The sequence below is a fragment of the Mastigoproctus giganteus genome, chromosome 7 (genome assembly GCF_048544385.1).
Source record: "Mastigoproctus giganteus isolate SK-2022 chromosome 7, ASM4854438v1, whole genome shotgun sequence".
NCBI lineage: Eukaryota > Metazoa > Arthropoda > Arachnida > Uropygi > Thelyphonidae > Mastigoproctus > Mastigoproctus giganteus.
In genome coordinates, this window is record NC_143581.1 from 184,495,132 (window position 1) to 185,569,553 (window position 1,074,422).

At 37.4% G+C, this 1,074,422-nt stretch overlaps 6 protein-coding genes and 1 pseudogene across 7 annotated transcripts; 4 read left to right on the plus strand and 3 right to left on the minus strand.

The window, feature by feature from the left end:
• Window positions 1-52,952: 52,952 nt before the first annotated feature.
• LOC150083388 (irregular chiasm C-roughest protein-like) lies at window positions 52,953-54,251 on the plus strand. The gene has a single exon (XM_090378490.1). It carries the CDS (start codon window positions 52,953-52,955, stop codon window positions 54,249-54,251), a length of 1,299 nt encoding a protein of 432 aa, XP_090234616.1.
• A 2,847-nt stretch (window positions 54,252-57,098) lies between these two features.
• Window positions 57,099-58,168, plus strand: LOC150083389 (DNA-binding protein inhibitor ID-2-like; annotated as a pseudogene).
• An 82,023-nt stretch (window positions 58,169-140,191) lies between these two features.
• Window positions 140,192-164,650, minus strand: LOC150083390 (uncharacterized). The gene is made up of 3 exons (XM_090378491.1): window positions 164,537-164,650; window positions 152,889-152,961; window positions 140,192-140,753 (listed from the first exon to the last, which is right to left on the minus strand). The coding sequence occupies exons 1-3, from the start codon at window positions 164,648-164,650 to the stop codon at window positions 140,194-140,196; spliced, it is 747 nt and encodes a 248-aa protein (XP_090234617.1). The 3' UTR covers window positions 140,192-140,193.
• A 62,634-nt stretch (window positions 164,651-227,284) lies between these two features.
• Window positions 227,285-260,338, plus strand: LOC150083391 (uncharacterized). Its single transcript, XM_090378492.1, has 3 exons — window positions 227,285-227,405; window positions 248,040-248,113; window positions 259,773-260,338. Exons 2-3 carry the CDS (start codon window positions 248,056-248,058, stop codon window positions 260,336-260,338), a joined length of 624 nt encoding a protein of 207 aa, XP_090234618.1. The 5' UTR covers window positions 227,285-227,405; window positions 248,040-248,055.
• Window positions 260,339-278,453: 18,115 nt separating this feature from the next.
• Rich (Guanine nucleotide exchange factor subunit Rich) lies at window positions 278,454-858,392 on the minus strand. Of its 2 annotated transcripts, none has more exons than XM_090378010.1 (33): window positions 858,106-858,392; window positions 845,180-845,275; window positions 806,478-806,554; window positions 800,855-800,962; window positions 780,262-780,404; window positions 771,575-771,708; window positions 758,895-758,986; window positions 750,499-750,587; window positions 730,161-730,305; window positions 718,141-718,186; window positions 692,000-692,155; window positions 671,449-671,637; window positions 648,478-648,516; window positions 630,489-630,599; window positions 610,411-610,500; window positions 595,506-595,671; window positions 583,512-583,619; window positions 562,985-563,115; window positions 546,429-546,563; window positions 539,807-539,909; window positions 518,445-518,548; window positions 492,793-492,839; window positions 483,876-484,000; window positions 469,685-469,827; window positions 452,518-452,652; window positions 434,281-434,317; window positions 428,196-428,472; window positions 398,571-398,735; window positions 363,650-363,771; window positions 333,367-333,585; window positions 324,758-324,929; window positions 315,361-315,549; window positions 278,454-279,303 (listed from the first exon to the last, which is right to left on the minus strand). In XM_090378010.1, exons 1-33 carry the CDS (start codon window positions 858,238-858,240, stop codon window positions 278,961-278,963), a joined length of 4,371 nt encoding a protein of 1,456 aa, XP_090234136.1. In that variant the 5' UTR covers window positions 858,241-858,392; the 3' UTR covers window positions 278,454-278,960. The 2 variants fall into 2 exon arrangements, with proteins under 2 accessions (XP_090234136.1, XP_090234135.1); XM_090378009.1 differs by having other exon boundaries at window positions 845,168-845,275.
• Window positions 858,393-875,347: 16,955 nt separating this feature from the next.
• On the plus strand, window positions 875,348-940,337 carry mago (mago, exon junction complex subunit). The gene is made up of 5 exons (XM_090377237.1): window positions 875,348-875,522; window positions 907,400-907,458; window positions 917,077-917,187; window positions 925,811-925,893; window positions 940,127-940,337. The coding sequence occupies exons 1-5, from the start codon at window positions 875,435-875,437 to the stop codon at window positions 940,224-940,226; spliced, it is 441 nt and encodes a 146-aa protein (XP_090233363.1). The 5' UTR covers window positions 875,348-875,434; the 3' UTR covers window positions 940,227-940,337.
• A 26,650-nt stretch (window positions 940,338-966,987) lies between these two features.
• On the minus strand, window positions 966,988-1,062,869 carry LOC150083394 (putative phosphatidate phosphatase). Its single transcript, XM_090378494.1, has 6 exons — window positions 1,062,732-1,062,869; window positions 1,051,693-1,051,844; window positions 1,030,176-1,030,486; window positions 997,466-997,523; window positions 987,831-988,007; window positions 966,988-967,178 (listed from the first exon to the last, which is right to left on the minus strand). The coding sequence occupies exons 1-6, from the start codon at window positions 1,062,790-1,062,792 to the stop codon at window positions 967,065-967,067; spliced, it is 873 nt and encodes a 290-aa protein (XP_090234620.1). The 5' UTR covers window positions 1,062,793-1,062,869; the 3' UTR covers window positions 966,988-967,064.
• Between the last annotated feature and the right edge of the window lie 11,553 nt (window positions 1,062,870-1,074,422).

Consider the following 1,074,422-nt stretch of genomic DNA (forward strand, 5'->3'; position numbering starts at 1 on the left):
GAACACAACTCCAGATACTGAAAGGCGGTACTGTAACCGGTGCAGGCTACTGTAATGAGGTAATCATTCCCCATGTGCGTCTGTTCTGAGGTGCCATTGGCCCCAAGTTGGTGTTTATGGATGATAACGCCACACCCCAACGCACTGCAGCTGTTGATATGCTTTTGGAAAGTGAGGACATTGTTCGTATGGATTGGCCTGCCCGTTTCAACGATCTAAATCCCATCGAACACATATGGGACGCTCTGGGGTGACGCCTAGCGGCACGTCCACACCCACCAGAAAATGTTCACCAGCTGAAGATGGCTCTGACAGAGGATGTGTGTGTGTGTTTTTGTAAAGGGCGGCACCTAGAACATCTGTTCAACTCCACCTCGTATCTCTGTGAAGAACAGTATCACTACAATTGGGCCAGATGTGTGTGACGTAGGTTTGTGTGTATTATGTGTGTGTTCTGTTGTTGTGTCTGGCCACTTGGCTACCCAGAAGCATCAATCACCTGGACAGATGATTCTGGGTACTCGTCCACACCACGGGAAGGTGGGCTTGTCCCAGTAATTCACGTACTGTCTCAAAAGAGACTCTGACCCACATGATGTTGCCAGCAGGTAGGTCAGGATCCCCTGGGGTTCCATTCCAGAGGGGCAGACAAAAAAGAAAAAAAAAAGGAAAGAAAAAAAAAACCACCCGTGGTGTTGGTAATGGGGGAAAAAAAATAAAAATAAATAAATAAAAATAAATAAAATAAAATAAAATAAAATAAAAATAATAATAAATAAATAAATAAATAAAAATAATTAAAAAAAAACTATATATATATATAATAAAAGTAAGTGTGGAGTGGCTGACTCCAAACAGAATGCAAGGAGGAGCAGGATAGAAAAAAAAAAAAAAAACACCATTGTCTAATCCACTTTAGGCCCAATGCCAGGAGTGTTGACCACTCTATATGATCTCCTCCTTCGAGCAAAGACTTCCATAGCAAAGTTGTGAAGAGCAAATAAACGTTCAGGGGTTTGGAGTAACTGGTCTAATTGGTTTTCCGATATTGGGATGGTGGTCACTAAATCTTGTCTCAAGTCTTCGTACAGAATACAGTCAAAAAGGATGTGCCTCCAGTTTTCCTTGGCTCCACAGTAGCACAGGTCAGTCGTGCAGAGGCCTAGTTGGTGCAGTTTTTCATTAAGAGAGCCATGTCCAGTAACTAGGAAGGAAGTCTCCATGGTGAGGGAAAGCCAGGATTGGACCAAATTAGAGGATGTAAAGGTTACATCAGGAAGGAATCTTCTAGTAACCACTCCAACCTGGGATGTATCCCAGCGGGTCTGCCAGATGTTCACTAACTCGTTGTAGCATCTGGCTTTCTCAGCTTTTGGGTCAGTGTCAAGATCAAGCTCGATGTCAAGGAACTTAGTGGGGATGCTGTTTTTAATTCTAAATACTAGTCCTCTGTAAGCAGCATACAAATCCAGAGGAAGAGTTCCAGCTATGACTTGGATGGCTGCTGTAGAAACTGTTCTGCAAACTCTCAGGGTAGCCAGTAGCATTGTACGTTGGATGGAACTCAATCTGTTTCTCATCTTGACCAAGCCAACTCGGTGAAACCAGGCACCGGCTGCATATATGACAATTGGAAGGAAGACTGCTTTATAGTACAGACGAAGTGTCCTCTTGGAAAGGCCCCAGTCATTCCTGGAGATACGAATTATGGAGCCAGAGAGCTTCTTGACTTTTGATCTGAGATGGGTGAGGTGTGGCAGGAAGCTCAGTTTGTGATCAATTACCACTCCAAGAATGGTAGCTTCAGTAACTATGGGTAGCCGGATTCCAGAGATTTTAACCTGTGGTGGACGCCTGAGGTCTAGCTTGTGCTTAAAGAGCATCATTTTGGTTTTACTTGGGTTAATGCGGAGTTTGTTCAATGCTGCCCAGGAGGAGAGATCAGACAGGACCAGATTGGCAGAGGAATGGACGATGTTACCGCAAGAACTTATCAACAACATTGTTCTACGTGTGGACAAGCAGTGCAAAGCCTGCATCGACATTAGGGGTAGCCATATCTTTTACTGAGGACCACCTCTTCTCTTTGCTCCATCTTTGACAGTGATGCGTCTGTATCATGGCAGTCAATGCTATGTTGCCATTTTTGAATAAAGTCCTGTACCGCTTTGTTTCCGTTGTTGTGTCAGTTTTTTTGTTTCCGTTGTTGTGTCAGTTTTTTTGTTTCCGTTGTTCCTTCATCTTTCTGTACCTCACGAGGTTCCTTTGGTATGCTTTTTCCATATCTAGGCCACTCCTATGAGAAGCTACAGGTGAAAACCTGACCGGTTCTTAAGTTTTGCACCTCGGTGTACGAAATAATTCCCCCGAATGTCACATATAGGTCTAAAGGAATGCGTCCAGAAATAACTTGCAGTGCTTTTTGTGGAAGTTGTCCAACAACATCTGTGGGTTGCCAGAATCATAACGCGCTGTATTGATAATAAGTTAGCCTTTACTTTCACGTTAGTCACCCGTGGGAACCATACAATTGCTGCATATGATCAGCACTATATTACAAGGCAAAAATATTGCCTTGTAATATAGTGCTGATGTTTGATGCCCCAATCTGTTCGCGACAGACGTATTACATTTGCTGTAAATTTCTTAATTTTCAAGTAATTCTCAATATTTTAAGTTTACTGTCTGTTGAATCCAAATGGCATCAAAAACAATATGGGAGCAATATTGTACGATGAGTGTCCCGCCAAATTTTTCCCCAATTTTACGTCGGTAAAGATGAAGTAATGGCCGCTGTGTTATATTCCCATAGAGTTGTGTGTATATATATATATATATACATCAATACAACAGACAAGGGCAGCCATGTTTAAAAACAGTCTTTTTCTCTCATGTTAAGTCTATGGGTAGGAACATGTAATTAAAAGACAAAAGTCAAAATTTTAAATCTTATATAACAGGGCAACTCCCTCACCAAACCAAACAAAACCTTCAACAAAGCACTCACCAAACATTCACGTACACATGAAGACATTTTTCAACAAAGGGGATGGCCTAGAGAAATCTAAATATAGCACTTTTTCAGGAGCATATAATCCAACGAGCACATAAGAAAACGGACGCACAAAACAAGAGAAGACTAACCTATGGTCAAAATTTATTATAGTTTGGAAGAATAGATAGCAGAATAGTGATACTGGTAGAACTAGGTGTTTTATACAGGATGCTTCATTTGCTACTAACAAATAAATAAAGAAGTGGTTTTATCCGTCAATAACAACTTCATTTATATTAACAGGACACTGATCGCTGAAGGATAAGCTTTGTAGTTTAGGACTCGAAACTGATCCCTGTTGCACTTGTGGTGACAGGGAGGACTGGAAACATTTGCTACTATCATGCCCTTTGTACCAAGATATAAGACTGGAGCTATTTCAACAAACTCAACCCATTAATGAGGACAATGTATACGTTTTGGTGCAAGACGTCAATAACTTTATGGCTTTTCAGTGGTTTTCCAATAAGGTCTTCAAAAAAAAGAGTTGTTATTTTGGAATTATCGTACGATGAACCTACAAGGGTTCATGGAATTTTGGTGTAACATGCATGTATAGTATTATGTAATATTTACAATAGGAACTTATGTAAATAATACTTCCAAGATTGAGAAAAACTGATTTTATTATTTGTGTGTATTGCACATGTATATATTTATTTGTTATTATGGCTTGGTCCAGGTTAATCAAATCTCTTTTGGTGCATGGTATGGACTAGGGGTGACTGCCCAACAATTTTGGGACATGACAGCTTATGCCTGTTACTTCAAGAGCTATAGGAGTTAGAAGTGGTACTTCCTTGGGTTAGAAATTACTTTAATATAGACCGAGGTACCACCACTAGTTTTTTTTTCTCTTTTTCCTCGGTTGGGCAGCTAGAGGAATCTTTTTCTCGTCCATCGGTATAGCAATTCTTCTGATGGACATCTTATTGGTGCACTAGGCAGTAGAACAAGGCCCAGGCTCATATGTCCAGCGACTGTCCAAGTAGTGTTCGTTTATTGACAGCGAAATGGCCTGAAACTATCAGGCCTGCAGACAGTACTACTGTTGCAACACAGAATTCGCAAGGTGGAGTTGGGCTTACGTCCAGGGGCCATCCCCCACACCCACATATAATTATGATGAGAATGTCAGTGTATATAAAATTGTATATAAATCTTTTATATAAATGAAAATCTTCAGAATGTATATAAAGTTGCGTATAAATAAATGAAAAAAAAAATGTCCGTTACCAGTCCGAGAGAGAGATTTGTATTTTACAAAAGTACCCTTCCGAGACGGATTGGAATTAAAAGAAACTGGTCCTTTACTACAGATAGTTTGAGAAGCACTCTACTAGAGTACAGACCACGAAATGAAATCTAGATGGCGACAAAAGTAGGCATTACTTAAAAGGCTCGTATGGGTTAAAGAATAATAAGATAATACGAATTCGACGTTTACAATCAAAACAAGATGTTCTTTTCCAAATTCGGAATTTCGCTTACTATCCCTGTATTTAGTCACTGCCAATTTTATGTAGCAATGTGTCGGGTCAGATCTAGGGCTTACAATACCGGTATTTCGGTATTTTTAATTTATGAAACGGGGACGCCGGTATTAATACCGGTATTCCAAAGACAGACATTTTTCTCCATAAATTTTGATGACAATTAGGTGCAATAAAGTATGAAAAAAAAGTACTGTAATTACTTGAATTCATGTTTATTTAAAACTTTTATTACAATAATAAATATTCTGAAAAAATATATTAAAAACAAAAAAAATCGCGTGTGTACCCTGAACGCACGAAAGGTGTTTCACGTGTGAAACATCTTTGACGACACCACTAAATTTCCAAGTTAGAACCGAAATCATGAACGATACAATTTATGCTCACGACCGCTACTTACTCTACCGAATCAATGTTAGTGATAAACAGGATACACACGCCTGCTGCTTACTCTACCGATTAAGCGATTATTACCAAATGGGTAATTAGGCCAATAGCCTAATTACCCATTTGATTGTAGCCATTTCTTGAATAGTATGATTGAGACAATACAAGTATTTGTATTGTTACAATCATACTATTATGTTGGATCATGTTACTCTATCATGCTTTGATGCAAATTATACATGCAGGGCTACGAGATCTGCAAGAAACGGCAGTAGTAGTAGTATTAGTAGTGGCATGTGATGCAAGAAAGCAAGAATCCACGCATAATACGCTATCGAATCTATGACTTTGCTCAGGATCTCAACGAGTACAAGCGCAAGATGGTAACGCTTCACATTCCATTTCGCAATGAGGAAATAGAGATACTATCAGAGATGAAATATGTCAAGATCAACGACGACAATGAAGAGCTCATAATAGATAGTAAATTGTGTGAATCGGATTTGGACATTCGCAAAACGATTGAAATATGTAAGACGATGTGTCAAGACAACGACGACGGTGACCCTGATGAAGCATGCGGTAATGACCTGCATAGCCTTGTAAAGCGACTGCGAAAAGAAAAACCCTTTCGAAACTTTTACAATCACCCAAACAGCGAGATGAATGAGGATCTAAAGCTCTCCGCGCTCAACCAACTCAAATCAATTGCAAAGAAAGGGGAAAATTTGATGACCAACGAGGACTTCTGCAACTTGATGAGAATGGCTAATAACAAACAAAAGATTCTACTCATGCATGTAATTTGGACTCTGTTATCTCCCAATCGCGAACCGATTCAAATATCCTTGACCGGACCAACTGGTTGCAGAAAAACGTTTATGATTCGCCTCTTGGTGGAACTATACAACCGCTTCAGCAATACAGACGGGTACTGTAACACTTACATTACATGCGCTTCAAATGGTAAGGCTGAAGCGCATGTATTGTAATGAACTTGAATGTGCTCAGAGCTGGCATAAACCAGCTCTGAGCGCATCCAAGAACACTGTTCTAAAGATATCCATTTCTCTGGTTACCAAAAGGGTCCATGGGTAGCAATGGTTAGCTCAATGCCACCTGAGTGGTATGCTCCGAATAATAAACGTTTTTCCGCAACCAGCTGATTTATGCCAGCTCTGAGCAAATCCAAGATCACTTCCCATGAGCCTTTGTGCAATTGCCTCTCCCGACTCCGTTTTTCTGTTTTGAAACGGGAATGACGACAAATGATGTCATTTCCGCATCACAAATTTCGTGACAAATTAATTTTACTACCGTCCGAAATTTAGTATGTGCCGCGAAATATGTTTACACATAAAAATACATTTTGATACTACAAAGTTTAGTTATGTTTAAGCATCCATACTACCAGTCCGAATAAAGTGAGCTCTTAAGAAACATAAGTAACCAATAGAGTTATCGTTTAAACTGGATCTAATTTTGGTACATATTTGATTAGCGGCAGAAAACGCCCATTCGGGTTCTATTCTGGATGATGTACTGAGATAGTCGTAGACGATCTCAGTCCATATTTTCTAGGCTTTAAACTTATTTAGCAGGAATAGTTAAAAAGTATTTAATTAATTGCCGACTCAAATTTATCTTTTAAAATCTCATTAGAGTCAAGAAGTTTCTTATATAGGAAAGAATTTGCGGAACACTGATGTTCTGTTCCATGTTGGACTTCCTAGGTTGAATTCTGTATGTCATTTTCTGAAGGAAAAATACGTTTTATTAAGCGAAGTATAATTTTCATTATAGTATCTCTACTGAGTCTGGGAGAGAGCAAAGAGTGGGGAAAAGAACTAAAGAAGAGATCAAAGAGTGCAGATAAGGAATTCTTCACATATATAAATGTAAAGAAGAGAAGGACAAATCAGATCGGTCCCATATCCCAATTGCGTGGGATAGTATTAGATACCACAACTTATGCTGCAGATGAACTCAACAGTTACTTTGCATCCATATTTACAGGAGAAAAATCCTTTATGTCAGTGATCACATATGGGAATGAAGTGGAAAAATATGTAATTAATGATATTGAAATTTCATATAATTATTTAATGAAAAAACTTTCGCGCCTACAGGCGAGTAAGACTCCTGGGGTTGATGACATATACCCTATAATCTTAAGGGAAGCGGCTAATGGGTATTGAACCATTAAGGCTAATAATGAGAGCATCACTGGGCTCGGAGAGATTCCGTTGGATTGGAAAAGTGCCAATGTATCTCCAATACATAAGGGCGGTTCTAAGAATGAAGTGGAAAATTACCGACCGGACAGTCTAACTTCAGTAGTAGGGAAAATCATGGAGGCAATGTTGTTGTTGGGTTTTCAGAAGCATTAGCAACTAAGGCCATATTGCTCCGTGGATATGCGGTGGTCATTCTCTGACCTTTCCGCATTCCCCATGGAGGCAGTGATCAAGGGTGGAATTCAGGATCATTTAGATAGAAATGGAATTCTGAAGGATATACAGCATTGTTTGTAAAGGAAAAATCATGTTTAACAAATCTGCTTAGCTATTTTGACAGGGTCACTCGTGAGCTGGAGTTAAGGAATAATTTCGACATTGTGTATTTAGATTTCAGCAAAGCCTTTGACTCAGTCCCACATGAGCGGTTACTTTATAAACTGGAACAGGTTGGAATCAGAGAAAATCCTTAGATGGATAGCAGGATGGCACCAGGCAGAGGGTTGAGATAAATTGTTATTCCTCAGATTGAGTTAATGTAAGAAGTGGGATTCCCCAAGGAACCCCACTTCTTACATTAATCCAATCTGAGGAATATGGTCCCATTAGTATTGGGACCAGTGTTTTTGATTTTCTTAAATGACATCGATAAAGGGATAGAGGGCGTGATGCTAAATATGCAGATAATGTAAAGATCGGTACAGTGGTTAATGATCACCGCCAAGCAGAGCTTCTTCAGCGTGACCTAGATAGACTTCAGGGATGGTCAGAAAAGTGGCAGCTATGATTTAATTCAGCAAAATGCAAGGTCTTACCCCTGGGGAAGAGCAACCCCAAAATAACTTTTACATTTGGTGGAGTTGAACTAAAGTGAGTAGTGAAAGAAAGGAACTTGGGAGTTACGAAACGGTCAGACATGTAGTTCTCCGAGCATTGTGGATAGGTTGCAAGGAAGGTCCATGGTGTCTTATCGATGATTTATCGAACATTTGTTAGTAGAGATAAGGATGTCATAATCCCATTATATAAGGCTTTTTTACACCACATTTGGAATACTGTGTTCAAGTATGGAGACTGCACCTAAAAAAAGACATCAAGCTTCTTGAAAGGGTCCAAAGGACTGGTAACTCTCCTGATGAGATTGGAAAAAGAGCGACCATATGAGGAAAGACTTCGAATATGTGGTTACCTTAGAGGAGACTTGATTGAGGTATTAAGTCTCTGACCGGAAAAAGTAAAGTGAATAAGGATGAAATTTTCACAATTATAAATGATTCTAGAACTAGGGGCCATAAATTAAAGTTACGGGGGAGGAGAAGTTTAGACTGGATTGCAATAAGTTTTATTTTAACCAGCAAGTTATCAGTTACTAGAATAAGTTACCTACATCTGTGATTGAGGCTGACAGTTTGGGGAAATTCACAGGTCAGCTGGCTAGTTACCTACGGGAGGAGGGAAATGCATAGATTGTCTGTTTGATTTTCTTTCTTTTTTTATTAATTATTTATTTCATTTAATTTTATTATTATTTTACTCTCTTTTTTTTTTTTTTTTTGCTGGTGCAGCATAAGCCTTAGGCCTTCTTGCACCATGTATGGCCATTACTAAATAATTTCCAATCGTATTGTGTCTCACTTTGCAAATACTGAAGAACCTGTGCTAAATTTGTACGCCTCTGTGAAGTACGGAGTTTCCATGCTGTATCCAATTCTGTAGCTATTTCAGAATTTTAATTGCCAAGAGTTTCATCATAAATTTTGTTAGAATTTGCAGTTAAAAGATTTGCTTCTTTGCGGCATAGCGCATCTACTCCTAATTTTATAGGAATTAATGTAGATATAGCCGCAGGTTATAAATTAAATTCATCCTCACAAAAATAAATGCTTGAATCTAAATCAATTAAAGCATTCTGCACACAATATCAACTCAAAAGCTTTCAAGCATAGACAATGAACTGTTCCAATGAGCTTTGGAATCTAGTTGCATGACAATTTATTTGACAAATTCTGCTGAAGTATACTTTGTAAATATTTATCACTTTTGGTTGGTGGTTATAAAATCGCCTTTATGATGAAATCATAAACAGTTATTTTTTAAATTAGTACCGAGAAACCGGTATTTTTGTATCAATACCGGTAATTGAATACCGGGAAAAATTACCGAGATCTTGGTTTTGTAAGCCCTAGCCAGATCATTCCAGCATGTTAACCAGATAAGGTTACCAGAAGGGCAGAAGAATATAAAAAATGTCGTTTTCAAATAAGTATTATAGAGACTGTACTACATTTTGTACGTGTGAAATCGTTACGCAACGTGCACATTTTGAATAATCGGCAAGATGGTGAAACGAAATAAAATTTTCCTCAAGATGGTGAAACGAAAGAAAGTTTCCTAGATACAAGAAATGAGAAAGGATTCGACGCGTACTGGCTTACCTGCTCACGACAAAACTCGGACTACATTTCTCTAGGACTGGTGGAGAAAAACTCTGCTATCAATTGCGAAATTTTCGCAACGGGTACAGCTAATACTTATATACACACACACACACACACACACACACACACACACACTAATATATTTCCTTCGAATAACTATGTACTATGATTCTAATGTTAAACCATTTAGGATTTTCCGCTTTTACGGTAGGTATCTGTATCTGCGAAACCAGCACATTCTAGAATTTGTTCTGTCAGCTACCACCATATCAAGTATGGATTGTATAAAATATGAGCAAAACAGACACAGCAACATTAAACACGGGTAGTGAGTAGAATTCTCGGGTATCCTTAATCTGAAATAATTATTTATTTTATTTAACTTTTTTAATTTCGTATTTTTACTTTTTATAAACCAATTATATAGTACCATCTAATTTATTACAAACTTCGTAACGAAATGGAATGACCTTTCTAGCAACAAGCATATGCAGATTAGAATGATGAAATCTCATGGACACGTGACTGTTATAGCATATAGTATAAATATTGATAAAGCAATAAATCAAACATAAATAACTGTAAACTAAGAAAAGCGACAGATGTTTCATATTTCTAAAGGGACCTCACTAACGGAGTCCACTGGTAAGAGTGCCTTTCGTTAAGTAATGAAAGCAATGGAAAACCAAAGGAAACTGATTCCCAGGTGTATTAAGCATAGCTGCAAACACGTTTCCCTTTGTGCAAAACAATTGTAGAAAGGAAAACATGAAACCAGAAGAAACTATTACAGAAAAGAGATAGCCTGTGAGAATTACTGCATGCAGGAGCAGAGCAGCCTTTTCCATTAAGCGCTGTGCCAAGGGCCAACGAAGTTTTTCCGGCTTTCAAAAAAAAAAAAAAAAAAAAAACAGGGACGCATTGGGGGTAAGTTAGAGCTGCTAGAATACGTATTGCGGATATAACTAAGATTATGCAGTTTGGGAATAAGGCATAAAAAAATCTCAATCTTATTTGTGTGTGGGATTGTTTTGTCCGTTATTGTGGTGCGGTCCCAGTACAGCTGGTGGGTTGGAGTCTTTAGTACTGTCTGGGGTTAGTACTTGTAATACGGTACACTTTCTTTGATCAACTGGTATTTCCTTGCTAGCTTCTGATGTACACTGAGTGAACATAAATTATGGGATACCTACCTAGTAACGGGTAGGCTCAGCTTTCGCTCGGATAAAGGCAGTCACATGGTGAGGTATTGAGTCCACTGGTTGACGAAAACGTTTCACATGTATTTCTATCCATGCTTGCTGCACCGCTGTCGATAATTCCGTTGCATTCCTAAGTAGAGGATCCAAAACTCGAACGGATCTTTCCACAGCATCCCAAAGATGCTCCACAGGCTTCATGTCTGGTGAATGGAGAGGTCATTCCATGGTGGTAAAATCTACGGAATGCTCTTCGAACCATGTTCTAGTCACCACGGCTTTGTTGGAAGGCGCATTGTCCTGCTGGAAGAGCCCATTGCCCTGTGGGTGCACGATGACCATGAAGGGATGCAGATGGTCTGCAAGGATGGATACATAACCTGGACCGTTCGGAGATGCGCCTAGACGTACCAGAGGTCCTAACGTGTGCCAGTTGAACACGCCCCAGACCATTACTGACCGTCCACTTGCCTGAATAGTTCCTTGTTGGGTACATAGCTTCGTGCGGTTTCCGCCAGATACGCACAGATCTGCTCGAAATAACTGTTTGTTTGTTATTTGGTTTTTAGGAGCATTAGCAACTAAGGCCATATTGCTCCGGGGATATGCGGTGGTCATTCCCTGACCTTTCCGCATCCTCCGTATTTGGTAGCCACGGGCTCGAACCCCGGTCTAATCAAGAAGCGTGTTCTAAGCACTGCTCTCGAAATAACTGGAAATCATACCAGGAGACCAGTCTCCAATTATCCAAGGTCCAGTTCCCATGTTCTTTCATTCAGTTGAGGCGTAAAGTCCTTGTGTCGTGCTGTTAACAATGAGATTCTGGTGGGTTGGGGGCTCCCATAACCTATTGCTGTTAATGATCGCCCTATGGTCTTTGTAGAAACGTTTCTGGCACTTCCCTCATTGAAGTTGGCGGTGAGTTGCGCCAATGTCTCTCTCCGGTTGGCTGAAACAGTGCGAGACAGACGTCGACGGCCACGTTCATCCACAACCTTTCTCCGATAAGACGTTATTCCGGAAATGGCGTGTTCCCGATACACTCTTGTTACCATCGAACGGGGATAGTGCAATTTTTGTACCACCTCCGCAATAGATTGACCCATGCGTCGGGCACCCGCTATCATCCCTCTTTCAAAGTCAGTTAACTTACGACGTTTATCCATTAAGGATACTTAATGATTTTGTAATAACTGAAAGCAAAGTGGAGGAGAAATTGTTGAAGTTAAACATAAGAAAAGCGCCTGAGGTGGATGGGATCTATCCAGTTATATTAAAGGAGGCGGTAAAGCAACTAAGCAAACCCTTAGCCATAATTATGAGAGCGTCCTTGGACTCAGGGGAGGTTCCCACGGACTGGAGATGTGCAAATGTATTCCCAATTCACAAAGGGGGATCGAAGGGTGACACGAGTAATTACAGACCAGTTAGTTTAACTTCTGTTCCGGGTAAAATAATGGAGTCACTGGTTAAAGATGCATTGCAGGATCATCTAGACAAGACTGCAGCAATAATTCAGACACAGTATGGGTTTGTTAAGGGAAAGTCTTGTCTGAAAAATTTGATAGGATATTATGATGTGGTTACAAAGGAACTGGATGAAAAAAATAATTTTGATATCATATATTTGGATTTCAGGAAAGCTTTTGACACTGTTGCGCATGGAAGACTATTGTACAAATTGGAGCAGAATGGTATTAAGGGTAAGTTGCTACAATGGATAAAAGGATGGTTAAGTGGGAGAAGACAGAGGGTGGTAATCAATGGGTGCTGCTCTTTTTGGACTAATGTTATTAGTGGAGTCCCACAGGGTTCGGTGTTAGGTTCACTGTTATTTTGTATATTTATCAATGATATTGATGAAGGTATATCAGGCTTAATGTCGAAGTTTGCATATGATACAAAGGTTGGCAGGGTTGTTAATGACAGTAATGGCAGTGTGCTACTGCAACAGGATCTAGATAATTTGGGCAGATGGGCTAAGAAGTGGCAACTGAAGTTTAACCTTGACAAATGCAAAGTACTGCATATGGGTAGAAATAACCCCAGAGAAACGTACCAACTGTGTGGTACTACACTTAAGGTGGTAGAAAATGAAAAAGACCTGGAAGTAATTGTGCAGTCAGATATGAAATTTTCTAAGCAATGCAGACAGGCTGCCAGGGCAGGTCATGGGGTTTTGTCAATGATATATAGGAATTTTGCTAGCAGGGAAAAGGAGGTGATTATCCCTCTGTATAAGGCAATGGTCAGGCCACGCCTTGAGTACTGCGTACAGGTCTGGAGGCCTCATTTTAGGAAGGATGTAGATTTACTTGAGCGTGTACAGAGAAGGGCAACAAGATTGGTGAGGGGAATGAAGGGATCCTCTTACCAAGAGAGGCTTAAGTTCTGCAAATTGCAGTGGCTGGAGACTAGGCACCTGCGCGGTGATCTGATTGAGGTATATAAGGCCTTGAATGGGTTGAGCACGCTGAATTCTGATGGGATCCTTCCACTTGTTCAGATTACGAACCTAAGGGGGCATAAATTCAAATTAAGAAAAGACAGATGTAGATTAGATGTGTGGAAATTTGCCTTTAGCCAGCGGGTGGTTAATTGCTGGAACAAACTTCCATCTGTCGTTGTGGAAGTTGATAGGTTGAATAAATTTAAGGAGGAACTGGACAGGCATTTGGAGGGAATGGTGTGATCTTTTTTTTTTTTTTTGGCTGATGCTGCATAAGCTCATACACTTGCTTTCTTGCATCAAATGCCACTGCTGCTACTACTACTACTAGTGCAGTGTACCTATATACCTGCCAAGAGGAGGGTTCGCCCACGAGCGGGAGGGGGACAGCATCACGTTTCCCAGGAACTAGGTATCCCATAAACTCTGTCATTTCAGTGTATTATCCTGGCTACCTGGTTGTGTCTACGAGTGTACTCAGTCTAGGTGACCACCTTGCATTCCGCAGTGATATGTTGGATACTTTCTCAGGCTAGGTGGCATCGTCGACTTGTGTTATCTGACACTCCTGGCTCCATGGCGATGCATTTTGTGTTGATTACCTGGTCTTGGATTGCGAGCATGAATCCTTCAGTCTGGGAAAGAGCGTCCCGGTCGTGAGGAATGCTTCATTATAATGCTTCAGACCACCACAAGTATTGATTGCTAATAAACAAGTTCCTTTGGTCCCCAAGGTTAATTACCTGGGATTATGTTAGATGAAAATTTCACATTCAGTGCTCATATCGAACATGTAAGTAGTAAAATTAAAAATTTTACTGCTTTAATTGTTAGAATTACCAGAAAGGAATGGGATCTAGGCGAATGAGTGCTTAACTTATAAGGTAATATTTTTACCAATTGTAAGCTACGTAGTATCTGTCTAGTTCCTACACAGCATCTGCCTAGCTCAAACGTAGTAGTACTGTTAAATTTAAAAATAAAATCAATTCACTGCAAAGATCTACGTTACTTACTATTCTAAGAGCGTGTAAAACGGTGTCTACGAACGCCCTTCAAGTTATTGCGGGGGTTTTCCTCTTGATATGTATGTTACTTACAGAGCTTTTAGTTGTTTTACTAGAAAAGGTATGCAGATTTCATTTTTGGGTTTAACCAATGATGTGACGATTGATAGAAAATTGACAAATAAACAAATTATGTGTAAATTATTGAGAATTGGCAAGAACGCTGGAATTGCAGTGATACTGCTGCTGTGACCAGGTTATTTATACCTAGTGTTAAGTTTAATTTTAATAATAAATAGAATGAATAGTTTCATATTAGTATGGAATCATCTTTCTTGATAACAGGACATGGCTCTTTGAGAGCTAAGTTATATGAATTAGGTTTAGAATCAGATCCTAATTGTTCTTGTCATACTTTGGAAACATGGGAACGTGTTGTATGAGCGTTCAATTTACGAGCAGTTTAGAACAGCTCTCAGAAATGTGCCTGAGCTGTATAGAGGAACAGAAAAATTGTTGCTGTTAAATCTTGGACATCTTAATTTTATTTCAAGATTTTGCTAGAAGAGTTTTCTAGAAAAGAAGACAGTTGGCTGTCTTGATATCTAATGGTATTTTTCGGTCTGGCAAGCCTTGATCTCTTTGTGCTCTAACTGCTGAGCATGCATCATTCCCAGGTATTTGTAGGTCTCTCCCGTTGTCATGGCTGCAATTTCTTTACCAGTCTACAGCTAGTACTTTTCGCCGACTACTTTTCCCTGATGCAATCCGTGGGTCTTGTCTAGTCCAAATTCCATCCTGATATTATTGCCTAATTCTTCGGTGATCTGAGTAGCTCTTTGAGTTGCTTCTCATTTCCTGTGTAGAGTTAGATATCATTCATGTTCATCAGGTGGGAGAGAGTGTATAGATTTTTTCGTTCTTCTTTGAGGTTATATCCATACTTGCTATTGTTGAGCATGGTGGATAGTGAGTTGAGTGCTAGACAGAACCACAGTGGGTTCAGGGCTACTCCCTTAACGATTTCTCTCCTGATAGGGATTGGTCTCGTTGTGATGTTCTCTACCTTAATACTAGTACTCCATTTCGCCATGGGTGCTTCTAGAAAGTTTGCCCCTGTCGGATTGAATTTGTAGATCTTTAGCCTCGCTGTTAGCCAGCTAGGTGGCACGGAGTCGAAGGTCTTGCAGTCGATGTAGGGCATGTCGAGGTTGTGGCGCTTCTTGTAGGCTTGCTCTATAGCTGTGGCATTAATGGTTAATTGCTCCTTTCATCCTTTGCTCATCCGCTTTCATCCCTTCTGCTGTTCAGCCATTTCGCCATTGTTGCACTACCTCTGGTGGGATTTGTGCATTTCGGCACGAACAGAGAAAGTAGACCCGGGCAGACTCGTCGTTTCCTGGTGGCGAAGTGGCCTACCACTAACACCACACACATAATAACACTTTTTCCGACCAGTTTCGTAGAGGTTCTACGCCAACACCGATGAACTAGGTGGAGATGGGCTTTTGCCTAGGAGCCAACCTGGACACCAGGATACGCACACAATGCACCAGGAGGTAACATGACATACATACATTCATGCAATCCTGTACATGCAATCATGCATCATGTACATACATATGTATATTAACAACTTCATCCCATACGTGCCTCCAGGGTCTAGGCCCATATATACTAATTCTCAAAGGCGCCTCCGTAGCCAGGTGGGAAGGAGCAGCAGTGCGTAGCACACGCTTCTTGATTAGACCGGGGTTCGAGCCCGTCGCCACCAAATACGGAGGATGCGGAAAGGTCAGGGAATGACCACCGCATATCCCCGGAGCAATATGGCCTTAGTTGCTAATGCTCCTAAAAACCAAATAACAACAACAACAATTCTCAAGGTCAAAAGATCATGTATACAGCCTTTGATTTAAAAGTATGTATTCATAATAATAATAAATAAAATAAAAATATATAAAAAATTTCACGTAATATGCAGTATATAGAAAAATGAGCCGGTTTATTATCGGCTGCTATTCCTATATCTTGTATCAAAATGCCTCTATCACTTAACAAGCTGGCCCTCCTTTTAAACACAATTCACAAAAGTTGAGAAACATTTAAAGGACACTCAACTTATAAACAAATTTGGCAAGGTATCCAAATCCAAATAAAAGGTCTCCCGTTCAAGTGTGCTGCGCAGATCTTCATAATAGGGACAATAGAGCATGACATTAAGGCCAGTCTCCATCACCTCACAGAAGCACAAGCAAGAAGTGACCAAAGTAAGCTGACTCAGCCGAGACATTAAGCCATGCCCGGGCAGCAGGAAACAAGCATACAAGTTGAACTGCAACCACGATCTTAATTTCCAATTCACGGTTGTTACGGAGGGAATAAAAGCGTAGGTTTCCCTGCCTTTATCAGAGTCATTCCATCTGGTTTGCCAAATAGTCCTTAACTCATTATGTATCCTCCGTCTCTTGACCGCTCGTCAAGCACCGCTCCATCCCCAAGGCATGATCGAATATCTGAAATCTCCGCGGAGATACCTGTTCTCAGTACATCAAGCCTTCGTGGATTACCAATAAATCCGCAGACATCTTCCCAGATATTGCATTTAGAGTGTCAGTAGAGACAGTACGGCAGGCCCTGATGATACCCAGAAGAGTGAACCTTTGTGCAGACCGTAGCCTAGTGGTCAGGCGCGCGGGTGAATAAGTACACGTGCCTTGAGTGACCGGGGTTCAAGCCCGTGACAACTGAATACGGTGCTGTTTCTTGTATTCTATCTATCTTGTGAACTCCTCTGACTGTTTGGTTGTCCCGGAGTATAAACAGAAAATTTATTTATTTTATTTATTTATCACTTTATGATACCAAGCTCCAGTAGCATATGTGATAATGGGGACAAATATGCTCTCATATAGCATATTTAATGATCGTTCTTTGATTCCCCATTTCACCCTTATTACTCTGCGGAGCTTGGCATAAAGGAGTTTATTTTTTTTTGTTTTAGATGTATAACATGTTTCGTAAACACAAACGCTCTTCCAGACAAACACCAAGGTACCTGACGGTAAACACATTCCTCGAAGAGACACCTCCGCTACGAACAACGGGAGGCCTCATGCTGTATTGCCTTCCATTCAGCAACATAGTAACGGTTTTATCTTTAGAAATATTAAGCTTGTGCCAGGTACTCCAATCCAACAGATCCTTTAGCAGACCACTGGCCCTATCTTCAATATCTCTCCTGGAGTTACCGGGATCCAGCAAAACTAAATCATCAGCGTAGGCGATGGCCTGTGATTCCCCATGTCACGCTCTCAAAATTCATCTAAAACCAAGTTCCACATGAAGGGGCCGAGGATCGACCCCTGCGGGCATCCCCGTTCGACCTGAATAATCTCCTCCTCATGAGAGGACCGAACAATTACACCACGGTCCGAGAAATAATCCGTAAGATATTATATGTCTCCGGGACAGAGGGCAGTTCTCGCCCTGCAGAGGATGCTACCCCACCACAGGGCATCAAACGCACCCCTGAAGTCCAAAAATAAGCCAAGGACGTATCGCCTTGATTCTCCCTGTACAATCGTAATAATTTTAGGAATCGTATCTTCGGTCAAGAGGTCCTTCTTAAAACTATATAGTTTACTTGAAGAAAGATGTAAATTTGCATATTTAAACTGACACCTGGAAATTATCAGCCTCTCGAAAATTTTTCCCAAGATTGGAAGCAAAGCAATTGGGCGATATGACGTTGGCTCACTCAAGGATTTCTCCGGGTTCTCCAGGATTACTCTTAGGACTGCGTTTTCCCACAATTTTGGAAAAACTCCTAGTAGACATATATTGTAAAGATCTAACTTTATATCGGGGAACCTGGAATAAAAATGTTTTACAACATGTGTCTCAATAAAGTCGATCCCGGCGCCTTCACGTCCCTTACCCTATTAACAGCAGCTTTGCTTTAATTCCATGATTAAAACAGGATTAACCATTCGTCTTGCCCTCTGAAAATTTTCCTGCCAGATCTTACCCTACGTTTTAATTCATCTAAATATGAATTACACCGTGGAACAGATTTAAAACACTTCATTTTTTCTACTCATCAATCTCTGACATGCTTACTTGAAAATATTATTTAAGATTTCTGCCTCTTGGGCAGCACCACATACAGCCCAGTCCAGAATACCACTGATTTGACCCTGAAAATAGTTATCAAATCTATCATGGATCTAATATTATACGTACTGGTCTCCAGCCAGGCACGAGGCACCCCAGCCCCAAATTAATCAAATCCCCCTGTGGTCAATTGTAGTTAATGCACCATGAACCTTCCAATTACGAATATTACCTAAAATAGCACTGGGACAAACAGTAATATCAGTGTAAAATTCGCCATGCAGGGAGGAGACGGTAGGAAGCTGACGCAGATCATTGATGATGCCCCACCCAGCGGAGCAAAAAAAAATCCTCAAACTGCTGCCCTCTTTCATCGGTATTCATGTAACATGACATCATGTACACTGCCCTATGATTAATATAGGATCGGAAAACTGATAGCTTGGGGGGATACAAGGACTAATAGTTCAACAGTAGCCGCAGGGAGAGGTGAAGGTGATTCTTGCACAACTTCTACTAGAATAAGTAGCGACCTGGAGCGAGGGGTTGTTGGGGGTTTCAGGGACGGATGGCAGTCATCGTGAAACAGGTGGGTATATGGGATGTGTTAGAGTAACTAAAAATAAGAATAGGTGCATGTATACTTGCATGTATACCAATGCTAGAAGTATAGTAAATAAATTTGATGAATTTGAAGTGTTGGTCAAGACATCAAAGGCGGATATTGTTGGGATATCGGAGACGTGGTGTCACACAGATATAAGGAATGCCGAACTGGAATTTGGGGAGTACAATGTGTACAGAAAGGATAGGAAGGGAGGAGGTGTTATGCTGTTAATTAAGAAAAACATAAAATCAAAAGAAGTGCATCCAGTTGACATAGATGAACAGTGCATTGTTGAGTCAGTTTGGTGTGACATAAGCACTGCGAAAGCAAAAATAAGAGTAGGAGTGTGTTATAGGCCTAATGACTTGAATGAGTACAATGAACAATTGTACAGAGAAATAGAGTGGGCTAGTAAATCGGAATGTCTTATAATGGGGGATTTTAACTTCCCAGATATTGACTGGAACTTGTGGGTTGGTCACACACACACTAGTCAGACTTTTGTGGATTTATTGGATGATTGTTTTTTGCAGCAGCATATTCGAGAGGCAACAAGAGAAAGTAATACTCTTGATCTGGTTATCAGCAGTGATCATTCATGTATTAGGAATCTGCAGATAAAAGAACCACTAGGTGGCAGTGATCACAGTGTACTGACGTGGGATTTACTTAAAGATTTAATTACCATCAGGGGTAAAGGAAAGGGTTTTTGCTTCCGTAAAGGCGAGTACAGTGGTCTCCGACAGTTTTTAAATTCTGTACAGTGGGATCAACTGACGATGTTACCAACAGTAAATGCTAAGTGGGAAACATTCAAGGAATTAATCGTGGAAGCTACTAAAAGGTTCATACCTATTAAGAAATATTGTTCAAGGTTTAGGCCTAAATGGTTGTCAAATGAACTAATGAGACTCGTAACAGAGAAGAAAAATGCATGGGATGCAGAAGCCAATGGCAGATATAAGTTAATCTGTAATCAAGTCACAAAGGAGGTTCGGCAGGCGAAGGCAGATTACGAGAAATCCTTGGCAAAAGATGCTAAGAAAAACAGCAAGGATTTCTTTACTTATATGAACTCTAAAAGGAATGGGATGAATCTGATTGGTCCACTTGACATCGATGGTTCGACTGTTGATGATCCTGCTCAGATAGCAAACAAACTGAATGAGTATTTTGCATCTACATTCACACGTGAGGAATTATTAAGGTTTGAAAATGGCAGAAGGTTATCAAATTGTAGCAGGATACTTAATGATTTTGGAATAACTGAGAGCAAAGTGGAAGAGAAATTGTTGAAGTTAAACGTAAGAAAAGCACCTGGGGTGGATGGGATCTATCGAGTTATATTAAAGGAGGCGGCAAAGCAACTAAGCAAACCCTTAGCCATAATTTTGAGAGCGTCCTTGGACTCAGTGGAGGTTCCCACGGACTGGAGATGTGCAAATGTATCCCCAATTCACAAAGGGGGATCGAAGGGTGACACGAGTAATTACAGACCAGTTAGTTTAACTTCTGTTCCTTTTTTTTTTTTTTTTTTTTTATGTGAACCCCAAACACGAGAGGTATTAGAACCTATAGTACTTAGTACCGTGCTTGGGTTGGAGGTTGAGAAGACGAAAGAAGATATTTGTTGATATTGGACTTGAACTTCTGTAGATTGTAATTTTCAGGAAATACGTACGAAGGAAGGTTGTTCCAGAAAACGGCAGTTGAATGAATAAATGAGGAAGATGAAAAGTTGGTTCTGTGAGTTTGAAGTAGAACAGTAAATGGATGTTGGCTGGTGGCGGCACGTGTTCGGACTGTTTTGAAAGAGAGAGCGGGAATTATAGAAGCCAATTCAGAAGAACAGTGCCCATGGAAGTATCTGTAAAAGAGGCAAGCAGCAGAAACAGTGCGTCTATGAGAAAGCGAGTGGAGAGACTCTGTTAGAGATGAGTCATTAATTAACCTAACTGCCCTCTTCTGAATGGAATCAAGAAGCCTGAGAGAGGTTTTGGGGGCACCACCCCAAATGTGGGAACAATATTCCATGGCAGGGCGGATTTGCGATTTATACAGAGTGAGCAGCTGTTTGGAAGAAAAGTAACGCCGAGAGCGAAAGAGAAAACCAAGTTTTTTAGATGCAGAGGAAGCAATATTTGTAATGTGCTTGTGCCAAGAGAGATTAGAAGTCAGGGTAATCCCCAAAAGAGATATATCCTTTTGCCTAGAAATTGGAGTGTCACTAAAGATAAGCATAGGAGCAGAAGAATCCTTTTTGCGAGATATAAGACAAGACTGAGTTTTAGAAGGGTTGAAATCAACTAAGTTGTCTTTGCCCCACTGGAGAATTACCTGAAGATCGGCATTTAAGGAATTGGTAGCAGATTTTCGAGAAGTTGAAGCTGATTGAGCAGGACAAGATTTCTCAAAACGGAAAGTTGAATGCAATGTGCTATCATCGGCAAAACTATGGATAGGATTTCCAGTCAATGGAAGAAGGTCATTGATATACAAGAGGAAAAGGGTGGGGGAAAGAACTGAACCTTGGGGGACACCGGCATTAGTGGAGAAGTTAGAAGACAGAGAGCCATCTACCATCACCCTCAGTGAGCGATCAGAGAGAAAACTGGATAACCAATTACTAAAAACAGTTGGCAAACCATAAGATGGAAGCTTGTTTAGAAGACCTTTATGCCAAACACGATCAAAAGCCTTTGAGATGTCAAGAGCAACTACTTGTGTTTCACCGAACCTTTCCATTGAAGTAGTCCATAAATGGGTAACATAAGCCAGGATATCACCAGTGGATCGACACTGGCGGAATCCATACTGGTGATCGTTGATCAGACGGAAGGTTTCTAGGTAGTTTAAGAGTTGGCGGTTAATTGATTTCTCCATTACTTTAGAAAGAGTAGAAGTAATTGCAATGGGACGATAATTGGATGGGAGGGATTTGTCACCCTTTTTAGGAACTGGCTGGATATGAGCAAATTTCCAAGAAGAAGGAAAAACACCTTTGGAATAAGAAAGTGAAAAAAGGCGGCAAAGAATAGGAGTAATTTCAGGAGCACAGATTTTGAGAACAAGTGGAGAAATACCATCAGGACCTGGAGCTTTCTTAGCATCAAGATTCATCAAAATCCTTCTGATATCCTTTTGACGGAAGACCACAGGAGGCATTGAATGGACCGTGTTAGGAATGGTGGGAGGTGTTTTACCAAGATCATTAATACATGAGCTGGAAGAAAAATGGGATGCTAGCAGGTCAGCTTTATCCTTGGCTGAAGTGACAACAGAACCATCTGGTTTGGACAGAGGTGGAAGCAGAGATGGGCAAAAGTTGCGGCCAATAGCTTTGGCAAGAGACCAGAATGCTCGGCTACCATTAGGGCAAGAAGCAAGTTTTCTGCTCTTAGCCTGTTCAAACTCTAGTTTGGACTGATTAATAACTGCTTTACAATTGTTGCGAGCTTTGGTGTAGGCAGAAAATGAAACTGAAGAATTAGATACAAGCCAATTACGATATGCAACATTCTTCTCTTGAACAGCCTTAGCACATTTATTGGAAAACCAAGGTTTAGATAAAGGATGAGATTTTAAAGTGGAGTGTGGGATAAAGGATTCCATTCCTGTAAGAATAATTTCACTGACACGATCTGAGCAAACGTTGACATCAGAAGTTTTGAAACAGTAATCCGACCAAGGAAAAGAAGAAAAGAAGTCACGCAGGTCATCCCATTTTGCATTCTTGTAATGCCAAACAACACGAGGTTGGGAATAGCCATGAGATAAAGGTTCCATTGGAGAAGAGACAATCACCAAGTTGTGATCTGAAGTGCCTAAAGGACCTCTCACTTCGACCGTGTACTTAGAAGGGTTGTTTGTGAGAACAACCTGGTAAAATAATGAAGTCACTGGTTAAAGATGCATTGCAGGATCATCTAGACAAGACTGCAGCAATAATTCAGACACAGCATGGGTTTGTTAAGGGAAAGTCTTGTCTGACAAATTTGATAGGATATTATGATGTGCTTACAAAGGAACTGGATGCAAAAAATAATTTTGATATCATATATTTGGATTTCAGGAAAGCTTTTGACACTGTTGCGCATGGAAGACTATTGTACAAATTGGAGCAGAATGGTATTAAGGGTAAGTTGCTACAATGGATAAAAGGATGGTTAAGTGGGAGAAGACAGAGGGTGGTAATCAATGGGTGCTGCTCTTCGTGGACTAATGTTATTGGTGGGGTCCCACAGGGTTCGGTGTTAGGTCCACTGTTGTTTTGTATATTTATCAATGATATTGATGAAGGTATATCAGACTTAATGTCGAAGTTTGCAGATGATACAATGGTTGGCAGGGTTGTTAATGACAGTAATGGCAGTGTGCTACTGCAACAGGATCTGGATAATTTGGGCAGATGGGCTAAGAAGTGGCAACTGAAGTTTAACCTTGACAAATGCAAAGTACTGCATATGGGTAGAAATAACCCCAGAGAAACGTACCAACTGTGTGGTACTACACTTAAGGCGGTAGAAAATGAAAAAGACCTGGGAGTAATTGTGCAGGCAGATATGAAGTTTTCTGAGCAATGCAGACAGGCTGCCAGGGAAGGTCACGGGGTTTTGTCAATGATATATAGGAATTTTGCTATCAGGGAAAAGGAGGTGATTATTCCTCTGTATAAGGCAATGGTCAGGCCACGCCTTGAGTACTGCGTACAGGTCTGGAGGCCTCATTTTAGGAAGGATGTAGATTTACTTGAGCGTGTACAGAGAAGGGCAACAAGATTGGTGAGGGGAATGAAGGGATCCTCTTATCAAGAGAGGCTTAAGTTCTGCAAATTGCAGTGGCTGGAGACTAGGCACCTGCGCGGTGATCTGATTGAGGTATATAAGGCCTTGAATGGGTTGAGCACGCTGAACTCTGATGGGATCCTTCCACTTGTTCAGATTACGAACCTAAGGGGGCATAAATTCAAATTAAGAAAAGACAGATGTAGAATAGATGTGCGGAAATTTGCCTTTAGCCAGCGAGTGGTTAATTGCTGGAACAAACTTCCATCTCTCGTTGTGGAAGTTGATAGGTTGAATAAATTTAAGGAGGAACTGGACAGGCATTTGGAGGGAATGTTGTGATTTTTTTTTTTTTTTTTTTTTTGGCTGATGCTGCATAAGCTCATACACTTGCTTTCTTGCATCACATGCCACTACTACTACTACTACTACTACTACTATATCCGGACACCTGCCTTTAGACAAAAAAAAGAGCTTTTATTGTGTCATTTAATATTTTGTGCCGAAACCGTTTCCTTTTATGACGGCCTTCAATCTTCGCGGCATACTCTCAACCAGCCTTTTATAAATGTGAGATGATATGTTCCACCACTAGGCGTTTAATGCAGCGACCAGTTCAGCCTTGTTCTTTGGCCCATCTCGACGTGCACGTAGCCAATGCATTCCAAAGATGCACGATAGGCTTCAGATCAGTAGCATTGGTGTACAGGCAAGTATACATGCACCTGTTCCTATTCTTAGCTACCCTAACACAACCCATGTATTTACTTACACCGCAATGACTCCCAGCAGTCTCTGAAGTACCCTGCATCTTGTTTTCCAGGCTTCTGCTCATGACAATAGAAGCAGTGTAAGAATCACTTTCACCTCTGCTAGTGGCTACTGTTAATCTATTAGTCCTTGTATCCCCCAAGCTAGCAGTTTTCCGACCCACCTAACACTGCCTCGATAGCATCAGCAAATATTCTTGCACCCTTTCTATTTAAGTGTATCCCATCCCTGTAGAAGCAGTCTCTCCTGTTAACAAGTACAGACCAGGCTGAACAAAATTCTATCCCTTGAGCCTTGCACAGTCTTTCCAGGGCCGAATTGATCGACAAGGCTCTCATCATACGCTCCCTCCTATCGTGTCTGGGCAGAATTGCAGACACTTTCAAATTCAACCCTAATTCACGGCTTTTTTTCAACAGTGACCTGTACTTATTAAGCAGTTCCGCCAGTCTCCTATTCTTAATACGATTTATGCCAACGTGTACAACAATATCACTCACCTTTTGTGCCCTTAAAAGATGATATCTACAACGTCATCAGCCTTTGCCCCTGGCAGACATACCCTGGTCCTGTTTCACCTATCCTTTTTACATACCATGTCCTCTGTTTCCCTGACAATAGTCACCAACAACTATTAGTTTCTGTGGGACCATCGCAGTCTGCCTTGGGGGTTGCCGCTGTGTTGCGTGATGACCAAGTGCAAGCTCTGGCGTTGATGTGGGCAGCTGAGAGCTTGATGGGCCCCTCAATTTAGATCCTTCGAGGGCATTCACCCTGTCCTTCAAGCTCTCATATAGGTCCATAACAACGCTGAGTTGTCGTCTGATTTCCTTACACTCCTTACATCGCGCACACACAAAGACATCCCCCATCGCAATATCATGTCCCGTACCCGATTGGTCCACAAACATCAAGCAAGCAGTGCATTTTAAAAGGCTGCGATTCAGAGAGAAACTGCCCCCCTCAGTTCTACCCTGAGCCACAGCACTCCCATCAGCACTCCCATTAGCCTTTTGCTTTGCTGCTCTGGTCTGAGTCATGATTTCGATTTAATTTCAATTTCAGTACAAAATTATAACTCTCAACTTGTGTCCCAACACAGTTATAACACTATATATCTATATATATTTTTTCTGTATCGAGTATTATCTACGAGTTCCGTTTATATAACTTCCGTATCAAGTTATGTAATAATTAATTATGTTACGTTTGGAAAATCTAAGTCGTTATATGTATTTAGTTAAAAAGTACAATTTAATTGACAATGAAGTTTAACAAGATTAATAGATTTTACTGATTAATTGACAATATTATATAATATATTTGTACTATACTATACTAAACTAACGCTATCTAGTTCGGGATATAACGTTGTATCGTATAACAATGGCGGCAAGTTACAAACGATAAATCTACGGACACTTAAGTATTAAATTATCTTCCAAAATCTCGCTGTCTCAATTCAGAATAAACCAAGGATCTTGACTAGGTCTATAAGCTACTTATAGAAAATAATTTAATATAACAATTGGTCAGTAAAGTGGCTAAATATGGCTAAAAGACTTTCTGTTCAGTGGAGCTGCAAAACTTGTAACATGTGGATTATATACCCTTACCGATACTAAGTAATAACCTACAAAATCTCTAAGTTACACTTTAAACGAAGTATCGTAAGTAGGAATATAAAGCTATCCTAGAAAATAAGTTAATATGCCAATTGAATCTAATAAAACAGAAAAAACTTCTCTATTTCCAGGAGCAGTAAAAATTTCGCCTGCACAAGGCTAATCTCGTTCCCAGATGGACGAGAAGTGCCCCATATTCGGCGGTTTTGTGCATTTACAGCCCCATGAAGATTGAAATGTGTCCTCATCAGACCACTGATTCTGCTCTCTTCATTGGGAGATTGTCCCCTACCCCTCTTATTATTATTTTATTTTTCATGTTAAAAACGTCTTTACCGGAGTTATTTTGAAAAAAGCGTTACGTTACCTTTCGTTTCGTTACCTAAAAAAAATCGTCACGAAACCCGTTGCACATGCGTTGTATTTGTTGCTGCAGTGACCCTGCAAGTAAATGCATGTGCCCAGGAAAACGCAGTTGTACGTAACAAGTGCAATGAACCAACAAGCTGCAGTGACACAACAAGTACAATTGAGCAGTGACGCGATACGTTATATCGTTATATCAGCATAATGATTAATACGCGAGTGACTGTGCCAAAATCTGCAGCCCAGTGTTCGAAGGAATATCGTGAAAGAAAGAAAGGGAAGTTTGACAGAAATGTGAATCCAGATGAAATTTAACAAGAGTGTTGCGTTATGCCTAGGAGTTCTCAAACTGCACCCAAAAAAAAAAAAAAAAAAAAAACTAGAGCTGAAATAATGAAGGAATAACGTGAACGATAGAAAAGGAAATTAGAAATTCAAACTATTCCGAATCACAATGAAATTCAAACTATTCCGAATCACAATGAAATTCAACCATAGAGTTCTACTATGCCTGATACTTATCAGGAATCTAAACCTCCAGCAGAACGAATGAAGGTGCACGAAAAAAAGCGAAATTAGAAATGGCTAATAATGAGATTCCTAATTACCTCCCTATATTGTCTACACCAGCTGACAGTGAGTTTGAAAAACTAGTGTACAAAAACCCATTTGGATTTAGTTGTAATGTTTGTGATCGTTTATGGTTTCTATTGGATTTGAAACCATTTCCAACAACTTCATATGAATTACTTCAAAATGAATTTCATTTACAAGAAGTGAGTACTTTCATTACGTGTAATACAAGTCATACTTCATTAAAAGAGGGACGGATACCAACTATGGCCACATCAAATGGATTTATATATCCAACGTATCCTACTCATTTGCCTCCACTGGATGTTGTAACAGAACGTTTGATATCACCCTTTATGCAAATTTGTTATTTGCGTTATGAACATGGACAATATGGGGTCATTGGACAAGTAATAAATGTACCAGTTAACATAAATACGATGGTTCATCAATTATCTAGAGAATTAGATGACGATTATGCCATTAATGTACATATAAAACGAAGACTCATACATAAATTATCATATCTATAAGGATGTGTGCAGAAGAAAATAGTGTAAATATGGTTACGGTATTTGATAAATTCACCTTTGTATAAATTCTATGGCATAAAAGTGAGTGACGATTTCTTGGGGACAAATGATGATAGTGAACAGAAACATTAAAATGAAATTGTGTAACCTGTCAACAATGATGATGAACTATTGATAATTCAATAACAAACATTATTATGGTCTGAAGATAAATATTTATGTATAGCACCTGGTCAGAAATCATCTCCAAGTTTCATATTTGATATACATGCAAAACTTTCTTTTCCATCTATATATTTGGGACATGCACGAAAATTTAAAAATTGGTTGAAAATTGCTCCCTTTTTGATGGCATCGAGTGAAATTCATATATCTGATCGTCATGGAGTAACTCTCAACATTTGCTATATATGGCAATGAAAATTATGCGAATGCGTACCGCAGAAAATTTGCAAATTGCATTTAAATCAGTAGGAATAACAACGAACATTACTCGTTCTATATTGGAATCGAAAGAATTTATAAACAAGTCATTAGAGTGTAACTTGGCATTTCTAAAATCAATTCCCAATTCAGCATATTATTGGAGTTAACGTAAACGAGATGTGTTTGCCCTCATTCGCCAATTAGGAAAACCTACAATGTGCGTATAAACGAGAAATTACAACTAATGAAGTAATGGATCTTCCTTACATGGAAAGAGCTACATTAATAAATGAAGACTCTCTAACGTATGCCATATACTTTAATAAAATTGTTGAGAGTGTACTCAAAATTTTAAAATCGAAAATCTATAGTCCTTTTGGGAAATATTATGTTGTGAATTTCTTTAAACGCATTGAATTTCAACATCGAGGAAGTCCACATGCACATATATTATTATGGATGAACAATGCACCCTCTGCACCATAGAAGAAAAAGAAGGTGGGATGGAAGAAACAATCCAAATGATCGATGCATTATGTTCTATAGAGAAAACTTCAGATTATTCAAATTTACAGCAACATAAACATACTTTTACCTGTTATAAAAATAATAACGCAAACCGAAGCGCAAATGTCGATTTGAAGCACCTTTTTGGCCAACGTCGCAAACTCGTATATTGATACCGATGACCACAGATGACAATCGAAGATTATCTTATCGTAAAATGCACGACTCATTAGAATTGGATAATCATGTTAATTTCGAAGAATTCCTTAAATCAAATCAATGCCAATCAGAAGAAGAATATGTAAATATTTTGAGGGCTGGTATCAAACGACTACGTGTATTTCTTAAAACGCAAGATAGAAGAGAAATTTATGAATAATTACAATCCTTGGATTTTAGGAGTGCTCAAGTCTAATTCGGATTTACAATTTATCATAGAAGAATATTCATGTGCATCATATGTAGTTGAATGTGTGAATAAAACTAACACAGGAATAAGCAACCTGCAAAGGAAAATTATAGAGTACAAGAAGAATATCCTGATATGGATATAACTGATCTAAACGAGCATTAAGTGTAGATGTATTGATTTCTGTGGAGATTAATTCACAAGAGGCAGCTTGGTATTTATTACGATACCCAATATCCGTGTCTTCAAGAGCAATTGAATACGTGCCAACGGTATAGCCACATGAGCGTCAGAAATTACGTAAATCAAAAGCTGAATTGGATGAACAAGTTGATAATGAGCCTTTGGATATATGGAAATATAGTATTTTTGATAAATATGAAAAACCGGGCGAAACATTAAAAGATATAACTCTTGCACAATTTACTGCTCATTATCGAAAAGGAAATGGGGGTTGAATGAAAAGACAATTTCCTAAAATAATTCGGTATCGGAATTATAATACAACATATATACGCGAAATGGTAACTTTACACATAATTTTAGTTTCATTAACTATTTTTTTTAACTTAGTTTTTCGTTTATTCACAGTGAAGTAGCAGAATATGCCACGTGCCTTATCGCTATCAATAACGACAGGTTAAAGTACAGCATGGTAACAACATAATTTGCTATTGAACAATAGCGTGATGGAATGTAGCGTTATCACTTTCCGCGAAACTTTGAATACCTATCATAAGTAGGATATCTTTATTTAATCAGAGTAAATTCTTTTGGTTTTGAATTTTAAATCAATAAGCTCTCTAAAAGTGTCAAGTGTTATACGAATATTGAATCATTTGCCTTCGAGGACGAAGCTCGAATTGCAAATAAAACACTGGAATTTTACGTAATAAGGTAACTAGTGATACTACACATAGAAGTGACTGAAGTACAATTTTTAATAAAATGAAATGAAATTTGATAATACATTATGTTATATGTAACTGTATGGCGTTTGATCACTTACAATGGATCCTCCTGCTGTTAATAAGAATGTTTAAAGGTTCGGGTGATATTGACGCTCCCTCTTCCACTCCTCCTGATAAGTGAAAGCAATCCTGAAAATTTTCTGCCTAAAATGCATATTTTTTAGATTACTTTGTAACTAAAACAAACAAAATTGTTAAGAAAAAACTACAAGGACTTTTGTAATAACTCCAACTATTTACATGAATTGATTTTTCATTTTCTGCCTAGGACGTTATCAAACAGCAAATGTACCTTTGGCAAGTCGTGGTTCAGTGCACGGTCACAAGTAAGGAGGTTGGAGGTTGGTGAATGGACTGTGTGTGTTCTATTGGTTTACCAACAAGAGGTGGAGGAACAGTAGGATACTAATAAGCCAGCTATATGTTGTTGTTGTTATTTGGTTTTTAGGAGCATTAGCAACTAAGGCCATATTGCTCCGGGAATATGCGGTGGTCATTCCCTGACCTTTCCGCATCCTCCGTATTTGGTGGTGGCCAGCTATATCTTTAGATGAGGAAGAAATAAAACCGTCAGGTTGAAACAGAGATGAAAGTATGGAAGGACAAAAGTTATGGTGAGTAGTTACCAGAGAGCAGAAGACTTGTCCAACATTTAGACAATAAAGTTTTCTACTCTTAGCTTGTGCTGGTCAAAAGCGAATTTGGATTGGTTAATAACTTTCTGCAATTGTTGGGAGCTTTAATGTAGTCGGAAAGTGAATCTGGAAAGTCGGATACAAGCTATTTGAGATATAGTATGTTTTTATCTTCAACAGCCTTAACATATTTATTGAAAAACAGAGTTAGATAACGGAGGAGATTTTAAAGTGGAACTAGGAATAAAAGATTTAATCCCTACAATAATTTCAATGACGCGATCTGAGCAAAATATTAGGATCAAAATGTTCCCGATTAAACACCACTTTGGCTGAATGATTGAACCAAAGCTCCAAAATGCCGAGTAATGTGGATTTCTTTCGATGTGCTCTTGCAAGTAATGAAGTGAAACATCAGCAAGTTTATCGTTGCTTCAGAAATACCTACGACATTATCCAACCAGGGAAAACTGGTGCGATAGTTTTGAGCGATAATAGAGTTAAGGAGCAACAGGGCAAGAATATTTCTAAGTTAGACTCCCATGAGAAGTTAATCACGTGATGTTGCGTTGGTGTGTGGTAAGAAGCGAATTTGGTTGTGGAAAAATTATGCCGATACCAGAAACGTTATATAACAGATCAAGTGTCGAATCATTCTCTTTTGTGGGGACATATCTAGTATGAAGAGGTCGAAAGGTGCCTGAGGTCATAACAATGCATGCTTATACTTGGGCAACAGCATCGCATCGGGCGTGTAGCGATGTGGTGGAGAGCGGTAGGGGGCGTTAGCCACCGGTGCTGTCTAAGGCGTAGTAGTAAAGGCGCCAGATGACATTATTTATTTATTTAGGAGTGCAGTATATTGCATTTCCCCGGGCGCCATATAACCGCACTGCTCTGCATGTTATTTCAGCAGGTTAACCTAGGTATGAGATAATATCCATGTCGTGAGTTCTGTTCTCGTTTCCTGTGAACGTTCATGCGACAGATATAAAATGCACTTTAGGTTTCAGTACTGTATTAGCAGTACAAATGATGCAAGAAAACAAGCTTATACAGCATTAGCAAAAAAAAAAAAAAAAAAATCCCACAAGATCGTTATCAATGAAGGTAGCACTGATCGCTTCCAAGTGATATGATCGACCTAACAGCATTACTCTGTTAGAGTTAGAGTAATGTTAGAGTAACATTACTCTAACAGCAACAAAACTGGGGTATACAATAACTATACGCTAGAGGCCAGGGATGAATTGATTTATTCTTTGTCTTAAACTTTCTTACATAAACATTTCTTCATTTTTATTTTCTGACTAATGATCTACTTGCAGTTCAAGAAACTTTGACGTAGATCGCAAAATTTGCAGAGCTTTATTTATGTTGGTTCAAAACCTCTTTAGAGTATCATCGTTGTGACAATCTCTAAAACACAGATAAATTGTGGTGAACATGAAGTATTATGACAAATTTCTGATAATGTGAATAAACAAAATAATCCAATTAGATATGGTAAGGTAATAAAATAACGCGGAAATTTAGGTTCAATGGATGGCTTTCTCCTCCAAATTAAATTTATTGAACAAATTTGGTCACTCTACCTTTGCGATATTATAATGAAGTTACAACGTTGAGATGAATAAACTTTTATTTTGAGTTTAAGAACTTGTCACATTACAAGTAATATAACAATGAGACTAGTAATTATAGTGTTTCTTGTTAAATGCAAATTCCACTATAGTCTATCCTGTTTAGCAAAGTTCTCTTTCAGCTTAGTTTTGATGGGCAGTGTTAGATTCCTTTTAGGTTATTTTTCCATAAACTTACAGATTATGCAATGGAAAAATCAAACCGATATTTGCAAACTGAGAATCTACTGATCCAACGTGACTTTATTTCAATCGTGACTCAGTTAGTTGGAGTGAGGAATAAATAGCAAGACTGCCCCCTCCCCGGAAACTCCGGTTTTTCGTCCAACAAAAGAGGTAAATCGAACAGAAAACACCCGCAATTAATACACTTAAGCAGATGAATTGCTATTCGGGGTGACTCTTTTGTGACCCCTTTATTATACTGATAATAAGCAACTGATACGAAACCACTAAGGCTGCCTCACAGTCTTAGCTGTTTCGGCGCTTAATATACGCCTAATCTGTTTTGAAATAAATAAAGTCGCAGAAACTTTTGATAACACCTCATATGAGAGATTAGAGTAGAAGCAAGTGGATGAGTTTGCTTAAAAATACAATTACTTTTTTTTTTGTAAACAGATTAGGCTTTTTTTATAAACAGAAAAGGCTTTATTTGTATGCCATTAATTGCATTATAATAACAGAATAAGTGAGAAGAAATCCAAGAACAGTAAGAATATATCCACGACTGACAACAAATGAACGACATCCTGTTATCCTAGGAGGATTTTGGACTATGTTGTCGAAGAGCAATTTATAAATACCCTGGACAGAAGGTTCTGAAGTGGACAAACTCAATGCTCGGTTCAGAAGTGGAACTGCTTTTTGTGCTTCAGTAGTAATGTCCGACATAGAGAGAGACGTTGTTACGAAGACCAGAAGACGAAAGACTAAACGACACAATTCGTATACAAGAACAGCGTCTTGTCTTCCTATGTATGCAAGATTACTGTCATATATAGTGCCCAGTATCTGTCCCACCGCGATACCATTCATACCAAGTACGATAGGAGAAATAAAATTTTCCAGGGCAAAGACAAAATCTTGAAGTTTTAGATAAATGTTTGCTGTTTGTCGAGCATCTCTCTCAGAGACATCCCAAGATATTTTAATTCTTTTGTTAAACTCCCGAAATAACGACTGAGCAACAAGGGCAAAACATGCTAATTGTGTCATCATCACTGCCTCAGGTATGTAGATAAACCATATCCATGATGTCACTTCAGTCCCTACTATTAGATATTGTTGATATATATTAAAAGTGAAGGATTTCGAATTTAAAATGCCATAACGTAGATGCACATTTATACCTCTAGCGTGCATAGCCCATAATGAAATTAGCGTATAGATTACTCCAAATATCCATACAGGTAAACAAAACAGAATTACCCGCTTCCTAATATAAACATTTGAGAATAAATTTCCCGCATTTTGAATTATCATATGCATATTAGTTTTGTAATAATTATAGTAATACACACAAGCAAGTAAAACCGACTGAAATAAAACTACCACGAAATTTCTTCTTATATAAGATACCCAATCTAAATCGTATTTCTCTCGCATCACAAAGGTATTTAATATATTGGCGACTGACATTATTAATCGGAGGTGCATAAGTGCAATCACGAGAAAAGAGCAACAGGACTTTCTGATGGAAATGTAATGCAAACCAAATGTCTTCGTTGGAATAAAGACGGAATCCAGAACATGCCATCGGGTGACAGTTATTCTTGGGACATTGTCTTCATTTTGTTCAATCTGTAAAAGAAAGTAGGGTGAATAGTAAATATAAAAATGGAGTCTCATGTAATATTAGCTAGCATATGAGCTATTATATTACTATATTGCTATCAATGTTTTTTTTTTTTAAGAATTCTTAGAATATTTAAATTTTTTGAAATTTTCAAAATGCGCAAATTACAGTTATTTTGTTTTAAAAAAAATCCGTTTTTGAAGTGTAAATGTATATTATGTACCTTGCATACAACTTCATATTAAAAACGTTCCTGATTTCTATGTTTTGGGCTTACCTTAATGGATATGTGGCATATGAAAAAATAATCAGAAAATTAAAAAAAAAACATACATATTCTAGACATCTAAAAATAATTCTGAACGAAAAGTAGTGAGAGTTTGAGTTTATTAAGGGAATCATTCACAAATTGCTTGTTTGTTGGATTTCTGCTGTATAAAATCTCTCTCTCCCCCTCCCCCTCTGCTCTCCATTATTCATGCTTATTTTCTGTGACCTGTATGTGCATATCTGTTAATATACTGTAGCCCTTATATACTTGCTGTAAGCCACATATTTGTTAAAAAAACAGCATGATTATTCTTCAAAGAATGCAGAAATGAACCAAAAGTCGACTGTTTATCTTTATACATATCGCCGGGGAGGCTTCTGTATGGATTTTTTACGAAAAAAAACAAAAAAAAAAATAATAATAATAATTTTAACATCGGGCAGTTTTAGATATTGCTGAATTTTATAATTCAAGTTGTTCAGAAAGTTGTTTTACATCTTTTCCTTCACTAAGCAACAGTGCATCTGAAAACTTGACTGATCTGCCTCTTTTTTCAGCTTTTCTGCATGCACTTGGATTTTACATTAAAGTCACGATAAACTTCAGTACAGTACTGTACTTGTAATTTGGTAACAGAGCTGTAACTATGCGTTCCTGAACCGAGAACAAAATAAAAATTTTGTGCTCTAGTTACCTTCCCCCAAATAAATAGCATGTTTGAACAAAGAATAAAAAATAAAATATAGAGAAATACGTATTGCATGCGCTTATTTTAATAGGGAAAAAAAAGTAAAATGTAATAATATATACATAGTAAATCCTTTAAAATCCAGCACACTTTGAGATAGAGAGGTACACCTAGTGTTTGAGTAGTTTTGGAGGAGCACGTTTCCATAAATATTGAACATAATCAACTGAACGTATTTATATGTATAATAACTATTTTGTTCTTGTTCCAATTCTCTCGATTTCTATGTTTTTATAATTCTTACGATTTCTATATTTTTAGGTTTAACCCTTACGGACATGTGGCATATGCAAGAATAATAATAAATCTTACCCTAGACCAGGGCCGGAGAACCTATGGCACGCCGTGAACACTGCAGTCCATTTTTATTCCCTTTTACATAGCAGTTAAGTAAAAGTAACTTAGCGTAGCAGTGCACCGTCATTCAACAAAATTTTTTCGTAAACATAACAGCAATATTGGCACATGCCCTCAAAAAACTTCGCCGGCCCTTCTCTAGACATTTGAAAATAATTAAAAATGAAAAGTAGGTGAGAGGTTGAGTTTAATAAGGGGTCATCCGCAAATTACATATTCATTGACTCAGAACACAGGCTGTTCTGTTGTTTACGCAATATTGCTTAGCACTGCTTTCAAGGAACTAACGCCTAGTATAGTAAATTCATAAGAACCTATGGAATTTGTTGTTGCGCCGAAACAAATAAGGCCATAACTCATCAATATATTACGCCTATTAGTCGGGCGAATTGTATAGTCTTCTTGTTTGTTTTGTTAGATAGAAAACCCGAAAGTCGGTTTTTACATCCAGCAAGACATGTCCATTAGAGTTCCCTCCTCTTAGATTGTATTGGAATGCAAACCATTTCCATTCGATTCGAAAGAAGTACGATTGCACCCAGTATGCTAGCTGCTGGGCCTCTTGCTTAAATCACAGATATCACATACACGTTGAGGAATGTCATCTTGTCGTCTATTTCGGAAAATATGTATTCTGCTATTAAAATAGGAGCGTATTTTTGAAATTAAAGCCAGAATAAGCGCAATAGTAATGTTATTCTTTTCTTCAACATAAGTTATCTTTTAAAATACTTTTTATTTTTATAATAAAGCAAATATTTAACACGAGTCGGAAAGCAAGCTAAGAAAATTATGCATTTATGTTATTACAAAAAATTACTTAATTTGAATATGATTAAAAACGAATTAAAATATAATTCCCGAATTAATATAGATTCTAACGTAAACTTCACTAGGTCACATTGGGTGTGTGTGTGTGCGCGCGCGCGCGCGCGTTAAGCACTAAAAGAAGTAATGCTATGAGGCTTTAGTATATCGGTCTATTTCCTGCCTTGCATGGTTTTTTCTCTAGGAAGTTGCATGGTTTTTCTCTAGGAAAAAACCATGCAACCTCGTCCGAGACCGACTAACTCATCCACTTGTGCGAAACATCAATAAAAATTCCTAGTTTCATTGACCAGTTTAAAACGCAGACTTTTCTATCCAGTGTCCGAAGATGATATTATCAACTTCCCACACTGATTATAAGATTATAATTAACCACTGCTCTAATACTAGCTTATTCCGAAGTATTATGGCTTTCCTACGTTGAGAAGAGACAAAAGAGACAAAAAAAAAAAAAAAAAAAAAAAAAATCCAGATAAGAAAGATAATAAAATAACGCAGAAATTTGTGTTCAATGTAGATTTTTTATATGAGAACAAAACCTTTCTCCTCTTCCAAATTAAATTCATTGAACAAATGCGGTTACTATGCCATTGTAATATTATAATGATGTTACAAAATTAAGATGAATAACCTTTTATTCTGAGTTCAAAAGCTTGACATGTTACAAGTAAGAGAACAATGGGACTACTAATCTTCTTAGCAATTGCTAATCTCACAATATTTTATCCAGCCTTAGAAAAGTATTCTTTCAACTTAATTTTCATATTAGATTACTCATAGGAGTGATAGTTATTTTTCATAGGCTAAATATAATGAAAATCAAAACAATATTTGCAAAATTTTGGGAATTTTCTGATGCAACGTAATTTTATTACAGATCGTCCGTTGCATTTCTGTAAGTTTGCTCATATACGATGACTTCCTATGACACAATAATAAGCAACAAAATCGGAAAACGTAATCGAGAATAACATGCGGTTGCTTTTAGGAGATCTCATCAATAAGTTCTGAAACTATTTTTTAAAAAAAGGTTCATCCAAATTGTTTATACACATTCCCTTCAGAGTAGTTCCCTCGATGATATGCAGGTCTCCCATAGGTCCTTTCACTTCTGTAAACATTGGTGGAAGTCTTCAATTCAAAGATGGCTAATTTCTGCGGTAGCAGAAGTTGGATGGTTGGAAATCAAACCCTCCACTTTTCAGCTTCCTTTTCGGTCTAGGCGAGAAAATATCAAACTGTCCAGGTTCAGTTGCACGATATAAAATTTGTATGGCAAGGTTTTCACTCACAATCTCTTATCATGATCCTGAAGAGATTTCCAGTTTATCCTCAAGAATTGACTAAATCAATTCTTAGTGACAGACAAGTTCAACCATGCATGCATCCATCTAATGCAACTAATAACATCTGGACGATTTCTGCTCCTATTTTCCTATTATTTATACAAACGTTCATACAGACTCGTGGTGCTGCTTTATTATTCATTTTTGTTTATGATCCTGATGATCCTGCTAGTTTGATGGAGGGGAAGTAGTTCGAACCGATAACGTAACAGTCCGTGTTGTAGGATACTTTCATCTCGACCTTTCCTGCTTCTTTTGTAATAGCCCTAGGGAGAGCCACGATGGATGTAATCACCGTTCTCTCGAACTATTTGTTAGTTGTGTTAGTTGTCTGACAGCACCAGGGGTTTCCCCCATCTCTGCGTTCTTCCGAACTAGGTGAAAAAAATAGGCCTCACTTCAAGGCCTGTCAATGACACCAGGAATTTTTTTTCGGCTATGTTCACAACGTGGCTGAATTAGCCTGTATCGGCCGAGTGATGCATGTGTTTTTATACATCAAACGAACAAAGAATGTACGTAGCATTATACTGATGCCTTCACAGCCTTAGTTTCTTTGTCACTTAATATGCACCTAATCTCGTTTATAATAAATAAAGTCGCAGAACGTATTGATAAGACCTCATACGACAGATTAGGTTCGAAGCAGACGAATTTGCTTTGAAATACAATTATAATATTTAAGAATGTTTAAAGAGATTAAGGAAGGCTTTATTGGAACGCCATTACTTGCATTATAATTACGGAATAAGTGAGAAGAAATCCAAGAACAGTAAGAATATATCCACGACTGACAAAAAATGAACTACATCCTGTTATCCGAGGAGGATTTTGGACTATGTTGTCGAAGAGCAATTTATAAATACCTTGAACAGAAGGTCCTGAAGTTGACAAACTCAGTGCTCGGTTCAGAAGTGGAACTGCTTTCTGTGCTTCAGTTGTAATGTCTGACATTGCTAGAGACGTTGTTACGAAGACCAGAAGGCGAAAGACTAAACGACACAATTCGTATACAAGAACAATGTTTTGTTTTTGTATGTATGCAAGGTTACTGTCATATATAGTGCTCAATATCTGGCCTATCGCGATACCATTCATACCAAGTACGATAGGAGAAATCACATTTTCCAGGGCATAGACAAAATCCTGAAGTTTTAGATAAATGTTTGCTGTTTGTCGAGCATCTCTTTCAGAGACATCCCAAGATATTTTAATTCTTTTGTTAAACTCCCGAAATAACGACTGAGCAACAAGGGCGAAACATGCTAATTGTGTCATCATCACTGCCTCAGGTATGTAGATAAACCATATCCATGACGTCACTTCAGTCCCTGCTATTAAATACTGTTCATACATATTAAGAGTAGAGGAATTCGAATTGAAAATAGCAGCATCTACATGTACACGTGGACCTCTAGAGTATACAGCCCATAATGAAATTAGCGTATAGATTACTCCAAATATCCATAAAGGTAAACAAAACAGAATTACCCACTTCCTAATATCGATATTTGAGAATAAATTTCCTGCGTTTAGAATTATCATATACATATTAGTTTTGTAATAATTATAGTAATACACACAAGCAAGCAAAACTGACTGAAATAAAATTCCTACAAATAATCTTCTCGTATAAGCTACCCAAAATAAATTGAGTTTCTCTCCCTTCACCAAGAGATTTAACAAATCGGCGGTTGACATTATTAATCGGAGGTGCATAAGAGCAATCATGAGAAAAGAGCAACTAGTCTTTCTGATGGAAATGTAATGCAAACCAAATGCCTTCATGGGAATAAATACGGAATCCAGAACATGCCATCGGGCGACAGTTATCCTTGGGGAATTTTCTTCATTTTGTTCAATCTGTAAAAGAAAGTAGTGGCAACTAGTAAAATAAGAATGTGAGCTATTTATAATATCATTATTGTTCATATGAAGAATTTTTAAAATATTTAAATTTTTCTTTTGAAATTTTAAAATGGCGAATACTATAGTTACTCTGCTTTAACAAAAAAAAAAAAAAACGTTTTGGAAGTGTAAAATTATTATTATTATTTGTTTATTTTATTTTTAATTGTGTATTTAAAAAAAAAAACCTCAAGTTTATCATGTTTTTTTTTGTTTTTTGTTAGCATGAAGTGTAGAAATTCCTATTAAAAAAAGTTATTTATAATGTAAGGTAGTAAGAATCTGAGTTAATTAAGTGACCATTCACAAACTGTGCGTCGGATGTATTGCTGCGGTATAAACGTCACACACTCTCTGTCCCTTCATCTCCAATATTTCTTTAAGTTGTATTTGTTAAACAGCACGAGTGTTCTGCAAAAAATATAGAAATAAAGAGTAAAAAATTAATTAATTAATTTTCTTTTTATACTCCGGGACAACCACACTGCCAGAGGAGTTCACAAGATAGAAAGAATACAAGAAACAGCACAGTACTTAGTATTCATTAGCTTGAACCCCCGTCATTCAAGGCTCCAGAAAAGTCGATTCTAGCTTTATAAATACGGCAAGGGAGGCTGTTGCGCTTGGATATTTTATAAAAAAAATTCGAGCCGTTCCTTACGTAAAGTTTTATAATTCAAGTTGTTGAGAAAGCGGTTTTACATATTTTCCTGAAATTAGGAACAGTGCGTTTTTTTAAGTACGGACTTAATGTCTTCTTTCACTCGGTGATTTAGGTTGATGGTTTGATGTATTTGGGTTCGGGATTCTTGGACCTTGATTCCTGGTGCATTGGATCATTAATTTTGTCTTCGAGTGTAAAATATAATATATTTTGCTCTCATTATAACTACGGAGAGAATAAGTATTGAAATGTTCTCCAGGATATCATAGAGGTAATTCCTCATTTCATAGTTAATGATATATGATAGGACTTATTGAGCCGGTGCAGCCCTGTCATTTATTAAATCATATTGCATTTTTGCATGTAACATAAAACTCTCTCTCTCTCTCTCTCTCTCCCTCTCTCTCTCTCTCTCTCTCTCTCTCTCTCTCTCTCTCTCTCTCTCTCTCTCTCTCTCCCTAAGCCTGAACATGTTAGAAATTTTCTGCCGTCCTCATCTAGCGAAGTCTGGTCTGTTTATTAGATTCCTGTTTTCAGCTTTCTGAATTCCACAATAAATTCAATTCAAGATAAACTGTATTGTTGTTATCGAGGTTTAACATAAGCCGCTATGACTATTCTGTGCCTAAGATAAACTGGAGTTACTTGTTGTTAGGAAACAGAATTGTAACTAGGTATCCATGCATTCGATAAAAATTAAAATATTTCTCTAGACCGCCTCCATTAAATAAACATTATTAATTAACTATGAATAAATAAAATTCTGAAAAATATGTGTAGTGCATAATCATCTCAGAACATGCTATTCAGTTGTTTTAAGCAATATTACTTATTACTGCTTTCAAGGAGTTAACCCGAGTGATAGTTTTTTGGGTTCTTTTCGTTTTTGTAGGGTTTTAGGCCATATTACTCCTCTCTATATCCTTGTATTATGTCTGTAAACTGTGTGTTTTCTATGGTTGATTTGCAGGAAAAAAAACTCGAGTTTCCGGGAGAAAAACCATGCTGCCCTCGACTGAGACCACGTAACTCAGCCATGTTGTGTCCATAAAAACTCTTCTCCTCATCGAGGGAACTCTAAGTCTGGTCTTTCCACCCAAGTGAGGAGAACGCCATTCTTCTCACGTAGGTGGAAAACGTAGAGAACGGCATTTCTACCAATGTTCTACCAACGAGGGCTCAAGTTATACGAGCCCTCGTGGGTAGCACAGTTGGTAGAATCGTCGTTTTTCCCACGCTGGGTGAAAAATGTTTTAGTACAAGTCCCGTGGTTTTCATGGTTTACCCTTCCGGAAACTTTTCCAGCAAACAGAAAATCGACCACAGAACATACGAATTTACTTGCGTTGTTCTGTGGTCGATTTTCAAGACTATTGTCTTTAAAATCTTGACAATCAATATACACGGAGTAATATAGCCTTAGTCGCTGCTGATCCTAAAACCCTATTACAACAATAACAACATCAAGGTATAAGAAATTTACCCAAACCTGCTGAATCTGTTGTTGCTCAGGGACGAATAATGCTATAACGTGTCAATATATTACTTCTGTCAGTTGAGTGAATTGTATAGTCGGTTTGCTTGTTTTGCTGGTTGGAAAATCCGATTTTTTGGGTTTTCCATCCAGCAAAACATGTCCATGACAGTTCCGTTCGCTTCGACCGTATCGGAACACAAGTCGATACGATCTAAGTGGAACTGTCTGGACACGTTCTGTTGAATGGAAATTCGGTGCTAAAGAACAGCGATTTTATCCCGAGTGCTAGCCACTAGAGTCGCTTACTTAAGCATAGGCATCACACACTCTTGTTAAGGAAATGTCATGTATTTCGGAAAATTATGTTCTTTGAAAACTGAAGCGTATTTTTGGAATACCCAGTATTTTATTTTTGAAATAAAAACAAGAACACACGCAAATGCATTGTATGTTATTCTTTTCTTCAACGTAAGTTATCTTTTAAAATACTTTGTTTGCTAGAAAGTTAAACAGTGTAAGTTATTCGATAAATTTACTGAACTAAAACATAATTGGAAAGTAATTAAAATAATTCCGATTATTATAGATTACAACTTAAATTTCACTAGTGATGTCTGTGTTCACCACTAAAAGAAAGTAATGCTATGAGGAGTCAGTATACGGATGTATTTGCTCACCTTTTCTTGCCGAAAAATCATATTTCCTCTATGGGGAGGGAAAAAAAACCATGCTGCGACCTCGCCTGAGACCGATTAACTCGCTCAATTTAAATATTTAAATTCAACAAAAATTCCTGGCTTCATCAATATAATTAAAACCAAGACCTTTCTAGCTGGTGTAGGAAGGTATAATCACTATCTCCCCTTACTAGTTACAATTGACCACTGCCCTACTACTATTAGCTTATTACAAAGTCTTATGACTATGTTGGGAAAGACAAAAAAAAAAAAAAAAAAAAAAACACAATAATCTAGATAGGTAAGATAATAAAATAACAACGAAATTTTTGTTCAATTGAAGTTTTTGTGAGTGAACAAAGCCGTTCTCTCAAAATTAAAGTTATTGAACAAATATGGTTACTCTGATATTTGTGATATTATAATGAAGTTATGAAATTAAGATGAATAGCCTTTTATTCTGAGTTGAAAAGCTTGACACGTTACAAGTAATATAACAACGGGACTAGTAATCCTGTTAATTGTTGGTCTCATAATAATTTATCCAGCTTAGAAAAGTGCTCTTCCAACTTAGTCTTCGTGTTAGATTACTCATAGGAGTAATAGTTATTTTTCATAGGCTAACATATAATGATATTCAAAATCAATACAATATTTGCAAAATTGGGGACTTTCTTGATCCAACGTGATTTTATTACAGATCGTCCCGTATTTCTACAAGTTTGCTCATATACGATGCCTTCCCATGACGCAGTAATAAACAACAAAGTCGCGAAACATCATCGAGACTAATATGCGAAAGTTTTCAGTCACATTCTCCTCAGATTCTCCTGTCACTTCGCTGTTTGGAACTGACTGTTGTGTTGCAGTGCTAATTCCGCCTTTTCCTTTAAATCTATAATAAAAATATTAATTTTAATTTCTAATAATTCCCCTATTTGGTTATTATCCAAAACCTCATTTATTGACAATTTTAGAGTTATTAAAACGGAGTATTAAAACAGGTTAGATGTCTTTAAGTCTTTAAATTGGAACCTGTTATAATGGCGTCTAAAAAATAGCGAAATTAGCCACAGCAACTATGTATTAAAGAAAGCCTATCTAAACTCTACAGAAGCCTGCAGTTGTTTGCCGGCGACGGCTATCTTGGGAGCCACCTACGGGTTACGTTTTTATAAACACAGAAAGATGCACTTAGCTTGACATGCAAATGATGACGACAGAAAGGGGGGGGGGAATCAGAGATATACACACACACCCGTGTGAACGGATATGGAAGATTCCTCCGAGCATCATAAACTCGGTGAGTATTCAAGCTAGAGACTCTTCATTTTCCTAATAAGGAGTTGGTGAAGTGTCTACGCGTCTGGCCAGAATGTTTGGTACATGGCGTAATCGAGGATGATGGTGACTCCTTTGATTAAGTGTCCCATAACGTGGGAGTTCTCCATTAAGAGAAAGGAAAATGTATAAACAATAAGGGAGAACTAGAGCTATATAAGCAGGTCCTCGAGACCCAGAAAAGCGCGGAGGACGGGAAGTCGGAGTCCAGAGAAAGAGTCGAGAGGAACAGAACGGAGAGGTCGGAGAGGACGGGAAGTCGGAGTCCAGAGAAAGAGTCGAGAGGATAGAAGAGAATAGAGCGGTTCCAGTCGCGGAGAACGGAGGGAAGAGCCGCCGCCCCGCCGCATCTTAGACTGGTAAGTTGAAAATGAAAAGATGGATTCTTTCTAGCCTCTTATAATCTTGTAACTAATAACTGCTGTGTTTAAGAATGATAATCCCAAAGTCTATGATCTTATTATTATCATAATGATTTGATGAATTGATAACTATGTAAGATTTACTTTCTCATATATTAAACTTTATTATGTTTTGCACTATAGGAGTTTCTCATTCTCTGCCAAAACCTCACATGTAGCCACTAAAGCTAAATGTTAAAGCATGATTACAGGTTAATCGCGGTTATCGAGTAATCAGTTGCATGATTACCCGATAATAATAAGCACAACGCAAAGCCCAAACTGCGGGGAAAAAGGTAGAAAAGGGGTAAATATCTCCATCTCTCTTCTTCCCTGAGGGTATACGAGGTTTTTTTTGTCCTAACCGAGCCACTAGACGATAAAACAGAACGATATTCCAGATTAGGCGAGATGAACACATTAAAGCAAATTAAGATGGCAGACCAAAAGAAAAGTGTCGGAAACAACGTAACTACACTTAGAACAAAAAGTATAGATTATGCCTAGACTAACTAGTTCTGATGCGGCCACACCCTAGTACACACAAAACCTAAGTAAGAGCAACGAGAAATATATATGTGTGTGTGTGTGCCAGGTGACATGGTGCCTTAAGCCCAGGATGGTTTTGAGTAGTGAAGAGAAACTGACTAAGCTTACAGGACTAATAAGCAGAAAGATGAAATGGACGGTGGTGTTTTTGAGTTCTTGGCAGAGAGAATTTTACTATACTACTTTTATTTAGTGATGATAAAATATCAATATTATTATCATTATAGTTGTTTGATAATGCAGAGCAAAAAGTAGCAACATATTATAAAGTAAAGCAGTTAGCTGCATACATTTTGGCTTGGGAATATACGAATGAACGAAAAAATAGAAACCTAATAGCTATATAAACATACTATAAATATTTTTAGAAAGTAAATAGAAGAGAATTAAAAGTTGCTGCTTGTTGCTGATGAAATTTTTGCATTTCTTATCTTTCTCTATATAGTAACTTTATTTGAATTTTATTTTTAATTTTTGCGCGCTATATATAAATTTTAGAAAGCTGAATTTAATATTGATAATGTTTGAAATGCCCACTTAGCCATGATACGGTAAGTATATTTATGAGGAAAATTGGGCCTGTACGGTAGGCGCATTGGTATTAACATAATTAATATAAGCGTTTAACATACAAATATTACACAGCAAAATGGAAGGTCCAAGCTTAGATGGGGCAAATTTAGAAATTTCTGAACCGTTATTTCCCACACAACATGAGGATACACCTGCAAGAGTGCATCCGCCTCAAATTGCTGGTTTTCTTAATTTAGTTCCGATGTACTTTGGGAAGGACGATGAGGGGCCATCGGCCTCGTTCTTTTTCGAATCGCTGGAAGAAACTGCAAGCATTGCAAACTGGTCTGGCAGAGAGAAAATAGCAGTGGTGAAGAGTCGGCTGAAGGGCCCCGCCGCTGATTTTCTCTCTCACTCGATGGAGTTAAGATCCGAAAAGGATTATGACAAGTTTAAAGAGGCATTTATAACACGTTTTGAACGTTCACAGCCACTCATATCACAATTACAAAAATTTAGCTCTGCTAGGCAGGAATCTTCCGAAACAGTCATTCAGTTTGGCACTCGTTTAAACAATTTGTGTAGGGTTGCTTTTAAAACTGAGAATGAAACACCAGAAATAGTTGCGTTAAGAGATCAGACATTATTGGCACAATTCTTGAACGGATTAAACCCTAGATTGAAACGTTTAGTTCTTAGTCAAAATCCAGCCACTTATCAACTAGCGCTAGAAATTTCGACTCGTGAGGAACAAAATGAAAGATTAACTCAAACTAAACACGTTACTATAAATTTGGCCGAGACTGTTAATAAACAAGTTTTAACTCCTGAACAAGAACAAATAAATTCGTTACAACAATCACTAGAAGCATTATCAACGAACAACACTAATTTAAATAGCTTAGAAAGAAACTTGTCCACTCTTGCCAACAGATTTCAGAATTTCGCAGCGGGAATTGACCAACAGTTACAAGAAATTAGACAAAATCAGCGTAACCAGGGTTATCTGCCTAATGTGCGAGACACCGCTGTGAGGCCAATTGCCGAGAACGCTCCGCACAGCGTATTGTTTACAAACAGAGAAGCTGCGCGCCGCCAAGTAGGGTCGAATTACGGTAGACAGAGCAGAGCGTTAGGACCATCGGAAAGAGATATAAACAGAGAGAGGAGCGAAAATGTTACGGGGAGACCACGTAGCTTTACCCCGAGTCAAGAGGCCTCTTATCGGCAGGGCTATCGGAGACCGACAGTAGCCAGAAATGACTACACTAGCGCTCCACAAGTTAGGATGCCTTTTGATAACAGGGTAAGAAATCGTTTTCAAAATAATATAGGTTCGAATACTTATTATGCTAGACCTAGAGGAATGTTATATAGGGATAATACTGAATATAGACAACCTAGGGTATTCAATCGTAGGCAGATTAACCACATGGGAGTGGCTTCAGACCGACAATTTGGTAGAAGATCGAGTTGACAACCAAAAACTTTCAAACAGATTCCAAAACATAGTAAGTATAATAGGGCAGAGCATGGTGTTTTCACAGCTGAGAACGATACAGAGTTACCCTTAGTGGCAGGCTTTATTCAGGGTATCCCAACAACATTTTTAATTGACAGTGGGGCTTCAGTAACTTTAATTAGTGCAGATATTTTTCACAAAATTAAAAATGACAGATTTTTGAAACAAAGGCCACCTGATGTTACTGTTTGTGGAATCGGGGGAAATATTGTACCCTTGCATTCGAAAATTACTGTAAACTTAACATTAGATGGAAAAACATTTACAGAACATGTTCTTGTAGCCTCAGATACATTAAGCCCTAGATATGAAATTGTCCTGGGTTCAGACATCTTACGCCGTCGTTCTTTTGTCATAGATTCTGGGAAGAGAATTTTAAAATCTTTACCACTTGGTATTTGCATGAGAGAAATAGGAGTTAGGGAGAAAATCTTAGGTGACACAAAACCCACAGTAGGAAAACTAACTTCTAAACATATCCTACCACCTAATACTGAATCTATACTAACTGTTCAGTGCAATTCCAAGTTTCTCCCAGGGCAATCAGTAATTGTAGAGCCGAATTATAATCTAGGCCGGAGCGATGTAGCTGTGAGGACTTCAATTGACCAGGTATCTCAGGACAGAAGGGTGTCTGTCCTAGTGGCAAATGTTTCTGATGAGCCATTACATCTACCAAAACGTATGGGAATTGCTGTTATAGAATGTATTAAAATGAATGAAGTTAATTTTGCAGGTAGACAAGATAACAGGAAAAAGCTGCCTCCAGTGTCGATTAGTGACTTCAAGCTGAATCATTTGACTGATTCACAGCGACAGGAGTTGTCTCAATTGCTACATAAATATAGAGACGTTTTTGCTAATTCTCCATCCCAATTAGGTCGTTCTACAGTTCTATATCATAGAATAAAACTTACAGATGATACCCCAGTTGCACAACGAGCTTATCGAACACCATATTCTTTGCAAAACGAGGTCGATCGACAGATCGATGAGTTGTTGGATGCAGGCATAATTTCTCCAAGTACTTCACCCTATAGTGCTCCGATCGTTATGGTGAAAAAACAGGATGGATCAATGAGGATGTGTATTGACTTTAGGAAATTAAATTCTAAAACGGTCACAGATTGCTTTCCGCTTCCGTTAATCTCACAAATTTTGGACCTCCTTTCTGGATCTCGTTACTTCTCGGCGCTTGATATGCAATCGGGATATTGGCAAATCCCAGTGCATCCCGCTGATAAGCATAAAACTGCATTTACAACGGGAAGAGGACTATTCGAATGCGAAAAACTCCCGTTTGGCCTCCAGGGGGCGCCGGCTAGTTTTTCAAGAGCCATGACGATCGTGTTGCAAGGTCTCCAAACGCAGTCCATTTTCTGGTACCTGGATGATGTGGTGGTTTGCAGTAAAACGTTCTCAGAACACATAGAACGGTTGGAGCTGGTGTTCCAGCGCCTGCGGCAGTATGATCTAAAGCTCAAGCCATCCAAATGTGATTTCTTAAAAGAAGAAATCACCTACCTCGGCCATAGAGTCAGTTCAGAGGGGATCCGACCAGATCGGAAAAATATCTCAGCAATTGAAAATTGCGCTCATCCTAGAAGTGTGAAGCAGGTGAGAAGATTCTTGGGAATGACAGGATTCTATAGAAAGTTTATCAAGGACTATGCGAAGGTGGCCAAGCCATTAACCGATCTCACAAAAAAGGACACCCCATTTAAGTGGGATGAGTCAACACAGTCCGCCTTTGAGAAATTGAAGATGGCCCTGATAACAGAGCCGGTCCTTATCTACCCAGACTTTTCCCAGCCTTTTTTCCTTGCCACAGATGCGAGTGAGAGTTCCATCGCGGGAATTCTAGAGCAGGATACAAAAGATGGGGAGAGACATCCAATTGCTTACGTAAGTCGACTCCTAAAACAGGCTGAAAAGTCCTATAGCACTGTAGAAAAGGAGAGTTTAGCTGTGGTGTACTCCATATCTCAGTTCCGCCCGTATTTGTATGGGAATTATTTTACGATCATCACAGATAATTCAGCATTAAGTTATTTATTGAAATTAAAAAATCCCACGCCCAGATTGACGAGATGGAACTTAATGATCCAGGATTACCGGTTTGATGTGGTCCACCGGCCGGGTAAAATGCATTTAAACGCAGATTTTTTGTCTAGACCAGTGTTAGAAGAAGATGCGAAGCCTAAGTGCTTAAAGAAACCTAGAACTGAAGAAGTTGCGACGATGTCGACCGGAATTACGTTGGAAGCATTAGTAATGCCCAAGGAGGCTACTAAGAAATTAATGAGAACATTACAGAGGGAAGACGACAGTCTAAACGCCTTAATCACTCAATTAGAGGGAAATGGCCAAGCTTTAGCTAAGATTCCAGATTCTTATTATTTAAATGAGGGGATATTGTATCATTACTCCTTACCTGATGCTAAATCAACTCGAGAGCAGCCATTTGAGCAAGTTGTGGTTCCACATGCATTAAAAGGTCAGATTTTGGAGGCTTGTCATACGAATCCTTCCAGTGGCCATCTATCGTTTGACAAAACTTTACAGAAAGTACGAAGAAATTTCTTCTGGACAAATATGTACAAGGAAATTAAAGCTTATGTCAGTTCTTGCCCTTCATGCTTAGAAAGAAGAGGATATAATCCAAAAGCAAAAGCACGCTTGCTGCGACTCCCAACACAATCATCTCCCTGGTGCACAGTGAGCATGGACATCCTAGGTCCATTGCCGACCAGTCTAGATGGACATAAATAATTATTATTGGTGTTAGACTGCTTTACACGTTATGTGGAAGCAATACCTCTCAAGACACAGAAAGCAGAGGAAATAGCTACAGCTTTTGTAAATCATGTGGTTGCCAGACATGGAATTCCACAAACCCTGTTGACAGACAGAGGAACTAACTTCCTATCAACTTTAATGAAAGAGATCTATCAAAAACTGGGCATTAAGAAGCTTCAAACCACTGCTTTTCATCCCCAAACCAACGGAAGAGTGGAGAGGCTGAATAAAACTCTAGCAGCAATCCTATCGCATGTCGTGAATTCTACACAATCAGACTGGCATATCTGTGTTCCATTGGCAGTAGCAGCATACCATTCGGCTGTACATTCTGCTACTCATGAAACACCAAATTATCTAATGTATGGAAGAGATCTTATAATGCCACAGCATATTTGGACTTCAGAAACCCATCCTACATATGCCTCTTTGGAGCATTATTCAGAGCAAATGGTAGCGAGGATGCAGCGAACTTATGAAATAGTTCAGCAACATCTGGAAGACGCTGCACAAACCCAAGAAAGATATCGCTCTACTAAGGCCGTAGATAAGCAGATTAGGGTTGGAAGCATAGTATATCTTTATACTCCGACGGTTAAACCAGGTAGGACACGCAAGTTGTCACGTCAGAGTAGTGGACCATATCGGGTTATATCTCAAGCATCTGAAGTGAACTATCAGATTCAGCACATATATCACCCTAGGGATAAACAATTAGTTCACGTGGATAGGTTAACTAAAGTCATAGAACGCAAACCGTTTCCAGAACTACGTTTAGAACCTTCAGAAACTACTTCCTTACCTGAACAAACCTCTGAACACACAAAACCAAAGGAGATATATGTTGAATCCGAATCAGAGGAAGAAGACTGGATTGACCCAGAGGTTTACCAGGTGCCAAGTTTGCCCGTTTCAATTCCGTTAAGGTATTTACCTAATCAGAGTCAAAAACAACCAACAGTGGTAAAGCAAGAGCAACAAACAGTTTCACAGAGTCAAAGGCAAGAGGATAATGCCACTTTGCCAAGCAGGAACCAGCAAGTGCATTCCCAGCCAACACATCAATACAATTTACGAAGTAGAAATCACGAGTCTCATTCTGTATCTATCCCTGAACATAAGGAAGTGAAAATACTCCCCCAGTCACAAAATGAGACAGCTGTCCCAGAGCTAATTCAATTTTCCGACGATGAGACAGAACAGAATGTCTCCTCTGATAACACGAGTATTGAACTTCAAACTCAGCCAGCTCAAATTTGCTCTGAAGAAAGGGCAGAAGCAGCACCGCCACACCCTGAAAATCCAAGTATATATGATCGACTTGTACAGTGGGCAACAGAACCTATATTCGAACCCGAATCTCAAGAAAACCAGGAAAGCTCCAATCAACCGACAGGGACTACTGCGTACGATCTAGTGCTGAGGTTTTTAGATGCCCTGAGTTGAGAGAAAAAAAAAAAAATGGGAAAAGGATAGATTTTTTTTTAAGGCTTAGAGAGATGAATAAAACTTCTATCATGAAGTTTTATCAGCAGTTATATTATTGGATAGCCCAAGAAGCACAGAGTATTAAATGGTATAGTTAGAGACACAGGAAAGAGAAATCAATTTATCCTAACTGTAAATTGCAAGCAAAAGCATAAGTTATTCGTAGGAATCAAAAAAAAAAAAAAAAAAAAAAAAAAAATGAACAGTGCCAGAACTTTTAATTAACTAGTATTAAACAACTACTGTTACTGAGCAGGTCATAATGTTCTTCCCCACAAAATATATTTCGAGTATACAAAATTAAAAGAGGAGAGGAGGATTGCAAATGGTCTAGGGCTTCCCGGGTACCCCCCCCTAGTCCCCTTTTGTTTTCTCTCTCTCTCTCTCCCTCATTGTATGTTTAGATTCAAATTCAAGAGAAGATCCAAGAGTGAGAAAAAGAAAAGAATGATAATGTTCGTTTTTGGAAATGAGAAGAAGCAATTAGCCTGGGGACGGCTGGTTCCTCCCAGTCACTACTTGTTTTTATCATGTTTCTAAAGAATAGGAGTTAAGAAAAAAAAAGAGGTATCATCTGAATTCTGAGGTCAAGATAAGGGGATCTTCTTCTTGTGCTGTTTTAAAAAGAAAACTCATTTTTACTCTCAAATAAAGGTTTGGAGCAATATAAATCAGAATTTTGGTTCAACTTTATCTAATAATTATAACTCTTTTACATATGGAATTAAGGAGTTATTGACATTACATAGGAATGTCAAGACAGCAAATATAGTTATTATCGATTAAACTGTATGAAAAAAAAAAAAAAAAAAAAAAAAATTTTTTTCAGCTGTCTTCTTCACGCTACATAGACTACGATTACCCCTGTGCTAAATTACATCACTCAAAACCTATCTATAAGGAATGACATGTGGCTATAACTGCTCTGAACTTTTGAGGCAAGACGTTTGATTTAAACAAATAAGGTTTCAAGGTAATGTCTATGAATTCCTTTTTTACTTTGATACACGGAGGCAATTATACGAAAATTTGGAACAGAGAAATCTTTTGCCATGGATAAAGAAACCCCTTCAAGTGAGTGTTTCCCAGGAGTTCTTATTAATCCCGGGACCTTTAAAGTTTTTGTTTATCTCACAAAAGGATAAGATTGTTGAAGGAATTATTCATTTATTGGGAAGAGACGAGTGTTGAAGATTATCTTGTGTTATATGTTGGGATTTGATTAGAAATAGACATTGTTTACACAAGTACGTTATCTATGTGATCTATATAATAGTAGGAATAATTTTGGCATTTATTTTTAGTATGTAAAGCTCATACTAGGATCAATATGGCAGACAATAAAAGGTATATTTTTCATGATAAAGAGTGTGTGGAAAATGTTCAAAATTATATGGAGAATGACTACATTCGCAGGACTGACTACTGGAACTGGAAAATCAGTGAGAACGACTGCAGGAAGGTAAGAGAGTATATGGATCATGCATAACTGAATCTCAGACAGGAAGTAAAAGTAACATTATTACAGGTTTTCCTATAAGAATCATTCTAATTATGTAAAAATCAGAAGGAGGAAGAAGCAATTAGGGTAGATTCTCTCTCACTTTGTATATCTAAGGCTTAGAGAGATGAATAAAACTAGAGATCAACATTCAGATGTTGAGTGAAAGGTTCTTCTTTTTCTCATCAAAAAAAAAAAAAAAAAAAAATATATATATATATGAGAGAAGGGAAGAAGAGGAAGCAGTAACAAAAGAAGTTTTATATTTGTCTTCTCATTCCTCCTGAAAAAAAATGGGCCTATCAAATTTAACGATCAAAAAAAAAAAAAAAAAAAAAAAAAAAATGTTCAACTCTGATTTTAGTATTTTAGGTCTTTGAAGTAAATTTAATGAAAAAAAAAAAAAAAAACCCACTATCACCTACATTAGTTTTATTTTACTTTAGGCCCAAAGAAAGAAAAAAAAAAAAAAAAAAAAAAAGGGGGTAACGTTATTTTTGATAGAAATACATATCAGAATACTCATCAATATGACTTCTCCAGCCCAGATCATGTTCCTACTAGTTACTCTACTTATTCGGTGTACGCCTTATCAGACTGGTATCTTCATTCTTCAGCCATTAGATAGAGAGGCCATTACTGGTCAAACTATCATCATCCCCTGCAGATTAGTTTCAAATCTCACAGTCACTGTAAAATGGTTTTTCAACGGAAAAAGCACAGATCACCTTTTCAGACCATCAGGGCTTCCTGATTATAAAATCATCGGATCACCTAGAGAGAATGATTTTGCATTGCAAATCACCCAACTGCAGCTGCAAGATGAAGGCAAATATTTTTGCCACGTTCAAACTAAGGATGGACGTCAATTCCGATCAAGTACAGCTATTGTAACAATTTATGTTACGCCTCTACCACCTCTAATCGGAGAAGGCGCATTCCTTAACGGGAACGAAGGAGAGCAAGCCACTGTTACATGCAAATCTTTAGCAGGAAAACCGCCAGCTATTTTGAGATGGATTCATTTTAATGGTAATCCCATCAACGGGTCAGTACAAGTCAGTCAGGAATTATGGTCAGACAAAATAAGAATGAACACTTATTTGAAATGGATAACCACTCTATCACCAGAGTATGATAAGAAAGTATTTGCGTGTGTCGCTAATCATCTAACTTACTTGCATCCTCTAATGGTCTCAATCACAGTCCTAGTGAAGTATAAGCCAAGAATCACTATGAAAACAACCTCAAAAATCGCACGTGAATACGATCGGTTCAAATTAAAATGTGAAGCCAGAGCAAACCCAGATGTTTTCGTTTACAAATGGTTTAAAAACGGAGAACTGCTAATAAAACAAGGAAACGCTTCTCTTGAAATTAAAAGCGTTGTGAGAACAATTCATAACGATAACTTCACCTGCTTAGTTCCAAATGAACTAGGAACAGCCCAAGCTTCCTACGTATTGACAGTATCTTACGGACCCATTTTCATATCTAAATTGAATGATATTGCTACAATCCAAGGAAATCCAGTTTTGCTACAGTGTGAGGCTAGAGGAAATCCACTTCCAGTAATAAAATGGTATTTCGAGGATAAGATTATTCAAAGCAGTATCATTTCTACTTTATCAATTCCTAAGATGACACGTCAAACGTCAGGTCGCTACACTTGTACAGCAGAAATCTCAAACTATCCTTTAGTGAAAGACCAGGCATTAATTTATATAAAAGGATCACCAGAAGGAAACTGTAAAACACACTTAGCAAGTTTAGGAAACGACGTTCGGCTACAATGTGTTTTAAACATGTTCCTCCTCTACAGAATGTGACCTGGAAAAATACCATGACTAATGAACTGCTAACCACTCATTTGGAAGTATGGAGTCAACGAGTTGTAACCAGTACTCTCAGCATCGACTCAGTCCAAGCAAAACAATTTGGCTTTTATGAATGTCTTGTATGGAATCAGTGGGGACAGTTAAAATTAGTGGTGCATCTAGAAAGGAATTGGTCTCGTGAAGCAGTATACCTTACGTTAGGAATTCCAGCTATAGTGTTGATCTTAATCACACTAGGAGCAGTGTTATGGAAGCTATGGAAGTGTGGAAGCATCAATATGGAAACTTCAAATCAAATACGCACTTATCAAGTTTATTATAGGGAGAATGACAACGATCGTGTAAGCATTACCAGCCTAGAATAAGAAGAAAAGGAGGAGGAAAAGCCTTTCTCCTCTTCCCTGACGTCTAAATGAGCTTCAGAAGTGTTTTTATTTTTAGGAAACACTTAAACTGTGTGTGGAAAGGGAAAAAACTTTCGAGTGAATTAAAAGAAACACTTAGAACTCTGAACTTTATGAATACTTCTGTTGACATTCTACTGACATTCAAATGGAATTGTAATGTTCTACTGACATTCAAATGAAATTTTAATGCAATAACTATGTTAGAGTGATATACTTGTAATAGTAATTGTGAAATAATTATGAAAGTATTAATGCTTTTAAAGGTTTAAATTCTTGGAAAAATAATTTGATTGTTACTTTTCTGTTACTTTTCTACTATTGATCAGTATTATGTGTACCTATATATTAGCACTAATTATATATTAGCATTATGAAAAACACATATATAAATCTAATAAGAACATTTGCTAACTTTGTTTATTTTGTTACATGAACAATGTATCATGCTTGGAGCAAAATCTTGAAGGACGATTATGCTATGGAAAAGACGTGCATCATTCTAAAATAAAACATAAGTGTACTACAGCCTAGAAGACTAAAGAAACGTTGTGATTAGTGAATGTTATATGAACAGTGGACACTTGAGAAGATATAATGAAGATAAGAGATGTGTTCCTTATAAAACTGTACGTGCGCGAAAATGTGTGAAAATAGCCAAAGGAAGATTTACGAACTTATTATTGTTCATTACTAATGTTATACCACTGTTATAATATTATAGATATTAACCTTTTAGTATTTTGTGTTTGAAAATATATAGTTTAGTTGTAGAGGCAGTTGTAAAGGAAGAAGCCATCTTTTACTTTGGGAATCTTAGTTTTGGGCCCGATTTGGTTTTTCAGAATTGAGAAGAGTGATTTTCTTCTAAATCCCCAGTCTCAATTCTGAAAAAGGGGGGGAGCTGTAGAAGATGTTGCAGTGCTAATTCCGCCTTTTCCTTTAAATCTATAATAAAAATATTAATTTTAATTTCTAATAATTCCCCTATTTGGTTATTATCCAAAACCTCATTTATTGACAATTTTAGAGTTATTAAAACGGAGTATTAAAACAGGTTAGATGTCTTTAAGTCTTTAAATTGGAACCTGTTATAATGGCGTCTAAAAAATAGCGAAATTAGCCACAGCAACTATGTATTAAAGAAAGCCTATCTAAACTCTACAGAAGCCTGCAGTTGTTTGCCGGCGACGGCTATCTTGGGAGCCACCTACGGGTTACGTTTTTATAAACACAGAAAGATGCACTTAGCTTGACATGCAAATGATGACGACAGAAAGGGGGGGGGGAATCAGAGATATACACACACACCCGTGTGAACGGATATGGAAGATTCCTCCGAGCATCATAAACTCGGTGAGTATTCAAGCTAGAGACTCTTCATTTTCCTAATAAGGAGTTGGTGAAGTGTCTACGCGTCTGGCCAGAATGTTTGGTACATGGCGTAATCGAGGATGATGGTGACTCCTTTGATTAAGTGTCCCATAACGTGGGAGTTCTCCATTAAGAGAAAGGAAAATGTATAAACAATAAGGGAGAACTAGAGCTATATAAGCAGGTCCTCGAGACCCAGAAAAGCGCGGAGGACGGGAAGTCGGAGTCCAGAGAAAGAGTCGAGAGGAACAGAACGGAGAGGTCGGAGAGGACGGGAAGTCGGAGTCCAGAGAAAGAGTCGAGAGGATAGAAGAGAATAGAGCGGTTCCAGTCGCGGAGAACGGAGGGAAGAGCCGCCGCCCCGCCGCATCTTAGACTGGTAAGTTGAAAATGAAAAGATGGATTCTTTCTAGCCTCTTATAATCTTGTAACTAATAACTGCTGTGTTTAAGAATGATAATCCCAAAGTCTATGATCTTATTATTATCATAATGATTTGATGAATTGATAACTATGTAAGATTTACTTTCTCATATATTAAACTTTATTATGTTTTGCACTATAGGAGTTTCTCATTCTCTGCCAAAACCTCACATGTAGCCACTAAAGCTAAATGTTAAAGCATGATTACAGGTTAATCGCGGTTATCGAGTAATCAGTTGCATGATTACCCGATAATAATAAGCACAACGCAAAGCCCAAACTGCGGGGAAAAAGGTAGAAAAGGGGTAAATATCTCCATCTCTCTTCTTCCCTGAGGGTATACGAGGTTTTTTTTGTCCTAACCGAGCCACTAGACGATAAAACAGAACGATATTCCAGATTAGGCGAGATGAACACATTAAAGCAAATTAAGATGGCAGACCAAAAGAAAAGTGTCGGAAACAACGTAACTACACTTAGAACAAAAAGTATAGATTATGCCTAGACTAACTAGTTCTGATGCGGCCACACCCTAGTACACACAAAACCTAAGTAAGAGCAACGAGAAATATATATGTGTGTGTGTGTGCCAGGTGACAGTTGTATTTGCTGTCCGTGTGTACTAAAGTGTGTGGTTATGAAGTCTCAATCTGAGATGCAGTTCGCCAAGCAGATGATGAGAACTGGAGAGAATAAAGTGGGAAAGCTTCGTCATAAGGAACGTGACGTGACGCACGAAGATATGCAGGCGTTATTAACCAAACTCAAGGAACTAGTTCCCAATATGCCACGTAACAAAAACATTTAAATGCCATAAGAACCGCTGAATACAAGTCTGCTGTGGTCGAACATTTTTGGGAGAAGCAGCATCAAATCTCCCCGGAGGACGCTATTATTTTGGATCGTGCACATGGATACTGGGAGCGTAAATGGCTCGAGGGTTTACGGATTAGTTCATCCAGTAGGAATACCATGAATAGAGATAGAAGTATACGTATTAATCCTATCTTTGAAACAATTATATTAAGGTCGGATGAACGATTTTCTTTGCCACGTTCCCGAGACATTTCCGCTTCCAGTTCTGACCATGTGCCGATTGAACCACGTGGAGAAATACCACGTGTGGAGGTACCGTGAGCCTGCTACTTAAGGAGATGTTGCAGGAAGTCATATCACTGTTGAAGAAGGGAGCTGACGCTCCCGAAAGCTTCAGGTTTTAAGCGCTTTTAATGTTTTATATTTTAGCAAATTTTATTGTAAATGATCTTTTATTACAGTTTTTAGCATTCCGCAATAGTTTATTGTAAATATTTTTTTGTGTAAAGATTGTAGTCATATTAAATTTTAAATTTCATTCAATGGTCGGTGTATGAATTTATATATTTTTAGACATGAGTTTTCCCGACCTCAGAGGCCTCTTTCAGGATACGTAACAAAAAACTGTCCAAGTTGGAAATTATGCAATATGTGATTGACTACATCATCGATCTTCAAATAGCTCTGGAAACCCATCCAGTGTCCAGACCGGCAGCTCCTGTCAGCTGTGAGAGTCCAGGCAGGCAACCACTGGGTGTCCTCTCGCCGTCAACGAACGCTGTGGTCAAAAAACATGTGCGGCACAAGAGGCTAGCCATACAGAGAAAGTACCAACCCATCTCAGTGACATGGTGGTCAGTGCCCCCCCCCCCCCGACCTGTATCTTGTTAGGCCTCGCAGAAGTGGTGACGGTGGCGGCTTTTTTTTTTTTTTTTGTTCGTTTTTGTCTCCATACTAAGGGCCGAGTCTTGGATGGCGAATTCGGGTCAAGGCTTTCATAGGAGTGATATCTACTAGTCCTAGTGAACTTTTCCTAACAGAAACCAGAACTTTTAACGGACTTCTAAAGAAATTCATGCACAAAAAGAGACCACAAGCGAGGACATTCACAGTGTTTTTTATCGTTGGGTATTGTTCCAAAAGGTCAAAAAAAACGTGTCGGAATAGTTTCGATGTGCAGTTTGTTCTCAAGACACCGGTGTTGAGAAATATACTACTTTTTTGAGTATTCAGGGAATATTGTGAAGAATAGAAAGAACTTTTCTCTAATACAGACTTTTTTAATTTTTTTTTCTCCGTTTTGCAGTAGCAGATTTTTTCCTTAAAAAGTGCAAGCAATGATTGAGCTGTGATCGTGTTTTTTTTTTTCGTTGTACAGAGATATGTGTGAGTGTGTATAATGTTGTACATTTTGTACGTATCTATAGCCACATATGTTAGTAGTAATGTTGTCAAGGGGGGGGGGGGTTATTACCGATGTACAAATATTTCTTGTGATAGTAGGGCCTGACGTTTATGGCCTTGTACAAATGTCAAAGTGTACTGAAGATTTTATTTGAAAATATTAAATGGAAGTCAAATTCTCCTATCACAATCCAAAAGAGATTCCAGTTTATCAGCAAATATTCACCAAATGAACACTTGGTGATATACAAATTCAACAATTAAAGACATTTGTGAAATACAATTTTTAATATCTGGACAAAAATGTTGATACACACTTGTTGTGCTGCTTTCTTATGCATTTTGTTTGCAACAGAGACTAATTACACATGATCGTGGTATTATTTATCTGATTGCTGATTCGGTTTAGTAGAAGTAGTCCGAACAAATAATGTAGCGACCCGTCTTGTAACGAGTCTCCTCATGACCTTTGCTGCTTCTCTTGTAATAACACTAATGGGAACCACCGTTCTTCCGAACCGAGTGAAGAAAAGGACTAAGTTGAAATCCAGTCTGTCATACGTAGAATTTTTATGGACTTTTTCACAACTTGGCTAAATTAGTTTCAACAGAGACTGTATGGATTTTTCTCCTGAAACTGGTATTTTTAATCCAGCAAAGAGGAAAGCAACAAAGACTACATGCATCTGTAGACATATACTGAAGCCTGACAGCCTTGGTTGCTTGGCACTTAATACACACCTGACTTTTTTTTAATAAATAAAGTCTTAGAACCGTTTGATAAGACCTAGCATGAGTGTTAGGGTCAAAGCAAGCGGATGAAGCAGATTAAGGCTTTATTGGAACACCATTACTTGCATTATAATTACGGAATAAGTGAGAAGAAATCCAAGAACAGTAAGAATATATCCACGACTGACGACAAATGAACTATATCCTGTTATCCGAGGAGGATTTTGGACTATGTTGTCGAAGAGTAATTTATAAATACCTTGAACAGAAGGTCTTGAAGTTGACAAACTCAGTGCTCGGTTCAGAAGTGGAACTGCTTTCTGTGCTTCAGTAGTAATGTCTGATATAGCTAGAGACGTTGTTACGAAGACCAGAAGACGAAAGACTAAACGACACAACTCGTATGTAAGAACAACGTTTTCTTTTTGTATGTATGCAAGGTTACTGTCATATATAGTGCTCAATATCTGTCCTATCGCGATACCATTTATACCAAGCACGAGAGGAGAAATCACATTTTCCAGGGCATAGACAAAATCCTGAAGTTTTAGATAAATGTTTGCTGTTTGTCGAGCATCTCTCTCAGAGACATCCCAAGATATTTTAATTCTTTTGTTAAACTCCCGAAATAACGACTGAGCAACAAGGGCGAAACATGCTAATTGTGTCATCATCACTGCCTCAGGTATGTAGATAAACCATATCCATGATGTCACTTCAGTCCCTGCTATTAAATACTGTTCATACATATTAAGAGTAGAGGAATTTGAATTGAAAATAATAGCATCTACATGTACACGTGGACCTCTAGCGTATACAGCCCATAATGAAATTAGCGTATAGATTACTCCAAATATCCATACAGGTAAACAAAACAGAATTACCCACTTCCTAATATCGATATTTGAGAATAAATTTCCTGCGTTTAGAATTATCATATACATATTAGTTTTGTAATAATTATAGTAATACACACAAGCAAGTGATATTGACTGAAATAACACTACTATGAATAATCTTCTTGTATAAGATGTCCAAAATAAATTGAGTTTCTGTCCGTTCGCCAAGAGAGTTAATAAATCGGCGGTTGACATTATTAATCGGAGGTGCATAAGAGCAATCATGAGAAAAGAGCAACAAGACTTTTTGATGGATATGTAATGCAAACCAAATGTCTTCATAGGAATAAACACGGAATCCAGAACATGCCATCGGTGGACACTTATCCTTGGGGAATTTTCTTCATTTCGTTCAATCTGTAAAAGAAAGTGGTGCATAATCTGTAAAAGATAGTAGTGAAATAAGAATAGAAGTTCCATGTAATATTAGCATGTGAGCTAGTTACATTACTAACATTGGTTTAACAAAAGAGAGAGAGAATAAAAAGTAAAACGTTGGAAGTGTAAAATTATTGTTATTATTCGTTTATTTATTTATTTATTATTATTATTATTTTTTTTATTGAATTGTGTATTTCGTGTAGAAATTCATGTTTATAAAATAAAATTCCGAATCTCTTTGTTTTTTGGACTTATCATTATAGATATGTGACCTACGCAAAAATAATTAAAAAATTTTAAAAAAATTCTTAACATATAGATCTTAAAATAAATTAGAATGGAAAGTAGTAGGAGTCAGAATTTATAATGTTAGTCATTCACAAATTGTCCGTTTGTTGCATTTCTGCGTCGAAAAAACTCTCTCTCTCTCTCCCTCCCTCCCCCCCTGTTATAATAATTTCTGTGTCCGTATGTGTACAGTGGCCCGATATACATATTCTGTAAGCCATATACTTTGCTTATTAAAACAGGAGGGCCTATTCTTTATTAAAATTCAGAAATGAGCTATTTGAAGTCTACTGTCTATCTTTAAACATGTGTTTTACATTAGTCATGATAAACTTTTGTACTTGTAATTCGGTAAGAGAGCCATAACTGCATTTACTGCCCCTAAATAAACATTATATTTGAAAAATAAAGAAATAATAGAATACTGAAATATACGTATTTCACGCACTTCATTATCATCAGTCATTTTCAATCCACTGCAGGATGAAGACCTGTCCAGAAACTTTCTAGTTCCTTCTGTTTTGTGCAATAGCCATTCATTTACTACCCACGAATTGCGAATTTGATCTGTCCGATTCTGTTGTTGTCTTCAAGGTTTCCTTTTACCTCATCTTCGGTAACATTCTGTTGTTTTTTAGTCCATCTGCCATCATGTCTTCGAGCTGTGTGTCCGGTCAAGACCATTTCAGTTCTTTAGTTTTGATAAACTTGAGTAATTTATGTCCTTTATTTGTGTTTGCTGCGTAATCCATGTGTTTCTCTTCTTATCTAACAGTCTGATTCCTAATATAATTCGTTCCATTCTTCGCTGTGTAGTTTTCAGCTTCTCTTCCATCATTTGGTGAGTGCCCAAGTTTCACTTCCATAAGTCATGGTGGGGGGTGTACATTGGTTCATTATTTTACGTTTCAGACAAATTGATTATTGCTCCTCAGTATGTGACTATATTTCCTGAATGCTATCCATCCGAAATTTATTCTTCTCTTGACTTTCAGCCATTTATCATTATTACAGCTAATGACTTGTCCCAGATAAGTATATGAATTCGCCTTTTTAATTACACTTCTTTCAATAATTATATCACTTTCTGTGGCACGTACTTATTTTAATAGTAAAGAAGTAACATTATATACAGGGTGTTTCAAAAGTGATAGTCAGTAATTTAAAGGTGAACTGAGCAGACTACAATATGCAAAAAAAAAGCTTAGTAAACATGGGTCCTTAAGTGAATCGTTTTCGAGATTTTGCACATTTCTAGTTGGGATCCACCACTGAATAGTTGAACTGTACAGAGTTGGGATCCGCCACTGACTTGTTAGTTTAGGTTAGGTTATGCTTATTCTCTCCGTTTTCCTTCTCAATGCTCTGAGACGTAGCAGCACACTAGTACTTGTCAAAGGATAGTCAACATGGAAAGAGGTTACAGCAACGAAGAGTATGCGGACATGCACTTCATGTATATTAAAGCCAACGGCAATGCACTCGAGACTGCACGTTTGTACAAGAAGCATTTCCCCGCCGAAGGCAGCCCAACAGGCACACATTCATCAGGGTACATCAGCGCCTTTGGGAACATGGGCGCTTCACACACGGAGTACGAGTAGGTAGGCCAAGAAGCATAACACCCAATGTTGAGGAAAGGGATGTTAGAAATTGATGTTAGAAAAGTTGAGGAATATTAGAAAGAACATCCTGTAACATGTAACATCTGTAAAATCTTGTGGTATTGAAACCAAAAATTAAAAATGTATTATGTTATGTTTAATAAAATCAATCTTAGCAAAGGATTCATTCGTTGCTAAGCTAATGCTCCCCTAGTCAGTGGCGGATCTTAAGAGAAAATGTGCATTATCTCGAAAACGGTTCATTTGCTGCCCGATGTTCACTGGGACGTTTGCTTATTTTAGTTTGTACTTTTCACCTTTAAATTATTGACCATCATTTTTTAAACACCCTGTATATCGTAAACCTTTAAAATCCAGTGCCCTCAGGATTGAAGAGGTACAACTAGTGGTTGAGCAGCTTAATTAGAGGACCACGTTTCAATAAATATTAATCACAAACAACTGAACGTATTTATATCTATAAATATCTATAATAACTCATGCCTTGCAATGATCTTAATTTTCCTGATTTCTGTGTTTTTGAAATTTTCGGATTTCCAAGTGTTTAGGTTAACTCTTATGAATACAAGGCTTATGCAGCAGCAATAATAATAATAATAGGGGCGTGATGGCCCAGTGATTACGACACTGGACTACCAACCTGATGGACCCGGGTTCGAGTACCGCCTTGGCGGAAGCGAACGCGACTCCATCACGCTGGGAGACCGGTATAATTAATAGTAATAAATACTGGGAGACCGGTATAATTAATAGTATTAATAGTAAATTAGAATAATAATAATAAATAAATTAATAGAAATAATAAAATAAATAACCATCGTGAAAGTTGCTCCAAGGGACCTGCCTACCCCAAGGCAGATTGTGGCGTCACTCGCGAGACCTACCACTAGACATAAGCCGAGGTAAACAGGTCCACCTCCAGTAATGGATGATGTCACAGAGAAATATTAATCATACTGCATCGAGTGTGGTGCAGGATAAAGTCACTCGCATTCAGGGCTTAGGCAGAGGGCTCGGTTCGAAAGATCAGAGACTGTCTCCTCAGGAAGACAGTGGACCGAGTGGCGCTGTCCCCTGTATGGCTACTACAAGAGAAGGGCAAGACCATCCAGCACCACCGGTGCTTCTTGCGCAACTGCGCCAGTGACCACCCAGGAAGGGAGAAAACGCCAATGCATGAAGTGGAGCATCGAAATGAATACGTACATCATGCAAGCATACTACGAAATGACGAAGCTGGAGACCGATATGACAACTTACAGGGCGAGATTACATACCAAGTGGCTGGAACGATTCCCGGATATTCAGGTCACCGAATAGCGGACCAGAGAAGAACCATCGTCACGATAGCTGATAGTTCCTGTGCCGACCGGGCTAGCCGAGTGGGTAAAGTACCTGCCCGGCAACCCAAAGGTCGCGGGTTCCATTCGCGCCTCGGGCTTGGATCAAAGTACTGCAAAAACCTTGGGAGGTGCAGTATGGCCACAGAAGCCGATGCGCCAACAACTACCAAATCAAAAAAAAAAAAAGATAGTTCCTGCAATCTTGGAAAAAATCAAGCAGGACGTGAGTGATCAACTACAAAGGATAGGGAATACGGAACCAGAGGAGGAAGAACTTACCACCATCGAACCAGAGGAGGAAGAGCAAGAAGAAATACAACCCATAGCAGCTGAAGTGGAAACAGACGAGGTCATGATAACCAGAATAGAGGACGAATGGAAGAATACCCTAACAGGATTCGAAGGAAATGGACCCCACAAAGACTCACGTGATATCGAAGCAGAGGCCGAATGGAACCTTGTGGAGAGTCACAGACCACCTGAATCGGCAAATAATACCGCATTACCTCGACATGTGTATATGTAAAGGGCGGCTCCTAGAACGTTTGTTCAACTCCGCCTCGTATCTCTGTGAAGAACAGTATCACTACAAATGGGGCAGATATGTGTGTAACGTCGGTTTGTGTGTATTATGCGTGTGTTCTGTTGTTCTGTTCTGGCCGCTTGGCTACCCAGAAGCATCAGTCACCTGGGCAGATCATTCTGGGTACTCGTCCACACCACGGGAAGGTGGGCCAGTGTAAAGCACGTACTGTCTCAAGAGAGACTCTAACCCACCTAATGTTGTCAGAAGGTAGGCCAGGATCCTCTGGAGGCCCATTCCAGAGGAAAAAAAAAAAAAAAAAAAAAAAACAACGATCACCCAACCCATGGTGCTGGATTTGGAACCGAAATTATTAAAACATTTATAAAAAAAAAAATAAATAAATAAAAAAAAAAATATATATATATATAAAATAATAATAAAAAAAAATATATATATATAAAAAATTATAAAAATAATAATAAATATAAGTTGTTGTTGTTTTGGTTTTTAGGAGCATTAGCAACTAAGGCCATATTGCTCGGGGATATGCGGTGATCATTCCTGACCTTTCCGCATCCTCCATATTTGGTGGTGACGGGCTCGAACCCCGGTCTAATCAAGAAGCGTGTGCTATGCACTGCTGCTCCTTCCCACCTGGCTACGGAGGCGCCCATAAATATAAGTAAAATGGAAGAAGGTAGTGGTGCTACTAAAAAAAAACCAAATAAATTAATAAACAAAAAAAAATTATGATGATATATAAGTGCATAAATAAAGTGATGCTACTAATAAAAAAAACAAGAAATAATAATAATAAATAAATACATAAAAGAAGGAAAGTGGTGCTGCTAAAAAAATAAAAAATAAAAAATAAATTAGTAAACAGAAAAAAAATGATAATAAAAAAATGCATAAAAGAAAGAAAGAAAGCACTTAATTTTGTCTGCAGGCCGGGGAAAAATTTCACTTCTTGAGGATTTGAGTTTATATATTATTAAAGGAGATCTAACCAGCTATGCATCAGCAGGACCATTGTGCTGCATTCTGTTGAGATCTGTCGACACTGAACGCCTTCGAAGAAATATGCCTTGAGCGAAAGCCTGAAGAATCTGATATGACTCCGAGCTTTGAAGCAGAGACGACTCCTGTCCTGGTTGAAAATTAGTAAGTGCATGAAGAGGAAGTCTGAGATCGTCATACAGGGAGCAATGAAACAAGATGTGATCCCAACTCTCTGGTGATCCACACGAACAGAGGTCTGTTTGTGATAAATTGAACCTAAAAAGACTCTGGTTCATCGATCTATGTCCTGTCAACAGGTAGGACGTGAATATGTCCATGTAGAACCACAATCGAACACGCTTATCAAGGAGAAATGAAACTTGTGGTATAAATTTTCTCGTTGTTGCACCAACGGGAGCTGTATCCCATCGAGACTGCCAGATGTTAACTAACTCGTTCCACAGTCTCCTTCTTTCTCTTTTAGCATCATCTTGAAGGTTGATGGTTATTCCAAGAAATTCGGTCTCAATCTGCTTTTTCAGTCTGTATAAAAATCCTCTATAAGTAACCTGCAAGTCTAAAGGTAATGTTCCGGCTAGTACTTGCAGAGCTTTCGTCGAGACTGTCCTGCATGCCTTAACTAAACACCGCAAAATGGTTCTCTGCAATGAGGCGAGTTTTGCTTTGAAGTGTTTGAGCCGTGCCCTGTGAAACCATGCACCGGCAGCATACGTGATTAGAGGGAGGAAAACTGCATTGTAAAAGATCCTTAAAGTTTTTCTGGAGAGCCCCCATTCAACACGGGACACCCTAACAATTGCACCAGTAAATCTACGTATTTTAGATGATGAGTTTGTCAAGTGAGGAATAAAATTGAGACTGGAATCAATTACCACTCCTAGATCCTTGTACTCTTTAACTATGGGGAGACGAATGTTGTTGATCTTGACCAACGGAGGGCGAGAGATATCCAACTTTGATCCAAGAATCATCATCTTTGTTTTTGACAAGCTGATTTTAAGCTTATTGGCCACAGTCCAATCATAGAGATCCCGGAAAACAAAATTTGTGGTAGTTTCAAGATCGGCCCTAGAGTTACCATTTACCAAGATGGTGAGATCGTCTGCATACGCTATTATTTTGACGTTATCGAAAGATCGGGAGAGCCACTGTTGCAGCACCATGTTCCATGTAAAAGGACCCAATATAGAGCCCTGTGGGCACCCTCTAGATACTGATCTTGATACTTGGCTATGTTTAGCCTTGACTATTATGGTTCTATTGGCAAAGTAATTACGGATTAAAAGGTAAAGGTGCTGGGAGCACCTAGCCGATCGCAGACACTCCAGGACGCTCTCCCACCAAAGGAAGTCGATGAAAACGGCCAGGGTATATTTATGTACCGAGTTTGGAACTGAAGAGACAAAGTCCACAAGAGCATCCTCGCAGGAACGTCCGGGACAGAACCCATATTGACTCCTTGAAAGCAGATCCTGTTCTACCAGTAGGGTATTCAATCTAATTGCCATTAGTCGCTCTAGCAATTTACCCAAATTAGCCAGCAGAGCGATCTGCCTGTACGATCTAGCCGCTCCAGAAGGCTTATCCGGCTTTCTGATCAACTTAACTAGAGCGACTTTCCAAATTTACGGAAAAGTTTCTTCCTGAAGGCATCTGTTGAATAAGTTTAGAAGAACATAAGGTTTTAATTTCAAGACTCTGATAATAAAAATGTTTTCTACAAGATCTAGTCCTGGGCACTTCTGAACATTAACTTTATGCGAGACAGCCTGCAGTTCATCCAACGTAAAAGGTTCGGTGGTTGTTGAGGACACATAAAATTCATTGTCTGATCGGATTTTAGAATGAACAGTTAAGTCTGAGGCAGGATCATCCAACGGAAAAAGAGCATCTAAGATTGCATTTGCAGAATCATGCCAGTTCAGTGTTTCCACGGAGTCCGCCACAATTGAGCCAAATATGTTAGAACCAGAGGTTTTTCCTCTTGCAATCTTGTTTAGAAGACCCCAAGGGTTAGCATTTCCAGAGGTGTGAACGAAATTCATCCACGTTTCACGCTTTCGAGAGGCAATGACCTTCACGTAGCTTTTCCTCAATGAAGAATACTGCTGGTAGAAACGATTAACGTCGGCTTGGGTCCAGTCTCTATGCCTTTGGTAGTACCTACGGGCTCGATGAACTTCCCTTCTTAAATGGGATAACTCCTGCGTACACCATGAACACGTCTTCTGATTAACCCTCTTTTTCCTAGAAGACTTATATGACGCTTTTATTATAGCATTTTGAATATAGTTCACTTGATGAGAAATAGGTGAGGTTTCAAAAGAATTACCTCGACAGCAATGGATGCAAGCGGCTGAGCAAAGGATGCAAGGAGCAATTAACCACAGATGCTGCGGTTATGGAGCAAGCTTACAAGAAGCGCCGCAGCATTGTACACAGCCTACATCGATTACCGCAAGGCCTTAGACTCCGTGCCTCATACCTGGCTAATAGTGGTGCTGAACGTCTACAAAGTCAATCCGATAGTGGTAAAATTTCTAGGTGAAACGAGCGAAATGGAGTACCACCATTAAGGTCGAAAACATCAAAACTAGGCCAATCCCCATCAGGAGAGGAATCTTTCAGGGAGATGCCCTGAGCCCATTGTGGTTCTGTGTAGTGCTTAACCTGTTATCTACCGTGCTCAACAGTACCAAGTACGGATATAGCCTCAAAGAAGGAAGGACGTACCTGTACACCCTCACACATCTGATGTACATGGATGACATCAAGCTGTACGCGGGAACCGAGAATCACCTTCAGCAACTGCACTAGTGATCACCCAGGAAGAAATAAAACGCCAACGCATGAAGTGGAGCATCGAAATGAATATGCACATCAAGGAATCATGATGTAATCTCGGAGAACGGGAAAGAAGAGAACAGAACGGACACAACCCCTGTGGAAAAAAAGAAGGAAAAGGCTACCTATCTGAGTGACAGCGGTATCCAACACTGACAACCTGCAGAAAATCCATGGGGAAAAAATCAGGAAATACACGAACCTAAGACAAGAGATCAAAGAGATGTGGCATATGCAACAAGTAACGACCATCCCGATCATCGTGTCAACCACAGGTATAGTGCCAAAGACCCTACATAACAGCCTAGCAGCAATAGGTCTCCCAGCGAACACCTACAAGTAACACCAGAAATTCGGAATCCTAAATACCTGTAGAATAGTTCCTCTGGATAGTCAGAGAGTTACTCGACCAACAACAACACCAGACATAACAACAACCACCATGTGGACTTGGTAGCAATATCCGTCACGAGTTGGAACCCCCAATCAGGGAGAAATAATGTAAGAGCCATAATAATAATAATAATAATCTCATTCTAGACCAGGGTCAGCGAACATATGGAAAGCAAGAACATTTTCTTGGCACTTGGCGTACACTGCTATAGCAAAAATTTTTTACCCAGCAATTAAGTAAAAGTAAATTTGAATTACGGTGCATAGGCAAACAACAAGTATTTTTCATAAACCATTAGCAATATTGGCTCATGCTGTCAGAAAAGTTCGTTGGCTTTATAACTAATTTAAAATGCACGCGTGAGAGTTTGAGTTTAGTAATGGCTGTTCATAAATTACCCATACATTGCATTTCTGCGTGTATAATCGAAACACACACACACACTATCTCTTTCTCTTTTCCTTCCTCCTTTCACCTGAACACAGAAAAATTTTTTTCCTCTTCTCATCCGACCAGGTTTAGTCTGTTCATTAGACTCTTGTTTGCAGCTTTCCTGAAATTCATGATAAACTTGAGGTACTTGTAGTTCGGAAACAAAACGGTAACCAGGTATTCAGGCAGCCACATAAAAATGTAAATTCTGCATTCGCAAAACATCCCCCTCGCACTAATATACATTATAAATGAACAATGAATAAATAATAAAACAATGAAAAATGCGATAGCACACTCACTCAGAACACATGCCATTCTGTTTAAGCAATATTACTTAATACTCCTATAAAGGAGTTAATGCCAGGGGTAGTTTTTAGCTTTTCTTTCTTTCTTTTTTTCTTTTTTTTTTTTGTTTGCTGTTTGATTTTAGGCGCATCAAAAAAACTTAGGTCATATTGCACCGTATATATTATGTGTGTAAATAGTGTGTTCACGGTTGATTAACCTGTTTGCTGTCCGAAAAACCTCAGCTAGTTTCCGGAGAAAAATTATGCTAATCTCGCCTGACATCAACTGACTGCACCACGTTGAGAAAAAGTCCCACACAAATTTCTTACGCCATCGACGGGACTCAAACTAGGGTCTTTTCCACTTGATATAGAGAGGACGGCGATTCTCTTACCATACTACCAGCGAGGGCTCCAGGTGTAGTATATTACCGATGCCTGCTGAATCTATTGTTGCTGTGCAGAGGAAAATAAGGCCATAAGGCGTGAGTATATTACGTCTACTAGTTGGGCGAATTGTATAGTCGGCTTGCTTTTTTTGGTGGATGGAAAACTCGATGAAAATCGGGTTTTTCTTCCAGCAAGGACGGTTTGGTAATAGATCCTTTCAGATCAATGCGAAAGAACAGCAATTACACCCAGTGTGCTAGCCCTAGGGCTTCGGAAAAAATATATTCTATTATGAAAACTGGAGCGTATTTTTGGAATGCTCTTTGAAATTCTCTTCTTCAACAAAGTTATCTTTTGAAGTAATTTTTTTTTTTTTTTAGAATAAAGCAATAAAAATTTTGACACGAACAGAAATGCGACGTACTTTGTACTCTAAGAAAGTTATACAATTTAAGTTATTACATAAACTTCACTAGAACACGTTAGGTGCGTGTGTATTAAGCACTAAAAGGAAGTAATGCTATGAAGGTTCTGTATATGGGTTTAATTGCTGCCCTTTTCTTTTGCTGACAAACCAGAATTTCTAGGAGAAAAGCCATGCAACCTCGTCTGAGACAGATTAAGTCAGCCACTTGTGAAAAATGTCAATAAAAATTACTCTCTTCAGTGACGGGTTTTGAACTGAGGCTTGTTTTATCCAGTTGGAAAATGGTATAATCACCATTTTCCTACACTGGTTATAATTAACCACTGAGCTACCACTGTTTTTTAATCATTGCCTTTCTACTGGCTTATTCTGAAGTATTATAGCAAATTTCCTACATTGTGAATAAACAAAACAAACAAAAAAATCTACATAGGTAATATAATATGTTAACACCGAAATCTGTGTTCAGTGGAAGTTTTTTTAAGAGAACGAACTCTCTCTGCTCCTACAAATTAACGTTATTGAACAAATATGGTTACTCCGCTATTGTGAAATTACAATGAAGTTACGAAATTAAGATGAATAACGTTTTATTCTGATTTCAAAAGCTTGACATGTTACAAGCAATATATCAATGGGAATAGTAATCTTAATTGCTGATCCCACAATAATTTATCAAGCTTAGAAAAGTGCTCTTCCGACTTAGTTTTCATGTTAGATTAATTATAGTTATTTTTCATAGGCTAATATATATAAAATTCAAAATCAAAACAATATTTGCAACTTTTAGGAATTTTCGGATACAAAGTGATTTTATTATAGATCGTCCGTGCATTTCTATAAGTTTGTTGATATTCGATGCCTTTCTGTGACGAAATAATAAATAACAAATTCGCAGTTCATCATCGAGTCTAATATGAGATTGCTTTTAGGAGGTCTGATCAATAAGTTCTGAGACTACTTTTCTAAAAGAAATAGATAGTATTCATCCAAAATGTTTATAAGCATTATCTTCAGAGTAGTTTCCTCGATGATATGCAGGTCTCCCAACAGTCCTGTCACATCTTGGAAACGTTGGTGGAAATCTTTAACTCAGAGCAGGCTAAGCTCTGTGGTCACAGAATTTTGATGGCTGGAAAATCATCAAACCTTTCACCTTTAAGGTTAATTTTTAGTCTGAAGGTGAAATAATCACACAGTGCAGGATAAAGTGTATAAGAAGAACAGGGGTACTAACGAATTTCTTTTGTACTTCACGAAATTTCTTAAATAAAGAGTACCACCCATTCTAATGATGCGAAATCTGGCTATCCTAAAAGTTAGAGGAAAACACCATTAACTAGCGTTTTCTCCTAACTGTTTCCTTCAACCGAATTACCCTGACGACTAGAAAAGCAAGCCAGACTGTTTTCACATTTTACCAAAGTTTTTTTTTTTTTTTTTTAATGGGGCCCGTTTAATAGAAATTACTTTCACTAAGAGTGTGGATCTTCTTTTTCGAGTCATAGAAGTACATCCGTGTTTCATTACCAGTAGAAATAAAATTTAAGAAATTATGATATACTAGAATTCCTGTAGCGAATATTTCGCCAGAACCCTTTCAAAAAAGAAGAATAATATCGAAGTAAAAACAAAACCTTTCCCTCGGCTAGCTATGGTGTCAATGGGACGGATTCAGGTAAAAATGCAATTTGCTGACTTTTTACGTGTCGCCCTTTAAAAAATTTACAATTATTGCACAAAAATTATGTGAACCCGACAACTTATATCTAATGTTTCAGGCGCCTCCGTAGCCAGGTCGCTTCTTGATTAGACCGGGTTCGAGCCCGTCACCACCAAATACGGAGGATGCGGAAAGGTCAGGGAATGACCGCCGCATATCCCGGAGCAATATGGCCTTAGTTGCTAATGTTCCTAAAAAAAAAACAAAATAACAATCTAATGTTTCCATGAGTAAAAACGCCAACTTTGTTAAAAGTCTGACCCTGAGATTTGTTGATTATGACGACAAAAGATAAGAAATTGCTTTCATTTTAAAGTAAACGACAAGTTAGTTTCATTGGAAGATTCTTGAAATTTCAAAAATCGGTCGGAAAATTTTGAAAAAAATTCACCAAAAATTTATTTCATTTTTATTTTATCGTTAAATAAATCCTATTGCAAAAGGATTCAGGTCAAAATCTTGTTTAGTCTTTGAGTTATTCAAGTTCAAGGAGCGTTCCGGAAAGAGGGACATGAGAAAATTTTTATACATTGTATATATAATGGAGGAATAAATTTTGCTGACACTCCACACAAAATCTGTATGCCAAAGTTTCCAGTCACAATAGCCTCTCATGATCCAAAAGAGTTTCCAGTTTATCAACAGGCATTCAGCAAATGAATACTTGCTGATGAACAAGTTCAACGAACATCATCATCAGCCATTTTCAATCCACTGCAGGATGAAGGCCTCTCCAGCAACTTTCCAGTTCCTTCTGTTTTGAGCACTGGCCATCCATTTACTACCCAGAAAATCATGAATTTCATCTATCCATCTCCGCCTTTGTCTTCCAGGTTTTCTTCTAGCTCCTCTTGGATACCATTCTGTTATTTTCTTAGTCCATCTGTCATCATGTCTTCGAGCTATGTGTCCTGCCCAAGACCATTTTAGTTTTTTTTGTTTTGATAAGAATGTCCTTTACTTGAGTTTGCTGCCTAATCCATGTGTTTCTCTTCTTATCTAACAGTCTGATTCCCAATATGATTCGTTCCATTCTTCGCTGTGTAGTTCTCAGTTTCTCTTCCATTCTTTTGGTGAGTGCCCAAGTTTCACTTCCATAAGTCATGGTGAGGAGTATATATTGGTTCATTATTTTACATTTCAGACAAACTGGGATATTGCTCTTCAGTATGTGACTATATTTCCTGAATGCTATCCATCCAAAATTTATTCTTCTCTTGACTTCCAGCCATTTATCATTATTACAGCTAATAACTTGTCCCAGATAAGTATATGACTCCATCTTTTCAATTACTGCTCCTTCAATCGTTATTTCCCTTTCTGTGGCATACTTGTTCATCATTACTTTTGTTTTAGCCATATTCATCTTTAGTCCAAAATCCTTACTAGCTGTGCAAAACTGATTAAGATTTTCCTCTAATTCATTGGGATCGTGGCTTATGACCACAATGTCAGCTGCAAATCGTAAATGGTTTAGGTACTCTCCATTCACATTGACTCCTTTCTGCGACCAGTCTAATCTTCTTAAAGCTTCCTCAAGGGCAGCAATAAACAGCTTCGGAGATATTGTCTCCTTGTCGAACTCCGTTCTAAATTTTAAATTTCCTACTGTCTTTGTCTAGTCTAATAAAGGAGGTAGCACTCTCATATATTTTCTTCAAAATCATAATATATGGGGTATCAATGTCTTGTCTTTCCAGTGCCTGAAACATTGCCTTATGCTGTATGGAGTCAAATGCCTTTTCATAATCCACAAATGCCAGGCATAATGGTGTTTTATATTCATTTGCTTTCTCCATTAGCTGTGATATTACGTGGAGGTGATCCATAGTTGAGAATCCTGTCCTAAAGCCAGCTTGCTCTTTCGGTTGATTCTCATCAAGTTCAACGATATGAGCATTCATCTAATGCAGTTCTTAACCTCTGGACGATTTTTCTCCGACTTTCTTATTATTTACACAAAAGTTAATACACTCTCGTTGTGCCGCTTTCTTATCCATTATGTTTGCGGCAGAGGCCTAAGACACAGATTATCGTGCTACTATTTACTTCACTGCTGGTCTGTTAGAGCGGAAGTAGTCCGAACCAGTGACTTGACGACTTGTTTCGTAGGAAACCCGCATATTGATCTGCACTGTTTCTTTCCTAATAGCTCTAGTTGAAACCATGATGGTTGTAATCGGAGCTCCCGAACCGAGTGAAAAAAAAAAAAAAAAAAGCTTTATTTCAAGTCCCGTCAATGATACGAAGAATTTTTATGTGCAAGCTCGGCTGCACATAGAAGTACTGCATAGATTTTTCTAATGAAATTCGGATTTTTTATCCAACAAACAGGAAACCAACGAAGAATACATTGGAGTCACAGATACATTATACTGACTCCTCATAGCACAGGTTGATCTGGCGTTAACTAAATGCTTAACCTGCGCATAATATATAAAGTCTTAAAACTTTTTGATAAGACCTCGAATGATTGATTAGGGTCGAAGCAAGGGGTTGAATTTAGTTTAAAATACAATTATAATATTTAAGAATGTGTAAAGATATTAAGGAATGTTTTATTGGAATGCCATTACTTGCATTATAATTACGGAATAAGTGAGAAGAAATCCAAGAACAGTTAGAATATATCCACGACTGACGACAAATGAACGACATCCTGTTATCCGAGGAGGATTTTGGATTATGTTGTCGAAGAGCAATTTATAAATACCTTGAACGGAAGGTTCTGAAGTTGATAAACTCAGTGCTCGGTTCAAAAGTGAAACTGCTTTCTGTGCTTCAGTAGTAATGTCTGACATAGCTAGAGACGTTGTTACGAAGATCAGAAGACGAAAGACTAAACGACATAATTCGTATACAAGAACAACGTTTTGTTTTTGTATGTATGCAAGGTTACTGTCATATATAGTGCTCAATATCTGTCCTATCGCGATACCATTCATACCAAGTACGAGAGGAGAAATAACATTTTCCAGGGCATAGACAAAATCTTGAAGTTTTAGATAAATGTTTGCTGTTTGTCGAGCATCTCTTTCAGACACATTCCAAGATGTTTTAATTCTTTTGTTAAACTCTCGAAATAATGCTTGGGCAACAAGAGCGAAGGATGCTAACTGTGTCATTATCACTGCTTCAGGTAGGTAGATGAACCATACCCACGATACCAATTCAATCCCTGTTATTAGATATTGTTCATACACATTAAGAGTGGAGGAATTCGCATTGAAAAAAGCAGTATCTATAGGCACACGTATTGCTCTAGTGTACACAACCCATAATGAAATTAGGGTATAGATTACCCCAAATATCCATAGAGGTAAACAAAACAGAATTACCCGCTTCCTAATATAGATATTTAAGAATAAATTTCCTGCGTTCAGAATTATCATATATATATTACTTTTGTAATAATTATAATAATACACACAAGCAAGTGATATTGACTGAAATAAAACTACCACGAAAAATCTTCTCATATAAAGATACCCAAAATAAATTGAATTTCTCTTGCTTCACGGAGATTATTAATATAGCGGCGGCTGTCATTATTAAGCGGAAGTGCATAAGAGCAATCATGAGAAAAGAGCAACAAGTCTTTCTGATGGAAATGTAATGCAAACCAAATGTCTTCATGGGAATAAACACGGAATCCAGAACATGCCATCGGGGGACACTTATCCTTGGGGAATATTCTTCATTTTGTTCAATCTGTAAAAGAAAGTAGCGGCGAGTAGTAAAATAAGAATGGCAGTTCCATGTAAAATAGCATGTGAGATAGTTACATTACTAACATTGTTTGTTTTTTTTTGGTTTTTTTTGCAGAATCTTTAGAATAATTAATTTTTCTTTTGAAAATTTCAAACTTGCGTATACTATGGTTACCGTGTTTTAACAAAAAAGAAAAGAAAAAAAGTTTGAAACTGTAATTTTTTTTTTAATTGTGTATTTTGTGTAGAATTTAATTTAAAAAAAATTCCAATTTATATGTTTTTGGGCTTACCTTAATTTAACTTCAGTTGAACTAAATAATAACATAATAAAGTGTTTCTACAAACACTTTTGTAGTTGCTTTTATTTCAAAAATAGAGGGAATTCCAAAAGGACACTCCAGTTTTCATAGTAGAATATATATTTTCAGAAATACAGAAATATCTTAATACGTTTGCCTGATGTCTGTGATTGAAGATGAGAACCTGGCGGCTAGCGCAGTGGTTACAATCAATGTCCTTCCGCACTGATTGGGAAAGCCCTGGTTTCAAATCCCGACTAAGTGGAGGGAACTGTCATGGGTGTTTATCAAATATCTCTGAGATGGTCAGCGTTGAGCGAGAGCTGAATTTATTTTCTCCCAGAAAATCGGGTCTTTCATCCAGAAAAAGGAAAAACTGACTGCATGGCCGTATTTTCCTCTTCGTACTTTGCAGACAACAGATTCGGTAAGTTTGGGTGACTGGAACTGCACTTGGCGGTAACTTCTCGAAAGCAGTACTGCGCAAGATGCTATATGCAATGGAATAGTAATGTATTCTAAATGAAACTATTTTGCCGAACAGAGCCATAATTAGAGCAGGAAAACATGGTGCTTGCGCCGAGTCCACACCCAGTACTACTAAAATGCAGGATTTACAAAATAATATTTACAATAAAAACTCTTGAAAATCTGGCACTTTACATTCCTTAATGAAATATTAAGGAGCGAAATATTAAGGAGTGAAATTTTAAGAATCCAGAAATATTAAGAAAACATTCTGGCATTTGTATCAACAACTATCGCATTTGGCATTAAGAATCCATGCAAAAATGTGATTTCTGCTGTTATAAGATGCTTACAGAACTATCTTGTCATTTAATCTCTTTTTGTGGCCAGTAAGATTTAAATGGCTTAGATAATACACAAAGGTCTTAATTGTCACAAAAGAACCAACTTGGCTTTGCAAAAAAGTAGCCCTCGTATTGGCTACTTTCAAACAAACTTCGCAAAACTACTTTTCTACTTTACACTACAAACAAAACTAGTTTGAAAAGCTACTTTTCAAACAAACTTGGCTTCGCCAACAGGTTAATTGGCCATTTGTTTAAGAGATGAGACTGCTATGGCAGCCAGCTTCAGAAATAACTGGTTCGTCATTAGAGGCTGACGTAGCCCAGTGGTCAGGAGCGAGGGTGCATAGCACGCGTTCCTTGAGTGGGCCGGGGTTCAGGCCCCGTGACTACTAAATACGATAAATATTTGCATTGACGATTTATTGTAAACTCTACTGACTTGGTTGTCGTGCCGGAGTATAAACAGAAAATTTATTTTTTATTTTATAGTAGGCGGACTCTAATAACAACACACAGGCAAAACAATTGTAAAGACGTTGTTTGATGTGAGCTGTCATGAGCTATACGAAATCAGCTTTCAAAGTTAAAATATAGGCTATCTGTTTAAAGTAATGCAATGCCATGACAACTCCATACAAAAGCATATGTTTTGCTTTGAGAACTAAGAGAGTTGAACCTGAATTTAAGCAAACAATAGTTTTCCATCAAACGAAAATATTTGATAATGAATACCAAGACTAAGTTGGAATGACAGAGAAGGAAATTTTAGGATCCTCTTTTCAACGTGTTTAAACAGCCAGTCTAGTCATCGAAAGACAGGTTGGAGTTCGTAAAGTATACCGTTCAATTTAAATGTCGATTTAGAGTTTCTGCTTTTAGATAGTTATTAGAAAATCATCTCTGCTATCCACTTATACGAAGAATTAAAACATTTGCGAAACCATTTCGAAGGCAATTATTCTCACTGAAAATCTCTCAAATCATATACTCAAGCAATTTAGGCAGATGGGCTGAGAAGTGGCAACTGAAGTTTAACATTGACAAATGCAAAGTACTGCATATGGGAAGCAGTAACCCAAGAGAAACCTACACTCAGGGCGGTGGAGGATGATAAACACCAGAGGGTAATTGTGCAGTCAGATATTAAGTTTTCTGAGTAGTGCAGACTGGCTGCCAGAGCAGGTAATGGAGTTTTGTCAATGATATGTAGGGATTTTGCTAGCAGAGACAAGGAGGTGATTATCCCTTTGCATAAGGCAATGGTTAGGCCACATCTTGAGTACTGCGTACAGGTCTGAGGCCTCATTTTAGAAAGGATGTAGAGTCGCTAGAACGAGTAGAGAAGGGCAACAAGATTGGTGAGAGGAACAAAGGGGTGAGCTTACGAAGAAAGGCTTAAATTCTGCAAGTTGCAGCATCTGAAGACTAGGCACCTGCGAGATGATCTGATTGAGGTGTATAATCCTTGAATGGTTTGAGCAAGCTCAATGCTGACGGGATACTTCCGCTTGCTCAGATTAAGGACGTGAAGGGGCATAGATTCAAATTGAGGAAAGACAGTTGTAGAATAGATGTGCACCAAAGATTTGAAACTGTTAAGGCCTGTTAATCTTTGAAGCAGAAATCTTAAGGAATATATAATAATTAATGCTGTTTCTTTATTAAATTTAAATTAATAAATTATTTTTTTTTTACTGAAAAAACTTTTTCAGATTATAATAGGATGGGGAGAGGACACCGAAACAAAGCTGTCTAAGTGCTTCATAATACTTTGAGCCAATTAATTAATTTAACGAAAAAAAAATCGTTTTGTAATTTTTTTTCGTTAAATTAATTTTTTACTTAATTTTAAATTGCGTTAAATTGATTTTTAATTGTGATCATTTCAATTTTTAATTATTGTTCATTATTTCTTACTATAATGTAAGATTTTCGATTTTTTAATTGTTTTCGTTTTAATTTCTGGGGAGTATCATACGGAAGTGTTCTTCGTATCACATTGAAGTAAACTTCTCTTATTCTTTTACAAATATTGATATCAACGTAGAACGTATTGAGTATTATAGCTCTGGTTCATACTATCAAAGTTATGTATCTGTGTATGCAAAAGCGCCAAAGAAAGTAAAGCTATGAGAAGTCATTATATTGTTCTGTAACTGCGTGAAGAAAAAGTCGAGTTTCCGGGAGAAAGAAACCATGCAGTTCCCGTTAGTGACTGACTAACTCGGCCACTTTGTAAAGAAGCCCATAACAATTCCTCGCTTTATTGACGGGATTCAAATTGAGGCATCCTTAATACATTGCGGGATGACAGTAGTTCTAATCACTATTCTATTCATGAGGGCTCTTAAACATGGCTATTTCGTTCACACATCGTATGCTACCCCTCTTCATCAGTGAAATCACTTTATTAAGTAATACTATACCAAACAAACGAAATTTAACAATGTACAGTACTTCTAAAAAATATATAATAAGTGCAAATTGTAAAGAACATGGAAACCTTTATGGATCTCTAATCGAGTCATGTGAAGTATTTTCGTGTATTCTACCAACTTTTGCTTCCAGAATATTCTTGTCAGAACACTTTACTCGTTCACTTAGCATTAAAACTTAGCACTAAGTTCACTTAGCATTAAAGGAACCATTACCATAATAAAAAAAAAAAAAAAAGAAAAGGTTTAGTAAAACAAAAACTTAACCGTGATCGAAGTCGAAAATTTATAAAATTCACTGGTGGAGTGTATTTATACTGGATTCTTCGTTTATCAGAAGGCATTGCGTTTGCCGAAATGCTCTGTACTGAATTCTAAATTCATTTGTTCTTAACAATGCAGATTCATAATCAACATCCCGATTTGGAAAAAATGATATGCCAGATATGCGATGACCTTTTTTCTCTTCATTAAACAGGCTAATTCCGTCATCTCTTCTTCCAATCACATAGCTCCCTGAGGAGCTGTTGTTGCCACTAACAAATTCCTCCAACTGCATCGATTATGTGCTCTACGAGCGTCATCACAAAGTAGCATGCCCAGAAAGTTCACTGATCCCATCCTTCCACCTAGTTGCAGGTCTTCCTCTGCATCTCTTCCCCTCGATTTTTCGTTCCATTATATTTTTCAACAGAACGTTTCCCCTTCTTACTATATGTCCAAAAAACTTGAGTTTTCTTTTGTTGATGCTATGAAGAATTTTAGGCCTGCCAATTTTATTCAATACCCACGTTGTTTCAATACCTACATTTGTCCTTCGATCAACGTAAGAAATACGCAGTGTTCTCCTGTAACATTACATTTCAACTGCCTCAATTTTCTCCCTGTCAACTCTTTTCAGATTTCGTCCTTTACATCCATAAGCGGCAACTGGAAAAATTAACGAATCAATGGATTCTCAGTTTCGTCTTTAGGGGCAGACCTTGATCTCTCCATAATTTTGTCAGATCAGTGACCAACGTTTTAGCAACTGTCTATCGCTCTTTACATTATATCGTTTGAGCAGTCACTATTTTTATTTATTCTTGACCCTAAGTAATCAAATTCATCAACTTCTTCGATATTTTGCCCATTAACCTTCACTTTATTGGTACCGAGATTATCATCAATCACCATAGTTTTAGTTTTACACCCATTCAGAAACAATCTTTTTTCTTACTTGCTTCACATACTCTCTTCAGAGTTTCTTTAAGGTGATCCTTAAAATTGGAAATCAGCACAGTATCATCTGCATAACGAAGTTTGTTTATCTTCAGTCCTCCAATTTTGATGCCAGTCTCTAAATTTTCCAAAGTTTCACGCATGATAACTTCGGAATAAAGGTTAAAAAGGCGAGGTGACAAAATACAGCCCTGCCTGACACCGTTACCTATTTTGAAAAAGTCCGTTTCCCATGTTGGTTCTCACAATTCTTTCCTGTTCCTGGTACAGTAGCATAATCAGCTGATTTATGTGGATTGGGAATCTCATAGTTTCTCGTGTTGAACACAATTAAATGCTTTTGAATAATTGTATAAAACACAAAACGACTGGAACATTGAATTCTTTACATTTTTTAATAATCAGTCGTAGACTTCAGATCTGATCTCTGGTTCCTCTGCACCTTCTGAGACCTGCTTGCTCTTCTGGCATTTCTTCTTCAAGTTTTCTTGAGATTCTGTTTAATATGATTTTAACAAGAATTTTGCTAGCGTGAGAAATTCCGTCATATCAGCTGTTAAATCAATAGGCATTTTTCCTGATCCAACCTTGATATACCTGTTGATACAGTCAAGTGATAGCCAATGACAGCCAGTGTTCGAGTGATAGCCAATGGCTTCAAATCTTTGATCTGATAACAAATATTTGCAAAGTAAAATATATATTGATTTCACGGTAATAGATTTTTTTATAATTGCATTGGCGTCCATTGTATGCTGTCGCGCCTGCTGAGCGGCTAATTATCAAAAATGAAAATACTAGTTGTGTATCATACTATCTTCCTCTGAAGTAACGTTTATTTCCAGCAACTGATGGCAGTACAAATTAGAAGTAAGATATGAAAGTTATGGACTCTCAGTGACAAGTAGATGAATGAATGGGATGAAAAAACGAACTAGATCAATTCACAAGAGATGTGGTTTTAGGTTAAAAATAGCAGAAAGAACAGTACACCCAAAATTAACTGTTTTCGTACAAATACAAGTCAGATATGTCCATACAAATGGAAGACAGAAAGAAATGCAAACATCCCAAGCCAAGCAGACCACCATTAATGAACCCCAGAACATGTTGACAGTTGAAATGGGTAGTGAAAAGAAATCGGGAAACACCCATAATGAGCTGATATGAAAAACAGTCAACAGAGCTGGAATAAGTGTAGAATCAACAATCATCAAAAAAAAAAAAAAAAAAAAACATTTCACAAAATGGATTACCATGGTAGTAGAGCTGGGCCTGGTGTCTTTTTCTGTACATGCTTAATCAAACTCATTCTCGGTGTGTGTGTGTGTGTGTGTGTGTGTGTGTGTGTGTGTGTGTGTGTGTGTGTGTGTGTGTGTGTGTGTGTGTGTGTGTGTGTGTGTGTGTGTGTGTGAGAGAGAGAGAGAGAGAGAGAGAGAGAGAGAGAGAGAGAGAGAGAGAGAATTATTTTATCTTTAATGATTCTTCCTTACTTCAGTTGTGATAATCTTTGGAGAGAGGAAGACGTTGAATGATGAGAAATTTAATCTGCCATTCCTATAACTAAGGTTCCAATCCAATTTAACACTTTTGAATGTATTGGAACAAACGAAAGCTAGAACTTACTATACTCTTTCTGGAGGACTGGGGCAATATTCCAGTATCTTCCTACCAAAAAATTGTTGTTATTGTTTTAGTAAGGTTTTAGGAGCATCAGCAACTAAGGCCATATTACTCCGTGTATACTGTCTATAAATTGTGTGTGTTTTGTGGGCGATTTTCTTTTTGCTAGACGAAAACCCGAGTTTCCGGGGGAGAAAAAAACTATACTACCCTCACCTGAGACCGACTAACTCAGCCATGTTGTGAAAAAGGCTCATAAAAATTCCTCACGTCATCGACGGGCCTAAAACTCAGGTCTTTTCCATCCGGTGTGGGGAGGACGGCGATTCTACCAACAGTGCTATCCACGAGGGCTCCAAAAACTTGTGTGAGTACCTTACAGAGCCCTACAGAGTGATGTTATTACAGCCTTTGTGGATTATACTTGATATTAAAATTTTATTTTTTCTAATCAGATATTTTTATTTAGTGTCAAAATAAATGTTGGAAGATAGCGTATATATAGCTAGATTCACACAACACCACGGGAAGGTGGCGTTTGTTGTTTAGAGTTTTCTAGCACATCGATTACTTTGGTCAGAATGTGCCGTTTCACAATGACACCAGTTCATAAATCATATGAACTGGTGTCTCTTGTAATGTCTCAAAAATAACTCTGGATTTATAAAGGTACAGCTATACAATTGCTGCACCTTTATAAACCTGAACTGGATCCCCCAGAACACCCAACGCAATTATTGTTTGTCTAGGGCCCTCATGACCTTATTTTAAACGAGTGCCAAAGTGGCGAACGCACTTTTTTTGTCATATTAGAGTTCCTTGAGAACAACCTCATCCGCCTATGGGCATTATATCCATAAATTTATCTGTCACGAAGTAAAAAAAGCTCATAAAAGTTTTTTGCGTCATTGACTGGATTCACCCAGGTCTTTTTTACCTGGTGTGGGAAGAACGGTGATTATAGCCACTGTGCTATCGGCGAGGACCGTTGCAAATCCACTATACAGTCATGGACAGCCCAACTCTTGCGATCTGTATTTCTTTTGCCAGGCTTGTTGCACAGTGACATCGGGGTTCTCTGGCGGGTATTGTAGTTCATGCAAACCCAGTCGAACCTACCTCCCCTTTTCCCACTAACACTTACTGCGGTGGCTAGTTGGTTCACTTTTTCCCCGCTAAATATTTAAAAATTAAAACTTAACTAATAACTTAAAACTTCGTAAAACGGAGAGTATAAAAATCTGTATAGTCGATATTCTACAGCTAGTTACATAAACAAATCTTGCGAGCTTTACATATTTAATGGCAAATTCGCTATAACTTCACTATAGTCCAGTTCGCTGGCTACGTCATTTCCAATCTACAAAAGAACCAGTTTTAAACCAAATCTTGAAGCATTGCTGACAGTATGTAAGTTTTTTAAAAGCTTTAGCATGAAAAATTTCTTTTCATAGATGCTACAGCGAGAGGGAAAATCATAACTCTGAAAGAAATGCAAAGGTATTACTGAATTTCGAAATATATTACAAACATACTCTTATTGTTTTATCTGCATATAAATTATATATCTATTTTTGAATTTTTTTTTTTTTTTTGTCAAATGGAGCTTGGAGCCCACGGCAACTGCCTCGCTAAAGCCAAGACTGTCTTCGGCAATAGTCCTGATAGAACTGATAAGAAATTGTATCCGAATAATAAATGTATAAATAAATATAATAAATCAAAAAATCATTTGTTATGACATTTGTTACCACCCCCCCCCCCCAATTCTCGAAACCCGTAAAGCATTGCAAGGTTATGCAGGGTGTTTCAAAAATGATGGTTAATAATTTAAAGGTGAAAAGTACAAACTAAAATAAGCAAAAAAGTCCCAGTGAACATTGGGCCGCAAATGAACTGTTTTCGAGATAATGCTCATTTTCTGTTAAGATCCGTCACTGACTGTGGGAGCACTAGTTTAGCAAAAAGCTGTGAATCCTTTGCTAAGGATGGTTTTATTAAACATAAGATAATGCATTTTTAATTTTTGGTTTCAATTTTTTGGGAGTACGAGCAGGTAGGCCCAGAAGCATAACACCTCATGTTCTTTCTAACACCCTTTCCTCAACATGAGGTGTTATGCTTCTGGGCCTACCTGCTCGTACTCCCTGTGCGAAACGCCCATGTTCTCTAAGGCGTTGTGTACCCTGATGAATGTGCGCCTGTTGGACTGCCTTCGGCGGGGAAATACTTCTTGGTACAAACGTGCAGTCTCGAATGCACTGCCGTTGGCTTTACCCTATATGAAGTACATGTCCGCATACTCTTCGTTGCTGTAACCTCTTTCCATGTTGACTATCCTTTTACAAGTACTAGTATGCCTGCTACGTCACGGAGCATTGAGAGAGGGGAAAGGGAGAGAATGAGCATAACCTAACCTAAACAAACAAATCAGTGGTGGATCCCAACTCTGTACATTTCACCTTGTCAGTAGTTGATCCCAACTAGAAATGTGCAATATCTCGAAAACGATTCACTTAAGGATCCATGTTTACTAGGCTTTTTTTTGCATATTGTAGTCCGTAAAGTTCACCTTTAAATTATTGACCATCACTTTTGAAACACCCTATATAGCATCAATCAAATCCCCCCACACCCTTACCCTCGAAGAATTTGTCTAGTTTCTTTCTTGAATTTATTCAAAAAAGAACTAGACAAATTCATCCACTTCCACAACAACAACAGATGGAAGCTTGTTCCAACAATCAAACACTCACTGGTTGAAGGCAAACTTCCTCAAATCTATCCTGCAACCATTCTTCCCCAACTTAAATTTATGCCCCCTCGTTGTGTGTATTCTTAGCAAAAGGAAGAATGCCATTCACATTCAAATTACTCAAGCTATCCAAGGCTCATACTCATACAACACCTCAATCAGATCAACCCGCAGGTGTCTAGTCTGCAGACGCTGCAATTTCTGGAACTGAAGCCTTTCTGGATAAGAGCACCCTTTGATTCCATTCACCAATGTCGTTGCCCTTCTCAGCACCTGAGCAGATCTTGTCCTTCCTAAAACGAGGCCTCTAGACTTGTACACAATACTCTAGATGCAGTCTAACCATGGCCTTGTACAAAGGGATAATCACCTCTTTATCTCTACTAGTAGAGTTTCTGTAATATCATTGACAAAACCCCTTGGGCTGTCCTGGCACACGTCTGCACTGCTCAAAGAATTTCATATCTGACTGCACAATTACCCCGTGTCTTTTTCATTCGCTACAACCCTGAATGTACTACACTACCACACGGTTGATAAGTTACTCTGAGATTATTGTTACCCATATGCAGTACCTTGCATTTGTCGATGTTAAACTTCAACTGCCATTTTTCAGTCCATTTTCCTAACTTTTCTAGATCCTGTTGTAGTAGCATACCGTAATTGCTGTCGTTAACCACCCTGCCAACCTTTGTATCTTCTGCAAATTTACACATTAAGCCTGATATACTTTCACCAATATTGATAAATACTGAAAACAACAACGGGCCCTGGGGAATTCCATTAATAATATCAGTCCACGAAGAACATTGCCCATTGATTACCACTCTCTGTCCTCTTCCACTTAACCATCCCTTCATCCGTAGCAGTATATTGCCCTTAATGCCACATTGCTCCAGTTTATATAGCAGTCAATCATTCTTCGGCTTACTCCAACACTCTTAAATAAGTTATGATTAGTCCCTTGCGAAATTTGTGCATAGCTCCTTGGTTAATTTGTGCGGAGCCGCTTGCATAATCTGTGAATAATCCCAAATTTAAAATTCCTTGATGCCTAAATATCACTTTTTTAAAGAGTGTAGTTGCAAATGTTGTTATTTGGTTAGTTAAAATCTTTATTTCTGAAGGTTTTTTCCTCGTTTTTAATTTTATACTATAATTTTGAATTATAGTTTGTGACGCCGAAGCTACATTTTGGTTAGTGTTATTTCGTATCGCGAGAGTGATGATGGGTAACTTTTCTCAAAACAGACGTATTATTCGTCGTTATACTGGAAATATGGTGTGTTTGATTGAATCGTTTTATGCGTCTTCGGAATGTTTATACAAGCCTTGTATAAGTGAAATGCCTGTTCGAAATAACTGGCGGATAGAGGTAGGCTTACTTTTAAACTGAGATGTAAATACATACTAATAGAAAAATAAGATATCTCTCGGAACTAGTAAAAGCTTGCTTTTGGAAATTACGTTGGAATCCATCGTTTGGCAGACGATGTTATTTATGTTACTGAATTTAGCGTTTTAAAATTATAATAATAATAAAATAAAATAATAATCCGGATCGACAATATCACTTACTGCTCTGCTGGTACAAACGTAATTTCTGGAGAGCAGCAAATGTACTATATTTGGTATGAACAGCAAATTATGTCATATCTTTTTGATTATTCATTTAATATTTAGTTAGTAGATAATCTTGTTCGTAACGACACTTTGACATCAGACCTCGAACCTTTGTTGGGAACTATCAGTCCCCCAGTCCGAAAGATGGGGAATCACCAATATAAGCATTTACAGTAAACTCTCGATTTTACTGATTAAGGAATGATTTTACTGATTAGGGATGCCCATAATGGAAAGTTTTTCCGAGATCATTTGTACTCCAGTTGAAAATTTAATCACTATATTTCTGTCCATCTGTCGCGATTGTGTAGCGGTGCTTAGGTAAGAAAAGAATCCGAAGTTAAGATCTAGTGAATCTTCAGACTCATTAGATACATTTATTTTTTACAATATCTGACTTCCTCCCCCCATGCTATATTCGTCGTAGACGCGGACACACCAGAGTCCAACTTTTTAATAGTTATAATTTCTCTACAGTAGTGAGATGCATTATACACTTTCCTTTTCCCCCAGTTTTCTTAAGGGCCATGTTCTTATACTGTAAGCGAGGTTATAATAAAGAAACAGGGCACGATATGATTAGTGAACTTATCCTTAAACAGAATAAACTCCGGAGTACACGCATAAATACATTATTCTTATATTCATAAATATCTTGTGAATACACTCAGGTGCCAGTGAAATGTTTAGTCCGTTAAAATACCAAGTGAGTATTCAAGCGAGAGTTTACTGTATTATTATTTTTATAATTTTATTTTGTTTTGATGACAGTGCTGTATTAATATTTTTTAATTATTGAACTATAACTTTTGCGTTATCATACAGATCAGTTCATTAACTCCGGCGAGAAAACTGTTTATGGTGCAACTGCTGATGTGACTAAATTGCCCCTTTCTGCTCTGTGATATTGTGCACGGATTTTACTAAATCGCCTGTTAATAGGAGAGTGATCTGGGTTTCCTCAAAAGGATATTTGAAAGAAGTTTTAATTAAGGATGTTATTTTATGTTAAATAGAATCCAGATTACCATTTAATACTCGCCTGTAGTGCACGCTGCATTCATTAGAACACTTTCTTCACTCTTTTTTTTTTTTTTTGTCCTCTTTAAAATTTATTTTTGTTATCCTCTTTAAAAAATAAATAAATAAATAGCGCACTATCTACAGTTTGTAGACACTTTTTCTTTGTTCTGCCATCGTGCCAAATTTGTTTAAAATAAATTTTAAACAACTTAATTATTTGATTGGGAGATATAAAAATACCTATAAGCAAACTTGTCGTGTTTAATTGTGCAAACAGGATAAAAAATAAACTAGATTAAATAAAATGCGGCAAATTATTTATTCACACACACGCATTTATAATATAAATATATATATTTATATATATATATATAATGCATATGTATTCATATATTTTTATGGAAACGTTAATGAACAGTGATCATGAAAATTACAAGAAAAAGAATAACAAATTTTAATTCGAAATTTGAGGTTGTTTGGGTGAAATTGAAATTTAAAACGTTAGTTTTAAACTGCCAGTGGGCACAATTAAATTATTTTTCTGGAGATATACGATTTCTTAATTTCGTTTTAATTCCTTCATAGCTGAAAAACTTGCCTCACGTAAATAGAGCTGCTCTTCTTGGACTAATGTTATTAGTGGAGTCCCACAGGGTTCGGTGTTGGGTCCACTGTTGTTTTGTGTATTTATCAATGATATTGATGAAGGTATATCAGGCTTAATGTCGAAGTTTGCAGATGACACAAAGGTTGGCAGGGTTGTTAATGACAGTAATGGCAGTGTGCTACTGCAACAGGATCTAGATAATTTGGGCAGATGGGCTAAGAAGTGGCAACTGAAGTTCAACCTTGACAAATGCAAAGTACTGCATATGGGGAGAAGTAACCCCAGAGAAACGTACCAACTGTGTGGTACTACACTTAAGGTGGTAGAAAATGAAAAAGACCTGGGAGTAATTGTGCAGTCAGATATGAAGTTTTCTGAGCAGTGCAGACAGGCTGCTAGGGCGGGTCATGGGGTTTTGTCAATGATATATAGGAATTTTGCTAGCAGGGAAAAGGAGGTGATTGTCCCTCTGTATAAGGCAATGGTCAGGCCACGCCTTGAGTACTGCGTACAGGTCTGGAGGCCTCATTTTAGGAAGGATGTAGATTTGCTTGAGCGTGTACAGAGAAGAGCAACACGATTGGTGAGGGGAATGAAGGGATTCTCTTACCAAGAGAGGCTTAAGTTCTGCAAATTGCAGTGGCTGGAGACTAGGCACCTGCGCGGTGATCTGATTGAGGTCTATAAGGCCTTGAATGGGTTGAGCACGCTGAATTCTGATGGGATCCTTCCACTTGTTCAGATTACCAACCTACTATTGGTAGGGGACTTAAGTTCAAATTAAGAAAGGACAGATGTAGAATAGATGTGCGGAAATTTGCCTTTAGCCAGCGGGTGGTTAATTGCTGGAACAAACTTCCATCTGTCGTTGTGGAAGTTGATAGGTTAAATAAATTTAAGGAGGAACTGGACAGGTATTTGGAGGGAATGGTGTGATTTTTTTTTTTTTTTTTTTTGGCTGATGCTGCATAAGCTCCTACACTTGCTTTCTTGCATCATGTGCCACTACTACTATAGATATTTCTCACAATTAAGCATATCCCTATTTCTAAACCGGTATGTGTGCTCCCAACGTTACTCGTACTACCCTTTGAGAAATACTAGAGTGGAAAACGGGTGGCCAACCCGCGGCATGCCTCACTTATAATAAAAATAAAAGAAAATAACCAAAAAAAAAAATTCACAACCGATTTTAAAAATCAGAAATTAAGCTAAACATAGTTTAAATTTATTGAGCCGGATTTCAATGTACGAGAACATGCGGTCCATATTTACTGCCTTTCAGTGTTAATTTAGTGCGCTCCTCATGATATTCTAAGGACGAGCGTTTATTATTCATAATGCATATTAAATTTATTTTAAAAATGTATTTTTTATTACAAGCACATTTTGCATAGTAATAAAAAAATTATTACCAGCATAAAATTTCTTTACATAGTTAACAAAAACATTTGGTGGCCGGAAGCGAATCAGTAATGGGAGGAGGCATTGTTTCCAGTAGCTTCTGGATCTGTCGCTAGATGGCACACAAAACATTTCCAATATATGCTGACTAGCGAATTTATTCCCAAAGGAGCCACATCTAAGAAATTTTCATCACGAAAAATTAAATTAATTTTTAAATTGCATACCAACTAAATGAAAATTCACCCACCAATGCATACGGATTAGTTTGGTCGGCTAAAGAATAATGTAGAAGGCAATGGAACTTTTTCCGACTTTCTATCAAGTACAAGAGGGGGTCAGGACCACAGAGTAGTAACATACAGGGTGGATACTCTTATAGCTCTTAAAACAGGTAGAAAGTGAGATCTGAGAAACCACCCCTTGCATTGAGATCCTTTTCTCGCAGAAATTCAAAATTTAGCAATACAGGAATTCTCTTCAAGGATTTCTGTATCTAAATTTTAATGTGCCTTATACTGATTCCTGATTGAAACTATGAGTCACATGAAATATTGCTGTACAAGAAAAAAGTAAATAAAATACTGGATTAAATTTTGGAGCAAATGGATAGGTGAATGGGAAGTTTTTTTTTTTTTTTTTTTTGTGGCTGATGCTGTATTAGCTTGCTTTCTTACATCATTTGCCACTACTAATGCAAATAATCCTGTGGAAAATAGAATGATAACAGTAAAAATTTAGTAACTGCTCTGCAAATGATTTCAGTAGCTGATTGGCAACAGTGGTGGTTTTATGTGTGTGTTTTTTTCCTCCTTTTTATTAAAGGTATTTGGACCCTTTAAATATATTAACCCAGGGGCTCACATCTGGTGAGTATGGGCTTGGCACACCCTGAGCTGGATATTGTCATTCTTCTCTCTCTCTCGCTCGCTCACAGGATACTCAAATTTTTTTTTGTCTGATTCAGTATAAGCTACTGGCTTCCTTGCACCATATGGCTAATAATAATGATATTTTTTCAAAAATATTTAAAAAAGGTGTAGTGCATAGTATAAATTCCACTCAAGGTAAAGTAAACCACAAACAAAACAAAAAGAAAATAACAGAAGTATTTAGTACAATGTAATAAAAACTACTTTGTTATTAAGTAATTATAGCTAATTACTTTAATTAATATTAACAGCACTGATATGATTTGATATTAATCACAGTTAGTAATAATTCACAGTGAAATAATTAACCAATTTAACTAACATATATTATGCAATCACTGATATTGTTCAGTTGGGTGTTCACTGCTCTCCCCACCAAAACTGCAGTTAAATATATCATACCATGCTAGTTATTTCTTCATACATTAACTTAAATAGCTTTTCAAGTTAATTTAGTTAACTAACTGTATTTAAATAGCATCCCTTCCTTCTGACATTTTTAAGGCAGACTGATTAAAAGCAATTAGTAAGTTTAGTATTATGCAGAATTAGGATTATTTTATGCTAATATATAATAATCATACACTTATGTGCTGCTTAATTCCTTGATTGAAAATAAGCAGAACAAGCACTATCAGAAAAACTCTTATCAACTTTTCTGAAACAAATAAATACTGAATTTTATTTTGCAACTCATTATGAAGCACACATCCCATGTTTAGGCCACAAGTGAAACCTCCATAGAGGATATCCATATATTAAAAATTTTTGAATTGTACCAAGCCAAGAAATATCAGCAAGCACCATATTTGATCAAAAGACATTTAATGATAAGTGGGACAGGAAACTTATTTGTTAAATTAATAATCTCAGCTACTTAGTCATTCTATGGTTGCTGGTCTTTTTGTTTATTGGTAGCTTACTTACAGATTCTACCTTTACAGCAGACTCTCTCAGCAAGATGATCATTTTGTTTTAACTCGCTAAATAATAGGACTTTAAACACCAGTAAAGAATATGGTGTAGCACGAAATTCAGCCTAGTTGCATCTTCAGCTAACAATGCATTCAGAAGGGTGTTTTAAAGTTTAGATAGAGTTTAGGTAGAGGATAAAAAAATAAAATGAAAATAACTCATCACTAACTTACATTTGTGGAACTACCCAAAATCATGTGGTTTAGATCACAGTTGAGGATTTTAATTGCTATTACAGAATTTTTTTTATAGAGTTTCATTGAACTATATCAGAGTTCGAACATATTTAACATGTTTGAACTGTAATAGTAGACATGTGCCATCCATTTCCACGATTGATGTTTTACGAGCTCTGAAAGAAAAACAAACTTTCCCGAACTCTGTACACTACTGAGTTTTCCTTTAAAAAAATCTACAGCAGATTTTCAAGACATCTCATCAAAACATAGTATTTAAAGAAGTTTTCTCATAAAAACATGAATTGTTAAAAAAAGCAAATAAAATAAAGTGCACAGTCTTTTTACTTAAGAAGCAAATAAAAATAAAGTGAAGAATATTTTTCCTGTAATAGAAAAAGATTTGTGCAATTTATTTTATTTGCTTCTTTTAAACAATTGACATTGTGGTTAATGACAGAAATCAGAGTAAGTTACTGTAAAAAGATCTAAAAAAATTAGGCAGATGGGCTGAAAAATGGCAGTTGAAGTTTAATGTTTACAAAACTGCATATGGATGGCAGTAATCTCAGATTAATGTGTCAACTGTATGGTATTACACTCAGGGTGGTCACACATCAGAAAGACCTGGGTAATTGTGCAGTCAGATATGAAGTTCTCTGAGCAATGCAGACAGGCTACTATGACAGCTCATGGGGTTTTGTCAACCAGCAGAAACTTTGCTAGCAGGGATAAGGAGATAATTATCACATTATATAAGGTAATTTTGCATTATATAAAGCAAATCATAGCGACTAGAGACTAGGAACTTGCAAAGTGATCTGATTGTAGTGTTTAAAGCTCTAATTGGATTGAGCAAGCTCAATGGATGACATTCTTTCTTTTGCTCAGACTACACATATGAGGGGACATAAATTCAGGAAGGATGGTTGCAAGTAGACATGTGGAGGTTTGTCTTCTGCCAGCTGGTGGTTGATTGATGGAACAAAGCCCCGTGTGTTGTTGTTGTGGAAGTGGGTAGTGTGAATAACTTCAAGGAAGAACTAGACATTGTTGGAATGGATGTTACTGGTGATGCAGGAGTTTTTTTTTTTTTTTTTTTTGGCTGATTTGGTTGCTTTACTGTTACTGCTATTAATAACAGGGTAGATCTTGGCTATCAGCAGTGCCAATCATGAAATACTTGAGGGTCTTTCTGCTCTCATATTTACTTTCTATTAAGGTAAATTTGAGAGCTAAAGCCTTGTCTGCAGCCATCTTGATCAGACTACACAATGTTTACCACTTAAACTACATGTTAATTAGCATATCTAGGCTAAAAGGAGTTCATAATTGTGTTGTAATGAGGCTATTTTTAACCCTGTTGAAGAAACAATTTTTACCTTATATTTCAGGACATTTTTTCTCAGCCTTGTTTTTGGGTGTTCTTTTTATTGCTTTGGGCTCATTCTCTGAAGCTAATGGTGGAAATAAGAACAAGCCTAGTGAAAATAATCCTGTTACTACATAATGTCATACCAATAGTTTCTTTTAACCATTGTTAGCCAAAAAAAAACAAACAAAACAATGAAACTAAAGGATGTTCATTAAGTTTAAAAAATTACCAATGTGTACAGGAATGACTAGAATAACATAATATATTTAAATTTAGGTGACGGGGGGGTTAATGGCCATTGAGGTGTATAGCTATGTCAGTAATTCATCAAATTAAATTGGTTGATTATTTCATTCTAATTAGACTTTACTAATTGTAATTAATTTTAGCATGTTAATATTGATATAATTAAATCTAAATTAATTATTTTAAGTAGTTATTATATTTAATTAATACCTGCTTTTATTTTCAGATTGTATCACATTATGATTTATATTATTGAACCACTGGAAATCGGTAAAATCTTATTCCATGCCTGTTCACACTAAATAGTTTCTTTTTTGCATAATGAAAACATACAACTCTATAATTTACAAATAATAATAATACTGATTAAAAGAAATTGCTTCTCTCGTTGAAATTAATTGAAAAAGAAATTATTTTGCTGTACATTATAAGCATTTCAAGCACGTTCAACCAGTTCGGCCGAACAAGGCCATGCTCAAATGGTCTAAATGATATCATCAGCATCTATTTTGCATTTTTATCAATGAGCCTACTGCCTTCTTAATATCTGGTTACTCACATTATCATCACTCCAAGAGCCATAAAAGTTGAAAATATAAAAAAATTACTATTACAAAAATACCCCATATTTATTTTTGCACAGGTCCACAGGGCCTCAAGTAATTCTTGAACACGGCCTCACGAATTTTGGGGCTAGCCCTGTAAGCATTGCTTGTATTAAAAAGAGCTCTTTCGACACTGGACATGAACATTACTACTCTGTATTAGTTCATGCTCTTGAATTGATGCCACTGTGAGTAATTAAGTAAGTGACCACTCTGTATCTTACTGTTCTGTAGTAAAGACTGTTTGGGGGAGTAGGTAGCCAGAGAACCTCTAGCTGCTTAAATGTAGAATACAGGTGGCCTGCTTTCCAGGTAACAATACCTTCAAGCAGCAATGACTTTTATGTAAGTTAATGGAAATTTTGCAAATTACGATGTCTGGAGACTAGGCACCTACGAGGTGATCTGATTGAGGTGTATGAAGCCTTGAATGGTTTGAGCATGCTCAGTGCGGATAGAATTCTTCCTCTTGCTCAGAATAATCGCCTAAGAGGGCATAAATTCAAATTGAGGAAAGACAGTTGTAGGCTAGATGTGCAGAAGTTTGCCTTTAGCCAGCGGGTGGTTGATTGCTGGAACAAATTTCCATCTGTCGTAGAAGTTGATAGCTTAAATAGATTCAAGGCAGAACTTGACAAACATTTGGAGCCAGTGGATTTGTAAAACAAGGGTTTTTTTTTTTTTGCTGATGCCAAATAAGCTTGCTTTCTTGCATCACGTGCCTTTGCTAATGCTAAAATGAAATGCACACAGTAACAGCTTGTTAGGACTGGTCATCGCAGGTTGTGTTAATCTGCCTGCTTAGTGGAATGATTTTAGTTTAAACTTGCTGGTTGTCAGTGGCTGATGCAATGAATGTTGTGTTGTTTCTGTGCTCTGATTGGAGGAATGAATGGGCAGTGTGGGGGATGTGCAGAAACTAAATGTTCGCACACTTTTTTTTTTTAACTTTCATCATACAGTCTAACTTACGTGTCTTCAAATTCCAGTTCTTCAGATGAAGAAGTAATCCTTGTGGATTTTGTTACTGTAGCATGTATCTGTACATTTTTAGTTCACACAAAAAAGCTATTGTATTTTCTGGCCTTAATACACTTTCTAGTAAAACTTACTTGATCATATATTCCATGTGATGATAATACCGAGAATTTGCACTGGTCAACTCTTGTGTTTTGTTTATTTTTACTTAAATCTAGACCCTGCAATATAGATACACATGCTGCAATAATATTTTTTTTGTATACTACTATATAAAAAAATTCTGTAAGAGTGGAAGTCTTACAACTTTCGTAAGGATGCTTACATGTCGAATGCAGGTAGCTGCTTACCTGGAACCAGCAGTGTCGTGCAGCTGAAGCTTCTGACTGGCTATTGAACACACAGAAAGCAGTTGACCAGTGCAACTATTATGTGTAAGCACCTTAGGTTGCTTACCTGGAACCAGCAGTGACATTTCACTGGCTATGAACACAATAGAAAGCAGTTGACCAGTGCAAAACTTTATCCCATCACATACAAAGTTGCACTGTTCAACTTCTTTCTATGTGAGAAAGCCAGTGAGAAACTCTGCTTTATGTCGCTACTGGTTTCTGGTAAGTGGCTACCTGCATTCTATGTGCAAGCACCCTAAGGACTATATTAGACAGGTGCTTAAAGCACAACGTTGGAAACGCCTTCGAATACCCGGTTTTACAGGAAGCAGAGGGAAAAGGCATGCAAACTAGACGGTCGCTTCCAATGCCACATTGGACAATGTTAGCTGGCTTTGGACGCCTGCTGATGCTATTGTAGGTGTTGAAAGTACCAGCGACTTGGCATTTATATTACCTGGGGAGAAATTCTCCCCTTGCATGGGTTGGTTGGCTTTCATCCACTTGGTTGTTATTATTTGGAGAAGACAGGCCTGCTTTCCACCTTCTCGGTGTCAAACATTGTCTTCTCCAAATAATAACAAAAAAATAAAAAAACTATGTACAACACAGCATTAAAGGATTACCCCAGAGGACTAACAAAGGGTTTTAAAGAAATTTATTATATGTGAAGGGAAAGTATTGAATAATTTTAAAAATCTTTTGATTTCCGCATACATTTAATTCAAATTTGTTGTACATAGTTTTTTATTTTTCAGAATTTTAATTTTTTACGGAATACTAATATTTATTTTAAAAATAGGATAAATTTTATTGTAATTATATTCTAGTATTTTGCCCTGAAAGGGCTTCTTTTACATATTTCAACATTTTTGAAATATGTAGAAAAAGAATCCCTTATTGATATGCCTGAAGACTGCTGTTGTTTCCATTCCCTCTTCCATCTCACAAGTTATGTCTTCAAAAGCGTAGCTATCTCTTCTTATTACAAAATTATAGATTATGCAACAATTTTTTGATTACGTCGATACCAGAATGGGAACTCAGTAATATTTTAGAGTGAAAAATGCGTAACTTATTGCTCAGTATTCCAAACATGCATTCTACAAGTTGCCTTGATTGAGTTAATCTGTAATTGAAAATTCTTTGCTCACTGCTCAAATTTTTTGATGGATATGGTCGTATTAAATTTTCAGTCAGCCCAAATGCTTCGACCCTTACAAAAACAAATGACATTGCCGGTTCATTTGTACCAGGAAGAGCTCCATTTAGTTGCAAATTGAGTGTTGTTTCATTAGCAATCTTCCAAAATTTGAATTTTTAAAAATGTTCGAATCACCATTGCATCCATAAGCACCAGCATCTGTTGCAGTGAAACACGGCATTAAAGGATTTCCGCATCACAGTATCAGATTTTGCTATTATTTCATTAATTAACATTAGAAAATTATATTATTTCTCCCTGATTGTGGGTTCCACCTCGTGATGGGTATTGCTACCAAGTACACAGGGTGGTTGTTATTATTTCTGATGTTACTGTTGGTCGAGGAACTTTCTGACTATTTTACAGGTGTTCAGGATTGCGATTTTCTTGAGTTCCTTGCAAGTGTTCGCTGGGAGACCTATTGCTGCTAGACTCTTATGGAGGGTTTTTGGCACCATGCCGGTGGTTGACACGATGATCGGGATGGTCGTTACTTGCATATGCCCCATCTTTTTTATCTCCTGTCTTAGGTTCGTGTACTTCCTGATTTTTTTCCTCATTGGTGTTCTGCGAGTTGCCAGTGTTGGGTACCGCTATGTCAATCAGATAGGTAGCCTTTTTCTTCTTGTCCACAAGGGTTATGTCCGGTCGGTTGTGCGGGATTGTCTTATCCATTATTATGGCGTGGTCCCAGTACAGCTTGTGGGTTGCAGTCTCTAGTACTGCCTGTGGTTCATACTTGTATTATGGTACACTTTCTTTGATCAACCGGTATTTCCTTGTTAGCTTCTGATGTATTATCCTGGCTACCTGGTCGTGTCTATGGGTGTACTCAGGCTGGGTGATCACCTTCCATCCCGCAGTGATCTGTTGGATCGTTTCTGAGGGCGGTCTTGGCACATTATAGCCTTAGTTGCTAATGCGCCAATAAAATCCAAACCAAATCAAACCGTTTCTGAGGGCAGGTGGCATTGTTGACACATGTCATCGGACACTCCGGGCTCCTTGGCGATGTATTTTCTATAGTTTCTGGTTTTGATTATCTTGGTTGTCAAGCATGAATCCTTCAGTCTCGGGGAAGAGCGTCTCGCTCGTGAGTCACGCATTGGAAGCAGTTTTATCTGTGTGATCTTCATGGAGATCATTGTAGTGTCTTCTCTGCCCATCTTTCTAGCTTCGTTTGTACCTCCTTGTTGGGGGGGAATCCTCGTTTACGTTGATTGGGGTTATACCGCTTGTCAGTCTTCCTTCAGGTTAGTAATGGATGTTTTCTATTACTTGATGAGGCCTATCAGGCCCATTCCTCCTTCTTTTCCATCAATTGTCAGTCTCTTCACAGCTGACTTCGGGTGGTGTTGGCGGCGGTTGGTCATTGTTGTCCTTGTCTTTCTCATGATATCCTCCAGCTCGGTGTTAGTCTAATCTATGACTCCCAAAGGAGTATGTTAGCACTGGGACTGCATAGGTGTTTATGGGTTTAACTGTGTTCCCTCCATTCAGCTGTGCTTTCAGCAGGATTTTGAGCTTCTAATGGTCAGGCAGGTGTTAATTTCCTTGTGCTGTAACTGCTGAGCCTGCATCATCCCTAAGTGTTTGTAGGCCTCTGCCATGGCTTTGATCTCTTTTCCAGTCTGCAGCTGGTAGTTTCGGTTGATTAATTTTCCCTGGTGCAATCCGTGGGTCTTGCATTTGTCTAGACCAAATTTTCCATCCTAATAACATTGCTGAATTCTTTGGTGACCCGGAGTAGTTGCTTCTCGGTTCCCGCGTAGAGCTTGATGTCAGGTGGATGAGGGTGTACAGATTCTTCCTCCCTTCTTTGAGGTTATATCTGTACATGCTGCTGTTGAGCATGGTGAATAGCTGGTTAAGTGCAGACAGAACCACACTGGGCTCAGGGCATCTTCCTGAAAGATTTCCTCTCCTGGTGGGGATTAGCCTGGTTGTGATGTTCTGGACCTTAATGGCGGTATTCCATTTCGCCATAGTTTCTCCTAGGAAGTTTGTCACTATCGGATTGACTTTGAGATGTTCAACGCCTCTATTAGCCAGCTACGAGGCATGTAGACATGTATAGTATCCTACATAAGATACTATACATGTCTACATGTCTACGAGGCACGGAATCGAAGGCTTTGCGGTAATCAATGTAGGCGGTGTACAGGTTGTGGTGCTTCTTGTAGGCTTGCTCTATAACCGTGGCACCTATGATTAATTGCTCCTTGCATCCTTTCTGCTGTTCGGTCATAATGGCCGAACAGCAGAAAGGATTTAAGCAAAAAAGAACAACCTAACAAAGAATCTTTTTTGTTATGCATCTGGTCAGGATCTTGTACATCGTTGGGAAGCAGGTGATTGGCCTGTATTTCGCGGGTTGCTTGTATCTTCGTCTTTAGGCTTCAGATATGTGATTCCTTGAGTGAGAAACTTCGGAACTGTCTCTGGGTGCCTTATCATCTGGGTGAACTGCTCTGCCACGTGCTTGTGTGTGCAATAGTAGTGGACGTTATCTATTCCTGGAGTTCGCCAGTTGTGAGAGTTCTTGATCGTCTGTTTTACTTTTTCCTCCCGAATCTCCCACTCTGTCATCTCTTGTACATCCTTGGTTTTCTCCCGTTCCAGTTCTATCCAGAGGGGACTCGGCTGTTACGTCTTACTTCCTTGCTCCATATGTTCCCCCAGAACTCCTCAATTGTCTTCTGCTCGGGTCGTCCATTCCCACCTTTCCCGTATTCTCCGAGATTCCTGTAGAAGGCTCTTCGGTCCTCATTGAAGATGCGGTTGTTTTCCTCTGGAAGCTCTCTTTGTATCGGCTTAATGTCTTGTTGAGTGCGAGGAGGTTCTGCTTCAGTGTGTCCATGTACTCTCCTATTCTCTGATTTTTTTTGTCTCTTGTTTGCTGTGAACGCTGTACCTCTTGAGGATGCTCTTCACTTTTCCAGTCAGCTTCTTACTCCTGTTGTTCCATTGGTACTGGATCAATTGGCCTGTCTTGACTCTTAATTCTTCTATCTTCTGCTGAAGTCTTCTTTCCCAAGCGGGCGGTTCCTTCTGTTTTCGGTTCTTCTGCTGCTCGTCTCCCTTCCATTAATCCTAGTGGCTGCTATGGCAGCACAGTATATGGCTGTGTGGATGGCCTTCAGTGTTGCACCATTGTTGTCGAGGTAATGTGGTATTATTTGCCGATTGAGGTTGTCTGTGACTATCCCCAAGGTTCTATGGGTCTCTGCTTCGGTATCACGTGGGTCTTTGTGGGATCCATTCGTTCGAATTCTGTTAGGGCCTTCTTCCACTTGTCTTCTATTCTGGATATCATGACCCCGTCCCTTTCCACTTCAGCTGCTTTGGGTTGTATTTCTTCTTGCTCTTCTGGTTCAGCAGTGGTATGTTCTTCCTCCTCTGGTTCTGTGTTGACCATATTCTTTATCCTTTGTAGTTGATCGCTCATGTCCTGCTTGATTTTTTTTACAAGATTTCAGGAGCTGTCAGGTTTTTTGTGACGATGGTCCTTTTCTGGTCCACTTGGTACATAGTCTCGCCCTGTACGTTGTCTTATCGGTCTCTAGCTTCGTTATTTCGTAGTATGCTTGCATGATGTACGTGCTCCATTTCATGCGTCGGCGTTTTCTTCTTTCTTGGGTGGTGACTAGTGCAGTTGCGCAGAAAACACTTCCAGTTGGTGGGGCTGGATGGTCTTATTATTATTAAGTTCATCAAACTCTGTATCGACATTCTGTAAAAAAAAAAAAAAAATTCTCGGGGAAACTTCCTATGTGTTTCAAACATAATATAAAACTGTGCTGTTTTTGACCTATTTGAATTTGCTGGATGAATCCACCATTTCCCTTTCTGATGCAACCACTGTATACACAAATGCGCAATACATGCAACTTGAACAACAACATCCATCTCGACTAGACAACAGTGAGTCGCTGGTGGTATCGAATGCAACGTTAGAAACTCCCCTTGTAGTTTGAAACGATCTGATGTTAGAAACGCTACGTGTAGTTTGCTGTTTTGGAGGCGTTTACAACACTAGCTGACCCCCGCGCTTTAAGCGCCCGTCTAGTATAGCCCATAGACCTCATTCGCATGCAACGTTGACAGATTCATGTAATAAGCGTAATTTTTCATGAAAATCCGTCGACTCCCAGTGGACGGATTTTCATGAAATTTTATATTTGGTTCATATAAAAAGATTTGTCAAGCCATCCCAAATTTCATTAAAATCAGACAAATAGAAATCCGACAGTTATTATTATTATTTTATTTTTTCATACAACTCCCAACTATGGAAAGAAGAAATTCATGGGTTAAATGTAGTTTTAATGCAATATAGTTAGAACTTTTCTATAAAGTTATAATATATGTAATTAAATTGATAAGGAGGTAACAAACTTTTAGACCTCACTTAATAAGAAAAAGTTCAATCAGTGTTACATTTTCAGCGTGTTTCGTTTGTGCCCTGGAAAGATTTTAAGATGAATCACAGCTTCCTCTGCCTCCCGACTACAGAAAACTATTCATATAAATTAGGGTTACCAGACGTCCTCGTTTCCGAGGACATGTCCTAGTTTTTAGGACGGCCTCGGACGTCCTCGCGGATTTTACACTTGCGTCCTAGTTTTTTGTAATTAAAAAAAATTCATCATATAATGAATTTTTATTAAATATTCTGTGCGTTGCACCTTCGGTCAATACAAGAGAATAAATAAAATAATGGGCTGGTTGCATTAAGTGTACTGTATTATCTCAGAATTACACAAGTGGACTGTGTTATCTCAAAATTACACAAATCAAATTATGACTTCGCTACCAAGCGTTTCTCTCGAACTCAATGGCACTCCGACGAGATCAGAAACCTCTACCCTCTCTCCCGAACCCAACATTTTATAATTGCATTCTTACTTGGAAATCCAAACTTATTGAAAATGATTGGCAGTAACGATAAATATTTATTGAATTTTTTTTATAAATATAATTTTATAATAATAAAACAGTAATAAATATTATTTTTAAAATATCCTCGTCTTTAAAACTAAAATTGCCCTACATTTTTCCTATTGTGTCCTAACTTTTGAATTCTAGATCTGGTAACCATAATATAAATGAAAGTATACTTCGCGTATTGCTCCAGAACCAAAAGTCGGATCAAGGCCAAATTTTCAGTCTGTATTCTGTTGGTTCTCGGGAAAATTTCAGGTCCGGTTACGGTTTCACAGCCCTCTTTCCATCCCTCTTACAAAAATCGCATAAATGAAAGTATGTGTTTGCTTTAAGAAACATGCAGACTATCTAATGTTCAACATATTCCGTTGGTCCTTGGGATGGTTCTAAATTCAATTCCGATTTTATAGCATTCCTTCCCCAATTTCTCTACACTACAGAAATATTACTCTAAATATGGAACGGGAGTTCTGATCCATTTCAAAATATTAGTGTTTGTTTAGAATATGTTACGAATCTTTGTAACAAATTTTCATGTCGATGGATTGATTATTTTGTTATAAATCATGAATTATTACTGTTTTCTGACGTACTTGAAATGTTACACAGTGCATTAATTAATTGTTTTTATTTTATTTATTTATTTTTTGCCAGTAGCTCTATTTTTATTTTCACTTAAATGCTCATAACGACAATCTCGAGTATGACATTTCTCGAAACTTACCATTTTAGATATTTTTTTCCCCATGGACGTACTAGTGGCTGTAATGTTCTCAATGCTGTTGCAATCCTATGAGGTGAATTTAATATATTCTTTTATTCTTTTACAGCCTGTAATAAGATAAAACAGTATTTTCTGTTAAAGTTTAATTAAATAGAGAAATTTCTGTCCATTTTAATAGCAGTCCATTAAATTTCTGTACATTTAATCCATTTTAATCTTAATTATCATAAATAGCATTAATTTAACATATATTGTGGATAGTTATAATACTGTATTAAACAATTTGAACACAGAATTCTGCGTACTGCACTGTTGAGTAAAATTTTTGCTTCGAATTTATATCAAATTAAAAGAATAACAAACAATATAATAAATTAAGAACTGTTCATAATACTAAGAACTACTTATTAAGTGGGGTGTAATACTGTACTGCGCCTTAATTAAGGAATAGTAAATTTAAAAAATGATAGCAACATCTTTGTGCATAATGCTCAAATTTTTCTTTAATTTGAAAATTAGCAATAACGTTTGCTAAAATAAGAGACCAAATTTAAAAAAATAAAAGCTGTAACACACGTGTCAATCTGAAAGTGTGACACTGCGCATGCGAATTTTGAATATCGTTACGTTGCTGTTGTGTGAGCCCTCGTGGGTAGGGCAGTTGATAGAATCGCCGTCCTCGCCACACTGGGTGGAAAAGACCTATCGAGTCCTGTCGATGACCTGAGAAATTTTTATGGGCCTTTTCACAGCGTGGCTGAGTTAGTGGGTCTTAGGCGAGGGTGGAATGAGTATTTTTGTCCAGCAAACAGAAAATCGACCACAGAACACACTAATTTACAGACAGTATATGCGGAGCAATATTGCCTTAATTACTGATGCTCCTAAACCTTACTACAACAACAACGTTGCTGTTGTGCGTTACAAACTCTTGTCTGATTGCGTTTTGATTAATTCTGTTAGGAACAGACGTTGAATCATTAAACATTTTATTATGATTTTTTTTTTAAATACATGTTCCTTTTAGGTGCATTTGGGGACCAAATGCACCTAAAAGGAACATGTTATGATTAGGTGTTATGATTCTATCCAACATGCAATTTTTCATGCTCTGTAAACAGGTGGCAGGAAAGGCAGAAGGTGTACTGTCTATGGTTTATAAGGCCTTTGCTAGTACGTAGGGAGAAGGACGTCATTATCCCTCCTTACAAGGCGATGGTTAACCGCACTTGAAATATTGTATTCAGATCTGGAGGCTACATATAAAAAGACAACTTCTGGAAAGGGTTTAAAGAAAGGCGGCCAGATTGGTAATGAGTCCAAACAATGCACATATGAAAAACGACTTAGGTGTGGAGTGCAAAGATCAAATTGAGATCTATAAGGCACTAAAGGATTGAGTAAAATGAAAGAGGGAGGTCTGTTCTCCTTCTTAGGTGAGAGGCAAACCGGGAACAGAAATATTAATTTAATATTAATTTATGAAAGTATGTATACTAGCCAAATTTTATGTCCTGTCTGTTTATTGTACTCGTTCTGGAAGGGGAGGTGAAATTTGTGAAAAGTTTGGCAACCTCTGTTTTAACATCATTAACGCTGAAATTTTAAATTGGATGATTTTGAATGATTTTAAAATCGCAAAACACAAAATAATTTTTAATTCGCACTAGAATGAAAATTCAGTTGATAAAAAAAAAAAAGCTGTCATTATTACGAAAATTTTCCCAGAAAATTATTCTTATCAGCTCGGATATACCCTTGAGAATCCCGTTTCTAAAGCATGAAACAATTTGAAATTCAAGTATCGGTTAAAGTTCACATTTAAAAGATAACCGCCTAAACAGAATTAGAATTAGTTTGTTGGGTCATATGTAGAAACCATATAGAATTTTATAATAAAATCTCCATGAAATTATCAATTGAAATAACACTTTCTGACCATATGGTAATTTAGCTGCGAACTGTACAGGCTTAATGTATACTTATAAGGCGTTAATGCTACCTGCAGTCTAGCGGTAATTCAGCCTGAACAAACAAAAAGAAATGCTAGAAATGCAGTGTGCCCCACTTTGGCGAGATTCTGTACTGTTGTGCCTCCTCGAGTGAATATTGGCTTTCAATTTCATTCTGTTTTGAAATTTAAATTTTCTGTGTTTATACTCCGGGACGTTCACGTGATCAGAGGAGTTCACAAGATCGAGAGAATACAAGAAACAGCACCATATTTAGTAATTCCGCTGCTCGAACCATTTTCACTCAAAGCACGTACTTATGTACTCTCACGCCTGACATTCGGCTACTCCTCATTATAATTTTTTTTTTTCCGTTTAAGCTGAATTACAACTACGAGTGGAGGGGATGAAAAAGTTTTTATCCCAATACAGATTATCATTATTAGCCATATGGTGCAGGGAAGACTGAGGCTTATGCTGCACCAGTCAAGAAAAATTCTCTCTCTCTCTGAGAGAGAGAGAGAGAAAGAGAAAGAAAGAAAGAAAGAAAACAAGAGCCAGAAGGGAATCACCAAGAAAGAGAAGAATGATGATATCCAGCTCAGGGCCCTGGGTGTGCGAATCCCATACTCACCAGATGTGAACCCCTGGAACAAAAAGGTCTACGTGAAAGACATTATTGCCAATCTGCGCTGTGACTCTTGTGTGTTCACAGAAAAGTTTAGGTCTGTAACTATATTCTTTTTCTTTACAGAGGGCGTTGAAGTGTGGAAGGTGAATGACGATAGCGACTATTGAGAGAATCAAGCACCATGAAGTCATGGCGTACCTTCGTTTAAAGTGAATGAAATTCATGAAGAAATGCAGCAAACATTAGGGAAATCTTATCCTTCGTACGCCACGGTCAAAAACTTAGTTGCAGAATTTAAGCGTTGAAGATGCACTCTACAGTGGGGGGGGCCTGTTAACGTGTCAACACTTGCAAATGTGGATACCATTCATGACTTGATCATGTAAGACCCCAGAATAACGTTAAAGGCGCCTCCGTAGCCAGGTGGGCAGGAGCAGCAGTGCGTAGCACAGGCTTCTTGATTAGACCGGGGTTCGAGCCCGTGACCAACAAATACGGAGGATGCGGAAAGGTCAGGGAATGACCATGCCATATCCCCGGAGCAATATGGCCCTTAGTTGCTAATGCTCCTAAAAACCAAACAACAACAATAACGTTGAAGCACTTTGAGACAACATTCAATATCACCCGTGAGCCAGTCGTGATATTGTGATGAATGGTTTAGGAATGAAAGAGGTTTCTTCGAGGCCGGGTTCCTAAAGCACTGCAGATCAGAAACGGGAAAGAATGAGGTGCTGTCAGAGATTGTGCAGCATTTTGTTTTGAAGGTAATGAAGCTCAGGTTTTGGGGGGGGGAGAGCATGTTACTATGGACGAAACATGGGTACACCACTTCGACCCTGAAACAAAATAACAATCGAAATAGTGGAACCATCCATTTTCTCCTCCTCCACCCCTAAAAAGTTTCGAGTGCAGTAGTCGGCTGAGAAAGTCATGGCATCCGTCTTCTGGGATGTAGGAGTGATAATGGTTGATTTCCTGGAATGAAGTGCTACTATCAATACCAAGTATTATTCTAATCTAGCGAGACGTTTCGCGAAGAATTTAATCTTAATTTAGTCTTCAGGTCAACAAGTGAATAAATTTGAGGACCAGGTCTTTTGTTCTATCCAAGAATTCAGATATCATGGAGTGGAATGCAGAACAAACTGGAAATTTTGTGGAAGATTACAGAATATTCCCTGCGCTGCGCTTTGGGGCTCTGGTGATGAAAATTATAAAAATAGAAATATGAGAGTGATGCTCTCCAGCAGTTAGGGTCTAAGCACTCTGTGGATTTAAAATTGCGTTTAAATAAAATGTAAAGCCTAAGGTCTTATTTTCATCAAAAAACTATGAAAACTATTAAGAAAAAAAAGTTTATCTTCTGCAAACCGTACTTACAAATCGCAAGAGTTACAGCACGTAGAAAACGAGGTGTAACTCGTGCAGCTTGCAATGAAGCGGGATAAAATTTGGTATGGTGGTGTACCAGAAAATAACGATGAAATGAGAAGACAGCGAGAAACTTCGGACATGTATAAGGGACATTTATAGGGGATGTATAAGAATTACCAAAAAGGTCACATTACAGAAGTAGAGACAAGATGCTCAAAAATATACTCACATGATATCAGTACGGCGTGTGATCCCCTCCAACGGATAAAACAGGTCCTAACAGCGGTGAACTATGCTAGATATAAGGGTGTCTATAAGATTCTGTGGCAACAAATCCCGTTCTTCTACCAGCTCAAGCCTTTGCTCATCAAGTGACGAGGAGTTGGTTGTCGGCGTGCGATGCGACGCCCAAGGCGTGTCACACATATTCCATCGGATTTAAGTCTGTCGTCGTTGGATATCTTCAGTTTCAAGATGTTTCGCTATGTGCAATGGCAATGTTGTGCATTAAAAGAAAGTCTGGGCCAACCGCAGGGCTAGCGCCTGAGGCGAAACCTTGTAACGGCGCCTAATTCATATCGTATCTTAACACGCATATATATGCAATAGCGCACCTAGCATTTCGGTTTGTGGGGTTATCCCGGAGAAAATTACTAACTACTTAAAGTCCTCGCAAATTTACCCACTCCTCTCCCCCACAGAACAGCGTTTGCACTCTGCAGAACCATTAAAAGAAAGCACTGAACAAAATAGTTTTTTTTTAAAAAGTTCCTAAATTTTCAAGATTGAGATATAAAACGGGTAAAGAGAAAGTAAAGTATAGAAATTTTATATTCAATTTTAAATGTAAAACATTTTATTAACGGCGCCTGTGGAAAGTGCCTCACTTGCGCACCCCTAGCTCCAGTCCTGGCCAACTGCACCCCTAAGAAGGTTGCACATGGGGTTCGAGGATCTGTTGTCGGTACTTCATTAAAAACATGGAAAGCTGCGGCCGTTGATCATTATTCCGCCCCACGTGAGAATACCGCCTCCACGGTAACTGTCCTTTTCTCTGATGTTGGAGGGATGGTACCGCATTTCTCGTTGTCTCCAGATGAAATAACATCTAGAATGTGTTTGTAGGCGAAAACGGGACTCATCAGAGAACAGAACTGTACCCCATTTATCATAACTCCAAGTCACATGTTCATGGTACCAGTTTAGACGAGCTCTGCATTGGTTTAGGGTTAATGGAATTTAAGTTATTTGTGTTTGTACGGCGGTCTCCAGGGTTCTCCTATACACCGGGGGTTAATGGGATGTAGACATATATAGACATGTGTAGGACGGCATGTGAACGAAAGTTCAACTTCGCCTTTGTACACTGTGATGATTACAGAGCTCTGTATAATATGGTTGTGCAGTGTGTATGTTGTTTCTGGCCATTTTGTCACCAGGCAAGCGATCACCTGGAAAGCCTGCCCAGTGTTCGTCTACACAAATGGGAGGTAGGCTACAACTACGCATGTACCATGGCCAACCTCAACAGTCGCGCACTGAATGTCCAAAGCGAGTTTGTAATCATTCAAAGGAACCCTCGTGCCGGCAACAGCGCGCGCACGCGCACACACGCGCGCACACGCGCGCACACACACACACACACACACACACACACACACACACACACACACACACACAATATCAGAATACGAAGAAATTAAAAAGAAAATAGCATAAAGTAAAAATTAAATTAAATTAAAAATAAATGTCTTTATCCATGTCTTGTGCACGTCTTTAACCAGTGCTGCCCAAAGTAGTCCACAAGGAGAAAAAGTGTACAGTCAAACAGCAGCAGTAATGTCATCCAAAAATAAGATTTGCAAGGCAGGTACAAGTTCTAGATATAAATCTGTTCTGTTAATCTGGAATGGTATCAGAAGTCACTGGTTGATGACGGTATCACTCAGCAGAGGAAGGATTTAGTTGTAGAGTCTTGATAAAGGATGAGCCAGAAAAGTGCAATATCTGCACTTTTGCGGTTCCTGAAAAACCTTTGCGTGTTCTTGAAAACCACAACAATTTTGTGTATGACGTCATCATGACGACAGACGAGGTAACAGTCTGAATTATGATTTATGATGTGTTTTCAGTTTGATTTGCCGCCTCCGTAGCCAGGTGGGAAGGAGCAGCAGTGCGTAGCACACGCTTCTTGATTAGACCGGGATTCGAGCCCGTCACCACCAAATACGGAGGATGCGGAAAGGTCAGGGAATGACCACCGCATATCCCGGAGAAATATGGCCTTAGTTGCTAATGCTCCAAATAACAAACAAACAAACAATCAGTTTGATTTCTTGAATTAACTTTGAGGTTGAAAGTCTTCCTTCGATTAAAAGCAGCATTGCAGAAGGTTTGAAGGGCCTGTAAATTATTGCTAGATATGAGTATATCTCGTCACATCCAGGAGACAAGTTTGGAACTGTTGCCTTAAGAGCCAATCTTAGGTCCTTGTAAATGGAGAATTCAAAAAGGACGTGAGAAGAGTCTTCCAGTAGCCTACATCGACAGGAGAACGTATTAGAAAGTCTGAATTGGTAAAGTTTTGCGTTAAGAGAACCATGTCCAGTTAGTATGTAGGAAGTGAACAGTAAGGGTGAAAACCATTTTCTGATGGATGATGATGAAAGTAGTGTAGTTACGTCCGGAACGAAAATTTTTGTAATGGCTCCTTTTTTGGTAGAATTCAATCTATTCTACCAGGTGTTTGGCTAACAAATTCCAGCATTGGGTTCGTTCAGTTTCGGGATCAGCCTGAGGGTTAACAATGATTCCTTGAAATTCCGTAGAAACGCCTCTGAGGATGTAAAAGCAAAGATCTCTAAACACAACGTGCAGGTCAAGTGGTATAGTACCCGCAAGGTCTGTATAGCTGGAGTTGATAATGTTCGGCAAACGTGCAGTAGGCCAAGGAAAAAAACAACGTTGAAGAGTAGATAACTTAGTTTGTACAGTTTTGAGTGCAGTATGTCTAAACCAATGACTGTGCATAGGTTGTAATTGGGATTATCGCAGCATTATAAATAGATGTAAGGTTTTGGTGTTCAGTCCCCAGTCTTATCTGGTAATTCGGAGCAGCATTGCGGTAAAACTCTTAACTTTGATGGACAGGTGTTGAATATATGTAGGAAAGGAAAAGCGACTCCTAAAAATTTGGTGCTTCGGACAAGTCACAAGTGGAAGTTGATTTCTTGTCAAGTTTTGCAACTGGTGTTCGGCCATAGTCTAATTTGTGTTTAAATACCATAATCTTTGATTTGGTTGGGAATAATTTCAATTTGTTCTTAGAGCACTAGGACGATAGTTCAAGGAGTACTTTATTGGTATCATCATCAGCCATTTTCAATCCACTGCAGGATGAAGGCCTCTCCAGCAACTTTCCAGTTCCTTCTGTTTTGTGCAATGGCCATCCATTTACTACCCACACACTCATGAATTTCATCTCTCTGTCTCCGTCGTTGTCTTCCAAGTTTTCTTTTAGCTCCTGTTGGGTTCCATTCTGTTATTTTCTTAGTCCATCTGACATCATGTCTTCGAGCTATGTGTCCTGCCCAAGACCACTTTAGCTCGTTAATTTTGATAAGAATGTCCGTGTCCTTTACTTGAGATTTGCTGCGTAATCCATGTATTTCTCTTCTTATCTAACAGTCTGATTCCCAATATAATTCGTTCCGTTCTTCGCTGGGTAGTTCTCAGCTTCTCTTCCATTCTTTGGTTGACTGTCCAAGTTTCACTTCCATAAGTCATGGTGGGAAGTATACATTGATTTATTATTTTACGTTTCAAACAAATTGGAATATTGCTCCTCAGTATGTGCCTATATTTTCTGAACGTTATCCATCCAAAATGTATTCTTCTCTTGACTTCCAGCCATTTATCATTATTACAGCTAATGACTTGTCCCAGATAAGTATATGACTCCACTTTTCAATTACTGCTCCTTCAATCATTATGTTCCTTTCAGTGGCATATTTGTTCATCATTACTTTTGTTTTAGCCATATTCATCTTTAGTCCAAAATCCTTACTAACTCTGCATAACTGATTAACATTTCCCTCTAATTCTTTAGGATCGTGGCTTATGACCACAATGTGATCTGCAAATCGTAAATGGTTTAGGTACTCTCCATTCACATTGATTCCTTTCTGCGACCAGTCTAATCTTCTGAAAGCTTCCTCAAGGGCAGCAGTAAACAACTTCGGAGATGTTGTCTCTCCTTGTCGAACTCCTTTTTCAATTTTAAATTTGCTACTGCCTTTGTCTAGTCTAATAAAGAAGGTAGCGTTCTCATATATTTTATTCAAAATCATAATATATGGGTATCTGTGCCTTGTCTTTCCAGTGCCCGAAATATTGCCTTATGCTGTATGGAGTCTAATGCCTTTTCATAATCCACAAATGCCAGGCATAATGGTGTTTTATATTCATTTACTTTCTCCATTACTGTGATATTACGTGAAGGTGATCCATAGTTGGGAAGCTTGTCCTAAAGTCAGCTTGCTCTTTCGGTTGATTCTCATCAAGTATTCTTTCTAATCTGTTAGTAATGACCCTTGTGAACAACTTATTTCTGATTTATCTCCTTTCTTATGCTGCAAAACTATGATTTCATTATTCCACTCTTTATGTGTCACCTTTTCTAATGCATTTTGTGAAGTGTCTTGCCAGTTTTTGTCATGTCTCTTCCTCCCAATTTTAAAAACTCTACAGGAACTTCATCTTCCCCCGGGGCTTTCTGATTTTTCATTTTCTTCAACGCATGATTTACTTCACCAGGAAAGATATCGGGTATGTCGTATGTGTTACTAATTTGCGATCCAACTTCCCCACTGCTGGCATCATTCCCTCGCTCCTTGTATTGCAGAATCTCCTCGAGATTCTGCAATACAAGGAGCGAGGGAATGATGCCAGCAGTGGGGAAGATGGATATATCTATAGTAGTCATGTTAGAAGTCATGCCATTTATAAGTACTGTATACCATCGCTATTTTTCGGTTTCGGTATCATTTGTCTTTCTGTATTACTGCTCATGGCTGCCTGCTGATTTAAATCCTTTGTTATCCTTTAATGCTTTTTCTACTTTTCTTCTGTTAAATCTTCTTATGTCCTATCTGAGTCTCTTTCTAACGGCTTTGCATAACTCAGTATACTCAGTTTTCTCCTTGTCAGTGTTTATCTTGCTTTTCATTTGTCGTCTTCGGTTCATCATACAAGTGTTTCTTGACTAATTTTTTCTTCTTTGGATTTCTTTTTACATATAGGTTTCTTGGGCTTTATCACTTTCAGAAAGTTGATATCATGGTCCTGAGCAGTCTACAGAAGCTCAAACTGATTCTTAAGTTCCAGTGCATACTGCTTTTTCTCCTCTTCTGTTATCTCAAAGATCTTCGTATTATTTACTCGAGTCAGTGTTTTCCTTTCTTTTCTTACATCTATATCAAGTGTGCATCTTACCATTCTGTGATCACTTCCAACATTTACCTTGTTCAGGACGGTAATATCATTCACGATATATCTTCTGATAGTGAGGATGAAGTCGATTTCATTAGTTGTTAATCCATTTGGGCTCTTCTATGTCCACTTTCTGTTCACCCTTTTCTTGAAAAAAAAAAGTGTTCATTACTGACATTCCTCGAGATTCTGCAAATTCCACAAGTCTTTCACCTCTTTAATTTCTTTCACCAATTCCAAAATTTCCTCTAGTTCCCCTTTCTGCGCTGTTTTGTCTCTTTCCAACCTTAGCATTGAAGTCCCCCATAATGGTAGTGAAGCGGGTTTTCTGCTCATCTAGAAGACTCAATTTCGGTGTACATTTCTTCAGCCTCTTCATCATCATGGCTCGATGTTGGTGCATAAATCATTATAGCCTTTAGCTTGTACCTCTTAGAAATCCTGAATAGTAATTTTGACACCCTTGGTGATGTACTTTTGAATTCCAAAATGTTTTTTATATCTTTATGGATCAGAAAGCCAACTCCACCTTCGCTCATTTCACTGTTTCCATTGGTGTACAGCAGATTTCCACTTTATAAACTTATAAGTGATTCATTTCTTCTTCATGTATCAGCCAAACCGATGCACAATTTCTAATTCCTTTTCCAGCTCTAATATCCTGTCTTCCACGATGAGCGATCTTACGTTGTAACAGGCCAAGTTCAGTTTCCGTGCATGGCAGTCTGGTCGTACCCAGAGATTCTTAGCACCCTCTGCTTCCACTCTGATTCTCTCGCTGCCGTAAGAGGTGGAGTGAAAGCCATTGAGGACTGAGGGCCATTTGTTTCGTCTTGCTATCATGTGCTGGAGGGTTTGATCTTTTCCTCTTCACGCTGACCAGGCATCTTGAAGAGAACCACTCTACACGTTCGCTGCCGGTTAAGTGACGTAACATGACTTACCATCGAGAAGGTGTGCATGAGTGGATTTTAGGGAGGCAGGCCAACTGGACTTCTTCTAAATCTTCTGAAATAGAAAGATATTGGATCCATCTGTGTTTTAGTCTGGGTGTCTGATAACACACAGAATGCCTGTTCCCCTCTAAGCCCCACTTTATTTGCATAGAGTTCTAAATCAAATCTTGGCATCAGTTCTAAATCCAATGTTAATCAGATCTTGATCGGATAAATCAGATCTTGAATTTAGAACTTTATTGGGATAGAGTTCTGAATCAGACCTTGAGTTTCCTTTCACCAAAATGACAAGGTCATCTGCATATGCTAGCTGTTGCACATTTTAAAATTCGGTAGTCCTAAGCAGCCAATCATCAAGAACTAGGTTCCAAATCAAGGGGACCCAAAATTGATCCTTGGGGCAACCACAAGAGACAGATCATGAATCTTCGTGCTTTTTGTGATGACGATGACAATGCAATTAGCAAAGTAATTTCTAACATGTTTTTAAAGCTGAAGAGAGCAATGATTAGAACGAAGTCTACTTTGGGTGCTCTCCCACCATAATGTAAAAAACGCGCCCTCAAAGTACTTGGAAGTGGAGCTTTCAATAAGGTAATGAAGTTCTAATAAGGCGTCTTCGCATTGAAGCCCTGGCTTAAAACCATATTGAAGAGATGATGTGGAGCTTGTAGCTCCCTGTAGTGTGGTTATTTTATTAGTGATTAGTCTCTCTAACACTTTTCCAAGGTGAGAGAGCAAGGCTATGGGGCGGTAGGATCTGACATTGTCCAGTGATTTACCAGGTTTATGTAAAATCTTAAGAATGGCGTGTTTCCATAGTTTGGGAAACTTTCCAGTATTTAAGCAGTTGTTGAATAATTTAAGTAGAACTTTGGGCCTGAGGTCATAAAAATGTTTGATAAATATATTATCAATCATGTCAACGCCAGGATATTTGTTTGACTTAATTTTATTCAGGATTGAAGTCAGTTCCTCTGCAGTGAATGGACTTGTTTCTTCTAAAGGAAGGTATTTTTTGGTTACAATCTCGAATATATAGATGGTATGAAGTGTCAATAGTGAGATCATCATTAGGCAGCAGTTGGTCCAAGATGGCATTTATGGAGTATGTTCATAAAAGAGTTTCCATATTGTTGGAGGTAATGGAGTTAAAAATATCACCTAGGATCATTTTATTTTTAGCAGTTTTATAAATGACACCCCAAGGATTATTATTCCCAGATGTACGGACAAAATTGTGCCAGGATTGCAATTTACTTTCACAAATCAATTTTACGTATTTTCTTTTCAGAGTTTTGTACTCATCATGTAATCTGTTAACTTCTTCTTGAGGCCAAGAATAAGTTAACAGATTTCTTCTAGCTTTGTGTACAAGTTTCCGAGTAGAAGAAAGTTCGTTGTTTCACCAGGGTGTGTAGGTAGTTTTAAGCTTCTTTTTATGCGTATATTTCTGAATTGCAGTAATGATAATGTTTTGAATCTGCACTGTTAGTTGTTCGGCGGCGGTAAGAGAATTAAAATTTTCTAGGTTGTCTTCAGGCAAATCAGAGAGAACGCAACGATTAAAACGATCCCATTTTATGCTTCTAAGAGAGTAACGTATGAGATTACGAAGAGGTTGTTGAAGAGGAAGAGTTGATCCCAGCAGGAAGACGATAGAGCGATGGTCACTTGTTGTTAGGTCAGTTTCTACGTTCCAATCGGTAATATAAGGAGCAATACGGGCTGTGGCCCGAGAAATGTCTATACAGTATTTGATTCACCCAGGGAATTAGAAAAGGTACATAGCTGGTTTGGTTGATTCAAGACAGTAAGCTGATGGGAGAAGATGGTATCTTCAAGCATAATCCCCGAGCATCTGTGATAGAACTATGCCACAGTGCAGACTTGGACTTTGAGTCGAGTAAAATTAACAGTGGAATACGGCCTAATAAACTGAATACGGAATCGATGTAGTGTAAGTGAGAAATTATGCCAGATGACGGAGGGCAATACATTGAGATAACATAACTCGAGTGATTAGGGCTCACGACTTTAATGCAAATGGCATGCTGTGAAGCTAAACAGGACAAAAGCAGAACGTCAACATTTTTATTAAATATTACGATGGATACCTTAGGATCTGGATGAGTTGGTTACAAAATCCGAGAAGAGCAAGGATATCCAACAATTCGTCCTTTACTATGATATGGTTTTTCAAGAATAAGAATGTCAATGAGTTCCTCCTCAGACATGCGACGTAGCTCATCTGCCACGGTGCTTGAATGGTGAGCAGTGGCTTGCAGAAATTTAAGTTGACAGTCGAGATATTTGGCTGGGAAGCGCTTGAACTCGATAAGAAGGGTTAATGGGATTTAAAGTATTTGTGTATTGTATGGCGGTCTCCAGTGTTTCCCCTATAAGCCGCTGATGCATCAGACAAGACATAGGTTAATGGGATACAAACCACTAGATTCCTTTCGTAGAATCCACTTAAATTGAGCCTTCTTAACACAGTCCAGTTGGAAATGTTTTCACCTGTGGCCTCAGCAACCTCAAGAGACAGTTGATGACAGGACATCGTAGAGTTCCGTCTTTTGTTAGAGCCAGATAGCGGTCTGTTCTGGTTGACGCAGCCCTTGGCCAGCTCTTCTTGTAATGGTTCCTGTCTCCTGAAACTGCTTCCCTAGTGCCGAGATGACACTGCACGATACATTAAGCCAACCTGCCGCCTGCGACTGGTCGGCTTCAAGTCGTCCAACAACCGGCCATTTCAAAGAATCATCTAAACGACGATGACTTGCCATCCTGAGTACATGGAGATGTGGCTATCCCACTGAGCAAGCCAAAAAACGGGAATGAAGTGATAGGTTGAATGAACATGGGTCGCGAACACATTGTTGTTATAGGCACGAATAATTTGCATAATGTGCGGCTCTGTAACGTGGAGAATCGATTTCTATTGGATATTCGGATTTGCATGTCAGGATGCCTATTATATCAAATATTCGCCTTCGGCGACACTGTTCACAATAAAATATTAATAAAAAACATTTTGTTCTATTAATTTTGTCGAGCAGTGTAATTCACTTATGGGCTTTTTTTCACTCCGTGGCCGAGTTAGTCGGTCTCAGGCGTAGATAGAAAGACTTTTTCCCCATAAACTGGAATTTTTCGTCCAACAAAACAGGCAAATCGACCAGAAAACACGCAATTTACAGACACAATACACATAGCTATATGTAATAACTTACGGGTTGACCCTAATGTAATAGTTTTTGTTTATATTGGAGGAGGGAGATGAACTAAGAACCTGAAAAGAAACGACACATGATGACAGTGTGGTAAAACACTCCCTTCATTTGACATAAAATTATTTATATCATTTTAGTATTATTACTAGGTTTTCTTTGTGCTCTGTTTAGATTTTTCATCCTGATGTCATTCTCAATAACTTTCCTCCAAGAACCTTCTATCTGTGAGTCCTCATCGATGTTTTCCTTGTTTGATGTTCCCAGTGGGCTGTACAGTTGTCTTAAAGCCGAGTTCTTCTTAAAAAGTTGTGTACGCAAGTAAACACAATACCTTGGGTTGTAGAAGCTTTAACTGATAATGGCTTACGAAATATTCTGAACACTGATGCCAACAAACCAAATGCATTTTTCACGATACGGCATACTCGTTCAACCGATAATTATATACTATACTGTACTTTTCTTGCATCACGAAACCATTTTCTGGCAAATCTGCAGAAAATGGTTTCGTGATGGCATTGTATGCGGAAATGCGTTGTCAGCCACGAGCACATACGGAGTTAACAAATCAGTCCTTGGAAGCTCAATCGGCTCTGCCAAATGCAATTCCCCATGGTGAAGTGCATTAGCAAAATGAAATATTTTGGAATAAGTAATTCGTATCTAGAACAGCCACCAAAACAATGCTATAGTAAAATTATAAAAGGAGCTTCCACTATTTTATGGGCACTATATATGACATGTTTTCCGTCAATTGCTCCGAGACAATGAGGGAAATTCCATTTGTCATTGAAATCTTAGGCAATTTGTAGACACGTTTCCTCACATGTTGAGAGTTGGGGGGGACAGAAAATTAAAAAACAAAACGGTGTTTATTATGTATAAAACTCCCATTAGGAACTCTTATAATAATATTAGTTATTATTTGTGATTTTTCAGACGACTGAAGACTGTCACGACTGACACTGAGAAAAAACCAAATATTGAAAATAGCTTTCATTTCGTTGAGCAACAACCTGCACAACAAACAGAACAGGCAAAACGGGAAAATGACCCAGGTGATTTATTATTTATTAACAGCAGTTAAAAATAAGATGAAAAAAGTGATAATTTTCTGGATTAAACCAGAAGAGTAGTAAAAAAGTAGCATGCCTTGTGTGAGCAGCATTAGGCATGAGACTCTAAAACATGTGGTTTTGGGGGAATATATATATTATTATTTATTCATTTTTGAATTTGTTACATATATATATTTATGTGTTTACACTCTTACTATATCCCCTCACACTACACTGTCTGACTACTGCACTGTCTTTTTCACATAAAATTCCTATAGTTGGAGAGGGTATCTATTATTTCTTCCCTTTACTTAGTTTCAAGGGTTATTATCTATGTCAATTGCTTGCTAGACTATGGTATTGCTTCAAGGTATAATTCTTAGGCAGGCTGTGCATGGAATAACCAGACATCCAATGACCAGCAAAGAATTTATTAAACGTGAATTTGTTCAGTTTGTTAAAGAAAGAAAAAATAACTTGATAACAATGGTTTTATATGCAATTTGAAATGGTGGATATATCTAGTTAATAATTGTGTACGGCACCAATAATTTAACATACAGTGTTTTTAAATACTTAAGCTTTCATATAATAATACATATATAAGGAATCAACTTCTCCTAATTCTCAATTTTAACGTACCTTGCCCAACATCATATAACACTGTTTAATATATTCCTTCACATCCCCTTCATGCTCTGCAACCTTCCTTAGGCTAATCAAGCAATTGATTCACTAGATTCACTTTAAAACATGCCTTTAATACTATCGAAATTCATAAGTCTGGCTACCTTCCCAATAATACTTCCTTACCACCCTTAATTAATTCAACTCTCTATCTCTAAAGCATTTCATAACCTAACAACATCTCTCCTTCCCTTTTGCTTTACTATTTAGTCCTAAATTATCCTATAAGTATTCTATCCTTATTTCGCATCCAACATTCACTAACCTGTTACGTAACATTACTTTGATTAATCTATCTTGATTCCAGGTTACAATATATTAATTTTCTCTCTTCGATATACACTTTCCATACTTTAACCTAATCCCTATCTTAAGATCCTAACAGTCCTCCTCAACACTTAGCAGATACAAAAATGTTTCACTTACTTTTCATTAATGTCTCTTGGTTCGACTTCGAGAAGGGCTCTTACCTTAGGCTTCAGTTTCTGCTAACAATTCATGGGCTGCTCTCTTCCGACTCGACGCTTAGGGCTCCTGGTAGCATCCGTCATCTGTAGCTGGCATCCTCGTAGATTAGTCTCTCCTTTGAACACCGATTTCTCTTTTCCTATTCATTCTTTCTGCTTATGATCACTATGTGGAATTTCTTTTCTTTAGCTGGTCCTTCATGTGGCACCTAAACGGGAGTTCGCTCCAACTAGTTTTCTCTTTCGATGATTAAACTAAGCTGTACTTCTCCGACTAATGCTGCATTAACACTTAAGTGGAAATGCCTTTCATCGGCCAGCTCTCTTATAGCACTTAAGTGGAACTGCCTTTCCTTGGGTAGTTCTCTTGTGACGCTAAAATTGACCCGCATCGCTTTAGTTAGTCCTTTTATAACATTTAACTGAAACAGTATACTTTTGACTAGTTTTCTATTAATACTTATTTCGAACTGCCCCTCTTTCGATAATTCCCTAACGACATATAAACTGAACTGCTCTTCTTTGGTTACAGTTTTCTAAATGTTTTCTAAAGACATTTAGACGTAACTGCATTTCTTAGCGGGTTTTTCTTTCACTTTCTTCACTTCAGGTTCCCAGCAGGAGGTGCACTGCTGAGGCTTTCTCATCCCTTTTTTCTTCCTTCTTTTTTCTAACGCCACTAGAGCTGTGCTCGACTGCCCTTTAAGTGAAGTTGGCTATTGTCTACCATGAACGAATTACCTTTCACCTTTCTACCTCTCGCATTTTCTTTGGCGCTCCGTAGCCAGGTGGGCAGGAGCAGCAGTGCGTAACACACGCTTCTTGATTAGACCGGGGTTCGAGTCCGTGACCACCAAATACGGAAGATGTGGAAAGGTCAGGGAATGACCACCGCATATCCCCGAAGCCTTATTAGTTGCTAATGCTCCTAAAAACCAAATAACAAACATAACTAACAAACTTACTCCTTTTCGAGCTCTTTCTCCCAACTTTTCACGTCGTTCTTCTCACACCCTTTACATTTTTCCCACTTGCTTTGCTCAACTGTCTCGTTCCCGCACTTTTCTTCCCACTATATTTTCCTATTCTTCCGCCCCTTTCCGTTTCGCGCCAATAGAGACGACCTCGAATAAAACTATATTCTCCCTTCATTCACTAGTTCCTTATCTCGGTGGTTATTCTTTATTTTTGTTTTAGTTTACAACATGGCATCGCTGCCCTTTCCCACGGAAAAGCTTGTAAATAGCCACTTGCAGAAATTGTCCCCTGACAAACTCCGCTTGTTTAAGTTTCGGGTTTTAAGAACTGAAAAATTCCAGTTAAGCCTGTGCTGATTGACTGAAGGCGAATGCCAATTTTCAACTTGTTTATATATATATAATTGATAATTAATTCCTTAACTGTGTTTTCTTAAATATACATAAATATTGTTTATGAGTACCTTGTTCTAAATTTTTAAGACTGGTGTTGATCTCCCATAATCTTTGATAAAAATGAAGTCAGTGCATATACATTGTTTAAATAAATGTAAGTGCGTACATGCTATGATTTGTTTATGCACCCTTCACGTCATGAATAATTTAAAATAAGCTACGAGGCCACAAAAAAAGTTTTGTCCACTTCTGCTCCTGGAATGTTGTTGGTTATTTTGACATATGCAGATTGCTATGTTCTAGAGCAGCGTTTCCCAAACTGGGGTCCGTATACCAGTTCCAGGGGAGGCCCCCAAAATGTTAAGAAGGTATCAAGTAATATGTTTTTATTTCCTTAAAAAATGTATATATATATATAGAATCACAACGAATTTTGTTATAGAACATTACTTATTTTCGATACGATTAGTATATATCGTATAATTGTATACACGTTTCGAATTATTCGTTCTGTGTACAGCAAATTTGATGATAAAGTTATTATTATATATCTGTATATAAGAATGAAGTTGTTGTTTCACACATTAAACTTTGAATTATCTTTTCAGAAAACCATACTGGGTTTTCTTTTCTGAAGGGGTCCGTAAACTTGCTTTGATTTTTGAGGGGGTCCGTAAATCTCAGTAGTTTTGTAACCGCTGTAATCTAGAGACTTACCAAATTCTTCAGTGCTGGCTGGACTCTGGGCTATTCACAAATTGCGTAACTTTATTTTTAAAAATTTTGAAACTTCCTCTCCTCTGTAACACGTCGTAACAACAGCTGTTACGCTTTCCTCCCCATTATTACGTAACAAAATAGTCAAGGGGTTGTGCGAACCCTCCCATTCATAAATTCATTGCAGCTTTGTACCTGATCTCTCCCATTTTCCTTATGTAATTTGTGAAAAGGCCCTTTAAAGAATTAATTACTCCCCCAGCTTGAACACCTTTTCTGGAGTGGAATTGAGGTGGTACAATAGTATACGCGTTTGAGTTGACCGTGGTCCAGATCCACGTGATACCACAAAATACTATAATGATCTTGTTATTCTCAATCTTGTAAATTCATCTGACCGTATTGTAGCCTTGTGGAGTGTAAACATTTGTGATTTGCTGAATTCACGAATGCAATTAATATTTTTGTAAATTAGGGATTAAATTGTATAAAAAATAATGAAAAATAAGTTATTATTCCAATAAATGGCCCTTTTCTAATTAGTTAATCATTTTTATTTATTGAATGGAATAATTACACTGGTCAGCAAGGTTTTGGTAACATAATTTTAACAATGTTTAAAAAAAAATTTAACTCGTATGTTAATTTCCAATCTGGACAATTGTTTTATAAAAACTCGGACGAGAAAAGTATGGAAGCGTCTCTGTAACGTGAGTAATAATTCAGTTCTTTCTTTGATTGTTTGGATTATGAGATTACTTTAGCTAACAATCTTTTGTAAATGATCCTGATATGCAGTTGCAGAATTTAGTACAATGAACTGTTGTTATCCATAATTTTTTTAAAATGTCGATGCTAAGCTTCCTTGCATCATTTTGCTTATTGTGATTCTCGATGGCGAACGTACCATAATGACACGCTACTCATCTGGGGAGGAGGGTCTAACGGTTGATATGGTACAGTTATTATTATGTGGGAGGATTTGGAAATCGCGTGGGGAATTTATAGTACAGCTCTGCTAATTCTAATACTAATATGTTAACTCACCTTACCAGTAATATCCTTAAGACTTTGTCAGTAGAAGAGGAAATAGAGCGCTACTGTTCGATTTCCCTCTCGGTAATCTCACGTCGTCTCAATCATCGGTGCATTTGCCTAGTTCAGGTGTCACCTCAATTTGGATCAATCTGTAGAGGTAGATTAATTTAATTGGTCACTAGTTGCGTTCAAGAGATTTTGTTTTAAAAAAATTAAAAATAAGGTGAGAATAAATTCAAAATAATGTGCTGCTTTTGTTCTCTTGTCGTTCGTGACAGTATTCCAAGAAGAGCAAATTCTACAGTAATCATCCTTCTTGGAAGTGAAGTTTAATTTTAAGGGCGTTTCTTTATGATCCCCTTTATACAGCTTGACAAGCTGTGACGATCATAGCAAAGGGATCAAACATGGTGATTTTCTTTTATGAGTTATTGTAGGTTGTATATATTTTATTTTATTTTATTTATTTGTTTGTCTTTTTAACTTAATACATAATTCTCCTTTAGTTGCCATGACTACTTTGGACGCCTACAGTTTCATTTAAAAAGACACGTCTGTAACATGGCGAAACCCTCATACTGCCAGGTTCGCCACTGTGGAGAGACAACGGTGAAACAGAACACTGAGGAAAACAAAACATCTAAACAGATTTTCACAGTCGTTCCGCTGGAAAAGTAAATGCGTAGTGACCATCCAGTCAGAATGAGTTCATTATACAGTCCATTCGCTCGATTGTGTTTCTTTAGTGAGATAATTTTCTTGGCAAGCAGCTTTCACAGCAAAAATTTAAAAATAGTTTGACGGTTAGCTGGAACGCAAACAAACCTTCATTTAGCATTAAAGTGTAGGTTTGTGTCTGTAGTAAATAAAATAAATAATTTTCTGTTTATATTCCTGGACGACCACACGGTTAGAGGAGTTCTCAAGGTAGAGAGAATATAAGAAACAGCACCGTATTCAGCAGTCACGGGCTTGAATCCGGGTCACTCAAGGCACGTGTACTTATGCACCCGCGCGCCAGAGGCGGCTGGCCCTACACGCCCAAACCATGATTTCAGACTTGCGAATTAACACTTTCGTACAGTTAGTAAACTAAATGTTGATAGCATTTTTACTCTTTCTCAGGTGAAACACACACACAGTGGGCATATATTATCAAAGAATAGTTGCAGAATAAATGTGCGGAAATTTGCATTCAGCCAAAGGGTAATCAATTGTTGGAATAAACTTCCACCTAATTTGAGGAAATAGGTAGTTTTAATAAATTTAAGGAAGGCGACAGAAAATGATTTAAATAGGGAATTATTTTCTTTATTGCATTTCTTGCTTGTGCCTTATAAGTTTTGCTTCACGTTGCCAATACTGATAATAAATGTAATGATTTTTTTCCCCTTATTTCCATATGTCTTTACTTAACTCACGATATTGATTCTTATAAATTTCCAAATGATCTTCTGTTCTTGACATGTTCTTCTTGTCCTGGTCGCCTGTTGTCTTAATTGTGCAATTCCACCATCATGGGCCATAAAAACCGAAACCAAACCAAAAACCCGACTCCACCAAGGTGTTGATCTTTCATACATCTTTTTTCTTTCTCTTTCCTGAGTTTACTTTTATTATTCCCTAAAACTTTGCTCCTTTTTTCATTTACTTCGTCAGAAATGCATCCTTTATAACCATATTTTATCATCTGAAACATTGATATTGCAAATGATGATATAAATACGATTCACCATTTAATGAAATGTAAGTTGCCGGCTGGTCTAGCACATTTATAATCTCCAAATTCAAAGAGAAAATTAAAATTTACAATTGTTAATCTCTTCTATCTGTCTTAGTTCCTCCCAACAAAACATATTTCACATTCACATCCATTCAGAGACTTTTCCAGACCTCAGCAATGTTACCACTTTCTCTGTGTTGTTTAATTGTGAAGATGTCACAAATTTAGTGAAGGTACCACTAAATTTGCATTTCACAATATGTACCCATATGTGCACTAATATCTTCACTGAATTTGTATTTCATAATGTGTACCGATATGTTGGCTAATCTCTTCACTGAATTTGTTTAATCACACTTTGTACTGATTCCGATCCACTTGAAACTTCCGCACGAGATGAATCTGTCATTTCCATTATAGCTGTCACCCGAAGCTTGACGAATGTTTTTCGATAAACCTTGAGAGTGAGAGATTCCATGGAATTTTATGTCCATGGGACATCCCATTGCATTACTTCGGATGAGATGGGATTAATGACTGAAGCGAAATAGGAACAGAGAGTGTAGAAGAACTTCCCTCTGCTCTCTTTCATAATAGTTTGGGAAGATAAAAAATTAAATATTAGTAAAGAAAAGTGCATATGAAGAGAAGATTAAAGTTCGACTCTTTCTCTAAACAGAAGCTTTGCTCAGTCCTGTTGTCGAATTAACAAGTTTGCAAAACAACAGAAAATTTTCACATTTCTTAAGTAAGATTAACGATGATTTGAACTGGTTACTGATAAACTGAATAAATATTTGACATAAGTATTTACATAAAAAAAAATCTCTAAACGTGTGGATATTAGTGGTCCAACTAATACTAACTGATAGTGAGGTGAGTGATTTTATAGTAACCTGAAAAGAAACTAGAAGAGAAATTATTACAGTTAAAAGTGAACACGACATCAGTAGCTAATCGAATCTGATCAGTTATGAGCGAAGTCCCTTATAGATCGGAGATGTGTAAACGATTATCGTATGGTGATTCCTGGACCATCCGGACAGAAATAAAGCTGCTATAAAGCAATTATGGTATGACTTTGGTAAGGGGATTTGGATTGTTTAGTTTTTAGGAGCATTAGCAACTAAGGCCATATTGCTCCGGGGATATGCAGTGGTCATTCCCTGACCTTTCCGCATCCTCCGTATTTGGTGGTCACGGGCTCGAACCCCGCTCTATTCAAGAAGCGTGTGCTACGCACTGCTGCTCCTGCCCACCTGGCTACGGAGGCTTGGTAAAGGGAAGAGCATGTCTGTCAACCATAATCGAGGTTGTCACTAAATAATTTCATCAAAGAATAAGTTTGACATCATTTATTAAAATTGCAGTAAGGCCTTTGATACAGTCCCACATGAACGATTGTTATATGAATTGAAGCATTGTGATATTAGTGGGAAAGTTACTGTTATGAATAAAGGGATGGTTGAGGGATATGAAACAGAAAGGGGTTATTAGTAGTCCACTGCTCTTCATGAACTAATGTCACTAGTGTAGTCCCGTAAGTTTCAGTTGATGTAGATGTATTAAGTTTAATGTGTAAGTTTGCTGATGATAAAAAGGTAGGCATAAAAAGATAGGCACTTAATAACAGTAATCAGAACGCAGGGGTACCTCGCTTAAAATTTTATTTTAACTACACTTTCAAATTACCATTAATATTCAGTTTGACATTCTAGGGAAGTGTAAATATATTTGCCACGACAATCAGATAAAGAAAATTACTAACACTTTTTCAGGGGCTTAAGGGAATACACAGGCTCCTTTAGCAATACTTGCAAGATTCATAGGCTGCCCTTCTTTAGTGAGATTATTTCCAGGCATTGAAAAAAAAGTTACTCGGTGATGCTGACATTAATGTTATCAGAATAGAGGTAGGAGGGAGGGAAGTTCAAACATCTTCCCGAGAGAGAGAGAGAGAGAGAGAGAGAGACTTAATGCTAAGGTAACTTTGGCCATGATGAGAAATTGCACATGTTGTGGTTTGCTTCCTGATGTTTCTGGACGAACTTTTAGTATCGCCTCCACTATTGTCAGCCACCTATCCCAAAACATGTGTTAATAATCAAGTGCCTAAATTTTAATAGGTGACTTAAAAAACCAAATGGCTGTCTAGTGCAACCAAGGGCAGTCAATGCGTAAAGTTAGGTCCAGTGACTTTACAGACTGGACAGTGGCCATGATTTAAACAATCGGCCAAAATCACAGTGTTGCCAGAAATGTAAAAAAGCAAGAAGGCAGTTGGGAAAATGTAAGAAAAATAAGTAATTACCTCATAGACTGCTCTTCTTCTTCATTGAGATTACTCCTAGGCATTGAAAAAAGCAACATCAACATTCCTGATTAGTATCATTTGGAAAACAAACCAGAATTAAAGACGTCAAATGGAGAACACTTAAAACGTGTCCACGTGCTGCACTTGCACCCGGTTAGCGAGAAGTTGGCAGGACTGTATCCAACTTTTGCATTAATTACGGAAATTGAATGCAGTAATTTCTGACTGTTATGTTCACTCAAGTTAAAAGAGCAGCCAACTACTTAGAAAAGAGTATTAAAGCATGTAGCAGATTATAATTAATTTAGTTTACCAAATAATAGTAATTCTAGTGTATATATATATATAAGTAGATAGAGATTCTTCGAAACGCTTTTCTGAACTTCTTTCTGACGTCTTTAATGATGTTTTACCGACATAGACCTGCTTATTAGATTATGGGCGGGGTTCTACACTGATATAGATCATTAAGTTCCTCGTCTCGTTATTTCCTTCAGAAAAGATCTTTACGAAAAGATAGGAAGTGAAATGAAATTTGATTGTGGACTCTAAATGCACAAGAGAAATCCGCATTTTTATTTCCTTATTTTCCTCACTATACGAGCTCGTGTTTTGTTCTCGTTCCCTTGGAAACGTTTTTTCTTGCGTTTCTGTTTTCACTTTTGCTATAGTATGAAGTCTGTTAATGATTTGGTGCTATCAAATGAGTTTAACCTCCATTTAGGTTTTTTGTTCTTATTTATTATGTACTTTTCAAGAATATTTCTCGCCTTCTCCCTTTAAACAGTAAACTTAGTATAAAAATAACACGAAAGCAATTTTTAAGTGATTATTCTGAGAGTTTTATCAGAATGGAGTAAAGTGGAAAGTTCAAACATTCCCCTCTTCCCGAGAGAGAGAGAGAGAGGAGGGGGGGGGGGGGCTTAATGCTTAGCCACGAAATGAAATATTGCGCATCCTGTAAAGCAAAGTTTGGCTGTGGTAGTGTTCTCACCTTTCCTAGTTTGATCCGGAATATTTGGGTTTAACCATGCCATATTCGAACTCCGGGGTTCGTTATTAATTTCTCCTCTACTATTTTTTTTCACTACCATTCTAAGACCTTTAGAATGGTAAAGAAAAAATAATTTCCATTCCATTTTGATGCAAATCTGATAATTGCTGTCTGTTATTATATGCTTTTTAGGCGCGTTCTACACACACGATGAATTTTCATGAAATTTTGTATTCAGGCATTTACAAATATTAGGTGGGCCTAATGAAATTTCAATAAAATCGGATAATAGAAATCCGGCAATTATTATTTCTTTTTACCATGCAATTTGTATGGCAAAAAAGAAATTCATGGATTAAAGGGAATCTTAATGCAGTATTGATAACTTCAGACATAGATCGCGTGTGCTTCTCGTGTATTGTTATGAAGGACTCGGGAACATGATGTCGCTTGTGAAGAGATACCTTCTGTATATACAGAGAGAAATGAGATTTAAAAAAAATAATAAGAGTATGTGGGAAGAGAACAATTAATATTATATACACTTGAAGTAACTCAATGACCGAGTTTAGAGAACGTAAACCTATAGACTCGTATAGAGTTTTTTTTTTTATTACGTGTTCTCCAATAATATAATTACTGGAGACCCCAGTGCTGGGCCTATTGTTGTTTTCTGTATTTATTAACGATATTGATGAAGATATATCAAGCTTAATGTCTAAGTTCGCAGAAGATACAAAGGTTGGCAGGGTGGTTAATGACAATAATCAGGGTAAGCTACTGCAGTAAGATCTAAAAAAATTAGTCAGATGTGCTCAGAAATGGTAGTTAAAGTTTAACATTTACAAATGCAAAGTACCACATAAGGGTAGCGCTAATCCCATATTAACGTACCAACTGTGTGCTACTACACTCAGGGTAGTATAAAATGAAAAAGACCTGGGTAATTGTGCAGTCATATATGAAGTTTGTCTGTGATATACAATAACTTTTCTAGCAGGAATAAGGAAGTCATTATCCCATTGTATACGGCAATGATTATGCCGCATCTTGAGTACCGCATACAGATATGGAGGCCTCATTTTAGGAAGGATGTAGAGGTGTTGGAACGGGTGCAGAGAATGGCAACGAGATTGATGAAGGAAACGAAAGGGCTGTCTTACCAAGACAGGCTTCAGTCCTGCAAATTGCAGTGTCTGGAGACTAGGCACCTGCGAGGTGATCTGATTGCGATGTTTAAGGCTTAGAATGGATTGAGCAAGCTCAGAGCTGATAGTGTTCTACCTCTTGTTCCTACTACACACATGAGGTGGCATAAATTCAGATTGAGGTAGAATGATTGCAGGATATATATGAGAAAGTTTGCTTTCAGCCAGCGGATAGTTGATTGTTGGAACAAACTTCCATCTGTTGTTGTGAAAATGGTAGTTTGAATAAATCCAGGGAAAGAACTAGACATTATTGGAGGGAATGGATAGGTGAAGTGGGGTTTTTTTTTTTTGGCTGATGTTTTTTAAGCTTGCTTGCTTTGCATCTATGATGCAAAGCAAGCAAGCTTAAAAAAACTACTGCCGCTACTTAAAAAAACTACTGCCGCTACTACTACTAAAATATAATAATAAAGTTAATATCTTAGTAATTAGTTAATAAGGAGATAAATGTACTTTTTTGTTATTCACAGAAAATGAAAAAATCATTTAATTAAAGAAAAATCGAACGCGCCTGTAATGCACTGCTTGCATTAACAAACTTATTTTCATTGTGGATAAAATTTTAATACTTGTTTTATGTGCCACAATATTTTAAACCAAGAGTCGACAGCCTTTCCCACTAATATGAACTGCTTTAAAAATAAATAAGGAAACGAGACGACCTGTCACAATTTCTGTTAACAAGTTTGTTATCTATTTTAAACGAAATAAGCTAGTTGTAGAATTATATTTTTTAATAATTAAAAGAAAAATAATAGTCTAGAAAAATAATTAAAATTTATTTATTTAAAAATTAAATGTAAAAATTGTAATTTTAAAATAAAAAAAAATTATAATTATAATTTAAACACATTAAGTAAATAGATCCGTAAAAATTTGGAGTAAACTTAAAAACTATATCAGGCAAGTAATTCTGGAATTGGTGTTCTCCAGAAGGTTATGTTTTAATTTCTATGCACCGCGAACGACCATTTGCCAAGCCCTATTTTAAAATACTAATAACTAATAAGTAAAATTTTAAATAAATAAATATATATATTATTTATTTTAAATTTAAAGCAAATACTATTTTAAATTACACCGTGATGACGTTGATAAGATCCTAAACTGAAAAGTAGAAATCTGTAGAAGTAAATAATTACAAAACATTTAATAAATTATTTTTTCAGTTAGAAAGTAATCTAAATAAATTTCAGGATTGTTTTTGCCACCTCCCACAAGCATCTCATGTTGCAAGATTTTAAATGGTGGCAGCTGTAGCATGTGGGGAAAATGGAATTACATAACTGATTTAACGAAACCTTTCAAGTTTAATATATTTGTGTGTACAGAGCTTGACAACTAGCTGCTGTACTGGGAACCTTATAATACATCGAGATGTATTATAAGGTCCCCTCGATGTATTATAAGACCCTTATAATACATCGAGATGTATTATAAGGGTCTGAGAATGGATAGTAAAATGCCTGAAAGTAGATTTTTCACTGTTATAAATGATTCCAGAACTAGGCTATATATATATATATATATATATATATATACACACACACACACACACACACACACACACACAGTGGCTGACAAAAAAACTGCATCACTTGTGAATTTTGCTATTAATGTTTTGCGTTGCATTGTCTGTTGCAGAAATGTTAGAAATGCATTTGTTAGATGGAATATACACCGAGTGATCACTGAATTATGACCACCCCTATGAAAACTGAATGCGACCCGTCAACCACGTGAGTGCGCAGTTAGTCTACCTACGTAGCATAGATAAGGTGTCAGTGGTTCAGTAGATAGTCAAATTCCAAGCGTGATGGGTAAAAGGAAGGATTTATCGGACTGTAAAGTGTATTGATGTCTAACAGCACCAGGGATTTCTCCCATCTCCGCGTTGCTTTCATTGTAGGTGTACCAGTTCACTGGGAAGGCCAGAGATTTAAAAGTGTGTGGATTTTGTATATGTGTAGTGTTGTGTATCGTTGTTCATCTGGCCGTTTAGCCGCTGGACCCCTACTGAGGCCCAACGTTGTCCACACTTGGCCTCGTGGAGGCAGACCAGGTACACAGAATGAAATTTTACTCTGGCAGGCCCTGCCACCTAGTTTCCTGAGATTTCAGTGGCTAGGGCCAAAAAAAAAAAAAACACTCGGTAGGGGTGAGCGCTGGAATTAGAAAAGCCAATTGAGGTGTATGCGATTTAATTTGGACGAAGTTAAGTTTTTGCAGTTTGTGTGGGGGTTATACGCTGGCGTATTAGGCAGAGTAGGGGGGGGAGACTGAAGGCTGGGGGGAAAAGACAGAAGTATGGAGACGATAGAGAAGACGACCCCAGGATTTTCAGTGAGGCAGGCCCAAGCCCCACCAGGAGAAGAATTAGGGTTGGCAGAGGTGGGAGGAGACAAGACTGTCTCCTCCTCCCCACCAGGGGAAAGGGAGTAAAGGTACCAGGCAAGGGAGCCCGATACTGATCGCCATCAGGCATTGACAGTTGTGAGCACGTGCGGGTCCAAGCGATCTGAACCGGATCTTCTTTGGTGTTCTTTTTTCAATGTGGGAGTCAGATCCCAGTCGCAGGGTCATACATGAATCAAGTCCTGTGTCAGGTTGTCTCTGGTTCAGACGTAGGTCTTCCTGGTTGTCAGTTCCCTCGTGGACAAGGCTAAATGATGGTCATGTTCGTAGTTGTGGGTACAGTTTTCTTGTGTGTATTCCGGTTTTCTCTAGTCCTGGTTTTGGGATTCATCATCAGCTTCTGGGTGCTGTGCATGGTGGTTTGCTATAAGTGCTCGCCTTCTAGCAAAGAGTTTCTGTGCAAAAATGGTAAGGGCTTTGTATTCTTGTTCCGAGTCGAGAAGATGCTGTTCCATGTTCTGCGGGAAGTAGGTGATAGCAGTGGTGAGCCTGCATCGCAGGTCCTCATACTGGTCGCAGTCATACATGAGATGTTGCCATGTCTCCTCGTGGCCACAGGGGCAACGGGGATCCTCAATGATTCGGAAGCTAGATAGTTTTGCATTAAATGGCCCGTGCCCTGTGAGCAGAAAGGTGACGTGGAGCCCTGGTTGAAACCAACTCGGGGGTTTTGGAAAGACTCTGTTAACGCTAGGGAGGAACTTCTTGGTGATTTCACCTTTAGTGGATTCTGTCCACCGATCCTGCCATTCCTGTCGGAGGTGGTTGAGAAGTCTGGTTTTTTCAAGTTTCCTGTTGTTGGCGAGATCCAACATGAAGTTCAGGATAGTGCATGGTATTTCTTTTGCCATATTATATGTCAGGGGCATCTGATGATTTCCAAGTCCAGCGGGAGGACTCCGGCCAGAATCTGGAGTGCGTGCGTGCTGACTGTGGAGACAGCTCGTGTGATTGTCAGAATTATTGACCGACCGCTGGATGCTGTCCAAGGTTCTTCTATTTACCACTGTGGTTACCTTTTTGTACCAAACTGGTGAAGCATATGTGATGACCGGGATGAAGGTAGATTTGTGTAGAGGGATAGGGTCCGCTTGTTTAGCCCCCATTCCCTCCTGGTCACTCTTGCAACCAATGCAGAATATTTCCGTATCTTTTGTTTAATGTACTTTAGATGGGGCTGAAAAGACAGATTTTTGTCAATGATGATTCCGAGATATTTGATTTCTGTACCAAGTTTAATTGTGGTGCCTTGGATTTTCACTTGCGGTGGTCTGGCAAGGTCAAGTCTGCCCTTCAGGAGTACCGAGCAGGTCTTACTTGGAGAAATCCGCAGGCAATGGATTGTAGCCCAGTTTTGCAAAATTCCTATCGCGTGGTTGGCTTTTTCTTCGATCTGCGCTCGTGAGTTAGCAGCAACAGTTATTATCCAATCATCGGCGAAAGCCTGGGCGCCGACTTCGCCAATATCAAGGGCCAGGAATTCATCTAAAATCATATTCCATAACAGGGGTCCTAGGACAGAGCCCTGCGGGCACCCCCTGTGGATTTGTCTAGTTAGCTTCCTATACGGTGCACGTACTTCGATCGTTCTCTGTGTTAGGTAACTCTTGATTGTGTTATACAGGTTTAGGGGCACTCCAGCCCGCCTAAGTCTCGCGAGGACGCTCGGCCACCAGATGGCATCAAACGTCCCCGCGAAGTCAATACTGATAACTAGAAAATATTTGGTAGTACAGGCTTCTACTTTATCCAGCAGTGTCTTGAGAGCTTCGATCGTGGATAGGCCAGGTTTGAATCCAAATTGCATTGTGTTTGTTAGGTTTGCCCCTTCGTAATAGTGGAGTAGCCTCTTGTGCAGCATTCTCTCGAATAGTATTAGTATTAGTAACGGCCGTATGGTGCAAGAAAGCCTATGGCTTATGCTGCACCAGCCAAAAAAAAAAAAAAAAAAATCCGAACAAAACAATGATAAAAACAAAAAATAAATAAATAACTAAATAATAATAATTAATAAATAAAAAAAATAATAATAAAATAAAAAATAAATAAAAAGGAAATGAATCCTATCATCCTATGCGCTTCCCTACCCGAAAGTACTATCCAGATGACCTTTGAATTTCCCCAAACTGTCGGCCTCTACCACCCATGAAGGCAACTTATTCCAGTAATTTATAACTCGCTGGCTAAAATAAAACTTCCTGCAGTCCAATCTAAACATTTCCCCCCGTAACTTGAATTTATGTCCCCTAGTTCTAGCATCATTTATAATCTTGAAAATTTCGTCCTCATTCATTTTACTGATGCCTCTCAGAGCCTTAAACACCTCAATCAAATCTCCTCTAAGGTGTCTAGTTTCCAAACTCTGCAACCCACATATTCGAAGTCTTTCTTCATAAGGACGCCCTTTTGCCGATCTCACCAGACGAGTTACCCTTCGTTGCACCCTTTCAAGAAGCTCGATGTCTTTCTTTAGGTGCGGTCTCCATACTTGAACACAGTATTCCAAGTGTGGTCTAACATAAGCCTTATATAATGGGATTATCACGTCCCTATCTCTACTTGCAAAAGTTCGATAGATCATCGATAGGACACCATGGGCCTTCCTTGCAACCTGTTTACAATGCTCAGAGAATTTCATGTCTGACCGTATCGTAACACCCAAGTCCCTTTCCTCCAGTACTGGGTTTAGTTGAACTCCACCAAGTGAATACGTTATTTTGGGATTACTGTTTCCCAGGTGTAATACCTTACACTTTGTTGGATTAAAGCACAGCTGCCATTTTTCTGACCATTCCTGAAGTCTATCTAGGTTTCTCTGAAGAAGCTCAGCTTGACAGTGATCATTAACTACTCTACCAATTTTAACGTCATCTGCAAATTTAGATCACGCCCTCTATCCCTTCATCAATGTCGTTTATGAAAATTAAAAACAACAGTGGCCCTAATACTGATCCTTGGGGAACCCCACTTCTTACATCAACCCAATCTGAGGAATAGCCATTTATCACAACCCTCTGCCTCCTGCCCTGAAGCCATCCTTCTATCCATCTAAGGATTTTCCCAGTGATTCCAACCTGTTCCAGCTTATAAAGCAACCGCTCATGTGGGAATGAGTCAAAAGCTTTGCTGAAATCTAAATAAACAATGCCGAAATTATTCCCTAAATCCAGCTCGAGAGTGACCCTTTCGAAATAGCGAACCAGATTTGTTAAACATGATTTTCCCTTTACAAAACCATGCTGAGTATCCTTGAGAATTTCAAGTCGATCCAAATGATCCTGAATTCCACCCTTGATCATTGCCTCCATGATTTTCCCTACTACTGAAGTCAGACTGACAGGTCGATAATTTCCCACTTCACTTTTAGAGCCACCCTTATGTATGGGAGATACATTTGCACTTTTCCAATCCAAGGGAATCTCCCCAGAGTCTAGTGATGCTCGCATAATTAGCCTCAATGGTTCAATGCACTCGCTTGCCGCCTCTCTTAAGATTATAGGGTATATTCCATCAACTCCAGGAGCCTTACTGGTCTGTAGGCTCGAAAGTTTTTTCATTAAATAATCTTGTGAAATTTCAATATCATTAATTACATATTTTTTAACTTCGTTTAATTTTAACTTCGTATAAAAAATAGTTTGCTTACAACTGGGAGTAGGGCGATCGGACGGTAAGACTCTGGTTTTTCTGGCTGCTTTGATGGATTTTTCAATTTAAGTTTGATGTTGGCAATTTTCCAGTCATTAGGAAAGGTTCCTTCTTTGAGGCAGGTGTTATATAGCGTGAGTAACAGATCCGGGGTGTATTCCACCGTTTTCTTCACAATTTCCGGTTCAATTAGGTCTGAGCCAGGGCATTTTTTACTATCGGACTTTGATAAAGGACAGATTGTGGGTGCTCGACGAGCTGGTGCCTCGATTTCCCAAACGGCTGAAGTGGTGGGGTGTTCGAGAGCCGCTGTAGTTAAAGTGTACCAGGACTGGCGTCAAAATGGTCAAACAACGATCCGAAGGCAAAACTTTGTTTGTTAGAGGTGAGCGCTCGGTCCGACGACTCATACAGGCGAATAGGCGCAGCACTGTTGAAGAGTTCACTACCCAGTACAACATGAGCCAACCCGGAACAATATCTGGCATGACCATGCGTCGCACGCTCGTACGTATGGGCTATACCAGCAGACGATCCCTACGGCATCCTCTCCTAACCAAGGTTCATCGGCGTAAAAGACTTGCCTGGTGCCAATAGCATGCAAGTTGGACGTTAGAAGACTGGAAGGTGTGCTGGTCGGATGAGTCACGTTATTTACTCCACACCGTGGATGGTTGTGTACGGATTTGGCTTCGACAACGTTGAGGCTCTTTATCCATCATGCATGGTATCAAAAGTGCAAGCCGGTGGTTGTATGGTGTGGAGCATGTTTCACTGGCAGGAACGTGGACCGCTGGTGCATGTGGAACAATGTATGAGTAGTCTCCGTTATCATCAATGCATGGTCATTGTGTACACCCCGCTACGTTACACTTTTTCCCGAATGGGGATGGTGTCTTCCAAGTTGACAATGCGCCGAGCCATCGGGCACTTGTTGTGCAGGAATGGTTTGAGGAACACAGTTCTGACTTCCAGCATATCGAATGGCCTCCGAACTCCACCGATATCAATCCCATAGAGCACTTGTGGGACATTATGGAAAGACATATCAGGCATCTAGATACACCAATTACCTCTATACTGCATTGCTGACTGCATTACACACAGCTTGATTGGCCATACCTCCTGAACGCTTCCGACATCTTGTTGAATCAATGCTACGTAGGATAGCTGCTGTACTGAGAGTAAACGTAGGACCTACGAAGTATTAGGTAGGTACTCATAATTCAGTGATCACTCAGTGTATATCTCTGTGAATGAAATCCAGTAAAAAGACTCCACATGATATACCTAATTGCCATAAAAATATCTTCCCAATGGGTAAAATGCATAATTAATGGAAATATGAGAAATCATGCAAATAGCAGTCATGACAACCAAACATACATTTTATTGCATTTACGTGTTCAAACTGAAATTACAAGTTAACGTAATAGTATTATGTTCTGTATATCAGCAAAATAAGTCCTCAGTATTTTGTTGTTGTTGTTCCTCGAGCTGCAATTACAGTCTTGCAACGATCTGGCATATAGTTAATCAACTTCTGGATATACGGTTGCCCAATTTCATGCTACTAATTTATGTCTGCAAGGATTTTGAAATAAAATTCATAAAATGTCAGTGACTGAAACTGCAGGACTTCCATACATTTTACCATTATTGAAAGGAAAACCGTACATGATTACTACAGATATACAGGGTGTCTCAAAAACACACGGCATAACTTCAGGAATGAGTTCCTCATATGTAGACAATAAAAATATTTTATATCAACATAGTTCCGGAAATGCTTGGTTTCCGAGTTTTGAAGGTCTGTCTAGGACACTTAACTGTTCACATCACCTTATAGTAATTGTTCAAAATGTCCAACTTTTTCCTGAATACAGACGATGCCAAATTCCTGGCATCGTCTTGGTCGTCCTCTGTCGGCAGCACAGGGTGTAAAGGTCCCATGTTCACAAAGGCGGCGATGAATACCTTGAAACATTTTCCTCTCTGGACATCTTCGTTCTGGGAACCTTTCGTGGTACAAACGACGGGCCTCCAGAGCATTGCCGTCCGCCAAACCGCACATAAAGTGCATATCCGCTTGCTCGTAATTTGAGTACATGGTCGGAATGGAAAACCACCAGATTCTGTCAGTACTTTGTGATGAAGAAAATCACCTGCGGGAGATAAGAAATTCCGTTTAATAACTCGGGAACCAAGCATTTCCGTTACTATGTTGATATAAAATATTTTTATTGTCTACATATGAGGAACTCATTCCTGAAGTTTTGCCTTGTATTTTTGAGACATCCTGTAGATGTGGTCGATGGATTGGTAAACGGTACAATCGGTACTTTAGAAGTACATTTCGAATTTGAGGACGACGAAACAGAGTATGTCAAAAATAGGACATAACCTTCAATCTCGTTATAAACAATATGTGAAAAATAAATATTTACGTAGACAACCCGTACCTATTATAAAATGACCAACTACGATTCCATTCAAGAACAATAGGAAATTAACATGTAGACGTAGACAGTTTCCTTTAGTATGTGCTTATGCTTTGACTGTACTTACACTGAGTGATCACTGAATTATGACCACCCCTATGAAAACTGATGCGACCCCCTGACCACGTGAGGCACGAGAGTGTGCAGTTAGTCCACTTACATAGCATAGATCAAGTGTTAGTGGTTCAGAAGGTAATAAAATTCCGAGCGTGATGGGTAAAAGGAAGGATTTATCGGACTTTGATAAAGAACAGATTGAGGGAGCTCGACGAGCTGGTGCTCGTTTTCCAAACGGCTGAACTGGTGGGGTTTTCGAGAGCTGCCGTTCAAGTGTACCAGGACTGGCGTCATAATGGTCAAACAATGACCCGAAGGCAAAACTACAAATGTCAGCGAAAGGTTGATGTTAGAGGTGAGCGCCGGGTCCGACGACTCGTACTGCAGGCGAACAGGCGCAGCACTGTTGAAAAGTTAACTACCCAATACAACATGAGCCAACCCGGAATATTCTGTCTCTAATATACAATCAGGAACAGGGGGTCCCCCAAGGCTCAGTCCTCAGTGCAACCCTTTTCGTTATCAAAATAGACCCTATAACAGAAGTTATTCCAGTAACAGTAGAAACCTACCTATATGCCGACGACCTCACAATATCATGTCATTCACAGAATATGCGGACAATCGAGAGGCAGCTCCAATGTGCTATTAACAAAATAGTCCTGGTCAATCTATAATGGATATCGAATCTCAGTACAAAAGACAGTGGCAATACACTTCTGCAGAAAACGAAAGTTGCATCCTGACCCAGAACTAAGAATAAGCAACCAACAAATCCCAATCAAACGTAGTATCCGACTTCTAGGACTAATAATTTATTCCAAATTAAATTTCCTAGAACATATAAAATATGTACGTACCGTGTACTTAAAGAAATTAAACATTCTACGAGCGATATCAGCCATCATGACATGGGGGGCTGATCGTCACTCACTTTTGCACGTTTATCGTTCAATGATAAGATCCAGATTAGATTATGGTTCTCCCATTTACTCCTCAGCTAGGAAAAGTGTGTTGAATTGGTTAGATCCAATTCATCACAGTGCATTACGTATTGTTTCCGGAGCCTTTCATACCTCACCTGTGTATAGTCTTTATACAGAGATTCATGAACTCCCACTCAGTTTTCGTAGACAAATTCTTCTTATGAACTATGCTGCAAAAGTTCAGAGCCTTCCTGGACATCCAACATGGCAATATATGTATAAACCGAAATAGGAAACTTTATATACGAACAAACCTAATATATGCAAACCTGCAGGCATTCGACTAAAAGAAATACTCTCACAATTGAACTTAAGTATGGATAAAATCTACCAAGATACCCCCCACAGCCCTTCCACCGTGGGAAATCAGTTCAGTTTTGACTGTGACATGGTCCTCATAAACTGGAAACAGAACAATATCCCAAGTCAACATATAAAACAGCTACATTCCTCTTATGTAACGCAATTCTCTGACTGTTCTCATCTGTACACTGATGGATCCAAGACGGTTACACCCGTTGGTGCTGCAGTTGCATTGCCAAACATTTCACATTCTCTTCCAATTGCATAATTTCACAGTCTCTTCCAATAGAGTGCAGTATCGTTAGTACTGAATTGTTTGCAATAAGTCTCGCCCTAGATCACATTGCTAAAACTTCCCTCGTAAAAAGTATCATTTTCACAGACTCATTAAGTGCAATATTTGCGTTACAGACAGAAGATCATCCGTATGTAAGAAAAATTCTTTCCTCCTTATCACACCTTAGGAAAAAAAAAAAACAGAGTCAGATTCACTTGGATTCCTGGACATTCTGGAATACTCGGCAATGAACGTGCGGATGATGCTGCAAAACATCCGTCTAACGAAAATTTTCACTTGCATAAAATACCGCTCAATGACTTCGAAAAGCCTCTGAAAATATATGGACGCAGACCTGGAAATCTCAAACAAACAATAAATTATATCAAATCAAACAACAGCAGAAATCCTGGAAATCAAGTTTTCGTTCAAACAGACATGAAGAGGTTATCCTCGCCCGGCTTCGCATCGGACACACACACTCTTACCTCCTAATGAAAGACGATCCTCCACAATGCCCTCAGTGTCTGACCACACTAACAGTGAAGCATATCATCATAGAATGCCCACGAATCAGCTTTCAAATCGCATTCAAATGAGCCATTACGCCTTGAACTCATTATGGGAGAAAAATCAAACGTCAGTGACTTCTTTTCATACCTCAGTTTAATAAACTTAACCAATCATATCTAATATGTCAAATCAGTAACAGTAAAACAGAAAATAACAAAACTGAACAGGCGCAATATGGCCGAAGTTGCTCTTGCGCGGTTAAACCCCAAACAACAAAAATCAACCCGGAACAATATCTGGCATGACCATGCTTTGCACGCTCGCACGTATGGGCTATGCCAGCAGACGACCCCTACGGCATCCTCTCCTAACCAAGATTCATCGGTGTAAAAGACTCGCCTGGTGCAAAGAGCATGCAAGTTGGACATTAGAAGACTGGAAGAAGGTGTGCTGGGATGAGTCCCATTATTTACTGCACACCGTGGATGGTCGTGTAGGGATTTGGTGTCAACAACACGAGGCTCTTGATCCATCATGCATGGTATCAAAAGTGCAGGCCGGTGGAAGCGGTTGTATGGTGTGGGGAATGTTTCACTGGCAGGAACTTGGACCCCTGGTGCATGTGGAACAACGTATCAGTGGTCTTCACTATCGTCAACTGCTTGCTGACCGTGTACACCCCGCTATGGTACACTTTTTCCCGAATGGCGATGGTGTCTTCCAAGATGACAATGCGCCGAGCCATCGGGCACTTGTTGTGCAGGAATGGTTTGAGGAGCATAGTTATGACTTCCAATCGATATGTTGGAAGTCATAACTCTTCCGATACCAATCCCATAGACACTTGGAACACTATGGAAAGGCTTATCAGGCGTCTGGATACACCAATCACCTCCATACCTGCGTTGCTAGCCGCATTACACACAGCTTCGTTGGCCATACCCCTCAATAGTGAATATATTTTCATCGTTCACTCCAGGGATGTCATTAGATATAATTCAAAAATTCATAAAAAAAGAATTTGATGCCGTATTCCATTGAAGGTCCAAAATTATTGGAAGAGCTACTCGATAGTATACCTATAGTTCTCGCTGGTGATTTCAATCTAGAATTAAATTCTGAGGCTGTAAAGTAGTTTCGTAAATTTATGAAAGATGTCTTCAGTTTAGATATTAAGTCAAAATACTTTATTAAATACTACGCGTAATGGAACGGCAATCGATGGAGTATTCACTCGGGAATTAAAATCATCAGAGTGTCAAAATTATATATCTTATTTCAGTTACCATAGTCCAGTAATTTTAGTATCATTATACGAATTTTATACGAATTATTTCTTTGTATACAGTGAAAAATTCCATTCATTGTAGTGAAATTATTTTTTCAATAAAAATAATGCAGCAATACTTTTTTTTATTTATTTTACTGTACCAGTTTCATAAGAAATGATACATGCATTTGTGTCCTTTTTTATGGGCTGGTAAGCTACAACTTATGAGGATTTGTTTGGGAAAATGAATAAATCACAACTGGCAGCTGCAAGAGGGACGCTCTCTGGTTTCAGACTTTCCTACATGTTTTCGGAGGAATGTGCTTATTTCGTAGAAGCTCAGGAAATAGGTAATCTGGTGTAAGGAACCCGAAGGGATTGCAATATAATCCTTCACATGTTAAGATGTTAATAGAAATGATACATGCATTTGTGTGGTCCTTTTTTTTATGGGCTGGTAAGCTACAACTTTGAGGATTTGTTGGGGAAAATGAATAAATCATAACTGGCAGCTGCAAGAGTAATGGACGCTCTCTGGCTTGAGCGACATGGTGATAGTGCCAGGACAATAACAAAAATTCTTTCCCTCACCGTGGAGATTGGATGTAGATCCCCAGGTACTTCTACCCTGGCCAGCATGCAGGAATAAGTCGCTGCAGCATATTAGCAGAAGAATCGCGCGCTGCTTTAGTATAAATAGTAAATGTATAGACGATGTCCAAAGAAATTGGCGTAGAATTCGTGATATAGGGATAATTAAGTAAAACTGATCAGGGGTGCTACAACTTCTCTACCACCCCGTATACTATAGAAGACACGTCGGGTGTCAGGTTTACTCATATTGGTAAGAATATTGCAACCACTGACGTTAAATTGATTGTTTAACGTTCGGGTTGGCGGTTGCAATATTCTTATCAATACCCCGTATATCAATTAGACACAAATTTCATAAAGAATTGTTCTAATTTAATTGGTATAATAATTTCCAATGTATTAATGATTTTACTCCTGTATTTTTGCGCAAATTTGTTTACGATAAACTTGTAAAGCCAGTTTAGTACAATGGTTACTCCTGTAATCTTAGTGATTTTAAATCCAGAAAACCTTCTTATCACAAATGACTCAAGATGGATTTTGTTGACTTTAGAATCCGCATTGATGGTAAATGACACGGCCATTTCATCCATCTTGGCTTCGACCCTTCCTGAAATACCAAGCTTCCATTTCTTAATTTTGTACTTCCCCTTATATTCTATTTTCTGTAGAACTAAGCCTGCAGAAGCAATCAGCCTTCCTTTAGTAATTGTGGATACCGTAATATTTTCATCCCTTCGAAGATTAGAAATACCAAACAGAACTCCATTCCAAGTGTGCAAGTTATTCGTGATGATGTCATCTACAGGCAGAGGGTCTATTATGGATATTATTTCTGGATTATTTCTAATGTCGTCCAGTACCCGGTCAATGAAACTGTTGATATTCACATTATCTGAAAATGTAAAAATTATATACGATTAATTCAAGTCGCATACCAATCTTTATTATTAATTTTTTAGATGCAAACAATTTCAACATATTTTTATAGAGCGAAATCATTAATGCGGCTAATAATAGTGAGAATATTTTTATTGCATACAAGCAGTCTTTCCATAATCAAACAAATCAGAGAAAGAGAGAGACTAAACAATAGTAACAGTGTTTTGGAGTTTAATGTGAATTGTAGTTTGTCATATTGAAGTTTACATTCAGTTTTACAAATGAATGTAAAATTCATTTGTAATGGAAAGAGGTGAAATAATGAGCACCTCAACCTGCATGGAGTGTAATCTGCCTAATTCACCATCAGCTTCACTGCGAACTGCTGATGATGTCATAAGGATGGCATTACGGGAATTCCCTGAAGAAGTGGTACAGGAAGTACCACGAACCGTCTGAGAATAATCTGTAATTCTCTCAGAAATTAAAAGCAAATTACGCTCTACGCAGGTTGAGCGTAGTGTTCATTATTTCCGTTTACATATTTGATATAATTGCGTACCATGCTGCTAAAACAAATATTTAAAATTTATTTGTGTTGATAACTCCATCAGAGATTAAATCTCCTTTAAATTTGGTTGGCAGTGGATAGCCATTGTGTGGAAAATTTGATGGAAATAATGTTCTCCTCAAACAACTTATATAAAATTGTTCTACACACACACACTGATTCAAAGTTAGGTGATTTATAGAGCTTCTTAATGTATCGTAATGTAATCGACTTAATAATGAAAATAGCAATAAGAGCTTAATTGACGACACTCACCTCAATTGATCTACTTAGTTACAGGGTATTGAAGTGGAAATGGTTTAAAATAAATAAATACGGAATTGTTAAAACCTATAATTAAAATTTGCTCAAGGAAGTAGTGCACTACCTCGTCCTTGATTGTCGTTTATAAAATATTAATATGAGAACAAGGTGAAACCAATAGTCACAACGAGCAACTTTCGTGTAAAACGTCTTCGGTTGGCAATGATAGGAGAAAAGGAATTGTGTATTTAAAGAATTCCTATGTTCCCATAATGCATTTCGAGACATGTGGGAACCTTACGTGCGTAAGGTTCCAGACCGGTGAAAGGTTGGTTGGCAGTTTCGTGTTTAGAACGTTAAAATTTAGTGTTATGGCGACACCATTCTATGACAAGCGCCTCGTGTTGGAAGATCTTGTAACTAGATCCTAATTTAATAATTTCAGTGGCTGAATCGATTAGGGGATTGTGGTTGTGAGAATGTACGAGTTGTGCAAGTTCGGTGCTGGCTTGATTAGTTCTGAAGCTATTATGATGGTAATAAGCACGTGTATTGGCAGGTTTTGCGGTGCCGTATTTTGCTGTAGTGCTCCCGATGTAGCATGCGTTACAACCGGATTGACATTTAATTAAATATATAACGTTGTTGATGTCATTTATTAGATATTCGTGTGTCTCTTTATATGTATTAAACATGGTCCCTAATTTATTGTACGAAGAAGATATCTGTTTGTTCTGTTTGGTTACAGAACCAAACATCAACGAGGGGGTACAGTAGTACACAAGTTTGGCTTAATAACAGTTCTAGGTCACGTGATTACTAAATCTTGCATTCTCTATTTAAAAAAAAAAAGTTTATACCCTGCCATGATCATTAGGTCAGAGAAATTGCGCTTGACTCTGACCCTATGTAGCCATTCCGCTGTATAAAATAAAAAAGAAAATTTAATATATTAATTTATTAGTAAATATATGTATACTTTATTATGCTCCTAATAACTCAAAACATTGCCTGTATAATTTTTTTTTTCATAAGGCCGCCATCAGTAATCTTCCCCGCGCCACTTTGCTTTCCACGCTACTATATGTTCAAAAAGAAGCACTGCAAGAATCGATTTTCGCATCTGCTTATGGCTGCCATTAAACTATTAATCTGTGCACTTCCCAAATTAGCACTTTTCTGATTTAACACTTATAAATAATTAAATAAATGTTCTGTTTATACTCTGGAACGATTACCCGGTCAGAAAGAGTTTACAATAAATCATGAATACAATCGTTAACTGTATTTAGTACTCATGCAGGTTTGAACCACGATCCACCCAAAGTGAGTGTGCTGCTGCACGCACGCACGCCCCTGACTACTCGGATACCTTCGAGCACTACCTTGATAGCATCAGCAAATATTCTTGCACTCCTTTCTATTTAAATAAATATTCATTTATTGCAAATACAGCAAGCCCATCACAGCATACGTGACTAGGGGCAAATAATATGATACAAAGGAAATAAAATAAAATAATGGAATACATAGCAGATTTCATATAAACATTAACAATGAATAGGAATTATACTTGTGGATTAATAAAAATTTTGCAGAACAGCACATTTGGCTTTCAGTTGCAGTTGCTGGATTGAAGGCAGGCTGCTGTTTTTATTTCTCATCATTTTATCGGATATCTGACTCCTGTAGGCTTCAGAGTTGGGTAACCTTTTGCAGTCAATATTGTGATGATTTAGGGGATAAAGAAATGCATTGGGAAACACTCTGTCCATTTGGAGTGTTGGTCAAGACATCAAAGGCCGATATTGTTGGGATATCAGAGACGTGGTGCCACACAGATATAAGGAATGCCGAACTGGAATTTGGGGAGTACAATGTGTACAGAAAGGATAGACAGGATAGGAGGGGAGGAGGTGTTATGCTGTTAATTAAGAAAAACCTAAAATCAAAAGTGCATCCAGTTGATATAGATGAACAGTGCACTGTTGAGTCAGTTTGGTGTGACATAAGCACTGCGAAAGCAAAAATAAGAGTAGGAGTGTGTTATAGGCCTAATGACTTGAATGAGTACAATGAACAATTGTACAGAGAAATAGAGTGGGCTAGTAAATCGGAATGTCTTATAATGGGGGATTTTAACTTCCCAGATATTGACTGGAACTTGTGGGTTGGGCACTCACACACTAGTCAGACATTTGTGGATTAATTGGATGATTGTTTTCTGCAGCAGCATGTTCGAGAGGCAACTAGAGAAAGTAATACTCTTGATCTGGTTATCAGCAGTGATCATTCATGTATTAGGAATTTGCAGATAAAAGAACCACTAGGTGGCAGTGATCACAGTGTACTGATGTGGGATTTACTTAAAGATTTAATTACCATCAGGGGTAAAGGAAAGGGTTTTTGCTTCCGTAAAGGCGAGCACAGTGGTCTCCGACAGTTTTTAAATTCTGTACAGTTGGATCAACTAACGATGTTACCAACAGTAAATTCTAAGTGGGAAGCATTCAAGGAATTAATCGTGGAAGCTACTAAAAGTTTCATACCTATTAAGAAATATTGTTCAAGGTTTAGGCCTAAATGGTTGTCAAATGAACTAATGAGACTCGTAACAGAGAAGAAAAATGCATGGGATGCATATAAATTATCAAGCGACTCAGAAGCCTACGGCAGATATAAGTTAATCTGTAATCAGGTTACAAAGGAGGTTCGGCAGGCGAAGGCAGATTACGAGAAATCCTTGGCAAAAGATGCTAAGAAAAACAGCAAGGATTTCTTTACTTATATAAACTCTAAAAGGAAGGGGATGAATCAGATTGGTCCACTTGACATCGATGGTTCGACTGTTGATGATCCTGCTCAGATAGCAAACAAACTGAATGAGTATTTTGCATCTACATTCACACGTGAGGAATTATTAAGGTTTGAAAAATGGCAGAAGGTTATCAAATTGTAGCAGGATACTTAATGATTTTGTAATAACTGAGAACAAAGGGGAGGAGAAACTGTTGAAGTTAAACGTAAGAAAAGCACCTGGGGTGGATGGGATCTATCCAGTTATATTAAAGGAGGCGGCAAAGCAACTAAGCAAACCCTTAGCCATAATTATGTGATCATCCTTGGACTCAGGGGAGGTTCCCACGGAGTGGAGATGTGCAATTGTATCCCCAATTCACAAAGGGGGATCGAAGGGTGACACGAGTAATTACAGACCAGTTAGTTTAACTTCTGTTCCGGGTAAAATAATGGAGTCGCTGGTTAAAGATGCATTGCAGGATCATCTAGACAAGACTGCAGCAATAATTCACACACAGCATGGGTTTGTTAAGGGAAAGTCTTGTCTGACAAATTTGATAGGATATTATGATGTGGTTACAAAGGTACTGGATGCAAAAAATAATTTTGATATCATATATTTGGATTTCAGGAAAGCTTTTGACACTGTTGCGCATGGAAGACTATTGTACAAATTGGAGCAGAATGGTATTAAGGGTAAGTTGCTACAATGGATAAAAGGATGGTTAAGTGGGAGAAGACAGAGGGTGGTAATCAATGGGTGCTGCTCTTCTTGGACAAATGTTATTACTGGAGTCCCACAGGGTTCGGTGTTGGGTCCACTGTTGTTTTGTATATTTATCAATGATATTGATGAAGGTATATCAGGTTTAATGTCGAAGTTTGCAGATGATACAAAGGTTGGCAGGGTTGTTAATGGCAGTGTGCTACTGCAACAGGATCTAGATAATTTGGGCAGATGGGCTAAGAAGTGGCAACTGAAGTTTAACTTTGACAAATGCAAAGTACTGCATATGGGTAGAAGTAACCCCAGAGAAACGTACCAACTGTGTGGTACTACACTTAAGTTGGTAGAAAATGAAAAAGACCTGGGAGTAATTGTGCAGGCAGATATGAAGTTGTCTGAGCAATGCAGACAGGCTGCCAGGCCAGGTCATGGGGTTTTGTCAATGATATATAGGAATTTTGCTAGCAGGGAAAAGGAGGTGATTATCCCTCTGTATAAGGCAATGGTCAGGCCACGCCACGCCTTGAGTACTGTGTACAGGTCTGGAGGCCTCATTTTAGGAAGGATGTAGATTTACTTGAGCGTGTACAGAGAAGGGCAACAAGATTGGTGAGGGGAATGAAGTGATCCTTTTATCAAGAGAGGCTTAAGTTCTGCAAATTGCAGTGGCTGGACACTAGGCACCTGCGCGGTGATCTGATTGAGGTGTATAAGGCCTTGAATGGGTTCAGCACGCTGAATTCTGATGGGATCCTTCCACTTGTTCAGATTACGAACCTAAGGGGGCATAAATTCAAATTAAGAAAGGACAGATGTAGAATAGATGTGGTTAATTGCTGGAACCAACGGGTTCCAGCAATTAACCCTTTAGCCAGCGGGTGGTTAATTGCTGGAACAAACTTCCATCTGTCGTTGTGGAAGTTCATAGGTTGAATAAATTTAAGGAGGAACTGGACAGGCATTTGGAGGGAATGGTGTGATTTTTTTTTTTTTTTTTTTTTTGGCTGATGCTGCATAAGCTCATATATTTTCTTTCTTGCATCACATGCCACTACTACTACTACTACTACTACTACTTGTTTGAGCAGAAGCGGATTAAGGTCGATTGAGGCCCCGGGCGCAGAAGAAAATATTGGGTCCCTTAAAAAAAAAGAGAGAGAGAGACAGGGAAAATAAAAATACATGTTAACCATTTTTTTAAAATAAATAAAAAATATTATGTACTATTAATGTTTTATTTCCAATAAAATTTGAATATAATATATATATTATATTCGCGTCTTTTTTTAATTTGTCTTTTTCAGCCCCTGATAGATGTCGTTTCATTTTTCTAGCTACCATTGGTAGCCTACCAATGAAAATAAAATTTAATAGTCTAAATGATTAGAATACTAGAGAAGAGATTTTTCGTTATAGTGCAATAAATTAATGATTAATTAAAATTCAAAAATTATTCATAAACTACGAAAATCCAGGCGCTGATGTAACAACAGGAATTAATTTTATCTTAATATAATTTCAACAATATACGCGTATTTGCGTATATCGTAAGTCTGCACTGCAGGAGAACCTTTGTAAGTACAAAGTAGCAAATACGATTCTATTGCTCCGTGGTACTACCGATGAGCGGTAGAGCAGCCGCGCGGGGCCTATGCAGCGTAGTAATGAAATAATGAAAATAAGCGAATATAAACATACTATCAGGTTTTACCGCCGATTGTAAAATAATTAAAATTGCACATATGAAACCAAACTTGGTGTCATTAGAAAAAAGTGTAAAGTTGGGGTTTTGAGGGGCCCTTCAGAAGTAGGGGCCCAGGGCGCGCGCCCGGTGCGCCCGCCGTTAAATCCGCCTCTGTGTTTGAGCCTGGAGAAGTTGGATTTTAATTGTTGGTTTGTTGTTGTTATTTTGTTTTTAGAGGCATTAGCAACTAAGGCCATATTGCTCCGGGGATATGCGGTGGTCATTCCCTGACCTTTCCGCATCCTCCGTATTTGTTGGTCACGGGCTTGAACCCCGGTCTAATCAAAAAGCGTGTGCTACGCATTGCTACTCCTGCCAACCTGGCTACGGAGGCGCCAATTGTTGGTTTCTTGAATTTTCTCTGTTGGGAGCAGCTATTATATTGGCTAAGTTTGTTATCTATATAATATCGGTGTAGATACACCATAGACAACTCTTAAGAAACTACGAAGTAGTTGTAGTAGGCGCGCGGGTGTACACGTGCCTCGAGTGACCGGGGTTCAAGCCCGTGACTGCTGAATATGGTGCTGTTTCTTGTATTCTGTCTATCTTGTAAACTCCTCTGACCGTTTGGTCATCCCGGAGTATAAACAGAAAAATTTATTTATTATTATTTGCTCTGTTTCTCATATTGTGCTCTGCCTTCACGACGAGTTGCCATGATATTGCATTACTTCGAATAAATAACGCTTCACTAATAGAGAAGACTTTTGTTACTTATTCTCAGTGAGAATAAGGGCAGTTCTGATCCTTATTCTCAGTGAGAATAAGGGTCATTATATGGGCAGGTACCCTGGTACTGATTTAGGCCAATAGCCTTGAAACGGTGCCGTCTGGGTGGTGGTACTCACTGAGAGTAAGTAACAATAGTCTTCTCTATTAGTGAAGCGTTACTTATTCGAGGTAGTGCAATATCATGGCAACTCGTCGTGAAGGCAGAGCAAATGATGCCTACTGCAACAACTACTTCGTAATTTCTTAAGAGTTGTCTATGGTGTATCTACACCGATATTATATAGATAATAAACTCTTAATGTATTATGCTTTGTGCATTTAGTTATTTTTAAATATTAGCTAAGTTTGGTGAATCGCATGCAGAAGTAATTAACTTTGAAAGAAGCAGCATGACTCCAGACTCGTTGATCATCTGTTGCAGAGGCTTTGTTTTTAAGTTTTCATAAAGCCGTTGCTTGGATATTGTATGGGGAAAACGAAGCTTACTATTGAGCCATCCAAGAACCCAGTATTCTAGGGCAAGGAATTTCTTGACGGTAACTTGAGGAGCAACAGACCAGATTTCGGAAGCATAGAACAGAATGGGAAAGAAGCATCTTTGAACATGCTTAATGACTGATTTTTTTTTTTTTTTTGTCTTGAATCGCTGCTTTTAAATGTATCCCATCCCTGTAAAACAGTCTCCTGTTTATCAGTAGGCCTTATTCTACAGCCTTGTGCAATACTGTATTTCCACTGACAAATTTATTGACGTGGTGGAGAGAGTATTTGAGTATTACCTGTTACTGGAACTCACAGTTAAAACTGAAATGCTTTTCAAAACGAAAGCAGATCACAGAATGGACCGGAGCGAACAGGAAGACCTTTCGAAAGTGCCATGCACATTATTAAAAAATAAGATATTTTATTAACGAACATTCCGTTTCGTAATACTTTCCATTTTTGAACTTTGAATATGCGAACAACATTAACAAACTTTAATTACTGAAGGATGTCAGAATATTAAGCACATTGAAATTAAACAAATTTTTACACCGCAAATGGTATTTCTCATGAAAGAAGTATGTGATTATTACTGTATTTCTTTCAAAGGACGCCTTCTTTATTGTGGTATAACGCTGAGAGAATTCGCGGAAACAAAAAGACAGATCCATGCCGTTTACAACACTTTTTTCTATCTTTTGTTTATTTTATTATTTTTTACAGTAAACGTTGTTAAAGTTGTTCGCCGAAAATATAGCTGTCAGGCCCATGAACTTACTGAAGTATATAAAAATATAAACATCACGCATAGTCATCAAAGCTGAAATATTAGCACGGTTCAATATTGGATAGTTTCGTTGCTTGTCAGTAGATGGCAGAATCTCGCAAGTGACATTGGTTTCGGTCGCTCTAGTTGCAGTAAGATAAAGTCTACCTTAGAGACAACGGAATTCAAAGCTTAGACATTTGTACATGGATGTCTGATGAGACTTGTGGCAGAGAATAAACATGCATAGGATGCATATAAATTATCAGGTGATACAGACGCCTATGGTAGGTATAAATTAGTGTGTAATCAATTCACAAAGGAGTTTTGGCAAGCTAAGGCAGATTGCAAGTAGTCTCTGGCGAAGAACAGTAGCAAAGACGTGTACGCTTATAATAACAGTAGAAGGAAGGGATTGAATCACATTGCGCCATTGTTGATGACCCTGCTCAGGCTGCTGACAAAAAGGATTAGGTATTTTCCATCTGTATTCACACATGACGAATTCTTTAAGGAAGGGGATGCCAAAAGTTTATCCAACTCTAACGGGGAGCTAAATGATATTGTGATAACTAAAAGAAAAGTGGAAAAGAAATTGTTGAAGCTAAACATTAAAAAAAAAAAAAAAAGTTGGGGTGGATGGGATCTATCCAGTTATATTAAGGGATATTTAATATAATTATCGATTATATTACATATCCAATTATATTAACCCAGCAAAGGAGGTAATCAAACCCTTAGCCATAATTATGAGATCATCCTTGGATTCAGGGAAGCTCCCTAGAGATTGAAGATGTGCGAATGTAGCCCCATTTCCCAAAGTTAGATGCGACATCAATAATTACAGACCTGTTAACGTGTCTGTTCCAGGGAAGGTAATGGAATCATTGGTTAACGAAGTAATGCAGGACCATTTGGACAGGCGTGTAATTATACTGCAATCACACAATGGATTTGTCAAGGGGAGGTCTTGTCTAACCAATCAGATTGGATACTATGATGTAGTACAAAGGGCATATAATTTTTATATCATATACTTGGATTTCAGGAAGGCTTTTGATACTGTTGTACAAACTGGAGCAATATGGCATTAAGGGTAAAGTACTACTATGGATAAAGGGATGGTTAAGTTTTTTTTTTTATGAGAACCCCAAACACGAGAGGTATTAGAACTACTTAGTACCGTGCTTGAGTTGGAGGTTGAGAAGACGAAAGAAGATATTTGTTGATATTGGACTTGAACTTCTGTAGATTGTAATTTTCAGGAAATATGTATGAAGGAAGGTTGTTCCAGAAAACAGCAGTTGAATGAATAAATGAGGAAGATGAAAAGTTGGTTCTGTGGGTTTGAAGTTGGACAGTAAATGGCTGGTGGCGGCACGTGTTCGGACTGTTTTGAAAGAGAGAGCGGGAATTATAGAAGCCAATTCAGAAGAACAGTGCCCATGGAAGTATCTGTAGAAGAGGCATGCAGCAGAAACAGTGCGTCTATGAGAAAGCGAGTGGAGAGACTCTGTTAGAGATGAATCATTAATTAACCTAACTGTCCTCTTCTGAATGGAATCAAGAAGCCTGAGAGAGGTTTTGGGGGCACCACCCCAGATGTGGGAACAATATTCCATGGCAGGGCGGATTTGCGATTTATAAGTGGAAGAAGACAGAGAGTGGTTAGCAATAGACACTGTTCTTCGTGGACTAATGCTATTAGTGGAGTTACCCAGGGTTCAGTTCCGGGCTTATTATTGTTTTCAATATTTATTAATGATATTGATGTTAATATATCAGACTTAATGTCTAAGTTTGCAGATGATGCAAAGGGTTAATGACAGTGATCGGGGTAATCTACTGCCACAAGATCTAAAAAAATTAGACAGATGGGCTAAGAAATGGCAGTTAAAGTTTAACATCGACAAATGTTAGGTACAGTACTATATAGGTAGCAGTAATCCCAGATTAACGTACCAGCCCTGTGGTATTACCAGCGTAGTGAAAAATGAAAAAGACCTGGGTGGTGGTGTGTGTGTGTGGGGGGGGGGGGGGGTAATTTTGCAGTCAGATATAAACTTTTCCGAGCAGTGCAGATATGGGGGTTATGTTAATGATATACAGGCACTTTGCTAGCAGGGATTATCCCTTTGTACAAAGCCATGATTAGGCCGCATCTTGAATACAGTACTGTATACAAGTGTGGAGGGCATCAATTTAGGAAGGATGTTGATCTGCTGGAAGGGTGCAGAGAAGGGCAACTAAATTGGTGAAGGGAACAAAAAGGGTGGTTTTACCAAGACAGGTTTCAGTTCTGCAAATTGCAGTGTCTGGAGACGCGGCTTCTACAAGTCATGTGATAGAGGTGTTTGAGGCATTCAGTGGATTGAGCAAGCTCAGTGCTGATAGCATTCTTCCTCCTGCTCAGACTACCCACACGCATGAGGGGACATAAATTGAAATTGAGGAAGGATTGTTGTAGGATGGATGTGCGGAAGTTTACCTTTAGTCAGCAGGTGGTTGATTGTTAAGATAAACTTCCATCTGTTGTTGTGGAATTGGATAGTTTGAATAAATTCAAGGAAGAATTAGAGAAGTTCTTTGAGGGTTGAGGTGAGGTGGATAGTTTTTTTTTTTAATGCTCTGTAATCTTGCATCATATTCCACTACTAACACTATTACTAAATTGTAGCTGACGCATATCTTTTTTTGTGACGCACTCCATAAAAACTGAGTTTGAATCATTGTGGTAGTATATATTATCATTGTTACCTAAATTAACTGTCTTACACGACTTTCGGTCTTGGAGGACCATTTCTTTGTATTATACCAGCTGGTTTTCTTTTGTGAACTCCTCTTATATTGTCGTTCCAGGGTATATACAGAAAATTTAAGGCGGCCGTAACTGATTGGCTTAGCGCGAGGGTAAAGACTTGCCAGAGGATGAGTGATTTTTAGTAGTCACGTGACTCAAGCCGTGTGACTAATAAGGTGATGTTTTTTTTCTTTTTGTTTGTTTCCCTAAATTCATGATAGTAAAACAATTTTCTGGTTTTAATGCGTTAATAATATGAATCAACATTTCAAAGTACACAACAGAAAGAACTAAACTTCTTAAGCTTCTTATTTATCAATATACAGGAATCTTCTGTTAGCAATAAGATTGCTCACAAGGTATAAGAATGTGTCTCCATTACCAAAACCACCTGTTCAAAGGGGTGGTCCCTAGGATTTTCCAAAGGAGTCGGGGCTAAAGCAGTTTTCGGGAAACATTAAGCTTTAATCGTCATGTATCAGTAAAATAAATTCAAGGTGACGTTTTAGTATCCTTCTGATCCCATCATCAGACTATACAGTTCCAGCAAGATGCTGAAACGCCATCTTTGTAATAAATTTAAGAATTTGGTCAAACGACTTAATTAATAACCTAATTTTGCATTATCCACATGGAAAAGAGTGGTTTATTTCAAAAAGTAATCCATGAATAATCGTCATGTAATGTATTTCCAAATTATACGGTACTTCATTCTGCAGACCCAGCACGCACTCAGGATGTTTCTTTTAGGTGAGACTAAGGATCAGAGTCTACTTTAACCTAGAGAATTACTCAGTTTTTATTATATATATATATATATATATATATATATATATATATATATATATATATATGTTTTTATTAAAACAAATTAGTTAATATATGCAGTGCATTACATTTTCAGGCGCGTTAGATTATTATTTCTTAAATTAAATGAATTTTTTCTTGTTACGAAGAAAAGGTAAATCTTGTTAGCAATTAATAAATATATAAAAGGCAGGGAGAAAAACAGGCGGCTCGAGCACTGTGCTTCCATAGTGCTCGAGCATCCCAAAAATTCAACAGAGAACTTTTGATCTCTGGGGAAGGGTTCAGTTGCTTATCTAGAATGGTAAGGAGTTGAACCCTTCCTCAGAAATTTGTTAAGCTGATAAATTTCGGATGTATTAACAGACTTTTTACACAGGCGCGCACACACGAGGGACGGCGTCATGATCCTTGGCCCATCCCCGGAATGAGCGCGCATACGGATGTCTGAACTAAATTTAAAGTTCACTTACCTGACCCTTCAACAACTGATAGAAGACTTGCTACAATGATTAACAACCGTATTTCATTATGGGAGATTCTGACCTGTAAATTAGTTTTATTTTTGCATTAATTTCTCGCTGGTTACCACTAAATAGTTAACTGATTTATTTTTTCACAGTTTGCTTAAATATTTATTAAAAAATTTTGAGCTGAATGACATTATCATTACAATGTATGAAAATAGCTCTGAAGAGTTAATAAAAATTTGTCAATAAATTGTTAGCAGTTAATTAGTTCAAATGATATGCTTATTCTGTCCTTCTACTCACCAAACTGGTGAATAGAAAGACAGAATAAACATATCATTTAACTCTTGATCTATATATATCTATATATCTATATATATACACACACACACACACCGGTGTTCAAAGAAAGTGCATCACCCCTTAAAATTGTAATTGTCGTCAGAATAACGTAACTATATGGCAATATTTTTACAGATTGCATTAGATAAGGTTGACGTAATGTTGCATCAGCTGTTTCTTTCAGCTATATAAGCACGCTTGCAAGAGTTGCAGTCATGCAATCGAAGACTTTCTGGGCGATGTGGGCAATTCGACAAGAACTGACGGGGTTACTCAGCGTCGAGGTAGTCGGAGGATACGTCCAGCGGTGCATTCAACCTATCGCACCATATGCATCACCAATCTGGTCTTCTGCCGCGTCGTTGTACATAAACAGATTCCTGGCAGTCGAGTACTGCATAATGCGATGGATGAACAGGATCACGAGCAACGCATTCACCATCTCAAGGGTTGTTTTATATCCCAACTTAAATATCATTCCTGGAGAGTTTACATACCATCCAGGAATATTCTTCTTCTTCTTTCTTAGATGTTTACTGGTGTGATTGACGCCCCCAGTCTCTGAGGACTTATCTTTACTCCACGTTCTAGACACAATAACGACAACCCCTACCTACCATTACATTCTATACTGGTGTTCAAAGAAAGTGCATTACCCCTTAAAATTGTAATTGTCGTCCGAATAACATAAGTATATGGCAATATTTCTTACAGATTGCATCAGATAAGATTGACATGCGTAGGTGATGACGTAATATTGCATCAACTGTTACTTTCAGCTATATAAGCACGCTCTGCAAGAGTTGCAGTCATTCCTTGCTTGTGTCAGGATGGCGAGTTACGTGCAGTTGCCGCCACGAAGAAAGGGTCCTATTGTTGCTTTACTTGAAAAAAGATGTTCTTTCCATCATGTTGCTTATAGAATGTCTTGTAATCAGTCGACAGTGAGCAGATTTTTTTCCAAACTCAAGAATACTGGTTCTGCTGATAGGGAAAAAGGAACCGGACGTAGAGTCTCTATGCCAAAACAGGGCCACGTTTTGAAGCACTTATGCCTTAAAATCCGTAAAGCTTCTTCTTCCGAGCTGAAAAGAGAATGGGAAGAACATACAGGAGTGGTAGCAAGTGCAGTAACAGTCAAATACGCCGCTTTAAAAATGGACTTGTAGCCCGTCGTCCTAAGAAGCCCCTCCTCACACAAAAAAATGAAAAATGCCCGATTAATTTGGTGTAAGGAGCATGTCAAATTTCATTTTCATTCATTTATTAATTACACACAATATAGTCTCAAGATTATGTACATAAAAGTATATACATGATTTATATACAAGATATATTTACATATAATTATATGCTCTGACATGACATCAAACTCTCGTGTGTGTGTGTGTGTGTTCTTAATCAGGGTAGCTCCCAGGCATAAGCCCAAATCTACCTTGAGAACTTGGGAATATGTAGTCTTTACAAAGCAGTCCTGCAAAAGTATGTTAAATTACCTGAGTCTGATTTTACTGTAGCGCAATTCGCGTATGAAATCCCGCACCCACTGGAGGTAGTGCAATACCAGTGAGTGCCAGCAATCCCGCACCCACTGGAGGTAGTGCAATACCAGTGAGTGCCAGCAATCCCGCTCCCCGGGTTGCCCATACCGGGGAGCCAGCAGTAAAAAAAAATAATAAATAATATATATATATATATATATATATATATAAATAAAATAAAACAACAATAATATTCAATAGTCTGGATGGCACAACTATAAACTTCAAAAATCACAGTTCAACTAAATATTTCCTCAGTTGCTGTTCCACATGCACTGGAACCTCCAAAACCAGTAAAGGTATTATCCAGCAAATCTCCAACTATACGCCATGGATAATAGAACCTTTAGAGCACCAGACCCGACGCAATAAATCAGAACCAGCACCCCAGAATCCAGAAGGGAGTATTCATGATCGCAGCACAAAAGACAACTGCACACGCTTCTTGATTAGACCGGGGTTCGAGCCCGTCACCACCAAATACGGAGGATGCGGAAAGGTCAGGGAATGACCACCGCATATCCCCCGAGCAATATGGCCTTAGTTGCTAATGCTCCTAAAAAACCAAATAACAAAAGACAACTAACCAGAGCACCAGACCCAACACCATGAATCAGGTCCAGCACCCCAGCTGCTATGCAGAGGTAGAAACAAATAGTGAAACTCCATGAAGACAATCCACCCACCAGGTTTGCCTCTCAAAGAAAGGCTCTGAGAATAGTTCTTCTTGCAAAAACAGCAGCTGAAAACTCCTGAAATTAATTAAAAACAGTCACGATTTGCAATAAGTAAATGCACTGTATCAAATGATAAATCAGGAATATGTGCCATCAAAATCTGCCGTTGGTCTTCATACTCCCGACATAAAAAAAATGTACAGAAAGGATCTGTCTCCAATCCTCTCTCATATAATTTGGCCCTAATTGAGCCGTGTCCTGTTAACAAAAAAGAAGTGTACATAGAAGGCGTAAACCAAGATGCCACGGTTTTTGACAATGCATATTCACCCGGGGAATATATTTCCTCGTCACAGCTCCAACATCACCACTTTCCCATCTGGGCTGCCATAAATCCATTAATTTATTCCATATTCGTTGTTTTTCTTCTTTAATATTATTCTCCAAATCGATTGTGATATCCAAAATCGTTAACAACATACTCTTTTTCAATTTGTACAAAAACCCTCTGTAGACAATAAATAAATCCAATGGCATGGTACCAGCAATTACCTGTAGGGCGTTTGTAGACGCTGTTATAGGTACTTTAAATAAAGTTAATAACATAGAGCGCTGAAGCGATAAAAGTTTCGATCGAATCCTAGTTTTAGTTACTACAGAAAACCAAGAAACAGCCGTATATTCCACTATCTGGAGAAAAATAGTTTTATAATACAATGACAACACCCTCTTATTCAGTCCCCATTCCTTACGAGAAATCCTAGCAATGGAGTTGCTAGGATTTCTCGTAAAAGTGTCTTACTTTTTACAATTAGGTGTGAAACATGTGGTAAAAAGGAAGGTTTGTCATCTATGATTAATCCCAAATATTTAGTTTTAGAAACATAAGGAATCTGAGCTCCACCTAAAAGAACTTTTGGAGGTCTGCCGTAATCAAATTGTTTCTTAAAAATCATAAAACAGGTCTTACTTGCAGAGATCTTCAATTTATTCAATTCGGCCCACTGCATTAAATCATCTAAAACTGACTGTATTTTTGGGCGCTCCAGACCAATATAAGTCTGGAGCGCCAGGAGCATGTCAAAATTAACCCCCGAGCAGTGGAAGTCAGTTATTTTCTCGGATGAGAAGAAATTCAACCTGCGTGGCTCTGATGGGAGACAAACGATTCGCCGTAGACGTGGTGAAGAATATCATCCAGACTATATGGTGTCTACAGTGAAATTCCCTACCAGCAATGTATCGCGGAGTATGTGAATTGCAGTTTATAAAAGGTTCCGTAAATGCCAGTGGATACCTGGCTATGTTGGAAGGCAAATCGCTGCCAGCCGTTAGAGACCATTTCAACTTGCCAAGTAACTGCATCTTTCAGAGCGACTCTGCTCCTTGTCATCGGGCGAAAAGTGTAAGTAGGCACTTCTGTAGTTACTTTAGCTTCATTTCTGCATTAGAGGTTCGACAGTAATGTGTTTACATTTGTTACAAGTGAAAAAATTGTTGGAAGAACAGTCCATTACAACTCTTAGCTGGCCAGGAAACAGCCCGAACCTGAATGCTATAAAGAACTGTTGGCATTGTGTGGAATCTGCAGTTGCTAGAAAGAAACCAAAGGCCCTTTGTGAACTTCAGGAAACCATAATTTGTGTTTGGAACGACGAACTATCAGTTGATTATCTTCAGAAATTGATCTTGTCAATGCCACGACGGTGTGGTGTTGTCAACAGGGCCAGAGGCGGTTCAGCTAAATATTAGTTTGCACCTGGTGAATTTTTCATTTAGTTTTCCATTTAAAATGATAAACCGAAGCAGATTGAAGGCTTCTGATAACATTTCAGCCGTAATTGTCGTGTTTACCAAAACTGTTGTACAAAGGTTCCAAATGCTCATTTTGGAATATTTTGAGAGCACTTGTCATATATTACTTAGCTTTGTCTTAACTATTAATAAATATCTTTTGTTTATATTTCTATTTGTAATGCTAGTCATTAATGTAACATACCATAGCGAAAAAGGGTTAGAAATGTGAAATTCCTAGGTGATGCATTGTCTTTGAACACCAGTGTGTGTATATATATTATGAAATATTGGAATAGATGTAAAGGGTATGTCAGATCAGATTAATGCCATCACTTGTAGATTGAACATTACATCAGTTTGTAATCTAATTGGCACTACATAGGTATTCAAAGTGTATTAAAACATTGGCATAAAAGTTCTCAGCGGGCCATACGGCCAAAAGAACCTATAAAGACTAAGATAGCCCGTGTTGGTTTACATTGCTGTACTCTAGAAATAAACATATAATTAGCAATAAAATAAAATAAAAATATAATTGAGTATGCAGCTAACTATTGATAATCGGTACATTGAATGGCACTTTTTCGAGGGCTAACACCATTCAATATATCCCACCAATAATTAGCAAGGCTATCTGCTTCTGATTGTTATCTGCCTGTTTCACTAGGTCCGAATAATAAACATAAAGGCAATCTATGCTAAACTTTAAATTTAACAGTAAACAGGCAAGATAACAGCTAGCCCGATATAAAAAAAAAATATCGACAGCAGCGTCCTCTCAGTTCAGATAACTGCAAGACGAACTAAATAAATTATTAATTTATAAAACCAAAGAAAGCAGCGCGCCCTCTGAATTTCGTGTAACTTCAAGACTAACTAATAGACTGACATTATAGTACACTATAAATTTGAACTTTATACAGATAATGTCCTATGAAAATAAATAGTAGGTTCTCTATTTTTTAGAATGACAGGTAACAAGGCCATTTGAAATGAAATACCTTTAAAAAATATTTTACAAAGTAGAAATGAAATTCTTTTGTGAAAGATGAAATTGATTACTGCCTTAAGAACATGTTTATAATATGTAACATGTGCTCAAATAATTCATTCTTTATACTCAGTACAGAATAGGGTGGCAAGCTGCATATTCCTATTTATTCTTTTTGTTGTAATTGGTTATTTTTTAATTTAATTTAACTGTTTTGTAATGAAGGTATGCAATTTATTACTATATCAGATAGGATGAATTATTTTAATTGTAAAATTCTTACAAATGTCAAATTTTATTTAAATATTCCTACATTTGGTAATAGTTATTTCTTTTATTTCCTTCTTATTATCTACTATTGTTATTTTATATTTTTTCGTTATTGTAATCCTGTTTTTGTCCATTAAATACAATTCTTTAACCCTTTGTAGTTATACCAGGATCCCTTACTAAAGGGTCGGTCAGTTACGCTCTCGGTATATTCAAATTACCATTATAAAAAAGATATTTTCTTTGCTTTTCGCTTTTTACTTTCTAACTCTAAAATTTTATACCTCGAAATCAATTAGAGCAATTCGAGGGAAATTGAGGTACTATTACTATACTTAATCTTACTCATTTCTCCTTATGTCAGCATAAGCTTTCTTTTGCGCATGTATAAAATGAATAAAAAACACCACATCTGATGTGAAAATTATGGTTGGCGCTCTTTTTTCTGTGTTATATTCTGTATATTCGTTTCAAAGCTATCTGTCGGGCTAGCTGTTATCTTTCCTGTTTGCTGTTAAATTTAAAGTTTAGCATAGATTGCCTTTATGTTTATTTTTCAGACCTAGTGAAACAGGCAGATAACAATCAGAAACAGATAAACATAGCCTTGCTAATTATTTATGGGATATATTGAATGGTGTTATCCCTCGAAAAAGTGCCATTCAGTGTATCCGATTATCAATAATTAGCTGCATACTCATTATATTTTTATTTTATTGCTAATTATGTGTTTATTTCTAGGGTATAGCAATTTAAACCAACAAAGGCTATCTTAGTCTTTATAGGTTCTTTTAATCGTATGGCCCGCTGAGTACTTTTATGCCAATGTTTTAATACACTTTGAATACCTATATAGTACCAATTATATATACTGTATATATATATGTTATGGTTTTATGTTTAACATGCCAGCTTTTCATAATTGTCGCTAGAGGTGCTCTCCCTGATCATTAATGAACAGACTCTGTGCGCACATGCCACTACTTGTCGAGCTAGTGTAGCGTGAAGAGCTTTTTTTTTTTTTTTAGCCGCTTGTTACTGACAGGCGTTTTGAAGCAAGTATCATTTCGAACATACAGATTGAACAACGATATTTGACGTTATTGTGTCAAGACGGGGCTTAAATGCATCGGAAACAGTTAAAGAGATGAATGAAGCGTGTGGTAATGAGTGTCTTAGTAGGAGGGCCATATTCTGATTTGAAATGGTTTCTCCATCAAGACAATGGCAGGCCCCATACGTCTAATATTGTGCTGGCATTGATCACTGCCATAGATGCCGAAATTCATCCATATCCCTGTGTGATTTCTTCCTATTTCCTCGTCTGAAGGAAGCTCTGAAAGACAAGCGTTTCGTGTCCGACAAAACGATGCTCGCAGAGCCACAACGGAAGAACTTTGAAGTCTTTCGAAAAATGGCTTGCAAGAAGCATTTAATGTGTGCGTAGGACGGTGGCGAAAGTATGTAAAGTTCAAGGGAGAGTATTTCGAGAAGGAGAAATTCACAGAAGATTCAGATGATAACAATTAAGATAAGATCTTGCACTAGTGCGCGAATTACATCATCACCCATCGTATAATGTGTAGTAATTGTGCGATTACTCTTCACCGAATTTCATCTAGCCTGCTAAATTTATATACATATATTCTTTCTTGCTATTTCATTTAATCAGTTTCTGATAAATTATCGCTTTTGTTTTATATTAAATGCAGTACGAAATAAATCGTACCTGTTTTTTTATTAGTTATTTATTATTATTTAAATTATGAGAAATTTTCTCTCTCTCTCTCTCTCTCAGCCCACCATGATATCTATGGGGTGGGGGTAAAGAATAGTAACAATACTACAACATTGCCTTAGAGATACCAGGGATGTCAGGAGCCAAAGCGCGCTCTAGTGCAAAATCCATGGGCCCCGTGTTGATATGTATTTGTGTACTCACATGTAGATGTAGGGTTAAAGAGTAACAAGTCAATTCTTGACATACGAGGTGTGGCAATAAAGTTCCTGGACAGGAGCAATAAAAAGAACAAAGTGAAGGAGCGGAAACATGGTTTTATTCTTATTCTAAGTAATCAACCACCTGATTGTACTTATTACAACGTTCTAAAAGTTTCTGAAAAGAGTTAGCGAAGGAGTACAAAAAGATGATGTTCATTTCCAAGTTACCTTTTTCTTTATGTCCTCAACATAAAGAAAAGGTTGGGAGAGTATAGTGGATGGTTGATCTGTAGAATGCCATGTTTCGTCAAAATGGGTGGGGGACTGTCGTGCAACGAAAACCGGCTGCCTTTCTTTCGAAATTGTTGCTTCACTCAGAAATGCGCTTCAATAGTCATTGAAGCAACTGTACGTAGAAAGCAGCATTGACTCTTCCCTCTTCAGGTACAAATGCCATTTGAATCACATCTTGTTTGTCGAAAAACATGATCAACTTCGTCTTGGTCCTGGGCTTATGTAAACGAAACTTTTTGGGCCTTAGTGATGATTTTGAGGTTTTCAGTAATCAGTGATGAATACTGAAACTACCAACATTTATTTCCAGTGACATACAGTGATGAAATTTTGGATTGTCTTGAGAAGACTCGATGAAGTCTTCGCATGGTGACACTCTTCGATGCTTCTGCTCATCCGTGAGGCTATGCGGCACAAATTTTGCATAGACCTTTCTTTTCCCTAAATCTTCCTGCAGAATTTTACAAATCGTCTCCTTATTCATATACAACTCATCATTCTGAGGGTCAAACGACGATCACGATTTCCCAAACTTTTGCAATTCCGTCTTCATTTCGAGAGGCTGACGGATGCCCACTTCTTGGGTCATTGCAAATATCTTTACATTCATCTCTGAACTGCTTATCAAACACCTGATACGACTTAACGTTTCATCGCCATAAACATTTTTTAATGTTTCATACGTTTCTGTTACAGATTTTCCCAGTTTAATGCAAAATTTGGCATTCGTCGTTGCCCTTACAAAATCATGACATAATAATAATTTATTTATCCCTATTTTACGTTACACTTTTTTGGGAGATAACAGCAAAAAGGGAGGGAGAACACATAAGCCAATGGCTTTTTAGGGGGTGTTCCCTTAATATCCTTTGGAACGTTGACATGGAACGTTAATGCTACTAACGAAACTGATTGTAACTTGCAGTCTGTCAAACTACTGGACAATGTCTGTACTACAATCTACAATATTGAACTACAATATGCTACGTCCATTTATTTTCAAATTCATCGAACATGACCACAACTTTATTGTGGTCATGCTCGATGAGCAATAAAGGGAACTTTATTACCCATCGAGTTGCCCATGCGTTGGTTGGCTGGTTATTCAAGATTTTTTGTCATTAAAACAAAGGCCCGAGATATTTGCGGTCTGTGCTAGTGTTGAAGTTTTGTAGCGGGAGGGATCGGATTTTGATCTTCGCATAGAGCGAAAAATTGACTAGCTATACTCTTAATCTTTCCACTAGAAAGATTAAGAGTCGTAGCTAGTCAGCTTTTCCTAACGGAAAACTGAATTCTGTTTAGCTTTCCATTCTATAGTACTGTATTTATATAAATGGAAAGCTAAGTAGAATATCCAGATTATACTATTTTAATGAATTAAACAGAGGTTGAGAATTCGCTGATTTGAATGTATTAATTGTTTAATAGCACGTTCAAATGTAAAACAGATAAGTTTTACATTTTAAATCGTGTAAAACATATGTTCAAGCGCGCCAGGCTTAAATAACCTTACCGGATGTATTAGGGTAGTAAATAATACAAGAATATTGAATGTATAAATGGAACTTTATTGCCACACTTCGTATAATAAATCAATAAGATATAAAAGTGATCAAATAAACATATTATTAAGTTCGTAGAATTTTTTGCCGATTATTAAAAGTGAATTTAATTTACTTAAAAAGTTCTCGGCCGTGCTTCTTGACGTACTGTAGCCCCCTTTAGTCGGGCCTGCTCGGAGCCATATTGGTACAGCCAATGCCCAGGCGCAGGATGCAGATGACAAAAGGACAAAAATTAAAATGTTTGCTTCCTTTTATTTATTGTTTTGCGTTGGTTGGCTGGTTATTCAAGATTTTTCGTCATTAAAACAAAGGCCCGAGGTATATGCAAATTTGCGGTCTGTGTTGAAGTTTTGTGGCGGGAGGGATCGGATTTTGATCTTTAATTTAGTTGAATGTTGAGTTGGCGTTTAGCAGATTAAACCCTTGAACGACCATTTTTTTCGATTCAACATCCCTGAGGCCTATGTCTGCCATGATGAGTTAGTGTACTGTGGTTGTGAACTGCGTGCATTTTCTGATCGGTTTGCCTGTTCAGTTGGATGAAAAAAATCTGATTTTCCAGGAGGAAAGGAAGAATTTTGAATTAAATTAGTTGAATTGATTTTATACAGTCGCATTTGAACTTTTCGAGTAGTTCACATGTGACCCGCTTGCACGCTGGTTTCAGAGAATGATCCATACCTTTTAAGCCATTCTTCATACTTTCATCGATTTTCATCGTTAATCTGGTCCCTCTGCAGTGAACCTGCACTCTAGAAGTTCGTCTTTTTAAGTGCGGTCTCCAGTCCTGGATACAATATTGCAAAATGGTCTAATCATCATCTTGTGTAGATGGATAATGGCGTCTCTCTCTCTCCATCTCCCCCCCCCCAGCAAAGGTCCTGTAAATCATGGAGAGGACAGTGTTCCTTTCTAGCTGCATATTACGCTGCAAATTTCAAAATTTCATATCTGATAATTGTAATCTTTTAACACAGAGGATTCTGTTCCTTTCCAAACCTTACATTTACAAATATTAAACTTCAGTTTCCATTTTTTTTTTCGGACCATACAATTGCAGCCTATCCAAGACTTTTCGAAGACACATGAACTGAGTTGTTAATCATCCTTCCCATTTCCAAATCATCAGCCAACTTTGATAGATTCTTTTAGTAATCCTCGTCAATATCATTTATGAAAATATGTAAATTTCTTCTCCGCTGTAGTTTATTATCACCCTTTCCATTACAAATCTCAAATTCCGGATCTGATGGCATATTGTTCAAGCACAACTTGAAAACACCATCAAGTCCCGAAGTGGTACCGGTAGTCTGCTTCACTGGAAACTGGCCTTACAACTGAAGTAATGTTGATGGGGTACAACATATTCCGCTTGTTCTTTGCGTTGTAACCTGCTACATTTATGGAACAAAAATATGATCCCGAGGTTCCCTTCATGGGAACTTTGGGATCATACTTCATGGGAATGTCGTAGCATTCTTTTTACCACATTTCTACAATCGCAAGCTCTCCACATATGTTCAGCACACCTTATGGAGCCGTGACTTTTATCTGATCATCTAATTTAAATTCCAAAATGTGCGGCGTATGCATTTTTCAAAAAAGATGTCGTATCCTTCCTCTTTCGCCACAACATAAATACTGCAAATGTAAAAAAATATATTTGGGTTGTTTGCACAACCACGAGTTGCCATTTTCAAAGAATCAGAATATGAAAATCGCGTTAGAAGCAGATACTAGTTAGCACAGCTGCACCAGAAAACAATTAAATGTGGAAGAAACACTTCACAGGTTTATATAGTTAGCTGACTTGCAGGTCTAAACATGTGTAAACGCGTCTGGTCACGTCTAAAAAAAAAGAAAAGAAAGAAAGAAAGAAAGAAAGAAGCTGTGCGTGTAAGTAAAAACCGTTCCGATTTTTGGAATTAGCACTAAAAGTACACCCAGAAACACCATGAATTTTTTAAAAGATCAAAACTTAGGCTAACCAGTGACACTGTACAGCTCTGCGAAACTGTTTAAGGAAACCACTATATATAATTAGTTGAAGAATGATACTAAAATATAAATCTATTTTATTGGGTCTGTGAACTTGCATTTATGGTAAGATTAAAAAAGACAGGACTAAACATTCAATAACATCAAAGAAATATCAATTCCAGTTTAACTTAATAATTATTTTTATCTACAAAAAAGGAAAAAAAGTGGCTAATGAATTTAGCACACTTACCGTTGACCAATAGCTTTTGTAATATTCTTTGGTTACATGATGACAAACTTTGCATTTTAAATTTGCTCTCGATTTAATTTTTTCAATCTTGAGTGCTACAGTACGGCTGTGCATGTTAAACTCCACGAGTAGTTCAAATATGACTCCACTTGCACGCTGGTTTCAGATAATGAAACCCTGCAGCTGCAGAACACTAGCAATTTGCATTAATTGTCTCTATCCATATAATTGTCCGAAGAAAAGTGCAGTGGTCTCGCGGAAATTAATCATGTGATGTCGCATCCTGCAACCTTGAATGGAAAACCACAAGTAAAGTAATACTACATTACCATACTTGATCTCACATCTGTTGTGAGATCAGCAGCATGAAACTACGAAAAAATCTTATGCTCGTATTTGAAAACATGCTTTTTATTAGGCAGATAACGAATAAAATTTTTAAAAGTTCATTTGCAATTTTCTTTTTGATCAGCAGCAATGTAAGGCTTACACGTAAAACAGAACCTGTTTAAGCTATTACAGGCAACCCCCGCGTAACACGGTACTTCTACAACACGGTTTCGCTCTAACACGATTGATAAATTGCGGAAATCCTCGCACAACACGGTACTTCTACAACAAGGTTTCGCTTTAACACGGTTAGAGAATTTCGGTAAATCTCGCATAACAGGGTATTTTTAGCTTTTGTGCGGGGAAAACCCTGCTGTTATGTTGGATGTAATTTTTCAAAATTTCCACTCTTTTTTTGAATCCCTTCTGTTGACTCGCTAGTCAAAAAAAAAAAATAAAATAAATAAATAAATAAAATATTGAGAAATCCCTGTATTTTATTTTGTTGGGAAATCCCCATGTTACGTTCTGTGCTATTAAACATGTAGAAAAATCTAGATTTTAAAGTTTTATTACTATTGGATAGCACACCAGGCCATCCAAAAGATTTAAGTCATCCAAACGTTGAAGTTTTGTTCCTACCACCAGAATTGTACTAGGTTAATACAATTTCTTTCATTCAGCCATTAGATCAAGACATTATATCCACCTTTAAAACTCATTCCATCAGAAAATCGTTATAATGGATTTCGGAAAAACTGATTCCGAATCTATTGAAGCAAACAAACCCGGAGGCATGGAAACATTTCTCAATTGTGGACTGTATCATAGCCTTATCGTTTAAAGAAGTAAAACCGTCAAAGTTAAATGCGTGTGGAAAAAAGTATGGCTAGAATCAGTTCATTCAGGAAATATGGTCGAAGCGGCAGAAAACTGAATCGGTGCGATAGTAGAACTTGCTACTTCGGGAGGAGGGGAAGGTTTTGATGATATGACTACTGAAGCCCTCGTGGGTAACACAGTTGATAGAATTGCCCTCCCCCCCACACCGGGTGGAAAAGACCCGAGTTCGAATCCCGTCGATGACGGGAGGAATTTTTATGGGTGTTTTTCACAACGTGGCTGAGTTAGTCGGGCTCAGGCGAGGATAGCATGGTTTTTCAACCGGAATCTCGAGTTTTTCGTCAGAACAGAAAATCGACCTCAGGACACAAGCAATTTATAGACAATATACACAGAGTAACATGGCCTTAGTCGCCTATGCTCCTAAAAAAATTAAACATATGATTACTGAAGACGTTCAAGAATTACTGGTAGAAAAAGAGGCTAGCGAAGCGGATTTGGTACAAATGGCATCGGTGGTAAAACCAGATCAATTCAGAGGATGATGATAGCGCAGATGAAATTTCTAAACTTTCAAATTTTACACTAAAAAGAATACGGGAAGGCATAAATTTAGCCGAGAAATTAGAATCTTATTTTTTTAATGCAGGTTCTTGAATGAAAAGAACCCAAAGTTCAAAAGGGAGACTCAAAAATGCTTAGTTCCATACGATGAAATTCACGAAGATTTATCAACCAAAAGCAAACAAACCCAGATTACTGACTTTTTAAAGAGAGCAGAAGATACACGAAATCTAGAATAGTGTATTTTTGTTAACGAAATAGTGTATTTTTGTTAGCTCTTGGAACGTAACCCCTCTTTTTGTACTCTTTCTTAGTCCCGTATAACACGGTTTCGCACAACATTTTATAGGCACCTAACTACCGTGTTATACGAGGGTTACCTGTATTCCACCTAAGTTCAAATAGTTTAGTTTCGGGATATTTAAAAAATGAGGTTCATCCTCTCAAGATGCTTTGTGCCTTAAGAGGTTCAAATTGTTTGCTCTTTTTTTTTTTTTTTTTGTATAAACACATGAATTGGAAGACGTAGATGACAATTTTTATTCTTTTAGTCTCCGTTTGTTCAGGCGTGTTATCATATATGCCTTCACTATCGTCAGTCTCTCCGACGGTCCGCATGTACCAACTCGACTTCCAGTGGACGATTGCCATGAAATTTTATATTTGATTCACACAGAAATATTTATCGAGCCATCCCAAATTTCATTGAAATCGGACAAACAGAAATATGGTAATTATTATTTCTTTTTTTTTCATACAGTTTGTATGTGGAGAGAGAGAGAGAGAGAGAGAAGAGATTTAAAAAAAAAGTGTATCGGATGGGATTCATAAATATTATATAGTTTTCATTAAACTGCACGGTTCTTTCGAGAAGGTAAAACTATACAATTTATACAATTTTATTAAGTGTTCTATAAAGTTATAATCTAGGTAATTAATTGATAAGAAATAACAATATTTACTTTTCACTTCAGCATTATCTGATTTGTAAGGGTAGTATGTTATTGGATGTTTAGACATTACTTAATAAGAAAAAGTTTAATTTGATTCAGCGTGTTTCATTGATCCCTGGAAAGCTTTCGTGTGTACCCTGTATATACGAAAGATGTTTTTATGTGAAAACACCCTTGACATGGAAGAGTTAGCCAAAATCCATTTGTAGAATAGTATGACATCACAGTCATACTTCCTGCAGTTACTACTGCAGGCGGTATGATTGTGACATCGAGACTACATCGGCACAATCAAAAGGAAGTATGATTGTGACGTCACAGTTACTACTGCTGATTGCACCAATACAAATATTTGACCACAACGCTTGCATTTCCGTTACATTTGCCTTACATTCCATTGTTAGGTGCCGCTATAGAAGTTTTCATATTGTAAAATATGGTCCGTTTTTAAGAACGTTAGCATACACAGATGAGCCAAAACTTTATGACCACCTACCTAATATGATGTTGGTCCTCCACATGCAGCCAAAACAGCTCGTAACCGGCGAGGCATGGACGCTACAAGATTTCAAAATGTGTCTTGTGGTATCTGGTACTAACACATAACCAGCAGATCCTTTAACTCCTGTAAGGTCCGTGGTTGAGACGCCGCAAATCGGAGTTGCTGTTCCAACACAAACCACAGATGCTCGATAGGATTGATGTCTGGGGAATTTCGAGGCCAGGGCAATACCTGGAAGTCTTCCTCATGTTCCGCGAACCAGTATCGAACAATCCGGGCAGTGTGGCATGGCGCATTATCCTGGTGAAATACCCTACCGCCAGAGGGGAAGACCGTTGTCATGAAACGGTGTACCTGGTCAGCAATGATGTTTAGGTAAGTGTAAAATGGTTTCGTGTGATGTTTAGGTAGGCGGTAGACGTCAGAGTACCCGGTACATGGATGACTGAACCCAGGTATCCTAGCAGAACATTGCCCAAAGCATGACACCGCCTCCACCCGCTTGTTTTCGTCTCATGGTGCATCCAGGCGCCATCACTTCCCCAGGTAAACGACGCTCACGTACCCGGCCGACCACATGGTGCAACAAGAAACATGATTCTTCGGACCAGACGACCTTCTTCCAATCGCTCAAGGTCCAGTTTCGATGCTCGCGTGCCCATTGTAGGCGCTGTTGCCGGTGAACTGTGGTTAGCATGAGCACTCGGAGCGGCCTGCGGTTACACAGCCCCATTTTCAGCAGGGTTCGATATACTGTGTGTGTGTTGTGACACATTTCTCCCGTCACCAACATTCAAATTACCGGCGAGTTGCGCCACAGTCGCCCTTCTGTTGCCACGTATCATCCGGGAGATCTTTCGCTCATCTCGAGCATCGATGAGCCGTCCAACACCTCGCCGGCGGTTCGTGGGTTTTCCCTCTCGGACCACTTTCAGTAGGCACTAACCACGGCTGACCGCGAGCATCCACCAGCCATGCCGTTTCAGATATGCTCTGACCCAGTCGTCTGGCCATTACAATTTGGCTTTTGTCAAACTCGCTTAAGTTCGCTGGCTCTCCCATCTGAAGAACAAGAGTAACACTGATTAACGAAGCTCGGTATCAGGTGTTTTTTACACCGTGTCCTGACCCTCGCACGCGCCGTAGTTCACCTGCAGTTGCTTCAATTTGCATAACGACTCTCTGGTCATAATGTTTTGGCTCATCGGTGTATATGCACAATGAGCCTACTGACTTTCAATATGCCTGCTGCCCGCTAGCATGTAACAACTCAACTCTCAGGACGGATTTTCATGAAATTTATATTTGGACCTTTTAGAAAGATTTATTGAGTACTGTATTTCAAATATCATTAAAATCGGACTAATAGAAATGCTACGATTATTATTTCTTTGTCCGTCCGTCTGTAGTAACTCTTCCCAGTAGATGGATTTTAAGGAAGTTTTATATTTCGCTCTGTAAGAAATATTTGTCGATCCTTTCTATGTTTTATTAAAATCACACCAATAAAATTTCAGCAATTATTATTTTCTTCTCCCTTTTTTTTTTTTTTTTTTTTTGGAATATATATTACATGGGCTATCGATATATACTGTAGCTGAAGCACTGGATATTATGCTTGCTTACATGCGCAGAAATTTCCTTTTCGCTCACAAATAGTGCGTTTTGCTGTAAATGGTAAATTATTAACGTTTGCTAACGCGCCTGAAATGAAATGCTCTACACACATTAACTGTCGAAAACAGCTCAACTATAACAAACCTTTTAGAGACAAGTTGCAGGATTCAAACCGCCCTGAACAATAAAAGCCAGATGGATATCCTCTTCCTGGACATTAAAGCCGCGTATGACAGGATAGAAATTCAACCTCTCCTCCACTCTCTGGAATATCACTGTCGCATTACAGGAAACTTACTCACACTCTTGCAGGAATTACTAATAGAGGCACATTATCGTTAAGCATGAAGATTTTAGCATCGATTACACTAAATAGAGGGATTCTGTTTGCGACACATTTCGCTGCAGCCCTTGCTCTGTTCCTTTCAACTTGCAGTAACATCCTTACCTACTCCGACGACATGAAAATGTTCTTTCCATTCAGCAATAGTGTTAGTGAACACAAGGTTGCTTGTGTTCACTAACCTGGCCAACTTCCTTGCTTCTATTGATCTTGAAATAAACCCGCTCAAAACGGCCCGGATGCCCTTCTCCCGAAAGCATAACATCACCATACTCTTAAATGGTCAACCCATCCCATACAGAAAGTGGAATATCACTTTCACAAAGTGGAATCAAAGATCTGGGTAATTCCCAGATCTTTGTGATTCCACTTTGTGAACGTGATATTCCACTTTCTGATAAGCATTTCACTACCACAAAGAAGCACCTAGACCCTAGCCGCCATCTGGTGCTCAAGACAGGAATTAACTGGGCTCCGTAATGCTCAACTGGTGAAATACATTGTTAGGTGTGTTTCCCCAGTTGCCTTATATGCCTCGGTCATTTGGTCATCAGCTCCAGAAACGTACATCAAAACCTTTCTCAGCATTGAATATTGGCTTCTTAGGTTGGTTAGACCGGATCTTCCAATTTCCCTTCACTGTATCAAGAGGCATTCTGTATGCAAATATGAAGTGGACACCTGAAAGTTTATTGTTATCAGGACAAATATTCATATCCTGGCCAAGTTACTGACAGGTAGATATGATGCACCAGTCCTATCAGGCATCATCTCGCACCCACGAAGTCTGAGGTAATCATGCAGTCTGCAAATCAAATCACTTCGCTCCAACCTGATCTTGAAAAGCTTTAACAGGATGTTCCCGCTTAATACAATGGAAATCCTGAACCGGTTTCAAGTTAACTGCAAAAAATTATGCTCCAGTAAGATCTACAGAACGACTATTTTCCCACAAACAATTGAGTCGCAACAGTACTGCCTACAACCCACAGGCACTTGCATTCGATGCAATTAAAAATTGGAGGTTCCAATGCGCAGCTCTCTCAAAATCTGCCGATTTTGGATGTTGACTTCCTAGCGACACAATCTTTTTGTTCCTCAGTGTTATGCTGCCATCATTCAGTTCGTGTGCGAAGTGTGTTAAACTGAAACGAAAAACCCGCTTTTTTTAAACTGTCAATTTTTTGTGTAAATTCATTTTCTGAGTTGTAAATTTTATTTATTTATTATTATGTTTTGTTTGTTATCCCCTCTAGCTTGCATGCTGTACAAGGGGCAGTTGTAAGTAGTAATCAATTCAATAAATAAAAATGCTTTTTTCTTATAATAAACTTATATTTTGCAGCAGATGCAGACTCCGGCAATTGATTTTCGCTGAACAGCATAATTATTCGCATTTTAATCGATGGATTTTAGCTGAAGCTGCCTTAGTGCATGCAATGCATTCTTTTAAAGAGACTGCCCGAAACCCACCTTATGGTGGTAGCGCGTGCCCCACTAACCCTCTTCCCTGAAGAGTAAAGTCCGCGAAAACGCTGCGGAGTTTAGTCTATGCGCGTCCCTAGCCCTATCAAAATTGTGTTTATCCCTCGTCGCGAAGGGCGGTTTGTCTGTTGTGAGGGGAAAACCCTCACGACCGCCAAAACTCAATGCTGAACGGAAAACCCCCTGAGAAAATTCCCATAAAGGCAGCAGCTGGAATCGAACCAACCTCGATCAGCTATTCAGCAAGCCGGCAACGTTGCTACAAGGCTGCCATGGCCCCGTTTACTATCGTTTTAATTTCGGTATTTCACATTACATTTGTCACCAGTCGCGTGGGTAGTGTGACATCATTGCTAAACTTCCGTTACATTCCATTGTAAGGTTCCGCTTTAGTTGTTTTCACATCAAAACGTATTTGTCGCTAGCGTAGATGCCGGTATTCCCCGGCATCTACGCTAGCGACAGCTCTCCAAAATTTATCAAGGGATATATTTTTATGCTTGATAAGGGCGGCGACACAGAAGACACCAACCCATAAAAAAGTTTATAAATTTGACTTTCATTTACCATGTATATCTATATTCATTATGTAAAAACCCAAAATTTTTATAATAACGTGCCCTCCATTCCCCCTCCTCCAGGGCATGGGCATCCACAGAAAATTTTCCCGGGGGGGGGGGGGGGCAAATCTTGTAGACATAATTACATCAATAAATTTTTATTTAATTTTTTAAATAATTATTTAATTAAACAAGTAGATTATAGAATACAGTATTGCATCAATACAAAAAACATACATAATGTATATAAATTTACAATATAAAGGAAACAAGAATTAATATATATATATAAAACAGTTTTTTTAGTTAATTATAATGCCAACTAGATAAATTGGAGAATTTAGCATAAAAGTATTAGGGATGCAAACTATACTCATTTCTGTTTGCCAAATGGCAAACAGAAACAGATAGCTTCAGCTAATTATTGATGGGATATATTGAGTGGAGCTAGCCTTAACGTTCCATTCAGTGTATCCATTATCTATAATTAGCTATACGGTGTATTATCATTTTAATTTTACTATTTTATATTATTTTATTTTATGTGTTTATTTATAGGGTACAACAAAGAAGTCCAACTTAGGTTACCCAAACTTGGCCCTTTGAACTAATGAGTATAGTTTGCACTCCTAATACATTTATGCGAAATTCTCCAATTTTCTAGTTGGTATTACAATTAACTAAAAAAATTGTTATATACAGACAGATGTAATGTACAATCATAAATTTGATGGCATTAATCTGTTCTGTCACTTTCTCCTTTTCTGTTTCTTATATTCTTTTACATAACTTCATATATATATATATATATATATATATATATAGATAATAATAATTTCAGTAATCACGTATCGTATAAGAATTGAATTCTCCGTCTATCGCTTGCAGACCTATTGATGACATTTTCAATAAATTTCTTCTTTACCGCTTCCTCTTCTAGTTTCTTCCTGCGCACACTAATCATACATAAACCTTATAGGCGAGTTTCTGAAATAGTGGACACCTTAACCATGTTTTCACACGTCTCAAGGTGATGAAACTTCTTTCAATGGTACAGATCGTAACAGGTAATGTCATACCAATAGTTATTGCCGAATTAATAGAAGGGAAATAGTCGCAATGTTCCAAAACTTCTGGTAAAGTTTTGAGAATATCAGTCGATGAACCAAAAACAGGAACTCTGTTTTATTGCTGCAATAGATGAAACACGTGTTCTATGGTTACCCCGCCGAGGGCCGAAACCGGCCAACCCGTAATAAAATTTTAAGGCAGACAAAGCGTCCCATGGTCGAGGGTGTAAGGTTACATATTTCAATCACTTTTACGATTATAATTTGTGGAATTTTTACTCGATCCCAGGGAGGGGCAAGTGCCCCGTTTGCCCCCCCCCCCTCTGCGGACGCCCATGCCCCAGGGTAAGGCTGCCAAAATTAAAAATGTCTAAGTATATCGTGTAGGGCAGTGGTCTCAAACTGTCGGCCCGCGGGCCGCATCTGGCCCCCCGAAGCAATTTTACAGGGCCCGCAAATACATTTCAATTATGTATTTGTTGTAAATACGGTGCTTATATTCACTCTCATATTGTTTAAAAAAAATTCCGGCCCGTCAGCTGCTTTCAGATCGTGCATTCGGCCCGCATGCAATTTGAGTTTGAGACCACTGGTGTAGGGAATGGTCAGGGATGAAATTGGCCACCCAGTTGAAACAGCTTGCAGTGCTTTTTCTTTAAGAAACCTGCCCATACGATTTTGAAATCTGGAGTGCAATAGCTTGCTTTTCTTCGACCTTTTCAATGGAATTTATTTAGATGATATAGCAGTCCCAAACATCACCTTTTGGAATTTAGAATAACTTTTCTTCTGTGATTAAGTCTGATGATATCTGTTTAATCGAAGAATTGCGCAATCCATAAAATTGATTTATAAAGTATTTTTCCCAGCTTCAGGGCCAATCCCTAGGCAGGAATGTAACGCACCCGGGCCCCAGATTGAAAAGGACCTAATCCAGACAAGGAAATCTACTCAGCGTAACACTGAATACCGTACAGTATTTATAAATCGAAAAATATGTGACAATCATATTCTCGTAGGTACTTGTGCGTAATCTTGAGCAGTTCCGCAGTCTTCATCCGCCCTGTGTATGAATGGTCAGCGCAAAAAATGTTTTATTATTATTATTATTATTATTGTCTCACAGACAAGGATTACTTTCATTTTAGTGGAAAACAGAATGATCGAGCACTGAAAATCCCTATAATTTTCAAGATATTGTTACAGTACTTCAGATATTACGTTATGATCATAAAAAAAACTGCGAGTATGCCAATATACGCTCAGTTTTGTTTTGTTTTTTGTTTTTTTTTTTCGTTTTAACCTTCTTTTCTCAAAGTTAACATTAAATGCAGCTGATCTTTACTGGAAATTGAAACAGATTTGCATGTTCCGGCGTGACAGGATAACTGTACGTGCTACAAATTCAGTTGAAGATGTCGAAAAAGTTCTTTAGCATTGCTACTTCTAAGAATTTGTAATCGCTAAGACTTCCGCAACTAGACATTTCCTTGGAAATTATTTAAAACAAAACGTGTACAGTACTCAAATAACCCTCACTGAGTTCCTTCAACTTAGCGAGAAGTTAATGAGCGTCTCCAGAGAGGGCGCTTCTCATTTCGGGATCACGTCAACTGGGTGTAGGACAATTCGGTCTATGCGTTCGTTTCATGACATTTCGCTGTATCACACAGAGACCAGAAATTAAGAAATTAAATTAAGGTTTAGGAACCAAAGGAAACTTTAGTCATTTAAGAAATGCAGAAATAGAGAAAGTAAAAGCCATAAAAAAAAAAGAAGAACGAATATATATTTATTTATTTTGTGTGGCGAAACTATTCAAGTCAATACTACTCTAGTAAAATGAATTGTTTGAAGTTGGGATGGTTAGAAAACATTTGTTGAGAGAGCCAAAAATAACAAATAAAATTAAAAAAAGCTTGACGCCAAATATGAATATCTATTTGTTTTAAACATCAGGATTTATAAGTTCTGTATAAAATGTCTAGCCTATTTTCACTTCATTTTTTTTTTTTTTCTAACGCGGTTGAAGCCTCTGTTGTTCTAGCAGCATGGATTTGTTAGGAATCTATAAATCATTTATAAACTTACCAGAAGAAAAGAAATAAATGCAGATAATCGCTGTGAAAGCAGTTGAAGCCTTTGCTGTTCTAGTAGTATATATATTGGTTAAGGGCTAGGAACCTAGAAGAAACTTAATGGTACAGAATTCTTTCCACATAGAGTTGTGCCAATCCTTGGCAAGATACAGAAACAGCGGTCGTAAAACACAGAATTGGCAGTGCAGCCTCATAGCAGTTATACTGATCTGTAAAATAATGGTCAGCAGGGGCCACCAGACTGATTGGATTTGTCGAGCTCTGTGGATGCTTGTTCTGAAACGGGTAGAACTAGGGGATATGAACAGCGAAACGGATTTTTAAACATTAGCGAGTATCTTTAAATAACTTCCAAGGTTGTATGAGCTGGTTTTCCAGAAGAAAGGAATAAATGAAGATGATCACTGTAAAAGTTCTTGAAGCCTTTACTAATCACTGAATTAATCATTTAAAGCACATGTTAAATGTTTGCCGTTATTTCGATTTTTCCGTTATCTAGAAGTTTTATTTTTAATATATTTAATGCAGAAATAATGAGGTTAGAAATAGAGAGATTAGGAATACAATTTTATTAACTGCACATAAAAAACATAAGCATGTTGACGATCCAATGTTATATTCTGCCATTAATACACTCCTACTTACGCCCTTTCTATTTTCTATTATAAATATCAAGTTTCCCACTAAGCTTTAATGTTCTTAATTATTTTTCTTTTCTTCTCTGTATGAGGTTTATTAACTTTGGGGGCCATTGTGAGGGGTTTTTAATTTAAAATAAATAAAACAGCCCTATAATCCGTGATATCAGTACAGAATTCACTTTCAAAATGACAGAATTTAACGAATAAAGTAATCACGTTTTCTTTTTTTCGGCACTGCAAGACATCTGCACTGTATATAAACATCTGATCTCAGTGTGCCGTTACAGTATTTCGAAAGTCTACTGTACACCGATTGCTTGCATAGAATTTATTTTCGTATCCTTCAAATTGTCATATACCGCGAGCCTTCGTGCCCGAATTGATGTGGAGCTCCACTCATTTCACATCTTTTGTGATTGTGTATATTGCACTGTTACGAGGGGGGGGGGGATAAATAAATAAAAACTACTAATGAGCTGTAATTTACTGTATTTAATATTTTAATTATTTCCATTTATGGATACAAAACCCTTCGAACAACCACATCTAGGCAGCAGTATTTTGATACATGCATTAAGATATTTACTACAATAAAGTCATCATATTTGCATACCATAAAATGCTGTAAGTCTTGTAACTGCATTGGTAAACGTAATGTTTATATAAGAGTGTCGTCAGTCTGAAAAACACAAGGCCATTTTATTACAAAATAGTAAGTTAAATCCAATTATGGTTACAGGACTTAAATGCTAAGAACATGTGAGTCTTAGTGTTACATATTACTAACGCCTGATGAGGGAGAAAGTGGCAGAGATATGTAGATCTGAAGGCAGTGTCGTTGCATAGCTTCTCTAATCTAATGTTTATTAGATTAGAGCTCAGTGAGGGCGTAATTGTCCGAAAGAGTGCAAACAGGCATATGTTTGCGATTTTTTAGATTAAAAGATAGCATGGAATTGAATGTATGTAGTGGGAGAGAGGATTTTTTCCCAGTTATTTTTCGAGTATTTGCTGCTGGATAATAAAGGATGAGATGGTTCCTAGAGACGATATGATGGCGCCATTGTAGCATATTTCAACTAGCCAGTAGGACTGATTTTGAGATGGTGTTTGGAAGACTAGTTAATCTATTCAGCCATATTCAGAGCCGGTACCCAAGGGATAAAAATCTGGATTGGTAAGTTAGGAACACACAAACATAACGTTTTTGTGTTTGAATCTTACTGGGACGCTGCACCAGAGAATATAGCTGATAATAAAATCAGGATAGTGAAAGTTCGCTAGCTCATGTTTAACTGCCCACATAGATTTGGGTGGTTTAAAGTGAAAAAAGAATGCTGGCTTTACTGGGTGATGCCTAAATCGTTATGTTGAGTGACTTCAATTTGAGAGTTCTCGGTGGCGTATCATCTTGTGGTACAGGTAGTGTAGCCAAGGCCGAATTTACTGAGGTGCCGTTTCCCCACGCCTTCCAGGGGGGAAGGGTTGTGGAAGCTTCCCTGGAACAATGGTATTACTTTTTTTTCCAGGGGTTCCCACGACCTTATTTTTAGGGCTACTAAAATGTGTGTACCACGGCTCCAGACTATCTAAATATGGCAGTGCGGGCATCTGCACCAGAACTCTGTGCTCAGCGGAAGACAACACCCAAAGGGAAAAGGGAAAATTAAGAAGGTTACATAAAGATATGTAATGTAAATTTTGTTGCGCAAATGTAATTCAACATTATCATAAACATTATAATTATCTGATTGAGGATTCTCTTCTTAACCAAAGAAATCTGGGCGATTTAACTGGTTTATTTATTTTATTTTTTTGTTTGTTTATCGAGATTTCAGTGGCATAAAAGATTATCTTTATGATAATGTGACTGTTTGTCACGCCCTACAATGATAGATGTTGGGAGTCACCACAGAGTATTTCAAGTCATCGACATAATTGGTCAAGTTATCATTATTAGCAAAGAAGCGTTCAAGGAAGACACTCTTCCTGTGGGACTCCTTTGGAGCAGACAGTTTCATGATGATGGTTTCTTATTAATATAGAAGACTATAGAAGTGACTTGACCCTTGACTATAGAAGTTTTTTTACGAGCAAATAGTTCTCTAGAAATTCTGAAGTAATCCGGTAAAATACTCTCGTCCCCTCGGGGACTAGAGTGTCTCACTGGATTACTCCGGATTAATATTCTCTGACTAATCCGGACTCTCCAGATTAGTCAGAGAATTTTTTCAGCTCCAGGAAACAGTTAGGTTTTTGAAGAATTTTGCCGTTTCATTGAATATTGTCATAATAAATCGTATTCTATAAATAGCTTAATAGTCCTAGTCACGCTCGTTATTTTAGAGATTTTGTAGGACTTAGCATACTTGGAACCTTTGTATCGTTCCAATCTTGCCGCCGTTGTTATAGAGAAAGTGGTAGGTGGGGCAAGTTTAGTTAAGTTACAATTCACTACTCGTACCGCTATTGTATCGGTGTTTTGGCGCGAATTTTCGTAGCAGGCAACCAGTAGTGCAGAAGAATAGTAGGATTTTAATTGTGATAAGTAGCTCATTGGGCATATATCATTTTGTGTTTAGCTCTTGCAACTCTCTACAAGGTAGCCATTGTTCCTGCAGTTGCATACGTCTCTGGCGCCTGGTACCATAAGGCCTCAAAAGCCGTAAATCGTCGACGACTCGACATCATTCACCGACCCATCTTATTAACTCTCACCTGAGCGTGCAAAACTGTATTGACCCACGCCTTACAAGTACTCACCGGAACCCTTCCCCTTGATCTCGAAGTGACTCGCCTAGGCATGCTCTAGCAGCTCGAGTGCGCAAATGCAACTACTTATCAGAATTACGCTACAGATAGAACATCAAATCGGACAATTCAAAAGAAAAGACTTCAGATTTATCTGCGAACAATATGGCAACAACTTCCACAAAATGGGAAGTCACGTGGAAGTTCCTCCTCAAATCTCCAGCATATATACCCACAGTATCCAACATGGCTTTGCCCTGGACTATACATCGCGTATCTCCTAACAGGACACGAAGCGATTCGCCACAAATTACACCTTCTGGGACTTTGAGAAAACCCAACGTGTGCATGTGGCTCCGTAGAGACTTGGGGTCACCAGATACACGACTGTGAGCTCTACGAACACCTACGCGTTCAGTTGATCACCCAAGTGCGCTTCAACCCTGAAAACCCGGGAAAACCACCTACTGGAAGATGAGGCATTATACATAGCACTCACCAAGTTTGCCCAGAACCTATATGCCCGACGCCTGACTATCCTTCTGCTTGCGAACCTCGAACAGTCGTGATAAACACAGTCTCCTAGAGTTCACTCCAACCATATATCAAAGATAACTGCTTGATTCTTCAAGCATGACAAATCTGGAACTTGTCTCAAAAGTGATAAATCTCCACTCTCCCAAATACTGACCCACGGATGGTTGTGCGACTCACTGTTAAAGACAAACCACAGATATTTAATGACAGTGGATCTAAAACCAAGAAGACAATTTCAGTTCTTCTCAGCACTGACACACGGTCGGGACTCAGTCCCATGTATGACTACAACTAACCAAGCAGAACCACTTTTGACTTGGACCGGTTCTGGTCAGGACAACTGGACATTACCTGGGAGGTGCAGCCCTGACTCTTTCATCGACCGGATTGCAACCTCTGCATCTACGCCCTATTGGCGATCTGGGCCAGCTCCCTTGTCTGGCCTACTTTTCTCCATACCCTGGCAGAGGGGAGCAGACGGCTTGCTGTCCCCTCCTCTTCCCGCCACCCATTTTTTTCATTTTCACTCTGGTGGGGCATGGGCAGCCCACTGTAAACTGGAGTTGTCTTCCCTATCGGCTCCATATTTCTGTCTATTCCCCCAGCCTTTCCCCCTACTGGCTCATATTTCTGTCTATTTCCCCTCAGCCTTTTTCTCTATCGGCTCCATATTTCTGTCTATTTCCTCCCAGCCTTCAGTCTCCCCCCTACTCCGTCTGCATGCAAGTTGAACGCAGTACACAACCTAAACTCAACAATCTAAAATCAATTTCGCCCATCACTTGGCCTTCTCCTAGCGCTTCCTCACTGCACGATCGCATCAATTTTTAATTTTTTTTTTAGGCGCTAGCCACTGAAATCTCAGGAAATTAGGTGGCAGGATCTGCCAGAGTGAACTATATACTACTGGGTACCTGGTCTGCCTCCATGGGGTTGAAAGTGGTGCAACGTCGGACCTCAGCAGGGGTCTGGCGGCTAAATGACCAGAAGAACAAAGGTATGTGACATTACACATATACAATATCCATACGCTTTTAAATCTCTGGCATTTCCAGTCAACTGGTAAACCGACAATGTAAACTACACGGAGATGGGGTAAACGCCTGGTGCCGTTTGCCCCTAAACACACTTTACACTTTGTGTTTAGCTAAGGATATAACTAATTTAAGATCAGGTATAGCATAACGCTATACCGTAATGATCATAAATTTGATAGCGTAAGGTATAACGTAAAACTAGATAACATAATACGTATCACAGCATTTAGGGATCTATTAGCTTAGTGTAGTACTGTCAATTAATCAATTAAATTTATTAATCTTATTAGTTTCATTGTTAATCAATTAAAGTGTATTTAAGCGGAAATCATTCCCCAGACTAGAGCAGCGAAGCAACAGGCACAAAGTAGCGAGAATGCTGTGGCTCGGGGGGAGAACCGAAGGGGTCCATTCTCCAACGCATGACAGCTTAAAAAAAATCTGCAACTTGTGAAATGTTTGTGGAATGTCTGGTACAGGACATGATCTAGCCAAGGAGGATGTCTTTGTGTGTGCTAGATGCAGAGGGTGTCAAGAAATTAGGTGCCCATCAGAACGCTGAGTTGACGCCTATGAGAGTTTGAAGAGTAGGGTAGATGCCCTCGAGGGTATTAAAATGGGGGGGAGCCATCAAGCTCTCAGCTGACCAACTCAACGCAAGAGCTCATTCTTGTGCATCAGTCAATACAGCGGCAATCTCAAGGCAGAATGTGCTGGTCCCAAAGGAGCTAGTTATTGTTGGTGACTGTATTTTGTCAAGGAAACGGAAAATATATCGTGTAAAAAGGATAGGTGGAATAAGACGAGAGTATGTTTGCCAGGTTTGAAATTTGATGACGTTGTAGAGCAGATATCATCTTTTAAGGGCACAAAAGGTGATGTTGTTGTTGTACACTTTGGCAGTAATTACAATAAGAGTAGGAGATCTGCATTTTACTTAACAAGTGTAGGTCAGTGTTGAAAAAGAATTCGCGAGTTAGGGTTGAATTTGAAAATGTTTGCAATTCTGCCCATGCACTATACTAGGGAGTATATGACGAGAGCCTTGTCAATAAATTCAGCTCTGGAGTGATTGTACAAAACTCATGGGAAAGAATTTTTTTTCAGTGTGGCCTGTGCTTGTTAACAGGAGACACTGCTTTTACAGGGATAGGGTACACTTAAATAGAAACGGAGCAAGAATATTTGCTGATGCTATCGAGGCAGTGTTAGGTGGGTTTGAAAACTGCTAGCCTTGGGGGGATTCGCAGACTAATAGATTAACAGTAGCCGCAGGGCCGACCGGGCTAGCCGAGTGGGTAAAGTACCTGCCCGGCAACCCAAAGGTCGCGGGTTCGATTCCCGCCTCGGGCTTGGATCAAAGTACTGCAAAAACCTTGGGAGGTGCAATATGGCCACAGAAGCCGATGCGCCAACAACTACCATATCAAAAAAAAAAAGTAGCCGCAGGCAGAGGTGAAAATGATTTTGGTACTGCTTCTATTAGAATGGACAGCAGCCTGGAAAGCAAGGTGCTGGGGAATTCAAAAATTGCTGGGAGTCATCACTAGACAAGTAAATACATGAGCGGTAATAGGATAACTAAGAGTAACAACAGGCGCGTGTATACTTTCATGAACGTCAATGCTAGGAGTTATAGTAAATAAATTTGATGAATTTGAAGTGTGCTGGTCAAGATATTGTTGGCGTATCAGATACATGATGTCACGCAGATATAAAGAATGCAGAACCGGAATTTGGGGAGTACAGTGCATACAGAAAGGATAGAAATGATACGACAGGGTTAAGCTGTTAGTTAAGAAACACAAAATCTAACGCAGCGAAACGTTGAGTCAGTTTCGTGTGATATAAGCACTGGAAAAGCAAAAATGAGAGGAGTGTGTTATAGGCTTAATGACTCTGATGAGTACAAGTCCAGTGGTGAGCTGTGAATATTTTAACAATGGGCTTGCCGTTTTCCCGACTTTCTACCGAGTAAATTTGATTGGTCACGGAAGTGACGTCATCAGCGGCTTCCACTAGAGGCGCTTCCCACGCTCGCACTACTAGTAGTGTGATTAGGGCGCGTGACGCATTTTTCGTGACCGGTATGATAAATCGAGACAGGGGTTGATTTAGGGGGGTGGACAGATGCGGCTTATTACCCCCCTTAACCATGCGTAAACGCTTTACACATGTAAAGCGTTTCTAGGTCTATCAAAAAAAAAAAAAAAAACCTGGTTGTCATGCATCGCCTTACGATGATAACTGAATACGATAGTGTCTGGAGTTCTATGTTTCACAGGCTTTCCCGCTATAGTGTGTGCTTTCTGGGCAACTCTCAACGAAACCATACGGTTTACGTGCAAGCTCAGACCAGTCCAGGTCTCCTGGACACTAATATAGGTGTCCAGGAGACCTGGGTTTCTCATGATCGACTAGTGTTTAATATTGTTAGGACTACAGTCTCGTGTTCTCAAATCCTATCCTGATACCTTGAGGATAGATCCGCAACAACAAGAAGGCGCTGTGATTTCCGCTCTGGTCCCTTTTCAGATGATTAGACTCCAGAGCGGACGCATAACAATGGTTCTTTTACAATAACTTATTCAGTGAATTATGTGTAACTAGAGAGAATGGTCAAGAGGCAAAAAGTTAAGCAAACAAAACATGATTTATTAAACATAAACACATATTACACTAAATGAATATAAGGGATGACTTATTGCATCTTCATGTCAAAAGAATATAATTCTATACCTTCGTCACTATATACTGAAAGTTACACAATGTACTAAGGGTTAAAATATAAATGGTACATGTATATCAGTTGGTTTGCGTTCTTCGTGTGACATTTATAAACAGCCACTACTCGTACTCTCAAGAACTGACAAACATCTTGTTGTTCAAGTTTGGGGGGGGGGGGGGGGGCTAGTGTCTAATTAACATAGCAGCGAGGGACAACTTACCGAAAAGCTTCTGCCTCAAATCAGAGATTTTAGATTCCTCACAACGATCCATCGGATATTCCTCTTCTTCCTTCATACAATACGCCTTTCTCTGCCAAAAACTTAGCTACTGCTTTCCACAGCCGTTCTAAGACATCAAAAATACGCAACAACCCCACTTTTCTTTGTCTTCCCTCAGTATTTATATAGGTCCCCCCCTTTTGTAATTTTGAATCCTCGTATTGGTCAAAAGGCTAATTCCGTGGGAAAAAGAAATTCCTAGAGACTACTGCGCCGGAAATCTGACGCAATCAAAATGGAATTCATGAGGGAACTTCATATTTGTATCTGGTTGCGTCTCTAGACTGTCCAGCGGTAATCACTAGACCTAAAGTGTGATCAGTTCTACTTATTTCCAGACAACAATCAAGAATGATGACCCCTCGCTACTAACTAGCGGACACGTAACGATGGTGTAATGTTTCACGACTTTCTCTGGTGCGGTGTCAATTGTACGTGTGAAAACGAAACAGCCTTTTCCCGATCGTTTTACACATACAGGCAGTGACACAAATATGGGGCGTCTGCTGTCACTCTAAAGGTGAACCAAACTAAGTAAAAATGAAGACATTTTCACATCTAACTTTTTAGAATTTTTGAATAGTATGACGTCACAATCATGCTTCCTGAAGTTACTACTGAGTAAGTATGATTACAACAATATAAATATATGTAATAACTTTCTGTTTTTTTTCGTCTCGCATTTTCTTTACATTCCATTATTAGGTTCCCCTAACAGTTGCGTATATCGCTTCAAATACACGATCGGGTACATTAATCGGTGCTGTTTTACAGAGATATTTATATACGTTACACTTGCAAGTATACATCTCTTACTATAGTTATCATAAATCCATTGTATGTTGTCTTCCAGAAATTATGAAAATCTGTGAATGATCAATAAAATAATTACAATAAAAAAAAAGCTCTTTTATTTCGTAATCAATACATGTATATACAAATCAAAATTCCTCAAAGAAACGCGAAGGATGTTTCGCATAAACCATCGCATGTGCTCGGCACACGCGCAACTTTTTTATTGGTCTTTTTTTTTTAACAACTAGGGAAATATAATGGATACATTTTTTTCGTGTTAAAATTTTAATAATACGAATAAAAATTAACATGAAATATTTCCCACATCACAAATAACATAAAAACTGTCACAAAACATTGTGCAATATAAAAACAAATATTACATTAAAAACAAACTTTCTAGAAAAAATACACAAAAAATCACAGATTTCATGTAAAAAAAAATTATTTCACAATTATTTAAGAAATATTTATTCTAAAAATTGCCAATTTACTTCTTTATTTGTTGTCTATCTTCTGCTTTGTTCAATAGCTGAGGGATGATTACAGAGGAATGATTTGACGTAACGATCCGGATCAAATAGAAGCAATGGTTTTCCATTTAGATGTATGGTCATCATAATCTGCAACGCGTTCATTTGTCACAATATTATTCATTACGCCGAAAGCTCACTCAGTTTCAGCACTGCTAATCGCAATGGTTTCAAAGGGATTTCTGGCTTTCTTAATTGAAAATGGAACTTCACTCGATTTTAAAGATAAACTGTCTTCGACAAAATCTCTAAAATCATTAATTTTTATTTCATATTTTATCAGAAAACAAATTTCTTATTCGGTTTTCACTGTCTTGTAACCGAGACGAAAGATTTTTTCACATTCCACGATTTCGGGTAGCATTATGTTTAAAATTTCTTTCAACGTTATCGTAATTTTCTTTATTTTTTATTTTAAAATCACCCTGTTGCATTAATAACTTATGCTTTAAGGATAAAATAATTTAGACTATGTATATAAAGTGCTTAGCATCATAATACACAGCCATTTCTGAATAAACAGAAAATTTTTAAGGTGGCATCGTTTTAGGTTATATCTCATATTGTGAATACCTTCACAACGAGTTGCCATGATATTGCACTACTTCGAATAAGTAACGCTTCACCTAAGGAGAAGACTAATGTTACTTATTCTCAGATAGGTACCACCACCCAGACAGCACTGTTTCAGGACTATTTGGTCCTTCTTCAGTGAGTGGGTAGGTACCCAAGTGATGCAATGATGGCAGAAACAGTTATGAAGTATAACTCCACAATATGAGAGATGCCCGATGGTGTATGATATATTTAGACTAAGGCGCATTTAGGGCTAGAGCCTCAAGCTGCGAACAAATTTAGACTATGTATATAAAGTGCTTAGCATCATAATACACAGCCATTTCTGAATAAACAGAAAATTTTTAAGGTGGCATCTGAGTTAGGTTATATCTCATATTCACAATATGAGATATAACCTAAAACGATGCCACCTTAAAAATTTTCTGTTTATTCAGAAATGGATGTGTATTATGATGCTAAGCACTTTAAATACATAGTCTAAATTTGTTCGCAGCTTGAGGCTCTAGCCCTAAATGCGCCTTAGGATAAAATAATGCATTTAATAACTTGGCACGAGGTAATTTTTTTTTTTTTTTAACTTTCGATTTTGATTCCTTCAAATTCTTTCAACTTCAACATGCTCTCAACTTTAGCTTCATAATTTTCCTTCAGAAATTTTCAAATTAGCAATTGCATTGACAGTTCGAATAATTAATTTATCTGCTTTTACCATAGTGATTCTGTAAAGCTTCTGAAAGGTAGAGAGCTCCTGCAGGATATCGATCATTAGTGCTAAATGGTTAATAATCCCGAATATTTAAGGTAACTTCTGATTCAAAATGTTTGCACAAAGCGGATAATTCCTCCAACCCGCAATCGCCGTCCGCGAGCTACATCACGGCCCGAACATACGACCGATCTTTTTAGTTTCCACATCAAGTTCTTTAGCAATCATCCTTAATTCGCGCTAGTTTTTTAGAGATTGGTAATACAGTTTTTTTTTTTAATTATTGCCTGTATGCCATTATATTTTAGAACATTTTCTACACAGTGAAAGGCTCGACAAAGTTTCAAAATCTGCCAACATTTCATCTTCTCAAAGTTTATATAATATCTTAGTTGCCTCAACCGCCCCCGGGGGGCGTTTGAATTATCCGTGGGGGCATTAGGCATGAAAGGGGGGCGATAGGTCTGATTGTGTGTAACAGGCGGCTTGCAATAATTCGCGCCTTTAATCGCTTTGACCGAATCACCGCACAATACAATAAAATCTATTCCACTTAGCAATGATACAGTTCAGAGATGGATAGACGAAATGGCCAAAGACACAGAAAATACCCTATGCAACATTTTATGAACAACAGAATTTGCCTTACAAATAGACGAATCAACTCTGCCAGGTAACGAATCTTTACTACTAGCATACGTACGTTTTTATAAAAGATGAAAAGTTGAACGAAGAATTATTATTTGCAAGATATCTAGAAACGTATACCAAAGGCGAGTCTATATTTCAAGTTACTGAAAAGTTTTTTAAAGACGGAATTTCCACTTACAAATCTACTTGCTTGTGCAACGGATGGAGCACCATCAATGATTGGCCGTTACTAGGGTTTTTATGGCTTATTAAAAAAATGCTGCTCCAAATATTATTACTGTTCATTGTGTCATTCACCGTCAGCATTTAGTTGCGAAAAAACTTGTGAGCAACTGCACAATTCTCTACAAACTGTTATTAATGCTATAAACAAAATTAAAGCGCATTCTTTGAATGATCGTATATTTCGAAATCGTTGTGATCAAAACAGTAAAGATTTTGAACGATTGCTACTTCACTCCGAGGTTTGGTGGCTGTGAAAAGGCAACTGTCTCAACAGATTTTATGAACTCCTTGATACTGTTGTCGAGTTTTTTGAAGATAGGAACAACGACTTAGTAATGACCTCAAGAAAATGAAAACTGATATTGCTTATCTTGCAGATTTATTTACTAAATTCAACTCAATGAACTTACATTTACAAGAACAAGATGTAACTCTTATTAAGGCGAAAACTCAAATTTCAGCATTTATTTCAAAATTAAAGCTTTTTATGCGCAACGTAGGACAAGGTGAATTGTATCAATTTCCAAATCTGTTGGAAATAGAGAAAAAAGAAAAAGTAGCCGATGAAACTCTACTAACTTTTTGTAATCATCTAGAAATGTTGCGCAGAGATATGTAGGAAAGGTTCGAAGATCTCCTTAATTTAAAAATTCCAGATTGGGTTATAAATCATTTTTTAAATAATGACGATGGTGAACGTTTTGTAGAAGAAGAATTGATTGAGTTCATATCAGGAATTTTGGTTACAAAAGAAAATCCCTGACCATTATCCTTCATTGTGGATAATTGTAAAAAAATTACTTATTTCTTTTCCAACATCATATCTAGTCGAAACCGGTTTCAGTGCTGTATCTCAATTGCTGACAAAACAAAGAAATTGTCTGGATGTTGTTAAACGTGGCGATTTACGACTTCTACTTACAGATATTAAACCTAATATTGATAAGCTAATAAATCTCCACCAAGCTCATCCATCGCATTAAATATTAAAATATAATTAACTATTTCCATTAATATCATTAACTTTAATTTTTATGACTTAATTTAAGTGACTATGACTGACCTTTATTTATGTAGTTGTAATTTTTTACGAAGAAGGAATAAAGTGCAGTAAATAGTTTTCTTTATAATTCACACACATACATGCAGGGCTGCATTTACGTTTTTGGAGGCAAACAGACAAATATCCATTTCAGTTATTTAGCTTCACTTTATATTGGTTGGCTAAAAAAAGCCCTGGCGAGGGCTTTTTTTAGGGGGGGGGGCGGTGATCCAAAAAAGTTTGAGAAGCACTGATGTAAACATCAGTGACGGAGAAATTAAGTGGAAGGCATGGATCACTCACTTCTCCGAAAAACATGTGCCCGTTCGTCGGAGTAAAGGGGAACCACAACACAGGTTGACCAGAGGCTATTATCAATGTCGGGAATCTTCTTAAACCCTGACTGGTTATGGAAAGCATATTGAATAGCGCGACTTCTCGGTATGTGACTGCATAGGTTTTACGGACACCACTAACATTGCGAAACGGTAATCCCTTTCACCCTTAATTCGCTTTTTCTAATTACCTAAATTCCCTAAAGGCCAGAGGTGAGAACAATGCATACAAAGTTGTCTCTCCTAATCCGTTCGTTGCATGGAAATTTTCTTCGTTCAACGGAAACTATTTTAAATGTAATTACCAAGGGGGAATAAAAAAATTCGCTATAAAGAAGTTCCTTAAACAGAAGTCCGACTGTAATTAAATCAAAAATGAAGCAATTTTAAAATATATATCCAATAGATTGTGCCATTAAAATGCTGGGAATGAGGCCCCGCTTGCCCCACCGTAGTTTCGGCTCCGGATACTCAATAATTGCATTCAGGATTTCATTTGTAAAATAAATGATCGTTTCAACAATGGGCCCGCAAATTTTCAAAAAAAATAACAATGGGCTCTCGCGAGCCCACTATAACTCACCACTGGGTACAACGAACAACTGTACAGAGAAGAAGAGTGAGCCTACAAATCAGAACGTCTTATACTGGTAGATTTTAACTTTCCAGATATTGACTGGAACTTGTAGATTGATCACTCGCACATTAACAAGACTTTTGTGGATTTATTGGATGATTGTTTTCTACAGAAACATGTTCGAGAGACAACCAGAGAGAGTAATACTCTTGATCTGATTATCAGTAGTGATTATTCTTTATCTGCAGATAAAGGAACCACTAGGTGGCAGTGATCACATTGTACTGTTGTGAGATTTACTTAAAGATGTAACTACCATCAAGGGTAAGGGAAAGGGTTTTTGCTTTCGTAAATGTGATTATAGTGATCCGAAACAGTTTTTTAAATTCTATACAGTAAGGCCAACTGATGATATTACCAACAGCAAATTCTAAATGGAAAGCATTCAAGGAAGTAATCTTGGAAGCCACTAGGCTTTTTGTACCAACTAAGAAATACTGTTCAAGGTTTAAGCCTAAATCGATGTCATACGAACTAATGAAACTGGTGACATAGAATACAAATTATTAGGGACTTAGAAGGCCTATGATAGATATAAGCTTGTCTGTAATCAAGTCACAAAGGCGGTTAGTCAAGCGAAGGCAGATTACTTGAAATTTTTGGCAAAAGATGCAAAGAAAAACAGCAAAGAATTCTTTACTTATTTAAACTCTAGAAGGAAAGCGATGAATCAGATTGGTTCGACTGTTGATGACCCGCTGAAGTAGCTGACAAAGTGAATGAGTATTTTGCATACACATTCACTCGAGGAGTTATTTAGGGTGGTGGGGGGAGAAATATCAGTAGTTTATCAAACTCTAACAGGGAGTTAAGTGATTTTGTAATAACAGCGGGGAAAGTGGAATTGTTGAAGTTAAACAGAAGAAAGGCGGGTGGATAGGATCTATCCAGTTACATATATTGAAGGAGGCTTCAAAGGAAGTAAACAAACCATTATCCATGATTATGAGAGCATTCTTGGATTTAGGACAGGTCCCTTTGGACTGGAGATGTGCAAATGTATCTCCAATTCACAAAGGGTGACACGAGTAATTACACACCTGTTAGTTTAACTTCGGTTCCGGGGAAAATAATGGAGTCGCTGGTTAAAGAAGCAATGCAGAATCATCTAGACAAGACTGCAGTTTATAGTTCAGATATAGCATTTGTTAAGGGAATATCTTGTCTGACCAATTTGATTGGATACTAGGATGTGATCACAAAGGAGCTGGATGCAAAAAATAATTTTGATATCATAAACTTGGATTTCCGGAAAACGTTTGATACTGTTGCACATGGAAGACTGCTGTACAAATTGGAGCAGTATGGCAATAAGGGCAAGTTGCTCTTATGGATAAAGGGGTGGTAGAAGAGAGAGAGAGAGAGAGAGAGAGAGAGAGAGAGAGAGAGAGAGAGAGAGAGAGAGAGAGAGAGAGAGCTAATCAATGGACACTGCTCTTCGTGGACTAATTTTATTAGTGGAGTCCCCCAGGGTTTGGTGTTGGACCCGTTTTTCTTTTCTATATTATCAATGATATTGACGAATGTATATCAGGCTTAATGGCCAAGTTCGGCAGGGTTATTAATGATAATAATGACAGTACGTTACTGCAACAGGATCTAGAAAATTTGGGCAGTTGAGTTGAGGAGCAGCAAGTTTAACTGAAGGTTAACTTTGAAAAATGCAAAGTACAGTACTGCATATGGGTAGCAGCAACCCCAGACTAATGTAACATCAGTGTACTACTACACTCAGGGTAGTGGAGAATGAAAAAGACCTTGGAGGGGGCGGGTAATTATGCAGTTAGATATGAAATGAAATTTTCAGAGCTATGCACGCAGGCTAGGCTACCAGAGCAGGTAATAGGTTATTGTCAATGATATACAGGAATTTTACTGGCAGGATGAAGAGGTGATTATCCATTTGTACAGTATAAAAGGATGGTCAGGCCAGAACTTGAGTACTGTATACAAGTCTGTAGGCCCCATTTTAGGAAGTATATAGAGCTGCTGGAACGAGTACGGAGAAGGGCAACGAGGTTGGTGAGGGGAACAAAGGGTTGCTCTTACCAAGAAGGGCTTATATTCTGCAGATTGCATCGTCTGGAGATGATCTGATTGAGGTATAAAGCTTTTAATGATTTAAACAAGCTCGGTGCGGATGGCAGTCTTCTTCTTGCTCAGATTACGCACCCGAGGAGGCATAAATTCAAATTGAGCTAAGACAGTTGCAAAATGGATGTCCAGAAATTCGTCTATAGCCAGCAGGTTTTTGATTGTTGGAACAAACTTCCGTCTGTCTTTATGGAAGTTGGTCGCTTAAGTAAATTCAAGGAAGAACTGGACAAACGTTTGGAGCGAATGGGTGGGAAATTGAAATGTGAAGTTTATTTATTTATTTTTATTTATTTATTTTTTGGCTGATGCTGTATAAGCTTGTTTCTTGCATCATATGCCTTTACTAATGCTAATTGAGCAGAATTAAGAATGACCAGTATCAGAAATGTTTCTATGATGTTGGTAGCAGTGGATCAGCATGGAAGTACACCGTGAAAGTATGTAGTATAACAATTTATGCTATTTTCAAGTGAGCAGAGTACGGTTAGACATAGTCATATTGAATATTTTTTGTTCTTCTGTTGCTTATGATGCTCTTTCGGCTTTCTTCTTTTTCGGAGATGCCATGCGACTTTTAAAAGATTGGATTGATCAAATAGGTATTAAGCACTATAAGGATGATGAAGCAATGCAATAGGTGGCTTGTATCTGGTTGCAAAGTGTGGAAAATGGGCTTCTATTGATGTGGACCATAGGACCGTTTAGCTAGAAGCATTACTGAATCATTCTAGAGATTTTATGAAGTAGTATGGACACTAACAAACTTACTGTTAGTGTCCATTTTGTTTGAATATAATTGTTTTGTTTTTTTTTATAAAATAAATATGCTCATTACCTATGATATTATCCTTGTAGTTTGGTTACAAAATTTGTTTACTTAGGGGAGCCAATAAGCTCCGAAACTGTGCCTTATGGGTGATGGTATCCGCTGGGATTAAGTAACAATAGTCTTCTCCTATGGAGGTAGTGCAATATCATGACAACCCGTTGTGAAGGTATTCACAATATGATATATATTTAACGATGCTAATTTATAACTACTTAAGTAGTTGGCTACGTACAGAAATGATGCAATTGCACTAACTTGTACCTCAGTAAGAAAGATAACAGATTTAATTTTTAAATATTTAAAATTTCATTTATTTCAGAATATGGAATTTGAAAAACTGATTGTATTTAATGAAAAAAACAATTACGAGATATAGTGGAACCTCCCAGATCTGGCACCCTTCAGACTGGTTCCTTGCCGGATCTTGGAATTTTTGTTTCTGGGGGTCATAATATAACTTGGAAAATAAAAGTACTGCATTTCTATGTTGCTGCATATAATATTATACAAATACAGTATTAGTAAATTAATAAGAGGAGTTTACCTCAATATAGTACGTGGAACACTTCCGTATGATACCCTCCAGAAGTTAAAACGGAAAAAACGAAAAAAATCGACAACTTACCGGTACATTAAAGTAAAATATAAATAATTAAAGTAAAATATAAATAATTAAATAATTAATAAATAATATATTAAATAAATTAAATAAATAATATATTAAATAAATTAAATAAATAATTAATATCAACAGGTTACAAATCTTTCCTCGTGTACACTATCGCAGGACCAGATTTCACTTTTATCCAAAGGATTAAATTATAATTTACCACCTCGAAAGCTGCCAAAAAAACAATGCGTAATTGATATTGAATTTGGACTTCGTAGTGTTCCACAAAAAGATGTATTTATTCAACAAGTTAACCAAGTAGTGAATAACATAAAAGAAACGCGACTTCCTAAATTGAATACACATGACAGTTCAGCTTTACGAGAACTTCGAGAAAATAAGGACATTATTATACAGAGGGCAGATAAAGGAGATACAGTGGTAATACTAGATAAACATGATTATATTAATAAGTTAGATTCAGTTGTATCTGATACCTCCACTTATTGTGAAGTGGACCCGACTCTGTTTACCAATTTGGTAAATCAATACAATAAAACGTTAACCACATATCGTAAAAACGACTACATTACTATGGTTCAGTTGAAGGAATTGAAGTCCAGAACATACAATATTCCTGCACTTTTTGGTCAGGTAAAATTACACAAGCCTGGATTTCCGATTCGACCTATTGTTTCCTACAGGAACTCGGCATTTTCAGCCTTAGCCACACATGTATATAACATTATAAAACCTTTTAGACAGGTTATACAATTTGGAATTAAGAATTACGATACATTATTTAATAATCTTAAAGACTGTAGACTCGGCGACAATGACAATTTATTCTCATTAGATGTTACCTCATTATATACGAATGTAAACGTTGAATACACATTAGATATTATTTGGGATATGTTAAATAAAAACTCGACACCGATTAATTATACGAAGCTGCCTATAAAGGAGATTTTTCACTTAATTAAACTATTAGTTGAGGCTAACTACATCACCTTTCGAGACAAGGTGTACAAACAAATTTTTGGATTACCAATGGGTTTGAGCCTGAGTGGCTTAATGTCAGAGATCTATCTCTCAACGATTGAGCAGATACATTTGACACCTTTTCGTCCCCGTATCACATACTATGGGAGGTATTTAGACGATGTTCTAGTTATTACCGATAGTAGTACTATCCAAGACATTTTACATTCGTTCAATAATATTCATTCTAGACTCAAATTTACATTGGAAAGGGAAGATACGGATACTAAGTCATTAAACTTTCTAAATTTCACGCTTACCCGGGACTCGAACAAAATACAATTTAGCATCTATCGAAAACCCACAAACACCGGTATGCTTCTACATTATAATAGCTACCACCCGTTCACCTACAAAAGATCGATTATCTTTAATCAATTTCTAAATGCCTATAAATATTCAACGACGGATTCTGCTTTAGACTCAGAAATACAAATATTAACTAGCAGATTCTTGAACAGGGGTTATCCCATTAACACAATAAATCGAATTAGGGTACAAGCTAAGGATAAGATACAAGATACTGCACCAATCAACAATAGTAATATCAAAAAATACTTTATTTCTGTCCCATATGTTGAACAGTGGCACAAACAGCTTAACAGATTCTTTAAAGATACCGAATTTAAAATTATAGCTAGGCCTATACGGAAGTTACACACTATACTGAACAATCGCTCGGTTCTTTCGGCGTTCGCAACACAAATTAATGATCTAGTATACAACATTTCTTGCGGTGATTGCGACTCGTCTTATCAGGGTTCGACGCGGTTTTCTCTTAATATCCGTGTAAATCAACACGAAGCCTCAGTTCGTGCTTCTCGTTCAGCAGCGTCAGAATTAGCCTTTCATGCCATTAACGAAAAACATACTTTTTTATTTAACGAGGCCAAAATACTTAACGTTCAACGTAATTATACGCGACTATTAATTGCAGAAACCGTTGAAATTAAATTACACGAGAATTCTGTTAATGTTTGGCGGCCATATTTGATCTCCGATGCGTGGACCTTTACGCGCATGCGCGAAGACACATAATCACTATTTAAGTTGCAGGTTTAGCCGGATTCGGTAATTTTCATTCCTGTGATCACGACAGTCGGTCGAAAAGCATTGTCAGCTTCAGGAAGGAAAATCGTTTTGAATATTTTCGTTAGATTCTTTTAATTGCGTTAATTTGAATTTTAATTGTTTTGAATTGATTTTGAATTGTGTTAAATTGATTATTTAATTATTTATATTTTACTTTAATTATTTATATTTTACTTTAATGTACCGGTAAGTTGTCGATTTTTTCGTTTTTTCCGTTTTAACTTCTGGAGGGTATCATACGGAAGTGTTCCACGTACTATATTGAGGTAAACTCCTCTTATTAATTTACTAATATTATTATCAACGTAGAACATATTGAGTATTTCAGCTCTGATTCATACTATCTAACAAATACAGTATATACTACATAGATATAATAAATGTCACATTAGGCCACTCGGCATATTCATTCATCTGACCAAGTGTATTATGATCGTGTATAGGTGTACACTCTTCTACTCTTTGTACTATATATATAATTGTTTAATTAATTAATATATATATATATATATATATATATATATATATATATATATATTTATTTATTTATTTATCACCTACTGTTATTTTATTTTGGTAACTATATGTTACCCTTGAGCCTCTGACTGCGTATACCGGTCCAGGGATTTTGGGTTAGCTAGAAATGAGTGAGACAACTGACAAAACACGTGAAAATTGCAACATGTTTAATTCTAGGAAACTGACTCATGTACATGCAAATTTTTCACTAAATTTCTAATACAGGCAACCTCCACTGGGATGTACAGTTACAAAAGTTCCTTACTATACCTCATTACCAGGAAGATTTATTTGCAGTTCCTTTAAAACATCAATTGTGTTTTTCTTTCCACCTCACAGGCTAATCAAGTCATTCACAGTTAGGATTTCAGAATGCCTTTTTCCTTTCCCCAGGACTATATCTTGACTAGGTATAATAATATCAACAGTACTTACAATTATTTGTCTCCTTCTCCAGGTTGGGCCAGCTCCTTGATTTTTGGACTACTCTCCATTATGGTCTTCAAATCGGATTCCTTTGTTCTGTACCAAAAAACTCACCGACCAACTCACTCTAAAACTGCCTATTCACTTAAAACCACCAACTCTCTCTGCAAACCAACCAACAACTACCCTTTTTTTCCGCCAAACAAATCCTTCTTTATCCTTTCGTCCTAAATTCTCCCGCCCCATCCCTTACCTTAGTGTAATCCCTGATTAGTTCCCCTGTCCTTGACCTTCTCCGTATTTTATTCTCCTGGTTCGGCCCGTTCCGGGGAAATTTAACCTGACCCTCTTCAGTAGGTCGAAGTTCACCCTCCTAAGAGGGGCGCCTCCGTAGCCAGGTGGGAAGGAGCAGTAGTGCGTAGCACACACTTCTTGATTAGACCGGGGTTCGAGCCCGTGACCACCAAATACGGAGGATGCGGAAAGGTCAAGGGAATGACCACCGCATATTCCCGGAGCAATATGGCCTTAGTTGCTAATGCTCCTAAAAACCAAATAACAAACAAACAATCCTTCTAAGAATTTTGTCTCGCCCTTAAGCATTTTCCTAACGGCTTATTTCTAATCCTATTTTAATTGTTCGTTGGTGTTCACTAAATTTGTCAGAATATTCCGATGTTAAATGCACCAATATGTATTATTATTATTACCTTATTTTTAATTATTTATTTATTTATTAATAAAAAATTTTCTTTTTTTTTTTTTTTTATAAGCCTACACGTGAATTGCGTGTGTTCTCTAGTCGATTTGCCTGTTTGCTGGACAAAAAACCGGAGTCTCCGACGGGGTGGGGCCTTACCATGTACGCCTGAGACCGACTAACCAGCCACTAATGAAAAAGCTGATAAAAGTTCCTCTTGACATAGACGGGATTCGAACCCGGGCGTTTTTCACCATGGGTGGCTTCCCACCCATGGTGAAAAACAATGGTAACGATGCCGCTGTGCTACGCTGCAGACTATTTCCTATATCGAGGAAAGTTACCTCCAGTGAATGGAAAAGTATTAATTTGTCCGGGATAGTAAAAATGGAATCATCTGTATGGTATGATGAACTATCGCTTCGAAGAAGGGCTTCTGTTAAGATTCTTTATTAATGTAACATATTATGCAATAGATGACCGGTGTCTGCATGTTGAACCGCCAGAATCGTCTGGCTATTGCTTTTATATTAGATGGCATATGGGCAATAGCAATGGATGAAACTTGCGGTGCCAGTGTTGTTTATAAGCACCATACTAATAAGTTGATAATCTTGTTCAGAAATAGCAGAAACACAATCTCTCATGGCTTAATAGAAATGGATGAAAGTTGCGGTGCCAGTGTCGTTTACAAGCACGATACTAAGTTGTTAATCTTGTTCACGAATATCAGAGGACAATCTCATGACTTAAATTTTCCTATGTGGCTGAAGCTTTGAAATCTCCACGTTGCACAATCAGCTCTGACGCCCTGCTTGGACAAATAGCCAATCGGAGGAATAAATTGGTCGATTCTTGGTCAGTTTGTTTCTCAGAAAACAAGTGATGCCGAATAATGGATTTCTGTAATTTGGAAGTTTAGCTCTACTTACTGTCTTGGGTATGCTGTCTAATCTAGTGTCATGTGATAAACCAACTTTTGAACGCGTGGTTGAGAAATGGTTTGTTCTGTCGTTCTAACAAAGATTAAACACCGTTTTTTCTTTCACAGTTATCATACTAAATAAAAGTTCACGAGATAAAAATTGCGCAAACGTAGTATCCGAGGGGCGTTATCCTGGTATTGACTTGCTCTCTTTCCCTAGGGAGAGCATTCGCTATGTTCCCTAGAATCGCATAAGTTCATTTTGCCGGCTGACTCCTATGAGTTTAACGACCTAAGCTTTCATTACGAAACGTTAATTTATTTAAATTAAAAGTTCTGTATTACCACGCTTACTTACGCAGGGACCAGAATTCATATCCCACATCTCTTGCGTTGCAACCCCTTACCCCCGATAATTATTTTGAGAACACTGTGGTTAAAAAAAAAACATACATGCATAAAAACATCAGCGAGCAGTACAATGTAAATTTAAAATTTGCGGGTCATAGGCACTAGGTTAAGCAGGGGTGGCATTAATTTGAATCTCCCCCCAAACGAGAAGCTTTCTGAAGGGCTGCTGGTATCTAAAGATGCCCTTAGGCTTACATGGTATTCAGACACGCCGGTGTCCCTGGGCGATTATCTGCTTTGCTCGCTCTTAACGTCGGCCCTCTGCCTAAGTTACCAAGGCCATAATGCCTCTACGCACATACACATTGGACATCCCTAATGAGAAAAGTGGAGGAAACGAAAGGGAATAAAAAATCGAAAATTTATCTGGAAAAATAAAGTACGTGATGGAAACATTTCAAAGGCAAAGTTATTTAAGTCATTCGTTTATTTGAAGAATCAAATTCCTTGTTTATCAGTGGTATATAAGATCGTCAAGACAGAAGAAAAACCGAACAGCAATCCGTCTTCGGCGATTGCTGTTCGGTTTTTCATCCAGTAAAAGTAGGCAAACCATAGGTCGTAGAAGACTCGAAATTTAAATATGATACACTTACGTCTCATAGCCTTAGTTGCAAAAATAATAGTAAAATAAAATAAAATTGATTACCAAAGAGCAGTTTCGTTCATTCCTGGCAAATCACATTGTTCAAAATCAGGCATCAATATTTTTCGTACTGCATCTGACAGAATACAAAATGCTATTTCTGTTAGCAAAAAATGTTTTAATTGATTTTACTGTAATCTGTGTAATTAAATCTACACATGATATCATCATGTGTACCTCTTCTACTACCTGTAGCAGCTTTACGCCATTAAAACAAACGAGCAGCTTTTTAGCTCAGCATATTATCCATGGGCGGCAAATTCGTATACAACTAGCCGGTTTCCAAAAAAAAAAAAAAAGAGTCCATAGCCTAGCTCTGCTCTTTGGATTTAGGCAGGGTGCTGATTGCACTCACTTTCGAATAAGAGACTCTGCTCTCCCCTCCCTCTCCTCCTTCGCTGAGATCGGCTACAGCCGCGATTAAAGAAGCCATTAAGAACTGTATTAACAAAACAACAAGCGGCCCCTAGCCATAAACTGGCAAATCCTCTATGTACATACTATATACGATGATATACATAGAATCATGTTAGTTACAATGTCATGAGTGAAATGAACATGTAACATGTCCACACAGCAAATCACATCACGCAACTAATCAGAAGTATAAATTATGGCACAAGAACCACAAAGCAGCAGTCTTTTCCTGTCCTAGGAAGAACGAAAACCGCACCCACTGGAAGTAGTGCTATACCAGTGGGTGCTAGCTAATCCCGTACCCACAGCTGCCCAAACTGGGGTACCAGCTAAAAAAAAAAAGAGGTGGCAGGTGATATCAGTTTTAAGAGATATCGATAGACATTGCAGTGTTGGGTTGGTTCCTTGCTGTTGAGATGATGATAGGCGCGAGAAGAGTTGCTTTCTTTTGGTGAAAACAGCAGAGGAGAATTGTTGTAGAGCTCAGAATGATTGAGAATTTTCAGTCAGTGCCACTTCATTTCCTTCAGAGAAGTTGCTGACAGCAGCTTGTAGTGTAGATCTGTCGTCGTGGTACAGGCTGCAGCGAATCAGAATGTGCGTCCAAGTTTCCTCAGCACCACACAAGCAGAGGTTGGTGTCAGACAAGCCAAATTGAAATAGTTTGGAGTTGATTGAGCCGTGCGCAGTAAGTATATATGATGTTGTTAAGCTGGGAGAAAACCATTGGCGGACGTTCTTGTTGAGAGGGAAGGTAACTGCAGGAACAAAAGAGCGGGTGACTTGACCAGTAGTACTGGAATCCCATTGTGATTGCCACACACTGATAAGTTCATTTCAGATTCTCCGTTTCTCGTCTTTGATGTTAGCAGTTAGGTTGCATGAGATGCCGAGAATCTCACCAGGAACTCTGTGCTTTAGACGATAGCATAGTCCTTTGAAGATGACATGCGGATCTAGTGGTTAGACTCCAGCAAGGACCTGCAGAGCAGCAGAGGACTGTCCTGTAGGCCCGGAGCATGGCAAGCAGCGTTATCCGTTGAATGGAGATGAGCTTGGAACGGAGTTTAACATTAACGGCTCTATGAAACCAGACTCCTGAAGCATATGTTTTTATTGGTACGAATACTGCTGTATAATATAGTAAGAGAGTTTTCTTGTTTAGTCCCCAGTCCGATTTGGAAATGCGAATAATTGCTGCAGTGAACTTCTTAATCTTCGAGGCGAGGTGGTTAAATACGAGAGGAGAAGGTTAACCTGTCAAATAAAATTACGCCAAGATGTTTTAATTCAGGTACAAAATTGATTTGCTTACAGTCTATCTTTATATTCGGAGGTCTTCTGTAATCTAACTTGCCCTTAAAAACCATCTGTTTAGTTTTTGTGGCAGATATTCGCAGTTTATTTATACTTGACCACGTGATTAGCTCAGAAAGAGTTATATTGGCTGATTGTTCTAGTTGAAGACGCGGTCGACCTGGAATTAGTAGAACCAAATTATCCGGCGAAGGCAGAGATATTGTCAGGTTTGTGCATGAGCCAGCTGTCCAAAACTTAATTCCAGAAGAGGGGTCCCAGAACTGATCCCTGGGGGCATCCTCTTGAGATGGTCCTTGAGAGAGACTGCTGTTTCCAGATTACTTGGATGAGTCTATTTTGGAAATAGCTTCTAATAACTTGGAATAGTTGCTGAGAGCACTTGGCTTTGGTAAGACAGTTGAGAGCGCTCTCCTACCAGAGGGAATCGAAAGCTCCCTCGAAGTCAACGAATACGGCCAATTCATATTTAGCCCTCGAAACTGATATGTGGTTAACTAAAGAGACCCAGGCGTCTTCACAGGATTTTCCCTTCTTGAAGCCAAATTGGGATGGAGACGTTAAGTTTTGACCGTCAATTAAACTGCAACTCTGGGTGCTAACAGTCTTTCAAATAGTATGCCAAAAGAGAAATGGGTCTGTATGCTTTAGGATCAGATTTATTTTTGTCAGGCTTGTGAATAATTTTGATCAAAGCTACCTTCCAGAGATTAGGAAAAATCCCCTCAGTAAGACATTTGTTATACACAGAAGTATTTCTGCAAATATTTCGGAAAAATTTGATAATTACAGCATTTTCCACAAGATCTAAACCTGGACATTTATGGATATTTATTTTGCTTAGGGCTTGCTTAAGCTCGGGGAGAGTGAAGAGATCCGTTTCATATGAGGAGTGGTAGGGTGAGTTGCTATTCCTGATAGATATTTGTTCTGGAGATTCTGTGGTGAGATCGTCCAGGGGAAGCAAGCGATCCAGGATGCCGTTAATTGAGTCATTCCAGTTAGTGGTTTCTGTATCGTTGTTCACTACAGTGTTGCACACTTCATGAGAGTGAAACTTGTTTTTTTTTTTGTTTTGCAATTGTATTTACGTATTCTTTCCGCTGGCCTTTATACATATTTTTAAGTCTGGTGACTTCTGGTTCAGGCCAGGACCTTCTCCGTTGAAATTCTCTGTGTGCTTTGTGTACTTTTTTTTTTTTGGGCAGAGTAGAAAGTTCAGATGTCCACCATGGAACTGTAGTATGCTTGCTAATTTTCTTCTTAGCGGAGCGTTCTGTAGCACGAATTAAGGCAGCCTGTACATAGAATGCATATGCTGAGGCATTGAACTGGTTCAAAGACCGGCGAGTGTCAACGTTAAATCCTGGTGACTTGAAGATATAAATAAACGCCATTTGATGGTTTTGATAGAAAATCTTCTAAGATCTTTTAATACGCCACGGGAATATCTTTTATTTTATTATTATTATTATTTATTATTATTTTTAATACACTACGGAAACCTCTTCTTCTTTTTTTTTTTATAATACGCCGCGGAACCCCTCTTCCCCCCCTTTTTTCCTTCTTTTTAATACGCCGCGGGAACCCCTCTCCCCCTTTTTTAATACGCCACGGTAACCTCTTTTATTTTTATTGTTATTATTTTTATTAATTTTTTAATACACTACGGGAACCCCTCTTTTTTTTAATGCGCTGCGGGAACCCCTCTCTTCCCCCTTTTCCCCCCTCTGGAGTGGGCCCCCAGAGGAATATGACCCACCTTTTGGCAACATCAGGTGGGTCAAAGTCTCGAATTGAGACATCACGAGCACTATTGGGACTGACCCACCTTCCCGTGGTGTGGACGAGTACCTAGAATCATCTGTCCAGGTGACTGATGCGTCTGGGTAGTCAAGTGGCCAGAACAGAACACACATAATACACACAAACCTCCGTCACACACATATCTGGCCCATTTGTAGTAATACTGTTCTTCACAGAGATATGAGGCGGAGATGAACTGACGTTCAAGGAGCCGCCTTTAACACATGGAGAAGGGGAAGGACCTGTAGTATTTGGAAGGAGAGATACCTTAAAAGTGATTGCTCGGTGGTCACTGTTTGTGTAGTCAGTATGTATGGTCCAAACAGATCCTCCAGGAAATGGCGGATGTTGAAATGGTTAGATCAATGTTTGATTCTCCGTGGACGTTTGAGAAGGTGTGCGGTTGGTTGGGTAAGTTGTGCAGATTTAAATTGTAGGTGAATAAAAATTCCTCGAAAATCGTGTTTCTCTTGTCCAAGACACTGCTGAACCATAACAAAGATTTTGAGTTAGAATCAGTTGTAATTATTAAATATGTGGGATTTAAAGGTAGCAGACACCTGTTCTAGATATCTTTGTGATAAATTAATATCTGCTGATGGTGGGCAATGTAGTGACTGTAAGTAGAATGAGAAAGTTGATGTAGAGACTAAAATATAGGTGGAATTTTGATTACAAAGCCAGAGATAACAGTGATATCCAGCTTGTTGTTGAATAATGTGATGGCAGATTTAGGATCTGTTTCAGAGGACTGAATGATTCTTGAAATCATAGGATATCCTATAACTTTGGAAGATTACCCATAAAAGTGCTTAGAGACATAAGGTTCCTGAATGCATATAATATCAAATAAATTTTCCAATGAGCCTGATCTCATCAGAAACGCATCTAGAGTGTTGTGCATTGATCTGCATGATTGTCAGTTGGAAGGGACAGTCTGGTTCGCTGCCTAGCTACTTAGAGAGAGGCACACTACCCATCTCTGGTCTCGTGATCTCTTGTACCGCTGGTTGTTCATTATATTTACCAAACGATGGCATTACCAAGGGACCTGCGGGCCAGATAGTTGTGTTTAGATATTTTTCTATATTGGGACCTTTGATCTTAATCCGGAAAGAGGAGTAGGATGGGTGCCTAGTGTGGACCTTGATGGGGATACTGGGTATGTCGAGCTGCTTCAGAAGGGTTTCAATTTGTTCCACTATTTCCGGGCATAGTCGACTTATAAAAATGCTGGAGGGCCTTGACCTCCTTCCTCTACGCTGCACCGTTTTAATACCCAGTGTGTTAGGGTTGGAGCCAATAACTGCATCACGATTCTGTGCTGCTTGGGTGAAGGTCTCCTTGCCTTGCCTTGCTTGGGAGTAACTTTACTGCTAATAGGTGCTGATTTCATTCCCCGTGCTCTTGGTTCAATTGTCTTCTTGGAACTACTTTTAAAGTGCATGTAGTGCCCATCAGGTGTATTTGTTCCGTTACTGTTCTATGTTGGTTGGAAGTAATGCTGTTGTATGTTCACTGCAGCTGTGTTTTACTGCAGATGGCTTGATTTGGGTTGTTTGGATTTTTTATAGTTCAGTTCTGAACCTCTGACAGCCACTTTAGTTGGTCTTCTGGTGTTCTGATGCATTATTTCTCCTTGTGGAGCTGGTATCTGGTGTGTAGTCTGGTTCGGTCGATTTAGCTGAGAAGGTCTGTCACCACTTAATAAGGAATCTGGAGTTTTTCTTTGTGTGATTTTTTAAAATAAATTCTAAGTAGTCAGAATTCCTTAGCATTTCTTCTAGAGGACTAGAGACTTCAAGAGCAGGTTTATTATTATTAATCAGAACCTTAGGTTCCTGCGGTACAATCTCACTAGGCGTGGAAGAGACAGGATCTGACGTTTGAGTACCCACTTCCCTTTTGAGTATGACTTCCTTTTCTTTAGTTGAGCTATTCCGGGTTCTTAGGTATGTTTCAAGAGTATTGGCTATTCTGTTAATGCCTTCAAGAATCATCTCAAAGCCATTTGTTTCCTGCCCTTCTCTGTGCAACATTAAATCCTAAATTTTCTCGCGCCGTTGTACCCAGTTTTCTAGTTTTTTCCCATTGGCCTAGATATATATTTTTTAATAATTTATCTCGCTAATACAAGTGACATGCAATTCTGAATTTTTTCTTTTTATATCTCTGTTTTTATTTTCTTTGCTTTTCTAGTTGTTTTCTTCATTGTGGTTTTCCTGTATGGAAATCTGGAAGCGCCAGTGGTGCAGGTCGGGGAGTTATTCCTGGAAAAGCTAGAGCTACATTTAGTTGGCTGTGAACACCGGAGGCACGTGTTGGCCTGTCAGTTAAACGTTTTAATTGTCCACATTCCTTTCGTGGGAAGCTCGAGGATTTAGATTTCTTCATGCTGTTTGCCAAATGGTAATTTCCAAACAATTGTTTACAAGCCCTAAGGATACTTGGACGGAGTAGGAATTTGAATTGTGGATAATCCAATCCACTTCCTGGATTGGATTATCCCGACAGCATATATACTAGCACTTTTGACCTTCGAAGCCTATTGTTCCTGAATTCTGTCAAGCATCAGTAACATTATCGGCCGTCTAATATTAAATTTAAAACTGAACAATTGTACTGTACCTGTTACTTGTGGAATGGAATGGAATGAAATGGAAAGGATTGACGTACAGCTTACACTTCCTGGATTCTGTAGATGCCAAATTTTATTATTATTATTAATAGCATATGGTGCAAGAAAGCCTGAGGCTTATGCTGCACTGGCCAAAAAAAATTTTTTTCCCTATTACTCAGAGAGAGAGAGAGAGAGAGAGAGAGAGAGAGAGAGAGAGAGAGAGGAATCATCAAGAAAGAGAAGAATGATGATATCCAGCTCAGGACCCTGGGTGTGCCAAACCCATACTCACCAGATGTGAGCCCCCTGGGGGTGTATGGATCAGTTTGGTGAAGCTAATGCAAAAACATAGTTGTTTTTTTTTTTTTTTTTTTCGGAATCTAGAGTTTCCCCATTCGCCGCTTTGTCGTCTTGTGGTGAGGAAGCGCCATCGCCGGCCATTTGTGCGTAGTGTTGGAATATGTGAAGGTTTTTTTTTTTTTTTTTTGTTGAGTGGCTGGCGTCAGGCGATTTAGCAACCAGGTGGCAACAAACACGGGTTTGATTATCTTCCTGTCTCACAGCTCTAGCTGCACAGAGGCAGGCCAGATTCATCTTAGCTCCAGTCTCCAATGGGATTCGAACTCAGAAAGGCATAATATTGTCTGATTAGGGTGACATTGGAGAGATAGCCTTCGTAGTTTAGATTGTTTTGTCGCCATCCCTAAAAATACGAGAGTCATTTGGTTTGAAACTAGAAGAGAGAGAGGATCTTATATTGCACATCACTATCAAAATTTAGTAGCAGCGCACTAAATAGAATTTGTTGGGGGAGGTCTAATATACTGGCTCCTGTAAGGTCTGTTATTGTTTGGATTGTGCTCTCATCGCTAATGATAGAGAACTTGATAAATTCATTGTGATATTCGTGTGCACAGTTATCCCACCATTGGAGTTTTATCAAGTGACACGAAACCGTTAACTGACCTACCATTAATATCCGGACACCCTTCCTGTGATAGTTGGTCGTGTCCGACTCGGACGCAACTATAAACATGCTCTTAGGCCATCGAGGACACAGTTATACGATTGCGAATGCAAGATTCCGCGAATGACAAGACTTCCAGTGCGGAATGATAATAGGGTGCCGTATAAGCACTTTGTCTGTACGTGACATTTCAATGGCACTGAAGATCCCTAGGGCGAGAATTGGTGATGTGCTCTGCAAATAGTAGTGGACTAGAGCTGAAACTGTCACTACACGACCCGGGAAACCTCCGAAGTTGGCGGTATGTTACAGGAGAGCTTTGCAAAGAATTGCCACTTGGAATGCAGAATGACGTTGTCGCGGAACACACACACCCTCAGCAAGATGTTGGGACACATGTTAGCAGCAGCAGTACAGTGTGCAGAACGCTGCATGATACTAGTTATCATGATCGTGCAACCATCCACAAGCCACTGATCACTCCGACTAATACCAGACCCTGTCTAGCTTGGTGTAAGGACCACCGTTCTTGGACTATAGACCAATGAAAAGCTGCTTTGGAGTGACGAGTCAGAGTACATGGTCTACCAGTCTGATGGTAGTACCTAGGTGTTGCGGATGCTTGGAGAAAGCTACCTGCTGCTCCCGACAACGACGTTTGGCAGAGGCAGCGTGATGGTCTGGGGCTGTTTTGCATGGTTTGGCTGGGACTATTGATCGTTTTGGACAAAACTATGAATGTTGAGGTCTCTCTAGACCTCCTGGACAATAATGTGTTACCTACATTATGGCAGTACGTCAGACAAGGTCTGTATCTTTATCAGTAGGACTACGCGCCATGTCATACTGTTCGCGTTGTGACGGACTGATTTGAGGACGTCATCGTCGAAGAGTTGGATTGGCCAGCCCAGATCTCCGACCTCAATTCTATAGAGAACCTCAGATTAAGTGGTTCGGCGGTGCGTGTGAGGAGAGAGAGAGAGAGACCAAATAACAGAGCTGAACTGGTCGCCACTTTGAAGGCCAAATGGCAGAAAATATCAGAAAAATATTTATAAAAACTGATGGTGAGTGTTCCATGGAGATTAGAGGCTGTCTTAAAGGCTAAAAGTTTCAGCACACGTTATTAGATTTCTGAAAATAAAGGCTATTTTTAGATAGCAGTGGCAATGTACTTTTCTTGAAGCATGCGCTCTGTGTTTACACCATATCTTACGCTTCATTATGACGTTGGCACTTTTCAAAGAATATTAAGCTTAAATCATATACTTTCTGACATCATATGCTTTCTGACCTAAATGCAATTCGCAATTAAAACGCATTTCCATTATGATAAAATGCATCTTAATTGCATCAGTTCTTAAAATCTTGGTCAGTGGCTTTTCGGAATTTCAGATGTGCCTTCCAGACCAGAAGCGAACCTAATCTAGCTGGCAGAAACTTGCGCCCTAGACCAACTATGAATCTATGCACCCTACCCAAATACCATGGGCAGATGTAGAGTGAGGTTTGATAAACTAGGAAACATTTGGCTGAGTTACTGCTTATCAAAATCGAAGATTGAGTAGCACATTGACTTCACGTCGCAAGTTAAAAAGAAGTTTGTTAAAATAGGTATTACTGTATTTATTTTTGGAGTAAATAAAATATTTGACATTAAAAAATTCTCAGAAATGTAGAAAAAAATGAATTACGGTTAATACTCCCCTGTATTTGTATTTTTATTTATTTGTATTTTTCCCAACTTTTTCATTTTAATTTTAACTGGATGTTTTTACCTCGAATTCGGCAGCAGACATATTTCGTCTGTATGGACGGTTCACTCCTGTTTTAAACGCAATTCTAAATAATCTTGAAGTCTGAAATGTGTTGGATTAGCTTTTTGTTTCATACTTCTCAAGCCGGGAGAGAGAGAGAGCTCGCACGCAACTTTTCTGACAAAGAAATTGAAGATCTAATAATCTTATACCCTCTAATGATAACAATACACAGTTACACCCTCTAATGATAACAATTAGTAGTAGTAGTAGTGGCACATGATGCAAGAAAGCAAGTGTAGGAGCTTATGCAGCATCAGCCAAAAAAAAAAAAAAAAAAAAAATCACACCATTCCCTCCAAATGCCTGTCCAGTTCCTCCTTAAATTTATTTAACCTATCAACTTCCACAACGACAGATGGAAGTTTGTTCCAGCAATTAACCACCCGCTGGCTAAAGGCAAATTTCCGCACATCTATTCTACATCTGTCCTTTCTTAATTTGAACTTATGTCCCCGTAGGTTCGTAATCTGAACAAGTGGAAGGATCCCATCAGAATTCAGCGTGCTCAACCCATTCAAGGCCTTATAGACCTCAATCAGATCACCGCGCAGGTGCCTAGTCTCCAGCCACTGCAATTTGCAGAACTTAAGCCTCTCTTGGTAAGAGAATCCCTTCATTCCCCTCACCAATCGTGTTGCTCTTCTCTGTACACGCTCAAGCAAATCTACATCCTTCCTAAAATGAGGCCTCCAGACCTGTACGCAGTACTCAAGGCGTGGCCTGACCATTGCCTATACAGAGGGACAATCACTTCCTTTTCCCTGCTAGCAAAATTCCTATATATCATTGACAAAACCCCATGACCTGCCCTAGCAGCCTGTCTACATTGCTCAGAAAACTTCATATCTGACTGCACAATTACTCCCAGGTCTTTTTCATTTTCTACCACCTTAAGTGTAGTACCACACAGTTGGTACGTTTCTCTGGGGTTACTTCTACCCATATGCAGTACTTTGCATTTGTCAAGGTTGAACTTCAGTTGCCACTTCTTAGCCCATCTGCCCAAATTATCTAGATCCTGTTGCAGTAGCACACTGCCATTACTGTCATTAACAACCCTGCCAACCTTTGTGTCATCTGCAAACTTCGACATTAAGCCTGATATACCGAACCCTGTGGGACTCCACTAATAACATTAGTCCACGAAGAGCAGCACCCATTGATTACCACCCTCTGTCTTCTCCCACTTAACCATCCTTATCAATATACCTTCATCAATATCATTGATAAATACACAAAACAACAGTGGACCCAACACCGAACCCTGTGGGACTCCACTAATAACATTAGTCCACGAAGAGCAGCACCCATTGATTACCACCCTCTGTCTTCTCCCACTTAATCATCCTTTTATCCATTGTAGCAACTTACCCTTAATACCATTCTGCTCCAATTTGTACAGTAGTCTTCCATGCGCAACAGTGTCAAAAGCTTTCCTGAAATCCAAGTATATGATATCAAAATTATTTTTTGCATCCAGTTCTTTTGTGACCACATCATAATAACCAATCAAATTTGTCAGAGAAGACTTTCCCTTAACAAACCCATGCTGTGTTTGAATTATTGCTGCAGTCTTGTCTAGATGATCCTGCAATGCATCTTTAACCAGTGACTCCATTATTTTACCCGGAACAGAAGTTAAACTAACTGGTCTGTAATTACTCGTGTCACCCTTCGATCCACCTTTGTGAATTGGGGACACATTTGCACATCTCCAGTCCGTGGGAACCTCCCCTGAGTCCAAGGATGCTCTCATAATTATGGCTAAGGGTTTGCTTAGTTTCTTTGCCGCCTCCTTTAAAATAACTGGATAGATCCCATCCACCCCAGGTGCCTTTCTCTGTTTGTTCTTACCATTGTTTTTCACTTCAAATCTCCCGCCTTCCCAACACACACCTAATTTTTATACGAAGACTGATCTTTTTAACTAATATATAATTTTTAATCGTCATTGTAATTGCTTGTTTCATGTAGATACAAAAAGTATTATGGTCCCGGAATATAACAGAAAATTAATTTTATATAAATCATATAATTTCAGATGAAAGTTACAAATACTTGAAGTGAAGACTTCTCAGAATAATACACAGTATTCTAATACTACCGAAACTAATAACAAAGACAATTGACTCGCCTAGAATAACTTGAATTTTAAGAGCGAGTAAGGACCAAAACTACCTCTACCTTCATCTGCATCCTACGTTGTTGTGTAACCTATCCAATTTTAACATGTTCCAGAATAATATTTATTAAATTTAAATAAAAATATTTATTTAATTCACTTGTTATAAATCCAACTAAATTCATCGCCAGCAAGGCACGTTAGAGCTGAACCTCAGGCAACACCGTTTGCAATGCTCCGTCTATAGATAGAAGTGGTCATTGCTCCTTGCAGGGACATTGGCAATCACAGATGGAGCTACAGTCCCCCCTTATAATTAAAACAGTGCGGATTTTTTTTTTTTTTTTTTCTCACTGCAACCTGATAATTAAAGCTCAATGAATCCTGAAACACTGTTTCAGAGAATATTCTGGGATCGCCATTGGACATGGGTAATCTACTCCTCTGACCATTATTTAAATAGCTGAGCAACCAACTAATTAACTGGAATAATTTTATACGTGCCAGAACTTGATTCCAAACTGTTATAGAACCAGAGCAATACATATGTAACTGTTATATAAATTATGTTATCATTTTACTTTGATTGTACATCTGCCCTAGCCTTTAGGCAGTGACATGTAGGGTGAAGCGACATTGCTCAAATAAACGGGTATAATAACAATATTTTTATATTTACTGCTCATTGCTGAAAAGCACACATGTGCTGTCACAAAATGCACAGTTTTCTTCATAATTCTAAAATCTGCGAAATGCCTTTTACGTTTAAGTTGCCAATATTATACTATTATGTAAAATATCATCTCTAATAAGTAGCATCACTGTTGCTTTCGTCATACGATTTTTTTAATATTAAAAATGGATTTTAGTGTTAAATTTATTTTTTCATCTTATGTTTCCTCTGTTCTGCAAAAGAATTTTTGTTATATTTAGTCATTTTGGACAGTCGTTTCGTAGGCTTATTATGGAATAAACAAGAACGAGAATCATTATAACAGGGTAGTAATTGGGGCGGGCCAAACCGAAAATTTACACTAGACTCATCAGAACTAGGGGCGTAAAAACACAGGATATAAAAATAGTACAGTATACATATTTATTTATTATTACTTTTTTTTTTACAATAAACACTGAAATTCCACAAATTATGTGAGCGCGCCATCGTTGCTGTTAGGAAAGATGCATTGCCTAAGTTTCTTTAAATTATAGGTCTTGGTCTGTTGAAGATCTGCATTACTCTGCTCTTGAACTGAGACCGCTGCTCTAATTTAGTTGACTCATTGTGGCCTTATGTTTACATGAGAAATGTTTATGCATGAATTCTGGTAAAAAAAATTAGGTGCGAAATGTTCTTTTCCAGTTGCCTTTCAGTTTGCAGTTTGACTTCGTCATTCAAGGTTAGAATTATTTATCGTCTACTGTATAATCAATTCTTTTAAAATTATTTTAAAATAATGTAGGTACGTTATATTAAGTTAGAATAAGTACAAAAATCACATACTGTATAACGAATTAAATATTCTTAAGATTTTTGAACAATAACTGTTTTGTAAGCCAATTTCAGAATTAATCATTGTCCAGTGTTACAGTTGATTATTGGAATTTAGCATATATTTAGATCACTTATTTTGAACAACATATAAATGAAACCCAGAATTAAATATTTTTAATAAAAACTTCTCAATACAAACTGTCGAAAATTTTAATTTAACATCCAGTCAAGAATTTATACGGGAACTCAATGGAGCGTTTGATGCCCTGATAATTCTCTTAAATCGACGATGTTAGTTTAAAAAAATCGCAGAAGATTTTTCATAATTTAACTAGTCACAAGCAATAGCAGCTACCGAGTTGAGGAAATCTGGATTAATTTTTCAAATAAATAATAATGATGACCTTAATTGCTAATGAATTAGGTAATTAAATTGAAAGCTTCAATTATATACAGGAATTTTTCTAGCAGGGATAAGGAGGTGATTATCCCCTTGTACGAGGCAATGGTCAGGCCACACCTTGAGTACTGTATACAGGTCTGGAGGCCTCATTTTAGGAAGGATGTAGAGCTGTTGGAAACTTGGAGTGAGTGCAGAGAAGGGCAACAAGATTAGCGAATGGAACAAAGGGTTGCCCTTACGAAGAAAGGCTTAAGTTTTGAAATTACAGTGTCTGGAGACTAGGCACCTGCGAGGTGATCTGATTGAGGTGTATAAAGCCTTGAATGGTTTGAGCATGTTCAGAATAATCGCCTGAGAGGGCATAAATTCAAATTGAGGAAAGACAGCTGTAGGATAGATGTGCGGAAGTTTGCCTTTAGCCAGCTTGTAATTGATTGCTGGAACAAACTTCCATCTGTCGTTATAGAAGTTGATAGCTTAAATAGATTCAAGACAGAACTAGACAAACATTTGGAGCGAGTGGATGGGTGAAATTAGAAGGTTTTTTGTTTTTTTTTGGCTGATGCTATATAATCTTGCTTTCTTGCATCATGTGCCTTTTACTAATGCCGTTTGTTCAGTTTCAAATGTCTTTTCAAATGTCAGCTGCATGCCTTTTATATTGCACTATACCCAGAATAGGTGCCAGCTATTTTGTGCCCTAGGCAAGGCTAAATACTTTCACCCGCCTCAAAAAATTGCCAGCTTCAATTTTCAAAAACAGTCTTGTAGAAAAAATGAAAAGCACAGAACTTGAAACTGCTAAATTTATTTTAAATTGCAAGAATAAGTAACACAATAATCTTTGATTATCTTTCTCAAATACAAAAGAAATTTTTTTAGCACACAAATCATTTTGAATAATCTTGTAAATTGTGGTGTGAAAATTTAAGTCTCTTAAAAGTTTCAATTTCAGGCATTAAAAAATTACGCGAAAATTGCGCAAACTCGCTGTTACTCATTCGATGACAACATTGACGTAACGTATCCAGCTGTAAACATATGTTGCAACTAAGAAGAATAAGAGTTTTTTCTTAGCCAAAAATTATCACTAAATTTTAAAAAGAAAAATAGAACAACATATAAATAAAAAAAACAAGAGTATAGAAATTTTTATAAGACTTTATAATTAATTATAATTCATAGCACTGTTGTGGTATTTATCTTAAAATATAAATTGTGAGTTTAATTTTTTTACATGGTTTAAAAAAAACTAATCTGTATAAAACTGTGCCGCCTCTGAGGTCTGCGCCCTAGGCGGCTGCTTATTTGGCCTAATAATAGCACCGGCCCTGACTATATCTTATTTTACGAGTTAGTATTGCCAGCATAGCGAGGTAAAGCAAGAAATCGTAGAAACCATGATTTCATCATTCCATTGACTTTATTTTGATGTTTAAGTAAATTATATTTTGATTTGATATTTTCATATTTAAATAAAAAAAAAAGGTAAAAAAAAAGTGAATTGAGGTATTAATCCACATCAGCCAAAAAAAAAAAAAAAAAAAAATCTAATTTCACCCATCCACTCACTCACTCCAAATGTTTGTCAAGTTCTGCCTTGAACCTATTTAAGCTATCAACTTCTATAACGGCAGATGGAAGTTTTTTCCAGCAATCAACCACACGCTGGCTAAAGGCAAATTTCCGCACATTCACTTTTAATTTATAAAAGTGGATTAAGAATAAGTAACACAACAATTATCATTCTCAAATACAAAAGAAAAGACATCGTTCGCATGTCTCGACTCCCAGTGGATGAATTTTTATGAAATTTTATATTTGAGCCTTTTAAACAGATTTGTCGAGCCATTTCCAAATTTCATTAAAATTGAACCAATATAAATGCAGTAAACTATTATTATTTTTTTATACATAGGCTATCCATATATACTGTAATTTTTTTTTTTTTTTTTAAATCAGTATTGCAATTTTTTTAAATTGCTCCATCCCGGGACAGCCATCAACTAGTGGGTATATATTTTAGCTGAAGCACTGAATATTTTATTTGTTATAATACGCAGGTTGGCAGAATGAATAGAAAATATGGCGGATGCGCAGAAACGAAATTTTCTCAGTTAGCGCAGAAAAGTCGTTGCTGTTGCTTTTTTTTTTATAATAAATAATTTTTATTATAAATCAGTTATTACTGTTTGTTAATGTGCCTGAAGTGTAACTTAGTTATAGCTTAATAATAACTTACTAAATTGTTTTGTATTACAGTGTAATCTAAGTTCTTGACAATCATTTAGCAGTAATTGACTTGCGCTCCGATATCAATTTTTTTTTTCTGGCCTGTAAACGTTTTCATAGGTAGGGGTTCCTCGGGATATGAAAAATTATTTTAGGGGTTCCTCCATGAAAAAGTTGAGAAACACGAGTTGAGGCTGTCTCCCGCCTGACTACATAAAGTCCAGTTTACTCTATTTTGGTTAATCTTGCATCCATAAATAAATAATAATAATAATAATTATTATTATATATACAGCATATATATATATATATATATATATATATATATATATAATTTAGTCTATTTTTATTTACACTGTTTTTAACTTATTAGCACTGTATTTAATATTTTATTTTTTTTATTACGTTATATGGAACGTCTATCTAAAAAAAAAAAAAAAAAAAATCAGTGTACAATACCATTTTGAGAGTAATTTGCGTGTCAGTTAAAGAGAAAGCTGATAAGACGGGAAAAGAGATAAATGTGTTGTAGGGGTTGAAATCACGAGAGCCTCACTTCCTTGTTCTGGGAAAGTACATTGTTCAGGCTTTTGTGCACTTTCAAAATACAGATGTTTCCAAAATACACTAAGTTTCAGACATTTACAATTCTTGGAAACAGGAAATCTGTGTGGTAACCTCATTGTGGCTTTAAAAAAAATTGAACAAAGTATTTAAATTTTTATATATTATGTTTAAATAGCTATATTTGAATTAAGAATGAATAATTGCAGTCTGCACACCACACTACAACCGAAGAAATAGCTAAAGAATAGCTGTATACTTTAATAAACTTACACTTAGTTTTGTTTGAAATTTAAATAAATACACTGGTGCTCATAAGTTAAAGAACAAACATAAAAATGCTAATGCATTTTTAAATACAATTTTTTTTTTTTTTTTTGGTAGTTGTTGGCGCATAGGCTTCTGTGGCCATATGTACCTCCCAAGGTTTTTGTAGTACTTTGATCCAAGCCCGAGGCGGGAATCGAACCCGCGACCTTTGGGTTGCCAGGCAGGCACTTTACCCACCCGGCTAGCCCGGTCGGCAAATACAAATTAGGAAAACCAAATATTAGTAATTGATGAAGCAAAACAATCATCTATTTGTGTTGTAATTAGGTAAAAACATTGTTTTAGGGACATCCCTGTTTCGTTTTTATCATCTGCACTATCTATTTCAAAAGAGCCATTATTATTAAAATATCACAAACACATCGTTTGGTGGAGACTCGACAAAATAAAACCGAAGTGAATCACATGGCTGAATGTGACTCGCAGCATTAACTGTTAGACTGTAGTATCAATTCCAAAACAAAGCTGCATGGAGATGAGACGAAGACCTATCCGAGATTGTCCTAGTGTCACTTCCACTCAAGGCGGGATGACTGTTATCTTACCCTAACTATGAGCCGTCACAGTTAGGGTCAGATAATCAGATTTTTATACCTATTGAGGAGATGACTTATCTCTGAAGGACATTCAGAGATGACTTATCTCTGAAGGAGATATATGTCATTGAATATTGCTAGGTAGTAACTGTAATGTCATAAAAGTTAGAGAATGTACGCGACATTTCAGGCATGTTTCATTTATTATTATTTTTTTTAATTAATTGAAATGCAACGAGTATTTCAAGGTTCTTTGATTTAGGTTGGCTCGAAAAATATTTCTAAAAGAGCAAATATAAAATTCAATGAAAATTCATCCGCTGGAAGTCGAGTTGTTAGATACAAATGGATGGAAATGCTGAAGACAATAGGCGCTTTCGCATATGCGAACTCGCTTAAAAGTGGATAGCGTCCAAATGTATATTTCTGTGGTCAAAGAAATGTTCAAGGACTTGGACTCAGTTTCAAGATGGAGAGGGCTATAGGGGATTGAGGCATTTCCTTTGTCTCTGATAACTGGAGAGACAACTATGTTGCGGAATAGTATTAGTATTAGTATTAGTAACGGCCGCATGGTGCAAGAAAGCCTATGGCTTATGCTGCACCAGCCAAAAAAAAAAAAAAAAAAAAAAAAAAAAAAATTAAAAAAAATAAATAAACAAAACAATGATAAAAACAAAAAAATAAAAATAAATAACTAAATAATAATAATTAATAAAATAAAAAATAAATAAAAAGGAAATTAAACCTATCATCCTATGTGCTTCCCTTACCCGAAAGTACTATCCAGATGACCTTTGAATTTCCCCAAACTGTCGGCCTCTACCACCCATGAAGGCAACTTATTCCAGTAATTTATAACTCGCTGGCTAAAATAGAACTTCCTGCAATCCAATCTAAACATTTCCCCCCGTAACTTGAATTTATGTCCCCTAGTTCTAGCATCATTTATAATCTTGAAAATTTCGTCCTCATTCATTTTACTGATGCCTCTCAGAGCCTTAAACACCTCAATCAAATCTCCTCTAAGGTGTCTAGTTTCCAAACTCTGCAACCCACATATTCGAAGTCTTTCTTCATAAGGACGCCCTTTTGCCGATCTCACCAGGCGAGTTACCCTTCTTTGCACCCTTTCAAGAAGCTCGATGTCTTTCTTCAGGTGCGGTCTCCATACTTGAACACAGTATTCCAAGTGTGGTCTAACATAAGCCTTATATAATGGGATTATCACGTCCCTATCTCTACTTGCAAAAGTTCGATAGATCATTGATAGGACACCATGGGCCTTCCTTGCAACCTGTTTACAATGCTCAGAGAATTTCATGTCTGACCGTATCGTAACACCCAAGTCCCTTTCCTCCAGTACTGGCTTTAGTTGAACTCCACCAAGTGAATAAGTTTTTTTGGGATTACTGTTTCCCAGGTGTAATACCTTACACTTTGTTGGATTAAAGCACAGCTGCCATTTTTCTGACCATTCCTGAAGTCTATCTAGGTCTCTCTGAAGAAGCTCAGCTTGACAGTGATCATTAACTACTCTCCCAATTTTAACATCATCTGCAAATTTAGACATCACGCCCTCTATCCCTTCATCAATGTCGTTTATGAAAATTAAAAACAACGGTGGTCCTAATACTGATCCTTGGGGAACCCCACTTCTTACATCAACCCAATCTGAGGAATAGCCATTTATCACAACCCTCTGCCTCCTGCCCTGAAGCCATCCTTCTATCCATCTAAGGATTTTCCCAGTGATTCCAACCTGTTCCAGCTTATAAAGCAACCGCTCATGTGGGACTGAGTCAAAAGCTTTGCTGAAATCTAAATAAACAATGTCGAAATTATTCCCTAAATCCAGCTCGTGAGTGACCCTTTCGAAATAGCGAACCAGATTTGTTAAACATGATTTTCCCTTTACGAAACCATGCTGAGTATCCTTGAGAATTTCAATTCGATCCAAATGATCCTGAATTCCACCCTTGATCATTGCCTCCATGATTTTCCCTACTACTGAAGTCAGACTGACAGGTCGATAATTTCCAACTTCACTTTTAGAGCCACCCTTATGTATGGGAGATACATTTGCACTTTTCCAATCCAGGGGAATCTCCCCAGAGTCTAATGATGCTCGCATAATTAGCCTCAATGGTTCAATGCACTCGCTTGCCGCCTCTCTTAAGATTATAGGGTATATTCCATCAACTCCAGGAGCCTTACTGGTCTGTAGGCTCGAAAGTTTTTTCATTAAATAATCTTGCGAAATTTCAATATCATTAATTACATATTTTTTAACTTCGCTCCCACAATTTCCCTTTGCCACAAAAGGCTTTTCATTTGTAAATATCGATGCAAAATAACTGTTGAGTTCATCTGCAACGGCAGCTGGTGTATTTATTACTATCCCCTTTCCCTTACATAAAGGTCCGATCTGGTTTGTCCTGCTCTTCTTGGCATTTATATATGTGAAGAATTCTTTATCCCCCCTCTTTGCTCTGTTTGCTAGTGATTTCTCATAAACTGCCTTTGCCTGTCGAACCTTTTCTGTGGCTCTATTACACATCACCTTGTAGCTGTTATAGGCTTCAGTACTTTTTGTTGTTCTGTAACCTTTCCATGCCACCTTTTTCTGCTCAAGTAATGCGGCAACTTCACTAGTCATCCAACTTGGAACCCTCCTCGTGGAGTATTTTTTTAATGGTATATACGCATTCAAGGCATCTGTGATTAATGTTTTAAAAGCGTACCACAGTTCAATTGTATTCATTCTCTGCGCGATATCTACCCAGTTAATAGAGGCCATGTAGTACCTTAAGGCATCGTAATTTCCTTTTCTGAAATTAAAACCCATTCCTTTGCCTTTTACTTCTGCTACCTCTTTCGTCATCATCCACCGTAGAACTCCGTGATCACTTCCTGCTACTGGTTCCTCTACTGTCAGCCCTGTTATGTCATCTGATTCATGTGTGATGATGAGGTCTAGGATACTCTTTTCTCTAGTAGTTTCCCTGACATGTTGATACAAATAACAGTCATCTAGTTGATTTAAAAATTTTGTTCCCCATGTCGAGTTTCCTTCCCATTTACTCCAATCAATTAGAGGCAGATTGAAATCACCCATAATAAGGCATTGACGCTTACTTGCCCATTCCGTTTGCATGTAGAGGCTTTTGTCATAATCTTCACAATCACCTGGTCTGTAGATTACTCCTACTCGCATTATACCTTTGTTTCCAACTATCTCACACCATACAGACTCTATACTAGCATGTGAAACGTCTGAATCCAGGAAAGCTATCGTCGCACTCAGGCTGCTTCTGATAAGAAGCATTACCCCACCACCCCTTCTATCTAACCTATCCTTCCTAAATACATTATACAAGCCGTACTGAAATTCATCATCCCCAATTTCCGGGTGGCACCACGTCTCTGTAAGCCCTATTATGTCCGCGTTACTTGTTTTAACCAGCAGTTCGAATTCGCTCATTTTATTGACGACACTTCTAACGTTACTGTATAAACAATTAAGATTTACTGTTCTTGTATATTTAACAACCCTAACACAACCCTTGAAGTTTTTTAGGCTCTCTTCCCTCGCATTAGCTACCCGCCCACGTGAAACGTTTGTGCCCCCAGAACATCTAGATAATACGTCCAGTTGGGGTAACAGATAAGAACTCTTGAGGTATGTGCAAGAGTTACTTTGACCAATATTATCAGATAAACGCGTGTCAGTATTACCCACATCCCCCCCTAACTAGCAGTTTCCCTGAACCTTTAAGGTATCCTCAATAATACTGGCAAAAACTTTTGCACCACCTTTGTTTAAGTGTATCCCGTCTCTACAAAACAAATTCCTTCTACCTACAAGTGTGGGCCATGCTGATAGAAATTTACCCCCTAAAGCCTTGCAGATTCCTTCAAGTCTTGAGTTAATCCACAAGGCTCTTAACATATAATCCCTCCTATCGTGTCTGGGCAGAATTGCAGACACATAGACATTATGGCCTAGCTCGCGACATTTCCTCAGCATGGTTCTGTATTTTTCCAACAAATCGTCAGATCGTGTACGTTTAATATCGTTTGTCCCCACACGAATAATAATATTTTCTTTACCCCCTTTAAAATCTGACAGTCTGTTGGTGACATCATCAATAGTTGCTCCCGGCAGACATACCCTGGTTCTCCTCCACCTATCTTTATTACAAAAAATATTCCCCGTTTCCCTGACAATGGAGTCTCCTAATAATACAATGTCCTTTTTAACCAGAGTAGTTTGCACTTGGTTTTTCTGTTTTGAGGCTCGAATCGGGTGTGCATCACTTGGTAGATTGCTGGAGTTTTGAGTCCCTGACGAGCTCCCAGATGCATTATTTTCGAGGGCAAGCACTCGTTTTTTCAGGGACTCAAATTGTTCCCTCAGTGCACCAAATTGTAATTTAAGATCGGTCACTCCTTACATCGATCACAAAGAAAAGAATCCCCAGGTGAGCTAGGATTAGTCACCAGGTCGACCTTGGAAAACATTCCACAGGTTCCACAACGGATTAAATCATGACTCACCCGTAAATCGCCATCTGCTATTTCCGTGTGAGTCACGATACCCTGTGACGTGTTTAAGGCAGATCTCGTAACTACCATTATAAAATTAAATAAATATCAATGAAAGTAACTTTAAAAAATTATATCTATAATATTATTAAAATCAAACAGTTACAGGAAAACCTATAACAAAATAATCCAACAATATCTAAATAAATCAAATATTTAAAAGCACTATCCAAAAGTAAACCACTTAACTGAGTAGCCCTGTCTAACCGCGCGTCCCATTTCCCATAATACGAATGCATTATGGGAAATGTTTAAGGGATTTATTCTGGAACATCGGAGAAGTACCGTAAAAGAAAGATGCTAAAATAGATGACAAGAGAGATGTACAGTTTCATTAAGGAAAAGAAAAAAAGCACGAGATATTATAAACTATTGCGACACATCTATTTGTGTAATGCTCATACTGAGTTGGCTTTGCATTATCAACGCCTACCTAATACCTCGTGGGACCACCTTTTGCCCGTAATACAGCCCGTAGTGCTGTATTACTGGCAAATTGTGTGCTGTGGTAGTAACACACAGTGTCGAGCAATCCCCGCACATCGTGTGCCCTTTTCCATTAGGTCCCAAACATGCTCAATTGCGTTGAAATCTGATTGGGCGACCATGGGAGGACAGAGAATTCACTGTTATGTTCCTGAAACCAGTAATGTACCGGGCTTTCTGGCATTACGCTGTGGGGATATCTCTTTCTTTATATTATTTTATTTAATCAATGTCATCGGGCGCCTCCGTAGCCAGGAGCAGCAGTGCGTAACACACGCTTCTTGATTAGACCGGGATTCGAGCCCGTGACCACCAAATATGGAGGATGCGGAAAGGTTAGGGAATGACCACCGCATATCCCCGGAGCAATGTGGTCTTAGTCGCTAATGTTCCTAAAAAAAAAAAAAAAAAACAATGTCATCCTGGGAGTTCACAGGATTGTGCTTTAGGAAGAGTAGGACCCTCAATCCTCTAAATCCCATTTTCGCGACCTGACTACTCCAGTGGTATTATAATCAGGAAATTTCCAAGGTTCTGAGGGTATTTATATTTTCCCAGCTCCTATCCGCAAGAATTACCTGGTCTGTGTCTCTGAATAATGTTACTCAGTACAAACCTTTGAAACCATTAACTTATTACACTTTACACAATATACAATTTATATATATATTGCTCATCAAGATTTGGAATATTTCTAATATACTTTAATTAACAACAGCACAAATATGTTATACTCGATATTTGAAACTAGGTTATTATATTTTCATATTTCAACAAAACAAGGTACATAGATTTACTGTTGTTACTGTAGATTTACTCTATTATCCTTCATTACATTAATCGCTATTCTCCCTTATCAACAATGTAATTACCTTACCTCGGTCTCTTACAATTTATGACATTGTTCCTAAGAGATACATCATTAACACCCTCTGTAATACATCATGATAATATAACTCTGTTCTTATATATTTGCAATTAGTTAAAACTTTATACCCAATTTAGCATTTATTATTTAGCTCTTTAACCTTAAGGAGCATACTTCTGCCTATTAACCATGTTCAGGAGAGTGGTATAAATCTTATACCTAATTCTATAACACTATTTATATAATTACAGTCAGAACTTATTCTTTCCAACCGTCTATTGACATTACCTGGATACACTCTTTATCGATCTATATGCCGTTATTTCATTGCCTCCCTGATTACTTATATTGATTAATTCTTCCCAAAAAAAAAATCTTATCTCAAACTCCCCCCCCCCCCTTTCATTTTATTTCATTTTTTTGTTGGGTCGTATACATTCTAATAGCGGCTAACACCACTATCTATAGTCCAGACATTTATATCTGCCCTTCATAAACTACCATAAAGTCATTTATATAACACTTTGTTTAAATGGGTTCACAATTTTTATAATCATAGTCCCTCTTATTTTAGCATAACAATAATTACTAGTCTCGCACTTCAGTTCAATAATGCCTCTTTCCTTGAACTAGAGTTGCTCCTTCTCGCTCCCCCTTTATGTTCCTCACAATGCTGGATCAGTAACTATTGTATCTCTAGACAGTATCTCTTATATTGTATCTCTAGACTTCTGTCATTCGATCACCGATGAGCCTGTCGATCCTGGACGAAAATACTCATTCCCATCCGTTCTTCTTACCGCAGCAGGAAGTCGAATTGGACTCGAATTCGTAGACAGATCCTTCTTTCCTTCCTTTCATTCACTGGGCGCGAAGTGACCCGATAGTTTCATTCCCTTTCATTATTTCTCCTTGCTCCTCTTGTTCTACTTCATCACAGGGTTGCCATTATTTTTCTCTCTGTTCCTCCTATCATTTTTTTCCCACCACCGTGAATTTTTTTTTTTTTTTTTTTAAATTTTATTATTATTATTATTTTTTCTTTCACCACGGGGATTTTTTTTCTTCTTTTCCCTCTCTGGAGTGGCCCCCCCCAGAGAAATCTGGCCCACCTTCACGTGGTGGGCCATTCCCAATGGTGGACAAATACCCACAATCATCTGTCCAGGTGATTGATGCTTCTGGGTAGCCGAGTGGCCAGAACATAACAGAACACACACATAATACACACAAACCTATACTACTCAAATTTCTGGCCCTCTTATAGTGGTACTGTCCTTCACAGAAATACGAGGCAGAGATGAACTCACGTTCTAGGATTACAAAAACACATGTCCACATGTTCTTTCTATCACTTACTGCTACTGTACTTTCCAGATCTCCTCCCTACACCTCCTTCCAAAAAAAAAAACTTTTACTCCTTCTGTCCTTTTTCCTCACTCCTCTGTCCAGACCTTTTTTTTAAACCCTATGCTAATTTCTCTGCTCATCTATTGACTCGTCACTCATCACTTGATCTCTTCCACCTTTAAAGGAATTACGTCGAATTCCTTTCTCTTAACTTTTATTTGCCGCCTATTCCTCTTTCTAAAATAACGCATTCTTTACTGCTATTTTCTTATTGCTTTCAAAATTTCTTGCTTTTCAACTCTCCCAGAGGATCGCTTACTGCCGCCATCTTCCCGAATTAGTCACCGGCCTTTGCTTATTTGGCGTGATCGCTAAGCCCTTCCTGTTGCTTGGTTTACGGCGAGGCTCCTTACTTGCCCTGGTTTCTGGCGTCCCTTTGTTAGTCTAAGTAATCCTTTCGATTCCCAACTCTTCTTTTTCTCTTCGCGTTCTTCAGTGCGACTGTGACATGGGTTTTTTTTTTTTTTTTTTTTCCCTCTCTTTTCTTTTGGCGTTCTTAAGGATTGCTGTCACACTTTTTTTTTTTTTTTGTTGTTTTGCGTTCTACAGTGATATCACTTTTTTTTCACCACGGGAAAATTAATTTTTTTTTCTCTTTCCTCTGGAGGATTCCCTAGAGGAATCTGGCTACATTAGGTAGGTCAGAGTCTCGTATTGAGACAATACGTGTTTTGCTTGGACTGGCCCACCTTTCCGTGGTGTGAACGGGTACCTAGAATCATCTGTCCAGGTGACTGATGCTTCTGGGTAGCCAAGAGGCCAGAACATAACACAACACACACATAATACACATAAACCTCCGTCACACACACATATCTGGCCCATTTGTAGTGATACTGTTCCTCACAGAGATACGAGGCGGAGTTGAATTAACGTTCTAGGAACCACCCCTTACAAAAACACATGTCCACATGTAACCCTTTCAATTGGAGATGGCGGAAACCCCTGGTGCCATCAGACAACAAACACACTAACTAACCCTTTCAGTTTCCATTATCGATGACTGTGCTCTTAATCGTCCCTTTGTCAAAACTTCATGCTATTCTAAACACTCTCACTTAAAATTTTACTAACATTTTCGTTAATGCTAAATCTATACTTCCTTAATTACACATTCTCTCGCCGAGATTCAAATACACTTACCCATGTAAGATTACATCTTACAACGCGTTATCTTGTTGATTGATGCCAGAGTTGTTCGGATACACTGTCATCATGAAAGGTGTCCCTTGTCGGCGACGATTGAAAGGTAGGCGTTCCTGTCGAGCCGTTGATTAATAGTGATCATAGGACCCAGGACATGCCACAAAAAGTCCCCAGACCGTAACACCACTGCCTCCACCGTGCCAAACACCAACAGTGAGTCTAGGTGCCATAGCCTCAGGTTGCTTTCTCATAGTGCATATACGCCCATCGGCATGATAAAGTTGGAAACGGAATTCATCAGACCAGGCCACAAATTTCCGCATGTCAGTGGTCCAGTGTAAATGCTGACATGCCCATGCAAGGCGAAGTTTCTTGTACCTCGCAGTGAGCATGGGTACCCTTGACAGCTGTCGATTGTCATAGCCTATGTGAGCGTATAGTTCTTGTCCAGAAACTCTGACCCTGGCATTACCGGATTGTAACAATTAGGCTCCAAAGAGGTGAAATCATTCAAACCACTACAACACCAGACGTGTCTCCAACACGCAAAGGCGCCTCCGTAGCCAGGTGGGAAGGAGCAGCAGTGCGTAGCACACGCTTCTTGATTAGACCGGGGTTCGAGCCTGTCACCACCAAATACGGAGGATGCGGAAAGGTCATTCAGGGAATGACCACCGCATATCCCGGAGCAATATGGCCTTAGTTGCTAATGCTCTTAAAAACCAAATAACATAACATCCAACACGCAAGTGGGAGACATTGTCGATAACCTCCTGAATACGCTTTTCCCCACAGATAGCTAGCCCCTGATAGAAGAACAGACAGACAAACCTGTGCAGAAGATTCTACCATTCTGATGTGATAGAACCCCCATTCACATTAGAATTTAAATTTGCCATTAACAGGACCAAGGAAAACCTCATTGAGGTTGAAGTAATTAAAAAAACTAGCAACAGCATACTCGAATCATATCCTTCAGCTGTTTAACAACAGGCTAACCTCCGAATTATCCTTAAGATCCGAGAAAAGCCTCCAGATCAGCCTTGGTCTTACAGATCTATTGCACTATTGCCATTACTTGTCAGAATACTAGAAAGGTTAATTCTCTTGCGATTGAATAATACTACACCACAGCAAATATGCATTCAGACAAACAGTTCGGCTTTAAACAGGACCACTCAACATTAGGTGCTATGTACTATGTGACCAGTAAAGGAAACAGACTACATGAAAAATATTTGCTAACTATTTCAGTGGATTTTGAAGGTGCCTTTTGGTGGCCCAGTATTCTTAGAAGGTTGCACCAGGCAAATATGCTTCTCAACTTATATCACATTATTGAGGATTACTTAAAAAATAGACTTGTCACAGTGCGTACCAATTCCATCTAATCACAGGCACTGTGACAAAAGAATGTCCCCCAAGGCTAAGTAGCAGACGAACTTTTTAACACAAGCTTAGATTCCATAGATAAAGTTGCATTTGCAGATGATCTTATTCAACTTATACTAGTAAACACTAGGCGCCTCCGTAGCCAGGTGGGAAGGAGCAGCAGTGCGTAGCACACGCTTCTTGATTAGACCGGGGTTCGAGCCCGTCACCACCAAATACGGAGGATGCGGAAAGGTCAGGGAATGACCACCGCATATTCCCGGATCAATATGGCCTTAGTTGCTAATGCTCCTAAAAACCAAATAACAAACAAACTAGTAAACACTAGCGCAGTTATGGAAGAGAGAGCCAATCTTACTTTGCAATCACTACTGCAATGGACCAGTGTTCACAAACTCACAATCTCTGCAGCAAAGCTAAGTGTATTTTGATCACTGGGCCCCTTCATATCAGTAGACACGCAAGTGATCAGATTATCTGGCACTTAACCTCAAAAAAAAAAAAAAAATTGCTGATCTATATTCAGAGTCCTGTAATGACTGATTGTGTATTGCGTAAGTGAGCGAGTACATGAGAACGTCCAGTTATCTGTTGCACTCTGTCTGTTCCCCCTCCCAAAGTTTAAATACTCCCCTGCAGGTTAAGGTGTGTCATTGCATGTGTGTAAACTGTGCGATGGAGAATTGAGTGGTTGTAACTTGTGGGGATGGGAAATGTGTGCGCCGTCTGTATTTAGAGTGCTGTGAACATGTCAGTGTGCGGGTTAGGTTGAGTGAAAAGGGCAAATGTAAGACTTGATGCTGTGCTTTGTCTTCCTTCCTTGATGCACTCCTGAATATAGGTGCAAGAAAAAGAAACCTTTAAAACGTCCTCCGTACTCCTATAATGATAGGTGTGTGATTGAAGTGTGTTGTTGTCCTGCTGATAAGTATCCTCTCAAACATGACTGCAATTGGGGGATGCACCCAGTCTGATATTTCTGCCATCGCCTGTGCTGACCCTCGTGAGTGGCAAGATGCTAACACTGGCTTCAGCTGATCTGACCAGTGTGGGATTTTTCAACGTTACACAATAGCCCGATAGTGACCACCCCATATTGGGCGTTTTGACCCTATGACTTTAATTTCCCCAAACACCCAGGGCATTGCCGCTTCTCCACCTCCCATCTCAACACTTCACCTGGTAGGCTCTACCATCCTAAAACACTTTTACTGTTCTTAAGTCTCCTCCCAGTGAAGGAAGGGTTGCTAGAACTGCCACCACCGCGCTCTTTTTCAAAAAACTTCAGATTTTTTATTTTATTTGGGAGAGCTTCCTGGCCTGCCTCCTCGTGAGAGTGAAAGGCAGCGATTTTTTGGTTTTCCACGGCTATGAGGCCAGATGAACAACAGACAAACATGACGCAGCCCACAGGCCTGACGTACCGAGTGGTCAGGGGCGAGAGTGCATAGCACGCGTTCCTTGAGTGGACCGGGGTTCAAGCCCGTGACTACTAAATACGATAAATATTTGTATTGCCGATTTATTGTAAACTCTACTGACTTGGTTGTCGTGCCGGAGTATAAACAGAAAATTTATTTATTTATTATTTGGCCTTCACAGCATTTGTATTGCGTCACAATAGTACACAACGCAGATTGGGGGAAACCCCCAGTTTCACTTGACTTGTAAAACTAAACACTAAGTCCAGGTGGATCCTACTGCTGTTCCTACGTTTTATTGGTTGTGCCACAGTGCTGCATCGCTGCTGTGTTACTAGACGAGACATACGGTGCTCCACGGGCGTCAGCAACACGTGGATGTACCACTTGTGACCTTTGGCTGACTGTTCCACCGTTGTGCCAGTCATGGTAAGATCGTGACACCATAGAACTGGAGCACTTAACCACATTGGCTGTTGTCGAGATACTGGCACCCCAAAATCATTTTACGTTGAAAGTCAGAAAGATCTCGATGCCGAGCCATTCCTCCTCGCAGGCTCTCAAAATCGGGTTACCGTGAGTGCCAACTGCAATCTTATATCAGCTATTCTAGACTGAGCCTTCACGAGCATCACGGACCAGTAAAATTATACTCAAGATGTTGCTAATACAATGCCAACTGTGTACGCTAACCCGCGCTCGACAGCGGGTGGTTGACTATTGGCGAACTAAGTTCGCTCGAGTTTGCGTTAGACGGCCCATCGCGGACATTCAATTACATCATTGCAAACATGGCGGCGTCAGCAAAACATACGGGGTGATCTTCAAATGCGTTAAGAGAGCAACTCACCTTTATTCGACAGTCTGTTATTTACACATCGAGACTATAGCAAATATATTAAAATATATAAAATGTTTAATATGTATGAACACGATGGGCTTTTAATATTTTTTAAGTATCCGCAGCGGTGGACCTTAAGTCACTTCCTTTCATTTATCAAAAATCAGTGTTGCAACTACTAGTAGAATATTGCAGTGTAGCCATAAACCATATTGAAATAAATAAGTGTTGAAAACCTTCGTGGTGAAATTTCCTATAAAAATAATTGCAACTAAAAATAACCGTGGTAACCCCCCCCAGAAAATACTTTGCTACCCCCCTTGGGGATCGCGACCCACAGTTTGGGAACTCCGGCTACAGGAATGTTTACAGTATTATTATTCAAAGAGCTTAATAGTTCCTGTTTTTTTGAACTTCGACCTCGGAATTACTGGTACAGTCATAACAACGGCATTCTTAAAAACGACTTAACTAAATTGAACTTTTCATTCTCAGAACAGAAAAAGGAAATAAATTCGTTTTCCCCACCTGTCATTTAAAATTGATTTTTTTTTTTTTTTTTTAAGTATGCAATCGCGCAAAGTACTATATTGCATCCAGCATTTCTAAGTATTATCTTCATAAAGCAGGAACTTTTAATGCGGCGTTACTGCTCCGTGCTTAGTAATAAAAGAAACATCGCATTATTTCCCAATGCGTGACTATTTCTTTACTTGGTGTTTTGATATTTTATCACAAGGAAGTAGACCAAGTTCGCTGGCCAGCGTCACCATTGGGTTGATTAACCATTCGCATAATCTTTATCAGAAAACTTAACATCTGGTTAGCCGGATATCTGTGTCTAGGTGTATATAAGTAGAAATATTTTGTACTACATACATTCGGATAAAGACGGAGAGGTTTTCGGTTCTCATAATAAGATTTTCTAGGTGAGTATTGTTCTGACAGTTACTTTTCATTCTTTCTCTGTCATTGCGATACGCTTTTCGTTTTTAATATTTTCACGCTTGGTCAGCTATGCATTAGTGAGACTCAAAAAAAAAAAAAAAACAACATTCCATTTTAACATTTTATTGTATTATTGCTATTAATATTTACTATGTTAAAATGTCATTTCTGAACAATACACAAGTCCATCGTTGCAAAGAATAGAAATCTGGGAGTTGCTTTTAAGCTGGAGGAATGGGGTGGAGTTAAAATGTAGTCAGACATGAAGTTTTCCGTGTGTAAACACGTGGCTAAGAAGCACATGGTACATGTCTATGATATATAGGATTTTTGGTAAGTAGAAGTCATTGTCCCTTTAGATAAGACGATGTTGAGATCGCATTTAGCATAGTGTGTTCAGAACTGAAGGCCACATTTGAAGAAGGCTTCTAGAAGGGGTTCAAAGAAATAAGATAAATTGGTGAGGGATGCTAATACTGTATATGCCTATATGAAGAACGGCTGAGATGCGCACTGCAAAGTTTGGCATTTAGGGGGAGTGATCGCAGTAGAGGTATAAAATGAATGAGGGAGGTATATTTTCATTGGTAGAACAGAGACGCGTCACTGACTCAGCAGAGTGTTGTTTCTCCACAAAGACTACTGATATGAGTGGAACTAAGATAGTGGAGAACGAAAATACCTGGCGTGAGGAATTGTATCAGACATGAAGTTCTCTTAGCAGTGCAGATAGGCTGCTAGGTTAACTCATGGAGGTTCTGTCAATTATATTCACGAATTTGCTAGTAGGGATGAGTAGGTTGAGGATTATCCCTTTGTATAAGGCAACGGTTGAGTTGCATCTGAGTATTGATTGTGGGTTTGTTGGAATGGTGCAAAGAAGAGTAACAAGATTAGCCAGGAGCACAAAAGGGCACTCTCTCACCAAGAATGACTAATGCAAATTTTAGCGTCTGATAACTAAGCAAGAAGGAGACCTAATTGAAATGATTATTTTTTTTATTTTTCTTTGCTGTTGCTGTGTAAGCTGGTTTCCTTGTATCACTGTCTACTACTTATACGAAAAGTCAATATACGCAATGTATGTGGATTGCGTATTTATTATAGTCTGTGTTTCTTCTTTGCTAAATCGTAAAATTTGGGACCAGGTCCGGCTCTAATTATTCAGGGAATGTTTTCCGAACTTTTCCCCAGACCTTTGCCATCAGCGCAACGTTTTCCAAGAACTATCTTTGCCTCCGTATTGAAAAGGCCTTATTAAACATTTTTACCCCTTTAACGGAAAGAACTTTACTTCAGTCTGCGACAGAAATCAAACCCAGACTCGAATTACAAGTGACATAACTACCCAATCTCTCACTGTAGAAATTTAGTTAAAAAAAAAAAAAAAATAAGGTAAATCAATACATATTTAATGTAAATCCATGAACTTCTCGCTGTGTATTCTGTCTGTGATGGGTAATATTGATATGTTTTCTTTTTTGCTGGATAGAAATTAAGTACCTAAAACACCTGCAGATCAGTGAGTCGGAGCCATTGCTCTAGATTTGTGGTTCACAAAGCGTACACCAAAAGGTCAGGAATATGGTGCAGTATCACAAACTCTTTAAGTGGATCGTGGTTCAAGCTCTCGTGACTGCTACATACGACTGTATTCATGATTTTTTAAAAAAAAAAAACTACTCTGACCTGGTAGTCGTGTTGGAATATAGACAAGATAATAAATATTTTATTTCTTTATGTTTGCAAAAGAAAAAAAGGTGGGGGGAAAAGAAGCGCTATCAGAGTTGCAAATACAGGCTGGCCTCGATTAACGCGATTAATTCGTCCCGCGAGCGCAAAACGGAAACGCGTTAATCGAATATTATAATCAATAGGAAAAATTATAATTGGTCCTTGACCTTCTGGAATGTCCATAAAGAATTTTAAAAATACCTTTTTAACAGTATACAATGTAAAAGATAATGAAAATAATTATGGAATTAAATGTTTATTGCATAAAGCACGGTTCCCAAACTGTGCGTCGCGGAATATTTTAAAATTTCGAGGGAAACACAGCGATACTCGACATCTGTCGGACACCGCGCGAACTACTAGCTCGAGATAGTTCACAGTTTCAACATTAAGTTGTTTGAACCTAACTATTAAATGGAACTGTTGGGTATTTCTTTTGGTCTAGGTGCGCCTTGAAAAAATTATTGAGACACTAAGGGCGCCGTGAACCGAGAAAGTTTGGGAACCTCTGACATAAAACACACAATGAAAAAATAACTGTTGCGAAAATATTTGAACAGTGTTGACTTTCTCTTTTCATCAATCAATTTCCGATAGCCGACAACAATCTTCTCTGAGCCCTGGCGAAATAAATATCGCAGAGAACCTAACCACCTTTTGTTTGAGGTTCTCTGCGATACGAAAGATTTCATCTAGTTCTTTTACCGTTATCTCCTTCGCGGTAACATTTTCATCTGGCTCATTTAAAATTTTGAATTTTTATGCAAGTGACTTTATTAGCAGGAAACAAACAAGCAACATGTCTTCTTCCGATGGTTGATGGAACACACCGAGGCGGGCAGTAGGCAAACGTTGGTTTATTGCCCGTCCGACTCACGGTAAGCTTAACGCGCGATTCAAATCTTTTTCAACTATCGCATAAAAAAAAAAAAAAGATCGCGTTAACTGGAAATTTGCATCGTGTAAAGTGGTATAATTTTTTCAATTAGCGTTAACTGAAAATCGCGTTATGTGAGGCCTGGCTGTAAATGATTAACGGAAAGTTGTGTTCATTAAATTGGGGACAAAATTCTTTGGGAACAGAAATAACAATAGTTTTTCATTTCGCATTAAATTGTTTCCCCCCCCCCTCTCCTTAATCACCAACATGTACTATACGTTAGTCACCTACATGTATTAATATTTCATTTTTTTTATTACTTTACGTTAACTTCACTGTCTAACTTACAAAAAGTTTTTGTAAGATACACAGTATGTGGAGTTTTGCTCTTTGTATTACTTGTTTGGAGAAAATTTAGGTGTGTGCGTGCTTAGGCGTCAGTAAATCGCATGTAATTTTCGGTCAGTTTGATTGTTTTTTGGAGAAAAACTGTAGACCAGTGGTGGCCAACCTTTTACATACCATGCGCCAATTTTTTTCACATACGAGTTCAGATGCGCCATACAACTCAATCACCTCTTCTACCTTCTTACGTTCATGGTTGGGGTTGGAAAATAGGGATAGGGGTAGGATCTGCTTCGCTTATGGGAGGAAAAAGAATAACTCAAACACGCAACTAAATTAAATAATGTACGTCAGTTCAAAAGACACATGTTTATTGGAGCACCAATCTACAATAGTGAGAGATGATCTCTTGGACGAGAGGGCGACCGCTGTCGAGAAACCCACTGATGGTGCTACAGCTGCCGGAGAGTCTCGTTTGGTGAAGATAACACTGTACCACAGTTGTTGGATGTGATGAGAGAGAGAGCTCTGAGCGAGATGGAGCACCGAGAGCGAGATCAGGTTGGAACTTGGAGTCGTCTGTTCTCTCCGCTCGCTAGGAGTCCAGGCATATCCTTAATAACCTTTTTAATAAAAGTATGTTTATGAACATAACATTTTTAAATGATTTAATTATTGTATGTAAAGCAATTTCCATTACAGCACATAAACATTACTTACCATTAATGAGACTTTTGAGCCTGTTTAGATTTCGCCAGTCTTTCAATGTTTGGTGTTAAATTTGTTACTGAGAGCAGCAGAGAATTCTTCAAATTTGAATCAGTCATTCGCGACCTCGTTTTGCTTTTGATGAATTTCATGGATGAAAATGCTTGTTCATATCTGTATGTTGTTCCGAAACGACATATATAATTTTTTTGCAAATTTTCTTAGTTCTGGGAAATGTTCACAGGGTAATGAACGCCAGAAATTAATCGTGTCAGAAGCATTTTGATCTAAAAAAACCTCATCAAATTTCATTTTTAATAATGAATTTGTTTTTAAATCAATAAGTTTCATTTGTATATTACTAGGCATCTCAATTATGTTTTGTTCACTAAGTAAAAATGGGTTTATAAATGCGAGCATGTAGTTTTCTTCTTTAGCTAAATCATGAAAACGACTTTCAAATGACACTTGCAATAACTTGATTTTTTCAAGATATTTGGTCCAATTGCTATCATCCACAGCACATTCATTCTGCTCTTTCAAGTGTTGAAATTGACTTAAATCCTGATTTTCTAACTGAGAGATGAACAGTTTTAATATCATTTTAAATGAATTGATGCTATTTACTAAGCTAGGAAATAATTTATTCGTGCCTTGTAGTTTCGAATTTAAATCATTGAGATGACTAGTAACATCAACTAAAAATGCCAAATCAAATAGCCAGTTGTTATCTAATAATAAGGTTCTTTCATCAGGTAGTTCATTTTCCTGTTCTAAAAAAATTATAAACAGCATTTTTATATTTCCAAAATCTACTCAGAACCTGTACTCCAGAAAGCCAGCGCACCTCACAATGAAGGACAAGTTCACCATATTCCAAATCTGACAACTCACAATATTCTCTGAATTCTCGTCTGTTTAATGCTCTTGCTCTAATTTTTTTCACCGGTAACATAACATGCTGTATGTTAAAAGTTTTTTTTACACAGTGCCTCTTGGTGTATAATGCAGTGATATTTTAGTACAGGACGATTTAAAAAATTTTCAAGCAAAGTTGTAGTGCCATTGGCTTTACCTATCATTGACGTTGCTTCGTCAGTACACACACTGATGAGTTTACTATAATCTAATTTTAGATTTTCTAGGCATGATTTTACTTCTTGAAATATGTCTGATCCTCTTGTTTTACCATGCAATGACTCCAGACTGGTAACTTCTTCAAAGACATTAAAATTATCATCAATTCCTCTTATAAAAATGCTTAACTGGGCTACACCACATATGTCCGTTGATTCATCCAAAGCTAGAGAAAAGAAAGTACAAGAATGGACAAGATCTTCCAGTTGCTGAGATACATCCTGAGAGAGTTCCTCGATACGTCTCGTAACTGTCTGCCTTGATATAGCAATTTCGTCTGCTTTCCTTTCAATACTTTTATTACCAAGATGGCGTGCAAATATTTGGAGAAAAGCTTAACAATTTCTTCTCCGTCAGAAAAAGGTTTCTTTTTTTTCCGCCAATACTAAAGCAATTTCATAGGACGTTTCTCTCATCGCCAAGTCTTCACAACTTACTTTAGCAAATATATTTTGTCTTCTGATTTCTTCTTTTTCTTAGTCACATTTTCTTTTCGTAGCTCAGACCCAAGAACGAGCTTCATTTTTCCTTCTATGTTAGTCTGATGCTGTGATTTATAGTGTCTATTATTATGTGAAAGAGTACTTTCACAAACAATGCAAAACGGTTTTCCTGATGAACTTGCTCTAAATACCAACTATTCATTAAATTCACTTTCTGCTTTTCTTTTGCACTGTGATGGATAGAAGGAATAAAAAAAAAAAAAAAAAGAACAAAACTTTAGAAGTCAAAATGTTGAAAAAGAACAAAACAGATCACAAGTATGTACGTCGTATCACACAGAATATCAATTGTAAACTGTCGAAAAATTTCGACGAACTGATGAGCAGGCAGGACCGGGGGGGGGGGGACTCCCCCCTACTATTTCTTGAGTTGGCAAAATGCGATTGATGGAAATTTCTTGTAGATGAAAATACCTCAAATTTATTTCATTGTTTCCTTTTAACTTGAAAGACTTCCGACAAAGGATCTATTTGTATATTCTCAGTCTCCTGAAAAAGTCACGTATTGCATTTATTTTCCCACTTGTGCATAGAGTCAGGCGCCGGAGACAACGGCCGTACAAAAGAATGGACGACTAGGTGCGCAATATATTTTCATAGCCATAGATCACTTACGGTCAAAAATCAGAAATGCATTTTTTCGGAGACTATTTAATTTATTTCTTTTGCTAAATTGAGGGAATTGACACATTTATGTGCGTGTAAGTGAAGGTGGTGAGCGTCTTAAGCCATATGCGGAAGGACCTGAAATGAAAGGAAACAGAACCAAAGAATCGGCAATATGGGCTTTTTGGTTACTTGAGAAATTTTATGATGAAAAGCGCCACGTTTGGCGCATGCGCCATAAGTTGGCCGCCCCTGATGTAGAACGATTAATTCAGCTATTAACGACACTGCAGAAAGAAAGAAAGAAAAAAAAAAAAAAGCCGTAAAAATTACTCGCGAAATTAACGACATTCTAACTCAGGCGTTTTGGGTTCGAATTTACCGTTGGAATTCTTAAAAGCCTCCTTCAGCCAGTTTTAATTAGAATCGAAGTCGGAGGGAATATTTCTTTTGGCTGCACAACATGCAAATCGACCTTTGAACAATAAATATCATGTCTGATTTGAAGTGTATCTAGGATTTTACTGGCTTAGGGTATAAAAAAAAATCCTCGCGTTGTTGACGAGATTAATGGTCACTGTTCTGCATTAGCAGAGGCATATGATGCAAGAAAGCAAGCTCATGCAGCTTCAGCCAAAAAAATCCCTCCATTCGTTCCAAATGCCTGTCCAGCTCAGCCTTAAATTTATTTAGGCTATCACCTTTCACAACAAAAGATGGAAGTCTGTTCCACCAATGAACCACTGTCTGGCTAAAGGTAAACTTCTGCACATCCATTCTACAACTGTCTTTCCTCAATTTGAATCTATGCCCTCTCAGGTTCTTAATCTGAGCAAGAGGAAGAATCCCATCAGCATTCAGCTTACTCAACCCATTCAAGGCCTTATACACCTCAATCAGATAACCTTGCCGATGCTGCAATTTGCAGAACTTAATAGCCCTTCTTGGTAAGGCACCCCTTTCTTTCCCTCACCAATCTTGTTGCTCTTCTTTGTACTCATTCTAGCAACTCTACATCCTTCCTGAAATGAGGCTTCCAGACCTGTACACAGTACTCTAGGTGTGGCCTGCCATTGCCTTGTACAATGGGATAATCACCTCCCTGTCCCCACTAGCAAAATTCCTAGCATGACAAGACTCCATGACCTGCCCTGGCAGCCCATCTGCACTGCTCAGCAAACTTCATATTTGACTGCACAATTACCCCATGTCTTTTTCACTTTCCACTTCCTTGAGTGTAGTACCACACAGCTGGTACGTTTCTCTTGGGTTATCGCTATCCATATGCAGTACAGTAAACCCCCGCTATTCGCGGTCGCTGATTTAATATAAAATGAAACCTAAAAAAGTGAATTTTAAAGTGCCGTAAACATTTTCTGCCATAAAAAAACATGGGCGTGGCTAAAATTATCTTTCCCAGTCAAAACAGCGCTCAGTAGGTGGGAAGAGAGGGTTGACAAAATCGCCAGTGTGGATGTTTCTCTCTAATCCTTGTTCAGTATGTGTTATGCGCTTGTCATGGAAGGTTTCATCGTTTGCTTTTAATTTATATGCTTATAAATTGAATAAATTTATCAATTTATAAATTAATATGCTTACAAAAGTGATAAATCTGTTTTGCAGTATAAAACAGACTTTTTCGAGTGTGTTAAGAAAGTGACTTTATTGTGGACAAGTTTTTTCTAACCCGTACAAAAATATGGTTACGAATAACAAGGGAAATGTGAAAAGATCAAAGAAGGTGATGACATTAGCGAATAAAATTGAGTTATTAGACAAAATTTCTAATTGTGAAAGTGTCTCCTCAGTGGCAAAACATTATAAAATCAAAGAGTCAACGGTATGATAATCAAGAAATTGGAAGAAAAAATCTGCTGTAGTGTCCGTGAAAATGCGCTAATTGCTTCAAAAATTTTCTCTGTAACTCGTGATGTTAAATTAGAAAAAATGGAAAAAGTTTTAAATCTGTGGATAGAAGACTGAACTCAAAATAAAATTCCGTTAAGTTCACCCATCATTCATGAAAAGGCAAAACTCCTTTATCAACACTTTAGCGAAACAGTTGATAGCACTTACGGGATGTTTCTTAGTTAGCAAAGGCGCTGGTTTGCAAGATTTGTTTGAAATTTCTAATAAATATTATATTTAATATTAAATTGTTTCTTATTTTCATTTCGATGCCATATGCTTGCATTTCGCTGTGTACTGTCTATGTACATATAATAAATACATAGACAAAATTTTAGACTAGTTTTTCTTATATATTTCATACTTTGGAACGGAACCCCTTTATTACTATGGGAGCCATAACTCAGTATTCGTGGCATTTCTCAGGAACGCAACCCTCACGAATAGCAGTGGTTTACTGTACTTTGCATTTGTCAATGTTAAACTTCAGTTGCCACTTCTCAGCCCACTTGCCCAACTTATCTAGATCCAGTTGGAGTAGCATACTGTCGTTAAAAACCCTGCCAACCTTTGTATCATCTGCAGACTTGGACATTAATGCTGCTATACCTTAATCAATATCATTGATGAATACACAAAACAACAATGGGAACTCTACTAATAACATTTGTCCACGAAGAGCAGTGTCCATTGATTACCACTCTGTTATCTCCAACTCAACCATCCCTTTATCCATTGTAGCAACTTACCCTTAATGCCATACCTCTCCAATCTGTACAGCAGTCTTCCATCTGCAACAGTATCAAAAGCTTTCCTGAAATCCAAGTATTAAACTAACAGGTCTTTAGTTACCTGTGTCACTTTTTGAATCTTTGTGAATTGGTGATACATTTGCACACCTCCAGTCTATGGGGACCTCCCCTGAGTCCAAGGAAGCTCTCATAATTATGGCTAAAGGGGTTGCTTACTTGCTTTGCTGCCTCATTTAATATAACCAGATAGCTCCCGTCCACCCCAGGTGCCTTGCTTCTGTTTAACTTCAACAATTTCTCCTTCACTTTTCTCTCAGTTATTACAAAATCACTTAGCTCCCTTTTAGAGTTTGATAAACTTCTGGCATTCCCCTCATTGACTAATATTATTGAGTAGAGACAATCAATTAAATCAGTGTGGTCACTTCCTAAATAATATAATTGGTCAGTTAAAAAGGAGCTATTAGCTCCTCAGTCTCACTAATGTTCCATTTTTATTGTTAGTAAAGATAACAATCACAGTGTCGATACATTATATTTTAGGAACATATTTTAGAACGTTGTTAGACTATGAAAAGTGAGAGCTTGGTTCTACCAGGGTTGTGTCAGAGCAAGTTCGGAATCACGAAAACCCTGCGATTTGTAGAGGATTTTGGTTGAAAAGCTGCTAGTGTCATAATAGCCATTATTCATTTAAAATTTCGAATGTTAAGAGTGCCTGTATGTATTTTGAATAACAAATAAAAATGTTTACAAATTAATAATAATACAGGCAACCCCCCGTATAACATGGTACTTCTACAACACGGTTTCCCTCTAACATGATTGATAAATTGCGGCAATCCTCGCACAACACGGTACTTATATAACAGGTTAGAGAATTTTGGTAAACTTCGCATAACAGTGTAGTTTTGAGTTTTTGTGTGGGGAAAACCCCTGCTATTATGTTAGATGTTTTCAGCATTTTCACTCTTTTTGAATCCACACTGTTGACTTGTTAGTCAAAAAAAAAAATATTGAGAAATCCCTGTATTTATTTTGTTGGGAAACCCCCGTTTTACATTCTGTGCTTTTGAACTTGTGCTTGTTGAACACGTGGAAAGTTTTATTACAATTGGATAGCACACAAGGCCATCCAAAAGATTTAAGTCATCCAAACGTTGAAGTTATGTTCCTACCACCACAGTTGTACTAGGTTAATACAACTTCTTTCATTCAGCCATTAGGTGAAGGCATCATATCCACCTTTTAAACTTATTAGATCAGAAAATTGTTACAATGGATTTTGGAAAAATTGATTCAGAATCTATTGAAGTAATGGAAACATTTCTCAATTGTGGACTGTATCATAGCTTTATCGTTTAAAGAAGTAAAACCGTCAATGTTAAATGCACGTAGAAAAATTGATGGCCAGAGTCAGTTCATTCAGGAAATATGGTCGGTGCGATAGTAGAACTTGCTACGTCTTGATGATATGACTACTGAAGCCCTCGTTAGTAGCACAGTTGATAGAATCACCCTCCTTCCCACACTGAGTGGAAAAGACCTGAGTTCCAATCCCGTTGATGATAGGAGGAATTTTTATGGATCTTTTTCACAACATGGCTGTTAGTCTAGCTCAGGCGAGAGGTTTTTTTCTCCTGCAAACGTGCATCCAGCAAAGCAGAAAATCGATCTCAGGACACAATTTATAATAGACAATATACACATAGTAACTTGGCCTTAGTTGCCTATGCTCCGAAAAAAAAAAAAAAAAAAAAAAAAAGATATGATTACTAAAGACGTTCAAGAATTACTGGTAGAAAAAGAGGCTGGCAAAGTGGAGTTGGTGGAAATAGCATCAGAGGTAAAACCAAATCAATTCAGAGGATGGTAGCTCAGATGAAAATTCTAAATTTCCAAATTTTACACTAAAAAAAAAGTTAGCCGAGCAATTAGAATCTTATTTTTTGAATGCAGATTCTTGAATGAAAGGAGCCCAAATTTCGAAAGGGAGCTTCAAAAATTCTTAGTTCCATACAATGAAATTCACAAAGGTTTATCAAGCAAAAGCAAACAAACCCAGATTACTGATTTTTTTAAAGAGATCAGAAGATACACACAATCCAAATGGTGTAATTTTGTTGGCTTTTGGAACGCAACCCCCCTTTTTTACTTTTTCTTAGTCTCATATAACACGGTTTCGCACATGACATTTTACAGGAACCTAACTACTGCATTATATGAAGGTTACCTGTACCCTAACACAAAAAAGTTAGGTATTTGGGGGCTTCTGGACTTGAGTGGGGCAAGGGCCCAAGCCCTATGAGCCATGTCTGGATCCACCTCTGGTCAGTCTTGTACAGAATTTAAAAACTGTATGAGACCACTATACTCGTCCTTACGAAAAAAAATGCCCCTTCCCTTTGTCCTTGACAATAGTTATGTTTTTAAGTAAATTCCCTCTCAGCACAGTGATCACTGCCACCCAGAGGGTCTTTTACCTACAAATTCATAACACACAAAGGATTGCAAGCAGTCATGCAATATGTCTACAAAAGCAGTGCTGGATCAAGGTATTTCTGCACAGGAGGCAGAAAGATTTTTTAGCACCCTTTACTAAGGATTTATATATTTTTGCCTCATTGTTCTTCTGTTTTTGGTGCCCCAGACAAGAGCCCTGCTAGCCCATACCTTAATCTGGCAACTGTTCAAGGGTTGTTAGTGTGTGAGTGACCAATGCATAAGTTCCAGTCATCATTTGGAAAATTAAAATCACCCTTTTTAAAACATTCTGATTTACTGACCCACTCTATTTCTCTGTACAGTATAGCTGTTTGTTATCATCAGCTATCATCTTAGTTATAAGGCTTATAACACACTCCTACTCTCATTTTTGTTTTCCCGGTGTCATGTCTCTCTGTTAGTAATCCTGGGTATAACCTCCATGTACAAGTACATGGTGGGTGACCACCCAGGTGTGAGCCAACGTAAGCAGGGGTCAAGGTGTGGCACCTGCACCACATGGAGCAATGCCGCCCCTCTATGCTACCAGGCAATACTAGGTGGTAGATGATTCTCATCAACCAGTGCAATACCACCACTTTGCTTATTGGAGGCTTGAAGTGGTGGAACCCATGTTTAGTCTCTAGCGCTAAGTTCCGGTCAACCCTTCCCTATCTCTTCCATCAATGCACTATGGTTGATGACTTTTGAGGTTATGGTGAACATCGTGGCAAGATCCAATATTCCTTACATTTCGAGGGTACAGCTCCAAAATTGTGTTCGCAGGCCAGCTGCTAGTTAGTACATAGGACCAAACCTATTGGTAACGCTCTAGGAAGCTTCCGGATCAGTTAGTGTATACTCTTGCTACCTCTACTTTGCCAGATAGTGACTGGAGGGAGTCCAAGTACTGTGCATGCGGGGGAGCATCGTCGAGGCCACGTTATGTCAAGGATATGGGTATATTCTTACCATGTGTACACCATATCCAAAAATTTCATTACTTCATACAGCACATCCCCATTTTTTCTTACTATTGAATACACCATCAATTATTGTCAAACTAATAGAGTAAGCTTCACTGCAAAAAGATCTATCTATACTTCCTAGTTCATTTCACAAATATACGTAGTCTCAGTTCTAATCTCAACGATTTCCATTTCCACTTGCAGTCTGCCAAACAATATGTACTTTTTCTGACAGCATCTCGGTTATCGGTTGATTCAATCACTGCTCATCTCAGTTGCCTGAATTATTCGCTGTATGATTCCTTCACCTCAAAGGTGGTAATTGTGCATACGACTGTTCCGATATTCCCTGTTAGAGACTTGGTAATTTGGAATCTTCTCTGGCTTAAAATCTCTTTACTCATTTTGTCAAATTCATCTGTCTCTACCGTTCTCCCAACTTCACTAATCACTTGGAGCTCTTTGACTTCCTCTCTTTGCAACTTGAATTTCTCCAGTCCATCTTTCCTAACAGTGAGGTAATTTTCCTTGAATTTAATGTTCACAACTCTAGCTGTCTTCTGTTTTCTAGTCACACCGACCCAGCTGGTCGAGATGCTGAGGCTTTGCATTTACTAATGACCTCGCACAGATTGTTCATTTACCTACTAGAATACCGGACAATCCTAACCATACAGCAAAAACTAGTCCCGGGGGCTCACGTCTGGTGAGTATGGGCTTGGCATACCCAGGGTCCTGAGCTGAATATCATCATTCTTCCCTTTCTTGGTGATTCCTTTCTACTTCTCTCTCTCTCTCTCAGGGTAATAGGGAAATTTTTTTTTTTTTTTTGGCTTGTGCAGCATAAGCCTCAGGTTTCCTTGCACCAAATGGCTAATAACAATAATAATAAAAAAATAATAATAGCATGCTTGATCTTTTTCTCACAAACAACCCTTCCAAGTACACGGTCGAAGTGAGAGGTCCTTTAGGCACTTCAGATCACAACTCCATGATTGTTTCTTCTCCAATGGAGCCTTTATCTCATGACTATTCCCAACCTCATGTTGTTTGGGATGACCTGCGCGATTTCTTTTCTTCTTTTACTTGGTTGGATTACTGTTTCAAAACTTCTGATGTCAACGTCTGCTCAGATCGCGTCAGCAAAATTATTCTTGCAGGAATGGAATCCTTTATCCCACATTCCACTTTAAAATCTTGTCCTTCATCTAAACCTTGGTTTTCCAATAAATGTGCTAAGGCTGTTCAAGAGAAGAATGTTGCATATCGTAATTGGTTTGTTTCTAATTCTTCAGTTTCATTTTCTGCCTACACCAAAGCTTGCAACAATTGTAAAGTAGCTATTAATCAGTCCAAACTAGAGTTCGAACAGGCCAAGAGTAGAAAACCTGCTTCTTGCCCTAATGGTAGCTAAGCATTCTGGTCTCTTGCCAAAGCTACTGGCTGCAACTTTTACCCATCTCCGCTCCCACCTCTGTCCAAACCAGATGATTCTGTTGTCACTTCAGCCAAGGAGAAAGCTGACCTGCTAGCATCCCATTTTTCTTCCAACTCATGTATTAATGATCTTGGTAAAACACCTCCCACCATTCCCAACACATTCGATTCAATGCCTCCTGTGGTCTTCTGTCAAAAGGATGTCATAAGGATTTTGACGAATCTTGATGCTACGAAAGCTCCAGGTCCCAATGGTATTTCTCCACTTGTTCTCAAAACCTGTGCTCCTGAACTTACTCCTATTCTTTGCCGCCTTTTTTCACTTTCTTATTCCAAAGGCATTTTTCCTTCTACTTGGAAATTTGCTCATATCCAGCCAGTTCCAAAAAAAGGATGACAAATTGCTCCCATCCCATTATCATCCTATTGCAATTACTTCTACTCTTTCTAAAGTAATGGAGAAATCAATTAACCACCAACTTTTAAACTACCTAGCAACCTTCCGTGTGATCAATGGTCGCCAGTATGGATTCCGTCAGTGTCGATCCACTGGTGATATTCTGGCTTGTGTTACCCATTTATGGACTAATTGAATGGAAAGGTTTGGTGAAATACAAGTAGTTGCTCTTGACATCTCAAAGGCTTTCGATCATGTTTGCCATAAAGGTCTTCTAAACAAGCTTCCATCTTATGGTTTGCCAACTGTTTTTAGTAATTGGTTATCCGGTTTTCTCTCTGATCGCTCACTGAGGGTGATGGTAGATGACTGTCTGTCTTCTAACTTCTCCACTAATGCCGGTGTCCCCCAAGGTTCAGTTCTTCCCCCACTATTTTCCTCTTGTATATTAATGACCTTCTTCCATTGACTGGAAATCCTATCCACAGTTTTGCTGATGATAGCTCATTGCATTCCACTTTCCATTTTGAGAAACCTTGTCCTGCTCAATCAGCTTCAACTTCTCGAAAATCTGCTACTAATTCCTTAAATGCCGATCTTCAGGTAATTCTCCAGTGGGGCAAAGACAACTTAGTTGATTTTAACACTTCTAAAACTCAGTCTTGTCTTATATCTCGCAAAAAGGATTCTTCTGCTGCTATGCTTATCTTTGGTGACACTCCAATTTTTCTAGCCAAAATGATATATCTCTTTTGGGGATTACCCTGACTTCTAATCTCTCTTGGCACAACCACATTATAAATATTGCTTCCTTTGCATTTAAAAAACTTGCTTTTCTCCTGCTGCATGCCTTTTCTACAGATACTTCCATGGGCACTGTTCTTCTGAATTGGCTTCTATAATTCCCGTTCTCTCTCTCTCTCTCTGTCAAAACAGTCCAAACATGTGCAGCCACCAGCCAACATCCATTTACTGTCCAACTTCAAACTCGCAGAACCAACTTTTCATCTTCCTCGTTTATTCATTCAACTGCCGTTTTCTGGAACAAACTTCCTTCATACATATTTCCTGAAAATTGCAGTCTACAGAAGTTCAAGTCCAATGTCAACAAATATCTTCTTTCATCTTCTCAACCTCCAACCCAAGCACGGTACTAAGTACTATAGGTTGTAATACCTCTCGTGTTTGGGGTTTACATAAAAAAGTCGCACCAAACTGACTTGCCATTGCACTGGCCACCCATGTTGACTGGATGCAGTGCCTCAGGTTTAATATGCTTCTTAACTAAGAACATAATCCCTCTCCTCTCTTCCCTTTCTGTACTCCTCATATTCAGATTCTGAATTCATTATATCTGAGTGATACCATGTCTCTGACAATCCTCACAATGTCTGTATTTGTGACTTGACCAGTACTTCAAATCCATTAAATTTCTTTACTGTGCTCATAGCATTAGTGTATATGCAAGTATACGTGCATCTGTTTCTACTCTTAGTAACCCTAACACAACCCACTTATTTGCTTGTTTTGTGAAGACCTCCAGCAGGTCTTGAAATCACAAGTGCCAGACTTTCCAGGCTGCTGCATAGTCCAATAAAAGCAATGTGGGAATCACTTTCACCTCTGCTTGTGGCTACTGTTAATCTAGTATTCTGTTTATCTGCCTTCCCAAATTAGCACTTTTCTGACCCACCTAACACTGCCTCAATAACATCAGCAAATATTCTTACACATCCTGTATTTAAATAAATAAAAGAAATTTTCTGTTTATACTCCGGCACGACAACCAAGTCAGTAGAGTTTACAATAAATCATCAATACAAATATTTATCGTATTTAGTAGTCCCGGGCTTGAACCCCAGTCCACTCAAGGAACGTGTGCTATGCACTCTCGCTCCTGACCACTGGGCTACGTCAGGCCTTTTTTAAATTATATCCTATTCCTATAAAACAGCCGCTCCTGGGAAAAATACTACCCCACGAGCCTTTCAGTCCTTCCAGGGCCAAATTTGATTGACAAGGCTCTCATTATGTACTCCCTTTAATCATGGCCTGGGCAGAATTGGAGACACTTTCAATTTGTTCTAACTCGCAACTTTTTTTCAACATTGCTCTATACTTGTACATTAAGTCCTCAGATCTAATCTTAATAACATTAAAACCATTGTGTACAATATTCTGCCTGTTGTTCTCTTAAAAGATAATATTGCTCTACATCATCTTCAGCACACAATGTCCTTTTACACAATGTCTCTTGTTTCCCTTATAATTTAATCACCAACTATATTGTATCAGTTAGCTTATAAGTCAAGAGTTGAACTTTCAAATATGACACTTAAAATTGTCATTTTACTTATATGCAGGGCCTAAAATCTGAACCTAAAATCTATAGCAAGTGCAAGATATTACACATTTAAAAAAAAACTGCATATATAAAGTTATAAATAGATTATATTAAACAGCAAAATTTGATATACAATACACTTATCACACCAATACAATCTACCAAAAACACACAAAATATCCAATGGAGTGGCCACATATTTGTAAAACTTTTATCACCATTCATAATCCAATCATTCCATTCTGAACACACATCTTTGAATGGTTTATTGAGGCAAACATTTAACAGCTGCACAACTGATGTTAATCCACTTGGTATAAAAGCAATTTTTGTGTTAATGGTGGCTAATATTTTCTTTGTTTTCTCTGTCATGTGTGCATTAAGCATAGCCCAAACCAATAAACTGGATTCCTTTCGTAACGAACCAGACCACCTATTTCACATTTTTTTGATCCAAAGTTTAACCTTCATCCATCCAACCACTTGTGTGTACATGAACAAATACTCCAGGGGAGTATATAATTGGCATTGTTGTTCTTTAGAAAATTACCACTGGTTTTAACTTTGTTCCATCTGCCTGCACATCAATATGACTGTTAACCAAGTTTTATCGTGTCTAGTTGTCTTCACTAAAACTGTTTTGGCTCTTTTTGTTTTCATTGTTCAGTTCTCTACCTGTGTCAAAATTCATGGGAGTTTCATTCATATTTCCTGTGTGACAATGGAATATTGTGTTCCTTGCACAGTTTTATTATATATTGTTGAAAATCAGTAATGGTATTTTTGAGCTATTTTTTTCTCTTGGTATAATAATACCAATTATTTTCTTTCCATAAGGTGTCTGCATGAATTTCAACTTACTTGTGGGTTAGATTTTGCCCATTGAAGTTCTTCAACATGAATACATTTCTTATTACAGTATACCCATTTTAAAGACAAAATGCACAGGGCATAATAGCATATGGGTTTAAATAACTATATATATACATGTATATCGGTGTTGAAGTAGTACAATACCTAGTAGTAGTGGCATGTGATGCAAGAAAGCAAGTGTATGAGCTTATGCAGCATCAGCCAAAAAAAAAAAAAAAATCACACCATTCCCTCCAAATGCCTGTCCAGTTCCTCCTTAAATTTATTCAACCTATCAACTTCCACAATGACAGATGGAAGTTTGTTCCAGCAATTAACCACCCGCTGGCTAAAGGCAAATTTCCGCACATCTATTCTACATCTGTCCTTTCTTAATTTGAATTTATGCTCCCTTAGGTTCGTAATCTGAACAAGTGGAAGGATCCCATCAGAATTCAGTGTGCTCAACCCATTCAAGGCCTTATACACCTCAATCAGATCACCGCACAGGTGCCTAGTCTCCAGCCACTGCAATTTGCAGAACTTAAGCCCCTCTTGGTAAGAGGATCCCCTCACCAATCTTGTTGCCCTTCTCTGTACATGCTCAAGCAAATCTACATCCTTCCTAAAATGAGGCCTCCAGACCTGTACGTAGTACTCACTGACCATTGCCTTATACAGAGGGACAATCACCTCCTTTTCTCTGCTAGCAAAATTCCTATATATCATTGACAAAACCCCATGACCTACCCTGGCAGCCTGTCTGCATTGCTAAGAAAACTTCATATCTGACTGCACAATTACTCCCAGGTCTTTTTCATTTTCTACCACCTTAAGTGTAGTACCACACAGTTGGTATGTTTCTCTGGGGTTACTTCAACCCATATGCAGTACTTTGCATTTCTCCCCTGGGGCTCACATCTGGTGAATGGGCTTGTCACACCCAGGGTTCTGACCTGGATATCATCATTCTTCTCTCTCTGTCTCTTTCAGGGTAACTCAAAATTTTTTTTGCCTGGTGCAGCAAAAGCCTCAGGCTTCCTTGCACCATATGGCTGATAATGATAATCTCATTGTGAAGGTAGCCACAATATGAGATACAATTAAAAAAACGATACCCTTACACTACATACGTAGTTTAATTTGTGAGTAAACTATGGTGTATCTACACTGATATTATATAGTATACCCATTAAAAAAGATTGTCTTCGAGCTTGAGCCTCCTTTCATCCTTTCACAGCATATTTTAAGCATGTTATTTAATAAATATTTGTTCTTTTTCCAGTTGCACACTAACTTTTCATTTATGCCAAATTTTCTGGCTGCTACACAATTGTTCATGGTTTTGGAGAATGATACAACTTTCAACTTGAATCTGCTGTCATATTTCATTCTTTTTGAAGGGTTATACATTTTAAAGCACACAAAAGTAATACAAGATGCTGTTGCAGAATAAAACTTCAAATGAATAGAAAACTTCTAATTGCCTTCCTCTAACCCATTCGTTGCCACATGATTGAGGCCTTGAATCATGCAGCACTTCCACAGGTACCGATGATTGAAGGCTTGAGTTAGATACAAGCTTCTAAACAATACTGCAGTATTCACCTGGCTCCTGGGTACAGTTTCCAAAAGTATACTGGCAGTGAGCAAGTTTGGTACATGTGCTTCATAAAAGGATTTCAGAATTATAACTAGACTTATACAACTGACATAACTAAAATACGTATTTTTTGCCTTAAAAAAATGTTGATTTATATGCTGAACTCTACGGACGCTACTTCCTGTGAGGCTAGGGATCCCTGCTGTGGAGGATGTCATTGTTGTCTGCTGCTGGAGCATGAGCTGAAGGGTTGGACTGGGCAGCTGAGTGCTTTTCTTTTAACCCTTTGAGGGCATCACCCCTATTCTTCAAGCCCTCATATAAGCCCATTAGAATGCTGAATTTGTGCTTCATCTCCTCATGCTCTTTGCAAAAAACACAAAGGCATCTCCTATGGCTATGTCATGTCATGTCTTGCTAAATGTTGATTTTCAAAGAGGGCATAAGTAACACAACATAATCCCGAATCGTAGAACTGCCATCAAAGTTCTCCCCCTAACTGATGTATTCTGGCTATTTCAAGCTCTTTGCTTTGCTGCTCTAGTCTGAGGCATTATTTGTCTAAATTTAATTTAAAAACACCATATGAAACTAAGGGATATGAAAAGAATACTGCTACACTAATTTTGCTTATTTGATGGCAGTACAGACTGCTATTTTAGATTACATTATGTAACCTAAAATAGCATAGTTGTATGGCCCTTTGTTCTTACGTAAAATTTAAGTTATAAAATCACATTTCTATTGTTATAAATTTATAGGCCTAAGATACTGATTACAAAATTACATGGAAAATTATCAAGTAGTCTATATTACACATTAATACTATAATTTTACGTTCTTATGTAAAGTTTAAGTTATAAAATCACATTTCTATTGTTATAAATTTATAGGCCTAAGAAAAACGCATCTGATACTGATTACAAAATTACATGGAAAATTTCCAAGTATTGCCTATTACATAGTAATACTATAACAATGGTGGGAGAATTCGAATGTTCTTACACCACTACAACACAATGGTGGCAGTAGACTTGTTTTTTAAGTAAAGCCAAAGCCAAGTAATGAACAAATTCAGCAACTTAATCAGAGAAACACAATAACCACTACTAATTGTAAATCAAAAGTTAAAATTTTTAAGCAGTAAAGAAAGTTTCATTTATATCCTCAATGATAAATAAAATTCTGTGTCAAAAGATCCTGTACAGCATTGTGGTTAAATGCTTTTTAAATGTTTACTGTCCTGAACATCATCTGTAATAATAATAATAGTATTTCATAAAGTTTATGCAAATACTGTTTTTGCATTTTTACTGTAATAAAATTCAATGCAGATATTATTTTGAAGAATAGTGAAAATCTAAGCACTTGAACCTGTGTAGACTGTAATCTATTACTAGAAGGAATACAGATAATTCTGTTGTTGTTTTCTGGTATGACTTCTTATATGACTTATTCAGTGACTGTGTGTGAAGTCGAAATGTAAGTACAGCAATTCATTCACCTGAATAACTTGTTCAGGAAGTAGCATGAAATGTCTGAAAATCAGCTGTATAACATCAAGAAATTAGTACTTCAGTGATTTTGTAACATTTAGGACTATTGTCCCTCAATTCAAAAATTTATATTATGCTAGTTCATTTATGTTCAAAAGGATTAACTGGTACCAATTATTCAGCAAATGACCTGCTGTCCTTATTACATTTCAACTTCAAAATGAATAGCCATCCTTATTTAGGAATAAAGGTGCTATATATTTTGAAGAAATGTTTTTCTCTTGTAAAGTAATAACCAAGTTTTGTTTTTTTTTGTGCCATATTGTGCAGATAATTTCCCCTGATCTTCAAATATGCATGCACCCACTTGAAAGTTAAAATTTTAATAAATTTTAGATGCATATCAGTTTTTTAAAATTAAAACCAGAATTATTCATTTCTGTGTATTTTTAATGTTTCAGATTAAAATCCCTGAAGATGAACATATTTGCTGTCCTTACAGTTGGACTGGTAGTTTTGGGGTTTGCTTCCGGAGGTAGGTATAAATACAGTAATGTCATTTTACATACGGTAGAACTTCAATTGTCTGTGGATACAGGACCATGATGGATAATTGAATATGTACATTAAAAAAATTATACATACAATAGACCGAGTAATCTAACTTGTTTATTTTATTACATAATACATAACCTAATGAAATTTAATTAAACTTGAATTATTATTTATTTTTTACTGGGTCATCAAAAAATCTAGTACAGATATCTATATACATACCTATTTTTACTATTCTGACTTACATTGGTCTATTAATATCACAAAAAAATTTAAAAGAAAACAATATTACATAATTAAATTTCTTTTCTAAAAAAGTCAGTCAATTTCTTTTGTTTCATTACCCCTTGAGCCTTTTGGGAGGCAATGTTACAAATTTTATGCAAAAGTAACAGTTGCATAGCATCTGCATCTTGCACCTCGAACCACTCAATGCACTTTGACAACGTAGTTTCAGCTTCACAGTGGCTAATTGTGTTTGTTGTAACATCAGCAGCAGCAGCTTTTTCAGAATCATCATCATCTCACATCTGATATCCATTTTGTCCACATCCAGCCAATCATTTACTTCCTCCATCAAAATATTTTTAAAACCAGAAACATTCGAACTGCAAAATTTCAGTTTCTTTTGGAATGGTTTCTGTATCACTTGAATATATTTCTGGCCATAACTTATTCCAGCTTCTTTGTTTTTGAATTGAAACATCATTCTAGGCATCAGCAACATTCAAAATTGCATCTTTTAAAGTGTAGCTTTTCCCAAACTCTTTATCACATCTAATTTATTTTCTGCCAAAACAAGTTTTTGAATGAACATTTTGGGATAACGTTTCTCACTCTCAATCACACCTTGGTCCATCGGTTGAATGACAGATGCCATGTTTTCTGGCAGAAAGTGGCATGATATTTTGTCATCATTGCTTTTTAAATCACATACATGTATGGAATGAGTAAGCACATTGTCCATCAGTAGCATTGCATATTGTGGTAAACCTTTTGATGTCAATTGTGATCTTACACATGGTACAAATATTTCATGAAATATATCTTGGCTCATCCACACGTTGTTTCGAGAGAAATATTTAACTGGCAAAGCATTTAAATTAATATTTTTAAATGATTTAGGCTTTTTTGGTTTTCCTATAACCAAAAGCAATTTATGACTACTGCTGGCATTAGCACATACCATTATAGTGATGCGATCTTTTTGCATCTTATATCACTGTGCCATATGTTCAGTCATTGAGGCCAGTCTCATTACAGTTGTATATTTTATCTTTAACCAAACTTCGATCAGCTATTTCCTTCTATAGTTTTTCACGATAAACAGAAATTGTTGCGTTATCTGCACTTAGCTTCTCACCCTGGATCAACAACTGTTGAATACCATGGCGAAACTTAAATTTGTCCAACCCTCCGATGCTAGTCTTGAATGAAGGATCTCCACCTAGATTTTTATTGATTTCAATGGCTTTTTCGATTATAGGTCCCAACAATGGAATTCCTTGGCTATGTTTTTGAACAAACCATTGAAACATTGCAGTATCCAGTTGTTCATTTTTAGCAAGCTTCATTGTTTTACGACTTTTAATATTACCGCCAGTTGTTTCCATTTTAATTTGCATCACACTTTATATCATTTACTGTTGTTCTTCTTATTCCATAACCTGATACTATACTTGTAGCACTTTCACCTTTTCTTAGATGATTGATTATTTCAATTTTTTGTGATAATCTCAACACTACTCTTCTACTTTTCTCTGTAGTTTCAATGGGTTTACTAATATACAGTGAGTTATAAACAGAGACTGAGTAATCACAATGCATTTCGGCTTAGTGGAGTTAAGTGACGGTTAACAGGTTCATGGACAGTTGAAGTTCTGCTGTAACTCATTCCAATAAAATAAAATATTTGAGTAGAAGCAGCAACATTTATACATTGTTTCTATGAAACAAAGTGTGAAAATGAAAGTGAAGTACAGGATCAATCAGTATCCCAAAACATTAGTTTTGGGATACTGATTGAAGGAGAAAACAACTGTGTGGAAAGAAAATCCTAGGATTCACAGGAAGGACCTACTTTGTTATTGTTGGAATGAAGGCAGCCTAAATTTAGTACAGGATCAAACATGTAAATAATGTTTTGGCTGACTGAAGGAGAAAAGAAGCAGAAAGAACATCCTAGAAACCCACAGGAGAGATTTAAAACCCAGAGATGAAGATGACCTGTGGTACTAGAAAGGAAGACAACTTGCAGCACTAGTGGTAAAGGTTGTCGACCATGGGCTTACTAACCAGGAGGGGTTGGGGGCCCTGAAGGTTGGTTTCGTATGGTTGATAAAGGTCACATAGGGAACTGTTAGACAATTTGGAGGTTCAGAATTTATAGTTTTGCCTCTGTAACATCTGAATCTCTAAAAAGTTAGTGATTTGGTAACCCTGAAATCTGCGATGCAAATTCTTGACATGCAATGTATTCAGTATATTCGTAATGGTTATACATGTTACAGTGAGTAAGAAACTGCTGATCTTTCATAATCATCAATAAATTTGGTGAGTGTAATAAATATATATTTCTCATATCCAGCAGTATATAATCACAGTGTCAGTGGTGAAATATTTTATAAAAAAACTTTCCTTAAATGTAAACATAATTGTTCACCATCTTTTCCAAAAACAAAAAAGTAATAACAGACTGATAAGTAACAAGAAAACAATAGATGAATTCTGTCCTTTCATGTTGGGAGAACTGAGTTCACCTGTTTTTAATTATACATTACCCTTGACGAAGATTCCATTTTCCATTTTTTTTACCTTGAATTACTTGCTCCCTTAATTGTAATCCCCTCCTTTTTTTTTAATTAAAAGAAATAAATTTTTAGCTTTTTTAATGAATTGAAAATAGTAATCTATTAATTATAATTTGCTAAACCCAATTAAAAAATTCATGTAGTTTTTTTTTTTTTTTTTATGTGAACCCCAAACACGAGAGGTATTAGAACCTATAGTACTTAGTACCGTGCTTGGGTTTGAGGTTAAGAAGACGAAAGAAGATATTTGTTGACATTGGACTTGAACTTCTGTAGATTGTAATTTTCAGGAAATACGTATGAAGGAAGGTTGTTCCAGAAAACGGCAGTTGAATGAATAAATGAGGAAGATGAAAAGTTGGTTCTGTGGGTTTGAAGTTGGACAGTAAATGGATGTTGGCTGGTGGCGGCACGTGTTCGGACTGTTTTGAAAGAGAGAGCAGGAATTATAGAAGCCAATTCAGAAGAACAGTGCCCATGGAAGTATCTGTAGAAGAGGCATGCAGCAGAAACAGTGCGTCTATGAGAAAGCGAGTGGAGAGACTCTGTTAGAGATGAATCATTAATTAACCTAACTGCCCTCTTCTGAATGGAATCAAGAATCCGGAGAGAGGTTTTGGGGGCACCACCCCAGATATGGGAACAATATTCCATGGCAGGGCGAATTTGCGATTTATACAGAGTGAGCAGCTGTTTGGAAGAAAAGTAACGCCAAGAGCAAAGGAGAAAACAAAGTTTTTTAGATGCAGAGGAAGCAATATTTGTAATGTGCTTGTGCCAAGAGAGATTAGAAGTCAGGGTAATCCCCAAATGAGATATATCATTTTGCCTAGAAATCGGAGTGTCACTAAAGATAAGCATAGGAGTAGAAGAATCCTTTTTGCGAGATATAAGACAAGACTGAGTTTTAGAAGGGTTGAAATCAACTAAGTTGTCTTTGCCCCACTGGAGAATTACCTGAAGATCGGCATTTAAGGAATTGGTAGCAGATTTTCGAGAAGTTGAAGCTGATTGAGCAGGACAAGGTTTCTCAAAATGGAAAGTTGAATGCAGTGTGCTATCATCGGCAAAACTATGGATAGGATTTCCAGTCAATGGAAGAAGGTCATTGATATACAAGAGGAAAAGAGTGGGGGAAAGAACTGAACCTTGGGGGACACCAGCATTAGTGGAGAAGACAGAGAGCCATCTACCATCACCCTCAGTGAGCGATCAGAGAGAAAACTGGATAACCAATTACTAAAAACAGTTGGCAAACCATAAGATGGAAGCTTGTTTAGAAGACCTTTATGCCAAACACGATCAAAAGCCTTTGAGATGTCAAGAGCAACTACTTGTGTTTCACCGAACCTTTCCATTGAATTAGTCCATAAATGGGTCACATAAGCCAGAATATCTCCAGTGGATCGACACTGACGGAATCCATACTGGTGATCGTTGATCAGATGGAAGGTTTCTAGGTAGTTTAAGAGTTGGCGGTTAATTGATTTCTCTATTACTTTAGAAAGAGTAGAAGTAATTGCAATGGGACGATAATTGGATGGGAGGGATTTGTCACCCTTTTTAGGAACTGGCTGGATATGAGCAAATTTCCAAGCAGAAGGAAAAACACCTTTGGAATAAGAAAGTGAAAAAAGGCAGCAAAGAATAGGAGTAAGTTCAGGACCACAGGTTTTGAGAACAAGTGGAGAAATACCATCAGGACCTGGAGCTTTCTTAGCATCAAGATTCATCGAAATCCTTCTGATATCCTTTTGACGGAAGACCACAGGAGGCATTGAATGGAGCGTGTTGGGAATGGTCGGAGGTGTATTACCAAGATCATTAATACATGAGCTGGAAGAAAAATGGGATGCTAGCAGGTCAGCTTTATCCTTGGCTGAAGTGGCAACAGAACCATCTGGTTTGGACAGAGGTGGGAGCAAAGATGGGCAAAAGTTGCGGCCAATAGCTTTGGCAAGAGACCAGAATGCTCGGCTACCATTAGGGCAAGAAGCAAGTTTTCTACTCTTAGCCTGTTCAAACTCTAGTTTGGACTGGTTAATAACTGCTTTACAACTGTTGCGAGCTTTGGTGTAGGCAGAAAATGAAACTGAAGAATTAGAAACAAGCCAATTACGATATGCAACATTCTTCTCTTGAACAGCCTTAGCACATTTATTGGAAAACCAAGGTTTAGATAAAGGACGAGATTTTAAAGTGGAGTGTGGGATAAAGGATTCCATTCCTGCAAGAATAATTTCACTGACACGATCTGAGCAAACGTTGACATCAGAAGTTTTGAAACAGTAATCCGACCAAGGAAAAGAAGTCTCGCAGGTCATCCCATTTTGCATTCTTTTAATGCCAAACAACACGTGGTTGGGAATAGCCATGAGATAAAGGTTCCATTGGAGAAGAGACAATCACCAAGTTGTGATCTGAAGTGCCTAAAGGACCTATCACTTCGACCGTGTACTTAGAAGGGTTGTTTGTGAAAAAAAGATCAAGCGTATTGGCTGTATGATTAGGATTGTCCGGTATTCTTGTAGGTAAATGAACAATCTGTGCTAGGTCATTAGTAATTGCAAAAGCCTCAGCATCTCGACCTGCTGGGTCGGTGTGACTAGAAAACGGAAGCCAGCTGGAGTTGTGAACATTAAAATCACCAAGGAAAATTACTTCACTGTTAGGAAAGTGGACTGGAGAAAGTCAAGTTGCAAAGAGAGGAAGTCAAAGAGCTCCAAGTGATTAGTGGAGTTGGGAGAACGGTAGAGACAGCAGATGAATTTGACACAATGAGGTAGAGAGATTTTAAGCCAGAGAAGATCAAAGAGAGGAGATTCCAAATTGTCAAGTCTCTGACAGGGAATATCAGAACGGACATATGCACAAGTACCACCTTTGAGGCGAAAGGAATCATACAGCGAATAATTTGGGCATCTGAGATGAGCAGTAGATGAATCAACCGATAACTGAGATTCTGTCAGAAAAAGTACATGGGGTTTGGCAGACTGCAAGTGGAAATGGACATCGTTGAGATTAGAATTGATATTTGTGAAGTGAATTAGGAAGTCCTTGGGAGGTTTAGATCTTTTTGCAGATAAGCTTGCTCTATTAGTTTGACAATTCATGGTGTATTCAATAGTAAGGAAAAGTAGGTGGGACATGCTGTATGAAGTAATGAAATTTTTGGATATGGCGTACATGTGGTAAGAATATACCCAGATCGTTGACATAACGTGGCCTCGACAATGCTCCCCGCATACACACTACTCGGACTCCCTCTAGTCACTATCTGGCAGAGTAGAGGCAGCAAGATTATACACTAGCTGATCCGGAAACTTCCTAGAGAGTTACCAATAGGTTCAGTCCGGTGTACTAACTAGCGGCCGGCCTGCGAACACCATTTTAGAGCTGTACCCTAGAAATGTAAGGAATATTGGATCTCGCCACGACGTTCATCATAACCTCAAAAGTCGTCAATCATACTGTATGATGGAAGAGATAGGGAAAGGTTGACCGGAACTTAGCTCTAGAGACTAAACATGGGTTCCACCATTTCAAGCCTCCAATAAGCAAAGTGGTGGTATTTCACCGGTTGATGAGAGTCATCTACCACCTAGTACTGCCTGGTAACATAGAGGGGCGGCGTTCCTCCATGTGGTGTGGGCGCCACACCTCGACCCCTGCTTACGTTGGTTTACACCTGGGTGGTCACCCACCATGTACTTGTGCATGGAGGTTATACCCAGGATTACTAACAGTCCCACCATCGTGAAGGTGCAAGCAGAGGATTTGGCTGTCACAGACCGTCCGGACTTCGCCAAAATTGGGTCCACTTGACTTGAGTGTCACCCAAATATCAGTTCCATCAGCGTTTTAGACTCCCAGATAGCAAGTATAGCTTGTCTGGCATATCTGAGAGAATGTCTGGGACAACCTCATGGACCCTATCTACAAGAAAGTTATCTACAAGAAAGTTGGATGCTTTTGCTTTCATGATATCTGTTAAATTCCAAACAAAAATTTAATGTCTCTATCATAATTCATAGTATATCAAAATGAAAAACACAAAAAGTACTGTATAACCACTTAGAGAATATTGGTGGGGGAAAAGTATAAGGGAGGATTTTATTTTCAGATTAAATTTTGAAAACAGTGGCATCTATTAGATGCCATGCCAGCAGAGGAATGTTAAAACATTAAATCTTTACAGTGAAATCTGTAACTCCTCTTTATATCAGATATAAGCATCACATCATTTGAAATTCTGTCTATACAATCTCTTTTGCTGTTTCCTCTCTCTCTCTCTCTCTATATATATATATATATATCCAACAACATTGAGGATAGGCAGCATCCATTTCACTTGTTATTACCTATACCTGTTTTCAGCAATAACCTTTTAATCCCAATATAGTTCTTCTATCAATCTTTCTCTATCTCTCCAGTCAAATCCCAATATCTTTGGTATCTACATGAACTTCTTCCAGTTTATCCTATCAAATGCTTTTTCCAAACCAACAAAACAAATAAGCATTCTTAGGAAGCAAAGGCTACATAAATAAAACACTTTGATTATGTATGTTCAACAAGTTGATTGGTAATTATTAAATATGGAATCACCAAATGTTGGACATGATCAAATCCTGTTTTTATTATGAAATAAAGATGCAACAAGAAATGAGGATCTACATATACAAATATGCAAGATCACAGATACCCAAACCTGTAACAAATGATAGAGAAATCAATGGCTATATTTGCAAATTCTTGCACCAGGTGGAGTAATTAGGCAGTGCTATCAGAGAAATTTACCTTTCCTCAATCTATATAATTCCATCACTAATTTTGGGAGAATGCCAATCCTGGGGGGCTGTTCCTAAATATCATTTAGGAATGGAACACAGTTGCATTTAAAAGAACGATTGAGGAAAAATGGTTGCAGGTTAAATGTGCAGAAGTTTGCCTGCAGTCAACAGGCAGTTGATTGTTGGAATGAACTTCCATCTGTTGTGGAAGTGGGTAGTTTGAATAAATTCAAGAAAGAAGCAGACAAATTATTGGAGGGAATCTACAAGTGATGATGTGAGAAGTTTTTTTTTGGTTGATGCTTTATAAGTTTGTGTTCTTACATCATTTGCAACTATTAATACATATAGACACTTACAAACAAATAAGCTAACCAATATTAGAGGTGTATATTCTTCCAAGTACTTCAGAAGAAAATTCCCCCCCCCCCCCCCGTGTTGTACTGAGTACCATCATATAACTTGTTGTGAAAACAAGCTGCTTTCGATTTAACTTATGCAAGAGACTAGACACCTGCAATGAGACTTGATTGAAGTGTTTATAACACTTTTGCTGCTGCTTTTCTTGACAACTTTTTGACCTGGTATTAAATAAATCTGTATTGGCGTGAGCATAGACATGTTGGGCTTTCTTTTCACTATAGCTGCATTATAATAATGCTGGTGATGGGTGTTTGATAAAAATATCTGTATTTTCTTCTGTCAAATCTGAAGAAAATGGTTAAGTTAGGTGGTTTTTCCCTCCAAGTGGATTAAAAATCCTATGATGAACATGTGCATCAAGATTCAGTTAACCTGTTAAGGGGATTGAGTAAACTTAATGTTGATGGTATCCTTACTCTTTCTTGGACAACTTGAAAAAGGTTGGCTGCAGAATAAGTGTGTGAAATGTTTTCAGACAGAAAAACTGATTGTTGTGGAAGTAGCTAGAATAAATTTAAGGAAGGATTAACAGATGAGGTGAATAGCTTTTTTTTTTTGGCTGATGCTGTATATACTTGCACATTGCAGAGAATAAGACCATTATCCTGTGTTTCTGTTTGGAAATGTAGACTAGTACACTTGATTGATGACCAATTTATTAATGAAAATAAGCAGAAATTGATTAATTTATTTAAAAATTACAATTTCGTGTGTTTTGCAAAAAGAAAAAGATGGATTCTCCTTTATAAAGTTGGCAGCTATGCAAACATAAAAGGTTGTTGAATACCATGGGAAGGCTGATGGTTAGGAATGTAAAAGAAACATTTTGATAATAGCCTTTTACTCCTGAAGTGTGTGATATTTGGGAAGTATAAGCAGAGGAAAGTAGTTCCAGGGCACAGAAGTTAAGAAAAGTTATTGTGGTGAGTTAAGAGCTAAACCACGAATGGATGCTTATAGGTTGAGATACATGTTCTGACTGGTGTGGAATTACAGGTGCCATTTTAGAAGAACAGTGCCCACTGAAATATCTACAGGAAAAAGACACATGGCAGAAACTGAATGTGTATGAGAGAGAAAAAGGATTATGGATATACAGAATCCAGTCACAATATTATAACCACCCCCCATTGCAGACATCACACATACCTAGTGAATCATACAGCCCACGTGTCAAGTTCACACACCACAAGCATATAAGGTTTGATTTTTGGCATCTTTGAACACAGTAACAGCCTGTCATGGACAAAGCACGCAACCTATCAGACCTGGATAAAGGCATGATCATTGGCTATCCGGCCAGGAATGCCAATTTCACAAAAAAAATTTGTGAAATGTTCACGTGCTGCAGTGGTGAAAGTGTATCAAGACTGGACAAATGGGACAGTTTTGATGTCCCGATATGCCATTAATCCCAGAGGCGAGCGGCGGCTGAAACAGTTCGTCAAGACTGATCGGCACACTACTGTTGCTCAACTGGCCGTCCAAATGAATCGTAGGGCCACCTTAAAGGTCTCTTACACGACAGTGCAGTGCAGTCAACCCTGTTGGCGCATTGGGCTCCAGAGCAGATACTTGGTAACAGCACTGATGCTGATGGCCGTTCATTGCAAACAATGCCGTCTAAGTTGCACAGCAATACCGACACTGGACCCCGGCCGAGTAGCCTTCTCCGATGAGTTACAGTTTCTGCTCCACAGAGTGGATGGATGGTGGTGTATTAAATGTGAAACCTCAGAGAACAGACAGAAGGCAGGCTGGTAGGAGTGGCATTGTGGTCTAGGGAATGTTTTCATGGCATGGCTTGGGTCCACTGATACCTCTGGAGAGCACGCTGAATGCAAATAGATGCTCATCGACCGTCGCTGATCAGGTACACCCGTACGTGTTGAATGTGTTCCCTGGGGGCAATGGTATCTATCAGCAAGACAATGCGCCATGCCATATTGCCAAAATTATCCATGAGTGGTTTGAGGAGCACGATGAAGACTTCAAGCTACTCCCTTGGCCACTGAATTCCCCAGATCTTAACCCAATTGAAAATCTATTGGACCACCTTGATCAACACATCAGACGGATGGATCCTCCAGAACTCCAGGGTGCACTGCAGTCTGCATGGTCACAGATACTCGTAGCAACCTCCCATGGACTTATTGAGTTCTGCCCATGGCAGCTGGCTGCGAAAGGCACACATTCCGGATACTACGTAGGTGGTCATAATGATGTGACTGGACCCTGTAGTTGAAGATTTCTGTGATAGTAATTCACACCATAAGGAATTTTAGATTTGTATAGTAAAAAAAAAAAAAGAAAAAAAAAAGAAGTTTATATTTTGAGAGGATGAAGATTTAAAATACAGGAGAACAAAAAAATGAAGCTGTTACTGATGACAACTGTGAAGAGCCTTGTAAAAGGTTTACTAAAGAACAGTGGAAACACAGTAACATCTTCAGCAGGATGGCATCAACCACTGTGCATCCCAACTGGTTGTATTTCAGACTAGCCTGGATGTCCTATAGGACGAAAAAAGGAAAAGGAGAAAGAAAGAAACAAAGTTTGGAAGTAGAATAAAAAGAAAATTGAAACAAACCATATTGTGGAGGGGGGGGGATTCCAAAACTAAAAGACTGTGTTGTCATATAACAGACACTATTTGAAGGCATGTGTGATGTTCAACTACAGATTAAAAATTCAATGTTCTAACCTAACATTTTACTTTATTCCTAAGTTTTATTTACATTTCACAGTTCCTGTAGTTTGTTTATTTAACAATGCTTAATTTTTGTTTCGGCTTTCATATATCTTCTACCACTCTTTTTAGTCACGTAAGAGTATCTGGAATCAGTTCACTTTTTCCGAACAGACTGTGTTGATGTCTTCCTGACAAATAGGTTACTCTATGTCCCCCCCCCCCCAATTCTTTGGTATTTTTTTTTTCTCTATTTGAATCTATCATGGCAACCAGACCCATGGCTGATACACAGCATTCAGGCCACACTATCCACTCTGGTGACATTCAGGAAATTGTCTACCAAGTGAGTGTTTTCTTCTGTAACTTATCCTAGGTGAGGGTCATCCTCCAGGGTTTGTCTTCAATCATAGTAACAATTTATATGTGTAGGAATGACATAAGTTGTTGAAGTACATTTTTACCATATGTTAGAGAGGTGCTCTTCTTACAGCAGAGCATCTCTTTTCCATATGCCAGAGAGAGATGCTCTCTGCTGTAAGAAACTAAATAATACTACATTGTGTTAGTTTGGTCACAACTTGTATTGTTGCTTAGTAGAAGCATTAGTATCAATCCCAAAGTTTAATATATCGGTGGCAATCTAAATTTTATATTAAGCACATCTCTGAAAAATAACCTGCTAATCTGATCTGGAATATCTGAGGGGTGAGACTGTATTTGTTTTGACAACTTGAGGCTCTTCTAAGGACTAAAGGAAGTGCTATTAGGTCAGTTCACCCAATAAATAGAACAGCCAGAGTCTGCACGCATGCATGACTCAATAGAATGTTAAAAATTTATACATTTTGTTTTTCAACATATAGTATGTATTTAAACTTCATATCCATGATTATCATGTTATTGTATTTTTCCCCCCTCTAGATCGTGGAAATGCCAACAACTTTATTGATCAAACATTAAATAACCTGAGAAATGATCCTGAGCTGAAATCCAAAATTGATCCTCTTCATGTAGATGATATGAGTGAGAAAAGGATTAAGACCTGGAATGGAATAGTTTATGGGCTTTCCAATATTCAAAGAGAAGGAGATGCTACAGTATCAACAGATCCAAATGGAAACATAAGGGCATCCATAAGTTTGGCTGTAACAGGAATCAAATTCAGTACTAACTACAGGGCCAAGAAGGCATTCCTTAGAATTTCAGGGAAAGTAGAGGCAAAGGTTGATAAAGTAGTTATAGCTGCTGTCATCACTGCACATCCAGATGGACTTAATGTTAAACTGGAATCATTTAAGGTTACACAGTTCTCTGGTTTCAAAGTGACCAAGACTACTGGAGCTGGAAAACTTCTCAATTGGGCTTTAAAGAAGATTGTAAATCATTATGCAAAGAAATCACAGGATAAAATTGTCAATGCAATGGAGAAAACAGGACGCCAGCGCCTTGAAGCTATTTTGTCTAAAGTCAAGTTTCCTGTCATGTAAATTCCAAATACGTTGTTTTGAGGAAATTCAATAATAAAAACAATCACTCATACAAACTTGATTAATAAAACAACACAAAGCAAAACAGTAAAATACACTATTTCATGTGTCAGAAATAATTATAAAATGCCTAACAAAGTTTAATCCATCGCTGATGGGTTTACTGAAACATTCTCAAACTGGTAAATCCACTCACTGAGTCACAGGGGAGCCCCCAGTATGACCGTGTGTGAATACATAATCATAGCGGGGACCTTGCAAGTGATACCTGCAACTCTAAAAGTTGGAAGGTACCACTATGATACCTAGCAACTTTTAGCACTCAAAAAAAATTGAACCCTTTTAATAGAGATCAGATAGACGGTGTCCCTAGACCTTCCAAATTTAATTATGTCATGCAGTAAATTTAAAGTTCTTTGCTGTTTAATTACATAGTATTGGCAAATGCAAAATTTTGTTTCATGATCTGGTTAAGATGATTTAAGTGCACCTTGCCAACTTCAGTGAATCTGCCACCACAACACAATTATATTACTCCAAATTCAAAGTAACCCAATCTTCTTTCACAAACACAAACACTGTTTTAAAAATTAAGGAATGACTTTGGAAAATAGTGCATACACACTTCTCTTGAGATCCAAGTTAAATATGTATTTTTTCCCCTTCTTCCTTCACCGGCATTAGTTGTCTTAGCAGGGAGAAGTCTACCACAAATACTGCTTTTGTTTATTGAGAATAATAAGAAACGGTGATAAGCTATGAATCCCCAAACTCAGTCACACCTAGTTTTGCTTCATTTGGACCCCATTTAACTAGCCAGATATCCAGTAAATAAAATAAATTTAATTTAGTATATCAAAATGAAATACTGATGTAGTTATCAATAATGGCACCATCTAAATTTTCATAATGCAAGGCATTTTCTTTAACAAAATGCCCCACATTCATGTCATATTATTGCTAATCGTTATTTTTTAATTAACAACCAAATTGATCTAGTTAATGTTGGTAAAATAATGTGAGCACATATTAATTATATATTAAAGAAAGTTTCAATTTCTACTTCAAAATTTATTTGAAGTAATGCAATAGTAGCTATCTTGTTGTGAAGGCAACCACATTATGAGATACAATTAAAACGATGCCCTCTACGCTACATACGTAGTTCAAGTTTATGGGTTAACTATGGTGTATTTACACCAATACTATATAGTTAATTATCAAAACCCAGAAGGATTATGCGCAGTGCATTTCATTTTCAAAATACATTACCACCACACCCTTTTGGCATCTCTCATATTGTGGATATAACTTTGCAACTGTGATGGCTTGTTGTATTACCTGGGTACCTGCCTGCCCACTGATGATGAAGCCGAATAGCTTCGAAACGATTGTCTGGGTGGTGGTACTGCTGAAAATAAATAACATTAGTCTTCTCTACTAGAGAAGCGTTATTTATTTGAAGTAATGCAATAGTAGTTATCTCGTTGTGAAGGCAACCACATTATGAGATACAATTAAAACGATGCCATCATACACTACATACGTAGTTCAAGTTTATGGGTTAACTATATAATTAAAGAAAGAGAGAAGAGTAATGTACCTATCATCATTTCTTTTAAGTATTCTGCCATATATTAGTTTATTTAGCATTATAAGTAATAGTATCTCCCAAAACTCAGTCACAGTTTTACTTCATTTGGATCCCATTTAACTAGTCAGATATCCAGTGAAGGAATTTCATTTAGTATATCAAAATGAAATACCGATGTATCAATAATAGCACTCCTCCTTAAATTTAGATAAATCTCCAAGTGGGTCAGCGAAAAAAGAAATATTTCCTTTAGGCAAAGGTGACTGGACCCTTTGACTAATCCTTATTCCCTTTGGCTAAACAAAAACTTTCAGAAATGCATTCTACAGTTATGCTCTCTTAATTTAAATGTATATCATGTGAATTATTGTAAAGATGTCCCCAGCATTTAGTTTACTCAGGCCTTTTAAGGCTTTAAACACCTTTCTCAGGTCACTCACGTTTCCTATAATTATTTACCTCTTTATCTTCACTGGTTAACTTTGTGTATATCACTGAGAGAGCCTCAGGAAATGGTCTAGGATCCTGTTTTTATACTATTCAGAAATTTTAATATCAGATTGTATATGTACTCAAGTCCTTTCATCATCGGCTATTCTGAGTTTGGCACTACTCACATGGGATGTTATTCTAGGATTAGTGCATTTTCCAGTGTTAAACCTCAGTTGCCATTTTTCATCCCATTTATATAATTTATCTAGGTCTTCTTAGAGTTGCATATCATGATTACTGTAATTAACAAGCTTGCTCACCTTTGTATCATCATTAAACTTGAAATGTCTACATCAATATTGGTAATAAATATTAGAAATGGTAACTGATGCACAGTGGACGTAGCATGTTTGTCGGGCAGTGCTGTTGTTTATCTGGCTACTTAGTTACTGGAAGGCACCTCCCAGCATCCATCCATGGCACGAGGAGCTGAGCCATGACATTAGGAGGGATGTCTGACTGAGCCTCCGCTCCAGCATAGCAAGGAGGGAGAGAGCCTAGGAAAAGAAAAATAAATGGGGGGGAGAGAAAATTGGATGGGCTGATAGTTAAAAGTGGGGAAAACAGCAGGGCAGCTACACTGCTTAAAATGGGGAGGGATTTGCCAGGTCACCTCCACAATTCTACCTCAGAAAGGTGTTAGCAAGGGCTAGGTTGAAGACCTACTGTCTACTAATCTTTCCCACACTGGGTTTCCCAGGAAGATTAGTATTAGTAATGGCCTCGTGGTGCAAGAAAGCCTATGGCTTATGCTGCACCAGCCAAAAAAAAAAAAAAACAAACAAACTAATAATTAATAAAAGAAAAGGAAATTGAACCTATAATCCTATGCAGTTGACCTTTGAATTTCCCCAAACTGTCAGCCACTACCACTCATGTAGGCAACTTATTCCAGTAATTTATAACGCGGTTTCGGGCCAAGGTTTCTGAGATCAAGATAAATGTTACAGGGTTGCATGACAATGAATCTAATCCTCTGATTTGCACAAAAACACTTATCGTCAAGTCTCAGATACTTTAACTTGGCCCTAATTGAACCATGGCCAGTTATAATGTAGCAAGTGTCCAAGTTAAGGGTTGGCCAGGTCAGGGTGCTGGGAGTGAGGAAGCTTATCTCAGGAATGAAGTTTTGGGTGATCTCCCCCTTATTACTAAGAGTTTGCCAAAGTTTATATACTTTGGCCCATAGCTTCTTCTTTTTTGTCTTGGTTTCCTGATCGGTCCCGATAGAAAGTTCTATAAATTCCACTGGCTGATGTTGATGTAAGCTGTGTGTCAGTCCAAGGAAGACAAATATAAGTCTAGGAGTATACCAGTGATAACTTGTAGGGCTGTGGTGGTTGTATGCAGGCACTAGTCATTCTAAGGAGAAAGTCTCTGGGTCTGACTAAATTTGTCTACAGTTGTGACTTTATCTACGCTGCAAAACCAGACTGGGGTCCCATAAGAGATGATAGGGAAGAATACAGCTTGATACATGAGCCACAGAGCTCTTCCCTTGAGACCCCAGTCTGTTTTGGTAACCCAAGTAGTAATGCTGCATATCCTTTAATCTTCTCCTAGATGTAGGATAAAGCTCCATTTGTGATCAGTGATAATGCCAAGGTATTTTATAAACTGATGACACTTTAGAGACTGTCAGTTAAGCTTGATAACTGGGCATCTGTGAATAGTTAGGTTATCTTTTATAAGAAGCATTTTTGTCTTATTTTCAGATACAGGAAGCTTGGGTAGATTGCCCATTCCTTAATGGGCTGAGAGGGCAGTGTTGGCTTGCCCCTCCAGGCAGGACCACTGACCAATAGGACTAAGTTGTCAGTGTACTGGAATGAAGTGGCTAACCATTTATCCAGTGCCATATTCCAAACAACCAGGCCTAGGATAGAGCCCTGGGGGGGGGGGGGGGGCAGCCTCTGGATGTTGCTTTGGTTTCCTGGTGGTATGGAGGTTTAATGGATAACTTTCTGTTTTTGAAGTAATCTGTAAGGCATTGATAGATTTGCTGTTGAGGGTTTGGCCAGTTTGACACACATGATATTGCTAAGCCACCAGACACAATCTTGAAATTTGCAATAGGTAAAATATATTTGGCTCTTGATTCTTCCTTGATCTTGGCAAATTGGAGGTAGCATCAATGGTGGAAATCCCCTAGTGAAGCCATATTGGTTTTTTGCCTGGAGTTCTTTGGTTCTGTAGCAAGTCAGCATCCTAAGCAGTCTCTCCAAGATTTTCCCTAGGATAGGGAGAAGCACAATGGGATGTATGTTGGAGTTGAACCTGGGATAGCAGAGGGATCCTTGGGGCTTAACCTCAACTTTAACATGTTTCCAACTGGTCAGGAAAGAACCTTCAAGAAGGCAGGAGTTGAAGGAGATGCAGAGAAAGTCGGGTGCAATGTTCCAAGCTCTTTTCAACATCCACCCTTCAATGAGAATGAGGCCAGTAGCCTTGTCAGGTTTGATATTATGAATGGCATCACCCACCTCCTGGGCCAAGGAAACATTTTCCTGACTAGTTGGAGTATGAGTTGCATAGGCATGCGTAGCCTAAAACAAGAAGGGAGCCAACCATATTTTGGCCCCCCCATAAAAAAATAAAATATTTTATTATAAATAAATTTATATAATAATTTATTTAAAAAACACATACTATACATTAAAATACACGGTTGTTAAAATTAAAGTATCTCTATATAGGGGGCTCTGGAGCGAGTTCTAAGGCTCGTACTGAAGAGAAATTTGGACAACAGGTACAATAAAGAATGTGCTCGCTATTTATTGGAAAAAAAAATTAGTTACAAAATTTGTCACTGTGTGGTGTGTAACTATCTTAGTTAAGATTATGCAAATAACGTAAGTTATTGTCACAGTGCCACTACTGAGCTCTACTGTACTGTATAAAAGGAAAGCAATCTCTTAAAAATCATACAGTAGATGTTTGCTTGCACTATAGCAGCAATGCCAACAACATTGCAGGAAAAGGTGCTATTAGTGAAGCTGTACTATCAGAACAGCAACAATGCAGCTGCAACTATCAGAGAATTCTGGCATCAGAAGCACACAAGGCTTCTGATGCCAGAATGATTGCAGAATTTGAAGCGACAGGACATCTTGGTGTTCAACCAGGTAGAGGTTGAAAACGAGTGGACTCCTCTTGTGTTGAAGATGTGGCTATGGCTGTTGTGGATTTATCAAGTCAATCTCCATGTGGTAGCGCAAGTGTGCCAGCTGTTTCTCGTGAAGTGGACCATATTTCACTGTAAGGCTAGTAATGCGCCAGGTGTTGCGGTACTATCCTTACAAGATGCACATGCTACAGCAGCTAAAGCATGGTGATGCAGATATTCCTTTCACATACGCACTTCAGTTTCTGGCGTGAATGACAGTGGATATCACTTGGCCATGGAACATTCTTTGGAGTGATGAAGCCCACTTCTGCTTAAATGGGCAAGTGGATACACACAACTGTCGCATTTGGGCAACAGAAAACCCTCGAGTTATCCAAGAGGTCCTGTTGCATTTTCCAAAAGTGACAGTGAGGTGTGGATTTATGGCCATATTTTTTTGAACAGGTAACATTGACTGGACTCCGCACCTGCTCCGTCACTGGACAGCAATATTATGAAATAGCAAATTTTGCAATACCAGAGCTGCAACAACATGGGTGCCTTCAGGATACCATATTCATTCAAGATGGTGCACCACCCCACATCCACCATTGTGTCCAAAGATTGTCAAGGCAACACAAGACGAACGGGTCATCAGCCATTTCCAGACATCTTGGCCACCCTGATCACCGAACCTCACCTTATGGAACTTCTGGTTGTGGGGTTTTTTGAAGAACCAGGTGTATCGGAAATAATGTCAAACTCTGGCAGATCTGAAGGAGGGTATTAGACGTCATGTGCTGGCTATTCCAGCTGACATGTTACGTTCTGCTGTAGAAAATGCTGTTCTTCGAATGGAAACTGTTATTGACCAAAATGGAGGACACATTGAACAATTATAGCACTGTTCAAGTGATTTGTATTGCCACAGCACCATATAGTGACAAATTTTGTAACTAATTTTTTTTTACCAATAAATGGTGAACGCATTGTTTATTGTACCTGTTGTCCAAATTTCTTTTCAGTACGAGCCTTAGAACTCGCTCCAGAGCCCTCTACATAGGGATACTTTAATTTTAACAACCCTGTACATTATAATAGTTTGTAACTAATAAATATTCAACCTTTTTTTAGGTTTACAATGTTTTTAGGTCTATTTATTTATTATATTCTAAGTTCAAAAGGAACAAATTCATCAATTACTTCTTCAGTGACTGCAGCAGGTAGAACCTGGAACAGGATTTAATCCACCCATGTTTGCTATTAGTATATCCTGTTGTGGGTCATTGTTAAGTTTACAAGTTGGCTAATGATCTTCTCTGTAGTGTCAGAGCATTTTGTGGTTTCCAAAGAAACTTCATCTAATGAATTGATATCTGGTGTAATAAGCTTATTTCTGATGATTTTGTGTATAAGACCCAAAGATCTTTGTTGCCAAACTTTTTGCTTCTCATGATAGCTTGTATTTACATATGCCCTGCAAAGGATTTAAATTCTTTGCAGAGAGCAGTAATCTGCATGCCCTACAGGCCCTTTGAAATTGCTTTCTGGAGAATTTCAGTTGTTTCTTGAGTGAGGTGAATTCTAGCATCCACCACAGGACACTCTGGATTTCCTCTTTAACATGGCTGCCTGAAAGTCCTTCTGAAGCAGGTGGATGATGTGTGAGTAATCCGGCTGGCAGTGGTCAAGAAGTTGCTTTATCATTGTGTCAAAGGTTTCCCATTTGGTGGTGTTATTGGCAAAGCGTATAGTGTCATTGTAAGAGAGATAAAATGGCTGCTAACTAGAAATATTAAATGAGATAACCCTGTGGTCACTAGCAATGAGACACTCATTGACAGTCCAGTTTGAAATTGGCAGTCTTGGCTGGAGACACTGCTGTTATGTTGATATTAGATTGTCCTATGGTGGAACAGAATGTTGTTGTTTGATTAGGTCTGTTTAGATTAAGTTTAGGAATGGTGGATTAGGGGCAGTGAGGAAATTCTCTACCATGGTACCTCTGGTATCGGTGGAGATGCTGTGCTAGAGGGTAGTTTTGGCATTTAAAGCTAAGATGAGGCTATAGATGCCCACCAGATCTAGGGTATGGTCTCAGTCATGTGTGGCCTAATGTCCAGTGAGTATTGGAAGCAAGCTGTTAAATATACAATTTTTCCAAAGTGACCTATGGTGGCAACTGTAAGGTGTAATGTACCCTTGTGACTTAATCATCACAAGGACTGGATCCTTGTGAGAAGTCTTGATTCCTAACCACTGTAGCTTACAAACAGTTACCTGCTAATGACTGAATTTTCCTGTATTCATGACAGCTCCTGTGACACAGCCCTGAGTACAGTATGGTTCTTGAAGCAGGAGTATGTCTAAATTTCTGTCTTCCATAATATGGTGTAAGTTAGTTGGCAACTGAAACAGCTTTTTGGGCACTTACTTGAGAAGTATTTAGTCTGTATGGGTTTCTGGTAAACTATTATCAATAGTTGGTTGATTGCCTGGGATTCTCTACTGCTCTGCTTTAGGCCAGACAAGTATCATCCCTAAATGAGTGATCACTGTCTGTTGATAAATTTACAGTTCACACATTTAGCAGGAAGGGACTTATTTTGGCACTCTTTGTGTAAGTGCCCCTCCTTCCCATAGTGCCTGCAGACTGGTTGTTTGTGAATGCACCTAGCAGCTGTGTGAACATAACCAAGGCAATTGTAGCACTTGGTCATGGGAATAAAGCCCCTGAATCTGTGTGTCTCCCAACATACAAATACCGTGAATATGACATATCTTCTTTGTGGTCGGATTGACTTCAGCAACCCAATTAAGGGTGCCTGCAGTTCTAGACTTTGTTACAAACAGCACCCTGACCTGCTCGTTGACTTCTTCAAGGTAATCTTGTAGGTTGCATCTGCTTATCTCCATGTCAAAGATCAGGAGGCTGGTGCTATGCTGCCTTGGAATTTCTGCTCTAAGACACAGATTCACCACATCCTTGCAACTCTGATTTGTTTGACATCCTCCCTAGCTGCAGCTTCCACAACAATGCTCTTTTATTGGATTGTTCTTATTGCTTTTACTTTACTGTTGGTTAACCATGGTTTCAGGGTTTGGTGACTTCATATTTTACTTCTTCACTGGTGCCCAGTGTGATCTTTGTTAATAACAACATGCCTGGGAAGGGGAAGAAGTGGACTGTTTCAGAGTTGAAGCATGCGATAAGCTTTAGTGATGGTGGATTAGAATACATCTCCATCAGACGCTTTGGTCGTGTCACTGTTATTAGGAACTCCATTAAGGTGGGGAGCAGTTCCTAACGTTTTGCTATATACCTGGTTTTGGGCCTTCACCTACTCATTCTCAATGATGACTCGGTATAGTGTCTTTGCTAACAAAACCCCAGGTATGAGTGATTTTGATAACAGCCTCCTTTGAGATTTTTACATTCTCTGCGACAGAGAATTCGGATAGTGTCAAGATAAGCTCTGACACCTCCATTACTGTCTGGTGATGTGTCGGTTTCCAGAATTTCTGGCCATTTCTTGGGGATCTGACTTAATGCAGTACCAATTTATAACTACTTTTTGGCCCTGACCATTTAGAACATAATTGTTCATGTGGGACTGTATCTTTATTGAAATCTAAGTAAATGATGTCAAAGTTATTCTATGCATTCAATTCTTTAGTGACAACCTTATAGTAACTAATTACATTAGTCCAATATGATTTCCCCTTAACACAAGTGTGCTGTAATTCCTCTTTCCTGTCTAGATGTTCTTGTATTAAATCCTCAGTTAAGGATTCCATATTCCCCCCCTCGGCAATGAAAAGCTTACAGGTCTGTAATTACTCACTTTATCCTTTGAATTACCTCTGTGAATTAGAGAGAGGTATATGCACATCTCCAATAGATAGGGACTTTTTTTTTTTAAAGTCAAGTATGTTCTCATTAGTACAGCTCAAATTTTGTTCAAATCTTTTGCAACTGCTTTTAATATAATTAGACAGATTCCATCATCTCCTAACACTTTGTTCACTTTTAATCAGAATAACTTCAATTCTATTCCCTCTTAAGTTATAAAATTATTCAACTCTAAATTAGTATTAATATTATTACTGGTATCTTCAAGTTTAAAAACCTTATGTTTGAATGTGTGTTGAATAAATATTCACAAAATTTATCCATAACTAATTCAGAATCTTAAAATCTGTTACCATAGATATCGTGGACTGATATGGTTGATTACTTTTTTTATTTCTGCTAATAAGCAAATAATTTCCTGCTATTGTTCATTACACTCTTATACAGGGTGTTTCAGTTAAACGTTTCAGAACTTCTAAGAGGGGTAGGGTACATCTTGACAACTCGAAATCATATAGCAATGTGGGGTCGGAAATGCTTTCCTGAAGCGGTGTTGTACACAGAAGCACCATAAAGAAAAGAGACCGTAAGTGAGAAATCGTTTTAATAATACATGAAAAGAAGCAAAAGGTACATGGATTAAAGTAAGTGTTCGAAGTTTCTTCCACGGGCTACAATGCACGCCTCACATCTCCGACGCATGGACATCCGAACATTCTGGAATACTCCAGGCGAATTTCGAATTTCTTCGGCAGCTACTGCGATTCTTGCAACCAGCTCCTCAGCATTGTCAACAGGGGTGTCATAAACTAGCGATTTCATATGACCCCAGAAATAAAAATCAAGACATGATAGGTCGGGTGACCGAGCAGGCCAACGCACGGGACCACCACGTCCGATCCACTGTTGACCAAATGTGACATCCAGGTAGTTACGAACATCTCCGCTATAATGGGCAGGGGCTCCATCGTGTTGGAACCACATTGTCTGTTGCGTCGATGCAGAAATCTGTTCATCTCTCAAAAGTTGTGGCAATACTTGCTGCAGAAAGATCAAGTAGATAGGTCCGGTTAGACGACACGGTAACAGGTAAGGTCCGATGAGGTGATCTCCCATAATACCGGCCCATACATTGACCGAAAATCGAATCTGTGCTGCACGCGACTTCTGTGTACAACACCGCTTCAGGAAAGCATTTCCGACCCCACATTGCTATATGATTTCGAGTTGTCAGGATGTACCCTAACCCTCTTAGAAGTTCTGAAACGTTTAACTGAAACACCCTGTATATGAAGATCTCATAATTTACCTTAGCTTACATCAACTTCGTTACAGATAACTTATATTTACTGTATTAATCAAGGGTCCTTTGACAGCTTAAATAACTCGTTTCTCTCCCTCTAAGGTCAATATTCTTTTGACATAAATTTTGTTTTCTGTATTTTGAACAATACCTTTTTTATTGGTATAAAAATGTTAGTAGCCTGCAGAATAACTTCCTTGGCATTTGAGCTAATTAAAATTACCACTTAATCACACTGACAAGAACTTAGATGTTTAAGAAGACTATTCCCAACATGAAAACAAAAACCCTGCACCTATTTTCTGACAATAGTTATTTCTTTAAATAACTCCTTCATTAACACCACGATCACTGCTTGCCAGTGGTTCTTTTATTTGAAGAGTCTTAAGAGCTGAGGAATCCTTACTGATAACCAGATTGTTCCCCCCACCACTTGTGGCATCTCTGATATAGAAAGCAGTCATCCATTATGTATAGAAATGACCAGCTACTAGGTGAGTGGCCATCCAACAAATCACACTCAAGGTCGGGAAAATTAAATTCCACATAAAGAAATATTCCAATTTGCTGACCCATTCTATTTGTTTGTAAAGATATGTTTATTATGCTTATCAGTCATCTGATCTATAATATTTTCTTACTTTCATTTTTCCCAGTGGTTATATTATGACAGACTGCCTACAGTTATTCACTGGATATACTTATCTTCGATCTGTATGCTTGTCACTTAAAAGTGTAATCCTTCTTCCCCCTTCTGTAATATCTGTCCTTCATATACATATTGCAGTTCCTCTCATTATTACATACATGCTTATCTGATGCATATCTCATGAAAAAAAACTTTTAAACCTAGATGAAAAAACTCCAGTGGTAGTATATAATAACTATGTTAATTGAGCCAGTGTGATAGAAATTTTATGAACTGCCTTAGAGAGAAGATGAAACTGAACAACATAATCTTGAAAGGAAATCAGCACTTCTCTCCATTAAGAGGTTATATTTAATTTCAACATTGCATTAATTCTAATTTTCAACTCCTCAGCACACACTTATGCTGTTAGGAGTTTTGGATTTAGTAAGAGTCAAATGAAGAATAAACATCACTGTACTACAAATTAACTACTTAAAACATTAAAATCAAAAAATGTGATGCAACAACATGCTTCTGCAACTTTGTTTCCTGCTACATGCTCATTGTAACATCACTTTCGTTGTTGTTGTTATTATTATTATTATTACTAGCCACAAAGTGTAAGGAAGCCTGAGGCTTACGCTGCACCAGCCAAAAAAAATTCCAAGTTACCCAGAGAGAGCGAAGTAGAAGGGAATCACCAAGAAAGAGAAGAATGGTGACATCCAGCTCAGGATCCTGGGTGCCAAGCTGAATATCATCATTCTTTTCTTTCTTGGTTACACCCATCTGTGCATTAAATCACAGTTAAATGACAATCAATCAGTTTTTGCTTAATTTTATTAGTTGGTAAATTATTTGATAAATCTTTCATTTTATTATTTTTTTAAAAGTCTCTCATTAATTTCTATTAATATGCAAATTACCAAAAGAAACTGAATTTTACCTACCAGTGCAGCTCACTCAAATAGAATATCAACAGTTTTATTCTGCTCATGGAGCTCATTCTCCTTTCAGTTAAAGCCAGGTTTACGCATTGGAAACTTTGATTAATGGCCCAAGCAGTAGGAAAATAGCATGGAGTCAAATCTAAGAGGGGTTTCACTTGATTTTATTCAGCTACTTCTTTCCTTTCTGAAAGTATGGTAATTTTCTAAAAAGTACCATATTTCAAAGTATTTTTTGTACCACTAAATTTACCATTTTGCATACATTCCCTACTAAACTCAGCATCATATTAGATCTGTTCACTGAACTCTTGTCTTTATTATGCCTATTTACACATTCTGGCTTTATTTTTAATTTTGTTTTCTTGTTGATTTTACTAGTCAACTGAAGTGGTGTCAGCATTCTAACTTCCCTTCTGTCTGTACAGAACAATTCTGTTGCACCTTTCGGTAATTTTTCTCTCAAATTGAAAAGTGGCATTCCCTTTCTTTTTTAATGAATAGCACCACAGGAATTAGTTTTGTTTTATTTCCATGCAGTTCAATAGAGCTTATATAAAACAGTTATTTTTATAGAGTATGATCTTTACCTAGGATGGCTGAATTAAGTGCAAAAGAGTAATCCTATTTATGCCTAAATTTGCATTTACTGGCACCTCAGTTGTGTATCTAGTAAAAAGAATTACATTAATGATGTATCCAATAATGTAATTGTTTTCACTAAAAAATTGTTTTATGCCAAGTCACCCTTAGAAAGAAGCAGGCTCTCATCAATACACAAGTTTCAAAAGTTTACAGATATTCAATATTTAGCAGATGGCTGTGCATACGAGGTGTAGTTATTAAATAAAAAGACTGTTGCAATAAAATAAATATAATGAAATATTTTGTACCTTACATATTATTCCCTTCAAAAAATTCCCTTGGACTTGCATGCACTGTTCCATACATTTCTTCCAAGCACAGAAACATTTCTGGAAGTCCTTTTCTGTAAGGCTTTTAATTCTTTGGTAATACAGCCACTCCCCGACTTATGTAAGGATTGCGTTCTGCAGTACTCGCAAATTTGATTGAAGCAAGAAAGAAATGTTCAATGAATATGTAAATAGAATTATTTATTCAATTTTTTTTCTCATGTGCAGAAAAAATTACAAAAATGTACAAAATTACAAAAAAGAGAGAGAAGACAGGCATAATAACATCAGAAAGTTTTACCTTTTGAGTATCGTTGCCAGAATTAACTCTCCACCTGATAAGCAAACTGCTGTGGAAGTTGAGGGCTGTGGAGATTTAGAAGGGATTTTTTCCAACATATGACAAAATTTCTCTGCAGCTGCAGAATCGGCACCAGTGACTTCACCGCTTACTTTAATGTTTTTGAAAACCAGCGTGATGCTTGAATCTATTAAACCACCCGTTACTTTCCACGAACTTGGCTTGAGGTTCACCATACTTATCCTTAATATCTTCATAAATACTTCTTGCTTTTGCTTGAATGGCCGTTAGGGGCACTCACTTCTGAATCTGCTTTTCCATCTTTGATAAAGCACCTGAATGCTGTTTTGTGATCACTGATCCTTTAACACATTCTTTTATATGAGCACTATCCCTTAAAATAATATTTACTGTTGATAGATGACAAACTTTGTCCTGCTTCATAATTCTTAATTAACCTTCATTTCTAAATCAGTTTTGTTTCGTTTCCTAGCACTTGCACTTTCCATTGGTCCCTTTCCCTTCACCATTGTAATAAGTAAATAGGAATGAAGAGAAGATTCTGAAAATTTATTTATGTGTTTTATATGATTGAAGATTTCGGTGAAGGGAACTCATTTCACCATAATACCGTAACATAAAAACCCACAGAATTCCAGTTATCAGTATTATTGCAAATGCAATAAGATAGTTTACTACCCATTTATAATAGATTGCGCTAACAGAAAAGCCCAATAAACCGGAAAGTGCAAAAACTGTTTTTATTGTTTTATGGTAGTGACCTCGAGAAAGGTGTTTTAGAAAAATATCACAAAGGCATTCAAAATTGATTCTTATTAACAAAATATATGATAACAATGAAAGTGTAGTGTAATTTACACTATAAAAATGACCTTTTAGAGAGATAAAAAGCTTAGTTATATAACGAAAATTTCAACTTCCAAGACCTTGGAACGAAAAAAAAAAAAAAAAAGCCCCAACGTGTTATTGGGTTCACATTGATATTTTCAAGATACCTCATTATTCACAATATTTCATTTATTCTTATGGGATGCAAAATACGTTTCCACAATTTTTTTAAGTTTGCACCAGCTGGCAAAAACTTACGTAAAGTCAAATTTCCATAAGTAGAGTATTATGTAAGCCGGGAAGTGACTGTAATTTCTTTAATGTCGAAGAAAACAAGAAGTATTCTTCTCATTTCTGATTTTGACATTCTTGCTTTTTTTTGGTCTGGGGATTGTTTTGTCTTCCACTTCATTGAAAGTCTTTTTTTTTTTTTTTTTCAAAATGTCTTCACAAAATTGGTGTCTTCTTGTTCTTTGATCTTCATTCAAAATATTTGGCACTGTATTGGCACACACACCTTTTCTCATGCCCTAAATATTCAGTTAAAATTTGTCTGACTGTGTCTTTGTCCATATTGAGGTCTGATGCAACCATTCTAATGCTTAAACAACAAACATTTCTAATCAATGTCCTTATCTGGTCCACAATTGAACAGTTTTCACCGATATCAGACAGCCTGGATGTTCATCATCTTCCACATTCTCTGTTCCTTCTAAAAATCTTTCATGACATTCAAACATGTGAGCTCTTGACAGTATCTTCCCCATAAAATTTATGCAACAACTCATAACTTTCAGTTGGTGTTTTCTATAGTTTTTTTTAAAAATCTGAGGCTAATTCATTTTTAAATTCTATTATCTGTCACTTTTCCAGCAAACTGCAAAAACATGATGTAATGAAAACCTGTCTCACTGCAAAGCAAAAGACTGTGTTGGAACATGACTTGGCAAATAACTAATGATAGGTTCAAAGTTAACTGCTATGCTTTTGTTTCACAGTTGGTGTGCACACAGCCACTATACACAGTCTCATTATTTAATAGACATATCTTGTATAAGCATCCTTTTCTCATGGTGCCTTAGCATAGGTGATTATATGCACCTATGCTTAGGTGCATATAATCACCTAAGCCTGTGCATATCACCTTTCTCCCATGTCTCTTTATGACTGAAATTTAGCATTCTTAGCAAAGAGAAGACACTTATCTTTTGTCATAATCTCAGAGAAAGCTGAGAATTTCAAAAGTCAATTATTTGAGCAGTACTTTTTTTAGAGACATTTTCTTATTACACAGCTTAAATAAAGTAATAAAACATATTTACAATAAATTTCTGAATGAAGTATTTCTTTTACATTCAAATTTTCAATTACACTAATGGCACAAGTGTTTCTCTTCTAAAACTAATTGTGCAACCTCTTCTGTAAACATTTCCAAAAAGAAGTATACTCCTTTCAGATTACTAACATCATATGAAATACTGTTTCTCTAATTCCTGAATCACTATAAAGTCATATTAATATATTTCAGGCATGAATTCATCCATACACCATTTCACTTTTTTCATTTTCAGTCTGTTTCTTTTTGAGCTATCTTGTTTCTCTGTTAGAATTGGAACTAATTGGAGTTGCAAAGAGCATAGCAGAGAACCTGAAAAACCAGTGCTCTGATATACTTGGGGCACCAGTTTTTCAAAAAAAAAAAAAAAAAAAAAAAAAAAGAAAGAAAGAAAAAAATTAGAATTTTAATTAACCATTAATGCATGAGTGTTATTTTGGAGAAGTATTATCTGTTAGGTGCAAGGCTACCACTGCTGGGTTAATATGCACTGGCAATGAATTTAGAGAAATTAACTAGTAGTTCCTTAGATAAATTTCAAGAGAACCTGTTGCAAATTCAAAAACAATAAAATATTAATATATGGCCTATAAGACAATTATCTATTCAATCAACTGATTGAAAATAGGAGAAAATTTTCAAAATAGTACTAATTACAGATGCACTTCAAAAGAAAAACATCCTAATTTTTTTTTTTTCCCTTCAGAAAGAGGGGAGGCAGTTCTAATCAACTCATGTAGCCACCCAACGTGAGCAGCAATCCACTCCAAAATAAATCTCATCCACCCAAGGGTCGTCCATCACACTGACTTAAGGCCTGTGCAAAGTTGAGTGCAGGCTATTAAATGGTTTTAAGATTGGTGAATTTGGAAATAGTTTTTATTTTACAAATCTAGAAACCTTTGAAAGCAGCTAGTTTAAAAGGAGAAATACTGTATCAGCAAGGTTTATTATATTTTAAGTGGCTCTAAAATTTATTTCAAATCTCAATGCAGTGTAGTTTTGTTAGAACGAGTAAATTCATAATTCCTTTATATTACACATTTCACATATGGTTTCCAATGAGCAATTAATGTCAAATAGCTGTCATCTCTTGGAAAAGTCAGAGGTACATTCTTATCTTCTTATCTTTGTCTCGTGCTGTTTTTATCATTTATATCTGCTGATAATACACGTCATCATGTTTTAGCATGCTTTCATTCTACCAACTGTTCAAATTGTGGATCTTGGTGGGGCTTTGTTCAACAACTGTTATGAAATGACTAATTCCCTGCTAATCTGAAAAAAATGGGGTAGAATGTTTTTATACAACTGTCATGGGTGGCATTCATTGATGTAAAGCTAATTTATATGTTATGGAGATTTTTCATGCACTTCAGCTTTGTGAAAACAAACTATAGTGCACACCATTTATGATGTTACCACTTTTATGAAGTTGTTGTTATTTGGTTTTTAGGAGCATTAGCAACTAAGGCCATATTTCTCCGGGGATATGCGGTGGTCATTCCCTGACCTTTCTGCATCCTCTGTATTTGGTGTTCACTGGCTCAAACCCTGGTCTAATCAAGAAGTGAGTGCTACGCACTGCTGCTCCTGCCCACGGAGGTGCCACTTTATGAAGTCTCAAATCATATATGAAAAAAAGAACTTTATTGTAACCAGAGCTTTGGTTTATGTTATCACCTTTTGCAGTTTATGCATGTGAAGTAAAAATGATTATGTAACATCCTAATATGTTTTTGAACTCTGACACATTGCATGTGTACAGTAGTTACTGCTGTTGCTTTGTACGGTTCATATGGCTGTTGGTGTCATTACTCTGTGAAAGAAAGTACTACATTCAAAGTTAACACAATAAGTGGCATCCAATATACTAATATTGTATCTGCTGTAATGCATATCACGGCATTCCCCAAGAATCTGTTTATCATAGAAGGGTAGTAATGTTAGCATTTTATTATCATTTGGGGATGCAAATGCATATAACAAGTGGGGGGGGGGAGAGAGAGAGAGAGAGAGAGAGAGAGAGAGAGAAATTAAAATTAAAAGGACACATTTCTTGGGAAAATAATTTATTTATAAGGGAAACTGTATTAAAAATTATTGTTGTTATTTTTTTTTTTAAGGAACACTCATTTTTAGCATGATTGGAGGTATTAAGGTATAATACAGTTTGGCATACATGAAATTCAATGTATAAAACAACCTTTAAATTAACTATACAACATTACATACACTCCTCCCAATGGTTATAAACAGCACTGATATTCGGTATTTGTTGCATGATTTTTAAACTACATCAGATCTTTCAACAGTAACTGTCTATAAGCATATATTGTATTTTCACATGTGGGAATGATGAAGTACGTAATAAAGATGCAGAGCTTGAGAGTAACACGTCCATTTCTTTTGAATACAAAGGTAAATGGTAAACTCTTGTTCAGTTTAAGATCATGACTATATTTCACTTGGGCAGAACTTAAAGAATGAAGACTATGATTAAAACATGATTACATTTAAAGAGAATATACATTCTTATCTTTATACAGCATACATAAATAATTTATGTCAAAAGCAGGAAAATAAATTACCAATTAATGCATTATAAACTAAAATTTGTTTTTGGCAGAATTAAACAATAAATTCATTTACTGCATGATAAAAAAGGATTAAAAAAAAAAAAAATACATGTCAAGCATGTTCACTTAAAAGAAGAATAGTGTTCTTGATTTTTATACCTATTTAAAAATCAGCACTCTGAATTTTTATTTATTATAAAAATTATCCATATCATAGCTTTTATAAGCTCTATTTTTTATTATACTTACAATATAATGTAACCTCTCTCCCCCACTCTATTAAAAATTATTATAAAATATTTTTTAAAATCAAATCTTGCAATCGAATAAAGCTACAGGTTGTTCAGTTAACTGTTATTTTCAAGCTCTGCAGTTATTAAAAGTTCCCCAAATTCTTTAACAAAAAACTTAACAACAGTATTATTTAGGATAATTATACAACTCCAATTGAGCTAAATTAACCTTACTTGTAATTGGACCCTGGCTAGAGGGGAGATAAATATTCCACTGCCTGATCCTATACAACAAAGCTGCCTGTGGTGTATGTGTATGTATACAATATATACAACATCTTCATATAGAATACAAAATGACTGATAAAATGTAAGCAGCTGAAAGGTGTGATACTTACAAATGGAAGGCAATTAGCAAAAATGAGCATTCTGTTTATCAAAGTACAGTTGTAGCATTTAAAATGTTATCATAACTTTTCATAATTCATGATAACATGCATTCTGAGCCTTTGGTATTTTCCTCATCTTTAAATTCAGCACTGCCTTCCAGTTTTTCTCCTGTTTCTTCCAATATTCCATCTTGAAACACAACCTTTTCAACAGAATGTATTGATAACTTTTCTTTAAATGGTTTTTCATTTTCACATCTATTACGAACAGATCGCAATCTTTGGATGCTCTCTTCAGGTTCACAAAGGCAATTCTCGTAGAGTGTTTCTGTAGAAGACTGACAATTCAACTCTAAAATTTGTGGAGAAGCACTGTTTATTTTTGATAGGACTTTGGACTGGCTCAGTATTGCAAGCATAAATGGCTTATAACCTAAGCTAAAGAAAAGATATTTATTACATCATTAATGTGAAATTTCATTATGCTGTTAATGAAACATGAATTTGAACTGTTAAGTTCAAATTCATGTTTCACTAAAAGAATAAAAGTTGCCTAAATTCAAATTTTAATTTTTGTTATACATATAAATAATGCTGATTACAAATACCATTTTACAAAAATGACCTGCTACTAACCTGTAACAATATATGAAAGATGTTCCAAAAGTAAGGTACAAACAAGAATAGCACACAGTAAATGCTCATGTGTGGAAGCATTTTATTGACAGCTGTTGGAGTATGAGTATAGAGTCTGCTTGTGCACACAACATACAAACCAAAAGGGTAACAAGATTGGAGAGTAGAAAAATTGAAGCGAGAAATGTGTTTTGTTTTCTGCAGGCCAAGGACATCACACCAAAACAAATTCTGAACGTGTTATTAGCAGGAAATAAAAAATTTTGTTTGGCAAGCTGCATTGTAATCCAGATGTGATATGAATGATGAACTACATTTGGGAAGTGTAGTTCATCATTATCACACAGACAACTGTCACACGGATGCCCTTACTGTGATTAAAGTTTCCTCTCGAATTTGAAAATTCATTACCTGACTGATGTCATGCAAATCATGTAAAATTCCACTTGGTCTGGCAGGCTATTTTTATACAACTATAGAGGTGGAGATAATCACTGGAATGATTAGTGCCATATTTCTTATGATCCTTGCATTTTTTCAGGTAATTTTTTTTTAAAAAAAATTTCAGTGGCTTTGCAGAGCTAGCATTTTTCAGTGGCTGAAATGTTTGGTTTGTGATACTGATTTATAGTCAGATCTTTCAGTGTGTTAATAAAATCTCAATTAGTTATTTCTATGCATTTAGTATTATTATCCTTTACTAATTTTTTTAACTGGTTTCTTATTTAGAAACATACTGACATGGCATATTGCAGGAAGTCAGGTTTATTTAAAATTAGCCTTAAAAAAATCGTTTTTCATCCAGATATTTATTCAACTATCTTAAATTTATATAAGAGAGTTTTTTTGATTTTTTTTTTTAAACATAAAAATCACAAACATGAAAAGTTTGAGAACCTATAGTATACTCAGTACTGTGTATGGATTGTAGGTTGAAAACACAGAAGACATTAGGCTTGAATTTCTGTACATTGTAATTTTCAGCAAATACACATGAAGAAAGGTTGTTCCACTTGACGGGATAAAATTAATGAAAAAGAAGAAAAGTTAGTTTTCTGTGAGTTTGGAGTTGAACAGTGAATGGATGTCAATTGCTTGTGGCATGTGTTTGGACCAGTCTGGAAGAGAGCAGGAGAATTATAGATGTGAACTGAGATGAGCACTGCCAATGGAAGTATCTACAGAGAAGGCATGTAGCAGAAACTATGAGACAGAGAATAGAGAGATTTTGTAAGGGATGTGTCACATTAATTAACCTGACTGCCCTCTTGAATGGAGTCTAGAAGCTTGACAGGTTTTAGGGGCATCACTTCAGATGTAAGAACAATATTCCACGGCAGGACAGATTTGAGATTTACTGAGAGTGAATAGTTGTTTAGAAGAAAAGTAATGAGAACAAGAAAAGGAAACCAAGTTTTCTGGATGCAGAGGATTCGTGATATGCTTATGCCATGAGATTACAAGTTAGGGTAATGCCTACTAGAGATGTGTGATCTTGTTTAGAAATCTGAGTTTCATCAAATATGAGCATAGGAGCAGCACTCATTTTTGTGTAAAATAAGACAGGACTGAGTTTAGAGGGATTAAAGTTAATTAAGATTCTTTTTCTCTACTGAAAAATTACCTGGAGATTAGCATTTAAAGACTTTGGGGAGGATACTCCAGGAATTTACGCTATTTGTACAGCTTCAACTTCTTGAATAGAACAAGGTTTCTCAAATTGGAAGGTGGAATGTAGTAGTAATGGAGGCATGTGAAGCAAGAAAGCACGCTTATGTACAATCAGCCAAAAAAAAAAAACAATTTCACACATCCATTCTCTCTAAAAGTTTGTCCAGTTCCTCCTTGAATTTATTTAAGCTATCAACTTCCACAACGACAGATGGAAGTTTGTTCTAGCAATTAACCACCTGCAGGCTAAAGGCAAATTTCCGCACATCTATTCGACAACTGTTTTTCCTCAATTTCAATTTATGCCCCCTCAGGTTCGTAATCTGAGCAAGAGGAAAAATCCCATCTCAATCAGATCACCTCACAGGTGCCTAGTCTCCAGCCATTGCAATTTGCAAAACTTAAGCCTTTCTTGGTAAGAAGACCCCTTTGTTCCCCTCACCAATCTTGTTGCCTTTCTCTGTACATGCTCAAGCAACTCTACATTCTTCTTAAAATGAGGCCTCCAGACTTGTAAACAGTACTCAAGGTTGCTTTATACAAAGGGAAAATTCCTGTATATCATTAACAATATCCCGTGACCTGCTCTGGCAGCCTGTCTGCATTGCTCAGAAAACTTCATATCTGACTGCACAATTACTCCCGGGCCGTTTTCATTTTCTACCACCCTAAGTAGTACCACACAGTTGGTACATTTCTCTCGGATTATTTCTACCCATATGCAGTACTTTGCATTTGTCAATGTTAAACTTCAGTTGCCACTTCTCAGCCCATCTGCCCAAATTTTCTAGATTCTGTTGGAGTAGCACACTTTCATTAATGTCATTAACAACCCTGCCAACCTTTGTATCATCTGCAAACTTTGACATTTAGCCTGATATACGTTTATCAATATCATTGATAAATATGCAAAACAACAGTGGACCCAACACCGGCCCCTTGGGTGCTCCACTAATAACATTAGTCCACAAAGAGTGGCATCCATTGATTACCACTCTCTATCTTCTCCCACTCAACTACTCTTTTATCCATTGTAGCAACTTACCCTTAATACCATACTGCTCCAATTTGTACAGCAGTCTTCCATGTGCAACAGTATATAATAAAACAGGCCTACGTGCTCTGGATTCATAATGCGAAAATTTATTTTTATTTTGTTACACAGAGCATTGTAGTTTATTAATGCTCTGTGTAACAAAATAAAAATAAATTTTCGCATGTGCAACAGTGTCAAAAGCTTTCCTGAAATCCAAGTATATGATATCAAAATTATTTTTTGCATCCAGTTCCTTTGTAACCACATCATAGTATCCAATGAAATTTGTCAGACAAGACTTTCCCTTAACAAACCCATGCTGTGTCTGAATTATTACTGCAGTCTTGTCTAGATGATCCTGCACTACTTCTTTAACCAGTGACTCCATTATTTTCCTCGGAACAGAAGTTAAACTGACTGGTCTGTAATTCCTTGTGTCACCCTTAGATCGCCCCCCCCCCCCTTTGTGAATTGGGGATACATTTGCACATCTCCAATCTGCGGGGACTTCCCCTGCATCCAAGGATGCTCTCATAATTATGGCTAAGGATTTGCTTACTTTCTTTGCCACCTCGTTTAATATAACTGGATAGATCCCATCCACCCCAGGTGCCTTTCTTATATTTAACTTCAACAATTTCTCCTCCACTTTGCTCTGAGTTATTATAAAATCATTAAGCAGCCTGTTACAGTTTGATAAACATCTGGCATTTTCCTCCCTTAATAACTCCTCATGTGTGAATGTAGATGCAAAATACTCATTCAGATTATCAGCTATCTGAGCAGGATCATCAACAGTAGAACCATCGATATCAAGTGGACCAATCTGATTCATCCGCTTCTTTCTAGAGTTTATATAAGTAAAGAGTTCCTTGCTGTTTTTCTTAGCATCCTTTGCCAAATCTCCTTTGTGACTTGGTTACAGATTAGCTTATATCTGCCATAGGCATCCAATAAATCCACAAAAGTCTTGCTAGTGTGCAAGTGACTAACCCACAAGTTCCAGTTAATATCTGTGAAGTTAAATCCCCCCCGCTATATAACACAATCTGATGTACAGGCCCATTCTCTTTCTCTGTACAACTGTTTGTTGTACTCAGAGTCATTAGGCCTATAATATACTCCTACTCTCATTTTGCTCTTCCCAGTGCTTATGTCAAACCAAACTGAGTCAACATTGCACTGTCCGTCTATGTCATAGTGGATACACTTCCTTAGATTTTATGTTTTTCTTAATTAACAGAATAACCCCTCCTCACTTCCTATCCTGTCTATCCTTTCTGTATACATTGTATTCCCCAAATTTCAATTATGCACGGCTTATATCTGTGTGACACCATGTCTCTGATATCCCAACAATACGTGCCTTTGATATCTTGACCAGCACTTCAAATTCATCAAGTTCATTTACTATACTTCTACCATTGGTGTACATGCAAGTATACATGCACCTGTTCTTATTCTTAGTTACCCTAACACAACCGATGCATTTATTTGTTTCACGATGACTCCTGCTAGTCTCTAAACCCGCCAGCCCTCTGCACTCCAGGCCACTGCTCATTTTAATAGAAGCAGTGCAAGAATCACTTCCACCTCTGCCTGCGGCTACCATTAATCTATGAATCCCACCAAGCTAGCAGCTTTCCTACCCAGCTAATGCTGTCTCAATAGCATCAGCAAACACTCCTGCATCCCTTCTATTTAAGTGTATCCCATCCCTGTAGAAGCAGTCTCTCCTGTTAACAAGCAAAGACCACGCTGAGAAAAATTCTACCACATGAGCCCTGCACAATCCCTCCAGGGTTGAACTGATTGACAAGGCTCTCATCATATACTCCCTCCTATCATGTCGGCAGAATTGCAGGCACTTTCAAATTTAACCCTAACTCATGACTTTTTTTCAGCATTGACCTATACTTGTTAAGTAAATCTGCAGATCTCTTACTCTTAACATCATTAGTGCCACCGTGTACAACAATATCACCCTTTGTCCCCTTAAAAGATGATATCAAGTTTTGCCCCCGGCAGATATACCCTGGTCCTATTCCACCTATCCTTTTTAAACAATATATTACTCGTCTCCCTGACAACAGAGCCACCAACAATAACTAATTCCTGTGGGACCAGTGCATTCTGCCTTGGATATTGCCAATATGTTGCCTGATGTGCAAGAGTGGGCTCTGGCATTGAGTTGAGCAGCTGAGAGCATGATGGGTCTCTCATTTTAATACCTTCAAGGGCTTCTACCCTACTCTTCAAACTCTCATAAGTGCCTATCAGAATTCCGAGTAGGCACCTAATTTCTTGACACTCTCATTTCACAACTATAACAGAGCACTGCTCTACTGTTGTGTGGCTGTGTGTCTTGGTACCTCCGGTTAATCAGTTAAATTAATAGAATCATGCTTAAGTTTATATGATGATTTTGACATTGGTGTATTCCTAAATTTATGCTGAACAAGAGGATACCCATTGTGCGGCAACTTAGACATCCAGGTATTTATTATTTATAGTTCATACTGCAAAATTTGCTGTTTTACTACTCATGGCTGACCAGAGCTATCTACTGCTTCCAGCTACAGGTTAAGGTCAGGCAAATGTACTATGGGTTTGTACTTGCGGTCAGTTGACCATGGTGACGTGCATCAATTACTGCCTCCTAGCAACTATCTACGCCTCGTACAAGCGGATTTACTACATTCAGAAGTGACAAGTCTAGCCAACTAAAATAACAAGTTGTAATTTTTGACTTATTTTGTATGTGTTAAGTAACTTTTTCACTGGCACACACACAGCACTGGGTGAAATGGTAAGCATGAGCTCAAGCAACAGTCCTAGTTCCTCCACCTCTAGTGATTCTACTGAGGATGAATCAGAAGAATTCCCTCCCCTTCCACAGAAAACACCACCGAAGAGTAGTGCTGCTCCTGCAAAAGCCGCTGTCTGTTAATGGAAGAATTGATCCCCTCCCCACCCTCTCCAGATACCCAAGGGAAGAGTGAACTAAGAAAAAAGAAACCAGTCAAATTAAAACAAAGGAGAAAAAAAGAAACAGAAAGGCAAAATTGGCACTACCTTGTTCTGAAATCCTGGATTGTGACGATGTGAGACCGTAGGCCCCCCCCGAAGAGTCTGATGAGACTAACGATCCATCCACATCCAAAGCAGAAGATACTACACTTTCACTAAAAGAACCCACTAATCATAATAGTTCTCCTGGCCACAGTGGGCATAGAGGTGGTAATGGCCTTCATTGCTCACTTTTACTATCAGACAAAAATGATAACTGTGATCTGCACTAATTTACGTGGAAATGACTAATCTGAAAATGACACTGTCTGACTACATGGCAATTGAAACAAACAAAAATACAAAACTGACAACAACTTCATCTAGGGACTTTGGGCTGAATTGGAGTCCATAACCACAGCACTCATTATCAGGAATGAAAAGTTAAAGGTGAAGACAGCAGAAGTTTTGTGCAAAACTACTGCACCCAACCTCAGATTCTCCAGGCTCACAAAAAGAACTGCAGCACATTGTAATCTTTCGTCCCACAGAAAAATCACAGCTTGAATCCAGCCAGTCAGGAAAAAAGTGGAAGATACCATGCGAACTGAACAGAAAGACGTTAAAATAAAGAGAATAAGAACAGGCAGAAATAAAGGAGTCCTTGTTGAGGCAATCAATGGAGAGGATTTGAGCAGGATTACTAATACGACAACTCTTAACTTAGTAGGATTAATTCACGAGAAATCAAAACTTTTGAATCCTACTATACTAATCTATGACGTGCCAAAGAAGTACACGAAAGAGGAAATACTGGAAGACATCTTCTACAAAAACCTGCAGGAGTTTGGATTTTCCCTGGATGAAATCAGACAGAGGATAACATTTAGATTCAGCACAGGGTCTAAGAACCAACTGACAAAATGGGTCATAGGCTTCTTCCCCCCCCCTACAATATCCTAATGCATACCTTAGGTAATGATAGAATATTCTTAGGGGTATCCTCGCACAAATTTAGAAGATTTGCAGTGGTGTCTAAATGCTTCAAGTGCTTGTGTTATGGTCACTCATATCACAAGGTTGTATCTTGCAGACATTTTGCGAAAGGTGGGCATGTTTTTGCAGACTGTCCACATAAAGCAGACTCCCCCAAACATGTAAATTGCAAACGCAGAAATAAGGATCACAACCACTCTGTCCGAGACTCCAAATGCCCTGAGTTAGCCAGTACAAAAATCCTCCATGAATAACACACCAAATTGCAGCACAAACCAGAACCAAAATCCTTTGGGTGAATGGGCATCGCTCAAGAATGGTGGCGGATGAGAGGAAATATGATATTATCTGTCTGCAGAAGCCATATTCCACCTCCAAAGCTGGTGAAAACTCTTTCAAAATTATGGGATATCCCATTACATCCAGAATGTTCTACACTATGGCAGTTTATCCAAAGGCTGCTATTATCATCCTGAACAATCAGATTGTTACCACATCGATACCCAGCCTACGTACCCAGAACCCCTCCTGTATCATGTTGCTACCAAAGAGCTATCCTTCTACTTTGTTTCCCTCTACTGTCCATCAGCAGGTGATATTCAAGAAGCCCTAAACCTACCTGAGGTTTAGGGCTTCTTGAATTCTCCCACAGCAGAATGGGACATGCCAACCTTGTCATAACAACAGATTTTAATACCATCTTTGGCACAGTAACCAAATTGATTCTTGTGGCGCCCTCCTTGAGGACTTCATTCTGGCCCACACTTTCTCGAACATGCATGGGGAGTGCAACATTGACCTCACTTTAACCTCACCCCCAGTTTCTAATCACATTGCAGAGTGGGACATTCTTACAGACATTTCTAATAGTGACCACCATGCCATCTCCTTCACTATACAGCTGCAGCACCTGTTGCCTAAGAACAATGGCAACAATCTGGAGGACCTTAGAAGATTCTCAATCCGAAACATTAATTGGGCTAAATTTAGAGCATCTCTGAACCTTGACTTCAAATCGACAGCTCCAAACCTTAACGTCTCTGACTTATTTTGTATATGAATATGCTTGTTGTGTACAGTCATTCCTCTTCAGAGCCACTGAATATGCTGCAAAACAAAAGAAAGTGCACACTCCTCATACTCCTTGGTGGACACAGGAACTTACCGATCTCAGAAAACAAACACATGTGGCACAGAGAGCCTTTCAACGATGCAGGCACTGGCCTGATCCTTCTCTTTGTACTCTTGCTTGAGAGCAAGAGTACAAAGAGAAGCAAAAAATCTACCATAAAGCCATGATGGCGAACAAATTAAGGTCTTGGAGACAATTGGTTTCCCAAGCAGGGAACACTGACCCCTGGGGGCTCATATACAAGATCTGTAGGAACAAAATTATCTGCCCAAATATATACAACACAGTGCAATATCAAAACAATGAAACATATGATTGGCACTCAAAAGTTGAGAAAAATCATTGAACACATCTTTCCCAAAGATGCTCCCAATGTTTACAACATGCACCAAATCAGAGATTCGAGCAGACAATGCCACTTACAAAGGTACCCTGGATGTTAATCTTTTCACTGCTGTTGAACTTGGTGCTGTGGTGGCCAAGTTGAATCCTAAAAAGTGTCCAGGACTTGATCTGGTAGGAAATGCAGGCATCACCAGATTTCATGAGCTCTACCCTAATATTTTGTTAAATCTTTACAACAAGTGCCTCTTGGAAGGCATATTCCCCAATTTCTGGAAGCAGGAACTGCTTAAAATTATTCAAAAACCGGGAAAACCTAATACCAACCCATGAGCGTACCGCCCAATCTTTCTGTTAGCCAACCTGGGAAAGCTGTTTGAAAGAATGATTGGTCCCAGAATCCAAACTATTCCAAACTTACAAAACCTTTCATCCAACTCACAGTATGACTTCAAGAAAGAATCCTCTGTGGAAGATGCCATTGCAGCCCTTGAAAAACACTGTACACATTCCACAGCAGTCTATGAGATGGCCATATTTGTGGATTTTGAGAGTGCCTTTGATACTGTTTGGTGGGAGAGTTCCCTCAGGTCCCTTAGACTGGCAAACTGCAATCAGTATCTTTACAAAGTCATAACTACTTCAGTAAGAGATCAATTCAGGTCACTGCCCAACACCTATCATATTCAAAATTTATGAACAGAGGTTGCCCACAGGGGTCAGTGCTAGAGCCACTCCTTTGGAATTTGGAATTCTGTACTTGACCAGTAGCTCACCAGATGCTTTGACAACTGCGTAAATTTTGCTCATGCAGACGACTTGGTTATTTGCATTGAAGGAAGATCCAGGAGAACCCTTGAGGACCGAGCAAAGATTGTCCTGGATGACCTGGTAAGCTGGACCCTCACAAATAAATTAAAAACATCAAATGCAAAAACAAAGCTAATGATCTTCAAAAACAGGTTGAATTACTGCAGACCCCCTAAAGTGCTTAGTCACGGGAAGCAAATTCCATATGTGGCCCAACTAAACACCTTGTTATCATATTGGATGACAGGCTCCGTTTTCAAACACACATGAACAGTTTAGCAAACAAAACCAAAGCCTTCAACTGCAGCTGTCATCAGGAGCTCCCATTCGGACTGGGGACTCACCAAAAGAACCCTATCTCTCTACTATAAAGCTGTGTTCTTGCCAATTGCCTCCTATGCTGCTGGGGTCTGGTTCCATAAGGTCACTAACAGTAAAATCTGGGCCAAACTCCTTTCCATGCAAAGAACCATGCTGCTCGTGACACACAGAGTACCAAGAACAACCTCAACTAATGCACTGCAGGTTCTCTCAAGGGTCCTCCCTCTGAACCTATATATAGCTTATAGAAGCTGCATCTACAAACACAAAAAAGGCCTACCAACCTCACTCCTTCAAATAGACTGCAAACCTGCTACAAATATTAAAGAGGAAAAAAAAAAAAAAAAAAAAAAAAACCAATGGAATAAACTCCTCTCCCTTTGCCAAGTTAGATGGGACGAAAGTCCCACTGGAGAGGTCACCAGAATTTTTATCCCGGATGACACCTTTGCCACAAATAAGCTGTACTGTTTTCTTTTTTTTTTTTTGTTAGTTTGTTTTTGTTTTGATTTAGTTGTTGGCGCATCGGCTTCTGTGGCCATAATGTACTGCCCAAAGTTTTTGCATTTTACTCTGATCCAAGCCCGAGGTGGGATTCAAACCCGCGACCTCTGGGTTGCCAGGCAGGCGCTTTACCCACTTGGCTAGCCCGGTCAGCAAGCTGCATTGTAATTGGTTCTATCCATCCATGAGCATGTCCTACATCCTAACAGGACATGGTGCTCTTAAAGCGAAACTGTTCCAATTCAGAATGGCGACAATCCTTGTTGCTCTTGTGAGGAAGAGGAATCCTAGAACCACATCCTATTGTCCTGCCCAACTATGAAGAACAATGGACAACACTTAAATATAAGTGTTCAGAATATCTCAGAAGTCAATCTTAAAGCCTTAACTGAAAATGAAACTAACTTTCAAACCCTTCAAATCTTCACCAACAATGTCTTCAGCAGAAGAATGCAGATGATTCACCACACTGGATAACTCAACAAGCTCTTGGTGAGCTGTCCCCTGTTTCACCTACCAGTGATCCTGGACTTGAATTCTTTTGATCTCTGAAGTTGTTCAGAGTTGTCAACCACCGGTGTTTATTTATTTTTTATTATTATTAATTAATTTATTTATTATTTTATTTTTATTTATTTATTATATATATTTTTTCTGCTGGTAGTCAGTACAGGATTGCTGGCATCCACTGGTCTTGTGCTACCTCCAGTGGATACAGGATTTTAGCACACTACTGAGGCTGATAATGTACACTACCGCTGCTGATAACACACAGTCTGATGGAGAACTAGAGCAGTCAAGAAACACTGAAAATTTAGATTTTGTTCTAGCACTTAAAAATAATCTACTAGATACAATTAAATCTAGTTCTAAGGTTACTCCAACAATGGTAATAGAAGTGAGTAAAACATGGAATACCATGGAGAGAATATTAATTGATCTCATAATGGAAAATGAAAAACTGAAAGCAAAATTAGAACCTCCTGCCATGCCCACGTCTTCAAATGCAGCTAGCTATGCTAGCGTGGCTGCTTCAAACACGGGCAGAAAGTTAGATCAGGGTGCCGTTCCTTCGGGAACGCAAACAAAACATGTTGTAATTATACGTGCTAATGATGAGTGTGATCTTAAAACGAGTGAGGAGATCAAACAAGCTGTATCTAAAAACTTTAAAACAGAATCGAGGCAGGTAAAAATTAAATCCGTACCGAAAGTATGGGAAAAAGGTATAGTTATAGAAACAGCATCCAGTAATGATTTAGAAAAGCTCAAAGCTTGCAATAAATTTAAAGAACACAACCTTAATAGTGAGTCACCAAGAAAATTAAACCCAACCCTTATAGCTTACGACATAAATAAAGAGGTTTCAGACCGAGAATTTTTAGAAGACCTATATGAGAAAAATCTTAAGAGTCTGACATAAATGAGAATGATTTTAAAAAACAAGTTAAGAGATGATTTAAGATTAAATTGAAAAATAGGAATAATTCACACTGGGTTTTCGAGGTTCCTGCCAATATTAAAAAAATATTATTAAGCTCTGATAGTCGCCTGTATTTGGGTTTTTCAGTGCATAGTCTTAAGGATTTTATTATAGCCTCCCGCTGTTTTAAATACTTAGGTTACGGGCACTCTGCCCAGAACTGCCGTCAAACTGACAGCACGTGTGGGCACTGTGGACAGCAAGGGCATCAAATTGAAGAATGTCAAAATAAAGAATTGCCAATTGTTTGTCCCAATTGCAAGATTAGGAAGAAAAAGTCAGAACACTCATACTGTGACTTAAAATATCTGGAGTATTTACGTGCCCAGGATCAAACAAAAGCTCGGACTAATTATGCATAGAACAAACAAAAATAATAATATTAGAGGAACGGTTCAAATAATTCAACTAAATTGTCGAAGATCAGCTTCTGTCTTACACGATCTGTCTAAAATTATAGTAGAGCAAAATATTGGCATTCTTGGTCTACAAGAATTATATGCCTACAAAGGTCTACCCAATGATTGCAAAATCGTACAGTCTGTCACTAAAACCACGCAGATTCGAGGTAATGCTGTGGCTAGGATTTGGGTGATCCTGATCATAGTGGATCCAAACATCACTGTTACTAGGATTAATGGCTTGTGCACGGAGCACTTTGCGTGTGCATGTTTGGAGGGCATCTTTGGGGAAATTTACTGCATATCACTTTAGAATGTAGCCAAACTGGTCAATCAATCCATAGAACCATTCTTGAACTATTTAGAAATGGTCTTAAACAAATTAGCAGGGAAGAAAGTATTAATTCTCATGGATGCAAATGCATCGTCAACACTATGGAACAGCCCCGTTTCGGACTCTAAAGGTGAGCAATTAAAGGAATTATTCAATCAAAGAACTTAACTATTTGGAATTCCCCAGGACATCCACCAACATTTGTCTCTGCCTCCAGACAATCCTTTATTGATGTCACATTGACTAACAGAACGTTTGGTCACTGTGTCAGGGACTGGAGAGTTCATACCTCCTGGACTGGCAGTGACCACAATATTATTGCATTCAACGTTGTATTATCTTCAGATCCCAGAAATCTTAATTGTAATTATGATTTTCCTCTTTACAAAACACAAAGTGCAGATTGGGAGCTCTTTGATTTAAAGTTAAGAGAAATTTTCACTGATGACAATGTTGAACGTTTGGGAGAACTGGATTTAAACTGGCAATTGCGAGAGGTAATGAAACTCATTACTGAGGTTTGTGATGGAACTCTCCAAAAGAAAAAGTGACGAAGGAATTCTGTTCCATGGCGGACTCAGGATATTTCTTATTTGCGAAGCAACCTAATGAATACCAGGCGAGATTACCAACAAGCAAAACGTAATAACAGACCAAATGAGGAGATAGAGCGCTTACAGGAAATTTATAAGGAGACCAGAAGAACATATTTTAATCTTATTTATAAAGAAAAGTGTTTAGCATGGGAATGATTGGTAAAAACAACTCTTGATGAAGACCCATGGGGGCTCCCTTACAAACTAGTTGTTGAAAAGATACACCCAGCAGAGATCTTCTCATCCATATTAAAATCAAATAATACTGAAACACTTACATGGTCGGAGACCATGAATGCTATTCTGGACGAAATAATACATCAGGATGTTCAATCTCCAGAAAATACCGAACAGACTAGAATAAGAACAGACCATTTAACCCATGAAGGACCTTCATTTGAAGAAAATTTCAAGCGTGAGGAGACTGATGAGGCCATTTGCTCCATGAAGGAGGGAAAATGCGCGAGTTTAGATTTGATGGAAGTTTCTGTCTTGAAAAGAATTTGGAAAGTTTGTCCAAAACTGATTGAAAATCTACTTAACACCTGTCTTAAAGAAGGTTCTTTTTTCAAATCGTGGAAGCAAGTGAATTTGAAAATATTATTAAAAAATCCTAACAAATCCATAAACCAGGCATCATCATACAGTCCTATTGCCCTTTTTGCCCCTTCCTGGGAAGGTACTGGAACGACTTATTGTTGCAAGATTTCTAAATTATTACAATAGAAAAAATTTGCATGTACCTAATCAATTCGGTTTTACTAAAGGAAAATCTACAGTAGATGCAATTAAACAAACAATGGATTTGGTCTCTACTTCAAGTACTAAATACGTCCTCGGCCTCTTCGTGGACTTCAAAGGGGCCTTTGACACCTTATGGTGGCAGTGTCCTGGCGAGGTTCCGGGAGGCCGGGGGTCTCTGTTCCCATTTATCACCGACTACTTTCAGGACAGATGCCTTGTAGTCTCATATAGACACTGCTCTATATCGAGGCCAGTTACTCGCGGCTGCCCTCAGGGATCCGTTCTCGGCCCTGTTTGCCGGAATGTAGTCCTTGATGGGTGGCTGGTTAAAGAACATGAGCGTATTTCTAAACTTGCATATGCAGACGATCTTGTTGTTCTCATATATGGTAATTCCAGATGACTTGAATTAGAAGAACGTGGAAATGATGTGTTGCTTGACTTAAATACTTGGTGTGTAGCCCACAAACTGGAGATTTCCATAATGAAAACCAAACAAATGCCCTTTAAAGATAACCTAAATTTACAGAGACCACCAAACATAAGATTAAACGACCAACCTATTAAAATTGTCCGTACGTATAAATACCTTGGTATAATGATCGATGATCGGTTTCAGTTCATAGACCATGCAAAATATATACTCCAGAAAATAAAAACACTGACTGGAAAATTAATTAGAATTACTAGATGTGCCTGGGGCATTAAGCCTTCTCAATAAAAATGTATTATGAAAGCATATTTCTATCTATAGTTTTCTATTCAGCAGGTGCATGGGGCACTAGTATTTGTAAATGCCCTGTAAAAAAAGTATTTTGTGCAAGCTCAATAGTTCTTTTTATTAGCAACATCAAGGGCAAGTCGTACAATTTTGACATCAGCTCTCCAGGTACTAACAGGCAAATTGCCCATTCAGTTTGAAATAATATTTAACTACTTACAGTATTATAGGCGGAAGGGTCTACCTGCTGTTATTGACCACTATACACTTAATCTGGAGTTACCAGTTAAGAAAGATGTGCAAAGAATTCCGAATCAGTTCCTTGTAGATTGGCAGGAGGAATGGTCTAATGATACTGGGGGTAGAATAACTAATAAAATCATACTTAGGGTGATAGAATTGAGTAAATCAAATATGCCTTGGCTTAATCCAGGCTTAAATTTAACGTTCTTGATTTCAGGCCATGGAAATCTGAATTTTAAATTGCATACTTTTGGCCTTGCTGCTTCTTCACTATGTAACTGCAGAGAGCTTGAAACAGTTCAGCATTTAATTTTTGAATGTAACTGTTACTTAGATTATAGAAGGGACTTACAAATATTGACAAATATATATGAAAGAATGATTTACCTAGATTTCTTGACAGTAAAGAAAATTACCTTGCCTTGGTGGAATTCACAGATAAGTTCTTTAGGCGAAGGAAAAGACTGATTGGAACTGATCCTTAGCAAAAACAATTGTGTCCCTTGAGAACAACATGATGTTCTCCATTATGTTTGTACTGAGCCCAGAGCATGTGCTTGGTATTTTGATTCCTCAAAAGACTTGGGAAAAATTGTGTATTAAAAAAAGAAAAAAAAAAAAAATTGAGACTGTCTTAATTAGAAAGTAATGATAAAGCTTTCATTGCTTGTCTATAATTAAGAAATTTTGAATTTTGCTCAATTATAGACAAGACTAGATCGAGTCAATTAAAGATTGATGATAAAAAATATATTGAACTTATGAAAATGTTAAAATGAGTACCTTGTGTGCTCAGGCAGTAGGCCTTTTGTAAATGGTTGTTCTTGAGTTCTAGGTGGCTCTGGACATAATTTACTTGAATTGACTTCCTACATGGGATGATGACAGATCTTGGAAAGAAAATTTTGCCTTGCAGCTTCATATCGCTGAAATCTCAGATTGGTTGTAGTATTTTGGGTATAGTCTATTATCTGACACTGTTTTCTTGCTGTGAGATCAGGATTTCTGACTTGCTAAATTGAAATTCAAATCACTGTGAAATTTTGTTGGATAGATATTGAGCTGTTTGTTGATGAATTTATATCTTAGGTTGAGATCAGATTTCAACAGAGTTGACGTGTAGTGATGGGGATAAAGAGGTTATTCAGTTATCACAAGACAGTGATTTCTGGTTTAATGTAGTTGTTGCTGGGTGTTCAGTAAGTATAATACTTTGATGTTTTCAATTGTGCAAATTGCTTTCTTACTGGCTGGGGAAATCCCAATTAGCTAGCACCTTAACCTTCTTGTCTTTTCTTCACTGCATGGTCTTGTGTTAATACTAAGAGTGTTAATAATAATATCAAGAGTTTTAACCATAATATCAAGAGTGTTAATCATAATATCAAGAGGGTTAATAATAATATGAAGAGTTTTAATCATAATATCAAGAGTTTTAATGTTAACAGTTTTAACCAAGTCAATTGAAAATTATGATGGTATCTGATTGTTGCAGCTGTGACATGTTAATTTTCTTGGTACTGCTGCTAGGTAGACAGTTCTTGTTCTACAAGATTAATTTCTTAGTTTAAAAATTGATTGTCTTTTCCACTGCATCCACGTACATAAACTTTACTCTTTACCACGTACTAATAACTTTACTCTTTTCTTCCTACTTTGCTTCTTTTCTGGGGATGCCTATTTCTCTCGTTCCCTTGCTTTCTATCCACTTTCCTTTCCCTCCATTTTCCATACTACTCTTTCTATATACCTTTTCCTTTCTTTAAATACTTTGGGGCTCCCAGGCTTGCCTGATAGCCCCAGTAAGAGTCTCAGCTAGCAAGTGGAACCTGGTGTGCCTCCATGTGGCCGTGGTTCGGAGTCAGGAGGAAGGGGGGATCAGGTGTCCCCTGCCCCCTGGCTGTGAAGTCGCCAGGTGCTGGCACTCAACATAACAAGACACATACTTACACACCTATATATATATATATATACACTTGCCGGCCTGGCTTTTGCCTTTTCAGATGCTACAGTAGATGACTTTCATCAAACGGTGAAATAGCACCACTTTGTTTATTGGAGGCTTGAAGTGGTGAAACCCAAGTTTAGTCTCTAGAGCAAAGTTTCCGGCATCCCCCTTCCCCCATACTTCTCCTTCAACCCATGCACGGTACTAAGTACTATAGGTTTTGATACCTTTCGTGTTTGGGGTTTTCATAAAAAAAAAAAATATAGGGGAAACCCTGGAGACCACAATTAAAACAAACACACCTTGACACTACTGAGGCACAGATAGTAGTTATGCCTGGCTCCAAGTGCCTTGGGACAGGCATCAGGCAGCAGTTGTCAGGTGTTGGCTGCTCACATTTCTGGCCTTGTTTACACAGATCCTGTAGTCAAGACAGAGACAATTTGCGGAGATGGATTCAGGTCCTGGAGCCGCGATAAACAGGCCACATACATAAATGTCATCGAGTATGCATACATGCATTTCTTTTACTTTTGAGTCTTTGAGAGTTTTGTTGCATTTTACAATTTTGTAAGAGAAGCTCCATTTTCTGCTGGAGTTTCTTACACAGGTTCGAATGATTGTAAATAGAGAGTGCTTCTGTTTATGTATTTTTGTAAATAAAAAAAAAAAAAAATAATAAATAAATAAAAAAAAAACCATTTCACAAGTTGCACATTTTTTAGGCTGTGATGCGTAAGAGAATTGTCCCCCAATTCACAGCACTCCTGCTACTTTGTGCCCTTTGCTTTGCTGCTCTAGTTTGGAGCATGATATTGAAATTAATAAGATTGATAAATTTATTTATTTAATTAATTAATTATCAATACTACACTATCTAATAGATTCCTAAATGCAGTGATTCACATTACACTATCTAGTTTTATGTTAGAGCTACCTATTTACCACAATTAAAATTTTGAATTCCCTATCACTCACTCTATACGAAAACAATGGCTGCAAGATTCAAATGAATCTTGCAGCCATTGTTTAAAAACTCTATCTAAATTAAAAATAACATGCGTAACTAGAACTCCTCCTCAGAACCGTTCATCTTCAGAAGGGATGAACAGTTCCATATGACCCACTCCCGAGCCACTTCCGATTCCATAACACGAGAACGGAACACGTGGGAATGAAACACGTGCTAAGTACCGCGAACCTGCTGGTATTTATAGATGCACTGCAGAACAAAGAAAATACCGCTGAAGAAGAAGGCAGGAGCCTTTGAAAGCTATGGTTTTATCGCTTTTAATTTAGTATATTTTAATGTATTTTATAGTTTTATTGTTCTTAACCCAGTATATTTGAATGTCTGTTTTATATATTTTAGTTGTAAAGTTAAATATAATTTATTGTAAATACAGGCAAATATAATTTATTATAAATACATAGTTATCAAGATCCAGTTTTCGTTTTCGTTGTGTTTTATTTCTACATAAGGTTGGTGGAAAACATTTAAAACTACAATATGAATATACCCAACCTCAGAGGCCTGTTTGAAGAACAGTAACTAGAACTACAAAGCTACTTATAAAGTACAATATAATATAACAATTAAGTAAATAAAATAGCAAAACGCTGATCTTTTTTTGGAGCATTTTGTAATTCACAGCTGGCACTTGTAAAGAGAGGCAGTGCCCTCCGTAGCGTACCATAATCAGCTGAAACTATGTATAGGGTTTCCAGTCAGCAGAAGAAGGTCATTAATATACAGGAAGGGTGAGAGAAAGAACTGAACCTTGGGAAACAGCAGCATTAGGGAGAAGTTAGAAGACAGAGAGTTGCCATCTACACCACTCAGTGAGTGATCAGAGAGAAAACTGGATACCTAACTGCAAAAAAAACAGTCTGCACTCCTTATGATGGGAGATGAGCTTGTTTAAGAAGACCTTTATGCCAAATGTGATCAAAAGCTTTATAAATATCAAGGGCAACTCCTTGAGTTTCAAACTTTTCCATCAAATCTCTCCAAAGATGAGTAACACAAGCCAATTTATCACCAGTTGATCGATACTGATTCATATTGGCAATCACTGATCAGATGGAAGATTTGTTTCAAGATACAATTTGAATTTATATATATTATATTATTGTATGAATTTATACAATTCGAATTTGAATTTATGCCCCCTAAGGGGCATAAATTCAAATTAAGAAAAGACAGATGTAGAATAGATGTACGGAAATTTGCCTTTAGCCAGTGGGTGGTTAATTGCTGGAACAAACTTCCATCTGTCGTTGCGGAAGTTGATAGGTTGAATAAATTTAGGGAGGAACTGGACAGGCATTTGGAGGGAATGGTGTGATTTTTATTTTGGCTGATTCTGCATAAGCTCATACATTTGCTTTCTTGCATCACATGCCACTACTACTACTACTACAGGTAACACTCATTTAACACAGTAGTTTGGTTCCTACAAAATCTCGTGTAATGTGAACCGGGTTATATGGGACTAAGAACCAGTACAAAAAGGGGGAAGGATACGTTACAAAAGCTAAAAAAAATACGCATTTTTTTTTTTTTTATAACTATCAGAAACTTAATATTTTAACTTTATTTTTATAATAGTAACAACTTAGATAGTAATAACTGAACAAACGTCTTACCTTACAAACTGTGACACTTATATGTGAGATAATGTACGTTCATTTAATTTTCTTCCTCTTCATCGCTGCTAAGCACAATCTCTTCTGCAGCATCTAGATTTTGTGTACCTTTGGTCCTCTTTAAAAGTCATGAACTGCACTCTTCGAAGTCACAATTATTTTTTATGGTCTCAAGGTTGTCACAGACATTCTCTCAGATATGCCAGACAAGCTGTACTTGCTACCTGGGAGTCTAAAACGCTGATGGAACTGATATTCGGGTGACACTCAAGTCAAGTGGACCCAATTTCAGCAAAGTCCGGACGGTCTGTGACAGCCAAATCCTCTGCTTGCACCTTCACGATGGTGGGACTGTTAGTAATCCTGGGTATAACCTCCATGCATAAGTACATGGTGGGTGACCACTCAGGTGTGAACCAACGTAAGCAGGGGTCAAGGTGTGGTGCCCACACCACATGGAGGAACGCTGCACCTCTATGTTATCAGGCAGTACTAGGTGGTAGATGACTCTCATCAACCGGTGAAATACCACCACTTTACTTATTAGAGGCTTGAAGTGGTGGAACCCATGTTTAGTCTCTAGAGCTAAGTTCCGGTCAACCCTTCCCCATCTCTTCCATCATACAGTATGATTGACGACTTTTGAGGTTATGATGAACGTCGTGGCGGGATCCAATATTCCTTACATTTCGAGGGTACAGCTCTAAAACGGTGTTCGCAGGCCGGCCGCTAGTTAGTACACTGGACTGAACCTATTGGTAACTCTATAGGAGGCTTCCGAATCAGCTACTGTATAATCTTGCTACCTCTACTCTGCCAGATAGTGACTGGAGGGAGTCCGAGTAGTGTGTAGGCGGGGAGCATTGTCGAGGCCACGTTATGTCAAGGATCTGGGTATATTCTTACCACATGTACGCCATATCCAAAAATTTCATTACTTTCATACAGCATGTCCCACCCACTTTTTCTTACTATTGAATACACCATGAATTGTCAAAATAATAGAGCAAGCTTATCTGCGAAAAGATCTAAACCTCCCCAGGACTTCCTAATTCATTTCACAAATATACGTGGTCTCAATTCTAATCTCAACGATGTCCATTTCCACTTGCAGTCTGCCAAACCCCATGTACTTTTTCTGAGAGAATCTCAGTTATCGGTTGATTCAATTACTGCTCATCTCAGGTGCCCAAATTATTCGCTGTATGATTCCTTTCGCCTCAAAGGTGGTACTTGTGCATATGTCCCGTTCTGATATTCCCTGTCAGAGACTTGGCAATTTGGAATCTCCTCTCTTTGATCTTCTCTGGCTTAAAATCTCTCTACCTCATTGTGTCAAATTCATCTGTTGTCTCTACTGTTCTCCCAACTCCACTAATCACTTGGAGCTCTTTGACTTCCTCTCTTTGCAACTTGACTTTCTCCAGTTCAACTTTTCTAACACTGAGGTAATTTTCCTTGGTGATTTTAATGTTCACAACACCAGCTGGCTTCCGTTTTCTAGTCACACCGACCCATCAGGTCGAGATGCTGAGGCTTTTGCAATTACTAATGACTTAGCACAGATTGCTCATTTACCTACAAGAATACTGGACAATCATAATCATACAGCCAATACGCTTGATCTTTTTTTCACAAACAACCCTTCTAAGTACACGGTCAAAGTGAGAGGTCCTTTAGGCACTTCAGATCAGAACTTGGTGATTGTCTCTTCTCCAATGGAACCTTTATCTCATGGCTATTTCCAACCTCGTGTTGTTTGGCATTACAAGGATGCAAAATGGGATGACCTGCAAGACTTCTTTTCTTCTTTTCCTTGGTCGGATTACTGTTTCAAAACTTCTGATGTCAACATTTGCTCAGATCGTGTCAGTGAAATTATTCTTCCAGGAATGGAATCCTTTATCCCACACTCCACTTTAAAATCTCGTCCTTTATCTAAACCTTGGTTTTCCAATAAATGTGCTAAGGTTGTTCAGGAGAAGAATGTTGCATATCGTAATTGGCTTGTTTCTAATTCTTCAGTTTCATTTTCCTCCTACACCAAAGCTCGTAACAATTGTAAAGCAGTTATTAATCAGTCCAAACTAGAGTTTGAACTGGCTACGAGTAGAAAACTTGGTTCTTGCCCTAATGGTAGTCGAGCATTCTGGTCTCTTGCCAAAGCTATTGGCCGCAACTTTTGCCCATCTGTGTTCCCACCTCTGTCCAAACCAGATGGTTCTGTTGTCACTTGAGCCAAGGATAAAGCTGACCTGCTAGCATCCCATTTTTCTTCCAGCTCATGTATTAATGATCTTGGTAAAACACCTCCCACCATTCCCAACATGCTCCATTCAATGCCTCCTGTGGTCTTCCGTCAAAAGGATATCAGAAGGATTTCGATGAATCTTGATGCTAAGAAAGCTCCAGGTCCTGATGGCATTTCTCCACTTGTTCTCAAAACCTGTGCTCCTGAACTTACTCCTATTCTTTGCCGCCTTTTTTCACTTTCTTATTCCAAAGGTGTTTTTCCTTCTGCTTGGAAATTTGCTCATATCCAGCCTGTTCCTAAAAAGGGTGACAAATCCCTCCCATCCAATTATCGTCCCATTGCAATTACTTCTACTCTTTCTAAAGTAATGGAGAAATCAATTAACCGCCAACTCTTAAACTACCTAGAAACCTTCCGTCTGATCAACGATCGCCAGTATGGATTCTGTCAGTGTCGATCCACTGGCGATATTCTGGCTTATGTTACCCATTTATGGACTAATTCAATGGAAAGGTTCGGTGAAACACAAGTAGTTGCTCTTGACATCTCAAAGGCTTTTGATTGATTTTATTGTGTTTGGCATAAAGGTCTTCTAAGCAAGCTTCCATCTTATGGTTTGCCAACTGTTTTTAGTAATTGGTTATCCAGTTTTCTCTCTGATCGCTCACTGAGGGTGATGATAGATGGCTCTCTGTCTTCTAACTTCTCCACTAAGGCCGGTGTCCCCCAAGGTTCAGTTCTTTCCCCCACTCTTTTCCTCTATATATCAATGACCTTCTTCCATTGACTGGAAATCCTATCCATAGTTTTGCCGATGATAACACATTGCATTCAACTTTACATTTTGAGAAACCTTGTCCTGCTCAATCAGCTTCAACTTCTCGAAAATCTGCTGCCAATTTCTTAAATGCCGATCTTCGGGTAATTCTCCAGTGGGGCAAAGACAACTTAGTTGATTTCAACCCTTCTAAAACTCAGTCTTGTCTTATATCTCGCAAAAAGGATTCTTCTGCTCCTATGCTTATCTTTAGTGGCACTCCGATTTCTATGCAAAATGATATATCTCTTTTGCACTGCTTCTATTGGAATGAGCCGCAGCCTGGAAAATAAGATGCAGGATATTTCAGAGACTGCTGGGAATCATTGGGGTACGAGTAAACACATGGGTTGTGTTAGGGTAGCTAAGAAAAAGAACAGGTGCATGTATACTTGTGTGTACACCAATGCTAGGAGTTTAGTAAATAAATTTGATGAATTTGAGGTATTGCTCAAAACATCAAAGGCAGATATTGTGGGGATTTCAGAGACGTGGTGTCACACAGATATAAGAAATGCAGAACTGGAATTTGGGGAGTACAATGTCTACAGAAAGGATAGACAGGATAAGAAGGGAGGAGGGGTTATGCTATTAGTTAAAAAACACATAAAATCCAAGGAAGTGAAGCCAGTCGACATCGCTGGACAGTGCAGTGTCGAGTCAGTTTGGTGTGACATAAGCATTGGGAGATCAAAATTGAGAGTAGGAGTGTGCTATAGGCCTAATGACTCTGATGAGTATAATAAGAAACTGTTCGGAGAAATAGAGTGGGCCAGTAAATCAGAGAGTCTTATAATGGGGGATTTTAATTTCCCAGATATTGACTGGAATTTGGGGGCTGGTCACTCACACAGTAGCAAGGCTTTTGTGGATTTATTGGATGATTGTTTTCTACATCAGCATGTTCGGGAGGCAACTAGAGGGAGTAATACTCTTGATTTGATTATCAGTAGTGATTCTTCATGCATTAAGAATCTGCAGATAAATGAACCACTTGGTGGCAGTGATCACAGTGTGCTGAAGTGGGAGTTACTCAAAGAGGTAACTACCATTAGGGGTAAAGGGAAGGGGTATTGCTTTCGTAAAGGCGACTACAATGGACTGAGACAGTATTTAAATTCTATACAGGGGGATCAACTGATGATACTGCCAACAGCAAATTCAAAATGGGAAGCATTCAAAGAACGTATCGTGGAAGCTACTAGGCTTTACATACCAACTAAGAAATATTGTTCAAGGTTTAGGCCTAAATGGTTGTCAGATGAACTAATGAGGCATATGGCAGAGAAGAAAAATGCATGGGATACATACAAATTAACACGTGACACGGACGCCTATGATAGATACAAGTTGATCTGTAACCAAGTTACAAAGGAGGTTAGGCAGGCGAAGGCAGATTACGAGAGATCCTTGGCAAGGGATGCGAAGAAAAACAGCAAAGAGTTCTTTACTTATGTAAACTCTAGAAGGAAGGGGATGAATCAGATTGGTCCACTTGAGATCGATGGGTCAACTGTTGATGACCCTGCTCGGGTAGCTAACAAACTAAATGAATATTTTGCATCGACATTCACACATGAGGAGTTATTCAGCGAGGGGAATGCCAGAGGTGTATTCAACTCTAGCAGTAAGCTAGAGAATCTTGTAATAACTGACAGCAAAGTGGAGGAGAAATTGTTGAAGATAAACACAAGAAAGGCACCTGGGGTGGATGGGATCTATCCAGTTATATTAAAGGAGGCAGCAAAGGAGGTAAGCAAACCCTTAGCCATAATTATGAGAGCTTCCTTGGACTCAGGGGAGGTACCCATTGACTGGAGATGTGCAAATGTGACCCCAATTCACAAAGGGGGATCAAAGGCTGACACAAGTAATTATAGACCTGTGAGTTTAACTTCTGTTCCCGGAAAATTAATGGAGGCACTGGTGAAAGAAGCACTGCAGGATCATCTAGACAAGACTTCAGTTATAGCTAGGACACAGCATGGTTTTGTTAAGGGGAAGTCTTGCCTGACCAATTTGATTGGATACTATGATGCAGTCACAAAAGAACTGGATGCAGGGAATAACTTTGATATTATATACTTGGATCTTAGAAAGGCTTTTGATACTGTTGCACATGGAAGACTGCTGCACAAATTGGAGCAGTGTGGCATTGGAGGCAAGTTGCTGCTATGGATAAAGGGGTGGTTGAGGGGGAGAAGACAGAGAGTGGTAATCAATGGACACTGCTCATCGTGGACTAATGTTATTAGTGGAGTCCCTCAGGGTTCAGTATTGGGGCCTTTATTGTTTTCTGTATTTATAAATGATATTGATGATGGTATATCAGGCTTAATGTCCAAGTTTGCAGACGATACGAAGGTTGGCAGGGTTGTCAAGGACACTACTGACACTATGCTGCTGCAACAGGATTTGGAAAGGTTGAGCAGATGGGCTTCGAGGTGGCAAATGAAGTTTAACATTGACAAATGTAAAGTACTACATATGGGAAACAGCAACCCCAGAGCAACGTATCAACTCTGTGGTACTACACTGACAGTGGTAGAGAATGAAAGGGACCTGGGGTGGTGGTGCAGGCAGATATGAAGTTCTCTGAGCAGTGCAGACGAGCTGCAAGAGTAGCTCATGGTGTATTGTCAATGATATATAGGAATTTTTCTAGCAGGGATAAGGAGGTGATTATTCCCTTGTATAAGGCAATGGTCAGGCCACACCTAGAGTACTGTATACAGGCCTGGAGGCCTCATTTCAGGAAGGATGTAGAGCTGCTGGAACGAGTACAGAGAAGGGCAACTAGATTGGTGAATGGGACAAAGGGGTTCTCTTACGAAGAAAGGCTTAAGTTTTGCAAATTACAGTGTCTGGAAACTAGGCACCAGCGGGGTGATCTGATAGAGGTGTACAAAGCCTTGAATGGTTTGAGCATTTTCAATGCTGATGGGATTCTTCCTCTAGCTCAGAAAAATCACCTGAGAGGGCATAAATTCAAATTGAGGAAAGACAGATGTAGGATAGATGTGCGGAAATTTGCCTTTAGCCAGCGGGTGGTTGGTGGGTGGAACAGACTTCCATCCCTTGTCGTGGAAGTTGATAGCCTAAATAAGTTTAAGGCTCAGCTGGACAGGTATTTCGAACGAACAGAGGGGTGAAGTGGAAGTGGTTATTTTTATTTATTTATGTTACTTTTTTTTTTTTTTTTTTTTTTTTGGCTGATGCTGCATAAGCTTGCTTTCTTGCATCAAATGCCTCTACTAATGCTAATGCTAAAAAAATAATGGACATTTTGGGGATTACCCTGACTTCTAATCTCTCTTGGCACAAGCACATTACAAATATTGCTTCCTCTGCATCTAAAAAACTTGGTTTTCTCTTTCGCCTTCGGCATTACTTTTCTTCCAAACAGCTGCTCACTCTGTATAAATCGCAAATCCGCCCTACCATGGAATATTGTTCCCACATCTGGGGGTGGTGCCCCCAAAACCTCTCTCAGGCTTCTTGATTCCATTTAGAAGAGGGCAGTTAGGTTAATTAATGATTCATCTCTAACAGAGTCTCTCCACTCGCTTTCTCATAGACGTACTGTTTCTGCTGCATGCCTCTTCTACAGATACTTCCATGGGCACCGTTCTTCTGAATTGGCTTCTATAATTCCCGCTCTCTCTTTCAAAACAGTCTGAACACATGCTGCCACCAGCCAACATCCATTTACTGTCAAACGTCAAACCCACAGAACCAACTTTTCATCTTCCTCATTTATTCGAATAATTCAACTGCCGTTTTCTGGAACAACCTTCCTTCATACGTATTTTCTGAAAATTACAATCTGCAGAAGTTCAAGTCCAATGTCAACAAATATCTTCTTGCATCTTCTCAACCTCCAACCCAAGCACAGTACTAAGTACTATAGGTTCTAATACCTCTCGTGTTTGGGGTTCACATAAAAAAAAAACAAAAAAACAAGCACAATAGCATAGAAGAGGTCTATCCCAGAGGTCTCCCAACAAAATACAGTGGACTCCCGCTTTAAATGATACATGGAAATCGGAAGAATATTTTCCAGTTAGCAAAATAAAAATAAATTTATGTTTACATACATAGCTTAATTAATACATACTTTAATATGTACATACTAATTGATATTTCTGTTCACTGCCTTTTTTTTTTTTTTTTTTTATTGTAAAATTTAAAACACTAAAAGTGATAAGCAATTAATAACAAAGAAACCAACATGCATAAGTTGCAACAAACACAATACGGAGTAATGAGTTTCTGAAAATTTATTTTTTTATATGACTGAATATTTCATGGAAGGGGAAACACACTTCACCATAATAATGTGAAACCCACAGAATTCCAGCTATTGGTACTATAGCAAATGCAAGAAGGTAGAGTTTACAACCCGTTTATAACTGATTACACTAACAGAAAAGACCAATCTGGAAACTGCAAATTGTTTTATGATAGTGACCTCCAGAAATGTGCTTTAGAAAAATATCATGGAGGCGATGACTAATGAGTCAACAGCAGGAATTCACAAGAAGGAATGAAAATTATATCTAACATAATAGCAAGGTTTCCCAGCACAAAAGCTCAAAAATACTGTGTTATGCGAGATTTCCAGCAATTTTCCAACCATGTTAGAGCAAAACCTTGTTGTACAAGTACCATGTTGTGCGAGGATTTCCGCAATTTATCAATTGTGTTAGAGCGAAACCGTGTTATACAGGGGTTGTCTGTAGTTTAAGAGTTGTCAGTTGATGGATTTCTCCATTACTTTGGAAAGCATAGAGGTAAATGCAATAGGTTGATTTGGTTGTCACAGAATGACAGCATTACCAAAGTTCAGTCCACTTGAATACCAGTTCCATAAGCATTTTAGACTCCAAGGTAGCTGGTTGGTTGGTTGGTTGGTTGGTTTGGTTTTTAATGGCGCATTGGCAGCTAAGGCCATAATACGCCAAGACAAATTTAAAATGTTATTAAACATTTTGGTAGCAAAGGCAACCACGTCAAACAATTAATTATTATGTTAAAAAGGTATAAAAGTAAAAGCATAAAACTTAGATCTTTGTATAAACATTAATAAATTGTAAAAAGTTAAAAACGTCAGACATATTGTCTCTGTCACCTATTAACTGACTGAGTGTAAATGGCTCAGTCAAATTATTAAAATCAGTAAAACACAAGCGTTGTGCTTCAATAAAAACAGGACATTCTACAAAAGATGACTGACGGTTAAAATAACATTACACATCTCGCACATAGGTGGGTCATCCGCCCTCAGCAAATAGGAATGTGTTAGATGACTATGACCTATGCGGAGCCGAGCAAGAACAACTTCCTCTCTTCGGACACTGCGTAGACTGGACTGCCATTGCGCAATTACAGGCTTAATGCGATGTAATTTATTTGTGGCCTGTCCGTGCCAAGAATCTTGCCATTGGGAGAGTAATTTAGAACGTATTATTTGCCTGTAGTCTGTATAGGGGACTGACAGACAATGATTATCCAGGGAAATGGCTGATTTGGCAGCGGCATCAGCCGATTCATTTCCCCGGATCCCAATGTGGCTTGGGATCCAGCAAAAGCGAATATCATATTCCAATTCTATGAGAGAAAAAAAGAATCTGCTGGATCCTGGACAGGATCGGATGAGGGTTAAAACTCACCGATACCAGAGCCTGTAACACGCACGATGAATCGCAATAAATCATATACCTCTGGTAGTCGCGATTTTTAATGTGATCTAGGGCTGTTTGTATTGCATGCAACTCTGCAGTATATATGATAGTTTCTTGTGGGATCTTATAGGATAATGTTTTGTGAGGGAACACAACAGTAGATCCCACATGACATTCTAACCTTGAGCCATCTGTATAGATTGGCAGAAAGTCAGAATACTGCTGTCTATGTGATGCAAAGATTTGCTGGTAGACAGATGGCGGTGTAGTAGCCTTCTCCCAGATCTTAAGGGAGAAGTCGCAAGTTGGAAAATAAGCATGCCAGGGTGGAAAGAATTGCCTTGGTGACTGGGCAACGTTGTCTACCGTCAAGTTCAGCTCATTCAGCAGCCCTTGAATGCGAATACCAAAAGGTTTGTTGGCAGTCCGACGGGTGTTGTAGAGGCTTTCCCAGCGCGGCCGGCCCAAAAACGGATGGCCACGTGGGATGATCAGGCAGGGATTTTAATTTGAAGGTGTACTGTAAGGACAACTGCTTACGTCGAAGAGACAGAGATGGTTCATTTGCTTCAACGTAAAGGCTTTGGACAGGAGATGTGCGAAATGCTCCAGTGGCTGTCCGGATGGCTTGATGGTGGATTGGATCTAACCACCGAAGTGCATTATCTCTAGCAGAACCATAAACCTGAGACCCAAGTCGAGTTTGGAGCGGACAAGTGATCGGTAGAGACGAAGAAGGGTAGAACGATCTGTGCCCCATGAAGTTGATGAAAGGGCACGAAGGATGTTAAGCCCTTTGACATATCTTGTCCTCAGCTGATGAATATGTTGTAAAAATGTCAGCTTTTTGTCGAAAATAAGTCCAAGGAATTTGAATTCTGCTACAATTGGGATGTTATTTTGCCCAAGCCTTAATTCTGGGTCAGGATGAAGATTATGTTTGTGACAGAAGTGTACGCAAACAGTCTTCTGTGATGAAAATCTGAACCCATTAGCCAAAGACCAAGCTGTAAGATGGTCAATGGTTTTCTGCAGTTGCCTTTCAATGACCCTCATATTGCATGAATGACAAAATATAGCAAAGTCATCAACATAGAGGGCATTGTTTACAGTGGGTGGAAGTTGTTCTGCGATAGAGTTTATTTTGATTGCGAAAAGTGTGACATCTAGAACGGGTCCTTGTGGGACTCCCTCTTCCTGAGAGAAAACTCGAGAGAGGGTGGATCCTAAACGGACTTGAAACTGGCGATTCGAAAGAAAGTTTTTAATAAAAAGAGGAAGGTTACCTCTAAGACCAAAGTTATAGAGGTCTTTTAAAATCCCAAATCGCCAGGCTGTGTCGTACGCTTTTTCAATATCAAAGGAAACTGCTACCAGATGCTCGGATTTAATAAAAGCATCACGAATGGACATTTCCAATCAGATTAAATGATCCAGAGTGGATCGATTTTTTCGGAAGCCGCACTGTGTCCTGGAAAGCAGACCATTTGTTTCTAAATACCATACGAGGCGTGCATTAACCATTCTTTCCAGGACTTTGCACAAACAGCTTGTCAGAGCAATAGGACGATAGTTACTTGGATTGCTAGGGTCTTTTCCTGGTTTTGGGAAAGCAAGGATGATAGCCCTTTGCCAGGAATCCGGAAATTGTTTGTGAATAAAAATTCTGTTAAACAGAATTAAAAGGTGATCCTTAGATTGTGGTGAGAGGTGTTTTAGCATTTCGTAGTGGATGTCATCGGGCCCCACAGCACTTGCATGCGTGAGAGAGAGTGCTGCATTTAACTCTTCCTGTAAAAAGGGCTTGTTATACGATTCAAGCCCTTTTGAAGAGAAGTTCGGTGGGTTTTTCTCAATTTTCTTTTTCAGGGCCAAAAACTCTGCAGGAAAAGATGTTGTTGCAGAGATTTTTGCAAATGTTTCCCCTAAAGTATTTGCAACTGCAGTTTGATCTGCAATTGGACATCCGTTGTGCTTGAGGATCACTGAAGGGCATGGTGAATATTTCCCTTCATTTTCCGGATCTTATCCCAGACTACTTTTGAGCTAGCAGCCTGAGTTATGGAAGATGTAAAACGAATCCAAGATTTCCTTTGGCTCTGACGTCGTACATAAAGCACTTTCGCACGTGCACATTTGAATGATATTAAATTTTCAGTCATGGGATATCGGCGGAATATCCCCCATGCTTTCTTTTGTGCTTTTTTTGCTGCCATGCATTCTGAATTCCACTAAGGTTTGGGAAATAGTGGGAACCGGCTGGATGATTTTGGGATTGCAATTGCAGCTGCTTGGACAATTGTTTCTGTGACATACATGACTGCTTCATTGATTGGCTCCTGACTGACTGTAGCAATGTCAAAGTTAGCCAGATATTGAAAGGCATTCCAGTCAGCCTGATCAATCTTCCACCACGGTAAACTAAATGGCAGACAGGGTCTATCACTAGTTAGGGTTGTTATCACGGGGAAGTGATCGCTTCCATATGGATTTTCTTCTACCTCCCAAGTAAGTGAAGGAAGGAGAGAAGGGGAGCAGATAGAAAGATTAATGGCAGAGAATGTACGGGTAGGCATGTGGAAGAAGGTGTTTGTTCCCACATTTAAGAGGGAGAGGTCATTGTCAGTAAGCATACGCTCTATGACTCGCCCCCTTCGATTGATGTTAGCACCACCCCACAGAGAATAATGCCAATTGAAATCCCCAAGAATTAAACAAGGGGAAGGCAATTGCATGATAAGATCATCAAGGCCTTTCTGGGGGATGTCAATCCCAGGTGGCAAATAAACGGAGCAGACAGTTAATAAGAACCCCACTGAAAGTTTGTTTGTTTGGGTTTTTTTGGTGCATTAGCAACTACGGCTATAATGTGCCCCCCCCCCCACTGAAAGGCGAATTGCTACAGCCTCAATGCTAGTTGTAAGATGCAAAGGCTGAAATGGGATCTGGTTGCCGATGAGGACTGCGACTCCTCCGAGAGCAGGACCATCCACAATTCTATCCTTACGAATGATGGTAATTTTATGCATAGTGGGGGTCGTCATTTGCCTTTAAATAAGTCTCCTGTATGCAAAAGCAAGCTGGTTTGTGCTTTTGCAGGAGTGCCTTGATGTCATCAGTATTTTGCCGGAATCCACGACAGTTCCACTGTAGGAATTTAGCCATTATTTTGGCTTGGTGGGTCCATCAGGCGGCTTCCGAGGTGCTGAGGGCTTACCTTTTTCAGTTCTGGCTTTCTCCTTCCTGGGGAAGTATGGACGCTGTCCAGTGTCCATTTCCTCCTCAGCAAAGACCTCCAAAACTGAAAACTGAGTCTTCTTGTACCTCCTTCTGCTCGACATCCATGTTTTCTTGGGTACTAGGTGGTATTTCACCTTTCTTATTCTTTTCTTTTGCATTTGCTTTTGTTATTTGTGGAGCATTAGGAGGTACCGATATAGGAGTGGCAGCTGATTGGTCTTTCTGTGCAGGTTTTTGGGAGCTTAAAAGATAACGTGTGATGGGAGTAAATGTTTCTTTTGGAGGGATGGACATGTCCGTCTGAGTCCCAATCAAACACCTCCCTGCTACCTTCTGGGCGTAGGTAGGTTTTTTGATGTTGAGAGGTTTCACCGCTTTCCTTGCCTCCTGGTACGATATGTTTAGCTCTGCCTTCAGCCGTTGAATTTCTTTTTCTTCTTTCCACCTCTGACATGCTCATGAATAGGCTGGGTGGTCTCCCTCACAGTTAATGCAGGTGGGTTTCGTGGCTGAACATGCTGTTGTTTCGTGGTCCTTTGCACCACATCGAGCGCATGCAAGGACTCCACGGCAGGCCATTTGAGAATGTCCATATTTCTAGCATTTAAAACATCGTAAAGGGTTTGGAACATATGGACGCACTGGACAGTTGATGTAGCCAGCTTTAATCTCATCAGGAGGTTTGGGAGAGTTAAAAGTCAGGATAACACTCCTGGTTTTAACAATTTTTCCATCCCTTTGCGCAGTGATTCTCTTGACGGCAGTAACTCCCTGTGGTTTTAATTCGGAGCAGATGTCCTCCTCGGTGACGTCGAGAAGGTCCCACTCTGAAATGACACCTCTCGATGAATTTAGTGTTCTGTGTGGTGTCACTGTTATGGGTATTCCTCCGATTGATATTACTCGGAGTAGATGTTCAGACTGCCTGTCATTTTTTGTTTCAATCAAGAGGTCCCCAGAACGGAGCCTCTTAAATGACTTGGGTGTACCTGCTAACCCATCCAACCCTTTTTGTATCAAAAAGGGTGACATTTTACCAATCGGTGTTTCGTTGGTGGAATGCATTATTAAGAACCTTGGGACCGGCCCTGATGGTAGTTCGGTTAGCTGCCTCTTTGTAGCAATAATGCTATCTGCCTCTCCGTCAATATTTTCAGATAGGGACCGGGTTGGGGCCCCCTGAAGGAATATGTTTATCAGGATTCATGAAGTTTTGAAGTGGTTCAGTGCCCGGGCTCCCCACCCACCACGGAGCCCAAAGGGACGCCCACTACCCGGCATGCAATAAATGCGCTCGGGAGTGGAACGCCAGGGCTACCCAGACACTATACCCGCACTGCTGCCAGCCTGAATCCTGTCCCTCGGACCATGAGGGTAGGGGTGTGGCATTGACATGGTTGACCCTCGCAGGCGAGCCTACTAGCCGATTGATCCTAGCCGGGCCTTCCAGGACCACCCGTCTTGTCGAAGCAGGAGCCAAAGTGGTGTATTGAAGCTGGGCCCCTCAACCACCAGGATCCCCCTTTCCGAATTTCCACGGGTCGCAGCGCACGGCAAACACGCCGGATTCCATTGATGTAAGCCTGGAACCTGGGCTGTGGGCGTTGGATCCCAGTGATGCTAGTCTGGAAGTCCAGCAGCGTCACTGGGAGGTCCCCTCACCACATACAGGCACCCACGTTGAGGGGTCCAAGGTAGCAAGAATTGGCCTGTCATACCTGGAAGAATGTCTTTGACAGGCCTCAGGGACCAAATTTCTCTAATTTTGCAAGAACAGATTGTAATTTGTTCCAACATTTAAAGCAAATTTTCTTATAAATACTCCTAAAGTGTTTGCCTTGCCTGTGTCTTTTGTGAAAGAAAGAAGATATCTCTACCATATACAGTAGAACCTGATAAGAAGTTTTCCAAGGGACACGAGGTTTAGAACTTCTTAAGTGGGAAAACTTCTTAGAAGAGAAAATGACTTAAGGGTATGAAATATTAACTACACAAATAAAAATAAAAAGATACACATACATAATTTAAAGATCATTTTTAAGTATTATTTCAGATTTTTTATAAATATTTACTTTGCTTATGGGAAACATTTTTAAACTGAGGATTTCTAATTGCTTAACATTCTGTTCATTAAACTCCCTACCAAATACCTATTACCAAGTTGGAAGGATGAGCTCCTTTAGAGTTCCAACATACCTTAAAAGGTCACAATTACAGTAATACAGAACAACAATCAACTAAGTAATTCAGAACTGTTCAGAACGATCTGAACTTAATGGCAAATGCAAGGCCAGATTTAAACTTGTTGTGGCCCTAAGTTATAACATGTATGAGGTCTCTCTCTCTTACTGTTCACTTGTGACAATATTAAAAAAGGATTTTAATATGGAGAAAGGTCTCTTCTAATGTGAGGCCCTAAGGAGTAGCTTGTTTAGTTTATATGTAAATCCGGCCCTGGGTAAATGCATCACTGGGCTTCATGTGGCCGACGCTATCCAATTATGGATATATCGGTGAAAACAATTGCAATATGCCGCTTCCATTATATCAAAATGTTTATACTAAAAATGTTTTAGCGCTGAAAGCCTCAGACTATAGAAAATTCACTAATCAAACAAGTTAGTGCCAAGCATCATTTTAGTAGGTGAAATGGCATAGTTTTTGTGATATCTCATATTGTGAATGCCTTCACAACGAGTTGCCCCGATACTGAACTACCTCAAATAAGCAACACTTCGCCAGTGGATTCCCGGTGGATACCATAACCCCTGGGGGGATGGTATCTGCTAAGAATAAGTAACATTAGTCTTCTCCATTGGTGAACCGTTGCTTATTGGAGGTAGTGCAATATCAGAGCAACTTGTTGTGAAGACATTCACAATGTGAAATACATGTACAAAGGGTACTAGGAAAGTTTTGCAATATGACGCAACAATGAATCACAGGAAGCTGCTTGTTGCTGCATGTTGAGACATGTTCATACGTGCATAGTAGCCGCTGCGCCAAGTCGATGGGCTCAGTTATTCATTAGTAGTGAGAGTGTAAAGTGCTTGCGATGGCATCGTGGTCACGAAATGAGATAAGGACAGTTTTGTGGTATAATTTCGTGTGTGGTTTAACCATAGACCAGTGCTTAGAAGAAATGACTCTTGCACTAGATGATGATTGTCCACATCGTACAACGATATTCAGGTGGTATAGAGAATTCCCAAGGGGAAATTTCACTCTGGAGGATTCTGAGAGGCCGGGAAGTCCACGAACGTCAGTTACGGAGGAAAACGTTACTGCTGTGAGAAAAATGCTTGACGAAAACAGGCGAGTGACCTACCAACAGATAGATACTTTGGGCCTAAATGCACCAGCAATTCGTTCGATTCTGCAAGATCATTTGCACGTGAAGAAACTTTGTTCTCTCTGGGTGCCGCATCAACTGACTGAAGAGCAGATGACACGACGTGTGACTTGGTGCCGGGAGATGTTAAAAAAGTTTGATAAGGGACAATCTCGGTATGTGAACAACATCGTGACAGGTGACGAGACTTGGCTGTACTATTACGATCTGCCGACCAAGGCTCAAAACAAAGTTTGGGTCTTTGATGATGACGACACACCCGTAACTGTTAGAAAATCCCGATCTGTAAAGAAGAAAACGATAGCTGTATTTTTCAAATCGAGTGGAATTGTAGAACGTGTCGTTTTGGACACGCAGAAGACAGTCACAGCTAAGTGGTATACTGAACAATGCCTGTCTAAAGTCATTGGATCTATGAAAAACCTGCGGCCAAAGTCAAGAATGGACACCTGGTACCTCCATCACGATAATGCTACAGCTCACTGCGCCAAAGCCTGCACTGAATATTTGACCACGACAGGACTGAAACTTCTCGAGCACCCTCCCTACAGTCCAGACCTTGCTCCCTGCGACTTTGCACTGTTCCCGCATGTGAAAATGAAGCTAAAAGGGAGGCAGTTTTCCAGTGATGAGGACCTTCTACGGGCTTGGGACAACGAGTGTGCTTTACTCCCTAGTGAAACTTGGCAGAACTGGTTTAAAGATTGGTTTCGGAGGATGGAGAGGTGTATTGAATGTAGAGGAAATTACTTTGAAAAAATTAAATAAACAAAGCTGTATTGCAAAACTTTCCTAGTACCCTTTGTATATCAAAAGCAATGCCATTTCACTTACTTCAGTGATTTACTACGAACTAAAATGATGCCTGGCGCTAACTTGTTCGATTACCAAAATGTTTATATTGTTTAATATTAAAAATAAAGAATTTGTATATTTAAAAAATGTATTAAGTGGGAACACATCATTATAATAATACTCTGTTTCTTTATCACAAACTTTTTATGTGGGAAAACCTTTTACCCAGGAAACTTCTTATGCGGGAAAATAATATATTACAATACACAGAGTTGAAATTGGGACTTAAGAAACCAAACCTAGTACAGGGGAAAACTTCTTCTGTGGGAATTTCTTATCTGGGTTCTACTATATTTAGTTTAATTCAAACCTTTGAAGCCTAAATGCCTTGACTAACACCCTATGCAGACTTCTGGTTTTGAGACTTTGCAACCCACAAAACAAAAGTCTCTCTCTCCCTCAAGGAATATTTCTTTATACCAACAACTAACCAACAAAGTTGCTCTTTACTGCACTTTTACCAGTAGGACCATATCTTTCCTGAAATGGGAAGAGGGCTCTAAACCTGTATACAACACTGAAGGTGTGAACTAACCAAAGCTTTATATAACATATTTCTTTGTCCCTAGTAGCAAAATTTCTATATATCATACATAAAATGCCTTGATCTTCTGGCAGCTTCTCTGCACTTTTGAAAGAAATTTATGTTGAAATGTATCAACTACTTTTAAGTTTAATAAGATAACTTCAGATTACTATTACCCAAAGAATACTTACCATTCAGTTTCTGACCACTGTTCGATGGCAGTTAGCCCTTTCTTCAGATTCCGGGTAGCATCAAGAGGTTGATCAGGCTGCCTTGTGGCATTTACTACCCTAATAACAGCCATGGCATCACGAAGAACAACGGCAATTAATAGAGACCATTCTAAACACTCAGCTTCCAACATTAGTTGCAATAAATACCTATTGGCAAGAAACATTAATAGATAAGTATTTGCAAACTGATTTTTTTAATGAAATTCATTACACAGGCTCAATTAAATTAATATATACTAGGGGACTCTGCCCCTGCTCGCTAACCCCCGCACTCATCTTTGTTCCATCAATGCTTCTACATCATCATAAATGTAGAGTTGGCTGAATTGTGGAACATTTCTAACGGACATTAAACTCATCATTCTTTTCACCATGGCACCTCCTCGTATTCGCATCATACCCTGCTTACGTTAGTGTGAACCAACGTAAGCAGGGGTCGAGGTATGGCGCCCACACCACATGGAGGAATGCTGCCCCTCTGTGTTACCAGGCAATACTAGGTGGTAGATGACTCTCATCAACTGGTGCAATACCACCACTTTGCTTATTGGAGGCTTGAAGAGGTGGAACCCATGTTCAGCCTCCAGAGCTAAGTTCCGGTCAACCCTTCCCATCTCTTCCATCATGCAGTACGACTGATGACTTTTGAGTTTATGCTGCACATCATGGCGAGATCCAATCTTCCTTTACATTCGAGGATACAGCTCAAAAACAGTGTTCGCAGGCTGGCGAGGTTAGTATACCGGACCAAACCGATTGGTAACTCTTTAGGCGGCGTCTGGATCAGCTAGTGTATAATCTTGCTACCTCTACTCTGCCAGACAGTGACTGGAGGGAGTCCGAGTAGTGTGTATGCAGGGAGCATTGTTGAGGGCACGTTATGTCTAGGTATATTCTTACCATGTGTAAGCCATATCCAAAAATTTCATTACTTCATACAGCACGTCCCCCCCCCCACTTTTTCTTACTATTGAATACACCATGAATTATTGTCAAACTAATAGAGTAAGCTTCACTACAAAAAGTGTCTATCTAAACCTCCCCAAACACTTCAAGTTCATTTCACAAATATATGTGGTCTCAATTCTAATCTCAACAACGTCCATTTCCACTTGCAGTCTGCCAAACCCCACGTACTTTTTCTGACAGCATCTCAGTTATCAGTTGATTCAATCACTGCTCATCTCAGTTGCCCAAATTATTCACTGTACGATTCCTTTCGCCTCAAAGGTGATGCTTGTGCATATGTCCGTTCCGATATTCCCTGTCAGAGACTTGGTCATTTGGAATCTCATCTTTTCGATCTTCTCTGGCTTAATATCTCTCTACCTCATTGTGTCAAATTCATCTGTGTCTCTACCATTTTCTTAACTCCACTAATCACTTGGAGCTCTTTGACTTCCTCTCTTTGCAACTTGACTTTCTCCAGTCCACTTTCCTAACAGTGAAGTAATTTTCCTTGGTGATTTTAATGTTCACAACTCCAGCTGGCTTCCGTTTTCTAGTCACACCGACCCAGCAGGTCGAGATGCTGAGGCTTTTGCAATTACTAATAATCTTGCACAGATTGTTCATTTACCTACAAAAATACTGGACAATCCTAACCATACAGCCAACACGCTTGATTTTTTTCTCACAAACAACCCTTCTAAGTACACGGCTGAAGTGAGTGGTCCTTTAGGCTCCTCAGATCACAACTTGGTGATTGTCTCTTCTCCAATGGAGCCTTTATCTCATGGCAATTCCCAACCTCGTGTTGTTTGGCATTACAACACGAGGTTGGTTGTGATTGTCTCTTCTCCAATGGAGCCTTTATCTCATGGCTATTCTCAACCTCGTGTTGTTTGGCATTACAAGAATGCAAAATGGGATGACTGGCGAGATTTCTTTTCTTCTTTTCCTTGGTCGGACTACTGTTTCAGCCGACCGGGCTAGCCAGGTGGGTAAAGCACCTGCCTGGCAACCCAAAGGTCGCGGGTTCGAATCCTGCCTCGGGCTTGGATCAAAGTACTGCATAAACCTTGGGAGGTGCATTATGGCCACAGAAGCCGATGCGCCAACAACTACCAAAAAAAAAAAAAAAAAAACCTACTGTTTCAAAACTTCTGATGTCAATGTTTGCTCAGATTGTGCCAGCGAAATTATTGTTGTATGAATGGAATCCTTTATTCCACACTCCACTTTAAAATCTCGTCCTTTATCTAAACCTTGGTTTTCCAATAAATGTGCTAAGGCTGTTCAGGAGAAGAATGTTGTATATCGTAATTGGCTTGTTTCCAATTCTTCAGTTTCATTTTCTGTCTCCCAAAGCTTGCAACAATTGTAAAGTAGCTATTAATCAGTCCAAACTAGATTTTGAACAGGCTAAGAGTAGAAAACTTGCTTCTTGCCCTAATGGTAGCGAGCATTCTGGTCTCTTCCCAAAGCTATTGGCCACAACTTTTGCCCATCTCTTCTCCCACCTCTGTCAAAACCAGATGGTTCTGTTGTCACTTCAGCCAAGGTTAAGCTGACCTGCTAGCATCCCATTTTTCTTCCAGCTCATGTATTAATGATCTTGGTAAAACACTTGCCACCATTCCCAACATGCTCCATTCAATGCCTCCTGTGGTCTTCCGTCAAAAGGATATCAGAAGGATTATGATGAATCTTGATGCTAAGAAAGCTCCAGGTCCTGATGGTATTTCTCCACTTGTTCTCAAAACCTGTGCTCCTGAACTTACTCCTATTCTTTGCCGCCTTTTTTCACTTTCTTATTCCAAAGGTGTTTTTCCTTCTGCTTGGAAATTTGCTCATATCCAGCCAGTTCCTAAAAAGGGTGACAAATCCCTCTCCAATTATCGTCCCATTGCAATTACTTCTACTCTTTCTAAAGTAATGGAGAAATCAATTAACCGCCAACTCTTAAACCACCAAGAAACCTTCTGTCTGATCAACGATCGCCAGTATGGATTCTGTCAGTGTCGATCCACTGGCGATATTCTGGCTTATGTTACCCATTTATGGACAATTTCAATGGAAAAGTTCGGTGAAACACAAGCAATTACTCTAGACATCTCAAAGACTTTTGATCATATTTGGCATAAAGGTCTTCTAAACAAGCTTCCATCTTATGGTTTGCCAACTGTTTTTAGTAATTGGTTATCCAGTTTTCTCTCTGATCGCTCACTGAGGGTGATGATAGATGGCTCTCTGTCTTCTAACTTCTCCACTAAGGCCGGTGTCCCCCAAGGTTCAGTTCTTTCCCCCACTCTTTTCCTCTTGTATATTAATGACCTTCTTCTATTGACTGGAAATCCTATCCATAGTTTTGCTGATGACAGCACATTGCATTCAACTTTCCATTTTGAGAAACCTTGTCCTGCTCAATCAGCTTCAACTTCTTGAATATCCACTATCAATTCCTTAAATACCGATCTCCAGGTAATTCTCCAGCGGGGCAAAGACAAGTTAATTGATTTTAATCCTTCTAAAACTCAGTCTTGTCTTATATCTGGCATAGGAGCATCTTCTGCTCCTATGCTTATCTTTGGTGACACTCTGATTTCTAGGCAAGTTGATATATCTGTCTTGGGGATTACCCTGACTTCTAATCTCTCTTGGCACAAGCACATTACAAATATTGCTTCCTCTGCATCTAAAAACTTGGTTTTCTCTTTCGCTCTCAACGTTACGTTTCTTCCAAACAGCTGTTCACTCTGTACAAATCGCAAATCTGCCCTACCAAGGAATATTGTTCCCACATCTGGGGCGGTGCCCCCAAAACCTCTCTCAGGCTCCTAGATTCCATTCAGAAGAGGAAAGTTAGATTAATTAATGATTCATCTCTAACAGAGTCTCTCCACTCTCTGTCTCATAGATGTACTGTTTCTGCTGCATGCCTTTTCTACAGATACTTCCATGGGCACTGTTCTGAATTGGCTTCTATAATTCCTGCTCTCTCTTTCAGAACAGTCCGAACACGTGCTGCCACCAGACAAAATCCATTTACTGTCCAACTTCAAACCCACAGAACCAACTTTTCATCTTCCTCATTTATTCATTCAACTGCCGTTTTCTGGAACAACCTTCCTTCATTTGTCTTTCCTTAAAATTACAGTCTGCAGAAGTTCAAGTCTAATGTCAACAAATATCTTCTCTCGTCTTCTCAGCCTCCAACCCAAGCACAGTACTAAGTACTATAGGTTCTAATACCTCTCATGATTGGGTTTTCATAAAAAAAAAAAAAAAAAATATATATATATATAAGGGCCACTGCCATCTTGAAAGTCCATGTTTTCAGCATTAAAAGATGCAAAAACATAAAGATTGTTGCAGACGCAAATGTTTTCTCGGAAGTGTCACCCTTTCTCCATGTTGTCAAACAACAAAGTCAATTCACTTACAACTTCAGCTGGATTATCTAAGACTTTCCTGCACCTATTATCAAAGTGTCTGATTAGATTTGTTCTTTTCCTCGTTGCATTTAAATATGTGAAAAACTGCTTTTACTCGGGAAACTTCTTCTGCCGGAAAAATAATATATTACAATATATAGAGTTGAAATTGGAACTTAAGAAACCAAACCTAGCACAGGGTAAAACTTTTTATGTGGGAATTTCTCACATTGGCGTTGTAAAACTCCAGTGATTTGTCATAACCAGCCTAACCCTTTTCTGCAGTACTATTACAGATCAACTTTTAGACGGTTACAGCCTTCAGTACCTTTCCTCATTCTGTAACATAAACATCATCTTTTTCTGCCATTTAAATCGATTAGCTCACTTTTCATCTATTTCAGCATCTGCCTAATGTTATATTTTCTTAATGGTATACATTCTGGACTACTGCTTTAAAGGTACTCCATAATTGCTCATCCCAAATGCCATCTCCCTATTTGATACAGGCAATGTAGCACTTTAAACTGTCATTGTCATCTTTCCTGAAATTAAACCCCATGCCTTTACATTTAACAATTGCAACCTCTTTCTTCATGTTCCTACTTCACTTCCTACTGATGGTTCTTGTACTGCAAGTCCTACAAGGTCATTTGATTCTTGGGTAATGATCAGGTCTAGAATATTCTTATCCCTAGCATTTTATCTAACACTAATGCAAATAATAATTATCTAGTTTATTTAAAAATTGTTTCCCATGGAGTTTCCCTCTCACTTGCATCAATCAGCAAGGGACAAATTGATATCATTCAAAATAAGACATTCACACTTTCTTACCCATTCCGTCTGCATGCAGAGACTCATTATATCACTGCTATTTCTAGATGACACCATGTTAACATAGCCCTATTATGTTATAAGTAATTGTTTTCACCAGGAGTTTAAATTCACTCATCTTAATGACAACACACTTCTGATATTAATGAACACATAGTTAAGACTATGTGTTCTTGTAGAGTTTACTAACCGTACACATCCCACGAAGTCATTTAAACTTGTTTCCCTGCATCAGCTTCCTATTCTTGTGGAAAGTCGTTACCCACTGCACATCTTGCCAATATCAGCTGCTGCAGCAACTAACAAGAACTGTTGGGATGTGTGTAAGCATTACTTTGACCCATATCATCAGATAAATGTGTATCTATACAGCCCTGTCCCCCTCCCCCAAACTAGCAGTTTCTCTGAGCTCTGAAAGCCTCTTGGATATTGGCAAAGACTCTTGAATCACCTTAGTTCAAACGTAACCTGGCTATAAAAGTGTGGGCTATACTGGTATAAATTTCTCCTGAAAACCTTGCAGAGTTGAACTATTGAGTTAACTGAGAGTAACTCTGATTAGATTGACTAATCAGAGTAACTGATTGTCCAACAATCAATTACTCTGGCTGTATGAAAACAAATTTTCATACATCTATCCTGCAACCATCCTTTTCCAATTTAAATTTATGTCTACTTGAGTATATATGTGTAGCCTGAGAAACAGTAAGGATGCTGTCGGTATTTAGTTTACTTAACCCATTTAAGTCTTAATCCTTTGCAACCCAATTTTGTGCCCACCACAGCATTATAAAATTCAACTTCCGGTCTGAGGCCACAGCCACCATGCTCATTGACTTTTCAATTACGGAATTTGTTTTCCCACTCTGCTGGTGCAATTATTGTATTACCATTAATTGACATTTAATATAACAATCTGAAAAGCTAAATCGACGTTTATTGATGTTTATATTCAATTGTTAATGGTGGGCAACTTATTACTTTTTATAGTTCTCTTTCAGATGTCATGCTGCAGTGAACATCAGTATTTCCAATGATGAAATTTGTTTATACTTCACATAAACCTCTGAAAAACTAAATCTATATTTATATTCAACTGTTAATGGTGGTTGTTTTTTTTTGCTCTCTAAGTCCAAATGTCTTAAATAGTGTTACTATTGGTGTTTCCGATTATGAAATTTGTTTTCCTGGTGTACTGGCTCAACTTCACTGCCATCAATTTATACATCATATAAAATGATCTGAAAAAACCAAGTTGATGTTTATATTCAATTGCTAATAGCATTTAACTGTCAGAAATTGAAGATTTTTTTTTTTTTTTTTTTTCCAGTGTAGAAGTCACAAAGAAAATTATAATCTGTGTTAGAGTGAAGTATTTAGACATTCTGTCAAGATCTCATAAACGCCTTTCTAATGGTGAAATTGATCAACCTTTCTGAATAAACAAAGGGGGAAAAATAAGGAAATTCTTATAAATAAGATAGGTTTCGAGTTTTCCATATGACATGACTGGATTTTCATTTCACTAAATGACCTAAAGGGATTTTTTGGTGTCATTATCAATGTGAGACTAAATGAAAAAAATTGATACAAAGAAATATTGGATGTTGCACCTGTGACCACCCACTAAAGGACAAACAAAAGGAATTAAAACTAGGAGCTCTAAAGAAAAAAATGTTTTGATTATCTGGATGGAACATTTTGTGAATATTTTTTTTCCAGGTAGAAATATAATGCATTGGAGTTGTAAAAACTGTTTTTTCATGCTGTTTTATGTATTAGCTCATGCAAACTCGAAAATAATTTTTGAACAACATATTTCAACTAGTCATTTTTTTTTTTTAACTGCATGAGGAAGACAGTGAAAATAATTCTGAATTGTAAAGGGTTAAACACTTCAATCAGGTCTCCTCACAGGTACCTAATTTCCAGGCTGAGAAATTTACAAACTTGGTAAGAAGTTCTGACTGGCTTGTTGCATTTCTCTACACTTGTTCCAACCAATCTACATCCTTCCTAAAATGAGGCTTCCAAACCTGTATGTAATACTCAAGATGCTGCTTAACCACTGCTTTATACAATGGCATAATCAGCTCCTTGTCACAGCTAGCAAAATTCATGCTCTTTCTGATTCACCATTAACTTTATTGTGGTACTACCCAAATGAAATACCTTGCATTTTTATCAATACTAAACTTCAACTGCCACCTTTCATCCATCTGCCTAATTTATCCAGGACTTGATGGAGTAGCATACTCTGATTACTGTCATTAGCCACCCTGCCAACCTCTGACACTCCAACAAGACATCAAATTTGATATGCTTTCTTTGATATCATCAATAAACATCAAAACTAGTAAGAGGCCCAGCACTGAACCATGAAGGGCTCCACTAACATTAGTCCATGAAGAGTAGTAGCTATTAAAAACCAATCTGTCTCCTGCCACTCAACTATCCCCTTCATTCATTAGCAGTAATTTGTCCCTAACCACACTACTTCAATCTGTGCAGTGGTTGTTCATCATGTGGAACAGTATCAAAAGCTTGACTGAAATCTAAATACATGATGTAAATATTAATCTTTGCATCCAGTTCCTCTGTAACAATTTCACAGTATCTAAATCAGATTAGTCAGACAAAATCACCCTTTAACAAATCCATGGTGTGATTACTGTATAATTGTAATGCTGTCAAGATGATCCTGAATTACATCTTTAACCACAGACTCCATTATTTTCCCTTGAACAGAAGCCCAGTTTACAGCCAAGCTTACAACTACTCACAATGCTCTTTTGATTTACCTTTTGAACAGGAGAGACATTTGAACACTTCCAATCTGCAGGGACTCCCACTGAATCCAAAGATTCTCTCTGAATTATGACTAAAGGTTTGCTTACTCTCTTTAATATAATTGGAAAAATTTCATCAGAAGAGATGCCTTATTTACTTGTAACTCCACAATTTTTCTTCCACCTTCCTCTAAGTTATTAAAATCATTTAGATTCTAGGTAGGTTACTTTTGGTATTCCATCCCTAAAAATTTCTTCATTGCAGGTTAGTTTATACTTACTTGAGGCTTCTGTGTTCCCTGACAATTTATAATCCTCCCAAGCATTTTTGTTCTCTGCCATTAGTTTTGTCAGTTCATCTGACATTCACCCTGAACAATATCTCTTAACTGGAAAAAATAAAAAATCTTAATAATTTCTATGATTATTTCCTTGAACACTTCCCATAGTGAAAGCAAAATCCATCCCTTTGCCCTCAGCAGTAGTTATATCTGTGATAAATCCCAGATCAATGCGTTAAAATCACTCCCACTTAGTGGTTCCTTTCCTTTCCTTTCTTATTGCATGGTTATCAGAACCAATACTGCTTTCTCTTGTTGCCTCTATAACATGTTTCTGCAGTAAACAGTCATCCTGTAAACCGAGAAATGTTCCTACTGATCAAGTGACCAACCCACAAGTACCAGTCAGTACTTAGAAAGTTAAAATCCCCATGGTAAGATATCCTGGTTTACTGGCCCACTTTACTGTAGTTAGACAAAATTAAAGATGAAGAGTGTCAAAAAGTTTTGCACAACGATAGCATAAGTGATGGGGAGTAGACATAAGGCTGAAAAACAACAAAACTGATAGTAGAATTTTCCTGTGAAGCACAACAGCATTTCAAGGGTCACCTAATCCCCCAAAACCTCAATGAACTTATTCCAGCCCTACTAAATATGGGAAATGATACTTGCAGCCCTATGTAGGTTTCCATGGATTATAGAAGTATCATTTTTTGCTGCACATGAACTCCTTTGTATAACTCTATAATTTCAGAATGAATTTTGTCCAGTTTCTGTGCATTATTAAGACACATTTAAACATGTCTGATTAATGTTTTATCATAATTTAATAAAAAACAGAAATGTTTTGTAATAGAGCTGATTTAGAGAATAAGCTAAAAACTTCAATTGGCATAATTATTTTTCTGGCTCCTCATTCCCTACAATTAGAAGATTTGCTAATTTGTTTAATGGCCACATGTCTAGAATAGTTTACAAATCATATGTTTATTTTTCTGTGAATAACACATGAAATATCCTTAAAAAAAAAAAAAAAAAAAAAAAGACAAAAGTTTAAATCTGATCAAACCTCAACTGTACTTCAGCTTGTGGAGAACCTCTACTAGCTAATTCTTCTGACATTGCTTCTAAATCAGCAGAAAATGGATGAACAGTCCAACCATCATCATCAAGTGTAGCATGACTATCCTCTCCCCATAAAGAACTATTTTCTGATACATCCAATACTAGCAAATTATCATCTGTAATAAAATTATATGAAAGGTTCTTACAAATTTATCAAAATGTCTTTAGTATACCTGCTGTTTTATTTGATTACACTATATAACAAAAAAGTTTGTTTATATTAAACTGTTTTTTATATGATTTAGTGTGTTGAATCCAATATTAATATGTATTACTTAAGTTCATACCAATACTATGATATATAAGAGCAAGTAGTTAGAATGATGGTTTTGTGGTGGTTGCAAGTGTATTCCTTTTGTTATACCTCAAAATATGGAGAACCTATAACCACAATGACTATCACTTATGTACATTTTTTTAAAATTTATTTATTGTACAGGTTGAGTATCCTCAATCCAAAAACCGAAAATTTTTGAAAAATATTCGAAAGTTCTGCAAACTTGGAGCCCTGGTGGGAAAGAGCAATGATGTGGTGTTGACGTTAGTCTTCTTCTTCTTCTTCTTTGGTCCTTAGCTGGCAGTTGGGGGAGGCGGTTGGCCACGCAACCAGTATGCTGCTGTAGGTGCCGCAGGGTTTCGGACTTGCTCTGTGATGTTCTTCCATACCTTACGATCCATGGCTTCAGTCCTGGCCTGGTTAAGGTCAAGACGTCGGCTCTTCAAGTCATCTTCCACTTGCTTGGCCCACGTTTTCCTAGGCGCGGTCCGTTGGATGGGTCGTTGTCTCCAAAGGAGTGTGGATGGTATTCTGTTCGTGCCCATTCTACATACGTGGCCAAACCATTTGAGCCTTTGCTTCTGGATTTGGTCGGCAATGGTTGGTTGCTGTTGGCATCTGGCGCGGATGGTATCATTAGTGATGCGGTCGCGAAGAGAGATGCCCAAGATCTGCCGCAGGCATCGCATTTGGAATACCTCAAGTTTGTTCAAATCTAACTTGAGACAAATCCATGTTTCCGATCCGTAAAGAAGAATGGGCAGGATCAAAGTCCGGAAGAGTCGGATTTTAGTCTTTGTGGAAATGTTGGTCCTCTTCCACAGACACCATTTGAGCGAGGCGAACGCAGTGGCCGCCTGTCCAATTCTGCTGTGAATTTCCATGGTGGATGCAACTTTCTTCTCCTGGACCAGCGACCCAAGGTATTTAAAGTCCTGCACTTGCTCGATCTGGACGCCTTCGAGATAGATGGTGGCTTGCGACCCATCTGTTGTCAGGGCCTTTGTCTTACCAGCATTGATCTTCAAACCGTATGGCCGGGCAATGCGGGCAATGTCGTAGAGGATTTCCGTGGCTTCAGCGTCGTTACCGGCAAGGATAGCACTATCATCAGCAAACATGAGGTCAGTCACATAGTGATCCTTGTCATATTGTATGCCCTGTCTGTTTCTGAATGCTTGCCTCATAATGGCGTCGACCACGATGTTGAAAAGCAACGGGGAGGCCACATCCCCTTGGCGGACTCCAGTTTGGATGGTAAATTCCTCAGATAAATCGTTCTGGATGCGCACCTGGCTGGTTAAACCGTTGTATGCAGTTTGGAGGAGTGTGATGACTTTTCGAGGTACATGTTCAACCTCTAGTAGTTTCCATAAGGCAGGCCGGTGGACACAGTCGAAAGCAGACTTAAAGTCAATGAAAACAATGACGGTTCGCTGTCCACACCGGATCCTCTCCTCCATCAGCTGACGAATGGCAAAGATTTGATCACAGCATCCTCGCCCGGGTCTAAATCCTGCCTGTTCTTCTCGACTGGTTTGCTCGCGATGTTTTTGCAGTCTTGACTGGATAATCTTCATAAAGACCTTTCCAATGATGGAAAGGAGGCTGATGCCACGGTAGTTCTTGCAGTCCCGGTTATCACCTTTCTTGTGGATTGGTACGATAATGGCTTTCCTCCATGTTAACGGAATTTGTTCAGTGCACCAGATGGTTTTGAGGAGTGAGTGTAGTCGGCGAAGCAGTACATCTCCCCCGGCTTTGATCGCTTCTGTGGTGACTTGGTCCACTCCTGGTGCCTTGCCATTCTTCAGGGATTGTATGGCTGCTTTCACTTCTTCTACTGTAGGCTCAACATCGACCATGGAGACCTCAGGGGGGTCGATTGAGAGTGCTGTTGCTGGCAGTCCCTGAGGTGGGTCGTGATTATACAGAGCTTTGAAGAATTCACTCCACCGTTGCAGGCGTTCGGATGGTGATCGCACGAAGGTCCCATCAGCATTCTTGATGTTGTCACTAGTCAAGTTAGTAAAGTGCCAATTATAATCAACACAAGGTGTCTATGCCCATTACTCACAGTTTGTTTAGTTTATTCTCTGCTCTGCTCTGTGATGCAAAGATATTGTTGAAAATGTCAAAAAAATCTGATACCCCAGGTAACAGTGATAAGAAGAGAAAGCATTTATCTACAGAACAGAAAGTGAATTTGTCGAAGAAACTGGGCAGTGGTGCAAGTATGAGACATCTTACAGAAGAGTGTGGTGTTGGAACGACCACCATCTACAACCTGAAGAAAGAGAAGGATAAACTGTTCAATTCCATGCTGAAAGCGATGAACAGAAGTTAACGAAAAATAGAAAAACATTGCATAAAGCTAAAAATGAAGGTCATGATTGTGTTTTGAAAGAGTGTATCCGTCAGCACTGCAGTGAATACATGCCACTTACCGATCAGCTGATCATGGAACAAGCAAAGATCTATCATAAAGAACTGAAAATTGAAGGGAACCGTGATTATCCAACAGGCTAGTTACAGAAATTCAAGAAAAGACACGGCATTAAATTTTTAAAGATTTGTGGTGATAAAGCATCTGCTGATCACGAGGCAGCAGAGAAATTCATTGAAAAGTTTGCCAAGGTCATCGCTGATAAAAATCTGACGGCAGAACAAGACACTAACTACAGTTGATGAGACAGCCCCAACAGGAATTAAGGATGCCAAGGTCAGATTAACTGTGCTGCAACGTATACTAATGCAGCAGGCATTAGTATATGTTGTTTTAAAGGAGTGAATTTCTTACCAGTCGATTATTATGCTAACAAAATGGTATGGATCACCAAGGAACATCTTTTCTGATTGGTTTCACAAACATATTGTACCAGCAGCTTGTGCTCACTGCCGGAAAGCTGGACTGGATGATGACTGCAAGATTTTGTTATTTCTTGCTCCAGATGAAATGCTCACCAAAAATAATGTTTATGCCATGTACTTCCTCCCAAATGTGACTTCATTAATCGAGTCATGTGACCAGGGTATCCTTAGATCAATGAAGTGTAAATATAAAAACACTTTCTTGAAGCATGCTGGCAGCATTGAACAGAGGCATGGGTGTGGAAGGTTTCCAGAAGGATTTTAAGCTGAAGGATGCTGTATATGCTGCTGACCATTTGACCTCAGTGACTAAAGACAGAGCTATGCATGCCTCGCACAACCTCTCGACTGTGACTTTGCTCACTGATGATGATGATGAAGAAGCTACTAATGATTTTGAGGAAAAGATGATGTCTGAACTCCTTACATATGCAAAAACAGTGCCTTCGGAGTCTGTCAGTAAGCTGTAAAAAGTGGATATTGAAGAAGTCTTTAACATTCATAATGAAGCTCCAGTTATTCATTTAATGACTGATGGTGAAATAGCCGAAATGGTTTTGAATCAAGGCAATCATGGTAAAAGTGATGATGAGGATGACATTTGTTAGCATGGCAGTAAAAATGCTTATAGATGACATGGTGAAAAAGTGTGATGAACTCATTGAAGGACTAGAGCAGCATGCTTTTATAACAGAACAAGAAATAATGTCAGTTTATAAAATAAAAGAGAGATTTCTACAACAAAAACCTTTGTTAATGAGGCAAATGACTCTGGAAGAAACATTTAAAAAGGCCATTCAGCACAATGTCTCCTCATCCCCGAAGGACCCAGTTCCTGGTCCCTCAACCACTTGTGATGTTCCTTTTCAAGATGGTAAACAAAAAGGAATTTTTTTCGCATGAAATATGAAGTTTGAATTAGTATTTGTTGCATTTATATTATTTTGGCAGCAGAGACCATCATGCTTTTTTTTTTTTTTTTTTTTTTGGTAAATAAAATCGAATTTTTTGCATGAAATCTAAATTTTATTTCCACTTTACTTCAACTCCACCACTCCATGTATTCCAAAATCCGAAACATTTCCAACCCCAAGCATTTCGGATTAAGGATACTCAACCTGCACTAGGCAGTCCCGGCAAAATTCTGACAATCCTACGGTATATTTACAATATCATGCATACAATATTACAGATACAGATTTACAATACGCAGTGCAGCAACTGGAAAAGAGGACTGAGATGAGTACTGGTGCGGCCATCTACTAGAAGTAAACATGAAATGAAAGAGTGATTGTTCCTAGAGCACCACAATCAAGGTCAGCAGAAATTGCCACCATTTCAAAATGCAGTGTGAGCTGAACTGCATGTCTTTCGTGTGAATGTGTTGTGGAGGGGCAATGGAACAAAGAGCAACATCAAGTTTTGTGTTTGACTGGGCAAAAGTGCCATGGAAATGTTTCAAATGATGAAGCAAGTGTATGGAGAGAATTGTCTGTCTAATGCATGTGTGTTCGATTGGCATAAATGTTTCATCCATGGAAGAGAATCACTGGAAGGCGACAAACATCTGTGCCCAGCAAAAATGGTTTGTTGATCGGAAAGGTGTGGGAAATCATTACCAATGACTGATGTGCAAAACTCTCGATGATTTCAGAAAATCTGTGCATTAATAAGGAAACAAATTCAACAAATAATAACCCAGGATTTTAAGAAAACAAAGGTCTATGCACAGTTTGTTCCACATTCGTTAAAAGATGGTCAATGAAAGGCATGAGCTAAACACTGTAGAGAACTCATTGAGGCTGAAAGCAAAGCCAACTTCCAGAATTCAATCATTATGGGAGACAAGATGTGATGTTTTCTGTATGACCCCACAATGAAGTGCAGAGTGGAAGTCGGCAAACTCTTCTAAAGCCAAAAATGTTCATCAAGAAAGGTCAAAAATCAAAACCATGCTCACAATTTTTTATGATAACAAGGGAATTGTGCACAAAGAGTTTGTGCCCAATAGCCAAAGTGTTACTGCTGCCCACTATCTGGATGTTTTGAAACATTTGTTGCAGAGAATCCATATGTGTATCTCGGTATGGAGAAGACAGTAGTTCATTCCTCTTATGACCTTATGTCAGAAGCCTACAGTCTTCTGACATAAGGTCATAAGAAGAATCTTATGCCAAGAATTTTACAAGGGCTGATAAATAACATTTCTTTGCTTGTTCTCAAAATCTTTGTCCCAGAGCTTAATCCTATTTTGTGTCATCTTTTCACACCCTTATTCTACAGATGTTTTCAGATGTTGGATAAGAACAACTTTCTTTCTACATGGAAAGTTGTTCTTATCCAACCAGTTCCTAAAAAGGGTGACTAATTATTGTCCCATTGCACTTATCCCTACTTTTTCCTAAGTCAGAAGAAATTCATCAACCACCAACTATTATACTACATCAAAAGCTTCCATTTGATCAACAATCATCAATATTGATTCTGTCAATGTCAATGCATTTCTTATCTTGACTTATGAGACTCATCTTTGGAAAAATTCAATGGAAAAATTGGTAAAACTCAAGCAGCTGCTCTTTAGATTTCCAAGCTTTGAATTGTGTTTGGTATGAGGGGCATTCAATAAGTTATCTACCTACCTATAAAGGAAATGAGATAAGAGGCAAAAATCTTTTTTTTTTTTTTTCAATGCAACTTCCCCTGAACTTCAATACACTTGTTCCATTTTGTTGGTAATGAGGAAATACAAACAAATAAAATTCTTTGCCTTGTCCATCAAAGAATGCAGAAACAGCAGACTTCAGTTCATTATCATCAGCAAAGCGATATCCATGTACATTTTTCTTGAGGTGTCAAAACAGAAAATAGTCACTGGGGCCAAATCCTGACTGTAAAGTGGATGGTTAAGTATATGTACCATTCAAGTTGAGTCACGGTCTCTCAAAGCAGCAGCAACAGCATGTGACCTGTGCATTGTCCTGAAGAAGCAGCACACTTCTGGAAAGTTTTACACAGCATTTTTCCTTTATGATAGTCCTTAGGTTGTACAGTAGGGATGCATATGACTACCCAGTGACTGTCTGCATGTGTTCCAAGTAGTGAAAGTACAAAATTCCCTCAGCATTCCAAAAAATGGTGGCCATAATCTTGCCAGCTGAAGGTTGTGTCCAAACTTTTTTTGGGTGGGGGAGAGAACCTTTGTGCTTCCATTGCATTGATTCTTGCTTGGTCTCGGGATCCCAGTGATGAACCCATGTTTCATCACCCATAACAATTCTGGAGATGTCATTCACAAACATTCAAGGAGGATGGTTATAACTGTTCCCTCAGATATGTCACATTCCTAGAGATTTTGGACACCATTAAATATCTGTCATTCAGCAGCAGGGTTTCCACAGCTTGGCACATTTCTGGAGTGGCCGCTGTCACAGGCCTTCCTCGACATGGATCACCTTTGATGAACTCTCTACTCCACTTGAATTTTTTTGACCAGAATTTCACCTGGTACTCTGAAGGTGCACTGTTGCCATACCCAGCCACCATCCTTTCATGAACGTACTTTGGCTCATTTCCTTCTTTGGTGAGAAACTTGATGACTGAACGATGCTCAAATTTTAGCAAATCCATAATATGATACAGGCATCTTCCTTTTTTCTGTTACAGCAGCACAACCTAAAAACATAGTGGGAACAAAATTAGTACGATTCAAGTTGAGATATATAGGAACATGATAAATCATGAATCATTGAAATATAACTATGGAAAGTACCTTAGGTAGATCATTTATTGAATGTCCCTCGTATAGAGGTCTTCTAAACATATTTCCATCTCATAGCTTCAGCTTCCTCCTGTTTTTTTTGCAACTGAATATCCCATTTTCTTTCTGACTACTCATTGCAGGTGATGGCAGATGGCATTCTATCTTCTAATTTCCCAACAAATGTTGGTGTTTTGCAAAGTTTTATTCTTTTTGCCATTCTTTTTCCCTTGTATACTAATAACCTTCTTCCAATGACTTATAATCTGTCCATAGTTTATCTAATGATAGCATGCTATATTCCACCTGCCTGTTTGAGAAACTCTAATGTGTAAAAACAGTATTAAGTTCTCTAACATCCATCAGTAATTCCTTAAATGACAATCTCCAGGAAATTCTACAATGGGATGAAGAAAGCTTAACTTCACTCCTTCTATGTTATTGTTTTTTAGTTGTTGGCACATCGGCTTCTGTGGCCATAATGCACTTCTCTCACTCCTTCTAAAACTCAGTTTTATTTCTTGTGATAACACTGAGTTTTAATATGCTTATGCCTTTCTTTCTTAGCATAAGCACAATACAAATATTGCTTCCTTTGCATAAAAAAAAAACTAAGTTTTCTTTTTTCACTCTCAGTATTACTTTTCTTCTGTGCAGGTACTGACTACAAATCTCAACACACTCTATCACAAAATATTGTTCTCACATCTGGGGGTCATCCCAAAGTTAGGGTGATCAATGAATATGCACACATAATTGCCATGCATATGACATGATGAATGGGCAGCAGACACTAATGAAGCTTTCATTTATTCTTATATGTGCAGCATTTCTGAAATTAAAAATTTGCAAAGTTGCAATAACTGGGTTAAAATTAGATAACTTATTATTCAAAGAACAGCCTTTGCAGCACATGGCATAGATGTAACTTATATCTGTAAAACACCGTGTTTGATTCTTCTTACACTGTAGCTGTCAAAAAAATAGCAAATGATGAATGGCCTCTCAGAAAGTCAAAGCACTTTTTTTTTGTGATGCCAAACATAAAAGGTATGAGAACCTGCACTGCTTTACAGGTTGAAGGTTCAGACGAAAGAAGATATTTGTTGATTATAATGAAATGGGGATGAGATAGAGAAGAAAATGTATATAATTTCAAGATGTGCATTTTTCATTATGCAGAATTTGTATTCTTTCTTAGAAATATTTCTTGAAATATGTGAAGCATTTTGAGTTAGTGTTGATCTCTAATACCAGGATTTCAAGGAAGTTTTAGAAAAACTTTCTTACCACAAAGCATTATGTGTTATCATGTGATCAAATGTGCATCTGCCCATATGAGAACTCAGTGATCCTTTATATTAATATGATTAGAGTTTCAAGCTCTGCAATGCTATTGCAGCTAGCATAGTGACTACAATCTTTGTTCCAAGCCATATGGAAAAAGCTTAGGTTTATTTCAATAAACCTAGGCTAAGATATGTGTTTATTTTATATACGGGATATGTGTTTATTTTATATACAGGATATGTATTTATTTTATATACAGGAAGCAATAACAGTGTAATGCAATAATTGTGTAACTCGAGGTATATTTGCATAATTAAATTGCATTAACTTTAATATAAATACTAAAAGCGAAAAATACCCTTTAGCTCCTTTGGTAATAACTGGGCTTCAATAGTTGTAATACTTGATGGTTCAGCAATCATCAACTTATCCTCTTGCAAAGGACAACTTAAATACCCACTATCTCTAACATGTTGAGGTCTGTTACCTATATGTTGGGCCTTAATATCCACTACTAATGGTTTTATACAATCTTCTGTAAATTGTGATTCAGAGACAAGTGACTGAGACACTGATTCTGAGGGGAAAAATATGAAAGGTAGGTAAAGATATATGGTAAGTTTTAAAACAAAAATTTCTAAACATATAAAAATATTATCCATTAAGAAAAAATTACACCGAAAGTTTTTCATGTACTGTAATCGAGATGAAATTGAAACAAAACTAATTTCCCAATGCAGCAGTGATTCTACCAATAATTTGAGCCATAAAAATTCATAATTATTATTATTAGTGACAGTAGTGGAAATTATGGAAGAAAGACAGCTTATACAGCACCAGCACACACACACACACACACACACACACACACACAAAAAAAAAAAAAAATCCCATTTCAGTTGCCATCCCCCCCCCCCCTAACAGTTTATCTAGGTTGTTCTTGAATTTATTCAAACCACCTCTACAACACCAGATGGGAGTTTGGTCCAACAATCAATTCTCTCTGGCTTATGGAAAATTTTCACACATCCAACCATCCTTCCTCAATTTGAATTTATGTTGCCTCATGAGGAAGAGGAAGTCTGAACAAGAGGAAGGATTCCATCAAGCACTGAGTGTATTTAATCCATTTAAGGCCTTAAACACCTCAATCAGATCTCTTCGCATGTGGGTATTGTAACCTCCAGATGTAATTTGCAAAACTGATGCCTTTCTTGGTAAGAGAACTCTTTTGCTCCCCTCACCAATCCTGCAACACTTCTCTGAACCCAATCTAACAGATCACATCATTTTTAAAATGAGCCTTCCAGACCTGTATGCAATACTCAAGATGCAGCCTAACTATTGCCTTATACTATGTGGAATAATTATCTCCTTATCCATACTGGCAAAGTTCCTGTATATCACAGACAAAACCCAATGAGCTGTTCTGGCAGCATGTCTGCACTACTCAGAGAACTTTCATATCTGACTTCAACAATTATCCCTAGTTCATTTTTGTTCTCTACCCTGAGTGTGGTACCATACAGATGGCATATTAATCTGGGATTAGCACTATCCATATTCAGTATTTTGCATTCATTAGTGTTAAACCTCAATTGCCACTTCTCAGTGCATCTGCTAATTTTTCTATATCTTGTTGTAGTAGCATACCCTGATTACTGTCATTAAACACCCTGCCAACCTTCATATCATTGCAAACTTAGTCATTAAGCCTGATATGCCTTCATCAAATATATCATTAATAAATATAGAAACCAACAATGGCTCCAGCACTGAAACCAGGATGTGGGGGGGGGGTCCACTAATAACATTAGTCCAAACAGAGCAGTGCCTACTGATAACTACTCTCTGTCTTCTTCCACCCCAACCACCCCTTTATCCATAGCAGCAACTTGTCCTTAATGCCACACTGCTTCTGTTTGTATAGCACTCTTTTATGTGTAACAGTATCAAAATATTTTCTGAAATCTAAGTGTATGATGTCAAAATTACTTTTTACAACTAGTTCCTTTGTTACTGTGCCATAGTATCCAATCCAATCAGATTGGTCAGACAAGATCGCCCTTTAACAAATCCATGCTGTGACTGCATTATAACTGCATTTCTGTCTAGATGATCCTGCATTACTTCTTTAACCAGTAACTCCATTATTTTCCCTGGAACCGAAGTCAAACTAGCAAAGTCTCTAATTACTCATCTCTCCCATTGTGAATTGGTGATATATTTGCACAACTTCGGTCCATAGGAACTTCCCCTGAATCCAGAGATGCTCTGATAATCATGACTAAAGATTTGCTTACCTCTTTTGCTTCCTACTTTAATATAAGTGGATAGATCCCATCCACTCCAATTTCCTTTTTTACAATTAGCTTCTACAATTTCTCCTCCACTCTCCTCTGAGTTATCACAAAATCATTTGGCTCCCTGCCAGATTGACTCACTTCTAGCATCCCCATCCCTAAAAAATGTGTTGCGTATGAATACAGATGCAAAATATTAATTCAGTTTCTCTGCAACCTAAGCATCATCCCAATAGTTAATCCATTCGTATTTAACAGACCAATGTGATTCAACCAGTTCCTTCTAATGTTTTCACATAAGTAAAGAAGTCTTTGCTGCTTTTTTTTGCATTCTTTGCCAGAGACTTCTTGTAATCTGTCTTAACTTGCCTAACCTCCTTTGTTATTTGACTGTAGACTAGTTTATATCTACTGTAGCCATCTGTACTACCTAATAATTTATATGCACCCTGTTGCATTTGTCTTTGCTACTATGAGTCTCATCAGTTAATTTGACATACATTTTGGTCTGTGCCTTGAACTGCATCTCTTAGCTGGTATAAAAGGTATAATTGCTTCTACAATAACATTCCTGAATTCTTCACATTTAGAATTTGTTGTTGGTAACTTCAGCTGATCCTACCACACAGAATTTACAAATTATCTGAGATTGCTGTAGTCACCTTTATGAAAGCAAAAGCTATTTCCCTTGCTTTTGATAGTAGTTATATATTTAAGTAAATTCCACATCAATCTAATTTGATCACTACCAACTAATGTGTCTTTTATCTTATTCTTAATGCACAAAGGGTCACTGCTAATAATCAGATAAATAATATTGCTTTTACTTGATGCCTCTTTAACATACTGGTGTAATCATTCAATAAATTCACAAAAGTCTTGCTACTGTGTGATTGACCAACCCACAGGGTCCAATCATTATCAAGAAAGTTAAACTACCCTCCTCCCACTATAAGATATTCTGATTTGCTGGTCTACTTTACATGTCTGTACAGTTGTTTGTTATACTCATTACAGTCATTAGGCCTGCCTTCATTTTTGTTTCTCACTGCTTTTTTTCACACTAAACTGACTCAATATTGCACTGACCACCCATGTCCCCTGGATACACTACATTAGATTTCACGTGCTTCTTAACTAAGGCCATAACCTCCCCCCCCCTCCTGTTCTATCAATCCTTTCTCTACATGCTATACTCACCATACAAATTCTACTTCCCTTATATCTAAGTAGTAGTAGAGCCATGTGATGCAAGAAAGAAAGCTTATGCAACATCAGCCAACAAAAAAAATCATTTCACACATCCATTCCCTCTAAAAGTTTGTCCAGTTCCTCCTTGACTTATTTAAGCTATCCACAACAACAGATGAAATTTGTTCAGGCAATCAACTACCTGCTGGCTAAAGGCAAATTTCCACACAATTTACACATTCAAGGCCTTAAACACCTCAATTAGATCATCTTGCAGGTGCCTAGTCTCCTGATGATGCAATTTGCAGAACTTACGCCTTTGTTGGTAAGATGACCCCTTCATTTTCCTCACCAATCTTGTTGCCCTTCCCTGTACTCGCTAAAGCAACTCTACATCCTTCCTAAAATGAGACCTCCAGACCTGTATACAGTACTCAAGGCATGCCCTGACCATTGTCTTATACAAAGGGATAATCATCTCCTTTTCCCTACTAGCAAAATTCCTGTGTATCATTGACAATACCCCATGACCTGCTCTGGCAGTATTCTACCACCCTAAGTGTAGTACGACACAGTTGGTACATTTCTCTGGGGTTACTTCTACCCATATGCAGTACTTTGTATTTGTCAATGCCAGTTCTCAGCCCATCAGCCCAACTTTTCTAGATCCTGTTGCAGTAGCACACTGCCATTACTGTCATTATCAACCCTGCCAATCTTTGTATCATCTGCATACTTGGACATTAAGCCTGATATACCTTCATCAATATCATTGATAAATACAGAAAACAACAATGGGCCCAGCACTGAACTCTGGGGGACTCCACTAATAACATTAGTCCACGTAGAGCAGTGTCCATTTATTACCACTTTTTGCTGTCTCCCACTGAACCATCCCTTTATCCATTGCAGCAACTTGCCCTTAATGCCATACCGCTCCAATTTGTACAGCAGTCTTCCGTGTGCAACAGTATCAAAAGCTTTCCTGAAATCCAAGTATATGATATCAAAATTATTTTCTGCATCCATTCCAGTTCCTTTGTAACAACATCATAGTATCCAATCAAATTTGTCTGACAAGACTTTTCCTTAACAAACTCATGCTGTGTCTGAATTATTACTGCAGTCTTGTCTAGATGATCCTGCAATGCTTCTTTAATCAGTGACTCCATAATTTTACCCAGAAGTGTAGTTAAACTAACAGGTTTGTAATTACTTGTATCACCCTTTGTTCCTCTTTGTGAATTGGAGATAACATTTGCACATCTCCAGTCTGTGGGGACTTCCCCTAAGTCCAAGGATGCTCTCATAATTATGGCTAAGGGTTTGCTTATTCCCTTTGCCGCCTCCTTTAATATAACTGGATAGATCCCATCCATCCCAAGTGCCTTTCTTATGCTTAACTTTAGAATTGAAAAACTGACTCAGACCACTGTAGTTACCTTTATGAAAGCAAAAACCCTTCCTTTTACTCCTGATAGTAGTTATATCTTTAAGTAAATTCCACATCAGTACACTGTGATCACTGCCACTTAGTGGTTCCTTTAGTACATACCAGAGAGTATTACTCTCTCTGGTTGCCTCTCGAACATGCTGCTGCAGAAAACAATCATTCAATAAATCCACAGAAGTCTTGCTAGTGTACAAGTGACCAACCCACAAGTTCCAGTCAATATCTGGAAAGTTAAAATCTCCCATTATAAGACATTCTGATTTACTGGTCCCCACTAATTCTCAGTACAATTGTTCACTCTACACTTTAGAGTCTCTGATATCCCCATGATGTCTGCATTTGATTAGTACTTCAAATTCATCATTATTTACTATACTGCTGGCATTAGTGTACATACAAGTATACTTGCAACTGTTTTTACTCTTAGTAACCCTATCACAGCTCATGTATATGCTTGTTCCACGAGGACCCCAAGCAGGTCTTGAAATTCCAAACATCTTGCTTTCTAGAGTGCTGCATATTTAATAGCATTAGCATTGCCATATCATGCAAGGAAGCAAGCTTATACAAGCATCAGTCAAAAAAAAAAAAAACCCCTTCCCAATCATTCACTCCAAAAGTTTCTCCCAAATCAACTACTTGCTGGTTAAAGGAAAATTTTTGCATATCTATTATATAACTGTCTTTCCACAATTTCAGTTTATGCCCCCTCAGGTGCAGAATCTGAGCAAGAGGAAGAATCCCATCAGCATCGATCCTGCTGAAACCATTCAAGACCTTATTCACCTCAATCAGAACACCTCACGCGTGCCTAGTCTCCAGATGTTGCAATTTGCAGAACTTAAGCCTTTCTTCACAAGAGCACTCCTTTGTTCCCCTCATCAGTCTTGTTTCCCTTTTCTGTACTCATTATAGCAACTCTACATCCTTCCTAAAATGAAGTCTCCAGACCTGTATGCAGTATTCAAGGTGTGGCCTGACCACTGCCTTATACAAGGGAATAATCACCTCCTTATCCCTGCTAGCAAAATTCCTGTATACCATTGACAAGACTCCATGACATGCTCTGGCAGTCTGTCTGCACTGCTCAGAAAACTTCATATCTGACTACAAGATTATCCCCAAGTCTAACAGAATCAGTGCGAGAATTACTTTCATCTCTGCCTGCGGCTACTGTGAATCTATTAGTCTGAGTATTCCCCCCCCCCAAACTAGCAGTTTTCTGACTCACCTAGCACTGCATTGAGAGCATCAGTGAATATTCCTGCATCCTTCCTCTTTTACTGTATCTAATTCCTGTAAAAACAGTCTCCTGTTAACAAGCACAGGACCAATACTGTGATAAAATCTACCCCATAAGCCCACATTGTTTGCAGGGCTGAATCATTTGACAAGACTCTCAGCATGTACTCCCTACTATTATGTCTGGGTAGGATTGTAGTCACTTTAAATTTGAATCCTAACTCACAACCTTTTCTCAATGTTGCTCTGCACTTGTTAATTAAATCCTCAGATCTCCTACTATTAACATCATTAGTGCTAACAATGTGGACACCTTTTGTGCCTTTAAAAGATGACAGCTGCTGTACAACATCATCTACTTTAGCCCCTGTCAGATATACCCTAGAACTATTCCACTTGTCCTTTTTGCACAATGTATTCCCCACTTTCCTGACAATTGAGTCACGAACTATAGCTACTTCTTTTTGGACTAAGGCTCTCTGCTGAAGAGGATGTCATGTGTTATCTGGTGCTGGAGCATGGGTAGAAGCATTGGGCTAGGCAGCTGAGTGCTAGATGCATACCTCTCTTTTAATCCTTTGAGGGCAGTCACACAATCTTATCAGAATGCTGAGTTTGCATTTAACCTCCTCATGCTCTTTGCAATGAATACACACATGAAGGCATTCCATGTGGCTATATCATGTCTTGCTAGATGTAGCTTTGCAAAAAGAGCACAAAAGAACACATAACATAATCCTGATTTGGATTATGTTATGTGTTCATTAATATTTAATTTAAAAACAAAACATGAAACTAAGAAATTGAAAAGAATAATGCTATGCTAAGCTTGATTATTTAATGGCAGTACAAACTACTCTTTTTAGATTTGTTACATACTAAGTGATAAAGTCATTATTAAAACAAGTTTGTATTGCTGTATATTATAGAGCAGAATTTGAATGTTCTTATTAATACAACACAGTAATGAACAAATTCATCAATTTAGGAGATTTGCAAAAAATAATTTTTAAGCAATAAAGGAAGTTCCACTTAGCAGCTTCCTGAAAAAGCTGGGCATCCAGAAAGTATTATGAAAAGCACAGATAAAAAAAAAAAAATCCTGAAAAAAATATGAACATTTAGTTAGTTAAATGGGTTTAAAATGAAAATGTCTGCATTATTGACATTTTTGTAATATCTAAAAGCTGTTTGACTCAAATGCAACTAAAGAGGGTACAGACTACAAAAATATTAAACCGTGCAAGCAAATATATTAATAACTATGCTTTAAATACAATGATATGGACCTGCACTTAATATATGTAGTAAACATTAGGTTGTTATATGCACACCTGTATCTCCTGTCAATGGCATTGATGCCTACTGTAAAATGCTCTGTTTGTCAAGTCCTGTGAAGAACTTTCATCACAGGTTAGGAAACACTGATCTAAAGCAGTAGTTGACAACTTATAATCTGCAGGTCACTAGAGACCCAGCCACCATGAGTTTTCTGACCTACCATGAGTTTTCTTACCACTAATTAGACTCCAAAAAAAAAAAGAGTAATAAAAAAAAAAAAAAGTCATAGTAGTAAAGTAAATAAACTTCAAATAAATTTTAAAAAATTAGCATAACAAAAATTAACAGATAAAACATATAGCACACAATCTATTTGCACTTTTAAGTCCCCCCTTCCCCATTTTAGGCTATGTTAATTTAATTTTCTGTGTTTTGAGTTTATTTTGCCAGAGTCAACAAGCCTAACAGAAATACAATTAAAATGCCAAATTTTTAAATATTTAAATTAAGCCATTAATGAACTTCATTTTCTGTCAAAAGAGAGAAAATGAAATTAACCTAACAATCTAAATGGGATAAGGGTAACCATATTGAGGGTTTGTTATTTGGTTTTTAGGAGCATTAACAACTAAGGCCATATTGCTCCGGGAATATGCGGTGGTCATTCCCTGACCTTTCCGCATCCTCCGTATCCATACTGAGGGAAGAAGAGTGTGTTGGGAAGGGATGGGGGGGGGGTAGGTAGGTAGAGAGAGAGAGAGAAAGAGACACATGAAAAATGCAAACATTGTATGCTATCTGTCAGAATTCACTACAAATGTAATTTAAACGTGGTATATTCAAATAATGATTTATGTAATTATGCAGTATACTAATTCTGCTTCAAGCATATAAAAATATAATAATTATAATAATAATAATGAAAAAAGATAAATTAATATTAAATAAAATACTAAAATAAACAAGCGAGTTTTGGTACTTTAAAAAGGAGCATAGTTAGTGACTCGATATTCCAAGTAAAGTATGGCACAATTGCTACCTAGAAACACAAAAGGAATCCCTTCCTGTCCACCTACTGCACAGACTTAGGGTCTGTACTGTTAAGCGAGTGCAGCTATTTGGTTATTTAGTATTAATATTAAGTAGCAAGCTTATAGAGTATCGCAAAAAAAAAAAAAAAAAACAACCACCTATCCATCCTTGTCTAACAGTCTGTCTAGTTGTTACTTGAATTTATTCAAGTATGGTACACTGTAGTAAGAGGAGAGGTTGATTAATCACTCCTGAAATACATCAAACCTTAACATGTGTTTCAAGGAATCAAAATAATTTAAAACTTTTTATGGGGGAATAACATGTTAAGCAAGTAGAGCTGCTCTCTTTTAACAGCTCTTGTAATCAAAACATTTTAAACATCTCAGGCAGAAATTTAGCATCTTCAGTGGGATTTTGAACATACATAACATTTTATACATACTGAACTGACTAGCCAGTGATTTTGCTAGATATGTGGAAGGTATAAGTTGTTGCTGTTGTTGGAGGTTTTATGGCACAACGGCAGCTAAAGGCCATTATGCGCCAAACAATGGTAGCAGTTATCAGGTGTTATTAAAAGCGAGATGAGTATTTTGTGGGATTAAACACTTTTTTATAGCATTTTTTCTTTTTTAGAAAAGTGAAAACTGCATTAATGTCAGACCTGTTATCTAAAATTTGTTGCAAAGTAGGAGTGATTTTGGCTGTGTGCTTCGATAATCGAGACAGTGTTAGATGAGTCAGAAAACTGCTAGCTTGGGGGAGGATTCGCAGACTAAAAGATTAACAGTAGCCGCAGGCAGAGGCGAAATCGATTCTTGCAATGCTTCTATTGGAATGAGCAGCAGCCTATAGAGCAAGTTGCTGAGGATTTCAAGATTTGTTACATACTAAGTGATAAAGTCATTATTAAAACAAGTTTGTATTGCTGTATATTATAGAGCAGAATTTGAATGTTCTTATTAATACAACACAGTAATGAACAAATTCATCAATTTAGGAGATTTGCAAAAAATAATTTTTAAGCAATAAAGGAAGTTCCACTTAGCAGCTTCCTGAAAAAGCTGGGCATCCAGAAAGTATTATGAAAAGCACAGATAAAAAAAAAAAAATCCTGAAAAAAATATGAACATTTAGTTAGTTAAATGGGTTTAAAATGAAAATGTCTGCATTATTGACATTTTTGTAATATCTAAAAGCTGTTTGACTCAAATGCAACTAAAGAGGGTACAGACTACAAAAATATTAAACCGTGCAAGCAAATATATTAATAACTATGCTTTAAATACAATGATATGGACCTGCACTTAATATATGTAGTAAACATTAGGTTGTTATATGCACACCTGTATCTCCTGTCAATGGCATTGATGCCTACTGTAAAATGCTCTGTTTGTCAAGTCCTGTGAAGAACTTTCATCACAGGTTAGGAAACACTGATCTAAAGCAGTAGTTGACAACTTATAATCTGCAGGTCACTAGAGACCCAGCCACCATGAGTTTTCTGACCTACCATGAGTTTTCTTACCACTAATTAGACTCCAAAAAAAAAAAGAGTAATAAAAAAAAAAAAAGTCATAGTAGTAAAGTAAATAAACTTCAAATAAATTTTAAAAAATTAGCATAACAAAAATTAACAGATAAAACATATAGCACACAATCTATTTGCACTTTTAAGTCCCCCCTTCCCCATTTTAGGCTATGTTAATTTAATTTTCTGTGTTTTGAGTTTATTTTGCCAGAGTCAACAAGCCTAACAGAAATACAATTAAAATGCCAAATTTTTAAATATTTAAATTAAGCCATTAATGAACTTCATTTTCTGTCAAAAGAGAGAAAATGAAATTAACCTAACAATCTAAATGGGATAAGGGTAACCATATTGAGGGTTTGTTATTTGGTTTTTAGGAGCATTAACAACTAAGGCCATATTGCTCCGGGAATATGCGGTGGTCATTCCCTGACCTTTCCGCATCCTCCGTATCCATACTGAGGGAAGAAGAGTGTGTTGGGAAGGGATGGGGGGGGGGGGTAGGTAGGTAGAGAGAGAGAGAGAAAGAGACACATGAAAAATGCAAACATTGTATGCTATCTGTCAGAATTCACTACAAATGTAATTTAAACGTGGTATATTCAAATAATGATTTATGTAATTATGCAGTATACTAATTCTGCTTCAAGCATATAAAAATATAATAATTATAATAATAATAATGAAAAAAGATAAATTAATATTAAATAAAATACTAAAATAAACAAGCGAGTTTTGGTACTTTAAAAAGGAGCATAGTTAGTGACTCGATATTCCAAGTAAAGTATGGCACAATTGCTACCTAGAAACACAAAAGGAATCCCTTCCTGTCCACCTACTGCACAGACTTAGGGTCTGTACTGTTAAGCGAGTGCAGCTATTTGGTTATTTAGTATTAATATTAAGTAGCAAGCTTATAGAGTATCGCAAAAAAAAAAAAAAAAAACAACCACCTATCCATCCTTGTCTAACAGTCTGTCTAGTTGTTACTTGAATTTATTCAAGTATGGCACACTGTAGTAAGAGGAGAGGTTGATTAATCACTCCTGAAATACATCAAACCTTAACATGTGTTTCAAGGAATCAAAATAATTTAAAACTTTTTATGGGGGAATAACATGTTAAGCAAGTAGAGCTGCTCTCTTTTAACAGCTCTTGTAATCAAAACATTTTAAACATCTCAGGCAGAAATTTAGCATCTTCAGTGGGATTTTGAACATACATAACATTTTATACATACTGAACTGACTAGCCAGTGATTTTGCTAGATATGTGGAAGGTATAAGTTGTTGCTGTTGTTGGAGGTTTTATGGCACAACGGCAGCTAAAGGCCATTATGCGCCAAACAATGGTAGCAGTTATCAGGTGTTATTAAAAGCGAGATGAGTATTTTGTGGGATTAAACACTTTTTTATAGCATTTTTTCTTTTTTAGAAAAGTGAAAACTGCATTAATGTCAGACCTGTTATCTAAAATTTGTTGCAAAGTAGGAGTGATTTTGGCTGTGTGCTTCGATAATCGAGACAGTGTTAGATGAGTCAGAAAACTGCTAGCTTGGGGGAGGATTCGCAGACTAAAAGATTAACAGTAGCCGCAGGCAGAGGCGAAATCGATTCTTGCAATGCTTCTATTGGAATGAGCAGCAGCCTATAGAGCAAGTTGCTGAGGATTTCAAGAGCTGCTGGGAGTCATCATGGAACAAGTAAATACATGGGCTGTGTTAGGATAACTAAGGGCAAGAACAGGTGCATGTATACTTGCATGTACACCAATGCTAGAAGTATAGTAAATAAATTTGAAGTGCTGATCAAGGCATCAAAGGCAGATATTGTTGGGATATCAGAGACGTGGTGTCACACAGATACAAGCAGTGCAGAATTGGAATTTCGGGAGTACAATGTGTACAGAAAGGACAGATAGGGTAGAAAGGAAGGAGAGGTTAATGCTGTTAGTTAAGAAACACAAAATCTAAGGAAGTGCATCCAGTTGACATGGGTGGACAGTGCAATGTTGAGCCAGTTTGGTGTGACATAAACACTGGGAAAGGGAAAATGATAGTATGAGTGTGTTATAGGCCTAATGACTCTGATGGGTACAACGGACAATTGTACAGAGAAATAGAGTGGGCCAGTAAATCAGACTGTCTTGTAATGGGGTTTTTTTAACTTTCCAGATATTGACTGGAACTTGTGGATTGGTCATTTGCACACTAGTAAGACTTGTGGATTTATTGGAGGATTGTTTTCTACAGCAACATGTTCAAGGGACAACCAGAGGGGATAATACTCTTGATCTGATTACCAGCAGTGATGACTCATGCATTAGGAATTTGCAGATAAAGGAACAACTATGTAACAGTGATCACAATCTACTGATGTGGGATTTACTTAAAGTTATAATTACTATCAAGGGTAAAGGGAAGGGTTTTTGTTTTCGTAAAGGTGACTACAGTGGTCTTAGGCAGTTTTAAAATTCTATACAGTGGGATCAACTGATGATGTTAAAAACAGCGAATTCTAAATGGGAAGCCTTCAAGGAATTAATCATGGAAGCTACTGGGCTTTTCATACCAAATAAGAAATACTGTTCAAGATTTAGGCCTAAATGGATGTCAGATAAACTAACAAGGCTCATGGCAGAGAAGAAAAATGCATGGGATGCATATAAATTATGAAGGTGACCCAGAAGCCTATGGCAGATATAAGCTAGTCTATAATCAAGTCACAAAGGAGGTTAGGCAAGCGAAGGCAAATTACGAGACATCTTTGGCAAAGGATGCTAACAAAAACAGTAAGGACTACTTTATTTATATAGACTCTAGAAGGAAGGAGATGCATCAAATTGGTCCACTTGATATCGATGGTTCGAGGGTTGATGATCCTGCTCAGATAGCTGACAAACTGAATGAGTATTTTGCATCTACATTCAACATGTGGAATTCTGTAGAGAAGTGGAGGACAGAAGCTATTAAACTCTAACAGGGAGCTTAATGATTTTGTAATAACTGAGAGCTAAGTGGAGGAGAAATTGTTGAAGTTAAGCATAAGAAAGGCACCTGGGGTGAATGGGATCTATCCAGTTATATTAAAGAAGGCAGCAAAGGGAGTATACAATCCCTTAGCCATAACTAATGGGTCTGTAATTACAGATCTGTTAGTTTAACTTCTGTTCCGGAGAAAATAATGGAGTCACTGGTTAAAGAAGCATTGCAGGATCATCTAGACAGGACTGCAGTAATAATTTACACAGCATGGGTTTGTTAAGGGAAAGTCTTGCCTGACAAATTTGATTGGATACTATGATGTTGTTACAAAGGAACTGAAATGGATGCAAAAAATAATTTTGATATCATATACTTGGATTTTAGGAAAGCTTTTGATACTGTTGCACATGGAAGACTGCTGTACAAATTGGAGCGGTATGGCATTAAGGGCAAGTTGTTGCAATGGATAAAGGGATGGTTCAGTGGGAGACAGCAGAGAGTGGTAATAAATGGACACTGCTCTACATGGACTAATGTTATTAGTGGAGTCCCCCAGAGTTTGGTGCTGGCCCATTGTTGTTTTGTGTATTTATTAATAATATCGATGAAGGTATATCAGGCTTAATGTACAAAGGGTACTAGGAAAGTTTTGCAATATGACGCAACAATGAATCACAGGAAGCTGCTTGTTGCTGCATTTTGAGACATGTTCATACGTGCATAGTAGCCGCCGCGACAAGTCGATGGGCTCAGTTATTCATTAGTAGTGAGAGTGTAAAGTGCTTGCGATGGCATCGTGGTCACGAAATGAGATAAGGACAGTTTTGTGGTATAATTTCGTGTGTGGTTTAACCATAGACCAGTGCTTAGAAGAAATGACTCTTGCACTAGATGATGATTGTCCACATCGTACAACGATATTCAGGTGGTATAGAGAATTCCAAAGGGGAAATTTCACTCTGGAGGATTCTGAGAGGCCGGGAAGGCCACGAACGTCAGTTACGGAGGAAAACGTTACTGCTGTGAGGAAAATGCTTGACGAAAACAGGCGAGTGACCTACCAACAGATAGAGGATACTTTGGGCCTAAATGCACCAGCAATTCGTTCGATTCTGCAAGATCATTTGCACGTGAAGAAACTTTGTTCTCTCTGGGTGCCGCATCAACTGACTGAAGAGCAGATGACACGACGTGTGACTTGGTGCCGGGAGATGTTAAAAAAGTTTGATAAGGGACAATCTCGGTATGTGAACAACATCGTGACAGGTGATGAGACTTGGCTGTACTATTACGATCTGTCGACCAAGGCTCAAAACAAAGTTTGGGTCTTTGATGATGACGACACACCCGTAATTGTCAGAAAATCCCGATCTGTAAAGAAGAAAATGATAGCTGTATTTTTCAAATCGAGTGGAATTGTGGAACGTGTCGTTTTGGACACGCAGAAGACAGTCACAGCTAAGTGGTATACTGAACAATGCCTGCCTAAAGTCATTGGATCTATGAAGAACCTGCGGCCAAAGTCAAGAATGGACACCTGGTACCTCCATCACGATAATGCTCCAAGCTCACCGCGCCAAAGCCTGCACCGAATATTTGACCATGACAGGACTGAAACTTCTCGAGCACTCTCCCTACAGTTCAGACCTTGCTCCCTGCGACTTTGCACTGTTCCCGCATGTGAAAATGAAGCTAAAAGCTAGGCGGTTTTCCAGTGATGAGGACCTTCTACAGGCTTGGGACAACGAGTGTGCTTTACTCCCTAGTGAAATTTGGCAGAACTGGTTTAAAGATTGGTTTCGGAGGATGGAGAGGTGTATTGAATGTAGAGGAAATTACTTTGAAAAAATTAAATAAACAAAGCTGTATTGCAAAACTTTCCTAGTACCCTTTGTACAAGTTTGCAGATGATACAAAGATTGGCAGGGTTGTTAATAATAGTAAAGACAGTATGCTACTCCAACAGGATCTAGAAAAGTTAGGTAGATGGGTTGAGAAGTGGCAACTGAAGTTTAATATTGACAAATGCAAAGTACTGCATATGGGTAGCAGTAACCCGAGAGAAACGTACCAATTGTGTGGTACTACACTCAGGGAGGTGGAGAATGAAAACAACCTGGGGGTAATTGTGCAGTCAGATATTAAGTTCTCTGACCAGTGCAGACAGTCTGCTAGAGCAGGTCATGGAGTTTTGTCAATGATATATAGGAATTTTGCTAGCAGAGACAAGGGGATGATTATACCTTTGTATAAGGCAATGGTCAGGCCACATCAGAATACTGTGTACAGGTCTGGGGGCCTCATTTTAGGAAGAATGTAGAGTTGCTAGAACGAATACAGAGAAGGGCAACAAGTTTGGTGAGAGGAACAAAAGGGTTTTCTTACCAGGAGAGGCTTAAATTCTGTAAGTTGCAGCATCTGGAGACTAGTAGAATAAATGTGTGGAAGTTTGCCTTTAGCCAGTGGGCAGCTGATTGATGGAACAGGTTTCCATCTGTTGTTGTGGAAGCTGATAGCATAAATAAATTTAGGGCTGAACTAGAATCTGGTCACTCCAAACATCTGGAGTGATCAAATGGGTGGGTGTTTTTTTTTTTTTTTAGGCTGATGCTCTATAAGCTTGCTTTCTTGCACCATACGCCTCAACTAATGCTAATAACCCCATCTGGTGAGTATGGGCTTGGCACATCCAGGGTCCTGAGCTGGATATCATCATCATTCCCTTTCTTGGTGATTCCCTTCTACTTCTGACTGTCTCTCTCTCAGGGTAATTTTAGAATTTTTCTTTTGGCTGGTGCAGCATAAGGCTCAGGCTTCCTTGCACCATATAGCTAATAATAATAAGAATGTGGTTTGCCATACTCCATTATATAGAGGGCAGTGAACTAAGATATGCTGGACTGTTACTTGAGCATGGCAGTTCGGACAGAAAAGCAGATGTGAGGAAAAAAGAAGATAAAAGTGAGTATGGTGTGTATGTCCTATTCGAAGTCTTGCAAGTGTGACTTTTTCCTTTCAGTTCAAGCAGAAGCTAGATGGCCAAGACCGAAGATCCGGTTTAATCTGAAGGAGCTTGCTGCCTTCTTGGTTTTGCCAGTAATCCATACTTCACCTTATTATACGACTTTTATAGTCAGTGAAAGGAATTTTGAAAGAAGCGTCAACTGATTCCACAGCAGATTTGGCTGCATGGTCAGCACTCTCATTGCCATGTATGCCAACATTGCTATTGACCCAACAGAATTTTACTACTTTCATGCCCTTAGCTAGGTCAGTCAGCAAGTTTTGAATATTACCAAGTAGGTAATTGTGATGTTTCCTTGGTTGCTGTAAAGTGAGAATGGCACTGAGTGAGTTGGTAAAAATAACACTATGGGTGAACTGATGCAATTTTATAGTTTCGAAGGCCATTTGTATGGCGTGTAATTCAGCAGTAGAAATGCTGCATTCTAATGGTAACTGACTGGAGACTGTGGATGATGAAAAACAGCAGCACCAACATGATGGTCAGTTTTGAGCTGTCAGTGTATTTCCAGGTATAAGATTCATATTTTTCAATTAGAGATTTGTTAAGCTGTTTTATATTCTGTGGTGAAATATCCCCATCCTTGCAGAGACAGATCACATGCTGCAGGAGAGAGAGCCCATGGAGGAACAGTGGAACTAGTGGTGGCTATTTTAGAAAGGTCTAGCTGCCAATTATCAAGTAATGAGTGAAGACATATGCCAGCAGTTCGATCTATTGATGGATAAATGGCATACAAATTCTCCGTGATCTGGTGCTGGTTACTGAGTTGATTTTTATAACGAATAGCGTGGCACTTAAAACTGAACCCTGTGGAACACCTTCTTCTTGGATGAAGTTATGAGAGAGGGTGGACTGATTGCAGACCTGGAAGGATCGCTGCTTCAGAAAGTTCTGTATGAACTTTGGCATATTGCCCCTGAAGCCTAAAGTGTAGAAATCACAAAGAATTCCATATTGCCAAGCTGTGTCAAAAGCTTTCGCGATGTCTAAATAAATTGTAGTCAGATGTTCCTTTCATACGAAAGCATTGCGAATCAGGGTTTCCATTTGAGTCAAGAGGTCTAAGTTGATCTACCTGTATGAAATCCACACTGCGATGAAGTGATAAGGTTATATTTGCTCAGAGTTCAGGTGAGATGAGAGTTTACTATTTTTTCCATTATTCTGCCCATACAAGTGGTGAGGGCAATAGGCCAGTAATGATGTGGATTCAATGTCTTTACCAGATTTTAATAATGCTATGCCATTATATGATTGTCGCCAGGTATCAGGGAAAGCATTTTAGAAGGAGAAAGACACAAAGTGACTCTTCACTCAGCTCTTTTAACATGGAATAATGAACTCCAGCAGCACTATGTCTTGAGCTGTTAAGAGCAAGTTGTATTTCAATTATGGTAAAGGGGCAGTTGTATGATTGATGGTGGTTAGTGCCAAAATTTAGTCTGTTTTTTAGCAAGGTACTTTAATTTCTGGAATTCTGGTGAGTATGAGGAAATGGCACAGGTTTGAGAAAAAAATTTGCCAACAGTGTTAGGTATGTCCTGAGGCAATGAAACATCATTATCATTTACATTCAGTATTGACAGATGTGAAGGAGGATATCTGTTATACATTTTACTAATATTTTTCCAGATTGTTTGTGTTTTGGCAGTCCTCGTAATTGTGGAAGCGAAATGTTTCCATGATCCTCTTTTGCTTGCTCACAGAATGCACCCATCATTGGCTCTGGCTTTTTTAAACTGGACTAGATCAGCAGTGTTAGGATTCTTGCAAAAATTATTCCAAGTTTTATTTTTCTCTCATTTGCATTTGTTGTTACACCAGGGTTTTGGTCTTATTTGCTGACTTATGGAAACCCTTGGTATTGCTGCTTTGGTGGCCTGCAATATTTGGTTTGTTATATAATCAAAAGCATCCTTTATTGACACATTTGAAACAATTGTTTTTTCTAGGACTGCTAGCTGCTTATATTTTTCCCAATCAGCTTTTGCAAAGTTCCATTTGGCTGTCTGATTATGGCAGGGTGGTAAATCTGCTTCTATATGACAGATGATTGGGTAGTGGTCACTACCCAATAAACTATCATAAACAGACCAGTCAAACAGTAGGAAAAAGGCTGGTGAGCATATCGAGAGGTCAATTGCTGAGTTTGACCCAGAAGGCAGGTGAAAATAGGTGGGTAATCCAATATTCAATAGTGTTATATTTAATTTATCAAGAAACTTTTCTAATATTTTCTCCCATTTATCATGTATCTTAATCACCCCATAAGGGATTATGTGCGTTAAAATTGCCCGTGATGCAAAATGGGGGGAGGGAGGGGGGGGAGCTGAGATACATGAGTTTCAAGATCGCTGTATGAGATGTTTTGGTTAGGGGGAAGATATAAAAAGACAATGGTAACAGCAAAACGAAAGGATATTCAAGTGGCTACTGCTTCAAGATTTGTTTGCAACATTAATGGTTGGGAAGGGATATTTGAGCTGACTACAATTGCAACTCCTCCATGAGCCGAATTGGTTACATGAGAAACCAATTTTTTGGCTTCTTGGTACATGATGTTTTGTTCAGTTTTGACCCACTGAATGTTTTTTTTTTTTCTTTCTTTCTTTTTCCATAGAGGACAATCTCTGAAATAGGCAGTATGTGGGCCATTACAATTTGAGCACTTGTGCTGCTCTGCTTTACATTCCCAGTGAATGTGCTCATAATAGAAGCGGTTAAGTTAGTTTCTCGAAGGCAAAAGCAACTGGGTTATACTGAAGGAGATTCCAAATGTCATCAGGGTTGCTGCGATATCCTCTACAATTCCATTGAAGGAAACTGGGCATTATTTGGATGTAGTGTGGTCCTCAGTTTCTGTCCGAGGAGCTGTTGGCTTATGGTGAATAGATTTTCTTTTCAGAAAGTACGGTCTTCCTGTCTCCGTCTCTTCCTCTGGGAATAGGTCAAGAACTGGTTCTTCATGGTCAGTGTTTCCATCCATTTCTATTGAGTCAGTTTCAGTAGAATCATCAGTTTTTGAATATTTGGGTTAGTATGCGCGTTATTATTAGTTTTTTTTTTTTTTTAGTTAATTGTTGGTGCATCGGCTTCTGTGGCCATAATGCATCTTCCAAGGTTTTTGCAGTACTTTGATCCAACCCCAGGAGGGATTCGTACCCGCAACCTTTGGGTTGCCAGGCAGGCACTTTACCCACCCGGCTAGCCGGGTCAGCATTATTATTAGTATGCAGAACAGTGATTGGTGTAGTAATAGCCCTACTTGTCTTAGATGGTTTACTAAATAAGGGCACAGCTGCCAAAATTGACCGAGCCTGTCTGACATTGATGTTTTTGGGGGAAATGTAACTTTTGTTTGAGTAACAGTTGTTGATACTTTTTGCACAGTACTGGTTACTACTGCAGCTGGCTTTTGAACTACTTGAGCGAAAGTGAGTCGCATGTTAAATTGAGCCTGTACCAATTTTTTGGCTTCTTGGTACATGATGTTTTGTTCAGCTTTGACCATTGAATGTTTTTTTTTTTATTATTATTTTTTTATTTTTCCATAGAGGACAATCTCTGAAATAGGCAGTATGTGGGCCATTACAATTTGAGCACTTGTGCTGCTCTGATTTACATTCCCAGTGAATGTGCTCATGTGAACTGCAATTAGAACAAGTGGCTAAACCTCTGCACACGTTTTGGGAATGCCCAAATTTTTGGCATTTAAAACCTGCTTTGATGGATGTTGGAGGTCTGGAGCTATCAAATGTTAGTATTATGTTCCGAATTGGAACTGGAGCATTGTCTTGTTTGGAATATATGCACTTTATGTGTACAATTCCCTGGACTTCTAATTCGTTTTTTTCATTTTTCAACCCTTCTTCTGAGAGATTCATGAGGTCACACTCAGCTATCAACACCCCCTGGAGGTGTTTAGAGTAGCATGAGGGGAAACAGTGATTGATAATCCTCCAAAGGATGTAATTTTTTGGAGCTGTTGTGATTGTCGTTCATCTGAGACCTCAGGCAGCAAGTTGCCAGATCTCAGACACTTGGTTGTTTTTGGCAATCCTATTAAATTTTCTAGGTATATTCTATATTTTAAAAGGTAAGCGGCTACCTAGACTTTTCTTGAGTAGAGTGCAATGCAAGGTGCACTGGAGCTCTTCTCTTAATAATGTCAGTTTTTTGTTGTTTGGCACTGCATGAGTTAGTCTTTTATCTCATGAATAGCCATGTTAGGATCCTTAAGTCCTGTAGGGGAGATCATTTTGCTCCTTTTAGCCCTGGAAAGATAACTTTTCTTTTCAGGTTTCCAGCCCCGCTGGGAGGCAGAATCAGTGCCACAAGTGTAACCAAGTGACTGAGTTAGTTTGGTTAGTACTATTAAAGAAATAATGAAAACTGTATTTAAAACCAAAAGAAAACTATTCGCTTTGCACACACAATATAGAGCTCACTTGGAATCACTTGATTACACTAATAATTGCTTGGCACCCGGGGGAGGGGGTGCCAAGTAATTTCCCTTGTACTAATAATTGCCAAGCAATTATTAGTTACAAGGGAAATTTGACTGCAGAAATTTGTTTGGATATTTGTACGATTTTTAATAAATACTATATTTTATTATCACTACAATATGGATTCATATGAGGTAACTACCTGTATTTATTGTTGTTTATTATGGTTGAGATGTTAGTATAACTTTCGGTCAATACAAAGTTACAGTCAGCAATGAATAACTAGTTTTCTGTGTTTTACTTATCAGTCTCAAGGAAAAGCATAAATGACTAAGCCTGTTATGCTTGAGGTAAGATACAAAAATGTTCTATAAATAGCCTGTGAAGGAGTTTCTATTATATTCCTTGCCTATGATCTGCTTTGCAAATCATTTAGTTCAGAAATTAATGTTGTGCTTGTGAGGTTAGTTATTTGAAGTTCATATGTTTGAATGTGTTGGTGATATTTAAATTCAAGGTGGAATAACATTGCATGTTAAAAGTAATGACATAAGTACAGTAAAGTGATTATTCTTAAAAGCTCAGTGAATTTAGAATTTGCATGAAGTGTAACTGTTGTTATTTACATAAAGCTAGAGTACAGAGAAATGAGTTAAACATTCCATGATAATTTTTTTAATGTAATGCCTGTTTTTATTAATTTTAGAAAAATTATCAAAAGCTTTGCAGAGTTCCTCAAGTCTTGATTTAATCCACAGGACCTTTAGCATACAGTCCCTCCTACCATACCTGGAGAGAAGTGAAAATGATAGTAGCAGTGGCAAATGATCCAAGAAGGCAAGCTTATATAGCATTAGCCAAAAAAAAAAAAAAATAATAACCATTATACATGTCTCCCATATATACCCTCCAAGAATTTGTCTAGTTCTTCCTTGAATTTATTGAAATCATCCACTTCCACAACAGATGAAAGCCTGTTCCAACGATCAACCACCAACTGGCTGAAGGCAAACTTCAGCACATCTATCCCGCAACCATCCTTCCTTAACTTAAATTTAAGCCCCCTCATGCGCATAGTCTTAGCAAGAGGAATAATGTCATTCACATTTAGCTTACTCAACCCATTCAAGGCATTAAACACCTCAATCAGATCACCCTACATATGCCTAGTCTCCAGAAGCTGCAATTTGCAAAACTGAAGCCTTTCTAGGTAAGTGCACTGTTTTGTTCCCTTAACCAATCTGGTTGCCCTTGTCTGCATCAATCCCAGCAGAGCTACATCTTCCTAAAGTGTGGTCTCCAGACCTGTATACAATATCCAAGATGTGGCCTAATGATGGCTTTGTACAAAGAGATACTCACCTCCTTATCCCTGCAAGCCAAGTTTCTATATAACGTTGACAAAACCCCATAAGCTTTTGTGGCAGAATTTCATATTTGATTCCACAAATACCCCCCGGTCTTTTTTATTTTCCTCTACCCTGAGTGTAGTAACACAAAGTTGATAAGTTACTATGGGATTACTGCTACCCATATACAGTACCTTGCATTTATAAATGTTAAACTTCAATTGCCATTTCGCAACCCAATTTTCCTAGATCTTGTTGCAGCAGCTCAACCTGATTACTGTCATTAATCACCCTGCTAACCTTTGCATCATCTGTAAACTTTGAGTTTAATGCTGATATACCTTCATCAATATCATTAATAAATATCGAAAACAACAATGTGCCCAGCAGCGAACTTTGCAGTACTCCACTGATAACATTAGTCCCTGAAGAGCAATGCCCATTGATAACCACTCTGTCTTCTTCCACTTAACCATCCCTTCATCTATAGCAGTAACTTGCCCTTAATGCCATATTGCTCCAGTTTATACAGCAGTCTTTTATGTGCAACAGTATCAAATTCCTTCCTGAAATCCAAGTACACTAAGTCCTAGACTTACGCGGATTCATAGATGTGTAGTTGTGTTACTTCTACTTACGACTAGCCATGGCATCCATTAAGCGCCACTTTAAATATAATAGAGATTGTGTTAGAGTCTGCTAATGTGAATTGATAGTGGCATCGGCGCTTTGTGTTCACCTTAACCACTTAGTGTAAGTTGTATGATGTGAGCTTATACTTGTTGTAAACAAAATAAATATAAACCATAAATATGTCTGCAAAAAGAGAGAAATGGTGAGAATAGTAATCATAGTGATAAGAAGAAGTGCATTATAACTATGGAGACTAAAGCTGAAATAATTAAACAACATGAAAACGGCAAGAAATTTGTGGACATTGCATGTGTTTATGAAATGAATGAATTGACTTTTAGAACCATTATAAAAGATAAAGTTTGGATTGTGCAGCAGGTAAAAAGTTCTGTGCCAATGTAATCTACGATCATATCCAAAAGAAGAGGCTTATTAATAGAAGAAATGGAAAAATTGTTGATGATTTGGATAGAAGAGAAACAACAAAGGATGTCAATAAGTCTTATGCTCATACAAGAAAAAGCCTTGAGTCTTTTTGAAGGACTAAAGTGTAAATGTGGTGAGAATGTTGCTAGTGAAACATTCATTGCAAGCCATCAAATGGTTTCAAAGATTTAAGGGCCGTGCTAAACTACACAACATCAAAGTTATAGGTGAGGCTGCTAGTGCAGGCATAGTAGCAGCTATGGAGTTCCCCAAGATTGGCAGAAATCATCAAAAATGAGGATTATCTACCACAACAGATCTTCAATGTAGATGAGAGTGGTTTATATTGGAAAAAAAATGCCAGATCATTCTTACATATTACAAGAAGAAAAAAACTATGCCAAAATTTAACGTATCAAAGGACAGATTAACCCTTCTTTTTTGGAGTAAATACTGCTGGAGGTTGCAAGATAAAACCACTGCTAGTTTACCATAGCGAAAATCCAAGGGCCTTCAAAAATAATTCAAAGACATCGCTACCTGTTGTGTGGAAGTCCAATCAAAAAGATGGGTGACACAAGAAATTTTTCGGGACTGATTTCTCCATCATTTTGTGCAAGAAGTTAAAAAAATATTGCCAAGAAAACAAGCTACCATTTAAGATATTAATGTTGGTTTATAATGCACCTGGTCACCCAAAAACTGTGTGTGGCTATCATGAACACATAAAAGTTATATTTTTGCCTGCAAATACACCTTACCTCATTCAACCCATGGATCAGGATATAATACAGACATTCAAAAAGTATTATCTATGATCAACATTTTGACAGGCAGTAAGGGCCACTGAAGGACAGAAGGCCAGATCACTGAAGCAGTTCTGGAAATAATTTGACATTTACAAAGCTGTTAAAAACATCGATGCTGCCTGGAGTGAAATTACAGTATCAACCATGAATGCTGTCTGGAAGAAACTTGCCAACCAGTTTGTTCAAGATGCTTTGGGAAATGAAGAAAATGAAGATGTAATTAGAGAGCTTGTGGAAATGACTGGAACATTGGAATTAAATTTAGAGGAAAATGACTTTATTGAATTGTTGAAAGTCATATAAAGGAATTAAGTTATGAAGAATTAATGGAGCTTGATGACCATAAAAATGAAGACGCGGTTTCGGAGGATGTACAAGAAGTCGAACCATCAAAACAATTTGATACTAAGGAAATGGAAAAATGCTTTAAAATGATCAATGAAGGACCAGCTGGCTTAAAAGCTCAGGATCCAGACACCGAACGGTTTGAAAAAGCGATTGGAGTGGTGCATGATGCAATTGCATGCTACAAACTGATTTACGACGAGAAAAAAGAGCTACAGTGCAGACATCATTGGACAAGTACTTCAAGACACCATAAAAATCTTCAGAGTCTGAGAACATATTATTAAACAATTAGTACAGAATGGCTATTTTCAGCTAAATTTATACATTTTTATATTTATGTATGAGCTCACGTACTCAATAGGATATTGAATAAAGTCTTATCCCACAAAATTTTCATAAATAGAAGTTGATTTGCTTGAATTTTCCTTTCAAAAGAATATACAATAAAAAAAAAAAAAATAGGCACATTATAACCATAGTAACTTATGCGCCTTTAGACTCCCATAACAACAACAACAACAACAATTAAAAATAGATCATATTTAAGTGCCATTCGACTTACGCAATTTTTCAATTTGCACAGAAATCGATGGAACGAATTAATCATGTAAGTCGATGACTTATTGTATATGATATCAAAATTATTTTTTGCAACCAGTTCCTTGATCATTGCATCATAGTAACTTATCAGAATGGTTAGACAAGACCCCCCCCCCACCTTAACAAATCCAAGCTGTGACTACAGCATAATTGCATTCCTATACAGATGGTCCTGTATTACTTCTTTAACCAGTGACTGCATTATTTTCCCTGGAACAGATGTTAAGCTAACAGGTCTGTAATTACTTATGTCATCTTTTGATCCCCCTTTATGAATCTGAGATATATTTGCACATCTCCAGTTGATAGGGATGTCCTCTGAACCCAAGGTTGCTCACATAATTATGGCTAAAGGCTCTTACTCCCTTTATTGCCTCTCTTAATATGACTGGATAGCTCCCATCCACCCTGGAGTCATCCTTTATGTTCAACTTCAACAATTTCCCTTCCACTTTCCTTTCAGTAATCAAAGTCATTTAGCTCCCCACTGGAGTTTGATAAACTTCTGGCATACCCTCCCCTAAAGAATTTCTCATGTGTGAATGTAGATGCAAAATACCTATTCAATTTGTCAGCAACCTGAGCAGTGTCATCAACAGTTAACCCATTGACACATGGCCCAATGTGATTCAATCCCTTCCTTCTATGCTAGTATAAACATAAAGGTCTTGCTGCTTTTCTTTGCCAGAGAATTCTCATAATCTGCCTTAACTTGCTTAACCTCCTTTGTGAATTGATTAAAGACAAATTTATATCTACCATAGGCTTCTGAATCACCTGACAATTTATATTCATCCCATGCACTTTTCTCCTCTGCCACTTGTCTCAACAGTTCAAATAATATCCATTTCAGTCTAAGCATTGAAGGTATTTTTTCGTTGGTATGAAAAGCCTAGTAGCTTCTATGATTACTTCCATAAATACTTCCCATTTAGAATTTGCTATTGGTAACATCATCACCTGGTGTCACTGCATACAATTTAAAATTTCACCCATATGAAAGCCTTTCCCTTTACCCTTGAGAGTTGATACTTCTCTAATAAATTCCACATCAATACACTGTGATCACTACCACTTAGTGGTTCTTTTATCTGCAGATTCTTAATGCATGATGAATCACTATTGATAATCAGATCAAAAGTATTTCTCTCTCTTGCTGCCTCTCTAACATGCTGATAGTTAACAGTTACCCAATAAATCCATAAAATCTTGCTAGTGTGTAAGTGACCAATCCACAAGTTCCAGTAACAACTGAAAAGTTAAAATCCCCCATTATAAGATATTCTGATTTACTGGCCCACTCTGTTTCTCTGTACAGCTGTTTACTGTATCCATCAGAGTCATTAGGCTTATAACACACATTCCTACTCTCATTTTTTTTTTCAGTGCTGATATCACACCAAACTGACTCAACATTGCACTAGTCACCCATGTCAACTGGATGCACTGCCTTAGATTTAATGCTTCTTAACTAAGAGTATAATCCCTCCTGTCCTGTTTGTCCTTCTTGTATACATTTTACTCCCCATATTGAAATTCAGCTCACTCATGTCTAAATGACACCATATCTATGCTATCCCTACAATGTCTGCATTTGATCACTTAATCAGTACTTAAAATTCATGAAGTTTATTTAGTGTTCCTGGCATTAGTGTGCATGCAAGTATACACGCACATGTTCTTACTCTTAGTTACCCTTACACAGCCCATGTATTCACTTGTTCCATGATGACACACAGTAAGGCACGAAACCCCCAACCTTGCTTTCCAGGCTACTGCATTTTCCAACAAATGCAGTGCAAGAATCACTTTCATCTCTGCCTGTGGCTATTGTTAATCTATTAGTCTGTGTATCGTCCCTCCAAGCGAGCAGTTTTCCGACTCACCTATCACTCTCTCAATAACATCAGCAATATTCTTGCAAAAGTGCAGACCCATATATATTTTAAACTAGCAGCATTTTTTTATTTATCCAACAGACTGTCAGTTTGTGTGTGCTTAATATCATTAGACCCTACATGAATAACAATGCTCTCTTTACCCTCCTTAAAACCTGTTGGTGAAATTATTAATTGCTTCTCGTGGCAGACAAGCCCAGTTCTAGGGTTCTAGTTCCTCATTTTTATTACAAAAAAATTTATCTGTTTCCTCGATAATGGCACCTCCTAAAAAAAACTAAATCCTCTTGAACCAGAGAAGTATGCGCTTTACTATTCTGTTCTGGGATTTAAATTGGGGTGTATCACTTGGTAGGTTACTAGATACTCAAGTTCCCGAAGAGCTCCCAGTTTTATTATCTTCTTGGGCAAGCTTCCATTTTTTCAGTGATTCAAATTCTTCAAGCAATGCACTAAGTTTTAATTTGAGATTGCAACAACTCTTTACATTGGTAAAAAAAGAAAGGAATTGTCGTTTGAGTTATGATTATCAAACAGATAGACCTAAAGGTCACCCGGGACAGTGGAAAATGAAAAAGACCTGGGTGTAATTGTACAGTTAGATATGAAGTTCTCTGAGCAGTGCAGACGGGCTGCCAGGACAGCTCATGGGATTTTGCCAGGAGGGATAAGGCAGTGATTATCCCATTGTGTTGAGCCACATTTTGAGTACTGCATACAGATCTGGAAGCCTCGTTTTAGAAGATGCAGATCTGTTGAAACGGGTTCAGAGAAGAGCAGCAACATTGTTGAGGGTAGCAAAAGAGTGCTCTTAAGTTCTGATGGAGTTAATGTTGGTAGATTCCTTCCTGAGACTATATACATAAGCGAAAAATTCAAATTGAGGAAGGTTGCAGGTGGATATGTGGAAATTTTCCTTCAGCCAGAGTGGGGTTGATTGTTGGAGCAAATTTCCATTTAGTGTTGTAGAGGTGGATAGTTGGAATAAATTCAAGGACCAGATAAACTGTTAGAGAGGGATGAGCATGTGAAATAGGAAGGTTGCCCCCCCTCCATGATGTATAAGTTTACTTTCTTGCACCATTTTCCACTACTACTAATACTAGTATATGCCACACTATGCAAGCGATGAATTTGTGACCCATACAGAAACTGCCTATGACTATTTCCTTGGATGAAGTATTCAGTGTGGATCTTGTACCAACTATTATTAAAGTAAGAATTAAATTAAAAATATATATTACAACAATTAAGCAGGGGCCAAAATTTTCAGAATTACTGAGCATAAGAATTTAAACTTGCAATAAATCTAAAAGTACACCAGTTACCAGAAATAGCTTTACAAAAGGTAAGAATTAAATTTACAAAATATCACAGATATTTACTTCAAAAATTTAACTTCAAATTTATATTAGAAAAATTAAATTTACAGTATATTAAAAGAAATTAAGATTACAAATTAAGCAAAGAGAAACCTCAAAATGAGGTTTCTCTTTCCTCACTGAAAGGGCAGAGGAGAAAATTCACAAAAAATATGATTTTTAGACTCTATTAAAATAAATAGAATCTAAATCTTACACAGGTGAAGTGCTTTCAATTTTATAATCAAGGAAATCTGCATAACATAGCATTCAAACATTATATTAAAAAAATAATAATAAATAATAAAATAAAAAAAATAAAAAAATTTAAAAACTGTATGAAAGGAAGGTGGGTTGATAGGAAGAGAGGGAAAATTATAGTTGGGATTAGGTTATGGCTGAGGCCCCAGTAGCTGAGTGGTCAGGAGCAGGAGTGCAGTAGCACATGCTCTTTGAGTAGACAGGGGTTCAAGCCCCTGACTGCTAAATATGGTCGACCTACCAACCCGCATGGCAGATTATGGTCCATTTCCCTCAGCATGAGTTGTTGAGGAGCTTCCATCTTGCAGTGGGTAGATAATGGCTGCACTTTACCCTTTTTTTTTTTTTTTTTTTTTATGGTTGACACAGAGAGGGCAACACCTGAAAGAGGATGCTGGATTGGGATTGGCCAGCAGCCTCCATCTCATGCTATTTTACAACTTTTGCATGCTGTGACAGCTTCTGCTTAGCAAGCACAATTAGGATAACAGAGGGAGGAAATTACAGTGCTTGAGCATTGTACATTACTCTGTGGTGCCATACCGAAAGTAGAAATAAAAATGATCTATCTTTTCAGGCAGATTACATAGCTCTTGTGCTGCACAAAACTCCATTAAAAGGTATATCCTGCTATAATATATATGCTGTGAACCAGTTGTGATCAAACATAAATGAAACTGCTTAAAATTGAAGTGCTATCAATTTTACAATCAAGGAAACCTTTATTGGAGGCCATTATTGAGCCTGAATGATTCTTATTCTGAAAAAGTTATTCTTAAATATGGTTAAAAAAATAATAATAAATAAAAAAAAAAATAAATATATATATATATATATATATATATATATATATATATATAAATTTGTAATTTTCTCTCCTAAAATAAAGCAATATTCCAAGCAGAGAAATATCTTTGGTTCAGTTACAATTCTGGTAACTGTAGGTAAAAGGAGGCCTGACGTAGCCGAGTGGTCAGGAGCGAGAGTGCATAACACGTGTTCCTTGAGTGGATCGAGGTTCAAGCCCCTGACTACTAAATACAATAAATATTTGTATTGGCAATTTATTGTAAACTCTACTGACTTGGTTGTAGTGCTGGAGTATAAACAGGAAAAAAAAAAATGTTTTTTTTTTTTTTTAAATTAAATTGTTTATCAATAATAATAATAATAAAAAGGATGTCTCACCCTTAATATGAAAACATCAGTATCACGGTATACAGGTGATTATAATTACCGCTTGTCATTTGTGAGAGCTGTAAACAAAGAATGTATAACTTTCATGAAGACCATGAAGAAAGCAAATGGTGGGAGAAAAAAACTTGCTCAAAAAAAAGGAAACCAGAATGAAAATGAAGTACACTGCTAGCATATAATTGGATTGAACAGAGTACACAAATAAATTAGTTCCCGGTAAACAGGATATCACATTCATTTTAAATATAATACACATTCCCAAACTACATTTCCAGTCATCCTAGAGGAAATTACCAAACTTGCTACAGTCAGAAAACATGAAAGGTTCCAACAAATACAAAAACAATGTTGCTTTTTTTTGATTTTTGACCTGAACTCAGTATATTGTTATTATGAATTTTTTCAGAAAGGTTGGTCAGTGAATAAGGCCAATTATAAAGAGATTTTTATTCAAGTAAGAAAAGAGTTAGGAGAAAACTACAGCAATTTGAAAATGGTGATTGCCAATGTTCCTGCACATATTTCACTTTCCATTCAATTTTTGGCTCAAAGAAACATTCCTGTAGTACCCCATCCTTTGTATTCATCTGACCATCTATCTCCCATGTAATTTTTCTCTTCCCCAATTCAAAATTAAGCTGAAAGGTTTGATGACATTTCAACTATCCAACAGTATACAAGAGCAAAACTCAAGTGGTTTACAACTGAACCGTCTAGCAATGATTCCAGAATTGATAGGAATAATCAACAACTTTGCATGTATTAGCATGGGGGAGAAGCTACTCTGAAAGGACTGTTTATTAAACATTGTATGTATCTTCCTTTTTTTAATTTAGAAAAAGTCTTAGAACTTTTTTTTTTTTTTTTTCACACTTTGTATTTGTAGGTGAGTTGCAAGTACAATTGCTTTGCTCTATGGCCTATTTTACGAAATAACAAATTAACCCGAGGCAGATTTCTATAGGGTCCACTGAAGCCACGAAAATATGTTTAGTGTATACAGGCTAGAGATGTCTTGTGTATGTTCCATTTCTAATTGAAAAAATAAATAAATAAAAATACAAGACAGACAGACAGAAAGAATTAGGAAAATTGTGACTCAGTAATTGGCATGAAGTTGTATATATTGTTATTAAGTAAGTAATCAGTGAATCACAAAAGGAGAGCAAGTAGTGAAGGCCTCAACATTGGGTAGTTAAAAAAATATTTCTTAAAACAAACAACAAACCTGTATTTTAAACAAATTTTAAAACAATCAACAAACCTGCATTTCTGCTTGGAGAATCAAGATTAAAGGATACAGGATATATGGGAAATGGCCACTGAAAATCTTGGTGCAATGTTCTAAGAGCAGAAACATAATCTTCGATTCTAGCTACTCTGATTCTGTCAAAAACAAATACATTGATTTTAGTCCACCTTTGTTGAGCTTGCTAAATGTAAATCAATGAACTCTGAATAGTGGAATTAAAATTTTAGAGAGAAAATTTTAAGATTAACTTATAGTTTTATCATTGTTCTTCAAATAATGATTTTTTAGTTAATGACACCCATTGTGCAAATTCTTAAACAAAGTTCCCATATGGCAATTAACTACATTATAAAAAAAAGATCAGCAGACAGTTAAATTCAAAATAAACATTTTTAATATAGTTAGAGATGGATGTATATACTATTATTAAAAAAAGAGACCTTTCCACACACAGTAAATTAGTTTATTGGATCAAAAGAAAAGAAATTTACAAAATCTAAACCTTTGCTATCTATTTTTGATTAAAATGTAAACCCTGAACTAGTTCCTTCGCAATTTGTAACAAATGTACTCATTACAAATTGAAGTATCTAGTCTTTACTCAATACTAGTTAATAGTTTAGTTCACATTTGCCCTGTGTATTTCTGCCTCATGGAATCCAGTCAGAACAGAAACAGCTGAATCTCCTCATCAAACCCTCCGTTACAACCGCATTCAAAATGATAGAGAAGAATAATAAGATGGGGAATAACCCTCTTTTGTCATATATGCTTTTGTAATTGGCTCCTTTGGATCAGCATATTGTTTCTCAGTCTACTGTCCTCCATCCTGTGATCTAGAAGCCATTCTTTGTTTTTTAGATCATGTTCTGTTAACTATAAACACTATAAATTCTTCTCAAGGTTTTAATAGAGGGGACTTTAATGCTCCTACCTGATTTAGTTCTACTTCTGATCATAGAGGACTACTTTTAGATGATTTCATTCTTCAACATCAATTAATTTTCCCAATATGCCACCTACATTCCAAACACTACAAGGTACATTTAACATAGATGTTTTCCTTTCTTCTAATTATTTATACCCATTTATTAATTCCTGGGATTGGTAATTGATGATAAACTATGTAATCATAATATCACTGAAATTTTATTTGGCCACACAATGATATTATACCTTTATCTTTGAAATAAATTTTCTTCTGCTCTTGCATCCAATTTAGTCACTACAATGAAATTTTCTGAGTTAACTGCTTTTGAGATGGCCTCTGCTATTCAAGTTTCAATTACCAAATGTGCTAACCCTACCTCTAAACTGAAGTGTCACTATCCTAAAATTAGCTATTGGTAGAGTCTGGAGCTGTTGGATGCTAGACGTGGTGTACGTTGTGCATGCAGAAACCACTAACGCCACAGAGCCTCTTGGCCTGCTGATGAAGTTCAAAGGTTGAAGAAAATTTACTGTGACCTTAAGAAAGCATATGTTAAGACTATTATTCAATCTAAGATTTCTCTTGGCAAAAATTGGTCTTTGGTATGAGTAATAGGGATCCTTGGGGAGTAATATATAAAATAGCAAGAAACAGGATGATATCTCTTGCCATTTACAACACCGTAATCTCTAATGATATTGAGTCCACTTCTTGGCACAATACTGTCAATTTCATTCTTGACTCTTTTTACTTATTGATAACTTGTCTGCTGATGATCCAGCACATCTTAAGGTTAGCCAACTCAACATCTTGCATTCACCAGATTTGTCTATGGAATTATTTACTCTTGAAGAAGTAAAAGGAGCAATTCAAAAAGTTAAAGCTAATAGACATCCAGATTTTGATGCCATTGAGGGTGAATTCATAATTTGACTATTTTCATTAAATCACAATCTATTAGTTGACATTTTCCCATATTTTGAAAATTTGGCTTGTTGAATATCCTACAAAAAAGTCTGGTAAACTCCTTCTTCACCACGTGCCTATAGGGTTATTGATCTCTTCTCAGCTTTGGGAAAGGTTTTTGAGAGCCTCTTCTTTAGACTTTCTGCTGCAAAATAACCGTCTTGCTAATAATCAGTTTCATTTTTCACAGGTTGTGGTACCGAGGATGCTTTGTTTGAGTTCATAAGGTTAATTCATTTCACTATTCATACTTACATTCTTGTTGTGTTCATTGACTTCGAAGGCACTTCTGATTCCTATGGTGGGAAAGCATCCTCAAATGTTTTTGCCTTCTCCAATGTCCGAAACAGTTTTACTTAACTTTTTAGGACTATTTCTCCAATTGTTTTGTCACAGTTGTTTCAAACTTTCATATTATAACTAGACCAGTATTTTGTGGCTATACTCTGTTTTGCTCCTCTTTCTGTGGAATCTAGTTTTAAACCAATGGCTTGCTGACACTTTTGCTCTATCTTTTTATAGTAACTGCAGGGCTCAGCTCGAAACCACTGCTAATAAAATTCTGCTTGACTCCCACAACTGGGTATCCATTAACAAATTGAAAATTTCAACTACACGACTTGCATGGTGGTTTTTGAAGGACATCTTTCTACCAACAGGCCTTCTTTTGCCAGGTTTACTAATCAAACCATTCTTTTTGTTACAACAAAATATTTAGGTCTTACAATTGATAACTGGCTCATCTTCTTACCACCCACCATGCAATTGGCAGAAAAAACTTAATAGACTCTAAAAAACTTGTGACTAAACATACTACAGTTCTGGATCTTGATGTGATAAGAATATAGACTGTTGACAATTGAATCTTATTTAAACTTTTTGTTAATAACTACAAACTCTGATACTACTTATTGTAGGAACTGACTTTTTTTTTTTTTTTTTTTGAAAACCCCAAACACGAAAGGTATCAAAACCTATAGTACTTAGTACCGTGCATGGGTTGAAGGAGAAGGGGGGAGGGGATGCCAGAAACTTTGCTCTAGAGACTAAACATGGGTTTTACTGCTTCAAGTCTCCAATAAGCAAAGTGGTGGTATTTCACTGGTTGACGAAAGTCATCTACCAGATTGACACAGACTTGCTTCTCTTCTACTTTTGTCTTATGTATATTCAAACTGGTATGTTCTTTAGACTGGCTGTTACTTGATTGTTTGCCTTTATGATAATTATGCTGTTGAACTCATATTTATGATATTGTACCTATTCCTAGTTATTAGTCACGTATTATAATTTCTTATATGATGTGATTATTTTTTCTTTCTTTCTTTCATTTTTTTCTTATTAACTTGCGAATTGCTTGATCTTGTTAACAGGTATTCTAAGTATCCTACTCCCTATTTTTTTATTTATTTTTAATTCTTTATTTCAATTCCACTGCCAGTAATCAAGTCTTAACTATAGGATTTCTGGTACATCCTGGTATGGTACTCCTTCCAGCTGTTGCAGGATTTGCCCACTCTTGGACCACTTGTGTAGGACTAGCCCACCTACTCATGGTGTATATGGATAATGGGCAGACTTTTGAGGTGATTGTCTTCCCAGCAGCAAAGTCGCCAGAAACACCTAAACAACAACACACACTGCACAAACATAACATTATACATATTTCTAGCTTTTTACAGAGTTCTGTATTCATCACAACGTACAAGCCAGAGGTGAACTGATGCTCAGGTACCACCCTACATAAGACTATACATGTCTACATGACCTTATTACAACTACTTAGAGTGGCTTGGAGCTCATCCAAAGCCACTGAGACCTTACATTTGTTTGTTTGTTATTTGGTTTTTAGGAGTATTAGCAACTAAGGCCATATTGCTCCGGGAATATGCAGTGGTCATTCCCTGACCTTTCCGCATCCTCCGTATTTGGTGGTGACAGGCTCGAACCCTGGTCTAATCAAGAAGCATGTGCTACGCACTGCTGCTCCTTCCCACTTAGCTACAGAGGCGCCTGAGACCTTACATAGTTTGAATACTCAGACCCATTTCACTAAATAAAATTGGAAAGCTGTGCTCTGGAGTGATGTTATTTGTTATTTGGTTTTAAGGAGCATTAGCAACTAAGGCCATATTGTTCCAGGGATATGCGGTGGTCATTCCTTGACCTTTCCGCATCCTCTGTATTTGGTGGTCATGGACTCGAACCCCGATCTGATCAAGAAGCGTGTGCTACGCACTGCTGCTCCTGCCCACCTGGCTACAGAGGCGCCCCTCTGGAGTGATAAGTCACAATAAAATGTCTACCAGTCTGACAGACATACCTAGTTGTGACAAATTAGCATTAGTAAAGGCACATGATTCAAGAAAGCAAGCTTATATAGCATCAGCCAAATAAATAAATAAAAAAAAAAAAAAAAACCCTTCTCATTTCATCCATCCACTCGCTACAAATGTTTGTCAAGTTCTGCCTTGAATCTATTTAAGCTATCAACTTCTACAACAGAAGATGGAAGCTTATTCCAGCAATAAACCACCCGCTGGCTAAAGGAAAACTTCCACAAATCTATCCTAAAACTGTCTCTCCTCAATTTGAATTTAAGCCCTCTCAGGCGATTATTCTGAGCAAGAGGAAGAATCCCATCAGCACTGAGCATGCTCAAACCATTCAAGGCTTTATACACCTCAATCAGATCACCTCACAGGTGCCTAATCTCAAGAAACTGTAATTTGCAAAACTTAAGCCTTTTTTCAAAGAGCAACCCTTTGTTCCATTCACTAATCTTGTTGCCCTTCTCTGTACTTGTTCCAGCAGCTCTACATCCTTAAAATGAGGCCTCCAGACCTGTACACAGTACCCAGGGGGTGGCCTGACCATTGCCTTATACAAGGGGATAATCACCTCCTTATCCCTACTAGAAAAATTCCTGTATATCATTGACAAGACACCATGAGCTACTCTTGCAGACTATCTGCACTGCTCAGAAAACTTCATATCTGCCTGCACAATTACTCTCAGGTCTTTTTCATTCTTTACCACTGCCAGTGTAGTACCGCTCAGTTGATACATTACTCTGGGGTTACTGCTTCCCATATACAGTACAGGGGATCCTCGTTATCTGAGGATAATTGGTTCCAGAAAATTCCACTTAAAATGGAGACCAAATTTTTGTAATGTTTATTATTTAAATAAATGAAACTAAGCATAATATTTTAAGAGTTTAAGATTCTATATGTATATAATATCGGTGTAGATACACCATAGACAACTCTTAAAGAAAAATTCCGCTCATCCTTCACAACGAGTTGCCCATGTATTGCACTACCTTGAATAAGTAACACTTCACTAATAGAGAGAAGACTATTGTTACTTATTCTCGGTGGGCAACCACCCAGACGGCACCATTTCAAAGCTAGTTGGCTTTTCATCGGTGGGTGAAAAGCCAACTAGCTTTGAAACGGTGCCATCTGGGTGGGTGCCCACCGAGAATAAGTAATAAGAGTCTTCTCTATTAGTGAAGTGTTACTTATTTGAGATAGTGCAATACATGGTAACTTGTTGTGAAGGATGGAGAAGCGTTTTAGTTCAGGATTTGTGAGCGTTTTAGGATTTGTGAGCGATTTAGTTCAGTCAGTGAGTGGGAGTAACTGTCCCTTTCTTCTTTTGCAGGCATTTCTTCCTCTTCTGCACCTTTTTACTTTCCTAAGTCTAATAGGAATAGTATGTGGATAACAGAGTATCTTATCCCATACCATTTCGCAAGTGGTGCCCACCGAGAATAAGTAACAATAGTCTTATTGGAGGAAAGCGCTGGAAGAGAGAGGCACGAGGATAAGTAGAACAAAGACAGAATATATGGTATTGAATGGAGAAGATGAGAGTTCTATAAAACTGCAGGAGGAAAAGCTACCATCAGTTTCGAAATTTAAGTATCTGGGATTGAACATTGAGAGGGATGGAGGATTGAGTGCAGAAATACAGCATAGAGTGCAATGTGGATGGTTGAACTGGAGAAAGATGAGTGGGTTGCTGTGTGATAAGAAAGTAAATTGCAGAATGAAGGGAAGAGTGTATAAAACTGTGGTTAGAACTGCATTGATGTATGGTGCTGAGACATGGGCGATTACAAGGGCCCAGGGGAAGAAGATGGAAGTGGCGGAGATGAGGATGCTAAGGTGGATGTGTGGTGTGACAAGGAAGGACAGGATAAGAAATGACTACATCAGAGGTACGGTTGAGGTGGGGTCTCTGACTAAAAAAATGCAGGAATCTAGGTTGAGGTGGCTTGGACATGTGAAACGAAGAAGCGAGGAGTATGTGGGGAAGAGGTGTGAAAAGTTGGAAGTGATAGGGAAGAGGAAGAGGGGGAGACGTAAGCTGAGATGGAAGGACAAGGTGGCAGAGGATTTAAAAGAGAGGATGGAGGAGAGAGGAAGCCCAGGATAGGGAGGGATGGAGGAAAAGAATTAAGGACGGAAATGCCGACCCCATATAAACGTGGGAAGAAGGCGAAGATAAAGAAGAAGTCTTCTCTAAGTGAAGCGTTACTTATTCGAGGTAGTGCGACACATGGTAACTCATTGTGAAGGATCAGCACAATATGAGATACGGATGAAATGATGCCTTTCCCACTACTACCATAGTTTTTCTTTAAGAATCTTTAAGAATCTACACCGATATTATATAGTAATGTTTATTATGTACTTTTACGTATAAAGTGTTTAGGGCGTAAGCCTCAAGATATGGAAAAGTCTAGACTATGTATAAGTATAGTGCGAAAGCATCAATAATACATAGCCAAATCTGAATGAACAGAATATTAGCAAAGCGGCATCATTTTAAGTTATATCTCATATTGTGAATACCTTCACAACGAGTTGCAATGATATTGCACTACTTCGAATAAGTAACGCTTCACCTGGGGAGAAGACTAATGTTACTTATTCTCAGATGGATACCACCACCCAGATGGCACCGTTTCAGGGCTATCTGGCCCTTCTTGGGTGGGTGGGTAGGTACCCGAGTGATGCAATGATGGCAAAACAGTTATGAAGTATAACTCCACAATATGAGAGATGCCTGATGGTGTATGATGTATTTAGACTATAAAGCGTTTAGGGAGTAAGCCTTAAGGTATGGAAAAGTCTAGACCTGCGGTCACCAACCTTTTGGACCTCACGGACCACTAAACTCAAAATTTTGAATCCTGCGGACCACAACCGTGAATTTTTCCATAAAAGTAACATTCTAAATATGAAATGGTACTTACGCTTGTTTTTGCACTCCAAGTTATTTGCAAAAAATTGGATATCATTAATGTTAATATAATTAGTAATATAATGGCCTTATAATGATAAAAAAATATAATAAATAAACACAGATATATTTATTATGAACAATGCAAAAGAACATTCTAAATTTCATTTTATTAAAAAAGAATTAACAGAAACAATTAATATTAACAATTATCAAATATCGAGTGCACCTTGACATAGAGGTGTATAAAGGATTAATTATAGCAAAATAATCAGTGTGACATTTGTTGCTGCTGTTGTTTGAAATAAGCTGTTGGATTCTTGGCTCCAATGACGTTACTGCAACACAGAGAGCCGTTTGTATTTCTAGCCGACAGGGGTACTTGTTTTTAATTGCCAATACTGATGAAAATGTCTTTTCACACATATATGTAGTTGCGAATGGAATTAAAATTTTGATGGCCTTTTCACTCAGCACTTGGTATTCACTTTTTACAGAAAGCCAAAAATGAGATCTTGTTAGGGACGAGTGGAATTTACCTTTGAGACTGTCGTCGGATGATAGATCCATTAGGCTTTCTTTTTCTTTCATGTTCAAATTACTATCCTCGATTTTTGCCAAAAATGGATCTATTATCCATGTATTTCCGTGTCTAGGCTCCTCTTCCTTTGGGCAGTAACGACCAAAAGAGTCAGTGAGCAAATGTAAGTGCAATCGAACAAAAGTTATTACCTGACATCCTCCTGTTTCATATAATCATCAAAATTTGGGAACATTTGCAGATTTTCTTCAGCCAACCGCGTTTGACACAGCAATATCTTCCTTTGAAATGCATCCATTTTGCCTAGCAGTGTGAACACGTCCGTAAAATGTCCTTGCAAGGACGTGTTCAGCTCGTTTAACAGAGAAAAAATATCTGCCAGGTATGCAAATTGGCTAGCCAATCATTGTTGGACAAGAGATCATGGAACCTCGAATTATTGTGCTGCTGGAAGAAGAACTTGACTTCTTGGTGCAGGTCGAACAATTGAGTTAGTACTCTGTCCCTCGACAGCTGTCTCACCTCAGCGTGAAGAAGAAGAACACGAGTATGTTGAGAGCCCATTTCTTCACAAAGTGCCTCAAATATTCGAGAATTGAGCACCTTGTGGCGAATTTCGTTTACAGTTTTAATTACATCAGAGAGTACTTCGTGCAGTTCTGGAGATAATCTTTTCGTCACAAGTTGCTCACGATGTATAATACAATGAGTAAACAAGATGTCTGGGTGTCCGTCATCTTTCACTTTTGCAACAACTCCTGAACGATGTCCAATCATGCTTGTGGCACCGTCTGTGCATATCCCAACACATTTCTTCCATTCAATACTGTGTTTCAGGAAATAACAATTAAGTGCATTGAAAATTTCAGAGCCTGTTGTTCTACCCGACAAGATTAGCGAACAGAGGAGTTCTTCCTTTAATTCTCCTTGGCAATCAAACCTCACAAAACAAAGAACTGCCTTGTTAGTTATGTCTGTTGATTCATGAAGTTGAATTGAATAAAACGTAGAATTTTTCACAAGTGCAATCACTTGATTTTCAATATCTTTGGCCATGTCTTCAATTCTGTGCTTCACAGTGTTAGCAGACATAGGAATTCCTTTCAGTTTCTGGACAGCCTGTTTCCTCAAAACCTCTTCACAGGCTTGTAACAAGCAAGACTTAATTAATTCTTCTCCAATTGTATACGGCTTTTTACATCTCGCGATTTGAAGTGCTATCAAATAAGAAGATTTTACTAAGGACTTATCTTCAACAATCGTTGTTAATGAACTTTTTTGCTTTTGCAAATTTTCACGCATCTTTTGGAAGTATTCAACTGGCTTTTTAGCTAAATCTGGGTGTGTTGACTGCAAGTGCCTGCCGAGTTTTGAAGGTTTCATGGCATCATTGGATCAACTCTCAGAAAATATAATATAAAGTGGCAGTGGATCCAGTTCACTTCCAGGTTCTTGAATAAATCCAAACTTCAAGTAATCCGCATCATATTTTCTTGAAACTTCGAACTTTTTCTTCTCCCCGCCTCCAGTTCTAATGTCCTTCCTGATGATGCCTTGCGGTGGCTGCGGGGGCTCTGATTCATTAACCAACTCATGACAACGCAATGTATTACGTAAGAAGCACAAAATGCTTGCTTGCTTTTTCTCACTCATTGGGGTTATTTTATTTGAATCTAAAACCAAACAAGAAATAAGACAGTTATCAAACTCAAGCTCTTTGATGCCATTAAATATCACACTGTGCACAGTTAAAATAAAAATATCACTTACCTAAGAACTGCGAACTGTGCCGTGCCCAGGCTAGGCCATCGATAAGAAATAGAAATAGCTTTCTATATTTTTTTACAATAAAAGCATCGCTAATACCGGATATTGCACTGGGCCTTTTATACACATGCAACGTAATAAGGCGAAAATTGCAAAAAAGTAGAATTAGAATATAATGAAAAATTTTAATACACACGAAAATTGCAAATACAGTAAATCCCCGCTATTCGCGGGGGTTACGTGCCTGAGAAATGCCGCGAATACCGAAAACGCGAATACAGAGTTATGGCTCCCATAGTAATAAAGGGGTTCCGTTCCAAAGTATGAAATATATTAGAAAAACTAGTCTAAAATTTTTTCTATGTATGTATTATATGTACCTTCATAATGTGACTACGTACATAGACAGTATATAGTGAAATGCAAGCATGTGGCATCGAAATGAAAATTAGAAAAAATTTAATATTGAATGTAATATTTATTAGAAATTTCAAACAAATCTTTCAAACCGGCGTCTTTGCTAGCTAAAAAACTTGTCCCGCCAGTGCTATCACCAGTTTCGCTAAAGTGTTGATAAAGGAGTTTTGCCTTTTCACAAATGATGAGTGAACTTAACGGAATTTTATTTTGAGTTCTGTCTTCTATCCACAGATTTAAAGCCTTTTCCATATTTCCTAATTTAACTTCACGAGTTACAGAACAAATTTTTGAAGCAATTAGTGCATTTTCACGGACACTACGGCGGATTTTTTCTTCCAATTTGTTGATTGATCGTACCATTGAATCATTGATTTTATAATGTTTTACCACTGAGGAGACACTTTCATCATTAGAAATTTTGTCTAATGACTCAATTTTATTCGCTAATGTCATCACCTTTGATCTTTTCACATTTCCCTTGTTATTCGTAGCCATATTTTTGTATGGGTTAGAAAGAACTTGTCCACAATAAAGTCACTTTGTTCCATTAACACACTCGAAAAAAAGTCTGTTTTACACTGCAAAACGGTAGATTTATCACTTTTGTAAGCATATCAATTTATTATTTGATAAATTCATTCAATTTATAAGCACAGAAATTAAAACCACACGACGAAACCTTCCATGACAAGCGCATAACACATACTGAACAAGGATTAGCAAGAAACATCCACGCTCGCGATTTTGTCACAACCGAGTGCTGTTTTGACCGTGAAAGATAATTTTAGACACCCCCATGTTTTTTTATGGCTGAAAATGTTCATGGCGATTTAAAATTCACATTTTTTTAGGTTTCATTTTATATTAAATCAGTGACCGCGAATACGCAAAACCGCGAATACAGATACTGCGAATAGCGGGAGTTTACTGTACAGTCCATTCCAGTTATTTGGGACACATCAGGACTAGTGCATTTTGGCCTGATGAAGCGGCTGCCCCAATTATCCGAAAATAGTTAAAAATACGTTAAATAGTTAATAGTTAATAGTAAATAGTTAAAAATACAATGTACCCCCCCCTTTACAATTGGTTCACTGTAAATGTACAATCAAATCAAGTTACGACGAACTCAACATAGTAAAGTACCGTTCACTATACGACGTGCAGTAAGCACTGGTCATTGTGATCACATTTGTGAATTGAATTTTAATTCTATTAAACAGTGATTCTAATTAGCGAAAATAGGAGGAATATTATCCACAGGCTATAAAGCAAAGACATATTAAGCACAAATTTACACTTTATTACCTTACCAATTAAAAAATATGTGAAAATCAGAAAAATTAATACGTACTGTAATATGTACATACAAACTAGTTGACATTTCTGTTCACTGCCATTTGTCGCTGGGGGTTAAAATTTAAAACAGTAAAAAGATAAGCAGTCAATAACAAAGAACATGGCACACATAAATTGCAAGTAACACAATACGTGCAAGTATCGTGTTACTTGCTGCTGACGAGGCTACTAGAGACGGTCGTGTTCAAAGCCGCTAAGTGGATTTTTCTTATTTATTGATTTGAAATTATTGTTTTTCTAAAACTTTTGATTTAAATTTAGTAGTATAACATTATTTTGTGATTTTCTGATTAATTTGGTGTATTTATTCTTTACTCGGCCTTGTAATTGCATAAAAGTATCGGTAAGGGTTTCCACGTGTTTCAACTCCGCTACCGTTCGTAATTTTCCCGCCTTTGTGATACGATAGTTATATACCGTACTAGATAGCGTTAGTTGAACTTCGTTAGCAGTTAAATTGTACGTTTAAATAAATACATATAACGACTTAGATTACAAACGTAATATTCAACATAATTAATAACATAACATAATTAATTATAATTAATTAATAAATTAATAGAATCATGACTCAGACCAGAGCAGCAAAGCAAACGGCTCAAGCTAATGGAAGTGTTGTGGCTCAGAGCAGAACTGAGGGGGGGCAGTTGTCCTCTGACTCACAGCCTTATAAAATGCACTGTTTGCTTGATGTTTGCAGAGCAATCGGGTACGGGACATGATACTGCCAAGGGGGATATCTTTGTGTCTGCGATGCAAGGAGTGTATCGATATCAGGCAACAACTCGGCGTTCTTGTGGGCCTATATGAGAGCTTGAAGGACAGGGTGGATGCCCTCGAAGAAACTAAATTGAGGGGCCCATCAAGCTCTCAGCTGCCCACATCAACGCCAGAGCTTGCACTTGGGCATCGCGTGACACAGAGGCAACCCCCAAGGCAGAATGTGCTGGTCCCGAAGGAACTAGTAGTTGTTGGTGACTCTATTGTCAGGGAAATGGGGAACATGCTTTGTAAAAAAGATAGGTGGAACAGGACCAGGGTATGTCTGCCGGGGGCAAAGGTTGATGATGTTGTAGAGCGAATATCATCTTTTAAGGGCACAAAAGGTGATATAGTTGTACACGTTGGCACTAATAATATTAAGAGTAGGAGACCGGCAGAATTACTTAACAAGTACAGGTCACTGTTGAACAAAAGCCAAGAATTAGGGTTGAATTTGAAAGTGTCTGCAATTCTGCACAGACACGATAGGAGGGAGTATATGATGAGAGCCTTGTTGATCAAATCGGCCCTGGAAAGGTTGTGTAGGGCTCAAGGGGTAGAATTTTTTTCAGCCTGGACTGTACTTGTTAACAAGAGAGAGATTGCTTCTACAGGGATGGGATAAACTTAAATAGAAAGGGTGCAAGAATATTTGCTGATGCTATCGAGGCAGTGTTAGGTGGGTCGGAAAACTGCTAGCTTGGGGGGAGACAAAGACCAATAGATTGACAGTAGCCACTGGCAGAGGTGAAACAGATTCTTGCACTGCTTCTATTAGAATGAGCAGAAGCCTGAAAAACAAGATGCATGGTATTTCAGAGACTGCTGGGAGCCATTACGGTACAAGTAAACACATGGTTTGTGTTAGGGTAGCTAAGAATAGAAACAGGTGCAGGTATAATTGCGTGTACACCAATGCTAGGAGTTTAGTAAATAAATTTGATGAATTTAAGGTATTGCTCAAAACATCAAAGGCAGATATTGTTGGGATATCAGAGACGTGGTGTCACACAGATATAAGGGATGCAGAACTGCAATTTGGGGAGTACAACGTCTACAGAAAGGATAGACAGGATAGGAAGGGGGGAGGGGTTATGCTATTAGTTAAGAAACACATAAAAACCAAGGAAGTGAAGCCAGTCGACATCGCTGGACAGTGCAGTGTTGAGTCAGTTTGGTGTGACATAAGCTGTTTGTTGTTTGGTTTTTAGGAGCATTAGCAACTAAGGCCATATTGCTCCGGGACATGCGGTGGTCATTCCCTGACCTTTCCGCATTCTCCATATTTGGTGGTGACGGGCTCGAACCCCGGTTTAATCAAGAAGCGTGTGCTATGCACTGCTGCTCCTTCCCACCTGGCTACGGAGGCGCCTGTGACATAAGCATTGGGAGATCAAAATTGAGAATAGGAGTGTGCTATAGGCCTAATGACTCTGATGAGTATAATAAGGAACTGTACAGGGAAATAGAGTGGGCCAGTAAATCAGAGAGTCTTATAATGGGAGATTTTAATTTCCCAGATATTGACTGGAATTTGGGGGCTGGTTACTCACACACTAGCAGGGCTTTTGTGGATTTATTGGATGATTGTTTTCTACATCAGCATGTTCGGGAGGCAACTAGAGGGAGTAATACTCTTGATTTGATTATCAGTAGTGATTCTTCATGCATTAAGAATCTGCAGATAAATGAACCACTAGGTGGCAGTGATCACAGTGTGCTGAAGTGGGATTTACTCAAAGAGGTAACTACCATTAGGGGTAAAGGGAAGGGTTATTGCTTCCGTAAAGGCCACTACGATGGACTGAGACAGTATTTAAATTCTATACAATGGGACCAACTGATGATGTTACCAACAGCAAATTCAAAACGGGAAGCATTCAAAGAACTTATCTTGGAAGCTACTAGGCTTTACATACCAACTAAGAAATATTGTTCAAGGTTTAGGCCAAAATGGATGTCAGATGAACTAATGAGGCATACGGCAGAGAAGAAATATGCATGGGATACTTACAAATTAACACATGACACAGAAGACTATGATAGATATAAGTTGATATGCAACCAAGTTACAAAGGAGGTTAGGCAGGCGAAGGCAGATTACGAGAAATCCTTGGCAAGGGATGCAAAGAAAAACAGCAAAGAGTTCTTTACTTATGTAAACTCTAGAAAGAAGGGGTTGAATCAGATTGGTCCACTTGATATTGATGGGTCAACTGTTGATGATCCTGCTCAGGTAGCTAACAAACTAAATGAATATTTTGCATCGACATTCACACATGAGGAGTTATTCAGCAAGGGGAATGCCAGAGGTGTATTCAACTCTAGCAGTAAGCTACAGAATCTGGAAATAACTGAGAGTAAAGTGGAGGAGAAACTGTTGAAGATAAACACAAGAAAGGCACCCGGGGTGGATGGGATCTATCCAGTTATATTAGAGGAGGCAGCAAAGGAAGTAAGCAAACCCTTAGCCATAATTATGAGAGCTTCCTTGGACTCAGGGGAGGTACCCATAGACTGGAAATGTGCAAATGTGACCCCAATTCACAAATGAGGATCAAAGGCTGACACAAGTAATTATAGACCTGTGAGCTTAACTTCTGTTCCAGGAATATTAATGGAGGCACTGGTTAAAGAGGCACTGCAGGATCATTTAGACAAGACTTCAGTTATAGCTCGGACACAGCATGGTTTTGTTAAGGGGAAGTCTTGCCTGACCAATTTGATTGGATATTATGATGCAGTCACAAAAGAACTGGATGCAGGGAATAGCTTTGATATTATATACTTGGATATTAGAAAGGCTTTTGATACTGTTGCACATGGCAGACTGCTACACAAATTGGAGCAGTGTGACATTGGAGGCAAATTGCTGCTATGGATAAAGGGGTGGTTGAGAGGGAGAAGACAGAGAGTGGTAATCAATGGACACCGCTCATTGTGTACTAATGTTATTAGTGGAGTCCGTCAGGGCTCAGTGTTGGGTCCATTATTGTTTTCTGTATTTATAAATGATATTGATGATGGTATATCAAGCTTAATGTCCAAGTTTGCAGACGATACAAAGGTTGGCAGGGTTGTCGAGGACACTACTGACACTATGCTGCTGCAACAGGATCTGGAAAGGTTGAGCAGATGGGCTGAGAGGTGGCAAATGAAGTTTAACATTGACAAATATAAAGTACTACACATGGGAGACAGCAACCCCAGAGCAATGTATCAACTCTGTGGTACTACACTGACAGTGGTAGAGAATGAAAGGGACTTGGGGATGGTTGTGCAGGCAGATATGAAGTTCTCTGAGCAGTGCAGACGGGCTGCAAGAGTAGCTCATGGAGCATTGTCAATGATATACAGGAATTTTTCCAGCAGGGATAAGGAGGTGATTATTCCCTTGTATAAGGCAATGGTCAGGCCACACCTAGAGTACTGTATACAGGTCTGGAGGCCTCATTTCAAGAAGGATGTAGAGCTGCTGGAACGAGTACAGAGAAGGGCAACATGATTAGTGAATGGAACAAAGGGGTGCTCTTACGAAGAAAGGCTTAAGTTTTGCAAATTACAGTGTCTGGAGACTAGGCACCAGCGAGGTGTTCTGATAGAGGTGTATAAAGCCTTGAATGGTTTGAGCATGCTCAATGCTGATGGGATTCTTCCTCTAACTCAGAATAATCACCTCAGAGGGCATAAATTTAAATTGAGGAAAGACAGATATAGGATAGACATGCGGAAATTTGCCTTTAGCCAGCGGGTGGTTGGTTGGTGGAACAGACTTCTATCCCTTGTAGTGGAGGTTGATAGCCTAAATAAGTTTAAGGCTCAGCTGGACAGGTATTTTGAACGAACAGAGGGGTGAAGTGGAAGTGGCTTTTTTTTTTTTTTGTTTGGCTGATGCTGCATAAACTTGCTTTCTTGCATCAAATGCCTCTACTAATGCTAATGCTAATCAGAAGCAGCCTGAGTGCGACGATAGCTTTCCCGGATTCAGACATTTCACATGCTAGTATAGAGTCTGTATGGTGTGAGATAGTTGGAAACAAAGGTATAATGCGAGTAGGAGGAAAGTACTAGAGAAAAGAATATCCTAGACCTCATCATCACACATGAATCAGATGAAATAACAGACAGGGCTGACAGCAGAGGAAGCAGTAGCAGAAAGTGATCACGGAGTTCTACAGTGGATGATGACGAGAGAGGTAGCAGAAGTAAAAGGCAAAGGAATGGGTTTTAATTTCAGAAAAGGAAATTACGTTGCCTTAAGGTACTGCATGGCCTCTATTAACTGGGTAGATATCGCGCAGAGAATGAATACAATTGAACTGTGGTACACTTTTAAAACATTAATCACAGATGCCTTTAATGAGTATATACCATTAAAAAAATACTCCACGAGAAGGGTTCCAAGTTGGACGAATAGTGAAGTTGCCGCATTACTTGAGCAGAAAAAGGTGGCATGGAAAGGTTACAGAGCAATAAAAAGTACTGAAGCCTATAACAACTACAAGGTGATGTGTAATAGAGCCACAGAAAAGGTTCGACAGGCAAAGGCAGTTTATGAGAAATCACTAGCAAACAGAGCAAAGAGGGGGGGGATAAAGAATTCTTCACATATATAAATGCCAAGAAGAGCAGGACAAATCAGATCGGACCTTTACGCAAGGGAAAGGGGATAGTAATAAATACACCAGCCGCCGTTGCAGATGAACTCAACAGTTATTTTGCATCGATATTTACAAATGAAAAGCCTTTTGTGGCAATGGGAAATTGTGGGAGCGAAGTTAAAAAATATGTAATTAATGATATTGAAATTCCACAAGATTATTTAATGAAAAAACTTTCAAGCCTACAGACCAGTAAGGCTCCTGGAGTTGATGGAATATACCCTATAATCTTAAGGGAGGCGGCAAGCGAGTGCATTGAACCATTGAGGCTAATTATGCGAGCATCACTAGACTCTGGGGAGATTCCCTTGGATTGGAAAAGTGCAAATGTATCTCCCATACATAAGGGTGGCTCTAAAAGTGAAGTTGGATTTTGATTTGATTTGATTTGATTTGATTTTTTATGGCGCATCGGCAGCTAAGACCATAATGCGCCAAGTCACAGTGAAGTTGGAAATTATCGACCTGTCAGTCTGACTTCAGTAGTAGGGAAAATCATGGAGGCAATGATCAAGGGTGGAATTCAGGTTCATTTGGATCGAATTAATTCTCAAGGATACTCAGCATGGTTTTGTAAAGGGAAAATCATGTTTAACAAATCTGGTTCGCTATTTCGAAAGGGTCACTCACGAGCTGGATTTAGGGAATAATTTCGACATTGTTTATTTAGATTTCAGCAAAGCTTTTGACTCAGTCCCACATGAGCGGTTGCTTTATAAGCTGGAACAGGTTGGAATCACTGGGAAAATCCTTAGATGGATAGAAGGATGGCTTCAGGGCAGGAGGCAGAGGGTTGTGATAAATGGCTATTCCTCAGATTTGATTGATGTAAGAAGTGGGGTTCCCCAAGGATCAGCATTAGGACCACTGTTGTTTTTAATTTTCATAAACGACATTGATGAAGGGATAGAGGGCGTGATGTCTAAATTTGCAGATGATGTTAAAATTGGTAGAGTAGTTAATGATCACTGTCAAGCTGAGCTTCTTCAGAGAGACCTAGATAGACTTCAAGAATGGTCAGAAAAATGGCAGCTGTGCTTTAATCCAACAAAGTGTAAGGTATTACACCTGGGAAACAATAATCCCAAAAAAACCTATTCACTTGGTGGAGTTCAACTAAACCCAGTACTGGAGGAAAGGGACTTGGGTGTTACGATATGGTCAGACATGAAATTCTCTGAGCATTGTAAACAGGTTGCAAGGAAGGCTCATGGTGTCCTATCGATGATCTATCGAACTTTTGCAAGTAGAGATAGGGACGTGATAATCCCATTATATAAGGCTTATGTTAGACCACACTTGGAATACTGTGTTCAAGTATAGAGACTGCACCTAAAGAAAGACATCGAGCTTCTTGAAAGGGTGCAAAGAAGGGTAACTCGCCTGGTGAGATCGGCAAAAGGGCGTACTTATGAAGAAAGACTTCGAATATGTGGGTTGCAGAGTTTGGAAACTAGATACCTTAGAGGAGATTTGATTGAGGTGTTTAAGGCTCTGAGAGGCATCAGTAAAATGAATGAGGACAAAATTTTCAAGATTATAAATGATGCTAGGGGACATAAATTCAAGTTACGGGGGGGGAAATGTTTAGATTGGACTGCAGGAAGTTTTATTTTAGCTAGCGAGTTATAAATTACTGGAATAAGTTGCCTTCATGGGTGGTAGAGGCCGACAGTTTGGGGAAATTCAAAGGTCATCTGGATAGTACTTTCGAGTAAGGGAAGCGCATAGGATGATAGGTTTAATTTCCTTTTTATTTTTTTATTTATTTATATATTTTTTGTTATTAATTATTATTATAGAGTTATTTATTTTTTTTTGTTTTTATCATTGTTTTGTTCGGATTTTTTTTTTTTTTTTTTGGCCGGTGCAGCATAAGCCATAGGCTTTCTTGCACCATGCCGCCGTTACTAATACTAATGATACTGAATCAGTATCATGCTGATACTTGTGACATAAACATTGGGAAAAACAAAAATGAGAGCAGGTGTCTATTATAGGCCAAATAACTCTGCTTAATATAATGAACAACTATACAAACTGAAACAGAAAATTACAATATCTTTTCACTGTGGGATTTTTACTTTCTGAAACAGAAAATGGAAACTTGTGTGTCTGGAACTTGTGGGTTCCCGTCAATATCTGGCAGCGAACTCAATTACAGAACATTTCTCATTTACTAGATAATTGCTTTGTACACTAACATACATGGTAGTGTTAGTTTAGAAAGCAACAAGAGAAAGTAATATTCTTGATCAGGTTACCTGCATTGTTTCATCATGCTGATCAATAATCTTCAAGTAAAGGAACCTCTCAGCAGCATTTAGTATTAGGGTTAGTGTTAATAACGCCAAATGATGCAAGGAAATGGACATTTTTCTGCATTAGCAAATAAAAATAAAATACAAAAATAAATAAAATAGCATATTTATACTGTAATCAATCTGACAAGGCAACCATCTAATTCTGCTCTGAATTTATTCAGACTCAAAGTTACATTCAAAGTAAACTTTTAGCATTAGTAGAGGCATATCATGCAAGAAAGCAAGCTTATTCAGCATCAGCCAAAAAAAAAAAAAAAAAACACACACACCACTCCCATTTCACCCCTCCGTTCGTTCGAAATACCTGTCCAGTTGAGCTTTAAATTTGTTTAGGCTATCAACTTCAACAACAAGTGATGGAAGTCGGTTCCACCAACCAACCACCCGCTAGCCAAAGGCAAATTTCCGCACATCTATCCGACATCCGTCCTTCCTCAATTTGAATTTATGCCCTCTGAGGTGATTATTCTGAGCAAGATGAAGAATCCCATTGGCATTGAGCATACTCAAAACATTCAAAGCCTTATACACCTCTATCAGATCACCTCGCAGGTGCCTAGTCTCCAGACTCTGTAATTTGCAAAACTTAGGCCTTTCTTCGTAAGAGCAACCCTTTGTTCCATACACTAATCTTGTTGCCCTTCGCTGTACCCGTTCCAGCAGCTCTACATCCTTCTTGAAATGAGGCCTCCAGACCTGTATACAGTACTCAAGATGTGACCTAACCATTGCCTTATACAAGGGAATAATCACCTCCTTATCCCTGCTAGAAAAATTCCTGTATATCATTGACAAGACACCATGAGCTACTCTTGCAGCTCGTCTGCACTGCTCAGAGAACTTCATATCTGCCTGCACAATTACCCCCAGGTCCTTTTCATTCTCCACCGTCAGTGTAGTACCGCAGAGTTGATATGTTGCTCTGGGGTTACTGTTTCCCATATGTAGTACTTTACATTTGTCAATGTTAAACTTCATTTGCCACCTCTCAGCCCATCTGTTCAACCTTTCCAGATCCTGTTGCAGCAGCATAGCATCAATAGTGTCCTTAACAACCCTACCAACCTTTGTATCATCTGCAAACTTGAACATTAAACTTGATATCCCATCATCAATATCATTCATAAACACCGAAAACAACAACGGACCCAACACTGAACCCTGAGGAACTCCACTAATAACATTAGTCCACGTTGAGCAGTGTCCATTGATTACCACTCTCTGTCTTCTGCCACTCAACCATCCCCTTATCCATAGCAGCAATTTGCCTCCAATGCCACACTGCTCCAATTTGTGCAGCAGTCTTCCATGTGCAACAGTATCAAAAGCCTTTCTAAGATCCAAATATATAATATCAAAGTTATTCCCTGCATCCAGTTCTTTTGTGACTACATCATAGTATCCAATCAAATTGGTCAGGCAAGACCTGCCCTTAACAAAATCATGCTGCGTCCGAGCTATAACTGAATTCTTGTCTAGATGATCCCGCAGTGCTTCTTTAACCAGTGCCACCATTAATTTACCTGGAACAGAAGTTAAACTAACAGGTCTATAATTACTTGTGTCAGCCTTTGATCCTCCTTTGTGAATTGGGGTTACATTTGCACATCTCCAGTCTATGAGTACCTCCCCTGAGTCCAAAGAAGCTCTCATAATTATGGCTAGGGGTTTGCTTACTTCCTTTGCTGCCTCCTTTAATATAACTGGATAGATCCCATCCACCCCAGGTGTTTTTTTTTGTTTATCCTCAACAATCTCTCCTCCACTTTCCTCTCAGTTATTACAAAATCATCCAGCTCACTGCCAATGTTTACTTTACCTACATCATTCTCCTTCCTGAATAACTCCTCATGCGTGAATGTAGATGCAAAATACTCGTTTAGATTGTTAGCCAGCTGAGCAGGATCCTCAACTGTTGAACCATCAATATCCAGTGGACCAATCTGATTCATCCCTTTCCTTCTTGAGTTTAAATATGTAAAGAACTCTTTTCTGTTTTTCTTTGCATCCTTTGCCAAGGATTTTTCGTAGTCTGCCTTTGCCTGCCTAATCTCCTTTGTGACTTGGTTACAGACCAACTTATATCTATCATAGGCTTCCATGTCACCCATTAATTTGTATGTATCCCATGCATTTTTCTTCTCTGCCACATGTCTCATTAGTTCATCTGACAACCATTTAGGCCTAAGCCTTGAACAATATTTCTTAGTTGGTATGTAAAGCCTGGTAGCCTCCAAGATTAGTTCCTTGAATGCTTCCCATTTTGAGTTTGCTGTTGGTAACATCATCAGTTGGTCCCACTGTATAGAAATTAAATACTGTCTCAGACCATCATAGTCGCCTTTACGAAAACAAAAACCCTTCCCTTTACCCTCTGATGGTAGTTACCTCCTTGAGTAAATCCCACTTCAACACACTGTGATCACTGCCACCTAGTGGTTCATTTATCTGCAGATTCTTAATGCATGAAGAATCACTACTGATAATCAGATCAAGAGTATTGCTCCCTCTTGTTGCCTCACGAACATGCTGATGTAGAAAACAATCATCCAATAAATCTACAAAAGCCTTGCTAGTGTGCGAGTGACCAACCCACAAATTCCAGTCAATATCTGGGAAATTAAAATCTCCCATTATAAGACTCTCTGATTTTCTGGCCCACTCTATTTCCCTGTACAATATCTTATTATACTCATCAGAGTCATTAGGCCTATAGCACACTCCTACTCTCAATTTTGATTTACCTATACTTATGTCACACCAAACTGACTCGACGCTGCCCTGTCCATCGATGTCGACTGGCTTCACTTCCTTGGACTTTATGTGTTTCTTAACTAATAGCATAACCCCTCCTCCCCTCCTGTCCTGTCTATCCTTTCTATACACATTGTATTCCCCAAATTCCAGTTCTGCATTACTTATATCTGTGTGACACCACGTCTCTGATATCCCAACAATATCTGCCTTTGATGTTTTGTGCAATACCTTAAATTCATCAAATTTATTTGCCAAACTCCTAGCATTGGTGTACACGCAGGTATACAGGCACCTGTTTCTATTCTTAGCTACCCTAACACAACCCATGTGTTTACTTGTACCGCAATGACTCCCAGCAGTCTCTGAAATATCCTGCATCTTGTTTTTCAGGCTTCTGCTCATTTCAATAGAAGCAGTGCAAGAATCACTTCCACCTCTGCCAGTGGCTACTGTTAATCTATTAGTCCTTGTATCCCCCCCCAACTAGCAGTTTTCCGACCCACCTAACACTGCCTCGACAGCATCAGCAAAAATCCTTGCACCCTTTCTATTTAAGTGTATCCCATCCCTGTAGAAGCAATCTCTCCTGTTAACAAGTACAGTCCAGGCTGAAAAAAATTCTACCCCTTGAGCCTTGCACAATTCCTCCAGGGCCGAATTGATCGACAAGGCTCTCATCATATACTCCCTCCTATAGTGTCTGGGCAGAATTGCAGACACTTTCAAATTCAACCCTAATTCACGGCTTTTTTTTCAACAGTGACCTGTACTTGCTAAGTAATTCCGCCGGTCTCCTACTCTTAATATCATTAGTTTCAAATTATTCAAATATTATTCAAATGTTGAAGAAACAAGTACCCATAGGTAAACTTCACATGATCCAATCTGTTATTCCTTAATATTTTATAGACATCCCTCCTGGTTTTTGTCTCATCTGTCAGGGAGAGCAGACATTTCTCATTCAATTTACTGAACCCCTTCAGCACCTTATATACATCAATCAGATCCCCCCTTAGATATCTATTTGTCAAACTTTGCAGCCGACATCTCTTAAGCCATTCATATATGCACTGATTTGCACTAATCACTAATCTGGTTGCCCTTTTTTGACCCCCCCCTCTAGAAGTTGTCTTTTTTTAGATATGGTCTCCATACCTGAATAAAATATTCTAAATGTGGTCAAAACAAGGTTTTTACTTAAAGAATTTCTTATCAAGAGTAGGGCATAGTTTGTGCTTGTTAACAGTTTAGAGGCATAAGATAAACTTAAATAGCAGGAGTGCAAGAAAATTTTCTGATATTATTCAGGCAGTGTCAGATGGATCAAAAACCTGCTAGTTTGGAGGTGGTTGAGGGGGGGGGGGGTTATACAGTGGTGGGAACACAAACTGCAGCACTTGTGAATTTTGCAAATAATGTGTTTTGCACTGCATTGTGGGTTGCAGAAATGTTCGAAATGCATTCATTAGATGGGATATATATCTCTGTGAATGAGAATAAGTCCTCAATATTTTGTTGTGCCTCCTTGAGCTGCAATTACATCCTTGCAACGATCTGGCATAGAGTTAATCAACTTCTGGATATACTGTTGCCCAAATTCATGGTACCACACCCTTACAGCGTTCTCCTGCAGCTCAATCTTACTTGTTGTCTTCTTCTGAGCAATTTTAGACAACATTATGTACCAGCAATTTCAATAGGGTTCAAATCTGACTGTTGTTGGTTCAACACTGTAATGCCAGAATCTCTGATGTATAACTGCACCTTAAGTGAGAAAACGAGGGAAAACATTGGTGTAAGTATGTTTTAAGCCTTGTGAGATAAGAAGACAAACTCGTCATTAATTCTAAATAGCATAAAACTTACCAATTTTGCTGTGCGGTGATTCCTAATAACGGGTTTCAGGCACTCCTCCAAAATAGCAGTGTAGGTTTCTGCATTCACCGTTCCGTTAATAAACTTAATTCGCCCCACCCCTTTGCCTGTTATGCATCCCCAGATCATCTGACTGGTGGGGAACTTTACAGTTGGTGTTATGCAGTCAGGATGGTATGCCTCCTCCAATTTTCGTCTTCTGACATATCGCTTCCCATCCAAACCATGCAGGTTGAATTTTGATTTGTCAGAAAAGTTGACTGTGTTCCATTGCTCTTTTATCCATGAAACATGCATTTTAGCCCAAACAAGTCACTTCTTCTTCATCATTTGTTTGGTTAACAAAGGCTTCTTCTTCTTCTTGGGCAGAGAGGCATGCAGACCACATGCTTGTCTGCCCAAGAGGAAGACAGACAGGCATGCAAGACCACATTCCAAAAGTCGTCTTTCGATAGTTCGTGCACTTGTTTCAACACCAAAGGCCATCTCAAAGTCTAGTTTTAGATCAGGAGTACTAGCATGGCAATTACGAAGGCATAGCATTTCTAATATAGATCTCTGAGAAGACATAGTCATTCTCTTACTGCCCGATCCAGGTCTTCTCCTATTTTTATCAGTGATAGCACACGTAGAAAGCCCTTCCTGGGACAGAGCAACAACTATAGTTTTTTTCTTGGTGTCAACTGAACATATGGAGCCATGCTTACACCTCTGCAAAACAGGATACTAATGACCATGTATACCCTTCCAATGCCGTATTTATATAAACGGCTGATGCAATACCTTTGCTTTGTGACAAACAAAATGACTGTAATCAAACAATATCTTATACATTTCACTGTAAATGTTACTTTTTTTAAGGTGACACAGTTTTTTTTGTCTGCCACTGTATACAAATAGACACTAGTTTAACAGCAACTGCAGGGAGAGACAAAACCGATTCTTGAAGTGCTTCTATTTGGGGAAGGGGTAATGTAACAAGCTAGAAAGCAAGGCATGGAGATTACAAGGCCAGTTGGTGGTTAACATGGAAGAAGCAATAAATAGGCTTCATAAGGGTTACTAAGAGAAAAATCAGGTATACATACATGCTTGTATATGCTAATACTTGGAGTGAAGTTGATAAAATTGAAGAATTGGTTAAGTCGTCAAATTCAGACAAAACAGCAATATTGGAAATGTGGTATCACTCGGATGTAGGGTAAGTGGAATTTGAATACTGTGAGTACAATGGACAGACAGGATGGGAAGAAGGGATGAGTTTTGCTATTTATTAAGAAGCAAACAGAATCTAAGGCACTGCACCTGGTTAGCATGAGTGTAAAGATGAGTCAGTTTTGTATGAAATAAGAACTGGGAAAACAAAAATGACAGATATACGTTATAAATAAAATGACTGTGATGGCTTCAATGAAGAGCTATACAGGCAAGCACAATGGGTCAGTTAATCACTTGCACAGTAGCAGCACTTTTCTAGAATTAATGGATGATTGTTTTCTACAGTAGTATTTCAGGAAGGCAACAAAACAAAGTAATACTCATGATCAAAGCAACACTCATGATATCATTATAAAGTGACTCTTCATGCAGTAAGAATCTCCAGACAAAGGAACTGCTAGGCAGTGGTGATCACATTGCATTACTGTGGGAGTTACTTAAAGATATCACTACTGTAAGTATATAGGGAAGAGATTTTACTTTTGTAAGCTGATTTTGCTTTTGGTTTTTTTACAACAGTCCTATCATCATCATCATCAGCCATTTTCAATCCACTGCAGGATGAAGGCCTCTCCAGCTACTTTCCAGTTTCCTCTGTTTTGTGCAATGGCCATCCATTTACTACCCACAAACTCACGAATTTCACCTGTCCATCTCCATCGTTGTCTTCCAGGTGTTCTTCTAGCTCCTCTTGGGTACCATTCTGTTATTTTCTTAGTCCATCTGTCATCATGTCTTCGAGCTATGTGTCCTGCCCAAGACCATTTTAGTTCTTTAGTTTTGATAAGAATGACCTTTACTTGAGTTTTGCTGCCTAATCCGTGTGTTTCTCTTCGTATCTAACAGTCTGATTCTCAATATAATTCATTCATTCTTCGCTGTGTAGTTTTCAGTTTCTCTTCCAGTTTTTTGGTGAGTGCCCAAGTTTCACTTCCATAAGTCATGGTGGGGAGTATACATTGGTTCATTATTTTACGTTTCAGACAAATTGGGATATTGCTCCTCAGTATGTAGCTATATTTCCTGAATGATATCCATCCAAAATTTATTCTTCTCTTGACTTCCAGCCATTTATCATTATTACAGCTAATGACCTGTCCCAGATAAGTATATGACTCCACCTTTTCAATTATTATTACTTCAATCATTATATCCCTTTCTATGGCATACTTGTTCATCATTACTTTTGTTTTAGCAGTAAACTAAATTCATCTTTAGTACAAAATTCTTACTAATTCTGCATAACTGATTAAGATTTTCCTCTAATTCTTTGGAATCGTGGCTTATGACCACAATGTCATCTGCAAATCGTAAATGGTTAATGCGCGTGCACGAGTTGTGGCATACGGTGTTCGTTTATGCTCCTGATATTAATTCAGTTTTAGATTAGTTATACTTAATGTTATGAAATGATTCGCCTACCAATGAATTCCTCTTCCTCTGCTCAAGCTTGATGTGGTATCATCTTCGTGATATGATAAACAGGCATTTCTGATTTTTTTAATTATTCCTGCTCACATTTGAAGTCCTTCATTACGATGTATGCACAGCGTTTTAGCCCTCAAGAATTTAGCAAATGCCCCACTACCCTAAAGGCTTAAGTGGACAATGAGTCAACCTTGACAGAGTCACAAAGCATCGCCACTAATGAGTTCCCTAGGGAAATCATCCTTCTCTTCTGTCTTTTTGTGCTTATTACACCTGTCACAACCATTTATGCTTTCTTGTGTTTTCTCAGTAACCACTTTGGAAATACGAATACAAAAGCTGCAAGCTAAATAGTGCCAGAGCAAACAAACTACTCGGAATTAAAGACTAACTAATAAAACTGAACATTGTTCACTACTTCCAAGTGATTTAAAGACCCAAAATCAGGCATGTCACAGAAACATAATAACTTGCAACAATTCGTCTGCTTAGCCTGCCACGACAGGAAGGAACCAACCATTCGATGTCATGTATGCAAATTAACCTTTTGTGTCCACTCAGTTAAAACAGACATCGCACATCTTTCTAAACTACGTCGGAGAAGGTTCGCATGTGACAAATGCCTTGGAAAAGACGCTGAAATATCTGAACTTCCTCTATCCCAGACTGAAACTAGCCCTATCAACCAGATGTTAACTGATCTCATTCAACATTCACATACTGGTTTGCCTGAACTTATGACCATCGCATGCAACGAAACAGTGGTCAATGGAACACCACCTGATGGGACTGCCAACCACGATATATGCAGCGCTAATCAGTCCAATTCTCCATCGAAAACTAATGATCAAAATTGTGCCTCTTTTGTTAACGTGTCCTCCACCTCAAACCAGACGCTAGTCACAACAGGTACTTTTCAACGTGAAGATGAATCTCCAAGAATTAACGCAGAATCTACAGTGTCGACCCCGCCTCTACAGCCAGACAGCGTAGACTTCTTGGTCCTCCTAATTCACCAGTTGAGGTCCCGAATTGAGGATCTGAAGGATGAAGTTTACTCACTGAGGAACCAAAATAAACATATCACACATATGCTCTCCGACCTCTGCTCTTTGGTGAGTGAAAATGGAAAGCCGACATCACAGCCACCAACAATACCTAAATGGACAAAAACTAGTCAAACTGTCAAACCTCCTAGCTTTATAAAGTCTGGCTCCCACGCTCAAATTCACTCGAGACAATTAGTAGATAGATCTCCAGATATTCCGACTGAGCACATTAGCAGGGCCCAGTCATGCATTCAGCAGAAGGCTGGTGACCAATCACAGCTGCAATCTTATGAAGAAATATCCCAACCAGAGAACCCACCAGAAAATAATAAACACTCCCTACAAGCCCCAGAACTAAACAGTAATTCAATTAACGCCCATCAAGCTCTGCCCACGTCATATGCTGGTATGCTTACCAACAGCCCTTCTAGCGATACTTACATCCCATCTGGAGACACACAAAATTCCCTCATTACCACAGCCAACCTTGCCTCAAATTCCTCTGGATGCCTTCCTGATATCAATATTGATTGCCTTTCCCATCACACTAATATTCATAACCAGATCTCCTTGCCCTGCCTAGTAACAGTCTCCAAATCTCGTCTGACACCGGCCGAGAAATATAACATCTCGGTAGTTTCCACCAAAGCCAAGATTTTTGCATCCAGATTTGGACCTAGAACATCTCCCAAATCTATAATGAGAATGTTTAACAAGGAACATAACCTCTCAGTTCAGGTTAAACGGCTTAAAAGCCGGCAAACACACTATGCCTCTTTCGTTATAATGTGTTCTCTTGCTGTCTATCAAAAGGTTATAGATCCAGCCTCCTGGCCCTAAGGTATATATATATCAGACCTTTTTCTGAGAAAAAGATCCCCCATCAACAACCTCAACTAATTCACCCTCCTCGATAGCAATCAATGCTGCAAGGGAACAAGCATGAATGCCCCACATTCCGGGCAATTTCTCAAAATGTGTGCAGCATAATTCAAAATTATACCAGTGGTGACAAACAGCGGCATCATCAAATTGGTACCATCAGCCTTCAACCACCAATGAATAACAGTTCGGGAATGCTCATCCCAATGTGGGTCATGAATCGACAAACTCGAAAGCCTGCCTTGAATAAAAATACTAGAGACACCTGCCTTAAAAAGATCTACAAAACTTGCATAATCAGAGTCTTGTACCAGAATGTTAGAAGCCTCCGCAACAAACTGGATACCATTGATCAAATTCTGCTCGCTAGTGATATCGATATTCTCTGTGTCACAGAAACCTGGCTTGATAAAGACCAAGAAATTTTTACATCTTGTACTCCAGCTGGGTATAAATCAGCATTTACTTCTAGAGTTGGCCAAAGAGGAGGCGGTGTTGCCATTTTCTTTAAAAGCTCACAGGCCTCACTTGTTCAAGTTTCTAGCCAAACACCAGCATATGAAGCTCTCGTTGTTACTCTCAGCTACCATAGCGTCCTTATAGATGTAATTGCCATATATATATACCCCCAGCACCTTCATATGACACCATCCATGAAATTTCAAACTGGATCATTAACCAGCTTCATCCTTCAGCCTTGCACTTTGTCTGTGGAGACTTTAATCTTCCTCCCCAACTAGCTAACCTTCAGCAAATGCTCCTGTCAAACCTATCTTGTACAGGGTTACAAATGATCAACGACCTCCCAACCAGAGGTAACAATCAACTAGATCTCATCCTTGCCTCCTTTCCTTGCACACCTGATTACATGCCACAGACTTATTTTAATTCGGACCACAAGCCAATTATTGTTCTTTTACAGATACCTGCTCAAAACTTCAATGTTGTGAATTCAACTAACACCAAAGTAATAGTTAGTCCCAGATTTTTGGACATTGCTAAATGTGTTGATGCTGCCTCTGCCATCCCATGGTCAGTCCTAGAAAACTGTGATCTTGAAATTGCAGTAAATCTGCTTACTAATTGGCTTAAGACGATTGCGACATTTGCAGCATCAAAGAGAATTTATATTATGCCTCTGTCCAGAGCATGGTGGACTCCCCATCTTAATATGAGCTTCAGATTAAAACAGCAACTGCACAAAATGTGGAAGCAGTCGCAAAGTGTTCAAGACAGGATAGCCTACGCTAGAGCCCGTGCAACATTCAACAAGCTGAAATCTCAAGCAATTAAGAATTATATGGCACTACCCTTCGTAGAGGAAAAACCCCTTACTTGGAATGGCCTTCTGATTTCCACCTAAAACTTGAACCTGACCAGTGGCTTGACTTTATATCTAGATTTGCCTTGAACTCGGAACAATGTGCTGATCTTGAGACACCAACAACTGAAATCCCACCTGACACGCTATTTGCAGTATCAATTTCCAGGGAACAGCTTATTGCTGCCATAAATTCTACACCGGCTTCTGCTAAGGCAAGTGCAGATGAAATACCCCAATTCATTATTAAATGTCTTAGCCCATATATTTTGGGTCCCCTTCTAACTATTTTTAATGCTATTTTGTCAAGTCATTTCTTTCCCCAGCAGTGGAACATCTACCTTGTGAAGCCTATACCAAAAATTCAATCTCCTACTCTTCTTAAGCATTACCGGCCAATCTGCAACGCCTCGTCTTCTAAAACTCCTAGAGAAGGTACTTCTCCCCATTCTAACTAAACAACTTCTTCCACATCAGCCTCATAAAATCCACTACTCTCTTCCTCATAGATCCACTGTGACTAATCTCTTAGCCACCACCAGCTCTATCCTCTCTGCGTTTGAATCTCACGCAGAGCTTGCAGTCACCTTGAAGCAGCTTTCGACTCAATAAACGTTCCAGCAATGCTGAAGCTACTTTCAGACCATTATCAAATCAAGGGAGACACTCTACAGTTCCTCACTTCACTCCTTCAAAATAGAATAATCTGGCTTACTGTCCACGGCCAAACGTAAGAGCAATGTGTCTCTTCAGAGTGGTGTCTTATCTGGGCTCTTGTTTACAGCGCTTATCTCGCCACTTGTTGAGTCCAGGTATGATACTCTATGTTATGCTGATGATATGAAACTCCTCACACTGATTTCTCCACATGATATTCTCATGATAACAGCATCAATTAACAATATACACCTGGAATTTGCAAACTACCTCAACCAGTCTGGACTAAAAATAAATCCAGAAAAGTCTGAATTTATGATATTCTCATTAAAGAAAATGTCTTCCTATATTCAGCCAACACTATGCAATTCCCCTATTCCCATTGTCAAGAAACATACTGATTTGGGGGTTGTTTTGATCCTAAGCTCTGCTTTGGTAACCACATGGAAAAGCTGCTCACCCAGGCAGCTCGACTCCAATGGATGGCCAAACAGCATCTGCATTATATTAATGAGGTAACGACCACTAGAAGATATATAAAAAGCACAGTATACTCTTCGCTTCTATATGCTACAGAAGTATGGGCATCTGCTGCCCCTAATACAATTTGACCACTCTTTTCTACTGAGTTTTGGCTCTTAAAATGGGCCATAAACAAACAAACTTCCTCCACAGTTAAGGACAACTGAAATGGCCAGTTTGATAAAAATTCACAGGCTTCCCACGCTGATTAGGGTGAAATGCCTTACCACAACTGTAAAAATTATCACTGGCGAGATCTCGGCACCATCATTCTGGGACCTGTGCTCTTGGAGAGTCCCTCAGAGTGACTCCAACTCTGTGCCCACATCTCAGCCATCTCTACCTATCTGATAGGTTTCTGCCATATCAGCTACTTTCATGTGCCCAGTATTCGGATGCTGACCTTAATAAGTTTTCTTGTGATAAGGAGTACAGATGCCGCATCCTTAAATTGTACTTCCCCTGATCCTTCTCCTTGAAGCTCGCCTTAATGCCGCAATCCAGCAATATGACATGAAGATGGCTTACCAACCAACCTTGCAGTTTTCCACCTATATAATCTTTGTACATTGTGATGTTTATAATTGTATTGTACTTTGAGTGTTGAGCTGTATTTACTTTTATTCATTCATATATGCATTTTTATATTTAATTTATTAATTTCTTTTTTTATATATTGTAATATTACTATTAACCCCTGGCCTTGTGGCCGTGAAGGGCTTATTGCAATGTATCCATTGTATTACTATTATTATTATTATTATTGCAATAAATATTTCTATACTCTCCATTCACATTGACTCCTTTCTGCGACCAGCCTAATCTTCTGAGAGCTTCCTCAAGGGCAGCAGTAAACAATTTGAAAGATGTCTCCTTGTCGAACTCCTTTCTCAACTTTAAATTTGCTACTGTCTTTGTGTAGTCTAATAAAAGAGGTAGCATTCTCATATTTTCTTCAAAATCATAATATATGGGGTATCTATGCCTTGTCTTTCCAGTGCCCAAAACATTGCCTTATGCTGTATGGAGCCAAATGCTTTTTCATAATCCACAAATTCAGGCATAATAGTGTTTTATATTCATTTGCTTTCTCCATTATCTGTTATATTAAGTGAAGGTGATCCATAGTTGAGAATCCAGCTTGCTCCTAAAGCCGGCATGCTCTTTCGGTTGATTCTCATCAAGTATTCTTTCTAATCTATTAGTAATGACCATTGTGAACAACTTGTAGATATGGGATAACAAGCTAATTGGTCTATAATTTCCAATTTCTAATTTATCTCCTTTCTTATGCAGCAAAACTATGATTGCATTATTCCACTTCTTAGGCATCACACCTTTTCTAATGCATTTTGTGAAGAGTCTTGCCAGGTTTCGTGTCATGTCTCTTCCTCCCAATTTTAACAACTCTACAGAAACTTCATCTTCCCCCGGGGCTTTCTGATTCTTCATTTTCTTCAACGCATGTTGTAATTCATCAGGAAGGATATTGGGTATGTTGTATGTGTTACTAATTTGCAATACATCTTCCCCACTGCTGGCATCATTTCCTCGCTCCTTGTATAGTTCTCTATAGTAGTCTTCTGCTATTTGAATTATGCCTTCTGCTATTTATAAGTACACCATCGCAATTCTTCAGTTTCAGTATCATTTGTCTTTCTGTATTACTGTTCATGGCTGCTGATTTAAGTCCTTTGTTTTCCAGAGTCAGTTTTTTCCTTTCTTTTCTTACATCTATATCGTGTGCATCTTACCATTCTGCGATCATTTCCAACGTTTACCTTGTTCAAGATGGTAACATCATTCAAGATATATCTTCTGTTAGTGATGATGAAGTCAATTTCATTAGTTGTTAACCCATTTGAGCTCTTTCATGTCCACTTTCTGTTCACCCTTTTCTTGAAAAGAGTGTTCATTACTGATATTTCTCGAGATTCTGCAAATTCCACAAGTCTTTCATTTCTTTCACCAATTCCAAAATTTCCTATATTTCCCCTTTCTGCACTGTTTTGTCTATTTTCAATCTTAGCACTGAAGTCCCACATAATGATACTGTAGTGGGTTTTCTGCTCATCTAGAAGGCTTTCAATTTTGGTGTACATTTCTTCAACCTCTTCATCATCATGGCTCGATGTTGGTGCATAAATCATTATAACCTTTAGCTTGTACTTCTTAGAAATCCTGAGTAGCAGTCTTGACTCCCTTGGTGATGTACTTTTGAATTCCAAAATGTTGTTTTTTACATCTTTATGGACCAGAAAACCAACTCCACCTTTGCTCCTTTCACTGTTTCCATTGGTGTACAGCAGATTTCCACTTGATAAACTTATAAGTGATTCATTTCTTCTTCTTGTTTCAGCCAAACCGACGATATTCCAATTCACATTTCTAATTGATCCAGCTCTAATTTTCCAGCTCTAATATCCTATCTTCACCGATGAGCAATCTTATATTGTAACAGACCAAGTTCAGTTTCCGTGCATGGCAGCCTGGTCATACCGAGAGATTCTTAGCATCCTCTGCTTCCACTCCGATCCTCTCGCTGCCGTACAGTCTTATAGGGTTTTCAAATTCTTCAGTGAAGCCTACTGATTATTACCAACTGCAAATCTAAGTAGTATACAATCAAAGAAATAATTGCAGAGGCTAGTAAGCTTTTTATACCAACAGATAGTGTTCAAAGTTTAGACCTAACAGGATGCCAGATTGTTTGTTATTGTTTGTTATCTGGTTTTTAGGAGCATTAGCAACTAAGGCCATATTGCTCCGTGAATATACGGTGGTCATTCCCTGACCTTTGCGCATCCTCCGTATTTGGTGGTGACGGGCTCGAACCCCGGTCTAATCAAGAAGCATGTGCTACGCACTGCTGCTCCTTCCCACCTGGCTACGGAGGCACCACAGGATGCCAGATTATATTACAAGAAGTCTTTGGCTAAGAATTCACATAAAACTAATGGAAGGAACCATTAACAGTCAGTCTTAATGAGTTCTTCAAATGAAGAGGACTTCGTAATTTCTTTGTGGTACTTGAGAAGAAGACGAAGGTACTGTGTACATACTTATCATTTACAAAACATAAATCATAGTTTCGTGGTTTTGGGTAAATAATTTGCACTCCATAAAGAAAAATTCGAAGAATTTTATTGAATGAACTGTGCAAGCTTTCGTGATTTATTGGAAAGGGTTTCTCAAGATGCTGAAAGAAGAGACATTTACTAGAAACTGGCTATCCCTCCCAAAGAAAAACTTCTAAAAACTCTGAGATAAGGGAATAATAAATTAATTAATTTATAACTGTTTTAAGTTTATTAGTATGTGGTGCATTTTACACTGTACTAATTTGTTAAATAACGAAAAATAACAAATATTTAAGTTTTAAAATACATTGTATGTTCAAATTAAAATATTTAAACATTAAAAAATTAGCCTTGGCTCATTAGATATGAATGGCATAACCATGATCCTGTTCAGATTGCTGACAAACTAAATAAATATTTTGCATCTATAGTCATGTGTGTAGAAGTTTTAACCGTAAGTATAGCAAGTTATAACCGAGAGAAAAGTTGAAGGATTATGGAGATATCTTGTCTGACCAATCTGATTATCTACTATGATGTAGTAACAAAGGAACTGGATGAAAAATGTGTTTTGCCATCATATATTTATTTTTTGGGAGGTCATTACCTCCCAGAAAGTCATTACAAAATCAAAAGTCATTATGAAAATGTCTGGGAGGTATGACTACCTCCCAGACATTTTTGTCTAATTTTGGCTTATGGAAGTTAAAATTCTGGGGAATTCAGATCTATCTGAAATTAAATCAATTGATACAAAACTGATACAAACCACAGTATTACACCAAACAATTAATATTTTTATAAATTTTATTATTTTTTTTAAAAATTTATTTTACAATTTTATTTATGTATTTATTTTTTAAATTATGATTTAATTTTTGAAATAAATTTCACTCTTAATATTGGGCGACAAAGTCAAAATAAGAGAATATTAATATTTGCAAGCATTTGTGTTTCATTTTTGCGAATATTCAAAATTTAATTAAGAAATTCACTCCACTGAACACACAGATAGTAAAAATTTTATGGCTCAGGGCACAGACATGTTCAAGACACTAACTCTGCAAAAGGTTAACAGTGAACTTATAAACTGTTCAGAAAAATAAAGAGCATATAAATTATTACATTAAGAATTCAGAAATATTACTTAATTTTACCTCTCCTTTTTCAGGAATGAAACTAAATGGAAATCAAGGTGAGCAGCAAAGTAGCCAAGGTCTTTTAACCGGCCTGAAGATAAAAGTTTTCTAGCATGCCGTGCTAAAATAGTGTCAATAAAGAAGTCTTCAGCTGTAGATTTTTCCTTTGTTTCTGAAGTTTGCCTGTGGAATGACAAAATCAAAATGGGGAATTAATTTTAATCTAATTTTTAAGCAAAAACAAATTATGTCTGCAACCTATAAAGTTATGACATATCATAATATATATTTTTAAAAAATTTGAAACAATAAAGGAAAAACTGAAGTATTCGTTTTTTTTCTATACAGGCATATATCTATTATCACGCCTACTATACAGGCATATATCTATTAGTGATACAAACTGCAAACAGTGTGTATCTGGAAAGTTTATGATATGAGGGCATGAATTAGAAAATTCCTAAATACAAAGCTATAAATATTAACATGGAATAGACTTAAATTCAGTAATTGAGAACTATTCATATTCTATACGACTGTAATGTTGGAATAAAGTGCTATTGTAAATATCAAAAGACACTATGACAGCTTGTTTAGAATATTGCTGTTCTCTCATTAGGTAGTAGGTGACTCTGATTATCAAACTACTAGTAACCTATGAATTATGAAGCAATTCTACATGAATTGCCATTGTTGTTTTCTGTATTTATAAATGATATTGATGATGGTATATCAGGCTTAATGTCCAAGTTTGCAGATGATACGAAGGTTGGCAGGGTTGTTAATGACACTAATGACAGTACACTGCTGCAACAGGATCTAGAAATGTTGAGCAGATGGGCTGAGAGGTGGCAAGTGAAGTTTAACATTGACAAATGTAAAGTACTACATATGGGAAGCAGAAATCCCAGAGTAACTTTTTTTCCCTTTGGTAGTTGTTGGAGCATAGGCTTCTGTGGCCATAATGCACCTCCCAAGGTTTTTGCAATACTTTGATCCAAGCCCGAGGCGGGAATCGAACCCGCAACCTTTGGGTTGCCAGGCAGGCACTTTACCCAACAGCTAGCCCGGTCAGCCCCAGAGTAACGTATCAATTCTGTGGTACCACACTGACAGTGGTAGAGAATGAAAAGGACCTGGGGGTAATTGTGCAGGCAGATATGAAGTTTTCTGAGCATTGCAGACGGTCTGCAAGAGCAGCCAGCTCATGGTGCCCTGTCAATGATATACAGGAATGAATTTTTCTAGCAGGGATAAGGAGGTGATTATCCCCTTGTATAAGGCAATGGTCAGGCCACACCTTGAGTACTGTATACAGGTCTGGAGGCCTCATTTTAAGAAGGATGTAGAGCTGTTGGAATGAGTCCAGAGAAGGGCAACAAGATTAGCGAATGGAACAAAGGGTTGCTCTAACGAAGAAAGGCTTAAGTTTTGCAAATTACAGTGTCTGGAGACTAGGCACCTGCGAGGTGATCTGATTGAGGTGTATAAAGCCTTGAATGGTTTGAGCATGCTCAATGCTGATGGGACTTTTCCTCTTGCTCAGAATAATTGCCTAAGAGGGCATAAATTCAAATTGAGGAAGGATGGTTATAGGATAGATGTGCAAAAGTTTGCCTTTAGCCAGCGGGTAGTTGATTGCTGGAACAAACTTCCATCTGCTGTTGTAGAAGTTGATAGCTTAAAGAGATTCAAGGCAGAACTTGACAAACATTTGGACCGAGTGGATGGGTGAAATAAGGGGTTTTTTTTTTTTTTGGCTAGTGCTATATAAGCTTGCTTTCTTGCATCATGTGCCTTTGCTAATGCTAATTTGATGAAAGAAATTTCACTAAAGCATTTAAATACAGCAGATTTTTACTGCACAGAAAATAGTGGTCACATGATCGTGAAGACACCACTAGAAGACTTGACACACTCTGAATGTCAACAGGACTGTCCATAAATGTATACACCATCTATGTGAAGTTGTCATAGGAGTGGCACACTGTCCCTTGTCTGTGGACTTTGAAATAAGAGAAAAAGTTCCATGGAGCGATAAGTCATATTATACAATATTCATATGCATTATTCTGACAATGAAGTTTGAAGCAGAGATTAGCAATAGTAGAGTCATATGATGCAAGAAAGCAAGCTTATACAGCATTAGCGAAAAAAAAAAAAAAAAAAAAAACACCATTCTCATTTCACCAATTCATTCACTCCAAATGTTTGCCTAGTTCTGCTTTGAATTTATTTAAGCTGTCAACTTCCACGACAGATAGAAGTTTGTTCCAGCAATCAACCAACCACTGGCTAAAGGCAAATTTATTCACCTCTATTCTACAACCACCTTTCCTAAAATTGAATTTATGTCTCCTCAGGCGATTAATCTGGGCAAGAGGAATAATCTGATTAGCACTGAGCTAGCTGAAACCATTCAAGGCCAAAAAGGTGCAGGTGTAATGCAGTTTAGCATATAAGAAATCCAGTTTACAGCCATCTATGCTTGATAGGAGGATAATAATATTGCTTTGCACACATACATACATACAAGAAGTGAATACATTGGTCTTCCTGTTTTGATATTTTTGGGATGGGAATCTAGTGATAATATACTTGAAGCAATTTCCTTTTTTATTCAGGATTTACATGAACTGTTTCATTAAACCTAGCTTTATATGCAGAGGAAGCAACTATAGCTTGTTTCAATATACTAGAGGGTTTTTTTTTTTAAATGTTCTTTGAATCTGGTCTCAGACTATCTTGGTGGAAACTTTCCCTTCCCAATGTTAAAACTGCTGTTCAACTATCCCACTCACACAGAGGGTAAGGCATTTTAGTGTAACCATGTTGCTGGTTGAGTAGCAGTCCAATAAAATCTCCATACACTAGCCAACCATGATCCTTGTATTGAATTTTTTCCAAAAGAAGCTTAACATTTTCATAGTTTTCTTTTAAGTGTGCTGAATGGGCTACAGAAATGGATAAATACTTATTTCCATTGTGAAGGAGAAACCTTACAAGCTCTGCTTCAACAAGTCAGTAAATAGCCTCCACTTTGCTGGGTAAAAAATTTTAAAAAAAAGTTCATAATTGCAGGAATGTTGTTGTAATATATCAGGGGTGGGCAACGAGTCGATCGCGGCTTCAATTTCGGTCAATCACGACAAATTTTAAATGTACAGTTAACCATCAATTTGCGGGTCAGGTATACTACCAAAATTTTATATTGCGCAGAGGGTTTTCGCTACCTGCACGTTATTTTTTATTTATTTTTTTAACTAAGCTTCAAAAATAGGAATGAAGAGCAGATTTCGAAAATTTATTTATTTATTTTTTTTTTTGCATGATTGAAGATTTCATTGAAAGGGAAACACATTTCACCATTATAACATAAAATACCACAGAAATCTAGCTGTAGATATTATTGCAAATGCAATAAGATTGAGTTTTTTTTTTTTTTTTTTATCAGAACCCCAAACACGAGAGGTATTAGAACCTATAGTACTTAGTACCATGCTTGGGTTGGAGGTTGAGAAGACGAAAGAAGATATTTGTTGATATTGGACTTGAACTTCTGTAGATTGTAATTTTCAGGAAATACGTATGAAGGAAGGTTGTTCCAGAAAACGGCAGTTGAATGAATAAATGAGGAAGATGAAAAGTTGGTTCTGTAGGTTTGAAGTTGGACAGTAAATGGATGTTGGCTGGTGGCAGCATGTGTTCAGACTGTTTTGAAAGAGAGAGCGGGAATTATAGAAGCCAATTCAGAAGAACAGTGCCCATGGAAGTATCTGTAGAAGAGGCATGCAGCAGAAACAGTGCGTCTATGAGAAAGCGAGTGGAGAGACTCTGTTAGAGATGAATCATTAATTAACCTAACTGACCTCTTCTGAATGGAATCAAGAAGCCTGAGAGAGGTTTTGGGGGCACCATCCCAGATGTGGGAACAATATTCCATGGCAGGGCGGATTTGCGATTTATACAGAGTGAGCAGCTGTTTGTAAGAAAAGTAATGGCGAGAGCGAAAGAGAAAACCAAGTTTTTTAGATGCAGAGGAAGCAATATTTGTAATGTGCTTGTGCCAAGAGAGATTAGAAGTCAGGGTAATCCCCAAAAGAGATATATCATTTTGCCTAGAAATCGGAGTGTCACTAAAGATAAGCATAGGAGCAGAAGAATCCTTTTTGCGAGATATAAGACAAGACTGAGTTTTAGAAGGGTTGAAATCAACTAAGTTGTCTTTGCCCCACTCGAGAATTACCTGAAGATCGGCATTTTAGGAATTGGCAGCAGATTTTCGAGAACTTGAAGCTGATTGAGCTGGACAAGGTTTCTCAAAATGGAAAGTTGAATGCAATATGCTATCATCGGCAAAACTATGGATAGGATTTCCAGTCAATGGAAGAAGGTCATTGATATTCAAGAGGAAAAGAGTGGGGTAAAGAACTGAACCTTCGGGTCACCGGCATTAGTGGAGAAGTTAGAAGACAGAGAGCCATCTACCATCACCCTCAGTGAGCGATCAGAGAGAAAACTGGATAACCAATTACTAAAAACAGTTGGCAAACCATAAGTTGGAAGCTTGTTTAGAAGACCTTTATGCCAAACACGATCAAAAGCCTTTGAGATGTCAAGAGCAACTACTTGTGTTTCACCGAACCTTTCCATTGAATTAGTCCATAAATGTGTAACATAAGCCAGAATATCACCAGTGGATCGACACTGACGGAATCCATACTGGCGATCGTTGATCAGACGAAGGTTTCTAGGTAGTTTAAGAGTTGGCGGTTAATTGATTTCTCCATTACTTTAGAAAGAGTAGAAGTAATTGCAATGGGACGATAATTGGAGAGGGATTTGTCACCCTTTTTAGGAACTGGCTGGATATGAGCATATTTCCAAGCAGAAGGAAAAACACCTTTGGAATAAGAAAGTGAAAAAACGCGGCAAAGAATAGGAGTAAGTTCAGGAGCACAGGTTTTGAGAACAAGTGGAGAAATACCATCAGGACCTGGAGCTTTCTTAGCATCAAGATTCATCAAAATCCTTCTGATATCCTTTTGACGGAAGACCACAGGTGGCATTGAATGGTACATGTTGGGAATGGTGGGAGGTGTTTTACCAAGATCATTAATACATGAGCTCGAAGAAAAATGGGATGCTAGCAGGTCAGCTTTATCCTTGGCTGAAGTGACAACAGAATCATCTGGTTTGGATAGAGGTGGGAGCAGAGATGGGCAAAAGTTGCGGCCAATAGCTTTGGCAAGAGACCAGAATGCTCGGCTACCATTAGGGCAAGAAGCAAGTTTTCTACTCTTAGCCTGTTCTAACTCTAGTTTGGACTGATTAATAACTGCTTTACAATTGTTGCGAGCTTTGGTGTAGGCAGAAAATGAAACTGAAGAATTAGAAACAAGCCAATTATGATATGCAACATTCTTCTCTTGGACAGCCTTAGCACATTTATTGGAAAACCAAGGTTTAGATAAAGGACAAGATTTTAAAGTGGAGTGTGGGATAAAGGATTCCATTCCTGCAAGAATAATTTCACTGACACAATCTGAGCAAACGTTGACATCAGAAGTTTTGAAACAGTAATCAGACCAAGGAAAAGAAGAAAAGAAGTCTCGCAGGTCATCCCATTTTGCATTCTTGTAATGCCAAACAATACGAGGTTGGGAATAGCCATGAGATAAAGGTTCCATTGGAGAAGAGACAATCACCAAGTTGTGATCTGAAGTGCCTAAAGGAGCTCTCACTTCAACCTTGTACTTAGAAGGGTTGTTTGTGAGAAAAAGGTTAAGCAAATTGGCTGTATGATTAGGATTGTCCGGTATTCTTGTAGGTAAATGAACAATCTGTGCTAGGTCATTAGTAATTGCAAAAGCCTCAGCATCTCGACCTGCTGGGTCGGTGTGACTAGAAAACGGAAGCCAGCTGGAGTTGTGAACGTTAAAATCACCAAGGAAAATTACCTCACTGTTAGGAAAGCTGGACTTGAGAAAGTCAAGTTGCAAAGAGAGGAAGTCAAAGAGCTCCAAGTGATTAGTGGAGTTGGGAGAACGGTAGAGACAACAGATGAATTTTACACAATGAGGTAGAGAGATTTTAAGCCAGAGAAGATCAAAGAGAGGAGATTCCAAATTGCGAAGTCTCTGACAGGGAATATCAGAACGGACATATGCACAAGTACCACCTTTGAGGCAAAAGGAATCATACAGCGAATAATTTGGGCATCTGAGATGAGCAGTAGTTGAATCAACCGATAAGTGAGATTCTGTCAGAAAAAGTACATGGGGTTTGGCAGACTGGAAGTGGAAATGGACATCATTGAGATTAGAATTGAGACGACATATATTTGTGAAATGAATTAGGAAGTGCTTGGGAGGTTTATATCTTTTCGCCGATAAGCTTGCTCTATTAGTTTGACAATTCATGGTGTATTCAATAGTAAGAAAAAGTGGGTTGGACATGCTGTATGAAGTAATGAAATTTTTGGATATGGCGTGCATGTGGTAAGAATATACCCAGATCCTTGACATAACGTGGCCTCGACAATGCTCCCCGCATAAACACTACTCGGACTCCCTCCAGTCACTATCTGGCAGAGTAGAGGTAGCAAGATTATACACTAGCTGATCCGAAAGCCTCCAAGAGAGTTACCAATAAGTTTGGTCCGGTGTACTATCTAGCGGCCGGCCTGTGAACACCGTTTTAGAGCTGTACCCTCGAAATGTAAGGAATATTGGATCTCGCCACGACATTCATCATAACCTCAAAAATCATCAATCATACTGCATGATGGAAGAGATAGGGAAGGGTTGGCCGGAACTTAGCTCTAGAGACTAAACATGGGTTCCACCACTTCAAGCCTCCAATAAGCAAAGTGGTGGTATTTCACCGGTTGATGAGAGTCATCTACCACCTAGTACTGCCTGGTAACATAGAGGGGCGGCGTTCTGCCATGTGGTGTGGGCGCCACACCTCGACCCCTGCTTACGTTGGTTCACACCTGGGTGGTCACCCACCATGTACTTGTGCATGAAGGTTATACCCAGGATAGTTTACTATCCGTTTATAATTAGATTGCACTAACAGAAAAGTGCAAATTGCTTTTATTGTTTTATGGTCGTGACCTCCAGAAATAGCTTTAGAGAAATATCACAAAGGCATTCAAAACTGATTCTTATAAGAATATAACCAAACAGAGCAATAAATGGTGCTGTATTTCTCCAGTTATTCCGGAAACAACTTCCTCATTCGGGAATCCTCTTCATCAATTATCATTTTTTTTTTTTTTTTTTTTGGTAGTTGTTGAGGCATCGGCATCTGTGGCCATAATGCACCTCCCAAGGTTTTTACAGTACTCTGATACAAGCCCGAGGCGGGAATCGAACCCTTGACCTTTGGGTTGGCAGGCAGGCACTTTACCCAACTGGCTAGCCCGGTCGGCATCAATTATCCTACGTTAGTTGTTCAGACAGAATATTTTTCCGGTTCGCACGACTTAAAGTGTTTTAATCGATAAGCATTGCTTCTGCTGATTTAATAACTGGACAGTACTTATATGTTAATTTTTAATTTAATACCTTTTGATTTAAAATGAATACTACGAAAAAGAGTAAAATGTATAATTTTCATCAAGAGTGGGAACTAGAATACATTTTTGTTGTTGTTGTTGTTGTTGTTGTTTGTTATTTGATTTTTAGGAGCATTAGCAACTAAGACCATATTGCTCCGGGATATGCGGTGGTCATTCCCTGACCTTTCCGCATCCTCCGTATTTGGTGGTGACAGGCTCAAACCCCGGTCTAATCAAGAAGCGTGTGCTACGCACTGCTGCTCCTTCCCACCTGGCTACGGAGGCGCCTAATACTTTTTTGTAATGGTGAAAGAAAAATGTTGCTGTTTCATTTGCAATGCTTCCATGGCTATACCCAAAAAAGGAAACTTAGAAAGGCACTTCAATGCACTCCATGGTAAATACCAATCGGATTTTCCGCCGAATAGTGACCTTAGAAAAAATAAATTAGAAGAACTTAAATCTTGATTATTCGCGCAACAAAATTTCTTCATGACATCTAATTTAGCATTAGCATTAGTAGAGGCATTTGATACAATAAAGAAAGCTTATGCAGCATCAGTCAATAAAAAAAAAAAAAATAAATAAATAAATAAAAAATAACCACTTGCACTTATCCCCTCTGTTCGTTCGAAATACCTGTCCAGCTGAGCCTTAAACTTATTCAGGCCATCAACTTCCACAACAAGGGATGGAAGTCTGTTCCACCAACCAACCACCCCCGCTGGCTAAAGGCAAATTTCCTCACGTCTATCCTACATCTGTCTTTCCTCAATTTGAATTTATGCCCTCTCAGGTGATTATTCTGAGCAAGAGGAAGAATCCCATCAGCATTGAGCATGCTCAAACCATTCAAGGCTTTATACACCTCTATCAGATCACCTCACTGGTGCCTAGTCTCCAGATACTGTAATTTGCAAAACTTAAGCCTTTCTTCGTAAGAGCACCCCTTTATTCCATTCATTCATCTTGTTACCCTTTTCTATACTCCTTCCAGCATCTCTACATCCTTCTTGAAATGAGGCCTCCAGACCTGTACACAGTACTCTAGGTGTGGCCTGACCATTGCCTTATACAAGGGGATAGTCACCTCCTTATCCCTGCTAGAAACATTCCTATATATCATCGACAATACACCATGAGCTACTCTTGCAGCCCGTCTGTACTGCTCAGAAAACTTCATATCTGCCTGCACAACCACCCCCAGGTCCCTTTCATTCTCTACCACTGTCAGTGTAGTACCACAGAGTTGATACGTTGCTCTGGGGTTGCTGTTTCCCATATGTAGTACTTTACATTTGTCAATGTTAAACTTCATTTGCCACCTCTCAGCCCATCTGCTCAACCTTTCCAGTTCCTGTTGCAGTAGCATAGTGTCTGTAGTGTCCTTGTCAACCCTGCCAACCTTCGTATCGTCTGCAAACTTGGACATTAAGCTTGATATACCATCATCAATATCATTTATAAATACAGAAAACAATAATGGACCAAATACTGAACCCTGAGGGACTCCACTAATAACATTACTCCACGATGAGCAGTGTCCATTGATTATCTCTCTCTGTCAACCACCCCTTTATCCATAGCAGCAATTTGCCTCCAATGCCACACTGCTCCAATTTGTGCAGCAGTCTTCCATGTGCAACAGTATCAAAAGCCTTTCTAAGATCCAAGTATATAATATCAAAGTTATTCCCTGCATCCAGTTCTTTTGTGACTGCATCATAGTATCCAATCAAATTGGTCAGGCAAGACTTCCCCTTAACAAAACCATGCTGTGTCTGAGCTATAACTGAAGTCTTGTCTAGATGATCGTGCAGTGCTTCTTTAACCAGTGCCTCCATTACTTTTCCGGGAACAGAAGTTAAACTAACAGGTCTATAATTACTTGTGTCACCCTTTGATCCTCCTTTGTGAATTGGGATCACATTTGCACATCTCCAGTACATGGGTACTTCCCCTGAGTCCAAGGAAGCTCTCATAATTATGGTTAAGGGTTTGCTTACTTCCTTTGCTGCCTCCTTTAATATAACTGGACAGATCCCATCCACCCCAGGTGTCTTTCTTGTATTTATCTTCAACAATTTCTCCTCCACTTTACTCTCAGTTATTACAAGATTCTCTAGCTTACTGCCAGAGTTGAATACACCTCTGACATTCCCCTCGCTGAATAACTCCTCATGTGTGAATGTCAATGCAAAATATTCATTTAGTTTGTTAGCTACCTGAGCAGGATCATCAACAGTTGACCCATCGATATCAAGTGGACCAATTTGATTCATCCCCTTCCTTCCAGAGTTTACATAACTTTTTTTTTCTTTGCATCCCTTGCCAAACATTTCTCGTAATCTGATTTTGCCTGCCTAACCTCCTTTGTAACTTGGTTACAGATCAACTTGTATCTATCATAGGCTTCTGTGTCACGTGTTAATTTGTGTGTATCCCAAGCATTTTTCTTCTCTGCCATATGTCTCATTAGTTCATCTGACATCCACTTAGGCCTAAACCTTGAACAATATTTCTTAGTTGGTATGTAAAGCCTAGTAGCTTCCAAGGTAAGTTCTTTGAATGCTTCCCATTTTGAATTTGCTGTTGGTAACATCATCAGTTGGTCCCACTGTATAGAATTTAAATACTGTCTCAGTCCATCGTAGTCGCCTTTACGGAAGCAATAACCCTTCCCTTTACCCCTAATGGTAGTTACCTCTTTGAGTAAATCCCACTTCAGCACACTGTGATCACTGCCACCTAGTGGTTCATTTACCCGCAGATTCTTTATGCATGAAGAATCACTACTGATAATCAAATCAAGAGTATTACTCCCTCTAGTTGCCTCCCGAACATGCTGATGTAGAAAACAATCATCCAGTAAATCCACAAAAGCCTTGCTAGTGTGTGAGTGACCAGCCCCCAAATTCCAGTCAATATCTGGGAAATTAAAATCCCCCATTATAAGACTCTCTGATTTACTGGCCCACTCTATTTCCCTGTACAGTTTCTTATTATACTCATCAGAGTCATTAGGCCTATAGCACACTCCTACTCTCAATTTTGATCTCCCAATGCTTCTGTCACACCAAACTGACTTGACACTGCACTGTCCAGCAATGTCGACTGGCTTTACTTCTCTGGATTTTATGTATTTCTTAACTAATAGCATAACCCCTCCTCCCTTCCTATCCTGTCTATCCTTTCTGTAGACACTGTACTCCCCAAATTCTAGTTCTGCATTCTTTATATCTGTGTGACACCACGTCTCTGAAATCCCCACAATATCTGTCTTTGATGTTTTGAGAAATTCATCAAATTTATTTACTAAACTCCTAGCATTGGTGTACACGCAAGTATACATGCAACTGTTCTTTTTCTTAGCTACCCTAACACAACCCATGTGTTTACTTGTACCCCAGTGATTCCCAGCAGTCTCTGAAATATCCTGCATCTTATTTTCCGGGCTGCAGCTCATTCCAATAGAAGCAGTGCAAGAATCACTTTCACCTCTGCCAGTGGCTACTGTTAATCTATTAGTCCTTGTATCCCCCCCCCCAATCTAGCAGTTTTCCGACCCACCTAACACTGCCTCGATAGCATCAGCAAACATTCTTGCACCCTTTCTATTTAAGTGTATCCCATCCCTGTAGAAGCAGTCTCTCCTGTTAACAAGTACAGACCAGGCTGAAAAAAATCTACCCCTTGAGCCTTGCAGAATCTTTCCAGGGCCGAATTGATCGACAGGGCTCTCATCATATACTCCCTCCTATCGTGTCTGGGCAGAATTGCAGACACTTTCAAATTCAACCCTAATTCACGGCTTTTTTTCAACAGTGACCTGTACTTGTTAAGTAATTCCTCTGGTCTCCTACTCTTAATATCATTAGTGCCAACGTGTACAACAATATCACTTTTTGTGCCCTTAAAAGATGATATCTGCTCTACAATGTCATCAACCTTTCCCCCTGGCAGACGTACTCTGGTCCTGTTCCACCTATCCTTTTTACAAAGCATTTTTCCCATTTCCCTGACAATAGAGTCACCAACAACTACTAGTTCCTTCGGGACCAGTGCATTCTGCCTTGGGGGCTGCCGCTCTGTTGCGTGATGACCAAGTGCAAGCTCTGGCATTGGTGTGGGCAACTGAGAGCTTGATGGGCCCCTCACTTTTAATCTTTCGAGGGCATCCACCCTGTCCTTCAAGCTCTCATATAGGCCCATAACAATGCTGAGTTGTCGCTTGATTTCCTTACACTCCTTGCATCGTGCGCACACACACAAAGACATCCCCTGTGGCAGTATCATGTCCCGTACCAGACTGCTCCACAAATATCAAGCAAGTAGTGCATTTTAATAGGCTGTGATTCAGATGGCTACTGACCCCCTCAGTTCTCCCCTGAGCCACAGTACTTCCATTAGCTTGAGCCTTTTGCTTTGCTGCTCTGGTCTGAGCCATGATTTCGATTTAATTTCAATAAAATTTCAATTTCAGTACAAAATTAAAACCCTAAAATTATATCCCAACACAGTTATAACGCTATATTTATGTTTCGGTATCGAGTGTTATCTACAAAATCCCTTTATATAACTTCCGAATCAAGTTAAGTATTAATTATTTATGTTACGTAACCCAAGTCGTTATATGTATAGTTAAAAGTACAATTTAATTGACAACGAAGTTCAACAAGATTAATTATCTGATTAATTGACAATATTATGTACTATACTATACTAATCTTATGCTATCTATTTCGAGATATTTTGTAACACGTAACAATGGCGGAAATTTTTGAACGGTAAACACGTGGATTTGATAACCTTTCCGATACTAAGTAATGAGGTTGGCATTCGAGGTGAGCGGACGCACTTAGACAGGGCTCCTCAGTTAAATGGTTTACTTTTGGATAGTGCTTTTAAATATTTGATTTATTTAGATATTGTTGGATTATTTTGTTATAGGTTTTACTGTAACTGTTTGATTTTAATAATATTATAGATATAATTTTTTAAAGTTACTTTCATTGATATTTATTTAATTTTATAATGGTAGTTACAAGATCTGCCTTAAACACGTCACAAGGTATCGTGACTCACACGGAAATAGCAGATGGCGATTTAAGGGTGAGTCATGATTTAACCCGTTGTGGAACCTGTGGTATGTTTTTCAGGGTCGACCTGGTAACTAATCCTATCTCACCTGGGGATTCTTTTCTTTGTGATCGATGTAAGGAGTGCACCGATCTTAAATTACAATTTGGTGCACTGATGGAACAATTTGAGTCCCTGAAAAAACGAGTGATTGCCCTCGAAAATAATGCATCTGGGAGCTTGTCAGGGACTCAAAACTCCAGCAATCTACAAAGTGATGCACACCCGATTCGAGCCTCAAAACAGAAAAACCAAGTGCAAACTACTCTGGTTAAAAAGGACATTGTTTTATTAGGAGACTCCATTGTCAGGGAAACGGGGAATATTTTTTGTAATAAAGATAGGTGGAGCAGAACCAAGGTATGTCTGCCGGGAGCAACTATTGATGATGTCACCAACAGATTGTCAGATTTTAAAGGGAGTAAAGAAAATATTATTATTCATGTGGGGACAAATGATATTAAACGTACACGATCTGACGATTTGTTGGAAAAATACAGGACCATGCTGAGGAAATGTCGCGAGATAGGCCATAATGTCTATGTGTCTGCAATTCTGCCCAGACACTATAGGAGGGATTATATGTTAAGAGCCTTGTGGATTAACTCAAGACTTGAAGGAATCTGCAAGGCTTTAGGGAGTAAATTTCTATCAGCATGGCCCACACTTGTCGCTAGAAGGAATTTGTTTTGTAGAGGCGGGATACACTTAAACAAAGGTGGTGCAAATGTTTTTGCCAGTATTATTGAGGACACCTTAAAGGTTCAGGGAAACTGATAGTTAGGGGGGATGTGGGTAATACTGACACGCGTTTATCTGATAATATTGGTCAATGTAACTCTTGCACATACCTTAAGAGTTCTTATCTGTTACCCCAACTGGACGTATTATCTAGATGTTCTGGGGGCAAAGACGTTTCACGTGAGCGGGTAGCTAATATCAGGGAAGAGAGCCTAAAAAACTTCAAGGGTTGTTAAATATACAAGAACAGTAACGTTAGATGTGTCGTCAATAAAATGAGCGAATTCGAACTGCTGGTTAAAACAAGTAACGCGGACATAATAGGGCTTACAGAGACGTGGTGCCACCCGGAAATTGGGGATGATGAATTTCAGTACGGCTTGTATAATGTATTTAGGAAGGATAGGTTAGATAGAAGGGGTGGTGGGGTAATGCTTCTTATCAGAAGCAACCTGAGTGCGACGATAGCTTTCCCGGATTCAGACATTTAACATGCTAGAATAGAGTCTGTATGGTGTGAGATAGTTGGAAACAAAGGTATAATGCGAGTAGGAGTAATCTACAGACCAGGTGATTGTGAAGATTATGCGAAAAGCCTCTACATGCAAATGGAATGGGCAAGTAAGCGTCAATGCCTTATTATGGGTGATTTCAATTTGCCTCTAATTGACTGGAGTAAATGGGAAGGAAACTCGACATGGGGAACAAAATTTTTAAATCAACTAGATGACTGTTATTTGTATCAACATGTCAGGGAAAGTACTAGAGAAAAGAATATCCTAGACCTCATCATCACACATGAATCAGATGACATAACAGGGCTGACAGTAGAGGAACCAGTAGCAGGAAGTGATCACGGAGTTCTACGGTGGATGATGACGAGAGAGGTAGCAGCAGTAAAAGGCAAAGGAATGGGTTTTAATTTCAGAAAAGGAAATTACGATGCCTTAAGGTACTGCATGGCCTCTATTAACTGGGTAGATATCGCGCCGAGAATGAATACAATTGAACTGTGGTACGCTTTTAAAACATTAATCACAGATGCCTTGAATGCGTATGTACCATTAAAAAAATACTCCACGAGAAGGGGTCCAAGTTGGATGAATAGTGAAGTTGCTACATTACTTGAGCAGAAAAAGGTGGCATGGAAAGGTTACAGAGCAATAAAAAGTACTGAAGCCTATAACAGCTACAAGGTGATGTGTAATAGAGCCACAGAAAAGGTTCGACAGGCAAAGGCAGTTTATGAGAAATCACTAGCAAACAGAGCAAAGAGGGGGGATAAAGAATTCTTCACATATATAAATGCCAAGAAGAGCAGGACAAACCAGATCGGACCTTTACGTAAGGGAAAGGTGATAGTAATAAATACACCAGCTGCCGTTGCAGATGAACTCAACAGTTATTTTGCATCGATATTTACAAATGAAAAGCATTTTGTGGCAATGGGAAATTGTGGGAGCGAAGTTAAAAAATATGTAATTAATGATATTGAAATTCCACAAGATTATTTAATGAAAAAACTTTCGAGCCTACAGACCAGTAAGGCTCCTGGAGTTGATGGAATATACCCTATAATCTTAAGGGAGGCGGCAAGCGAGTGCATTGAACCATTGAGGCTAATTATGCGAGCATCACTAGACTCTTGGGAGATTCCCTTGGATTGGAAAAGTGCAAATGTATCTCCCATACATAAGGGTGGCTCTAAAAGTCTGTCAGTCTGACTTCAGTAGTAGGGAAAATCATGGAGGCAAGGATCAAGGGTGGAATTCAGGATCATTTGAATCGAATTGAAATTCTCAAGGATACTCATCATGGTTTTGTAAAGAGAAAATCATGTTTAACAAGTCTGGTTCACTATTTCGAAAGGGTCACTCACGAGCTGGATTTAGGGAATAATTTCGACATTGTTTATTTAGATTTCAGCAAAGCTTTTGACTCAGTCCCACATGAGTGGTTGCTTTATAAGCTGGAACAGGTTGGAATCACTGGGAAAATCCTTAGACGGATAGAAGGATGGCTTCAGGGCAGGAGGCAGAGGGTTGTGATAAATGGCTATTCCTCAGATTGGGTTGATGTAAGAAGTGGGGTTCCCCGAGGATCAGTATTAGGATCACTGTTGTTTTTAATTTTCATGAACGACATTGATGAAGGGATAGAGGGCGTGATGTCTAAATTTGCAGATGATGTTAAAATTGGTAGAGTAGTTAATGATCACTGTCAAGCTGAGCTTCTTCAGAGAGACCTAGACAGACTTCAGGAATGGTCAGAAAAATGGCAACTATACTTTAATCCAACAAAGTGTAAGGTATTACACCTGGAAAACAGTAATCCCAAAATAACTTATTCACTTGGTAGAGTTCAACTAAACCCAGTACTGGAGGAAAGGGACTTGGGTGTTACGATACGGTCAGAAAAAACTGTCGGCCTCTACCACCCATGAAGGCAACTTATTCAAGTAATTTATAACTCGCTGGCTAAAATAAAACTTCCTGCAGCCCAATCTAAACATTCCCCCCCCCCCCGTAACTTGAATTTATGTCCCCTAGTTCTAGCATCATTTATAATCTTGAAAATTTTGTCCTCATCCATTTTACTGATGCCTCTCAGAGCCTTAAACATCTCAATCAAATCTTCTCTAAGGTATCTAGTTTCCAAACTCTGCAACCCACATATTCGAAGTTTTTCTTCATAAGGACGCCCTTTTGCCGATCTCACCAGGTGAGTTACCCGTCTTTGCACCCTTTCAAGAAGCTCGATGTCTTTCTTTAGGTGCGGTCTCCATACTTGAACACAGTATTCCAAGTGTGGTCTAACATAAGCCTTATATAATGTGATTATCACGTCTCTATCTCTACTTGCAAAAGTTCGATAGATCATCGATAGGACACCATGGGCCTTCCTTGCAACCTGTTTACAATGCTCAGAGAATTTCATGTCTGACCGTATCGTAACACCCAAGTCCCTTTCCTCCAGTACTGGGTTTAGTTGAACTCTACCAAGTGAATAAGTTATTTTGGGATTACTGTTTTCCAGGTGTAATACCTTACACTTTGTTGGATTAAAGTATAGTTGCCATTTTTCTGACCATTCCTGAAGTCTGTCTAGGTCTCTCTGAAGAAGCTCAGCTTGACAGTGATCATTAACTACTCTACCAATTTTAACGTCATCTGCAAATTTAGACATCACGCCCTCTATCCCTTCATCAATGTTGTTTATGAAAATTAAAAACAACAGTGGTCCTAATACTGATCCTTGGGGAACCCCACTTCTTACATCAACCCAATCTGAGGAATAGCCATTTATCACAACCCTCTGCCTCCTGCCCTGAAGCCATCCTTCTATCCATCTAAGGATTTTCCCAGTGATTCCAACCTGTTCCAGCTTATAAAGCAACCACTCATGTGGACTGAGTCAAAGCTTTGTATCAGTTATATTAAAGGAGGCGGCAAAGCAACTAAGCAAACCCTTGGCCATAATTATGAGAGCATCCTTGGACTCAGGGGAGGTTCCTACGGACTGGTGATGTGCAAATGTATCCTCAATTCACAAAGGGGGATCGAAGAGTGACACGAGTAATTATGGACCAGTTAGTTTAACTTCTGTTCCGGGTAAAATAATGAAGTCACTGGTTAAAGATGCATTGCAGGATCATCTAGACAAGAATGCAGCAATAATTCAGACACAGCATGGTTTTTTTAAGGGAAAGTCTTGTCTGACAAATTTGATAGGATATTATGATGTGGTTACAAAGGAACTGGATGCAAAAAATAATTTTGATATCATCTATTTGGATTTCAGGAAAGCTTTTGACACTCTTGCGCATGAAAGACTATTGTACAAATTGGAGCAGAATGGTATTAAGGGTAAGTTGCTACAATGGATAAAAGGATGGTTAAGTGGGAGAAGACAGAGGGTGGTAATGAATGGGTGCTGCTCTTCGTGGACTAATGTTATTAGTGGAGTCCCACAGAGTTTGGTGTTGGGTCCACTGTTGTTTTGTATATTTATCAATGATATTGATGAAGGTATATCAGGCTTAATGTCGAAGTTTGCAGATGATACAAAAGGTTGGCAGGGTTGTTAATGACAGTAATGGCAGTGTGCTACTGCAACAGGATCTAGATAATTTTGGCAGATGGGCTAAGAAGTGGCAACTGAAGTTCAACCTGGACAAATGCAAAGTACTGCATATGGGTAGAAGTAACCCCAGAGAAACATACCAACTGTGTGGTACTACACTTAAGGTAGTAGAAAATAAAAAGACCTGGGAGTAATTGTGCAGGCAGATATGTAGTTTTCTGAGCAATGCAGACAGGCTGCCAGGGCAGGTCATGGGGTTTTGTCAATGATATATAGGAATTTTGCTAGCAGGGAAAAGGAGGTGATTATCCCTCTGTATAAGGCAATGGTCAGGCCACGCCTTGAGTACTGCGTACAGGTCTGGAGGCCTCATTTTAGGAAGGATGTAGATTTACTTGAGCATGTACAGAGAAGGGCAACAAGATTGGTGAGGGGAATGAAGGGATCCTCTTACCAAGAGAGGCTTAAGTTCTGCAAATTGCAGTGGCCGGAGACTAGGCACCTGCGCGGTGATCTGATTGAGGTATATAAGGCCTTGAATGGGTTGAGCACGCTGAATTCTGATGGGATCCTTCCACTTGTTCAGATTACGAACCTAAGGGGGCATAAATTCAAATTAAGAAAAGACAGATGTAGAATAGATGTGCGGAAATTTGCCTTTAGCCAGCGGGTGGTTAATTGCTGGAACAAACTTCCATCTGTCGTTGTGGAAGTTGATAGGTTGAATAAATTTAAGGAGGAACTGGACAGGCATTTGGAGGGAATGGTGTGATTTTTTTTTTTTTGGCTGATGCTGCATAAGCTCATACACATGCTTTCTTGCATCACATGCCACTACTACTACTATTTTATTGAAAAAAATAAATTAACACTATTTAAGCTTGTATCAGTAACAACAGATGGAGCTAAAGCAATGATGGGGCATTTTAAGGGATTCACCGCATTGTGCCAAAAGGATGATGAATTCCCAGATTTTTTGAGTTACCACTGTATCATCCACCAACAAGTGTTAGCCAGCAAAATATTAAATACTAAAAGTGTTATGGACATTGCTTTCAAAATCATGAATTCCATCAAAGGACAATCTTGCATTATGAAAAGTCTTCAAAGGAGACTTTTCAAAATGCAACTCGATGAAAAAGAACCAGATCTGATATTACACACAGCTGAGTCTGAGTAAGTTTCTACAGAGATTTTGAAATTTGCTGAATGAAATTAAAAAATTTGTTGATCAAAGGGGAGATGATTATCAGCAACTACAAAATATGGAGTGGTTGTGTGATCTCGCTTTTTTGGCAGATTTTACCAGTAAATTAAGTGATCTGAATTTGGAATTACAAGGAAAAAAATAAAAATGTGGGTGACATGATGAGTAGTATTTCTGAATATAAATATCAATTTTTGGCAATGGCTAAGAATCTCAAAGATAAAAAAAAAATTCGAACATTTTGCAAATATGCAAGATCATTTGCAAAAATATCCTGTTTTTGAATTTAATAGTGAGAAATATGTTTCTGAAATTGAGAATGTTGTGGACAATTTTGAAAACAGATTCAGTGATTTTAAAACAATTGAAGACATTGTTCAATATATTTCTTATCCATTTAATGTCGACTTAGATATGAAACAAATTGCAGAAAAAAATTGCAGCGATTTTTCACATGGAGAAAATATTACTTGAAAATGAAATCATTACATTGCCAGATAATCAGAAAAAGACTTAAAAATATGTTTGCCGAGAAAAGTACCCAAATGTAAAAAAATGTAGTGAACTTTTAAATTCCTGTTTTGATTCCACATATCTGTGTGAATCAGCCTTTTCATTTTTGAAACAACCAAAGACGAAGAATCGCTGTGCTTTTACGGACTTACATACAGAAGATTCTTTGCGGTTGGCCTTAACACAGTATATCCCTGATTTTGAAAGCTTGGCAGATGACATGAAGACACAAACTTCGCATAAATTAAAATTTTAAATATGTATGAATTTAAAATAAGAATTCTGAATTGTATTGAATTTTAAAATTTATAAACAACATTTTTCAATATGTTTTGATTAACTTTTTTTAACCTTGTGCAATGAAATTTTTGAGATGGTAGATCGCGCACATTTTGAAGGAAAAAAGTAGATCGCATCACAAATTAATTTGGCCACCCCTGTAATATATCATTGAGCCTCCTTTGTGAAAATGGGGAACCAATTCTTTTTCATGATGTTTATACCATGAAAAGACTGTTAAGGCCAACAGATTCTAGGGTTTCAGTCTTGACACTAAAAGATCAGCAGGCCCTTTGGGTAGATTTATCACAAGATCATTGAGTTCACTTTGTGTAAGCAGCTGTAGTTTAGAGTTGTTAATTACAATGTCACAATAGTTTATATCATCCAGCAGATCACAAATGTCAGATTTGGGATCTGATGCCATATGTTTCAAGAAAGGTGGAATCAGTAGTTCAGGTCCATGGATACTGGCCTTACAGCTGAAGTAATGCTGTTGGGGTTCTTATGATATAACCTGCTACATTTATGGAACAAAACTAGCAATCATAAATATGATCATGAGGTTCTCTTCATACCAAAGGAACAGCAAATGTCACAGTTTTCTTTATAACACATTTTCACTTTCACAAGTTTTCTACACACGTATGGCACACATTACAATGTCTTCAACTTTTATGTTGGTCACCTAATTTAATTCCAAAATATGGAACATATCCATTTTTTAAAAATGATGTTATATCCTGCCTTTGTTTCGACACAACACAGTTACTGCAAATGTAACAAAATATGTTTAGATTGTACACATGATGAGTTGCCATTGTCAAAGACAGAGAATACAGGTCTGCATGGGCCAACATTTATTTTGACCTGGCCTGACCCGACCAGAGCTCAAATTTGTTTTCAAATTAATTATCCATACCGAACCGATTTTTATCCCAGCCTAACTGACATTTTTTATATAAATAAAATTGCTAGCATTAATTTCTGAAGTTTTGTGATAATAAAAAAATAAACTTTCAGATTCAAAATTCAATATTATATAACAATAATTATCAATATTAATTATATAAAAAAAGAAAATGTAATAAATTTTCAATTTATCATATTTAATATAATTCCAAGACGAATATTGATATTCAACTCTACCAGCCACTTTCTCTTCACACACACTTTTTATTACAAATTGTTCTGCAGAAATTGGCTCAATGCTCTTGCACTGCTAATCTGGCTGCACTAAAATTTCTTTTGGAGCTTTCACTGCTGGCAGAAACACAAAGTACATGCCTAGTCATTTTGGTCAAATGTCTGAATTTATCTTCATGATTTTTCCATCACTCCAACAGGTCATTGAGTTGAACATGGCCCATTACATCAACAGGCATATATTTATCAACTTTGTTATCTTCACTTATTGTCGCTTCAGCAATGTCTTGGAACATACTAAAGTCTAGTATTTTCACTTTCTTTGTAAGAGGTTCCTTGTAGTTATTGCTACAATCATCTAAATGTACTGCTGTGTGTTTTTGGCATTGCTGTAATTGAGGATAGTGACTGTTCATCATGTTTATATTCTTCTATCAAATCTCACACATCCTCCATTGTTTCTCACCTTTCTTGATCTTTTCTTAATAATTATATAATAATAATTATCCAAATTTTTTCAATTTTTCATTTAAAAGTTGATGAGCTTTACTTTTTAGTTCAATCAGATCATTAGGGTCAGAAACTGAAACTGTCAGGTGATGTTATTTTGTTATTTTGGTTTTTAGGAGCATTAGCAACTAAGGCCATATTGCTCCGGGAATATGCGGTGGTCATTCCCTGACCTTTCCGTATCCTCCGTATTTGGTGGTGACGGGCTCGAACCCCGGTCTAATCAAGAAGCGTGCGCTACGCACTGCTGCTCCTTCCCAATCAGGTGATTCAACAGGCTAAATTTTATTGGCAAAACAAGCTGAAAAATTGGATATGCATCACCTTCAAGTTGAATTAAAGCTTCTTTAAATGGTATCAGGAAACTAATCAGCATTTTAAGGCTGTCTTGTTGGACATGGGCCATTCTCTCTTCTTCCTGATGTTCAATGTGAATATTTGTAATGTCGTCATAGTTGACATCAAAAGATTCATACATGTCAATTGTACTATTCCAGCGAGTATCACACTCTTGATGAATGGTGGTTTTCAGGTGATGAACGAAACCAGACTACTTCAAATATGTCACATCTTTAGCGTCATCTGTAAGTAATTTAATGAGTGGTAGAGTTTCTTTCAGGTAATTTTCTTTAAAAGTATTTTGTAGTATTGTGTTTATTATGTGACAACTGCAATTCAGTCTGACAGACTGTTGAAGAGCACACACAATATTAATTCCTTGATTGGTGATGAAAGTTAATTTAAAGAGAACATCTGGCTTTATTCCTAATTTTACAAGTCTGCGATTCAATTCATTTCTGATGTTATTAGCTTTATCTTATTGTCAGAAAATTCACGTGAATAATACCTTAGAACAAAGCTTCCAATTTTTTTCGATATAGTGCAATGTCAATGTTGTGTATGATAAATGTTTATATTCATCTATCCACATGTCAGTAGATGCACTACATTGTCATGAATTAATTAAAGGCCAAATGATGGGAATAATAAGTGCTGTTTGTAACTTTTCTGCTTCCTTGTGTGTGTTGCGAGAAATAGTAGTGGGATGTGGCAATATATCCTTAACGTTTAAATCTGTGTGGAGAGCTCCTATTTTTATTAAAGCATGAGAATAGTTTAAGAAACACTTACAGCGTTAAAAGGTCTGACATCCCTGCAAAACAATAAAATGCACGATTTAGTTACCTCTTCTTTTATTTTCTGAGATATATGTGCAGATAACGGTTATGGATGCAAATTTGCAAGAATGGTGATTTAAATGAGAATTTCTTGTTTTTGTTGCAGAATAACTTAAAATTGATTGACATTTTATGCACTGAACAGCACCAATTTTTTTTCACTTGTAGATGCATCTTGTACTTCTTTTAAATTTTTCCATACATCACTTTTAGTATGCTTTCTTTCTACTAAAATATATTGTCTGTTTTCAATTTCACTTTGATATTAAGAAGGGGAAAAAAAAAAATATATATATATATATATGTAAGAAATAGCAAGAAAAAGTCCGTAATTTGAAATAACAATTCATTATGATTATTTGTACCCAAGCTGAGCCCAAACATTGCTCAAGTTAACAGGCCTGAGGGCCAGGCACGAGCCCATGCAGACCTCTAACAGAGAGTGAAAATCTCATTAGAAGAAGACACTAGTAAACACAACTACATTAGTTAGAAAACAACTGAAACACTTCACGGGTTTATACAGCTAATTGACTTGCAGGTTTTGACATCTCTAAATACATCTGGGCACACTTATACTTGTCAGTCACAAATGAAGTGGTACATATATCACATATATGTGGAGTGTGCATCTATGAAAACAGTTCTTACCATTTGTAAAAAGAAATCTGTACATGATAGTTAAAAACAGTTTGCACTTTTAGGAATAGTATTAAAAGTGTGCCCAGAAAACCATGCATTTTGAAACATCAAAATCTAAGCAGCTTAGTGTTATTCATAGCACAAGGAAAAATATGTGAAACAATTGTTGCAACTGCTCAGTTTAAAGCAAATATTTACTTTAAGCATTATTCACAATACTTTTATATCATACTGATATAAAACTGTTTCCTCATAAAGTTCAGATGAATCATTACTGACTGACAATGACAAAGACAGGTGATTTGATTTATTAAAATTTAATGCCTTATTAAAATTTAATAAGATTAGTTGGTTGGTTATTTGATTTTTTATGGTGCACTTGTTTAATTAAAGCTTGAATGTAAAAAAACTAGTATTTAACACTTTAATATCCTTAATATCAATAAAAGGTAGATTTCTTAGGGGTCCCCAATTTTTTTTAAAATATAATTATATCATGATCAATAAACCATGATAGATATACTATGATCCATTCAAAAAAAAAAAAAAAATCAAAATCATATTTGCCAAGCCATCTAAATTCATTTTACGTTAAAGAATATGTTACCTATGAAGCTAGAGTCACTATGTTCAAAAAAATAAAGTAATTGTGACATAAATGTTGTGTCATGCAGCCTAATGCTTAAAAACATGCACACACGGACAAATGCTGTGTCTAATGGCATTTAGCATATTAATCTCTCTAAAGAATCACAATTGAGGTACAGCAATACCGTTCAACCACACAACTGCTTGCTGTCCTGAAACCAAATCAGGTCTTGAAACAGAAAAAATGCCAAGGAAGAGAATAATGACTAATTGTCAGAAGATAATCAGATACAACACTGTATTTAAAAATACATTAATTCATCATTGGTAATGCATAGATTGAACTGGTTCTTCTGAAGCAAAGGAGGAATAACAAAACATCAAACCATTTTAATTTCTTTGAGTAATGAAGATCACTGCGAAAAACAGCAGATTTTTAAAACTACATAACACTGAATGACTACGATAGCAAAAATGTTTCTAGGATTAATTAAACTGATGAAAGCAGGTTATACAATATGCAAACAAAAATTTAGGCTGTAAGAAAATAATTACCAGAGACTATTACAGTTTATTAGATTTTAACTTAGCTTTTCAACTAAAATTAAATAATTATATAAAAATAGAAAACATTACATTCAACCCAAAGAGCAGGGACAGCCAACCAGATGGAGATTTTATGTAAGATGGTAATGACTGACTGAGTCAGCAATCATTACCATCTTATATAAAGGTACTCCTGCAATCATTTGGATGTAAAATATATTATTATTTGTGAATCTGATTTTAAATTCTATATGACAGTCATTATCATTAAATTGTGTGTAATATTAGTTAATCACTTATTTAAATAGTTGATGCCACTGTTTACAGTTGCATGGTTGTCATTATCAGCTCTAGCGAGAGAGCACTGACATATCTATCAGGAGGCAGTTTGATTTATACACACTATCATTACATTTGCTTTTGACATGATTTTAACATACCTAGAATTGGCAGTCCCTTTATGCTAATTTACATCTAAATTACCACCACCACCACAAACAATATAATACATATAGAAAATATGGTTACTTTATTAATATTAATTATATTATCCATCCCTTATAGAGCCAGTAGATAAAGCTTTTATTATTATGTTTTTATCATACTGATATAAAGAAGACAGAAATGGATAATATCAATCAATTTGGCTCAAGAGACTGTGCAAGGCTCATGGGGTAGAATATTTCTCAGCATGGTTTCTGCTTGTTAACAGGAGACTTCTTTTACAGAGATGGGATGCATTTAAATATAAGGGGTGCAAGAATATTTGCTGATGACATTGAGGCAATGTTAGGTGGGTTAAAAAACTGCTGGCTTGGGGGGGGGAATACATAGACTAATAAGTTAACTACAGCCATAGGCAGAGGTGAAAATGATCCTTGCACTGTTGCAAGGATCATTTTCATCTTGCAGCAGCAAGGGAAGCAATTAAGTCCTTGAATGCAGATATTTTAGGGATATTAGACACATGAGAGAATTTTGGTATGGAGAGTACAATATGTAAAAAAAGGACAGACAGTATAGGGAAGGGAGGTGTTATACTCTTATTTAAGAATCACAAAATCTAAGAAAGTGAATCTAGTTGATATGGGTGGCCAGTTTGTTATTTGGTTTTTAGGAGCATTAGCAACTAAGGCCATATTGCTCCTCCGGGGATATGTGGTGGTCATTCCCCGACCTTTCCGCATCCTCCGTATTTGGTGGTCACGGGCTCGAACCTCAGTCTAATCAAGAAGCGTGTGCTACGCACTGCTGCTCCTGCCCACCTGGCTACGGAGGCACCCCAGGGTGGCCAGTACAACGTTGAGTAAATTTGGTGTAACAGCGACACCGGGAAAACAAAAATGAGAGCAGGTGTGTGTTACAGGGTAAATGACTGTGATGAGTATAACAAACAACTGAGAGAAACAGAGTGGACCAATAAATCAAAATGTCTTAATGGGAGAGTTTAACATTCCAGACATTCACTGGAACTTGTGGGTTGTCACTCACAGAGTAGAAGAACTTTTGTGAATGTAAAGGATGCCTATATTTTACATCAACAGGTTAGAGAGGCAGCAAAGGAAAGCAATACTCTCGATCTAATTATCAACAGCGACTTGCCATGCATTAAGAACCTTCAAACAAAAGAACCACTAGGTGGCAGTGATCAGAGTGTACCGATGCAGGATTTACTTAAAGATGTAACTACCATAAAGGGTAAAGGGAGGGGCTTTTGTTTTTGTAAAGGTGACTGCAGTGGGCTCAGACAGACAGCAAATTTAAATGGGGCACATTCAGGGAAATAATCATAGAATCTACTAGGCTTTTTATACCAACTATGAAATACTGTTCCAAGGCATAGATCTAAATGGATGACAGATGAACTAATGACACAGAAAGGGGGGATTAAGAGTTTTATGATTCATCAGCATCTGAGACTATAATGAGCCAAGTCAATGACAAAAGAAGAAAATGCATAGGATGAATGTCGAGGCTATAACAAGCCAAGTCAATGACAAAAGAAGAAAATGCATATGATGAATGTAAATTATCAGGTGGCAGAGAAGCCCATGGTAGATATAAACTACTCGCAATCAAGTCACAAATGAAGTTAGGGAAGCTAAGGCAAATTACAAAAAGTATCTGGCAAAGAATACAAAGAAAAACAGCAGAGACTTCTTTACTTATGTTAACAGAAGAAGGAAAGGGTTGAATCACACTGGTCTACTTGATATCAATAGTTTAAATGTTAGTGATTTTGCTCAGGTTGCTGACAAAATGAATGGATATTTTGCAACTACATTCACACACGAAGAATTTTTTTTAGGGAAGGGGATGCCAGAAGTTTATCAAATTCTAACAGGAAGCTTGTGATAGATGAGAGTAAAGTGGAAGAGAAATTGTTGAAGCTAAACATAAAATAGGCACCTGGTGTCGATGCCATCTATCCAATTTTATTAAATGAGGTAAGCAAATTATTAGCCATAATTATGAGCACATCTTTGGATTTAGGGGAAGTCCCTATGGACCGGAGTTGTGTGAATTTGACCCCCCCCACCAATTCACAAATGGTGACATGAATTATTGCAGACCTGTTAGCTTAACTTGTTTTCCAGGGAAAATAATGGAGTCACTGGTTAAAGAAGTAATGCAGGATCATCTAAACAGGAATACAGTTACACTGCAATCACAGCATATATTTGTTAAGAGACTATCTTGTCTGACCAATCTGATTGATACTGTGATGCAGTAACAAAGGGACTGATGCAAAAAATAATTCCATCATATGCTTGAATTTCAGGAAAGCTTTTGATATCTTTTCTTCTTGTCATAAATCGGAAATGCTTTGCAGCAGTTCCAACTTGTCCAGAAATTCAGAATTTTCTCATTAATTTCAATATTGGTTAAATGTCAATCAGAGCCAGAACTAGGATGGGGCGAGCGGGCCACCAGCCCCAGCATTTTAAGGGCACATCCGACCAGTTATATATTTTAAAATTGCTTTATTTTTGATTTAATTACAGTCGGGCCTGTGTTTAACAAACTTCTTTATAGCGAAATTCTTGAATTCCTTTTGGTAATTACATTTAAAAGTTTCTGTAGAATGAAGAAAATTTACATATAACGACGGATTAAGAGAGACTTAACTTTGTATGCTTTGTTTCCACCTCTGACCTTTAGGCAATTTAAGCAATTAGAAAGTGCAAATTAAGGGTTAAAGGGATTATCGTTCCACAATGTAAGTGGAGTGTAAGACATTTGCAGCCACCTATCTTACATACCGAGAAGTCATGCTAGTCAAATACTTTCTATAGTCAGTCCAAAGATTAAGGCGTATTCCAGACACGGATAATAGCTTCTGGTCAACTTGTGTTCTTTATTCAAAATAAAAATCTTATTAAAAGAAATACTGCAGTATCTTTGTACGTGCTAAATATGATTCCAGAAAATTTTGTGATTTTGTGAGAGTGAAAAAAATTATAAATTCGGGGTTTATAATCACTTATGGAAAAAAATACCAGGGAGGAACAGTGTTTTATAAATTTCGAAAATAACAAAGAAATCCAATTACAAACTTCTATAAAGTATGGCCCCTTTTGTGACGTTACACCTCTGAGCTTTTTGGTTTGTCCTCCAATGCTAACCACTAGAGGAAAAACAAAATTTTTCAAATATCTGTTGATATTTCAACAGATATTTGAAAAACCAGGATATAAAATCTGTAATCCCTTTACAACTTCTCCAATTCGTTCATGAGTAATGTCTAGCAGAATCTTATCTAAATATAGAAATAGCACCATGAATTTTTCTTGCCCTGCCTGTAACAGTAGCTTCTTGTGAAAGGTACTTCAAAGAAAGAGAAAAATTCAATTAAAATAATACATCTTCATCACATATTTTTAGTTTATGTTATAATTTTAAAAGTACCATATGTTGCAATATTTTGTTTCTATGATTTTATATTAGATATATAAATTATCTGTTTTTCTAATTTCTTTGTAGTTATATGTACTTTCTTTGTAGTTTATACAGAATTAAAATCTCTGTAGATATAAATGAATATTTGAAAGTTTCTTTTTCTTTGATATTTTTATTTTGTTATAATCATTGTATTATTTAAATTATTTTATTAATAAATATATGCGAATAAACCATTGCAATAATTTTTATAAATTTATAAAGTTTGCAGAGGTATAGCAAGGGGGGGGACTCCCCCAGCATTGAGCTTCAGGGGCACATTACACTCTATCACAATCAGGGGAGCCAGGAAGACATGTTGCCCACAGGCGTCAACAACCCTAGCTACCTGCATATAATGGGGGCATACTTATAACACTTTTGCCCCAGGCATAGGATTGCCTAGTTCTGGCTCTGATGTCAATTTAATTTAAAATCAAAGTATACCCCTTTGAAGGTATAAACTGCAGACTTTTGACAAGGCTACTCAGGCACCTAAAAACCTGCTAATGAATAACTCTTCCCAAGGGTGCTTGGAGTGAATAACACTATTCTGGTGGAGGGTATCCAAAAATACAGTGCTATACCAAAGAAGTAATGCATATATGGAAATATATGCTATTTTATTATCATCATTTTAGTTATTTATGTAGCTATAATAAATAAGTAATCAGTTTGCAGATAGCATCATTATTTGAGCATCTAATATTGTGAATCCACTCTTGAGTTGCTCCACTCATTATACGTCAAATAAGCAATGCTTTCCAAGTAGAGAGGACTAATGTTGCTTAGTCTCAGCAAGGTGCCCCACCCAGATGGCACCATTTCAGAGATCTCCTTGTTGGTGAGAAGGTACTGAATCAAAAATGAATGATAAATCTTCTCTACTTGGGAAATATTGCTTATTAAGTGTAATGAGAAGTTCAGTTTGTTGTGAAAAGATTCACAACATGAGATATTTAAATATAAGTAGTGAGTTCAAATATAAGTTTGCTTATATTTTATAGCTTCATAAATTGATGCTTTCCAGTATCTACAATGTAGTCAGAATAAGAATAAATTAATATTTAAAAGCTTTTATGTACCATGTTTTCATTTTTACAAAACTTTAAAATTTCAACAAACTTGCTCCACAGAGCCTATTCCAATCAGAAACTGACTAGGTGCCCACATGTCAGCAACTCACTGGTGAAAGGGTCAATGAACATTTCTTTCTCAAGAAAGAGTTATCTCCTGAATTTCTCAATTTCAATTCCTCACAACTCTAGGAGAGGGCATTGAGGCTGTTCATTAAATGAAAATGAATAAGCAATGGTATCACAGCTGTAAGCTGAGATGGTACAGTTTGAAGTCCACAATGTCAATCACTCTAGCAAAAGAGACGTGCAATCTCTGAAATGTATGTGCTTTTAAGAAACAAGTTTAAAATAGAGTATACTATTTTATTTCATTTAATAAGGAAACAAAAAGGCAGAACTTAACAATTTATAATAAAAAGTTAACTCAAAGAAAAAACTAGACTTCTAATTCTTTAAGCTTTCAGTTCCAATTTCAATATAAAATACCTTTTGCGTGGAATGTTACGAGGATCACTACTTGTTTTAGATAAATCTTGATGTGAAGTATGCCCTGAAATATCAGCACTACTGATGGGCGATGACTTGGAAGCAAGAACAACATTTCCACTATGTGAGCGGCCTCTGTTAAATGAAACAGTTCCCAAAACAAAAGATAAATCATCTTCTGTTGGACTGACTGGAGGAGTTGAATGAGGAAGACTGTATTTGTTTGAAGAACCAAAGGCTATAGAAGCTCTTGGTGCCGAATCAGCATCATTTGGATCTAAAAAAACAAAAAAAAAACACAAGTATTTAATGCATATAATTATAGTGTAACTTTCACTAAATGACCATCATCAGTTCTTTAGAAAACTGTGCATTAAGAAGGATGATCACCGAATATAAGGGTGTGTTACTTATTTTCTGGATGTGGGGTTCAGTGACCCCCCTCCACCATTTCTTCATTTCACTTGGCAACCTCCAAAACAAATCATTGAATGTATGTATTTTGAATCTTGATGAATGAATTACAGTAAATTTTATATTCAGCAGGAATCAATAACAGTTAAAAGATAAAGTTGTATATTATTAATGCAAATATATTTTTATCCTGTGGATACATTACTGAAACCTATGTACACAAGCAAGATCTTTGGCACAAGTAACTTGAATTTTAATACTAGCTATAGTTCTACACAACAGAGCCATGTATGACTAGTTTATTAAGCCCAAAGATCAGCTTATTATGATCTGTGTGAAAACCAAAGCAGTGGAATAGTAGTAGTAGTAGTGGCATGTGATGCAAGAAAGCAAGTGTATGAGCTTATGCAGCATCAGCCAAAAAAAAAAAAAAATCACACCATTCCCTCCAAATGCCTGTCCAGTTCCTCCTTAAAATTATTTAACCTATCAACTTCCACAACGACAGATGCAAGTTTGTTCCAGCAATTAACCACTTGCTGGCTAAAAGCAAATTTCCACACATCTATTATACATCTGTCTTTTCTTAATTTGAATTTATGACCCCCTTAGGTTCGTAATCTGAACAAGTGGAAGAGCAGCACCCATTGATTACCACCCTCTATCTTCTCCCACTCAACCATCCTTTTATCCATTGTAGCAACTTACCCTTAATACCATTCTGCTTCAATTTGTACAATAGTCTTCCATGCGTAACAGTGTCAAAAGCTTTCCTGAAATCTAAATATATGATATCAAAATTATTTTTTGCATCCAGTTCCTTTGTAACCACACCATAATATCCTATCAAATTTGTCAGACAAGACTTTCCCTTCACAAATGCATGCTGTGTCTGAATTATTGCTGCAGCCTTGTCTAGATGATCCTGCAATGCATCTTTAACCAGTGACTCCATTATTTTACCCGGAACAGAAGTTAAACTAACTGGTCTGTAATTACTTGTGTCACCCTTCAATCCCCCTTTGTGAATTGGGGATACATTTGCACATCTCCAGTCCGCGGGGACCTCCCCCTGAGTCCAAGGATGCTCTCATAATTATGGGATAATAGATCCCATCCACCCCAGGTGCCTTGCTTATGTTTAACTTCAACAATTTCTCCTCCATTTTGTTCTCAGTAATTACAAAATCATTAAGCACCCTGCTACAATTTGATAACCTTCTGGCATTTTCAAGCCTTAATAACTCCTTATGTGTGAATGTAGATGCAAAATACACATTCAGTTTGTTTGCTATCTGAGCAGGATCATCAACAGTCGAACCATCAATATCAAGTGGACCAATCAGATTCATCCCCTTCCTTTTAGAGTTTATATATGTAAAGAAATCCTTGCTGTTTTTCTTAGCATCCTTTGCCAAACATTTCTCGTAATCTGCCCTCACCTGCCTAACCTCCTTTGTGACCTGATTACAAACTAGCTTATACCTGCCATAGGCTTCTGAGTCGCTTGATAATTTATATACATCCCATGCATTTTTCTTCTCTGTCACGAGTCTCATTAGTTCATTTGATAACCATTTAGGCCTAAACCTTGAACAATATTTCTTAACAGGTATGAAACTTTTAGTAGCTTCCATGATTAATTCCTTGAATGTTTGTTCCTGACATCTGCTGATTGTCGTAGAAAACCCCATGCACACAGGGAACTGTTTTCCATTGGATTAGGTTTTGGAAAGCACTAATTACATTTTCTGTAATTTAAATTAATGTCTTAATCTTAATTCTTCATATGTATAGATATGGTATGATATTCTTCATATCTTAATTAAGATAAAAAGAATATCATATCATTGAAAATAAAGAAATTATATGTTTTGTAGCATCAATTCTTCTTTCATAACAAAGAGAACTGATTTCTCTTTCTGGTGAAGTTTTGGAAATGCTGTTGACAGATAAGTCTAAACAGCAGTGCCATTATTATAAACAAAAGTTTGACTCAACATTTCTGAAAAGGACAAAGTCTGCAATAGTATCTTTCTTTAAGCACTAATAATCAGTTGATATCTAACAGACAATCTAAACAGAAATCCACACCTATTGAAAACATACTGTACTAATAAACTGTCCTATGGCTGTATTTTAATAGAAAATGTGAATGCTATTGGTGAAATTTAATTTCTAGTGCAGTGTGAATTTTTAAAAACCACCGCTTTTTCCAAAAAATCTCCTGGTTTCCTCCTGTTTACAGTTACCTATCTCCATCCTTTCAAAAGTTGGCAGCTATGTGAATGTAATTCAGGACAACAGTCTCTCAAAATTATCAAATGATATATGGGAGGGGCAAGTATGATTGACAGTAGTCAGGTTACTACACTTCCTCAAAGTGGTGTAGACTTGCTACCCAAATTGTCAGTGAAATGGTAATTGTGATGTGATCTTTTACCTGGTTAAAATAGACATTGCATTTCTTAAAAGAGTCATCGAAAGAAGGGCAACCAGTCTGATAAAGAGTGCATGAAGACAATCAGGAAAGCTTGACGTGATCTGCAAAGATAGGAAACTAGACATCTGAATTGGGAAGGGTGGAGCTAGGACTAATTTTGACATATAAAGCCCCAAAGATAGGCCGACCATAATTCTTTGAGGCCAAAACCATCCTGTTTTAGCCTCAAAGAATTATGGTAAGATATATTTTTAAGGGGAACGATGAAAATGAGATGATGAACAAGCTGATGCTTTGAACCAAATTCCAAGTTTTTTTTTTTTTCTCAGCATCCTTATGTTTCTGGCTAAGTAGATGTTTGTTACTGTCATTCCTACCTTCATGACTCATGGATGACCATAATTCCTTGAGGCCAAAACGGGACAGGGAGAAGAAATATTGTTCGGAAAGAGCATAAAAAATATTCAACAAAATGTTTTTAGGTCGACATGGAGGGGGACTGCACATCATCAAGTTCACATCAAGAATATTTTTCGGATGAACTTATTTTGCGTAACACATTTTGGTCTTTTAAGATCTTGTTGTAAAACTTATCACACTCCATATTACAATTTTGCTTTATAATTAATATGACTTTCAAGGCTTCAACATTTAATGTGGATTTCTCCTTCAACCACATGCTAATCATTATGGAAAATATTCTCTCCACAGAAGCTGTACTTCCAGGTAGGCAAAGAACAAATTCTGCATTACTAAAATCCTGGAAAGCTAGACATCTTTCATGCATTTCAGAAAATATCTGAACCCATCTATCAGATACAGAAATGTTTTCTTCATTCCACGTGTCCAACTGCCTGACAATTATTGCTTTTATAAATGCCCACTGATCAAATATGCGAGTTTCATCTTCTCTTGTTCGTGTAATAAGCTCCTCAATGAAACTGTTTTGTATTTCTTTCCATTCAGTTAACTTTCTCGGTAATACTCATTTAAATTTTTCAATATTTCCCAAGCTGCATTTCCACTTGTTTACATATTCTAAGCTGGTTTCATAAAAGTTCTCAACTACTTCAAAAAATGTGACCTCACTAATTTCACCTCCATCTACTAACATTTTTAGTTTATTTGTAACATCTGTTGTTCTAAAAAGTTCATTTTTTCTGGCTTCTAATATGTTTATAAGATTTTCAATATTCACAGCTACTTCTGTAGCTGAAATATTATCTTTTTCAATAAAACTAATATATGTTTGGAATGTTGAAACTTGATCTCTTGCAAATGACGACCAAAATTTCAAACAGGGATCTTCAAATAATTTTTTCAATATAACAGAACATTTCGCTTGAGAAAGAAAATATGAACGATGTCTGTCAAACATGCTTAAAATTCTGTCAACTGTTTTGTATTTCTTTCCATTCAGGTAACTTTCTCAGTAATACCCATTTAAATTTTTCAGTATTTCCCAAGCTGCATTTCCACTTGTTTACATATCTAAGCTGGTTTCATAAAAGTTCTCAACTACTTCAAAAAATGTGACCTCACTAATTTCACCTCCATCTACTAACATTTTTAGTTTATTTGTAACATCTGTTGTTCTAAAAAGTTCATTTTTTCTGGCTTCTAATATGTTCATAAGATTTTAAATATTCACAGCTACTTCTGTAGCTGAAATATTATCTTTTTCAATAAAACTAATATATGTTTGGAATGTTGAAACTTGATCTCTTGCAAATGACAACCAAAATTTCAAACAGAGATCTTCAAATAATTGAAGATCTCTTAACAACGATCTTCTTGAAAGTGAGCATCAACATGCATACAAGGAAGAAGACGGAAATGAAGCAGAAGAAAAGCAATTTGCTCCCAAAGAATTTTCATTCAAAAAACTTGAACTATTTAATACACTTTAAAAAGCAAAAGAACTCATACTAGAGATTGATCCAGATGCAGAGAGAAGCATGAACGTTCGTCAAGGGTTAGATAAGCAAATTGATTGTTATCGCAAAATCATGGAGGAAAGGAAGAAAGCTACCACTGTTCAATTGAAGTTAGATAAGTTTTTTTGCAAAAAATAAAATTTAAATCATACTATTTTTTTTAAATTTATTCCTTAATAATTTAAGAACTATGCAGTGCATTATAGGTACATGTTGAGTAAGAAAAAATATGTTTTTACAATTTCATAATTTTCAAGGATTCATTATAATTATTCCCATTGTTTCTTTAGTTTGATTAGTGTGGTTTTAATATGTGCAGTATATTTTAAGGATTCATTAACCACACTAATCAGCGGTTTCCTGTACCATTTCATGACCCTTTTTAGTGCTATTCCTATATAATGCTCAGTCCAATATAAGGTGCCATTTTACGGGGTTATGGGACACGCTGTGTACAGCTTCCTGGGCGGAGACTGTGCACAGCTGTGTCTCAGGTCAAAGACTGCATACCAAAAGATCTTAGTAGTGGAGTGGTTTATAGAATAGAATGCCCGGATTGTGGGGAGTGTTATGTGGGGGAAACAAAACGACGGCTCAGGGATCGTCTGGGGGAACATTTAAATGCCATAAGAACCGCTGAATACAACAAGCCTGCTGTGGCCGAACATTTTTGGGAGAAGCAGCATCAAATCTCCCCGGAGGACGCTATTATTTTGGATCGTGCACATGGATACTGGGAGCGTAAATGGCTCGAGGGTTTACGGATTAGTTCATCAAGTAGGAATACCATGAATAGAGATATACGTATTAATCCTATCTTTGAAACAATTATATTAAGGTCGGATGAACGATTTTCTTTGCCACGTTCCCGAGACATTTCCGCTTCCAGTTCTGACCATGTGCCGATTGAACCACGTGGAGAAATACCACGTGTGGAGGTACCGTGAGCCTGCTACTTAAGGAGATGTTGCAGGAAGTCATGTCACTGTTGAAGAAGGGAGCTGACACTCCCGAAAGCTTCAGGTTTTTAGCGCTTTTAATGTTTTATATTTTAGCAAATTTTATTGTAAATGATCTTTTATTACAGTTTTTAGCATTCCGCAATAGTTTATTGTAAATATTTTTGTGTAAAGATTGTAGTCATATTAAATTTTAAATTTTATTCAATGGTCGGTGTATGAATTTATATATTTTTTAGACATAAGGTGCCATTATGCGCGCATGTGTGTGTAAGAAAAATTGCAAATGCAAATTAAATTTATATATATATATATATATATATTACACTTACCTATTGCTTTTAGAAACCTGACTAAGTCATTGGAAAGCTATAAATGAAAGATTAAAAATATAGTGGAAGAAATTACTCATGATATAAAATATTGACATGAACTGATAAAAATAAAACTTGTAGTTTAATCTCATTTATTTTCATATGGGCATTAATAAAAATACAGGTTAAATAATTTCTGTGTGTGTGTATGCTGGAATATATAGTTGAGTAAATAAAGCTCTGTGAATTTTTTGGATATGCAAAAAAAAAAAAAAAAAAAACACAGAGAGAGATGTATAAGTCTCACTTCCATTCCAGGAAAAAAAAATGGAACCAATGGTCAATAAAGTAATGATCATCTTTATAGGAATGCAGATATACAGCAATAATAGCATGGATTTGTTAAGGGGAAATCTTGTCTGACCAATGTGATTAGTTGGTATGATATAACAAAAGAACCAAATGTAAAAAAAAATAATAATTTTAATATCACACCAGATTTCAGTAAAGCTTTCGATACTTTTTCACACAAAAGACCACTATAAATTGGATCAGTACAGCATCAGGGGTCAGTTACTGCTATGGATAAAGAGAGAGAGAGATGGTTGAGTGGCAAAAGACAGTGATTATTAGTGGAGACTGCTCTTATTGTACTTATGTTATTAGTGGAATCCCTCTGGTTTCACTGTATAGCCTTAGATGCTCATGTGTCATAAAATCATTAACCTAAACCTCAAATGTTAGGCCTATTACTGCTTTCATTTTTTATTATGATACTGATGAAGGCATATGAAGCTTCATGTCCAAGTTTGTGGATAATAAGTTGGTAGGGTGGTTTATGAGAGGAATCAAGGCATACTACTGTAACAAGACCTAGAAAAATTAGGCAGGTGAACTAAGAACAGTCAATTGAGGTTTAATATTAATAAATATAAAGTAATGCATATGGGTAGCATTAATTTATGATTAATTCTATCCATAACAATAACAAACAAATAGGTGGTACCATTCTCAAGGTAGTGAAGAACAAAAGAGACCCAGGATTACCTGACAATAATAGATCAGTGCAGACAGACTACTAGGACAACTAATGGTATTCTACCAGTAATATACAGGAATTTTGCAAGCAGGGAAAGGAAGTGATTACTGTGTTGTATAAGACAATGATTATGGCAAATCTTGAGTACTACATACTGGTCGGGAAGCCTGGAAGTTCCATTTCAAGAAGAATGGTGACCTGTTTGAACAGATGCAGAGAAGGGAAATTAGATTGGAGTTGGGCCAAAAGGGTACTCTTTCCAAGACTTTAGTCCTGCAAATTGTGATATCAAGGAGCCTGAATGATTTAAGGCTTTAAATGGACTAAGTAACCTATATGCTGATGGCATCCTTACTCCTACTCAGACAAAACCCATAAGGGGACAAATTTAAATTGAAAAAGGGTGACTGCAAGACAGACATGTGAAAAGACAGGCTGCTTTCAGCCATTTCTTACTTTCAGTCAGAGAATAACCGATCACTGGAACAAATTCCATCTGGCACTGTAGAAGTGAACAGTTTGAATAAATTAATGTAACATTAATTAGAATAAATTAAAACAATAACCTCTGGCCTTACAGGGCGAAGGGTAATCTTGCAAATTTTAGCATCTCTGTATACTAAAATTGCAATAAAGATTATCTCTCTCTCTTTCAAATTTTAGGAAGGATTAGGAAAATTATTAAAGGGAATAATCAGATGAAGTGAATGAAATTTTTTCTTTTGGCTAATATAGTATTAAGCTTATTTCTTTGCATTGTTTGCAACTACTAATAATAAAACTAACACATTAGTTAGACGGTAGCCATTTACTATTACCCACAGTGACTGCCCAATTGCAAAAAACAGAGGGCAATCCAATGGATGGGAGTTTGTTTAGAAGACCTTAATGCCAAACATGATCAAAATCAACTGCTTGAGTTTCACCAAGCTTTTCCAAAGATGAGTGGCATAAGCTCACTCTAAGCCAATATATCACCAGTGGATCAACTCTGATGTAATCCATATTGGTGATTACTGATCAGATGGAAGGTACTGATATAGTTTAAGATATGAAAGGTTTTTTTTTTTTTATCTTTGCTATGGAAGCAATTATTAGAGGAAAGTGCAATGGAATGATAATTGAGAGAGAGAGAGAGTGTTGTTACCCTTTATACGAACTGGTTGGATATAAGTAAACTTTCATACAGAATGAAAAACACCAGTGAAATAAGAATGTGTGACACATAACAGGTGCAATATGTTTTAAGGACACAAAAAAAAAAAAAAAAAAAATGCAATCTTGCTTGCAGCAAGATTATTCACAATCCTTCTAGCATTCTTTTCTTGGAAAACCACAAAAGTCATTGAGTGGAGTGTGTGTGTTTGGTAGCAAGAGTTGATTTGCCAAGATTACTGACACAAGAGTTGGAAAAAAAGTAGCATGCAATAGAACCATCCAGTTTTTTGTGAATGATAGTAAACTGTTAAAGATGAATGATTTATATTTTCTAGGATTAGTTGGTTTACCAATAACAAAAAGCAACAATTTGTGAGTTCTAGTTGCAATGCTGCACACGGTTACCATGATTCTTTCTTTGGATTTTTGATAACAGAAATGGAAATATAGATGGGCAGAAGTTTCAACTAATAGTTTTGGCCACAGACTATCATTTGGAAAAGAAGCAAGTTTTCTATTCTTATTTTGCCCTCAGTACAGCAGCTATCTGACGTGGCATTGATTCAACCAGATGTGGGAAGCATTTGGGAGGTATGGCCAACCAAGCTGTGTGTAAGACTTTTCAAAATAGAGCTTGGATTTATTAATAATTGTTTTACAACTGTTTTTAGTTTTAATGTATGCAGAAAACAAAGCTGAATGTTTGGATACAAGCTAATTACAACACGTTGCATTCTTGTCTTGGACAGCCTTAGCACGTATGTTGGAAAACCAAGGTTTATATAAAGTATATGATTTTAGGGTGGAATGTGGAGTAAAGGATTCCATCTGTACAATAATAACACTGACAAAATTTGAGCAAACATTAGGATTGAAAGGCTTAAGAATAATCCAACTAAAGAAAAGAGGAATAAGAATCATATCATCATCATCAGCCATTTTCAATCCACTGCAGGATGAAGGCCTCTCCAGCAACTTTCCAGTTCCTTCTGTTTTGAGCACTGGCCATCCATTTACTACTCAAAAACTCATGAATTTCATCTATCCATCTCCGCCTTTGTCTTCCAGGTTTTCTTCTAGCTCCTCTTGGGTACCATTCTGTTATTTTCTTAGTCCATCTGTCATCATGTCTTTGAGCTATGTGTCCTGCCCAAGACCATTTTAGTTCTTTAGTTTTGATAAGAATGTCCTTTACTTGAGTTTGCTGCCTAATCCATGTGTTTCTCTTCTTATCTAACAGTCTGATTCCCAATATAATTCGTTCCATTCTTCGCTGTGTAGTTCTTAGCTTCTCTTCCATTCTTTTGGTGAGTGCCCAAGTTTCACTTCCATAAGTCATGGTGGGGAGTATACATTGATTCATTATTTTACGTTTCAGACAAACTGGGATATTGCTCTTCAGTATGTGACTATATTTCCTGAATGCTATCCATCCAAAATTTATTCTTCTCTTGAGTTCCAGCCATTTATCATTATTACAACTAATAACTTGTCCCAGATAAGTATATGACTCCACCTTTTCAATTACTGCTCCTTCAATCATTATTTCCCTTTCCGTGGCATACTTGTTCATCATTACTTTTGTTTTAGCCATATTCATCTTTAGTCCAAAATCCTTACTAACTGTGCATAACTGATTAAGATTTTCCTCTAATTCTTTGGGATCGTGGCTTATGACCACAATGTCATCTGCAAATTGTAAATGGTTTAGGTACTCCCCGTTCACATTGACTCCTTTCTGCGACCAGTCTAATCTTCTGAAAGCTTCCTCAAGGGCAGCAGTAAACAGCTTCGGAGATATTGTGTCTCCTTGTCGAACTCCTTTCTCGATTTTAAATTTGCTACTGTCTTTGTCTAGTCTAATAAAGGATGTAGCACTTTCATATATTTTCTTCAAAATCATAATATATGGAGTATCTATGCCTTGTCTTTCCAGTGCCCGAAACATTGCCTTATGCTGTATGGAGTCAAATGCCTTTTCATAATCCACAAATGCCAGGCATAATGGTGTTTTATATTCATTTGCTTTCTCCATTAGCTGTGATATTACGTGAAGGTGATCCATAGTTGAGAATCCTGTCCTAAAGCCAGCTTGCTCATTCGGTTGATTCTCATCAAGTATTCTTTCTAATCTGTTAGTAATGACCCTTGTGAACAACTTGTAGATATGGGATAACAAGCTAATTGGTCTATAATTTCCAATTTCTGATTTATCTCCTTTCTTATGCAGCAAAACTATGATTGCATTATTCCACTGCTTAGGCATCACACCTTTTCTAATGCACTTTGTGAAGAGCCTTGCCAGTTTTTGTGTTATGTCTCTTCCTCCCAATTTTAACAACTCTACAGTAACTTCATCTTCCCCCGGGGCTTTCCGATTCTTCATTTTCTTCAATGCATGTTCTACCTCATCAGGAAGAATATCGGGTATGTCGTATGTGCTGCTACTTTGCAATCCATCTTCCCCACTGCTGGTATCATTCCCTCGCTCCTTGTATAATTCTCTATAGTAGTCTTCTGCTATTTGAATTATGCCTTCTCTGCTGTTTATAAGTACACCATCGCTATTCTTCAGTTTCAGTATCATTTGTCTTTCTGTATTACTGCTCATGGCTGCTGATTTAAATCCTTTGTTTTCCCTTAATGCTTGTTCTACTTTTCTTGTGTTAAATCTTCTTATGTCCTCTCTGAGTGTCTCTTTCTAATGGCTTTGCATAACTCAGTATACTCAATTTTCTCCCTGTCAGTGTTTTTCTTGCTCTTCATTTGTCGTCTTCGGTTCATCATGACAAGTGTTTCTTGACTAATTTTTTCTTCTTTGGATTTCTTTTTCCCTATAGGTTTCTTGGGCTTTATCACTTTCAGAAAGTTGTAATATTCCTCGTCGATATCTTGGTCCTGAGCAGTCTGCAGAAGCTCAAACTTGTTCTTAAGTTCCAGTACATACTGCTTTTTCTCCTCCTCTGTTATTTCAAAGACTTTTGTATTATTTACTCGAGTCAGTTTTTTCCTTTCCTTTCCTACATCTATATCAAGTGTACATCTTACCATTCTGTGATCACTTCCAACATTTACCTTATTCAGGACGGTAACATCATTCACAATATATCTTCTGTTAGTGAGGATGAAGTCGATTTCTTCATTAGTTGTTAATCCATTTGGATTCTTCCATGTTCACTTTCTGTTCACCCTTTTCTTGAAAAAGGTGTTCATTACTGACATTCCTTGAGATTCTGCAAATTCCACAAGTCTTTCACCTCCTTTATTTCTTTCACCAATTCCAAAATTTCCTATAGTTCCTCTTTCTGCACTGTTTTGCCTCTTTCCAACCTTAGCATTGAAGTCCCCCATAATAATAGTGTAGTGGGTTTTCTGCTCATCTAGAAGACTCTCAATTTCAGTGTACATTTCTTCAACCTCTTCATCATCATGGCTCGATGTTGGTGCATAAATCATTATAATCTTTAGCTTGTACCTCTTAGAAATCTTGAGTATTAGTCTTGACATCCTTGGTGATGTACTTTTGAATTCCAAAATGTTGTTTTTAAAATCTTTATGGACCAGAAACCCAACTCCACCTTCACTCCTTTCAATGTTTCCATTGGTGTACAGCAGATTTCCACTTGATAAACTTATAAGTGATTCATTTCTTCTTCTTGTTTCAGCCAAACTGATGATATTCCAATTCACATTTTCTAATTCCTTTTCCAGCTCTAATATCCTGTCTTCACATGGGATAGTCTATATGATTCTAAGAATCATATAGACTATCCCATTTCACATTCTTTAATTCCAAACAATGTGAAGCTGAGAACAGCCATGAGAAGGGCTCCACTGGAGAAAAAAATCATTACCCAAGTTGTGATCTGAGGTACCCAGGGGATGAGTAATATTGACTGTACTTTGAATGACTGCAGGTGAGAAAAGGATGAAGAATGTCTGGTGTGTGGTTAGGATTAGCAGATATTTTGGTAGGTAAATGAACAACTTGTATAAGTAATCAGAAACTGAAGCTAGCTGCAGTTGTGAAAATTAAAACTGCCAAGGAAAATTACCTCACTATTAGGAAAGTTAATTAGATAAAGCTGAATTTCAAAGAAAGGATTTTAAGAACTCTGAGTAAGTAAAACATTCACCTTTGAAGTGAAATGATTCAGAGTGAAAATGTGGCAATCGAGATGGGTGGTAGTTGCACTACTGATAACTAGGATTCTGTAAGAAAAAGTTATTGTTAAGTTTTAGACACATTAGTGACTTAGATCATATTGCACCATCATGTATTATGTCAGTGCAAGTGTGTGCTCATAGGTCAATTTGCAAGTTGTGTAGGCTGAAAAACTCAGAATAATCCCTCTACTTGAGATCAGCTAAATACAGCTTCAGTTGAAAAGGCCTTTAGAAATTCCTCCAATCACTGATGGGACTGAAACCACACCTCTTCAAACAAGTGAAAAAAACCACTATACTGCCAGAGAAGTTCAAAAAAAGTAAGCGGGGCTTAGCAGATCATATGTGAAAATGGAACCACATATATTAGTGAAATGAATGAGGGAAACTTTTGGAAGGTTTAGCTCTTTTTGCAGATAAGTTTGTTCTAATAGTTTTACTATTTATGATGCTGGGAAGATAAGGTAAAAAGGGGGGCATAGATAACTTAATTAAATTTTTGAATATGCTGTACACATAGCAAGAATTACATACCCAGCTCATTGACTTAATGTGGCTTCAACAGTGCCTTCTTCATACACACTACTCAGACTGTCTCCAGTCACTAGCTGGCAGAGCAGAGGCAGTGAGATGATACACTAGCTGATTCCAGAGGTATTTCAGAGAAAAGCTTCAGGGTATTGGTGTATAGTTAGATACACTAATACATAAGCTTCTGATCAAAATTGTGCAACAGAAACCAAATCGACATGATTTCAACATCTTGTACTGCAAACTATGCTCAGCTATTCCTACCACTATAATAAAAGCAAGGATGCAGCTACTTGTCAATAGTAAAACACATTAAATTCTAACCTTTTCAAGTTGAGTCAAGTGTCTCTAAGATAACAATTCTGTCCTTCCTCTTGAGACTGCCTAATTGTCAACTCTAAATGAGAAAGCCATTAAAAAGAATTTTAACAGCTTGCAACAGGAATCATTGTAGCGTAGATCTTTAATAAAGAGGTGCCAGGACAGCAAATCCACTTCACTGCACTATCAGAAAAGCCTTGAAAGTGATGAGTTGTTGTCCTATGGAAGAACAATTACTGCTTTTGTGAAAGGAGAGCATAAAGACTGGCCCACTCATTTCACTGGGTGCAGTATGCTTAGGGTGCTCAGTTTTGTGAGGAGCTGAAAAGATTCTGTTTCCTTGCTTAGTGCTTTGTCTATATAGGACAGAGGCATTCTTCAGCTGATGAGGCATCAGTTAGAATTTTAACCAATGGAGTGGTTCCAACCTTTTCATGACTACGGCACATTTCAAAGTTCATAAGAGAGTGGCAGGTAACAACCACTCAATTTAGGGTAAAACAGTAGCATGATTAGTATAGAGAAGAACTCAAAGTATAATTAACCACAAAGTGAGAGAGAAAAGAGGGTACAGCCCACATTTCCATGCACAATCAACGCTGTGTTCTCACAAGCTTACTAGTAATTAATGGTAAGCAGTAGTCCCTCACCACCTATGTAGTGCACATTAAGTGATACTAGAACTCACCAGGAAGTAAACTACTGCTTACAAACTCTCTGATATGCCTTAGCACATAAATAGCATTCATACCTTGCAAGTTTTTAATTTTACATACGTTCCCTACTCACATTATGGCTCCTATTATTCATTATGATTTCTTGCTTTCTATGGATGTCCAAAAAAAACCTTGGTAACTGCAGCGGTGCCCACAGGCATTGCATTAGGGGGAAAATGAAATTAACTATTTCTTCTTAAAAGGAGCTGAGAGCTGGTTTGGAATGATGTAAGTTTATTCAAATCATCAACATTGTGATTTGACAATGAAATTGGACTAGTACAAAGCCAATTCATTTCACACCTTTTTGCCACCTGTACTTCATCAGCTTAATTTATAATATTAGTATCTCCCGCACATTGCATCTAATATATTTAAATCATCCATAATTTCTCTCTGTTTTTACATTGGTCTTCCCAAACCTTAATGACAGTTCTCTAAACTGTCATTACAATCAGGGTTATAGTTATTCTATTCCAGGCTGAAGGGGGGGGGGGGGTTCCTTGTGAGTCATTCAGACTTCTGCCTGTGTGGCTAAATTGACCTGTTAACACAGGTCACAAGCCAAAAAACAAATCACATATTAGGAATGACTGCTCAATATGGGGAGAAAGTGAAGTAAGAAATGACAATGAAAAGAAGTAGAAACACTTCCCTGTTCAGCTCCAGTTGTGTGGTAATCATTTCATCCATAAAGTACTTCAAGAAGAAGAAGGGGGGGGGGGAGAGAGAGAGAGAGAGAGAGAGAGAGAGAAAAAAAAAAAATATATATATATATATATATATATATTTTTTTTTTTTTTTTTTTTTTGTTTGTTTGCTCCAGGTAAAGTAAATTACTGCATAATGAAAAGGTAACCATGCAGTTCAGTTTAATATTCACCAAAAGGAAAATTTTCTGATTGCAATTTATTTTTATTTTTTTTTATATTACATCACATGAGTATTTCAGATATTTCTGTAAAAAAGTACATAAGTTAGATTTGTATATTGAAATGTAACAAAGTACAGTAAAACCTTCAACAATAAACTTCTCTTTTTTGGGGGGTAGGGCGCACAAATAATTTTGCTGTAATGAATATTTCTGAAAATTATTTAATGATGCCATTCAAACATGCGAGCTCTTGACATAGTATCTTCCCCATAAAATTTATGTAACAACTCATAACTTTCAGTTGGTGTTTTCTTTAGTTTTGTTAAAAATTTGAGGTTAATTCAGTGTTTGATTATATTATCTGCCATTTTTTCAGCAAATTGCATTACCTTGTGCAGAGCACAAGGTAATGAAACCCTGTCTCAGTGCAAAGCGAATGACAGCGTTGGAACATGAATTGGCAAACAACTAGTGAAAGGTTCAAGGTTAACTGGTGTGCCTTTGTTTCACAGTTGATGCTTGGTGTGTAGTGGCTGTGCACAGTCTTGTTATTTAATAACCACACCTTGTATAATCATTCTTTTCCCATGGCACCTAAGCATAGGTGATTATATGCACCTATGCTTAGCTGCATATAGTTACCTAAGTCTGTTGATTTTTGTGAGTGATAGTAAACTGTTAAAGATAAATTATTTATATTTTTAAAAGTTCTAAGATTAGCAAATTTACCAATAATAAAAAGAAACAATTTGTGAGTTCTAGTTGCAATGCTGCACATGGCTACCATGATTCTTTCTTTGGATTTTTTGTATCCTGATGCTGCAAATTCCATTTTAGGCACTCCACTTTTTTTTACATTGTTTTTGTGGGTAAACTCTTAAAACTTATTGAGACTTCTTTCATTCATTACTCTCCAATCAATTTTTTTCTGTTGTTAAATGACCTAAAATCTTCTAAAATTCTGTAGAAGGCTAATAAGCAGATAATTTCTCCCCACTAATATACATGAATGTATATTAGTGGGGAGAAATGCATCCATAATACATGAATATCATGACTTTTAATGCTACATCCAAACTATCCATCACCTGCTATAAAACTTTCTGCACCGTCAATCTTTTAATGTAAGCTAAAGTCTTTTCTTTAAGTATGGGTCTCTGATTACAGTTTAGCATCAACTTTCTTACATAAACTGTAGCCATAATTCATCATCTATAATCTAAAATTTTGGTTTCTTTAAAGTGAAGTGAGAACTCAATGATCCTTCTGAAGCAATTTGGTGAAGAATCATTCTAGATTTTTTCTATTTTTTCACAATCTTTTATAGTTGTCTTGCCGAAACCTAATTCAACACTCCCCTCCCCCCTTTTTAGTGACTTTTATTTATCAAGTCTTTCCAGAATATCCAATTTACTTTTCATAGAAATGCTAACTCTTTCTTTTCTCACTGATATTTCTTCCACTGTAACTGCAATAAATAATTTTATTTCTGCAAATGGTTTGGAACAAACACACAACTGACCTCTCCAGAAGCATACAGCCCAAGAAGTAGGCAGAGGCATATCACATTAGCATATTAGCAACAAGTGTCCTAGACCAGTGCCCATGGCACACTGCAGTGTGCTTCAGACAGAAAATAACACCAAAATCAATCACTGTTTAGAAACAATACAGAACTACTTTTTACACTTTGGGCTCTCAGTTATAGAAGTAGTGCCAGTCAAGCAGATATCAGCTAAGAGAGCTTCTACTGTATTTTTTAACGTAACAAAGCCATCAAATTGAGACAAAAACAAGCCAATAGCTTTAATGAAATAAGTAGAGATCTAACTGACAGAAAGCTGAGATATCTGGTAAATATTTTAATACATGTTTAAGATTTTCTTTATCAATTTTTTTCTTTGTAATAAAGTATTTTTTTTATGTAATAAAGGATATGCTGGACAAAACCAGAAGGCTCCAAATTTGCAGTGCTTTATGATGAAATTACTTCTGCCAACTGCATCTTGTAGGCAGTGGGTTGAGGGAGAAAGACATTTGATATGAAGATTACCATGAAGTATGTACTTCCCTCAACTCTTACAGAGAGGAGCCCATTTCCACTAATGTCGTAAATATGTCTATTGTACCCAAGAGTAATTAGTCCAATGTCATGTTTGCAATGCACTTTTGTTATTTATACTATAGGTTTTGTCCATTGGTGTATGTTTGAGGTGCCAACTCAGAAAAATCTGTTTCAAGTATTGAAAAATGGAAGAAGTGTTATGTGTTTGCAGACAAATGGATAATTTATTTTCTTTTAAATTTTATCTAAGGATAAAGCTGAGATAAGGATTTGCTGGTATATCAGTAGTCTTTATATATTATTTAAGTAAAACAGCCTGTTTTATTTTTATTTTCATTGAAAGATTTTGCCTGATATTTATTTATTTTTTTTAATAGAACTTAATTTTAAGTCTCAAAAAAAAAATATATATATATTATTTCTAGAAGATGGACACTAGCTTAGATTCTAATATTTAAGCACAATGCTTATATAAGGCCCATTCAAATTAAACAGGGTTTTGTAATAAATATTTTAGATAGTATTATAATGACTAAATGATATAAGAAAGCTTTTCTGCATCAACCAAAAAAAAAAAAAAAAACCACTATCATTCATACCTTCCCCTTCACCAAAAAGTACCTATCCAATTCCACTTTGAACTTTACCAAACCATCAACCTTCTCCACTGTTGCAGGCAATTCATTCCAATGATCTACAACATGCTGGCTGAAAGTAAACTTCATCAGAGCCGGCCTTCTGTATCTCTCCAAAATTTGTATCTGTACCCCTGGTTCTATCTTCTTTTAAAGCCAGTGAAAATATACATCCCTTGTTCATTTTACTGATTCCAATCAGCCCACCCTCCAAATTTCTAGTTGTCAAGTATTGCAGTCTGCACTTTCTAAGCCATTCTTCATATGGACATTGATTAGCACCCTCACCAATCCCATTTACCCTCTCTGAACTCTTTCTAGAAATTATGCATTTTTTCTTCGTCAAATGCAGTCTCTAGACCTAAACACAATATTCCAATTGTGGTTTCACCTCTGTATAACACCCTTTTCCCTATTTGAAGAGGTCCTACATATCATGGACAGGATACCATGTGCTTTCCTAGCCACCTGTTTATACTGCGTAGAAAATATCATGTCTGACTGAATTGCAACCCCCTAAGTCTTTTTTAATCCTGGATCACTTTTAATTTCACTCCCCTAGCTTATAACTCCTGGATTTTGAAGAAATTTTGAATGCCATTTTGAAGGAAAAAAAATTGGCCTGGTTGTAGTCATTAACCACTCTTCCTAGCTTTAAATCATAAGCAAACTTTTACAACTTTGCTGCACTCCCTCATCAATGTCATTAAGATAAATAATGAAAGAAAAAGAAAGGGTGCTGTGGTCACAGAGGTAAACAGTGGGTGAAGTTCAAAGCTCCTGAAAACGACAAGTGTTTTGCATATTTTATCGTATTTTTGATTGATTAACATATTAAATTGTGCATTACAAAGATACTAAATAGGCTTAGTAGCATGCGGTAGCTTATTTTTAAATGTAACTAGTAATTACTGCAAGTTACTATTCATTGATCGTACCGGTAACGTATTGGTGTTTGGCCCGAATATTGTAGAACGTAACCAGTAGTGCAGAAGAATACTAGGGTTTTAATCATGATAAATAAGTATTCTGAAGGATTTAATCACTTGTTGGGCATATATCTTTTGTATTTAGCTAAGCATATAACTAATTTAACATTGTGATCGTTACGGTACAGTGCAACTTGATAGCATAAGGTATAACGTAAGGACTAGATAGTGCAACACGTATTGCTGCATTAGCATAGGGCAGTATTGTAAATTAAATTTATCAACCTCATCACTTTACATTGTTAATCAATTAATAGTATTTGAATGGAAATTATGTGGTGTGGCTCGGGGAGAACCGAATGGGACAATTCTCCAAAATTTTTAGGCACCACAGCCTAAAAAATGTGCAACTTGTGAAATGTTTGTGGACCTTTCTGAAACGGGACATGATCTAGCTGTGGACAATGTCTCAGAGTGTCAAAAAATTAGGTGCCAACTCAGGGTTCTGTTGGGCATTTATGAGAGTTTGAAGAGTAAGGCAGATGCCTTACTCTTCAAACTATCCTGTCCAACTGAACACCAGAGTTCATTCTGTGCATCAGGCAACATAATATAGTAGCAATCTTCAGGGCAGAATGCGCTGGTCCCACAGGAGCTAGCTATTGCCAGTGACTCTATCGTCAGGGAGACAGAAAATATATCTTGCAATAAGGATAGGTGGAATAGAACAAGAGTATGTCTGCCAGGGGCAAAAGTTGATTACATTGTAGAGCAGATATCTTTTAAGGGCATAAAGGGTGATATTGTTGTACATGTTGGCACTAATGATATTAAGAGGATGGGATCTGTGTACTTACTTAACAAGTACAGGTCAAAGTTGAGAAAAAGTTTCAAGTTAGGATTAAATTTGAAAGTGCCTGCAATTCTGCATGCCACATGATAGGAGGAAGTATGTGATGAGATGTTTGCTTGCTATCTGAGTAGGATCATCAACAGTCGAACCACCTATATCAAGTGGACCAATCAGATTCATCCCCTTCCTTTTAGAGTTTATATAAGTAAAGAAATCCTTGCTGTTTTTCTTAGCATTCTTTGCCAAAGATTTCTCGTAATCTGCCTTCGCCTGCCTCCTCTGTAACTTGATTACAGACTAGCTTATATCTGCAATAGGCTTCTGTGCCGCCTGATAATTTATATGCATCCCATGCATGTTGAGTCAGTGTGGTGTGACATAAGCACTGGGAATGCAAAATTGAGAGTAGGAGTGTGTTATAAGCCTTAATGACTCTTAATAAGTACAATGAACAACTGTACAGAGAAGTAGAGAGGGCAAGTAAATCAGACTGTCTTATAACGGGGGATTTTGAATTCCCAGATATTGACTGGAACTTGTGGATTGGTCACTCGCACACTCCAAAGGATTTTGTGGATTTATTGGATGATTGTTTTCTACAGCAGCATGTTCGAGTGGTAACTAGAGGAAGTAATACTCTTGATATAATTATCAGTAGTGATTCTTCATACATTAAGAATCTGCAGATAAAGGAACCGCTAGGTGGCAGAGATCACAGTGTGCTGATGTCTGATTTACTTAAAGATGTAACTACCATCAGGGGTCAAGAGAAGGGTTTTTGCTTTCTTAAAGGTGACTATGGTGGGTCTCAAAAAAGAGTTTTTATATTCTACTGTGGGACCAGCTAATGATGTTACTAACAGCAAATCCTAAATGGGAAGCACTCAAGGAAGTAATCTTGGAAGCTACAAGGCTTTTCATACAAACTATGAAATACTGTTCAAGGTAATTGGCGCCTCCGTAGCCAGGTGGGAAGGAGCAGCAGTGCGTAGCACACGCTTCTTGATTAGACCGGGGTTCGAGCCCGTCACCACCAAATACGGAGGATGCGGAAAGGTCAGGGAATGACCACCGCATATCCCGGAGCAATATGGCCTTAGTTGCTAATGCTACTAAAAACCAAATAACAAACAATCAAGGTAATTGAACAGTATTTCTAGAGAAAAACTGTTCAAATACTGTTCAAGGCCTAAAGTGATATCAGATGAACTAATGAGACTCGTGAAAGGAAAGAAAAATGCACGGGATGCATATAAATTATCAAGTGACACAGAAGACTATGGTAGATATAAGATAGTCTGTAATCAAGTCATAAAGGAGGTTAGGCAAGCAAAGGCAGATTATGAGAAACTTTGGCAAAGGATGCAAAAAAAAACCTCATCAAAGACTTTTTTACTTATGCAAACTCTAGAAGGAAGGGGATGAATCAGATTGGAACACTTGATATCGATGGTTCGATCAAGATGAACCTGCTGAAGTAGAAACTGAATGATTATTTCTCATCTACATTCACACATGAGGAAGTCTGTAGGAAGCTAGAAGCTTAATAAACTCTGGCAGGGAGCTAAATGATTTTGTAATAAGTAAGATCAAAGTGGTAGAGAAATTGTTGAAGTGAATATAAGAAATGCACTGGGGTGGATGGGATCTATCCAGTTATATTAAAGGAGGCAGCAAAGGTAGTAAACAAATCCTTAGCCATAATTATGAAAGCTTCCTTGGACTCAGGGGAAGTCCCCATAGACTGGAGATGTCCAAATGTGTCCCCAATTCACAAAGGGGGATCAAAGGGTGACCTGAGTAATTACAGACCTGTTTGTTTAACTTCGGTTCCAGGGAAAATAACTGAGTCACTAGTTAAAGAAGCAATTCAGGATCATCTACACAAGACTGCAGTTATAGTTCAGACACAGCATAGGTTTGTTAAAGGGGAAATCTTGTCTGATAAATATGATTGGATACTATGATGTGGTCACAGAGGAACTGGATGACACAGAAAATAATTTTGACATCATATACTTGGATTTTAGGAAAGCTTTTGAAACTGTTACACATGGAGACTACTGTACAAACTGGATCAGTATGGCATTTGGGCAAGTTGCTACAATAGATAAAAGGATGGTTGAGTGGAAGAACACAGAGAGTAGTAATCAATGGACACTGCTCTTTGTGAACTAATGTTATTATTGGAATCCCCCAGGGTTCGGTGTTGGGCCCATTTATCAATGATATTGATGAAGGTATATCAGGGTTAATGTCAAGTTTGGAAACAATATGAAGGTTGGCAGGGTTGTTAATGACAGCACCCTACTGCAACATTATCTAGAAAAGTTGAGCATATGGGCTGAGAACTGACAACTGAAGTTTAACATTAACAAATGTAAAGTACTGCACATGGGTAGCAGTAACCCCAGAGTAACATACCAACTGGGTGGTACCACACTCAGGGTAGTGGAGAATGAAAGGGACCTGGAGGTAACTGTGCAGTCAGATATGAAGTTTTCTGAACAGTGCAGACAGGCTGCAAGTATAGTTCATGGTGTCTTGTCAATGATATACATGAATTTTGCTAGCAGGGATAAGGATGTGACTGTCCCCTTGTATAAGGCAATGGTCAGGGCACACCTTGACTACTGTATACAGGTCTAGAGACCTGATTTTAGGAAAGACTTAGAGCTGCTGGAACAAGTACAGAGAAGGGCAATGAGATTGGTGAATGGAACAAAGGGTTGCTCTTACAAAGAAAGGCTTACCGTATTTCCCCATGTATAAGACACTCCTATGTATAAGACGTACCTTAATTTTGGGGCCCAAAATTTGAAAAAAAATGTATTACATAAAGTTATTGAACTCAAGTTTTATTCATCATAAAATTCATACAACTCCCCATAACTTGAATTCAGCACTGCACGAAAATCTTTTCTGAGCCATTTCTGGGCAGAACGTGGCAAAACGTAACCTAATATACCGGTAACGAGTGCGACTTGAATTCAGCACTGTACGAAAATCTTTTCTGAGCCATTTCTGGGCAGAAGGTGGCAAAACGTAACCTAATATACCGGTAACGAGTGCGAAACAATGAGCGCAAATACAACAAGCGCGAAAAGCGGGAAATGCAAGTAAAAAAATCTACAACCACTGTATAAGATGCACCCAGTTTTTAGACCCCAAATTTTTCGAAAAAAGGTGCGTCTTATACATGGGGGAAACACGGTAAGTTCTGCAATTTGCAGTGTCTGGAGATTAGGCACCTATGAGATGATCTAATTGAGGTGTTTAAGGCCTTGAATGGTTTGAGCAAGCTCAATGTTGATGGGATTCTTCCTCTTGCTCAGCTTACTCACCTGAGGGGACATAAATTCAAATTAAGGAAAGACAATTGTAGAATAGATGTGCAGAAATTTGCCTTTAGCCAGCAGGTGGTTGATAGTTGGAACAAACTTCCATCTGTTCTGGTGGAGGTCAGCAACTTAAATCAGTTCAAGGCAGAACTAGATAAACATTTGGACTGAATGGATGGGTGAAATGGAAAGGGTTTTTTTTTTTTGGATGATGCTACACATAAGCTTGCTTTCTTGCATCATATGCCTCTACTAATGCTAAAAGTGGCCCCAACACTGATTCCTGAAGGAATCCATTTGCTATACTGATCTACCATGAAGCATGTCCATTTATGACTATTCTGTATCATCTATCTTTCAACCAGCTTTGATTCAATGAAAGACAGTCCTGATATTCACAGAATGAATAACAAAAAGTCCTCAGATCTCATAACAATGTCATCTAGTAGTGGTGTAAAAGTACAAATACCTACAATTATTAGTATTCAATATGAAGTGGGAAGGTGGCTGCAGTTTGTCTGCTATGAACAAAGATGGACACATCCAAATATGCAGCACAGAGCCATGAAATTCTGAAGTGCACAGAATATACTGTAATGTGTCACAGTCTTCCAATAGCGTAAGAAGCTCATGCAGGATGACCATCTTCTATTCATGGAATCCAGGACCTACCATGTCCAGGAAAGCACACAAGGCCATTACTCCAATAGATCTCATAATAAAATAAATGGTGGCAACATGAATAAGCTAGCACAGGCCATCATGATATGACCATGCAGGAGATCACCAGAAAGTCAACATAAGTCAGTTACACCTAGAATATATCACACAAACAAGATCGGTTTGTTATCCAGCACAGGGAAAATAATATTAACATTACATTTTGATTGAAACAAACTACTGATAGTTGGTTTCTCTATGGTATCACGGTCAATATGTATTACTACAATGAAACAATTATGGTAAGACATAAAGGTAAAGTGGGTGGAGGAGCTTAATGAATGGCACAGTGTTACTCCCTAATAAGGACACAAATCTCTGTCTGTCTGTCTGTCTGTCTCTCTCTCTCTCTCTCTCTCTCTCTCTCTCTCTCTCTCAAAGAAGAATTGAAAGGTCATGATGCTTACTTTTAAACAGGGCATCTCTGAATTGTTTATTCTCAATGTGTGATTTGAATAGATAAGTGAACAGCTCTAATAGATCTTATGTTACTTTTTTTTTCTTTTTTAATTTCGCAATTAAATTAGCAACTGGATAAATTCACATATCCATTTCAGTGTGGTCTGCATCTGACATTTTAATGTTTGATAAGGCATAATTTATATAAAAGGTTTGCAAAACTGTATATTAACTACCCACTGGGTAAAGCATATATGCATGTATATATGTATGTAGTAGATTATATTATCAGAGTGGTCAGCATGTGCATAAAATCTCTGTTCAATTCCATGTATTTGAATCTGCAGATGTCAAAAAATAATGTTGTTCATAGTGAGTGCCTCATTGGCAGATACAAAACTCTGCAGCTGTGTGGCCATCCAGAGAATGAATGGAACATTGATTTATATGCACATATACTGTTATATGAATTACTTATCAGTAAAAGAAGAGCAAAAACTGTGATACCTCCCACTTCCCAGCATCCAAGGAAGAATCTAGCAACAGAGTGGCATGCTGGCGACTAACAGAAGTTTTCTCCATGTTCTGTAATATGATTAAATAGGATGCAGCAGTCTCAAATTGTCCCTGCCTTAAGCAAGCCTGTAAAGAAATGTTTAAAAAATAGAAAAATATTTTAAAATAAAAAAATAGTTAAAAATAAGATAAAAATAAATACTATTTTTTTTATTCATTGGTATAGTAATGTTATTTGCATGTGATATTGAAAAAAGAAAGTTGAATAGACTGACTGATGCATGCGGCCTCTCAATATCAAAATCTAAACATCATAAAACAGAGCTGCAGATGTTGGAAAGGTTAAGCTGTGTAAATTCTTCCTTCAAATTTCAAAAACTGCAAAAAATCAAATTTTAAGTTTTACCTTTTGTAGTTTTCACTTTTAACTACAGATAACTATAATTTGAAATTTACAAACATGAATAAGATATTAATGCTCACAGTTATGAGCAATGTTTTTTCAGAAATTTGCTACTTGGTAGCACTAGTGTGTAATCATTTGTGTAAGTGAACTCCATTAGGTGTAGTGCTAGTATCGACATTATAAACTAGGGAAAAGGAGGTGACTGTCCCTCTGTATAAGGCAATGGTCAGGACACGCCTTGAGTACTGCATACAGGTCTGAAGGCCTCATTTTAGGAAGAATGTAGATTTGCTTGAGTGTGTACAGAGAAGGGCAACTAGATTGGTGAGGGGAATGAAGGGATCCTCTAACCAAGAGAGGCTTAATTTCTGCAAATTGCAGGGGCTGGAGACTAGGTACCTGCAAGGTGATCTCATTGAGGTATATAAGGCCTTGAATGGGTTGAGCACGCAGAATTCGGATGGGATCTTCCACTTTTTCAGATTATGAACCTAAGATGGCATAAATTGAAATTTAGGAAAGACAGATATAGAATAGATGTGTGGAAATTTGCCTTTAGCCAGCAGGTGGTTAATTGCTGGAACAAACTTCCATCTGTCGTTGTGGAAGTTGATGGGTTAAATAAATTTAAGGAGAAACTGGACAAACATTTGGAGGGAATTGTTTTGTAATTTTTTTTTTTTTTTGGCTGATGCTGCATAAGCTCATACATTTGCTTTCTTGCATCACATGCCACTACTACTACTACTACTACTCAAAAAGATCACACATTCAATCCTATTTAAAGATTTTGAAAAAGTGCAAGAGAATATCACACATGCTTATGTTCAGAAGCCAGTGTTCCAGTTTTATGGGTTAGGAAAAACTGCATACAAGGGTTCATAACATGTTGAAAAAAGGCTGTCACTGCCGCATAAGAAACTTCTGAAATTTCCCTCACAGATAACATGACTTTTCTTTTCCACTGTTCATTTTTATCTTTCTCTCATTGTGGGGTACTGTATAACATAAGGCAATATACTGTCACCGAAATTATTAAACCGCATAATTCTAAAATAGCAACTTTACAGCAGAGTGAAAAAAGGTTCTTAAAAAAATTCAGTTAAAGTAAGAACAGTTCTATTCATATGAATCTTTCAAACACCCTCATCACTAAAGACTGAAAAATAATTAATCACTATTAATTATTTTTATTATTTTTAATTTTTACAGAAATTACTGAAGTTTTAAAAATTTGGAAAATATAATCATTATTAAAAATGCAGCAGTTGGGCTTTTTCAAGAAAACATTCCAAAAAGTGCCACTTTTTTTTTTCAGGCCATTTTTAAATGTTCGTTGGTTGTTATGAGAATGTTATGTGTGTGTCTGTTTAACTCCCTAATAACATTTCTGTTTGTCATTAAATTGACATGAAATTTAATCCCCCGCCCCCAATCAGGGTCGAGATGACCCCAATGGAGAGGGGGAAGGTATTTTCTCCACTGTTTTCAAACAAGATGGGCACCATCACAGTTAAACTTCACCTGTTTATGACTCTTGTTTAGTTTGATCCAAATCAAATTTACAACAGTTTGGAATGGGGGGGGGGAGTGCACCCTGACAAAACCATCTGCTGTTACAGCCGGACAAACAAAATTTACAATACAGAATTGCCTAGCTGCACCAAAATAGTCATCGTCATCACCTTCTTCTGAACAAATATGATACGATAAATAGTACATATCTGATAATACAGAAGCCAATTCAAAAAGAGAAATTTCAATTTCAGAAGTACAGTTATCTGCCAGTTTTGGTTATGAAAATCAACATAATAAAGTAACTATAATAATGACACCTAGAAGAAAAACAAAAACATGTTACTTTTTTCTTATATTTGAAAATAATAAAATGACCAAAGCAAAAATCCCACTGATAGTTAAAAATCTTCACCTATGTATTTTCATACAAAAGGCAATGATCACATTGATATTATCGACTGACAAAAGTATAACCAACTATTCTGCAACAGCCACATTATCATTGCAGAAAAATTACATTATGGAAAATCATACAATATTATAACAGGCGCCTCTGTAGCCAGGTGGGAAGGAGCAGCAGTGCGTAGCACACGCTTCTTGATTAGACCGGCGTTCGAGCCCGTCACCACCAAATACGGAGGATGCGGAAAGGTCAGGGAATGACCACCGCATATCCCGGAGCAATATGGCCTTAGTTGCTAATGCTCCTAAAAACCAAATCAAACAATATTATAACAGTTTAGCATATTATAACAATTTCAATTCAAAACAAAAGTGAGACATTGCAACAAGATATGGATATGTCATAAACAGGAGAGTAAGCAAATAATCACCATCAAATACAGTTTGGCCCTGGAAAGACTGTGCAAGGCTCATGGGTTAGAATTTTTCTCAGTGTGGTCTGTGCTTATCAACAGGAGAGACTGCTTCTACAGGGATGCGATATACTTAAATAGAAAAGGTGGAAGAATATTTTCTGATGCTATTCATGCAGTTTAGGTGGGTCGAAAAACTGCTAGCCTGGGGGACATACACAGTCTAATAGATTAACACTGAAGTGAAAGAGAATCTTCCATTGCTTCTATTGGAACATGCAGCAACCCAGAAAGTGAGGTACCAGGCATTTCACAGCCTGCTGTGGGTCAAAACAGAACAAGAAAATAAAAGGGCTGAGTTAGGGTAAGTAAGAGTAAGAACAGGTGCATGTATACTTGAGAAATGTACACTAATGCTAGGAGAATAGTAAATAAATTTGATGAATTTGAAGTGCTGCTCAAGTCATCAAATGCAGACATTGTGGGGATATTGGAGACACAGTGTCACTCAGATATAAGGGATACAACTTGAATATGGGGAGTACAATGTACACAGAAAGGACACACAGGACAGAAAGGGGGAGGATTATGCTGTTAGTTAAGAAGCACATAAAATCTAAGGCACTGTATCCAGTTTACATGGATGGGCAGTGCAATGCTGAGTGAGTTTGGTGTGATATAAGCATTGGGAAAACAAAAATGAGAGGTTTGTTATAGGCCTAATGACTCTGATTAGCACAATGAACAACTGTACAGAGAAACAGAGTTGGCTGGTAAATCAGAATATCTCATAAAGGGGGATTTTAACTTTTCAGTTGTTATTGATTGGAACTTGTTGATTGGTCACTCACACACTAGCAAGACTTTTATGGATTTATTATTTATTGGGCAACTGTTCCAACTACATCAGCACATTAGACAGGCAACAAAAGAACAATACTCTAGATCTGATTATCAGCAGTGATCACAATGTATTGATATGGAATTTATTAGACAAGTAATTAACAGACATGATAGGAGGGCATATATGATGAGAGCCTTGTCGATTAATTTGGCCCTGGAGGGATTGTGCAAGGCTCCCGGGGTAGAATTTTTTTCAGCATGGTCTGTGTTTGTTAACAGAAGAGACTGCTTCTACAGGGATGGGATGTACTTAAATAGAAAGGGTGCAAGAGTGTTTGCTGATACTATCAAGACAGCATTAAGTGGATTGAAAACTGCTAGTTTGGGGGGATTCACAGACTAAAAGGATAAAAGTAGCCGCAGGCAGAGGTGAAGGTGATACTTGCACTACTTCTATTAGAACGAGCAGCGGCCTGGAGCGAGGGGAGCTGGGGGTTTCAGGGACTGATGGCAGTCACCATGAAACAAATAAATACATGGGTTGTGTTAGGGTAACTAAGAATAAGAATAGGTGCATTTATACTTGCATGTACACCAATGCTAGAAGTATAGCAAATAAATTTGATGACTTTGAAGTGCTGGTCAAGGTTGTTGGTTGGTTGTTTTGTTGTTTATTGGCGCATTGACAACGGAGATCATAGCGTGCCAGTTCATTGGTTATATTATGTTCTTTGTATGCATATTCATTCTCTATATCTTGGTCGAATGCACAGGAGTTAAATATTTTCTGTGATTATATATGCTATCTTTATTTATAGTAGGTGGTAGGCGTTGATTGTCTGCACGAATCTGAAAATGTCTGATACACGTTCCTTGTCACCTAGGATATCTTTGAGGGTGATGTTTTGATTTCCTTTATATAATGATGAGAAAATCTTTTGTCGTTCATTTTCATAAGTTGGGTATTCTACGAGTATATGTCTGATTGTTTGGGTAGTATTGCATGTTTGGCATTTTGGAGGTTTTTCGGCATGCAGTAAATAGCCATGTGTGATGTGTGTATGTCCAATTGGTAGTCTGGTCAGAACGACTTCTTCTCTCCTTGATTTCCTTGTGCTTGTTTCCAATGTTCAACTTTTGGTTTTATTTCATATAATTTTTTTGAAGTTTGTTTTTATAAGAGTTCTTGCCATTGTGTTATAGAGCAGTTTTGAATGATTGGTTTGTAATCCTGATACGAACTGGGAAAGGTTGTTTCTGGAGGTTAGTTGTTGATTTTGCAATTCTGTCAGCTTCTTCGTTTCCTTTTATCCCTTTTGTGTCCTGGTATCCAGCAAAAAAGTATTTCTTGTTTTTCTTTTGTTAAGTCTGTTAATATCTGTTTAATTTGCATGAGAACTGGATGGGTTATACTGGTTGTGGTTTGTATGGCTTGTATTGCACTTAATGAATCAGAATATATTACTGTTCTCAAATGGTATGTGGTTCTGAAGTACTCCAGGGCTATCTAAAGTGCTACTAATTCTGCAGTGCAGACACTGCATTCTTTTGGAAGTTGGGGTGCCAGGGTAGTGTCTGGGAATACTGCTGATACCCCTACATGATTCTCTGATTTTGATCCATCTATATATATATATATATATATCCCAACCATGTACCAATATATATATATATATATATACATATATATGTATATTATAATTAATATGATAAATAAAAGTAAAGATGGCAGTTCGAAACTCCGGAAAGCTTAAAAAATTACATTAAAACGTCAAAAGAAAGTTACGATAGCCTACATCAGATAAAGGCGGGAAAAATTTGCTAAATACAGTACTCCGAAATGGGGAAGAAAATATGAAATTAATAAATAATGAAATCTGATGTCAGCAAAGTAAATATTGATGCTAAATCAGGTATTTCATCGGGGGACTACACCTGACAATATTTACTTTGCTGACATCAGATTTCATTATTTATTAATTTCATATTTTCTTCCCCGTTTCGGAGTACTGTATTTAGCAAATTTTTCCCGCCTTTATCTGATGTAGGCTATCGTAACTTTCTTTTGACGTTTTAATGTAATTTTTTAAGCTTTCCGGAGTTTCGAACTGCCATCTTTACTTTTATTTATCATATTAATTATAATATACATATATTTACATTTGCATCCGTTGCTGCTGCTTTGCGCGCTTCGGTGCATTTGCCATATCCAGTTTATTTAACTCTCTGATGTTTTCTGTTTTTACTCTTTAATACAATATTTTATATATTATATTATTACATACATATATATATATATATATATATATATATATATTGGTACATGGTTGGGATATTTAGTTCTATGTACTGCATGCAGTTGTTGAAAGTTAATGTCTGACAAGTTATTTTTATTCCAGGTTTGTGCGGAAAGTTCACAAGTTGTGGAGTGGTTTATCCATAGTGGTATTATGTGCCCTTCAAGATTTGCAACATTATCTATGTTAAGATCATATGTTGTCAGTAACTCTTGTAGTCTGACTCCTAGAGGCTTGTTTGCACTTTTGCGATTCCTATATATGTTTTTCCATTTTGGTGAGAATAATGATATCCAAGTTGGATGGTCTCTTATGAATCTTATCTTGTATGCATAGAGTAGGGCCAACTGTTGTCTCCTGAGGAACAATGGTAGTTCATTTGCTTCTGTATAAAGACTGTATGAAGGTGATGTGTGGAAGGCTCCTGTTGCTTTTCATAGTGCACTATGGTGAATCGGATCTAACCATTTTAGGGCGCTCTTTTTGGCGGATGCATAAACGGGTGCTCTGTAATCTATTTTTGGCCTTACTAGTGTTTGTACAGGTTGAGCAGGGTATAATGGTCTGCTCTCCAAGATACTGATATTAAGACTTTAAGAATATTAAGTCATCTCATACATTTTATTCGTAATTGCTTTATATGCTCTATGAAGGTTAACTTGTTGTCTAAAGTGAGGCCAAGAAATTTTACGCTTTGTTTGACGGGTATTTTGTGACCTTCTATTGTTAGTTCAGGGTCAGGATGCAAGTTTCTTTTCCTACAGAAAAGAAACTTACATCGCAGACTGTTTTTTTTTTTTTTTGTTGTGAAATTCTAAATCCGTTTTTCTGGGCCCAACTACTGATTTCGTTAATTGCGCATTTTAGTTGCTTTTCTATTGTTCCCATATTCTGTACTTGATGCGATATACTGAAGTCATCTACATATAGTGAATACGACACCGTGGATGGCAGTTGTTTTGTGATGTATGTCATTTATTTTTATGACAAATAGTATAGCACGGAGGACAGACCCCCCTGGGGAACTCCTCCTCCTTGTTTATATGTTACTGACATGGTGTTCTGGACTCTGACCTGAAATGTTCTATTTTTCATAACGTTTTCGATGAAGATCGGTAAATGTCCTCTGAGGCCTGTATCGTAGTAGTAGTAGTAGTAGTAGTGGCATGTGATGCAAGAAAGCAAGTGTATGAGCTTATGCAGCATCAGCCAAAAAAAAAAAAAAAAAAAAAAAAAATCACACCATTCCCTCCAAATGCCTGTCCAGTTCCTCCTTAAATTTATTCAACCTATCAACTTCCACAACGACAGATGGAAGTTTGTTCCAGCAATTAACCACCCGCTGGCTAAAGGCAAATTTCCGCACATCTATTCTACATCTGTCCTTTCTTAATTTGAATTTATGCTCCCTTAGGTTCGTAATCTGAACAAGTGGAAGGATCCCATCAGAATTCAACGTGCTCAACCCATTCAAGGCCTTATATACCTCAATCAGATCACCGCGCAGGTGCCTAGTCTCCAACCACTGCAATTTGCAGAACTTAGGCCTCTCTTGGTAAGAGGATCCCTTCATTCCCCTCACCAATCTTGTTGCCCTTCTCTGTACACGCTCAAGTAACTCTACATCCTTCCTAAAATGAGGCCTCCAGACCTGTACGCAGTACTCAAGGCGTGGCCTGACCATTGCCTTATACAGAGGGACAATCACCTCCTTCTCCCTGCTAGCAAAATTCCTATATATCATTGACAAAACCCCATGACCTGCCCTGGCAGCCTGTCTGCATTGCTTAGAAAACTTCATATCTGACTGCACAATTATTCCCAGGTCTTTTTCATTTTCTACCACCTTAAGTGTAGTACCACACAGTTGGTACGTTTCTCTGGGGTTACTTCTACTCATATACAGTACTTTGCATTTGTCAAGGTTAAACTTCAGTCGCCACTTCTTAGCCCATCTGCCCAAATTATCTAGATCCTGTTGCAGTAGCACACTGCCATTACTGTCATTAACAACCCTGCCAACCTTTGTATCATCTGCAAACTTCGACATTAAGCCTGATATACCTTCATCAATATCATATATCATTGATAAATATACAAAACAACAGTGGACCTAACACTGGATGTCTTGTAGTATACTGTATCACCATGCTGTGTCATATGCCTTTTCTATATCAAAAAATATGGTAACCATATGTTTTGAACTTATAAATGTATCTCTTATGTCTGTTTCTATTCTTATGAGGTGATCTAAGGTGGATCTATTATGTCTAAACCTCCAATTGCATACTGTTGAACCAGTTGATTGTTTCTAAAAACCAGATTAATCGTTTGTTGATTATTTTCCATGTCCATGTCCATATCTTCTTCTGTGAAAATTTCTAGTACTGGTTCTTCAGATGTGTTTATTTTTTCTATATCCATCTGTTCGGTTGCTTTGGTGTTTGTTTGTTTATTTGGTTTTTAGGAGCATTAGCAACTAAGGCCATATTGCTCCGGGATATGCGGTGGTCATTCCATGACCTTTCCACATCTTCCGTATTTGGTGGTGACGGGCTTGAACCCCGGTCTAATCAAGAAGCATGTGCTATGCACTGCTGCTCCTTCCCACCTGGCTACGGAGGCACCAATTGGTGTTTGTAGGTTTAGCTCGGTCTTTGTTGTGGTGCTGATTTGTTGGTATTTGTTCTGTGTGAATAGAAATTGGAGTATTCACTATTTTCTCCTGTTTTCGTGCCTTCTATCCACCAAGTGATTCTTTTGGCAGCGGTGGAAATTTCGGTTTGAACTTCTACTGATTTATATTGGATCACTGCTTGTGCATATGATGGCTTGTTTGTAGGTCAGGGCTGTATTATTCTCCTTGCTTCTTGGTAGGTTGTGTCGTGTTGTGTTCTGTTTTGTATTTCTGAATTAGTTTCTCTTGTTTCCATTTTTCGCATGTTTTTTAATAGGCTGGGTGTTCCCCTTTACAGTTTGTACATTTCAAGGTATTGGCAAAGCAATTTATAGTCTCGTATTCTTTAGAACCACATTTTGCACAGGTTGGCGAGTTTCCGCATGCCATTTGCGAATGTCAAATTTCTGACATTTGTAACATCGCAATGGATTTGGTATATAATGTCTTACTTGGATATCCTGCTTTGACTGTTGTTGAAGGTTTTCAGAGTATTAAAGGTTATTATTAGAATTCTTGTTGTAATTATATTTCCATCCCTTCGGATATTAATTCTCTTCACTCCTGTTACCCCTTGGCTTCTCAATTCTTCTGTGAGCTCTTCTTCTGACATATTTAGGAGGTCCCACTCGGAGATCACTCCTCTGGAAGAATTCAGCATGTTGTGTGGTGTTACAATTACTGGTAATCCTCCAAAGAGGGATTTCTCAGGCGTCGAACAGACCTGGGAGATCCTACTAGACCCTCTAATGTTTTCTGAATTACTAAGGGAGACATACGTCCTAATGTCTGATCTCCTGTCGCATATATAACAATGTATGTCGGTATTTTTGGTGGATCCATATCTGTCTGCTTTGTGTTTTCTGTATCACTACTTGGTAGGGCTTTCTCTTGAAGCCCTGTAGTATCAGTAGTTATTTTACTACTCATGTTTGCTCTTTTGGCCCTGGGAGTGTTACTTTCCTATCCTAGGTTACCAGCCCTGCCATGTGGAGGCAAGAGCAGTGCCACTTAGTGACCAAGTGGCTACTGTGTGTTAGATTAATAAAAGTGAGAATAAGAGAAAAAATAAGAAAGGTGGGTTTCCTTTTTGTGTCTTCACTTACTGCTTGTAAGACAAAGAGCTGTTTCACAAAAATAAAAGGAAGTTAACAATGAAAATTAAAGAAACTGGTATATTTTTCCAAACTCTCTATAAATTGCTGGGAATCGCTTAGTCACTAATAAGTTGCTTGGCATCTGGAGCCACTGGTCAAAGTATCAAAGGTGGATATTGTTTGGATATCAGAGACGTGGTGTCACACAGATATTAGGAATGCAGAATTGGAATTTGGGGAGTACAATGTGTACAGAAAGGCTAGATAAGATAGGAAGTGGGGAGGGGTTAGGCTGTTAATTAAAAAAACATAAAAATCAAAGGAAGTGCATCCAGTTGACACAGATGAACAGTACAATGTTGTGTCAGCTTGGTGTGACATAAGCACTAGGAAAGCAAAAATAAAAGTAGGAGTGTGTTATAGGCCTAATGACTCAAATGAGTACAACAAACAATTGTATAGAGAAATAGAGTGGTCTAGTAAATCAGAATGTCTTATAATGGGGGAATTGAACTTATCAGATACTGACTGGAACTTGTGGTTTGGTCAATTGCACACTAGCAACACTTTTGTGGATTTATTGCACGATTGTTTTCTGCAGTAGCATGTTCGAGAGGCAACCAGAGAGGGTAATACTCTTGATCTGGTTATTAGCAGTGATTCTTCAGGCATTAAGAATCTGCAGATGAAGAAATCACTAGGTGGCAGAGATCACAGTGTGCTGATGTGTGATTTACTTAAAGATATAATTACAATCAGGGATAAAGAAAAGGGTTTTTGCTTCCGTAAAGGTGACTACAGTGGTCTCAGACAATTTTTTTATTCTGTACAGTGGGACCAACTAATGATGTTACCAAGAGTAAATTCTAAGTGGGAAGCATTCAAGGAATTAATCGTGGATGCTACTAGAGTTTTCATACCTATTAAGAAATCATGTTCAAGATTTAGGCCTAAATGGTTGTCAAATGAACTAATGAGACTCGTGGTAAAGAAGAAAAATGCATGGGATGCATATACATTATCAGGCGACACAGAAGCCTATGGTATTTGGATTTGTAATCAAGTCACAAAGGAAATTAGGCAATCGAAGGCAGATTACGAGAAACCTTTGGCAAAGGATGCTAAGAAAAACAGCAAGGATTTCTTTACTTATACAAACTCTAAAAGGAAGGGAATGAATTAGATTGATCCACTTGATATCGAATGGTTCAACTGTTGATGATCCTGCTCAGATAGTAAACAAACTGAATACTTTGCATCTCCATTCACACATGAGGAATTAGGGAAGGAAGGAAAATGCCAAAAGTTTATCAAATTGTAACAGGGTGCTCAATGATTTTGTAATAACTGAGAGCAAAGTGGAAGAGAAATTGTTGAAGTTAAACATAAGAAAGGCACCTGGGGTGAATCGGATCTGTCCAGTTATATTAAAGGAGGCAGCAAAGGAACTAAGCAAACCCTTAGCCATAATTATGAGAGCACCCTTGGAATTAGGGGAAGTCCCCACGGACTGGAGATGTGCAAATATATCCCCATTTCACAAACAGGGATCGAAGGTTGGCAAAGTACTGCATACGGGTAGAAGTAACCCAAGAGGAACGTACCAACTGTGTGGTACTATACTCAGGGCGGTAGAAAATAAAAAAGACCTGGGAGTAATTGTGCAGTCAGATATGAAGTTTTCTGAGCAATGCAGACAGGCTGCAAGAGCAGGTCATGGGGTTTTGTCAATGATATACAGGAATTTTGCTAGCAAGGAAAAGGAGGTGATTATCCCTTTGTGTAAGGCAATGGTCAGGCCACATCTTGAGTACCTGTACAGGTCTGGAGGCCTCATTTTAGGAAGGATGTAGATTTGCTTCAGTGTGTACAGAGAAGGACAACAAGATTGGTGAGGGGAACAAACGGGTCCTCTTACCAAGAAAGGCTTAAGTTCTGCAAATTGCAATGGCTGGAGACTAGGCACCTGTGAGGTTATCTGATTGAGGTGTATAAGAATGGGTTGAGCACGCTGAATTATGATGGGATTCTTCCTCTTGCTCAGATTACAAACCTGAGGGGGCATAAATTCAAATTGAGGAAAGACAGTTGTCGAATAGATGTGTGGAAATTTGCCTTTAGCCTGCAGGTGGTTTTTGTGGAAGTTGACAGCTTAAATAAACTCAAGGAGGAACTGGATAAACTTTTAGAGGGAATGGTTGTGTGAATTTTTTTTTTTTTATTATTTTTTTAATTTATTTATTATTTTTTTGGCTGATGCTACATAAGCTGATACGCTTGCTTTCTTGCATCACATGCCTCTATTACTATTACCATGAAGGTTAAAGGAAACGGGTTTTGCTTTTATAAAGGTGACTGCAGTGGTCTCAGACAGTTTTTAAATTCTATTCAGTGGGAGCAACTAATGATGTAACTAACAACAAGTTCTAAATGGGAAGCACTAGTGCTTATATAATAGAAGCTATAGGCTATTAATACAGCTCAAGACTTAGATCTAAATGGAAGTCAGATGACCTATGGAAACATGTATTAGAGAAGAAAATTGCATGGGATGCATATAAATCAGATGATAAAGAAGCCTAAGGGAGATATAACCTAGAATGCAATCAAGTCAGAAAGGAGGTTAGGGATGCCAAGACAGTTTACAGAACACTCTGAGAAAGAATGACAAGAAAAGCACAAAGATTATTTTACTTATATTAATAGTACAAGGAAGGGGTTGAATCACATTGGTCCACTTGATGTCAATGGTTTGATTATCAGTGATCCTGCTCAGGTTGCTGACAGGCTGAATAGATATTCTGCATCTACATTCACACACGAGGAATTCTTTAGTGAGAGGGATGCCATAAGTTTATTAAACTCCAACAGGGAGCTAAACCATTTTGTAAAAACTGAGAGGAAAGTGGAAGAGAAATTGTTGAAGTTATACATAAAAAAGGCCCCTGAGGTGGATGGGATCTATGCAATATATTAAGGGAGGCAAGAAAAACGTTACCAGCAATTATGAGAGCATCTTTGGATTCAGGGGAAATCCATGTGGACTGGAGATGTGCAAATGTATCCCCAATTCACAAAGGGAAGGGTTTGGTTTTTTTTTTTTTTTTTTTTAGGAGCATTAGCAACTAAGGCTATATTGCTCCAGGGATATGTGGTGGTCATTCCCTGACCTTTCCGCATCCTCCGTATTTGGTAGTCATGGGCTTGAACCCCGGTCTAATCAAGAAGCGTGTGCTACGCACTGCTGCTCCTGCCCACCTGGCATATGGAGGTGCCACAAAGGGGAGGGAGTGTTAAAGAGTGACCATGAATAATTACAGAACTGTTAGCTTAACTGTGTTCCAGGGAAAATAATGGAATTACTGGTTAAGGAAGTATTGCAGTACCATCTACACAGTAGTGTAATTATACTTCACTCACAGCATGGATTTGTTAAGCGGAGACCTTGTCTGACCAATTTGACTGGATACTGTGAAGCAGTCACAAAAGAACTGGAGGCAAAAAATAATTTTTATATCATATACTTGGATGTCAGGAAAGCTTTTGATACTGCTGCACACAAAAGACTGCTTTACAAATTGGAGCAGTGTGCCATTAAGGGAAAATGCTAAGGATAAAGGGATGGTTGAGTGGTAGAAGAAAGACAGTGGTTATCAATGGATACTGCTCTTCGTGGACTAATGTTATTAGTGGATTTCCCCCAAGGTTCAGTGTTGGGCCCATTGTTGTTTTCTGTACTTATTAACGATATCGATGAGGGTATATAAAGCTTAATGTCTAAATTTGCAGATGATACAAAGGTTGGCAGGGTGTTTAATGACAATAATGAAGGTATGTTTGCTGCAACAAGATCTAGAAAAATTAGGTAGACAGGCTGAGAAATGGCAAACAAAGTTTATCATTAACAAATGCAAGGTGCTGCATATGGATAGCAGTAATCCCAGAGTAATGTATCAACTGTGTGGTACTACACCCCGGGTAGTGAAGAATGAAAAAGACCTGGGAGTAATTGTTAGACATGAAGCTTTTAGAGCAGTGCAGACAGGCTGCCAAAGCAAATCATGAGGTCTTGTCACTGATATACAGGAACTTTGCTAGCAAGGATAAGGAGGTGATTGTCCCCTTGTATAAGGCAACGGTTAGGCCACATTTTGAGTACTGCATACAGGTGTGGAAGCCTCATTTAATAGGGATATAGAGCTGCCAGAGTGGGTATAGAGAAATGTAATGAGATTGGTGAGGAGAACAAAGGGGATGCTCTTACCAAGAGTCTTCAGTTCTGTAAATTGCAGTGTATGGATACTAAGCATGTGAGGTAATCTGATTGACGTGTTTAAGGCTTTGAATGCTTGAGCAAACTCAATGCTGATAGGATTCTTCCTCTTGCTCAAACTGTGCACATGAGCTGGCATAAATTCAAATTAAGGCAGGAGGGTTGCAGGATAGATGTGCAGAAGTTTGCCTTCAGCCAATGGATGGCTGATAGTTTGAATAAATTCAAGGAAGAACTACACAAATTATTGGAAAGGGATGTATAGGTAAAATGGATTTTTTTTTTTTTTTTTTTTGTTGATGCTGTATAAGCTTTCTGTTTTTAACTCTTCTATCATAAAGGGCTCATTATAAAGATGGGAATCCTTAGATTTGAACTTAATTTGCTGCTTTTCATTTTTGTCTTTCATTACCAGAAACTCCTGAGTGTAAGACGACGTTGAAGAGATTTCCCAGAGGGTATTGGATATTGCAGTTTGGTCTGCAATAATGCATTCATTATATTCCGGGATCGATGAAGGGTGGGTTGAATATTTCCCCTTCATTTTTTTGGATTTTGTCCCAGACTGCTTTAGTGCTGGTCGAGTTAATAGTAAATGTAAAGCAGATCCATGTATTCCTTTTGGTTCTGATGGCAAATATAGCATGCCATGGCACATGTACATTCGAAGAGTAAGAGATCGGCCATGGTAGGATAAGAATAACCCCCTTCTTATCTAACAGGGGAATAACCCCCTGTTAGATAAGAAGAGAAACAAACTCAAGTAAAGGACATTCTTATCAAAACTAAAGAACTAAAATGGTCTTGGGCAGGACACATAGCTCGAAGACATGATGACAGATGGACTAAGAAAATAACAGAATGGTATCCAAGAGGAGCTAGAAGAAAACCTGGAAGACAAAGGCGGAGATGGATAGATGAAATTCATGAGTTTGTGGGTAGTAAATGGATGTCCAGTGCTCAAAACAGAAGGAACTGGAAAGTTGCTGGAGAGGCCTTCATCCTGCAGTGGATTGAAAATGGCTGATGATGATGATGATGAACCCCCAAGCTTTGTTTTCTGGCTTTTTTGCTGCTGTGCATTCAGCATTCCATCACATTTTGGAAATGGAGGAAACAGTGCAGACATTTTTCGGAATTACAATTGCAGCTGCATGAACAATATTTTCTGTGATCTATGCCACTGAATCATTGATAAGCTCCCGACTGCAGATTTGCCAGATTTTTTTTTTTGGCTAGGGGCTGCTTTACTCAGTTAAAAGAAAAAAAAAAAAAAAAAAAAAAAAAATTACTGTACTGTTAAACTGTGCCAGATTTTGAAAAGCATTCAGCCAGTTTGATCAATCTTCACCGTGGTAACCTAAAAGGTAGACACAGCTTCCCATTAAGTAGGCTGGTGATTGCGGGGAAGTGATCACTTCCACAGAAGTGCTCTACTTCCTAAGTGATTGAATGCAGGAGAGAAGCGGAGCATATAGAAAGATCAATAGCAGAAAACATACTGGTAGTTTTCTGCTAGAAAAAGGTGCTAGTTCACACATTTTGAAAGGGGAGGTCATTGTCAGTGAGGCATATGTTCTATGACACGACTCCTTCCATTAATGTAAGCACTGCCCCACAGGGTATTATGTCCATTGAACTCACTCAGGAGTGGCAACTGTACAGTGAGGTCATCAAAGTCTCTTTTGGAGATGTCAAATAAACCAAACAGGCTGTTAATAAAAACTCTACCATAAGGTGAATTGCTACTGCTTTTAAGTTGGTGGAAAGCAGAACAGACTGAAATGAGGTGTGGTTGCCCAGAAGGATAGCAACTCCCACAGGGGCAGGTCTATCCCCAGTTCTGTCCTCATGTACAATAGTAGTATTATGAAAGGAAGGGTTACCATTTGCCTTCAAATATGTTTCCTGCAAGCAAAAGCAAACTGCCTTACATTTTTGCAGGAAGGCCTTGATGTCATCACTGTTTCACCAGAATCATGACATTTTCACTGTAGGAATATATCCATTATTTTGGCTTGGTGGGTCCATCATGCAGCTTCTGAAGTGCTGAGAGCTTACTTTTCTTAGTTTTGGTGGTGTTTTCTCTTTTGGGGAAGTATGGACACCGTCTTGTGTCCATTTCTTCCTCTGCAAAGTTACTTGGAAATACTACCAACTCCTGAGAAATGCCTTACAAAACTTTTATTAGTTAGCTCATAAATGTTCTTGGTGATTAATATAATGAAAAGCAAATACCCACAAACAGTTGATATTTAGTTCCTCCTAACTTTTATCAGAGAAAGAACATGAGGTCTATCTTATTGTCAAAATTCACTTTTCTTCAGTGGGGGAAAACCCCTGGTGCTGCCAGACAACTAACACACTTTACTACCTCAGAATATACAGCAAAAAATTAATTTCATTAGGCAGCATTGGGGATAGATGGAGAGTCTTAAAACTTCCCATCAATCCCTACTGCCGCCTCCGTAGCCAGGTAGGCAGGAGCAGCAGTGCGTAGCACACGCTTCTTGATTAGACCAGGGTTCGAGCCTGTGACCACCAAATATGGAGGATGCCGAAAGGTCAGGGAATGACCACCGCATATCCCCAGAGCAATATGGCCTTAGTTGCTAATGCTCCTAAAAACCAAAATAACAACAAACAACAACTATCCCTACTGCTTTTAGACAACCCACTTTTTTATGCAATTATACAGATTTGGAAGAGACCAGTTACCTGTTCAACTTTGTCTTGATAATGTTGCTGTTGTTGTTATTTGGTTTTTAGGAGCATTAGCAACTAAGGCCATATTGCTCCGGGAATATGCAGTGGTCATTCCCTGACCTTTCCGCATCTTCCGTATTTGGTGGTGACAGGTTTGAACCCCGGTCTAATCAAGAAGCGTGTGCTATGCACTGCTGCTCCTTCCCACCTGGCTACGGAGGCGCCGTCTTGATAATGGATACCCAAACCTGAATCGAAAATGTCAACAAGACTGTATGATTATTTAGTATGTCAATACAAATATTTTTAGCAGGACATAAACATTATACTTTAAAGTTATGAATCAGATAATTATACATTGCTAGGTGGCGAATTTAAAATAGAAATAAATTAAAAGCAGGAACTGAATAATTAAGCATTAAAAAAAAAAAAAAACACCAGAAAACATATACAAGTTGTTCAATGATTAAAAATATTCTGTGACGATGAATGATTAACTTTTATAATCAGCATAATACAAATTTACCTGAAAAAGATTTTTGGGGTTACCAACAGCAGAGAAAAGGTAAGGCCACAAGGCCAATTCAGTTTTTCTGGCACACTGGACAACAGTTTGTAAAAATACTGGAAATTCCTGAATAAAATCTATAACTCTTGGAAGCAGTGCATCTAAACAAACAAAAAATAAAATAAAATAAATAAATTAAAAAATAATTATGACATGTTTATATGATATTAACTTCTGCTAAAAAAATTATTACAATAAATGTTAAAACTAATATTTACAAAATTTCTTAGTTTAAATGTGCTAAATGTGGGGGTGGGGAGAGAAGTCATAATCCTCAAAATCGGATGATCATTACCAGTGCCCAAATCAGTCCTATATTAATAGTCCTCGAGACCTGTATACAATATACAAAATGCAGCCTGTGGACTTATACAAAGGGATAATCACCTCCTTATCCCCACTATCAAAGTTTCTGTATATCATTGACAAAACCAAATTAGCTGTCCTGGCAGCATGTCTGCACTGCTCAGGGAATTTCATATCTGACTGCACAACTACCCCGAGTGTAGTACCACACAGTTGTTAAGTTACTCTGGGGTTACTGCTATCCATGTGTAGTACCTTGAATTTCTCAATGTTAAACTTTTAACTGCCATTTCTCAGTCCATCGACCCAATTTTCCTAGATCTTGTTGCAGTAACTCATCCTGATGGCTGTCGTTTACCCCCTGCCAACATTTGTATCATCTGCAAACTTAGACATTAAGCCTGATATACCTTCATCAATATCACTGATTAATATTGTAAACAACGATGACCCCAGTATATCAAAAACTGGGGACCTCCAATAATAACATTAGTCCATGAAGAGCAGTGCTCACTGATATCCATTCTCTGTCTTCTTCCACTTACTTACTTAACCATCCCTTTATCCATAGCAGTACATTGCAAACTGTAGCAATGTACTGCTGTACATTGCTACAGTTTGTACAGCAGTATTTTATCTGCAACAGTATCAAAACCTTTGTGAAGTCATGATGTCAAAATTATTGTTTGCAGCATCAAGTTCCTTGGTCACTGCATAATAGTAACCTATCAGATTGGTTAGATAAGAATGCCCCCTTGACCAATCTATGCTGTAATTGCAGTATAATTGGATGCCTGTCCAAATGGTCCTACATTACTTCTTTAACCAGTGATCCCATTATTTTCTATGGAACAGATGCTAAGCTAGTCTGTAATTACTCATGTTGCCTTTTGAACACCATTTATGAATTGGGGATATATTTGCACTTCTCTACTCCATAGGGACTGCCCCGAATCCAAGGATGTGTCCATAATTACGGCTAAGGGTTTTCTTACTTCCTTTGCTGCCTTGATTAATATAACTGGATAGATTTCATCTGCTCTGGGTGCCATTTTTATGTTCAGCTTCAACAAGTCATCTTCGGCTTTCCTTTCAGTTATCATATAAGTTATTTAGCCCCCCCCCCACTGAAGTTTGATTGATAAACTTCTGTATCCCTCCCCTAAACAATTCCTCATGTGTGAATGTAGGTGCAAAATACCTATTCAAACTGTCAGCAACCAGGGTCATCAACAGTCAACCTGCTTACATCAAGTGGCCCAATGTGATTCAACCCCTTTCCTTCTATTGTTAATATATGCAGACGTCTTTGCTGTTTTTCTTTCCATTCTTTGCCAGAGACTTCTCATATTCTACCTTGGCTTGCCTAACCCTCTTTGTGACTTGATTACAGACTAATTCATATCTACCATAAGATTTTGTATCATCCGATAATTTATGCGCATCCCGTGCACTTTTCTTCTCTGCCATGTGTCTCAATAGTTCATCTGATATTCATTTAGGTCTAAGCCTTGAACAGTATTTCTCTGTTGGTATGAAAAGCCTAGTAGATTCTTTGAGTACTTCTCTGAATACTTTTGCATTTAGAATTTATTGTGGGTAACATCATCAGTTGGTCCCACTGCATACATTTTTTAAAACTGCCTGAGACCTCTGTAGTCACCCTAATGAAAGCAGAAGCCTTTCCCTTTATCCTTGACAGTAGCTATGTCTTTAATTAAATTTCACATTAATAAACTGTGATCTCTGCCACCCAGTGGGTCTTTTACCTGCAGATTCTTAATGCATGAAGAACCATTGCTGATAACCAGATCAAGATTATTGTCACCCAAGTCAAATGGATGCACTGTTTAAGATTTAATATTCTTCTTAACTAAGAGCATAATTAATGAAATTTAAAAAGGAAACCGAAACACAACTACTGAGGGCGCCTCCATAGCCAGGTGGGCAGGAGTGGCAGTGTGTAGCACACGCTTCTTGATTAGACTGGGGTTTGAGCCCATGACCACCAAATACGGAGGATGCGGAAAGGTCAGGGAATGACCACCGCATATCTCCGGAGCAATATGGCCTTAGTTGCTAATGCTTCTAATAACAACAACAACAACAAAAAACAACTACTGAGTTTAGTATTATTTGTCTGATATGTATGGATGGTTTGAGTAGTGTCAATGTTTGGCCCTGGTTGTCTTAAAATAAACCAACCAATCAGCACAAACTAGTCCATAATCAAGTTACTTAGGAGGTCAGGCATGGATGCCCAAATCATGAGAAGTTTTTCCCCATGAGTGTAAAAAAAAGAAGCAAGGAATTTTGCTTATGTTAACACTAGAATGAAAAGAGACAAACCACACTGGTTCATTGGATATGAATGGCATAACTACTGATGACCCTGTCTAGGTTTGCTAACCAACTGAATAAATATTTTGCATTACATTTAAATATGAAGAAATGTTTAGAGAAGGCCAGCAGGAAGTTTAATTTTAGCCAGTGAGTTATAAATTACTGGAATAAGTTACCTATGTGGTGGTAGAGGCTGGCAGTTTGGGGAAATTCAAAGGTCAGGTTACGAACGGGAGGAGGGAAATGCATAAGCTGTCTTTTTCCTTTTCTTTCATTAATTATTTATTTAATTTTATTTTATTATTTTATTCTTTTTTTTGGCTGGGGCAACAGAGGCCTTAGGCTTCCTTGCACCACCATATGGCCATTACTAATACTGATTAGAAGTTAAAATACTTTATAACTTAATTTTTAATTATTATACAGCAACAAAGAAAGTAGAAAAGAAACTGCTGCACTAGAAGTGATCCTGTACAGGTTTGCTAACCAACTGAATAAATTGCCTGCTGTCATTATCTGAATAAGTTCAAAGAAGGACAACAGGCACCTAACTAATACTGATTAGAAAATTTATATAATACTTGATTTACATTTTAACTTAAGTTAAAATACTTTAATATATTAAGTTATTAAAAATTAATAACTTAATTTTTAATTATTATACAGCAACACAAAGTGGAAAGAAACTGCTGCACTACAGTGAACAAAGCACCTGGAGCTGTTTTGTTTGTTTGTTATTTGGAGCATTAGCAACTAAGGCTATATTGCTCCGGGGATATGCGGTGGTCATTCCCTGACCTTTCCGCATCCTCCTTATTTGGTGGTCATGGGCTCAAACCCCGGTCTAATCAAGGAGCGTGTGCTACGCACTGCTGCTCCTGCCTACCTGGCTATGGAGGCACCTGTATCTGGAGCAATGAATTCTATCCAATTATATTAAAAGCTGCAAAATAGGCAGTCAAACCTTTAGTCAAAATAATGAGAACATCCTTAGATTAGGAGAGAGTCCCTAAAGATAGATGTACAAACTTATTTTCTATTCACAAGGGTGATTCAAAGGGTGAAGTGAGTAAATTACAGACATGCAAATTTGACTTCTGGACATGGAAAACAAGAGTCAATAACTAAAGAAGTATTGCAAGACAATTTTGACAAGAATGCAGTTATATGGCTTTCATGGCACAGAACTGTTAAGAGAAGAGCAAGTCAGACCAATCTGCTTGGCTGCTATGAAGTAATCACAAAGGAACTAGATAGAAAAAAATAATTTTATATCATATACTTAGATTTCAGTAAAGCTCTTGACACTGTTCCACATGAAAGACTGCTAAAAAAATTAAAGCATGACACTAGGGGCAAGTTAAGCTGTGGATAAAGGGATGGTTGAGTGGCAGGAGTCAGAAAGAGTGGTTGACCACTCTTAATGATGAACTCTTAATTATTAAAGACTACTGCTGTTCATAGACTAATGTTATGAGTGGGAGGGTGTTAGCATTGGGCTCCTTACTGTTTTTAATATTTATTGATAGTACTGATGTATAAATTTCAGGTTTGATGTCTAAATTTGTGGATGATACAAAGGTAGGCTGGGTAGTCAACAGCAAGTTTGGTTACTTTAAGAAGATCTAGAAAAAGTAGATCGAGATGGACTGAAGTTTAACACTGATAAATACATATAATAATCCTGGAATAACATATAATTTGGGCAGCTTCAACCTTTGGGCAGCCAATTCATAAGGAAAAAAGACCTAAGAATAATTATACTTGCCTGGATTTTAGGCACATCAGTGATTAAGGCCACATTGTGCTATTGTGTATTATCTGTATAAGTCACAGGACAAATTTATGTTGTGCAGGCTGAAAAACTTGGAATACTTCACAGTGAAACACCCTGTTCCTACTGAGATTGGCCACTACAGCCTCAACTGAAGGAGATTTTAGAAATTGCTCCAGATATAAACAGTAATCAAACCCAGACCTCTCCAAGTGACAAATGGTGAAACCACTATAGTGTTACATAGGACAATAATTATACAGTTCACATGAAGTTCTCTGAGATGTGCAAAAAAGGCTGCTAGAACATTTCATCGAGTTCTGTCAGAACTACACAGGAACAGAGAAGTGACTATTTCACAATATAAAGTACCGTATTTCCCCATGTATAAGAAGCTCCCATGTATACAATGCACCTTAATTTTGGGGCCCGAAATTTGAAAAAAAAAAAAAAAAAAAATGTATTACATAAAGTTATTGAACTCAAGTTTTATTCATCATAAAATTCATACAACTCCACATAACTTGAATTCAGCACTGTACGAAAATCTTCTCTGAGCCATTTCTGGGCAGAATGTGGCAAAACGTAACCTAATATACCGGTAACAAGTGCGAAAAAGCGGGAAATGCAAGTAAAAAAATCTACAACCACTGTATAAGACGCACCCAGTTTTTTGACCCCAAATTTTTCGAAAAAAGGTGCGTCTTATACAAGAATACTGCATAAACAGGTTTGGAAACCTCATTTTAGATCTGTTAGAAATTGCACAGAGACATCACAGAGCAACATGATTAGTTGGGGCATAAAAGAAATTCTTGCCAAGAAAGACTGGGATTCTGTAACTTGCAATCTCTGTAAGCTAGGTCTGCATAGTGACTTAAATTAAGCAATAAGACTTTAAAAGGGTGAAGTAAACTAAATGCTGATGGCATCTTTACTTTACTCTTTCTCAAATCACACACACACACACACACACACAGAGAGAGAGAGAGAGAGAGAGAGAGAGAGAGAGAGAGAGAGAGAGATTTAAACTTAAAAAGGATTGTTGCAGAACACATGCACAATCAGTTACTCTCTGGCAGAATGCCAGAGAGTAACTGTTTGCTGGGATAAGCTTCCACCTAATGTTGTGGAAGTGAGCAGCTTGAATAAATTTAAAGAACGTTTGGACAAATTATTAGAAGGAATAAAAAAGGTTTTCTTTTTTGGTGGTGCTGTATAAACTTTGCTTCTTGCATGATGTTGACAATACCAATACTAACAAACATATTTTGGAGATGACACACTACATGTCCAATATGCACATTTCATGTGCGCATGAAGAACCAAAAACCTCCTCACCTCTGCATTCAAAACCAACTATAAACTCTTCACCATCTTTTTTTTTTCACCAGAAAATCCAGACTTGTTACTGGTTCTCCTGCCAGACTGATTAACGATGGTGGTTCATTGGTCACTGACATGATTTTCCAGTAAATTAATCACTCGGATATATTATTTTATACCTTGAAGTTATTTCCATGACTGCCTGAAAATATCCTAACACAGTCTGATTTCACACATTAACTAAGTTAGGTAATGTATGCAGTGTTGCTTTTCAGGCATATTTGAATTCTCCTCCCTTAAACTAAATGAATATTTTCATTTTCTGATTAATAGAAGGGACCTGACCAGTAAATAACTAATTAACTTGTTACTAATTAATTAACTAATAATACATAAAAGTAATTCTTTTCATTCTACTGCACAAATTTTACTGTAACATTCACCCAACTTTTTGTAATATAATTTACTTATTTCCTACTGGATTTTAATAAAAATTAAAATGCAACACCCATTTCTGTTGTGACTAATATAATAAATAAATACATGGCAATTCAAAAGACATGGTATATTTTCACTTATATTTCAATTATCATTATGAGCATAATTATAAAAGATTGCAAAAAATGTTGAAAAAATGTTGACGTGTCCCCCAAAAGCATAAACTCTTTTCACTATGTTTAATGAAACTTTAATGAAACAGAGTTTGCACAGTTGTCAGTGAAATTACTAATTTTATATTTACTTTTATAATTAAACTGACAATATGTGAAGGTTGTTAGTTTACACTGTCCCTTTTAAGAAGCCCAAACAATACATATACTGTTCAACCATTAACATGCAAACACCTGCATATCTACAAATAACCATTATTTACAGGAAAACTATTAATATATACTGAAAACTTTATCCTTTATGACAGCCTCTAATCTGTATGGAACACTTCCACCAGCATTTTGTAAATGTCCTCCAATATTTGGCATTGAAAGCAGACCAGTCCAGCTCTGCAGTTTTTTTAGGCAGTCTCTCCTCCCAAGCACTGGACAATCCAATTCACCCCAAAAGTTCCCTATAGGAATGATATCAGTGCTCTGGGCTGGCCAGTCAAACTTTTTGACACTTGTGTCTTTTTTTTTTTTTTTTGTAGTTGTTGGCGCATCCGGCTTCTGTGGCCATAATGCACCTCCCAAGGTTTTTGCAGTACTTTGATCCAAGCCTGAGGCGGGATTCAAACCCACGACCTTTGGGTTGCCAGGCAGGCACTTTACCCACCCGGCTAGCCCGGTCGGCGACACTTGTGTCCCCAAACCTGTACATCATAATGCAAACAGTATGATAATGAGGGTTGTCCTGTTGATACAGGTATGGGCCTTCCCCAACATGCTGCCACAACATAGGTAATGCATTATTGTCCAGGACATCCAGACAGACCTCAGCATTAATGGTTTTGTTCAAAACAAGCAATGGTCCCATACAAAACCATGAAAAACAGCTCCACACCATCATGCTGCCTCTGCCTAACTTTACTGTCAGGATGATACAGTCTGGCAGTACCTTTCTTCAGGCATCCGCCATATCCAAACATGACCATCAGCCTAGCAGGTCATGTACCATTACCCATCACTCCAAAGATTTCAACTAGTTTACAGACCAAGAACAGTAGGCCTCACACCAAGCTAAATGGCATCTGGCATTAGTCAGGGTGATTACTGGCTTATGGATGATGGCATAATTGGGGAAACCTGTATCATGCAGCATCCTGCACACTACTGGTGTTAACATGTGTTCCAATTGTCTCGCTGAGGACCTATGTGTGCTGCAACAATATCGACCTGCATTTCAAGTGAATTCTTTACAGGGTTTGCCTACCATGTTCCATCAGCTTCAGAAGTCTTTTGGGTCTTATCGTGAAAGTTTCAGCACAACCCCACTTCCATTTGCAGAATACAATACCGATTGTTGATCTAGGAACCTTCAGCTGTTGAAATATCATGTGCAGACTGATTGTTTATGTGGCATCCAATTATCATTCCACACTGGAAGTCTGTTAACCCCATTGATCGCAGAATCTTGCATTCACAATCATACTACTGTCTCCTCGGAAGCCTACAAGCATATTTATAGTTGTCTGACCCATGGTGCTTGGGTAGGACATGGCCAACTATCAATGGAGGGGTGTCTAGATATTAATGGTAGGGCAGTGTACATCAGGGGATTATAGATATTCATTTATGAACATGTGATGTGTCAGAAAAAAAAAAAAAAAATGATGTGCTGCTACCTTCAACCGAAACAAAATACTACTGGTTAGTGACTGAAAGCTAGCATATAACATGAACTAATGCTGGACATTTGGGAATGACCATTGCAACTATTGTTGCAGTTAGTATCAAATTCTATCAAGTTGTGAATGATAAATCAACTTACAATTTGGGTTGCATGAATTTTGAATCACCTTGCAGTAATAACAATTCTTACTTATACATTCAGTAAACTGATAAAAAAAAAAAAAGCTATTCAAAAAGCAATGACTTTCATGTGTGCAATGCTTAAACCAAGAACTTTTCTTGCTGTGCATCCTCATATTGCCTATTTATTCTTCCAATAAGTGCACATAAATACAATATTGAGTGCTTCAGCTCCCATATAAACTGTGTGGTAAAACTATGTAATATGTATGGGAAAAAATAATAAATAAAATAAATAAATAATAATAATTGATGGTTTTCTATTTGAACAATTTGAATGAAATTTGAATAAATACTTTATCCATCCACTTTACCGCATAGCTTGCAGTATAAAAAGCTGAACAGCTTTGTATGCTAGAGAACAGTGTTAATTTGCATCTGCTCATGCAAGTCAAAGTGATAAAGTAGCAGTTATGGGATATGGTAAGGATATCAGGGAGTTTCAAAAGGAAACGATTCTGGGAGCTCATGCAGCTGGTGCTTCCATTATTGGAAATGGCACATCTTGTCAGTTGCTCATGTCCTACAGTGGTTAAGGTGTACAAAGAATGGTTTCAAATGGGTCAAATCCCATCTCATTGACAAAAATGTAAAGAATTACACAAGGTGGATGTTTGTAGCAAGCAAAGGGTGTACGGGCTGAACAGCAGATCACTGTGTGACAGTTGACATTACAATACAATATGGGGAATGCTAGAACAATATCTCAAATAATGATGCACCATCAGACGTACAGAGTTTCACAGCAGACGACCCAAGAGACATCTCTCCTCACTGCTGATAATGATTGACAGTGAATGCTGCGGTGTCAGCAACATGCTGGTTGGACATGGGAGGAATGGAAACAAGTGTGTGGTCAGATGAGTCCAAATACCTGGTGCAACAAGCCAACGAATACCTTTGGGTGTGACACAAGAAACACAAGTCCATGGGCCCATTGTGCACGGGACCCTCTATACAGGGGCAAGTGGCAGTGGTTGCTTAATATGGGGTATGTTTTGCTGGGAAGAACTAGGACCTCTGGTGCATGTGGGCCAACGTCCACATGCACCAGAGGTCTTGTTTTCAAGGAATGCCCTAGGTTCTCTGATCCCCATTAATTAATGGCTTGAAGGGAATGCCTAAGTTTCTATCATTGCCAAACAAGTACAAGACAACTCTGGCATCTATCAACAAGCAATGTAATGTGCCACAAGGCCCAGCAAGTTGCTAACTGGATTCAGGAACATGATAATGCATTTTCCATCATACCATGGATACCCAACTCACCTGATCTCAAACCAGTTGAATGTAATACTGGTAAAAGACATTCCATGCTATGACCATCTACTTAACAATGTGCAAACATACTGGAAACACATGCAATGTGTGGGTAGCACTACCACAGGACCCCCTGCAACACTTTGTGGAATCCATGCTAAGATTTGTACAGGCTGTATTATGAGAAAAGGTGGTCTCACAAGGTATTATAGGTATATTGCTAATGCAAAGCCAATTCAGTATACACAAACTATAAAAATATTAAAATATACTGGTAAAAACAATCAGTAGGATCACAAACGATGTTTATGTAAATATAATTACATAGGTATCTCGTAGTGTAGTTAAACATGGTGTATGTCGAAAACATTCAAAAATTCCAAAATGAACAGTAATTGCAGTTTTACTGGAACAGCTTTTGTCATTGTTGTGGACAGCATATATATGCATGATGACTCTAGTAAGGTGTTTATCAATTGCCAGAAATTTCACACCTTTGATGCACTGATAAAATAAAGGTATTAATGAATTGTTAGGAAAACAGTTTCCACTCTTGTGTATGTCTGATTCCAGCCGATTAAATGTCACTATTTAATCCAAATAAACTGCAATATGTCTTCCTAGGATGTTCCAGACATGCTCAATAGGATTCAGGCAGGAAGCGCATGCAGGCAAATCCAATATGCACAATACCCTCATCTTCCAACATATTGTCAACCAGCTGTGCCTTACAAGGTTGGGCATTGTTTTCTATCAGAACAAACTCTTTGCCTACAGCACCAGCATAAGGAAACAGGAGTCACAAGATCTAACTGAGTGCCTATATTCCTGTGGCGATACAATGTTGGGTACTCAAAAGAACACACGCGTCTTCTCACATAAAATTCACATCTATAGAGATGATTTTGGACAGTTTGCATTGACACCTATTCCCCTGTCAAAAATCAAAACCATTTGTAAATATCCAGGTCACGGTCTCAGACCCTGACTTGGACATTTACAAACAGTTTGGTTTTTCGTAAACCAATACCACCTGCTGATGACACTATGACATTATTATTATTATCAGCTATATGGTGCAAGGAAGCCTGAGGCTTTAAAAAAAAAAAAAAACGTACCAAGCCATGCTGCAACTTGGTATTAAGAATGTCCCACCTCAGGCCTCCTAATGACCCTCCAAGCAGTAGACTTGGCCATGTATATCTGAAATGACATTTTTTTTCAGATATTTCAGTATAATAATCAACAGGCCTGTTGTCATTTTGCAGCTTCATTTCATGAATGAGATGCATCTGTGACATGGTCAGCTATTTAACAAAGCAGTTCCATGCCTGAATTTTCATATTCTTGGCTTGTTTTTGTTAATGAACTTAGCAATTTACATCTGTATATCAGTCTGTGTATGTGTGCAGTCATTGTGGCCAGCCACAATGGATATCAATATGGAGATTGTGCAACTGTGCAGTGATTACTTAATTGCTTTTTATAGGCAATAGCCAGCCTTTGTTTGATAATGACTGTTGAGGTATTGTCTAACTTCAAAATTTGTGTTGATTAGCATTATCTTTTGGTAGCTCACCATACCAAACTGATGTTTTTTATTCTTTTATGCTATGACATACAGAGCAAGTGAGTGCCTAATCATTTAAATTTGGGGGGGGGGGGGGGGGGGGGATTGTGAAGTTAGATTTATTAAGAAGAGCTCCAAAATTCATGTAACTGTGAGTTATTTTAAATGTAGCACCCTGCCAAAAAAATGAAATTTAGGCTTTGAAGTTGTTTATATATATAAAAAAATAAGTAAATGTTGTTAAAATATATATAGTTTTTAAATTATATTTTTAATACACTTTTTTTATTTTAATTATGTAATGGAATAATCAATGTGTCTAAAGCTTAAAACATTATCAGAAATTTTTTAAAGAAATCAATAGAAATTGTATTGTATACTTTTATCTAGTAATAATTTTAAACTGAATTATTTCAAATTTATTCTTTTTCATAAATATTTCACAGAAGAAAATTACACTATTCTTAAATTGAAAATACAGTAAACCCTCGATTTAATGACCCCGATATGACGGATTTCGGATTTAATGGACCGGACAAATAATAATACAGTAATGTACATATTAATCTCAACCATATTATTTTTTTTTAGGTTATACAAAACTTCAGTGTTATTATTAATTAAAAATTAATAATAATTACCTATTTCCATTATTGTTTTGATAATTATCTACTATTATTTTTATAATCAAATTCAGGAAATTGTAGTCAGGAAATTGTTTTTTATTCTTTCTGAAAACGTGTTCAAATAGCTGTTTTCCCGGATTACAGATAACAGCAGGCAGTGACTTGCAAGCTGAATGTGACTCATGACACTAAACTGCAGGTCTACTGACTTGCTTTGTTTCGATCTCAGTCTGCTTCAAGCTATCATGCGGTCAGGTTGTATACAGAGTGTTTCTGTGATTTCTGAATTGTGACTTTATTTATTAAATAATTTTGCAATCCTTAAAATTTAAAATGGCATTAAGTAATAGAGGAGTTAAAAGAAAGCGTGCGAACTTAAATGTGGTACAGAAATTAGAGCTAATTGAGAAATTAGAATAAGGCATCTCAGTAGCACGTGTCTGTGAAATTTACAGCGTAAAAAAACAAACTGTTTCTTATATCCGTGTTGATAGCTCTAAATGTGGTTCTACAGAGGGGAGTAGAAAACACATGAAAGTTGTGCAAGATAAAAACTTAGAAGAAGCTGTGTATAAGTGGTATGTTCAACAGAGATCTAGTGGTGTTAATGACGAAGTTTTGAGTTGAAATCTGCATGCGAAACTCTTGGAAAACACATGGGACTTAATGTTAAGGCAAGTGATGGATGGCTGTGGCGTTTTAGAAAAAGGCATGGCATTATGAACAAGAAAACCTGTGGTGAATCTTTAAGTGCAGACACTTCACAAGTTAAGCCATTTAGAAAATTTAAAAATGAACTTATTAAATCTGAGGACCTTAGTTTATCACAGGTTTACAATGCTGATGAAACTGGCCTGTTCTATCATCGTGTTCCTGAAAATACGCTGGCCTACAAACATGAACTTAACCTGGTCACAAGTTAAGTAAGGAGCGAATTTCTACTTTACTTTGTGCAAATGCTGATGGATTGCACTGCCTGAAGCCCATGGTGGTAGAGAAATCAAAGAAACCATGCACTCTTAAAGACATTATGAATCAGTTGCCTGTTATTTACACCAGCTCACAGAATGCGTGGTTTACTTCAGAGATTTTTTCTGACTGGTTCTTCAACCACTTTGTCCCTGATGTGAGGCTCTTCCAGACAGATGTTCTGAAAATTTCCACCAATAATGTAAAGGCATTGTTGCTTCTTGACAACGCCCCTGCTCATCCTAGTGCTGAGAAGTTAGTTAGTATGGATGGCAGAATTAAATCTCTTTTTTTGCCTCCTAACACAACTTCAATTATTCAGCCAATGGACCATGGAATAATTGCAGCCTGCAAGAGGCTGAATGAGAACTTTTTGGAAGAAGTAATGGCTGTGTTGGAGGATGAAGAAGGTGCAGAAGAAGACACAATAAGAGCCAGGACACTCCAGAATCTACGAGCCTACAACATTTAGTCTGCGCTCTTTAACTTTGTAGCTGCTTGGAAGGAGATGAAAACCACAACTCTGGCAAATGGTTGGAAGAAGTTGTACAATATTGAACCGGATTTGGATTTTGAAGGATTTGAGGCAAATGACTTTCGGCGCACCCTTGTAAATGCTGGCAACCGGGAAACAACTGAAGATGATGTTCTGAAATGGCTTGAAAATGAAGGTGATCCTGGCTACCAAATCCTCACTGAAGAAGAAATTGTGGACAAGGTTCAATATGGCAAGGCAGAGGAAGAAGGAGACATTGAGAAAGAGAAAATTACACCAGCACGGCCTGCACTGTCTGAAATGAGAAATCTCATGGACATTGCCATCTACTACATAGGGACATCTTCTGACCCTGAAATTATCCCTTACTAAGAACATCTGACAGTTCAGGGTGATCATTATTAAAAAACAACATCAGCATGGCAAACAACTGAAGCTGGATGCTTTCTTTAAGCGAACTTCACCAACTGCCACTCCTATTTCACCTCCAACTGCTTGTACATCTCAACAGTCTACAAGCAAACAGATGACACCAGTACCTCCATTTGTGAACATTTCAGAAGAATCTGAACCTGAGGATTCCCCTTCACCTCTACCTTCAGATACTGAATAATGACTACTATACTACTATCACTATGGTCACAGCAAAATACTCTTCAACTACACTGTCGAAAAGGTGAGTAAATATTACATATTCTTTATTATAATTTAATAATTTTATATTATACAGTACTGTATATTGTATTAAAGTTTTTTTTTACATTAAGAACAATAAAAAATGCCCCTCCAGGTTACATTCGATTTAATGGACTTTCGGCATTATCAGACACCCCTTTTCTCCTATTAGTCCGTTAAATCGTGGGTTTACTGTAAACGCCTTTTTTAATAACACAATTTGTACATGTGTGTAGACATGCACAAATTTAAAATATTAATATGATTTTGGAACAAATTTAGAGTTTTTTGTGAATAAATATCAAACTGAAATTTTCTTAGCAAAAACTATAATATAACCAGGAATAGGCTCTGAAGAAGTGGCTTCTTCTTCCAGTACTTCATGCAACAACAGCTCTAATGAGTGAGGAAAATAAGGCAGTGTAGCACAGCTTCTGGCTATTTCCCAAGCATGACTTCCTAGGCTAAAAAAGACAAAGATGTATGAATATACTCACAATCACATTACTTATAGGCACACCACTGATTTAATTTCTGAACTTACATAGTAGAAGAGAGAGAAAAAAAAAAAAAAAAAAAAAACCACCTCTATATGACAAATCTGAATGTGCCATGGGTTGAATCACAGCTCTTTAAGAAAGAGTTGTTTGTATAGTCTTGTGCAATGTTCATTTTATTTGCTTGCACTGAATGTTAAGTAAGAAATAACAAAAGAAAATTAGAAAGTAAGGTCTCCAATGATATCATTTAAAAACTAGACGTGGTAACAAAATATAACTTTAAGCATTTATAGAATGCTGTATGAAAAATCAATGAAATTAATCTGACTGATGTCCTTTCAGATGTGTGCATACAATGACATATTAGAAATGGTCAATTGCATTGGCATATGCACAAAAGAAGTGTCGAGGAGCCATTTTTTTCTTAGAGATTAAAGGCAAGAAACCAATAGAAATTCGCAAAGAAATTATGGTTGTGCACAGCAAAGCAGCAAACTGCAAAAATGTCCATAAGTGGTGTGGCTTACAAGATGAAAAATAGTCACTCACAAACATCAGTTGTGAATATTGCTGTCCAATAGCAGTCATGTTGTTAATTTTGACTCTTTAATGAATGCATCATTAAGGAGAATCTTATGGCACTGAGAAATGAAACCAACCTCAAATTCTTGATGATGAAGTCTTCATACTGTAAGACAATGCATGAGCACATTGTACAAATGACAACAGACTGGCTGTAATGTTTTACGCCATCCTCCAACAGTATGACAGTAATTTCAGATTTTCATCTTATTTCCTCGCCTTAAGTGACATCTTGCAGAAAAATATTTCCTTAAGAATAATGAGGTTACTTCATCAGTTCAACAATAGTATTACCAGTATTGTGACACATTCCCCCAACAAGGTTTCAAAAATTTCATTAAAATTTAGGATAAATGTTTGAATGTTCATGGCAATTATGTTGAAAAATAGATCAAGACTCTCTATAACTATATAGTTTCTTATCTATCTTATTAACTTTTGAAAATAAAACATTACACATTGCTTTTTACCTACCCACATATATTACTTAATCTTAATTAAGTAATATACCATATTTCTTCGATTCTAAGACACACCTTAATTTCAGAAAAAAAGCTTTGATTCTAAGAAAAAAATAATAATAATAAAATAAATCTAACAAATATTTTTATTATAATAGAATTCAATTTACTAACAACAATAGTACCAGTATTTATCAGTAGGTATGTTATTCATCACCTCCTTCTGAATCTTCTGAGCCGTCGATATCTTCATTATTCAATAATATAACATCTTCTGAGCCATCGAGAGTGTTGGTGATGCAACATTTTTTAAATGAGTGCTTTACTATTCTTTCTGGGATCAGTTTCCAAGTTTGATACCCATTCTGCCAATTTGATGCCGGCGCTTTCTTCATTTTTCTGGAAGGTGTCAGTGGAAGGTTGTCGGTCAGCAGCCAGGATTCACATTCCTTTCTCAAGTAATCCTTAAATGGTTTGTTGGCTGAAATGGCAAGTGGCTGCAGTTGGCTAGTCATGCCACCAGGAATCACAACCAAGTCACCACATTTTTGCACAATTTTATTTTTGACACATTCAGACAAATGTCCACGAAATGCATCAACTACTAGCATGCTAGGTGGGTTACGAAGATTTCCAGGATGTCTATTCCACACAACATTTAGCCAGTCTTTCATAAGCTCTGTTGACATCCATCCATTGTTTTGTGCACGTACAATAACATCTTTGGGGAAAATTTCATTCCTCGGTATGGTTTTTCTATTTAAAATTAAATATAGTGGCAACTTTTGACCATCAGAGGTGATATGCTGCTTTCATAGCCCGTGCTTATAATCTTGATTTCTTTAGCACCTTTAGGGTTGACTGTGTAATTTCGAGGCATATTGAAGGAGACTGGAGTTTCATCAGCATTTCCAATTTGACTAAACTCATAGTTTCTTTTTTTCCTTAATTTCATCATCTGTTGCTGAAAGTTAATCAGCTTCTGTTGAAAGTCTGCAGGAATTTTTAGACAGATAGATGTTCGGTGCCTTAACGATAATCCACTATGATGCACGAGTCTATCGCACCAGCTACGACTGCCTTTAAAAATTATTTTCTCTATTCCGAGGGACTTGGCAATTTCTCAATTGCCAAGTCTTTCAATTGCATAGTTTGTTGAGTGATGGGTAATCCTTTTGCATGTATCTCCATTACAAAATGTATCACAGCTTCATCGACTTGTGGAAATTTTCCTTTCTTAGGCTCTGTAAAGCACTTGGTTGTTACTTTGCATGAAAATATGGAATTGCGATCATTTCTCCAACGACGAACATTTACTTCACTAATGTCAAGATGTCGACCGGCAGCTCTATTTCCATGTTCTTTTACATACACAATAACTTTTCGTTTCAATGCGGCTTCGTAGTGTAATCTTTTTGACACTTTAATGTGTAATAAAGGATCAAAATGAATGAAATACAGTAACTCCGCTTCTTACGTACTTTTGAAGATATAAACAAAACTTCCTAGTTTTTGCTGAGTGAGCTCCACTATAATGAAATAATGGTGGCTTCACATTTCGAAAGCACATGAAATCATCCACACCACTTTATTCTCCAATGGAATTGGAAAATGCAATAAGGGTCAAACTTGGAGGCAGGCTTTCCACATAAAAACAAAACGTGTGGTGCTGTGAAAAATGCAGGAAAATTCGGGAAAAAAAAAACTGCGATTGTAAGACACTATCGATTCTAAGACGCACTCCGTTTTTAGAGACGTTTATAGGGGGGGGGAGTGCATCTTAGAATCGAAGAAATACAATATCTATAAGACATAAGCCAAAATACTGTAAGATAACAATCTAACTTGAACGATTAGAACAGAGATTTTCAATTATATATAACGGGTGGGCTTAGCAAAATTTCATATTTCACATCCTGCATTTTGTCTGGATACTTGTTAATTAATAAACCTCTCCAATTTTAACAAAGAAAACAAACTGTGCAATCTGATAAATTATGATTTTATGTACAGAACAGTCATTTTAAGTTATCTAAGTAACTGACGTACTAGTTAGTACAATTGCATCATTTCTGTATGTAGCCAACTACTTTATAACTACTTAGTAGTTGGCTACGTACAGAAATGATGCAATTGCACTAACTTTTATGTCAGTTAACTCTCTATGTAGCCTGAGGATTTAGCCCTAAACTATTCTGTTATCTAAGTAATTAACTTCTAAACTATAATCTCTGAGATAATGATGATTGGAGCAATATTAATAAGTCAAGGGTGCTCTATCTAGTGATGGAAATTGTGCCCCTCTACTGGCAATATTCATATTTCTAAAACTACTCCATATGTATAAGAGATAATTGTTATTTTTATTTGTTTTTATGGAACTTCATCAGCAGCTCCAGTATGGTTATCTTTAGAAGTGTGTTCATGGACCAGTTTGCAAGAATGAGCTGAAAAACCAGAAATAATTCACAGGAAAGGACCCTATTACCCTAATAGAGATTGCCCAATAGAGTTCTAAGTTAAAAAGTCTTCAAGAATTCTTCTAGTTTTCAGTGGAATTCAAATCTAGAGCTCATGAAATAAGTAACAAGTGACAAAAACACTAAACTGTCACAGGGAATATGACAGATAAAAGAAAAATGCCAATTGCAAAGGCATAGATCTCAATGAAATAACATTTTCTAAAACATATTTAAACTTTTTCAACTAAGCACAGAATCAACTTTTTCCAACAAATTCGGTTTAAAAGTTTGTCAGACTGTGGAAACAGTACAAAGCAGTGAAAGACCAGAGGATAATACTATTATTTACTCAAATCCTAGTTAGCACTCATTAATGAGTTCCTCAGTATGTTGGTAATTGAAACATACATGGAAGAAAATTGCAATACTCCAATTACCAAGCTTAAAGAAAGTTATGTTACAGAACAGATACAGCTACTGAATCAACTACCACTAGAAAGGTGTTATAGCTTTGGCTGGTGGTTAAAGCTAATTCAAAGCTTTAACCACCTGTCACAGTACTGCATACAATTCTCTGTATCCCATATTTAAAAAAATTATGTATGGATTCCAACAATTGCCAGGTTCAAGGTTCAACTGACTTATCAATGTTAAAAGTTATTAAAAATAAAGACACAACAAAGTAATAAAAAAATTTAAACAAGAATTTTAACCTTTCTAATTGAAAACAATGTCCTAATATTTAAAGGTTTCAATTTCAGAGGCAGCTTTATGCAAAAACCAAAAATCCTTCAACTGTTCTTGGAAAATTATACATAAAATGTCAAAAATTCTAAAACTTCACTCTGCCATTTTTCAATTCATTTATTGAGAAAGAAATGAGTGACCTTACCATCATTAGCATATCTTTATTTTATGATATGGCATTTTAAATTTCATAGCTAGAACAACGAATGTCTGATAATTTTAACTGGATTACAGTGGTTCTCATTGGCAAATTTAATGAATTTCACAATTCAACTGAGCCTTTTTAGACATTATAATCATGCAAACTAACTTCACATAAATTTAACTTAATTCACAAACTGAACAGATATATCCATGGGCAACTACATGTTCTTATAACAAAATACCAACAAAACTTCAAAACTTCTATTTCCATTTTTGCTTCAGACTCAGACACTTTGTGACAAAATAAAATGAGACATGCAGCAACTTTCTTGGGGGGAGGGAACACCCACCTCTGCTCAATAATTTTTAAAGAGACTGCCTCTCTTCACTTCTCATTCTACAAGGCCCAATTTTCTTCACTTTTAGATATATGAACCATAAGTTACAGAGCTACGAAAAACTTATTTTTCAAAGGTTAGCAATATTTAACTAACACAATTTTACTCAATTTGTGATATATAGAGTTAGCAGTTTGGATTTTAATAATGTACTAACAAGTATGTACATTTCTTTCTTTAACTGAAACTAATTTCATTCCAACTAAGTGCAGAGTTCCTCCTAACAGCAATCTTGGAAATACTATATATGATATGCTATGTTATAAGCATTTAACAACATGGGCAACAGTTATAGATGTAATATTTTTAGAATACATTTGCAAATTATGGTTAAACTAAATCTCAATTAATGTACAATTCTGACTTCTCAATCAGGTAGAAAGCAAATATTTAAAAATATATAGAGGGAATTCTACAGTACACAAAATGAAACAACAAAATGAGCAGCAAGGGCAGATATCAGATGAACACAACTGAGTGTGGCATATATCCAAGGATCAGTTTCACTGAAAACACAGTAAAGTTTGGTGGTGCTGGTAATGTAATATTCTGGGCCCATTATGCTTATTGCACAACTCAGTCAGTAATGTGTTAGGTAAAAGAAATAAGGCTATGGAAAACAGTCTTGCCAAGCCAAAGTTTAATCTCAATGAACACCTCTAAAAAATTTTGGTGGTTTCCATTAAAAGTCAGACCAAAAATGAGCAGCAGCCTGGAAAGCAAGGCAATGGAAATTTCCAGGACTGCTGGGAGTCATAGTGGAACAAATAAATACATGGGCTGTGTTAGGGTAACTAAGAGTAGAAACAGGTGCATGTATACTTCCATGTACACCAATGCTAGGAGTATAGTTAATAAATTTGATGAGCTTGAAGTGCTAGTCAAGACATCAAAGGCAGATATTGTTGGGATATCAGAGATGTGCTGTCACACAGACATAAGCAGTGCAGAATTGGAATTTGGGGAGTACAATGTGTACAGAGAGGATAGACAAGACAGAAAGGGAGGAGGGGTTATGATTTTAGTTAAGAAACACAAAATCTAAGGAAGTGCATCCAATTGATGTTAGGGGACAATGCAATGTTGAGTCTGTTTGGTGTAACATAAGCAGTGGGAAAGGAAAAATGAGAGTAGGTGTGTGTTATAGGCCTAATGAATCAGATGATTATAATGAGCAACTGTGCAGAACAGAGTGGGCCAGTAAATCAGAATGTTGTATAATTGGGGATTTTAACTTTTCAGATATCGACTGGAACTTGTGGGTTGGTCAATCGCACACTAGCAAGACTTTTGTGGATTTATTGGATGACTGTTTTCGACAGCAACATGTTCGAGAGGCAACCAGAGGGAGTAATACTCTTGATCTGATTATCAGCAGTGATTATTCATGCATTAAGAATTTGCAGATAAAGGAATCACTGGGACAGTGATCACAATGTACTGATGTGGGAATTACTTAAAGATGTAACTACCATCAAGGCTAAAGGGAAGGTCTACTGCTTTCATAAAGGTGAATACAGGGGTCTCAGACAGTTTTTTATTCTGTACAGTGGGATCAACTGATGATGATACCAATGTTGAATTCCAAATGGGAAGCCTTCAGGGACTTAATTTTAGAGGCTACTAGGCTTTTCATTCCAACTAAGAAATACTGTTCAAGGTTTAAGCCTAAATAGATGTCAGATGAATTAATGAGGTTCGTGGCAGAGAAGAAAAACGTATGGGATGCATATAAAGTATCAGGTGACACAGAAGCCTATGGCAGATATAAACTAGTCTGTAATCAAGTCACAAAGGAGGTTAGGCAGGCAAAGGCAGATTACGAGAAATCCTTGGCAAAGGATGCAAAGAAAAACAGCAAAGAGTTCTTTACTTATGCAAACTCTAGAAGGAAAGGGATGAATCAGATTGGACCATTTAACATAGATGGGTTGACTATTGATGATCATGCTCAGGTAGCTGCTAAACTGAATGAGTATTCTGCATCTACATTCACACATGAGGAGTTATTCAATGAGGGGAATTCCAGAAGTTTATTAAACTCTAACAGCGAGCTAAGTGATTTTGTTATAACTGAGAGCAAAGTGGAGGAGAAATTGTTGAAGTTAAACATAAAAAAAGGCACCTAGAGTTGATGGGATCTATCCAGTTATATTAAAGGAGGCAGCAAAGGAAGTAAGCAAACCCTTAGCCATAATTATGAGAGCTTCCTTGGACTCAAGAGAGGTCTCCATGGACTAGAGGTGTGCAAATGTATCACCAATACACAAACGGCATTCAAAAGATGACACAAGTAACTATAGACCTGTTAGTTTAACTTGTGTTCTGGGGAAAATAATGAAATCACTGGTTAAAGAAGCATTGCAGGATCATCTAGACAAGACTACAGTAATAGTTAAGACACAGCATGGGTTTGATAAAGAAAGGTCTTGTCTGACCAAGTTGATTGGATACTATGATGTGGTCACAAAGGAACTGAATGCCAAAAATAATTTTGATAACATATACTTGGATTTCTGGAAAGCTTTTGATACTGTTGCACATGAAAGACTGCTGTGCAAATTGAAGAGATATGGCATTGAGGATTACTTGCTACAATGGATAAAGGGATGGTTGAGTGGGAGATGACAGAGAGTGGTAATCAATGGACACTGCTCTTCATGGACAAATGTTATTAGCAGAGTTCCCCAGGGTTCTGTGTTGGGCCCATTGTTGTTTTGTATATTTATCAATGATATTGATGAAGGTATATCAGGTTTAATGTCCAAGATTGCAGATGATACAAAGTTTGGCAGGGTTGTTAATGACAGTAAAGACAGTATGCTACTCCAACAGGATCTAGATAAGTTGGGCAAATGGACTGAGAAGTGGAAACTGAAGTTTAACATTGACAAATGCAAAATACTGCATATGAGTAGCAATAACCAAAGAGAAACATACCAACCATGTGGTACTACACTCAGAGAAGTGGAAAGTGAAAAAGATCTGGGGGTAATTGTGCAGTCGAATATGAAGTTCGCTGAACAGTGTAGACGGGCGGCCAGGGCAGGTCATAGAGTCTTGTCAATTATATAGGAATTTTGCTAGCAGGGACAGGGAGCTGATTATCCTGTTATACAAGGCAATGGTCAGGCCACCACACCTAGAGTACTGTGTACAGGTCTGGAGGCCTCATTTTAGGAAGGATATAGAGTTGCTAGAATGAGTACAAAGAAGGACAACAAGATTGGTGAGGGAAACAAATGGGTGCTATTACCATGAAAGACTTTTAAGTTCTGCAAATTGCAGCATCTGGAGAGTAGGCACCTGCGAGGTGATATGATTGAGGTGTATAAGGCCTTGAATGGTTTGAGCAAACTGAATGCTGATGGGATTCTTCCTTTTGCTCAAAAATAAGATCCCGAGGGGGCCTAGATTCAAATTGAGGAAAGACAGTTGTAGAATGAATGTGTGGAAGTTTGCCTTTAGCCAGCATGTGGCTGATTGATGGAACAGACTTCCCTCTTTTTTGTGGAAGTTGATAGGCTAAATAAATTTAAGGCTGAGCTGGACAGGCATTTGGAACGAATGGAGGGTGTTGTTTTTTTTTTTTTTTTTTTTTGGCTGATGCTGCGTAAGCTTGCTTTCTTGCATCGTATGCCTCTACTAATGATAATGTTAAAAAGCACAATTTCTGTATCTAAGTAAGCAACTGCAAGGAAGTTGCTAATTTACATGCTGAAACTGCAGTATCTACATACAGAATTTTAGATAGAAGTGTTCCCCTGCAGAACTGATTTATTAAAGTTTACAGTGGCAGCATCAGATACTAAATATTTCTGTTTACCTCAGTGTCTCAAGATAGGTAGTGGGATACTGTAAGTCTTGTGTGCATGGATAATTCAATTAATATTCACTGTATAAATAACACTTATTTTATTTCAACACTTAGCATGTTAAAATAAATGTCAAGGTATGCTTACTTCCTTCTCAAGAGTTGTCGTAACAGATGCGGTAGATATACTTGGATCTAAAAAAATAAAGTGTGCATTAGCAAAATATTACGATGAAAGGATAATGTTAAATATTAATTAAATTTAAAAAGAATTTTCAATTTAAAATTTAGACCTTATGCAGTTGATCAATATTTCTTCCCAAAATGAATATTACCCTCCTTAGAAATTAGAATAATACTGATAAATTAAAATATCTCTCTCTCTCTCTCTCTCTCTCTCTCTCTCTCTCTCTCACACACTCTTTTTAAAAATTATTATTTATAATTGATTCAGATAAATATTCCAACTTTTTACAAGTTCCTCTTTAAAGCACAATATCGTTTTATATACTTGTTCAATGAACAGACAAAAAAAAATCATTAGAAAAAGTCAACAATAATACACTGCTGAAAGATTACTTTCATTTACTTCCACTTAACGCAAAGAAGCTGAATTATTACTTCAAGCAAATGCTACGGCGAAATTATGCTAAACTAAACTAGATATTCAGACTATTGCAAGGTCTCATGTATAATTACTTTTAAAAATTTCACTGCATACATCAATATATTTTTTATATTTATTCATTTGTTAATGTGCATGAATTTCATTGTAAGGTGGAGAGTTTACATTGTTTACAGACTGGAACATGTAGCAGCCTGGAAAGCAAAGTACTGGGGATTTCAAACCTGCTGTAGGTCATCACGGAACAAAGAAATACATGGGTTGTGTTAGGATAACTAAAATCAAGAATAGATGCATGTATACCAATGCTAGAAGCACTACAAATAAATAAATTTGATGAATTTGAAGCGCTGGTCAAGTCATCAAATGCAGACAATGACAGAATATCAGGTGTGTCGTGTCAATCAGATACGGATGCAGAATTTGAATATGGGGAGTATAATATATACAAAAAGGACAGACATGATTGAAGGGGGAAGGGGTTATTTCTTAGTTAAGAAGCACAAAATCTAATGCACTGCATCCAGTTTACATGGTTTGTTGGTATTTGGTTTTTAGGAGCATTAGCAACTAAGGCCATATTGCTCCGGGATATGCGGTGGTCATTCCCTGACCTTTCCGCATCCTCCGTATTTGGTGGTGATGGGCTTGAACCCCGGTCTAATCAAGAAGCCTGTGCTACGCACTGCTGCTCCTTCCCACCTGGCTACGGAGGTGCCCCAGTTTACATGGGTGGGCAGTGCAATGTTGAGTGAGTTTGGTGTGACATAAGCATTGGGAAAACAAAAATGAGAGTTATGTTATAGGACTAACTACTCTGATAAACACAATGAACAACTGTACAGAGAAACAGAGTTGGCCAGTAAATCAGAATATTTTATAATGGGGGGATTTTAACTTTTCAGTTGTTATTGACTGGAACTTGTTGATTGGTCACACACACTAGCAAGACTTTTATGGATTTATTGGGTAACTATTCAACTACATCTGCACGTTAGAGAGACAACAAGAGAGCAATACTCTTGATCTGATTATCAGCAGGGATTCTTTATTCATTAAAGAATCTGTAGATAAAAGAACCATTAGGTGACAGTGACCAGTGTATTGACGTGGGATTTACTTAAAGATGAATCTGCCATCAAGGGTAAGGGTTTTTGCTTTCGTAAAGGAGACTACAGTGGTAGACAGTTTTACATCTCAGACAGTGGTACCAACTGATGATGTTACCAACAATAAACTCTAAATGGGAGACATTAGGAAATAATCACAGCAGCTACTAGACTTTTCATACCAACTAAGAAATAGAGTTCTTGGCTTAAACCTAAATGGATGTCAGATGAACTATTGAAAATTGTGTCACAGAAGGAAAATGCATGGGATGCATATAAATTATCAGGTGACACAGAAGCCTATTGTAGATATAAACCAGTCTGTAATCAAGTCACAAAGGTGGTTAGGCAAGCTAAGGCAGATTATGAGAAATATTTGGCAAAGGATACAAAGAAAAACAGCAAAAAGGCTTCTTTATTTATGCAAACACTAGAAGGAAGGGGAAGAATTTTGATATTGATGGTTCCACTGTTGATGATCATGCTCAGGTTGCTGACAGACTGAATAGGTATTTTGTATCTACATTCACATATAAGGAATTCTTTAGGATGGGAGATGCCAGAAGTTTATCACACTCTAACAGAGAGCTAAATGATTTTTTGATAACTGAGAGGAAGGAGGATGAGAAATTGGTGAAGTTACACAATAAAAAAGCATCTGTGGCAGATGGAATCTATCCAGTTATATTAAGGTAGGCAACAAAAAAAGTAAGCAAACCCATAGCCATAATTCAGAAAGAATCTCTAGATTAAGGGGAAGTCCCTGTGGTCAAGAGATGTGTAAACGTATCCCCAATTCACAAAGGGGAGATCAAATGGTAACATAAGTAATTACAGACCTGTTAACATAAATTCTGTTCCAGGAAAAATAACAGAATCACTGGTTGAAGAAGCAATGCAGGAACATCTAGACAGGAGTGCGATAATAATTCAGTAACAGCATGGGTATTTTAAAGGCAAGATTTTCTCTGACCAATTTGAATGGATACTATGATACAGTGACAAAGGAACTGGATGCAAAAAATAATTTTAATGTCATACACTTGGATTTCTGGAAACCTTTTGATACTGTTATACACAAAACACTGATGTGTAAATTGGATCAGTGTGGAATTATGGAAAGTTGTTGCTATGGATAAAGAGGTGATTAAATGTCAGAAGACAGAGGGCAGTTATCAAAGGACACTGTTCTTTGTAAACTACTGTTATTAGTAGAATCCCACAGAGTTTGATGCAGGGCCCATTGTTGTTTTCTGTATTTATAATTATATTGATGAGGGTATAATATCAGGCTTAATGTGTAAGTTTATAGATGTTATAAAGGTTGGCAGTGTGGTTAATGACAATAATGAAGGTATGCTACTACACTCAGGGTAGTGGAAAATGAAAAGGATCTGGGGGTAATTGTGCAGTCTGGTATGAAGTTCTCTGAATAGTGAAGACAGGCTTCCAGGACTGCTCATGGGTTTTGTTAATGATATACAAGAATTTTACTAGCAGACATAAGGAGTGTGTGTGTGTTATGGGGGTTTATCGGTGCATAAGCTGCTGTGGCTATAATGCGCCTATTCACATGAAAATGGTAAACACAAAATTTAAGCATAGCTAAAAACATAATTTAGGCATAACAGTTTGGTTGCATTTACAGAGATATTTTAGAATTTATCATAAAGTCCAATTATTTTCAGATAAGAGAAAAACTCGTTGATGTTTGCATCATCTCCAATAATATGTTGTAATGTTACTGGTTCTCGTAGATTTCTCAGGGAACACAGCACGGATGTTCTATCCTGTTGATAGTGACGGCAGTCAATCAGAATATGTTTCACTGTTAAATTTTCTGAACAGTATGGACATTGAGGAGGATCTTCGCCTCGGAGCAGATGGAGGTGGGTCAGATATGTGTGTCCGATACGTGCCCGTGCAAGAACCACTTCTTCTCTTCGCACTGTTTTGGTGCTAGAGTGCCAATGCTTTGGATCGTGTTTCAACTGGTAGAGTTTATTATTCGTTTGGGTGTGCCATAGTTCTTTCCACTTCGCAAAACCTGCTGTTTGTATGATGTGACAGTAGTCAGAGGCTGGAACCGGAATGGAGGTTAAATCAAAGGTTGATGGATTTTTAGCATTTTCATCAGCAAGTTCGTTACCCTTTATCCCCGAATGTGCTGGGATCCAGCAAAAGGCCACTGATTGATGGCATTCTTCAATTTGTAATAAGAGTCTTCCGATTTCATTTAACGCAGGATGAGCCTTGTAGGAAGAGTTTTGCATTGCAGTTATTGAGCTGAGAGAGTCTGTGTATACAACATATTTTACAGATGGGTTGAGATTCAGGTTTTCTAAAGCTAATTTTATTGCATGAAGTTCTGTGGAGAAGCTGCTGTACTCAGGTGGAAGGGCAGCTGAGATGATAGTAGAGGGAAATACTGCCGCTGCTCCAACGGCTGAATGTGATTTGGAGCCATCAGTATATCAACTTATTTCTGAATATGGCTTGCATGGAGTTGTTTCATATTGAGTGTTGGTAGACGATTCTTTCCCCATTTGTCAAGATAAATATCGAAATATAACTGAGGAGGCAGAATCCATGGCGGTTGGGAGTAATTCATTAAATGTTGCCTGTTGAAAATTTGAACATTCCAACTCTGCATTAACTCAATGAGGCGTAAGCCTGCCGGTCTTATTTTACTGGGTTTATTTCTATAGAGGTTTTGAAGTGGTGGATTAAAGAGGTATGGCTGAACAGGATGATGACCGCAATTTTGTATTCGGGCTGCATACTTTAGAAGCAGCGTTTTTCTGCGGAGGTGAAGGGGCGGCTCATCAGCTTCAATGTACAAACTATGAGTAGGAGATGTCCTTCCTGAAAGCACCAAGTGCAATCCGCAATGCGCTATGCTGTATAGGATCCAGCCATCTCAGTGTACTCTTACGGGCGGAATCATAAAGAGGAGCACCATAATCCAATCGGGATCTGATCAATGCTCTATATAAGAGCAACAAAGATGTACGATCTGCTCCCCAAGACAAGGCAGATAAAGCTCTTAGTATGTTCAGCTTTTTGAAGCAGGATATACCCACAGATTTAATGTGCTCAAGGAAATTCAGTTTCCTGTCAAGGATTAATCCCAAGAATTTGATGTTGTTAGTTACTGGAACGGTAAAGTTTTGCATCTGAAGTTCGGGATCTGTATGCATTTTCCGTTGATTACAAAAGTGGATTGCAACAGTTTTCTGCTGTGATAGATGATAGCCATTTAACTCTGCCCACCTTTGGACTTTATTTAAAGATATCTGCAGCTGTCGTTCAATGGATCTCATATTCAGAGAATGGCAAGAAATAGAGAGATCATCGGCATAAAGGTAGGTCTCAACAGTATTTGGAAGATCTTTTGTGATGGAATCGATTTTTAGGGCAAATAGAGTTGCACTCAGTACGGACCCTTGTGGCACTCCTTCTTCCTGTAAAAATGTCATAGAAAGCGAGTTGCGGTATCGAACTTGGAACTAACGAGTCCTGAGAAAGTTCCTGATGAATATAGGAAGGTTGCCTCGTAGACCTAGAGCATGGAGGTCACTGAGAATGCCACGACGCCAGGTAGTATCAAATGCCTTTTCTATGTCTATGGAAACCATAACAAGATGTTCATTTTTCACAAAGGCATTACGAATTGCAAACTCAGCTTTGATCATGAGATCTAAGGAGGACCTGTTCTTTCGAAAGCCATGCTGATTATTGCTAATTAATTGTTGCGTTTCGATGATCCAAACAAGGCGATTATGGATCATTTTTTCAAGTAATTTACTGAGGCAACTGGATAGAGAAATAGGTCTATAACTGTTAGGACTGGTGGTAGGATCTTTACCGGGTTTCAAAAAGGCAAGAACTGTGGCATGATGCCAAGAGCTGGGATAAATGTTTTCCATAAATATCCAGTTATAGTAGACCAGTAGTATTTGTAAATTTCTGTCACCAAGGTTTTGTAACATAATATAAGATATTCCATCTGGCCCAGCGGCACTGTTGCGTGTTGTTTTAATGACATGTATAAGTTCATGATATTGAAGAGACTGATTATATGGAAAGAAAACTGAGGTTCGAAAGTTGATGGCTCGTTGTTCAGTCTTGGTCTTTATTTTCTGGAAATCCGGAGAATAATTTGATGCCGCAGAAACTTCGGCAAAAGTTTTAGCCAAGGCATTTGCAATGTCTTGAGGAGCAGATAGTTCTTGCCCATTCCATGAAAGAATTGGTGAAGGGGTTGTTGGAAATTTTCCGGAAATCTGCCTGATTTTCTTCCATATTAACCTGGAGTTAGTGTTTCTGTTTATGGTAGATGCAAACCGAATCCAAGAATTTTTCTTTGCTTCTCTTTGAATGCGACGTGCTTTTGCTCTTAGTTTCTTGTAATTGATAAGATTAGCTGTGGTTGGGGATCTACGAAATAAATTCCACGCTTTATTTTTTAACTTCTTAGCTATTGTGCATTCTTGATTCCACCAATAGTTAAGGTGCCGTCAGGATTGGGGATTCGACAATGGAATTGAACATTTAGCTGCAGATATTATATGTGAAGTGATATAATCTGTGGCTTCATCTATTGACTGTGTTCGTATATATTGTTCATCCAGGGTGACAACTGATTGAAATTTGACCCAGTCGGCTTGAGAGAACTTCCATTTCCTGCAGGATATAACTAACGGTGGTTGTGCAGTGAGCAGATCGCAAATAATCGGAAAATGGTCACTGCCCATGGGATCGTCCATAACAGACCATTCTATAATTGGAAACAGAATCGGGGAACATATTGATAGATCGATTGCAGAGGTTTGTCCAGTTGGTAGTTGTATGTGAGTAGGTGCACCAGTATTAAGAACAGTAAGGTTTTCCTTATCCAGAAAGGTTTCAATTAAGCGGCCATGTATATCTAATTTTGTCGATCCCCATAAGGGGTTGTGGCCATTGAAATCACCCAAGAGACAGACAGGGGGTACTAGTTGCATTAGCAAGTTTTCAAGGTCTTGGTAAGAGAAGGTACGACTTGGTGGGAGATAGACTGATACCTGTGTTAAAGCAATCTGGGTTAACAAACGTACGGCGACAACTTCAATTGTAGTTTGCAAAATAATTTGCTTGGTCGGGATATTTGAGCTGACTAAGATGGCCACTCCCCCACGGGCAGTATTTGAATTATTACGATCGTGCCGATAGATGGCATAGTTCTTTATGTTGGTGGAAATTTGCGGAGTTAGATAGGTTTCCTGTAGACAGAAACCAACTGGAGAGTAGCGGTTAATTAAGACTTGAATGTCATTAAGGTTTCTACGAAATCCTCTACAATTCCATTGTAGAATGTAAGGCATTACTGATGTTTAGTAGAAGAAGCTGCTTCTGACTGTTTTTTTAATGTGACTGTCTTGTGACGTTCAGGCCTTGGTTTGTCTTTTTTTGGGAATAATGGTAGACCGGTGTCCATTTCTTCTTCCGCATATATTTCTAAGATCGGTTCTTCCTGTCTGGATGAGTCAATGGTATCCATAGACGTTTCTTGGATATTCTTTTTTAAATTTGAGTTACGATTATTCGATATAGAAGAAATCACTGGGGGAGGAGAAGGAGATGTAGCTGGTACTGTAAGTGCAGTATTACTTGCCTGGTTCAACTGTTTCTGAGAGAGAACAGTCCGAGCCCAGTCAGAGATTGAGGTGGTAGAAGGGACTGTAACATCAGTTTGGGTGGCTACTGATTGATATTTTTGCGTAATATTGGCGTACGTACGTTTATTCATACTGGGAGCAATTAATTTCCGTGCTTCCTGAAAGCTCACTTTATTTTCTATCTTATATTTAACGATTTGCTTTTCAGTTTTCCATCTGTCACATGTCCTTGAGTAGGCAGGATGGCTTCCCTTACAGTTGGGACAAGTCATTTCTTTTGCCAAGCAGTCACTTTGGGTGTGGTCAGCGGACCCACAATTAGGACAAACCTGGTTTCCTCTACACGCCGTTTGAGAGTGGTCATACTTCTGGCACTTAAAACATCTCAATGGGTTAGGAATATATGGTCTAGTGCGGCAGAGTAAGTAGCCTGCTTTTATCGATGGTGGTAGATTTGGCGTGTTAAAAGTTAGAATAATATTCCTTGTAGGTGTGAGTATATTTTCTCTTTTCACCATAATTCTTTTCACAGCAGACATTTTGATCTTGAAGCTCTTGTGTTATCTCCTCCTCCGTGACATTCAATAGATCCCAGCTGGATATAACACCCTTAGATGTATTTAGGGTAGCATGGGGAGAAACTTTTACTGGAATTCCAGCAAAGCTTGTAAGTTTAAGCAGTTTCTCTGAATGTTTACAATTCACTGTTTCCAATAGAAGGTCGCCTGATTGTAGCCTCTTGAATGTCTTAGGAGATCCTGCCAGACTTTCCAGGTGTTTCTGGATAAGGAACGGAGAGAGTTTACCGAGAGGCTGATCTGTAAGAGAATGCATTATAAGGAATGCAGGATAAATTGTCGCTGAGGAAGTGGTTTTCAACCTTTTGGGTTGCGACATGTTATGGTCAATGTCTATCTCTGGCCGAGAGCTTGTCGGCTCTAGAGGCAGAAACGTATTTTGGTCCATGCTTGCTCCTTTTGGCCCTTGGCAGATTAGCTTTTCTGCCAAGATTTCCGGCCCCGCCACGGGGAGGCAGGAGCAGTGCCCGGTGTGACCAAGCGTAAAGTAGTAAGTGTTAGTACAAGAAATATGAAAAATAAAGAAAGGTAACTTTTCTTTCTTGCTCTGTACAAGTACTTTTGTAACAGTAGCTGATTTTAAATAAATAAATTTGTAAGGGCAGAAACTTAATATAACTCAAATCGCTTTTGGATAATCACACTTTATGCATAGAGAAAACGCTCGATCACAATTGCTTGGCACCCGGGGCCAGACATAAGGAGGTGATTATGCCATTGTATAAGGCAATGATCAGGCTACATGTTAGGAAAAATGTAGAGTTGCTGGTAGGTACAGTGAAGGTCAATGAATTTTGTGAGGAAAACAAAGGAATGCTCTTACCAAGAAAAGCTATAGTTCTTCAAATTGCGGCATCTGGAGACCAACACTTGCGAGGTGATCTGATTGAGGTGCTTAAGGCTTTGGATGGAAGCAAGCTGATGTGACTCTTCCTCTTGCTCAGACTATGCATATTTGAGGGGAAATTCAAACTGAAGAAGGATGGTTGCAGAGCAACCATCAGATATTTGCAGATATTTACCTTCAGCCAACACATGATTGATTGCTAGAACAAGCTTCCATCCATTTTTGTGAAAGTGGATAGTTTGAATAAATTCAAGGAAGAACTAGACAAACTATCGGAGGAGATGGATAGGTGAAATGTAAATTTAAAAAAAAAATTTTTTTTTTTTGGCTGATGCTGTATAAGGCTTTCTTGCATCTCTTTCTATTACAGTAGAGGAGAGGTTCCCAAACTTTCTCGGTTCGTGGCACCCTAAGTGTCCCAGTAATTTTTTCACAGCACCCTTAGGTCAAAAGAAATACCTAATACAGTGGTTTTCAACCTTTTAATATATACCTATAGAATAATTTTATTCTTTATATAGAGGTACTAAATAAAGATCAATTATAGACCACCACAAAATTAAAAAGATATGGTACAATGGATACCGTACACCTTTTTATAATGAAATAAATATACAAATTTTAAAAAAATAATAATAATAATAAAAATAATAATAATAATAATGACTTTAAGTAACTTAAACCCAAATTACATGGCACCCCGGTTGAAAACCGCTGCAGTTGAGAGGCGATAATCCTAACTAATTGGGACTGGGGGTAGTTCAGATTTTCGAACTTATCAAAAATACTCTTCTGGAGATGTAAAAAAAAAAAAAAAAAAAAAAAATTAGTAAATTTAGAAATAAAAACACTAAGTTGTACTTAAGTTTTTTTTATTCTTAGGTAACAAAACAAATGGAAGTTTCTGCCACAATAACATATGTATAGGCCTTTAACAAAAATAATTACTTATTTTTTCTGCACCATTCTCGAACATCATTTCTTTGCTACCAGATCTCTCAATGTTTTCAGCAAGAGTAGTTGGGTAGGATAGCATTCAGTTTGTTGATTATTTGTCGATTTTCAAGTATCATTTAATTTTGTTAATTGGTAAGGTAATAAAAGTGGAAATTTGTGCTTTATATCTTCATTTTTATAGTGTGTAGTAATATTCCTCCGGTTTCACTTATTAGAATTTCTGTTGTTGTTGTTGTTGTTTGGTTTAACGACACAAGGGCTACTAAGGCCAAATTGTGTCTCTTCATCGTTAATTGACAAAAAGCATATTGTTAGAGAGATTACATTATATGCTTCTGTACAAACCAATATGTTTTATATATAATAAAAGTTCTTCAATATTTGCTTCATTTCCTAAGATGCGAGATAAATCAGGTGATATATTCAATTTAGAGAGAGACTGAAAAGTATTTGACCGGATGGTTGAATGTAAGGGACAATCAACCAGGAAATGACGGACTGTAAGCTGCGTCTGACAGGATGGGCACTGTGGTGGGCTTTCACCCAATAAGAGAAAGAGATGAGTATGGTGAGTGCGTCCAATTCTGAGTCTTGCCAGTACGACTTCCTCTCGTCTGTTTCTTCGGAAGCCAGACAGCCACAGCTTTGGATCTTCTTTTATCTGGTAAAGTTTATTGTTAGGGTCACTTTTCCAGGTCTGTGACCATTTATTGTAGCAGGCTTTGCGTATGACAGCCTTAAAATCAGAGAAAGGAACCTGAGGATGTTGTGAGAGAGCGGGCTGAGGATGTTTAGCGGCAAAGTCGGCACTTTCATTTCCCGGAATGCCTGAATGGCCAGGGATCCAGCAGAAACTGATTGACTGATTGGACACACTGCAAGCGAATAGATGGGAATGAATCTGTTTCAATGTAGGGTGAGAAATGGAGGAATTCTTCCTTATGGCAGAGACAGCACTAAGAGAATCTGTGTAAATTATGGTAGATGAGATGGAAAGCTCAATTATCTTACTAAGCGCTAACTTAATGGCATATAATTCAGATGTGAAGACACTGCAAGCAAGCGGTAGTGTGGCTGAAATTGTACATAAAGGAAAAACTGCCGCAGCACCTACCATACTCTCAGTTTTTGAACCATCCGTATAGATTTTACAGGCATGGTTGTTCATATCATGAGCTGAATGTAACTGTCTGATATTGCAGAAGGTATATTTTTCCCCCACTGGAGGAAGTATGTATCTTGAGAGACAGACACGTATGTCCAAGGAGCAACAGGTATAGTTGTGTCTTGGAAGATTTCATTTAAATCGACATTCCAAGTCTGAACAAGCTCTTTGATCCTGAGAGAGGCGGGTCTATTTTCATTTGGCTTGCTCTCATAGAAGACATCCCAACGAGTGTTATAGAGATACTCCCAACTTGGGTGCGATGGTAGACTCTGGATCTTAGCAGCGCAGTGAAGCAGTAGTGTTTTTCTACGCAGGTGTAATGGAGGATCATGCGCTTCAATATATAGACTTTGGATCGGAGAAGTCCTGAAAGCTCCCAGAGCAGTCCTCAGAGCACTGTGATGGATCGTATTTAGCCGTTTTAAAGTAGTGCTCCTGGCAGAGTCATACACTGGACAACCATAATCTAGCCGTGAACGGATTAAACTTCTGTAAAGATGCAGCAAAGTACACCGATCAGCTCCCCATGACATAGATGATACCGAACGAAGTATATTCAAATGCTTTAAACAAGTAGTTCACAAATAAGTGATGTGAGCTTGGAAATTTAGTTTGCAGTCTAATAGTAGTCCAAGAAATTTAACGGTATTAACGAGAGGGATTGGAGTATTGTTTATCTGTAATTCAGGTTCAGGATGGAGAGCTCGCTTCTTGCAAAAGTGAGTGACAGTGCATTTCTTTTCTGACAGTCTGTAACCGTTCTGTGAAGTCCAGGATTCTATTTTGGTTATGGCAAGTTGTAGCTGCCGTTCAATGGTATTCATACTTTGAGATTGACAAGAAATGGTAAGATCATCTGCATACATATAAGTTTGAACAGTTTTTGGGATATCTCGTGTCATGCTGCTAACTTGGATTGAAAACAGTGTTGGACTGAGTATTGATCCCTGCGGGACTCCCTCTTCCTGGATGTGAGATGTAGAGAGGACGTTTTTGTATCGGACTTGAAAAGAGTGCAGTTGCAGGAAATTCTGAATTATTTCTGGCAAATGACCTCTAAGCCCCAGATGGTAAAGGTCCATAATACCATGCCGCCATGTAGTGTCAAATGCCTTTTCAAGATCTAAATTGACCATGACCAGATGTTGTTTCATGATAAAGGCATTTCGGATATGAGACTCGGCTTTAATGAGCACATCTAGGGTTGATCTATTTTTTCGAAAGCCATACTGGTGATCTGGAAGGAGATTCTCTGACTCCAGGATGTAAGTGAGTCTAGTGTGAACCATTCTTTCGAAAATTTTTCCCATGCAGCTCGTAAGAGATATTGGCCTGTAGTTTTCAACACAGGAAGGATTTTTTCCTGGTTTTGGTAAGGCGATAATGAACGAATGGCGCCATGAAGACGGATAGGCATTTTCAGAGTAGATCCGATTGTAGAAAATTAATAGGGTTCTCAAGTCTTCTCCAAGTAAATGCTTTAACATAATATAATAAACTCCATCTGGACCCGCAGCACTATTGGAAGATCTGTTTAATGATTCTTGAAGTTCTATTAACGTAAACGGTTGGTTGTACGGGAATGAACGGCGCGTGGAGAAGTTAATTTTATACCGTTCTGCACCTGCTTTGATTTTCTGGAAGGTGGAGGCATAGGTGGCAGAAGCTGATATTTTTGCAAATGATTCTGCAAATGCATTTGCAACTTCTTCGGGAGTAGAAATGTCTTTCCCTTTCCAATGAAGTATCGGAGAGGGCAGCCGAGCAAATTTGCCATTTAGTGCCTGTATTCTTTTCCAGATGACTTGTGGGTCCGTGTCTTTGGTAATGGTGGAGGCAAAAGCAATCCATGAATCCCGTTTCGCTTTCCGCCTAACTTGTCTAGCTTTTGCTTTTAGTCTTTTAAAAGCAATTAGGTTACTAGTGGTGGGATACTTGCGGAAATGATTCCAGGCGCGGTTTTTTTCCTGTTTGGCAATTAAACAATCTGTATTCCACCAGTGATTTCTGTGTTTTCGATATGGTGTGGATTTTGGAATGGAGGCCTTAGCTGCAGTCATAATTTGATTGGTTATGTAAGTGTTGACATCATCAATATGTTGACTTTGAACATAAAATCTGTCTAAGTGTATCTGGGCAGAATAGCCATCCCAGTTTGCTTTTTTAAACTGCCAAGTGGATCGTTGGTCAGGATTTGAAGTTACCCCCATTTGTAGCGAGCAAATAATTGGAAAGTGATCACTGTTGAAGGGATCGGTTAATACCGACCATGTCATGATTGGAAATATGGATGGCGAACAAATTGACAAGTCTATTGCGGAAGCAGATCCGGTTGCTAAGTGGATGTAGGTAGGAGATCCAGAATTTAATAAATTAAGATCATTATTATGCATGAATTCCTCCATCAATTTGCCTCTTATATCCATTGTGGCTGATCCCCACATTGGATGGTGTCCATTAAAGTCACCAAAAAGACAAATTGGAGTTGGCAGTTGTGCAATTAGGTTGTCAAGTTCTGAAAGCAGAAGTAGTGCAGATGGCGGAATATAAATAGAAACAATGGTAAATGACATACCAGCTGCAAGGCGAGCTGCCACAGCTTCTAGGGTAGTTCTCAATTGAATCGGCTTGGATGGCATGTTAGCGTTAACAAGAATAGCAACTCCTCCACGTGCAGGTGATACCGAGTTCCTATCTCGTCTGTAAATGGTATAACCTGAAAATTTTGGCAAAACTTGGGGTGACAAGAATGTTTCCTGTAAGCATACACCTATGGGATTAAATTGAGCTATTAAATCTCTTACGTCATCAGAATGAGTGCTTAGTCCTCTGCAATTCCATTGTATGATATTGTTCATTATTTAGGTTTACCTGAGGGTGATTCATCTGACTGTTTTCTGTACGTGGGACATTTTTTCCGGTCCTTTTTTGAGAATGTGGGGCGTCCAGTATCCATGGTGTCCTCTGCATGGAGTTCTAGAATAGGTTCCTCATTGTCTAGCAGCTCATCTACATCCATGCTTTTGGAGGGAGATTCCATTTTTTTTGAGACTGATTCAGATTTTAATTGTTCTTTTCCAACTGGGACTAATGGGGTATGAGTAGGAATGCTGATTGGAGTGTTTGTGGCTTCGCTAGTTCTTTTTGGAGGATTATCTTTCTTTGAGGTTAAAAGCGTAGATTTGAGCCAGCTCGCTAGAGAGGTGTTAGGTGGAACTGATACATCTGTTTGAGCTGCGGTAGAAACGAAGTTCCGAGTGCGAGCTGCATAGGAACGACTACTAGGCAGGGTCGACATAACTTGTCTACGTGCCTCAGGAAACTTGACTTTATTTTCTATTTTGTACTTTTGAATTTTCTTTCCTGTAATCCATAGCTCACATGTTTTGGAAAAAGCTGGGTGGCTTTCTTTGCAATTTGGACAAACAGGGGTTTTGACAGAGCAATCCGCTTGAGTGTGATCTTTAGAACCGCAGATGGGACATATGGCCTCACCTCTACATGCCTGCTGCGAATGCCCGTATTTCTGGCATTCGAAGCAGCGAACGGGATTCGGGATAAATGGTCTTATACGACAATTCAAATAGCCAGCTTTAATTGAGGATGGTAAGTCTGGCGTACTGAATGTTAAAATGATGGATCTCGTTGGAGTGAGATTTCCACCTTTTTTAGTCATAATCCGTTTCACATTTGTAACTTTTTGACTACTTAGTTCTTGAAGTAGCTCTTCTTCGGAGACTGTAATTAGGTCCCACTCACTGATTACACCCTTTGATGAATTTAAGGTTCTGTGTGGAGTTATTGATACTGTGAGCCCACAAAATGATGTTGTGTTTAAGAGCAGCTCAGAATGTTTAGCGGTGGCAGTTTCAATGAGGAGATCTCTGGATTGTAGTCTTTTCACCATTTTTGGTGATCCAGTAATTGATTCCAAATATTTTTGAATCAAAAATGGTGACAATTTGCCTACAGGTTGGGAGGATAAGGAATGAATCACCAAGAAATTTGGTAATTCTTCACGGCATTCAGGTTCCCTTCTAAACCATTTGGGCTGATTGGTGTCACGGTCATTGTCAGGAATTTCTGACCTTGAGCTTGATGGCTCTAAAGGTGGATAATTACTCGTATCCATGTTAGCTCCTTTTGGCCCTGGGGGTATATTTTTACCACCCAGATTACCGGCCCCGCCACGGGGAGGCAGGAGCAGTGCCACTTGTGGCCAAGCGTATAGGTTAGTACAATTAGTAAGACTAATTTAATTAAAGAAAAAGGTTCTTTCCTTCTTCTGGGCTCTCTTCTTAGTGCTTTTAAGAAAAAGTTTAATAATCAAGGGAGAAAACAAAAGAGAACCTAGTCGCTTAGAGAAAAACACTTTTCAATCGCACGAGAATCGCTTGGCTACGGAAACGCTTGGCACCCGGGGCCTAGAATTTCTGTTTAATAGAATCAAAATTTAATTTGCAAACGTGATCACAATAAGTGGCGCTTACTGTAATTATTTTATGACACCAGCAAAAAAAAAAAATGTCCCATTCGGATTATTGACATTTCAATTTTCGACGCTCTACAGTATTAATACTACTTGGTTACCAGAAATGAGGTCTTTTGAATGAATAAACATTCCTAATGCACCTGTCTTCAATAAGGAAAATTTATATCTTTGAATTAATATCAAAACGCCTTTATTTATATATAGATTTCTGAGTTGGGAAGCTATCGATTCATAATTGCTTAACAACTACCCAGAAACCAACAAAACAAATGCTGAAATTCTGATGTCAATCCATCTTTTCTTTCTCAGGTAATTCTTAAATAGCTGAGCTGGACTAACAGAATGTATGCTGAAAACCTGATATTGATCTAACTTTCTGCTTATTGAGTAATGTAAAAACATACTCAAATTTTTCACACACAAACATAGAGATTTTCCCAGAAACAATCTGTTAAATTCCATTCCATATAATTTTGTTTACCAATTAAAAAAAAAAAAAAAATCAAATAACTATAAATCGCTATAAATATAACTATAAATCAGGGATAAAGATGGTAGTATATTTGGATCTAAAAAAAAAATAAGTGTGCTTTAGCAAAATATTACAATGAAAGGAATGTTAAATATTAACCAAATTTAAAAGGAATTAAAGGAATAAATGACCAACAATGAAAGCTTGTTTAAGAAAATGAAAGTATATTTCAGAAGACACATGCACGACATAAACAGATACATATTCACAGAGGTGGGAACATGTTTGAACCTTCTGTTATGCAAGCTATTAACTTTCTGTATAATAAACATGAAATTAATAGTCTGTATATACTACTGTCTCTAATACATTAGAAGATGTAGCTTAGATGGAAGCATGTTAGGAATCTCTAATTAACAGACAATAACAGTAAAATCATTATGGTTTCTCTTATTCATTAAATGCTGAACCATATATGCATGCACAACGAACCTAAGGGAATTTAATGAAAAATAACAATAAAGGTTTGCCATTGTTGTGGTTTTTATGTTGACTATTTCTTTCAATAAGTTATTGCATCAGCTTTATTGCACACTGAGTGATTACTGAATTATTACCACCTACTTAATATCATGTTGGGCTACCATTCACCCGAACAACAACCGCTATTCACCCAGGCATTGATTTCACTAGATATCGTCTGAAGACATCCATAGGGATCTGCAGGCATTCTGTTGACAGGGCTTTCTACAGTTGGAACAGATGATGGTTGCATGTCCAAATGCCTCACTTCCCATTCCAAAACATCTCAGAGGTGTTCAATCGGATTGAGATAAGGTGAATTTGGAGGCCAGTCAAAGATGGGCAACCTTTACTGTGTTCCTCGGGCCACTGCATAGTGACGGCCTGATGACACAGTGCATTATCATCTTGGAAGATCCCTTTTCTGTCTAAAAATCAAAGAATCAAATCAGAATGACCTTCCAGGTATCTGGTTTCCAGATACTGCAAATTGCAGAACTGAAGCCTTTCTTGGTAAGAGCACTCCCTGTGTTCCACCATTAATCTCATTGCCCTTCTCTGCACCCGTTCCAGCAGCTCTACATTGTTTCTAAAATGAGGCCTCCAGACCTGTTCGCAGAACTCAAGATGTAGCTTGACCAATGCCTTATATAATGGGTAATCACTTTATCCCCGCTAACAAAATTGACAAAACTACACGAGCTGTCCTGCAGGCACTGCTCAGAGAACTTCATATCTGACTACACAATTAACCCAAGGCCTTTTTCATTTCATACCACACAGTTGATGTTACTCTGGGGTTACTACTACCCATATGCAGTAGTTTGCATTTGTCAATGTTAAATTTCAGTTGCCTTTTCTCGACCATTCTGCCTAACTTTTCTAGATCCTGGTGCAGTAGGATACCGTCATTACAGTCCTTAACCACCCTGCCAACATTTGTGTCATCTACGAACTAAGACAATAAGCCTGATATACACTCATCAATATCATTAATAAAAACGGAAAACAACAATGGGCCTAGTACCAAACCCTGTGGGATTTCACTAATACCATTAGTCCACAAAGGGCAGTGTCCATTGATAACTGCTCGCTGTCTTCTCCCACACAACCATTCCTTTATCTATAGCAGTATCTTAGCACTGATCAAATTTGTACAGCAGTCTATTATATGCAACAGTATCACAAGATTTCTGAAATGCAAGTACAGTGGTACCTCGGTATATGTCTGATTTGGAATAAGTCAAACTCGATATACGTCCTGTTTGGACGCGAAAAATTTTGTTTAGTATACGACATTTGTTTGGAATATGACTCGCGTGCTTCAAAATGAGTCGCGACACTGCACGCTACCCTTGTTTACCTCTCTCAAGACAAAGCCACGACTCAGATGCCAGATCTTACCCCCCTCTCCAAAACCTGAATAAAAGCCGACCAAGGATGGACGCTAACAAAATACGCACGCCCATCCTCACTTGGCCTTCCGAATAAAACCGACGCACATATGCGTGCACACGTCCTCGATAGACTGAATTCAGTTTTTGGAGAGGGGGGTAAGATTTGGCATCTCTGCCATGACTGCCCACGAGTGTCAGCACGACAGTTTCTGCCATTCAGTGAACAGCCTGTGCTATAACTCTCTGTGAATTTTCATGTAATTTTGTGTTTTTTTCGCGTAAATGTTTTGTAAATTCATTAACCATAAGTTCTAAGAAAGTTAATGAGAAGAGCCAAGTAATGAAGAAAATGGGGCAGGATCACCACGGAGGTGAAAAAAGAGATTGTTGATAAGTATGAAGGTGGCATGCGTATCCGGGACTTGGCTACTGCTTACTGTATGCCGAGAATGACAGTACCTAAGATTGTGAAAAACAAAGATGTTATTAAATCTGCTAGCGTTGCGAAGGGGGGTGAAATCGATTACCAAACAAAGATCAGGGACATTGTATAATATGCCAATAACAATAGAATTTTTTTTCATGGGAAAATTCGTTTGGTATAAGTCCAAGGATCTGGAATGGATTAAGGAAGTATACCGAGGTACCACTGTATATGATAACAAAACTATTTTCTGCATCTTGTTCCTTTGTCACTTTCACAGTATCCATTCAAATTAGTCAGACAAGATCTCACCTTAAAAAAACCCATGCTGTGACTGAGGTATAACTGGAGTCCTGTCTAGATGGTCCTGCATTACTTCTTCATCCGGTGATTCCATTATTTTCCCTGGAACAGAATTGTAGCTAACAGGTCTGTAATTACTCACATCGCCCTTCAATCCCCTCCTTTGTCAACTGGGGATACATTCACGTATAATTAGGCATAAGATTTTGCTTACTTCCTTTGCTGCCTCTCTTAATATAACTGGATAGATCCCATTCACCACAGGTACCTTACTGTGTTCAAATTGAACAATTTCTCTTCCACTTTCCTCTCAGTTATCAAAAAATCATTATAGCTCCCTGTTAGAGTTTGATTAACTTCTGGTATCCCCCACCCTAAAGAATTTCTTTTATATGAACGTTGCTGACAGGCTGAATACTTATTCAACCTGTCAGCAACCTGAGCAGGATCATCAACAGTGGAACCATCAATATCAATTGGATCAATTTGATTAATTTCCTTCCTTTTAGTGTTTTCTAATCATAAGTAAAGAAGACTGCTGTTTTTCTTTACATCTTTTGCCAAATATTTCTCATAATCTGTCTTAGCTTGCCTAACCTTCCTTGTGATTTGATTACAGACTAGTTTATATCTACAATAGGCTTCTGTGTCAACTTATAATTTATATGCATTTCTCACATTTTTCTTCTGTGTCACGAGTCTGTGTCCACTTAGGCCTAAAACTGAACAGTACTTCTTAATGGGTACAAAAAGCTCTGTGATTCCCTAATGTTTCCCATTTTGAATTTGCTGATGGTAACATCATCAGTTGGTCCCACTGTACAGTGTTTAAAACTGTCTGAGACCACTTTAGTCACTTTTAGGAAATCAAAAACCTTTTCTTTTACCCTCAATAGTAGTTACATCTTTAAAAAAATCCCACATCAATACACTATGATCACTGTGATCTAGTGTTTCTTTAATCTGCAGATTCTTAATGCATAAATAATCACAGTTGATAATCAGATCAAAGATATTACTCTCTCTCTCTGTCTTGCTGCTTTCTCTAACATGCTTCTGTAGAAAACAGTCATCCAATAAATCCACAGAAGTCTTGCTAGTATGTGAGTAACCAACCCATAAGTTTCAATCACAATCTGGAAAGTTAAAATACCAAATTATAAGGCATTCTGATTTATCAGCCCACTGTTATTTCTCTGTACATTTGTTCATTGTACTAATCAATCATTAGGCCTATAATAGACTCCTACACTCACTTTTTCCCCCCATTGCTTATGTCACACCAAACAAACTCAACATTGCACTGGCCACCCAAGTCAGCTAGATGCACTGCCTTAGATTTTTATGTGCTTCTGAACTAAGAGCTTAACCCTTCTGCTCCTCCAATCCCGTCTATCCTGTCCGCACACATTGTACTTCCTTATTGACTAGTACTTGTGGGTTGGTCACTCACACACTAGCAAGACTTTTGTAGATTTACTGGATGATTGTTTTCTACAGCAGCATGTTCGAGTGGTAACTAGAGGAAGTAATACTCTTGATATAATTATCAGTAGTGATTCTTCATACATTAAAAATCTGCAGAAAAAGGAACCACTAGGTGGCAGTCATCACAGTGTGCTGATGTGAATTTACTCAGAGGTAACTATCATCAAGTGTAAAGGGAAGGGTTTTGCTTTCCTAAAGGTGACTACAGTGGTCTCAGAGGGTTTTTAAATTCTGTACAGTGGGACAAACTGATGATGTTACCATCAGCAAATTCTAAATGGGAAACATTAGGAATTAATCACAGAGCTTATTGTACCAATTAAGAAGTACTGTTTAAGTTTTAGGCCTAAATGGATATCAGATGGTAATGAGACTTGTGACACAGAAGAAAAATATGAGGGATGCATATAAATTATCAGGTGACACAGAAGCCTATGGCAGATATAAGCTGGTCTGTAACCAAGTCACAAAGGAGTTTAAGCAAGCAAAGACAGATTATGAGAAATCTTTGGCAAAGGATGCAAAGAAAAGCAGCAAAGAGTTCTTTACTTATGTAAACTCTAGAAGGAAGGGGATGGATGAATCAGATTGGTCCACTTGATATCGATGGTTAAACTACTGATGATCCTGCTCAGGTAGCTAACAAACTGCATCTACATTTACACGTGAGGAGTTAATCGGGAAGGGAAATGCCAGAGGTGTATTAAACTTCGATAGTGAGCTAAATGGTTTTTTAATAACTCAGAGCAAAGTGGAGGAGAAATTGTTGAAGATAAACATAAGAAAGGCACCTGGGGTAGATAGGATCTATCCAGTTATATTAAAGGAGGCAGCAAGGGAAGTAAGCAAACCCTTAGCCATAATTATGAGAGCTTCCTTGGACCCAAGGGAGGTACCCATTGAATGGAGATGTGCAAATCTGACCCCAATTCATAAAAGAGGATCAAAGGATGACAAGTAATTACAGACCTGTTACTTTAACTTCCTGTTCAGGGAAATTAATGGTGGCACTGGTTAAATAAGCACTGCAGGATCATCTAGACAAGACTTCAGATATAGTTCTGACACAGCACGTGTTCGTTTAGGGGAAATCTGACAAATTTGATTGGATACTATGATGTGGTTACAAAGGAACTGGATGCAAAGAATAATTTTGATATCATATTTGATACTTGGATCTTAGGAAGGTTTTTGATACTGTTGCCCATGGAAGACTGCTGCACAAATCAGAGCAGTGTGGCATTGGAGACAAATTGCTACTATGGATAAAGAGATGGTTGAGTGGGAGAAGACAGAGAGTAGTAATCAGTGGACACTGCTCTTTGTGGACTAATGTTATTAGTGGAGACTCCCAGGGTGCAACATTGTGTCTATTGTTGTTTTCTGTATTTATTAATGATATTGATGATAATATATCAGGCTTAATGTCTAAGTGTGGAGACGATATGAAGGTTGGCAGGGTTGTTAATGACAGTACGCTACTGCAACAGGATCTAGAAAAGTTGACCAGATGGGCTGAGAGACGGCAACTGAAGTATAACATTGACAAATGTAAAGTGCTACGTATGGGAAGCAGTAATCCCAGAGTAATGTGTCAACTCTGTGGTACCACACTGACAGTGGTAGAGAATGAAAAGGACCTGGAGGTAATTGTGCAGGCAGATATGAAGTTTTCTGAGCCGTGCAGACAGCCTGCAAGAGTAGCTCATGGTGTCTTGTCAATGACATACAGGATTTTTTTCTAGCAGGGAAAAGTAGGTGATTATCCCCTTGTATAAGACAAAGGTCAGGCCAAAACTTGAGCACTGTATACAGGTGTGGAGGCCTCATTTTAAGAAGGATGTAGAGCTGCTGGAAGGAGTATAGAAAAGGGTAACAAGATGAGTGAATGGAACAAAGGGTTGCTCTTACGAAGAAAGGCTTAAGTTTTGCAAATTATAATGTCTGGAGACTAGGCACCTACGAGATGATCTGACTGAAGTGTATCAGGCCTTGAATGGTTTGAGCATGCTCAATGCTGATAGAATTCTTCCTCTCTCCCAGATTAATCACCTGAGAGGATATAAATTCAAATTGAGGAAAGACAGTTGTAGAATAGATATGCGGAAATTTGCCTTTAGTCAGAGGATGGTTGATTGCTGGAACAAACTTCCATCTGTCATTGAAGTTGATAGCCTAAATAAATTCAAGGTAGAACTTGACAAACATTTGGAGCGAATGGTGAAATGGGAAGGGGTTTTTTTTTTTTTTTTTTTTTGGGCTGATGCTGTATAAGCTTGCTTTCTTGCATCATATGCCTCTACTAATGCTCATATTCAAATTTTGTATCCCTTATACCTGAGTGACATCATGTCTCTGATATTCCAAAAATGTGCATGTATTGACCAAGACTTCAAATTTATCAACTATGCTCCTAGCATTGATGTACTTGCAAGTATACATGTACCTGTTTTTACTCTTAGTTATCCTAACACAGCTCACCTATTTACCTATTTCATGATGATTCACAGCAGGCTCGAAATCCCCAGCACTTTGCTTTCCAGGTTGCTGCACGTTTCAATACAAACAGTCACGATTCACCTTAAACTCTATCTGCCGCTATTTTTAACCTATTAGTCCATGTATTCTCCCACCCAAGCTAGCAGTTTTCCAAAACACTAACACTGCCTCAATACAATCAGCAAATATTCTTACAACCTTTCTATTTAAGTGTATTCTGTCCCTGTAGAAGCAGTCTCTTCTGTTAACAAGCACAGCCCACACTGAAAAAAATTCTACCTCATGATCCTTGCACAATTTCTCCAGGCAAATTTATTGACAAGGCTTTCATCGTGTACTCCATCTTATCGTATCAGGACAGATTTGGAGACACTTTCAAATTTAACCCTAACCTGCGACTTTTTTTTAAAAAAAACATTGGGCTGAAATTATTAAGTAAGTCCACAGATCTGCTAGTCTTAATGTCATTAGTGCCAACATGTACAACAATATCACCTTTTGTGCCCTTAAAAGATGATACCTGCTCTGCAATATCAACATTTGCCTTGAGCAGACATACCCTGGTCCTATTCCACCTATCCTATTTTCAACAATATATTTCACGTTTCCTTGACAATAGTGTCACTGACAACACATTCTGTCTTGGGGTTGCCCCTGTGTTGCCTAATGCTCAAATGCAAGCTCTGGCATTGAGGTGGACAGCTGAGAGCTTCATTAGCCTCCCAACTGAAATTCTTTGAGGGCATCCACAGTTCTTCAAGCTCTCATAAAGGCACATAACAATGCTGAGTTGATGCTTAATAATATCCTTACACTATTTACATCAAACACACACCCCTTGGCATGTCTTGTCCCATTCCAGATAGATACACAAACTTCAAACAAGTAGTACATTCATGTCCTAAATAATTGCTGAATAGTGTGGTAAAGGAAGTAGTATGGTAGCAATTAAACTGTTTTAAATTTAATTTATACGTTTGGTAATGTGCCAGTTAAACACCTGTTTTTAAGTTTCTTCTGCAACTATTAAATGTAGCTTATTTCACTGCAGAACAACTCATCTGTATTTCAAAGACAATAGATTTAAAAGACAATAAAGGATAATTAAGTTTACTGAAATAAACTTTATATACAGGGTTTCCGGGCTAGAGGTATCCAAAAATACACACATATATCTCAACATCTATAAGGTGTATTAAAATATTTTTTTTTGTTATTATACAGAGTAACTCACCAAGTTTTTATGAAGGTTAGTAAAGTTCAATGTGGGCACCTTTTATAGCTTGACAGATATCAAAACAATACTCAAGCTCTTGCCAAGTGTTTTCCAGCATCTGATGCGTTATTAAAGCAACAGCTTCAATGATATGCTGTTTCAAATCATCCAAATCCTGAACTTTTCTCTGGTACATGCAGTCTTAAATAAAGCCCCATGCAAAAAAGTCCAATGGAGTCATACCCGGAGATCTACGCGGCCAGGCAGTTGGTCCTCCTCTTCCGATCCAACATCCAGGAAAAGTGTTGTTCAAAAACATGGTAACATCTTGATGGAAGTGTGGTGGAGCACCATCTTGCTGAAACCTGGGGGTTGTTGTTGTTGTTATTTGGTTTTTAGGAGCATTAGCAACTAAGGCCATATTGCTCCGGGATATGCGGTGGTCATTCCCTGAATGATCTTTCCGCATCCTCCGTATTTGGTGGTGACGGGCTCGAACCCCGGTCTAATCAAGAAGCGTGTGCTACGCACTGCTGCTCCTTCCCACCTGGCTACGGAGGCGCCAAACCTGGGGGAATTTGTGGAACAGCAAAGATCTGCAGCATGTCAAGGTAAGTGTGTCCCATTACTGTGGCTCTATGAAAAAAAAAACGGACCGATGATGCCATTTTTGTACACTCCTAACCAGACATTGACTTTTGGTGTGTCCCTTTCATTTTCAGTCATTTGGTGAGGATTCTCTGTACCCCAAATGCGGCAATTGTGTCTGTTAACTTTCCCACAAATGTGAAAAGTTGATTCATCACTGAATAACAACAGATCAAAATAATTGGGTTTGTCATCGATATGGCTGATCATCTCAGCAGCGAAATCAGCTCTTAAGCAGTGATCATCTGGCTTAAGGTGTTGAAGTTGAAGTTTGTACGCATGCAAACAGAGACATTTTTGAACAATGTTGTGAACCATTTGAACAAGGAATCTGCAGTTCATTACTAGTCAGTCTAGTTGACTTACGTCGGCTCTTAGAGAATGACTCATGTACCCAATCCACAGTCTCATCAGTCACACACTTTTTTGGGTGTTTCCCAGTTTGTGAAACCAAACTTCCCATCTCATTTAGAGTCTTATCCTACCAAAGAATGGATTTGGATGTGGGAGGCTCCACATTCCATTCCCTTCGTGCATGCCGCCGAACACACGTAACTGATTGAAATTCAGCTAACCAAAGCACACACTGCACCTTCTGATTTGGCGTCCGCACCTCGACCGAGGCAATAGCCATTCTTATGCCATTTTTGCGCGTGCATGACTACTGGTGACCTTGACATTTTTTTTTAAGGTCCTAGCCACTGAAATCTCAGGAAATTAAGTGGCAGGACCTGCCAGAGTAAATAACTATAATACTCATGTACCTGGTCTGCCTCCACAGGGTGGAGTGTGGGCAACGTTGGGTCCCAGCGGCCAAATGACCTGAGGAACAATGGTACATGACACTACACATATACAAGATCCTTACACTTTTAAAACTCTGACATTGACAGTGTTCTGTTTTACAACTACAATGTAGACTACGCAGAGATGGGGTAAACCCCTGGTGCCATTTGACACTAAACACACTACACTCTAGTGACCTTGACAGTGTGAAGAAACAAATCTTGGAGAGATTTTCTATCGACTGCACTTTTGTTTCAGAAAATATAATGAGTGGTTCTCGCATTATAAGCAGTTATTTTTGAATGCCTCTAGCCCAGACACCCTGTATTCATCTCATCTATGTCTTCCTTCAAAGACATGCACTCAACATATGAATTACAGTAGCTAACATTATGTACATATCATAGTCCCTATCAGAGGGTCACATTCAAAAATTGTTGATACATTAATTCAGCAAACAGGGATGTATGTGGGGTACATTCTTAGTGGAGGAAAAGATGGGGAACTAACTGAGAGAAGTTTCTTTATTCCCCCCCCCTTCAACCTCTGGAAAAGTCCCCCACCCAAAACCCCAATCAAATCTCAGTATATCTATTGTAAAGAACTTACCGTACGAGATATAACACAATACGGATGCCTGGTATAACTGTCAGCAGCATATAGTACAGTGTCATTTTCAGCTCCTAATATTACTGCATCTTCAAAAAGTATAGCTAAAAAGTTATTAGAAAATTATTAAATTTATTTAGATTGAACTTTAATTTAATTATAAAGCAAAAAATCTAATCATCTAATCATCTAAAAAGCAACAAATCAATTAAATTTACTATACCCATAATAATGAATATAGTAATCACTATATGGTGGGTCCTCGATATGCATTGTAGTTATGTTCCTAAAAAGCATGACTTATAAATGAAACGACGTATATTGGACATTGATTTTCCATTGAACTAATGTATTATGTAGGAGATGTATTCCAGACCAGCTAAAAAATTTGAATTTATATGGAAGTGTGTAGGCATATGAATAGGAAATATTTATTTTATTGTACACTAAACTGTAATACAGTATAATTTTATTGTAATTGCTAAATAATAATTAGAAAATACACTATGACATTATTAATAAAACAAAAATAAAAGGAGGTGTGATTTACGTTCATGTCCCGTCGGCTTCTGTTATTTTACCCAATGTATATACAGGCAGTTCTCGCTTTACGAGTTCCGGGTTTACGAGTTTTTTTTTTTTTTCAAAGTATCAAGTATCAACAAAATCGAAAATATGAATGTCAAACATTCATAAATACCACATTTAAAACCACATGCGTAGCTATACATTACAGTGTACCCAGCTTTATGATATTAATTCGATCAAGAGACACCATCATATCATGAAAATATCTTAATGTGAACCCAATAACACATCGTTTTTTGTTAATTCATTCCATGACATCAGAAATTCAAATTTTCACTATATAACTCCCTAAAAGGTCATTTTTATAGTGCAAATTGTATTAGTTACCAATTCAAATCACTAAAATGCACTACACTTTCATCGTTATCATATGCTCTGTTATAAGAACCAATTTTGAATGGCTTTGTGATATTTTTCTAAAACACATTTCTGGAGGTCACAACCATAAAACAAAAAAATAAAAAAATAAAAAAATAATAATAATAATTTGCACTTTCCGGTTTACTGGGCTTTTCTGTTACTGTAAGCAATTATAAATGGGTAGTAAACTCGATATTATTGCATTTGGGAAAATACCAATAGCTGGAATTGCGTGGGTTTTTTTTTTGCATTATGGTGAAATGTGTTTCCCCTTTACTGAAATCTTCAATCATATAAAAAACATAAATAAATTTTCAGAATCTTCTCTTCATTCCTTTTTTTTAAGCTTCATAAACTTGTTACTCCGCACAAATCGTGTTAGTTGCAATTTGTGCGTTCCATTAAAAAATGCTCATGCATCTATTGAAATTGATAAAGAAAATAGATTATCTTGGAAACAATCACTTCTTAAAGCATTTCTGAAGAAGACGACTCCTTGTGCAACAAACCAATGAATGCCAAGCCAATAATAAGTGATCAACGAGTGTGCATTTAGTCGATGATGAAGAATAACCATTCTTTAAAATATGTAAGTCATAAATAATTTCTTTATTATTATAATTTGCTTGATTTTACAGGCTATGTTTTAATTTCTTTGGATAAATCAATCAATACGAAATTTTAGAGATCTTCAAGTACCGTGTTAATAGACTAGTAAAGGATAGCGAAAGCTTAAAAAGCAGTACTCACCTTGAATTAATCTGCGATGGCTTACTTAGGCAGCGTGGTTAATATTTAGGTTGAATTATTAAATTGAATAAATTAAAAGGGAGGTACAGCATGGTTAATATTTAGGTTGAATTATTATATTAATAAATTAAAAGGGAGGATGCGTACGCTTCTGTCTCCTTGTGCCTATTTTAACTCAGTCAACACTTACCTACTTCCTCCCTTTTAATTTATTCAATTTAATAATTCAACCTAAATATTAATCACGCTGCCTAAGTAAGCCATCGCAGATTAATTCAAGGTGAGTACCGCTTTTTAAGCTTTCGCTGTCCTTTACAAATAAATCAATCATTGTTTAAACAAACTAATTAGCTAACTAATTTCATTGTTGAGAACGTAAGAGCTATTTTTAACATTATGTTTATTGGAAATAAATTCCCGCTTTACGAGTGCTTGCTAGGAACAAACTAACTTGTAAATTCAAGAACTACCTGTATATACTCAGTACACCGTTCATCGACCAGTTGATGACAACGAAAGCTTCTATTTTATTATTTATATATATTTTAATGCTTTTATATATTTTATTCATGTATATATCTATTTATTTTAATAAAGTTTAACTTAAACCAGTCTGTTGGTTGTTACTAGAAATTATATAGTGATAAAAATAAAATTTTTTTTATTATTCTTCCTATTACAATTGCTCACAAAAACAACGTGGAACTGGACATTGTGGATACACAAGTGGCATTGTGTGACATCATGGACCTACTGTGCACTGTTCTAGAAAGTTCTATTATTTATTTTCTATAATTTACTATTTATTTATTATATACATTTTTATTTCATTATATATTCTCAAAAATTATGATTTACAGTACTGAATAGTATACAGCAATGACTATACAGTTTTGTAAAATTTATTTGTTGTATTAAATATTTAATACATACTTATTACTGTACTTATGTTTTGATACATATTGTATATATTTTTACATTTTTATATACAGTATGTAATTATGAATTTAAATACAGAAGGAGAAAGAGAAGGTTCGAGAGAAATATACACGTACATTACTGTTCAAACAACATAAGTGCGAACATATATGATGTATATTGAGTTTACCGTCCCTAATTAATCAATGACATGTATGTGAAACGATGTATATTGGCATGACATATATCAAGGACCCTCTGTACCTATAATTATGGGTATAGTGATTACTTATTCCTAGTGATTTGTATTCAGCGATTCAGAAGCTGCAACAGTTATAGCAAAGTCACTGAAAATAAAGGTCAGGAATGAAACTTTTGGAAAGTGTATTCCTAACTAATTAAGAAAACATAATGAATGTAAGCCATATAAATTGTATCATTATAAATTTTTTCACAAAATAAGGATTAGAACTGCAATAATTCCCCTACAGACAGGCAAAAAAACTATAAATTCAACCTTTTCAGATATTTACTTAGAAAAAGTCACAGAAATACACTTTAGGCTACATGGACATCTTTCTGTCATAACTACTGTTCTGAGTTAACATTAGCTTTAAAAATAAATAAATAAATAACAATAATAATAATTAATTTCAGTAAATACAAGGTCGTGAAATTAACCCATAGGGCTTTATAAAAGGTAAGTATTTTACTAGTTGGTTCCTGAGCTATAAACAGCAACTTGCACCTGTCTAGCATGGAATATCAGATTCTTGATGTAATCATTACCCAGTATGTGACACCAGACAAGAATAATGGTTTCTTGCAGTGTTATGTTACTGGATGATTTTTTTTAATAGCAATCTGCTGTATCATAACATTTTCTGTTTAAATATGGCTAAAATTCTTCACCTAAAGATAAAGCAGTGCAGTATTTCACACATATTAATCATTAACGTATGGAAAATGCATGAAATGATCATTGTGTAATGTATTTACTTTGTCTGTCATGGGTCTTATGGTCACTGATAACAGGCAGAAGTCCCCGCTTTTTAAAAATTCTGTAGTTAGGACCACCCTTTACAAAGTATACGCTGTTCTTCCTTTGCTTGTTATGCATTCCTAATCTATCTGGCTCAATGAAAACTTCACTGAGTCAACACAATCACAGTGATAAACTGTAGTGAGTCTAAGCTGAATGAAGCAGTTCCCATCTGATCCATGGAGGTTAAATTAATATTAGCATTAGTAGTGGTAATCATTACCTAGGGATACAAGGGAGCTTGTATCCCTAGGTAATGATACAAGGGAGCTTGCTTATACAGCATCAGCAAAAAACAACACACCTCATCTGTCCATCTCCTCTAATAATTTGTCTAATTCTTCCATAAATTTATTCAAACTACCCACTTCCAACACCAGCTGACAGCTTGCTCCAATAATCAATTATTCTCTGGCTGAAAGCAAATTTCTGCACATTTAGTTTGCAGTCATTCTTTTTCAATTTAAATCTACGTCCACTTAAATGTCCGAGAAAGAGTAAAGATGCCCTCAGCATTTAGTTTATTCAATCCATTTAAAGCTCTGTGCAGGTAGCAATAGTGGTTATAGCCACCATGGTTCCCACACTGGGTAGAAAAGGACTGGGTTTGAATCCTTTCAATGATGCACTGAAGTTTTATGGACTTTTTTCACTTCATAGTTAAGTTAGTCGGACTCAGGCATGGATAGCATGGTTTCCCCAATGGAAATTCGGGTTTTCTGTCCAGTAAAATAGACAAATCAACCAGAGAATACACATATTACACATGAGCAGATTAGTTTAGTTCTCTGGTGGCCCTAATACGACACTTTACTTTTAATTCATTTAAAGTCTTGAACGTTTCAATCAGGTCTCCATGCAGATGCCTAGTTTCTAAGTGCTGTAGTAGTAGTAGTAGCAGTGGCATGTGATACAAGAAAGCAAATGTATGAGCTTATGCAGCATCAGCCAAAAAAAAAAAAAAAAAAAAAATCACACCATTCCCTCCAAATGCCTGTCCAGTTCCTCCTTAAATTTATTCAACCTATCAACTTCCACAACGACAGATGGAAGTTTGTTCCAGCAATTAACCACCCGCTGGCTAAAGGCAAACTTCCGCACATCTAATCTACATCTGTCTTTTCTTAATTTGAATTTATGCCCAATTAGGTTGGTAATCTGAACAAGTGGAAGGATCCCATCGAATGAGTACAATTGTTCACTGTACTCATTCGAGTCATTAGGTCTATAACACACTCCTACTCTTATTTTTGCTTTCGCAGTGCTTATGTCACACCAAACTGACTCAACAGTGCACAGTTCATCTATATCAACTGGATGCACTTCTTTTGATTTTATGTTTTTCTTAATTAACAGCATAACACCTCCTCCCTTCCTATCCTGTCTATCCTTTCTGTACACATTGTACTCCCCAAATTCCAGTTCGGCATTCCTTATATCAATGTGACACCATGTCTCTGATATCCCAACAATATCCGCCTTTGATGTCTTGACCAACACTTCAAATTCATCAAATTTATTTACTATACTTCTAGCATTGGTATACATGCAAGCATACATGCTCCTACTCCTATTTTTTGTTACCCTAACACATCCCATATACCCACCCGTTCCACGATGACCGCCACCCGTCCCTGAAACCCCCAACACCCCACGCTCCAGGTCGCTACTTATTCTAATAGAAGTTGTGCAAGAATCACCTTCACCTCTGCCTACGGCTACTGTTAAACTATTAGTCCTTGTACCCCCCCCCCCCCAAGCTATCAGTTTTCCGACCCACCCAACACTGTCCATATAGCATCAGCAAATATTCTTGCACCCTTTCTATTTAACTGTATCCCATCCCTGTGGAAGCAGTGTCTCCTGTTAACAAGTACAGTCCAGGCTGAAAAAAATTCTATCCCTTGAGTCTTGCACAATCTTTCCAGGGCCGAATTGATCGACAAAGCTCTCATCATATACTCCCTCCTATCGTGTCTGGGCAGAATTCAGTTCTGTAATTTACAGAACTGAATTTTCCTTTCCTGGTAAGAGCAGGTTCTACCCCTCCCATCAATCTTGTTACCCTTCTCTGCACCTGTTCCAACAGATCCACATACTTCCTAAAATGAGGCTCCCAGACCTTTGTGCAGTACTCACAATGTGGTCTAACCAATGCTTTACATAACAGGATAATCGCCTCCCTTCCCTACTGGCAAAATTTCTGTATATTACTGATAGAATACCATTAGCTATCCCAGCAGCCAGTCTGTACTGCTCAGAAGACCTTAAGATGGACTGTACAAATATCCAAAGTTGTTTTTTGTTCTCCACTACGTCGAGCATGGTACCACCCAATAGTCTGTTATCCTAGGATTATTGCTGCCCATATGCAGTACCTTGCATTTATCAATGTTAAATCTCAGTACCACTTACCAGCCCATTTGCCTAATTTTTTCTAGATCTTGTTGTGGTATCATACCCTGATTACTGACAGTAATCACCTTGGCAACCTTTGTATCATGTAAAAATTTTGATATGTCTTCATCAACATCATTAGTAAATACTGAAGACAGTAAAGGGCCCAGCACTGAATCCTGCGGGGCTCCACTAGTAATATTAGTCTAAGAAAAGCAGGGCCCACTGATAACCACTCTCTGTCCTCTCCTGCTCAATCATTCCTTTATCAATACAGTAGAACCCTGTTAATCTGTATCACGATGATCTGGATTTTCCATCGGGGAAAAAATTCTAATTATCAAAAAATATATAAATATGGAAGGAATTATAAAAATAACTGACTTATGAGTGGTTTCTGCAAATTGTACGATATATTTACAAGTGTGAGCTCACCTAGCTAAGTTTATATTAACGACATTATTGTAAACAAGAAGAGCAGGGATAAAGGAACTACAACTAGTCCATGTATACTAAGCAGTAACTGCCCATTGTACTGGATAAGAGCAAATGCAATGGTGCACCGTAGCACATGATCAGTGATAGAGATGAATCGTGCATTCTTGGAAATGACCACAAATCAGTTGCTGCTATTGTATTCAACTGACAGCTGCCGTTAGCATTGTCCATGCATACGCCTTACTTCAGTTCTTTACCTGCTGCATTGCTTTATTTTTACTTGTGTTTTTATTTATTATTTAAATTTTTTGTTGTTGTTGTTTGTTGTTTTTGGTTTTTAGGAGCATTAGAAACTAAGGCCATATTGCTTCTAGAAGCATGTGCTACGCACTGCTGCTCCTTCCCACCTGGCTACGGAGGCGCCTTTAAATTTTTTGTGGTTTGTGTCAACTGACAGCTGCCGTTAGCATTGTCCATGCATACGCCTTACTTCAGTTCTTTACCTGCTGCATTGCTTTATTTTTACTTGTGTTTTTATTTATTATTTAAATTTTTTGTTGTTGTTGTTTGTTGTTTTTGGTTTTTAGGAGCATTAGAAACTAAGGCCATATTGCTTCTAGAAGCATGTGCTACGCACTGCTGCTCCTTCCCACCTGGCTACGGAGGCGCCTTTAAATTTTTTGTGGTTTGTGGTTTTGGGTTAACAGAAAATGACAAAAAAAAAAAAAGTGTTACCATGACAACAGAACAAAAATTGAACGTGCTTTTTCACATCAATAAGGGGAAAAGTTTAATAAAGATCGCTCTCGATATAGGGGTGGCAAAACAAACTGTTTCCAATTTGAAAAAAAAAAAAAAATTAAATATAGGAGAGTAATTGAAAACTTTTGTGCAAAAGTGGTGGCCAAAGACAGCTTAGGAAACAGAGCTATCACTAAGCAGACAAAAAATTAAAATTGGACAAGGTCTTATACATTTGGTTTTGTGTTGCAGGTGAAGAATTTAAAGTACAGTTTCTCAAGTTTATTAGTAAGAAAGTTTAGTTCCATCCAAAATTTTTAATGCTGATGAGACTGGTTTATTTTTCAAAGGACATAAATCGAGTAAGTAAGTATGTTTTAGGACAGGGCGACCCCTAGAACGTTAGTTCAACTCTGCCTTGTTTCATAAATAAACAAAATCAATTTAACAATAATGAAATCTTCACATTTACAGTAACAATGACATAGTTATCAGCAACCAATACTTAATCCCCAAAATAGAGGACAAAATTACAATGTACTATTAACTGAACATTTAAAATGTTAACTTAAAAAAAAAAATAAAAAGAAAAAAAGTAGTAACATCAACTTCTTTAAATTCAACATTATTGACATTGTTATTTACAACTTTACTAAAATTTACAAGTAGATACAAATAGATATATGACTACTAACAAAATGAGTGCTGAATTCAAAGCTAAATTTGACTTCAACAGTGTATCTAACCTTTACACAAATTTTGAATACATAGCCATCAATTGCACAATCATAAAGGCCTACATCCTTTATACACTTAACCCGGCAGCTGAACTGAGTGCACAGGTACAAATGGTAAGACAAAATCATGAAATATACAGTTATTTACAAGAGGTAAAATCTACTTAAAGCTTATGATACAACATAACTTTATTACACCTCATTACTTATACCAGTGTCATTTGTGTTGACCTGAGAACATGCCTATGCTGGAAAGTGTTCTTGGTGACAATCTGCAAGACCGATAAGAGCTGGCATCCTGAATGAGGAGATATTCATTGTCCAGAGCAAAACTGTTCGGTGAAAATCTGTTTACTGAGAATCTTAATTCCTCCCTAAAGTCTTCATACAAAGGACAATGATACAATACATGCTCCCAGCTCTCGCTTTCTCCACAGTTGCATAAGTCTGTTCTGGAAAGTCAGAACTGAAAGTGTCTGGTTAAAGGATCCATGCCCTGTTATGATGTAAGACGAGTAGATGTCAAGAGAAAACCAACAATTTTGCTTCTTATTAATAAGAAAGGAAACCTCGGGGAAAATGTTCTTGTCACCAGCCCAGCTGTAGTAGTATCCCAACGGGTCTGCCAAATGTTCACACATTCATTCCAGTAACGAGATTGTTCTTTTTTAACATCCATCTGTAAATTTAGCATTATGCCCAAAAAGTCAGTAGGTATTCTCTTTTTGATATGGTAACAAAGATCCCTGTAAGCTACATAAAGATCTAGAGGCATTTGGCCAGCTATAACTTACACAGCCACCGTAGAAATAGTTCTGCATGTTCTCAACATAGATACAGCATAGTATCTATGTTGAGAACATTGATAGTATGCTGCAACAGCATAATTCTCAGAAGCAAAGCAAGTTTTTTCTGTACCTGAACAATTCCCACCCTATGAAACCGTACACCAGATGCATAAGTTACCATAGGGAGAAAGACTGCATTATAATAGAATTGCAAAGTTTTCCTCGAACGTCCCCAGTCAGTGCTTGATACTCTCATCAAAGCTCCAGAAAACCTCCTGATTTTTATCACTAAGTTTGTGACACGTGGAAGAAAAGAAAGATTAATGTCAATGATGATACCCAGAAGCTTAGTCTGAGTGACTAATGGAAGCCAGACGTTATTTATTTTCACTAATGATGGTCTGTTAGCGTTCAGCTTCCCTCTAAAAATCATCATCTTAGATTTTGTAGCACTAATCTTAAGTTTTTTCTCTTCCATCCAAACAAAAAGATCTGCCAGGTCAATATTAGCTTTCAATTCAAGTACCAAACAAGTATTTCCCAGAATAAGAATTGTTAGGTCATCAGTGTATGCGATAATTTTTACATCCTCAAATGGTCTTGAAGTCCACTGATGCAATACAAGGTTCCATATTTGAGAACCTAATATAGAGTCCTAAGGGTAACTGCGACAAACCTTCCTTTATACTCGATTATAACACGATCTAACAAAAACAGTTCGATTCGTAAAGTAACTGATAAATAGAAGAAATAACTGTCTGGAGTAGCCAGCAAGTCTAAGTCGATTGAGGGTGCCCTCGCACCAAAGGGAGTCAACTGCTCCCTTGAAATCAGTGAAGATAGCAAGAGTATACTTACTGGATGAATTTACGATGTTATAGACAAAATCTACCAAAGCATCCTAAGCAGACTGTCCATGACAAAATCCATACTAATAAGGAGAGCGAAGATTATTATCATCCAAAATATTATCAAGATGAAGTGACATTAGTCTCTCCAGCAACTTTCTAAAGTTTGGCAATAGAGCAATTGGTCTAAATGAATGAGGATCAGAAGCAGGCTTCTTCGGTTTAGGGATGAGTTTAACTAGAGCCATTTTCTAGAAAAAAAGCCCCCCAGAAGACATTTATTCATTAATTTCATTAATTAAAAATAATTACAGGTTTTAATTTAGCCATACGGATGATGAAGATGTTTTCAATTTGATCAGGACTGGGACATTTTTTCATGTTAATTTTCTTTAGAACTGAGTTCAGACTCAGTAAAAAGATCAGTGACAGAACCAGAGACATATCTTGAGTTAGAATGGCAAACAAATTCTTTTATGAGTTAAGATCCTGAGATAAATCATCATCTAGAAAAAGATTGTTTAATGTAACATTTACTGTTTCTGTCGAGGAGGATGTTTCCACTGTGTTTTCTGTTACTGTTCCAAAGATTTCAGATGAAAAGATTTTTTCTCGAGATCTTGTATAAAAGACCCCATGGATTGACATTTCCAGTTCAATGAACAAAATCAATCCAGGTATTTCTTTTACAAATTGCAATTTCATTAATATAACGGCATCTTATATTAATTCAGAATAATACCTTTCAACCTTGTTGTGTGGTGCCAATCTATGTCTCTGATAAGCCCTCCTCGCTCGATGAACTCACTTCCGAAGGTCTGACAAGTCAGAGGACTACCGAGGGCAAGTTCTTGTTGTTATGCATTTTTTTCCTGGATGCTTTATACAATGCTTTAAGTATCGCCTTCTGAATAATGTCAGCCAAAACAGAGGCATTTATATCACCAAGTAAAAAACTCTGACCAGGAAAATCAGTATTAATAGAGAAATCAAATACAGGCCAATCAACATTTTTTATCGAGAAGCAGATCAAATCTGGTTGTAACGGAGTAGCTCTGGACCTGTACCGTTGAGAAATTTGAAAGGATATTGCACAATGGTCACTTAACGTCCAAGAAGGCTGGAGAGTTCAGCTCGAACAGGAGTTAGCAAAACTTGATGTTGTTATTTGGTTTTTAGGAGCATTAGCAACTAAGGCTATATTGCTCCAGGGATATGCGGTGGTCATTCCCCGACCTTTCCGCATCCTCCGTATTTGGTGGTCACGGGCTCGAACTCCGGTCTAATCAAGAAGTGTGTGCTACACACTGCTGCTCCTACCCACCTGGCTACGAAGGCACCAGCAAAACTTGAATTTATCAGAGAAACATCAATATTTGTTTCACCTGAATGACTAGAAAGGGTGAAAATAAGGTTGTGGTCTGTTTAAAATATTAAGGTTTATACTTATAATAAAATCCTCAAGCAGCTGACCCTGAGAGTCATAGGAACTATTGTACCACATAAGTGATTTAGTGTTGACATTGGAACAAATAACAACATTCTCTGCAGTTATAACATTTAATGCATGTTCTAAATAATTCAGTGAGTCCTCAAAATCATTAGATGGTGGGCAGTACAAGGATATTAGAAAGAAGCTCAGCGACTTAAAAGTAACGTGTATGCAAGTAGTGTATTTACTACGTAAACCACTTATAACTGTGATTTCCAGATGCCTATTCAAAACAACAATGCAACTCTTGGGATCCTGTTTAAAAGGCTGGATGACTACTTGCCAAGGAAAAACCCAAGACCCTTGAGTCCGTACTAAATTGCACTTTAGTGCAATAGGGCTCACATGTATGATTATTAGATCTATACAATTTTGCTCAGCTGAAAGCCTAATTTAATCCATAACTGCTCTGGATCTATGCCCGTTTATTTGCATTATGTTAAGTCTAAAACAATCTGAAACAGAAGATCCAAAGCCAGAATTCAAGTCAATATCAATAGAACTTTCCACAGATCCACTATCAGCAAAATCACAGGAATTGATATTCACACTATATACAGATGAATAAGAGATGTTACAATGCTCAAAATTCTCCTTAGAAAGATAATTTACATCATGTACAATTGAATGAGATCCACTACTCAACTGTGGTCCTTAATCTTGCCATTTCTAAAGCTCTCAAATATTCATGGCAGTTACTATCCCTAACTGAATGGTGCCAATCCCGCTTCCTTCTTTTACAATTTATACAACTAGCTTCTTCTTCTTTATAAGGACACTATGCAAACACATAGCCACTGTGAGCACAGTGACCACACAATGGAGACTCATGAGTACAGTACTGCGTAGCATGACCATAACCAAGACAAAAAAAGTAGTGTGTAACTACTGTAAAAGGTCTAAATTTGTGAGAACTCCAGGTCATGTATAACCGTTCAAGAGATGAAATATGCTTATAAATTTTTGGGGTGAAACTTAAAACCCAAGGAACATTAGCTGATACACTAGCTTAAGTAGAAAATCAAAAAGAGGTCCCTTGCTTTATTTCCTCTAAAGTAAATCTACAATCAACCAAATTTTTTATATATAAATTCTCGATTATTTCATCTTTCCCAAGATCCTTCAGACTGTCAGTAAAATTGAAGAGTTACCCTTATGTGGAACTCCAGAGGATAACACTGCAGAACTTAAAGACTTTGAATATGAAATAGACTGAACATCAAATTTAGAAGCTGTCTCAATCAACACCCCACGATTACGGACTAATCTAAGTGATTTAACCTTTACACTTTTAAAATATGATTGCAGGGTTTTGGTCACTAAATTTTTTACTTCAACACTAGACTTAAAATCACAAGAATCAGAAGCTCTAAGTATTATTATATTATTCTCCTGATTACTTGAAATTGGTTTTTTAACAACAATGGCAAAAGATCTCTGCTGAGTTGTTAACAATTTATCTGTATCTTTAGGTAACTCATCTGATAAGTGATCTTGTGCACTAAATTCCAAATTAAATTCTATTTGTCCCTGTGCTGATACAAAGGAAGAAATCCATAAAATTTTTTCCAACAATTGGGCACGCTTATTTACTTCCTAATTAATTGATCTAAGACTCTCACTCTCTATTAGTAACGCAGTAGCCACTGTTTCCAAATTTGACCATTTGCCCATTATAATATCTCCGGCCTTTATTGTAACTTTATTCGTTTTTCCTAATAAGAAATTCATTATATCTTACCGCATTTTAGTTATTTCTCTGTACATGAATGACGCATCCTGAACATCCCCATTTCCATCTCCACACGAAAATTCTACTTGTTGCCCCACTACCAATTCTTTATCAGGTGTTTTCTGTGCCAAAATACTGCTGAGAGGCCGAACCTGCTCATAATTATGTCCCTTTGAATACACAAATCATAAAATTTCTCATAGATTGAGGTATCTTAGGAGAAAGTAATGAGGAACTGTCTCCCCACCTCCAATCCTGCTGAAGATTAATCATCCCTTGTATTCTTTCCTTCAATTATATATATAAAAAAAAAAAAAAAAAGATAAAAAATAAATAAACAAATTTGATAAATAAATAGATAAATTTGAAAGTGTCTGCAATTCTTCCCAGACACGATAGGAGGGAATACATAATGAGAGCCTTGTCAATCAATTCGGCCCTGGAAAGATTGTGCAAGGCTCAAGGGGTAGAATTTTTTTCAGCGTGGTCTAGGCTTGTTAACAGGAGAGACTGCTTCTACAGGGATGAGATACACTTAAATAGAAAGGGTGCAAGAATATTTGCTGATGCTATCGAGGCAGTGTTAGGTGGGTCGAAAAACTGCTAGCTTGGAGGGATTCACAGACTAAAAGGTTAAAAGTAGCCGCAGGCAGAGGTGAAGGTGATTCTTGCACAACTTCTATTAGAATAAGTAGCGACCTGGAGCGAGGGGTGCTGGGGGTCTCAGGGACTGATGGCAGTCATAGTGAAACAGGTGGGTATATGGGATGTGTTAGGGTAACTAAGAATAAGAATAGGTGCATGTATACCTGCATGTATACCAATGCTAGAAGTATAGTAAATAAATTTGATGAATTTGAAGTGCTGGTCAAGACATCAAAGGCGGATATTGTTGGGATAGCAGAGACATGGTGTCACACAGATATAATGAATGCAAAACTGGAATTTGGGGAGTACAATGTGTACAGAAAGGATAGACAGGATAGGAAGGGAGGAGGTGTTATGCAGTTATTTAAGAAAAACATAAAATCAAAAGAAGTGCATCCAGTTGATATAGATGAACAGTGCACTGTTGAGTCAGTGTGGGGTGACATAAGCACTGTGAAAGCAAAAATAAGAGTAGGAGTGTGTTATAGGCCTAATGACTTGAATGAATAAAATGAACAATTGTACAGAGAAAGAGAATGGGCCTGTACATCAGATTGTGTTATATAGTGGGAGAATTTAACTTCCCAGATATTGACTGGAACTTGTGAGTTGGTCACTCACACACTAGTAAGACTTTTTTGCATTTATTGCATGATTGTTTTCTGCAGCAGCATGTTCAAGAGGCAACCAGAGAGGGTAATACTCTTGATCTGGTTATCAGCAGTGATCATTCGTGTATTAAGAATTTGGAGATAAAGGAACAACTAGACAGCAGTGATCACAGTGTACTGATGTGGGATTTACTTAAAGCTATATAGTTACCATCAGGGGTAAAGGAAAGGGTTTTTGCTTCCGTAAAGGTGAGTACAGTGGGATCAACTGACGATGTTACCAACAGTAAATTCTAAGTGGGAAGCATTCAAGGAATTAATCATGGATGCTACTAAAAGTTTCATGCCTATTAAAAAATATTGTTCAAGGTTTAGGCCTAAATGGTTATCAAATGAACTAATGAGACTCGTGACAGAGAAGAAAAATGCATGGGATGCATATAAATTATCAAGCGACTCAGAAGCCTATGGCAGATATAATTGTTTGTTTGTTTATTTATTTATTGGAGCACTAGCAACTAAGGCCATATTGCTCTGGGATATGCGGTGGTCATTCCTTGACCTTTCCGCATCCTCCATATTTGGTGGTGACGGGCTCGAACCCCGGTCTAATCAAGAAACGTGTGCTACACACTGCTGCTCCTTCCCACCAGGCGCCTTGGCAGATATAAGCTAGTCTGTAATCAGGTCACAAAGGAGGTTAGGCAGATTACGAGAAATCTCTGGCAAAAGATACTAAGAAAAACAGCAAGGATTTCTTTACTTATATAAACTCTAAAAGGAAGGGGATGAATCTGATTGGTCCACTTGATATCGATGGTTCGACTGTTGATGATCCTGCTCAGATAGCAAACAATCTGAATAAGTATTTTGCATCTACATTCACACATGAGGAGTTATTAAGGTTAGAAAATGGCAGAAGGTTATCAAATTGTAGCAGGGTACTTAATGATTTCGTAATAACTGAGAGCAAAGTGGAGGAGAAATTGTTGAAGTTAAACATAAGAAAGGCATCTGGGGTGGATGGGATCTATCCAGTTATATTAGAGGCAGCAAAGCAACTGAGCAGCAAACCCTTAGCCATAATTATGAGAGCATCCTTGGACTCAGGGGAGGTTCCCACGGACTGGAGATGGGAAATTGTATCCCCAATTCACAAAGGGGGATCGAAGAGTGACACGAGTAATTACAAACCAGTTAGTTTAACTTCTGTTCTGGGTAAAATAATGGAGTCACTGGTTAAAGATGCATTGCAGGATCATCTAGACAAGACTTCAGCAATAATTCAGACACAGCATGGGTTTGTTAAGGGAAAGTCTTGTCTGACAAATATGATAGGATATTATGATGTGGTTACAAAGGAACTGGATGCAAAAAATAATTTTGAAATCATATATTTGGATTTCAGGAAAGCTTTTGACACTGTTGCGCATGGAAGACTATTGTACAAATTGGAGCAGAATGGTATTAAGGTAAGTTGCTACAATGGATAAAAGGATGGTTAAGTGCGAGAAGACAGAGGGTGGTAATCAATGGGTGCTGCTCTTCTTGGACTAATGTTATTACTGGAGTCCCACAGGGTTCGGTGTTGGGTCCACTGTTGTTTTGTATATTTATCAATGACATTGATGAAGGTATATCAGGCTTAATGTTGAAGTTTGCAGATGATACAAAGGTTGGCAGGGTTGTTAATGACAGTGTGCTACTGCAACAGGATCTAGATAATTTGGGCAGATTGGCTAAGAAGTGGCAACTGAAGTTTAACCTTAACAAATGCAAAGTACTGCATATGGATAGAAGTAACCTCAGAGAAACGTACCAATTGTGTCGTACTACACTTAAGGTGGTAGAAAATGAAAAAGACCTCGGAGTAATTGTGCAGTCAGATATGAAGTTTTCTGAACAATGCAGACAGGCTGCTAGGGCAGGTCATGGGGTTTTGTCAATGATATATAGGAATTTTGCTAGCAGGGAAAAGGAGGTGATTGTTCCTCTGTATAAGGCAATGGTCAGGCCATGCCTTGAGTACTGCACATACAGGTCTACAGGCCTCATTTTAGGAAGGATGTAGATTTGCCTGAGTGTGTACAGAGAAGGGCAACAAGATTGGTGAGGGGAATGAAGGGATCCTCTTACCAAGAGAGGCTTAAGTTCTGCAAATTGCAGTGGCTGGAGACTAGGCACCTGCATGGTAATCTGATTGAGGTGTATAAGGCCTTGAATTGGTTGAGCACGCTGAATTCTGATGGGATCCTTCCCCTTGTTCAGATTAAGAAGGGGGCATAAATTCAAATTAAGAAAAGACAGATGTAGAATAGATGTGCGGAAATTTGCCTTTAGCCAACAGGTGGTTAATTGTTGGAACAAACTTCCATCTGGTGTTCTGGAAGTTGATAAGTTAAATGTGATTTTTTTTTTTTTTTGTTTTTGGCTGATGCTGCATAAGCTCATACACTTGCTTTCTTGCATCACATGCCACTACTACTACTACTGTTAATTCCAATAATGTTATTCTTATTAGTAACCACAACAAATATAACTTATATAAATTGCAATTTCAATACCAATAACTGTCAACTCAAAAGTAGCTAACACGTAAGTATGAACCAATTAATTCTTCTATATGAATAGGTTAGAATTACCAATTTAGGATCCCACCAAACGATTGTAAATTCACAGTCCACAGGTTAATCTTCAACCCTTATATTTCCCTTAAAATTCTGAGAAAGGCTCACTAGTCTTAGAAAAATCAATTCTTCAATATAAAGTATTTACCAACCTTTTAAAGGCTACAATGCCATAATGGCTGCCATTACTACATTCTAAATAAATCTTCCTATGGAAAGGTGCAAAAAATGGATAGATATGAAATATATTCCAAATTAATATTTCTTGAAAACTTTCCCTGAGAAATCCTAGGATATTCGGTATCCCGCACCTAAAAATACCACACACACAAAACCACAAAAATCAATAACCCATTACTAAATTCAAGAGCACTGTAACACACACACACACACACACACACACACACACACACACACACACACACACACACACACACACACACACACACACACACACACACACACACACACACACACACACACACACACACACACACACACACACAATGCTGGCAGCCATCTTGTCTATAAATCAATTAAGGAAAGAATGACTGCTTTTGTGCAGTAATGCATCTGGGAATTTAAAGTTACCATTGTTAGTCATAGGAAAATCTGCAAAGCACCGTACTCTTAAAAATGTGAACTTAAATGCCTTCCCAGCTAAGTAACGTCACAAAAATCAGCTTGGATGAACTTAGATCTTTTTAAAGATTGGTTTTTCATCTCATTTGTTCCCTTATTTAAAAAATATTTAAGGGATCAAGGACTGGAAGAAAAAGCAGCTTTATTCATTGATAACTACAACCCACCCAGCAGAAGAACAACTAAGATCTGGAAACATCTTTGTAAAATTTTTGCCACCCAACATTACTGCACTACTACAGCCTATGGATCACGGAGTTATAGAGGCTGTGAAGCGATGATACAGGAAGAACTTGATAATCTCACTGTTAGTACAACAAGAGGCACTTGAAGAAAAATCAAACTTTATGGAGACATAGCTGAGTGGTGAGGAGCGCAAGTGCAGTAGCACACGCTCTTTGAGTGGACCGAGGTTCAAGCCAGTGACTGCTAAATACAATTAACATTTGTATTGATTGATTTATTGCAAACTCCACTGACTCAGTGGTCACGCCGGAGTATAAACAAGAACATAAAGACATTATAATAAATGGGCCTGGTGTACTGGGGTCCATGGTTAAAGGGGTACTGGGGTCCATATAAGTCCATGGTTTATATCATTGTATTCTTTTTAACATAAAGACAGTCATTTATTTTTCTGCTGCAGCTTGAGATGAAACTGACAAGACTACCCTTATCAAATGCTGGAATAAACTTTGGCCTGATGTTCCAATGGAAAGATCTGAGGAGGAAATGGATATTTCTTCGGGTCGTGATGATGACAAGGATGATAACGATTTTGTTCAGTTATTTCAACATTTAGGGGGTTGTTCAGACGTAACAAATGAAGACATTGCACCATGGATAATGTGTGGCAATGATCTAGGACATCAGATCCTCACTGAGGAAGACTGTGCAAGCATGCTCATCACCATTGTTGCAAGCTAATGAAGACAACAACTCCGATGATGAAGTGTGTGAGGAAACAACTGGAGCGACTCACACTGAAGCAATCGGAATGCTGGAGAAGCCACTGATTTATTTCAAGGGACAGGATGACACATCAGCTGGTGAGCTTCTGACCTTGAGGTAATGAGAAGAGGATTGTATCAACGGTTGAAGAAGAGTATTCCCACTGAAACAGCAGGCATCACTCTTAACCTTGATAACAACCCCAAACAGGAAAGGAAGAGAATCTCTGAAATTATGTACAGGACCTGGCAAGAGACATGGGACACCACCAACAAAGGACTAATAACCAAAATGTTCATTCCCTCTGTGAACTTCTCTCAGGTGTTCACCAGGCCTCCATACTACATTTCTATTGACAGGCCATGGACCCTTTAAATGGAAGCTAACATCCCTAGGCATAGAAGATGATCCACCATATCACTGTGGGGCTGAAGAAACGTGGGATCACGTAATGTATGATTGCCATGAATATGACGCATTCTGGCTACGGTTTGCCACTAAAATCCAAGATAATCCCCGGCATTGTGAGCACCTGATTATAATGGACGAGCAGCGCAACGCCACCTTTACTGAGTTTGTGCAGTCTGTCTTCACTGCTAGACGGGTTAGGCACCAAACACAACCCATTGAAGATCAAAATAAGAAACTTCCCAGATATGACAGTCCTCTCAGAGAGAGAGAGAGAGAGAGAGAGAGAGAGAGAGAGAGAGAGAGAGAGAGAGAGAGAGAGAGAGAGAGAGAAAAAAAAAAAAAAAAAAAAGACTCCTTCCTTGGTTCATCTCACGAGTGACACAACCACCAGCACAGCTTGGCTGCTGCCATTAGGCCTCTCTAGCCACACTCCCTTGTGTGGTCCTTTTCCTCCACTACATTTTCTTTATCTGGAAAATTTGGCTATCCAGAAGATTTCTGACATTGTTCCGGATAACTGACACTCTACTGTATATGACTTCAAAATTATGGATTCTATATTTTTATCCATAATCTTCTTTACGCCGTTATTTGTTTCCATTAATGCTTTCATTATGCACACAGTAAGCTTTTTAAAATACAGCATCCCTCAGAGTTTGAGAAGTGCCAGCTTTTCAAATTTACAGGATTTTAGCAAGGTATACCTCGGGGGTTGAGAAGTTTTGGAGAATCACAATCCAAAGAATATTAAGCTATTGACTGAACTAAAATTTACATCTGTAAACATTTAATGATTATCTTGGGCTTCTATTTGTTATTTGCAGGACTTAAGCTGTGCGCATAATGCAACAGTATTATTTCTCAGAGCAGAACAAACTTGCCTTTGTAACAAGTTGCCCTGATACAGTCCTACTTTCAGTAGATAGCTTTAGTTATATGGGCAACCCTGTATAACATGGCATTTCTACAAGGTTTCTCTCTAACATGATTGATAAATTGTGGCAATCCTTGCACAACACGATACTTATATAACATGGTTTTGCTCTAACACAGTTAGAGAATTGCAGCAAACCTCACATAAAACTGAGGAAACCCTGCTATTATTGGATATAATTTTTCAACATTTCCATTCTTTTTTGTGAATCCCACTGATGACTCTCTGGTCGTTATGCAAAAGTATTATTGGGAAATCCCTGTATTTTCTTTTGTTAGGAAATCTCCGTGTTAAGTTCTGTGCTATGAAACTTGTGCTTATTTGAGACCATAAAAAATTGTTACTTTGAAGTGTGCAGTTTGTGAGTTTTAAGGTTTTTGTAAGGTTATTTTGGTTTTTATTTGATCATTTATAAATTTTTCAGGTATGTATTATTAAACTTCTTTATTTCGATAGAATCATAAAGATACAAATTTTGGATTGTATAAAACAGGGGAAAAGTATCGTACACCGCAAAAAGTTTAAATTTAAATGAAGCAACAATCCAGACCATAAAGAAAAATGAGGATCTTGCAAGATCTTTATTTCTACAAATATAACAGCTCGTCCCCAAGTGCCAATAACTGAGAATATTGAAAAAGCTCTCAGTATTTGGATTGACGACAACAGTAAAAACTGGATCCCATTAAACGGCAATGTAATCAAACAAAAGGCACTTAAAAAAATTTAGCAGCAGCCATTATCACTCCACTGCAGGATGGAAGCCTCCTTAATAGTTCATGGTGAAAATGGACCCTAATCTGCCACTCTGGTTGCAACCCAATGTGGGTTGGCAAATCGACTGTATTTAGCAGTCGGGGCTTGAACCCCAGTCTACTCAAAGAGCATTCGCTTTGCACTCTGGCTTCTGACCACTCGGCTACAGAGGCCTTACAAAAGGCACTAAAAATTTATAACCATTTAATGGAGAGTCTTCGGTTAACCCAGAGTTTGTTGCCAGTAAAGGTAGGTTTGAGTGATTTAAAAATCACTTCTCATTACATAACATAAGAATTCAAGGGGAAAATGCATCGGCTGATAATGAAGCTGCCAAGAAGTATGCAGAGGAATTTCAAAAATTATTAAAGAGCATGGATACACACCACATCTAGTTTTCAATGCCAATGAGACAAGTCTTTGGTGGACAAAAATGCCCAACAGAATGCCTATTTCAAAAAAAGGGAAAACTGCACCAGGCTTTAAGGCATCAAAAGATTGTGTAAAATTACTTATGTGCAGTAATGCATCAGGAGATTGCATGATAAAACCTACGCTAGTTAATAGATCCTCTAATCCTCATGTAATGAAAGGTATAAATAAAAACACTTTACCGGTATACTGGAAAGCAAATCCTGCAGTGGACTGAAAATGGCTGATGATGATCAAGCAAAAACAAACAAATCCAGATTACTGATTTTTTAAAGAGAGCAGAAGATAACACGAAATCTAGATGCTGCAGAAGAAAATTCAGAAGGTGAAGATATTGTGCTTAGCAGCAATGAAGAGGAAGAAAATTAAATGAGCGTATATTATTTGTCAAATACATATCACAATTTGTAAGAATTCACTCACTCGCCCACCCAATCACTCTCTTCTTTTGCTTTATTTAAAATGTAAGTCTAAATTAAATAATATTAAAATAAATACACTATAATTAAAACAGCTTACCTAGAGGATAAATCTGAACTTGTATAGGAAGCATTATTCTCTTGGACATGAAATTATGAGCATGAGATTTTTCTCCATCATAGGGAAATAATGGTAACCATACCTACATAAAAAAAGTGTATAGCTTGTGAATGTTAACCAAATACTCAAAAATCCTCAATAGTCATATTTGAAAGGAGCACAAAACCTCCACTTCTATTTTAATCAGCTTGGAGAAATATTATACACATATTTAAGCTTTTGAAACTATATAATTAGATGGATTATAAATTAGGTTCCTATGAATAATGCCAAAGTTGACTTAGTTTTTTTCTTGCTTTTGATTTCTCCATAATTTTCTTTTGCTGAAAAATTATATTTAAAAATGTAGTTAATTAGCAATATGTAATTAAATATGCAGTGTAAATATGCAGGAATGGAAGAAAGAAAGAAAGAAAATTATTAACACCCCACTTTCTTCTCAGAATTACTATATGAATCTCCAAGTCAACAGTTTTTATTAATTCACTCACCTGAATTTACAGAAAAGTGCCATAAGAGGCACATTATAACCAAGAGAATGTAATGTTGGTCCTTATGACAACTATTTTGCTGTGTTCGGGTGCTTCCTTTTTAATATGGGAAGGGTGGCCATGTACTGTTAAGCAACTGGTTGCAAAGTGGAGAACAGTCCTATGTCTCAGAACCTCAAGCAAATGAATAAAAATAAATAAATAAGAAAATAATTGCCCATATAGTCTGAGGATTGCACATCAATGTGGAAAGTAATTTTTGAAATAATTTGAAGTTTTTTTTATTTGAAATTTTTTGAAAGGTTCCAATAACTACTGGACTGCCTGTAACTGTAAATTCATTTGTGCAAAAGTTACACAAATTTACACATTTTTCCCTGAATGAGAAGAAGTGTGTGCACAAAATGTGCATTAAAGACTTTGCAACGTGCACGTTTCGTGCTCTCTTCTAGAAAAAATTACCACCATGATATATCTGGTATGCTATAAATGATATCCTTGCCTGAGGTCTGTAACAACATAGCAGTATAGTAATACTTGAATGGTTGCCAGTAATGGAAAATCACTGGAAGGATGGAGATGGCCCAACCATATGTGAAAGTCACACGTTTTTTCAATGTGTCTGAAAGTGTCATCAAGAATATGGAAACAATTCCAAGAGATAGGATAACTACATGAAAGGTAAGGCTGTTTCATGGAAAATGACCAACATCTGACATTAACATTCGTTTTCAATAAAAAATGTCTGCATGTCAGCTTACTTTGGAACTCTCATTGTCAACAGATCATACATGGCAGATGTTTCTCTGGGTATCAAGGTATGCAGTCTTGCAGGCTTAAATAAATGTGACTCTATGCTAGAAAACCTGCAATTTGCATTCCATTAACCCAATCCAATAATGAGCCCATTTATCATGAAGCACAGCAAATTGTAATTGGGACACAGAACAATGGGGCCAAATTCCATATTGAGTTCTGATGCATCTTTAATATTCTTTTAGCCACACGTGCACAGATATATCAAGAAATGGAATTTGGTGAAATAATGAGCACTTAAAAGTTGGTATGTGAGGTTGATGGTATTGTAAGGACAGCATTACAAGAGTCACTGAAGAAGTGGTACAGAGTGTACTATGAAATATCTGAGAATAATCTGTATTTCTTAAAGAATTGCAGATTATTCTCAGATGTTTCATAGTACACGCAAGTTTATAAGTGCACATTATTTCATCAATTTCCAGTTCTGACAAAACCATTCTAATGCTTAAACGATGATCACTTCCAATCCATGTCTTTTACCTGGTCCATATTTTCATCAGTTTTCCATGGAGACCAGATGTCCTGGTCATTCATCGTTTTCCATATTCTCTCTCTTCCTTCTAAAAATCTTTTATGCCATTCAAACATGCAAGATCTTGACATAGCATCTTCCCCATGAACTTGATGCAACAACTCATGACTTTCAGTTGCTGTTTTCTTCAGTTTTGTTAAAAATTTGAGGCTGATCCATTATTTAATTCTTTTGTCTATCATTTTTCTGGTAAACTGCAAAAACACAAAGTAATGAAAACCTGTCTCACTGCAAAGTGAATGATACAACTATGAAAAGGTTCAGGATCAACTGACATGCCTTTATTTCACAGATGGCACTTGGTGTGTAATGGCTGTGCATGCAGTCTTATTATTTAATAGCCACACCTTATATGGTGTCAATCAACCTGTCTGAAATTTAGACAATAATAAAGACTGCTATTCCTGCCTCAAAAAATTTCCAAGTTTTTTTCAAGGAGAAGTAAAATTAAATTAGAATAGCCAAGTTTGCACCTAAAACAAAGCCAGCTTCCTACAGATAAGAATTCCAATTCCAGTATCTCCAAACTAAATGGAAAGAGCTTCCCACACCCAATGAAGAAGACTGAACCAGAAGACCCAAGGTATTGAATCTCCTAAGAAGACTGAACCAGAAGACCCAAGGTATTGAATCTCCTACTGAATCTCCTAAGAAGACTGAACCAGAAGACCCAAGGTATTGAATCTCCTAAGAAGACTGAACCAGAAGACCCAAGGTATTGAATCTCCTACTGGATCCTTTTTCACCCAATAGCAAAGAAACACTTTGAAGTGAACAAAGTGAGCTTAATGACCTTGTACATTATTTATCTATCAAATTATTTTTTATTATTTATCTAACAAAGCAGCAGATAGAAATTTTTATATATTCATTCAATTCCATGAAAGAAGGGAATGGTCCTGCTTCATCCAAAGTAAGTTTAAAGGCAATTTTATTACAAATCTGAGATACAAAACCTTCAATACCTGTAGCCTATATTTAAGCTTTACCTTTTTATTGTTATATATTTTGTCATAGTGACCTAATTCGTTAGGACACTATGTCAAAATATACAACACTAAAAAGGTAAAGTTTAAATATGAGTAAAAAGGTTTATCGGTTTCACATAGCTAAAAACAGCAGGCATATGGTCATTGTCAGATAAAATCTGACTGAGTGCATAAGGCTCAGCCCAGAAGACTAAAGGCGATAAAATATAAAACACGCTCATCTCTGTAATGTGATTAACTACTCTAGTTATTCACATTACAGAATAACATTATTTTAACTGAGTTAATATATGATGAATGATTCAAAAGGTGCCAAAATTCTCATGCATAGCAGAGTCATCTGCCCTCAGCATCAATGCCATAACATAATTATGTCCTATGTGCATGCGAACTAGAACAACTTCCTCTCTATGGTTGGACTAATGTTATTAGTGGATTCCCCCCCAGGATTCAGTGCTGAGCCCACTGACCAGTACAATGCCAAAATGAAGAAACAGTACTCAGGCATGCTGGAGTCATAAAGCTCATTCAAAAACAGAGCCACTGCTATCAGTTTGACAGAAAAAAAAATTAATGTACAGTGCTTATTACACACTTTGATATCCCCTAGGAAATAATACTGATGAAGATATATCAGACTTAATGTCTGTAAGTTTGCAGATGATATCAAAGTTGGTAGAGTAGTTAATTACAGTGATCAGGATATGTTACTTCAATAATATTCAGAAAAATTAGCATATGGGCTGAGAAGTGCCAATTGAAGTTTAACAATGACAAATGCAAAGTACTGAATATGGGTAGCACTAACCTCAGATTAATATATCAACAGTGTGCTACCACACTTAGGGCAGTGGAGAATATAAAAGGCCTGGTGGTAATTGTGTAGTCAGATATGAAGTTTTCTGAACAGTGCAGACAGGTTGCCAGGACAGCTCATAGGGTTTTGTCAATGATATACAGGAAATTTGCAAACAGGAATAAACAGGTGATTACTCCATTGTATAAGACCATGGTTAGGCCACATCTTAAGTACTGCATACAGGTCCAGAAGCCTCATTTTAGGAAGGATTTTGATCTGCCAGAATGGATGCAGAGAAGAAGAGGAAAAAGGACTCTCTTACTAGGAAAGAAATTAGTTCTGCAAATTGCAACATCTGGAGACAAGGCATCCATGAGATGATCTGACTGAGTGTTTAAGGCCTTGAATGAATTGAGTAAGCTCAATACTGATCGAATGCTTTCTATTTCTCAGACTACACATATGAGGAAGGATGGTTGCAGGGCAAATGTGCAGAAATTTACTTTTCAGCAAAAGGTGGTTGATTGTTGGAACAAACTCCCATCCGGTGTTGCAGAGGTGGATGGACAGGCGAAACTAGAAGTGTTGGTTTTTTTTTGGCTGATGTGTAAGTTTACTTTCTTGCATCATTTGCCGCCACTACTACTACTACTACTACTAATAATAATACAATCCATATTCTTAACTAGTCATACTGGAAAATCCAGTTTCTTTTAGAGAGTAATGCTAACCAGCTGCAACCACAGAACTACTGTAAAAGCAGTGATGCCACATTCTTTTTGAAACAAAAGTTCCTAATTCCCTTACTTTTAACACTACAACTTTCTTAAACAATAGCTGTCAAATAACCTGGTAGTGACCTGCTTCATGTAAAACTTTTTAAAACCATTACTGTTCAGAATCAGTTAGCACATCAAACAAGATAGTCAGCCTATTCATTTAACTTAACCCATTGTAGGCTTTTGGTTATAGGAATTACATAGTATAACAGATCTATTATAAAAAAAAAGATCATCTGAATGATAAACTGAAGAATGACACACATTAGGAGGTCCATTCTGTATCACACTGGATATACCCAGTTGTATCGAATATGCTGATGAATTTCCAACTCCTTTGGATGATAGAAAACATACCCATAGGAATTTCTATTTCTTTATATTTGTTCTATATGAACACTTTTAGATTCATGTAACATCCCATCTATACGAGGTGTGACAATAAAGTTCCGAGAATAATTTTGTTTCCGTAAAAGTGGCCACCCTGTAAACCGTTACATCCTCCCACTGAGCAGCCTGAAACCCCCCGCTGCTCGAAAGTAAAACCTCACAAGATCCGGCCTTCTGTTACTCCCCAAAATTTTGTATTTGTGCCTGCTGGTTCACATCTGGTGAGTATGGGCTTGGCATACCCAGGGTCCTTAGCTGGATATCATCATTCTTCTCTTTCTTGATGATTCCATTCTACTTCTGACTCTTATTCTCTCTCTCACTCAGGGTAATTCAGAAATTTATTTATTTTTTTTTTTTGGCTGGTGCAGCATAAGCCTCAAGCTTCCTTGCACCATATGGGTAATGATAATAATACCTGCATGCAAAGGGTAAACGTCGTCAGTCGTTTCATTAATTGTACAAGTTGGTTCATGAAAAATGGAATGCAATTTAGAGCAAAGAGTTGTGATAAAATTTTTGGTGAAAAGTGGCAAATCATCAACAGATATTTATGAAAAGTTGACCAGAGTTTATGGAAATGATACCATGTTGAATACATGCATTTTCAATTGGGCAAAACAGTTCAAGAAGAATGTGAATGCGTCAAAGATGCTAAGCGTTGGGGGCATCCTTTCATAACTCGACATGATAAAAACATTGTTTGTGTGCGTGATCTTGTTCGAAGCAATAGGCAGTTAACCATAAGAATGATTGCTGAAAAAGAAAACATTAATCAGGAAAGTGTTAGATTAATTTTGACTGAAAATTTGCTGATGAGGAAAGCATGTGCAAAGCTGGTACCGAAAAAACTCTCTCATGAGCAGAAAGAAATTTGGTGTAGTGAAAGAGTTTTTAACTTCAAAATCGATCATAACATTACAGCACTCTTCCTATTCACCTGATTTGTCTCCTTGTGACTTCTTTTTACTTCTTCGACTAAAAGGAGTCACAAAGGGAATGCATTTTCAGTCAGTTTCTGAAATTCAGAGTAATGTTGTTGTTTGTTTGTTTATTTGGTTTTTAGGAGCATTAGCAACTAAGGCCATATTGCTCCGGGGATATGCGGTGGTCATTCCCTGACCTTTCTGCATCCTCCGTATTTGGTGGTCACAGGCTCGAACCCCGGTCTAATCAAGAAGCGTGTGCTATGCACTGCTGCTCCTGCCCACGTGGCTACGGAGGGGGCCTCAGAGTAATGTAATGCAGGTATTAAAACAGAACCAGAAATGTTACGATCAATGGATCCTATGCTGGAATGCATGTGTACGGTCTGAAGGGAACTACTTCAAAGGTGATGGCCTCACACCTGTATAATTTTCAAAATAAAATTTTTAAATGAATTATTCTCAAAGCTTTATTGTTGGAACCATGAAAGCTGTCTGTATGAAAGGAAACAACATGAAATAGTTCCATACAATTTGGAAATGTATAATATTCAAATCAGAATAATCATATAATTCTGTCTTTGGATTACTGAATTTATATGCAATTTGATACCATATCTTAATCTGAATAACATGGAAATTTTTGAAACTACATACCCATAACATTTCCCTGTAAAAGTGAAACCAACACAGTAAATAAGTTTACAAAACATTTTAGCAAAATAAAAAGAAGATCACGCCAATGTATCAGGAACATAAACCACTATATAGTCATAGATTTGGAAATGTATTAGATAATGGAATGAAAAAGTGATATTAATGTCACTAGTTTCATTAATTACAATATATGTCATTAATTTCAATGTTATTACAGACCCTCATTCCATTAGCACCACATGCGATCCACAATGCTTCTGTGAGATGAGCAGCTTCTTGTCCAGTACGTGCTGACATCCAGAAATTTTCTACATTAGATGCCAGTACTGTAGGTGCACTATACGATGGCACTTTCTTAAAAAAAAAATTTTTCAAAAGAAATTTATAAGTTAATGCAATTAACTTAAACTACACTTATAATTAGTTAATATACATTTAAACTTTATTTATTTGGGAAAAAAAAAAAAACTCTCAATCAAAAATGACTAAACATCAACACTACTTTGAAGCAGAGGTTAAGATTTTATAAAAATCTTTGAAGTGGACTAATGTTTATGAAATAAACATTAGTCCACTTCAAAAATCATAAAATGTTTATGATTACTGTAATTAAATTATCACCTCTGCTCTGATCTTGTTTTATTCTTTTTTATGCAACATTTTTTTATAAAATAGTAAAAAAATTATAACAAAGCTACTGGAAGTTCTTAAATTATATATATATATATCTCCTTATCCTAATTTATTTGTATGGTTATATAAATATATATATATATATATATATATATAGTAAAGAATAATTGTATTAAGAAGCTAATTAATCACGGGGGTGGAATGTGCCTGTACGAAAAAGAAGATAACATAGCTTATGGTTCAGGGACACTGCATTAGCAAAACGTACCCTACAGCCATAATGTGTACATATATATAAAGTATATTGTATGTAGAAAGTGTGAAGAAGATTTTGATTTAAACCTAGTGAATATACGGTATACACTGTGAGCGATATATGGTATGAAAAAGAAGAAGAAATAGACAGGAAATTAAAAATAAAGATAAGAAGTGAAAGGGCGAACAAAATAAGATAACATTGCGGTGTCTTTCACAATCTCAGTGTCATCATCAGTGACCCCTTGCACCAAGTGACTTTTTTCTTTTTTTTTTTTCTTGGCAATGTACTGCTTTCTATCTATATTTTATTTAACATTGTTGTCCCACTGGGCCAATACTATTTATAAATTATATTTTATCATTATTATTCTTACTACTACCAATTATTATTAGTTTGTATGTATGAGATATGTTCTCTGTCCCAAATATATTGTCACAGTTGCAGTCTGCCAATTTCATGATAATGAAAAGACAGGATGATGATGTTTAAAGCACTGTTTTCTGTTTTTATCTTTCCTTAGCTTTTTATGCTGATTTTTTTTTTTTTGTTGTTTAATACGAAATTTTCTAAAAACCTATGCATCAACACTGACACTGTAATTATGTAGATGCAATTTTTTATATTGAATGTATATCTTATTATTTCTTTTATCTTACTTATACTTTCCTTTCTTTTTACTACCTTTAGGTTGGCACCCTGTACAATGAACATCTCAACCTCCCATCTTTATACGAATTTCAAGTTTTAATTCACAATATTATGTGTGTAGGTATATGTACAAGGTGCATTCAAGTTATAAAATTTAAGTCTCCAAATTTTTATCTCAAAAAATATATGCAATGGGCTGCTTTTAGTCCAACTGCCAATTACTTCTAAATGTTTCCAAAAGATGGCAGCACAATGCAGTCACTGATTTCAGCACCCTAAACAGTATACTATGTCTATAATACTTAAAATGGCATCCTTCGCTCATCAAGAATGTGTCATTATTGTATTTTTGCATCTCACTGGGAAAAGACAAATTCAAATCCATCAAGAAATAGAAGTGTGTCCTGTAGGCCTTATGGATGTGAAAAATGTTCATAGCTGGGTACGTAAGTTTTGTAAAGGATGGGAGCTCTGCAAAAACAAAGCAAGACATCAAATCAATTGTTTGGGGCCAACACCCAATGGGTTGAGGAAATTATTTTGGATGACAGAAGATCCACAGTGGATGAAATTGCAACAGCTACAGCCATTTCTGTTGTATCCATGCATGCCATAGTTCACGAAGATCTCAGAATGAGCAAGGTGTCAACTCAGTGGATTTCAAGGCAGCTTTTCCCAGGAACAAAAAGACAATAGTGTAAACTTGTGTGAAGTAGTGCTCATTTCAGATGCTGCAGTCAATGGATCTTTCCTTTCCTTGATTGTCATGATGGATGAGACATGGGTTTCACTCTTCAGTCCAGAAATGAAACATCAGTCTATCCAATGGAAGCACATTGGTTCACCACTACCTCAAAAGTTCCATGCGGCTGTTAAATGCAGTGAAAATGATGGTTTCTGTTTTCTGAGATATTGCTGGAATAATCCTTACACATTATACACCCAAGGGCACTATGGTGACAGGAAATCCATACGCAGTTCTGAAGAAAAAATTCCTCCAGGTACTTCAGAAAAACTGTCCATACACTGATCACATTCGCTTCCATCAGGACAGCACTTCACTCCATCATTCTGGAAATGTGCAAAATAATTTTTTAAAGAAAACCACACTGAGGTTATCCCACATTCTCCATACTCACCCGACCTTGCACCAAGTGACTTGTGGTTGTTCCGAACAATGAAGGATGCTCTTTGTAGTAGATGATTTCCTAGCCAAAAAGCAGCTGCTTCTGCCATTTATCACTGGGCCAAACATAGCTCCAAAGGAAGCTTTGCCACAGCCTTCACTTAGAAGAATGGGTGTGAAAAATATGTGCAGTTTCTGGCAGACTATCTTGCAAAGTAATGCAAGTGTCAAATCTGTATTTTGTGTACTTTATGAGAAATAGATTTGGAGACCTTACAACTTGAATACATCTCATATACAGGGTGTTTCAGTTAAACGCTTCAGAACTTCTAAGAGGGGTAGGGTACATCCTGACAACTCGAAATCATATAGCAATGTGGGGTCGGAAATGCTTTCCTGAAGCGGTATTGTACACAGAAGTCGTCGTGCGACGTCGTGCAGCACAGATTCGATTTTCGGTCAATGTATGGGCCGGTATTATGGGAGATCACCTCATCGGACCTTACCTGTTACCGTGTCGTCTAACCGGACCTATCTACTTGATCTTTCTGCAGCAAGTATTGCCACAACTTTTGAGAGATGAACAGATTTCTGCATCGACGCAACAGACAATGTGGTTCCAACACGATGGAGCCCCTGCCCATTATAGCGGAGATGTTCGTAACTACCTGGATGTCACATTTGGTCAACAGTGGATCGGACGTGGTGGTCCCGTGCGTTGGCCTGCTCGGTCACCCGACCTATCATGTCTTGATTTTTATTTCTGGGGTCATATGAAATCGCTAGTTTATGACACCCCTGTTGACAATGCTGAGGAGCTGGTTGCAAGAATCGCAGTAGCTGCCGAAGAAATTCGAAATTCGCCTGGAGTATTCCAGAATGTTCGGATGTCCATGCGTCGGAGATGTGAGGTGTGCATTGTAGCCCGTGGAAGAAACTTCGAACACTTACTTTAATCCATGTACCTTTTGCTTCTTTTCATGTATTATTAAAACGATTTCTCACTTACGGTCTCTTTTCTTTATGGTGCTTCTGTGTACAACACCGTTTCAGGAAACCATTTCCGACCCCACATTGCTATATGATTTCGAGTTGTCAGGATGTACCCTACCCCTCTTAGAAGTTCTGAAATGTTTAACTGAAACACCCTGTATATAGATATATAGTGTTACAACTGTGTTGGGATACAAGTTTGGGGTTAAAATTTTGTACTGAAATTGAATATGAATCATGACTCAGACCAGAGCAGCAAAGCAAAAGGCTCAAGCTAAATGGAGTGCTGTGGCTCAGGGGAGAACTGGGGGGGGGCGCAGTTGTCCTCTGTACCACAGCCTTTTAAAATGCACTGCTTGCTTGATGTTTGTGGAGCAATCAGTTACGGGACATGATATTGCCAAGGGGGATGTCGTTGTGTGCGCGCGATGTAAGGAGTGTGGCGAAATGAGGCGACAAAATTTTAAGGGCACAAAAGGTGATATAGTTGTACACATTGGCACTAATGATATTAAGAGTAGGAGACCAGCGGAATTACTTAACAAGTACAGGTCACTGTTGAAAAAAAGCCGTGAAGTAGGGTTGAATTTGAAAGTGTCTGCAATTCTGCCCAGACACGATAGGAGGGAGTATATGATGAGAGCCTTGTCAATCAATTCGGCCCTGGAAAGATTGTGCAAGGCTCAAGGGGTAGAATTTTTTTCAGCCTAGTCTGTACTTGTTAACAGGACAGATTGCTTCTACAGGGATGGGATACACTTAAATAGAAAGAGTGCAAGAATATTTGCTGATGCCATCGAGGCAGTGTTAGGTGGGTCGGAAAACTGCTAGCTTGGGGGGAGACAAAGACAAATAGATTAACAGTAGCCACTGGCAGAGGTGAAAGAGATTCTTGCACTGCTTCTATTGGAATGAGCAGAAGCCTGAAAAACAATATGCAGGATATTTCAGAGACTGCTGGAAGTCATTGCGGTACAAGTAACCACACGGGTTGTGTTAGGGTAGCTAAGAATAGAAACAGGTGCATGTATACTTGCGTGTACACCAATGCTAGGAGTTTAGTAAATAGATTTGATGAATTTGAGGTTTTGCTCAAAACATCAAAGGCAGATATTGTTGGGATATCAGAGACATGGTGTCACACAGATATAAGGAATGCGGAACTGGAATTTGGGGAGTACAACGTCTACAGAAAGGATAGACAGGATAGGAAGGGAGGAGGGGTTATGCTATTAGTTAAAAAACACATAAAATCCAAGGAAGTGAAGCCAGTCGACATTGATGGACAGGGCAGTGTCGAGTTAGTTTGGTGTGACATAAGCATGGGTAAATCAAAATTGAGAGTAGGAGTGTTCTATAGGCCTAATGACTCTGATGAATATAATAAGATACTGTACAGGGAAATAGAATGGGCCAGTAAATCAGAGTGTCTTATAATGGGGGATTTTAATTTCCCAGATATTGACAGGAATTTGTGGGTTGGTCACACACACACTAGCAAGGCTTTTGTGGATTTATTGGATGATTGTTTTCTACACCAGCATGTTCGGGAGGCAACTAGAGAGAGTAATACTCTTGATCTGATTACCAGTAGTGATTCTTCATGCATTAAGAATCTGCAGATAAAGGAACCACTAGGTGGCAGTGATCACAGTGTGCTGAAGTGGGATTTACTCAAGGAGGTAACTACCATCAGAGGGTAAAGGGAAGGGGTTTTGCTTTTGTAAAGGCGACTATGATGGGCTGAGCCAGTATTTAAATTCTATACAGTGGCACCAACTGGTGATGTTACCAACAGCAAATTCAAAATGGGAAGCATTCAAGGAACTAACCTTGGAAGCTACCAGGCTTTACATACAACCAAGAAATATTGTTCAGGGTTCAGGCCTAAATGGTTGTCAGATGAACTAATGAGACATATGGCAGAGAAGAAAAATGCATGGGATACATACAAATTAATGGGTGACATGGAAGCCTATGATAGATATAAGTTGGTCTGTAACCAAGTCACAAAGGAGATTACGCAGGCAAAGGCAGGTTATGAGAAATCCTTGGCAAAGGATGCAAAGAAAAACAGAAAAGAGTTCTTTACCTATTTAAACTCAAGAAGGAAAGGGATGAATCAGATTGGTCCACTGGATGTTGATGGTTCAACAGTTGAGGATCCTGTTCAGGTGGCTAACAATCTAAACGAGTATTTTGCATCTACATTCACACATGAGGAGTTATGCAGGAAGGGGAATGTCGTAGGTGAAGTAAACATTGGCAGTGAGCTAGATGATTTTCTAATAACTGAGAGGAAAGTGGAGGAGAAATTGTTGAGGATAAACATAAAAAAGGCACCCGGGGTGGATGGGATCTATCCAGTTATATTAAAGGAGGCAGCAAAGGAAGTAAGCAAACCCTTAGCCATAATTATGAGAGCTTCTTTGGACTCAGGGGAGGTACCCATGGACTGGAGATGTGCAAATGTAACCCCAATTCACAAAGGAGGATCAAAGGGCAACACAAGTAATTATAGACCTGTTAGTTTAACTTCGGTTCCAGGAAAATTAATGGAGGCACTGGTTAAAGAAACACTGCAGGATCATCTGGACACGAATTCGGTTATAGCTCAGACACAGCATGGTTTTGTTAAGGGCAGGTCTTGTCTGACCAATTTGATTGGATACTATGATGGAGTCACAAAAGAACTGGATGCAGGGAATAAATCTGACATTATATATTTGGATCTTAGAAAGGCTTTTGATACTGTTGCGCATGGAAGACTTCTGCACAAATTGGAGCAGTGTGGCACTGGAGGCAAATTGCTGCTGTGGATAAAGGGGTGGCTGAGGGGGAGAAGACAGAGTAGTAATCAATGGACACTGCTCATTGTGGACTAATGTTATTAGTGGAGTCCCTCAGGGTTCAGTATTGGGTCCATTATTGTTTTCTGTATTTATAAATGATATTGATGATGGTATATCATGCTTAATGTCCAAGTTTGCAGACGATACGAAGGTTGGCAGGGTTGTCAAGGACACTACTGACACTATGCTGCTGCAACAGGATCTGGAAAGGTTGAGCAGATGGTCTGAGAGGTGGCAAATGAAGTTTAACATTGACAAATGTAAAGTACTACATATGGGAAACAGCAACCCCAGAGCAACGTATCAACTCTGTGGTACTACACTGACAGTGGTAGAGAATGAAAGGGACCTGGGGGTGGTTGTGCAGGCAGATATGAAGTTCTCTGAGCAGTGCAGATGGGCTGCAAGAGTAGCTCATGGTGTATTGTCAATGATATATAGCAATTTTTCTAGCAGGGATAAGGAGGTGATTATTCCCTTGTATAAGGCATTGGTCAGGCCACACCTTGAGTACTGTATACAGGTCTGGAGGCCTCATTTCAAGAAGGATGTAGAGCTGCTGGAACGAGTACAGAGAAGGGCAACAAGAAAAGTGAATGGAACAAAGGGTTGCTCTTATGAAGAAAGGCTTAAGTTTTGCAAAATACAGAGTCTGGAGACTAGGCATCGGCGAGGTGATCTGATAGAGGTGTATAAGGCTTTGAATGGCTTGAGCATGCTCAATGCCGATGGGATTCTTCCTCTTGCTCAGAATAATCATCTGAGAGGGCATAAATTCAAATTGAGGAAGGTCGGATGTCAGATAGATGTGTGGAAATTTGCCTTTAGCCAGAGAGCAGTTGGTTTGTGGAATAGACTTCCATCACTTGTTGAAGTTGATAGCCTAAACAAATTTAAGGCTCAGCTGGACAGGTATTTCGAACGAATGGAGGGGTGAAATGGCAGTAGTGGTTGTGCTTTTTTTTTTTTTTTTTTTTTTTGGCTGATGTTGAATAAGCTTGCTTTCTTGCATCATATGCCTCTACTAATGCTAATGCTAACTCAGCATTGTTATGGGCCTATACGAGAGGTTGAAGGACAGGGTGGATGCCCTCGAAGGATCTAAATTGAGGAACCCATCAAGCGCTCAGCTGCCCACTTCAACGCAAGAGATTGCACTTGATCATCACGCAACACAGCGGCAACCCCCAAGGCAGAATGTGCTGGTCGAACAGGAACTAGTAGTCGTTGGTGACTCTATTGTCAGGGAAGCGGGAAACATACTATGTAAAAAGGATAGATGGAACAGGACCAGGGTATGTCTGACAGGGGCAAAGGCTGATGACCCTGAAGACCAGATATTATCTTTTAAGGGCACAAAGGGTGATATTGTTGTACACGGTAGCACTAATGATATTAACAGTAGGAGACCGGAAGAATTACTTAACAAGTACAGGTCACTGTTCAAAAAAAGCCGTGAATTAGGGTTGAATTTGAAAGTGTCTGCAATTCTGCCCAGACATGATAGGAGGGAGTATATGATGAGAGCTTTGTCGATCAATTCGGCCTTGGAAAGTTTCTGCAAAGCTCAAGGGGTAGAATTTTTTTCAGCCTGGTCTATACTTTTTAACAGGAGAGATTGCTTCTGCAGGGATGGGATACACTTATATAAAAAGGGTGCAAGAATATTTGCTGATGCTATGGAGGCAATGTTAGGTGGGTCGGAAAACTGCTAGCTTGTGGGGTACAAGGACTAATAGATTAATAGTAGCCACTGGCAGAGATGAAAGTGATTTCTGCACTGCTTCTATTGGAATGAGCAGAAGCCTGAAAAACAATATGCAGGATATTTCAGAGACTGCTGGAAGTCATTGCGGTACAAGTAACCACACGGGTTGTGTTAGGGTAGCTAAGAATAGAAACAGGTGCATGTATACTTGCGTGTACACCAATGCTAGGAGTTTAGTAAATAGATTTGATGAATTTGAGGTTTTGCTCAAAACATCAAAGGCAGATATTGTTGGGATATCAGAGACATGGTGTCACACAGATATAAGGAATGCGGAACTGGAATTTGGGGAGTACAACGTCTACAGAAAGGATAGACAGGATAGGAAGGGAGGAGGGGTTATGCTATTAGTTAAAAAACACATAAAATCCAAGGAAGTGAAGCCAGTCGACATTGATGGACAGGGCAGTGTCGAGTTAGTTTGGTGTGACATAAGCATTGGGCGATCAAAATTGAGAGTAGGAGTGTGTTACAGACCTAATGACTCTGATGAGTATAATTATTAACTGTACAGGGAAATAGAGTGGGCCAGTAAATCAGAGAGTCTTATAATGGGGGATTTTAATTTCCCAGATAGTGACTGAAATTTATGGGTTGGTCACTCGCACACTAGCAAGGATTTTGTGGATTTATTGGATGATTGTTTTCTACATCAGCATGTTCGGGAGGCAACCAGAGGGAGTAATACTCTTGATCTGATTATCAGTAGTGATTCTTAATGCATTAAGAATCTGCAGATAAAGGAACCACTAGGTGGCAGTGATCACAGTGTGCTGAAGTGGGATTTACTCAAAGAGGTAACTACCATCAGGGGTAAAGGGAAGGGTTTTTGCTTTTGTAAAGGTGACTACGGTGGTCTGAGACAGTATTTAAATTCTATATGGTGGGACCAACTGATGATGTTACCAACAGCAAATTCAAAATGGGAAGCATTCAAAGAATTTATCTTGGAAGCTACTAGGCTCTAAATACCAACTAATAAATATTGTTCAAGGTTTAGGCCTAAATGAATGTCAGATGAACTAATGAGCCATGTGGCAGAGAAGAAAAATGCACGGGTGACATGGAAGCCTATGATAGATATAAGCTGGTCTGTTTTTTTTTTTTTTTTGTATTAGTTGTTGGCGCATCAGCTTCTACGGCCATATGCAGCTCCCGAAGTTTTTGCATTTTACTGTGATCCAAGCCCGAGGTGGGAATCGAACCTGCGACCTTTGGGTTGCCAGGTAGGCACTTTACCTACCTGGCTAGCCCGGTCGGCCGCTGGTCTGTAACCAAATCACAAAGGAGATTACGCAGGCAAAGGCAGGTTATGAGAAATCCTTGGCAAAGGATGCAAAGAAAAACAGAAAAGAGTTCTTTACCTATTTAAACTCAAGAAGGAAAGGGATGAATCAGATTGGTCCACTGGATGTTGATGGTTCAACAGTTGAGGATTCTGCTCAGGTGGCTAACAATCTAAACAAGTATTTTGCATCTACAGTCACCCATGAGGAGTTATTCAGCAAGGGGAATGCCACAGATGAGTTAAACTATTGGCAGTGAGCTGGATGATTTTGTAATAACTGAGAGGAAAATGGAGGAGAAATTGTTGAAGATAAACATAAAAAAGGCACCCGGCGTGGACAGGATCTATCCAGTTATATTAAAGGAGGCAGCAAAGGAAGTAAGCAAACCCTTAGCCATAATTATGAGAGCTTCTTTGGACTTAGGGGAGGTACCCATGGACTGGAGATGTGCAAATGTGACTCCAATTCACAAAGGAGGATCAAAGGGCAAACAAAGGTAATTATAGACCTGTTAGTTTAACTTCTGTTCCAGGAAAATTAATGGAGGCACTAGTTACAGAAGTACTGCAGGATCATCTAGACAAGACTTCAATTACAGCTCGGACACAGCATGGTTTTGTTAAGTGAAAGTCTTGCCTGACCAATTTGATTGGATACTATGATGTGGTCACAAAGGAACTGGATGCAGGGAATAACTTTGATATCATATATTTGGATCTTAGAAAGGCTTTTGATACTGTTGCACATGGAAGACTGCTGCACAAATTGGAGCAGTGTAGCATTAGAGGCAAATTGCTGCTATGGTTAGAGGGATGGTTGAGTGGGAGAAGACAGAGAGTAGTAATCAATGGACACTGCTCATCGTGGACTAATGTTATTAGTGGAGTCCCTCAGGGTTCAGCATTGGGTCCATTGTTGTTTTCTGTATTTATAAATGATATTGATGATGGTATATCAAGCTTAATGTCCAAGTTTGCAGACAATATCAAGGTTGGCAGGGTTGTTAAGGACACTAATGACAGTACGCTGCTGCAACAGGATCTAAAAAAGCTGAGCAGATGGGCTGAGAGGTGGCAAATGAAGTTTAACATTGACAAATGTAAAGTACTACATATGGGAAGCAGCAACCCCAGAGTGATGTATCAACTCTGTGGTACTACACTTGTTTGTTTGTTTGTTTTGGTTTTATTGACGCATTAGCTACTAAGGCTATAATGCGCCAAGTGGTACTACACTGACAGTGGTAGAGAATGAAAGGGACCTGGGGTAATTGTGCAGGCAGATTGAAGTTTTCTGAGCAGTGCAGACAGTCTGCAAGAGTAGCTCATGGTGTCTTGTCAATGATATACAGGAATTTTTCTAGCAGGGATAAGGAGGTGATTATCCCCTTATATAAGACAATAGTCAGACGACACGTTGAGTACTATATACAGGTCTGGAGGCCTCATTTTAAGAAGAATGTAGAGCTGTTGGAGTGAGTACAGAGAAGGGCAACAAGATTAGTGAATGGAACAAAGGGTTGTCCTTATGAAGAAAGGCTTAAATTTTGAAAATTACAGTATCTGGAGACTAGGCACCTGCGAGGTGATCTGATTTAGGTGTATAAAAATCATCTCCGTAGCCAGGTGGGCAGGAGCAGCAGTGCGTAGCACAAGCTTCTTGATCAGACCGGGGGTTCGAGCCCGTGACCACCAAATACGGAAGATGCGGAAAGGTCAGGGAATGACCACCGCATATCCCGGAGCAATATGGCCTTAGTTGCTAATGCTCCTAAAAACCAAATAACAAACAAACAAACCGTGACATGAATAATTTCGTTATCTCTGTCCTCGGAGGTGCTACAGTGGGACCAAACCCTATCTACTAAAGCCTTGACAACACTACCCTTGTGTTGGCTGGCTTGTGCCGAGGTATAATGAGTATATTGACCTCGGTACATGGGCGTTCTAAACACCTTGGTCTTGAGCCTACAACCATCTCTAATAACCAACACGTCAAGGAATGGTAGGGTTCCCTCTGCTTCCACCTCCAAAGTAAATTAAATAAAAGGGGAGAAGCTATTAAGGACATCAAGTATCTGATCCTCCCTCCCATTTTGTATAATAAAAAAAAAATTTTCTGTTTATTCTCCGGGACGACCAAACAGTCAGAGGAGTTCACAAGATAGACAGAATACAAGAAACAGCACCGTATTCAGTAGTCACGGGCTTGAACCCCGGTCACTCAAGGCACGTGTACTTATGCACCCGCGCGCCTGACCACTAGGCTACGGCGGCCTTCTATAATGGTGAATGTGTCATCAACAAATCTTTTCCATTTATGCATGGGAAATTCCAAACCCTACGGAGGTTCGTTTGTTCGTTATTTGGTTTTTAGGAGCATTAGCAACTAAGGCCATATTGCTCCGGGATATGCGGTGGTCATTCCTTGACCTTTCCGCATACTCCGTATTTGGTGGTGACGGGCTCGAACCCCGGTCTAATCAAGAAGCATGTGCTACGCACTGCTGCTCCTTCCCACCTGGCTACGGAGGCGCCCTACCCTACGGAGGATGCGAAAAGGTCAGGGAATGACCACCGCATATCCCCGGAGCAATATGGCCTTAGTTGCTAATGCTCCTAAAAACCATATAACAAACAAACAGATGTATAAAGCCTTGAATGGCTTGAGCATGCTTAATGCTGATGGAATTCTTCCTCTTGGTCAGAATAATCATCTGAGAGGGCATAAATTCAAATTGAAAGACAGATGTAGGATAGATGTACGGAAGTCTGCCTTTAGCCAGCAGGTGGTTGGTTGATGGAACAGAGTTCCATCCTTTGTTGTGGAAGTTGATAGCCTAAATAAATTTAAGGCTGAGCTGGACAGGTATTTGGAACGAATGGAGGGGTGAAATGGGAGCGTTTTTTTTTTATTTATTTATTTTTTTTTATTTGGCTGATGCTGCATCAGCTTGTTTTCTTGCATCGTATGCCTCTACTAATGCTAATGCTAATACAAAGGTTGGCAGGGTGGTCAATGAATCAGGATAAGCTACTGCAACAAGTAAAAAAATTAGGCAGATGGGCTAAGAAATGGCAGCTGAAGTTTAACACTGACAAATGCATATAGGCAGCAGTAATCCCAAATTAATGTACCAACTATGTGTTACTAATCAGGGTAGTAGAATATGGAAAAGACCTGGGGGGTAATTGTGCAAGCAGTTATGAAGTTCTCTGAGCAATGTATACAGGCTTCCAGGACAGCTCAGTGAGTTTTTAAACGATATACAGAAACTATGTTAGAAGCAACGAGGAGGTGATTATCCCACTGTACAATGCAACAATTAGGCCACATCTCGAGTACTGCATATATGTCTGGAGGCCTCGTTTTAGGAAGGATGTAGATCTGGTGGGACAGGTATAGAGAAGGGCAATAAGACTGGTGAAGGGAATGAAAGGTGGTCTTACCAAGAAAGGCTTCAGTTTCACTGTGACAGGACTCTAGGCATTTGCAAGATGACCTGATTGAGGTGTTTAGGGCTTTGAATGGATTGATCAAGCTCAACGCTGATGGCATTCTTTCTCTTGCTCAGACTACGCAGATGAGGGGGCATAAATCCAAATTAAGGAAGGATGGTTGATTGTTGGAACAAACTTCCATCTGTTGTGGTATCAGGTAGTTTGTATAAATTCATGGAAGAACTAAAATTATTGGACAGAATGGGCAAGTGATGCGATTTTTTTTTTTTTTTTTTTTTGCTGATGCTTTATAAGCTTGCTTTTTTGCATCATATGCCACTATCATTACTAAGAAGACGACTTGTTACGTTCTGGATGAAATGTATCAAGTGAAATGGAATGTATAGGAATACCAGCGCAGATTTCGTTGTAGCGCCGTTTATAAATTGAAAAAAAAAAAAATTAAAAATTAACTGCGTTACGCACCAATACATTTGATATGGTATATAAGTATGTATTATAATGCCAGCACATAGGCCAATGCGTTGTGGATTCAAGGCCATTCCGACCGTTGTAAAAACTCCCATTATATATGGACTCTGCTAGCATTCATACATTAGTAAACACTCTAGATTCCAAGCAAGCTGTACAAATATTTTTCTCTGTGTATTTTTATTAAAGATTACTTTTTAAAAATGTTACACCTTTATACGCAAATATGAGTAGAAAGAAGAAATGTAATGCTGCTGAGTGTTCTTCTAGATCCAAACATCGAACGAGGTATGAAAGTAAGGCAGGTGTTGCAAAATGACATTCAATGTTATAAAGAGATGTATGCAGATAAAAAGAAGAAAAAACTGTGCAAACTAAGCTAATCAGTTATTTTTCAAAAAAAAATACAGTACATACTTCACTTATATTCTTTTGGTATATACATATCACAATAAAAATTCTTTTGGTATGTACATACCACAATAAAAATCATTTCTACTGTACTTACTAGTATTTTTCATTTTTATCATTTTAGTTTCTTTTTTTTGCAAGAATTTCGTGTGCATTAATTTATAGTAAACAAACACCTATATATTTTTGCAACTCGACCCATATAATCAAATTGTCGGAACGCATTACATTAAAATACATACTAATAATACCTCGATCAGCACGGTATTTTTTTGGCACGAATTAATGCTATGTGAGGTATTCCTGTATATAGAAAAATGATACTAATGAAAACATAACTTTATCTATGAGTACAAGTCTTACTTTTGATTTATCTCTATGTCTATGCAATGAGAGGCATTACTTTTCACGCAGTTCCCTTTCAACAAGCAGAATACATTAAAATAAGGACTATATTTTTTTACTGTATACATAACACAATCCTTCTCAGTACCAAATGTGCACTTCTTTGTACTTTGGTTGAAAGAATGCGATAAGCAAAAAATTTAGATCCCATACATGTGCTTTCTTATCTATACCACAATAACAAGGATGTGGCTAATGGAAACACTGCATGGTTAAATGCATGACAAAAATATCAGGGATGTCCAGAAAAAGCAAGTGCAGTAGAACATCTGTTATCCAGAATAATTTGAAAGGCTGATCTTTCTTCTTCTTTTTTTTTTTTTTAACGGTAGTACAGTAAGTGCCAGTTATAGTGATCATATTTACAAACTGAATTTTGATTCTAATAAACGAAAGATCGAGTTTACTACCTGTTTATAGCAGGATGTACAAACAAAAAGCCCAATAAACCAAAAACTGCAAATTGTTTTTATTGTTTTATACTTATGACCTCAAGAATTCTATGTGACCTTCAAAAATGTGCTTTAGAAAACTATCACAGAGACTACTGGGTCCTCTCAGAAACCATGAGTGAATTTCAGATTAGTTTAGCTCTAGATTCGGTAAGAATAATATTGGGCTGAAATCGTGTGATTTATTATTTTTCTCATTTTTTTACAGTAAAATGTGAACGAAAAGAAAACGTGTAGTTTTAATATTGCAACAAAAAATGGAAATTATTAATATAATTAAAAAAGGTGAAAATTTAGGAAATCTCTCCAAAGAGTTTAATGTAAGGACTTCAACAATTTATGACATTGAGAAAAATTCCAATGCTACAACAGAATTTTGCCGATTATAAATAAATAAATAAATAAATTTTCTGTTTATACTCCGGCACGACAACCAAGTCAGTAGAGTTTACAATAAATCGTCAATACAAATATTTATCGTATTTAGTAGTCACGGGCTTGAACCCCGGTGCACTCAAGGAACGCGTGCTATGCACTCTCGCTCCTGACCACTGGGCTACGTCAGGCCTATGGATAGTGAAGGAGAATCTAGCAGGAAAAAAACGATGTTGAAACCTGAAAATGCCGCTTTAGAGAGTGCACTTTGTGGTTTCTTAAGAAGCGAAGTTTAGGTGAACCAGTGTCTGGCCCAATGTTATTTGAAAAAGCATTGGATTTTAATCAAAAATTAATACGTAATGAAGATTTTAAGGCAAGCACAGGCTGGCTAAAAAACTTAAACTGAGATATAGAAAAATCTATATACGTTTTTATATACATATATATATATACATTCATATATATACATATACACATGCACTAGATATTCAAGGTGAGAAACTTTCTGCAGATGAACTGACAGCGGTGTCCTTTAAAAGTAAGTTTGCTTCAGTTATAGCAAATTATGAGAAACACACGTTTATAATGTTGAAGAGATGGGTTTATTATGGAAAGCACTACAGAGAGAAACCCTAACCACTAAAATAGAAATGCCTGCATCAGGTTTTAAGATAAGAAAAGGGCAAGTTACAATTGCTATGTTGCACACATGTTACTGAAACAGACAGATTGCCCATGTTTGTTATCAGTAAGTCGAAAAAACTGAGAGCATTTAAAAATCTTTCTAATTTTCCTGTTTTGTATAAAAATCATAAAAATGCCTGGATGGATGTTGCTGTTTGCTGAGATTGGTTTATAATTTTTTTTATTTAATTAATCTTAATTATTTAATTTAATTGTAAGGTAAGGTTAAATTATTTAATCTTCATTAAATTTATTTAATCTAAATTTATTTAATCTTCATTAAATTTATTTAATCTAAATTTATTTAATCTTTTTTATATTTATTTAATCTTGCCTTACGTTCAATTATCCAAAAGATTTGGCTATCCAGAAGAGATCTGACATCAATTATTCTGGATAACTGACGCTCTAATGTACTTTGAACTTTTCTACTTGTGACTGCTGTCAAAAATAACACTTCCAATCAACTGGGAGGTTTAGAAATCAATTGAGAAGCAAGAAAAACCAATCTACCACAGCAACCAAAACTGCTGAGTACCATCAATAAGTAGTTTTCAGTTATCTTAAAGAAGTTATACTTACAAACAAACCTGTCGTGATAAAAACTAAAACTTATCACTTAGGCTACTTATTTATAGATAAACAAGGGTAACAATGACTTTTTTCAATTTGGCACTGTAACTATAAACATCAGTACAGAATCACTAACTACAGCAAAATATATTACACAGTAACTAGAATAATATTAATGAAACCTTTAATTCTATTTCAAAAATAACCCTATTCTTTTTTAATTACTCCCTATTTAACCAAAATCATAAATACAAGCTCTGACCAGTTTTAAGAATTAAAAAAAGAAAAAAAAAAGAAATTACATTAGCATTCTATAAGCATGTCAATAATGACTCATATTAATGACAAAATAAAAAGGAATAATATGCTTACTTGGTTATTATTATTATTATTATTATTATTAATGGCATCAGTAGTTCTGCTAGCAGGATCTTTTTGCAATAGAAGCAGGCGTCCACAAACATTGAGCAATATACTTTCATTACTTTTACATGACCATCTCCCTGAAACAGTACTGAGTTTAGCATTTATAAGCTAAGAGATCAGCAATTATAAAAATTATCTGGTGCTACTATAGCATGCGGTCTACCAGACGCTATAGTGGATGCTGAAATGCTTTTTATCACATTCATGTTTATTCGTGTATATGAATAAACATGAATATGATAAAAACACAAAATTATGCACTAAATTATTTTTAATAAAGCCTAAATATATATATATATTTTGTGTAAACCCCAAACACGAGAGGTATTAGGACCTATAGTACTTAGTACCGTGCTTGGGTTGGAAGTTGAGAAGACGAAAGAAGATATTTGTTGACATTGGACTTGAACTTCTGTAGACTCTAATTTTCAGGAAATACGTATGAAGGAAGGTTGTTCCAGAAAACGGCAGTTGAATGAATAAATGAGGAAGATGGAAAGTTGGTTCTGTGAGTTTGAAGTTGGACAGTAAATGGATGTTGGCTGGTGGCGGCACGTGTTCGGACTGTTTTGAAAGAGAGAGCTGGAATTATAGAAGCCAATTCAGAAGAACAGTGCCCATGGAAGTATCTGTAGAAGAGGCATGCAGCAGAAACATACGTCTATGAGACAGCGAGTGGAGAGACTCTGTTAGAGATGAATCATTAATTAACCTAACTGCCCTCTTCTGAATGGAATCAAGAAGCCTGAGAGAGGTTTTGGGAGCACCACCCCAGATGTGGGAACGATATACCACGGCAGGGTGGATTTGCGATTTATACAGAGTGAGCAGTTGTTTGGAAGAAAAGTAACACCGAGATCGAAAGAGAAAACCAAGTTTTTTAGATGCAGAAGAAGCAATATTTGTAATGTACTTGTGCCAAGAGAGATTAGAAGTCAGGGTAATCCCCAAAAGAGAGATATCATTTTGCATAGAAATCGGAGTGTCACTAAAGATAAGCATAGGAGCAGAAGAATCCTTTTTGTGAGATTAGCATTAGCATTAGTAGAGGCATTTGATGCAAGAAAGCAAGCTTATTCAGCATCAGCCAAAAAAATAAAAAATAAATAAATAAATAAAAAAAGAAACCACTTCCACTTCACCCCTCTGTTCGTTCAAAATACCTGTCCAGCTGAGCCTTAAACTTATTTAGGCTATCAACTTCCACGACAAGGGGTGGAAGTCTGTTCCACCAACCAACCACCCGCTGGCTAAAGGCAAATTTCCGCACGTCTATCCTACATCATTCTTTCCTCAATTTGAATTTATGCCCTCTCAGGTGATTATTCTGAACGAGAGGAAGAATCCCATCAGCATTGAGCATGCTCAAACCATTCAAGGCTTTATACACCTCTATCGGATCACCTCGCTGGTGCCTAGTCTTCAGACACTGTAATTTGCAAAACTTAAGCCTTTCTTCGTAAGAGCATCCCTTTGTTCCATTCACTAATCTTGTTGCCCTTCTCTGTACTCGTTCCAGAAGCTCTACATCCTTCTTGAAATGAGGCCTCCAGACCTGTATACAGTACTCTAGGTGTGGCCTGACCATTGCCTTATACAAGGGAATAATCACCTCCTTATCCCTGCTAGAAAAATTCCTATATATCATTGACAATACACCATGAGCTACTGTTGCAGCCCGTCTGCACTGCTCAGAGAACTTCATATCTGCCTGCACAACCACCCACAGGTCCCTTTCATACTCTACCACTGTCAGTGTAGTACCACAGAGTTGATACGTTGCTCTGGGGTTGCTGTTTCCCATGTGTAGTATTAGCATTAGCATTAGTAGAGGCATTTGATGCAAGAAAGCAAGCTTATGCAGCATCAGCCAAAAAAAAAAAAAAAAAAAAACCCACTTCCACTTCACCCCTCTGTTCGTTCAAAATACCTGTCCAGCTGAGCCTTAAACTTATTTAGGCTATCAACCTCCACCACAAGGGATGGCAGTCTGTTCCACCAACCAACCACACGCTGGCTAAAGGCAAATTTCCGCACGTCTATCCTACATCTGTCTTTCCTCAATTTGAATTTATGCCCTCTCAGGTGATTTTTCTGAGCTAGAGGAAGAATCCCATCAGCATTGAGCATGCTTAAACCATTCAAGGCTTTATACACCTCTATCAGATCACCTCGCTGGTGCCTAGTCTCCAGACACTGTTTACACTGTACTACACATGGGAAACAAAACTGTTTCCCATGTGTAGTACTTTACATTTGTCAATGTTAAACTTCATTTGCCACCTCTCAGCCCATCTGCTCAACCTTTCCAGATCCTGTTGCAGCAGCATAGTGTCAGTAGTGTCCTTGACAACCCTGCCAACCTTTGTATCATCTGCAAACTTGGACATTAAGCTTGATATACCATCATCAATATCATTTATAAATACAGAAAACAATAATGGACCCAACACTGAGCCCTGAGGGACTCCACTAATAACATTAGTCCACGACGAGCAGTGTCCATTGATTACCACTCTCTGTCTTCTCCCCCTCAACCACCCCTTTATCCATAGCAGCAATTTGCCTCCAATGTCACACTGCTCCAATTTGTGTAGCAGTCTTCCATGTGCAACAGTATCAAAAGCCTTTCTAAGATCCAAGTATATAATATCAAAGTTATTCCCTGCATCATAGTATCCAATCAAGTTGGTCAGGCAAGACTTCCCCTTAACAAAACCATGCTGTGTCTGAGCTATAACTGAAGTCTTGTCTAAATGATCCTGCAGTGCTTCTTTAACCAGTGCCTCCATTAATTTTCCTGGAACAGAAGTTAAGCTCACAGGTCTATAATTACTTGTGTCAGCCTTTGATCCTCCTTTGTGAATTGGGGTCACATTTGCACATTTCCAGTCTATGGGTACCTCCCCTGAGTCCAAGGAAGCTCTCATAATTATGGCTAAGGGTTTGCTTACCTCCTTTGCTGCCTCCTTTAATATAACTGGATAGATCCCATCCACCCCGGGTGCCTTTCTTGTGTTTATCTTCAACAGTTTCTCCTCCACTTTACTCCCAGTTATTTCAAGATTCTGTAGCTTACTGCTAGAGTTCAATACACCTCTGGCATTCCCCTTGCTGAATAACTCCTCATGTGTGAATGTCGATGCAAAATATTCATTTAGTTTGTTAGCTACCTGAGCAGGATCATCAACAGCTGACCCATCAATATCAAGTGGACCAATCTGATTCATCCCCTTCCTTCTAGAGTTTACATAAGTAAAGAACTCTTTGCTGTTTTTCTTTGCATCCCTTGCCAAGGATTTCTCGTAATCTGCCTTCGCCTGCCTAACCTCGTTTGTAACCTGGTTGCATATCAACTTGTATCTATCATAGGCTTCTGTGTCATGTGTTAATCTGTAAGTATCCCATGCATTTTTCTTCTCTGCCATATGCCTCATTAGTTCATCTGACATCCATTTTGGCCTAAACCTTGAACAATATTTCTTAGTTGGTATGTAAAGCCTAGTAGCTTCCAAGATAAGTTCTTTGAATGCTTCCCATTTTGAATTTGCTGTTGGTAACATCATCAGTTGGTCCCACTGTATAGAATTTAAATACTGTCTCAGTCCATCGTAGTCGCCTTTACGGAAGCAATAACCCTTCCCTTTACCCCTAATGGTAGTTACCTCTTTGAGTAAATCCCACTTCAGCACACTGTGATCACTGCCACCTAGTGGTTCATTTACCTGCAGATTCTTAATGCATGAAGAATCACTACTGATAATCAAATCAAGAGTATTACTCCCTCTAGTTGCCTCCCGAACATGCTGATGTAGAAAACAATCATCCAATAAATCCACAAAAGCCCTGCTAGTGTGTGAGTAACCAGCCCCCAAATTCCAGTCAATATCTGGGAAATTAAAATCTCCCATTATAAGACTCTCTGATTTACTGGCCCACTCTATTTCCCTGTACAGTTCCTTATTATACTCATCAGAGTCATTAGGCCTATAGCACACTCCTACTCTCAATTTTGATCTCCCAATGCTTATGTCACACCAAACTGACTCAACACTGCACTGTCCAGCGATGTCGACTGGCTTCACTTCCTTGGTTTTTATGTGTTTCTTAACTAATAGCATAACCCCTCCCCCCTTCCTATCCTGTCTATCCTTTCTGTAGACGTTGTACTCCCCAAATTGCAGTTCTGCATCCCTTATATCTGTGTGACACCACGTCTCTGATATCCCAACAATATCTGCCTTTGATGTTTTGAGCAATACCTCAAATTCATCAAATTTATTTACTAAACTCCTAGCATTGGTGTATAAGACAAGACTGAGTTTTAGAAGGGTTGAAATCAACTAAGTTGTCTTTGCCCCACTGGAGAATTACCTGAAGATTGGCATTTAAGGAATTGTAGCAGATTTTCGAGAAGTTGAAGCTGATTGAGCAGGACAAGGTTTCTCAAAATGGAAAGTGGAATGCATTGTGCTATCATCAGCAAAACTATGGATAGGATTTCCAGTCAATGGAAGAAGGTCATTAATATATAAGAGGAAAAGAGAGAGGGGGGAAGAACTGAACCTTGGGGGACACCGGCATTAGTGGAGAAGTTAGAAGACAGAGAGCCATCTACCATCACCCTCATTGAGTGATCAGAGAAAAAACTGGATAACCAATTACTAAAAACAGTTGGCAAACCATAAGATGGAAGCTTGTTTAGAAGACCTTTATGCCAAACACGATCGAAAACCTTAGACATGTCAAGAGCAACTACTTGTGTTTCACTGAACCTTTCCATTGAATTAGTCCATAAATGGGTAACATAAGCCAGACATCACGAGTGGATTGACACTGACGGAATCCATACTGGCGATCGTTGATCAGTCGGAAGGTTTCTAGGTAGTTTAAGAGTTGGCGGTTATTTGATTTCTCCATTACTTTAGAAAGAGTAGAAGTAACTGCAATGGGACAATAATTGGACGGGAGAGATTTGTCACCCTTTTTAGGAACTTACTGGATATGAGAAAATTTCCAAGCAGAAGAAAAAACACCTTTGAAATAAGAAAGTGAAAAAAGGCGGCAAAGAATAGGAGTAAGTTCAGGAGCACAGGTTTTGAGAACAAGTGGAGAAATACCATCGGGAACTGGAACTTTCTTAGCATCAAGATTCGTCAAAATCCTTCTGACATCCTTTTGACGGAAGACCACAGGAGGCATTGAATGGAGCATGTTGGGAGTGGTGGGAGGTGTTTTACCAAGATCATTAATATATGAGCTCGAAGAAAAATGGGATGCTAGCAGGTCAGCTTTATCCTTGGCTGAAGTGACAACAGAACCATCTGGTTTGGACAGAGGTGGGAGCAGAGATGGGCAAAAGTTGCAGCCAATAGCTTTGGCAAGAGACCAGAATGCTCGGCTACCATTAGGGCAAGAAGCAAGTTTTCTACTCTTGGCCTGTTCAAACTCTAGTTTGGACTGATTAATAACTGCTTTACAATTGTTACGAGCTTTGGTGTAGGCAGAAAATGAAACTGAAGAATTAGAAACAAGCCAATTACGATATGCAACATTCTTCTCTTGAACAGCCTTAGCGCATTTATTGGAAAACCAAGGTTTAGTTAAAGGACGAGATTTTAAAGTGGAGTGGGGGATAAAGGATTCCATTCCTACAAGAATAATTTCACTGACATGATCTGAGCAAACGTTGACATCAGAAGTTTTGAAACAGTAATCCGACCAAGGAAAAGAAGAAAAGAAGTCTCGCAGGTCATCCCATTTTGCATTCTTGTAATGCCAAACAACACGAGGTTGGGAATAGCCATGAGATAAAGGTTCCATTGGAGAAGAGACAATCACCAAGTTGTGATCTGAAGTGCCTAAAGGACCTCTCACTTCGACCGTGTACTTAGAAGGGTTGTTTGTGAAAAAAAGATCAAGCGTATTAGCTGTATGATTAGGATTTTCTGGTATTCTTGTAGGTAAATGAACAATCTGTGCAAGGTCATTAGTAATTGCAAAAGCCTCAGCATCTCGACCAGCTGAGTCGGTGTGACTAGAAAACAGAAGCCAGTTGGAGTTGTGAACATTAAAATCACCAAGGAAAATTACCTCACTGTTAGGAAAGTTGGACTGGAGAAAGTCAAGTTGCAAAGAGAGAAAGTCAAAGAGCTCCAAGTGATTAGTGGAGTTGGGAGAACGGTAGAGACAACAGATGAATTTGACACAATGAGGTAGAGAGATTTTAAGTCAGAGAAGATCAAAGAGAGGAGATTCCAAATTGCGAAGTCTCTGACAGGGAATATCAGAACGGACATATGCACAAGTACCACCTTTGAGGCAAAAGGAATCATACAGCGAATAATTTGGGCATCTGAGATGAGCAGTAGTTGAATCAACCGATAAGTGAGATTCTGTCAGAAAAAGTACATGGGGTTTGGCAGACTGGAAGTGGAAATGGACATCATTGAGATTAGAACTGAGACGACATATATTTGTGAAATGAATTAGGAAGTGCTTGGGAGGTTTATATCTTTTCGCCGATAAGCTTGCTCTATTAGTTTGACAATTCATGGTGTATTCAATAGTAAGAAAAAGTGGGTGGGACATGTTGTATGAAGTAATGAAATTTTTGGATATGGCATACACACAGTAAGAATATACCCAGATCCTTGACACAACGTGGCCTTGACAATGCTCCCAGCATACACACTACTCGGACTCCCTCCAGTCACTATCTGGCAGAGTAGCGGTAGCAAGATTATACACTAGCTGATCCGGAAGCCTCCTAGAGAGTTACCAATAGGTTCGGTCTGGTGTACTAACTAACGGCAGGCCTGCGAACACCGTTTTAGAGCTGTACCCTCGAAATGTAAGGAATATTGGATCTCGCCACGATGTTCATCATAACCTAAAAAGTCATCAATCATATTGCATGATGGAAGAGATAGGGAAGGGTTGACCGGAACTTAGCTGTAGAGACTAAACATGGGTTCCGCCACTTCAAGCCTCCAATAAGCAAAGTGGTGGTATTGCACCAGTTGATGAGAGTTATCTACCACCTAGTACTGCCTGGTAACATAGAGGGGTGGCATTCCTCCATGTGGTGTGGGTGTCACACCTTGACCCCTGCTTACGTTGATTCACACCTGGGTGATCACCCACCATGTACTTGTGCATGGAGGTTATACCCAGGATTACTAACAGTCCCATCATTGTGAAGGTGCAAGCAGAGGATTTGGATGTCAGAGACCATCCGGACTTCGCCGAAATTGGGTTCACTTGACTTGAGTGTCACCCGAATATCAGTTCCATCAGCATTTTAGACTCCCAGGTAGCAAGTGCAGCTTGTCTGGCATATCTGAGAGAATGTCTGTCAAGGACATTCTCTCAGACCTCAAGGACCAAATTAAAATATTAAAATGTATCCTTTATGAATGATACACAAACAGGTTAAATAGTATTTTTAAATTAATGACATACTTTTTAGCGATATACACTTCAAATATTCTCATTTAATCCGGTACCCTAACTGACCTTATAAAAAGAGGATGAGTGAAGACAAACATTAGTATCCTCCTGAAGTTCGAGAATAGATGTCTAAAATTTTACCCCAGCAATGCTGTTGAAAGATTTCTCAGAAGTGTCAGCTTGACAGAAGGCACTATGGTTGCATTTCTACTTGAACACCATCATCTGGATATACCCCAAAACGTAGGGCCTTGTCATCGATGTGGTAGCGTTATGCAAGAAAAAAGAAAATGTGACAGAGGTGGAGAATATAGGCCTATACTTCGTTGTATGCGTAAAGGGTGCCAAACTTCATGTTCTGTCCAGAAAGGTAATGCATTCTTCCATTATACAGCAATGTACAACAAATTACATTGCAATCTACGTTTGTGCAAAATTTTAGAACTCTTATTCTTTTTCGTACCATAAATACCAAAGGACAGGACTGTTACTCTAACAGGAAAGTCTTAGAATACTATAACTGACTGATATAACAATGCAAAGAAGTGTGTGGAGCCACTGTTTCTCACAATGCAAGAGGTAAGATGGTTGGCACAGTCATTCAAATTGATGAAGCAGGATTTGCTGGTTGATGGAAATAAAATCATAGGAGAATGCTAAATGGCAACTCAGCTCTTCTCTCTGAAGATAGCAATGCAGTTGTACAAAACAACAAGAACTACAGACCAAAATGGCCTGACTTAACCCAGTGGTCTAGGGAGGGAGGGAGGGAGGGAGGGAGGGAGGGAGGGAGGGAGGGAGGGAGGGAGAGAGAGAGAGAGAGAGAGAGAGAGAGAGAGTGCAAACGCACACTCTTTGAGTGGACCGGAGTTCAAGCCTGTGACTGCTAAATGCAATTAATGCTTGTATTGACGATTTATTGTAAACTCTACTGACCTGGTAGTCATGCCAAAGTATAAACAAGAACATATATAATTGGTGGGCCTTGAGTTTTTGGTCTCAAGAAAGGCCCTGACTGTTGGTATTTTTATGTGTAACGTCAAGACAGAGGCACTTTGATCTGCATTATTGAATGGGAATGTGAACCTGGTTCAGTGATTCATTCTGATGAATGGCCTATGTATAGCAGTATAAATGCCACAGGTTATCGCCATTTTACAGTGTACCATCAAGAAAATTATGTGGATCCAGTGACAGGAGCAAACATGCAAGCGACTGAATGGTCATGATTGAATTTCAAAACACGTAAAAACTCTAAAGAAAATTAGAGGCATGTGAACGTAAGCTTTATCAATCTCACCTTGATCACTTTTGTTGGAAAATTCTAAGAAAAGATGCAGATGATTTAACTGTGGCACTTTTAAATGATATTCGAAGTGTATATCGTTAAAAAGTATGTCATTAATTTAAATGTACTATTTAACCTGTTTGTGTATCATTCATAAAGGATACTATTTAATATTTAGTCTTTATTAAAAACCATTTAGCACATAATTTTGTGTTTATCACATTCACATTTTTCATCTTTATTCATATATCATATTTTTAGCATCCACTATATCATCCGGTAGATCGTATGCTATAGTGCCGGTAGACTGCACGCTGTAGTGTATTCTCACACTATAGCGTGCGGTAGACCGCACGGTATAGTAGCACCAATTATCTTGCATGTATTATTTCTATTCAGGGTGAGTCACAAGGTGTTACAAGAGTAACCTCAAAGGAGCATCTAGTCTTGCAGTGTTATTTGGATATAAAATTATGTCTAAATTTCATACCAACAAAAATTTACAGATAACTAGGCACAGGATGCTATTCAATTTTAAATGGCATAAGTAGAAAATGATTACATATTCTGTAAACCTCACTAATTTTTAGTTTTTCCGATAGAAGATAAGGAAAAGTTTTTTCTTGAAAATTATTTCCTTACTTTATATAACTGTAAGTTAGTGGACTTAACATCTGATACGTCTTCATATGTCCATTCTTAAGACAAACAGTGATCACTGATGTAAATCCCCCCCCCCCAAGAAAACTAGAAGTCTCGTATAAAATTTTAAATGGAGATGACATGCTCTGTAAATATTGGAAAAAACCCATTTCCTTTTCCAGTTATGATGCCTCTTGTGCTGGTGTGTTTGGGAGGGGAAGGAATAAAGCACACTGTAAAAGGAATATGAACTATTTTTAAAGAAATTTCTTTAACATATTTTTGTATTTTTCAGCTGTAGGGCTGATTCTGGATATTCAATGTCAGACAAGCATATAAACAATGCTGAAGAATACCTATTTATAATAAATGGGTTTAGAAAGTATTTTAATTTATATGTGAGATCTATTGCCACTTCTACTGTTTCGGCATTTAGTAGTCCCTCCTCGATTAGACTTGTGCTTGAGGATGAATACTGGAACCTCAAAGCCCTCAATCTTAAAATTGGTTTCATGATAATTCTTCAAGAATGCTATGGAATCTAGACTTAATTAATCTCGAGACATCATGGAGAGTTTCTGCTTTAAAGAAGATAGTCAGCATTATTTTTGTAGAGACAACAGTCTGTGCTCCTTCAACTTCTTAGCATGTAAGATTCCACGAAATCAGGCTACAAACCAGTCTTTTACTTTGGTCTCCATTTCATAGACTGAGGAAGTACTTCAACAATGTTATTTTTGATTTAACTACATTTTATTTTGATTCTGAATTCTGAGTACCAGAACAGAATTATATATTGTTGCTAATTGCCAATATGGAGGAATAACAATTAAATGTCTTGTAAATGGGTTCTTACCTTGTAATGTCCTGTTTGTGTACTATTTGTTAATTTTTTTTCGGCATTAAAGGATTTTGATTATAATAATATCAATAAAAAATGAGTCAGTTACAGATAATTAAATGGCTGTTTAATCTGGTAAAAACTTTTGAGTTAAGGTTATTGGCTGAAACTTTCTCTCCACCTTCCTAATTATTGAGATAGTCTACTTGGAGTAGTTTATGAAGTAAAATTTAGATTTTTATAGAATACCTGCATGAGATGCCACATGACCATATAATATGAAAGATGAATATAAAAAAATTGAAGGATAAGATGATAAACACAAACATGGTGAAGGTTATAAACACATTATGGTAACATTTATTTCATAAGAGAATATAAATTTTAAAAAACAATTTTTCCCCTCCTATTCAAAGTTTAAAATAAAGAATACAATACATCCCTAAAACTAAGCCAACTGAGTTTTGAGGATGCTGTAGGCTGTACAGTTCTGAAAGGCTTGAAGTTAAAATGTTGTTGATGTATTTGTATTACTATTAAAATCCAAATGATGGTAAGGAAGCAGTCTTATTCTGTATTAGCCAAAAAACTACACAATCACTCATATTTTTCTCATTACCAAAAAGTGACTAACAACTCCATCTTGAACTTTTTTAAATGCTCTACCACTTAAATGCTTATTCCAGTGACTTACAACACAACTGAATCTGGTGAAATTTAATTGTGCCTGAAGGTAAACTTTATCGGATCCAGTCTTCTGTTATTCTTTAATATTTTATTTTTATGCTCTGTTGTCTCTCATACCAGTGAAAATATGACTCTCTCATTCAATCAGATTCCCGCCTAAGGTGTCTAGTTGCCAAGCCTTTGCAGTCCACATTCAGTACAGACAATGCTTATTGCTTTTAACCAATCTGATCATCCTGCTTTGAACCTTTTCTAGTAATTGTTATGTTTCAGCAATGGCCTCCAAATCTGAATACAACATTCCAGGAGGAGTCTCAGCATCATCGTACATAGAGGAAATTAAAATCCTTCTCCCTACCTTCAAATGGCTAATAAATAACTGATAAAACAATGTGTGCCTTCCTGGCAGCCTGTTCACGCTGCATGAAAAATATCATATCTGTTTGTCATAACTCTAGCTAAGTCAAGAGTTATGATATAAAACTGCTTGCCTGACATGCCTGGACACAATAGAGGAAGGCATGTCAATCAAAAATTGATTTGGCCACATGAAATACATGCACTGCACATTTTGATGTTCTGGTTTTGTTTTTAATGCAAATAATTTTTATGTGTTTGGTCATAAAATAATGTAATTTTTTTTTCTATAATCAAAATTTGGCTACCATATACTCAATTCAATATTGAGATGCACATTTCTTTTCTCAAAAATGCATTAAGTGAAGATTTCTTTCATTGGCATAGGGATATTTGCTTTTATCATTTTATTACTGATTGTTAAAAGCCAACCTTGTCTGACCAATCTATTCGGATATTTTAATGCATTAACAGAGGAACTGGATGCAAAAAATAATTTTGATTTCATATACTTGGATTTCAGGGAAGCTTCTGATACTGTTACATATAAAAGACTGCTGTACAAATTGGAGCAGTGTGGCAAGTTACTACATTAAGGCAAATTACTACTGTGGATAAAAGGATGGTTGAGTGGTAGAAGACAAAGCGGTTATTAATGGACACTGCTCTTCATGACTAATGTTATTAGTGGAGTCACGACTAATATTATTAGAGAAGGGGAACAAAAGAGTAGTCTTACCAAGAGAGGTTTCAGTTTTGCAAACTGCAGTGCTAGACACCTGTGAGGTGATCTGATTGAAGTGTTTAAGACTGAATAGATTGAGCTCAATGCTGATGGTATTCTTCCTTATGCTCAGATTACTCTTCTCACATAATTTCATTCATTCTTCTTCTTCACATGAAGGGAGCATAAATTCAAACTGATGGATGCAGGTTAATTCTGTGGCGATTTGCCTTCAGTCAATTGTGAATGATTGTTGGAACAAATTTCCATCTGCTGTTGTGCAAAGTGGGCAGTTTCAACAAATTCAGGGAAGAAGTTGAGAAATTATTCGATGGGATGGACAGACGTGGAAGTTTCTTTTTTTGGTTGATGCTCTAAAAGTTTGCTTTCTTGCATCATATGCCACCACCGCTGCTACTACTAATAATAATAAAAAATATAACAAAAAAATTGTTTTTGCACTTTTCTTCTGAGATAGGTATTGTAAATTAAATCAATTTTCTGTTTATTCTCCAGGATGAACACAAGGTCAGGCCAGTTCCCAAGATAGAATACAAAAAATAGTACCATATTTAGCAGTCCTGTGTGCTTGAACTACGGTTATTCAAAGCACATGTACTTATGCACCCTAGCACCTGACCACTTGCCAATTGCAGCCTTCTTTACTTTTATATTTAAAATGATTTTTGTAGCAAAAATTTATAGATGACATCAATTTAGAAATCAGAATTTCTCTCGGGATATCAGGCTCCCCATCAACAGATATTTCCAATTTATCAGATAATACTGGTTCAGAAGATGAACGATTATTTTAGTGCAACTAGGCAATTTTGTATTGTAAATTTTATTTCAATTGGCCTGTAAACAGAAGAGTTTCAGGTTGGAACTGTAACTTGAATGCCAGCCACCTTGAAACTAGATGGCAGATTAAAATAGAAGTATCCCTGCTAGAATGCATTATTACTCCCCCCCCCACAGTATTGTAAATTTCGGTTGAATCACATTGTAAACAAATGAGCTATACACAGATGATGTTAAAATAAAATGGTGGCTATCTTGTTCCTAACTAATGTATAAAATTAACACCCCACCTCCACTTTGTTGCAACAGAGGGCACTCTTACAGTTGGAAGGGGGGTATATGGGCATGATAAATTTGATTTGATTTTAAATGGACAATAAACAGAAATCTTATTAGGGTAGGTCCACAGACACATGACGATACCAAATATACTAAGTAAATATTGGCAATCTATTCTCCCCAAAACTTAATAAAGTTTGGCCCTATGTAAAAAATGCATCCAGAATCTTCCCATTATGACATGTTTATATGCTAATTTCCCACATCATTTTATGATGGTTTATACTTTAAACACTATTAAGATTCTCATGTGGACACAAATAATAATGTAACTCAGCAACATTATGAAGTGAAAAAAAAAATTATCCAGTTCAATTAACTAACTGCTTATACCTGTGCCTTTTAAATTTAAGTGACATCCTGCACCTCATTATTTGAAAGAGTCTAATGGTTTTTCTTGCTGATATAAAACTGAAGTTTAATTTAGTTTAAATTTTTTTTAATTATTAAAAAATTCAGTTTTTTTTTATATAAAACTGAAGTTTAAACCTCCAAAAACGGACAGAAACACTTTATGACTCCACTTCTCCTAATAAAAATACACCAACACATGCATGTAATTCATATATTCAGACACTGGATATACAGATAAGAATTTCATAAAATTTCAAAGAATAACTTATAATTTCAAAAATTTCATAAATGTAAGCTAATCCATATCTTACATTTGACCTCAAACTAAACTCATCTTACACAATTCAAGAATCATATGGATTGTCCAGAATGTAAATGCAGGATATTCCATTATAACCTATAGTAGTGTCTAATATTCCTTCCTATACCACAAACAAACAGCCTCCCATTAATAGGTAGGCACAGTATTATAATCTTCAACAGAATTCAGTTTATCAATAGTATAAAACAAAAAATTAGCTCCATTCATATGCATACTTGTCAATGCTAATAGCAGAATGTATAAATAAAATTTGTAAATGAGAGAAAAGAGAGATCATATTATGCATATTTCCAGCTGCACAAGTCGAGACATCTTCAGAGCTCAGAACTATGAAGATGCCTATAATTGGAACAACATACCCAGGTTTGGAGAGTCTATGGCAAGGTTTATACAAGACTGAAATAAAAATTGCAAAAGTTAAATAAGCAATTTTTTTTTCAAACCATTAAATCATAAGGAATCTCATTATTTTTTAAAAAGTTTCCTCCTCTTCTTCTTGCAATATATGGCTTCTTCCATTTCAAAATAAGACCTCTGTATTTGGTCACGGGCTTGAACCCCGGTCTAATCAAGAAGCGTGTGCTACACACTGCTGCTCCCACCCACCTGGCTACGGAGGCGCCTGCAGGAAAGGTGGTGCTAACTCCATTTTGAAACAAAGACGGAATTATTCTGGAGTCATTTTCATGTTATTTTTTTATTATGGAATATTATTTTTATTACTTTTTTCCGATGAAAACTTGAATGCCATATTTTCCAATTAAATTAGCCACAGCTCTATAAGCAATCAGAATCAGACACATGTACATATGAACTTTTTTCATTGTTTTCAAGTCCCAAATTAATCCTGAAAGTACAGCCAACATATTATGAAACACCCTCATATAACAATGTACATTCTCACTGCAGCCACACAACTGTTGACACATTAAAGTTCTGTGTTTTGAAGGGCTACTGCATAGGGCATCAGAAAGAATGCACTTCTAGTCTGATGACTAGTCCTAAAAGTGTTGCATGATTCACTCAGCAAGCAACCAAAGAAATTCTCTAATGATACCCAAACATTAGTTTCATGATGGAAGAGAGAAGACCATGTTGGAAAATAATGAGGTTTCTTATCACAAGTTTGAATAAGGAGCTGTTTATTTAACTTTTGCTATTTACTGTAAATATGGTAAAAATTAGATACAGATGCATTTAACAGTTCTTTTATTCATATACTGCAGAGTATTTTTAAGTACCCAGTGCGATCTATTATTTATAAATCAGTAGATGGCATTTCATTAGTGATATAAACACTGCTTCTCTCATCCCTTGGCAGGTTTAAATAAAATAAATTTTCTGTTGATAGTCTGGTAAAGCCACATTGGGTCATGGAACTTTACAACTAGCAATTTTCAAACATTTCGCTGTATTTTGTAACATTACATGATTTCAAACACATGTAATTCTTTATTTGCACTAACTACTCTGCTATGAGTCATTAATAAATTCTGCTAAGAATATCATCTAGAGTGTATTCTGCAATTTTGTCAAGTACAGGCATCATGACAATATATGAAAAAGTATTCAAAGTGGCCAAAGGATTGCCAGTCAATCCTTACTATAGTCATGGTAAATACCAACCATGAAACTGATAAGACAAGGAGGATGGATTACCACAGCAATGTGTGACGCCTCCGTAGCCAGGTGGGCAGGAGCAGCAGTGCATAACAAACACTTCTTGATTAGACCGGGGTTTGAGCCCATGACTACCAAATACGGAGGATGTGGAAAGGTCAGGGAATGACCACCGAATATCCCCGGAACAATATGGCCTTATTGCTAATGCTCCTAAAAAAAAAACCAAATAACAACAGAAACATGTTTTCTGATAAATGTTCTGTTTATACTCTTTTGTGAGTTGGTGATGATGGATGGTTACATTTTTTTGAAACCTGTTTTATTTCTGGGTCAAAGTGATGTATCCACAATTCATCCATAGTCACCAAATGGAAAAAAAAAAAACAGGTCAGGATAGTGGTGATGTTTGTTTTCTTTTCTTTTCTCCAACCTTTAAAACTAAATTTCCTTAACTCCTAAATGCATCAGTACTGATACTATTTATTTGTTTGTTTATTAATCTTCTTTAAGTTTTCAAACTTCTTCCTACCTTATTTTCCCAATATCCTTTATTACTTTATTTCTTGTAGCTGCACGTCCTGTATAATGAACAAATACCATAGCATAAAAGTCCATAAGTGATGCATCTTTGACAATGGAAATTTTTGGAATTGTTCTTTCCAACTTACATATGAATTGTGGTTAAAGGATGAATCCTGCTATTGAAGCCAGCCTGTTATTGTCTTTTTCAGTTCTTCCTCACTCAAAAGGTGTTTTTCACAAAGATATCTTTCCATATGTTTTTTTTTTTTTTTTGACAGTGTAGCAAGAGGCTGTGGCTTCCTTACATTATATGGCAAATACTATTATTAATAGAGGGGGGGGATCAGACTAAGCCATGTCTGGGGCTATATGCTGGATGAAGCAAAATTCTCCTTTCCAGGTCTACAATTTTCATCAGAGTCATATGGGCAGTGTGTGGCCTTGAATTATCATGATGCAACATTATTTCATATCTGTTAGGGCTTTCCTTTTTTGTTTTACTTTAAAAAAGGACTAATTTGATAAGCTTATTAGTCCTTTTTTGACTAATAAGCTTATCAAATGTTTGGCAATATCCATCCTTATTTATAGTCTAACCTTTCCCTAAAAAATTAACAAAACTTAGGCATTCTCTGTCCCAAAACACCATGGACGTAGTCCTTTGTGAGGATATGATAATTCAAGGTTTTTCTTCACTGGTGGTGATGATAGATGCATTCTTTCCATAGACTAGCAATCAGAATAACAGCCATATTGAAAGTTCCAGGTTACATCACCAGTTAACAGGTCTTTAAAAAATCTCCTTGAAAGTTACTGCACTCCTACAACAGGTCTTGGCAGATTTCCTGCCTGGAAAATTCAATTTCTCTTGTTAACAGCTTGGGTAACCATATGCAACATACTTTCTTATAATACAATGTGTCTAAAATGGTTGATACACTTCTCTTTGAACACCTTAGTGCTTTTCATCACTGCATATGTGATTATTGCCCTATTGTTTTAAATCATTTCATCCAAAATCTTAGTGTTTTCTTATTGCACACATTTTGATCTTCCACTCTTAGACTAATCACAAATGTCAGTGACTCTTCCTTTAAAAATGCAAGCTATCTATGAATGTTACTTATATCAACAGTGCCTTGTTGGTATACTTTTCCCAATTTTTAATGAATCCAGATAGTCGAGTTTTCTCCTGACCTGAAAAAGAAGTCTATCATCAACTGTTTGTAGAAATGGACATCATTTTGACTGTTCATAATTTCAGATCTGTAATAGACAGACACTTTTATTTTTAGCATGTTTATGTCTTAATATCTATACTAACAATGTTCAGTCTATAAATAATGTCCCCAAGGAGCGCTATTTGAGTGGGTCAGAAGGATAGTGAACCAACCAAGTCATTTTCAAATAGTATTGAAAAAAAATTAACTTTTGCATATAAGCCAATAAAATATTCATTGTTAGATAAATTTAAATAAATTATGTAAATATTTGTTTGAAAATAGTTATTAATATCTTCTGTCTTTGAATTTCCTAGGAATTTGAAATGTTTATCCTTAAAATTTGGGTTTAAACAAAATAATTGGACTTGATTCACTTTAACTCAGATATTTTCCCACTTCTATAGAATACAAAGTCCTATTACTAACTATTTTTATTATTTAGGATTGAATGAAAGAGTAATATCACTTTCTCTTTTACCAATGCTGTTTTATTTAAACAAATAACGTATTACTGAAATTAAAATTACAATTACTTTGCACAAAAAAAAAAATAGATAAAACTGGGTACTTTTATTGGTCATATGTATATTCATGCATAATTAGAGACTCATCTTCAGGCACTTCGGCAGATCCAGTGTTCCTTTCCACCGACAACCTTTTTGTAGAAACTATGGTGACATGGATAAATATAAGGCAATAATGAAATCATGTCTGCTTCCTTTGCACTTGTTATGGGCTGTCAGTCTTTGTACAACTGATTTTGTTTAACTTGAGCCAATGAAGACAGAGGTCCACCAATTTTCTCCTATACGTCAATTCTTTCAAATGGCATTAAATTGCTTGATGAGTTTTTGTAAAATATTGAGACAGGACGCCTTTTTTTTTAAATAGACCTTTCCACAGCATCCCGAAGATGCTCCACAGGGTTCATGTCCGGTGAACGGGGAGGCCATTCCATGGTGGTAAAATCTGCGGATTGCTCTTCGAACCATGTTCTAGTTCGAATGTGGTTCCACCACAGCTCTGTGGAGAGGCGCATTGTCCTGCTGGAAGAGTCCACTGCCCTGTGGGTGCACGATGACCATGAAGGGATGCCGATGGTCAGCAGCAAAGATAGACACTTAACTTGGACTGTTCAGATATGCGTCTAGGTGTACCAGAGGTCCTAACATGTGCCAGTTGAACACAACCAGACCATTACCGACCATCCACCTGCCTGAACAGTTCGTTGTTAACATGATGGGTGCATAGCTTCTTGCGGTTTCTGCCAGATACGCACCCTCCCGTCTGCTCAAAATAACTGGAAACAGAACTCATCGGACCAGGAGACCCGTCTCCAATCATCCAAGGTCCGGTGCCGATGTTCTTTTGCCCAGTTCAGGCGTAGAGTCCTATGTCATGGTGTTAGCAATGAGACTCTGGTGGGCCGAGGGCACCCATAACCTATTGCGGCTAATCGCCAGATGGTCTTAGTGGAGATGTTTCTCGCACCTCCCTCGTTGAAGCCAGGGGTGATTTGTGCCATTGTCACAAATCACTCTCCAGTTGGCTGAAACAACTCGAGACAGATATCGATGGCCACATTCATCCACACCTTTCTCCACCCACAGCACTGTCCATGATGAGATGTTATTCCGGAAATGGCATATTCCCAATACACTCTTGATGCCGTCGAACAGGATTGTGCAATTTTTGTACCACCTCCGCGTTAGAATGACCCATGCGTCGGGCACCCACTATCATCCCTTTTTTCAAAGTCGGTTAACTCATGATGTTTATCCATACTGACATAAAATTACCATCTATAGGAATGCAGTGATGCGTGTACCTATATACCTGCCAAGAAGTGGGTTCGTCCACCAGTGAGAGGGGTAACAGCATCGCGTTGTGCATCAGTATAAATGCTAATGGTCTGGTGCACTTGTTTACTGCTTCTTTAGAAAAACCAGGTAGATTAATTTGACTTCTAAAGTTATAGGATATTTAATATAATTTTCTAACAAAATTATTCAATTCATTAACAAAAACAATATTTCAGGATCATCACATACACTGCCTTACCGTTACTATCCAGACACCTGCATATTTACAAATAACCTTTATTTACAGGAAAACCAATAACATGTGCTGAAATCTTAAGCCTTATGCCAGATTTTGTATATGTCCCCCTATATTATCTGCCATCTGGCCTTCAAAATGGCAAAAAGTTCAGCTGTGTTTTTTTTTTTTTTTTTGGGGGGAGGGGAGTATTCTCTCCTTTCATGCACCCAATGATCCAATTCATCCAAGAGGTTGTATATAGGACTGAGGTCAGGGCTCTGGGTGGCCAGTCAAACTTTTTGATACTCATGTCCTCAAACCTGTCCTTCATAATGCAAGTAGTATGATATGGAAGGTTTTCCTGCTGATATAGGTATGGGCCTACCTTGACATGCTACTACAATGAATGTAATGCACTATTGTCCAGGATGTCTTGACAGATCTCGGCATTCATTGTTTTGTTTAAAACAATCAATGGTCCCAAGCCAAATCATGAAAAACAGCCCCAGAATATCACACTGCCTCCACCAAACTTCACTGCTGGGATGATGCAATCCAGATGGTAGCTTTCTCTGGCACACCCAGGCATTTCTGCTAGACTGTGTACCATGACTATCACCCCCCGAAGCACAAATTTCCATTGGTCTATGGTAGGCCTTACAGCAAATTAGACAGCATTTGGCATTATTCAGGGTGATTGGTGGCTTGTGGACAGCTGAATGACCATAGTCACCCATAACGTGTAGTGTCCCACACACATTGTACTGGTAGTGATGTGTGTCCAAATAGTCTCACAGAGGGACTGTGCGTGCTGTGGCAATGTTGACCTATGTTCTGAGTGGACAACTCTTTGTAGGTCTCTCCCTGTCATATTTTGTCAGCTTTGAAGGTCTTTTGGAGGTGGTTTTGTGACAATTTCAGCACTGGTCCATTTCTAATTGCAGATCATATCATCAACTGAGGGATTTTCAGTGTCACTGAAATGTCATATATAGACTGATTACTTATGTAGCACCCTCTTATCATTCTATGCTGGAAGTCTGCTAACTCCACTTACACAATTGTTGTAAGTGGAGTTAACAGAATTGTACTACTCTTTCTTTAAAGGCCTATGAACGTATTTTTATTTGTGTCTGACATGTGGTGCTTGAGTAGGATGTGATCTACCCAACAGAGGGGTGTCCAGATATTAATAGTAGGACGGTATATATTTAACAGTGTATAGATAGAAAAATGCTCTATTTGCAATATTTATTACCTGTTTCAGTGTGAAGAGAAGTTAACATAGCTGACACGACACATGCTGGATGAATAACTAAATTAGAGATATCGAGCTCAAGTATGCCCATAATATGTAGAGTTACATCTGAAATATATAAAATATATAGCAACTAAATGATAACCATTGATACTGAAATATTTCAAGGTAAAACTTATAAAAATGAATTAAGAATCAGTCATGAATGACTGATTAAGAATCAGCCATTATCAGCATATGCTGAATGTAACAAATACATTTACAAACATGGAAATATTGTAAAGGTACTTCTAACTTCCCCTTTATTTCTATGTAACATGGGAGCATTTCCACTGTCAGCATATGCTGAATATACTCAACACATTTACAAACTTCAAGTTGTGAAGCTACTTCTGACTTACCCTTTATTTCTAAATAACATGGAAACATTTCCACTTTCTGTGATTCTAAAAGCCCTGCAAGTAATATGATTGCAGAATAATCAGTCTGCTGTACCTCTTGTTTTTAATCACTGCACAATATTTTTCTTTCAATTAAATTTTTTGAACAAATGACTTTACATAATAATATCATCTCACGAAACTAGTATATCTGTATGTCCCAAGAGTCTCAGTTACCGGGACAGCTTTTAGAAAGCAGGAACATATTGAGTCATATAAACACGCTAAGGAAATGTCTTTGAATAGAAGATATAAATTAAAAGGTGTTCAACTATGTGAACAGCTTTCAATTATATCTTCGCTTTGTGAAAATTTTGTAAATAAAGTTTGTTGATCAGGTAGGTAGTTATTTTCTTCTTGTCAATGAGGTTATGTTTGGTCTGTTGTGTGGGATCATCCTGTCCATTATTATGGCATGGCCTAGTATAGTTTGCAGGAAGGGATCTCTAGTACAGCCTGAGGTTGGGTTTGTACTTGTAATACTTTACACTTTCTTTGATAAATTGGTATCTAGCTTCTGATGTATTATCCTGGTGACCTCATTGTGTCTGTGAGTTTATTCTGTCTGGGTGATCACCCTACATCCTGCAGTGATGTGCTGGATGGTTGACGAGGCTAATGGGAGCCAGACGTGTTCCAAGCTGCTAAGCTGACTTTTTTTTATTTACTGATTGGAAATTGTTTTTGTCTAACTTTTGATTTAAATTTAGTAGTATAGTATTTTTTTGTAATTTTCTAATTAATTTGGTGCATTTATTCTTTATTTGGCCTTGTAATTGCATAGAAAACCACAGTCGATTTCTGCTGGCATTTAAATGACAGTAGCATTCGAATTTGCTGCCATTGTTTTCGTATTGATATAGCAGATACTGGAAGTTTCTACTTAACTTGTAGAAGTGTAATCAGTATCAGCAGAGGATTATAACCTATAAATTATAGCACTACATACACGTTTCAATAATTTAACTTGTCAAGTAGATCGTAAAGTATGACAGTAATATTCTTAGAGCTTTTAGAATTGGTGATTTGGCATAGATAGATAAATTTATTATATATTATAACTACTTCGATTTTACAAACGTAACATTTTAACTTAATACATATAATCATTTAGATTTTACAAATGTAACATTATAACTTAATACATATAACTTAAGCTTTATAGGAGATGTGAAATTCATATAATGTAACTCAGTAGGAGATAAAACTCGATACTGAAATATATATATATATAGTTTTATTACTGAACTGAGATATGTTTAGTGTTTTATTTTTATATTTTTAATTGAATTGAAATTGAATTGAAATCATGCCTCAGACCAGAGCAGAAAAGCAAAAGGGCTCAAGGTAGTGGGAATTCTGTGGCTCATGGTAGAACTGAGGGGAGTGGTTGTCATCTGAATCACAACCTTTTGAAATGTACTGCTTGTTTAATGTTTGCAGATATCTGGAACAGGACATGGTATTGTCAATGGGAGAGGTTTTTGTGTGGTTTGATGTAAAGAGTGTGAGAATATTAAGCACCAACTCAGTGATGTTATGGGCCTTTATGAGAACTTCAAGAACAGGGCGGATGCCATTGAAGGATTTAAATTGGGGGCCCATCAAGCTCTCAGCTGCCCTTTAATGAAAGAGTTTTCGATTGAGAATCAGGCAACACAGCGACAACACCTAAGGCAGAATGCAATGGTCCCACAGAAGCTAGTTGTCAGTGACTCAATTGTCATGGAAACAGGAAATATATTGTGAAAAAATAATGGGTGAAACAAGATGGTATGTCTTCTAGGGGTAGTGTTAAGATGGTCAGAAAACTGCTAGCTGGGGTGTAGGGGGGGGAGATACACAGACTAATAGATTAACAACAGCTGGTAGAGGTGAAACAGATTCTTGCTCTGCTTCTATTGGAATGAGCAGCAGGATGTAAAAAGCTCGCTAAAAGCAAATTTCCACACATCTATTCTACATCCGTCTTTTCTTAATTTGAATTTATGCCCCCCTTAGGTTCATAATCTGAACAAGTGGAAGGATCCCATCAGAATTCAGCGTGCTCAATCCATTCAAGGCCTTATACACCTCAATCAGATCACCACGCAGGTGCCTAGTCTCCAGCCACTGCAATTTGCAGAACTTAAGCCTCTCTTGGCAAGAGGATCCCTTCATTCCACTCACCAATCTTGTTGCTCTTCTCTGTACACGCTCAAGCAAATCTACATCCTTCCTAAAATGAGGCCTCCAGACCTGTATGCAGTACTCAAGGCGTGGCCTGACCATTGCCTTATACAGAGGGACAATCACCTCCTTTTCCCTGCTAGCAAAATTCCTATATATCATTGACAAAACCCCATGACCTGCCTGGCAGCCTGTCTGCATTTCTCAAAAAACTTCAATCTGACTGCACAATTACTCCCAGGTCTTTTTCATTTTCTACCACCTTAAGTGTAGTACCACACAGTTCGTACATTTCTCTGGGGTTACATCTACCCATATGTTTAACCTTGACAAATACTTTGCATTTGTCAAGGTTAAATTTCAGTTGCCACTTCTTAGCCCATCTGTCCAAATTATCTAGATCCTGTTGCAGTAGCACACTGCCATTACTGTCATTAACAACCCTGCCAACCTTTGTATCATCTGCAAACTTCGACACTAAACCTGATATACCTTCATCAATATCATTGATAAATATACAAAACAACAGAGGACCCAACACCGAACTCTGTGGGACTCCACTAATAACATTAGTCCAAGAAGAGCATCACCCATTAATTACCGGCCTCTGTCTTCTCCCACTCAACCATCCTTTTTTATCCATTGTAGCAACTTACCTTAATACCATTCTGCTTCAATTTGTACAATAATCTTCCATGCACAACAGTGTCAAAAGCTTTCCTGAAATCCAAATATATGATTTCAGGAAAAAAATAAAATAATTTGATATCAAAATTATTTTTTGCATCCAGTTCCTTTGTAACCACATCATAATATCCTATCAAATTTGTCAGACAAGACTTTCCCTTAACAAACCCATGCTGAGTCTTGTTTATTGCTGCAGTCTTGTCTAGATGATCCTGCAATGCATCTTTAATGTATACTTGCGTGTACACCAATGCTAAGAGTTTAGTAAATATATTTGATGAATCTGAGGTGTTGGTCAAAACATCAAAGGTAGATATTAGTATTAGTATTAGTAACGGCCGTATGGTGCAAGAAAGCCTATGGCTTATGCTGCACCAGCCAAAAAAAAAAAAAAAACAATGATAAAAACAAAAATTAAATAAATAAATAACAATAATTAATAAATAAATAAAAATAATAAAATGAAATTAAAAATTAAATAAAAAGGAAATTAATCCTATCATCCTATGCGCTTCCCTTACCCGAAAGTACTATCCAGATGACCTTTGAATTTCCCCAAACTGTCGGCCTCTACCACCCATGAAGGCAACTTATTCCAGTAATTTATAACTCGCTGGCTAAAATAAAACTTCCTGCAGTCCAATCTAAACATTTCCCCCCGTAACTTGAATTTATGTCCCCTAGTTCTAGCATCATTTATAATCTTGAAAATTTTGTCCTCATTCATTTTACTGATGCCTCTCAGAGCCTTAAACACCTCAATCAAATCTCCTCTAAGGTATCTAGTTTCCAAACTCTGCAACCCACATATTCGAAGTCTTTCTTCATAAGGACGCCCTTTTGCCGATCTCACCAGGCGAGTTACCCTTCTTTGCACCCTTTCAAGAAGCTCGATGTCTTTCTTTAGGTGCGGTCTCCATACTTGAACACAGTATTCCAAGTGTGGTCTAACATAGGCCTTATATAATGGGATTATCACGTCCCTATCTCTACTTGCAAAAGTTCGATAGATCATCGATAGGACACCATGGGCCTTCCTTGCAACCTGTTTACAATGCTCAGAGAATTTCATGTCTGACCGTATCGTAACACCCAAGTCCCTTTCCTCCATTACTGGGTTTAGTTGAACTCCACCAAGTGAATAAGTTATTTTGGGATTACTGTTTCCCAGGTGTAATACCTTACACTTTATTGGATTAAAGCACAGCTGCCATTTTTCTGACCATTCCTGAAGTCTATCTAGGTCTCTCTGAAGAAGCTCAGCTTGACAGTGATCATTAACTACTCTACCAATTTTAACATCATCTGCAAATTTAGACATCACGCCCTCTATCCCTTCATCAATGTCGTTTATGAAAATTAAAAACAACAGTGGTCCTAATACTGATCCTTGGGGAACCCCACTTCTTACCTCAACCCAATCTGAGGAATAGCCATTTATTACAACCCTCTGCCTCCTGCCCTGAAGCCATCCTTCTATCCATCTAAGGATTTTCCCAGTGATTCCAACCTGATCCAGCTTATAAAGCAACCGCTCATGTGGGACTGAGTCAAAAGCTTTGCTGAAATCTAAATAAACAATGTCGAAATTATTCCCTAAATCCAGCTTGTGAGTGACCCTTTCGAAATAGCGAACCAGATTTGTTAAACATGATTTTCCCTTTACAAAACCATGCTGAGTATCCTTGAGAATTTCAATTCGATCCAAATGATCCTGAATTCCACCCTTGATTAATGCCTCCATGATTTTCCCTACTACTGAAGTCAGACTGACAGGTCGATAATTTCCCACTTCACTTTTAGAGCCACCCTTATGTATGGGAGATACATTTGCACTTTTCCAATCCAAGGGAATCTCCCCAGAGTCTAGTGATGCTCGCATAACCAGCCTCAGTGGTTCAATGCACTCGCTTGCCGCCTCTCTCAAGATTATAGGGTATATTCCATCAACTCCAGGAGCCTTACTAGTCTGTAGGCTTGAAAGTTTTTTCATTAAATAATCTTGCGAAATTTCAATATCATTAATTACATATTTTTTAACTTCGCTCCCACAATTTCCCATTGCCACAAAAGGCTTTTCGTTTGTAAATATCGATGCAAAATAACTGTTGAGTTCATCTGCAACGGCAGCTGGTGTATTTATTACTATCCCCTTTCCCTTACGTAAAGGTCCGATCTGGTTTGTCCTGCTCTTCTTGGTATTTATATATGTGAAGAATTCTTTATCCCCCCTCTTTGCTCTGTTTGCTAGTGATTTCTCATAAACTGCCTTTGCCTGTCGAACCTTTTCTGTGGCTCTATTACAGATCATCTTGTAGCTGTTATAGGCTTCAGTACTTTTTATTGCTCTGTAACGTTTCCATGCCACCTTTTTCTGCTCAAGTAATGTGGCAACTTCACTATTCATCCAACTTGGAACCCTTCTCGTGGAGTATTTTTTTAATGGTATATACGCATTCAAGGCGTCTGTGATTAATGTTTTAAAAGCGTACCACAGTTCAATTGTATTCATTCTCTGCGCGATATCTACCCAGTTAATAGAGGCCATGTAGTACCTTAAGGCATCGTAATTTCCTTTTCTGAAATTAAAACCCATTCCTTTGCCCTTTACTTCTGCTACTGGTTCCTCTACTGTCAGCCCTGTTATGTCATCTGATTCATGTGTGATGATGAGGTCTAGGATATTCTTTTCTCTAGTACTTTCCCTGACATGTTGATACAAATAACAGTCATCTAGTTGATTTAAAAATTTTGTTCCCCATGTCGAGTTTCCTTCCCATTTACTCCAATCAATTAGAGGCAAATTGAAATCACCCATAATAAGGCATTGACGCTTACTTGCCCATTCCATTTGCATGTAGAGGCTTTTGTCATAGTCTTCACAATCACCTGGGATAGTAGTAGGGATATTGTTGGGATAGTAGTAGTAGTAGTAGTAGTAGTAGTAGTAGTAGTAGTAGTAGTAATGGCATGTGATGCAAGAAAGCAAATGTATGAGCTTATGCAGCATTAGCCAAAAAAAAAAAAAAAATCACACCATTCCCTCCAAATGCCTGTCCAGTTCCTCCTAAATTTATTCAACCTATCAACTTCCACAACGACAGATGGAAGTTTGTTCCAGCAATTAACCACCCGCTGGCTAAAGGTAAATTTCCGCACATCTATTCTACATCTGTCTTTTCTTAATTTGAATTTATGGCCCCCTTAGGTTTGTAATCTGAACAAGTGGAAGGATCCCATCAGAATTCAGCGTGCTGAACCCATTCAAGGCCTTATACACCTCAATCAGATCACCGAGCAGGGATATCAGAGATGTGGTGTCACACAGATAAAAAGAATGCAGAATTGGAATTTGAGGAGTGTAATGTGTACAGAAAGGATAGGAAGGGAGAAGGGGTTACACTATTAGTTAAGAAACATAAAATCTAAGGAAGTGCAGCCAGTTGATATGGGCAGACAATGCAGTGTTGAGTCAGTTTGGTGTGACATAAGCACTGCAAAAGCAAAATTGAGAGTAAGAGTATGTTAAAAACCTAATGATTCTGATGAGTATAGTGAAATAGGATGGGCCAGTAAATCAGAGAGTCTTATAATGGGGGATTTTAATTTCCCAGATACTGACTGGAATTTGTGGGTTGGTCACTCACACACTAGCAAGGCTTTTGTGGATTTATTGGATGATTGTTTTCTACACCAGCATGTTCGGGAGGCAACTAGAGGGAGTAATACTCTTGATCTGATTATCAGTAGTGATTCTTCATGCATTAAGAATATGCAGATAAAGGAACCACTAGGTGGCAATGATCATAGTGTGCTGATGTCTGATTTACTTAAAGATGTAATTACCATCAGGTATAAAGGGAAGGGTTTGTACTTTCGTAAAGGTGACTGCAGTGGTCTGATACCATTTTTAAATTCTATAATATAAATTCAAATGGAACCAACTGCTGATGTTACCAACAGCAAATTCTAAATGGAAAACATTCAAAAAGAATTAATCTTGAAAGCTATTAGACTTTTCATGCCAACTAAGGAATATTGATCAAGGTTTAGGCCTAAATGTATGTCAGACGAACTAATGAGACACGTTGTTGTTGTTATTTGGTTTTTAGGAGCATTAATGAGACACGTGGCAGAGAAGAAAAATGCATGGCATGTATATAAATTATCAGGCAAAACAGAAGCCTATGACAGATATAAGCTGGTCTGTAATCAAGTCACAAAGGACGTTAGGCAGGCAAAGGCAGATTACGAGAAATCTTTGGCAAAGGATGCAAAGAGTTCTTTACTTATGAAACTCTAGAAGGAAGGGGATAAATCAAATTGGTCCACTTGATATCGATGATTCAACTGTTGATGATCCTGCTCAGGTAGCTAACAAACTGAATGAGTATTTTGCATCAACATTTACACATGAGAAGTTATTCAGGGAGGGGAATGCCAGAGGCATATTAAACTCTGGCAGTGAGCTAAATGATTTTGCAATAACCAAGAACAAAATGGAGCAGAAATTGTTTAAAATAAACATAAGAAAGGCACTGGGGTGGATGGGATCTATCCAGTTATATTAAAGGAGGCAGCAAAGAAAGTAAGCAAACCCTTAGCCATAATTATGAGAGCATCCTTGGTCTCAGGAGAAGTCTCCACGGACTGGAGATGTGCAAATGTATCCCCAATTCACAAGGGGGGGGGAATCTAAGGGTGACACGAGTAATTACAGACCAGTTAGCTTAACTTCTGTTCTGAGTAAAATAATAGAGTCATTGGTTAAATATGCATTGCAGGATCATTTAGACAAGACTGAAGCAATAATTCAGACAGCATGGGTTTGTTAAGGGAAAGTCTTGTCTGACAAATGTGATTAGATACTATGATGCGGTTACAAAGGAACTCGATGCAAAAAATAATTTTGATATCATATACTTGGATTTCAGGAAAGCTTTTGACACTGTTGCACATGGAACATTACTGTACAAATTGGAGCAGTAGGGTATTAAGGGTAAGTTGCTACAATGGATAAAAGGGTAGTTGAGTGGAAGAAGACAGAGTGGTAATCAATTGATGCTGCTCTTTGTGGACTAATGTTATTAGTGGAGTTGCACAGGGTTCGGAGTTGGGCCCACTGTTGTTTTGTATATTTATCAATGATATTGATTGCATGGTTACTCTGTAGTACATTTGCATGAAGAACATATTCAGTTTGCTGCTCCATTTCAAGCACTAGCTTTTTCTTCCTTCTTGGGTGGTCACTATAGCAGTTGCAAAGGAAACTTCTAGCTGGTTGGGCTGGTTGGGCTTGCCTTTCCTTTGTGGTAACTATAAGGGGAACAGAACCACTTGCTCCACTGCTCCTTGGGAGATTGTGTCTGATTTTTTGAAATGAACACTTGATCTTATGCCACGGGGTCAGTTACTATTATTATTATGAGTAGTGGCAAATGATTTAAGAAAGCAAGCAAACAGCATCAGTCAAAAAAAAAAAAAAAAAAAAAAGCCAACATTCCCATTGCACCTGTCCATCCTCTCTAACAGTTTATCTAGTTCTTCCTTAAATTCATTCAAATTACCCACCTCCACAACACCAGATGGGGTTTTGTTTCAACAATCAATCAATCAATCACCCTCTGGATGAAGGCTAATTAACACACATGCAACCTCCAGCCATTCTCCCAAAAATTGAATTTATACTCTCTCATATGAATAGTCTGAGCAAGAGGAAGGATTCCATCAGCATTGTGCCTACTCGATCCATTAAAGGCCCTAAATATCTCAAGATTTCAGAGCCAAGCTGCTGCTGAAATTATCAAAACTGAAGCCTTTCCTGGTAAGAGCATCCTTTTGCTTCCCTCATCAATCTTAATGCTCTTCTCTGTACTGATTCCAACAGATCCACATCCTTCTTGAAATGAGACTTCCAGACCTGTATGCAGTACTCAAGATGTGGCCTATCTACTGCCTTAAACACACCCCATGGGCTACCCTGAAAATCTTCTTGTCAGGGCAGATTTACCACCAGATCTTTTTTGATTCCTGACTGCCCTAAGTGTGGTACCACACAGTTGGAACGTTAATTTGGAGTTACTGCTCCCCACATAAAGTACCCCATATTTGTCAATATTAAACCTTAACTGCTACCTCTCAGCCCATCTGCCTGATTTCTCTATATCTTGTTGCAGTAACATACCCTGAATACTGTGATTAACTATACTGTCAACAGGCATATCATTTGCAAATTTAGACATTAAACCTGATATTCTTTCATCAACACTATCAATAAATATAGAAGACTACAATGGGCCTAGCAGTGAACCAAGAGAGACTCCGCTAATAACATTATTCCTCGTAGACTAATGTTATTAGTGGAGTGTTATTATTAAGGGGAATTGCTCTTCTTGAGTAGTGCCCATTAATAATCATTCTCTCTTTTCTTCCCCTCAACCATCTCTTTATCCATAGCAGCCTTATGTGCAAACAGTATCAAAAGCTTCTCTGAAATCTAAGTATATAATGTCAACATTATTTTTGCATTCAGTTCCTTTTTCACTGCATCATAGTATCCAATCAAATTGGTCAGACAAGATCTCTCCTTAACAAACCCACGATGTAACTGAAGAATAACTGCTCTCCTGTCTAGATTAGCATTAGTTGAGGCATATGATGCAAGAAAGCAAGCTTATACTGCATCAGCCAAATAAAGAAATATATATATATATATATATAAAAAAAAACCCCATTTCGCCCATCTGGTCACTCCAAATGTTTGTCTAGTTCAGCCTTAAATTTATTTAAGCTATCAACTTCTACAACAATAGATGGAAGTCTGTTCCAGCAATAAACTACCTGCTGGCTAAAGGCAAACTTCCACACGTATTCTACAACTGTCTTTCCTCAATTTGAATCTATGCCCCCTCAGGTTCTTAATCTGAGCAAATGGAAGTATCCCGTCAGCATTGAGCCTGCTCAAACCATTCAAGGCCTTATACACCTCGATCAGATAACGCAGGTACCTAGTCTCCAGATGCTGCAACTTGCAGTACTTAAGCCTTTCTTCGTAAGCGCACCATTTGTTCCTCTCACCAATCTTGTTACCCTTCTCTGTATCAATAAGTACAGAGAAGTAATGCAGATGGCCCTGCATTACTTATTTAACCAGTGACACCATTATTTTCCCTGGAACCAAAGCAAGATTAACAGGTCTGTAATTAATTGTGCCACCCTTTGTGAATTGGAGATACATTTGCACATGTCCAATCCATGAGGACCTCCTCTGAATCCATGTATACTCTCATAATCATGACTAAAGGTCTGCTTATCTCTTTTGGTCCCTTATTTAATATAACTGGATAGATCCTATCCACCCCAGGTGCTTTTTTTTTTTTTTTTTTTATGTTTAGCTTTAACAGTTTCTCCTCCATTGTCCTCTCAGTTATCACAAAATCATTCAGCTCCCTGCCACACTCTCTCTCTTAAATTTATTTAGGCTATCAACTTCTACAACAATAGATGGAAGTCTGTTCCAGCAATAAACTACCTGCTAGCTAAAGGCAAACTTCCACACGTATTCTACAACTGTCTTTCCTCAATTTGAATCTATGCCCCCTCAGGTTCTTAATCTGAGCAAATGGAAGTATCCCGATATCACTTCTGATATTCAATTCTAAAAAATTTGTCATATGTGAATGCAAATGCAAAATACCCATTCAGTGTGTCTGAAACCCGAGCAGGATCATCATCAACAGTTAAGTCTAACTTCCTTTGTGACTTGATTGCAAACTAGTTTATATCTACTGTAGGCATCTGTAGTGATGCCTACAGTATGATATGCATCTCATGCATTTTTCTTCACTGCCACAAGTCTCATTAGTTCATCTTACATCTGTTTAGGTCTATGCCCTGAACTGTATCTTTTAGTTGGTATAAAAAGTCTAGTTGTTCTATGATAACATCCCCAAATGCTTCTCATTTAAAATTTGCTGTTGGTAACTGCATCAGCTGGTTCCATTGCACAGAATTTAAATATTTATCTGAAACCGCTGCAGTGACCTCTACAAAAACAAAAGCCTTTTCTTTTCTCTTGCCTTTGACAGTAGTTACATCTTTAAGTAAATTCCACATTAATACATTGTGATCACTGCCACATACTGTTTCTTATCTGCAGATTCTTAAAGTAGAAGAAACAATCATCCAATAAATCCACAAAAGCCTTGCTATTGTATGAGTAACCAACTAACGAGGTCCAATCAATATCAAGAAAATTAAAGTTCTCCATTATGTCATTCTGATTTAGTGGCCCACTCTACTTGTCTATACAGTTGTTAGTTATACTCATCACAGTCATTAGGCCAATAACACACTCCTACATTCTTTTTGTTTTCCCAGTTCCCATATCACATCAAACTGACTAAACATTATTGCACTTGCCACCCACGTCAAATTAATTAAAATTAAACTTGAACATTTAAAACTAAAAACTAATATTTAAAACTAACCAGCTGGGAAGCTGTTAAAAAAAAAAGATCTTCATTTGTGTACTGGTATTTGGAATTTTCCGCCTACATAGTTGAACCAATTTTAGTGTTACTTTTCAAAGATTGAAGCATATAGAGGAAAAATTAAAACCAACAATGAAAAAGACTTCTCCCATAAATCTGCAACTCATTCTTTCAGCAAACATATACTAGAAGAAAAATTCACTTACTAGAAGGAGATGTTTTCTTTTGTAAGTGGTACAGTGTAAGATGAGAGTCAGCACAGAAACTAAGAAGCTTATTTCCTAAAACTGAAAGTTGTAGAACTTGAGTGGGAACTTTGATAACACGAACAAACTGGTTGTCTAACTTGGTATCTTGAGGGTACACCCTGATCTAAAGATATAAATAAATCAAAATATATTAACAGCTTTAAAAGTATAGTTGAACAGATTAATCTCTCTAACTTTATCTACAAGAATATTATTGTGGATTTAGTTTATAAATATTTAAGTTACTAACAATGATATTAAAATGTTGCACAGAAGAATAAAGTCAAGGTATGCTTGATGTCTTTTGCAACCAGGAGTCCAGAGAAACAGTACATTACAACCAAGCTGATTGTGTCATTAAACCATACACACACACAAATCCAGAAAATGCATTCCTCAACACTGCATTTAATTATTAATGATCAGAGTTTCAATAAAATAATATGCAGCAATATATAATTGAATTCTCTGCAAAATATTCTATAATCAGTACTTGTTTACAGTGGCACATATGATAATTAAATTAGATTCAAACATTTCCGGTGAATAGTTCAGTGCAGAAAAGGAAGAAACAAAAACAATTTTCAAAATAAATGGCACAATAATAGTAAGGCAATCAATGAAAATGGAAGTCACATGGCAACACAGAGAGAGAGACTATCAACACTTATCCTCAAAAGCAGAAAGAACTGCATGTACAGTAGAAAACTGTTGGACATATGGAACTACTGTATGTAGAAAAGATTTCTAATTTTTTTTTTTTTTTTTTTTTTTTAATGAAAACCCCAAACACGAAAGGTATCAAAACCTATAGTACTTAGTACGGTGCATGGGTTGAAGGAGAAGTATGGGGGATGCCGGAAACTTTGCTCTAGAGACTAAACATGGGTTTCACCACTTCAAGCCTCCAATAAGCAAAGTGGTGGTATTTCACCGGTTGATGAAAGCCATCTACCACCTGCTATTGTTGAGCGCACAGGGAGTTGAAGAGGAAATTGGCAAGAATAATATTATTCTTTAAAGTATGGAACTGGCAACCCTCTGGCCCATCCCTTAAAAGAATATTTCAATGATTTCTTCTTGCAAGGAAATAGCATCTTTACACTAATATCACATTCAAATACAGTTTTTGACAGCTTATTCACTAACATCATGTCAAAAAGGATTTAACATTTTTCTACTATAACTGACAAAGAAACAACCTCACTCCTGCTATAGCGGGCTCAGCAAGGTACATAATCTCTCCCACCCTCTCTCCTATAGCAATAGACATGCATGATCCAACCCATATATCTTTCTATGCCATAGCTTGGAGCCACAGAACATGATTCCTGTGCTTGCAAGCAACAGAAGCCAGAACACAACAAGTAAGTAACGTAGCAATGCATTACATTTCTGGTGTGTTTGATGTATGGAATATTCAGTTTATGTAAGGAATTACATAAACCGAATTTTTTTTATCGTGTTTTTTTCCCTGTGATTAAAAGAAGTGAAAAGTAAATAAAGTTAGCTTCTTATTATTATTAAATAAATAGGATTATAACTTTATAGAACACTTAATAAAACTATGGTTTTATGTTCTTTAACTTACTTCAGTTCAATTATAACTGTATATATATTACTCTTCTCCCATCTACTTTTAAGTCTCTTCTCATTCTTCACAAGCAATATCACATTCATGAATCTTACATGACAATACACATGAAGTGTACACTGTCTAAAGCTAACAATGCAGCATTAATCCTTTAATCATTGCACAAAATGTGAAATTCCTCTGTGCCATGAAAATTTGAAAGATCAGCAAACAAATAATTCAAAATTGTTCATTTTTTATGCCACCTATAATTTCAATCTTTTATGAACACAATGAAGCATCCATGGTCTATATTAAAAACATATATTTTTAATTAGTTTTTGAAAATTAAAACTCATTTTACACCAGTCAGAGAGTGAGTGCAAATTAAAAAACTGTGCCCTTCAATGCCTGTGACACTTTAACACCTCACTAACAGCAATGCTCACTGCATGAAACATGAAACGCACACATGAGCAGTTTGATTCCAGATGATGCATCAATGTCACGTATAGCAAAATTACTATTAATATCTCTTCATTCGTGTTAACAGCACATGCATATAATTAGGTTTAACATGAATTTTTATTAATTCATGTGATAATTAACAGATATTTCTAGAATTTTCTGCAACCAATTCAAAGAAACCATTTTCAACAACAGGTATTAGGAATTTCAGCTGCGTGAATGGAGTAGGTGAAGCACAAATTGCTGGAGTGATAAGGCCCACTTCACTTTGAATAAGTTATTGTCCATAACAGTAAGTACCCATAAATAATGCATTTGAACAATGGAAATCCTCATGTAGTACACATAGTTCCACTACATTCCCTGAATGCAACCAGCTGGTGTAGCTTCATTGCTTCCTGTCTCAATAAACCATTCTGCCTGGATCAGACCACACTGCTAGATCTGTGTGAGACCTATCCAAAGGCATTTCAATGATGAAAAAATAATCAGTTAATCCTTGCTAACAACATTGTAGTCACCACATTTGCCCAATCTAACCATCTGTGATTTTTTTTTGGTTGGTGGTTGGTAGTTGTTGGCGCATTGGCTTCTGTGGCCATAGTGCACCTCCCAAGGTTTTTGCAGTACTTTGATCCAAGCCCGAGGCAGGATTCAAACCCGCGACCTTTGGGTTGCCAGGCAGGCACTTTACCCACCTGGCTAGTCCGGTCAGCCCATCTGTGATTTCCAGCTATGGAAGAACCCATAGTGCATATGTACTGTAATATGATCCATACCCCTCACCAACCTTGAAGGGCAGAATCATTTGTCATATGACTGTCATCACTCCAAACACATTACTGTTGGTCAATAAAAACACTAGAACCTATATGGAATAAATTGTGTATACCATTAGTATGCATACTGAACACACCTTGAAGTGATACCCACCAATTAGCAACACCATTTTTCCTTCTCAACAAAACGGTGCTATATTTATCCCTGTGGGGAATACGAAGACTTTTTTTTTCTGTCTTCCCCATGTTGTGGACTATAGGTACATCACAATACATTTCGATATTAGAAATTAAATGGCACTCCAGACAGCTATGATAGGGATACTTCAATTCAAAGACCCTATACATTATTCTTTATGTTACTGTAGTAATTTGTCTCTGAAGTATGTTACTGCAGAGACAAATTCATGAATGTGTTATATCTCAAGTTTGAAATGTGGTAGAAAGATAAAACTGACATTTTTAGATTCAGTGCATCACATTAGTGCATAATTACCTATTTTTATTTTGGAAGTTTATGTGAAAGAGAAAACCAGTGCGTGGTGGGGGGGGGGACCTCTGCCTATTTACTGTATTTTCTGGACAATAAGACATACCAGACTATAAAACTATTTAGTAGGCTCTTTTTTTTTTTTTTTTTTTTTTTTTGTTGAGATGGGGAGATTCATATATTTGAAACACATATTCATAAGTGCTTACTGAAAAAAATAATTGTGCAGAACAGGGCTTTTATTCATCACAGAATGCCAAAAATTGTTGTCACTAGTGTCACACTATTACTAACGTTATGGGCTGAACTGTCACTTTCTTCAAAGATTGTATCATCTTCAGTGCCATCCAGGGCATTGCTGATTCACATTTCTTGAAAGACTTGGCAACTTAGTTGTGTGTTTCACCAACTCCCAATAATTTTTCACCCATTCATAGACTTATAAAATTGTTGGTTGCTCTTTTAATCTGTTGATATCAAATTATGAAATGCTCTATTTGGCTTAACTATTGATATGTTAATTTATTAGTTGCGGTATTAAATATACAGTTAGCAGTAAGTGCAGCAGGTAAGGGCTGCTGGGCTTACTACTAGCTGTGTGTTTAATACCACACCATCCTAGTTTTTTCCCAGTTACATGTGATCTGAACACTAAGAGCTTGGGTTTACAGGCCACTTGGATGTTTTGACTATATCTTTGGCTAGAGATAACCTCAGGGGCTCACATCTGGTGAGTATGGGCTTGGAACACTCAGGGTCCTGAACTGGATATCATCATTCTTCTCTTTCTTGGTGATTCCCTTCTACTCTCTCTCTCTCTCTCTCTCTCTCTCTCTCTCTCTCTCCAGGGCAATTCAGAATTTTTTTTTTTTTTTCGGCTGGTGCAGCATAAGCCTCAGGCTTCCTTGTACCATATGGCTAATGATCATAAAAACATTATTGCATGCACCTACATTACTTTGGACCATAAGTGCTGCAGGACAATTTTAGGAAACATTTAACAAGAAAAAAGTATCTCATATTCTTACCAGGGAAAAGAAGGTATATTATGCGTGTGGGGGAGTACAATATTATCTAAGGTACATGGCTTTATTTTATTATACAGACATAACTATTAAATTTTATTTGAAATCAAGATATCAGTATAATAATTATTTTATTTGAGTGTAGCTTGTTGATAACCAATATATGTTAGATACAACATAAAGAATATATGCAGAATACTATTAGAAATGTGTAAAAGTAATAAAATACAAAGTTAAGGTATGCCAAACACTATCAGCTTTCCTTCTTGTTACTTGTTTCTCTATGCATTGGCATTTCTGGTTTATCAAAATTCACATGCAGGCTACATTTCAGATTATTTGAGGTGCATTTTCAAATTATATTAATATAATCACGTTATTGGTCCAGGGGCTCACATCTGGTGAGTATGGGCTTGGCACACCCAGAGTCCTGAGCTGGATATCGTCATTCTTCTCTTTCTTGGTGACTCCCTTCTTCTGAGTCTCTCTCTCTCTCTTGGGGTAATGCAGAAATTTTTTTTTTTTTTTTTTTTTTGGCTGGTGCAGCATAAGCCTCATGCTTCCTTGCACCACATAGCTAATATTAATAATAACAACATACTGTTCTCATGGATTATACAACCTGTAGGTTACTGGTTGATGACCCCTTCTCTAGTCTATAGATTCTAGATGCATGAAAATCTCTTATCATGAATTTTACCTTACTAAACGTTCACTGCCTAAAATATCAACACTAGTGTGATAAAATAAGACAATGCACAAAGCATTAAGTTAACTGTAAGAAGTTGACATTACCTTCGGAACAACAAAAACTTCGGTGAAAGTTTGCATTTTCGTTGAAAACAACAGAACTTTTCAAGGTTTAGTACTTATTTAAAACAATATACAAAACAAATAATAATACTGCACTTTTTCATTAATATACAGGAAGTCTCCCAATTAATGGTGACGTACATTAAAATGACATAAATTGGGTTTTTTTACATGTGTGTATTCACATGTGATAAAAAGATAAATACACAAAATCTAAGGAAGTGCATCCAGTTGACACGGGTGGATAGTGCAATGCTGAGTCTGTTTGGTGTGACATAAACACTGGGAAAGTAAAAATGAGAGCAGGAATATGTTATATGCCTAATGACGCAGATGAGTACAATGAATAGTTGTGCAGAGAAATAGAATCGGCCAGTAAAGCAGAATGTCTTGTAATGGGGGATTTTAACTTTCCAGATATTGACTGGAACTTGTGGTTTGGTCACATGCATGCTAGCAAGACTTTTGTGGATTTATTGGAGGATTGTTTTCTACAGCAACATGTTCAAGGGGCAACCAGAGGGAGTAATACCCTTGATCTGATTATCAGCAGTAATGATGCATGCATTAGAAATTTGCAGATAAAGGAACCACTAGGTGACAGTGATCACAGTGTACTGATGTGGAATTTACATAAAGATGTAACTACCATCAAGGGTAAAGGGAAGGGTTTTTGTTTTCGTAAAAGTGACTATAGAGGTCTGAGACAGTTTTGAAATTCTATAGAATGGGATCAACTGATGATGTTAACAACGGTGAATTCTAAATGGGAAGCCTTCAGGGACTTAATCTTGGAGACTACTAGGCTTTTCATACAAACTAAGAAATACTATTCAAGATTTAGGACTAAATGGATTTCGGATGAATTATCGAGGCTTGTGGCAGAGAAGAAAAATGCTTGGGATGCAGATAAATTATCAGGTGACACAGAAGCCTATGACAGATATAAGTTAGTCTGTAATCAAGTCATAAAACATTAAGTTAACTGTAAGAAGAACATTAGGCAGGCGAAGGCAGATTACGCAAAATGTTTGGCAAAGGATGCAAAGAAAAACAGCAAAGAGTTCTTTACTTATGTAAAATCCAGAAGGAAGGGGATGAATCAGATTGGTCCACTTGATATCGATGGTTCAACAGTTGATGATTCTACTCAAGTAGCCAATAAACTGAATGAGTAATTTGCATCTACATTCACACAGGAGGAGTTATTCAAGGACAGGAATGTCAGAAGTTTATCAAACTCTAACAGGGAGCTAAGTGATTTTGTGATAACTGAGAGCAAATTGGAGGAGAAATTGTGGAAGTTAAACACTAAAAAAGGCTCCTGGGACAGATGGAATCTATCCAGTTAAAATGAAGGAGCAGCAAGAGAAGTAAGCAAACCCTTAGCCATAATTATGAGAGCACCCTTAGAGTCAAGAGAGGTCCTCATGGACTGGAGATGTGCAAATGTATCCCCAATTCACAAAGGGGGTTCATTCAAAGGGTGACACAAATAATTATAGACCTGTTGGTTTAATTTCTGTTCTGGGGAAAATAATGGAGTCACTGGTTAAACAGGTAATACAGGATCACCTAGACAAGACAGCAGCAATAGTTCAGACAGCATGGGTTTGTTAAGGGGAAGTCTTGTCTGACCAATTTGAATGGATATTATGATGTTGTCACAAAGGAACTGGATGCAAAAAATAATTTTGCTATCATATACTTGGATTTCAGGAAAGCTTATGGAAGACTGCTGTACAAACATGGAAAAAATTTTTACAGTTTGTACAGCAGTCTTCCATGTTGAACATGGAAGACTGCTGTACAAATTGGAGCGGTATGGTATTAAGGGCAAATTACTGCAATGGATAAAGGGATGGTTGAGTGGGAGACGGTAGAGAGTGGTAATAAACAGTCACTGCTCTATGTGGATTAATGTTATTAGCAGAGTCCCCCAGGGTTCGGTGATGGGCCCATTGTTGTTTTGTGTATTTATCAATGACATCGATGAAGGTATATCAGGTTTAATGTCCAAGTTTGCATTTGATACAAAGGTTGGCAGGGTTGTTAATGACAGTAAAGACAGTATGCTACTACAACAGGATCTAGAAAAGTTAGGCAGATGGGCTGAGAAGTGGCAACTGAAGTTTAATATTTACAAATGCAAAGTATTGCATATGGCTAGCAGTAACCCAAGAGAAATGTACAAACTCTGTGGCTACACTCAGGGAGGTGGAGAATGAAAAAGATCTGGGAGTAATTGTGCAGTCAGATATGAATTTCTCTGAACAGTGCAGACGGGCTGCCAGAGCATGTCATGGAGTTTTGTCAATGCTATATTAGGAATTTATCTAGCAGAGACAAGGAGGTGATTATCCCTTTGTATAAGGCAATGGTCAGGTCATGCCTTGAGTACTGCGTACAGGTCTGGAGGCCTAATTTTAGGAAGGATGTAGAGTTGCTAGAATGAGTACAGAGAACGGCAACAAGATTGGTGAGAGGAACAAAGGGATACGCTTATGAAGAAAGGCTTAAGTTCGGCAAGTTGCAGTATCTGGTGACTAGGCACCTGTGATGTGATCTGATTGAGGTCTATAAGGTTCTTGAATGGTTTGAGCAGGCTGAATGCTGACAGGATAGTTCTGCTTGCTCAGATTAAGAACCTGAGGGGACATAGATTCAAACTGAGGAAAGACAGTTGTAGTATACATGTGCAGAAGTTTGCCATTAGCCAACAGGTAGTTGATTGTGGGAACAGACTTCCATCTTTTGTTGTGGAAGTTGATAGCTTAAATAAATTTAAGGTTAAACTAGACAAACATTTGGAGGACCAGATGGGTGAAATGGGAAGGTTTTTTTTTTTTTTTTTTTTTCTTTTATGGCCGATGCTGTATAAGCCTGCTTTCTTGCATCATATGCCTCAACTAATGCTAAAAGGAGATGCCCGTGGTTAAATTTTTGGATTGACCAAGTTAATTTATGCTTTTATTTTTAACTATTTATTAAAAATAACAATTAAAAAAAAAATCAGCAAAACCCTGCTTTAGTCATACCAAATTACAAGTGATCCCTGCTGAGCGTGGGAGTTACGTTCCCACCAACTTCTGCGCATGGCAATTCCACATTTGTCGGGATACTGTTGTTATGGAAAAGCGGGGGTTTGGTTCTGAACCTTTTAATGTAGGAAATTAAAACCATAATCTGTATTACAAATGGTACAATTTATTGTTTTCAGAAGTAGCGTAGTGGCATCGTCATTGTCCTCCCCACACTGGATGGAAAAGGCCCAGGTTTGAAGTGTCAATGAGTTAGTCTGTCTCAGGCATAGATTAGCATTAGCATTAGTAGAGGCATATGATGCAAGAAAGCAAGCTTATTCAGCATCAGCCAAAAAAAAAAAAAAAAAACCCTCTCCCATTTCACCCCTCCGTTCGTTCGAAATACCTGTCCAGTTGAGCTTTAAATTTGTTTAGGCTATCAACTTCAACAACAAGTGATGGAAGTCGGTTCCACCAACCAACCACCCGCTGGCCAAAGGCAAATTTCCGCACATCTATCCGACATCCGTCCTTCCTCAATTTGAATTTATGCCCTCTGAGGTGATTATTCTGAGAAAGATGAAGAATCCCATTGGCATTGAGCATGCTCAAACCATTCAAAGCCTTATACACCTCTATCAGATCACCTCGCCGGTGCCTAGTCTCCAGACTCTGTAATTTGCAAAACTTAAGCCTTTCTTCATAAGAGCAACCCTTTGTTCCATTTACTAATCTTGTTGCCCTTCTCTGTACCCGTTCCAGCAGCTCTACATCCTTCTTGAAATGAGGCCTCCAGACCTGTATACAGTACTCAAGATGTGGCCTAACCATTGCCTTATACAAGGGAATAATCACCTCCTTATCCCTGCTAGAAAAATTCCTGTATATCATTGACAAGACACCATGAGCTACTCTTGCAGCTCGTCTGCACTGCTCAGAGAACTTCATATCTGCCTGCACAATTACCCCCAGGTCCTTTTCATTCTCCACCACTGTCAGTGTAGTACCTGATAGATAGCAAGGTTTTCCCCACTGGTTTTTTTCTGGATGAAAAGAGGGATTTTTCATCCTGCAAAACAGGCAAATCAACCAGAGAACACACAATTTATAGACATAATATATATACAGGTATATAGAAGAAATTTTAGGGGACTCTAATAAAATAATTTAATTTTTTTTTTGAATTTTTGGTACAATTTATTTTTAAAAGAAATTAACAATTTCACTTTATAATTTAAAATGTATTCCAACTTGTGTGTGTAGTGGCTCAGACAATAGACATAAAAAATCATAAAATATAGGGAAGTAATATTTTTCTATGCTAATTTTTGCTAGAATGGGAGTTTCAAAAATGAAAGGTGAGACTGACTTCCTCATCTCTCGTTCCATTGATCCAATGGAGTGACAGTGAGATTGTGCTCCTAATGTAAATATGAAGGGCCCCTATGTTAAAAGAAAATTAAATTATGGAAACGAAACAACAGAAACTTAATCGAGTATACGCTTCCATTATGGAATCGAAATGAATTCCTACCTAAATTTAAAATAAAACTGCATGCTGAAAAAAGTAAAACAATGAAATAAAACTTTTAATTGACCATGACTTACTAACATATGTGAAGAAACGTTGAACTGAAGAAACTGCTAGTAGAAGGTGAACATGCTTTAAAGTTGAAGTTGACTTACAAAATCTGCAATTTGTCTGTTGCTGTATTGTCATGATCTTCTCATGTCAACATAAGAAACCATAATATTGTTAATGTCTCTCTTAATTTTCATACTCCTATGAAAATCGGGATCTTCCTGCATAATCTTCTCCTTCAGGAACTCGACTGCTTTTAGAATCTGATATACCCTTATGTCAGTTCAGGTTTCTTCTTCTTCACAAACATCTTTATTGGAGTCCAGTAGTTCTTCTAACTGATTTTTTAAATTCCTCCTGATGGGAATGAATATGTTCTAAAATATCTTCCTGCCCTATATCACAAAATCCTTCACCTACAATAATGTCTGAAAGTTTAATAATTTTCTCAACTTCTGTCTGAATATATAATATTGAGGTCTTGTGAGTCAATTTCTGTTTCAGAGAGTAGCTTCTTCCAACAGTTCTTCAAAGTTGACTTCATTTCAGTCCATGACTGTTCGGTTATTTAAATACCTGTTAGTATTGTGAATTCAGCCCAACATTGGCACACATTTTTATCTGGAAATTTTTCAATTTTATCAACAAGATTTTCCAAGCTTCTCCTTAGATAATAAGATTTAAAAGTCGAAATGATCCCTTGGTCCAGTGGCTATAAAATTGATGTTGTGTTCGGAAGAAGAAACACAAGTTGTACATTTGGATTGCAATCGAGAAGTGACACTGGATGATTTGGATAAGGAGCACTTTGAATTATAAATTCTTATTTTTCAGATATCCTTCGACTTCAGGTATGAAACAATGCTCTAACTAGTTACTAAACAATTATCCAGTCATCCATGGTTTTCTATTCAATCACCAGTAAACGGGAGGAGAGGATTTATTTTTGTCTTTCAAAGCCCTTGGGTTTTCGGAACGATACACTAATAAAGGCTTGCATTTATAATCACCAGAAGCATTACTACAAAATAGGAGAGCAATTCTGTCTTGTGACATTTTGAATCCAGGTACAACTTCTTCTTTTTCCATGTGGCAATATGTCTTGTCAGGCATTTTTTTTCCAATAGAGAGTTTCATCACAGTTAAAAATCTGATATGCCATGTATCCTCATCTATTACATTTTTCAATTCCGGTAAAAAAAAATTTTCCACTGCCTCCACGTCAGCAGAAGCAATCTCACCAACAACTTTAATATTGTGCAGATTTGCTCTTTTTTTAAATCTATCGAACCATCCCTTGGATGCACTGAAACTTGATTCACCATTTGCACCAGCAGTGTGAGACTTTATGTGATGATAAATACATTGGGACTTGCACCTGTTCATATTAGAACTGAATAGGCACATTTCTATTCCTTCAATCTTTGATGCAAACATTCAATACCTGTTCCATTTTCTCAAAAAGCGTAACACATCGAATAACAAAAGTGGATTTTGCATTTGCAGAGTTTGTTGCCAACCTAATGCTTGCTTTAATTTTGTCCTCACACTTTTTAATTTTTCGTATCAATGATTCGTTGCACTCATATTCTTTAGCTAAAGATGCATATGTTCTTCCTTGCTCTATTTTCCACAAAATAATCATTTTCTCATGCAATGACAGAATTTTCTGGATTTTTTCTTCCCAGAATCACTTTCGGATGTAGAATCATGCTTTGAAGCCATTATGTTAGAGTTATTATTAAAATAAAACATAAATCCACTCAATATCAAAACACACACATTGAAGTCACTTTTCACTCAACTCAGAAACACACATTGAAATTGTCACTAGCAAAGACTCAAGCCGACAAAGGGGTCGTTCAAGTATTACATCACGCTGTTTCTGAGAACTGCTGAGTTGAAAGATACATAACAAAAAATATATTGTAATAAAAAAGTAGGCATAATGTAGAGAGGCTAAATTTTGACTGACTGTGAAACTGCAAAGTGCCACAAAACAGTTGTCTGATAACAAAGTTGCTTAGAATGAAATCGATGACACTAACTTTGACCATGCTAAAGTAACTACAATAAAAGCTATGTAATAAGGTAGCACGGGTGAGTTAGATACACAGTGCTACTGCAAACCTTGGGCTGCGCATAGCATGATCCATGTCTCACAGACTTCTATTGCATAAGTGCGAATCTGCACTCAGCAGGGGTCACCTATATTCCATTTTAAGAAGCCAAGAATAAAAGCTTGAACAAAATAGATCACTCAATATTCAACTGAACTTGTAATTCTGATCCATACTTGGGTCATTTTCAATGATAATGACCATTTTTTTTGAACAAACTGAAGGCTTTTGACATTCTTTTTGTTATGAGCTGTTTTACTTATGGTGCTCTCTGACCTCTTACACCTTGATGTTTCAATTCAATCAGATCCTTGCTGGTCAGTTGAGCATTGTGAAATTTCGGCATCCACACAATATTGTGGAATTTGTCGAGTCCACATTCTGTAATTGGATTTCAGAGACAGTGACAAGTTCCTGGACACTATGAACAACACTGCCAATATATTCTGCTGCATACCATTCATCATAGTTGGAGTGATTCCTCCCACGATGTTGCAGTATTGTCATAAATTTCTTAATATTATATCCTCTCCCCACAAGAAATCTATAAGTAATAGCTGGTCCTCAATGTTTGTCTTTGTGATCAGTTGCCGCATAGTCTGACAAGAATAACAGGCTTTGAATGAATGTCTTTATCATCCCTTGATTCATCAGTTGCTTTAAAGAGGTTGTATTTGCTGAAATTAAAAGATTGTAGATTATCGTACAGTAGATGTCTGTACGGGACCTACATTTTTTTATTTTTACCAAGCCCATCTTGAAATCTAGACAGCCCAACCCGACCCACCTGAACCAATTTTTATCCCAGCCTGAATGAAACTTTTTATATAAGTAAAATCGCTAGTATTAGTTTCTGAAGTTTCATAATAATAAAAAAATAAACTTTCAGATTCAAAATTCAATATCAATAATTATATAACAATAATAATCATTCAAAATAATTATAAATATTAATTATAAAAAAGAAAAAGTAGTAAATTTTTAATCTACCATAATTAACATACAGCAGACTCTCAATTTACCAGGAACAGATTAACCGGGACACTTCAAGACTCCAAATAAAAAAAAATAAACAATCAGAAATCATAAAATTCAAGTAGGTATAAACAGATGTTTTGCTAGAGTAAATAAGTAACAAGAAGTGGCATTATAAGTCGTCATTCGGAGATTAATGTACCTATTATCAAAAAAAAAAAAAAGAGAGAGAGAGAGAGAACAAATGTTTAGTTTGTTTTAGTGCGTCGTGTCGATTGTTGTTTCTGTCGCACTGCAAAAAGACAACATTATTTGTGTCAGGGATGTTGAAATTTTTTTATAGTAAATATTTTTTTTTTTTTTTTTTGTTTAGAAATCAAGAAAATGATGGGTAAACACAAAAAAGTTGTGCTTTCAATTAAACAAAAACTTGAAATTATTCAAATGTTTGAAAACGGTGCGTCCATTAAATCTTTAATGAACCATTAAGTCCCCAACTTATGTAACTACAGACAAGTTAATATTTTTTTCACTCAATTTTTTTTTCCTTTTTAGGATTGTAAAATTTAAAACAGTAACAAAAAAAAAAAAAAGAAAGAAAGAAATCAATAGCGATCACGGCACGCACAAACTGCACAAGTGAGATACACAGTAACAAGCTTTAAAATAGGAATGAAGAGAAGATTCTTAAAATTTATTTATCTTTTTTTATATGACAAGATTTCGGTGAAGGGGGGACACATTTCACCATAATAATGTAAAAACCCACAGAATTCCAGCTATCGGTATTATTGTAAATGCAATAAGATCGAGTTTGCTACCTATTTAATAATTAGATTTCACGAACAAAAAAGCCCGATAAACCAGAAAGTGCAAATTGTTTTTGTTATTTTATGGTAGTGACCTCCAGAAATGTGAGCTAGCGTGGGGTGATAATAGTGTGGATTTTCGCCTTAACCCAATGCTACAAAATATATCAGTTTTTACAGTACAATAACATGCGTTTTTTTCTTCCTTTTATGTTTTCTTTTCTTATGTGCCACTCTGGCTGCTTCACCGCTGTCCCCAGATAAAGTTTTAATTGAACTAATTAAAAATATATAACTATTTTTCTTCATTCTTCTGGAGATATTATTTGGTTTTTGTAATTTTGGTATATCAGAGATATAGTAGAAATATTTTATTAGTCATTCCCAAGTTATGTAAAACTCGACTTACGTAAGAAGTCCTGGAACGTATTATGGGGGACTTTATTTTTGGATTAACTGGGAAATCGATTATCCATGATTTTTTTTTTTTTTTTTTTTTTTTTTTAACCATCTATCCCAGAAAATTAAGAGTCTACTGTAATTCCAAAATGAATATCGATATCTACCTCTACTAGCCACCAGCTTCTCTTTACAGATTTTTTATTGCAAATTGTTGTGCAGAAATAAAATAGAGTGAACACTGTCACTACTTAAATTGGTTTGACGCTCTTGTACTGCTAATTTGACTGCACTAAAATTTCTTTTAAAGCTTGCACTGCTGGCAGGTTATTTCCATAAAAGAGTACAAATTTTGATGAATTTTGGAGATTTTGGCGATGTGTGCCTTATTGGTCAATTAAAAGTGTCAACAGACAAATACACAAAAAAAAATATATGTAACAAATAACCCGAAAAAGTCTAAAATGTTTGAAATAACAATTCCTTATGATTATGTGTACCCAACCTGAGCCCGAACATCTTTCACGTTGCCAGGTCCAAGGTTTAGGTCAGGCCGAAGCCTAGGAGCCAGGCCCGTGCCTATCATACAGGTTTTCATTAACAGGATGGCCAGGTCCCTTGTCAAAAATAAGTAAGGACCTGCTGCTGATATTATGTTCCTTAAAATGCTTCTTGACTAAGACAGAAGTAGCCACCAAAGTTTTTAAATTTATAATTTAAAATTAAAAACGTTATATCAAAATGATGTATTTCAATAAAAATTGAATACCGCTTGTATTCTTAAAAACACTTCAAAGTATTTTATACCTCATCACGTGAGTCTCTAAGATTGTAGCATCCTAATACCATATGATCATCCCACCATAATAAGCCTCCCATGACAACAAATTCTTGTTCCTGAGAAAAAAAAAAAAAAAAAACATGCACATGAATATACAAAAAAGTTGGATGAAAATTCCAGGGTTAAATTTGTTAAAAATATCTAAACATTGAATAATAAAAATTTCATTTCATTTTATAACCTAGAATATGTAGAATTTTTTTTTCCAGTAGGCAATGTCTCAGTTGCAAATGTGCAGATTTATTTATTGTTTACAAAGTAATTTTATACTTATTATTTGTCATTTTTTAGAATGTTGCTTTTTGAACAAAAATTTTTTTTTATTTTAGTTGAAAAAATTAGCCCTCAGACTATAAAATGAGTGGTGAAGCATGCAGTGAGAAGGCTTTACAAAGGGATAGGTTATCTTAACGGTACCATGCATGTGATATCACTGAGGATTATGCAAGGTGTAGTAGACCTTGCATGTCAACAAAGGAACTGTGAGAAGTATTATTTGGACAATTTGTCACATGACAATTGAAGACTTGGCCTCTCAAGCTGAAATATTTGTTTGTTGGCAAGTCGCTGTACCCAATATTTTAAACAAGAAAAGATTGTGCAATTTCTTGAGTCCCGAGTTTTTAACTTTTTACACAAGTTTTTAAGTGGATAAAATGAAAACAAGGGTTGAATTTCAAAAGAAAAAATTCAGATTAATAAATCTAAAAGTGAAGTTTTGCTAGAATTATTTTTTTGACTATGAGGATATAACTCATTATGAATATACATGTCTCAAAAATACATGGCATAACTTTAGGAATGAGTTCCTCATATGTAGGCAATAAAAATATTTTATATCAACATAGTTCCGGAAATGCTTGGTTTCCGAGTTTTGAAGGTCTATCTATGACACTTAACTGTTCACATCACCTTATAGTAATTGTTCAAAATGTCCACCTTCTGCCTGAACACAGGCCTCACATTGACGTCTCATGGACTTGCGAAGATGATGCCAAATTCCTGGTATGTTTCATATTGTCTCACAACCTGCCACAATTCAATTGCGGAGAGTTTCCACATCAGCTATCTGAGTCGAATACACCAATGACTTTAAATGGCCCCACAAGAAGAAATCTAGTGGGTTTAAATCAGTGAGCGTGAAGGCCAGGCAGTTGGTCCACCTCTACCTATCCACCGACCAGGAAACCTTCGATTCAGGTAATTGCGGGCTAGGTGGCTGAAATGTGTGGGAGCACCATCGTGCATGAAGTGTGTTTGTTGACAAATGATCAGTGGCGTGGCGTCCAAGAAATCAGGCATGTTGTTTTCCAGAAAGTTTCTGTACGCCTGCCCTGTGAGTTTGTTTGGAAGTACATGGGGCCCAAATAACTTATCACCAATAACACCCGCCCAGATGTTGAGGCTGAACCGCTGTTGGTGATGTGATGGAAGAATTACAGGTGGGTTTTCCTCAGCCCATACATGCTGATTGTGAAAGTTTTGGATTCTGTCTTGTGTGAACTGTGCTTCATCCGTGAATATCACTAAGGCAAGAAAGTGAGGAGGTGTACCACACTGCTGCAAGAACCACTGGCAGAGCATTACTCGTGCAGGGTAATCTGCTGGTGACAAGGCCTGTACCCATTGCAGAGATGGTAAGGATACAGTTGGTGTTCTCACAACACTCTCCAAATAGTTGAACGTTGAACAGCCAGTTGCATTGCTATTCTGCGTGTGCTGATTCCAGGAGTGGCATGCACAACATCCAAAATATCCTCTACTTCAGGAGTCGTAGTTCTTGGTTGTCCTCTGTCGGCAGCACAAGGTGTAAAGGTCCCATGTTCACAAAGGCGGCGATGGATACCTTCAAACGTTTTCCTATCTGGACATCTTCATTCTGGGAACCTTTCATGGTACAAACGACGAGCCTCCAGAGCATTGCCGCGCGCCAAATCGTACATAAAGTGCATATCCGCTTGCTCCTGATTTGAGTACATGGTTGGAATGGAAAACCACCAGATTTTGTCAGTACCTTGTGATGAAGGAAATCACCTGCGGGAGATAAGACATTGCGGTTAATAACTTGGGAACCAAACATTTCCGTACCTATGTTGATATAAAATATTTTTATTGTCTACATATGAGGAACTCATTCCTGAAGTTATGCCGTGTATTTTTGAGACACCCTGTATACAAGGGGTCATACTGTTAATAAAACTTTGTAGAAATCAAATGCTTGAGATATGTAATCAAAAGGAAAAGATGTGATCTGTGAGGAAAGAAAAACTGGAAATTACTCTACCATGAAAATGTCCCTGCTCATTGTGTGACAATAACTTAACTTTTTTTTTTTTTTTTTTTTTTAATTACAATTTTTGGATACTTTTCAAAAAATTGCAACTGTCTAGCAATGCTCTCCTTATTCATCTGGCCATGCACTGAGTGACTTATTTTTTTCCAAATTCATTCAAGTGAAGATACAATGATTTTTTTGGCAAAAGTTGTGGCAGCTATGACAAACCAATCAAGGAACTTTCAAAACCAGACTTTGAAAAAGCTTCTTGTGATTATTTAACCAATAGAAAAAATAACGTATAAATAGCCAAATGGTACTGCATTATTATTTTTAAATATTATACTTATTTGAATAAAAATTCAGTCCTGGAACTTTTTGATTCTATCAACAAATATAAATGGAAAAAGAACCAAAAATGAAAAATAAAAACACATACTAGTGGCTTGTTGTAAGAAATCCTGCAGTATAAATAATATATAAGAAAATATGGAGAATTATATAAATATGTTATGTGTAAGGCCATATATGTATTAGAATGAAGAGTGTAAACTAAGAATGCCAATAGATGATGTATGAGCCCAGCTAAAGAAATAGGCTGGTTAATTAAACAGTGGGGAAATGGTAAGCATGAGGTAAAATTGGACATGTCGAATGGTGCTCTTGATAACAAGAGCACCATTCGACATATCCAAATACAAATTTGAGAAGCTGTTTCTGATTGCCAGTAACTGCAAGATCTGAAGACCATCTAATCCACATGTTGGACAAGTTTTGCAGCTACCGCAAATGCTAAGTTTTTAATTATATTTAGCTGTTTTATTGACTTAATTGTTACATTAAATTATTTTCTATAAGTAGCTTATAGAAGCTAGTCAAGGTTTATTTTGAATTTAGATAGTGCAATTTTGAAAATAATTAATACCTAGTGGCTGTCAATTTACCGTTCGTAACTTGCCGCCATTGTTTCACAATACAACGTATACTCCGAACAAGGTAGAATAAGGTTTAACATAAAACAAGATAGCGAGTATAGTGTTATCAATTAATCAGTAAAATTTACTAATCTCATTAAATTTCATTGTCAATTAAATTGTACTTTTTAACTAAATAAATATAATGACCTAGTTTTTACAAACGTAACATTATAAATTAATACATATAACTTGACAGGAGATAAGAAAGTCATATAATGTAACTCTGAGATAATATTCAATACTGAAATACATATATATAGCGTTATAACTGCATTGGGATATAAGTTTAGGGTTATATTTTGTATTGGAATTTTATTTGAAATTGAATAAAAATCATGACGCAGACCAGAGCAGCAAAGCAAAAGGCTCAAACTAATGGGAGTGCTATGACACAGGGGAGAACTGAGGGGTCCGTTGTGCTCTGAATCACAGCCTGTTGAAATGCACTGCTTGTTTGATGTTTGTAGAGCAATCAGGAATGGGACATGATATTGCCAAGGGGAACGTCTTTGTGTGTGTGTGTGTGTGTGTGTGTGTGTGTGTGTGTGTGTGTGTGTGTGTGTGTGTGTGTGTGTGTGTGTGTGTGTGTGTGTGTGTGTGTGCATTGTAAGGAGTATGAGGAAATTGGGTGCCAACTCAGCGTTATGGCCTATATGAGGGCTTGAAGGACAGGGTGGATGTCCTCAAAGGATTTAAATTGAGGGCCCCATCAAGCTCTCAGCTGCCCACATCAATGCAAGAGCTTGCACTTGAACATCTTGCAACACAGCGGCAACCCCCAAGTCAGAATGTGCTGGTCCCAAAGGAACTAGTTATTGTCGGTGACTCTATTGTCAGGGAAATGGGGGAACATATTGTCTGAAAAGGATAGGTGGAACAGGACCAAGGTATGTCAGCTAGGGGCAAGGGTTGATGACGTAGAGCAGATATCTTTTAAGGGCACAAAAGGTAATATTTTTGTAGACGTTGGCACTAATGATATTAAGAGTACGAGACCGGCAGATTTACTTAACAAGTACAGGTCAATGTTGAAAAAAAACAAAACCGTGAGTTAGGATTGAATTTGAAAGTGTTTGCAATTCTGCTCGGACACGATAGGAGGGAGTATATAATGAGAGCCTTGTCGATCAACTCAGCCCTGAAGAGATTGTGAAGGCTCAAGGGGTAGAATTTTTCTCAGTCTGGTCTGTGCTTGTTAAACGAACAGACTGCTTCTACAGGGAGGGGATACACTTAAATAGAAAGGGTGCAAGAATATTTGCTGATGCTATCGAGGAAGAGCTAAATGGACCAGAAAACACCTAGCTTTGGGGGGGGGGCACGGACTAATAGATTAACAGTAGCCGCTGGTAGAGGTGAAAGTGATTCTTGCACTGCTTCTATTGAAATGAGCAGCTTCTATTCAAATGAGATATAAGGAATGCAGAACTGGAATTTGGGGAGTACAATGTGCACAGGAAGGATAGACAGGATAGGAAGGCAAGAGGGGTTATGCTACTGGCTAAGAAACACAAAATCCAAGGAAGTACAGCCAGTCAACATGGTTGGACCGTGCAGTATCGAGCGAGTCAGTTTGGTGTGACATAAGCACTGGGAAAGCAAAATTGAGAAATTTTGCTTTCCTAGTGATTGGATACTATGATGTGGTCACAAAGGAACTGAATGTCAAAAATAATTTTGATAGCATATGCTTGGATTTCAGGAAAGTTTTTCATACTGTTGCACATGGAAGACTGCTGTACAAATTGGAGCAATGTGGCATTGGAGGCAAATTGCTGCTATGGATAAAGGGATGGTTGAGTGGGAGAAGATAGAGTGGTAATCAATGGACACTGCTCTTCGTGGACTAATGTTATTAGCGGAGTCGCCCAGGGTTCAGTGTGTTGGGTCGATTGTTGTTCCTGTATTTATTAATGATATTGATGATAGTATATCAGGCTTAATGTCCAAGTTTGCAGAGGATACGATGGTCTGCAGGGTTGTTAATGACACTAATGACAAGACGCTGCTGCAACAGGATCTAGAAAAGTTGAGCAGATGGGAACTGAAGTTTAACATTGACAAATGTAAAGTACTGCATATGGGAAGCAGTAACCCCAGAGAAACATATCAACTGTGTGTTACTACACTGACAGTGGTAGAGAGTGAAAAGGGCCTGGGGGTAATTGTGCAGGCAGATATGAAGTTTTCTGAGCAGTGCAAGAATAGCTCATGTTGTCTTGTCAATGATATATAGGAATTTTTCTAGCAGGGATAAGGAGGTGATTATTCCCTTGTATAAGGTCAGGCCACACCTTGAGTACTGTATACAGGTCTGGAGGCCTCATTTTAGGAAAGATGTAGAGCTTTTGGAAAGAGTACAGAGAAGGGCAACAAAATTACTGAATGGAACAAAGGGTTGCTCTTATGAAGAAAGGCTTAAGTTTTGCAAATTACTGTGTCTGGAGACTAGGCACCTGCAAGGTGATCTGATTGAGGTGTATAAAGCCTTGAATAGTTTGAGCATGTTCAATGCTGATGGGATTCTTCCTCTTGCTGAGATTCAGCACCTGAGGGGGCATAAATTCAAATTGAGGAAAGATCATTGTAGGATAGATGTGCAGAAGTTTGCCTTTAGCCAGCGGGTAGTTAATTGCTGGAATAAACTTCCATCTGTCGTTGTAGAAGTTGATAGTTTAAATAGATTCAAGGTAGAACTAGACAAACATTTGGAGCGAATGGATGGATGAAATGAGAAGGGTGTGTGGTTTTTTTTTTTTTTTTTTTTTTTGGCTGTGCTATATAAGCTTGCTTTCTTGCATTATGTGTCTTTGCTAATGCTAATATCGAGACCAAAAGGCATAAATCGAAGAATATATTCTGTGTTGTTCTCTTTATGCCTCAGAGCAGTGATTCTCTAACTTACAATAATCGCATACCAATTTTGAGAGTTTAGCCTTTCTGGCATACCCCTTCTGAGAGTTTAGTCTTACGGGTGTATCCCTTCTCAGGCAAAGATAAATTGGGGGTAGTTTTCATAATACTATTTTATCTAGACTCGAGCAAATACAATAAAATATACGGTATTCATTTATTAGTACAGTAGACTCTCGATTTCCCAGGATAGAGGGTAAAAAAATTTCCAGATAATTGATTTGCTGTGTTAATCCAAATATACGGTAAGTCCCCGACATACGTAAGAGATACATTCCAGGACTTATTACGTAAGTCAAGTTTTAACTTGGAAATGACTAATAAAATATTTCTACTATATCCCTGATATGCCAAAATTACAAAAACCATATAATATCCTCAGAAGAATGAAGAAAAGTAGTTATATATTTTTAATTAGTTCAATTAAAAACTTTATCTGGGGACAGCGGTGAAGTAGCCAGAGTGGCACATAAGAAAAAAAAAAACATAAAAGGAAGAAAAAAATGCATGTTATTTTTGTACTGTAAAAACTGATAAGTATTTCATAGCGTTAGTTATTACAATTGACTTCACTGGTGCTGATCGCTTCACCGCTTCTCATATTCTATATTTCTCCCTTATTGTGTTCACCGTTGCCACTGACAAATTCGAATTCCGCATGATAGTTGTTGATGTTTGGCCATTTTCATACATCCTTATTATTTTAATTTTAGCCGACCGGGCTAGCCGGGTGGGTAAAGTGCCTGTCTGGCAATCCAAAGGTTGCAGGTTCGAATCTCGCCTCAGGCTTGGATATTACGATGGTACCGTACTCTCTGGTTGGACCTCATGGCCACGATAAAGAAGGAAGCAGGAAAAACTTTTTCCTTCGTGTATTGCTCACATCACACGATAAAAAAAAAATTTTTTTTTTTAAATTATTTTCTGATCCAAGTCGACCGCTTTCCATATCTTGATAGATTTACTAGTACTGCTGTCACTTATTCGCTTAGTCGGCACTGATAACAGTTAAAATTAAATTTTCTGGAAAGAACTTCACAGGGTTAAGGCAAAAACTCACTATCACCCTACGCAAACTCGCATTTTACTAAAGCACATTTCCGGAGATCACTGCCATAAAACAATAGAAACAATTTGCACTTTCCAGGTTATTGGGCTTTTCTGTTAATGCAATTCATTATAAACGGGTAGTAAACTCGATCTTATTGCATTTGCGATAATAACAATAACTGGAATTCTGTGGGTTTTTTCGTTATTATAGTGAAATGTGTGTCTCCTTCACTGAAATCTTCAGTCATATAAAAAAATATATAAATAACGTAACATAAGTGCGAACCTATGCAAGTTGGCGATAGATGAAAAACAAAAAAAATTTACCACGCACTACTCACGTGTCCGATATGATGCTTCCCTTTGTTTTTTTTCAATGATGCATATGGTTTGGTCACCAGTATTATAATGGCTCTTCAGAGATTTAACAGATGTACCATTTACAAACTTTTGAATAATTTGAAGTTTTCGTTCAATTGAAAGCACAACTCTTGCTTGCGAAAGAAATCGCGAAAATGATGGGCAAATGCCCATCATTTTCGCGATTTCTAAACAAAAAAAAAAAAAAAAAAAAAAAGTTACTATAAAAAAAAAAAAAAATTCTGACATCCCTCATATAAATAACGAAACAAAATTTGCCCTTTTGCAGTGTGACGGAACACAAAAATCGATGATGCACTAAAACAAACTGAACGTTTGGTCTCTCTCTCTCTCTGTGTTTTTTTTTTTTTTTTGAGCGGGGGGGGGGGGGGTTGCAAGGTAATAGGTACACTCCTTATAATTCCACTTCTTCTCACTTATTTATGACTTGCAAAACATCTGTGTATACCTTTATATTTATTACTTCAATTTTATATAAGATTTCGGGGTGATTTTTTTTTTTTTTTTTTTTTAAATTTGGACTGTCCTGGTTAATCCGATCCCGGTAAATAAATCGAGAGTCTGCTGTATATAACAAATCATACATATATACTATATATAAAAATAATAATTTAAAAAAATGGAAGTAATAATAAAAACCAACAAACATTCTGACAGGATAATGTAGGTACATATATGGTGGACCCTTACAAGATTGAAATTAAAGTATGTATGTTAGCTAGTGAAAGCACATTTTTAACACTTACTATTTTGGTACTGAAATTTGTATTAAAATGTATAAATTTAAATGAAGTTTAAATTGTTATGTACCAAGCACCTTTTTCAATGCTTACATGACAAAGCATGCTTTTTTGAAACGACTACTTGTAAACAAACGGCACAATTAACAAGTGATTACTGGTAAAACATTGATTGGGTCACCAAACACACACACACACACACACACACACACACACACACACACACACACACACACACACACACACACACACACACACACACACACACACACACACACACACACACACACACAGAGCTAATATGCATATACTGGATCACATAAGAGTCCAATTAGTCCAATAAAACTAAATGAAAGAAAAAAGAAAACCCGAAAAATAACAACGGATTATATAGTCATCATCTTTTATGATTCAATAAATATTGAATTGTTTTCTGCAGTTAAAAAAACTATGATAAATTAAAATAAAAAATTCGGCTGCACACCCATTAAAACCCTAACAATGCACCCCGAAGGTGGCTGTACCACACTTTGGGAAACTTATTGGTGGAGTCCCTCAGGGTTCAGTGTTGGGTCCATTATTGTTTTCTGTATTTATAAATGATATTGATGATGGTATATCGAGCTTAATATCCAAGTTTGCAGACGATACAAAGGTTAGCAGGGTTGTCAAGGGCACTACTGACACTATGCTACTGCAACAGGATCTGGAAAGGTTGAGCAGATAGGCTGAGAGGTGGCAAATGAAGTTTAACATTGACAAATGTAAAGTACTACATATGGGAAACAGCAACCCCAGAGCAACGTATCAACTCTGTGGTACTACACTGACAGTGGTAGAGAATGAAAGGGACCTGGGGGTGGTTGTGCAGGCAGATATGAAGTTCTCTGAGCAGTGCAGACGGGCTGCAAGAGTAGCTCATGGTGTATTGTCAATGATATATAGGAATTTTTCTAGCAGGGATAAGGTGATTATTCCCTTGTATAAGGCAATGGTCAGGCCACACCTAGAGTACTGTATACAGGTCTGGAGGACTCATTTCAAGAAGGATGTAGAGATGCTGCAACGAGTACAGAGAAGGGCAACAAGATTAGTGAATGGAATAAAGGGGTGCTCTTACGAAGAAAGGCTTAAGTTTTGCAAATTACAGTGTCTGGAGACTAGGCACCAGTGAGGTGATCTGATAGAGGTGTATAAAGCCTTGAATGGTTTGAGCATGCTCAATGGTGATGGGATTCTTCCTCTTGCTCAGAATAATCACCTGAGAGGGCATAAATTCAAATTGAGGAAAGACAGATGTAGGATAGATGTGAGGAAATTTGCCTTTAGCCAGCGGGTGGTTGGTTGATGGAACAGACTTCCATCCCTTGTCGTGGAAGTTGATAGCCTAAATAAGTTTAAGGCTCAGCTGGACAGGTATTTCGAATGAACGGAGGGGTGAAGTGGAAGTGGTTATTTTTTATTTATTTTTTTTTTTTGGCCGATGCTGCATAAGCTTGCTTTCTTGCATCAAATGCCTCTACTAATGCTAATGCTAACGCTATCTTACAACAATCTGAGGACAATTGGAGTACTATTATTATCTTATTTCTTTCCTTCAACCTCACCTACTTTAGGCTCAGTTTATTTGAATACCCTCTTCAAATCCACCCCTTCCCTTGCTATATGCATATGATTTGTATATAATTGTATTGTCTGCTATCTGTTAGAATAGATATTTTGCCAGTAAGCAACCAAATTGTTGATAAATTATTACCTTTCTTCATTATATGACATTTAGGTCTATTTTGAGGTCCTGCGATTACTGGCAAGTGGCAATCTGAAACAGATAGCTTCTGCTAATTATTATTTGGATGTACTGAATGGCGCTAGCTCTTAATAACATACCATACAGGTTTTATTAATTTAATTCAGTTTTAGCTCCTGGCACTTTTGCCATTTCCCTATTGTTTAATTAACCAGCCTATTTCTTTAGCTAGGCTCAAACGTCTACTGGCATTCTTCGTTTACACTCTTTGCTCTCATACCTACATAGCCTTACACATACCTTATTTATCTAATTCTCCATATATTTTCCTATATCACAGTTGTTGTTTGTTATTTTGGTTTTAAGGAGCATTAGCAACTAAGGCCATATTGCTCCGGAGATATGCGGTGGTCATTCCCTGACCTTTCTGCATCCTCCGTATTTGGTGGGCACGGGCTCGAATCCCGGTCTAAGGCCATATTGCTCCGGAGATATGCGGCGGTCATTCCCTGACCTTTCTGCATCCTCCGTATTTGGTGGGCACGGGCTCGAATCCCGGTCTAATCAAGAAGCGTGTGCTACGCACTGTTGCTCCTGCCCACCTGGCTATAGAGGTGCCATATTACAGCCTGATGTAACATTTAATCATTGGCTTAATGGCATTAATCAGTTCTGTTAAATCTACTTTACATAGCTTTATCCTGTATTACATAACTTTACATACCTACACTTCATATCTTAAAATAGTCTTGTTCAACTTTTGTTTTGTTATATATATATATATATATATATATATATATATACATACATACATACATACATACACACACACAGAGTGTTTCAAAAATGATGGTTAATAATTTAAAGGTGAAAAGTACAAAGTAAAATAAGCAAAATAGTCCCAGTGACCATTGGGCTGCAAATAAACCATTTTCAAGATAATGCACATTTTCTGTTAAGATCCTATGGGAGCACTAGTTTAGAAAAAAGCTATAAATCCTTTGCTAATGATGGTTTTATTAAACATAAGATAATACATTTTTAATTTTTGGTTTCAACACCACAGGATTTTACAGATGTTACATGTTACAAGATATTCTTTCTAACACCCTTTCTTCAACATCAGGTGTTATACTTCTGGGCCTACCTGCTCATACTCCATGTGTGAAGCATCCATGTTCTCTAAGGCATTGATGTACCCTGATGAATGTGTGCCTGTTGGTCTGCCCTCGGCAGAGAAATGTTTCAATGTTTCTTGGTACAAACACGGAGCCTCGAGTGCACTGCCATCGGCTTTACCATACATGAAGTGCATGTCCGCATACTCTTCATTGCTGCAACCTCTTTCCACATTGACCATCCTTGGACAAGTACTAGTATGCCTGCTATGTCTTAGAGCATTGAGAAAGGGGAAAGGGAGAGAATCAGCATAACCTAACCTAAACAAACAAGTCAGTGGTGGATCCCAACTAGAAATGTGCAATATGTGTGTGTGGTATGGTTGTTTATTGGCGCATTAGCTGCTATGGCTATAGTGCGCCTATTCGTAGTTATATCAGAAAATAATAAAGAACGTAACAATTCAAATTCATTTCAGTTCTGAGAGCTATTCATAAAAGATTATACACTCTAATTTGTTTCAGAAAGCAGAAAAGTTCCTTAATATTTGCCTCCTCTTGCCTCCTCTCCTATGATATGATGTAGTGTCAGCGGTTCTTGAAGATTAGCCAGATTTTGAAGTGTTGAAGTACGATGTGGTTGATAGTGTGGACAGTCAATCAAAATATGTTTGACTGTTAGATGTTCAGAGCAGTGTGAACACTGTGGAGGATCATTGCCGGTAAGTAAATGGAGGTGAGTCAGATGGGTATGCCCTATTCTTATCCGTGCGAGTACCACTTCTTCTCGCCGAACTGTCTGAGTGCATGAGTGCCATAATTTTGGGTCCTGTTTCAATTGAAAAAGTTTGTTATTTGTTTCTTTATGCCATAGCGCTGTCCACTGTGCATGGTATGCTGTTTGAATTATGATATTATAATCAGATGCTGGAATGAAGGCAGAGGTTAAGTCTAAGGTTGATGGATTTTTAGCAGATATATCAGCTAGTTCATTTCCTTTTATGCCTGAATGTGCCGGAATCCAGCAAAACTTCACTAGTTGTTGACGGTTGTCAATTTGCAATAGTAAACTCCTGATTTTAATTAAAATATGGTGATTCTGTTGAGAGGGATTCTGCATTGCTCTAATTGAGCTGAGAGAGTCAGTGTAAACTATATATTTTTCAGATGGATGTAGAGTCAAATTTTCTAGGGCTAATTGTATTGCATACAGTTCTGCTGAAAAGTTGGTATACTCAGGTGGAAGAGAAGCTGATATGATAGCAGAGGGAAACACTGCTGCTGTGCCAACAGTTGAAAGAGATTTGGAACCATCCGTATATACCGGCAAGAAGTCAGCACAGCTTTGAAGATGGCTAGCATGGAGTTGTTGCACATTCAGTGTCGGTAGGCGATTCTTTCCCCATTGTAGAAAATAAGTATCACAAGTTAGTTGAGGAAACGATGTCCACGGAGGATGACAGTAATTCTCTATCTGTTGCCTATTGTGGAGAGGAACATTCCAGTTCTGTGATATTTCAAGAAGCCGTAGGCCAGCTGATCGGATTTTACCTGGTTTATTTCTATAGAGATTAATTAGTGGTTGATTAAAAAGGTAGGGCTGAATAGGATGCAAAGAGCAAGTCTGTATTTTGGCTGCATATTTAAGTAACAGCATTTTTCTGCGGAGATGCAGAGGGGGCTCATGAGCTTCAATGTATAGACTATGAGTTGGAGATGTCCTATACGCACCAATTGCAATCCGCAGTGCATTATGTTGAATAGGATCTAGCCAGCGTAGTACACTCTTTCGGGCAGAATCATAAACTGGAGCACCATAATCTAAACGGGATCTGATCAATGCTCTATATAAGAGCAGCAAAGTTGTACGGTCTGCTCCCCAAGAATGGGCAGATAAAGCTCTTAGCATGTTGATCTTTTTGAGACAGGTAGTACGTAACAATTTAACATGCTCAAAGAAATTCAGCTTACTGTCCAGGATTAGTCCCAAGAATCTGATATTGCTGGCAATCGGAATGGTGGTATTTGATATCCGAAGTTCAGGATCCGTATGCAGTTTGCGTTGATTGCAAAAGTGGATCGCAACTGTTTTTTGTTGGGAAAGACGATATCCATTGCACTCAGCCCACTTTTGTACTTTATTGAGAGATATCTGCAATTGCCTTTCAATAGATCTCATATTCTGTGAATGGCAAGAAAGAGAGAGATCGTCAGCGTAAAGGTACGCCTTTACAGTATTTGGAAGTTCTTTTGTGATAGAATCAATTCTGAGGGCAAAGAGGGTCGCACTCAAAACTGACCCTTGTGGTACTCCTTCTTCTTGCAAGAATGTAGTAGAAAGGGAATTTTGATATCGCACCTGGAAAGATCTGCTCTTGAGGAAGTTCTTAATAAATATAGGCAGGTTGCCACGGAGACCATGGTTATGGAGGTCACGGAGAATTCCATAACGCCAGGTGGTATCGAATGCCTTCTCTATATCTATGGAGACCATAACTAGGTGTTCGTTTTTAACAAAGGCATTGTGAATTTCGGATTCAGCCTTGATCATCAGATCAAAGGAGGACCTGTTTTGGCGAAAGCCATGCTGACTATTACTTAGTAGATGTTCGCTTTCAATGATCCAAGCGAGTCGACTGTGGATCATTTTTTCAAGAATTTTACCGAGGCAACTGGACAGAGATATTGGTCTGTAACTATTAGGATTGGAGGGGTCTTTTCCAGGTTTCAAGAAGGCCAAAACTGTAGCATGGTGCCAAGAAGTGGGATAAACATTTCCCAGGAAGATTCGGTTAAAAAAGGCTAGCAGCATTTGTAAGTTTTCCTCATCAAGGTGCTGTAACATAACATAATATATCCCATCTGGCCCAGCGGCACTGTTGCGCGTTGTTCTGATGGCTTGCATAAGTTCACATTTTTGGAGTGGCTGGTTATATGGAAGTAGCAGTGAAGTTCGAAAGTTGATGTGTCTCTGTTCTGCGGTGTTCTTAGTTTTCTGAAATTCCGGAGAGTAGGTGGAAGCAGCTGAGACGTCAGCAAAAGTTTTGCCTAAGGCATTTGCTATATCCAGAGGAGCAGAAACGTTTAGACCATTGCAGGAGAGAATTGGAGAAGGTACAGTTGGAAACTTCCCGGAAAGCTGCCTAATTTTCTTCCATATTAATCGTGGGTTCGTGTTTCTATTGATAGTGGATGCAAACCGAGTCCAAGAATCTTTCTTGGCTTGTCTTTGAATGAGACGAGCTTTTGCCTTTAGTTTCTTGTATTGAATAAGATTAACTGTAGTTGGAGTTCGCCGAAATAAATTCCATGCTTTATTTTGTTCTTTCTTCGCTTTTGTGCATTCCTCATTCCACCAACAGTTGAAATGGCGTCGAGTCTTTGAATTTGATATTGGAATTGAGCTTTTAGCTGCAAATAAAAGGCAGGAAGTGATATAGTCGGTAACTTCATCTATGGGATGTAGTTGTATAATTTTTTTATCCAATGTGATTGCTGATTGAAATTTGTCCCAATTAGCTTTAGAAAATTTCCATTTCCTGCAGGGTTCGTCTAATGGTGGTTGTGTAGTCATCAGATTACAAACAATTGGAAAATGGTCGCTGCCCATGGGATTATCCAGAGCGGACCATTGCATGACTGAAAACAGTATTGGGGAGCAAATCGACAGGTCAATAGCAGAAGTCTGTCCATTAGGTAACTGTATATGGGTGTGCGAACCACTGTTAAGAAGAGTGAGGTTTTCTTTTCCAGTAAAGTTTCGATCAGTCGGCCGCGTCGGTCTAATTTAGTTGATCCCCATAAAGGGTGGTGGCCATTGAAATCCCCTAGCAGGCAGATAGGGGAGGGGAGCTGTAATAAAAGTTCTTTAAGATCATTATAAGAGTAAGTATGATTTGGTGGGAGATAAACTGAGACTAGAGTTAAAGCAGTCTGACTAATCAGACGCACAGCGACAGCTTCGATTTGGGTTTGGAGAGTGATTTGCCTAGCTGGAATCCTTGTGTTAATTAAGATAGCTACACCACCTCGAGCAGAATTGGATGTATTCCGATCTAGTCGATAGATTGAGTAGTTTTTTATGGAAATGGAAATTTGAGGAGTTAAATAGGTTTCTTGCAGGCAGAAACCAACTGGAGAGTAGCGGTTAATTAAGTAATGAATGTCGTCAATGTTGCCACGAAAGCCTCTGCAATTCCATTGCAAGATGTTAGGCATTACTTGAATTTAGAAGAAGAAGCTGTACCTGACGTGGATGTCTTATGGCGTTCTGGCTTTGGTTTGTCTCTTTTTGGAAATGTAGGGCGACCTGTGTCCATATCTTCTTCTTCTGCAAATATTTCCAGAACCGGATCTTCCTGTTTGGGAGAATACTCTGAATGCATCGATGTGTCCTGAATAACATTTTTTGTAGATGAATTAAGATTATTTGAAGTAGTAGCAATCACTGGTGGAGGAGGAGATTTTGCTGGAATTTTAAGAGGCGTATTACTGGCTTGGTCTGAGTGCTTCAGGGTATTGGACTCTTGCTGAGAGAGGACAGCTCGAGCCCAGTCGGAGATTGATATGTTATGTGGAATGGTAACATCAGTTTGCGTGGCTATTGTCTGATATTTTTTGGCGATACTGGCATAGGTACGGTTATGTATAATGGGTGCAACTAATTTTCTTGCTTCCTGATAACTAACTTTATTTTCGACTTTATATTGCATAATTTTTTTCTCTGTTTTCCATCTCTCACATGTCTTAGAGTAGGCCGGATGGTTGCCTTTGCAGTTGGGACAGATCATTTCTTTCACTGAACAATCACTTTGAATGTGATCAGAGGATCCACAGTTGGGACAAACTGGGTTGCTTCTGCATGTCGTTTGAGAGTGGCCATACTTTTGGCATTTAAAACATCTCAACGGATTTGGTATAAAAGGACGAGTGCGGCAAAGAAGATATCCTGCTTTTATTGATGAGGGCAGATTTGGACTGTTAAAGGTGAGAATTATATTTCTGGTAGGTATCAGTATATTGTCTCTTTTGACCATAATTCTCTTTACAGCGATGACATTTTGTTCCTTAAGTTCTTCTTTAATTTCTTCCTCCGTCACATTCATCAGGTCCCAACTAGATATTACACCCTTTGATGTATTTAGGGTTGCATGTGGAGTTACGTTAACTGGAATACCAGCAAAAGTTGTCATTTTTAGTAGTTTTTCAGAATGCCTGTGGTTTAGAGTTTCAACAAGTAAGTCCCCTGATTGCAGTCTCTTAACCGTCTTGGGAGACCCTGCAATACTTTCCAGATGTTTTTGGATTAGAAAAGGGGATAGCTTACTGAGAGGCTGTTCTGATAGTGAGTGCATTATTAAAAATGCTGGTAAGTCTGTCACCGAGGGATTTGTTTTCAACCTCTTTGCTTGTGACGAGTCATGTTTATTTTCGGTATCTGGTCGACAGCTTGTCGACTCTATAGTTGGAAACATATTTTTTTCCATGTTGGCTCCTCTTAGCCCCTGGCAGATGGACTTTTCTGCCAAGGTTACCGGCCCCGCCACGGGGAGGCAGGAGCAGTGCCTGGTGTGACCAAGCGAAGTTAGTAGTGATTAGTCTATTAAATATGAAAAAAGAAAGGTTACTTTCCTTTCTTGCTCTCGATCAGTACTTTTGAAAAAAAGAGCTGCTATTAAATAAAAGGATTTATTAAGGAGAAGAACGTAAAATAGAACTAGAATTCACCTTTTGAGAATCGCAGTGAAAGCACAGAGAAATCGCTTAGTCACAATCGCTTGGCACCCGGGGCCAAATGTGCAATATCTCGAAAATGATTCACTTAAGGACCCATGTTTACTTGGCTCTTTTTGCATATTGTAGTTTGTACAGTTCACCTTAAAATTACTGACCATCACTTTTGAAACACCCTGTATATATATATATATATATACAAGGGGTGACCAGTTAATTCACGGACTGTGCAAGGTTTTATGTGTACCATGTGAACTATCTATAACTGTTGCTAGAGGCACTCTCCCTGATCACTACTGGGCAAACTCCGTGTGCACATGCCAGTACTTGTCGAGCTAGTGTTGTGTGAAGAGAGTTTCTTTAGCTGCGTATCACTGACGATTGCATTGAAGCAAGTAGCATGTCAGACAAACAGACTGAACAGTGATATGTGATTCATTAATGTGTCAAAACGGGGCTTAAATGCATCGGAAATAGTAAAGAGATGAATGAAGTGTACGGTATTGAGTGTCTTGGTAGAACGGCCATATTTAAATGGCACAAGCGATTCAGTGAAGGTCATGAGTCTGTTGCAGATGACCCAAGACCTGGTCAGCCTTCCTTCTCAACAACTCCTGATCAAATTGCAAAAGACCAGGAAATCTTGGATGAAGACAGATGAATTAAACTTTGTGAATTAGCTGTTAGAAGGTCTATTTCATATGGTAGTGCTCAGAAAATTGTGAAAGATCACCTGAAAATGTCATGAATCTGTGCCCGCTGGATTCCACACAATTTGACTCCAGAACAAAAACAGCAAAGAGTAGACTTGTGCAAAGAAATGCTTGATTATTTTGAAACTCAAGGTCAAAACTTTTTAAATTGAATAGTGACTTGTAATGAAATTTGGATTTTTCACTATGATCCAGAGAAAAAAAACAGTTAAGTGAAAGCATTCTGATTCACCAAGACCTAAGAAATTTCGAGCTTCTCGTTCAGCTGAAAAACAAATGGTTCTTGTGTTTTCTGAGATAAAAGGCATTCTCATTACATATTTTGTACCTTGTGGAACAACTATGAATAAAGAAGCATATTCTGGGGTTCTCAGAGTCAATCTTCGCCAAGCCATTTGTGAAAAACGTCAAGAACTTTCCAGTGTGAAGTGGTTTCTCTACCAAGACAATATTAGCCAAGCCCACATGGCTAATATTGTGCAGCCAGTGATTACTGCCATAGGTGCTGAGGACTGCCACATAAACCTTATTCACCAGACTTAGCCCTGTATGATTTCTTCCTGTTTCCACATGTGAAGAAAGCTCTAAAAGGCAAGCATTTTGCATCTGACAACAATTCTCACAGAGCCACAATAGAAGCACTTGTGCAGTCTTTTAAAAAATGGCTTGCAAGTATTTAATGCGTGGGTGGCAAAAGGTGTAAAGTTCAAAGGAGAGTATTTTGAGAAGGAGAAATCGCCAGAAGATTCAGATGATGACACCAGTCTGCAAATTAAATGATCACCCCTCATATATATATATAAAAGATTGGTTTGGGTTTTTTTTGTTTTTTTTAGGAGCATTAGCAACTAAGGCCATATTGTCATACTAATATATGTAGGTAAATACAATTTTTATGGGTCTTGGGATCTTTCAAGTATTAAAGTTACTTTACGGTCTCCAAAAGATTTGATATCTCACAACCCTACCTTTGAATATCCATCTCTGGATTTATACTACATTTCATCACCACTGGATTTATTTACTCCTTGGATTGTATAGCTACCATTTGTCTTCAGTCAACTGAGTATTAACTTGTATCATTTGCACTAGATCTCATCAAACCACCTTTTGATGTACACTACTCTCTTTCAGGTAGCTCAGGAATGCACTACCTGAAACCATTCATCGTGTCCCAAGACAACCGTTTCAAAGAGATGGTATCACCCTTATCTCTATTAATGGTATTACTGGCTGCCCCAATGCGTAAGCTCTCAAGCCATTTAGGGTTCCAGAACCCCTGTGCATGATCTGTGATGACAGTATCGTCCGAGGATGCTGTCATCACAGATCATGAGAGCTTACACATTGGGGCAGCCAGTAATACCATTAATAGAGATAAGGGTGTACGTTTACACCCTCTCTTTGAAACGGTTGTCTTGGGACACAATGAACGGTTTCGGGTAGCGTGCTCCCGAGCCATTTCCGGTTCTGGTGCACAAATGGGAAATACCAATCACATTCCTGGGGAACCATGTGACGAATGCCGTGGACCTGCTTTTTAAGGATGTGGCATGCAGCAAAATGTAAGCTGTTGAGAAAGGAGACTGCCGTCTCCGAAAGCTACAGTTGTTACAGTGTATTTTAATTTTTAACATTCTTTAATATCTGTTTTCAGTCATATTTGAATTGTTTTTATTTAAATATTTTAAATATTTTAAACTAGTTTTAATCATTTTATTGTAAATACAGTGTTTTTAGTTACAGTATTAAAATATTTTCAAGTACTGGTTGGTGTGAAGTTGGTTTTCAGATACAGATCACTTTTATATTTGAGATAGAGACCACAGAACACAACAAATATAAAGCTATACATGCAGATATATTAATAACTATTTTCTTAATAGTACTCATACTTAAAATAGGAAGCATATGTTAGAGTTTTATGGGCATACCTGTATCTCCCATCTCCCATTACTCTTAATGGGATTGCTGCCTACCCCAAGGGGAAAAAAAAAAAAAGCTGTTTTTATTATCAACTCCTGCAAACCGATTTTCAAACATTAAGGGGAACAACAGGTTAGGAAACACTGCAGTGATGCACATACATTTGAGCAGACTGGTTCAAGCGTACATGACTGCTAAATACGAAATAATAATTGTATCCGATGCCAAAATAATTAATTGTAAACCCCTCTAACCTAGTTTTGGTCATACCAGACAAAGCATAAACAAAACCACTTTAATAAATACAGATGAATAACTTTTTAGATATACACTTAGAACTATTTATATGTGATATAAAGTGCAAATATGTTTAAACACAATAATAGCAGTAGAGAATATATTTATTCTTTTGCACAATATATTATCATCAAATTATTAAAATAATTTGTCATTTTCAATTAAATAACAAACCTGAGTTTCATTTCCAAATAATTTCCATTTCCTTTGAAACAAGGAATAATGGGCTAGTCCATTTTGCCCAGCAATTGCTATATGTCGGCCTCCAGGATCAATAGCTGTATACTAAAAAAACAACAATCAGATGATAATATTCATAAAATCTGAATTTTTGTTCAAAATTATAAAGAAACAATATATTTTTTTATTCCTCATTCTAGAAAAAATCTTAATATTCTTTTGATAATATATTTTTATCACGTAATCTTAAAATTTAATATAAAAACCATATAAAAGAACAAACCCATGAAGTTCATGATCTAAAAATTAATAACTACAGTTGCACCTCTAACAAACTTCCATATAGCGAAATTTTCTAATGTAGCGATCTTTTTGATTTCCCCCTGGTCATTACATTGAAAATAGTTTCCATATAACAAAGAAAATTTCCATATAACGAACTAATTTCGAAAGACCTGGGTACGCACTGTTCGCACCTCTGGCCTTTAGGCAATAGAGCTGATGCTGTAGAAAGCACGAATTAAGAGCTAAAAAAAAGGACTTAAGTATTAATCCCATTAGCTTTTAATAGCTAAAGGCTTTAATTACACGAATTAAGAGCTAAAACATTTTAACAGTGGGTCAGCAATGGCTAAAAAGAAGTAAAACCTATACAACTACAGTAATATGCCAAGAAGTCCTGCTGGTCAGCTGTGCACAGCCATTAGCAAAGATTAAGGCAAATTCCCGATGTAGGCATTGGCTCTGATCAACCTATTTCCTACCATAAGATCCCATTAGAGAATTAGGACAGTAATTTTCCTTTATCTCGAAATTCATCTGCTGTTTCGGAGAAATGAGTCATCCACACTTTCACTAAATTTCACCTGTCTCTGTTTACATGGTAGCTACAAGTGGTCCCTAATTTAAGCTTAGTTTTAACTGCTGTGCAAGTAATCTTACAGTGTCTAAGAGGAAATCCTTGAGTATAGTGTGAAAAGGTGGAAGTGCTTAATAGTGTAGATCGCGGTATTAAAAAAAAGAAAAAGAAATCGCTTTAAAATTTGATGTACCTGCCAGTAGTGTCAACCATTCTGAAAATTTCTGTTTCGATTCTCAAACTGTTTGAGGAAACTGGACCCAGTCGGAAGTGTGCAAAATTATGCCTTTAGGAAGATGTAAATGACGCAGTTTTTAAGTGGATGAAGTTGACTCGAGACCAAAACATGTTGATATCAGGGCTATTAATAAAGAAAAGGCAATGGAGTATGCATCTCTTCTGGGGCACAAAACATTCCAAGCCAGTTCTGGTTGGCTGGACAAATTTAAAGAGCATCGTGACTTACTCAAAAAAGTTACTTCTAAGGATAGTGGAGTTGCAATCGAAGAAGAATATACTTATTGGAAAGAAACAGTTTTGAAAAAAATTATGGAGGACTATGACTACAAAAACATACTCAATGTTGATGAAAACATGTCTATTTTTTAAATGTTTGCTGAACAAGACACTAACTTTTAGGTGGTCATGATGCTCTTTTTTAGGAGAGAATTACACTCTTGGTTGCAAATATGGCTAGTAATGAAAAATTGAAGCTTTTGGTAATAGGCAAAAGTAAATAACCCCAATGTTTCAAAGGAGTATAGTCATTAGAGTTGGACTACAACTACAATAAAAACCTTGAATGACAAGCAAAATTTTTGAGCAGTAAATTTTAAATTTCAACAGAAAGATGAAAGAAAGAAAAAAAAAGAGTTGATTGTCAACAACTGCCCTGCCCACTTTCACTTGGTAATTTTGAAACTTAAGTGTGAAGTTTGTTTTCTTCCTTCTGAATAATTCGTCTTAACTGCAGCCAATGGACCGAGGCATTACAAAAATTTGAAAATGCGCTACATGCAAAAAATTGTGGATGTGCATATCAAAGTTGGTGAAAGTGTGGAGTCAAGATGTGACGCAAATGATTAAGAATTGTTTCACAAAAGCAGGTTTGCTAAAATGCTAATTAACAGAGACGAGAGGAATGAACTACTAGAAGACATTGAGCAATCTTGGAAAGAGTTCAAAGCGAGGTTTGATCAGCGAAGAAATTGTTCTTGAGAATTTTTAGGAGTTGATAACGATGTCATAGTAGCTGAATATCCAAATGATTCTAACATTTTGGAGCGTATTTAAAGAAAACAAATGCGAACATTTTTATGAATGGTGTACAGTAGAATCCAGTGTACAACAAAATATAACCAAATATTTTATGACATAATTCTTAAAAGTACTAATAAATTGTGGGCATCATGTAAATAGACATTTCTTAATATGTACGTATTAATAAATTATTTTAAAATATCAGAAAATTTATTCATTCCCACTTCTTTTCCATCTGTTACTATATTTCTGAATTTACAGTACTTTTTCATTGTTGAAAATGTCATATTTCTTTATAATGAAATTTCTGTATAACAAATTTTTTTCAAAGGAATAATCGATTTTGTTATATAGAGATCCGACTGTACATAAAAAGGAAAGAAATGTTAAACAAATATCAGGAAGATGGAAAATAAGTTTTGGTGTTTAGCTAAAAATCTCAGAAATGGGGAAGAAAAATTATAACTAAAGTAATTTAAAATGATAAAGGTGAATAAAAAATTTTAAGAGATAAAAAAGGGATATTTTAAATATATAGAGTAGATCCTTTGATGATTTTCTAAATGAAGGAGCTGAAGAACAAAATAAACAGGTAGCTAGGAAGGCACATCCTGTTTGTGATATACAGAACCTTCACAAGTAGAGAAAAGGATGTCATTGTTCTTTTATATAAGACAATAGTAAGGCTGTGACTGTTGTTGTTTTAAGATATTAGGCACATCAGTGACTTAGGCCATATTGCATTGTATATATTTTGTTTGTAAACTGCATGTGTTCTGTGGTCAATCTGCCAATTTTCTGGATGAAAATCTCAAGTTTCCAGGAGAAAAAAAGCCCGCTACCCTCACTGCAGACCGACTAACTGAGCCACACTTTGAAAAAGGCCAATAAAAATTTCTCATATCATTGACAGGATTTGAACTCAGGTCTTTTCTAACTGGTGTGGGGAGGATAGTGATTATACCAAATGCGATACCCACAAGGGCGGTAAGACAGCGTTTAGAATAATGTGTCATGTCTGAAGGCCACATTTGAAAAAAGGTATAGAATTTCTAGTAAGGGTTCAAAAGAAGGACAACCAGACTGGTAAGGGGTGCTAATCAATGCCATATGAAGAAGGGCTGAGAATGTGCAGACTGCAAAGCTTGGAAACTAAACATTAGTTGACATATATAGGATGAGAAGTGCAAACTGAAGTTTAATATTGCCAAATGCAAAATACCGCATATGGGTAAAAGTAACCCCAGAGAAATGTATAACTGTGTGGTACTACACTTAGGGTGGTAAAAATGAGGGGAAAAAAAAAAAAAAAAACTGGGAGTAATTGTGCAGTCAGATATGAAGTTTTCTGAGTAATGCAGGGCTGCAAGAGCAGGTCATGGGGTATTGTTAATGATATACAGGAATTTTGCTAGTAGTAAAAAGGAGGTGATTATCCCTTTACATAAGGCAATGGTCAGGCCACGTCTTGAGTATTGTGTACAGGTCTGGAGGTCTCATTTTAGGAAGGATGTAGAGTTGCTATAACGAGTACAAAGAAGGGGGTGGTCCTACCAAGAAAGGCTTAAGTTCTGCAAGTTGCAGTGCCACAAGACTAGGCACCTGCGAGGTGATCTGATTGAGGTGTATAAGGCCTTGAATGGGTTGAGCATGCTGAATTCTGATGTGATTCTTCTGCTTGCTCAGATTACAAACCTGAGGGGGCATAAATTCAAACTGAGGAAAGACAGTTGTACAACAGATGTGACTTCCATCTGTTGTTGTGGAAGCTGATAGTTTAAATAAATTCAAAGAGGAACTGGACAAACTTATAGAGGGAATAGATGTGTGAAATTGGGGATTTTTTTTTTGGCTGATGCTACATAAGTGCTACACTAAAAGATTCAAACGATGTAAATTTTGGATACTATTTCTATTATAAATGTAGCATGTGTAGATAAAATGAAACCTGACATATTGAAATCTGGAGGAAAAATAATGCCATGGTAGTTACATCATGTTAATCCAGAGATTGTACTAGTATTTGCCATATGGTTCAAGGAAGCCAACGGTTTTTGCTGCACCAGCATAATAAAATAAAAAAAATTATGAAAACAATTAAAACCATTCTTACATATACTACTCCTCACACAGATGCTGACCTTTGATTTTCCCATACTGTCAGCCCCAACCACCCATGGAGTGAACTTATTTCGGTGCTTCACAACCAGTCGTCTAAAAGAAAACTTCCTAAAGTCCACTTTATATTTCTTTCCTAGTAATTTTAATTTATGATAACTAATATCATTTATAAACATGAAAATTTCATCTTGATTCACTTTGCTATCCTCTAAAGTGGGTAGACCTCAAATGCATCCCCCTCTAAGATGCAGAGTTACCAAGCTCAGCAGTCCACATATTCAAAGTCTGTGTAGCCTGCATGCAGTATTCCAAGTACAGCCCATTACAGCTTTATGCAAGTAACAGGAGTGAATGATCAATAGGGCACAACAACCCCTCCTTGTCATCTGCAAATGTCTCTCTCCTCCTGTAATGTCTTCAAATTTGACTTCTAATATGCAAGTTGAACTGTTACTTTCCAAAGGGCAACTTTGAAGCATTAAAACATATGAGTAGCTGTCACATTTCTGACTGTCACTGAAGCCTGTCTAAATCATTCTGAAGGAGTCCTGCTTGACAGTGAACCCATCTCCTGATCTTAATATCACTCACAAGTTTTGATATCACTCCTTGTATCCCATCATTAAAGTAATTTAAGAAAATCAGAAATGGAAGTCCAAGCACTGATCATGAGGGACCCCGCTTCTAACATGCCCAATCTGAAGAGCAACCATTAATCACAATCCTCTGTCTCCTCTCCTGCAGCTATTCCATAATCTAGCTAAGAAGACTATTGTACAAATTGGAGCAGAATGGTATTAAGGATGGATAAAAGGATGGTTGAGTGGGAGAAGACAGAGGGTAGTAATCAATGGGCGCTGCTCTTCGTGGACTAATGTTATTAGTGGAGTCCCACAGAGTTCAGTGTTGGGTCCACTATTGTTTTGTATATTTATCAATGATACTGATGAAGGAATATCTGGCTTAATGTTTGTAAATAATACAAAGGTTGGCAGGATTGTTAATAACAGTAATGGCAGTGTACTACTGCAACAGGATCTATTAAATTTGGGCAGATAGGCTGAGAAGTGGCAACTGAAGCTTTACATTGACAAATGCAAAGTACTGCATAAGGGGAAAAGGGTTTTTTTTTTTTTTTTTTTTTCGTAGTTGTTGGTGCATTGGCTTCTGTGGCCATAATGCACCTCCCAAGGTTTTTGCAGTACTCTGATCCAAGCCCGAGGCGGGAATCAAACCCACGACCTTTGGGTTGCTAGGCAGGCACTTTACCCATTCGGCTAGCCTGGTCAGCAGGGGAGACGTAACCCCAGAGAAATGTACCAACTGTGTGGTACTACACTTAGGGTGGTAGAAAATGAAAAAAAATCTGGGAGTAATTGTGCAGTCAGATATTAAGTTTTCTGAGCAATGCAGACAGTCTACCAGAGCAGGTCATGGGGTATTGTCAATGATATACAGGAATTTTGCTAGTAGGGAAAAGGAGGTGTTTATCCCTTTGTATAAGGCAATGGTCAGGTCACATCTTGAGTTCTGCATACAGGTCTGGAGACCTCATTTTTGGAAGGATGTAGAGTTGCTTGAGCATGTAAAGAGAAGGGCAACAAGACTGGTGAGGGGAACAAAGGGGTCCTCTACACAACAAAGGCTTAAGTTCTGCAAATTACAGTGGCTGGAGACTATGCACTTGGAGGTAATCTGATTGAGATGTATAAGGCCTTGAATGGGTTGCGCATGCTGAATTCTGATGAGATTCTTCTGCTTGCTCAGATTAAGAACCTGAGAAGGCATAAATTTAAATTGAGGAAAGACAGTTATAGAATACATGTGCAGAATTTTTTTTTTTGGCTGATGCTACATAAGCTCGATATGCTTGCTTTCTTGCATCACATGCCTCCATTACTACTACTACTAAATGCAAAGTACTGCATATGGGTAGCAGTAACCCAAGATAAATGTACCAACTCTGTGGTACTACACTCAGGGAGGCAGAGGATGAAAAAGACCTGGGGGTAATTGTGCATATGAAGTTCTGATATGAAAATATCAGAACTTCTGAAATCAGATAAGAAGTTCTCTGAGCAATGCAGGTGGGCGGCCAGAGCAGGTCATGGAGTTTTTTTCAATGATATATAGGAATTTTGCTAGCAGAGACAAAGAGGTGATTACACTAATGTATAAGGCAATGGTCAGGCCATCCCTTGAGTACTGTGTACAGGTCTCGAGGCCTCACTTTAGATAGGACGTAAAGTTGCTAGAAAGAGTACAGAGAAAGGCAACAAGACTGGTGAGAGAAACAAAACGGTTCTCTTACCAAGACAGGCTTAAATTCTGCAAGTTGCAGCATCTGGACACTAGGCACCTGCAAGGTATTCTGATTGAGGCGTACAAAGCCTCGAATGGTTTGACCAGGTTCAATGCTGATGGGATTCTTGCTCAGATTAAGAACCTGACAGGACATAGACTGAAATTGAGGAAAGACTGTTGTAGAATAGATGTGCGGAAGTTTACCTATAGCCAGTGGGTAGTTGATTGCTGGAACAGACTTCCATCTGTTGTTGTGGAAGTTGATAGATAAACATTTAGAGTGTGCCTGATAAACTAGATAAACATTTGGAGTGTGCCTGAATGGGTGAAATGGGAAGGTTTTTTGTTTTGGCTGATGCTCTATAACAGCGTTTCTCAAACTGTCTCACATTCTGTGAGATGTGAACAAGTGTTCTGCAAAAAATCATAATTAATAATTAAAAATAAAAATAAATAAAATATAAATAAATATAAATATAAATAAATAAATAAATATAAATAAATAAATAAATATAAATAAATAAATAAATATAAATAAAATAATTAATAAAAATAAATAAAATAAATAAATTTTGCATATTTGTAGCCTACAACACTTTTGTATCATTATAACATTTAACATAATTTTTTTTTCGGTTATTAATATACCGGTATAGACTAATAATCAAATAGACTGCAGAACACTTTATTTTGGCAGGCTTTGCATAGAGAAGTATGCGTAGAGGCAATGATACCTACGAAAAAGTAGCAATGTGGTGATCTAGTATGCCATTCGTATGCGATTTAGCCTGGAGTAAATGGGTTGAAGGAGAGGAGGAAGTGGACCGATATCATAACTAAACTCACTTCCTTGTATAAATTTCTTTTTTTGTAATTATTAGTATTTCGAAATATTATTACTAAAATATGTGACCATAGATTTGTGGTTAAAAAGGGAACTTTAAAACGAAAAGCAAAGTACTTCTAGTAGTACAACTGTGGTCGATGAAAACGAACACAATATTGTTACACTTCAAAGTGAGGATGAACAATCGCAGCCTTTTGTTCCCCAGAAATCCGAATTAAAAAAACAGGAACCAACTAATAAGAGACCATAACGAAAGTATAATGACAGTTATTTGAATTTTGGCTTTACATGTGTAGGAAATGAAGATGCTCCTGATGCACAGTGGACCGTGTGTAATAAAATATTAGCAACAGTTCTTTGGCTCTTACTAAACTTGTTTCGTAAGTGTTCCGTGAATATGTTGTGAGATGAAAAGTGTTCCATAACTAAAAAAGTTTGGGAAACGCTGCTCTATAAGCTTGCTTTCTTGCATCATATGCCTCAACTAATGCTAATTAACCCCACTGGGCCTTACTTGCCTTCAGGTTCAAATGTTTTTCTAATAAACAATCTTCTGCAATTTAAACATACCGATTACATAATTCTCAGCTTCAATCAATACTGTTCTCCTCTCTGCAAAGAGTCTTTCGTTTATAAAGATCAATGCAAAGTATCTGTTCAATTGCAGGGTTATCTACAACTTTCCTGCATCCATTATAGAATGGTCCAATCTGATATGTTCATTTCTTCTTTATATTCATATACATGAAAAAATTCCTTGTTTCTTTCCTCTCTCAGCCAGATTTTTCTCATAATTAGCCTTTGCCAGCATAATCCCTTCTGCAGTACTATTACAATTCAACTTATATCTATTATAAGCTTCCGAATTTTTTAAGGCTCTGTTTTTCATCCATGTCATATATTTTTTTGTTCTATTAAACTGACTGGCATGTAAAGTTATATATGCATTCATGACTTCCGTAACTATTTCTCTTAAGGTATTCCATACTTCTTTATTCACCTTCCTTATGCCATCTGCCCAGTTAATAAAGACCATGTAGTATTTTAGATTATCATAATGTTCTTTTCTGAAATTAAAACCCATGTCTTTACCTTTCATAACTGCAACCTCTTTCTTAATTATCCAGCTTACAATTGTGTAATCACTCCCTACTGAGGGTTCCTCTACAGTCAGCCCTCAGTTTTCTGAAAAACAAGTTCCAAAAGATTGGAACAAAGCATTATTTGAGCTAATATATAAAAGGGAAATAAAGTTGAATGTTTTCACTCAAGTTTTGCATTATCTCAGAGAAGACAAATTATAGAAATTATTGAAGAGACAAACTACAGAATTTCATAGGAATATAATAAGAAACTGTAGGATTTATAAACCTGAAAAACATGCAACAAAATATCTAAAAACTGCTATTCCAAATTTTATAAAAATATGGTCAATATTTTACGGAGAATATAAAATTTGTATAAAATATAAAAAATTTCCAGGGAGTATCAAAAGTAGCACTGAAAACTGACTTAAGGTTAAACTTGGTGTGAGACAGGGATGAACCTTAATATTACTTGTTTTTATAATTTTCATTATTTAATAAAAGAATGTACATCTGCTCTAATTGAAGTGCTGGATCATTATATATGTTTATGATATTGTGCTGTTAAATAGCATCTTGCAAATATTTAAAAAATTTGGATCAATTAGATAAAGATTGTAGAAAATTTGGTAGGAAAATTAGTTACACATAATCAAAGATGATGACTGCTGTAAGAGACAAGGAAATCTATAGTATAGACTAAACAGCCAAAAATTGGAACAGGTTAATAATTTTTTGCATAATAGAAGCAGGCATTAATGAAGGTAGAAGATAAGACATGGAAATAAACAATGTAATGAGTAAAGCAGGTGTAGGAAGCCAGTTAAATTCATTTGGAAAAAAAAAAAAAAAAAAAAAAGCCAAAATACAAAATTAGCAGTATATAATACAGTTTAAATCTACTTTAACCTTGTTCAATAAATTATCTACCTTTACAATAAATATGCTTGATATAAAAAAAAACTGTTTTACTCTCAAATGTCTGTATCTTATTTGCACAAGTTCAGTGAAAAGTTAAACCTTAATGGAAGAATGGAAAAAATATTAAAGTAGAAAACCCAAAGGAAAACATAAATTTCATGAAATAGGAGCATCAAGATATCATCAAACTTTTGACAAAAGAATGAAATGGACTAAAAGTTAATCATGAACAGATGAAAGCTGTATATGGTGATGTTGCTCCTTCTGAATATCAGATAAAACTTTGTTGTAAGCAGTTTAAATGGGATCAAGAATACAGAGGGGATAACTCCCTGCTTGGAAGCAGCAAAAAACTGAAGACCTGGTTATGCAGGCTAGACATATTAAAGTGTTCATGATCACTAGAGAATGTAATATTTCTGAAGGATTCATAAGGTTCATGGAGAATGGTCAGTAACATCCTCCACGAACACTTGGCCATGCTAAAGATCCGCTCACTGAGCGGCAAGAATGCGCACACCTCTTCAGAAACAGTGTGGGCTGAAATCTGTGAGGAAATTTTACATATGCATGATGCAGATTCACTTGTAACTGGTGATGAAATATGAATTCAGTAGTGAGATTCAAAAACAAAACTATGGGTCACTCTGCACAAAAAATTCAGAAGTCGATCCTCTGCTTGGAAGATTTTTTGGGATATGGAAGGAATTCATCTGGTAGACTACATACCACGTAAGAAGAAGAAGAAGAAATCATCAAAATGCTTAAGCTACTGTTCTCAAATATTTAAGAGAGGCCATAAAGGAGCAGAGATATTGCCATGAGGTGTCTTGCATCTTCATGACAATGCTCCTATTCTCAAGACCCATAAAGCAATTGCTGCTCTGAGAGATTGTGGATTCCAGAAGTTAAACCAGTTAAATTCTACAGTCCAGATTAAACAGCTTTTCAGACACAAAAACACTTCCCCCCCAGGTATTTTCTCTCTTTGCCCTCATGTATTGAACTCAAGGTGATACATATATTGTTAATAAAAAAAAATAGGCTATGGCATTTCCTTATTACTGAGGTAAATAACTTTTTGAGTGACTCTCATATGAGCTAAGAGGCAGATATGAAATAAAGGAAGAAATCAAAAATCTTAAAAAATGAGTTTTAAAAAAACAAATGAAACAGATGGAAGCAATAGCAAGGCCATATTAAAAACTGAGGAAATAAGGGGAAAAAAATATTGGGTAACAAATGTCTAAGCAAACTTAAAATACTATGAGCATGTAGAAAGGATGAAAGAAGGATGGGTAGTTAAAGGATGATTAGTCAAAGCAAAAATGAATGGTAACAGGTAAAGAAGCAGACCAAGAAGAAGGTAGACAGATGGTGCCAAGCAAGCACTAAAAGCAAAAGAGCTTAGCCTAAAGATTTAACAGGAAATAGAATGGCACTTGGGGAAAACAGTGAATGCAGAACTAGTATGTCAGGATGACTAATTTGTACTATCTTAGTGACCTTTAGAGTCACTGGGTATGACATATTTGGAGGATGGACGGTAATTTTAGCATGATAATGAGGAAACGCAAGTGGCATTTGGGTGGTGGATGATAGCATGTGCAAACGATATTTGGGTAAATACGATTGCCTACATATATTTCATAATGCAGGTGAAGAAATTCTGATGAGTGTTGTTTGAAAAGGTTCACCATAGTGAACTGTAATTATAGATTTATTGGAACAGGGCACATCAGTAGCAAAGTACCATACACATAGCTGATGAAGGGGCACTTCACCTCAAAAGCTACTGTATATTTTATTAGTTATGTCCATATTTCATTGTATTTTAATGCTTTTATTTTATATTTTATTATTTAATGCTTTTATTTTATATTTTATTATTTAATGCTTTTATTTTATATTTTATATCTGATTTAGTACTTTATGTAGATATTATTTATTTATTTTAAATTTATGTTGATTCAGTTTGTTGGTCATCACTAGAAAGTTTTGTGATATTACACAAATACCCCCCCCCCCCCCACAAGCACACGCTCATAAGTACATGTATATTAGTCTGTAGAAATGTTTGTTCACAGGCTAATTCACATTGTTGTGTGGGCTGAAAAACATTCCACCTAAGACTGGTTAACTATAGCCACTAATGAAGAGGACTAAATTCCTCCAGTCAGCAACAGGAATCAAACCCAGACCTCTCAAAACGAGTGGCAGGTAGGGCTTACAATATTGAGATCCCGAATACCAGGATCCCAGTCATTTTTTTCCAGTATTGAAATGCCGGTATTGATACAAAAAATACAGGTTTTTGGGTACTAATTAAAAAACAAAAAAATTGTTTAATTATTTTTTTACGATAGAATACCATGCGACATTGCAACCTGCCCATAATTCTCGGACAACTTCATGTCTGACCGTATCGTAACTCCCAAGTCCTGTTCCTCCACTACTGACTTTAGTTCAACTCCACCAAGTGTATAAGTTATTTTGGGGTTGCTGTTCCCCAGGTGTAAGACCTTGCATTTTGCTGAATTAAAGCATAGCTGCCACTTTTCTGACCATCCCGGAAGTCTCTCTAGGTCACTCTGAAGAAGCTCTGATTGGCGGCAATCATTAACTACTCTACTGATCTTTAAATTGTCTGCAAGTTTAGACCTCACGCCCTCCATCCCTTCATAGATGTAATTTAAGATAATCAAAAACAACAGTGGTCCCAATACTGATCCTTGGGGAACCCCACTTCTTACATTAACCCAATCTGAGGAATAACCATTTATTACAACCCTCTGCCTGGTGCCGTCAAGCCATTGTGCTATTCATCTTAACGATTTTCCCTATGATTCCAGCTTGCTCCAACTTATAAAGTAACCACTCATGTAGAACTGAGTCAAATGCTTTTCTGAAATCCAAATAAACAATGTCGAAATTATTCCCTAAATCCAGCTCACGAGTGACCTGTCAAAATGCCTAACCAGATTCGTTAAACATGATTTTCCCTTTACAAAACCATGCTGTGTATCCTACAGAATTCCATTTCCATCTAAATTATCCTGAATTCCACCTTTGATCATTGCCTCCACGATTTTCCCTACTACTGAAGTTAGACTGGCCAGTCAGTAATTTCCCGTGACACTTCTAGAACCGCCTTTATGTTCCAATTTACACCAATCCAACGGAATCTCTCCTGAATCCAGTGATGCTTTCATAACTAGCCTTACTGATTCAATGGACTCACTTGTCGCCTCCTTTAAGATTATAGAGTATATGCCATCAACCACAGGAGCCTTACTCACCTGTAGGTGCAAAAGCTTTCTCATTAAATAATCATTTGAAATTTCAACATCATTAAATTACATTTTTTCAACTTCACTTCCATAATATCTCACTGACACAAAGGTTTTTTTTTTATGTAAATATCGATGCAAAGTAACTGTTGAGTTCATCTGCAACTTCAGCTATGGTATCTAATACTATCTCACATCCATTACATAAGGGTCCAATCTGAGGGTCCAATCTGATTTGTCCTTAACTGCGCTCTTTGCTCTCTTCTTTATTCTTTATCCCCACTCTTTGCTCTCTCCCAGACTCAGTAAAGATACTACAGTGAAAATTATGCTTCACTTAATAAAACGTCTTTCTTCTTCAGAAAATGATGAACATAATTCAACCAGGGAAAATCAACATGAAACAGAACAACAGTGTTCCGCAAATTCTTTCCAAAATAAGAAATTGCCTGACTCCAATGAGATTTTAAAAGATGAACTTGAGTCGGAAATTAATGAAATACTTTTAACTGTTTTTGCTAAAAAATAGTTCAATAACTAGAAATTAGATCCATTTTAAACGATCATACTATTGATTGCTTATGTTTCTTAAGAGCTCACTTTATTCAGACAGATAGTGTGGATGCTTAAACATAACTAAACTTTGAAGTAACAATATGTATTTCTTGTTTTTAGAATAACTGTATTTTAATGATTTTTTTTCAGAATATTTATTATTGCAATAAAAGTTTATTTAAAACATGAATTCAAGTAATTACAGTACTTGGTTTTTTCCTTACTTTATTGCACCTAATTGTCATCAAAATTTATTGAGAAAAACGTTTGTTTTTGGAATACCGGTAGTAAGATTTTGACCGGTATTGTAAGCCCTAGTGACAGGCAACAATGTATCTTTCCAACTATGCTGCCATGGAGAGCTAGTAGAAATGTACTTGTTTTGTTTCTTATGTAGGGTGGCTCCTGAATGCCAGTTCAACTTTGCCTAGCAGCAAAGTACTGAAACTTGTAGTAAGGGATTTTGTCACCATCACGGACAGATAATTTCAATATGGTGCGCAATCCCCAGCATCCACCAGACATGTTTCGCAGCTGAGATGCACTGATAAAATGTTGAATTGTTGTAGCAGGTAAGTGCTATTCCAGGCTGATTAAATGTCACTAAACAGTCTGGATGAAATGCAATATGTCTTACTAATTCATCCCAGATGTGCTCAACAGGATTTTGATTGGGGTGAGGGGTAGGAAGGCTAATCCATAAAGATATACCCTCATGCTATCAGCTGTGCCCTATGGGGTGGAGTGTTTTGTCCACTTACAGCAGCAAGACAAGGAAGGACCATGGGTCAGAGGAGGATCTTATCTCCATATCTGCATGCATTCAGGGTCATGTTCCTGACATACCATACAAGCAATCCACCTCCACAGACCTAATTGCGTTCCAATATATAAACAGGGTTGTGTTTTAATTCCTCTTTCACTTCATGCTAGGCCTTAACAAGAATCTCACTACAGGCTTATACATGGATTAATCTATGAAAAGTGAATTGTGCCATTCCTCTGGCCCTGCAATGTCAAGTGCTAAATGGAACACACACTATAAACCTTCTCACATAAATTCCATGTTTGTGCAAATGACTGCAGATGGTTTGAGTTGACACCTGTGTTTCTGTTGCTTCTACAAAACATCTGAGTAGATGGACAGCATTGAGTAGCTGAGTAGTGCTCAAGCATCAACAGCAATGAGTAGAGGAGCAACCTTGCCTTTGAGTTGTTGATGGTCAATAGCCCTAACCTGGACATCTATAAACAGCTTCACTACAATAATCAACAGAAGTATTATCTTTCACAGCTGCAATTCAAGGATGAGAAAAATTTGCAATATGGTAGAATATTTAAAAAAATGGTCACATGCCTAAATTACATACATTTAAGTGGCAGTGATCATAATGTATTGATGCTGAATTTACTTAAAGATATAACTACCATCAAGGGTACAGGAGGGTTTTTTGCTTTCGTAAAGGTGACTACAGTGCTTTCAGACATTTTTTAATTTTATAGAGTGGGAACAAATGCTGACATTACCAACAGTAAATTCTAAATGGAAGCATTCGGGGAAATAATCACAGAAGCTGCTAGGCTTTTCAAGGGGAAATTTTGTGTGAACAATCTGACTGAATACTATGATGCAGTCACAAAGGAACTAGATGAAAAAAATAATTTCAATATTATACAGGGTGATTCACTACCAGTGCGACAAACTTGTAGGAGGTGTAGGGGCCACAAAGACGCATCGGAATCACATAGCATTGCAGGGTCCAAAATGTCTTCGTCATGCAGTAGAGGACGTTGAACGGGAGGTCGCGTGAACAGTGATCCTGCTGGAAGTCAGCATTTGCGAACCGTTACTGTTGAAGAAACCAAGAGGCAAAAGTCCTCCGGAGTGGATAATCCGCAGGCTCCAATGATTGGACGTGTTGCAGATGGTATGAACTGATTTGGTTTGTTGACAGTATCCTCCATACAGTGGATTGAGAAATACTCAATCGTTGGCCTATCGCTCGAGTACTCATACTCAGATTGCCTTCTGCAAGACGTAGGACGTTCTCCTCATTGTCAGGCATCCTCGTCGTTCGCTCTCGATTCATGGTATCTCCCACGAAACAACCAGTCTCACGTAACCTTCTGTGCACACGTGCGAAAATCGTATGATGAGGAGCACGCCCGTGTGGGAAACGTTCCTGGTACAAGCGCAGAGCGGCCCGCCCGTTACAGTCCGCAGCTCCATACGTGAGGTGCATGTCGGCCAGTTCAACGTTTGAATCCTCGTCCATCCTACTGCCTCGGGAACCGGTTCGCAAATGCTGACTTCCAGTGGGATCCCTGTTCACACGACCTCCCGTTCAACGTCCTCTACCGCATGACGAAGGCATTTTGGACCCTGCAATGCTATGTGATTGCGATTCGTCTTTGTACCCCCTACACCTCCTGCAAGTTTGTCGCACTGGTAGTGAATCACCCTGTATACTTGGATTTCAGGAAAGCTTTTGATACTGTTGCACATAAAAGACTGCTGCACAAATTAAAGCAGCGTGACATTAAAGACAAGTTACTTCTATGGATAAAAGGATGGTTGCATGGAAGAAGACAGAGAGTGATTATCAATGGACACTGCTCTTTGTGGACTTAGTGGAGTTTCCCAGGGTTCAGTGCTGGGCCCATTGCTGTTTTCTGTATTTATTATTGATACTGATGAAAGTATATTAGGCTTAATGTCTTAGCTTGCAGATGATACAAAGGTTGGCAGGTTGGTTAATGACAGTAATGAATGTATGCTACTACAACAAGATTTAGAAAAATTAGGCAGATGAGCTGAGAAATGGCAACTGAAGTTTAGCATTGACAAATGCAAGGTACTTCTTATGGAGAATGGCAATCCCAGATTAACGTACAATGTGGTACTGCATTCAGGGAAATGGAGAATGAAAAAAGACCTAGGGTAATTGTGCAGTCAGATATGGAGTTCTCTGAGCTGTGTAGACAGGCTGCCTGGACAGCCCATGGAGTTTTGTCAATGATATACAGGAATTATGCTAACAGACATAAGAGGTGATTATCTCATTGTATAAGGCAATGGTCAGACCACATCTTGAGTACTGCATACAGGTCTGGAGACCTCATTTTAGGAAGGATATAGAGTTCCTGGATTGGGTACGGAGAAGGGCAATGAGATTTGTGAGGGGAACAAAGGGGTTCTCTTACCAAGAAAGACTTCAGTTCTGCATATTATAGCATTTGGCGACTAGATAAAAAAATTCAAACTGATAAGGATGGTTGCAGAACAGATGTGTGGCAATTTCTTTTAGCCAGCGGGTGGTTGATTGATGGAACAAACTTCTATCTGTCATTGTGGAAGTAGATAGATTGAATAAATTCAAGGAAGAACTAAACAAATTACTAAAGGGGATGATGAGGTGAAATGAAAGCTCCCCCCCACCCCTTGGGTGATGCTGCAGCATAAGCTTGCTTTCTTGCATCATTGTTCACTACTAATAATTGTGATAATTATATATTCTTCTGTTGCTTAATTTTTACATTCAGAAATCACTCACAAAATCCATGCTTTGCTGAGTGTTACTGCTTTGTATATTGTAAGTTACATATGATTATGGCAACTTTGTTTAGCTCCTTGAAGTACCTGTTTCCTGATACCAGTTGAACTCTGTAAGGTACATATAGCTGCAGTTATGCTAAACAAAACCTTGACCTACTAAATATTCTTAGCAATATGTCACAACCTGTGATCTCCATGATATTTACTACTCCTAATATTTTAGCCTCACTATTTGTTAACTATGTTCTGCTTTACAACTTTTGCATAGTCACTTCAGATATTAATTTTAAGTCTGATGATGACTCCTTTGCATTTACATCCTATTCTAGTATAATCAAGTGTCTAAATCTTTCAAAATAAAGATTATATGCCATAAGAAGGTCCAGAATACAAAAAACATTTAAATTTGCTAAATGAAACTTTTTTATAGTGTACTTTAATCATCCTGTTTTCAGGAGAACACAGAAGGCTGAGATGGTCTGGACATCTACACATGAATGAAGAGAGATGGCCTAAAATTTTGAGTTGATACCACAAGGGAAGAGAAGACGAGGACACCCTAGAAAATCATGGAAGGAGAGTGCAATATCAGCTATGAGAGAGAGAGAAATTTGAAAATCAAAGATGCCCAAGTCAGGTGACTTTGAAAAATGAGAATGACAGGGTGACAATCTGTCGTATTAAGTCAAACATAGATGATAGACTCATCAGTATTAAGAAAGGCATATATATTTTACAATGTAGAAACTTCTACTGTATGAAATAAATTTGTTTCTGAATGTTGTAATTAATGTTATCAGCACTAATTTGTTTAAATATATTTTCTTGTTTTTACCACAAGTAACAACACTTCAAAATAAGCTGCTTAAGAATATGCAACAAGTTATTTGAAGGAATTATTGCAATCAGAATATTAGTGTCACCCTATGCCTTTCAGACAGATATGTTTCCTTGTGCTGCTTCAAAGAGAGGGTGAGAGAGATATTAACTATCCAATTATATGAAATGCAGACATTCTATATATGCATTCATGTACAGAAAACACAGCACAGTACAGCAAAGCGTACACACACACACACACACACACACACACACACACACACACACACACACACACACACACACACACACACACAGAGAGAGAGAGAGAGAGAGAGAGAGAGAGACAAATTAACAGAAACTTACTCTGACTGGCCAATTATTTCCAAGGTAAGTATAAGGAATCTAGATAAAATTAAAATAATAAACATTTCAATAATAAAAAGTGTTTTTATAAAGTACTTTTATATTTATAAATGATATTTTAAAACTGAAACATGGAAAACTTTAAAAAGTATACCAAAAAATCTATAAATAATGAGAAATTGGATTCGCCTATTTCAAAATGTTATGGCATTACAACAACCCAAACATCAGAAAAATTCTAGATTAGTCACGCAACAAAAGAAACAAATGTTCATGATCTCAAAAATGTACTCCATCAAAAAAAAAAAAAAAAAAAAAAAACACGAACGCTACTAGACAACATGGTAGTAATGTGGATATTCAGCTATACTTCCAGCTTGAGGACCAGGCTGGTTGGTTCACACTACCAGATTTGATCTCATCCCATCTATTGATGCAATGCCCATATTCAAGGACCCTCTATGTTGTTATATGCTTGCTAAAATCTCCATTTCATCCTCAGACTTTAAAGTGGCTAGTCAACTCCAAAACTTGCAATGGAATAGATGATATTGCCAACTGCTACTTGAAAATCAACAATTTTCTTCCTATAGATCCTGACAAATCTCTACAACCAAAGCACACATATCCATGTATCCCTAAATTGAAAACACCGCAGGATTACTCTGTCTCCAAATATGAACCACAATAACCAAAAAGACTTTAGGCCTAAACCTATTTTCTCCCCTTTACTAAAGCTCAAACAGAATTCTCTTTAAACAAGCAAAATTTTTTTTTACTTCTAGGTCAATGTCAATTCATTATTCATCTTAGCCCATTTAGTTGAAATGTGCCTGCTTCAATTATTCTCACAATTCATGCAACATGGCAGAAAAAGGAAAATCTTCACTAATGCTTCTTTCTTGATATTACTGTTATCTTTGATTCACTTGTTGTTGGTCCTCAGCTATATCTGCTCTAGAACAATTACTGCATTTCAGAACCCCCTGATGACTAGTTCAGTGATTTTCAACCTGTGTGCTGTAACAACATTCCAGGGGTGCCTTATAATTTTGGTTTAAGTTACTTAAACTTATATATTTTTTAAATGTAATGTTTATTTCATTATAAAATAGTGTATGGTATTCACTATATGGTATCCTTTTAATTTTGTCATCTATAATTGATGATAGTACCTCTACATAAAGAATAAAATTATTATATAAGTATACAGGGTGTTTCAGTTAAACGTTTCAGAACTTCTAAGAGGGGTAGGGTACATCCTGACAACTCGAAATCATATAGCAATGTGGGGTCGGAAATGCTTTCCTGAAGCGGTGTTGTACACAGAAGCACCATAAAGAAAAGAGACCGTAAGTGAGAAATCGTTTTAATAATACATGAAAAGAAGCAAAAGGTACATGGATTAAAGTAAGTGTTCGAAGTTTCTTCCACGGGCTACAATGCACGCCTCACATCTCCGACGCATGGACATCCGAACATTCTGGAATACTCCAGGCGAATTTTGAATTTCTTCGGCAGCTACTGCGATTCTTGCAACCAGCTTCTCAGCACTGTCAACAGGGGTGTCATAAACTAGCGATTTCATATGACCCCAGAAATAAAAATCAAGACATGATAGGTCGGGTGACCGAGCAGGCCAACGCACGGAACCACCACGTCCGATCCACTGTTGACCAAATGTGACATCCAGGTAGTTACGAACATCTCCGCTATAATGGGCAGGGGCTCCATCGTGTTGGAACCACATTGTCTGTTGCGTCGATGCAGAAATCTGTTCATCTCTCAAAAGTTGTGGCAATACTTGCTGCAGAAAGATCAAGTAGATAGGTCCAGTTAGACGACACGATAACAGGTAAGGTCCGATGAGGTGATCTCGCAGGCCAACGCACGGGACGTGGTGGTCCCGTGCGTTGGCCTGCTCGGTCTCCCGACCTATCATGTCTTGATTTTTATTTCTGGGGTCATATGAAATCGCTAGTTTATGACACCTCTGTTGACAATGCTGAGGAGCTGGTTGCAAGAATTGCAGTAGCTGCCGAAGAAATTCGAAATTCGCCTGGAGTATTCCAGAATGTTCGGATGTCCATGCGTCGGAGATGTGAGGCGTGCATTGTAGCCCGTGGAAGAAACCTCGAACACTTACTTTAATCCATGTACCTTTTGCTTCTTTTCATGTATTATTAAAACGATTTCTCACTTACGGTCTCTTTTCTTTATGGTGCTTCTGTGTACAACACCGCTTCAGGAAAGCATTTCCGACCCCACATTGCTATATGATTTCGAGTTGTCAGGATGTACCCTACCCCTCTTAGAAGTTCTGAAACGTTTAACTGAAACACCCTGTATATAATTTGTATTATGAATTGTAATTTTGTTTATAATTATATTATAATAACTATCATATAACATTTTTTTGATTATATATATATACACAGACGGAGAATCAGATCTAATAGGCAGAAAATTGATAGGGGTGCCACAAAATAAAATAAATTACTTAAGGGTGCCGTTATTAAAAAAAGGTCAAAAACCACCGCTCTATTTCAACAGTTTATTTTATGATCACACGTTTATCTTCTCTAACATATTCACAATCTGTATTTGGAATATAAGTTTAGACTTGCCCAAGGAAGAGCCCTCTCAGCTTGCTGTTCTCAGCCATAATCTTTCCTTTTCAAGTCACCACAACTTCAACTCCTACACTGATGGCATTTTTCTGGCTTTACCAGCCTCTTACAAGTAATATTAACCTTCTCAATCCATCATGTATGGCTCAACAACTTATTGATAACTTTCTGGGGTTATACTGAACTTTTTGGTTTGCATGACAAACTCCTAAATACCTTATATTTACTATTTTCTCCTTTTATGATCTCTTTCCTACAAGTTAGAAAATTTAATCTGAAGTAACCCCCCCCATAAACCAGATTAAATTTTTTAGGTGTACATTAGTACTGAACATACACAAAATACAATAATCACACTTCTGTATTATAGCCAATTTGCACCTCAGCTCCAGAATATTTTTAGAGGGACAAACATTACACTGATTTTTTCATCATATAATAAACTACGTACTTTTTTCAGCAAATACAGAAAAACATATAAATACAATATTCAAGACAAACAATATAATATACCTTATAAAATGCCAATGTGGATGTAGCGCATGCTACATCGGTAGCACCAACACAAAATATGGAACTTCCAGAACAGCCAACAATAGTTTCAAATCAGACCAACCAGGAAATGAACTCAGTCAGCACATACACTCTTTTAATCATGATCCATTAATAGATAACACAATTACACTAATTACACTTAAATCAAATTATAAGATATTTCAGTATGAAGCCCTAGCTATAGAATGGTTCCGCCAAAATAGATTATTCGAAATTTTAAACACTAAATTAGCCACGAATCTATCACCAATATGGCAGCTCACACAAATAAAATTTCCACATGTTTAACGTAATACATCCTGGGTACCACGATACTATAAATCAACACTTACAAGTCATGTCATTTGCCAACTGATGACGACAACATCGAAAGCTTCTCGTCCAGTTCTTGGTTTTTCAACACACGAATCTTCTTCATATAATTTTATAAATAACCAGAAAAAAGGTGGTGCACTCCTCTTCCTAGAGATGTTTTTAAATTAATTAATCTATTAATATAATTGGAAACTTTTACTTTTCTTTATGTAAATTTAACCCTAACCAATACGGATCTAGAGGTGAGTACTAAGATAATAAACTTTGCCAAGAATCTTAATAGATAATCAACAGTACTTCAAGCTTTCAGCTGTAAAATTGGTCATTAAAAATTATAATAATAAATAAATAATTATCGAGGTATGTGAAATGAGAAATATTTCACAACTTTTCACATGTAATAACAAAGGCGAGTTTCATTTTTATTAACGTACAGTCATGCAGCTTGATGTATAACAGTTACAAATTAAAACAACAGCTATGTCGTTTATCATGCATAATCATACTTACTGAGGAGGAGGTTAGGGGGGAAGAGAGAGAATCTATAATTTTGGATACAATTTTCTATTTAATAATCCATGCAAAGAGGTAGCATCCTTGCTTTTTAACACTGTTACTTACTCACTGGATTTCCAAACTTAGCTTAAACTGCTCTGACAAATTACAGCTATATAAGCTAGTCAAAGAGCACTTGCATAAACAGTAACCAGTCTGACTAATGTAAATTGTTGAATGGTTGTAAGGAATTAAATTATTTTTTTGCATGTAAATTAAATAGCTATTTATGGAAGATATTAACTACAGAAACTGCTTCAGGAGGGTTTTTTTTTTTTTTTTTTTTAATTTTAATTATTACTTTGCTAAGCCAAGTTAAATGACAAAACATATAAAATTTTATCACATAAGATGCAGAATTACATATAATAAACAACAGTGTTAATTTAATATTAACACTGTTGCTTATATACAGTGTTAATTTAATATTAACACTGTTTGCTTATATACATCAATTTTGATTACATCAAATTAATTGAAGAGACTTAACCTCAATATTTTCTTATGAAGTCCTTCAATTCTGATTATCATTATATTACTTAAATTAAAATTATAGAAATTACTTAAATTAATTATATAGTAATATTTAATTATTAATATATAATAGTCGAGAAATGAAATTTCATGAAAACTCCTTTAATTTTTGTTGCCCCTTTCACATTTCGGACTTTCTGGTTGTTCATATATATGCACCAGGGAAGTAGTTAAATCTCTTCTCCTTTTAAATACCATACACATTTTGCTTCTATACTACCTGTAAACATGACACTAAGTCGAAAAAGCTTCATTAGCTTTAAGGATAGTATATTTTATTCGTAATTCCATTTGTTCTATATATTTTATTTTATGCTGCTAATGTCTTTTTTTTTTTTTTCACTCGGTTGTACTTAGGATGATTTATTATAGTTCCAACTGTCACAGTCAGAGCCAGAAATTGTTGATACCAGATATTTTAGACTGTTTTCTCTTTCAGGTGCTGAAAAAATTCATTTAAATAATTAATACAATTTTAATTTAAGTAATATAGTGAGAATCAGAATTGAAGGGTTTCATAAAGAAATACTGAGGTAAGCCTCTTCAATTAATTTAATTATTTATAATGTGAAACAAACTGAACCTCATTGTTCTGATATTTTTAATACTATATGATTACAAATGGAAGAAAAACAAAAATTTCTCTAAATAGGCCTACAAGGCTGGGACAATTCATATTGAACAATTAGACTTTACACCAGCTGGTATTCAAATAAACAAATTCCAATCCTGCAACTAAAACACTTTATTTACAATAAAATAAAATAAAATAAAATACGAGCGTATAAAATGAAATTAAATGAAATAAAATAAAATACATAGTAGTCTAAAACTGATGTGATTTAATTTACAATAAAATACAAAAATATAAAATATGATGATAAAAGTGATAAAAACAATTAATAAAATACCCTGTAGCTTTTGGAGAGAGCGATCTCCTTTCTCAACAGCATATTTCTGCTGTGTGGCACATCCGTAAATAGCAGATCCACGGCACTCGTCACATGGTTCCTCGGGAGTAAAGCCGGAATTTCCCATTTATGCACTGGAACCGGAAATGGCTCGGGAGTGCGCTAGCTGAAACCGTTCATCTCGCCCAAGCACCATGGTTTCAAAGAGGGGATGTAAGTGTACACCCTTGTCTCTATTAATGGATTTGCTAGCTGCCCCAATACATAAACTCTCAAGCCATTTACGGTCCCAGAACCCCTGTGCATGATCCGTGATGACAGCACCCTCCGGGGAGATTTGATGTTGCTTCTCCCAAAAATGTTCTGCCACAGCAGACTTCCCATAGTTTGTGGACTTTATTGCATTCATATGCTCCCCCCCCCAGACGGTCTTTCAGTCGTCGCCCCGTCTCACCTACATAACACACCCCACAACCCGGGCATTTAATTTCGTATACCACTCCACTGTTGGCTTCTTTCGTTATGGGGTCTTCGACACAGGATATCACTGTGTACAACCTCCATCACGGGAGTTGCACACAGCATATCTGGCATCCCCGAATTATTCGTGCAACGTGGTCTGAAAGGCCCAGATAGTAGGGAATGTATGCAGTGCTCACAGGGGCGAACGGCTCAGTACGGGTGGACTCCGCTCCTCTAATAATTCTGTCCAACACCCTCTGAGGGTAGCCACATTTCTTGAGGTCTGCCGTGACACGAATAATTTCGTTATCTCTGTCCTCGGAGGTGCTACAGTGGGACCACAACCTATCTACTAAAGCCTTGACAACACTACCCTTGTGTTGGCTGGCTTGTGCTGAGGTATACTGAGTATATTGACCTCAGCACATGGGCTTTCTAAACACCTTGGTCTTCAGCCTACAACCATCCCTAATAACCAACACATCAAGGAATGGTAGGTTCCCTCTGCTTCCACCTCCGAAGTAAATTTTTGAGGGTTTGGAATTTCCCATGCATAAATGGAAAAGATTTGTTGATGACACATTCACCATTATACAAAAGGGGAGGGAGGATCAGATACTTGATGTCCTTAATAGCTTCTCCCCTTTTATTAAATTTACTTTGGAGGTGGAAGCAGAGGGAACCCTACCATTCCTTGACGTGTTGGTTATTAGGGATGGTTGTAGGCTCAAGACCAAGGTGTTTAGAATGCCCATGTGCCGAGGTCAATATACTCATTATACCTCGGCACAAGCCAGTAAACACAAGGGTAGTGTTATCAAGGCTTTAGTAGATAGGGTGTAGTCCCACTGTAGCACCTCTGAGGACAGAGATAACGAAATTATTTGTGTCACGGTTTGTTCGTTTGTTTGTTATTTGGTTTTTAGGAGCATTAGCAACTAAGGCCATATTGCTCCGGGATATGCGGTGGTCATTCCCTGACCTTTCCGCATCCTCCGGACACTGGAGAGCCAGATTTTCGGAACCTGTTTAATCTGAAAGAGTTTATTATTCGTTTGGGAATGCCATAGTGCTGTCCATTCTGATAGGCATGCAGCATGAATCATTAGTTCATAGCCTGAGGCTGGAACAGGGATATTGGTTAAATCTAAGCTGTTTGGGTTTTTTGTAGCTTTATCAGCCTGTTCATTGCCTAAAATACCAGAATGTGCTGGTATCCAGCAGAAAGCGACCAGTTGGTGACGTTCTTTATCTTTAGTAATAAATTTCTAATTTCATTTATAACAGGGTGAAATTTATCTGAGGAATTACTCAAAGCCTTGATTGAGCTGAGGGAATCCGTGTAAATTACTGATTTTAATGAGCAGTCAGGAGGGAGATTTTTTAAAGCTAGTTTAATTGCGAATAATTCGGCTGAGAAGATACTGAATTCAGGAGGAAGGGCTGCTGATACAATTGTATTTGGAAACACTGCAGCTGCTCCAACTTTTGAATTGGATTTAGAGCCATCTGTGTATATTGGTAAAAAATCAATATACTTTTGAGTGTGAACAGCATGAACTTGCCTGATATTTGATGACTGCAAAATATTCTTTCCCCACTGACAGAGGTAAGTGTCACAGGTCGGTATAGGAGTTTGAACTCATGGTGGTTGGGTACAAGTGACTACTTGTTGTACGGAATGGAGGGATATATTCCAAACCTGCAGTAGTTCAAGAAGGCAATGACCAGCTGGTTTTACTATGCTAGGTTTATTTCTGTACAGATTTTCGAATGGTAGATTGAAAAGATATGGCTGAATGGGATGCGAGGCACAACTTTGTATCTTGACAGAATACTTTAGCAATAGCAGTTTCCTACGTAAATATAGTGGCGGCTCATGAGCATCAATGTAAAGGCTATGTGCGGGCGATGTTCTGAATGCACCAAGTGCAATCCTCAGTGCACTGTGTTGTACTGGATCAAGCCAGCGTAATGCGCTCTTTCTGGCAGAGTCATAAATGGGAGCTCCATAATCAAGACGGGATCTGATTAATGCCCTGTATAATCGAAGAAGGCAGGTTCGATCTGCACCCCACGTTTGTGCAGATAAAGCTCTTAGTATGTTTATCTTTTTTAAGCAGGCAGTACGTACTTTTTTAATGTGCTCTAAGAAATTTAGCTTGTTGTCCATGATTAAACCTATAAATCTAATGTTACTAGTGACTGGGCGCCTCCGTAGCCAGGTAGGAAGGAGCAGCAGTGCGTAGCACACGCTTCTTGATTAGACCGGGGTTCGAGCCCGTCACCACCAAATACGGAAGATGCGGAAAGGTCAGGGAATGACCACCGCATATCCCGGAGCAATATGGCCTTAGTTGCTAATGCTCCTAAAAACCAAATAACAAACAAACAAACAACAAACTAGTGACTGGGATGGAAATATTAGAGATGTGAAGTTCAGGATCCAGATGAAATTTGCGTTGTCTACAAAAATGGATAGCAACTGTTTTCTGTTGTGATAGCCTATAGCCGTTAAGGCTGGCCCATTGCTGTATTTTATTTAATGATATCTGAAGCTGTCGTTCAATAGATCTCATATTTTGGGAATGACAGGAGATGGCAAGGTCATCTGCATAAAGGTAAGTTTCTACAGTATTTGGAAGTTGTTTAGTGATAGAATCTATTCTTAGGGCAAAAAGAGTGGCACTCAGTACAGATCCCTGTGGAACACCTTCTTCCTGAATGAAAGTTGCAGAGAGGGCATGTTGGTATCGTACTTGAAACGATCTAGTGTGTAGAAAATGCTTTATAAATATAGGAAGGTTGCCCCGCAGACCAAGACAGTAAAGGTCTCTTAGTATGCCATGCCGCCAGGTGGTATCAAAAGCCTTCTCTATATCTATGGAAACCATTACTAGATGTTCATGCTTAATAAAGGCATTACGAATGGCAAATTCAGCCTTAACCATAAGGTCCAGGCATGACCTGTTTTGACGAAAGCCATACTGACTACTGCTCATTAACTGTTCTGATTGAATGATCCAGACGAGTCTAGAGTGGACAATTTTTTCTAGAATTTTGCTGAGGCAGCTTGAGAGGGATATTGGTCTATAGCTATGGGGATTGGTTGGATCTTTTCCAGGTTTTAGGAATGCCAAAACAGTAGAATGATGCCAAGAAGTTGGATAGACATTTTCTAGAAAAATACGATTGTAAAAGAGCAGAAGGAGATGCAAAGCTTTGTCATCAAGATGTTGTAGCATGACGTAATAGATTCCGTCTGGTCCGGCAGCACCATTGTGGGCTGTTCCGATAGCATGTAAGAGTTCGGAATATTGTAGAGGTTTGTTATACAGCAGAAGAAGAGCAGTTTGGAAGTTAATAGAATGCTGTTCTGCAGTGTTTTTTATTCTCTGGAAAAGTGGAGTGTAAGCTGCTGCCACTGAGATTTCAGCAAATGTGTTGCCCAAAGCATTTGCGATATCTAAAGGATTAGATAGATCTTGCCCATTACAGGACAGAATTGGTGAAGGTACATTAGGAAACTTACCAGAAAGCTGTCTAATTTTTTTCCATATTATTTTGGTGTCAGTGTTTTTGTTAATGCTTGAGGCAAAACGGATCCAGGATTCTTTCTTGGCTTGTCTTTGTATGAAGCGTGCTTTTGCCTTTGACTTCTTATAATTTATTAGATTGGGTGTTGTTGGATATTGCAGAAACAAATTCCAGGCTTTATTTTTTGCTTTTTTGGCTTTTGTGCATTGCTCATTCCACCAATAATTATAATGCTTATGAACCGAGGGATTTGACAGTGGTATTGTTTCTTTAGCTACATTTAGGAGATGTGACGTGATGTATTCTGTCACATCATCGATAGGCTGGGGACGGATTTTTTGCTCATCAAAAGATATTGATGACTGGAATTTTGCCCAGTTCGCTCGGGCGAATTTCCATTTTCTGAAGGGTTGAGCTGGAGGAGCCTGTGCTATTAATAGGTTGCATACGATTGGGAGGTGATCACTACCCATTGGATCATTTAAAACATACCACTCTATGGTCGGGACCAGTAATGGCATAACAAATGGAGAGATCTATGGCTGAGGTATGACCACTTGGGAGCTGAACGTTTGGGTTTGGTTTGAGTTTTATTGACGCATCAGCAACTGAGGCTATAATGCGCCTGGGAGCTGAACGTGAGTATGTGTGCCAGTATTGAGTATAGTGAGGTTTACTGCCTCTATTAGGCTCTCAATGAGTCGACCTCGTCTATCTAATTTAGGATCGCCCCATAAGGGGTGGTGCCGTTGAAGTCCCCTAACATACAGAGAGGTGGAGGTATCTGTATAAGGAGATTTTCAAGATCTTTTAAACAATAGGTACGGTTTGGCTGTAAGTAGATTGATACTAATGTTATTTCAATATGGAGTGTTATACGCACAGCGACAGCTTCTATTTCAGTTTGAAGTGGAATATGTTTAGTGGAGTCTTTGAATTTATCAGGATTGCTACACCACCATGGGCAGTATTTGTTGTATTACGATCCCTTCGATAGAGGCAATAGTTCTTTATCGAAGGAGAAATTTGAAAAGTGAAGTAAGTTTCCTGAAGACAAAGGGCAACTGGAGAAAATCTATTTATTAGATATTGGATATCGACTGTATTGCAACGAAAGCCTCTGCAGTTCCATTGTAAAATACAAGGCATTATTTGTGTTTAGTTGATGGAGCTGATTCTGACTGCTTTTTGAAAGTGACTGGTTTATGGCATTCCAATTTGTGTTTGTCTTTTTTTTGGAAGACTGGCCGACCAGTGTCCATTTCTTCCTCTTCAGCATGGATTTATAAAAGAGGATCTTCCTCTATAGATGTTCCATCTGTGTCCATGGTTGTGTCTCGAATATTTTTGATTATATTTGAATTTGTATTACATGCTGTGGTAGCACTCATTGGAGGAGGAGATTCCGCTGGTATTGTAATAGGAGTATTATTTGCTTGGTCTGAGAGTTTGGGTTGTTGTTTACGTTCATTTGGTTTTTCCACAGAGAGGACAGTTCTAGCCCAATCTGAAATTGAAATATTAGTAGGAACTATAACATTAGTTTGAGTAGAGACTGTTTGGTATTTTTTAACAGCATTAGCATAGGAAATGTTTTTATTCATAGTAGGTGCCACTAGTCTTCTCGCTTCTGGGTAACTCACTTTGTTCTCGACCTTGTATTTTACAATATGTTTCTCTGTTTTCCATTTTTCACAAATTCTGGAATAGGCAGGGTGATCACCTTTGCAATTTGGACAGGTCATTTTTGTTGTCGTACAGTCACTTTGTATGTGATCCGAGGAACCACAGTTGGGGCAGACAGGAACTCCTCTGCATACAGTTTGTGAGTGGCCATACTTTTGACATTTGTAACACCTTAAAGGGTTTGGAATGTAAGGCCGGATTCGGCAAAGTAAATAACCTGCTTTTACAGAGGAGGGTAAGTTGGGTGTATTGAAGGTGAGAATAATGTTTCTTGTAGGTGCAAGTACATTATCTTTTTTGATCATTATTCGTCTTGCTTCAATTACGTGTTGTCCTTGCAGCTCTTGGGTTATTTCTTCCTCAGTAACGTTTAATAAGTCCCAACTGGATATCACACCCTTAGATGAATTTAGGGTTGTGTGCGGGGATATTTTAACTGGAATTCCAGCAAAAACTTGTAAGCTGTAACAGCTTCTCAGAATGTCTGTGGTTGGTGGTTTCTACTAGTAAGTCTCCTGATTGCAGTCTCTTCACCATCTTGGGAGATCCTGCAATACCCTCCAGATGTTTTTGTATGATAAACGGAGACAATTTATTAATGGGCTGACTAGTAAGAGAGTGGATAATTAAGAACGATGGGCAAGGTTGCTCCATCCGATCAGTCTTTTGTCTCTTTGGATTTTCGTTCTCAATATCCTGATGGTCTGTGTTTGCCATGTTTGCTCCTTTTAGCCCTTGGCAAGTGGTCTTACTTGCCAAGATTTCCGGCCCCGCCACGGGGAGGCAGGAGCAGTGTCGCTAGGAGGCCAAGCGGTTAAAGTGTTAGTTAGTTAGTGGAAATAGAAATATATGGAAAAATAAAGAAAGGTGAGTTTCCTTTCTCTGTTCTAACTTGTGGCTTTTAAGTGTAGAACAATATAGAAATAAAGCTGCTAATAGAAACGTACAAAATTAGAAAAAACTTTAATCGCTTTTGATGAGCACTCTATATATCGCAGAAAAATCGCTTGACCTCGAATTCGCTTGGCACCCGGTGCCGTGTTTTAGTTGCAGGATTGGAATTTGTTTATTTGAATACCGGTTGGTGTAAAGTCTAATTGTTCAATATAAAACAAAAACTTAACAATATGTTATTACATGTGAGAAACTGAATTTCTCAATGACAAAATTATCTTTCTCATTCTGATTAAATTAACATATATGCACTAACATCTACTACGATGAGAATTGCAAAAATTCATAGCATTAATAAGAGTATCTGACTAAAATTTCTTTATAGGTACTGACTTTCTTAACTTGTATGGATACTTTGAACCTGTTCAAATTGAAGTGAATATATTTTGGTTCACTGAACTTCAAATTATTGAGATTTTACTGAAGTCTACTGAAAAAAATTGTAAAATGCCTAAAAATTGACTGTTACATAAATTTTTATTTGCCGACATTTATTGAAGGGTGAATGTGCAGGGTTTTTTTTTTTTAAAACAGGGAAGTTTTTATGCATCATATCACCGTGGTTGGTATTATAAAAGAAGTGCCATAGATGAATCTACTCTTTGTTTCAATCATAATACTTTATATAAGTGGAATAATGGCCTTCTTATATTCATCTAATAGTTTTATTTCTCAAAAATGAATATTTAATGTGTAAATTTCTTTGAGTAAAATCAGGGGGAAAATAAAAGGAAAAAATTTTCAAAATGTGAAAATTCAGATAACTGGAATTCTACTGTACTGCTCTTAGGATATTTACTTTATTTAAGAAACAGTACAAAGATGCTTTATGTTGTCTAGAAAGTTAACGTGTTACCTAGGAGTGACCAAGAAATTTACGTATGCATTTAGATATATTTTATTGTTTGAGAGTTTAAGTTGGTGTTAGAATCAGGCTGCACTGGATATTTCCTACAAAATGAACCAAATATCTTTTGAGCACAGATGTGATAACCACATTACTTTTAATCCACTTATTTTATTTTGTGTGAATGACACAAGACGGTATCAATACTGTGGAGTATAAAGAATTAATCTGGACTGCAAGGAGTGCAGTGCTAAGGACTGAGGAACTCCTTGGGCACATGTTTGGAAAAAAGTATTATCAATGAAAACCAGAAAGATTTTACTGGGCAAGAAGTCTGATAAATTTTCTCAAATGACCCGACAACCCAAATTCAGTTAAGATCATAGAGTATACCATATCTCCAAGTTGTATCAAATTCTTTCCTTATATCAAGAGAAACCATATCTAAATACTGCTTCCTAAGACAGACATTACAAAAATTTGTTTCAGATTTATTAATTAAATCTGATGAGGATCTTGTTTTTGAAAACCATATTGATATGGATTAAAAAAATTGTAGGTTTCCAGGAACCAAGTCAGTCTGTCAAGAATAAAAGATTTACAATTCAATATACTGGAAATAATTTTTAAAGGTGCTAGGAGAGCAAGGAGAATGAAAAGCCCAAATTATAAGGATAACAGTCTTCTAAATACCAGAATCTTTTCCTTTTGTTTTAGAATCTTCACAACTTTGGTAGTAGAAATGCCTGTGACTAAGACAGAATCATCCTTCTGGTTTAGTCTGCTATGATAATCACTACGAAATGGAAGTGGAAGATTTAAAAACTATTGGCAAAACAAATTTACACAAAACATTTTAACATACCTAGGGTATGTTAAATAATGACTTCCAGCACATGGATGTGAGGTGTCTTATATATGTTCTTGTTTATATTCTGGCATAGCCACCAGATCAGACGACTTTACAAAAAATCATGAATACAATTATTACTCATATTTAGCAATCATGCAGACTTGAACTATGGTTCACTCAAAAATATGTCAAACCAAAAATCAATGTTCAGATTTTCAAATTATTATTAGCCATATGGTGCAAGGAAGCCTGAGGCTTATGCTGCACCAGCCAAAAAAAAATTTCTGAGTTACCCTGTGTGTGTGTGTGTGTGTGTGTGTGTGTGTGTGTGTGAGAGAGAGAGAGAGAGAGAGAGAGAGAGAGAAGTAGAAGGAAATCACCAAGAAAGAGAAGAATGATGATATCCAGCTGAGGACCCTGGGTGTGCCAAGCCCATACTCACCAGATGTGAGCCCCTTGGCATAACATTTAAAAGAAACAGAAACAAGCAAATCACTTTATTCAAGTCAGAAAGGAGGACACAAACAGACTTTTTTGCACATTTTTTTTACTTTACACACATGCATCAGTGGAAATTGTTTAAATCTATTTTTACTTTTATCATTTCTTTCTAATTTTATTTTATTTTTATTATGAAAGTTTATAACATGAAATTCAATTTTATTATGAAACCTCATAACAATTGGATATAGCTTAGAATCACTTTGATTACTGCCATCTGTAGCAATCAAACATGGCCCAATTTTTCAGAGCCATTACCTTTTCTATTGTTAGTGAAATTATCCATTCAATTTCTCTAACAACACAACACCTCTTGTTTTTGTCCTTCCATAACCATATTTTTTTTGCTATTTCGCTACCAGGAAACAAATTTCTAAACAATGCACCTGCATGATCAGTACAACATCAATGGGAGTATATGATCAGAGCCTTGTCGATCAATTCGGCCCTGGTAAGATTGTACAAGGCTCAAGGGGTAGAATTTTTTTCAGCCTGGACTATACTTGTTAACAGGAGAGATTGCTTCTACAGGGATGGGATACACTTAAATAGAAAGGGTGCAAGAATATTTGCTGATGCTATCGAGGCAGTGTTAGGTGGGTAGGAAAACTGCTAGCTTGGGGGATACAAAGAAGAATAGATTAACAGTAGCCACTGGCAGAGGTGAAAGAGATTCTTGCACTGCTTCTATTGGAATGAGCAGAAGCCTGAAAAACAAGATTCAGGATATTTCAGAGACTGCTGGAAGTCATTGCAGTACAAGTAAACACATGGGTTGTGTTAGGGTAGGTAAGAATAGAAATAGGTGCATGTATACTTGCGTGTACATCAATGCTAGGAGTTTAGTAAATAAATTTGATGAATTTGACGTATTGCTCAAAACATCAAAGGCAGATATTGTTGGGATATCAGAGACTTGGTGTCACACAGATATAAGGAATGCAGAACTGGAATTTGGGGAGTACAATGTGTACAGGAAGGATAGATGGGATATGAAGGGAGGAGGAGTTATGCTATTAGTTAAGAAACACATAAAATCCAAGGAAGTGAAGCCAGTCGACATCGCTGGACAGTGCAGTGTCGAGTCAGTTTGGTGTGACATAAGCATTGGGCGATCAAAATTGGGAGTAGGAGTGTGTTACAGACCTAATGACTCTGATGAGTATAATAATTAACTGTACAGGGAAATAGAGTGGGCCAGTAAATCAGAGAGTCTTATAATGGGGGATTTTAATTTCCCAGATATTGACTGGAATTTGGGGGCTGGTCACTCACACACTAGCAAGACTTTTGTGGATTTATAGTATGATTGTTTTCTACATCAGCATGTTCGGGAGGCAACTAGAGGGAGGAATACTCTTGATTTGATTACCAGCAGTGATTCTTCATGCATTAAGAATCTGCAGATAAATGAACCACTAAGTGGCAGTGATCACAGTGTGCTGAAGGGGGATTTACTGAAAAAGGTAACTACCATTAGGAGTAAAGGGAAGGGTTATTGCTTTCGTAAAGGTGACTACGATGGACTGAGACAGTATTTAAATTCTATACAGTGGGACCAACTGATGATGTTACCAACAGCAAATGCAAAATGGGAAGCATTCAAAGAACTTATCTTGGAAGCTACTAGGCTTTACATACCAACTAAGAAATATTGTTCAAGGTTTAGGCCTAAATGGATGTCAGATGAACTGATGAGGCATATGGCAGAGAAGAAACATGCATGGGATACATACAAGTTAACACATGACACAGAAGCCTATGATAGATACAAGTTGATCTGTAACCAAGTTACAAAGGAGGTTAGGTAGGCGAAGGCAGATTACGAGAAATCTTTGGCAAGGGATGCAAAGAAAAACAGCAAAGAGTTCTTTACTTATGTAAACTCTAGAAGGAAGGGAATGAATCAGATTGGTCCACTTGATATCGATGGGTCAACTGTTGATGATCCTGCTCAGGTAGCTAACAAACTAAATGAATATTTTGCATCGACATTCACACATGAGGAGTTATTTAGCGAGGAGAAAGCCAGAGGTGTATTCAACTCTAGCAGTAAGCTAGAGAATCTTGTAATAACTGAGAGTAAAGTGGAGGAGAAATTGTTGAAGATAAACACAAGAAAGGCACCCCGGGTGGATGGGATCTATCCAGTTATATTAATGGAGGCAGCAGAGGAAGTAAGCAAACTCTTAGCCATAATTATGAGAGCTTCCTTGGACTCAGGGGAGTTACCCACAGACTGGAGATGTGCAAATGTGACCCTAATTCACAAAGGAGGATCAAAGGCTGACACAAGCAATTATAGACCTGTGAGTTTAACTTCTGTTCCAGGAAAATTAATGGAGGCACTAGTTAAAGAAGCACTGCAGGACCATTTAGACAAGACTTCAGTTATAGCTCGGACACAGCATGGTTTTGTTAAGGAGAAGTCTTGCCTGACCAATTTGATTGGATAATATGATGCAGTCACAAAGGAACTGGATGCAGGGAATAACTTTGATATTATATACTTGGATCTTAGAAAGGCTTTTGATACTGTTGCACATGGAAGACTGCTGCACAAATTGGAGCAGTGTGACATTGGAGGCAAATTGCTGCTGTGGATAAAGGGGTGGCTGAGGGGGAGAAGACAGAGAGTGGTAATCAATGGACACTGCTCGTCGTGTCATAATGTTATTAGTGGAGTCCCTCAGGGCTCAGTGTTGGGTCCATTATTGTTTTCTGTATTTATAAATGATATTGATGATGGTATATATCAAGCTTAATGTCGAAGTTTGCAGACGATACAAAGGTAGGCAGGGTTGTCAAGGACACTACTGACACTATGCTGCTGCAACAGAATCTGGAAAGGTTGAGCAGATGGGCTGAGAGGTGGCAAATGAAGTTTAACATTGACAAATGTAAAGTACTACACATGGGAAACAGCAACCCCAGAGCAACGTATCAACTCTGTGGTACTACACTGACAGTGGTAGAGAATGAAAGGGACCTGGGGGTGGTTGTGCAGGCAGATATGAAGTTCTCTGAGCAGTGCAGACAGGCTGCAAGAGTAGCTCATGGTGTATTGTCAATGATATATAGGAATTTTTCTAGCAGGGATAAGGAGGTGATATGTTGTTCTGGGGTTGCTGTTTCCCATGTGTAGTACTTTACATTTGGCAATGGTTAGGCCACACCTAGAGTACTGTATACAGGTCTGGAGGCCTCATTTCCAGAAGGATGTAGAGCTGCTGGAACGAGTACAGAGAAGGGCAACAAGATTAGTGAATGGAACAAAGGGGTGCTCTTACGAAGAAAGGCTTAAGTTTTGCAAATTAGTGTCTGGAGACTAGGCACCAGGGAGGTGATCTGATAGCGGTGTATAAAGCATTGAATGGTTTGAGCATGCTCAATGCTGATGGGATTCTTCCTCTCGCTCAGATAATCACCCGAGAGGACATAAATTCAAATTGTGGAAAGACATATGTAGTATAGACGTGCGGAAATTTGCCTTTAGCCAGCAAGTGGTTGGTTGGTGGAACAGACTTCCATCCCTTGTCGTGGAAGTTGATAGCCTAAATAAGTTTAAGGCTCAGCTGGACAGGTATTTTCAATGAACAGAGGGGTGAAGTGGAAGTGGTTTATTTTTTTTATTTTATTTATTTTTTTTTTTTTTTTGGCTGATGCTGCATAAGCTTGCTTTCTTGCATCAAATGCCTCTACTAATGCTAAACCCACAGGAAGATTGTACTATGCTAAAAGATGAAAATAAATGTTTGCATTACATCATCGTCACTATGAAATACTAAATATATTTTTCATTTCTTTTTATGCACTGCACGTTGTCCTTATGCACGTTATCCTTATGCTTATCCTTACGTTTGCAAATGCCTTATTACATAGCATATTCTGCCAACTGAAATTGAAAAACCACAGTTATACACAGTACATGAGGCAAACATGTTTCTATTTACAACACAGGAAGTCCTCATTATTTGATGTTACATTCTTGCTTAGCATGCATTTGTTAACTTGCTTAACTAAAAAAATTCATATTAATTTCATTAATAGTAAGAAGTGTTAACATCTGAAGATAATTTTAGCATTTTTAAATTATTCCTTTTTTTTTTTTGGTAGTTGTTGGCACATCGGCTTCTGTGGCCATAATGCACCTCCCAAGGTTTTTGCAGTGCTTTGATCCAAGCCCGAGGCGGGATTCGAACCTGCGACCTTTGGGTTGCCAGGCAGGCACTTTTCCCACCTGGCTAGCCCGGTCGGCTTAAATTATTCTAAAAAATATTTAAATAACTGAAAGTAACATTAAGGTTCCAATAAAATTTATAAGAAAATTTGAGAAATTCTGAATAAACACACAAAGCAAACTGATTTTAATAGCAACATGATCTGATGTGAGCTATCACGGAACATAGTGTTAATCTGATAGACAAGCAACAAATAATTAATGTGATAACAAACAATGGGGCAATGAACAATGAGGACTGCATGTACAATGGATAATCTTGCATATATACCTTCTGAAATTTTGTCTTTTTTTTTGCCAATCTTACTGAAAGATTTTGTTAATTATCTTTGCACCAATTAAGTACTATGAAATTAGCATTAGCAGAGGTATACGATGCAAGAAAGCAAGCTTATGCAGCATCAGCCAAAAAAATACCACCCCCCACTTTCAGCTTTCCATTTGTTCCAAATGTCTGTCCAGCTGAGACTTAAATTTATTTAGGCTATCAACTTCTACAACAAAAGATGGAAGTCTGTTCCACCAATCAATCACCCATTGGCTAAAGGCAAACTTTCACACATCCATTCTATAACTGTCTTTTCTCAATTTGAATCTATGCCCCCTCAGGTTCTTAATCCGAGCAACAGGAAGAATCCCATCAGCTTGTTTGTTTGTTTGGTTGGTTTTTTGGAGCATTAGCAACTAAGGCCATATTGCTCCGGGATATGCGGTGGTCATTCCTTGACCTTTCCGCATCCTCCGTATTTGGTGGTGACGGGCTCGAACCCCGGTCTAATCAAGAAGCGTGTGCTACGCACTGCTGCTGCTCCTTCCCACCTGGCTACGGAGGCGCCGTCCCATCAGCATTCAGCTTGCTCAACCCATTCAAGGCCTTATACACCTCAATCAGATCACCTCTCAGGTGCCTACTCTGCAGGTGCTGCTGCTGCAGAACTTAAGCCTTTCTTGGTGAGAGCACCTCTTTGTTCGCCTCACCAATCTTGCTGCCCTTCTTTGTACTCTGTACTAGAAAAAGTACTTCTCTGAACTTTTTCTACCAACTCTACATCCTTCCTAAAATGAGGCCTCAAAACCTGTATACAGTACTTTAGGTGTGGCCTGACCATTGCCTTGTACAATGTGATAATCACTTCCCTGTCCCTGCTAGCAAAATTCCTATATATCATTGATAAGTCTGAATACACATTACAGAGAACAATGCTATTATCTCATGTTCCATTTTGCAATGTACACTAACACACCTGACAGCCAATTCATTGACAAAAATAAGCAAAAATTTGCATTTTTTTTAAAAATACCAGTTTTATTGTAGTTTTACTATTTTTTTATGAAAAGAAAAAGATAGAGAAAAACTGAGTTCTTAAAAAAAGACAGAGAAACTGTCACCAACTTTGACAGTTAAATAGATAAGGGATAAAATTGAGGAAAAAAGATGGATTCGCTATTTTAAATCCAGAGAATTAGCGGCCATGCTTTTGGTACAATGGTGGAAATGTTATAGTATAAAATCGGAGAAAAAGAATCATTTTACAAGAAAGTGTATCATGCTTATTTCAATGTTAGAACTAGTGAGAAAAATCATCAGCGCCTTAGATACGTTGAAAATGAGAGAGAATGGTTTAATGGAAGACAGAAATCCATTACATTCGGTGTACCTATGGTGTGGCAATAAACCAAACATCATATAATGCTATTTTTTCTTATGCAGTATCACAGGATAGAACACCAAGAAACTAAGTAACATAATATTATAATCTGCAGTCAGTTATTCAACTTCTTTCCCACAAAAACGGCAAGATTTTAAGATTGTAAACAACTGGCTTACATAATACTATTAAAAATATTATCATAAAAACTTCTAAAGTGGAGAAGGATAGGATTCTAGAAAGCATCACCGCCTGTAGTGCCATAAACCTTCGGAAATTATTACCTCTTAAACTTGCTGATATTTCAACCTTTCTCATAAAATATCCATTAAATACACCAAAGGTTAAGCAATTCTATTCAAAGGAAAGTCCATTTTCATACATTACAAAGTCAGACATTTTGTATATCAAATTCATTTGTCTAATATTTCGGCACGAGTGTATACAAAGTCAAAAAATTCACAAACTGAACTAATATTTGGGAAATCATAAGGTTTATGGGCTGTTCAGATGGATCTCTTTCAAAGTGGTCCCCTTGGCACTGTGTATATATACATACATACATATATACACATACATACATATATACACATATATATATATATATATACACACATACATACATACATACATACATACATACATACATACATACGTTTACAATAGTTCGATTTTCTTAAATACTGGTGTTTTTTACATATAGGTATTGGCGTTAATACAATACTGGTCTTTAAGCTAGCCTTGTCCCGGTTATCTTAAATTCACATGGCCTATACATTTAGGATTTAGAAACTTATTGCGTATTGCTAAAGAAATTTTTCATGATAATTACTGATGAAAATTTTTTTTATGTATCTGTAGCAATAGGTAATTATCAATACTATTTTATACCTATATAATAATATTTATACATTTCTGCTTTACATCACGTGGCCGTCAATCCCCTACTTCGTCGGGGGCTTTGAGTGGATTAACAGCCCATTCGATGTAATGCTTTTATACTTACTTGTTTCTGTTTGTATCTATCACAGCTTTGCTATTTTATTTAATTCTGGATACTAAGGATTTATGTTTATATTAATTTTCTTAATTATTGTTAGCTAAACTAGTATTAATTATGAATTAGTTAATTTTTTTACAATCTCTTCAGCAACTGTGATAGAATACACAATGCCCAACGGGTAAGCATTTTATACTACAACTACTTACTTAATGTGGTCCAGTGTAGGTCGTAGAGTCGAAAAGGGAATTTCCCGCTTTTAATTTGTTTTTATGTATGGTTATTTTTATGGCGTAGTCGCATTAGCATTTCACTGTGTGCTGATGTCGCATTGGCCGAAGTCCCCGATTTTCAAGCCAATGCCTATTATGGTGGTTTGTTGTTGGTTCGATGAAATTCTGTTAAATTTCTGTAGTTTGTGTTAACTTGTGGATTAAATTCCTTTATTTACATGTGTATTTACATTAATTTTTACATTTGTTTTATGCCTTACCTCGGACTGTCTGGAAAAACAAACAACTTAGATACTGCAGCCCATTTCTTGGATCTAGGCATTCAGTTAAAGAATAACATAGCCTACATCAACCTGTACAACAAACGTGAAGCTTTCAACTTTAGCATAGTCAGCCTTACACAATGGAATTCAAATATTTCCAAAAAAGTACATGCCAACGTTATTCTAGCACAATGCATCAGAATAGCAACCATATGCAGCAATAATGAAACAGCCATTTATAACATCAGGATATTATACAAGAAACTCAAGAACAACCTTTTTCCTATAGCATATCTACACCATCATATCAGTAAAGCCCTTAACATATTAAGGCACAAGAATATAAAAGATATCAAGATAAATAGCATTATCGACATATAATTAATCCCATACACATCTAGTATGTATATAGTGTAAATACAATACACTAGGCCTCTGTGGTGTCTTACAGTCTGGAAAACTCGTACCCACCAATTGGCCAATCACAGTGTATTTATATTGTAATTATCTTGTAATTATGAGCATTCTTAACTTTATTTATATTTATATTTAATTATATTATATTCTAACTTAACTATATTGCATTTTGACACTTTGTACACAACTGACCTTAAGTACATGATGCACGAGCTCCCAGCCATTCGTTCAGGGTCCTAACTATAGGAACGGGTTTGCAACCCCGAACTACCCTAGCATAACTACATATTTCTACCATAATCATCTTTCCACTTTACTAGCCTCTACATTTTATGCCGTGATCCATTAGTTTACCGAACGCGATATTCAGAGCTCTATTTTTCTAACTTTACATGCAAGGTTGGCAAGGTTGGCTCTATTTTTCTAACCACACATGCAAGGTTGGCAAGCTGTTTGCCCTCATTCTATACAAGAGAGAAATAGCCAACAGATGTAGCAGTGTACAATTTCAGTGATATTGAATAATTAAATTATATTGAAAAGTGCATCTTCATTCCTAGAAACCAAGTTGAAAACTAACTCATCTTATACAAGAGAGAAATAGCCAACAGATGTAGCAGTGTGCAATTTCAGTGATATTGAATAATTACATTATATTGAAAAGTGCATCTTCATTCCTAGAAACCAAGTTGAAAACTAACTCTCCTAAGTAAAAATGTTGCAGATTGCTCACCTCGAGACTATTCTCAGCATTTATTTTTGTAATCGTTATTCTTAGTATGATCTTATAATATCTAAGTAATTAAAATACATAAAAAATTAAACTCACAGGAACAACAATCCACTGTCTGCTTCCAACAAATAATCTGTGTTGTCCAGATAAATAATAAGAATGATTTTTTGGCTCTCCTTCACTCGGAATTTGTAAAATAGTATTAGATGAGGAATGTAACAATTCAGCACCAGCACTGATGTACAGCTTATCTTCTGATTGTAGGAAGACATGCTTTCGACCTGTCTAAGAATAGTAATTCTGTCTCAGCTTAACAGAACATATATTTTATATAATCTGTATATGCATCATATATAATACTGCCTTAGTATTTCAAATATATAAAGTACCAGTTGATGGGGAATGTAACAATTCAGAAACTGAATTCTGTGCTGCTTGTGGGAGAATTAAGGATGTATTTCTATTGTTGGTATGTATTTCTACTTGCAGAACTAATTTTCAAGGCTTGCAGACCACTCTATTAATCTTTCATAAGCAGCCATTGCATTTTCACATAATTAGAAAACATAATCACAAAATGACTGTCATTTATAATATAATATAATATAATATAATATAATATAATATAATATAATAAATGAATAAGAAGGTTACCTCAATAATTGTATTTATTTGTTAACTGATTTATAATATAGAACATGTTGAGCCTTGTTGCTATTATATTTATTAATATATAATAAAATATAATATAACATAACATAATATAATACAGTAGACTCTCGATTTTCCGGGATGGATGGTAAAAATAAATTCCCAGATAATCGATTTCCCGGTTAATCCAAAAATACAGTAAGTTCCCGACATACATAAGAGATACGTTTCATGACTTCTTACGTAAGTCGAGTTTTACATAACTCTGGAATGACTAATAAAATATTGCTGCTATATCCTAATATGCCAAAATTACAAAAACCACAATGTCCTCACAGAAGAATGAAGAAAAATAGTTATATATTTTTAATTAGTTCAATTAAAAACTTTATCTGGGGACAGCGATGAAGTAGCCGGAGTGGCACATAAGAAAATAAAACATAAAAGGAAGAAAAAAACGCATGTTATTGTACTGTAAAAACTGATATGTATTTTGTAGTCTTGGTTATTATAGTTGACCTTCATTGGTGCCGATAGGTTCACCATTTCTCGTATTCTCTCTTTCTCCTTTATTGTGTTCACTGTTGCCACTGACAAATCTGAATTCCACATCATACTTGTTAATGTTTGGCCATTTTCATACATCATTATTTTAATATTCTGATCCAACTCAATTGCTTTCCTTTTCTTTATAAATTTACTAGTACCGCTGTCACTTATTCTCTTAGTTGGCACCATGATAACGGTCAAAATTAAATTTTCTGAAAAGAACTTCACAAGGTTATCACCCCACGCGAGCTCACATTTTACTAAAGCATATTTCTGATTTCTGGAGGTCACTGGCAAAAAACAAAAACAATTTGCACTTTCCGGGTTATTGGGCTTGTCTGTAGTGTAACCAATTATAAACAGGTAGTAAACTAGATCTAATTGCATTTGCTATAGTACTGATAGCCGTAATTCTGTGGGTTTTTACGTTATTATGGTGAAATGTGTGTCCCCTTCACTGAAAGCTTCAGTAATATAAGTCCGAATCTACATAAGGCGGGGACTTACAGTATCGAAAATGTTCAGCAACCTACATAAAAAGTATGGCGATTGATAAAAAACTAAAAAAACTTACCACGCACTACTCGCATGTCTAATACGCGAGTAGTGCGTATTGAACGTGCATTTATGTTTTACAATGTCAATTTTAAATCTAATAGCTTCCCTTTATTTTTTACAATGTCACGTATAGTTTGGTCACCAGCTTTTGATTAATTTCAAGTTTTTCTTTAATTGAAAGCACAACTCTTGCGTTTGCCCAACATTTTTGCGATTTCTAAACAAAAAAAAAGAAGGTACTATAAAAAAAAAAATTTCCGACATCTCTGACATAAATGAAACAAAATTTGTGTCCTTTTGCAGTGCGACGAAACACAACAATCGACGCGATACACTAAATCAAACTAAATATATATATTTTTTTTCTTTTCTGAGTGGCAGGTGTGAAGACAGCAGGGATTACAAGATAATAGGTACACTAATCTCCTAATGACTACTTATAACGCCGCTTCTTGTCGCTTATTTACGACTTGCATAATATCTGTTTATAGCTATTCTAGTTATTACTTGAATTTTATGATTTCTGGTTGATTTTTTTTTTTTTTTTTTTTGAGCCTTGAAGTTTCCCGGTTAATCTGATCCTGGTAAATCGAGAGTCTGCTGTATAATATAATATAATAGTAACACAGTATAAAAGAATTAATAATTTAAGAAAAGATTCTAGGAAGGAGTTTATATACTATGTGAATATAATTTCCACACTATAAATGTATTAATATATAGTATGAATTGCCAAAGTTACATAGCTCAACTTATTTTTGTATTTAGATATATAAAGCTATACTTAATATTCAGATGGCCTTTGTTAATGAGATTTTGGCAGGAACTTTGTAATTTGAGACTAGTAAATTATAGTTCAGCAAGCTGTAATAGTCAATTGCAGTGTTCTAAAGTATAATAAATAGTTCTGAATTCATAGTAAAATATTTTGCCATTAAAAATTTTTATTGGAAGAAATTATGAATTCATCTAGAAAAGTTAGTCATATCATGCCAAACAATGTAGTAACTGATGACAGAATGGCCAACAGCAATTCTGTGAATTGATGATTGCACTCAACACATACATGCCAAGTTTTCATTAGCTAATGGAGAGAGATTTCTTTGTGCAAGATTCGAGGGTATAATGAACTAAATTGAGAACTCGACATACAGTCAGGCATGACTGAGTTGCTGAGGAAGCGAGCTGATGACCAAGAGCACATTCAATCTTGTTGCTCATCATCAATTCCAGCACTGATCCTATGTTAAATGATGTGTTCCTGAATCCAGCCTGGAAATTAACCAATGCAGAATGCTTTAGTTAATGCTTAGAATCCCCAAGTAAGTTTATCTCCACAGGAAATAGTCTTACTTGGGTACTCAAACTTCTGCCATAAAGACAAATAGTATAGAAACAGAATATGTTTAGTGGGAGAAAAATCAGACGATGTAATAAACACTTTATCACCTTTAAAGGGACTATTAAGTGTTTGGTAATACACGAGGGAACTAATTATTTAAAGCTTAAATGAATCGATATATAATATATGAAATATAAAGTGACATTAAAAAATTCTCACTTTTTTAATTCCAGTTTATTTCCCCTAGCATGCTTTGTCTGTGAAAGGGTCAGAATACTATCATCAAGTTAATTCAATCCATTTAAAGCCTTAAACACTTCAATCAGGTCTCCACAGAAATGCCTAGTTCACAAGAGCTGCAATTTGCAAAATCAGTCTTTTTTGGTACAAGTACCTCTGTGTTCTTCACTAATCTTGTTGCTCTATTCTGCATCCATTCCAAGAGATCCACATCTTTCTTAGAATTAGACTTTCAGACGTGTACACAGTACTCAAGATGTGACCTAACCATTACCTTATACAATGAAATAACTACCACTTTGTCCTTGCTGGGAAAGCTCCTGTATATATCAATGACAGACCCTCATGACCTGTACTGGCAGTCTGTCTGCACTGCTCAGAGAACTTCATGTTGGACTGTACAATCGCTTTAACCACTACCTCCATTATTTTCCCTGGAACATAAATCAAGATTACGGGTCTATAATTTTTCATGTTACCCTTGAATCCCTTTTGTGAATAGGAGATGTCTGCATATCTCCAATCTACACGAACCTCCCCGAAATCTAAGGACACACTCATAATTATGACCAAGTGTTTGCTTATTTCTTTTGCTGCTACTTTTAAAATAATTGGATAGATCCCATCAGCCCCAGGAGCCTTATTTACTTTTAGCTTCAGCAAATTCTCTTCCACTTTCTTCTCAGTTATAGCAATTCAGGGATGAGAACACTTCTGGTGTTCTCATTCCTGAAAACTTTTTCATGTGCAAATCTAGATGTTTATCTTAATCTAGATCTTAATAATTTTCTTTGCGTTATTAGCAAAGGATTTCTCATAATCTGTCTTAGATTGCCTGACCCCTTAATGACCTGACTGCAGACTAGTTTGTACTTGTAAGATTCCATGTCCCCTGCTAATTTAAAATTATCCCACATATTTTTCTTCTTGGCAACTGGTCCCATCAGTTCATCTGACATCCATTTAGATCTAAACCTTGAACTATATCTTTTTTTTTTTTTTTTTTTTTTTTGTATAGTAGTAGTAGTAGCAGCAGCGGCATGTGATACAAGAAAGCAAGTGTATGAGCTTATGCAGCATCAGCTAAAAAAAGCTTAGATTCTTTTATTACTTAACTGAATGTCTACCATTTAGAATTTGCGGTTTGTAGCATCATCATTTCATCTCACTGAAAGGAATTTGTCTGAAAATCTTACTAAAAGAAAACTGTCTAAGACAACTGTAGTTACTTTTACTAAAGCAAAATCCCTTCCCCTTGACAATAGTTATATCTTTAAGTATATTTACATCAATATATTATAATCATTGCCACCAAGTGGGCCTTTTATCTGAACATATTAATGCATGAAGAGTTGCTGCTAATAAACAGATCAAGTTATTGCTTAATCCCATTGTGTCTCAAACACGCTGATGTTATAAATCCACTAAATCTTGCTGTGTGTGTGTGTGTGTATGTGTGTGTGTGCGCGTAATCGAACCATAAGTTCCAGTCAATATCTGAAAGTTAAAATTCTCCATCATAAGACAATCTAATTTAATGGTCCACTCTATTTGCCTGTACAGTTTTTTGTTCACCAATCACAGCTGTTAGATCTATAACATATTCCTACTCCCATTTTTGCTTTCCCACGGCTAATATCATACCAGTTTGCAGTGGGATGTTATAGATCAAATAACTCCAAGGAATATGATAGAAATCTCTTTAAACAATTTGAGTCAATGAAAAATGGGTGCTTGCCGTCGAGAAAAATGTAACTGGGGGCTCACCAGGGACTCAAGACTCTAGTAACCTACCAAGTGATGCACTCTCGATTTGGGCCCAAGAGCAGAATAGCCAAGTGCAAACTGCTCTCGTTCAAAAGGAGTTAGTTCTATTAGGAGACTCCACTGTCAGGGAAACAGGAAATATTTTTTGTAATAAGGATAGGTGGACTAGGATCAGATTGTCTGCCGGGAGCAACAATTAATGATGTCACCCACAGACTGTCAGATTTTAAGGGGGGTTAAGTAAATATTATTATACATGTGGGGACTAATTATATTAAGCACACACAATCTGACCATTTGTTAAACCAATATAGCACCATGCTGAAGAAATGCTGCGAGTTAGGTTAGAATGTCTATGTGTCTGCAATTCTGTCCAGGCATCACAGGAGGGATTACGTGCTGAAGTCTTGTGGATTAATTCAAGACTCGAAAGACTCTAAAAGGCTTTTGGTGAAATTTTTTATCAGCTTGGCCTACACTTGTAGGTAGAAGGAATCTGTTTTGTAGAGATGGGATACATTTAAAGACAGCTGGTGCAAGGGCTTTTGCTAGTATTATTGAGGATATCTTGAGGGGTCAGGGAAACGGCTAGTTTGGAGGGGACGAGACTAATATAGATCTGATGATATTCGTCAAAGTAATGCTTGCATATATTTCAAGAGTACTTGTTTGTTACTACAACAGATTATATTAGCAAAATGTTCTGAGGACAGAAACATTTCAAATGAGTGGGTAGCAAATGCCAAGGAAGTGAGCTTAAATAACTTCAAGGGGTGTGTCAGGGTAATTAACTATACAACAACATTAAGTCTTAATTGTTTATACAGGGTGTTTCAGTTAAACGTTTCAGAACTTCTAAGAGAGGTAGGGTACATCCTGACAACTCGAAATCATATAGCAATGTGGGGTCGGAAATGCTTTCCTGAAGGGGTGTTGTACACAGAAGCACCATAAAGAAAAGAGACCGTAAGTGAGAAATCGTTTTAATATAATACATGAAAAGAAGCAAAAGGTACATGGATTACCGTAGGTACATGGATTATCAAGTAGTTAGGTCTAACCGGACCTATCTACAGCAAGTATTGCCACAACTTTTGAGAGATGAACAGATTTCTGCATCGACGCAACAGACAATGTGGTTCCAACACGATGGAGCCCCTGCCCATTATAGCAGAGATGTTCGTAACTACCTGGATGTCACATTTGGTCAACATTGGATCGGACGTGGTGGTCCCGTGCGTTGGCCTGCTCGGTCACCCGACCTATCATGTCTTGATTTTTATTTCTGGGGTCATATGAAATCACTAGTTTATGACACCCCTGTTGACAATGCTGAGGAGCTGGTTGCAAGAATCGCAGTAGCTGCCGAAGAAATTCGAAATTCGCCTGGAGTATTCCAGAATGTTCGGATGTCCATGCGTCGGAGATGTGAGGCGTACATTGTAGCCCGTGGAAGAAACTTCGAACACTTACTTTAATCCATGTACCTTTTGCTTCTTTTCATGTATTATTAAAATGATTTCTCACTTACGGTCTCTTTTCTTTATGGTGCTTCTGTGTACAACACCGCTTCAGGAAAGCATTTCCGACCCCACATTGCTATATGATTTCGAGTTGTCAGGATGTACCCTACCCCTCTTAGAAGTTCTGAAACGTTTAACTGAAACACCCTGGATAGTAATGTCAGAAGTGTCATCAAGAAAATGAGGAAATTCGAATTGCCAGTTAGGACAAGTAAAGCTGACATGACAGGGCTTATGGAAACTTGGTGCCACCTGGAAATAGGGGATGATAAGTTATGTAACTTGATGCAGAAGTTATATAACAAAACTCGAAGATAATACTCGATATTGAAAAAAAAATATTCGGATATAACTTTAGTGTTATAATTTTGTACTGAAATTGAATTGAAATCATGACTCAGACCAGAGCAGCAAAGCAAAAGGCTCAAGCTAATGGGAGTGCTGTGGCTCAGAGGAGAAGTGAGGGGGGGCAGTTGCCCTCTGAATCACAGCCTTTTAAAATGCACTCCTTGCTTGATTTTTGTGGAGCAATCAGGTACGGGACATGATACTGCTAAGGGGAATATCTTTGTGAGTGCGCAATATAAGGAGTGTGAGGAAATCAGGCGAAAACTCAGCGTTGTTATGGGCCTATATGAGAGCTTGAAGGACAGGGTGGATGCCCTCGAAGGATCTAATTTGAGGGGCCCATCAAACTCTCAGCTGCCCACATCAACGCCAGAGCTTGCACTTGAAGCTCTGGCATTCAAGCTGTGTTGTTTGAACATCAAGCAACACAGCAGCAACCCCCAAGGCAGAATGCGCTGGTCCTACAAGAACTAGTAGTTGTCGGTGACTCTATTGTCAGGGAAACGGGGAACACATTGTGTAAAACGGATAGGTGGAACAGGACCAGGGTATGTCTGCCAGGAGCAAAGGTTGATAACGTTGTAGAGCAGATACCATCTTTTAAGGGCACAAAAGGTGATATTGTTGTACACGTTGTCACTAATGATATTAAGAGCAGGAGACCGGCAGAATTACCTAACAAGCACAGGTCGCTGTTGAAAGAAAGCTGTGAATTAGGGTTGAATTTGAAAGTGTCTGTAATTCTGCCCAGACACAACAGGAGGGAGTATAAGATGTGAGCTTTGCCGATCAATTCGGCCCTGGAGAGATAGTGCAAGGCTCGAGGGGTAGAATTTCTCAGCCTGGTCTGTGCGTGTTAACAGGAGAGACTGCTTCTACAGGGATGGGATACACTTAAATAGAAAGGGTACGAGAATATTTGCTGATGCTATCGAGGCAGTGTTAGGTGGGTCAGAAACTTCTAGCTTGGGGGGGATACACAGAGTAATAGATTAACAGTAGCCGCTGGCAGAGGTGAAAGTGATTCTCGCACTGCTTCTATTGGAATTAGCAGCAGCCTGGAAAACAAGATGCAGGGGATTTCAGAGACTGTGATACATTGTGATACAAAGAAACACACGGGTTGTGTTAGAGTAGCTAAGAATAGGAACAGGTGCATGTATACTTAAGCATACACCAATGCTAGGAGTTTGGTAAATAAATTCGATGAAGTTGAGGTGTTGGTCAAAACATCAAAGGCAGATATTGTTGTGATATCAGAGACATGGTGTCACACAGATATAAGGAATGCAGAACTGGAATTTGGGGAGTACAATGTGTACAGGAAGGATAGACAGGATAGGAAAGGAGGAGGGGTAAGCCCTGTCATGTCAGCTTTACTTGTCCTAACTGGCAGTTCGAATTTCCTCATTTTCTTGATGACACTTCTGACATTACTATATAAACAATTAAGTTAAGAAACATATAAAAATATAAACTATATAATCAATTAGTTAAGAAACACATAAAAATATAAACTATATAAACAATTAGTTAAGAAACACATAAAATCCAAGGAAGGGCAGCCATTCAACATCACTGGACAGTGCAATGTCGAATCAGTTTGGTGTGACATAAGCACTGGGAGATCAAAATTGAGAGAAGGAGTGTGTTATAAGCCTAATGACTCTGATAAGCATAATAAAAAACTGTACAGGGAAATAAAGTGGGCTAGTAAATCAGAGAGTTTTATAATGGAGGATTTTTATTTCCCAGATATTGACTGGAATTTGTGGGTTGGTCACTCACACACTAGCAAGGCTTTTGTGGATTTATTGGATGATTGTTTTCTACATCAGCATGTTCGGGAGGCAACTAGAGGGAGTAATACTCTTCATCTGATTATCAATAGTGATTCTTCATGCATTAAGAATCTGCAGATAAAGGCACAACTAGGTGACAGTGATCACAGTGTGCTGAGGTGGGAGAGGTAACTATCATCAAGGGTAAAGGGGAGGGTTTTTGCTTTCGTAAAGGCGACCATGGAGGTCTCAGACAGTATTAAAATTCTACATGGTGGGACCAACTGATGATGTTACCACAACAGCAAATTCATCATGGGAAGCATTCAAAGAATTAATCTTGAAAGCTACTGGGCTATACATACCAACTAAGAAATATTGTTCAAGGTTTAGGCCTAAATGGATGTCAGATGAACTAATGAGACCTGTGGCAGAGAAGAAAAATTAATGGGTGATATTGAAGACTACAATAGATATAAGCTGGTCTGTAACCAAGTCACAAAGGAGATTAGGCAGGCAAAGGCAGATTATGAGAAATCCTTGGCAAAGGATCAAAGAAAAACAGAAAACAGTTCTTTACCTATGTAAACTCTAGAAGGAAGGGGATGAATCAGATTGGTCCACTGGATATCGATAGTTCAACTATTGATGATCTTGCTCAGGTAGCTAACAAACTAAATGAGTATTTTGCATCTACATTCACACATGAGGAGTTATTCAGGGAGGGGAATGCCAGAGGTGTATTCAACTCTGGCAGTAAGCTAGAGAATCTTGTAATAACTGAGAGGAAAGTGGAGGAGAAATTGTTGAAGATAAACATAAAAAAGGCACCTGGGATGGATGGGATCTATCCAGTTATATTAAAGGAGGCAGCAAAGGAAGTAAGCAAACCCTTAGCCATAATCATGAGAGCTTCCTTGGACTGAGGGGAGGTATATATGGAATGGAGAGGTGCAGATGTGACCCCAATTCACAGAGGATCAAAGGGCGACACAAGTAATTATTGACCTGTTAGTTTATTAACTTCTGTTCCAGGGAAATTAATGGAGGCACTTATAGCTTGGACACAGCATGTTTTTGTTAAGAGGAAGTCTTGTCTGACCAATTTAACTGGATACTATGATGTAATCACAAAGCAACTGGATGTAGGGAATAACTTTGATATCATATATTTGGATCTTAGAAAAGCTTTTGATACTGCTGCACAAATTGGAGCAGTGCGGCATTTTTGGCAAATTGCCGCTATGGATAAAGGGATGACTGAGTGGTAATCAATGGACATTGCTCTTTGTGGACTAATGTTATTAGTGGAGTTCCCCAGAATTCAGTGTTGGGTCCATTGTTGTTTTCTGTATTTAAAAATAACACTGATGATGGTATATCAGGCTTAATGTCCAAGTTTGCAGACGATTCAAAAAATGGCAGGGTGGTTAATGACACTAATGACAGTACGCTGCTGCTGCAACAGGATCTAGAAAAGTTGAGCAGATGGGCTGAGAGGTGGCAAATGTAAAGTACTACATATGGGAAACAGTAACCCCAGAGCAACGTATTAACTCTGTGGTACTACACTGACAGTGGTAGAGAATGAAAAGGACCTGGGGGTAATTGTGCAGGCAGATATGAAGTTCTCTGAGCAGAGCAGATGGGCTGCAAGATTAACTCTTGTCAATGATATACAGGAATTTTTCTAGCAGGGATAAGGAGGTGATTATCCCATTGTATAAGGCTATGGTCAAGCCACACCTTGAGTACTGCATAAAGGTCTGGAGGCTTCATTTTAAGAAGGATGTAGAGCTGTTGGAACGAGTACAGAGAAGGGCAAGATTAGTGAATTGAACAAAGGGTTGCTCTTACGAAGGAAGGCTTAAATCTTGCAGATTACAGTGGTTGGAGACTAGGCACTTGCGAGGTGATCTGATTGAGGTGTATAAAGCCTTGAATGGTTTGAGCATGCTCAATGCTGATGGGATTCTTCCTCTTGCTCAGAATGATCACCTGAGAGGGCATAAATTCAAATTGAGGAAAGACAGTTGTAGTTAATGTGTGGAAGTTTGCCTTTTTCCAGCGGGTAGTTGATTGGTGGAACAGACTTCCATCTTTTGTTGTGGAAGTTGATAGTCTAAATAAATTTAAGGCCGAGCTGGACCGGTATTTGGAACGAATAGTCAAATCGGAGCGTTTTTTTTTTTTTTTTTTTTCCCAGGCTGATGCTACATAAGCTTGCTTTCTTGCATCGTATGCCTCTACTAATGCTAATGTCAGAAGTATCATCAAGAAAATGAAGAAATTCGAATTGCCAGTTAGGACAAGTAAAGCTGACATGACAGGGCTTATGGAAACTTGGTGCCACCCGGAAATAGGGGACGATAAGTTTCAGTATGGTATGTATAATGTATTTAGGAAGGACGGAGTAGATAGAAGGGGTGGCAGGGTCATGCTTCTTATCAAAAGCAGCCAGAGAGTGACAAAAGCTTCCCCGGATTCAGACATTTCGTATGCTAGAACAGAACCTATATGGTGTGATATAGTTGGAAGCAAAGGTATAATGAGAGTGAGAGTAATCTACAGGCTAGGTGATTGCAAAGATTATGATGACAGCATCAACATGCAAATGGAATGGGCAAGTAAGCGTGAATGTCTTATTATGGGTGACTTTAATTTGCCTCTAATTGATTGGAGCAAATGTGAAGGAAACTCCACATGGGGGGGGACACAATTTTTAAATCAACTAAATGATTTTTATTTGTATCAATATGTCAGGGAAAGTACTGGGGAAAAGTATACTCTAGACCTCATCATCACCCATGAATCAAATAACACAATAGGGCTAACAGTACAGGAACCAGTAGCAGGAAGTGATCACAGATTTCTACAGTGGACGATGAAGAGAAAGAGGTAGCATTAGTTAAGAGCAAAGGAATGGTTTATAATGTCAGGAAAGGAAATTACAACAGCTTAAGATGCTGCATGGCCTCTATTAAATGGATAGATATCTCACTAAGAGCAAATACAATTGAATTATGGTATTTAAAACCTTTAAAACATTAATCACAGAAGCCTTGAATGCATATATACCATTAAAAAAATACTCCACGAGGAGTATTCCACAGTTCGATGAATAATGAAGTTTCCAGATTACTTCAGCAGAAAAAGACAGCATGGAAAAGTTACAGAGCAAAGTACTGTATCATCTGCAAAATTGGGTATTAAGCCTGATGTACCTTTCATCAATATCACTGTTGAATATAGCAAACAACAAAAGACCCAAAACCGAACCCTGTGGAACTCCACTAATAACATTAGTCCACGAAGAGCAATGTCCACTGATTACCATTCCCTGTCTTCTCCCACTCAACCATCCCTATGCTGCTTTCAGCAGCATAGGGATGGTCAAGTTGCTGCTTTGGACAAGCAGCAACTTGACCTTAATGCCACACTGCTCCAGTTTGTACAGCACTATTTTAAGTGCAACAGTATCAAAAGTTTTCTGAAATCCAAATATATGTTATCGAAATTATTTTTTGCAACCAGTTTCCTTTGTGACCACATTGTAGTATCCAATCAAATTGGTCAGAGAAGATTTCCCATTAACAAACCCATGCTGTGTCTGAAGTATAAATGGTCTAGATCAGGGATTCCCAAAGTGGTCAGTAGCAACCCCCGGGGATCTTCGGGCAAGTTTGAGGGGTCATTAATTACTAATAAAACCACTGAGGGGTTGGTAAGATTATTTTAGGGGTCTTTAAAGAAACTATTTCCTCCAAAGATAATTTTAGAAATCTAGAAATCGTATACGAACAGGTCATTAACTCAAGTCGTTAATGAAATAAGTCATTATCTCGGGCAGTCAGCAAAGTGGCTTAGGGTAGAATCACACTGTTGTCACCTCATGTGAGGTTACATGGAAACAAGTCAAACGTCAAATGTATGGGGGGGAGAGGGAGAGCTATATTTCCTGTTTTGTTTATTGGTCGGAGATAAAAAAAAAAAAAAAAAAAAAAAAAAAAAAAAATGTTAATGTCTATAGTCGCAAGATAACGTGTTGGCCTTCAAGGCCGATTCACGTCATCGTGAGTTTGCAGTTTTCTGTTCGAGCAGAAAATTTCATACAGAGTTTTCTGTTCGAGCAGAAAATTTCATACAGAGTGAGTTTTCTGTCGTGCTGACAGAAGAAAATAGAGGAAATGATAATAGAAACATGTCCGGCCACACAGACGCTCAAAGATGGCCAAAGGAGGAAAACAGACCAACAGTATAACTATTTACAAATTTAGAGGAGGAACAAGTCGATCATTTCAGTTTGTACAACTCATAATTTCTAAGAAGTTCAATTTTTAGCATTGTGAAGTTGTTTTTGTTATTAAATTTAATTTTAAAAAATTGTTTTGTATTGTGACTGAATAAATCCTTATTCCACATTAAACTTACAGTATTTCAACTTTCCTTACTGCTGACTGAATTTCAAAATTGCATATTTTTCTCTTGTATGTCCTTTCCTTAATTAGATTCTATTGGAAATTAAATTCTACTTTATTCATTTGTAAGTACATCTTAAAACAATTTATCTTCTTCTAAGTCCTGCAGTATATGACGGAATTTGGCCTTGTCTGTTCTCTTCCAGTTTCACGTATCCATTGCTTACTCCCTTTTGTTTTCTCAGCCAGGGCCACATTAGCACTATGGCCAAGCCGTCCATGGCCAGGAGGCCTCATTTTGAGTGTAAATATTTTCTGAAGTAGTGATGAAAAATTAAAGGTATACTAAAGGGGCCCCAAAATTAAATATGGCCGGGGGCCTATTTCATCCTTAATCCACCTTTGTTCTGGCCTTTAAGAAAAGCATTTTCTAAATCTTCAAAATCTGAGGAAGAGGATGAAGTGTGGCAATTCATTTCGCTTCAGCTTTCCCCAAAGAGAACAACGCATATATAACATAGCATGGTAGTAACGTCTCCTATGACTGACTTGGCAGTTTACACTGAACAGTGTATTTACAGTCAAATGGCATGGGGGGTTCTCCCTTCTCCGAGTGACACAACGTGAAGTGACAATCGCTGTGTGCCCTTGAAAACACAAATAAATTGTTTTAGTTAGTGTTCAAGCAGATTTTCATTCTAGTGGTCGTGCTCAGTTCTCGTTTTACTGCCATTGTTGTCTTCAGGGCTATTTCTAGTATCAGTAGATATTTTCATTCTGCAGTGTTTGGGAGTGGATTATTCATTTTGTTTTAATAGTTTCTTATTAAAATTATTTTAGTAAGAGTTCGAGTTGTGTTGAAATAATTTCTTACAGAAAACTCCTAATGATCATGTCTGATGCAAAAAAGAAGTGTCATCAATATTTGGTAGAATATTTAAATTACGGGTTTGTGCCTTCTCACAGTAATGAAACAAAAACCAATATGTCTTTTATGTGAGAAATTGCAAAGAAAGGAAAGAAGCCACATTCTCTTGGTGAAGAAATAATTCTACCCTCTATAAAAATAGCAATAAAAATAAAAATAGCAAAAAGAGTTAGTTATGAAAAAGGATGCTAATCCAGTTTTAAGGAGTATTCCACTTAGAAATAATACAGTGCAACGGAGGACTGCTAAGAGGGCAAATGATGTCCGAACAACAGTAAATTCAGAGCTGAAAGATGTCATGTTTGCTATGCAATTAGACGAGTCAACATTTGGAAGTATAAATATTTTAATGTCATTTGTACAGTAAGACCGTATGAATAAAAAAAGAAGTAATTGATGAATTCCTTTTTTTGCCAAATCTTTAAAAACTGATTCCAAAGGTGAAACAATTTTTAGATGTGTGCAAGAGTATTTTGAAAAGTACGACATTCCCTTTAGTAATATAACCACAATTGCAATGGATGAGGCTCCATCTAAGTGCAGAGGATTTTTAGCTTTAGCTAAAAAAGAAAATCCTAAAATACAAACAGTACATTGTGTTTTACACAGACAACACCTTGTTGCAAAAAACATAAGTGAAGAATTGCATGCTGCTTTGCAAATTTGTATTAAAGTAATAAATAAAATAAAAGCAAATGCTCTTAACAGCAGACTGTTTGCTATGCTATGCTATGTGAAAAAAATGACGAAAATTTCAACCAATTGTTCCTTCATACAGAAGTAAGATGGTTACAAAATTTCTATCTGAGTACGATCAATCATTTGCTGATAAATTTAGTCAGTGTAAAAACCCCCTCTTTTACCTTTCTGATATATTTTCAAAATTCAATGAATCACAAAAAAAAAAAAAAAACTGCAAGGCAAAGACATTACAATTATACACAGTCGTACAATTATTTTGAGATTTCAAGAAAAGTTAATGCTCTTCAAAACTTCACTGGGTCGTAGAAATTTTCACTTCTTTCCAAACATGTCATCTTTAGAACAAGAAGCCGAAGGAAATTTTTCAGATGCCGACATATTTATTTATGTAGCTCGCCTTGAACGCTTAAAAGAGGATTTTAAAAATAGATTCAAGCATCTCTAAGGTATGAAAGTTCCAGAATGGATTATTTCTCCATTTCATGCAGAAGGTGATAGGGATGATTTAGATTTGGATTTGCAAGAGGAAATTATTCAAATGAAGATGGACCTAGAATCTAAATCACTGCACTCAAAAGAAAGTTTCAGGGGATTTTGGACAAGTAAAAATATTATTGAAAACTACCCCAAACTGTATAAAACTGTCGAGCCTTTATTATTGACCTTTCCAAGTTCATATATGGAAGCCGGATTTAGCCACGCTAACAGTATTTTTACTAAGCAGAGAAATCGACTAGATCTTGAAAATAATGGAGATCTAAGATTAAAACTAAAAAATCACAAACCCAATATTTCCTCTCTTCTAAAAGCACATCACCCACATCCTTCACATTAGACAAGTGTTAGTGTTCATTAAATTTTTCTAATATGCATTGAAAATCATAATTGGATAGACCACAGTGATGACTCATTACCTGACAGCATTATGACATCACACAATGTTGACAGTTTGGCCATTGTTACAGGGTTTAATTTTTAGTGTTTTTAATTTTAGAATTCTACATGCCTCAAGGCAACGATTCAACTTTTTCAAAAGTTCCTTCAGCTATTAGCAATGCTGTTAATAATGGCAGTGATAGAAAAGAGAAAGATCGTTTCAGAAAGGCTGAGAAGAAAAGAAAAGATCTTGAAGAGTATGAAGCAGCACTTAAGAATCCTGATATTGAAGAAAACAAAGCGATTAACATAAGTTAAAGGTCTCACAATTAAGAAAGGAAAGATACAAAAAGAGAAAAAAAAAAAAAAAAAAACAGATTGTTGATAGCTCTTCTGAAACTCCAGTCGTTGATAAAAAGGAAAAAAAAATCATAAAAGATGATAAAGTAGTAAAAGATGAAAATGATCAAATAGAGATTCCTGAAAATATTCACAGTTCAGGAAATTTTATACATGACGTTTTTTTGGAAGTATCGAAACTCCTTTGGAAGAAAAGTTTCAATGTGCAATTTTAGCCAAAACAATGTTTGCTGAATGAAAAAATTTTATTTGAAATTAAGATTCCAGGAGAACTGAAAATAGTTTATTCATCAGACCAAATTATGGCAGATAGTTGTAATGCTGAAGAATACAAATCTGTAACACCCAAAACACTATTCTCTGGAGCCTTTAGCTTTAACTCCACATAAATTACTATTAAAGGTAAACGCAATTGTTACGGTTTTAAGAAACTTAGATATAAAAAATGACTACATGTAGTGGAAATAAGGAAGAAATGTTTGGTTTGTGAACACATCACAGGTAACGGAGCTGGAACGAAAGTATATATTCCATGGATTCATATATTTTCAAATGAAGGGGAATATAACTTCATTTTTCAATGAAAACAGTTTCATGTGAAATTGGCTTTTAGTATGACAATAAACAAAAGTCAAGGTCAAACATTATCTAACGTTGGTGTTGACTTAAAATCGCCATGTTTTTCGCATGGACAACTGTACGTTGCATTAAGTAGGGTGAAGGCAGCTAAAAATCTTTTTAACAGAAAAAGAATCAAAAAACAAAAAAATTGGACAAGAAATGTTATTTATAATCAAATATATAAATCATGGTTTTGTTATTAATTTGTTTTTAGATAATAAAATAATATAATATAATTTTTGTACATCTTTTGATTATTGGAAGTGGGTGTGGAACTACTCCCACTCTAAAAAAATTAAAAAATAAAATAGTAAGGGGCGTGGGGTTTTATAGTTTTAAAATATAAAAATGTATAATTCAGGTTCTTGTGACAAGTCAGAGGGGAGCAAAGCCACCTTCTGGCTTGTGTCATAAATGAGAATTTCAAAAGAATAGAAATTCTGAAATCTTTGAAACCAATTCTAGTACTGAAATTTCAAAAATGTTTTGGTAATGGTAGGATCATTAGAGCCTTCCAAAGTGAACACTTTGAAGGGAACACCCACATGGCTGTATAGGTTTGAAAATATTTATTATTGAATGATTTTAAGTGCTATACATTTAATTTATTACTGAACAATTTAGATGTTATATATTAAATTTAAATTAAACCAGGTGCAAAAGTTAATGAAATTATTTTTCAAGAGCACAAAAGGTGATAACTGTATACACTGATACTAATCATATTAAGAAAAGGAAATCTACTGATTTTCTTAATAGGTACAGGGCAATATTGAGAAAAAGGTTAAGGGTAAATTTGAGTATTTAGACCCTGATAAGAGCCTTGTCAATCAATTCAACCCTAGAGAGATTATGCAAGGCTTACTGGGTAGAATTTTTCAATGCAAGGTCTGTGCCTGTTAACAGGAGAAGCAGCTTTTACAGGGATAGGATATATTTAAATAGGAAGGATGTAAGAATATTTTCGGATGCTATCAAAGCAGTGTTGGGGGGGTCAGAAAAAACAAGTTTGGGGTCAAACACAGACTAATAGTTTGTGCTGCTTCTATTGGGACATGCAGCAGTCTGAAAACAAGGCTTGGGGGATTACAAGAACTTCGAGAGATCCTTGTGGGACAAGCAAATATATGAGCTATTAAGGCTACTAAGAGTGAAAACAGGTATACATATACACTTGCAGAACACTAATGCTTGCATAGGTAGGGAAGCAATAATCACATTACACAAAGCTATTGTAAGAATACACTTAGAAAAGTGTGTCAAAATACAGAGACTGCATTTAAAAATATATAAAGCTTCTTGAAAGGACATAAAGACGGGCAACTTGCTTGGTGATATCTGCAAAATGCCACTTGTATGAGGAAGGACTGAATATGTCAGCTACAGAACTTTGAAACCAGGCATCTTTGAAGGAACCTGATTGCAATCTATAAGGCTCTTAAATTTAGGGAATAGTAAAATGAATAAAGTTTAAATTTTCACTGTTATGATTCCAGAACTAGAAGTTACTAATTCAAATTACATGGAAAGAGATTTAGACTGGATTATAGGAAGTTTTCTTTTAACCAGCAATTTGCTAATTACTGGAATAAGTCATCACTGTGGATAGTCGAGGCTAACAGCTTTCAGAAATCAAAGGTAAGATGGATAATTACCTGCAAAGTGAAGGAAAGATGTAGGTTTAATATAGTTAGGGAAGGACATGGTTGTCTTCCATTAAGATTATTACTATAACTAATACCACGTGAAATTAATAATATAGTTTATTAAGCTAATTGCCTAAATCACTATACAATTTAAAGTGACGTTTTAGGAATCATACCGATGTCCATCACCAGACTATGCTGCCAGACCCCTCTTGCCGATGCTCCCAGAAACATGAAGTGGATACACTGTCTGGGAGCACTGGCAAGAGGAGTCTGACAGCAGCATAGTCTGATCATGGGTATCAGTAAGATGCCTGAAACATCACCTTAAATTGTATAGTGATTTAGGCAATTACTTTAATAAACTATATTATTCATTTCACATGATATATGAGTGGTATTAATTACAGTAATAATCTTAATGTAGGTTGTTTATTTCCTTTTTTATTTTTTTATATATTAATTTTTATAATTAATTGTAATTATTTATTTTTCTATTTTTTATATTTTATTTAGTTATTTATTTATTATTATTATTTTTTTTTTTTTTTTTTTGAGCAGTGCAGCAAAAGCCTGTGGCTACCTTGCACTATAGTGTTAATACTAATACTAGGAGCACAGTATATAAATTTCACGAATTTGAAGTATTGGTTAAATCACCAAATGTGGACATTATAGGGACATTAAACATGGTGCCACTCAAACATAGGGGAAGCAGAATTTGAATACAGTGAATGCAATGTGTTCAGAAAGGACAGGAGGGGTGGGGAAAGGGAGTTAGTCCCTTGGTAAAGAAACACGCAGAATCTAAAGATTTGATTTTGATTTTTTGTGGTGCAAAAACAGCAAGGTTATAGTGTGCTAGGAACAGAATCTAAAGAAGTGCACTCAGCTGAAGTGGGTGGCCAGTGTAATGTTGAGTCAGTCTGGTGTGACATAGCACTGTGAAAAGAAAAATGAGAGGCTTATGTTATAATCCAAATGACTGCGACAAGTATAATGAACTACATAAACAAATACAGTGGGCCAGTAAATCACATCTTATAATTGGGGATTTTGACTTTCCAGATAATGAGTGGAACTTGTGGGTTTGTTGCTCACACAGTAGCAGAGTCTTTCTGGATGTATTTGATGAGTGTTTTCTGCATGCATATCTGGTAGTGCATGCATTACCTCAACATGCAGCAACAAGTAGCTTCCTGTGATTCATTGTTGCGTCATATTGCAAAACTTTCCTAGTACTTTTTGTATACTGAAGTACACTATTCACAGACTAGCTGATGAAGAGGAACTTCGCTTCGAAAGCTACTATGTATTTTAACGCTTTTATTATATTATATTTTAACCCTTTTATCTTATTTTATTTCTGTTTTATCTTATGTATATATCATTTTTATTTTAACCAGTTAATCGGTCATCGCAAGAAACTTGGGCGAAATCAATATATCATTCTCGACTTCTACTGCCAATACTGATAACACGGTATTGGCAGTTAGAATAACAGAAACAGCCGATTTGGTCATGCACAGAGAAGCTAAAGGGAATATCTTGCATGGGTAGACCTTTATATAATTCTTCTATATTTATTTGTTCTATGTTTTACTTTGCTGTTTTTCATGTCATTTCACATTAACATTGAGGCACACTGACCCTAATGACAAGTTCTCCATTTACCACTATCAGATTTTGCCATAGTAGATATCAGAAAAGTTGCCACCATCATTAAACGTACCAAGCCCTTCCCGATACTGAGTGATAGGATGCCAATAGAGATTGCCGATTCATTCTTAACTTTTACCCAAAAAATTATAAAATAGCACATTATCCAAGTTATAACAATATTTTATTTTGTAAAAATACTAAAACAAAGACATAACAGTTGGGTTTTTTTTTTTTTTTTACATTTCATTTCAAATAACATGTTCATTACTTCTAACTGTTAAATATATATTTCTCTATTTGTATATATGCTATTTAAATAACATAAATGAATGATTAGGTTGGGAAAAAAATGATTAAGTAATGTAAGAACATGAGTTTCATAATTTTAAAATTGAACATGATTAAAACATGATTTTTAATCATGTTTTAATCATGTGAACTCCTAATAAGGAAATCCTAGATGCTTGACAAAAGGAAAATGTAAATCAACCACTTTAAGATTAGACAAAAAAATAAAACTAATCAATGATTCAATAAATTTTAATTTTATCAAATTAAAAGAAAAGAAACAAAAAAAAAATAAAGAAAGAAAGAAATTGATGCAGTTTTTGCATTTGAGCAACGCTATAGTTACCTTGCTACTTGCAAGTTTAACACATACAATACTTTGCTTACCATGCTAGCATTAACAGTGAGAGCACTTTTAGCAAAAAGCATAATCCCAACAGTAGTTTTAAATTCACTAACTGGAGAAGAAGGACTTGAATCGCCTCTAGAATCTTGAAATTGCTTTGTAACAATCCACAGCTGATATCCTTCTGGACCCCATTCCTGCATTATGAAATTCCCAATGTTCAGATTTATTTATAAAATTAAAACAAGAATAAATTAGATTAATAAAATTTAACTCAACATTCTGAAAGCAACAATTTCTTTATTAATTCTGTAATGCTGGCAAACTCTACATCCAAAAAATTCAATTTACTGAAATATTACTAATTTACAGCTGAACTCACTTGGGGATTCTGTTATGTCAAATCTAAAAAGTAAGTAAAATGATGAAAACATTATTATAATTATGAACTATGCACACAAAAATGAATTTAATATTCTATTTTAATTCAATATTAAGGTACTATAAAATTCCTGACCACTGCATTTTTAAAATAATTTAAAGAATAGGCACACTATAAAATCCCATTTAAACAAATTTATATGATTAAAATAAATTAAAAAACTCAAGCATATCAATTAGTATTTATATGCGTGAGTGGTCATTTCAGAAATTATTTTAAAAATGCAATATTCAAGTAAATTATAGCTTAATACTGACAAACAAAAGGTACTGCACATGGGTAGTAGGTATTCTAGAATAATACCAACTGTGTGGTACCACATGCAGAGTAGTGGAGCATGAAAAATACCTGGGGATGACTGTGCAGTTAGAATGAAGTTTTCTGAGCAGTGGAGATGGGCTGCTAAGACAGCTCATTGGTTTTGGTTGATGATATACAGATATTTGGCCATAGTAGATATAGAATAAGGAGGACAAGGAAGTGATTATACTGTTGTATAAGGAATTGGTTGGGCTAAATTTTGAGTACTGCATACAGGTCTGGAGGCCTCATTTTAAGGATGTGCATCTGTTGGAATAGGTGAAGAAGAGCAATGAGATTAACGGGGGGGGGGGGAACAAATGGATGATCTTACCAAAAAAAGGTCCAGTTCTGTAAACTGCAGTTTGGAGACTAGGCACCTGCAAGGAGATTTGACTGAGGTGTTTAAGGCTTTGAATGGAGACATAAATTCATGAGAGGCATATATTCAAATGGAGGAAAGACTGTTGCAGGACAGATGTGCAGAAGTTTGCCTTCAGCCCATGGGTAGTTGATTGTTGAAACAGGCTTCCATCTGGTGTTGTGGAAATGGGTAGTATGAATAAATTTAAAAATTCAAGGAGAACCAGAAAAACCAATAGAGGGGATGGTCAGGTGATGTGAGGGGGGTGTTAACTTTTTGCTTATGCTATATAAGCTTGCGTTCTTGCATCGTTTGCCATAATACTACAGCACTTTAATACTAAATTTAATACTAAATTAATGTACTTGCAAAAATAAATTTCAATTTATTTTTGCAAGTACAGTTCAAAACTGTAATATTTTCTTTTTGTGTAAAAACAAAAATGTTTTCTTCAATTTACTCACTTCACAGACTTGACAAAAGAATCCCAAATGGGTTCAGAAACATTGTATGTAAATAAGTTATAGTTTAGTATACTGAAAGTATGATTTCTCAACATTACTGAGAAATGAATAAATGAAATGTTGCTTTAAAAATGTGAACCTAAATGCTATTAACTTATGTTAATCTGATTTTAGTTGTTAATTACCACATTCACTCAATGTATAAAACTGTATTAACTGAACTAAAACTACTAGGTATTATATCTTATAGGATATAGTTTCCATTTCAGAATTTTGTATGGCTATAAATTCAAATAGGTAGTAATAAGACAATTCAGCCATGTTGGAGATGCATATATTTATTAACTACAAATAAATTGTGACAAATGTAATGGAAGGATCCTTACATTACAGCCTTCAGAGGATGACAGGAATTTGTGGGGGGGATAAGACTTGAATAAGTACTTATGCTGACTGGGAAACATTCAACACAGGTTGATCATTTAATTTACACAATGGACCTATCTTAATTTAAATCCTTGCTGCTGAAGTCTGCCAGTGCCCTCTTCTTTTTGAAATAATCTCCTCCAAAGCTTGTACACCTGCACCACTGATGAACCCACTCATAGACTAATCGATACTTATTATAATAGAATTCTGTATCTCCTGATAATTTATAATCATCCCACACATTTTTCTTTTCTATCACTGGTCTCATCAATTTATATGACATCAATTTAGGTGTGAACTCCTTTAATAATACCTGTTGGTTGGCATAAAAACCTTAGTGGTTTCTGTGATTGGTTCCCAAATGGGAACTAATCACAGAAACTACTAAGTACTTGCAAAAAATGCAACAATGCACTTGCATTTCTAACAATATCAGTTCATCCCACTGAAAATAATTTAAAAACTGTCTAAAACCCATTGTAATCACTTTGTGGAAGTAAAATCCCTACCCTTATTTTTTACCCTTGGCAGTAAATACATCTTTAAATAAATCTCACATCAATACACTATGACCACTGTCATCTAGTGGTCCTTTTACCTGAAAAGTTATTGCTGATAATCAGATCAAGAGTACTGCTTTCTCTTATTGCCTCTCTAACATACCAGTATAGAAAACTGGTCATTCAGTAAATCTAGGAACAGTCTGCTACTGAGTTAGTAATCACCCACAGATTCCAGTCAATATCCATAAAGTTAAAATCATACATGATATTATATTCTAATTTACTAGTCCACTTTACTGGCCTGAACAGTTGTTACATCTCTTCACAGTTATTTGACCTATAACAGAGGTGGCCAACTTAATTTGTGATGTGATCTACTTTTTTTCTTCAAAATGTGCTGCGATCTATCTCAAGAATTTCATTGCACATGGTTAAAAAAGTTAATCAACACATATTTAAAAATATTGTTTATAAATTAAATACAATTCAGAATTCTTATTTTAAATTTGTACATATTTAAATTTAATTTATGTGAAGTTTGTATCTTCATGTCATCTGCCAAGCTTTCAAAATTAGGGATATACTGTGAACTGTGATAAGGCCAACCGTAAAGAATCTTTTGTATGCAAGTCCGTGAGAATGGAGCGATTCTTCATCTTTGTTTCAAATACGAAAAGGCCGATTAACATAGAGATGTGAAACCAAAAGAGGAATTTAAAAGTTCACTGCATGCACGTGTAGCAAAGTGGTATCGTCACTGTCCTCCCCACACCAGGTGGAAAGGGCCTAGCAAATTTCAAAATCTCTGTAGAAACTTACTCCGACTCAGCCACTTCACATCTGTGTGTAAAATCAGATCTGGTTCTTTTTCATCAAGTTGGATTTTGAAAAGTCTCCTTTGAAGAGATTGTCCTCTGATGGAATTCACGATTTTGAAATCTACGTCCATAACACTTTTAGTATTTAATCTTTTGCTGGCTAGCACTTCTTGGTGGATGATACAGTGGTAACTCAAAAAATCTGGGAATTCATCATCCTTTTGGCACAATGCGATGAATCCATTAAAATGTCCCATCATTGCTTGGGCTCCATCTGTTGTTATTGATACGAGCTTAAATAGGTTTTTTTTTTTTTTTTTTTTTTTCAATAAAATTTTGGAATGCGTTAAAAATATCAAGGCCTCTAGTTTTTCTTTTAACGAAACCATACCCAGCAATTGTTCTCTAGTGGTAGAATCATTGAAAACCATACGAATAAAAACGAGCAATTGAGTGTATCACTGATGCCTGTAGATTCATCCGGGTGTAAAAAAAAGGAGACACAATTAGCAACAAGCATGCAATTGTTCGCTCATATTTTTACGTCACATTGCAATATTTCGAGATAATTGCAGATCTTGAAGAGCACTTAATTTCATTTTTGTTCTTAAAATTTTCAAAAAGAGAAACTGTTATTTCTTGCAAAAAAATGCAAAATAGTTTGCATTTTTTTGCAAGAAGATGACTCACTTTAAATGACGCTACAGTTTCTGCTTTGGATTTTAAGTTAGGTGTCATGAAGAAATTTTGTTGTGCAAATAATCTGGATTTAAGTTATTTTAATTTATGTTTTCTAAGGTCACTACTATTGGCAGCAAACCCGATTGGTATTTACCATGGGGTGCGTTGAAATACCTTTCTAAATTTCCTTTTTTGGGTATAGCCACGAAAGCGTTGCAAATCAAACAACATTTTTCTTTTATCATTACAAAAAAATATTCTAGTTCCCACTCTTGATGAAAATGATACGTTTTACTCTTTTTCATAGTATTCATTTTAAATCGAAGGGTATTAAATTAATGTATAAATACTGTCCAGTTATTAATATTAAAGTAAGCTAAATAAGAGTTCGACACATACACTATGCTCTCCACAATGTAACTGCTTGAATTTTCACTAGGCAAGCCTAGCGGCTGCACGACGACAAGAGTAGTCATCACATGATTTGACAGATTTGTAATAATAATAATATTTGTATTATTATGCAACAAAATAACATTTAGATTTTAACTAATATATTTTTTATATATATTTAAATTTTGTCGTGATTGACCGAAATTAAAGCTGCGATCTACTGGTAGTTTGTGATAGACTTGTTGTCCACCCCTGACCTATAAGATACTCCTCTCATTTCTGTTTTCCTAGTGTTTATGTTACACCACACTAACATTATTTGGCAACCAAAGTAATTAGTATACTGTTTTAGAGTCTTCATGCATCTTAACTAAGATCATAACCCCTCCCTTCCCATGTTGTCTGTCTTTTCTTACACATCTTACTCACCATATTCAAATTCTGGATCCCAAATTATCAGATTTCTATATTGGCATGCTTCTGATGTTCCTATCAGCAATTGGTGACTTAACCAATTCTTCAGATTCATCAAATTTATTTAAGATGCTCCTAGCATCGATGTATAAATAATTAGGCCTGTTTGTGCTCTTAATAACTAACACAGCCAATATAACAGCTTTTCCCATGACAACCTCCCAACAATCCTTGTGATTCCAGCATCTCGACCCAGCTTTACCAGACTAGTGTATGTGTATAGAAACACTGCACAAATAAATTTTGCCTCTGCCTAAACCTGCCATTAAACTATCAGTCTGTATTCCCTGCACCCCAAACTTAGTCTTCAACTAACCTAACAGCACCTCAATAGCATCAGAAAATATTCTTTCGCTCCATCTATTTATATGTATCCCATCTCAACAAAAACCATCTCCTATTAACAAGCGCAGGCAATTTTGAGAAAATTTTTCCTCATAAGGCTTGTACAATCACTCCAGAGTCAAATTTATTGACAAGGCTCTCATTCTCATAATTCGCTGCCTACTATCATACCACACTTTCAATTTTAGCCTTATTTCACAGTTTTTACTCAAAGCCATTTCATATCTTTGAAGTAAATCCTTTGATTGCCTATGCAATAGTACCAACATTTTAAGGGATTTTTTTTTTTTTTTTAAGGGCCAATTTTTATAGTTAATTTTTTAAGAGAACAAAGGTGGTATTGTACAGCAATGCCACCTTTTGTGCCCTTAAAAAAATAAATGTATACAATATCATCAATTTTATCTTGGCATACCTACTCCATTCCTATTCCACCTACTATCCTTTTTGAATAATATATTTTCCATTTTACTGGCAATGTCACCAACAATTGCTACTTCCTCTGAGACCAGTGGCATTCTTCTCTTAATGATCCCATCATGCTGCCTGATGCATTACAACAGGCATTATCAACAGGGATGAGAAGCTGAAAAGTGGATAGTTTTTTTTTTTTGGTAGTTGTTGGCGCATCAGCTTCTGTGGTCATAGTGCACCTCCCAAGGTTTTTGCAGTACTTTGATCCAAGCCTGAGGCGGGATTCGAACCCGCGACCTTTGGGTTGCTAGGCAGGCACCTTACCCACCTGGCTAGCCCGGTCGGCAGTGGACAGGTGCTCTTAATCACCCTAACACACCTTTGATGGCAAACCCTTTCTTCAAGTATCCAAATTTAATACAGTAAAAGCTGTATGGCTGATATGAAATGAATTAATAATGTGAGAATACCATTTTACAAAGTATTTAGTGGCCAACAGAATTTAAACTACTTTATTTATGCCTAAACTTAAACTTAGGAATAAATACCACTATAGCATTATTAATACTCAAGACAGAAAACTCAACCATAACCACTTCACCAAAACCAAACCTTCACCAAACCTTATCACCAAAACTAATTTTGCTGCATAAGCCAGTGACAAGTATTGTCTGTGTCAGATGATCGGAAATCTGTAGATAATTCCAGGTATGTAGAGGGAAGCCTTTAAATTGCATACTGGGTATGTTATTTCCCATTTAGAGGGATTTGGTCTTAAAAATCAATTTGGCAAAAACCAAATATATAAGCTCTTCTCATTAAAGTAATCCATCCCAGTCATTTGAAAGAGACAAGGTTACTTGAAAGAGAAAATGAGACTGGGATGAGTTACACAAAAGAGAAAAAGAAAACAGGATGAAAGATAATGGGATATGGGATGCCATATGTCAGCAGGTTATAGGTTCAAGCCCATATGTTGCCATGAAAAATGTACAGCCTGTTGCAAACTGTGACACTGAAAATCTGTCTAGCTACCATTATAATTAATTCAGCATGTATGCAGTCACAATGACTGCATACAACGTGTAAATTCTTCTAGCATAATGAGAATGAATGTAAATTTCTTTATTGATTTATGAAAGGTCTCATAACACTATCTACGATTTTTTTTTTTATAATGTTATGGTAAACAGTTGTAATTTAGTTTAATTTTTAGGAGTTATTTTTGTTTCTAAATTATTGTTTTTATAATATATTGCTTCTGTCATTTAGTGCCATCTGAAATGTAAAACTAAATTTTATTCATGTGACCAATAAGAACTTATTCTTATTCCTGTGTCAGCGAAATTATTCTTGCAGGAATGGAATCCTTTATCCCACACTCCACTTTAAAATCTCATCCCTTATCTAAACCTTGGTTTTCCAATAAATGTGCTAAGGATGTTCAAGAGAAGAACGTTGCATATCGTAATTGGCTTGTTTCTAATTCTTCAGTTTCATTTTCTGCCTACACCAAAGCTCGCAACAATTGTAAAGCAGTGATTAATCAGTCCAAACTAGAGTTTGAACAGGCTAAGAGTAGAAAACTTGCTTCTTGCCCTAATGGTAGCCAAGCATTCTGGTCTCTTGCCAAAGCTATTGGCCACAACATTTGCCCATCTCTGCTCCCACCTCTGTCCAAACCAGATGGTGCTGTTGTCACTTCAGCCAAGGATAAAGCTGACCTGCTAGCATCCCATTTTTTTTTTTCAAACTCATGAATTAATGATCCTGGTAAAACACCTCCCACCATTCCCAACATGCTCCATTCAATGCCTCCTGTGGTCTTCTGTCAAAAGGATGTAGTAGTAGTGGCATGTGATGCAAGAAAGCAAATGTATCAGCATATGCAGCATCAGCCAAAAAAAAAATCACAACATTCCCTCTAAATGCCTGTCCAGTTCCTCCTTAAATTTATTTAACCTATCAACTTCCACAACGACAGATGGAAGTTGGTTCCAGAAATTAACCACTCGCTGGCTAAAGGCAAATTTCCGCACATCTATTCTACATCTGTCTTTTCTTAATTTGAATTTATGCCCCCTTAGGTTCGTAATATGAACAAGTGGAAGGATCCCATCAAAATTCAGCATGCTCAACCCATTCAAGGCCTTATACACCTCAATCAGATAACCGCACAGGTGCCTAGTCTCCAGCCAATGCAATTTGCAGAACTTAAGCCTCTCTTGGTAAGAGGATCCCTTCATTCTCCTCACCAATCTTGTTTTCGTTCTCTGTACATGCTCAAGCAAATCTACATCCTTCCTAAAATGAGGCCTCCAGACCTGTACGCAGTACAAAAGGCATGGCCTGACCATTGCCTTATACAGAGGGACAATCACCTCCTTTTCAATGGTAGCAAAATTCCTATATATCATTGACAAAACCCCATGACCTTCCCTGGCAGCCTGTATGCATTACTCAAAAAACTTCATATCTGACTGCACAATTATTCCCAGGTCTTTTTCATTTTCTACCACCTTAAGTGTAGTACCACACAGTTGATACGTTTCTCTGGGGTTACTTCTACCCATATGCAGTACTTTGCATTTGTCAAGGTTAAACTTCAGTTGCCACTTCTCAGCCCATCAGCCCAAATTTTCTAGATCCTGTTGCAGGAGTACACTGCCATTACTGTCATTAACAACCCTGCCAACCTTTCTATCAACTGCAAACTCGAACACTAAGCCTGATATACCTTCATCAATATCATTGATAAATATACAAAACAACAGTGGATCCAACACAGAACCCTGTGGGACTTCACTAATAACATTAGTCCACAAAGAGCAGCACCCACTGATTACCACTCTTTGTCTTCTCCCACTCAACCATCCTTTTATCCATTGTAGCAACTTACCCTTAATACCATTCTGCTCCAATTTGTACAATAGTCTTCCATGCACAACAGTGTCAAAAGCTTTCCTGAAATTCAAATATATAACATCAAAATTATTTTTTGCATCCAGTTCCTTTGTAACCACATCATAATATCCAATCAAATTTGTCAAGCAAGACTTTTCCTTAACAAACCCATGCTGTGTCTGAATTATTTCTGCAGTCTTGTCGAGATGATCCTGCAATGCATCTTTAACCAGTGACTCCATTATTTTACCCAGAACAGAAGTTAAACTAACTGGTCTGTAATTACTCGTGTCACCCTTCGATCCCCCTTTGTGAACTGGGGATACATTTGCACATCTCCAGTCAGAGGGGACCTCCCCTGAGTCCAAGGATGCTCTCATAATTATGGCTAAGGGTTTGCTTAGTTGCTTTGCCGCCTCCTTTAATATAACTGGATAGATCCCATCCATCCCAGGTACCTTCTTATGTTTAACTTTAACAATTTCTCCTCCACTTTGCTCCCAGTTATTACAAAATCATTAAGCACCCTGCTACAAATTGATAACCTTCTGCCATTTTCAAACCTTATTAACTCCTCATGTATGAATGTAGATGCAAAATACTCATTCAGTTTGTTTGCTATCTGAGCAGGATCATCAACAGTCGAACCATTGATGTCAAGTGGACCAATCAGATTCATCCCCTTCTTTTTGGAGTTTATATAAGTAGAGAAATACCTGCTGTTTTTCTTAGCATCCTTTGTCAAAGATGTCTCATAATCCGCCTTCGCCTGCCTAACCTCCTTTGCGACCTGATTACAGACTAGCTTATATCTGGCATAGGCTTCTGAGTCGCTTGATAATTTATATGCAACCCATGCATTTTTCTTCTCTGTCACAAGTCTCATTAGTTCATTTGATAACCATTTAGGCCTAAACCTTGAACAATATTTCTTAATAGGTATGTAACTTTTAGTAGCTTCCACGATTAATTCCTTGAATGCTTCCCACTTAGAATTTACTGTTGGTAACATCGTCAGTTGATCCCACTGTACAGAATTTAAAAACTGTCTGAGACCACTGTACTCACCTTTACAGAAGCAAAAACCCTTTCCGTTACCCCTGATGGTAATTATATCTTTCAGTAAATCCCACATCAGTACACTGTGATCACTGCCACCTAGTGGGTCCTTTATCTGCAAATTCTTAATACACAAATGATCACTGCTGATAATGTTGCTCCCTCTGGTTTCCTCTCTAACATGCTGTTGTAGAAAACAATCATCCAATAAATCCACAAACGCCTTGCTAGTGTACAAGTGACCAAGCCACCAGTTCCAGTCAATATCTGGGAAGTAAAATCCCCCATTATAAGACACTCTGATTTATTAACCCACTATTTCTCTGTACAACTGTTCATTGTACTCATTCGAGTCATTTGGTCTATTACACACTCCTCCTTTTTTTTTGCTTTCGCAATGCTTATGTCACACCAAACTGACTCAACAGCGCACTGTTCATCTATATCAACTGGATGCACTTCTTTTGATTTTGTTTTTCTTAATTAACAGCATGACACCCCCTCCTTTCCTATCCTATCTATCCTTTCTGTACACACTGTTACTCCCCAAATTCCAATTCTGCATTCCTAATATCAGTGTGACACCACGTCTCTGATATCCCAACAATATCCGCCTTTGATGTCTTGACCAACACTTCAAATTCATCAAATTTATTTACTTTATTTCTAGCTTTGGTATACATGCAAGCATACATGCACCTATTCCTATTCCTAGTTACCCTGACACATCCCATATACCCACCTGTTTCAAGATGACTGCCATCAGTCCCTGAAACCCCCAGCACCCCTCGCTCCAGGTCGCTACTTATTCTAATAGAAGTTGTGCTAGAATCACCTTGCACAACTTCAGAAGGATTTTGACGAATCTTGATGCTAAGAAAGCTCCAGGTCCCAATGGTATTGATCCACTTGTTCTCAAAGCCTGTGCTCCTGAACTTACTCCTATTCTTTGCCGCCTTTTTCACTTTCCTATTCCAAAAGTGTTTTTCCTTTTGCTTGGAAATTTGCTCATATCCAGCCAGTTCCTAAAAAGGGTGACAAATTCCTCCCATCCAATTATCGTCCCATTGCAATTACTTCTACTCTTTCTAAAGTAATGGAGAAATCAATTAACCGCCAACTCTTAAACTATCTAGAAACCTTCCATCTGATCAATGATCGCCAGTATGGATTCCGTCAGTGTCGATCCACTGGTGATATTCTGGCTTATGTTACCCATTTATGGACTAACTCAATGGAAAGGTTCGGTGAAACACAAGTACCTTATTTCCCCACGTATAAGACGTACTCTTTTTTGAAAAATTTTGGGTCTAAAAACTGGGTGTGTCTTATACAGCGGTTGTAGCTTTTTTTAATTCCATTTCCCGCTTTTGCGCCCTTGTTGTCTTTGCGCTCATTCTTTTGCACTTGTTACCGATATATTATGTTACGTTTTGCCACATTCTGCCCAGAAATGGCTCGGAAAAGAATTTTGTACAGTGCTGAATTCAAGTTAAAAGTGATCCAGTTTGCAACAGTGAATGGTAATCGGGCTGCTGAACATAAGTTTGGTCCTCCTCCAACTGAGTAAACAATCCGAGACTGGCTACGGGAAGAAACCCTACTGAAAACGCCATGCCAGAAGAAGGCAATGAGAGGCAAGTCAGCAAAATGGCCTGATTTAGAGAGGGAATTGAAAACATAGATTGAAGAGAAAAGGGCAATTGGAATTCCTGTGTCCACAAAGATGGTTCAGCATGAGGCCAGAAGAATTGCTGATGAAAAAGAAGTTACTTATTTCAAAGGAGGACACTATTGGTGCTTCAGGTTCATGAAATGGAATGGACTAAGCATGCGTACACGCACCAGACTTGCCCAAAAGATGCCCGAAAGCTATGAGCAGAAGGTCCTTGAATTTCATCGTTTTGTCATTCAATGTCGGAAGACACATCAGTTTGAGTTGGGACTTATTGCAAAAATGGAAGAAGTCCCCCTTCAATTTGAGGTCCCAAGTAACAGAACTGTTGACAAGAAGGGAGTGAAAACTGTAACTGTGAAGACAAGTGGACATGAAAAGAGCCATTATACAGTCTTTCTAGCTTGTTGTGCCGACGGAACCAAGCTGCCTCCTATGCTGATTTTCAAACGCAAAACAATGCCAAAAGAAGACATTCCTCGAGGAGTGACTGTCCACGTTCATGACAAGGGTTGGATGGATCAGGATGGGATGAAGATCTGGTTTGAGAAAGTTTGGAGCAGGAAACCAGGTGGGCTCTTACGCAAACCTGCCCTATTGGTGCTTGATCAGTTCAGGGCACACATAACAAAAAACACAAAGAAGATTGCTGCAGAGCAAAAAACAAAACTTTCCATCATACATGAAGGCTTGACATCACAGCTCCAACCACTTGATGTGAGCATTAACAAACCCTTCAAAGCTGCCATGAGAGATGAATGGAACCAATGGATGAAGTCTTCTGGGGACAATTTGACACCAGCAGAAAGAGTGAAGAAACCAACTATAGGAGAAGTTTGTAGCCGGGTGAGAAGATCCTGGGATAATATCAAGATTGAGATCATTGTCAAGTCATTTAAGAAGTGTGGCATTTCAAATTCCATAGATGGAACTGTTGTTGTTATTGTTGTTATTTGGTTTTTTTAGGAGCATTAGCAACTAAGGCCATATTGCTCTGGGATATGCGGTGGTCATTCCCTGACCTTTCCGCATCCTCCGTATTTGGTAGTGATGGGCTCGAACCCTGGTCTAATCAAGAAGCATGTGCTGCGCACTGCTGCTCCTTCCCACCTGGCTACGGGGGCACCTAGATGGAACTGAGGATGAGGTAATATATGAAGACAGTGATTCGTCATCAGACACAGATGAGGACAAGCTAATGGATGGGAGTTTTGACAGTGATGAGGAGTCATATGAATTTTATGAATAATAAAACTTGAGTTAAATAACTTCATGTAATACATTTTTTTTCAAATTTCGGGCCCCAAAATTAAGGTATGTCTTATTCGTGGGGAAATACGGGTAGTTGCTCTTGACATCTCAAAGGCTTTTGATCGTGTTTGGCATAAAGGTCTTCTAAACAAACTTCCATCTTATGGTTTGTCAACTGTTTTTTGTAATTAGTTATCCAGTTTTCTCTCTAATCACTCACTGAGGGTGATGGTAGATGGCTCTCTGTCTTCTAACTTCTCCACTAATGCCGGTGTCCCCCAAGGTTCAGTTCTTTCCCCCACTCTTTTCCTCTTGTATATTAATGACCTTCTTCCAATGACTGGAAATCCTATCCATAGTTTTGCCAATGATAGCACATTGCATTCCATTTTCCGTTTTGAGAAACCTTGCCCTGCTCAATCAGCTTCAACTTCTTGAAAATCTGCTACAAATACCTTAAATGCACATCTTCAGGTAATTCTCCAGTGGGGCAAAGCCAACTTAGTTGATTTCAATTCTTCTAAAACTCAGTCGTCTTATATCTCGCAAAAAGGATTCTTCTGCTGCTATGCTTATCTTTGGTGAACTCCAATTTCTAGCCAAAATTATATATCTCTTTTGGGGATTACCCTGAATTCTAATCTCTCTTGGCACAAGCACATTACAAATATTGCTTCCTCTGCATCTAAAAAACTTGGTTTTCTCTTTCGCTTTCGGCGTTACTTTTCTTCCAAACAGCTGCTCACCCTATATAAATCGCAAATCCGCCCTACTATGAAATATTGTTCCCACATCTGGGGTGGTGCCCCCAAAACCTCTCTCAGGCTTCTTGATTCCATTCAGAAGAGGGCAGTTAGGTTAATTAATGATTCATCTCTAACAGAGTCTCTCCACTCACTCTCTCATAGACATACTGTTTCTGCTGCATGCCTCTTCTACAGATACTTCCATGGGCACTGTTCTTCTGAATTGGCTTCTATAATTCCCGCTCTCTCTTTCAAAACAGTCTGAACACGTGCAGCCACCAACCAACATCCATTTACTGTCCAACTTCAAACTCACAGAACCAACTTTTCACCTTCCTCGTCTATTCATTCAACTGCCGTTTTCTGGAACAACCTTCCTTCATACATATTTCCTGAAAATTACAGCCTACAGAAGTTCAAATCTAATGTCAACAAATATCTTCTTTCATCTTCTAAACCTCCAACCCAAGCATGGTACTAAGTACTATAGGTTCTAATACCTCTCGTGTTTGGAGTTTACATAAAAAAAAAAAATAAATAAATAATATTATATTATTTGAAATAACAGTTGCCAAACCTAATATACCATACATTTTTATTACGTGTTACATTTAAATGTCTGTAACTTAAATAAAGCAACCAACAAATATTTCCGGGAAAACCGGTGTGTCCAGTTCTGGTGGCTGGCTGCATCGCGATGAAAGCAGAATGATACTTTTGTTGCTGGCATGATGCAATTTCTGTGATATGACTACTGCCACAGACTCTCCAATATACAGTTAAGTGTGCCACATTTTTAATATATGCAAGCTGTAGGCCAGTACCTTAAAATAAGTATTATGTTGTTTATTATGTATAATTGTATATACCTACGAGAGAGAGAGAGAGAGAGAGAGTGTGTGAGTGTGTGTGTGGGTGTGTGTGTGTGTGTGTGTGTGTCAATGTCTTGGGATATTATTTGTTATTTAATATACAGTGGATTTCGGTTATTTGGGCCACCGGTTAATCAAGCAAGCCATTTATTTGGGGAAAATCTTAAAATACAGAACCAAAATGAGAAAATAACCAGGGTTTACTTCGCTTAATTGGGGCAACATGCCGTTCAATCGGGGCAGGAGACCACAGCTGTTCGTTCGTTTGTTATTTGGGGCATTAGCAACTAAGGCCATATTGCTCCGGGATATGCGGTGGTCATTCCCTGACCTTTTCGCAACCTCCGTATTTGGTGGTGACGGGCTCGAACCCCGGTCTAATCAAGAAGCGTGTGCTATGCACTGCTGCTCCTTCCCACCTGGCTACGGAGGCACCTAAAGAGACCACAGCACTGGAGATTACCCTACGATTGTCTCTGACTGCACCACATGGTTTGGTCGGATTCGTGGAGGTCAGAACCATAAAACAATAAGCAGTCACCTGTCTATTGGGCTTTTCTGTTTGTGAAATCTATCATAAATGGATAGTAAACTCGATCTTATTGAATTTGTGATAATTTCGACAGCTGGAATTCTGTGGGTTATTGTGGTGAAATGTGGTTACACTTCCATGGAATCTTCAATCATATAAAAAAATTACTTTTCAGAATCTTCTCTTCATTCCTATTTTTAAAGCTTCTTAACTTGTTACTCTGTTCTCTCTTGCACGTATCGTGTTACTTGCAATTTTTGTGTGCCGTGTTCTTTGTTGTTGTTTGCTTATCTTTTTACTGTTTTAAATTTTAACCCCACCCACAAATGTCAGTGAACAGAAATGTCAACTAGTTAGTAAGTACATATTACAGTACATATTAATTATTCCGATTATCACGTATATTCTTCTGATTTTCACGTATCATTTAATTTTTTAATTGGTAAGGTGATAAAATGTAAATTCGTGTTTAATATATCTTCACTTTTATAGCCTGTGGATAATATTCCTCCTATTTTCGCTAATTAGAATCTGTTCAATAGAATTAAAATTCAATTCACAAACGTGATCACAATGACCAGCGCTTACTACATATCATATAGTGAACAGTACTTTACTATGATGACTCCATCATAACGTGATTTGATTGTATAGTGAACCAATTGTAACCTCCACCTCCCAGGTTAGCGTAACATCCCCACCTATTTGGTCCAAATCCCAGAGAAAGGAATCTTTCTCTTGGATTCAGACCTTAAACAGATTGATCAGAGGGATCATGATGATTCATCTGATCAATTTCTAAGGCCACCGTCCACTCCAATCCCCCCCCCCTCTCTCAATTGTTGTTTGTGTTGTACTGTATATATTAGTATATTAGTTAGTGAATATACTTTGTTACTGTACAAAAATTTTCTTTATTATTTTCTCTAGATTTTCTATAAGTTAAACTCAATGCAACAAGGCATCACAGGTTTAATACAAATAATCTATATAATATGGTGTGAACACACCACAGATCACCACAGAAGGCAACCCACCGATGAAAGGCCAACAAGCCTTGAAGCGGTGCTGTCTGGGTGGTGGTGCCCACTGAGAATAAGTAACAATAGTCTTCTCTTTTAGTGAAGCATTACTTATTCGAGATAGTGCAATACAAGGCAACTCGTTGTGAAGGAGGAGCACAATATGAGATACAGATAAATTGATACCCTTTTACACTACAAATGTAGTTTTTTGCCTTTAAGAGTGATCTATGGTGTGTTCACACCAATATTATCTAGGTTTTCTTTAGAGTGCCTAGCCTTCCAACCAAAGAAAAAGAATGGTATGCACCAGTAGGGGTAATTTAGCTAGATGCAAGATCACGTTTTTTGATAATTATTTACATTATGCATGAATTTAAATTGTGCAAGACATTCTGGAATGAAACCCTCACATAAATTAAGAAGTCAATGTATATGATACACCTTTTCAATTTCTACTCCTTCAATGATTATATCCCTTTCTGTGGCATACTTGTTCATCATTACTTTTGTTTTAGCAATATTCATCTTTAGTATGAAATCCTTACTGACTCTGCATAACTGTTTTCCTTGACGTGACAGTTGTGCAATCCATTGATTTGCAACTACTATGATGTTTAACAGTGTGAAAAGCAAATGTACCCTCTGCAGCAGCCGGATCATATTCTATTTTGCCGACAGCTTTGACAAAAAAATCTGTAACCTTTCCCGAAGAGGCCTCACCTTGAACTGCTTTCTTGTGCTTCTCAGTTTCAATGTGATGCTCCAAATCACCAACCCCTTTATTGGCTACTGAAACATATATCCCCATTCTGCAAACTTTACATTCAGCTTCCCATTCCTCTCGGCCAGATACAAAACATGGAAATTTGTTTTTCATCTCTTCTGTAAACATGCACTTCCTTTTAGGCATTTTAGGGGAAGTATAGTCTTCATAATATTAATTTTTATAATTGAAATAATAATAAATATTTTTTATTGTAAGTAGTGAAGCATAACTTTTATTAAGGTTAGGTTATGTTTTACATTCACAACTAAACTAATCTAATTGCAGAAAAGTACCTACAGGTATAAAGATGGATAATAAATATTTTTGTAATTAAAGTGAAAAACAGTATTTTAAAAAAAGGTAAACTTTGGTATTAAATAAACTAGTGTCTGCCTCTTGATTGGATCGTTGATAAGTATACCGAATTTAGTGGACAGTACACAACTTTCGATCAATTTGGTGTGCATACAGCTCAAATCCACGTTTTCATATGCTGCAATCAATTTCTAGAGAAAACAGTCCCTCTTACTGTCGATATTTATTTGACATGCTGGAATTGCTGGAATTTATATATCTTTTTCTAGCACACCATCTGATCTTCACGCGTTATCTACTCTCTAAATCAAAATATTGTATTGCTAGACTATATAAAATTTATATGTGCATAAATTCTGAAGCAGGCGTGGGTTGGTAACAATCTCAATGCACTAAACTGAGCATTGTCGGAGTCTTCCGCCTAATTGTCAACACGGAAATTCGAATTGAATAATCGTCTCCTATTCTGAAAAAGATTCTGTATAACGTAACTTGGTAGTTTTCGTCGAGCTTGCTTAAAAAAACATGGCGTATAATGTAAAACCAGGACATTTAGACAAATTTATAAAAATCCGCCCGGACAAAAATTTTAGACAAAAAAATCCGGACAAATCCAGTTAAAAGAGGACGGATGGTAATCCTAGTCATCTGTAAATCGTAAATGGCTTAGGTTCTCTCTTCACATTGACTCCTTTCTGCGACCAGTCCAATCTTCTGAAAGCTTCCTAAAGGGCAACAGTAAACAACTTCGGAGATATTGCATCTCCTTGTCAAACCCTTTCTCAATTTTAAATTTGCTACTGTCTTTGTTTAGTCTAATAAAGGAGGTAGCATTCTCATATATTTTCTTCAAAATCATAATGTATGGGGTGTCTAAGCCTTGTCTTTCCAGTGCCCGAAACATTGCCTTATGTTGTATGGAGTCAAATGCCTTTTCATAATCCACAAATGTCAGGCATAATGGTGTTTTATATTCATTTACTTTCACCATTAGCTGTGATATTACGTGAAAGTTCTGATGCTTTATGAAGTCATAGAAAGTTTAAGATCAAAATGTGACTTTAATTATCACTTTAAATAAGACATTTTCTTCACAGGTGATGTCATCAACAAACAAACCATTCTAACATTTTACACATTACAATAAATAATGATAAATTTATTAATTGTGGCAATAAAGTATTAGAATAGTTTATTCCTTGATCAGGATGTGAGTTCATAAATCCAATATGCTGTGTCAAAAATGTTTGTTCGCAACAGTGAAAGTTTTACATTTGTTTAAAAGAATCTTACTTTTGATATTGGATCAACCTCATATCCATGACTAAGCTAGAACTTAACTAACACTTGGGTTGCATTACAGAAACAAGAAAAGACCAGCAACTTGTGACTCGGTCAGTGGGTGAACTCCCACCCTAATTTTACTACCTCACTAATTAAATACTAAAAAAAATTAATTGCAAATAATTTTTTTTAGTGATATCAGAAAATGTAAAAATTGCAAAACAAACAAACTTCCATCATGCAGTATGTTGATGATTTTTGAGGTTATGATGAATGTCGTGGCGAGATCCAATATTCCTTACATTTCGAGGGTACAGCTCTAAAACGGTGTTCGCAGGCCGGCCGGCCGCCAGTTAGTACACCGGACTGAACCTATTGGTAACTCTCTAGGAAGCTTCTGGATCAGCTAGTGTATAATCTTGCTACCTCTACTCTGCCAGATAGTGACTGGAGGGAGGCCGCTAGTTAGTACACCGGACTGAACCTATTGGTAACTCTCTAGGAAGCTTCCGGATCAGCTAGTGTATAATCTTGCTACCTCTACTCTGCCAGATAGTGACTGGAGGGAGTCCGAGTAGTGTGTATGCGGGGAGCATTGTCGAGGCCACGTTATGTCAAGGATCTGGGTATATTCTTACCACATGTACGCCATATCCAAAAATTTCATTACTTCATACAGCATGTCCCACCCACTTTTTCTTACTATTGAATACACCATGAATATTCAAAATAATAGAGCAAGCTTATCTGCGAAAAGATCTAAACCTCCCAAGGACTTCCTAATTCATTTCACAAATATACGTGGTCTCAATTCTAATCTCAACAATGTCCATTTCCACTTGCAGTCTTCCAAACCCCATGTACTTTTTCTGACTGAATCTCAGTTATCAGTTGATTCAACTACTGCTCATCTCAGATGTCCAAATTATTTGCTGTATGATTCCTTTCGCCTCAAAGGTGGTACTTGTGCATGTGTCCGTTGTGATATTCCCTGTCAGAGACTTGGCAATTTGGAATCTCCTCTCTTTGATCTTCTCTGGCTTAAAATCTCTCTACCTCATTGTGTAAAATTCATCTGTTGTCTCTACCGTTCTCCCAACTCCACTAATCACTTGGAGCTCTTTGACTATCTCTCTTTGCAACTTGACTTTCTCCAGTCCAACTTTCCTAACAGTGAGGTAATTTTCCTTGGTGATTTTAACGTTCACAACTCCAGCTGGCTTCCGTTTTCTAGTCACACCAACCCAGCAGGTCGAGATGTTGAGGCTTTTGCAATTACTAATGACCTAGCACAGATTGTTCATTTACCTACAAGAATACCGGACAATCCTAATCATACAGCCAATACGGTTCATCTTTTTCTCACAAACAACCCTTCTAAGTACAAGGTTGAAGTGAGAGGTCCTTTAGGCACTTCAGATCACAACTTGGTGATTGTCTCTTCTCCAATGGAACCTTTATCTCATGGCTATTCCCAACCTCGTATTGTTTGGCATTACAAGAATGCAAAATGGGATGACCTGCGAGACTTCTTTTCTTCTTTTCCTTGGTCTGATTACTGTTTCAAAACTTCTGATGTCAACGTTTGCTCAGATCGTGTCAGTGAAATTATTCTTGCAGGAATGGAATCCTTTATCCCACACTCCACTTTAAAATCTCGTCCTTTATCTAAACCTTGGTTTTCCAATAAATGTGCTAAGGCTGTCCAAGAGAAGAACGTTGCATATCGTAATTGGCTTGTTTCTAATTCTTCAGTTTCATTTTCTGCCTACACCAAAGCTCGCAACAATTGTAAAGCAGTTATTAATCAGTCCAAACTAGAGTTTGAACAGGCTAAGAGTAGAAAACTTGCTTCTTGCCCTAATGGTAGCCGAGCATTCTGGTCTCTTGCCAAAGCTATTGGCCGCAACATTTGCCCATCTCTGCTCCCGCCTCTGTCCAAACCAGATGGTTCTGTTGTCACTTCAGCCAAGGATAAAGCTAACCTGCTAGCATCCCATTTTTCTTCCAGCTCATGTATTAATGATCTTGGTAAAACACCTCCCACCATTCCCAACATGCTCCATTCAATGCCTCCTGTGGTCTTCCGTCAAAAGGATATCAGAAGGATTTCGATGAATCTTGATGCTAAGAAAGCTCCAGGTCCTGATGGTATTTCTCCACTTGTTCTCAAAACCTGTGCTCCTGAACTTACTCCTATTCTTTGCCGCCTTTTTTCACTTTCTTATTCCAAAGGTGTTTTTCCTTCTGCTTGGAAATGTGCTCATATCCAGCCTGTTCCTAAAAAGGGTGACAAATCCCTCCCATCCAATTATCGTCCCATTGCAATTACTTCTACTCTTTCTAAAGTAATGGAGAAATCAATTAACCGCCAACTCTTAAACTACCTAGAAACCTTCCGTCTGATCAACGATCGCCAGTATGGATTCCGTCAGTGTCGATCCACTGGTGATATTCTGGCTTATGTTACCCATTTATGGACTAATTCAATGGAAAGGTTCGGTGAAACACAAGTAGTTGCTCTTGACATCTCAAAGGCTTTTGATTGTGTTTGGCATAAAGGTCTTCTAAACAAGCTTCCATCTTATGGTTTGCCAACTGTTTTTAGTAATTGGTTATCCAGTTTTCTCTCTGATCGCTCACTGAGGGTGATGGTAGATGGCTCTCTGTCTTCTAACTTCTCCACTAATGCCGGTGTCCCCCAAGGTTCAGTTCTTTCCCCCACTCTTTTCCTCTTGTATATCAATGACCTTCTTCCATTGACTGGAAATCCTATCCATAGTTTTGCCGATGATAGCACATTGCATTCAACTTTCCATTTTGAGAAACCTTGTCCAGCTCAATCAGCTTCAAGTTCTTGAAAATCTGCTGCCAATTCCTTAAATACCGATCTTCAGGTAATTCTCCAGTGGGGCAAAGACAACTTAGTTGATTTCAACCCTTCTAAAACTCAATCTTGTCTTATATCTCGCAAAAAGGATTCTTCTGCTCCTATGCTTATCTTTAGTGACACTCCAATTTCTAGGCAAAATGATATATCTCTTTTGGGGATTACCCTGACTTCTAATCTCTCTTGGCACAAGCACATTACAAATATTGCTGCCTCTACATCTAAAAAACTTGGTTTTCTCTTTCGCTCTCGGCGTTACTTTTCTCCCAAACAGCTGCTCACTCTGTATAAATCGCAAATCCGCCCTGCCATGGAATATTGTTCCCACATCTGGGGTGGTGCCCCCAAAACCTCTCTCAGGCTTCTTGATTCCATTCAGAAGAGGGCAGTTAGGTTAATTAATGATTCATCTCTAACAGAGTCTCTCCACTCGCTTTCTCATAGATGCACTGTTTCTGCTGCATGCCTCTTCTACAGATACTTCCATGGGCACTGTTCTTCTGAATTGGCTTCTATAATTCCCGCTCTCTCTTTCAAAACAGTCCGAACACGTGCCGCCACCAGCCAACATTCATTTACTGTCCAACTTCAAACCCACAGAACCAACTTTTCATCTTCCTCATTTATTCATCCAACTGCCGTTTTCTGGAACAACCTTCCTTCATACGTATTTCCTGAAAATTCCAATCGACAGAAGTTCAAGTCCAATATCAACAAATATCTTCTTTCGTCTTCTCAACCTCCAACCAAACACGGTACTAAGTACTATTGGTTATAATACCTCTTGTGTTAGGGGTTCTCATAAAAAAAAAAAAAAAAAAAAAAAAAACCTTGGATTTTTTTATTCATCAACAATAATTTCAAGAAGGCAAATGATTCCACATTAAAAAAAAGTAGGCATGTTTCATGACTCGTGAGAATTAAAAAAAAAAAAAAAACATTAATGAGCGTATAGGTCACAGGGCAATTTCCATGCTGTTTGGGCTGAAAAACATGGAATAATTCTGAGTCGAGAAACCTTATTCTCCTGCTTGAGCTTAGCCAAGTATATCCATGATTAAAGAATCCTTTTAGAATTCATCTAGTTTCTAACAGGATTCAAACACAGTCCTCTTCAAAAGAATAACAAATGGCCAATCTCAGAGGAAAGAAAAGCCTGATCATTTAAAATTAAAACAGAAGAAATCACTGAAAATCAACAATGTTAGCTGAATATAACTGAGTAATTATTTGTTTTGAAAGCAGAAACAGGTAAGAATATTATTTCTTATAAAAATTTAAGTTGAATATTATGTTAAACAAATAAAATATGGCCAATTTTAAATCAGCTGTATAACTTTTCAACCTTGATGTAAATAACCCTGCTCACGTTAATATTACCAGCAAATTATAATATAAAACTTATTATATGATCACTGATATCCTTAATGAAAATTAAAAACAAGGCTCTATCATAGAAGCCAGAAGAATCCTACTCATAATACTGGTTAATTCAGAGCATTGCCCATTTATAATCACTTTTTGTCTCCTACCACTACTGGAGCAACCTAATCCCAGTGATACAATTCTCCAACTTATTCAAGATGTTTATGTGAAACTCTCAAAAGCCTTTCTAAAATTTTAAGTAAATCATTCACTAAATATAAGAATAGTGAAATGCTTAAAGTGCAGTACTCACCTTGAATATAATCTGCAATAGTTTTATGAAAAGACTGATGGTTAAATATAAGGTGGAATGGTTAAGTTAATGCATTAAGGTTGGATGAGATTTAATTTAACAGAATTTTAAAATAAGCGCAAGGAAGCAGAAGTGCACTACTCCATTCCTGGTTGTCATAAAGTAGAAATAGTTAATCTGGAACATAAAAGAATTGATAATGCCAATAGTTGTGACGACAGACTTTCGTTAAGTTATAACGTCTTCGGTAGGCGGTGTTAAGTGAGAAGTAATGCGTGTTGTATTTTAAGGAATTTTCTATATTCTTGTGATGCTCTTTGGAACACGTAGGAATCTCAGATGTGAGAGATTCCAAGCCGAGGGAAGGTGAAAGGGAAGTTTTGCATTTAGGATGTTGAGATTAGTATTGTGTCGAAACCATTCGATAATGAGGGCTTCATATTGAAGAATTTTGTGGCTGGTTTTAAGTCTTATAATGGTGATATCGGAGTCAATTAAAGGAGTGTGATTGTGGGTTTGAGCATGAATTGTGGGTTCTGTACTAACTTGCCCTCATAATGCCCTCAAATATAACACCTCACAAAATGATTTAACCAATGAACTTCAATACCTCACAGAAAAATTTACAGCTAGGAACTACCCAACCCAACCCAACTCATTCAACACACTATTTCCTCCGCCAAAAGTAAAATTAAGAATCCACCAAAACCCACCACCACCAACGCAAATATACGCATCATCCTCCCATACCATAATGAACTTGCCAGACAATTCTGCCGTGTGTTTACAGGTACTGATATCTCCCTTATTTTTTCAGCTTATAATAAACTCGGATCCTTATTCAACACTTACAAAGACACACACAAATACCCAACCAACGATTTGAACAATATAATTTACTTGATTAAATGTCAACCAAACTGTGATCCCTGTTATATTGGTAGTACTACTACCAAGTTTGGTTCTACCTAAACCTCCAACACTCGTGCATACTACCACTATAATAGTCTTAGATCGGGACAAGCTAGTACAGAACTCGCAATTCATACTCAAACCCACAATCACACTCCTTTAATTGACTCCGCTATCACCATTATAAGACTTAAAACCAGCCACAAAATTCTTCAATATGAAGCTCTCATTATCGAATGGTTTTGACACAATACTAATCTCAACCTCCTAAACACAAAACTTCCCTTTCACCTTTCCTCAGCTTGGAATCTCTCACATCTGAGATTCCTACGTATTCCAAAGAGCATCACAAGAATATAGAAAATTCCTTAAAATACAACACGCGTTACTTCTCACTTAACACCGCCTACCGAAGACATTATAACTTAACGAAAGTCTGTCATCACAACTATTGGCATTATCAATTCTTTTATGTTCCAGATTAACTATTTTCTACTTTATGACAACCAGGGATGGATTAGTGCATTTCTGCTTCCTTGTGCTTATTTTAAAATTCCATTAAATTAAATCTCATCCCACCTTAATGCATTAACTTAACCATTCCACCTTATATTTAGCCATCAGTCTTTTCATAAAACTATTGCAGATTATATTCAAGGTGAGTACCGCACTTTAAGCATTTCGTTATTCTTGTATTTAGTCTATTATCATGGTACTATAAGAATTCTATAACTTTATACTTGTAAATCATACATTATTCCTTGTATCTAGTTCCTTTGTAACTACCACATAACACCTTAAAGGTTAGCAAGACAAGATTTTCTTTAACAAATGTATCAAATCAACCCCGGAAGAATTCTTAATCGTAGATTTTATAGCTTTTCCTCCCACAGAAGCCAGACTTGCAGACCTATAGTTCTCTAAGTCACTGTTAAAACCTCTTTTTCCTCTTGGAAATTTCCTTTTGGAAATCTTACAATATTTACCAAGCCATCTTAAACATTAATAAGGCCTGGGCAGAAATAATAAAAGTTGTTTAAATGGCGCATGGAAGAAAATATGCCCACGGCACGTAAAAGGCTTTGAAGAATTTGAAAAAGACAAATCATATGAAGAAGTTACAGATAAGATCGTAAAGTTTGCAGAGATACTTAGCTGGAGGTCGTTGCCAAAGACGTGGAGGAGTTAATAGAGGAAGAAAAGAAGGAATTATCTAACGAAGAACTTATTGACTTGCAAGCAGCAATAGTGAAAGAAGAAAATGCTGACGAAGCTCAAGATGAACCAAATGAGGAGCCGAGACGATTCATCACCAGAGAGATGGCAATGGTATTTTGAGAACTTGCATTGATAATGGAGAGGTTTGAGAAGATGGATCTTGACAGCGAACAATTCTTAAAAGTTAATGGAGGGGTGAATGATATGCTTGCTTGCTACAAAGAAATCTACAATGAAAAGAAAAAAGCCATCATCCAGTCATCAATTAATATGTTCCTTCGTAAGGTTGAGCAGCTGACCCCTTCTAAATCTCCACAGCCCTCAACCTCACAGTGGCATACTTATCAGCTGAAGACGTCGATTCTGGCAACGATGCTCAAGAAGTAAAACTTACTAACGTTATGCCTGTCTCCTCTATTTTTTTTTTTTTTTTTTTGTAATTTTATAATTTTTAAATTTTTTAAATTGCATGCTTTTGTAATTTTTCCTGAACATGAGATAAAAAATTGAATAAATACAATAAATAATTCTATTCACACGTTCATCTAACATTTCTTTTTGTAGTCAATCAATTCAGCGAACCCAGCTTGTTTGTTTGTGCTTGTTATTTGGATTTTAGGAGCATTAGCAACTAAGGCCATATTGCTCCATGATATGCGGTGGTCATTCCCTGACCTTTCCGCATCCTCCGTATTTGGTGGTGACGGACTCGAACCCCGGTCTAATCAAGAAGCGTGTGCTACGCACTGCTGCTCCTTCCCACCTGGCTACGGAGGCGCCGCGAACCCAGCTGAGTGTTACACAAGCATAGGGGAAATTCCGACTTACATAAAATTCAACTTATACAGAGTTCCACTGAATGAAACCCTTACGTTAATTGAGTGGCTGCAATTACAAGATAACCTTTAGAGGATGGCATTACTGGGTTTCTCTGATTGACCAATGAGGAGTCAATCACCTTTATGATGTCATCTCCCTTCCCTTGCCTTTAGAGGCTGGCATTACTGGGTTTCTCTGATTGACCAATGAGGAGTCAATCACCTTTATGATGTCATCTCCCTTCCCTTTATTAACTGGAAAATTTGATCAGCAAGAGGAATAGTGTGCATAAACAAGTGTTTGTCTGGAAAAAGTTCTGGAACATGGTGCTATTAATTAAGGTTAAGTGTAAAAGTGTATCAATTGGTAAACATATCTTAAAATAATCCATTTACAGAATGAAAAAGCTCTATAAAGTTGGTAATATCTTTCATATGATTTTACAACTAACAAAGTATTAAAAGGGATTCAAAATTTTCAGACTGGAAATCAGTATTTTTATCATCTTATAACTATTCTTTAAGAGCAAGTTACACCAACTCCATTTTTGCTGGTGTGTGTTTCAGTTACTACTTCAAAAGAATTATACTTATCATGAAATATGCTTACCAAAGAATGAATTCTAAATGGATTGTTCTTTAGCACATCAGCAGAGCTAGGGGAAAAAAATAAAATAAAATCATGTTATTACTGCAGTTTAAATATCAAAAGTCCAAATGAAAATAAAATTATTCTGATTTTTTTCATTGATACAATTTATACTTCCATCTACATTAATTACATATTAAGCAGAATAATAAGGCAGACTATGCTGGTAACAAGAAAATGACAATGTGAGAAAAAAGTAAACTTTCCAATGTGTGGGGGGAAAAAAAAAAAAAAAAAAAGGATGAATTTCTAAAAAGAGAAAATGGAAGATACTAAAAATTTTATTAGCAACAGAAGGCAAATGGTGGGATAAATGAAATAATAAAAACAAAAATTGGAGGCTTTTTCAAAAATACCAAACAAGTTACCTGCAAATAAAAGGAAAGACAACCTTCTCAAAAGTACTTTAACCCTTAACTAATAAGGTGCTTTTTTTGTGTGTTAGTACAGTGCAGCCTCACAGACATCTGATGCTAGCAGGTTTTGTTCAAAATTTTTTTGATATAATATAAATATGTTTAAACTATTTAAAATGCCAAAGGATAACTTTTATTTAAAAAAAAATTTTCCTTTTTTTGTTTTACAGACGGTGTTACATAAAAAAATTTAAACAATTTTAACAAGTTAATAATATTCCAAATACACTCCACAGTGCAAGACCGTCTTTCTCTCAAATCACAGATATTGTAGCGCCATCAGGAATCCATTTTAAGTAACTGGTCCTGCTGCAGAGGCTTCATCTAATATATAAAGCACTCAATATCTGTTTGTAGTAAACAGCACTTTAATTTTTACAAACTTTAATTTTTTTTATGCAATTTTTCTTTTTTGCATAAAGTATTTCCTTTAGGATTGCATTGTTGTAAGTTCCCTTAATTTGACATGTGACATTTAAAAAAAATCAATAATGCATTATATTCCTTGAGTTCTGTAATAAAAGGAAATATGTCATCATAATATTTACTTGATATTTTATTAATTTTAATGCCAAAAAGGATCCATTATATTGCTTGAGTTCTGTAATAATAGGAAACAGAAATATGTTATCATAATATTTACTTGACATTTTATTAATTTTAATGTGAAAAAGGGACCCAGAATGCAATAAATTAAATTTTTTACTTATATAGACTACAAAAAAATTAATTGATTGGCTATATATGGTACTGATGAGTGCACCACTGAGAGGGTAAAATGTAAGCAAAAATCCTTTCTCCATCTTCTGTATAGCACTAGCAGGGTGGATTTAACAAGATGCAGTGGTACATTTGTTTTGGAGTCTACAATGCAAAGGAGAATCTCCAAACAATGCAATTACTGCTAGTCCAAGGCTCTTGCAGTCTTATTTTTAAAGCTTCTAAAAATATGAGCACTGGGATGTGCAGTCTACCGAATTTTCTGGCATCACCCACATTCCCCAGAGGCAGTAGGGTAGTTATAATCACTGTTCGCCCACACCGGATGTAAAAGGCCTGAGTTTGAATCCTGTTAATATAAGGAATTTTGTTTCACAAGTGGCCACGTTAGTTAGCCTCAGTTAAGGCTTGCATGGTACCCCTCATGGAAAATGGGTCTTTCATCCAGCAAACTAACCAAAGAATACAATCAATCAGACATAACTGATGCCTGATTTATGCTTATTTTGTCTCAACATGCATCTTATTTCCCACTAGATATATCCACATAATAGGAGATATAAATTTTATGTGCTTTTGTTTAAGGAGGCTGGACTGAACTGTGTATACATTAAAAAAAAAGTGTGAATTATAAAATTTTGGCATACATATATAAAATTGCATTATCTCAAATCCATGTTTGGCAAACACATAGTTGGGAAGAAAATCCTGTATTGTCAAAGATAGTAGAAAGTTACTGAAATAAGCACAACCATAGGTTTGTGTTTGTGTTACAAGCACAACGATAAGTTTTCTGGAAGTTTTTAGAGCTTCTAAAAATATGAGCAACAGGGTACCATCTTTTTGATTAATTAACTTATTAAATTATATTTTACAAACAGTTTAGTCATAGCCACATTCATTAGCTTATTTTTAAATTTGGCCAGTAATTTTGTAAGTTACACTTACTATTCTTAACGCTATTGTATCGGTGTTTTGGTGCAAATATTGTAGCATGTAACAAGTACTGCAGGGGATAGTAGGGTTTTAATTGTGATAAATAAATAGCTTGAAGATTTTAATCACTAGCTGCACATAGCTTTCTGTGTTTAGCTAAGAAATTTTTACTTTTTAGAAAGAATATAACTAATTTAACATTGCAATCATTATGGTATAGCACAACATATATCTTGACCTTGATGGCGTAAGGTATAAGGTAAAACTAGATAACATAACACATAACACTGCATTTAGGAATCTATCAGCTTGTGTAGTATTCACAATTAATCAATTAAATTGTATTCAAATGGAAATCATGCCCCAGACTAGAGCAGTAAAACAACAGGCACAGAGTAGTGGAAGTGCTGTGACTTGGGGAAGAATCAAAGGGGGCAATTCTCGAATGTATCACAGCCTAACAAAATGTGCAACTTGTGAAATGTTTGCAGATCTTTCTGGAACAGCACATGATCCAGTCAAGAAGGATGTCTTTGTGTGCATGCTAGGTGCAGAGAGTGTGAAGAAATTAGGTGCCAACTTAATGTTCTGATGGGCATTTATGAGAGTTTGAAGAGTGGGATAAGTGTGAAGGAATTAAAAGAGGGGCATGACATCACGCTCTCAGCTGCCCACCTCAATGACAGAGCTCTTGTGCATCAGACAACACAGCAGCAGCAATCTTCAATGCAGAATGCACTGGTCCCACAGGAAATATGTTGTACAACAAGGATAGGTGGAATAGGATATTCCACCTATCCTTGTTGTACAACATATTTCCTATTGGATATTCCACCTATCCAGGGTATGTACTTACTTAACAAGTACAGGGCAATGCTGCCAAAAAGTCACAAGTCAGGATTGAATTTGAAAGAGCATGCAATTCTGCCCAAACACGATAGAAGGGAGTATATGTTGAAAGCCTTGTCAATCAATTTGGCCCAGGAGAGAATATGCAAGGCGTTGTTGCTCATGGGGTAGAATGGTCTTTGCTTATTAACAGGAGAGACGGTTTTTAGAGGGATGGGATACACTTGAATAAAAGGAGTGCAAAAATATTTGCTGATGCTACCGAGGCAGTGATAAGTGGGTCGGAAAACTGCTAGCTTGGGGGATACACAGAGGACTTTAGGCCCTGCCGTGGATCATAAATCTGATGAATTTTAAGTACTGATTAAGTCATCGAACTCAGACATTGCAGGAATAGTGGAGACATGGTGTCGCTCAGACATAAGTGATGCTAAATTTTAATATGGGGAGGACAACGTATACAGGAAGGACAGACAGGCCAGGACAGGAGAGATGAAGGGATTATGCTCTTAGTTAAGAAGAATATTAAACCTAAAGCAGTGCATCCAGTTGACTTGGGTGATGAGTGCAATGTTGATTCAGTGTGATATAAGCACTGGGAAAACAAAATTGAGAGTGGAAGACTGTTATAGACCTAATGAAAGTGACGAGTATACCAAACAGTTATACAGGGAAATAGAGTGTGGCAGCAAAGCAGAATGTCTCATAATGGGAATTTTAACTTTCCAGATGTTGACTGGAATCTGTGGGTTGGTCACACACACACACACACACACACACACACACACACACACACACACACACACACACACACACACACACACACACACACACTAGCAAGACTCTTGTAGCTTTCTTGAATGACTGTTTTCTACAGCAGCATATTAGAGAGGCAACAAGAGAAAGCAATTCTCTTTATCTGGTTATCAGCAGTGATTCTTTATGCATTAAGAATATGCATATAAAAGACCCACTGGGTGGCAATGATCACAGGGTATGAATGTGGAATTTAATTAAAGACATAACTACTGTTTAAGAGTAATAGAAAATGCTTTTGCTTTCATAACGGTGAACAGAAGTCTCAGACACTTTTTTAAATTGAGTGCAGTGGGAATAACTGATGATGTTACCAACAGCAAATTTTAAATTTGAAGTATTCGGGGAAGTAATCAAAGAAGCTGATAGGCTTTTCATACCAACAGAGAAGTACTGTTCAAGGCTCAGGCCTAAATGGATGTAAAATGAACTATTGAGACATGCAGCAGAGAAGAAAAGTGCATGCAATGCATATAGATTATCAAGTGATACAGAATCCTATGGTAGATATAAATTATTCTGTAATCAAGTCACAAAGAAGGTTAGGCAAGCTAAGGCAGATTATGAGAAGTTTCTGGCAAAGAATGCAAACAAAAACAGCAAAGACTTCTATGCTTATATTAAAAGTAGAAGGAAAGGGGTTGAATCACATTGGGCCACCTGATGTCTATGGGTTAACTGTTTATTACCAACAATTTGAATAGGTATCTTGAATAGTAATTTGAATAGGTACATTCACACGAGGAATTCTTCAAGGAAAGGGATGCCAGAAGTTAATGAAATTCTAACTAGGAACTAAATGACTTTGTGTTAACTGAATAGAAAATAGAGGAGAAATTCATGAGGATAGACATAAAAAAGGCACTGGGGCTGATGAAATCTATCCAATTATATTATGGGGGGGCAGCAAACATTACCTAATTACAAGAGCATCCTTGGATTTGGAGAGGTCCCTATGGACTGGAAAATGCAAATATATTCCCAATTCGTAAAGGGGGAACAAAAGGAGATATGAGTATTAGTATCAGTATTAGCAATGGCAACATGGTGCAAGAACGTCTAGGGCTTAGACTGCACCAGCGAAAAAAAAAAAAATAATATAAAAAATAAAATAACAAAGAAATAAATTAAATTAAATAATGATAAAAAGAAAATTTTTTATTTTTTATTAATAATTAATAAAAAATAAAAATTAATAAGAGAAAAGTAAATGGAGAACCAATGAGCCCCCCCCCCCCAAGTAGGTAATTATCCAGCTGACTTTTGAATTTGCCTTTGAATTTCCCCAAACTGCAGCCTCTACCACCCATGTAGGTAACTTATTCCAGTAATTTATAACTCACTGGCTAAAATAAAATTTCCTGCAATACAGTCTAAACATTTCCCCCCATAACTTGAAATTATGGCAATTTGTTCTATAATCATTTATAACCGAGAAAATTTCATCCTCTTTCATTTTGCTTATGCCTCTCAGAGCCTTAAACACCTCAATCAATTCTCCTCTAAGGTGCCTAGTTTCCGAGCTCTGAAACCCACATATTCGAAGTCTTTCCTCATATGGATGCCCTTTTGCTAATCTCACTAGGCAAGTTACCCATCTTTGGACCCTTTCAAGAAGCACAATGTCTTTCTTTAGGTGTGGTCTCCATACTTGAACACAGTATTCAAAGTGTGGTCTAATAATAGCCTTATAGAATGAGATTATGACATCCTTATCTCTACTAGAAATTGTTCAATAAATCATCAATAGGACACCGTGGGCCTTTCTTGCAACCAGTCTACAATGCTCAAAGAACTTAATAGCTGACCATATCGTAATACCAAAGTCTCTTTCCTCCACTACTGGCTTTAGTTCAACTCCACCAAGTGTATAATTTATTTTGGGGTTACTGTTCCTCAGGTGCAATACCTTACACTTTACTGGATTAAAGCACATCTGCCATTTTTCTGACCATCCTTGAAGTCTATCTACGTCATTCTGAAGAAGCTCTGCTTGGCATCGATCATGAACTATTCTACTAATCTTTACATCATCTGCAAATTTAGACATAACGCCCTCTATCCCTTCATCAATGTCATTTATGAAAATCAAAAACAACAGTGGTCCTAATACTGATCCTTGGGGCATCCAACTTCTAACATCAACCCAATCTGAGGAATAACCATTTATCACAACCCTCTGTCTCCTGCCATCCAGCTATCCATCTATGGATTTTCCTTGTGATTCCAACTTGCGCCAGCTTATAAAGTAGCCATTCATGTGGGACTGAGTCAAATGCTTTGCTGAAATCCAAAAAAAACAATGTCAAAATTATTCCAAAAGTCCAGCTCTTGAGTGACCCTATCACAATAGCTAACCAGATTAGTTAAACATGATTTTTTCCCTTTACAAAACCATGCTGAGTATCCTTCGGAATTCCATTTCTATCTAAGTGATCCTGAATTCCACTCTTGATCATAGTATCCATGATTTTCCCTACTACTGTAGTTAGACTAACCAGCTGGTAATTTCCCACTTCACTCTCAAAACCGCCCTTGTGTATTGGAGATACATTGTCACTTTCCCAATGCAATGGAATCACTCCTGGGCCCAGTGATGCTTTCATAATTAGCTTCAATGGTTCAAATGCGCTCACTGACTTGCCACTTCCCTTAAGATTATAGAGTATATTCCATCAACCCCAGAAGCCTTACTGGCCTGCAGGCTTGAAAGTTTTTTCCTTTAAAGAAACATGAAATTTCAACATTATTGATTACATTTTTTCAACTTCACGCCCAGAATTTCTCATTGACGTAAAGGGTTTTTCTTCTGCAAATATCAATGCAAAGTAACTGTTTAGTTCATCTGAAACTTCAGCTGGGGTATCTAATACTATCCCACATCCATTACATAAGGGTTCAATCTGGTTTGTCCTTCTCTTCTTTGCATTTATATATGTATAGAATTACTTATACACCCCCCCTTTACTCTCTTTGCCAGTAATTTCTCGTAATTTGCCTTGGCCAGACCAACCTTTTCTGTAGCACTATTACAGTTCAATTTGTAGCTGTTATAGGCTTCAGTACTTTTTATTGTTCTGTAACTTTTCCATGCTGTCTTTTTCTGCTGAAATAATCTGGCAACTTCATTATTCATCCAACTTGGAATCCTCCTCGTGGAATATTTTTTTAATGGTGTATACGCATTCAAGGCTTCTGTGATTAATGTTTTAAAAGGTATACCATAATTCAATTGTATTCGCTCTTAGTGAGATGTAGCATCTTAAGCCATCGTAATTTCCTTTCCTAAAATTATAACCCATTCCCTTGCCTTTAACTACTGCTACCTCTCTCTCTCTCTCGCAGGAAGTGATCACAGAATTCCATGATCACTTCCTGCTACTGGTTCCTGTACTGTCAGCCCTATTGTGTCATTTGGTTCATGGGTGATGATGAGATCTAGAGTATTCTTTTCCCTGGTACTTTCCCTGACATGTTAATACAAATAACAATCATCTAGTTGATTTAAAAATTGTGTCATCTATGTGGAGTTTCCTTCCCACTTGCTCCAATCAATTAGAGACAAATTAAAATCACCCATAATACATTCATGCTTATTTGCCCATGTCATTTAAATGTAGAGGCTCTCATCATAATCTTCACAATCACTTGGCCTGTAGATTACGCCCACTCTCATTATACCTTTGCTTCCAATTATCTCACACCATACACATTCTATACTAGCATGTGAAACATCTGAATCCAGGAAGGCTTTCGTCGTGCTCAGGCTGCTTTTAATAAGAAGCATGATCCCACCAACCTTCTATCTTCCCTATCCTTCCTAAATACATTATACATACCATACTGAAACTCGTCATTCCCTATCTCCGAGTGGCACCAAGTTTCTGTAAGCCCTACTATGCCAGCATTACTTATGCTAACAAGCAGTTCGAATTCACTCATTTTATTGACGACACTTCTGACATTACTGTATAAACAATTAAAACTTAGTGTTCTTGTAAAATTAACTACCCTGACACACCCTTTAAAGTTATTTAAGCTTGCTTCCCTGGCATTTGCTACCCGCTCATTTGAAACGTTTCTACCCTCAGAACATCTTGCTAATATGTTCTGTTGCAGTACCAAACAAGAACACTTGAGGTATGTACAAGCATTAATTTTACTAATATTATCAGATAAATGTGTATCTATATTACTCATCCCCTAAACTAGCAGTTTCCCTCAACCTTTAAGGTATCCTCAATAATAGTGGTAAAAACTCATGCACCAACTTTGTTTAAATGTATCTCATCTCTACAAAACAGGTTCCTTTTACCTACAAGTGCAGACAAAGCTGATAGAAATTTCCCCCCAAAAACCTTGCAGTCCTTCAAGTCTTGAGTTAATCCACAAGATTTTCAGCATATAATCCCTCCTCCTATCACCTGGGAAGAATTTCAGACACATAGACATTGTGACCTACATGTGGCATTTCTTCAGCATGGTCCTGTATTTGTCTACCAAATTATCAGATGATGTATGCTTAATGTCATTAGTCCCCACATGAATAATAATATTCTCTTTACCCCCTTAAAATCTGACAAGTCTGTTGATGACATCATTAATAGAGCAGCATCCAGTTACGTAAAAAGTGTCCAGTGCACAATTAATAGAGCAGTGTCCAGAGAGTGGTAATCAATGGACACTACTCTTCGTGGACTAATGTTATTAGTGGAGTTCCCCATGGTGCAGTGTTGGGTCCATTGTTGTTTCTGTATTTATTAATCATATTGATGATTGTATATCAAGCTTAATGTCCAAGTTTGTAGACAATACAAAGGTCAGCAGGGTTGTTAATGATGCTAATGACAGTACGCTGATGCTGCAACAGGATCTAGAAAAGTTGAGCAGATGGGCTGAGAGGTGGCAACTGAAGTTTAACATTGACAAATGTAAAGTATTGCATATGGGAAGCAGTAACCTCAGCTTAACATATCAACTGTGTGGTACTACACTGAGAGTGGTAGAGAATGAAAAGGACCTGGGGGTAATTGTGTAGGCAGATATGAAGTTTTCTGAGCAGTGCAAACAGTCTGCAAGAGTAGCTCATGGCGTTTTGTCAATGATATACAGGAATTTTTCTAGTTGGAATAAGGAGTTTTGTAAACAATCTGCATGAGTAGCTCATGGTGTCTTGTCAATGATATACAGGAATTTTTCTAGTTGGGATAAGGAGGTGATTATCTCCTTGTATAAGGCAATGGTCAGGCCACACCTAGAGTACTGTATACAGGTCTGGAGGACTAATTTTAGTAAGGATGTACAGCTGCTGGAACGAGTACAGAGAAGGGCAACAAGATTACCGAATGGAACAAAGGATTGCTCTTACGAAGAAAGGCTTAAGTTTTGCAAATTACAGTGTCTGGAGACTAGGCACATGCAAGGTGATCTGATTGAGGTGTATAAAGCCTTGAATGGCTTGGGCATGCTCAATGCTGATGGGATTCTTCCTCTTGCTCAGAATAATCGCCTGAGAGGGCATAAATTCAAATTGAGAAAAGGCAGTGGTAGGATCGATGTGCAGAAGTTTGCCTTTAGCCAGCAGGTAGTTGATTGCTGGAACAAACTTCCATCTGCTGTTGTAGAAGTTGATAGCTTAAACAGATTCAAGGCAGAACTAGACAAACATTTGGAGCGATTTGATGGGTGAAATGAGAAGGGGTTTTTTTTTTTTTTTTTTTTTTTGGCTGATGCTATATAAGCTTGCTTTCTTGCATCATGTGTCTTTACTAATGCTAATAGTTGCTCCCAGCAGATATACCCTGGTTCTAGTTCACCTATCCTTATTACAAAAAATATTTCCCGTTTCCCTGACAATGCAGTCGCCTAATAAAGCTAAGTCCTTTTGAACCAGAGTAGTTTGCACTTGGTTATTCTGTTCTGGGGCCCGAATCAGGAGTGCATCACTTGGTATGTTACTAGAGTATTGAGTCCCTGACGAGCTCCCAGTTACATTATTCTCGAGTGCAAGTACCCATTTTTTTCAGTGACTCAAATTGTTCTAACAATGCACCGAATTTTAACTTAAAATCAGAGCACTTACATCAGTGACAAATAAAAGAATCTCCAAGTTAGCTAGGATTATCCACTAGGTCAACCTTGGAATACATACCGCAAGTTCTGCAAAGGATAAAATGACTCACCTGGAAATTGCCATCGGCTATTTCTGTATAAGCCATGGCACCTTCTGCCGAAGTGTTCAAGGCGAGTAATTACAGACTTTACTTAACATGTTTCAGGGAAAATAATGGAATCACTGGTTAAAGAAATAATGTAGGACCATTTGGACAAAGAAGAGCATGCAATTATACTGCAATCACAGAATGGATTTGTCAAGGGGCAGTCATGTCTAACCAATCTGATAGGATACCATAATGCAGTGACCAAGGAACTGGATGCAAAAATTAATTTTGACATCACATACTTGGATTTCGGGAAGACTTAATACTGTTGCACATAAAAGACTGCTATACAATCTGGAGCAATGTGGCATTAAGGGCGGGTTACTGCTATGGATAAAGGAATGGTGGAAGAAAACAGAGAGTGATCAATGAGCACTATTCTTCATGAATTAATGCTATTAGTGGAATTCCCCAGGGTTTAGTGCTGGGGCTATTGCTCTTTTCAAAATTTATCAATGATACTGATGAAGGTATATCGGGCTTAATGTCTAAGATTACAGATGATGCAAACATTAGCAGGGTGGCTAACGACATTCATCAGGGTGAGCTACTGCAACAACATATAGAAAAGTTGGGTCCATGGGCTGAGAAAAGGCAGTTGAAGCTTAACAATGAGAAATGCAATAAGTAACTTATTAACTGTGTGGTACTACACTCAGGACGCTGTCAGAATAGCTCATGGGGTTTTGTCAATGACATAGAGAAAGTTTGCTAGTAGGGATAAGGAGGTGATTATTCCTTTGTATAAGGCTATGGTTAGGCTGCATCCTGAGTACTGTATATGGGTTTGGAGGCCTCAGGAAGGATGTAGATCTGCTGGAAAGGGTGCAAAGAAGAGCAACCAGGAAACAAAAGGGTGCTCTTATCTAGCAGGCTTCAGATATGAAAATTGCAGCATCTCAAGACCAGGTATCTGGAGGGAGATCTGATTGTGGTGTTTAAAGCCTTGAATGGATTGAGTAAGCTGAATATTAATGATATTCTTCCGCTTGCTGAAACTACACACTAGGAGGCATAAATTCGAGTTGAGGAAGGATGGTTGCAGGTTGTGGAGGTGTGCCTTCAGCCAGTGGGTAGTGGATTGTTGAAACGGGCTTCCATCCATTGTTGTGGAAATGGATGGGTTGAATAAATTCAAAGGGAGAACTAGACAACTGTTTTTTTTTTTTTTTTTTTTTTTTGGCTGATGCTAAGTGTGCTTCCATCATTTTCAATTACTAGTGAATTTAAATTTCTAGTGCACTGTTCTAGTTAAGGAGGATTAATTTGATTTATTTTTTTCCATTTTGTACAATAACAGTATTGGCTGTAATTTTTTTTGTATTCTTGGTTACCTTTTTCATGGGGGTGAGACTAGAAACACACACAAGTCATTGCAAAGGACTTTTAATGTAAAAACCTAATGCCAAAATGACCACAACCACCGATTAAATGAAAAAAAATTGGCTGTAAAGGTTATATTCAAGCAGTTTGAAAACTAAAACAGCAGTAAAAGTAGGGGTCTCTTCTGACCTTATTTTAGGAAGGGCATGATCTGTTGAAAATTGTACAGAGAAGGGCATCAAGTTAGTTTGGGGGAGGGAAGAGTATCCTTACCAAGAAAGACAGGTTCTGTACGTTGCAGTTGTTGGAAACTACGATTTGCAAGACCTAATTGCAGTGCATAAGGCTTTTAAAAGGGTTAAGAAAAGTAAATACTGATCTTTATTCTTTCTCAAATAAACACACACAAAAGGACATAAATTTAAATTGGGGGGGGGGGGGGGGGGGGAACCATGGTTCCAGAATAGATGTGTGGGAATTTTTATACAGCCACAGAATTTTACTGTTAGAATACACTTCTCAAGGTATGGATGACTTAACAATCATTAGAAAGAATGAGCAAATGAAGATTTTTTTTTTTTTTTTTCTTTTTTTCTTGTGCTATAAAAGTTACTAATATTAACCACTACTAAAAAACTTCTGTGTTAATATTTAAAAAATATAATCACATCACCATTCCTTAAACAATAAATTGACTTACCCATAATCCCAACCAAGAGTACAAGTTAATAATGCTCCAAATACACTCCATAATGCAAGACCACCTTTCTCCCAAGTCATAGCTAATGCAATGCCATCAGGTGTCCATTTCAGGCAAGTAACTGGTCCTGCTGCAGAGGCTACATCTAATATATAAAATACTCAACATTTGTTTGCAGTAAATAACATAAGATGAATCATGCAGCAATAAATAACTCTTCAAAGCTAAGGAAAAGTAGCAAATAAAGCACAAAATACATTAAATGAATACAATTTCCCAAAAGAAATTTAAAAAAAAAAAGAAAAAAAAAGGGAGTTCAATTCTAGGCCCAAATTTTATTAAATATTTTTAAATTTATTATTCCGAATCACGCCTTTAAATGAATCATTACTCTGTGGTTTTTCAACTTACAGTTAACTGCTAATTAAAAAAAAAAAAAAAAACTCAATACACTGCAATCTATCTATCTATACATTAAAAAAGTTTTCCTCCTAGTGATATTTATTCAAGCCAATGGGAGAAGAGGATGAGATTATTACGTCACTACAAATGCAATTAATTATTGACAACTGCCTCCATAACATTCACCAACCTGTACACGTGATCCTCTGTCTAACATTTGATGTTCCATTGTAATATTTTTTTGTATATTAATGAATATTGTATACAGTATTTGTAAATAGTTTATTTTGTAAATACAGTGGAACTTCTCTATTACAAACTTCTATTTAATGAATTTCTCTATATTACGAATTTTTTCGCAAAACATTGCACCTTGAAACGAAATTACATGTAAAATTAACCCCATATAGCGAAGTTTTAGTCTCTCTACAACGAATTTTTAAAAAAAATTAGTAAAAGCATTTACAGCTAAACAGCCGCTCAAATATACTGCCTTCTTCCTTACAAACCTGCACATTAGCATCTGGAATTAAATAATCATCCTTTTAGTGAACATTGGCCATTGACGCCCATAGGAGGGTCTTTATTTCATTTTTGTTACAGTTGTTAAACCATATGGGTTTTCTTAACAGTGGTCGTAAACTTTACAATAAATAGGGTAGATTTGTAAATTGATGTTGGCTCAGGGGAAAATGAAATTCGCTGCAGTAAACTTTAGCATGCTGCAGCGGCAATACATAGAATGCTACCATAGTCGGTTTTTAGTAACGCCTACTGAGTGACATTCGCTTCTCACGTCAACTGTACAAAGTGACCTTCCTGTCAATCATTATATGATATGTCCGTTCTCATCTAACTGGACTCCAAATAGATGGTTCTCATGATTTTTTTTTTTTTTTTTATTTTGTTCGTCATCAATCACATAGGCTATATGCTCTTGTATTATTATTTTTTTTTTTTCTGAAAAGTAACATACAGCGTACATTAACCATAAATTTCCTTTCGTGTATATATGAATGGAAGCAGAATAAAAGAAATTCACAGTCGCATATTTCTTCAAAGTGACTGATAGGAAAGGTCACGTGATACTGTTGAATTGGCAAGCGATCGTCATTGAGTAGGCGGTACTAACAATTCACTATATGGCCAGCGCAGCGAAGTTGGCGGTGTATCATCAAGAGCTGCATTTGAGTAATCTTTACAATTGCGGAAACAATGTCGAAGAGAAAGTGTTTAAAGTATTAATGATAAAGCAAAGATTGTTATGATACTGACCAGGGTTTTAAGAAAAAAGATGTTGCGGAGAAATGTGGCATACCTGCAAGCAGTTTATCTACAATTTTAAAAAATCGAGAATCAATTTTAAATGCAATTGAAGGAGGAGCAGACAAGAAACGAATTAAGTTGTGTATATACAAAGATGTTGATAAAGCTGTTCTAAAATGGGTGCAAATGATACGTGAAAAGAATATACCAATATCGGGCCTAATAATTAAGCAACAAGCTCTAAAATTTGCACAGTCCCTTGGAATTTCATTCCAAGGGACTGTGCAAATACAGAATTTAATGCGAGCACTGGGTAGCTAGATAAATTTAAGAAGTGCCACAGAATTGTGGAGAAAGTGTTAACGTAAGCGAAGAAGATTGCAACAGTTGGAGGAACAATACCTTAAAGAAGATTTTGGAAGAATATGAACGTAAGGATGTTTTTAATGCTGACGAAATGGGTTTATTCTTTAAATGTTTACCGAATAGAACACTTGCTTTTAAGGATGATAAATGTTTTGGCGAAAAACAAAGCAAAGAAAGAATCACTGTGCTAGTTGGAGCAAATATGACAGGAAGTGAAAAATTAAGACTTTTAGTCATCGGAATATCAGAAAACCCAAGATATTTTAGAGGCACAAAATCTTTGGATGTTGACTACACCTAATAAAAAAGCATGGATGACAAGTGATATTTTTGAAGAATGGATATTAAAATTAGACAAGCGTATAACAAAAAAATTAAAAAGGAAAATCATGTTTGTAACTGACAACTGTCCGGCACATAATGCCAGTATTTCTGCCAAACTTAAAAGTGTGAAGTTGTTGTTTTTACAACCAAACAATGGACCAAGGTATTATTAAAAATTTTAAATTTCATTATCGAAAGAGAATAATAATGAAGATTGTCAATGCGTTATCAAAAAATAGAAACTTGAAGGTTACAATAACCTTAGAGATTGCATCTTTGAACTGGCAAAAGTTTGGACAAACGATGTCACTGAATACACTATTCAAAATTGTTTTTCAAAAGCGGGATTTGCATTGAATACAGAAGTCGAAAAACAACTGGACGAACAAGATGAACTGCCCCTTTCACAACTGAAAAACTTTTGGACATTATTAGAATCGTCCGGAAACATTGAAAATGAAATAACACTGGATAGTTATGTTTATGTAGATCACAGCAGAACATCCAAATGAAGATGAAATATAGTCAGTCCTCATATAACACGTGTTTACACTACACGAATTCGATCATACACGACCTATAAATAGGGGAACGATATCTTATATAACACGAACCGAATTCGCTTATGCACAATTCGCCTTTGTGTTTACAAGAAATGGCAGTCGAACGCGGAATCACCCCAACTGAACGCAACATGATAGGAATGAAGAGAAGATTTTGAAAATATATTTATGTGTTTTATATCAGTGAAGAGGAAACACATTTCACCATAATAATGTAAAAACAAACACAATTCCAGCTATCGGTATAATTGCAAATGCAATTAGATCGAGTTTACTATCAGTTTATAATAGATTCCACTAGCAGAAACGCAACTGGAAATTGTTTTTATTGTTTTATGATAGTAACCCCTAGAAATGTGCTTTAGTAAAATGTGAAGTGTTAATAGTGTATCTCTGCCCTTACGGTGTTGTTTATTCAGTTGCTACACGCACGCGCAGCTTTGTTTATGTGTATCAAGCATGCCTCCTCGTTTTGTAATTGTGCTTTATTCCCTAAAAATGAGTAAAATACTTAAAAGGTGTGAAAAGGGAGCGTCCTGGTGAAGACACTGCAGATTCAGAGAGAAAAAGAAAAGCAATATCAATAAACAGAGGCAGACTGGGTCATAAAATTCTTACCCGGGAAAATTATGGCCAGTCCGCCTCTGTCGATAGAGAAAAAATATGAAATTGTGAAACGATTTGAGCAAAATGAAAGACCATGTGATATTGCACATGCTACAGACCTAAATGAGGCAACGCCGAGAATTACAAAGAATGCAGAGAAAATAAAAACAACTTTCATAACAGGAACAACTCAAATTGTAATTAAAATCCATTAGATTAAGGCACAAAGAACTGGAAGAGATGGAACGGCTGTCATCTGTTTGGATAGAAAATCAAACAAAACATAAGTTTGCTTACGACAGAAGCAAAAGCATTAGCAATATTTTATTACATAATAGTCGTAATAAAATACATAAGTATTTTATTACGATTATTTATTGTGTTTGGTAATGTTTTGGTTACAAATGTGTGTTCAATCTTGGGTGGCCGGTACCTAACCCTATTTTTTTATATTAATTTTGTTTATATTGCACGATTTTGCATTGCACGAGGGTTTCTAGGAACACAACTATCATGCTATACGAGGACTGACTGTACTGCTGAACAGTGTTAGACATGACCATGATCACGAAGAAATTAATGATGACGCTGAAGATACATCAGAACAACCCGTAGAAAAGCCAACTCACGAAGAAATGATTAATGCTTTTAAAACGGTTCGTATGGGTCTACAGTTTTGTGAAAATGTTCCTGATAATGTTTTTAATGCTCTGAACAAATGTGAGCTTTTCTTTGAGAATCAGACAATTTTTTAATTGTACTGTGCAAACAAAAATTACGGATTTTTTTTTTAATTTGTGATACTTACTGGCAAAAAATTGTGTAAACGTGATTTAAATAAATAAGTATGTTTTTGAAATAAAATACATTAAAAATAAATGTACATTCGTTTTCATTTCTAATTAGATAACAATTTCTAATAAAAAATATATTCTCTGTATAACGAAATTTCTCTATAACGAATTTTTTTGCTGTATTTATTGAATTCGTTATAGGGAAGTTCGACTGTATTTTAAATATTTGTATAGTTTGTAAATATTTCAATCCTGCTCTTTCAAATGCAATAATATTCCTCATGTATTATGGAAACTGCAGCAAAAGGCTTTTTTCCCAAGTGACCTATGTAAACACAGGTAAATAATTACATAGTGATATTGGCTGAAGTCCAGTACAGTATACACTGGCAGGTACTTCAAAGAAAGGGAGGAAGACGGCGATAATTGACAGGTGAAGGCATCTGCCTTTTCTGATTGTTTTGTGTCGTCGAGGTGGGGGGGGCATAAATTAGGTAGGGTGTTTATCCCTCCATCCTGCTTTAACAAGTTCTCAATTTAAAAACAGTGGCAAGTGTTGGGGAAAAAACACCTTAGGCATATCAACCTAGGAAGATAGAGGGCAGGGAAAGCAGTGGCATCTGCCAATTACTGCTTTTTTCCTGTCCATTTGTCAAAATATGGGAGTCACAACTTGCCAATCACTGCTTTCCCAGTGTTTTGCTTGCACCACGTTGGAGGGTGTAAATCGTTCTGGAGGTTTATCATGATATTTATTTGAACTCGAGAATGCTGCGCACTACACATGCACAGGTAAATTATTACATAGGTCATTTCCAGATTACATATCGACCAGTGCGTTACAATAGGTGTGTCTTTTATGTAAAAAAGATTTGACTTACTCCATATACAGGGAAACTTCTCCTAACGGACACCTCTCTTTAACAGACATCTCTCTACAACGGACGTTTTCAAATTCCCCAACTCTCCTCTATTGGTTTTAACGTGTTTTCAGCTTCTGTCTAGTGGATATTCTCTGTAACGGACGGGGACAGGCAATCTGCTGTTTCGTTTAGATTAGCACTTAATTTGATCTCCCCATAACGGACAGCGGGCAAGCTCACGGCCCTTTTTCTAGGAACGTTTCTTCCACGTATTGCCTCAATTGTGTGTTTATTTTCTATTTCTGATTCTCTGAATTTTATCAAGGTTTATGTCGCGGTTCTAAACCCTTTTTCAAGAATTTTAAGGCACGCGTAAAATTTCTGATGAATTCGATGTGTGCAGGGGGGGGGGAATTTTGTCGGCCTTTCGTCTTTTGAGTTTCAGTTTTCAGTTTTGTTCAGTGTCGTGTGAAGTGCACAATGTCTTCTCATAAACATTTAACTTTAAAAGATAAAGTCGAACTCATTAATGCGTATGATCGGCAAAAAAAGTGTTCGCAATCTCGCTGCAAATTTCAAAATCGGGAAGACGCAGGTAAGCGACATCCTAAAGAAAAAAAATTAACTGCTCAAACAATTTTGGCAACATGTAAATGATCAGGTTCAAATATCATTCCCGAAAACTGTTGGACTTCAAATTGACAATGTTACGTATGAGTGGTTTTGTCACGCACGTGCTAAAATAATTCCCATTAATGGGCCTATTATTAGGGAAAAGGCTTTGGAGGTTGCGAAATCTATGGGAGTAAATGAGTTCAAAGCTTCTGTGGGATGGCTAGACAAGTTCAAAACTCGGCATAAAATTTCTTGGAAAACCTAAGTGGTGAAGGTGGATCTGTTGATACTGGGGGTTGTAACAGAGTGGACCGTCAAATTGGAAGATTTATGTCGTGATTTTGAAGCTAAGGATATTTACAACTGTGATGAAACAGGGTTGTTTTTTAAAGCTCTTCCTGAAAAAACAATGAGTCTAAAAAACGAAAAGTGCAGGGCAGAAAAATTTCTAAGGAACACTTGACTGTACTGTTGTGTGCAAATATGCTGGGAGACTTTGAACAACCTCTTGTTATAGGAAAACCACAAAATCCTCGTTGTTTCAAGGGCATAAAGTTGAATCTTTTGAATGTTGACTGGAAGTCTAATAAAAAAGCGTGGATGATGAGAAATCATGAGCGAATGGATAAGTCACTTTAACCAAAACATGATTCGTCAAAATAAAAATTATTCTTTTCACGGATAATGCTGCATCTCACTCGCACATTGAATTGTATCATTCAAATCGTTTTTCTGCCACCAAACACATCTGCAGAGTGTCAGCCCTTGGATCAAGGAATAATAAAAAATTTTAAACTTCACTACAGAAAACGTGTTTTAAGACAACATCTCATTGCAAACATGAGCGATGTAACATGTGCGAGTGACCTTGCAAAGAAACTCAGCATCCTAGATGCAATTCAATGGAATTCCTCTTCAGTAAAGGAAATTAGAAAACAAACTGTCGTGAACTGTTTTGTAAAGTCTGGCTTCTCAAACGCAAAAATTGAAGTTGTGAACAGCAATGTGGAGCACCAAGAAGAACAAGAACTTCAACATCTATTGATAATGTACGATACTTCCGCTAGAAGTGACCCTGGCTACAAAGATATAGACTCGAACCTCACTACAGAAGATGGTGCTCTAGATATCAACGACATTATCATCGATATTTTTCAAAGAAGTTCCTCATGAGGATGAAGAAATGGAAGGAGGTCATTCTGTCGAAGAACATATTAACGACGAACCACCGATGAAAATAGAAGCGCTCATACAAATCAATCATTTAAAAATGTTTTTCGCCGCTGAAGAAGATACTGAAGGACTTTCGATGGCTTCTTCACTCCAAACAAATGTTGAAAACAAAATTATCAGCCGGAAGAAGGTGCAGAAGAAAATAAGTGATTACTGTATGTATTTTTCTTAAGATAAAGTCATAATATGCATAGCACAATTGTCTGTACATTATTTACAAAAATATTGTGCAAAATCTGTATATAATTTAATTTAATTTTACATTAAACGTTTAACAAATTTTCTTTATCTCTTGTGTATGTAATTGTATATTATTTACAAAAATATTGTTCAAAATCTGTATATATTTTAATTTAATTTTATATTAAACGTTTAACGATTTTTCTTTCTTTCTTTTTTTTTTTCTCCCTCAGACTTCTTGTTAGCGGACACTTCTCTCTAACGGACATATTCTCGTTCCCCATGGCTGCCCATTAAAGGAAAGTTTCGCTGTACCTACATATTTTACATAGAAAAGCATGCATGGGGGTGGGCGAGCAGGGGGAAAAGCCTCCTAGTTTATCATTATAAATATTCAGGCATTATGTTAATTACGAAACATGCTGGTTTCTCAGCCACACACATACACAATGAACTGCTGTACAAATTGGGGCAGTGTGGCATTAAAGGAAAGTTACTGCTATGGATAAAGGGATGGTTGAGGGGGAGAAGACAGAAAATTGTTATTAATGGCACTACTCATCATGGATTAATGTTATCAGTGGAGTTCCCCCAGGGTTCAATGCTGGCCCATTGTTGTTTTCTGTATTTATTAATGATATTGATGAAGGTACATCAGGTTAAATGTCTAACTTTACAGATGATATGAAGGTTGGCAGGGTGGTTAATGACAGTAATGATGGTGTGCTACTGCAACAAGATATGGAAAAATGAGGCAGTCGGGCTGAGGAATGGCAAGTGACTTTTAACATTGACAAATGAAAAGACTGCATATGGGTAGCAGTAATTCCAGATTAATGTACCAACTATGTGGTATTACAATCAGAATAGTGACAAATTAAAAAGACCTGTGGTAATTGAGCAGTTAGATATGAAATTTTCTGAGCAGTGAAGACAGGCTGCCAGGACAGAACACAGGGTTGTGATGCTAGAAGGGATAGATGGCAATTATTCCACTGTATACGGCAATGGTCAGGCCACATTTTGAGTACTGCATATAGGTCTGAAGTCTCATTTTAGGAAGGACGTAGAATGCTGGAGTGGGTACAGAGAAGGGCAACAAGATTGGTCAGGGGAACAAAGGAGGTGCTCTTACCAAGAAAGGCTTCAGTTCTGCAAATTGCAGAATCTGGAGACTAGGCACCCGCTGATTGAGGTATTTAAGGCTTTGAGCAAGGATGGTTTTAAATAGAGGAAAGATGGTTGCAGAATAGATGTGTGGAAGTTTACCTTTAGCTAGTGGTTGATTGCTGGAACAAACTTTCATCTGATGTTGTGGAAGTGGACAGCTTGAATAAATTCAAGAAAGAACTAGACAAACTGTTGGAGGGATAGATAAATCAAATGGGAAGGGGATTTTTTTTTTTTCTTTTTTCTTTTGGCTGATGCTGTATAAGCTTGCTTTCTTGCATAATTTGTCACTACTAATACTAAATAAGGCATTGAAAGAGAAAGTAGTTTATACCATAAGCTATCCTCAAACCTAATATCTAAAGACTAGTTCTGTTTTATAAAATTGAATTAACATTTACAGAATGAATTTCACAGTTTGAAGTCTGCTCACCACAAAAAATAAAAATAGATAAATTAATAATTAAATTATTTTATTTGCTAGTCACCTAAACAACTAAAAGTGAATAAAAATAAAAAAGTAAACCAGAAAAATAACCTATGTCCTCAAAATTGTAATGTTAAATTCTTTCATTGAATAAACTGAAATGAGAAAGGATACAGAAGGCTTCCTTAACTTTTTTTCTCTTTCCTCTCCTCTTCGATTATTGTGAAAGTATTTAAATTAAAAGCATTAGATCATTCATACATATATTCCAGCAACTCTGATTTCTTGGTGTTTTCCTTTTATATATGTTTCCAATGTTCCACTATTCTGGTTTCAAACTTCCTGTCTCATCTATGAACACTTTGTCACAATAACAAGTATTTTAGTAAATCAAGTCTTCTACTATACTGGTGTGCAAAACTTAACAGTCAGGTTTTCACCTGTAGCTTCTCATAGGAGTGGCCTGGACATGGGAAAAGCATATGAGGTACACTGTGAGGTACAGAAATGATGAAAGAAACAACACCAACACAAAAATGGAAACAAAATGGTACAGAGGGACTTTATTCAAAAATGGCAACATAGCACTGGCTGTCATGATACAGATGCATCACTGCCAAAGATGGAACAAAGGAAAGAAGTAGTCCTCAGTAGGAGATATGGCCACCCCTAATGTCGATGCATGCTTTGCATCACCTGTCCATACTTAGACCAATGTTCTTGATAAGTTCTTGCAGTAACATCGTCCATTCCTCTGTCAGCACCATCTTCAGCTGGTGGGTGTGAACATGCCATTAGGTATCTCCTCAGTGCGTCCCATATGTGTTCGATAGGATTTAGATCGGGGGCATAGGCAGGCCAATCCATACGAACACCCTCACTTTCCAAAAGCATATCAACAGCTGCAGTGCGATGGGGTGTGGCATTATCATCCATAAACATGAACTCGGGGCCAATGGCACCTCGGAACAGACACACATGGGGAAGGATTACCTCAGTACATTAGCGTGCACCAGTTACAGTACCGCCTTCCAGTATCTGGAGTTGTGTATGTCCATCCAAGATAACGAGAATACCCTGACCTCCCAAGACAAGAATACCTCGACCGTCATATCGATCCCTTTCAGTAATGTTGTTTGCGGGGTGATACAGTGTGCCAACCTCTCACCAGATTAGCTGACGTCCAGAATTGCTGCTGAGATTGAATCTACTCTCATCAGTAAAGAGTACCTTACCCCACTGCACTGCTGTCCAGTCCTTGTGTTCGATGCACCACTGTAAACAGTGTCTCCGATGGGCAAGTGTTAAAGGGACACAGTGCACTGGCCGTCGGGCAAACAGTCCACCTTTGTGGAATCGCCTGGCAACAGTAAACTGCGATATCCTGAGTCCTGTGCAGCTGGTTTGCAATGGATCAAACAGCGATGTCTAGTGTCGGTCTCTCTTGGCCTGGAGGAGTATATAGTGGTCATCAATGGCGTTGTTTTTCGTGGATGACTGACCACCACTGGTCCTTCGAACAGCTGTACCACTCGTTCTGAAGGACGACCATGCACTTGAGACGATGCTATGGGCGATACCGAACTCTGCAGCCACACTCCTCGCACTTCGACCTTCCTCGAGCTTCCCAATTATTTGACCCCAGGTAAAGTCATCCAGATGTCCACTGACCATTCCATTGTCTGTAGCACTGTATGAAACCAATCGAATGTCTGTGACAATTGTGATCACCATTCGGTAATTTGCACATAACTGCTGAACTGCTGCTTTTATCTGTTTATGTGAGCCCTCTCATCACGATTCAAATTTTTCATGTGCATCAGCTTTCTACTGAACGGCCACAGTTATGCAAATCGCCACAGGCTGTTTCGTTTGATTTTGTGGTTGTAACCTTTAGAAATAGTGTTGGTCCTTAAGTTTTGCACACCAGTGTAATTAGTCTGAGGAACCATTCCTCCTAAAATCTTAGCCATTTTTTTTATTGCCTTAATCTAGCAGTGGTGACACTCAATGTAATGAAAAAACAGTGGTAGATCACCTGACAAGTGCCCACCTTTCTTTTTAATTTCTGGAAAATGTTTTGGGTTTTTCTGAATTCTGCTTAAACAATGTTAATATTTCATCTTTTCTTGCTGAATCACAGTACTTATCGTTTGTATCGTTTTGTTAATAAAAAATTAAAAACTTTAAAATATGCTATGTGCTTTCACCTTTTATTTAAAAAATAAATAAAATAAAATATATTAATTCTGCTGAAAATTGGAATAAAAAAAGTTTTAAATTTAAAACAGAACCATCAGTTTGTTCATCTCCATTTTCCAGTTTAAAACATTAATGAGTGAAATTTCAGATACAGTAGACTCTCGATTTTCCAGTTAATCCAAAAACACAGTAAGTCCCCGACATACGTAAGGGATAAGTTTCAGGACTTTTTACGTAAGTCGAGTTTACGTAACTAACAAAATATTGATACTATATCCATGATATGCCGTAATTACAAAACCACATAATACCCTCAGAAGAATGAAGAAAAATAGTTATATATTTTTCAATTTGTTAGTTATGTATTTTTTTTTTTTTATATTAGTTATATATATAGAAAAAGTTATATATATTTTTAATTAGTTCAATTAAAAACTTTATCTGGGGATAGCGGCGAAGTAGCCAGAGTGGCACATAAGAAAAGAAAACATCAAAGGAAGAAATTGTAGAGTAAAAACTGATATGTATTTCTTGATTATCATAGTTGACTTCATTGGTGCCGATTCCTTCACCGCTTCTCGCATTCTGTCTTTGTCCTTTATTATTGTGTTCACTGTTGACACTGACAAATCTGAATTCCACGCAATACTTAATGTTTGACCATTTTCATACATCCTTATTATTCAAATTTTCTAATCCAATTCAATCGCTTTCCTTTTCATGGTAGATTTACTAGTACACTGTCACTCTTAGTCAGCACCATGTTAACGGTCAAAATTAAATATTCTGGAAAGAACTTCACAGGGTTAAGGCAAAAACTCACTATTATCGCCCCACGCAAGCTCACATTTTGCTAAAGCTCATTTCTGGAGGTCACTGGCATAAAACAAAAACAATTTGCACTTTCCGGGTTATTGGAATTCATTATAAACGGGTAGTAAACTCGATTGTATTGCATTTTCGATAATACCGATAGCTGGAATTCTGTGGGATTTCACGTTATGGTGAAATGTTTGTCCCCTTCACTGAAATCTTCACTCATACATAAAAATAAAACCTAACTAAATTTTAAGAATCTTCTCTTCATTCCTATTTTTAAGCTTGTTACTCCATATCTCGCTTGTGCAATTTGTGCGTGCCGTGATTATGGTTATTCATTGCTTTTAATAATAATTATTATTATTATTTTACTGTTTTAAATTTTACAATCCTAAAAAAGAAAAAAAAAAAAAATTGAGTGAAAAAAAATTAACGCAAGTTTGAAGTTACGTAAGTCGGGGACTTACTGTATCCAAAAATGTTCAGCAACCTACGTAAAAAATGTGGCGATAGATAAAATAAAAAAACTTACCATGCTCTACTAGCATGTCCAATACGATTCTTCCTTTTATTTTTTACAATGGTTTTGTCACCAACGTTATAATGGTTCATTAAAGATTTAACGGATGCACCATTTTCAAACTTTTGAATGATTTCAAGATTTTGTTTAATTGAAAGCGCAACTCGTTCGCATTTAACCATCATTTTTGTGACAAAAAAATTTTCATTATCCCTGACATAAATAATGAAATAAAAATTTTTCCTTTGCAATGCAACAGAACACAACAATCAAAGCGACACACTAAAACAAACTAAACATTTGTTCTCGCTTTTTTTTTTTTTTTTTTTTTTTTGAGCGTCAGGTGTGAAGGCAGTGGAGGGTTGCAAGATAATAATCTTCCAATGATGACTTTATAACGCTGCTTCTTGTCGCTTATTTACGACTTGCAAAACATCTGTTTATACCTAAGTCACTTATTTACAACTTGCAAAACATCTGTTTATACCTATTCTAGTTATTACTTGAATTTTGTGATTTCTGGTTGATTATTATTTTTTTTTAATTTGGAGTCTTGAAGTGTCCCAGTTAATCCGCTTCCTGGTTAAACCAATCCCGGTAAATTGAGAGTCTGTTGCATACGAATTTACATATATTTCTGGTTTATTATTTGCCTATCAGTTAATCTGCTTTATTGAAAAGTTTATTTTAAATTTGGCACACTTCAACAGTGCACAAAATTTGAAACTACATATCTTGCTTCCAACAGTGCAGTGGCCATCTGGAGAGAACGCTGGGTTTTGTTTTCCCATCTTTACTATATGAAAACAATAGTAAATCTTTCTAAAACAACTAGGATAAAACTGAAGATGTTTATTAGAACAAGTGCATGTACACTAATGCTGAGCATAGTAAATAAATTTGACGAATTTGAAGTGTTGCTCAAGTCATCAAATGCAGACATTGTTGGGATACAGAGATGTAGTGCCACTCAGATATAGGGATTTGCAGAATTTGAATACAGGCAGTACAATGTGTACAGGAAGGATAGGAGGGATTATGCTCCTAATTCAGAAGCACATAAAATCTAGGACAGGGGATCCAGTAGCCATGAATGGCCGGTGCAACACTGAGGCAGTTTGGTGCAACCTAAGCACTAGGAAGGCAAAAATGAGAAGCATGTTATAGACCTAATGATTCTGATTACAAAAAACTGGGGGGGAGAAAAAAATCAGATTGGCTTTGTCTTATAATGAGGGATTTTAACTTTATAGATACTGACTGGAACTAGTGGGTAGGGACCATTCACAATGCTAGCAAGACTTTTGTGGATTTGTTGGATAACTGTTTTCAACAGCAGCAGCACGTTAGAGAGGAAACAAGAGAGAATCTGGTCATCAGTGATGATTATTCATGCATTAAGAATCTGCAGATAAAGAATCCACTACTAGGCAGCAGTGATCAGTCTACTGATGTGGGATTTACTTAAAGATGTAACTATACCATCAAGGGTAAATTGAAGGGTTTTTGATTTCACAAAGGTGATTACAGTGGTCACAGACAGTTTTAAAATTCTATACAGTGGGACCAATTGAAGATGTTACCATCAGCAAATTCTAAATTGGAAGCATTCAATGGCATATCAACAGGCTTAGGAAATATGAAGAGGCTAAGAGTAGAAAACTTGCTTCTCATCCAGATGGTAGTCAAGCATTCTGATCCCTTGTCAAAGCCATTGGCCACAATTTCTGTCCATCTATAAACCCATCTCTGTTAAAACCTGATGGTTCTATTGCAGCCTCAGCTAAAGATTAAGCAGACTTACTAGCATCCTGCTTTTCTTCTAACATTTGTAGTGATGATCTTGGTAAACCTCCTCCTACCATAGCACACTTTCTAAAAATTTCAAATCTCTCACATTATAAGGCATTCCAATCTGCTTCTCCACTCTACTTGTCTGTACAGTTGTTCATTATACAGTAAGACTCCCATATCCACGGGGATACATTCCAAGACCAAGTTGGATGGCTGAAATTGTGGATATAAGCGAACACCTGCTGACCCCATATATAACGTGATTTTCTTGTACATACATACGTATAATAAAGTTTAATTGAAAAATTAAACACACAGTAAGACATTACCAACATTAAATAGGTATTAATAAAGTACAGCAGACTCTCGATTTACCAGGATTGGATTAACTGGGAAGCGGATTATCCAGGACACTTCAAGACTCCAAATTAAAAAAAAAAAAAAAAAACCAACCAGAAATCATTAAATTCAAGTAATAACTAGAATAGGTATAAACAGATATTTTGCAAGTTGTAAATAAGCGACAAGAAGTGGCGTTATAAGTTGTCATTGGGAGATTAGTATCCTGCTGTCTACACACCTACCGCTCAAAAAAAAAAAAAAGAGAGAGAGAGAGAGACCAAATGTTTAGTTTGATTTAATGCATTGTGTCGATTGTTGCGTTCCATCGCACCACAAAAGAATAAATTTTGTTTCGTTATTTATGTCAGGGATATCGAAAAAAATTTTTTTATAGTAACTATTTTTTTTTTTTTTTTTTGTTTGTTTGTTTAGAAATTGCGAAAATGATGGGCAAACGAAAGCGTTGTGCTTTCAAATTAAACAAAAACTTGAAGTTATTCAAAAAATTGCAAATTTTGTCCATCCTTTAAATCTCTAAAGAACCATTATAATGTTGGTGAACAAACCATACGCGACACTGCAAAAAATAAAGGGAAGCTATTCGATTTAAAATCGACATTGCAAAAAATAAAGGGAAGCTATTCGATTTAAAATCGACATTGCAAAAAATAAAGGGAAGCTATTCGATTTAAAATTGACATTGCAAAAAATAAAGGGAAGCATCGTGTTGGACATGCAAGTAGTACGTGTTAAGTTTTTTCTTTTTTTTTCTGTGGTTAACCGTGGGTAACCGAATCAGCAGATACGGGGGCACAACTGTACTCAACTGGCCTACAGTAGACTCCAACTCTCATCTTAGTGTTTCTACTGCTTACGTCAAACCAAAGTGAAAATCAAAATTGCACTGCCCAATCATATCATCTTGGAGCATTGCTTTATATTCTATGCTTCTTAACCAAGAGCATTATTTCTCCCCATGTGCAGCCTGTTCTTCCTGTACACATTACACACAGCATATTCAAATTCTATTTCTGAGTGGCACAATGCTTCTGAAATCCTTACTCTGTCTAAATTTGATGATTTAACCAGTACTTTGTCAAATTTGTATACTATACTCCTAGCATTAGCATACAAAAAAAGTATACACACACCAGTTTATGCTTTTAGTAATCCTAGTACAGCCCATGTATTTGATTGTCCCATGAAGACCTCTAGCGGGCCTAGTAATCTCTGGCACCCCACTTTTCAGGCTGCAGTGTGTCCCAACAAAAGTAGTGCAAGAATCACTTTCACCTCTGCTTGTGGCTGCTGTTAATCTATTAGTCTATGTATCCTTCCCCCCCACCCAAGCTAAAAGTTTTGCAACCACTAACACTACCTCAATAGCATCAGCAAATATTCTAGCATTTCATCTATTCAATTTTATCCCATGCCTGTAAAATAATCTCTCCAGTTAACAAGCACAAACCACACTGAGAAAAACCCTATCCCATGATCCTTGCACAGTCTCTCCAGGGTTGAACTGACTAACAATACTCTCATCATGCACTCCCTTTTTTCAATTTTAATCTTAATCCATGAATGTAATAGTGCCCCAAAAAAGGTTAGGCTGGAAAAGACAGATTGAGAAATCACTGGCAAAAAGTGGGGGATGAAGAATTCTTCACAAATATAAATGCACAGAAGAGAAGAACAAACCAGATCAGACCCTTATGTAATGGATGGGATAGCATTAGATACCCCTGCTGATATTGCAGATGAACTCAACAGTTACTTTGCATCTATATTTACAGAAGAAAAACACTTTATGTCAAAGAGAAATTATGGGAGTGAAGTTAAAAAATATGTAATTAATGATATTGAAATTTCACCTGATTATTTAATGAAAAAACTTTCGAGCCTACACAGTAAGGTTCCTGTGTTTGATGGCATACACCCTATAATCTTAAGGGAGGTGGCAATTGAGTGCATTGAACCATTAAGGCTAATTATGAGAGCATCAATGAACTTGGGAGTGATTACGTTGGATTGGAAACGTGCCATTGTATCTCCAATACGTAAGGGCGGTTCTACGAATGAAGTGGGAAATTACCACTTCATTCTTAGAACATTCTTCTAATTCTTCATTCTTCATTCTTGGTCAGTCTAACTTCAGTAGTAGAGAAAAATCATGGAGGTAATGATGAAGAGAGGAATTCAGGATCATTTAGATAGAAATGGAATTCTGACTGATACTCAGCATGGTTTTGTAAAGGGAAAATCATGTTTAACAAATCTGGCTAGCTATTTTGACAGGGTAACTTGTGAGTTGGATTTAGGGAATACATCACATAGCGCGGTTAATTCGTGCCAAAAAAATACCGCACTGATCGAGGTATTATTAGTATGTATTTTAATGTTATGCGTTCTGACAATTTGATTATATGGGTCAAGTTGCAAAAATATAAGGTGTTTGTTTACTATAAATTGATGCACACGAAGTTCTTGCAAAAAAAAAAAAAAAAAAAAAACGATAATGATACAAACGAAAAATACTAGTAAGTATAGTAGAAATGATTTTTATTGCAGTATGTACATACCAAAAGAATATAAGTGAAGTATGTACTGTATTTTTATTTTGAAAAATAACTGATAAGCTTAGTTTGCACAGTTTTTTCTTCTTTTTATCTGCATACATCTCTTTATAACATCGAATGTCATTTTGCAATGCCTGCCTTACTTTCATACCTCGTTCGATGTTTGGATCTAGAAGAACACTCAACGCCATTACATTTCTTCTTTCCACTCATATTTGCATATAAAGGTGTAACGTTTTTAAAAAGTAATCTTTAATAAAAATACACAGCGAAAAATATTTGTACAGCTTACACACAATCAACGACCTCACTGCTCGGAATCTAGAATGTTTACTAATATATGAATGCTAGCAGAGTCCATATATAATGGGAGTTTCAACAACAGTCAGAATGGCCTTGAATCCATAACGCATTGGCCTACGTGCTGGCATTATAAAACATACATACATATCAAATGTACTGGTGCGTAACACAGTTAATTTTTTTTCAATTTGTAAACCGTGCTATAGCGAAACCCGCGCTGTTTGAAACCACACTATGCGAGGTATTCCTGTAATTTCAATATTGTTTATTCGGATTTCAGCAAAACATTTGACTCAGTCCAGCATGAGCATTTACTTTATAAGCTGAAACATGTTGGAATCACAGGGAAAATCCTTAGATGGATAGCAGGATGGCTTCAGTGAGGGTTATAGTTATTTGTTTGTTTGTTATTTGGTTTTTAGGAGCATTAGCAATTAAGGCCATATTGCTCCGGGAATATGCGGTGGTTATTCCCTGACCTTTCCGCATCCTCCGTATTTGGTGGTGACGGGCTCGAACCCCGGTCTAATCAAGAAGCGTGTGCTACGCACTGCTGCTCCTTCCCACCTGGCTATGGAGGTGCCGCTTCAATGAAGGAGGCAGAGGGTTGCGATAAGAGGTTATTCCAGGGTTGAAGTGGGGTTCCCCAAGGATCAGTATTAAGACCACTGTTTCTGATTTTCATAAATGACATCGATGAAGGATAGAGGGTGTAATGTCTAAATTTGCAGATGATATAAAGATCGGTAAAGTATTTAATACTCAATGCAAAGCAGAGCTTCTTCACAGTGACCTAGATAGATTTCGGGGATGGTCAGAAAAATGGCAGTTATGCTTTAATCCAGCACAGTGCAAGGTATTACACACATGGGGAACAGTAACCCCAAAATAACTTATACACTTGGTGGAGCTGAACTAAAGCCAGTAGTGGAGGAAAGAGACTTGGGTGTTATGATACAGTCAGATGTGAAGTTCTCCGAGCATTGTAGACAGGTTGCAAGCAAGGACCATGTGTCCTCTCGATGATTTATTGAATAATTGCTAATAGAGATAAGGATGTCATAATCCCATTATATAAGGCTATTGTTAGACCACACTTGGAATACTGAGTTCAAGTATGGAGACCACACCTAAAGAAAGACATTGTGCTTCTTGAAAGGGTCCAAAGATGGGTAACTCACCTGGTGAGATCAGCAAAGGGGCATCCATATGAGGAGAGACTTCGAATGTGTGGGTTGCAGAGTTTGGAAACTAGGCACCTTAGAGGAGACTTGATTGGGGTGTTTAAGGCTCTGAGAGGCATAAGTAAAATGAATGAGGATGAAAATTTCACAGTTTAGCCAGTAAGTTATAAATTACTGGAATAAGTTACCTACATGGGTGGCAGAGGCTGAAAGTTTGTAGAAATTCAAAGGTCATCTGGATAATTACCTACGAGAGGAGGGGAAAAGCATAGTTTGGCTATTTCCTTTTCTCTTATTATTTTTTTTAATTTCTTCTTATTATTATTATTTTATTTTATTTATTATGATTTTTTTTTTTTTTTTTTTTTTTTGGCTGGTGCAGCATAAGCTTCCTTGCACCATGAGGCCATCACTAATACTAATACTAGATTGTCCTGCATTTACTTCTTTAACCAGTGGCTCCATTATTTTCCCTGGAACAGAAGTTAAACTAGTAGGTCTATAATTACTTCTGTCATCCATTGATACCCCGTCTTGAATTGGGGATACATTCGCAACATCTACAGTCTGTGGGGATCTCACCTGAATCCAAGGATGCTCTCATAATTATGGCTGAGGGCTTGCTTGCTTACTTCCTTTGCTGCCTCCCTTAACATAATCGGATAGATCCCATCCATCCCAGGTGCCTTTGTTATGTTTAACTTCAACAGTTTCTCTTCCATTTTCCTCTGTTATTACAAAATCATTTGGCTCCCTGTTAGAGTTGGATAAACTTCTAGCATCCACTTCCCTAAAGAATTCCTCATGTTGCTTTTTAATTTATATGCTTCCCATGCATTTTTCTTCCCTGTCATGAGTTCCATTAGTTCATCTTACATTCATTTAGGCCTAAACATTGAACAGTATTTCTTAGTTGGTATGAAATTTCAGGGGATCTGGTATCAGCAGGTCTTCATTATTGCTTCATTCCTAATTGCAAATGTTATGTTAAGATATTTGATGCCGTGCTTACTTTCCTAGACATCTCTGATATTTCTGCCTTGCAGAAACAGCAATCTGTGTGATTGCATGGTTCTTGCCACACCATAGGAACAGCAAAAGGAATACTTTTACTTTTCCCTGTTAGCCACATCCTCCAATTTGTGGTGCAGGTTAAATAGCACATATGTGGAGCCCAAGTTTTCTCCTGATCACCAATTTTTCAACCAAAGTACCAAGAATATGCATATTTAGTAATATTCTAGATTTTCTTCCTACAGTTTCTGTTGTAAACCATCCACACACGTAGCAGAAACTGTTAGAGTGATTCAGACACTTCCTTTGCTTCTGCTTAAACATTTTAACAACACAGTACAAAGAAAAACATAGAAGAAACAAACAATATGCATCATATATGAAGATACACTGTACACATACTCATACTACAACTGCCTTTTCATTACTGAAAAAGAGAGGTGGGAGGCAGACAGGTAAAGTTGAACACATGTTGACCCTCCACAACACTAATGCCATCTATGAGAACATGCCATTATTAGTTATGAGTAATACCATATCTACTTCCCTGAATTTAAGATAGTGTGCAATAGTTGACTGCAACCAGCTGATATATTAGTGGAAATAAAAATTATGTTGTCCAGTGTAATCAAACTTCAATTCTCATATTTTAATTTAATTTCAACTTAGTTACACATTAAACCACACAGATTAAGAGGTGTCTTGATTAATGTCTATTTTTTAAAATTAATTCATCTGGTTCACATTATACTTAGCAGTGATATTACTAAAATACCTGGAAAATCCTTTGATGATAACACAAGTTTGTGTGTTACTTGGAGAGCACCAGTGAGATCATCATGACAGTACACAATGCCCTCTGCACTGTAAAGTAATGCAAAGTTTTTTTTAAGGTTTTTTTTTTTAAACAGAAGATAAAGTAATATGATTTGCATGGATAATAATATATGTAGATAGAATATAAAAACTTGAGTACAAATTTTGCAGTAAACAGAATAGTCATTAAAACTACCGAAATAGAGCACTGATTGCAATAATACTCCAACTGGGCAGTTTAATTGTTGAAATATTTTTTAAGCAACTATTCCTAAGAAATATAGTAGGAATACACATCATGGATGCATGCATGCATGCACTTGAATGAAGTTGGCTGGACCTTAACCAAGAAATGCTTCTCGGTGTCTTTATGGTTGGATACAAACATACCTGAAATCCTGGGCTGACACCAGAGGTGGAGGTATTGTGTTAGTAAGAAATAATAAAGGATTCATTTGTGAATGCAGCCATCAAGTATTCCCCACTCTTTGAAGTAGCAATTACTACTAACAAGATTAAGGCTTTACTAACTGAGACTGGATCCATAGATATACATACCAGATAGCCACAATTAAACTACCTCTATTTAGAACTGTCAAATGCATAATCTAACGAAAGGAAATGAAATCAAATTTGGCAGGTGTGTTCTTCAGATTATGTGGACAGCTATTGTTCAAAAAATAAGTTTAGTTACAAAATCACCACTAAGGCGAAATGTGCTGTGAACAATTTGCATACCCATTCACACATAAATACAGAATGGAAGATGCTAATATGAAGATACCATATTCTACAGATATCTTAGGGTTAGGGTTACTCTTTGTGATGACAGATAATATAAACATACACATAGGACAGTTTTTTGTTCCTCAAAGGCATATGTATGCATGCATGCATGTATGTATGTAGCTGATTCTATTATACTGCATCCCCTTCTGAAATATCAAAAAACAGTATACAGTAATACCCCGAAGTTACGCGATAGGTGGGTCCGACGAAAATCGCGTGTCAAATTCGCGTAAGTCGGGGTACAACTTTGCATATAAATACATATAAATTTTGCTTAATTGGGACCAAGGACTAACAAAAACACTAGTTTAGAAGAAAAATATTAATAAAATTGCAGTTCTTTATACATATTAATACAAAATATGTATTAAAAAAACAAATGACTTACGTAAAAAAGTTATTTCGATGTCGATGGCTTCAGAAAATCTAACAAATTTGTCTGGCGACACAGCGCCTTTTTTTCACGCAGAATTTCTTCGTAGCAAGCTAATAATTTTTTTATTCCTTGCTTTGTAGCTATAACGCGTTCTTCGTTGGAGTCTATGTTTTCTAAAATTTTTAAGCCCTTTACAATTGAGCCCTTTTCAATTTTCAACCTGTCAAGTTTGCAATTGTCATGTGCTTTTCGCCGTTGCTTCATTTAGGCCTGTAGCACGTGCAATATCACATGGTCTTTCATTTCGCTCAAAGCGTTTCACAATTTCATATTTTTTCTCTATCGACAGAGGCGGACTGGCCATAAGCCTTACCGGGGAAACCCCGGTGGGCCAGTGTGATTTTGGCCATAAACCATAGTATGAGGCCACTATAAATTTTCCCGGGTAAGAATTTTTGATCCAGTCCGCCTCTGTTTATCGATAATTGCTTTTCTTTTTCTTTCTGAATCTGCAGTGTCTTCACCAGAACGCTTCCTTTTCACACCTTTTAATTCAGTATTTTACTCATTTTTAGGGAATAAAGCACAATTACAAAACGAGGAGGCACGCTTGATACGCATAAACAAAGCTGCGCACATGTAGCAACTGAATAAACAACACCATAAAGGCAGAGATACACTATTAACACCCCACATTTCTAGGGGTTACTACCATAAAACAATAAAAATCCAGTTGCGTTTCTGCTAGTGAAATCTGTTATAAATTGGTAGTAAACTCAATCTAATTGCATTTGCGATTATACCGATAGCTGGAATTGTGTTGGTTTTTACGTTATTATGGTGAAATGTGTTTCCCCTTCACTGATATAAAAAACATAAAAGCAGCAAAGTTGAATTTTGTTCATCTTTCGCTCTCATTCTCCGCCGTCGCACCCTATATTGATAACATATGAAAAACGACCTTGAAGATAGTGGGCGGCAGCGTTCCCAAATGAAAAAATCAAGAACCGCGTAACTCTGAGTTCGCGTAAGTCGGGGTATTACTGTATTTATAAATCTATTAATGGATGCATTAATGGACACATATGTCTAAAAACAGTTTCTGAAATCAATAAATAAACATTTAAGAAAATGTTGGTACAATAAAGAATAGACTCAAATGCTTATAAAAAACAAAACAGCTGTACAGGCAGTCACAGATTTATGTTGTTCAAAATTTGTAGAAGAATAAGAGAAATTTACCACAATATGAGCTATGGTGGTCAGTATTGAGCACCATAACTCTGTTATTATACTATTGTTGTTCAAAATTACTTCATTTTTAATTTTAAATTCTAAATTTAAAAAAAATTTCTTCTCCTCTCCCCTCCTCAACAAGAAGTATTGTAAAGAACAAAATCTCAACAATAGGGCTTTGCTTGTTTTTAACAATGGTTATCCTGTTAACAACATCAAAGTCCTGGTTGATTTGATTTTGATTTTTTGTGGTGCAAAAACAGCAAGGTTATACTGCGTCAAAGTCCTGGATAACAACATACAAGTTGTCTTTATTCCAACAAACATGACCTTTTCATTGCAAGGATTGGTAAGAATATTCAAAGCCTATTATTCCCAGCAGACCATACAATAACTATTAAATAAAATTTAGGAAATACTTGAAATTGCTTGGTGCATCTCCTGCCACACTATGCAGTAGACCCCTAGGATTGAAGGACTCTGTTTGATGTCTTATCAAATTCTTGATGGGATTTGCTCTTGAAAAGTATGTTGATACTCCTAGCTGTCTTGTCTGTCTTGCTATCTGTTCACTAATCCCCAGAACAAAAGGTACAATAATGTGGGTTTCTGACACAGTGGCTTTATTTTAGTTTTGTTGAATCTCCTGGTGGTTTCTTCTAGTTTTATTGATGATCATTAAAGGGTAATTGTTTCTTGATGGCTAAATTCCCAATGAATGCTAGTTCTTTCTAAAGAGTTCATTCTTGGCAAATTTTCAGGGCTCTGATGATATGGGGCCTCTGGACCCTACACTTGGCTGAATGAAGGGAAGAGGAACTAAAAACGAGGAAAACTCCAGTGTCTATAAATTTTCTATATATGGATCTATCTAAATGGCCTGATTTTCTTTCCAAGAGAACATCTACGAAAGGAAGTTTCACCCTGTTTTCTATCTTTAATTTGAAATTGATTTTACTGTGGAAGTTGCTGAGACTATCAAAGGAGGTTGTCCTTGCCATACCTCCAGATCACCAGGATGTAATCATAATGGACCCACAATTTGGGCTTTAAGGCTGTTTGTTCCAAGAATTTTCACTCAAGTTGGCTACAGTGGCTACATATATGCTAGTAACAGGAACAAGGAATTCTTCATGCTGAGTCCTGATTTTTGTCTATAGAAAGAATCCTCAAACTGGAAGTAGGATTTACCTACTAAAAGATTTATAAGATCCATAATGTATTTTATAGATATGGCCCTCAGAAATCCTATATGTAGTTGGAGGTTTAAGGATTCCTTGTTGCATGCTTTTGCTTCTTCCAACAGGATAGCAGTGTACATAGACTCCATGTCAAAAGATAACAGGATGTCTTCCAGTTGTATGTGAACCTCTTCTAATTTTTGTTTAAGCACTGTTGTGCTGCTAATGGTAAAGGGATTCTTCTTTGGGATAAGTGTTCACAGATGCCTGGTAAGATATTTGGAAATCTTTTGACCTGGTTGGAGTCTACCATTGATGATGATGATGATGATAATAGATTCCATCCAGAGTAATGTTCCACAGTGTAATACAGTTTGGTCTCCATAGGCAGTTTCAGAACTATTCCCAAATCCAAAATTCTACTCCAGAAGGAAGATTTTGATACTGAAATCCAAAACATAGCCAATTTTATTTAGTTTTGGGATTGTTTCAGATCTAATTGTACCAACTGTCCTTTGCATACTGATAAAATTAATTAAAATACTTCACGTGAAAAAATGTCTTATTTTAAATCTTACTTAGTAAGATTTAAAATAAGGCACTTCATGTAATTTCCTTGAGTTTAACTAAAGCAGATTTTCATTTTTCAGATAAATTAGTTTTTTAAAATCCATACTGCACTAGATGTACTTTCAAACATTAGCAAACAAACGAGCTTACTTAGGATTTCTACTTGAATTATCAGTTAGCCATCAACTGATTATGACTGCTTAAAGAAAGAAAGATTGCAGACTTTGCACTCTTCAGCAATGTTAAGTCAAAAGTTTGTTTAAAATAGCCACAGTGCTGTTTAGAATTCACTGTTAGGAATACATCCAAGGCTTCACCAGAAAGAGAAGAACTGAACTCAGTTTTTTTTTTTTTTTTCCCTCACCTGGCTGGAATATTCTCTAATACTCAGCACTGCTATGAGGAACTCTTAAAATGCCACACATGACTTGAAATAATTTGTTATATTTCAAGCTTCCTTGTGCATCTGTCAAGTTTCTTAACCAAGGACCACTGTACATCAATTCTTTCTTCTTTTGTTATAATGAAAGAAAAGCTAACAGAACTGACTGCAAAATATCTATTTCTTTATCTTCAATGATATTGAAGAGTATTGTTTTTTGCAAAATCAGTTAATTTCAATTTGGTTCAAAAAAACTTGTTCTCTGAATATTGGATGATAAATTGATTCCCCAAATGTGACTACATTTAAATTAAAGTTAAATAACATTTGACTTAATGCTTCGAAAAACTCAATCGGGGAGCTTGCTATCTACAAATTCTCTTTGGAGCCAGCAGATTTTCAATTGCAATAATGAACCACAGTATGGTCTTAGGAATTCATAAAAGAAAGTCAGCTAGCTGTCAAACTGACACCACAATTTACCAAATTTTTTCATAAAGTAATGCTTCTGCTATGAGTGTAGTAAATATCTCAAGTAATAACACTTCACTGATTCGTGTCAGCATACAAATCACCTTAATGGCACAATGTCGGTAAAACTGCACTGATGCTTTGTTACTATATATAAAACAGTAATGTTTTCTCATGAACACTGTGAGGTAATACTGACCACTGTCATCCATCAACCCATTTTGGTGTTTGTGACATATTGTCTTTGTGCTCTTCTCTCATTTTGTAGTTATGATTGACAAGGAAAATGGTCCATACTAATTTATACACAGAGAAGGGCAGTGTTATTCCTCATATTTTTCTTTAAAAATTAGAGGGGCTGCCATCTTGTACATTTATTCCCTTTAAAAATAAGCCTTTAATGATATTATTACTTTCTGACAAACTTTAACATCTTTTATTAATCTTTATCAATAAAACACATCTAAACTCTAGCTTTCGATTAAAACAGCAACTCCATAAGCAATGGAAGCAATCTGGAAAAATTAATGACAGGATAGCCTTTTCAAGAGCACGAGCCATTTTCAACCATCAAAAATCCCAGTCCATCAAGAGCTATTTTGAACGGTTGATAACAGTGGGAAAGACACCATACACAGAAGAAATTAATAGTTTCCCAGAGCAACTTGACCCCCAGAGATGGATTGACTTCATTACCCGATTTGAAGACGTTGCAGCATCCAACAATAATTCAACCACATATTCAATTGTAGTAGACAGGACTCGCTGACATCCATCACTATATCTAAACACCAAATCTTAGCAGCCTTGAATTCAACCCCATCCTCTACAGCTATGGATGCAGATGGAATTCCCCAGTTCATGCTGAGATGCCTGGGCCCATATATCATCCAGTCCCTTGTTAGCATTTTCAATGCAGTGCTAACCAAACACACCCATCAATGGAATGTCTATTTGGTAAGGCTGCACCCAAAAATAAGAACGCCATTATTAGAGAAACACTTCAGACCCATCTCCAATTTCTCATGTCTCCTGAAACTATTAGAAAGGACTCTCCTGCCAACTCTAACAGCTCATATACTTCCAGATGCCCCACCACAAATTCATTCATCACTACCCAACAGGTCCACCATTACCAATCTCCTTGTCACCACCCACAACATCCTTACAGCTTTTGAGAGGAAAGAAGAACTCCTCATAACCTATCTGGACATCGAAGCAGCATTTGATACCGTTCAAGTACCTGCCCTCCTAAGACTGCTTGAAGACCACTACTCCATAGGTGGGATGCATTGCATTTCCTCTCATCACGCCTTCAGAACCATACAATCATACTCCATAATTCTGAAAAAAGCTATACTAAGCAAATATCTACAGGAGTACCACAAGGGGGAGTCCTCTCCATCCTCCTCTTTACTGCCATTATCTCCCCTTTTATAGTTCAGAGACCAGATATATTTTCTTATGCTGACAATTTAAAAATGCTGACCACCATCCAAACAAATGCAGACCCCAATATGGTCACAGAGGAAATTAACGGTGTGCTCCTCGCACTAGTAGGCTACCTCAAACAATTTGGCCTTAATATCAACCCAACAAAGTCTGAGTGCATGCTCTACTCCTTGAAGAAAGAGCCCATAACCATCTTGCCAAAGATTAATGCAGTATCCATACTTCCTGTTTCATGTCATTTAGATTTGGGGGGTTGTTTTTGACACAAAGCTGACATTTAACCATCACATCAAAAAACTAATCAGGCGAGCGGCACACCTGAAATGGAGAGCAAAGCAGCACCTTCATTACGTCTCAGACAAAGTTACCACAACAAAATGTCAGGACAACATATACACCCCGCTACTTTATGCAGAAGAAATCTGGGCATCAGCAGCACCCATGAACACAAAACCTATCTGGGCAGCAGAGTACTGGCTCCTCAAGTAGGTAACCTACAAATAATATACGACTGAAATGGCCCTGGGAATTCCCAGGATGCCCAATCTCATTGAACAAAGGAGACTGATAATGACAATAAAGATGCTATAAAGATAATCACAATAAAGACCGGCCTCATCACATCTTCATTCTGGGATCTCTGTGGCCGGAGGATTCCACCTACCCAGCTCCGAGCCACCCCAACAATTTGCCCTCTTCACTCACGCCTCCACTTATCAGATCGCTTCGTATCCTATCAGATGCTCGGAAGAATCCAGGGCATTGATACCAATTGAGAGAAATTTGCAGTTAACTGACACTATAGGAAGAGGATTCTTGATCCCACACATCCATGCCCTCCAATCACTCAGAATAGACAGAAGGCGTCCTCAAAGCAATCTAGTGACATACAAATTCACCCCAGGTTCCCTCCAGTAAGGAATAGTCAATGACTGTCTGGACAGTCTGAAAAATGGAAAGCCTTCTCTTCATCACATCCAAGCCAACATGCCCTGCACTCACTACTTTAATGCTCCGATTAATTACTGAACATACCGGGAAAGAAGCCAGCGGTGTGTGCATCAACTGCCCCCCCCTCTCTCTCTCTCTCTCTCTCTCTCTCTCTCTCTCTCTCTCTCTCTCTCTCTCTCTCTCTCTCTCACTCACAAAGTTGGGAACATGTGATATAATTATGATTGTAGTTCACACAAGTGGTGATCACTTTTTCAAAAGAATAGGTTGGCATTAAGATCTTTCAAACTTCAAACATGGAATTGTGGTGGGAAAGATGTGCAGGTGCCAGTATCTTGACAACAGTCAGTATAGTTAAGTGCTCCTATTCTGTGGTGTCATGAGTCTACATGAGTGGCTGAACAGTAGTCTAACAACCAGCCAAAGGTTATATATGGGGCAGAGACACATACTGTGGTCAGTGTCATGCATTTAGTAACACAGTAGTAACACTGCAGTGGCCCAGCTAATCATCCAGCACAACATAGGAACAGCAAGACCAATATCCATGTGGACTAAGCACCACACATTTGCTTATAGAGGCTAAGACAGTCAGCAGCTGTCACAGGTGTATTATGGGCAAATAATGGCCCCGCGAGGTATTAGGTAGGTGTTGCTAATGCAAAAGCCAATTCAGTATGTTGTGTATTTATTTTTTTAAATTAGGATGATTTGGATGTATCACTGCCTTTGACATTGTCATTTTGATTATAGCTTCACTATGCTCATTTCTTGCACGCTTTTTTCAATATACAAAACAGCCAATCTACCTTTATAGCCACTTTCAAATTCTGATAATTCTGAAATTTAAAGGCAACTATATGCAACAAAAAAATCACACTATATACTATATTTGACGTCACTTTGAATTTCTGAATATATCACTTATGCATATCGTAAACACTTACTTTTTTAAGCCATAAGCAATCAGTCTGTACCTATGATTAACGGCTGTGCAGGTAGCACTAATCACTTCTTGAGCCCAAATTCCTACAACATCCTGAAATAATGACACAAATTGTATTAATAATACAATTAATATACTGGGTGTTTCAAGTAAAATGAAGTTGTGCTGTATCTCTTCATGCTACAAACAATGTATCTGTTTTTATTTTTCTTTTCAAATAAAACTGATTTACATTTGTATCTGAAGTACAGAGATGATGCTTTTAGACTAAACCAAAGACAGGAAACAACTTTGCCAAAAAGAAACAAAGCAGTCAATTTGACAAAATTTTAATTTACAAATTAAAATCCAAAAGGTAATACTTATTCCAATTTTCACATCTAATTTAAAAATTTCAGCCCAAATATGACTAAAAAGATATACAAGGTGTTTCAGTTAAACGTTTCAGAACTTCTAAGAGGGGTAGGGTACATCCTGACAACTCGAAATCATATAGCAATGTGGGGTCGGAAATGCTTTCCTGAAGCGGTGTTGTACACAAAAGCACCATAAAGAAAAGAGACCGTAAGTGAGAAATCGTTTTAATAATACATGAAAAGAAGCAAAAGGTACATGGATTAAAGTAAGTGTTCGAAGTTTCTTCCACGGGCTACAATGCACGCCTCACATCTCCGACGCATGGACATCCGAACATTCTGGAATACTCCAGGCAGCGTGTCCAGACACAGCAACCGGAGGATTATGCACCTCGTATTGCTTTCGCACAGTGGTACCTTGGAAAATGTGCTACAAATCCCCTTTTTCCTGCTGAAGTGTTGTTTTCCGATGAGGCATCCTTCACAAGGGAAGGAATTTTCAACACGCATAACGACCATATCTGGGCAGTCGAGAACCCGCATGCAATACGACGTCGTGCAGCACAGATTCGATTTTCGGTCAATGTATGGGCCGGTATTATGGGAGATCACCTCCTCGGACCTTACCTGTTACCGTGTCGTCTAACCGGACCTATCTACTTGATCTTTCTGCAGCAAGTATTGCCACAACTTTTGAGAGATGAACAGATTTCTGCATCAACGCAACAGACAATGTGGTTCCAACACGATGGAGCCCCTGCCCATTATAGCGGAGATGTTCGTAACTACCTGGATGTCACATTTGGTCAACAGTGGATCGGACGTGGTGGTCCCATGCATTGGCCTGCTCGGTCACCCGACCTATCATGTCTTGATTTTTATTTCTGGGGTCATATGAAATCGCTAGTTTATGACACCCCTGTTGACAATGCTGAGGAGCTGGTTGCAAGAATCGCAGTAGCTGCTGAAGAAATTCGAAATTCGCCTGGAGTATTCCAGAATGTTCGGATGTCCATGCGTCGGAGATGTGAGGCGTGCATTATAGCCCATGGAAGAAACTTCGAACACTTACTTTAATCCATGTACCTTTTGCTTCTTTTCATGTATTATTAAAACGATTTCTAACTTACGGTCTGTTTTCTTTATGGTGCTTCTGTGTACAACACCGCTTCAGGAAAGCATTTCCGACCCCACATTGCTATATGATTTCGAGTTGTCAGGATGTACCCTACCCCTCTTAGAAGTTCTGAAACGTTTAACTGAAACACCCTGTATATATATTCATATATGTGTATATACAGTCGAACTTCCTTTAACGAATTCGATAAATCCAGAGAAAAAAATTCATTATAGAGAATATCTTTTTTATTAGAAATTGTTATCTAATTAGAAAATGACAACAAATCTACATTTATTTTTAATGTATTTTATTTCAAAAACATACTTATTTAAATTATTTAGACAATTTTAGCCTGTAAGTATCACAAATTAAAAAAAAATCAGTAATTTTCGTTTGCACAATACAATTAAAAAATCAGATTCTCAAAGAAAACCTCACATTTATTCAGAGCATTAACCGTATTCCCGTCCGCTGGGTACGTTCCAGCCCCAACTGGGTTCAGCAAGTTAATTCTATAATTTTTACTCTAATTTCAGAGCTGAAACTCGCTATAGTTGGAGCCAGACCTGTTTTCTTGAATTTTTCCACTTCAATTTTCAAAACCTTCTATTGAATTTCACGCAAATGACAAAAATGTGACATCAAGTGTGCATTTTTTTAGGCCTTTTTCTGTTATTTTTCTAACCCCACCCTAATTAGCCTATGACTTATGAAACCCAAAACTTGATTCGTTTGTTTGTTTTGGAGCGGGAGTTCCTGTTTACGGAGCGAAATTGTTTTCATGGAGCAAGGTGTAAAAAAGAAGCCATTGATTGCGTCACACTGCCCATACAGCTACATCGAGAAGGGAAGGAACGAAAATAAGACACTGCGAGCTACTGTTATTGACATAAGAAGCGATAAAGCGAAACAGTAGCCAACTGTTTTTGTAAGGCGAAAAGATCATATTTCCTTTCTTCAACGTGCAATACACGTTGAAGAAAGGAAATATGATCTTTTCGCACCTAACAGAAAATCAGGAAAATTCATCTTTTAGAAATGTGAAAAACAAGTGTAAAACTGATAACACTGCAATGCGCATTTGATAAAAAAAAAAAAAAAAAAAAAAAATTTGCTTTATTGTAATTGTTTTGAGGAAACAAAATCGGAACAGCAGTATCCTGGGTTTTCTTCTAACAAAATTTCGAGAAAATATTTCTATTTGTAGCTGTTATAAACTTCGAAAACTGATGCATCAAAGGAAAGAAGAAAAAAAAAAATCATCCACTATGAATAACGGATTGTTTCTTGAAATGTGTATTCTTCACAAAACTGCAATATTTTCTAACAATACAAAGCTAAGAGATTGCGACTAATGGCTGCTCAAAAAGTATCGTTAGAAGATATTTGCTTGTTACGCTTTGATGTCATCGCAAAGGGAGAAATTCTGTTTTAGTTCAGAAGCCGAATAAATTCACTATCCACGGTCATAAAGCTGTTCTGAGCTGCAATAAACAGATAAACTCCACTGTAAAATAGACTTACTCCCCATCACTTTTATTGTTTTACTGTGGTTTTTGGTATCGCAGTCGGTGACTGTGACATTTAGCTAAATGCAGTGCGGTTTCTTGTATTCTCTCTCTCTCTCTCTCTATTTCAGGATCTCTGACCGTGTGGTCATCACAGAATATAAACAGAAAATTTGTTTGTCAGAATGCTGCCCACCAATTATCAACTCTTTTACCAACTTTCTAATGTATGCTGTGTTCAAATAATCCACTTCGCGAAATTCGAAAGTGCTACACCAATTAGGAGCAAAAACGGTTTCTCCCAACATAACGAATTACTTTATAGGTATAATAAAGGACGACTATTGATGATTTTACTGACTGGAAAGAAGTGTCCACAATAAAACTTCTGTACAAGGCGAAAACATGCGGTTACTCAAAGGATAAGCATTCAAGGATAAGCAATACAGCGATGTTTGAAATTTATAATGCAGTTCACTAGCTAATATTTCCAGAGGAATTATTCTGAATTTTTTCTCAAATGAGCACCAGACAAAAATCGGACTAATTAGTACTTCCACATCCTAGGATGAACTGACTAATTAGAACTTCAGCATCTGTGATGAAACGAGGTGCACACCGATATCGTTGGCTACAGCAATAATGTAAAGAAAGGAAACAAAATATTGTAACAGAGCTATAAAGCAAAATAATGTTAGAAAGTAAAAATGCAAAATATTGTTCTCTAAAACAATTGCAGTTTCGGCATCCTAGGATGAAGCTGACTTAGAGCTGCAATGCTATTTTTTTTTATGTGTGTTTTTGTATGGGCGGCTCCTAGAACAAAAGTTCATCTCCGCCTCTTTGCTCTGTTCAGTTTTTACGCACTGTCAAGGTAAGGCTAGTGTGTGTTGTGTCGAGAAACAAACAAAAAAAAATCGCCCCGCATAGGAATATTCCATGTTGGATGAAGACAGATGAAAAAGGCAAGAGAGAGAGAGAGAGAGAGAAAAAAGTTTTTCATCCCACACGGGAGAAAGTGACAGGAAAGAAAAACTGTGTGTGTTCTGTATTGTGATGTGTTTTGGCTACCTGGAAGCAGTGATCACCTGGATGACTGCCTCCAGGTACTCGTCCCTAGCAGGAGAGCAAAGCCTTCCCTACTATCTGCATGCCCTCCTCCCTGGGAAACTCGTTCCCCAGGGAGGAAAGAAAAACTTGTATAAGATGAAGAGAGAGAGAGAATGAGAAAAGAGGAGAACTATCCTGGCCCAGGAAAGCCCCAATCCAGAATGGATTGCTAGAACAACACAAGAAAATAAAACAAAAATAAAATAATAAAATAAATAAATAATAATAATAAATTTTAAAAAATAATAATAATAAATAAAATAAATGAAAGTTAGCTCTCTGGACCTTTGACAATCTCTTGGCCTTCTCCCTACCAAAAGGGTATTCTCTCTCTCTCTCTCTCTCTCTCTCTCTCTCTCTCTCTCTCTCTCTCTCTCTCTCTCTCTCTCTCTCTCTCCTCCCTCCCTCCCCCCAGGGTTGGACTAGAAAGGGTGGACTCCCTCCCCTAAAGAGTTTTTCCCCCTCAAGTGAAAGAAGGGAATTGGAAATTTCATGAAAATGAACCCTGTTTTTCTTCATTCGGTGAACGGCTACTCTGTCAGTGCAAGAGAAGTGACTTTATTACAGTTGCAGCTCAGAATGGAATTCAAGCATTGAAACACATGACATTTTATGGTGAATTTTTCGGGCGTTGTGTGATAATGAAAATTCAGTTTTTCTCTGGAAATTTTTTGATGGTATCAAATGCATATCAAGGAAATATTGAAGTATTCAATAACAATTACTTACAATTTCCCAATCGCTCACTACGAGTAACAGATTGTTCTCACAATCTGTTACTAGCAGCGCATTTTTTTTTTTTTTTTTTTTTCGTTTGTACACCAGGTGAGATGCATGTGAAGTTCCTTCGATATCAGTTTTCGAAGTTTGTAATGCAGCCATGAAGAGAAATATTTTCTTGAAAGTTCATAAGAAGATCAAATATACATCCATGAAACTGCTTTTCCGATTTAGTCCTCTAGAAACAATTACAATAAAGCGAACTTTTTTTTTTTTTTTTATGAAATGCACATTGTAGTGTTCAGTTTTACGACAGGTTTTTTTTTTCTTTTGTTTTCCTTCCGTTTCCAGTATAGCTTCCAGTAGATGAATTTCCTTGATATTTTTGTTAGTAGATAATGCATATTGAAGAAAGGAAATGCAATATTTTAGTTTTTCCAAACCAATTCATTGCAATTCTTTCGTACAACAATTACGAAAAGCAGTAAAGCAGACTGTTGTGAGAGAGCCATGCAAAATAGTGTTCACACGTAATGATGCTCAACTGTTTGTTTTCCACGAAAGTTCTTTACAGTTTCATTTTCTCCTGGATCACCTTGGTAATGCTAATGACGTAAGCTTGACAAGTCAATTATCTCTCCGCGTGTGTTGATTTGTTTTAGCCAGAGGTGCCAAGCAGAGGCGCGAATTTTTGAACTAATGATGTAACGTGTTTTATTTTCAAAGCTTGGATCTTGTTTTGCCGACATCAAAATTTAATAAATTGAAATGTGATCGTACATTTTTGCTGTTTTAGAGTGAATTAATAGTTTTTGCTGAGCGCTAAAGGTAGGAAATCAAAGAATATACTTCTGTTTATGTATATTGAGAGTTTCAATTTTGTAAATTGAGTAGAAATTATGGAAATTATTAGTTTTCTTTGGGGGGTGGGGGGACAACTTTCAAGTTAGGGCTAAAAATTAGACAAAAACAGGGCGGACTTGGACCGGGTTAAAAACATTATCAGGAACTTTTTCACAAAATTATAGACCCATATGAACCGTTTTAAAAGCATGAATCATTTCTTCACAAGTTGGCTTTTCTACAGGTTGTTCTGATGTGTCTTCAGCATCATCGTAATTTCTTCGTGATCATGGTTGCGTCCAACACTGTTCAGCAGTATTTCATCTTCATTTGGATGTTCTGTTGTAGTCAGATCTTAATCTACATAAACATAACTATCCAGTGTTATTTCATTTGATGTTTCCAGACAATTCTAATAACGTCCAAAGGTTTTTCAGTTGTGAAAGGAGCAGTTCATCTTGTTCATTCAGTTGTTGTTCGACTTCTGTGTTCAATGCAAATCCCGCTTCCGAAAAACAATTTTGAATAGCGTATTCAGTGACATCGTTTGTCCAAACTTTTGCTAGTTCAGAGATGCAATCTCTAAGGTTAATTGTAACCTCCAAGTTTCTATTTTCTGATAATGCATTGACAATCTTCATTATTATTCTCTTTCGATAATGAAATTTAAAATTTTTAATAATACCTTGGTCCATTGGCTGGAGTTCTGACGTTACGTTTGGTGGTAAAAACAACTTCACACTTTTAAGTTTGGCAGAAATAATGGCAGGATGTGCCGGACAGTTGTCAGTTACCAACATGATTTTCCTTTTTTCTTTTATTATATGCTTGTCTAGTTTTAATATCCATTCTTCAAAAATATCACTTGTTATCCATGCTTTTTTATTAAAGGTGTAGTCAACTTCCAAAGATTTTGTGCCTCTAAAATATCTTGGGTTTTTTGATTTTCCGATGACTAAAAGTCTTAATTTTTCACTTCCTGTCATATTTGCTCCAACTAGCACAGTGATTCTTTCTTTGCTTTGTTTTCCGCCAAAACTTTTATCACCCTTAAAAGCAAGTTCTATTTGGTAAACATTTAAAGAATAAACCCATTTCGTCAGCATTAAAAACATCCTTAGGGTCATATTCCTCCAAAATCTTCTTTAAGGTATTGTTCCTCCAACTGTTGCAATCTTCTTCGCTTACATTAATGTTTTCTCCACAAATAACCTTTTCCACAATTCTGTGGCGCTTCTTAAATTTATCTAACCACCCATGCTCACATTAAATTCTGTATGTCCAAGGGACTGTGCAAATTTCAGAGTTTGTTGCTTAATTATTGGACCCGATATTGGTATATTCTTTTCACATATCATTTACACCCATTTTAGAACAGCTTTATCAACATCTTTGTATATATACAACTTAATTCGCTTCTTGTCTGCTCCTCCTTCAATTTAAAATTGATTCTCAATTTTTTAAAATCATAGATAAATTGCTTGCAGGCATGCCATATTTCTCTTTAATATCTTTTTTTTTAAAACCCTGGTCAACATCATGAAGAATTTTTACTTTAACACTTTCTCTTCGACATTGTTTCCGCAACCGTGAAAATTACTCGACTGCAGCTCTTGCCGATACACTGCAAACTTCGCTGCGCTGGCCATACAGTGAATTGTTAGTACCACCTACTCAATGACATTCACTTGCCAATTCAACAGTATCACGTGACCTTTCCTATCAATCACTTTGAAGAAATATACGACTTTGTGAATTTCTTTTATTCTGCTTTCATTCATATATACACAAAAGAAAATTTATGGTTAATGTATGCTGTATGTTACTTTTCAGAAAAGAAAAAAAAAAAAAAAAAAATACAAGAGCATATAGCCTATGTGATTGATGACAAATTGTTCTAAAAGAACGAAATAAAAAAATAAAAAAAGTTAATGAAAACCATCTTCTGGGAGTCCAGTTAGATGAGAACAGACATATCATACAATGATTGACAGGAAGGTCACATGGTACGGTTGAGGTGAATGTCACTCAGTAGGTATTACTAAAAACCGACTGTGAAAGCATTCTATGTATTGCCGTCGCAGCACGCTAAAGATTTATCACAGCAAATTTCGTTTTCCCCTTAGCCAACATCAATTTACAAATCTACCCTATTTACTGTAAAGTTTATGACCACTTTTAAGAAAACCCATTTGGTTTTATAACTCTAACAAAAATGAAACAAAGACCCTCATACGGGCGTCAAAGGCCACAAGTGTTCACTAAAAGGATGATTGATTCCAGATGCTAATGAGCAATTTTGGAGGGACAGAGGCCGTATATTTGAGCAGCTGTTTAGCAGTAAATGCTTGAAAATCTTAAAAAATGTTTTTACTAATTTTTTTTAAAAATTCGTTATAGAGACTAACACTTCACTATATGGGATTAATTTTACATGTAATTTCGTTTTGCAATTTCATAATGTTTTGCAAAAAAATTCATAATATAGAGAAATTCGTTAAATAGAAGTTCCACTGTGTATATACATAGAAGAACACACACACACAAAGTTTGTGAAGTCTGTTGAATATATATAGGAGTTGGAGGAGAATATCTGCAACACGTAACTAGTGATATACCCAAGTAAAGCTACACACCACACCAATAACTAAAATGCAAAATATAAACAAAACAAATTACCATACTACCAATCTTAATGACAAATCCCTTCCAATCTTGGTGAATGACCAAGAAAAAATTATTAATGATCATGATTGGAAGGTACAACAAAAACAAAAGGTACAAACAAAAACTTTCCAGTCCCTGTTTCTGTAACAACTATTATGCACATAATATCATCATCATCAGACATTTTCAATACACTGCAGGATGAAGGCCTCTCCAGCAACTTTGCAGTTCCTTCTGTTTTGTGCGCAATGGCCATCCATTTACTACCCACAAACTCTTGAATTTCATCTGTCCATCTCTGTTATCTTCCAGGTTTTTTTTTTTAGCTCCTCATGGGTACCATTCTGTTATTTTCTTAGTCCATTTGTCATCATGTTCAAGCTATGTGTCCTGCCTGAGTCCATTTCAGTTCTTTAGTTTTGACAAGAATGTCCTTTACTTGTGTTTGCTGCCTAATCCATGTGTTTCTATTCTTATCCAACAGTCTGATTCCTCATATAATTCATTCCATTCTTCACTGTGTAGTTTTCAGTTTCTCTTCCATTCTTTTGGTGAGTGCACAAGTTTCACTTCCATAAGTCATGGTGGGGAGTATGCATTGGTTCATTCTTTTGCGTTTTAGATAAATTGGGATATTGCTCCTAAATGCTATCCATTCCAAAATTTATTCTTCTCTTGACTACCAGCCATTTATCACTGTTACAGCTAATAACTTGTCCAAGATAAGTATATGAATCCACCTTTTCAATTTCTACTCCTTCAGTGATTATATTCCTTTCTGTAGCTTACTTGTTCATCATTACTTTTGTTTTAGCAATATTCATCTTTAGTACAAAATCCTTACTAACTCTGCATAACTGTTAAGGTTTTCCTCTAATTCTCCTCTAATAAAGGAGGTAGCGGTCTCATATATTTTCTTCATCAAAATCATAATGCATGGGGTGTCTACATCTTGTCTTTCCAGTGCCTGAAACATTGCCTTATGCTGTATGGAGTCAAATGCCTTTTGATAATCAACAAATGCCAGTCATAATGGTGTTTTATATGTATTTGCTTTCTCCATTAGCTGTGATATTATGTGAAGGTGATCCATAGTTGAGAATTCTGTCCTAAAGCCAGCTCGCTCTTTCAGTTGATTCTTATCAAGTATTCTTTCTGATCTGTTAGTGATGACTCTTGTGAACAACTTGTAGATGTGGAACAGCAATCTAATTGGTCTATAATTTCTAATTTCTGAATTGTCTCCTTTCTTATGAAGCAAAATTACGATTGCATTATTCCACTCGTTAGAGGTCATGCCTTTCCTAAAGTATTTTGTGAAGAGTATTGCCAGTTTCTGTGTCACATCTCTTCTTCCCAATTTTAACACCTCTACAGTAACAACCCAGATCTTCACCTGTGGCTTCTTGATTCTTCATTTTCTTCAATGACTGTTCTCTGTCTGATAAAGAACAGTCATTGAAGAAAATGACTGTTCTGTCTGATCAAGAAGGATATTGGGTATGTTGTATGTGTTGCAAATTTGTGATCCATCTTCCCCACTGCTGGCATCATTCCCTTGCTCCTTATATAATACTTTATAGTAGTCTTCTGCTATTTGAATTATGCCTTCTCTGCTATTTATAAGTACACTATCACTATTCTTCAGATTCAGTATTATTTCTCTTTCTGTATTACTGCTCATGACTGCTGATTTGAGTCCTTTTCTTCCCCTAATGCTTGATTCTCCTTTTCCTATTGGCTAATGGAGTTAAACCCTCTCCTATAAATTAACTGCTGGCAGCACCTCTTGCCTATATGCACATCAAGTTTCGAGCATCAGAAGGTAATCTGTTAGAAGGTAAGAATTTAATCTCTTTGTAATTACCTTTGAGTTCCTGTTTTCTACTGTAACGGCAATTCAAAACTTAATACTTTAGAACCATAATTTGCAAATTGTAATAATGATTTTGTAATTATATTATTTGTAATTTTAATATTCTAATATATTCAAATTTGTAATCCTTTCTATTTTCTGTTCCCCCAACAGCTTGGTCTGATGATGAGTATCGGTAAGATACCCGAAACGTCACCTTATTGTATAGTAATGTAGGCGAACAGCCTAACAAACTATATTATTAATTTTCACATGGTGTAAGAGTGGTTTTAATATAATAATAACCTTAATGGAAAACAAGCATGTAGTGTCCTTCCCTAATTATAACAGATTTACCAAGTTATACACACCCCCACTTTAACTAACAAGAGAAGTACGCTTTTAGAAAAACTATTTAACACAACTTTTTTCAGAAATTGTTTTTAACCTGAAGGTTTGCACCTTAGGTTAAGAAACACTACTACAAGCTATGCAGAGTAAAAGCTTAGGTAAGTTTCTAATTTGTTTAGCCTACACATTGTTCTCCATGGCAACTTAGCTGGCATGATACATCATACCTGCTACCTGTTTGGAAAAGTCTTGGTTCAACTCCTGTCTGTGAACCCATAATGTGCAGCAAAAAGACACATGACCTGTATTAGTTCATGTCTTTTGGCTCGGAATGTGTGTGTCAGCATGATTCTAAGAAATGGGGGCCAGAGCAACTCTTCTAATTCTCCACTGATAATTATCAACAAATAGCTAATATTGTCGTGAATAGCAAAAGAATCTCATAATCCTTGTAACTAAAAACTCACCTGCTAAAGGAATTAAAGTGATAAACCTTTATCTTCCCTATTTCATGTATGCTGATTTAGTCATGTGCAGAGTGTCCAGAGCCTATCTCATGTCACTTTGCTATATCATAATGCATCATAATATTTACAAGGGATGTTCAATAAAGAATGATCATAATTTTTTTTTTTCACAATATACCTTTATTAGTCAGCCATATTTTGATGGTCCTTTTCAAATTAGTCCCTATTTAACCAAATTCACTTACTCCAATGTTTCTACTATTCTTCAAATACATGGTGGAAGTCATTTTTTAAAATGCATTTGAGAATTGCCTCTGATGTCTTTACAACTTCTGACAACTGGAAATGTTTTACTTGCAGCTCCTTCTTTAACTTTGGAAATAAAAAAAAAAAATTATAGGGTGCAAAATAAGGGCTGTAGGATGGATAAGGAACACATTTGACATTAATCCTGGATAAGTACTCGATGACAGTATAAGCAAGTTGAGGTCTTACATTATCGTGATGCAGCATCCACACACCTACATGCAGTTGTGATCATTTGCAATGAATGTGATCCTGCAAAGTGTGCAGTACAGTTGTGTAGTAAGGTCCTGTAACAGTTGTATGATGTGACACAACATGCTGGTAAACCATTCCTTGAATGTCAAAAAAAGAGATGACCATAACCTTTCCTTCTTTCATTGTTGGCGATGATGTAGACTTTCAAACAGAGCTTTGCTGTTTACTCTCTGAGTTGAATTGATGAAGCCATGTCTCATTCACTATTATCACCTCACCATCTTCAGTAACCATCCATTGCAACTCCTGACAAACCTCCATAACTTGCTGTTGCTCAGGTGTGAGTAGTCTTGGAATGCAGTGTGCACAAACACATGTCATATGCAAACAGTCATGGAGAATACCATAAGTGCTTCCTATTGATATTTTCAACGTCTTTGCCAGTTGCCTTACTATCATACGACGATCTTCTCACAATTACAGAAGTATTGTTTATAGTTTCTGTGGTGACAGCAGTGGTTGGAGCTCCACGGGTGCCAATTTTTGTGAGTGAACCACGTCCATCTTTAAACATTCTAAACTACCTGTGAGCTGTGCTATATGGAAGCATAGATTCAACATGAGCCTCTTTTAATATTTCATATGCTTTGGCTGATGTTTTCTCAAGACAGAAACAAAATTTGAGAGTAGAATACTGTTCCTTGCATGTCATATCCACTGTTACGTAGGTTAAACTGAAAAGGCATAAACTTGACTGACTGCCAAGGTCACAATGTGTGCATGAGTCAACTGCACAATTGCTGTATGATGCAGCTTGGTTTTGTCTTAAATTTCACAGCTGTTTCTTTCTTTCTCTTTTTAGGAGCATTAGCAACTAAGGCCATATTGCTCCAGGATATGCGGTGGTCATTCCCTGACCTTTCCGCATCCTCCATATTTGGTGGTGACGGGCTCGAATCTCGGTCTAATCAAGAAGCGTGTGCTACGCACTGCTGCTCCTTCCCACCTGGCTACGGAGGCGCCAAAATAAATTTCACAGCTCAGCTAGAAATAGCAAGCAGGATGGTTGTTCATGAAAAATTATGATTATTCTTTATTGAGTAGCCATTAAGACATTTCATTAAGTGCAATTTAAAAAAAGTACATCTTTTTAAGAAAGTACAAGGAAGATGTTGTAACTTACTTGAGGTTCAAATTTTAATGTTGATGCTGTGATAAAAGCTGCTTTACCACTGGACAACACAATAGAAAATCCACCAATTAATGGCGAGTATTCAACATTTTGAACAGAAAGCCCACTTTCATTCAATGAGGTGGCTATAAATGATCATAAATGAAGTTCCAAAAAAATAAATAAATAATAATTAGTAATACACAAAGCAAAACAATTAATCCTAATAGCCAATACAGATATTATAATGGTGGCAATAATACCATGGTTTAAAGGATGTCTAAAAACAAAATAGTTATCTATTAAAACCTTCTATTATCAAAAGAATAATTAACTGAAAAAAAAATCAGCAAATCTGAATATAGTCTAATAAACCTGAAAAAAATAGTCTACCACTACTAGACCAGTGCTTCTCAACCTGTGTGCCACGGCACGTTGGTGTGCAGTGGAAAATGCAAATAAAAAAAATTAATAAATCCAAGTTTTATAATGAAAATTAATTCATTATAACTCCTAGTACTAGATCTGTTCACCTTCATTCACCTTTTGATTCCTAGTACCAGAATTGTTCACCTTTATTCGGCCATTTTTATCACTTAAGTCTCTCCCAGGTACCCCGCAGTGCATTTTGCAGTTGTATAAATGCAACTTGTAAGCAGCATAGTTGGTTGGTTGGTTGGTTGGGTTTTATTGGCGCATCAGCAACTAAGGCTATAATGCGCCAAAACCTTGTCATAAAAAAGTAAAAAACGTTCAGTGACCTAATGAATTAGGTCACTAAGTCAAAATATAAAAACCAAGTATAAACTGTAAAAGATAAATATCAGTAAACAAGTAACAATAATAAGGTAGATTTTTTAAATGTGCGTAAAGAGGTTTACTGATTTTAGAAAGCTAAAAATAGAAGACACATGGTCATTGTCAGATAAAATCTGACTGAGTGTATACGGCTCAGTCAGATGGTTAAAAGCGATAAAACGAGCATTTCTAAAACTAGTACAGTCACATAAAATATGTTGAACAGATAAGATGGTGTCGCATTGCTCGCACATAGGAGGGTCATCAGCCCTCAGCAGAAAGGAGTGTGTCAAATGACAATGTCCTATGCGGAGCCGAGCAAGAACAACTTCCTCTTTGCGATCCCTGCGTAAGCTGGACCGCCAAGGATGGATCACAGGCTTAATTCGACATTGTTTATTTGTAATAACCAGGCGATGCCACGAATCTTGCCACTGAGATTGTAGGTTACGACGGATCACTTGCCTGTAGTCTGTATAGGGGACTAACAGGCCAGGATTAACCGTCAGTGGTGTCGATTTGGCTGCAATGTCAGCCAAATCATTTCCTCTAATCCCGATGTGACTGGGGATCCAGCAGAAGCGGATATCGAATCCACTTACAGAGAGGTTGTATATTATCTGCTGAATTCGGGACAGGGTTGGATGATTAGTATGTGACATCGCTGTTAAAGCCTGTAGTGCACTCATTGAATCGGCATATATAATGCACCGTTGGTAATGGTGTTTTCTTATGTGATCTAGAGCTAACTCTATACCATGCAGCTCTGCAGTGTAAATGCTGCAGTCCAGGGGTATCTGTTCTGATATGGTATCATTTGGAAAAACAGCAGCAGATCCCACATACGATTCTGACTTCGAGCCGTCTGTGTAAACTGGCAAGAAGTCAGAATGTTCTGCACGGTGTTGTGAATAGAGCTGAAGGTAGACAGAAGCTGGAGTATTAGACTTCTTCGCAATCTTGAGCGAGAAGTCACATGCTGGTGTTTGTGCATGCCAGGGTGGAAGGGGCTCCTTTGGTGATCGAGCAACCTTGTCTACCGAGATGTTAAGCTCATTGAGTAGCTCTTGAACACGAATGCCGAATGGGCGATTGGCGGTCCGTCGTGTGTTATAAAGATTTTCCCATCGTGGCTCGAAAACCGATGTCCACGTGGGATGGTCTGGCAGGGACTTCAGCTTGAAGGCATATTGTAGAGACAACTGCATTCGTCGAAGCAACAAGGATGGTTCATTTGCTTCGACATACAGACTTTGGACAGGGGATGTTCTGAATGCACCAGTAGCAATACGAATGGCTTGGTGATGGACGGGGTCAAGCCAACGAACAGCGCTATTTCTGGCAGATGCATATACCTGAGACCCATAATCTAATTTTGAGCGTACAAGTGCACGGTACAGACGTAGTAGAGTGCATCGGTCTGCACCCCAAGAGGTAGAAGAGAGAGACCGGAGAATGTTAAGCCCTCTCGTGCACTTTGTACGTAGCTGACGAATGTGTTGGACAAATGTCAGCTTTTTGTCAAAAATGAGTCCCAGGAATTTCGCCTCTGATACAACTGGAATGGTGCTTTGTCCAAGTCGTAATTCAGGCTCAGGGTGGAGGTTACGTTTGCGACAAAAATGTACGCAAACGGTCTTCTCCGCTGAGAAACTGAAACCATTGGCCGTGGCCCAGGAGTTAAGACGGTCAATAGTTTGTTGCAGTTGTCTCTCAATAACCCTCATATTGCACGATTGAAAGAATATGCTGAAGTCATCGACATAGAGTGCACTGTTTATAGTTGGAGGAAGTTGTTCAGAAATAGAATTTATTTTGATGGCAAAAAGCGTAACACTTAAGACAGATCCTTGTGGTACCCCCTCCTCTTGGCAAAAAGGCCGCGAAAGGGAGGATCCTACACGAACTTGGAAATAACGAGAGGATAAAAAATTTTTAATGAAAATGGGAAGGTGACCTCTTAGACCGAGGTTGTAAAGGTCTTTTAAAATACCAAATCTCCAAGTTGTGTCGTACGCTTTTTCCATGTCAAAGAAGATGGACACCAAATGTTCTCTTTTTAGGAAAGCATCTCGGATAGATGTTTCCAGTCTAATTAAGTGGTCCAGTGTGGACCTGTTTCTTCGGAAGCCGCACTGAAAGCGGGAGAGAAGGTCGTTCGATTCTAAATACCATAAGAGACGAGCATTGACCATTCTCTCCAATATTTTGCACAGACAGCTGGTCAGAGCAATAGGACGATAGTTTTTTGGACATTTAGGATCCTTTCCTGGCTTAGCAAAAGCAAGGATAGTTGCCTTGCGCCAGGTATCCGGAAAGTGCTCTTCAAGGAAGATTCTGTTGTACAGAAAGAGCAAACGGTCCATGGATTCTGATGAAAGATGTTTGATCATTTCATAATGGATGTTGTCTGGTCCAACAGCGGTAGCCTTTGTACGGGCGAATGCTGTTTTCAGCTCATGGATATTAAATGGCCCATTGTATGGGTGGGAACCCTTCGATGTGAATTTAAGGGCCTGTTTTTTAGTTTTGCGCTTTGTGACCAGAAACTCTGGGGAGTAAGATGATGTTGCAGAGATGTTAGAAAATGTTTCCCCAAGAGCATTGGCTATTGCAGTAGAGTCTGCAATAGTACATCCATTATAATCAAGAACCGATGAGGGATGTGCCGTGTATTTCCCCTTCATTTTCCGAATTTTATCCCAGACCACATTAGTACTTGTGGACTGAGTAATTGATGATGTAAAACGGATCCACGATTCCTTTTGACTCTGACGGCGGATGTAACGTGCTTTGGCTCGTGCGCGTTTAAAGACTATAAGGTTGTTCGTGGTAGGATATCTGCGGAATATCCCCCACGCTTTATTTTGAGCCTTTTTTGCTACTGTGCATTGTGAATTCCACCAAGGTTTGGGAAATGGTGGAAACCGGGCAGATGTTTTTGGAACAGTATTCGCAGCTGCTTGGACGATAGTTTCTGTGACGTACGTTACTGCATCATTGATAGGCTCCTGACTGACTGTACTGAGGTCAAAATTTGCCTGATGTTGGAAGGCAGACCAGTCAGCCTGATCAATCTTCCACCGTGGTAACCTGAAGGGAAGACAAGGTCTCCCACTTTGTAACAAGGTTATCACAGGGAAGTGATCACTTCCGTATGGATTCTCTTCCACTTCCCAAGTGAGTGAAGGGAGTAGAGAAGGGGAGCAGATAGAAAGATCAATGGCAGAAAAGGTACGGGTAGGCATGTGGAAGAAGGTGTTTGTTCCAATATTTAGAAGGGAAAGGTCATTGTCATTGAGCATATGCTCTATGACTCGTCCCCTTCCATTAATATTAGCACTACCCCACAGGGTGTTATGTCCATTAAAATCCCCGAGAAGTAAGAAAGGGGGAGGCAACTGCGTTAAAAGATCATCAAGGTCTTCCTGGGAGATGTCAGTCCCAGGTGGCAAATAAATAGAGCAGACCGTTAATAAAAATCCCACTGTAAGGCGAATTGCAACAGCCTCTATGCTGGTTGTAATTAGCAAGGGCTGAACTGGGGTCTGATTACCCACAAGGATAGCCACTCCTCCATGAGTAGGACCATCCGCAATTCTATCCTTACGAAAGATTGTGATGTTATGCATGGTGGGATCATCATTTGCCTTTAGATAAGTCTCCTGCAAGCAAAAGCAAACTGGCTCGTGCTTTTGCAGGAGGGCCTTGATGTCATCAGTATTTCGCCGGAATCCACGACAATTCCATTGTAGGAATTTAGCCATTATTTTGGCTTGGTGGGTCCATCAGGCGGCTTCCGAGGTGCTGAGGGCTTACTTTTATCAGTCTTGGCTTTATCTTTTTTGGGGAAGAATGGACGCTGTCCCGTGTCCATTTCTTCCTCCGCAAAGAGTTCCAAGACTGATTCATCCTGTACCTCCTTGTTCTCTACATCCATTGTTTCTGGTATTACGGGTGACTCTTCCGAACGTTTTTGCTCTTTTTTACCACTTGGTTTTGGTAGTGGTGGAGCACTAGGAGGTACGGATATTGGAGTAGCAGCTGATTGTGTTTTTGTGGTGGGCTTTTGTGAACTCAATAAATAGCGTGCAATCGGCGTGAATGACTCTCTTGGTGGTATAGTCATATCTGTTTGTGTACCGATAGTGCACTTCGCAGAAACCTTCTGAGCATATGAAGGCTTCCCGCTATTTATTGGTTGTATGCGTTTTCTAGCCTCTGGGTAGGAGATGTTAAGCTCCGTTTTTAACTTTTGTATCTCCTTTTCGTCCTTCCACCGCTGGCATGCTCGAGAGTATGCAGGGTGCTCTCCTTGGCAGTTAATACAGTTAGGCTTAGGAGCTATACATTCCTTGCTCTCGTGATCTTTAGCACCACATCGAGCACAGGCAGGGTTACCACGACAAGCTGTTTGTGAGTGGCCGTACTTTTGACATTTAAAACACCTCAGTGGGTTTGGAACGTAAATCCTCACTGGGCAGTTTAAGTACCCTGCCTTGATGGAACTTGGAGGCCTTGGGGTGTTGAATGTTAGGATGAGAACTCGGGTAGGGACAAGATTCCCATCCTTACGCATGGATATTCGCTTGACAGCTGTTACTCCTTGTTCTTTTAATTCAGAGCAGATCTCTTCTTCAGAAACGTGAAGGAGATCCCACTCTGATATGACACCTCGTGAAGAGTTCAAAGTTTTGTGAGGGGTTACAATAATGGGTATTCCCCCTATAGATGTGGCTTTCAAAATTTTTTCTGCTTGATTTATATTCGATGCTTCAATAAGAATATCTCCAGAACGCAGCCGTTTTACGGATTTGGGTGAACCTGCCATCCCTTCTAATCCTTTCTGGATAAAGAAAGGTGACATTTTCCCTATTGACTGCTCTCCGGTGGAATGGAGAATGAGGAAAAGCGGTGTCACAGATGGTGTTTTCTCCTCAGTTCTGGCTCTTTTAGCAGAATTGCTCTCACTTTCTTCCGACGATCGATTAGGTAGGGGCCTTGTTGGGGCCCCAGAAAAAGAGGGATTTAAATTACTCATAGGAGTAAAGAAAAAATGTCTGATGCCTAAGTACCTCACCCACCACGGAGCCCTACGAGGGGGCGCCCACTCGTGAACTAGCAGGTACTGCGTACACGAATGGGACGCCGAGTTCGCTTAGAACACCATACCCAAGTTACCAATAAGTCTTTATCCCGTCCCAGGACCAAAGGGAGGGAGACTTATTGGAACGCAGTTGACCCTAGCAGTATAAAACCACCCGCCGATTGATCCCAGTCGAGCCGGTCCGGGACCGCCCGTCTTGTCGAAGCAGGGGCCAAAGTGGTGTATTAAGGCTGGGCCCCTCAACCACCAGGATCCCCCTTTCCGCTTCCACGGGTCGCGGCGCACGGCTGCACACGCCGGATTCCAAAGATGTAACCCTGGAACCAAGGTATGGGCGTTAGATCCCAGTGATGCTAATCTGGAAAACCAGCAGCATCACTGGGAGGTCCCCTCACCACGTACAGGTGCCCACGTCGAGGGGTAAGCAGCATAGTAAGAATCCAAGAAAGGTCCCTACAATTTAGAGATGTGCAAATGCTTTTCATATTTGCAAGACAGTGGAGTCAAAAGGTTATCAAAGGACAAGGAGTAATTGGAGATCTGTAAACTTGATTTCTGTTTCATGGAAAATAATGGAGTCAGCATTTAAGGAAGTAATGCACAATCATCTTGACAGGAATGCAATTGTATGGCAATCACAACATGGACTTGTTAAGGTGATTTTTTTGTCTGCCCAATCTAATCAGCTACTATGATATAATAATGGAAGTGAATGCCAAAAAAATAATTCTGATATCACATACTGAGATTTCAGTAAAGCTTTTGATACTGTTGCTGCTCTACAAATTGTAGCAGTGTGTGACATTATGTGCAAGTATTGCTATTGATAAAATGATGGCTGAATGGCAGGAGACAGTTGTTATTAATGACTTCTGCTTTTCATGGATTAAAGTTATTTGGGGGAGGCTTTCGGTGATGGGCTCTCAACTGTTTAGTTCCATCACTGAATTATTAATGATGAAGGCATAGCAAGTTTAATGTCAAGGTTTGCTGATGATACAATAGTTGGCAGATGGAATAAGCACATGCTACTGCAATGTGCTTATTCCATCAAACAGATATACTGAGAAGTGGCAACTGAGGTTTAACATTAACATTGTATAAAAACATTATGGGAATCCTATCGTTTCAAAACGTGATACTAGACGTGTTGGACAGACAACTTGTGGAAATGAGACTGCTAATATTCATAAAATCAGATAAATGCTAACCTATTGTGATTTTCTCTTGTAGAGGATCTGTCCTCATTTTGAATTTAAATCAATGGTTTCAATTAAAATCAAATAAAAATAGAATATTAAATAGAATATATGGGATATTAAGAAATATTATATTTTAGAAATATTATGGATATTTTAGAAATTTTAAGTCAGGAATTATCTTACTTGAGATTTTTTCAGGAATAACTACATCCACGTTAGATGTAATTAGAATAGATGGAAATAGTATGGAAAGACCTGCTTAAAGATAATATTGTCAATGATATACAGAATTTTGCTAGCAGGAGAAAGGAGGTGATTATCTCTTTCTACAAGACAATAATCAGGCCGTGTCTTGAGTACTGCATACAGGTCTGGAAGCTTCATTTTAGGAAGGATGTAGAATTGCTTGAGCATGTACAGAGAAGAGCAACAAGATTGATGAGGGGAACAAAGGGGGGATCCTCTTACTAAGAAAGGCTTCAGTTCTGAAAATTGCAGTGGCTAGAGACTAGGCACCTGCAAGGTGATCTGATTGTGGTGTATAAGGCCTTGAATGGGTTGAGCATGTTGAATTCTGATGGGATTCTTCTGCTTGCTCAGATTACAAACCTGAGGGGGCATAAACTCAAATTGAGGAAAGACAGTTGTAGAATAGATGTACGTAATTTCCCTTTAGCCAGCAGGTAGTTAATTGCTGGAACAAACTTCCATTTGTCATTGTGGAATTTGATAGCTTAAATAAATTCAAGGAGGAACTTGACAAACTTTTAGAGGGAATGGTTAGGTGAAATTGGGTTTTTTTTTGGCTGATGCTACATAAGCTCATATGCTTGCTTTCTTGCATCACATGCCTCTATTACTATTTCTTGAAAATTACAATGTACAGAAATTCAAGTCTAATGTCAACAAGTATGTTCTTTCATCTTCTTAACCTCCAACCCATTCACAGTACTAAGTACTATAGATTTTAATACCTTTAGTGTTTTGGGTTTTCATAAAAAAAAAGAATTCATATTTAAATTCTTAGGTTTATAAAAATAAATGGCAATAAGAAAAAATAAGTAAAGACACTGCTGTTTCTCATTATGATTTTAGAAATATGAAATTCCTACACTAATTTAGGCAGTCCCTGTCATTTAAATACTTTAAACGAAAATTTCAGTAAGTTGCAAAAACATGCCTCACCTTCATAGGTATCTTTGTGGAATCTAGGACTAACAAATGTTCTTAGTTTCAAAATTTGCCGTGAGGACTCTAGGTAAACATGGATTTTACTGAATCATTCATACATGCACCACAAACACAAAATTCAAGTCTCAAGGTGACTCAAGAAAACAGTTTAAATAAATAAGCAATTACTACAGCTTTAGACAGGAAAAGTAAGAACATCCAGACTCTTCCACACATTCATAGTACCAATGCACACCACTCAATTGTGTACACACACACACACACACACACACACACACACACACACACACACACACACACACACACACACACACACACACAACAGTGCGAACACATTTATATATATATATATATAGACAACTATACGTGTGTGCAAACACATATATAAATAAAAGACATACCTCTTGACTGTTGTTGATCTGTGCAAAAAGGGATTCTATAGAGATCTAAAGAGACATCATGATTCACCATTCCATTCCAGTGAATTCGCCATAAGTGTCCATTACTGGTAGCAACCATAAGCTCATCACGAATATACACAAGACTACAAAAAGAAATAGCCACAGGAAAGATAATGATATCTATATATACTCCATCAAACAGAAAATTAAGGGATAAAATGGTTACTTTATTTTTACTACCTTAATGATTGGTCAGTGTTGTTTTTAATCAGCTGAGGAAGGAAGTGGTTAAAATTAAATTTAGCTGCTGTTTACAATTAATACACAAGACAATTACAAGTATGCAACAAGAAAGGAACTGCATCCTTCCTTCACCTTTTTAATAACAAAAATTCATGCCCTTAGCAATGTAAAATGATATTATGTATCATTAGATAACTTTTGTTTTTTCTTTATTTTAACATATTAGGCCATCCACTAATCCAGTGGCGCACAAACTTATTTCGTTCACGACTCCCTTTATTAAATATAAAATTGACAAGACCTCGACCCCTCAATGTAAACCCCGAGGTAGTGTGATCAGATTTTCAGAGAAAAAAAAAAAAAATAGCATTTTACAAATTATGTAATAGAAAATTTTATTCAAGTGCTGAGAAAAGAATAAAAAAAAAAAAACGGTTTCCTTTTTAATTTACATATTAAAATAATTGCCTAACATTTTAATTGAATACAACAAAAACAACAAATCAAATTCTTATTCTTCAATTAAGATTACAAAATAATAAAAAATTAACAATTATAAAAAAAAAAAACAACAATGAGAAGGATGAGCCTGAATAACTGATAATATTTGATCCATATTTGAAATTGCTACTCTGACGTTATCTTCTGGATCAAGTCTGGAACACTGTTTGGTTTTTATAGCTGTTAATTTTGAGAAATGAACCTCATATAAACATGTAGACCCGAAAGGTAACAATATTTGTATTGTCATTTTCCATAATTCTGGATATTCGTCTCAAAGAGAAACCCAAAATTATTCACAAGTTGTAACCTTGAAATGAGCATGTAATGCTTCGTCAGAAGACAGGTCAATAAGATCTTCCTTTTGCTGAATGGTAATTTCCAAAGCATAGGAATCACAAATCCAACAGAATTTTTTTTCTAGAGATACATTAAATCAATTGGAAAAATTGTTAATTACCATTGTCAGGTTGGTGCCAATGATATCCCTAAAATGTCAATGTCAATATTATTGCTATTAACAGAATAAAAAATGTTTCCTGTCCTTGAAGACTTAAATTTAAATCATTAAGTTTTTCAACTATATCAATAAGATAACTAAGTTTTCCAAGACATTTTTGATTTGTAAACAATTGAGCATGGTTCTGATTTTTATCTGATAAAAACAATAAAACTTCACATTTCAGATCAAAAAGACATCACAATACTTTACCATTGGACAACCACCTCACTTTCACATAAAAAAGACGTGCTTCATAAGTGGATCCCATTTCATTACAAAGTATAGTGAAAAGTCTACTAGTTAAGCTTCTACTTTTAAAGTTGATCACACTTACTACATCTTTCAAAACTTCATGCAAATCAGTTTGCATTTCCTTCGTTACTTATGTTTCCCTATATAATGCAATGATTAAAATCTATATTTGGAGCTATTTCCTTTACTTTGCCTTTTAAAACCTTTATTTTCTCCTGTTAATGCAGCCGCACAATCAGTACAAATCGCAACACAGTGGTTCCACATTAGATTATTTGTTTGAAATAAAATATTTATAACATCAAAAATCTTCTCCCCATCATTCTTCCTTCCAAAGCTTTGCAAAAATAGAAAATCCTCCAAAATATCTCCCGCGTAACAGTATCCAACATATACAATAAGTTGAGCAAGGTTTGAAATACTGTGGATTCAAACACGCCATACGTGTAACCACACTAACAAAATAAAGAGTGGCAGTAGGGTTCATTCTTATCTCAGACTTCATTTGAGTAGTATGGTCTGAACACAAAAAATAATTTTATTTAAAAATTGTCGCGACCCTTCTGGGGTCACGCCCCCAACAGTTTGTGCACCACTGCACTAATCAATGCTACACTTCCAATTTATGCAGTGATTACTAATTGTCTTCTTACACAAAAGTAAATTTATGGGCAAAAAATCATGGTCCACTGACTGGTTTGAAAATTTAATATCAGATTACAAATAAATTATGCAGGTTACTTTTCACATACAGGTGACCCCTGCTTAACACTGATAATTCGTTCCGGAAAGACAGAGTGCTAAGTGAATCCGTGCTAAGCGAGCGACGCATTCCCATAAGGTAACACATGTATTTGTGAGTTGCGGTCGGTGCCACAGGATATTTCCTAATCAATAATAAATGGTAGTGAAAAGATGCACAAGTGTTGGTCAAAATATTTAATATTCAAATATTTGTACATATAAAATAGTCTGCATTACATACGTATATAATTATGTGGTAAGTACTTATGTATCAAAAGTAAACTTAAAATTCCAATTAAAATAATGAATTTAATTGATCTAAATTGATTTAATTTAATTGATGAATTTAATCATGAAAAATGTGTCGATTTTGGGTTGAACTTTGGCCCTCTTCCAAATAAACTAAAAGGGGTATTAATTTTAAATCCCTGCAGCATTAACACCCAACAATAAAGTCAACCGATCCTTTGCCACTTAGAAACCTGGCATGTTTTTTTCTTTTTTCAATATGAAACTTCTTTTAGGCATTCGTTTCCACAAAAGTCCTGCTTCATCTATGTCAAAAACTTGTTGAGAGGTATAACACATAATACACCTCTTCAATAATTTTAACAAGTTCTTTTTGAAAGTTTCGGCTCCTTGATCTGCACTTGTGGCTTCTCCCTGGATTTTAAATCTATTCAACCAGCCCTTACTAGTTTTAAATGGTTCCACATTTTTTTTTTTTTAGGTGAGTTTTCTTCAGATCATCATATTGACTAATCTCTCTCTCTCTCTTTTTTTTTTTTTTTTTTTTTATAATAATTAACTTAACTGAATTCTGCATTGGATATTATCTTCAATAAATTTAGTTAAAGTCTTTCCATTTCAATCCTAATAGCCAGCCTAGCCCTAGTTGCTTGCAGTGGAACAGCTATCTTTCTCGCTGCTAAAATTAATTCTTTTTTTTTTTTTGTTTTTTTTTTTATAATTGTTCTTACAGTTAAATGTGCAAGTCCGAAATTATGGCACACATCCGCTTGTCTTTGACCGGAATCGATTCGCTTCAAAACGTCTAATTTAATTTTCGAATTCAGTCTTTTTCTTACATTTATAGTCTTTGTACTGCGCCCAGACGTTGTTGCTTTTTCGTTCTTATTGGCCATTATTAACTCTTTGAAAATGTAACTGTGTTGGTTGCATTAATTATGATACATTTTTCAAGTAAACTGTCCATTATGCATAATGTCTAATACTCTACTGAGTGATGACTAGACTTTGGATAAATGCATATAACACAAATATTACAGGCAATATACTCATTTTTTAAAATGTTGATCTCGGAACTACGTAACAAGTCACTGTACTGCAATTAAATTAGCATGCGAGAAAATTTCACTGAGTGTGGGAAAATTTCTCAAGTCAGCGTGGGAAACGTTTTAATGCTGTTTTGCTATTCATTTTCAAGGGATCAACTCCATCAAATGAAACGATTTCTTTAAATATGCCAAAAATGCAATCTGTAACAGAGCGTTATAGTGATCTGTGACAGCGTTATAGTCAGATATGGGTTATAATATAAGAACAGTGTTATAGCGAATCAGCGTAAAGCGAACCACATTATAACGGGGGCCTGCTGTATTTACTTAATCTCATACTACTTCAGCAGAAATGTTACCATTCCAGCAATTATTATCTAAACTTCTAATGTTTCTGAACTTAAGAGCTCCAAAGCAGACTATTCACTTTCACCAATAGTCTGCTCCAAAGCAGACTATTGGTGAAAGTGAATGTTATGAATAATGTGGCATAATCCTACAGTTGAGAACTTATAATTATGCAATATGGTTAACATGTTGACTGCCAAATACGAGTTAACTCATATTTGGCAATCTGGCCCAGGACGCCACCTACGAGTTAACTCGGACTGGTATGACTTGCCTTTCAGGCACAGCTATGAGTAAATTTGTAGCAAATACATGCAACTGATGGATAGTGGGCTTCTGGGATAAGAATGAGAAATCAACCACGGCGTCAGAAAACAAAATTTTATTCACAAATACATAAAGAAAAGTGTATTACTAAACTCACAAATTACTCACAAAAATAATATTGTTTATTTGTGATATTCCTTGAAACATTCTTCTACACAAAGAGCAGGCTTTTATTGGCATACTGGACAATAATAACGTGTTTCACAGCGTTTTTTATTTCTTTTACATACTCGACGCAGCTTAGTCAAGCGTGTTTTTTTTTTTTTTTTCAGTTGGTGGCAAACCTCTAAATAATGAATTTCACATTCAGACCTAATCTTCTTTGGAATGTTTAGAATTTTTTCTCCAATCAAAGATTCAATTTTTTTTTTGGTAGTTGTTAGCGCATAGGCTTCTGTGGCCATAATGCACCTCCCAAGGTTTTTACAGTACTTTGATCCAAGCCCGAGGCGAGAATCGAACCTGCGACCTTTGGGTTGCAAGGCAGGCACTTTACCCACCCGGCTAGCCCGGTCAGCTCAAAGATTCAATGAATGTTTCTCTGAATTTTACAGATTTTATGGTGGAACCTGTAACTTGATGCAAAAAAGGATGTATGCATTATGTATATATATTTCTAAAATATGTAATGCAATTTTTTTCAGCCATCTGATGGCTTTTCTTAGCACTGAATAATACGAGAGCATTTGATCCGATCGATCTATGCCAGACATTCTGCTATTGTAATCTTGAATTATGTTTGGTTTTATCAAAAATTTTCCATTCCATTTACATACCTCAACCATTTCAAAAATCAGTTATCACTATTAAAAATAGTGATAACTTCTCTTTTATCCCTCCACTTACATACTACAACAGGGCCATTTCGTTGCCATGCAACTTCCCTTTCTTCAATTTTGGCATCACCAAATCTTTTGGATTTTCTTTTCTGTTGGTGTGTAAGTTTTTCGAGCAGACAACAATTTCATCAGAGTAACAGAATTATAAAAATTGTCCATATACAATACATATCCCTTGTTTAAGAAGCCCTTAAGCAAGTATAGGTGTGGGTCTCGCACCCACAGTCTGGGTGCGAGATTGGCCTGTGCGGACATTGCTCCTTAAAGCTCTTGAAACAGAGAAGTTTTTCTTGATTTATTTTCTGCTTTATTAGTTTAAATTGTCATATTAACTTATTTTCTAGAGTAGCTTTATATTCCTAGTTACGATACTTAGTTTAAAGTTTAACTTAGACAGAGATTTTGTAGATATTACTTAGTATCGGTAACGGTATCAAATCCATGTGTCAAATTGAACGAGAGGTCTTTTTTTTTTTTTTTTAACCAAATTTAGTCGATTTATTAACCAATTGTTATATCAAATTATCTTCTATAAGTAGATTATAGACCTAGTCAGGATCCTTAGTTTATTCTAAATTGAGATAGCGAGATTTGGAAGCTAATCAATACTTACGAGTCCGTAGAAATACTGTTCGTGCATTCCCGCCATTTTTACACGATAGCATAAGCTTAGTGTAGTATAGTGCATAATATAATATTGTCAATTAATCAGTAAATCTATTAATCTTGATAAACTTTATTGTCAATTAAATTGTATTTTTAACTCTATATATATATATATAACAACTTAATCATAACAAATAATTAATACATAACTATAGTGGTACACGTGATACGGAAGTTGTATAAAGGGAACTCGTAGAAAACACTAGATACCGAAAAAAAAAAATAATATAACATAACTGTTTGGGATATAACTTAAGGATTTAATTTTTGTTTTGAAATTTTATTGAAATAAATCGGAATCATGACTCTGACCAGAGCAGCAAAGCAAAAGGCTCAAGCTAATGGGAGTGCTGTGGTTCAGGGGAGAACTGAGGGGGGCAGTTGCCCTCTGAATCACAGTCTTTTAAAATGCACTGTTTGCTTGATGTTTGCGGAGCAGTCAGGTACGGGACATGATACTGCCAAGGGGGATGTCTTTGTGTGTGCACGATGTAAGGAGTGCAAGGAAATCAGGCGGCAACTCAGCGTTGTTGTGGGCCTTTATGAGAGCTTGAAGGACAGGGTGGATGCCCTCGAAGGAAATAAATTGAGGGGCCCATCAAGCTCTCAGCTGCCCACATCAACGCCAGAGCTTGCACTTGGTCATCAGGCAACACAGAGGCAGCCCCCTAGGCAGAATGCACTGGTCCCACAGGAACTAGTAGTTGTTGGTGACTCTATTGTCAGGGAAACGGGGAACATGCTTTGTAAAAAGGATAGGTGGAATAGGACCAGGGTATGTCTGCCAGGGGCAAAGGTTGATGACGTTGTAGAGCGGATATCATCTTTTAAGGGCACAAAAGGTGATATAGTTGTACACGTTGGCACTAATGATATTAAGAGTAGGAGACCGGCGGAATTACTTAGCAAGTACAGGTCACTGTTGAAAAAAAGCCGTGAATTAGGGTTAAACTTGAAAGTGTCTGCAATTCTGCCCAGACACGATAGGAGGGAGTAAATGATGAGAGCCTTGTCGATCAATTCGGCCCTGGAGGGATTGTGCAAGGCTCAAGGGGTAGAATTTTTTTCAGCCTGGACTGTACTTGTTAACAGGAGAGATTGCTTCTACAGGGATGGGATACACTTAAATAGAAAGGGTGCAAGAATTTTTGCTGATGCTATCGAGGCAGTGTTAGGTGGGTCGGAAAACTGCTAGCTTGGGGGGGAGACAAAGACCAATGGATTGACAGTAGCCACTGGCAGAGGTGAAAGAGATTCTTGCACTGCTTCTATTAGAATGAGCAGAAGCCTGAAAAACAAGATGCTTGATATTTCAGAGACTGCTGGGAGCCATTGCGGTACAAAAATAAACACATGGGTTGTGTTAGGGTAGCTAAGAATAGAAACAGGTGTATGTATACCTGCGTGTACACCAATTCTAGGAGTTTGGTAAATAAATTTGATGAATTTGAGGTATTGCTCAAAACATCAAAGGCAGATATTGTTGGGATATCAGAGACGTGGTGTCACACAGATATAAGTAATGCGGAACTGGAATTTGGGGAATACAATGTGTATAGAAAGGATAGACAGGACAGGAGGGGAGGAGGGGTTATGCTATAATTAAGAAACACATAAAGTCCAAGGAAGTGAAGCTAGTCGACATCGATGGACAGGGCAGTGTCGAGTCAGTTTGGTGTGACATAAGCATAGGGAAATCAAAATTGAGAGTAGGAGTGTGCTATAGGCCTAATGACTCTGATGAGTATAATAAAATATTGTACAGGGAAATAGAGTGGGCCAGTAAATCAGAGAGTCTTATAATGGGGGATTTTAATTTCCCAGATATTGACTGGAATTTGTGGGTTGGTCACTCGCACACTAGCAAGGCTTTTGTGGATTTATTGGATGATTGTTTTCTACATCAGCATGTTCGTGAGGCAACAAGAGGGAGCAATACTCTTGATCTGATTATCAGTAGTGATTCTTCATGCATTAAGAATCTGCAGATAAATGAACCACTAGGTGGCAGTGATCACAGTGTGTTGAAGTGGGATTTACTCAAGGAGGTAACTACCATCAGAGGTAAAGGGAAGGGTTTTTGTTTTCGTAAAGGCGACTATGATGGTATGAGACAGTATTTAAATTCTATACAGTGGGACCAACTGATGATGTTACCAACAGCAAACTCAAAATGGGAAGCATTCAAGGAACAAATCTTGGAGGCTACCAGGCTTTACATACCAACTAAGAAATATTGTTCAAGGTTTAGGCCTAAATGGTTGTCAGATGAACTAATGAGACATGTGGCAGAGAAGAAAAATGCTTGGGATACATACAAATTAATGGGTGACATGGAAGCCTATGATAGATATAAGTTGGTCTGTAACCAAGTCACAAAGGAGATTAGGCAGGCAAAGGCAGACTACGAAAAATCCTTGGCAAAGGATGCAAAGAAAAACAGAAAAGAGTTCTTTACATATTTGAACTCGAGAAGGAAAGGGATGAATCAGATTGGTCCACTGGATATTGATGGTTCAACAGTTGAGGATCCTGCTCAGGTGGCTAACAATCTAAACGAGTATTTTGCATCTACATTCATGCATGAGGAGTTATTCAGGAAGGAGAATGATGTAGGTAAAGTAAACATTGGCAGTGAGCTGGATGATTTTGTAATAACTGAGAGGAAAGTGGAGGAGAGATTGTTGAGGATAAACATAAAAAAAGGCACCTGGGGTGGATGGAATCTATCCAGTTATATTAAAGGAGGCAGCAAAGGAAGTATGCAAACCCTTAGCCATAATTATGAGAGTTTTTTGGACTCAGGGGAGGTACCCATATACTGGAGATGTGCAAATGTAACCCCAATTCACAAAGGAGGATCAAAGGCTGACACAAGTAATTATAGACCTGTCAGTTTAACTTCTGTTCCAGTAAATTAATGGAGGCACTGGTTAAAGAAGCACTGCAGGATCATCTAGACAAGAATTCAGTTATAGCTCAGACACAGCATGGTTTTGTTAAGGGCAGGTCTTGCCTGACCAATTTGATTGGATACTATGATGTAGTCACAAAAGAACTGGATGCAGGGAATAACTTTGATATTATATATTTGGATCTTAGAAAGGCTTTTGATACTGTTGCACATGGAAGACTGCTGCACAAATTGGAGCAGTGTGGCATTGGAGGCAAATTGCTGCTATGGATAAGGGGATGGTTGAGTGGCAGAAGACAGAGAGTGGTAATCAATGGACACTGCTCAACGTGGACTAATGTTATTAGTGGAGTTCCTCAAGGTTCAGTGTTGGGTCCGTTGTTGTTTTCGGTGTTTATGAATGATATTGATGATGGGATATCAAGTTTAATGTCCAAGTTTGCAGATGATACAAAGGTTGGCAGGGTCGTTAAGGACACTACTGATGCTATGCTGCTGCAACAGGATCTGGAAAAGTTGAACAGATGGGCTGAGAGGTGGCAAATGAAGTTTAACATTGACAAATGTAAAGTACTACATATGGGAAACAGTAACCCCAGAGCAACGTATCAACTCTGCGGTACTACACTGACAGTGGTGGAGAATGAAAAGGACCTGGGGGTAATTGTGCAGGCAGATATGAAGTTCTCTGAGCAGTGCAGACGAGCTGCAAGAGTAGCTCATGGTGTCTTGTCAATGATATACAGGAATTTTTCTAGCAGGGATAAGGAGGTGATTATTCCCTTGTATAAGGCAATGGTTAGGCCACATCTTGAGTACTGTATACTCTTGAGTACTGTAAATGAGGTCTGGAGGCCTCATTTCAAGAAGGATGTAGAGCTGCTGGAAAGGGTACAGAGAAGGGCAACAAGATTAGTGAATGGAACAAAGGGTTGCTCTTACGAAGAAAGGCTTAAGTTTTGCAAATTACAGTCTGGAGACTAGGCACCGGCGAGGTGATCTGATAGAGGTGTATAAGGCTTTGAATGGTTTGAGCATGCTCAATGCCAATGGGATTCTTCATCTTGCTCAGAATAATCACCTCAGAGGGCATAAATTCAAATTGAGGAAGGATGGATGTCAGATAGATGTGCGGAAATTTGCCTTTGGCCAGCGGATGATTGGTTGGTGGAACCGACTTCCATCACTTGTTGTTGAAGTTGATAGCCTAAACAAATTTAAAGCTCAACTGGACAGGTATTTCGAACGAACGGAGGGGTGAAATGGGAGTGGGGTTTTTTTTTTTTTTTTTGGCTGATGCTGAATAAGCTTGCTTTCTTGCATCATATGCCTCTACTAATGCTAATGCTATAGCACAACTTCAGCAGTATGACCTATGTTTTCTTCGGTTTCTCATTTACCAGAGTAAATTTTTATTTTCATAACAAAGCCGTTGGACTCACACAGTTCGTAAAGTTTGATTCCATATTTGTGCTTTTTATTTTTTTATGTACTGGCGGAAATCAATCTCCCATGCCACAACATCGTCGAATCATCGATACAGATGTTTTTATTCGGTACGTAATTATTGCACATAACATTATTGATATGATGCAAAATCGGTCTTACCTTGTATAGCCTGTCAGCAGATTGTAATGAATTATCTGCGAAGTGAAAATATTGTAATATCAATTGGAATCTATTTCGACTCATAAATGATCGCCAAAACATAACATTGTAGAATGCACTTGTACTCCAGTAATGCTCTATTGAAGGAAGAGAACAAGGACCCATTTGTAACAAAATGTCCAAGAAACACTTTTTTTCATTTCTGAGATGTCAGTGTCCTTCCATCTTGATGACCTGACAGATTTTCGTGATTGTCCACATTTTTCAATTTCTTGCAAAGCATATAAATTAGTTTGTTCGACTAATAATGTAAGAAATTCTTCTGAAAAATATAGGTCTACCAATTTTTGTACACTAAGTTCTATTGTGTCCATTTTCAAACCAACGTTCTCTTCAAAAATAAATTGTGGAGGATTTTGTGCTATTTCATTGCACAAAATTATTGTCATTATTTTACATACTTCCCTGCGGAGAATTAGGATTATATTCAGGCAGACAGCTGACTTCATCTTCGCTATCCTCACTTGAATCGTTAGAAGGTTTATAATTGTCACTGTCAGAACCAGAAACGTATGGCTCTTCAAATTCTAAGTCACTCATATTAGCATAGAGCTCAAGCTCTTCTTCTGTCAGTGGTCTCTTATTATGCATGTTTTAGGTTCTTTTCTTTTTTTTTTTGTAAAAAAAAAACACGTAACAAATTACTAAATACAACGTAAACAGCACAGTCTATGTCACTACTGCGGATTTACGCACAGCACTGACTCATACACAGCACTGACTCATACACAGTGAATTCTGCAGGTAACAATACATCTGAGTTAATCGAGTTAACTTGTATTTGGCTGCCATGAGGAATTTTCTATTACACACGCCATCTACAAGATAATTCAAGAAGCTTTTTTTTACAAGTTTTGGTGATGAATATATATTATAATTTGGTTTTGAATAATTTAACATGCCTAACTCAGATTGGTGTCGGAGACCCGTTTATCCAAATAAGCTGTAGCAGTCAACATGTAAACAGACTATTCTATTTCTTCCATGATACTGACTTTTATTACATTTACATTAGTGTTTTGTAAATAAATCTAAAATTATTTCTTTCCTGACAACTTTCTTTTCATAACCCAAACAATTTATTTAAAAACTGTGCATTATCTCTGAACGTTGTAAAATTACCATTAACTGCATCCATGTAATACTGCTGTGGTGGGGATGTATAAAATAAAAGCGCCTGTGCAACTTTTAACTTTTCACCACTGAACTAAAAAAGAAAAGTATCCCATTTTGGAAAGTTTCTTTATCTATGTTATCTTTTTCTGTGTTTATTTTAATCATTTTTAGTCACTGTTGTTTTATCAGCTTATTCTTTTTTTGTATCCCAATAATGGATTTTAGTATTTCATTTCACTATTTTATTTTATACCACAGAGTGTATATTGTTGTAGATTATAAGGTGTTAAGCAATTACTATTCATGGATTTGGTTCTCAGTAATTTTAATTGATGTTTTTATTTATAAGACAGCTGAAAGTCTTAAAATCTTACTTAAAACATAGCAGTTCATAAACATGAAATAATATTCATTATTATTTTATAATAAGTGAACAATTATTGCTAATAGTAATAACTTGCTTTCTCACAGGAAAGAACGAAATCACGATATATTTATGCTAAATTCCTCACTAAAGGTAGAGAGGCAGATTATGCATAAATGCTAACACAGCTAAAAATGCATTGTTCACAACAGATTGAAAATACAGGGCAGCCTCAAAAAAGTGAATAATTTTGAATTATTCCTTGCCATTTTTAAGGTTTTAAAAAAGTTCCTAAAGGGCTCCATTTTAAGGTTTTAAAAATGGAGCCCTTTAGGAGCAGATATGTTCACAGGTGTGAAAGGAATATGTGCATCCACTAGAGGGCTGAAGTGGAATAACAAAAAATCTGGATGCCAATCTCTGCAATTCCTTTAATTTGTGATAAGGCTAGAAAATCAGCCCCTTCAAAAGACTTTTTATTTTTGTTTCTGCAGGCAAAGAATACTACTCCAAAGTGATAACTAAGATGTGCTTGAGTAATCCTCTGCAGAACCAAAATTAGTCTGTGTACCATAACTGTCAAAAATTTTTGCTTATATTTGTTAATATAATTTGTGTTTAAGACTTTTACCCTTTTTAAAAGATGCAACAGAACAAATGTCATGCATGTAAAATAATGTTAAAACCAAATGTCTCTGTAAACCCTCCTGACTCTGTGCTATTCAGGGCAGGTTATTTCACTTACTCCTAATTTGTAATTAAGATAAAATAAATCAATATTTATTTTATTTATTTAGAGAAGAGCAGTCACTGATCTGATTTTAGTCTGCTACGTTACAATGAATATTACATGAGTTTAAGAATGCTGGAGTAAAAATGTGAAAGATCATTTATCAGTTGAGGTTGGTGAGTCAAAGATTACTTAATCAACTGTATTATACATAGTAGAGTATCTTCTATGAGTTGGAGATGGGTTATCATTACTATCACATCACAGAGATGAGCATCATCACTATCATCAATCCATAACTGGATAAGGAGTGGTCCTTCAATTTCTGGAAAATTTTCTCTAGAATTTCTCAGTGATAAGCACTTCTAAATGGACAAGTACAGTACCAGCATTTTTAATCTTGTTGGCATATACTACAATGGAAGACTTCAGTTATGACCAGTTAGAAATGTCTTGCTCGCATATATCATTTTTTTTTTTTCATTAGTGTTTAAAACCGGCATGTTAGAAGCTCTTCCAATACTTCCGCATGAAATTTCCTGCAGAAATTGATTGCTCAATCAAACTACATTAAGTATTAACATTAATACACATTTGTTAAATTCTAATTATATATCACACTTTTCCACAATTGTTACAAGAGACTTTGGCATCTTGTTTTGTTCTTCTAGTTCAGTCTCTAGAAGCTCACATCTGAAATTCATAGCGACTGAACTTCAGATGTGCATAGTCAGTGGTTGATCATTAATTTTTGTTTGGTTTACTTTCTCATCTGCTAGTTCATAGTTATAAGCCATTCTTTGAATACCGTTTTAGCCATCCAGCATTCCATCGTGGCACCAAATTGGCAAGGTTCTGTAGCATTGCAAATCCCTAAAAGTTTCATTTTTTTTATCCAGTAGTGCAAGAGTACAAATGTAATCTTAATCCTTCTCTGGCAAGTTTCTTGCTTTTACTCTTGTCTTGGGCACCTCCGTAGCCAGGTGGGCAGGAGCAGCAGTGCGTAGCACCCGCTTCTTGATTAGATTAGGGGGTTCAAGCCTGTGACCACCAAATACAGAGGATGCGGAAAGGTCAGGGAATGACCACCGCATATCCCCGGAGCAATATGGCCTTAGTTGCTAATGCTCCTAAAAACCAAATTACAAACAAACTCTTGTCTTGTTTCCAAACCAAAACTTTTTCTCAGAATCTGCTATATAAAATAACTCTTCTGCATTAAATTAGTTTTCGGTAGGATATACACTCAACATATTTTGTAGTTTTGACTTTCACTCTTTTGCTGCTTTGACTGTTGCTTCACTCGAAAGGAGCTTAAAATTTATGTTATTCTATAGGCTGAACAATCTAACCAGCAAAGTTAGTATAAGTAATACTAAGTTTGCAGGCTTCAGATCAGGACTTTGAAATAAATGGCAAATGATATAAAAAAGCAAGCTTATAGGACATCACAAAAAACAAAAAAAAAAAAAACCTCAATATGTTCCATATTACTCATCCATTCCCTCTACCAGTTTGTCTAGTTCTTCCTTGAATTTATTCAAATTAGCCACCTCTAGCTAATTATTGAAAGTCTGTTCCAACAATCAACTGCCCACTGGCTACACTGGAGGCAAATTTCCACGCATCTATCCTGTAACCATCCTTCCTAAATTTGAATTTATGTCCCTTCTTGTGTGTATTCTGAGCAAAAAGAGGGATTCCACTTACTTGATCCACTCAAAGCCTTAGACACTTCCAAGTGCTGCAATTTGCAGAAATGAGGTCTTTCCTGGTAAGAGCACCCCTCACTAATCTTGTTGCTCTTCTCAGCACCTGTTTCAAGAGATTCACATCCTTCTGCAATTGAGACTTCCAGACCTGTATGCAGTACTCAAGGTGTGGCTTAACTGTCACCTTACACGACAAGATAATCACCTCCTTATTCCTACTGGCAAAATTCCTATATATCACTGACAAAATCCTATGAGCTCTCCTGGCAGCCTGTCTGCACTGCTCAGAGAACTTCATATCTGACTGCACAATTATCCTCAGGTATTTTTCATTCTCCACTACCCTGAGTGTGGTACCACACAGTTAGTATCGTACCATAGTTAGGATAGTGGAGAATGGTGTGTTAACCACTGAAATAAACACAATGAAATAATTTCAATGCAGTCTGAAACAAGAATAGTTATAAAAAAAACTTTTGCACAAATAACCTCCTTGACAGTAAATCAAGTGTTTTTATATTATTATGCATAAATAGTAATAATACCAATTGAAGAGTAAATATTTCTCAAGCTACACAGAAAATAGCAGAAATAATAACTAGCAACAAACATTCGAGAAATATAATTGAACTGGCATGATTTTAAAGAAATAATTGTAAGAACTGTGGAATGCTAGACCTGACAGGTCTTCTCAAGCTATAACTCTGGAATTGTTAAGTAGAAAAAAAAACCATAGCAAGTAAAAATCTTCCTATATTTAGGAACAGAAAATCAGATTTTTTTTTTTTTTTTTATCTTCAACCAACAATTAACACAGGCTTGTTATTTTCAAGTTAGACTACATAGGTCTAGTGCTGTTAATGCAAGGTTAAATTTCACAGAAATAACATTTTAAAGAGATCTTCCATCCCTTCTCTAAATTGTCATCCTTATTCATTCACAACTCTGTTGCCTCCTCTACTCCACTAGGGCTATGTTAATGATAGCAATAACCATGAAAATCTTTTGAAATATCTGGATTATCTCTTATGTAGAAATTATGAGAGTGAACAAGCATGGTATATACAGAAATAATGTTTTTTTCCTTCTTTTTATTTATTACCTTATTGCTCCTGAGTGAACTTATGAAGTTAAACTACTTTAGTGCAAAGAAATGTAATCTAAATAAGCTATACAATATATGTATATATTAATGCAGATATGAACTAGAAGAAAGAAACATTGGCAGGGGTGGGGGGGGGTGGAGAAAGAGATGCAGCATACGGTATATGCAAAATTAAATCAGAGATATGCAACAGTTGTCTTAATAACAACTATATCAATAATTGTGTGCAGATCGCAATCTCTTCATTCATTAGGTTATTAACTAGCATGTGCACCACAGGGCACATTTGAAATACAGTCCATTCTGGTTATTTGGGACACATCAGGACTAGTGCATTTTGGCCCGATTAAGCGGCTGCCCCAATTATCCGAAGTTTCACGTAAATAGTAAAAAATACAATGTATCCCCCCTTTACAATTGGTTCACTGTACAATCAAATCACGTTACAACAAACTCACCATAGTAAAGTACCGTTCACTATACGATGTGTAGTAAGTGCCGATCATTGTTTGTGAATTGAATTTTAATTCTATTAAACAGCGATTCTAATTAGCGAAAATAGGAGAAATATTATCCACAGGCTATAAAAGCAAAGATATATTAAACAAAATTTACCCTTTATTACCTTACCAATTAAAAAATTAAATGATACGTGAAAATCTTAAGAATATACGTGATAATCAGAATAATTAATACGTACTGTAATATGTACATACGAACTAGTTGACATTTCTGTTCACTGACGTTTGTGGGTGGGGGTTAAAGTTTAAAACAGTAAAAAGATAAGCAATCAATAACAAAGAACACGGAACACACAAATTGCAAGTAACACAATATGCGCAAGTGAGAACGGAGTAACGAGTTACAAAGCTTTAAAAATAGGAATGAAGAGAAGATTCTGAAAATTAATTTTTTTATATGATTGAAGATTTCATGGAAGTGTAAACACATTTCAGCATAATAACCCACAGAATTCCAGCTGTCGGTATTATCGCAAATTCAATAAGATCGAGTTTACTGTCCGTTTATGATAGATTTCACTAACAGAAAAGCCCAATAAACAGGTGACTGCTAATTGTTTTTATTGTTTTATGGTTGTGACCTTCAGAATTTCGACTGAACCACGTGGTACTGTTGGAGAAAAAAGTAGGGTAATCTCCAGTGCTGAGGTCTCCTGCCCCAATTAAACGAAGTAAACCCTGTCTATTTTCTCGATTAATGTTTGGTTTCTGTTTTTTAAGATTTTCCCCAAATAAATGGCTGCCCCAATTAACTGGTTGCCCAAATAACCGGAATCCACTGTATATAAAATAAACACATAACTGCCACAATTTTTAGAAATCAGAACAAGATCTGAAACATTTTTTCCAGCTTAATAATAGTAATAATTGATGTCACAGTGCAACAAGAAATTTACCAATATATCATTATGAAATATAATTAAATTTATATTTTTAAGTTATTGGCTTCATTCGTGTTCTAAAAGAACACCCCCCCACCATCCATTACGTTCAGCCAATTGGTATTAAGTTACAGAATCTTTTGTTTGTTGGGGATGGGAGGGAGATTTTGTGTGTGCGTGTGTGTGTGTGTGTGTGTGTGTGTGTGTGTGTAATACAAATAAAATCACCAAATTAATTAATTATTATTAGTTACAAAACCAGAAATCACAAGATACTAAAATTTTCTGTGCTTGTCTATTATCTTCCCACCAGTAGTTTACACTGGTTAGGTTATGTTAGGTTAGGTTAGACTTATAATTTACAATGGTGAGAGGATAACAGACAAGTACTAAATTTTCTAATATAGGCAAAATAGCAACAGCCTTCATTGCTTTCTTAAGGAAATCTGGACTGAAAGGGACTGTTTTATTTGACATAGATGGTCCAAATGCTGTTCTGCTATTTTTGGACAAGAATGGCTGAAATATCATCCATCATAAAGTAAAAAACTGTTTATGAATTTTTCCCATATGAAATAGAAGAAGCAGAATACTTTCTCTGTGTATCTAAGAGCAGGTGAGTCTGACTTGTTGATCATCCCTTCACACTGTGCACCCATGTAATCAACTTTATGCATCCCCCCACCCCTCAAAGTTTAGAACTAGCATGCACAAAATATAGTCAAACACTGACTTCTTAAATACATTCCTTTTTTAATAATTTCAATTTTCTGTATTGCTTTCTTCATACCTTCCTCAATATTGAGGAAGGTACGAAAAATTACAAATACTGTTACAACCATGTAATAAGAATGTCATTAGTATCATGTAATAACTTCCCTGGACTTTCATATTCAATCATTAAATAAAAAAAAATTTTAATTGTAAATTTAAATATTGATCAATAAATATTATATCCCGTTTTGAAAAATACATAATTATTAGCAAGGTTCTGTTCGTGCCCATGCAGTCCAGAACCTTCAGAATTTTGTCTGTTTTGACAACCCTTGATCTAGAAGAACTAGATATCCATGGAAGAGGAAAACAAAGCAGAAATGAGGTGGAGAAATCACATGACTGTTAGTAACAGTTTTGCATGAAAAGCAATGCTTAATCTGTTTTTCATTAATATTAAATTACAATTTTCGTCGCATTAAGTTTCTTTCCAAATTCTTCACCACTGGCAAATATACCAATTCATGCAGCTAGCCTCTGTATTTATTTACTGTATTATTTGTAAACATAATAATATAAATTGTCACTTCATTATTACTGGGTTTGTTTTTTGAAAACATAACAAATACACATTTTAAAAACTGCATAAACTTGTCTGAAATTTGTAAAATCAGGAAATATCTTAAAAATCATAAAGGAAATGTTTTTCATAAATTTTTAGAAAAACTGTGAAAGTTGAAGTTATGCAAACATGACCACAATTCATTATAAAGTAAGCTATTTAGTAAAACCATAAAGAAAAGTCATTTTCCAAGAATTTTATAGGAAAATTGTAAAAACTGGCATGGGTGGAATGTTGTACAGTACCCTATCTTATTAGTTTCAAAAAACTGAGTTGTAACTTGCTTTTAAGTACATTATTGGTTTTGTCAAAAATTTTTGAAATTGTAAAGTAATTTTGCATCACTCTGTAACTGAGGCAACAAATTTGATTGTCCATGTATAACTGAACAAACAGCTTTACAAGTGCATAAAACTTGTTCTATTTAAAAGCACTGCAAAATCCAATCAAAGTGACTTTCCAGTTTCACTGTATCACTCAAATATAATATATAAAGAAGAACTGAAAAGCACTGGAATATTTCTGGGAAACAAAATAATGTGTATATAATTTCTCATCTGACAGGTTTTTTTTTCAATTTTTTTTCAGCAATTCATATAATTTAATGATTCTGTTTCCTTGATTACTAAAATTAATACTTTAGTATCTCCACGTAAACTAATATTTGCTAAAAATAATTTATGCATAATACAGTCGATTCCAGTTATTTGGGACATATCGGGACTAGTGCATTTTGGTCCGATTAAGTGGTGCCCTAATTATGCGAAGTTTCATGTAAATAGTTAAAAATACAGCTTTACAACTGATTTTCTGTATGATCAAATCATGTTATGATGGATTCACCACAGTAAAGTACCATTCAGTATACAATTTCCCCAGGGGGCTCAACATCTGGTGAGTATGGGCTTGGAATACCCAGGGTCCTGGGCTGGATATCATCAGTCTTCTTTCTCTTGGTGATTCCCCCCCCCCCTCTCTCTCAGGGTAACTCGGGAATTTTTTTTTTCTGGCTGGTGCAGCATAAGCCTCAGGCTTCCTTGCATCATACGGATAATAATATATAGTAAGCACTAGTCATTATGATCGTGTTTTGAATATAGAAATTAAAGTTTAATTCCATTAAACAGTGATTCTAATTAGCGAAAATAGAAGGAATATTATTCACCACAGGCTATAAAAGTAAAGATGTACTGTATTAAATACAAATTTACACTTTTTTTTTTTTTTTTTTATTTTGTTACCAATTAAAAAAATTAAATGATACGTGAAAATCAGAAGAATATTTTCCACAGGTTAGCAAAATAAAAATAAATTTTCGCTTACGCACATAGCTTAATTAATACGTACTGTAATATGTACATAATAACTAGTCGACATTTGTGGGTGGGGGTTAAAATTTAAAACAGTAAAAAAGATAAGCAATCAATAACAAAGAACACGGTACACACACAAACTGCAAGTAACATGATACGCATAAGTGAGAATGGAGTAACAAGTTATGAAGATTAAAAAAATAGGAATGAAGGGCATATTCTAAAAATTAGTTTTTTTATATGCTTGAAGCACTAACAGAAAAGCCCAATAAGCAGGGGACTGCTAATTGTTTTATTGTTGTGACCTCCAGAAATCCGACCGAACCACGTGGTATGATCGGAGACAATCGTAGGTTGTCCCAATTAAGTGAAGTAAACCCTGGCTATTTTCTCAATTGGGTTCTGTTCTTTAAGATTAGTTCCAAATAAACGGCTGCCCCAAATAACCAGTAGCCCAAATAAAAGGAATCCACTGTACTTTTAAAAATGGTATATGGTTTTTTCCATACATCATTTTACTTAAAAAAAAAAACATAAAACACAAGTAAAATGCTTGCATTCGTGCAATTTGTAATGGCTCAGAAAAGCTATTAGGTATGCAAATATATCTTCATTTCTCTTATATTAACCCTTTCCAGAGTGAGTTCCCTGAAAATGTCAGGCTTCGAGTAGTGAGTTGTCTTCTACCAGTGTGCTGTGTGGAGAGAGTTTCTTCATAAAATTTTGAAATTTCATAAAAACTCGTCACTATTTCTTTTCTGATGTAATGTACTATCTTTTACATCTAGTTTGGTATCACACGATTCAGATTCAATCTTATCAAATTCTGGATCTGAATACCAGAGAATTTGGCCTTCTGTAAACCAAAATTAGGCAATGGGGGTGTGATCTCCTCTGGTTTTAAAATCGATTTTCATGCTGACATCTATTATGAACTGTCTACTATTACTTAGAATCACTGATACAAAATGACAGCCCTTACTGGAAGATTTAAAGACAATTCATACATAAATAGACACACATGAAATGTAAATGTAGAAATATATCTACATACACCTTAGAGACTACACACAAAAAAAAACATGTATATATAGATAAGTACTCTGGAAAAGGTTAATAAAAAAGACTTCATAAATGAAGTTCCCAATCTCAACTTTTAGGAAAAGAAATGCAACTCGTTAAAAAAAAAAAAATAATAATAATTAATACTTGCCTAGTAATGGCACCTGGAAGTAAAACAGTAACAGACAATGTAACTGTGATATGATTTATCTTTCTTTTGGCAAAAAGTTCAGCACTTTCCCTTGTGAATCCTGCTATCCTTTAAAAACAACATACATAAAACATGTCAAAACCATTTTAAAGTGATAAACAGCATAATGTCTGAAATAAAAGATACTAATGGAATTATTAATTAATTGATACAATCAAATAGAATGAATAATTGAATTGAAATACAATGAAAAATCTTGCATCATTTTCCACTGTTAATGATAACTCCAAGTTCTTGTATGATCTCCATATGTGTCAGTTATACAAGCTGTTAATTAAACCAAAAGCCATATGCTATTCCAACATATATGTTGGAATAGAATACTGTTATAAAAAAATATACAGGTAGCCCTCATTTCGTACCAGTACAATTTGTGCCGATTTGCAATTGCACCAGTCACTAACCACAAGACCATTTTTATTTTTGAAGACTTTTGAAGTCAATTTTTGAAGACTTAAAGAAGCAGGTCAGTGCAATGAGATACGATATTTTTGGCTAGCAAGGGCTGGTTCATGAGATTTAAAGCAAGAACCAAATGCAGAAGTGTGAAAATTACCAGCAAGACAGCAAGTGCAGATGCTGAGGCTGCTGCCGCATTCCCTGCAGAGTTTCAGGCCATAGTAGAGGGTGAATATCCTTCAGATCTCATCTTCAATGTTGATGAAACGGGCCTTGGAAAAAGTTGCCCCCAAGAACCTTTATTGCCCATGAAGAAAAGTCTTTAAACCCAGGAGGCTCCTGGGTTTAAAGCATCAAAAGACAGGCTGACACTTTTGTTGGGAGCAAATGTGTTTGTCAATTTAAAATTGAAGCCAATGATGTTGGTGTACCACTCAGAAACACCATATGTTATGAAAGGCTTAAACAAAGCCATGTTGCCTGTGTACTGGAAGTCAAACAAGAAGGCTTGGGTGACACAGGACATCTTCTTGGATTGGTACACCAACTATTTTTGCCCTATTGTTCTCAAATTCTGCAATGACAAAAATTTACCAACCAAGGCTATTCTTCTTTTGGACAATGCCCCTGGACATCCTACAAATCTGGATGAAATCAGAATGCCTCTCAAAGTTAATGTAGTCTACATGTCCCCTAATACAATATCAGTTTTGCAACCCATTGGCCAGGGGGTAATAGCCACGTTTAAAGCTTATTACCTACAGCAGACATTTACAGAAATAGTAAAGCTTTGGACAGGTCCAACATTACCATCAGAGAATATGGGTAGTCTTTTGATGTCTTAAAGAGCATCAATCACATTAAAACAGCCTGGCAAGAAGTGACTGTCAAATTGTCTAAATGGAGTGTGGCATAAACTTCTCCCAGATTTCATGCATGACTTCAGAGGATTCGAGCCAAAACAGAATATTGTAGAAGACATCAGCAGGCTGGCACAAGAGGCAGGGTTAGAAGAAATTACAGTCAAAGGTGTAACTGAGCTCTTGAAAAGTCATGCAGAGACCCTTTCAAATGAAGACCTTGAAGAGTTAGCTGCAGAAAGTAGCCAACAGTAGAAAGAAGAGAAAGAAGAAGGCTCTCCTCTAAAAATTATGAAGACCAGTGATCTACAATGGATTTCTGCAAGTTTAGAGTCCCTCACTCTGTGACATTGATCATGACTGGGAGAGGAGTGTTACAGTTAAAAGGGGTGCCAACCCTGAGCTCTTATTTTGAAATTCTTAAAGAAAGGAGAAGAAATCTAGGCAATCAACATTTGATCCTTTCTTCAAAAAAAAGGCAATCTTCTCAACCAGGGCCGTCAACAGAATATTCTCAACCAGGACCTTCAAAAGCCAACTAAAACTCCAACATTACACCACTGTCAAAATGTTTTATGTACGTATTAATTTATTTTTTATTTAAACGTATATACTATTATATTTATGTAGATTTAAAATAAAACACTTTTTTAATTTAAAAAGTTTATTTCTGAGCTTTAAATACTCCAATGCTGAAAAGGGTAGGTAAACTTTTTGGTACCCAGGACCTAACCCTGTAATTTCCCATTGACCCCATGATATAAAGGGTTCCTTTTTTGCCTGTCTCCCCAGGAACCTAACCCTATTTGTCTTTATTTAATTACTCCTTTATCCCATCCCCATCCTCAGTTTAATACCTTGCCCTATACCATTTGCTTGTTCTAAATTTAATTCATCAATTTTATATACTTTTTCCACCAAATTCTAACACTATTTTTTCCGAAATGCATAAAACCTACATAAAATTAATTTTTTTTTCTCCCTACTCTGAAAACATTTATATTTTATTTTAGCTTTATCCTTATTTTACCTTATTTTTTTTTTATATGACTGACACTGCATTGGGACTACCTTGTCCATACTGTGTGAGAGTGGTGTTGCTTTATCCCCAGGAGGCGCCTCCATAGCGGGTGGGCAGGAGCAGCAGTGCGTAGCACACACTTCTTGATTAGACTGGGGTTCGAGCCTGTGACCACCAAATACAGAGGATGCGGAAAGGTCAGGGAATGACCACCGCATATCCCCAGAGCAATATGGCTTCAGTTGCTAATGCTCCTAAAAACCAAATAACTAACAAAGCTTTATTCCTTGTAATTTTATTCTTTTATGCTTTATTTCACTTCTCTTCCACTGTTATGGACAAGTATAGAAACACAGTTCCTCATAATGATCAGGTGTAGTCCCTAGTCCCCTGATAAAATACCTGACCATGTATCAATATTTACTTTAACAAACAAGATTTTTGCATTTTTGCTATCCCCTTTTTTTGACCTATAACTAAATTCGCCCACCCATTTCTGATGATAGCTATCTCACCTATTATTTTATTTGTTTAATCATTTTGTATTAATCATTTTACTTTACAGTTCCCGCACCTCTAATTGGCTTTGCAATTCAGCCTATAATTTTCTTAATTGATCATAACATATAGGATATTCACATTTTTTCTCTCTTTTTACAAACCTACAATACTTCTTATTTCTACTATTCTCACCCTTCTAGTTTTAGACACTTTGTGCACTTTTCACTTCCATCTGTGCACCTTTATCAAACTTTATCATACTTATCAATTCCTACATATGAAAAAAAAATGATAAATTTATATATATATATATATGTTTTTTTTTTTTTTTTTTGTATAATATATATTAGAATTGTTTAAAGTATTACTAAAAGTACTCGGACATTAAAAAAGATAGGAACGGTTTAAAGACCACATTTTAATGGAATATAGATCCTGTAGATTTCTTCGGCCTGCAATATAGCAGGTAGTTTCATGCATTAGTAGAGGCATACAATGCAAGAAAGCAAGCTTATCAAGCATCAGCCAAAAAAAAAAAAAAAATCAGTTGATCCCACTGTACAGAATTTAAAAACTGTCTGAGACCCCTATAGTCACTTTTATGAAAGTAATAGCCCTTCCCTTCAGCCTTGATGGTAGTTACATCTTTAAGTAATTCCCACATCAGTACATTGTGATCACTGTCACCCAGTGGTTCCTTTATCTGGAAATTCTTAATGCATGAATAATCACTACTGATAATCAGATCAAGAGTATTACTCCCTCTGGTTGCTGCCTCCGTAACCAGGTGAACAGGAGCAGCAGTGCGTAGCACACGCTTCTTGATTAGATTAGGGGTTCAAGCCTGTGACCACCAAATACAGAGGATGCGGAAAGGTCAGGGAATGACAACCGCATTGCTCCGGAGCAATATGGCCTTAGTTGCTAATGCTCCTAAAAAAAAAAAAAAAACTAAACAACAAACAGCTAGAAATGGTTACCTATTTGTTGTGACCGTATGCATATGGAACCCTCTGGTTGCCTCTCGAACGTATTGCTGTAGAAAGCAAACAGTCATCCATAAATCCACAAAAGTCTTGCTAGTGTGCGAGTGACCAACCCACAAGTTCCAGTCGATACCTGGAAAGTTAAAATACCCCATTATAAGACATTCTGATTTACAGGCCCACTCTCTATTTCTCTGCACAATTGCTCTTTATACTCATCAGATTCATTAGGCCTATAACACACACCTACTCTCATTTTTCCTTTCCGAGTGCTTAGGTCACACCAAACAGACTAAACATTGCATTATCCACCAATATCAATTAGATGCACTTCCTTAGATTTTATGTGTTTCTTAACTAACAGCATAACCCCTCCTCCCTTCCTATCCTGTCTATCCTTTCTGTACACATTGTACTCCCCAAATTACAATTCTGCATTTTTATATGTTTGACACCACGTCTCTAATATCCCAACAATATCTGCCTTTGATGTCTTGACTAGCACTTCAAGCTCATCAAATTTATTAACTATACTCCTAAAATTTATGATATGTCAACAAATAATTTCCCTATTCCTCCAGTGCAATAGTTAATGATTCATGTGAATCATTAACTATTGCACTGGGTGAATTCTGCCACATCTTTTTAATTCATCCCATAGTGGTTCTACTGAGCTCAAATTAGTCTTTATGCACACCAAACAGTAACTATATCAAATTTGATTTTGGTGCCATCTCTTTCATGTAAGTTGTCCAAAATTCCCATTGTAATGTAGAACTACTTTCTGTCTAAGGAGCATCAAAAGTTAACTGATATGAACTGTAATGCTCTAATTCCTACAGAGAAATTTCACAAAAAATGATAATATAATGTGGAGGTGAGCTTTACAGTGATGTTTATTCAGTTGCTACACGTTAGCAGCTTTGTTTATGTGTATCAAGCGTGCCGCCATATTTTGTAATTGTGCTTTATTCCCTAAAAATGAGTAAAATACTTAAAAGGCGTGAAAAGAAAGCATCCTAGTGAAGACACTACAGATTCAGAGAGAAAAAGAAAAGCAATGTCAATAGACAGGTGGACTAGGTCAAAAATTCTTACCCGGGAAAATTTGTAGAAGCTTCATACAAGCTTTTATGGCCAAAATCACACCAGCCTCTGACCCACCGGGATTTCCCAGTAAGGCTTATGGCCAGTCAGCCTCTGTTGATGTAGAAAAAATATGAAACTGTGAAATGCTTTGAGCAAAATGAAAGACCATGTGATACTGCTTGTGCTACAGGCCTAAACGAGGCAACGCCGAGAATTAGAAAGAATGCAGAAAAAATAAAAACTTTCATAGAACAACTCAAAGTGTAACAAAATCCATTAGATCAAGACACAAAGAATTGGAAAAGATGGAATGTCTGTAAGGATAGAAGATCAAACAAAGAACAAGTTTGCTTACGATAGAAGCAAAAGCATTAGCAATATTTTATTACGATTATTTATTGTTTGGTAATGTTTTGGTTACAAATGTGTGTTCAATCTTGGGTGTTCGGTACGTAACCCCATTTTTCCCATAGGGCCTAAGTTATTTATATTGCATGATTTTGCATTGCACATGAGTTTCTAGGAACACAACTATCATGCTATACGAGGACTGACTGTACTCTTTTGATCCTGTAATACCTGTTCTTAATCTGCATACAGACAGTTACATCTATTTCACCAATGTCAGAAGTGTCTACTAAAAACTTAAGACCACAGCGTATTTATGCAATGCAAAAATTTTAATGATAACATACAAATAATCATACTTGCTGTCTTGCTGTTCATACAATGTTCGTGAGCGATCAACATCCAGCTGGTAAAAGAGCAAATGGCTTCTTGAAGTCTGCAAAATAAGTATAAGTATATATATATATATTTATTAATCAAATGAAGGGTTACACTTTGATAAATTAAATAAATAAACAGCAGCTATTTAAATAATAATACTATCAAAAAATATAATATAATCCAACTTTTTGTATTAAATAATGAGGTACGATAAAAGCACATAACTTCTAAAATCTTTTAAATTCACAAATACTTTAACAGACAATATACAGCATCTACCCAAATAATAACAGAAGGCTAACAAAGAGCTAAGGAAAACAGTCGCACCTACCAACTTTTAGAAATCTGAATCCATTTGATCCTTCATATCCTCTTTTACATTAACTGCAACAATTTTTTTTAAATCAACTGTAATCATCTGCAACATTAATGTTGATCAGCAATTAAAAAAATCTAGTAAGCCTATGGAGAGGGTATTATAGCAGCTAAAGAGGGTGATTATGTTGTTCTATCGGTCATATCTGCAAACAGAGGTTGAAGGCCCAGGCAACAACAGGGTGGATGTTATGTATATTATCTGAAGAAATGCAGCACAGCTTTGGATGTCATGGTAGAGCTGAGGCATACAAGTTTATTGTAACAATAATAAATATCACAAATCATTCGGCATGGTGTTCTTTCAAATTAATAACAATACACAATTAGCATATGTTATTATGAAATGGAATAAAACTTTTAATATTATTTTTGGCTGTATGTTCTAAAAGAACTATATTATTTTCTAACTTGCTACCTGGTTGAAATCAGTTATACATTTAATGCAATTTGAATAAAATTTTTACTACACTGAGCTAGTTTTATTAAATGTCAAACTTCCTGTTAATAGTGCAGCATAAAAAAAAAAAAAAAAGGGTAAAGAAAACAGGTTTTCTTTCTCTGGGTAATACAATAGAGACCTTAAAGGATACAATGGGCTATATTTCAAGATTTCCAGACTCGCAGACCATACTAACAAAAATTTCACATCCCAACACAATGAACTAGAGGTAAAAACCTTCACATATAAACTATTATTAGTTTATATTTGAAGTGATAGATTGTTATGTCCAGAGGAAGACAATTTACTCTCTTCCCCACAAAAAAATCATGGATGCTAAACAATATATCAATTTTAAAATATATCAATATATCAATTTTAAACCCTACATCAATTTTAAAGGTTCTTGCACACCTATATTATATCATCTAAACAGGTTCAATGGCCGACATATCACTGGTAAAAGATAAGAACCAGTGGGCACAAATATAAACTCTTGCAGCGTAACACAATGCTGGATCTCATATTGTAGATAACTGGAATAAATTTCCTGTAAAGGTAGCCAAAGCGGAAGTTTCATAAAGTTCAAAGTAGATTTGGATGGCCACTTTTTTGACTTTGGGAAAATCATTTATCATAATTTTCCCAAATCATGATTGGGAAAATTAAAATAAAAATGTGAATTGAATTAAGAATAAGTTAGCAGAGCAGTAAGCAAATTCAGCAACCATTGTTGCTTTGTGGCCTTCTGAAACAGACTCAGTCTCAATGGTCACTTTATTTCAATTTATTTTTGTTTCATAAAAATAGGTCACATTATATAATGGCAATGAACCATGATCTGCAGACAATGTCTGTTTTCTACTTTAATTTCTGTTTCTTTTCTTTATTCTTCCAATATTTTTAATTTCAATATATATATATATATTTTTTTTTTTTGCAAATGCACAAAAAGTCACCTCCTCGCAATATTTTAGACATTCTAATATAATATTTTAGTTAGCTGAAACGCATTACCTGAAAATCTTGTAAATCCTATCCCAGAAAAAAGCGCCATAAGGTGCTTTATTCTAGGATAGCACACTCAAACGCCACAGATTGAGATCAATAATGTTTAAGTCCTAAAGAAAGTACTTCTCTGAATACTCACCGATCAGTGTGTCCCCCACTAACTCACTATGACTGATATTTTTGACTATTTAAGTAACTCCTCAATACCTAACCTGCTTCTCAAATTCACAATTCTACAAGCATTCAACAATAAAGAACAAATTCAATCACTCAGCTAGACATGAAATTGGCATTTCACTGTCTGAAACCAAAAATCTCAATTCTAGTTACTCTAGAATCTATCTATGATATATCAATGTTCCAATGAAGAAATATTCATGGCTCAGCAAAAATAATGCCCTGATCAAAAAAAAAAAAAAGTCAACCAACATTTGACAGGTTCCCAAATTTGATATTTGTTTCTGGAATGTTTTTAATTTTTTCAAATTCTGTTTGAAGCACAACTTAACCTTTTATTAATGGATTGCAATACTAATTGAATGTGATTTTTTAAATTTTTTTTAAATGAAAAATGTGAAATTTTAAGTGTTTTTTTACATGATATTTTCAGTGAAATAAAATTTTATTAATTCTGCTTAAAATGGAAAAAAAAAAAAAAAAAAAGTTACTGTACTATCATAAAGTATAAACATGAATCTATTAGCCATCTCCATTTTCCAGTTCATAAAACCATTAAGCATCTAAAAATTCAAACTTACATGTGCATATGTATTAAATGTTTTGTCAAATAAATAAAGGGGAGAAAAAATAGATAAATAATAACAGAAACAAGAACCCATTTTATATAAATAATAATAATAATTAAGAAAAAGAAATTTGTGTACAACAATCAAACATGAAACAGAAAAATATCTCATTTCTGTAGTAAGCACATCAACCAACTATCGTTTAAATTTGATTTCATTTCTGTTTTACTGGCACAAAAGTGACTAAGGCTATGGTGCACCACTCAAACTCAACTATCAAGAAATGTACTTGTTAACATTATGATGAAACAAACTACATAATGAAGTGGAAGGCAAAATACGTTACACAAACAATTGTGCAGGACCTGACAGTTGCTTTACATATGCATTTCCAAGAAAACAAGAATCATTCACTTCCAAAAATAGTTAAATAAAACTTTGTCTATATTTAGGAAGGTACTGAAGGTTTCAGTAATTAATCTTAAACCAAAATTAATGCATGTTATTTTAGAGAAAGGCATGTCAGGTCCTGCATAACCATTGCAAGTTTAATATCCAAATCTCCATTCAATGGGGGTGAAATATGGCATTTTCCAAATTGCTGTCTGGCCACCTACTTTTACAAGTTCTTACAACTATTCCTGTAACAACTTAAGTTTTGTATATGTCCAATTTCACTAACAATAGCTGAATATTACACTTTCACACACTGATATTTTTTACTATTTCACTGTATGGAAACATTTTTCTAAATAATGAACAAGTAAGAGCATAACTTGGTTGGAATGATATGAACTGGCACAAACAAAACAGTCTTATTTAACTTTCACAACAAAATCTAGTTCCTAATTCCTTCTATATACAGTACATTCTCATAGTGTTTCCTATGCAAAAGTTTGGCTGTAACACCTTTACTCAAAAATGTGATACTGAGAAATCACACAACAGAAACTGCAAAAACATTTACTTTCCTCAATAACATAATAAAACTCTTCAGAATACAATTTTCTGGCCGCATCTCAACTATTGCATAAAGATCTGGAAGTCTCAGTTTATGAATCTTTTGGAACAGGTGCAGAGTAGAACAACAAGATTAGTGAGGGGAACAAAAGGCTACTCTTACCAAGAAAGACTTCGGTTCTACAAATTTCCACATCTAGAAATTAGGAATCCATGAGGAGATCTAATTGAGATATTTAAGGCTTTGAATGGACTGAGTAAGCTAAATGTTGATGGCACCCATACTCTTGCTCAGACAACATAAATAAGGGGAACATAAATTTAAACTGAGGAAGGATGGTTACGGGATAGATGTGTGAAAATTCGCTTTCAGCCAGAGGCAACTGACTGACGGAGCAAACTGTCATCTGGTGTTGTGAAAGTAAATAGTTTGAATAAATTTAAGAAAAATTTAGACAAATTATTATAAGGATGGTGTGTGTGTGTGTGTGTGTGTGTGTGTGTGTTTCTTTATCATGTTCTTAAGGGACATGATTAAATAATAAATGCATATCTCATCACTAAAACTTGATAATCCACAAAACCATACAGTGAGAAGTAATGTTGTTGTCGTTATTTGGTTATTAGGAGCATCAGCAACTAAGGCTATATTGCTCCAGGGATATGCAGTGGTCATTCCCTGACCTTTTGGCATCCATCGTATTTGGTGGTCACGGGCTCAAACCCCGGTCTAATCAAGAAGCATGTGCTACTGAGAAGTAATACAATTATAACTATTTAAAACTGATTATTTCTAATTCAGTCGTAATAGATCATTAACTCGCTGTTTAAAATAACTTCTGTAATGCGCTGAAATACATAAATCAATGATTGCCAAACAGTGAAAGGGCAATCAATGAAATCTGTTCATGAAATGAACAACTTCATAACAAAGCCATCATGAAAAAAAAAGATTACATAAAATCAATTGTAATTTTTTAAAAGTGTTTCTGTTTAATTATGCTAACTGCACTAGTATCTTTTTTTTCTTTTTTTTTTGATTTGGTAGTTGTTGGCGCATCGGCTTCTGTGGCCATATTGCACCTCCCAAGGTTTTTGCAGTACTTTGATCCAAGCCCGAGGCGGGAATCGAACCCGCGACCTTTGGGTTGCCGGGCAGTACTTTACCCACTCGGCTAGCCCGGTCGGCTGCACTAGTATCTCATTCACTAAAAATATTAATGAAATGTTGAAAGTACAATGTGTTGCAGACATTGCAACTTGTTTGTGATATACAATGAGCTGGCTATCATCATTCCCTTTCTTGGCAATTCCCTTTGACCTCTCTCTCCCCCTCTCTCTCTCTCTCAGTGTAACTCAGAATTTTTGTTTTTTTGGCAAGTGCGGCAAAAGCCTCAGACTTCCTTGCACCATATGGCTAATTATTATAATAATAATAACAATATATGTTGCTTAGGTTTCTGAATTATAAGGAAAATTGTGTATAATGTTTCAGAATGGTTCTCTGCCTCCTTAGCCAAGTGGTCAAGCATGAGGGTACATAAGTGCATGTGCTTTGAGTGACCATGGTTCAAGCCTGCATGGCTACTAAATACAGCATAATTCTAGTATTCTCTATATATGTTGTGAAATCCTCTAACTTTACATGGTCATCCCAGACTATAAACAAAAAATTTATTTTATTTATTTATTGGCAATAAATGTGGAAATTTCTACATCTAATCCCAAAAAACTTTAATTGAATTAAACAGAACAACCACAACTAAGATACTTTACAAAAAAAAAAAAAAAAAAAACAATAATAATTAAATGTCACTACCTAACCCAGGAGAAAGGAAAAGCCAAAAACTGAGTGGTCCCAGACTAAATTAGAAGAATTGACAGGTATACAGGAGGGATTGTGCAAGGCTCAAGGGGTAGAATTTTTTTCAGCCTGGACTGTACTTGTTAACAGGAGAGATTGCTTCTACAGGGATGGGATACCCTTAAATAGAAAGGGTGCAAGAATTTTTGCTGATGCTGTCGAGGCAGTGGGTCAGAAAACTGCTAGTTGGGGGGATACAAGGACTAATAGATTAACAGTAGCCACTGGCAGAGATGGAAATGATTCTTGCACTGCTTCTATTGAAACGAGCAGAAGCCTGAAAAACAAGATGCAGGATATTTCAGAGACTGCTGGGAGTCATTGCGGTACAAGTAAACACATGGGTTGTGTTAGGGTAGCCAAGAATAGAAACAGGTGCATGTATACCTGCGTGTACACCAATGCTAGGAGTTTGGTAAATAAATTTGATGAATTTGAGGTATTGCTCAAAACATCAAAGGCAGATACTGTTGGGATATCAGAGACGTTGTGTCACACAGATATAAGGAATGCGGAACTGGAATTTGGGGAATACAATGTGTATAGAAAGGATAGACAGGACAGGAGGGATTATGCTATTAGTTAAGAAACACAAAGTCCAAGGAAGTGAAGCCAGTCGACATCGATGGACAGGGCAGTGTCGAGTCAGTTTGGTGTAACATAAGCATAGGGAAATCAAAATTGAGAGTAGGAGTGTGCTATAGGCCTAATGATTCTGATGAGTATAATAAGATATTGTACAGGGAAATAGAGTGGGCCAGTAAATCAGAGAGTCTTATAATGGGGGATTTTAATTTCCCAGATATTGACTGGAATTTGTGGGTTGGTCACTCGCACACTAGCAAGGCTTTTGTGGATTTATTGGATGATTGTTTTCTACATCAGCATGTTCGTGAGGCAACAAGAGGGAGCAATACTCTTGATCTGATTATCAGTAGTGATTCTTCATGCATTAAGAATCTGCAGATAAATGAACCACTAGGTGGCAGTGATCACAGTGTGTTGAAGTGGGATTTACTCAAGGAGGTAACTATCATCAGAGGTAACGGGAAGGGTTTTTTTTTTTCGTAAAGGCGACTATGATGGTCTGAGACAGTATTTAAATTCTATACAGTGGGACCAACTGATGATGTTACCAACAGCAAACTCAAAATGGAAAGCATTCAAGGAACTAATCTTGGAGGCTACCAGGCTTTACATACCAACTAAGAAATATTGTTCAAGGTTTAGGCCTAAATGGTTGTCAGATGAACTAATGAGACATGTGGCAGAGAAGAAAAATGCATGGCATACATACAAATTAATGGGTGACATGGAAGCCTATCATAGATATAAGTCGGTCTGTAACCAAGTCACAAAGGAGATTAGGCAGGCAAAGGCAGATTACGAAAAATCCTTGGCAAAGGATGCAAAGAAAAACAGAAAAGAATTCTTTACCTATTTAAACTCAAGAAGGAAAGGGATGAATCAGATTGGTCCACTGGATATTGATGGTTCAACAGTTGAGGATCCTGCTCAGGTGGCTAACAATCTAAACGAGTATTTTGCATCTACATTCACGCATGAGGAGTTATTCAGGAAGGAGAATGATGTAGGTAAAGTAAACATTGGCAGTGAGCTGGATGATTTTGTAATAACTGAGAGGAAAGTGGAGGAGAAATTGTTGAAGATAAACATAAAAAAGGCACCCGGGGTGGATGGGATCTATCCAGTTATATTAAAGGAGGCAGCAAAGGAAGTAAGCAAACCCCTAGCCATAATTATGAGAGCTTCTTTGGACTCAGGGGAGGTACCCATAGACTGGAGATGTGCAAATGTAACCCCAATTCACAAAGGAAGATCAAAGGCTAACACAAGTAATTATAGACCTGTTAGTTTAACTTCTGTTCCAGGTAAATAAATGGAGGCACTGGTTAAAGAAGCACTGCAGGATCATCTAGACAAGAATTCAGTTATAGCTCAGACGCAGCATGGTTTTGTTAAGGGCAGGTCTTGCCTGACCAATTTGATTGGATACTATGATGTAGTCACAAAAGAACTGGATGCAGGGAATAACTCTGATATTATATATTTGGATCTTAGAAAGGCTTTTGATACTGTTGCACATGGAAGACTGCTGCACAAATTGGAGCAGTGTGGCATTGGAGGCAAATTGCTGCTATGGATAAGGGGATGGTTGAGTGGCAGAAGACAGAGAGTGGTAATCAATGGACACTGCTCAACGTGGACTAATGTTATTAGTGGGGTTCCTCAGGGTTCAGTGTTGGGTCCGTTGTTGTTTATGGTGTTTATGAATGATATTGATGATGGGATATCAAGATTAATGTCCAAGTTTGCAGATGATACAAAGGTTGGCAGGGTTGTTAAGGACACCACTGACGCTATGCTGCTGCAACAGGATCTGAAAAGGTTGAACAGATGGGCTGAGAGGTGGCAAATGAAGTTTAACATTGACAAATGTAAAGTACTACATATGGGAAACAGTAACCCCAGAGCAACGTATCAACTCTGCAGTACTACACTGACAGTGGTGGAGAATGAAAAGGACCTGGGGGTAACTGTGCAGGCAGATATGAAGTTCTCTGAGCAGTGCAGACGAGCTGCAAGAGTAGCTCATGGTGTCTTGTCAATGATATACAGGAATTTTTCTAGCAGGGATAAGGAGGTGATTATTCCCTTGTATAAGGCAATGGTTAGGCCACATCTTGAGTACTGTATACAGGTCTGGAGGCCTCATTTCAAGAAGGATGTAGAGCTGCTGGAACGGGTACAGAGAAGGGCAACAAGATCAGTGAATGGAACAAAGGGTTGCTCTTACGAAGAAAGGCTTAAGTTTTGCAAATTACAGAGTCTGGAGACTAGGCACCGGCGAGGTGATCTGATAGAGGTGTATAAGGTTTTGAATGGTTTGAGCATGCTCAATGCCAATGGGATTCTTCATATTGCTGAGAATAATCAGCTCAGAGGGCATAAATTCAAATTGAGGAAGGACGGATGTCGGATAGATGTGCGGAAATTTGCCTTTGGCCAGCGGGTGGTTGGTTGGTGGAACCGACTTCCATCACTTGTTGTTGAAGTTGATAGCCTAAACAAATTTAAGGCTCAACTGGACAGGTATTTTGAGCGAACGGAGGGGTGAAATGGGAGTGGTGTTTTTTTTTTGGCTGATGCTGAATAAGCTTGCTTTCTTGCATCATATGCCTCTACTAATGCTAATGCTAAATGCATCCTCCATATATTCACATTTGTAACTAAGCAAAGTTTACATTAATTTTTTTAAGTTACTCTCAAATAATAATATTATCAATCACCGCTACTAAAGAGATTATGTGTCACCATTAATCATTATAATAAAATCTCCATTGTAAAATATTATGTATGCGATTTTCTAGGCTATTACTGGAATAAACAGGAGCTCACATCTGGCAAATATGGGTTTGGCACACCCAGGGTCCTGAGCTGGATATCGTCATTCTTCTCTTTCTTTGTGATCCCTTCTACTTCTGACCCTTGGGCTCTCTCTCTCTCTCTCTCTCTCTCTCTCTCTCTCTCTCTCTCTCTCTCAGGGTAATTCAGAATTTTTTGGCTGGTGCAGCATAAGCCTCAGGCTTCCTTGCACCATATGGCTAATAATAATAATAATAAATTGGACAAAAGCAGTAAGGGTCATCATCACAAACTTCTAATCATTCTGGAAGAAAAATTTGTATGCTTGATATATGTTAAAAAAACAAATTGAGAAATTACTATTTCCCATCACAACAGTATCCCTCCCCACTCTTTATAGGGCAATCACTGCTGAAATTTTTCCTGAATACCAAACTGATTAATGAGGAATCATAAGAGGTAGGTGCAGAAAAAGTATCTGGACTGCTACAATATAGAATCAATAAATATACTAACAAGATGGGTGACTTAATTCCTTTGAAATAGTGTAATTCTGAAACAAAACACTCTGAACAATAATCTTTCACTCTTGGAAGTACTTCTATAAAGTATTCAAAGTATTTTATTATTATCTGCGGGCTCCAGGGTTTCCCCTATCCGCCGCTGAAGATTAACTGTACATTATTTACAATTTGTGGTTTTACAAAACATCTTGATCCAGCATCTTCACAGGAATGATTACAAACATATTATATAACCTTAACACTTGCAACTAAGTTATTACAATTTGTTGAAGGCACCAATTTCTGTATTAACCTTCACAACTTATACAACTATACAGATAGTTAGGACCTACCAGTTGGGTTACAATGAGGTCCGGTATATCTTACAATTTATACAATTTATGATTTACAATTTATACAATGTAAGATTTACAATTTATACAATTTTAGATTTACAATTTATGTACCTTTTTTTTACAAGCCAAAGTCCCAGGACACCGTCCACCCAACAGTGATCCTGGCACATCGACTGATATATTCTGAATGCTAATATTGCCTTCCGGCAATAAATACAAATACATTTCCTCATCAGAGGTCTTGTAACAATACGATTAATACCAAGGAGGCAACTATATACAGTGGTAGTACACTTATTACATTACATATTTATTCTCAGCCGGCAAGTCCTTTCCTTCTGCGGAAAGCCTTGTCTGCAAAGTTAGCCAGTGCCTCATAATTTTCTTTACATTCTAAAAACTTGGTGAAGTTATTTACATCGTAAACTTCGGTCAATGCCTGAAGTTCAAATCGAATGTCTACATAATATCGACATTCTAAGATTATATGTTGGACTGTCTCCTCTGAGCCACATTTACAGAGAGGAGACGCAGCCAAACCCAGAGTAAATAACTTTGAGTTTAAGCTACCATGCCCGGATAAAAGGAAAGTTAGGTGAAGACCCGGGTTAAACCAGGGCCAATGTTTTTTGTCAAATTCGGAAACTTGAGGTATAAAAAGGGTAGTAATTCTTCCAGTGTTGGCATTAGTCCATTCGTTTTGCCATTCCTGGAGGAACTGGTTTCTTAATCTAGTGTTGTCTTCTTTCACTGGCACGTCTAGGTTTACAGAAAACTGGTTGAACTGTGCCGCAATACCCTTCCTTCTACAATACTGAAAGTAATTGTACAGCACTTCGTATTTAATTGGTAGTTTGCCGTTGATTACCTGTAATGCCGACGTTGAAATTGTGCGACAAGCTCTTGAAGTTGCAAGCAGGAAGAAGCGCTGGGCTTGAGTCAAGATTTTTTCCACCATGACTCTGCGTATACTGGGGCCCCAAGCGCCCGCAGCATAACAGACAATAGGAATAAATATACATTTGTAGTACAGCTTGAGAGTAGAGGGTTTCAGACCCCAAGAACCTTTGGTAATTCTGATTATTTTGCCTGTCAAAGTCTTGATTTTGCTTAGTACGTATTTAGCATGGGTAATGAATTGAAGTTTGTTATCTAACATAATTCCTAGGTATTTGTACGAGTTAACTAATTTTATTGATTGTTCTTTAATCTTAATACATGGAGGTCTATTTGGGTCTAATTTTCCTTTGAGAAGAATTTGTTTTGTTTTGGGAACAGAAATAGTTAATTTATGTGTACTACACCACTCATCTAGGTCTGATAGGACTTCATTGGCACGGATTTCAAGTTGTAGTCTGGAGTTTCCAGACACAAGGATAATTAAATTGTCTGCGTAAGCCATCTTAGTAGTGCAATTATGTTCGGTAGCCAGCCACCCATCAAGGACCACATTCCAGCATACTGGTCCGAGAACAGATCCCTGAGGGCAACCGCGAGTCACAGGTCTCGCAACAGAGCAGGATCCACTGGAGACCACAAGTGAGCGATTCTGGAAATAATCCGTGATGAGACGGTAAATAGGCACGGAGACCCCGGCCTCTCGGAACCTCTCCAGGACACTTTGCCACCAAACAGTGTCAAAGGCCCCTTTGAAGTCCACAAGGAGGCCGAGGACATACTTTTCATTGGAGGCTGAGACGTTATTAATAACTAGGTTAATGGCATCCACTGTAGACATCCCAGCAGTGAAGCCAAACTGATATTTGTAGTTTAGATTTCTTTCTCTATAGTGCTTTTGGAATCTCGCTACAATCAACTTCTCTAGTATTTTTCCGAAGACCGGAAGTAGAGCAATTGGACGGTATGAATTTGCCAGATTTGCTGTTTTGTTGGGATTCTTAATGAGTAATTTAAGATTTGCTTTTTTCCAAGGAGAGGGGAAGGATCCATATTGTAGGCAGGCATTAAAGAGGTTCATCATCAGTTGGGGACAGGTGCTCCAGATTCTTTTTATTATGGTAACTTCTAATAGGTCCAGTTCTAACTGGTCCAGTCCAGGGCATTTTCCATCACGCAAAGTCTCAACAGCAAGGCCTACTTCGTTTCTGTCAAAATCATCTTCGTGGCTTTGGCCTATGTAGGAAAGATGTTCTAAACGAATGCCTGTTTGTACCGGACTTTCTGGTACAGTTTCATCCTGCATGATCAATTCATCCAAAATTGTTTCCATAGTCTCGGCCCATGTCAGGGTTTCGGAGTTATCAGGTCTAAGTACAGAGGAGAATATTTCCCCCGGATGAATTTTGTCTAGAGTCAGCTTGTAAATCAAGCCCCAGGGCTCCTGGTCCATAGTTTGTTTAACTAAGCGTTCCCAAGCGGAGCGTTTTTCTTTGTAAATATTGTTGAAATATGTCCTTCTCGCGTTTTTGTATATTTCATTCAATCGGTTTATCTCGTCTTCAGGTCTACCATCTCTCCTAGCTCTCTGAACATCTCGTCTTGCGCTCTTTGTATGATTCCTTAGAGTAGAAAGGTTCTGGGACCACCAAGGAACCGAATTTTGCCTTCTCTGTTTCTTCTTAATCGTCTCGTCGCATATTTCGGTGATGATTGCCATCAATTCTTTTAGATGCTGGTCCAAAGTAAGGTCTGTCAGATTTGTCAGTTTTTCCTCCGTAAATTTTTCCTTAAGTAGTTTTTCAAAAGGGTTCCAATTGATTTGTCGAGTTTTGTATCTGGGGAAGTCATGAGTTCCCCTCAAAGCTGCTGCGTTTTCATTAGATATTATGTCAAAGGTTATTACATTGTGGTCGCTTACCGACCAAGAGGAGTGAACAGTCCAGTTTTCTATGCATCTCCCGAATGTTGCATTCGACAGAGTGACATCTATGTAAGACTGACCAGAAGGGGATGAATTAGTGGGCAAATGCCCAGGGGTGTTCCAGACAATCAATCCGTTAGTTATTATTAATTCTTCCAGTAATTCACCTTTATTATTCGTTATGGAGCTGTTCCACATGGTGGAAGAAGCATTTGCGTCGGTCATTATAACTATCTTTTTGCCTGATAACCTAATTAAAGCTGTCTCAAGGAAGTTTAGATAAGGCTCAATTTGTTGAGAATGCTGTGAGCACTGCATGTAGATTGAGATGAAGAATATTTGTCCAAAACTGCCTTCCAAGCATGCACATGCCGCATGCTCGGAGCAGAGACCATTTACCCTCGTGACCGTGATCCGCTTGTCCGCTATAACGAGAGCTGCCCACACCCTTGACACAGCATTTGCACCCTGTCCTGTAACAGATACATTAGATTGAACCACCCTACAGCCGTTTGGTAATCCTTTAACTTTGCCTTTGTAGGAGTATAATTCCTGAAGTCCTAGAATGTCAATTTTGTGATCCGTAATTAATTTGGAGATATCACTCATTGCAGATGCAGAACGCTGGCAGTTTAACTGTAATATTTTTAATCTCTCACCATGCTGTACATTTTTTATCTTACTGAATGTAATTTGTGCGAGATTTGGTAACCTCCTGAGCTCTCAAGAACTCGGGACACTTCGAGTCACGATATGAGTGATCTGATTTCCTCTTTTTTATTTTGCAGTTTGGGCATGTAACGGGTGATTCAGGAGTGGGACACGATTGCGACTGGTGACCTTGCAGTCCACAATGCCCACATGTGTAGTCCTGCTGTCTACAATATCTAGCCGAATGCCCATAGGCCAGACACTTAAAACAACGTGAAGCGATAATAAAATCCTTCACGTTGTGAACCGACCAGCCCAGGTAGACGCGAGCATTTTTTAATATTATTCGCCTGATATAGGCAGGAACTTCAATTATCCAGTGTTTGTTGTTTTTGTTTTTAGCGTTAATCTTAAATCTCACCTTAACCCCCTTTTTGAAATCTTCCTCACTAACATTGTGCTCGCACAGGTTTTTGACATGCAGATAATCCAAGAACTCTTGGTCTGACATATCTTTTTGTACGTCATAGATTATCACAGTCGGGTTTAGTTTTCGGGGCGAGTCTACAATTAATTTGTGTTCCCCAAATTTCGGGCAGTTCTTTAATTTAGTAATGTCTTCGTCAGTGGCAGTTTCAATTGCAACGCCTTTTTCTCTAACTTTTGTGATAGATTTTATTTTAATCCGTTTAAGTTCGGATTTAAAATTCGTTGCAATCACCTGTTTAACTTCTTCACTCGTTTTTAATTCACACTTTTCACTAGCTTTAATCAACACTACATGCTTTTACCGGGTTCCCGAGGGAATCAGTTCAGCAGCAGTCTTTATGCCTGGACTCGCTGCAGCCACCTTAGCATAAGTGGCCACAGGGGTGGACGTAGGCAAAACTCTTAAGTCTAAATTTGTTTTTAACCTCTCATTGTCGATGGTGAGATCAATCACCAATCGTTCCATACTGTTCCAGATTTTACCAGCTTCCACCACCATGAGGGGGGTAACGGTGGATCCTGACTTAAAAATATCTAGAAAATTATTTTTCAGAACACTTAAGTAATCTAAATTACCCGGGTTATTTACCGACTGAGAGTCAGCTGCACCTTCAGGTGATCCCAGTTGGGGTAATTCCTTCCCTAGCATTTCTATAAATTCGTCTATAGGTTCTTTCAGCCCAGTATTTAAAAAGTCTGGAGCTAATATTAGATCTCCAGGCATGTCCGATAAGGAATAATCATCAGACATCATTACACTGGTTAACGGTTTTCCTGTGACTAAAACTAAACCACACCTGGAAGAAACACCTGACTTTAATTTAGTTCAGTAAGCCTTGAGATTTCGTTCACACCAGGAGCAGTCCACAAGAAGAATTAGGATTAAGCGATTTCTGGCCGCGCTGTATAGCAGTCACAGTCTTTGTCCTTGCAATCAGTCCAGCAAGGTAAGATCAGTTGGAGTAAGGCTACTTGGCCCACATGCAGAATGGCATGTTAATCCGGACATGGTTCGTTTTACAGTAGGAATGTACTACAATTGTCTTTCCCATACTGTTTCAAATTCCTTATTTATGTGAAGGCAGTGAAGAAGCTTCAGGCAAGGATTAACCTGCAGGGGTCACTTCCAAGCCTTCTTGCGAGGCTCCCGACCTTGACGACGTACCTTGAACAGTCTGACTATGCGAATATAGTCATTTATTAACATAATTTTCGAAAGCAATTATTAAAGATTTTACCTGTTGTATCTGTCCTAGAGGATGGAGATTAACACTGTATGAAGTGTACATTGCGTCCTCACGATAGGCAAACTTTCAACACCGTTGGCGATTTAGATCCGACAAGAAAACTATGTTGAACACAGAGCACAGTAAAATGCGACCGCACTGAACATTTCGAACTCACAGTTTTTCAGTACTTCTATAAAGTCAATTTCAAAAATGCTGCAAGATGAAACATCGTATTACTCTACCATAAACATGTCACCAAGTTGACATTAATTTTTTTTTCGGCCTAAGAAAGTAGAAAAAAAAAAGTCACATCAAGCCATATTTGGTGAACACAAAAATTTCTACTCTTCAGAACTACAGTACTTCCAAACTCCCTGAAAAACTCCATACAAGTAGCAATAAATATGATATTGTATTAACATGTAAGGCAACCAATCTTTAGCATTTGACTTTTCTAATCCTTTTCACAAGCAATTTCATCTAGGACTCCCTAGCTTGCATGAAATGCCATTCAAAAACTGGTGTATGGCCAACTGCAGACTTCCCAAGTTCCCATATGCTATTTCAGGGGCTGATGTTTTACTGACAGTTTTTTTCAATTTTAAAGCAAAATTTAAGACACACTGTCAGTCAACTACAACATTTTGAGATGTGAAAGCATGTAATAGTAATAAAGGTAGGTGATGCAAGAATATGGATAAAGGGGTGGTTGAGGGGGGAGAAGACAGAGAGTGGTAATCAATTGACACTGCTCATCGTGGACTAATGTTATTAGCGGAGTCCCTCAGGGCTCAGTGTTGGGTCCATTATTGTTTTCTGTATTTATAAATGATATTGATGATGGTATATCAAGCTTAATGTCCAAGTTTGCAGACGATACAAAGGTTGGCAGGGTTGTCAAGGACACTACTGACACTATGCTGCTGCAACAGGATCTGGAAAGGTTGAGCAGATGGGCTGAGAGGTGGCAAATGAAGTTTAACATTGACAAATGTAAAGTACTACACATGGGAAACAGCAACCCCAGAGCAACGTATCAACTCTGTGGTAGAGAATGAAAGGGACTTGGGGGGTGGTTGTGCAGGCAGATATGAAGTTCTCTGCGCAGTGCAGACGGCTGCAAGAGTAGCTCATGGAGTATTGTCAATGATATACAGGAATTTTTCCAGCAGGGATAAGGAGGTGATTATTCCATTGTATAAGGCAATGGTCAGACCAAACCTAGAGTACTGTATACAGGTCTGGAGGCCTCATTTCAACAAGGATGTAGAGCTGCTGGAACGAGTACAGAGAAGGGCAACAAGATTAGTGAATGGAACAAAGGGGTGCTGTTACAAAGAAAGGCTTAAGTTTTGCAAATTACAGTGTCTGGAGACTAGGCACCAGCGCGAGGTGATCTGATAGAGGTGTATAAAGCCTTGAATGGTTTAAGCATGCTCAATGCTGATGGGATTCTTCCTCTAGCTCAGAAAAATCACCTGAGAGGGCATAAATTCAAATTGAGGAAAGACAGATGTAGGATAGACGTGCGGAAATTTGCCTTTAGCCAGCGGGTGGTTGGTTGGTGGAACAGACTTCCATCCCTTGTGGTGGAGGTTGATAGCCTAAATAAGTTTAAGGCTCAGCTGGACAGGTATTTTGAACGAACAGAGGGGTGAAGTGGAAGTGGGTTTTTTTTTTTTTTTGGCTGATGCTGCATAAGCTTGCTTTCTTGCATCAAATGCCTCTACTAATGCTAATGCTAAGAAAGCAAGCGTATGAGCTTAGCATTAGTAGAGGCATACGATTAGTGGTGAGCCGTGAATATTTTAACAATGGGCTCGCAGTTTTTCCAACTTTCTACCCAGTAAATTTGATTGGTCACGAAAGTGACGTCATCCATGGCTTCCATCAGAGGCACTTCCCACGCTTGCACTACTAATAGTGTGATTAGAGCATGTGACGCATTTTTCATGACCGGTATAATATCTCGAGTCAGGGAGCGGACAGATGGGGCTTATTAATCCCTTATCCATGCTTTTAGTGAATGTGTAAAATGTTTCTAGGTCTTATCTTAAAAAAAAAAAAAAAAAAAAACCTGGTCTTCATGAAAAAAATTACTATGATAACTGGATACGATAGTGTCTGGAGTTCTAACTTTTTAGAATTCTTGAATAGTATGACGTCGCAATCATACTTCCTGAAGTTACTACTGCAGTAAGTATGACTGCAACAATACAAGTATTTATCATATGACTGCGACAATACAAATATTTGTCAACAATTTATTTTTTTGTCTCGCATTTTCATTATATTCCATTGTTAGGTGCCCCTAACAGCTGCATATGTTGCTTCAATTACAAGATCAGTACGTCAATCGACGCTGTTTTCCAGAGACATTTAGATACGTTGCAATTGTAAGTATAGATCTCTTGCTTTAGATATCATAAATCCATTTTATCTTCTCTTCCAGAAATTATGTAAATTTGTGAATGATCAATAAAATATTTACAATAAAAAAGCTCTTATTTCATAATCAATATATACAAATCAAAATATTCAAATATATTCATATTCAAAATGAAAAGCAAAGGATGTTTCACATAAACCATCTACCGCGCGTGTTCGGCACACACGCAACTTTTTTATTTGTCTTTTTTTTTTTTTAAAAACTAGGGAAATATAATGGATACATTTTTTTCATCTAAAATTTTAATATTGCGAATAAAAAATAACATGAAATATTTCCCATATCACAAATAATATAAAAAAATATCACAAAACATTCCACAATATAAAAACAAATATTACATAAAAAAACAAACATTTTAGAAAAAGTACACAAAAATCACAGATTACACGAAAAAAAATTATTACACAAATATTCAAGAAAAATTTATTCTAAAAATTAACATATGCAATTTACTTCCATATTAATATTTGTTGTCGATCTTCTGCTTTGCTCAATAGTTGAGCAATGATCACAGAGGAATGATTTGACGTAACGATCTGGTAGACAACTGAAGCAATGTTTTCCATTTAGATGTATGGTCATCATAATCTATAACATGTTTAATTGTCAAAATTATTCACTCAATATTATTCATTACGCTGAAAGCTTGCTCAGCTTCAGCAGTGCTAATCGCAATGGTTTCAAAGATATTTCTGGCTTTCTTAATTGAAAAGGGAATTTCACTCAATTTTAAAGATAAACCGTCTTTGACAAAATCTCTAAAATCATTCATTTTTATTTCATATTTTATCAGAAAACAAATTTCTTATCCGGTTTTCATTGTCTTGCCACCGAGATGAAAGTTCTTTCATATTCCACAATTTCCGGTAGCATATGTTTATAATTTATTTCAATGGTATCATTATTTTCTTTATTTAATTTAAAATCACTCTCTGTTGCATTAATAACTTATCCTTTAAGGATAAAACAATGCATTTAATAAATTGTCACAAGATAATTTTTTAAATGTATTCTTACTTTCGAATTTGATTCCTTCAAATTCTTTCCACTTCAATATGCTCTCAATTTTAGCTTCATAATTTCCTTCACAATCTTTCAAATTAGCAATAGTATTGATAGTTTGAATAATTAATTTATCTGCTTTTAGCATAATGATTCTGTAAAGCTTCTGAAAGGTAAAGAGCTCCTGCAGGATGTCGATCATTAGTGCTAAATGGTTACGAAATTCCAGATTAAAAGTCGATTTAATAGTCTGGAAAATTTAACTTCTCATTCAAAATGTTTGCACAAAGCAGGATAATTCCTCCAACCTGCAACTGCTGTCCACAATCTACATCATGGCCCGAAAACACGACCGATCTTTATAGTTTCCACATCAAGTTCTTTAGCAATCATCCTTAATCCGGGCTGGCTTTTTGGAGATTGGTGATATAATCCATATTTTTTTTTTTTTTATTATTATTATTATTGCCTGTATGCCATTAAAGTTTAGAACATTTTATATACACAGTGAAAGCCTCAACGAAGTTTCAAAATCTGCCAACATTTCATCTTCGCAAAGTTTATATAATATTTTAGTTGCCTCAATCCATCCCCCCCCACATTGTTACTGTCACTAGTTCTTTGAATACAGTGCAAAATGTCGGAATCACTCGGATATGCAGCTACTGTGACCATGTAAACATGGAGAAATTTACTGCAATGCATGGATCACTCACTCACTTACTTCTCAGAAAAACATATGCCAGTTTGTTGGAGTAAAGAGGAACCACAACACAGGTTGACTAGGGGCTATTATCCATGTCGGGAATCTTCTTAATCCTCTGACTGGCTATGGAAAGCATATTGACTAGCACGACTTCTCAGTATGTGACTGCATAGGTTTTACAAACACCACTAACATTGTGAAATGGTAATCCCTTTCACCCTTAATTCGCACTTTCTAATTACTAAATTGCCTAAAGGCCAGAGGTGAGAAAAATGCACACAAAGTTGTCTCTCCTAATCCATTCGTTACGTGGAAATTTTCTTCGTTCGACGGAAACCATTTCAAATGTAATTACCAAGAGGAATTCAAAAAAATTTGCTATACAGAAGTTGGTTAAACAGAGGTCCAACTGTAATTAAATCAAAAATGAAGCAATTTTAAAATACATAACTGATCGATTGTGCCACTTTAATGGCACAATCGATCAGTTATGTATTTTAAAATTGCTCCACCATAGTTTTGGACCTGGATACTCAATAATTGCATTCAGGATTTCATTTGTAAAATAAATGATCATTTCAACAATAGGCTTGCAAATTTTCAAAAAAAAATAACAATGGGCTCTTGCGAGTCCACTAAAGCTCACCACTGTATACGATGCAAGAAAGCAAGTGATCTACATAGCGTAGAAAAGGTGTTGGTGGTCAGTAGGTAGCAAAATTCCAAGAGTGATGGGTAAAAGGAAGGATTTATTGGACTTTGTTAAAAGACAGATTGTGGGTGCTTGACGAGCTGGTGCCTCAATTTCCCAAACAGCTGAACTGGTGAGGTGTTTGAGAGCCACAGTAGTTAAAATGTACCAGGACTGGCATCAAAATGGTCAAACAATGACCCAACGCCAAAACTGCAAAGGTCAGTGAAAGGTGGATGTTAGAGGTGAGAGTTGGGTCCGATTGTTGAAGAGTTCACTATTCAATACAACACGGGCCTAACTGGAACAATATCTGGCATGACCATGCATCGCATGCTTGCACGTATGGGCAATACCAGCAGACGACCTCTACAGCATCATCTCTTAACCAAGGTTCATCAGTGTAAAAGACTCGCCTGGTGCAAACAGCACGCAAGATGTTAGAAGACTGGAAAGTGTGCTGGTCGGATGAGTCACTTTATATACTCCACACCATAGATGGTCGTATATGGATTTGGCATCAACAAGATGAGGCTCTTGATCCATCATGCATGGTATCAAAAGTGCAGACCGGTGGAGGTGGTTGTATGGTGTACGGCATGTTTCACTGGCAGGAACTTTGACCCCTGGTGCATGTGGAACAACGTATCAGTGGTCTCCACTATCGTCAACTGCTTGCTGACTGTGTACACCCCACTATGTTACACTTTTTCCCAAATGCCGATGGTGTCTTCCAAGATGACAGTGTGCAGAGCCATCGGGCACTTGTTGTGCAGGAATGATTTGAAGAACAAAGTTCTAAACTTCCAGCATATCGACTGGCCTCCGAACTCCGCCAATATTAATCCCATAGAGCACTTGTGGGACACTATGGAAAGGCATATCAGGCATCTGGTTACACCAATCACCTCGATACCTGCATTGCTGACTGCATTACACATAGCTTGGTTGGCCATACCTCCCGAACACTTCTGAAATCTTGTCGAATCAATGCCACATCGGATAGCTGCTGTACTGAGGGCAAAAGGAGGACCTACGAAGTATTAGGTAAGTGGTCATAATTCAGTGATCACTCAGTGTATATTATATAATTAATAAAAATAAGTGTAGTGATATAAAAAAAGTCTAAAAAAGAACAAAAAAATAATAATAATATCTTAGAATGGAATATGGATCCAGGACGCTACTAGTAATAGTAGAAAGCAGCAACCAGCAACCCAGCATGCCCAGCAACCATAATGAAATACAGGAAAATAGATTAAACAAGTGTATGGGTAGGGGTGCTGACCTGACAGGTGTGGCAACAATGTAAATTTTACTTTTTATTAATTTAATATTACATTGGTTTAGTTTTTTATTCCTTTTCTGCCAGGTCGGCTATGATGTATACGTCTGATCGCTTTTTCGGCCTCCAGATATACATCATAACAGAAACAGAGACCTTGCTTATTGCTGTGCTTCCTTTGGTTCTGGCTGTTGGCCCTTGATGACGTAGTTAAAATCTTAGGACATACAGCATTAAGTACCACTTATATATTTTCATTTAATTTAATTATATCAATTGGTTGTGTAAACTGCTTTTATTTATCAGGTTCTTAATTTTTTCCATTATTGGCCACACACCTGTCAGGTCAGCACCTCTACCCATACACTTATCTAATCTATTTTCCTCTTATCTAATCTATTTTAAGAGAGAGAGAGAGACACACACCATGAAGAATAAATAGCATGAGAAGGATGTCAAGATGAATGAACACTGAGTTGGCCAGTCAAAAAGAATATAAACATGTGGCATGGGAAAGTTACAGATTAATGAAAAGCAAGGCCTATAACAGCTAAAAGTTTATCTGCAACAGTACAAAAGAAAAGGTTAGGGTGGCAAAGGCTAAGTATGAAAAATAACTGGCTAAGAGGGAAAAAAAAAGAATAGGAATGTAGAGTTTTTCACATACGTGAATACCAAGAAAAAAGGAAACAAACCGGACCAGATCCTTGCATAATGGCTGTGGCAATAATCTTTACAGATGAGACTCTTCATAGTGAGGAGAGGTATATGTGCATTCATTGCGAGCAAGGCTGAGCAGTACAAAATTAGCAATACTGAAATCATTGATGATTGTTTATTAGAAAAACATTCAAGCCTAAAATTAAGTACAGCTCCTTCAGTTAATGGCATATACCCAAGAAGATTCCTTTGGATTGAAGAAATTCCAAGGTATCATCAATACATAAAAACAGTTCAAGAGTGGAGTAGGTAACTACAGACCACCCAGTACAGCGCTTCGGTGGTAGATAAAATCAAGGAGACAATGATAAAGACTGCAACAGAAATATTTATATAAAAATGGAATTCTGAAGGCCACACAATATGATATTTTAAGGGAAATATCATGTTTAACTAACCTGGTTAGGTATTTGACATAGTTACTCATTTGGATGTATGATATAATTTCAATTCTGATATTTTAGATTTTAGCAAAGCATTTGATTCAGACCTCCAGCAGAGTTACTGTATAATCTTGATCATGTAGGATCACAGGTAAGGTTCTAAGATGGATTACAGGATGGCAGCAGGACAAACTGGTCTAATGTTAGAAGTGGGGTCCCTTGAAGATCACTTCTAGGACTACTGCTGTTTCTAATTTTCATACATAACACTGACAAAGGAATAGAGGGAATGATATCAAAATCTGCAGACAATGTGAAAATTGGGAGAGTGATTAATGATCAGTGCCAAGCAGTGCTCCTTTACAATGACTTGGATTGTGCTTCAAGGATGGTCAGAAAAGTGGCAGCTATGTTTTAATGCAGCAAAATGCAAGGTCTTACATTAAGAAACAGCAACCCCAAAATAGCATACACTTGGTTGGGCTGGATTAAAAATTGCAGAGGAAGAAAAAATAATTCAGGAGCTATGATATAGGCAGACATGAATGTCTCTAAGCAGTGTAGACAGGAAGCAAAAGAAGCACACAGCATCCTATCAATGGTTTATCAAACAATAATTTGTATAGATAAACACTGTATATCTATACAAATATACAGTGAGTATGAATGAGTATGAAAGGGTGCATACAGTGAGTATGCACCCTTTCAAGAAGTTCGATGTCTTAAAAAAGACATCGAACTTCTTGAAAGGGTGCAGAGGCAGGCAATCTACTTGGTAAGATCTGAAAAAGAGTAGCCATATGAGAAATGACTTCAAGTATGACTCCAAGTCACTTGGTCACCCAACACCTTAAAGAGGACTTGATTGAGGTCTATAAGGTTCTAAAGGGTGAAGGAGGGGGATAGTAAAATTAATGAAGAGAAAATATTCACTATTATAAATGATTCTGGAACTAGCCATAAATTCAAATTACATAGAGAGAGATACCAAACAGGATTGTAGGAAGCTTTCTTTTAGCCAGAAAGTTATTAAATACAGAATAAATTATCCCTGTAGATAGCTAATGTAGACTGTTTAGGTGAATTCAAAGGCCAGCTAAACGGTTACCTCATGAGGAGGAAAACACAGGAGTCGTTCATTTTTTAAATTATCAGGTGACACAGAAGCCTACAGTAGATTATAAGCTAGTCTATAACCAAGTTACAAAGGAGGTTAGGCAAGCAAAGGCAGATTACGAGAAATCTTTCGCAAAAGATGCAAAGACTTCTTTGCTTATGTAAACTCTAGAAGGAAGGGGATGAATCAGATTGTTCCACTTGATATTGTTGGTTCAACCACTGATGATCCTGCTCAGGTAGCTGACAAACTGAATGAGTATTTTGCATCTACATTCACAATTAAGAATTCTGTAGGGAAGTGGAGGCCAGAGGTTTATCGAATTCTAAGAGGGATTTTGTCATAATTGAGAGCAAAGCGGAGGAGAAATTGTGAAGTTAAACATAAGAAAGGTAACCTCGGGTGGATAGGATCTATACAGTTATATTAAAGGAGGCAGCAAAGGAAATAAACAAATAATTATGAAATAAAACATAATTATGAAAGCATCCTTGGATTCAGGGTATGCCCCCAATGACTGGAGATGTGCAAATATATCCCCAATTCACAAAGGGGGGGGGAAAATCAAAGGGTGATGCAAATAATTACAGATCTGTTAGCTTAACTTCTGTTCTGCAGAAAGTAATGGAGTTACTGGTTAAAGAAGCATTGCAAGATCATCTAGAAAAGACTGCAGTTATCGTTTAGATACAGCGTGGGTTTGTTAAAGGGAAATCTTGTCTGACCAACTTGATTGGATACTACAATTTGGTTACAAAGGAAACTGATGCAAAAAATAATTTTGATATCACATACTTGGATTTCAGGAAAGCTTTTGATGGTGTTGCAGATGTACAACTGCTGTACAAACTGGAGCAGAATGACATTAAGGGCAAGTTAAACATAAGAAAGGCAACCTGGGATGGATAGGATCTATACAGTTATATTAAAGGAGGCAGAAAAGGAAATAAACAAATAATTATGAAATAAACATAATTATGAAAGCATCCTTGGATTCAGGGTATGCCGCCACTGACTGGAGATGTGCAAATATATCCCCAATTCACAAAGGGGGGAGGGGGAATCAAAGGGTGATGCAAATAATTACAGATCTGTTAGCTTAACTTCTGTTCTGCAGAAAGTAATGGAGTTACTGGTTAAAGAAGCATTGCAGGATCATCTAGAGAAGACTGCAGTTATCGTTTAGATACAGCATGGGTTTGTTAAGGGGAAATCTTGTCTGACCAACTTGATTGGATACTACAATTCGGTTACAAAGGAAATGGATGCAAAAAATAATTTTGATATCACATACTTGGATTTCAGGAAAGCTTTTGATGGTGTTGCAGATGTACAACTGCTGTACAAACTGGAGCAGAATGGCATTAAGGGGAAGTTGCTGCTATGGATAAAGGTTGTTGTTTGGTTTTTTAGGAGCATTAGCAACTAAGGCCATACTGCTCCGGAATATGCGGTGGTCATTCCCTGACCTTTCCGCATCCTCCGTATTGGGTGGTGACGGGCTCGAACCCCGGTCTAATCAAGAAGCGTGTGGTACTCACTGCTGCTCCTTTCCACCTGGCTACGGAGGCGCCTATGGATAAAGGGATTGTTAAGTGAAAGAAGGCAGAGAGTGGTAATCAACGAACACTGGTCTTCACTGACTAATGTTATTAGCAGATTCCTCCAGGGTTTAATTAATGTTGGACCCATTGTTGTTTTCTATATTTATAAATTATATTGATGAAGGTATATCAGGCTTAATGTCCAAGTTTGCAGATGATATGAAGGTTGGCAATATGCTACTACAAGAACTAGAAAAGTTGGGCAGATGGACTGAGAGGTGGAAACTGAAGTTTAACATTGACAAATGCCAATTACTGCATATCTGTAGCAGTAACCCCAGAGTAACATAGCAATTGTGTGGTACTACACTCGGGTTAATGGAGAATAAAATCTGAAAATTGAGGTGGATAATTGTGCAGTCAGATATAAAGTTTTCTGAGCACTGCAGACTGGCTGCCAGAGTAGGTCATGGGGTTTTGTCAGTAATATACAGGAATTTTGCTAGCAGGGATAAGGAAGTGATTATGCCTTTCTACAAGGCAATGGTTAGGCCGCACCTTGAGACTATCTACAGTTCTAGAGATCTCATTTTAGGAAGGATACAATATAGAGCTGCTGGAATGAGTATAGAGAAAGGCAACGAGATGGGCGAGGGGAACATAGGGTTGCTCTTACCAAGAAAGGCTTAAGTTCTGCTCAGATTATGCACCTGAAGGGGCATAAATTCAAATTGAAGAAAGACAGTTGTAGAATACATGTGTGGAAATTTGCCTTTAGCCAGTGAGTGGCTAATTGCTGAAACAAACTTCCATCTGTCATTGTGGAAGTCGATAGCTTAAAGAGATTCAAGGAAGAACTGGACAAATTTTGGGAAAGAATGGATGAGTGAAATGGGAAGTTTTTTTTTTTTTGTTGATGCTATATAAACTCGCTTTCTTGCATCATATGCCTCTACTAATGCTAATTTCGTTTTTTTTTTATCTTATGATTTTTTTATTTATTTTTATTTATTTATATATATATTTTGGCTGGTGCAGAAGTCTATGGAATCCTTTCACTATAAGGCTAATAGTAATACTATTAGAAGTCATTTCAAATAAAATGGCATGTTGAAGTTCATGCCCATTAGCTACTAACAAAACCATTACTTATAAATAATTAGATCACAAGGACCTATTCCTCAGGTGAAATGGTTTTTCAAAGGTTCTCCAATAACCATAGATAAGGATTACAGAATTAGTAAGAGTGGCAGTGGACATACCTTAGTAATTCCACAAGTTAAATCCTATCATGCAGGAAGGTACACAGTCACTGCAGAAAATGATAGTGAAATGCGACTTCATCTGCTCTATTAGCTGTGGAAGGCAAGTATCTAATACTCTTTCATGGAACCAGAAGAGTATTGAGTTCTTGATAAAAGACTAACCAATCCTCTCCTAAACATTACACCACCACTTTCATTCCAAACTTACTTTTAGTGTTATGTAAATATGCTACAATTGCTGTAGAGTCATTTTAAAAAGGACTGAATTTCTCCTAATACTCAACTAAATCTTCCCCCCCCCCACCAAACTTGGATTGTTCCATGTGCAATTCAGGCATTTTTATAATGGTAACTGTTGCTGTGAATGTTAGGTGATAAGACAAGTTGATGACAGTGCTGAATTTTTATTGTGGTGTTTTGTTTTTTTTTTACCAAAATGTTAGTAAATTATGTGTGGCCAACTGTTGTAGAGTGGGAAAAAACACAGAATATTATTCTTTGAAAGGTGGACAATGTCGTTACTTTGTAATACATCCAGTGAAGGCTTGTTCAGTGAGGTCTAACAAAATGGCCAGCAAGTACCCCATGCTTTCTTGCATCACATGCAAGAAAGCATGTGATGTAAGAAAGCAAGTGCATGAGCTTTCTTGCAACACATGCCACTACTACTACTACTTCTTTCAGAGAGCAGCAGCAGGGTAGTGTTGGAATCCAACTATATAAATGTGTCAAAAATGAAGTGGATGAATAATGGTGTGAGGTATATCAAATGAAATGGCATAAAATAAAATACTCAATATATATATATAAACAAAGCCAGATCAGTAAGTCTCAAATCAGATGTCTCTTATGCTTTTTTTTTCTTCATCTTCAAAAGTTACAAAATTACTTAAATGTTTAATGTAATTTTCAAAACCCTGTTACAAGGAATGTGCCATTATACTTATATGCCACGCCTTTAGTACTGCACACAGGTCTGGAGGCCCCATTTTAGGAAGGATGTAGAGTTGCTTGAGTATGTACAGAAAAGGGCAACAAGATTAGTGAGGGGAATGAAGGAGTTCTCTTACCAAGAAAGGCTTAACTTCTGCAAATTGCAGTGGCTTTATACACCTCAATCAGATCACCTACAAGGTGATCTGATTGAGGTGTATAAAGCCTTGAATGGGTTGATCACGTTGAATTCTGATGGGATTCTTCCGCTTGCTCAGATTACAAACCTGAGGGGGCATAAATTCAAATTGAGGAAAGACAGTTGTAGAACAGATGTGCAGAAATTTGCTTTTAGCCAGCGGGTAGTTGATTGTTGGAACAAACTTCCATCTGTTTGTGTGGAAGTTGATAGCTTAAATAAATTCAAAGAGGAACTGGACAAACTTTTAGAAGGAATGGATGTGTGAAATTGTTTTTTTGTTTTGGCTGATGTTACATAAGCTCATATGCTTGCTTTCTTGCATCACATGCCTCTATTACTACTACTAACAGCAATAAAAACATTTAACCTGTTTATATTGAGTTCATTTCTTTGAGCTAATCTTAGAAGTTTAAACAATGGCCTTGTATAAAATAAGAATTTACAAAGCAAAAGACAATAAATTATGACAATCTCAAAAACTTGAAACTTTTTTCTTTTGGATGTTTCTGAGGGTAGCCAACTGAAAAAGAGCTGAGGGAAAATAGACTGGCCAGACTTACAAGAAGCATTATAAGTACTAAATTTAAGTATTACGTTGCATTAATAATTTATGAACAGAAATTTATCTGTTTTACACATTTCCTGAACTGTATGTTATTGCTGTGTATGAAATTATTAATTTTGAGAGACATTCAACATTAGTTCACAGCATAGTATTTAAATAGTACAGTAGTATATATTTAGTTTTTAAGACTACTGGATTGTTGAAATCATATTGCACTTGTTATACCCCACAATAAAACATAATAGACAATCACAACACCCATACCAGAAGCAACATTTAAACCCACAACCTTTATTTCTTAGGCTAATATGTTACCCACTGAACCAATCTGGCAGTACAGGCTTTTGACTTAATGCTGGTGACTATCATTCTGTTGAAACTATACAGCTCAGAGCTACTGTATTATAACAATAAAGAATTATCCCTGAATACTTAGGCTATATATATAATCATCAAAGAACCAGAATTTTGCATGGTAATTTACTGTATCCCTGAGAGCACCAGATCTATAAGGTTTTTATTGTATTTCAAATGTTTTATGTGTGTGTGTGTGTGTGTACTATTGTGTTGACTAGTTTGACCAGCAGATTTAAACTATAGTGAATACTGCTGAAATAGCCTTCATACTCACAACAGAACAAATTCCCATACCACATGTTGTCTAGGGACTGCACTACTTTCAAACAAAGGAAATTACCAAACAGCTAGTTGGCTATTTATTGAAACAGTTAGATTGTGCTGTTTTAATAGTGTCCCATCTTTAAAATGAACAGACTACCATCTTTTACCATTTTTCTCCTGTTCAAATCCAGAGGACAGACAACGAATGGCTTTAACCTGGTGTTGGGTCACACCTGTTTGTGCATCACCTGGCAGGTGATAAAAAAAAATAATGATACTTCATTAACTGCTAATTAGCGATTAAAAATCTTAAATATTTTTTACCTTTCTAAATATAGGCAAACTTTTACGGCAATCATCTCTGAAGTGATTTTTTAAGATTTTCGCAGAGAGTAACTAAGTGCAAGAAACTTTCGAGGTAACTTGCCACAAAGTTTCGAGTTATGTTTGTTTATAATTTCATGTTACTTGTTTTTTACTCTCCCGCTAATTCAACAAATTTTATCATATCCTAATTGTTTCTGAAAGATTTATTATTGTTTTCACATAAAAACAGGAACACAAAACCCAATATTCTCTACAGATTGCCTGCCACTACGCTGTGGAAAGCAAGATACATAATTTCAAACTTCATGCACTGTGAAACACACTAAATTTTGGGGAAAAAATTTTAAAAAATAAATAAAAAGTGGAAGTGAATAATATCTCATATATGCTTTGCATTAGCAACACCTACTTAATACCTCATAGAGCCACCTCTCGCCCCATAATACAGCTCGTACAGGTCTCACAACATGAACTCCACTGATGTACTGCCATCTATAGCTTAATTCTTTCCAGAATTATTCTCATTTAACTGTGACTTTATCAGCAGTTTGGTATTGCCATGTGAGTGCTTGGGTCTATTCTATTATAATTTTTCACTGCATAAGGGCTACCATTATTCAAGTCCATTGCATTTGCAGGTCAATGGTTCAGTGATGCATGAATTTGTGTAATGTTTGAAATGCAGTTATTCCCTGACCATTATTGGCCTTGTGGTCCTCCGACAAGATGGGGCATAATGGTCAGTCTATTTTATTTATTTTCATTTTGCTGATCATGTGTTGTAGCTGGTTTTCGTCCCTATTTTTAGTGATATTCACATAATCTGGACCTGGTGCTATCTTCTGAATGCCATTAAATTTGAATTAATTGGCATTTTATAAATTTATGTTATTTGTCATTTTATTAATTGGCTTTTTCTAAATTATCTTAGGAGCATTCCTTCTGCAAGGTCCTTTTATCTTGATTCCCCCACAATTTTTATTTTATTTTATGTGTTGGTTTATTTTTTTGTTCTACTCGTTTGCTGTACTACTGGTTAGTTGGTTTGGATATTTTACTGCTGCATCAGCTTCTATGGCTATAGTGCACCGGTGCTACTGGTACTTGTTTCATTTATTTTTATCTTTATTTAAAATATATACATACACACTATAATTTTAGCCATATTGCGTATAGCTGTTATTTTTCTTTCATGTTATAAATCAATATAATTTCTTTGCCATTTCTGCTTCTACTTATGAGGATTCCTGTAGCACTTGGCATGCAGTTCTCCACTGAAATTTGTGTTATTTCACACTATGAATTAATTGCAGCTAGTCTCTTTAAAATGCTGTACACTTATTCTTTATTAATTGATTCTAAATCAATCTTGGTTTTTGCTAATTCCTTTAGTTTTCTAAATTTAACTTATTTTCAGTCACTACACCTCCATCCTCTTACTAAATATCTTTACAGTTCTATTTCTTTGGTACTATTACTTTTTAAATATATAAATAAACACACTCTTTTAATTTTTTAAAAGTATTTGTACATACAATAAATAGAAATATATGAGCATGTGCATGTTTAAAATTTTGAGAGCTTGGTCATCTTTTAAACTAGAAAATGGAAGACTTTAACATATTCATATTTTATATCCAAAACTCTTTTTTTTTTTTTTTTTTTTTTCCATTTTACAGTTTTGCACTACTCAATGAAAAAGCATTGCTCCAATGGAAAAGAATATTCCACTACCCAAACCTGGGTTTCAACTGCTTGGAGTCTCATTGATGGGCAGGTAAGCTGTGTGAAGACCTGAACCTAATGAAGAGAAATATCCACAATATGTGAAATGGTGCAGTAAGTTTTATTTAGAGCAGTTTTTCAACACCAAAGAAACTCACGGAAAAATGCCTTCACTGCACCACTAAGTAGCACTTAACTAAGTCCCCACTCTCTTCCAAACCAGTCCAAACACATGCAGCAACCACTCAGCATCCATTCACTGTCCAACTCCAAACTCACAGAGCCTACTTTTCTCTTCCTCATTTACTCTTACTTTGTTTTCTGAAACAATCTTAACATTTTTGCTCCCTTTACTCATATGAGCAAAAAACAGCACAATTAGTAATTGTGCTGTTTTTTGCTCATATGAGTAAAGGAGTGTAAAAGGAACCCAAGTGCTGTGTAGTAATGTTTATGGGCAGTAATTCTTAGGCAGTCAACAAGCAGTTGCTGTAAATGTAAAGGCACATTAAATTAACAACCACTCAGTTTTGGCATATATGGTTAAATGCTTTGAAGTAATGTTTGGCTTTTGTTTATAGACTTGGCACACAGTTTTATTTATTCTTTGTTGATGTTAGTTTATGTATATGAATAAACCTTTTATAAAGTTTTAAGATTTGTTCTGATTTACACTCAAAAGTAAGTGTTCACTTTTCAACGAATTCTGAACTTTTAATTTTCAACCATTATTTATAAATTTTCAGAATGTTGGAGTATTGAAATGTTGATTTCTTCCTCCCCCACCAACATTCCAAAAATTATAGCACATTGAACAGGTTCTCTAAAATTTAGGTGACAGCAAACAGAAATTAAAGTCTAATGTCAAGTATTTTCTGTCCTCTCAACCTACATCTCATACACAGTACTTAGTACTATAGGTTCTAATACCTTCTGTGTTTGAGGGTTTCATTAAAAATAAGTGAAAAAACTACACAAGCATAACTTTTAAATGTCTACCACCAGTTCTCCAAATGCTGTTCCTCAGGCATGCTCCATTTGGTGGATTTGATATATTTTAATCTTTCTAAAACTCTGCTCTCTCTTGTTTTCTGTACAAGTGAATTTGCTGCATATATATATATATATATATATATATATATATATATATATATATATGTTGGTTTATATATTAATATTACGTTTAGATGTATGTATTCTTTTGTATTTTAATCCTTCTTTTGTGCATTGTTAATGCCTTGTTTTTTGTCGTATTGGCCAATTGAACATTATACGTGCCAGTATATATTCGTTTCTAATTGTTTGAATTTTTGATTGTTACCTATTATTGGTGGTTTTTACATATAGGCATTAGTGTTTATACAATTCTGGTCATTAAGCTAGCCTTATTTAGGTCATCTCAATTCCGCATGGCCTATACATATTAGGTTTAGAAGTTTAATGCTTAATGATAATGAATTTTCATGACAAATTACTGATGAAAACTTTTTTATCTGTAGCAAAAGGTAATCACTAGTTATATTGTTAATAATAAAAATTGTTAATAGAAGATGGACACCACGTGCTCTCTTTTCAGGAAAAGATCTCGAATAGATGTTTCCAGTCTAATTAAGTGGTCCAAAGTGAATCTGTTCCTTCGGAAGCCACATTGAAGATGGGAGAGGTCATATGATTCTAAGTATGATTCTATTTATCTCCATAAAAGACAAGCATTGACTTCGGTATTTTGCACAAACAGCTAGTCAGAGCAATAGGACTGATTTGGCGGAGGATATTCGAGAAGTTGAAGCTCTTTGTGCAGGACAAAGTTTCTCAAACTGGAAGATAGTGTGCCATCATCAGCACAATTATGGATAGGATTTCCAGTAACTGGAAGGTCATTAATAAACAAGATGAAAAGACTGGGAGAAAAATCTGAATCTTGGGGAACACCAGTATAGAAGAAGCTGGAAAACAGAGAGCCATCTACCATCACCTGCGGTGAGAGAGGAAACTGGATACCTAATTAGAAAAAATAGTCCATAAGATGAAAGCTTATTTAAAAGATCTTTATACCAAACATGATCAAAAGCCTTTGAAATGTCAAGAGCAATTCCTTGAGTTTCACCAAACCTTTCCAGTGAATTGTCTAAAGATGAGTAACATAAGCCAGTATATCACCCATTGATCAACACTGACAGAATCGATATTGATGACCATTCAGCAGATGGCAGGTTTCAAGATAGTTTAAGAGTTGGCAGTTGACAATTTTTGGAGAGATTAGAGAGATTTTTCTCCCCTTTTAGAGAATGGAAAGATATGAGCAAATTTCTAAGTAAAAAGAGAGAAGTAAGCAAGCAGCAGCCATTATCAATCCACTGCAGGATGGAAGCCTCCTCAACAATTCATGTTGAGGGAAATAGACCATAATCTGCCATGCTGGTCCAGTGTTGGCAGATAGACCATATTTAGCAGTCAGAGACTTGAACCCCGGTCTACTCAAAGAGTGTGTACTATTGCACTCACACCCTTGACCACTCAGCTACGAATTCCAAGTAGGAGTAAACAAACCAGTGAAATAAGAAAGTATAAAAAGGTGACACAGAAGAACAGTTTTTGAAAACAAGTGGAGGAATGCCATCAGTACTAGCTTTCATGGCATCAAGATTTTTCAGAATTCTTCTCACATCCTTCTGTTGAAAGATCACAGGAGGCATTGAGTGGAGTATTTTGCATGCTAGGAGGAAGTTTACCCAGTTCATCAATAAGATTTAGAAGTAAAGCATGATGCTAGTAAATTAGCTTTATCTTTAGCTGAAGATGCAACAGAAACATCAAGTTTTAACAGAGGTGGGAGTATAGATGACAGAATCTGCCATCTGCTTCAGCAAGAGACCAGAATGTTCAACTACCATCTTAACAAGAAGCAACTTGTCTTCTCTCAGCCTGTTCAAAACCAAGTTTAGACTATTAATAACTGTTTTTCAATTGTTGTGAATTGTGATATGCTGCATTCTTATGTTGAACAGACATAGCACATTTATTATAACACCACGGCATGGATAAGGGACAAGATTTTAGGTCAGAATAAGGAAAAAAGGATTTGGTCCCTACAAAAATAATATTGCTGGCACAAGCTGAGAAAACATTTATATTATATGATTTAAAATAGTAATCCAACCAAGTAAAAGAAGAATAGAAACATAATTCCATGCAACATTAGGCCAAGAATGGCTGTTTGTTTGTTTGTTATTTGGTTTTTAGGAGCATTAGCAACTAAGGCCATATTGCTCCGGGATATGCGGTGGTCATTCCCTGACCTTTCCGCATCCTCCGTATTTGGTGGTGACGGGCTCGAACCCCGGTCTAATCAAGAAGCGTGTGCTACGCACTGCTGCTCCTTCCCCACCTGGCTAAGGAGGCGCCAAGAATGGCTGTGTGCGCGCGTTTGGTGAGAGAGAGAAAGAAGAGATCATCACCAAGTTGTGATCTGAAGTGCCAACTAACATTGACCTGTATCTTATACAGGGTGTTTCAAAAATGATGGTCAATAATTTAAAGGTGAAAAGTACAAACAAAAATAAGCAAAAAAGTCGCAGTGAACATCAGGCCGCAAATGAACCATTTTCGAGATAATGCACATTTTCTGTTAAGATCCGCCACTGACTATGGGAGCACTAGTTTAGCAAAAAGCTGTGACTCCTTTGCTAAGGGTGGTTTTATTAAACATAAGATAATACATTTTTAATTTTTGGTTTCACCACCACAGGATTTACAGATGTTACAAAAGGTGTTCAAAATACTATTCTTGCATCCATATGCAGCTTTGTAGTATTCCCTGCACTGAGTTGTGAATCATCTCAGGCATTCCTGGGTCATTTCTTATTTGCTGAAAGGCTCCTTCAACCTGATGCTGCAATTCCTCAACTGTGTTAATGTTAGAAGTGTACACCAAGCTTTTTACATGACCACAGATACAAAAATCCATAGAATTTAAATCTGGTGATCTGGGAGGTCACATTACAGGCCCACCTCTACCTATCCACCGTTGACCATACCTTCTAGTCAGATACAGAGTCACAATTCAATCAAAATGTGCCAGTGCACTATCACGCATAAACCACATGTTCTGGCATTGCTGAAGTGGAACATTATCGCATCATCAAGGAGGTGTGGAGGAACATTCTGCAGGAACTGAGGGTACAGCTCTCCTGTTAGCCTGTTTGGCAGAAAGTGTGGTCCAATTAGACAGAGTCCTAGTAGTCCTGCCCAGACATTCAACGAGAAACTTTGCTGATGTTGTGACTCTTGAATGCATTAGGATTTTCGTCGGACCAAACGTGACAGTTATGAAAATTAAAAATACCATTATGAGGAAACCCAGCTTCATCAGTGAACAAAATGTTGTTTAAAAATTGGGGGTACAGGACACACTGTTGTTGCATCTACAAAAATCCATACTAGCAGAAGTTCACTCTGGGAGGGGAGTCTGTATTGTTGAGACCTTGTACACACTGGATATAGTAGGGGTACAGTAATTGGCGATGTGAAATTTGCCACACACTGCTATGACCCAGTACATGCTCTTGCAGAGGAACCCTCCTTGTCGAGATTCCTGGATTTTGTTCTATTCTTTCTAACACTCTTTCCTCAACATAAGGTGTTATGCTTCTAGGCCTACCTGCTCGTATTCCATGTGCAAAGTGCCCATGTTCTCTAAGGCGTTGATGTACTCTGATAAATGTGAGCCTGTTGGGCTGCCTTTAGCATTTCCCTGCCTTTGGCAGGGAAATGCTTCTTGGTACAAATGTGCAGCCTTGAGTGCACTGCCGTTGGCTTTACTATACATGAAATGCATGTCCGCATACTCTTCATTGCTGTAACCTTTTTCCATGTTGACTATCCTTTGACAAGTACTAGTATGCCTGTTACATCTCAGAGAATTGAGAGAGGGGAAAGGGAGAGAATGAGCATAACCTAACCTAAACAAACAAGTCAGTAGTGGATCCCAACTAGAAATGTGCAATATATCGAAAACGATTCACTTAAGAACCATGTTTACTAGCCTTTTTTGCATATTGTAGTCTGTACAATTCACCTTTAAATTACTGAACATCACTTTTGAAACGCCCTATATAGCATATATGTGATATAAGCTTTAAAGGGTCGTTAGTGAGAAAAAGATCAACTATTGGGCATGTGATTAGGATTGATTAGTATTATGTTAGGTTAAAGATGCATTGCAGGATCACCTAGACAAGACTGCAGCAATAATTCAGACACAGCATGGGTTTGTTAATGGAAAGTCTGACAAATTTGATTGGATACTATGATGTGGTTACAAAGGAACTTGATGCAAAAAATAATTTTGATATCATATACTTGGATTTCAGGAAAGCTTTTGACACTTTTGCGCATGGAAGACTACTGTACACTACTGCGTATGGAAGACTACTGTACACTACTGCACATGGAAGACTACTCCAACAGGATCTAGAAAATTAGGGCACATGGGTTGAGAAGTGGCAACGGAAGTTTAACATTGACAAATGCAAAGTACTGTATATGGGTAGAAGTAACCCCAGAGGAACGTACCAACTGTGTGATACTACACTTAGAGTGGTAGAAAATGAAAAAGTCCTGAGAGTAATTGTGCAGTCAGATATAAAGTTTTTTGAGCAATACAGACAGGCTGAAAGAGCAGGTCATGGGATTTAGTCAATGATATACAGGAATTTTGCTAGCAGGGAAAAGAAGGTGATTATTCCTTTGTATAAGGCAATAGTCAGGCCACACCTTGAGTACTGTGTACAGGTCTGGAGGCCTCATTTTAGGAAGGATGTAGATTTGCTTGAGCATGTACAGAGAAGGGCAACATGATTGGTGAGGGGAATGAAGGGATCCTCTTACCAAGAGAAGCTTAAGTTCTGCAAATTGCAGCGGCTGGAGACTAGGCACCTGCGAGGTGATATGACTGAGGTGTATAAGGCCTTGAATGGGTTGAGCATGCTGAATGCTGATAGGATTCTTCCTCCTGCTCAAATGAAGAACCTGAGTGGGCACAGTTTCAAGTTGAGGAAAGACAATAGATGTGCGGAAATTTGCCTTTAGCCAGCGGGTAGTTGATTGGCAGAACAGACTTCCATCTTTTGTTGTGGAAGTTGATAGCCTAAATAAATTTAAGGCTGAGCTGGACAGGCATGTGGAACGAATGGAAGGGTTTTTTTGGCTGATGCTGCATAAGCTTGCTTTCTTGCGTCGTATGCCTCTACTAATGCAAATAAATTTATATGCTGTAAGTGCCAGTTATCAATTGTACATTTGATAACTTAGAAAGTAAACCATCCAGTGGTGGTGAATTTGTGAAGCATTGTTTGTTAAAAGTTGTGAAAGAAATGAACAATGATACAAGACATCAGTTTGTCTCGACAAACAATTATGCGAAGAGCAGAAGATATTGGAAAGAATTTGTTCGAACAACTTTTGGAAAACATAAAACAAATGAAACATTTTAGTGTGGCACTGGATGAAAGTACTGATGTAAATGACACAGCCTAACTCCTTATCTCCATAACTGGAATTAATGATAATTTTGTACCGATTGAAGATTTAACTTATCTACAGAGTATGCACAGAACAGCTACAGGTGAAAATCATTTTGAAAATTTTTGTCAATCTATTGAAAAGTTAGGATTAAATATTAAAAACTAGGTAGGAGTCACAACTGACAGTGCAAAAAATATGATTGGTAAAAACATTGGGCTTATAGGTGGAATAGCCAAGAAAATGATAGATATCGGAGCTAAAACATCAATTGGAATTCACTGCATTGTGCATCAAGAAGCTCTTTGTGGGAAAGTATTGGATCACCAACACGTTATGAATTTGGTTATTTCAACTGTAAATTTTAAAAGATGACATGGCCTTAATTACCAAATGTTTCAACAGTTTCTTTCAGAAATTGAAGCTGAATACGAAGATGTGCAGTGAGATGACTTAGTCATGGTAAAGTATCATATCGTTTCTTTAAACTGCATCGTCAAATTGATATTTTTATGACAGAAAAAGGGAAATCAATAAAACAACTATGAAATATGGAGTGGCTGTTTGATCTTACAATTCTTAGAGACAATTCAATTCTAGTCATTTAAATGCACTTAATTTAAAACTACAAAGAAAAGGAAAATTGGTCTGATTGTTTGATGACATCAAATCATTTCAGAAATAAGTTATTATTTAAATTCCAAATTGAGCAAACAATTTAGTTCACTTTAAATGTTGTATCAAGCTAAGAGAAAAACATATTTCCAAAGAATCATTGCCTCTTGTTATTACAATTACTTTTTGATTGGTTTGAAAGTCAATTTGCTGATATAAGATCCCATGAAAAAATGTATAAGCTTGTTTGAGAACTCATTTACTTCTATGGCTGAAAACTACAATTCCAGCTTGCAACTTGAAATTATTGATCTTCAAGCCAAAACATGGTTCAAAATTAAGTACATATGGACTGCAAAAATAAACTTCTTGAATTCTATAAGACGCTCCTGTCTGAAGATTTTCTGCTAATAAAAGAAAATGCCATAAAAATTGGTACTATGTTCGGATCAACATATGTTTGATTTTGAGTGAAAAAAATCTGCTCGCAAATTTATTTCACTCAAAATCAAATAAATATTTTAAAAGAAACAGGATAACAGATGAGCATCTTCATTCCATATTGAGAATTGGTGTCACAAATTTTCAACCAAATTTTGAACAATTATCTAAAAATATCCAGCCTCAATCATCTCATTAAATGTTAAATTTTGTTCAGTAAATGTTATTGTGTATTGTACTTAATGAAATTTTCGAATAATTTCAATTTTAGGTGTATCACATTTATTTATTTGCCTTAATATTTAAAAACAGTGATCCTTTTCAGGTCGGAAATTTTCTACAGTGAGCATTTAAAAGCAAAAGTAAAGTATTTAAAAAAAAAAAAAAAAACCAAAAGTAAGTCACATTTTTATAATTTTAATAAAATCTAAAAAATAAATCACTGACATGGATTTGTTGCACATAAAAGGGTTGGGAATTTGCATTTTTTATATATAGCCTGAAAATAAAAAACAGCAACATGAAAACAGAATTTTTCCTTTTATATGTAACAAGATATGGAAAACGTAACACAATTTTTTTATCAAATCACTCAGTGTAGCCTACGAAACAAATCTAACTTTGAATATGGCCCGCGTACGGGAAAAGGCTGGACACCACAGATTTAACATAACAACAATTTCATTTAGCAGAATTATAAACATTCTGAAAAACTTACTACAATAACTACCATAGCAGAGTCTGGCTTCCATTCTGCTATAATATTGGTTCCAAGAGTTGTGAGTGTATCTTGACTACGTTGATGGCATACTAACTGCACACATGGCTATCAAAAAAAAAATCATTTAGAGTTATTTATAAAGATACCATTATATTTTAATGTAAGCAAACAAAATATATATGACAATAAATATACCTGTCGATATCTGACACATCTATTTCTCCTAACCTATTTACATGTCCTGCCCATCTTATCCTTTTCATCTTTATCTTCTGAACTATACTTTGCTACTTATCTAAAGCAAAAAAATCTGTGCTGTTTGTCCCGGTTAGGGGTCAATGACACGGATGGAACACTTGTCATTCCTCCATGTTGATAAGTAAAGCCGAATTTTTACAAGTCAGCTGGCCAAGCCTGATGCTTTTGGTTTTATTTGGGTGTTTCCTTCACCAACATCAATACAAATGTTTATCGTATTTAGAAGTCATGAGCTTGAACCCCGGTCCACTCAAAGAGTGCGTGCCACTGCACTCAAGCTCCTGACCACTTGGCTACGTTGTAGCCTCTTACCACTTATCTACAGCATAACCTTGAAATCATGCAAGTATTGAAGAAAAGTAATCAAGGGAACAACAACACTATTAGCTACCATATACTACCTGCCACTTTATGAGAACCATGAAGGGCTTGGATATATGTAATGATCTATGCAAAATTACACAAATCAAAGAGGCCATGTGGTGTATGATGTGTAGAAAAGTGCTATAAAGTCACATGACCCTATTAGTGTTTACATTTTAAAATCATTAGTATTTCTATTTAACAGAGTTTAACTGAATTTAATTTTCTCATCCTGGTGTGATTACTCTCTTTTTTCCATTCCTAAACTCCTTAACTCTAAACTATTAAAATACCAGTGGTCAACTGTTATATCCTCACCTTGCTGAAATTGTTTCAAGGATCCACATTCTGACCTCACAAATTCTATTTCCTTCTTTTGCTCTCACATTCTCTATGGGCAAAAAAGGGTGTTTCCAACCTCAATCTTCTAGAAACTACCTTTCTTACATTTGATGGTATAAGCTGCAAGAGTTGATTTGACCTAGTTTCCTGAACTTACCCCTCAACACTTAATGGTATTTGCCCATCAGTACTTCTTTACCTATTGGACACAGGGTAATTTGCACTTTTTGCATAGTAGGATCCCTCTTCCACAGAACCCTCGTTTTACGGTCATAAACTTCCTTTTTTTTATTAAAAAAACATATCAGCTAGAATTCAGCACAGCAGCAGCACACTATCTCCCTTAATTCTACCACTTCCATTTAACAAATACCCTCATCACTTATGCTGATAACATTAAAATATAGGTTTGATAGTATGAACCAAAGTAAAGGAATAAGAGAAGTTTACCTCAATATAATATGTAGAACACTTCCGTATGATACTCTCCAGAAATTAAAATGAAACAATTAAAAAATCGAAAATCTTTCATTACAGTAAAAAATAATTAAAAATCAATTTAAAGCAATACAAAATTGAGTAAAAAATTAATAAAATATTTAAGGGCAAAGGCCTCATGCTACAAGGCAGAATGACTAACATATAGGTTAGTGCAAAAGCATCATTTTAACGTAGCATGTACCAAAGTAGTTAAATTAATTAATTAAAATGGCATCATTTTGGTTATATCTCATATTGTGAATGCCATCACAAGTTGCCATGGTATTCTACTACCTCGAATAATTAACACTTCACCAGTGGAGAAGACTACTGTTACTTATTCTCAGCAGATACCACCACCCAGACGGTACCGTTTCAAAATTTGTTGTATTCTCCTCGGTGGGTGGGAAGGTACCCTGGTGTTGCATTAGTGACAACCCAGTTATGAAGTATAACTTCACAATATGAGAGATGCCTGATGGTGTGCAGTGATATAGACTATAAAATATTTAAGGGCAAAGGCCTCAACACGCAGCCTCAGTTCATGCTGAGGCCGTGTATTGCTTAACACGAAAATTGAGAGGAAACTGTGTAGAACCCTGATACGACGAGTCACAATCGTTGCAAGAAATGTTGTCTAGGTCATTTATTTGTATTGTGAACGAGGAAAGGACTGAGTGACTGTTCAGTATGGTGTGTAATTTCCATATTGGCCTGGCCACAATTTTAAATTCAGTATCTTTAAAGAATCTGTTAAGCTGTTTGTGCCATTGTTCAACATATGGGAGAGAAATAAAGTATTTTTTGATATTACTATTGTTGGTTGATGTAGTTTTTTGTATCCTATCCTTAGCTTGTACCCTAATTCAGTTTACTGTAGCAAGGGGGTAACCCCTGTTTAAGAATCTGCTGGTTAATATCTGTATTTCTGAGTACAAAGCAGATTCCGTCATTGAATATTTATAGGCATTGAGAAATTGATTTAAGATGATCAATCTTTTATAGGTGAACGGGTAGTAGCTGTTATAATCCAGAAGCATACCAGTGTTTGTAGGTTTACAATAGATGTGAAATTGATTTTATTCGGGTCCCGAGTAAGTGTTAAATTTAGAAGATTTAATGACTTAGTATCCGTATTCTCCCTTTCCAACGTAAATTTGAGTCCAGAATGAATATTATTAAATGAATGTAAAATGTCCTGGATAGCGCTACTATCAGTAATAACTAGAACATCGTCTAAATACCTACCATAGTATGTGACACAGGGTAGAAAAGGTGTCAAATGTATATGCTCCATTATTGAGAGATAGATCTCCAATATTAAATTGCTCAGGTTTAATCCCATTGACAAACCAAAAATTTGTTTGTATACTTTGTCTCAAAAGGTGATATAGTTGGCTTCAACTAAGAGTTTAATTAAGTGAAAAATTTCCTTAATAGGAAGCTTTGTATAATTAATCGGAATCGAGTTTTTATTTAACATATCCCAAAGAATATCTAATGGGTATTCAATGTTTACATTTGTATATAACGAGGTAACATCTAGTGAGAATAAATTATCATTATCGCCAAGTCTACAGTCCTTAAGGTTATTAAATAATGTATCATAGTTCTTAATCCCAAACTGTATCGCCCATCTAGAGGATTTTATAATGCTATATAACTGTGTGGCCAAGGATGCAAGTGCCGAATTTTTGTAGGAAACAATAGGCCGAATAGGAAATCCAGTATTATGTAATTTTACCTGACCGAAAAGTGCAGGAATATTGTATGTTCTGGCCTTCAATTCCTTTAACTGAGCCATAGTAATGTAGTTATTTTTTTGATACGTGGTTAACGTTTTATTGTATTGATTGACCGACCAAATTAGTAAATAGTGCTGGGTCTACTTCAAGATAAGTGGAGGTATCTGATACAACTGAATTTAACTTATTAATATATCACGTTTATTGAGTATTACCGCTGTATCTCCTTTATCAGCTCTCTGAATAATAATGTCTTTATTTGCCCGAAGTTCACATAAAGCTGAACTGTCATGAATATTCAATTTAGGAAGCCGCGTTTCTTTTATGTTATTCACCACTTGGTTAACTTGTAGAATAATGTGGAACACTACAGAGTCCAAATTCAATATCAATCATGCACTGTTTTTTAGGTAGTTTGAAGTGGTAAATTATAATTTAATCCTTTGGATAAAAGTGAAATCTGGTCTTGCGACAGAGTATACGAGGAAAGATTTGTAACCTGTTGATAAGTCGGTTCACTGAATGTTGGGCAAGGGGGGTGTTCGCAAACTAGCTGAAGTATTCTGCGGTTGCACGTTATGTGTATGCGGGGGGGGGGGGGGATCTCATATGCACTTGGTTGCAAGCTCACAACAATGTGTTTGAATTAATATGAACAATTTGTTAACGTGTCTATTTTTTATTTCTGAGGCCTGTGCTTCATGTCACAAATGTATGGAGGTCTTCAATATAGACCAATCGTTAGGATGTAGATTGGTAGATTTTTTGAACAGCTTGGTGCAAAATTATATTAGATTAACACTAAGATACTCGGCCCAAAGTTACCATATTTCTTTTCTAAAATATCGTGGTCAAAACAACATCATTCCAAAGTTTGCCAGGGTCAATTTAAATCATAAAATTTCGGGCATAAAGCAACTAGCCCTTGCCACATTGTGTAATATAGTTAAACTTGCCTTAAGATCTCATTATTCTAATAAACAAAAATACCTTTCCCAGGTTAGGAAACTTTGCTACAAATTAAAAAATTATCTACATCCTAACAAATTATCTACAGTTTTGAACACTCTGGGCAGTGTAGCATGGTGCATTATCCTGCTGAAAGATGGCACCACCAGAGGGGAAGACCGTTGCCCTGAAAGGGTGTACCTGGTCAGCAATGATGTTTAGGTGCGTGGTAGACATCAGAGTGCCCGGCACATGGATGACTGAATCCAGGGTATCCCAGCAGAACATTGCCCAAAGCATGACCTCACCATCACCGGCTTGTTTTTCATCCCATGGTGCATCCAGGCACCATCACTTCCCCAGGTAAACGATGCATACATACCTGGCCATCCACATGTGCAACAGGAAACATGATTCATCGGACCAGACAACCTTCTTCCAATCACTCAAGGTCCAGTTTCGATGCTTGCATGCCCACTGTAGATGCTGTTGCCGGTGAACCGTGGTTAGCATGGGCACTCGGAGTGGCCTGTGGCTACGCAGCCCCATTTTCAGCAGGGTTCGATGTACTGTGTGTGTGTTGTGACACATTACTCCCGTCACCAGCATTCCAATTACTGGCTAGTTGCGTCACAGTCGCCCTTCTGTTGCCACGTACCATCCAGAAGAGCTTTCGCTCACCTTAAGTATCGATGAACTGTGGTCATCCACCAACACCTCCCCAGCAGTTCGTGGGTTTCCCTCCTCGGACCACTTTCAGTAGGTACTAACCACGGCTGACCATGGGCACCCCACCAGCCGTGCCATTTCGGATATGCTCTGACCCAGTCATCTGGCCATTACAATTTGGTCTTTGTCAAACTCGCTTAAATCTGCTGCTTTCCCATGTGAAGAACAAGTGTAACACTGATTAATGGAGCTCAGTGTCAGGTGTTTTTTATACAGTGTCCCAACCCACACATGTGCCGTAGTTCACCTGCAGTTGCTTCGATTTGCATAATGACTTGCTGGTCACAATGTTTTGGCTCATCGTTGTACGACCTCTTGCACCACAATGAAAGAAAATTTAAAATTGAGTCCCACTCAACAAGTTTCTTCATATGAGATCACTGCATAGTGTCAAAACTGTTCTCAAATGCTTGGCAGGCACCATCTATTTGGAATAAGGTTGGCTGGCGTATTCCACACGAGGAATACTACGCAAAAGTCTTCATTAATTCCTCCCTATACTAGAATCTTTTCTCTCAACAGGCTCTTTCCTGATCCATTCAGCAACTCGATGTTGATTATAAGTTTATTCTCAGAACACCTCCAATACGTGCTACAAGGAAACTGCTGATACCATCCAAGCTTCCAACCTGTAGTGTGTTTTTTTTTAAATAATAAAACTCATTTTATTATTATTTATGCATTTTCTTATCGCTGTAAACCATCCTTCTGGCCTCCACCATAACAGTTTTATGTTGCAACCAGTTAACAGTCATGTACTTCTCTGGCACAACAAATAAACAGATTTGTTTATTTATTCATTAATGCTCAAATCAGTCCACCAACAATAGAAAAGTACAGGATCTCATGGACTTCCAAACAAGTAAGAGATGGTGTGTGTGTGTGTGTGTGTGTGTGTGTGTGTGTGTGTGTGTGTGTGTGTGTGTGTGTGTGTGTGTGTGTGTGTGTGTGTGTGTGTGTAAAGTGTGTTTAGGGTCAAGCGGCACCAGGGGTTTCCCCCATCTCCGCGTAGTTTACATTGTGGGTGAACCAGTTGACTGGAAAAGCCAGAGATTTAAAAGTGTATGGACTTTGTATATATTTGGTGCCTTGTACCATTGTTCATCTGGTCATTTAGCCGCCAGACCCCTACTGAGGCCCGACGTTGTCCCAATTTAGCCCCGTGGAGGCAGACCAGGTACTCACTAGTATATAGTTCACTCTGGCAGGTCCTGCCACCTAATTTCCTAAGATTTCAGTGGCTAGGACATTAAAAAAAAAAAAAAAAAAAAAAATCGCGTCCGCATCGCGGTGTGTGTGTGTGTGTGTGTGTGTGTGTGTGTGTGTGTGTGTGTGTGTGTGTGTGTGTGTGTGTGTGTGTGTGTGTGTGTGTGTGTAACAAATGCTACGGCTGGCAGAGATGGTTGCAATTGTTCCTGTCATTCAAGTTTTTAAATACAGCCACTCCGCGACAAACATAACATTTGCATTCTGCAGAACTCTACATAAGTCGGAATATCGCTAAACACTTATGCAGCACTCATAAATTTGATTGAAGCAAAAATGAAATGTTCGACATACATGTAAATAGAATTATTTATTCAATTTTTTTATCTCATGTGCAGGAAAAATTACAAAAGTGTACAAAATTACAAAAATTTCAAAATTATAAAATTACAAAACGAGAGAGGAGACAGGCATAACGTCTGCAAGTTTTACCTTTCAAGCATTATTGTCAGAATTAACTCTCCAGCTGATAAAGCACGCCGCTGTGGAAGCTGAGGGCTGTGGAGATTTAGAAGGTGTTTTTTCCAACACATCACAAAATTTCTCTGCAGTTGCAGAATCGACACTGGTGAATTCGCCGCATACTTTAATGTTTTGGAAACCAGTGCAATGCTTGAACCTATTAAACCATCCGCTGCTTGCCACGAATTTGGCTTGGGGTTCACCGTACTTATTCTTAATATCTTCATAAATACTTCTTGCTTTTGCTTGAATGCCCATTGGACTCAGGGGACCTTGCTTCTGAATACGATTTTCATCCATATTATTTTCCATCTTTGATATAGCACCTAAATACCTTTTCCATCTTTGATATAGCACCTGAACGCTGCTTTGTGATCACTGTTAATCTTAAATGCGTTGATCCTTTAACATGTTCTTTTACACGCACACCATCCCTTAAAACAGTATTCACTGTTGAAGCAGCGAGACCTAATTCCATGCAATAGATGACAAACTTTGTCCTGCTTCGAACTTCTTAATTAATCACCATTTATAAATCAATTTTGTTTCGTTTCCTAGCACTGCCAACACTTGCACTTTCCTTTGGTCCCTTTCCCTTCACCATTACAATAAGTAAATAGAAAAAAAGAGAAGATTCTGAAATTTTATTTATGTTTTTTATATTATTAAAGATTTCAGTGAAGGGGAACACGTTTCACTATAACAATGTAAAAACCAAAACAATTACAGCTATCAGTATTATCGTAAATGCAATACGATCGAGTTTACTACCCATTTATAACAGACTGCACTAACAGAAAAGCTTAATAAACCGGAAAGTGCAAATTGTTTTTATTATTTTTTATGCTATTAGTTTTTATTTTATTATGCTATTAGTTAAAAAACACATAAAATCCAAGGAAGTGAAGCCAGTCGACATTGATGGACAGGGCAGTGTCGAGTCAGTTTGGTGTGACATAAGCATAGGTAAATCAAAATTGAGAGTAGGAGTGTGCTATAGGCCTAATGACTCTGATGAGTATAATAAGAAACTGTACAGGGAAATCGAATGGGCCAGTACATCAGAGAGTCTTAAAATGGGGGATTTTAATTTCCCAGATATTGACTGGAATTTGTGGGTTGGTCACTCACACACTAGCAAGGCTTTTGTGGATTTATTGGATGATTGTTTTCTACACCAGCATGTTCGGGAGGCAACTAGAGGGAGTAATACTCTTGATCTGATTATCAGTAGTGACTCTTCATGCATTAGGAATCTGCAGATAAAGGAACCACTGGGTGGCAGTGATCACAGTGTGCTGAAGTGGGATTTACTCAAGGAGGTAACTACCATCAGAGGTAAAGGGAAGGGTTTTTGCTTTCGTAAAGGCGACTATGATGGTCTGAGACAGTATTTAAATTCTACACAGTGGGACCAACCGATGATGTTACCAACAGCAAATTCAAAATGGGAAGCATTCAAGGAACTAATCTTGGAAGCTACCAGGCTTTACATACCAACCAAGAAATATTGTTCAAGTTTAGGCCTAAATGGTTGTCAGATGAACTAATGAGACATATGGCAGAGAAGAAAAATGCATGGGATACATACAAATTAATGGGTGACATGGAAGCCTATGATAGATATAAGTTGGTCTGTAACCAAGTCACAAAGGAGATTAGGCAGGCAAAGGCAGATTATGAGAAATCCTTGGCAAAGGATGCAGAGAAAAACAGAAAAGAGTTCTTTACCTATTTAAACTCAAGAAGGAAAGGGATGAATCAGATTGGTCCACTGGATGTTGATGGTTCAACATTTGAGGATCCAGCTCAGGTGGCTAACAATCTAAACGAGTATTTTGCATCTACATTCACACATGAGGAGTTATTCAGGAAGGGGAATGTCGTAGGTGAAGTAAACATTGGCAGTAAGCTAGATTATTTTCTAATAACTGAGAGGAAAGTGGAGGAGAAATTGTTGAGGATAAACATAAAAAAGGCACCCGGGGTGGATGGGATCTATCCAGTTATATTAAAGGAGGCAGCAAAGGAAGTAAGCAAACCCCTAGCCATAATTATGAGAGCTTCTTTGGACTCAGGGGAGGTACCCATGGACTGGAGATGTGCAAATGTAACCCCAATTCACAAAGGAGGATCAAAGGCTGACACAAGTAATTATAGACCTGTTAGTTTAACTTCGGTTCCAGGAAAATTAATGGAGGCACTGGTTAAAGAAGCACTGCAGGATCATCTGGACAAGAATTCAGTTATAGCTCAGACACAGCATGGTTTTGTTAAGGGCAGGTCTTGTCTGACCAATTTGATTGGATACTATGATGTAGTCACAAAAGAACTGGATGCAGGGAATAACTCTGATATTATATATTTGGATCTTAGAAAGGCTTTTGATACCGTTGCGCATGGAAGACTGCTGCACAAATTGGAGAAGTGTGGCATTGGAGGCAAATTGCTGCTATGGATAAAGGGATGGTTGAGTGGCATAAGACAGAGAGTGGTAATCAATGGACACTGCTCAACGTGGACTAATGTTATTAGTGGAGTTCCTCAGGGTTCAGTGTTGGGTCCATTGTTGTTTTCTGTATTTATAAATGATATTGATGATGGTGTATCAGGCTTAATGTCCAAGTTTGCAGACGATACCAAGGTTGGCAGGGTTGTTAAGGACACTACTGATACTATGCTGCTGCAACAGGATCTGGAAAGGTTGAGCAGATGGGCTGAGAGGTGGCAAATGAAGTTTAACATTGACAAATGTAAAGTACTACATATGGGAAACAGTAACCCCAGATCAACGTATCAACTCTGTGGTACTACGCTGACAGTGGTAGAGAATGAAAAGGACCTGGGGGTAATTGTGCAGGCAGATATGAAGTTCTCTGAGCAGTGCAGACGAGCTGCAAGAGTAGCTCATGGTGTCTTGTCAATGATATACAGGAATTTTTCTAGCAGGGACAGGGATGTGATTATTCCCTTGTATAAGGCAATGGTCAGGCCACACCTTGAGTACTGTATGCAGGTCTGGAGGCCTCGTTTTAAGAAGGATGTAGAGCTGTTGGAACAAGTACAGAGAAGGGCAACAAGATTAGTGAATGGAACAAAGGGTTGCTCTTACAAAGAAAGGCTTAAGTTTTGGAAATTACATTGTCTGGAGACTAGGCACCTGCGAGGTGGTCTGATTGAGGTGTATAAAGCCTTAACCGGTTTGAGCAAGCTCAGTGCTGATGTGATTCTTCCTCTTGCTCAGAATAATCACCTGAGAGGGCATAAATTCATATTGAGGAGAGACAGATGTAGGATAGATGTGTGGAAGTTTTCTTTTAGTCAGCGGGTAGTTGATTTGTGGAACTGACTTCCATCCTTTGTTGTGGAAGTTGATAGCCTAAATAAATTTAAGGCTGAGCTGGGCAGATGTTTGGGACGAATGGAGGGGTGAAATGGGAGCGTTTTTTTTTTTTTGGCTGATGCTGCATAAGCTTGCTTTCTTGCATCACATGCCTCTACTAATGCTAATGCTAAAAACAATGTGTTATTTGGTTCACATTACGTATTTTCGTGATATCTCCATTTATTCCCAGGGGATATAAAATACGTTTCCATGATTTTTTGAAGTTTGCACCGGCTTGCAAAAACTTACTGAAAGTTGAATTTCCGTAAGTCGAGTATTACTAAAGCTGGGCAGTGGCTGTAATGGTAAAATTCTCAGAAAACATCTATTAACAGTAATTGTGGCTGCAAATGTAAAGCAATGGAACAAGATGCCCAACATCTGGAGTGGATTATCCAGTTTAACCATCTCCAAACAATATAGCATTTAATGTGGAAATATCATAAGGCATCATAAAGGTTTCACTTGGTATACTGAATTGCCTCAAATATCAAATGCAAAATATGGCTATGCTGGTGCCTGAAATGCAAAGTATGAATTCAGAAAAAATGAAGGCAAGGCCTGTGGCCCAATGAGACCCACTTTATGCTGTTCAGCACAAAGAGTATAAAATAAATGAGTATACATAGAGAAAACCAAACAACACATTTTATACCAACAGTACAAGTTGCTGGAGAAGGTGTAATAGTGTGGAATAAATGCAACTGCTACTGGTCCAAGGGGCCCTACCTCATTTTTAGTGCTTCTAAATATGTGTACCAGGACCCCAGACTACTTAAATCCAGCATTGGTAACGCACACAACTTGGTACCACCAAACTCAAGATAGTTCATAATGTAAAGGCCTTGGGAGTAACTATATAATCTGATGTGAAGTTTTCTGAAAAGAGTAGACAGCCTGCTAGGACAGCTCATGGGACTCTGTCAATAGTAAGAATGAATTTTGCTAGTAGAAACAGATTGAATTATTCCAATATTGAAAGTGGTTAGTCCTTGAAATTGCATATAGGCTTGGAGACTGCATTTTAAGAAAGATGTGGACCTGAGGGAGAGAGTACCATGAAGAACAATGAGATCTGGTTAGGGAGCAAATGGATACTGTGGAGTAACCTGACCAATTAAAAGCCTGAACTGTTTGAGTAAACTAAAAGGGGAAGGGCAATTTTGCACTTAATCATGTAAAAGAATGCTAATTATGTAATACTTGTGATTAATGAAATTTTCCTACATTTCTTTATTTATTTTTTGTAACACTAAACTGTAGTGATAAAAGACTGAACTTGTAATGCCAAGAAAAAATCAACAGCAGACAAAAGTGTGTACAAAATAATAATACTTACAATCAGATCTCCCCGCAGGTGCCTGGTCTCGAGATGCTGCACTTTTCAGAACTGAAGCCTTTCTAGGTAACAGGACCCTTTTGTTCTTGTCACCTATCTGGTTGCCTTTCACTGCACCAGTTTCAACAGATCTACATCATTCCTAAAGTGACATCTCCAGACCTATATACAGTACTCAAGATGCTGCCTAACCATGATCTTATACAAAGAGACAATCAACTTCTTAGCACTGCTACCAAAATTTCTGTATACCATTGACAAAAACACCACAGGCTGTCCCGGCAGCATGTCTGCACAGCAGAGAATTTCATATTTGACAGCACAATTACCCCCAGGTCTTTTCATTCTCCACTACCCTGAGTAGTACCACACAGTTGATAAGATACTCTGTGGTTACTGCTACCCATGTGCAGTACCTTGCATTTGTAAATATTAAACTTCAACTGCCATTTCTCTGCCCATCAACCCAATTTTCCTAGATCTTGTTGCAGTAGCTCATGCTGATGACTGTCGTTAACCACCTGCCAACCTTAGTATCATCTGCAAACTTAGGCATTACACCTGATATACCTTCATCAATATCACTGATAAATATTGGAAACGACAATGGACCCAGCACTGAACCCTGAAGAACTCCACTAATAACATTATTCCATGAAGAGCAGCGCACACTGATAACCACTCTCTGTCTCGGGATAGTAATTCTACCTCGTAGCATGAGGCCTTTGCCCTTAAATATTTTATAGTCTATATCACCGCACACCATCGGGCATCTGTCATATTGTGAAGTTATACTTCATAACCTAACCTAACCTAACCTAACCTAACACAGGCCGCCGTAGCCTAGTGGTCAGGCGCACGGTTGCATAGGTACACGTGGCTTGAGTGACCAGGGTTCAAGCCGGTGCCTGCTGAATACGGTACTGTTTCTTGTATTCTGTCTATCTTGTGAACTCCTCTGACCGTTTGGTCGTCCCGGAGTATAAACAGAAAAAAAAAAATAATAATAATAATAACTGGGTTGTCACTATTGCAACACCAGGGTACCTGCCCACCCACCGAAGAGACGCCAACAAGCTTTGAAACGGTGCTGTCTGGGTGATGGTATCTGCTGGGAAAAAATAACAGTAGTCTTCTCCACTAGTGAAGTGTTATTTATTCGAGGTAGTACAATACCATGGCAACTCGTGAAGGCATTCACAATATGAGATATAACCAAAACAATACTAATTTAATTAATTAATTTAACTACTTTGGTGGATGGCTACGTTAAAATTATGCTTTTGCACTAACCTACATGTTAATGTTATTTTAATTAATGTTTTTTAATTTACAGTGTACTGGTCTCTATATTTAATTGTTATTTTCATAAATAACCTTAGTTTACTTTGAAAAAAATTTACTGAAAAAAAAGTCCGTTACAAATAACTGTCATACTTCTCTACATTATTCGCATTTAGTAATAATTAACTCGAGTTGTATAATCCATGGTATGTGAAAAGTTCATTACTATGGATTTTGGGAATACACCACAAAATGAAATTAAAAATCGAATATAATTAATAAAAGGGAGAAGAATTTACTCTATTCGTATTATATCACTTACAGCTAATCTCACCTGAGCATTCCAAATACTGATGCTATCATCGGACAAAATACCAAACAGTGATCTATCTCGATTACAGAAAACATATTTTATAACTGATGATCCTTCTAAATGTAAATATTTGGGCCACCCAATCGGAAAATACATTCTTGTCTACACGGCCACAACAGCCTTTTAACTTCAACAAAGCAGAAAACTTGACAAAGCATCATTTCCTTTGCAACACAATTAAAGCCATGTTCGGTACTTCTTAAAAACCCACAACACAAACAAAACAGTTTCTTGACACCATCTTAACAACATAGTACTTCTACCAATGAATGTCACTTTATTGGATATAACAAACATGTGTCGCCGCCTATTAAAATGAAGGTCATTAAATTTACGTAAACAAATTGCTGCCGTTTTTTCAATCAAATAAAAAAATAATGCAGTGAAATTGTTTTGTCGGGAAATAAACGAACTACTATACTGTATATCCAAATGAGCTTGATTCGGATAGGAGGATATTTGGAGTATATTTGATAATATTTTCACACAATATACAAAGAGTCCTCACAGAATAGTTTATGTTTCACTGTTATCTTTAAAAAATTGCCGCCAATCGCGATTTTTTGTTTTATTTAAATACAATTAATCATCCCCTAACTTCTATGTAACTCACATGTTTACGTTATTACAAATCGAAAATACCGATACGAATTATCGATGTTTTCCATTTCACTGCTATTCGCATTGCACTACAGCATTTTTTAAATGATTTTGGATAACTATTACACACCATAGTGGTACTCATATACACTGCGTTAGCAAAATAATTGCGACACCACAACATAATTACAGGATATGTAAAATATCGAGCATGTTATCGGATGGTGAATATGGCGTTTAATGGTAAAAATGCCTCCCCCGCCTTTAAAAATGAAGTTATACACAGAGAAACGTAATTCAGTGATTTCCAACAAGCGCAGGTAGTTGGGTACCTCATTGCATACTTTAGTGTTAGACTAATATTGGCAAATAAAATTTTCTCTACAGCCACAGCAATATCATTCTGCTGATCCAAAAGCCTATGAAGAGTGAATACGATTACCATGCTCAGGGGTTCGTATCGGGATGTTATTTATGGATCATGACTTGATGTTTCAATTAGGAGGAAAATTCAGTATCTGGTGACAAACAAGAAAATTTCAATGTAACAACTGTGAAGTACACTCGGGGTGGCCAACAGTCCCGATACGTCCGGGATTGTCCCGATTTATAACTTCAAGTCCTGCTTCCCGATAATGCCATAATTTGTCCCGATAAAAGGGGGGGGGAACTGTAATTTCTTGGTTTTACGTATTTTTAATTAATTCTCATTGGAATAAAACGGATGTTTTAAAATTTAATTCTAATAACAAGAAAAAAATGAGAAAGTCTAAACCCTATAGAGCATCGAGTCTTGACAAGGCTAGACAAAATCCCGCACCCAGTGAAGGAAGTACAATATCAGTGGATGCCAAAAGAATTCTTGACACCATCCAGAGAAATATTCTACTAACTATAATCCGTGTCTGCTGTACTGTGAGCACCCATGCCCTATTGACTGATCTAGAGGTGGTGCGTTGTGGACTAATGTACATGATCTCTAGAGGAATCCAAACGACGTTCATAGGATACAAAACAGATCCGACGAATATCCGGAAACAGGAAAAAACGCGGCTGTCAAAACAAGAGAGATGGTCCAACTTCTATAAAGGAGAAATAGCAACTTCTAAACAGAGAAGGGCAACAACATTAGTGAATGGAACAAAGGGTTGCTCTTACGAAGAAAGGCTTAAGTTTTGCAAATTACAGAGTCTGGAGACTAGGCACCGGCGAGGTGATCTGATAGAGGTGTATAAGGCTTTGAATGGTTTGAGCATGCTCAATGCCAATGGGATTCTTCATCTTGCTCAGAATAATTACCTCAGAGGGCATAAATTCAAATTAAGGAAGGACGGATGTCGGATAGATGTACCGAAATATGCCTTTGGCCAGCGGGTGGTTGGTTGGTGGAACCGACTTCCATCACTTGTTGTTGAAGTTGATAGCCTAAACAAATTTAAAGCTCAACTGGACAGGTATTTCGAACGAACGGAGGGGTGAAATGGGAGTGGTTTTTTTTTTTTTTTTTTTTTTGGCTGATGCTGAATAAGCTTGCTTTCTTGCATCATATGCCTCTACTAATGCTAATGCTAAAATCACAAGAAAATTCATACCCCAAGTCTATCCCAGGACCCCACATTGGTTCTTCCCAGGATTACATAATACATGCTTACTAATGGGCCATGGCGCCATAAATGCTAAGATAAATAATATAAGAATTGTAGACCACCCAAACTGTAGATATACGGAGAGTGAGAGATTCGACAACACATAATGTATGAATGTGAACACTACGAGGATCACCGAACCATCCTGATAATTAAGACTATGTACCTTCCCTGTGACCAAGAACACCTTTTACTGGACACGGAAGAAGAATACAAAGCGTTCAGTAAATTCGCGCAGGATCTTTCTGCAAGGAAGAGATATTAATCGCGATGAATAACAACGCAAAAGATTAAGAAAGCGAACAGTAGGCCCGCACAAAACGGACAAGAAAAGAGCAGCAAGGAACCGAACTAAAGGAACAGTGCACCTATCAACAAATCCTTACTGACTGAACACCCAGATATGACCTACCTAAACTTGACGCTATAATTTACCGATATTTGACGCTTCTAAATAGAAAAGGGAATAAAAAAAGAGGTTGCCTATGGCGACCCGATACGGATGACGGATAAATGCCAAATCAGCCTCATGTCTGATGGACCGGAACTGTCTACCCACAATGCGCCAAGTAGTGATACAAGAATCCCCAACAAAACCAAAACTAGTTAAAGGAAAAACTGGAAATACAACTGAAGGACGACAAATACCAACATATGGAATGATCTTCTAGATCCCCTTCTCTAGACGGGGTGTTGGGAACAGCGTGCTGAACCTGATCTTCTGCCATTTGGCGATCAAGGCAGGGTGCCCAAACCCAGTTACTTTAAATCCTCATCCCCTGGCAGGAGGGGGAAGAGACGGATTCCAGTCTCCTCCCCTCTTCACATTTGACATGAGGCGCTTGCTCACGCACACACCCGTATAGAGATTAATCTCGCACAGATATTCTATTGCTAGTGCTGACTGAGAACTTTTCAGGAAAATCCTCAGCGAAGCGGCACCGCTACTCCAACAAGAGGACCTAGAAAACGTGGACCCAGAGAAGCACCAACATGCCATCACCAACCTCATCACTGCAGTCTGTAATACGGCAATCAAAAAGAAATATGCCAAACAGGGCGCATTCCATAGCGGTGCCCTAAACTCCAAGCACTAAGAAGAGAAGTACAACACAGAAGGAAATACTTCCAACGGGCCCGTAGATCCTGGCGGGAGCCAGAGATTGAAGCACTCAGACAGACATATAGGCAGGCAAGAAACCGCTATACCGCGCTAATTAGGCGTAGGAAGCAGAGGTCCTGGGAGGACCTGGTTTCTGCTACCGGCAATGAAGATCCCTGGGTCGTGGTTTATAGGGTGACCACAAACAAACTCCCCAGAGGAGAAGTTATCCCCTCCACAATAGCGCCAAATGGTACCATGACCACAACATGGCAAAGTAGCATCAATAATATCTTAAATACCATGTTCAAGACACTAGCTTCCCCAGCTACCCCGAAGCAGATCAACCTGTGCAGATCTATGAAAAGTTTCGCACGCAAACAACAAATCCGACTTTCACACTGGAAGAACTGCCTAGCATCCAACAAACTCAAAATAAGAGATCTCCTGCAACTGACTGGCTAGAACCAGAGATAGAAAAAAAAAGTCATGGAATATACCCTGGCCATAATCTTAAATCTCTTCAGCAATTGCTAAAAACAGGACGCTTTCAATCCCCCTGGAAGACAGCCAGCATCCGAATAATATTAAAAAACCCAACAAGTCTCAGGAACAACCAGACTTCTGCCAGTCCATAGCCCTCCTATCCGTGCTCAGAAAACTGTTCGAGCATCTTTTCCACCTCAAAATCAGTCAGCACGACTCCAACATGAACCTACAGTCAACAAAACAGTTTGGATTCAAGAAAGGCTGCTCAGCTGTGAATGCCCTAGAAGCCATCATCATTGCTGCAAGGAACACAGATAGAAAATACTTCCTGGTTATTTCCGTTGACTTTCCCAGGGGCGTTTGACTCACTTTGGTGGCCAAGTGTCCTCGGCGGACGCAGGGAAGCCAAATTACCATATAACCTATTTTACTGCATTAAGGATTATCTTTCGCAAAGGAAAGCAACAGTCAAAACACCATACTGCCAGGTGACCAGACAAATGCACAGAGGATGTCCCCAGGACAGAGTCCTGGGACTCCTATTTTGGAACATTATTTTAGACGAATTCCTGCACATCAATCTGCGAGAAGTCTCCACCCAGGCGTATGCTGATGATCTGATTCTTACCTTGGCGGCTGACTCCCGTAGATAACTAGAAGACGCAGCAAATGTAGCCCTTATGACTCTCCAACTTTGGGCTGAACAAGACTAGCTGCAGATTTCATCTCACAAGGCCAACTCGATTTTAGTGAAGGGAGCACTCCAAGTCACCAGACCATCCCTAATTAAAATCCAAAAAACGACCATAAAACTATCCAAGGAGCTGAAAGACCTGGGAGTAATTCTAGACAGAAATTTCTCATTCACCCCGCATCTGATTCATCTCCACCAAAAAATAAGAAAATATAGTACCATGATTAACAGAGTTTCTCGGCGAGACTGGGGCTTGAAACGGCGAACACTAACACTTTACTAAAAAGCAGTATTTGTACCGATCATCACTTATGGGGCAAGAGCTTGGTTTACCAAAGTGACAACTGCAATAAATACAAGAAATTTAGAATCAATCCAGCACATCATCCTACTTTCCATCGCTAGAGCTTGCTGCACGGTCAGCACTCATGCCTTGCAGGTGCTGGCCGGAGCACTACCCCTTGCCTGGTACCTTTTTCTCCTTTTTCCCTGACGGGGGGATGGCGCAGTCCTGTCTCCTTCCCTACGCTCCCCTGCCAACCCCTATTCTTCTCCTGCTGGGGGCCCGACCTGCCTCACTGAACATCCTGGGGTCGCTTTCTCTGTCATCCCCATATTTCTGTCTTCCTTCCCCCCAGTCTTCAGTCTCTTCTCTGACTCTGCCTAATACGCCAGCGTATACCCCACACAAATTGCAAAAACTTAATTTCGTCCAAATTAAACCATATAAACCTCATTTGGCTTTTCTATTTCCAGTGATCATCCTTACCGAGTTTTTTTTTAAAGCCCTAGTCACTAAAATCTCAGAAAAGTAGATGGCAGGGCCTGCCAAAGTAAAAACTTCAAACTACTGAGTGCTTGGTCTGCCTTCACGGGATCTAGTTTGGATAACGTTGGGCCTCAGCAGGGGTCCAGCGGCTAATCCGCCAGTTGAACAACTATACACAACATACACGGATACAAAATCAACACACTCTTAAATCTCTGGCCTTCCCAGCGAACTGGAACACCAACAATGAAAGCAACGCAGAGATGGGAGAAACCCCTAGTGCCGCTAGACATCAATACACTTTACACTTTACACCTCCCCTGCCTTCCCCCCCCTTCAGCTGGTGGGTCTGTCCCCACTGATCCTCACAGGTCCCCTTCTCTATGGTCCCTTTATCTACATCTGTTCCCCCCAAAGCCTTCAGCCTCTCCCCCACTCAAACTTAACTTACCGAGTATGTTAAGTAACCATAATTGTTAAAGTAACTTAATAGAACTAGCTAGCAAAATTTAACCCCTGTCACTTAAACCTATACCCCAATTTGTCTGTAAATTCACCATATGCTTGCTATTATATATATAGGTTCTTGCCACTGAAACCTTCTGAAACAAGGTGGCAGAGCCTGCCAGAATACTTAAAAATCTACTGGGTGCCTGATTTGCCTTCTCGTGCCAAAGTGTTGGCAACGGTGGGTCCCACTAGGGGCCAAATGGCTAAATGGTCAGAAGAACAACAGAACATAATACTACACGACATTACCTTCTCCACATACTTTTAAATCTCTGGCCTCTACAGAGTTTTGTGATACACAAACAGAGTACACAATGCGGAGATGGGGGTACCTCTGGTGCCCTCAGACGGTTAGCACACTTTACACGTTTATCAGCGGGGATCAGCAGTTGTGAGCCATTGGTGACTCAAACTAGTGACAAACAAAAAAAGAGAGAGAGAGAGAATAGAAAAAAAATAGAAGTTAAAAGAAAGTGAGTACAGTGAAAACACAGTCAGTCGGCCAGTTCCATGAAGGATCAAATGTCCTGTAGGTATTTGTTCTGTAAAAAAAAGGTAAAGTGCAGCCATTATCAACCCACTGCAGGATGGAAGCCTCCCCAACAATTTATGCTGAGGGAAATGGACCATAATCTGCCACTCTGGTTTAACTTCTGTTGCGGGTAAAATAATGGAGTCACCGGTTAAAGATGCATTGCAGGATCATCTAGACGAGACTGCAGCAATAATTCAGACACAGCATGGGTTTGTTAAGGGAAAGTCTTGTCTGAGAAATTTTATAGGATATTATGATGTGGTTACAAAGGAACTGGATGCAAAAAATTTTTTAATATCATATATTTGGATTTCAGGAAAGCTTTTGACACAGTTCCACATGGAAGTCTATTGTACAAATTGGAGCAGAATGGTATTAAGGGTAAGTTGCTACAAAGGGTAAAACGATGGTTGAGTGGGAGAAGACAGAGGGTGGTAATTAATGGGTGCTGCCCTTCGTGGACTAATGTTATTAGTGGAGTCCCACAGGGTTCGGTGTTGGATCCTCTGTTGTTTTGTATATTTATCAATGATGAGTATAATAAGGAACTCTACAGGGAAATAGAGTGGGCCAGTAAATCAGAGTGTCTTATAATGCGAGATTTTAATTTCCCAGATATTGACTGGATTTTGGGGGCTGGTTACACACACACTAGCAGGGCTTTTGTGGATTTATTGGATGATTGTTTTCTACATCAGCATATTCGGGAGGCAACTAGAGGGAGTAATACCCTTGATTTGATTATCAGCAGTGATTCTTCATGCATTAAGAATCTGCAGATAAATGAACCACTAGGTGGCAGTGATCACAGTGTGCTGAACTGGGATTTACTCAAAGAGGTAACTACCATTAGGGGTAAAGGGAAGGGTTATTGCTTCCGTAAAGGCGATTACGATGGACTGAGACAGTATTTAAATTCTATACAGTGGGACCAACTGATGATGTTACCAACAGCAAATTCAAAATGGGAAGCATTCAAAGAACTTATCTTGGAAGCTACTAGGCTTTACATACCAACTAAGAAATATTGTTCAAGGTTTAGGCCAAAATGGATGTCAGATGAACTAATGAGGCATATGGCAGAGAAGAAAAATGCATGGGACACATATAAATTAATGGGTGACATGGAAGCCTATGATAGAGATAAACTGGTCTGTAACCAAGTCACAAAGGAGATTAGGCAGGCAAGGGCAGATTATGAGAAATTCTTGGCAAAGGATACAAACAAAAACAGAAAAGAGTTCTTTACCTATGTAAACTCTGGAAGAAAAGGGATGAATCAGATTGGTCCACTGGATATTAATGGTTCAACAGTTGAGGGATCTTGCTCAGGTGGCTAACAAACTAAACGAATATTTGGCATCTAAATTCACACATGAGGAGTTATTCAGCGAGGGGAATGCCCGAGGTGCATTCACCTCTAGCAGTAAGCTACAGAATCTTGAAATAACTGGGAGTAAAGTGGAGGAGAAACTGTTGAAGATAAACACAAGAAAGGCACTCGGGGTGGATGGGATCTATCCAGTTATATTAAAGGAGGCAGCAAAGGAAGTAAGCAAGCCCTTAGCCATAATTATGAGAGCTTTCTTGGACTCAGGGGAGGTGCCCATAGACTGGAAATGTGCAAATGTGACCCCAATTCACAAAGGAGGATCAAAGGCTGACACAAGTAATTATAGACCTGTGAGCTTAACTTCTGTTCCAGGAAAATTAATGGAGGCACTGGTTAAAGAAGCACTGCAGGATCATTTAGACAAGACTTCAGTTAAAGCCTTCATGACTCAAACCAGACTTCATGACTCAAACCAGAGCAGCAAAGCAAAGGGCTCAAGCTAATGGGAATGCTGTGGACCAGGGGAGAACTGAGGGGGGCAGTTGTCCTCTGAATCACAGCCTTGTAAGATGCACTATTTGCTTGATGTTTGCGGAGCAGTCAAGTATGGGACATGATACTGCCATGGGGGATGTCTTTGTGTGTGTGCGATGCAAGGAGTGTAAGGAGATAAGGCGACAACTCAGCGTTGTTATGGGCCTATATGAGAGCTTGAAGGATAGGGTGGATGCCCTCGAAGGATTACAAGTGAGGGGCCCATCAAGCTCTCAGCTGCCCACACCAATGCCAGAGCTTGCACTTGGTCATCGCGGAACACAGCGGCAACCCCCAAGGCAGAATGCGCTGGTCCCAAAGGAACTAGTAGTTGTTGGTGACTCTATTGTCAGGGAAACGGGAAACATGCTTTGTAAAAAGGATAGGTGGAATAGGACCAGGGTATGTCTGCCAGGGGCAAAAGTTGATGACGTTGTAGAGCGGATATCATCTTTTAAGGGCACAAAAGGTGATATAGTTGTACACGTTGGCACTAATGACATTAAGAGTAGGAGACCGGCGGAATTACTTGACAAGTACAGGTCACTGATGAAAAAAAGCCGTGAATTAGGGTTGAAATTGAAAGTGTCTGCAATTCTGCCCAGACACGATAGGAGGGAGTATATGATGAGAGCCCTGTCAATCAATTCGGCCCTGGAAAGATTGTGCAGGGCTCAAGGGGTAGAATTTTTTTCAGCCTGGTCTGTACTTGTTAACAGGAGAGACTGCTTCTACAGGGATGGGATACACTTAAATAGAAAGGGTGCAAGAATGTTTGCTGATGCTATCGAGGCAATGTTAGGTGGGTCGGAAAACTGCTAGATTGGGGGGATACAAGGACTAATAGATTAACAGTAGCCACTGGCAGAGGTGAAAGTGATTCTTGCACTGCTTCTATTGGAATGAGCCGCAGCCTGGAAAATAAGATGCAGGATATTTCAGAGACTGCTGGGAATCATTGGGGTACAAGTAAACACATGGGTTGTGTTAGGGTAGCTAAGAAAAAGAACAGGTGCATGTATACTTGTGTGTACACCAATGCTAGGAGTTTAGTAAATAAATTTGATGAATTTGAGGTATTGCTCAAAACATCAAAGGCAGATATTGTGGGGATTTCAGAGACGTGGTGTCACACAGATATAAGAAATGCAGAACTGGAATTTGGGGAGTACAATGTCTACAGAAAGGATAGACAGGATAGGAAGGGAGGAGGGGTTATGCTATTAGTTAAAAAACACATAAAATCCAAGGAAGTGAAGCCAGTCGACATCGCTGGACAGTGCAGTGTCGAGTCAGTTTGGTGTGACATAAGCATTGGGAGATCAAAATTGAGAGTAGGAGTGTGCTATAGGCCTAATGACTCTGATGAGTATAATAAGAAACTGTTCGGAGAAATAGAGTGGGCCAGTAAATCAGAGAGTCTTATAATGGGGGATTTTAATTTCCCAGATATTGACTGGAATTTGGGGGCTGGTCACTCACACAGTAGCAAGGCTTTTGTGGATTTATTGGATGATTGTTTTCTACATCAGCATGTTCGGGAGGCAACTAGAGGGAGTAATACTCTTGATTTGATTATCAGTAGTGATTCTTCATGCATTAAGAATCTGCAGATAAATGAACCACTTGGTGGCAGTGATCACAGTGTGCTGAAGTGGGAGTTACTCAAAGAGGTAACTACCATTAGGGGTAAAGGGAAGGGGTATTGCTTTCGTAAAGGCGACTACAATGGACTGAGACAGTATTTAAATTCTATACAGTGGGATCAACTGATGATATTGCCAACAGCAAATTCAAAATGGGAAGCATTCAAAGAACTTATTGTGGAAGCTACTAGGCTTTACATACCAACTAAGAAATATTGTTCAAGGTTTAGGCCTAAATGGTTGTCAGATGAACTAATGAGACATGTGGCAGAGAAGAAAAATGCATGGGATACATATAAATTAATGGGTGACATGGAAGCCTATGATAGATACAAGTTGATCTGTAACCAAGTTACAAAGGAGGTTAGGCAGGCGAAGGCAGATTACGAGAGATCCTTGGCAAGGGATGCGAAGAAAAACAGCAAAGAGTTCTTTACTTATGTAAACTCTAGAAGGAAGGGGATGAATCAGATTGGTCCACTTGAGATCGATGGGTCAACTGTTGATGACCCTGCTCGGGTAGCTAACAAACTAAATGAATATTTTGCATCGACATTCACACATGAGGAGTTATTCAGCGAGGGGAATGCCAGAGGTGTATTCAACTCTAGCAGTAAGCTAGAGAATCTTGTAATAACTGAGAGCAAAGTGGAGGAGAAATTGTTGAAGATAAACACAAGAAAGGCACCTGGGGTGGATGGGATCTATCCAGTTATATTAAAGGAGGCAGCAAAGGAGGTAAGCAAACCCTTAGCCATAATTATGAGAGCTTCCTTGGACTCAGGGGAGGTACCCATTGACTGGAGATGTGCAAATGTGACCCCAATTCACAAAGGGGGATCAAAGGCTGACACAAGTAATTATAGACCTGTGAGTTTAACTTCTGTTCCCGGAAAATTAATGGAGGCACTGGTGAAAGAAGCACTGCAGGATCATCTAGACAAGACTTCAGTTATAGCTAGGACACAGCATGGTTTTGTTAAGGGGAAGTCTTGTCTGACCAATTTGATTGGATACTATGATGCAGTCACAAAAGAACTGGATGCAGGGAATAACTTTGATATTATATACTTGGATCTTAGAAAGGCTTTTGATACTGTTGCACATGGAAGACTGCTGCACAAATTGGAGCAGTGTGGCATTGGAGGCAAGTTGCTGCTATGGATAAAGGGGTGGTTGAGGGGGAGAAGACAGAGAGTGGTAATCAATGGACACTGCTCATCGTGGACTAATGTTATTAGTGGAGTCCCTCAGGGTTCAGTATTGGGGCCTTTATTGTTTTCTGTATTTATAAATGATATTGATGATGGTATATCAGGCTTAATGTCCAAGTTTGCAGACGATACGAAGGTTGGCAGGGTTGTCAAGGACACTACTGACACTATGCTGCTGCAACAGGATTTGGAAAGGTTGAGCAGATGGGCTTCGAGGTGGCAAATGAAGTTTAACATTGACAAATGTAAAGTACTACATATGGGAAACAGCAACCCCAGAGCAACGTATCAACTCTGTGGTACTACACTGACAGTGGTAGAGAATGAAAGGGACCTGGGGGTGGTGGTGCAGGCAGATATGAAGTTCTCTGAGCAGTGCAGACGAGCTGCAAGAGTAGCTCATGGTGTATTGTCAATGATATATAGGAATTTTTCTAGCAGGGATAAGGAGGTGATTATTCCCTTGTATAAGGCAATGGTCAGGCCACACCTAGAGTACTGTATACAGGCCTGGAGGCCTCATTTCAGGAAGGATGTAGAGCTGCTGGAACGAGTACAGAGAAGGGCAACTAGATTGGTGAATGGGACAAAGGGGTTCTCTTACGAAGAAAGGCTTAAGTTTTGCAAATTACAGTGTCTGGAAACTAGGTACCAGCGGGGTGATCTGATAGAGGTGTACAAAGCCTTGAATGGTTTGAGCATGCTCAATGCTGATGGGATTCTTCCTCTAGCTCAGAAAAATCACCTGAGAGGGCATAAATTCAAATTGAGGAAAGACAGATGTAGGATAGATGTGCGGAAATTTGCCTTTAGCCAGCGGGTGGTTGGTGGGTGGAACAGACTTCCATCCCTTGTCGTGGAAGTTGATAGCCTAAATAAGTTTAAGGCTCAGCTGGACAGGTATTTCGAACGAACAGAGGGGTGAAGTGGAAGTGGTTATTTTTATTTATTTATGTTACTTTTTTTTTTTTTTTTTTTTTTTTTTTTTTGGCTGATGCTGCATAAGCTTGCTTTCTTGCATCAAATGCCTCTACTAATGCTAATGCTAAGCCCAGACACAGCATGGTTTTGTTAAGGGGAAGTCTTGCCTGACCAACTTGATTGCATACTATGATGCAGTCACAAAAGAACTGGATGCAGGGAATAACTTTGATATTATATACTTGGATCTTAGAAAGGCTTTTGATACTGTTGCACATGGAAGACTGCTACACAAATTGGAGCAGTGTGACATTGGAGGCAAATTGCTGCTATGGATAAAGGGGTGGTTGAGGGGGAGAAGACAGAGTGTGGTAATCAATGGACACTGCTCATCGTGGACTGATGTTATTAGTGGAGTTCCTCAGGGCTCAGTGTTGGGTCCATTATTGTTTTCTGTATTTATAAATGATATTGATGATGGTATATCGGGCTTAATGTCCAAGTTGGCAGACGGTACAAAGGTTGGCAGGGTTGTCAAGGACACTACTGACACTATGCTGCTGCAACAGGATCTGGAAAGGTTGAGCAGGTGGGTTGAGAGGTGGCAAACGAAGTTTAACATTGACAAATGTAAAGTACTACACATGGGAAACAGCAACCCCAGAGCAACGTATCAACTCGGTGGTACAACACCGACAGTCGTAGAGAATGAAAGGGACTTGGGGGTGGTTGTGCAAGCAGATATGAAGTTCTCTGAGCAGTGCAGACGGGCTGCAAGAGTAGCTCATGGAGTATTGTCAATGATATACAGGAATTTTTCCAGCAGGGATAAGGAGGTGATTATTCCATTGTATAAGGCGATGGTCAGGCCACACCTAGAGTACTGTATACAGGTCTGGAGGCCTCATTTCAAGAAGGATGTAGAGCTTCTGGAACGAGTACAGAGAAGGGCAACAAGATTAGTGAATGGAACAAAGCGGTGCTCTTACGAAGAAAGGCTTAAGTTTTGTAGATTACAGTGTCTGGAGACTAGGCACCAGCTAGGTGATCTGATAGAGGTGTATAAACTTTGAATGGTTTAAGCATGCTCAATGCTGATGGGATTCTTCCTCTAGCTCAGAAAAATCACCTGAGAGGGCATAAATATAAATTCAAATTAAGGAAAGACAGATGTAGGATAGACGAGCGGAAATTTGCCTTTAGCCAGCGGGTGGTTGGTTGGTGGAACAGACTTCCATCCCTTGTGGTGGAGGTTGATAGCCTAAATAAGTTTAAGGCTCAGCTGGACAGGTATTTTGAACGAACAGAGGGGTGAAGTGGAAGTGTTTTTTTTTGGCTGATGCTGCATAAGCTTGCTTTCTTGCATCAAATGCCTCTACTAATGCTAATGCTAATGCTAATGCTAATGCTAATATTGATGAAGGTATATCAGGCTTAGTGTCGAAGTTTGCAGATGATACAAAGGTTGGCAGGGTTGTTAATGACAGTAATGGCAGTGTGCTACTGCAACACGATCTCAATAATTTGGGCAGATGGGCTGAGAAGTGGCAACTGCAGTTTAACCTTGACAAATGCAAAGTACTGCATATGGGTAGAAGTAACCCCAGAGAAACGTATCAACTGTGTGGTGCTACACTTAAGGTGGTAGAAAATGAAAAAGACCTGGGAATAATTATGCAGTCAGATATGAAGTTTTTTGAGTAATGCATACAGGCTGCCAGGGAAGGTCATGGGGTTTTGTCAATGATATATAGGAATTTTGCTACCATTGAAAAGGAGGTGATTGTCCATCTGTATAAGGCAATGGTCAGGCCATGCCTTTAGTGCTGCGTACATGTCTGGAGGCCTCATTTTAAGAAGGATATAGATTTGCTTGAGCATGTACAGAGAACGAAAACAAGATTGGTGAGGAGAGTGAAGAGATCCTCTTACCAAGAGAGACTTAAGTTCTGCAAATTGCAGTGACTGGAGACTAGGCACCTGCGCGGTGATCTGATTGAGGTGGATAAGGCCTTGAATGGGTTGAGCACGCTGAATTCTGATGGGATCCTTCCACTTGGTCAGATTAAGAAACTAAGGGGGCATAAAATCAAAATAAGAAAAGACAGATGTAGAATAGATGTGCGGAAATTTGCCTTTAGCCAGTGGGTGGTTAACTGCTGGAAAAAACTTCCATCTGTCGTTTTTGAAGTTGATAGGTTAAATAAATTTAAGGAGGAAGTGAACAGGCATTTGGAGGGAATTGTATGATTTTTTTTTTTTTTTTTTTGGCTGATGCTGCATAAGCCCATACAATTGCTTTCTTGCATCACATGCCACTACTACTACTACTACCATCGTAGTCGCCTTTACAAAAGCAAAAACCCTTCCCTTTACTCCTGATGCTAGTTATCTCTTTGAGTAAATCCCACTTCAGGACACTGTGATCACTGCCACCTTAGTGGTTCCTTTATCTGCAGATTCGTAATGCATGATGATTCTCTACTGATAATCAGATCAAAAATATTACTCCCTCTAGTTGCCTCCCGAACATGCTGAAGTTGAAAACAATCATCCAATAAATACCCAAAAGCCTTGCTAGTGTGTGAGTGACCAACCCACAAATCCCACTCAATATCTGGGAAATTAAAATCCCCCATTAGAAGCCTCCCTGATTTGCTTGCCCACTCTATTTGCCTGTACAGTTTCTTATTATACTCATCAGATTCACTAGGTCTATAGCACACACCTAGTCTTAATTTTGATCTCCCAATGCTTATGTCTCACCACACTGACTCGACACAGCACTGTCCAGCGATGTCGACTGGCTTCATTTCCTTGTATTTTATGTGTTTCTTAAACTAATAGCATAACCCCTCCTCCCTTCGTATTCCTTCCTGTACACATTGTTCTCCCCAAATTTCAGTGCTGCTTTCTTATTTCTGTGTGACACCACGTCTCTGATGTCCCAACAATATTTGCCTTTGATGTTTTGCGCATTACCTCAAATTCATCAAATTTATTTACCAAACTCCTAGCATTGGTGTACACGCAAGTATACATGCACGTGTTCCTATTCTTAGGTACCGTAACACAATCCATTTGTTTACTTGTACTGCAATGACTCCCAGCAGTCTCTGAAATATCCTGCATCTTGTTTTCCAGGCCGCTGCTCATTCCTATAGAAGCAGTGCAAGAATCACTTTCACCTCTGCCAGTGACTACTGTTAATCTATTAGTCCGTGTAACCCTCCAAGCTAGCAGTTTTCCGAACCATCTAACACTGTCTCGAAAACATCAGCAAATCGATTGCTGATGTTGTCCGTAGACGTCCAACATATCGATTGGCGTCCGAACCTTTCCCGATATCAATCCATAGAGAACTTATGGGACACTATAGAAAGGCATATCTGGCGTCTGGATACACCAATTACCGCTTTACCTGCATTGCTGACGGAAAAAGAAGCATCTAAGAAGTATTAGGTAACTGGTCATAATTCAGTGATCACTCAGTATATATGCACATGTTATATATATATATATATATATACAAAGGGTACTAGGAAATTTTGCAATATGACGCAACAATGAATCACAGGAAGCTGCTTGTTGCTGCATGTTGAGACATTTTCATACGTGCATAGTAGCCGCCGCGCCAAGTAGATGGGCTCAGTTATTCATTAGTAGTGAGAGTGTAAAGTGCTTGCGATGGCATCTTGGTCACGAAATGAGTTAAGGACAGTTTTGCGGTATAATTTCGTGCGTGGTTTAACCATAGACCAGTGCTTAGAAGAAATGACTCTTGCACTAGATGATGATTGTCCACATCGTACAACGATATTCAGGCGGTATAGAGAATTCCAAAGGGGAAATTTCACTCTAGAGGATTCTGAGAGGCCGGGAAGGCCACGAACGTCAGTTACGGAGGAAAACGTTACTGCTGTGAGGAAAATGCTTGACGAAAACAGTCGAGTGACCTACCAAGAGATAGACGATACTTTGGGCCTAAATGCACCAGCAATTCGTTCGATATTGCAAGATCATTTGCACGTGAAGAAACTTTGTTCTCTCTGGGTGCCGCATCAACTGACTGAAGAGCAGATGACACGACGTGTGACTTGGTGCTGGGAGATGTTAAAAAAGTTTGATAAGGGACAATCTCGGTATGTGAACAACATCGTGACAGGTGACGAGACTTGGCTGTACTATTACGATCTGCCGACCAAGGCTCAAAACAAAGTTTGGGTCTTTGATGATGACGACACACCCGTAATTGCCGACCGGGCTAGCCGAGTGGGTAAAGTACCTGCCCGGCAACCCAAAGGTCGCGGGTTCGATTCCCGCCTCGGGCTTGGATCAAAGTACTGCAAAAACCTTGGGAAGTGCAATATGGCCACAGAAGCCGATGCGCCAACAACTACCAAATCAAAAAAAAAAAAAAAAAAAAAAAAAAACAGCCGTAATTGTCAGAAAATCCCGATCTGTAAAGAAGAAAATGATAGCTGTATTTTTCAAATCGAGTGGAATTGTGGGACGTGTCGTTTTGGACACGCAGAAGACAGTCACAGCTAAGTGGTATACTGAACAATGCCTGCCTAAAGTCATTGGATCTATGAAGAACCTGCGGCCAAAGTCAAGAATGGACACCTGGTACCTCCATCACGATAATGCTCCAGCTCACCGCGCCAAAGCCTGCACCGAATATTTGACCACGACAGGACTGAAACTTCTCGAGCACCCTCCCTACAGGCCAGACCTTGCTCCCTGCGACTTTGCACTGTTCCCGCATGTGAAAATGAAGCTAAAAGGCTAAAAGGGAGGCCGTTTTCCAGTGATGAGGACCTTCTAACGGCTTGGGACAACGAGTGTGCTTTACTCCCTAGTGAAACTTGGCAGAACTGGTTTAATGATTGGTTTCGGAGGATGGAGAGGTGTATTGGATGTAGAGGAAATTACTTTGAAAAAATTAAATAAACAAAGCTGTATTGCAAAACTTTCCTAGTACCCTTTGTATACATATATCGACCCCTATATATATATATATATATATATATATATATATATATATATTTATTCCGACCCCTAGATATATATATAGGGGTTGGTAATTTTTTTTTTTTTTTTTGAAGTGGTCCAAGGATTTTTTTTTTTTTTTGAATTTTGAAAGTGTCTGTAGATCTCAGAAGTTTAGGAACCACTTCATTATATCATAGGGGGATCTGCATTCCTGTTCATGACTGAAATGTAATGGTGAAACCGTGTTCCTAGGTTGTTGGTAGATTTTGTATCACAGTGCTGTGTATTTTTCAGTTTAAAAAATGTCTAACGATTTTTATTTGCGATATTATGTAGGACATAAAGGGAAATTTGGACATGAATTTTTAGAATTTGAGTTTCGTCCAAATGGTGAGTAGCACTTGGAAATTATAAGAAAATTTTATATTTCGGAGACAAAGATTGCTATTCATTTGAGTAATTAATTAAGCACTTTGCAACTTGCCAATCACGTTATTTATTTGATTATTTCTCTAGAAAAATAAATAAATAAATTGTTTTAAACGGTATTAGAATGAGAGTTGTAGGTTCTGTGTAACTTTTGCCTGCCTTATGTTGTGTTGCAGTTGTAAATGTAATTTCCTTGTACTTCCCAAAATTTACCTTCCATATTACAGACGATTACTTTTTTCTGCACATATTATATTGATAATAATGTAGAAAGCTGAAAATAGCTCCATCGCCCATCACGGCTGGAAAGTATGTTTGTGTAGTCTTCTTAAATTACCTGCCGAGATTGGCGTTGCTCAAAAGGTTATTTTGTTTTATCATTAACCGTATAAACCGTATCTGTCAATTCATTACAGTGGCTTCATAGATTAGGAGTTTATTTTATAAAGTACACATTAATAAAAGGGATGGCAGTCCAAAATATCAGTCTATAATTAATTTTCATCGATTAATAGATATGCTTGACTACTAGGGCCGAATATATTTTGTTATGAGGATAGTTAGCAGAAACTACCCCTCATGCTTAAGTAATGGGAAAAGCTTTTGGCTTAAATAAAATTCATACACTTTACTGTTTGTTTCATTGTGGGAGTGCCTAAGATTTTGAACTGTATAGTGAATTTCATATTTTTCGGGCGATGCTATACAATTTAAAAGATATTTACAATTTAGGCAGAACTTTGAAAACCATATTTGTCTCCAAGTTAAACATGAGCCCAATCCTTGAGGTCAAGTATTGAGGCTTTGGCATTTGAAGGAGCAAAAAGATCCCCACAATTGGAATTGAAGATAGTTTAACCTACAAATTTTGATTTCAGTTACTGTATTGAAATATCCCTTTGCAATCCTATAGTATTAGACTTTTGCTTTCCATGCAAATTCAGGTTTGCTCTTCAGGAATGAAAAAAAAGAGCAGTATTGTTCAGTAGTTCTTTAAACTACTGTTAGTTGCAAGGGATCATGAACCTGCTTTCATTTTTAATTCTTTTGCTTCCTCACAGGTAGTATATTAGTATGATCTCTCATCTTCCACACCATACAGAAAAGAACTACTAATTTGGAATTCCGTCAAGATAGGATGAATTTTTATTGACATATTTTTTTGCAAATATGTGCAGTTTACAGATATAACATACTGATGCCTTATGGCCTTATTACTTTGCTGTTGGATGGATGAAGTAACTGATGAGTGTAACAAACAAGTTTTTACATACTCATCAGTTGTCTCCTCCATACAACTAACTTGCAGTAATTTTTATGTATGTGTTAAAGGGAATTTCAACAAACAGATAAAATTTGAGAGACCACATCTGTGCAAGTAGATAGCTCAAACTCCAAATTGAGCAAGGACAACTGTACAACAGATATACAAAACTTTGCCATTAGCCACATAATAAGTTTAATTTGTTTCTGTGATTTAATTTTTTAAATACTGTATAATATTTATTTCACACATTTAAAAAAATTGTTTATACTCTGACATGGATGCTAGGACAGAAGAGTTTACGATTATTTTGACAATGAATATAATCTAACTTTGCCTGCTATTTTTGTTATCAATAACTAAAAACTTCCAAACTTCCACCTAGATTTGTGGCAGAAGGAAATTTATCTAAAGAAAGATTGCACAAATATATAGAAGAAATAATTGTGAAGTGGATAAAGTTGACTTGGGTTTCGTTTTTTTTTTTTTTTTTTCATTCCTTTGTCTAGCTGATATTTGAATCCTCCAAGCTGTCATCTTCAACCACCCATGCAGGCAACCATTAATGACAACCTTCTGCCTGCAATGCCGCAGCCACCCTGTGATCTGTGTAAGATTTTTTTTTTTTTTTTGTAATTCCAGTGTGTTCCAACTTATTTGCGAAAATCTGAAAAAAAAAAAAAAAAACTCTAAATAAACAATTTTAAAGTTATTTCTTAAACCCGGCTCATGAGTGAATTTATCAGAACAGCTAAAACCAGCTTGGTTAAAAGTAGTTTTCTCTTTACAAAACCATGTTGTTTCCTTCAGAATTCCATGTAAATAATCCTGCACTGTATTCTTGATCATTACTTCCATGATTTTCCCTACCACTGAATCCAGACTGACCAGTCTAGTCTGAATTAAGTGCTCCTGTTATCTCCCGTGGCTGGCCCAGAATACAAACAGCAAATTTATTTTTGATTTTAACATGACTTTTCTGATGAGTTTACAGATATTCAGTTAATTTGGAGGTTATCAGTTATGTAATAACAGAATTATAGAGGTGTACCAACTAGTCATACATTATGCAGTGCTTTTTTAAGGATTCTTCTTGTGGCTTAAAATTAATAACAGAAAAGCCTTACATTTCCAAGCTTCTTTCTTTGCTTGTCCACATTCAGGATCTGTTTCATATGAGCATTGGATTGAAAATCCAACCTGACATTTTCCTTCAAAATGCCCACATGAAGCAGATTCTGAATGTACACCTGCAAAGAAAGAGGCTTGGCAGTGTTAGACTTTGTTGTTATTAATTTTAAGCCAGAAGATGACTGTGGAAAAGTGGGTCATGACATATGGACGGTTAGTCTATCTCTAAATTACTGTTACTGTACATAAGGTGCCATGGTGCCCTTTACTGTTTTTAATATGTATTGATGATATTAATGTAGATACAGTGCAACTTTGATATAAAGCAGGTGTCGGGCAACAACTTTATAAGCGAAGCACATTATAGCCAAAGAATTTTTCCCATTTTTTTTTTTTTAACATAAATACACTTTACTTAGTAAATAAATACTTTATTTACTAATGTTTCAAGAGTATAGAGACCAAAATACAAAGTATTAAAGGTTGTATGTATTTACATTCCACCAATACACAATGCTGTTATAGATTTTACACATCCATTCTGTCGTGATTTAATTTGACTGAGCTGATGACAGTATCTATATTCTTAATATAGATCATAATTCTTAATATTGATTAGAAACAATAAATAAAGATGTTCACTATCATTCTGATGTTCTACCCATGCCATCACCTCATAATGTTTTCAAGCATTTTGTTAATTTCTGGTGCTTTTTCTTTACACAAGCCATCCACATTATTTCTGAGTCACTCCCTATGTCACTGGCCTTCTCTTTATTGATTGTCTTCCCACTGTTCGTAGGTGCTGAGGTTTCTTCCTTGCTTAGGGAATGTGCAACTGGAGCTTCTGCATCCACCTCATTCCAAGCAGCCAGGTTATATACTCCAAAGTGTTACAAGCAGCCTGTGTTTCTTATTCTGAAAATGCTGTCTATTCAAGGTTAATAGTAGTGATCTCATTTTTTCCATCAGTTTTCAATTGCTGTTGAGCTTATTTTCTCCCATGCTAATCCATTGTTGTGTGCAACATCTTTCGGTGTTAGTTTTCAGAAATTTGATTTTGTAAAGGTAACTACAGTGGTCCCAGACAGTTTTTTTATTCTGTACAGTGGGACTAACTGATAATGTTATCAACAGCAAATTCTAAATGGGAAGAATTCAAGAAATTAATCATGGAAGCTACTAGGCTTTTCATACCAACTGAGAAATACTGTTCAAAGTTTAGACCTAAATGGATGTTGTCAGACGAACTAATGGCAGAGAAGAAAAATGCATGGGATGCATATAAATTATCAGGAGTCAGATGCCTCTGGTAGGTATAAGATAGTCTGTAATCAAGCATAAAGGAGGTTAGGCAAGCAAAGGCAGATTACGAGAAATCTTTGCAAAGGATGTAAAGAAAAACACTAAAGACTTCTTTACTTGTGTAAACTCTAGAAGGAAGGGAATGATTCAGATTGGTCCACTTGATATTGATGGTTCGATTGTTGATAATTCTGCTCAGGTCAGTGCTGGACAAGGTTTACATCCTGGCCAGAAAGATTTTTTGGCACCCCCTTTTACTAAGGATATAGCCCAGTGGTCAGGAGTGAGAGTGCATAGCACGCATTCCTTGAGTGGACCGGAGTTCAAGCCTGTGACTACTAAATACGATAAATATTTGTATTGACGATTTATTGTAAACTCTACTGACTTGGTTGTCGTGCCGGAGTATAAACAGAAAATTTATTTATTTATAATTATTTTTTTCATGATTTGTAAAATTTGGTGCCCCTTAAAGAATAGTGTCCCAGACAAGGGCCCTGCTAGCACGTGCCTTAATCCAGCACTGGCTCAGATAGCTGACAAACTGAATGAGTATTTTGGATCTACATTCGCACATGAGGAATTCTGTAGGGAAGTGGAGGCCAGAAGAATATCAAACTGTGGAGTTAAATGATTTTGTAATAAATGAGAGCAAGGTGGAGGAGAAATTTAAACATTAGGAAGGCACCTGAGGTGGATGGGATCTATCTATTATATTAAATGAGGCAGCAAAGGAAGTAAGCAGACCCCCATGGACTGGAGATGTGCAAATATATCCCCAATTCACAAAGGGGGTTGAAAGGTGACATGAGTAATTATGGACCTGTTAGTTTAACTTTTTAACTTCTGTTCTGAGGAAAATAACGGAGTTACTGGTTAAAAAAGCACTGCAGGATCATCTAGACAAGACTGCGGTTATAGTTCAGACACAGCATGGGTTTGTTACAGGAAGTCTTGCCTGACCAATTTTGATTGGATACAATGATGTAGTCACAAAGGAAATGGATGTAAAAAATAATTTTGATATCTACCATATTTCCCCATGTATAAGATGCACCTTTTTTCGAAAAATTTGGGGTCTAAAAACTGGGTGCATCTTATACAGTGGTTGTAGATTTTTTTTTTTACTTGCATTTCCTGCTTTTTCGCGCTTGTTGTCTTTGTGCTCATTGTTTCGCACTTGTTAATCAGTATGTTAGGTTACGTTTTGCCACGTTCTGCCCAGAAATGGCTCAAAAAAGATTTTCGTACAATGCTGAATTCAAGTTAAAAGTGATCCAGTTTGCAAAAGTGAATGGAAATCGTGCTGCTGAACGTAAGTTTGGTCCTCCTCCAGCTGAGAAAACAATCCGAGACTGGCTACGGGAAGAAGAAACCCTACTGAAAATGCCACGGCAAAAGAAGGCCATGAGAGGCAAGTCAGCAAAATGGCCTGATTTAGAGAGGGAATTGAAGATATGGATCAAAGGGCAATTGGAATTCCTGTGTCCACAAAGATGGTTCAGCCTGAGGCAAGAAGAATTGCTGATGAAAAAAAGAAGTTACTGATTTCAAAGGAGGACACAATTGGTGCTTCAGGTTCATGAAACGGAATGGACTAAGCATGCATTCACGCACCAGACTTGCCCAAAAGATGCCTGAAAGCTATGAACAGAAGGTCTTTGAATTTCATCGTTTTGTCATTCAATGTCGGAAGACACATCAGTTTGAGTTGGGACAGATCGCAAATATGGACAAAGTCCCCCCCCTTCAATTTGATGTCCCAAGTAACAGAACTGTTGATAAGAAGGGGGTGAAAACTAACTGTGAAGACAAGTGGACATGAAAAGAGTTATTATACAGTTGTTCTAGCTTGTTGTGCCGACGGAACCAAGCTGCCTCCTATGCTGATTTTCAAACGCAAAACAATGCCAGAAGAAGACATTCCTCGAGGAGTGATTGTCCACGTTCATGACAAGGGTTGGATGGATCAGGATGGGATGAAGATCTGGTTTGAGAAAGTTTGGAGACCAAGTGGGCTCTTACGGAAACCTGCCCTATTGGTGCTTGATCAGTTCAGGGCACACATAACAAAAAATACAAAACAGCTCCAACCACTTGAAGTCAGCATTAACAAACCCATGTGAGATGAATGGAACCAATGGATGACGTCTTCTGGGGACAATTTGACATCAGCAGGAAGAGTGAAGAAACCAACTATAGGAGAAGTTTGTACCTGGGTGAAAAGATCTTGGGATAATATCAAGATTGAGATCGTTGTCAAGTCATTTAAAAAGTGTGGCATTTCAAATGCCATAGATGGAACTGAGGATGAGGCAATATACGAAGACAGTGATTCATCATCAGACACAGATGAGGACAAGATAATGGATAGGAGTTTTGATAGTGATGAGTTGTATGAATTTTATGATGAATAAAATTTGAGTTCAATAACTTTATGTAATACATTTTTTTTTTTCAAATTTCGGGCCCCAAAATTAAGGTGCGTCTTATACATGGGGAAATATGGTATATATACTTGAATTTTCGGAAATCTTTTGATACCGTTACACATGGAAGACTACTATACAAGTTGGTGCAGTTTGATGTTAAGGGCAATTGCTACAATGAATAAAAGGATGGTTGAATGGGAGAAGACAGAGTGGCAATCAATGGACACTGCTCTTCATAGACTGTTATTAGTGGAGTTCCCCAGGGGTCCATGTTGAGCCCATTGTTGTTTTTTGTATTTATCAATGATATTGATGAAAGTATATCAGGCTTAACGTCCAGGTTTGCAGATGATACGAAGGTTGGTAGGTTTGTTAATGACAGTAAGGACGGTACGCTACTACAACAGGATCTAGAAAAGTTTAGCAGATGGGCTGAGAGGTGGTAACTGAAATTTAACATTGACAAATGCAAAGTACTGCATATGGGTAGCAGGAACCACCTCAGAGTAACATACGAACTGTGCAGTACTACACTCATGGTTGTGGAGAAGAAAAATATCTGGGAGTAATTGTGTGGTCAGATATGAAGTTTTCCAAACAGCGCAGACAGGCTGCCGGAGCAGGTCACGGGGTCTTGTCAATGATATATAAGGATTTTGCTAGCAGGGATAAGGAGGTGATTATCCCTTTGTATAAGGCAATGGTCAGACCACACCTTGAGTACTGCATACAGGTCTCGAGGCCTCATTTTAAGAAAGATGTTGAGCTACTTGAACAAGTATAGAGAAGGGCAATGGGATTAGTGAGTGGAACAGAGGGTTGCTGTTACCAAGATAGGCTTAAGTTCTGAAAATTGCAGTGTCTAGTGAGTAGGCACCTGCGAGGTGATCTGATTGAGGTGTACAAGGCCTTGAATCGTTTGAACACACTCAATGCTGATGGGATTCTTCCTCTTGCACAGATTATTATTATTATTATTATTATTATTATTATTATTATTATTATTATTATTAGCTTTATGGTGCAAGGAAGCCTGAGGCTTATACTGCACCAGCCAAAAAAAAAAAAAATTCGCCGAGTTACCCTGAGAGAGAGCGAGAGAGTCAAAAGGGAATCACCAAGAAAGAGAAGAATGATGATATCCAGCTCAGGATCCTGGGTGTGCCAAGCCCATATTCACCAGATGTGAGTCCCTGGGGTTAAATTACAAACCTGAGGGGGGCATAAATTCAAATTGAGGAAAAATGGTTGTAGAATATGTGTGGAAATTTGCCTTTAGCCAGCGGGTAGTTGATTGCTTGCGCAAACTTCCATCTGTCGTTGTGGAATTTGATAGTTTAAATAAATTCACAGAAGAACTGAACAAGGTTTTTTTTTATTTTTTTTTATGCTGAAGCTGTATAAGCTTCTTTCTTGCATTATATGCCTGTGTTAATGCTAATGGTAAATACACTGAGGATGTATTTACCATTAGCATTTGATATGGTCAAATAAATCAAGATTCTCTACCAGAAGAATAATTTTTAAAAATCATTTTGATTACTTATTTCAGCAATACATACAATATACATATACTCCAACCCACAGATGCTAACAGGTTAGAACTATTAATGCATTTAAACTGATTTAATTTTAGAAGATTATCATCAATTGTATAAATTGCAACTTAACTGAATGGAAAGTGGATGAAATTGTCATGACTGAACTGATTAGTCAGCATGAGATATCCCGTTTTAAAATTCAGCATTACTTGGCTTTTTCACTTTCTACTTTCTCATACCAACCACCAGCTATAGTGATCGCCGGTAAATACCTATATATTTCTTATATTTACTGTGATGCATACTCGTCGGGCTTTGGGTCTCAATCCCAGTTTGCAGCTAATAATAATCCAAAATTTTAAAACTAAATTAATTAAAAATAAATTAACAATTAAATTTTATTTGCCTTATTACATTAGGACATCCATAACTAAACATAAGTACTTACTAAGGAAAAATATTATCGAGACTACAGAAACGGGTATGCATGAGACATTCTTTTAGTATGGCTATCTGTCTGCTCAAAGCCCCTGAAGAAGTAGAAGAGAGAAGGCCATGTGAAGGAATGTTACCTTCCTAATTCTTCCTAGCTATATTCCTAATATTTCTTGACTCAATCTTTAATAATTCCCTTTGTTTCCTCCCTCCTCTTACTTTAAATCCTTCCAAACTTTACATTTATATATTTGTTAACTTGATTCCATGTTAATTGTTAACATGGAACTATAGGCGAACCAACAACTACTAGAACAACTATGGCTAGCCAGTTAGTTAGGCCTTAATTACCGGTAATGCTTCCTGCCCAAAACAAAAAAAAAAAAATTTTACCACCACTTGCAAAACAAAAATCAATCGGGACTTTGACCTAATATATGTAAGTTTCTATTAGTATATTGAATAAAGTATGCATAAATGGATATGAAAGTTACACAAAGTGCCAGTAACTAGAAGGGTGTGGAAAGTAGAAAAAGAAGTGTAGTAGATAAGTGAAAGAATGTTAATATCCTAAAGGTTATGATGAATTAAGAGAATTATGGGCTGAATTACCAAGCCAATAGAAAGTGGGAGAACTGTAAAGTAAAATTAGTACATCAAAATACTAATAAAATAAAAATAAAAATGCAAATAAATAAATAGAAAATGAAAATAGAATGATAGTGTGTTATAGCTGTCATCAGATATGGTGGGGGGGGGGGGGACTTTTAGAAAATGGTCACATATAGCTAAGACAAATATGCTTTATCTGATGTCAGCTAAAATAAATAAATATTGATACTTGATCAGGTATTTCATTAGGGGACTACACCTGACCATGTATCAGGAACTGTATTTCCAACAAAACACATAAAAATGTATGTAAAAATGATAAAAATTGAGTCCAGACTATTTAACACTATAGTTCTCCCTATGCGTCCGTGGAAAAGGTATGTTGATGATACGTTTTCAGTTATTCGGGAAGGGAGTGAGGATGATACGTTGAATTTTCTTAATAGCTTCTCCCCATTCATACAATTCACCTCTGAGGTAGAGGAAGGAGGGGTTTTGCCGTTCCTGGATGTGCTGATTTGTAGAGAAGGCCAGCATTTGAAAACAAAAGTATTTAGAAAATCTATGTGCAGGGGCCAATATTCACACTACAACTCAGCGCAGACTAATTATCACAGGAACAGTGTAGTAAGAGCATTAGTGGATAGGGCAAAATCCCATTGTAGTACCTCAGAGGATAGAAACTTGGAGTATGAACGTGTTACGGCGGATCTTTTGAAGTGTGGCTACCCCCGGAGGATCATAGAGAAATACATTAGTGGAGGGCAGAGTAGAAGTGAGTCCTTCACGCCAATAGCCACTGCATACATTCCCTACTATCCGGGTTTATCCGAGCGTTTAGCTCGCGTATTAAGGAATTACCAGACACGTTGTGTGCAGCTCCCAGGCAGGAAGCTGCACACAATCGTGTCACAGGTGAAGGACCCTGTCTTAAATGAAAATATAAGTGAGGTCATATACAGTATTAAATGCCCGGAATGTGGGGAATGTTATGTGGGAGAAACAAAACGGTGTCTCAAAGATCGTCTGGGGGAGCACACAAATGCGATAAGAAATGCAGACTATGGCAAATCCGCCGTAGCTGAACATTTCTGGGAGAAGCAACATCAAATCTCCCCAGATGAAGCGGTCATCACTGATCGGGCGCATCGATTTTGGGACCGCAAGTGGCTCGAGAGCTTGCGAATTAGTTCTACTGAGAAAAATATAAATAGAGATAGGGGCACACGTATTCATCCCCTCTTTGAGGCGGTAATCCTTGGAGGGGATGAACGTTTTTGCCTGAAACGCTCCCCAGCCACTTCCGGTTCTGGCGGGAACAGTACACGTTCACGTGAGATGCACCGTGAACCTGCTGGTATTTAATGATGCACCGCAGAACAGAAATTACACTGTTGAGAAAGAAGGCAGAAGCCTTTGAAAGCTTCAGTTAGTATTTTAGCGCTTTTAACCAGTATATTTTATTGCATTTTAAATTCGGCATTTTATTATTATCATGTATATCACAGTTGTTTTATTTTAAAATTACTATCAGTAATATTTGGTTTGTAAATAATTTATTGTAAATATTAAAAATTTTTAAAAATTTGGGTTTTTTCATTTTTTCGTCTTTCGTTTTATTCCATGGTTGGTGGAAAACACTAAAAATCATAGTACATAAAAATGTAATATGTACCCAATCCATCAGATTAGCTTACACATGTAGTAACCAACTACTGTTCACCAAAGCTGTACAACTCCTTTATAATAAGCTTGTCAACAATAATATCCCTATCTACTTTTTAAAATACTGTTGCAATATAGTTTCCCATTTTATCAGAAATAAATTCAGTTATAATTTACTATGAACAGGTCAGTTGTTATTTTGGTTTTTAGGAGCATTAGCAACTAAGGCCATATTGCTCCGGGGATATGGGGTGGTCATTCCCTGACCTTTCCGCATCCTCCGTATTTGGTGGTCATGGGTTCGAACCCCGGTCTAATCAAGAAGCTTGTGCTACGCACTGCTGCTCCTGCCCACCTGGCTACGGAGGCGTCAGCTGGTCAGTTCTAAATGTATCTGTATAATTTTAAAATTATCTGGTGGAATTCCATTACTTTTCACACCTGTGGATTCATCTAGATTTATATACACAGGAATTAATTCCTGTTCTTCCATACTTGGAGTGTTTACTTGGAATTGTTTCACATACATGGATTTATTTCCTATTCTTTTATAATTGGATCATAACTACACCACCTATGGATTTTAAGGCACTAATGTTACTTGTATCCCTGGAATTATATCACTTCATAATTGGATTCTTAACTAATCAGGATCTACCTTTGGATATGTCAACTGATTCTTTTTCCTTGGATTCATTTACTGTTCTTTCCACAGTGAATTCATACCTGTGGTTCATCTTTATTTATATACATGGACTTATTTCCTGTTCTTTTATAATTGGATCCTTAACTACACCACATTTGAATCTTAAGTCACCATGTTACTTATTTCTAGGAATTTAAATTAGTTCTTTTTCCTTGGATGTATTTTCTTGCAAAATTGGACTATACACTGAGTGATCACTTAATTATGACCACACCTATGAAAACTGAATGTGACCCATTGACCACGTGAGGTACGAGAGTGCAGAGTTAGTCGACCTATGTAGCATAGATAAGGTGTCGGTGGTGGTTCAGTAGGTAGTAAAATTCGGAGCGGGATAGGTAAAGGGAAGGATTTATCGGACTTTGATAAAGGACAGATTGTGGGTGCTCATTAAGCTGGTGCCTCGATTTCCCAAATGGCTGAACTGGTGTGGTGTTCGAGTGTTGCCGTAGTTAGTGTACCAGGACTGGTATCAAACAATTACCCGATGGCAAAACTGCAAAGGTCAGCGAAAGGTTGATATTAGAGTTGAGCACCGGGTCCGATGACACACACAAGTGAACAGGCGCAGCACTGTTGAAGAGTTGACTACCCAATGCAAAGTGGGCAAACTCGAAATAATATCTGGCATGACCATGCGTCACATGCTTGTGCGTATGGGCTATACCAGCAGACAACCCCTACGGCATCCTCTCCTAACCAAGGTTCATCACCGTAAAAGACTCGCCTGGTGTAAAGAACATGGAAGTTGGACATTAGAAGACTGAAAGAGGTGTGCTGGTCGGATGAGTCATGCTATTTGCCCGACACCGTAGATGGTCGCTTACGGATTTGGTGTTAACAACATGAGGCTCTTGATCCATCATGCATAGTATCAAAAGTGCAGACCGGTGGAGGCAGTTGTATGGTGTTGTGCATGTTTCACTGGCAGGAACTTGGACCCCTGGTGCATGTGGAACAACGTATCAGTGGTCTCTGCTATTGTCAACTGACTGTGTACACCCTGCTGTATTACACTTTTTCCCGAATGGCGATGGTGTCTTCCAAGTTGACAATGCGCCGAGCCATCAGGCATTTTTGTGCAGGAATGATTTGAGGAACATAGTTCTGACTCCCAGCATATCGATTTGCCTCCGAACTTCCCCTGATATCAATCCCATAGAGAACTTGTGGGACATTATGGAAAGGCATATCAGGCGTCTGGATACACCAATCACCTCCATACCTGCATTGCTGACAGCATTACACACAGCTTGGTTGGCCATACCTCCCGAACGCTTCCAACATCTTGTTGAATCAATGCCACATCGGATAGCTGTGGCAAAAGGGGAGGACCTACGAAGTATTAGGTGGGTGGTCATAATTCAGTGATCACTCAGTGTAGATTATAATTATTAATCTATTTATATCTCAAAACATTTGATGATTCCTGTTTTCTATACTCTGATACATTTACAGTCATTCCCTTATATGAGACTATTCAGCGTAATATAACGTAGCCTCATCATTTGGTCTAACTTGTATATGTTTTTTGCTAATTTACTGTACAACACTATTTATCTATTAATGGTATTGTGTTTAATTTTTTATGACTTTATCACGATAAAGTCATACTATTATCTACTCTAATGAACTGTTATCTACTCTTTTTTCCGTCCACCACGTATATATTTTTTCCCACCAGTTTGTTTCAGCTACACATTTCTTGAAATACTCCAGGTATCATTCACTTTCTTATTATACTTTCAGTTTCATTTTAGGTTTGTTTCTCAGCATGTTTGGCACATTTTTCATTTTACAAGCATTTTGGCATTAGCTCCCTTTTATACTAACATTTACAAATGCTGCCAGAGCCCTTACTCTATAAGGTTGGGATTCACAGCCTCAGCAAGCTTAGTGTTATTTAATAAATTTTTCTTTGCTTTTTATCTTTCTACTGTACTTCCTGTTCATAAAACTATTATTGTACACGAGGGTGATACGAACATTCATATTCTAATTCTATTGCTATTTTTAGTCTTTACTTAAAATACTCCTTTTTCCCTTTCCCATCCTCAATTTAATACCTCACCCTATACCATGTGCTTGTTCCAAATTTACTTATTGAATCATTTAAATCCTATCTATACATAATTAAATCCTACACTTAATTCTACATATGTATATTGAACTTATTTTTACCTAAATAAATTTCACTGCATTGGGACTACCTTGTCCATACTGTATTAGAATGTGCTAATTTCATTTTCGTTGCTTTTTGGCCTATCACTTTTCTTCTACTAATATGGACAAGTAATAACGCAGTTCCTGATACATGGTAATGTGTAGTCCCCTGATGAAATACCCAGTGGTGAGCTATAGTGGCCTTGTGAGAGCCCATTGTTGAAATGATCATTTATTTTACAAATGAAATCCTAAATGCAATTATTGAGTATCCAGAGCTGAAACTATGGTGGGGTGAGCGGGGGCCCCATCCCCAGCATTTTAATGGTGCAATCGTTCAGTTGTGTTTTAAAATTGCTTCATTTTTTATTTAATTACAGTTGGACCTGTGTTTAACCAACTTCTTTATAGTGAATTTTTTTGAATTCCTCTTGGTAATAATTACATTTAAAATGGTTTCCATTGAACAAAGAAAATTTCCATGTAACGAACAGATTATGAAAGACACTTTGTATGCATTGTTCTCGCCTCTGGTCTTTTAGCAATTAGAAAGTGCAAATTAAGGGTGAGAGGGATTACCGTTTCACAATGTTATTGGTGTCCGTAAAACCTATGCAGTCACATACTGAGAAGTCGCGCTAGTCAATATGCTTTCCATAGCCAGTCAGAGGATTAAGAAGATTCCCGACATGGATAATAGTCCCTGTCAACCTGTGTTGTGGTTCCCCTTTACTCCAACAAACAGGCATATGTTTTTCGGAGAAGTGGGTGAGTGATCCATGCCTTCCAGTAAATTTCTCCATCTATGTTTACATGGTCACAGTAGCTGAATATCCAAGTGATTCCAACATTTTTCACAGTATTCAAAGAACTAGTGACAGTAGCAATGTGGGGGGGGGGGGTATTGAGGCAACTAAGATATTATATAAACTTTAAGAAGACGAAATGTTGGCAGATTTTGAAAGTTAACCTATGCAGTCACATACCGAGAAGTCGCGGTAGTCAATATGCTTTCCATAGCCAGTCAGAGGATTAAGATTCCCAACATGGATAACAGCCCCTGTCAACCTGTGTTGTGGTTCCCCTTTACTCCAACAAACAGGCATATGTTTTTTGGAGAAGTGGGTGAGTGATCCACGCCTTCCAGTAAATTTCTCTGTCTATGTTTACATGGTCACAGTAGCTGAATATCCAAGTGATTCCGACATTTTGCACAGTATTCAAAGGACTAGTGACAGTAGCAACGTAGGGGGGGGGATTGAGGCAACTAAGATATTATATAAACTTTAAGAAGACGAAATGTTGGCAGATTTTGAAAGTTTGCCTAGGCTTTCACTGTGTAAAAAATGTTCTAAACTTTAATGGTATACAGGCAATAATTAAAAAAAAAAAAAAAAAAATTATATCGCCAGTCTCCAAAAAAACCAGCACAAATTAAGGATGATTGTTAAAGAACTTGATGTGGAAACTATAAAGATTGGTCTTGTGTTCAGGCCACGATGTAGCTTGCAGACGGCAATTGTGGGTTAGAGGAATTATCCCACTTTGTGCAAACATTTTGAATCAGAAGTTAAATATTCCGGATTATTAAATCGACTTTTAATCTGGAATTTAGTAACCATTTAGCACTAATGATCGACATCCTGCAGAAGCTCTTACCTTTCAGAAACTTTACAGAATTACTATGGTAAAAGCAGATAAATTAATTATTCGACCTATCAATGCTATTGCTAATTTGAAAAATTCTGAAGGAAATCATGAAGCTAAAATTAAGAGCATGTTGAAGTGGAAAAAATTTAAAGGAATCAAAGCCGACCGGGCTAGCCGGGTGGGTAAAGTGCCTGCCTGGCAACCCAAAGGTCGCGGGTTCGAATCCCACCTCGGGCTTGGATCAAAGTACTGCAAAAACCTTGGGAGGTGCATTATGGCCACAGAAGCCGATGCGCCAACAACCAACCAACAAAAAAAAAAAAAAAAAAAAAAAAAAGGAATCAAATTCAAAAGTAAGAACACATTTAAAAAATTACCTCGTGACAAGTTATTAAATGTATTGTTTTATCCTTAAAGGATAAGTTATTAATGCAACAGAGAATGATTTTAAATTAAATAAAGAAAATAATGATACCATTGAAAGAAATTATAAACATATGCTACCGGAAATTGTGGAATACGAAAGAACTTTCGTCTCGGTGGCAAGATGGTGAAAACCGAATAAGAAATTTGTTTTCTTATAAAATATGAAATAAAAATTAATGATTTTGTCAAAGACAGTTTATCTTTAAAATTGAGTGAAATTCCCTTTTCAATTAAGAAAGCTAGAAATATCTGTGAAACCATTGCGATTAGCATTGCTGAAGCTGAGCAAGCTTTCAGCGTAATGAATAATGTTGACAAATAAACACGTAGATTATGATGACCATACATCGAAATGGAAAACATTGCTTCAGTTTGACCCGGATTGCTACGTCAAATCATTCCTCTGTAATCATTGCTCAACTATTGAGCAAAGCAGAAGATCGACAACAAATATTAATAAAGTAAATTGCATATGGCAATTTTTAGAATAAATTTTTCTTGAATATTTGTGTAATAATTTTTTTTCGTGTAATCTGTAATTTTTGTGCACTTTTTCTAAAAAGTTTGTTTTTTATGTAATATTTGTTTTTATATTGTGGAATGTTTTGTGATAATTTTTGTTATTTGCGATATGGGAAATATTTCATGTTATTTTTTATTTGCAGTATTAAAATTTTATCATGAAAAAAAAAGTATCCATTATATTTCCCTAGTTGTGAAAAAAAAATCGTGTTTTTTTTTCACAACTAGAGAAATATAACATCCATCGTGTTTGATTTAGGTATTTTGATTTGTATATATTGATTATGAAATAAAAGAGCTTTTTTATTGTAAATATTTTATTGGTCATTCACAAATTTACATAATTTCTGGAAGAGAAGATACAATGGATTTATGATAACTAAAGTAAGAGATCTATACTTGCAATTGTAATGTGTCTAAATGTCTCTGAAAACAGCGTCGATTGAAGTACCAATCTTGTAGTTGAAGCGACATACACAGCTGTTTAGAGGAGGAACAGGCATTCTGTGTGTTATCAGACACTCAGTCTAAAACACTGATGGATCCAATATCTTTCTATCTCAGAAGATTTAGAATTCTGGTTGACCTGCCTCTCTAAAATCCACTCATGCACACCTTCTCGATGGTAAGCCCTGTTATCACTTAGGTGGCAATGAATGTGAAGAGTGGTTCTCTTTAAGACGCCTGGTCAGCATGAAGAGGAAAAGACCAAACCCTCCAGCACAACGAAACAAATAGCCCTCAATCCCCAGTGGCTTTTACTCCCCCTCTTATGGCAGCGAGAGGATGAGTGGAAGTAGAGGGTGCTAAGAATCTCTGGATACGACCAGGCTGTTATGCACGAAAACTTAACTTTGCCTGTTACAATGTAAGATCGCTCATTGGTGAAGACAGGATATTAGAGCTGGAAAAGGAATTAAAAAATGTGAATTGGAATATCATTGGTTTGGCTGAAACAAGAAGAAGAAATGAATCACTTATAAGTTTATCAAGTGGAAATCTGCTGTAAACCAATGGAAACAGTGAAAGGAGCAAAGGTGGAGTTGGCTTTCTGGTCCATAAAGATATAAAAAACATTTTGGAATTCAAAAGTACATCACCAAGGGTGCCAAGACTACTACTCAGGATTTCTAAGAGGTACAAGCTTAAGGTTAAAATGATTTATGCACCAACATCAAGCCATGATGATGAAGAGGTTGAAGAAATGTACACTGAAATCGAGAGTCTTCTAGATGAGCAGAAAACTCACTACACTAACATTATGGGGACTTCAATGCTAAGATTGGAAAGAGACAAAACAGCACAGAAAGGGGAACTATAGAAAATTTTGGAATTGGTGAGAGAAATGAAAGAAGTGAAAGACTTGTGGAATTTGCAGTGTCTTGAGGAATGTCAGTAATGAACACTTTTTTCAAGAAAAGGGTGAACAGAAAGTGGACATAGAAGAGCCCAAATGGATTAACTAATGAAATTGACTTCATTCTCACTAACAGAAGATATATTGTGAATGATGTTACCGTCCTGAACAAGGTAAATGTTGGAAGTGATCACAGAATGGTAAGATTCACACTTGATATAGATGTAAGAAAAGAAAGGGAAAAAACTGACTCGAGTAAATAATACGAAGGTCTTTGGAGATAACAGAAGAAGAGAAAAAGCAGTATGTACTGGAACATAAGAACAAGTTTGAGCTTCTGCAGACAGCTCAGAACCGAGATATCGATGAGGAATATTACAACTTTCTAAAAGTGATAAAGCCCAAGAAACCTATAGGTAAAAAGAAATCCAAAGAAGAAAAAATTAGTCAAGAAACACTTGTCGTGCTGAACCGAAGACAACAAATGAAGAGCAAGATAAACACTGACAAGGAGAAAATTGAGTATACTGAGTTACGCAAGGCCATTAGAAAGAGACTCAGAGAGGACATAAGATTTAACACAAGAAAAGTAGAACAAGCATTAAGGGAAAACAAAGGACTTAAATCAGCAGCCATGAGCACTAATACAGAAAGGCAAATGATACTGAAACTGAAGAATAGCAATGGTGTACTTATAATAAATAGCAGAGAAGGCATAATTCAAATAGAAGACTACTATAGAGAATTACAACCCCTGGCATTGCTGCTGTGATGAAGGGTCTATTGTATATACCACGTTTGTATACAATAAAGATTATATATAAAACAAAATTATACAAGGAGTGAGGGAATGAAGTCAGCAGTGGGGAAGATGGATTGCAAATTAGTAACACATACGACACACCCGATATCCTTCCTGATGAGGTAGAACATGCGTTGAAGAAAATAAAGAATCATAAAGCCCCGGGGAAGATGAAGTTATTGTAGAGTTGTTAAAATTGGGAGGGAGAGACATGACACAAAAATTGGCAAGACTCTTCACAAAATGCATTAGAAAAGGTGTGACGCCTAAGGAGTGGAATAATGCAATCATAGTTTTGCTGCATTGGAAAGGAGATAAATTGGAAATTGGAAATTATAGATGAATTAGCTTGTTATCCCACATCTACAAGTTGTTCACAAGGGTCATTACTAACAGATTAGAAAGAATACTTGATGAGAATCAACCGAAAGACCAAGCTGGCTTTAGGACAGGATTCTCAACTATGGATCACTTTCATGTAATATCACAGCTAATGGAGAAAGCAAATGAATATAAAACACCATTATGCCTGGCATTTGTGGATTATGAAAAGGCATTTGACTCCATACATCATAAGGCAATATTTCGGGCACTGGAAAGACAAGGCATAGATACTCCATATATTATGATTTTGAAGAAAATATATGAGAACGCTACCTCTTTTATTAGACTAGACAAAGACAGTAGCAAATTTAAAATTGAGAAAGGAGTTCGACAAGGAGACAATATCTTCAAAGCTGTTTACTGCTGCCCTTTAGGAAGCTTTCAGAAGATTAAACTGGTTGCAGAAAGGAGTCAATGTGAATGGAGAGTACCTAACCATTTACGATTTGCGGATGATATTGTGGTCATAAGCCACTATCCCAAAGAATTAGAGGAAAATCTGAATCGGTTATGCAGAGTTAGTAAGGATTTTGGACTAAGGATGAATATGGCTAAAACAAAAGTAATGATGAACAAGTATGCCACAGAAAGGGATATAATGATTGAAGGAGCAGTAATTGAAAAGGTGGAGTCATATACTTATCTGAGACAAGTCATCAGCTGTAATAATGATAAATGGCTGGAAGTCAAGAGAAGAATAAATTTTGGATGGTTAGCATTCAGGAAATATAGTTGCATACTGAGGAGCATTATCCCAATTTGTCCGAAACGTAAAATAATGAACCAATGTATACTACCCACCATGACTTATGGAAGCGAAACTTGGGCCCTCACCAAAACAATGGAAGAGAAGCTGAGAACTACACTGCGAAGAATTGAACGAATTATATTGGGAATCAGACTGTTAGATAAGAAGAGAAACAGATGGATTAGGCAGCAAACTCAAGTAAAGGACATTCTTATCAAAACTAAAGAACTAAAATGGTTTTGGGCAAATAGAAGACTACTATAGAGACTACTCAAAGACATGATGACAAATGGACTAAGAGAATAACAGAATGGTACCCAAGAGGAGCTAGAAGAAAACCTGGAAGACAACAAAGGATGTAAGACAGATGAAATTCATGAGTTTGTGAGTAGTAAATTGATGTCCATTGCACAAAACAGAAGGAACTGTAAAGTTGCTAGAGAGGCCATCATCCTGCAGTGGATTGAAAATGGCCGATGATGATGATGACACAGCTAGGGGCACCTAACAGTGGAATGTAACGAAAATGCGAGACAAAAAAAAGAAATTATTGACAAATATTTATATTGTCATAGTCATATGACAAATACTTGTATTGTTGCAGTCATATGATAAATACTTGTATTGTTGCAATCGTACTCAATGCCGTAATAACTTCCGGAAATATTATTGTGACGTCATACTATTCAAGAATTCTAAAAAGTTATAACTCCAGACACTATCGTATCCAGTTATCATCATAAGGGGAGGCATGACAACCAAGTTTTTTTTTTTTTTTTTTTTAGATAGACCTAGGAATGTTTTACACATTCACTAAAAGCATGGTTAAGGGGGTAATAAGCCCCATCTGTCCACCCCCTGACTCCAGATATCATACCGGTCATGAAAAATGCATCACGCGCTCTAATCACACTATTAGTAGTGCGAGCATGGGAAATGCTTCTGGTGGGAGCCATAGATGACGTCACTTCCGTGACCGATCAAGTTTATTGGGTAGAAAGTTGAAAAAACTGCAAGCCCATTGTTAAAATATTCACAGCTCACCACTGGAAATACCTGATCATGCATCAATATCTCAGACACAGCATGGGTTTGTTAAGAAGTCTTGTCTGACCAATTTGATTGGATACTATGATGTAGTCACAAAGGAACTGGATGCAAAGAATAATTTTGATATCATATTTGGATCTTAGAAAGGCTTTTGATACTGTTGCACATGGAAGACTGCTGCACAAATTGGAGCAGTGTGGCATTGGAAGCAAATTGCTGCTATGGATAAAGGGATGGTTGAATGGGAGAAGACAGAGAGTGGTAATCAGTGGACACACTCTTTGTGGACTAAGGTTATTAGTGGAGTCCCCCAGGGTTCAAGTGTTGGGTCCATTGTTGTTTTCTGTGTTCATTAATGATAATTGATGATGGTATATCAGGCTTAATGTCCAAGCTTGCAGACAATACGATGGTCGGCAGGGTTGTTAATGATACTAATGAGAGTACGCTGCTGCAGTAGAATCTAGAAAAGTTTAGCAGATGGGCTGAGAGGTGACGGCGGAAGTTTACATTGACAAATGTAAAGTACTGCATGTGGGAAACAGTAACCCCAGAGTAACGTATCAACTGTGTGGTACTACACTGACAGTGGTAGACAGTGGAAAGTACCTGGGGGTAATTGTGCAGAGAGATATGAAGTTTTTTGAGCAGTGCAGATGGTCTGCAAGTGTAGCTCATGGTGTCTTGTCAATGATATACAGGAATTTTTCTAGCAGGGATAAGGAGGTGATTATCCCCTGGTATAGGGCAATGGTCAGGCACACCTTGAGTACTGTATACAGGAGGCCTCATTTTAAGAAGGATGTAGAGCTGTTGCAACGAGTACGGAGAAGTGCAACAGGATTGGTGAATGGAACAAAGGGTTGTTCTTATGCAGAAAGCCTTAAGTTTTGAAAATTAGTGTGTGGAGACCAGGCACCTGCAAGGTGATCTGGTGTGTAAAGCCTTGAATGGTTTGAGGATGCTCAAGGATTCTTCCTCTTCCTCAGAATAATCGCCTAAGAGGGCATAAATTGAAATTGAGGAAAGATAGTTGTAGGATAGATGTGTGGAAGTTTGCCTTTCGCCAGCAGGTGGTTGTTTGCTGGAACAAACTCCCATCTGTCGTTGTAGAAGTTGATAGATTAAATAGATTCAAGGCAGAACTAGATAAAGATTTGGAGTGAGTGGATGGGTAAAATGAGAAGGGTGTATGTTTTTTTTCTTTTTTTTTTTTTGGCGGATGCTATATAAGCTTGCTTTCTTGTCATGTGGCTTGCTAATGCTAATATACTATTTTGGTATAATACATTAACTTCCCAGTCACATTAGCAGTTTTCTGAATCACCTAATATTGCGTTGATAGCACCAGTACATATTCCTGTGCCCTTTCTATCAAAGTTTCTTCTGTTAATAAGAGGTGTTTACACATCTAGTTGCACTGGGTCGTGTAGATTCTAATGGCATGCTTCTAGTTGGCAATGAGAGCACTTGTTTGTCGCATGTTCCAGAGGGTTATCAGCTTGTGTCACTAGAGCCAGGGCCTATATTAGGCCTAGGTAAACTCATTATACCTAGGGCCCAGTGGCATAGCTACTATGTAGGCAGGCAAGGCAATTGCCTCCGCGCCCGGGACCTTTAGGAGTCCGACGTCTTTGGCTGTCTCCTGTTTTTGCAATTTTCATTAATTAAGTAGGGCCCTGAACATGTTCTTTGCCTCCAGGCCCGAAAAAGGGTAGCTACACTAGTGCTAGGGCCCCCTTAAAATACAATGGTCACAGCCAAAGTCAATGATATCCAGTAGTATCACAAGAAGCATGAGTGCTCATGTACCTTATAAAATTTGCAAATAAAATATACTTTCAAATTGCAACGTTGTAGCTTCTAGTCAGTAGGTGCTGGCCACTGATATGTTCAGATTTGCATATGTTTCTAAGGAAATATGTGCAAATTTATTTGCTTTACATTTTTATGCTGACTGTAAAATTTTGGATTATAGTATTATTTTTATTTTATTATTATTTTTTTATTTATTATTGAAGTAAGTGTGTAAGGGCCCTTGGAAGATATTTTGTCTAGAGCCCAAATACTCTAAAGATAGGCCCTGACTAATACCAAAGTTGTCACCATCCAAAGCATAGCTGTAAGAGCAATAGCATGCAGAGTATGGTCCACATACCAGGGGAATCCATTAACAAGTCTATGGGGGGTGAGAAGGTGGACTCTGCTCATTATATGCACACCATGGATCATTTACATAGGAACAAAAAAAAAAATACAAACTTGCCTACCTTACTGATTCTGGAAGGTAAACTTTTTTTCTCTAGCATTTTTGTAAATGGTGGTATAAGTGATTGTGTATCAAGCAGACTACATACATACAGACAGACAAGCAGATAGATTTTTAATTTTATTTTTTAAATCTGCATACTTTTAAAAAAATGAAAGGGCATATATTGAAGGTGAATTATAAATATTTCTGTTTGTCATAGCAATTTTATTATTGAGAACAATAAAATAAATAAATTTTATTTTGGGTATCTGATGCTAATAACCAAATGGGGTTCACTGATAAAGCTAGGAATCAAAGGCAACCTAGAACTGAAAAAGTCTGTGACACTTTTCTATCGAAATCTATATCCAGTGGTTTTAAATGTTTGAAGTATAATAAAATGTGAACCAATTTCAATGATAATGGCTCGATTAGACAGGGTGATTCATAGGGGAAGGGCATAACTTCGGGAGCTAATGGGAGTGGTCATTTTGAGTGAAATAAATATCGTGTATCCAATTCTAAATGGTATGGAGCTAAATGTTTGATGTTAGAGTTTGAGACCCATATCTAGTAGAATGTTTATTTATATTTGTTACATTTTTGCTTTTTTTTTTTTTTTTCTTTTAACTATTGAAATGGTAATTTTTCCATTCTCTCTGGCCATTCTTTAAAATGCAAATCATCATCAACCATTTTCAATCCACTGCAGGATGAAGGCCTCTCCAGCAACTTTCCAGTTCCTTCTGTTTTGTGCAATGGCCATCCATTTACCAAATAACAGAATACCATTCTGTTATTTTAGTCTGTCTGTCATCATGTCAAAATGCAAACGTCTATAGCACTATTCAGAATTGGAAATATATGTATATAAACTATTTTTTTTTGCTCAAAATGACCTTCCATCAGTGCTCCTGTAGTTATGATCTTTACTCTAATTCAATCCAATCACCTTGTATTAAAATAAACATGTTTTTTGAAAAATCTGTATGGAATGGTGAAAATTCGAATCGCCATGTAGCAATTGCCATATATCACATTAAATATTTAAAAAATAATGTAGGTCCATATAAATTCTGAAGAAATGGTCATCTTGAAATAGCCTGGATATTGGTATTTCTTATATTATTGGGTCTTAAAATAGAGGTTTGTTCCCAGTATAGTCATGTTCCTTTTTCTTCTTAATTTTTAATCCTAGGTCAGGCACACTCCAAAAAAATTCCTTGTGTGATGAGTATTAAGACACCACTTTTGTTTTGTTTTTTTATTTTTATTTTTTGAAATAGCAATCAATAGGTATCATGGGGATTGGGGTAGGGGAGCAAAACAAATTAAATCTAAGTTAGGAAAAGAAAGAGCATTAGCATTAGTAGAGGCATATGATGCAAGAAAGCAAGCTTATGCAGCATCAGCCAAAAAAAAAAAAAAAACCCACTCCCATTTCACCCTTCCGTTCATTCGAAATACCTGTCCAGCTGAGCCTTAAATTTATTTAGGCTATCAACTTCCACAACAAGGGATGGAAGTCGGTTCCACCAACCAACTACCCGCTGGCTAAAGGCAAATTTACAGACATCTATCCTACGTCTGTCTTTCCTCAATTTGAATTTATGCCCTCTCAGGTGATTATTCTGAGCAAGAGGAAGAATCCCATCGGCATTGAGCATGCTCAAACCATTCAAGACTTTATACACCTCTATCAGATCACCTCGCCGGTGCCTAGTCTCCAGACACTGTAATTTACAAAACTTGAGCCTTTCTTCATAAGAGCAACCCTTTGTTCCATTCACTAATCTTGTTGCCCTTCTCTGTACTCATTCCAGCACCTCTACATCCTTCTTAAAATGAGGCCTCCAGACCTATATACAGTACTCAAGGTGTGGCCTGACCATTGCCTTATACAAGGGAATAATCATTGACAAGAGCTACTCTTGCAGCCTGTCTGCACTGCTCAGAGAACTTCATATCTGCCTGCACAATTACCCCCAGGTCCTTTTCATTCTCTACCACTGTCAGTGTAGTTCCACAGAGTTGATACGTTGCTCTGGGGTTACTGTTTCTCATATGTAGTACTTTGCATTTGTCAATGTTAAACTTCATTTGACACCTCTCAGCCCATCTGCTCAACCTTTCCAGATCCTGTTGCAGCAGCATAGTGTCAGTAGTGTCCTTAACAACCCTGCCAACCTTTGTATTGTCTGCAGACTTGGACATTAAGCTTGATATACCATCATCAATATCATTTATAAATACAGAAAACAGTAATGGACCCAACACTGAACCCTGAGGGACTCTACTAATAACATTAGTCCACAATGAGCAGTGTCCAATGATTACCACTCTCTGTCTTCTCCCCCTCACCATCCCTTTATCCATAGCAGCAATTCGCCTCCAATGCCACATTGCTCCAATTTGTGCAGCAGTCTTCCATATGAAACAGTATCAAAAGCCTTTCTAAGAGCCAAATATATAATATCAAAGTTATTCCCTGCATCCATTTCTTTTGTGACTGCATCATAGTATCCAATCAAATTGGTCAGGCAAGACTTTCCCCTTAACAAAACCATGCTGTGTCCGAGCTATAACTGAAGTCTTGTCTAGATGATCCTGCAGTGCTTCTTTAACCAGTGCCTCCATTAATTTTCCTGGAACAGAAGTTAAACTCACAGGTCTATAATTACTTGTGTCAGCCTTTGATCTTCCTTTGTGAATTGGGGTCACATTTGCACATCTCTAGTCTATGGGTACCTTCCCTGAGTCTAAAGAAGCTCTCATAATTATGGCTAAGGGTTTGCTTACTTCCTTTGCTGCCTCCTTTAATATAACTTGATAGATCCCATCCAACCTGGATGCCTTTCTTGTGTTTATCTTCAATAATTTCTCCTCCACTTTACTCTCAGTTATTACAAAATCATCTAGCTCACTGCCAGAGTTTACTTCATCTCTGGCATTCCCCTCCTGAATAACTCCTCATGTGTGAATATAGATGTAGATGCAAGAGTAGAAGGAATACTTGATCCTGTAATTCTGAATAATACACTTTTCTTTTTTTACTAATCCTCAGTATTTCCATTCCTCTTGCTTAGGATTCCACTGGTCTGGGGAAGTATTTCTTTTATCCTTTATCTTTCCTTTCTTTCACCAAGCATAGATTTAAGGGCACTACTGTAGTGTGTGGTCTACTGGATGCTATAGTGTGAGAATACACTACAGTCTGTGGGCTAGTGGCACTATAGCATGTAGTCTACCAGACTCTATAGAATGCTAAAAATAACTAAAAATCATTCAATTTGAATAGGGTCAAGCTCTGTGACAACCATCTTACCTCATGCATGGTGAGAAATAGTGACTCTGCACATGTTATACCAGTCAGTGATAGTACTGTGAGACTTGTGTGTTAGAGTAACTGCCATGTCCATTGATATTTCCAGTTCGAAAAAGAACACCAGTTCTAAAATTTTGCACAAACTCAGATTGCAGTGTAATTCGTTGTTCATGTCCACATAATGTAAGAATGCATTGCCTTTCCGAACAGAACATGAATTTTGACATCCTTTACGCAGACAATGAAGTATATGTCTATATTTTTCACTTCTGTTAAGTTTTCTTTTTTCTTGCATGATGCTACCACATTGATGACATGAACACCAACTTCTGAATGTACCCCTACATCTTGGGATACATCCAAAAGATGGTGTTCACGTAGAACTGCAACCTCAGTGTCTTCTGTCAAGATGACACTTCCGTAGAAATCTTTCAATAGCATTGCCAAGGGTAAAATTTTTAGAATTTTAAAATTTTTAAAATTTTAATTTTTAAAATTTAGAATTTTCTATTCTGGAACTTTAGGAGTCTAATGACGAGGTAAGGTGGTTGGCACAGAGCTTAATCCCATTCAAATTGACGAAGCAAGCTTTGCTGGTCGACAGAAATATGATCATGGGAGAATGCTAATTGTGACCAAACTCCTCTCTCTCTCTGAAGATAATAATGTAGTTGTACAAAACAACAGGAACTATGGGGCTCTTGGATTTTTCTTCTTAAGCAAGGTTCTGATCGTCTGTATTTTTATGTGCAATGGTGTGACAGAGGCACTTTGATCCCCATATTGAACGGGAATGAACCTGGTTCAGTGATTCATTCCAATGAATGGCCTGCATGTAGCAGTCTAAATGCCATGGGCTACTGCCATTTTACGGTGAACCATCAAGAAAATTATATGGATCCAGTGACAGGAGCAAACACACAAGCATAATCTTTAAACGGTCATGGTTGGATTCCAAAACACGTATTCTAAAGAAAATGAGAGGTGTTAATAGTAAGCTTTTTCAATCTCACCTTAATCACTTTTGCTGGAAAGTGCTAAGAAAAGATGCAGATGATTTATTTGTGGCATTTTTAAATGCTAAAAATTTCATATTCGTATATCACATTTTTAGCATCCTATATAGTGTCTGGTAGACTGCATGCTATAATGCCGGTAGACTACACGTTATAGTGCATTCTCACACTATAGTGTCCAATAGACCGCATAGCATGCGGTAGACTGCACACTATAGTAGCACTGATTTAGTAGTAGTAGTAGTAGTAGTAGTAGTAGTAGTGGCATGTGATGCAAGAAAGCAAATGTATGAGCTTATGCAGCATCAGCCAAAAAAAAAAAATCACACCATTCCCTCCAAATGCCTGTCCAGTTCCTCCTTAAATTTATTCAAGCTATCAACTTCCACAACGACAGATGGAAGTTTGTTCCAGCAATTAACCACCCGCTGGCTAAAGGCAAATTTCCGCACATCTATTCTACGTCTGTCTTTTCTTAATTTGAATTTATGCCCCCTTAGATTCGTAATCTGAACAAGTGGAAGGATCCCATCAGAATTCAGCGTGCTCAATCCATTCAAGGCCTTATATACCTCAATCAGATCACCGCGCAGGTGCCTAGTCTCCAGCCACTGCAATTTGCAGAACTTAAGCCTCTCTTGGTAAGTGGATCCCTTCATTCCCCTCACCAATCTTGTTGCCCTTCTCTGTACCCGCTCAAGTAAATCTACATCCTTCCTAAAATGAGGTCTCCAGACCTGTACGCAGTATTCAAGGCGTGGCCTGACCATTGCCTTATACAGAGGGATAATCACCTCCTTTTCCCTGCTAGCAAAATTCCTATATATCATTGACAAAACCTCATGACGTGCCCTGGCAGCCTGTCTGCATTGCTCAGAGAACTTCATATCTAACTGCACAATTACTCCCAGGTCTTTTTCATATCTGACTGCACAATTACTCCCAGGTCTCTTTCATTTTCTACCACCTTAAGTGTAGTACCACACAGTTGGTACGTTTCTCTGGGCTTATTTCTACCCATATGCAGTACTTTGCATTTGTCAAGGTTAAACTTCAGTTGCCACTTCTTAGCCCATCTGCCCAAATTATCTAGATCCTGTTGCAGTAGCAGACTGCCATTACTGTCATTAACAACCCTGCCAACCTTTGTATCATCTGCAAACTTCGACATTAAGCCTGATATACCTTCATCAATATCATTGATAAATATACAAAACAACAGTGGACCTAACACCGAACCCTGTGGGACTCCACTAATAACATTAGTCCAAGAAGAGCAGCACCCATTGATTACCACACTCTGTCTTCTCGCACTTAACCATCCTTTTATCCATTGTAGCAACTTACCCTTAATACCATTCTGCTCCACTTTGTACAATAGTCTTCCATGCGCAACAGTGTCAAAAGCTTTCCTGAAATCCAAATATATGATATCAAAATTGTTTTTTGCATCCAGTTCCTTTGTAACCACATCATAATATCCTATCAAATTTGTCAGACAAGACTTTCCCTTAACAAACCCATGCTGTGTCTGAATTATTGCTGCAGTCTTGTCTAGATGATCCTGCAATGCATCTTTAACCAGCGACTCCATAATTTTACCCGGAACAGAAGTTAAACTAACTGGTCTGTAATTACTCGTGTCGCCCTTCGATCCCCCTTTGTGAATTGGGGAAACATTTGCACATCTCCAGTCCATGGGAACCTCCCCTGAGTCCAAGGATGCTCTCATAATTATGGCTAAGGGTTTGCTTAGGTGCCTTGCCGCCTCCTTTAATATAACTGGATAGATCCCATCCACCCTAGGTGCTTTTCTTACGTTTAACTTCAACAATTTCTCTTCCACTTTGCTCTCAGTTATTACAAGATCATTAAGCACCCTGCTACAAATTGATAACCTTCTGCCATTTTCAAACCTTAATAATTCCTCACGTGTGAATGTAGATGCAAAATACTCATTCAGTTTGTTTGCTATCTGAGCAGGATCATCAACAGTCGAACCATCGATGTCAAGTGGACCAATCAGATTCATCCCCTTCCTTTTAGAGTTTATATAAGTAAAGAAATCCTTGCTGTTTTTCTTAGCTTCTTTTGCCAAGGATTTCTCATAATCTGCCTTTGCCTGCCGAACCTCCTTTGTGACCTGATTACAGATTAACTTATATCTGCCATAGGCTTCTGAGTCGCTTGTTAATTTATATGCATCCCATGCATTTTTCTTCTCTGTTACGAGTCTCATTAGTTCATTTGACAACCATTTAGGCCTAAACCTTGAACAATATTTCTTAATAGGTATGAAACTTTTAGTAGCTTCCACGATTAATTCCTTGAATGCTTCCCACTTAGAATTTACTGTTGGTAACATCGTCAGTTGATCCCACTGTACAGAATTTAAAAACTGTCGGTGACCACTGTACTCGCCTTTACGGAAGCAAAAACCCTTTCCTTTACCCCTGATGGTAATTAAATCTTTAAGTAAATCCCACGTCAGTACACTGTGATCACTGCCACCTAGTGGTTCTTTAATCTGCAAATTCGTAATACACGAATGATCACTGCTGATAACCAGATCAAGAGTATTACTTTCTCTGGTTGCCTCTCGAACATGCTGCTGCAGAAAACAATCATCCAATAAATCCAAAAAAGTCTGACTAGTGTGTGAGTGCCCAACCCACAAGTTCCAGTCAATATCTGGGAAGTTAAAATCCCCCATTATAAGACATTCCAATTTACTAGCCCACTCTATTTCTCTGTACAATTGTTCATTGTACTCATTCGAGTCATTAGGCCTATAACACACTCCTACTCTAATTTTTGCTTTCACAGTGGTTATGTCACACCAAACTGACTCAACAGTGCACTGTTCATCTATATCAACTGGATGCACTTCTTTTGATTTTATATTTTTCTTTATTAACAGCATAACACCTCCTCCCTTCCTATCCTGTCTATCCTTTCTGTACACATTGTACTCCCCAAATTCCAGTTCGGCATTCCTTATATCTGGGTGACACCACGTCTCTGATATCCCAACAATATCCGCCTTTGATGTCTTGACCAACACTTCAAATTCATCAAATTTATTTACTATACTTCTAGCATTGGTATACATGCACGTATTCCTATTCCCAGCCACTCTAACACATCCCATATACCCACCTGTTTCACGATGACTGACATCCGTCCCTGAAACCCCCAACACCCCTCGCTCCAGGTCGCTACTTATTCTAATAGAAGTTGTGCAAGAATCACCGTCACCTCTGCCTACGGCTACTGTTAAACTATTAGTCCTTGTATCCCCCCAAGCTATCAGTTTTCCGACCCACCTAACACTGCCTCGATAGCATCAGCAAATATTCTTGCACCCTTTCTATTTAAGTGTATCCCGTCCCTGTACAAGCAATCTCTCCTGTTAACAAGTACAGTCCAGGCTGAAAAAAATTCTACCCCTTGAGCCTTGCACAATCTTTCCAGGGCCGAATTGATCGACAAGGCTCTCATCATATACTCCCTCCTATCGTGTCTGGCCAGAATTGCAGACACTTTCAAATTCAACCCTAATTCACGGCTTTTTTTCAACAGTGACCTGTACTTGTTAAGTAATTCCTCTGGTCTCCTACTCTTAATATCATTAGTGCCAACGTGTACAACTATATCACCTTTTGTGCCCTTAAAAGATGATAGCTGCTCTACAACGTCATCAACCTTTGCCCCTGGCAGACATACCCTGGTCCTGTTCCACCTATCCTTTTTACAAAGCATGTTTCCCGTTTCCCTGACAATAGAGTCACCAACAACTACTAGTTCCTTTGGGACCAGCGCAATCTGCCTTGGGGGTTGCTGCTGTGTTGCATGATGACCAAGTGCAAGCTCTGGCGTTGATGTGGGCAGCTGAGAGCCTGATGGGCCCCTGAATTTAGATCTCTCGAGGGCATCCACCCTGTCCTTCAAACTCTCATATAGGCCCATAACAACGCTGAGTTGTCGCCTGATTTCCTTACACTCCTTACATCGCGCACACACAAAGACATCCCCCATGGCAATATCATGTTCCGTTCCAGATAGTTCGGCAAACATTTCACAAGTTGCACATTTTTTTAGGCTGTGATGCGTTGGAGAATCGCCCCCCGCAGTTCTTCCCCGAGTCACAGCACTCCTGCCACTTTGTGCCCGTTGCTTTGCTGCTTTAGTTTGGGGCATGATATTTTAAATTAATAAGATCAATAAATTAAATTAAATTAAATGTCAATACTACTCTATCTAATAGAAACAGTGAAGTGTATTACTGTTTCTATAATTATACGTTAGAGCTACCTAACTACCTCAATTAAAAATTTGAATTCCTGATCACTATATACAAAAACAATGCCTGCAATATTCGAATGAAATAACGGTTTTATAAAGTATTACGTATATCTACCAAAACTGTTTATACAAATTAAAATAAAAATAACCAGCGTAATTAGAACTATAAGACTACGTATTAAGTACAATATAAATTAACAATTATGTAAATAAAAAGCAAAAACTTGTCGTTTTTTTCGGAGCCTGTAACTTGCAGCTGTATTTTCTAAAGAGAGTCCAAGTTTGTTTTGCATCCCTTCCATACTTATTCATTAGAGTTTAACGATTTATCCCAATATTTGGAATAGTTTTGTCAGTAGGATATAAATTTGAGTGTTTAAGTAGATATGTTATTTTGATTCCTTTTTTCAAATGCCTGGCTTCCTTCTGATAAGCTGCCAGTTAGCACTGAATTGGGCAACTAGGAAGTGGTGGAAATTTTTCATATTCCAAGAAAATAGTCATTATGAAATAACCTGAATATTGACATTCCTTATGCATTAGCAGGTCTTGAAATAGAGATTCATGTTCAACATAATCTTTGGCAACCCTTTTAAGCTTATGAGACAATAGCATATATGAAAGTTTGCTGACACCTGATATAGTTTAATAGATTCAAATTTTGTATGTGCTCTGATAAATATTTTAGACTTAAGTCATTTTTAGTGGCATTGTTTCAATGATAAAGTAATAATTTTTTTTATCATAGGAAAACTAAGGTATGCCAACAATTCAAATTACAAAAATGATACAATGATCAGGAAAGAAGTAAGTAATGTTGTATATGTTGATTTACAGTTAGTAGATATACTTATTTTGAAAGAGAAAGTAGCAGTTGAACACTTATATGTAGAATCCATTTTTAACATATCACCATGTTTTCTTGTCATCTGCTATAGCAGTAGAAATATATATTAAAAATAGATTATGATCTTGAACACAAAAGTGCACATAATGCACTTTTTTTGTGATCAGTGTAATTTCTTCATTTAATTTAATTTATAGAAGTTCAAAACATTGCATCAGCCATTCCTCACTTGATTGAATATTTGTTTATTTTTATTTTATTTACTAGTTATTATTCTTATTTCATTTTATTTACTTAGTTGCTATTCTTATTTTATATTATTTACTTAGTTGCTATTCTTATTTTATATTATTTACTTATTCTTATTTTTTAAATTTACAGGCCTTTACAGGACCTGTTGTTTTCTCCATCTTAGTTACCCCTTCTCCTCTCACAACTAGAACTTGTATAGACATGAGATCTCAGTGAATTTAGGCAGCAGTCAACCAGACTTCCTTAGCTCTATCTGCTGAGAAAACTTCTTCAACAATTGGAGTAAGTTTCATCAGTAGATAGAACTGAGGGGAGGATACACTCTTACATTAATGTTTAGCTATAATACCATAACAGCTAAACAGTCTTGAGTAAAAAGGTCTTCAAGAAAAAATTTCTTCATTGCTGGAATTTGAATCTAGATATTTCTGAATGATGTCAAGAAGCTGGGTATATTTTTACCTTGTGTAAGGCATATCAAAAATTTCATCACTCATACAATGTGTCCTCCCCATCTTTCTTTACTACTGAATACATCATGAATAGTCAAACTAATAGAACAAACTTCTCTGCAAAAAGATCTAAACATCCCAAATGCTTCCTTGTTCATTTCACAAATATACATGGTCTCAGTTCAATCTCAGTGATGTCCATTTCCACTTAGTCTGTCAAGCCCCCACATACTTTCTCTGACAGAATCTGAATTATCGTTTGATTCAACCACTGCTCATCTCAGTTGTCCTAATTATTCACTGCATAATTCCTTTTGCTTCAAAAGTGACACTTGTACACATGTCCACTCTGATTCCTGCCAGAGACTTAGTAATTTGGAATCTCCTCTTTTTGATCTTCTCTGGCTTAAAATCTCTCTACCCTAATTTTTTCAGTTATCTGTTGCCTCTATCGTTCTCCCAACTTCACTAATCACATGGAAATTTTTGACTTCCTCTCTTTGAAACTTGACGTTCTCCAGTCCAACTTTTCTAACAGTTAGGTAATTTTCTTTGGCGATTTTAATGATCACAACTCCAGCTGGTTGGAGTTGTGATCATTAATAAGCTTCCATCTTATGGTTTTCCAATTGTTTTTCATAATTGTTTATCCAGTTTTCTCTGTGACTGCTCACTGTGGGCTATGGTAAATAGCTCTGTCTTTTAACTTCTCCACTTATGCTGGCATTCCCCAAGGTTCAGTTCCTTCTCCCACTCTTTTCCTCTTGTATATTAATAACCTTCTTCCATTGACCGGGAATGTTATCCATAGTTTTTCTGATGGTACACCATTGCATTCCACCTTCTAGTTTGAGAAACCTTTCCCTGCACAAACAGCTTCAACTTCTTCAATATCCACTACCAGTTCCTTAAATGCTGATTTCCAGGTAATTCTCCATTGAGGCAAAGATAACTTAGTTGATTTCAATCGTTCTAAATCTCATCTCTTATAACTTGCAATTTTATTTTGACAGTAATTAATTGTTATTAATTGAAGTCTGTTAGCAACATTGAGCACCCATGTGGCACCATCTGCTGGTGTTGTTTGTAAACAATCAATTTTCAAGATGGTGGCATCTGCCCTTGCAATCATGCATCAAGGTAGAGATGTGATGTGTAATCTGATTTTTGAATGCAGAAAGAATAAAACTTGCCAAAATTTATTGAAAGCTTATGTGACTAAGTAATATATGAATAGGCAAATAAGAACAGTATTGAAAGTACTGAGGATTCTCCTCCACCAGGGTAATCATGTTGTGTCATACACCAGAAGTTATAGTGGCAATGGGAGAATTCATATGAGGAAACTATTGCATTACTATTGAAGATATTGCCATGATGGGCAAGATTAGTGTTGGTTCAGTGCATATTAGATGTTGCAATTTCAAAAAGTATGTTTTCGTTGGATTTCTCAGCTTTGAATGTCAGAATTGAAGAAAGATTGACTGTTCTGTGCTTCTTGGACGGTATGAGCACAAAGCAGATTTAGAACACATGATGACTGGAGAGTCATCATGTGTGATGAATGACTCTCCAGACATGATGAATCCTGGGTGCACTATTACACACCAGAAAGTGTTTTTGAATTATAGATTCACTCAGACCCATTAAAACATAGCTAAAACAGTGATAGAAACTTTACATGTACAAAGTAAACCAAAAATAAAATTAAAATGAGAGTAACAGGTTGAATTCCATAGAACATGCAGTGGATTGTTTTCTTGCTCACTACTTTGGTTAGTGTGACATTTCCTGTGATACTATATGTGATCTTTATTATGTAGTATATATTATATAGGTGTGTGGGTGTGTTGTGTTCATGTTCCAAATTTGTGTTCAGGGCTTAACAGTTTTCTTACAGATCTAGGTGCCACTTATAAAATTAGGCACCAAGTTTTGAAGTAAACAATCATGACATACTAAGAAGGAGAGAATATAACTCATTGTAATAAGATACTGTATTTGTATGCATCAGGTGACAACAAAACTTTCCTCCGGTCACATAATAAAAGTTTTCAAAGTTAAGCAAAACATCCTGATAAATGAAGCACTCCCTAATGTCACATTAGGAAGTGCCTAATAACTGTTTTTGCTTACACTCTGTGCTGTTTTCTGTTTCAGCATAGTGTAAACAAATACCTTTGTTACTGAACAGTTGCCATTAGTGCTGCAGAAGTGCCTACTCTTTGTTTTATGTTTAATTATATGTAAAAAATGGTTACTGTTTTGATTATTGTTTATCTATTTGTGTGTTTAATTGATGAAACAGTAATACACATGTATTTCTTTAGTTTGAATTTGCATGTGCTTTACAGTTTTATAAACTTGAAAATGGAAGTGACTTATAGTTTCACTTTAAGTTTCAATGGAATTAATAAAGTTTTGTCATTTTAAAAATGTGTTAATTTTTTTTTCATTTCTGTTTTTAAATGTATTTTTTTTTAAAAAAATCACATTTAATGTGTTTTGTAATTCAGAAGGTAAAGGTAATACTGCAGGGACCAGCAAATGGTTGATTGTGATCAAGTGATTTCAAATTTTTATGTACTTTCATAATGGTTTTTCTTTTTTTTTTTTTTCCCCCTTTCATAATTAAAAAAATTGATAGGTTTTGTGAGACCTTATTTATTTTTAAAGGTGGAAGAGGTTGTCAACCCTTGGTATAGTAACTGAAAAGCAGAATTTAAAGAAACCAAAAACTTCTTTTTCACAAATAAAATAAAAAAGAAATTGGTGGGCCAAACCTCTGCTACAGTGTGTGTTACAGTCAGGGATGATATAATTTCCAGGTTAGATTTTCATTGTGCCGCAATCATATTTTATTTATTTTTTTTTTAAATTAGAAAATGAAACATTTTATTTTATTTTTTAAATTTAATTAAAAAATAGTCACCAGTGCCATCTACTCTAACATCATTTATTTGATTTTTTTTTTTTTTTTTTTTTCAAATATTTATCAGATCCCTCCTTAAATTTAGATAAACTTCTAACTTCCACAAAAGTTGGAGTTTATTTCAACAGTCAGTCACTCTTTGGCAAAAAGAAAATTTTCAAACATTGTTTACAGTTATCCCCTTCTCAATTTAAATTCAGGATCCCCTGTATATGTCACATGACTAAGCATCATTTAATTTCCTTATTATTAATTTACTAAACTATTCAAGGCCTTTAACTATCTTGATCAAGTCACCCTGCAGAAACTTGTTTTACGAACACTAACATTTAGAACTTGAGTTTCTCTTAATAAGAATTCCCCTTTACCCTTAACTAATCTCATCACTCTTCTCTGTACTGTTTCCAACAGCCCCACATCTAAAGTAGTGTATTCAGGCTTATATTTAATATTGGAGATGTGGTCTAACCATTTCTATATATTATGGAATAATTACCTTTACTGGAAAAAGCTCCTATATATCATTGATAAAATCCCATTTGCTGTCCTAGCAACCTGTCTACACTGCTTAGAAAACTTCATATCAAATTGTATACTTATTCTCAAGTCCTTTTCATTAAATTGAGAACAAGAGTAGCCTGAGCAGACAGTAGCTTTTTGCCACTCCTGGAACAGAGAAGTTTTTTTTCTGATTTATTTTCTATTTTATTAGCTTAAATTGGCATATTAACTTATTTTCTAGAGTAGCTTTATATTCCTATTTACAATACTTAGTTTAACTTAGATAGAGATTTTGTAGGTATTACTTAGTATCGGTAAGGGTATCAAATCCACGTGTTTACTGTTCGTAAATTGCTGCTGTTGTTACGCGATACAAAATATCTCGAAATAGATAGTATAGTATAGTATAGTACATAATATTGTCAATTAATCAGATAATTAATCTTGTTGAACTTCGTTGTCAATTAAATTGTACTTTTAACTATACATATAACGACTTGGGTTACGGAACATAAATAATTAGTAAAAAATAAATAATTAATACTTAACTTGATTCGGAAGTTATATAAAGGGATTTCGTAGATAACACTCGATACTGAAACATAAATATAGCTTTATAACTGTGTTGGGATACAAGTTTAGGGTTTTAATTTTGTACTGAAATTGAAATTTTATTGAAATTAAATCGAAATCATGACTCAGACCAGAGCAGCAAGGCAAAAGGCTCAAGCAAATGGGAGTGCTCTGGCTCAGGGGAGAACTAAGGGGGGCAGTTGCCCTCTGAATCACAGCCTTTTAAAATGCACTACTTGCTTGATGTTTGTGGAGCAATCGGGTATGGGACATAATACTGCCATGGGGATGTCTTTGTGTGTGCGCGATGCAAGGAGTGTAAGGAAATCAGGCGACAACTCACGTTGTTATGGGCCTATATTAGAACTTGAAGGACAGGGTGGATGCCCTCGAAGGATTAAAAGTGAGGGCCCATCAAGCTCTCAGCTGCCCACAGCAATGCCAGAGCTTGCACTTGGTCATCACACAACACAGCAGCAGCCCCCAAGGCAGAATGCGCTGATCCCAAAGGAACTAGTAGTTGTTGGTGACTATTGTCAGGGAAACGGGAAACATGCTTTGTAAAAAGGATAGGTGGAACAGGACCAGGGTATGTCTGCCAGGGGCAAAGGTTGATGACGTTGTAGAGCAGCTATCATCTTTTAAGGGCACAAAAGGTGATATAGTTGTACACGTTGGCACTAATGATATTAAGAGTAGGAGACCAGAGGAATTACTTAACAAGTACAGGTCACTGTTGAAAAAAAGCCGTGAATTAGGGTTGAATTTGAAAGTGTCTGCAATTCTGCCCAGACACGATAGGAGGGAGTATATGATGAGAGCCCTGTCGATCAATTCAGCCCTGGAAAGATTGTGCAAGGCTCAAGGGGTAGAATTTTTTTCAGCCTGGTCTGTACTTATTAACAGGAGAGACTGCTTCTACAGGGATGGGATACACTTAAATAGAAAGGGTGCAAGAATGTTTGCTGATGCTATCGAGGCAGTGTTAGGTGGATCGGAAAACTGCTAGATTGGGGGGATACAAGGACTAATAGATTAACAGTAGCCACTGGCAGAGGTGAAAGTGATTCTTGCACTGCTTCTATTGGAATGAGCAGCAGCATGGAAAATAGGATGCAGGATATTTCAGAGACTGCTGGGAATCATTGGGGTACAGGTAAACACATGTGTTGTGTTAGGGTAGCTAAGAAAAAGAACAGTTGCATGTATACTTGTGTGTACACCAATGCTAGGAGTTTAGTAAATAAATTTGATGAATTTGAGGTATTGCTCAAAACATCAAAGGCAGATATTATTGGGATATCAGAGACGTGGTGTCACACAGATATAAGGAATGCAGAACTGGAATTTGGGGAGCACAGTGTGTACAGAAAGGATAGACAGGATAGGAAGGGAGGAGGGGTTATGCTATTAGTTAAGAAATACATAAAATCCAAGGGAGTGAAGCCAGTCAACATTGCTGGACAGTGCACTGTCGAGTCAGTTTGGTGTGACATAAACATTGGGAGATCAAAATTGAGAGTAGGAGTGTGCTATAGATCTAATGACTCTGATGAGTATAATAAAAAACTGTACAAGGAAATAGAGTGGGCCAGTAAATCAGAGTCTTATAATGGAGGATTTTAATTTCCCAGATATTGACTGGAATTTGGGGGCCGGTTACTCACACACTAGCAAGGCTTTTGTGGATTTATTGGATGATTGTTTTCTACATCAGCATGTTCGGGAGGCAACTAGAGGGAGTAATACTCTTGATTTGATTATCAGTAGTGATTCTTCATGCATTAAGAATCTGCAGATAAATGAACCACTAGGTGGCAGTGATCACAGTGTGCCGAACTGGGATTTACCCAATGAGGTAACTACCATTAGGGGTAAAGGGAAGGGTTATTACTTTTGTAAAGGCGACCACGATGGACTGGGACAGTATTTAAATTCTATACAGTGGGGCCAACTGATGATGTTACCAACAACAAATTCAAAATGGGAAGCATTCAAAGAACTTATCTTGGAAACTACTAGGCTTTACATACCAATTAAGAAATATTGTTTAAGGTTTAGGCCTAAATGGATGTCAGATTAACTACTGAGACATATGGCAGAGAAGAAAAATTCATGGGGTACATACAAATTAACACGTGACACGGAAGCCTATGATAGATACAAATTGATCTGTAACCAAGTTACAAAGGAGGTTAGGCAGGAGAAGGCAGATTACGAGAAATCTTTGGCAAGTGATGCAAAGAAAAACAGCAAAGAGTTCTTTACTTATGTAAACTCTAGAAGGAAGGGGATGAATCAGATTGGTCCACTTGATATCGATGGGTCAACTGTTGATGATCCTGCTCAGGTAGCAGGATCATCAACAGTTGATGCTGAAGCTCAGGTGTATTCAACTCTCGCAGTAAGCTAGAGAATCTTGTAATAACTGAGAGTAAAGTGGAGGAGAAATTGTTGAAGATAATCACAAGAAAGGCACCTGGGGTGGATGGGATCTATCCAGTTATATTAAAGGAGGCAGCAAAGGAAGTAAGCAAACCCTTAGCCATAATTATGAGAGCTTCCTTGGACTCAGGGGAGGTACCCATGGACCAAAGATATGCAAATGTGATCCCAGTTCACAACGGAGGATCAAAGGCTGACACAAGTAATTATAGACCTGTGAGTTTAACTTCTGTTCCCGGAAAATTAATGGAGGCACTGGTTAAAGAAGCACTGCAGGATCATCTAGACAAGACTTCAGTTATAGCTCGGACACAGCATGGTTTTGTTAAGGGGAAAGTCTTGCCTGACCAATTTGATTGGACACTATGATGCAGTCACAAAAGAACTGTATGCAGGGGATAACTTAGATAATATATACTTGGATCTTAGAAAGGCTTTTGATACTGTTGCACATGGAAGACTGTTGCACAAATTGGAGCAGTGTGGCATTGGAGGCAAATTGCTGCTATGGATAAAGGGGTGGCTGAGGGGGAGAAGACAGAGTGGTAATCAATGGACACTGCTCATTGTGGAGCAGTGTCCTCAGGGTTCAGTGTTGGGTCCATTATTGTTTTCTGTATTTATAAATGATATTGATGATGGTATATCAAGCTTAATGTCCAAGGTTGCAGACGATACGAGGGTTGTCAAGGACACTACTGACACTATGCTGCTGCAACAGGATCTGGAAAGGTTGAGCAGATGGTCTGAGAGGTGGCAAATGAAGTTTAACATTGACAAATGTAAAGTATTACATATGGGAAACAGCAACACCAGAGCAACATATCAACTCTGTGGTACTACACTGACAGTGGTAGAGAATGAAAGGGACCTGGGGGTGGTTGTGCAGGCAGATATGAAGTTCTCTGAGCAGTGCAGATGGGCTGCAAGAGTAGCTCATGGTGTATTGTCAATGATATATAGGAATTTTTCTAGCAGGGATAAGGAGGTGATTATTCCCTTGTATAAGGCAATGGTCAGGCCACACCTAGAGTACTGTATACAGGCCTGGAGGCCTCATTTCAAGAAGGATGTAGAGCTGCTGGAACGAGTACAGAGAAGGGGAACAAGATTAGTGAATGGAACAAAGGGTTGCTCTTACGAAGAAAGGCTTAAGTTTTGCAAATTACAGTGTCTGGAGACTAGGCACCAGTGAGGTGATCTGATAGAGGTGTATAAAGCCTTGAATGGTTTGAGCATGCTCAATGCTGATGGGATTCTTCCTCTTGCTCAGAAAAAATCACCTGAGAGGGCATAAATTCAAATTGAGGAAAGACAGATGTAGGATAGACGTGCGGAAATTTGCCTTTAGCCAGCGGGTGGTTGGTTTGTGGAACAGACTTCCATTCCCTGTCGTGGAAGTTGATAGCCTAAATAAGTTTAAGGCTCAGCTGGACAGGTATTTCGAACCAACAGAGGGGTGAAGTGGAAGTGGTTATTTTATTTTTTTTGACTGATGCTGCATAAGCTTGCTTTCTTGCATCAAATGCCTCTACTAATGCTAATTAGAAGTCTTGAGCTTCGGGGTACCCAAATAGTTCATTACCCTAGGATTGCTGCATGAAAATGCAAGACCTTGCATTTTCCAGTATTAAACACAGCTGCCATTTTTCAGTCCAATCAAATAATTTATTTGGACCATGCAGAATAAAAAAAAAATAATTAAATATTAACCCAATTAATAATACACATGTATTAGAAAAAAGGTCTGGAAATCTATTCCAGACATTTTTTATGCAAAAAAATTTATTTTTTGTTATGAAAAAAAGTTTTACCCATTCAAAATTCTCCAAGTTGTAGATAATACAAAACTGTGGAGAATGATATTGTTTTGATATTTGATAACTCTACTTTTGAGGAATCAGTGTCTTAGGTCTAAAATGTTATTTATTCACATTTCATTCAAACTGTAAATCCAAGCTGCAATGAAGCCATGTTGATTGTAGTTTGCATTTATGTATATATCAGTTTCTGAGAAATAATTTGTGCAATGTAAATCTCAAAAGTTAATTTAATTCTCATGTGATTTTATTATTTTATTTTTTTTGATGTCATGTAAATATGTTATGTGATATTTGAATGTCTCATTTATGACATTTGTATGTTTGTCTTTTTCATTATGTGTTACTAACAGTGGTTTTTGTTTGAATGAGGAACATACAGTACTGTATTACAGCCACGGCATAAGACTGGTTAATTTATTACTCTTACTGAAATGTTCAAGAGAAAGTAAAGGTCATAATGACAATTTGAAACTCATCTTTTTTAGCAGCTCACATAATGAGTAGGCAATTTTTAATTATAGCCATGTTAAGAAATGTATGTTTTATTAAAATATGTACGGCAGCTTTTATTTTTATTATTTATTTATTTTTTTTTTTTAGGCTTATGTACACAAATGTGTAATGGAAGAACTAAAACGTGTCATTGAAGATTCAGAGATTATGAAAGAAGATGATGCCTTATGGCCTCAGCCAGATCGTGTCGGTCGACAGGTTTGTCTCCTTTTATTCTGTCCATAATGATTTATACTATCCAGTTTATTTAAAAATATAAATTGAAATAAAAAGACTGTTTAGCATCAGTTTATTATCTGTAAGAACAAAATGAGAATGAAAATAAAGTTAGCATATCCCCTTGGTAGCAGGGTATACATTAAATTGAGTCTGCTTAATGTCTAGATACAGTTAATTAGCTATTAGTTAGATGTGCTAATTTATAAAGATCAGTGATAACTAGGCAACAGATGTTGTAGAAATGATAACACAGCCAGATCAGGTTAGTAGCTTTCAAAAGTCTGATGTAATCATGTGAAATAATTGTAATCATTAAGCCCAATGTAAGTGTTTCAAAAATACCTGTCTAGTTTTCTTAAGCAATTCATCATAAGAATGCTTCTTATATGCCCTCCACAAGTCTAGTCCCCCTTCTAGTTGCCCAGAGGTATGGTCACACCATTGCCTTTTAGAGAGGAATAATGACCTCTCTGCTTGCAAAATTCCAATAAGTTTAGATAGAACATCATATGCCTATCTGCTTACATTGCATGTTGAACTTCATTTCTTTTTGTATCCCAATCCCCAAGTCTTTCTTCTCCTAGACAATCTTTAATTCTTCTTCTCCTAATTTGTAAACTACTCTTCGGTTTCTATTTCCATGTGCAATATTTTGCATTTCATTCAACTTTAGCTGCCATTTTCAGCCCATATTTACAGTCCATCTAAATCCTTTTGAAGCAGTTCTGACGATCAACCACTCTCTCTCAACATTTAAATTATCAGCAAACTTTAACAGCTTCTCCTGTATTTCCACTTCAGTTATGTAGGACAATAAGAAACAAGAAAGGTACTATTACTGATCCTTGAGGGATGCTAATGTTGTTCCAGTCCACTCTGAAGAATATCTGACTGCTCTCTGTCTTCTGATCTTCCCTGTTATCCCAATCCACTCTAATATATGCAATAACCTCTTATGAGGCACTGTATATGAATTACACAGCGCCTCATATTAAATTATAAATTATACACATTAATAAACAACTATTGCATTTGATAATGTCTGTGCTGTAGTTAAAAATGTATATAGGACAAAAACTGTGCAAATAACATTGGATTCTTTCTTTAAATTAGATTAATTTATTAAAAAGTTAATGGCTTGTATGTCTTCTTTTTACTGTGTTACTAAAATATCGTATACAGTAATACCCCGAAGTTACGCGATAGGTGGGTCCGAAGAAAATCGCGTAAGTCGAATTCGCGTAAGTCGGGGTACAACTTTGCATATAAATACATATAAATTTTGCTTAATTGGGACCAAGGACTAACAAAAACACTAGTTTAGAAGAAAAATATTAATAAAATAAAATTGCAGTTCTTTATACATATTAATACAAAATATGTATTTAAAAAACAAATGACTTACGTTAAAAAGTTATTTCGATGTCGATGGCTTCATAAAATCTAACAAATTCGTCTGACGACACAGCGCGTTCTTTTTTTCACGCAGAATTTCTTCGTAGCAAGCTAATAATTTTTTTATTCCTTGCTTTGTAGCTATAACGCGTTCTTCGTTGGAGTCTATGTTTTCTAAAATTTTTAAGCCCTTTACAATTGAGCCCTTTTCAATTTTCAACCTGTCAAGTTTGCAATTGTCATGTGCTTTTCGCCATTGCTTCATTTAGGCCTGTAGCACATGCAATATCACATGGTCTTTCATTTCGCTCAAAGCGTTTCACAATTTCACATTTTTTCTCTATCGACAAAGGTGGACTGGCCATAAGCCTTACCGGGGAAACCTCGGTGGGCCAGTGTGATTTTGGCCATAAACCATAGTATGAGGCCACTACAAATTTTTCCGGGTAAGAATTTTTGATCCAGTCCGCCTCTGTTTATCGATAATTGCTTTTCTTTTTCTCTCTGAATCTGCAGTGTCTTCACCAGGACGCTTCCTTTTCACACCTTTTAATTAAGTATTTTACTCATTTTTAGGGAATAAAGCACAATTTCAAAACGAGGAGGCACGCTTGATACGCATAAACAAAGCTGCGCGCATGTAGCAACTGAATAAACAACACCATAAAGGCAGAGATACACTATTAACACCTCACATTTCTAGGGGTTACTACCATAAAACAATAAAAATCCAGTTGCGTTTCTGCTAGTGAAATCTGTTATAAACTGGTAGTAAACTCGATCTAATTGCATTTGCGATTATACCGATAGCTGGAATTGTGTTGGTTTTTACGTTATTATGGTGAAATGTGTTTCCCCTTCACTGATATAAAAAAACATAAAAGCAACAAGGTTGAATTTTGTTCATCTTTCGCTCTCATTCTCCGCCGTCGCACCGTATATCAATAACATATGAAAAACGACCTTGAAGATAGTGGGCGGCAGCGTTGCCAAACGAAAAAATCAAGAACCGCGTAACTCCGAGTTCGCGTAAGTCGGGGTATTACTGTATATCAAAATATATACTGTACAATATTTTCATTTTCGTTAATTGCTTTTTCTTAGTTTATCTTACAAATAAAATGAAATCTTTAAAAAATGTGTTATTCCTATTACTGTTTTGTTAGACATGGCTTTTGTTTTTATTTTATTTTATCAATTTAAATTAATTTTTTTTGATATTATTATTTATCATTATTTTTAGATATATAGTATGTATCCACCCAAAAAAAAAAAAAAAAAAAAAAAAAAAACCTAAAATTTTGACACTTTTTGAGGGACCTCGTTATTACAAAACCTGAAAATTTAGGTCCCTTGAATTTTGTATTAATGAGATTTGACTGTAGTTATCATATGAAGAAGTATCAGGCAGTAATCTTTAACTGTCCTATGCTTTTTTCTTTTCTTTTTTTCACTTTGCTCACGTAAGTTTTTTGGCTCTCTTGTCATCCATTTTGGCTTCTTTCTTTTGAAGTACTTCTCATGTAGATTGAATGTGCTTGTAGCCTCAAATAAATCCCTTGAACACTTCTCATAGTGCATTATCATCAAATAACATTATTTGATATTAAACATCTGTGGAAAGGATAGATGAGACTTCTAGGTCTTGTGTCATGCTGCATTCCAAAGCATGCCTAGCCAGTTGTGATTTCTCTAATGTCATACCGAATGTTCTTCCAACCTAGTAGGGAACCTTCTGTATGTCTTCTACCTATACTTACTTCCACATTTCAGAAGATATATTGGTCTTCTAGGGATTTTCTTATTTTTTTATGCCTTGTAGGAGAGTAATTTTTAGTGTTTTAGAAATAAAAAAGTTGTAATGTTGAAGCCATTAATTCAAAAGTTGGATTCCATCCAATCTTTTGACTGGTTCATAGGATAAATATAGTTACAGATTGTGTGTTTTATTTATTATTATTATTTTTTTATATTCTCACCAGATATTTCTTGTTTCTTTTTTCATCTTGGAAACTATATAGTTGCTCTCCATTCTTGTTGCTACCTACCTTGTTTTCCAATCTACTTTTCTAATTATTCCCCCTGGCATATTTTTAGAGCATGGAGTACATATGATTTTTATCACTCTTGTTTTGGTTGAATGGAGTGAAAAGAGTTGTGATCCATTCCAGTATACATGGTTTCCTGATATACATAGACTTATGAGTGATGTTTGAAAAGTTTGTGGCTTGAATATGAAGGTTTTATTTGAGAAGTCTGGTAATATGTTACTTTTCAGTATGGTCCCCCTTTAGAGTCAATATACTTTGCTACCAATACTGCAATGTGTCAATGCCAGCTGCAAAGAAAGTTTTTTTTTTTCTTGGGCCTCCTAGAATGCATCCATTGCAGCAGTGATGTCACTGTTGGCAAAAAAATGGATGCCAGTCAGACATTTTTTCAAATTAGGAAATAAGTGAAAGTGACACTGCTAGCTCTCTGAATGTGAGGGATGGGTCAAGATTTCAGTGCTGCACTTGTGCAGTGAGCAGGCATATTGTCCTGGTGGAACAAGCTTCTTTGCTGAGTTTTCCTTTTGTCTTTGTTTTCACTTAAATGTCTCACAGGGTCTATGCCCCTGTGACTGTCTGGCCTTTTTGAATGTCATTCACTAATAATACTCCATGAGAATCCCAAAACATCGATATCTTTGCCAGCAGAAGGAATAGACTTGACTTTCTTTGGAAGAGGAGAAGAGTTGTTTTTACACTGTCTGGACTGCTCCTTTGATGCTTGCTGAAAGTGATGGATCCATGGCTCATCCATGGTCACAAACTTTGCAAGAAAATTTTTACTGGAAATGCTTAAAAACAATGCAAATGTTCTAGTGTAATTTTGATCCCATCTCAACAACTTTTGGACCCATCCTGCTGACATCTTTTTCATAGCAAGAACCTCTGTTATTATATGGTACACTCATACAGATGAGATGCCAAGACACTGGCAATGTACCAAACTTTCATTTGTCAATCACTCATCACCATATCATGCACACTGTCAACAACTTCTGGAGTGATAGACATTGCAGGTCTTCCAGGTTCTCCCTCCCTCATTTAAACTTTGCAACCTACTTCTTAACCATGGAATAGGAAGGGGCATCCTCCCCCATTGGTGTGTTCATATCCACACAAATTGCCTCTGGCATTACTCCCTTTTTTCTCCAAATATTGGATGACTGCATAGTGACTGATTTTTATATTTTTTTTTTTTCATCTTTCCTCATTCGTGCAACTTCTTTGATTTCAGGACCTGTAATTAAATAAAGATATTATTGGGTATTGGGACTGCACGAAACTTTGTGGGTTACGTTTTGAAGTGTTATACATTAAGTGCAAAAATTTTTTACACTGTACTACTTCTTTTTTGTACTCAGACCACAAGCTTTTCAACTGACCCTTGTAGCAATGTGTACATGCTGGATGAATGAAACGTAATCTTTACTCATGAAAAAATTTTCAGTGTGAGAATCTTCCACAATAAAGTTTTTCCATGGCTGCAGCCAGAACCTGTTCTTCACACTCCACAATAGTTCACATGCATATTGATTATATTATTTATTTGATATCAAATTATTTTAATTGACAAGATCTTTTACAAACCCCCCATAAAAATAATCAAGGATTAAGGCTGAATGAATAAGGTGGTCGGTATCACTGTCCAAATAGATCAGTATACCGATTTCATACAAAATAGCCACCACATGTTCACTTAAATTATTATGAAGAAAGTGCAAATAATTATCATTAATCGCTGTACCATAAGAAAGGTTCCATATTCTGATAATCTCATTCTTCAAGTGTCCTCTCTTCCTTTCCTCCTCTAAAATATTTAGCACTGAACTTCAATCTTCAGCCTTTATTTTTGTTATAAGCTTTAGGGAGATCACAATACTGATTCTAAAATTCAAATATTCTTGCAGTTAAACAAATGCAATATTATTCACATGTTATTTTAGAAAAAAACTCCACAATAGTAGTTGTCTTTTTCTGAAGAGTTTAATACTTCTGTAATTTTAGTTAATGGCACACAACTCACAATTATTGAAGTTCCTCTATTATTATGTGGTACACGCATTCGGATGAGATGCCGAAGATGCTGGCGATGTACCGAACTGTCACTCGTCAATCACCCACACCATATTATGCACCCTGTCAACTTCTGAAGTGATGGGCATTGCAGGTCTTCAACAGCATGGGTCATCTTCCAAGCTCTTCTGCTGTTCACTTCTTAACCATGGAATAGGAAAGGGCATTCTTCCCTGGTGTTGTAACCATATCCTCATGAATTGCCTTTGGCATTAGTCTCCCCCAATATTGAATGACTATATGTTGACTTCAGGACTCGTAATTAAAAAAGGATGTTATTAAAACTGCATGAAACTTGGTGATGGGTTACTATTTGAAGTATTATATGTTAAGTACAAAAGTTTTTAACAATGTACCACTACCTTTTCATACTTCGGCCATGAACCTTTCAAATGCATATACATACCCCCCCCCCCTTCCTTTGGTTTGGAAAATTTCTACAAAATGTGTTGACTTCCACCTCTATCTTAAAAGAAATTCTTGGATGATGATGAATTCTTGTAAGCTAACTATGGTTCCAAGTGCTCCACATCCTCCAGAAATTGTAATTGACATATTTTGATTAGTACCATTAGTTTTCATTTAGAATTAGTAATTTTTAACTTCTTTATTTTCCTTATTTCTATTCTAGACTTGAAAACAAATTCCAAGGAATTTGAAATGGTGTCATAAATTGAGCAGGTTGTTAGGACTTTGTGCTTACAGAATACCAGTAAACCAATAATTTGCTCTAAAACATGGTGTTTAGTGTTTTATTACAGTTAATTAAATATCTTTAATAGCTTCAATCTCAACTTCTGTTATGCCTTTCACACAACCTTTACATGACAGAGGGATTACATAAAGTGCTGGCTAGGCTGGGGAAGTAAGTGCTTGTTTCAGGAACAATGTTCCAGAAAATTTGAAATTCTCACCCTTCCTTTTTGGAAGCTGTTTTTTATTTTTCATCAATATTTTGGTAATAAAACATTGATTTTCGCCTTCACTCCATTGTTCATGAAGCAACAATTTATATGTGAGCTGAAAATCTGCACACTATTATAATACTGCCCTTGTTTTTTTCCCCACCTTCAACCTTTTTTTTTTTTTGCATAAAATTAATGAAAATTTTAAAGATTTTATTAAATTAAATTAAATGTACCTTGGGTTGATCAGTGTAGCATTATCTTAATAATAGTAATAATGCTGTCATTTATGAAATTTATCGATCCACTTTGAGAGTATTATTGAACTAACAAGGAAAACAGATGAATGATGTTGCCAAGGAGAGTGAGCAAATATAATGATAAATAGCTAAACATTGAGTTGTAAAGAGTGGCCCATTTACCTTTCACCAGGTGTTCCTGCACCAGGAATGATTTTTCTATGAAGATAATAAACTACACCACAAATGATCATCTCTTTCATTCATTTCTCAGAATCAAGAGAAAGGCTATGCAATTTTTATAAAAATAACTGTTAAAAAATTAAGCACTTTGTAGGATTGACCATGGGACCAGAAGAATAGGTGTGTGCCTGTGTGTGCACATGCAAGCTCAATTTTAAATACAGACCAGCTCAGTTTATGTAGCACACATCTTAAAATGAAGTAGTAATACTAATGTCTCCATTTATTAATTTGTCTCCTCAGATCAGGACAAGAGGAAAATTGCATCCCTTTGAAACTTAGTATTTTGATTTAGAAAAATTTAGCATTAGCAACTTTGATATTTGTGGATGCCAGTTCAATAAACTATATGGTAAAGGCCAACAAATAGTTGATTGAAAACTGTATTGAAAAGCATCCCTGTTCTAGAAATCACATTAATTACTTTGGTTTAAGTTTACTTCAAATTTTTATGTACTACTTAATGTGTTTCTTTTTATAAAAATTGCATAACCACCATATTTTATTTAAGAGAGGCACACACAAAAAAATTGAAGGTTGATATCAAGATCCTGTTTTTTTTTAAATAGTTCATATCATGGAAAGATTGTTACAACTTGCTGTTTGCATTGCAATGATGTAATAATTTGTCCCCCCCCCCAAAGTTTTTCTCAAGAATTAAATGGTATTAAATTACACTATTGTCAGTACCCAAAAATGAATATGAAACTGCTAATTATACCACAGTTTTTATAGAGACTTAAATAAAAAAAATTTATATTTATAGATTATGTATACCAACAGTTATACATCCCTAAGTGCACTTGGGGATGTATAACTGTTGGTTTGTTATTTGGTTTTTAGGAGCATTAGCAACTAAGGCCATATTGCTCTGGGATATGCGGTGGTCATTCCCTGACCTTTCTGCATTCTCCGTATTTGGTGGTGACAGGGTCAAACCCCAGTCTAATCAAGAAGCGTGTGCTACGCACTGCTGCTCCTTCCCACCTGGCTACAGAGGCACCTCTCCAAGAGGTGCCTCTGTAGCCAGGTGCAACCACAAAAATAACTTATACACTTGGTGGGGTTAAATTAAAAATAGTAGAGAAAGAAAGGGATTTGGGAGTCACAATGTGGTTGATTGTGAAGTTTGCTGAGCAGTGTAGGCAGGCAGCAAAGAATGTCAATGGTGTTCTGTTGACGATTTATCAAACATTTGCTTGTATAGGTATGGAGCTCATAATTCCACTGTATAAGGCAGTTGTTAGACTGTACTTGGAATACTGCGTTCAAGTATGGAAACTGAAAAAAGGACAAATCTTGATTGAGGTGTATAAGGCTTTGAGAGGTGAAAGTAAAATGAATGAGGGTGGAACTTTTGCTGTTATAAATGATTACAGAATTAGGGGTCATAAATTAAAATTGAGGGAGGAGGTTTAGACTGGGTTGCAGGTTTTCTTATAGTCAGCAAGTTAATTACTGGAATAAGCTGTTTTTCTGGTTGGTTGAGGTCAACAGCTGGTCAACAAAATTCAGTGGTCAGCTGGATAGATACCTTGTAAGGAGGGATTCAAATAGGTAGTTTATTTTATTTTTAATTATTATTATTTTTTATTTTTTTTTGGATGGCACAGCAAAAGCCTAGGGCTTCCTTGCACCATATGGCTAATTATGATTTGTATGATATATTATCTTTATATCTATATTTTTATTTCAGGAATTGGAAATTGTTATGGGAGATGAACACGTATCATTTACCACATCAAAAATTGGATCCTTAGTAGATGTAAACCAGAGCAAGTAAGTAGGCATGATTTATATTATTATAATGGAGATAGACTTGCCATCTGCAAGATGGGGTGAGACATTTTCACACGTTAGGATTTTTGTTTTCCTCTGTTGTGTGTGTTACCTATCTGTTTTCTCCTGAACATTGTCACTTATTGATTCCTACCTTGATTGCAGACATTCTTTTGGTAGTAGTTTTATCCTATTGCTATTTTATTGTGTTAGTAAAAAGTGTGCATGGTTTTAAAAATTTTAGTAGTATCTTTGCTACTCTTTTTAGAATTGGCAATAAATTTGTTCTGCAAAAAAATTCTGTATTGTATTAATACAAAGTTGTTTTGTCACACTTGTTTCTATTACATACTAAGAATATTGCTTTTTATTAATGAAAGAAATTTTGAGTAATTAAAATTAAACATCTGTAGTCTGAGTCATTAAAAAGTTAGCATGCCACTTTCACCCATGAACTTTACACAGTTCCAAAATTGAAATAATAATAAAATAAGACAGATAATGTTTTTTCTGTAACTGTTCTTAATATACAGTAGAATGCCGGTTATCTGAAATAATTTGAAAGGCTGTTTTTTTTTTTTTTTTTGTTTTTTTTTTATATTAATGTTAGGTAGTATTTGAGACAAATGTTTATTATGTTACGAGAATATATCTATCTGTTTTTTACTTCGTATATATGGTGGAGTGTTGGATTAGGAAACCATGAGTGATAGTTCTCATTTGCTTCTGTGAATCCAATTTTCCCTGGCATATTTTGTTCTCTTCATTTCATATTATGTTTGGTTTAGCTCCAGATCAGCCCGAAACTGTGCAGTTTATTATTTTTCTCGGTTTTTTTACAGTAAAATGTCAACGAAAAGAAACAGCACTAAAATTGGCAGAAAAACAGAAAGAATGTGATATAATCAAAGTGATATTGTTAAGGAACTTGAGACTTAGTAGCATAAAAAAAAGTCACAACAAACGAAACAAAAAATGATCGAACTTTATTTTAAAAAATTACTTTAAATTTTTTTTTCTACGTAAAGTCTGCAGTAAAATACCTATCCGAATATACATACATACACCGATGAGCCAAAACATTATGACCAGCGAGTCATTATGCAAATCGAAGCAACTGCTGGTGACCCACGCCGCAGGTCAAGACACTGTATAAAAACACCAGATACTGAGCTCCATTAATCAGTGTTACTCTTGTTCTTCAGATGCGAAAGGTAGTGGACTTAAGTGAGTTTGACAAAGTCCAAATTGTAATGGCTAGACGACTGAGTCAGAGCATATCCGAAATGGCATGGCTGGTGGGATGCTCACAGTCAGCCATGGTTAGTACCTACCAAAAGTGGTTCGAGGAGGGGAAACCCACAAACTGCCGGCGAGGTGTTGGACAACCACAGCTCATTGATGCTTGAGGTGAGTGAAGGCTCTTCGGATGGTACGTGTCAACAGAAAGGCAAGTGTGGTGCAACTAGCCAGTAATTGGAATGCTGGTGACAGGAGTAATGTGTCACAACACACAGTACATCGGACCCTGCTGAAAATGGGGCTGCGTAGCTGCAAGTCACTCCAAGTGCCTATGCTAACCACGGTTCACTGGCGACAGCGCCTACAATGGGCACCAGGTATCGAAACTCGACCTTCAGTGATTGGAAGAAAGTCATCTGGTCCGATGAATCACATTTCCTGTTGCACCATGTGGACGGCCGGGTACGTGTGCATCATTCAAATGGGAAAGTGATGGTGCCTGGATGCACTGTGAGATGAAAACAAGCTGATGGTAGCAGTGTCATGCTTTGGGTGATTTGCTGCTGGAATACCCTGGGTCCAGTCATCCATGTGCTTGGCACTCTGACATCTACCACCTACCTAACATCATTGCTGATGAGGTACACCCTTTCATGGCAACTGTTCTTCCCTCTGGCAGTGACGTCTTAATGTGCCATGCCACACCACCCAGATTGTTCAAGACTGGTTCGCAGAACGTGAGGAAGACTTCCAGGTATTGCCCTCGCCTCCAAATTCCATAGGCATCAATCCCATCGAGCAACTGTGGTTTGTGTTGCAACAGCAACTCCGATCTGCGGCACCTCAACCACAGACCTTACAGGAGTTAAAGGATCTGCTGGTTATGTGTTGGTACCAGATACCACAAGACACATTTAGAAACCTTGTGTCCATGCCTTGCCAGGTATGAGCTGTTTTGGCTGCACGTGGAGAACTTTTTCCACGTTTTGGCTCATCAGTGTATGTAAAAGTGTAAATTTTTATGTATAGGTTATTTTTTTTTCACGATATTTGAAGTCTTTCTTTTACCGTAATTATAACAGAATTTATTTAATCTTGGCTATTTTAATTTTGGCTATCCATAAGAAGTCTGACATTAATTATTCCGGATAACTGATGCTCTAATGCAGCATTTCTCAAACTAGACCCCGGAACACTTTATTTTGGCAGGAAGCGAACCAATATCATTAACTAAACTCACTTTCTTGTATAAATTTTTTTTGATAATCATTAGTATTTCAAAATATTATTATTGAAATATGTGACCATAGATTTGTGGTTGAAAAAAGGAACTTTAAAACGAGAAGCAAAGTACTTCTAGTAGTGCAACTGTGGTCGATGAAAACGAATACAATATTGTCACACTTCAAAGTGAGGATGAAAAGACAAAAACGAAAGTATAATGAGTTATTTTAAATAAAGATGTTCCTGAGGCACATAGCATCATAAGTAATAAAATATTAACAAACAGTTCTTTGGCTACCGCTAAACTTGTGTTTCGTAAGTGTTCCATGAGGTGTATAAAGCCTTGAATGGTTTGAGCATTCTCAATGCTGATGGAATTCTTCCTCTTGCTCAGAATAATCGCCCGAGAGGGCATAAATTCAAATTGAGGAAAGATGGTTGTAGGATAGATGTGTGGAAGTTTGCCTTTAGCCAGCAGGTAGTTGATTGCTGAAACAAACTTCCATCTGTCGTAGAACTTTATAGCTTAAATAGATTCAAGGCAGAACTTGACAAACATTTGGAGCGAGTGGATGGGTGAAATAAGGGGTGGTTTTTTTTTTTTTTTTTGGGCTGATGCTATATAAGCTTGCTTTCTTGCATCATGTGCCTATGCTAATGAATATGTTTTGAGATGAAAAGTGTTCCGTGGCTAAAAAAGTTTGCGAAGTGCTGCTCTACTCTATAGTAAAATGTTGGTATAACACTTTACTATACAGTATACTGGTAAAATGCCATAATTTCCTGTCCCCTTCCAATTTACTGTATATTGTTGTATTAAAATCATTTCATTTTAACAAATACAGTCATACCTCAGTTAACATTACCTCTGATAACGAAGCTTCGATATAACGAAGTCGGCAATTTCAAGCCCCATTTAACATAAAAAAAATATTCCAGTTTAATCACCTGAAATCTAAATAAACTGAAGAAATTACGGAAACCTTTGGGGCTTCTCGTGGTTGGTTCGAGAAATTTAAAAAACGGGCCAGGATTCATAGTGTAAAATTAACAGGAGAAGCTGCAAATAAGTTTCCAGAAAACTAAGGAAATAATTGAACGTGAAAATTTTCCAAATTTGGTGTTCAATGTTGACGAAAGCGGTTTGTTCTGGAAACGGCTACCAACAAAAAGCTTCATTTCTATTGAAGAAAAATCAGCTGCTGGGTTCAAAGCAGCCAAAGACCGTTTAACGTTACTCTTTGGATCATATGCCTCTGGCGATTATAAATTAAAATTGTTATTAGTTTACCATTCAGAAAATCCGAGGGCATTAAAAGGTAACATAAAAATGAATTTACCTGTAATATGAAAAGCAAATAGAAAAGCGTGGGTTACCAAAGAGTTATTTACTGATTGGTTTGTTAACCACTTTTGTCCTGAAGTAAAGCGGTATTGTCAAAAAAAAAAACAACTTTGAAGAAAAAGCTCTTTTGTTGTTAGACAATGCTCCGGGACATCCTACTGATCTTAACACGTTGGACACATGCATTCCTGTCAAAGTTGTGTTTCTTCCAGCAAACACAACTTCCCTGATTCAACCATTGGATCAGGGAGTAACAGCATCATTTAAAGCTTATTATCTGCGTCGAACATTAAGCAGTTTAACTGAACTAGAGGATAAAGAGGAAATGACAGTTAAAACTTTTTGGAAAAACTACACCATTAAAAACGCAATTGAAAACATTGATAGTTCTTGGAAAGAAGTCACTAAGAAATGCTTAAATGGAGTTTGGCGCAAAATATGGCCAGAAGTTGTAATAGAAGAAGAAAATAACATCCAAGAAATTAGAAATGAAGTTATCCAGATGGCTCAATCAATAGGTTTCGAAAATGTCGATGAAGAGGATGTTAGAAATTTATTGAATGCAGAAGATGATGGTTTTTCAGTGGAAGAATTAGAAAACCTTGTTAGCAACGAAGACAAAGATAATGAAGATGAAGTTAAAGAAGTTCCTGCCGAAAAAGTGTTAACAACCAAAGATTTAAAAAGGTGCTTAAATGACATTGAAAACGTTTTAAATTTTTTTAGTGAAAATGATCCTGATTTAGGAAGAATTGTTATTGTTAAGCGATCAGTGTTAAATGCAATAACTCCGTATAGGCAATTGTTAAATGAAAGAGAAAAAGAGCATAAACAATCAACTTTAGACTCATATTTTAAAATATGATTTCACTTTGTATGTAAGTTGACTGTTTATTTAATAAAACTTTTCTTTGTTCGAAAAAAAAGCTTTTCATTTTCTTTACGTAGGAACGTATCCCTATTCTGGCCATAGTATTTTTACCTCTGAAAACGAAGTTTCGCTTAACGAAGTAATTTCGTGGAACGCATCCTATTCGTTATTCGAGGTATGCCTGTATTATTGTAACAAAAATAGCACAATAAAATTATTGTAACAGTTTAGCACAATGAAAATTCAATCTACTACAAAAAAATATATAATGAAATTTGTGAAAAAAATCCTTAAACACCACAGTTACAATAACGGACACTTTTTTGGATCTTTAGCATCTAGCAATGTTGCAGTGATTTACTACTTGGCCAGTTAATTGCCTGTTGAAGATTAGTGGCTTTTTGATGTCTAACTTAACCCCTTGGGTAATTTTGTGAGTGATGGGGAGTTGTTTATGCAGAGCTATATATTTCATTAAATGTGCTGATAGATGAGGTGCCAGCATTATTGAAATTGTTTGTTTACAGTTTTGTGTGCAGAAGTATGGTTGTTTACATCATATCATTTTAGGTTGTGCTTATTATGATTTTATAAATTTAAAATGGAAGAGACTAGACATTGTTTATTGAAACAATGTAGTTATTTCAATAAACAGTAACCTACTTAAGTGCAAAATAAATTGCGTTTAAGTAAGTTTCTTTCATTATAATTATTTTCTATTATGTAGCTATTCTAACCTTTTTTCTCTAATTGTAGTTGGTGAAAGGAATTATATGAGATGAATACTCAAAATTAATATCCAGTATGTGAATGCTGCAAACATCTCACACATATCAGCTACAAAAATACTCTCCTGCATTTCTTTCTGTAAACAGCTCATTGTGATTAATGGTATTTACAGGACCTTCTGTGGGATATGTCTTCCATTTGCAGATATATCAGTATTTAGATTTTCTTTGATTTTATTGTTTGCTTCATATATATATGTTTTTGCCACATTTATGTACAAGTAATTTGTTCTTTTTATTTGTCATTTTACTTGCATATTTTTTATAATCCCTGTAGTCTTAATTGAAAATTTAAAAGAATCTAAATACATTTCTGGAACAATGTGCACGCTCTCTCTCATAATTAACTTTTTTTTTTTTTCCCCCCTTCTTATCCATTCATATGGTGAAAGTCGAAAAATCACTTTTCTTGGGTTCCCCCCCCCCTACAAAACGCCTCAAGGACCTTTTTTTTTTTTTTTTAATGTAGACCCCAAACACGAGAGGTATTAGAACCTATAGTGCTTGAGTTGGAGGTTGGGAAGACGGAAGAAGATATTTGTTGACATTGGACTTGAACTTCTGTAGACTGTAATTTTCAGGAAATACGTATGAAGGAAGGTTGTTCCAGAAAGCGGCAGTTGAATTAATAAACGAGGAAGGTGAAAAGTTGGTTCTGTGAGTTTGAAGTTGGACAGTAAATGGTCCGAACACATGCCGGCATGTGTTCGGACTGTTTTGAAAGAGAGAGAGCGGGAATTATAGAAGCAATGAAGAACAGTGCCCATGGAAGTATCTATAGAAGAGGCATGCAGCAGAAACAGTACATCTATGAGACAGCGAGTGGAGAGACTCTGTTAGAGATGAATCATTGATTAACTTAACTGCCCTCTTCTGAATGGAATCAAGAAGCCTAAGAGAGGTTTTGGGGGCACCCCAGATGTGGGAACAATATTCCATGGCAGGGCGGATTTGCAATTTATACAGAGTGAGCAGATGTTTGGAAGAAAAGTAACGCCGAAAGTGAAAGAGAAAACCAAGTTTTTTAGATGCAGCGGAAGCAATATTTGTAATGTGCTTGTGACAAGAGAGATTAGAAGTCAGGGTAATCCCCAAAAGAGATATATCGTTTTGCCTAGAAATCGGAGTGTCACCAAAGATAAGCATAGGAGCAGAAGAATCCTTTTTGCGAGATATAAGACAAGACTGAGTTTTAAAAGGATTGAAATCAACTAAGTTGTCTTTGCCCCACTGGAGAATTACCTGAAGATCGGCATTTAAGGAATTGGTAGCATATTTTTGAGAAGTTGAAGCAGATTGAGCAGGGCAAGGTTTCTCAAAATGGAAAGTGGAATGCAATGTGCTATCATCGGCAATACTATGGATAGGATTTCCAGTCGATGGAAGAAGGTCATTATTATACAAGAGGAAAAGAGTGGGGGAAAGAACTGAACCTTGGGGGACACCGGCATTAGTGGAGAAGTTAGAAGACAGAGAGCCATCTACCATCACCCTCATTGAGTGATCAGAGAGAAAACTGGATAACCAATTACTAAAAACAATTGGCAAACCATAAGATGGAAGCTTGTTTAGAAGACCTTTATGCCAAACATGATCGAAAGCCTTTGAGATGTCAAGAGCAACTACTTGTGTTTCACCGAACCTTTCCATTGAATTAGTCCATAAATGGGTAACATAAGCCAGAATATCACCAGTGGATCGACACTGACAGAATCCATACTGGCGATCGTTGATCAGATGGAAGGTTTCTAGATATTTTAAGAGTTGGTGGTTAATTGATTTCTACATTACTTTAGAAAGAGTAGAAGTAATTGCAATGGGATGATAATTGAATGGGAGTGATTTGTCACCCTTTTTAGGAACTGGCTGGATATGAGCAAATTTCCAAGCAGAAGGGAAAACACCTTTTGAATAAGAAAGTGAAAAAAAGCGGCAAAGAACAGGAGTAAGTTCAAGAGCACAGGTTTTGAGAACAAGTGGGGGAATACCATCAGGACCTGGAGCTTTCTTGGCATCAAGATTCATCAAAATCCTTCTGACGGAAGGCCACAGGAGGCATTGAATGGAGCATTTTGGGAATGGTGGGAGGCGTTTAACCAAGATCATAATCAGCCAAGATCCTTGGCTGAAGTGACAACAGAACCATCTGGTTTGGACAGAGGTGGGAGCAGAGATGGGCAAAAGTTGCGGCCAATAGCTTTGGCAAGAGACCAGAATGCTCGGCTACCATTGGGGCAAGAGGCAAGTTTTCTACTCTTAGCCTGTTCAAACTCTAGTTTGGACTGATTAATAACTGCTTTACAATTGTTGTGAGCTTTGGTGTAGGCAGAAAATGAAACTGAAAAATTAGAAACTAGTCAATTACGATTTGCAACGTTCTTCTCTTGAACAGACTTAGCACAATTATTGGAAAACCAAGGTTTAGACAAAGGACGAGATTTTAAAGTGGAGCGTGGGATAAAGGATTCCATTCCTGCAAGAATAATTTCACTGACATCAGAAGTTTTGAAACAGTAATCCGACCAAGGAAAAGAAGAAAAGAAATTTTGCATTCTTGTAATGCCAAACAACACAAGGTTGGGAATAGCCATGAGATAAAAGCTCTATTGGAGAAGAGACGATCACCAAGTTGTGATCTGAAGTGTCTGAAGGACCGCTCACTTCGACCATGTACTTAGAAGGGTTGTTTGTGAGAAAAAGATCAAGAGTGTTGGTTGTATGGTTAGGATTGTCTGGTATTCTTGTAGGTAAATGAACACTCTGTGCAGGGTTAATAGTAATTGCAAAAGCCTCGGCATATTGACCAGCTGGGTCAATGTGACCAGAAAACGAAAGCCAGCTGGAGTTGTGAACATTAAAATCACCAAGGAAAATTGCCTCACTGTTAGGAAAGTTGGACTGGAGAAAGTCAAGTTGCAAAGAGAGGAAGTCAAAGAGCCCCAAGTGATTAGTGGGGTTGGGAGAATGGTAGAGACAACAGATGAATTTGACACAATGAGGTAGAGATTTTAAGCCAGAGAAGATCAAAAAGAGGAGATTCGAAATTACCAAGTCTTTGACAGGGAATATCAGAATGGACATATGCACAAGTACCACCTTTGAGGCGAAAGGAATCATACAGCGAATAATTTGGGCAAATGAGATGAGCAGTAGTTGAATCAACCGATAACTGAGATTCTGTCAGAAAAAGTACATGGGGTTTGGCAGACTGCAAGTGGAAATGGACATCGTTGAGATTAAATTGAGACCATGTATATTTGTAAAATGAATTAGGAAGTGTTTCCACAAGGTTCCAGCAGTTCCATGAGGAACTGCTGTTGAAAAAATGCTGCTTTCTTGTCATGAGACAACTGTGTCTCACTCATACCACTTATTTATACTACTTATTTCTTCAGACAATGTTTGTTTGATACAACAAACATTCATAAGCATGTCTCACTCAGGGGACAAATTAACTGACAGCACCTGAAGTGTTTTGTTTGGCTTCTGTGATGAGAATAAACAAAAGTAATATATGGACAAAAGTTTAAGAAAAGATTTTATTTTTTTAAAATTTTCCCGTAAAAATCTATACAAATACAACCATAAATATTTTTTATAATATTTAGGATTTTCACTTTATTACATGAGATTGTATCTTTTTGGAATTGTTTATTGATGCAGAGCAGAAATGTGTGCATAAAAAGGCAATGAGTAGATAGAAATAAAATATTAATATAAAGCAATATAAAATACTTTACTCTGACTGTCTACTATTTCTTCGAAAAAGTTGTCAATAAAAATGAAATTGTCATTATGTTTCTTTAAACAACCAAATGAACCGTACAAAGCAATATAGCAGTAACTGGACACACATTGTGGTGAAGTACAAGAACAAACTTGGAGGTTACGTAATGGCTTCCACTGCACATATGTAAACCACAATAAGGCAAAAAAAGTGATAACATAAATCAAAATGCTGATTACAATAAGCGTTTTTCTGCGTATTGGTGTACATCTGATTGAGACTTCATAAAAATAATATCTGTGATCACAATAAGCAGAGTTCACTGTATTGTGCTCTATATTTTCATCACCCTTTGTTATTAAAACAATGTGATGTGTGAATTGGCTGCCATCTCATGGAGACAAACATGTGGGGGTGGCAAGCTGGTATCGAAGGCCTGTTGAACTGAAAAGGCTAGATTAACTGTAGTGTCTCACAAAAGTTAAAACGTTAAAGTACAGAAAAAAGATATACAGCCACTCCTCAACTTACGTAAGTCGGAATTTCCTTAAAGGCTTATGCAGCACTTGCAGCTATGCGTACTGAATTTGATTGAAGCAAAAGAAAAGAAAATGTTCAATGAATGTGTGAATAGAATTATTTATTCAATTTTTTTTATCTCATGCGCAGTAAAAATTTCAAAAGTGTGCAATTACAGAAATTTTACTTTAACATTTTGGAAACCAGCATAATACTTGAACCTATTAAACCGCCCATTGCTTGCCACGAACTTGGCTTAGGGTTTGCAATACTTATCCTTAATATCTTGTCATTCAATATTAAATAATATTGAATGACCATTCAGTATTATTAATAGCTTTCCATCTTCGATATAGCGCCCGAATGCTGTTTTGTGATCACTGTTGGGGCATACCGGCCCTGTTGTGAAATACATTGATCCTTTAATATATTCTTTTAGATGCACACTGTCCTTTAAAATAGCATTCACTGTTGAAGCAGTGAGACCTAATTCCTGTGTAATAGACAACAAACTTTGTCCTGCTTCTTAATTTTCATCTTCATTTCTAAATCAATTTTGTTTTGTTTCCTAGCACTGCCACAACTTACACTTTCTGTTGGTCACTTTCCCTTAATCATTCTAATAAGTAAATAGGAATGAAGAGAAGAGTCTGAAAATTTGTTTTTTATATGATTTAAGATTTCAGTGAAGCGGAAACACACTTCACCATAATAATGTAAAAACCCACACTATTGCAAATGCAATAAGATAGTTTACTACCCGTTTATAATAGATTGCACTAACAGAAAAGCCAAATAAACTGGAAAGTGCAAATTGTTTTATGGTAGTGACCTCCAGAAATATGCTTTAGAAAAATATCATAAAGGCATTCAAAATTGATTCTTATAACCAAACACATGATAATAATGAAAACATAGTGCATTCTCCGGCCGGATCACATAGCCCTTCCTCTCAGCCAATAGTAGCGTTTGTAAACGTGTTGACTGCATGTTTTGTTTATGCATTTTTAGTTAAAAGTGATTTTTGTGTTGTGCTTATCTGATGTAAATTTATATAAAACTGATACAATTTCCATTATAAAAATGACATTTTAGAGAGTTCAATAGCTTAGTTTAAAAAAGGCAAAAATTCCAAATTAGCATTAGTAGAGGCTTATGCAGCATCAGCCAAAAAAAAAAAAAAAAACCCACTTCCATTTCACCCCTCCGTTCATTCGAAATACCTGTCCAGCTGAGCCTTAAATTTATTTAGGCTATCAACTTCCACAACAAAGGATGGAAGTCTGTTCCACCAACCAACTACCCACTGGCTAAAGGCAAATTTCCACACATTTATCTACATCTGTCTTTCCTCAATCTGAATTTATGCCCTCTCAGGTGATTATTCTGAGCAAGAGGGAGAAGCCCATCAGCATTGAGCATGCTTAAACCATTCAAGGCTTTATACACCTCTATCAGATCACCTCGCCGGTGCCTAGTCTCCAGACACTGTAATTTACAAAACTTGAGCCTTTCTTCATAAGAGCAACCCTTTGTTCCATTCACTAATCTTGTTGCCCTTCTCTGTACTTGTTCCAGCAGCTCTACATCCTTCTTGAAATGAGGCCTCCAGGCCTGTATACAGTACTCTAGGTGTGGCCTGACCATTGCCTTATACAAGGGAATAATCACCTCCTTATTCCTGCTAGAAAAATTCCTGTACATCATTGACAAGACACCATGAGCTACTCTTGCAGCCAGTCTGCACTGCTTAGAGAACTTCATATCTGCCTGCACAATTACCCCTAGATCCTTTTCATTCTCTACCACTGTCAAGTGTAGTACCACAGAGTTGATACGTTGCTCTGGGGTTGCTGTTTCCCATGTGTAGTACTTTACATTTGTCAATGTTAAACTTCATTTGCCACCTCTCAGCCCATCTGCTCAACCTTTCCAGATCCTGTTGCAGCAGCGTAGTGTCAGTAGTGTCCTTGACAACCCTGCCAACCTTTGTATCGTCTGCAAACTTGGACATTAAGCTTGATATACCATCATCAATATCATTTATAAATACAGAAAACAATAATGGACCCAATACTGAACCCTGAGGGACTCCACTAATAACATTAGTCCACGATGAGCAGTGTCCATTGATTACCACTCTATCTCCTTCCCCTCAACCATTCCTTTATCCATAGCAGCAATTTGCCTCTAATGCCACCCTGCTCCAATTTGTGCAGCAGTAGCAAAAGCCTTTCTAAGATCCAAAGTTATTCCCTGCATCCAGTTCTTTTGTGACTGCATCGTAGTATCCAATCAAATTGGTCAGGCAAGACTTTCCCTTAACAAAACCATGCTGTGTCCAAGCTATTACTGAAGTCTTGTCTAGATGATCCTGCAGTGCTTATTTAATCAGTGCCTCCATTAATTTTCTTGGAACAGAAGTTAAACTCACAGGTCTATAATTAGTGGCCAAATTCTATGGCCTTGGAACGAATTACTAAAAAAAGTGTTATTGGGTTAAGTTACTTTTCGTAATAACTCCATTTATTCCTACTGGATTCAAAATATGTTTACATATTTTTCAGTTTGCACCAGCTGGCAGAAATTTACATATAGTTGAATTTATAGAAGTCAAATATTACGTAAGTTGGGGAATGCCTGTACATAGCTTGGTTTTATGTAATGTACTAAAAAAAAAAAAAAAAATCTGTTGGTTGTTAAATAAGCAGTTTGAAGATATAGACTGCCTTCTCATTCAGCAGAAAGGACACAGTGCCCATCTATACATGTCTGATGTAGTGGGTTAAGCGAGACGAACATCACTGAGGCATCCTAAGAAGCTTGCAATGTTGGTTACTGTAATAGCTTGTATTCATATTTTGCAAGGGACATTGCAAGCTTTCTTAAGAACTCTCAATGTTTGTCTTTTGATCCACTGTGCAGTGATATTCCACTCCCCCAATGTAGTCTGTTTCTGTGTCACAAAAACAGATGCACTGCAATGCAGAGATGGGGGAAACCCCTGGTGCCTCCAGACAATTAACACACTTTACACTTTGTGCCAAGTGATGGGCACCCAACATTTCCTTCCTGCTGAATGAGGTTAACCAATTTCCTGTGATATTTTGTCAGCCCTGGGAAATAGATTTTGAAATGTATACAATGGGTGGGCAAAATAATGGAAACACCTGTGATATAAGAGTTACAGGTATGCACTAATATGGTGTTGGGCCACCCTTTGCTATTAAAACAGCTTATATTCAACATGGAATATATTCAGATAAATCTTGAATGTCTTAGGAGGAATGGTGAACCCTTCTTCATGGAGGAAATCTGCTACTCACTCTTCTCTCTGAAGATGCCCACAGTGCCTCAATAAATTTTCTTCAAACTACTTAACAATGGGAGATGCTTAACCTCAGTTTCATGCTGCTCAAACCAAGATTGGATACATCTGGCTGTGTGCATTATCATTTGTGGGAAACAATGTTTGCACCATGGGCTGAACCTGGTCTCTCAGAATATACATACCAACATATGCCAGTTCAGGGTGATGATAGGACCTAAAGAATACCAAGATATTGCTGCCCAAACCACTGTTGATTCTCCACCTCCATGTTTGACGGTTATGATGTGCTTCCCTTGGCAGTTATCAAATGTAAACTCTCCCTGATGTTGGAAAAGGTGTGAATGATTATTTGTCTGAAAATATAACATGTTTCCAATCATCAAGTGTCCTTACGCTATTGTATCCGCTTTTTAGCATTACCATTAGCAGTGAGAAGCTTGGCAATAGTGGCTCTGCCATAAATTTCAGCTTTACGAAGTTCTCACTGAATTTACTAGGAACAGAATTGTGAGACACATTTAAGTTTTACAGTTATTTTTGAGGCAGAAGTTTTGTTTTCAGGCTGCAGTCCTTTTTAGTGTCTGGTAGCCTCTTTCAGTCAGCTTCGATTTTCTGTTAGCTTGTTTTTTTTCCATACTTCGCAAATTCAGGCATTCAATTTTGATAGTTGCTCTGGATACATTAAACAAATTGGCAGTTTTTGTCACTGATGCCCTGCTAAATGTGCACCAAGAAAATGACCCCTGTGGAATTTGTACAGGTTGATCATTTTCTTCATGTACCTTTTTACATCACCTCTAAATAAACATTAGCTTTTGTCTTTTCTTCACAGTACTACCTGCAAGAAACAAAAAAAACCATCACTGCATGTTCATAAATATATCATACAGCCATTACAAAAAAACAACTACTACTTTCATATCAGTTGTTTCCATTATTTTGTTCCCCCCATATAAGGATAGCATAATAACACAAAACTAACACATTTGGACAACCAGAATGAAGTTAAGGAACCAACTATTAGTCATTTGTCAAAATTGGTACTATTGTGTGTCAGAGTAATATGACAACCTCAACTTTAAAAAAGCAGTAATATTAATAGTGATTTGTATATTTCTTGAATGATTCTGGTTGTTATGCTATCAAATTATGACATTAGAAATGACTTGTTTCTTTTTATCTACAGGGATCCTGAAGGACTTCGATGTTTTTATTACCTGGTTCAAGATTTGAAGTGTTTAGTCTTTTCACTTATTGGGCTGCACTTTAAAATCAAGCCAATTTAATCAGTTGGAAAAGACTGAATGAATTATATGTAAATAAGAGTTACTACTCATGTTCATCATCTCCATATTGTTCTGATGATCAAGTTTGAAAAAATATCATCCTCATGTGATTATAATAGCTGGTTCTCTGTCTGATATTTTTATTTAATAAATTTCTTTATTAAATACAAGCAGCTTTTGTTCTTTTGTTTGTAATTATTAGTGGCTTTTATTCAGAGAGAGAGAGAGAGTTCCCCACTCTTCTCCCCGAACAAAATAAAAATTTTAAAAAAATTATACAATACCCATTTGTAGCTTCCAGCTCTGGATTTACAGTGGAGACTTTTTTACTCAATTTTCCTGCTTAATCTCTCTTAACAGTTTTTCTCCATTAAATTTATATATAAACCTATAGCTTGGAAATGGAATTCAAATTTAAAAAAAAAAAAAAAGTGCATGAAATTGTCTCTAGTTAATGAATTGGCCACTAGGTGTGCTAGTCTGCATAAAATGTGAAATTTTCAAAATGAAATATGATATACTGTAATATTAAACTATTTTCTTTGAGTGTGCAGTACAAAGCATAATTTGATTTAATTATCTAATTTAGTACACAAGGGATATGTAGTGTATTATAAAATTTGGAAAGGTAACACATTTGCTTTGTGTATGTAGATGTGATATTTCAGTTATAAGTAGCATGAAGAAATGTGAAAATATATGTAGAAAGTATGATACATGTTGTGTTTGTGCATTTCATCATAGAATGTAATCCTCCCGTGATCTTAACTGATCATACAGGTACACTGTTCAGAAATATGCTTTCCCAATTAGTGAATATATAATGAAAATCACAGTGGCTGTGGAAGAACAAAAACTGAGGGAAAGAAGGGATAATGATGAGTTTGAAAAATGTCATTTTTGATTGCTACAATTGATAGAAATGTATATCATATTGTGACCTTTTCTGAGGGGGGGGGAGTCAAATCAAAAGGCACCTGCTCTCATGCTAGTGTTTAAAGGTGACTGTTGACATTATCTGATCAACCTAGTCATGGAATTTAGAAACCTGTCTGGCACCTATTGTCAGCCAATTAGAGTAGCAAGAGTATTAACCTTCTAGCTGGTGTGATAAAAATATATCATTACTTTAACAGGCATGAAATAATTTGTTCACATTTTGCAGCAAAAAAAAAGGGGGATTTTTCAGAGTTGTCTGTAATCAATAAGATTACAGACAACTCTTATATTGAAAAGGTATATTTTTAATTTTTTAAAATAAATCCTCCCTCCTCCTGATGTGCTTTAAAAATGCACTTTAGATATTTTTGTAACTTGTTTATTAATGCCTGGCATGTGGGTGTTATCATCACTTCTGGCAAGTGAAATAAATCAAAAAAAAAAAAAAAAAAAGCACGTGCTTCAGCTTTTGGATAATGGCAATACTGCTACTTCCCAATTAACGTAAGGGTTGCATTCCACGAAATGCTACGTAAGTCGGAATTTTCCTAAATAAGCATTTAGAGAAATTCCGCACTTGCAACTATGCGTGCTGAATTTGATAGAAGCAAAAAAAATGTTCAACAAACATGTAAATAGAATTATTCAACTTTTATCTCATGCGCTACAAAAGTTTCAAAAGTATAAAATTACAGAGAGAGGAGACAGGCAAGTTTTACCTTTTGAACATCACTTGCCAGAATTAACTCTCCAGCTGATAAGCATGCTGCTATGGAAATTGAGGGCTGTGGAGATTTAGAAGGGTTTTTTCCAACACATCACAAAATTTCTCTGCAGCTGTAGAATTGGCACTAGCAACTTCACTGCATACTTTAATATTCTGGAAACCAGCGTGATGCTTGAACCTATTAAACCACCTGTTGCTTGTCACGAACTTGGCTTGGGGTTTGCCGTTTATGCAAGCAAAGCATTGGCATTGTGATCAAGAGCCAGTGCACTCAACAATTGGACAATAAAAAAAATCCACCAATCATAATTTCACATTTAAGAAAGCTTGATAATTATATGCAGGAAGAAGCTTAACAAACCAAAAAAAAAAAAAAAAAATTTCTTTTATTTTTTTATGGCCAAACTTATTCAATAACAAAATTAATGATACAGATCAAAAGTCAAACCAAGAATGAAGGAAAACTAAAATTCACATTGAATTTTAATTTTCCTTCATTTGAACTCACTTTTTCTTTCATTCTTCATTGAATTTAGAATATCAACATGTTCTAGTTGATAGATATTTTCAAATTTAAGTTGTTTTGGTGGCAGTTACCATGAAAGTGTTTGGTATAGGGTTTAAAGAGATGAGTACTTGGTGTTAATATGCTATCCTCATCATCTGATTAGTTTGTGTGCTAAAAGAGCTTTTGCATTCCTTCCTCTCAAAGTGGTTTAATATTTGAACTTTTACTGTCATCTAGAAAAAAGAGCAAAAGGTTTGAAAATATATGTGAACATATTGGCTGTATTTGTGTAAATGTTTAACTACACTAGTAACAACAATGACAATCTCTGGCAAGTCCATTTTAAGAAGTTAAAAATGCTCAGAAAAGGCAATGAACACTTTAAACATAACCAAATTGAAAAATCCAATGCAGTCTTCAGTGAGTAACAGTGATTCATGTCCAGATTTATGTCAAAAGAAGTTTTGAACAAAGACAAATTAATGAACTCCTGAAGAAAAAAGAATTTCTGAATTGCAGCCATTTGTTGAAAGCAATCCAAAACAGCCTAAGCAGGTTATCCTCACATGCAGAAAGGCTGTTTGTGTTCTCTTATTTTGGACTGAAGAAAGTATTTCACTTGTGAAAATCTAAATATCATTCTTCAGTCAAATGTGCTCCACATCAATTTATTAAGTCATTACTTTTCAATGTATTTAAGAATATATGTAAATATTTAGATAAATGCTGTTAAATCTTCCACTTTGGAAGCTGAATCCCAAAGTAGACTAAATCAGAAGGATCATTCCAAAACTTATGAATAAAGGAAACACTAAACCATATAAATGCAACAAATTTTTGCTGCAGTTAAGGTTGAACTTGATAAGGTGTGAAAATGAGATAATATAAATAAGAAAAGAAAAGCAAACTCACCTTCAGCAGTGTAAATGCATGACCATCACTACCGCTGCCCAAGGAGACATGCCTACACCCCCACAAAGAACAAGTGCCACTTTTATAATAAGTAATTAGATAAACTCTATAAACTCAAGTACTACCTCTTCATTGGGCATCAGTGCTTGTGCCGACCGGGCTAGCCGGGTGGGTAAAGTGCCTGCCTGGCAACCCAAAGGTCGCGGGTTCGGATCCCGCCTCGGGCTTGGATCAAAGTACTGCAAAAAACCTTGGGAGGTGCATTATGGCCACAGAAGCCGATGCGCCAACAACTACCAAAAAAAAAAAAAAATCAGTGCTTGTGATCTCCAAAAAAGATTGTATTTCAATCATTGACAGCTATTCAGCAAAATGTAACAGATGTCACTGCACAATTTGAACCAGATAGAAAATAACAAATATAATTCAAAATTATAACAAGTCATTCCTACTGTCCTGTATAGGTTAAATATGCAAATTAACAGATAATGAAATACAGTTATATAATTTTATGAACCTTGGAACCTAATAAAACATACTTTGATACCAACTCCTTAAATGTCAAACTGACTTCTGCATAAAGGCATCAAGTGTTGGTGATGCTTTCATATGTTTTGCCAAATGGAAACAATCTACTAATTGATCAATGAGACAAGACTAGGATGAAGTTATAAAGCCTAGATGCCAACTCTTCCATATAATCAAAATCCAAAATAGGTTGACACTTTGCAGCATCAGTGTGATCCTTCATCCTTTTGAACTCATCTTCAACTTGGTTCTTGAAGCTATGGTATTGGCAGTCAAATACCATTCCTTATTTTCCATTTATGGAGTTGGATCCAAAAAAGTTTAATGAAGAATGCTTCTTTAAATTTCCTTCTGCTGCAGAAGGAAATTTAAAGGTCCCTAAAAAGAACTGAAGCTGAAGTGTTATTGAAATTTCATTTGTCAAATTTCAAAGCATGGAATGCAGTGTCCAATTTATGTGACCTCCCATACTGTAGCTCTTCGAGTTAAAGACAAGACTTTTAAGACCCCCCTTTGTAGGTTTTTCCACATAAGGTTGCTGGCTAAATGTTGAATCTCTGCTTTAGGGAAGAGGAGCCTTTATAGTATAACTATGAATCCATGTTTTTTGGCTGTTTTCTCCCTAATATTTGATGGTTTCTTCTGCTGTTTGCTTGATTATGTGAAGTGGTGATCCATTATCCATAATTATTTACATATCCAAATTGCCCTAAAAATATATAACCCGATAACACCTATTTTGGTTGAGAAAAGATGACAGAGTATATAAGGCCTGTACATCAGGCCACAAATGAACAGTTTTCGAGATAATGCACATTTCCTGTTAAGATCTGCCACTGACTATGGGAGCATTCTGAGAGGGTAGTCTGTATTGCTGAGACCATGTACACACTGGATATGGTAGGGGTACAGTAATTGGTGATGTAAAATTTGCCACACATTGCTATGACCAGTACGTGCTCTTGCAGAGCAACTCTTTGTCGAAATTCCTGGATTTTGTTCTATTCTTTATAACATCTTTCCCTCAACATCTGGTGTTATGCTTCTGGGCCTACCTGCTCGTATTCCATGTGCGAAGTACCCATGTTCTCTAAAGCATTGATGTTCCCTGATGAACGTGAGCCTGTTGGGCTGCCTTCGGCGGGGAAATGCTTCTTGGTACAAATGTGCAGCCTCGAGTGCACTGCCGTTGGCTTTACCATACGCAAAGTGCAGCATGTCAGCATACTCTTCATTGTTGCAACCTCTTTCCATGTTGACTATCCTTTGACAAGTACTAGTATGCCTGCTACGTCTCAGAGCATTGAGATAGGGGAAAGGGAGGGAATGAGCATAACCTAACCTAAACAAACAAGGCAGTGATGGATCCCAAATCTGTACAGTTCACCTTGTCAGTGGTGGATCCCAACTAGAAATGTGCAATATCTCGAAAATGATTCACTTAAGGATCCATGTTTACTAGACTTTTTTTGCATATTTATTGTACTCTGCACAGTTCACCTTTAAGTTATTGACCATCACTTTTGAAACACCCTTTATAGACAGAACATCATGTACTTGTTTACATTTGGCACCTTGGTGGGCAGGGGCAGGAGCAGCAGTGCGTAGCACACGCTTCTTGATTAGACTGGGGTTCGAGTCAGTGACCACCAAATATGGAGGATGCGGGAAGGTCAGGGAATGACCACCACATATCCCCGGAGCAATATGGCCTTAGTTGCTAATGCTCCTAAAAAAACCAAATAAACTTGTTTACATTACACGGAAATTTTAACATTGACAGAATTGTAACCATTTTTTTTTTTTTTTTTTTTTTCCTTTTTTTATGTGAAAACATCTTTGGCGGCACCTACTAAGTTTTCAGACGGAAGTAAAACCTTTTGGTAACAGAGATGTCACTTCCTAAATAATGCTAAAATGCAAGACAAAAAAAGAAATTGTTGACAAATACAGAGTGGCCATAATTAAAGTATCCCTATTCAGAGCTCTCTGTAGCCCTAAGTAATAAGTGGAATGCCACCAAAATTGGTAAGTAAACTATTCAAGGTATGGGAAGAAGGATTCCATGAAAAAAAAAAAAAAAAAAAGTTCCAAAACTGCCAATAGGGGATAATGTGGCGCTGTACAAGAGGAAAGACATGACAAAGTACCAACAAATAACTAAGACAAACCTTAATGAAATTACAAATTTTTATTTGTGCTCTTTGCAAAAAAACAAAAACTGAACTAGAGCCAGAAGCAATGATTTCACATCTCCAAACTCAGTTTACTCCTGATGGTTGATGATGTTGCTGATGTGGAGTTGGTTTACGACGCGATTACCATTGTTCTGGACCAGAAATTGCATTCGATGCAGTGTGCTCGACTGCAAAATGTAACATCTCTGGAGTAATGTTCCACACATGCTGCATTACATTGTCCTTTAAGACAGCCAGGTTAGGGACACTTCCTCGATAGACATTGGCCTTGAGGTGACCTCAAAGCCAAAAATCACACTGTAATAAGGTCAGGCGAACGTGGTGGCCATGCAATGGGAAACAAGCGACTAATGACTGCAGTAAACTGATGCCGGAGAAGCTGCTGGACTGGTGCGATATGAGGAGGAGCCCCATCTTGCATAAAAATTCTCTCATCCAGGTATCCTCTTTACTGCAGTTGAAGAATAATGAAACTGCTCAGCATTTGATGTTATCTTTTTTCTATAACGGAACAGCCACCTGTTCTGTAACGGGTACAATTCCTCAAAAAAGTATGGCCCTAGGATGAAATTTGAAGTCACACCACACCAGACAGTGATTTTTTGGCGAGTGTAATGGGATTTGCCGAATAGAATGGAGTGCTTCTGAATCCCATATTTGGCAGTTTTGAGTGTTGACAGTCCCATCAAGATAAAAATGGGCCTGCCTGTTAAATCTGATTCTCCCTCTCTCTCTCTCTCTCTCTCTCTCTCTGTATATTGTATATATATATGTAATATTTAAAAAAAATATATGATAGTTATTATAATAATATAATTATAAACAAAAATGCAATTCATAATACAAATTATATATACTTTTTATATAGAGGTAATAAAATTTAGTACCTTAGATAGATAGCAGGAGGCAGACGATTGTGATAAATGGTTTTTCTTCAGACTGGGTTAATGTAAGAAGTGGGGTTAACTGAGGATCAGTATTGGGACCACTGTTGTTTTTGATTTCTTTAAATGACATTGATGAAGGGATAGAGGAGCATGATGTCTAAATTTGCAGATGATGTAAAGATCAGTAGAGTAGTTAATGATCACCACCAAACAGAGCTTCTACAGAGTGACTTAAGGATGGTCAGAAAAGTGGTAGCTATACTTTAAGTCAGCAAAATGCAAGGTCTTACACCTGGGGAACAGTAACCTCAAAAAAACTTATACACTTGGAATTTAACTAAAGTCAGTAGTGGAAGAAAGGGACTTGGAAGTTACGACAGTCAGACATGAAGTTCTCCAAGTATTGTAGACAGGTTGCAAGGAGGGCTTGTGGTGTCCTGTCGATTTATCGAACATATTCTAGTAGAAATAAGAATGTCATAATCCCATTATGTAAAGTTATTGTAAAACCACACATGGGATTACTGTTCAAGTATGGAGACCACACCTAAAATAAAATAAATAGCTTCTTGAAAGGGTCCAAAGACAGGTAACTTGCCTGGTAAGATTGGCAAAAGGGCATGGATATGAGGAAAGACTATATATGTGGGTTGCACAGCTGAAACTATGCACCTTAGAGGAGACTTGAGATGTTTAAGGCTTCTGAGAGGCAAAAGTAAAATTAATGAGGATGAAATTTTCATGGTTATAAGTGATTCTAGAACTAGGAGCCAAAAATTCAAATTACGGGGAGAGAGGTTTAGGCTGGATTGCAGGAAGTTTTATTTTAGCCAGTGAGTTAAAAATTATTCGAATAAGTTAACTACATGGGTGGGGCTGACAAGTTTGGGGAAATTCATAGGTCAGCTGGTAGTTGGGACCTATGGGAGGAGGGAAATGCATAGGTTATCTATTTACTTTTATTAATTGTTTATTTAATTTTATTATAATTATTTTCTCTCTTTTTTTTTTTTTTTTTTAGCTGGTGCAGCATAAGCCTTAGGCTTTCTTGCACCATATGGCCATTACTAATACTAAATAACCACTCTTCCCACCTTTAAATCATAAGAAAAGTTCAAAGGAAAATAAGAAATAGCAGTAGTTCCAATGCTTATTCCTTGGGAACTGTACTTGCTATACTGGTCCAACCTGGGGAATGTCCATTTATCAGCACACTGTTTTCTCTCTCTTTGCTAACCCTTAATCCACTGATCCCAATTTGCTCCAATTTATATAATGGCTTTTCTTGAGAAACCATACTAAAAGATTTACTGAAGTCAAGATAAACAATGTCAAAGTCATTTCTTGTATCCAACTGTTTTATGACTTCATAATTAACTAGATTGGTCAGGCAATCTTGCTCCTTCACAAACATGCTGTGATCCATTAACGATACTATTCTTATCAAGACAGTCCTGTATTATATTCTTTACTACATACGCCATGACTTTTCCCATCACTCTTCTCTAGATGCCCATCACACCTTTTGTACCTCCTTCGTGTCCTGAGGAGACATTAGTGCTTCTCCAGTCCAAAGGATCATCCCAGAATCTAATGATCTAACATTCCCAATGTGATGATCCACTTACAAGTGGTCTTTTTCAGTATAACAAGATCTGTACTGGCTCAGCTTACCTTAGCTCAACTTCGATACTTTTCCCCATTGACTCCTCTCCAAAATTGATATATCACTTAATTTTCAATTTGACTCCTTGTTACTGATCCTTTGTGGTTCAAATTGTTTTTAAACTATAAAGATCATTAAAAAGTACATATTCAACTCATCTGCTACTTTTGCTGGGCTTTCTGACTTTTCTATTTTAATCAAGGAAGGGGGGCCAAGACAGAGCTCGAGATATATGTTCCCTCTCTTGAAATTGAAGCCCCTCTTTCCCTTTGACCACAGAAATCTCTTTGGATGCTAACTGTTTTATGACCTTGTGGTCACTAGCTACTACCTGTACTACCAGACTGAATGCAGTTTGGATTCTTGGTGAGAACCAAGTCAAGGATATTAGAGCTCCTTCTTTGACAGCTTTGGAATAAATAAGTCATCCAGATAGCTGAAAAATCTGTTTGCCAATGGTGTAATGCAAGCCAGTTATTTCCAGTCTGTAAGATGCAATTTGAGGTTTCCCATAATGAGGCAGTCACATCTGACTGCTCATTCAAGTTGCTTACAGAAATTTTGTGTGCTCCATTTGGTTATTAACATATCAACTGTCATCTTTCCTTTACTCTCCATCATCTTTCCGTGACTCAGACCACAGCAGCAAAGCAAAAGGCTCAGCTAATGGAAGTGCTGTGGCTCAGAGGAGAACTGAGGGGGGCAGTTGCCTTCTGAATCACAGCCTTTTAAAATGCACTGCTTGCATGATATTTGTGGAGCATTCAGGTACGGGACATGATATTGCCATGGGGGATGTCTTTGTGTATGTGCGATGCAAGGAGTGTAACGAAATCAGGCAACAACTCAGTGTTGTTATGGGCCTATATGAGAGCTTGAAGGACAGTGTGGATGCCCTCGAAGGAAATAAATTGAGGGGCCCATCAAGCTCTCAGCTGCCCACATCAACGCCAGAGCTTGCACTTGGTCATCACGCAACACAGCGGCAACCCACAAGGCAGAATGCGCTGGTCCCACAGGAACTAGTAGTTGTTGGTGACTCTATTGTCAGGGAAACGGGGAACATGCTTTGTGAAAAGGATAGGTGGAACAGGACCAGGGTATGTCTGCCAGGAGCAAAGGTTGATGATGTAGAGCAGATATCATCTTTTAAGGGCACAAAAGGTGATATTGTTGTACACGTTGGCACTAATGATGTCAAGAGTAGGAGACAGACAGACAGAATTACTTAACAAGTACAGGTCACTGTTGAAAAAAAGCCGTGAATTATGGTTGAATTTGTCTGCAATTCTGCGCAGACACATTAGGAGGGAGTATACGATGAGAGCCTTGTCAATCAATTTGGCCCTGAAAAGATTATGCAAGGCTCAAGGGGTAGAATTTTTTTCAGCCTGTACTGTACTTGTTAACAGGAGAGACTGCTTCTACAAGGATGGGATACACTTAAATAGAAAGGGTGCAAGAATATTTGCTGATGCTATCGAGGCAGTGTTAGGTGGATCGGAAAACTGCTAGCTTGGGGGGATACAAAGACTAATAGATTAACAGTAGCCACTGGCAGAGGTGAAAGTGATTCTTGCACTGCTTCTATTGGAATGAGCAGAAGCCTGAAAAACAAGATGCAGGATATTTCAGAGACTGCTGGGAGTCATTGCGGTACAAGTAAACACATGGGTTGTGTTAGAGTAGCTAAGAATAGAAACAGGTGCATGTATACTTGCGTGTACACCAATGCTAGGAGTTTAGTAAATAAATTTGATGAATTTGAGGTATTGTTCAAAACATCAAAGGCAGATATTGTTGAGATATCAGAGACATGGTGTCACACAGATATAAGGAATGCAGAACTGGAATTTGGGGATTACAACATCTACAGAAAGGATAGGAAGGGAGGTGGGGGTTACGCTATTAGTTAAGAAACACAAAATCCAAGGAAGTGAAGCCAGTCGACATCGCTGGACAGTGCAGTGTCGAGTCAGTTTGGTGTGACAAACATTGGGAGATCAAAATTGAGAGTAGGAGTGTGCTATAGGCCTAATGACTCTGATGAGTATAACAAGAAACAGTACAGGGAAACAGAGTGGGCCAGTACATCAGAGAGTCTTATAATGGGGAATTTTAATTTCGCAGATATTGACTGGAATTTGAGGGCTGGTCACTCACACACTAGCAAGGTTTTCATGGATTTATTGGATGACTGTTTTCTACATCAGCATGTTCGGGAGGCAACTAGAGGGAGTAATACTCTTGATATAATTATCAGTAGTGATTCTTCATGCAATAAAAATTTGCAGCAAAAGGAACCACTAGGTGGCAGTGATCACAGTGTGCTGAAGTGGGATTTACTCAAAGAGGTAACTACCATTAGGGGTAAAGGAAAGGGTTATTACTTTCGTAAAGGCAACTACGATGGACTGAGACAGTATTTATATTCTATAATGCATGGGATGCATACAAATTAACATGCGACACAGAAGCCTATGATAGATACAAGTTGATCAGTATTAGGACCACTGTTGTTTTTAATTTTCATAAACGACATTGATGAAGGGATAGAGGGTGTGATGTCTAGATTTGCAGATGATGTTAAAATTGGTGGAGTGGTTAATGATCACTGTCAAGCTGAGCTTCTTCAGAGAGACCTGGATGGACTTCGGGAGTGGTCAGAGAGATGGCAGCTGTGCTTTAATCCAACAAAGTGTAAGGTATTACACCTGGTAAACGGTAATCCCAGGGTGACGTATTCACTTGGTGGGGTTCAACTAAACCCAGTACTGGAGGAAAGGGACTTGGGTGTTAAGATATGGTCAGACATGAAATTCTCTGATCATTGTAAACAGGTTGCAAGGAAGGCCCATGGTGTCCTGTCGATGATCTATCGAACTTTTGCAAGTAGAGATAGGGACGTGATAATCCCATTATATAAGGCTTATGTTAGACTGCACTTGGAGTGCTGTGTTCAATTATGGAGACCGCACCTAAAGAAAGACATCGAGCTTCTTGAAGGGATGCAAAGAAGGGTAACTCGCCTGGTGAGATCGGCAAAAGGGCATCCTTGTGATGAAAGACTTCGAATATGTGGGTTGTGGGGTTTGGAAACTGGACACCTTAGAGGAGATTTGATTGAGGTGTTTAAGGCTCTGAGAGCCATCAGTAAAATGGGTGAAGACAAAATTTTCAAGATTATAAATGATGCTAGAACTAGGGGACATAAATTCAGGTTACGGGGGGAAATGTTTAGATTGGACTGCAGGAAGTTTTATTTTAGCCAGCGAGTTATAAATTACTGGAATAAGTTGCCTTCATGGGTGGTAGAGGCCGACAGTTTGGGGAAATTCAAAGGTCATCTGGATGGTACTTTCGGGTAAGGGAAACGCATAGGATAATAGGTTTAATTTCCTTTTTATTTATTTTTTATTTTATTTTTTTATTTATTGATTACTATTAATTAGTTATTTATTTTATTTATCTATTTATTTATTTATTTTTTGTTTTTATCATTGTTTTGTTTGGATTTTTTTTTTTTTTTTTGGCTGGTGCGGCATAAGCCATAGGCTTTCTTGCACCATGCGGCCGTTACTAATACTAATACTAACCAAGTTACAAAGGAGGTTAGGCAGGCGAAGGCAGATTATGAGAAATCTTTGGCAAGGGATGCAAAGAAAAACAGCAAAGAGTTCTTTACTTATGTAAACTCTAGAAGAAAGGGGGTGAATCAGATTGGCCCACTTGATATCAATGGGTCAACTGTTGATGATCCGGCTCAGGTAGCTAACTAAATGAATATTTTGCATCGACATTCACACATGAGGAGTTATTCAGCGAGGGGAATGCCAGAGGTGTATTCAACTCTGGCAGTAAGCTGGAGAATCTTGTAATAACTGAGAGTAAAGTGGAGGAGAAATTGTTGAAGATGAACACAAGAAAGGCACCCGGGGTGGATGGGATCTATCCAGTTATATTAAAGGAGCCAGCAAAGGAAGTAAGCAAACCCTTACCATAATTATGAGAGCTTCCTTGGACTCAGGGGAGCTCTTATGGACTGGAGATGTGCAAATGTGACCCTAATTCACAAAGGAGGATCAAAGAGTAACACAAATAATTATAGACCTGTGAGTTTAACTTCTGTTCCAGGAAAATTAATGGAGGCACAGGTTAAAGAAGCACTGCAGGATCATCTAGACAAGACTTCAGTTATAGCTCAGACACAGCATGGTTTTATTAAGGGGAAGTCTTAACTGACCAATTTGATTGGATACTATGATGCATTCACAAAAGAACTGTATGCAGGGAATAACTTTGATATTATATACTTGGATCTTAGAAAGGCTTTTGATACTGTTGCACATGGAAGACTGCTGCACAAATTGGAGCAGTGTGGCATTGGAGGCAAATTGCTGCTATGGATAAAGGGGTGGTTGAGGGAGAGAAGACAGAGAGTGGTAATCAATGGACACTGCTCATTGTGGACTAATGTTATTAGTGGAGTCCCTCAGGGTTCAGTGTTGGTCCATTATTGTTTTCTGTATTTATAAATGATACTGATGATGGTATATCAAGCTTAATGTCCAAGTTTGCAGACGATACAAAGGTTGGCAGGGTTTTCAAGGACACTACTGACACTATGCTGCTGCAACAGGATCTGGAAAGGTTGAGCAGATGGTCTGAGAGGTGGCAAATGAAGTTTAACATTGACAAATGTAAAGTACTACATATGGGAAACAGCAACCCCAGAGCAACATATCAACTCTGTGGTACTACACTGACAGTGGTAGAGAATGAAAGGGACCTGGGGGCGGTTGTGCAGGCAGATATGAAGTTCTCTGAGCAGTGCAGATGGGCTGCAAGAGTAGCTCATGGTGTATTGTCAATGATATATAGGAATTTTTCTAGCAGGGATAAGGAGGTGATTATTCCCTTGTATAAGGCAATGGTCAGGCCACACCTAGAGTACTGTATACAGGCCTGGAGGCCTCATTTCAAGAAGGATGTAGAGCTGCTGGAACGAGTACAGAGAAGGGGAACAAGATTAGTGAATGAGACAAAGGGGTACTCTTATGAAGAAAGGCTTAAGTTTTGCAAATTACAGTGTCTGGAGACTAGGCACCAGTGAGGTGATCTGATAGAGGTGTATAAAGCCTTGAATGGTTTGAGCATGCTCACTGCTGATGGGATTCTTCCTCTTGCTCAGAATAATCACCTGAGAGGGCATAAATTCAAATTGAGGAAAGACAGATGTAGGATAGACCTGCGGAAATTTGCCTTTAGCCAGTGGGTGGTTCGTTGGTGGAACAGACTTCCATCCCTTGTCGTGGAAGTTGATAGCCTAAAGAAGTTTAAGGCTCAGCTGGACAGGTATTTCGAACGAACAGAGGTGTGAAGTGGAAGTGGTTTTTTTTTTGGCTGATGCTGCATAAGCTTGCTTTCTTGCATCAAATGCCTCTACTAATGCTAATGCTTTATCACAAGCTCATTTTGTACTACATAGACTCAATGTCATGTCCAACTAAACTTTATCCAACTCTAGGTAGTCTGACTGTTTTCAGAGTTTTGGATAAGCATGAAGCCCCCCCCCACATCAGTCATCATACCTTATCCAGGTAAAACCATAATAAGTAGATTTAAATAACATCTATTATTTAAATATTTATGTGAGGAGGAAAGTACATAATTTGTATTTTCTTATCTACATTTTTTTTCAGTGCAAGAAAGCCGGTCTTTTGCCGCACTAGAAGAAAAAAAAAAAAGAGAGAGAGAGAAAGATTAGAAAATTACATGCATCCCTCCTCACATAGGTAACTATTTAGTTGGCCTTTGAATTTATTCAAACTGTCAGCCTTAACTATCTGTGAAGGCAACTTGTTCCAACATTCAACAACTCGCGACAGCAATAACTTACAGAGGAAGAGGTTTAGAAGTCTAAACCTCTTCTCCTGTAATTTGAATTTATGTCCCCCTAGTTCTGGAATTCTTTATAATAGTGAAAATTCCACCTTCATTCATTTAAACCCCCCCCCCCCCCAAGATTGCCAAGCTCTGTAGCCCACATAATCAGTCTTCCCTTGTATGGTCTCCCTTTTGCCAATCCACCATGCAAGTTGCCCATCTTTGGACCCTTTCAAGAAGCTCAGTGTCTTTTTTTTTTCAGATAAGATGGCCATACCTGAACATAGAATTCCATATGTGGTCTTATAATTGCACTATACAGTGGGATTATGACCTCCTTATCTCTACAGATGTTTGATAAACCATCAATAGGACACCATGGGTTTTCCTGGCTGTCTGTTTATGCTGCTCAGAAAACTTTATATCTGCCTGTATCATAATTCCCAGATACCTTTCTTACTCTACTGTTTTTAATTCAATCCCACCAAGTGTATAATTTATTTTGGGGTTGCTATTCCCCAAGTGTAAGACATTGCATTTTGCTGCATTAAAACATAGTTGCCACGTTTCTTATCATTTCTGAAGTCTATTCAAGTCATTCTGAAGGAGTGCTGATTGGTACTGATCGTTAACAACGCTACCAATCTTTATGTTGTCAGCAAATTTTGACATCACACGTTTTATCCTTTGTCAATTTCATAAACAGCAGGTTATGAAATAACCTGCCAAGAACTGATCCTTGGGAGACCCCATTCCTGACATTACACCAATCTGAAGAACATCCATTAATCACAATCCTCTGCCTTCTGCCCTGCAGCTACCCATCTTAGAATCTTTCCATTAATCCCAACATGTTCCAACTTATATAATAACCTGTCATGAGGGACTGAATCGAATGTTTTGCTAAAATCTAAACTGTCATTTTGACACATAAGTAACTGTGTCAAAATTGCCTACTAAGTTAGGTTACAGTCTTTTCAGTAATCTCAACAAGTTCCAGCTTATACAATAAGCTCCCATGAGGGACTGAATCAAATGATTTGCTAAAATCCAAATAAACTTTCAAAACTGTTCCCTACATCCAGTTCAAAAGTAACTGTCAAAATAGCCTACTAGGCTAGTTAAACATGATTTTCACTTAACAAAACCATATTGTGTCATTTAGAATGTGATATCTAAGTGTCCCTGGGTTGCATTCTTAATCATTGCATCCAGGATTTTCCTACTACTGGAGTCAGACTAACTGATCTGTAGTTACAGACTTCACTCTTAGAACTGCCATCATGTATTTGTGATACATTGGCACTTCTCCAATCCAAAGATGCCCTCATAATTAACCTCAATACACTACCTGGTGGCCTCCCTCAAAATTACTGGGTATATGCCATCAACTCTAGGAGCCTTATTTGCCTTTATGCTCAGAAGTTTTTCTAATAAATGGTCATCTGTAATTTTTAAATCACTAATTTCATATGGCTCAGCATGAAGGGTCTTTTGTGAGTAAAGACAGATGCGCAACATCAGCTGGGTTATCTAAGACTTTCCCAAACCTAGTGCACAAGGCTCCGATCCAATTCTCTTTCTTCATTGTATTCGTGTATATATAAAATTCCTTGTCCCTATTCTTTGCTCTTATCCAGTGCTTTCTCATAGGCAGCCTTGGCCTCCCTAACTTTATTTGTGGTACTATTGCAAATCAACTTGTATCTGTTGTAGGCTTCAGCACTTTTTGTCACTCTATAACCATCCCATATTATCTTATTCTGGTCTATTGAACTGACCAGCTCTGCATTCATCCATTTTGGCATCCTCTTCCTGCAATATTTTCTTAGTGGTATGTATATGTTCATGGCTTCTGTGATTTTTGCTTTAAAGGTATTCCATAATTCAAATGTATTTATAACACCAATGTCAAAGTTCCCTCTTCTGAAATTAAAACCCATACCTTTAACTACTGCAACATCTTTTTTCATCTTCCAACTGACTATTGTATGATCACTACCTGACAATGGTTCCTGTATTTTAAGCCCTGTGATGTCATCTGATTCATGAGTAATGATGTCAAGAATATTCTCACCCCTAGTATTTTCTCCAACATGCTGATACAAATAATAATCATCTAGTTTATTTAAAAAATTATTCCCCATGAGTTACCTTCCCACTTATTCTAATCTGAAGGTTGGAATAACCCATAATAGAACACTTGCTTGCCCATTCCATCTGCATGTAGAAACTTGTGATATATTCTTTACAATCATCTGGTCTGTAAGCTACTCCCACTCTCATTATTATACCTTTGCTTCCAACTAACTCACATCACAAATTCTGTGCTGGCACACGTAATTTCAGACTCAACAAAAGCTCTTTTCGTGCTCAGACTGCTTTTGATAAGCATGGCTCCACCACCCCCTGTATCTTCCCTAAATACATACCATGTTGCAACTTGTCATCCCCAATTTCCAGGTGGCACCACATTTCTCTTAGCTCTATTATATCAGCATTAGTTGTCCTAACCAGAGATTCAGATTCAGCCATTTTATTGACAACACTCCTGACATTACTGTACACAAGTTAAGACTAAGTATTCTTCTACAGTTTACTACCCTAACACACCCCTTGAAGTTATTTAAGCTTGTTTCCCTAGTTTTATCTTCCCACTCATATGAAATGTTACTACCCTCAGAATATCTTGCCAACATCGGCTGTTCCAGCAACAAACAAAAATTCTTGAGGCGAGTAAAAGCATTACTTTGACACATATCATCAAACAAACATGGATCTATATTAACCTTCTTCTCCCCTAAACTATCAGTTTCCCTGAACACTTAAGATATCCTTAATGATAGTGTTTGGCAAGGGAATGCTAGCTGTGGTTTTCCACACCTGCACATCCTCAATGATACTGGCAAAAATCCTTGCATCACCTTTGTTCAAATGAACACCATTTCCATGCTGATAAAAATTCCCCACCCTAGAGTCCTGAGTTAATTTACATGGCTTTTGGCATATAATCCCTCCTATTGTGTCTGGGCAGAAATGCAGACACACATTCTGAACTAACTCGTGGCATTTTTTTGACATGGCCCTATATTTATCAAACAAATGGTCAGGTCGTATGTTTAATAACATTAGTAGTCCCCACACGAATAATAATAATGCTCCCTTTACCTCCCTTAAAATTCTAACATTCTGTTGGTAACATCAACTGTTGCTCCTGGCAAACACACTAATAATAAAGTCCGTAGCCCTGAATTTTTATTAAGTATTAAACTAAACATTATTTAGTATCTATATATTTTGGAATTATTTTTGCAACTGGGTTGTCAGCTGTTATACCATCAGATAAAAATTCTACCAGCAAGTGGATATTTGTTTCATATATCCAAATATCTAGTTCAGCTTCATTTAGATATTTGTCCAACTTAATACCTACCTACTACTGATAACTAGTCTAGCCAGAAAACTGGGTTTGTGGGCTTTATAGTGGCAAACAGGTATGGAGGTTCTGAGTTGTCAGGATTCAGTTTCTTCTGAAACTCTTTGTGTATATATTTCTTATCCAAAATTCATTTTTTTCCCTTCACTTTCTATTCAATCTGGCTGGTACAGTTAGATTCCAAATGCTTATATGTACTGGCATCTTCTGCAGAACTAATTTAATTAAGCTTCTGCTACTGCAGAAGCTAAATTAAATTATGGGCTAAATGGCAACATTTAGCCCATAATTTAATGGGGGCTAAATGGCAACATTAGTCTACTAATGTTGCCATTTAGCCTCAAGCCTTGCTAAGAAATATTGTTCAAAATTCTGACTAAATGGATGTCAGATGAACTAATGAGACATGTGGCAGAGAAGAAAAATGCATGAGATACATATAAATTAATGAGTGACATGGAAGCCTATGATAGATATAAGCTAGTCTGTAACCAAGTCACGAAGCAGATTAGGCAGGCAAAGGCAGATTACGAGAAATATTTAGCAAAGGATGCAAAGAAAAATAGCAAAGAGTTCTTTACCTATGTAAACTCTAGAAGGAAAGGGATGAATCAGATTGGTCCACTAGATATTGATGGTTCAACTTTTGATGATCCTGCTCAGGTGGCTAACAAACTAAATGAGTATTTCGCATCTACGTTCACACATGAGGAGTTATTCATGGAGGGGAATGCCAGAGGTGAATTAAACTCTGGCAGTGAGCTAGATGATTTTGTAATAACTGAGAGGAAAGTGGAAGAGAAATTGTTGAAGATAAACATAAAAGAGTCACCCAGGGTGGATGGGATCTATCCAGTTATATTAAAGGAGGCAGCAAAGGAAGTAAGCAAACCCTTAGCCATAATTATGAGAGCTTCCTTGGACTCAGGGGAGGTCTCATGGACTGGAGATGTGCAAACGTGACCCCAATTCACAAAGGAGGATCAAAGAATGACATAAGTAATTATAGACCTGTTAGTTTAACTTCTGTTCCAGGGAAATTAATGGAGGCACTGGTTAAAAAAGCACTGCAGGTTCTTCTAGACAAGACTTCAGTTATAGCTTGGAAACAGCATGGTTTTGTTAAGGGGAAGTCTTGTCTAACCAATTTGATTGGATACTATGATGTGGTCACAAAGGAACTAGATGCAGGGAATAATTTTGATATCATATTTGGATCTTAGAAAGGCTTTTGATACTGTTGCATGTGGAAGCCTGCTGCACAAATTGGAGCAGTGCGGCATTAGAGGCAAATTGCTGCTAAGGATAAAGGGATGATTGAGTGGGAGAAGACAAGAGTGGTAATCAATGGCCACTGCTCTTCGTGGACTAATGTTATTAGTGGAGTCTCTCAGAATTCAGTGTTGAATCCATTGTTGTTTTCTGTATTTATAAATGATATTGATGATGGTACATCAGGCTTAATGTCCAAGTTTGCAGACGATACGGAGGTTGGCAGGGTTGTTAATGACACTAATGACAGTACACTGTACTGTCATTAGTGTCATTAAAACGGTGTTCGCAGGCCAAGCCTCCACTTCCACCACTTGAAGTCTCCAATAAGCAAAGTGGTGGTATTTCACCGGTTGATGAGAGTCATCTACCACCTAGTACTGCTTAGTAACATAGAGGGGCGGCATACCTCCATGTGGTGTGGGCGCCACACCTCGACCCCTGCTTACGTTGGTTCACAACTGGGTGGTGACCCACCATGTACTTGTGCATGGAGGTTATACCCAGGATTACTAACAGTCACACCATCGTGAAGGTGCAAGCAGTACTGTCGGTGTTGTCTCTACCGTTCTCCCAACTCCACTAATCACTTGAGCTCTTTGACTTCCTCTCTTTGCAACTTGACTTTCTCCAGTCCAACTTTCCTAACAGTGAGGTAATTTTCCTTGGTGATTTTAATGTTCACAACTCCAACTGGCTTCCGTTTTCTAGTCACACCGACCCAGCTGGTCGAGATGCTGAGGCTTTTACAATTACTAATGACATAGCACAGATTGTTCATTTACCTACAAGAATACCGGAAAATCCTAATCATACAGCCAATACGCTTGATCTTTACACTGCTGCAACAGGATCTAGAAAAGTTGAGCAGATTGGCTGAGAGGTGGCAAATGAAGTTTAACATTGACAAATGTAAAGTACTACATATGGGAAGCAGTAACCCCTAGAGTAACGTATCAACTCTGGAGCGACACTAACAGTGGTAGAGAATGAGAAGGACCTGGGGGTAATTGTGCAGGCAGATATGAAGTTTTCTGAGCAGTGCAGACGGTCTGCAAGAGTAGCTCATGGTGTCTTGTCAATGATATACAGGAATTTTTCTAGCAGGGATAAGGAGGTGATTATCCCATTGTATAAGGCAGTGGTCAGGCCACACCTTGAGTACCGTATACACGTCTGGAAGCGTCATTTTTAGAAGGATGTAGAACTGTTGGAACAAGTACAGAGAAGTACAACAAGATTAGTGAATGGAACGAAGGATTGCTCTTACAAAGGAAGGCTTAAGTTTTGCAGATTACAGTGTCTGGAGACTAGGCACCTCCGAGGGAATCTGATTGAGGTGTATAAAGCCTTGAATGGTTTGAGCATGCTCAATGCTGATGGGATTGCTCATAATAATCACCTGAGAGGGCATAAATTCAAATTGAGGAAAGACAGTTGTAGGACAGATGTGCGGAAGTTTGCCTTTAGCCAGCGGATAATTGATTGGTGGAACAGACTTCCATCTTTTGTTGTGGAAGTTGATAGCCGAAATAAATTTAAGGCTGAGCTGCACAGGTATTTGGAATGAATGGAGGGGTGAAATGGGAAGGTTTTGTCAAGAATTGAGGAGGTGGTATCAGGTATATTTTATTAGATTACAAGGTTTATAAAATTAATGTTATTTAGCTATTACATCGTCTGTAAAATTAACTTTCATAATTTTTAACAAGCTTCAGCACCACTGTCATATATTTATATATTAATTTTCCTTTTTACTCTTTAATTTTAGTTCATGTGCTACTAATTAAGTATGCAACCACTCTTTGTAGTGTGTTTGATACATTTCTACAAAGAATATGTTCTTCAATGATGGGAATTCAGTTCTCAGTGTTTGGATATTTATTACTGAATGCCTCTTGGCTTGGTCTTACCTTGCATTCAAGAAAATGTTCCAAAATAAACACTTCCTCCTCAAGGAAAATCCTATATTATACACTGCACTAATTAATGCTGTAATACTTCTCAATTACTGCTGCTGTTACATTGATACTGCCACCTATCTAAATATATCTCAAGCTATATCAGATGACACTCTACTTTGTTCCCATAGTTACACACCACTGACCAGTGGATTGTGTAATAATGGATAAATTCTGCATGTCAAATAAGTATTCAGTGAATGTCATGCTCAATTTAAAAAAAAAAAAAAAATATATATATATATATATAAGACTATTTATAGTATATTTATTATTAATTTATATTGTATAGTTCTACAAACTATATGATTTTATTTGGAATTCTGAAATCGTGTGCATGCACAACTAAAAAGAAGAAAATATGTGAGTGATGAAGGAAAAAAACTTAGATTTTATAAATCAGAATTAATCTGAAATACATTTTGATTTCATTACTGCAATTAAAGATGAATTTTACACAGTAAAGCCTATATAAACTTGGGAACCACCTTAAGGGCCAACAAAAATGTGGTACTTAATAGTGCCCAATTTTACTAAATTAAAGAAATCTTGATATAAAATAAACTATATATATATATTTTTTTTTTTACAAAAAAAATTTGCTCAGAGTTTTCTATTTGAAAAAAAAAAAAGAAAAAAAAAAAACACTTTACCAAAACTTTCAAAGAAAGCAAATTCTTTTAATCTTTTTTATACATTATAAAGCTTCTTTTACTATAATCAGTTTGTTTTAATTCATTACTTCTACCCTTAAAGTTAAAATTTTTACAATGCAATATTAACAACACTACAAGTATTGTAAAGAGGGGTAAGCATCAGCAAGTATAATGAACTTCTTTGTTGCTATATTGATGTTCCATGTATACAGGTTATGGAACTGAGCTGTTCCTTGTCTATCTGTCATACTGTACTGTAAGTAAACTATACAGGTGCTATTTCTTTGCAGACAGCACCTCTTAAAATCATGATTTTTTGATAGATCCACATTTCTTTGGGGAAGAAGTTAATAGGCTACTAAAATCTGTTACAGTAACTGGAAAAAGATATGCCAAAATGTTATCAATTATTTTATCCAAATAAGGGCAAAATGAATAAGGCATCCTCAACAGAACCACTGTTCCAACAAAATAGAGTGGTATCTCATTTTCACTGAGGTAGCACTCCATTCTATTCTTCTCAAGAATGTATTTGGCAATAATCCCCATTAACTGGAGATTTGGTATTAGCATATTCCATAAAGCCCTAATTAAATTTTTTAAGACAAGTGTTAACAAAACCCACAATTAGAAAAAGATTAAAAACTGAAGCATTCAATCAGCAAGATTTTCAATATTGATCAATTTTATTTCTCAACTAGCCTCAACAACTGAAAATGATAGCCATATTAAAAAAATGAATTGAAGCAGTAAATACCTTTGTCCTATATGGATTTTGAATTCTGTTCAGGTTATAAATATCTGATATTATAAAATTTTAATTTTCATCACAGCAAATTTATTTTTTGCTCAACCATGTATTTACAATAACAGTGCACATTTAAAGACCATATCAGATATAATAATTTTTTAATCATTATACATACTCGTATGCTTCTCTAGAACAAAAATTTTGCTAAAATAATTTTAAAAACATGAAATTTTCATTTACCTTATTTCTATAATACAATGAAAATTAAATTGTATTATATTCAACTACATCAGGCCCGGGCAAACTATGGCCCATGAGCCATGTGCGGCCCACCGCACATTTTTGTGCAACCTGCGAGCTTTAATTGTATTTTCGAAAAAAGTTTACTTATTTTATGCCTTTTTGAAAAATAAATTTGTATATGTAATACATTATAGAAGTTGTCAACTTGTAAATTGTTTTATCATCTCTGTATTGTTCAAATTGAGATAGAATTTGAAATTGTGCACGAACCAGAGCAAGCCAACGGGCGCTTTTATAACGGTATAATTTGCGATTATAAACTAACTGCGGTAAACTATGGTAACAGACAACCAATGATGACGACAACGGCTTTGCTGAGGTGGCAGAGTAATAGGTTAGGACTGCTGACTGGCCGCAGTTCCAATCTGTTTTCTCTGACGGTCATCCCGCAGTTAGTTTTTTTGCGTTATCTTCAGTTATCATCTTGGTGCGAGTAGCAATAAAAATAATATTTACGGCCTTTTAAATATGAATAAAAAACGAAAAATTCAACAAGAGCATTGTGTCTTCTGTAAAAATGCCTTCATTTTTACCCCTTAGACTTGTCTTTAATAAGCAATCTTTGCTTCAAAACGCCCAATACTTTTTCCACTGCCTGTATACGTAAAACAATTCCCCCCCCCCCATCGGAGAGGACTGCATTACTCTCCCTTTGGCAAGTGCAGGCAATGCCGCACCCGTGAAACAGTATCTTCCCCGTCAGATGCCGTCGGCTAGCGGCGAGTGGTCATTTATTCGGCCAGAATAGACGAGCGTCATGATGCATTGTTTACAAAAAATGGGAAGAAAAGATGTGACACTTTTGGAGAGAGAGAATTCACCTCCGTAAGAGTAATACTTCTGTTGCAGGCTGAATCACGTATCTGTGGAATGTTTAGTATTGTGGAGACTTACCATCTAGAAGGGTGAATTTTATGTCATATAAACCCCCCTGAAGCAACCCTACACAAATATTCGAAGCTCTCCTTACCCCTTCATAAATATCATCTTTGGTTGAGTCAGGTCCTAAAGATGTCAGTCCCCAAACCTTTTTTCTACCCGACAAAATTAACACCTGCATATGAGAGGGAAAAGCAGAAAGGGACAAACACATATATATGCAGACAAAGAAGAAGAAGAGGAGGAGTAGTGGGAGAGGAGAGAGCTTTTCATTGGCAAGATCACAAGAACAACTTTTTGGACCCTTGATGATTCCAGAGATGAAGGAGAGTACGCCCAGATGCACCATGGAACTTTTTGGTAAGTTCATCCATGTTTTAGCAAATAGAACTGAATAAAATGAGCCACAAGCGAATCATATTCCCTCTTTAATTATTATTCATGATGTATCCACCTTTTCTTCTCCTAGAAGTAACTTTAAAAGATGTATATTTAATGTGTTTTATCTTTAAGATCTATTACCAACACAACTCTATAAATAATACCACGTTGTTTGCTATAATCTGACCCAACAACTACTTCTGCGTTGTTTATTAAACGCTGAGATAGATGAATGTCTATGCCATTGTCCAAGTGAAAGGAATTGCTATCTGTCTGGACTACACGAGACGCACAGATTAATTTACCTATAATCCCTCATAATATATCATAACAGTTTAGAAATTATAGCAATTGCATTAATTGTACTATGGTGGATCTATTTTATCTTTATATGTAATGTCTTCATATGTGAAAATGTTATGTGTAATAAACCATGTTTGTTTGCTAATCTTGCCTCATGACCTTCTCTGGCTACACATGAACCACTGAATAAGAACTAATAAAGAATCTTCATCGCGGCTCTGTTATTTAAACAGAGGGCCGGAGTGGAAAACACAGCACCTCCTGATGTTGCCAGTTTTATTCTACGCATATCAGAGTAAAATCGGAGAACACGAGAGTTATGTCCTAATCTAAGCTAGTAGACGATCATAAGAAACCCGGACTCTCTGGACAATTATTTTAGTGTTGGAACATGCCCAAAAGTCGTATGGTTAGCAGTTAAAGTTTCCCAGCATGCACACGCTATAACAGAGAGACCCACGGAACACTTCGATGAAGAGTGGAACACAAAATATTTTTTTGCTAACATAAATAATGAGACTATTTGTCTCATCTGCCAGGAGAGTGTCTCAGTGTTCAAAGAGTACAATATTAAAAGACATTTCACTACTAAACATTCTGAATATGGTGCCAATTTAACTCCGGAAGCGAGAAAGAAAATTGCTGATGGATTGATTCAAAATTTATCTAGACAACAAAATGTGTTTATGCGGCTAACTAAGGAACAAGAAGCTATTGTAGAGGCAAGTTTTGTTATGTCTCATATAATTGAAAAAAGCAACAAGCCTTTTTGTGATGGAGACTATATTAAAAAATGTATGACTGAAGCTTGTGGAATTATATGTTCTGACATTAAACACAAATTTGAGAATATAAGTTTATCTCGGCGAACCGTAGTAAGAATTGAATGTATCGATACAAATTTGAACGAGCAATTATTATCAGTATTAGAATCCATAACACGGTACTTGATAGCTCTAGACGAAAGTAACGACCAAAAGAATACTGCGCAGTTATTAATTTTCATATGTGGATATACCTCTAATTTTGAAATTATTGAAGAGTTTCTTTCAATGGAATCTCTTAAAGACCAAACAACAGGAGCTGATATATTTGAAAAAGTTGAAAAATGCTTAACAAGATATAATTTACAATGGAACAAAATGGTAAGCGTAACAACTGATGGAGCACCAAGTTTGACAGGTAAAAATGTTGGAGTGTTAAAGAAAATTCAGGATAAAATTTGTGAAAATTATCCTGATTATAATTTAATTACAATTCATTGTATTATACATCAATTAGTATTATGTAAAAATGGGTTAAAAGTTGAACATGTCACATCTTGTATTATTAAACTAGTGAATTTAATACGATTGAGAGGGCCTGAAACACAGACAATTCATTAATTTTCTTCAAGATATTGAATCTGAGTACACAGATTATCATAGCCAAATTCGATGGCTTAGCTTAGGAAAAGTTCTTCAGCGAGTATGGGATCTTAAAGATGACATCGTTCTATTTTTAAAACTGAAAAATATTATGGACTTTCCCGAATTAACTGATAACTGGATTTGTGATTTTGCATTTACCCTGGACATCGTGATAAACTTAAATACTTTCAACACCGTGTTACAAGGGAAAAATTTATATGCCCATGATATGGTAAAAAGTTTGAATGGATTTCAATTAAAACTCCAGTTATTCCTTCGACATTTATTGATTAACAAGGTAGACCACTTTCCAACCATGAAGTTGCTGAAGATTCCAGAAAATAAATTTGAAAAATATTGTGAAATCATCAACGCTTTGAATGACGACTTTTCACGAAGATTTGGCGACTTCTGAAAAATTGAGACAAGTTTGGCAATAGTGCACGACCCATTTTCAATAGAAATTGATAGTGCACCGAGTGAACTACAGCTTCAGAATATAGATCTGTAGTGTGATACCGATTTAAGGGAATTGCACCGTCGTGAGGAAATCTGTAAATTTTACAATACTTTTAATTCGGACAAATTCAACGAACTTAAAGATTTTGCCCGAAAAATGTTGGTTATTTTTGGATCAACCTACATATGTGAACAAACATTTTCCATCATGAATCTAAATAAAAATTCTTTACGATCAAGCATCACTGATGAACATTTACAAGCAGTTTTAAGAATCTCAACAACAAAATTAACACCTGAAATTAAAAAAATGTTAAAAGATGTAAAACAGTTCCCTTCATCTCATTAAATTCTTGGTTGTTAGAGAATAATTTTTTTATGTTATATTTCTTCTTCATGATAACAAATAACATATATCTATAAATAGTATTTTACGTGCGGTCCGCCTTCTTTTTGAATTCCTATTGTGGCCCTTCGGCCCAAAAGTTTGCCCAGGCCTGAACTACATGAATCATTCTCAAAAACTTTAAAGTTAAAAATTACCAGATCAACCATATACAAGCATCGTATTAAGAAGGACCAATAAAATTTTACAATTTAATAAGAAAACCTCGGAAAGTTTACTGGCAACTTTCAACAAAATATAAAAAGAGTAAATATATATCTGCCATTCAAGAATTATGTATTATTCACAGCACAAAAATTAATTCTTTGTTCCCAACTGATACTAGTCTAATAAATAAATAATTTCAATAAATGTATAAAAAAAATCAACAACTAGGAGACTTGTTTGTTTTCTTCAATGTCATTTCTATGGGAATTACAGCTGGAATTTAAAGTTTTAACCTCCAGCTTGGATGATTTTGAGAAAAGATTAGAAATATGGAAGGCCTGCAATAAGTAAACACATTTTAATTGTAACACTTCATGCACAGTATCAACTATCTTTTAATTTTAATAAATTATCAGATAGCACAATAAAGGATGAATCAAATGAAAACAAGATTCTGATTATCTAAATTTAAATCACATGCTGCCACAGGTGCAAACTTAAGGATTGGTCGTAATGTTTTTACTAAACAATAGAACATGTTGGCTCTCGTAAGCTAATATTAGCACTCTCCATAAAGCCATAATTAAATTTCTGATCATCTTGAAGGACAAGTGTTAATAAATTTATTAAAACTTAAACATTCAACTGCAGATGCAATAAGGATGTACCAATGAAGTTGTGGAATTCACAGTGACTGGTGCATCTAAGCTAGAAAAACAGCTATTCAGTTTCTTACAGATATCTCTCCAGCAGATATATACTGAAATATGGAAAAGGTGTATACCAACAATTGTATCATCATGCCTATATGTGTACCAATGAGAATAGATAGGCAGGAAGGAAAAATGAAGAGTGACCTGCACCCACTTCTCAGAATGTCTTGGCAACAATGCAAGGGCAGATTAGTGTATGACAGTTGATGCAGCTGTATATTAGTCTTGTGTCTACCTACATCTTTTGTAAGACTGAAAATTATCTGGCAGGACACTGATGCCAAAGAAGCATTGCATTGAAGTAAGCTATCAAACCATGGTGCTAATAGGAATGAAAAGACTTGAGAAGTCTATAAAAAAAGGTTAGTATGCACATGGGATAAATGCCTAAAGTGGGGGTCTAAATTTTTTTTGAAAAATAAAATACTAGTTATTGGTTAAAAAAAAGTGTTTTCACTTGGCTTGTCCTCATATTATAAAAACAAATTGCAAAATATATATAAATTTCCATTTATAATTCTGACAGCCCAGTTCCAGAAGAGATTACAACTTCATTGTTTTATTACAGCCACTTCACTGGCACAGTAGCTAACAGTGGTTTGGGTAATATTTTATAGAAAACGTTACCACAGCCAACTTCAAATATATACACTTATGTGTGTATATCTGGAACTCCAAATATAAGTATGTATATTTGGAGCTTTTATGCTGTAATATATATACAGTATAAATTTTATACTGTAAATATTATATACAATGCTGTCCCAGAATAACCAAGAGTAAATTTATTTTAAAGAAACCAGTAATGTGTTCTGTTACAATAACATTAAAATCAACCCCTGAATTTACTGACCTTGATTTAACAGATGAAAAAATTTGATAGGCACCTTAGTATATTCTAAGTGTGCTCATGAGATAGGGAAAACTGGAAATTCATGAGTCACAGAATCCACTAGCAAGAATTTCAGTTGGTTTATGATATGCTCACTATTATATCATTAAGTAGTAGTAAAAGAGGCATGTGATGCAAGAAAGCAAGCATATGAGCTTATGTAGCATCAGCCAAAAAAAAAACAATTTCACACATCCATTCCCTCTACAAGTTTGTCCAGTTCCTCCTTGAATTTATTTAAACTATCAACTTCCACAACAGATGAAAGTTTGGTCCAGCAATTAACCACCCACTGCTAAATGCAAATTTCTGCACCTCTATTCTACAATTGTATTTCCTCAATTTGAATTTATGCCCCCTCTGGTTCGTAATCTGAGCAAGTAGAAGAATCCCATCAGAATTCAGCGTGCTCAACTAATTCAAGGACTTATACACCTCAATCAGATCACCTTGTAGGAGCCTAGTGTCCAGCCACTGCAATTTGCAGAATTTAAGCCTTTCTTGGTAAGAGGACTCCTTCATTCCCCTCGCTAATCTTGTTGCCCTTCTCTGTACATACTCAAGCAACTCTACATCCTTCCTAAAATGGGGCCTCCAGACCTATGCAGTACTCAAGGTGTGGCCTGACCACTGCCTTATACAAAGGGATAATCAACTCCTTTTCCCTGATAGCAAAATTCCTGTATATCATTGACAACACCCCACGACATGCTCTGGCAACCTATCTATATTGCTCAGAAAACTTCATATCTGACTGCACAATCACTTCCAGGTCTTTTTCATTTTCTACCACCCTAAGTGTAGTACTACACAGTAGATATGTTTCTCTGGGATTACTTCTACCCATATGCAGTACTTTTCATTTGTTAAACTTCAGTTGCTACTTCTCGGCCCATCTGCCCATTTCAAGACCCTGTTGGAGTGGCACACTGCCATTACTATCACTAACAACCCTGCTAACCTTTGTATCATCTGCAAACTTCAACATTCAGCCTGATATACCTTCATCAATATCATTGATAAATATACAAAACAACAGTGGGCCCAACAACGAACCCTGGGGAACTCCACTAATAACATCAGTGCACTAAGCGTGCACATCCATTGATTACCACTCTGTCTTCTCCCACTCAACTACCCTAGTATCCATTGTAGCAACTTACCCTTAATACCATACTGCTCCAATTTGTACAGTAATCTTCCATGCACAACAGTGTCAAAAGCTTTCCTGAAATCCAAGTATATGATATCAAAATTATTTTTTGCACCCAGTTCCTTTGTAACTACATCATAGTATCCAATAAAATTTGTCAGACAAGATTTTCCCTTAACAAACCCATGCTGTGTCTGAATTATTGCTGCAGCCTTGTCTAGATCCTGCAATGCATCTTTAACCAGTCACTCCATTATTTTACCCGGAACAAAAGTTACACTAACTAGGCTGTAATTACTTGTGTCATCCTTAGATCCCCCTTTGTGAATTTGGGATACATTTGCACATCTCAAGTCAATGGGGACTTACCCGAGTCCAAGGATGCTGTCATAATTATGGCTAAGGGTTTGTTTACTTCCTTTTCTGCCCCCTTTAATATAACTGGATAGATCCCATCCACCCCAGTTGCCTTTTTTTATGTTTAACTTCAACAATTTCTCCTCCACTTTGCTCTCAGTTATTACAAAATCATTAAGCACCCTGTTACAGTTTGATAAACTTCTGGCATTTTCCTCCCTTAATAACCCCTCATGTGTGAATGTAGAAGTATTCATCTCTACCCTGTTTCTTTATTATAATCTCGCAACATATCATCACTGCCCTTAAGAAAGATAGTAAAAGATGAAAGTAAATGCATCTGAATGTTTTGCAATATTAAAACTGTTAAATAAATTATTCTGGTGTGTCTGTTTCCTGCATATGTGTACAAATGAAAATATAGGAAGATGGAGTGAAAAATCAAATTGTGTGAAAAGAGCAAGGCTAAGCTTAAGTCTGACCCTGAAGATTCACTGTCTCAACTTTAATTCTGAATAAAGTTTTCCAGCAAGTATTATATGATCACAATAAATTTCCCTCTTCCAACTATGTATTAACCAATGAGGTACAGATCTCAGAAAAAAACTTTTGATTTAACACATTCCCTCCCCCATTAGTCTATAAAATCGAGGGTTTAGTGTATCCAGGTCTTGTTCATTTCCAAAATACCTTCTGTTTAAATGCACTGCATCTAAACCACTGTTGTATTTCTCAAATGCTTTCTATGAACCACTTTTCTCAATATCCTTCAAAGCTTTGTTCACTTCCATAGATGTGGAAGTGAATAAGGCTCTGAAGATAAAAGTGAAATTTCTAGTTAATTTCCCAGCCCAGAGCCTTTTAAGTTCTAAAGCTGCCACCTATATTATTACTTACAACAGTCTGACCCAGTTATTTTTTTAATTATATTTCAGCAAACAGTAAAAAATAACAATACAATAAAATAAAATTTATTTTTACTTAATTGTACTTCCAGTTCTGCATACAAAGAACCAGATAACTTGCAGTCAATTTGCTCCCAAAGAATTCTAGTTACAATCATCAGTTTATGTTTTTGTTGATTTTTAAGTAAATTTGATTTATTTCAAACTTCAAAACGGCTGATAAAAGGGAAGATCAGTGCCCAAGCATTAGATGTTGTAAAAAACTATTACAAGTAGAGAAAATGATAGCTTGATAACAGTAGATTATGGAAATAATTAGTTATAATGAAGCATCATTAGCATTAGTAGAGGCATACGATGCAGGAAAGCAAGCATATGCAGCTTCAGCAAAAAAAAAAAAAAAAAAAAAACTTTCCCATTTCGCCCCTCCATTTGTTCCAAATGCCTGTCCAACTCAGCCCATCAACTTCCTCAACAAAAGATGGAAGTCTGTTCCACAAATCAACTACCTGCTGGCAGAAGACAAATTTCCGCACATCTATTCTACAACTGTCTTTCCTCAATTTGAATCTCTACCTCCTCCTCAGGGTCTTAATCTGGATAAGAGGAAGAATCCCATCAGCATTCAGCTTACTCCACCCATTCAAGGCTTTATACATCTCAATCAGTTCATCTCACAGGTGCCTACTCTCCAAGCACTGCAATTTGCAGAACTTAAGCCTTCTTGGTAAGAGCACTCCTTTATTCCCCTGCCTTTCTTTGTACTCGTTCTAGAAACTCTACATCCTTCCTAAAATGAGGCCTATAGACCTGTACACAGTACTCTGGTGTGGAGTGAACATTGCCTTGTATAACGGGATAATCACTTCCCTGTCCCTGCTAGCAAAATTCCTATATATCATTGACAAGATTCCATGACCTGCCATGGCAGCCTCTTTGCACTGCTCAGTGAACATGAAATACTGCTATACAAATTGGAGAGGTATGTCATTAAGGGTAAGTTGCTACAATGGATAAAGGGATTGTTGAGTGGGAGACAACAGAGAGAGAGTGGTAATCAATGGAGACTGCTCTTCATGGACAAATGTTATTAGTGGAGTTCTCCAGGGTTCGGTGTTGGACCCATTGTTGTTTTGTATATTTATCAATGATATTGATGAAGGTATATCAGGTTTAATGTCCAAGTTTGCAGATGATACAGAGGTTGGCAGGGTTGTTAACGACCGTAAAGACAGTATGCTACTCCAACTGGATCTAGATAAGTTGGGAAAATGGGCTGAGAAGTGACAATTGAAGTTTAACATCGACAAATGCAAAGTACTGCATATGGGTAGCAATAACTGAAGAGAAACGTACCAACTGTGTGGTACTACACTCAGTAAAGTGGAAAGTGAAGAAGTGAAAATGCCAAATATGAAGTTTGCTGAGCAGTGCAGATGGGTTACCAGGGCAGGTCATGGAGTTTTCTCAATGATATATAAGAATTTTGCTAGCAGGATAGGAAGGTGATTATCCCGTTATAAAAGGCAATGGTCAGGCCTCATTTTAGGAAGGATGTAGAGTTGCTAGAACGAGTACAAAGAAAGGCAACAAGATTGGTGCGTGGAACAAAGGGGTGCTCTGACTAAGAAAGGCTTTAAGTTCTGCAAATTGCAGTGCCTGAAGAGTAGGCACCTGCGAGGCGATCTGATTGAGGAGTATAAGGTCTTGAATGGGTTGAGCAAGCTGAATGCTGATGAGATTCTTCCTCTTGCTCAGACTAAGAACCTGAGGGGACAGTTTCAAATTGAGAAAGACAGTTGTAGAATAGATGTGCAGAAGTTTGCCTTTAGCCGGCGAGTAGTTGATTGAGGGAACAAGCTCCCATCTTTTGTTGTGGAAGCTAATAGCCTAAATAAATTTAAGGCTGAGCTGGACAAGCATTTGGAATGAATGGAGGAGTGAAATGGAAGGAGCTTTTTTTTTAAGCTGATATTGCATAAGCTTGCTTTCTTGCATCGTATGCCTCTACTAATGCTAATGTGCAACAGTATCAAAAGCTTTTCTGAAATCCAAGTATATGATATCAAAATTATTTTCGGCATTCAGTTCTTCTGTGACCACATCATAGTATCCAATCAAACTGGTCAGACAACACTTCCCTTTAATAAACCCATGCTGTGTCTTATCTATTACTGCAGACTTTCCTAGGTGAACCTGCAATGCTTCTTTAACCAGTGATTCCATTATTTTCCCCAAAACACAAGTTAAACTAACAGGTCTATAGTTACCTGTGTCACCTTTGAACACCTTTGTGAATTGGTGATACATTTGCACACCTCCAGTCCATGGGGCCCTCCCCTGAATCCAAGGAAGCTCTCGTAATTATGGCTACGGGTTTGCTTACTTCCTTCGCTGCCTCCTTTAATATAACTGGATAGACCCCTTCCACTCCAGGTGCCTTCCTTATGTTTATTTTCAACAATTTCTCCTACACTTTGCTCTCAGTTATTACAAAATCACTTAGCTCCCTGTTAGAGTTTGATAAACTTCTGGCATTCCCCTTATTGAATAACTCCTCATGTGTGAATGTTGATGCAAAATAATCATTCAGTTTATCAGCTACCTGAGCATGATCATCGATTGTTAATCCATCTATGTTAAGTGGTCCAATCTGATTCATCCCTTTCCTTCTAGTTTACATAAGTAAAGAACTCTTTGCTGTTTTTCTTTGCATCCTTTGCCAAGGATTTCTCATAATCTGCCTTCGCCTGCCTAACCATTCTAATAGAAGCAGTACAAAAATCACTTTTGCCTCTGCCTACGGCCACTGTTAACCTTTTAGTTTGTGAATCCCCCACCAAGCTAGCAGTTTTTTGACCCACCTAACAATGCCTCAATAGCATCAGCAAATATTCTTGCATCCTTTCTACTTAAGTGTATCCCTTCCCTGTAGAAGCAGTCTCTCCTGTTAACAAGTACAAACCAGGCTGAAAAATATTCTATCCCTTGAGCCTTGCACAATCTTTCCAGGGCCAAATTGATCAACAAGGCTCTCATCATGTACTCCCTCCTATCGTGTCTGGGCAGAATTGCAGACACTTTCAAATTCAACTCTTAACTCATGGCTTTTTTTTTTTCAACATTGACGTGTGCTTGTTAAGTAATTCCGCTGGTCTCCTACTCTTAATATCATTAGTGCCAACGTGTACAACAATATCACCTTTTGTGCCCTTAAAAGATGATATCTATTCTACAACATCATCAACCTTTGCCCCTGGCAGACATACCCTGGTCCTGTTCCACCTATCCTTTTTGCACAATACGTTCCCCGTTTCTCTGACAATAGAGTCACCGACAACTAGTTCCTTTGGGACCAGCGCATTCTGCCTTGGGGAGTTGCCGCTGTGTTCAAGTGCAAGCTCTGGAAATGATGTGGGCAGCTGAGAGCTGGATGGACCCCTCAATTTAAATCCTACGAGGGGCATCCAAGCTGTCCTTCAAGCTCTCATATAGGCCAATAACAACGCTGTTGGCACCTGATTTCCTCACACTCCTTACATCGCACACACACACAAAGACATTCCCCTTGGCAATATCATGTCCCAATCTTGATTGCTCCACAAACATCAAACAAGCACTGAATTTCAAAAGGCTGTGATTCAGAGGATAACCGTGCCCCCCCCCCCCCCAGTCCTCCCCTGAGCCAGCACTCCTATTAGTTTGAGCCTTTTCCTTTGCTGCTCTGGTCTGAGTCATAATTTCTATTCAATTTTAAATAAAATTCCAATACAAAATATAACCCTAAACTTATATCCCAATGCAGTTATAATACTATATATTAGTATTAGCATTGGCAGAGACATATGATGCAAGAAAGCAAGCTTAAGCAGCATCAGCCAAAAAAAAAAAAAAAAATGCTCCCATTTCACCCCTCTGTTCGTTCTATATACCTGTCCAGTTCAACTTTAAATTTATTTAGGCTATCAACTTCCACAACAAAGGATGGAAGTCTGTTCAACCAACTATCCACTGGCTAAAGGCAAATTTCCCCACATCTATCCTACATCTGTCTTTCCTCAATTTGAATTTATGCCCTCTCAGGTGATTATTCTGAGCAGGAGGAAGAATCCCATCAGCATTGACCATGCTCAAACCATTCAAGACTTTATACACGTCAATCAGATTACCTCGTAGGTGCCCAGTCTCTAGACACTGTAATTTGCAAAACTTAAGCCTTTCTTCGTAAGAGCAACCCTTTGTTTCATTCACTAATCTTGTTGCCCTTCTCTGTACTCGTTCCACAGCTCTACATCCTTCTTAAAGTGAGGCCTCCAGACCTGTATAAAATACTCAAGGTGTGGCCTGACCATTGCCTTATACAAGGGGATAATCACCTCCTTATCCCTGCTAGAAAAATTCCTGTATATCATTGACAAGACACCATGACCTACTCTTGCAGACCGTCTGCACTGCTCAAAAAACTTCATATCTGCCTGCACAATTACCCCAAGGCCCTTTTCACTCTCTACCACTGTCAGTGTAGTTCCACAGAGTTGATACGTTACTCTGGCGTTACTGCTTCCCATATGGAATACTTTACATTTGTCAATGTTAAACTTCATTTGCCACCTCTCAGCCCATCTGCTCAACTTTTCTAAATCCTGTTGCAGCAGCATATTGTCATTCGTGTCCTTAACAACCCTGCCAACCTTCATATCATCTGCAAACTTGGACATTAAGCTTGATATTCCATCATCAATATCATTTATAAATACAGAAAACAACAATAAACCCAACACTGAACCCTGAGAGTTTAGTGTTGGGTTTATTGTTGTTTTAATAACATTAGTCCACGATGAGCAGTGTCCATTGATTCCCACTCTTTGTCCTCTCCCACTCAACCATCCCTTTATCCATAGCAGCAATTTGCCTCCAATGCCACACGGCTCCAATTTGTTCAGCAGTCTTCCATGTGCAACAGTATCAAAAGCCTTTCTAAGATCTAAATATATATGATATCAAATTATTCCCTGCATACAGTTCCTTTGTGACCACATCATAGTATCCAATCAAATTGGTCAGGCAAGACTTTCCCTTAACAAAACCATGCTGTGTCTGAGCTATAACTGAAGTCTTGTCTAGATGATCCTGCAGTGCTTCTTTAACCTGTGCCTCCATTAATTTTCCTGGAACAGAAGTTAAACTAACAGGTCTATTTACTTGTGTTGCCCTGTGATCCTCCTTTGTGAATTGGGGTCACATTTGCACATCTCCAGTCCATAAGACCTCCCCTCAGTCCAAAGAAGCTCTTATAATTATGGCTAAGGGTTTGCTTACTTCCTTTGCTGCCTCCTTTAATATAACTGGATAGATCCCATCCACTCTGGGTGCCTGTTTTATGTTTATCTTCAACAACTTCTCCACTTTCCTCTCAGTTATTACAAAATCATCTAGCTCACTGCCAGAGTTTAACTCACTTCTGGCATTCCCCTCCATGAATAACTCGTCATGTGTGAATGTAGATGCAAAATACTCATTTAGTTTGTTAGCCACCTGAGCAGGATCATCAACAGTTGAATCATCAATATTCAGTGGACCAATCTGTTTCATCCCTTTCCTTCTAGAGTTTACATAGGTAAAGAACTCTTTGCTTTTTCTTTGCATCCTTTGCCAAAGATTTCTCATAATCTGCCTTTGCCTACCTAATCTTATTTACGACTTGGTTAAAGACCAGCTTATAACTATCATAGGCTTCCATGACAACCATTAATTTATATGTATCCCATGCATTTTTCTTCTCTGCCATATGTCTCATTAGTTCATCTGACATCCATTTAGGCCTAAACCTTGAACAATATTTCTTAGTTGGTATGTAAAGCCTAGTAGCTTCCAAGATAAATTCTTTGAATGCTATCCATTTTGAATTTGCTGTTCATAACATCATCAATTGGTCCCACCATATAGAATTTTGTACTATCTCAGACCACCGTAGTCGCCTTTACGAAAACAAAAACCCTTCCCTATACCCCTGATGGTAGTTACCTCTTTGAGTAAATCCCACTTCAGCACACTGTGATCACTGCCACCTATTGGTTCCTTTATCTGCAGATTCTTAATACATGAAGAATCACTACTGATAATCAGATCAAGAGTATTACTCCCTCTAGTTGCCTCCTGAACATGTTGATGTAGAAAACAATCATCCAATAAATCCACAAAAGCCTTGCTAGTGTGTGAGTGACCAGCCCCCAAACTCTAGTCAGTATCTGGGAAATTGAAATCTCCCATTATAAGACTCTCTGATTTACTGGCCCACTTTATTTCCCCGTACAGTTGATTATTATACTCATCAGAGTCATTAGGCCTATAACACACTCCTACTCTCAATTTTGATCTCCTCATGCTTATATCACACCAAACTGACTCGACACTACACTGTCCAGCAATGTTGACTGTCTTCACTTCTTTGGATTTTATGTATTTCAGTATCAAATATTATCTCCGAGTTACATCATATGACTTTCTTATCTCCTGTCAAGTTATATGTATTAATTTATAATGTTACGTTTGTAAAAACTAGGTCATTGTATGTATTTAGTTAAAAAAGTACAATTTAATTGAAAATGAAATTTAATAAGATTAGTAAATTGTACTGATTAAATTATACTACCATACTCGCTATCTAGTTTTCCGTTAAACCTTACGCTATCTAGTTCAGGGTACACGTTTTATTGTATAACTATGGCAGCAAGTTACGAACCGTAAATCTAGGGACACGAAGTATTAATTACTTTCAAAATCGTGTTATCTAAATTCTAAATAAACCACGGAGCTTAACTTGGTCTATAAGCTACTTATAGAAAATAATTTAATCTAACGGTTAAGTCAATAAAACGGCTAAATATAATTAAAATTTATATTTAGCTGTTTTATATATGTACAATCAGTCCTCGTATAGCATGATAGTTGTGTTCCTAGAAACCCTCGTGCAATATAAACAACAGGCCCTATGGGAAAAATAGGGTTAGGTGCCGGCCACCCAAGATTGAACACACAAACCAAAACCAAAACATTACCAAACACAATAAATAATCATAATAAAATACGTATTTTATTACGACTATTATGTAATAAAATATTGCTAATGCTTTTGCTTCTATCGTAAGCAAACTTGTTTTTTGTTTGATTTTCTATCCAAACAGATAACAGCCATTCCATCTCTTCCAATTCTTTGTGTCTTAATCTAATGGATTTTAATTACACTTTGAGTTGTTCTCGCTATCAAAGTTGTTTTTATTTTCTCTGCATTCTTTGTAATTCTCTGCGTTGCCTCATTTAGTTCTGTAGCACGTGGAATATCACATGGTCTTTCATTTTGCTCAAAGCATTTCACAATTTCATATTTTTTCTCTATCGACAGAGGCGGACTGGCCATAAGCCTTACCAGGGAAACCCCGGTGGGCCAGAGGCCGGTGTGATTTTGGCCATAAACGCTAGCATGAGGCCACTACAAATTTTCCCGGGTAAGAATTTTTGACCCAGTCCACCTCTGTTTATTGATATCGCTTTTCTTTTTCTCTCTGAATCTGTAGTGTCTTCACCAGGACACTTTTCACACCTTTTAAGTATTTTACTCATTTTTAGGGAACAAAGCACAATTACAAAATGAGGAGGCACGCTTGATACACATAAACAAAGCTGTGCACAGGTAGCAACTGAATAAACAACACCGTAAAGGCAGAGATACACTATTAACACTTCACATTTTACTAAAGCACATTTCTAGGGGTTACTACCATAAAACAATAAAAACAATTTCCAGTTGCATTTCTGCTAGTGGAATCTGTTATAAACTGGTAGTAACTCGATCTAATTGCATTTGCGATTATACCGATAGCTGCAATTGTGTTGGTATTTATGTTATTATGGTGAAATGTGTTTCCCCTTCACTGATATAAAACACATAAATACATTTTCAGAATCTTCTCTTTGTTCCTATCGTGTTGCATTCGGTTGGGGTGATTCCGCGTTCGACTGCAATTTCTTGTAAGCAGAAAGGCAAATCACGCATAAGTGAATTCGGTTTGTGTTATATAAGATATCGTTCTCCTATTTATAAATAGTGTATGATCGAATTCGTGTAGTGTAAACACGTGTTATACAAGGACTGACTGTATTTATTAGATAATATGAATCAGAGCTGTAATACTCAATACGATCTACGTTGATAATAATATTTGTAAAATAATAAGAGGAGTTTACCTCAATATAGTACGTAGAACACTTCCGTATGATACCCTCCAGAAATTAAAATGGAAAAATCGACAACTTACCGGTAAATTAGAGTAAAATATAAATAATTAAATAATTAAAAAACCAATTTAACACAATTCAAATCAATTTAAAACAATTAAAAATCAAATTAATGCAATTAAAAGAATCTAACGAAAATATTCAAAACGATTTTCCATCCTGAAGCCCACAACGCTTATCGACCGTATGTCGTGATCACAGGAATGAAAATTACCGAATCGGGTTAAACCTGAAACTTAAATAGTGATTATTTGTCTTCGCGCATGCAGGTCCACGCATCGGAGATCAAATATGGCCACTGAACATTAACAGAATTCTCGTGTAATTTAATTTCTACGGTTTCTGCAATTAATAGTCGCATATAATTACATTGAACATTAAGTATTTTGGCCTCGTTAAATAAAAAAGTATGATATGTTTTTTGTTAATGGCATGAAAGGCTAATTCTGACGCTGCTGAACGAGAAGCACGAACTGAGGCTTCATGTTGATTTACCTGAATATTAAGAGAAAATCGCGTGGAACCTTGGTAAGACGAGTCGCAATCACAGCAAGAAATGTTGTATACCAGATCATTAATTTGTGTTGCGAACGCGGAAAGAACTGAGCAGTTGTTCAGTATAGTGTGTAACTTCCGTATTGGCCGGGCTACAATTTTAAATTCGGTATCTTTAAAGAATCTATTAAGTTGTTTGTGCCACTGTTCAACAACAAATTTTTGGATGTTGAAAGACAGAAATAAAGTATTTTTTGATATTACTATTGTTGGTTGGTGTAGTATTTTGTATTCTATCCTTAGCCTGTACCCTAATTCGGTTTATTGTGGCAATGGAATAACCCCTGTTTAAGAACCTGCTAGTTGATATTTATATTTCTGAGTCCAAAGCAGATTCCGTCGTTGAATATTTATAGGCATTTAGAAAGTGATTAAAGATAATCGATCTTTTGTAGGTGAACGGGTGATAGCTATTATAATGTAGAAGCATACCGGTGTTTGTAGGTTTTCGATAGATGCTAAATTGTATTTTATTCAAGTCCCGGGTAAGCATGAAATTTTGAAAGTTTAATGACTTTGTATCCGCATCCTCTCTTTCCAATGTAAATTTGGGTCTAGAATGAATATTATTAAATGAATGTAAAATGTCTTGGATAGTACTACTATCGGTAATAACTAGAACATCATCTAAATACTTACTGACTATTTCATACACTTCCTGTCTCTCCAGTAGTAAACAATCGATACACACAATTATGGGAGATTTTTGAATACTCGGCCCAAAGTTACCATATTTCTTTTCTAAGATATTGCCTTCAAAACAACATCGTTCCGAAGTCTGCCAGGATTAATTTAAATCAAAAAATTTCAGGCATAAAACAACTAACACTGGCGACATTGCATAATATTGTTAAGCTTGCCTTAAAATCTCGATATTCGAATAAACAAAAATACCTTTCCCAGGTTAGGAAGCTTCGCGATAAATTAAAAAATTATCTACATCCGAACAATTGGTCTGTATTGAACACATCCATAGATTTGTGACGGGAAGCACAGGCCTCAGAAATAAAAAACAGACACATTAATAAGTTGCAAACACTATCGGATAGGTCAAGACACGTTCATGCGAATTCTAACAAATTGTCGCGGGCTTGCGACCAAGTTCATACGAGTTGGGTGACAACCCCCCACAGACACACAACGTACTACCACAGAATATGTCAGCTAGTTCACGAACACCCCCTCACCCAGCATGCAATGAACCGACATATCAACAGGTTACAAATCTTTCCTCATGTACGCTATCACAGGACCAGATTTCACTTTTATCCAACGGACTAAATTATAATTTACCACCTCGAAAACTACTTAAAAAACAATGCATAATTGATATTGAATTTGGACTTCGTAATGTTCCACAAAAAGATGTATTTATTCAACAAGTTAACCAAGTAGTGAATAACATAAAAGAAACGCGACTTCCTAAAATGAATCACATGACAGTTCAGCTTTACGAGAACTTCGGGGAAATAAGGACATTATTATACAGAGGGCAGATAAAGGAGATACAGTGGTAATACTAGATTAACCTGATTATATTAATAAGTTAGATTCAGTTGTTTCAGATACCTCCACTTATCTTGAAGTAGACCCGGCATTGTTTACCAATTTGGTCAATCAATACAATAAAACGTTAACTAGGTATGGAAAAAACGACTACATTACTATGGTCCAGTTAAAGGAATTGAAAGCCAGAACATACAATATTCCTGCACTTTTCGGTCAGGTAAAATTACACAAGACTGGATTTCCTATTTGACCTATTGTTTTCCACAGGAACTCGGCATTTTCATCCTTAGCCACACATGTATATAACATTATAAAACCCTTTAGACAGGTAATACAATTTGGGATTAAGAACTACGATACATTATTTAATAATCTTAAAGACTGTAGACTCAGCGACAATGACAATTTATTCTCACTAGATGTTACCTCGTTATATACGAATGTAAACGTTGAATACACATTAGATATTATTCGGGATATGTTAAATAAAAACTCGACACCGATTAATTATACGAAGCGACCTATTAAGGAAATTTTTCACTTACTGTTAGTTGAGGCCAACTACATCACCTTTCGAGTCAAGGTGTACAAACAAATTTTTGGATTACGAATGGGTTTGAGCTTGAGCGGCTTAATGTCAGAGATCTATCTCTCAACGATTGAGCATATACATTTGACGCCTTTTCGACCCCGTATCACATACTATGGGAAGTATTTAGATGATGTTCTAGTTATTACTGATAGTAGTACTATCCAAGACATTTCACATTCATTTAATAATATTCATTCTAGACTCAAATTTACATTGGAAAGGGAGGATACAGATACAAAGTCATTAAACTTTCTAAATTTCACGCTTACCCGGGACTCGAATAAAATACAATTTAGCATCTATCGAAAACCTACGAACATTGGTATGCTTCTACATTATAATAGCTATCACCTGTTCACCTACAAAAGATCGATTATCTTTAATCAATTTCTAAATGCCTATAAATATTCAACGACGAAATCTGCTTTGGACTGAGAAATACAAATATTAACTAGCAGGTTCTTAAACAGGGGTTATTCCATTGCCACAATAAACCGAATTAGGGTACAGGCTAAGGATAGAATACAAAATACTACACCAACCAACAATAGTAATATCAAAAAATACTTTATTTCTGTCCCATATGTTGAACAGTGGCACAAACAACTTAATAGATTCTTTAAAGATACCGAATTTAAAATTGTAGCCCGGCCAATACGGAAGTTACACACTATACTGAACAACTGCTCAGTTCTTTCCGCGTTCGCAACACAAATTAATGATCTGGTATACAACATTTCTTGCGATGATTGCGACTCGTCTTACCAAGGTTCCACGCGATTTTCTCTTAATATTCGGGTAAATCAACATGAAGCCTCAGTTCGTGCTTCTCGTTCGGCAGCGTCAGAATTAGCCTTTCATGCCATTAATGAAAAACATACTTTTTTATTTAACGAGGCCAAAATACTTAATGTTCAACGTAATTACACGCGACTATTAATTTCAGAAACCGTAGAAATTAAATTACACGAGAATTCTGTTAATGTTCAGTGGCCATATTTGATCTCCAATGCATGGACCTTTACACGCATGCGCAAAGACAAATAATCACTATTTAAGTTTCAGGTTTAACCCGATTCGGTAATTTTCATTCCTGTGATCACGACATGCAGTTGAAAAGCGTTGTCAGCTTCAAGAAGGAAAATCATTTTGAATATTTTCATTAGATTCTTTTAATTGCATTAATTTGATTTTTAATTGTTTTAAATTGATTTGAATTGTATTAAATTGGTTTTTTAATTATTTATATTTTACTCTAGTGTACCGGTAAGTTGTCGATTTTTTCATTTTTTCCATTTTAATTTCTGGAGGGTATCATACGGAAGTGTTCTACTTACTATATTGAGGTAAACTCCTCTTATTATTTTACAAATATGTATTTATATATGATAACACTGAACAATAAGGTTATTGCTTAAAATTTTAAGCTTTTATTTTTCCCTCCCAAAATTCAAGTTCAGATATTGTCTAACACCCACAGATTTAGAGAAGTACAGATTATGCTTGAAATGTTTAATACATATTGAAATATATGGCATACAAATATAGTAAATCTGTTTTTCTACTATTAGCCATACAAGTAACAGGTTTTCACTGCATTGGCAAAATATAAAAATAAAATAAAATAAGTGAATAAATAATAATAATAAAAGTAAAATAAACAACCAATGCATATCCTCCTCACATAGCTTACTATCTAGCAAAGCTTTGAATTTCCCCAAAATTATTATCAGTATTAGTTGCAAATAATGCAAGAAAGAAAGCTTATACAATATCAGCAAAAAAAAAAAATCTATCCACCTTATCTGTTCATCCACTCTAATAATATGCCTAATTATTCCTTAAATATATTCAAAATACCCATTTCCACAACACCAGATAATTCATTCCAACAATCCATTACGCTCTGGCTGAATGCAAATTTTCACAATCTATCCTGCAGCCATCATTTTTTAATTTACCTTTGTCTGCTTGTGTGTGTGTGTTGTCTACAAAAGAGTACAGATGCCAACGGTGTTTAGTTTACTCAATCTATTGAAAACTTAAACACTGCAATCAGGTCTCTACACAAAGGGCTATCTTCGAATTTCAAGAATTGAATCTTTTGTGGTAAGAGTACTCCTTTGTGTTCTTGACTAAGCTGGTTACTCTTCTCTGCACCCATTCCAAGCGGTCCATATCTTTTTTAAAATGAGACTTCCAGGCCTGCAGCAATACTCAGGATGTGGCCTAACCACTGCTTTATACAATTGGGTTAATCACCTCCTATCACTGCTGACAAACCTTCTGTATATCATTGGCAAAAACCCAATGAGTTGTCTTAGCAGCCTTAGTGCCTAAACAGTTCAGAAAACATTATGTCAGACTGTACAATATCCTAGGACTTTTCCATAAACCACCACCTTGAGCATGGTACTGCCTAATTGGTATGTTATTCTGGGATTATTGCTGCCCACATGCAGTATCTTGCATTTACTAATGTTAAACTTCAATTACCACTTCTCAGCCCATCTGTCTAATTTTTATAGGTCTTAATGCAGAGCTTACTTAGATTCCTGTCATTAACCACTCTGCCAACCTTTGTATCATCTTCAACCTTAAATCAAATAGCTGAAATCCAGAATAGAATGGCATCACAGAGGATCCTCACCATCGAAAAATATTCAAGACAACCTTCAACTTGAATCATCACAGAAGATCCTTTTGGGATTAAGAAGGGTTGATTTTCTGCCACCTTGTGCAACAGTTAAATTCAAAACAGATAGATGACAAACTCGAGTGCTGTGTCTTGAATCAGCTACACCATCTACTTTTTTCTGTGCTTCTGGCATCAGTATCTTGCAACATCAATAGCAAAAATATATTAATGTAAAGGAATACAATGTATTCCGGTTATTTGGGACGAATTTTAAAGAACAGAACCTAATCGAGAAAATAGGCAAGGTTTTCTTTGCTTAACTGGGACAGGCGACTGCACACTCGGGATTACCCCCTGATTGTCTCCGACTAGACCACATAGCCTGGTCGGAGATGATCGTAAGCCCATCAAAAAAGTGAAATAAGCAAGCGCCAGTTAACATGATCACTGCTTAGTAGAATCAGCCATTTTGTAGAATCAAATTTCAAAAAGCCAATTCAAATCATTAAAATGCACTACACTTTCATCATTATCTTATGTTTGGTTATAAGAATCAATTTTGAACGCCTTTGTGATATCTTTTTAAAGCACATTTCTGGAGGTCATGACCATAAAACAACTTGCAGTTTCCAGTTTTTTTGAGCTTTTCTGTTGGTGCAACCTATTATAAATGGGTAGTAAACTCAATCTTATTGCATTTGCGATAATACCAATAGTTGCAATTCTGTAGGGTTTTACGTTATTATGGTGAAATGCATTTCCCCTTCACTGAAATCTTCAATCATACACAAAACATAAATAAATTTTCAGACTCTTCTCTTCATTCCTATTTTTTAAACTTCGTAAACTTGTTACTCCATATCTCACTTGCGTGTATCTTGTCAGTTGCAATTTGTCCATGCCATGTTCTTTGTTATTAATTGCTTATATTTTTTATTGTTTTAAAGTTTACAACCCAAAAAAAAATGTCAGCACACAGAAATATCAGTTAGTTAATATGTACATATTACAGTATTAATTAAGCTACGTACGTAAGCATAAATTTATTTTTATTTTGCTAACCTGTGGAAAATATTCTTCCGATTTTCACATATCATTTAATAATAAAGTATAAATTTGTGCTTAATATATTTTTACATTTATAGCCTGTGGATAATATTTCTCCTATTTTCACTTATTAGAATTGCTGTTTAACAGAGAATTAAAATTCAATTCACAAACGTGATCACAATGACCGGTGCTTACTACATATCGTATAGTGAATGGTATTTTAATATGGAGAGTCTGAGTCCATCGTAACATAATTTGATCGTGCAGTGAACAACTGTAAAGTGGGGTCCACTGTATTTTAAACTATTTACGTGAAACTTTGCAAAACTGCAGCAGCCGCTTAATTGGCCCAAAGTGCACTAGTCCCAATGTGTCCCAAATAACCGGAATCCACTGTAATACACTGAAAAGGAGTAATAAGTTTGGTAAATCTGGTATGTATGCATTTTTTATGAAAAATAAAATCCAGTTCACTTCGAATAACTCTCACAAAGGACAAATTCTGTCATTTTCTTCTCACTACTTACATAATGTTAAAAAAATCAGTACTCTATATAGACATTGCCATAAGATACAGTCCCAAAGAAAACAGGATTCACAAAGTGAACTGCAATAATTAACTAAATTGACAGGGATTATCAGGCGCCTCCGTAGCCTGGTGGGAAGGAGCAGCAGTGCGTAGCACATGCTTCTTGATTAGACCGGGGTTCGAGCCCGTCACCACCAAATACGGAGGATGCGAAAAGGTCAGGGAATGACCACCGCATATCCCGGAGCAATATGGCCTTAGTTGCTAATGCTCCTAAAAACCAAATAACAACAACAACAGGGATTATCCCTTACAAATTACAGATCAGTGTAAAAAAACAAGTTTCTGGCCATAGCATGAGTCATACTAACTTACTCCCATCATTGGTTAGCACGTTGTCTAAAATGTTTTTTCTGGAACAGCATCCTCTTTTTGATTCACACAGTAAATTTGTTTTTTTTTTAATAAAAGCCAAGAGTGTTTCTTATATAATTATGCAGAATATTAACAATATGAGCTATTTAACTTTGTGTTATGCTGTAATGTACATCACATCAAAGGAATTCAATACAAATAAGTTCTGCTAAAATTTTATCAAAAATTTTAGCATCAAAGTTTTAAGAGTAGCAATTCATGCATAAAGATTAGTTATGTCAAACTCCCCACAAATTAAATATGCAAAGCTAAATTAATTTTTACTTATAAATTAGAAATTTATGAATTTTTAGTGAGTTGAAGGGGTAGTACTACAGAAGAAAATCCTTTGATATACTGATTGTTTGCTTACCTATTGAGTTACTGAAAATACAGAAGCTGAATCATATCATTCTCCCATAACTTTCATACAAGCTGAATGTAACAAGGGTTGTGCATATACTCTATTAAATTTCATATTGTGTCCTTCACAATTTCTTTCCAAACAAAAAACAATATTAGAAAGACAATTATTCTTATTAAAAAAAAAAAAAAAAAAAAAAAAAAAAAAAGGTGACTCCATCACATCAATGAATAAGCAAAACTGGAGAGAGAACAGAAAACTAAACGGAGAATGTTGCAATCAGTGTGTTGTCATCTGCATTTTGAAAAAAGCACACATTATCATTGTTAATAATGTATAAAAATAATTGGTGGATCAATGCCCTCCTCACTCCATGTGTCTCTTGCCCTCTCTCCCATAGAAATCATGTTCTTGAGTTGTCAACTGTTTTCCTCCTTAGTTAACATAAGCTATAAATAAACAAAATTCACCAGTTTATTTCTACAAGGATTCAATATTGCTGCTTCCTTTTTCTTTAAAAAATAAATTGGATTTTTGGTAGTTTATTTCCTTTTCTTTCTCTTTGTAAAGTTCTTTATAACAAGAAATTGTATTAAATTGATCAAACCATCCATTACTAGCATTAAATGGCTTCTTCTTCTTTTGCATTTCTGCTAAATTCTTGCATTACATGCATACATAAACTTCATTAGAAAATTTATATTAATTTATTAATTTTATTAATAATAGTAAAGAGTGTATTAAAACATCTGAAGATATTTTTAGCTTTTCAAAATTATTCTTGAAAATTTTAAATAACTGAAAGTAATATTAAGGTAATTTATAAGAAATGCAATGAAATTTAAAATAAATTTTGAGATTTGCAATAAATACACAAAGCAAAGTGATTTAAGAGCGATATGACCTGACATGAACTATCAAGCCATAATGTGCATATGATAGACAAGTGGCAACAAAATGGTGAATGAAGATTTCCTGTATTTAAAAATATAATAATAATAATCCTCAACACTGTAATACTTACTACTAACAGTGCAACCAGAGTACCCTGTAATCCACCAAATAGAACATCACTCCAGTGATGCTTATAATCTGACACCCTAGACAGTGCAGTATACCAGGAAGCAAACAAAGCAATACTTTGAAAAAATGGTTTTAACAACCTATTAGACCTGAATTTCATCTGAGCCTGCAGATATAGCTGAAACAAAATTAGTAATCTGATTAATAGTTTGAAACATGAGCTACTAAAACTTAAAATAACAATACTAGTTACAGTGAAATCAGACTAACATTACTACTTGACTGATATGTTCACATTTTGTTTGTTCCACATAATGTAGAAAAACTGAGAATTATAAGAACACTTGAACAAACCAACAGTTCACAAATTTTCAAGCTGGTTTCCTTGCTGCTCCTTTTAATTAACAATTCCTACAGGATCATTCACTATACTAACAGTAATGTAGAACCTGGCATAAAGCTGGTTTTCTTTCATCAGAAACTGACTGCATATTCAAATGTGCAAGCAAGCAAAAGAATACAACTAATAATTTCCAGAAAAATGTATATAGCAAAGCCTAGCTTGTTCTTGCAGTTTACATGTCACAGACTAAGTTAACAGCAATGGATATTTAGAGTTTTTTACTTCCAGGCTATACTGGGCTTGCATACATTGCACTCTGCTATTCTTAAATCCAGTGATATGAATTTAAACTTGCTAATGCTGGTTACATTAAATATATAAAACCAAGCCCTGGTTTTATATATTTCACTATTTTACTCTGAACTGGATAAGGCAGCCCAGAGAGAGTAGGAAAGTAAAATAAATGTTACCCTGCATGAATCATGTATCATACATAAATGATAATCCCATAAATGATAATCCTGTTAGTTTTAAAATTTCAACGGGTTGTAATACAGTTTACAATCACTTTTGATTCATTCTGCTGAAATACATAATAGTAAAGTTGAAATACTATCTATTTACATAAGAAACTGGAATAGAGAATAATAATTTTTTTAATAATCTTAAATTTTCGTTATACTGACATTCAGTATTAATAGTTCAGATTTATGGTGCTTCCAAATGATTATAAATGATAAATAGTAAAAATTATATGCATGATTTGATTTAATATCCCCACATTAAAGCAATCAAAATCATAAAATTGCACTAAATGCATTAACCAAACTGCTGCAGCTCTTACTTTAGATATATTAAAAATCCCCGAACACAAGGACTGTTTTATGTGCTACTTGAGCGTTATATCAAATTTCCACTTAGTGAAAAAAAATTGGACAACAAAAAAAAAAAAAAAAAAACAGAGTACAAGAAAAACTACTTAAAAATGATATAATAATAAAAAACCCTCAATTTTGGTTGTTGTTATTTGGTTTCAGGAGCATTAGCGACTAAGGCCATATTGTTCCGGAGATATGCAGTGGTCTTTCCTAGACCTTTCCGCATACTCCGCATTTGGTGGTCACGGGCTCAAACCCTGGTCTAATCAAGAAGCTTGTGCTTCCTTTGAGATCTCCTTCTCCCCCTTAAAATGGGGGAGAAGGAGATCTCAAATATACAAGGTGTCGCAATAAAGTTCCTGGACTGACACTTTTGCAGTCACATTCAACGAGTTTGAAACTGAAGTGATATGTTGTAGTTTAAGCTTCCTCCAACAGACGGCAGTAGAGAGAATGTTCAGTAAGCTGACAGGTTGCAAATAAAAACCAGATTTGTTAGTAGCATTAATGTTCCATGTCATGATTTTGTAATGGAGCAATGAACAAATATCAAATTTTGCTTTAAACTGGAAAACCTGCAACAGAAACATATAAAATGTTAAAGATTGTTTATGGTCACAAAACGCTGTCGTACCAGTGTGTTTGAATGGTATAAGCATTCAAAAACAGACATGAAAATGTTGAAGATTACCCAAGATGTAGGCATCTGTTAACCTCTCAAAATGAGCATGGAGTTGCAAAAGTTCAGAAATCTGAAGGTAATCCCCTAGCAACACTCCATTAGCATAAAAAAAACCTGATACCATCACCTTGCTAGCAGAAAGAATTAACTTGGCTTTCTTTGGAAGGGAAGAAGAGCTGAGTTTCTACTGTTTAGACTCTTGTCTAAATGTTTCTACTGTTTAGCTCCCTTGTCTCGGACTTAAAGTGACAGACCCATGTCTCATCCTTGGTCACAAACCCTGCAAGGAAATTTGCTGGATCTGCTTGAAAACAATGTAAGTGTTCACTTTCCTTGACAGTTCTTGTGCATTTTCTACTCTCAACAACTTTGGGACCCATCCTGCTGACATCTTTTTCATAGCAAGAACTGCTGTTATGTGGTACACACATTCAAGTGAAATGCCCAAAACCCTGGCAATGTACTGAACTGTCACTCATTGATTACTCCTCACCAGATCATGCACATTTAACCCCAGGGGCTCACATCTGGTGAGTATGGGTTTGGCACACCCAGGGTCCTGAGCTGGATATCATCATTCTTCCCTTTCTTGGTGATTCCCTTTTACTTTTTCTCTCTCTCTCTCTCTCTCTCTCTCTCTCTCTCTCTCTCTCTCTCTCAGGGTAACTGGGGAATTTTTTTTTTTTTTTGGCTGGTGCAGCATAAGCCTCAGGCTTCCTTGCACCATATAGCTAATAATAATAATAATAATAATAATAATTATCAACAATTTCTGGAGTGATGGATGTTGCAGGTCTTCCACAGTGTGGGTATCTTCCAGGCTTTCCCTCGATTTAAATTTTGCAGCCCACTTCTTAACCGTGGAATAGGAAGGGGCATTCTCCCCCAGCGTTGTAACCATATCCTCATGAACTGCCTCTGGCATTACTCCTTTTTCCTCCAAATACTATATGACTACATGGTGGATAATTTTTCCATCCTTGCTGACTTCAGGACTTGTAATTAAATAAAGATATTATTGAAACTGCATGAAACTTTATGGGTTACTATTTGAAGTGTTATACATTAAGTACAAAAATTTAACACTGTACCCTTTAATACTCAGGCCACAAACTTTCCAAATGCCCCTTATAGCAATGTGCACATGCTAAATGGATCACACAATTGAAGTTTTTACTCATGAAAAATTTTTAAATGTGAGAATCTTCCACAATAAAGATTTCCATGACTGCATCCAGAAGCAGTTTATCAACACTCCACAACAGTTCAGATGTATTAATTATATTATTATTTGATATGCAAATTATTTTATTTGACAAGATCCTTTACAAACCCCATAAAAAAGAATCAAGTTATTATTGTATTTGAGGGTTTTTGGTGCAGATACTTGGGCCATAATGTGCCTGTTCATGATTAAATTTTGACTAAATCTTCCACATTATGCTGATCAGAGATGATTATATAAATTTATGCATTTTAAATATTCAAACAGTTCAAAATTTGCATCATTGCCAAGTATATGTGAAAAAGTTAAAAGTTCCTGCAAAGTTGGATAGAGAGCTAAAACTAGATTTCCAGATACTTGAGTGCTGAGAACATTCAATGAGGATATTCTTGAACTGTGAGCTGGGATTGACAGAAGGAACATTCCCACCCATAAAGCAAATATAGATGGTTCTCTCTTGGGCAAATATAGATGAGTTGGATAGGAATGACCAATGTAAAGTCTTGCTAGAACCACTTCTTCTCGCCTGCTTCTCCTGGACCTAGATGCTTACTGCTGCAGTTCTTTTTTTGCAGAAGTTTATTAATAATCTGAGTTTCCCACAGTTGAGACCAATGATTCCTACATGCTGATTTAATAATGGGTTTGTAGTCAGTGTAGGACACTTTCAGTGACAAGATGGTCCAGTATTGGGATGTTTAATAGCACGACCTGCGCATTCATTACTTGGGATGCCAGTATGACCAGGGATCCAGCAAAAGGTGACCATCTGGTTGGACATTTGATAGTGACATAATCTAGATTGGATCTGTTTCAGTATGGGATGACAGAAAGGAAACAGTAGATTGAATAGCAGTGACTGCACTCAAGGAGTCTATATATCAGAGTTTGCTTGAAATGGTGGTCATTTATGTTATCTAGGGCTACTTTTATTACATACAATTTGGCAGTATATATACTACATTCAGTTGGAAGAGACACAGCTAATGAGAATGTGGAAGAAAATTGCTGCAGCATCTACAGCTTTATCTGTTTTGGTGCCATCAGTATAGAAATGTAGTTTTTCTGAATTTTCCAAGGTATGCGCTTTATGTAGCTGATGAAAGTTGCTGTTTGCTAGAGAGCATTTTCCCGATCTCAGCTAGAAACTAACACAAAAAAATTAAGAATTGAGTCTAGGGAGGTTCAGCATTAGCAAAGTCTTGGATGATGTGCTGGAAGTTACTGTCCCAACTGAGCATGGGCTCTTCCAATCAAAATCCCACAGGGCAGTTTTCATTAAGTTTATTGTGGTATAGCATGAAATATTGAAGGTTAAACAGGTAGTCCCAGATGGGTGGAAGATGGAATACTTTTAATTTTTGCTGTATAGTTTAATAATAAGGATTTTTGCCTCAGATATATAGGGAGTTCATTTGCCTCAATATACAGGCTGTGGACTGGAGATGTTCTGAAAGCTCCCACTGCTATCCTAAGGGCACTATGCTGGATGGTATTCGCAGTGGTCTACCAGAAAATTTTGTCAGCTGGGTGGCATTATGAATAGTCAGGTAGGGAAGTGTAATACTTCACAATATTATTTAATTTTCTGTTATTTATAAATGTGACTTAAGTGATCCAGAGCAAAAATTAATATTATATATGCTCCTGTCGAATTGACCTCAATAGCATAGTATGTTCGAATTAATATTGATCAAGATCAGTACCATACAGTACCACGAGAATTGCTTAAATTTTCTTAAATTGCTTAAAATGCATCCATTCGATAAGTCCTGGGGAGAACATTAGTATTCAGGTATAATAGAGAACTTTTCCTTGCAGAGTCATAGACTATTGATCCATAGTCCAAGCAGGATGGAATTAAGGTTTTGCAGAAATGTAAGAGGAAGATTCCATCAGCACCCCAGGACATAATGAACCGAACTGAACTGTTTTTTAAATATATTTTTGGATCCTGATGCAGTTTTCATTTTTTACAGAAATGAATTGCAGTGGATTTCTTTTCTGCTAGGGAACAGCCATTTCATAACACTTATTTTGGCTATGGAGAGCTGAAGTTGCTTTTCAATGGTATTCATAGTTTGTGACTGACAAAAGATAATGAGGTTGTCAGCAAATATGTACAATTCAACTGTATTTGGTATGTTCCATGTTATATTTGTAATTCATATTGTAAATAATGTTGGACTGAGGATAGAACCCTGCAGTACACCCTCCTCTTGTTCTATTGATTTGGATAAGCTGTTAATATATCTAATCTGAATGTTCTGTGGTGTAAGAAGCTTTGTATAAAATTGGGGCAAGTGTCCTCTCAAACCAAAAGAATGAAGACCCTGAAGAATGCAACAATGACAAGTGGTATTGATGGCTTTTTCAATATCAAGATTAACCATGACCATCTAATGTGGACCCATTCTTCCAAAACCCATTTCAAAAATTCAGGAATCATGTTAGCCACCTGTGAACCATTTTTTCACACTTTTTCCTGAGCAGCTTATCAATGAAACTGGCCAGTAATTTTTTGTTAAAAGGTATGAGTAGTAGCAGCTTTGGGAAGGCTACAACAACTGAGTGATGCCAAGAGTTAGAACAAGTATTTTCTAAAAATATTTGATTGTAAAAATTTAGTAGTAAGTTTTTGCTTTATTGTTTAAGTGTTATGCAGTGGACTCCATCTGGACCAGTGGCACTACTAGATGTTTTAGTGAGAGCTTTTAAAAGTTCTGTAGATGCCTTTATTTTTTGAAAGATTGGGTTGTAAGAGAATACTGCCAATATACTAATAAATGATTTAGCTAAAGGCATTCACTATTTCTGCATTTCCAGTTTATTATTGAGGCTGGGGACTGCACATATTTGCAATTAAGTGAAGACTAATGAAAACTAATCCAAGGATCTTTCTTTGCTTTTCTTCTTATTTGACACACTTGGATTTGAGTCTTTTAAAGTTAATTAGGTTAGCAGTTGTAGGGAATTTATGAAACGAATTCCAAACTCAATTTTTTTTTCCTGTTTAGTATGCATACAATCCTGATTCCACCAGTAATTGCTGTTGTTGTTGTTGTTTGGTTTTTAGGAGCATTAGCAACTATGGCCATATTGCTCCAGGATATGCGGTGGTCATTCCCTGACCTTTCTGCATCCTCCGTATTGGTGGTGACGGGCTCGAACCCCGGTCTAATCAAGAAGCGTGTGCTACGCACTGCTGCTCCTTCCCACCTGGCTACGGAGGCGCCTAGTAATTGCTGTGTTATGCATTTTTCTGGAAAAGATTTTGGTATTACAGAGGCAGCAGCTTGTAATATCTGACTGGTTATATGTTCAGCGACATTACCAACGGGCTGGATTGGACTATATCATCATCAAAGTGAACATGAGAGGCATATTCATTCCAGTGTGCCCTAGGAAATTTCCACGTGGGGAGATGAATGAAAATTAGTTTAACTGTGTTTAGAGCTCACAAAGAATTGGTAAATGATGACTATTTAGTGGGTTATCAAGACTGACCTCTCCATATTAGCAAATATGGAGGGAGAACAGAGTGAAATGTCTATTGCAGTCATGGATTCTGTAGAAAACTGGATATAGGTAGGCTCACCCATGTTCAACAGGGTAAGTTGAAAAGCATCAAGCAGGAATTTATTAGTTTTCCCTCTTGTTAATTGTTGGAGATTCCCATAGTGGATGATGAGCATTGAAATCCCCAAGTAAGCAGAATGGAGATGGCAGTTGATCTATTAGATTTTCAAAGTCATCTGAGAAGATTGAGAAATTAGGAGGGAGATATACAGAAGCTACGGTTAGCATGATATCAATTACAATGTATACTGCCACTACTTCAAAAACAGTCTGAAGGGAAATATGTTTTGATGGAACATCGTTTCCCTTCAGACTCCTATCTCGTCTAAAGATAGTATAATTTTTAATGGCAGGACACACTTGTGAATTTAAATAAGTTTCCTGTAAGAATTGCCTGCTGGTTTGTATCGATCGATGAGAGCATGTAAATTGTCTTTTACATTCCGAGAACCTCTACAATTCCATTGAAGGATTCCTGCTTGTATTGATCTATTTTTGTTTTGTCTTTCTTGGGAAAATAGTGGCATATTACATCCATCTCATCAGTCACGTGAAGTCCTAAAATTCCATCATCTGCATCATTCTGTTCATTGGTATCCTATGGTGGAGAGTAATGATGCTCTTTGATGGTTTCTGTCACTTTTGGTTTTGTTGTTGGAAAAACATCAGCTGGAATGGTGACTGGAGTATTACTGGCTTGTTCAGATGTTTGTTGCGAGAGACAATGTTTGGAATTAGAAAGTACGGAATGTGTCCAATTTGCAATAGATATATTTGGAGAAACTGACACAGCTGAATCCCTATCGACTGAAAATGTTGGGCAGCTATGACATGTCTACGTACACTCTGATTCTGTTTTTATTATTTCTCTTCTCACCTCCGAGTATATGACTTTGTTGTCCACTTTATATTTCTGAATTTTTATCCTTCTTTCCATACTTCACATGTTTTGGAGACGGCCAGGTGGTTACTCTTAAAATTTGGGCAATGAGGAGTGCTAACAGTGCAGTCAGATTGGTTGTGTCCCTTTGATCCAAAATTAGGACATATTGCCCACCTCAACATGCAGTTTAGGAGTGTGTATTTTTAGCATTTGTAGCACCTGATGGGGTTTGGAATATAAGGTTGGACATGACAATGGCGATAGCCTACTTTTTTGTTGTTGTTAGCAAGTTAGAGCTAAAAGTGAGAATTATGCTCCTTTTCAGGACAAGACTACCGACTTGTCCCAACAAAGAGCATAATTCTCACTTTGTTCTTTTCTTAAAAAAAGAAATAATTCTCACATTTTTCTCGAAAAGAGAAATTTTCTCTTTTCAAGTCATGATTCTCCTTGCTTGGATGACTCTGTTCATGTAGCTCCTGGACAATTTCCTCCTCTGATACAGTTAATAAGTCCCATTCTGCTTCCTTTGAGGAGTTTAGGGTGATATTGGGAGAAACTTATTGGATGTCTGCCAAAATTAGTTAGCTTTAATAACTAATCCAGAAGGTTGGGATTTCATGGTCTCCACCAGATCTCCAGAATGAAGTCACCTTACTGATTTCGGTGAACCTGCAACAGACTCGATGCATTTCTGCTCAAGGAATGGGGATAATTTTGAGAGTGCAGAATGGGGAATGCTGGTGTCTCCTCTTGAGGGATTGTTTTCAGCCTCTTAGGTTGAAAAAAATCATTTTCTGTGTCATTTTTTTCTAGCCTTGAGCTTGATGGCCTTAAAGGTGGAAACATTGTTATTCATCTTTGCTCCTTTCAGCCCTGCCACAGAGAGCCAGGAGCGGTGCTGCTAGAGCAACCAAGTGCTCTAGAACAATCAACAAATGTAATAATATTCATATCATATTTAAGAAAAAAATGACACAATAACAGTTGTCTTTTCTAAAGATTTTAATACATCTGTAATTTTAGTGTTAATGACACACATTACTGATTGTTACTGTTATTTGTTTTTTTTTAGGAGCATTAGCAACTAAGGCCATATTGCTCCAGGAATATGCGGTGGTCATTCCCTGACTTTTCTGCATCCTCCATATTTGGTGGTGACGGGCTCAAACCCCGGTCTAATCAAGAAGCGTGTGCTACGCACTGCTACTCCTTCCCACCTGGCTACAGAGGCGCCGATACACATTACTGAAGGTCATATTTGCTTCTAAATGTGAAGTAATAGGAATTTTAAAAAAATAAACAATAATAATAACAATAGTAACATAAAAAAGGAATTTTTTTTCTTGAAAAAATACTTTTTTTTGAGTGGTTGTATTATGAAGTTTAACATACATTTTTTTATGGTTTAATTTTTCTATTGCCTACTAAATTTATAATTTTAATTAATTAAAAAAAAAGATTTGTAATGCATACAGTTACTATGGCATGTCCAATTTAAAACATCACATTATTATGAATCTTAAAAAATTAATATTAAATAAATTCAATAAAAGTAACTATAGAAGTATATATGATACAATTTATTAAAAAAAACAAAATTACATAAGTTTGGCAACATACAGATGATAATGATATTTTAAAAGCAAAGCAAGAGGATGATTTGAGAGGGGGTTAAGGATATAAACAAAATCATAACTACCCTTGCTAGCAAAGAACCTACTTAAAAAATAGCCAAAAGGTCTTTAAAAAAAGATAATACACAAGTGGGAGGAAATGAGACAAAATTCTACAATAATTGAGGTGCAATCAAATAAAAGCAAAAAAGCAAATCTTAAGCATTATTTATAAATTAATCAAGCTATCTATAAGCTTATATAATAATAATAATGTCTAAAATATCTCCAATGGATTAACTTAAAAAAAAAAGTGAGAAAAAATCCAGCTGAAACTTTTATAACAGTATGAATAAAATACATTATATTATCCAAATATGTGAATGATTAATCACACTTATAAATATATCTATATAGAACAGAAACATACCACAAGATATACCATAGAATAAGCTGAAAATGAAGAATGGCCAGAAGGAAAGGACAGCCTGCAACATGAAAAGCAATATTTAAATACTATGTAATAATATCCACCCTAATCTGTTTTAAATTTGTTAGTATTAAAATCACTTGATTTCAGTTGGCATTTTTATGGAACAAAAACTGGAAAATAATTTCAAACTGATGCTGCTGCTGTATTTTCACATTCTAAAAATTGAATGAATTAATTCTGCAGGAAGAACAATGAAAAACAGTAGGAGCTAATTGAAAAATTACTTATTTTTTTGTTTTATGTTATTCCTCTGATGTTATAATAATTCCTCCATATTACAATAATAGGGTAACAGATGATACCCTAATATTGTAATTATTTTGTTCTAATTAGTCATACCCTTGATACACTTTTGTTAAAATTTGATTTAGTGAACAAATATTTTTTTCTTTTCAAAAAACTAAACCATAGTTGTTGAGAATTTAAAAGTATGCTACAAAACTTAGAGACTATATCAATTTATCTGCATCAAGAAAAAAACAAAAATAAAGCAAACTAAAAAAAAAAAAAAAAATTGTATTTAAGACACAATCAACACATGAAGGAAAAAAACTAAATTTACACATTCCAATTAACTTTACTGCTACTATTACAGATGGCAGGAAGAGAAAGAGCTTTTCACTTTTTAAGTGGTAAAGAAAGGCCAAGAAATTTTGATCACCTTGTAATTATACAAGGTGTGTGTTTTTTTTTCAATGAAAACACAAAGCATGAAATGTATGAGAACCTACAGTACTGTGCATGGGTTAAAGGTTGATAGGAGAAAGAAGATACTTGCTGATATTAGACTTCAATTACCATACATTGTAATTTTCAGGAAATATGTATGAAGGGAAGTTTGAAATTGGACAGTGAAGAACAGTGCCCATGTAAGTATCTAGAGAAAAGGCATGCAGCAGAAACAGAACATAAATGAGACAGAGAATGGAAAGATTTTGTTAAAGATGAGTCATTAATCAAACTAGCTTCCCACTTTTGAATGGAGTCTAGAAGCCTGAGAGAGATTAAGGGGATGCAGGAACAATATTCTGTGGTAGGAAGATTTGAACACAGTGAGTAGCTGTTTAGAAGAAAACTAATAACAAGAGCAAAAGATAAAACCCAGTTTTTCAGATGCGGAGTAAGCAATATTTGTGATGTGCTTATGCCAAGTGAGGTTATAAATCAAGGTAATCCCTAAGATTACCTTGATTTCTAATCAGATATGTGACCTTGTCTAGTGCTGTAAGACAAGCATAGGAGCAGAAGAATTCTTTTTGCAAGATATAAGACAGGACAGAATTTTAGAGAATTGAAATCAACTAAGTTATATTTGTCCCACTGGTGATTTTGATCAGCATTTAAGGAATTGGTATTGCATATTTGAGAAGTTGAAGCTGTTTGTACAGGGAAAGGTTTCTCAAACTGGAAGGAGGAATGTAATGTGCTATCATCAGCAACACTATGGACAGGATTTCTGGTCAATGGAAGGTCACTAATATACAAAAGCAAAAGAGAAGGAAAAAGAACTGAACCTTGGGGAACTCCAGCATTCGTGGAGAAGCTAAAAGACAGAGCTGTTTACCATATCCCATAGTGAGCAGTCACAGAGAAAACTGGATACTCAATTATGAAAAACAATTGGCAAACCATAAGATGAAAGCTTATTTAGAAGACCTTTATGCCAAACATAATCAAAAGCCTTTGAAATGTCAAGAGCAACTGCTTGAGTTTCATCAAACTTTCCCACCGAATTTGTCCATAGATAGTTAATATAAGCCAGTATATCACCAATGGATCGACACTGATGAGAACCATACTGGTCATCATTAATTAGATTGTTTATTTTTGGTTTTAATGGCGCATCAGCATCAAAGGCTATTATGAGCTCATCGAAAACACTTCCTAGTCCATTTCACAAATATACGTGGTCTCAATTATAATCTCAACGATGTCCATTTTCACTCGCAGTCTGCCAAACCCCATGTACTTTTTCTGACAGAATCTCAGTTATCGGTTGATTCAACTACTGCTCATCTCATTTGCCCAAATTATTCACTGTATGATTCCTTTCGCCTCAAAGGTGGTACTTGTGCATATGTCCATTCTGATATTCCCTGCCAAAGACCTGGTAATTTGGAATCTCCTTTTTTCGATCTTCTCTGGCTTAAAATCTCTCTACCTCATTGTGTCAAATTCATCTGTTGTCTCTACCGTTCTCCCAACTCCACTAATCACTTGGAGCTCTTTGACTTCCTCTCTTTGCATTTCACTCTGTACTTTCTCCAGTCCAACTTTCCTAACAGTGAGGTAATTTTCCTTGGTGATTTTAATGTTGACAACTACAGCTGGCTTCTGTTTTATAGTCACACATACCCAGCTGGTCAAGATGCTGAGGCTTTTGCAATTACTAATGACCTCGCACAGATTGTTCATTTACCTTCCAGAATACCGGACAATCCTAACCAAACAGCCAACACACTTGATCTTTTCCTCACAAACAACCCTTCTAAGTACACGGTCAAAGTGTGTGGTCCTTTAGGCACCTCAGATCACAACTTGGTAATTGTCTCTTCTCCAACGGAGCCTTTATCTCATGGCTATTCCCAACCTCATGTTGTTTGGCATTAAAAGAATGCAAAATGGGATGACCTGCAAGATTTCTTTTCTTCTTTTCCTTGGTTGGATTATGGTTACAAAACTTCTGATGTCAACGTTTGCTCAGATCGTGTCAGTGAAATTATTCTTGTAGAAATGGAATCCTTTATTCCACACTCCACTTTAAAATCTCGTCCTTTATCTAAACCTTGGTTTTCCAATAAATGTGCTAGGGCTGTTCAAGAGAATGTTGCATATTGTAATTGGTTTGTTTCCAATTCTTCAGTTTCATTTTCTGCCTACACCAAGGCTCGCAACAATTGTAAAGCAGTTATTAATCAGTCCAAACTAGATTTTGAACAGGCTAAGAGTAGAAAACTTGCTTCTTGCCCTAATGGTAGCCAAGCATTCTGGTCTCTTGCCAAAGCTATTGGCCGCAACTTTTGTCCATCTCTGCTCCCACCTCTGTCAAAACCAGATGGTTCTATTGTCACTTCAGTTAAGGATAAAGCTGACCTGCTAGCATCCCATTTTTCTTCTAACCCATGTATTAATGATCTTGGTAAAACACCTCCCAACTTTTCCAAAGACGCTCCATTCAATGCCTCCTGTGGTCTTCCGTCAAAAGAATGTCAGAAGGATTTTGACAAATCCTGATGCTCAGAAAGCTCCAGGTTCTGATGGTATTTCTCCACTTGTTCTCAAAACCTGTGCTCCTGAACTTACTCCTGTTCTTTGCCGCCTTTATTCACTTTCTTATTCCAAAGGTGTTTTTCCTTCTGCTTGGAAATTTGCTCATATCCAGCCAGTTCCTAAAAAGGGTGACAAATCCCTCCCATCCAATTACAACCCCCATTGCAATTACTTCTACTCTTTCTAAAGTAATGGAGAAATCAATTAACTGGCAACTTTTAAACTACTTAGAATTCTTCCGTCTGATCAACGATCGCCAATATGGATTCTGCCAGTGTCGATCCACTGGTGATATTCTGGCTTATGTTACCCATTTATGGACAAATTCAATGGAAAAGTTCGGTGAAACACAAGCAGTTGCTCTTGACATCTCAAAGGCTTTTGATCATGTTTGGCATAAAGGCCTTATGGTTTGCCAACTGTTTTTTTGTAATTGGTTATCCAGTTTTCTCTCTGACCGCTCAATGAGGGTGATGGTAGATGGCTATCTGTCTTCTAACTTCTCCACTAATGCTGGTGTCCCCCAAGGTTCAGTTCTTTCCTCCACTCTTTTCCTCTTGTATATTAATGACCTTCTTCCATTGACCAGAAATCCTATCCATAGTTTTGCTGATGATAGCACATTACATTCCACTTAGAGAAACCTTGCTCTGCTCAATCAGCTTCAACTTCTCGAATATCCGCTACCAATTCCTTAAATGCCGATCTCCAGGTAATTCTCCAGTCGGGCAAAGACAACTTAGTTGATTTCAATCCTTCTAAAACTCAGTCCTGCCTTATATCTCGCAAAAAAGGATTCTTCAGCTCCTATGCTTATCTTTGGTGACTCTCCAATTTCTAGGCAAGATGATATATCGCTTTTGGGGATTACCCTGACTTCTATTCTCTCTTGACACAAGCACATTACAAATATTGCTTCCTCAGCTTCTAAAAAACTTGGCTTTCTCTTTCGCTCTAAGCGTTACTTTTTTTCCAAAAACCTGTTCACTCCATACAAATCGCACATCTGCCCTACCATAGAATACTGTTCCCACATCTGGGGCGGTGCCCCCAAAACCTCTCTCAGGCTTCTAGATTCCATTCAGAAGAAGGCAGTTAGGTTAATTTATGACTCATCTCTAACAGATTCTCTCCACTCTGTCTCATAGACGTTCTGTTTCCATTGCATGCCTTTTTCTACAGATACTTCTATGGGCACTGTTTTTCTGAATTGGCTTCCTTAATTTCTGCTCTCTCTTTCAAAACAGTCAGAACACGTGCTCTCACCAGCCAAAATCCATTTACTGTCCAACTTCAAACTCACAGAACTAGCTTTTCGTCTTCCTCATTTATTCATTCAACTGCTGTTTTCTGGAACAATCTTCCTTCATGTGTATTTCCTGAAAATTAGAGTCTACAGAAGTTCAAGTCTAATGTCAACATCTTTTGTCTCCTCAACCTCCAACCCAAGCATGGTAGCAAGTACTATAGGTTCTAATACCTGTCGTGTTTTGGGTACTCGTAAAAAAAAAAAAAAAAAAAAAAGGAAGGCTTCTAGATAGATTAGGTGTTGGAGGATGATGATGGATTTCTCCTTTAGAAAGAGTAAAAGTAAGTTCAATGGGACAATAATTGGATGGGAGGGATTTATCACCCTTTTTTATGAATTGGCTAGATATGAGCAAATTTCTAAGCAGAATGGAAAAAACTAGTGGAATGAAAAAATGTGACACTGAGCAGCGGCAAACTCAGGTTTTGAGAAGTGGAGATATACTAGGGACCTATCATAGAACCATTACCATTAAGGATAATATGAGAGTATTACTGGACTCAGGAGTGATTCCGTCTGATTGAAAAAGTGCCAATGTATCACCAAGGCAGTTCTAAGAGTGTAGTGGGAAATTACCGACCAGTCAGTCTAACTTCAGTAGTAGGGAAAATCATGGATACAATGATCAAGGGTAGAATTCAGGATCATTTAGATCAGGGGTCCCCAACCTACAGCCCGCCAGATGATTTCATCTGCCTCGTGAAATTTATTCTATAGAAATCTTTTTTGGTTGCTACATATTGTATATAAGGATATTTTTAATCAAAATATAATGTAAATGCGTCCAAATATAATTTTGTAACATTGTTGCAACTCTGTGCACTTCCACTTGGCAGCAGTGTTTCTTGTGATGTCGTAAATCCCAACAGTGCGAGTGCCCAAGGCTATAAGTTTATAGCCTCAAGTATTTCCGGTGAACACGAGTTGGCAAAAAGTGAAATAGTAAAGTTAAAATAAGCGACTGTTAAAACAATTGCTAAACACTAATCTAAATATTAATCAAGTAAGTATTAGTGAAAGAACTGTATGCAATGCGTTCTTTGCAGTTTGCAATGTAAATACGAGTACACATATTAATCTTTCTCCTGGTCAGCTATTCTCATTCAGACCGTAGTCGTCGGGCCGCTGCACCGATTATCATGCGCAAGAATTTATTAGTGCTATTTGTATAAATGCATATTATTTTTAATTTTATTTAACTTTGAATTTTTAATTTTAATTTTAGCGAATCAAGATGTCAAGGAAAAGAAAAATTGATTCCGAATGTCGTGTCTTCAATGAACTTTGGTCGATTAATTATTTTTTTATAAGGGACAATGGCTTGGGTAAAGAAAGCCTGCATGAGAACGACGAGAAACGTCGGATAACTTATGCGGAAAATTAGCTTCCTGATACAGCACTCTAGCGCTGCTCGATCTGGAGCAGAAATTGAGGATATATTGATTGACAGGTAGGCGTGGCAAACGATGAAATGATTGGTGGTGGGTGCAACAGACGACAAGCTACTGTGTAGTCATTGGTTGGCATTATGATGTGTATTTACCAGTAAAGAACGGTGCATAATAGTTTTGTAATGAACGGTGAATAGGTAATAGTAGCGATGAATCTTTTAAAGATGGAAGAAATTTGTAAGGAAAATAAAACGTTGCTTGATTTTTTGATGAAAACTAAATTGATAAGACCAAAATTGTACTGTTTTAAATGCAATGATTATTTTCAACTAATTGAATCACGAACAGAGTCACGTGGAAAGTTGTGGTGTTGCAAAAAATGTTCTTCAAGAGTTTCTTTATTGAAACATAGTTTTATGGAAAATACAAAAGTTTCATTGAAAAAGATAATGTACATTATATACTTTTGGTCAACGTGCACGCCAGTAACTAAGACAGCATTCCATCTGGAAATTTTGAAAGTGACAGCGATTAAGTTTTATAAGAAACTAAGGGATATTTGCGGATTTCAGTTAATAAAAAAACCCATTAAGTTGGGTGGATCGGGGAAAATTGTAGAAACAGATGAAACTGTATTGGTAAAACCAAAACATCACAGAGGACCAAATTTAACTGCTAAGAAGAAATGGGTGTTTGGTGTGTTCGAAAGGGAATCTAAATTCGTCTTCATGAAATTGATAAAAAATCGGAAAGCAAAAACTCTTTTGCGCATTATTAGAAAAATACTACCATCATAACAGATGGATGGCATGCATATAGCCGTATTACGGCCTTAGAAAAAAAGAAGTACAAACATTTAACGGTGAAACATAAGGAACGTTTTGTAGATCCACATACAAGAGCACATACGAATAATATCAAAGCCCAGTGGAAGAAACTAAAAAGTGTAACTAAAGGAGTAAATGGCAGCTGTAAACATATGTTGATGGGTCACATTAATGAATATATGTGGCGTCAAATTTATGGGAAAAATTATGAAGATACTTTTCACAATATTGTTACTCAAATTGTGAATAGCTATTCAGGTCCAACTATATGATTTGTACTCATGAATTTTTTTTCTGAGAAAATTTTGTTTTGTTCATTTTTATGTTCTTCATTGTGTTTTTTTTTTTTCTCATTATTAAAAGCAGATTTTTGGAGTTGATGAGTGCTTTTACTGTATTATTGATTTAGGTTTGGTTACGAAAAAAGGAAAAGGTTTCTTTGTTTTTTATTGTATTTCATAACCTGAGCTTAAATGGTAGGTTAGGAAATAAAAGAAAAGGTTTCCTTGTATTTCGCAACCTAAACTTAAACGTTAGGTTGGGAAATAATAGAAAAAGAAAGAAAGATTCTTTGTGTATATATATATATACTGAATAGCTATTAAGGTGCTGATTGACGTTATGATAAGTGTGTATCCACATGAGTGTCTTTAAAAATAAAAGTACAGTAATAAAAAATTAATATTTTATGAATAAACAATTTATGTGCTAGTCCACTCATGATTCTAAAGAAAAAAGGTTAGGTTATCCCTCCATTTCAGCAGAGGTTCAAGCTCCCATGGGATTCAAGTGGGGGTAACCTGACCTTTTTTCACTGTTAGGGCATATTATTGAACAAGAAAATAAAAATACAGTCATAAAAAAATTTATTTTTTTTATGACTGTATTTTTATTTTCATAAAATTCATAAAAAAATTTATTTTTTTATAAATGTATTTCTAAATATGACTGATTCTAAAGAAAAAAGGTTAGGTTACCCCCTCCCGAAGTGGAGGGGTTGGTTAGCTCCCATGAGATTCAAGTCGAGGTAACCTGACCTTTTTTCACCATTACAGTAAATGTTAAGGTATGTGCGATTAGGAGTTACCATTAGTGCTGCTACAATGATACTAAACCGATGTTATTGTGTGTTGTGTTTGCGCACCAATCAGCATGTCGTTTGCCACACCTACCTGTCAATCAGTATATCGTTCTCGACTTTGCTCCAGACCGATAACACCTACCGCCTGTTTACCAAGTGAGCAGCGCTACTAGAGTGCCGTATCGGCAGACAAATTTTCCGCATAAGTTATCCAACATTCCTCATGCAGGCTTTCTTTACCTTCACTGGGACAATAACTGATGTACCTGCCTTATATGTAAGGAAGCAGTTTCTGTGTTGAAAGAATATAATTCGAAACGGCATTATACGACAAAACATGCCTCAACTTACGATAAACTTCAAGGAGAGTTGTGAAACAAGAAATTACAAGAGCTGAGCTTTGATTTCAAGAGGCAACAACAACAACAGATGACACGTTTCACTAATCAAAATTTTAATTTAATTATAGCTAGTTTGCGAGCATCTCAAATCATTGCTGAAGAAGGAAGGGCTTTTACTGATGGCGAGTTTGTGAAAAGAGTGTGCCTATCAATTGCAGAAGAAATATGCCCTGATCAAGTTAAGCACTTCGCTGCTATAAGTTTATCAGCGTCAACTTTAGCAAGAAGAATCGAAGACTTGTCTGCTAATGTTAAAGATCAGCTGAAACAAAAAGTTACAGATTTTATAAATTTTTTGATTGCAACTGATGAAAGTGAAGATATTACCAACACAGCACAGTTACTCATTTACATACACGGTATAAATCAAAATTTTGAAGTCACAGAAGAACTGGCTACACTTGAAAGCTTGAAGAATAGAACCTGTTGAAAACATTTTATAGCGTATCAAAAGTGTTTGAAGACCTGCAACTTGATTGGGAATTGTTGACAGCAATTACGACCGATGGTGCAAAGAATATGGTTGGAAAAAATATTGGTTTCATCGGCCATGTTAATAAATATTTTGATTCCAAAAACATCGAAAGACCTACGCAATTTCATTGTGTTATTCACTAGCAATCGTTGTGCGGTAAATTTTTGTCTTCGAACTCAATCATGTCGACTATAATTAGCATTGTGAATTTTATACACAAAAAATGGCCTGAACCATCATCAGTTTAAAATTTTCTTGGAGGAAATCGAAAGCGAATATGGTGATTTGTTGTATCATATGGAGGTGCAATGGTTGAGTCGCGATAATGTGTTAAAAAGATTTTTTTCTTTTTTAACTCAGAACCGAAATAGACATATTCATGAACGAAAAATTAAAACCAGTCCCAGAATTAACAGACTCTAAATGGTCAAGAGAATTTACATTTTTAACAGATATCTGTGAACATTTGAATACATTGAATAAAAAACTTCAAACTTGTGATATACTTGTAAATGACTTGTTCTACAATATTAAAGCATTTCAGACAAAATTAGAATTATTTAAAAATCAAACTGAACAAAATAATTTTTCCCAATTTTTGTGTTGTGAAAGTTTATATAATAATATGCCCAATTGTGATTTTTCTACCAACAATTTTGTCCGAAATCTTGAATTATTGATGGAAGCATTTGTTGATCGATTTGTTGATTTCGAAAACTATAGAAAATAATTTACATTATTTCAGAATCCATTTGATGTAAATGTTTTACAAATAGATAAAGATCTACAATTAGAAATCATAGATCTTCAAAGTAACGAATAACCTGAAAATATTATTGAAAAATGAAACATTAATTAACTTTTATAAAACTTTGACAGAAAATGAATTTCTATTTTTGGTAGCACTTACCCATGTCAAAAAACATATTCAAAAATGAAATATATAAAATCCAAACATCGATCAAGAATGACAGATGAACATTTGCAAGACTTTTTAAGATTGGGAACTTCTACTATTAAACCTAACATTTCAATTATTGCTAAATTAAAACAACTACAAACATCTCATTGATTTGCTATTTCTGTAATATCAAATGTGATTATAATAATAAAAAATTGTGATTTTTAATATGACTGTCTTTATTTACAATAAATATCCCTTGTTTATAATTTTTTATAGTTTTTCTATCTTGTACACCCAGTTTGACCTGGTGAAGTCGCTAAAATTGCATTTTTTGGTTTACAGTGTTTTTAGTCGTCAAAATTGCACCAACTCCAGCCCGGAATTTGTTATGAATTTTCTATGTGGCCCTCCGATGAAAAAGGTTGGGGACCCCTGATTTAGATAAAAATGGAATTCTGAAAGATACTTATGGTTTTATTATTATTATTATTATTATTATTATTATTAGCCATATGGTGCAAGGAAGCCTGAGGCTTTTGCTGCACCAGCCAAAAAAAAAAAAAAAAAAAATTCTGAGTTACCCCTGAGAGAGAGAGAGAGAGAGAGAGAAGAGGGAGGGGGTCAGAAATAGAAGGGAATCACCAAGAAAGAGAAGAATGATGATATCCAGCTCAGGACCCTGGGTGTGCCAAGCCCATACTCACCAGATGTGAGCCCCTGGGGGTAAATTTTTGTAAAGAGAAAATCATGTTTAACAAATCTGGTCAGCTATTTGACAGGGTCACTCATAAGCTGGATTAAGGAAATAATTTCACATTGTTTATTTAGATTTCAGCAAAGCGTTTGACTCGGTCCCACATGAGCAGTTACTTTATAAGCTGAAACAGGTTGGAATTAGAGGGAAAATCCTTAGCTGGATGGCTTCAGGGCAGGAGGCAGAGGGTTGTAATAAATGGTTATTCCTCAGGTTGGGTTGATGTAAGAAGTGGGGCTTCCCAAGGATCAGCATTGGGACCACTGTTGTTTCCGATTTTCTTAAATGACATCGTTAAAGAGATATAGGGTGTGATGTCTAAATTTTCAGATGATGTAAAGATCAGTAGAGTAGTTAATGATCATTGCCAAGCAAAGCTTCTTCAGAGTGACCTAGATAGACTTCAGGGATGGTCAAAAAATTGGAAGCTATGCTTTAATTCTAAAAAATGCAAGGTCTTACACCTGGATTTGAATAACCCCAAAATAACTTATACAGTTGGTGGAGTTGAACTAAAGTCAGTAGTAGAAAGGGCTTGGGACTTATGATACAGTCAAACATGAAGTTCTCCAAGCATTTTAGACAGGTTGCAAGGAAGGCTCATGGTGTCCTAACAATGATTTATCAAACATTTGCTAGTAGAGATAAGGACATCATAATCCCATTAAAAAAGGCAATTGTTAGACCACACTTAGAATACTGTGTTCAAGTATGGGGACCACACCTAAAAAAAAAACATCGAGCTTCTTGAAAGGGTCCAAAGATGGGTAACTCGCATGGTAAGATCGGCAAAAGGGCATCCATATGAGGAAAGACTTCGAATATGTGGGTTGCATTGCTTGGAAACTAGGCATCTTGACTGAGGTATTTAAGGCTCTGAGCGGCAAAAGTAAAATGAGCGAAGACAAAATTTTCACAGTTATAAATGATTCTAGAACTAGGGGCCGTAGATAACACTCGTTACTGAAACATAAATATTTCGTAGATAACACTCGTTACTGAAACGTAAATATTTCGTAGATAACACTCGTAGATTTCGTAGATAACACTCGTTACTGAAACATAAATATTCCGTAGATAACATTTGTTACTGAAACATAAATATTTCGTAGATAACACTCGTTACTGAAACATAAATATAGCGTTATAACTGTGTTTGGATACAAGTTTAGGATTTAATTTTGTACAGAAATTGAAATTTTATTGAAAGTAAATCTAAATCATGACTCAAACCAGAGCAGCAAAGCAAAAGGCTCAAGCTAATGGGAATGCTGGGGCCCAGGGGAGAACTGAGGGGGGCAGTGGTCCTCTGAATCACAGCCTTTTAAGATGCACTATTTGCTTGATGTTTGCGGAGCAGTCAGGTATGGGACATGATACTGCCATGGGGGATGTCTTTGTATGTGTGCGATGCAAGGAGTGTAAGGAGATCAGGCGACAACTCAGCGTTGTTATGAACCTATATGAGAGCTTGAAGGACAGGGTGGATGCCCTCGAAGGATTACAAGTGAGGGGCCCATCAAGCTCTCAGCTGCCCACACCAATGCCAGAGCTTGCACTTGGTCATCGCGCAACACAGCGGCAACCCCCAAGGCAGAATGCGCTGGTCCCAAAGGAACTAGTAGTTGTTGGTGACTCTATTGTCAGGGAAACGGGAAACATGCTTTGTAAAAAGGATAGGTGGAACAGGACCAGGGTATGTCTGCCAGGGGCAAAGGTTGACGACGTTGTAGAGCGGATATCATCTTTTAAGGGCACAAAAGGTGATATAGTTATACACGTTGGCACTAATGATATTAAGAGTAGGAGACCGGCGGAATTACTTGACAAGTACAGGTCACTGATGAAAAAAAGCCGTGGATTAGGGTTGAATTTGAAAGTGTCTGCAATTCTGCCCAGACACGATAGGAGGGAGTATATGATGAGAGCCCTGTCGATCAATTCGGCCCTGGAAAGATTGTGCGGGGCTCAAGGGGTAGAATTTTTTTCAGCCTGGTCTGTACTTGTTAACAGGAGAGACTGCTTCTACAGGGATGGGATACACTTAAATAGAAAGGGTGCAAGAATGTTTGCTGATGCTATCGAGGCAGTGTTAGGTGGGTCGGAAAACTGCTAGATTGGGGGATACAAGGACTAATAGATTAACAGTAGCCACTGGCAGAGGTGAAAGTGATTCTTGCACTGCTTCTATTGGAATGAGCAGCAGCCTGGAAAATAAGATGAAGGATATTTCAGAGACTGCTGGGAATCATTGGAGTACAAGTAAACAATGGGTTGTGTTAGGGTAGCTAAGAAAAAGAACAGGTGCATGTATACTTGCGTGTACACCAATGCTAGGAGTTTAGTAAATAAATTTGATGAATTTGAGGTATTGCTCAAAACATCAAAGGCAAATATTGTGGGGATTTCAGAGACGTGGTGTCACACAGAGATATAAGGAATGCAGAACTGGAATTTGGGAAGTACAATGTCTACAGAAAGGAAAGACAGGATAGGAAGGGAGGAGGGGTTATGCTCTTAGTTAAAAAACACAAAATCCAAGGAAGTGAAGCCAGTCGACATCGCTGGACAGTGCAGTGTCGAGTCAGTTTGGTGTGACATAAGCATTGGGAGATCAAAATTGAGAGTAGGAGTGTGCTATAGGCCTAATGACTCTGATGAGTATAATAAGAAACTGTTCGGAGAAATAGAGTGGGCCAGTAAATCAGAGAGTCTTATAATGGGGGATTTTAATTTCCCAGATATTGACTGGAATTTGGGGGCTGGTCACTCACACAGTAGCAAGGCTTTTGTGGATTTATTGGATGATTGTTTTCTACATCAGCATATTCGGGAGTTACTCAAAGAGGTAACTACCATTAGGGGTAAAGGGAAGGGGTATTGCTTTCATAAAGGCGACTACAATGGACTGAGACAGTATTTAAATTCTATACAGTGGGATCAACTGATGATATTGCCAACAGCAAATTCAAAATGGGAAGCATTCAAAGAACTTATCTTGGAAGCTACTAGGCTTTACATACCAACTAAGAAATATTGTTCAAGGTTTAGGCCTAAATGGATGTCAGATGAACTAATGAGGCATATGGCAGAGAAGAAAAATGCATGGGATACATACAAATTAACACGTGACACAGACGCCTATGATAGATACAAGTTGATCTGTAACCAAGTTACAAAGGAGGTTAGGCAGGCGAAGGCAGATTACGAGAGATCCTTGGCAAGGGATGCAAAGAAAAACAGCAAAGAGTTCTTTACTTATGTAAACTATAGAAGAAAGGGGATGAATCAGATTGGTCCACTTGATATCGATGGGTCAACTGTTGATGACCCTGCTCAGGTAGCTAACAAATTAAATGAATATTTTGCATCGACATTCACACATGAGGAGTTATTCAGCGAGGGGAATGTCAGAGGTGTATTCAACTCTAGCAGTAAGCTAGAGAATCTTGTAATAACTGAGAGCAAAGTGGAGGAGAAATTGTTGAAGATAAACACAAGAAAGGCACCTGGGGTGGATGGGATCTATCCAGTTATATTAAAGGAGGCAGCAAAGGAAGTAAGCAAACCCTTAGCCATAATTATGAGAGCTTCCTTGGACTCGGGGGAGGTACCCATGGACTGGAGATGTGCAAATGTGACCTCAATTCACAAAGGAGGATCAAAGGCTGACACAAGTAATTATAGACCTGTGAGTTTAACTTCTGTTCCTGGAAAATTAATGGAGGCACTGGTTAAAGAAGCACTGCAGGATCATCTAGACAAGACTTCAGTTATAGCTCGGACACAGCATGGTTTTGTTAAGGGGAAGTCTTGCCTGACCAATTTGATTGGATACTATGATGCAGTCACAAAAGAACTGGATGCAGGGAATAACTTAGATAATATATACTTGGATCTTAGAAAGGCTTTTGATACTGTTGCACATGGAAGACTGTTGCACAAATTGGAGCAGTGTGACATTGGAGGCAAATTGCTGCTATGGATAAAGGGGTGGTTGAGGGGGAGAAGACAGAGAGTGGTAATCAATGGACACTGCTCATCGTGGACTGATGTTATTAGTGGAGTCCCTCAGGGCTCAGTGTTGGGTCCATTATTGTTTTCTGTATTTATAAATGATATTGATGATGGTATATCGGGCTTAATGTCCAAGTTTGCAGACGATACAAAGGTTGGCAGGGTTGTCAAGGACACTACTGACACTACGCTGCTGCAACAGGATCTGGAAAGGTTGAGCAGATGGGCTGAGAGGTGGCAAATGAAGTTTAACATTGACAAATGTAAAGTACTACACATGGGAAACAGCAACCCCAGAGCAACGTATCAACTCTGTGGTACTACACTGACAGTGGTAGAGAATGAAAGGGACTTGGGGGTGGTTGTGCAGGCAGATATGAAGTTCTCTGAGCAGTGCAGACGGGCTGCAAGAGTAGCTCATGGAGTATTGTCAATGATATACAGGAATTTTTCCAGCAGGGATAAGGAGGTGATTATTCCATTGTATAAGGCGATGGTCAGGCCACACCTAGAGTACTGTATACAGGTCTGGAGGCCTCATTTCAAGAAGGATGTAGAGCTGCTGGAACGAGTACAGAGAAGGGCAACAAGATTAGTGAATGGAACAAAGGGGTGCTCTTACGAAGAAAGGCTTAAGTTTTGCAAATTACAGTGTCTGGAGACTAGGCACCAGCGAGGTGATCTGATAGAGGCGTATAAAGCCTTGAATGGTTTAAGCATGCTCAATGCTGATGGGATTCTTCCTCTAGCTCAGAAAAATCACCTGAGAGGGCATAAATTCAAATTGAGGAAAGACAGATGTAGGATAGACGTGCGGAAATTTGCCTTTAGCCAGCGGGTGGTTGGTTGGTGGAACAGACTTCCATCCCTTGTGGTGGAGGTTGATAGCCTAAATAAGTTTAAGGCTCAGCTGGACAGGTATTTTGAACGAACAGAGGGGTGAAGTGGAAGTGGGTTTTTTTTTTTTGGCTGATGCTGCATAAGCTTGCTTTCTTGCATCAAATGCCTCTACTAATGCTAATGCTAAAAGTGCTAGTGGAAGACTCAGTCATCAGAGACATAACTAGAGTATTGCAAATATGTCCCTCTCTACAGGCACAGATTAATTGTAGTTACTAAATGAAGCTAAAGACTTAGAGCAGTGTTTCTCAACCTTTTTGTTGTTGTGGCACACTTTTATATATGCAAAAATTTCCAGCACACTACAATCACTACTATACTCAAATATTCACAAATGGGAAGTTATTTATGTTGGGTTGGGTATATTTAATAATACACTTATAATTTGTTTTAAATGTTTTTTATACCTCTTTTTGAACATACATGAATTACATGAAATTTAAAAGAAATTTGTTGAAAGAACAAGTGAACTAGGAATCAAAATGTGATGTCACGTTGACTACCAGAAGGCACATTTTAATAAACGAATTTTTTGTTTAAATTAATTTTTATTATTATAAAAGCCTTTTTTATATATATATAAAAGTACCATTTCATAGTTTATAATTTAATAACAATTATTTTTTATTATTTAGTATAATTAATTCAAAAATATTAATTAATTAATATTATAATTTACATTTAAAGTAATTAAATTGTATAACTACAGTTTAATTACTTTAAAATAAAGGTGCATTTCTGATACTTGGCCACTGGTGTCAAAATTAATAGTCATGCTTCTGGTCAGCTCCAATCAAGTCCACCTCCCTCCAAAATCAGCCATTCAAACATTGAACCCTCCTTGGCTGTCCTGCATGATGCATGGTTACCTCCAAAGAACCATACCTAAAGAAACTGTCAATGCTTGCAAAAGTGGAGTGCTTGGGTGGTATGCAAAAATGCTTTGTTGATGATGATGATGATGCAGTTGCTATCAATTTGGGAATTGTTCTAGGTGCAATCATGTGATTCCCATCAATTGCACTGGGCAACAGTACACAAGATGCATGTCACTTAACTCTGCAAATGTGTACCTGTTTGTAATGTAAACACTGATTCAAGGTGGCAAAGATATTAAAACAAATAAGCATTGGAAGCTGTCACTGAAGCACACTTGTTAAAGGCCAAAGGAGATATGATGCAGACCAGCTACAAATAACATGATTCTTGCTGATGCTATTATGAGTAATGCATATTTGACACATTAGGCATTCATGATCCTACTGCTTCCTATTAAATTTGTCAATTAGTAGCAGCCAGTTGAAGACATTTTCACCTCATTCCAAAAACAGAAGAACAGCTTTAACTCAGAAAGGAAGCTTTTCCAGATGCTATGAACTTTTTTACTTCTTTTGGTACGTAGAATAATTGTTATAATTAGTGTTAAATAAAATAAAGGTTATAATTGACTTTGATCAGCTGTAGGTTGTTGATATTACTTATTTATAGAGTGCATTAGCATCTAAGGCCATATTATGTCTGTACAAGTGTGTGTTTATGGTCCAATTTGCACATTTTGCAGACTGAGAAACCTAGAATAACTCATAGGGTGGGAAACTACTCCTGTTACCTGAGATCAGCTAACTACAACCCCAACTAAAGAGACCTTTAAGAATTTCCTCCAAGAGATTCAAACCAAGATGTCTTCAAACAAGCAACAAAACCACTACACTGTCACAGAGGACCCAGATGTAGGTAGCAAATCATGTATCACCCAGAGTGAAATTTAGAACAGACTTTCTAGACCATGTGAAAATTAAAAGCACAAAAATAAATTTCAGTTCCAAAAAGTGACACAGGGTGTGTTTGGTGCTGCATGCAGCCACATAGCATGATTTATATGATCAAGTTACAGTTTGTTTGTTTGTTTGTTTGTTTGTTATTTAGTTTTTTAGGAGCATTAGCAACTAAGGCCATATCGCTCCAGGATATGTGGTGGTCATTCCCTGACCTTTCCGCATCCTTCGTATTTGGTGGTAACGGGCTCAAACCCCGGTCTAATCAAGAAGTGTGTGCTACACACTGCTGCTCCTTCCCACCTGGCTAAGGAGGTGCCCAAGTTACAGTACAGTATGAGGAAACTACAGGTTATGAAGATAAAAATTGCTCCATGTGATAGTTACTTGTAGTGCAAATGTGCTGAAAGCACAGGAGAGTGGAGACCATAGATGGGGAACCTTTTTTTCACTGGCAAGCCAAATGTTAATTCAAGGAGTTCCATCAGGCTGATAATTATATATATTTATTCCATGTACAGAAATAATAAAAAAAGGTTTCATTTGTTTATATTTAGCAATATTTAAAAAAAAAACAATTCAAGTGCTTTTAAATTAAAATATGCAGTTATTCATATTTTTTACCAAAATTAAAAAAAAGAAATAAAGCAAACATAACTTGATAAGTTTTTCTTGATAAGTTTTTGTGACTTTGTCCTGAACTAAGTACTTATGTTTGGTTACAGCATTGTTGTCTTCAGCTTTAAGTGATCTTCCAGGTAAGAGTTATCTGTGATTGTAGGCAGGTCTTGATTGGTCATATGTGAAAATGCTGATTCACAACAATAGGCTTTGTCAAAACAAGAGAGTAAATGACGAGCATGTTGACAAAATTATGGATATTTGAAATCATTCTTCCATATTTCAAAGGAGCCCATTTTTTGGGTCAAATAGAATTCAGAACATTCTTATGAGTGCTGAATCAAATCCAAATGCAAATATTCTGCAGCATTAAAATTCAAGGTATTCAATGTTTGGACAGATTTGTGTCTAAACATACCCCCCCCTCCCGATTCTCTCTCTCTCGAAGTGCACAAATCATATGGTGATGTAGATCATAACATTTAGTTAAGTGGTACAAGTTTTGGGACCACATGCTCAAACCTCTTCAAAGAGGAATGTTCCAGTTATGAAATTTTTACTGTGAACTCGCGAAATAGTAACATGTAGAGAGCAGAGGGGAATTTCACTGATAACACATGAAGGCAGTGCATCCTATACCTCACAGTTATGGGTATTTACAATGCTACTTAGCTGGACATGAGCCTCATCAGCTCATAAGATATTCCAAAGACAATGTCATTCATCTGCCTCCTAGCCAGAAACAGCAAAGTCAGTAAGGCTGTTCGGAAATATGCGAGTGCCAACAGGTGCAGCACATGAATCTTTCAGTGCTGCACCTGTTGGTGCGGCACATGAGAAGATCTCAGAAAACCATTTCAGGTAGGAGTGAGCACTTTATCAACTATTGCCCGTGGAATTTCAACACCACTCTAAAACTAGCAGATGAGTTTGCATTTGGTGTGGCGTCACCAGACACTGTTGTCAGCTGAGCAGCATTCTCCGCAACTTTGAATTTCCTCATCATTTTGTGCAATCCATTTTGGGATCCTCTTCTTATTTTTTTAAAATGATAGTACCTCTCAAAGGGCAGAAATTCATAAGCACTGTTTTGGTAAAAAAAAAAATGCTTTACCTACAAAGCAGCACTACCTTTCATTTGTAGTACATGTTCACTTTCTTTGATTAATCCTGAATCAGATTCTCATTAATGCTACTAAAAACAATTAGACATTACATCTGTCTGATTAAACACACTCAAATGCAATAACAATATGACATTCAAGAACAGTTATTTGTATCCAACTATATATCTTATACACAAAATTATCTAAGTATAGAAATTTGCCTAGCAAACGAAACAAACTAGTAAAATTATTACTCTATGTAATTCAAATTTAAAACACATAATAAATGATAAATTCATAAAGCCTTATATCACTTCCTCATTATTCAGCACCTTTAAGAGCGGAGGGTTATATTTTGATTATAATGAAGTAATATTATAATACAGTAGAGTGTTGAAAATCCGAACATCAATAATTCGAAACATCAGTAATCCAAACAAACCAACATTTATTTATTTTTATACTGGTGCAATAAAATAATTACAGAAAGCAGTGGTTACTGTTTAATAGAATCAGAATTAAAAGTTAATTTTGATTCTATTAAACGGCAATTCTAATAAGCAAAAATTGGAGGAATATAATCCACAGGCTATAAAAATGAAGACAAAGCACAAATTTACAACTTTTTTTTCTTACCAATTAAAAAAATAAAATGATACATCAAAATGAGAATATTATCCACAGGTTAGCAAAATAAAAATAAATTTCCACTTATAGTAATAGTGGCATGTGATGCAAGAAAGCAAGCGTATGAGCTTATGTAGCATCATCCAAAAAAAAAAAAAAAAAATTCACACAACCATTACCTCTGAATGTTTGTCCAGTTCCTCCTTAAATTTATTTAACCTATCAACTTCCACAACGACAGATGGAAGTTTATTCCAGCAATTATCCACCTGCTGGCTAAAGGCAAATTTCTGCACATCTATTCTACAGCTATCTTTCCTCAATTTGAATTTATGCCCCCTTAGGTTCGTAATCTGAACAAGTGGAAGAATCCCATCAGAATTCAACGTGCTCAACCCATTCAACCTCAAATCAGATCAACTTGCAAGTGCCTAGTCTCGGCCGCTGCAATTTGTGGAACTTAAGCCTCTCTTGGTAAGAGGATTTTGTTGGCACCAATCTTGTTGCCCTTCTCTGTACACGTTCAAGGAAATCTACATCCTTCCTAAAATTAGGCCTCCAGACCTGTACACAGTACTCAAGGCTTGGCCTGACTACTGCCTTATACAATGGGACAATCACCTCCTTTTTCCTGCTAGCAAAATTCCTGTATATCACTAACAAAACCCCATGACTTGCTCTGGCAGCCTGTCTGCATTGCTCAGAAAACGTCATATCTGACTGCACAATTATTCACAGGTTATTTTTATTTTCTACCACCCTACGTGTAGTACCACACAGTTGGTACGTTCCTCTGGGATTACTTCTACCCATATACAGTACTTTGAATTTGTCAATGTTAAACTTCAGTTGCCACTTCTCAGCCCATCTTCCCAAATTTTCTAGATCCTGTTGCAGTAGCACACTGTCATTAACAACCCCACCAACCTTTGTATCATCTGCAAACTTCGACACTAAGCCTGATATACCTTCATCAATATCATTGATAAATATACAAAACAACAGTAGCCCAACACCAAACCCTGTGCAACTCCACTAATAAAATTAGTCCACGAAGAGCGGCGCCCACTGATTACCACCCTCTGTCTTCTCCCACTCAACCATCCTTTTACCCATTGTAGCAACTTACCCTTAATACCATTCTGCTCCAATTTGTACAGTAGTCGTCCATGTGCAACAGTGTCAAAAGTTTTCCTGAAATCCAGGTATATGATATCAAAATTTTTTTTGCAACCAGTTCCTTTGTAACCACATCATAATATCCAATCAAATTTGTCAGACAAGACTTTCCCTTAACAAACCCATGCTGTGTCTGAATTATTGCTGCAGTCTTGTCTAAATGATCCTGCAGTGCATTTTTAACCAGTGACTCCATTATTTTACCCGGAACAGAAGTCAAACTTCTGTTCTTAATTACTTGTGTCTCCCTTCGATGCCCCTTTGTGAATTGGGGATACATTTGCACATCTCCAGTCCGTGGGGACCTTCCCTGAGTCCAAGGATGCTCTCATAATTATGGCTAAGGTTTTACTTACTTCCTTTGCTGTCTCCTTTAATATAACTGGATAGATCCCATCTACCCCAGGTGCCTTTCTTACATTTAACTTCAACAATTTCTCCTCCACTTTGCTCTCAGTTATTACAAAATCATTAAGCACCCTGCTACAATTTGATAACCTTCTGGCATTTTCAATCCTTAATAACTCCTCATACACCAGTGACTCCATTTAGAGTTTATATAAGTAAAGAAATCCTTATGTTTTTCTTGGCATCCTTTGCCAAAGATTTCTCGTAATCTGCCTTCGCCTGCCTAACCTCCTTTGTGACTTGATTACAGACTAGTTTATATCTACCATAGGCTTCTATGTGGCATGATAATTTATATCCACCCCCTTCCAATTTTCTTCTCTGCCCCGAATCTCATAAGTTCATTTGACAACCATTTAGGCCTATAACCTCGAACAATATTTCTTAATAGGTATGAAACGGTTAATAGCTTCCACAATTAATTCCCTGAATGCTTCCCACTTAGAATTTGCTGTTGGTAACATCATCAGTTGATCCCACTGTACAGAATTTAAAAACTGTCTGAGACCACTGTACTCACCTTTACGGAAGCAAAAACCCTTTCCTTTACCCCTGATGGTAATTATATCTTTAAGTAAATCCCACATCAGTACACTGTGATCACTGCCACCTAGTAGTTCCTTTATCTGAAAATTCTTAATACACAAATGACCACTGTCGATAACCAGATCAAGAGTATTACCCTATCTTGTTGCCTCTCAAACATGCTACTGCAGAAAACAACCATCCAATAAATCCACAAAAGTCTTACTAGTGTGCGAGTGACCAATCCACAAGTTCCAGTCAATATCTGGGAAGTTAAAATCCCCCATTATAGGACATTCTGATTTACTAGCCCACTCTATTTCTCTGTACAATTGTTCACTGTACTCATTCAAATCATTAGGCCTATAACACACTCCTACTCTTATTTTTGCTTTCGCTGTGCTTATGTCACACCAAACTGACTCAACATGCACTGTCCATCTATATCAACTGGATGCACTTCTTTTGATTTTATGTTTTTCTTAATTAACAGCATAATCCCTCCTCCCTTCCTATCCTTTCTGTACACATAGTGGTCAGGGGTGGGAGTGCATTAGCACATGCTCTTTGAGTAAACCGGGGGTTCAAGCCTCTGACTGCTGAATATGGTTGATCTGCCAACCCGCACTGGACCAGCGTGGCAGATTATGGTCCATTTCCCTCAGCATGAATTGTTGAGGAGGCTTCCATCCTGCAGTGGTTTGATAATGGCTGCACTTTACCTTTTTTTTTTTTTTTTATTCTCCAAATTCCAATTCTGCACTTCTTATGTCTGTGTGACACTACGTCTCTTATATCCCAACAATATCCACCTTTGATGTCTTGACCAACACTTCAAATTCATCAAATTTATTTACTATACTTCTAGCATTTATATACTTGCAAGTATACAAGCACCTATTCTTATTCTGAGTTACCTAACACATCCTATATACCCACCTGTTTCATGATGACTGGCATCAGTCCCTAAAACCCCAGCACCCTTCGCTCCAGGCCGCTGTTTATTCTAATAGAAGTAGTGCAAAATCACCTTCACCTCTGCCTGCAGCTACTTTTAACCTTTTAGTCTGTGAATCCCCCCCCCCAGGCTAGAAGTTTTCTGACCCACCTAATACTGCCTCAATAGCATCAGCAAATATTCTTGCACTTTTTCTATTTATGTGTATCCCATCCCTGTAGAAGCAATCTCTCCTATTAACAAGCACAGACCACGCTGAAAACAATTCTACCCCATAAGTCTTGCACATTCTCTCCAGGGCCGAACTGATTGACAAGGCTCTCATCGTGTACTCCCTCCTATCGTGTCCGGGCAGTATTGCAGACACTTTCAAATTTAACCCTAACTCACGACTTTTTTGCAACATTGACTTGTACTTTTTAAGTAAATTTGCAGATCTCCTGCTCTTAATGTCATTGGTGTCAACGTGTACAACAATATCACCCTTTGTGCCCTTAAAAGGTGATATATGCATCACAACATCATCAACTTTTGCCCCTGGCACACAAACCCCTGGTCCTATTCCATCTATCCTTTTTTACACAATATATTACCCATCTCCCTGACAACAGAGTCACCAACAATAACTAGTTCCTTTGGGACCAGTGGATTCTGCCTTGGAGATTGCCGCTGTGTTGCCTGATGCACAGGAGTGAGCTCTGGCATTGAGTTGGGCAGCTGAGAGCTTCACAGGCCCGCTCATATTAATTTCTTCGAGGGCATCTACCCTGCACCTCAAGCTCTCATAGATGCCCGTTAGAACGCTGAGTTGACGCCTAATTTCTAGACAGTCTCTGCACCTGACCCACACAAAGCCATCCTCCTTGGCTAGGTTATGTTCTGTTCCAGAGAGTTTGGCAAACATTTCAGGCTGTGATCCATTGGAAAATCGCCCCCCTCAGTTCTCCCCCGAGTCACAGCGCTCCTGCCACTTTGTGCCCATTGCTTTGCTGCTCTAGTCTGGGGCATGATATTTTAAATTAATAAGATCAATAAATTTAATTAAATAATTGTCAATACTACAATATCTAATAGAATCCTAAATGCAGTGATGCGTATTACGCTATATAATTTTACGTTAGAGCTATCTAGTTACCACAATTAAAAATTTGAATTCCCTACTCTCTATACAAAAACAATGGCTGCAAGATTCGAACGAAACAGCAGTTTTACGTATATTAAGTAGTAATCTACAAAAACTCTTTATCTAAATTAAAAATAAAAATAACCATCGTAACTAGAACTATAAGTCTACTTATAAAGTACAATATAAAATAACAATTAGGTAAATAAAACAGCAAATACTTATCGCTTTTCGGAGCCTGTAATTCTCAGCTGTAATTTTTAAACATATCATTGAACACACTTTGTAATCTGATATAATCTGATATTTCTGTTTACTGACATATTTTTTGGGGGTTGTAAAAGCTAAGCGTCAATCAATAACAAAGAACATGGCACACAGAAATTGCAACTAACACGACAAGCACAAGTGAGATACAGAATAAAAAGAGTCTGAAGAGAGTTTTATTTTACCATACTGTAGTTTTCTTTGTCTTTTAAAAGGAAGCAGACATTTTTAACAATTTGAATCGAACACAGATTTTAAAGAGACTTTCAAAGTGAGAAAGAGGGTCTTTGTTAGCAAAATTTTATGAGGTTGGAAAGTCAACCATAACAGACATTTAAAAACAAGGAAAAATTTTTAAAGTTTGCATCAAAATTTGATTCAGAATGTGCAAAAAAAAAAAAAAAAAAAAGGACTATGAGAACAGCTAATAGCTGATCTTCAAAGATGCTGCTTATTTGAGGTTCACACAGAGACAAAGTTTAGGAGAACCCATATCTGGACCTTTGTTGGGTGAAAAGGCATTTGATTTCAACAAAAAATTAAGATTCAGATTTAAAGCCAGTGTTTTTATTTTTAAACTTAAAACTTTTTAGTCTCCAAACAGTATTTTGAAAAGTTCGAAAATATGAACAAATCGGAAGTCCGAAATACCCCCAGTCCCAATTAGTTTGGATTATTGATGCTCTACTGTATTAGTATTAATAGTGGCAAATGATGCAAGAAGGCAAGTTTATACAGCACCAGCAAAAAAAAAACTACCCACATCACCTGTCCAACCTCTCTAATAATTTATCTAGTTCTCCCTTAAATTAAGTTTAATTTAATTTAATTATAACAGATTTTAGATTATAACTATGATCTTGATATAATATAATGCATTAGGGTGGGAAACAATTTAGACATCAGACTGATGTCTAAATTGTTTCCTGACTGAATGATTTAACTTAGAGATTCATAATTAAACTAACAAAATAAACTTGCATTCTATACTGAAACTTTGTTAAAACCAAATGACCCTGCAAATAATCAGATATGCTGCAGTAGCAAAATAAAACCACTATCTAGAGCAGCGTTTTCCAAACTGGGAGGCACACCTCCCTGGGGAGGCACGGACTAGTGCAAAAGGAGGCGCGAAAAGTTTAACAGAAATGTAATTTTCATAACATATATAAATAAAAAAATATATACATATAAATAAATTTTCATAACATAACATTAAATTTTATAACCTATTTTTTAAAGTATTTACCGCCACCTATCTCACTCTAACTTCGGTTAGTTTACCGCCACCTATCTCACTCTAACTAATTTAGTGCGTACTATGTATAACATATACAGGTAGATTGCAGAGTACAGCATTAGTTGCATGGTTGAAAATACGGTTTCAGCGGTGTGCGATTGTGCTTTTTATTGATTTTGGCGTTATTACTTACTGATAATAATCGTTAGTAATTTAGAAGTTGTATTTTTTAAGAATATAAAGTTAATTCTAATATTTTTAGACGAATGGATAAATTTTTGACTGGTTACAAGAGAAAAGATACTGATGAAGATACTGAGAAAATGAAGATACTGATGCTGATACAAGTAAAGGTAGTGGGAATACAAGCAACAGGGAACAAGGAGGTAGAACTCCCAAGACAAGAAAATACGATTCATCCTATTTATCATTAGGATTCACAAGTGTTATTATAGATGGCTTGGAAAAACCAATGTGTTTGTTTTGTACGAAAGTTTTGGCTGCAGATAGTATGAGACCAGGCAAATTAAAATAGCACCTTAAAACTATGCATTCTGAATACGCTAGTAAGCCCATAGAATTTTTTCAAAGAAAAGTAGATGAGTTTAATGAACAAAAGCAAACGTTCAAAAAAATAGTTTCTGTTCCATCAAATGCAATTCTAGCGTCGTACCAAGTTTCTTACAGAATCGCGAAATGTAAAAAACCACACACAATAGGAGAAACTCTAGTTTTGTCAGCAGCTATTGATATGGTTAAAATAATGTTCGGCGAATCATATGCGAAACAGTTGTGACAAATACCGCTTGCTGATAATACAGTTGGCAGAAGAATCGATGATATATCTGAAGATCTTTGCGATCAGTTAGTTTCTCGACTGCGTACTTCGAAATTCGCCATACAAGTAGATGAGGCAACTGATGTAGCTAAAGATGCTCATTTAATTGCATATGTTCGATATGTTGCAGAAACTAATATAATGGAAGATATATTATTTTGCAACCCCATTCCTGGAAAGGCCACATCCAATGAAATTTTTAATAAAATTAACACTTTTTTGATGAGAACAACATAAAGTGGAATAACTGCATTGGACTCTGCACTGACGGAGCACAGTCAATGTCAGGACACAAGACAGGTCTTCAAGCATTAGTTAAAAGAAAGCACCCGAAGTTATCTGGACGTACTGCATGCTTCACAGAGCAGCTCTTGTGTCAAAAAATATTAGCGAGGAACTTAACAACATTTTTACAAAAGTTACAAAAGTTATAAACTACATAAAAAACAGTCCTTTAAAAGTTAGGTTGTTTGCAAAGCTGTGTGAAGATATGGAAGCTAATTATACCTCACTTCTATACTATTGTGAAGTGCGCTGGCTATCTTGTGCAAAAGTGATTCAAAGGGTGTTTGAACTCAAAGAAGAGATTGCAATTTTTCTTGATGAAAATCATAATGAAGAGGCAAATTTATTTAGGAATGATAACTTTATTGTTAAACTTGTCTATTTGGTTGAAATTTTTGGAAAATTGAGTGTTTTGAATAAATCAATGCAAGGATCACAAATGCATTCACTGATTCAAAAAGACAAAGTGAAAGCATTCATAAAAAAATTGGAGCTGTGGAAATCAAATTTACAAAAAAATAAGTTCGACATGTTTCCACTTTTAAATGATTTCTGCGCCAGAGTTAATATTGAAGCAAACAAAAATCTATTTACTGAACACTTGGATGGTTTGCTAATGCACTTTTCACATTATTTCGAAAATTTTGATTTTACAAAGTTCGCATGGATACACAATCCATTTGTCGATGAACAAGATGATGAATTTGGATTGACAACTATTAAAAAGGAAAAATTGATAGAATTATTGTGCGATACTTCATTGAAACAAAATTTTCAGAGTGAAATTTTTGTTCAATTTTGTTGAACCCTAGTTCAATTTTGGTTGAATCGAAGTGAAGAATATAATACTTTGTCAAGCAAAGCAATGCAAGTATTTCTGCCATTTGTAACGTCATATTTATGCGAAACGGGATTTTCTGCATTGGCTGCAATGAAATCCAAATATTGAGCCCGTTTAATAGTAGAAAAAGAGCTATGAGTAGCACTCTCCTCAATGACACCTAGATTCGATAAACTTTGTGCTAATAAACAAGCACATCCATTGCATTAAAAACAAAATAATTTAAAAATGAATATATATATAGTAAAACCTTGTTATTATTCTGTCAATTACGTTTTTTTTTTTCATTTTTTGTATTAATACATTTTTTACCATTTAAAAATGTGTCTGTATTATTTTATGAAATAAAGTGGGGGGGAGGTGCCAAGATTAGATTTTTTTAAAAGGGGGGCGTAGTAACATAAAGTTTAGAAACCACTGATCTAGAGTAATGTACCCAATAACCAGTAAAGTGCAAAAAATAGTTGTACAGTTAAACCTATTAATTGTAGGTTTTGCTTTGTTTTTTTTTCTTATTTTACAGTTTATTGGTTTAAAAAAAAAAAAAAAAAAAGACAACAATTATATTTGCAAGATTAATGAGCTAATGTAATTCCATACTGAGCAAAGCTTTTCTAAGGCATAAGTGAATTATGTGGAAACGAATACAGTGATTACATTGAATCCTTTTTATTTTTTATTTTTTTGAGGAGCATTAGCAACTAAGGCCATATTTCTCCAGCATATGCGGTTGTCATTCCCTGACCTTTCTGCATCCTCCGTATTGGTGGTGACGGGCTCGAACCCCGGTCTAATCAAGAAGCGTGTGCTATGCACTGCTGCTCCTTCCCACCTGGCTACGGAGACACCCACATTGAATCCATTTCCACAAAATCTATTCAGGCCTTAGAAAAGCTTTTGTCTAAAATGAAATTACATAAGCTCATTACTTTTGTAAATATAAACTTTTAATTATGATTTTATTATTTTAACAATTATTTCATGCTTAACCAAGCACTCTGCTGATGGCTTGCTATAATCACATGACCCATTTGCTGATGCCTTGCTATAATCATCTAATTATAGCACGGCATCAGTAAGTTACAAAAACTTATAGTTAGCTTAATTAGAATTTTTTTTTTTAAGTTAAATACATCCACTGGGCTTGTTTCTAAATTGTTTCCACACTTTAGTGCTTTATACTGTATGATGTTAGAGTTAAATATACATACATATATGCCGACCGGGCTAGCCGGGTGGGTAAAGTGCCTGCCTGGCAACCCAAAAGTCGCGGGTTCGAATCCCGCCTCGGGCTTGGATCAAAGTACTGCAAAAACCTTGGGAGGTGGCCACACTATGGCCACAGAAGCTAATGTGCCAACAACTACCAAAAAAAAAAAAAAAAAAAAAAAACATACATATATATTAAAATCTCACCCCTAGACCATTTGCAGACAGCTTTTATGAAATGCAGCTTTCCAAAACGGGTAGATATACATCTATAATTGTAGGTTATTGATAAATCGTTACTGACTAATCCTTGATAAAATAATAATGATGCAAAGACCTCTTTACTTATATAAACTGTAAATGGAAGGGGATGAAAAAATGGTCCATTTGATATCAATGGTTTGACTGTAGATGATCGTTCTCAGATAGTTGCCAAACTAAATGAGTATTTTGCATCTACATTCACACATGAGGAGTTATTCAAGAAGGAGAAGGCCAGATGTTTGTCAAACTCTAACAGGGAGCTAAGTGTTTTGTAATAACTGAGAGCAAAGTGGAGGATAAATTGAAGTTAAACATAAAAAAGGCACCTGTGGTGGACAGGACTATCCAGTTATATTAAAGGAGGCAGAAAAGGAAGTAAGCAAACCCTTAGCCATAATTATGAGAGCTTCTGTGGATTCAGGGGAGGTCTCCATTGACTGGAGGTGTGCAAATGTATCACCAATTCACTTAGTTTACAATTAACTTAGTTTAACTTGTGTTCTGGGGAAAATAATGGAGTCACTGGTTAAAGTAGCATTGCGGGATCATCTAGACAAAAAGACTACAGCAATAATTCAGACACAGCATAGGTTTGTTAAGGGAGGTCTTGTCTGACCAATCTGATTGGATACTATGAAGAGGTTCGTACCGTAGCCGAGTGGGCAGGAGCGGGAGTGCAGTAGCACACGCTCTTTGAGTAGACCAGGGTTCAAGCCCCTGACTGCTGAATATGGTCGATCTGCCAACCCGCACTGGACCAGCGTGGCAAATTATGGTCCATTTCCCTCAGCATGAATTGTTGAGGAGGCTTCCATCCTGCAGTGGGTTGATAATGGCTGCACTTTACTTTTTATGATGTGGTCACAAAGGAACTGGATGCAAAAAATAATTTTAATATCATATACTTGGATTTCAGGAAAGCTTTTGATACTGTGGCACATGGAAGACTACTGTACAAATTGGAGCAGTATGGCATTAAGGGCAAGTTGCTACAATGGATGAAAAGGATAGTTGAGTGGGAGAAGACAGAGAGTGGTTATCAATAGACACTGCTCTTCATGGACTAATGTTATTAGCAAGAGCCCCCCAGAGTTCAGTGTTGGGCCCATTGTTGTTTTCTGTATTTATCAATGATATTGATGAAGGTATATCAGGGTTAATATCTAAGTATGTAGACAATACAAAGGTTGGCAGGGTTGTTAATGACAGTAATGATAGTACGCTACTGCAACAGGTTCTGGAAAAGTTGAGCAGATGAGCTGAGAGGTGGCAACTGAAGTTTAACATTGACAAATTATCATTAGCAAGGGCACATGATGCAAGAAAGCAAGCTTATATAGCATCAGCCAAAAAAAAAAAAAAAAACACCCACCCCTTCTCACTTCACTCATCCACCCGCTCCAAATGTTTGTCTAGTTCTGCCTTGAATCTATTTAAGCTATCAACTTCTACAACGACAGATGGAAGTTTGTTCCAGCAATCAACTATTCGGTGGCTAAAGGCAAACTTCCACACATCTATCCTATAACTGTCTTTCCTCAATTTGAATTTATGCCCTTGCAGGCAATTATTCTGAGCAAGAGGAAGAATCCCATCAGCATTGAGCATGCTCAAACCATTCAAGGCTTTATACACCTCAATCAGATCACCTTGCAGGTGCCTAGTCTCCAGACACTGTAATTTGCAAAACTTAAGCCTTTCTTCGTAAGAGCAACCCTTTGTTCCATTCACTAATCTTGTTGCCCTTCTCTGTACTCATTCCAACAGCTCTACATCCTTCTTAAAATGAGGCCTCCAGACCTGTATACAGTACTCAAGGTGTAGCCTGACCATTGCCTTATACAAGGGGATAATCACCTTATCCCTGCTAGAAAAATTCGTGTATATCATTGACAAGACACCATGGGCTACTCTTATTCCACTGTCTGCACTGCTCAGAAAGCTTCATATCTACCTGCACAATTACCCCCAGGTCCTTTTTATTCTCTATCACTGTCAGAGTAGTACCACACAGTTGATACGTTACTCTGGGGTTAATGCTTCCCATATGCAGTACTTTACATAATTTGTCAATGTTAAAACTTCAGTTTCCACCTCTCAGCCCATCTACACAACTTTTATAGATCTTGTTGCAGCAACGTACTCTCATTAGTGTCATTAACAACCCTGCTGATCTTCGTATTGTCTGCAAACTTGGATATTAAGCCTGATATACCATCATCAATATCATTAATGAACACAGAAAACAACAATGGACTCAACACTGAAACCTGGGGAATTCCACTAATAACATTAGTCCACAAAAAGCAGTGGCCATTGATTACCACTTTGTCTTCTCCCACTCAACCATCCCTTTATCCATAGCAGCAATTCCACACTGCTCCAATTTGTGCAGCAGTCTTCCATGTGTAACAGTATCAAAAGCCTTTATAAGATCCAAATACAGGTAACCCTCGTATAACACGGTTATTAGGTTTCTGTAAAATGTCGTGTTGTGCGAAACCGTGTTATATGAAACTAAGGAAAAGTACAAAAATGGAAGAATCCCATCAGCAACGAGCATGCTCAATTCTGATGGGATTATTCCTCTTGCTCAGAATAATTGCCTGAGAGGGCATAAATTCAAATTGAGGAAAGCCAGTTATAGGATAGATGTGTGGAGGTTTGCCTTTAGCCAGCAGGTGGTTGATAGTTGGAACAAACTTCCATCTGTTGTAGTGGAAGTCAGCAACTTAAATAAGTTCAAGGCAGAACTAGACAAACATTTATTTGGAGTGAATGGATAGGTGAAATGGGAAGTGAGTTTTTTTTTTTTTTTTTGGCTGATGCTATATAAGCTTGCTTTCTTGCATCATATGCCCTACTAATGCTAAACAACATTCTGATGGTATAACTGCCTTACGAATTTATTAAATGTTCTTTATCTGAATTTCATTACTGGGCACACCTATGTAAATATTCTTAAATGCTTATTAAATTTAATTCTTAAATAGCATTACACTTCACTTTGTGAGTGAGTTGGTTGTTTGTTATTTGGTTTTTAGGAGCATTAGCAACTAAGGCCATATTGCTCCGGGGATATGTGGTGGTCATTCCCTGACCTTTCAACATCCTCCGTATCTGGTGGTCATGGGCTCGAACCCCAGTCTAATCAAGAAGTGTGTGCTATGCACTGCTGTGTGTGTGTGTGTGTGTGTGTGTGTGTGTGTGTGTGTGTGTGTGTGTGTGTGTGTGTGTGTGTGTGTGTGTGTGTGTGTGTGTGTGTGTGTGTGTAAAAGTCTAAGTTTTGTCTAGATTTCTGAGTTTCTCAGATTAAATTTTACTGGGATATTGATATCCAGGTATACTGTACCTACATGTGGGAACAATATTCCATGACAAGATTGATTTGAGATTTGCACAGAGTTAGAGCTGCTTCAAAGAAAAGGAGAAAACCCAGTTTCTGGGACTAGGTAATTAATATTTCTGATATGCTTATAGCCAAGAAAGGTCAGATGTTAAGGTTAATCCGAGTGAAGAAATGTATTTGTCTAAAAATCTGGAGGCTTCTGAAGATTTATGCAGGAAATAAGATAATTTGTTGATCTAAAAGGATGAGATCAACTATGTTCTCTTTCTCCCTTCAAAGCATTATTAAAGCATGGTTTTAGTAAAATAGCACAAATAAAACTTCACATGTATCTATAGCCAAGCTATCCTTGTTTGAAGAACTTATAATTTCAAAAGGAATATGACCAGCATGCTTGCTAGATTTGTTGTCATTTAGATTTCTTTGAGCTGTAGATCAGTATATTCTATGCTGAATTGTCATGAAATCTCCAGGTACCCACTAGCATTACAAAACAGAAAGCATTCAACATGGATTGCTTTAATCTCTACCTATGGATTATGTTAGTATACTGATATCACGATATCTGACACAAAATGCAGAATCTTTAGAAAATACTTAATACTTAAACATTTAAATGCACTGGGTAATTCAAATAACATTTATTTTAGTTCAAACAGCTTGTAAGTTATTACTCGCTATGAGTTTATTTAGAATAATTTACCTTGCTTGCCTAATCTTGTTTTTATCAATTCCTAGACATTTAAAATTTTCAATGTAGGAGGAATTAAAATTTGGACAATATATATGATAAGGAAGCTCGCAGACATCCAAAAAATGAGGCCTTAACCTTCCTATAGTATATTTAGCAATGTCTGTGGTAAGATGAGAAAGACAAGCACCAAATAAGAAAATTCCTATGGTAACATAGATATTAACTGCAATTCTTGGTATATGTCTGTTTCCAATCAAATATTGAAGTTTATCTGGAGGAGGTACACTCATCTTCAAATTTGCAACTTCAGTTATAATCATCTAAAAAGTAATAATATTTATCAAATTCTAGCGATAATATATATGTAAATAAAGTATATATATATTAATATAAATGAAATATAGTAAATATGTAAAAAATAATGCAATATTAAATGTTTGTGCACTAGTTTCAGCACACTTACACATATCTGTATCCATTACAGATATGTTTAAAAAAATTTACACAACATGGAATTTATCACTCAAGTATAATTTAAGCTACATTAAGACAATTATTTTTATCCTGCAATAAGAGATTTTATTTAATTAACATGGCTTCAGATAGGGCATCGTGTTTTCTTAAAAAACCCGTCTGTTTCCTTTCTCATCACACAGAAAATCAAAAAATATCTGTATGTAAAAACAGTGATAATCCATGAAAATACAAATAACTTCAGGAAATTTCATGTCTATAACAGTGTTACAGACATGAAACTTCATATAACATTGTTTATTCTGTGCATGATGTTGTCATCTGTGAATAGCCTGGAATTCAGGTTAGTGGAGCATGTGTTCATGGTGGAGCATTTCTTTAAAAGAGAGTTATTTAAAACTCATTTGGTTTTTGTAGGCAATTCCAATGTCATAAGGCATCAACAAAATCTCTGATATGGAAAATCCCATGTAAAAACAGTGGATTCCGGTTATTTGGGCCACCGGTTAATCGGGGCAGCCGTTTATTTGGGACAAATCTTAAAGAACAGAACCTAATCAAGAAAATAGCCAGGGTTTACTTTGCTTAATTGGGACAACATGCAGTTTAATTGAGGCAGGAGACCACAGCACTGAGATTACCCTACGATTGTCTGCAACTGTACCTCACAGTTCGGTCGAATTTCTGGAGGTTACAACCATAAAAACAATTAGCAGTCACCTGTTTATTGAGCTTTTCTGTTAGTGAAATCTATCATAAACGGATAGTAAACTCGATCTTACTGAATTTGCGATAATACCGACAGCTGGAATTCTGTGGGTTATTATGGTGAAATGTGTTTACACTTCCATGAAATCTTCAATCATATAAAAAAATTAATTTTCAGAATCTTCTCTTCATTCCTATTTTTAAATAGGAATGAAGAAAAGATTCTGAAAATTAATACGAAGCTTTTTAAAGCTTCGTATAACTTGTTACTCTGTTCTCACTTGTGCATATCATGTTACTTGCAATATGTGTGTGCCGTGTTCTTTATTATTGATTGCTTATCTTTTTGCTGTTTTAATTTTAACCCCCATCCACAAATGTTGGTGAACAGAAATGTCAACTAGTTAGTATGTACATATTACAGTACGTATTAATTATTCCAATTATCACGTATATTCTTCCGATTTTCACGTATCATTTAATTTTTTAATTGGTAAGGTAATAAAGGGTAAATTTGTGCTTAATATATCTTTACTTTTATAGCCTGTGGATAATATTCATCCTATTTTCACTAATTAGAATCACTGTTTAATAAAATTAAAATTCAATTCACAAACGTGATCACAATGCCCGGTGCTTACTGCACATCGTATAGTGAATGGTACTTTGCTATGGTGAGTCCATTGTAGCGTAATTTGATTGTACAGTGAACCAATTGTAAAGAGGGTTCCACTGTATTTTTAACTATTTACGTGAAACTTCGCATAATTGGGGCAGCCGCTTAAACAGGCCAAAATGCACTAGTCCCAACGTGTCCCAAATAAGTGAAATCGACTGTGTGTGTATATATATATATATATACATACAGGTAATTCCCGACTTTATGAGTTAATTCTTTCCTACCGCACGCTCGTGAAGCAAAAACTCGTAAAGGGGGAATTATTCTCCCATAGACGTAATGTTAAAATCATGAGTTACATTCTCAACAATTTAATTAGTTAGCTAATTAGTTTATGCTTAAACAATGATTGATTTATCCAAAGAAATAAAAACATAGCTTGTAAAATCAAGCAAATTATTATAATAAAGAAATTAATTCTGACTTACAACTTTCACGATAGCATGCATAAGAATTTTTTAAATGTGTAGTAACTTTCCTAGTACTCTCCAAATTTGAATCTTGTAACTTGAAAATCAAATCACAATTGCTTTTTCTATGTGTTGAATAGCTTCGTCTAGCCCAGTGGTTTTCAACCGGGATGCCGCAACAACATTCCAGGGGTGCCAGGTAATTTGGGGTTAAGTTATTTAAACTTATTATTTTTTAATTAATATGTATAAAAAGGTTTACAGTATCTTTTTAATTTTGTGGTGATCTATAATTGATGTTTACTTAGTACCTCTATATAAAGAATAAAATTACATACTGTATATATATATATATATATATATATATAATTTATATTATGAAATGTAATTTTTATAATTATATTATTGTAATAAATATAATATAACATATATATATATAGTTATATATATCCAATATTTTAAATTAAATAAAATAAAACATAAGAAAGTAGTATGGCAAAAACTGTAGAGCAAAAATTAACATAAAAATAACCCAAATAAACAAACGAACGAAAAAAAAAAGAACAGACATAAATAGTAGCCCGAACGAAAAAAAAAAGAATAGACATAAATAGTAGCCGGAATGCAAAAAAAAAAGAATAGACATAAATAGTAGCCCGAACGAAAAAAAAAAAGAATAGACATAAATATTATGTCTATTCTTTTTTATTTCGTTCGTTTGTTTATTTGGGTTATTTTTATGTTAATTTTCGCTCTACAGTTTTTGCCATACTACTGGCTTATGTTTTATTTTATTTAATTTAAAATATTGGATGTATTTCAGCTTCATATGGAGGAATTGCATGTTGCTGCCTCTAATGAATGCTTAATCATTTTTTTTATTTATTTATTTTATTATAATTTAACTTATGTTAATATTTAATATAATTCAATGATAGTATATAGTTATATATATATATATAGATATATATATATGAGTTAAGTTAATAATGGTTAGAGTTTTTTTAAAAGTAAAATATGATATACTAGCTTATCAGGTAAACCATAAACCATGGCGGGTACCCAACGTGATATATATATAGATATATATATAGATATATAGATATAGATATATATAGATATATAGATATAGATATATATATATATATAGATATATATAACTATATATATAGATATATATATAGTTATATATATATATATATATATTGAGAAAATTGAGTAGGGGTGCCACAAAATAAAATAAATTACTTAGGGGTGCTGTTATTAAAAAAAAGGTTGAAAATCACTGGTCTAGCCTCTTGAGAGTGAAGGAATGAACAGGAGTTTCAGCTGTTAAATCTTCTTCCTCAGCTTCTTCACATTTTGCTATTTCAAAGAGGTCTTCATTTGTGAGCTCTCCATTGTGTGCTTGAAACAGATCAGTGACATCAGCTGAAGAAACATCAAGTTGAAATTGGTTAACAATCTGCTTCTGTTTAATTTTGTACGATCTCTGCTAGTTGGTTCTTGAAATCCTTCAAAATTGTCAAACTGAGGACACAGTTTATTCCAAACACCCGTCAAGTTCTTCTCTGTAGTTTTGTTCCAGGTTCGTTGTATTATTTTAATTGCATCTAATATATATGGAATTCTTTCCAAAATTCTCTAACAGTTGGACCTCCCTCCTTATCTGTTGCATTAATTAGCATGTCAAATGTCTTCTGAAGATAATGTGCTTTAAACGATAACACAACTTTGTCACATTTGACAAAGTTGTGTCACATTTGATGGCAAAAAATTTATTTTAACATTAGGGTGGTGATGTTTCAGAAATGGTGGGTGGCCAGGTGCATCATGAAAAATAAGAATCACCCAAAAAGGAATATTTTTATCTTCACAATATTGTTTTATACTTCAGGCACAAAGTGATGCAAAAACTAATCTTGGAATAAAGAAATGAAGAGAAAATTCTGGAAATTTCTTTATGGTTTTTATATGACTGACGATTTCGGTGAAGGGGAAACACATTTCACCCTAATAACGTAAAAACCCACACAATTCCAGCTATCGGTATTTTTGCAAATTCAATAACATCGAGTTTACTACCCGTTTATAATTGATTGCACTAACAGAAAAGCCCAATACACCAGAAAGTACAAATTGTTTTTATTGTTTTTCTGCACATTTCTGGATTATTATTATTATTATTAGCTATATGGTGCAAGGAAGCCTGAGGCTTATGATGCACCAACCAAAAATAAATTCCTGAGTTACCCTAAGAGAGAGAGAGAGAGAGAGAGAGAGAGAGAGAGAGAGAGAGAGAGAGAGAGAGTCAAAATGGAATCACCAAGAAAGAGAAGAATGATGATATCCAGCTCAGGACCCTGGGTGCACCAAGCCCACATTCACCAGGTGTGAGCCCCTGGATTTCACCACAAAAAATATTGCAAAGGCATTCAAAGAAAAATACCACAAAGGTGGTGTTTAAGATCAATTCTTATAAAACAGAACATATGATAACGATGAAAGTGTAGTGCATTTTAATGATTTGAATTGGTAATTAATACAATTTTCAATACAAAAATGACCTTTTAGAGAGATAAATAGCTTAGTTATATAGTGAAAATTTCAACTTCTGAGGTCTTGAAATGAATTACCAAAAAACAATGTGTTTTTTGGTAATTCAAAAACAATGTATTGGGTTCACATTATGATATTTTCACGATACGATGGTGTCTCTGGAACAGATTAATATCGTAAAGCGGAGGTACACTGTATTGTATAGCTATAAGTGTGGTCTGAAATGCAGTATTTATGAATGTTTAACATTCATTTTTTGCAATTAATGTTCATATTTTTGATTTTGTTGATACTTGAGGAAAAAAACTCGGAAACCTGGGAACTCATAAAGCGGGAACTGCTTGTGTGTGTGTACAAGGGTGGCCAAAATAATGGAAACACCTGTGAGAAGAGTTACAGGAATCACTAACATGGTACTGGGTTACCCTTTGCTTTTAAAACAGCTTGTTTTTTTAAAAATACAGTGGATTCCGGTTATTTAGGCCACCGGTTAATTGGGGCAGCCGTTTATTTGGGACAAATCTTAAAGAACAGAACCCAATCGAGAAAATAGCCAGGGTTTACTTCGCTTAATTGGGACAACATGCCGTTTAATCAGGGCAGGAGACCACAGCACTCAAGATTACCATACGATTGTCTCCGGCCATACTACTTGTCCGATCATATTTCTGGAGGTCACAACCGTTAAACAATTAGCAGTTTCCGATTTGTTGGGCTTTTCTATTAGTGCAATCTATTTATTATAAATGTATAACAAACTCGATCTTACTGAATTTGTGATAATACCAACACCTGGAATTCTGTGGGTGTTTGCGTTATTATGGTGAAAGGTGTTTACACTTCCATGAAATCTTCAATCATATAGAAAATAAATTTTCAAAATCTTCTTTTCATTCCTATTTTTTAAGCTTCGCAACTTGTTACTCCATTCACACAAATGTTAGTGAACAGAAATATCAACTAGTTAGTATGTACATATTACAGTACGTATTAATTAAGCTATGCACCACCTAAGCGTAAATTTATTTTTATTTTGCTAACCTGTGGAAAATATTCTTCTGATTTTCACGTATCATTTAATTTTTTAATTGGCAAGGTAATAAAGTGTAAATTTGACTTAATATATCTTTACTTTTATAGTATGTGGATAATATTCCTCCTACTTTCGCTAATTAGAATCGCTGTTTAATAGAATTAAAATTCAATTCACAAATGTGATCACAATGACCAGTGCTTACTACATATCATATAGTGAATGGTATTTTACTACCATTGTAATGCGATTTGATCGTACAGAAAATCAATCATAAAGCTGTATTTTTAAATATTTATGTGAAACTTCGCATATTTGGGGCAGCCGGGTAATCGGGCCAAAATGCACTAGTCCCAATGTGTCCCAAATAACTGGAATCGGCTGTATATTCAAATAAATCTTAAACTGTCTTAAGAGGAATATTGGCCCATTCTTTATGAAGGAAAGCTTCAAGCTCTTTTAGTGATGAAGGTGGGAAATCTGTTTCTCACTATACTCTCCAAATATGCCCACAGTGACAGAAAATCATTCAAGTCTGGTGGATGTGCTGACCATGGGAGATGCTTAGCCTCAGTTTTATTTATTTATTTTTATTATTTATTTTATTTTATTATTTTTTTTTTGCAAAAAACTCCAACACAAAAGGTATGAGAATTTATTGTACTTAGTCCCATGCATGAGTTTGAATGTTGAGAAGATGAAAAAAGATGCTTGTTGACATTGGACTTGAATTTCTGTAGATTGTAATTTTTAGGAAATATAGATGAAGGGAAGTTGTTCCAGAAAACAGAAGTTGAACAAATAAATGAGGAAGAAGAAGAAGAGTTGGTTGTGTGAGTTTGAAGTTGGACAGTAAAAGGAAGCCGACCAGTTGCAACATGTGTTCAGATTGGTTTGGATGAAAGAGAGAAGGAATTATGGATGCCAATTCAGAAGAACAGTGTACAGGCAACACCCCATATAACACGGTACTTCTACAGTACGGTTTAACACGATTGACAAATTGCGGAAATCCTTGCACAACACGCTTACATAAAGTGGTTTCGCTCTAACACAGTTAGAGAATTGCGACAAACCTCACATAACACAGTATTTTTGAGCTTTTGTGTGGTGAAAATCCTGTTGTATGTAATTTTTCGACATTTCCATTCTTTTTTGTGAATCTCCGCTTTTTACTCACTAGTTGTTATACAAAAAAAAAAAAACAAAACAAAAAAACTGGGAAATCCCCATATTTTATTTTGTTGGGAAATCCTCGTGTTCAGTTATGTGCTACTGAACTTGCACTTGTTTCGAACCATAAAAAATTTTAACTTCGAAGCGTGCAGTTCGTGACCTTTAAGGTTTTTGTAAGGTTAATTTGGTTTTTATTTGATCATTTATAAATTTTTTTGGGTATGTATTACTAAACTTTGTTCTTAAGAACTGTATTAGAAGAATTCTTTGTTGTGAATTAAATTCCAGCCTTAAATTATGCCTAAGGAACTTTGGCATAATTTGGGTAACTGCCGATTTATTTAAAGAATGGTTTCTAAATTGTTTTGTGCCAGCCATGGAAAACTATTTAAAGTGGAAAAATCTAGATTTCAAAGTTTTATTACCAGTGGATAACACACTAGGCCATCCAAAAGATTTAAGTCATCCAAAATGTTGAAGTAATGTTCCTAATACAGCTTCTTTAATATCGCAAAGATACAGAAAACAGTATCAGTGCAATAGTAGAACTTGCTAAGTCGGTAGGAGGAGGTTTTGATGATATGACTACTGAAGACGTTCACAAATTACTGGTAGAAAAAGAGGCTGGCAAAGTGAATTTGGTGGAAATAGAACTGGAGGTAAACCAAATCGATTCAGATGATAACACAGGTGAAAATTTTGAAGTTCCAAATTTTACACTAAAAAGCATACAGGAAGACACAAACAGCCGAGCAATGAGAATCTTCTTTTCTGAATGCAGAAACTTTGACTAAAAGAAATACAAAGTTCAAAAGGGAGCTTCAAAAATGCTTAGCTCCATACCATGCAATTTACAAAGATCTATCAAACAAAAGCAAACAATCCCAGAATACTGATTTTTTAAAGAGAGCAGAAGATGCAAGAAATCTAGATGCTTCAGAAGAAAGTTCAAAAGGTGGAAATATTCTGCAACAGAGAAAATGTTCTCGTTTGATTATGCTTAGCAGTAATAAAGAGGAAGAAAATTAAATGAATGTACATTATCTGACATATATGTATCACAGTTTGTAAGGCATTCGTTCAGTTATTACTATTTTAATAAAAATTAAGTTTCCAATAGTTATAAAAAAATGTATTTTTGTTAGCTTATGGAACATTACCACTTTTTTGTACTGGTTCTTAATCCTGTATAACATGGTTTCGCACTACACAAGATTTTGTAGGAACCTAACTACCGTGTTATACAAGGGTTACCTGTACATGCAGTAGCTATACAAAAGACATACAGAAGAGGCAGAACATCAATGAGACAGAGAATGGAGAGATTTTGTTAGAGATGGATAATTAATTAACCTAACAGCCCTTTTTTTGAATGAGGTCTACAAGACACAGAAAGATTTTGGGAGCACCATCCCAGATGCAGGAACAATATTCCACAGTAGGGCAAATGTGAGATTTGTACAGAATGAGTAATTGTTTAGATGAAAAGTAACACCAAGAGCGAAAGAGAAAACCCAGTTTTTTAGATGCAGAGGAAGCAATATTGGTGATGTGATTATGCGAAGAGAGAGATTAGAAGTCAGGGTAATGTCTAACAGAGATATGTGATCTTGTCTAGAAATCTAACTGTCATCGAAGACAAGCATAGGAGCAGAAGAATTCCTTTTGCTAGATATAACACAAGACTGAGTTTCAGAAGGACTGAAATTAACTACGGTATCTTTGCCCCAGTGTAGAATTACCTGGAGATCAGTATTCAAGGAATTGGAGGTGGATATTTGAGAAGTTGAAGCTGTTTGTGCAGGGCAAGGTTTCTCAAACTGGAAAGTGAAATGTAATGCATTATCACCAGAAAAACTATGGATAGGATTTAAAGTCAATGGAAGAAAGTCATTAATATTCAAGAAAAGAGTGAAAAAAGAAAACTGAACCTTGAGGAACACCTATTAGAGGAGAAGCTGGAAGACAGAGAGCCATCTACCATCACCTGCAGTAAGAGAAGAAACTGAATGCCTAATTCAGTACAGAAAATAGTCAGCAATAAGATGAAAGCATATATTTAAAAGACCTTTATGCCAAACACAATCAAAAGCCTCTGAAATGTCAATAGCAATTGCTTGAGTTTCACCAAATGTTTCCAGTGAATTATCTAAAGATGAGCAATATAAGATAATACATCACGCATTGAGCAACACTGACAGAATCAATATCAAAAATCATTCATAAAATGGCAAGTTTCAAGATAGTTTAAGAGTTTGCAGTTGACAGATTTCTCCATTACTTTGGACAGAGTAGAGGTAAGTGCAATAGGGCTATAATTTGTTGGGAGAGAATTGTCAGCCTTTTTAGGGACTAGATGAATATGAGCAAATTTCCAAGTAGAAGTAAAAACAGCAATGGCATAAGAAAGTGTAAAATTGTGACGCAGAACAGGAGTAAGCTCAGGTGCACCTGGAGCTTTCTTGGCATCAAGATTGTTCAAAATTCTTCTGACATCCTTTTGATGGAAAACAAAGAGGAGACAATGAGCAGAGTTTACTGGGTTTAATGGGGTGTACTGGAAATGGTATGAGGTGGTTTACCAAGATCATCAATACACAAGTTAGAAGAAAAGTAGGATGCTAGCAGGTCAGCCGAGGTGGCAATAGAACCATTAGGTTTTAACAGAGATGGGAACAGAGGTGGGAAAAGGTTGAAGCAGACAGCTTTGGCAGGAGACCAGAATGCTCAGCTACCATTTTCAGAATAAAGCAAGTTTTCTAATCTTAGCCTCTTAAAAATCCAGTTTGGACTGGTTAATAACTGCTTTACAATTATTCCAAGCTTTGATGTAGGCAGAAACTGAACCTGGAGATTTGGATGCAAGCCACTTGTGATATGCAACATTTTATCTTGATCAACCTTAGCATATTTGAAAACCAAGGTTCAGATAAAGGATGATATTTTAAGGAATGTGGAAAAAGGATTTAATCGCTATAAAGAATAATTTCACTGACCGGATCTGGCCAAACACTGGCATCTGAAGATTTAAAACAGTAATCCAAGGTGTTTCAAGAACAGAATTCTTGCAGGTCATCCCATTTTGTATTCTTGTAATGCTAAACAACATGAGGCTCAGAATGGCCATGAGTGAAAGGCTCCATTGGAGAATAAACCACTGAGTTGTGATCTGAGGTGCCTAGAGGACCATTCACCTCGATCATGCACATAGAAGGGATGTTCATAGGAAAAAAGACAGCACTGGCTGTGTAGTTAGGATTATCTATAATTCTGGTAGTTAAATAAACAATTTGTGCTAGGTCATTTATAGTTGCAAAAGCCTCAACATCTCAATCTGCATGGTACATATGACTAGAAAACCGAAGCCAGCTGGAGTTGTGAACATTAAAATCACCAAGGAAAGCCACCTAGCTGCTAGGAAAGTTGAGTTTAAAATAGAGGAAGTCGAAGAGTTCCAAGTGATTACTGGAATTTGGGGACTGAAGAACTTGAGAGAATGGGATAGAGAGACTTTAAGCCAGAGAAGACTGAAAAGAGGAGACTCCAAGTCTTTGCGACAGAATATCAAAAGACACACATCCACATGTACCACCCCTCAAATGAAAGGAATCATATAGTAAATAATTACAACTGAGATGAGCAGTGGTCGAATCAACCAATAATTTGCATTCTGTCAGAAAAAAGTATGTAGGACCTGGCAGACATAAGTGGAAATGGACATCACTGAGAATAGAACTGAGACCACATATATTTATGATATTTGTGAAATGAATGAGGAAGTGTTTGGGGGCTTAGATCTTTTTGCACATAAGTTAGTTCTATTAGTTTGACTATTCATGATGTATTCAGTAGCAAAAAAAGGTAGGGAGTATATGTTTTATGAGGTAATAAAATTTTTAGTTATGGCATACGCACCACAAGAATATACCCAGCTCCTTGACCTCAGGTGGCCTCGACAATTCCCCCCACATACACCCTATTTGGACTCCCTCCAATCACTACCTGGCAGAGTAGAGGCAATGAGATTATACACTAGCTAATCTGAATGTCTCCTAGAGGGTTACTAATAGGTTCAATGCAGTGGACTAACGGCAAGCCTGCAAACGCTGTTTTAGAGCTGTTCCCCAGAAATGTATGAAAGATTGGATCTTTCCATGATGCCTACATAACTTCAGAAGACATCAATCATAATGCATGATGGAAGAGATGGGGAGTTGCCAGAGATTTGCTCTGGACACTAAACATGGGTTTCCTCACTTTGAGCCTACAATAAGCAAAATGCTAGTATTGTACACTTTATACTCCACAAACCAAGAGTGGACCATTTCAATGTGTACTGGAGCATTATCATCTTGAAACATGAAATTGTTTGTTTGAAACAATGTTTGCCATGAGATGAACCAGGTTACTCAAAATATCAAAGTAATAAGTAGCAGTAATTCATCCATTCTGGGTGAAGACAGGACCTAAAGAATGTCAAGATACTGATATACAAACCATTGTTGACCCTCCTCCATGTTTTATGGTTGACACAAGACAGTGAATTGCACTTAAATGTAAACTATCCCTGATGATGGAAAAGGTGTGGATTATAATTTGTCTGAAAATACACATTTTCAATAATCAAGTGTCTAGTTATTGTGCTCCTTATACCATTACAATCAGTAATAAGTGGTTTGGCAATAGCGGCTCTTCCATAAATTTCAGCTTTATGAAGTTATTGCCAAACTGTTTTGCTAGAAACTGAATTCCTGAGCATCACATTAAGTTATGCATTTATTTTTGAGGCAGTAGTTTTTGTTTTCAAGCTACAATCCATTTCGGTGTCCAGAAGTCTCTTTCAGTCAGCTTTGATTTTCTGCCACAATTCATCCTATCAGAATTTGTTTTTCCATATTTTATAAATGCAGACACCATTTTCAAATCAGTTGCTCTGGATACATTAACCAAATCAGCAGTTTCAGTCCTGATGACCCTGCTAAAATACACCAACAATGTGACCATTTTTGAATTCAGACAAGTCAATCATTTTCCTCGTGTGCCTTTTTATATCACCTCTAATTTTTCTATAAATAAACATTCTTTCCCTTATTTGATGCTTTCATTTCTCATTTAACTTAAGGGCTTTCAGTATTCTCAAAATTCCTATTACAGGCACTCCACGGCTTACGGAATACTCGACTTACGAAAATTCGACTTTACGTACGTTTTTGCCAGCTTGTGCAAACTTAAAATTGTGGAAAAGTATTTTGTATCCAGTAGTAATAAATGGAGGTATTGCGAAAATATAGTAATGTGAACCCAATAACACATTGTTTTTTTTTTTTTTTTTTGGTGATTCGTTCCAAAACCTTGGAAGTTGAAATTTTTGCTATATAACTAAGCTATTTATCTCTCTAAAAGGTCATTTTTATAATGGAAATTGCACTACACTTTCATCATTATCATATTTTCCATTATAAGAATCAATTTTGAATGCCTTTGTGATATATTTTTAAAATACATCTCTGGAGGTCACTACCATAAAAGCCGCCTCCGTAGCCCGGTGGGAAGAAGCAGCAGTGCGTAGCACACGCTTCTTGATTAGACCGGGGTTCGAACCCGTCACCACCAAATACGGAGGATGCGGAAAGGTCAGGGAATGACCACCGCATATCCCAGAGCAATATGGCCTTAGTTGCTAATGCTCCTAAAAAAAAACCAAATAACAATAATAACTACCATAAAACAATAAAAACAATTTGCAGTTCCCAGTTTATTGGGCTTTTCTGTTAGCACAATCTATTATTATAAATGGGTGGTAAACTCGATCCTATTGCATTTGTGATAATCCCGATAACTGGAATTGTGTGGGTTTTTACGTTATTATGGTGAAATGTGTTTTCCCTTCACTGAAATCTTCAATCATTATAAAAAACAAATAAATTTTCAGAATCTTCTCTTCATTCCTATTTACTTATTAAAATGATGAAGGGAAAGGGACCAATGGAAATTGCAAGTGCTGGCAGCGCTAGGAAACTAAACAAAATTGATTTAGAAATGAAGATGATTAAAAAGTACAAAGCAGGACAAAGTTTGTCATCTATTGCACGGAATTAGGTCTCGCTGCTTCAACAGTTCATACTATTCACTGGGACAGTGCACGTATAAAATAACATGTTAAAGGATCAACACATTTAAGATCAATAGTTATCACAAAACAGTGTTCAGGTGCTATATCGAAGATGGAAAAGCTATTAATAATATGGATGGAAAATCAGATTCAGAAGCAAGTGCCCCTAAGTCCAATGGCCATTCAAGCAAAAGCAAAAGCAAGAAGTATTTATGAAGATATTAAGGATAAGTATGGCGAACGCCAAGCTAAGTTCGTCTCAAACAACAGGTGGTTTAATAGGTTCAAGCATCGTGCTAATTTCCCAAACATTAAAGTATGCAGTGAAGTTGCCAGTGCCGATTCTGCAGCTGCAGTGAAATTTTGTGATGTGTTGGAAAAAACTCCTTATAAATCTCCACAGCCCTCAACTTCCACAACGGCGTGCTTATCAGCTGGAGAGTTGATTCTCTCAATGGCGCTCGTAATGTAAACTTGCTGACATTATGCGTGTCTCCTCTCTATTTTTGTAATTTTATAATTTTGAAATATTTGTAATATTTCCTGTGCATGAGATAAAAAAATTGAATAAATAATTCTATTCACATGTTCGTTGAACATTTCTTTTTTGCTTCAATCAAATTCAGTACGCATAGTTGCAAGTGCTGCATAAGCATTTAGGGAAATTCCGACTTGCGTAAAATTCAACTTACATTGAGTTCTGTGGAATGCAACCCTTACATAAGTCGGGGAATGGCTGTAGTTTGTTTTATTTGATTCATTACATATTATATGACTGTTCTATGCTTTACCGAAACAGAAGGACACATTGTGGGATGGGTGGCTACTCTCCCGGTACATACGAGTACCACTGGCTTATGCTTTGCTCTTCTCTTTTTAAGTCTTTATATTCTAATTTTTATCCCCTCTGAATTATTGGAGTATTTGAAGATGACTGAGATACAGTGGATTCTGGTTATTTGGGCCACCGGTTAATCGGGGCAGCCGTTTATTTGGGGCAAATCTTAAAAAACAGAAACCAATCGAGAAAATAGCCAGGGTTTACTTCGCTTAATTGGGACAAAATGCCGTTTAATCGGGGCAGGAGACCACAGCACTGGAGATTACCCTACGATTGTCTCCGACCGTACCACGTAGTTCGGTCGGATTTCTGGAGGTCACAACCATAAAACAATAAAAACAATTAGCAGTCACCTGTTTATTGGGCTTTTGTGTTAGTGAAATCTGTCATAAACTGATAGTAAACTCGATCTTATTGAATTTGCGATAATACCGACAGCTGGAATTCTGTGGGTTATTATGGTAAAATGTGTTTACACTTCCATGAAATCTTCAATCATATAAAAAAATAATTTTCATAATCTTCTCTTCATTCCTATTTTTAAAGCTTCGTAATTTGTTACTCCGTTCTCACTTGCGCATATCGTGTTACTTGCAATTTGTGTATGCGGTGTTCTTTGTTATTGATTGCTTATCTTTTTACTGTTTTAAATTTTAACCCCCACCCACAAATGACAGTGAACAGAAATGTCAACTAGTTTAATTAGTATGTACATATTACAGTACGTATTAATTCTTCCGATTATATCGTATATTCTTCTGAATTTCACATATCATTTAATTTTTCAATTTGTAAGGTAATAAAGGGTAAATTTGTACTTAATATATCTTTACTATAGCCTCTGGATAATATTCCTCCTATTTTTGCTAATTAGAATCGCTGTTTAATAGAATTAAAATTCAATTCACAAACATGATCACAATGACTGGCGCTTATTATACATCGTATAGTGAACGGTACTTTACAATGGTGACTCCATCGTAACGTGATTTGATTGGACAGTGAACCAATTGTAAAGGGGGGGAGTACATTGTATTTTTAACTATTTACGAGAAACTTCGGATAATTGGGGCAGCCACTTAATCAGGCCAAAATGCACTAGTCCCAATGGGTCCCAATTAACCGGAATGGACTGTATTACTGTTATCCTATTTCTTCCCTCACTTTACCTAATTTAGCCTTGGCTTATTACTTACTCTCTTATAACACTGCCTCTTCATTATATGTACATAATTTGTGTATATAATTGTTCTGTCTGACATCTATTAGGCTAGCTGTTATTCTGCCAGTAAGCTACTAAACCCTTAATACATTATCTTTTTCTTACTAATGCCTCTTGCCTATCTTTAGCTCCTGCAGTTACTGGTAAGTAGCAATTAGAAGCAGATAGCTTTTGGTGATTATTATTTGGATGTATTGAATGGTGATAGCCCTTGATAATGTACTATTCAATGTATCATTTTACTAATAATTAGTAGTATTATCAACCACCTATTTCTTATGCTGGGCATTAATATCTGCTATTGGCATTCATGACTTGCACTCTTCTCTCTAATGATATTAATGGAAAAAGTTTTTTTTTTTATATAATGATAAGTTTATAATAAGTTTTTTTACTTTAGAGCCCCAACTTTGAATTCCTTGTTTGTGGGTGGGGCAGATGTAACATCCAAAATATCTGCAGAAATCTCTTGCTGCTAAACACATTCTTGAAAAATGTAATTCTGGCTGTCCATTCTTCAGACCAATTTTTTTATTTATTCCCATGCTGATAATAACTGCAATAATCTTTAGTTCATTTAATGAAACACATGCCCAGTCACACCATATGAAACAATCGAAAGCTCTTATTTGTCTAAGTCCCCCCCCCCCAATTTCTTCAGGAATGTCTAACAATTTCTCAATTTCGCCATAAAAAAGGCCCTTTACTGGCTTTTTACAGCATGTCTAAATACAGTGGATTCCAGTTATTTGGGCCACCGGTTAATCGGGGCAGCAGCCATTTATTTGGGGCAAATCTTAAAAAACAGAAACCAATCGAGAAAACAGCCAGGGTTTACTTTGCTTAATTGGGAGAGCATGCCATTTAATCGGGGCAGGAGACCACAGCATTGGAGATTACCCTACGATTGTCTCCAACGGTACCACGTGGTTCAGTAGAAATTCTGGAGATCATAACCATAAAACAATAAACACAATTAGCAGTCACCTGTTTATTGGGCTTTTCTGTTAGTGAAATCTATCATAAACGGACAGTAAACTCGATCTTACTGAATTTGCGATAATACCGACAGCTGGAATTCTGTGGGTTATTATGGTGAAATGTGTTTACACTTCCTTGAAATCTTGAATCATACAAAAAAATTTATTTTCAGAATCTTCTCTTCATTCCTATTTTTAAAGCTTTGTAACTTGTTACTTCATTCTCACTTGCACATAGGCGCCTCCGTAGCCAGGCGGGAAGGAGCAGCAGTGCATAGCACACGCTTCTTGATTAGACCGGGATTCGAGCCCATCACCACCAAATACGGAGGATGCGGAAAGGTCAGGGAATGATCACCGCATATTCCCGGAGCAATATGGCCTTAGTTGCCAATGCTCCTAAAAACCAAATAACAACAATAACTTTCACATATCGTGTTACTTGCAATTTGTGTGTGCCGTGTTCTTTGTTATTGATTGCTTATCTACTGTTTTAAATTTTAACCCCCACCCACAAATGTCAGTGAACAGAAATGTCAACTAGTTCGTATGTACATATTACAGTACATATTAATTATTCAGATTATCACGTATATTCTTCTGATTTTCACGTATCATTTAATTTTTTAATTGGTAAGGTAATAAAGGGTAAATTTGTGCTTAATATATCTTTGCTTTTATAGTCTGTGGATAATATTCCTCCTATTTTTGCTAATTAGAATCGCTGTTTAATAGAATTAAAATTCAATTCACAAACGTGATCACAATGACCGGTGCTTACTGCGCATTGTATAGTGAACGGTACTTTACTATGCTACCTATCAAATCACGTTACAGTCGGTGTTACCTGTTCCAGTGGGGTCCAGTCGGTGTTACCTGTTCAAAAAATATGGCCCGATCATGAATGTGGCCGTAAATCCACACCACACTGTCACTTTTGGAGAATGCAGTGGGACCCCTTGGATAATTCGAGGGTTTTCTGTTGCCTATTCACTTGTGCATTTAAGCAGAAGTGGGCTTCATCACTCCAAAGGATGTTCCATGGCCAAGTGATATCCACTGTCATTTGTGCCAGAAACTGAAATGCTATGTGGAACGAATATCTGCATCGCCATGCTTTAGTTGCTATAGTATGTGCATCTTGTAAGGATAGTATCGCAACACTTGACACATTACTAGCCTTACAGCAACAAGATTGGTGAGGGGAATGAAGGGTAAAAGCCTCTTACCAAGAGAGGCTTAAGTTCTGCAAATTGCAGTGGCTGGAGACTATTGTTGTGGAAGTTGATAGGTTGAATAAATTTTAGGAGGAACTGGACAGGCATTTGGAGAGAATGGTGTGATTTTGTGATTTTTTTTTTTTTTTTTGGCTGATGCTTCATAAGCTCATACACTTGCTTTCTTGCATCATATGCCACTACTACTACTACAGTGAAATACGGCATGTCCACTTCACAAGAAACAGCTGGCACACTTGTGCTACCATGTGGAGATTGACTTGATAAATCCACGACAGCTATAGCCACATCTTCAACACGAGAGGAGTCGACTCGTTTTCAACCTCTACCTGGTTGAACACCAAGATGTTCCGTCACTTCAAATTTCGCAATCATTTTGCGGACAGCACAAACAGCCATAGGTCCACGCCTTATGCGCTTCTGACGCCGGAATTCTCTGATAGCTGCAGCTGCATTGTTGCTGTTCTGATAGTACAGTTTCACTAATAGCACTTTTTCCTGCAATGTTGTTGGTGTTACTGCTGTACTGCAGGCAAACATCTGCTGTATGATTTTGAAGAGAATGCTTTGCTTTTATATAGTACCGTAGAGCTGAGTAGTGGTGCTGTGGCAATAACTTACGATTATGCAAATAATGTAAGTTATTTGCATAATTGTAACTAAGATAGTTATGCGCCATACAGTGACAAATTTTGTAACTAATTTTTTTTTTCTAATAAATGGTGAGCGTATTCTTTATTGTACCTGTTATCCAAATTTCTCTTCAGTATGAGCCTTAGAACTAACTCCAGAGCCCTCCACATAGGGATACTTTAATTTTAACAAACCTGTATATTAGTAACCAATTTTTTTAATATTTTTATTGCTTTAGTAAAGAGCTCTATACTGAAAAGTGGCATAACTAATATTTTTCCGTTAAGTAGTTAGAATCCAATGGAAAATGTTTGTACGCTATCATTAACTCTTTGCACTCCAGTGTCACACCCAGCATGACATCGTAAAATTCCACTTCCAATCCAGTATCATGTCCAGTGCATCGATCAGCATTTTCGATTACAGAATTTGTTTTCCATCTATACTGGCAATTATCATACACAATTATCGTGCTACCATCTATTTCTTTTCATATAAACAATCAGAAGGGCTAAATCCATGTTTATTGATGTTTATATTTAATAATTAAGCACACAATGCAACATTTTTTAAGTCCTCTTTCAGTCAGATGTTGCGGTGCTGAGAATGCCTGGGTTTCCTATTATGAAATTTGTTTTCTCACTGTACTGACTTAATTATTGTACTGCAATCTATATATACTTTATATAAAAAATTTGAAAAACTAAATCTATGCTTATATTCCATTGTAAACAGCAAGGAGTTCCCCCCCCCCCTTGTCTTGAAATCTAAATGTCTCAACCATCAGTGTTTCTGATTATGAAATTTATGGGTTTCCAATTATAAAATCTGTTTTCCCTTTGTACTGCCTTCCATTTATACTTCATATAAACAATCTGAAAAACTAAGTGAATGTTTATTGATGTTTATATTTAATTGTTAATGGCAGGCAGAGTTTTTTTTTTTTTTTTAGTGTAGAAGTTACAAAGTAACTTGTACTCTGTGTTAGAGTGAAGTACAGTCCATTCCGGTTATTTGGGACACATTGGGACTAGTGCATTTTGGCCCGAATAGCAATATTATGAAATTTGGCCCGTCACTGAATAGCAATAATATGAAATGTTGGCAAATTTAGCAATACCAGAGCTGCAACAACGTGGGTGCCTTCAAGATACCATATTCATGCAAGATGGTGTGCCACCCCACATCTACCATTGTGTCCAAAGATTGCTAAGGCAACACTTTACAGACGGACGGGTCATCAGCTGTTGTTTCCAAACATCTTGGCCACCCCGATCACCGGACCTCACCTCATGTGACTTCTGGTTGTGGGGTTTTTTGAAGAACCAGGTGTATCGGGAAAGATGTCAAACTCTGGCAGATCTGAAGGACAGCATTACACGTCATGTGCTGGCTATTCCAGTTGACATGTTACGTTCTGCTGTAGAAAATGCTGTTCTTTGAATGGAAACTGTTGTTGACCAAAATGGAGGACACATTGAACTATATGGCGCCACAGTGCCATATAGTGACAAATTTTGTAACTAATTTTTTATAGCTTGCAATAAATGGCGAGCGCATTCTTTATTGTCCCTGTTACTATCCTTACAAGATTACTTTTACTCACTCCAGAGCCCTCTACATAGGGACACTTTTTAACAATCCCTGTATTTTAAATTACCTTTAAGCCCCTTCAATACCTTGAATCATGTCTTTTGTTACTTTTTTGTCTCTTTTGTTTGATAAATACCTATCATAAACTTGACATGCTACCAAAGATTCTTTTAAGTTTTCTATCAAAATCTGTTTATTTTACAGTTACTTAATTATTTATTTAGTTACCTTATTAAACCAGTTTCATAATGTAATTAAGTTACCTGAAATTAGCCTTATTTCACTTGAAACATTCTGAAAATTTTCTCTCAGTTCCTTTTTAATATTTATACAGTTTTATTCAAGGATGCCTTGAACTGGCAAATAGCTTTGTTGCAAAATGGACCTTAATTCTTTTTCTCTTCTTAGGTTCCCAGACTGATGCTTGTATTTGCTAACATGTGTTCAATTTGAATGGTATTTGGGATAGCATGATAAATCTTGCTATATGAACCAAATATAAACTTTCATGAAAATCTGTCCATTGGAAGTCTCTCTCTGTTACATGCACATGGATGTACAGACCATATACAGTGGATTCCGGTTATTTGGGCCACCGGTTAATCGGGGCAGCCATTTATTTGGGGCAAATATTAAAAAAACAGAAACCAATCGAGAAAATAGCCAGGGTTTACTTCGCTTAATTGGGACAGCATGCCATTTAATCAGGGCAGGAGACCGCAGCACTGGAGATTACCCTACGACTGTCTCCAATGGTACCATGTGGTTCGGCCGAAATTTTGGAGGTCGGGTCACAACCATAAAACAAAAACAATTAGCAGTCGCCTGTTTATTGGGCTTTTCTGTTAGTGAAATCTATCATAAACGGACAGTAAACTCGATCTTACTGAATTTGCGATAATACCGACAGCTGGAATTCTGTGGGTTATTATGGTGAAATGTGTTTACACTTCCATGAAATCTTCAATCATATAAAAAAATTAATTTTCAGATCTTCTCTGCATTCCTACTTTTAAAGCTTTGTAACTCGTTACTCCGTTTTCACTTGCACGTATTGTGTTACTTGCAATTTGTGTGCACCGTGTTCTTTGTTATTGATTGCTTATCTTTTTACTGTTTTAAATTTTAACCCCCGCCCACAAATGTCAACTAGTTAGTATGTACATATTACAGTAAGTATTAATTATTCCGATTATCACGTATATTCTTCCGATGTTCACGTATCATTTAATTTTTAATTGGTAAGGTAATAAAGGGTAAATTTGTGTTTAATATATCTTTACTTTTATAGGTTGTGGATATTTCTCCTATTTTCGCTAATTAGAATCGCTGTTTAATAGAATTAAAATTCAATTCACAAACGTGATCACAATGACCGGATCTTACTGCACATCGTATAGTGAATGGTACTTTACTGTGTTGAGTTCGTCATAACATGATTTGATTGTACTTTACATTGTATTTTTAACTATTTATGTGAAACTTCGGATAATTGGGGCAACCGCTTAATTGGGCCAAAATGCACTAGTCCCGATGTGTCCCAAATAACCTGAATGAAATGTATATACTTATGCATATATGCTAATGCTAATGCACATATAAAAACTAGTCAATCTCCAGATATTTTAGATAATCAACATCCCACTATATTATAATGCATTATTGTTCTGACATCCAAACACTATTATTTAAAACTATCAATGACGTAACGACTTTTAAAGATACGTTTTCAGAGTTTTGCCAGTTCCGCATTTTTTTTAAAATTACAGTTACAGAATGCTGCTTTAATGGCAAAAGGAGAATGTTCCTAAAATTTTAAACTTCTTAGAACTTTATATTCTGTATAAAATAAAATTCCTCATACTTACCACTAAGACAGGTACAAATATTCCCACTGTATAAAGCATTGTACTGGATATAGTTGAATCTTTATAAGGATAATGTATTGATTCATCATTACAGTAAAATCCTCTTTTAAATGGCCTACCAACAAGGTAAAATATAAGGATTGGGATTCCCACTGAAAATAACAAAATAATGAATGTGAATACATAAAACAGTGGCATAACTACACATTTATATTAAAATTTTTATTTTCTATTATCTTCTTTAATATTTAAATTCTCCTAAATTAACGATATCTGTATCATTTAAAGTAATTGCAATAATGAGAGAAGATGCAATACATAGTTTAAATACAAACCTGATAGGTTGCATTTAATGACTAAATTTAAACTCGTATTCAAGATATGACACAAAATATAAAAATTAAATATGTAAATACTACTGTACAGACAGGACATAGCCTCATTTTGTACACAGCAATGAATAAACAATGAGGCAACATGTGAAGCACCATCGTAATGCATTGATTACCAGCAAGTCTCATTTTTGCATTAGTTGGGGCATATGATGCAAGAAAGCAAGCTTATACAGCAGCAGCCAAAAAAAACCCCCTTCCCATTTCATCCATCCCGGTCACTCAAAATGTTTGTCTAGATCAGCCTTAAATTTATTTAAGGCTGAACTTTCACAACAACAGATGGAAGTCTGTTCCAGCAATCAACTACCTGCTGGCTAAAGGCAAACTTCCACACATCTATTCAACTGTCTTTCCTCAATTTGAATCTATGCCCCCTCAAGTTCTTAATCTAAGCAAGCGGAAGTATCCCATCAGCACTGAGCCTGCTCAAACCATTCAAGGCCTTATACACCTCGATCAGATCACCTCGCAGGTGCCTAGTCTTCAGATGCTGCAACTTGCAGAACTCAAGCCTTTCTTCATAAATGCACCCCTTCATTCCTCTCACCAATTTTGTTGCCCTTCTGTGAACACGTTCTAGCAACTCTACATCCTTCCTAAAATGAGGCCTCCAGACCTGTATGCAGTACTCACGATGTGACTGACCATTGCCTTCTACAAAGGGATAATCACATCCTTGTCTCTGCTAGCAAAATTCCTATATATCATTGACAAAACTCCATGACCTGCTCTGGCAGCCTGTCTGCACTGCTCAGAGAACTTCATAGCTGACTGCACAATTACCCCAGGTCTTTTTATTCTCCACCTCTCGAGTGTAGTACCACACAGCTGTTGTGTTTCTCTTGGGTTACTGCTACCGATATGGAGTACTTTACATTTGTCAATGTTAAACTTCAGTTGCCACCTCTCAGCCTATCTGCCTAACTTTTCTAGATCCTGTGTTTAGTGTTTAATATACCTGATATACCTTCATCGATATCATTGATAAATACACAAAACAACAATAGGCCCAGCACCAAACCCTGGAAGACTCTGCTAATAACATTAGTCCATGTAGAGCAATGTCCATTTATTACCACTCTCTGCCATCTCCCACTCAACCATCCCTTTATCCATTGCAGTAACTTGCCCTTAATGCCATGCCATGCCACTCCAATTTGTACAGCAGTCTTCCATGTGCAACCGTATCAAAAGCTTTCATGAAATCCAAGTATATGATATCAAAATTATTTTTTGCATCCAGTTTCTTTGTGATCACATGGTAGTATCCAATTAGTCAGACAAGACTTCCCCTTAACAAACCCATGCTGTGTCTGAGCCATTACTGCTGTCTTGTCTAGGTGATCCTGTATCCCCTCTTTAACCATTACCTCCATTATTTTCCCAGGAATAGAAGTTAAACTAACAGGTCTATAATTATTTGTCACTCTTTGAACCCCCTTTGTGAATTGGGAATACATTTGCATATCTCTAGTCCATGGGGCCTCCTCTGCTTCTGTTATTTGGTTTTTAGGAGTATTAGCAACTAAGTCCATATTGCTCAGGGATATGCAGTGGTCATTCCCTGACCTTTCCGCATCCTCCGTATTTGGTGGTCACGGGCTCGAACCCAGTCTATTCAAAAAGTGTGTGCTACGCACTGCTGCTCCTTCCCACCTGGCTACGGAGGCGCCCCACCTGCTTCTAAGGATGCTCTCATAATTATGGCTAAGGGTTTGCTTACTTCCCTTCCCTTCATTATAAGTGGATACATTCCAACTGCCCCAGGTGAATTTTTTATGTTTAACTTCAACAATTTCTCCTCCACTTTACTCTCAGTTATTACAAAACACTTAGCTTCCTGTTTGAGTCTGATAAACGTCTGGCATTCGCCTCCTTGAATAACTCCTCATGTGTGAATGTAGATGCAAACTACTCATTCAAGTAGCTGATCCTGCTCAGCTACTTGAGCAGGATCATCAATAGTCGGAGCATCTATGTTAAGTGGACCAATCTGATTCACCACCTTCTTCTAGAGTTTACATAAGTAACGAACTCTTTGCTGTTTTTCTTTGCATCCTTTGCCAAAGATTTCTCATAATCTGCCTTCACCTGCCTAACCTTCTTTGTGACTTGATTACAGTCTAGCTTATATCTGCCATAGGCTTCTGTGTTGCCTGATAATTTATATGCATCCCATGCATTTTTCTTCTCTGCTACGGTCTCATTAATTCATCCGACATACATTTAGGCCTGAACCTTGAACAGTATTTTTAGTTGGTATGAAAAGCCTAGTAGCCTACAAGATTAAGTTCCTGAAGGCTTCCCATTTAGAATTCACCTTTGATAACATCATCAGTTGATCCCACTGTATAGAATTTAAAAACTGTCTGAGACCACTGTAGTCATTTTTATGAAAACAAAAACCCTTCCCTTTACCCTTGATAGTAGTTACATCTTTAAGTAAATCCCACATCAGTACACTGTAATCACTGTCACCTAGTGGTTCCTTTATCTGCAAATTCTTAATGCATGAATAATCAATGCTGATCATTTTTTTGCACACAAAATGAGACAACGTCCTACCTATACAATGTTCTAAAGCTCTTGACAGCATGAGGCTGTTCCTCTAAACTGACTAAAATACAGCCCACATCATAATATGGACTGTTTCAGCTCCTCAGAGAAGTGTGGGTTCTCCTTGTTGCACTTATCTAGGAACGGACACCAGATAAGTACAAATAGGCTGCAATTACAAGAAATGTTGAGAGAGCAAATGAACTAAGGATACTGAAAAAAATACTTATTCTTAAAAAAAAATTATGTTGACCAGTGCAGATACTAGCAGTAACCACTGTGAAAATTTTGCAATTGGTAGCAGAGTTTAAATCTAGCTGTCCTAAAGAAATGTAGTCCATGTTTTGTCATGAGCAGGTAAGCCAGTACGCATTGAATCCTTTCTCGTTTCTTGTATCTGGGGAAACTTATAAATTTTCTTTCGTTTCACCACCTTTCCGATTATTCAAAATGTGCACATTGCGTAACAATTTCACAAGTACAAAATGTAGTACAGTCTCTATAATACTTCTTTGAAAACAACATTTTTTATATTCTTGTGCCCTTCTGGTAACCTTATCTTAACATGCTGGAATGATCTGACCCGAGACATTGCTGCATACAATTGGCCGTGACTAAATACAGTGTTAGTAAGCAAAATTCCAACTCTATCAAACGTTTGCCTTTGACTTTTATTTATAGCCAGCCAAATAGGAAACTGCCATCTCTTAAATGAGAATGGCAAAGTCAAATTGGATGGAGTCAAATCTACATGCAGTTAGACTGCCTACCTTAGGGCATTTGGTAAAATTTCGCGATGAATTGTCCAAATATTTTCCCGAAAATTTTTGGACAATTCATTGTCATCTCTATAAAATACTACTGAAAAAGGCAGAATATTAAAATGTACAGTAAAAACTAATTCTCTATGCAAATAGCTGTATTCTAGCTGTACCCATTGCAAAAATTTTGCAATTGGTAGCACAGTTTTTATTGCCTGATATTTTCCCAAGCTTTACCTGCTGCAAAAACTTTGCAACTGGTAGCACAGTTTTTATTGCCTGATATTTTCCCGAAAATTTTTGGACAATTCATTGCCATCTCTATAAAATACTACTGAAAAGGGCAAAATATTAAAAAGTACACTAAAAACTCACCTTTCACTTTAAACACTCGGTCAAACTTTCATTATTAGTGTTTTGTTTCTTTCGTTTTCTTGCAGATGCTTCTACTGTACAGTACAATTCCTCTGGTACCTCACCTTCATGTGTTTAATGAAATAAAATGTGAAGTGTGAAAATGTACCGTGACAATCATGTTGCAGCCCAACTCCTTGAAGTTCGTCAACGTATTTTAAACAGTAGTCTGGTAGTCCAGATCTATATTGTTCTCTAAAAAATTCTCAACCACAGACCTGAAACTAATACGTACCTGAATTTCTCTTTTAAATTTCGTTCCCTCATTAGTATGCGAATTTAAAGTTTTCTCTAGCTGTTCTAAATAAATGTAGTGCGTGTTTTGTTGTAAGCCAGTATGCATTGAATCCTTTGTCATTTCTTGTATCTGCGGAAACATATATTTTCTTTGATTTCACTATTTCAGACCGATCCTGAATACATTTGCAGAAACACGAAAAGGGATGTATCTTATTCGCCACAAGGTACATTCAACACAACCAATCATAGTAGCATGGCAGAGGACACATCTTCCTGACTGTGACATAATTCTAAATCCTTAAATTATTACTCGCCTTAAAAAACAAAAAACAAATAAATTTGAATTGATAATGATAAATGATGAGTTCTGAATGTTTTAAATGTATTAAATGTAATGAATGGTAATGAGTGTATGAGCTCGCATGCACAACATGGGGTCATATAGTGAACAAGCAGTGCAATGGATTATTTCTTTCTTTTAAGGTAGGCAATTTTGCAAATGGTAGCAGAGTTTTATTATTTAATTTTTTTTTTGGAACAAAGGACATGATTGTGTGAACATGTAAATTATTAATCATTTAAATAATTAAAGTGCAAATTGTTAATCAGAAAAAAAATGCCTTATCAACTTAGACAATTGTTTGTCTAATATGTAGGTTAGTGCAAATGCATCATTTTAACATAGCTATCTACCAAAGTAGTTAAATTAATTAATTAAATTGACATCATTTTGGTTATATCTCATATTGTGACTGCCTTCATAACGAGTTGCCATGGTATTGTACTACCTCGAATAAATAACACTTCGCCAGTGGAGAAGACTATTGTTATTTATTCTCAGCGGATACCACCACCCTGATGGCACCGTTTCAAAGCCTGTTGGCTTCTCTTTGGTGGGTGGGCAGGTACCCTTGTGTGCAACAGTGACAACTCAGTTATGAAGTATAACTTCACAATATGAGAGATGCCTGATGGTGCATAGTGATATAGACTATAAAGTATTTAAGGGCAAAGGCCTCATGCTACGAGGTAGAATGACTAATATGTAGGTTAGTGCAAATGCATACAATACCATGGCAACTCGTTGTGAAGGCAGTCACAATATGAGATATAACCAAAATGATGCCAATTTAATTAATTAATTTAACTACTTTAGTAGATAGCCATGTTAAAATGATGCATTTGCACTAACCTACATATTAATCATTCTACCTCGTAGCATGAGGCCTTTGCCCTTAAATACTTGTTAAGTAAAACAGTTGTAAATACTTTACAACTGTTTGTTTAACAGTAACATCTTCCTGTGGCTCCATCTATAAAGTGAATGTTGAACTATTCTTGTTTGTACTACAAAACTGGCTCACCCATTCTATAAAATAAAAATATTTGGAATTTTAAAATTTTAACAACTCTGTGCACACCTAGGAAGAAATAGCTTCAATTTGGGATCACCTCTAGCCCGATCAGTTAAGCCTATCACTCACACTGACTGTCGAAAGAAAACACCTTCCGTATTAAATGTTTAAATAAATTCAACTGCTGCTGCTTTTAAATCTCAACACAGGGGTACCTGAGCAAAGCAAGCAAACCTTTGAAAAAAATATTAAAAGGACAATTGCTGATCAGGCTAAAAGAAAAATACAAGGAGATAATCTAAAACCATCCCAAGCCTTTGTCGCAAACTCTGAGCTTCTCCTCTAACACAATATTACAAAAGCTGAAAAATTCAATCATAATACAAGCAAATGGGATTTATATACATTAACAACAAAAACGTGTGTGTGCATTAACATGCAAAATTTGTGTCACAAAGCCTCATGGATAAACAGAAGCAACAAAGAGTATCATCATGCAAAGACAACATCCATGCTTGTCAAGACAATCCTAATTTCCTTGACTGTACTGTTACTGGAGATGACTGTTGTGTGTTTCAGTACAACCCAGAAACAAAGCATCAGAGCATGCAGTTGACTTCAAAATCAACAAGACCCAAAAATTTTTGCTTAAGGAAGTCCAGGATCAAGACAACACCGATAATTTGACAATCGGTGTGATTCGCAAGGAATTTGTACCAGAACAGGAGAGACAGAGTTAATGCTGCACTCTACATACAGGTGCTTCAAAGACTATTAAAGCATTTTTCCTGAGTGAGGATGCAATTATGAGCAAAAGGCAACTTGTTATTGTTGCATGACAATGTCCCTGCCCATTCTGCACTTGTTGTAAACATATTTCTGATGAAACATAGCATCTAAAAGATCAACCATCCATCCTACTGTTTGGATCTAGCAGCAGCGGACTTGTTCCTTTTTTTTTCCCAAGGTAAAAACTGCCCTGAAAAGAAAGAGATTTCAGGATGTTGAGGGCTTAAAGAAAAACAAAACCACTGAACAGAGCATCATCTCTTTGGATATCTTCCTTCACTGACTCTGTTCAGAGAATTTTTACAACATTATAATACGTGCATTCAATCAGTTGGTGATTACTTTGAATAAAAATAAAACTGTTTTTGAGCTCCTTCACTTTGTGTTCCTTTTTATTGCACCAGTCTGAGAACTTTATTGTCATACCTCATACTTCCATGGGCAATGTTCTTCTTAATTGGCTTCTATAATTCTCCCCCCCCTCTCTCTCTCTCTCTCTCTTCCAAACTAGTCCGAACGTGTGACAACCAGTCGACATCCATTTGTTGTCCAACTTCTAACCCACAGAGCCAATTATTCTTCTACTGTGCTTTTTTTTTTTTATGGAACCTTCAAAGACGAAAGGTATAAGAACCTATGGCACTTAGTACTGTGCATGGGTTGGAGGGTGAGAAGATAAAAGAAGATACTTCTTGACATTAGACTTAAATTTCTGTAGATCTGTAGATTTCTGTTCCAAAAAAAGAAGTTTAAGGAATAAATGAGGAAGAAGAAAAGCTGGTTCTGTGAGTTTGAAGTTGGATAGTAAAAGGAATGTGACTGGCTGCAGCATGTGTTCAGACTGATTGGAAAGAGAGAGGGGAAATTATAGAAGCCAATTCAAAAGAGCAGTACCCATGAAAGTGTCTATAGAAAAGCCATGCAGCAGAAACAGAACATTTATGAGACAGAGAGTGGAGACACTGTTAGAGATGGTTCATTAATTAACCTAACTGACCTCTTTTGAATGGAATCTAGAAACCTGAGGGAGTATTGTTCTGCCCTACCACGGAATATTGTTCCCAGATATGGGAGCAATATTCTGTGGTAGGGCAGATTTGTGATTTGTGCAGAATGAACAGCTGTTTGGAAGAAAAGTAACGCCGAGCACAAGAGAAAACACAGTTTTTTAGATGCAAAGGAAGCAATATTTGTAATAATATGCTTATGCCAAGAGAAATTAGAAGTCAGGGTAATCTCCAATAGAGATATATGATCTTGCCTAGAAATCAGAATGTCATCAAAGATAATGATAGGAGCAGAAGAATCCTTTTTGCAAGATATAAGACAGGACTGGGTTTTAGAAGGCTTGAAATCAACTACGTTATCTTTATCCTACTGAAGAACTACCTGGAGATCAGCATTTAAGGAATTAGTAGTGGATATTTGAGAAGTTGAAGTTGTTTGCGCAAAGCAAGGTTTCTCAAACTGAAAGGTAGAATGCAATGTGCTATCACCAGCAAAACTATGGATAGGATTTCCATTCAATGGAAGATCATTAATATACAAGAGTAAAAGAGTGGGAGAAAGAACTGAACCTTGGGGAACACTGCAAATAGTGAAGAAGTTAGAAGAAAGAAAGCCATCTACCATTATATGCAGTAAGCAGTCAGAGAGAAAATTGGATACTCAATTACAAGAAACAGTTGACACTTCATAAGATGGAAACTTATTTAAAAGACCTTTATGCCAAACATGATCAAAAGCCTTTGAAGTATCAAGAGCAGCTGCTTCAGTTTTACCAAACGTCCAGTGAATTTGTCTGTAGATGGGTAACATAAGCCAAATGTCACCAATGAATCGATACTGGTGGAATCCATACTGGCAATCATTTGTTCAGATGGAAGGTTTCTTGATAGTTTAGAAGTTGTTAGTTAATGGATTTCTTCATTACTTTAGTAAGTATAGAAGTTCAATGGTATAATAACTGAATGGGAGGGATTTGTTACTCTTTTTAGGAACTGGCTGGATCTGAGCAAATTTCCAAGCAGATGGGAAAATACCAGTGGAATAAGAATGTGTAAAAGGCAACACAAAACAGAAGTAAGCTCAGAAGTACAGGTTTTGAAAACAAGTGGAGAAATACAATTAGGACCTCACACTTTTTTGGCATCAAGACTGTTCAAAATTCTTCTGACATCCTTTTAAAGGAAGACTACAGGAGGCAGTGAGTGAAGTGTACTGGGAATGGTAGGAGGTGGTTTATCAAGGTTTACATACAAGAATACTTTATTTTTAGCTGAGGTGGCAATAGAACCACCAGGTTTTAACAGAGGTGGGAGTAGAAATGGACAAAAGTTACAGCCAAGAGACTGGAATGCTTGATTACCATGATTTGCAGTTTTTTTGCACAGCTTCGTTACAGAAAAGACCATCACCAAGTCATGGTCAGAGGTGCCTAGAGGACCAGTCACCTCAATTGTGTAATTGGAAGGGTTGTTCTTGAGAAAAAGATCAAGAGTGTTGGCTGTGTGGTTACAATTCTGCTTTCTGGTAGGTAAATAAACAATCTGAGTGAGGTCATTAGTAATTGCAAAAGCCTCAGCATCTTGACTGCTGGATCTGCATGACTAGAAAACAAAGGTCAGCTCCACTTTCTGGAACAACAACCTTCCTTCACGTGTATTTTCTGAAAATTATAATCTATAGAAATTGAAGTCTAATGTCAACAAGTATCTTCTTCTGTCTTCCCAACCTTCATTTCATGCACTTCATTTAACACCTTTCAGGTTTTCATTAAAAAAAAACAAAAAAAAAACTATATTTTCATTAAGGAGAGATTAAATTTTTTTAACTTTATTAATGTATAAAAATTATACATTTAAAAAGGGCAAATGAATAAATTATTTAAAAGAGTAAATTAATAAATAAATCAGTCATAAAAAGTTTTAAAAGGAATGAGCAATATGTGTAATCTGACCCTACCATTCAGCTATTATTAGCATATGGTGTAAGGAAGCAGAGGCTTATGCTGCACCAGCTAAAAAAAAAAAAATTCCAAATTACCCTGAGAGAGTGAGACAGAGAAGAAGAGGGGGAATCACCAAGAAAGAGAAGAATGATGATATCCAACTCAGGACCCTGGGTGTGCCAAGCCCATAACTCAGCAGATGTGAGCCTCTGGGGTATTAAAACCTTTTAGGTCATTTTGACCCAAATTCCAACCATTTCTTGCTATTCATCTGTATGCACAGTTGAAACTACCAATAACTGTCAACAAAAGTTTCTTTTGTATCTCCATTTAAATAAAATTGTCTGGGAATTTTTACTAACCGTTATTGATGTTTACATTTCAGGGTTTTTTTTCTTATATAGAGCGATAACTTTTTGTGTAAATTACATAGTTTATGAAGATACTGATGTATCATACAACACAATTTTAAAATGTTGACAAGCACTCCCATGAAATACATCTAATTTCGTGGACTGTTGCTCTGCTCCCACAATGGGTAAAACTTCACTTACTCCGCTGTTATTTTGTTTTTTAGGAGCATTAGCAACTAAGGCCATATTGCTCCGGGATATGCGGTGGTTATTCCCTGACCTTTCCGTATTTGGTGGTGACAGACTCGAACCCCGGTCTAATCAAGAAGCTTGTGCTACGCACTGCTGCGCCTTCCCACCTGGCTACGGAGGCGCCTCACTTACTCTGCGTTAACGGCTAACAGAAATTAACATTATCGTCAATAAGAGTGGCCACTTATGTTACTAATTTACTACTCTGTAATGTAAGGGTACACTATGCGTGTGATCCTGCCGAAATCGATCTGCGGCAGTTGATGCAATGCGTTTGTTTGATGAATTGCTCTTTGGAATTAGCAATAGTATATTTATCCAAACATTGGTTTATTCTTGAAAGTAGAAACAGTATGACTATTGTTAAATCAATTATCATTTCTTAAATTGCAAAATTTTTATTTAAAAAACAAGATCATTCCGGAGCTTACATACGCAATAAACACTGAACGTCAAATTACCACGTGCTACCTAAACCTCTTCGTTTACTACTATCATGCTGCAGTCGTTCCGGATGCAGTATAGCATAGCATAATACGGCCTACTTGACGGTTTCCCCCATTTGTAGCGTCTTGGCAGGTCTGTTGATATGAAGAATTTACCAGATTGCTGGAAAACATTACCGGTCAGGAGACGTTTTGTCCCGATTGGTAACAGTAGTCTTAACGACTATTAGAAAGCTATAGTTCCATAAATGGAATCACTATCACAAGAAAAACTCATTACTACGCGTTTCGTTTGGTTATGAAATGGAAGGAGCATAAATTTTATTATTTTTTTTTTATTATCATTAGCCCTATGATACAAGGAAGCCTAAGGCTTTTGCTGCACCAGCAAAAAAAAAATTTTAACTTTGGCCAACAAGAATATTCGCTACTAAATGAACTACAGTTCGTTGTGGTGATCCAGAAAAATTTTGGCATCGAAGACATGAATAACTTATTGACAAAAAAAATTTTAGCTGTTTCCCTTACCAACCGACAAGCAGATGACGTCCAAAACTACCCTCCACAGCAAAATATTCTGTTTAGGCATTGATATTTGAGAGACTCAATTGATCATAGCAACCACACCTGAGTAGTTGACTCCCACACTACTCTGTGCACCCACAGTAGTACAAAATCGATCTTAGCACCACCACCGGTTCACTGAGGAAATAGACTATTACGGTAGAACTTTCACTCCCACCATGTTCGGTCAGCTGTTCCATTATTATTACAGGAGGGCCTCGATTAACGCGATTAATTCGTCCCGCGAGCGCATCGCGCATAACGGAAACGCGTTAATCGAATATAATAATCAATAGGAAAAATTATGATTGGTCCTTGACCTTCTGGAATGTCCATAAAGAATTTTAAAAATATCTTTTAAATAAATTTTTAACTGTATACAATGTAAAAGATAATGAAAATAATTATGGAATTCAATGTTTATTGCATAAAACAGCGGTTCCCAAACTGCGCGCCGCGGAATATTTTAAATTTTCGAGGAAAACACAGCGATACTCGACATCTGTCGGACACCGCGCGAACTACTAGCGCGAGGTAGTTCACAGTTTCATTTCTTATTAAGTTGTTTGGACCTAACTACTAAGCGGAACTGTTAGGTATTTCTTTTGGTCTGAGTGCGCCTTGAAAAATTACTGAGACACTAAGAGCGCCGTGAACCGAGAAAGTTTGGGAACCTCTGACATAAAATACACAATGATGAAATGACTGTTGCGGAAATATTTGAACAGTGTTGACTTTCTCTTTTCATCAATCAATTTCCAATAGCCGACAACAATCTTCTCTGGGCCCTGGCGAAATAAATATCGCAGAGAACACCAAAACTTTTGTTTGAGGTTCTATGCGATACGAAAGATTTCATCTAATTCTTTTACCGTTATCTCCTTCGCGGTAACATTTTCATCCTGCTCATTTAAAAATTTGAATTTTTATGCAAGTATGCATTGACTTTATTAGCAGGAGACAAACAAGTAACACGTCTTCTTCCGATGGAATACACCGAGGCGGGCAGCAGGCAAACGTTTGTTTATTGACAGTACTAGAAGAACTCTTTATTGCATACAAAACTACTCGCGGTAAGCTTAACGCGCGATTGAAATCTTTTTCAACTGTCGCATAAAAAAAAAAAAAAAAAGATCGCGTTAACTGGAAATTTGCATCGTATAAAGTGAAAAGTGGTATAATTTTTCAAATAACGTTAACTGAAATTCGAGTTATGCGAACTCGCGTTATGCGAGGCCTTCCTGTATTATTATGTTGCTCTTATATTATTTCTCCCTGGTTGGGGGACCCCACTCCGTGACGGGTACTGCCAAGTACACAGTATACTGTAATGTCTAGTATTATTGTTGGTCGAGGAAATATCTGACTAGCCTACAGGTGTTCAGGATTAGGACTTTCTGCAGTTTCTTGTAGGTGTTCGCTGGCAGACCTATTGCTGGCCGACCGGGCTAGCCGAGTGGGTAAAGTACCTGCCCGGCAACCCAAAGATCGCGGGTTCGATTCCCGCTTCGGGCTTGGATCAAAGTACTGCAAAAACCTAGGGAGGTGCAATATGGCCACAGAAGCCGATGCGCCAACAACTACCAAATCAAAAAAAAAAAAAGACCTATTGCTGCTAGGCTGCTATGCAGGGTCTTTGGCACCATACCAGTGGTTGACACAATGACCGGGATGTTCGTTACTTGTTGCATATGCCACATCTCTTTGATCTGTCATATGCCAGATATAAAGGGAACGCGTAGATAATACTTGATACTGAAAAAAATATATATAGCGTTATATAACTGTGTTTGGATACAAGTTTAGGGTTATAATTTTGTACTGAAATTGAAATTTTATTGAAATTAAATCAAAATCATGACTCAGACCAGAGCAGCAAAGCAAAAGGCTCAAGCTAATGGGAGTGCTGAGGCTCAGAGGAGAACTGAGGGAGGCAGTTGCCCTCTGAATCACAGCCTTTTAAAATGCATTGCCTGCATGATGTTTGTGGAACAATCGGGTGCGGGACATGATATTGCCATGGGGAATGTCTTTGTGTGTACGCGATGCAAGGAGTGTAACGAAATCAGGCGACAACTCAGCATTGTTACGGGCCTATATGAGAGCTTGAAGGACAGGGTGGATTCCCTAGATGAATCTAAATTGAGGGTCCATCAAGCTCTCAGCTGCCCACATCAACGCCAGAGCTTGCACTTGGTCATCACGCAAGACAGCGGCAACCCCCAAGGCAGAATGCGCTGGTCCCACAGGAACTAGTAGTTGTTGGTGACTCTATTGTCAGGGAAACGGGGAACATGCTTTGTAAAAAGGATCGTCTGCGCCGCTCGCACAGTGGTATCGTCACCGTCCTCCCCACGCCGGGTGGAAAAGGCCTGGGTTCGAATCCCGTCGATGCCGCGGGGAGCTTTAATGGGCTTTTTTCACTCCGTGGCTGAGTTAGTCGGTCTCAGGTGTAGATAGCAAGGTTTTTCCCCAGTAACCAGGGTTTTTTCGTCCAGCAAAACAGGCAATTCGACCATAGAACGTACGCAATTTACAGACACAAATACGGATTAATGTATTTAATTACGGGCAACCCTAAAATAACAATTTTTTTTTTTTTTTTTTTGTAAAAAGGATAGGTGGAACAGGACCAGGGTATGTCTACCAGGAGCAAAGGTTGATGACGTTGTAGAGCGGATATCATTTTTAAGGGCACAAAAGGTGATATAGTTGTACACGTTGACACTAATGATATTAAGAGTAGGAGACGGGCAGAATAACTTAACAAGTACAGGTCACTGCTGAAAAAAAGCCGTGAATTCGGGTTGAATTTGAAAGTGTCTGCAATTCTGCCCAGACACGATAGGAAGGAGTATATGATGAGAGCCTTGTCGTCAATTCGGCATTGGAAAGATTGTAGTAGTAGTAGTAGTAGTGGCATGCGATGCAAGAAAGATCTACACCTTGTGCAAAATTCTTGCTCAAGGGGTAGAATTTTTTTCAGCCTGGTCTATACTTGTTAACAGGAGAGACTGCTTCTACAGGGATGGGATACACTTAAATAGAAAGGATGCAAGAATATTTGCTGGTGCTATCGAGGCAGTGTTAGGGGGGTCGGAAAACTGCTAGCTTGGGGGGATACAAGGACTAATAGATTAACAGTAGCCACTGCCAGAGGTGAAAGTGATTCTTGCACTGCTTCTATTGGAATGAGCAGAAGTCTGGAAAACAAGATGCAGGACATTTCAGAGACTGCTGGGAGTCATTGCGGTCCAAGTAAACACATGGGTTGTGTTAGGGTAGCTAAGAATAGGAACAGGAGCATGTATACTTGCGTGCACACCAATGCTAGGAGTTTGGTAAATAAATTTGATGAATTTGAGGTATTGCTCAAAGCATCAAAGGCGGATATTGTTGGGATATCAGAGACGTGGTGTCACACAGAAATAAGGAATGCAGAACTCGAATTTGGGGAGTACAACGTCTGGGAAAGAATAGGAAGGGAGGAGGGGTTATGCTATTAGTTAAGAAACACATAAAATCCGAGGAAGTGAAGCCAGTCGACATCGCTGAACAGTGCAATATCGAGTCAGTTTAGTGTGACATAAGCATTGGGAGATCAAAATTGAAAATAGGAGTGTGCTATAGGCCTAATTACGCTAATGAGTATAATAAGAAACTGTACAGGGCAATAGAGTGGGCCAGTAAAACAGAGAGTCTTATAATTATTGTTCAAGGTTTAGGCCAAAATTGATGTCAGATGAACTAATGAGGCATATGGCAGAGAAGAAAAATGCATGGGATACTTACAAATTAACACATGACATAGAAGCTTATGATAGATACAAGTTGATATGCAACCAAGTTACAAAGGAGGTTAGGCAGGCGAAGGCAGATTACGAGAAATCCTTGGCAAGGGATGCAAAGAAAAACAGCAAAGAGTTCCTTACTTATGTAAACTCTAGAAGGAAGGGGATGAATCAGGTTGGTCCACTTGATATTGATGGGTCAACTGTTGATGATCCTGCTCAGGTAGCTAACAAACTAAATGAATATTTTGCATCGACATTCACACATGAGGAGTTATTCAGTGAGGGGAATGCCAGAGGTGTATTCAACACTAGCAGTAAGCTACAGAATCTTGAAATAACTGGGAGTAAAGTGGAGGAGAAACTGTTGAAGATAAGCACAAGAAAGGCACCCGGGGTGGATGGATCTATCCAGTTATAATAAAGGAGGCAGCAAAGCAAGTAAGCAAACCCTTAGCCATAATTATGACAGCTTCCTTCGACTCAGGGGAGATACCCATAGACTGGAAATATGCAAATGTGACCCCAATTCACAAAGGAGGATCAAAAGCTGACACAAGTAATTATAGACCTGTGAGCTTAACTTCTGTTCCAGGAAAATTAATGGAGGCACTGGTTAAAGAAGCACTGCAGGATCATTTAGACAAGACTTCAGTTATAGCTCGGACACAGCATGGCTTTGTTAAGGGGAAGTCTTGCTTGACCAATTTGATTGGATACTATGATTCAGTCACAAAAGAACTGGATGCAGGGAATAACTTTGATATTATATACTTGGATCTTAGAAAGGCTTTTGATACTGTTGCACAAGGAAGACTGCTACACAAATTGGAGCAGTGTAACATTGGAGGCAAATTGCTGCTATGGATAAAGGGATGGTTGAGGGGGAGAAGACAGAGCGTGGTAATCAATGGACACTGCTCATCCTGGACTAATGTTATTAGTGGAGTCCCTCAGGGCTCAGCGTTGGGTCCATTATTGTTTTCTGTATTTATAAATGATATTGATGATGGTATATCAAGCTTAATGTCCAAGTTTGCAGACGATACAAAGGTTGGCAGGGTTGTCAAGGACACTACTGACACTATGCTGCTGCAACAGGATCTGGAAAGGTTGAGCAGATGGGCTGAGAGGTGGCAAATGAAGTTTAACATTGACAAATGTAAAGTATTACACATGGGAAACAGCAACCCCAGAGAAACGTATCAACTCTGTGGTACTACACTGACAGTGGTAGAGAATGAAAGGGACTTGGGGGTGGTTGTGCAGGCAGATATGAAGTTCTCTGAGCAGTGCAGACGGGCTGCAAGTGTAGCTCATGGAGTATTGTCATTGATATACAGGAATTTTTCCAGCAGGGATAAGGAGGTGATTATTCCCTTGTATAAGGCAATGGTCAGGCCACACCTAGAGTACTGTATACAGGCCTAGAGGCCTCATTTCAAGAAGGATGTAGAGCTGCTGGAACGAGTACAGAGAAGGGCAACAAGATTAGTGAATATAACAAAGGGGTGCTCTTACGAAGAAAGGCTTACGTTTTGCAAATTACAGTGTCTGGAGACTAGACACCAGCGAGGTGATCTGATAGAGGTGTATAAAGCCTTGAATGGTTTGAGCATGCTCAATGCTGATGTGATTCTTCCTCTTGCTCAGAATAATCACCTGAGAGGGCATCAATTCAAATTGACGAAAGACAGATGTAGGATAGACGTGCGGAAATTTGCCTTTAGCCAGCGGGTGGTTGGTTGGTGGAACAGACTACCATCCCTTGTGGTGGAGGTTGATAGCCTAAATAAGTTTAAGGCTCAGCTGGACAGGTTTTTGAACGAACAGGGGGGTAAAGTGGAAGTGGGTTTTTTTTTTTTTTTTTTTGGCTGATGCTGCATAAGCTTGCTTTCTTGCATGAAATGCCTCTACTAATTCTAATGGGGGATTTTAATTTCCCAGATATTGACTGGAATTTGTGGGTTGGTCACTCATACACTAGCAAGGCTTTTGTCGATATATTGGATGTTGTTTTCTACATCAGCATGTTCGATAGGCAACTAGAGGGAGTAATACTCTTGATTTGATTATCAGTAGTGATTCTTCATGCATTAAGAATCTGCAGATAAAGGAACCACTAGGTGGCAGTGATCACAGTGTGCTGAAGTGGGATTTACTCAAAGAGGTAACTACTATCAGGGGTAAAGGGAAGGGTTATTGCTTTTTGAAAAGGCGACTACGATGGTCTGGGACAGTATTTAAATTCTATACAGTGGGACCAACTGATGATGGGAAGGGTTATTGCTTTTTGAAAAGGCGACTACGATGTTCTGGGACAGTATTTAAATTCTATACAGTGGGACAACTGATGATGTTATTAACAGCAAATTCAAAATGGGAAGCATTCAAAGAACTTATCTTAGAAGCTACTAGGCTTTACATACCAACTAAGAAATATTGTTCAAGGTTTAGGCCTAAATGGTTGTCAAATGAACTAATGAGACACATGGCAGAGAATAAAAATGCATGGGATACATACAAATTAACACGTGACACAGAAGCCTATGATAGATATACGCTGGTCTGTACCCAAGTCACAAAGGAGGTTAGGCAGGTAAAGACAGATTATGAGAAATATTTGGCAAAGGATGCAAAGAAAAACAGCAAAGACTTCTTTATTCATATAAACTCTAGAAGGAAGGGAATGAATCAGATTGGTCCACTTGATATCAATGGTTCAACTGTTGATGATTCTGCTCAGGTAGTTAACAAACTAAATGAATATTTTGCATCGATATTCACACATGAGGAGATATTCAGCGAGGCGAATGCCAGAGGTGTATTAAACTCTGGCAGTAAGCTAGAGAATCTTGTAATAACTGAGTGTAAAGTGGAGGAGAAATTGTTGAAGATAAACGCAAGAAAGGCATCTGGGCTGGATGGGATATATCCAGTTATAATAAAGGAGGCAGCAAAGCAAGTAAGCAAACTCTTAATCATAATTATGAGAGCTTCCTTGGACTCAGGGAAGGTACCCATAGACTGGAGATATGCAAATGTGACCCCAATTCACAAAGGAGGATCAAAAGCTGACACAAGTAATTATAGACCTGTGAATTTAATTTCTGTTCCAGGAAAATTAATGGAGGCACTGGTTAAAGAAGCCCTGCAGGATCATCTAGAGAAGACTTCAGTTATAGCTCGGACACAGCATGGTTTTGTTAAGGGGAGGTCTTGCCTGACCAATTTGATTGGATACTATGATGCATTCACAAAAGAGCTGGATGCAGGGAATAACTTTGATATTATATACTTGGATCTAAGAAAGGTTTTTGATTCTGTTGCACATGGAAAACTGCTGCACAAATTGGAGCAGTGTGGCATTGGAAGCAAATTGCTGCTATGGATAAAGGGGTGGTTGAGGGGGAGAAGACAGAGAGAGTGGTAATCAATTGACACTGCTCATCGTGGACTAATGTTATTAGTGGAGTCCCTCAGGGTTCAGTGTTGGGTCCATTATTGTTTTCTGTATTTATAAATGATATTGATGAGGGTATATCAAGCTTAATGTCCACGTTTGCAGACGATACAAAGGTTGGCAGGGTTGTTAAGGACACTACGCTGCTGCAGCAGGATCTGGAAAGGTTGGGCTGAGAGGTGGCAAATGATGTTTAACATTGTCAAATGTAAAGTACTACATATGGGAAACAGCAACCCAAGAGCAACATATCAACTCTGTGGTACTACACTGACAGTGGTAGAGAATGAAAGGGACCTGGGGGTGATTGTGCAGGCAGATATGAAGTTCTCTGAACAGTGCAGACGGGCTGCAAGAGTAGCTCATGGTGTATTGTCAATGATATATAGGAATTTTTATAGCAGGGATAAGGTGATTATTCCCTTGTATAAGGCAATGATCAGGCCACACCTTGAGTAGGCACCTACGTAGCCAGGTGGGAAGGAGCAGCAGTGCGTAGCACACGCTTCTTGATTAAACCGGGGTTCGAGCCCGTCACCACCAAATACGGAGGATGCGGAAAGGTCAGGGAATGACCACCACATAACCCGGAGCAATATGGCCTTAGTTGCTAATGCTGCTTAAAAAAAAAACACCGTGAGTACTGTATACAGGTCTGGAGGGCTCATTTGCAGAAGAATGTGGAGCTGCTGGAACGAGTACAGAGAAGGGCAACAAGATTAGTGAATGGAACAAAGGGTTGCTCTTATGAAGAAAGGCTTAAGTTTTTCAAATTACAGTGTCTGGAGTCTAAGCACCGGCGAGGTGATCTGATAGAGGTGTATAAAGCCTTGAATGGTTTGAGCATGCTCAATGCTGATGGGATTCTTTCTCTTGCTCAGAATAATCACCTGAAAGGGCATAAATTCAAATTGAGGAAAGACAGATGTAGGATAGATGTGCAGAAATTTGCCTTTAGCCACGGGTTAGTTTGTTGGTGGAACAGACTTCTATCCCTTGTTGTGGAAGTTGATAGCTGAAATAAATTTAAGGTTCAGCTGGACAGGTACTTCAAACGAACTGAGGGGTGAAGTGGAAGTTTTTTTTTTTTTTTTGGCTGATGCTGCATATGCTTGCTTTCTTGCATCATATGATTCTACTAATGCTAAACTCCTGTCTTAGGTTCGTTTACTACCTGATTTTTCCCCCATGGATATTCTGGACATTGCTTGTTTTGGGCACTGCTATGCCAATCAGGTAGGTAGCTTTTTCCATCTTGTCCACAAGGGTTATGTCCGGTCTATTCTGCGGGATGGTCTTAGCCGTTATTGCGGCGCGGTCCCAATACAGCTTGTGGGTTGGGGTGTCTAGTACTACCTGGGTTTCGTACTTGTAGTACGGTACACTTTCTTCAACTGGTATTTTCTTGCTAGCTTCTGATGTATTATCCTGGTTATTATTAGCTGTATGGTGCAAGGAAGCCTGAGTCTTTTTCTGCCTAACCAAAAAGAAAAAAAAATTCTAAGTTACCCTGCGAGAGAGAGAGAGAGAGAGAGAGAGAGAGAGAGAGAGAGAGAGAGAAGGGAATCACCAAGAAAGAGAATGATGTTATCCAGCTCCGGACCCTGGGTGTGCCAAGCCCATACTCCCCAGATGGGAGCCCTGTGATGTATATTACTCCCTCGTTTTGAAGACGATATAATTTATTACGTCTTAATATTAAATTTTAATATATCTAAAGTGCAAGTCCTAAATTTAGATATTCTGTTTAGATTCCAAGATGGCCACATCGGGAAACAGGAATTTAATAACACTTCCACATTTTTATTGTATGTGTAATGAAATTCATGCACCGCGGACTCTCAATTATTTTGATTCATTTTACTACAAAATTTTATATCAAATACGTCTTATCCGAAAAATCGTTTTATAAAGTCATTTTCAACTTTGGAAATAAACTGAGCTCATTTAAGTATATCGATACATTTTATACATCATTTTACCTGTGTTCAGAAACTTCAGGTTTTCCAAACATACTTGTCGGTAACTTTCCTATCATTCATTTTAATAAATTGAGTTGGCTGAGTTTGAGTTCTAGAGTAATACTTGATTTCCATACTTGATTTGAATTGCCGTCCTCCCCACACAGAGTGGAAAGGACCTGCGTTCAAGTCCCGTCGATGGCGTGAGGAATTTAAGCCTTTTTCACATGGCTGAGTTAGTCAGTCTCAGACGAGTTCAGCCTGGTTCCCCCCGAAAACTTGGAGAACCATGCCATCCAGCGAACAAAAAATAGACCTCACAACACACGCAATTTACAGACAATATACACAGAGCAATATGGCCTTAGTTGCTGATGCTCCTAAATACCCACTACTGCTATCATAGTAGGCATCATTAGAATTAACATATTGTATACTATTTTAATAAAATACAAAGCTCAAAATTTCCTATAACTGCACAAAAAAATTACAGCCCACCAGAAAATGACATTGTTAAATATAAGTCTTTTTCTAACAATAGGCATCATTACCGTTAATGTTCATTGTTTTTATTAGTCACAACTGAATTTCATGTTCAAACACATAAAATTACAACCCACAAGAAAATTACAATACTAAATAAACAAAACCAGATACTTGGTGTCATTCAGATATAACACATGAAGAATTCGAATAAGGAGAGCACGGTGTACAGAGAAGAAAAAGTAAAGTGTGATACGGTATTCCGAAACCCAGAAAACTAATTCATTTGCCAATATGTATTATGTCCATAAATTGACAATTTGTCTGTTTTTATGAACGAAAAAGCATACTTTCCAGGGAAAACTGTGCTAGTCACCCAGTGCCAGACCAAGGTATTTTCACGATCCAGGCAGAAAGATTTTTAAGCACCCCAATTACTAAGGATATACAGTACTGTATAATTTTTTTTTCATTATTTATATAATTTTCTGCCCCGGGCAAGGGCCCTGCTATACCGTGCCTTAATCTGGTACTGTAGCCATGGCTGGGACCAACAAACCCAGCAGCAGAGTGAAAAAAATCCCATAAAAGTTCTTTGCATCATTGAGGGGATTAGAACCAGTGCCTTTTCGACGTGGTGTGGGACAAAGTGATTATAATCACTGTGTATGGAAAGGACAGGTAGCACAGTAGGGGGGGAAGGGAATTATTCTCTTAGTTTAGAAGCATATTAAACCTTCATGGGGCCCAAGGCAAACTGGAATTTGGAGGTCCATCTAAAGAAAAGGGGGCCCCATCAACATTAAGCATTGAATGACAGAAGAACACTGAGAGCTGAACTTAGTTCACATCTCCTTGTTCTTCTGTCACTCAATATTTAATGTTCTTACATTCGTTTTTTGTTTCTTACTCTCATTCATTTAGGTTTCTTACACTCATTAAAATCAAAAACTGCCAAATTATTACGCTTCACCTCGTGGCTACCTCCTCCCTGCTACCGTACTGCCTTAGTAAAGTTTCAAGTAAAGTTCATGGTGTAGGTAGATTTGATCTGGGAATGGGGTAATTCCAGTTTTATACACTGATCTTTAAAAAAAAATTCTTGCAGGTATCAAGAAAACAATCATAAGGAAATCATATATCATAAGGAACAATTTTATTAGCAGTATATCATTGACATATGAAGTACACTTTGGTAAAACACTGGTAGAAATTTAATAAATTAGAATTCTCTCAATTGAAAACAAAACGAGTACAATAAAAGAAACATATAATCTCAGATTAAGACTCAATACGAATATTCTTTAATGTGTTAAATATAATTGATAACATATGGTTTCCACCGATTGGTGCAAGACCAAAAATGAAGTTCACTTATTCCATGTAAATCCCAGATAAAAAGTATCAGGAACTATATCAAATTCAACATAGAAATGTTCCTTTGAAATGTTAATGTATAATGAACAGGGGGAAAAAAAATCAATACACACATATTGTGATCTAATCAATTTCTAGTCTAACTCCTTTTTAGTCATCATATAATAGGGAGCACAAAAAAAAAAAAAAAAAAAAAAAATTTGAATCCAAAAAAAGCTTAATATCTTTTAAAAGTTATACATTGGAAATGTCATATATGTAACTAACTAAAAATTACAATTTTTAGATTAAAAATTAAATTTATAATCAGAAATTTAAACTAAAATGAAAGTATAAATACAAAAAAGGAATGAATGATAAATGATTAAGATGTAAATAACTGTCACTTTATGAAAAAAAAAATAATAATTCAAACATATTATGGAAATATGTATTTGATCTTCTATCACTTAAATATGTTACATAAATAAACTAACCTCAGTGCTTCAAATCCTCATATTTATGTTTGTAGCAGAGCCAAGACTGTGTGTGTGTGTGTGTGTGTGTGTGTGTGTGTGTGTGTGTGTGTGTGTGGGGAAAT

Excerpts from the sequence above, each read along its gene's own strand:
- LOC150083388 (XM_090378490.1), top strand. The coding sequence starts at position 52,953 with ATGACTTCTCCAGCCCAGATCATGTTCCTACTAGTTACTCTACTTATT.
- LOC150083390 (XM_090378491.1), bottom strand. The coding sequence starts at position 164,650 with ATGCACAGCCGTACTGTAGCACTCAAGATTGAAAAAATTAAATCGAGA. Across the intron at positions 152,962-164,536 it reads ACAAAAGCTATTGGTCAACG|GTCAGAATCTCCCATAATGA; the intron begins GTAAGTGTGCTA and ends ACTAATTTACAG. Across the intron at positions 140,754-152,888 it reads ATCAGTTGTTGAAGGGTCAG|ATAATGTGAATATCAACAGT; the intron begins GTAAGTGAACTT and ends TTACATTTTCAG.
- LOC150083391 (XM_090378492.1), top strand. The coding sequence starts at position 248,056 with ATGAACATATTTGCTGTCCTTACAGTTGGACTGGTAGTTTTGGGGTTT. Across the intron at positions 248,114-259,772 it reads TTTGGGGTTTGCTTCCGGAG|ATCGTGGAAATGCCAACAAC; the intron begins GTAGGTATAAAT and ends TCCCCCCTCTAG.
- Rich (XM_090378009.1), bottom strand. The coding sequence starts at position 858,240 with ATGTATTTTCCGATTGGGTGGCCCAAATATTTACATTTAGAAGGATCA. Across the intron at positions 806,555-845,167 it reads CTGCTATGGTAGTTATTGTA|ACTTCAAGAAGCCATTTGCT; the intron begins GTAAGTTTTTCA and ends CTTATTTTGCAG. Across the intron at positions 771,709-780,261 it reads AGATCAACAACAGTCAAGAG|CCACCTCATTGAATGAAAGT; the intron begins GTATGTCTTTTA and ends GATCATTTATAG.
- mago (XM_090377237.1), top strand. The coding sequence starts at position 875,435 with ATGTCTAACGATTTTTATTTGCGATATTATGTAGGACATAAAGGGAAA. Across the intron at positions 907,459-917,076 it reads ATACAATGATCAGGAAAGAA|GCTTATGTACACAAATGTGT; the intron begins GTAAGTAATGTT and ends TTTTTTTTTTAG. Across the intron at positions 917,188-925,810 it reads CAGATCGTGTCGGTCGACAG|GAATTGGAAATTGTTATGGG; the intron begins GTTTGTCTCCTT and ends TTTTTATTTCAG.
- LOC150083394 (XM_090378494.1), bottom strand. The coding sequence starts at position 1,062,792 with ATGCCTAAACAGAATATTTTGCTGTGGAGGGTAGTTTTGGACGTCATC. Across the intron at positions 1,051,845-1,062,731 it reads CGTCATCTGCTTGTCGGTTG|TGGGAATCCCAATCCTTATA; the intron begins GTAAGGGAAACA and ends TGTTATTTTCAG. Across the intron at positions 1,030,487-1,051,692 it reads TATTTGTACCTGTCTTAGTG|ATGATTATAACTGAAGTTGC; the intron begins GTAAGTATGAGG and ends ATTACTTTTTAG.